Genomic DNA, 1,108,203 nt, shown 5'->3' with positions numbered 1-1,108,203 from the left:
TAGATTAGTGTCTACTGTATCATGAAAAATACCCACCAAAGAGACATGTGCAGCAGTCTTATCTTAATCAAGCAATAGTTAAAAATCTTCAGTCGAAACTGAGAAACCTTATAAACTACAATTCAAAAGCTGTAAGTAGAATAAACTGTTGTTTGAGCTCTGAATCATTTCAATGCTTCTAATAAGCTTGTCTGATCGAACATTGCCAATTAAAGGGAAGAATGATTGTTCACTGTTAATTGGTGAGGCTGGAAATAGTTGTGTAGAAGTTGCAGTTCGCCCCTGATTCACAGCAGCCGCAGTGTGTTTCAGACACGTTAATGAAACAGCTCCACACATTTTTCAGGAAAGCCACGTAAACAAGATTGATCCAGACAGGAAACCGCTCTCGGTATAAAACATCTCATGTTGATGAAGCTCCTATTTGAATGTATGAACTTGTCAGTACTGTTAGAAACAGCTGCAAAGTCATCAAAAAATTGAAAAAAAATCATGAAAAAAAGAACAAAAAACACTTGGCTTCATCAACAGGTCAGCATTGATCTGCTTCATCAATAGCCATCAATAAACCACACCCACTGTAAATCAGTCTTCCAACCAAATCCCACGAACCCAGGGTGAGCGCTCTGAACTCTGAACTCTGGTGAAACTGAAGCAGCAGTTTGAGGTTTCACCATAAGATGCTGCTGAATCACTAATTGACTTTTTTTTTTCCAAGCAGGTTAACATTGATTTGTCTCCATTAGAAGAGAAATATCTTTCAGTGTTAGTGATTGATCTGGATATGCAGTCTCAACTCAAAAGAATGAGGGTTAACCTGCTGGTGGCTGTCAGAGGCATTTACAAGCTATTTCTCGGGCGACTTTAAAGCCTTTCTGCTGCACCGAGACCATGACGGCGATGGCGAATGTGTGGCCTCATGGGGGATGTTGACGAGACAAGTGGTCCGGATGCAGGTTGACCACCATTAGATCAATGTTTAAAGGCGGACTAAAGGGCTTTTAAGACGTCAGATTCAATCAGAAGAGGAGATATACTCTCCTCTGCGATGGGAAACGAGGAGATAAGTGGAAGAACCAGAGCTGCTTCAGTCCGAAACAATGATGAAAAGGTTGTAAACATGACAGAAAAGATATAGCCTGAATGGACATGATGTTGAAAAGCATTACAGCATCCGTCTTTTACATGTTACAGAGCCCCTCATTCACTGATCTAAAAATAAACATGAGATGACATGACGGGGGTGAAGGAGAACGAGAAAAAAGAAAGGTGTGGGTGTCGCCTGCGATGATAAAGCTGCTTATTCCTTCATTGCAGGCGGCGCTAAGTCCTCCCTGAAGAAGACTGCGTAGGAAGATGAATACAGAGAGGAGAAAAGAATGCTGGGAGATGTGGCGGCAGTGACAGCACAGCCACGACAGCGCCGTGATGAATACCCGTGTGAGGTAAAATCACCTCGACGTCACGAGGCGAAGGTCATGACGGACCGCTGCGACTGCACAGTAAATCTCCCAGTCCCGCTAAAGATGAGCACTGCACCACTTCCCGCTACCTAGAACTCTCTCTTGGCAGGCAGAAAGTGGCACCGGGGCTCTCTGCTGCAACCGATGCTAATGAAATTCCCATAGATGCTGTGAACTCCTGCTCCTGCTGCAGTGCAGTGCAGATAAGCGCGCTCCTATCATTACACATCCACGGCCGGCGCCTCAGTCCCAGCGCTGCGTGGCCCCAGCTTACCTTTCCAGCAGAAAGGAAGCAAAGGCGGTCATTACACACCGTTGGGGGGCCAAAGAGGCCAGCGATTGTTAAGTAATGCCGCGACATGTGGAAAACTGGACGGCTATGATTCGTATTCAGACCGTTTCTTCAAACAGCATGAAAGATTAGAGTTAAACAATCTCTCAGATCTGCCAATCCAGGGTTCTTCCTGGTAACTAACATTTCTGTCAGCGAAGCAAAACTTTACTCAAGACTATTAAAACTTGAAACAACCACATTGAATCTAAAATTCTCCTGACATGCGAGTCACTCTGCACCACACAATACCACAGGTTAGCATTTAGCGTCCTGGTTTAGTACGGGTTAACATATCCCTTTAACTTCCTGAAGGCTCTGTGCAAGTTTCAAATAAAAATTGCATTGTTTCAGAGAAGTTTCGTGTTTACAGGGCAACGTTTTGAAAATGATATCTGTTTACATGGAAATGGGGGAAACGTTGCAAATGCTGTGGTTCACATGCTAGGCCACGTTTTTTTTTTTTTTGCAATAAAACCACAAACAAACGTGCAGAGAATGATATGCTATAAACTTTAACAATGGCGAATACATGGAGGCTCGTATATATATCAGATGCTTGATTTCAAATTGTTGGATAAAATAGACATGGATTTGCAAATTTTACCCAAAACTCAATTCAGTGGATCTTAACTTGCTTTAGGACGATTCTCCAGCAGTTTCTTCAGTTACAAATACCAGACATCTTTATAATTTGTCTAAAAAGAATTTCTTTTTTTCAGAAAAAAACAATAAAAATGACCAATTTGGAATATCCGTTGGATATTCTGATTTATTCAATATTGCTTTGAAGGCATCCGAAGAGACAAATCTCAATTAGCGATTAAGAAGAGGAACAGAGCAGACAGCTTATAATCTTTCTTATTACATCTAATTCACCACATCATTTGGAGGAGTTCCATCCAAACTGTGGAAAGTTCTTTCACATCCCCTGACAAAGTGATGATTTTGATGACAGCAGGTCTGCTCTGTGGTCAGATCCGTCTCGTCAGAGTCCCAGCTTCCACACCGTGTGATGCAGGATCGCTATAAAGTCCTGTTACGCACTCGCTCGGGCTATTTTGGGTGAAAAGTGAAGGGAGGGGATAAAGGAGGATGAGGTGATAACATTGAATGATCTGGAGATTAGGGTTACAGTTTCCATTCCTGTAGCGACAGTGGCCTCATTTCACTGCAGGGCTTTCACACACACACACACACACAGACACACACACACACTCTGAAGAGCTTGTCCGATTATTTCCCTTCGTGTCACTCAATCAATTACAGCTACACACATCCATCAAAGTGACTTGTATCTTGTAATGAAATCAAACCAAAAATGTGCAAACAGAGACTTTTTTCAGCTGATCAGTGTTGGGAAGAAGAAGAAGAAACTTCCTGGTGGATTATTTTTTTTCTCTTGTTTTCAAAGCAGAATGCGTGACTCACACAGTGACTCATTCAGAAAGACATTATGTGCGGCGCTGCTCGGGGGACCCTCTTGCTGTTTCTCTCCTTTAGAGAAGCACTTTAAGCCCCTCCTCACCTCTCCTCTTTAAAACAGCTGATCCACCACGCGTCCCACAACAACGTAAAACAAACCGACAGGGTGTCACTGGAAACAGCGCTCCCTGAAACCCGCCAGGCCGCTCCTGTTGCAGCCGCAGGCCTGAATACAGATTATACGCCAACACACACACGGACCCACATTATTCCCTTTTCGAATCACACACCACTCCATCATCCGTGCATATCTTCACATACAAACACCATATGGTTGCTGTCAACGCTCCAAAATGGCGGGCTTCCTGTCTTTACGACGATTGGCCGCCGTTAAAGAGGTGCGATCGTCACGAGGATTGATGGCGGGAGGAACCGTTTGTGAATTCTGTTGCGTAACTGTGTATTGATGTACAACCCCGTGCAAAACGTCCCAACCAGCGCACAGAAAAAGGGGAAATTGAGCATTCAGATGCAAGGGTGCATCAGCGTGACGCATCCAGAGATGCTTGTGACTGAAAGGAACGACTGGAAAAGCTGTGTGTGTGTGTGTGTGTGTGTGTGTGTGTGTCGTGCACGGGCATGTGCACGGCTAAGCCGTGCGAGCTCCGGTGCCATGTCAGTGTTTATCTATTTCAGCTAAGCGCTCGCTCGCTGAGAGGGACACACTCTTATAGAGTGGCTGCTGGGTAATCGTGTGAATGGAGATCAGTCAATGGGCAGAGCTAGGCGAGGCCCCAGTGCATGTTGGGAAGCAGCTCCGAGGTGGCGATGGTGGTGGCGGAGGGAGGGATTGTAGGGATTGCATAACGCAGACATGTGCTTAACGGGGTCAGTATAAACAAACAGGGATCGATGTCATCGTCGTCGCCCTCATCAGATCAGCGAGGGGAGCCCCGTGGGACCGCCGCCGCCGCCGCCACCACCGGGGTCATTGGAGGTTCAAGACCAACGCTGCTCCTTTTCTGTTAGCTGGTTTCAACACTCAAGGTCCTCTTTAGTGTTGCAAGTTGGGAGTTCCAAAAAGAGGAACTCCCAACTTGCAACACTAAACAGAAGTCACAATCACACCGTTACCATGAAGCTCGTGAGAAGAATTTTCCCATGTTTGCGCATTTTCCTACTTAAAAATATCTGACCATGTGATCAGGATTACTTCGATTTTCGAAGTGAAGCTTGAGATCTCAGAATTATTAGACGCCGGCTCCAATCTGCTGCTTTATGGGCGATGTATGATTTCATATGTTCCAGAAACAACACCGAGGAATAAAAGCATGATGCTTTGAGCTGAGGTGGGATTTTCATTCCAGTTGAAGCACTCTCTCGGGTTTCACCCCAAGCTGCTGCTGCCGCAGACTATTTTCTATTGTTCGGGCCTTTTTTTATTGGTAAATCACTCCCTGGGTGTGAAAAGTGTTTTAACAAACGAACAAAGAACTTTTACTGAATTAAACGACCTGCTCCAGCTTCATTTTAGCAATTCAATTTAATCTATTCCAGAAAGAAATGGGTATATCTGCCATAACTACGTAGGTACTGCATTGCTCAGTCAGTAATTTCAGACAGCATTCACAGTAACTTGACTTTTTTCCACTTTTGTTGGACGATTACATTGAAAATCAAAGTCGTATTTTATTAGGAATGAGACGAAGCCTCAAAGGGAAGCAGACTCTTTGATTTGTATGCCATGAATGCAGCAACGGTTTTTCATTTTCATCCTAAAGATTTGTAGTTTGTAGGGTCCTGCGTGTATCGCACGCCCACTGATGGTTTAAATTCAACATTTAATCTCTAACGCATGTTTTGGGGAACACGCAAAGGCCATACACACCTTTTCAGAGATAAAGAAATCCACATCTTTAGTCAAAGGAGTTTCCTCAGATGTCACATCAGATCTCTGCTGCATCACCGACACCACAACGGCACAGATCAAACACAAAATCAAATGTGACATGCCAGACAAAAGCCAGCGTATTACTAACACCACTGGTCCTGGAAGTGAGAGTTAGGAGTTTGGGGCTACAGACATTTCTAAATGTCACAGCGTCACGGCTCGTGCGGCGCTGTGCTTCCCCGCATCTGCAGGTGGAGACACGTGTGGCTCTGTTGACTCCCGGCTCAGCGCCGCGTCGCCACATGTATCCTCTCACACTAAAAATAGGACGAGAGACTCTAAACGAGCCACATCGACCATTGTCATGCAGAACCTCCGGCCAAGGACGAATAAATATATTCTGTGTGTTTAGCTGTATATATAGAGGTGTGTGTGTGTGTGTGTGTGATGTGTCTTGTTGTCACCGGTGCATGGGCCAGAAAATGAGGACAAGAGGCAAACAGAGATAAAGAGATTCCCACGCACACACAGACAGGAATAATTAATCAATATTGTTTCCATTAGCAATCCGGGGGAAGCAAGACACTGCACCATAATGAGGGAACACTGCAGAGCCGTGAGCTCGTCTCCTCAAACAGCAGATCAACATGAACACACACACACACACACACACACACACACACACACACACACACACACTTGTTCTCCTCTCTGTCTCTAATGTGGGAGCAGTTTTTTTGCATGACCTCTCTCCGTGACAGATGCCTGATGACTACAGATGACTTGGAAATAATATTCTGTTATATCATCAAAGACAAAAAAAGCACGGCGAGTTTTCGGGGGGGGGGGAGGAGGGGGAGGAGGACGGACGGGAAAAGCCAAGTGACGGTTTACATAATGACGCCGCCGTCACACTGCTGATGTCAAAAGGCAGAGACAGCAGCAGCCTCCACAGCAGATGAGACGACTGGAACACGATGCACAACAGAAGAAAAAAAAAGAACACATGAGGGGAAAAACGATTCCTCTTTGGACGGGAGGAGAAAATCTCCTCGGAGTTTAAACGATTACAGTCTGGATTGCATTTAGAGTATGCTGCCATTTTCAGGGGAATTGCATAGCTGCTGCTGCTGCTGCTGCAGTGCACAGAGGATGTGAAAAACAGATTTGACAGGATTACATAATCCCAGCAGCCTAAGTCACTGGGGCCTATAGGTGGACTACCTGCTGTCTCTGGTTACCCATCTGTCTCTCCAGCCAACATTATGTGTAGAATTATTATTTTTGCAACAATCTGATAGGAGCACAGATACTGTGAGGCTGCGATAGAGCATGCTGGGGGATCTTCGCAGCAGGTCTTTGTTGTCAAAGGATGCTGATTTATGGAGGTGATAAAAGCAGAGCAAGGCAGGACTGCAGTGAGGAGCCGGCACAGAGAAGATACCGAGGGTTGCACTGCATGAAATGGCTGCCGTAAAGTCACATAAAGATTAATAATATTCACACTGGTGGAGTTAGCTCTCAGCAGGAGAGGGGAGATGTTATAGTGTAGTATTCACAACACACTGAGTGACAGAGGAAGCTATAAAAAGCCTCCAAGCACGAAGCAGACATGTTATTTACACACACACGGTTGCAGTGTACTGGTATTCCTCTATCAAAACAAAAAGACAGGCTTGTAATCCTTTTGGACACACGGTAGCTTTGGTGTTGGGAATCTTAGTGCCAAACATTTACCCATGATCCAACATTAAAATGTAGCTGATTTGCATCTGAGATGGACTGTTGGTAAAGCTGTAGTAAAACATGTAATGCTTCACGCACCCCGCGCCAGGGTGGACATGTGTCATGTGCGTAAAAGTGGATTTACGCGTTAACCACGCATGACGCATGGACCCATCCAGCGCGTGTCATGGCTGCAGAATAAATGCAGTGTGGATGAGTAACGGCCGGGGAGTGATGGCATCCCTCTCCTCACCTGTCCTTTTACGAGGCTGGCGGCAAACTGCCTCATGACCGCCTCCACCGTGTAGGCGCTGGACCATCCGCGGGGGGTCAACAGCTCCATGCATATGGCGCCGCCGTCCAGCACGTAGCCGTTCTCCAGGCGGGGCGTCAGCACGCGCATGAACGGCGGCGAAAAGGGGAAATTGTCGGGAAAGGTGACGTTGAGCAGGATGAACTCGGTGCTGGTCTCCTTCATGTCCTGCCAGAGGGCGGAGTCCTTGTCCACCTGGTGCAGCTTGACGTTCCAGTCGTACAGGTTGTCCTCCACCAGCTCCACCGTGATGAAGTTGTCCCCTAACCTCCGGATCTCCTGTAGCTCCTTCATCAACCTGCGCGTCCGCACCTGGGTGCAGTGTTGCCGGTGAGGCGCCAGCGGCGGTATGGAGGAGGCGCTGGTCCCTTTGCTGCCTCCTCCACCTCCTCCTCCGCCTCCTCCTCCTCCTCCTCCTCCTCCTCCTAGTCCTCCTCCCGTCTGCTGCTTCTCCTTCGCATCCTTGCCCTGCTTATCCTTGCCGGACGGCTTGTCCTTGCCGTGCTGGTCCAGCTTCCTCGCCTTAATCTCCGGGGTGCTCAGGATGTTGGCTTCGTTGGCGGTCTGACAGTGCTTGTTGGCGTTGTTCTTCTGGTTCCCCTTGGTCCCCTTTAACGAGCCCTGGTGGTGCTTCGGGTCCTCGGTGTCTCGGTCGTGCAGACGGATCAGACCGATCTTCCGCAGTAGGGTGGCCATAATTTTTTATAGACTTATATTTCTCCGCCGATCCCCCCGCGCAGGGGCGAGATTCACCCTTTTTTTTCCCCTTGTCCTCCGAGTCCGGTCCCGCTCGCAGACACGACCTTTATCGATGCCGATTATTAACCTTGTTCTAGCGCAATCCCCCCTCCGATCACTGCAGCCTCAGGACGAACACAACCGGGGGAGCCTGCGCGCTTTTCTCCTCAGTGCAGCATCTCGACTCTGGAAGCAAGAACAGCACAGCAGACAGACAATAAATACGAGTTTTGGGGTGAATACAGACAAGGACAGAACAAGACAGATCGGCGGCATCCCGTCATTTTTTCTTTTTTTTTTTTTCTTTTTATTCTAGTGGACGGACATCATGACTGCAGTTGTTCAATGATAGGACGCTGCGTTACGCAGAAGCACTGAGGTGATCTCTACAGAAGGAATACGTTTTAGGTAGAGAAAACTAACAAATACACCGCAGGAGAAGAAAAACAAGAAACGTCGCCTCCAGGATGGACTGATACAGGCGCGCTATGACGCAAAACGAGCCACAATATAACGCAATGAACGCATTAGAGTCCTATATGATCACGGATAACGCATAGATGTAGCTGTATGTGATGGAAATGTAAAATCCTGATAGATCTGCGCTTAGCAGAGATGACACGTTAATGAATCAAGAAGGGAAAATCCGTAAATACACAACGAGGTCTGTGTTAGATCGCTACATTTTATTACAAGAACATAATGGATTTTCCTTTATCGTGTTCTCCTGCCCACACAGCCAGACCCAACACCAGAAATCCGATCTTACCGTGGACTGACGAGGCTCCCTATTTTATGTCCGTGTTTTTGTTCCTTTACACGGATGAAACACCGGTCGCGCCGTGCGTAAAAAAAAAAGACGGGAAAAAAGAGGAAACAAGCTTCAACATCCAGGAGATCTGCGGCGAGAAGGAGGAGTGTGTGTCTGTGTGTGTGTGCAGCTGCAGCAGCTCCTGCTTTAATGCAGCCGAGGACGAGCCAGCCCCCGGTAATCCTCCTCCTCTCCCTTCCTCCCTCCCTCCCTCCCTCCCTCCCTCCTCCTCCTCCTCCTCCGCCGGTCCGTCCTCACCGGCACTGCGCTTCAGAATAAAACCCCGAGGTGAGGGCGCATTCCAGGTGAATTATGCAGCAGCATTCCTGCCTCCATTGTAGTCCATTACAATAAAGGACAGGAAAATAAATTCAAAAGCTGCCACATATTTCTAAGAAGGAAAAAAAAGAAGACGCTTTTATGCATAACAACATAAGAGGGACTTCCTTTAGTCCAGACAGATTGCACAAATATAAACCTGCTCAATCCACAGATTGTGAACATTGCATTCTAATTTGTATTGGTAGAATGTGCAGCCCAGAAACATCCACTATTCGAGCTGATCGTGCAAAAGCACGTCATATTCCCATTTGCTCAGGTAGAAGTCATCTCAATGCAAATTGAACCACTGAAATCATTCACACTGGATTTGATCATGACTGTCTGGATCAACTGGAGCAGTTCATGAACTGATAAATCCCCTTGGATGTGGAGAGGAATGTCTTCAAGCACACATGACCAAGTCCAGTTGATTCAATTTGCATTGAGAAAAAGACACTCCACCCCCAGAGGCTGTGAACCACATGGAGTGTCCCTCACCATATCAACCTGGCTCTGTTCATTCATTTAGGTAGTTTTGGAGAGTGAGTAGCTTGTGTAGGTGTCCTCTGAATGAAAGAATGAATAAATAAAGTGGCAAAATCAAATGTAGGGGATTTAAAATTGAATGAGGATGACCCCACCTCCCCCATTACATGAGGGGGCATGAACCACATGGGGCCTTCACCTCTACACCCCCCTCTAATAAACACAGCACATGCTTTATGTCACTCCAAGTGCTCATTAATGCCAGATTTCCTTATTTCTGCTCCTTTCATGCTAGTTATGTCCATTCGATTTGAAATGTGTGTCATTACCATATAGTTTGGAACTGTTAAAGCTCCTATCATTTTGTACAGACTTTTTAACCCATTTTGATTTACTTAGATCAAATTACAGTGAAGTATCCACAATTCGTTTTAGTTAAAATAATCAACATTTTTACCCTTATATTGAAACCCACTGGATGACAGCTGGTCGGTCTCAGTTTCTGTTTATACAGAAAACGAAGTTGCCCTTCACTGAATGCGACCTTCTTCACTGTTATGACAACAGCCACAAATGAGTTTCATGTACCCAAATCTAGAGCAGTCACTGTGTTGCGTGATGAGATCTTTCAGTAGATCTGGAGAGAAATCCAACAACTCAATATGATCCATGTCAGCAGCACTGAAGAAGAAATACATGTATTTGAAACATCTGACACAACTGCTGTGAGATTCAGCAGCTTGATGATCTGGGAGAGCAAGAAAGAGTGGGCAGAGCTTAAAGGGACAATAACCAGGCCTGGCATAGTGTAGGCAGGAAGAGTGGATCAGAAACATGCAGCTTGATGAGAACTGCAGACAAACAGATTCATACATTACACAAAAGTAATGAAATCCATCAGTGACATAAATATTAGACAATAAACAACGACCCTGAGTTGGATAAAGTGATACAGAAGATTGATTGATGGTTAAGCGAGGCAGATTTATTTCAAGCACAAGCCATTTACAGCACTTTACAAGGAAATAAAGGAAACACATTAAAACAAAGTGATTAAGAAAGGTATAATAAATGGAGTTAAAGCTTTAAGAAGAAATTAAATTAAATTTGTTAAATCTATTGTTTAATAGAAAATCTGAGCAAATAAAGTTTCAAGGCCTGATTTCAAAGAAGTGAATGAGTCAGCAGTCCTCTGGTGTTCGGGGAGTTTGTTGTGTTGAACCTAAAAGTTGCTTTACCTTGTTTCTTTTAACACTGAGTAAACTTCTTCCGGGGGACCGCAGGGGTCCGGAAGTTTCATATTCTACCAATAACTTTGAGATGTTTTTAGGCCCAGGAGCTTTCAAAGCCTATTGTCGCTCTGAGTCTGTGGACTCAAAAAGACAAAAGACTTCAAAAAGACTTAAAGACACTTTTATTTAGGGAAGATTTTAGCGGAATATTTCACCAGAGAAACGTATGATATGTATGTAACATTGTTCTGTATAGCACTTTGTGATTTTATCTGTGAAAATTACTTTATAGATAAACTTTACTTACTTTATAGACAAGAAGTATGGTTTTGAGGTGAATCCTTTGACACACAGGCAGCCAGTGCAGAGGTTGACGCTAAAGTGGAGTGTGCTCCACCCTCTTTGTGCTGCTGAGGATTCTGGATGAGCTGGTCTGTCTGACTGATTATTCAATGACACATGTAAATACATTTTTACGACAACCTGGCCTTCTGAAACTAAACTCTTGAACAGGTTTCACTGAATCTTATTCGATCAGATGAGTGGAAAATAAAATATATTAATGTGGAGACACATATTCATGGTTTGAATAGAAATTCAGAAAAATATACCTTAAAGTTTTCATAAGAGACAGACAGCATAAAAACACTGCTGGAAAAATTTTGGCCTAGACACTTCAGATTTTAAAAAGCCTGTAATCACAGAAATACTAGGAGGGTTTGAATAAAATACTCTTGGACTTAAAGTAACAAACTTACAGTAACCCAAGTGCAGTGCACAGAACCATGGGAGGCCAGTGTTTTCTGTTGATTTAATCCTTTCTTTGCTTATATCAGTGTGTACATATGATTATTTATTATTACTTCTTTAATATATTGTTTCTTTTTTAAAATTAAATTTCTTTTGCATTTGTTTTGGGTGTCCTGTTCTTTGTGGAGCAACTCATAAATAAATTCCCTCTTGATATAACAAATACTTTATTCTATTCTATTCTATTCTATTCTATTCTATTCTATTCGTTTCTATTCGTTTCTATTCGTTTCTATTCGTTTCTATTCGTTTCCTTTGCAAAGACTATAGCTGCACGACACTTTGACGCTGTCGGCGTCACGTTACGGCCTACGTCAGAGGTCCGTTGCTTTGGTAACAGGCAACACCCGCAGTGATTGGCTGTCATGTTGCCGTAAAACGTCTCGGTGCTAAAGCAGCCTCAGTAGCGAACAGTAAACAGCACTTCTGTCACAAAAAAAGATTATTCTAAACAGAAAGGACTTAATTTAATAATTTCTGCTGAGATAAAATGGCAGAAAAGTTCGACAACCTCGAGGAGCACCTGGAGAAGTTCATAGAGAACATCCGCCAGCTGGGAATCATCGTTAGTGACTTCCAGCCGAGCAGCCAGGCCGGACTCAACCAGAAACTGTGAGTCAAGTTTCATCCGCAGACCCTTTCAGCACGAATATTCAAACAAAATAACCTGATCTGATGTTTTTTCTGCTCAGAAACTTCATGATCTCCGGACTGCAGGACATCGAGAAGTGTCGACAGCAGCTTCACGAGATCAACGTCCCGCTGGAGGTCTTCGAGTGAGTCCTGCCGCTTCAGACTTCACTGTTTCCTCATGTTTCTCTTCATCTGTGTTTACAGTGCATTTACGTTTTAAGTTATGTGAAGCGCGTCTGGGCGATTTGCGCGATCTACCGATTGTGCGGCGCAAATTAATGAATCAGTTAGTTGCGCAACGCGTTTTACTAGTAGAAACTAGAAGCATGCAGTAATCACAATCTACGCATTCTTGCGAATTTTTTAATTTTTCCTCAGATATAATGTCCCCCAATTCTATCCATAATTTGCGCTGCCCAATTGGTGGATCTCACCTATCACCCAAAAGGACTGCTTATTCGTATTTATACCTCTGATGATCTGATTATTTTTGATCCTGTTCTTTATACACTCATAATGTCAAAATATAAGAAATAATCAGAATGTTGAACTCACTGAAGCATTTGTGAGGGTCATCAGTTTATTGTTAAAGAGAACATACACTGACTGGTGTATATGTAAATAAAACATTTGAAAAAAACCCAACAAACACAAAATTAACAAAACATGCAAGACGCTGGCCCTCGAGGACCGGAGTTCTACACTTTTCATTTGTGCAGTTAGGTTTAGTGTTATTCTATCATGTTATCTACATCATGTTATATTAATCAGGACTAATAAATAATGCACCATTTCTTCGCTTTGATATGCACAGAATGTAGGATGTGGATAAGTTGCACATCTTTCAGTTTTTATGAGTTTTTAAGGAGAACATCTGGATTCAGTTCTGGCTCAGAGCATTTCTATGGGGAGTTTGCAAGTTTTTTCCGTACCTGTACATATTTTTTGTTTCAGTTACTCAACATCCAAATTTAAAAATATTATTGTCGATTTCAGTCTATAACTGCTTATAGCGATAATCTGGATGGATTAGATGGATGGATATTGTGCAAAAGTGGCAATGGTGATTATGACAAAGTTCTGTGACACTGGAACATCCATACCTCGTGGATGAACGTGCTTGGAAAGGTGTTCCTTAACTGTATTGTGGATGCAGCACAGATCACATAGGGGATGAGACGAGCTCTCTGTCTGCTTTGTTTGCACAAGATCATTTTCTGTTCTGATGGAGAGATACCTTGAAATCCTTTCTTACCAATTCTCCTCTGGTGGACCCACCATAACGGTAAAGTCAGTTATATTTGATCTGAATTGATGCTCAGCTTCATAGTGGATGTAACAAATTACATATTTTGGTTAACCGGAATAAAATACAGTATTTTTTTTATTTTTTTTTTTACCTGAATTGGCTTATACCAGAGAACTGCTGCTGAAGTGCAAGCATAAATGGGGATATGTCTTTGCTCAGAATCAGGTCGAGTCAGGTCATTATGAGCTTTATAGATGGAGTTCTTGAACTCAGAATGTCACATTTCTTTACTCCGCTTCACAGCGTGAAATGGACTCATTCACCTCTGTCTTATCCTGTTTAAGTTGCTACAAGTGCTATCTGACTGATTATGAGGATTTATCTGGGCCTAATAGCTTCACCGCGTCATTGTCTGACATTGTTCCTCGTGTCTGCAGATACATTGATCAAGGCCGAAACCCACAGCTGTATACCAAGGAGTGTCTGGAGCGAGCCTTGGCGAGAAATGAGCAGGTCAAAGGGAAGATAGACACCATGACGGTAAGAGATAACGTCAGGGCCGCCTCAAAACAAAACACCGACTGATTAAATGCTCATAATTAAAATTTCTGCTTGTGGATGGTGGATAAGAAGTCCTTGGGCTCAGAAAGCAGGGGAAACTGCTTATTAAATGCTTTGTCCTCCTGCATAAACACAGAAGCTCAGAAACAAAATGAACAATTAGTAAATCAACATTTTGCTTTTCATTGCAGAAATTCAAAAGCCTTTTAATCTCCGAGCTCAGCAAAGTTTTCCCCGAGGACATGGCCAAGTATAAGGCCATACACGGAGAGGACGCCCCCTCCTAGTGCCCGCCGCACGCCGACCCCCCGACCTCCGACCTGTGGCCGAGATGACTGCCCGAGCGCAGAATCCTCCGACACAACACGACGCTATCCAATTTTTCTTTGTGTTTAGGTATTGTGATGCTGTTGGTCAGTTTTTCTGTCTACATTTCAGCTTCATGACCAGCAGAAGGTTCAGAGGATGAACTAAAAAAACTGGATTATCACATCGAAGTGTACACATGAGTTCTTCCTGCCTGTGTTGATACTTAGATTTTGGATTTGAAGGAATTTTCCCCAGCTCGTGTACATACACTATTTATACTCTGGACTTTTTATAATGCTTCCTATTCATCGAGCGACATTCATTTGTATGGCACGCAGTCCCTAACTCCTTTCTTTTTTTTAAACCAAGCTCAGGTTTCTTATGGCCATGAAAAGTGAATGCAAATGTAAATTAAGGTAATTTTGTGCCTGATCGTGTAAGACGGTCAGATATAAGTCGATTCGTTGTTTGTTACCTGTTTGTATCATAATGTTTGTTAATAAATGATCCATTTGGATTGATGTGAGGGTTTTGTGTGCTCACTCCTCATGCAGGAAACTTCTTCCATTTTGGCATGCATGTCCTAATTTGAGTGTGAAAGATTAGATTGTAACAATCGGAGGTTAGCATGACCTCGGGTTTTGTGAAACAGGCACAAACTCTGGAACTCGAGGATATGTGGTCAGACATCGAGGCCAAGGTTTTGTTTCCATTATGTGCAGTTTGAACTCTTTGAACCTGTTTTAACCAGAAAATCACCTTTGAGTCTACAAATCAAACTAGTTCTCAGGATGATTCTTAAACAGCCGTCTCCTGGTCCTGTATGTCGGTGAGGGCGTCTGCCAGTCCTGCTTCACTGTGGTGGTTTGGTGAATCAGAGATTGGAGGAAGGGTCTGCAGCCTTTCTTCGGAACAATTTGGCAGCACTCAGGAGAATCGCCTCACTGAAATATTCAGCTACTCCATTATCTAACCTAATTCAAAATTTCCTTTGATGTGCCATCTCAAGTATCCTCAGCAGCATGATTTAAATTCAGGTGGATTTTTTTTCTTTCAGGATTTTAAGATCCTCACTCTTCATTTTTAAGCTGTGGATTTTTTTTTTTTTTTTTTTTTTCCCTTCAGATCATTATCTATTCTAAAGGTCCATTTTCATTTCTTTGATAGATATCCTCAATGACTCGGTGGCAAATATGTTGAAACTTGAAACTCACATACAGCTCGTTCATGAAAGCATGTGAATTGAACACTGACTTATTTGCATGGATTAGATGTGTTGATGCAGGGAAACAAACTGATGCAGATCAGAGCAGCTTCAAGCACCAAGAACTCATTTTTTATGAAAATTAGTATTGAGATAAGTGAAGCCTCTGTTAGTTTGTTGTTAAATCCCAGGAGAAGCTTTATGAGGGACTGAAATGTGAGTAAATGTGTCAGTGGGACACTGGAAGACGTGGCCTAAAAGGACCCGGTGATGCTTCTGTAAAGTCTCCGAGGCCGCTCGGCTCAAGTGTCGCTTCCTGCTCCGAGGCCGTGCCCTCCCCACGGAACAGAGCATCTTCCAGTCTGCAACACCGAGGCAGGAGTGCGTCATCCGGCAGGTCGCGGCCCAGCACGCCTCCTTCCTGCTGGGGCTGAATATACAGCATCGCGCCCCTCTGACCCCGGAGGCTGATCCTCTGAGACAGGAGGGGGGAAATGAGGCCTGTTATTGGTTTGGGATCTGTGTTGCGGGGCAGTGCAGTCAGCCCCACGCCGTCAGCCATCCCACAGGATTTCTGAACACACGCTTCATTCAGTCAGCTCAGTTAAGTGGGGGCTTGACCTGCACCTTTCGTTTCGGTTACCTCCTCACCCTTTTTGTTTAGTTTTTTTTCCATCCCAGACTTTAACTTTCTATGTGCTTTAAGCATCACTGCATCTGATGAAGATACGTTGATTCTTTAATTATAAGTTACTATTATCAACATTTCACCCACTTAAAATTCTAAACTGTCGTTCCTGCATTAAAGATTTGGCTTAACAGTTCAGAAAGCATGAGAATGTGTTTAAGTGATGCATGAAATACAGCAGCAATGCTGCCCGCTTTATTTTCTACACAGTTTGAAGTTTTTGCTTGTGGGCCTTTGGCTTGCAGAGCTAACATTTTTTACCCAGAAACAAGTGGAAACAAGATTGCTGCTGATTATAATCTTTTCTTTAATCTAGATTTTGGATGTTCGAGTACTTATTGAGCAAAAAAAACTGAAGTCAACTTTTGCCTCTGCCAAAATAAATTGCCTATTCCGGGTATATTGAGTACTTTTTATTTGTGTGAACCAATTTCAGCAGCCAGCTCATCTCAGTGTGAGCCGAGCACAGCTTGAGCCCCGGTCAATGAAATGTGTTGCAGCCGGGGGGGATACTTAGTTTCAGGTACGACTGGCCAATCAGAAAGAGAGCAGCTGAGCTGGCAGGAAACCCGTGAAGCACATGTCTGTAACCTTCGCTCACCCTCCTGAGATCACTCCTGCACACAGGCTTTACAGAGTAGTGACAGTGCTCCTTCTGTGTTTATCTGGATTTTCTCGATCAAAAGTTGCTTATTTGCTCATTTGAAGTTTTCTTCCATTCGAGTGCTGCAGTCAGCGTCTGCATCTGGTCACAGGTGCACCGGTATTGGTTTGGGTGTTTTTCTGTGTTGGGGTGCAGATTGGGTTCATTTGGTTTTGTTGCTTTAGTGTTTATTGTGTTTGCCGCTCAGCTCCCAGTGCGCCAGCCTGCACCCTTTCTGCAGCAAGATCCATCATTTAGCTTCAGAAAATCGATGGTAGAAGTCCTTTGTTGCAATGTTTATGGGATTTTTGACCCACGCTGATGCCTGTTTTTGTTATTGAAGCTCATCTGCATGCAGTTTAATCCTTAGCTGGGTTTCACACTGGACTGCTTCTCGCTAAGCTATGTTAATATGTATTCAAAGAAATATGGAGTCACAAGATAATAATCCTGAAGCCGCTTCACCTCGTTGACCAGCTTTTTTTAATTTATTACCAGCTTAACACCAAAGAACAAATAATGCAGTTATGAGCATGATGCAGACCAGCTAGTTTCTTTCCCCTTCCCCAGTTTCATAAAATATAAGAAAAAGTTTGAAATGATTCATGTAAAAATGTACTTTATCTGAGAAGAGCTGCACAGAGCAGTGTGTTTGCAGGCTGTGCAGAAGCTGTTGCTATGTGACCTTGATTTTTTTTCTCATTCCGTCCGAGGCAGGTGAATAACCCAATGTCAACATGACCTTTAAAGCTACAGCGTGCGCGTCAGTGGGAGATACAGCACGCTGAAATACAATGGAGGCCTCCTTGAAGGGTTGAAGAAAAGATCAAAGAGACAAATGTAGGTCAAAGACAGTCGGATTCATTTCATATCGACCATATCCATCACGCTCAATTAATAACTGAGTGGCCAAAGCCAAAAAGAGAAAAATGTACATTTGTCTCTTTCTTGCTGTTCACACTCTTTAGAGTTTATGGTTAGAGCATGAGATCAGCGGCCCTGGAGACCCAGTCTGTTTACTCTAGACTGAATATTGAATGTCACAGAGCTAAACTGTGTCCAGGTCTGACAACGTCAACGAACAGACCACTGGTCTGTGATTGATTCTAAGTTCAGAAGAGCCATTTCTGTCTCCATCCCATCTATTGTTGTCAAAACATTTAACCTTCAGAGTTGAAGATGACTCAACTCATTTTGAAATGAAAGCTCTTCTGTTAGGAACTTCTGACAGTCTGGATGGAGCCAAGTATGGATGGAGACGGTGGTTTTTTAAAGAGTAGGGAGCTTCAGAGAGCCTCACCTTGGTCCATCCCTCCATCCATCCATCCGTCCGTCCATCCATCCACGTCAACAGTCCATCACACGGCTATTAATGTAATTAAGGTTAGAATTCTATGGTGGATTTATTAGTGAAGCCCTCTATATGTTCATACGTCAGACTATCAATCTTCAGTCTTTATTTCTCGCCTATTTTCACCCTTTGGACTGGCCTCCGTGCCTCTGGATGACGAACATCCTCACTGCGGAGAGTCACTGCGACGTTGGTCAAGGACACCCTTTCAATCCAATAACGCAGCGATTCAGGAGGGATGAGCAATGAAATGAAATGAAATGCCGTTTCCATCCAGTTTTTGTTTGTATCTGCACGGGGTGATATTTTTGTTCACAGGGTGACACTGAATGTGTGTGTCAGAGTGTCGTGATGCCTGACTAACCAGAAAAGGAGAGGCAGAGGGTATTGTACTGTAAATATGCCTCTGTATAAAGTGCTGAGGTGTGCCGGATGACTCATTTGAGGCGACTCAGTCTCCTGACGAACATCCTCCTCGGTTGCCTAGGTTGCCTCCTCTCTCAATGGACGGTACTTTTTCTTCTTCGATGGCATCTTCCCGTCAATTCCCACATGAGCAGAGATGTGCCGTAACAATGCGAGCGGGACTAATCGAAGTGATTCATGTGGAGGTGGATCTTCTGCCGTTGTTATTTGTCATCTTCACAGGCTTGAAGGGCGCTTAAACGCAGGAGCACTGGGTTTATATGACGCTCTGGGTGGAGTAACTGCTGTAATTGTCAGGTTTTGTGATGGTCGCTTTCTGTTTTTTTTCTCCCTTTGGAAGAGCTCTCCGTTCTTAAATTTCACGGTGTAAATTCGACTCTAAACAAAGTACCATTTCTTTTTCCTGAAAACGTGTGCACATACACATCCACACACTCATATACTATTTAACATCATCAACATACATTAGAATTATAGTGAATATAAACCCAGCTATGTTACGAACGCTCACATATGAAGCCTTGGAATCAAAGCCTTGATCAAATGTTCTGAAGCTTGCCCAGGATGTATTTTTCAACAACAAACTAATATCAGAGTTTATTTAATTTGTGCTCACAGCATGATTCAGAAAGTACCTTGAGTCCAAGAGGGTTTTTAGATTTGAACAGACAAAAAAACAAAAACTGACCAAGAGCAATTTTGGGGGTCACAGATAACTCATCGGCAGAGACCGCCGGATGGAAGAAGGAGGCAGAATAATACACAAACCCACACTTACAGTCTCTCCGATGTCCGTTCTTGGAGAGTAGATGCTCTTTCATTTGGTTAAACTGAAAACTGGATGTCTGAAGTTGTGATCAGTGCTTCAGAAATCCAGAGATCCAGGTGAGGATTTGTCAAACTAAGTTTTGTGAAGGTAACTTTTGCCTAACACAATCTTTGTGTTGTTGTGGTATTTCTTTTTATTTTAGTTTCCAGTGTTTAAAATGTGGGCAAACTGAGGCTTTCCGTTGAGAATGATCACCAATAGTAAATCAGTCTGTGGTCATATCAACCATCAACATGGCTTCAGAATTAAAAAAGAGATCCTGATCTTTTAAAGACCTTTCTTGCCACCTGCAGACTGTTTGCAGGTTGCGGCCGTACTTCCTCGTCGATGTAATACAAGACATCTTCCTTTCATTTATTTGCTTTTTTTCATCCTCTTGCGAATGCTTTGTGAGTGCAGCGCTGGAAAGGCAGTTGAAATGTAAAAATCCTCCTGTGCCCTTGGGTTGGCGCAGGCACCACAAAGGCAGGGGCTGCTGCCTTTGATGCTATTAGCATAATGTCTTTCTGATGCTAATGCTAAGTGCCTCAGACTGACCGCTGGCGCTCACGCCGCCCGCAGCCGCGAGGGGCTTACATGGCCGCCCATCGTTCGCTCGCTCGCTCACTTCTTGTCCCCTGTATTGTGACGGTGGCCGTCTTGCCTCGGCTTAGCGGCAGTCATTCACCTCCTCAATGAGGGTCAGGAGGCGGACCCCCTCTTCCTTCTGTCGCCAGGGTCACCATGGAAACACCCCTCCCATCCGCCATCACCCGCTCCGTCTCGCTCCTCTCTGGACAATGCCCGCTATTGCTGTGTGTGTGTGTGTGTGTGTGTGTGTGTGTGTGTGTGTGTGTGCGGCTGCCGTATGGCGGATGTTAGAAGTGTGTGTGTGTGTGTGTGTGTGTGCACCGGGGTAATGGCTCCTGTCTCATCACAGCTGATTTGTATTTGGCGAATCCACCGTCCTCCGGGGGCTTCAGATGCGAATTGTAAAACACATCGCAGCAGGGGCAACACTCCTATGCGCTGCTCTCTGAACATCTATTAACTCCACACACACACGCACACACACACACACAGAGCGTGCATGGAGTCAGAGCCATGCTGCGGAGGTGAGCAGGGCCTGATTGTGTTGCAAACAGTAATGAGACATGCAGTGCAAAGGCGAGCAAGCAGCACGACTATTGCCCCTTCTGGAGCCACCCGGGGGGTCAGGGCGGGGCGGGGTCTGCACGGGATGCGCCTGGCGCCCATAAACGCAGGATAACGACACTAAATGAAAACTATAAATTTAACCCCGAGATGCCTGCTGCTCACCGCAGCTCTTCCATGTCAGCCTCGGAAGCAATGACTGACTATTTAAACCTGGAAAAGTCTTTCTTAAATCCCCACAGATGGAAGCTGATGGATGGAAAACGATGGTTTCCATGGCCTCTCTGTGGCCCGCCTGTCGGCATTTGCACCTCGGCCTGCTGTTTTCACGTGCAGTCGGGACGATTTTGCTGACAAGATGCAAGAGTGGGAGTGAACAAGACAGGAAGAGAGACAGAGCGGGAGAGACAGAGGGGGCGGAGGAAGAAAAACAGTGAGGGAGAGTTGTTATAATTTCCCTCTGGTTTAATTATGTGAGCCTGCAGACAGCCCTACTCTCTCTCTCTTGTCGTTAAATGTTAGAGGTGAAGATGCGAGGCCTCTGTGTGTAAATTATACGCGTATGAGCGATGCCTGCCCACCCTCCCCGCGTGCGCTAATGGCGTGCACAACAGAGCGCCGGGCAGCAGCGCCGAACGGGGAATAGTTCCACCCTTCTGTAATGTTTAAGCCGTGCTCATTACACCTGCAAAAGGGGGAAATCAATCATTTTCATCACCGGCTGTCGGAGCGTGATTACACAAGTCAATGAGCCGTCATATTCATGGCTGTGATTTACTGTACGCCGGCGCCCTGGGATGCACCGTGTACGACTTGGAATTTCCAAATTATTCAAAAAGAACTGCATGGGGAAGACGAGCGGGGGAGATTCTCACATTCTTAACGTCTGCGATTGCCCGTGGCTGATTTGGCCCGAGGCGGCGGGTGTCCGGGATGTCGAGACGAGCTCTGGAGGGTCTGCCTGGTAGACCAAAAGATGCATGAATCATGAGAGCTGTAATCCAAAAGAAATGAAGTTGTTTTTTTTTTTTTTTTGTTCTTTTCTTCTCTTTTTGGGCTCTTTGCAGCGACGAGGGGCTCAGATGCGGCTAATGACATCAACCAGCGGTTCAGTCCAATTAAACGTCTCAGTCAGCCGGCGCACACAATACCGGAATCCCTGAACCGGCTAACCCGGGTGGAACGTGGCCATTATTAATGTTATTAATTTCACCTCTTTTGACATTAACCACTCACTACCAAAGGGCCTCGGAGGTGACTGCTGCAGCTGATCGCGCTTCTGCAGCTTCTTGTATATCGACATCAAGCTATACAAAATCCACAAAAAGTGATCCTGAATAGAGCGCTGATGGGGCTGTAATTACTTCAAGCGCTACTTTGTCTTTGTTTCGTTTCAGAGGGAAACACTTCACTTTGTTTTCTGTGAGAAGTAGGTCACAGAAAGGTCACATCACGGGAAAAATGCCTAAAATTGGAAGAACGACAAAGACAAAGGATCTGATCTTACAGCGGGAACAAAAACAATAGCTGATTGATTAATAAGATGCACAGACAGACGCACAACAGTTCAGTTATTTGCCTTCCAGATAGCACAAAATACTTCATTTGATGAATGTACAACATGCATTTTGATTCACTGTCTCTGTAAATGCTTGCGTTGTGTAATTTAGTTTGAGAAGGAGCTGAAAACTGACTCAGCCTTCAGCAGAAATGCTGCTGTTTTCGTGCTGAGACGCATTTGCTCTCTTCAAGCTTTGACTGTAGACTTTATTATAACCTTGACTTTGTAACTGATAATTTTCCATGTTGCTGTTTGTTTATGTTGAATTCAGATTTATTTACTGTATAAAACTATGAATGAGAAATAAATGCATGATCTCTACACATTAGATAAAATATCTACGAATCTCATGGTCTCATGAATGAATGAATGAACAAAATGCAATAAAATATTAATTAAAAAGAAATGTAGTTCCATATGTGTAAACATAATTGACAATGGAAAGGAAAAAAAAAAAACAATTAGAACAAGTAAAAAAAAGTTTTCTATAACTAAGAAAAAGTCATTTACATGAACTAGGGATGAATCTGCTCCGCCTGCAGCGTAAACATTAAACAGCTTCACGAAGAAAACTGACGTCCTGTATCTGCACCGACGAAAAGCTTTGCAGAGTTTGAATAATGATATTAACGCTTGACGCTTTGTTAGCCTCCATGACTATAAACTATTGCTGGGTTCAACAGGAGAGGATCTAAAACTCCAATAATCTGAGAACTCAGTAATCTCAGTGAAAGTGTTGATATCAATGATATCGCTTTCTAATACACAATGAAAATATCTGAATGATCTAATGCAAGATATAATGGAAGAACCAAGAATCATTCGACTTAAATGATGTCAAAATATAGCGATCTGGGAATTGCGGAATTAATGCACAAATCTTACAACACATTATTTTCCATTGTCTTGTACTGTTGTTGGTACAACTTTTACTATAAGCATTGTTTTATGGATCTACTAAAAATAGCTGTATTTCATAAGTACATACTTCTTTCCACTGCTTTTAGAACATAATTAACACAATATTATTCCTTCCTCAATTTTACAGACGTGTTGTCTAAGTGGCCCTAATTCTCCGTCTGATGGATGAACTTGCTGGTTTCTTTGTCGTTAACACATCACTGCTGCATAAAATCTTGCACACGTCCCTGTGCGCTCCGCACAGACGGCACAAAGGAGGATGGTGATTCAGTTTAAATCGCAGTTATGTTAAAACAGCCGAACACATTTAAATGGAAACACAGAGAACGGTTTCAGGACGTCTGTGTGAGATTAATAGGCGGCGTCCCAAGTGGTCGAGTGAAATGTTAATTTGTTTCTTGAATAATTTCCCCTATAGTCAGCTGCTACGCATAACCTTTATTGTCCTCAGGGTGTCTCTTTCATCCCAGTGGACACACACACACACACACACACGCATGCTCAGCCTCATAAAACTCACGGCCACGCCCTTCTTTTGTTTCGCCATTTGGCTACAACTTCTGTCTTCTGATGCGACCCTGCAGAGGTCATCACATAAATGCCAAGCTGGTTGGACCCCTCCCCTACGCGCACACACACACACACACACACACACACACACACACATCACAAGTGAGGTCATCCAGTCGTGTGCAAATCCCACAAACTTGCACCTACACACGTCTGACCATGAAGAAAAAGGAGAGATGACTTTATTTAGCCTAATGAAGCGATGTCTTCTCACATGGGGAGTTTCTCGCTGCGCAGCGTGGAGACGGCCGGCTGGCTGCTGGTAATGAACACTTCTGTACCCCCCGGGGTGCCCCCCTGAGATCCCGCTCTCCCTCCAGGCCCTGGAGCCTCTTTGCATCCACAAGGCCAATAGGAAGGCACGGCGGGCCGCAGCCTGTCGGTATAGCAACGGCACTTTGATGTCAACTTGTGTGTTTAGCCGGTTCACGCAACACTGGTGTTTTGTAGCGATGTCATTTCAACAGAGTAATTCAACTTCAACTGTTCCATATGAACAGTACAAAAGAAAATCTTGAATCACTGTCGCAGAAATAAATAAATAAATAAATAAATAAATAAATAAATATATATATATATATATATATTTTATATATATATATATATATATATATATATATATATATATATATATATACACACACACATATATGTATATATATACATATATACATATATATAATATTATATATTATTACTATATTATATAATATTATATATATATATTATATATACATACATACATACATATATATATATATATATATATATATATATATATATATATATATATATATATATATATATATATATATATATATATATTTGTTAACTGCATGAGAATGTGCTGTGTAGTAGAGATGCACTTTTAGCGCCAATGACTTGGTAAAGGAAATAAAAGGTTAACCAGCGGTCACATTCAAACAGAAAAAAAACAGCTTTCTATCAGTCACAGATGTGTGTTTGTCTTCACTTTTGTCAGTAAAGCTGTCTTTCAGCTGTCTGATTACACCAACCTGTTGAAGGAGCAAGAAAGGTGCATGAAATCGCCTGTTTTTACAAAATGACTCCTAAAACACCTGCTTATTAAAAGTTAAACATTTTTTGGCTGAAAATGATGACAATAAGTTGTTTCCATGACAATGGTGGTCAGAGTCATTTCAGAACAACTCACAAGGTGGAACTTTCTGATAACGCTCCAACTGTGTCGTTGTGTAAATGGGCGAAAACGCAACTTTCCCAAAGTGCTCGGGCTCTGTCTGTGAGTTGAAGGTGCAAGCGCTGCGACTGCACGTGTGCTCCTCGGCCGTGGGAAATAGTTCATCTACACATGCGTGAGTAGAGGGACAGCAAGTAAAGGGATGTTTTCAGCATTTCCACTGTCTCTGTGTGGTTTTCAAAACATTGCCGAAACTTTTCTGAAACAAAAATGACATGTCTTCATGTGAAATTTTGTCATATACATGGAGTTTTGATCACAGGGGAGTGTCTGTAGACTCCCTGAATGGAGCATTCTGGGAGTTTTTTTTTTTTTTTTTTCCTTCTTGGGGGAGGTCAGGTTGAGCCATTTTTAGGGGCTGATGCTGAATACAAAATGTGCAACAGCATGTCAGCGTGTGTGTGAGTGTGTCCGGGACAAAATGAGGTTGCGATCAGCATAATGAGGGCAAATGTGCGAGACTGAAAGTGTGTGTGTGTGTGTGGCTGGTCACCGTATAAAGGGCCGAGCAGTCTATATTGTTTACAGCTCGTGCTGAAGCCCCCGTGGCAGCAGATGTGGAGTTTCAACTAAACCTCATTAATCAATGTCTGGGATGTGTGTGTGGGAGTATGTGTGTGTGTATTCTTAATTTGCATGCATGCCTTTTCTTGTCGGTGTGTGTGTGTGTGTTCTCTGGGTGCACACGTAGAGTTTGCAGAGTGTAAATGTGAAGCGGGGTGTGAACTCCCCCCGGGGTGTGTGTGTGTGTGTGTGTCTTGGGACAGGGTGGGGGTCGACACGGGGGGCTAATTCAAAGCCTAGCAGGGTGCCTATTATGTGACGCTCACGTCATGAAGCAGCGATTGCTTAAACCCTCTGAATCTGCTCACCCACACACACACACACACACACACACACACACACACACACACACACACACACACACACACACACACACTGCAGCTCTGCTTGAAGCGTTATTCATCTCCAGCAGCACACACCGAGGTGGTCCTTTCTCCTCTTTCTCCATACGATTGGCTGTTCGATCGGGTCAGGGAGAGTTTTCTTGCACGCATACACCCACGCATCACACACACACACACACACACACACACACACACACACACACACACACACACACACACACACACACACACACACACACACTTCCTCCTGGATGAGTCGGGCCCACCCTGCCCAGACCCACCTGCTGCCTACACTTGAACGCATAAGATAACAAAAATCATCATGCTCAACTTTTTCTCTCTTTCACTTGTTTTTCCTGCTTCCTCTCTTGACAGCCTCCCTAACTTTTTCCTTTTCTAATATTTGCATATGCTTTTCTGTATAAATTTTATGCTCAAAATGAAAAGTGCTCCAGGAACAAGGCGTTAGAACTGTGAACTTTCTTGATTGATGGATTACTTGGATAAAGGATTTCTAATATTGGCTGTTTTATTATGATCAAAAAGTGTGTTAGAAATCCACCAATGTGCTTCTGATATTTTTTTTAAATTATTTTATTTTATTTGAAAACGTCAGAGCAGAAAATCACTGAAATGAAAATTAAAATAACATTTAAAAAGCCTGTGAAATATTCCACTGATGTTGACATTGATTGCGTTATGGGTGTGAGCCTCGGCCGGGCCTTCCTCTGTAGACCGTGGAGTCAATCGCTACTGATCTTAGCATAAAGGTGAGCTCAGGTTGCTCAACACAGACAGCAACACATTCACACACACCCAGGAAAACACACCAACAGATAAATATAGCCGCCGATTGACAGGCATTGATTTGGATGGTGGGAGGAAGAGGTGTTATTTAAGCAATGTCTGAGCTGTTTATAGCGTCGGCGTCGACTGCAGATTAATGCGCGAATAGCCTTTTGGAAGGCACAACTCTTCTTTTATTTTTATTTTTTCCTCAGTAGGACGCAACCAGGGAGAGCTTAGTCTGGAATCAAACCAAGACAAGTCAAATTCCCAGCAGCTCGGGGGCGGAGGAGGTGCTGCTGGTGTCAGCATGTCACATAACAGTATCAGAGGAGACGGTGCCAGCAGACGCCTAAATCCTGCTGAGTGTTACCTTCACGGCCGGCGAGCTTCGCCCTCCACGCCTGCTGCTCGCCGAAAAACTCCACAGCGGGCAGTTTATCAATGAGGCTGAACCCCGGGTGAACCCGCGTCCGTAGTAAAGACGCAGATCATCCCTCCGGCGTCGCTCTCGGTCGCTCGGCGGTTTTGGCCAAATGGCTCAACCTAAGCCGCCGAATTTAGACCCAGTTAACTTGTCTTCACAGCGCGAGCGGCTTAGAGGCTGGACCGGCCCGGCAGGCCGGCGGCGGCCCGACGCTGGCTGAGTTGTTACGTAACATTACATCACGGAGCTGGAGGCAGCCGTCCTGTCTGACTCACAGCTGGGAGACCAGAGACATTTAGAGACAGCTCTCTAACCTCACTGCTCCGCCGGTGGACAAGTTAATCTGGAATTAAGGCTTGTGTTATCCTCAAATAGCCTTCAAGAGCTTTTTATTTTTTTCCTAAATTCACTGCTGGACCTCAATTAGACCTGAGAAACAAATCAGCAAAGACAAGCTCCTGAAATATTTAAATTCGTTTCATCTAAGTTGGACTATTTTCACCTTTCGAGCTCGGAACCAAACACTCTCCACAGAAAACACTCCGTCAGCCTCATGAATAAGTGACGCCCGGATTAGAAATGGTTAAGAAGGGCATAAATTTTTTCGTGCGTCCCGAATTCAAGGCGGTGGCCGGGAGAGCGTTTTCCTTGAGGCCCCGGCAAGAAAAGCGATGACTGTGAATTAGCGGCGCGGCGGAGGGAAGCGGCAACACCTGCTCGCGGTCGTGATGCATGCCCGAAACGATCCTTTCAGACAAGGCTGAAAGTAGGCCTCCACGCTGGCTCGCACGCCCGGAGCACACCAGCCTCCACCACGCAAGTGTGTGTGTGCTGTCACGCTCATGTAACTGCCAGCCTCACCTATGTGACGAAACTACGAGGGAGGAAAATTCATAATTGCCTTGCTGCTTGGGCCGAGGCGTCCGGAGTCCCTCAGGAGGAGGGTGTAGGTAGATGTGGGGGTGGAGAGCGGAGTAACGGGGGTGGGGGGTGTTTTAAAGTGCACAGTCGTGAGCCGGCCAAATTTAGATTGGCAGCCAACTGCTGAGTTTTCCTACAACGTCAGCGCTTTGTCTGCTCGGAGCGGAGAAATTAAGTGGAGCGAGCAAGAAGGTGCAGAAAAGCAGCTCCACGAGGGAAAAGCTTTTCTTCTTGTTTTAGTGGAAGCACATAAAATTTCTTCAATATCATCCTGACCTTTACCAGAAGGATACAGCCATCGGCTCAGCCCATCATTGACGGGGGTTTAAACTTGTCAGGACCACAGCAAACTGTGGTCCAAACTGTATTAGATTTCCTCCACCGGAACCCTGCTGTGCTCCACGTATGACAGAACTGAGTCTGTTTGAAACTTGAAAAAAAATTGTTGTGGTTTTACACTTTTCAACACATTTTGATCACATCCAGTTAACATTGACTTGGCTTTATAATGTTGGCTCTGAAAAGTCAGTCAGAAAAAAACCTCTGTAGGTGAGTTCATTGTTTGACTGTGTCTGTTTTTAACATGTTTTGAAAAGAGGCCAGCTGTCATTGTGACGAGAGGCGTTTCCACAGCTGGCTCTCCACAAGTTTTATTTGTAGATTTTATGATAAGGAATTTTACTTTGTTGCACCTCAAATTGTGACTTAATCTCCTGAATTGTGTTTTTCTATTCTTGATTTGTTCTTTTTATTTTTTTTTGGAATGTTCAGCTTTATTTGCTGTCATGTTTGAAAACGTCCTCCACCAATACGTCCAACTCCACGCCAACACGTCTCATTTCAGCTCAGCGCCCCATCCAGTCCCTCCATGGCCGATACAAGCCTGCAAAAAGAAATGACAAAGCAGATTGTTCTTCAGCAAATGCGATGTAAAAAAAAAGAAAAACTCATTTGAATGCTCTTATTTGAGAGTGATGTTATCGTGTTATTCTCAGTCGATCGAAAGCAAAGAGCAATTTATTTACACAATTTAGCACACTTTGCACAGGATCAGTCAGTACATCTCTGATGTGGTTATCACAGAAATGTCAACTGCAAAGTACAAAGGTGAACGCTGCTAATGCGACTTGAGATTGAGCAGTTAAAATGTGGCTCACGTCCCAGGAAGGAGCATCATTATTCCTCTAATAGTGTTCTTTGACACAGCTGATGAGGTTAAGCTTAGTCATGTCTGAAAGGCGATTTCCTCCCATTTCTCACAATCTCCAGCAAGAATACGTCCGTCTGTCCACGGCCGGCGCAATTTCCCAGTAATATCTTTCACTTAAACTGTATCTTAGTTCATTTGTGAGCGTGCAGACGCTGTGGACTAATCCCTTCTCCGAGACCTAACAGCTTTGCATTTAATTTTTCAGCCCTTCTGCCTTCATCTTTCTTTCCACTAACCTACTTTCTCCCTCCCCATGCCTCTGCACAATGAAAAAAGCCAGAGCTGGTTTTTTTTTTTTTTTTTTTCCATCTCTCTGATGCTCGCCTATAAGCTTATTTGAGACAATAACTCTTTCTGGGATTTTGTGGGATTTAATAACCCCTGATAGAATATGAGAGCATCAAGACTTTTTGGTAAATATAGGTGATTTTCAAGGGATGTTCCTTCTGTTTCCTCTCAAATCCGTAATCCTTTCCCACATCACAAAGCACAGATACATATTCATCACATGCAAAATAATGAAATATTTCTGGAAAAGAAAAAAAAAAAAGGTTATCCAAAGCGTGAGCGCCGCTTTCATGTGACACCTCTGCAGCTCTCATCTGTTGGCCTCCGAATGCAGTCAAAATATCAAATTCTCTAAATAAAATATCACAGGAGTCATCGCTCTGTGAGGTGCTGAGACCAGCAGGCGGGTGGGAAAAAAAAAAAAGAAAAGAAGAAGCTTTGACGTGAGTCAGTTACTCGCTCGAAAATCCAGACAAACACGGCGATGACACAGCTGTGCACAATCCCTCTTATGCTCAGACTCCACAGCGCCCGGGTGGGTCTTTATTTAGCCGGGGAAGGCGTCGAGCCCCGGCTCCTCCGCCGCTCCGCACGCCGTTCACCTGACAGGAATAGGACGGGATGAGAATGGATTAGACGGTGATGTCATTAATTCACGCTCTCGGAAAACGTCTGGAGGAACCTCACCGAGCTTCTCAGAATAATAAAGCTGGAGTGAAACTAATCCAGCTGGAGGTGGGGAGGAGGGCTCTGTCTGCACCTCGGCTTCAGGAAACTAGACTAATCTTTGTTAATTAAAACAAAACCTCCTTACCTTGTTGGAGCATTAGTCTCACTGGCACCGTTGGCTGAGAGGCAGCAGTGGGGATGTTGTGCTAATTGTAACGCCGGTGTTGTTACTGTTGTGAAAATGAGATATAAAAGGCCAAGATAGACGTCTCTCCAGAGTCAGACGGAAATAATGAACACGTAAACTGCTTTTCCGGCGGCCTACTTCACACTCATTGCTATTCTCGCAGCTCGGCGGCGCCGTCGGGAGCGCATTCTGCTCCACGCACGGATGGAGATTCGGCGCTTCGCACTCGGGCACCTTAATCGTAGCTGTCAAAAAAAGGGGGGGAAGAACACAATTCTCAGTTGGTCGCAAGCTTTCATGCCGCGGCTGATGTAACGTAACCTTCAAGTGGTTTCAACTTGTCAGCAGCGGGATCGTCGAAATGCCTCAGATTTCACTTTCTCAAGGTCACCAGGTATATTTAGAATTAAAAAAAGAATGCAAGTCATGATGAAAAAAAACTGTTAACCTATGAAAACGCATCACATTTGCAAGGTAGCCAATAAAAGTTGATGATATATTACACATATACAGCATACCGTATGTATAATATGAACGAAGTCCAATAATATTTCTTTTTAGATTGTCATATAGCTTAGCGTAAAATAGCGAGCATATTTTTCTTCCTATGCGTAATAAAAGAATCATTTAACTTTTTGTTTCCCTTGTCCCGTTTGCATGATGTTTCCGGTGAAAATGCGTCACTTTTGTGAGTCTTAGTCGAAAAATAGTTTTGCCTTCACCTGACAGCCTTTTCAAGATGATGTCTGTTTCCAAGGAAATGGCAGAAAAGTTTCACATTGTGAGGAAGTTGTGTTTTCAGTGGCTCCGAGTGCTGTTGTTGTGTAAACAGAAACCCCAAAAGATAACAAAGGTTTTCTGTTTTCACTTGGAAATGTTGTTGTGTGAACAGGACCTCATCTGGCGACAATTCAACCGGCTTTAAATATGAAGCAGGAGCTACAGAATTATCAATATCGAAATATGATAAACATCCCCATTACCAGGCTTCATGAAACAGTAAACTTCTACTTGTTATGCTAAGCTTAGCTTGACTTGAATCATCTCCTGTCTGTCTCGCGGCAAAAAAAAAAAGCCAATAAGCATATTTCCCCAAAACTGTTGAGCAATTCCTTTTAAGTCGCAAGCTGAGCTGCATATTGTTAATAAGCATCAAATATGGATGCTAGTACCGTGGAGAAAAAGACGATTGAGAACAAACGGACCACATGCCGACATCTGGTTGCATCTGATGTGGCAACATTAAAGCGAGACATGTGAGGGTCCGGGCCGCCGCCGCCGCTGTGTGAACCTCAGGCTCCCCCTGCGCGTTTGAACTCAACCACCCAAAAAAATAATGGACCACCTGCCGGCTTTCTCTTTGGGGAACCGGTTATTGGGCGCGTTGGATGATTTCTCGGTGTGCTTGTGTTTATACCCAAATCTAATTTCCATCGTGCTTTTTTTTATTTTTTTATTTTTTAAATTTTTTTTAATTTGATGTAACGCACCTCTGGGGTCCTGCCCTGTAATCGAGGTTAACGGCGTTAAGGCCTCCACAGATACTGCTGGGGTGGAGATGAAGCTGAACGTCTACTCTGCAATACTGTACATGAATACCAAACGTCCTCGATATCTTACGAACACACACACACACGCGCGCGCTTTCGTCTATTCATTGTTTCGATGCTCATAGCTATAGAATGACTGTGCCGTTGCGTCGGCTGGTTCACGCGTGCGTAAATGCTAATTATCAGCGTGTGACTGGATCATTTGCACGCTGACTGACGGGCATGTGCGCACATGTCTGCTATATGTGTTAATTACTCCGTGTACACGGGGTCACACTCCATCTGCACACCGGGCCTACGTATATCACATGTGTGAGGCGTGGGGGGGTGGGGGGGTGTCACAGATTGAGCGCGGTGCGCCCAAAACGAGCACGGCTGACGACGGATTTCCGTCGCGGTGCGGGGTCGGTCATGACAACGCGCTCGGTGTCGGGCCGCCTGGTGGAGTTCAGCTCCTTAATCTTATGTAAGCACCTGGGCGCTGCGGTTGGCATAGACAAGAATAGCTTTAATAAGGGGCTTAAGCACACATACACACACACACACACACACACACAGACACACACACACACATTTCAGAACCTCTGAATGGGACTAAGCTCTTTTTTCCCACGAGAGATTCCTCAATGAAGAGCTTTTATGACTCCAGATCTTGTTTTTCCACGAGTCCTCCGAACAATGTTCCCGCCACTCTCCTCCTCTAAACGGAAGCGCTAAAGCCCTTCAGACGGGGTTAATTGAATTTGGCCTTACATAACAGAAAACATACAATTCACTCGCACAAACGATTCCATAATTTAGCAGGTTGTGGCCGGAGAGTGAAATGTAAAAGTGACCCGTCTGCGCTGTGCCACTGTCCCGCCTCTGGCTGCTCTTATGTAATGGATTTTACGCTGATGACTCCCCCCTTATTTGGCAAACGGTCGAGGATGACACAGCAGAAGCAGCATCCAGTTATTACGGGGCTATTTTAAGATTACATCCTCTCCTGGCTCCCCGAGAGGTGAGTGTATGTTTTACAAAGCTGTCCGTCCCTTCATCTGTTTATAGCTCCTTAATCTGTTTTTCTTTTCACGCCCAGGAGAGGAACAGGTTCAAAATTGAAGCTCGGTTTAATAAAAGACTGGTGCACTTTTGGGGGCACGTGTGAATCAAGGTGAGGGTGTAAACAGAGACGATCTGCCAATTCAGGCAGGAGAAGAAAGATTTTTCATGTGAGACTGAAAGTAAATGAACAGGACTGTAATATATCCACTGTTGGATATACTGTGGCTTTATTTTGCTGCAAAAGAGAAAAATTCAATTGCTACTGTGAGTCTGCTGCCAGATCTCCCAGCCAGCAGGTCTCCAAAGGTTCCCTGCAGAAGGAGTGAATTCACGCTTCTGGTTTACATTAAGACTGAAAAGCACATTCTGGAATTTACATCCAGTGAAGATTTGTAGCCTTCATATAAATCTTAACTGTAAACTTTCAAGTCACAGTTCAACTGACCAGCAGATAGGAAAGCTTTGCTGTATGTTTTGGTGGAAAGGAGCTTGTAATTATGTCACTCTGCTGCTTTAGTGGTTCTCAAAGTGTGGGGAATGAGCATCCTTTATGCAAAGTATGACTTAACACTAGGAATACCAGGATTTCCTACCTAGGAAGCCCAGAGGGGCCAAAATGGTCCCTGATCCTAAATGCGTAACTCAACGGCCACTCTTGGCCCTTCTTTTCATTTGTAAATGCAGTCGATACCTTCCAGCTAGTTGGTTCATGCGTACCTCTGAGGGGGAGGAGGAGGCTTGAAAAGAGCCAGGAACTACTTTGAGATTTCCCCCTGAGTTTGGCAGAGAAGATTCTTTCCAAACAATTAACTTTTTTAACCATAACAAATTGCGATGTAACTCCCAGGGTTTGACTGGGACCCAGATGAGACTGACAGGATTCCCGCAATCTCCAATGTTTGGAGTTTCTTTGTTGCAAACTGCATTTGGTCCTGCAATCCAGGCAGGCACATCACCACAGACAAACAGCTGTTCCCAGCAAAGTCTCGCTGCTGTTTCTTGCAATACATTGCAACAAAACCAGACAAGGTTGGGATAAAATTCTGGGTGGCATGTGACCTGAAGACTAAATATGTGTGCAGCAGGATCCCCTATGTTGGGAAAGACCCCAGCCATGCCTAGACTTGTAGTTCTTAAGACCAGTCTTGGTCTCGAGACCACTTTTTTGTGGTCTTGGTCTCGTCTCGGTCCCGACAGTCTGTGGTCTCGGTCTTGGTCTCGGTCTCGGGTGTCCCGGTCTCGGAATGTCTCGGACTGTCTGAGTGGTCTCGGAGGGATTTGTAAGTTGCGGCTGGTGGTAAATTTCTAAGGTGGGCTTCATTATTCCTCAGTTTCAGTGCTCACCAGCCGCTCCTCTCATTAACCGTGTCTCTGCTGCTGCTGCACTTCGGTAACGTTCACGGCAGCTCGGACCTCAGTGAGGCATTCAAAACTATTGGAAATTCGCAATGTTTACAGAAATGAAGAAATGACAGGCAAAAATAAAACAAAAACAAATGTGGAGTATCTGTGAACCTTATACAATATAAAACATATTTGAATCATGTTCTTGTTTTTTTAATTGGTGACAAAAACACTTTAAATGTATGTAATTGTCCACATCTCTCACACTTAAAGGTGCATTAAGGAGTTTTACAACCTTAAAAACACTTATTTTCCACCATAAATATGTTAAACATTTTTAATGATGTGTACAATGTGTCCATAATTAATTCTTAACGAGGTCATTTAGTACAGTTTTACAGTGTAAACAGTGCTATATATGCGCAGTGCTCCGCGGAAGGATATACCGGAGCACAGCAGTAGAAGCATAGACTCAGCCGCGGAGCACTATACTTGTGCAGATCTGTGTGTATCAACACGTTATTTTAATGGATTGAAAAGGAAAACACGTCTTTTAAAATGTTTTATAACCATTCGGATTTACTTCACGTGCTAACACGCCATCCCCTGGACCACTGGAAGGAGTATTTTGTCCACTTTTGTCAGTCTGGCTCTGTTTCCTCTTCACCTCCCGCAGCTGAGCTAAGCTAACTACGATGCTAACAGCTGGGAGCCCGCGGCTGGACGAACGGACACAATAAAGGTATTTATGAGCTTATCTCACTGTGTAAATGATCGGGACAGGGCGTGGGTCCAAACTCTTCGGAGTATTCCTTTAAGAAAAAGGGCAAAGAATTCAAAGGAGATGAATACTTTTTCAAGGCACTGTACATACTATGTTATAACAAATATTGTTTTCATACACAGGACCCACAGATGCACTGTAAGAAATATATTTTATTTTTCTAACTATGAAATACACACACTAATAAAATGTGTAAACCCCACAATTCTCGTGCAAACTGATACTTTACATCCACAACAAAGTTTTCTCTTCTGGAAATGGCAATTTCTGTCGAACTGAAACAAACTATCACATGAAGAGAGTTTTAGAAGCATCAGCTGAACATTGGCGTGTGTGCTACACTTCTCCCTCTGTTTGGGCCACTTTCCTGCATGACGCATTGCGTAGCGGCTGCATTTACAAATGAAAGGTGGCTGGCTGTAGGACAACGACTTGTGTATTCAAAAGCACTGGACCACTGTGGCCCCTCACCGGGTTCTGGGAGGGGTTGGGCCAAATCGACCCCTGCTTGGTAAACGAGACCCTCCAGAAAAACGCAATTATGTGATCGCATGAATTCACGCATAAATCACCCTTTTGCCGCTGATTACGCAGGGGCCACATATTTTCCAAAAGGGCGCATAATTCCTGCAGTAATCTCACATTTACCGCGAAAAAAAGAGAAATGGTCTCGCTTGAAGTGCTGTGACGTTCAATGAACGGATCGTTCGTTTGAACGCGTTCTTTTAAGTGAACGATGAGAGCCGGATCTCAGCTGTCTGAGAGCCGTTCCTTTGTGCAAATAGTCCACGCTTCCTTCACGTGTCTCCTGAGTGTCTCCTGAGTCCAGCTGTCACCGCTGCCTTCATGTGAATGACGGGAGTTTCAGTTTTCCACGACAATCTGGCTGCAGACCTCCACTCTCAGGACCCTTCCTTGCAGACAGCTCACCTCCACTCTCAGTACCGGAAGTTGATATGAAGCATTAAAAAAATGGAAAAGAGAACACCGGAAGCACCTATTTTTCATTGTGTGGAGACGGAAAGGTGAGTAAATATCAAGCGACAACTTTTCGTTATACAAAAACAAAAATTGCCTTTATTCAGTAGAACGTGACGTTGCACACTATACATTGCCCCGTGAATTTATAGTTAAAAGAATAGAGTTTCCACTTTACCGTAATTTGTAGCGTAATGGTAGTTAGGCTAACGGTGGCTAGCGCTACCCAGTCACCTGAACGCAGCAGCTAACTAGCGGAGGAGGAGTGTCCAGAAACCGGAGCTGAGCCGGTGTTTTGGAAGAACTGGTTTCCCTAATAACTGGCGACTGGGTTTCTTTGACGTCCCTTGTTGCTGATAGATGTTAAAAACCAGACAAAAAGCCATTCAGACCTTTAATGAGTCTGATTTCAACATCCGCTGCTACTAGCAGCAGCAGCAGGAAGTGCTAAAGGAAGTCAGTCACCAGGTAACAAGGAAACCAGTTAATTTGAAACAGCGTATTGACGGCTTTCTCACAGGTTTTAGCAATTGCGTGCACACACACACACACACACACACACACACACACACACACACACACACACACACACACACACCACTAAATCACATTCATTTTATATTAGTTCGTCATTTATCTTAAATTGTTACTGACCAATGCTCATCAATGGAACAAACACACACACACACACACACACTTTATCACAGGTTTTAGCAATTGTGTGTGTGAGTGTGTGTGTGTGTGTGTGTGTGTGTGTGCGTGCGTGCGTGCGTGAGAGAGAGAGAGCGAGTGTGGGTAACCTACATATCTGGTATCCTTTCACATATTTCACAGCATACTTCACAATTGTCCACAATTTTACAGCATAAAATGGTATAAAAACCCTGCATATTCATGTGCATAATCAAGCATTTTTGCTCGCATAATCTGGGATTTAAGTACGCATAATCAAGAATTTTTTCTGGAGGGTCTAGTAAACCTAGTGTTAAGTGTCTTAATTTATCATCTTTGTCACATCATGACATATTAATAAGGGTGTTGAGATCTTGGGACAATCCAAAGCATAACTCTTCTAGGGCTAGTTTTAACCATATTCTACTGCTTTAATTAATCTCTATTAACCATAAAACAAATTGTGGAATAAAAATGTGTTTTAAAGAATAGATTTGTTGTCAAATTATTAATTTTTTTTATCGTAATTTCTTATCAGAAATTAATGAAGGAAGCAGATCTGCTGGGAAAAGGATCTGTATCTTTCAGAGCCCAGATTAATGTTGCTGTGCTCCACGACTTTAAAATCACTACATTCTGGCAGCGATGCAAGAAACACAGTAATTAAAGTAAAGTTTCCATGGGCTTGTTATTTGCTGCTGTTCTGTTGTAAAGCTGCTGTCTCTCTCTTTCTACCCTGCTCATGAGCAAACTGTTAGTACAACCATTAGCTAAAGTTCTTGTCTGTACCGTTAATACATCAGTAACGTGCTGTTTACTTGAACAACTGCATCCCATTAATCATAAACTAAGTCCTCCTGACAGCAGCATGAACAGTGTTTCATTGAAAGTGACATTAAAGGTGCATTTAGTAAGAATTTAGGAATACAAGTCAAGATAGTTGTGAAGTTATCTTCCACAACTGCTTTCAAGTTGCTTTCAATGCCCTGAAGACATTAATGACCTTCTCTGATCTGTGTAGTTCAAAATGGGACTGCACAACATTTGGCTTCTTTGAACATGTTGCAATATCAACATGCACAATATACACATTAAAAACTGTAAACTACTCACAAGAGAAAGAGTACGGCAGAAATCTGAAGGCACAACGACATTAAGATCAACTGAAGTGCTTGATGAATTGCAAAGCAAATCGTTTTCACAATAATCATGAAGCTTATTAACGTAATGTAATATCATGCAGTACAAAACACAAACCCATCACAACATCCTACTACTGAAGCTGTAACATATCAGGATTAATGGTAGAGCACTGATTTCAGTCATATTCATCAGAACAGATTCCACTAGTTTCATGTTAATGATTCTTCAGTCCTGACTGAGGGAGAAACAATGAAATCAAATGTAATAATAAAAAAAATTTCATATCTGTTCAAGACTAAAATGAAGCCTGGAGTTCCACAGGGTTCTGCCTTAGGACTAATAATCTTCACATTATACATGCTTCCTGTGGGGAATATTATCACTGAAAACTCCATTAACTTCCCCTGATATGCAGATGATACACCAATCTTATCATCTATGAATCCAGACGATACTGATCAACTCGTTGTAGTTGTTCTCCTGGATCATTGCCATACATCTTTCATGAGGACAGCGTCAACATCGTACTCATCTTTGAGTCAGCGTCCATCCTGAGACATCACATCGAAGAAGAATAGCACCAGTTGGCCGTCACCATGAAATTCAACATCATACCTCTTTTAAAAATGATTTGACAGTTTTTTTTTTTTTTTTCAGCTGTTTGCGGCTGTGAATTGCTCCATATGCATCTAATTAAAGCCGCTCACATGAGGCTCAGCTGGTCCAAAAAAAAAAAAAAAACCCTCAACACAATCACTAATTGTGTGAAGAAAAGAAAAAACCTCAATTAAATTTGTTCTCATCCTCGTTTTCCCATTACTTCCAGAAGACAAGAGGTAATTGCTTTTGTTTTTTTTTTTTTTTGTGTTCAGCCCTGAATGTACAGCGGTCCCGACATCTTGACAGTGCTGAGGTATGCAGAAAGAGAAAGGTTGGGGATATTGGGGTTGGAGGGGGGGTGGGGCAGCGCTGGTAGGGTGGGGTTAACCCTGCCGAATATGAAAATGCTATCAAATTACCATTCCTCACATGTCTGGAATTAGCATACATCAGATCAAACGGCCCGGGACTCCTTAGTGATTATGCATCCGGGCACATGTTCAGTTTCAAACCTCTTTTACTCCCAATTATCATATCATTATCATAGCTGCTCCTCGGCCGCCGCCGCCGCCACGTCAATTTAGTGTGCGCCGCACTCGGGGGAGCCGTAGACATGCTTCATCCAGACAGACTGTCTACCGATCCATCCATAGGACAAGTCACTGGTATCTGTGCTGCTGACGCTGTACACCGTGTTCCCTGATGCCACTGTGACCTCGGGGGAATCTCTTTCCTGACGTAGACAAACACGCGTGCGTCACTGCGGAGGTCCTGTGTTGAAATGAATTGTATAGAAATGACGCCCTTGGTTTTTTTTTTTTTTTTCAGTAATTTGTTAAAGCCTTGTAGGTGCATTGATTGAGTTGTTATAAACATGCAACATATGTGTGTGATTTAGATGCTGTGGTGAGGGGTCTCATGCCATCTTCCTGTCAGAGGAAGGCCGCGGCGCCCACACCTGCCGCCGCGAACGGCGCTAATACGAGCGAACAAAGAGTGCGAAAGCGCACCCTCGGAGGAGAAGAAAAGAAAAGGTTTAATAAAAGGAGTGACGGGGGGAGGAAATGACGGGCTGCTGAGATTCCTTGGAGACAGCGATTAACGTTTGATTGGCTGTCATACAGTTAACTCCTGCCATGCTGTCGAGAGTCCGCAGGAGGAATTAATGCGTTCGATTGTTTAGGAATCATGAAGAGAACAGGGGGGGAAAAATGAGAGGGGTGGAGGAACACAGGAGGAATGGGGGTGGGGGTGGGGGTGGGGGGGGGGGGGGAGAGTGATGTGAAAGGCAGAGTGAGGAGGAGAGCGTTAATTAGAGGACAGAACATTCTGGCAAATACCTGTCAGGCTTCTTCTTCGTCTTTTTTTTTTTTTTAACTCTTAGTGGGCCATATGGAGCGACGCCATCCCCCAACCACCAGTTACAGCCCTGATTTCACTGAATGATGCAAGGCCTGGTTTTGTGAGGGAGAAAGGAAGCGAGCGCTGAAAGACAAAGCACATCAGAGGACGAGACAGAGGACGAAACCCGTTATGTAACCTGCAAGGGACCACAGGGAGACTCACATTGTTGTTTTACTGATGCTTTTGTTCCCACATTGTACCAATAACGTTTAACTTATAAGATTAGCAGGTTGTGACGTCTTGTTTAATCAAATCGTCTCAGTCGGTCGATGGACGGTTCGAAGCACTTGAATTTAACTGAACTTCTCAGAGGCTGTGAGGAGGTGATTCACAGCCTTTATGCATTTATTTGGCTTTAGGTAAGACTTGAACTAATCGTTACCTTTTGTACAAAAAAGACACAAGATTTTTGAAAGTAATGATTCAAAGAGTTCACATCACCCTCATAACATTGCATTAGAACCTGGTTTCTATGTTATCTCTGTGTGTTTATGTCATGCTATCCTCCCCTTGTTTGCGAATGACTGGTAAACTGGGAGTGTGTTGAGTTGTCTGTCTCATCGTATTTGTTCTGTGCTTGACTGTTGGACTTGAAGACTTGTAGACTTGAAGTTATCAGTGTTTTCTCTGTTCAAGCTTTTTCTTATATAGTGTATCTCACAGTAAAAGTCTGTGTCTTTTCAGTGCGTTTCTCCATCGTATTGACCGATGACTCAGGCTTTTCAAGGCTGCACGAACTTCGCAAAAGAACATTCACTTCCAAACTGTACAATAAATGAGAGGCTGGAAGACTGCAATTTTCCATCAAGTACAGTGTTGGGAGTAACACTGTAGAAAAGTATTGTAATTACAGTAAATCACTGATGTAAGGCACATGGTTAAATGGTCCACATTTTAGCAATTCAGAATATTTTCTGTGGTTATTTTGGTGAAATTAACGCAAAAGTAATAAGTATTGTCACCCATTACAACTCAGAGACAGTAATATTGTAATGCATCTGATCAAATGACAGTGACTCATCATTTATACTTTTTATTACATTTTGGAAGTAACTTACCGAACACTGGTCGTGCACAGCTGAACGCAGAAGCCAGTATTACTTCGGCCTCTTAAAGCTCAGAGGAAGCAGAACAAGAACATGTGCTGTGATTCTTTACATCAGGTGAAGCCAGACGTCAGTCCTCCATCACCTCTGCTCCTTTGAAAGCAGCAACCCCGCTGTGCGGCCATATGAACGAGTGGCCGCATGAGGCGAGGAAGAAAAGAGCTGCTCGCCGAGGTGACTGACACACGAGAGCGAGAGAAGCGAGAGGCACAGCGGGGCCGGTAAAGAGGTCTGAGGCCGCCGCTTCACGTGTCCACCGGGGGGGGGAATCACGCCCAAGTCCTCTATATTCAAATGAGGAAAACATCTGAAATAGGTGAAGCCAAACATGTCAGGAAACATCGTCGTCAATTATTGCGGTTTATAAAAAGCATTCCGTCCGACCGCGTTATTGGTTATATAACGCGTGTGTGTTATTAGGCGCGTTTCGTCTCTTGTCTTGTTGTGACAATAGACGGCGAGCGAGTCAAAGCAGCGGAGCGCCATTTCGTAAAGGCGAGTAGTACTGGATATATTATTCATTCGATACCAGGTGAATATTTCATGACCTTCGCGGAGAAAACCGCCCCAAGATTATTTCCAAGTCCGGGTGAAAAACTCGGTGGAAATCAGTGGAATCTGAAGCACAGAATTATCAGGACAGTCCCTTTTTTTTGTTTGTTTTTTTTTTTTTCACTCCCTCTCTCATCTCTGCAACAAAACAGGAACTGTAACCCCGGGTGACTTGCTGTCTCGCTCTACACTGGTGAATAAAATATACCTTATGTTGACATTTTATGATGTTTGTGGCTATTTTGTTGTCAGAGCGTCTGAACCTCTTCAGTGGCTTGTCTCACTGCCGGCTCCGGTAATAAACTCTGGCTCTGCACTAGTAAAGGCATCAATGAGGGAAAGAAAAAAAAAAAAAGATGCAGTGCACTAATTTGTTGAACCCAGTGAAAAGGCGTGATTCACAGCCTCTGTTTGCCCACTCCGAGGTCCTTGAGTCCCGCGGTACAGGATGTGCCGCTTTTTAAATAGAGCACTAATACATTTTCACTCAAACGCCAAGACAGCGCTGTTCCGGTGCATTGTTTGTTTCCATTTCCCTCCAGTGAGGGCCGCGCCGAACGCCGCAGCTTTGCATTCTGCTGAATATTCTTTGAGGTTGCGATGAAATGAAAGGTTAATGAAAGATTTCTATCTGCAGAGGCTATTGACATCCCCGATGACCTCGGGGATAAGCCCGCAGTGATTTGGCAGAGCTGGAATGAAAGTGAAAATGTTCAATTTTAAGCAATCACTGGCCACAGATGCCCGGGCAGTGCTGGTATGTTTTTTTTTCTTTCTTTTTCTCTTTTCCTTGGCTGGCCTAAGTCAAAATGATGTACCAGGATTGGAAGCGATGAAAGATTTATTTACCACTCAAAGCTCAAGTTGTCAGACTGCCTCTTCTCCCAGGTTAGAGCAGAAAAATATTCATTATTCCCGGCCGAACACGAAGCAAAAGCAAGTCAAGACTGCAGCACAGAAGTTTCCGCTAATGTGGACATAATGCAATTAGAGCCTCGGTGTGTCGTACCTGTGGCTTCGCCGTGCGGAGCTCTGCATCGGCGCCATGGCAACTGTGGTCCGTCCGTCCACAGCGCCGGAGGAGGAACTAATGAGCATCGCGCTCAGCAGAGGAGGACGAAAGCAGCGACACGACCTTCTGTTTCCAGATGGAGGAGAGAAGCAGGTGGAGCAGTGGTCACTGCTCTGGCCTCACAGCCAGAGGGTCACCAGTCTGAGTCCAGTTTATGGTCGGAGGCTTTGAAATCCGTTGGTATGCTGGTTTCATGCGGTTAATTTATTACAGTTGATGGATTTCACATGTCTAAGATGTAGCCTCCCTTTGAATTAAACCCTGAAAACAGGCATAAATCAAGGGGTGGATGGGAAGACAAACAAGAGAATCTTAAAAGGATCACAACAATTAAAGTTACCGATCCGGTTTCCAGGGGTCCGAAAGTCACGACACCAGATGCACTGATGATGGCATCTCAGATTTTTCACACTTCTCTGAAACTTCTCCACAATTTGATTCAGAATTTCAGGAGATTGATCAGCTTGCAGGCTCTGCCTCTCTAAACAGCTCTTTTCTCAGCGGCGTTACCAAATCAACCGGGGACCTCGTAAAAGTCCACTAAGCCAACCGATACCCAGTTTCAGCTTCGCTGCCAGCAGACAGCTGCTGGCGGCGGCTTTATATTACCGGTGCGGTATTTAAATGCCAATTACCTTATTTCCCAACTTGCAGAAATGTCAGAAAGCATTTTGTGATGTTTTCCACCTCTGGATGTGATCCGGGAGGAAGTCTCTCTTTGTGTGCAGCTGCAGTGTTTGAGTGGCTGTGCGGAATTTCAGTAGTGGTAATACATTTCACCGTGGCCGTGGAGATTTATGTCAGAAAGCCGCTGTAGCAGGAGGGAAATGAACTGCATCAGATTTACAGTATCCACCAGGCTCGACATTTGCAACTCCTGAGGTTCTCTGCATCTCTTGAATCCATTATTCATAGCGTCAGATCGCACCGTGAGTCAGATAAAAAAGGGGGAAAAAAAACTACATACTTTATATGAGAACATGGCAACACAAGTCTCTCACTCTATGATTGTTTTATTTTATTTTTTTTTGACCAGTTTGATTATTAATTTTGGGGTTTCCTGATGTGTGTGTGATCAGGCGCTGGGCGGTCAAAGCAGAATCAGGAACCGAAGATGGAGTGAAAAGGTGACTCAGTTCATGTCCTTGGTTTAAGTCTGTCTGCTTTATTAGTTTAGGTTTAATGGAGCCTTGACTTGTCCGCGGCGGTTTGATGGACAGGTCATCAGTACTATCAGCTGATTTCGCCCACAGGCCGAACTATTCTGGGTGGGAGGGTCTTATCTCGACAACGGCAAAATGGAGCTGAGTCGATATCCCTCTCAGGAATACCCGCTCTCTCAGGGTGACTCACGTCCAGCTCCACGTCGGGCACACAGTGTTTTGTTTATGAGACGGCTGTTTACAGACTTGTAAATTAACATTGATCCCTTTAACTGTCTTCCCCAACAATCAGTTAGTGGCCTTTTCGCAATAGAGGGAGTGACAGAGAACATTGTGGTCCCAAATTAAAAGTCTGGGCACCTCTGCCTCACTTAGCCTTATCTGTGATTGACGATTTAAGAAGCTTGCCTGCATGTCTGTGCAGATTTCTCTCTTTGTGTGACACTGCGAGCACACCGTGTTCGGGAGGCCAAGCTCAAAGATTTTAGGGCGCGGCGTGCGGTGGCTCACTGACGAGTGGTCTCGCCTCATGGCATGAAGGATGTGGGCTGGAATTGGAGTCTGGATGTTCTTCCCTGTGGGTGTAAATAAGTTTAGCTCTTGTCGGAAATGCAGTAGTAAATGTCTGTGCGTGTTTGTGCGTGTGTGTCAGTATGGAAGGTGGATGGATGGATAGATGGTTTTAGCTTCTTAGTCTTTTCAAGCATTTTATTTTATGTATTTAAAAAATGTCCATGTCTCACAATTTTAGCCATTTCAGCTATTTTCCTTTTTCAGAACTTTGAGTGATTTTAGCAGTTTCTGCAAGGAGATCAGAGTCTTTTTGAAAAGATGCCTGGAATTCAAATGAAAGAAAAAAAAAATGTAAAAAAAAGGATTAAAATTGATTTGCATATAATTTTTTCAAAGCTTCAGGGAATCACAGCAGAGGAACTGAAGAGTCAGGGCTCGCAGACCTTTTGTGTTACTGTGAGCTGCTGAAGTAAACTGGTAATAATGTTGTAGTATGTATATCAAGCGTCAGATTCTCTAATTATTTGAAAATTACATGTTACTTTATGTTTTATCGTCTTTTTAATCATTGCTTTTATCAGTACAATAACTATATTGCGGAGCTCCAAAACTAAGTCAATTTATTTGGGGGCAAAAATCACAACAAACAGTGAAATTACTGCTGTCCAGTGCGGCTGCTGTTGGATTAAAACTGACCTCCTAAACTAGTGTATTGTTATTCAGCCTGGCAGGAGCTCACTGCAGTGTTTTAAAACACATTTGGCTTGTTTGGCTTGAACATGTGAGTCGCAGCAGTCGTGTTCCATTAGGTTACCGCCGCTGTTCAGACGCAGGCTGGTGCCCGGTCACTAAAGCCTCGTGTCGACCGCCGCTGGACTAAAGCCCTCACATTATGATGCAACAGCGCCGTTATTGATTGACGAGCCAGGATTTGGCCGGTTTCTCATGTGGAGGATGCTTTCACGCCGCAGACTGCTCAGCGGTTAAATCCGGGCTGCAGCCATTCACGCACAATTATACTCTGGGAGGTATTATTTCTGGGCGCAGGCTGCCTTTGTTCATCTGAGAGAGCGAGCGCGAGAGAGAGAGAGACAGAGAGAGACAGAGAGAGAGAGCAGTAGTCTAGACGGCTGAAAGTGGCGGCCGTTATGCGGGTTTGTCTGCAGCACTGTGTGCGTTTTTATTTTGATTCATCGCAGCAAATAGAGCTTATATGCAAATGTAATTGCTTTTGCTCACGTAATGGCAACTTCATGCAACAACTGGCACTTCACAGTCAATTCAATCATCTTAATTAGAGCAAGGAGCCACATCTTAATTTACTAAACAGTTATTATAGTTCTCCAATGTTTCTTCTTTATGTAAATGCTGGGTGATATCACATTAAACATGAACTGGAACAGAATTACTGAACTCGGTTGTGTAATTTGTGTTGGGCCAGTAATGCGAATTGAAACTTTGTAGTCTTGCTGCAATACTTTGTCCTTGATGTGCGCTTCTGCATTGTTCTTGTATTTTGTTGTGCAGTATCAGTCTTTTTTTTATATAGCATAGTATAGTAATGTGTGAAATCACTTTAACATAATATTCAGTTCTGAAGTCTTTGATAGCATTGATAACATTGTGATGCAGAGACAGTTAACTATCTAAAACCATTGTGAACAGCGTTGTAATTTGGCGCGTTTAGTGTGTTGGAAAGCTTACCGCCCCCTTGTTGGTGACCTTAGTGGTTACCAATAATTGCTTTACATAATACAGCTCCATCCTGTCTCAATTAGTGACAGTGTTTTAATTACCGACTGATAATGTGGCGGCATTATTACGTAAGAATCCTTTTATAATGCACTCCTAATATTGCGGTCAGTGCAGGTGGATTTTGGTGCCATTATTGTTTCGACGTTTATTCAGCAGAATCAAGCAGCACATTATTTCAGAAATCGTGGCTCGCTTTCAGACAAGTGGATTACACAGGATGACTTACCTTTACAAATCTCTTTGCCCTCTGAATATTCTTCTCATAAAGCTTCGGGCTTTGGCTTCCTCCCCTCTGCCTCGTCCCCCATTATTTGGGAAACCTCCATCACTGTGGGGGAGCAGGAGCCCGGCGCAGCGTGAGAGGAACTCTCCTCTCATCTCGGCTGCACAACCTCCCCATGCAGCGGAGGACACCATATGCCACACACACACACACACACACACACACACACACACACATACACACACACACACACACACACACACACACACACACACACACACACACACAAGCACACGTGTACAAATATGCACAGGCTGCTGCACCCTGGGGTTCGGTGCTTAGGTGCAATTTTCTCAGCATCCAGATAAGCTTTCTTGTCCCGCCGTCGTCATGACAACGCAACGTGGCAACTAAGGTAGGGGCCAGCGGGGAGATGAGTAATGAGGTGTCACGGTACCGCCTGTGGGGTACCGGTGACCTCTGACCCCTCTGGTAGGCCGGAGAGGAGACAGAGACTAAGGAGAACAAGTGTGTGCAGTAACCGTCGCTGTGAATCTAATCTCACGCCTGGCTGTTTAAAAGCCTCCGGGTGTTTTTGGGAGGAGCCCGGCGGAGGCAGCCGGGTGGCAGACAGGCAGGGCAGAGGGGCGAGAGGCGGACAAAGGCTGTGTTTTGACATTTGCTTCTCTTTAATGGATTTTTGATAGACCCGCTGTCCTGACAGCCACAACAACGAAGGAATTTTTTCGGTCGGCACTCAGAAAAAACAACAACTTTGTTTTGAATATAAATCATTGAAGTCTGTGTGTGTGCTTCCAGGAGTGAGGTGAAACTTTGTGAGTGAGCTTCAGAGAATATTAGATTTCCGCAGTAGCAGCACATGCCCACTGACAGAGCAGGGACTGAGGCAGAACCTCGCTTCTCGACACAAAATATGTCACAGCAGCTCTGCTGTCCAGCCGTCCTGAACAGGTCCGGAACAGACAGTCACACACATCTACATTCACACCGGAGTATTCAAGTACCAGACACACTTGTGCATCAACAAGACTCCTTCTCTGCTCCTCTGCCTATCACCCTGACCCATTTACAGTTGCAGAAAGAGCAATGGGTTCGGGGAGTGAAAAGAATAAGAATGAAGGCCAAGGAGCCGCCACAAAATTTGGCTTCTGTCAGATACTGACTTACATTATTATATATTTAATGGTTAAAGGCAGCCCATGCACAGGAGTGAGATGTTTCATGAGGTATGAGATGAGTGCATAATTGATCTGCTTCCTCTGAGTTTATATTAAACGCCAGCTAATAAATGTGTAATCGTGAGTCATTTATTTTTAAAATGTCATTTATTTAACCTTCCGTCTGCTTCTCTCTTGATAGAAATGTCCGTCCATTTATCTTCTGTGCAGTTTTGCGCAACTAAAAGCTCATTTATGTTTAATGTAAATTATACATACAGGTATACAAGAAGCCTTCCATCTGTAGTCTGTAGCTCCTTATTCGGAATGTGTATCTAGATAAAGACCGCCGGAGCACTGCTATTAACTGTGGGGCAGTGTTGAATGTTGCTTGGATTTCTTTACCAAAACAATGGCTGGAAATTATGAAATGAGTTAGTTATGCATTTAGACAAGACAAAATCAACATAGAGAACAGAAATCACAGAGGGAATGGAGAAAAAAAAATTTCACTACAGGTAAAGATAATGTTGGTTTGGTAAATTATCCCTTCGTTGTGCTTTTACAGAAGCCTGCAGACCCCAAATCAACAAAATACTTAATGATATCCCTATCTCTCCCTCAATCAGCCTCCTGAAACTTTTCCATTTTTGTGTTTTTGTCGGAACAGGTTTTGCCTGAGTTGGCCCATTTCTGTATGTGGAAAGTTGATCATTAAAAGTTACTTTCAAAAGACCTCGAACTACCTGAAACCATTCAACTATTCCTGCTCCAATGTTGAGTCTTGGGCCACAGGGAAGTGGTGTGCTTAACCTTGTCACCTTAAAGCAAAAATATGTCTGGTTTGATTCTTCATTCGGGGACTTTTCTGTGTGGAATATGCTTGGTTTTTCAGGATACTCTGGTTTCCTCCAAAACCGTGCGTTTGAGGTTAAGTGGTGACTCCCTGAGCGACTGGCTTAGTATATATTTATAAGGTCATATATTTCATTGGTAACAGTTACTTTTCCAATCTTTAGTTAACTCTGTTCTATTTTTTTTCCAGTCATGCTACATTCAAGCTGAAAGGTTGCAAATATGATTAGAGATCATTGCTAATCTCATGAAAACTATTTAAAACAGTGTTCAGTTCCATCGGCCCTTCTTTACTTTTACATTCTCTGGACACCAAAAATCCAGTAGCTACTCCTGTTGACGTTGGATCTCAGAACAGCCTTTGACACTGTGGACCACTCCATACTCAATTCTCATCTGGCTCTGCTTGTTGATCTACAGGGCACTGTTCTTAGAGATTCTTGAAGATCACTCATCTCTAGCTGTCTCGCTGTCATCCGGGGTACCACAAGGCTCCATTCTTGGACAACTTCCGTTTTCATTGTATATGCCGCTGCTTGGAGCCACCATTTCAAGATCTTTGCACCTGTATGCTGATGACCTCCAGCTCTATCTGCCTGTGCTCCCCAGTGCTGCATCTGCACTGAATCTCTGCACAGCTGCCTATCAGACGTTAAACGTTGGTTGGCTCCCGACGTTGTTCACTTGAATGAAAATAAAACTGAATACATATTCTTTAGGCCCCTGCAAATTGCACCTCAACGTGCGATCTAATTCATGGCTTCAGTTTTCCTGTCAGTCGAACAGTAAAAAACCTTGGAGTCAGAGGGCCATTCATGCTTTTATCAGTTCTTGCATTGACTACTGTAATGCACTTTATTAAGGTATTTCACCATCATCACTCTGCCAACTACAGCTGGTTCAGAATGCAGCTACCCATCTTCTAACTGGCACATCTCGACACATTCCCATCACCCCATCCTCTCCGTTCTCCATTGACTCCCAGTCCATCATCACATTGAGTTTGACATTTTCACATTTTTTCAAGCTCTTCATGGTCTTTCTTTATCATATCTATCTGAGCTTTTAACCATCCATCGCTCCAGCAGAGCCCTCCGGTCATCCATTCAGATGGTGCTGGATGTGTCCAAGTTCCCACTGGAACTTCAAATTCTCACCAACCTGTGGCTTTTTTTTAATCTGGACTAAAAACACACTGATCCAGACTTGCATTTTACTCCAAGGACTGTTTCATTTTTATGCAGTTCCAGGATACCTCGTCTAAATGTTGCTGGTCCACCTGTGCTGCATTATGGTTATTATATGTTTTATGGTTTTATAGCTTCTGTGGTTTTATTACATTGAAGATTTTTATTGTTTTTAGGGTCTTTGGTTCACCATCTTTTGTTCTCTAGTAACCAAATGGTGTTTTGTTTTGCTTTATCATGCTGCCGGAAAGCACACTGGTCTTCTTTTATGCCCGTGAGGCATTCCTCAGGGTTCAGTTCTTAGCCCCTTATTGTTTTACTTGTATCTGTTGCCTTTTGGGTTTGATAAAACTCATATTTTTAATGCCCATGACTGTTTTTGTCTCTTTTAATCCTGACAGACTGTGTGCAAATAATGAGCTGCTTAAAAGATTGGAAAGACAGAAATTTCTTCCAGCCATTTCTCTAAGAATCTTCTGACAAAGACAGCTTTGAAAAAAAAAAAAAAAAAAAAAAAACCCAGCTCTGTTTATTATTTTGTAAACGTTTGGGTGAAAAACACAAGATCACCGCGGCTTCATTTTTTAGGTTAAACTGAATACTGATTAAGATGAGACTTTCTTTTGAGTGCGTTTTGTGTCTTGTCCTTTCCGCTTGCTCAGCCCTCCCACCTTTGATCTCTCTTTCTTTCCCCTCGCTCGTCCTCTTTATCCTCTTGCCTCTTTTGTTCCTCTGTATCCATGTGAGTCATCCCAAGCAGAGCCGATGCTCCCTCGCTCTCTTTCTCTCTCATTGCATTATTGATCTGAGCAATCTAAGCAGACTCAACCTTGTAATGTTAGCACACACACACACACACACACACACACACACACACACACACACACACACACACACACACACGCACTCGCACACACACACACCTCCCTCCCAGGGTCTGATTTCTCTTAGATAAGGCCATTAACTGAACCAAGACGGGGGGAAAACGTGTTCGTGTCTGTCCATGTGCGGCGAAAACACCCCCGCGCTGCTTCATGCACCGGTGTGGGTGCGTGGATGTGTATTTGTGGAAGCCACACCTGGCTGGTGTCTATAATTCAGTTCTAGATTACATCCAGGTCTGCTTCAAACATTTTCTGAAGGCGAGAAAATCAATTTCATTGTCCTCGGCTGTAATGAAACGGTTGACAGTGTCTTTTATTTCGAGGGAGCATGGAGCGGCACTTTACTGTGACTGCAGGCTACACTTGTGGGTCTGTTTCATATCAGTCCTTTACTTAGGATGCTTTTTCATACAACAGTGAGAGATATTTCTCTGTTGACCCCTGAGCCGCTGCAACACAACCTGTAATTCTACCAAGAAGGAGCTTCGACCTGAACAGTGTCTGCAGTGTTTGTTGATATCTTCAGCTGAGCTGACAGAACATTTTTGAGTGCTGCATCTACTGTGTGTGGATCACAATCGCAAATGACATTCAATTCTCATCATATGTCATAAGTGTAATTACTGTAAGTCAGCAATGAGTAGCATCGGGGATGTCAAATTTTATTTGCCGTCTTCTGCAGGATGGATAATATCAGCTTGACTACCTGACAATGAATTAATTAGTTCGGCCATTAATTAAAGAGACTACCTGAGGGCTCAATAGTGTCTGAGTTCTACAACCACCTAATGGCATATATGAAGACCCAATTTTTATTGTAGGTTATTATAGAATGTCTCAGGTGCAAACACGATTAAGGTGACCTTTGTTCTCCTATAAACCATTAAACTTTTTTTTTGCTGATTGTGGCCTATGGGGCACTGGTTGCCCATGTTATTCTAATCTAATCTTATCTAGAATAGAATAACTTTTTAACTGTAGGTATAACTTGAGAAATCACCTGTTAGAGACTGGAAAACTGTCAAAATTTAACAATGCAAACTTTTCAATACCTTCTGTGACTGTCATTTTTTACCTTCTATCTTATTGTATTCTGAAAGAATACTGAGTGAAACAGCAGTGAGCCAACATGAGCAGCTGAAAGCACAATTCAAAGTTTTTGGCATGAAATTCCTACCATTTAGTTGTTTAAGGGGACATAAAGCTTCAGTGAAATTACTGGGATAATGTCCCAAAATCTGACTGATTCTGACTGCTCAATTCAGAATACAGTAAATGGATGTTATGTGCTTTTCTTTGTATTTTATGCTGCTTTGCCACTTTTTCAACAATGTTTCATTCTCCTTGGCAAAGAGCGAGTAGCTACTTTGAGAGGTTAATCTGCCATCTGTGATCAGCGATCTATTGACAATAACTTTAACGTTCCAAGATGAAGCTGGTCATTGATTTATTGTAATTGCAGCACTTTTACTCTTTTTTGGGAGGGATATTTGTGGGTTATGTCAACAATTTTGACCACTTTCTTTGATTTTTTTTTTCCTCCTCCACTGTATTAAGATGAACGTCATAATCACAAACCAATACGAAGACTTTGTATCACAGAGAAAATGTACTCTGCAGACCTGATTACTAGGATCTTGAAGGAGGCATGCTGAACTGCTTACATTTGCCTTGGAGCGAGTGGATGGAACTCTGAACCCCAACAAGCACCAAATGAAATGTGATGCTGTGGGGATGAACCTGCAGGTTGAAGAAGTTATCCAGCAAATCATTTTAAACCAAATAAATCTGATGTCGTGTCAGAGAAAAAACACACAATGATGGATCAGGGAGATGACTGATCAAAATACAAAGCTGTAGGAAAAAGAAGCATAAAATAAGGTGAACGGAAGAGATAAAACAGAAAATATCTTGTTATCAAGTCTGCAAATAAAAGGCACGGAGAGCCAGCTGGAGAAACGCTTCGCTTGTCTCATTTCTCAGCAAATGGCTTCTTATTTCTAGATCAGTCTTAATATGTGTCCTTACAATATAAAGTTTGTGCACATTTTTCTGCACGCAGACCTTTCAGTGGATCAGGTGCGACGCTTTAATTCTGCAGCTGCAGGCGTCTTTATGGACGCAATCACAGCCTTTCACACCATCCATAATTGGTCAGATCAGAGCAATGCACAAAACCAAGCTGCTCGCAGTGTGAAACTCGCCATCGCCGTGTGTGTCTGTCTGTGTGCGTGTGTGTGTGTGGTTTTTTTAATTGCTGCAATGCTTCCTCATTACGAGCTACAGTAGAGGGACTCCTGCCAGTGTGGTAGGAGGTGGTTGGCTTCAAGAACAATATAATCACAGATGCCTTTCTCGCGTTGCTTGCTAATCGGTACCAATCAGAAATGCATTAGTCACACATGCGCTCTCACTTGATCACACAGCAACGGACGCGGGGACACAGCTGCACGCGTGACGAGGGATGGCCGCTCGGAGAAAGGTGCCGCACGCCGGAGTTTCAGTGCGTCGGGACGACGTTGCTCGCACATTTTCTATTAACCTCATCCAGTAATGAGGTTGCGATGGTCTGAAGACGTCAAAGACAAAGGTCTCCGCAGTGACAGCAGAGCTCTGAGCGTGGAAACGCCGTGACATGACGAGAATATCACCGTGATAGTACATCTCAGACTCAACAATGACATGGAGATATTAAAGCAAACAGGAGCGCAGAAGGTCAGAGCTGCAGAGCGGGGCATACGGGAGAAGAGCGAGACAAAGAGATCTGGCCTCTCACACTGTCAGGTTTATTGCCCAATCCTATTCTTCAACCAGCATTTGTCAGAAGTTGACTAACCTAACAGTCTTTTTGACTCATGTCCGAGCTGATCTCACGAGTGCTCATGTTGACAATGATGGATTTTATTTAGAAATGTGTCAGGATGTGTTATAAACTGAGGACAGCTGAGCTCTGCAGCCCATTTCACTGTGCATGCTGTTTAAAATCATGAAAAATCCCTGTAACATCTACCTGTGAAAATGAGGCCCGTACTAGCGGATGTAAAGGGGACACGCGTCACATATTTGAGCATGTTTCTCATTCGCTTCTGTGGGATTTGCTGCTGTGACCGTTCGCCACAAAGAAAACTATGTAAAAATGAGTTGTACACGTATGATTCTGATCGATCGTCTTTCAGCCAACGGGGAATATTCTCGTATACGCCTGTTGTTTCATGTGTCTGCTGTATTGTTATGCTTACTATTCCTGAGACTGAGAGGAACTTTCTCACACACATTAAGGAAAGTTCTGAGTCACAATGACTATCTTTACTGACATTTACAGTTCTACTCATTTATTAACTGCTGGTCTGCCCCACCTGGTCCAGTTATGCAAATGATAAACAGAGGTAGACATATTTGCAACATTTAAGCTGTAAATCAGCCTATCTGCAACTAATCACAGGTAACTCTAGCCATCTGTGCTTTGTCGTGATTGTTTGCTGGGGAGAAGGGGGCGGAGCCTGAGCAACATGATGTGGCTCCTTCCAGCAGGACGTCAAGGATGATGAAAAGCCTCGTTAGGGTGAGAGATCGTGTAAAAAAAAAATCATACTGTATCTTTGTGTGATTTGTTGACTGATATAATCTGATTCAATACAGTTGCTGAAAGTGTTGTTGAAACTGACTGTGTGTGCTTTTCCTCTTCGCCATCCTGCTTGTGACTGTATTCATAATTTAACAAAGGGTTTCAGGGTTTTGTTGTTGTTGTGTTGTGATTTTCTAACCCAGACAAAAAAGGCTTATATTCTTCTTCAGGGCTTTTTCTGTAACAACACCTCTCCATGCTATTACTCTCACCCTCCTCCCTCCCTCTCTCTCTCTCTCTCTGATTTTTTCCGTTTTTCTCTGACCCCGGCAGTCCGGCACCCCTTTCATCTTTCTTTCATCTTCCTCCATCTTTTCTTTCGCCTCCTGTCTCAACGTATAGCGCCGTCTCTCCTGCCTCGGCTTCGCCGATCCCTCCTCCGTCACCCTCTTCCATCTCCGTCCTCATCTTCCCTGGGCGTCTCCTCCATACCCTTTCATCCCCCCACCCACCCTCCGTCTCGCACCGCGGGGGGGTGGGGTTGACGGCTGCCAGTCCGTCACACATGCACATACTTGAACACACACACCTCTCCAGGGTGCGTTGGACATCAGTCTGTCCCGCTGCGGCACCGATCTGCTCACCAAGGTGAGGGGGCGTCTGTCTGTATTTCATCACTCTGCCCGCTCATCTGAGAGGGGGGGGAGTCACGCCGTTTTCAGGCAACCCTGGGTTTGAGCGAATTTATCGCTTTTCCCTGTTAACATGTCTTACAGGTCACACAGACAAACACACACCAGCATTTCGATATGTAAATAATACTTAGTAGGGAAAGACTTTCTTTCAGTTCTATTGAGACAACGGGCACAGGCAGCGACTGTGTGTGTGTGTGTGTGTGTGTGTGTGTGTGTGTGTGTGTGCGTGAGCCAATAAGGCTGAGAATGTGATATTTTGGCGACACAGCCAATCTCAGAGCCTTCACGGCCGTACAAACAGCAGATTTCCACACCTCTGAATGCCACAGTAAAAGCACGTGCGCAACTTTTTAGTGACGACAACATGGTGACAGTGACCTTGTCCTTCAGCTCACGAAACGCTGCCGTCACCGTCTTCGTCAGCCCATTCACAGACCGGGACCATTACAGCAGGACCACAAAAGATGCTTTTTTGCTCGCTGTTCGCCACTTTTTCCCAGTAAATCGCTCAAAGCTTTACAGAAGATGATTCATTTTTATACTTTTCTTTCTAAATAATATTGCAAACAGCTTTTGTGTGGAATATTCCTATCTATTACACCACAATGAAAACATGTCAGAGTGTGAATTCAAATGTGAATCTTGTTTCTGTGTTTTTTCACTGTTCTATTAGCAACATTAGCAATGGAGCTAAGGTGGCGCTGCGAGCACAACCCTGTCTCTGTTACATTCATTTATACGCTGACTAATCTCACGTCTTTAACCGTACCGAATAAAACATGTTGTGTAACATTTACACAACAAAAATTTACAGCTAAATGTCATTATTTTAAAGCGTCTTCCTCCCCCTCACGCCTCACAATGTGCAGCCAGCATCCACCTTCATTAGAGCTGCGAGAGAGCCAGCTCTGTGCATGTGTGTATGTGTGTGTGTGTGTGTGTGTCTCAGACGGGCTTTTTGTCTTGACAGCACTCAGCATGCCGTAAAAAGCTGTACACAAAGCAACAGCGGCTCTGTCGAAATCATCCCAGCCAATGAAAGGACGTCGAAGTCTCCGCAACGCCGCCGTAGCCTTTATTCTCTAAAGTGCTTCCAATCACACCCTCATTAGGTTTGACTGATTGCCTCTTATTTATTGTCTCCGGCATAATAACTCTCAAATTATCGAGGATCCTAAATTGCACTTAAATCCAATACTTAATTTATCCAATCTTTCACTTTCAACAATATAAAATCATCACCAGCGTTTTTCTCACCCTTCCTCGTCTTCTATCCAAGTCAACAGTGTTTTTCCAGCCTTTACTTTCATTATTATCGTTTTGTTCGGGCGCCACTTAGGACGCCGCTCGCTGATTATGGCCTCTCAGTTTCCATAGTGATGCTGCAATGAATTATGGTCATAAATGGAACAAAAGAGAGAAGCGAGCGGGGCACTTCAGCGGCGTTCTGCCCTCTTCGTCTAAACACTCTCTTCAGCCCCATCAGCGCCGCACTTCACCACCCTCCACTGTTTTAACCTCCCCAATCTTTTCGTGGAGGACCGAGCCAGCTGCGACGAGTTTGAGGAGGAAGGCGGTCGGCTTCGGGACCGCCGGCCGGTGTCGTCGTTGTCACGTTGTCGAAGGAGCACCGTGACTGCGGGCGGGGACGGAGCAGAATCCGGTTAACCTCTCGCTCGGGAAGCCTCGTCGTCGAGTCTTTGCGCGCCGCCCGTTATGTCACAGGCGGCGGCGCCGACGTGAACGGGGCACATAATGCAATCAATTGATGGAGGTCATGGCAACGGCAGCCTGGCACGGCTCAAAGGCAGACACAACAGCGGCGGCGGCGGCGTCCAACCCGAGCCGCCGACTGCCGCGGGGCAACACGCACACCTACCTGTAATCACTTTAGTAACGGTGAGTATGCTCTGCAGGAAAGCAATCACAGAGATCGCTCTGTGACAGCTCAGATGCCGGCTTTTTTACTTTGACTGACAGCTGCAGAAAAGGCGCACGGCGTGCGGGACGCCGGCCGCGTCGCTGAAGTTTAACTTCATCTCCGCGACAGGCTCCGCCGGCCCGACCGCCGGGCAGGCCAGAGCGCCGGCAGGTTGATTTAGGGCCAAATTAACATTCACGTCCGTCTCCTCGCTGATGGGGACAACGGCGCAGTTAATTTGTCTGGTCCTCGTGGCGCTGTCCTCTGACCAACTGCTCTGCGGACAGGAGGACGGATGTCCGAAGGCCGAGAGCTTCTAACACGATCAGAGGCCAACGTCAGATTCTGTTACGCGAACGAAAGTGGAAGAGGTTAAAGCACCCACAGAGGCCTCTGCGGTTAATCCTGGCACGAGACAAGTCACGGGAATCAAGGCCGCTATCAGCTGAAACACGAACAAGTGAGTCTGATCTGACAGGAGTGCTTGACAGCTGGTTTCCTCCAGGTGCTCCGGTTTCCCCCCTCAGTCCAGAAACATGCGTTTGAGGTTAATTGGTGAGTCAAAACTTGAGTGTGAGTGTTAGCTGGGATCAACTAAAGCCCACTGCAACCCTGAACTGGTAAAAACTGTCCCGAAACGAACTGAGGGATGTGTTTAGTGTCAATTCTCTTCAATTCAGGATTGTGGAGGATTGGAGTGGATCCCTGCTGCCTGTAGATGAAGGTACAATCCATCCTTTTCGACTGTAATTGGAGTAGAAGCAAGGAATAAAAGCCACATGTGAAAAGATTTAGGAAATTGTTTTTTAATAGAAATGGGAGGTAATATTTTACAGGTTTTCTATACAGCAAACTTTGAAGTTTACACTTAACTGTGTTTTCCTCAAATCTCCTGAAGTGGTTTTTTACTTCCACTTAACCTTGCATTTGAAAAAGAAGCACAGGACAGGTAACATCCTCAATGGATGGTGTGAAACTGTTTTTTCCGAGACGTGCACAAACGTGACCTTGCTGGATGACGATCTTACTGACTTGCTACCGTCGACCATGAAAACAGTGATAGAGCTGCTGTCTCTCACTGAAACATTTCCCTGCCAACCTCTGATTGTTACAGTAGCAAATATCTCATTTTTAACAAAACAACAACAAATGTCACTCTGGCTTTTACGCATAGAATACATCAAATCAGAGCAGGAGAAGAGTTCTGTCTTTCCATCTGTTCTCAATCTGAACGTGTTTTCAGTTTTTTATCGTCCAAGATACAAAATGAATATGAGATCTTTTAATACATTTGTTCCTAACACAGTGACATATATTTTGAGGTGTACATTTTGATAGATCCCATTAACATAAAGCTGCATGGAAAAAAACGCAGACATTTATAGTTAACCTTAGTGTGGTTGTGATCAGAGGCAGACAGGTTTCTGAAATAAAATAAAATAGACTAGAGTAGAATAGAAACACTTCACTGATCCCAGATGGAACTTTAAAAGTTTATTCACTAGACTGCTGAAGTGTTGAAAGTTTGTTTTGTTTCTTTGATGGAAAGACAAATGTCTGTTGTCTTTCCCAAGTAGACTCCAGAAATGTTAATTAAACAAAATTCAGTAAATATTGTCCTGTCTATTGTGACTTGGAGCCTAACTCACTTAAATATAACATAAATTCCAGAATTCAAGTCATTGATCCACCAAACAGGATAAATAACAACATCTCATAATGTGGTTTGTGCAGCGTGAGCGCTGAGGTCTGCTGGGACGGCACAGTGTGGTTCGAACACAGCTGAAGCGGCGTGCATTCTCCTAGCCTATTTCTTGTACAGTGACCAAACTGGAGCTGGAGGTCGATGGAGGTTTTGGGTGTCGGTGTGGCAGACAGCCGTCCTCTCAGGTTCCCTCGGCGCGGGGTATCCGTGCTGCGCCGGAGTGTCGGGTTGCAGTGAGCTGATGTCACCTCGGTGGAGACCGGCTTTGTGGAGCAGAGAGGGAGCGAAGCGGCAGATTTAGGAAAAGGGTGTGTGTGTGTGTGTGTGTGTGTGTGTGTGTGTGTGTGGATGGGGGGGGGCTTGGCTCAGTGGCTGGTGGAGGGAGAGGAGGAGGAAGATGGTCGGGTGACTAACGCAGACCAGAGTGGGACATATGGTGATGGGGTGACTGCCTCAGCTGGATGTACTTGACCAGCAGGTCTCCTATAGAGAGCTGACCTGGCGTGTGTGTGTGTGTGTGTGTGTGTGTGTGTGTGTGTGTGTGTGTGTGTGTGTGTGTGTGTGCGTGTGTGTGTGTGCGCGCGCACTCATGCAGCGTGAAAAATGCCCCCATCTGTATTTTTTACAGTAGGAGCAGACAAAGGTTACACAGGGACTGCTGCTCTCTTCCATGACTGTTGTTGTTCTTGAGTGCATGTAGCAGAGCGAGATACAGATCTATGAAGCGCCTCACGCTGCCAGACCGCCGAACGTAGCCTTCAGCAAGCGGAAATGTAGAACGATGACGGCTCGGACCGATCCTGAAGTCTATTCCTCTCCATTTTTCAGCACAGTGGAGCGAGAGAATCATGGGGCGGGGACAACAAAAAGGCCTGTTTTCTCCACTTAATGCATGACTGAAATATCTGAGGGTGTAAGATCCTGGAAACAAGGAAGGTCAGCAGCAGGTAGGAAATGATAGGGCAGGGCGGACCAGACAAAGGGAGGAGGGAGAGGGAGAAAAAAAAAAAAAAACATGGGAAGGCTGGGAATGCATTTGAGCACCTGCTGAGATGGAGATGAAAACACACGTTTGGACGGAGAGAAGAAGACGCGTTCTTCCTCCCGCGCTTTGATCTCCGCCGTCCTCGCCTTCCCTTCGTCTCCGCTCTGTTTTCGCCGGCGCTCGTGTCGTCCCCCCGTGTCTGTGATGACACACAAACAGCAGTCTGCGGGCCAGATGGACGGGCGGCGCTCGTCTCTCATGTGTGTGGTTTTGTGCGTCTGTTGCCCCTGTGTGTGGGTGGAGGAGCGTGTGTGTGTGTGTGTGTGTGTGTGTGCGCACGCACGCTCTCAGATCCTACACGCGTGCATGTGAGCGGTCTTTGTGTTTGGATGTGATGGGTGGGATTAACAATGGTTTTTCCCAAATGATGAAAAAAACGATCTGACACCTCAAATTCCTGAATATTTTGTCAGTTCACACCGTTATTTAGCATCGGTGAGAAGTGTGCACTTTTGAACGGATACAGCGTGTTTTTAATCATATGAACATCTCAACATTATTCTATGAAAGCACTGAAAATTTGACCGTGATCGTGCAACATAGAAAAAAACTACATTTCTGCGTTTAAAACAAAATCTCTGTCACAGAGTGATATATTTAGAAGAGGAAACCATTTTGGATAACACTATTAGCATAAACATCACAAGGTGTATGTGTGATGTGTGTGTTGTTATCCAAACCCTGGGTTGGTGGTTGGATTCTCCCAGCCACAAAAATGGCCAAAACCTTTATTCAAGATACTAATAATCAATTTTTTTGAGCCTAATCCACAAATAAAAAATAGGTGTGAATGGGATATATGGCCGATAGTGCGCTCAAGTCGATCTACTAATAATACAAACACGATTTTGCCTGACAGACGTGCAAAAAAATAAAAATAATAATAATAATATGACTGTTTGTTTCCAGTGTGTCTGAGAGGAGGAACAACTCTGCAGAGATGCTGCTGTTATTGTGGTGAGAGGCATTTTCTCTCTGCCAGCTTTCCATGGCTTTTATTTAATATTTTTTTCAACACTGTACCTCTTCTCGGGTCTTCTCTGAATCTCCTCCATTGCTCTTGTTTTTCTCATAACTTTCCCTTTGTGACAGATCATTTCCCATGTTTTTGTTTTTTTCATTTTCATCCGCCAAATTCATATTTATTTGCGGCAACATGCCTAACTCCATGGTGTCACATTTTATACTGCTGCACATTCGTTCCAAGAAAACAAACAAGGAAGTGATCATGTTTCAATATTCTGGTGTAAACAGGGTCTAATGCACCCACAACTCTCATTTGGATACTCCAGGCTGCACCTAATAACACTCACGGTGTAATTCTTAGATGATCACCTGCAAAACAAATGCAAACTGAAAACCCAATCTGTTTGCAGGATCTTAGCAAATCAGGTCTATTAGTCAACAACATGCCATCGTACAGATCAGGTGATCACAGTCAGAAATGCTCTCTTTACTGAGGATTCACAGCTTGTAGTTTCTCCCTCTTGGCGCACAGTAAACGATGAAATGAACTGAAGGGAACGTCTCAAGAAAACGTACAGAAATTAGGATTCCTAATTGTAGCAGGAAACCATTACTGATGAATAATAGATGTGATTAGCACAATAATTTCCCACTTTCATTGAACGTTTTTGGACTCCTCCACTGAGTTCACTGCACCTTCCAGTTCTGGCGTTTGGCTTTAGCTGGAGGGAGCGGCGAGGGGCGAGGGGCCCGGGCCCCGAGGCCAAACAAGGACCTGACGGTCAAAGGACTCCACAGACAGGAGCGACTCTGTTGTCCCCGCTGGATGATTGATTCTCTTCATGGACAGTTTTCTGCATCGGCCTGTTAATGTTTGACCTATTTCCAGTTTTACAGTCCAACGAGCCAACATAGAAGTAGCCACTTTACTGAATGGGGAAGTCTGACGCTGCAGTTTGGCTCCTTTTCTATACTGCTAATGGGCTCCGCTTTCGCAGCGTGGGACCGAATACAATCACAGAAATGATGTTTGTGCTAATTTTGTTCGGAAAAGGTACAAAAATAGCAGGTTGGGTCATTTTGAGACATGCGGGTGGTGGTTTCTGTGTTGTTGGCTTATTGCACATAAACTCAGTATTACACTATGAAACCAGTGAGTTTAAACAGAACCTCTGAAGGTCTTCATCATTCATGTGATGATGAGGAGGTGAGCAGAAAGATCACAGGATGAGGAAATGAAACCATGTGAAGTGGAGCCCCCCCCCCCCCCCCCCCCGCTCCCCCTTTCCTTCCCTGCTCTCCTTTACTTAGCAGGTTCAAAGTGAATGCTGAGAAGCAGCACTCACCTGCCTGGGTTTGTTTGATCTCCCTTACTCTGTCTCACACACACTTCAAAACAGAGACCCAAATGTGATTCAAAAGCCTCTTTCTCACTCTTACACATATCAGGGAGCGGTGCATTATTCATTGACAGCAGTCAGCAGACTTTGCATTATTCATGTTTTGATGTATCGTTATGTAAGGCGCTCTGTTTGTCTTCCTCTGGTGTCTCACGTCGACCTCGTCTTTCGTCTCCACCTGCGAGCTCGCGTTCTCTAAACAAACCCTCGACGTCACGCGTTCACACATGAAAGGATTCTCTGAAAGCGGTGAACAAACTTGTCACTGTGGTTTGTCTGTTGTGAGACAGCAATAGAACCTGCGAAGCAATACGTTCAGGTTGAGGCAGCGCCCTCCAGTGGCCGAGGCAGGAATGACAGGAGCAAAGGAGGGTGGAGTGGATGGAGTAGTTCTAAACGAGCTTGCTTTTAACAATTCTGAAGAGAAAAAAGTGACTTTTACTCCATTTCTTTAGGCGTAATGTCACTCCTTGCCTTTGATTTTGATGACTGTACAGAAACTCTGCAGAAGCAAGAACCGAAAACATCTCAATATCAAGACAGTGATTGATTTTAGGATGGCATAATCCAAAATTTCTACTGCGGTCGCTCACATTTAGTTAATTTAGCTGTCTACTGATTTACATTCGGCGCACATTCACTACCAAATCAGTCGAGGTGTCCAGGTTTTTTTTTTTTTTTTAATCCAAAAACAGATCTGTTGGCCCAGCTTTTTGATACTCAAATGATGTTTGAATTTTACATCAAGAGGCTCTGTGATCTTAAATTACTCAGAATCTGCCTCCTCTGTATGAACAGTGAGTCACACAGGCTTCTCAAAGGGTACTTAAAATTTTATATACATATATATATATATATATAATGTACTTTATAGTCTCTTGCTTGTTGTAGAGCAATATGTTTAAGTAAAGGAGCAGTACTGTTTAGAAGGTTTCAAAACTGTGAGAAAATATTTGAGTTCTTCCATTAAGATACTTTCTCTCGTCACACTGTTTGGTTGTATTGGAATTTACGTATCCTAATTCAATATGAACTAAAAGTTAGTGAGCAATTACTCACTAATTTTGTCTGGTTTAGTCTAATATACATAGTTTAGTTGTGTATATTCTTGAATAGCTTAGTTAAGTTTAGTCTGTCTAGAGAATCTAGTTAAACCAATTTAGTCTGGTTTAGTCCTTTGGAGTGTTATCTATTCTTTCATATGTCTTCTCTGAAATGATTTAATTTTGTTTAGTCTTGTTTAGGCTGTTTTCGGACCCGTCTTCCAATTTCTGCCGAAATCTTTGCGCAGCAGAGGGCGAGTCTTGTTTAATTCAGTATTTTTTTCCACTTGTCTCTTCTTGTCTTGACTAGTTTATACTCGTCTCGTCTGTTCTAGTTTCTACGTCTCTACAATCTTCATGTTATCGCAGTTGAAACAATCAACCCTGTCCTGACTATTTTAGTAGAGACGCAGGTGGCTGTTCAGAGAAAATCGACTTGTTGAAATTCTTCATGACTAAATGGGCTCGGTGTGTTTTTTAATGTGAGTGCAGTTTATGTGGCGTGTTGTGCATTAGTGTTCAACGCACGTGAACTCCAGTCATGACTCTGGTCCCCTCGCTTGCTTGTTATAATGCACGTGTGTATTTTTGTCTCTGCAGATTCATTAAACAGGAAGTGGGCTTCATAATTAATTTCCTGTCTTAACGTCAGGGAGATGGATGGGGCCGATTAGGTGTTACAGAGACAAATGCAACAAAGCAGATACCAGAGGATTTGGCTTTCTCTGGTGAAATTGCCTTCTGTAGATGGATCACTGTGGGGACTCTGGACTACTTCAACTGATAAAAAAGTCATTTTCTGCATAAAACACATCAATAAGCAGAAAAGATAACAAAGGGAAGGAAAACACGCTCTGCATTATGAAATAACGCGAAGTGTGACGCTGTGAACCGCCATGTGAGTGCTTCAACACAGCTAATGCATAGCAAGTGGCATTCGCAACATATAGAGGATTTAACGCCACGTTTTCACAGCACATATGACTGTCAGCGTGCATCCTTTTTCCCCAAAAACAGAATTCCTGCATGTGTTTGCACTGAATGTAAAGCTCGCTGTGCGCCGAGCGCGGCCCACATCATGATAGCCTGTTGATGCAAAGCTTTAAAGTTGGCAGATCGAGATCAAGTTGACAAATGCAAAATACAATAAATGAAAACATTCAGTATCTGTGCAGCCTGTGTCTCGTATGAAATCACATGCTTCACTATTTATGGCCTCAAGAAATTTCTGAAAAATCTTCTTGCTACTGAGATGGTGTTTATAGTGTGACACTGATTACGTTTCTGTTGATACATCAGCCAGGTGACTGATAGCAAGTAAACTAATTGCTGACAACTAATTTTGAAAGGATTAAAGCCAAATTGAAGTACTTTCTCCACGATTTTATCTCATTCTGGAGACATGACAAAAGCGGCCCGCTCTCAAAGTTCAGCACAACTTTCTCTGCAGGGTTATGTATTCTGTGACTGTCACCAAATTTCTGCAGTTTGATTGAGAGAAACAGGCCGAAACTTAAAAAAATACTAAAATACGAGCTTTGATTGTCTTGGGTGATCCTCGCCTTTATGAAGCAGTACTGAAAATGCATGTTGAATGATGTGATTGACACTGATATTTTTTGCATGTTGTCACAGAAAATCAATAGTGTTCACCGTTCATTTCAGGGTTGCAGCTTCGGGGGAGGAAACCGCAGCGCAGTACAAACAAGCTTTTCATTCAGCACCAGTCCAGCGCCATCAGACGTGAACAACAGCACTCCTGTGGTTAATTAGCTTTTTATTTGTTCCTCAGCTGAATTGAAGACAGACACAAACACAAGTGTTGTCTTGTTTGAAATCTGCATTGAGTTGACGGTTTATTTTAACAGTGAATATAGAATCTGGAGTTGTACGGGTGAATAAGTCAAAGCCCCCTTTTTTTTTAGTTTTTTTAACTAACTGAAAAATTGTTTCTTTGGCAGCCACATGTAAATAATTCCTTTGAAACTGAAGATTAAATTAGTAATCGTGGCTGATGTTTGCTGTGAGAGTGAGCCAACACAAACATGAAGATTGATGAATTTGAATTAATAGTTAGAGGCTAATAAACAGAGTTCTGGTTAAATAACAGCCACTAAACTGTGATTTGGTAGCAGGTTTGCACGATTTTGGTGTAGATTTAGCTTATTTTGTGAGGTCTATCTGTGTTCATGCTTCCTATGGTAATTAGAAATTTGTTGCTGCTGTGGTTGATCGCCTGTCTTTGCATTTCAGTGTATCATGCATCCATCCATCCATCCATGTTTTATTTCTTCTGGCTCGGCCCCATGCTGCTCCCTGAAATCTCTCCTGCAGATCCCGGGCTGCCCTCATGGCTCCTTCACAGTCAGACATGTCTGGTAAACCTCTAATAGAGAAGACCACCTCAATGGTCTCCTGTCTTTCTGAGTTAGTATTTAATTTTGTAGCTCCCGTTCCGAAACCCTTTGCTCAGTGTGAGCTGTAATAGGCTTCATGGATGGAAGCTTGAAAGCATTTCAATAATAGACCAATAAAAACAGAAGCCTGAGGCTGATTCTCTTAATGAAGAGCTCATAACGATAATGAGAAATTTTGCAGGTAGGACTCATTTTCCAGGGTCACGTCACATCAATAACCTGCTTTGCATCGTGTCAGTCACACCTCAGCGTCAGTTTACTCTCCGAGACCGCCTCTTCGAGCTTCGGGTTCCAGGACGCTGGAGCCAGTCCATGACAGGCTAAACACCCACAATTCACATCGAGAAATTCACGCGCCTTTAGAATGAGAAAAGCGAGAGCGCTCGCCACCACTCTGCTGACTAGAACTTCATTTTCATGCTCACAGTAATGACAATAAGGCAGACTTGCTGTGTGGATGGCGTTTTAGACAAAGCAGCACAGATTTGGAAAAAAAAAGAAAAAAAAAAGACTGGAACGTCACATCTGTACCGAAATGCAAAAAACACACGGATTCCAGTGTCAGCTTGAAAACCAAACTTCATATTTAGTCTGAAGAGGTGAACTTTTCCAGTTTCTTATTGTAGGTTCATTAAATGAGAACTTTTGGAAAATGTATTTGTACATCTAGTATTAATTCTGTGTTTTATGTTTCTGCTCCTCCAGCTCTGTTAGAAAGGGTCTGGTCTGGGACCGCTGAATAAAAATGAGTGTGACACTCTTTTACAGATGTCTGCAACCTTCATGACTAAAGGAGCCATTACTGCCCACTTTCCTCCAGAGTACGTTCAGCTGGATCCCTAAACCTACTTCACCTCAAATGGGAATAACAGCTCAGTTTACTGTAGTTTATGGGGACATTCGGACAGTATAAAGGTATTGGGGCTGTTTAAGGCATTCTAGCTCCTTTCAGCAGTTTGATCGAGTTTCATGTGATTCGGCTGATTTCAGGCCTCGATTTGCAGCAAACGCTCTCGAGGGAAAAAAACCTCCCATTTGCAGGAAATGATACCTGGAGCGACTGAAAAAAAATCAACTTTTTGAAACCCCCCCCCCCCAATGTAGAATTTTTCATAACAGTTACAGACAGCAGGCTCCCACTAGTAGTTCTACATGAGAAAGAGACTGTTTTCATTGTTTTCAAAACACTGTTGTGTAAACGCAAAGCTTTTCTGAAACCAATAAGTAAAAATGATGCATTTGTGCTTGAAACGTTGGATAATGAGGTTCTGCAACAACAGGTGTAGCTCTCTATCAACTTGGCTTTTAATATTAATTCACTCCCTTACAACAGAAATCTTTTTTTTTTTGTTTTGTTAATTATTTGCATATTCAGGGTATTCACAACTGACCTTTATTTTGTACGGTTGGACTAAAGGTTCTCGTGTGCCTCAAACAATCAGATGCAGAGTAGAATGTCTATTTCTAAGAATCCGGGTACATTGTGGAGAATGCTGAGCAGAGCAGAATGACCCTGATAGACTTTCAGTCCAATCAGTCCAAGTTTGGAGTAATGATCAGTTTGAAAGAGTCCAGGTTACATGTTTAGTTTCCACAGAAACGTCATATGAGAAAATAAGTTCAAATTGATTCTCATTCAGGTACTGGTGAAGTACGATTGCCGTGACGTCGTTCACCTGTGCCTGATTGTGTGATGGTCGTCACCTGCTGACTGTGGTATATACTGGGGCTTTTCCTGTGTGATCTGGTTGTCTGTGTCGATTGCGTTCCTGTTATTTCAGTATTTATTGTGCTCCAGGCTTTTCTCTGTTTGGATTTTTGTCTATGGCTTTTCTGGCTGCTTTCTCCACCTCCTGTTTCCCCAGTGCTTCTAATAAAGCAAGCAACCATGACTTAAAGGACGGCGTCCGGCCTAATGAGGCCTTCGCCAACCAGTGATCTTTGACAGCAGATTTGAATCAGATTTTGACACATCAAAACGCACAATGAATGTGGGAAGAAAAAAAAAAAAAAAAACGGGGTCAATGACATCTTATTAACCATGTGAGAGAATTTAACAGCACGTTTCACTGTCTTATCACATGACTAACCATTTCAAATGCAGTCATCTCATCCTTGTTACGACCCGGCTCGCAGGGAAAAGGGACGCAACATGGGTAAAGAAACAAAACATTTATTTGTGTCCTCAAAGTAAATGGCACAACCAAGTGGGCAATGGGTGCTGTCAAAAACAAAACAACTAAAGAACTGAGAAACCCAAAACACTAATTTAACTGAGTGTTCACGCTTCTACTCCTTAAAATAAGAGGAAGCATAACAACAGAAAAAGCAAACCCAAACAGCAAAATACCCATCAAATTACACTGGACAGCCCCCCCCCCCCCCCCACCCAAGGGATACTTCAACATTATGGCAAATTGGCCCATTTAGCGCAACTCCTTAGTCATTTCGAACAGCATACTTACTTTTTTTGTGAGGGCGAGCTGTTGTTTATTCAGAGGTGAGTCGGGGAAGGTTTTCAGGACGGACACAATGGAAGTGAATGGTATTTTTGTTTCCCCTCGTCAAATTCATCAAATACACAATCTAACAACCCCAAAACACTTTGGTGGATACGTTATAATCCACACATTCACTATGCTGTGAAATATTAATGCAAAATTACGAGACTGAGTTGTTTATGCAAAGGTTGCTAAGACGGAACTACTTACTAAACATGGCGTCTGGGCGTAGTGATTTCAAAAGAAAAAGTAGTTCCCAGTATTTGCTTCAGTGTCGTAACGCTACAATGTTATTTGTTGGTGTTTCACAGCGTAGTGAATGTGCGGATTATAACGTGTCCACCAGAGTGTTTTGTGGTTGTTGGATTGTGTATTTAATAAGTTTGATGAGGGGGAACAAAAATACCATTCACTTCCATTGTGTCAGTCCTGAAAACCTTCCCCGACTCACCTCTGAATAAACAACAGCTCGCCCTCACAAAAAAAGTAAGTATGCTGTTTGAAATGACTAAGGAATTGCGCTAAATGGGCCAATTTGCCAAAATGTTGAAGTATCCCTTTAAAATGCAGGTCCACACATGGATCACACATACAGAACGTACCTCACCCTTAATAGAAGGTGTAGTTTACCACAACCTGGACAAGGCATCAGCCACAACGTTCTCACTTCCCTTCTTGTGGCGGATCTCAAGATTGTAATCCTGCACCAACAAAGCCCACCTCATGATTCGCTGATTCTGGTCATACATACGTGAGAGGAAAACCAGAGGGTTATGGTCTGTGTACACAACAATGGGTAGACTACAGGAACCGAGATACACTTCAAAGTGTTGGAGAGTGAACAGCAAGGCAAGTGTTTCCTTTTCGATGGTGGAATAGTTAAACTGATGAGAGTTAAACTTCTTGGAAAAATATGCAACAGGATGGTCTATTCCGTCTGCATCCGCCTGGAGCAGCACAGCACCAGCACCCACTCCACTGGCATCAACCTCAAGCTGTACCGCTCCATAAAATTACAGCAGCATCAGTGACAAAAGCATGAACAAAGTTCTTTGCTAAGTTTGGGCTCCCACACACCGTTCAAACTGATCAGGGTGCAAATTTCCTATCAAAACTCTTCAAGCAGGTCAGGCACACCCTTAACATCCGACACTGTGTTTCGAGTGCTTACCACCCAGAATCACAGGGGGCTCTCGAGCGCTGGCATCAGACTCTTAAGTCCCTGTTCAGGAAGTATTGCTTGGAAAAGCACAAAAATTGGGATGAAGGGTTCCCCCTTGTATTATTTGCTGCTCGTGAAGCTGTGCAAGAGTCTTTGGGTTTCAGTCCAGCTCAGCTGGTGTTTGGTCACACCCCGCCAGGTCCAGTTAAGGCGTTACCGGGGAAGTTCCTAGACTTCAAACCGGCACCTGGGAAAAATCTGTTGAACTACGTTAAAGAGTTCCGTGAACGGCTGCATAGCGCAAACCCTATTGCCAGACAATGCCTTGCGTCATCACGGTCAGACATGAAGCGAAAGCTTGATCGTGGTGCTGTTCATCGTCAATTCCAAGTCGGAGATAAAGTGCTAGCCTTGTTACCTGTCCTCGGTTCTTCGTTGTCTGCTAAATTTTGTGGTCCATATGAAATATGTGATCGTGTTAGTGACACGGAGTATGTGCTATACACTCCAGAAAGACTCGTGTATGTCTGTATGTAACAATCCTTTTAAAGGTCTATGGATTATTGTCAAACTATAGATTCAGTTTTGTTCAATATCAGTATATTTCATTCAAGTGCTGAATGATTTGTTTGACTTTTTCAAGTTGACTGGGAATTCAAATAGCAATCGGATGAAATTAAGACAGGAAAAAAAATGAAGCAGCCACCTTGAGAATAGAAGCAAAGTAGTTGCATTGCATCTGTCAGACTAATTTGTATTTTGTATGTATTTGGTTCTATTGCTTGTGTCTGCAGCAGGAAAGAAACCTGCTGGCTTGGTTAAACTTGTGCATGACGCACTGCAGCCTCGCTCGCCGTCCCTGGCTTACGGAGGTTAAGGAGAATCCGCAAATTGACACAGTCGCCATGACTGTAAAGTAGAGGATGGAGAGATTTGACAAGTAATTAATTCATATGCACATCTATGCTTTCACACACACTATCACACACAATCCAAGTATTCATGAGAATTTATTTCATCTGCATATGTCAAAAAAAAAAAAAAAAAATCCTGTGAGGGAGATGAAACATGAGGCAGCGTACCTGTAACCTTCAAGACATCCGCAAAGTCAGAGGGAGAAGGGGGAAGAGAAAGAAAGAAGGGATGACGGGGAGGGTGGCGCGGAGATGAAGCGTGGGAGCGCACACGTATAGTTATGCGCACAAACAGGTAATCGGCAAAGTCAGAGCACTCAGAGGCGACGCCGTGTCCTGCTGTGTGCTCGGTGGAGACCGGCTCCGCTCCAGGTGACCAGCAAAGACGAATGGAGAGAACTGAAAAAAAGAGGAGTCTCTCGGTTGAGCCTGCACACAGAGACATCTGCATGGCTCCATGTAGAACAGGACAGAGATGGAGGAGAGAGGAGGAGGGATGCAGCGATAGGCAACACAGTGTCCTCTTCATTCTAGGACAAGAGCGTGTGCTTTGTTGTCATTACCTGTTGCAAACCACACTGCATCAGTATGCCCGTGTTGTCCTGCCTTAACATGATTGTCCATTACAATCAGTGACTGCTGGAGGCAAACAGACCGCTCTCACCTTGTGGTGGAGCAGCATGGGTTCCATTTGTGGCACAATTCACTGAAAGGAGCATTTAGACCCAAAGTGTGTGTGTGTTTTACTCATTTATGCAGCTCATTCTTCATAATGAGGAACTCAGGGTTTGATCAGCAGAGTGGAGATGAGTCAGGGAGTGTTTTTTTTTTTTTAAACATAGACACACAAAATACCACATTTCACATTCCATAAACGAAGTGCTGAAATACAGAAAATATATTTTGGTAGCCTCCAGTACGAGGCTCGTATATGTAGCAGTACAGGGGTTTGGAACCAGCAGCTGTGGAGTCACAAATTACACCTTGAGAGTCGTTTTGAAAAAGTTGCATTTTGTGTCTCTCTGAGGATCGTTCAGTCGTGCAAATGCAAAGTTATATTATGCTAGCTGAAGATGAATGAACTCAAAAAAATCTTCCTCTGTAGATAAAAAGAGCTGAAACAGAGGGCAACACCAAAAAAAATTATGAAACCACACACACACACACTGAGTGTTTCCAAAAAGTTGTTTTTGCTCGTTCACATGATAACTGAGTTGAAACATTCTCGAAAAGTTTCATTGTGGGACCCGTTTTCAAAAAGTTGCCTTGTCAGTGACTGCAACAGAAAATGCAACAAAAGTTTTTCTTTTTCACTTCACATTTTTGTCTATCAGTCCAATCTACTCGTAGCGCATCTTTTATGCACCTTAAAACTTACATGTACTCATGAAATGACAGTTTTTCTGCTGCTATGAAACAGAGAAATGACTGATTTATAAAAAGAAAATGCTGCAGTTGGATGTCTATAAAAAAAGCTCAATGGTTTTATTGCCTGTTTTATTTAATCAGATTCACTTGCTTCCGCAGCATTCTGTTAGTTGAGACGTTTTTTTATGCCATTAAATTAAAGATAACGTAATAAAATATTATACTCTGAGAATCCATTGTCTTCTGTTGTGAAAGAATAAGGGTTGAAGTGCTTATCTTCATGTTTTTACACACATTTTGATGGGAATTGAGGCAGACTTCAGTTGTCATTTTATTACAGTGATTAAAAAAGAGAAGCTGTTTATTGATTCTACAGCTGACAGGAACAAATGGTTAACCGTGGAGCCAATTATCTCAATATATATAGTGCTGATCATGACAGATATCATAGGTATGATTCTTTGAACTCCCTGTCTTTCTTTTTTTTTAATTCCAATCTTCTCAGTTTTTTCCTTCCAGAATATGCTCTCTCAGCTCATCCTTCGAGAGACGGATAGACCTGCGGTAAAACTGAGTTTGGGTCATGGCCTTAAATCGTGAGGAGGGGGGAGGTTGGTTCCAACCGGAGAGCGTCCTCCAAGGAGATTCCTCGCGCTCGGCGCAGGAGGGCGAGAGAACAAGCGGACGTTATCGAGTGATTAGTCCTTTACTGTTAACTGTCCAACGTAATAAACGTTGGGAAGCAAGGAGGGGGGAGAGGAGAGGGAAGGTTACGCCGAGGAAGACGGAAAACCGTCCACGGCGAGGCAGCGTCGAGAATTATAAATAGGAACAAATATACTCTCCTGCAGGATGCTTATGGTTTCCACGGCAACTGCAAAGTGATATATGGCTTCATTGTGTTTCTGTTTTGTGAAGCAAATACACCCACGTAAGAATGTTTTTTTTTTTTTTTTTCATCTTTAGATCACACTGCTAACATATGAGTGTGTGTGTGGGGTGTGTGTGTGGCATCAAAAGTAAAGAAGTGCCTGTGGGAGAGACGGATAGACACGCTTTGATGGAAATGGACGGAGACTGAGTGAGACGGAGAGACGAAACAAAGCGGGGAATTAAAACCTTTACTTTGTGTCGTCCTGCTGTCAGCCGGGGTAAAGAGCACTGAAATGAATGGGTGAATGGAGGAGGAGGAAGTGGGGGACGGCTAGACGTGTAGCGGCGGGGGGAGTGGGGAGGTGGAGGAAAAGGGTTCATGATCCATCTTCTGGCACCTGACACCAGATCAATACTCGCTGAACCAGGGCAAAGCGCCCACATCTCTCCGCATCGCTCTCTTCTTCCTTTCTTGCTCCGCCTCATTCATCTCCTCCCTTCTGTCTTCATCTCTTCCCTGGTGTCTGTGACCTCTCTTACACCGGCCCTTCCAAACACGCCGGCGAGCTGCTGTCCATCGTCTCACACGGGTTTCCGAAAGCTGAAGCTCGCTGTTGACTATTGAATTTCAAAAACCTTATAATGTTAAAATACACGATACTGATATTCATTCCCAAGCTGTGTGCGGTCGGCGTCCCTCCATCCTTCCACCTCCTTCATGCTGACTGTGAGCCGGAGCAGCGAACACCCAGGGCAGGTCATCAGTCTACCAGGACCATATTGGCCACGTGTTAAATATATTCCATGATCAGAAAATGAGATGACTTCTGCAGATTTTCCCCCTGAATAATCAATGAGATGGCGGCTTCTGACCCAGCACATGTCTCCATAAATCTAAATTCAACCAGCTGCTCGTTGTCGCTGTAAGCCAAGACCCGCAGATGATCGGCGCGTCTCTTTGGGGGGATGTTTTACATCACATCCGAGCTACAACCCGCGTCGAATGACCCGGCACACGCGCGCGGGTCACGTCGTCCCGTATTGTTTTATGTCCCGCGATCCATCACTGCGTCTGTTTGATGGATAAACAGAGAGCTGAGCGGAGGGCAGATGAGAGCGGGCGTGCTGCACGCAGCCATGAGGCAGTAGTCTGCGGCATCTTATGTCATCTCATAAGGCAGCAGATGCGCCATCAAATTCAATTAACAGCTTAGCTTCCGCCGACTGACGCTGGCTTAGCCGGACCAAAATGACATCAGGGAATATGGATGCTTTTGCTTCCCTTCATTTATTTATTTATTTATTTATTTATCCTCCTCCCGTGGAAATCCCTGTAATGTTTTCACTCACGGCGGACCGACACAGGCTCCCTCTGTCTGCCACACGCACGTCACAGATCACCGCCGTAATGGACTGGCAAGAATTGATTTATAAAACCCAGAAGTAACAGATTATTTGATTACTAGTGGCAGCCCCCCACCCAGAAAACACAATTATTTCAAACACATCGGGGGAGGCCCCCCGCACTAACCTGCTAACTCAATGAAAGAAAATCAGTTCATAATCAGTAGCTTGGAAATCGTATTGAGGCTGATTAGCTTTATATTGAATCCATCAGCCCAAAATCAATACGGTGTGTCCATCACCAAGATCATCAGTCATATCGGTGGTTTCCTAGGATTTAATCAGGAATAAAGCTGAACTGTATAGAATTCTATTGTTTTTATTGTTTTTTAATACATCTAATTCACCTCTGCTGTTGTTTTTTCTGTTGACTCAAAAACTGCAACACAGATTTTGATGAAATGTGGCTTATATACAATTAAATAAGTCATTTAATTTTGTGAAAGGTCTGGGTCATTACTGGGATACTAAAACCTTAAGATAGTCTGGCGATCCATAAAAGGATCCACATTGATTTAAGCATATGTAGTCTGGGGAGGGGAAAACCAGGAAGGGGAAAATTGTGCATGCACTTTAAACCTAAACGAAATGCTTTTTGAAGTGTTTTTCAAAGGTCAAATTCTTTGCATGGCTATCGAAAATCACAAAACTAACAAATTAGCATCATGACATAGCTTTATAACAAATTCTATGAAAACAAAAGGCTAAAATTGCACATGGTTTTTTCAATTTATGGCACCAAAATGTCTTGATATGGTGAATTAGAACTGCAATGTGATTAATTACTTACAGCAAACCTCAATGAACAGCATCATGATGTGTCCGTTGTTGCTGTGATTAAATGCGGAGTCACTGTTCACGTGTTCACGTCATCTACAGAAAAACTGCTCTTGCACAGCTTTTGACATTCAGGAAATCTGTAAGATTCAACTGAGCGTCTGCAGGGTAATTGGAGCGAGTGGAGTTCAGGCAGAAAGTGACGGAAACCCCTCTGTCTGCCGGCTGCACGGAGCAGAAGGTGTAACAGGGCAGCTTACTGCGAGATTTCAGTCTGTCTGGGGAGGAGATGTCAGCAGTCCTTATCGTTCCCCCTGAGAAATCCAACCTCCAAGAAACAGGACCTCACAATCCCCTTTTCATTGTGTTTTTAATGCGTTCAGGGAGAGAAAAGGGAAAGTAAAACGAAATCTATAACTTTTGTACTTTTTTTTTTTGCTAAACTTTTTGAATAAGGAAGAGCAAATTAAAAGAAAACAATTATAAGTGAGGGAACAAAGTACGCATTAGGGGCTGATTTATAGTCTTTTTTAATAAACTCTAAGGATGGTTCAACTTTTTTGTAAAATAAATGCAACATTTTTGCCAGCATCTACCATTAATGTATAAGATGTACAATAAATACATATGTATTGCTGTATCTGACAATATGTCGTACAGTGAAACTTGTCTGATGTGTTTCAGGTGGCTGTGCTGCAGTCTGTTTAAAGTCAGAATCTGTGGAAGCAGTGTTTTTTGATGCACTATTTACTGGCTGCTTGTAAGCGCTCATAAAAAGCATAACTTTATCCTAAATCATCTAAAATAAGGAGTTATGAATGCTGCAAATGTTCAAGCAAAGTACTTTGTAGATTAAATTTGCCACATTCCTCAGCTCCACAGTCTCTCCAGCACCGTTTGTTGGTCTAAGTTAAAAGGAATAAAATGCTCTTTCCCCAAAAACAAATAATATTCCTTATTCATCTCTGGGTTTGGGGGAGTTTCAGTGCAGGGTTTGCATGTTCTCCCTCTACATACATGGATTTTCTCCAAGTACTGTAGTTTTCTGGCTCAGTTCAAAAATGTTGATAACTTGTAACAGTAAAAATGTACATCTGAATGTGTTTTTCTGTCTCCTGGTTTTGCAAATATTCAGCAATGATTAGACTTGCACCCTTTCGTACAGCAGTATCAAAAATGGACAGATCTGATCTATTTATGGATTTTTTGGGTCCAAAGACTCTGGTTTCCTCAAACACTTTGAAAACTTGAATTTAACTGTTGATTGTAAACTGGATAAAGTGTTATCATAATAAATAGGTGGAACTCATCTTTATATTATGAATTAAATAGACTAGAATAAAAGAGTGAGTCATGATTGCGATGAGACACAGTGAAGCTCAATAATGAGATCACTGATCGGAAGCAAATCAGCTTTAACGTGTGCGCATAAATGTTTACGCTGGAAAACATAACTGTTGTCATTCAATGTATTCCTCCTCGGCGGTTGTTGAGGAAGTCACGCTTTCAGACACACTGATTGGCGTAAAAGAAAAAGGAACGTCTCTGAAGAAAAGCTGTAATTGGACGGTCGGAACGTGGCGCTCCGCAGGCCGCCGCCGCCGCAAGGTCGAGGAGAGGAGAAGTTGGGGGATGGAGTCGGAGAAGAAAAGCTATAGCATCTGGATAGAAGGAGGGGAGATGTGTTCAGTGACAGGGTGGGGTCAGGGGTCAGTGTGACAATGTCACTGCGACCCCCCCCCCCCCTCCCTCGCCACGTCTGAGGAATGCCGGGGAGGGGGCCGGGGAGCGTCTGTCTCCGGGGAATAGAAGAAGAAGAAGAAAGGGGACGGACAGACGGTTAAAGATGGCGTGGCTGCATCAGCTGTCCATACCTGTTAGCATGGAGGCGCAGTGAAGTGGATAATGGACTCGAGAGCGCGACGCCTCCACGGAGGAAAGAGTGGAAATGAAATAGACTTGAACAAAAAAAAAAAACAGCCACTTTATTAATTGTCACGATTATCCATTCATCTGTGAATCACGAGTGTATCTGGCTGTCAGAGTGACGGGTTAGACTGAGATGCTTGGAAAAGTGCTTCCTAAAGTAAGAACCTGAGGCTTTAAACTGATGGCACAAATTTTAATCCTCCACCTAGAAGTAAAGGAAGAACTGATATATGATCGCAGACATTTATCAAAGACCAAACCTGCTTTCAGATATCTGAACAGAACCAGGAAGATGGACGTCGCCTTCTGGCTTAACCGCCTGGATTTGACTGGTGGAGTTTGATTGTTCTTCCAGTGCCTGTCTGGGTTTTGTTCAGCGACTCCAGCTTCCGAACGCAGGTCAAAGGTTAACTTGTGAATCAGAAATGACCACATTTGTTAGTGTGAGCAAGAGTGATTCCGTTGTTCTGCGTTAGTGCTGCGATGGACTGGTACTCTTTTTAAGGCGTATCCTGTGTTATGGAGGGACGGAGGGATGGATGGTGACCAATCCCAGCAGAACTTCTCTTGATCCCTCCAAAATGTTGCATCCTTGAATAAAGTTGTGTCCATTTCCCAACTGTTAATTCAAGACATTTTGCTCATCTTGCAATATTTCTCTATGATTCTTCCTTCTTTGTGCCTGATTGGTAGATTATAACATTTACTACCCATTTATCTTATCTAATCAACTCCATTCAAGCTCTTGCTGGAGTAAGGGTAGTTTTGGCCAATCAGAGGAAAATTGATGCTACTCTTCAAAACTGGCCTCCTCGTGGTAATTATGGGGAATCCTGCTCGGCGCGTGTCACCTCGGCATTGTGATGCGGTGAACTTCATATTGGCTGAAATGAATTTGAGCCGGCTTCATTGTGCGCGTTGATTCATTGCCGTTACAAGGTGATGGTGGAGTAATGGAGCGGCGGGGCCCGGCTTTACCCATAACCTTTCCTCTCATTACTCAGCGGCTCGTTGGCGGCGATGATTAAGCCCCTCATTATCACATCAACATGAAGACAGCAGTAGCATTACGGAGGATGCATTGCTCATGTTGACAGTATGTTTTACTGCTTGGCAGGTTGCGCTCACGTCGCGGTTTGAGCCGATGATTACCGGCTGAAATGAGCCAACGTCAAGTCACGTGCGCGACCAATAACAATAATAACAACATAAAAGTTTCATTAGTTTTCTTTCTGATGTCGACAGTATGTCGCTGCTTAGTAACATCACTTTGTTTATTAGTCTGCGGCTCGTGTTCCATTTGACCACCGGTCGTGAAAAACACAAGCGTGAAGCCAGAGAGCAGAGACAGACGCACGCTTCCTGCCCGTATTATGCCTCCATTTAGTGAATAATGTATGAGTTGTCTGCTCGTGTGTTTCCCTGACAGATGCTCTCTTCTGTCACTCATCCAGATTTACCCACCCCCCTCACGTATACCACAACACACACACACACACACACCCACACACACATCCGGGGGATATCCAGAGGTCACACCAGAGCGTGGTGGAGACACTGTGGTTAAAATATAACAAATGTCGTGTCATTCAGACTCAAACATTGTTGTTGTAGCGTCTCAGCAGTACAGAGGCTCATATTAATGCCTCATTGTTGTCGGCTGAGGGCCGGAGCCAGAGCTTTATTGAGTGGATATCGTTCACACAAAGCAGAGGAGAGAATGACTCAGAGAAAAAAGGAGGAGATGCCGTCATGCTGCTGCGGCCCGGCGCTCCTTTAAAGTCCGCATCAGTAGAACTTATCAGAGTTCTGAAAATCAAGATGAGAAGCTGGAACGAGAGGCTTTTGGAAATCAGAAATCTGCTGGCGGTGAGCGCGGCCGTGTAATTTCCTCTCCTGGCTCTCACAGGCTCTTCCTATCACCGCCATTGATCTGGTGTCTGGGGGATCTCTCGCTCTCCCGTTCTCTATCGCTCTCGCTCAATCTGCGCTCCGTCTGGGAAGAGAAACCAAAGAAAGAGAGCGGGGGCGGGAAGGAAGGGGGGGAGGGAGAAAAAAGGAGCCGGACGGGCGACGAGACGGCGTGGAAGACGAGATGAAAGGCGCCGGCAGAAAAGTGAAGATAAGCGCCGGACTTGAAGGGATGTAACAGAAAATGGAGAAGCGAGGATGAGCGTTGAAGAGGGGGGAACTCTTCCTCTGTCGGCTCCGTCTCAGACCTGAGCCCGGTCTGCTCCATCCAACCTTGATGACGTGCCCTGCAGCGAGTACATAATGAATGTTGCTCCGCTCTCCGCGGACCACGGTACATTGCAGGGCCATTTATTCCCAGTGAGCACAAGGGCAAAGGAGTCACGCAGCCAATAAGCGGCGAAGCCGCCAGGTGAACCGGAGTTTCATCGTCCCATTAGGTGTGCATCCATCCGCTGCTCTCTCAGCCACCAAACACTGTAGGAATAAAACCAAAGTGCAGCGGTCACATACTCCATCATATTAGCTCAAAATGAATGGGTTCTTAATTCATTCTGAAAGGGAACAATGATCAGGTGGGAGACAATGGCCACATCTCGGCTCCGGATGGCCTGAGGGAACTGAAGCCTCCCCGGAGAAGCATCACCTTCCAGCTGACCTCTGGATAGCTGTGGCGCTTCAAGCTTTTCCAGACCTCGGTTCTGCACCGTCTTGAGATGTGGAAGTGTAACCCCAGCGCTATTTGATTATCAGATTTCAGAATCTCCTTAACAACAGGGATCTAATTCACTTCAGTCATCCATCCATCTTCTACATCACGTTATTCAGTTCGGGGTCAGGGTGCAGTCGAGCCCAATAACCGGGGACGAAGAAGGGTACACTCGGTTCTCCATGACTGGGAACAATGATCAGGGGAAGACAGAGGTCACATCCCAACATCTGCGGATGTCTGGAGGGTATCGAAGCTCCACCTCAGCGTCTCTTAGTTATGAATGCATGACTGTTTATATTTTTTGGATGCTTCAAGGTATTCTGCACGACCTTGGGACAGATGTTCTGAAGAGGTTGGAGTCTCATCCAGCTCTGAATTCAGAATTTCTGAGTAGATACTACCTTGGTAGTTCCATCCATCCACCCATGAGTTGTTTTTTTTTCTCTTTCACCCCCTATAATTACATAGCACGATGGAATTCACATGGTAGACTATTATTTCTGAACTTCAAACAATATTACAGAAAGCTACGATAATACTAGTGCCACTTTGGTGGGGTTTTTTTTCTTTTTACTAAAGGATTCATCAGAAATGTAAACAATGCTGCTGAAATTGAATTTACTGATGTATGGAACAGGTTTTATTAGCTCATGTGATCAACCGGTCACTGCAGATGAAGCCTTCCATTGTGTATGTGAATGAAGTTAAAGCCATGGTCTTTAAAGTGTGGGGCGGGCCTCTCGGGGGGGGGGGCACCAGGGAGCTTGAGTGGGGGTGCAGCACCAGGAACAACCGAGGAAAAAAAAAAAAAAGCTTCCTTTTCTTCCGAATTTGACATAAACACAATACAATAGCCTCCGGAAGCATTGAGCGTCCATCTGTGCCGCCATCTTAAACCTTTGTATGTTGAATTTATGGAACCATATTTTCTCGACTTAAAGGTCGCGCCTGCCAGTTATGACTATAAAGACTTTTCCATTAAAACCATCAAATTCACAACAGGCTTTAACAGCAATATCCTATATCGTAAAAAGATTTTAGGGAAAATGACAGGAGAGCAGTGAGGATGTGGGGGGATGGAGAACGAGGCTGAAGCCCAGTGAGGGAGGAGCTGTGATTTCATACTGCCTGGAGGAAATGACTCACTCAGGAGCGGGAAATAAAACGGCCCATCCAAACTCTTCGGGGGACTAAAGTGTTTCATGCCTCCCACCCAGCGTAGACATACTTTACGAATATCACCCCTGAACGCTGGAGGAGTTCCTCCCATGCAAAAATCCCAGAGACACATGGAGATGATCACACCACCCCCTGCAGGAGCCGCTCCGGCGTGAGGCAGGGATGCTGCCCGTCTCAGCGGTTCTCCTAGTGAGACACTAAAAGTACCTGGAGAGACATTTCCCTCGCACACCAGAAGAGTTACCGACCCTCTGTGACTTTATTAGCACAGCATTGTGTTTCAGCGTTAATGTCAGGGCCCCCCCTCATTTTTCCTTCACTCGCACAATAACACTGACGCTAACAGGTGTAACAGTCAAAAATTAAGAGCCTTAATCTGGATGACGCCGCCGTCGTTGGCCCCTGTCTCTTTCTGCCGTTGTGATATTATATAAGCTGAGCTCTATTAGCTGCACTGCCGAAGGAAGCGATTGTGATTTTCACAGCTGGGATCGATGTCCGTGGAGATAATTAGAACAAAGGCATTTCATATTCATGCATCGCTGCGAGAGAGGGCTAAAAATAGCTTCACACTGGCATCGATTCCGTTCTGATTTCCGCAGAGCGTAGAGGTCAGCGGAGCTCTTGACTGCAACACGCACCTATAAACCAACAAAGTGATGATTTTAATGATCAAAACCAGCACGATCGGTCAAATTAAGACAGGGACAAGAGTTTATCTTTACCTGATAAGAAGTAAGTGGAGTTACAAATCAGCAGAAAACTGACTGTGCCTGTGCATAAGCTTCACCATCAATGTAATAAAGTTAGACTAGGCTGTCTGGTGAAGTAGAATAAATATTACTGAGATATTTTTTCAAGCAAGAGGGCTACATGTACCCTACCAGAAGGTTTTTTTCCCTCAAACATCCAGCACCGGTTTGCTATATGTGATTCTGGAAGAGCTGATGAAAGAGGTCAGAGTGAGCCAACACTCCGAGCTAAAACATGTCTTCAGTGAACACACTCACCGCCAGTGTATACATTTAGACCAGCAGGTAGAGGAGTGCTGCTGCCGCTGCTCCACTTTTCCTCTGGATTGAAAGTTTATGTGAGTCTCGTGTCCTGGCTCCAATCAGCGGCGTCCCAGCAGGTGTCTGGAGGTTGACAGCTGATGGAAGGCTCCCGCTGGGGCGGCGCTGATTGGGGTGTGGTGACTAACGCAACACGGTTTGAAAGTTTCAACCCAGCAAGAGCATGAGACTGTTCTCTGCTCTGTGTGAGTCTCTCAAGATTTTCTCCAACAGGTTTTTTTTTTTTAAACATCCAAAGGGAGAGTGCTTAATACAGAGATCAAACACTTCTGCCATCTTCAAGATGAAAGTCAACATCTTTACTTTACCCCACTTAGACCGATATTTACATCTCCTTTATGTGCTCGTAGTGGGTTTGTGGTTAAACGCAGGTTAACCAGGGGAGGCGTGATTCCGTCGCATGTGATTTCCAGCCAGAGGATGGGAGCCGTGTGTGGATGCCAGGCCAATGCTGGCACGGTAATCAATCAGCCGGGGGTGGAAAATCATTGCGATATGTTATTATTAGAACAAAACAACCAATTTGTCACTCCATTACGCGTACGCACGTCCACAGAGGTGGTCTGTTTGAAAGCTGCCTCTGTGCCTGGGAGTGCACCGCGTTGTTTGCACAGCAGAAATGAGGCCGTCGGCGAAGCCCCTCCGGGGTCACGTCTCCTCGGGAGAGGAGGGGGGTTTATCTGGCTGATGAGGGAGGAGAGGAGTGCATGTTTGGAGAATAAAGCTTGAGAATAGATAAGAAGTAAAAGGAGGAGGGATGGATGTGCCCGATGTACTCTGTTGGCGTCTCCATGGAGACGGACGCCTGGTGGAGACAACAGTTCGCCCTGCAAGGACGACTTGTCACCTCATCGCTCTTTCTCCTTCCCTCTGGCGTTTTGCACCTCTTTTTATGCATTTTTCTCCTGTTCTAGACTTCTCAAAGTGCTCACAGCTTCTCCAGACCACCTCATTGTTTTCCTCCCTGATAACGCCGAGTGTTTTATTAAAACATTACAGCAGCAGGAGTGTGACCGCCGCTCTTCAGCTAATGCAGAGGAAACATTCACGCTCGGATGGACTCTTGAGCTACCTGGATAACTGACTCGCCGGTCACGCCCGGATGCCCCTTAATTACAAAGTCTAATCATTTGGCTGTGTTTTGAAATCCTCCTGAAAAAGCAACAAGTATTCTTTGTCATTTCTCAGCAGGCCTTGGGAAATGCGGGTTGGGTGGAGCATGATTGCCCTCTAGTGGTCACACTGTGCAAGAGCAGAGGGGAAGATTGTTTTTTCTATTACCTCTCAATAAATCTTTATTATTATTTATACATGCATAACAACCTGTCTTTCTACACCTCCTGTCAGTGCCTGTATAAAAAGTGAAGCACAAGGCTCCCTGCACGTGTCTGACTCCATCTCCATATTGATTTGGCGGGAATGGGCACGAGACCCCGAGGTGACGGAGCCACGCTGGAGCTGCAGACGCTCCTCCGTCTCCTGCTTTGAAGTCCTGTGATGATATTCAGCAGACCCGGACGACTCCGAATTAAAATTGTGATGAAGGTGAGATTGGAGGTTGAGTTCGGGGAATTGGAAAAAGGACGACTTCAAGTTTCGAACATTTACAGTGTTTTGCATTTCTGAAGCTGAGGAATGTAAAGAGATGCTACGTGAAATGTGTTGATCAAAGACAAGTGGAATGACCAGACACTGAGATCAAACCAGCAGTCAAACATTCTGAATTGTGGGAGAAAAGCAATAAGATCCAGGAACATCTGAACTCCAGGAGAAACTTGTTATATATTTTTTCCTTTTTTTTTTTCTGGAATTTATGATTTTATCAAGTTGATGGAACAACAAGTTGAATCAATTGAATCACTATTAGCTATTAGTATTTCTTTTTGCACTCAAATATTGAAATGTGATTCAATGATTGAATGGTGAACGTATTATATTTAGAATTGGAGTTTTAAGCTGGTGTTTTTATGAGAAAATGAAGAAAAACCGATTGACCTTAGCCTTCCTAAATGATTGATTTCACTTTGCAGGTTTCTCCTGTTGCACAAATGGATTTTTAAACTGCCTAATACTCAAAAAAAACAACAACAACACTTTATTAATAAATTAATTGAACTGCACTTACATGTTTATAATTAAAACAATTTTTTTGCTGCAAAATTCTAAGCTTATACCATATCTAATATTTTACTGCTGGATCCATGCTTACAATTTTTCAGTCACAGCTAAAACATCTATGGCTCAATTCCATGTTTTCTGTTCTGGAGTTTGCATGTTCTCGCTGAGTGTTTACCGCCGGGCATGCTGGTTTTCTCATACAGTCCAATATCCTGTGCTGGAGATTAACTGGCAGCAGGTGTGAACATATCAAACTGTCTCAGTGTTCGCCCAGTTATGGAAGGGTGTCCTTGTCTTTTGCCTGTTTCACATGTCTTCCTTCATCAAATGAGTTCCATTTTTGCTGTGTATTACGCCCAAAGTGAATTGTAATCTAATACTGACAAGCTGGCAGTGTTGCAGCTTTGCTTTATTTGTTTTGACTTTGACTTTACAAACTTTGTGATCTCAGTATTGAGAAGTTACTCTGTCATAATCAGGATGTGCAGCAGCAGGCTTACAACAGGGGCTGAAACAGAGTCCATCAGGCCCAAACGTCTACATGTTAAAGCGATACTTCAACATTTTGGCAAATTGGCCCATTTAGCGCAATTCATTAGTCATTTCGAACAGTATACTTACTTTTTTTGTGAGGGCGAGCTGTTGTTTATTCAGAGGTGAGTCGGGGAAGGTTTTCGGGACGGACACAATGGAAGTGGACGGTATTTTTGTTCCCCCTTGTCAAACTCATCAAATACACAATCCAACAACCCCAAAACACTTTGGTGGGCAAATTATAATCCGCACATTCACTACGCTGTGGAACACCAACAAATAATATTGTAGCATTACGACACTGAAGCAAATACTGGGAACTACTTTTTCTTTTGAAATCACTACGCCCAGACGCCATGTTTAGTAAGTAGTTCCGTCTTAGCAATCTTCGCATAAACAACTCAATCTCGTAATTTTGCATTAATATTTCACAGTGTAGTGAATGTGCGGATTATAATTTGCCCACTAAAGTGTTTTGGGGTTGTTGGATTGTGTATTTGATGAGTTTGACGAGGGGGAACCAAAATACCATCCACTTCCATTGTGTCCGTCCCGAAAACCTTCCCCGACTCACCTCTAGATAAACAACAGCTCGCCCTCACAAAAAAAGTAAGTATACTGTTTGAAATGACTAATGAATTGCGCTAAATGGGCCAATTTGCTAAAATGTTGAAGCATCGCTTTAATACATTTTAGGTATAATTTTTTGTTAAATTGAACTTGAATGTAAAATCTATTTTTTTTAAATCACTCTTCCATGTTCCATTTGAGTATATCAAGTCATGTGACTAAGGGGGCTGCACAATATCAGTTCGGTTTAAGCAGCTTTCATGTTGTTTATAGAATGAAGTAGAACAATATACTAACCTCGAATGCTTTTCAGATCCGAACAGTGCTTTGGGAGAAATTTAGATCCAAAATCGAGCGGCAGACATCTGTATACAGCTAGCAGGCGGGGCATCGGTAACACCGCTCCTAAAACAGCTTTAATCGTCCAAAAATTCATTAGTTTCAGCAGTATTTCATCACGGTCCGTTCACGCCTCTCCTCAACGACAGCGCGGTGTTGCGAAATATGTCATTTTTGCAGATTGATGCAGATATATGTTCGGTAAGCAGCGCACGCGTGTCTAGATATCTATGTCTAGGTAAGCCGGAGCTACGCATTGTTGTTGTGTGTGTTTGACTGCCGATGCTAACGCATTTTACTGATACCTGCTCTCGGGAATAAAGTTCCTCACGCTGCCAAACGCCTCTGGACTTCATTCGAACATATTACAAGACACATGTTGTGGTTTTGCTGACCCCTGAACTGAAAGCTTTGCTTATGTCTGCTGCGCGCATGCGCAGTACGGCTCATTGTTTCAGGGGCTCCCGGAGGCTACACAACAACTTTCTTCTTCCAGTTTAGTGCAAAATGGACAAATATCTGTCGTGGAGGAGAAGCGTGAGCGAACCATGATGAAATATTGGTGAAACTAATGAGTTTTTGGATGATTAAAGCCATTTTAGGAGCGGCGTTACCGTTGCCCCACCTGCTAGCCTTATACGGATGTCCGCCGCTCGATTTTGGATCAAAATTTCTCCCAAAGCACTGTTCGGATCTGAAAAGCATTCGGGGTGAGTATATTGTTCTACTTCATTCTATAAACAACGTGAAAGCTGTTTAAACCGTACTTATCTTTAAATAATGATGTGAATCTTGATAAATGCAAATATGTTAATTTTGTTGTGCTTTCAGATTTAATCTTCTAAATCAGTGCTTTCTCTCTGTCAGTTGATTGAAGCATGCTGCATAGTTACTCATATAATTTTTGTCAGTAAGTCACATTTTACCACACTTGCTTTTAAATTCCAAAGTCTATCATTTTGAATATGAATGAATACATAAGAAACCTGATGAATTCAATCATGTTTTTTATGAGCTGCATATTGAGTCTATGCTGAAAACAGTAAATTCCATGTAAACTCAGCTTATATAATGTCAAAAAAACATTCTAGAATATGTGTTGTATTGCAGTTCATAATCTTGAAGGAAATTTCCCATGATTGGAGTAAATAATATTGGCCAAATTACTGCTCATGGATGAAAATGAAAGAAACAAAGAAAGACAAGATAACAGACGTCTTACATAATTTTTAGACACCTTATTCACTTTTAGTGAGTACTAATTCTCTTTTTATACTGTTTCTAACTGCCTTGTTTGAATGTATTTCCTTTTTTTTTTTTTTTTTTTTTTTTTGTAAATTTGCCTTCTGTCTGAAATCTGCTGCAGAATTAATTCAGCCTTCGCCCTTACCCTGGCAACGTGCACGATGACACAATGACCCGCGTCTCCATTGCAGCACTACCTGCTCTGACCGGCAGGTGGCAGCAGACACCAGCACGTGAGTGCGAGCCAGAGCCCGCTTCCCCGCCCCACTGCTATTTAACGTTGACAATCAGAGAGCCATTAAAACCTGGAGCATCCTCCTCAGCGCACTGTTATCTGCACATCAATGAGGATGTGTTGAGATGTGTTCATGGCTGGAGTGAATACTTGAGCCTGACTACCAGTAATGGGCCATAATTGAGTGTGTGTGTTTGTGGGGCTGACACACACACACACACACACACACATGCTCGTGTGTAGCCTGAGGTAATTTGGCGGCACTAAATGAGATTATCAGTGGAGAGGTGATTAATGAGCATCCCTACTGCAGAGCCTTATAATCAACAGTCACCGCTCTGCTGTGATACACACTAGCTGGAGCTCTGCTCAGGTACATGATACCCAGCACCTGCTGCTCACACCGTCTCTCTCTCTCTCTCTCTCTCTCTCTCTCTCTCTCTCTCTCGCTCCCTCCCTCTCTCTCTCCATCACATCAGGATGCACCAACAAATCAGCTGAAACCGGAGCTGATCTCCGGGGGGAAACTTTCAAGTGCGTTATCCTGGTCCTGATTGGATCCCTCACATGTTACAGTGCTGGATTTAATTACGGCTTAGTGAGTAGGGCTCAAATTGAATTGCTTGAATTGGGTAAATGAGTGAAAATTCAATTGTTTTAGTAAATTAAATTTTAATGAATGCATAAAATATCATCAAACTGCAGTATTTTATCTCATTTGAATGGTAATTCAGAGACCGTGGTGGTGAGAACAGACAAATATGATTATTTTCCATTACTAAACGTTTATTTTGTGTAATTTCTTTACGTTTAACATAAATCATAGAATTGATTTTCATTGGAATGGATGTAAAAAAGTCTCTTTTTTACATTAAATGTGCAGTTTACACTGGACCTCTGTATCACATTAACATACAAACATTTGCATCTTGAATATCGCATTTTAACAACATTCCTTCAAATTTCAGAAATTTAAAGAAAAAAAAAACCTGAATATGTAACAGGTTGTATCCGTCTCACTGCTTTATTTACTAAGATGTTTGTGTGCTGTGCAGTTGTTTGAAGGAAAACTCTTGTGCACTAAAGCACCTTTGAACTATGTTTTCTTTTCCAATGAAGAGAAGAGATACAGAGCAGATGAAAAAAGTTATTATGAATCAGTTTTGCAGGTGATGGAAGGATGATGATTGGGTTTATTTTTGAATAACGGTGCTTGTATTTTGATTAAAATTAGAAAGAATTCCCACAAGTCACTATGTGGTGCTCGGTCTTAATTTAGTTGAGTTTCGTCAGACCCTGATGCTGCGGCGGGATTCAAACCCGCAGACTTCCCCTGACCTCTACGCCACCTCCGCCACGTCTGTCTCCTCACCCGGTGCCGTATTGACATTGTCGTCACGCGCCGGTACCGATCCAGCTCGGGCCCGACGCTTTCAAAATGCTTAAATATAGCGGCGCTCAGCAGCCGGCTGTTTCATTCTCGCCTCCCACTCGGCGGTGGACTGAGCCGTCTCACCATCTCTGTGTGCAGACACCTAGATCAGATAATGCTCTCTAAATCTCTATAGTGAGCCGTTTGAAGTAGCTCCAGTGAACTGCGGCCCTCCCCCAGTCTCCGGCTCTTGTTCTGCGAGAGCTTGTGCTGCGTACGTGTGTGTGTGTGTGTGTGTGTGTGTGAGTGTGTGCGGGTGGACGGGGTCAGGGTGACTGGGTCCCCTCCATCTCCATATAGGCTGTAGGCTACAGCTGCTCCTATGAGATTGCTACCTCAAACGCGCAGGCTGCGCCTCAGATGTCGCTGCATGTGTGTTTGTGTGTGTGATAAGGGCGAAAGGATGGAGACATCTTTGCGGTGTAGAAGTGGGAGGATTATCCCATCACTGCTGTATTAAATACAAAGAGGGGGGGCGGCGGGCCGGTTAACCAGGTGCTGCAGTACCCACCCCGACTGCCACCTTTCACCTCCACTACAGCAGACCTGCGGCTTCACTCCCTTTCTATAAAATATCCGCTCCTCATGTCAGGCTGGCACTGCTGTGCTGCATGCATACATTACACGACTGAACTGCACCTTCTCTTTAAAACCAGTGGATATAACGGTGCACCTCATAGAACATGCACGACGTATTCAGCATGGCTGTAAAATGTATGAAAACTTCCTATAAATACAATGAAATTCCCCTAAATGATCTCAACCTACTGATTTTATTTACCAACTTCATTCCATCGTAACTCAATGTGTTTTACATGAACCCTCTCAAACATTAATTCAAATATTTGTAAGTCTCTACTGAAAGACATGCTTAAAGGCTGTTTTTTCTTTCTTTCTGTTAAAACTTCAGTGACTCACTAAACAGCAGAAATAAACACGTTAAAAAAATTGCAAAAAACTGTAAAACTGACTGACATCTTTCTTATTGTAATATTAAAGGTCTTGAAATTTCTTGTCATGGGATAAATTCCTCCTTGGATTTCTGCAAAACTGCTGATGTATTGTGATTTTAGGAATGAAAATGGCTTAGATATGACAGAATACATTAATTAGGATATAAGAAGGAACAAAAGTTTACTGTACATTATGTTTATGTGGATCGATGGGTCAGGTGTGCCGACTGAGACCAGGTAAACCCACAGTCATAACTCAAGCATTTGTTTTATTTTGAAAGCCTAATGCACATTTTGTGTGCATTTTCTTCATTTTCTCAAATTCTGGAAATCATACGAAAGCAACACCAATCTTGAAGTTCGGTGCAACTTTTAAACTCTGAAATCTGTGGATCAGTTCACTACAATTAGTCTGGAAAAAATAGGATGAAATGCTCAAGTTAGCAAATAGGATCACTTTCCTAATAATGCATTAAAATGTTACATATAAAAACAAAGATATACATATATTTAAATGTTCAGTTACATATAACACATATAAATCAATCAGACAATTTGCTGAAATGCATTTATAGACACAAAACAAAACTATCCCTAAGATACAGTGTGCCTTGTTATTTAAATTAGATGTAATTTTATTGCTTACAATCCACTCACATTAATGCTTACTGTTCCCTAATCTAAAAACTAGACTTGAAAAGATATTATTTGCTTCAAGTGAGTCATTTTTAAAATTTGCAGTCACAACATTTATTGCAAATATCAGTTAAAAATGTCACTGCAATCAGATAAAAGGCTCCCACTTTCATGTAAACTCTCCTGATTTTTGAAAAATAAACAACTGTAGAAGATTACTATGAAATATTCTACACTCCTTCACAATGATGGGATCAGCTTAGCAGCACAGGAGCGTGACGTGGCTCCAGGTCAGCTATGTGTGCGTTAATAAAGCCATCAGATGACGGGAACCTTCTGAACAGTGGACATTTAGTCTCGTGCAGTTGTTTTCACACCACATTCAGGCTGCAGCAGTTTGGCCTTAAGCCTTGCTTTGGTTTCAAAACCGCTGCGCTCGGACCAAAAACTCAACTCGGTCGCCGTTAAAACTCGCGCCATTTTCCAGCCAGAGAGGTGCTCACTTCAGGGGTCAAAACTGACTTTAAAATCAACATATGACACTGTTCTTGCAGCACTTCATCCACAAATGCTTCGGTACTGTTTTCAAATAAAAGAAGAAGGGTTCCACACGCGGCTGTTTTTGCGATTTGCCGTCTTCGGCGTGCGTCTCAGCCTCTAACCTGAGCTCAGTGCACCTGCGTGGCGCATTAGTGCAGCCGTACTTCACATTACCCTCACAGGAGGAAGAAAAACAGGCTCCTGCGAGGTCCTGGGATGGGAAAACACACATCTCGACTTCTTGAGAGAGCAGTGATGATGAACAAGAAGAAGATAATTCATCCTTAAACCAAGACACTTAAGGCAAGTTATCGACTTTATTACATTCAAAATGGCTAAAATTATCACCTGACATTATTGGATTTATCACATTATGAAAAATGGTTTTGCATTTATAATAATTTTCACTTTGTTAGATATTTTTTTTAAACCTGCTTTTATCCTTTCATCCTCATGAAGCAGGACGTGTTCAGAAAGCAGGTCCGATAACGACATGATAATTAGCTCGAACTCTTCACACGCGCTTTCTCATAGCGAGCTAATTCTCCACCGTACGTATTTCCTTCCTTTTATTGCCGTAATTTAATTAGAAGATTTCACGAGCGCTACCAAACAGGAGTTCCGGCAGGTAAAGGTTCAGTTAGTAGTGGAGATGAGACGGAGACGCTGTTCAGAAGCTCCATTACACTCATTATCTCCCTGCTATCCGAACCCTGCTGGCTGCGCCGCCACGTTTTCCAGGCTGAGCTGGCCCTCTGCGGAGACGCTAACCCGTGGAGAAATGTGTGTGTGTGTGTGTGTGTGTTCTCCCCATTTATCATCGGCACATGACTAATATTTACCCCGACCTCATCACTATTCATCCACTGACGCCTCGGCGTCACCGCGTTCGATTGTTTATCATCCTGAGCAAACATGTGGCGTGGAACAAAGGCACGCACACACACGCGCGCGCGCGTTGGGAATACTGCGGGCGCACGCGTGCTGCCTTCCCAATCAGCTGCTGTCCGCACAGGAAATCTGCTGATGCCCCCACTTTACCAAAAAATCTCTCCAATATGGCTCCTTAAATCGCACAGCGACAGCCTAATGACACAGCACGCCGCCGCTATTGTCACCGTGCAAATATTTGCCGCCGTGCGTTGTTTACAGCGGTGTCACGGATGTTTGATCCTCCGCTGGTGGGACGTCAGACGCTAAAAATACTCCCCCAGCTCTCCGTGTGGTGTACAGATGCGTCTAAAGTGCCATATTCCTGCGTTTTCCTCCTCCTGCCCTGCCCAGGCACATTGCCATTTAAAGGAGTTGAATAATTGAGGAGTAACATTTGTGTCAGCTATCCTGCTGTGTGTGTGTGTGTGTGTGTGTGTGTGTGTGAGCATGTGTGCGTATGAGAATAGAGAAGAGGAAAAAGACACACACTTCAAAACAGGCCACACACACACACACACACCTGCTGAAGTGGCTGCAGCTGAGCAGCCATTATTAGCTCCGTCATTATCATATCACACAGAGGAGGAATAACACAGTTAGATTGATACACACACTATCATGGTAATGCTGCGAAATTAATGACGTTTTCTCTTGTAACAATGAGACAGAATGTGCTGAAATGTGTGACTCCAAAAGGTAAACTTTAGTAGCATTTCATGCTTTTTTTAACTGAAATAAAAACGTGTTGTGCTTCAGTTTGGGGGTTTATGCAGCACGCCGCGCCAGTTTTCAGTGAATGTGGAGAAAGCTCACTTTTTTTTTGTATTTTTTGATAGTTTTTATAGAAAAGTGAAGGTAAAAAGCTCTGCAGGCAGCGCAGATCCGTTGTTGGATATACTGCAGCCCTCAAAGCTATCAAGCGTGTGCTTACTGCCTTACTGTGAGAAACTCTGGAGTTGGCAGTAACTTGAGTCAGTGATGTACAGAGAATAAATTGTGTGGAAATCATTGGGGTGAGGTGGAGTCCAGTTTGGAAGTCCAGACGTTTTCCCTAAACTGAAGAGAAGCAACACAAGAATTCAGGTTTAGAGCATTCTAATGTCTTTCTAAACTCTCTGCTTTGGCCTCTTAATATCTAAGCCAAGCCTGCTTGTATTTATTTTGTGATTCTTTTTTCAGAGTCTCCTTCTGCATCCAGCAGCATGCATTAGAAATCCATGTCCAATACTCACTCACTGTTTTTAAACTTAACCATGCTTTAAGCTTCTCCACTACTTCATCCCTGACCTGTCTGGTGTGTTTCCTTGATCTTCGCGATGCTGTTCCTTCACAAATGTTCTCTAATGAACATGTGAGGCTTCCACAGAGCAGCTGGAGCTGCGCTGAGATTAGACATAATCAGTTAGGTGACTTCTGAAGGGACCAGATTTTATTTAGAAGCATCCGAGTAAAGAAGGCTGGGTACTTTCACACACGCTACACTTTTCAGTTTTTTGCTTCCTTTCGCTTCACATTAATGCCGCACGTTGCGTTGGTCGATTCCAACTCCCTCCAGGATCCCTCGGTGACCTCTCTTCACGCCCGATCCCAGTCTAGAACCCAAATTACTTGAATCCACAAGACTTTCTGTTCATTAGTCAGCAGATGTGCGCCGCCACTTTACGTTCCTCTTCTAACAGTTCACGACCCTCACCTCTGAACCCCGGCGCTCTCGGAGGTAACCGGGGCCAACCGGGGGATTAGTCCTGAAAATGGCCGCCTCACTGGGCTGTTTATCCGCTGACCTTTTATTAAGAGAGGGTCTCGAACCTGAATGAATACTGTTTCACTGGCAAACACAGGCAAACCCAATTAATCAAAGCCGTGTGTGTGTGTGTGCGTGTGTGTGAGTGTGTGTGTGTCTCAGATTTCTGGCCGCACACCTCATGAGTGTGTTTTCACACCGTGTCGTGTTTCCTTAACCTCTCCTGGACTCCTCCAGGCCTCAGTAGGAAAGGAATCACAACAGACTTAGGTTACACATGTCCTACAGGGTGTGTGTCTGCATGTGCGCGTGCGTACGCCTGAATGCCCAAGGTGTGTGTCTGTGTGTGTGAGTGTGTGTCGGACCCTCAGTTTTAACAAGGATTAGCTCTGTATTTTCCTTTCATCAATTTTGGGACGGATCCCCAAATATGTCCAAAATCAAATCGGGACAAGCGGCGCCCTGTGCGGATGTTTATCCGGTAAAGCTCCTTCTACCGGAGCCGGTCTGGGCTGTTGGAGCTTCATTCAACATGGGCCAACACCCCTGCCCACACACACACACACACACACACACACACACACACACACACACACACACACACACACACACACACACAACCGTCCTCTGAAGTCATTACAATAATCTGCCTCAGTTTGGATCTGGGACTCTCCCAGCTTTTTTTTTTTTTTTTTTTTTTCAATAATTAGCACTTGCTATCAATAGCTCACTGCAGCTCAAACACACAGCGGACCACCACTGAGGGCAAAGAGGAAAAAAAAAAATGCAAAGAGGTCGTGCACAAGTTTGTGCGAAGACACACACACACACACACACACGCACACGCTGGAGGAAGAGAACGTAGTTATTCTTCATGAACTGTACAGTTGAAAGCTGCAGCCGAACAGTGAGCGTGCATAATGGCATTTCCATACCGCGTCACACAAATGCATATTGACAATGCGCACGAACACACGCGCCCAGCGACGCGGGGCCACTTTAAACGGCTCTTTATATCTCTCCCATTCAAATCGATTTGTTTACGGTCGGCTGCCAAAGGGACCAAGTCTAACTGTTTCCCCTCGAATACATTAGACTGCGAGTGAGGTTAGGAAGTGATAATGACTTCCCCTGCTGCTCTCCCTCTCTTCTCCTCGTCCTCCGCCCTCCTCCCCCTCCGCCGCCCCTCCATCGCCACTCGTCTGCATCCGCGTCTCAGATGGGGATTTCTGACTCGCGCTCATCTGATTGATGCCGGATGGACTCCGTATTTCTCCTTCTCTTTTCTGGCCCTTTTTTGGTCGAAGGCACAAAACTGCAAAGTCCAAGTGCTGCTGTCTGCTCCCAGCTCTCTCTCCCTCTCTCTCTCTCTCTCTCTCAGGAGCAAAGGGGCCTTTATCCTTCAGGCCAGGATGCTGTGGCCGTCTTCAGTGAATAGCTGAGGCCCAACAACTCTGCACATCTTTCTGTCTCCTGTCACTCCTTCATTAATACTTTCGAGTTGAATCTCTGCTCCTTCTTGAAATATATTCAGTGTCTGAGTTTCAGAATCAAAACAAAACATCAAGTACAGATTGCTTGTTGTCTTCGTTTCACAATTCAGGAATACTTATTTTAGAAAACTAATAAAGCAGTGGTTCCTATGTTTTCTGGCTGGGAATCTCCCAGGTTCCCTTTAAAAATATACAATAATAATTTCTGGAAAAGTGGCTTCTGCATCATGACATGTTGGTGTTGATGTGGTTCTCAGACACCTGACCGAGCCAGTCAAGCATCAGTTGAGTGTAGTTGTAGTTGTAGTCTCACAAAAAATGAGCTGCTAAGGCATAAACATTTAAAGTAAGATAACTAATAGATCATTTTGTGTTGAGAAAGTACTTAATTTACCTCATTTGAAGTTTTGAAATGTTATTTCATCTTTAGTAGCGCTGAGATCGAGTGGATGTGAGAAGATCTGCGGCACCGTCACGTTAGCGTACCTCGATAACGGAAGCAAACTTCTCCCATATGTGATCATAAAAAATAAAACAGGTTCATATAAGTACATACTGGCTGGATGGAGGCAGTGTCATTACCTTACTGCACCTCAGAATGAAGAGGACCAGGCTGGTGGTGGATCTCAGTAGACCTGACAGAACCTGTCAAACATAAGGTGGACAGCAACTGAAGAGCCGATATACTGAAGCTGAGGAAGCTAAAAGGTGGTAGTATGTCTTATTTTTGAGGCAGGTATAGCTACACTGCTCTAAATGTGATCCCAGACATTCTCCATTGTGCTTGGTTGTGCAGCTTGCAGCATCCCCAATTCAGGGACACCAATCTTTCAAACTTGAAACTTTTGAAAACACAAGCAAGAGAAAGGTCTGAAAAACAGAGGGAAGTGTTAAAAATGTTGGATCCAATTTGAAAAAAACTGCATGGGTGCTTCACACTTCTGATGGCACCATGCCTTACATCAAAAGAAAGCACCTGGAAGAGTCTGTATACAGTTAAACATGGAGGGGATTTATTCAATTGTACTGTAAAGACTGGGCTCCAGTGTGGGCCGCTGAGGCGCTCACTCACATTAGCACCAACTGAAGAGGGAACTTTATTAAAAAAAAATAATTTAGTACATTTTTCTCAACTATTTTCATAATTTGTCTCACACATCCAGATTTCAATTCATATATTTTCCCCTCTCCACCTCGTGCAGAGGAGAAAAGAGGGATGTTCTCGTGGGGATGACTCTTGCGTAACCCCACTGTGTAATCATCATTTCAGTAACTTAATTATGATCCGTGCAAACATTATAATATGATCCACGCCGAGATAAATGATAATCAGGAGACAGATGATAGTCTTTAGGTGCAGGCGTGTCCCCAACTCAAGTCAAGTAATAGTCGGTAGTCGTTGTTTTGTTCATACTGAGGTTACATTAGTTCCTGTCCAACATCCTGCTGAAGAGCTGCACTTTACGAGACACAAAGACACAAAGAGAAAAGCGGTTCGGAGTTTATCACGCACTGAAAATGGGTGAAATCAAGACGGTAACGGGGAATTTTTATGTTAAGATGTTGAATAATATTATTATGATGATGATGTGATTTAACAGAATTTAATGTGATTTCCTCAGTAAAACTTCACTGCGAGTGAAATAGGAATCTTCCAGACACTTTCAATAAACCAGCAGAGAATAACGAAACTCTGTTTTACTGTTAATGTTCAAGAGTGAAAGAGTTTGGGGAGGAGGCTAGACTTTAGAGGAACAGCTTATCATCGTTATTACAAACAAAACACACAATAGTTTCACCGAGGGAAGACATGAGTAGACCTGCTGTGGCCACGTGCTTCATTATCATCTTGTTTTTCTCTACACAAGACTTCTGATACACTCAAGGACAAACGGGAGGTTTACCAAAAAAACTGGATCAATTCACCTCATGCATAACTCTATTTAACTTTCATACTTTAATCACTGGACTGCATGGTAATTCTTTTGTGCATTTGTTCTGCTCTGTTTGGATTGTTTGACCGAATATGTTTTAAATGCAAAACTTGGTGCAGAAACTATTTTCCCCTTAGGGATTGTAATGCAATGAAAGATCCTGCACTGTATGCATTGCTTCGTTTGCTTCATTTTTAGGCTGTTTTTTTCATATTTGAGGGGAACTAAATGAATATATTGATTAAAAAAAAAAAAAACTCAAACTTGAGCAAAAAAGCAGATTTGGATTTAGCATATTCAAAATTGCATTGTTTTAGTTGTAAGTCTTACAAAACGGTAACATTCAAAGTAGAAACTGCCTCAGTAAAAACAAAGCAAGACACAAATTTTGCTTTTTTACAGAACTAAATGAAGCTTCACACAGTCAGAAAAGTAACAAAGAAGAGGAAGAGTAGAAGGAGCTTTCTGGTGACGTGAGCTGAGGTTAGCTCGAGCTGTAAAAGTCATGATGAGGAAGATTTCTGAGTGGATTCTCTGGAGGATGAGGAGCCAGACAAGTTGAAGGAAGACGGGTCTGTTGTGGGTGAGAAGTCAGGCGGCAGAGTTCTGGAAGTACCGGAGCTTTTTCACAGTTTTGGTTGAGGTGTCTCTGCAGAGGCCAGAGCTGACCAACGTTCCTGAGGTGGAGGAAGGTTATTCCGGTGTGTTGATTTACGTAGGTTTTTAAAACCTGACGTCATTGTGACACACCTGGTATTAACTGATATTTAATATAACACATTGTATTAGTGCTGTTAGTACAATGACACCACTTTACACGACAACAAACTCACAGGGAGCATCATGTTTCCATGACGACAGCACAGGGTGACACTGAGCATGCCATTTTTCCCATGACCACAGAGCATTAAGATATTATTAATATTGTCACGTTTCCATGACTCCAGAGTTTGATGACATGGAGATTGTATGTTTTCATGAACATATGGAGTGAAGACTTAGGAAACACCTGGTTTAGCATCTCCCTCAGTCATCAGTATCCTGGTTATCCGGATCTCTGCCATGCATCACATGATACAAATCCAGTCTTTTTATTAACAGAAAAGTGGCCAACATACAATATTCCATTAACACTACAAGTAATAAGACATATTTTGTAACACATCATGTAAGAAGCTCCATATTTGCTTTGGCATATCCAGGTTTATAAGGGCCTTATCCAGTGTCTAGGATTCATCTTTTTAGAAGTTTCTTGGGGATCAGACCTCCTGTGGAACTTCAGATGTGTGAGCCAGGAGCAGAAGGTGAAGGAGAGAGAAAGATTGAAAGAGACAGACTGGACTTATTGTACCAGTGTTAGCAGATGTACAGCGGTGGGACGTGTGACCAAAGCTCTGTCAAGCCTGCGGGTATCAACACAGTGGGGACAGACTGTCATCCCCCCCAGCTATTAATATTACATTACTGTCACTTCAGACCAATCTCCCGGCTAAAGAGTCCTGAGTGTGGGATTGTGTGTGTGAAAATAGAAAACTGGAGTCAAGCGCGTGGCCGGATCACTCTTTGATCCATTATGCAGGGAGGGAAGGAGCCGGGACTCCACAAATGAGTGTTGAATTATGTAAAGCGGCGCGGGTGCGTGAGAGACGAGCCCTCGGTGTGGAGGTGATTATCAGAGGTGGCCATCAGGTAGGACGGACTGCCGATGACGACACGCGCCGGCCGCTGAGGTCATGTCTGGTTCTCGGGGAAGCACAAAGAAAACGCCAGAAAGTATCATCTGTCCAACATGTGGATCTGGTTTATTAGTGGATTACCGCCTGTCGCGCAGCTTCCACACACTGTTTGCTTTTCTCCGTCGCCTTTGTTCTCGCTGTATTTCATCCTTTTGCAAGGACTGAGCCTTTTTTCTGAGGGCTGATGCCCAACTTCCCAACTTCATTATTTCCTTTGTCGTATTTTCAAGCCATTTCTTTCAACCGTGTTTTCAGTTATTTACTCATTTTGCATGAAATAAAAGACTCACTGAGAGAGTGTTTTAGGTTCCAGCAGCTCCCGCTGTGGGGAACTCATCCTGAGACTGCTCAAGAATTAATTAGGAGCATCATCTCTGCATATTTGCGTGGAGTCGGTTAAAAAAAAATCACGTTTAAATTTCAATTAAAGTAATATTACATTTTAAACAAGCCTCTGAGGACCCGCTGTAGTTCTGGTAGTGAATGACTTCATATATAGAACTTTAATATAGAAATAATGAAATATATGGAGGATTAATTCAATCCATACACAATAAAAACCTTAAAACAAAAAACCAAACAAACCCATTCACAATTAAAAGCAATACTTTAAATAAGCAAGTCTCACACATATCAGTATCTTACATGGCGTTAATAGCCGAGGAGAAGAGGTTTAAGATTTGAGCAGTAAAAAGAAAATACATATGATTTTACTGCGGTCTATATTTGCGGCCTATCCTGAAATGATTCACAGCCCATTTCCTACCCACGACCCGGTGGTTTGGAACCTCAATTTTTACAGTCATGAAATGATTAGTTTCAGTATATGGAAGGTAGCAGAGCAATAAAACACAGAACTGTAAAACACACTCTCTTTTTGAGCATCATGTCATGTCAAACTCTGCTAGTTTTTCAGTTGTGTTTGTGTCCAATCAGTCATGAAAGTTGCATAGCAAAGAGCCCAAAATTCCAAAGAAACTGATCGAATTTCCAACCTCAAACTCACCGGGAAACGCTGAAAATCATGCACCCTGAGGTAATCTGTCATGGCAGCAAGGAACTCTTATCTGACATTAATGATTACTGAAGCTTCTGCAGGCCTTTAATTTAACTGTAATCATATATATTATCTGTGATGTATTCACCACCCTGTAAAAACATTAGTTTGCCTCAATGTGTGTGTTTTTTTGCTGCTTCTTGCTGTAATCCGTCCAGTTTCATTCAGTAAGTGGTATTATGAATGCTCATGGCAGAGCTTACGCATGACAATGCTGCACTTAAATGACTGATTTATTCAAGCTGGCCAAAATACTGCGAGCAGACATCATCCTCCAGCTAACGGATGTAAATCCAGCTGAGCTTTAGTCTTCGACAGCTCAGCAGCAGCTCTGATGAACCCAAAACAAGCAGCTGTCTCTCGAAATCAAATAAAATACATTACAGACACCTGTTTGGACCAAGAAACAAGAAATGCTGAAGATCCCATTTTCACATCTCTTTAATTCTGAAACAGGAGAAATTACAAATGGTCTACAAGTAAAAGTTAATCTGGGAATGAAAAGCAAATCAGAGAGAGGGAGAAAGGTGAAAAATGGTCTAAAAGTATGTTTCCTGTATTTCATTCACTTTGGATGTCACTTTCTCATGTAAAGGTAAGAAACGAAATTCTTGTTATCTTCATATTTTCATTTAAATCTGCCAACAAGAAGCACAAAGTATTAATTTTTCTCTGAAACAAACCCAAAAAGCTGGAAACTATCAAGATCTAAAAGTGACTTTACAGAACAAGCCCAAAATCACAGACCATAATCATAACTCTGATCTGAAAACATCCTGAGTAAGTGACAAATAAGAAAGAGGTGGTTACTTTTATTCTCTCCGAGAAGCAGAGCAACTGAAATGCCTTGAGAGCAGCGGATACTTTCGATGAAATTTGTGCCTGTTAATTTGTTCCGAATTTTTTCATTCTTATTTCAAATCATGTTATATATTCTTTACTTCAATGGTGCATTAATGAGTTTTTCAACTTTAAAAACACTTATTTTCCACCATAAATATGTTAAAAATATTCAATGATGTGTAGAATCTGCCCTGACATATTCACTGTAAGTACCGCTAACAGCGCTAAATTGTCACTTGAAAGTTGCAGTGCCGGTCATGCAATTTGTATTTCTTGGGGAGAATTTAAAGCAGTACTATGCAAGATTTGCTGTAGCGCTCCCCCTACTGGTCTCCTGTGAAAGCTCACTGTCGTAAACGTCCTCTTTTGAGTTACCAAACGGAAATGAGAACCAATCAACACATTGTGCAAAGATCGTTTATTGCAACACAATGACAGATCTCGCACTCCAACAGCTTTTATACTTGTAATCCCGTGTGAGTGCCGTAAAGCAGGTTTGTTCTCGCGAGATGTTGTCGGGTCCGCTCCTCTGAAATTGCAAGCGCTGTTTTCAGGACTCAGACCCCGGGGAGAGTGAAGGGACCGGCGAATCACCGTGACAAGTCTTTGTTTACCCCCACAGGGATTCTGAAACACATTTGTTGCGGTAAAAAAGTTGCAAAGTTCTGCTTTAAGAGGATGTGACGTAATGCGCGCTCCGACTGGCCTGACTTGCTTAGCTTTCGTTTTGTCCGCCATTACTCCGCCAGGAGCTGAGCGAGCAACAACTGAGCAGTACTGAGGATGGATCTTCCAGAAAGTAAGAAAAGACCTGCTTCTAGCACTGCCACAGCTCCAGCACAGACCCCACCAGGCAAAAGAAACTTACATTTTACTCGAGCGCTGCTAAACGAGCGAGGAAGGAGTTCCCTCTTCCGTGCATGTACATGGACGCAAGCTACAGGCACGAGCGTTTCACTAAGCTGCAATTACGCCCAAGGCCTGCAGGGGCCGTTGTTTCACATGAAATGTGCAAACTCCTTAATGCACCTTTAAGACCAGTTCAAACCAATTTAATCTGTTTTTTTTTTTCTCCCCGTGGATAAATTTAAAGCATATTGAGTAAGACACATAACATATAAACCTTCACATGAAAATAAGACGGCGTGATCCTGTGTCCTACAGTACTATGAGCCTCCATCGGTAAGCATACTGCTAACTGCAAGAATGAAACTCCTTTAATGCTTATTTTCCAGCCTGACTTTTCTCTGCTAATGAGTGTTAATTTCTAGCTAATTATCTGCTCATTTGATCTCCCACACACCATGAAAACAGATCAAAGCTTGGATATTTTGGTCCTTTTGTGCCTTGATTGAAAAGCGTAATGAGTCACGACCACATGCTAATGCTAAACTGATGCACAAAGCTGTTCGGATACACAGGGATGGTTACACTTCTTTCTTTTTAAACAGACCCTGAAGGGAAATGTGTCCTTGGTTTTATTAAAAACTAATGAATGAAGGAATTTTCAAAGAACTAAGAGAGGAATCGGTACACTTCCGAGCTTCGTGCGGTTTGGGGACTACTGATCCCGCTCCGACGCTCGCTTCATATCAGTGAACTACTTCATGGCACCACAGAACGACCAGAGTGAAGGAACTGTGTGGAGCAGGGCTACTCAACCCTGGTCCTCATGGGCCGCAGTCCTGTGTGTTTTAAGTCTGTCCACAGCAGAGGCATGTGTCCTGTTCCGTCTTCTGTCGATGCAGTGGTATTTATGAGCTTTCAGTGGGTTCAGTCATTATAGCCATCATAGATGTTTTACCAGTCTTAGCTATTTTAGAGCTTTCCTTATTTATTCTGCTCCTCTTCCCCGATCATCCACGTGATACGGCATTTTAGGAGCCTGGAAACACCATCAAGACATCACCTGATCATCTTCCCTCGCTCCCCACTTACAATGCACAAACCATCATGAAACAACAACAACAATGTAAAGAGTTTTGACCAGAAGCAACACCAAAAACATTTAATAGCCAACAGCAGCAGAATCTAAACCAGAGACAGTAAAAAAACAAACAAACAAAAAAAAACAAAACAGCGAAACCTAGCACTCACCCATCACTTGTAGATGAAATCCATGCTGTGATCCTTATTGATCAATATTGATACCGACTGTCAATCAACTTTACACAACCCAGTTGCAGCGTCCAGCCTGGATCCAAGGCAGCTAATGACAGTACAGCTGTGGCCCAGCAGAGGGACTGAGCTGAGATGTGCTGAAGCACATAAGAAATTTGAGCTCTACAAAATATATAACCATTCGTTTTGTGGATAAAGTTGCAAAGTGAACTGAATTGACTCCAGGCACATTTCAAAATGACCTTTTAATTATAGAGCAAAAACAAAAAAAACATATTTTTTGACAGGGGCCTTGACTGCACACCACTGTCCAGATCGTACTGCAGAAGCTATTGATGCTATTTGGTTGAATAAGGAAATATCTTCTTGTGTTGTTTGTTTACAGGACGCAAGCCTAATATACTCGCTCTGTGTCCTTCTCTTCTTTGTTTGTAGTGTTTTTCTCTGGCAGAGTTACAGCGCCACCTTTAGGCCTGGCATATATACTGTATTGTTTTGAGCTGTTTCCACAGTGAGCACCGATATTTCCTGCACCAAACTTTTTATGAACAACAGGGAGAAAAAAACATTGTTTTGGCTGGTGTGGACAGGGCCTACCTTGGACATAACGTTTTTCTGTTGATATCTGTGTCCAGTGGTGTTCCTCAACTCAAAATGTTTATTTTATTCATATTAGAATAATCTTCTATAATCTGTTCCCCGCCACATGACATTGATTGCCAACTGGGGTGATGATGATGTTATTTGTCATAGTGTCTCCAAATATAAGAAGGAAAGGAAACTTGTTGAAGTTATGCAGCAACACAAAGTGTTTTTTAAAAAAAGAATTAGCCAGACTCCCCAAAGAAATCTCACTGATCTTTGGAAAAAAAAAAATGGCACCACAGCACACGCAACTTTTCATGAAAACTTGCAATAAAGATGAGCAGACAAACCGACACCCAGAGCTTTGTGGGGAATATGGCTGGAATGTGAGATCGTCAACAGAGCATGTGGAAGGGAAGAGGAAGGCAGCAGCCTGCCAGAGCGTTGTTATTCAGGTCCACACGCCTCGGCATCTGTGTCAGCTAATGAGAGAAACTCAGCTCTGTTTCATCTAGTCTCCCCGGACCGGGAATTAGCATCTCCAAAGACAGACGCAGAGAGAGAGGGACGGCGGAGGGAGGGGAGAGAGGACCGAGAGGGAGAGTCGCAGAGAAATGAAAGGTGGAGAGGGAGAGAGAGAGAGAGAGAAATGTGGCAAAAAATAAGTGTGATCGACAGAGAAAAAAAAAAGAGAGAGAGGGGTTGTGGGGGGGGGGGGGGGGGGGGTGAGTGGAGGAGGGGAGGGACTGGCTTCCTAGACAGGGAGGTGAATATAAACACAAGCTCGGTCTCTCTGTCCCTCACACACATGCTGCAGCATATTGACAAGGCAGAGTTAAGTGAGGTGGCGGAGTGTGAGACAGCCCTTAATAGGTCCCTGATGGACCCCCGAGATGAGAGGCCAGCCTCACAACACAGAGCGGCGGAGGAGTGGAGGGGAGGGGAGGGTCGAGGGTTGCAGGTCAAAGGTCAGTCAATCATTACAGCCCCCGCGATTCCCCCCGCCAAAATCCGCTCCTCTCCCACCCGGCCGAACAGCGCCTAATGATTATTAACACGTTAAAACACTTAAGGAGCGCTGGGAGCGAACGCACCCCAGAGAGAGAGCGAGAGAGAGAGAGAGTCGAGATGAGAGGAGAGGGAAGGAGGGAGGGAGGGAGCCAGCTATGGTAATGATGTGCTCGCGCATGATTCGCCGGATAGATAAGCGCTAATCACTCCGTCCCTGTGGTGACACCGTTGGGAGACGCTCACGCGTTCACTAATACAGACCACACTCTCACACAGAAACCCTGATATCAACCTAATAAATATTTCTCTTTTGCATTTTATTCATTTTCAAAGCCGTGGTGCATATTTAACTGGCTGCTCATTAGCATGTGCGCGTGCTTGCTACTGTGTACGTTTTTTTTTTTTTTGAATCCCTAGAAAAAATTTTTTTTTTCTCTCTCTTGCGTTTGTGGGTTTTTTTCTCCTCCATCTTGTGTACATAAGTGTGCACGGCGCAGTGGGGAGCCCTCTCATCTGTGCTTAGCCCAGTAAATGGTGAGTGATTGAAGGGTTTGATGTGGAGCGATTCAGCCGGGAGCTCGTCTGTCTGCGTCGTAATCTCGCGTGCGTGCTAGCGAGCGGGCGAGGGCTCCTCTTCCAAAAGCTCCCCGAAAGTGAATCCGGCAGAAGTGTTTTTCTCAGTGGCGGCCGAGGATGAACTCAGAACCAAAGGAAACCACCCACAAAAAAAGTTTCCCAAAAGGAGCGGCGCTCTTGGGCGCAGCAAAACGGGCTAATGAGATGAGAGCGAGAAGAAAGACGCACGGAAACTGTGAGGGATTGTTGCAGCAGGGAGGCAAACAAACTCCAATCCTTGAAAAGCTCTAAGAGAAATGAAGCATTCTTTAGATCAAATGCTTTGTGGCGGCTTTACCCTCGTCACGTATCTGAGCATTCACGCCACGTTCATTCAAAAGTGATCCATTGAAAAAGGAATGATTTTCTTTTGAGAAAAGTTTCTCGTTCAGCGTCTGAGACGATCCGCGTATTTGCAAAGAAACAGTCGTTTGCATGCCAGGCCACTAGTTGGTGCTGTGTTTTGGGACAGCAAGGCTTTCAGACAAGTGATTGCAGACTTGAGTTTGACCTGAATTGTTTGTTTATTTTGTGTTCTTTAAGTTCGAATGCTTCCCTGTTTGTAGGCTGTGGATGCTTAATAAATTCCCAGTTGACTGAAATGAATGTTTCCATTTGCAGGTACACACAGTACATGTGATAACTTGGGCTTCCATGGCTTTTCTTAATCACATTTATTTGATGCTTATCATATTTTTCCAATGAAAATATGAATTTAGTGCAAACATGCAATGACAGAAAAACATTTAATCACGTAACTCTTTACTGTGCCGAATTAAGCTTCTGACAATTTGCTTTGGTCACCAGGCGGCAGGTGGTGCGCAAGTCATTTTCATACTTCTATTTCTCATCATCTGTGGTTCTTGAAATTTCATTAGATTTATCAAGATGCACAACAGCTATGAATTCTGACTTTCACAGAGACAGCGACAGAGGTCCAAATACTGTTCATGGAGATGTCTTCTCTGTGGGAGATAATGGAGGAAAGCTGAACTGATTATCATTTATTGGACTTTGAGAAATTCTGAATGTTTACCAGGTTCATGATGTTTCCAGTGTGGTGTGACATTATGATCTGCTGAGATTGCAATAGAACTAAAATACCTCAGCATTTATTTACAATTGAACCAAAAGTGGCATGTCCAAAATTATTTCTACCCTTTGACTGTCACAGTCTGTGGGAAAACCCACAGTTCTGATACATTCCTAATAGTTCAAGCTGTTCTAAAGTGTCCAAATCCCCCCTGTTTCATTGGGAACAGTTGTTTTAAAAAACCCAAAGCGTGAAAAACAGCAGCTGTCTTGCAGCTGGTTTGTGGACAGTCATGGTTTAGACTCAGCTCACTGAAGACCTGCAGCTGCACACTGTGGCTGCTCACAAGTCAGGAAAGAGTTAATGGGCCATATCTACATGTTTTCAACTTCCAGTGGCTAAAGAGCAAAATGCAAGACATTCGGCACTGTGGAAAATCTCAGAAGATTTGGTCAGAAGCTAAAAGTATCACCTGTGCTGTACAGGAGCAAAGTAAGAGAGGTGAAGAAGGATCCTAGAATCAGCGCCAAGGTCGTCCAGGTGGATCTGAGCTCTGCTGATGCAGATCAGGATGACTCCCAAAAACCTGGCCTTTGGAAATCTCATCTGGTCAGAGTGAGCTTCTGGTCTTCTGTTGTACTGTCAGATGAAACTAAAATTTTATTGTTTGGCCGCAATGATTTATCCTGTAAAAAGCCTTCACCCAAAGAACGCCATCACTGTAAAACATGGTGGTGGGAACTTAAGCTTTGGGGGTGTTTTTCAGTCAATGGACCAGGGAACCTGATCACAGTGAAGGGCACATTAAGCTACATTTGCTCAGAAAAACTGTTTAACATGCTTATATCGTTTTATCATGATTCTTCTGCATCCATTCATGATGTCGCCTAAAGAAAACAGCATGAAAGGATCATTATTCAACTGAACATTTTGTAATGTTGCATTTTGTCCAAAGAACGAATTTGATCTCTATGTCGAAGGAAAATAAGAGCAGAACAAGAGTAATAACGTGTGCTCAGCACCGCCCCCTAGAGAGAGGCGGAGTTACTGACTGTCCTGCTTATTTGTTGTGGTTTGGGTAAAAGATTTGCAAGACAAAATATTTGAAGGCATACATGAAATAGTGAGAACATTCTGAACAAAGATAATAATGAAGCTTTGTGAATCAGCCAGCGCATTTACTTTTTGAACAGGGAATTTAATTTCAGCAATTTTATTTAATCATAGAATTGAATTAAATGATGAAAAAGACAAATGGAAATCATGTACAAGTATAATAATTATTTAGAATTTTTTTGTAATGAGAGGTGAATGTGATTAAGTTCAATCTGTGTCGGTGACTTTTAGCTGCTGTCGCCACAGAATCAAGGCCAGTCCGAGGAAGGAAGACGACGTTTGTACCAACTCAAAGCACTGTGCTGAGGAGAGTAAAAGACGGCGCCACAACTTAGCGAATTTATCCAGAAGCACACGGAATTTCAGAGTTTAAGCTGCAGATTGTTCAGCCATCTGCTGAAGCGGCACAGGTAGCAGAATTTTGATCTCCTTCGTGAAGCGGCTCCTGCCAAAACGCATCTTTAGAGTTGTAGTTAACATATGCCCCAAAGTTTTTTTTTTTTTACAAAAAAGCTATAACTTTTTTTTCCCTTTTTTTTTTTTTTTTTTTTTAAATCAATGAACCAGATTATTTTTGACACAGGTGGTACTCTTTTGTTCTAAATATTTAGTATGAAGAGTTTCAATTTGAGCAAAACAAGAGTTAAACAATTTTCTTGAAGTAAATCACGTAGCGTCTCTAAAACAGGATGTTCAAAGAAGCTACTCCCACCTCTCAGCTTCACTCTGCAGCTATTTTAACCACGTTCTGGGCTTTATAAAGGAGGTTTTTTTCCTTCAAGGGACAGGATTTCATTCCATATACGGCAAATATAGCAGACAGTAGCTGCTTCAGTCTCAGCTTGATTTGTTGAAAATAAGTTGCCAAGCGAAGACGTTTCAAACACCAACAAAATTGCGTCTTTTGTTATGAGCTACGGTGTAGCATCTTTTAGCGAACATCTCCTTCATATGGAGCAATTTATGCTGTCTTTGCATCCCTGCAGGCTAACGGTTAGCACAGAATGCTAACAGATAGCTTCAGGCAGGCTTAGCTCAGTTAGCTTTATTATTCAACTTTGTTATTCAAAAATAGTTTTGATAAAAGAACCAAATAAACAGTTTTGTTTTGTTTTTTTTACGCATAAATACGCACAGTTTTTTAAGCGTAAAGTCACAAGCCATAAGTATAAACAAGAGCTAATGTTAGCCTGTAAGCTAACCGTAAGCTAGCACATCACTGTAGCATAACTCAGTATCAGAAAATTGAATGTATTAAACTTTCAACTTTATTCACCATTCACATTTACCAATTAGACTGACGGAAATTATGACTCATTCAAGTTGGAAAGTGCAACAATAGTTTGCAGGAGTATAGTTGGAAATATGACATTTTGTTAGCCTCCTGTTAGCGCCTTATTGAAACTACTGACTGCTGTATTTTAAACTATGAGGAAAAGTTCAAATTTATTCAACCAAACTTATTGAAACTAAAAGATTCTGGCTTTTTTCCAAAGTATGAGGACATTTCTGCAGCACTCAATCAGAACTTTTGAACTTTTTGTGGAGGTTTATTTCTCGGTGACTGGATTTGTGCATGAGTCGTTGTGACAGATGTGCTTCTGCTTCACTTCTGACTCTTCAACAAATATTCCGATCCATTTGACAGTATTTATTTGGTACCAGTTTATGCATTTGTTTTCCACCTTTAGTGGACACTTCACCACTAATAATTCATGTCACTACAAACATTTTATTTAAAATCTCCATCAGGTGAATGAAAGAGAGGGCAGTGAGAAGACCTGGCAGGCTAAAGTGAGTGCAAAAGCCATGAGTTATGAGAGTGAGTTGTTATTAAAAGAATAATGATATGGGTTTACAATGCTACAGTGGGTATATTAAATATAAAACGGAGCTGTATTTGACTCAGGGGTCACCTCCCCATCTGTCATAGAGATAAACATTCTGCATTTCAGGACTGACTTGAAGCTTTTCATCTGCTCCATCGGCATAGGTGTGTGTGTGTGTGTGTGTGTGTGTGTGTCTGTCCCTGGGGTGTATTGTATCAGTGGGGGTCAGGCGAGCGGCTGCTGGGGGAGGATCTGCCGGTGAAGTGGTCAAGCAGCCCCAGATGGGTTTCTAATAGTCCTAATCCAACAGGTCACTGTGGTGAGCTTTGCCTCCGCCGTAAACCTGCTTCTCTCTCTCTCTCCTTCTGCCTCATCCCGCTCTCTTTCAAGCCACCGCCACCCCCTGCTCTGCTTATCTAACCTCCCCCTCCGCCCCCCCAGCCCCCTCCCTCACTCCTGTCTCGCTCTGCCTGTCTTTCCAGAGAGGCAGCTAGAAGCTAATGAGGCTTGGCTGGCGTTTATCCAGCGCTCTCTATCCTCCTGTGTGTGTGTGTGTGTGTGTGTGTGTGTGTGTGTGTGTGTGTGTGTGTGTGTGTGTGTGTGTGTGTGTGTGTGTGTGTGTGTGTGTGTGTGTGTGAGGAAGCAGCCTGAGCATCTCGGAGCTATTGTATTTACCCACATCAAAATAAATATTAACATGAGTGGCTCTGTCTGTCTGTTGGCAAATTAACGCAGTAATAAGGACATCAGAGTCGGAGAGCGGAGCTGCAAACATCGACACACAGTCTGAAAATGGAAATTCCAAACATTTTTTTTTATTTTTTTTTCCAGGGGCGGAAGGCAGGTTTTCCGCCCCATTAAAAGGTTCCCGGAGCAGGGAGATGCGCTCCACCTCGGATAAGACGGTTCCCCCATATCTCTCCATGGAACAGACAGATGGGAAATCATTCCCACCCCCACCCCCACCAACCTCCACCCCCCCTTCTACACCTTGTGTCCGTGAAGCACCTGCCTGTTTTACATACAGAGGGACTCTCCCCGAGAAACAAACACTAAACAGCCTCCTGGCGCACGCTTTGATGCCGAAAAGCCCAGCGTTTCCCCCGGCCCCGAGACTCCTCTCAACGCATCATTAACTCCCATCGCTGGAATTTGCAGACACGCGGAGCTAATGAGACGCGTTTCACAGAGTGGATTTCAAACCCGGTTCACAGTTTGACAGACCGATACGACAGTGGTACACATTTGATATAATTTACAGAGAGCAGCAACAGATAGGGAGCGAGACATTCACGATCACTCCTGCTAGGATAGAGACGGAGAGGAGACCTGTCACACACACACACACACACACACACACACACACACACACACAGTCATTAGTGCTAAGTGACAGCTTCTGGTGGCCCTTCAGTCAGCCTGGGAGTGTGTGTGTTGTGTCAGGGAGGCAAGACAGCAGGATGTAATGTATTATACCAACAACAGGTTCACTCCGGCACCCCGGCCAATGTGACAGTGTTAATATTGCAGGATTATTATTCAGCCGAGGCGAGCGGAGGGTGTGATGACCTGAGCAGGTGACGGGACTAATTAACCACCGTTTGACCCCGCCTGCCTCAGACAGCTGCTGTGTGAGTGTGAGTGTGTGTGTGTGTGTGTGTGTGTGTATGTTAGAGAGAGTTGAAGATTCTTTTTTTTTTTATTATTCCTCTGCCAGTAAGGATGAAGTAATTGCGCGCCCGTCCATCAAATGTTCCCCGGCATCAAATTTCAGGTGGTTTCCCAAACATGACTCCATTTGCATAGGAAACAAATTAAATGATCTCGCAAGCTGTTGGTTAAAAAAAATAATAGATTTTTTAACACTGGAGGTTTTTTCTTAAAAAAAAAAAAAAAAAAGAGGATTAAATCAGGTGTTAAGAGGTAATGCTGCAGTGCGCAGTCAATCAGCCGGAAGAAATGCATGTATGAAAGGAGCTTTATCAGTTAATGCATTGAAGCCTGTGTGGGCAGCAGCCGGAGACTGTAAATATCTCGCCATGAGTGACAGCTAATCGTCGGCAGGCAGGTGTCCATCAGCGCGCGAAGGAGGCAGCGACTGAGCTGTGTAGGTTCAAAAAGGGCTCCGATCTCTTACGGTTTACTGTCATTTCCATATTTGAGTGGACAGAAACAAGCTGCTGGAGCATATGCTGTTATCCATTTACTTAAAGATACCAAAAGTCCCCTTAAACTAACTGTAAGTACTGAAATATATGAAATGTTGAGTTAAAAAAGTGGGTTTTATTGGCCTATTTAGGCTAAATGAATGTTTTTCCTTTTCGTATATCCCATAAGAAGTTACACTATAAGACCATCTGAATGTGACACAGATGTAATTGTAGGACTGGTGAGGGTCGAGGTAGTTTGCATTGAGGTGATAAGACAGTAATTTCTTATGTACATTGAGGTACGACTGAGCCAGTCGTTTTTGTTTTCATACCAAAACATTTGTTGATTTTCCTGTGAATATTTGGGGACGATTGTTGCAAAATGTTATATTTTAGTTATCCACCCTAAAAGCATGACTGTATATGGTAAAACAGAAAACATGGATGAATTCTATTTGGAAATCCTGTATGATTATAATCATCTTAATGTGTGAGTTTACAGGTAATCGGCTGAGTTTCTTTATGAATTTATCCGCCTGCAGGTGAAAGTTGCAACACTTGTTTGAGCAGATGAGGGGATATGTAGACTGGGCGTTGGGGGGGGGGAAATCCCTCTCCAGCAAATCACACCCAGTCTATAATTCTATAAACACAAAACGCACTTAAAAAAAAAAAAAACAGAAAAAAAAACCTTATTCATGCTTTCAAAACAAGTCTTCACAAGACTTTCAGATTGCTCATCCGACTCACATCTGTTGTCAATAAATGATTATAATGCAGCTTCCCAGTCCTGGGTGATTTGACTTGCTTCATAATGTGAAAGGGGAAAAAAAAGGGAATTTTCTGAATTTACACACTCTGGAAATTTGGAAAAGCTCCATCTTGGAAGGAGAAAAATAACCGTTTGGATGTTTAGGAATTCAATTACAGAGCGAACCGCATTTAATTTCCGGAGACTGATAGACTCGCTGTGTGGTAGAGCAGCGCTGTAACGGTTGTCCCGACATGCACGTTGATTTAAATGCAGCGCACAAAGCCTCACGCTAAATTACAGTGTAAAGTTAACAGCGTTTCCCTAATTTAATGCAACTGCGCTGCTTTAACTTGTCTGGCAGCAGATTTACGGCAGAGGGACAGTATGGAGCATTTGCATCTCACTAAACTGCACAATGTGGCCGCTGAATGGAGCCGACTCATTCACAGGGCTTTATTAGATTGCTTAGGTTGAAGTTTTGTGAGTGGCTACCTGTAACACAAACCCACACACACACACACACACACACACACACACACACACACACACACACACACACACACACACACACACACACACACACACATGCACACACAAGGGTTCGAAATTCTTGCGGGGCCCCATGTTCGCTGCACACTTTAATCTTTAATGACCTGGTGATGATGGAGTACTCTTGACCTCTAGGTTTGCACACACACACACACACACACACACACACACACACACACACACACACACACACACACACACACACGCACGCACACCCGTTCACACACACATACGGTAAATCTCAGCAGCCCTGTTCTCCCGGCTCGTCCGTCTCGTCTTTTGACTTCCCAGCGTTCCTACAGATTGGTGACTTCCCCGGTTCAGCCGGTCAACAATAGGCAGGTCCTCGCCAGAGCTGGGGGAAAGCTGGCCGGCCATTGTGCCCGCTGAAAGCCCAGTTATTCATTGCCCACGAGCTGAAGAGCTGACCCCGGTGTAACACTGACGGAGCCGGGTAACAACACTGAGGCCCTTTGTGCGGCCCGGCCTCGCCTCTGATCACCCTGTAATGAACTGAGAGCTCTGGTCGAAAATTTACAGCCTCTCGCCCCTCTTCTCCCTTTCATCCCGTCTCTCTCTCTCTGCTCATTTTTAGTGTCCCCCCCTCCCCTCTCGACAGACATCATTTTAAAGCTTTCCTTCCCTCCAGAGCCTCCTATACAATAACAATGCTGACGGGATGAGATGGGCCATTAATTTCCTCTCAATGGATCCTGCTTGTTTGCCCCTCTCCTCCTGTCCTCCCTGCTTTGTGCCGCTCGCTGTGTGTTGTTCACCTTCTCCTCCGCGGGTAATGCGCCTCCTTCATCCCATAGGGGTCCGTTTGACACACACACACACACATACATACACACACACACACACACATACACACTCATACACGGCCAAGCAAGCGTCCTCAATGAATCACCTCCTACTGTTCTGATAATGGGGAGTTAAACGCTCTAAATGCTTAACGACATTTAATCATTACCTCGCAGGGGAACAAGTCCCACACACACACACACACACACGCACACACAGGTGAACTGTTTATATAGAAAACACAATCTGGAACACATGCAAAGAAAAAAATGTACCTGGAGTCCAGGAAGACATTTTTATTTTAGTCTGTTTAATATCTTAATTTTTTTTTTTTTTCCACCGCTGAAATGTTTCCTCAATCTGGAATTGGTGATGAATTTCTGTGAACTGCGGATGGACCTGCTGTAATAAATCCTCCCCTTGAAGTGTGTGTGTGTGTGTGTGTGTGCGTGTGTGTGTGTGTGTGAGTGTGTGTGTGTGTCTGTGTGTGTGTGTGTGATATCCCAGGGTAAATTGTTTCCTCCAGGCTTTGAGAGGTGGGCATTCAACAGCCTGCCAAAAGAGCTATAGGCGATAATTAAATGATTCCACGCTTGAAAGGAGAAAGAAACAGAGACAGAGAGAGGGTTAGAGAGAGAGAGAGAGAGAGAGAGGGAGAGAGATAGTGAGGCAGAGAGAGAGAGTGACGGAGCTGGATGAAGCGCGAATAAGGGAAAGAGAAACAGATAGATGTAAAGAGGTTTTTTTTTTTTTTTTCTGCCACTGTGTGGGACGGTATCACACTCTGCTGGCCAATCCAACCCTGGGCCCGCAGCCAGCGCGCAGATAAAGAAACATCGTTAATCAGCCGTGTTGGAGGAGTCTAAACCAGGGTGGCTCCCGTCGAACGCCAAAATAACACGATCACTTCCAGCCCAGCCCCGCGTCCCTTCATCCGTCTTCCTCTGTGGCTTCACGTTTCAAATCGTTATGATTCCAGTTTAAGTACGACTGCTCTCATCTTCAGAAAGCCGATGTTAATGGAGTTTAGAGCGGAGCTCCCTGGTTTGTTTAGCACATTTATCAAGTCATTTATAGTAAATATAAAATGTACACAGACCAATTAAAATCTGATTGTAGGATTCACACCACAATTTCACTTATTTTGTGATCTGAAAGCTGCTTTTAAAAAATTTAAATGAAGCGTTTACCGCTAGAAAGCAACATCCATTAATTACTTTTTAACTACTTAAAGAACTGAATGGAAAAGTAACTTTTGCATTACTTTTGAAATGAGTTATTTCTCATTACTCGGTTAAAATGACTGTGGCGAGTCTCATTGTGTTGTGCTCCAAAGAAATCCTTCCCCTTGTTCGGATCTACTGACAATAAAAGCATCACAGTTCTCCGGGGAGTTTGAAGCTTTTAGATTAAAATATTGAAAGCAAAATTAACAGGAGTGGAATGTATTGTGATGAGTACAAACATGTATGCTGATGATGTTAATGTCTTTGTGCTTTGAGAGATTTCATTCCAGGTAACTTTCTCTCGTTTTTAATTTTGCCCGTTTGTTCCACATACTACGTGATCTCAGATCTATCGAGTGGGCGGGATTTTAAGACTGTGGCTCCATCTGATTGGTCAAACATGAATGCACAGTAAATGGAAACATAATTCAGCCACAGTTCATCCTGACAGTATTACTTGAACACATTATGACCCTTCAAATGTAGCCTCATTCCATTTTCTGATATTAAAATAATAAATGAATACATCTGACATACAGAATTACATTTTTACCATAAAAAAAAATCATAATCACCTTTAGGAATATTTGGACTTCTTTTTCTTTTACATGACACAGGTTGTACTGTACAATAAATGGCAGCATTTCACATGTTAAGTGTAATATTTCACCTGCTCTTTCTCAGCTCAAAGTAATTGATATCATGCCTCGCCTCTTCCTTCACTCCTCTCACCTCTTCCCCACCTCCGAGGCGATCCAGCGGTTTAGTATACGCTCATTTACATTCCTCCAGCTGCCACTCACAACCACACACACACACTCACTCACACACACACACACACACACACATATATATACAGAAATTGTTGCTGCATGTGCCAATTTTCCAAGACTCGGAGCATTCAGTTCTCATCACTTGACACTCGGAGTTGCTCCGGTTTCAGTTCTCAAACAGGAGGAGGGGAAAAAAAGCCCTCTCTCTCTCCCTCTGTCTCTTCTCTCTTATTCTCTCGTTCACTCTGACAGTAGGTGTTGCATACTAATGTGGTGTGTGTCTCAGGGGGGCGAGATGAGGAAGTCCTCTCCCATTACTCAGTGCCCACCAGCTGGGCAGGGGCAAGGGCTACAGCAGCCAGACAGATGGTACTGTCACCCCCTGCTCACACACACACACTCACACACTCACACACACACACACAATAGTGTAACGGTGAAGAGGAAGTCATTAGCCGGGGAAACCACAAGATTCCTTATTGAACGAGGGGGGGAGCTGGGCGGGGGGAGGATATAAAGGGAGAGGAGAGGAGGGAGGTTTTATCCTAAACTCAGTTCTGCTGAGGCAATCTGTCATGGTTGAAGTAATTGCCCCCGTCTTGCGTGAGTGAAGTGATCTGTCACCGGCCGCCGCATTACCGCTTTAAGGACCGCGCATGTGCGCGTGCACGTGCACGCCGGCGTGGTCAGGGAGCCGTGACCCCTCCCGAACGCTCCGACTGCGACGCAGGCGGCTGTGACGTCCCGCCATGAAAATCCTGCGGGAGAGACGGAAGAGGACACTCGGCCGCTGCGTCCGATGTTCATAATCAGCCTTTGTCTGGGCGGCGCGGGCCGAGCAGGGGGGGTAAAGCAGGGGGCCATCCTGCCTCTGTTTTATCAGTAAGAGTAGAGCGGGCCGGGGTCTCTTTAGGTCAACATCCTCTGGTCTCATAGTGTAGCCTGTTTGTCTTGGTTGATACACTGTGTTGAATGAGAAAACAAAGGCGGGGGCGGGGGGAGGTTATAATTGCACTTTAACTGCTGCTATTGGACTAATATTTGTCCAAGTGGTGAAAGGAGGCATTAGTCACATTGATTAGGAGTCATTATTGGACTGTCTGCTGCTGAGCTGAATGGCTGCACACGTCGGGCATAAACATTTAATGAATGACATAAAGCTGAGACCATATGCAACATCCAGTCACACACAACCATGATCGAGTTTGTGTCCTCAATGAATGAATGAACGAATGACTACTCCATTCATTATCCTGATTTTTGATAGGAGAGAAAAAGAAAAAAACTTTTATTTTGAAGAAATTTAGTCAGATCTATTTGTCATTACATGATTGACTGCAGCTATTAAGTTTTGAAAGGATTTTTTAAATGCTACTCCAATCATACAATAAGTTATTTTATTGCTGGAAAAATGTCATTACAATGAAGAATCTAATATTTTAAACTATGAGCTTCATTACAGTAAAAAAGGCTAAAATTATTGCAGTATTGTTTGATATTAACATATAAACAGTGCAATGACATCAGTATGATTTCTCTAATAGAAATAAACATTCATACTGTATTTTGGATCATTCTGTGGTCAAAATGTCTTATTGTTGCTTTGTCTAACTTCATGAGAAGCATTTCAGCACACTCAAAGATGAGCCATGTGTGATTTGTCTATATCCGTTTTCCAGCATTCAGTATTCCAGTATTTCCACTTTCAAGTATTTACAGAGTCCAAGTCATACTAATAAAAACTGTACTTATTAACCTTGAGAGCTCCTAATATCCAGAAATTAGAAGAAAGTTCTGCACTTTCTGTTTAGCTTCTCCAGAACTGCAGGATATCTGATGAACATGCAAAACATACTAATTTCTTGGAGTACTGCATGAACAAAATATGTTAAATACAAACACTTGTGTAGATGATGTTCGTGTCTTTGTGTGTGTTTTTCCAAATAACATTGCATTTCTCTTGGCCCCCTTTATTAAAAGTCACAGTGAATGGCACATTGAGAAATTGAGGATCTAATGAAAACACATGACACAACCAATCAATCAGTCAATCAATGCAGAAAGTTCATGCTGATGACAATATGTTTCCACATCCTATATTACACCATGATTGGAATCAGAGGAGAATGCACACAGACTTCTCAACTGAGTCTCTACAACAAGATACTTCAAACCAGTTTTATCAGACGGCGGTTAGAGCCGTAGAGAAAGTAGCTGGATGGATTTGATTGCTGTGTGTTGCGCTTTGCGGTGGTTGAAGTGGCTTTAATCACACTTGGTGGAGTCAAAATGACTCCTCCCTGTGGCAGATTGTGGTGAGGAGGTTGAGCTCCAGCTCCATCATATAAACTCACGCTCTGGTTATCACTTCAGTCTCCCAGGTTGCAGCTTTTCATCTGTCCGGAGTGTTTTGGAAGTCATGTGAAAAAGAAAATACTCATCTGCTAGTTAAATTAAAAAAAAAAAACCCTCAATACATACTTAACATAACATCAAATTATTATTCATGGGTTCTGATATATCACATTGTTTTAGAGTATGTCATCCAGCTGTTCAGGGTTGAAATAACCAATAAAATATTAGTTTTGAAGTAGCAAACCTTTATGTAAGGTAATGTCAAAATACAAAACACTGTTTATTCCACAGAGAAAAGCCACTGACGCCACCTCACAGATGAGAACCTGAATGTAGCTCGATGATAAACTGATAATTCTGACATGTAAACTGTATTCAGCCAAGTCCTGTTGTGTCGAAGAAAAAAATAATGGATGCACTCTGAAGCTATGATTTATTGTTTTGCTCAGGATGAACTTTAGCCAAGAGAAAGTTAGCTGACTTGCCCTCAAGTAAATACAATAATGTTATTAATAATCTATTCGTGCTCCTAATGCATTATTAAGCTTGTTTGTATATCTCCAGGCCAGCGTCCTTCAGTTTTTGGGGCGGGGCTCCCCTGGGGGACGCCAAAAAGCTTCAGGGTGGAAACAGCGACAGGATCAATCTGCTTTCCTCATTGCATAAGGAAGTAAAACTATTATTTACTGCAATGAAATGTGCATTTTGAGAACTAAATTTATTTTGAGTGTCATGAATATTTTTAAAAATTAAAAAAGCTTGTGAGATAAACAGCCGATCTTTGATGTAAATATGTTACTGTTTATCAAATTTACACATATTTCTGTCCATTTGCACTGTATTAATGTAATGTACAGTTATAAAATTGACATGTTTTAAGTTCTGTCTTGTGTTTTTGTGAGATTCTCACCACGTCTGCCTTCAGGCTCCCTGAGCTTCCCTCCTCGTGTCTGATTGCTGTTTCCTGTCCTGATGGGTTTCACCTGTGGCTGATTGAGTGATCGTCAGCGCCTGCTGATCGTGATATAAATCGGGCTGTTCCTGTCTGTTTGTTGTGCGTGGCTGTGCTGCTGAGCTTTCGTCCTCCTGCCTCTGATGGTTTAGGTCTCTGTCTGTTGGTTTATGCTGTTAGACTTTTGTTTCAAACTTTTGTCGGCAAACAAATTGAGTTTCACCATCAACTCTGAGTTCTCTTCTACCGACACAAACGCAACAAAAATACTATCTAGACTTTGTGCTGTTGGTGTTTCTAAAGTTGTTTTGCAGCCGCCTCATTTCAAATCTCTTCATGAACTTGACCCCTTCCAAAACAAATGACTTCTTTCATAGCTTTGATTTTGCTCAAGCTTCTCCTTCAATCCAGAGATGATGTTTTGTGCCAAGTGGTTCCTCTGAAGGTTCCAGACCTGTGAGTTTGTCATTGTTCCTCTCCTGTGATCAGCAGTGTGATCAAGTTTGCCAATTTTGATTTGAGAGTTTCCAGTCTTAATTGTTACCAAATCACCCTGGATCATGTTAAAATAGTAAAACAGCTGAAAACATCCAAAAAAAACAAAAAAAAACCAACTTCAACCTAATGTTAATTATCCTCTCTTATGCTGGTTGTATTACCTCTATTTTAGCAAAAACTACTGTATGTGTGGTCACTGTGACAGATGAGAAGATATAAAGTGGCCTGTCTGCAGATCACACTCACTCAGATGTTTGCTACAGAACAATGTAAAGAACAAGGGAAAAGATCAGCTCTAACAAGAGCAGCTGTGGGTGTAGAAAGGCGACCTGTTGCCCGACTGTCACTCCCAAGCACACCTGAGAATGGAGACCCTTTCTTTTTGGACCCAAACCCAGTTTGACTGAGGTAGAATATGATACGACTGCCGTTAGATAAATTTACATAATATTCCTTTTCCTTTCTCACAATCAAAGTAGAGCACACATGTCTTCATAATTCAATAAGTAACTCACAAAATCAGTCAATCAGGACAACAGGGGAACTGCAACTGAGGTGCTGAAAACTCCTCCAATAGCAGTCCACACACGCCTCACTTCTGGCCCACAAATTACGATGCAATTTGTTAATTTCTGTTTAGTTTATTTTTTTTTTTTTTTTTTTTACAAACCCATTATAAATATTTCTTTTTCAATACATATAATTATCAATTCTATTAAAAAAAAAAAAAAAAAACAAGTAGCAGCAAAAAAGAAAAGGTTGTTTTAGTAGAAAAAAAGTAGGAAGTGTTCCAATGTAATTATTTGGGTCAGTGTGAAGAAAAAATGAGTGTAAATGCTTTAAAGGCGCATTAAGGAGTTTAAAACATTAAAAGTATATTTCCACCATAAATATGTTACAAATATTCAATGATGTGTACAATGTGCCCTGACATATTAACTGTAAGTACCGCTAACGGTGCTAAATTGTCACTTGAAAGTTGCAGTGCCGGTCTGGCAATTTGTATTTCTTGTGGAGAATTTGACAGGATGTGACATAATGCGCGCTCCCGCTGGCATGACTTGCTTTTAGCTTTTGTTTTGTCCGCCATGACTCCGCCAGGAGCTTATCGAGCAACAACTGAGCAGTACTGAGGATGGATCTTCCAGAAAGTAAGAAAAGACCGGCTTGTAGCACTGCCACAACTCCAGCACAGACCCCACCAGGTAAAAGAAACTTATAGGTTTCTTGAGCGCGACTAAGAGCAAAGGAGGCTGACCAAAGGTTACAAATATAACTTTACTTACTTCAGTTGAAGCCATTCTTGCGAATCGATCACCTCTTCTGCGTGCCAAGGCTGCTAATGCAGTTTCCCCTCTTCCGTGCACGTACATGGACGCAAGCCACAGGCACGAGCGTTTCACTAAGCTGCAGTTACGCCCAAGGCCTGAAGGGGCCGTTGTTTCACATAAAACGCGCAAACTCCTTAATGCACCTTTAAAGAGTAGCTACATATTCTATTAGGTTTATTGATTGAAACACTTTTTGCGCACACGGATAAAGAAAAAAGATCTGTCGCGTGTGTGGTGTTTCTGTTTTTATCTTTCTTGTGTTATTAAAATACATTTTCAGAAATGCTTGTGTTCTTCATGAGTTACTCTACTAGTGAAGTAGCCCTCCACCGAGGTGACCCAGTGAGTGAGACCCCTGACACAACCTATTGCTTTCCAAACTTGGGTCAGAGGTCAGGGGTTACAAGGTTTTACCTTTTCTCCAAGTGCCAAAGTTAAATTTTCAAACACATTAAGTGTTGAAGTCCAGTTAAGTAGGACACAGGAGGTCTGAGTTGTTTTCCTTTGTGTGGGCCACGTCTGTGCGTATGAAGTGTGAGAGCTGACATAAGCAGACTCCATTTTCCATAATGTTGAGATATCGTATTTTTATACAGACACACACAGAGTCCTGTGGACGGCTATGTTCCATAGTCTGGTGAGGGAGGGAGGGGAGAGAACTGGACGGAGCAGAAAAGGAGCTAACAAATGATCCTGAGGAGGAAAAGAAAGGCCACAACATGCACTGAAAGACCACTGGATCAAACATGGTGAACGTCTGATGCAATAAAACATCTACATCTCCCACGAAGTGATAAGTTCCTGTGATTTTAGTGATTTGCAAAGCGTGATCCAGATGGAGAGAGCAGAGTGCATGAATGTCCTCTTGTCCGTTTTACACGACAACGATTTCAAGTGAAAATGGGAAAACTTCCGCTGCGTTTTGGGAGTCCGTTTTCTTGACAGCGTAGCCACCACAAGTGCAACTTTTTGAAAAGGGCTCCCAAGGTGGAGGTTTGGCAGCACTCCTACTCCGTCACCTTGGGAATGGGGGGAAATGCAACTTCTCTGAAATGCTGCCGCTGCGGGTGCGTGCCATGGTGGAGGGAAATATTTCCTCTAAACATGTGAGTAGCTTGACATTGACAACAATGGCGGCCTCCAGAGTGTTCACAGTTTTATAATTTCAGCCTGAATAACAATCCAGGTTCATCTTCTGTCGTTGCAAATGTCCATTTAAACATCATTGTTATGTTTATTCCTTCTTCCAACACACCTGATCCAAATGATCTGGAAGAGGGAAACATCTAACTCATGTTGGACGGGGAGGCCTGAGGACCAGAACTGGGAAACAGCAGGTTAAGGTGACCGACTCAGTGGGAGCTGGTTGGAGATCAGACAGCGTCTTGAGCAGAACATGTATAGATTTTCTCAAGCGTCCCAAAAGTCTGAGTTTGAGCCTTCTCGTCTATTGGAGTGTGTTTTCTCAAAAGCCTGAACTGCACATCGTCTGTCACCCTGTCTTTAATCAAACTTGGACGACTTGTCCAGAAGAATAAGACGACCTGAGATGCTTGAAGCCTCCACCTTGTTCTGAAAACACCTCCAGATGAATTCAGTCAGTCGGTCGCAGTCGGCAGCATATCGGTGAACTCAGTTTTGTTGACACTGTCAGACAAGTGTTGATTTGATTTTATGGTAATTTTTTTTTTTTTTTTTAATTTTTCAAGGAGTTTGGAGAGTTTTTCATACTGACGTGCATACATTGTACAGGTGTTACTGTGTCCACCCCCCATCTGTACATACGGTACCTCCAATCACAGATGCACCCCGCCCCACACACACACACACAAACACACACTGTCTCACCACCTCCTCCGTCACCTCCACGCATGCACACACTCACACAAACAGACGGTCAAATAGACATACAGTCTGTCATATTTGCGGCGGGTAAACAAGCGCTGAGAGGCTGTTAAAGCCGGCAAGCTGAGTAAACCCGAGACAACGGTGTGCTTAATGAACTGGGCTGCCTCCCAGCACAACATCTCATCATCGCCTGGACTTAAACAAACCACTCAGCCGCTAATTGGCCGAGCCGCATGGAGCCGCTGTGAGGAATGCGCGCTCCCCACCTCCACTGTTGCTTCTCAAAGGCTTGACAGACAGCAGCAAGACAGACTCTCTGTTATTGAGTCTTTGCACAGATATGTGACAGTCTGGCCTCGTGTTGGGCTCCGCTGTGTACATCCACACAGGCCTGGACGGTCTTAATTCCTTTTTCTTTTTTCCTTTCATTTTTTTCCTCCGATTTGTATCGATTGCTTTCGTTTATTTGTCAATCAAACGTCGTGACGGTGCTGCGACATCTTTCTTTTCTGGGATTCCTGATGATGCTGGAGTGTAATTTGCTGCAGGTGTCTTGTTTTTTTTTTTTCTCTCTCCCTCACTCTCTCTCTTTTTTTTATAACCAGTTCTTCTTCTGGTGTTTCTCAACAGCAAATAAAAGCCCATCGCTTCTTGTGTGCCAGAGGATTTCACCCAGGAAAGCCCTACCAGACACCAGGTGTTTAGATTAGCCAATGCAAAGATTCATAAACTGGGTATAAGCTGATTTATATTATTTGCAAACAAACAGTCATTTATATGAAATGTTGCAAGATTATTCCGTCATTCCTTTTTGCACCCAACCCAGTCGGTGGAGCCGCTGAACCGTTTCCCCAACACGACTCTCACTTTCCCTTCATTTATATGCGTGGATAATGATACAGCTCATATTTTCGAGCTTTTCAAGGAGTCGAACCCACAAAAAAACACAAGAGCCAATTATGGTCAAGATACGCGAACAATGATCACTTGTGCTGCGAGCCATCCGCTAACTAACGTGGTGTTTTGGAAGGCTCGGTTTCCTCCTGCGGGTCAGGCCAGCCTCGCTGCAGGGCGGAGATGTCTCCAGCCGGTGTCGGGTTTAGGAGGAAGTTGATGGAGCTTAAGTGCAGGAAGCACGCCCCGGCAGCACATCTCTGCAGTTTGTTCAAGTTTGCGCGCGTATTTGCTTTACTGTACGTCGGGGTTTATTCAGGGAGTCGGTGGCGCGGACACCGAGGGTGAATTTCAACGCCGATGTAATTAAATCGGTTTAAAAACAAGCGTCTTAATTTCAGATATTCAACAAAAGTTTGATTAATTTTTCTTTCACAAAACTATGATTTATTTAGATTGTATGATCTTTTACCTCATAGCTGTGGATCAGTCAACATTTGGACATATTCGTGTCATAACTGAGCCTCCTTGTATCTAATATGTAAGACACTAAATCACGGTTTTGATTTAAGATTAGATATTTTGAAAGCTCTCTAAACCAAAAGCTGAAATTTCAGAGGCATGAAAGACAATCCAGACCTTTAACTATCTTCATGGCGAGCAGTTAATAGGTGATTAGGCGCTGCTGCAGACAGTGGGCCACGGGGAGCCAATTGATCTGACCCCTGACCCCTCTTTCTGATGGAGGAGGTGGTTGGAGGTCAGGCCTGTAAGGGATACCCTCTTCATCCTTCCCCCAGAACGGCAGCTCAAAGCTGGGGGAGGCGCCCAGCCGGGATCGCAGGGTCTCTCTGTGCCCCCCCCCCCCACCACCACCACCACCACCACCACCAACTATCAGCGGCGTCGCATTCATGCGGTCAATATGAGCCAAAGAGCAAACACCTCTGTGGCCCCGTGACGCTTTGACCTGAGCCAAGTGGTTTTGATTTTCCCCGGGGAAGCTCACTTTTACTTTGAATACAGCCTCAACCAGCAAGGATAGAGAAGGCTTTTTTTTTTTTTTCCAGCTAAAACTGAGCGAGCAATATCTTGTAGGTGTTGTGAGTCGATGCGAACTGCTCCATCTGGCTGATCTCCGTCGGCTCTCGAATGAAGACCGGGCTGATCCTCCTCTCTCTCAAGGACTTGTTGGGGATTTTGAGCGGAGAGGACTCTGTAAAGCCACCTCGCTTTGAGGAATCCATTGAAGTCAGCATTATTGCATTAAGCTTACTGGTCTTTGCTAAGGGCACCTTTTCATCACGACACCACACACACACACGGAGAGTGCCCCACACACACACACACACACACACGCCTTCCCTCTCACTCCCTCTTTTAAGTTGAGGTATTGTCTTTAACAGCATTATAACGGTATCATTCCGCTCCCACTGTGAACAACAAAGACAAGAAACGCCAAATCCTACAACACAGCAATCCGTGTGTGTGTGCGTGTGTGTGTGCATGTGTGCGTGTGTGTGTGTGCTCTTTAAAGCAATGCTAATGGGCTCTAAGAAGCATTAAAGTGACCCCTACTGTAACAAAAGAGTTAATAATCCGTTTAGAAAACAATCAGATCGCCGGCCATGAGAAAAGCCCCCCCGCTGAGTCTTTCTGTAAAGGGAGGAGGAGGGACTTCACCTTTTTTCTTTCTTCTTTTTTTTTTTCGGTCAGCAATCTTGTCGAACATCGCTTGTTTTTATCACCGTCTCTACGGGAAATGATGGAACTGTATTTAATAGTTGCTCTCAGCAAATAAAAAGCTGAGTTTTTTTTTTTTTTTCATTGTTTTTTTTTTTTTTTGGAACGACCCCTCTCGCCGGAGGTCAGGGTGTGTTATCAGCCCCGTCAACTATAAATGAGTCCCCGTTGGACTTCTAACAGAGCTGTTAACAAACAAATGCTGGCTCGCCCATTAATTGCTAATGATAGCCTCTTTTGTCGCGTGTTTCCCCCTCTGGGTCAGCGAGCGTTCAGCCAACAGCATCCAGGCGCCCGTCAGGCCGCGCCGCCTCTCATGTAACGGTTGATATAAGCCATTAAGAAATGACATCTCCTGTGTTTAATGTCAAATATCACCACACTGGGAAAAAGAAAAAGAAAAAGGTCCCGGCGAGTGATAGAATAAGTACGAGCTCAGCGTGAGGGATCATTTGACCGGGAAGCTGAATGTATTACCTCGGGCTGGCAGGCTTATCTGCTATGCATCAGAGTGATCCGTCTGTTTTAACATCAGGTCAGAGCCGAGTCTATCACTGCTTATCTCGGCTGTCAAGTAGGTGAGGATAGCTTTTTCTTTATCTCCGCCCAGCTTGTGGCTTCTTTCTCTCAAACCCTTCCTGCGATCTCTGACATCCTGGAAACTGATCACAAAGCAGACGGTTGATATAGTCAAAATAACAGGCGGCGAGGAGAGACGGCTCGCCGATCTGTATCAACTCCTCTGAGTTCCAGAGACACTTTCGAGACGGCGATGGAGAGATTCGATGTACGTTGTTTTCCAGCAAATATTTTATAAACGCCTCGTTGCCTCACTTCATTTTGCAGTTCCAGGCTGGATCGTTTGCGTCTTCATTCCGCTTTGTTGTTCATTATAAAGTGAATGGACGCGGAGGAGTCGGTCTTCAGTTTCCAAGGTTTTGAGGGTTCAGTCCCCATCTTGAGCTAAACCCGTGGAGGTCAAGAGACAGTTGTCACCGTGTGAACGGGTGAATGTGACACATAAACACATAAAAGTGCTGTGAGGCTGCCGGAGTGCTGAAACAGTGTAATGTAATATAAATCTATTCAATGATTAAAGTTTGATCTCTGAGCCATTTGTGAAATTATAAAGTAATAACCCTGATCTCTGAAGAAAATGTTGAAATTGGCGTTAAAAAGTCCTGACAGTGAGGAAACTGGATATGACTGGATGGATGTTGGTCGGTGGCCTCGTGGTAACTGCTGCCGCCGCTGGCTGGATTCTGGCTCCAAGACTATTTGGTGAAATGTCAGAAAATATAACGATTTTGTTTAACTAAGAATGTAACTTCACAACAAACCGCCTTCCCTCCGCGCTTCCAGCCTTCCAGCCACTCCCATCCCGCCGTCTGATGTGGTTACCGCTGATTAAAGGTGTGGCTGTTTTTGAACGGGACCAGAAAAACTCTCGCTTCAAAGGATTTAGGTTTAGAAACCGATTTTGTCTTCGAGGATCTCGGTTCAACCTGCAGCACAAAGATGACGGGGCCGCCTTTCACCCCCCTGGCTCATTGAGAAAGGCAGAGGCAACATGTTTTCACGTGGTTATGCGTAAAAGTCTGTAACACCACAAATCATTGTATGTCATTTTTATGTAAGAAGGGTTTGAAAACACAGATTTCTATAAACTTGCAGGAAGATATTCAAAGATGATTGTCTGTCTCTACTCACCCGGCCGAGCAGTTAATGGAGTAGACAATATCTTTTTCTTACTAATTATTTTTGACATATAAAGGGATCACATTTTTTGACCAATAGCAGTGAGTAAAGCTATTTTGCCAAGAGAACAGACAAAACACATCTAATAATTTCATTTACAATTCCAGAAGAAGCCGTCCTGCCAGCTCTGCAACCCTGAACTCTCTCACTTCAACAATGAAAGTAAATCTTATCTGCAATTGTTGGTTGATTTGTCAGATTTCATGACAAATTACTCATGAAAAGTTTAGGTGTTTACAGATGTTGGATCAATAAAAAGAAGCATGCTTGGAGTTGTGCTAGCAGGAGGATTTCACTTAGAATATGGCTGAGCGACTAGGGGATCCTATGATCTGCAGGTATCATACATGTTAGGCATCACCTTTACTTGATTATTTCAATTTTTCTCAGCCTATTTTAAAAATGTGTCTTTTCATAACATGAATATCAGTTTTAAACTTCATCTATTCTTTTCTTTTTATTTAATTTCTTGTTAAAACGTTGCATGAAATGAGACATAGAGAGAGAAGAAACATACTATTTGTTATCTTTAAAATATTAATTGAATAATATTTACTAAATTCTGATAACCAGGATTTCTGAGGTACACTGAGGTCTGGAAATGGCAATAATTGGTATTAATCTTAAAAGAAATAGTTGATCTTAGTCCTACAGATCTCAATTTGACCCCAGAAATCCTGATTTCTATCATTCAGCTTGTCCATACATCTCTGCTGCAGTGGTTCCTTTGTGACGGTACACTTCTCGTTGAGTACATTTTGTAATGTTTTTTATTTAAACTGAAACCGTTAAGAGCTTTACAACCATACTATTCTCTTACCTGATAAAACGTGACGCTACAACTTGATTTTAGCATCAGCTGCAATCAGGAAGGTGGAAAACAGCCCAAATCTTGGTCCAGGTACTGATTTGTTTTTAAACTGTAATAAAATAAAACAGTAATCTTGCTTGAACCGATGAAGCTATTTCCTCTTTCTCCTATTCAGTCTACAATCTAAACAAAGTTTCAACCAAACTTTTGAACGGGGTTTTGGAATCAGGTTTCAGACTCACATATTTCTGACCGAGCGTGAAGCAAATGCAGACTGATTCTGCATCATCCAGATAACTGTTCTCTTCTCCAGGCACATCGCCTTCGATTGACATCAACCAGATGTCAAACCCTCGTGATAGCATAAGGACTTGAGCAGATTTATTGCTGTGACACTGCTGGTCCACTATGCAATGGCGACACTGACAGATTCCATTATTTCAACATTCAAATTCAAGATTTAGAACAATAAAAGATGGAAACCAGTCAGTAATTGAAACATTACTTGACTGCTGTTCTCGTCATTGTTCAACTGTGAGTAAATACAAGAAAACCCCGTTTTTTATGATGTTGCGGGGCGTCTTCGCTCTCCCCACTACAAATTACCCCGGAGGAAATTGGCCGGTGTGAGTGGATTGCGGGACTTTATTCGAATGTTTCCTGCGGTAAGTTATTCCTTTGTCTGGGCCCGGCTAATAGCGGGGAATGGGATTCAAATAGAGTCAAGCTGCCTCCTGAGATCCCTCAATCCACCGTCGCCATAAAAAGAGGTCTGAGGCCAGTCTAAATATTTGGTAGTCTTAGCAGGTTCATGTTAAAAGACACACACACACACACACACACACACACACACACGCGCACGCGCGCGCACAGCACACACAAACGCACGCCGTGAATGCACAAGCAGGCCGAGGCTGTGAAGTTGAATGGCATAGCTCAAAGCCTTCCTCCCCCTATCCCTGCCTCTTTCTCTCTCTAAACCGCCAAACCATTCTCCCCCTTTCTCCAGCTCAGAGGAATTCATTAACTGCCTCTCCACAGAGACACTATGGAAATCAGGCAGCTACAAAGGCATTGAGGAAGAGAGAGAGAGAGAGAGAGAGAGAGAGAGAGAGAGAGAGAGAGGTGGTGGTGGTGGTGATGATGGTGGTGAATGAGGCTATATTATCCTATTAGATGGTGGATATGTCTCGTTTCCCTCCCCTGTCATGAGAAAAACATTAATTTTAAGTGAGAAACGAGACAGAGGGAGGGAGAGCGCAAGTGAGAGAGAGGAATGGAGTGAGCGAGCGAGTGAGGGAGGGAGAGAGAGAGAGGGAGAGAGAGGGGGAAATGGTGAGGGTCTTTAACATTGCTCTTTTATCGGGCTGAAATGGAGAGTCCCCTGGCTCCATTTACCTTGGCAATGAGGATAGAGCCGCTCTCCATGAATGCCATTTAAAATGCCATGGAGATTAAGCATCCTCTCTCTCTCTCTCTCTCTGTGTGTGTGTGTGTTTCTCACACACATGCAGCAGCAGCAGTGGCGGCGGCGGCGGCGGCGGGGCTCGTCATAATATGTGTTTAGGAAAACAGCTTTGAGATTCATGAGTAAAGCCCTTTAGGTGCCAGCGCCGAGGAGGGAAGAGAACGGGGGGATACAGACAGAGAGGACCATCACTTAGCTAGAGTGGGCTTTAAGCACTGTAATTAAATCATTAGACCCCCCCCCCTCCCCCATTCTCTCCTCCTCCTCTCTCTCTCTCTCTCTCTCTCTCAGCTCAGCCAAGCTCATCAGGGGCTCGGAGTGTGAAATGATGAATCTGTATTTATGGGGATGGAGTAATTACACAGCTAACCTCAGAGGAAGCCCAGGAGGGCCACAGGGCCGCTGAGCAGGGGTGCAGGGTGCTCAACCTCATTAGCGCTACCCGAGTGTGTGTGACAGGAGTGTGTGAGACGGCGGTGTATGTGTGTGTGTGTGTGTGTGTGTGTGTGTGTGTGTGTGTGTGTGTGTGTGTGTGTGTGTGTGTTCAAAAGCGGCAGATTGAAGGAAGAGAGCTGCGGCTTTTTGATAGTTGAGGAAACATCAGTTTGCGTCCCCCATATGTTAAGAGCCTTTAAAAAAAATACAGGTTCCCCACATGAAAATATGAGCTGATATCTTGCATGTCACAGAAACTTTAACCCTCCCACTCCTCTCTAAAACATCATGAAGTGATAGGGGGGCCATAAGGAGTACAGTATTCTATTCTTCTCAGGGCACATCTGTCATTTTCCACTCCACAGCTCCTGTGTGGCTCCATATCTCTGCTGCCATCTCTTATCTCCTGGATCTCTGTCTTTACCTCCTGCCTCCTTTATTTTCCCTCTAAAGGAGGAAAAAAGGCTCTTCTGACTCCTATTGACACTCCTGATAAAACCTGGTTCAAAGGATAAATTATTATTATTATTATTATTATTATTATTATTATTATTATTATTATTATTACTATGAAGCAATAATATAATCTCCCATGAGGGGATTTTATGCGCGCGCACACAGAGCGAGTTAAATAACGTCATCCATACCATACAAGGACGCGCGCGCACACACACATACACACGCTTCCTTTTTTTTTTCTTTTTTTTTTTTTTCTGTAGACACAGTAAAGACTGTTGAAATTAAATCACACACATCAACACCACGCGCGCGCGCGCCCGCGCAGAAACACACACGACCCGGGCTAACCAATGCACTAATCGCCTGCCCCGGGCATAGGAGGAGCCTGGCGCTTAAGTAGGCTGCCAATCAGTCCGTCAGCTCCACATCCACGAGCTCCCGCGGCCAGGCGCGCGCATCACTCCGCTCCAAGTGCCGAACTGCGGCTGCGACGAGGAAGTGGAAGGAGGCTTGACACTTTCCAGAAAGGGGTATCTTCTGCTTTTTTTAAAAAAAAGAAAAAGAAAAAAAAACCCAGCCAGCCCCTCCTTCATCTTTTTCTTCTTCTTTTTTTGGGGGATTCCTACTTTATCTCTTTTTATTATTTTTTTTTTTGCTTCTTCTTCTCCTTGCTCTGACTTTTGGGGGGGATTGTACCTGCGCGCGCGTGGGCTCCGGACATGTCTTTCCCTCAGCTGGGGTACCCCCAGTTCCTCAGCGCCTCCCACGAGGTGTACGGCGGCGGCGGCGGCGGCGGCGAGCGGCCCGCCTCTGCCCGGGAGGGAGGCGCGGAGGGCGGCGTGAGCTCCTCCGCCACCGCCGCGGCCGTCGGCTCCATGCTGGGGATGTACGGGAACCCGTGGGCTGCTCACAACTACAGTGCCTTCCTGCCGTACAGCGGAGCCACGGACCTCGCGCTCATCTCCCAGATGGTGAGAGTTCACGCTCCCTCCAGACAGGTGGTCACGGCCCGGCTCCGCCTCCGGTACTTTCCGTGAGGAGTCCAGGAGAAATGTGAGCCCATCTAGTGACAGTTAACACCGCGTGGAGAAGATTTAAATCCACTGCCAGATTTTTATTTTCTTGCTTCATATTTTCTAATTATAAATAACAAAAACGCTGGAAATAGTGCTGATTGTAGAGGATTAATAAACAATAATGTTTGGGGGATTTTAAGTTCGTAGTTTTAATCAGTTTAAATCATATATTAATCTGAATCAACAATTCGGTTTATTTAAACTGTGTGAATGTTTTTTTCAATTAATTTCTGTCACAAATGTATTATTTATTTATGAAAAATGAATAATGTAAAGAAAAGCCACGTTTAAAGCAAAAATGATAGATTAAACAAGTGTTAAAATGCAGTTGAGACTGAGTGTTTCTTTTTTAAAATGGAGTGTTTTTTTTCTAATTCTCCAATAAATATCTTGTCCATACGGTGTCGTATTTATAAACCCAAACTTTTTAAAAAAGGAAAAGATGCGTAAAAATTCAGTAGCCTCTTCATTTTCCCTCGTTTTTTAATTTTTTTTATTTTTAAACTTAGAGAGAGGGAAACAACTTGCAGGTTCAGTCAGTCGCTCAACAAGTTGCCATCTCTGTCCTCCTTGACCTGTCCAGGGCTCCCAGTACGAGCTGAAAGACAGCCCGGGCTCCCACCCTGCGTCCCTGCCCGTCCACACCGCGCAGGGCTTCTACCCGTACGGCCAGTACCCGTACGGGGACCCGTCCAGGGCCAAGACGGCCACCAGGGAGACCACCAGCACCCTGAAGGCCTGGCTGCAGGAGCACCAGAAGAACCCCTACCCCACCAAAGGAGAGAAGATCATGCTGGCGATCATCACGAGGATGACGCTCACACAGGTGGGCAGCGCGCAAAGTCACTGCAGGGAGAAGGTTCTAAAATAAAGATTAGAATAAAAGAAAAAAAAATCCCTTTGCGACTCATTTTGGGCCCCTACAATGTGGAAATGTCGGGTGCAATATTTCCTGCTCACACACTCCTTTTGTGTTTCACTATTTCCCCAAAAGGGTCATAAATGATTCTGATTTATTATTTGATTCACATATAATCTGTTTTAATTACACCATTTGTTACACTCTAAACTCTAACAAGTTGGCATTACTTAAAAAAATTGTGGAAACCGATTGCCTCAAAAAAATTAAGTAAATATAACTAATAGTCTTAGATTACATTTACTTTATATTCACTTGTTCTGTGTACTCAGAACCTTGTTGTATGTACTTAATTCTATTAAATTATTGTAACTTGAATTAAGAAAGTTATCTTAACTTATAAATATCAAGTAAAATCAACTCAGCTACACCAAGTTATTCTGACTTACATGAACAGCACTATTTACTTAGTAGAATCTAGGAAACCGATTGCCTTAAATAAATCAAGTAAGCCCAACAAAGGATAGTTAGTACACAAGGAACGATACTTTATTTTTTTTACCAAAGCAAATAAAAGCCATTGTATATTATGGTAAAAACACTGTTTTACAGGATTCAACAATTACAGCATGTCAAAACAAATACCCAGGAACCTGAGTGAAGTCTTCCATGGCATCACAGTCCTGTGGCCAATCAGAAAAGTAAGAACAAATTTACACAGAAATCCTGGCTTCCAATTGCACATATAGTATAAGCATAAACTTTTACAATACTTACGAAACAGACAGCGTAGAAGTCACTTCTATCATCCTTGAGGAAAATTGGGAGGCATCGGAACACGGCTGTCCTCATGGCAGCGACATCAGTGATCTGCCAATAGGTAACAAAGTTTTAAAAAAGCAGAATGTTTCTTTGACTGTGCATGAGTGTCTCTGTAGATTAATGGGTTACGAAATTAAAAAGAGGGCCTACATTAGTGTGTGTGTATAACAGAAAATAAAATCAAAATAGCAATAAATAATATACACAGAGCAGCAAAAAATACAAGGGGCATAGGAATACAAAAAGTACAAATGTACAGATGTACAGTAGAGAGCCCAGTGTGAGTGAGACAGTCAGCAAGTGAGTGAGTGACTGAATGAGTGAGTGAGTTAAAATGAGGGCCTATGGTGGTGTGTGTGAGCATGTGTTCAACTAATCAAAAAAAAAAAAAAAAAAAAAAAGATATTGCAAAATACTCACCCTCTGCTCAACCTGGGCAAGAATCTCTGAGAGTTGCTTGCCAACAAGCCCCTTTTTGGACCTGAAGATTTCAAGGGAGCGGGGTGTGCGACGATCCAAAGATTCACAGAAATCTTTCTACTCTGGTGAACTCAGCAAAAATCTTTGAGGATGAAACAGAACACAAACATTTTAAAGACAAGTGCAAAGAGAACTCCAACATTAAAAAACCTACATGGGGCAGGCATATTTGTATTTTTCTGAGTCACTTAAATATTTACCTGTTGTTTGTAAAGAAGATGTTGGAACGCTGGCCAGCTCTTTTCTACAGATGGCTGCTCTTCCATGATTTCTTTACATCGCAATGAGAAGGTGCAGTTCATCAGGCGATTCACAGACCTTTTCATTATGCCATTTTCCAGGATCTGTTGAGAGATTTTCAAAAGGAAGGAAAAAAAACTCATTTATATGAAATACCAATGTTTAATTATATTATTTTCTAATTTAGAGAGGTTCTACAAGTTGCACATTCAAGTTCATTTCTTGTCACATAGTGGGGTGCAGCATGCAACATTTGGAGTGTCACTGGTGGACACTGTGAAACCAGAAACAGTCCCCCACACTGGAGCTCGATTTTATCATGGGTTGGAAACTGTGGTGTAGTCTGGTTTATTCCAGTGGGTATACTCTGAGCACCCCTCCCACCCCCCTACTCCTGCTTTATACACATTCACTAAAAATGGCACTTTTGGGCCTCAGACCACAGGTTGAGAATCGCTGCACCAGTAGATTGTATAATTCTTGGCAAATAAGTGATGCAGAATACCTGAGGATTAATTTATATTTATAATTTAGAAAGAACGTAAGAGTGAGTATAAACAGTGGCACAGAGCTGGACTGCTGCAGGATGTTGACTTTTCATTAAGCTGACTCCTGATTTTTAAATACTGGTGCTCACAAACAGTGCACATGCATGTTTACATGCACATGGGCTGCCTGCATATCACGTACACTACCCCACTGGTTAGAGAGATATCAAAACTTTCAAGAGTGAATGTATTAGCGTACGGAACAGCCGGTGTGGGCGCACTGCTGAAGGGATATTCGACCGGACTGTCACTCGGTGCTGGCTACATGTGCTGGTGTTGGTTCGAGTGGTGCTCACCTTACTCCTCCCCATTAATGTCCCTGCATGCATCTTAAATGTTATTTGCCTACTGTAGACGTGCTCACACACGACACACGGACACTCCGGTTTAAGTCTTCTTCTTTTGTTTCATTATTTTTGACGCTACTCCACTTGGTGCGAGTGCTGCCCCCACATGGCCGACTGAGAGGCTACATGCACGTCGGCAGGCTTTGTTTGGGACGGTTTGGTTACAGACACGCCAAAGTGATGCATGAACTGAGCGTTCATATCAAACTGAAACCAATCCTAGTCTTATCATAGATGTAAATAGAAAAGGCTAAAAAGTATAGCCATGACACAGCTTGTTAATATTAGCTAGACCTGCTTAGCTTTGGCTGATTTTAGCTAGCTAGTTAGCTAGTCTGTCAATTCATTTATTTTAACATGAAAAACTGGTCTGCCAAAATAATGTCAATAATAATGTCGTGGATGGCACAAGAGATGTATAGTGAACTTGAATAACTCACCTTGAGACGTAGAGAAATTCAGCGTCCTCCAACACCAGAGACAAGCTGCAGTGACCTCCCGCTCGGCTTTGCTGCGCATGTGCAGTCCTGAATGCAGTGTTTATTCACCGTGACAAAAAGTTTCCAGTCCAGCTTACACACATGAATTTAGTTGTAAACTTTTTTCAGGCTAAATTGGTTCCTTACTTATATTGATTGAGTTGAATCAACAGGTTTCTAAGATATGAGTAAAGTGCACAAATGTAATTTAAGTAAGAATAATTATTATGTTTTAGAGTGTACAGTCGAGCTGCTTCTTGTGATGATCACAAAAGCCAAACTTTCAGAGAAAATGTATTTATCCTAAATTCTTATCTTGATCTTATAAATATTGCGTGGAGACGCACTCAGTAGCTTTTGCGCATTTTTCCATTTTCCTAAAATGATTTGCGATCTAAATCTAAGCATATTAATGTGTGAAACAAATTGTGATTTTTAGGTATCGACATGGTTCGCAAATGCCCGCAGACGCCTGAAGAAGGAGAATAAGGTGACCTGGGGCCGCAGCGCGGAGGACAGAGACGGCCGCATCTTCAGCAGCGACAACGAGGACGAACACGGCAAGAACGGCAGCGACGAGGAAGACGAAGAGGAGGAGATCGATTTAGAAACGGTCGACATCGAGAGGCCCGAGGAGCAGCAGGGCTCCGGGAAAGGCGAGGGGGAGGCGGGCCTGTCGGCCGCGGAGCAGGCCTCGGAGCCGGTGCGCTCGGAGAGCAGCAGGACGCTGGAGGGCCTGAGAGGAGTGGAGGCGGGCGTTTCTCTCAATAAATCCCCCGGAGGGAAGCTCGGAGTGGACCTTTCTCCCGGCAGACAGGATTGCCAGAGACCGCCGCAAAGCAAACCCAAAATCTGGTCTTTGGCGGAGACCGCCACGGCCCCCGACAGCTCCCACAAATCTTCCCCCGCGGCCCACGCGCACCACGCGGCTCTGGCCTCCGCCGGACACCCGGCCTTGCTCCCGGGTCATGGAATATACACGTGCCAGATTGGGAAGCTGCATAACTGGGCCAACGCGGCTTTTCTGAACGCCAACTCTCTTTTGAACATGAGGTCGCTGCTGGGAGGGGCGCCGGCCGGACACCTGCCGCTCCACGGCGCGGTGCCGGCCGCGCGCCGCGACGCACGGCCCGCGGCGGCGGCCGGAACGGGGACTTCTGGGACGGAGGATGACAGCGACGTAGAGTCAACAGGAAGCTTCAGCCCAAAAAGAGATGGTACGGACTTCAGTTCAGTGTCCGCTCCTATTTTTATTTTTTTATTTTTCCCCCGATTGGAATTTTCCTCTTGCAACCAGTTTAATTAGAAAAAGTGAATATGTGAATTTAATTTGTTATTCATCTGGCCTTATCTTCAGATGAGGAGAGGGACCACAGGCCCGGCTCCCTGAAGTCTCCGTTTCAGCTGATCACTGACAGGTAACCTCATGCGTCTGAAATCAATTTGGACATTCTGACACTATCAGCTTCTCCCCACACGTCTCCCGCTAAATGAACCTTAAGGCGGGGAGGTAAACACTGCTACACCTGACTGGGCAGGGAGGCAGAGCCAGGCACATAAATCATGTGATTTGAGTCTCTCCACTTTAACGCCTCGTCAGGCAGCATTACCCCCCCACCATCCCTCCTCAGCCCCCCATCCAACAATGAGCTATCGCCACCTCTGTCATTTAAATAATCTGCCGCAGTTTATTCACGCCCACCCTCAGTGAATGGGGCTAATGTATGTCAAAGAAAGCGCTGATGGCAGCATCAGGCAAGAGCTGGAGCGTGAAGGGACATGAAACAATTTACCTAAAGTGATTCTTAATTTGCATAAATAGTGTTTAACGTTGTTGTTTTTTTCCCTCCCCCCCCCCCCCCCCCCCCCCCCCTTACAAAAAAAAGGCTAGAAAAAAAATATTAAAATGACTTTTGGTTTTGAAACATGTTTGCACCAAGGCATAATATGAAGCAGTTAAGATGTTACTGCTTTAGAATTAAAATGGAAAGTTCCCATATGAATACACACAGCATTTCACATAATTCCTGCCTCTGACCAGTGTTTTCTTGTCTCTCCTCAGACCTCACCATGGCACAGCATCACAGCGCGCTCTGACCACAACATTATGAAAAGATGGAACAAAAGGAAAAGAGAAAAGGAATAATTTTATTTAACGGAGAACAGTTTAAAGAAGGCTATTTTTTGTGACTGGACCACCTGGTTATAGTATTACTGTTTAGCTTCTACATGCAAAAAGAGATGGATGTTTGTTTTGTTTTTTGTTTTTTTTTTGTTTTGGTCACAGATTTGCTTGTATTCTTCTTATTTTGTCTCCTGGTTTTGTTCTTTCCCCCCCTCTCTTCTGTTGTGAATGGAAACTTTGACAATTGTAAATACAGGATATGAATTTGTCTTTAAAGAATATATTTTTTGGGAACTAAATAAATGTCATTATAGTCATTTATTACTGAAGACTTTTCCCAAACCTGTAGTATTTTATTATGAAGAGTTGGAGGAAATCAGGAAAGCAAAAGGTGCAACGAAGATGAATTAAACACACTGAGGCAAAGGGGAAACAGTTAATTCTTCATGTAGTTTTTTTCCCTTTTTTATATTTAAATATTTACAATTCATTACTTTAAATTGTAGTTTAACTTTCTGGATTAGTTACAAAGCTTTACGCACATTAAGGGTCATAATGTATTTATATGAATGCACATAATATTATTTTCTAACTGACCCTTCCGTCCAGTTTGTCCTCAGCCAGCTAAACCCTGCTGCAGTGTCAGCTTTTTCTTTTCAATCAAGAAAAAAAAAAAAAAAAAAACTTTAGCCCTCAGAATGAAATCTGCTCTCTCGCCAACACTGGTGTCCTCGCGCCAGCTCCTTGGAAGCCATCGCAAACGCTGCGGAAATTGAAATTGAAGATTTCCAGGACCTTGTGAACCTGCGCCTGTGCTTTCAGCCCGGGCCTCCTGGCTTTAATGTTGGATTATACCCCCTCGGTGCCACCGCTGCCGCCTCTGAAATATGGATCAGACGGCAGGAAAGGCCAGCAGCCAGTATGGGGTCGGCAGCTCAGGGGGTGGTGGAGGGAAGCGAGTGTGTGTGTGTGGTTGTGTGTGGTTGTGTGTGTGTGTGTCACTGTGTGGCATCCTCGAATCTTTGACGTTCACAGGCCCAAAGAGACAGGAGGGGGGCTTGAGAGAGAGAAAGAGAGGGGATGGTGGGGGGTCTTAAGGCTGCTAATGGTGAGTGTTTCTCAAAGCTTCACAAGCCTGGAGCTCCTCTGGCCTCTGGAGAGGCTCCGAGAAGCACCTGAATGAGATACAAACGAAAACGTGCACACACAGAGCAGAGCACTGAAACACTTGGACACTGAGAGGAAACTATAATGCATGTTGGATTTCAGGTCAGTTGGGTCCTGAGAGGAACTGCAACACACGTATCTGTAAATGTGTATTTTCGTGGCAGCTTTCTGCCACCAAATAGCTTCATATCAACAGTTGCTAAGTGTGGCTGTTTGCTCCGAGGTCTTCTGCTAAACTGGGATGTGACGCTGCAGATGAGGATTAGAACGGGCAGACGAACAGCTTCACACGCTGCACAGATTGATGGTGGTTTGAGGAGTGTATTGTGCACTCAAAAAAACAAAAGAAGCACCAGATTTATGGGCCTGGAGATGTGACTCAATGCTGCCATCTGACTCTTAGAAGAAGTAGGACAGAGCCGAACCAGAGGACTCGCCTCTCGGATGCAGCAAGATCAAGACTTCCCAGTTTTAAATGCCTACAGGCTATTTAAATTACAACTATTTGTTAAGTTCCAGCATAATCTGAAAACTTTTTTAGGTTGATTTTATAAGCATCAACCCGTCGATCCACCTGGTGCAGATCTGAGTCAACTAGGTTCACACACAGCCACACACACTCACAATCCAACCAGCGCTGAGTCACAAATTCACCTCAAACTCCTGTTTATGGATTGTATGTGGAAACCTGTTTAAAGAACAGGGAGAACACGAAAACTCCACACTGATTGGTGGATCACACCATTAGTTATGTTATTTTGTTAAAAATTTATAGAGGAGAAAAAAAAGCAACGATTTACACGTATACACGATATTTATGTGACAACAGTGATTTAGCACCATAACATATAAAACGATCAATTCGTCCAGCAGCAGAAACTTCATGATACTGAGCAAACATTCCTGCAGAGCACTGGATGTCACCGCGAGGCTTGATGTGGCTCTACGGTGCATCATTACTGTGTAAACAAACATCCAAGCAGCCTTCGTCATTATTACACAGCGTGAAATTACAGTTTCCGTAAATGATATATTCCAGGAACAATTGTCTGTTTAAAAAGGAAGGCGGAGGAGAAGACGTGTACGGACACATCCGAAATGAACTGAAACATCAGTCAGGGTTCGTTTACTGGCGTCACTGTAAATTCAGTCGTGCTTCTGTGGATAATCACAGCTTCCAAAAAAACCTGAAATTCAAACCCAATGCCACAAACTACACTTTAGTTTCAAATATCTCTAGTCATATTTCAGTTGATTTTTCACGCTTGCTAGAATATAGCATCACTATATTTTAGACTTGACCTCAACAGTTGCATTAATTCACCTGTTAAACTCTGTGTGGTTTTTTTCAGGGCGCTGCTGCCTGGGTACAGTGGAGCTTGTCTGGGAAAATAAAGTGAGGTAAGTAGAGATTAAACAGTCGTCCAGTCACCATGGCACATTTCTAAAGCCCCACATCCCCTCACTTCACGGCTCCTGGTGTCAATCTAATGGCAGATTTTTAAATATAGAGGATTAGTGTGTGATTTCTCGTGTGATCAACAGAGGAAACCTCACATAAGCGCGGTTTTATCACTACATTAATGCAGAGTGAGTCACATTTTGAAGCCGACGTACTGAAGTCACCCGTTTCCCTGAGGGCAATCACAAAGGAGTTATTTAACTGTTCTCTTTTTTTTTGGAAAAAACGGTGCTTTAATGTTGAAAGCTGGATGAGATAAACTAGTATGAAAAGACAACACGTGGCATTTTTTTTATTTAGGTTTTGTATATGTTAAACTAACAAAACAGAGTGTTAATTGATGAGCTTTGGGGGTGTTTTTTTTGGCAGATATTGCTGCGTTTGGACAGTCCAGCTCCAGTTTGCAAGGTATGGTAACAGACAGTTAACAGTGGCCTCATAATGATGCTGTGAAAAGAGAGTTGACGTCTTTTCAGGTGCGTCAGCTTCATTCAAAAAAAAAATAAAAGAGAAAGAAAAAGCCTGTATTATTCATCCCTCCATCTGCATTGACAGGGAGGGAAAGAGCGGAGAAAACAAGAGATGGAAAGAGCAAATTTGAGTCTAAAGAGAGCAAATGAGAGGGAGAGGGAGAGATGATGCTGTGAGAGCTGTCATTGATGTGAGAGCAGCGTGGAAGCCAGCCAGACACTTGAGGCCATTTTCACTTCGCCTGCCAACTCTGACAGACTGCCATCAGCACTGCGGAGGAGACTATCAGCCTCTCTCTCTCTCTCTCTCTCTCTCTCTCTCTCTCTCTCTCTCTCTCTCTCTCTCTCTCTCACACACACACACACACACACACACACTTTTTCTACACTCCGTCCCAGCCAGACCCAGCTAACTGTTCTTCCAAGTACCCAAACAATATGTTATTCTTTCAAAAGTTGGAAAATTGCGCGAGCTTAGCATGATGGAGCCGAAAATGGCATCAAATGAGCCGTTTTATCCGTTAAACTGTGTGTCCCCGAAAACAAAAACATGTTTTCCGTTATGAAAGGAGCGGAAAAAGTGAGCAGATCCAAAATATGATTAGTGTTTCCTGGCTGCCGTCGCCTCGAAAAACTTCTTCAGAGTGTCAAGTTGAGGCTCGCTGGTTTTTTGTGCCGCCGCGCTGCCAAAACGGAACGGAAACTTTTCAAATGCAGGAGCCAGGTGGAGTTTTCTCGATTCATATCGGCCCCCTCAAACTCTCAGTGTGAAGCACAGCCTTCATTGGTGCTTTGGTATTCTGATATAGGCTCTTTGGTGAGTTCTAATCCCTATTAAAGAGGCAGATTATGGGAGGATTTGGCTGTGATTCGCCTGTCCCACTGCTCTTTTCTGTCAGCGTCTCGCTCCCCGCGCGTATCCTCCTCTCGTTTTCTTTCTGTCGTCTCGATGGGACGGTCAGGGATCGAACAATTGTGGCCTCCGTGTGTCACCCCCCCCCCCCCCCGTACCCCTCCACCCTATCAGCCATCCTCCTGTGATTGTGGCCACGTGTGAGGGCCCCTGAATGGATTTGTTAAAACGGATGAGAGAGGTTTCGAGCCCCGTAGCCCTGGGCCTCGTGTGCGCATCCACACCCCCCCCCCCCGCTTTACCCCCCCACCCCCGCGCTCCTCCGCCACGCAGAGATAATCAGGCTTATGTAAAGACGACGTGCTCTTTTGACAGTCATCAGCTCATCAGTGATCCAATCAAGCCCAAATCCGCCATTGTTGGCGGCTCAAAGTGCCTCAAATCCGCTTGTGCGGGAGAGAGGGGGCTCCGCTCTTTATCCTGCCAATCACTCCTGACATTCCTGCCACTGTTGCCATGGCCTGGGGGTCAGAGGTCGCGAAAACAGAGAGCGCGATCTGACTCGGGGAGAAAGGCCGGGCACTAAAGGAGGGGACCCTCCGCTCGACGGCCAACGCAGGGGGTAAATGTAGACAAGTTAGGACTCTATAGCCCCCGCTGGGAGGGCCAGCCGGACTGAGAGGGGCAGGGCCGGGGGGGGGGGGACGATGAGGCAGGAGAAAAGGGTCCAAGGGGGCAACAGAGGTGTGTGTGCGGAAAGAAAGAGGGTTAGGGACGGGCACTGTTTGATTGCCAAATAAGGCTTCAGGGAGCTTGACCTCGGGAAAAAAAAGCCACCAACACATTTCTCAAGTCTCCGGAGGAGAAATAATGAACACGGCAGTTAATATTTCTCGAATCCTGAATGGATTTGCGCCAGGCGCACTTGGGAAAGCGTCACGTTTGATCCACGTGTGCGTTTGGGGGGGGAAAAATGCGCCTGGCAGCGCGGCGAAGCTAATGCGTGTCGTCCGGGGGGATAAGCGGGGCGCCGGGTTAAATCTGTTGTAATGTCGTCAAAAGAATAATTTTCTGTACCCAATGTATACGTAAGTGAGCAAATGTTTAGCCGAGATGAGATATCATAGGGAATTTACGCCATTCACTGTTCCTCCGTAGGGGATTAGCGGAATTAAGCGTTTGCACAAAAGCAAAGTATCAAAACTCATGGGTAATTCAACAAGCGCCACAATACCCAGTTTACAGAGCCGCCGCTTGATTGTCCTGCTGCAGCTGCCGGCAAACAGCAAACACTGTCACTGCCTCTTTTTTTTTTTTTAAGCAGACAAATTTAATATACAGGGGAAATACACACAACAAACACTATGAAAGGGTGGGAGTGATGCGTCCTTTCTCCCGTCGGCCCATTCAGGGCAATAATCTGAGGGAGGAAGCAGATTAGGACGGAGGGAGGGGTCGCGGCGCAGCGCTCGCATCGCTGCCTCCTTTCAGCCATTTTGAAACAATGTTTATCCACCGGTTTGTTACAGCGGGGCAACTTAGCCGAGCGCACCGCTGCGAGAGCGGCGAGGGGGCCGAGGGCTCGCTGCGTCTTTGTTCGGCCTCCATTGAGACGCTCGGCTGTATTTACGGCGGGGCGGGGACGCCGCACAAAGTGAATCAATGCGCCATCTCTGTGATTTCGATAATTTGGGCCTCCGCTTGTGGAATATGTGGGAAATGTGTGCACTTCAGAATCTGGCGGTGGGGTTTATGCAGCCACCGAACGACAAGTAGCCTTTAGTTTGACTTTTTTCAGCGATCAATAACCTCATTTGTGGTTTTCAAGCTTGACATTGACTCTTAAGTCTAAACTGTCGAACCTACAATGTCATTCTCATGATAATAAGAGAGAGCATGGTTGTTCAAAATGGTGTCGGATTAGTTAAAAGTTTGGGACCAAGCATGAAATGTACACAGAAACATGGTGTTATCATTTGCAGATCCATTTTATTTGGATAGATCATGCGCAACAAAGCAAATGTTGAAAACCAGAGTGACTCAGGAGTTCTGCCATAACATGAGAAAGCAGATTTCCTTATTCTTATACTGAGAATATACAACAAAATCTATACGTTTTGAGAATATCCTGGATGAAAAAAATCTGGATGTGTCACGTCATGTAGTGACTATCAACTCAAAATGCTCATATTGTGAAATATTCCATGTAATTAACATCAGATAACAACGAGAGAAGATGGGTTTGAATCTCTTCTTCTTTTTAACAATGTAAGAACTAATTGAGGTTGCAAATATGTGAATTTAACCTGTACTAGTAACCTCATGAGACAAATTTTAGAAGAGTTTTAGAACAGGGTCTGTAGGACTCGGTGTAGTGAGGTCTAAACACGCAAACAGGAAATTATAAATCCATACATTTTTGATATTTATGCAAATACAGTTTAGGATTATTCCTGACCTGCTAATAAGAGCTCAAAGGAGAAAGAAAAACAGACGATGAATAAATGATATATCCTATATACATTTTTGCTTTCTGAATTGTACGCCACCGTATTGACAATACACTTGCAGTGTTCCTGCATTAGAGAACGGTTGAACTGGTCTGGTGGACGGAGGATGGTGCTGGAGGGAAACTGTCACCGAGGTGCAAAAAAAAAAAAAACCTTCTGCTGTCTTTCACTCTGTGGATAATGATAGATGACTCATGGGTCACATATCTTCACAGTTTAATTACACATGAGACGCACACACACACACACACACACACACACACACACACACACACACACACACACACACACACAGATTAATGGGAGTCCTCATTCATTTGCCCAAGTCATTTAGGGTAATAGAGCTTAATGGAGTGTATTAACCCCATCCAGCTTGTGTTTCCCCCTCGTGTGTGTGTGTGTGTGTGCGTGCGTGTCAGAGTGTGCGTGTTCATGCACACGCACGGGGAAAGGGGAAACCTGCCAACTGTTTATCTGCAGTGGACACACACACACACACACACACACACACACACACACACACACACACACACACACACACACACACACACACTGGGGGAGTAGAGATCTGGTTTCCCACTGTCACAGATGCTTACCCGCCTCTCCATTAGTGATGTGATTGGAGTGGACACAGAAAACCAGCAGCCTCGTTCCCACAGGGGCAATCTGAGGAAATTACGGCTCCGCCGCTCTCCGGGGAGCGTCAGCGCCGCAGAAAGGAGCTCTCAATCCTCCGCTATCACATACAACTTCTCCGTCGACTACATAGCAGGAACATTTGGTGAGGATTAATACTCAGCGAAGCGGCGTTTGAAGACACATGATCAGACAGCGGGGAGGCTCACGGGAGCTGCAGGCCTCTCCAGACGTGGAAGGAAGGGATCAGACGCTCAGCGGCGTTGACTGGGAAACTATTAGATGATTAGTGGAGAATGAAGATTGATGGGATAGTTAACATCTTTTGTTTCTCTTTGGTTTGGGTCAACAGTCTGTAAAAGAACGCGAAAGATATTTACACACTCTAACAAAGGCCATATGTTGGGTATGATGTGAGGGAATAACATGCATTTATATTGAAACCAATAGTGCAGTTTGTGCAGCTGCTGGTGGTCAAAAGTCCTGGGAGGTCCGCTCAGACGTGTAACACGAAATCTGCAGTTACACGGCGCAGACAAGTGGACCCTGTGTGTTGTCTCAAAACTGCGGGCGACCTTTTCACCCTGGTCAATAACCAGAGCAAGCTGAGCCTTCTGCACCCTCAGGCAAACACCACCACACACACACACACACACACACACACACACACACACACACACACACACACACACACACACACACACACACACACACACACCAGGAGAAGCACGAGTTGCAGTTCTCTGAAGCACCAGAGGATGGCACCTGAGGTCCAAGCAGAGGCTGCAGCTGTTGAAGTGAATCAGACACTCAGATACCCTGCTTTCATGGTGTTCCCTGGTCTGTGGGTTCAAATAGGAAACACAGACATGGGTCCCTTTATGCTTCTACATAAAAAAACTACCTCCTTAATTCTCAATATATAAAGATTTGCATTAAAAATTGACTAAACTAGCAGGTTTAATCAATGCATCATTATCTATGCAGCATTTTTCATCCAGGTTAACATGATCAGTCTGCTTCACTGTCAAATGACAAAATGATTTTGGAATTTTAAAAATAATTTGAATAAGTAATTTTATTTATTTTGATGTCCTCCCTCTTTTGAAACATTCTTTTTCCCAAGATATATTAATTCATATTCATCAATAACATGTTTAAAATGGTAAAAATAACAAAGGTGATCTTAAAGTGGTGTAAAAAATGGATGAAACGTTTTCAAATGCATCTGAAGTAAATATAGCTTGGAAAAATGGAATAATAATAATTAGGGTCATTGGAGTTTCAGAACAATTTGTTCTGACCTCAAACATAAAGTCAGTTTTTTTTTTTTTCATTCAAAATCGTTAAAGTTTGTCATAAAGATGGAGTTTGTGATTTTATAGGTCAGTAGAGGATAATCCTTAAGAAAGGCAGAAGGGGAACCCGACCACTGTGGTTAATAATTTCTACGCAGATGACAGTGTGGTCTATGGAGTCATCAGATAATGATGAAGTCAATGCAGCTGGGACAAAATATAAAGATTTAATCAGGACAAACTGCAAAATATTGGTCCGATGAGTCAAAGTCTTGGGTTCATGTGAGCAGAGAGGAAATCTACATGAGCGGAAATGAAGAGAGACAGTAGATAAATAAACCTGATGGGATCAATGGGTGAGTTGAGGAGGGTTAAAGTGTTTGTTAAAGGCTCTATCGGTCCCGGCGGACCGAGGCTTGCGGAGCTGAATAATGTATGTCCGCTCCTGGAGTAATGAAGTGGAAGTGATGGGGAGGAATACGGCTGGCCTCCCAGGGCTCAACGCAAACTGTACACACTCTTAAGAGCTGCCTGTAGCCTGAACCTGTCTCCCTCTCTGCCTGCGTCTGCCTCTCTCTCTCTCACACACACACACACACACACACACACACACTCCTGCCACGCGGCGGCTAAGAGGGTTAGCTTGTCTCTTGTTCGCTGCGTCTTACATCATTGATGAGGAAGGCCGGGGCATTTATAGCCCCCCACTCAGCAGCTCCAGATCTTCCAGGAGGCTCCTGGAAGGTGGGGACGAGCAGAGATGGTGCTCAGACAGGCCGCTTGGTGTTGGCAGCCTTGTTTGTGGATCAGATCGAGCCTGGTTTGCACTTGTACTCGGTCACTGCCGCCGTGCTTAACAAGAGGCGACCTCTGTAGTCTTATGGTGGGAGAGGAACGGCTACTTTCCTCCTCATGATCCATTTATTGGCCACACTCTTTGACAAGACGTGAGGAAGCTGCCTCGTGTTGGCCTCTTATTGGTTCATTTAGTTCAAACTAGCTTGTCTACATTCACTTCAAGATTTCTGTTTTAGCTGTAAATTTATTTATTGTTCTTCTCATTGTCAGAGGTTGACCCATAAAGGCAATGCCAATAACTTTTGTGTCAGTAAATACAAAAAATACTCATTAAAACCAGTTCTGACATCTAATTCATCTTAATTGGCGATTAACACCTGGTGAGTGTTTAATCTGAAATCAGCTTTTATTCAAAGCTTAAAGCTTACCTAAATGTATGTAACTGCTGAATAAACACTGTGGGCAATGCTTTATATGAACCAGGAACTTAATAAAAACTGAGCTAGAGAAGGAGGAACTACATATTATAGTTTTGAATACATTATTTAATTACAATAAACTGAGAACATTAGGTATGGAATAGATCAAAAAGGTGGAAATCACCAATAAGGGAACACGTTTATCCTTTTTTAAATGTAACAAAGACCAATAATTTAAAAACTTATCAATAGAGTATTGAGTTAATAAATTACTGAAGTAGCATTACAACATCATTTCAAAAATAATACACAAGTAGGACGGCATGTCTTGGAAAGTTAAACTTCTGCTGCAGGATTTGTGCTGTTTTTCTAATTATAAATAGGCATAATGGGGAGATAGTAGCTATATTCATTCATTGAGGATACATATTATACTATGAAGCTCTCTCTCTCTCTCTCTCTCTCTCTCTCTCTCTCTCTATTGTAAATATTTTTTTAAATACTTTGTTACATTATTGTGTTAAAAATGGGTAAAATATTTGCAATATTGTCAATTATGTCACTGGATGCTACAAGTTGTGATCAGACACAAATGATCCACATTCAGTTGCTCCAAAACAACAAGTCATTGCAACTTGAACTTGATGTTTATTCACCTGATATCTTTGTTGGGTCGGATGGGATTCAAACTTTGGACCCTCCACACTCAAGATCAAGGCTTAATTTCATGCACCACCGCAGACAGGCATGAAAAACAAAACAAAACAAAACTAATAATATAAACACACATTTGCACTCAACAGTTCGCTTTGTGATCGCTCTCCTCCCCTAAATAAAAATCCTGACCTCAGTCCACCTTTTCTGATAAGATCCTCTCAATGATTCCTCTCTTCGTTGCTTCTGTCATAACCAAAAGAGCCTCCAGAGGGCGCCACAGATCTTACAAAAGCTTCACTTTGACCATTTTAATACTTATTTTCCTGAAATAATGGAGAGCAGGCGTTGTCACTGACGTCTGATTTTCCGACACTGTTTATTCAAAACAAACTACACGGCTCTTTAAATGTGAAACACACGACCAAAGTTGGAATAATTCTGCCTTTCGTTGCTCTGCTGATTCGACATGAATGCAGCGTAACCCCCATCGTGTTTTTATCTATATTTCTGTTTTGTGTTGCGATTAAAGGAATGTTTAACAGAAAGCCATGTGGATTCAGTTGGCCGACACAGCCGGGCTGGCTGTTTCCCCGACGTAAATTCGGTTTATTTACTTTGTAAACCCGGCTACATATGGGATTATTCCATATCCACTCTGGCTCCCAAACAATGAAATCCAGTTTGGTGAGAGGCATTTTCTTTCCAATTCAGCAGTACCCACTGAGATCTTTTCTCTCTCTCTCTCTCTCTTTCTCTCTCTCTCTGTTTTTTTTTTTTTCCCCCAAAGAGAAATAGCTAAAAAGCCAGATGAAGGCTCAAAAAGCATCTACATGTTAAACAGTGATTAAAATTGCATAGATTTCAGACTTTAAGGTAGGAAATGTTCAGATGCGCAGCGCTGTGATTGAAGGAACTTGTGATTGGAGTTGTTTGGCCCTCTCTTGCAAACACTCTCAGCCCTCCACCTCCTCCTCGCACATTAACATGCTTCTATCATTAACTCCACGCCCCACCTACTGCATTACAGCTGCATGCAGCATGGAGGAAGTAACAATGTGTTTCCTATCTCCTGTTTTTTTTTTTTTTTTTTTGTGCGAAGCATTTTGAATGAAAGATTGATGTGAGGGGAACAAGATCAGAAAGATATAATCACGGTCTAACGAGCGCAGAGCCTTAAGAAATATATACTGGAGGAATGCCATAAATTTATAAACAGACCCTATATTAATATATAAGTAGTCTATTGAATATTCAAAAAGAGGGAAATAACATAATCCATGCACCTTAATGTGCAACGCAAGCCTCTTATCCATTCACTGCGGGTAGGAGAAGGCAACAAAAGCTTTGGAAGTTGGTCTAGTCTCCTTCGGCTTTACGGTCCCCCTCAGAGCAAAACTGTACCGAAACCAACGCGCCCGTGTTCGATGTCAGCGCCTAAACAAATGGCCATTTCCTCTGAGTGACATATGTTTTTGTGTGAGGACGCGCAACGCCGGCGCAGGGAGATAACTTAATTTCCGAGCTTTGAGCACAGATGAGGGGGAGACAGTGAGTCCGTGTTCAGTATATGAGCACCTTTCACGGGACAAATGGAATGTCAATCAAGCGTCGGTACACAGATGCGGGCCCCCCCCCTCCCGCCCCCGCCGGGGCCCGAGATGCTTTCTGGTGATGCGGCTCTGTTGTTCCAGCCTCACTCTGGGTGCACTGGGAATATTTTGTCCTTTACCCCTGCACATCCCCTCGCTCCATTTCAGATCCCCTGACTATTAACGATTTCTCCGAGTTTCCCCTCTCCAGGCTTTCCATCCTCTCTGCAGCTTCTCCCCTCTTTCACCAGCAGCTCTCCACTCATGTTTGGTTTCTTTTGTCTGCTGGGTTTTTCTGTTTTTATTCTGGGCTCCATTTCTTGGTGGAATCAGTCTTTTTCATTTGTGCCTCCATCTCGAATTATCTCCACACTTACAGCGCTCAAATGAACAACTGTCACAACCAAAGAAGTATTGAAGTAAAAAGAAGCGACGGATTATAATAATCAGCTTCCCCAGAAATCTTGTTTCTCCAGATTTCAAAGACATTCATTTGGACATTTTTTTCCCCTTTGTTTTCTGTTGTAATCAGGTAATAAATCCTCTCATTTACTGTTTATCAAATATTTTGAATTTATCAACACATCTGAACAGAAGTCCTCCCACTTTCATTAGTAAACCCATCCAGTCATTACGAGAGCGCCCAGTGAACCAACCAGCAGACGTTTCAAGTTCCTGCTTGGGTCAGTTAATAATAATCTGATCTCTGCTCTTGATCGTTTAACATTTCTCATCCACAGTGTCAGATTTGTATTAAAAATTGGTCTTAAATTAGCTAAAAGTTAAATTTAGAGGGTGTAGGTGACTTCTTCATCTCAGTGATCTCCTCCTGTCGCTACACATTCTTCTCTGCTGCTCCGGCCAGACATACATTGACCTCTGGGTTGTGGGTCTTCTCTCTTCAGCAGTCACAATGATTACCGAATAGAAAAAAACATGATAGTTTGGTCTAAAGTTACACGTTCAGCTGGAACCTCCAACAAAACAGGTCAGTTTGTGAAATACATAAAAATCCAATCAGAATTCAGATAAAAGTCTCCAGAGAGGAAGACGAGAGCTGATTAGAGAGTACTGAAGAGTTGGGGGGTCAGGGGAACAGTGTTCTTTAGGCTCAGTGAGGTGGAGCTTCATCCTCATACACCTTGGAAAACCCTGAAATATGTAAATCACAAACCTTCCCTCTCAAAATGACGCTCAAAGTCAGATCAGCAGTCTTCTGAACCTGGATCACATACAGAACTGTATGTTCAACAGTCTTTATCTTTCTATCTCTCTCATTATCAGTGTTGCCACAACAGGCTGCTATGCATGTCATTCTTCCAGCTCTTCAAATCCGCAAACTAAATGTCAGAAAACAAAGTTGCACTTGGACTGCAGAGGAATCTCAAAATGTGGGTTTGTTTTCCAAACAATGAGCAGGTTTTTCCAGAAATACTTTAACAAAATAGTTGCTATGATGTGGCAAAAAAGGGAAAACTTGCTGTGTCATCTGGCTCATATCATCAGTTCTTTTTCCCTTTCTTCCTGTTTTTTTTGGTCAGACAATATCTGCTCTGCTGTGCCTCATCATCTTTGGTTAATCAAGAGAAATTATGACTGTGAACTATAAATACTCTGAATGGGGTCATGAGGTCAACAAAAGGCGACCTGGTTTCAGCTTTAGCCATAAATATTTTTCTATTCTGTTGTTCTATGAGCATAATGTGACTCACGTAATGATGGTTGATTCACTTAAAGTTTTTCACTGCTGTGCGATGCAGTGTGTGCACTTCAGAAGTGTTTGGTTTGTTTCTCACATTTCACATCTGACTTCTCCTTGGTGAAGCTGCGAAGGGCCTGAAAACAATCTGCATGGACCGTTGTTCATGTGGTATTTAGTGCTGCTACACATGGGATGAACTTCAGATATTAACAACTGTCAGAACTGTCAGTCACATCTGGCAACTCCGTCAGACGCCCGACCGCTGCTGGATTCAAATCCACTGTTTTGTTATTACAATTAGAAACGGATGTAATCTTTTTGTTTGTTTTTTTTAAGAAAATGATGACTGTGAACAATGAATCTGTATCCTTACTTACTTTGTTTTTTCCTGTTTGATTTATGCTTACATTTTAGTAACAATAAATCAAAGATAAGATAAATGCAGTCTCTCAGCTTGTGTTCTTTTGATTTTATCATTCAACCCTTGAGATAGTTCATCATGCCACTATTTTCCACAGTCCCTTTAAGTCTGACTTTTATTCTTTGCTTGCAAAAAATAAAAATAAAGAAAAACTTGAAGGTGGATGGAAAGGGAAAAAAATGTTGCCACTTCATCAGGGCAGCTTAAGAGTGTGTTATTAAAAACATGACAAGCCATTCAGCTGCTAAAGGTGCTTACTCAAGGGAACGCATGGGGTGTTTATTCTTTGATTAATTTGCTTGGAGGAGACCTGAAATTTCCCCACTCATGAATATGTGGGTGACAGCGAGATTTCTCCGTGGTGACAAGTTATCTAAACTACAGGGCAAAACGATTATGCTAATATCAGGTTGTAGTCATCAATCATCTCGTGTCAATGCGGCGTCAACGCATCACGTCCCTGATCCCCCCTCTGGCCATGCTGGGTTGTGTGTGTGGGTATGTGTAGATGTGTGTGTGTGTTTTGTGTGTTTTGTGTGTTTATTTGGAAAGCAGAATTGATCACGTTCTCTTTCCGCCTGGGGACTGTTGTGTGGAATTGCGCAGCGCAGAGCTGTTCCCGCGGATAAAAGCTGAAAGAAAACTGTGAGGGAATTAATTAGGTGAGTTCCCTCATCTTGATATGAACACCGGGCTTCTCTCTCTCTCTCTCACTCTCTCTCACACACGCACACACACATACACACACATATGGACTCACACACACGGACTTCGGGCTGACGTCAGATGGACGCGCCTTAAAAACCAAAGAGCGCAACACGGAGCGAGACGCGCGATTTGATCACACGCGCACATACACACATACACACACACACATCACCGCGCACAAAACTGGCTGTGGCTCACAGGACGGCGGACAGAAGGAGCAGCAGGAAGGAGGAGAACATCAACCGGAGCCGAGAACTTACTTCTAAAGTCAGGTCGTCGTGGTGCGTAAAATGAAGGTGGCGCGTAAAAGCCTGCGCGCGCTCGCCCGGATGAAGTAGAAGGAAGACGGTATTCAGATGTTAAAAGCCGGAGAGTTTGCAGGGGAAGTGTTTCCAAACTAGTGTCAGAGGCAACAGATTAGCATCTGGCACGGATGCTGTTGGACGTCGCCGCGCGTCTGCGGTCCTGCTTTCGCTTCCTTGATCGTGTTTGAGCCATGGCTTACTCCCAGCTGGGATACTCCTACTCCACCACGCCGCAGGTACCGCCAGACGTGCTTTGCTCCCATAAGTTATTGTCTGAGACGAGATTATTCTGAATTTGTGAAAAGTCTCTCTGTTGTCAATTTCAATAGTTATAAATATGTGTAAATTAAGTTCTTTCGCAGTGTGTTTTCTATGAATTACAATTTCGTTAATCGTTTTTAAATATTTTTTTTTGATTCAAATAAACATGAGAAACATGACAGACAGGAGAAAATTTGATTTTTAAAGTCAAATTATTATTATTTTTTTCATTCACTCAGTGAGTTTCCTCATTTATGGAACTTTTTATCTGTTTTTTTTTTTTTTTTTCATCGATTCTTTACGAGACACTTCGTTTAGCAGGCCGATTTAAGTGCGTTTGGTATCTCTCTCCATAGTTTCTGATGACCTCTGGCTCCTTGGCTGGCTGCTTGGAGCCGGGAACTCCTCCGTCGCACCCGGCGCTGCGCTCCCCCGCTCACCACCTCACCCCCGGAGGAGGCGTCGGGGTTTATAGCGGCCCTTACGCAAAGAGCCAGAGCTATTACAACAGCTGCTCCAGCGACGCCACCTCCCTCTACTCAAGAGTGAGTGTCACGCTTCACTGTCACCACTCCACTGTTAACACTGCAAACAATTATTCCAGTGACAGCGGCCAAGGAGTAGAGTTTGCTTAAAATTACACTGAATTATAAGTGTCAGTAAAACTCTACTTCGCCCTAAAGTTTATTCTTTACTGGAAACGTGTTGTTGATGTTCATTCTTGCTCATTTCAGGGACCGCTTGATTCCAAAGATGGAGCTGCTTCCGTGCAGGGGGGCACTTCTCAGACTCCTGCCTACTATCCTTATGAATATACGTTTGGACAATATCCCTATGACAGATATGGGTAAGAGTATAAAATGAGTTCATTTAAGACTCTTAGAGTAATTTTTTCTTGACGAAAGCAAGGCGTCTGTGGCAAATTGTAATTCCTGTTGTAATACTTCTCTTAAATATATAAATAGCATACTCTTTTATGGTGGGATAAGAGTGTGTCTTTGTGGGTCTTTTTTATTAGAAATGTTAATTTTCTCCTTGGCGCGGGTAAAATATTGATTTGACTGTCGGGGTCTGGCTCAGGTATTCCTGCTCAGACGGTGCGTCACGGCGGAAGAACGCCACCCGGGAGACGACCAGCACCCTGAAGGCTTGGCTGCAGGAGCACCAGAAGAATCCCTACCCGACCAAGGGGGAGAAGATCATGCTGGCGATCATCACCAGGATGACGCTCACACAGGTGTGAGATAGTTTACTTTTAGGACGCTTCGTCTTGTTAGTTTGCATGATTCCATCTTTTCTCTTACAGCTCAGTTCGTCTCTGGATTTTTCTCTCCGCTCGTCTTCTTTTCCTGGATGCAGTTTGTTTGGGTTTCTTCCTCTCTGACCGGTGTTTCCTCCCTCCCTCAGGTGTCCACATGGTTTGCCAATGCGCGCAGGAGACTGAAAAAAGAGAACAAGGTGACGTGGTCGCCGCGGGCATGTAAAAGCTCCGATGACCGAGGGTGTGAGGATGACAGTGACGAAGCCGAGAAGCCGCTTACGAGCGACAAAGACGTTCCCGGTAAGCGAGGCCTGCGTCGCCCTGCGGCTGCACGTTTGCTGGTCGGTTGTTTGGAGACTCATTGTTAAATATTGCAGATCAGCCGTGCGCCGACCTCCAGAGTGATCTTGAGGATTTTGACTTGCTGGAGTCCGACGCGTCCGACTGCGAACGGAAGTCACAGTTCCTCCCTGACGACAGCGACGCCAGCTCCGCGGCGGATCGCAGACACGGGCGTCTGATGCACAACCCGGAGCCGCTGCACGGCGGAAAAGAGAGACTGTCCCCGGACTGCCCCGACCTCACGCCTGTGCAGCACCAGAGCGGCTCCTTCTACCTGAACCCGGAGCTGCGCGGCTCGGACGCCAAGCCCAAGATCTGGTCCATCGCTCACACGGCCGTGTCGTTGGACGGCGGCGCGCAGCCAGAGTACCCTCCCTGCATGCTGTCGTCGACCGGCTCCTCCTCGCCCGGCTATCTAACAAACATGGCCCTCACCAAGGCAGACAGGCAACAGGAATCGCCGGTGGCCACTCTCAGAGAGTGGGTGGACGGAGTTTTCCACGGCCCTCCTTTCCTACCGCCCAAACCGGCCGAGGCGTGGAAGGCTTTGAGCGACCCGGTGATGGACAGCAGAACGGGCGGACAGTCCTTTGAAATCGTTCGGCCTGCGGCTTCTTTGTAGTCCGCCAGAGGAACAGTCGGACTGCTGGACTAATAGTCAACATTTTGTCGTTGTGACGTCGCCAATTGACCGTCCACTAAGTGCTAATCCGGCCAGACACCTGTCAAGGAGTCCATCCTCCACCGACGATCCATCCTCGTAGTGACATATTGCTAATTCTGCCGTCAGATGTGCCACCTCCACACGTTTATCAATGCAAAAGGTCTCATGAATATGCATTTGTTGACTCCATACACGACACGTGCTTAAAGGCTAAACGTATCTCTGATCCAATAAGTCACATGTCCACAACATGCGGGATCAGTCATGTAAAGTACTTTTACCTAATTTTAGACCAATTCCAACCATTTTGCTCTGATTTTCTTTCTTCGTTGTTTTTATTTCAACAACCTCTTGTTGCTAAACGTCTCCCTGTTTACATTGTTTTGAATATGAGGAGAAATCTCAGCCTGCAGTTGTCAGTTCAACAGTCGGTTTGATTTAATTTTGCATAACTTGATCGTATTTTCATGACTTACTGTCTTACAACTTACAGACTCTTACGAACTTCATGGACGATCTCAGAGAGAGCAGCTGTCGCCTCACACCTTCCTGCAGCCAAGTGGTCCAGCTCACACACACACACACACACACACACACACACACACACACACACACGGAAAGTATACAGTATTGTACACTTGCACTATAGCCTGCACATGCACTGAGTCACAAAAAATAAAAAGTGTATTCCGTAGCATGGCAAAGTTTCTCTGAGTGTGCCCTTACATTAGCACTCCGCTGTTGTGGAACCAACGCTGGGATCACTTTAGACGATATAAATCCTGCTCGGGCAGCGGCGGAATATACCTCCACTGCTTCGAATGTCTGTGTGTGTGTGTGTGTGTTCGTGCGTGTGTGTGTGTCAGAGAGAGTGTGTGTGTTTGGAGGGAATGAAAGGAGGAAAGTGGGTGGTATTCAGCCGTGACTAATGGAAACACACAGAGGAGGGTGCTGCTAAATTGTTAAATCGATGCCACTTCCACCTCGGCTTCCAGATATAGCCGCAATCAGCGATGCGTCCCTTTTCATTAGGCGGCTTTTGACTTTGTCAACCTGGGACTGCGAGAAAATCCACCACGAGCAAAATGTTTCATAAAGGCTTTTAAGTAATTTTAAGCAAGTGTCACATCTTTATCCACTTTGATGATTTCTTTTTTTTTTTTTTTCCCTCCCCCTCGCTCCGGAACACAGGCAACAATAAGAAACTGAAGTAAACAGAGAAATAAGGCCGCCGTCATTAGGCCTGGATGTTTTATTTAGGGAAATACATCCCCGTCACCTTTAATTATTGAAGAAAACTTCACAAATTTAGCCCATTTAACATTAAAACCAACACTTTCAAAAAACAAAGCAAAACAAGAAACAGCAAGAAGTTGTTTTTTTCTTCCCTTCCTTCACCCCCCTCCCTCCGCCCTCCTCCGTCTTTCTTCTCCTCCTGTTTTTCGATTTAGGAACAGTGATAAAGTATTTATCAGAACAGAGGAGGATCTGCCTGGGCTTTGTATGGAATTAACCATTTCAGATTAAATAATTCAGGATGAATTCAACCGAGAATTTCATTCTGTTTCTGCCTCATAAATAAGTAAGATTTAAGATGATAAATAATGACATCTGACTTCTTATTTCTGTAAAGTTTTCTTTCTTCCACTTGCCGGTGGACCGGAGCTTATTTTTCTTGTAGCCTGCAAACATGCTCAAATCTTTTCTTTTCTTATTTTATCCAACTAAATCTAATGATTGAGAACAGATGCAATGTTGCTCCTGTCTGAAACATCTTGAGGAGGCTCGGGCTTCGGAGGAAGAGGTGTTGGAGCTGTGAAGGATGAGGAATGACAGTCTGATAAGAGATCGGCTCGGTGCTGAGTGAGTTTAGGAGACAGAAGATTGTGCTTGTTCTCGCCCTGAGCTGTCTGAGGGCTGACCTCTTTCTGGGGTGCAGAGCTGCCAGTGTATACTTAGTTTAGTGCATTTAAGTAACAAAAGATAATAAAAACAATTGTTGGTAGGGAAATATCGCTTTTTGTTTGCATGTTTTAGAAGATTTAGTCCATTAGACGGGATTGTTTCTGTTAAAGATGCCTTTCATTTAATCTACTCTGTTATTATTGTATGAATCTGCAGAAACAAGTTCGAACAGCAAACCTCAAATTCTTCATTCAGTTCGATGATGTTTACGCTGAAGGAGATGGAGTGTGTGAATGCATCAGTGTGTGTCAATGGGTGAATGTGGCATACTGTGTAAAGTGCGTACAGATTGCTAAAGCAGTGAAGTCCAGTTCAGAGTGGTCCGTTCAACCCTTTATGGTCATTTCCAACCACTGCAATTCTATTAGAAGCAAAAAAAACATTACTTTGAAGATTAAAACAAAATGTTTGGCAGGACTCCCTTACAATTTGATGATTAGGATGAAATGAATAAGAAATCCTTAGTGAATTTTTCCCAAATATGTCAATGAAAACCCTAAAGAGTTCCCTCAAGCCCTTTAAACTATATTTGACTCTCTGCTCACTGTTTTCCATCTCTGCTCACCTGCTGCTTCCTGACATTATCCTTGTTTGTAGGATTTTTTTTTTTTTTTTTTGCTCTTTTCTTGTTGAAGCAACAGCCTGATTAAAACAAGAAACAGAAGAGCAACGACAGCCGTGACACTGAAGTTTAATACTGTAGCAGTCTTCAGCCGCCACACAGACGTCCACAACAGTGATCTACTGATTGATCTGTTTGACTGAAAGGGACCAGCCCTCAGCGGAGGGGTCAGACTTGCCTGTCTGTTGATCATTGAAACCTAGTTTAACATTTCCTTAGCCATGGTTGATAAATGATGAAAAGAGAATAGAGACGTTGATGAATCAAAAAATGAAGTTGATGAATCTGAATTGTCTGTTGCAGTGATTCAAGTGATCCAACCAGGGGTTGAGTAAAAATAGTTAAATCTACATTAAATTAATGTAGAGTTTGTATAGTTACAAAACTATTCCGTCCAAGGGTTTAACTGATTAAAAAAAAAAAAAAAAAAGGGAATTACTATTTAAAAGTTTTAAAGCATTGGTAGGATATGTGCAGGAGAAAAGATGCACCAAGGGAGTTAAGATAGGTTTCAGAGAAGCAATGATCAAATTTAGAACTGAAATAATCTTTTGTGGTGAAAAACCTCTGAAATGAAAGTTTCAGACTTTAAGCTGAAGCTGCACCAGTTCACCAAACACCTCAAGAAGGCGAGTAAACCTAAAGAGTTAATTCTCAGCAGAAAGGAATTCATTGTTACTGAATGACAGACTCTGTCCGATGAGGCAGCGTTATTATACAAAAATTAACTTCATTAATTTAGTTTTTATCTTTTTGAAAACGTTTGTAATACATCCAACAATTTCTTCTCGTGTCACCTGTGTGCCTGCTGAGTCCCAGATGTCCACATGGCCATGAAGATTTGTCCAGGTTTGGGTTGTCCACACATCCATTCACATGAACACAGCAGCTCAGAGGAGGGGGAGACTGGAGACTGGAACAGTTTTGGACGAACTGGTTTCCCTGTTAACTGTTGACTGACTTTCTTTCTCGTTCTTTGTTGCTGCTAGATGTTAAAAACCTGAGAGGAAGCTGCGTCGGACCTTTTATGAGTCTCTTTTCAACACCTGCTGTTATTAGATTAGCAATAGCAGCAGCTAATGCTAAAGGAGGTCAGTCACCAGTTAACAAGGAAACCAGTTAATTCGAAACACCACATTTAATGCGCGGGCGCACACACACACACACACACACACAAAGTGCTTAGTCAAAGGACACGTAGCAGTATTTGGGGGACAACATGCAAGGTGGAGCTCAATGCAATATGTGTCAGAAAAACAGCTCTTTCAGATCCGGGTCCACAAACACCTTACACCACCATGTGAACACTCAGCACTGGACAGTGACGTGTCAGATATCAGAAAGTAATGGACTGATTCTGAAACTAATGATGGCTTCGTCTCCGTCAGTCCCTCTCCAGAGATCACCATCAGCCAGTCTTTTGGCTCTTAGAAAGAAACGACTCCTCAAGAGTCGGCTCCCTTCAAAGAGCCTTAAATCCCCTCTCCAGGGTTCATTCAGCAAGGTGACTACGGATAAACACATTTGTATAAAATATGGTATTGTTTTTGAGAGTTATGCAACCTTTTCCTCGGAACACCTTTACATTGACTTTCTTTAATAACAAAACAACAACCTAAAACTGACATGTGGGCCCTCTGGTGGTCAGTGACAGTTTACTCACCTGTTTCATATACCTGTACGATGAGCTGGCTCTGTGGTGTTCAGATTTGGTCCTGAAGGGCCGATGTCCTGCAGGCTTTAGCTTTCTCCCAGCCGCAGCACACCTGATTACAATGACCGACTTCATTAATGGCTTTTCTACAAGCTTGAGGACGACGTCAACATTAGATTGAGGTGTGCTGCAGCACGGAGAACTCCAGAACATGCAGGAAGGCGGCCCTCCAGGACCAGAGGCGCACACGCCTGCTCCAAACTGGGGTGCACAAAAATGGGAGGCATGCTCAAGCTGCGACCGGCAGCAGATTTGTCCTTTTGAATGTGACCATTTGTTGTCTGCTGCAATCCAAATTGCCCTTTCAAGGGACAAATTAGTAAAGTGAAGTGAAGTGAACTGATCTCAAATCAGTTTGAACGATTCACATTTCAGTTTTAATGAATTCATGGTGTGCACAGTCACCTCACAGCAGGACGGACCAGGCTGGTGCTTCTCTGTGTGGAGTTTGTGTGCTTTGTGTGTTTCTCCATGTGTCTTCACCCAATTTCAGACACAACGATGGGCCGAGTTAATCAGGGATATACGTGATTAAACGTCCGTCTTAGCTTGGTTTAAGGTAAAAACTTCAGGAAGTTGATGGAATATATTGAGCCTTGAATACACTGTGCCAAATTCTGTCTTCTGACTGATTTTTTTTTAGAGTAATCTTAATTAAAACAACCAATTGTGTCTTAATGAGGGCAGCTGTTAGTGGGTGGGTTACATTAGTCAGCAAATAAACATGTTGTCCACAGAGCTGATGTGTTGCAGGAAGGGAAATGGGCAAGTTTTCAAATATTCCAACACGAATATGAGAAGACAACTTTGTCAGAGCGTCTCCGACACTGCAGGTAATGTGGAGTGTTCCTGGTCTGCAGTGGTCGGTGTCCTCCAGTGGATCATCTGATCGAATCCAACAGATGCAGAAGAAACATGTCTGAATATACGGAGCAAATGAGTTTGTCGCTGCGTAACAGGGACCTCCAGCAAAGATGACGGTGGTGAAAGTGGGTAGAAAAGATGTATGGATGAATGATGTTTGCTTTACACGACACAGACGAGCAGGTTACGTAGTTTTATCGCTGTGATGACAACATGTTACCAACATACTGCTGTTTGATTCGTTCTTAAGTGAGAGAAAAAGCTCATTATTTTCAGTGTGATCTCACATTAACAGATTTTTTTCTCTATTTGTTATCAACAGATTAAACACCGACAGTTAAAAGTTGTTTTCAATAGTGAGCTCAAATAAGCTTCAGTGAGTCGGCTCGCGTTAATCTGTGGTACAAATTTCATGAAATCATGTTCAAAAATACAACTGTGACTAATTTGCTGTAGTTTCTCTTAAAGTCCTATTTCATAACTCTCCGATCTCTCATATGTCTGCTCCACTTCATCCAACCTTTTTTCCTTCACCCTCCTCCTTTCCCGTATCCACACTCGTTGGTAAAACCCCACGCAGACTCAGACACACACACACACACACACACACACACACACACACACACACACACACACACACACACACACACACACACACACACACACACGCTCGTCTCAACTCACCTCTGTCTGCTGTCGACACACAGGAGAGCCACTCAACATCCAGTCTGACACGCAGGCCTGCTCCCCGGGCCAGGAAATGTGATTAAGGCTCAGAGTGGAGCTGCACACAGAACCACCATTCATTCATTCACTCATTCACTCATTCACTTCAGGAACAGAGTATCTGTGATGATAAGGTACATTTGCATCTATAAAAATACATAACTTTGCTTTGATACTGACACCACAGAGTGAGGATGTAGCTTATACTGACTTTATTTAATCTATAACTTTTATTGGATGAGTTGAGCAGCTTACATGAGACTTTGTTATGCTGGCTTAGTTTAGATTAGCTACATGACATTAAATTACACATTTATTGCTGGCTACATTGGATAATTTGTGGGTAACTCTTGAGCAGCAGCTGTACAACTGAAAAGTGATTTTTGCTTTAAAAAGAGCAAAAATGTACAGAGGGAGCATAAATACGACACTTGAAATGTTTTCTGTCCAATTTAAACAGTAAGATCTAAAAAAAAAAGGCCCCAAAAATATTCACCAATGTATAAGAAATAATGTATAAATGTATAAAATGCCTGTAAAATGAATCCTGTGCATTATTCTTTTGAAAACATTCCTCTTTCAGAACTATTTTCAGCTGTTAAACAGTAATCAGCCGTTTCAGTATTTTAAAGTGTCACATCAATACGACTTTTTATAACCTTTAGAAACAGAAATATACTCCAATTAAAATCCAGGACATGATGAGTCAAGTTGGACATCCTGTTTCAATTCCTTTTTAAAAAATAATTATTTTTTTTTTCCAATTAAATTCATTTACGTCTTTAACTAATTCCTTTTTGAAATGTCAGCAGGGGAAGGATTGACTTCTTTGAATCAGTCCTCTCTGCTCCCTACGTCTGACACCTATTCCCTTTCAACACCGTCTGTGTCTTTGTTGCATACTCATACGCGCACGCACGCACACACACACACACACACGCTCACGCTGCGTACGTATACACACAGTTCTAAGTCTCTTGTGTCTTGTCACACACACTTTGGTTTTTTTTCCGCGGCTATCAAAGTGCTGAGTGCAAACTCTCTCCTCCTAAAAACTGTCACATGTCAGCGGAGGTGTCTCGCTCCCTGCGGTAACCCCTCTGAGCTCCTGGCACAAGAACAAGTCATTATTTCCATGGTAAAGGTCAGAAGCTCTGTCACCTGACTCTGGAGTGGAGCTGAGCGGAGTCAGTGACCAAAGGTCAGTTTTCTGTTGTGGCCCCCGTACAGTAAGGGGAGATTTGAGGAGGACGGGCTGCTCGCAGATCTGCCTCCGAGCCCCTTTTTGGTCGCGGAGGCTCGCAGACGTGGAGCCTCAGATAATTGGCTGCAGGGAGCTCCATAATGAGCCTCGGGGTCTGTAATGTGACACATCTTCAAGGGGAAATATTCTAATAGGGCAATTACAGCGACGAGGAGGATGTTTTGTGTAGAGTGAGTGATTGTTGTGGAGGGACGCTGTGTTCAGGAATCCAATGGCATTTAACTCCATTATCTATTGTGAGGACATTTTCAATACGATTACGGTCTCATTTGAGCTTATCTTTGTCTGGATGGTCTGACCCAGCAGCAGTGCGGGTCACATTATGCTTAAGGGCTGTATTTGCAATTACTATCTAATGTTATGCAGGGAGGAGAAGGATAGCTGGACGCTCGCTGTTGGGCCCTGTGCTGATTTGACAGTTCAAAACTGAACCCGTGAATGATCCTGTCTACGAAATCGCTGGAATCCACCTTCATAATGTGGATTTACTTGACATATACTGATGTAGAGGAATATTATATCACGGCAGGCTGATGCATTTAAGGCCGGTAAATAATTAAAGGGTGCAGTTGAAGCAGGCGCAAACACACTGTGCTGTTTAATTCAGCGCAATTCATATGCTCAGTTTCATCTGAAGATTTCGCCCAAGGCAGTGCCTCCAACTCAGCCAGGCAGCACCTCTGAACCGCTCACGCTCGCCAAACCGCGAGGCCCGCCGGTCTGCCTCCCTGACACTGACCCCGGCTCGCCGGCCCCGCTTTAACAATGCACCTCTCTCCCCCCTTCAATCATCCGGCCCGGTCTGACTGTAGATGAGGTTAACTACAGCATAAGCCTCACTTCCAGGAGTCACCGGGGCCAATTATATCAGCCTGACAACTCTTCCCAACCTGAGCTCCGCGGTGTGGAAAATGCAGTTCCACTGGCTGCATCACTGGGGACAGAACAGGCCGCTGCTGTCTGGAGCCCGAGCCAGGCGTGGGCCAATTTGGCATGCAGAGGTCTGTGGAGAATAAGGCTGATGAAATATATATATGATCTTCTTCAAACATGTATTGTTCCGCGCGGCTGTGTCTTATCAGGCCGGCTCCCTCCTGGTATCTTCCAGGCTTGGCAGAGCGAGGCTTCACGGCTCAGACGGTGGACGGATGCACCAGGAATGCTGGGGTTCTCTGGGTGAACGGCAGAGGCAGGAAGGACACGGCTGGTGCTGCTGGAGACCAGAGGATCACTTATTCACACAGGAGCGAGCGAAACCTCCTCCTCTGGGAGGTAAAGGAGCTTCTCACTGGAGCACGGCTTTAATAAGTTATCATGCAATTGTGTTGGGACAAAAAAATTCTGTCTTTGGAATATCAAAAAAAACATTTTTTTTTTTTTGGTTTATCTTAAATAAAAAAAAAATGTCAATGTCGAATTCTTTTTGGTTTTAATTTCATTTGGCAACAAAAGAAGAGTTTATTTGTCTGCACGCTCAGACCAAAATGATCTGCAACACGCTGCTGACCTCTGTTGGTCAAACCCTGGAACTGCAGCCAACCCTCCAAAGGAAACATGAAGCAGAGAACTGAACCAAAACTATCAGGAATTTTCCACGTACCAGTATTGATAAGAAAATGCAAAGACCTCTCAAAAATATCTGCATATATATCAGAAAACATTTAAATCAGCAATTTGAAACAATTCTTATGAACTTCACAACTCCTGCTTGGATTTGTTCTAATCCCTGCTGCTTCTATGACTGTTCAGTTCTGTTCTGTTGTGATGTTACATCGCTCAAATACAAGATCAAAATCACAGGCATGTCTGAAAAGTACAAAGTGTTGTCAATCCATTTGATTGTCTGGCTCTGCTATACCTTTTGGTCAGGGGCCAAAAATATAATCTGTTTTTCTGACCAAACCAACAAACGAAAAAGGAAAAAATGGCTCAATTTTCCTTTTTTCGTTTTCAACCAAAAAACGAAAAAACGGTTTTTTCTTTCTCAATTCAAAACCAAAAACAAAACCAACACAAGCAAATTACGGCCGAATTTTGTTTTTTGGATTTCAATTTTTAGTTTTTTCGTTTCAGGTCTCAAAACGAAAAAACGGAAGCACGTGACCCCTGACGTCACGGGTCAAATGGCCTCCCTACCAAAATAAAAGCCTTACTAATAAATGGGCAATAAAAGATAAATTACGTTAAATAGCGTTTTTATTTTTGCACAGCATTTATTGCATACACTACTAGGCTTGTGATAATGTTGGAAAATAATAATAACAATAATTATTATTAACAACAATGCTTGTGGTGTAGCTACACAAAAGCCAAATTTAAAAAGTTGCATGTGGCATACAATGATGCCTTTAGGCTTCTAATGAAGGTCCCTCAGTGGACCAGTGCAAGCCGGGTGTTTGTGCAAAATAATGTCAGAACACTGAATGCTGTTTTTAGAAATTTTATTTTTAAGTTTATTAAGCGACTCATGGACTCTGATGATAAAATTATTCAAGCTTGTGTCAAACCTGGGCAGAGCAGTGTCTGGTACAGTTCTGTGCTCTGGAGTCAGATAGGTTAACATGGGAGGCGATCAGAAGCGCCGTGCGCGGCGCAACCGTGTGCGCGGTGCTACCGCGTCCAGTGCGTTCGGGCCGTCAGTCCCTCAACTGAGTACTGGATTTTTCTTCTAAATTGGCTCACACTGCCATCTACTGGGCGAAAAAGGGAAACGTTTCTCATCAGCACCGCCATGCAGCTGACATGTCACAAAGTTAAAATGACCCACGTATTTTATGATCAACAGACATGTCACACTTATCGAAAAGGTGAACACTTAACGATCTGGCGTCCGCGAATTAGATGTATGCAGGCCAGGCAGCAGACCTGTAATCATTATTATTATTATAATTATTCTCATAGTAGCAGTAGTAGTAGTAGTAGTAGTGGTATTGTTGTTAATAATAATAATAATTATTATTATTATTTTCCAACATTATTACAAGCCTAGTAGTGTATGCAATAAATGCTGTGCAAAAATGAAAACGCTATTTAACGCAATTTATCTTTAATTGCCCATTTATTAGTAAGGCTTTTATTTTGGTAGGGAGTCCATTTGACCCGTGACGTCAGGGGTCACGTGCTTCCGTTTTTTCGTTTTGAGACCTGAAACGAAAAAACGAAAAATTGAAATCCAAAAAACAAAATTCGGCCGTAATTTGCTTGTGTTGGTTTTGTTTTTGGTTTTGAATTGAGAAAGAAAAAACCGTTTTTTCGTTTTTTGGTTGAAAACGAAAAAAGGAAAATTGAGCCATTTTTTCCTTTTTCGTTTGTTGGTTTGGTCAGAAAAACAGATTATACTTTTGGCCCCTGGACAAGGTACCTTTTGTTAGTTTGATTTCCTGTTAAATTGACATCATCAGATTCCAATAAACAGGTCGTTTTCTCGTTTTTTCGTTTTTGGGCAAAAACGAAAAAACGAGATTTCAACTCGTTTTCTCGTTTTTCCGTTCTGACTGACAAAACGGATTTTCCACTGTTTTTTTTCATTTTTGACAGATAGGCGGGGCTTAACACTTCTCGCTCCTGATTGGCTCATGTTTGCACCGTGCTCTTCAGAGTAAAGGTCTGTCTTAAAACGATGTATGACTGTCTGACTGACGCTCCAGCCTCCTGTCAGTACTGCAAATATCATAGCCGTTGCATTAGTGTTAAACACACAAGCTCACTCTGTGCTGTACTGCTCTTTTGTCCTGATTGTTAGACGCTAAACTGCATTTTTTTTACACCCGACTTCAGGAAAGTTGTTTAAAAAAAATGACCAGCAGGAGTCGCCCTGCGTGGATCTCCTCATCACTCCGTGTTCCGTGATCAATATCTTAATCAATAGAAATGTGGATAGATACACGATAAATAAATAAAAAAAAGATTATTGTTATATTTTTATTTTCATGTTTCACCACATAAATATCATTAAACTAGTACAAAATCTGTCTCCAATATATATTTCAAACAGAACTTCTAGTAGAATACTTCATTTCCACAGATATGAACATGAAACTGGAGCCATCAGAATCACAATATTCGTTTTTGTGGTTGTACAGTGTACAATGAGATTGGAGAATTTCTTCTTACCAGTGCAGGCACAACAAATATTACAGAACTACATTTCCCTTGTTCCGGACTATAATAATAATATCTGGGATGAGTCAGTATTAATCCTCTTAATGTGCTTGGGAATGGTCAGAATCCATTCTGATGGTCGTCTCATGTCAGCAGTGTGAACCCATGCTCTCAGATTGTTGTCATACTGGTGGTGTGTAGGGTGGTGGTATGGATTTATGTAGATGGAGTCTTTCTAAAGTGAAAGACTCAATCACAAACTCTCCCCCTACCAATTTGCATGTGTTTATTTATCTTTTGCATATTTCTAATCACATGAACATTCAATAAATTAATAAATTCTATCTTTTATCTCACTCCTTTGGAGTGTCAGTTGCCTGCAAAAAGAGTTTAAGCTCTAACAGGAGTTATGGAGTTTGTCTAAATGTAGAAATTGCCATGTGCAAAGTCTGAAACTTTGATATATAACTAATAAGGATATTTCCAGTAGTGACAACAAAGACAGGAAGCTGCAGTGGTTGTTTGACATTGAGGAGCACGACCAGTCTAAAGTTTGGACACACTTTCTCGTCCAATTTTTTTTCTTTTCTTAATTTTCATGACTGTCTACATGATAGGAGTTCAGTGTAGGTATCAAAGCTTTGAATGAATACACATGGAGTGTGAAATAAGACAAAGCATGTTTTATATTTTCCTTTTCTCAAAGTTTGCACCATTTGCTTTGTTGACAGCACTGCAAACAACCGGCCTTTTCTTAATTTCGACTTGGTTAAAAGAGACAATTTGACCTGGTGAGGATTTGAGGAGCTGCTCATCCAGGCTGGGTTCATGGTTGGTTTTGGTCTTTGGCCACATGGGGTCTCTGATTTATTAATTTCTAAGCAAAAATACTGTTAATCTGGGTTAACATGATTGTATATTCTAAAACCTCTATGGCATATATCAGTAAAACTGGCCTGCTGGCTGTCCCCTCCCCTCCCTCATATCGACTGTACCTGGTGCCTCAGCAGAACTCAGGACCTCATCAAGGACAGATTACATCCAGTTATCAGCTTGTTGACCTGTTGCCCTTTGAGAGGCTTTACAGATGCATTAAAGTGAAGACTCTTTCCAAGAGCCACCGCCATCCTCTCCCATGAAACAACTGCTCAACAATATAATGCAGCTGTGTCTCTGCTGCTGTTCACTAAGTCATATCCACTCAATTCCTGCAATACAGTAACACTAAAGTGTACAATTCACCTTTTTACATTGTTATTCAAAATTCTTTCACATTTAAAAAAAGAATATTAATCCTTTGTGACATTTATGTTGTAGATTTTTTACATTTGTAATATTTGCTGTGCCTGCAAGGAGAAATTCTCCAATCTCATTGTACACTGTGACAACAAAGAGACCATTCTGACTGTAATGGCTCCAGTTTCAGAGTTCATGTCATATGTGGAAATGAATTATGATGCTTCTCTGTCAGAAGTACTGTTTGAAATATGTATGGAAGCGAGCTGTTGTCCTGGTTTTATGATATTTACATGGTAAAAACATGAAATATGACAATAAACTGTGTTACTCCACTGATCACAAATGAAGGCTACAGTCCAGTGAGGCTGGATTAATTAGAAATAACCACAGGAGATCTTTTTATTTTTCAGCATATCAGCATGTCTATTGATTATTAAGATATCAAGTTTATAAATTCGGTGTGATGAGGCGATCAATACAGGGCGACCCCTGCTGGTCATTTTTTTAAACTACTTTCATGAAGTCGTGAATCGAAAAAAATTCAGTTTTTTTTTGTCCGACAATGGGGTATTTTCACAGCTTCACTACTTCCTGAAAATAACTGTGCACATTCATTTCCTGTCTTGCATTATTGGCCAAACTGATTAATCCAGGTGTGTCTGGTTTAGACTGCTGCAACAAGACACACCTGGATTAATCATTTTGGCCAATAATGCAAGACAGGAAATGAATGTGCACAGTTAATTTCAGGAAGTAGTGGAGCTGTGAAAATACCCCAACCAAAGAGCAGTGAAGCACAGAGTAATCATGTGTGTGTAGTAGTAGCATTACTGCTATGAGATATTTACAGTCCTGACAGGAGGCTGGACCCTCCTCCAGCAGACAGACATTTACCGCTGTGTTGAGAAGACTTTTACTTTGACGAGAGCGGCCTAAGCCCCGCCCACCTGTCTAAAAGGGAATAATGGGTGGAAAATTCGTTTTGTCAGTCAGAACGGAAAAACGAGAAAACGAGTTGAATTGTCGTTTTTTCCTTTTTGGGCAAAAACGAAAAAACGAGAAAATGACCCGTTTATTGGTATCTGATGATGTCAATTTGACAGGAAATCAAACTAACAAAAGGTACCTTGTCCGCCCCTGACCCCTTTTATTCTATCAGTTGTGTCTTCTTTCCTAAAAAAAAAAAGGTTTTAAAAAATCTGAAATAAAAACGGTGGGAAAGCAATACTTAAAACTGTTCAGGTTGTTTGAGTGTCTGCCGCAGTATAATTAAACAGCGCTGATGAAATCTGTTTTAATGCTTTTTTTTTCAATAATAAAAAGAAAACAGGTTCGATAGAAGCTTTACTGTAGGACCCTCTGGTGGTCAAACTCAGGTATTGCAAGTCGGCTGCTATTTGGCGCACAAACGTTTTCAGGATCCACAGATGGAAAAAAAATGTTACTGCAGGTTGTAAAGCTCAATGAGGGTTTCTGGTCACATTTATTGAAGGGGATAAAGTCACAGGAAGAAATACAGATCTGATATTTAGTCCTGTTTTTCTCTGAATCTGTGGAAATTGTGAAATACAAATCCATGATAAATAGTTTCTAGAAAGTTGTTCAAGTCGTTGCACAGGATTTATTATTGATGTTCTTGCTCATGAGTGTTTTGCATTAAGGTGGATGGCATTTTGTGGACATTGCTGGACTTCTGATTTTTTCCATTTCTGTTTGACATCAGCAGACCAACTATGATGGACTGTACAACAAAATGATAAAAGATATACTAAATCATTTATTGTTCATCTGGATGCATCACTGTCACACATTTTATTGCCAGTAGCTCGTGTTCATTCAGGGTATTGCCTTTCAATCAGCTTTGAGATTGAAGAGTTGTAAAGTCTCCACAAGATTTCAGGATATTTAAATGGTGAAATGAAGTTATTTCTAAAATGACAGAAAAAAAAAACTTTCATTCGGAAACTCTAGAAGATTAAAAAGCATGTACTAAAGAAATCCTACATTAACTGTATTAAAGAAATTAAATGTCTTCCAGTTTAATGGATCACCCAATGATCATAATTGACACAAAAGTTGAACACTATGAAGGAAAACTGTCTTTTGTTTTGTTCTCTTCTCAAATGTTCGATATGTAAAAGCCGCTGCAGGACTTTCTCACTCCGGAACATCTGCTCACACAGCTGGACAACAGCATCAGCATGAATGAAATGGTCCCAGAATGCCACACTGCAGATCCATGAATGAATGAACAGGAATACAGGTGAGCAGAGTTGATGAGGCTCAAGGACAAAAGCAGAAATCACATCAGAACAGATTTCCACTCAGACTTTGTCTTTCAACCTTCAAATCTTCATTCGAGGGAGATTCTTCACTTTCTGTTGATTATGTGGTTTGTAACATGGTTTGCTTTTCACTGATCTCCTGTCAAGAAAAAAAAACACAAATAATAAGTCTGTTAGTTTGATTACAATCCAGTTTTCATCTTTGAATCCATACTGTGCATGAGTTGTTTTTCTCTAAATATACCAGATTGAACAGAGAGGAATGTGTCAGAAGTCTTCAAATCAAACATCAGACGTTAATCATTCATCAGATTATCACTGAGACTGCAGTGTTAGAGACTACAAGCTTATTTATGAGATCTGTTCGCTTCATGGACTCACTTTCTTCACAGCTGGATCTTCTCCTGATGAAGGTGAACTTTCAGAAGCTAGAAAACAAAGTTTATTTTGCAAAAGAAGAAAACATGTTATCAGTTATTTCTGCCAAGCTGTTTGTGTTGAAAGTAAAATCTTAAATTCCACAGTAAAGTGCTCACTCTTAGCACATCTGAACCCTGAAAAACAAAATTTACGAATGTAACTACAGTTCCATGAATCCTGGACGACCGCCACACGGCGGTGCTGAAAGCACTGAAGGGTCCCTTCACGCATGTGCAATTCGAGTATGTACTGTAGACCAACACCGTCTCTTGTGGCCCCTGGGTGACCCTAGAAAGGTAATAAGTTCCGGTGTCAGCCACAGGATCAGATCCTACAGAATCTTCTCGCGTGATCACCGGGATTCTGAGTGACAGAACGCTCTCACGCTCATCCAGGATTCATAGAACTGCAGTTACATTCCTGTCATTCTGTTTAGTCCATCCTGACTGACAGACGGTGGTGCTGAGTGACATATTCCAAATTACTCACGAGGAATCCCAGAGACCGGCTCACTGAGAAGCCTCTGCAGAGCCTAGGACCACGCCCAGTGGAGAGGGAGTGGTGGCGTTCATGCTGTACAACAAACAAGGTGCCGGTGTCGTCCTGGGGTCCTCCCCTCAGGGCGACCCAAGGTGTGGACACCGCTCTGCTGGAGTGGTACCCGATGGTACCACTCCACCTGCTAAGAATGATGAATGGTACCCATGATCCGGTGGGAGAAGTGCTGCTTGAAGAGAGCAGAGCCACCGTCAAGGACCCCATAACAGCCCAGAGCTGTTCGGGGGAACGAACGCCCATGGTAGCATCAGTATAGCATCCTGGGGCTCTGACTGGGCAGGAGAGTTCCGCCCTGTTCCTCAAAGGCTGAACAGACTGTAGACCTGACAGAACCTTTGGGAAAGGACAACATTCAGTCTTAGAGTGGCATCCCTAACATCCGGGTGCCAGAAGAGGCATACTGGCTGGCAAACTGTAGTCTTGCGTGGCACCCACTGTCGCTCCACAAGTGGCATTGTTGGTGTGCATATTTGAACGGCGCATGCGCAAAGGGAACATTCAGTCCGATTAGCACCGCTGTCTGGCAGTCAGGAGGGATGAAATGGAACAGAAATAGTTTTGTTCAGAACTTATACTCAGATATAATAAATTATATTTATATTTATATTTAACCTAAGCATTAAATGTAATAATAAGGCTCCTGAACAGTCTGGAGGACTAAAACCAAACTTGATGAGTCACTTTGACAACTGAAGGCTCCAGAACTCAGAAAACCTCTGAATGAGGAAATGAATGTTTGTTCTTTACTTTGAATGTTGCGTCTCCAGAGGAGGAAAAGTGCAATGATGGCCAGGAGGAGCAGTCCAACCACAACAGCAGAGGGAAACCCTGCAGATGAACCAACACAGTGTCAGCTTGTCAGCTCCCCCTCTCTGAAGCACTCTTAATGGATCAAACCACCAGCGAGTGGGGGGTGATTACAGAGGAACAGTAATATTTACATTAGTTCTGAGGTAATGCTAATAATGAACACACTCAAATGCATTTTTTTCTTTAATGCCATTAATTTTAGGGGTGCTTGGCATATTGTTAGAGGTGCTTGAGCACTCCATGAAAATATCCCAGCCTTGCCCCTGCACAGATGATACACAACAGTTTTAATAGCAGCTCACAATGTGATAAATGAAGAGATTCACTATCAAAACGACCATCAAAGTGAAAAAGTGAGTAATGCAAATGACCTCTCACCTTTATCCCTGCTCCTCTTCTCCCTCCAGTTGGTCCTGATGTCCCGTTTGTCCAGTCTCTTGGAGACTTCCTGTCCTACAGCCAGATGAAACACACAGCTGTACCTCCCCCAGTCTTCATCTTTGAGCCCTGAAAGATCCAGATCAACGCTCATCTGGAAGCTCCCGTCATGGTTGGGGAGGATCTCTCCTTTGACCACGTCCTCATGGAGCTCCTCCTCGTCTTTCTTCCAGAACAAGTCGGCTCTGTCGGGGTAGAAACCTGTAGCGTGGCAGGTGAGCGGAGAGGAGGGAGTCTTCTGGAGGAGAGACACTGAGGGAAGATCTGGAGAACAAGCAGGAAGACACCTCACACTTTATTAGAGTCTCACCTGGAAAACATCACTGTGTCAGCAGGAGAGAAAGAAGCTAAAGAGGCAAATAAAAACAGTTTGATTTCCAAAACTGCAGCAGGAGATGTGATTTTTACCTTTTCTCATCAGGGAACTTTTCCCATAATTCAGAAACTTCTTCAGCCAATGACGACACTCCTGGGTAAAGTAATGTTTAAAATATGTCAAAAGTGGTTTGTTGTTGTCCAACAATTCTTTAACGACAACAGCCTGTTGATGTAGAGGGATCCAGGTCTGTGTCTTCATGTCTAAAGACAGAAAATCTTCTCCATCATAACCAAATTGAGTGAAGACGTTCACTTCATCAGACTCGTCATCCCAGTCACAGCTTAAAATCCCCTGGACGATGTAAAGACCTGGAAAGCAGAAAGGGAGACTTAAAATATGACCAAACCTTACATGAGAATAAATGGATAAGCTGGAGCTCATTCACCAACCCAGACAGCTTCTAAAGACATTTTAAATGCTTTACTGTTTTTAATTGTGTATTGTTATTTATTATGTCTGTCTGCACACTGTTATGTATGATTGCATGCAGCTGCCACTGTGGGCCCAAGACAAATTTCCCCTCGTGGGACAATAAAGTTTATCTTATCTTATCTTATCTTATCTTATCTTATCTTATCTTATCTTATCTTATCTTATCTTATCTTATCTTATCTTATCTTCTTTTTCAGAAATCAGAAAGAAGTTCCAGGAGTCTGAATGTTGTTTATTTTAACAGAAGGAATGATCAAAGTTTGACCTCTTGAAAACATTTCAGCAATTATTAAATGTGTGTGTTTGAAATTCAGTCAAGTCATTTGATTGTGTCAAAAACTGATCATGACGGACGAGTGAGTCCACTGTGTGTGTTCATCCAGATCATGGATGTGAGCTGGAGAACAGAAGAAATCAGTCTGATGAACTACTGGATCTGTCATCTGAAACCAACATTCACAGTCTTCAACATGTTCACACAAAACTACAGGTTACAAACAGAAAAACAGTCAACACACTGAAGACAGTTCAAACATACCTCCAGTGTAGTTTAAGCACGGCTTTGCAGTCTCAATGATTGATTTGAACATTTCCTGATTTAACTTCAACCTCTCGGTTCTCTTCTCCCAGTATGCTGGAATGTCTTCTGTGATTTTGTTCACCCAGTCTTGTTTGGGCTCTGCGCTCTTCATATTTCTGTTATAGTGAATGATCTGAACTTCATCAACCAAAATAACAGCCACAAACTCTGGAAAGTTTGGTGCTTCAGAGGATAAAGTGTAGAAATACTCCAGAGAGTGCTTCACTGTGAGGAAAAAATAAAATCAAACGTAGATTTAAAATCACTCAATATTATTTAAATAAAGACATTTTTTTCTCAAAATGTTAAACAAAACCAAACTTTTCTTCTTTTTATCTTCTTGTTTATTTCACTTTAATCGAGGTCTCTAATTTCAACTTTAAATGAAATCCAGAGACAGCTTCCTTTTATTATTGAAAGTTTTGAATTGGAAAGTTTAAATTTTATTTCCTCTAAAATCTTGTCACATGTCATATAAAGCCCATCTATTTGCTCTTTTCTACAGTTAATTCGATTGTAAATACTTGATGAGACGGTGAAAGCCCATATTGTTCTGATTTGAACAAGATGCTGTTTTTCACCTTAATCACATCTTGAGAATTTGCTGTTTCCTTTTACTGTTTTGAATTTTGTCACATCTCAATGAGACAAAGTGTCGTTTGACTTGTTTCGTTTGAATTGATTTGGAGGGATGAGGAATCCAGTCTGCTGCAGTGTTTTCACTGGTTGACCTTCACAGGGCGGCTCCCTGACAGACTGCATTCCAAGCTGGAAGGCTTCCAGCACTCACAGTGTCGTTATTGACCTGCTTTCATTTTATTGCTGTCAGAGACTCTTGTTTCATTCTGAACCACTGAGAACAGGTTCCTCATCAATCAAAGACTCAGTTTTTCTGTTTCCACTTTAGAAGGCCATGACTGGCGCCGGGGTCCAGCTCACAACACAGGTTCAAGGTTTTCAGTTCCAGAACACTTTATTTGAGTTATTATTATTATTTTTTTAACTCAGACAGTTTCACTCGGAGTTAAGCTTGTGCGCCTGTAAAAAAACCCAGCTTCAATGGAGCTTTGATTCAATGAGCACTTTTCACAGCTCTGAGGGGCCCACGAGCCACATGTTTGAAACCCTGAGAGTAACACAAAGTTCACCAGAAGCTTTATATGAATCAGAAACGTTGAGAAAAGACTGAACAATGAGACCAAATAAAGATATCATTATAAAAGCTGGGAGAAATTCTAATCCTCATTTAGCTCGATGACGTCTCATCAGAAAATTCTGTTCTGCAAAAATCCCATAATCAACTCATATCAGGATACGACATTAAACATGGAAGATGTGGCTCATTTACAGCAGTTTATATAAGTGAACTTTGACATGAGAGCAAACTTTCAGGGAAAGAAAGGAAAACTCAGGGGGAAAGAAACATTTTCTTCTGAATATTCATCAAAACACGTGTGATCTACCTGGAGCCACGGCGGAGATTCCCAGCAGGAAGAGAGCCGTGCAGAGCTGCATCGTGACCTGTCCGGTCTTTATTCTCATGTGGAGGAGTTCACAGCTCAACTCAGTTTCTGCATCTGTCCCACAGAAGTAGAAAACATCGGGCAAAATGAGGGATGAGCGTGTGTCTGAACCGATGACAGTTAAATGTGAGAGCTGTATGCTGATATTCCAGTTTAGCCTGTCATTCAGCTGTATTCTCAGGTACTCATCTGTCTGTGCAGTGTCAACACATTCCCCCTCAGTGACGACAGGCAGCCTCGGTCTCCTGAAGCCCACCACCATCTCTTCAGTCTTGCTGTGGTTGAGCTGCAGGTGTTTTGGATCATCTGGCAAAGTTCTGGATCAGTTTCCTGCATCCCTCCTCCTGTCCACTCTTTATACAACCCATGGTTACAGTGTTATCTGGAAACCTGTTATCTGGATGTTTATTATTATTTTAAGAGAGTTGGCCAAATTAAGTCATGTCAAACAGATGTGTTCTCTCCAGAGGAGTGCGTCTCTAAAAGCAGGTCATTCACTGAGGCCGAGGGTTTCAGACAGGAGGATGTTACTGCCTCCGTGAAACAGGCGCCTCAGATTTTCTAAATGATCTGACGGGCCAGATATTATTGTTATACAGACCAGTTGCCAACCACTGGCCTGCAGTATTTTCACTTGTTTTTTTAAGTGTTTATCAAAGAAACAGACAGCTACTGCTATTCTGTGTTGGCCTCGATGCGCCGTCACACACAGTCACTCCCCACACCCTTCAAAGCGCCTGCACTCTCATTTCCTGTTGTCATTGTCGTTGCTTGAAATAAACTTTCATGTCGATGTTAGCACTCTGATCTGACAGAGAAAGTGGTGGGTTAAAAACCAAACAGGGCTTTCTGTGGCAAACTGATCTGTTACGACACTGTGGTTTTCTCTTTCAGCTTCACGTCTTTCTTGTTTTGCCACGTTCCTCTAATGAAAAGTCATATTTAAAGATTCTCAAGAGTAAAACTTCAGTTCTGCTCGATTGAATAAAGTGCACAACAGGATCTGTTCAAACAGCAACATATAAAATGATTTAATTCACCACATTTAGTCAGACAGGCCATCTGCATTTTGTACATTAACGTGGTGTGGTTTGTAAAAGAAAGATCATTTCCTCAGATGGGGCACAATGAGAAGAACTTTGACTTTTCATTGTTTTCTTTAATGTCGTTGTTCAGAATTCTTCTGATGATTTGTTGCTTCTCTTGAAAACTCAGCCCATGACTTATTTTAAATGAAATATACAAGTTATTTTCCATGTAATGAATCATTCTGCACATAAAACAGAAGTGGATTCAGTGAGATCAAACTCAGTCACTTGTGATTTTCCGAAACAAACACAAGAGGCCGACCAGGGACACACAGCTGCCAGAGGTCGCCCTCTAACGGTCACTCTGGAGAACTTCTCAGTGTTCACGTTGAAACTTTTCATTCCAGCCAAGTTTTAAAGCTGCCGAGCTGCTTGTCTGATGGACCACAGGGAGAGAAAACCTTTACTGAATGTCATTAATTATCTTTAGGAAATATTCCTTTATGTTCTAGATCCACTGAGGCCTCAAATGACCAACAAATAGACTGCAAACACTTTTAGAAGTCCTTTATTTTCTTCAGAATATGTACAAGAGAAAAATTAACTTAACAACACCGCCCCCCCCCCACACACACACACATAAACACAAACACTTTAATATATTGATAGTATCAAATGTTTAGAATGTCTATTTCCAGTGCAACAAATACAACAGAATTTAAAAATATCATCCAAATTGAACATCCATGAAGAACTTTTTCATCTGAACTCCAAACAGGTGTGCATATTACATCTTTTTTTTTCTATATTCCTTGTATTGGTAGTTTACAGAACCTTAGTGTGAAACTGTAACAAATATTAGGCACATACACATCAGGCGAGTATACTTTGTAAATACAACAAACAGTAACTTTTTTTTTAATTAACAGTGAATCATGACAGTGTATGAGGTACGAATATGCATAAAAATACAGTCACAGAAGGTCTTCATAACACCTGACTTCAACTAAACAACTACACAACTTACAGCTATACTTCACAAATAATGTATTTTCTGGATCAATATAAACCTTGTTACGTTGTGTCTTAATAATAAAACTATGAAGGTGGGCAGAGAATGGAAAAAACACAATAAACGTTTCCTCCACAGCACAACTGTCACTTGTCTCCCAGTTACTGTCACGTCTGCTCCAGATGCCGTAATGTTGTGATGTAATGTTGAGGAGGAAGCAGCCCCACCGCCAGCAAGGGGCGCCAAAGAACATACAAAGAGCACAAAGCAGTCATATACATTAGTCTTTTCAGGTTCCTTAAAGGGATACTTCATCATTTTGGCAAATTGGCCCATTTAGCGCAATTCCTTAGTCATTTCGAACGGCATACTTACTTTTTTGTGAGAGCAAGCTCTTGTTTATTCAGACACAATGGAAGTGGATGGTATTTTTGGTTCCCCTCGTCAAACTCATCAGATACAAAATCCAACAACGCCAAAATGCTTTGGTGGACACGTTATAATCCGCACATTCACTACGCTGTGAAATATTAATGCAAAATTACGAGATTGAGTTGTTCATGCGAAGATTGCTAAGACGGAACTACTTACTAAACATGGTGTCTGGGCGTAGTGATTTCAAAAGAAAAAGTAGTTCCCAGTATTTGCTTCAGTGTTGTAACGCTACAATATTATTTGTTGGTGTTCCACAGCGTAGTGAATGTGCGGATTATAATTTGCCCTCCAAAGTGTTTTTGGGTTGTTGGATTGTGTATTTGATGACTTTGACAAGAGGGAACAAAAATACCATTCACTTCCATTGTGTCCGTCCCGAAAACCTTCCCCGACTCACCTCTGAATAAACAATGGCTCACCCTCACAAAAAAAGTAAGTATGCTGTTCGAAATGACTAAGGAATTGTGCTAAATGGGCCAATTTGCCAAAATGTTGAAGTATCCCTTTAACAGAGAGGTCAAAGGTTTTCAAGTAAAAAAATCCTGTCTGTCACACACATCAACTGCATTCTGGGTCGGGGGTCAGAGTCCTCGGCAACCAGCATCACGGTTTCTAAAGCGAAGCAACAGCTTTGCAGAGAAATCCGTCGGGAGGCACACAGGAACAAAAAACTCCAGATCACGTCCATAAACTGAGTGTAAACTATGAAGATAAAGTGTGTATTTGTTTCTAGAGAAGCATTGTGTAAATTACAACATAGAGTTTTCTCCATTCCATAGATTTTTGTGTTTGCTTTGTTTTTGTGGTTCATATTGTGGCTTCTGATCGGTTTCATAAACTATTTAAATAGTTTTGTTCTGTTTTTTAAATCAAACTGTGGTCAAATCTAACTTTTCAGTGCAACTCGCTTGAAAAACAAAATGACCACAGTGGTCGTTTTCTAGGGGAGAACAGTCTGGAATAATGTGATTTCCACTAAGACTTTTTCTTTCAACTTTTGAATGTTCGTCCGAAGCAGAATCCTCCATTCTCCCCCCAAATCTGTTTTGCTCCTCACTGGTCTCCTGTTAAGGAAAAAAAGATGAATAATAAAGCTGTTAGTTTGATTACAACCCAGTTTTCATCTTTGAATCAAACTCTACATTTGTGTTATTTTTCTTGTAAACACATCAGATCAAACAGAGAAAAACGTGTCAAAAGTCTTCATCTGAAACATCAGACGTATGATGTGATGTCAGATTCTGAGTTAGATGGCAGTATAGGTGACTTGAAAGCTTGCGATCAATGATTTCTTCAATTCAATAGTAAAGTACTCACTGTCGTGTTCTCTGGTCTGGACTCTGAAAAACAGAGTTTTGTTCAGAATTTATACTCTGAAACAATACAAGGTATTTATTTGTAACTCAAGCATTAAAACGTATAATAAGGCTCCTGAACAGTCTGGAGAATTAAAATTAAACTTGATGAGTCACTTTGACAACTGGAGGCTCCAGAAGTCAAATAATCTATTCATGAGGGAAGGGAAGTTCTTTACTGTGACTGTTTCTGCTCCAGAGGAGGAGGAGTCCAGTGATGCAGCCTGTCAGGAGGAGCAGAGCAGCAACAGCTCCAACAACAACAACAGCAGCGGGAAACCCTGCAAATACAAGAACACAATGTAAAATGATTTTGTCTCCATTCACAGCCACATTTATGTCACTGCTGAACCACTAAAGGATCTGTTGTTTGTGTTTTCTTTTCCTGCACACACTAAGAATGTCAGCAGTTCTTCATTATAGCTTCAGTTTAATAAATGCAACACAAACTGCAGGCTTTGTCTGTAAGTAAAGGTTTCTAAGAGGTGGTTCTTTACATTTTGAGGGTTAAATATGTTTTGCAAACAAACTGCGGAGAAAAAAGTCTGAGTCCTCAAGGTTGCATTACCACAGTGAAACACAGCTGACAATCAGGGAGGAAAATAGTGACAAGACGTTATTCTTTATTAACAAACTTTCCTTTAAACAGAGACAATAAAGATAGAAAACAGTTTCAGTAACGACTCACAGTGTGATAAATGGAGAGAATCAGATTTAAAATGAGCACCAAAGTGAAAAAGTGTGAGTCATGTAAATGAATGTCTCCAACCTTTAACACTCCTCTTCTCCCTCCAGTTGGTCCTGATGTCCCGTTTGTCCAGTCTCTTGGAGACTTCCTGTCCTCCATCCAGATGAAACACACAGCTGTACCTCCCCCAGTCTTCATCTTTGAGCCCTGAAAGATCCAGATCAACGCTCATCTGGAAGCTCCCGTCATGGTTGGGGAGGATCTCTCCTTTGACCACGTCCTCATGGAGCTCCTCCTCGTCTTTCTTCCAGAACAAGTCGGCTCTGTCGGGGTAGAAACCTGTAGCGTGGCAGGTGAGCGGAGAGGAGGGAGTCTTCTGGAGGAGAGACACTGAGGGAAGATCTGGAGAACAAGCAGGAAGACACCTCACACTTTATTAGAGTCTCACCTGGAAAACATCACTGATTCTCTCTCATGTCCTGCAGTTGGAATGGAATTCACTACAACTATGGATTTATGAGCCATGTGAAGTCTGATGAAGGAAGTAATGTGGTGTTGAAGAGGAAAATAAAGACGGAGAGATGAGAGAAACTGGTGAGAGGTGGATCAGGAAACATGAAGAGAAAACAGCAGGAGTGTTGTGTAAACAGTGGAGAAAGAAACAAAAGAGTCAGATATAAGGAGATGTGATTTTACCTTTTCTCATCAGTGAACTTTCCCCATAGTCCAGAAACTTCTTCAGCCAATGACGACACTCCTTTGTGAAGTAGTGGTTCTGATGTACCTTATAACCTCTGTTATTGTTCAACCTGTGTTTGATGGTGACAGCCTGTGGTCTTGGAGCGATCCATGTCTCTGTCTTCATATCAAAAGACAGGAAATCTTCTCCATCGTAACCATATTGTTCAAATCCGTTCACTTCATCAGTTTCATCGTCCCACTGACAGCCAGTCATGACCTGGACAATATGAAGACCTGAGAGACAGAAAGAGAGACTTCATTCAACCAGAGTTACATCCAGTTCAGTTCAGTTTTATTTGAGTCTCCATAAAGTGACTGGCGTTGCACCAGTGTATAAACATAAATAATGCACATGAAAACGTGACACACAAAAATTTAAAATTGAAGAGCGAAATAGCTTTAAAGGGCAACTCCGGTTTTTTGAGACCTGGACCTTATTTCTAGGTATGCCATGCTCATATACTCACTCAGACAAACATGGTGCAGCTCAGAGTCCTTCAGAAGTTATTTAGATCCAACCGATTTAGCGGGGGCCACGGCAATGGAGCTTCAGCGCGGGACATAATCTCTGTAAAATCGCTCATTTCGTCTATATTTTTTCATCCATCGCCAGTGTTATCATAAAGTCAGCTCTTCAGACGGCCAGGGTCGGCCGGCGCGTGTGTCCGGTCGCCTGCCTGCGGAGCCGGGCCTGGAGGCTAGGCAGCTGAGTCGGGGGAAACGTCCGAAATGGCGGCCGCGCTGGGCGCCGGGCCGGGCAGGGGGCCCCGTCGCATCCACAGGTTGCCTTTCGGTCTGCGGTTGCATGCTCAAAGCTCTGCTCTGCTCTGCTCTGATCTGATGGGATTTGCTGCACTTCGCTCTTCTCTGACACCGTGCTAACTTAGCCACAATTAGCTCGGATGCTGGAGCCTCTCCCGTCAGCCACCCCGATGCCCGCGCACAAGCGCTCCTCGCCCGGCTTGGAGACCTCTCAGAGACTCTCGGTGAAGAGAGACTTCCAGGAGCGCCCTGAGGTTGGATGCTCAAAGCTCTGCTCTGCTCTGATGGGATTTGCTGCGCTTCGCTGTTCTCTGACACCGCGCTAACTTAGCCACAATTAGCTCGGATGGGAACGTCATGGAGCTCCTCTCCGCCTCCATGGTTATGCGGCGGGTCCCTGCCGGCTCCATGGCCGGCACGGAGCGCGTCTCCGCCCGGGAGCAGAGATCCGGAGCTCTCCCGCCAGCCTCCGTGGAGCAGCTCCGGGCCGTTTACCGAATGGGCCTCAACTCGGCCCCTGGAAGCTGCGGCCTGCTTCACGCGTCTCCGTGGAGCAAGCCGCGGTGCGGCAGCTCCGGATCTCCGCTCCCAGGTGGAGACACGGTCCGTGCCGGCCGTGGAGTGCGCGGGGACCCGCCGCATAACCATGGAGGCGCGTGAAGCAGGCCGCAGCTGCTGGAGTTCTCCCATCGCCTCCGTGGAGCAGCCGTTTACCCAATCGGCCCCAACTCGGCCCCTGGAAGTCAGACGCCCAGGTGCCATGACAGCATTCCCATCCGAGCTAATTGTGGCTAACTTAGCAACAACTGTCAGCTGACCCACCTGAAGACGGTAGACAAGCTGACTTTATGATAACACTGGCGATGGATGAAGAAATATAGCCGAAATTAGCGATTTTGCATTATGTCCCGCGCTGAAGCTCCCTTGCCGTGGCCCCCGCTAAATCGGTTGGATCTAAATAACTTCCGGAGGACTCCGAGCTGCATGATGTTTGTCTGAGTGAGTATATGAGCATGACACACCTAGAAATAAGGTCCAGGTGTCAAAAAAAACGGAGTTGCCCTTTGAGGATGAAGGATTGCCAGGATCCTACTGGCAAAAGCTGGAACTCAGCCTGTAAAGGATGGGAGCTGTCAGAAAGGATGGCTTTAGCCGTCTTCATTATTTGCACTGCTGAACTCCCAAAAATGTCTTTATGACACTATTCAGCACATTTTTAAACTGAATGCTGAGGTTACCAAACAAGCAGAGCCTCCACTGCAGAGGATAGAAAAGGTCAGCACAGATTGAACATGTGATTGACAAAATAAAACCATCAGACTCAACAGTTCACAATGTTTCCTCAAACAGGACAATAGACTCGGTGCACAAGCCCGGGACGTACTTCCAGTTTTCACCAGTTATCGGCAAAATAGTTTCAGTTCCACTTCCTGCTACATTCATTACGAGCGGCGATATGAGTTCACATCAACATGAAAACTGTCACTATGAAATATAATATCATTAATATTGTGTAGTACTATTGTTGGTCTTGAGCCTTACATTTTCTGAATTGTTAGTACTGATACACAACGAATGACTTTGGTGTGTTTGTGAATTGCGTCGAGGTTTGCTGCAAATGAATTGCCCTGCGGGATCAATAAAGTTTTCTCAATCTCAATCTCAATCTCAAGGTTGCTTTTAAGTTTCAGAAAACAGTGGGTAGTTCTAATGAGCTCTGTTGTGTACTACTTTATGCCGTTTCAAGTTTAAACAGCGGACAGAGCTTCCTCTGCCCCGCGGAGGACAGCGACTGCAGGAAACACCCAGGACGGGATTCTCAGTAACTCAGCAGATCAGCTGATATCTGGAAAATGTCTAAATTCAAGTGTAGCTGCAGGCAGAGAGGTTTTTAACTACAAGCGCTGTGTCATCGTTGTTTGAATGAAGCACGAACAGCCAGACATAGTCTGGTGTTTGAGAGCGACTGGCCCATCCCCAGTATTTCATTTCAGCCGCTGTCGCTTCGGCAGAGCACAGGAAGCTCTGAATGCTGTGATAAAACAGGCAGGCTGAACGGAGATGGAAGAAAGACAAGCTGCCTGTGTCTCTGGGCATACTGAGAGACTGTCTATGGAGTGAAATTAATGCCAAAACCTCTCCAACACAAAAAACGTGTTTTATTCACAGCCGATGATTCACACACAAACTCAGTGTGTTTTGCAAAAGCAAAATGTCATTCACAACTAATGCACTTAGGTTTGTCCATCAAAAAAACGTTCCACAAATTAAAAAAATATATATCTGCACTTACATTAAAACATTCTTTAAGTGCAAAATAAAATCTTTCAAGATTAATTTTTTTTTCCGAGTACAAAAAACAATTCTGCGGGTTGGAGAAAAAAATCTGCAGGTTGGAGAAAAAAATCCGCGGGTTGGAGAAAAAATTCCGCGGGTTGGAGAAACTTTTCTGCGGGTTGGAGAAACTATTGGCTCCCCAGCGTCACGTGACTTTTGGCAGTGATTTTGCACCTTCCTGATTCGCATCCGCAGGACTTAGGATTTATTCACAACTGCCAGTGTTGTGTAATTTGCATGCCACAACAGGAGGTGGCGCTGTTGATGCCGTTTAACGCATAGCACCATCCACAACCAGCCAGGACCACAACCGAGTGAGTCAGTCGCCCCAAAACAACACGCCCTGAGCAGCCAACAGGTGAGTTTGTGGTCATTGTTGATGAAAAATTAAATTATCTTCGTGGGTACATGTCATTTTTGTCACTGCCGGAGCTAACCCATGTTGTGGTGTCCGTGGTGTTAGCTGGTTGCTAGCGTTAGCCACGGGGCAGTAGTGGCAAAGCAAACACTCTTTCCTCCACTTCCACTTCCCTCTACTGTTGAATTTATATCATAATTGTCCTCACTCATAGGAGATTGACTTTGAGAGTACATTGTAACTGACCTCATGTTAAAAGTCATAATGGGCAAGTGTGTTTTTCAGGAGAGCTGCTGATGAAGTGAATGAACCTCATCCAGACTGCGCTCCTGTCATCACATCTCAACACACGCTGCGGAAAGATTCCAACGGAGAAAAAGGCTACACCTGAACCTCACACACCTGATGTGTATCAAGCTCCACAACAGAACGACATGGTGGAGAATGAGCAGTGTGTCAGTTGTAAACGAATGAATGGTGAAATTAAGTCCATGTGTGCTGAGATGAACCGCTTGTTTTGTTTATCTTGATTATATGTGGCCAACTTCTGTTTTTCTGTAAATAAAATTGATGGCTAACAGTCTTCCTCTGCTTAATTCTAATATTTATCCTGAACATTTCATTCTGTCAGGACAGGTAAATCTCCTCAGCTGTTACTGCTCATATGGTGACAAAAACCAGCCTCTGCTTTAATAAGTTAATAAGACTATGGTGAAATTAAATATTGTAGCTCAGTAGCTATTTATGAAACTTCATTTTAATGGGAAATCCTCTGTGAGACTGTGCCATTTACCCATGCTGCAATAATGTCACCATTTCTGGTTTCAAAGTATTCTGTTTATTACCAATCTTCTTGTGCAGTGCAACACACTGTTAAAGTTAGTTACAGTTCAAATAAGGTGCAAAAGTCTGTGCAAACAAATATCACTGCAACTGTATAAAGTACGATTAGATTGTGCATAAACAAATAACACTGCAAATAAAATGAAGGAAAACATTGTGCACCTTGCAGTCCACCGGCGTCCACACAACTAAGTCACAAAACTTAGCAGCTGTCACAAAGATGTGAGTCTGTCTGGCTGTAGTGTTTCTGTGTCTGGCTGTAGTATTACTGTCTTCTTCAAGACAAAATGCCATCACTGAATCCAGACAAAAGTTTGTGCCCTGACAACCTATAGCGCCGTGCTGCTGCGATGCTTTGATGGACATTTCACTTCCAGGCAGCCTTTTCCACAACAGGAGCGGTAAGTGAGCCCAACCGGGTCTGAACCGGGTCCAGCTGGTCTCCGTACAGTCCGTCGCCTTTCTGTTTTGGTCCATTTCTCCTTGTGTTTAATTCTGTCTGAAGCACAGTACATGATCATTTACTGTAAACACTGTAAACGTGAACGCGCACAGCGCCACCTCCTGTTGTGGCATGCAAATTACACAACACTGGCAGTTGTGAATAAATCCTAAGTCCTGCGGATGCGAATCAGGAAGGTGCAAAATCACTGCCAAAAGTCACGTGACGCTGGGGAGCCAATAGTTTCTCCAACCCGCAGAAAAGTTTCTCCAACCCGCGGAATTTTTTCTCCAACCCGCGGATTTTTTTCTCCAACCTGCAGATTTTTTTCTCCAACCCGCAGAATTGTTTTTTGTACTCGGAAAAAAAAATTAATCTTGAAAGATTTTATTTTGCACTTAAAGAATGTTTTAATGTAAGTGCAGATATATATTTTTTTAATTTGTGGAACGTTTTTTTGATGGACAAACCTAAGTGCATTAGTTGTGAATGACATTTTGCTTTTGCAAAACACACTGAGTTTGTGTGTGAATCATCGGCTGTGAATAAAACACGTTTTTTGTGTTGGAGAGGTTTTGGCATTAATTTCACTCCATACAACTCTCACTCTGAATTGTCATTGGCTCCAGCAGCTTCCTCCTCCCTCTTGGTTTCCTTCTTCTTCAGCTCAGACGCTCAAAGTGTTTCAGTGAGAGAAGAAAGAGAGGACAGGTGAACATGCAGCTCTTCCTGGCTCTCTGCTTTCTGCTGGGAATCCCCAGCGGGGCTCCAGGTAGGATTCCAGCTTTCTAGAGTCTCTTCAGAGCTTCAGTCAACAATCTGTCTCCTCTGGATCATCAATGTGTCTCCAGAACTAAATCTATCAGTGAGAACTTCCCTCACCGCTGCTGAAGGATTGAAATAACGAGCTCAGCTTCTTCTGGGAGTTTCTGTTCACGGAGCGGGGCGGGGGGAGGGGGGGGGGGGGGGGGAGGGGGGGGGGGGGGGCTGCGTGAGGACCGTCTTCTGTCCGTTCAGGAGGAGCGTGCGTCCGGTCGCGGGCCCGTGGGGGTGCGTCCGTGCGTGCGTGCGTTACAAACCATTTCGCGGGTGTGCACCTCGTGATGTCTGGACTGTTTTTTGTTTGTTTTTTTCCCTCCTTGCGTCCTGATCCATATTTCTTTTGTGTCTTGTTTGATTCCTCATCCTTTCTCTATGTCATGTTTAGGGCTGCAGCTATTGATTATTTTAGTAATCGATTAATCTATCAATTCATTTGGTCGATTAATCGATTAATCGTATATATATATATATATATATATATATATATATATATATATATATATATATTTTATTTTTTTATTTTTTTTTTAACATTTCTTTTTATTTTATTTTGGCAAGCATAAAACTCGCCACGGACAGAAAAATGAACCACTATTAATGCTTGCAGTAACATTTATTAAACTGCACAAGAACACTCATTGCTAGAATGAACATTGCACTTTAAATTCACAAATTATTTGAATAAAAAATAAATAAAATACCTGATAGAGGGCTAAGGCCTTCCCTTCATTATAAGAAAATGCACATGAAAGCTGATTATTAAAAAACACTTCAAGTACAGCAGGCAATATTCAGTATTATCAAACAATTCCTATTGATATTAATTTCTGTCTTGTGCAAAAAACAAACAAAAATAAGAATACTCAGGCTGAGTCCAAAACAGCTCATTCAGCTTTTTAAACTGACAGCTGCCCTAAAATTTTAAAGTGCATTCAAAGGAGGGCAAAACAGCAATTTCAGAATACAGTCACTTTTTTTTTTTTTTTTTTTTTTTTTTTGCATGGACGTGGTGCTGTTTTAATACACCAGCTCCGCTTGGCAGTGCAGACTTTGCACCGAGCTCTTCCCTTTTTTCGTTTAAAATTGTCCCAAACTTTTGACATTTTCTGGCGTTTTCTTTGTTGCGCTTCCTCCTTTTCGCCAGCATTTTCTTCATTCTGCTCTTCAACGCGCCGCGTCCGACGCGTCCACGTCTCGTCGCTGGTGGAACGCGCGTTCCCATTTGTTTTCAACTGTATTTTGACGCAGCTCCATTTCTCGCTAGAGGTGGGCGATGCTCCGAATTTTGGTATCGATCCGATACCAAGTAAACACGATACCAATACCGATACCGATACTTTTTTACTAGGTTTTTAAAAAAAAAAATTAAGTTTTTATTTTTATTTTACATACATCACAGGTAGCAGTTCCGCTGTCTGACACTCTGAAGTAGCTCCTAACAGTTCCTGCTCCTGTTCCTCATCTTAAATTTGCCATTAATGAACCAGTCTGTCTGTCTGATCAGCAGCAGGAGGAGGAGAGCTGCACAGTGAGCCTGAGTGAGCTGAGAGAAGGAGGAGCTATTTGTAATCACCTCACCTGGAAAATAAAACACGGGGCCAAGATTTTAACCAAATATAAGAACAGTTTTTATCAAAAAACACAAGATTACTACAACAATGTCAACATTTCAATAAAAATAATTCCTTTTGCCTTTTTCACACACAGAAAATGTCAATACTGAAAATATAATTTAAAAAAAATGTAACAGTATAAGCAGTACAACAAAAAGTCCCATCACCCACAGGCATTCATGGAAAAAAAGTCATTAGTGCAAATAAGGTGCAAAATACTATTGGCTCTTTGCTCTTTTGTCACTGAGCTTATACCCTGAGGTCGCTTTTAGCCCCTGGATATCGTGAGCAGTTATACTACAGTAAATGAAAATACCTGAAAATGCACAGCAACAACACGATAAACAAAACTTTAAAAACACACAAGCTGTGTCAAGACAGCATCTTCAGAGTCACATGCTGAACCACATTAAGCAACTCCAGACATCAGTGTAAATATACTGTAAACTCTAGCTGGCCGTCATTCACCACCACCTTTGATATATATATTATATTTTTTTAGTTCCATGAACACAATCAGGATTTATTTCAATTGACTGAATATATGAAAATACTTTAATCACTGCTGAAATGACATCTTTGACCACCAATTGAAAAGCAACGTCAAATTATGCTGGAAATACCAAAATCTTAACTTGGCTTCTCTGAAACACTCCCTGGATGTTTGGAGGCTTCTGCTTTTAAAAGTTTGTGCAGATTGGTGGAGTTACCGCAGCAGCCAATCACCTTCATGCACACATGATGCAGTGTCTTTGTCTGAAGCTGTGGAATAAGTCCACACAGCGCATCTTTACTCTCTCTCTCTCTCTCTCTCTCTCTCTCTCTCTCTCTCTCTCTCTCTCTCTCTCTCTCTCTCTCTCTCTCTCTCTCTCTCTCTCTCTCTCTCTCTCTCTCTCTCTCTCTCTCTCTCGCTGCTCTGACAGGGCAGTGAAGAGCAGAGGGAGGAGGAAGCGGCGCAGAGCGCGTTAACGAGCGTCTGAGCCCTGAAGTGAGCTGAGGTCTGACAGAGAGGCTGCGCTGACTCTGCCAGAGCAGAAAGAATAATATCCATCTCAACGTGCTGGTATCGATCGATACCAATACTAACTTTGGTATCAATACTATCGATATTTGGATCGATCCGCCCACCACTATTTCTCGCGTCGTTTCACCGCGCTGTGCTCCGTGGCTGTGTTCGAAACATCATACTTACCTACTACTCATACTGACTTATTGAGTATGCAGTGTGTTTACACTGGCAGTATGCGATTTTGAGTATGCGAGAAGTTCCCGGATGCATACTGCATTCTCCAGAAATGTTGAGTATACATCGTGTGTTCACTACTCATACTGAAATTACCCAAGATGCAACGCGACGGACCGCGGTTGCGCCAGACAGAGCTTGCGGCGCCTGGCGGCCGGCGGGTGTGGTGGTATGGGTGGCCGTTTGTGCCATACATCGCCTGGTACAAAACGCCGTTAAGAACGGCGCTTTTGACGCCGAACGCCACCAGGCGCTTTTATTTTGAAACGCCTTCCGGCGTCTCAAACGCCGAGCGCCGCCAGGCGCTTGAAAACTGAGTGAGGAACTTTTTTCCATATATGTTTTCTTGTCCACATGACGTTTGATATATTAAATGTATTAAAATATATTTTTTCCTTTCTAATCAATTTTTCAAAACTCAAATGTTTAAAAATGAATCTGAGATTCTCTCTTTAGGGTCTATGTTTGTCTGTTACAACTTTACATTCTCAGTACAATTCAGTTTTTTCAAATAATATCTGAATGCATGATTAGAAGAAGTATTTGAAGATTTCTTTGTTTACACAAGACTCCTTTGTGGGGTTTTTTTCTATCACAAGGTGGGATTTATTTATTGTATTTATGAGAGTTAAAACATTTTCGGTGAAGGAATTTGATTCTACATAAATTTTGAAAATGTGATCTAACTTTTTCAAAAGTAAAAAATTCCCTGTGGGAACATTTACAATCCTTTTGTCCTGTTCTGACTATTCACAAACTTTAGCTGCTCTGAAAACATGTCAGATAAGTAAGTTTTTGAACATTTTCCACCCTATAACCCTGTAAGTCTCCTCATTAAGCTCACCCCTGATCAAAAGTATTTATTTTTTTGTTTTTAAACATTTGAGTTTTGAAAAATTGATTAGAAAGGAAAAAATATATTTTAATACATTTAATATATCAAACGTCATGTGGACAAGAAAACATATATGGAAAAAAGTTCCTCACTCAGTTTTCAAGCGCCTGGCGGCGCTCGGCGTTTGAGATGCCGGAAGGCGTTTCAAAATAAAAGCGCCTGGCGGCGTTCGGCGTCAAAAGCGCCGTTCTTAACGGCGTTTTGTACCAGGCGATGTATGGCACAAACGGCCACCCATATTAAAGCGCCACCAGGCGCTTGAAAACTGAGTGAGGAACTTTTTTCCATACATGTTTTCTTGTCCACATGACGTTTGATATATTAAATGTATTAAAATATATTTTTTCCCTTCTAATCAATTTTTCAAAACTCAAATGTTTAAAAACAAAAAAATAAATACTTTTGATCAGGGGTGAGCTCAATGAGGAGACTTACAGGGTTATAGGGTGGAAAATGTTCAAAAAATTACTTATCTGACATGTTTTCAGAGCAGCTAAAGTTTGTGAATACTCAGAACAGGACAAAAGGATTGTAAATGTTCCCACAGGGAATTTTTTACTTTTGAAAAAGTTAGATCACATTTTCAAAATGTATGTAGAATCAAATTCCTTCACCGAAAATGTTTTAACTCTCATAAATACAATAAATAAATCCCACCTTGTGATAGAAAAAACCCCACAAAGGAGTCTTGTGTAAACAAAGAAATCTTGAATGGTTGAGCCTATATTTCTTTCCTTCTCTCCTTCTATTTTGTAATAACAGATTGTAATAATACCTACACATTGTGCAATAAATTATCTTTTTGACCCCAGGCTTGTGACTTCGCAATTGAGAGGAATACATGAAGCCCACTGGTGTGACGATCCAGGAAAAGCAGTGTTCCTTTCTGACAGCAGCCTGCTTGGTGGCTCCCCAGATGTCATGGTGTCCAATGACTGCATCATTGAGATAAAATGTCCCTGCAGCCAGAAATAACATGTTTATAAGTGAAATAATTATCTGTGCCTTTGTACCAGTTAAACTGTTGTTTTATATTGTGTGATTTATTATTAAAAATATAAGCAGTAACAAAATAAAACAAATTTTGTCACAATAAATTAAGCGGGAGCCACATAACCAGTGTGAAGATTTGTGTTTAAGTAGTTCAGCATCCCTGACACTTACTGCCAAACGAATATTCAAATACTTCTTCTAATCATGCATTCAGATATTATTTGAAAAAACTGAATTGTACTGAGAATGTAAAGTTGTAACAGACAAACATAGACCCTAAAGAGAGAATCTCAGATTTATTTTTAAACATTTGAGTTTTGAAAAATTGATTAGAAAGGAAAAAATATATTTTAATACATTTAATATATCAAACGTCATGTGGACAAGAAAACATATATGGAAAAAAGTTCCTCACTCAGTTTTCAAGCGCCTGGTAGCACTTTAAAAGCGCCTGGCGGCGCTCGGCGTTTGAGACGCCGGAAGGCGTTTCAAAATAAAAGCGCCTGGTGGCGTTCGGCATCAAAAGCGCCGTTCTTAACGGCGTTTTGTACCAGGCGATGTATGGCACAAACGGCCACCCATAGTGATCCACGGTCGCCCGCCGCCAAAGCCCGACCGGGCCTGGAGGCTGGGCTGCTGGGTCGGGGGAACCGACTGCCGCGGCCACGGCGCTGAGCGCCGTGCCGGGCGGGAGGGTTTGTGTGGGTTTGTGGTCCGGGGTTCCTGTGTGCTCTGCTTCTCTCTCTGCTTCTCTGACTCCTCCTGCTGGAGCCGCTCACTGCAGCTGGCTCACATATCGCCAAATTCGTCCGAACAAAATCATAACCGGCTGGTATTCGGACAAATAAACGACACGCTCGGGCTCTAAACCAACACTTTGTCGCCTAATTTAAAAAAAAATCTCGATGAAGTTGTACATTTGAAGAGTTTAGAGCTAAAGTGAAATCAGCTTTAGCAGATCGATTTCGGCTCGGGGAGGAGTGCAATGCATCCTGGGTTATTATGTAGTTTGCTGTAGTGTAAACGCTTTGCATACTGTCTGATGGACTGAGTATGCAGGATGCAGTATGGGTAGTATGAGTATGGAAGGATGTAGGAGGGCCCACCGCGGCTCCAGCATGGAGGAGTCAGAGAAGCAGGGAAGCAGGAGAGAAGCAGAGCACACAGGAACCCCGGACCCGCCACGAGGCCCCCCCGCCTGGCACGGCACTCAGCACCGTGGCCGCAGCAGTCGGTTCCCCCGACCCAGCAGCCCAGCCTTCAGGCCCGGTCGGGCTTTGGCGGCGGGCGACCGCTGATCACACCGCCGGCCGCCCCCGCCACTCCGACCGGCTCCCCGCTGAGCCGCTGGGGCAGCAGGACCTACGGCGGTCCCAGCGGTCCTACGGAGCGGGCCCGCCCCGGGTGTCGCACCGAGTCGGTTCCGGAGGTCCGGCGGCGGACCCCCGGGCCCCCCGGTGCGGCGGGCCCGCCAGCGAGCGCAGAGTTTCTCACACCCTCCGGGGCTGGACTCAGATGGCGGGGCCAGCCCCCCCACCACACCTGCCGGCCGCCAGGCGGTGCAAGCTCTGTCTGCCGCAACCGCTGTCCGTCGCGTTGCATCTTGGGTAATTTCAGTATGAGTAGTGAACACACGATGGCTGCTCAACATTTGTGGAGAATGCAGTATGCATCCGGGAACTTCTCGCATACTCAAAATCGCATACTGCCAGTGTAAACACACTGCATACTCAATAGGTTAGTATGAGTAGTAGGTAAGTATGCGGTTTCGAACACAGCCCATCTGCTTGCTGCATGTCCGTGCGTCTTACACTCTCGTGCGGAAACATGCTGCGCTTTAGTTCCGGGCGCTACACGCTAGCGGTTTCATGGTAGTTTCACTGTACACTATTAATAAACGAATCCTCGAAGCAACAGAGTTTAATTCGAAGCTTTATAATCGAATTATTCGATTTTTTCGATGAATCGTTTCAGCCCTAGTAATGTTGAACTCCTGTCCGCGCTCATTCAGACTGCTTGGTTTGAAAAGAACTGCCAGCTTTGTTGGACATTTTAAATCTTTGTCCACTTAAAAGAAGAAGTGTGTTCAGGTGTGATGAGTTCCTGGATGTGGAGAGAATGTTCTCAGCTGGAGGCAGAATCTCCACTGCAGAGAAGTTCTGAGCCTCTTCTGACTGAAACACTAAATGCTGTCTGAGTTTCCAGCAGCAGAAAGAGTTTCTCTCTCTTCTCACCGTCCATCATTCTGGATCTCTGACGGTTTGTTCCAGAAAGTGTCTCCATGTCTGTTCTCCACGGCTCTCTGCTGGAATTCTGGGAAATTCTGTCTGATTTTCCAAAGTAATCCTGCTCAGTAATCCCTGTTTTGATCAGATATCCCTGTAATGAGATTACATTTATGTACTGTAACAGATTCCAGTTCCATTGTTTGTATCCTGATGACGTCACGCCGTTCAGTTCAGTTCAGTTTGATTTGTCCAACATTTCAAAACGGCTCCAGTTGAACCAAAGAGCTTCACAGAAGGTCAAAAGGAAGAAGAAATGAAAAAGGCTGAGCTGAACATATTTCTAACAGACCAGACCAATCAGACTCCAGATGTTCTCCAGTCCAGCTGCTGCTGACAGCCTGAGAGGAGAGGAGGGTTTCAGTCTGGACCTGAACTGTCCTCCAGACTGAGGCTGGAGCTGAATGGAGTTTAGTTTCATGGAGGAACCTGACTGAGTGTCTTCCACCCAGCAACACTCACTCTGAATTCTCATTGGTTCAAACAGCTTCAGCCTCTTCTGGCTCCTTTCATTTCCTGCTTCTTCTTCTCCACATGAAGAACAGTGACTTGTGTTTCTGCTGCTGGTAGAAGTGAGTTTCTAGTGAGCTGGAATCAGTCAGTGAGTTGAAGAGTTGATCAGTGAGAAGAAAGTGAGCTTTGATTGGTCTCATCAAGTGTTTCCAACCAGAGGAAGTGAAGAAAAGAGTGAAGAGATGCTCTTTGAATCTCATGGATTCAGGCTTTAAAGCAGCTCAACACTTTACACAAGAAAAGGAAGAAGCAGCCAGATCAGAGGGAAACAGCAAATGTCCAATCAGGCTGGACTGTCAGTGTTATTGATTGATTTACTCTCTTCTCTTTCTTCCAGACATTCACTCTCTCAAGTATTTCTTCACTGCAGCCTCCAATGTTCCAAACTTTCCAGAGTTTGTGAATGTTGGTTTGGTGGATGAAGTTGAGATTTCTCACTATGACAGCAACACCAGGAGAAAAGTTCCCAAACAGGACTGGATGAATAAAGTCACAGAAGAAGATCCAGAGTACTGGGAGAGATACACTGAAAGGAATTTGGGACGTCAGCAAACCTTCAAAGCAAACATCGAGATCTTGAAGCAGCATTTGAACCAAACTGGAGGTTTGATTGAACTTTGTCTTTTTCCTGATCCTGTCTTCACTGAATCCACACACACACACACACACACACACACACACACACACACACACACACACACACACACACACACACACACACACAGCTTGCTGGTCAGGTCAGATCCAGTCCTCCTCCAGTAGAATCAAAGCAGATCCATAGAGAAATGTGAGAGCTGCTTTGTGAAATTCAAAGAAAACTTTTTCCAAACAGAGTTTGAATGAAAACTCCCAGTTTGTCTCTTGTTCTTTGAGCTTTGAGTCAGCAGCAGCAGCAGCAGCAGCAGCAGCAGGGGTGAAGTGGTTAGCACTGTCCCCTCACAGCAGGAGGACCTGGGTTGGATTCCTTTCTCTCCTCAGACTTTCTCCCAGCTCAGTGTGATGCTCACACACTCCATTCAGGCTGCTGACTGTTGACAGGAAGCAGATCAATATGTCCCACTGATCCTGAGTCAGCGTCAGCAGCCCGTTAGCTCCAGCAGCTGCTCAGCAAGGAGCTAACGGGCTGCTGAGCAACCAGGCTAACCTTCAGCTAGCTGCTGAAAGGAGCTAGCTTCAGCTAGCCTATTAGCTAAACTAGCTTCAATGTCAGCTACCTTGTTAGCTAAACTAGCTTCAATGTCAGCTAGCCTGTTAGCTAAACTAGCTTCAATGTCAGCTAGCTGGTTAGCTAAACTAGCTTCAGTGTCAGCTAGCTTGTTAAAGAAGCCCAAAGGTCAGAAACTTGTTAAATAACCAAGCTTTAACATCTGCAGCTTGTTACATAACCTAGCTTAAACAGCAGTTAGCTTGGTCAAAAAGCTAGCTTAAACATTAGCTAGCATGTTGAACTAGCTAGCTTAAATGTCATCTAGCATGTTAAATTAGCTATTTAATACGTCAGCCAGCATGTCAAATAGGATAGCTTAAACTTCATTTAGTTTGTGAACTAAGCTAGCTTAAACATCAGTTAGCTTGTTGTAGAAGCGAGCTGAAAACGCTAAGTTAAACATTCACTAGCATGTTAACAAGCTCACTTAAACATCAGCTAGCATGTTAAATAAGCTAGCTTAATCATCTGCTAGCATGTTATTAAAACTAAAAACATTTGCTACACGATAAATAAAATTCGCCTAAACATCTGTACATACTAGATTAAAAATCTGCTACCTTGTTAAAAACCAGCTTGAACATCTGCTAACATATTAAATAACCTAGCCTAAACATCAGCTAGCTTGATTAAAAACAGTTAGCTTAAACATCTATTAGCATGCTAACAACTTGCTTAACCATCTGCTAGCTTGTGAACAACTAGCTTAAATGTTTGCGAGCTTCATAAAAAACTAGCTAACCATCTGCTAGCTTGTTAAAAACTAGCTTAAAAAATCTGCTAGCTTGTTAAAAAACTAGCTTAAACATCTGCTAGCTTGTTAAAAACAAGCTTAAACATCTGCTAGCTTGTTAAAAACAAGCTTAAACATCTGCTAGCTTGTTTAAAAGTAGCTAAACATCTGCTAGCTTGTTGAAAAACTAGCTTAAACATCTGCTAGCTTGTTAAAAACTAGCTTAAACATCTGCTAGCTTGTTAAAAAACTAGCTTAAACATCTGCTAGCTTGTTAAAAACTAGCTTAAACATCTGCTAGCTTGTTTAAAACTAGCTAAACATCTGCTAGCTTGTTAAATAAGCTAGCTTAATCATCTGCTAGCATGTTATTAAAACTAAAAACATTTGCTACACGATAAATAAAACTAGCCTAAACATCTGTACATGCTAGCTTAAAAATCTGCTACCTTTTTAAAAACCAGCTTGAACATCTGCTAACATATTAAATAACCTAGCCTAAACATCAGCTAGCTTGATTAAAAAAACTAGCTTAAACATCTGCTAGCTTGTTAAAAAACTCGCTAAACATCTGTTGGCTTGATTAAAAAAAACAAGCTTAAACGTCTGCTAGCTTATTAAAAAAACTAGCTTAAACATCTGCTAGCTTATTAAAAACTAGCTTGAACATCTGCTAGCTTGTTAAAAAACTAGCTTAAACGTCTGCTAGCTTCTTAAAAACTAGCTTTAACATCTGCTAGCTTATTAAAAACTAGCTTAAACATCTGCTAGCTTATTAAAAACTAGCTTAAACATCTGCTAGCTTGTTAAAAAACTAGCTTAAACGTCTGCTAGCTTCTTAAAAACTAGCTTTAACATCTGCTAGCTTATTAAAAACTAGCTTAAACATCTGCTAGCTTAATAAATAAAACTAGCTTAATTATCTGCTGGCTTGGTAAAAACTAGCTTAAACGTCTGCGAGCTTGTTAAATAACGAGCTTAAACATCTGCTAGCATGTTAAAGAAGCTAGCTAAACATCTGCTAGCATGTTAAAGAAGCTAGCTAAACATCTGCTAGCATGTTAAAGAAGCTAGCTAAACATCTGCTAGCATGCTAAAGAAGCTAGCTAAACATCTGCTAGCATGCTAAAGAAGCTAGCTAAACATCTGCTAGCATGTTAAAGAAGCTAGCTAAACATCTGCTAGCAAGTTAAAGAAGCTAGCTAAACATCTGCTAGCATGTTAAAGAAGCTAGCTAAACATCTGCTAGCATGCTAAAGAAGCTAAATGAAATGTGAGGACGACACATTCCAGTCACATGAGAGCGTTGTGAAGTCGGGCTCAGACTGGAGGAAATCCAGAGTTTCTGTTGCTTCCTCACATCAATGTGAATCTCACTTCAAGACTTTTCAACAAAGTGTCCAAACATTTGACTGCAGCCATTCAGAACCTCACTTCATTGCCTTTGTCTTCAGTTCCACTGAACAAAGTTGCTGAATGAATCCAAACCACTGATTGATGATGAAAAAGCTGCGACGCGTCAACATGGAGCTGAATCCAGAAGAAATCCATCAAGTCAGAGTCCTGATCACACACCAACACTCACTCACTGTGTGTGTGTGTGTGTGTGTGTGTCTGTCTTTCTGTCTCTCAGGTGTTCACATCTACCAGTGGATGGTCGGTTGTGAATGGGACGATGAAACTGATGAAGTGGTGAATGCATTTGATCAAGATGGTTACGATGGAGAAGATTTCATCTCTTTCGACCTGAAGACAGAAACATGGATCACTCCAGTTCCTCAGGCTGTTCCCACCAAACACAAGTGGAACAGTAACAAAGCAGAGATGGATTATCGTAAGCACTACCTGACCACAGAATGTGTTGACTGGCTGAAGAAGTATGTGGAGTTTGGTCGGAGCTCACTGATGAGAAAAGGTAAAATGTTTGGAGTTTGTCTCTCAGCTTCTCTTCTTTCATGCTGCTCTCAGCATCTCCTCTCCTCTCTCCATCTGGCCTTCCTTCATCCCTCTTTCCATGGCCCGTCTCTTCCTGGCTGCAGTGGCTGACATGAGAGAGAAAGAGTGTAGAGAAGAATCCAGTAAAGTGTGAGGTGTCTTCCTGCTTGTTCTCCAGATCTTCCCTCAGTGTCTCTCCTCCAGAAGACTCCCTCCTCTCCGCTCACCTGCCACGCTACAGGTTTCTACCCCGACAGAGCCGACTTGTTCTGGAAGAAAGACGAGGAGGAGCTCCATGAGGACGTGGTCAAAGGAGAGATCCTCCCCAACCATGACGGGAGCTTCCAGATGAGCGTTGATCTGGATCTTTCAGGGCTCAAAGATGAAGACTGGGGGAGGTACAGCTGTGTGTTTCATCTGGCTGGAGGACAGGAAGTCTCCAAGAGACTGGACAAACGGGACATCAGGACCAACTGGAAGACAAATGATGGAGGTCAGAGACTCTTCATTTCACTCTCATTCTCTCCTGTGTCTTTTGTTCCGTTCTGATGTTTCTCTTTGTTGACAGCAGCTTCACTCCTATCAGTGTGTTTTTATCTGCTCAACAGTTCAAGAAGCTCAATAACTTCCTGCTTTTTCTGAGTTTCTCTTGAAAAGTTTTTCTCACCTCCGTCCAGTTTTTCTGCTTGTTTTGGTTTTGATTCTCTGAATTCCTGTTTTCTGCTCACATCATTCCGTGACTCTGTGTCTGAGGAGCTCATCTGAAGAAGGAACAATCTGCTCTTTTTTATTTTTTATGTATGATTTATTTCTGAAATTTGAACAGAAAGACGAGCAAGTGGATAACATCAGTATCAAGTGTCAAAGGCTTGCAGGAAACGATATTAATCCACAGATACTAAGAGATACATCTTAAATGTGGCGAGTAAATAAACCATCTCCACTGAGAGCAGTGATCAGAGCTGCTCCTGTTCTAACAACAGATCCAAGTGTTTTCTGAGATGGGCTCACAGGGCGTGGATGGAGAACCATGGTCTCAGGTCATGGGGTTGGTTCCATTGTCAGTGACAAGACGTGGTGTAGAGAGGGCGTCCATTATAGAGGCATCCGGAGTGTTGGAAGAGTCAGGGAAGTGCTTGTTGATGAAGTCTGGAGCTTACAAATACCTAAAAAAGTGACAGTTGGACAAATTAAATTTGAATGATTAATCGAGCAAATGAGGCCAAAATGCCCTCCACAGAGAAGTCCTTCACAGAGGCAAGTCTGTGGCTCTGCCACATCGAAATGATCCATCGATGAATGATGGTGGAAACAGAGGCTTCAGATCCAACGGTGAGTGAAGAGGGATTCTCAGGAAACCACAATGTTTCTTCACTTCAGCCCAGATTTGAAGGCAGTTTTTAACCATGACGTTGTCAGTATATGATGGAGGAGATCGTTTTGAGGGAAGACACAAAGGTGAGAGTAAAGAAGCTGAATCTCACGATGCCTCCTCCACTGGCAGCCAGGTCGGCCTCCCACCATTGCCACACCAGAGCAGCATTGTGGGAACATTTACAGACCAGTAATAGTACAGAAAATCTGCCAATGCAAGACCGCCAGAGTCCTTGCTTTTCTGTAAGAAGGTTTTTCACATTCTGGGAGGTTTTTTGTTCCACAGAAACTGTGAGATTGAACTGTCAAGAGACTGGAAACATTTTGGGGGATAAACATCGGAATGCATTGAGAAAGATACAAAAATCTGGGTAATCCACTCATTTTGATCCAACTAATCCTGCCAGCCAAGGAGAGAGGCGTCACAGACCAGCGGTGTTTATCTTGAGTGAGCAGCTCGAGCCTTGGGATGAAGTTCGCCTTATGGAGGTCAGAAAACTCCTTTGTTCTCTGAATCCCCAAATATTTGAAACTTTGCAGAGCAGGGCAGCCCTGCCTGGTTCCACGACTAAGGGGGAAATATTTAGAATGATCATTATTTGTACGGACACGTGCCAGTGGTGAGGAATATAACAACTGCACCGAGGATATAAATTTACCACCAAAACCAAAATGCTCTAAAGTGTAGAACAGAACGGGCCGCTCCACCCGATCAAAGGCCTTTTCTGGATCCATTGTGATGACAAATTCTGAGTATTAGATGGAGAGGGTGAATATACGAGTTTAATAAGAATCTAATATTATGGTAGGAATGTCTTGTCTTAATCTCATCTGTCCTGTCTGATCACAATAATTACAGTGGGCATGATGGACTCGATTCGTTTTGCCAACATTTTTGCTGCCATTTTAACAGCAGAAGAATCTGCTCTGATAACACAATCCACTGCTTCTGCTGTTTCTATGAGGCAGGAGAGGATTATTGATCAGGGGAGACGACCTCTGACAATCCATCTGGAATCTAGATGATGGAAACAGAGACACTCCTCACTGACCAGCTGTTTCTCTGCAGGGTTTCCCACTGGAGCTGCTGCTGGAGGAGTGTTGGGAGCGATTGCTGTTGTGGTCCTGGCAGGCATTGGATTCATCATCTACAAGAAGAAACATCCTAACGGTAAAGTAGAAACTCTCCTTTCCTCATCAGGATCATTGATGTGTGTGTGTTGAACCTGAAGGAGGGTTTGGAGTGGAAAAGAGTGGTCGTCATAGTAACCTCCTCCCTCTTTCTCCTGCTGTTTTTCAGGGTCCAGTAGTACCAGCAGTGAGTACTTTCCTATTTCCTTTCATCAGGATGTTTCAGTGTTGTTTGATGTTCCTTTCTGTTGTTTCTGCCTTCAAGCTGACTTCTTGCTTTGGAACATGTTTCATGTGTTTCCAACAAGTTCTGCTCTTTGTTTCCAGCCTCTGAAACTTCCTCTTCATGAGAAGATCCAGCCGTGAAGAAAGTGAGTCCATCAAGTGAAGCATGTCAGAAATCAGCCGTACACTGCAGAAACACTCCTCCTTCAAATGAGACAAATATTCTTCAATTTCATCAAATTTTCTTGTTTTCAGCAGAAATTCTCCCAGTAGTTTCAGCAACATTTGCTTCTCTAGAATTCTTCAAACTATCAAATGAATCAAACTGCTTTGAGCTGAAAACGGACAGAAATGTCCAAAATTCTAGAAAACAGTTCTTCTTCCAAGTAGAGTCCTGGTTGATCTTCAGAAGTGTTCTCAGAATGAGCTCTGTTTCCTTCATCAGGCTGATTAGTTCAGTTTCATTTTGGGACATTTGACTCGTGACGAGGAAAGACTGGATCTATATTTTGAGGACAGAGGATTCTAGATTTCCCTGCCCTTCAGCCAGCAGCAGGAATATGGAACATTCACAACACTCCTTGTTTTATATGTGCAATATGTGGAACTCGGGGCCTGCAGGACAATTTCCATCACTGCAGCAGAATTCCCCTCCCATGATGCCTTGCTGAAGTTCTGATGCTGCTTAACTGATGGTCTTAACTGGACGTTGCCGCCTCTTCCCTCCTCTGGCTCAAACTCACACAGAGAATCTGGAAGCCCCGCCTCCTTCCTGAAGCTACTTCCTGTGTGGGAGGAGCTTATGGAGTAATTCCACCTGATTCTGATTTTATTGCTTCCAGAAGCCTCACAGTTCAAGTTTCCGGTCTGTATCTGCTGTAGAGGTCAAATGAGAGCCACAGAGGTCAAAGGTCACAGCAGGCTTCATGTCTCAGCTGGGCCTCAGAGGGGTCATGACCTTTTGGAGCTCCTCTAAAGGACGGTCTGGCTCTAGTCTTCTTCCAAGCCTCACTGCTGAAGAAGAACAAAGAGGCTTTGAGTTCTGGAAGATTTGATCAAGACCACAATGCAGGAGCTTCATGTAGGGACACACACACACACACACACACACAAGTGTGTGTGCTGTTGGTGTGTGTGAGCGGCTCCGTCATGAGTGTGTTGACGTGTGGCTGTGGGAGTGACGGGGTCAGCTCACAGCTGCTGGCTGCTTTGTGCCAGACTTCACTCCACAATCTGTTTATTAATTTTCCATTTTAAGAAACAGACAACAAACAAGTAAAGCACAATACAAATAACACAAGAATAATCTAAAACAAACAAGACAAAATGAAAACTCAAGAAGACAAAAAACACAAAAGGCAAAAAGAAAGAAAAAAAAAAACACCCAAAATAAGATCTGCGGTAAATAAAATATTGATTAAATCAGTATATGCATAAAGTATTCAACATACATGTATTTCAATAAACAATGTATACAAATGTGTCGATCATTGCATTCTAAGTCCATAGTTCGGTCACCATCGTCATCTTTGGTTCTGGCTCATCAGTAGTCCAGCTCCGGAACTAAGAAATGGATGAATATTATGGCGCTATAAAAGCGATTACAACAGTCCTTGTCCAGTTCTGTGTATTTACACATTATGGCCCTTCATGAAGTCTTGGAAAGAAGACCACAACTTGTCAAAATCTTCCATCTTTCCTCTGGCTATATAGGTCAGTTTTTCCATTGCCAAATTAGATGACATCTCTGCGATCCATTGGTCAGATGTCGGTCTCTGGACCTCCTTCCATTTCAGAGCAATTGCACGTTTAGCTTGTAACAAACAAAAATGGATTAATTTACGTTCCTTTACAGTTGCTGGAAAATCTTCAGGGTATATGTGCAAAAGGCATATTTTAGCTTCAACTGGAATATTCTTTCCTGTAAAAACGGAGATTAAGTTGAGAACCTCTTTCCAGAATATCTGCAGGTTTTGGCAGCTCCACATGCAGTGTAACAGCGGACCAGCTTCATCCGTACATTTGATGCAGTGATCAGGAATACTTGGATTAAAGTGATGTAGTTTAACAGGTGTGATATAGGTTCTAAGCAGCCATTTATATTGTAAAAGTTTGCATCTTGTATTTATTGTTTGACTTTGGGCTAGAAGGCAAGTTTCCTCCCAATCCTCCACACTGATATCTGACTGTAGATCATTTTTCCATGCAGACAGACAGGAAAGAGAGTTCTCTTTAGAAGTTGCTAATAACAGACTGTAAAGGGTGGAGATTTGACCAGTATCATGTACGCGCTTAACCATAACTTCTTCAATGGTTGATAACAAGGGTTCTGAGGTTGTTTTAATTTGGGAATATATATAGCTTCTCAATTGCAAATATTTTAAATGATGCTCCCTAGGTAAATTAAATTTTTCTTTTAATTGTGTGAATGACATTAAAGTGCCCTCATCGTACAAATCTTTTATTTTGCTTAGTCCTTTCTCCATCCAATGTCTGAATCCCATATCGCACCTCCCAGGGGTAAAGTTTTCATTTCCCCATATAGGTGTGAAACAAGAAAGTTTGGGGGTGTCATCTAAAAATGTGTGGGCTTCATGCCATATTGTTAGAGTGTTTTTAAGGAATGGATTCTGTGTGTGTTTTTTGAGTATCTTGGCTTGTGCTGAGTAGAGGTATTGAGACAGTGGGAGTTCTATTGCATTGTTTTCTATCTGAACCCAGGCTGGAATGTCCGTAGTAAGAAAGTAGTACATGGCTGTTCTGAGTTGGGCAGCCCAATAATACAATTTCATGTTGGGTAACTTAAGCCCGCCACGTTCATAGGGCAGGTAGAGAAGAGAAATACGTATTCCAGGGAGCTTGTTGTTCCATATGAAGCGGGTGAAGTTTCTCTTAAGAACAGAGAAAAGAGAGACTGGTAGAGGAAGCCTGAAAAAGATATAAAAACTTAGGCAGGACAGACATCTTTATAATATTTATACGTCCTATCATAGAGATGGGCATTAAGCTCCATTTCTCTAGAGATTCTTCTATGGCTTTAACCAGTGGGTCATAATTGATTGATATTATATCTGAATATATATATATGAAGAAGAACAAAGAGGCTTTGAGTTCTGGAAGATTTGATCAAGACCACAATGCAGGAGCTTCATATGGGGACACACACATACACAAGTGTGTGTGAGTCAGGTGTGTGAATGAGCGGCTCCGTCATGAGTGTGTTGTCAGTGTGGCTGTGGGAGTGACGGGGTCAGCTCACAGCTGCTGGCCGCTTTGTGCCAGACTTGGTTCTGAGACGTTGTTGTAATAAAGGAATAAAGCTTGTAAACGGAGCGCTGTGGAGTGTGTGTGTCCCCTGTGCTGCACCCAGTCATGGAAGTGATGAAAAGGCAGCTGGAGCCACAACGTGACTGTAGAAATCTTCTCCAGTGTTTCATCTTCTTCCTCTTCTCTCCTCCCAGAAGCCCCTAAAAGAAGCCCCCCCTGGACCAGATGTCTGGAGGGTTCCTCACTCCAGGAGCTCCAGAGAAGAGCATGAGGGACAGAGCTGAGCAGCAAACAGTAAAGTCCAGGGGGGGTTCTCTCCTCTGGATGCTGATGTGTTGCAGTGGAGGAAAGAACAGCTGGATCTTCCACTGCTTTCCAAACTGGCCTCCAGCTGCTGTCCATCCCTGCAACAAGTGTCCATCAGAGGAGAGCTGAGCTCAGCTGGTGACAGACAGCAGGAGCAGCACAGCAGTCTGCTTCTTCCTGAACATGTGGACCAGCTGATGCTCCTCCAGGAAAAGCCCACGCTCAGTCATATGAAGTGAAGCTCTCAGTGAGGGAGGATCGCCGACACCGCTGGACTTTTGGCCCCGATCGTCATCAGAGAGCTGTTTCTGTTTGGTGAACTTCTCTAGAAACCACATCAACATGTTGTTTTCCTCACTACCAGGGAGTGAGCAGTGTGGACTGGGCCCTCTGAACAGCTGATCTTCCTGGCTGGGTTCTGTTTCCAGCTGCTGTGTCTGTCAGTCACACTGGAGTTTTTACATTTCTTCCATGTGGAGCAGCTGCAGCTGTTTGCTTTGACTGAACGGATTGATAGATTTGAAATGTCAGATTCTCCTGTCCCTGCTCAGCCAGCAGCAGAGTGTGAGCTCCAGCACAGCAGTCTGGCAGGGAGCAGTGTGAGCAGCACTGGAGGAAGGTATTTCACTGAGCTCATTGCTGAAGCAGGAAACCTTCAGTTCTTCAGTTCAGCTGGAATTATTCTGTCAAACTTTGTTCAATGACAGACGGGGAGCAGCAGCAGGAGAAGGAGCTGAGAAAGGGACTGTTGGTGAACGCTCCATGTGTTTCTCTGCAGCTTTTTATCAAATCGCCTCAATAAATTGTTGAATGTTATTAAAAAAATGTCATGAAGCCAAATGTTTTGTCACTACTGTCCTCCTCTGATCCCCTTCAGAGGAACAGAGCAGAATGTGTCCACACTCTGGATTCCAGAAGAGATGCTGGGTTTGATCTTTTTATTAGAACTTCATATAAAATACAAGCTGTCAATGAGGAGGAAGAACAGACTGACCACAGCTGAGGAGCAGACATGAAGAAAGACACACACATTAGAAAACAGCTCAACTGAACAGTGTAGAACACACATCAGGAACATCAGGGCCATGAAGGGAGTCAGGAAGCAAGAAGATCACATTCAGAGCAACAGAAAGAAAAACCAGGATCCACTGCAGCAGAGAGCTGACCACTCAGTCTGGCAGCTGAAGACAAGAACATCTGACAGAGGAGAAACTAAGATCTGATTCTTCCCCGTGATCAGGCTCCTGGAACTCTAGAAAAGTCTGGAAACAGTCTAGAATAGTGTTTCTATATCCATGGATCATATAGATCCACACATGCAGACACAGAGACATTCCTCTGATCCTCCATAAATCTCTACAGACACATAGAAACATGGATCCAGACACACCAGCATCAATATGAGCTCAGAGACACAGTGGAGGCACAAACATCACATTCTCATTCAGACTAGACCAGGGGTCGGCGACCTTTAACCCCCAGAGAGCCATTTGGACCCGGTTTCCACGGAAAAGAAAACACTGGGAGCCGCAGATATTTCCTGATTTCTAAAATGAAGATAACACTGTAGATATTGTTTTTTACCTTCAGCTTTGTTCACAGTGGAGAACAGCTGCTCACACACGGATGAGGATCTGAAGGTGGACGGACTCCAGATGCAGATTTCTTCATCTTTCTGTGGTGTCGGGGACGGCAGTCCATGTTTCAGACTCTGGTTTGTCCGGTCTGGGAAGGTTCTCAGTATCACTCCATCTGTGGCTCTGAACCAGAGTGGCCTTCTGATGACAACATCTTCTACATCCTCTGTCAAGCTCTGAATCTGGACTCCCTCATGTCTTTGTCAGCGATGTCAGCAGCTCCAGCTCCAGATCAGGACGACTCACACCTGCAGATGCAGCCACGTTTATAGGTGCTGTAGGCAGGATTTTGCTAGTCAATGCTAATTTTTCTGTGTTTTCTCTGGATTAAATGTTAGAGTATCCATTGATAATCCTTTAGGAGTGCAGCATAATTGCACTACCGCGAGGGCGCAGCGTTTCCATCTGTCTCTGTTCTGAGCTGAAAAGGAGTCTCGACAGCTCCAGGTATCTTTGACCAATCAGAAGAGCCCCTGAGGCTCTAACCATGATTGGTCGAAGGGCGTTCGTCACACGTTCTTGTGGGAGGGGCTTAACTTGCAAAAGGGTGTGATGTCAGAGAAAACAGGACAGGATTGGCTGTGCTAGGTTTCAAATCACCATATTAGATGGGTCAAATCTAGCTTAGGTAAACCGAAGCAAGATGGCGGAGATGCTGAATCCTGCCTACAGCACCTTTAACAGGGATGGATGGATGGTGAGGGGCCTGATGGGAAGGACCAGGGGTTTTTTGGAGTCGCTTCCCAAACGATGAAACACTCTGAATTCATCAGCTTGTGAGCTTGTTTGAACTCCCTGAAAGTAGGGAAGTGAGACAGTGAGCCTCTCTGAACATCTCTGGATAAAACTGCAGCAGAGCGTTTCAGCACCTCTCCTCTGGACAGCGACCTCTGCAGGAGCTCACAGGAAGTGCTCTCCACCTCTTCTTCCGGGTCAAAGGGCTCCTGAGTGTGTTTCTAATGAGTTTCCAGTGAGAAGCTCTCCTCCCAGGCTGCTGGTGTGATGGACAGTGGTAACAGGAAGCTGGAGGCCGGTCCAGTCACATGGTGGACATCAGGGAGCAGATTCTACTGAGAGAGGAGATTACTTTCATTCAGGATCAGTCCCCTCATCACCACTGGCTCCTGCTCTGCCTCTGACTCAAAATCACATTTTAAAAATGATCTAAATTCTCAGCACAAATCCCTCTTTTCACAAAGCCTTCTGATCAGTCTGGCTCCGTTTCATTCATGTGGAGCTGAACCATCAAGGACTTCCAGGGAGTTTTTCACATGGAGCAGGTTGACACCCGACTCTTCATCAGTGATGATCAGTCATTTATGACCTGCAAGTCAATGGCTGAACAACACCGGCCTGTGAAAGTAATATATTACTTTCCCAACACTGATCTTCATGATATTCAATAATCTGATGGATCCAGTGATCAGTCCTACCTGCCCACTCTGGACTGCTGCTTGCTGCTGGATCTTGTTCCTGAGGGGCTAAAAAAACAAGGTTTTCCTCTTCTGTAGCGTCACATCAAACTGTTACTGAACTGATTTATCAAGTCAGACGACACAACGCCTCACAGTTCACTGACTGCTGGATTAAACTGAACTGTGGTTAAACTTCTGACCCGTTTCATCGTCCTCATCTGTTGTTCTGACCGGAGTTTCAGTGAAAAACTTGTCTCTGTTAGCATCTGTTTCCAGAGACGCTCCGAGCTTCTTCTGGGCCGCCGTTGCTTTTTCTGACCTGTTTCACACACGGCAGACCGAGCGGAGGTCCTGTCAGTGGAGGGAGGAGGCCCGGGACAACCCGGTCCAAGTATCAGACCGGCCCACCGGGAAGAGTCCCAGTCCTCCTGAGGAGCACTCTGGACCTGGCTGAGTGTGTGTGTGTGTTCTGGTACGTGCACACAGACGCAGAGTGTGACAAAGAAAATCTAATAAAAGAGTAAAGACTGAGGGATTTTGAAGAACTTTATTCAGCGGCTGAAAAATCAGAATAAATATGACTGAAAGAGCAAAAGCTGAGATGAAAGCAGCTCTAAAAGTCCTCTGAGGAACTGACACCATAAAGGAAAAAGCTCCTGGTTTCTGCTGTCAATATGAAGCAAAGTCCAAAACATTTCACCATCTGAGATCAAATAAAACCAAGAAAAGATCAGAAGGAAGTGATGAGAAGCAACAAGTGAATGAAGCAGATCAATAGTTTAGTCAGGAGGAAATCAGTGGAGGAGAGAAACTCGCTCAACACATCAGTTCTAATCCAGACTGTCTTCATGTCCATTGAAGCCCAAAGAGGATTTTCACTGAGTTGTCAGTGTGAGAACTGCTGCAGGATCCTCCTCCTCCAAAACATCTGATCCAAACACTCAAAGAGCCACAAGCTGCAGCAAGATTCCACCAAAGCAAAGTCAATCCACAGGGAGGAAGGAGCCCCGTCACGTTAACATGCTCTGCATGACTTGTTCTCCTGATGAAGAGGAAGTTTCAGATTCTAGAAAACAAAGAGCAAAACTTGTTGGAAACACATGAAACATGTTCCAAAGCAAGAAGTCAGCTTGAAGGCAGAAACAACAGAAAGGAACATCAAACAACACTGAAACATCCCGATGAAAGGAAATAGGAAAGTACTCACTGTTAGTGGCTCTGAACCCTGAAAAACAGCAGGAGAAAGAGTTAGGAGGTTACCATGACGACCACTCTTTTCCACTCCAAACCCTCCTTCAGGTTCAACACACACACATCAATGATCCTGATGAGGAAAGGAGAGTTTCTACTTTACCTTGAGGTCGTTTCTTCAAGTAGACGGCGAGTCCAACGCCTGCCAGGACGACCAGAACAGCAACAACAATTCCAACAGCAGCTCCAGTGGGAAACCCTGCAGAGAAACAGCTGGTCAGTGAGGAGTGTCTCTGTTTCCATCATCTAGATTCCAGATGGATTGTCAGAGGTCGTCTCCCCTGATCAATAATCCTCTCCTGCCTCATAGAAACAGCAGAAGCAGTGGATTGTGTTATCAGAGCAGATTGTTCCTTCTTCAGATGAGCTTCTCAGACACAGAGTCACGGAATGATGTGAGCAGAAAACAGGAATTCAGAGAATCAAAACCAAAACAAGCAGAAAAACTGGACGGTGGTGAGAAAAACTTTTCAGGAGAAACTCAGAAAAAGCAGGAAGTTATTGAGCTTCTTGAACTGTTGAGCAGATAAAAACACACTGATAGGAGTGAAGCTGCTGTCAACAAAGAGAAACATCAGAACGGAACAAAAGACACAGGAGAGAATGAGAGTGAAATGAAGAGTCTCTGACCTCCATCATTTGTCTTCCAGTTGGTCCTGATGTCCCGTTTGTCCAGTCTCTTGGAGACTTCCTGTCCTCCAGCCAGATGAAACACACAGCTGTACCTCCCCCAGTCTTCATCTTTGAGCCCTGAAAGATCCAGATCAACGCTCATCTGGAAGCTCCCGTCATGGTTGGGGAGGATCTCTCCTTTGACCACGTCCTCATGGAGCTCCTCCTCGTCTTTCTTCCAGAACAAGTTGGCTCTGTCGGGGTAGAAACCTGTAGCGTGGCAGGTGAGCGGAGAGGAGGGAGTCTTCTGGAGGAGAGACACTGAGGGAAGATCTGGAGAACAAGCAGGAAGACACCTCACACTTTACTGGATTCTTCTCTACACTCTTTCTCTCTCATGTCAGCCACTGCAGCCAGGAAGAGACGGGCCATGGAAAGAGGGATGAAGGAAGGCCAGATGGAGAGAGGAGAGGAGATGCTGAGAGCAGCATGAAAGAAGAGAAGCTGAGAGACAAACTCCAAACATTTTACCTTTTCTCATCAGTGAGCTCCGACCAAACTCCACATACTTCTTCAGCCAGTCAACACATTCTGTGGTGTAGTAGTGTTTGTACCGAGCCAACATAGCTTTGTCATTTTCCCACTGCTGTTTGGTGGGAACAGCCTGTTGAACTGGAGCGATCCATGTTTCTGTCTTCAGGTCCAGAACGAGGAAATCTTCTCCATCAAAGCCGTCTTGCCAATATCCGTTCACCACTTCATCAGTTTCATCGTCCCATTCACAACCGTACATCCACTGATAAACGTGAACACCTGAGAGAGAAGAACACACACACACACACACACACAGTGAGTGAGTGTTGGTGTGTGATCAGGACTCTGACTTGATGGATTTCTTCTGGATTCAGCTCCATGTTGACGCGTCGCAGCTTTTTCATCATCAATCAGTGGTTTGGATTCATTCAGTTACTTTGTTCAGTGGAACTGAAGACAAAGGCAATGAAGTGAGGTTCTGAATGGCTGCAGCCAAATGTTTGGACACTTTGTTGAAAAGTCTTGAAGTGAGATTCACATTGATGTGAGGAAGCAACAGAAACTTTGGATTTCTTCCACTCTGAGCCCGACTTCACAATGCTCTCATGTGACTGGAATGTGTCGTCCTCAATCTTCTCCTCAGCGTCTCATTGGGACTGGAGGAAACTTTTCACTTGATCAACCTGTGAGCAGAGCAGCAGCTCATGGCCGCTGATCTGGAGCCTCATTTAGAAACGCTGCCGACGCTCCAGACGGAGCCTGAAAGAGGCCGACTCCACTTCCTACGCCAACGTGAAGGTTGAAAGAAATGAAGTGGAGGTGAGTGGTGCGACTCGTCATGTGATCCTGCTAGACCAATCGCGTAGCTGGATTCGGTAAACACAAAGCCAAGATGGCCGCGAGCAGGGTTGTATCAACTAGTACAGAAGAAGAGGAAAACTCGCCAGAAAGTGAGAAAAAGCTGAAATCTTTGTCGCATAAACGGTGCTATCTGCATATTGCTTCAGTGAAGCATGAGAAAAGGCAGGATTTCACAGTCGCACGGTGGAATATGTATAAGAACAGCCTACTACAGTGGCTGGAGTTGAGGGGTGAGTGCCGCAACGTAGCTGAAAACTACAAACACTGCCTTGATTTGGAGTTTGAAAACATCCCCGAGGACGCTGCCTTCCACCCCACATGTTATCGGAGGTTTATTGACAAGAGCGCAATTGGCAAAGCGGAAAGACGTTTCGTCCGTGAGAGAGAGAAAGGAGATGATAAGGAAAGCTCCTCAATAGGTGAGGCCATCCCATCAACATCGAGCAGAACGACACCGAGTCCAACAAATCTGACGAAGAAACTGCGATCAAGCTCAGGCCTGCCCGTCTCCAGCTCTGGGCCCGTCCTTCCTGCCCTGTGCATTATATGTAAGAAGAAGGAAAAATACACAGTCAAGGCAGGAAGACGACAAGTGATGTCCTCCATCAGCACTGCAAAGGGGCAAATTATCAGGCTGCTATCATGAGGTCTTGTGTGAAACAAAACATAGGCGCAGCATCAGCTGCTGGATACGGCTGGCATCTGGAAGATGGAGACCTACGACTCACATGGATGACAAGGAATCCAGCACCTCACAGTGTTTTGCATGTGATACACTGTGTTGCAAGAGAGTGCCTGTGAGACAGGCAGATGTTTATGTGTCTCTGCAGGACTCTGTTGCACAGATCTGTGCAGGTGTTGCAACTGTACAAACACTAAGGAAATCCAGGAGAGGGAAGATGACAACTGTCCTGATACAGACAGTGAGGATTAGCATGTTGTGTATTGCCGGAGGATTGTATTTTAGGCCTATATATTGTAAATATGTAAATATGTTTTCCATGCAGATTTTGTGTTTGATCACTGTTGTTTTCAGTTATGAATGAATAAAATGAACGACTGCATAAATGAATGGTCATTGTCATAATTATTGCCTTTTACTGAACAAAATGATATGACCGTTGAAATTTTAGACCCCGGCTTTTAGGGGGGCCCTCACAAGGAGGCCCCTGAGAGACTGGGTACCCCAAGTGCTAATACATGTACTGCACAGAAATGACAACAATCAGCATTTATGATGCAATTATGAAACGACGACGGAGCAAACCCCCTTGGGGGGCCCCGCACGGCCCCATCAGCCTTCAGCGCTGTCTGCGTCAATCAGGCGAGCCGCGAGGTTTATTGTCTAATATAATTATTGATAAGCCAGGGCTTTCAAGGACTTTCTGTTGGTCCCTGGATCTAATAGAAAAGATTAGGGGTTCTCTAAGTTTTTCAGTATACATATTATAGCTGGGCCGTTCATGGCAGTAACGTGCTGCGTTACCGCGAGACTCTTATCATGCGAGAAAAAAAATGTCGCCGTTATGCTTTTCAAAATTGGATCTGAGAGCTATGTCTACACATGCAAGCTATGCAGTTCACTTTGAGATATTTTAGTGTGGATGCATGCCTGGCCCAGCCTGGCTGAATAACGCTGTGTGTGTGTGTGTGTGTGGGTGTGTGTGTGTGTGTGTGTGTGTGTGGGGGGGGGGGGGGGGGGGACCTGTCCTGCGCGGCGAGAGTCACACTGCGCTCCTGCTGACCGTCAAAAAAACACACTCGTCTCATACTGAGCAGGATTACTATTGCAACAACACATCATCAGCAGGGTAAAACTAACCTGTCTCACGACGGTCTAAACCCAGCTCACGTTCCCTATTAGTGGGGGAACAATCCAACGCTTGGTGAATTCAGCTTCACAATGATAGGAAGAGCTGACATCGAAGGATCAAAAAGCAACGTCGCTATGAACGCTTGGCCACCACAAGCCAGATTAATCGCGATTAAAATTTCATTAATATTTCACAGTGTAGTGAATGTGCGATTTATAACGTGTCCTCCAAAGTGTTTTGGGGTTGTTGGATTTTGTATTTGATGAGTTTGACAAGGAGAACCAAAAATACCATCCACTTCCATTGTGTCCGTCCCAAAAACCTTCCCCGACTCACCTCTGAATAAACAACAGCTCGCCCTCACAAGAAAAGTAAGTATACTGTTTGAAATGACTAAGGAATTGCACTAAATGGACCAATTTGCCAAAATGTTGAAGTATCGCTTTAAGGAATTTAATCGTTGCTATTTGTTATATCAAATGTCCCAAAACTTGTGTGCAAAAAAAAACCCCAAAATTCGGTGTGCACGAATGGGGTCGGGGCCCGATGAATTCTTTTGCTTGGAGCCCCCAAGGACCCTTGCCCCACCACTATTCTCCTCCAGTGAGGTTCTCCTTCCTCCTCCTGTGAGCTTCTATCAGACTTTTCTATTCAGACTAATGATCTGAAGAAAAGAAGGATTTGGGCTGCATTAATGTAGTGAATTGAGCTCTTTGAACCACAGCGTCATCCAACTCTTCGTCTCTCTCACTTGATTAGAAACAAGATCCAGAGGATTATTAAAGGTGTAATAAGCAAGAAAATCACTATAAAATAATTAAAATCATTCTCATCTGTCTCCTGTCATTGAAGAAACTCCATCTCAATCCATCAAATGTGTCTTGGTCAAGTTTATTCCAAACTGAGAGGTGTGGGCAGAACAACATTAGTGGGCGGGGCGAGATGGTCACTACTTCCTGGTTCCAGAGCCAATCAAATGTGAGTTCCTGAGGTTGTCAAACAAGCAGCACAGCTTTCTGTATTTTATGTCTGCTGGAGGTGTGTCATGAGCAAGTTCAGTTTTGTTTCAGTGAGAGAAGAAAGAGAGGACAGGTGAACATGCAGCTCCTCCTGGCTCTCTTCTTCCTGCTGGGAATCCCCAGCGGGGCTCCAGGTAGGATTCCAGCTTTTTCTCCACATCTCCTCTGACTGACAAGCTTCTCTTCTTCTGAGGAAAATCTCTTTTTCCTTCTTTTCTTCTGTCTGGAAACATTTGAAGCCTCATTGGAGAAATCAGTGGGCCTCATGTTCATGTTGAATGTGGAACAGTTGGTTCTGTGTTGATCCTGATCTCAGTCTGATCCTGGATCAGTAGTGGAGCTCCAGACTATTGATCCCATATGGAGTGTGGAGGAGACCGAGGCTTCACTGATCCATTCACATGATGGATCCCGTTGATCCCATCACTGGGATCTAGTTCCAGCTGTGTGTTGCTCTTTAATAATGTGTGAGGTGTGTTTAAACAGCCAGAAAGAGGAAAAGGAACTCGTCTCCTCCTGTTCTGTTAGTAGAAGAACTCTGTCAGTCCTGAAACTGTGATTCATTTATTTTGGTTCTGCCCTGTTGTCCAAAGCTTCTGCTTCCCCATTTGGAGTTTTATTGAAAAAATATTGAAAAATAATTTCCCTTGTTGTGGAGAGATGTACTTTTTTGTCCTCTTTGACTTGAACAGAAAAAATAATTGAATCATTCTTTTGGCAAAACTCCACATTCACAAATGGAAGTTCAGTCAGAAAAACTACCTTTCTTGCTTTTCACAGTGAGGTCAAGCTGAACATCGACTCCGATCAGTTTTTCTCTTCATCAAAAGGAAACAAAAACTGAACATCTGGACACATTTTGGCATTTTTGTAAACCTCTATCCCCCCTGGAGAGTTCTGAGTTGTGATTCTATGGTTTATTTACTCTATTTCATACTCTACTGTCTTTCTCCTGATCACACATTTGGACTCTTTCTATCTAATAGAAAGTCAAAGCTGCTGATCAACAGTCCAGTGATCAGCTGTTGTTCTGCTCTGGGGCCTCACCTATAAAACCCTGCGGGAAAATCTGACAATAATGGTGCGTGGGAACGCAACGCAAACTTCTGTCCACAAAAAAAATTCGGGAGCCAAAAAAAAGTGCGCCGCACAGCTGTTCGCAATTTCCAAGTCACGGTTTCAAATCCTGCGGAGAACGTGTCGGTGGCCGATCACACCCACAATCCCGCCCCAACTCCACCCCTTGGCACCATATATGGGTATGCAAATGAACTCATGAATGAAATTTGGGTATATTAGACGGTGAGGCGCACGCGCGGAGCCTGCAGATAACCGCGGATCAGGCGGATGAAGTGTCGAAAAATTAAGATTTTAATGACATTCGGGCGGGTTGTGTTGAAGCATTCAAATAAAAAAAAAGCAACATTTTAAATCTTATTCCAAACATAAAGAAACGAACGAAAACGATAGAAAACACTTCATGATCAGCCAAATGAGCAAAAGTGTGCATAATCATGGCATTTACAATTTAATCGCACATTCAGCAGAAAACAACGCAGCTTTTCCTTTTCAAGGCGATCAGCGTCTCGCTGCAGAACACAAGTGTCGCCGGCAGGTGAGATGCGCCGCATGCAGGCGGTGGATCTGCTGCTGTGGAGGGCTGAGGTGATGCTGCTGCCGTTATTGGTGAGGTGGAGAGCCGGTCTGCTGTCCTCTCTGGAGGACACAGCAGTGGAGGGACAGACGGAAAAATATTGAGTGGGAGCAGGTGACCACAACGTGGTCAGAGCCATCGGGCCACTACTGCTGAAGTGAAAAAAGTGGTCCGACTTGAAGGTGAGTTGTCATAATTCATAGAGTCTCAACATTGCGGAAACACCTTTAAAAAAAAAAAGGAAAAAAAAACTTAACATAAAAATGTAGTGGAAATGGTTGCACAATATGATCGTGCGTCCAGGCATTATCTAAATTGTTTTGCCTCTGGAGTCAGCAGGATTTAATGCGCTGCAGCACATAGAGGCTGTGAACCCGGGATGATTCGGGGTTCGGACGTCAGATATGGCCATGGCTAAATAGCAAACATTTTTTGTGTCAATTTGCCATTTAATTGTGAACACTTTGAAGTGTGTATCATGAGAAAAATTGTCATACAAGGGACAGTCGGTATTTGTAAGTGCAGAGACAAAGACATTGTACATGTTTATATGTGATGTGTTTGATTGCTCCCTGTGAACTATTTATTTTGTGTTTATTTTAGAAGATGCAGAAAGGAGATGGTACAGGATGGAAACATTCCAAAGCGCGCTGAACATGACTTCCTCAAAGTGTCTCCCCTCATGTGCTCATCACCACTCACTGTCTGTCTTAAATGTATATTTAAATTATATCTAACTTATGTCTGTTATTTATTTCGTTATATCTGTCTTGGATCTTGGTGTAAATTATGTTTGATTTATATCTGTCGGCTTCTATCTATTATTTAATTAAATGTGTGGTCAGTACATTCCTGTTATGCAATTATATCTAATTTTACATACAAACTATATTTAACTTTTCCTTGTATGGTTGGGCTTTGTATTTTTCTACTTTTCTTTCTACGTTTCTTGCCGCTGCAGCCCTGCAGTTTCCCCATGCGGGACAAATAAAGGCTTTTCAATTCCGTTTCCTTCTGCTTAGTCGTCTCCACGTAGTTTTTCTGAATTGTGCGGTCCCGTACGGCACCTATTTTGTTGGCGGTGAGGACCGCAAAGTCACGCGCATTTTTTCCCTTCGCAAAATGTATATAGGTACCTGCTTTGGCGCAGAGGGGCGGCACCGCAAGGTTTGGGGCTCGTTTTGTGCGCCGCAAGCTTTATAGGTAAGGCCCCTGGTGTCTGTTCAAAGTCCTCTGAATGTTTCCTGTTGTCAGCTGGAATGAAAGCAGCTGAAGAAATTCCAAAGAGTTTTTCAATCAATAGTTGATCAGTGAGAAGAAAGTGAGCTTTGATTGGTGTCATCAAGTGTTTCCAACCAGAGGAAGTGAAGAAAAGAGTGAAGAGATGCTCTTTGAATCTCATGGATTCAGGCTTTAAAGCAGCTCAACACTTTACACAAGAAAAGGAAGAAGCAGCCAGATCAGAGGGAAACAGCAAATGTCCAATCAGGCTGGACTGTCAATGTTATTGATTGATTTACTCTCTTCTCTTTCTTCCAGAAATTCACTCTCTCAAGTTTTTCAACACTGGATCATCTCAAGTTCCAAACTTTCCAGAGTTTGTAAGTGTGACTATGGTGAATGAAGTTGAGATTGATTACTATGACAGCAACACCAGGAGAAAAGTTCCCAAACAGGACTGGATGAATGAAGCAGTCGACTCACAGTACTGGGACAGAAACACTGAGAGGTTGATGGGAACTCAACAATCCTTCAAAGCAAACATTGAGATCGTGAAGCAACGTTTGAACCAAACTGGAGGTTTGACTGAACTTTGACTTTTTTCTTGATCCTGTCTTCACTGAGTCCACACACACACACACACACACACACACACACACACACACACACACACACACACACACACACGCACAGTCTTGTATTTCTATCCTTGTGGGGACCGTCCATTGACTCCCATTCATGTCTAGCCCCTAACCCTAACCCTTACCCTAACCCTAACCCACACCACAACAAAGCCTAACCCTAAAGAAATGTTTTTGCACTTTTACTTTTTTCAGTAACAACAACATGGTCAAGAAAACACTTGTTTCTCCTACTTAGGACCGGAAAAAGGTCCCCACAAGGCACGTCGTTCCACGTTTTGCTATCCTTGTGGGGACATTTGGCCCCAACAAGGATAGAAATATGAGAACACACACACACACACACACACACACACACACACACACACACACACACACACACACACACACACACACACACACACAGCTTGCTGGTCAGGTCAGATCCAGTCCTCCTCCAGTAGAATCAAAGCAGATCCATAGAGAAATGTGAGAGCTGCTTTGTGAAATTCAAAGAAAACTTTTTCCAAACAGAGTTTGAATGAAAACTCCCAGTTTGTCTCTTGTTTCTTGTTCTTTGAGCTTTGAGTCAGCAGCAGCAGCAGCAGCAGCAGCAGCAGCAGCAGCAGCAGGGGTGAAGTGGTTAGCACTGTCCCCTCACAGCAGGAGGACCTGGGTTGGATTCCTTTCTCTCCTCAGACTTTCTCCCAGCTCAGTGTGATGCTCACACACTCCATTCAGGCTGCTGACTGTTGACAGGAAGCAGATCAATATGTCCCACTGATCCTGAGTCAGCGTCAGCAGCCCGTTAGCTCCAGCAGCTGCTCAGCAAGGAGCTAACGGGCTGCTGAGCAACCAGGCTAACCTTCAGCTAGCTGCTGAAAGGAGCTAGCTTCAGCTAGCCTATTAGCTAAACTAGCTTCAATGTCAGCTAGCTTGTTAGCTAAACTAGCTTCAATGTCAGCTAGCTTGTTAGCTAAACTAGCTTCAATGTCAGCTAGCTTGTTAAAGAAGCTCAAAGGTCAGAAACTTGTTAAATAACCGAGCTTTAACATCTGCAGCATGTTAGATAACCTAGCTTAAACAGCAGTTTGCTTGGTCAAAATAGCAGCAGGATGGCAACCGTCGCATTGCTCATCACTGCGTCCTGAAAAACTGCCATTAACAACCCACCCCAATAGGGTCCTAATGGCATATGGTCCATCCCCATGTCTATTGATTACTTCCCAGGGTTCAAGCAGCATTAGTTCCTATTAACAACTCCACTTGAGCTTGGATGTGAGGAATGCCAATACCATCCAAATACGGCCAATTGGACAATTCCTCCCTTCTGATGATGTTGTCTGTGCTTACAGGCATCTACTTCCGGGTATGGACCTCCTGTAAATTCTAGAATTTCTTTCCATTGAGACTCGAGATCTCCAAACCAGTCAGTTTGAAGCTTGAAACTGATGACTTTGAGCCCATAGTATGCAGGTTGATTTGAGTTCTCTTTCCATTCAGGTTGAGCATCCTCATGAGGTTCTCGGAGCAGAAGGTGGCTGTACTTCCTGAATCCAGAAATGTGCATGTTTGAATGATTTTGTCTCCTTTGCTGGATTTGACCTGAACTGACAGAATGGACAGTCTCTCTGCAAGCACGTGATCGTACAAGAGTGCTGCTCACTGATGCTTCCTCAGGAGGTTTGAGATCTGTGTTGTTTGCCGTCACCCTGTGTTTGATGTGAAGAATGCTGGGATGGGTTTGGCTGCACAGAGCACAAGTAAAGCAGTTTTTGCAGTCCTTGGTCCTATGTCCAATGCGAAGGCAGCCAAAGTCGACTCCTTTCTCCTTTAGGAAGCCGATCTCATCCCTGTGGCTTTTCTCCTCTAGTTCTGGACACTGCTCCAGGGGGTGAGTTTGAGAGCAATGTAAACAAACACAGGTGTTTTTTGCAAATACACTATTTTGCCTTTGAATCTGACTGGAATTTCTGTACATTTCTGCAGAAGGGTGGTGGTAATTGTGGTTACAACTCCGTTTGTAACTTGGATTTGGCTGTGATTTCGTCCTGCTCATGTTTTTGATTCCTGTAGCAGGCTGTGAACTCTGAATATCCCCGTAAACTGGATCAGACACTATTTTGACTTGCTTCTCAATGAATGCAACAATGTCCATGAAGTGAGCTCTGCTTTTACAATGTTCCAGTATTTCACATGCGGAAGCTCTCCACTTCTCTTTCAGTTTGTATGGGAGTTTTGGAATCAGTGTTCTCATGTTTGAAGGTAAATCCAGTTCCCTCATGTATTGCACATCCTCCATGGTGTTACAACATTCACGCAGGAATAATGCGTATGCTTGGAGAGACTTCACATCTTTGGGTTTTACGACGGGCCAGCTGAGAACTTTATCCATGTAGGCCGCTGTGATCCTGTGTTCATTGCCGAAGTGGTCCTCAAGCAGATGTTTAGCCATGGCGTAGCCTCTGTCAGGAGGCATATGCTGGCAGCTACGCACCAAGTCCTTTGGCTGACCTCTTGTGTACTTGTCCAGGTAGTAAAGACAATCCCCACTCTTGTTGGCATTGTTCTCGACACAGTGCTTAAAGGCTCGAATTAATGTTCTGTACTGCAAAGGGTCACCATCAAAGAAGGGAATTTCTCTCGGCGGTAATAGATGAGCGGCTTGCTGTTGGATGAGCAGTTTTGATATTTCATTTTGCCTTTGCAACAGGTCGCAGAGTGTTGCTGTTTCGCCAAATCCTTGAAATGGTGGAGCTGGAACGATGTTTTGTAGTACAGGAGGATCCACAAAGAGGTTGCTTGAGGTTTTTTCACACTTTGTTTTACTGCGTTGAATGTCCGAATATTGATCATGTGCTGCATCCCAATATGCAGTTTGCGTTTGTTGCTACTGAGGATCCACAAAGGCAGGTTGATATTCCTCTGCTTGTGGGTTAAGAGCTGTGGCCGTGTTCTCTGATCTTGCTCCTTTTTCAAAATATGACTCCATTCCATCGGACTGTGTATTTGAGAGCGCTTTGCGGCTGGAAACTGTTAATACTGCTAATTTAGCAGCAGACGCAGCCATTTCAGGTTGGAGCTCCAGTCTTTCTTTCCTATTTCTCAGCTTTTCTGCCAGCTCCTCCAGAGCATGTCTCTCGCGTAGAGAAGCAGCTTGAGCCTCCAAGGCAGCTCGTTCAGTCTCAGCCTGCAGACGCACTGATGCAGCAGAAGACCTGCCGCTTCTTGAGCCAGCGTGACTTTTGTGTGATTTTTTACTGGACACATTGGAGATGCTGTTACTGGGGTTTACCTCTCTCTCAACACGATCCACACTGTTCACGTTTTCTGCAGGTTTGAGAGCACCCTTATTTTCCAACCACCTGTTCTTCTCCTCCATAAAGTCATTTAGACCCAACAGCTTTGCTTTGTCCCACACCTCATGTTGCTCTGTTACAATATTTGCCTCCTGCATTGTTAAAAAAAGATACCGTAAAAGACTGGCAATTTCCGCCCGAAATTTCGACTGAAGATGTACAGAAAGTAAACTGAATGCTGTTCTTGAACTGTTTGGAGTACATGCTTGGTTGGGGTCTCATTTGAAAGCTGACAATCTGTATTTTCACCCAGTGCAGTCAGAATTACTCTAGGTGCTACTGGCACAGATTTATTTATGTTGCAGCACACTGAATTAGGATGAATTTCATTCTCGCCTGAATTTTTTTTCCCTCATAAAACACCTGGAAATAAGTGTGGAAGTGTAGAGGATGGGAAAAGCCTTAAATAAAAAGTAAATAGAAAAACTGACACCCCCCCACATTTAAAACAAGAAACCCGAAAAATAAAACACAATTAAAGCCGCAAGCGGCATTGGACGGGACCGAGCCCTCTGGCAAGGTGGCCCCACTGAGGCCGTCCTCGTACCTTGATGACCGAAGTCCAGGTCACTGGGAACCTTGCTCCTCCATAGACTTCCAGCACCCTCTCACCCACTAACATGTAGCTGTTAGCATCTCCCATCCGCTAACAGGAAGCTGTTAGCATCTCTCATCCGCTAGCATGTAGCTGTTAGCATCTCCCATTCGCTCACATGTAGCTGTTAGCATCTTCCATCCGCTGACATGTAGCTGTTAGCATCTCCCATCCACTCACATGTAGCTGTTAGCATCTTCCAGCTGCTAACATGTAGCTGTTAGCATCTCCCATCCGCTAACATGTAGCTGTTAGCATCTCCCATCCGCTCACATGTAGCTGTTAGCATCTCCCATCCGCTATCATGTAGCTGTTAGCATCTTCCATCCGCTGACATGTAGCTGTTAGCATCTCTCATCCGCTAACATGGAGTTGTTAGCATGTCCCACCTGCTAACATGTAGCTGTTAGCATCTCTCATCCACTAACATTTAGCTGTTAGCATCTCCCATCCACTCACATGTAGCTGTTAGCATCTCTCATCCACTAACATGGAGTTGTTAGCATGTCCCACCTGCTAACATGTAGCTGTTAGCATCTCTCATCCACTCACATGTAGCTGTTAGCATCTTCCATCCGCTAACATGTAGCTGTTAGCATCTCTCATCCGCTCACATGTAGCTGTTAGCATCTTCCATCCGCTAACATGTAGGTGTTAGCATCTCTCATCCGCTAGCATGTAGCTGTTAGCATCTCCCATCCACTCACGTGTAGCTGTTAGCATCTTCCATCCGCTAACATGTAGCTGTTAGCATCTCCCATCCGCTAACATTTAGCTCTTAGCATCTCCCATCTGCTAACATGTAGCTGTTAGCATCTCCCATCCACTATCATGTAGCTGTTAGCATCTGTCATCCACTAACATGTAGCTGTTAGCATCTCCCATCCGCTAACATGTAGCTGTTAGCATCTTCCATCCGCTAACATGTAGCTGTTAGCATCTCTCATCCGCTCAAACCCAACCGATTCAGCGGGGGCCACGGCAATGGAGTTGCAGTGCGGGAAGCTCCATTGTCGTGGCCACCGCTGAATCGGTTGGATTTAAATAACTTCTGAAGGAATCCAAGCTGCACCATGTTTGTCTGAGTGAGTATATGAGCAGGCACACACCTATAAATAAGGTCCAGGTATCAAAAAAACCGGAGTTGCCCTTTAACACTGTTGAATTTGAAATTATCCCTGTGCTTTGTTAAAAATGTCATATTTTGCAAAAATATGGGGTGTATGGGGTATGGGCTCTTATTTTGATAGTCATGTCTGCTCCACTATGTCAAACACCAATATATCCATGTGAGTGTGATTCCATACATTCAATTGCCTGTTTGAGCAGCAATCCATCACTCATGTGAGATTTATGGTCACAGTGCGCCATCTGCTGTCGAAAGCAGGTACAACATGCAGAATGTTTTACAGCAGCTCTCAGATCAGCCCAGAGGCTCAATGCCCATATATGGCATAAGTAGGTCACATGATGTTAGAGTGTGACTCGGCAGACACACAGTTTCTCTTTGGTAAAAACAGCTGGTTATAGGCATTCCCGTTGCCCAAAATGAAAAAAAAAACACCCTCAAGTTTGATAGGCATTTTAGTTGTCTTTACATATGTCAAGTTTTCAGAGCAGTCAGACTTATAATTTTGACCATGGAAGCCTTAATTGGTGAAGAAGGCGAGATTTTTGAGCAAAAATGTACAATAAAAGTGTGAATGACGGACTTCCTGTTTGATTTAGGTCATGGGTACGAGTGAGTAAGTTGTAGATCTCGATGAGACGAACGCATGCATATGTTTTTTTTTCTCTGTACGACACTGTGAAGGGTGAAACAGTCCATATTAGTGGTTTTTGAGTGAAAAGTGTTTGAGAGTTGGTTTGATCTCTCTGCGACATTCCTGCGAGTTACGGTGGCCTTTTTTCATATTTCTAGGTGGCGCTAGAGAGCGGATGGAGATATGGGGTTAATTTTTCCATTTTATGAAATTTTTCACCAGTCTGCATGTGCCTGCCAAATTTGGTGAGTTTTCATGCATGTTTAGGGGGTCAAATAAGGGTTCAAAGTGGCGGCACGATAATAATAAGAAACGGACGAAGAACAATAGAGGCCTTGCCCTCAGGCAAGGTGGCCTCAGTTGAGGCCACCTCGCCCTCGGGCTCGGTCCCTAATAATAAGTTGTTCAGTTGATGGTTTCTAGTATTATATCATGTTCCAAATGTCACTGTCGTTACCCTTTTGTGACAGTAGGTGTCACTCAACTACCATGGATCAGTAAGGAAAACCGCTTCTGAAGCGCACCATCCAGGAAGTGGCAGAATTAAAATGACGCTTTCAGCGGTCACACACGCATAACCGTGTCTCGTTTTACTGCTCCACACAGGTACGTTGAACATTATGTTTTATCATTTAACCTTAAGCTCACAAGTTTGTTGTAGTCTTGTGTTGCTGTTGATGTCGTGGGTATACAGAATGATTGTTGAATTGCAGAGTTTGAGCATGATTCGTGTCTCGTGTTTTCCCCATATTAGCTGTTAGCTTCAAGTGACCACGATGTGGTAACGTGTGGGAATCTTTGAATGTTTAATGAGTGCTGTGAACTAAACTGTATACAAATTAACTCTAAAAGAACTTTGGGGAATGCATAAGCACCTGTTTCATTTGTTTTGAGTTGGATGTAAAATGTAAAGTACTGTTATTTTTGTGTTACTGTAGTGTATGAAGGCAGCCGCCTCATGATATTGGACTGATGAGATGTTCTCATTTCTGTTTGATTTCTGGGAAGAAGATGAGTTTTGAAGTTAATCTGTTAATTGTAAATACACTGCAAAAAATGATAACCTAAATACAAGATATCAACACTAAATTAAAGAAAAATACTCTTAAAACTAATGAAATTATCTGTCCATGCAGTAAGTGAATTTTACTTAAAATGAGATCTTGATATAAGAATATTGAACCAAGAAATAAGTCTCTGTATCTTAAAAATATCTTAAATCAAGTGAGATGAGACATTTTGACTGAAAAGAAGACTTTTGAACTTGGTAAGATTATGGATTTTTGCTGTTTTTGCAGTGTAGAGTGTTTATGTTATGTTGAATGTGTTGATGTGCTTTGATGGATTTGAATTTGAATTTGTTGAAATGTGTTTTTATAAAAGAAGTGCAGAATTAAAATGACGCTTTCAGCGGTCACACACGCATAACCATGTCTCGTTTTATTGCTCCACAGTTCTTCAATGATTGTGAGGCAACAACGCTACCAGCCCAGGCACCCCTAGGCTGGAGGCCGGTCACAGAAGCACTGTGAGAGCTTGAAAACACAATTTTGCAAAAGCCTGGAGTCTTACATAGTTCAGGTCAAAATGTCAGAGCAGTAATACAAGAAATGAGTGTTTCACACATGTATTTGTACTGCTATGCCCCGGCGGGGTCAATTTTGGACATCCTCTGTATACCCTCTGGATGCCCTCTGTACAATGGTATATGTTGGTTTTTAGCCCGTTTGTTCTGTTGGTGACTGATTTGAGCTTTGGCGGAGGTCTGCGCTCTCTGAGTGCCAAATTCTAGTTTCAAGACATGTTTTGGACGAAATGCTATACTTTCCAGCTTTGTGTGGATGCATACATTTGGACTGTGTCCATTTTTGCTGGATTATTTTCATCTGTGGCTACTTGTGAGCCTTCAAAGGTGAGTTGTGCTGTTTACGTTATTTGCTGTTTGTTGGACAAATGTGTTTATATTACCCGATGTGGTAATCACATCTGAAAGTGCTTTATACCGACGGATTCATGAGCTTTCTAACACATCTAATACATAGTGTGTCTGTGGAATTTTCAAAATGTGTCTGCACATTAATACATCTGGAGATGTTTACGGGCCGGCATGCTTTTATTAATTTAAACATCTGCTAGCATTTTACGCAAACTAGCTTAAATATCAGCTATCTTGTTAAAAAAAAAAAAACCTAAGAAATCTGCAAGCATAAGCTGCCTTTTTTAAACAATCTATGTGCTGTTTAAGCTAGCTCATTTCACTAGCTAGCTGATATTTAAGCTAGCTGCTTTAATAAGGTAGGTGATTTTTAAACTAGCTTTTTTTTAACAAGTCAGATGATTTAGCTATTTTTATAACATGCTAGCTGATGTTTAAGCTAGCTTATTTAAACATCTGCCAGCATTTTAAATAAGCAAATTAAACATATGCTAGCATGTGAAATAAGCTAGCTCAAACATCTGCGAGCTCTTTGAAAAAGCTAGGTTAAACATCTGTTAGCATATGAAATAAGATCGCTTAAGCGTCATGTGGCTTGTTAAAAAAAGTTAGCTGAAACATCCATCCATCCATCCATCCATTTTCTACCGCTTACGGGTCACGGGGGCAGCAATCTCAGCAGGGATGCTCAAACTTCCCTGTCCCCAGACACTTCCTCAAGCTCCTCTGGGAGGATCCCAAGGCGTTCCCAGGCCAGCCGGGAGACATAGTCTCTCCAGCGTGTCCTTGGTCCTCCCCGGGGTCTCCTCCCAGTGGGACATGCCCAGAACACCTCCCCAGGGAGGCGTCCAGGAGGCATCCTAACCAGATGCCCGAGCCACCTCAGCTGGCCCCTCTCGATGTGGGGCAGTAGCAGCTCTACTCCGAGCTCCTCCCTGGTGACTGAGCTCCTCACTCTATCTCTAAGGGCCACCCTACGGAGGAAGCTCATTTCAGCCGCTTGTATCCGGGACCTTGTCCTTTTGGTCATGACCCAAAGCTCATGACCGTAGGTGAGGGTGGGAATGTAGACTGACCGGTAAATCGAGAGCTTCGCCTTTCGGCTCAGCTCCCTCTTCACCACAACGGACTGATACAACAACCGCATCACTGCAGACACTGCACCGATCCGCCTGTCAATCTCACACTCCATCCGTCCCTCACTCGTGAAAAAGACCCCAAGATACTTAAACTCCTCCACTTGGGGAAGAGTCTCTCCACCGACGTGGAGAGGGCAAGCCACCTTCTTCCGGTCGAGGACCATGGCCTCGGATTTGGAAGTGCTGATCCTCATCCCTGTCGCTTCACACTCGGCTGCGAACCGCCCCAGTGCATGCTGTAGTAGGTCCGGGTTCGATGAAGCCGACAGGACACCATCATCTGCAAAAAGCAGAGATGAAATCCTGTGGGTCCCGAACTGGACTCCCTCCAGCCCCTGACTGCACCTAGAAATTCTGTCCATAAAAATGATGAACAGAACCAGTGACAAAGGGCAGCCCTGCCGGAGTCCAACATGCACCGGGAACAGGTCCGACTTACTGCCGGCAATGCGGACCAGACTCCTACTCCGGTCATACAAAGACTGGAAGGCCCTTAACAAGGGGCCCCGGACTTCGTATTCCCAGAGCACCCCCCACAAGACACCACGAGGGACGCGGTCGAACGCCTTCTCCAAGTCCACAAAACACATGTGGACTGGTTGGGCGAACTCCCACGAACCCTCGAGCACCCTATGGAGGGTATAGAGCTGGTCCACTGTTCCACGACCAGGACGAAAACCGCATTGTTCCTCCTGAATCCGAGGTTCGGCTATCGGTCGAATCCTCCTCTCCAGTACCCTGGAATAGACTTTCCCGGGGAGGCTGAGGAGTGTGATCCCCCTATAGTTGGAGCACACCCTCCGGTCTCCCTTTTTAAACAGGGGGACCACCACCCCAGTCTGCCAATCCAGAGGCACTGTCCCCGACTGCCACACGATGTTGCAGAGACGTGTCAACCAAGACAGTCCCTGCACATCCAGAGACTTAAGGTACTCGGGGCGAATCTTGTCCACCCCCGGTGCCTTGCCACCTAGGAGCTTACCAACCACCTCGGTGACTTCGGCTTGGGTGATGGACGAGTCCACCTCTGAGACCTCAGCCTCTGCTTCCTTCTCGGAAGACGTGGCGACGGGATTGAGGAGGTCCTCGAAGTATTCCTTCCACCGTCCAACAATATCCCCAGTTGAGGTCAGCAGCTCCCCACCTCCACTGTAAACAGTGTTGGTGGAGACCTGCTTTCCCCTCCTGAAGCGCCGGACGGTTTGCCAGAATTTGTTCGAGGCCGGCTGATAGTCCTCCTCCATGGCCTCTCCAAACTCCTTCCAGACCTGAGTTTTTGCCTCCACAACCACTCGGGCTGCAGTTCGCTTGGCCTGCCGGTACCCGTCAGCTGCTTCGGGGGTCCCATGAGCCAGCAAGGCTTGATAGGACTCCTTCTTCAGCTTGACGGCAGCCCTTACTTCCGGTGTCCACCACCGGGTTCGGGGGTTGCTGCCATGACAGGCACTGGAGACCTTACGGCCACAGCTCCGGGCAGCTGCTTCGACGATGGAGGTAGAAAACATGGTCCACTCGGACTCAGTGTCCCCAACCTCCCTCGGGACATGAGAGAAGCTCTCCCTGAGGTGGGAGTTGAAAACCATGCTGACAGAGGGTTCCACCAGACATTCCCAGCAGACCCTCACAACACGTTTGGGTCTGCCAAGTCTGTCCAGTTTTCTCCTCCGCCAGCGAATCCAACTCACCACCAGGTGGTGATCGGTCGACAGCTCTGCCCCTCTCTTCACCCGAGTTTCCAAAACACACAGCCAGAGGTCAGATGACACAACAATAAAGTCAATCATCGACCTCCGACCTAGGGTGTCCTGGTGCCAAGTGCACTTATGGACCCCCCTGTGCTCAAACGTGGTGTTTGTTATGGACAAACTGTGACTAGCACAGAAGTCTAACAACAAAACACCACTCGGGTTCAGATCGGGGAGGCCGTGCGATCCAATCACCCCCTTCCAGGTCTCACTGTCATTGCCCACATGGGCGTTGAAGTCCCCCAGTAGAATAATGGAGTCCCCAGTCGGAGCACTGTCCAGCACTCCTCCCAGGTACTCCAAGAACGCTGGGTACTCTGCACTGCTGTTTGGCTCATATGCCGAGACAACAGTGACGCACCTGTCCCCGATCCAAAGGTGCAGGGATGCGACCCTCTCGTTCACTGGGGTGACCTCCAACACATGGCGGCTGAGCTGTGGGGCTATAAGCAAACCCACACCAGCCCGCCGCCTCTCACCGCGGGCAACGCCAGAGAAGTGGAGAGTCCAGACCTTCTCCAGAGCCCAGGCTATGTGTGGAGGTGAGCCCGACTATATCTAGCCGGTACCTCTCAACCTCCCTCACAAGCTCGGGCTCCTTCCCCCACAACGAGGTGACATTCCATGTCCCTAGAGCTGGTCTCTGTGTCTGAGGATCGGGTCGCCGGGCACCCTGCCGTCAGCTGCCACCCGAATCCACAATGCACCTGGCCCCTAAGGTTCCCTTGGTGGGTGGTGAGCCCACTGGAGGTCAGGCCCACGTTGTCCCTTCGGGCTGAGCCCAGCCGGGCCCCGTGGGCAAAGGCCTGGCCAACAGGCGCTCGCTTACGAGCCCCAACCCCAGGACTGGCTCCAGGGTGGGGCCCTGGCTACGCCATACCGGGTGACGTAACGACCTTTGTTCTTTTTCTCTGCATAGGCACTACTGAACTGCTCTCAGTCTGGCCCGTCACCCAGGACCTGTTTGCCATGGGAGACCCTACTGGGGGGCATAAAGCCCCCCGGCAACATAGCTCCTGGGATCATGCGGGCTCTCAAACTCCCCCACCACGATAAGGTGGCAGTTCTAGAGGGAGTAGCTGAAACATCTGTTAGCATTTTTTTTGTTTTTTAAGTGAGATAGCTTACTTAAAATGCTAGTAGCTGAAACATCTCCTAGCATTTTAAGTAAGCTATCTTAAACATCAGCTAGCTTGTTAAAAAAGCTATCTTAAGCATCTGCAAGGATGTTAATAAGCTTGCTTAAACATCTATTACCATGTTTTAAAAGCTAGCTTAAACATCTGGCTCGCTAAAAAAAAAGCTAGCTTAAACATCTGGCTTGTTAAAAAAAGCTCGCTTAAACATCTGGCTTGTTGAAAAAATGCTAGCTTAAACATCTGCTAGCATGTCTCAGTTCCTCTAACTCTGTTCCTTTTCAAGATGGAGCGCCGTGATTGGCTGCGTGGGTGTCTTTAAACCCTAGTAATTTTGTTATAACTTGTAAATTCTGTAACTTGTTGCCATGACAATAAATAGCATTCCGTGTCAAATAAGGTAGCTTAATCATCTGCTCGCTCTTGAAATAAAGCTAGCTTAAATATCTGAAACCTATCAATTATACTAGCATAAACACCAGTTAGCTTGTGAGAAAAGCTAGGTAAGACATTTGCTAGCATGCTAAATAAGCGAGGTAAAATGTCGGCAAGTTAAAAAAGCTAGCTTAAACATCTGCTGATAGCATTTTGTAAAAGCTAGCTTAAACATCATCTAGCATGTAACATAAGCTAGCATAAACTAGCTTGTTAAAGAGCTGGCTTAAATATGAACTAGCATGTTAAAATAACCAGTTAAAGGGACTGTATCATGCAAAATTCACTTTTTGTATGTTTTAACCTTGTTATATAGTTATGTACTCACCAAAAACACCCTCAAAGCGTTTTTTTTTTCCTTCGTGCCTGTGTGTTTGAGCGTTCCTCGTGTTTCTGCTGCTCAGAGAGGCAGCCCCTCCCGCACCCATGAAAACGCTCTGCTTCCCATGTTGACATCACACAGAGAAGATAGCTCCCCTGAGCCCCCCTCCCGCAGGCCCTCGGCAATCAGCGTTGCCCCTTTTTGTAACTCCAATTACGGAGATAAACTTTAGCCATCGTCTGAAAGCGACAATCAAGCAAGAGCAAGAGTCTGAAGGGTCTGCGCTTGGTGAGCTTCCAACAGGAAAAGACATTTTCGCGTGTCTTTGCGTGTAGAGAAGCTAAAGCTAAAGAGCTAAAGCTAGCCAACTTATTTGTTTTGAAGCGCTGATTGGTTGAAGTTCGCGGTCAGTCAAAGTCCACAGGGGGAGAGGCGGGATTTTCAGTGAAACGGAGCGACTTGTCAAAGCGTCACACGCTCACCTACTACAGCTCTTCTCCCTTTAGAAATCCCAGTCTGGTGGGAAAGCTGCTCAGGGGGATTCTCCTCAGGCTCCGCCCTGGACACGCCCACTTTCTGCCATATATGGTGATGCAGAGCTGCTGCTGAACCTTGAGGCTCCAGATCAGCGGCCATGAGCTGCTGCTCTGCTCACAGGTTGATCAAGTGAAAAGTTTCCTCCAGTCCCAATGAGACGATGAGGAGAAGAACGAGGACAACACATTCCAATCACATGAAAGAGTTGTGAAGTCGGGCTCAGACTGGAGGAAATCCAAAGTTTCTGTTGCTTCCTCACATCAATCTTCATCTCACTTCAAGACTTTTCACTGTTTGTTGGACTCAACAAAGTGTCCAAACATTTGACTGCAGCCATTCAGAACCTCACTTCATTGCCTTTGTCTTCAGTTCCACTGAACAAAGTTGCTGAATGAATCCAAACCACTGATTGATGATGAAAAAGCTGCGATGCGTCAACATGGAGCTGAATCCAGAAGAAATCCATCAAGTCAGAGTCCTGATCACACACCAACACTCACTCACTGTGTGTGTGTGTGTGTGTGTGTGTGTGTGTGTGTGTGTGTGTGTGTGCAGACCTGCCAACCTGTACGCATTTTGCGTAGCAGGTACGTAATTTGACATCAAAATACGCTGGTACGCTCCGCCTCATTAAACCACGCAAAAAGCTGCAGACGTATGTGAGCGCTGTTATAAATGCGGACCGTGGACGTTCTCATGTCTGACCACGATACAGCAGCAGGGCTCTGAAGTGTCACGCATTTCGGTGTGTTGTCACACATTCACGGCACACATTGTATTTGTCATGCTGAAAAAAAATACCGGTAAATTAGGCTGGTGCGCCGCAGCTATGGAACCGGGAGGAAACACATGTGCCACCCTGTAGTGCTGCGACATTCAATGAACGAGTCGTTCGTTTGAACGGCTCTTTCAAGTGAACGACGAGAGCCGGTTCACAGCTGTCTGAGAGTCGTTCCTTTGTGCAAATTGTCCTCGCTTCCTTCACGTGTCTCCTGAGTCCCTCCTGAGTCCAGCTGTCACCGCTGCTTTCGTGTTAACGACCGAGTTTCACTTTTCCGCAGCAGTTCCAGTCACCTGAACGCAGCAGCTAACTAGCGGAGGAGGAGTGTCGCGAAACCGGAGCGGAGCCGGTGTTTTGGAATAACTGAGTCCCTTTTAACTGGCGACTGGGTTTCTTTCACGTCCCTTGTTGCTGATAGATATTAAAAACCAGACAAAAAGTCGTGTCAGACCTTTTATGAGTCTGATTTCAACATCTGCGGCTACTAGCAGCAGCAGCAGGAAATGCTAAAGGAAGTCGGTCACCAGGTAACAAGGACAACAGTTAATTTGAAACACCGTATTCACGGCTTTATAAAGGTTTTAGTAATGGAACACACACGCGCACGCATGCACACACACACAGCAAAAAATGCTTAGTTAAAGGACATGTAGCAGCATTTTGAAGCTCTTTTCTGGGGACAACGTGCATGGTCAGCCGCAATGTAATGTGTACCAGAAAAACATCTGTTAAATGTTTGCCAATAAACAAATTAAAGAACCACATGAGAACTTAAAACTGACAGCCCCCCCCCCCCAACCGGTCGACAAGTGTTCCGGCAAGTGGTACTCAAAAAATTTCACCAGGGTTGGCAGGTCTGTGTGTGTGTGTGTGTGTGTCTCTCAGGTGTCCAGGCACAATGTCATTTGTGGGGACATTTTTTGGATCCCGATGAGGGGAAACAGTGTTTTCTTGTTCGTGTTGTTGTTACTGAAAAAAGTAAAAGTGCAAAAACATTTCTTTAGGGTTAGGCATTGTTGTGGTTTGGGTTAGGATGAGGGTCAGGGTTAGGGGCTAGTAAATGCATTATGTCAATGAGTGTCCTCACAAGGATAGAAATACAAACCTGTGTGTGTGTGTGTGTGTGTCTTTCTGTCTCTCAGGTGTTCATATTGTCCAGTTCATGTATGGCTGTGAATGGGACGATGAAACTGATGAAGTGGGAAATGGATTTCATCAATACGGTTTCGATGGAGAAGATTTCCTCTCTTTCGACCTGAAGACAGAAACATGGATCGCTCCAGTTCAACAGGCTGCTCCCACCAAACACAAGTGGGACAATGACAAAGCTCTTTTGGCTCGGTGGAAGCAGTACGTCACAACAGAATGTGTTGATTGGCTGAAGAAGTATGTGGAGTTTGGTCGGAGCTCACTGATGAGAAAAGGTAAAATATAGGGTTGCACCGATACCGTTTTTTGGCTGCCGATACCAATGCCGATACCTGGCTGTGTAGCATCAGCCGATACCGATACCCTTCCGATACCACGCTGTTTGAAAAAGAACTGAATAGAAGAGCATTTTTTTCTTCTAATTGTCAAGAACTGTCACGTCCTCTGCCTCGGCCACCACGTGGGGGCAGTGTTGCTGTTTTTCCTCCTCCTCCTCCTCCTTTCTGTTCTCCTCATTTACTACATAACATTTTTTGGGCCACAGGACACACCGGAATATGATAATGTAACATCCAGCAGCATGAAAGGAAGATGAGTTGGATTCTTAATGCTGGTTTATTAAGCTTCAGAACCTACTGTGGTTGTAACCACGGCAACACGACAGCAAAACATCCATCCATCCATCCTTCATTCACCCACCGCTTATCCGGACTGGGTCTCAAAAAAACAGTCTTAAAGGTGCTGTAGGCAGGATTCGGCATCTCCGCCATCTTAGATGGTAACCCTTAGGTAACCCTAAGCAAGATGGGCGATTTGACCCATCTAAGATGGCGATTTGAAACCCAGCACAGCCAATCCTGTCCAGTTTTCTCTGACATCACGCCCTCACGCAAGTTAAGCCCCTCCCACAAGAACGTGTGACGAACGCTCCTCGACCAATCACGGTTAGAGCCTCATGGGCTCTTCTGATTGGTCAAAGATACCTGGAGCTGTCGAGATTCCTTTTCAGCTCAGAACAGAGACAGATGGAAATGCTGCACCCTCGTGGTAGTGCAATTATGCTGCACTGCTAAAGGATTATCAATGGATACTCTAACATTTAATCCAAAGAAAACACAGAAAAATTAGCATTGACTAGCAAAATCCTGCCTACAGCACCTTTAAGAAAAAACAGCTGAGAGGCGGCTCTCTCTCTGTTTTTCCAACATGGCACACATGCTGGCTTCCTGGTCCTGCCCCCTGCTCCCTTCCAGCCACTCAGGCCACAGCGGTGCATTCAGGTTACTTGAAAACATAGTAACTCACAGAACTCAGTATACCGGTTAAAAAATAACAACTACATCAAAGATGCTACTGAAGTAAGTCCGTAATTAAATAATAAGGCGAATTAAGCAACGCCATTGTGGGATCCTCCTTCTTTGTTGTTTTTCTGCAGCTTGTGTTCCAGTGGTTGCACTGCGGCCTCTTTATGTTACCATCAACCACACTGCAGGCTCCTGACTACCGCGGCTGCGTGGTTCATACAGAAAGCGCAGCGCAGAGGATGTGTAACGACGCTGATTGATTAAAATAGCAACGTATTTACTGCGGATAGCAGAGCGGAACGACATACTTTATGTGGAATGTGGCAGTCAGCCTGGACCTGTACCTCCAGTTAGCTCCTGTTACCACCTCAGCCGCTCGCCGCTCCGCCGGACCTGCTCCTGGAGCCTGGCTGCTTTCCTGACTTCACCGGGGAACTTAGTTGAACTCCAGACTCAGTCTGCTCCTGCGGCTGGAGACCAGCTTCATCTCACAAAGACTCATGATACTAATAAAACTCCTGCTATTCAGACTCAGATCCATGCTCTGTAACAAGACCTGCATCCTCACTGGAATGTAAAATCATTTCTACCATTCTCTGAAAACACAGATCACACACCGTGAATGTCGAAGAATGAATTCACACGGCGGTGCGTTCAAGTGCAATATGAAAGTCGGAAAATGGCATCGGCGTGTTATTTGTTAGTACTCGCCGATACCGATACCAGCGTTTTAGTGCGGTATCGGGGCCACTGCCGATACCAGTATCGGTATCGGTGCAACCCTAGGAAACTGTTTGGAGTACGAATCCCAATTCTCTGCTTAATCCTCAGTCTTACTCCTCATTCCTCAAAATGCGCGCTCCCATGAAGTTAAGTGCTGTCCCATTCCTAAACAAGTTGAGGAAAGGAGCGAGGCTAAGGAGCGTAATCTCCCTTAATTTTGAGATTCTACGAGACCTACCTTGGAGTTAAGGATAACCCAAAATGCTTGTTAAATAGTTTGTTTTACTGTTATTTTATTAATAAAAAAAAATTGTATATTACTTTGGGAGTAATTATATTAACTTTCTATCACAGATAATATTTATAAAGGCTATTAGAAAGAAATCATGAAAATTCATTTCAATGCATTTATTAACAAGGTCACACATGCAAAATGTTAAACATTTCTAAGGCAGGGCGCAGTACTTACAGTTTTAAAGGGCGTTGTTATTGATCATTGACCAAAATTAATACTGCTGCTCTTTCACTTAAGGTTTTCCGCCAGACCTTTTCAGTCCGGGCGCCCCTGCCCCCCGCGCTAAATTCTGCAGCGCCCAGACAACGGAGAGGAAAAAAAGAAAAAGAAAAACAACGCTCCACGTGTGTGCTCTCTCTCTCCTTCGGACGGTCCAAAGAAGCGTCACGCTAGCTGCTAGTAGCACCCTCCCGACGGTCCAAAAACTCCCCCCACCCACCACCACCCGCCACCGCTGAAACACTGCACTTCCGGCTTTCTTCTACCCTCTTGCGCAGTGCTGCCCCCTGTGGTCCAAGGACGTAACTGTCTTTAAGGGTTGTCCCTTTTCCAAGTGGCATTACATTCCTTAACACTTGTTTTTAGGAGGCACTTAATTTGAGATTGAGGATCAAGGTTGAGGAGTGAGGATTAAGCAGAGAATTGGGATTGGGCCAAAGTCTCAGCTTCTCTTCTTTCATGCTGCTCTCAGCATCTCCTCTCCTCTCTCCATCTGGCCTTCCTTCATCCCTCTTTCCATGGCCCGTCTCTTCCTGGCTGCAGTGGCTGACATGAGAGAGAAAGAGTGTAGAGAAGAATCCAGTAAAGTGTGAGGTGTCTTCCTGCTTGTTCTCCAGATCTTCCCTCAGTGTCTCTCCTCCAGAAGACTCCCTCCTCTCCGCTCACCTGCCACGCTACAGGTTTCTACCCCGACAGAGCCGACTTGTTCTGGAAGAAAGACGAGGAGGAGCTCCATGAGGACGTGGTCAAAGGAGAGATCCTCCCCAACCATGACGGGAGCTTCCAGATGAGCGTTGATCTGGATCTTTCAGGGCTCAAAGATGAAGACTGGGGGAGGTACAGCTGTGTGTTTCATCTGGCTGGAGGACAGGAAGTCTCCAAGAGACTGGACAAACGGGACATCAGGACCAACTGGAAGACAAATGATGGAGGTCAGAGACTCTTCATTTCACTCTCATTCTCTCCTGTGTCTTTTGTTCCGTTCTGATGTTTCTCTTTGTTGACAGCAGCTTCACTCCTATCAGTGTGTTTTTATCTGCTCAACAGTTCAAGAAGCTCAATAACTTCCTGCTTTTTCTGAGTTTCTCCTGAAAAGTTTTTCTCACCACCGTCCAGTTTTTCTGCTTGTTTTGGTTTTGATTCTCTGAATTCCTGTTTTCTGCTCACATCATTCCGTGACTCTGTGTCTGAGAAGCTCATCTGAAGAAGGAACAATCTGCTCTGATAACACAATCCACTGCTTCTGCTGTTTCTATGAGGCAGGAGAGGATTATTGATCAGGGGAGACGACCTCTGACAATCCATCTGGAATCTAGATGATGGAAACAGAGACACTCCTCACTGACCAGCTGTTTCTCTGCAGGGTTTCCCACTGGAGCTGCTGTTGGAATTGTTGTTGCTGTTCTGGTCGTCCTGGCAGGCGTTGGACTCGCCGTCTACTTGAAGAAACGACCTCAAGGTAAAGTAGAAACTCTCCTTTCCTCATCAGGATCATTGATGTGTGTGTGTTGAACCTGAAGGAGGGTTTGGAGTGGAAAAGAGTGGTCGTCATGGTAACCTCCTCCCTCTTTCTCCTGCTGTTTTTTCCTGCTGTTCAGAGCCACTAACAGTGAGTACTTTCCTATTTCCTTTCATCAGGATGTTTCAGTGTTGTTTGATATTTCTTTCTGTTGTTTCTGCCTTCAAGCTGACTTCTTGCTTTGGAACATGTTTCATGTGTTTCATTGTTTTTAGGAGGTTGCAGATTGCGTCTCTGTGGTGTCCAAGTTTCTTCCTTTGAATGTTCCTCTTCAGTGATTTCTCTTCTTCCTTTCAGACACAAATGACTGAGAACAAGTTTTGCTCTTTGTTTTCCAGCCTCTGACACTTCCTCTACATCAGGACAAGATCCATCCAAGAAGAAGATGTTAGAAACCTCTTCATGAAAGGAAGAGTCCAGAGAGGCTCCAGTCATTGAGTCTGATGGAGCAAGAGCCAAAAGAAATGATGGAGAAGTTGCTGATTGCTCCACTCTGAGCTGCTCTCCAGGACGGGGCTCCTTCCTCCCTGTGGATTGACTTTGCTTTGGTGGAATCTTGCTGCAGCTTGTGGCTCTTTGAGTGTGTTTGGATCAGATGTTTTGGAGGAGGAGGCTCCTGCAGCAGTTCTCACAGTGACAACTCAGTGAAAATCCTCTTTGGGCTTCAATGGACATGAAGACAGTCTGGATTAGAACTGATGTGTTGAGCGAGTTTCTCTCCTCCACTGATTTCCTCCTGACTAAACTATTGATCTGCTTCATTCACTTGTTGCTTCTCATCACTTCCTTCTGATCTTTTCTTGGTTTTATTTGATCTCAGATGGTGAAATGTTTTGGACTTTGCTTCACATTGACAGCAGAAACCAGGAGCTTTTTCCTTTATGGTGTCAGTTCCTCAGAGGACTTTAAAGCAGCTAAAGAGCTGCTTTCATCTCAGCTTTTGCTCTTTCAGTCATATTTATTCTGATTTTTCAGCCGCTGAATAAAGTTCTTCAAAATCCCTCAGTCTTTACTCTTTTATTAGATTTACATTTTCTTTGTCACACTCTGCGTCTGTGTGCACGTACCAGAACACACACACACACTCAGCCAGGTCCAGAGTGCTCCTCAGGAGGACTGGGACTCTTCCCGGTGGGCCGGTCTGATACTTGGACCGGGTTGTCCCGGGCCTCCTCCCTCCACTGACAGGACCTCCGCTCGGTCTGCCGTGTGTGAAACAGGTCAGAAAAAGCAACGGCGGCCCAGAAGAAGCTCGGAGTGTCTCTGGAAACAGATGCTAACAGAGACAAGTTTTTCACTGAAACTCCGGTCAGAACAACAGATGAGGACGATGAAACGGGTCAGAAGTTTAACCACAGTTCAGTTTAATCCAGCAGTCAGTGAACTGTGAGGCGTTGTGTCGTCTGACTTGATAAATCAGTTCAGTAACAGTTTGATGTGACGCTACAGAAGAGGAAAACCTTGTTTTTTTAGCCCCTCAGGAACAAGATCCAGCAGCAAGCAGCAGTCCAGAGTGGGCAGGTAGGACTGATCACTGGATCCATCAGATTATTGAATATCATGAAGATCAGTGTTGGGAAAGTAATATATTACTTTCACAGGCCGGTGTTGTTCAGCCATTGACTTGCAGGTCATAAATGACTGATCATCACTGATGAAGAGTCGGGTGTCAACCTGCTCCATGTGAAAAACTCCCTGGAAGTCCTTGATGGTTCAGCTCCACATGAATGAAACGGAGCCAGACTGATCAGAAGGCTTTGTGAAAAGAGGGATTTGTGCTGAGAATTTAGATCCTTTTTAAAATGTGATTTTGAGTCAGAGGCAGAGCAGGAGCCAGTGGTGATGAGGGGACTGATCCTGAATGAAAGTAATCTCCTCTCTCAGTAGAATCTGCTCCCTGATGTCCACCATGTGACTGGACCGGCCTCCAGCTTCCTGTTACCACTGTCCATCACACCAGCAGCCTGGGAGGAGAGCTTCTCACTGGAAACTCATTAGAAACACACTCAGGAGCCCTTTGACCCGGAAGAAGAGGTGGAGAGCACTTCCTGTGAGCTCCTGCAGAGGTCGCTGTCCAGAGGAGAGGTGCTGAAACGCTCTGCTGCAGTTTTATCCAGAGAAAACATCACATTCTCATTCAAACTAGACCAGGGGTCAGCGACCTTTAACCCCCAGAGAGCCATTTGGACCCGGTTTCCCCGGAAAAGAAAACACTGGGAGCCGCAGATATTTTCTGATTTCCAAAATGAAGATAACACTGTAGATATTGTTTTTTACCTTCAGCTTTGTTCACAGTGGAGAACAGCTGCTCACACACGGATGAGGATCTGAAGGTGGACGGACTCCAGATGCAGATTTCTTCATCTTTCTGTGGTGTCGGGGACGGCAGTCCATGTTTCAGACTCTGGTTTGTCCGGTCTGGGAAGGTTCTCAGTATCACTCCATCTGTGGCTCTGAACCAGAGTGGCCTTCTGATGACAACATCTTCTACATCCTCTGTCAAGCTCTGAATCTGGACTCCCTCATGTCTTTGTCAGCGATGTCAGCAGCTCCAGCTCCAGATCAGGACGACTCACACCTGCAGATGCAGCCACGTTTAACAGGGATGGATGGATGGTCAGTGGGCTGATGGGGAGGACCAGGGGTTTTTTTGGAGTCGCTTCCCAAACGATGAAACACTCTGAATTCATCAGCTTGTGAGCTTGTTTGAACTCCCTGAAAGTAGGGAAGTGAGACAGTGAGCCTCTCTGAACATCTCTGGATAAAACTGCAGCAGAGCGTTTCAGCACCTCTCCTCTGGACAGCGACCTCTGCAGGAGCTCACAGGAAGTGCTCTCCACCTCTTCTTCCGGGTCAAAGGGCTCCTGAGTGTGTTTCTAATGAGTTTCCAGTGAGAAGCTCTCCTCCCAGGCTGCTGGTGTGATGGACAGTGGTAACAGGAAGCTGGAGGCCGGTCCAGTCACATGGTGGACATCAGGGAGCAGATTCTACAGAGAGAGGAGATTACTTTCATTCAGGATCAATCCCCTCATCACCACTGGCTCCTGCTCTGCTTCTGACTCTAAATCACATTTTAAAAAGGATCTAAATTCTCAGCACAAATCCCTCTTTTCACAAAGCCTTCTGATCAGTCTGGCTCCGTTTCATTCATGTGGAGCTGAACCATCAAGGACTTCCAGGGAGTTTTTCACATGGAGCAGGTCGACACCCGACTCTTCATCAGTGATGATCAGTCATTTATGACCTGCAAGTCAATGGCTGAACAACACCGGCCTGTGAAAGTAATATATTACTTTCCCAACACTGATCATCATGATATTCAATCCAGTAATCTGATGGATCCAGTGATCAGTCCTACCTGCCCACTCTGGACTGCTGCTTGCTGCTGGATCTTGTTCCTGAGGGGCTAAAAAAACAAGGTTTTCCACTTCTGTAGCGTCACATCAAACTGTTACTGAACTGATTTATCAAGTCAGACGACACAACGCCTCACAGTTCACTGACTGCTGGATTAAACTGAACTGTGGTTAAACTTCTGACCCGTTTCGTCGTCCTCATCTGTTGTTCTGACCGTAGTTTCAGTGAAAAACTTGTCTCTGTGAGCATCTGTTTCCAGAGACACTCCGAGCTTCTTCTGGGCCGCCGTTGCTTTTTCTGACCTGTTTCACACACGGCAGACCGAGCGGAGGTCCTGTCAGTGGAGGGAGGAGGCCCGGGACAACCCGGTCCAAGTATCAGACCGGCCCACCGGGAAGAGTCCCAGTCCTCCTGAGGAGCACTCTGGACCTGGCTGAGTGTGTGTGTGTGTGTGTGTGTGTGTGTGTGTGTGTATGTGTGTGTGTGTGTACTGGTACGTGCACATAGGCGCAGAGTGTGACAAACAAAACAAGACGGTTAAAAAAAAGAGTAAAGACTGAGGGATTGTGGAGAACTTTATTCAGAGGCTGAAAAATCAGAATAAATATGACTGAAAGAGCAAAAGCTGAGATGAAAGCAGCTCTAAAAGTCCTCTGAGGAACTGACACCATAAAGGAAAAAGCTCCTGGTTTCTGCTGTCAATATGAAGCAAAGTCCAAAACATTTCACCATCTGAGATCAAATAAAACCAAGAAAAGATCAGAAGGAAGTGATGAGAAGCAACAAGTGAATGAAGCAGATCAATAGTTTAGTCAGGAGGAAATCAGTGGAGGAGAGAAACTCGCTCAACACATCAGTTCTAATCCAGACTGTCTTCATGTCCATTGAAGCCCAAAGAGGATTTTCACTGAGTTGTCAGTGGCCACGTTTCCATGGAGCAAAAAATCCTCATAATCACATTTTAAGGAGAAGCAGATTGTAAATGTGTCATATAAACACCTGAAAGGATCCGCTTCACTCAGAGTGGATTATATTTCGGATCTGATTGTACGAGGTCGTCTACGCCGATCGATAATCCGCTCTGTGTCTCATATAAACAACCTGACAGCAGAGCGGATTAAACGGGGGATTATTCGTTGTGCCATGCGTTCCCTCGTACGTAGAGATGTGATGATATGGCAGCAAACAGGAAGCAGGAAAGTCAAAAACAAGCAGAAGAACTGGACGGTGGCTGAGAAACTTTAGGTTACTTAACGTAACCCCGGTTCTCAGAGTAGCATGAGTGAGATGTCTCACTATGGGATACGCCCCCAGCGTATGCCTCAGAAGCATTTATCTCACTACGCCAATCCTGATTGGCTGGTGATCGCGACGCCCACCGAGGGTGGAGCCACCTACCCTTTAAGTAGCCTGCGTCATCTGCGCAGCGTCACTCAAAATAAGCACCTCTTCTCGCTTCGCCCAGCAAGAAGGGCTGTCTGGTGAGACATCTCACTCATGCTACTCTGAGAACCGGGGTTACGTTAAGTAACCTAAAGTTCTCTTTCATAGCATTCGTTTCGATGTCTCACTATGGGATATGGAAACTCCCGTATTGCCAGACATGCTTATCTCGATTGACCACCAGCTCTCAGGAAAGGCCCTCCCCCCTGCCCTAAGAGAGCCCCGCAGTCAGTACTGCATGAGCCAGGCTCAGAGCAGGGATGTCCAGCTTATAAAAGCGGACGAAGGTGAGTGGTGAAGACCAGCTCGCTGCTGCACAAATCTCCTGAATTGACACCCCTTTACACAGGGCCCAGGATGCAGCCAGGCCACGTGTAGAATGGGCCCGCAGGCCCACAGGGGCCTGAAGACCTTGACACGTGTAGGCCAGGGCGATCGCTCCCACAATCCAGTGGGAGAGTCGCTGCTTCGTGATGGGTCTGCCCCTGCAGGGGCGAGCCCAGGACACAAAGAGCTGGTCACCTTCCCGAAACCCCATTGTCCTGTCCATATAAATCCGCAAGGCACGGACTGGACACAGCATGTGCAGCCGCTGTTCTTCCGGAGAAGAAAATGGCGGTGGAGAAAATGCTGTAAGAACAATAGGAGAGCATGAGCCCACCACCTTGGGCACGAAGGCCAGGTGGGGCTTCAGTGACACCCTGGCATTCCCAGGGGCAAACTGAGTGCACGAGGAGTGCACTGAGAGTGCATGAATGTCACTAACACGCTTGGCAGAGGCCAAAGCTAGAAGCAGCGCTGTCTTCAGAGACAGATGCTTCAAGCTCACCTCCTCCAGTGGTTCAAACGGAGCTCTGGAGAGCCCATTTAAAACCACCGCCAAGTCCCATGGGGGCGCCAGCGGCCTGCAAACAGGAAGCAGCCTGCGTGCCCCTTTCATGAAACGGCAGACCAAAGGATGCTGGCTGACCGTTTTTCCACCAAACCCCACATGGCACGCGGCAATTGCAGCCAGATACACCTTTATTGTGGAGAAGGCTTTACGTTTGTCAATCAAGTCCTGCAAGAATGACAAAATAACACCAACAGTGCACTGAAAGGAGATGTGTCCTTTTTTCTGACACCACTCCTCAAACACCCTCCACTTACAGTCATAAAGAGACCTAGTGGAGGCTGCTCTAGCACTCTGAATAGTGTTAATCACATTCTGAGGGAGTCCAGCAGTATTTAAATTACACCACTCAGGGGCCAGGCCCAAAGAGCCAGGCGCTCCGGATGTGGGTGAAAAACTGCTCCCCCTGCCTGTGACAGCATATCCCTGCGGAGGGGAAGCTGCCATGGCTGCCCCGACAGGAGCTGATAAACCTCCGCTAGCCAGTGCATGGCCGGCCACTGCGGAGCTATCAGAACCAGCGTGTGGCGATGCTCCCTGACTCTGTCCAGAGTCGGGGGAATCAAAGCCAACGGGGGAAAAGCATATAGGAGGACCGACGGCCAGACGTGCGCGAGCGCGTCCACGCCGAGCGGCGCACCTGGATCGCGTATTGAGAAAAACAGCGGACATTGCGCGTTCTCTCTCGACGCGAACAGATCCACAGTGGCTCTGCCAAAGCGGGCCCACACCTGCTCCACGAGGGCTGGATGTAACATCCATTCCCCGTAGAGCGGCGCACCCCTGGACAACAGGTCCGCCCCCCGGTTCAGAGCCCCCGGGACATGGGTGGCTCTCAGAGACCGGAGGCGGACGCTGCTCCACAGGATCAGTCTGCGTGCCAGCATGTGTAATTGCCGGGAGCGCAGACCTCCGTGACGGTTGATATATGCCACCGTCGTCGTATTGTCCGTTCTCACCAGGACATGATGTCCCCTGAGAAGCGGGAGAAAGCGTCTCAGCGTGAGAAACACCGCCAAGAGCTCGAGGTAGTTTATGTGAGCGCGCTGGAGATCCTCGCTCCAGACGCCCCTCACGTAACGGTCCTCGCATATACCACCCCAGCCCGACATGCTCGCGTCTGTGGTGATCACTTTCCGGGACAGTACGGGGCCCATAGGCACCCCTGTCACCAGACAAGCCGGGTGGCGCCAGCGACGCAGTGCCATTACGCATTGCGCACTGACCGTCACCCTCCGTGCACCATGACGCACGGGATTCAGCCTGAGGGAACGCACCCACAGCTGAAAATCCCTCATGTACAGATGGCCGAGCCGGACTACAAGGATGGCCGAAGCCATCAGGCCCAGTAGTCGGAGGCATAATCTGAAGGGGACCAGATTGCGCAGGGTGAAACGCGAGAGGCAGGCTCTGAAAACGTTCACCCTCGCCGCTGACAGACGGGCCGTGAAGGACACCGAGTCGAGTGATAACCCCAGGAAGATTATTTTCTGCACTGGAGATAATACACTCTTTTCCGAGTTTATCATAAAACCCAGGTCGATCAGGTGTTTTATGAGGATGTGCGTTTGCGCGATGGCGTCCTCTCTGGACCGTGCCAGGAGGAGCCAATCGTCCAGGTACGTGGCCAGCCTGATGCCCTGTCGCCGCAGCGGGGCAATGGCCGCTTCCGTACAACGCACAAACACCCTTGGGCTCAGAGATAACCCGAAGGGCAGCACTCTGTACTCGTAACAAACACCCTGAAAAGCAAACCTCAGATATTTCCTGTGAGGAGGATATATCGGAATGTGGAAATATGCGTCTTTGAGGTCGACTGACGTGAACCAGTCGTTCCGACGCACCATACGCAGCAGGGATGCGTGTGTAAGCATCCTGAACTGGTATGTTCTGAGGTATTTGTTCAGAGCCCGGAGATCCAGGATTGGGCGAATCCCGGTCCCTCCTCGTTTGGGGACCAGGAAATACCTGGAATAAAAGCCGCTCTGACATTGTCCGGGAGGCACCACGCATATTGCTCTCTTTTCCAATAGCGAGTGAATTTCCTCCTGGAGAACACGAGCTGACTCTCTGCGCGCCTGAGAATGCACTATACCAGAGAAACGAGGGGGAACGGCTGCAAACTGAAGCCTGTAACCCCGCGATATCGTTCTCAGGACCCAGGCTGAGCTGGGGAGCGCGGCCCATCTCTCTGTCCTCAGGCAGAGTGATGTGACAGCGTCTGTCAGACCGCCTGTCACTGGAGACTCCATAAACGGTGTTATGGTGCCCCCTAGTGACAAGATGCGGTTGCAACCGGCGTGCGCCACTGCGCATGCGCCGGGTGTTAGTGCATTGACAGGTCCGGTGTAGCTCCGGGACCGGAGACGGGACGTCACCCGCTCCGGAACCGGGAGCGACACCGAACTGTTTATGTTCTTGTTTGTTAATTGTGACTGCGCCCTCGACCTGCGGTCTGGATGCGGCAGTGGAGCACTTTTTATTAAACAAGAACAGTGAAGTGTGCTTGTGTGACTTCGGGGAGCGCACGCAGTAGCGGGGACTCGTGGGCTCCGGAAATCGAACCAAGCACGCTGAGGAAGAAAGACAGGTGGGGCTGCTGAACGTGCAGCCCCGGCACCGGTCTGAGGAAGGAGACCATCAGGTCGGCTTCTTCTTCTTCCTGGCCTGCGGACCGGCAGACTGCTCGTTCTGTGACGGCAGAGCTGCTGTCGCTGCAGTGGCCTTTCTGGGCCAGCCGGACCTCACCTCCTGTCTGGGTGGACCAGCAGGGGCAGGACGGGCTTTCGGCCGTGTGGGGATTTTAAACTGAGGGAAAGAAGGACGTGCCGTAGCCTGCGCGGCGCTCTGCCGCGGGGCTGGGGCAGGTGGACGCTCGGCTTTGCGCGGGAGGCAGAGCTGGAGAGCTTCATCCTCCCTCTTCTTCGCCTCGCAGCGCTGCTGCATTGAGGCGAGAGCGGAGCCAAAAATGCCGTCTGGTGTGATCGGCATGTCCAACATGTCCTCCTTCTCTCTGTCCGATAGGTTAGACAGGTTGAGCCATCTGGCTCGCTCCTGTAACACCATCGTCCCCAGAGACTTACCCGTGGCCTGGACCGCACAGCGCTGCACGCGGAGGCAGATGTCCGTTATCACGGTAATCTCGTCCCACACCGCTGGGTCAGGTTTGGTCGCCATGTCCTCAAACAGCTTCGCTTGGTAAGCGGAGAGCATGGAGGAGACATTAAGCGCCCTGACAGCCAGTGCTGCTGCCCTGTAAGCCCGCTCAGTCATGGCGGACTGGACGCGGTCCGCTTTGGAGGGCAGCGTGGGATCCCTGGATGAAGCGGCTAGCCGCGGGTGCAAATGTGCAGCGACTAGCGGCTCCATGGGGGGCATACGGAGAATACCGAGCTTCTCCATGCCCTCGCAATCCAGGGAGGAAGCTCCGTGGATGGAGCTTCTGCCGCTGAACGGGTGATCCTTCCATGAGGAGGACAACTCGTCGAGCAGCTCGGGGAAGACGGGGAGCAGCTGCTTAGCTGTCCTCGCAGCCTGAGGGAATTTCTTCCCTTCATAACGGGACCTGGTGGTCTCCGTTATCGCTTCAGGCCAGGGGATGTTCAGCCGGGATGCAGCGCGTTTACACACGGCCTGCATGTCCATGCTGACAGCGGAGGGAGCGGGCGCGCTCCCCTCCTCGTCCCCGAGGACAGCCTCAGCGCCTGGTGTGGCGGGCTGAGCGGCAAGCTGAGCGGAGGGAATGAGGACATCGTCCTCACTCTCCTCCTCGGATATGAGGAGCTCCGAGATTGTCTCATAGTCATCCTCATAGTCCAACTCCAAAACGTCTTCCGCGAGCGGAGTCGGGGCGGCTAGGTCCAGCTGGGAGCCCCAGCTGCCGCTAGCGCGCGGGCCGACAACCGCATCGTCACCTTCCTTCTCCCCGCTGGTGACAGGTGTGTCACCCGCAGGAATGAAGGGGTCCTGACCGGACGAGCTAGCTTGGCGTGCTAGGCGTCGTCGGAGACTCTTGGCGGTGAAGCGGGCGCAATGCTCGCAGGAGCCTGGGGCCTCGATAGCCTGCCGGGCGTGTTGCAGCCCGAGGCAAAACGAGCAGACCTGGTGTGAGTCGCGGCTCGATATCTTATTGCCGCAGGCGCAGGCCCGGGCCCCGGAGTCTCCATCTCCTCTGGTGTGAGAAGCGTGGGCGTCCATCGTGGTTAGCTGGAAGCTAACCTGAGGCGCCGCGAAATTAGCTGGTGTGCTAATTCAGAAGGACGGAGTTAGCTGGTGTGCTAAACCGCGTCCACCGTCCCGTGGTGTGGTCAGGTAAGGACTCTCCAGGCTATGGTGAAGGCTGGAGGGTCGCGAAGTGTGGCAGCTAGCGCTCGGCGATGGAGCAGAGATAGCTCCGTCTGTGAACAGTTAAGCTAGCTGTCACTGAGGATAGAGATATGCTACACGAAGCGAGAAGAGGTGCTTGAGTGACGCTGCGCAGATGACGCAGGCTACTTAAAGGGTAGGTGGCTCCACCCTCGGTGGGCGTCGCGATCACCAGCCAATCAGGATTGGCGTAGTGAGATAAATGCTTCTGAGGCATACGCTGGGGGCGTATCCCATAGTGAGACATCGAAACGAATGCTATGAAAGAGAACACTTTTTAATAAAAACCCTGAGAGAACAAACACTGGAGAGGAGAGACGACCACAAATCACTCAACAGCCAGTTGTTCAAAGAGCTCCATGGTAGACTACTGGAGGACCGCCCGGCCGGTGTTATGGATGAACTGGTTCCCTTGCTAAAGAGTGAGGAATGTCTGTAAACTCATGCTGGTAACAGCAGATGTTAAAATAAGACTCACAAAAGACTCTAAACTTATTAATTTACTGTAACTGTAGATAACCGACGTTCACCAGAATGAATACAAGTTTCAGTCAGTATTTCAACATCTGTTGGTCACAAGTTAACACGAACACCAGTTAATTAGAAACATCAGCAGGCGGAGCAGAGCTGTGGAGCTTTACACCGGGACGTGCCGCTCGGCGGGGCGGGACTCCGGATGGGGGAGCGTGCACTCGTTGAGCAGCGTATCATGGAGATGTTGGGACATTATTTGAGCAGATATCCAGCAGATAAAGTCACTGCTGGGGCTGAGGACTGCTGCTGCAGAGCTAAAGACCTGAAAGTTCTGTGAGAGACTGTGTCCCCATGTCAGAGGACGCCGTATAATCCACTTCATCAGGGGGCCTGGTAAACCAGGACTGATCGTGGATCGTTTTGTATGCCGTCATGTGCAGAAATGCGTTTAATACGATTGTTTTCAAATAGATTGAAAAAACACCCATGTAAACCGGAGCAGTGTGAGAACTGCTGCAGGAGCCTCCTCCTCCAAAACATCTGATCCAAACACTCAAAGAGCCACAAGCTGCAGCAAGATTCCACCAAAGCAAAGTCAATCCACAGGGAGGAAGGAGCCCCGTCCTGGAGAGCAGCTCAGAGTGGAGCAATCAGCAACTTCTCCATCATTTCTTTTGGCTCTTGCTCCATCAGACTCAATGACTGGAGCCTCTCTGGACTCTTCCTTTCATGCAGAGGTTTCTAACATGCTCTGCTCCTCACTGCTCCCCTGTCAAGACAAAGAAAGACAAAGAATCCTCTGTTAGTGGGATTCAGTCCACTTTTCACCTGGAATCCATGTTTGTGTCCACACAGCAGGTCAAACAGAGAGAAATGTGTCCAAAGTCTTCAATTCAAACACCACATGTTCATGACATGTCACATCTGGAGCTGGACTGGAGTGTTGGAGACTACGGCCTGATTTCTGACATGCTTCACTTGATGGACTCACTTTCTTCACGGCTGGATCTTCTCCTGATGAAGAGGAAGTTTCAGAGGCTGGAAAACAAAGAGCAAAACTTGTTCTCAGTCATTTGTGTCTGAAAGGAAGAGGAGAACTCACTGAAGAGGAACATCCAAAGGAAGAAACTTGGACAAGGAGAGTTTCTACTTTACCTTGAGGTTGTTTCTTCAAGCAGACGATGAGTCCCATGATGCAGCCTGTCAGGAGGAGCAGAGCAGCAACAACTCCTCCAGCAGCAGCTCCAGTGGGAAACCCTGCAGAGAAACAGCTGCTCAGCTCTCTGAGGAGTTTGGACATTTGATGTCAGAGTGTGAGAAGTGTGGGACGTCTCCAAAGAGCCTCAGCAGCTCCTCCAGCTGCAGCATGGAGAGCATCCTGATCAGCTGCATCAGCACTGCTGCCTGCAGAGAGCGGCAAAGACTGCTGACAAGATGACTGTGGCTGCATTGAGGCTGCATTGACACTGTCAGTGGAACGTCTCCACATTCTGATCTGCTGCTCTCATGAGGCTCACATCCCATCTGCTTTTGGACAGTGGAAGCAGGAAGAAGACGCTGCATTCACAGACTGACAGATGGGATCCAGGCCTCAGTCACATGTGGAAATCAATCCAGATGAACTCTGGAGGTTTGGATCTCTGGGAAATGAGGGGAAAGTTCTGGACTGAAGTCAACTTCACATTCTATGATGCTGGACTTGATTTCCTGAAGTGACAAATGAGAGAATGAGAGTGAAATGAAGAGTCTCTGACCTCCATCATTTGTCTTCCAGTTGGTCCTGATGTCCCGTTTGTCCAGTCTCTTGGAGACTTCCTGTCCTCCAGCCAGATGAAACACACAGCTGTACCTCCCCCAGTCTTCATCTTTGAGCCCTGAAAGATCCAGATCAACGCTCATCTGGAAGCTCCCGTCATGGTTGGGGAGGATCTCTCCTCTGACCACGTCCTCATGGAGCTCCTCCTCGTCTTTCTTCCAGAACAAGTCGGCTCTGTCGGGGTAGAAACCTGTAGCGTGGCAGGTGAGCGGAGAGGAGGGAGTCTTCTGGAGGAGAGACACTGAGGGAAGATCTGGAGAACAAGCAGGAAGACACCTCACACTTTACTGGATTCTTCTCTACACTCTTTCTCTCTCATGTCAGCCACTGCAGCCAGGAAGAGACGGGCCATGGAAAGAGGGATGAAGGAAGGCCAGATGGAGAGAGGAGAGGAGATGCTGAGAGCAACATGAAAGAAGAGAAGCTGAGAGACAAACTCCAAACATTTTACCTTTTCTCATCAGTGAGCTCCGACCAAACTCCACATACTTCTTCAGCCAATCAACACAGACTGTGGTGTGGTAGTTTATCCAATAAGATGTGTAAGCTTTGTTATTTTCCCACTTGTGTTTGGTGGGAACAGCCTGTTGAACTGGAGTGATCCATGTTCCTGTCATCAGGTCCAGAACGATGAAATCTTCTCCATCGAAACCAAATTGATGATACCCGTTCACTTCATCAGTTTCATCGTCCCATTCACAACCGTACATCTTCTGGAGAATGTGAACACCTGAGACAAAATAAGAACACACACACACACACACACACACACACACACACACACGCAGTCTCGTATTTCTATCCTTGTGGGGACCTTCCATTGACTCCCATTCATGTCTAGCCCCTAACCCTGACCCTTACCCTAACCCTAACCCACACCACAACAAAGCCTAACCCTAAAGAAATGTTTTTGCACTTTTACTTTTTTCAGTAACAACAACATGGTCAAGAAAACACTGTTTCTCCTACTTAGGACCGGAAAAAGGTCCCCACAAGGCACGTCGTTCCACGTTTTGCTATCCTTGTGGGGACATTTGGCCACAACAAGGATAGAAATACGAGAACACACACACACACACACACACACACACACACACACACACACACACACACACACACAGAGTGAGTGAGTGTTGGTGTGTGATCAGGACTCTGACTTGATGGATTTCTTCTGGATTCAGCTCCATGTTGACGCGTCGCAGCTTTTTCATCATCAATCAGTGGTTTGGATTCATTCAGCAACTTTGTTCAGTGTGGAACTGAAGACAAAGTCAATGAAGTGAGGTTCTGAATGGCTGCAGTCACATGTTTGGATGCTTTGTTGAGTAAAGCTGTATAAAAGGCTATTATCTGTAGAGTATCTGGGTAGATTCCCCGCCTCCAGAAATGACATCAGTTCCAGAAAATGTGGCGCCTCTGAGTGTTAGCTCGAGTTTTATGGACTAGTGGACTTCCCCCCTCCTATTAGCTAAGTCAGATATGTGCCTGTGAATCTGGATTTACTTTTATGCCTGCTGCCTTGCCTTCTGGACTTTGTTGGTGTTTTTGAGTCACATGGAGATGACGTCATGCCGTAAAGCAGCTGTGTTGTCTTACTGGCAGGACATTTCGCTGCTCCACAGAGCGTCATCGTCCGGCGGATCGCCTTCCGACAGTGCAGACAGAGACCGGGTGAGCCCGTTCATCAGTACGTCATGGACCTCCGGTGTCTAGGTAGCCTCTGCAAATTCGATCATCTGGAAGACGAGTTGATTCGCGATCAGTTGGCGGAACATACCGCTGATCCGAATCTGATAAAAAACTGCTTGTGGCACTTGACGACCTGCTCTTGTCTCGTGCAGTGGAGATGGCGTTCCAGCTGGAGTCGGCTGCGTAATTAGCGTCACGGCTGACGGCTGTGAACCCAGCTTCGCCACACTCTGCTTCGCTGGCACAGACAGTGGCATCGGCTGCTCAGTTTCCAGACCCCACTTATCCTCTTGATGAGCTCAAGGTTAATGAGTTCACCCCGGGTCTGCGCACGCCCCTTCAGGCAGCTGTTTGAGACACTGTGGACCCACATCCAGGTGGACAGCTGTGGCGAACTCCACAGCACCGCACATCATCAGCGCCTCCTACTGGTGGCCTATGATCTGCACTCCAAATGGCCAGAAGGGCTGCCAGCTGGGTCCGTTACTATTGCAGTGGTCATCGGTTTCCTCGCCTCCCTGTTTGTATGCTTGGGCGTCCCTGACGCCATCACCACGGATAATGGGGCCCACTTCATCTCGACTGACTTTGCAGCTTTCATGGAGGGGAGAGGGATTAAACACCTCAGAACTGCACTGTGCCACCCGCAGGCCAATGGCGGCATGGACAGGTTTAATCAGAACCTAAAGAATGAGCTCAGAGCGCACATGGCAGACGGCCTCCCATTTTCCACTTCACTGCAGAGCACATTACTGCCCTACAGAGCAACACCCCACTCTACAGCTGGCAGCTGACCGGCCCTCCTGATGCTGGGGCCTGAGCTACAGCTTCAACTGGACGGCCTGCACCACCCTGTTAGTGAAGTACCAGCAGCGACAACTTCAGAGTGTTGCTGCTGGGTCAGAGTGACAGAGCTGCACAGCAGCGCATGAAATGGCAGTTCAATAAAAAACATCGTGCAAAGCATCCAACACTGGCCGTGTCGGACTGGACTGAGTCCAGCGACCTATTCGCTCCCACAAGCTGCTCTCCTCCTGGTTTGCACCGCTACAGGTCACAGCACAGCCTTTCGGGTGGCGCCACCATCACTGTCTGATCAGCTGACTGCCTCTGATTTCCTCAAAAGAGATAAGGTGTGGGACCCTCCTCATGCACAGGTGGAGACTCCAGCGGGGCAACCCTGTGACTTGGCTGTGCCACCTGAGCCTGTGCAGCCAGAAGCTCGTACAGTCCGGGCCCACCAGAGGCCCGCATACCTTTAAGGCTATATTACTGACTTTTAAAGCTAAGCTACCCTGTGTCGTGGTAGAATAATCCACAGTGTTATGAAGGTAAACTGGTAGTCCACCCGGTTTATCAGGGCAGGTTGGCTGTTTGGCCGAAATGTTCATGTACCTGTACCACTTCATGGTTATTGCACTTGATTGTTCATTGGGGTGTTTAAACATTTTTTAAAAGGGGGGTAAATGTGTTGTGTTTGAGCCACATGGAGATGACATCATGCCGTAAAGCAGGCATCGGGTTTTTGTAGGCGATGTTCTTGCGCCCCGGAGCTTGATGGGAAATGCATGCCGAATAAAGCGTTTCATTCATTGGAAGCTACACGGTCGTTCAGATCATTGCTCTGGATATAATAGATGTGCAATTTTTGTTGATGCTCCGTATCGACAGTGAATGACGAACGTGAGTATCATTCACCCAGCAGTGTGTGTTTTCCGTCAACCGTAATATGTTTGCCTTTACGTGCCGTGTCGGCCTTTCTCATTTAGAAAAGATGTCATTAGTTCATTCCTGCATCTGTTCAGTTGTTCATGTGTAGTAATTTGGTAGTTTTAGTGAGTGTTTTACTTTCCTGATTGATAAAACCGTCTGTTTGTGGTTGGAGCTCTAACCAGTTAATCAATTGTGATATGACAGAAAATGTCTTTTCTTTCGAGATTTGCTCCATTTGCTGACTTTTCTTTTTGCGTTCTGAGACCATTAACCAGCTCATTGATGTTTCATCTAGTTTCTTGAACCAGCTAACTGAAGGTTAATCTCATGTCTTTAACCAGCTGCCTCAAGATTTATCCAGTTTTTTCACTCAGCGAGCTGCAGGTTAACCTGGTTTCTTTACCTAGCTGCTCGCTGCAGGTTAATCTAGTTCTTGTCTCCAGCCAGATGGAAGGTTAATCTAGTTCCTTTAACCAGCCAGCTGAAGCTTAACCTAGTCCCTCTCCCAGTCTCTTTGTGATTGGAGCTCTAACTGGTCAATCAGCTGTGATGTGACAGAAAATGTCTTTTCTTTTGAGATCTGCTCACTTAGCTGACTTTTCTCTGTCAGGATTCTGTTCAGGCAGGCAGCGTGCAGTCTCAGGCTCCCTGGGTCCATCTGATTGCTGATTGCATTCACCTGGGGACTGCCTCTCTGCCTGCCTATATTAACCTCTCTGCCTCCTGTTTCTTGCAGAATCGTTATCTTCTCCAGGCAACTTTGCTACTGCAGAAAAATTCTCCTGCTCGGCCAAGCTCTGTAAGGGAGTATTTTCATGCCACACCACTCCTTGCCTTGCCTTGCATCGTCTCCTTTTGCCTTGCTTCGGTTCTCCAAGACCTACGTCCTGCTCATTCCACCTACAGTCCATACTCAAGCCTCTGATCCCCAGCACGTAAGCCACCTCTCCCACTAACTGCTGTCACTCGTTTCAGAGCTGGCCTACGTGCTCGAGCTTCCCCCTTCTCCTGCGGGCTCAGGAGACTCCCCCGTCGGGACAAGACTGAGGTAACCTGCGACGCTGCTACCAGGCAGCAGCCCTCTTTGATCACCCCTGTTTTCAATAAACCTGTACAAACGTCAAACCTGGTCTTGCCTCTCTGCATCTGGATGTAACGACACACTCATCATGACATTCTCTGCTGAAGCTAGCTCCTTTCAGCAGCTAGCTGAAGATTAGCCTGGTTGCTCAGCAGCCCGTTAGCTCCTTGTTGAGCAGCTGCTGGAGCTAACGGGCTGCTGACTCAGGATCAGTGGGACATATTGATCTGCTTCCTGTCAACAATCAGCAGCCTGAATGGAGTGTGTGAGCATCACACTGAGCTGGGAGAAAGTCTGAGGAGAGAAAGGAATCCAACCCAGGTCCTCCTGCTGTGAGGGTACAGTAGGCACATTTAAATAGGGCTCATAACATCGACTTGTAGGGCAGAGCGGATTGTAAATGTGTCATGTAAACCCCCGAGTGGATCCGCTTCACTCGGAGCCGACTGTATTTTGGAGCTGATTGTACGAGGTGGTGTACACCGATCGACAATCCACTCCGTGTCTCATATAAACGCTGCCTGACAGCAGAGCGGATTAAATGGGGGATTATTTGTTCCGTGCATGTTTCCTGGTACGCAGTGACGTGATGACATGTGCAGTAAACGGGAAGCAGCACAGACCAAAACAAGTAGAAGAACACGACGGTGGTTGAGAAACACTTTTTTAATAACCATAAGAGAAAAAACACTGTAGAGGCGAGATGGAAACAAATCGCGCAAGAGCGAGTTGTATAAAGCGCTCCATAGCAGAATACGAGCAATCGCTGGCTGGTGTGATGGATTAACTAGTTGCCGTGTAAACGAGTGACAGCAGAGGTCTGTGTAAACACATGCTGATTAGAGCAGTTGTTAAAGTAAGACTCACAAAAGACTTTAAATTTATCAATTCACCATATCGTAGATAACCAAAGCTCACTAGAATGACTACAGGTTTCAGTCGTCTATTGGTCACAAGTTAACACGGGCACCAGTTCATTCGAAACATCGGCATGCGGAGCAGATGAGATGTGCCGCTCAGCGAGGCGGTGCTCCGGCCAGGGGAGCAGCCGTTCCTTGAGCAGCGTATCATGGAGATGTTGGGACATTATTTGAGCAGATATCAGCAGGTAAAAACTCTCTGCTCGGCACTGAGGACTGCTGCTGCAGAGATAAAGACCTGAAAGTTCCGTGAGAGACTTTGTGCCCATGACACAGGACGCTGTATAATCCGCTTCACCCAGGACCCGTGTAAACGAGGATTCATCGTGGATGGCTTTGTATGCCGTTCATGTATACACGCACGTTTAATACAATTGTTCTCAATCGGATTGTAAAAACACCCATGTAAACTGGGTCACTGGGGGTTTTCATTCAAACACTGTTTGGAAAAAGTTTGAAGCTGAAAAAAGTTTTCTTTGAATTTCACAAAGCAGCTCTCACATTTCTCTATGGATCTGCTTTGATTCTACTGGAGGAGGACTGGATCTGACCTGACCAGCAAGCTGTGTGTGTGTGTGTGTGTGTGTGTGTGTGTGTGTGTGTGTGTGTGTGTGTGTGTGTGTGTGTGTGTGTGTGTGTGTGTGTGTGTGTGTGTGGACTCAGAGAAGACAGGATCAGGAAAAAAGTTCAATCAAACCTCCAGTTTGGTTCAAACGCTGCTTCACGATCTCAATGTTTCCCTTGAAGGTTTGTTGATCTCCAAAATCTATCTGAGTCTGCCTCTCCCAGTACGATGGATCTTCTTCTGTGATTTTATTCATCCAGTCCTGTTTGGGAACTGCTCTCCTGGTGTTGCTGTCATAGTGAAGAATTGTATAATCATCCACCAAACCAACAACCACAAACTCTGGAAAGTTTGGAACATTGGAGGCTGCAGTGTAGAAATACTTGAGAGAGTGAATTTCTGGAAGAAAGAGAAGAGAGTAAATCAATAACACTGACAGTCCAGCCTGATTGGACATTTGCTGTTTCCCTCTGATCTGGCTGCTTCTTCCTTTTCTTGTGTAAAGTGTTGAGCTGCTTTAAAGCCTGAATCCATGTTTTCTGACCACATCAGATAAAGCTACATTACATAGTTCTGAACATTTGTGGGAAACATCCTGGTAGGGCCGACTACGAGTCTCAGTTGAATTGGTTTGGTGATATCAGAGGGATTTTTTAAAATATTATTTTGAATTTAGAGGACATATAATACCCGATGTGTAATATTTGGAGGGCTCTTATTTTGAAATTCCACATCATATTGTCAGAAAATTTTGTGAGGCATCATGGGATGGCCTGCTATGAGTGCGAATTGAAATGGTTTGTTGATATCAGAGGGAATTTTTCATATATAAGTCCCTTATACGGTGACATGAACTTGTCTGCACTGTTACCGTAATGCCCTGTGTAAGCACGCACTGTGGCACTTAGTTTTCTGAGCAGAGGGACGGCCGTAACGCAGTGATCAGTAGCAAAGGATCCAGTCTGGAGCTTCACTACTGATCCAGGATCAGACTGAGATCAGGATCAACACAGAACCAACTGTTCCACATTCAACATGAGCATGAGGCCCACTGATTTCTCCAATGAGGCTTCAAATGTTTCCAGACAGGAGAAAAGAAGGAAAAAGAGATTTTCTTCAGAAGAAGAGAAGCTTGTCAGTCAGAGGAGATGTGGAGAAAAAGCTGGAATCCTACCTGGAGCCCCGCTGGGGATTCCCAGCAGGAAGAAGAGAGCCAGGAGGAGCTGCATGCTCTACATCTCCTCACTAAAACAAAACTGAACTTGCTCATGGCGCACGGCCAGCAGAGCAGACATAAAACACAGAATGCTGCGCTGCTTGTTTGACAACCTTGGGAACTCACTTCTGATTGGTTCTGGAGCAAGAAAGTAGTGAACATCTCGCCCCGCCCACTGAAGTTGTTTTGCCCACAGCTCTCAGTCTGGAAGGATAAGAAAAGACAGAGTTCTTTGCGAAATACACCAAACGTTGGTTTAATAATAATAATAATAATGTGAGTCAGTGAGATTATTAGAGCCAGAAATGTTTCCTCCAGTCATGAACCTGTTATTTCTTTCAAAGATGAAATCATCCAGAGACCTGAATCCTCTTTTTTGCATCATTTTCTTTTCCAGGGAAGTTGTTGATGAGCATGGCGCTCCCTGCTGGCCTGTCTGTGCCATGGCTGAAGTCTATTTTCTCTCCCACTGGTTTGACCACATCTTCTCCTCTGTGTCGTTGCTGTGAGTTTCCTGAAGGAGAAAACCATTTGTTCTTTCATTGTTCAGGAACCAAACTGCAGCTTTCCTTTTTCGAGAGTCTCTTAAAGGTGCTGTAGGCAGGATTCGGCATCTCCGCCATCTTGCTTTGGGTTACCTAAGCAAGATGGCGATTTGAAACCCAGCACAGCCAATCCTGCCTTGTTTTCTCTGACATCACGCCCTTACACAAGTTAAGCCCCTCCCACAAGAACGCCCCTCGACCAATCACGGTTAGAGCCTCAGGGGCTCTTCTGATTGGTCCTTTTATTTTTATTTTTTCCCTTGTCCTGTTCCGCAGCTGGGGCGTGCAATATTGTATGATTGTAGCCTTTTACTATCCGAACAGATTTTAATATTAGCAGGAGGAGACTGAGTCTCCTCCTGCTGCTGCCTTTATTTGAAGCTGGCATCCAGCATGGCTGCCGGACAGGACCGGGACGGAAACGCTCAGAGAGCAGGGACAGAAAGAGGGAAAGATAAAGAGAGGGAGAACGGGGGGGGGGCACAACCTTTGTACAAAGTCACAATGCAAAACAGTGTTGTCGACACACCACACGCAACCCAGAACAATCCCAAACCCCCAATCTAGACAACACCAAAACAGAGCCGACAACCAACACAGGAAATTACAGAACCATACATACATTTTTTTTTTTTTTTATTTCCGAACCATATTAGTGAACAGACCAGGCCACAAAAATAAAAGGAGGTGTAGGGGAGGAAGGAAATGCAAGGACACCACAAACCCTTTTTTTTTTTTTTTTTTGAATATAGCTAGTCGTAACTAGTAGTAAACTAGGGGCGTGCATCAAGAGAGGTCTACTACAGATCACCATTAGTCTAACCACCACAAGAAGGCAAGGTAACCGAGTATGTGAAGAGTGATTAAAGATCAACGTGAGAACCAGCCCACACGGGCGGCGACCCACCCCAGGCCAGTACACCCCCCAGCGCTCCGGCCACGCACCCCGAGATCCAGGGCATCACCCCCCCCCTCCACCCCACCCCACCCCACGACCCCCACCCGGAACCCACCCCCCCGTCCACCCCCCCCACCCCCCCCCCCCCCCACCCCCACCCCCTGTCCTCTCCCGCCTCACTGCCCCCCGCCCCAACCCAACACTCATACCCACTCACTCATACTGACACACACACATGCACACACGCACACACAGATCCACTCATCCCTAAACCAAACGCACACACACACACACATTCCAACATACTCACACACTCTCACGCACACGCACGCACGCACGCACGCACGCACGCACGCACGCACGCACACACACACACACACACACACACACACACACACACACACACAGAGTCCATCCTACCCCAAACATACTCACATTCCCGCGTCATCCAACCGTCATGTCCTGTGGGAGACCCCCCGGAAGGCAAGGGAACATCGAACCCCACATCCAGGACCCCCCACCACCCACAACTGCCGCCCCCACCCCCCAAACCCCACCGCTGCAGACAGATATGCACCCCCCAGAGCCAGCAGCCCCCCAAACCACAGCCGCTCCAAACCCCAGGCCTGTGGGGAAAACAACAGCCCCCCCCGCCCCACCCCCCACCAGAAGGAATCCGGAAACGGGGGCGCAGAAGACCCCATTGCCCTCCCTCCCCCCCCTCCGTCTCCTGAGTGTTGATGGAGTATATGTTGTTTGCGATTAAAATTTGAGGGTCAGTAACCACACCGTGCCGCGAGTGAGGCCAAACGAGCAGTCTCATCTACCTGAACAGCCCCACCCCCGACACAGCGCGCCAAGACCCCCCGATGTGTGTGTTTGTATGTATTTGGTCGTGTTAGATGACTAAGTGCAATTAAGACTGAGAGGCGAGCCACTGAAGCGTGCAGTGATTGGGGCCACTTAGATGGCCCCCTCCACCACACCCTACCTGATAAGCCTGCCTCCCAAAGCCCTACGTGTGTGTGCATGAGAGCGGGGGGAGAGAGGGGTCCGGGGATGCCGCAGCACCCCCGTCACCCAGGAGCCCCCCGATGAAGGACAGGGCCAGGAGCGCCACCCCCCCCCCCCAGGACCAGGGCGGACAGCGACCATGGCCAGAGAGCCACCGACCCAAGAAGCACACACCCATCATGCATCAGGAGGAGTGAAGGTGAGGACAGACAGGGGGCAGCAGAAGGACCCAGACCCAGGGCCCACCGCCCCCAGGCCCACCGGGGCCACCCCCCACAGGACACCGCACTCTCTCATACATAGCTCCAATCGCCCACACATATACACCCACACGTACAGACATACATACATACTTACAGATACACACCCACACACACATACATACCCCGCTCACAGATACATACCCACACACACATACACACTTACACATACATAGTCACACACATACACATACATATCCAGATACACACCCACACACTCACATACACCTACATAAACACCCACACATACAAAAACATATATACATACTCACACATACACACCCACACACATACACATACACGTACACGCACCTTCCTCAACCCCCTAACCCCCACAGCCCACCACCCCCCTATCTACCCCCCCATCCACCCCGCCCCGTCCCCCACCACCCACCCACCTCCCCCGCCACCCCCCACCCATCCACCCCACCCCCCTGTCCCCCACCACCACAACCACCCACCCCGATGCCCTGAATTCCGGGGCAGCAACCAGACACCAAGGCGTGCACCGACCCAGGCCGCGGCAGCACGCCCGAGCCGACCGGCCCCCCCAGCCAGGTCGAGCCCCCCACCCTCACGGAAGGAGAGAGCCCCCAGGCACCAGGGCCCAGGGCCCCCAGCCACACCCGCCCCAGGACACCCCGGCCGCCCAGACATGAACCGGCACCCGCCGACCCCGGCCCCCCGGGGCCCCCGCCCCACCGCCGCCAGACAGCCCCAACAACCGGCGGCCCCCCCACCCCCAATCCAAACCAAACACGAAGACAGCCCCCAGCGAAGCAGCCCAGATCCCGATCCCAAGACAGTGCCAACCACCTGCAGCCATCAGGGCCCCCCCACCAACCACCGACCCTCAAAGAGGAGAGGCCCTCATCTTCCCCTTACATTAAGTGATGGAGCTGATCACAGGGGACCAGAGGGAACCAGATTCAGCTGATTGGTCCTCTGAACAGACAGACATCGTCTCCAAGCTGATATGATCTAATAGAAGATTCTTAAACTGCCTGTTACTCAGATTATTTCTGGATTTCCAATTTACAAGGATAGTTTTCTTTGCAATGCACAAGATGGTGAGAACCATGTAGACAGAGTTTATCGACATGTTAATTTCACCCAGATCACCTAAAAGGCACAGTGTGGGAGTTGCAGGAATATTGCATGTGAACCATGTTGACAGGTCTTCACACACCTGAAGCCAGAACCTCTGCACTGGTGTGCAGGACCACAAGGCATGGAGGTAGCTGTCAGTCATGTTATCATTGCAATGTGAACAGATATCAGATTGTGATAGACCCATCTGGAACATCCTTCGTCCTGTGTAATGAATTCTATGCAGAATTTTGAATTGTATTAGTTGTATATTTGAATTCTTTGTCATTTTGAAAGTATTTAAACATATTTGTGACCACGCGTTTTGGTCAAAGTTGTTAGATAAGTCAGCCTCCCATTTTAAGGTCGGAAGGAAGATTTCGTCTTCTACCTTTGATAATATTTTATATATCTTTGATAGCAACTTTGGGGAACTGAGGTTTAAGAATTCTTCGACCCCGAGAGGTAGCTGTCCCTGCAATTGATTAAAGGTATACTTTTTGCCTATGATAGATTTAAGTTGATGATATTCTAAAAATGCTGTGCTGCTGATTCCATATTGTGAGATGAGAGTATTGAATGATAGAAAGTTGCCATTTTCAATGATATGTTCAAGCTGGCTGATTCCTTTATTTCTCCACTGAGTGAAGTTGATCATCTTTTTGTTTTGCACGATGTCCGGGTTGTTCCAGATGGGTGTGAGTTTACACGGGATCAGAGAAGATTTGGTTAGCTTTAGAAAGTCCCACCAAGCCATTAAAGAGGAGCTGATGTTGACACTTTTAAAACACCGATGGGATTTGATGGTGGGACTGATGAATGGCAGGTCAGAGATAACTAGATCCTCACATAATGCTTGCTCTACATCCAGCCATGGCTCATCTAAATTGTTCGGTTTAAGCCATTTGGAGATATATTGCAGCTTGCTGGCTATAAAGTAATTACTGAAGTTAGGCAAGTCTAGTCCACCTCTGTCTTTAGTCTGTTGTAGCGTCTTTAAACTGATACGTGATGGTTTATTTTTCCAGAGAAATTTAGATATGTATGAGTCCAGTGATTTGAACCAGCCAGACGATGGTTTGGTTGGTATCATTGAAAATAAATAGTTAACCTTAGGTAAAGTCATCATTTTAATGGTGGCAACCCTCCCCATAAGAGATATAGGTAAGCGTCTCCACCGTAAGAGGTCATCCTCTGTTGATTTCAGTAACGGAACGTAATTTAGTTTTAAAAGTTCTGATATCCTTGGAGAAATGTTTATGCCTAAATATCTAATGTTTCCAGACTGGATTGTAGCATTGGGTATACTTTGTAAATCACAGTTTATAGGCATGGCTGTAGTCTTAGACCAGTTGATAGAATAGTCAGATATTAGTGAAAATTTGTCAATAAGTGTGATTGTCTGGGAGATAGAAGATGGAGAGTTCTGCAGGAAAAGCAATACATCATCTACATAAAGACTTATTTTATGTTCTATCTTATTGTTAGCCAGGATCCCTCTGATGTCTTTATTTTGTCTTATAGCAGCTGCCAGAGGTTCGATAAAGATGGCAAACAGTGAGGGAGAGAGTGGACAGCCCTGTCTGGTTCCTCGCTGCAGACAGAAGCTTGAAGAAGTCTGCTCGTTAGTCTTCACACATGCAGCTGGGTTGTTATATAAGATTTTAATCCAATCTATGAAAGACGTTCCAAACCCAAATTTGGTTAATATTCCAAATAGAAATTTCCAATTTACTCGATCAAAAGCTTTTTCAGCATCTAAAGAGATAATTATGGATTCCAGATTGTGTATTGTAGCGTAATCTATTATATTAATTAATCTGCGCATGTTATTGGATGAGTGTCTACCTTTAATGAACCCTGTTTGGTCAGGATGTATTATGAGCGGGGTTACCTTTTCTATTCTTCTGGATAGGGCTTTGCTGATTATTTTGAGATCTACATTTATTAATGAAATAGGACGGTAACTAGACGGAAGTGTGGGGTCTTTCCCTGGTTTAAGTATTAAAGTTATTTTGGCTAAGTTCATATTTGAGGGTACTGTTCGTTTATTTTTTATTTCCATTACCATTTTATGAAAAGTGGGAGCCAACATGGTCCAGAATTCTTTATAGAATTCTGCTGGATAGCCATCTGGACCTGGAGCTTTATTGTTGGGCATATCCTGCAGAGATTTATGGAGTTCATCCAGTGAAAGAGGAGAATCCAACACTATTCTATTTTCATCTTTCAATTTTGGAAGGTTAATATCATTAAAAAAAGTATTAATTTCCTCATCTGTTGTGTCTATTTGTGATCGGTATAATCCTTGATAGAAATCTCTAAAGATATTATTGATCTTGTCTGGGTCATGGCTGATGTTTCCTTCTGAATCTTTAACAGCTGAAATCGTGTTTTTCTCCTTGTTTGTTTTTAACTGATTCGCCAGGAATCTTCCAGATTTATTACTATGCTCAAAGTTCTCTAAACGGAGTCGTTGGATCAGGAATTGAGTTTTTTTATCTAGAATTTCATTCAGTTCAAGTTTAGCTTTCCTTATATCCTTCAGTATGTTCTCTTGTGGGGAGACATGATAAGCCTCCTCCAGCGATTTAATTCTTAATTCCAATTCTAAAGTTCTTGAAGCTTCTTTCTTTTTCTTGTGTGAGGAGAAGGAAATTATTTTTCCCCTCATCACTGCTTTCCCTGCCTCCCAAAGAACACATGCTGAAGTATCTGGCAAGTCATTATTTTCTAAATATATAGACCATTCTCTCGTTAGATAGCTAATAAACTCTGGATCTTTAAGTAATGATGTATTAAATCTCCAGTTTCTAGTTGGTGGTTTATTCGTCTTATTTCTGAGAGTAAATGAAACTGGTGCATGATCACTTATGACGATGGGATGAATTTTGATTTCTGAGATGTCATTCATCAGTGTGCTGCTAGTTAAGAAATAATCTAATCTAGAGTAGGAATGGTGAACTGAAGAGAAGAATGTGTATTCTCTTGCAGTGGGGTGGTGAGAGCGCCAGGCATCGCAGAGACCAAAATCCTTCATGTACTGTTTCACAGTTTCTGAGGATTGCCAGAGTCGTTGACTTCCTGTGGTACTCAGTCTGTCCAATTGTAGGTCAGAAACCATGTTGAAATCCCCTCCTATAATCAATGTGTGACCTGAGTGATCATCCAGTGAGGAGAAGAGGGAGTGAAAGAAGGAGGGGTCGTCAACATTAGGTCCATACACGTTAGCAATGCAGAATTTAACATTCTGGATAGATAATGTGATAATAACAAATCTGCCTTCTGGATCTATGATTGAACTGTCAGTAGAGAAGTTTAACCTTCTACTGATAAGAGTTGCTACTCCTCTTTGCCTGGAATTGTAACAGGCTGAGTACACGTGTGGAAACTGTGTTGATCGGAGAAGATCTACTGATGAGTTTGTTCGATGAGTTTCCTGTAATAAGACAATGTCTGCCTGCAACTCCTGAAGCCGATGGGTAATTTTTAATCTCTTTTCCCTTGTACCAGCCCCACGGATATTCCAGGAAACGAAATTAAGAGTGTTCATGACTAGACAGCTATGAGTGTTACATGCATTTCACTAAACCTGGTGTCTGAATGGAGCCCGTTGTTTACTGGTGTGCACGCGTGCATGTCAGCTGAGTGTGCGTTCTGAATCTGTCTATCAACATGCTTATAGTGCGCGTGAACCTGTACAGTGATGTGTGTCAATAAGCCGATGTCCCGGTGCGCCCCGCGTGTCGGGTTACTATGGTAACGGGTGCAGCTACAGTGAAGCGTGAGAGGGTGAGAGTGAAAAAGGGTGAAGAGAGAAAAAAGTGAGAGTGAAAAAAGAAACAAATGCTTAAAAAAACACATCCACGGTGAGCAGTGCAGTGGAGACGGGCAGTGACTTACTATTAATTAATTTATGGCTGTTTTATGTATCAATATTTACGGAGTGATTATGGGATAGTGAGAATGCAGCACCTGAGATCAGTAGAGCCACGGAGTGATGTTTGGGTCACGGAACAGCTGGCCGTTGATGAATAATTTATCCACGGCGATGACGGCGCGGGAGCCCTCCGAGATGGATTTTTTCCTGATCGGGAACAGAACTCTGCGCCGATCCAGGATCTCCTTCGGGAATTGATCATTCACGCCGTAGTGGGTTCCCTTCAGCTGCCGGCCCTGGCTCTTCACCTGCTCCTTCTGTTTGAAGTTGACGAACTTGGCCACGATGGGTCTGGGTCTGGACTCGTCGGGTCTTCTCCCTCCCAGGCGGTGGATCCTGTGGAAGGAGATGTTTTTCACCGCTTCCTCCGGGAGCTTCAGCTGCGTTCTGAGGAAACTTTTCACCGTCGCCTCGGGGTCCTCCTCCGTCTGCTCCGGGATTCCAGAGAACACTAAGTTGTCCCTCATGCTCCTGGCCTGGAGATCGATCACCGTTTCTTTAATCTTCTTGTTTTCCTCTGACAGTCGGGTCATCCCCTCCGTGAGGGTCTTCACCGACTCTCTGAGGCTGACGTTCTCCGCCGCCAGCGACTCGACCTGCTGCTGGCTGAATTCCAGCGACTCGCGCACAGCCTGGAACTCCTTGTGGAGGATTTCCAACAGGTTCAGGCGAGCATCGAGGCTGGAAAGTTTCTTATCTATGGAGATAAGAACGTCCGTCGAGTCGTTCGCAGGTGGAGAAATAGCTCCAGACGATTCCTCCCGCTGTCTCTTGGCTTTAGACGAGGAAGTAGAGGGGGTGGATGTTTGATTCGGCTTCCCCATGACGATCCGGTCGAAGCAGCGATCTATGTACTCTGTCAGGCTGGTCGAATCCTCTTCACTGTGCTCCAGGGTGAACCTAAAACACACTAATTTCTCTACTTCTACGACTTTTTAGAGCCGAGTTAGTGAAATTCAGTAAACAAATGAATCTGTCAGCGCGCTTAGTTTGAATCTGCCGTCTCACAGGAAGTGCGTCACTTACCACATCACACGTCACCTACCTGCCCTACTGATGGTCTTAACTGGACGTTGCCGCCTCTTCCCTCCTCTGGCTCAAACTCACACAGAGAATCTGGAAGCCCCGCCTCCTTCCTGAAGCTACTTCCTGTGTGGGAGGAGCTTATGGAATAATTCCACCTGATTCTGATTTTATAGCTTCCAGAAACCTCACAGTTCAAGTTTCCGGTCTGTATCTGCTGTAGAGGTCAAATGAGAGCCACAGAGGTCAAAGGTCACAGCAGGCTTCATGTCTCAGCTGGGCCTCAGAGGGGTCATGACCTTTTGGAGCTCCTCTAAAGGACGGTCTGGCTCTCGTCTTCTTCCAAGCCTCACTGCTGAAGAAGAACAAAGAGGCTTTGAGTTCTGGAAGATTTGATCAAGACCACAATGCAGGAGTTTCATATAGGGACACACACACACATACACAAGTGTGTGTGCTGTTGGTGTGTGAGAGTCAGGCGTGTGAATGAGCGGCTCCGTCATGAGTGTGTTGTCAGTGTGGCTGTGGGAGTGACGGGGTCAGCTCACAGCTGCTGGCCGCTTTGTGCCAGACTTGGTTCTGAGACGTTGTTGTAATAAAGGAATAAAGCTTGTAAACGGAGCGCTGTGGAGTGTGTGTGTCCCCTGTGCTGCACCAAGTCATGGAAGTGATGAAAAGGCAGCTGGAGCCACAACATGACTGTAGAAATCTTCTCCAGTGTTTCATCTTCTTCCTCTTCTCTCCTCCCAGAAGCCCCTAAAAGAAGCCCCCCCTGGACCAGATGTCTGGAGGGTTCCTCACTCCAGGAGCTCCAGAGAAGAGCATGAGGGACAGAGCTGAGCAGCAAACAGTAAAGTCCAGGGGGGGTTCTCTCCTCTGGATGCTGATGTGTTGCAGTGGAGGAAAGAACAGCTGGATCTTCCACTGCTTTCCAAACTGGCCTCCAGCTGCTGTCCATCCCTGCAACAAGTGTCCATCAGAGGAGAGCTGAGCTCAGCTGGTGACAGACAGCAGGAGCAGCACAGCAGTCTGCTTCTTCCTGAACATGTGGACCAGCTGATGCTCCTCCAGGAAAAGCCCACGCTCAGCCATACGAAGTGAAGCCCTCAGTGAGGGAGGATCGCCGACACCGCTGGACTTTTGGCCCCGATCGTCATCAGAGAGCTGTTTCTGTTTGGTGAACTTCTCTAGAAACCACATCAACATGTTGTTTTCCTCACTACCAGGGAGTGAGCAGTGTGGACTGGGCCCTCTGAACAGCTGATCTTCCTGGCTGGGTTCTGTTTCCAGCTGCTGTGTCTGTCAGTCACACTGTAGTTTTTACATTTCTTCCATGTGGAGCAGCTGCAGCTGTTTGCTTTGACTGAACGGATTGATAGATTTGAAATGTCAGATTCTCCTGTCCCTGCTCAGCCAGCAGCAGAGTGTGAGCTCCAGCACAGCAGTCTGGCAGGGAGCAGTGTGAGCAGCACTGGAGGAAGTTATTTCACTGAGCTCATTGCTGAAGCAGGAAACCTTCAGTTCTTCAGTTCAGCTGGAATTATTCTGTCAAACTTTGTTCAATGACAGACGGGGAGCAGCAGCAGGAAAAGGAGCTGAGAAAGGGACTGTTGGTGAACGCTCCATGTGTTTCTCTGCAGCTTTTTATCAAATCGCCTCAATAAATTGTTGAATGTTATTAAAAAAATGTCATGAAGCCAAATGTTTTGTCACTGCTGTCCTCCTCTGATCCCCTTCAGAGGAACAGAGCAGAATGTGTCCACACTCTGGATTCCAGAAGAGATGCTGGGTTTGATCTTTTATTGGAACTTCATATAAAATACAAGCTGTCAATGAGGAGGAAGAACAGACTGACCACAGCTGAGGAGCAGACATGAAGAAAAACACACACATTAGAAAACAGTTCAACTAAACAGTGTAGAACACACATCAGGAACATCAGGGCCATGAAGGGAGTCAGGAAGCAAGAAGATCACATTCAGAGAGGTTCCCTTGCTCAAGAGTGGTGAATGTCTGTAAACTCATGCTGGTAACAGCAGATGTTAAAATAAGACTCACAAAGACTCTAAACTTATTAATTTACTGTAACTGTAGATAACCGACGTTCACTAGAATGAATACAAGTTTCAGTCAGTATTTCAACGTCTGCTGGCCAAAAGTTAACACGAACACCAGTTAATTAGAAACATCAGCAGGCGGAGCAGAGCTGTGGAGCTTTACACCGGGACGTGCCGCTTGGCGGGGCGGGACTCCGGATGGGGGAGCGCTCGCTCGTTGAGCAGCGTATCATGGAGATGTTGAGACATTATTTGAGCAGATATCCAGCAGATAAAGACACTGCTGGGGCTGAGGACTGCTGCTGCAGAGCTAAAGACCTCAAAGTTCTGTGAGAGACTTTGTCCCCATATCACAGGACGCCGTATAATCTGTTTCATCAGGGGTCCTGGTAAACCAGGACTGATCGTGGATCGTTTTGTATGCCGTCATGTACACAAATGTAGTTAACACAATTGTTTTCAAATGGATTGCAAAAAACAGCCATGTAAACCGGGCCAGTGTGAGAACTGCTGCAGGAGCCTCCTCCTACAAAACATCTGATCCAAACACACTCAAAGAGCCACAAGCTGCAGCAAGATTCCACCAAAGCAAAGTCAATCCACAGGGAGGAAGGAGCCCCGTCCTGGAGAGCAGCTCAGAGTGGAGCAATCAGCAACTTCTCCATCATTTCTTTTGGCTCTTGCTCCATCAGACTCAATGACTGGAGCCTCTCTGGACTCTTCCTTTCACGAAGAGGTTTTTAACATCTTCTTCTCGGCTGGATCTTCTCCTGATGAAGAGGAAGTTTCAAAGGCTGGAAAACAAAGAGCAAAACTTGTTCTCAGTCATTTGTGTCTGAAAGGAAGAGGAGAAATCACTGAAGAGGAACATCCAAAGGAAGAAACTTGGACACCACAGAGACACAATCTACAACCTCCTAAAAACAATGAAACACATGAGACATGTTCCAAAGCAAGAAGTCAGTTTGAAGGCAGAAACAACAGAAAGGAACATCAAACAACACTGAAACATCCTGATGAAAGGAAATAGGAAAGTACTCACTGTTAGTGGCTCTGAACCCTGAAAAACAGCAGGAGAAAGAGGGAGGAGGTTACCATGACGACCACTCTTTTCCACTCCAAACCCTCCTTCAGGTTCAACACACACACATCAATGACCCTGATGAGGAAAGGAGAGTTTCTACTTTACCTTGAGGTGGTTTCTTCAAGCAGACGATGAGTCCCATGATGCAGCCTGTCAGGAGGAGCAGAGCAGCAACAACTCCTCCAGCAGCAGCTCCAGTGGGAAACCCTGCAGAGAAACAGCTGCTCAGCTCTCTGAGGAGTTTGGACATTTGGTGTCAGAGTGTGAGAAGTGTGGGACGTCTCCAAAGAGCCTCAGCAGCTCCTCCAGCTGCAGCATGGAGAGCATCCTGATCAGCTGCATCAGCACTGCTGCCTGCAGAGAGTGGCAAAGACTGCTGACAAGATGACTGTGGCTGCATTGAGGCTGCATTGACACTGTCAGTGGAACGTCTCCACATTCTGATCTGCTGCTCTCATGAGGCTCACATCCCATCTGCTTTTGGACAGTGGAAGCAGGAAGAAGACGTTGCATTCACAGACTGACAGATGGGATCCAGGCCTCAGTCACATGTGGAAATCAATCCAGATGAACTCTGGAGGTTTGGATCTCTGGGAAATGAGGGGAAAGTTCTGGACTGAAGTCAACTTCTCAGCTCCAGTGGAGGATCAGGAGGCTGGAGGAGCAGCTGGCCGAACAACACTCAGGATGTGTGGAGAGGACTGAAGAACATCTCTGGATCTGGGCAGAGTGCCAGAGGAACAGCTGATGGAGACCAGCGCTGGGCGGATGAATTAAACTGTTTCTTTAACAGATTTGATTCTCCCCCCACCCCCTCTGCCCTCCTCCTCACCCCCCCTTCACATGTCTCCAACCCAGGAGACACCTCCCCCTCGCTGGGCCACAGCCAGCTTCACTGGACCCTCCTGCCCCACACCCACACTGACTGTCTCACTGACTCTGTGGACTGGTGTGAGAACAACCTCCTGTTCTTGAACATCAGTGAGACGAAGGAGATGGTGATGGACTTCAGGAGGACACTTCCACACCCACTGGTGAACATCCAGGAGGACATTGAGACAGTGGAAAGTTTCCAGTCCCTGGGTGTTCACCTCAACAACAAACTGGACTGGTCCGACAACACCAGCTCTGTGGAGGATGTGGCTGAGAGGAGGATGCTGGCCGAGCTCACATCCATCATGGACAGCAGCTCTCAGCCACTGACTGGACGGCAGAGGAGCTCAGCAGCGCCTCCAGTGGCCGACTGAGACCCCCTCAGAGCAGGACAGAGCAGGTCCTTCATCCCCACCACTGTCAGACAGGAGAACTCGACTGTGGAGAATATGAGCAACAACCCTGACATGATATTATCCTGCAGCCATGGACACTTTAACCCCCAGAAGAAATCACTGACGCTTTAGAATCCATTCACTCTGCTGCACGAAAACGTATTGTATATATTTGTATGTATCATAGATACTGTTTTATTTTAAGATTTGTGTTGTACATAGTTATACTTCGTAAGTGCTTAGCCCGCCTACGGGCTTCGCTAGTGGCACACCTCCAATATCTGTCCAATCCACTGAGACCAAACAAGCTCGACGCACTAATCCCCCACGCACGATGGCGCAGCACCACGCCCCACACCGAGGGTACATAACCTCGGATGGCGCTAAAGCAAACCCTTCTTCTTTTTCAGCTCTCCATGACACTTGGAAGCCTCTTTTCTTCTCCGGATCAAGTAGAATGGCCGCTCCTGCAGCATTCCACTCATCGTGCAGGACTGTCACGAGCTCTGCTTCCTCTCCCTTGGCTGGCAGCATCACCGCCAGCGAACCTCCTGCCCGGACTGCCTCGTGCTGCCGCTCAAAGAGAGCCAGCGGCGAGCGGCCTTCATGGGCGCAACCTCCCCGGCTCCTGCCTGTGAGGACGACGCCAAGGAGACTGCTGCCCCCGCCGCCACCACCTACGACTGGGCCGAGATCCGCGGCAGCGTCAGCAGCAGTCGCAGCAGCGTGTCGGTGTCACGAGTTCAACTTGGTTTGACTCCGCCTCCCGTCTCCCCCGCCAGCCTGTGGAGCACCTTGCGGGGCTCTTCACTTCAGCTGCCGAGTGCACCGGCCTCGCGCTGCCGCTGCAGCCTCCGGAGCCGGTGCGGCGTGATTTCGCACTCGGGCTGGCAACCCGGTCATGGGCTCGGTCCCGGACTGCGGTGCTATGTCCCACCGTGCAGTCTTTTCAAGCTCACGTGCAGCGGGACTGGGGTACGCCACTTGCCGCCAAGGGTACGGTGAAGGGCTATCGAGAGTATTCTTGTGTGGAGGGCTGGCCTCCGGTCTCCGGAGTGCCTGCCATTGCGGACTCCGTTCGGCTGTGCCTCCTCCCCCGATCCTCCACCTGGCCCGGCGGAAAGCCTGTGCTGCCGTCGGAAAGGGACAGGCGCATGGCGAGCTTTCTGGATCGTGGCTACGCTAGCGGCAACCTAACGTTCACCCAAGCCAATAACACAATCTTGGGCTCTGTGGATAAGATCTGCCACGAGAAGTTCCAGCTTTCCCCCGAAGACATCGTGGAAGTCCAAAATACGGCCGAAGTCCTGATGCGCATGTGCAGAGCCATCGCCGTCAGTGGAGGCCGCGTCATGGCCAACGCACAGCTCGCTTTGCCTGAGCGGGACCAGCGGGGCGTCCTGGGACTCCCCCTGTCCACCTCTTCTCTTTTTGGGCCCGATATACAGGTGATCATCGAGCGCCTGGAGGCAGCAGCACCAGGCTCGCAGCAGCTCGCCCCGCCCCTCCAGCCCTGCCATGAGCCGCCACCGCAGCGCCGTCGCTCCGCGGACCAGCTGCGTCCAGCCCCCTGGAGCACCCCGGAGCCTGGACAGACTGGATGATCTTTCCCGCCAATCCTCCCGGGGCGCTGATCAGCCCAGACGGTCCCGCGCTCCCGAGACATGGGACCGCTCTACCCGCACCTGCCAGCAAACATGCAAATAAAGGCCGTCAGGCCCGTAAGAGCAGCAGTCCCTCCTCTCTCCTGTGTTAGCATGGTCAAAAGTACAAAACCGGGCTGAGCCCTTCTCCCTTCCTCCTCCCGCTCCGCGATAAGGTGGCTGAGGATGGTGAGCGGAATGTGCATGGAACCGCCTCTTCACCGGTGCTTCCTTCACGCTCTGGCTGCAATGCGGCTGCGGACGCGGGACATAGCAGCGCGCTGGAGCCGCTAGCTTTCCCACTGTGAACGTCACGCAAGCGGTGCGCTGCTGATGTCTTTCCAGCACCCCGCAAACGCTCCAGGCTGCACTCTCCACCAGCTTCGGCTCGAGTGAGCATTAGGAAGCGTCAGAGCAGTGGCTCCGTCCCGGTCCGGCTCCCAGCCGTGGGGTATCCCGGACCCGGCCGCACCCATAGCGCTCTCAGCAGCGTTTGTCCGCCGGCCTCCGCTCGTGTTAGCATGACGAGGCGTCAGAGCGGCGATGCGGTTATGCCCCGGGCTAACGACATGCAGCGCCCCAGCCCCGGCGCCACTCATGCCACTCCCAGCGGAGTTTCTCCGCCGAGCGGCGGACTCACGCTGGCCCGGCTGTCCATCGTAGAGCGTCCCGATCCCGGCCTTATTCGTGTTGCTCCCGGCAGCGCTCCCTCGGCTTCCCTGTGTGTTGACACGGCGGAGCCTTGGAGCAGCGGAGCCCTGCCGTCCCGGGCTCCTGCTATTGAGCGTCACGGCTCCGACTTCAGCACCACGCCCAGCGACCCAGGAAACTCCGGGATCGCGCTGCCTCTGCTCGGGTTGTCCCAGCAAAGCGCCGATCCGCGGCCCCCCGGCGGCCATCCGCGCTCATTCAAGGGACGTCCCCTCCACAGCCCTTTCGCTGGGGGCCCCCCGTCTCCAGAGGCCGGGAGGACGGGTGGGCTGTCCCCTCTGGCCGGGGTACAGCCACTCACGCGCCGGTTTCACACGTGGCGTGTTATGTTGGGACCGCTTTCTCCCTGGCTGTCCAGGACACTGAGAAACGGTTATGCCCTGCAGTTCGCCTGTCGTCTGCCTCTCTTCAACGGCATCCTTCGTACGCGGCTCGCATTCCCTGCAGGGCCGGCCGCTCTCGAGGCGGAAGTAGCCTCACTCCTCCGCCGGGGTGCGGTCACGGAGCTGAGCGCGACAGAGGCGAATTCGGGTTTTTATTCCCCCTACTTCTTGGTCCCCAAGAAAAGTGGGGGTTTAAGACCCATTCTGGACCTGAGGGTCCTCAACACTCACATAGCCACCAGGAGGTTCCACATGTTGACGGTCAATCACCTCCTGGAGAGCATTCAACCCAGGGACTGGATGACTTCGATCGACCTGACGGACGTCTACTTCCACATCCCATTCTCAGAAGGCACAGAGCCTTCCTCCGCTTTGCCGTGGGGACCAGGTATTTTCAATACAACTGGCTCCCCTTCGACTATTCTCTCGCTCCTCGCACCTTTACCAAGTGTGTTGAAGCCGTGCTGGAGCCCCTCTGTTGTCGTGGTCTGAGGATCCTCACCTACATCGACGACTGACTCATACTGGCGTCCTCTCATCAGGAGGCTGTGCTGCACACGACCCATGTCCTGCACCACATCGAGCTCCTGGGGATCATGGTGAACCGACACAAGAGCGCGGTCACCCCAGCTCATAGCACGGCTTATCTGGGGTTGGAGCTGGATACGCTCTCCATGACGGCCCACCTCTCCGAGGAGAGATGAACCTCCCTTCTCTCAACCCTGAGGTCTGCAATGACCGCACCACTGGTCGGGGTTCGACTGATCAGAATCGTCCTGGGTTTGATGGCCGCGGCCCACCCAGTGGTCCGGCTGGGCCTTCAACACATGCACAGGCTGCAACGCTGGTTTGCACACCTCCGCTGCGTGGGGAAACGGGACGGATGCAAAAGGTTCCCCATCCCGCCCCAAGCACGCGAAGTTCTCCTTTATTGGATGGATCCTGCTCTCCCAATGCAGGGAGTCCCCCTGGGCTGCATGTCGCATCGCGTCAAAGTCTTCACGGATGCGTCTCTCGCGAGATGGGGAGGCACCCTAGACCACCACGTGGTAGGCGGTGCTTGGGATTTGACTCCCACTCACATCAATGTGCTGGAAATGACTGCAGTGCAGAAAGTCCTGCTCCATTTCCAAGCCAGGCTGAAGGACAGCCATGCACTCACCAGGACGGACAACACTATGGTGGTCGCGTACCTAAACAGGCAGGGGGGGACCCGGTCTCGCCCTCTTCATCACATAGCGCCGGTGATCCTCCTGTGGGCGGAGCGGCACCTCGCGTCTCTCAGAGTGCGTCACATGCCCGTAGTCCTCAACGTCGGTGCAGACAGAATGTCCCGGGGAGGCCCACTCTATGACGAGTGGGGCCTGTCCGCCTGGGTTGCAGGCCAACTCTGGCGCAGGTTCGGACCCCCAGTGGCAGACCTTTTCGCCAGTGCAGAGAACGCACAGTGCCCACTCTGGTTCTCGCTCAGGTCGTCAGACCCCCCTCTAGGGGTAGACGCCCTCGCACACAGGAGCTGGCCGTCGGGCCTCCTGTATGCATTCCCTCCGGCCCACCTCTTCACCCCGCTGCTGCGCAGGGTGAGGTTGCACAATCTTCACGTGATCGTGGTGGCTCTGGACACCCCGAGTGCGCAGTGGTTCAAGGACCTGGTTCAGTTGGCCGTCGGGGACTCATGGCCGATTGCCGACGGGCCTGACGTGCTGCAGCAGGCGGGGGGCACCCTTCGTTCCCGCCCAGGAAGGGGCGGGAGGCTCCTGGCTTGGAGGCTGAGCGGGTGAGGCTAGTGGAACTAGACCTCCCCCCAGCGGTGGTGTCCACTATCCAGAGTGCCAGGGCCCCCTCTACTGTCAAGGCCTATTGGTGTTGGTGGCAACTCTTCACGTCGTGGTGCTCGGAGAGGGGCTTGGACCCGGTCTCCTGCGCCACCGGTGGAGTTTTGGAGTTCCTCCAGGCCCTGCTGGACAGCGGTCTCGCTGCATCCACCCTGGTGGTGTTTGCATCGGCCATCACAGCGGTCCACGGCGGCTTCAGCTGCTTCTCTGCACGCAGCCACCCGCTTGTGAAGCGGTTTCTGCTCGGGGTGTGTCGGCTGCGTCCACCCCCCAGGCATGTGATCTCTCCATGGGAGGGTCTTAAGGGACCTCCTTTCGAGCCTTTGGAGCAGGCAGAGGACCGATTTCTCTCCTTTAAGGCCGCCATCTTGTTAGCGCTAGCATCCGCCAAGAGAGTTGGGGATCTCTGCGCATTGTCAGTCCACCCATCCTGCATGGTGTTCAGCCAAGATAGGGGACTCGTGCACCTTTGGCCTAACCCGGCTTTTCATCCTAAGGTGATCACTTCGGAATTCCGGTCGCGAGTGATCCGGATCAGGACGCTTGACTCCATGTCTGGCTTGTCTGGGGATGACCCACGTCTGCGGTTGCTGTGCCCGGTCAGGGCTCTGCGTCTTTATGTCCAGCGCACAGCACCACAGACCAGCTGTTTGTGAGTTTTGAAGCCCGGGGGCGTGGATCCCCGCTGATCTCTCAGCGTCTCACCTGCTGGGTGGGGGCGCTATTGCAGCTGCCTATGAGGCACAGAATCTCTCGCCACCGGCAGTGATTCGTGCCTATTCCACACGATGTGTGGCTGCCTCTGCGGCCCTGTGCAGAGGAGTCACGGTGAGTGACATCTGCCAGGCTGCCTCCTGGGCCTCTGCATCCACCTTCATGCATTCATATCTGTTGGATATGTGCACTGACTCTGTGGCCATGTCGGTTTTTGGCGAGAACAGGAGTTTGGTCCCTCTGGCCTGGCATGCCACGTCCCAGGTGGGGTTGTGGACCAGAGCTTTCCACCTGCCGCCTGGCTTGGCCGCAGCCTACGGATGTTATTACTGTGACGGTGCTTAGCGGGTACAGGTGTTCACCGCTTGCCGTGTCTGGCCTTCTTGCCCGGCTGCCGTGCCCCGGGTGGGGTCGCGGACCAGGGATTCCCCCCCTGCCGCTCGGCTCTGCCGCAGTCTGCGGATGTTGTTGATGGTGTTGTGGGAGCAGGAGTTCTGCCGCTTGCCATTTATGGATTCGCTGCCGCTCCCCGTGTGTGGATCGTGGACCAGGGGTTCCCCCCTTCACCGCCTGCCGCTGTGGTTTCCTGGCCGGCATGTTGTGTGTGTCGCTGTGGTGATGCTTTGTACGTCGTGGACCGCGCTTCGTCGCTAGGTGCCCGCCTCGTCCTTTGGGAGTTCTACAGCCGTTCTGGACGTACGGTTTGTTTACTTCTGTCTTACACACCAATCCCATCAGCAGGCCAGCTGGGAGTACATTCATCAAACTACGGCCGTCGCCTTGGTGAGTACCACTTGCAAAGCCCATAGGCGGGCTAAGCACTTACGAAGTAGAATTAGTAGTTACTGGATGTAACTCCAGTTCTACGAGTAAGTGCGTGCCCGCCTACCTGCTGGCCCAGCTGTCTGCTTCCCTTGTTTTTGCTGACGTCAGAAGAAGGGTTTGCTTAGCGCCATTCGAGGTTATTTACCCTCGGTGTGGGGTGTGGCGCTGCGCCATCGCGCGCGGGGGATTGGTGCGTCGAGCTTGTTTGGTCTCAGTGGATTGGACAGAGATTGGAGGTGTGCCACTCGCGAAGCCCGTAGGCGGGCAGGCACTTACTCGTAGAACTGGAGTTACATCCAGTAACTACTAATTACATCTTCCTTGTTTTAGTTTTCTATTATTATCCTGACTACGATTTGCTCTATTACTTATTCTTTATTTCTTTACTTTTTGCACCTCCTGTGTTCTACGAGCCTCTTACACCTGTACATTTCTCCACTGTGAGATTAATAAAGTCTATTCTGTAATGCTGGACTTGATTTCCTGAAGTGACAAATGAGAGAATGAGAGTGAAATGAAGAGTCTCTGACCTCCATCATTTGTCTTCCAGTTGGTCCTGATGTCCCGTTTGTCCAGTCTCTTGGAGACTTCCTGTCCTCCAGCCAGATGAAACACACAGCTGTACCTCCCCCAGTCTTCATCTTTGAGCCCTGAAAGATCCAGATCAACGCTCATCTGGAAGCTCCCGTCATGGTTGGGGAGGATCTCTCCTTTGACCACGTCCTCATGGAGCTCCTCCTCGTCTTTCTTCCAGAACAAGTCGGCTCTGTCGGGGTAGAAACCTGTAGCGTGGCAGGTGAGCGGAGAGGAGGGAGTCTTCTGGAGGAGAGACACTGAGGGAAGATCTGGAGAACAAGCAGGAAGACACCTCACTCTTTACTGGATTCTTCTCTACACTCTTTCTCTCTCATGTCAGCCACTGCAGCCAGGAAGAGACGGGCCATGGAAAGAGGGATGAAGGAAGGCCAGATGGAGAGAGGAGAGGAGATGCTGAGAGCAGCATGAAAGAAGAGAAGCTGAGAGACAAACTCCAAACATTTTACCTTTTCTCATCAGTGAGCTCCGACCAAACTCCACATACTTCTTTAGCCAATCAGGACATTCTGTGGTGTAGTAGTGCTTGTATCGAGTCATCTCTACTTTGTCATTGTCCCACTTGTGTTTGGTGCGAACAGCCTGTTGAACTGGAGCGATCCATGTTTCTGTCTTCAGGTCATAAACAAGGAAATCTTCTCCATCAAAACCGTATTGATCAAATCCATTCACCTCATCAGTTTCATCGTCCCATTCACAACCATACATCCACTGGACAATATGAAGACCTGAGAGAGAGAAACACACACACACACACACACACACACACACACACACACACACACACACACACACACACACACACACACACACACGCAGTGAGTGAGTGTTGGTGTGTGATCAGGACTCTGACTGGAATCTTCACTTCTGGCTGATTCTCAACACTTGATGGATTTCTTCTGAATTCAGCTCCATGTTGACGCGTCGCAGCTTTTTCGTCATCAATCAGTGGTTTGGATTCATTCAGCAATTTTGTTCAGAGTGGAATTGAAGACAAAGTCAATGAAGTAATGACTGAATGGCTGCAGTCAAATGTTTGGACACTTTGTTGAGTCCAACAAACAGTGAAAAGTCTTGAACTGAGATGAAGATTGATGTGAGGAAACAACAGAAATTAGTAGTTACTGGACGTAACTCCAGTTCTATGAATAAGTGCATGCCCGCCTACGGGCTTCGCCATGGGGACCTCGTCCCTCGACCAATCACTGAGACAAAAAAGGAAGTTTGACGCACCAATCCCCCACGAGAGATGGCGCAGTGCCACACCCCAAGCCGAGGCTCAGGGGGCCTTCTGCAAATCCTTCTTCTGACGAAAAGTAAAGAAGCAGACAGCTGGGCCAGCAGGTAGGCGGGAACGCACTTATTCGTAGAACTGGAGTTACGTCCAGTAACTACTAATTCTACTTCATAAGTGCTTAGCCCGCCTATGGGCTTCGCTATAGGGTACTCACCAAGGCGAAGGCCATAGGAATGAATGTACTCCCAGCTGGCATGCTGACAGGATTGGTGCTTAGGACGCAAGTGACAAACCGTACGTCCAGAACGATCGGAGAACTCCCGAAGAACGAGGCGGGCATCCATGCGCCAAGCGCAGCCCGCGAAGTGAACAAGTATCGCCACAGCGACACACACACAGCCGAGCCACAGGCGGGAAAGCCCTGGTCCGCGGCCCCCCAGGGACACGAAGACAGGCCAGAGGACCAAAACGGTTAAGCGACCGAACCCCTGTTTGCGCCAAAAACCATGTGGAATGAACACGAATCACTGCCGGCGGCGAGAGATTTTGTGCCTCGTAGGTAGCTGCAATAGCGCCCCCCACGAGTGGGCGAGACGCTGAGAGGTCAGCGGGGACCCACGCCCCCGGGCTCCATACCTCACAAACAGCTGGTCTGTGGTGCAAAAGCCAGCTGTACACTGGACATAAAGACGCAGAGCCCTGACCGGGAACAACAACCCCAGCCGCGGGTCATCCCCAGACAAGCAAAGCATGGAGTGAGGGTCCTGACCCTGATCACTCGTGACCAGAAGTCCGAAGTGATCACCTTGGGATGAAAGGTCGGGTTAGGCCAGAGATGTAGGAGTCCCCCATCTGTGCTGAACACCATGCAGGATGAGTGGACTGACAAAGCGCAGAGATCCCCAACTCTCTTGGAGGATGCTAGCGCTAACAAGATGGCGGCCTTAAAGGAGAGAAAGCGGTCCTCCGCCTGCTCCAAAGGCTCGAAGAGGGGTCCCTTAAGACCCTTCAACACAATGTGGAGGTCCCACGGGGAGACCACATGCCTGGGGGGTGGCTGAAGTCGACACACCCCGTGCAGAATCCGCTTCACAAGTGGATGGCTGAGCGCTGAAAAGCGACTGAAGCCGCCATGAACCGCCGCGATAGCCGATGCAAACACTGCAAGCGTGGATGCAGCGCGGACGCCGTCCAGCAGGGCCTGGAGGAACTCCAAAACTTCACCAATGGCGCAGGAGACCGGGTCCAAGCCCCTCTCCGAGCACCACGAAATGAAGAGCTGCAATCTAGACCTGCAGGCCTTGACAGTGGAAGGGGCCCTGGCATTCTGGATGGTGGACACCACCGCTGGGGGGAGGTCTAGTTCCACTAGCCTCACTCACTCAGCCTCCAAACCAGGACCCTCCCGCCCAGGAAGGGGCGGGAACGAAGGGCGCCCCCTGCTTGCAGCAGCACCTCAGGCCCGTCGGGAATCGGCCACGGGTCCCCGACCGCCAACTGAATCAGGTCCGGAAACCACCGTGCACTCGGGGTGTCTGGAGCCGCCACGATCACGTGGAGACTGTGCACCCTCACCCTGCGCAGCAGCGGGGTCAAGAGGTGGGCCAAAGGGAACGTGTACAGGAGGCCCGGAGACCAGCTCCTGTGTGCGAAGGCATCTACCCCCAGAAGGGGTCCGTCTGACGACCTGAGCGAGAACCAGAGTGGGCACTGTGCGTTCTCTGCACTGGCGAAAAGGTCTGCCACTGGGCGTCCGAACCGGCACCAGAGCTGGGTTGCGACCCATGGGGACAGGCCCCACTCGTCATAGAGTGGGCCTCCCCGGGACATCCTGTCCACACCGACGTTGAGAACCCCGGGCACGTGTCGCGCTCTCAGAGAGGACAGGTGCCGCTCCGCCCACAACAGGATCTCTGCCGCCTTGCAATGAAAGGGGGGAAACCGAGTCTCCCCCTGCCTGTTCAGGTACGCGACCACCGTGGTGTTGTCCGACCTGATGAGCACATGGCTGTCCTTCAGCCTGGCTTGGAAATGGAGCAGGACCTTCTGCACTGTAGTCATTTCCAGCACATTGATGTGAATGGGAGTGGAATCCCAAGCACTGCCCCCCGCGTGGTGGTGTCGGGTGCCTCCCCATCCTGCGAGAGACGCATCCGTGAACACCTCGACACGATGTGACACGCAGCCCAGGGGGACTCCTTGCATCAGGAGAGCCGGATCCATTCAATAGATGAGATCCTGGCATGCGTGGGGTGGGATCGGGAGCCTTCTGCGACCGTCCCGCGCCCCCACGTAGCAGCGGCGTGCGAACCACCGTTGCAGCCTGTGCATGTGCAGGAGGCCCAACCGAACCACCGGATGGGCAGCAGCCATCAAACCCAGGACGGTTCTGATCAATCTGACCCTGACCAGGGGTGTGGTCGTCACAGACCTCAGGGCCGAGAGAAGGGAGGTTCATCTCTCCTTGGAGAGGCGGGCCGTCATGGATAGCGAGTCCAGCTGCAACCCCAGATAAGCTGTCCGCTGAGCTGGGGTGAGCGCTCTCTTGTGTCGGTTCACCATGAACCCCAGGAGCTCGATGTGGTGCAGGACCTGAGTCGTGTGCAGCACAGCCTCCTGCTGGGAAGACGCCAATATGAGCCAGTCGTCGATGTAGGTGAGGATCCTAAAACTGCAACAACGGAGGGGCTCCAACCCTGCTTCGACACACTTGGTGATGTGCGAGGAGCGAGAGAATAGCCGAAAGGGAGCCGGGTGTATTGAAAACACATGCCTCCCACGGCGAAGCGGAGGACAGGCCTGTGCCTCCTCAGAATGGGACATGGAAGTAGTCGTCTGTCAGGTCAACCGACGTCATCCAGTCCCCGGGCCGGATGCACTCCAGGAGGTGTTTGACCGTCAGCATGTGGAACCTCCTGGTGGCTATGTGAGTATTGAGGACCCGCAGGTCCAAAATGGGTTTCACTCCCCCGGACTTCTTGGGAACCAAGAAGTAGGGGGAATAGAAGCCCGAGTGCGCCTCCTCCACGTTTAGCTCCATGAGGTGCGAGGCTATTTCCACTTCGAGAGCAGCTGCCCCCGCAGGGCATGAGGGCCGCGTACAAAGGATGCCGTTGAAGAGAGGCGGGCGACCGGCGAACTGCAGGGCATAACCGTTTCTCAGTGTCCTGGACAGCCGGGGACAAAGCGGTCCCAACATAACCTAAGCTTTACTTCTTATTGTTTCATGCTCGCGTTACTAAAGCTGTCCGTCCCTGGGAGTGGGATCCCTCCATACTGTGGTTCTCCCACAGATTTCTTCTTTTCCCACTGGGTTTTTGGAATTTTTTCTTGCCAGATGTGAGGGTCTAAGGTGGTGGTTGCTTCGTTTTGTCTCGTTACTGTGAATTTGACATATTAACATTATGCTTATTCACTGTTTTTATTTTTACCTACCAATGTAACATCTTGAAGCCCTCTGAGGCAATTGTTGTTGTGATACTGGGCTATACAAAAATAAATTGAATTGAATTGAATTGAATTGAATTGAATTGAATTGAATTGAATTGAATTGAACTGAATTGAATTGAATTGAATTGAATTGAATTGAATTGAATTGAATTGAACATGCCATGTCAGAAAACAGAGTGTGAGTGGTTGCACTATGGCCTGGGGGAATGGCCCACCCGTCCTCGGGAGACGGGAGGCCCCCTACGAAAGGGCTGTGGAGGCGGCGTCCCGTGCTCAAGCGCGGGCAGCCGCTCCGGGGCTGCGGGCCGGCTCTTTGTTGGAGACAACCCGAGCAGAGGCCACAAGAACGCGGCGTTTCCCGGTTGTCTGGCAGTGGTTCTGAAACCGTGGCTGAGACGCTCCAGCAGAGGCCGCGTAAGCCCGGAGTCTTCCAGGTCGCTGGCCGTGGTCCTGAAGCAGAGGCTGGAACGCTGAATAACGGGACGCCTCACGGCGATAACCCGGAGCGGAACGGCTCTTTCACCACGACGTCTCGCCGCGCATCGCGGGGAGGCTGGAGGGGAAACGTTGCTGGGAGCATGATGAACAATGCCAAAAGCGGGGCGCCCGATGGCGTAGACCCGGGGCGGCGAAGCTCCACTGCCGAGACGCTTTGCTATGCTCTCCGGAGCGTTTATGGGTTGCTGGAAGGACCTCAGCAGCGCTCCGTTTCCGAGACATGCACAATGGGGAAGCCAGCGGTCTCGATGTGCTGCTGCATCCCGTATGGGCGGCCGCCATGCAGCCAGCGCGTGAGTGCGCATTCAACTCACCGATCTCAGCCGCTTTATCCCGAGCGGGAAACGAGAGGTGGAGAGACCCTGCCGACTTTAACACTTTTCGATCGTGTAAACAACGGGGGAAAGAAGAGACAGCTGCATTGAAATAGTTGTAACGTGCCCGACTTCCTTTATTTACAGATTTCACTGCTGGAGTTGGACGAGCGGACGGGGCGCTCCGGGACTCGGAAGCGTGGGCCCGTTTCGGCTGGTCGCCGTCCCGGGAGGGTCGGCGGGAAGACAGTCGAGTCTGGCCAGACACCGGGGAACTCCAGGGGGCTGGTGCTGGTCCGCCGTTTCTGAGGCTCATGGCGAGGCTGCAGATGCGGAGCGAGCTGCTGAGAGCCGCGCGCAGCTGCCTCCAAGCGCTCGATGATGGCCTGTATGTCAGGCCCGAAGAGAAAGGAGGTGGACAGGGGGAGGCCCAGGATTCCCCACTGGTCACGATCAGAGAGTGAGCACAGACCAAGCCACAGATGCCTCATGGCGATCTGTGCGCTTGCCATGATGCAGCCTCCGTTGATGGCGATGGCTCTGCACATCCGCATGAGAACCTCGGCCGCGTTCTGGATTTCCTCAATATCTTCTGGAGTGAGCTGGGACCTCTCGTGGCAGATCTTATCCACAGAGCCCAGCAGGATGGTCATGTTGTTAGCCCGGGCGAATATCTGATTGCCGCTGGCGTAACCACGATCCAGGAAGGTCGCCATGCGCCTGGCTCTCTCAGACGGCAGCATGGGTTTTCTGCCCGGCCAGGCGGAGGACTTGGGGAGAAGGCACAGTCTCACGGAGTCCTCTATTGCAGGCACTCCGGGGACCAGCGGCCAGCCATCCACACAGGAATATTCGCGGTAGCCTTTCACCGCGCCTCTGGCGGTGAGCGGCGTGCACCAATCCTTCCACACGTTGTCCTGGAATGAAGGCATGGTGGGACATAACACCACAGTCCGGGACCAAGTCCGTGACTGGGTTGCTAGCCCAAGTGCAAAATACCGCTGAACCGGCGCCAGAGGCTGCGGTAGCAGCGCGAGGCCGATGCGCTCGGTGGCGGAGGTGAGGAGCCCCGGGAGGTGCTCGACAGGCTCTCGGGGGGGCTCACGGCAGCTGGCGCGGGAAATGGTGGAGGTGGAGTCATCGAGGCGGGAACTCCGCAACACCAAAACGCTGCTGATGCTGCTGACGGCGTCGCCCCACGCGTAGGCGGCAGGGGCGGTGGCGTCCATGGCGTCTTCGGCGTCGTCCTCGCCGGCGGGAACCGGAGAGGTGTCTCCCACGAAGGCGGTCCGCCAGTGAAGCTCCTCTGGTGACAGCGTGAGGCAGGCCGGACAGGAGGACCGCTGGCGGTGATGCTGCCGGCCGAGGCAGAGAGAGCAGCGCTCGTGATGATCTCCCTCGCAGAGCGGAGTGCCGCAAGAGCAGCAGGTGAAAAGCCCGACACCCGATGGCGACTGGTCGCGGGCCGGTGAATCTATCTCTTGATCCGTGGTCTTGATCCAGAGAAAGCTTCTCGTCTCATGAAGTACTGAGGAAGAAGAAGGATTTGCAGAAGGCCCCCTGAGGCTATATACGGCGGGGGGCGTGGCAATGCGCCAACGCGCGCATTGGATTGATGCGTCAAGCTTCCTTTTTTGTCTCAGTGATTGGTCGAGGGACGAGGTCCCCATAGCGAAGCCCGTAGGCGGGCTAAGCACTTTTGAAGTAGAACTTTGGATTTCCTCCACTCTGAGCCCGACTTCAAAATGCTCTCATGTGATTGGAATGTGTCGTCGTCACATTTCATTTAGCTTCTTTAACATGCTAGCAGATGTTTAGCTAGCTTCTTTAACATGCTAGCAGATGTTTAGCTAGCAGATGTTTAGCTAGCTCTTAATATAACGTTTTGATCCACACAGACCTGCGCATGCGCATTGCTCTGAAGGATATACCGGAGCACAGCAGTAGAAGCATCGACTCAGCCGCTGTGCTCCGGTATATCCTTCCGCAGAGCACTATGCTTGTGCAGATCTGTGTGTATTGAAACATTATTTTAACGGATTGAAAAGAAAACACGTCTTTTAAAATGTTTTATAACCATTCGGATTTACTTCACGTGCTAATACGCCATCCCCTGGACCACTGGAAGGAGTATTTTGTCCACTTTTGCCAGTCTGACTCTGTTTCCGCTTCACCTCCCGCAGTTGAGCTAAGCTAACTACGATGCTAACAGCTGGGAGCCTGTGGCTGGACAAACAGACACAATAAAGGTGTTTATGAGCTTATCTCACTGTGTAAATGATCGGGATAGGGCGTGGGTCCAAAATCTTCGGAGTATTCCTTTAAGCTAGATTTTAACATGCAAGCAAATGTAAAAGCTAGTTTTTAACAAGCTAGCAAACGTTTGAGCTAGTTTTTAACATGCTAGCAAAAGTAAAGCTAGTTTATAAACAAGCTTGCACACGTTTAAGCTAGTTTTGAAACAAACTAGTAGATGTTTGATCTACTTTTTTAACAAGCTAGCAGATATTTAAACTAATTTTTTCACAAGATCGCAGATGTTTAAGCTACTTTTTAACATGCCAGCAAATGATGAAGCTAGTTTCTTAACAAACTAGCAGACGTTAAAGCTAGTTTTTTTTTTTATTTATTTATTTTTTTTTATCAAGCTTGCTGACATTCAGGCTAGCTTATTTAAGTAGATTTAAGTAGATAATAGATGATTTAAGTAGATTTTAGTAGATGTTTTAGCTAGTTTTTTTTTATCAAGCTATCAAACATTTAAGCTAGTTTTAAAACAAGCTAGCAGACATTGAAGCTAGATCTTAACAAGCTAGCAGATGGCCAAGTTTTTAGCATGCTAATAGATGTTCAAGCTAACTTTTTTTAATCAAGCTAGCTAATATTTCGGCTAGGTTATTTAACATGTTAGCAGATGTTTAAGCTAGTTTTTTTAACAAGCAAGCACATTTTTAAGCTAGCTATTAAACATGCTAACAGATGTGAAAGCTCGCTTTTTTTAATCAAGCTAGCAGATGTTTAAGCTAGCTGTTTTTAGCTTGCTGACGTTTGACTTAGCTTATTGAACACGCTTGCAGATGTTTAAGCTAGTTTTTTAAACAAGCTAGCAGACGTTTAAGCTAGTTCTTTTCACAAGCTAGCAGAAGTTTAACCTGGGTTTTTTTTTACAAGCTAGCAGATGTTTGAGATAGTTTTTAACAAGCTAGCAAATATTTAAGGTAGTTTTTAAATAAGCTAGCAGGCGTTCAAACTAGTTTTTCACAAGCTAGCAAATATTTAGGATAGTTTTTTAAAAGCTAGCAGATGTTGAAGCTAGTTTTTTTTAAGAAGCTAGCAGATGCTTACGCTAGTATTTAACAAGATATCAAATGTTCAAGCTAATTTTTAAACAAGCTGGCAGACGTTTAAGCTAGTTTTTTACAAGCTAGCAGATGTTTGAACTACTTTTTAAGAAGCTAGCAAATATTTCAGCTAGATTTTAAACAAGCTAGCAGACGCTGAAGCAAGTTTTTAACAAGCTAGCAGATGGTCAAGCAAGTGTTTAGCATGCTAATAGATGTTTAAGCTAACTTTTTTTAAAATGAAGCTGACTAAAGTTTAGGCTAGGTTATTTAGCATGCTAGCAGATGTTTAAGCTAGTTTTTTAAATCAAGCTAGCAGATGTTTCAGTCAGTTTCTTTCACAAGCCAGCAGATTTTTAAGCTAGTTTTCTATCAAGCTGGCAGATGTTTAAGCTAACATTGAGATTGAGATTAGTTTATTTCGATCATATTGAAAAGTATACTAACCAAAGCAACACCACTGAAAACCAGGTTGATCGAAAAGGTTTAGGCTGAAGCTACATAGCTTATACATCACCTTCTTCCTGTTCAGCATTTAACAAGCTAGCAGATATTTAAGTCAACTTTTAACAAGCTTGCAGACGTTTCAGCTAGTTTTTTTTTAGCAAGCTAGCACATTTTTAATCTAGTTTTTAAACATGCGAACAGATGACTTTTTTTTGTTCATTTTTTTTTGTCAAGCTAGTAGATGTTTAAGCTAGTTTTTTTTAGCTTGCTGACCTAGCTTATTGAACATGCTAGCAGACGTTTAAGCTCGTTTTTTAACAAGCTAGCAGCTGTTTAATCTATCTTTTTTATCAAGCTAGATGATGTTTAAACTAGCTTATTTTAACATGCTAACAGATGTTAGCTAGCATTTTTAACATGCTAGATGATGTTTCATTCAGCTTAAATAACATGCTAGCAGATGTTCAAGCTAGGCTTGCTTTACCAAGCTAGCTGACATTGAAGTTAGCTTATGTAGCATGCTTATGCAGGATGCTTAAGCTATCTTATTTAACATGGTAGCAGAATTTTAAGCTAGCTTCTTTTAACAAGCCAGGTGATGTTTCAGCTAACTTTTTAACAAGCCGGCTAACGTTCGAGCCAGCTTATTTTAACATGCTAGTGAATGTTTATGCTAGTTTGATAATCAGCTAGCTTACTTTTAAGCTAGCGTATTTAACATGACAGCCGATGATTAAGATACCCTTTCTTTAAAAGCTAGCAGATGTCTTAACTAGCTTTAACAACAAGCTAACTGATGTTTAAGCTAGCTTAGTTCACAAACTAAATTAAGTTAGTTATCCTATTTGACATGCTAGCTGATGTATTAAATAGCTAATTTAACATGCTAGATGACATTTAAGCTCACTTGTTCAATATGCTAGCAGATGTTTAAGCTAGCTTTTTGACCAGGCTAACTGCTGTTTAAGCTAGGTTATGTAACATGCTCCAGATGTTAAAGCTCGATTATTTAACAAGTTTATGACCTTTGAGTTTCTTTAACAAGCTAGCTGACATTGAAGCTAGTTTAGCTAACAAGCTAGCTGAAGCTAGCTCCTTTCAGCAGCTAGCTGAAGGTTAGCCTGGTTGCTCAGCAGCCCGTTAGCTCCTTGTTGAGCAGCTGCTGGAGCTAACGGGCTGCTGACGCTGACTCAGGATCAGTGGGACATATTGATCTGCTTCCTGTCAACAGTCAGCAGCCTGAATGGAGTGTGTGAGCATCACACTGAGCTGGGAGAAAGTCTGAGGAGAGAAAGGAATCCAACCCAGGTCCTCCTGCTGTGAGGGGACAGTGCTAACCACTTCACCCCTGCTGCTGCTGCTGCTGCTGCTGCTGCTGCTGACTCAAAGCTCAAAGAACAAGTGACAAACTGGGAGTTTTCATTCAACACTGTTTGGAAAAAGTTTGAAGCTGAAAAAAGTTTCTTTGAATTTCACAAAGCAGCTCTCACATTTCTCTATGGATCTGCTTTGATTCTACTGGAGGAGGACTGGATCTGACCTGACCAGCAAGCTGTGTGTGTGTGTGTGTGTGTGTGTGTGTGTGTGTGTGTGTGTGTGTGTGGACTTAGTGAAGACAGGATCAAGAAAAAAGACAAAGTTCAATCAAACCTCCAGTTTGGTTGAAACGTTGCTTCATGATCTCAATGTTTGCTTTGAACCACTGCTGAGTTCCCATCAGGATCTCAGTGTTTCTGTCCCAGAACTGTGAGTCAACTGCTTCATTGACCCAGTCCTGTGTGGGAACTTTTCTCCTGGTGTTGCTGTTGTAGCGAGAAATCTCAACTTCATTCACCAGAGTCACAGCTACAAACTCTGGAAAGTTTGGAACATTAGAGGCTCCAGTGTAGAACATCTTCATGGAGTGAATTTCTGGAAGAAAGAGAAGAGAGTAAATCAATCAATAACACTGACAGTCCAGCCTGATCGGACATTTGCTGTTTCCCTCTGATCTGGCTGCTTCTTCCTTTTCTTGTGTAAAGTGTTGAGCTGCTTTAAAGCCTGAATCCATGAGATTCAAAGAGCATCTCTTCACTCTTTTCTTCACTTCCTCTGGTTGGAAACACTTGATGAGACCAATCAAAGCTCACTTTCTTCTCATTGATCAACTATTGATTGAAAAGCTCTTTGGAATTTCTTCAGTTGCTTTCATTCCAGCTGACAACAGGAAACATTCAGAGGACTTTGAACAGACACCAGAGCAGAACAGGTTCACAAAAACGGCCAAAATGTGTACAGATGTTCAGTTTTTGTTTATTCTTGATGAAGAGAAAACTGAATGGAGTCGATGTTCTGCTTGACCTCACTGTGAAAAGCAAGAGAGGAAGTTTTTCTGACTGAACTTCCATTTGTGAATGTGGAGTTTTGCCAAAAGAATGATTCAATTATTATTTCTGTTCAAGTCAAAGAGGCCAAAAAGTACATCTCTCCACAACAAGAGAAATTCTTTATCAATATTTTCATCTATTAAATTCCAAATGTGGAAGCAGAAGCTTTGGACCACAGGGCAGAGCTAAAATAAATGAGTCTCTGTTTCAGGATTCACACAACAAAAAGAGCATTTCACAACAGTCTCTTTAGAATCTTCAACAATCTGATCATTAGACGGTGAAACTAGTGAATTCTTTCCAGTGAGATTTCTCTAACTCTGCTGGTTAACAGGTATGGGTCGGTCAGAGCCGGCCTTTCTCCACATCATGTGTTCCACAGATTGATTCCAGCAGGGACCACATGTGGAGCTGTGAAGACGTCTGTTTGAAACAGGGATCTGATCACTTTATTGTTCTGACCACTGCTGACAGAGAAACAGAGCCGAGCAGCTGGAGGATCAGTCACAGAGAACAAGGTTAGTTGTTGAGGATCCACTCTTGGTTGAGCTCTAAATAACATGCAAACAGCAGAAGAGAGACTTTAGCATCACCTCCAGGTGACCCAGGGATCCTGGATTCTTCTAGAAACTCCTTCTCGGAGCAGAGATGAGCAGCTCGGTTCAATCACTGATCAACCAGTAGAATCTTACTGTTAAACCAGGATTCAATCAATACACATTTGTCTTTAAACCGTCTGTCTTTGTTGTTCCAAATATCATTTTTATTGGGTGAAAAATGATGTTTAAAAGGAGAGAGCTTGAGAGGAAGGCCTGGCAAGGAAGAGATGAGCTTTTTACCAGAATGGGATCAATATTGTAGTTACAGCAGTGGTGGGCCGTCAGGGCCTGCAAAGCCTTCTCTGCTGGCCTAAAAATTATCTGAATTACAGACTGATGTAAATTATATTTTGTCCATAAATAATTAATAACTGATTCCAAACGTTATGTTCCGGTTCCTTTAATAGTTTTCCCGTGGTTGCGCTGCTTCCAGACATGTTTTTTTCATATTAAATCATTTAACCAATCAGATTTCAGGCATCATCTGTTACTAGGGTCAAAGAAATTTAGTAGTTACTGGATGTAACTCCAGTTCGACTTCGTAAGTGCTTAGCCCGCCTACGGGCTTCGCTAGTGGCACACCTCCAATCTCTGTCCAATCCACTGAGACTATACAAAGCTCGACGCACCAATCCCCCGCACGTGATGGCGCAGCGCCACGCCCCACACCGAGGGTACATAACCTCGGATGGCGCTAAGCAAACCCTTCTTCTGACGTAGCAAACACAAGGGAAGCAGACAGCTGGGCCAGCAGGTAGGCGGGCACGCACTTACTCGTAGAACTGGAGTTACATCCAGTAACTACTAATTCTACGAGTAAGTGCGTGCCCGCCTACGGGCTTCGCTTGTGGTACTCACCAAGGCGAAGGCCGTAGGTCGATGAATGTACTCCCAGCTGGCCTGCTGACGGGATTGGTGCGTAAGACGGAAGTAAACAAACCGTACGTCCAGAACGGCCGTATAACTCCCGAAAGACGAGGTGGGCACCGAGCGACGTAGTGCGGCCCACGACGTACAAAGCATCACCACAGCGACACACACACACGCCGGCCGGGAAACCACAGTGGCAGGCGGTGAAGGGGGGGACCCCTGGTCCGCGTTCCACGCACGGGGAGCGGCAGCGAACCCAAAAACGGCAAGCGGCAGAACTCCTGCCCCTGCAACACCGTAACCAACATCCGCAGACCGCAGCAGAGCCGAGCGGCAGGCGGGGAACCCCTGGTCCGCGAGCCCACCCGGGACGCGGCAGCCAGGCCAGAAGGACCGAAACGGTTAGACGACCGAACTCCTGTTCTCGCCGAAAACCAACATGGCCACAGAGTCAGTGCACATATCCAACAGATACAAACGCATGAAGGTGGACGCAGAGGCCCAGGAGGCAGCCTGGCAGATGTCACTCACCGTGACCCCTCTGCACAGGGCCGCAGAGGCAGCCACACGTCGTGTGGAATGGCACGAATCACTGCTGGTGGCGAGATATTCTGTGCCTCGTAGGCAGCTGCAATAGCGCCCCCCACCCAGTGAGCGAGACGCTGAGAGGTCAGCGGGGAACCACGCCCCCGGGCTCCAAACCTCACAAACAGCTGGTCCGTGGTGTGAAAGCCAGCTGTGCGCTGGACATAAAGACGCAGAGCCCTGACCGGGCACAGTGAGTCACAGGCGTGGGTCGTCCCCAGACAAACCAGGCATGGAGTCAAGCGTCCTGATCCGGATCACTCGCGACCGGAAGTCCGAAGTGATCACCTTGGGATGAAAGGCCGGGTTAGGCCAGAGGTGCACGAGTCCCCCATCCTGGCTGAACACCATGCAGGATGGGTGGACTGACAATGCGCAGAGATCCCCAACTCTCTTGGCGGATGCTAGCGCCAACAAGATGGCGGCCTTAAAGGAGAGAAAGCAGTCCTCTGCCTGCTCCAAAGGCTCGAAAGGAGGCCCTTAAGGCCCTCCAACACCACATGGAGGTCCCATGGAGAGACCACATGCCTGGGGGGCGGTCGCAACTGACACCCCAAGCAGAAACCGCTTCACAAGCGGGTGGCTGCGTGCAGAAAAGCGGCCGAAACCGCCATGGCCCGCTGTGATGGCCGATGCAAACACCGCCAGGGTGGATGCAGCGCGACCGCTGTCCAGCAGGGCCTGGAGGAACTCCAAAACTCCACCAATGGTGCAGGAGACCGGGTCCAAGCCCCTCTCTGAGCACCACGACGTGAAGAGCTTCCACCGAGATCTGTAGGCCTTGACAGTAGAGGGGGCCCTGGCACTCTGGATGGTGGACACCACCGCTGGGGGGAGGTCTAGTTCCATCAGCCTCACCCGCTCAGCCTCCAAGCTAGGAGCCTCCCGCCCAGGAAGGGGCGGGACCGAAGGGCGCCTCCTGCCTGCTGCAGTGCGTCGGGCCCGTTGGGAATCGGCCACGGGTCCCCGACTGCCAACTGAACCAGGTCCGGGAACCACCGCGCACTCGGGGTGTCCGGAGCCACCACGATCACGTGAAGATTGTGCAACCTCACCCTGCGCAGCAGCGGGGTCAAGAGGTGGACTGGAGGGAACGCGTACAGGATGCCCGACGGCCAGCTCCTGTGTGCGAAGGCGTCTACCCCTAGAGGGGGGGCGTCTGACGACCTGAGCGAGAACCAGAGTGGGCACTGTGCGTTCTCTGCACTGGCGAAAAGGTCTGCCACTGGGCATCTGAACCTGCGCCAGAGTCGGGCTGCGACCCACGGGGACAGGCCCCACTCGTCGTGGAGTGGGCCTCCCCGGGACATTCTGTCTGCACCGACGTTGAGGACTCCGGGCACGTGACGCGCTCTGAGAGACGCGAGGTGCCGGTCCGCCCACCGGAGGATCTCCGCCGCTACGCGATGAAGAGGGGGAGACCGGGTCCCCCCCTGCCTGTTCAGGTACGCGACCACCGTAGTGTTGTCCGTCCTGATGAGCACATGGCTGTTCTTCAGCCTGGCTTGGAAATGGAGCAGGACCCTCTGCACCGCCGTCATTTCCAGCACATTGATGTTAGTGGGAGTCAAATCCCAAGCACCGCCCACCGCGTGGTGGTCTAGGGTGCCTCCCCATCCTGCGAGAGGCGCATCGGTGAACACTTCGACGTGATGCGACACGCAGCCCAGGGGAACTCCTTGCATCAGGAGAGCAGGATCCATCCAATAAAGGAGATCCTGACGTGCTTGGGGCGGGATCAGGAACCGTTTGCATCCGTCCCTCTTCCCCACGCAGCGGAGGTGTGCAAACCACCGTTGCAGCCTGCGCATGTGTAGAAGGCCCAGCCGGACCACTGGGTGGGCCGCGGCCATTAAACCCAGGACGGTCCTGATCAGACGAACCCCGACCAGGGGTGTGGTCACTGCAGACCTCAGGGTCGAGAGAAGGGAGGTCCGTCTCTCCTCGGAGAGGCGGGCAGTCATAGAGAGCGAGTCCAGCTCCATCCCCAGATAAGCCATGCTCTGAGCTGGGGTGAGCGCGCTCTTGTGTCGGTTCACCATGAACCCCGGGAGCTCGATGTGGTGCAGGACCTGGGTCGTGTGCAGCACAGCCTCCTGATGAGAGGACGCCAGTATGAGCCAGTCGTCGATGTAAGTGAGGATCCTCAGACCACGATGACGGAGGGGCTCCAACGCTGCTTCGACACACTTGGTAAAGGTGCGAGGGGCGAGAGAGTAGCCAAAGGAGAGCCGGTTGTATTGAAAATACCTGGTCCCCACGGCAAAGCGGAGGAAGGCTCTGTGCCTTCTGAGAATGGGGATGTGGAAGTAGGCGTCCGTCAGGTCGATCGAAGTCATCCAGTCCCCAGGTCGAATGCTCTCCAGGAGGTGTTTGACCATCAGCATGCGGAACCTCCTGGTGGCTATGTGAGTGTTGAGGACCCTCAGATCCAGAATGGGTCTTACACCCCCGCTTTTCTTGGGGACCAAGAAGTAGGGGGAATAAAAACCCGAGTGCGCCTCTGTCGCGCTCAGCTCCGTGACCGCACCCCGGCGGAGGAGTGAGGCTACTTCTGCCTCGAGAGCGGCCGTCCCCGCAGGGCATGAGAGCCGCGTACGAAGGATGCCGTTGAAGAGAGGCAGACGACAGGCGAACTGCAGGGCATAACCGTTTCTCAGTGTCCTGGACAGCCAGGGAGAAAGCGGTCCCAACATAACACGCCACGTGTGAAACCGGAGCGTGAGTGGCTGTACCACGGCCAGCGGGGACGGCCCACCCGTCCTCCCGGCCTCGGGAGACGGGGGGCCCCCGGCGAAAGGGCTGTGGAGCAGGCGTCCCCTGAATGAGAGCGGGCGGCCGCGGACCGGCGCTTTGCTGGGGACAACCCGAGCAGAGGCAGCGCGATCCCGGAGTTTTCCGGGTCGCTGTCCTCGGTGCTGATGTCGGAGCCTTCTGGATCGCTGGCCGTGATGCTGAAGCCGGAGCTGGGACGCTCAATAGCGGGAGCCCGGGACGGCAGAGTTCCGCTGCTCCGAGGCTCCGCCGTGACAACACACGGGGAAGCCGAGGGGGCGCTGCCGGGAGCAACACCAATAAGGCCGGGATCGGGGCGCTTTACGGCGGACACCCGGGCCGGCTTGAGTCCGCCGCTCGGTGGAGAAACTCCGCTGGGAGTGGCATGAGTGGCGCCGGGGCTGGGGCGCTGCATGCCGGCAGACCGGGGCGTAACAGCACCGCCGCTCTGACGCCTCGTCATGCTAACACGAGCGGAGGTCGGCGGACAAACGCTGCTGAGAGCGCTATGGGTGCGGCCGGGGCCGGGATACCAAACGGCGGGGATCCGGGCCGGGCCGGAGCCGTCGCTCTGACGATTCGAAATGCTCACTCGAGCCGAAGCCGGTGTAGAGTGCAGCCTGAAGTGTTTGCGGGGCGCTGAAAAGACATCAGCAGTGCACCGCTTGCGTGACGCACACAGCGGGAAAGCTAGCGGCTCCAGCGCGCTGCTATGCCCCGCGTCCGCAGCCGCATTGCGGCCAGAGCGTGAAGAAAGCGCCGGTGAAGAGGCGGTTCCGTGCGCATTCCGCTCACCATCCTCAGCCGCCTTATCGCGGAGCGGGAGGAGGGAGGGAGAAGGGCCCAGCCGGGTTTTGCACTTTTCGATCATGCTAACACGGGGGAGAGGAGGGACTGCTGCTCTTTGGAAGATGTAACGGGCCTGACGGCCTTTATTTGCATGTTTGCTGGCAGGTGCAGGTCGAGCGGACGGGGCGCTCCGTGTCTCGGGAGCGCGGGACCGTCTGGGCTGATCGGCACCCCGGGAGGATTGGCGGAAAGACAGTCCGGTCTGTTCAGGTGCCGAGGTGCTCCAAGGAGCCGGACGCCGCTGGTCCGCGGAGCGGCGGCGGCTCACGGCGGGGCTGGAGGTGCGGGGCGAGCTGCTGCGAGCCTGGTGCTGCTGCCTCCAGGCGCTCGATGATCACCTGTATATCGGGCCCAAAAAGAGAAGAGGTGGACAGGGGGAGTCCCAGGACGCCCCGCTGGTCCCGCTCAGATAAAGAAGACAGACCAAGCCACAGGTGCCTCATGGCGAGCTGTGCGTTGGCCATGACGCGGCCTCCACTGACGGCGATGGCTCTGCACATGCGCATCAGGACTTCGGCCGTATTTTGGACTTCCACGATGTCTTCGGGGGAAAGCTGGGACTTCTCGTGGCAGATCTTGTCCACAGAGCCCAGGAGGAAGGTCATGTTATTGGCTAGGGCGAACATCAGGTTGCCGCTAGCGTAGCCACGATCCAGGAAGCTCGCCATGCGCCTGTCCCTTTCCGACGGCAGCACGGGCTTTCCGCCGGGCCAGGCGGAGGATCGGGGGAGGAGGCACAGCCGAACGGAGTCCTCAATGGCAGGCACTCCGGAGACCGGCGGCCAGCCCTCCACACAAGAATACTCTCGGTAGCCCTTCACCGTACCCTTGGCGGCAAGTGGCGTACACCAGTCCCACTGCACGTGAGCTTGAAACGACGGCATGGCGGGACATAGGACCGCAGTCCGGGACCGAGCCCGTGACCGGGTTGCCAGCCCGAGTGCAAAATCACGCTGCACCGGCTCCGGAGGCTGTGGCGGCAGTGCGAGGCCGGTGCGCTCGGTGGCTGAAGTGAAGAGCCCCGCGAGGTGCTCCACAGGCTCACGGGGGAGACGGGATGCGGTGGAGGCGGAGTCGAACCGAGTCGAACTCCGTGACACAGACACGCTGCTGCTGCTGCTGCTGCTGACGCTGCCACGGATCTCGGCCCAGTCGTAGGCGGCGGCGGCGGCGGTCTCCTCGGCGTCGTCCTCACCGGCAGGAGCCGGGGAGGTTGCGCCCATGAAGGCTGCTCGCCGCTGGCTCTCTTCGAGCGGCAGCGCGAGGCAGGCCGTGCAGGAGGTCCGCTGGCGGTGATGCTGCCAGCCAAGGCAGAGGAAGCAGAGCTCGTGACAGTCCTGCACGATGAGCGGAATGCCGCAAGAGCGACTGGTCCCGGGCCGGCGAATCCATCCTAGTCGAATCTTGATCCGGAGAATAGAGGCTTCTAAGTCTCATGGAGATGCTGAGAAAGAAGAAGGGTTTGCTTAGCGCCATCCGAGGTTATGTACCCTCGGTGTGGGGCGTGGCGCTGCGCCATCGCGTGCGGGGGATTGGTGCGTCGAGCTTTGTATAGTCTCAGTGGATTGGACAGAGATTGGAGGTGTGCCACTAGCGAAGCCCGTAGGCGGGCTAAGCACTTACGAAGTAGAACTGCCTGAGGCCTTCGCTATCCGTTCCCGATGGCGCAGTGAAGTAAAGTGAAGCGTCAAACAGACAGCTGCTTCAACCAATCAGACAGTTGCTTCAACCAATCAGAGTTCGAGTTGGCGACTCAGCGCCTTCTGGCTTCTAACAACAGCATATCCAGGCCCTCTGCTTTACGTTCACCAAGAGATACAGTAGGGGGCGGTATGCACCTAAGTTGTTGGTCGCCTGCCTCAAATATTCCAAAGAAGAAGAAGAAGACCTGAAGAGAAATAAAACTTACGCCAGAAATACCACAGGGCAGCTGGACTTTCAGCCCTGGCTCTATGGAACTGAAATGCACGGATAATCTATATGACAGAGCAGTTGAACTCTTTTTGAGGAAGGAAAGGAGGATGTATTTTGTTTTCAAATAATGGGGATTTTGGTGAGTAAAATGTTCCTGTTTTCCTAAGTAATATTGCTGTTTTTTTTAAGTTGTTGATGCTTATTGTATGTGCACAGATGTAGTAGGAAACTTGCGCACTTCAGCAAAGGCATTTATTCTGGCTGCACAAGTATCTATCTGCTGTGCAACAACTCTTTATGTGCATATCTGCATAATAAGAGTTTTTTTTTTAAGACAAAATAGTTGTTGAGAGGTGGATTGGTTCAGGCGGATCTGTTCTGAAGGCCTTAATGTGAAATGCACGGTCCGCCACCTGTAACTGTTACAGGTTCAGAAAAAGCTGAATCCACCCAGTTTGGACTAAATATGGAAAAGTCTGACATTCCATAGAGTTCAGCTTTTTAAAGAAGAGTTTCCAGCAGGTTATTTTAAAGGAGTTATTTAAAGCGACACTAAGGAACTTTTCAACCTTAATAAAACATTTTAATATCTTTTGTGATGACACATCGACTTACAATGGGTTGAATGACCCCTCTGTCACGGGCTGAGGGCGTCAGTATTGCTTTCACTTGGACTAAGAAACTGTGAGGAGGGTGGTAGGAACCCAGCACACGGCATGCGTCACATTATGATATAATATTGTTTAGCCACCATTAGATTCATTACCTCGTCGCTATCCGTCCTTCACACAGCCACTGGAAACAAATGTAGGCGAGTTCAGTCTGACAGCATGCCACCGGGAGCAGCATTTTACGACGTCACGCACTAGTCCTCATGGGAACTGTAGTATTCCTTTAGGCAAAACACTACCGCTTTTGTCCACTGGCGCCGCCAAAATCAACGGAAACTGAAAGTTCCTTAGTGTTACTTTAAAGTAGAGAATTGTCCTAAAGTGAGTCCAGCGTCTCCATCAGTGAGAACATTCTTCACAGGATGAGTTCTATCCTTCCACAACAAGCTGACAGCTGGTTAGTCAGTCTCAGGAACTAGTTAGTTGTCCACAGACAGAGAGAGAGCTGCAGACGTGAAGCGTGACGTCATCTGCCGTTCATCACGTGACCACTGACAGCTTCCTCTGTGAGAGTTCCTTTAGGTGGACACTAGATGGCGCTGATGGCCTCTGTTCATGTTTCTCTTCAGGACTGACAGAGTTCTTCTACTAACAGAACAGGAGGAGACGAGTTCCTTTTCCTCTTTCTGGCTGTTTAAACACACCTCACACATTATTAAAGAGCAACACACAGCTGGAACTAGATCCCAGTGATGGGATCAACGGGATCCATCATGTGAATGGATCAGTGAAGCCTCGGTCTCCTCCGCACTCCATATGGGATCAATAGTCTGGAGCTCCACTACTGATCCAGGATCAGACTGAGATCAGGATCAACACAGAACCAACTGTTCCACATTCAACATGAACATGAGGCCCACTGATTTCTCCAATGAGGCTTCAAATGTTTCCAGACAGAAGAAAAGAAGGAAAAAGAGATTTTCCTCAGAAGAAGAGAAGCTTGTCAGTCAGAGGAGATGTGGAGAAAAAGCTGGAATCCTACCTGGAGCCCCGCTGGGGATTCCCAGCAGGAAGAAGAGAGCCAGGAGGAGCTGCATGCTCTACATCTCCTCTTTCTTCTTTCTAGATTCAACAACAGTTGAAGCGTTCTTCCTCCTGAGTCCTGATCATCTTTCCTCAGAAGAAATGGCGCTGAGGTGCAAAGTCCACTGTTCACCAGACAGGAAGTGACTTTAACTGACTTATAAAACAACAACTCAGCTTGTTGTTAAGACTCTCTGGGTTCAAGGACAGAACAGAGCTCAAGCAGCTGCAGTCCAGACTCCACACACCTTTCTCTAAAAGGTAGATTCTGTGGAAATGTACTATTTCCATTACTAGTTTACTATTTTCTGTCCTATGAAGGAAAAATGCAGCTTGTGAACTCATATAATCCTGTTTGTCCAGTCAGACACACTAATGTTCCAGCAAGGACTTCTGCGTATCTCTGTGCAGAAAGACTCCTCATCAGACCCAGAGAGGCTGTGCTGGAGCAACAGGAGGAACACTGTATCCCCATCAGAGCACGAGAAGCAGAGTCCAGCCAGTCCAGACCAGCTCCAGGGATGTTTGAGCCAGAAGAATGAAGAAGTCGCCGCCTGCGAGAGGAAGACTGATAAATACACATCATTAGATCAGACTTGGCCTCTTTGCTCTGACTCTGACTGACTCTCAGGTCTGCTCAGAGTCTGTTCAACAGCTGAAGAAACCTGAATAATCTGGACTGTGAATCAGAAAGGGAGCGAACACACTGGACACTGATTTCCAGAGCAAGTGAAACCTAAAGCGCCAAAGTAGAAAGAAGTTCACCTAAAATGAAATAAAGTGAAGTGAGCCAGGGAGGTGCAGGCAGCAGAGGGTTCTGGACCGGAGCTGGACCAGCAGCTCTTCCCTCATGGGGCTGACTGAGCCTCAGCTGCATCGGGGATGGGCCTCTCTCTGACTCCAGCTTCCCTGAACGCTGCAGACGCTGCTGAAGCTGTGGGACAGAGATCCAGAGGAGAGCCCACAGCTCCACTTCACTGCAGCTTCCAGTTCCACACTGAGAACCAGTCTGGAACAAGTCCAGGACGTTTCCACACACCCTCCATCACCTGTCAGTCCTGCTCATCATGAAATAAAGAAAAGATTCGTCCAAATTCTACAACAGCATGAATATCAGGAGAATGATCAGTTCAGTGTTTCTACAGTAAACCTGATCCTCATCAGAGACTCAGTCAGGAATCAGGTGATGATGTCCACTGCGTCCATGTGGGAATGTGGTCCTGCTCCTCTGTGGCTCTCCATGGACCGGGGCCACAGCTTTCCCCTCCCTTCAGGAAGTCAGTCTCCAAACAGCAGAGAAGAGAAGAAGAAGAGAAGTTCTGCTCTTTCCTCCTTCTGCCTCAGTGGCAGGAGAGGCTGGTTTTGGTTCAGACAATCTTCACTGGAGCTGATCAGATCTTCAGGAGACGGAGAGCCACTGAGCAGCAGCTGGAATCAAACCGTCCACAACAGAGCTGCTGCTGTGGAGACTGTGAGTCTGCTAACCCCGCTCCCCCCCCCCCCCGCCCCCCGCCTCCTACAACACCAGTTACCAGTTACATGTTTACTGATGAAGCCACAGATGCTACATCAGGAACAATTAGCTGTGACCACAGTACCTTCATTAAAAAAATAATAATAATAAATGTCATATTACAGGGAAACCAGTGAAAAGCAGCACAGACTGCTGAATGAACAGATTCTTCCTCCTCCTACATGAAGAACCATCCTAACCTTCAGTAGAACATTTCTCCCACAGACTGCTGAGCTGAGCCGTCCAGACAAACGGCTCAAAGACTCAGTCAGAACAGGAAGATGTTCAGATGGAATCTTTTCATAACCTCATTATGATTAGTGAGCTCTAGTTTCAGGACATAGATTGTGCTCAGTAGTATATAGTAAACTGATGACATTTATTTGGAAACATAATAACGTGTCTCCTCCTCACTCCCCAAACCATGAAAACCTGCACAGCTTTCAGCTGAGGCCAGTTTCTGATCACTGCACATTCTAACAAGTTAAGTTTACTGGAAAGACTTTAGGAAAGCGATTACTTTGGGAAATGTCAGTAAAAGAACTTGATGGTGTCCAGTAGAGTGAAATGATTCTTTCTGAGGGAGCGGAGCTTCTTTTAAAGCTGTGAGCTCTGAAAGAGTCTCAGTAATGTTCACTTCACATCAACTTATTTCAGCTAAAACTCTTTGAGTCAAATTAGCTTCATATATTCCAGCAAACAGACTGGATTACTTGACATTAGTAATAGATTACTCTTCATGTTTCTGAGCTGAATCCACTTCAATAAAGTTTCCAGGAACTCCAGAAAAAAAAGTCACAGGACTTCAAACAGCTGAATCAAGTCACTGTGAGCAGTTTGACAGCTTTGATCTCAGTAAGTTCAGCTGCTGTCCCAGAAGCAGACTCCATCCTGACACTAAACATCACAAACTGAGGCTCAGCTTCAACAGTCGGACTCTCTGGAAACCACTAAAGACCTGCTCTGCTGGACTTTGGCTTTTCTCATGTTTTCATGTTGAAGTTGTGGGCGGAGCTTCTGCTGTCCGAGGCTCAGCAGCATCTTCTGGATGAAGCCAGATGTGTTCTTCACTCCTTTGGGCTCATCCAGATGCAGAGCAGATATGAAGCCCAGCAGAAGACACAGAGCTGGAGAGCTTGTAGGAATCTCTTCATGACAATGTTTCCTCGGAGGACGACCGCAGTGCTGCTGAACTCTGGCGGCGAGTCGTCGGTCCGACTCCAAGAAGCCGACAGGAGCCCTGAAGGCTGAAGTCCTGCTTCAACAGAACAGAACACACTTCCATTCATTCTATCAGCACCAGATGTGTTTGGAGCTCCCAGCAGATTCAGCATCAGAGCCTTGTTTCCTGCTGGGACAGCCACACTTTAATGTCTGCTCTGCTCAGGAGACGATATCTGACTCCTCCTCAGTGTTGGAGGGCTGGACTGTTCTGTCTGAGGCCGTTTTGTGTGGAGCTGTTGAGCCTTTTGCAAGGCTGGAAGCAAAGAGAGACTTTAGAGGCTGAAACACTGTCCACGAGGAAACCTCTTCACTGTTGTTCTGATTCCATGAATGATTCAATGATTCAAATGAATCCTGCTGTCAGAGGCTGTTTTGTTTCTGGTCTCGGTCTTTGAGGCTCCAGCCTTGATAAAGTGTGTAGTTTGACTCCAGACCTGAACGATGCTGTTTCTTCTGAAATCCAGTCTGCTCCACATGTTCTGCTGAAGTGTGTTTGAGCAGCAGAAGCTGTGAAGATAAAGTCTTCAGTCACATCTGAGGAATCCTCTCCTCAGTGGAACTGTCCTGGATCCCAGCAGCAAGCAGCTGAGGTTGTGGGTTCTATTCCAGCTGCTTCCAGATGTTAGTGTTGAGAACTCTTCTAGAAGCTGTGAACTCTCCTGGAGCTCCTCTGTTCCTCCTCCTCTGCTCAGAGTCTCAGTCATCATGGAGTCGTCCCTTCATGGCGTCTCCAAAGTGTTTCCCCGTTAAAACTCAGCTTCACTGTGGTCGATCACACCTGAGTTCAGGCTCTCAGCCCCCAGGCCTGATTCCTGCCACACCTGTTCTCCATCCAGAAAGAGCTCCAGCAGGACCTGCTGACAGAGTGAAGGAGAAGCAAAGATCCTCCAGAGCTGGACGTCCTGCTGAGATCCAGAGACTCTCAGGGTTTGTTTGCTTCTGAGTGAAGCTGTGAAGAGACGGTGGAGGAAAAACCTCACAAACACATTTCACTGTAGAAGTGAGCTGAACTGTGAGAATCACTTGTTTATTATTTAGTGAAGCTGAAGAGAAAAGTTTAGTTTGTTGCTACATAGTTTTTGTGGTTTCTGTCAGTTTTTTCTGAATATAAATCAATAAATCCCATGTTTCAGCCTCCAGAGACAAATGAAGCTCCAACTGGGTCTGGCTGCAAAACCCCCTCTGACCAGCAGGCGGCAGACAGGAGCTTCACACCAGCCTCCATTGAGAAACTGGAGTCTTTAAAGGAACTCTGGGAAAAGGTGAACTTCCATGGAAGTGAAACCTGAGTGAGGAAGCTCCAGCAGGGATCGAGAGCTTCTGATGAAAACGGCTCAGATATGGAACACAAAACACCAACATGGCCACGTTTACAAGAAGAAAACTCCAGGAGGAGTCTGCAGGGAAGAACTCCTGTCCATCACTGATGCTGGAAAGTCTCTGTTTTCAAAGCGTCTGCAGAGAAACAGTGTAGAACACACATCAGGAACATCAGGGCCATGAAGGGAGTCAGGAAGCAAGAAGATCACATTCAGAGCAACAGAAAGAAAAACCAGGATCCACTGCAGCAGAGAGCTGACCACTCAGTCTGGCAGCTGAAGACAAGAACATCTGACAGAGGAGGAACTAAGATCTGATTCTTCCCCGTGATCAGGCTCCTGGAACTCTAGAAAAGTCTGGAAACAGTCTAGAATAGTGTTTCTATATCCATGGATCATATAGATCCACACATGCAGACACAGAGACATTCCTCTGATCAGTGGTGTCGAGTCCCTGGACTGGACAAACTCTACACTGATGCCTTTTTTTAAATCTTCCAGAAAATCCCCCTGTTTTAGCGACGGTCACATATAAGATGACTCTTCACTTCATCCAAAACCCAGCAGTAAAACTTGCTCACTGACTGGGTCAGGAGTGTTTGTAGCTTCACTGGTCACACCAGCAGCCTGCATGGCTGCAAAATAGATTCAACAGGAGGAAAACATGGAGTTCACTGATTTCTAGAACTTTTCTTTCAGTAAAATCCTTCAAAGCTGCAGCTGACAACACATCCTTGTTCATATTTCACCTGAAATGAAAAATACAAATCATTTTCATCGACACATCAGAAGCAATCAGATCAATTCAAACTGTTGTGAAACTGAATCAATGATTTTCTGATCACTGGATGAAATGAACAGCTGATCATTAGCGCTATAAAAGTAGAGAAACATCAGCATCAGTGTTGAGTTTCATCATTGAATCAAAGCTTGAGCTGCAGCTGCTCTCCTCTGGTCCTGACAGGGAATGTCTTCCTGCAGGTCATGAGGGGCTTCAGCTCAGTGCTTCACTCCCGGCTCTTCAGTAGATCAGTCGCTGCTCGCTCTGTGCTCCAGTTCCATCTCTTTCTCAGCGGCTTCACTTCTTCCTGGCCGTGGCGGACGCCGGGCTCTGATGGCCACTTTCTCTGAAGCAGGATGCTGAGGTCCAGGATGCTCTCCTTTCTCCAGATGCTTCTCCAGGCTTCGTCAGAACCGGTCTGGACTGACAGGCTTCAGCTCTGCATTTGTTCTCAGGCTGCAGACCCATATTACCCAGCCTGCTCTGCTTCTGGAGCCTCCTGATGTTTCTCGGTCAAGAAGGTCAAGAGCCCAAGGTCACAAGAATCCTCTTTAACCTCTCCAGACAGAGAAACATGGATCCAGACGTTCCTTCATGGCTGCAGCAGGAACACACATCCTCCTCACACTGAAACCTTTCACACATTCTGATTCAGAGTTCTGAAACGTCCTTCTTTCACTTCAGTTTCATAAATGTAGAAAATGTTTGGTTCAGAGTCTCAGAAAGCAGGAAGAAGAGCAGAGGAGTCCAGGATCCATGTTGGTCCGTCTCTCTCAAGAAGAAGCTGAAGCTCCACGCTGGGATGTGACGCTGAGCAGCTGCTGAGTGTGGCCGCTAGATGGCGCCACAGCCTGAAGGATCAGAGCAGAGGAAAGGCTCGTCACGTGACTTCCCAGAAAGAACAGCAGCTTTTGGATAGATAGATAGATAGATAGATAGATAGATGGATAGATAGATAGATGCTTCTTCCACTTCCTTTATCACGGAGCTCCAGATGAGCTGGAATGAAAGAGATTAACTTTTCTTTCTTTTAGGACAGCCAATAGCGACTTTCCTTACTGGGAAGTTGGCAACACTGCACCCAGCAACTCTCACTCTGAATTGTCATTGGCTCCAGCAGCTTCCTCCTCCCTCTTGGTTTCCTTCTTCTTCAGCTCAGACGCTCAAAGTGTTTCAGTGAGAGAAGAAAGAGAGGACAGGTGAACATGCAGCTCTTCCTGGCTCTCTGCTTTCTGCTGGGAATCCCCAGCGGGGCTCCAGGTAGGATTCCAGCTTTCTAGAGTCTCTTCAGAGCTTCAGTCAACAATCTGTCTCCTCTGGATCATGAACTTGTCTCCAGAACTAAATCTATTAGTGAGAACTTCCCTCACCGCTGGTAAAGTATTGAAACAACAAGCTCAGCCTCTTCTCTTAGTTTCTGTTCTGGGAAGGCAGCTGGCTTTAAGAGGAAAAGAGGAGTTTGAGCCCAGAGTGAAGAGTTTCAGCAGCTATTTCCTGGACTTCCACCGAGATGTTAAACAGCTCCGTTCATCACCTGCTGCCGTTAGTTTGAGCAAAGCTATAGAGCTGGGGAGACCACGTGACTTTCACGCAATGCATGATGGACGGGGCAGGCCGGGAAATGTAAACAAAGAAATGGAACGCTATCACCTGGGAGCAGACTACAACAGCATAATACCCAATTCAGCGATTTAAAAAAATAGGACGTCTGGAGGCTAGAAAAAAAAAATCTATAAAGCGAGAGAGAGCACTGCAGGACCCTGCGGAGAAAAACTGGCAGAAAAGGTGAAGAAACGGAACAAGGAAAAAGCGCAAACCTGAATGGAGTGGAGCCGCACTCCGACTGGACAAAAGACATCAGCTTTCTGCCAAACTTTCAACACACACATCTAAACTCTTAATCTGAGTAACTGCTTTGACAAGATCGTCGATCAACTGTTTGTTTTTCCTTTGAATGCTCTCTGCGCTGCAAAAGGATCGCTATAATATTTATTCAAGGATTCCCAAGCCTGAGAGCAGGCTTCCTCAGATGTAAATGAGTCCATGGTTAACTCTGGCATATTTACACTACTACTGGAAAAAAAGTGATCAATATGTGTTGTCCCTGATAAAGAAATAAATAAATAAATAAATCACCATGGAAGAAAGTTCCTTCTAACACACCAAGAGCTTCACCACTTAGCTATAGATCTTTTCAGATGGTCAGTCTGTAACGACTCGCCTGTTTTTTCCAAAGCGAATCACGGCGGATAAACACCTCACAGCAGGGCTGATTAACAAACAGACCAGAAACATAAAAGTGAGTCCAGACACGATATTTATTTTACCAAGAAACCCCCCAACAGAAAACCAGCCACTCGTCGCTGCAGCGCTCCTCCTAATAACTTTAACAGAAAATGCCGCATGTGTATAAATGTGCATAAATGTAAACATGCTGCATCGTTCTGCACTGTGAAAACTGTGAAAATATGTTACATATTATGTATATTTTATTTCATACACTTTTTTCTTTGCTTTTTAATTACTTGCCTCTGAAAACATATTTTGTTCACTTGTATTCAGAAAAAGAATTAATTAAAAGCCCCCCCCCCCCCAAAAAAAAAAAAAAAAAAAAAATGCCGCAAAACGCGGAAAGTCATAAAATAAACCTCAAATGCTCCTTAATGTCCACTCAATGTCCAAAGTTTCGCCCCCATAGTCTGAGGCACACGTCCCTGCAAGACTGAATGGGCCAGCGGCAGATAATTCCTCGCAGCCTGTAAACATCCGCAGTCCTCTGGTCCTCTGGTCACCGCTGCGTCTCCTGTCCAGCCCGGCAGCTCCGTGGAAAATTAATCCAGCGATTCCAAAAAACGCAACAAAGTTATAATCCCTCAGGCTCAGATCCCACTGGCAAACACTCCAGGATGTTACCTGATAGTAACATGCAAACAGCCCGTGCGCCGGCCTGCCCTTCCCGTGACTCTTTGCGGCAGTGACGTCACACTCCCCAGCTCTATTGGCTGACAGTCTCAGAGCCATTTCACCCAGCAGGCAGCCACTTCACCACAGGGGGCGCTGTTCACTGGAGGAGCAGCAGGAGAGACATGTTTTCACCATGAAGATCCTCCTGAATCAGCAGTTTTCAGCTTCCAGTTTGTTACTCAGAGACAGAACAAAGAACCAGAAACTGTTCAGGAGGATTCATGATTTATGGAGAGAATTGTTTTTTACGTATAGATAGTACTATTATTATTATTATTATTATTATTATTATTATTATTATTATTATTATTCTTGCTCTCATCCTGACCTCTCAGCTGTTGTTGTGGTGAATCCTGATCTTAAAGCTGATGAACAGCAGATCAGACACAACATGTGTGTCATTCTCTCCTCCCGGTCAGCGGGGGTTGTGTTGTTGCATTCTGACCGTTGCCATGGCGTCCAGCATCAGCGTCTCGTCCAGATTCAGTCTGACCTCTGACCTTGGACACATGTGGCCCGGCTGCCCTCAGGGCTGCTGCTCACACCTCTGGTCTGGAGGCAGGAAGAAGACTGAGAAGAATCATAATAATAAAGCAACAACGTATTTGCTTCATTTTCTACTAATAATCTGCCACAAAAGAGCAGATCAACAGTTTGGGGAACTTTTTAGCAGCGATTACTGATGAATATAAATGAAGACATCAAATCACAGCAGCAGCTGTTGGATGCTGTGGCTTGAGGCTCCTTTTAGATAAACCGTCACTTAGCTGGTGGCGTCAGAGTGACTTGGTTTGGTGCAAAATGGAGTCCCTCTCCTGCCATACTTCATCATTCATGGCTCTGACATGTTCTCCCTTGCCACTCTCTTTTTCGAATTTTACCTCAAACCCTGTCACTCTGTCAACCTTGAAGATATGGAAACAGTTCTGGGAACACTTCAAATTGATCGATCTTGTCCTTTTAGGTCCATTATCAAGTAACCATGTATTTTTACCTTTTAAATTTGATTCTGTTTTTGCATTTTGGAAAAAGAAGGGTATCATTTCGTTCCGAGATTTGTTTTTAGACGGCACATTTGTCGATTTTGAAGCCCTGTCTCAGAGATATGGTTTGCCTCAGAGTAACTTTTTTCGCTACCTCCAGGTGTGCAGTTTTGTTCAGGATGAATGCATCACATTTCCACAATTGCCAGGAGATCTGCCTGAATTTTTTGACAGACCAGAATCTTGGAAAAAATTATAACTCTGTCCTTGTATATCCGAGTCTCAGGCCACTCACACAGATTGTAAACCACAAAAACAGCAGTAGGAAGCACTGGGGTAGGGAGCTCCGAGCCACTGCGTCCACGCGCGCCGCCATCTTGGACTCTCTGTCCTCCAATCGTGGCTTTAGTCCAGCTCACTTGGAGGCCAAGCTGTGCTGCCTCCTCACTGTAAAGCCCAGAGCGTCTCTCAGCTGACTGTAGGTTGTGCTGAGCAGGATGGTATCATCAGCATATTCCAGGTCACTCAGGTGGTAGTTGCCGAAGGACACTCTGGGGACGTGCTCGCAGACCTTGGACATCAGATGGTCGATGATGCAGTTAAAAAGATCAGGAGCCACACAGCCCTGGCGAACGCCACTAGAGATGGTGAACCAGCTGGAGTCAGTACCGTTAATACGGACACAGCTCTCTGCGTTGCTGCAGAGCAGCTTGAACAGAGCGATGATCTTGGGTGTTGCTCCGAGGGTTTGGAGGATGCTCCACAGTGAGGAGTGGCAGACGGTGTTGAAGGCGGCCTTCAGATCAATGAATCCGATATACAGATGGTGATCTTTACGGAATTCACGTGTCTCCTCTATCAGCAGACGTACGGCAGAGATGTGGTCGATTGTGGAGTGATTGGGCATAAAGCCAGCCTGCTGGGGACAGCAGCGGCTTCTGATCGCTGGAAGGGCATGGTTAAGCAAGATCCCGGTGAAGACCTTGCCAGGGATGGAGAGCAGGGTAATGCCTCTATGGTTTCCGCAGACAAGCCGATCACCCTTCGTTTCCAGAAGGGCAGGATGACCCCTCTGGTCCAGTCGGTGGGCAGCTGCTCTGTTTCCCACACCTGACTGAATAAGTGGGTTAGCCACTCCACCGTGGCATCGCCGCCGGCTTTGAGCATCTTACCGGTGATGGCACAGATGCCGGGGGCTTTCCTGATGCTCAGTTTCTTCAGGGCAGCTCTCACTTCCCCGGGTGTTATAGGGTCTGTGCAGCAGGCGTCGCTGGGGGGTGCAGTGTTTGCAGCCTCTAGGAGGGTGGGATCAGCTGGGATGGTGCTGTGCTGCAGGAGGAGGCTAAAGTGTTCTTTCCAGCGCTCGAGGCAGTTGGCTTCAGTTGTGATGAGATTACCGTCAGAATGTTTTACCAAGGCTGTCTTTATGTGTGGACCGCTACGGGCTTGGCGCAGTAGACTGAATACGCGGCTCAAGTTATTGTTGTTGGCCACGGACTCAAGCTGTCGGGCTTCTGCTTCCCAGAACCTCTCCCTATCCTCAGCGATGGCCACATTGCACAGATTCACATTACGCTGATTCACAGATATTATCCTGATCAACACTTTCTGTTGAAACTTTAAAAGACTCCTGTGTGGACTGCTCAGTCTGATCCTTTCCTCAAACTGTCGTCCATCAGCTGCTTCTCTTCCTGTGTTTTTTGGAACCTGTCATATACATACCTGTCAATACAATGTGAACCTGTAGTTTAGATCACATAAGATTATATATCACAGGTTCAGAGAACCAACTCAGCAGAAGTTGTTCTGTAGTGATAAAATCCTGATGCAGTAACAGAGAGAGCTCTGGAACTAAAAGAAATGAAGATATACAGGACTACTGTTACGGCAGTTTCATCATCACTGAGACTTTTTTCTTTTGTTTTCTTTTTGAACTCATTTCTTTTTAGATCTTATTTTATTTTCTTATCTTTTTTTTAATCTACTCATTTATCTAGTCTGTCTCTCTTTTTTATTTGTCTTGTAGAGAAAGGTTTGTGGAGTCTGGACTGTTGCTGCATGAGTTCTTCTCGGTCACTGAACCCGGAGAACATTAAAAATAGGCTGAGTTGCTCCTCCCTGTTCCAGGAGAACTGCGCACTTTCAAGCTCAGCGCCATTTGTCTAGTTGTCTCTTCATCAAACGATCAGGAGGATTATTTGCGATCAATATTAGATGATTAAACACTCCTGTCACAAGCAATGGATAAAGATAAAGAGCAGCAGTGGAGCTGCTGGAGTTTAGTTTCATTTAGTAACCTGAGTGTCTTCCACCCAGCAACACTCACTCTGAATTCTCATTGGTTCAAACAGCTTCAGCCTCTTTTGGCTCCTTTCATCTTCTTCTTTTTCTTCTCCAAGTGCCACACTTTGAAAACAATGATTTGTGTTTCTGATGCAGTTAGAAGTGATTTTATCCTCATTAGAAGAAAGAGGAGATGTAGAGCATGCAGCTCCTCCTGGCTCTCTTCTTCCTGCTGGGAATCCCCAGCGGGGCTCCAGGTAGGATTCCAGCTTTTTCTCCACATCTCCTCTGACTGACAAGCTTCTCTTCTTCTGAGGAAAATCTCTTTTTCCTTCTTTTCTTCTGTCTGGAAACATTTGAAGCCTCATTGGAGAAATCAGTGGGCCTCATGTTCATGTTGAATGTGGAACAGTTGGTTCTGTGTTGATCCTGATCTCAGTCTGATCCTGGATCAGTAGTGGAGCTCCAGACTATTGATCCCATATGGAGTGTGGAGGAGACCGAGGCTTCACTGATCCATTCACATGATGGATCCCGTTGATCCCATCACTGGGATCTAGTTCCAGCTGTGTGTTGCTCTTTAATAATGTGTGAGGTGTGTTTAAACAGCCAGAAAGAGGAAACGGAACTTGTCTCCTCCTGTTCTGTTAGTAGAAGAACTCTGTCAGTCCTGAAGAGAAACATGAACAGAGGCCATCAGCGCCATCTAGTGTCCACCTAAAGGAACTCTCACAGAGGAAGCTGTCAGTGGTCACGTGATGAACGGCAGATGACGTCACGCTTCACGTCTGCAGCTCTCTCTCTGTCTGTGGACAACTAACTAGTTCCTGAGACTGACTAACCAGCTGTCAGCTTGTTGTGGAAGGATAGAACTCATCCTGTGAAGAATGTTCTCACTGATGGAGACGCTGGACTCACTTCAGGAGAATTCTCTACTTTAAATAACTCTTTTAAAACAACCTGCTGGAAACTCTTCTTTAAAAAGCTGAACTCTATGGAATGTCAGACTTTTCCATATTTAGTCCAAACTGGGTGGATTCAGCTTTTTCTGAACCTGTAACTACAAGATTGATCCCATTCTGGTAAAAAGTTCATCTCTTCCTCGCCAGGCCTTCCTCTCATGCTCTCTCCTTTTAAACATCATTTTTCACCCAATAAATATGATATTTGGAACAACAAAGACAGACTGTTTAAAGACAAGAATCCAGGATCCCTGGGTCACCTGGAGGTGATGCTAACGTCTCTCTTCTGCTGCTTGCATGTTATTTAGAGCTCAACCAAGAGTGGATCCTCAACAACTACCCTTGTTCTCTGTGACTGATCCTCCAGCTGCTCGGCTCTGTTTCTCTGTCAGCAGTGGTCAGAACAATAAAGTGATCAGATCCCTGTTTCAAACAGACGTCTTCACAGCTCCACATGTGGTCCCTGCTGGAATCAGTCAATCACTCAGTCAATCAATGGTTATTGAACATCTTTCTTTTTTTCTTTTTCTTTTTTTTCTTTTTTAATTTTATTTTTTATCACCCACACATATGCACTCACACACACATGCACCTCAGTTATACCGCCCACAAACCCCGAGCCCCTAATCCCCACAGCCCCCCCGGACCCATACTCCACCCAAAAAACGATTTGGCCTCATTTTCTACTCACCCTCATGCTGAGAAACACTCTGGAGCACTTTTTTGACGTTTCAAATGCAGGTGGAGATGTTTGGGGACTTTCGTAGTCAACAAACAGGGACCGACAGAGCCTGACAGAAAAAAAGGTCCATAAAATCCACAAAACGTGTCCATTTTCCTTCATACTGCTCGTCCGCTGTAATCCAAGTGTCCTGAGCGGGTAACGTCCATAATTAATTCTTAACGAGGTAATTTAGTATATTTTAAGAGCGTAAACAGTGCACTCTCGTACAGCTCCATTGCATGTCTGCGCGTGCACCCTGAACTACGGAAGCCACGGCAGACCAAGCAACACGCTTGTGCCCTTTCAGCAGGACACCGAATTCAAAGCTTTAAAACAGTAGTCAATCACTTTTGTGATTTTCCACAGCTCGGTCACTCACAGCAGAATATAAACAGCGGAACTTCTTCTACGCTTGCAATTTTCGCTTTCAGCGACTACTTTTCTAAATTGCAAGCGTAGAAGAAGTTCCGCTGTTTATATTCTGCTGTGAGTGACCGAGCTGTGGAAAATCACAAAAGTGATTGACTACTGTTTTAAAGCTTTGAATTCGGTGTCCTGCTGAAAGGGCACAAGCGTGTTGCTTGGTCTGCCGTGGCTTCCGTAGTTCAGGGTGCACGCGCAGACATGCAATGGAGCTGTACGAGAGTGCACTGTTTACGCTCTTAAAATATACTAAATTACCTCGTTAAGAATTAATTATGGACGTTACCCGCTCAGGACACTTGGATTACAGCGGACGAGCAGTATGAAGGAAAATGGACACGTTTTGTGGATTTTATGGACCTTTTTTTCTGTCAGGCTCTGTCGGTCCCTGTTTGTTGACTACGAAAGTCCCCAAACATCTCCACCTGCATTTGAAACGTCAAAAAAGTGCTCCAGAGTGTTTCTCAGCATGAGGGTGAGTAGAAAATGAGGCCAAATCGTTTTTTGGGTGGAGTATTCCTTTAAAGCGATACTTCAACATTTTGGCAAATTGGCCCGTTTAGCGCAATTCCTTAGTCATTTCGAACAGCATACTTACTTTTTTGTGAGGGCGAGCTGTTGTTTATTCAGAGGCGAGTCGGGGAAGGTTTTCAGGACGGACACAATGGAAGTGGATGGTATTTTGGTTCCCCCTCGTCAAACTCATCAAACACACAATCCAACAACCCCAAAACACTTTGGTGGGCAATCTATAATCCGCACATTCACTACGCTGTGAAATATTAATGCAAAATTACGAGATTGAGTTGTTTATGCGAAGATTGCTAAAACGGAACTACTTGTCTGGGCGTAGTGATTTCAAAAGAAAAAGTAGTTCCCAGTATTTGCTTCAGTGTCGTAACGCTACAATATTATTTGTTGGTGTTCCACAGCGTAGTGAATGTGCGGATTATAATTTGCCCACCAAAGTGTTTTGGGGTTGTTGGATTGTGTATTTGATGAGTTTGACCAGGGGGAACCAAAATACCATCCACTTCCATTGTGTCCGTCCCGAAAACCTTCCCCGACTCACCTCTGAATAAACAACAGCTCACCCTCACAAAAAAAGTAAGTATGCTGTTCGAAATGACGAAGGAATTGCGCTAAATGGGCCAATTTGCCAAAATGTTGAAGTATCGCTTTAAGGCCCGTCCATGCTTCACATGTCCGCGTGGGTGCGCGTTGCGCGTTGGTCCGCGTGACCTAAAAATCGTCATGAATTCCTGTCCGCGCGAACCGATCCGCGGACGTCCGCGCAGCAGCCAGATTTTGAGACCGCGTTGCGCGAATGCGCGGGGTCCGCGCGGATGTCACGCATGCGCCCTGTGGCTTTATCTGTCGCGCATGCGCCAGCGGAGTGCTTCCAGTAGGTGGCGGTCTGCACTGTTGCCACCCGCCATTTTATTCCAACGAAGAAGAAGAACAAAGACGGAGAAAAGCAAGCAGAAGCCGAAGACGTGTTTATCGCTCCAGAAAGTTTACCGGTGAAGAAAGAAGATGGAGACAAGTTTCGAGGAACGCCTTTGTGAGGCCATCCGGCAATATCCTCATCTATACAACCCTGCATTGAAGGAATATAAAGACATTCAGATGGCAAAGAACTCATGGGCTGAGATCACGGAGACTGTCGGCAGGGATGAGAAGGACTGCCGGCAGAAGTTGAAATATCTCCGGGACCGCTTTGTTAAAGCCAGACAAAAGACGACCGGCAGGAGCGGCGATGCGGGCGGTGGTGCTTTGCCCCCCATTCTGACGACGATGGAGTGGCTGTCCGGCTTCATCAAACACCGACAGACCGACTCAAACTTCACACAGACGGTGAGCTATGAGCCAGTGGTCGGCCACAATTCAGCCTATTTATTTCTATCATACATTTAGCCTTTTTGGGTGCAGCACATGCAGTTGTTTATGTCGAGGGTATGCACGTGAAGGCCCGTTCTTGAATGTACAGGGTCCCTCTTTTAAAAAATATGGCGCGTCAGGCTTTTGCCATGCTCTGATAAAGATTACACTGCTGTTTCCAGCAGTATATGGATTGTCTGCAATATAAATTATGACTACCTGAGCCACAGATCACTGAAAAATATTTCTGTTTTGTTCCAGTCTGAAGGGTCGCTGGTGGAGGCCATGGAGGAGGAGTCTACAGAGGTGCTGCAGAGACCACAGCATTCAGCGCCATCACCGTTCGCCCCATCACCAGCAGTCACACCACCACCATAAGCTGCAACTCTGCCACTCACACTCTCACCGAATGCCCAAGCACCATCACCCTGTGCTTCAACTGCTCCATCCCCATTGGCAGCATTTGCTGCAACCCCACCCCATCCATCGTTTACATTTTGTCCGACACCACCACCAGCATCGCCAACGCCGTGTCCGTGGATGCCCCCTGCAGCATCTGTGTCACCCCACCTGGCGACGCCTGCACGGGCACGAAGGAGGAGGGGACAGCCAACGTATTTGCAGGAGGAGATCCTGAAAAGACTTTGCAAAATGGACACTGAGGAGAAAGATGAGGATGACGATCTGGGTTTTTTGTCAGGTAGTGGTGGGAATGCTGAGGAGTCTCACAAAGGAGCAAAAGATGGATGCCAAACTGAAGTTCTATAGTTTTGCACACCAGCTCGTGTTGGGGTACAAGAACGTCCAGGATGCTGGGCATTAACACAACAAAACACCCCAAATATGTTTACATACATATGTATAAGTATATATATATCGTGTGCTGTGCTACTAATATATCATGTGCTGTGTTGCTAATATATTGTGTGCTGTGTGAAATAAAACAGTAAAACTTCCTTGCGGTTTTTCAGTTTGCTCAGTATCCCCACAACATAAGCACAGAATGTCCTGCATCCAATCAGAGGTTACAAAAACTTTCAGTAATGTCAAGATCAGTGACGGGTCACACTTGCTTTGTAATTTTTTGTATGAAAACAAAAAACGGGTTACATATGGCGTGCACAGGTTATTAACTCTAATAAGCCCCATGGGAGATTTTAATAACAAAGTGCCACTACAAATACAAATACAAGTGTTCCATGTTTGCATACATGGAGACTGTCTACCCAGTGCATAATGAAAGCATGTGGGATTACCAATTACACTACTTCCACACATGCACGTTTACTTTACACTTTACACTGAACACAAATACCAGGAGTGTTTTCATATTTTTACTGTGAGCCAAACCTCCACAAGCACCATCGAGGGCAGTAACTGAGGTGTTTATTTCCAAAGACACTACACTGTGCAATTTGTAGTTATTACATCAGCCCCTGTCATATTTCTGTCTGAAGTTCACACCCTCCCCAAAGCTACAGCCCAGCAAAGAACACACATGCACTTTGAGCAGTTTCAGGTTTTATTACAGTGATTTGTACATGAGCCCAGTCATCGACAAGCTGATGATCTCTAGTGCAGCAAGCCGCGACGCACCACCGCATCCTGCCAGGGCACACTACCTACGGGTGTCTGGAAGTAGGACATGAGGTTTTTCCGGGCCGTCATTGCAGCACGTGTGGGCCTAGCTGTGGACAGCTGCTGAGCATCGAGGAGGTTGCTATCTCCCTCCACATGCCTCCTCCATTCCCCTGGCTGATGGTTCCCATCTGGAGCCGTGGTGTCGGCGTAGTTTGCAGGGATGTACCGGGTCGCCGCACTGTTAGCTGTGTCCGTCCATGTTAAGAAACTGTGAAGAGCCACAGAAGCCTTCACAATGTGAACGGTATTCTCTGGGCTGCAGACAATGGGGCGACCGAACACCCTCCACCTTGACGCCAGGATGCCAAAGGTGTTTTCTATGACCCTCCTCGCCCGGCTGTGGTGGTAGTTGTATGTCTGCTGCTCCATGGTGAGATTAGGTCCTGTGAAGCAGCACAATTCACACATTCAGTTACTCCATATATGACAGTGACATTTACAGTAGGATAAAATGTGCTGGAAACACATTGCAATACATTAGTACAGCTACACTGTTCACAGAATGATAAGTAATGATTACCTGGGTAGGGCCGCATCAGATTCTGATGCAGTGGGAACGCTGCATCACCCACAAAAGCATGTGGGTTGGAGATGTCTGTGCCCGGTAGGTTCGTTGGAGGTGGGATCTGCAGGTTCCCGCCAAGCAGAGCCACTCTCCTGGAAGATACCGCTGTCGCTTTCACGACCGTACGCCCCGATGTCCACCATTGTGAAGCGGTAATGTGCGTCACACACCGCCATCAGGACAATGGAGTGCGTCCTCTTGTAGTTAAAAAAGTCGCTGCCGGCGTTCCGTGGTGCTTTGATCTGCACATGTTTCCTATCTATGGCACCCAAGCACAACGGGAAGTTCCAGATTCTCCAGAAGTCCCGTGCAATGTCTGTCAACTGTGCGGGCGACGGGAAAGCCACAAACTCCGGCTGCAGCGCGCTTCACAAAGCCTGGCACACCTCGGGGACGATGGCGGACACCGTGCTACAGCCCAGCCTGTAGCTAGCAGCGATGCTCTGCTGTGAGGATCCTGAGGCCAGGAAGTGCAAAGTCACAGCGAGCCTGTCTGCTACACCAACCGGAGATGTGTGGGTTATTTGATGCTGGATGTAAGGCGCGATGCGGTGGGACAGTTCGTCGAACTTTGAGGCCGTCATCCGGAAATATCGGTGGTGCTTCTCCTCGTCGATGGTCTGCATCTCCTGCACAAGTATGCTAAATTCCCCATCTCTTTCCCTATTTTCGTTAAGAGGCCGAACACTGTAACGACACTTGCTTTTTTCTTCTTCTTCGGCCAAATACAGGAGACACAGGAGCTGCGTCTGTCTCCGCTTTCTCTTTGCCGCCATTTTGGTTTTGTGCAAGCGCGCGCAGCTTTTTATACTGGGCATGTGCGTGAGGGCGCATGCGTGGAAACGCGCATGCCTATAGCTTGTTTCCGTGAGAGAGCGCGGGCATCAGCGCGCATGCGTGGAACGCGTACCGTCGTGGTTCAGAAATGTAGCATGGCAGCGAGCACCTCCCCGTTGGTGGTGCGCGGACCGTCCAAAGCGGACGCGGAAACGCATACATGTGAAGCATGGACGGGCCTTAAGAGTGAGAAAGAACATGAATAAATCTGTTGTGACCTTTGGCTTTTCAGACCATCATCAGAACAATGAGGGAAGATTTCCTTTCGAGGCTCCATACAGAACACTGAAAAAACATTTGAAAAGTCTTTTAAAAACTATTGAACATGGTTCAGCAGCAGTTGAACAGGCAGTGTGGCCCACCTTAAAGCACCAATAGCAGTTTATTGTCCTTAACAAATGTGTTTGTCTTGACTCTTCTGTGAATCTTGGACATTTTTTTTTTTTTTTTTTCCCCCTTGTCCTGTTCGGCAGCTGGGGCGTGCAATATTGTATGATTGTAGCCTTTTACTATCCGAACAGATTTTAATATTAGCAGCAGGACGAGACTGAGTCTCCTCCTGCTGCTGCCTTTATTTAAAGCTGGCATCCGGCATGGCTGCCGGACAGGACCGGGACGGAAACGCTCAGAGAGCAGGAACAGAAAGAGAGAAAGATAAAGAGAGGGAGAACGGAAGGGGGGGGGCACAACCTATGTACAAAGTCACAATACAAAACAGTGTTGTCGACGCACCACACGCAACCTAGAACAATCCCAAACCCCCAATCTAGACAACACCAAAACAGAGCCGACAACCAACACAGAAAATTACAGAACCATACATACATTTTTTTTTTTTTTTCCGAACCATATTAATGAACAGACCAGGCCACACAAAATTAAAGGAGGTGTAAGGGAGGAAGGAAATGCAAGGACACCACAAACCCTTTTTTTTTTTTTTTTTTTTTTTTTTGAATATAGCTAGTCGTAACTAGTTGTAAACTCGGGGCGTGCATCAAGAGAGGTCTGCTACAGATCACCATTATTCTAACCACCACAAGAAGACAAGGTAACCGAGTATGTGAAGAGTAATTAAAGATCAACGTGATCATGTGAATATGATGGTGACAGTGATGGTGATAGTGATCATGCATATATGACCTCTGACCTCTGAGAAGGCCAGAAGCAGGCCAGAGAGGCCCTCAGAGCCCAGACAGCCGGCGGACATCACAGAGCCCGGATCCAAGCCGCCCCCCCAGGCAGACGCCCACGCTCCGGTCCAGAAACGGGGCAGAGGAAAGCCCCGGCCGGGGACCCCGGCAGTCCCGGGGCCCGGGCCCCGCGGAGCCATGACCGGCAGGAGCCGGTCCACCCCGGGCGCCGGACGCCCGGGGCGGGCAGGGCCGAGAGCCCAAGGCCCAAGAGCCCAGGAGCCAACCCCCCACCCAGGCGGAGGGCCATGACCCACCCGGGAGAACCAGCCCACACGGGCGGCTACCCACCCCAAGGCCAGTACACCCCCCAGTGCTCCGGCCTCGCACCCCGAGATCCAGGGCATCACCCCCCCCACCCCCACCCCACGACCCCCACCCGGAACCCACCCCCCCCCCGTCCACCGCCCGGCCCACCCCTCCCACCCCCTGTCCTCTCCCGCCTCACTCCCCCCCGCCCCAACCCAACACTCATACTGACACACACACATGCACACACGCACACACACAACCACTCATCCCTAAACCAAACGCACACACACACACACTCACATTCCAACACACTCACACACTCTCACGCACACGCTAACAAGCACACACACACACACACACACACACACACACACACACACACACACACACACACACACAGTCCATCCTACCCCAAACACACTCACATTCCCACGTCATCCAACTGTCACATCCTGTGGGAGACACCCCCGGAAGGCAAGGGAACACTGAACCCCACATTCAGGACCCCCCGCCACCCACAACTGCCGCCCCCACCCCCCCACCCCACCGCCGCAGACAGGTATGCACCCCCCAGAGCCAGCAGCCCCCCAAACCACAGCCGCTCCAAACCCCCGGCCTGTGGGGAAAACAACAGCCCCCCCCCGCCCCACCCCCCACCAGAAGGAAACCGGAAACGGGGGCGCAGAAGATCCCATTGCCCTCCCTCCCCCCCTCCGTCTCGTGAGTGTTGATGGAGTATATGTTGTTTGCGATTAAAATTTGAGGGTCAGTAACCACACCGTGCCGCGAGTGAGGCCAAACGAGCAGTCTCATCTACCTGAACAGCCCCACCCCCGACACAGCGCGCCAAGACCCCCCGACGTGTGTGTTTGTATGTATTTGGTTGTGTTAGATGACTAAGTGCAATTAAGACTGAGAGGCGAGCCACCGAAGTGTGCAGTGATTGGGGCCACTTAGATGGCCCCCTCCACCACACCCAACTTGATAAGCCCGCCTCCCAAAGCCCTACGTGTGTGTGCATGAGAGCGGGGGGAGAGGGGGGTCCGGGGATGCCGCAGCACCCCCATCACCCAGGAGCCCCCCGATGAAGGACAGGGCCAGGAGCGCCACCCCCGCTAACTAAATGAATGAACTAATCGCCCACACTGCTCAGGTGTGATTTTTGCCCATTCCTCCGCACAGATTGTCTTCAAATCCTGAATATTCTTTGGTGCCCTCTGGTGAACCCTTATCTTTAGTTCTTTCCACAAATGTTCGATCGGATTTAAGTCAGGTGATTGACTGGGCCATTCTAACACATTGATTTTCTTTTTTTTAAACCATTCGAGAGTCAACTTTGCCGTGTGCTTCGGATCGTTGTCCTGTTGAAAGGTCCAGCCCCGTCTCATCTTCATCATCCTGGTGGATGGCAGGAGGTTCATCTCAAGAATTTGCCGATAGATGTTTCCATTCATTGCTCCTTCAATTATATGAAGTCTGCCAGTACCACGAGATGAGAAACAACCCCATGCCATGATGTTTCCACCACCAAACTTCACTGTTGGTATAGTGTTATTTGGGTGATGTGCAGTGCCATTTCTCCTCCAAACATGGTGTGTAGTATGACAGGCAAAAAGTTCAATTTTGGTCTCATCTGACCAGACAACATTCTCCCAGTATTCCACAGGCTTATCCAGATGCTGTTTAGCAAACTTTAGACGAGCTTCAACATGCCTTTTTTTGAGGAACGGAGTCTTGCGGGCTGAGCGTCCATAGAGGCCATGGCGGTGGAGTGCATTGCCTATCGTTTTCTCTGTAACACTTGTACCTGCTGCCTCCATGTCTTGCTGGAGTGCTTTCCGGGTGGTCCTTGGCTCTTTGAGAACTCTTCTGACCATCTTTCTGACTCCCTGGTCAGAAATCTTGCGAGGAGCTCCTGTGCGCGGCCTGTTGATGATAAGGTGATGCTTCTTCCACTTGCGGATAATGGCCCCAACGGTGCTTACTGGAGTACTCAGATTCTTTGAGATAAGTCTGTAACCAGTTCCATTCTGATGCTGAGCAACAATCAGGCTGCGAAGGTCTTGAGAGAGCTCCTTGCTTTTACCCATCATGAGATGTGTCTTGTTTGACTACTTGGTGAAAAAACAACCTGTTTATAGGGCCATCAATTAGCACTAACCCAGCTGATGTTGGTTTGCACTTATAGGAAGTACAAAGACTAATTACTTTCAGGTGTGAGATGGTATGGTGCCTTTCCTTGACAAACTATACAGCTTTCCCATGGTGTGTTCAATACTTTTTTCCTGTGTTATTGCACTTAATTCCACATAATCACTATTTATGGATTTGAATGTTGTGATTTCTTTTCATGTGTGGATTATTTCAGTTAATACCAGTGTCTGGAAGAAATGTCACATGAATTGCATCTTTGGAAATAAATGTAATGACAAAACAGTTAATGCGTTCAATACTTATTTCCCCCATTGTATATATATATATATATATTTTATTTTTTTAACATTTCTTTTTATTTTATTTTGGCAAGCATAAAACTCACCACGGACAGAAAAATGAACTACTATTAATGCTTGCAGTAACATTTATTAAACTGCACAAGAACACTCATTGCTAGAATGAACACTGCACTTGAAATTCACAAATTATTTGAATAAAAATAAATAAAATACCTGATAGAGGGCTAAGGCCTTCCCTTCATTATAAGAAAATGCACATGAAAGCTGAGTATTAAAAAACACTTCAAGTACAGCGGGCAATATTCAGTATTTTCAAACAATTCCTATTGATATTAATTTCTGTCTTGTGCAAAAAACAAACAAAAATAAGAATACTCAGGCTGAGTCCAAAACAGCTCATTCACCTTTTTAAACTGACAGCTGCCCTAAAATTTTAAAGTGCATTCAAAGGAGGGCACAACAGCAATTTCAGAATACAGTCACTTTTTTATTTTTTTTTTTTTAGCATGGACGTGGTGCTGTTATAATACGCCAGCTCCGCTTGGCAGTGCAGACTTTGCACCGAGCTCTTCCCTTTTTTCGTTTAAAATTGTCCCAAACTTTTGACATTTTCTGGCGTTTTCTTTGTTGTGCTTCCTCCTTTTCGCCAGCATTTTCTTCATTCTGCTCTTCAACGCGCCGCGTCCGACGCGTCCACGTCTCGTCGCTGGTGGAACGCGCGTTCCCATTTGTTTTCAATTGTATTTTGATGCAGCTCCATTTCTCGCTAGAGGTGTGCGATACTCCGAATTTTGGTATCGATCCGATACCAAGTAAATACTGGGCCAGTATCGCCGATACCAATACCGATACCGATACTTTTTTACTAGGTTTTTTAAAAAAAAAAATTTAAGTTTTTATTTTTATTTTACATACATCACAGGTAGCAGTTCCGCTGTCTGACACTCTGAAGTAGCTCCTAACAGTTCCTGCTCCTGTTCCTCATCTTAAATTTGCCATTAATGAACCAGTCTGTCTGTCTGATCAGCAGCAGGAGGAGGAGAGCTGCACAGTGAGCCTGAGTGAGCTGAGAGAAAGAGGAGCTATTTGTAATCACCTCACCTGGAAAATAAAACACGGGGCAAAGATTTTAACCAAATATAAGAACAGTTTTTATCAAAAAACACAAGATTACTACAACAATGTCAACATTTCAATAAAAATAATTCCTTTTGCCTTTTTCACACACAGAAAATGTCAACACTGAAAATATAATTAAAAAAAAATGTAACAGTATAAGCAGTACAACAAAAAGTCCCATCACCCACAGGTATTCATGGAAAAAAGTCATTAGTGCAAATAAGGTGCAAAATACTGTTGGCTCTTTGCTCTTTTGTCACTGAGCTTATACCCTGAGGTCGCTTTTAGCCCCTGGATATCGTGAGCAGTTATACTACAGTAAATGAAAATACCTGAAAATGCACAGCAACAACACGATAAACAAAACTTTAAAAACACACAAGCTGTGTCAAGACAGCATCTTCAGAGTCACATGCTGAACCACATTAAGCAACTCCAGACATCAGTGTAAATATACTGTAAACTCTAGCTGGCTGTCATTCACCACCACCTTTGATATATATTATATTTTTTTAGTTCCATTAACACAATCAGGATTTATTTCAATTGACTGAATATATGAAAATAGTTTAATCACTGCTGAAATGACATCTTTGACCACCAATTGAAAAGCAACGTCAAATTATGCTGGAAATACCAAAATCTTAACTTGGCTTCTCTGAAACACTCCCTGGATGTTCTGGAGGCTTCTGTTGGAAACCTCAGGCAGAGACCTCTGTCTGTGTCGGGGTCTGCTCCGTTTACGCTGCTTTTAAAAGTTTGTGCAGATTGGTGGAGTTACTGCAGCAGCCAATCACCTTCATGCACACAGGATGCAGTGTCTTTGTCTGAAGCTGTGGAATAAGTCCACACAGCGCATCTTTATCCTCCACCATTGCTTTTCCTCTCTCTCTCTCTCTCTCTCTCTCTCTCTCTCTCTCTCTCTCTCTCTCTCTCTCTCTCTCTCTCTCTCTCGCTGCTCTGACAGGGCAGTGAAGAGCAGAGGGAGGAGGAAGCGGCGCAGAGCGCGTTAACGAGCGTCTGAGCCCTGAAGTGAGCTGAGGTCTGACAGAGAGGCTGCGCTGACTCTGCCAGAGCAGAAAGAATAATATCCATCTCAACGTGCTGGTATCGATCGATACCAATACTAACTTTGGTATCAATACTATCGATATTTGGATCAATCCGCCCACCACTATTTCTCGTGTTGTTTCACCGCGCTGTGCTCCGTGGCTGTGTTCGAAACATCATACTTGCCTACTACTCATACTAACTTACTGAGTATACAGTGTGTTTACACTGGCAGTATGCGATTGTGAGTATGCGAGAAGTTCCCGGATGCATACTGCATTCTCCAGAAATGTTGAGTAGACATCGTGTGTTCACTACTCATACTGAAATTACCCAAGATGCAACGCAAAGGACAGCGGTTGCGGCAGACAGAGCTTGCGGCGCCTGGCGGCCGGCGGGTGTGGTGGGGGGTCTGGCCCCGCGATCTGGGTCCAGCCCCGGAGGGTGTGAGAAACTCTGCGCTTGCTGGCGGGCCGCTGCTGGGGTGCCGCGCCGCACCGGGGGGCCCGGGGGTCCGCCGCCGGACCTCCGGAACCGACTCGGTGCCACGCCCGGGGCGGGCCCGCTCCGTAGGACCGCTGGGTGAGACCGCGCGTCTCGGTCCCGCTGCTGAGCGGGTCGGCGGGGAGCCGGTCGGAGTGGCGGGGGCGGCCGGCGGTGTGATCTATGGGTGGCCGTTTGTGCCATACATCGCCTGGTACAAAACGCCGTGAAGAACGGCGCTTTTGACGCCGAACGCCGCCAGGCGCTTTTATTTTGAAACGCCTTCCGGCGTCTCAAACGCCGAGCGCCGCCAGGTGCTTTTAAAGCGCCACCAGGCGCTTGAAAACTGAGTGAGGAACTTTTTTCCATATATGTTTTCTTGTCCACATGACGTTTGATATATTAAATGTATTAAAATATATTTTTTCCCTTCTAATCAATTTTTCAAAACTCAAATGTTTAAAAACAAAAAAATAAATACTTTTGATCAGGGGTGAGCTCAATGAGGAGACTTACAGGGTTATAGGGTGAAAAATGTTCAAAAAATTACTTATCTGACATGTTTTCAGAGCAGCTAAAGTTTGTGAATACTCAGAACAGGACAAAAGGATTGTAAATGTTCCCACAGTGAATTTTTTACCTTTAGATCACATTTTCAAAATTTATGTAGAATCAAATTCCTTCACCGAAAATGTTTGAACTCTCATAAATACAATAAATAAATCCCAACTTGTGATAGAAAAAAAACCCACAAAGGAGTCTTGTGTAAACAAAGAAATCTTGAATGGTTGAGCCTATATTTCTTTCCTTCTCTCCTTCTATTTTGTAATAACAGATTGTAATAATACCTACACATTGTGGAATAAATTATCTTTTTGACCCCAGGCTTGTGACTTCGCAATTGAGAGGAATACATGAAGCCCACTGGTGTGACGATCCAGGAAAAGCAGTTTTCCTCTCTGACAGTAACCTGCTTGGTGGCTCCCCAGATGTCATGGTGTCCAGTGACTGCATCACTGAGATAAAATGTCCCTGCAGCCAGAAATGACATGTTTATAAGTGAAATAATTACCTGTGCCTTTGTACCAGTTAAACTGTTGTTTTATATTGTGTGATTTATTATTAAAAATATAAGCAGTAACAAAATAAAACAAATTTTGTCACAATAAATTAAGCGGGAGCCACATAACCAGTGTGAAGATTTGTGTTTAAGTAGTTCAGCATCCCTGACACTTACTGCCAAACGAATATTCAAATACTTCTTCTAATCATGCATTCAGATATTATTTGAAAAAACTGAATTGTACTGAGAATGTAAAGTTGTAACAGACAAACATAGACCCTAAAGAGAGAATCTCAGATTTATTTTTAAACATTTGAGTTTTGAAAAATTGATTAGAAGGGAAAAAAAATATTTTAATATATCAAACGTCATGTGGACAAGAAAACATATATGGAAAAAAGTTCCTCACTCAGTTTTCAAGCGCCTGGTGGCGCTTTAAAAGCGCCTGGCGGCGCTCGGCGTTTGAGACGCCGGAAGGCGTTTCAAAATAAAAGCGCCTGGTGGCGTTCGGCGTCAAAAGCGCCGTTCTTAACGGCGTTTTGTACCAGGCGATGTATGGCACAAACGGCCACCCATAGTGATCCACGGTCGCCCGCCGCCAAAGCCCGACCGGGCCTGGAGGCTGGGCTGCTGGGTCGGGGGAACCGACTGCTGCGGCCACGGCGCTGAGCGCCGTGCCGGGCGGGGGGGTTTGTGTGGGTTTGTGGTCCGGGGTTCCTGTGTGCTCTGCTTCTCTCTCTGCTTCTCTGACTCCTCCTGCTGGAGCCGCTCACTGCAGCTGGCTCATGTTGCCGAATTCATCCGAACAAAATCATAAACGGCTGGTATTTGGACAAATAAACGACACACTCGGGCTCTAAACCAACACTTTGTCGCCTAATTTAAAAAAAAATCTCGATGAAGTTGTACATTTGAAGAGTTTAGAGCTAAAGTGAAATCAGCTTTAGCAGGTCAATTTCGGCTCGGGGAGGAGTGCAATGCATCCTGGGTAATTATGTAGTATTGCTGTAGTGTAAACGCTTTGCATACTGTCTGATGGACTGAGTAAGCAGGATGCAGTATGGGTAGTATGAGTATGCAAGGATGTAGGAGGGCCCACCGCGGCTCCAGCATGGAGGAGTCAGAGAAGCAGGGAAGCAGGAGAGAAGCAGAGCACACAGGAACCCCGGACCCGCCACGAGGCCCCCCAGCCTCCAGGCCCGGTCGGGCTTTGGCGGCGGGCGACCGCAGATCACGCCGCCGGCCGCCCCCGCCACTCCGACCGGCTCCCCGCCGAGCCGCTCGGCAGCGGGACCGACACGCGCGGTCTCACCCAGCGGTCCTACGGAGCGGGCCCGCCCCGGGCGTCGCACCGAGTCGGTTCCGGAGGTCCGGCGGCGGACCCCCGGGCCCCCCGGTGCGGCGGGCCCGCCAGCGAGCGCAGAGTTTCTCACACCCTCTGGGGCTGGACTCAGATCGCGGGGCCAGCCCCCCCCACCACACCCGCCGGCCGCCAGGCGGCGCAAGCTCTGTCTGGTGCAACCGCTGTCCTTTGCGTTGCATCTTGGGCAATTTCAGTATGAGTAGTGAACACACGATGTCTACTCAACATTTCTGGCGAATGCAGTATGCATCCGGGAACTTCTCGCATACTCAAAATCGCATACTGCCAGTGTAAACACACTGTATACTCAGTAAGTTAGTATGAGTAGTAGGTAAGTATGCGGTTTCGAACACAGCCCATCTGCTTGCTCCGACATGTCCGGGTGTCTTACACTCTCGTGCGGAAACATGCTGCGCTTTAGTTCCGGGCGCTACACGCTAGCGGTTTCATGGTAGTTTCACTGTACACTATTAATAAACGAATCCTCGAAGCAACAGAATTTAATTCGAAGCTTTATAATCGAATTATTCGATTTTTTCGATGAATCGTTTCAGCCCTAGTAATGTTGAACTCCTGTCCACGCTCATTCAGACTGCTTGGTTTGAAAAGAACTGCCAGCTTTGTTGGACATTTTGAATCTTTGTTAACTTAAAAAAAGAAGAAGTGTGTTCAGGTGTGATGAGTTCCTGGATGTGGAGAGAATGTTCTCAGCTGGAGGCAGAATCTCCACTGCAGAGAAGTTCTGAGCCTCTTCTGACTGAAACACTAAATGCTGTCTGAGTTTCCAGCAGCAGAAAGAGTTTCTCTCTCTTCTCACCGTCCATCATTCTGGATCTCTGACGGTTTGTTCCAGAAAGTGTCTCCATGTCTGTTCTCCACGGCTCTCTGCTGGAATTCTGGGAAATTCTGTCTGATTTTCCAAAGTAATCCTGCTCAGTAATCCCTGTTTTGATCAGATATCCCTGTAATGAGATTACATTCATGTACTGTAACAGATTCCAGTTCCATTGTTTGTATCCTGATGACGTCACGCCGTTCAGTTCAGTTCAGTTTGATTTGTCCAACATTTCAAAACGGCTCCAGTTGAACCAAAGAGCTTCACAGAAGGTCAAAAGGAAGAAGAAATGAAAAAGGCTGAGCTGAACATATTTCTAACAGATCAGACCAATCAGACTCCAGATGTTCTCCAGTCCAGCTGCTGCTGACAGCCTGAGAGGAGAGGAGGGTTTCAGTCTGGACCTGAACTGTCCTCCAGACTGAGGCTGGAGCTGAATGGAGTTTAGTTTCATGGAGGAACCTGACTGAGTGTCTTCCACCCAGCAACACTCACTCTGAATTCTCATTGGTTCAAACAGCTTCAGCCTCTTCTGGCTCCTTTCATTTCCTGCTTCTTCTTCTCCACATGAAGAACAGTGACTTGTGTTTCTGCTGCTGGTAGAAGTGAGTTTCTAGTGAGCTGGAATCAGTCAGTGAGTTGAAGAGTTGATCAGTGAGAAGAAAGTGAGCTTTGATTGGTCTCATCAAGTGTTTCCAACCAGAGGAAGTGAAGAAAAGAGTGAAGAGATGCTCTTTGAATCTCATGGATTCAGGCTTTAAAGCAGCTCAACACTTTACACAAGAAAAGGAAGAAGCAGCCAGATCAGAGGGAAACAGCAAATGTCCAATCAGGCTGGACTGTCAGTGTTATTGATTGATTTACTCTCTTCTCTTTCTTCCAGACATTCACTCCATGAAGATGTTCCACACTGCAGCCTCCAATATTCCAAACTTTCCAGAGTTTGTGATTGTTACTCTGTTGGATGAACTTCAGGTTGATTACTACGACAGCAACATCAGGAGAGCAGTTCCCAAACAGGACTGGTCGAATAAAATCACAGAAGAAGATCCAACGTACTGGGAGAGGCAGACTCAGATTGGTCTGGGAGCTCAGCAAACCTTCAAAGGAAACATCGAGATCGCGAAGGAACGATTCAACCAAACTGGAGGTTTGACTGAACATTGTCTTTTTTCCTGATCCTGTCGTCACCTGAGTCCACACACACACACACACACACACACACACACACACACACACACACAGCTTGCTGGTCAGGTCAGATCCAGTCCTCCTCCAGTAGAATCAAAGCAGATCCATAGAGAAATGTGAGAGCTGCTTTGTGAAATTCAAAGAAAACTTTTTCCAAACAGAGTTTGAATGAAAACTCCCAGTTTGTCTCTTGTTCTTTGAGCTTTGAGTCAGCAGCAGCAGCAGCAGCAGCAGCAGCAGCAGGGGTGAAGTGGTTAGCACTGTCCCCTCACAGCAGGAGGACCTGGGTTGGATTCCTTTCTCTCCTCAGACTTTCTCCCAGCTCAGTGTGATGCTCACACACTCCATTCAGGCTGCTGATTGTTGACAGGAAGCAGATCAATATGTCCCACTGATCCTGAGTCAGCGTCAGCAGCCCGTTAGCTCCAGCAGCTGCTCAGCAAGGAGCTAACGGGCTGCTGAGCAACCAGGCTAACCTTCAGCTAGCTGCTGAAAGGAGCTAGCTTCAGCTAGCTGGTTAGCTAAACTAGCTTCAATGTCAGCTAGCTTGTTAGCTAAACTAGCTTCAATGTCAGCTAGCTTGTTAGCTAAACTAGCTTCAATGTCAGCTAGCTTGTTAGCTAAACTAGCTTCAATGTCAGCTAGCTTGTTAGCTAAACTAGCTTCAATGTCAGCTAGCTTGTTAGCTAAACTAGCTTCAGTGTCAGCTAGCTTGTTAGCTAAACTAGCTTCAATGTCAGCTAGCTTGTTAGCTAAACTAGCTTCAATGTTAGCTAGCTTGTTAGCTAAACTAGCTTCAATGTCAGCAAGCTTGTTAGCTAAACTAGCTTCAATGTTAGCTAGCTTGTTAGGTAAACCAGCTTCAATGTCAGATAGCTTGTTAGCTAAACTAGCTTCACTGTCAGATAGCTTGTCAGCTAAACTAGCTTCACTGTCAGCTAGCTTGTTAAAGAAGCTCAAAGGTCAGAAACTTGTTAAATAAACGAGCTTTAACATCTGCAGCATGTTACATAACCTAGCTTAAACAGCAGTTAGCTTGGTCAAAGAGCTAGCTTAAACATTACCTAGCATGTTGAACAAGCTAGCTTAAATGTCATCTAGCATGTTAGATTAGCTATTTAATACATCAGCTAGCATGTCAAAGAGGATAGCTTAAACTTCATTTAGTTTGTGAACTAAGTTAGCTTAAACATCAGTTAGCTTGTTGAAAAACTAGCTTAAACATCTGCTAGCTTGATAAAAAAAACTAGCTTAAACATCTGCTAGCTTGTTAAAAACTAGCTTAAACATCTGCTAGCATGTTTAAAACTGGCTGAAATATCTGCTAGCTTGTTAAAAACTAGCTTAAACATCTGCTAGCTTGTTAAAAACTCGCTTAAACATCTGCTAGCATGTTTAAAACTAGCTGAAATATCTGCTAGCTCGTTAAAAAAACTAGCTTAAACATCTGATAGCTTGTTAAAAAAACTAGCTTAAACATCTGTTAGCTTGATAAAAAAAACTAGCTTAAACATTTGCTAGCTTGATAAAAACTAGCTTAAACATCTGTTAGCTTGATAAAAAAACTAGCTTAAACATTTGCTGGCTTGATAAAAAACTAGCTTAAACATCTGCTAGCTTGTTAAAAACTAGCTTAAACATCTGATAGCTTGTTCAAAACTAGCTTAAACATTTGCTAGCTTGATAAAAAACTAGCTTAAATGTCTGCTAGCTTGATAAAAAACTAGCTTAAACATTTGCTAGCTTGATTAAAAAAAATAGCTTAAACATCTGCCAGCTTGTTAAAAAAACTAGCTTAAACATCTGCTAGCATGTTAAAAACAAGCTTAAACATTTGCTAGCTTATTTAAAACTAGCTTAACCATCTGCTAGCTTGTTAAAAAAACTAGCTTAAACATCTGCTAGCTTGTTAAAAAAACTAGCTTAAACATCTGCTAGCTTGTTATAAAAACGAGCTTAAACATCTGCTAGCATGTTAAAAACTAGCTTAAACATTTGCTAGCTTATTTAAAACTAGCTTAACCATCTGCTAGCTTGTTAAAAAAACTAGCTTAAACATCTGCTAGCTTGATAAAAACAAGCTTAAACATCGGATAGCTTGATAAAAACTAGCTTAAACATCTGCTAGCTTGATAAAAAAAACGAGCTTAAACATCTGCTAGCATGTTAAAAACTAGCTTAAACATTTGCTAGCTTATTTAAAACTAGCTTAACCATCTGCTAGCTTGTTAAAAAAACTAGCTTAAACATCTGCTAGCTTGTTAAAAAAACTAGCTTAAACATCTGCTAGCTTGATAAAAACTAGCTTAAACATCGGATAGCTTGTTAAAAACTAGCTTAAACATCTGCTAGCTTATTTAAAACTAGCTTAAACATCTGCTAGCTTGATAAAAACTAGCTTAAACATCTGCTAGATTGATAAAAACCAGCTTAAACATTTGCTAGCTTATTTAAAACTAGCTTAAACATCTGCTAGCTTGTTAAAAACTAGCTTAAACATCTGCTAGCTTGTTAAAAACTAGCTTAAACATCTGCTAGCTTGTTAAAAATTAGCTTAAACATCTGCTAGCTCGTTAAAAACTAGCTTAAACATCTGCTAGCTTGATAAAAACTAGCTTAAACATCTGTTAGCTTGATAAAAACTAGCTTAAACATCTGTTAGCTTGATAAAAAAAACTAGCTTATACATTTGCTAGCTTGATAAAAACTAGCTTAAACATCTGTTAGCGTGATAAAAAACTAGCTTAAACATCTGCTAGCTTGTTAAAAACTAGCTTAAACATCTGATAGCTTGTTCAAAACTAGCTTAAACGTCTGCTAGCTTGATAAAAAACTAGCTTAAACATTTGCTAGCTTGATTAAAAAAAATAGCTTAAACATCTGCCAGCTTGTTAAAAACTAGCTTAAACATTTGCTAGCTTGATTAAAAAAAATAGCTTAAACATCTGCCAGCTTGTTAAAAAAACTAGCTTAACCATCTGCTAGCTTGTTAAAAAAACTAGCTTAAACATCTGCTAGCTTGTTAAAAAAACTAGCTTAAACATCTGCTAGCTTGTTATACAAACGAGCTTAAACATCTGCTAGCATGTTAAAAACTAGCTTAAACATTTGCTAGCTTATTTAAAACTAGCCTAACCATCTGCTAGCTTGTTAAAAAAACTAGCTTAAACATCTGCTAGCTTGATAAAAACAAGCTTAAACATCGGATAGCTTGATAAAAACTAGCTTAAACATCTGCTAGCTTGATAAAAAAAACGAGCTTAAACATCTGCTAGCATGTTAAAAACTAGCTTAAACATTTGCTAGCTTATTTAAAACTAGCTTAACCATCTGCTAGCTTGTTAAAAAAACTAGCTTAAACATCTGCTAGCTTGTTAAAAAAACTAGCTTAAACATCTGCTAGCTTGATAAAAACTAGCTTAAACATCGGATAGCTTGTTAAAAACTAGCTTAAACATCTGCTAGCTTATTTAAAACTAGCTTAAACATCTGCTAGCTTGATAAAAACTAGCTTAAACATCTGCTAGATTGATAAAAACCAGCTTAAACATTTGCTAGCTTATTTAAAACTAGCTTAAACATCTGCTAGCTTGTTAAAAACTAGCTTAAACATCTGCTAGCTTGTTAAAAACTAGCTTAAACATCTGCTAGCTTGTTAAAAATTAGCTTAAACATCTGCTAGCTCGTTAAAAACTAGCTTAAACATCTGCTAGCTTGATAAAAACTAGCTTAAACATCTGTTAGCTTGATAAAAACTAGCTTAAACATCTGTTAGCTTGATAAAAAAAACTAGCTTATACATTTGCTAGCTTGATAAAAACTAGCTTAAACATCTGTTAGCGTGATAAAAAACTAGCTTAAACATCTGCTAGCTTGTTAAAAACTAGCTTAAACATCTGATAGCTTGTTCAAAACTAGCTTAAACGTCTGCTAGCTTGATAAAAAACTAGCTTAAACATTTGCTAGCTTGATTAAAAAAAATAGCTTAAACATCTGCCAGCTTGTTAAAAACTAGCTTAAACATTTGCTAGCTTGATTAAAAAAAATAGCTTAAACATCTGCCAGCTTGTTAAAAAAACTAGCTTAACCATCTGCTAGCTTGTTAAAAAAACTAGCTTAAACATCTGCTAGCTTGTTAAAAAAACTAGCTTAAACATCTGCTAGCTTGTTATACAAACGAGCTTAAACATCTGCTAGCATGTTAAAAACTAGCTTAAACATTTGCTAGCTTATTTAAAACTAGCCTAACCATCTGCTAGCTTGTTAAAAAAACTAGCTTAAACATCTGCTAGCTTATTTAAAACTAGCTTAAACATCTGCTAGCTTGTTAAAAACTAGCTTAAACATCTGCTAGCTTGTTAAAAACTAGCTTAAACATCTGCTAGCTTGTTAAAAACTAGCTTAAACATCTGCTAGCTTGTTAAAAACTAGCTTAAACATCTGCTAGCTTGTTAAAAACTAGCTTAAACATCTGCTAGCTTGTTAAAAATTAGCTTAAACATCTGCTAGCTCGTTAAAAACTAGCTTAAACATCTGCTAGCTTGATAAAAACTAGCTTAAACATCTGCTAGCTTGATAAAAACTAGCTTAAACATCTGCTAGCTTGATAAAAACTAGCTTAAACATCTGCTAGCTTGATAAAAACTAGCTTAAACGTCTGTTAGCTTGATAAAAAAACTAGCTTAAACATCTGCTAGCTTGTTAAAAGCTAGCTTAAACATCTGCTAGCATGATAAAAACTAGCTTAAACATCTGCTAGCTTGTTAAAAAAAACTAGCTTAAACATCTGCTAGCTTGTTATAAACTAGCTTAAACGTCTGCTAGCATGATAAAAACTAGCTTAAACATCTGCTAGCTTGTTAAAAAAATTAGCTTAAACATCTGCTAGCTTCTTTAAAACTAGCTAGACATCTGCTAGCTTGTTAAAAGCTAGCTTAAACATCTGCTAGCATGATAAAAACTAGCTTAAACATCTGCTAGCTTGTTAAAAAAAACTAGCTTAAACATCTGCTAGCTTGTTATAAACTAGCTTAAACGTCTGCTAGCATGATAAAAACTAGCTTAAACATCTGCGAGCTTGTTAAAAAAAATTAGCTTAAACATCTGCTAGCTCGTTAAAAACTAGCTTAAACATCTGCTAGCTTGATAAAAAAAAACAAGCTTAAACATCTGCTAGCTTCTTAAAAACTAGCTTAAACATCTGCTAGCTTGTTAAAAACTAGCTTAAACATCTGCTAGCTTGTTAAAAAAAAACTAGCTTAAACATCTGCTAGCTTGTTAAAAACTAGCTTAAACATCTGTTAGCTTGATAAAAAAAACTAGCTTAAACATCTGCTAGCTTCTTAAAAACTAGCTTAAACATCTGCTAGCTTGTTAAAAACTAGCTTAAACATCTGCTAGCTTGTTAAAAACTAGCTTAAACATCTGCTAGCTTGATAAAAAAAAACTAGCTTAAACATCTGCTAGCTTGTTAAAAACTAGCTTAAACATCTGCTAACATGATAAAAACTAGCTTAAACATCTGTTAGCTTGATAAAAAAAACTAGCTTAAACATCTGCTAGCATGTTTAAAACTAGCTTAAACATCTGCTAAACATCTGCTAGCATGTTAAAGAAGCTAGCTAAACATCTGCTAGCATGTTAGAGGAGCTAGCTAAACATCTGCTAGCATGTTAAAGGAGCTAGCTAAACATCTGCTAGCATGTTAAAGGAGCTAGCTAAACATCTGCTAGCATGTTAAAGGAGCTAGCTAAACATCTGCTAGCATGTTAACGGACCTAGCTAAACATCTGCTAGCATGTTAAAGGAGCTAGCTAAACATCTGCTAGCATGTTAAAGAAGCTAGCTAAACATCTGCTAGCATGTTAAAGAAGCTAGCTAAACATCTGCTAGCATGTTAAAGAAGCTAGCTAAACATCTGCTAGCATGTTAAAGAAGCTAGCTAAACATCTGCTCGCATGTTAAAGAAGCTAGCTAAACATCTGCTAGCATGCTAAAGAAGCTAGCTAAACATCTGCTAGCATGTTAAAGAAGCTAGCTAAACATCTGCTAGCATCCTAAAGAAGCTAGCTAAACATCTGCTAGCATGCTAAAGAAGCTAGCTAAACATCTGCTAGCATGCTAAAGAAGCTAGCTAAACATCTGCTAGCATGTTAAAGAAGCTAGCTAAACATCTGCTAGCATGCTAAAGAAGCTAGCTAAACATCTGCTAGCATGCTAAAGAAGCTAGCTAAACATCTGCTAGCATGCTAAAGAAGCTAGCTAAACATCTGCTAGCATGCTAAAGAAGCTAGCTAAACATCTGCTAGCATGTTAAAGAAGCTAGCTAAACATCTGCTAGCATGCTAAAGAAGCTAGCTAAACATCTGCTAGCATGCTAAAGAAGCTAGCTAAACATCTGCTAGCATGTTAAAGAAGCGAGCTAAACATCTGCTAGCATGTTAAAGAAGCTAGCTAAACATCTGCTAGCATGCTAAAGAAGCTAAATGAAATGTGAGGACGATACATTCCAGTCACATGAGAGCGTTGTGAAGTCGGGCTCAGACTGGAGGAAATCCAGAGTTTCTGTTGCTTCCTCACATCAATGTGAATCTCACTTCAAGACTTTTCAACAAAGCGTCCAAACATTTGACTGCAGCCATTCAGAACCTCACTTCATTGCCTTTGTCTTCAGTTCCACTGAACAAAGTTGCTGAATGAATCCAAACCACTGATTGATGATGAAAAAGCTGCGACGCGTCAACATGGAGCTGAATCCAGAAGAAATCCATCAAGTCAGAGTCCTGATCACACACCAACACTCACTCACTGTGTGTGTGTGTGTGTGTGTGTGTGTGTGTGTGTGTGTGTGTGTGTGTGTGTGTGTGTGTGTGTGTGTGTGTGTGTGTCTCTCTCTCAGGTGTTCACGTTTTCCAGTGGATGGTTGGTTGTGAATGGGACGATGAAACTGATAAAGTGAACGGAAATTGGCAGTACAGTTACGATGGAGAAGATTTCATCGTTTATGACCTGAAAACAGAAACATGGATCGCTCCAGTTCCTCAGGCTGTTCCCACCAAACACAAGTGGGACAATGACAAAGCAGATTTGGCTTATACCAAAAACTACCTGACCACAGAATGTCGTGACTGGCTGAAGAAGTATGTGGAGTTTGGTCGGAGCTCACTGATGAGAAAAGGTAAAATGTTTGGAGTTTGTCTCTCAGCTTCTCTTCTTTCATGCTGCTCTCAGCATCTCCTCTCCTCTCTCCATCTGGCCTTCCTTCATCCCTCTTTCCATGGCCCGTCTCTTCCTGGCTGCAGTGGCTGACATGAGAGAGAAAGAGTGTAGAGAAGAATCCAGTAAAGTGTGAGGTGTCTTCCTGCTTGTTCTCCAGATCTTCCCTCAGTGTCTCTCCTCCAGAAGACTCCCTCCTCTCCGCTCACCTGCCACGCTACAGGTTTCTACCCCGACAGAGCCGACTTGTTCTGGAAGAAAGACGAGGAGGAGCTCCATGAGGACGTGGTCAAAGGAGAGATCCTCCCCAACCATGACGGGAGCTTCCAGATGAGCGTTGATCTGGATCTTTCAGGGCTCAAAGATGAAGACTGGGGGAGGTACAGCTGTGTGTTTCATCTGGCTGGAGGACAGGAAGTCTCCAAGAGACTGGACAAACGGGACATCAGGACCAACTGGAAGACAAATGATGGAGGTCAGAGACTCTTCATTTCACTCTCATTCTCTCCTGTGTCTTTTGTTCCGTTCTGATGTTTCTCTTTGTTGACAGCAGCTTCACTCCTATCAGTGTGTTTTTATCTGCTCAACAGTTCAAGAAGCTCAATAACTTCCTGCTTTTTCTGAGTTTCTCTTGAAAAGTTTTTCTCACCACCGTCCAGTTTTTCTGCTTGTTTTGGTTTTGATTCTCTGAATTCCTGTTTTCTGCTCACATCATTCCGTGACTCTGTGTCTGAGGAGCTCATCTGAAGAAGGAACAATCTGCTCTTTTTTTATTTTTATGTTTGATTTATTTATGAATTTTGAACAGAAAGACGAGCAAGTGGATAACATCAGTATCAAGTGTCAAAGGCTTGCAGGAAAAAATATAAACCCACAGATACTAACAGATACATCTTAAATGTGGCGAGTAAATAAACCATCTCCACTGAGAGCAGTGATCAGAGCTGCTCCTGTTCTAACAACAGATCCAAGTGTTTTCTGAGATGGGCTCACAGGGTGTGGATGGAGAACCATGGTCTCAGGTCGTGGGGTTGGTTCCAGTGTCAGTGACAAGACGTGGTGTAGAGGGGGGGGCCAGACTTCACCAGATATATCGTCATACTTCATTTTCTCCAACTTCATAAATGAAAACATCTCTGAACTGAATGAAACAGCTGAAAGTGAATCAGAAACTGCATCCAGCATGCAGACAGTCCAGGGCGGGTGAGGAACATGAGGGGGGGTCAGCCGGGCCTGGATTCCATTCAGGACAGTTGGGATCTGCGCCTGGAAACATCCTTGCCAGCCTCCTTTCTGACCAGTGAACCCCAGGGACGACCTTCCATTGGACGATGCAGCGACGGGCGCAGATAGATGAGGAATGGAGCCTCCCACCATTGCCACACCAGAGCAGCATTGTGGGAACATTTACAGACCAGTAATAGTACAGAAAATCTGGCAATGCAAGACCGCCAGAGTCCTTGCTTTTCTGTAAGAAGGTTTTTCACATTCTCGGAGGTTTTTTGTTCCACAGAAACTGTGAGATTGAACTGTCAAGAGACTGGAAACATTTTGGGGGATAAACATCAGAATGCTTTGAGAAAGATACAAAAATCTGGGTAATCCACTCATTTTGATACAACTAATCCTGCCAGCCAAGGAGAGAGGCGTCACAGACCAACGGTGTTTATCTTGAGTGAGCAGCTCGAGCCTTGGGATGAAGTTCGCCTTATGGAGGTCAGAAAACTCCTTTGCCACGTGCCAGTGGTGAGGAATATAACAACTGCACCCAAGATATAACTTTACCACCAAAACCAAAACGCTTTAAAGTGTAGAATAGAACGGGCCACTCCACCCGATCAAAGGCCTTTTCTGGATCCATTGTGATGACAAATTCCGAGTATTAGATGGAGAGGGCGAATATACGAGTTTAATAAGCATCTAATATTATGGTAGGAATGTCTTGTCTTAATAAAACCTGTCTGATCACAATTAATTACAGTGGGCAGGATGGACTCAATTCGTTTTGCCAACATTTTTGCTGCCATTTTAACAGCAGAAGAATCTGCTCTGATAACACAATCCACTGCTTCTGCTGTTTCTATGAGGCAGGAGAGGATTATTGATCAGGGGAGACGACCTCTGACAATCCATCTGGAATCTAGATGATGGAAACAGAGACACTCCTCACTGACCAGCTGTTTCTCTGCAGGACTTCACCCTGGAGCTGCTGCTGGAGGAGTGTTGGGAGCGATTGCTGTTGTGGTCCTGGCAGGCGTTGGATTCATCATCTACAAGAAGAAACCACCTCAAGGTAAAGTAGAAACTCTCCTTTCCTCATCAGGATCATTGAATTGTGTGTGTTGAACCTGAAGGAGGGTTTGGAGTGGAAAAGAGTGGTCGTCATGGTAACCTCCTCCCTCTTTCTCCTGCTGTTTTTCAGGGTCCAGTAGTACCAGCAGTGAGTACTTTCCTATTTCCTTTCATCAGGATGTTTCAGTGTTGTTTGATGTTCCTTTCTGTTGTTTCTGCCTTCAAGCTGACTTCTTGCTTTGGAACATGTTTCATGTGTTTCCAACAAGTTTTGCTCTTTGTTTTCCAGCCTCTGAAACTTCCTCTTCATGAGGAGAAGATCCAGCCGTGAAGAAAGTGAGTCCATCAAGTGAAGCATGTCAGAAATCAGCCGTACACTGCAGAAACACTCCTCCTTCAAATGAGACAAATATTCTTCAATTTCATCAAATTTTCCTGTTTTCAGCAGAAATTCTCCCAGTAGTTTCAGCAACATTTGCTTCTCTAGAATTCTTCAAACTATCAAATGAATCAAACTGCTTTGAGCTGAAAACGGACAGAAATGTCCAAGATTCAAGAAAACAGTTCTTTTTCCAAGTAGAGTCCTGGTTGATCTTCAGAAGTGTTCTCAGAATGAGCTCTGTTTCCTTCATCAGGCTGATTAGTTCAGTTTCATTTTGGGACATTTGACTCGTGACGAGGAAAGACTGGATCTATATTTTGAGGACAGAGGATTCTAGATTTCCCTGCCCTTCAGCCAGCAGCAGGAATATGGAACATTCACAACACTCCTTGTTTTATATGTGCAATATGTGGAACTCGGGGCCTGCAGGACAATTTCCATCACTGCAGCAGAATTCCCCTCCCATGATGCCTTGCTGAAGTTCTGATGCTGCTTAACTGATGGTCTTAACTGGACGTTGCCGCCTCTTCCCTCCTCTGGCTCAAACTCACACAGAGACTCTGGAAGCCCCGCCTCCTTCCTGAAGCTACTTCCTGTGTGGGAGGAGCTTATGGAATAATTCCACCTGATTCTGATTTTATAGCTTCCAGAAGCCTCACAGTTCAAGTTTCCGGTCTGTATCTGCTGCAGAGGTCAAACGAGAGCCACAGAGGTCAAAGGTCACAGCAGGCTTCATGTCTCAGCTGGGCCTCAGAGGGGTCATGACCTTTTGGAGCTCCTCTAAAGGACGGTCTGGCTCTAGTCTTCTTCCAAGCCTCACTGCTGAAGAAGAACAAAGAGGCTTTGAGTTCTGGAAGATTTGATCAAGACCACAATGCAGGAGCTTCATGTAGGGACACACACACACACATACACGTGTGTGTGCTGTTGGTGTGTGAGTCAGGTGTGTGAATGAGCGGCTCCGTCATGAGTGTGTTGTCAGTGTGGCTGTGGGAGTGACGGGGTCAGCTCACAGCTGCTGGCCGCTTTGTGCCAGACTTGGTTCTGAGACGTTGTTGTAATAAAGGAATAAAGCTTGTAAACGGAGCGCTGTGGAGTGTGTGTGTCCCCTGTGCTGCACCCAGTCATGGAAGTGATGAAAAGGCAGCTGGAGCCACAACATGACTGTAGAAATCTTCTCCAGTGTTTCATCTTCTTCCTCTTCTCTCCTCCCAGAAGCCCCTAAAAGAAGCCCCCCCTGGACCAGATGTCTGGAGGGTTCCTCACTCCAGGAGCTCCAGAGAAGAGCATGAGGGACAGAGCTGAGCAGCAAACAGTAAAGTCCAGGGGGGGTTCTCTCCTCTGGATGCTGATGTGTTGCAGTGGAGGAAAGAACAGCTGGATCTTCCACTGCTTTCCAAACTGGCCTCCAGCTGCTGTCCATCCCTGCAACAAGTGTCCATCAGAGGAGAGCTGAGCTCAGCTGGTGACAGACAGCAGGAGCAGCACAGCAGTCTGCTTCTTCCTGAACATGTGGACCAGCTGATGCTCCTCCAGGAAAAGCCCACGCTCAGTCATATGAAGCGAAGCCCTCAGTGAGGGAGGATCGCCGACACCGCTGGACTTTTGGCCCCGATCGTCATCAGAGAGCTGTTTCTGTTTGGTGAACTTCTCTAGAAACCACATCAACATGTTGTTTTCCTCACTACCAGGGAGTGAGCAGTGTGGACTGGGCCCTCTGAACAGCTGATCTTCCTGGCTGGGTTCTGTTTCCAGCTGCTGTGTCTGTCAGTCACACTGTAGTTTTTACATTTCTTCCATGTGGAGCAGCCGCAGCTGTTTGCTTTGACTGAACGGATTGATAGATTTGAAATGTCAGATTCTCCTGTCCCTGCTCAGCCAGCAGCAGAGTGTGAGCTCCAGCACAGCAGTCTGGCAGGGAGCAGTGTGAGCAGCACTGGAGGAAGGTATTTCACTGAGCTCATTGCTGAAGCAGGAAACCTTCAGTTCTTCAGTTCAGCTGGAATTATTCTGTCAAACTTTGTTCAATGACAGACGGGGAGCAGCAGCAGGAAAAGGAGCTGAGAAAGGGACTGTTGGTGAACGCTCCATGTGTTTCTCTGCAGCTTTTTATCAAATCGCCTCAAGAAATTGTTGAATGTTATTAAAAAAATGTCATGAAGTCAAATGTTTTGTCACTACTGTCCTCCTCTGATCCCCTTCAGAGGAACAGAGCAGAATGTGTCCACACTCTGGATTCCAGAAGAGATGCTGGGTTTGATCTTTTTATTAGAACTTCAGATAAAATACAAGCTGTCAATGAGGAGGAAGAACAGACTGACCACAGCTGAGGAGCAGACATGAAGAAAAACACACACATTAGAAAACAGCTCAACTAAACAGTGTAGAACACACATCAGGAACATCAGGGCCATGAAGGGAGTCAGGAAGCAAGAAGATCACATTCAGAGCAACAGGAAGAAAAACCAGGATCCACTGCAGCAGAGAGCTGACCACTCAGTCTGGCAGCTGAAGACAAGAACATCTGACAGAGGAGAAACTAAGATCTGATTCTTCCCCGTGATCAGGCTCCTGGAACTCTAGAAAAGTCTGGAAACAGTCTAGAATAGTGTTTCTATATCCATGGATCATATAGATCCACACATGCAGACACAGAGACATTCCTCTGATCCTCCATAAATCTCTACAGACACATAGAAACATGGATCCAGACACACCAGCATCAATATGAGCTCAGAGACACAGTGGAGGCACAAACATCACATTCTCATTCAAACTAGACCAGGGGTCGGCGACCTTTAACCCCCAGAGAGCCATTTGGACCCGGTTTCCACGGAAAAGAAAACACTGGGAGCCGCAGATATTTTCTGATTTCTCAAATGAAGATAACACTGTAGATATTGTTTTTTACCTTCAGCTTTGTTCACAGTGGAGAACAGCTGCTCACACACGGATGAGGTGTCAAATAACACTTTCAAATCACGAGTCTCAAATTGGACATAAACTGTCTGTTAAAGGGCAACTCCGGTTTTTTGACACCTGGACCTTATTTCTAGGTGTGTGCATGCTCATATACTCACTCAGACAAACATCGTGCAGCTCGGAGTCCTTCAGAAGTTATTTAGATCCAAACGATGTAGCCGCACTAGCGGGGGTGCCACAGCAATGGAGCGTTAGCGCGGGACATAATCTCTGCAAAGTCGCTCATTTCGGCTGTATTTCTTCATCCATCGCCAGTGTTATCATAAAGTCAGCTCGTCTACCGTCTTCAGGTGGGTCAGCTGAAGAGCTGACAGTTTTCGCTAACTTAGCCACAATTAGCTCGGATGGGAACGTTGCGGCGCTCCTCTCCCCAGCAGAGAGGCACTTTGAGTCGGCCTCGGCTGTCACGGTGCCCCGGCGTCTGACTTCCAGGAGCCGAGTTGGAAAACGGCCCTCAGCTGCTCCACGGAGGCTCCGGACACCCGCGAAGACGCACGGCTCACACGCGGCCGCTGGATGTCTCTCCTCGCCGGGAGGAAGCGTATCTCCGCTCCCCGGCAGATGCGCGCTCCACGCCGGCCGCGGGACGCACGACGGCCCGCCGCGCCGAGGCCGGTGCTCTCTCCTCGCCGGGAGGAAGCGTATCTCCGCTCCCCGGCAGATGAGCGCTCCACGCCGGCCGCGGGACGCGCGACGGCCGGAGCGCTCTCCTCGCCGGGAGAATTCAGATCTCCGCCGCCCGGCGGATGCGCGCTCCGAACCAGGCCGCGGGACACCGCCGGAGGCCCCCCTTCCGACCGAAAGGCAACCCAGTGCCGATGGAGGAAAAATACAGCCGAAATAAGCGACTTTGCAGAGATTATGTCCCGCGCTCACGCTCCATTGCTGTGGCACCCCCGCTAGTGCAGCTACATCGTTTGGATCTAAATAACTTCTGAAGGACTCCGAGCTGCACGATGTTTGTCTGAGTGAGTATATGAGCATGACACACCTAGAAATAAGGTCCAGGTGTCAAAAAACCGGAGTTGCCCTTTAATGCTAAATTACAGACTACTGAATTTGTAACAATGCACAGCATTGTAAAGGTAGCGCAAACTTTACAAGACTCGTCTCAGACTGGAGGGAAACCAAGTTAATAAGAGCTTCAAATGAACTGTCCTGTAGCAATCCACAAAATTTATCTTCAAGGACTGAAAACGTTAGAACACTGGTCTGAAAATGGTACTACTGCATGGAAAAAAGTAAAAAATTGCCAACAAATAGGTGTGTAGCAATTCATTTATTAATACATTACTGAATCTGTTAAGGCAAGAAGAAATACAGACAATGTAAATCATGAATAGCAAATCCACAACCGTCATTGACCAGGTCATGTTCAGGACCGTCTGGAGGCATCTGGATCAAACAGGAACAGGATTTATCAACCTGTCATTGTAGATGAGTTTAGTATCTGCTCCTGTTCAGAGTGCTGTGCCTGGAGGACCTGACTGGAAGCTCTCGCCTCTTCACACCCAGACTTTCTTCCAGGAACACCTGGTCAGTTCCTGGCAGCTGAATGCAGCTGGTGGTCCTGAGGACCAGAAGACCTGCCATGATCCTCCTGTCTGAGTCCAGCCCCAGTCAGCAGGACCGCTGCTGTCTGTCCTGTAGACTGTTCTCTGGGGGGATGGTGGACTGTTCTCTGAAGGCTGTCGGTCTTGTGGAACAGTGTTATTTGACCTTTGTTTGGAGGCAAAGCGGTCTCGTCTCTGCAGCTGTTGCAGGTCAAGATTATTTACTGATGTTGGACACTGACTAAAATTCATTAATATTTTGGAAATGTCATCATAGGAATACCAACTCTGTCAGGCTGTCTTCTTCCTTTTTCCTCAAAAGACAGATACAAAGTCCTCCCTACTGAATGCATGGAAAAATGCTATTCCACTGGCTTTCTGAGGGCCCACAGCCAAAACTGGCCCATGGACTGGATCCATTTTACATTTTACATATTCACAAGACCAGGGGCTTGTAAGGGTGGCAGTACAGATGCTTGTGTTAGAGTTACCCTAAACATCATCAATACAGTGAAACAAGCCAAAGTATCACAACATTGGTATCAGACTGGCAAAATCAGGTTTAGCAGATTTGAAAACAGATGCCAAGATCATTGAAATCAGTCACATGCATATGTTACAATGAATAAATCTGTTTTGATAGGCCAAAATGGCCGCCATCTTGGATTTTCAAATGGCAAATCGGACAGACTTGATCAGTGTAGCATCCCGGGTTGAAAAGATGGTCTCTCAAACTGACGGTTCACAACCTTTATTAACAGCCGTGCATGTGAACACACCGTAAGAGCTACAGAACAAATAAAATACAGTTAGTGTAGCACCTGGAGAAAAATGTTTTTTTGCTGTGAGCAGTATTTCATTGTTTTCCTTACAGATTTCATTCATTCTCAGTTCTGGTGTTTATGTAGTGTACTTGGTGTTGCCAGTAGGGGGCAGAGTAAAACGCCCCCTACTGTGATGCACTGTCAGTCAGCCAGCAGAAGAAGTGTGCGAATGAGGAAGAAACGAAGCTTCTTGCTGGTGGGTTCTGGAGTTTTCTAAGATCTTTTGTATTTTTCCTCTGTCCTGACAGTAGTGAATAAAAGTGAACTCTTTTTCAACACCACGTCGTTGTCGCCTGAGTGGTGTGACAATTTGGAGGTCCCACCGAGATCAAGAGAACACTATTTAACGGCAGCGGACAGTTTTAACGACGGAAAATGGATGAAAAAAAACCGACGTGCGCCGACAGCAAGTCAACTAGGTGAGCTAAAGCTAGCTACCGGGAGTAGCTGAAGTGCAGTTAGAGCAACATTGTCTGGGTTTGGTTTTTTTCCCAAGTGTTGGCGAATTAAAACGTTATCTGCAAAGATGTTGGAGCACCGAGAAGAGTTTCTGTTGGAAATAGAGGCTAAACTGTGGACTGAATGTAAAACAACTGGAGGGAGTCTGCCAGTGTTGCAAAGCTGATGGAGAAGACTCGGAGGACATGCAAAAGAAGAGCCACTGTGCGCTCGTTAAGCTCATAATATGTTTTTGTGAGCGGGAAGACTTTTTGGAGCGAGAAGATGAAGGCATGTCTGTGCTTTTGGAGCTGAATGACTTGATCGATGCTTTGAGGGAGAAACCAGCAGCAGAGACTGACCACGCAGGAGCAGCGCCACCCTTCTCATTGCCTGCAGCTGACGACAGAGAGGAGGACATGGCAAGCCGAGCTCAATAGGGGTCGGGACTGCAGCAGGGGCACCTTACACCGCCATCGCTGGAGACACGTGGCATCCGGGAGACAGCGCGGGAGGAGGACACTCAAAGCAGGGGGAGAGACTCCAACAGCTACAACAACTGGCCTTCCAGCGGATTCAGAAAGGACTTCAAAATAAATGGACACATTGGTGAGTCAACCTCAAAGGACACTCTGAGCTTTAGCAGCCTTGAACATCAGATTGAAAGTGGGCTCAGGAAAGGCTATCCAGAAGTGGAGATCATGGAGGCTGTGATTCGGGTTGTAAATCCTGGTTTGAAATTGAGGAGCAATTTGGAGGGGAAAATGGACCTCACCTTAGCCACCCTGAGGCAAATCTTGAGAGCTCATTATGCAGAAAAGGATGCACCTGTGCTGTATCAACAACTGACAAAAGCTGTGCAGGGGTCTGGTGAAAGTGCACTTGACTTTCTGGTACGAGTTCTTGATCTTCGCCAAAAGGTCCTGTTTGCATCCAAGCGTGCCCAATCTGGCCTGAAATATAACGGAGAGCGAGTTCACAGTCAGTGTTCTCAATCTATTATGACAGTCTTGTCAAATGATAACATCAGAACCGAGATGAGAATGTACCTCCAGGATGACAAAAGCAGTGACGAGCTGCTTCTGCAGAAAATGCAAATTGCCCAATACAATGAAAATGAAAGAGCTCAAAAGAGTAAAGCTACAACTAAAGCAATGTACAGGGCAAGTGCGAGAACAGTTGACAAAAGTGGTGATGAAGATGCTCCTCCAACAACCCCAGTTTGTACAAAACCCAACAAACCTGCCAAAGATAACTCCCTGTTTACAAAAATGGAGGAGAGTAACACAGCAATTCGGGAGCTCACAGGCCAAGTAGCATCCCTTGTGCAAACTGTCCCGCGGGGAGGGAAAACTGGGGATCACAATCAAACCAAAGCTCAGAGCAATGCTTTCAAAAGACCAAAGCGACAATGTGTGGCATGTCAGCAAGAAAAAAAAGATTGCATCCATTGCTTCAAATGTGGCAGTGACACCCATTGGGCGAGGGGGTGCAAAGTGGGGGGCAGGCAGAGATCGCTGGGAAACTTATAGAGGCTGTGACAGGGGGACGTGCCATAATCTCAGAGAAAAAGTCCCAAAATGACTCAGAACCCAACCCTAAAACTGGATGTGTAGACCTGTGTACAGTTAAGGGGGAAAGAAAAAAACTACCTAATCATCACTCCTCAGCTCGTCCAAAGCCAACAGTGAAATGCAAAGTGGATCAGTTTTCTCACTCAAGCAGTCCTGGATCAAAACGCAAACAAGTTGCACAGCTGGTTGGCAAAAAGTGTCCTGTCTGGTGTAAAATGAACAGTGTTAAAACACAAGCTTTGTGGGATACAGGAGCTCAGGTATCCATTCTGAGTGAGACATGGAAATCCCAAAACTTACCTGATGCAATAATTCATCCAATCAGTGATTTGCTAAGTGATGGTGAACTGCTGGACTTAAGAGCAGCAAATGGATCAGAAATTCCCTTTCAGGGTTGGGTCCCAGTTAGGTTTAGTCTGTGTGATTCGAAAGCAAAACAGACAAAGTCAGATGAGGTACTAGTCCCAGTACTAGTGAGCAGGGACATACTGCAGAGGCCTATAATAGGTTTTAATGCCATCGAAGAAATGCTGATAAACACAGAGGATCAGAGTCAGCCGAATGAAAGTATAACTTTGCTCAGAAACTCCCTTAAACTAGGATCGGGAAAGGCAGAAGCTTTACTAAATGCCATTCAGGGAGCTACAAATGAAAATGTCACTTACCTTGTGAAAACAGGACATACACCCATTGTAGTTCCAAGTGGAGAAATGAAGTGCATTACCTGCCCTGTTAAAACTGATCTAAAAGGGAAAACACAAATGCTCTTTGAGCCAGAGGAGAACTTAACATTGGATGAAGGACTGAAAATCAACTGTCAACTCATAAATGTTTCTTGTTCCTCGTGTAGAGTTAACATTTATGTGAGAAACACTTTGCAACATGACATCACAGTGCCAAGTAAAACTGTGATAGGAAGTGTGGAGAGAATAACTAACTGCAACCTGGTACAACCGGGGGAACAATTGGTGACCTCTGTAGTTGCAGAAAATATGCAAACTCCATCATACTCCACAAACAGCTCAACTCAAGTGGGTACACAAGAAAAACCTTATGATCCACCTGTCAACCTGGACCACTTGACCAATGAACAACAGGCTGTGGTGAGGAAAATGCTCATGGAGGAGTCCAGAGCATTTGCCAGAAACAAAGATGATGTTGGCTTCATCAAAAATTTGAAAATGGACATTGAACTAACTGATAGTGTTCCTGTGGCCAAAACATATAATGCAATACCATGCCCATTGTATGATGAGGTCAAGAATCATATCCAAGATTTGTTAAATAAAGACTTCATTCGCAAATCCACATCTCCATATGCAGCTGCGGTAGTTTGTGTAAGAAAGAGAGATGGAAGCTTAAGACTCTGTATTGACTACAGGGGACTTAACAAAAAGACAATCCCGGACAGACACCCCATACCACGCATTGAGGAGATACTTGATGGTCTTGGTGGAAATGCTTGGTTCAGAGTGCTGGATGAAGGCAAAGCTTACCATCAAGGGAGTGTTAGTGAGGACTCAAAGAAATTCACAGCCTTTACAACGCCATGGGGGCTGTACGAATGGCACAGAATTCCATTTGGACTCACAAACACACCATCAGCCTTCCAGCGTAGTATGGAAGAGAGCCTCGAAGGTCTGAGAGACAAAATCTGCATTCCATATTTAGATGATGTCTTAGTTTACAGCAAGACATTCACACAACATGTTGAGGATGTGAGAGCCGTTCTCAAACGACAGCAAGAATGGGGAATTAAACTGAGAGCAGACAAGTGTGACCTGTTCAAAAATGAGGCACGCTATCTCGGCAAAGTGATCTCGGCTGAAGGCTACAGGATGGACAACAAATAAATAGCAGCTGTACAAGCCCTGAAAACAAAACCTCCCACAAACATTAAAGAACTGCGAAAACTTCTGGGTTTTCTGGGGTACAACAGAAGTTATGTGCAAGATTTTTCTCCCCATGCAAAATGTCTTTATGATCTACTCTCAACAGATGCCACTCCTGGTACTGAGTGAAAGCCCACCACCCAGTCAGTTGGGGCGGGACAACAGAGACTATTTGTTTTATGCTCCTTCTGTGACAGTATGCAGTGATAACAACCCTGTTACTTATGTTTTGAGCACAGCCAAACTCAACGCAACCGGACATCGCTGGGTGTCAGAGCTTGCAGACTTCAACATCACCCTGAAGTACTGGCCAGGAAAAACAAACACGGATGCTGATTTCCTGTCTCGTGCACCTGTGAGTATGGACACCTATATGACTGAGTGTACAGAGCAGTACACCCCTGAAGTTTTAAATGCAATATTCAGTGCTGTTGAAACTCAAAGCCAACAGGAAGTGGGTTGGTGTCAGCCATCACCTGTAACCCACATGTTCAGGAGCTCGCTGCTCAGGAACAGCCAAATATAAGAGTAACAGAACAGGAGTTACTACAGGCACACTTGCAAGATCCCGTCATATCCCAAGTTCTCCAGTTAAAAACATCTGGAATCAAACTGGACAAGAGACTTATGAATACCGAAACAGCAAAGACTAAACAACTTCTGCATGAATGGAAAATATTGCATGTTTGTGAAGATGGTCTGTTAAGGCGCAGAACACCAACAAATGCTCAAATCGTGCTTCCAGAACAATACAAAGCGCTTGTGTATAAGTACCTTCACTGTGAAATGGGACATTTAGGGGTAGAATGCGTGTTACATCTTGCTAGACAAAGGTTTTATTGGCCCGGGATGCAAAAAGATATACACTTCTTCATAACTGAAGTCTGTAAATGCAACATCCAGAAGAAACCTTCCGTCCACAGCAGAGCCCCCGTGTGTCATGTACCTGCAACAGCACCATTCGAAATGGTTTCCATTGACTACCTTCATCTTGAAAAAAGCATCGGAGGGTATGAATATATTTTAGTGATCATTGACAACTTCACTAAGTTTGCGCAAGCTTACCCAACCCGTAACAAATCAGGCAAAACAGCAGCAGAGAAAATATTCAATGATTTTCCTTTAAAATTTGGTTTTCCTGCTAAAATACATCATGATCAGGGCAAAGAATTTGAGAATCAGCTCTTCAGATGGTTGCAAAAATACACGGGCATGATCAACTCGAAAACAACTCCTTATCATCCACAAGTTAACCCAGCTGAACGATTTAATCGTACCCTACTATCAATGCTGCGGACCTTAGATGAAGAGAAGAAGGAGAAGTGGAGTGACTATGTGAGTAAAGTTGCACATGCATATAACTGCACCACCAGTGAGGCAACAGGATTTTCGCCTTTCTATTTGCTCTTTGGCAGACATCCCCGTTTACCAATCGATTTGATTTTTGGACTAAATGAGGAAAAAGGACATAACTCACCCCAGGAATATGCTTTAAAATTGTAAAAAGACTACAACAAGAGGGAAAATATATTATGACCAGAAAAGACAAAGTTCAGTGCTGTCCCCAGGTGACAGGGTCCTTGTAAGAAACATGTCAGAGCACAGGGGACAAGGGAAATTGCGCTCATATTGGGAGGATCAAATACACGTCGTCATTTCACAAAAGGGTAAAGACAGCCCAGTGTATAAATTAAAACCTGAGCTTGGGACAGGGAGGAGCAGAATCCTCCATTGCAACATGCTTATGCCATATAATGCTTTGCCACTTCAAGAACCAGCCCAAGGCACTGGAAGAGAACAGAAACGGGAACATCAACAAAGAAAAAGACACAATAGCAGTGAACAAAAGGAGACATCAGAAAGTTCAGATGAGGAAGAACTTGGTTGGGCGTTCAGACTGAGGCAACATCACCACCAGCCCACAGAACAAAATGTCACACCGCCTGTCACTCCTGAAACAGCGCCTCAGTCCAGACTTAATGTTGAAGCAGAGGAGTTCAGGGTTGAAACTCCTGTTCAAATGATGATGAGGGAGGATTCTTCCAGAAACGATACAGTTGAACATGATGTTCCAGATGTCACAGAAACTGTGCGAGCTGCAGACCTGCCAACGACTTTAGGGTCAGGGCCAACTGACACACAACCACATAGATCACAAAGAGAAAGGAGACCTAAAGAGATGCTGACATACGACTCATTAGGCCAACCAACTCAGCGTGTGATCAGAATGCACAGTAACCCAATGTATGTTAATGCACTGGCATCAGTACATGGACACTGCAGTGTGCCTTGGCTACCTGCACAGATGTATGGAACACACATGGTATATCCTACACTTGTACCCAGCGGATATTACTGAAATATTGTTTGAGTTATTATGCACTGTCATAGATTATCCTTTGTGAATTGGACACAGTAACGTGAACTGTTTGTGAACTGAGAGGTTACTGTCCATAAAGTGTGTCATGGGAAAATATGGACTGAAAAAAACCCACTTTGAATGTGATATTGAATTTTCTACTGTGGTCTAATTGTTTTTGTTTGGTTATCTGGTTTAAACAAGAAAAGAAGACAGATTTGTTTGTTCAAAAATGTGTATGTATTTTTTTGAATGAGTTATGCAACAAAGGTTCCAGTCATCACATTAGTTGGACTATGTTATGACATTGAAATGATGTAAATGGAAATGAGTTATATGTATGCTGTTAAAAGTCTCCATGGGATGAGTAAAAGAAAGTAATTTTGTTTTAGAGCATAAATATAGTACTGTGCTAATGTTACAATTGCTTGAAAAGGAAACTTTTTCTAAGTTTAAACACTGTAGTGTCTTAAAAAGCAGAACGTGATGGGATCACGTAGTACACAGAAGTTACGTACTCATAGGGTAAAAACCTGTTGAAATGCACTCAAACCCATTTACCTTGTTTTAACTTTCAAATGAAAGCTATTGTCATTGTGATGTGTGGACCGAATTAGATTTAATGGCACCGTTATCAGTTGAATGTTTGAATCTGTTTTCCGAAATGTGCTGTTTATTTCTGCTAATGTTGGGGACAACATTTATTTAGCAGGGGAGGATTGTAGCACCTGGAGAAAATGTTTTTTTTTTTTTTCTGTGAGCAGTATTTTATTGTTTTCCTTACAGATTTCATTCATTCTCAGTTCTGGTGTTTATGTAGTGTACTTGGTGTTGCCAGTAGGGGGCAGAGTAAAACTGTGAGATGTGACGCACTGTCAGTCAGCCAGCAGAAGAAGTGTGAGAATGAGGAAGAAACGAAGTTTCTCGTGGGTGGGTTCTGGAGTTTTCTAAGATCTTTTGTATTTTTCCTCTGTCCTGACAGTAGTGAATAAAAGTGAACTCTTTTTCAACACCACGTCGTCATCGCCTGAGTGGTGTAACATTAGCATCTTTTCACAGAATGTTTTCACCTTAACCTTAAAGGTGCCTTAAGGAGTTTGCACGTTTTATGCGAAACAGCGCCCCCTGCAGGCCTTGGGCGTAATGCAGCTTAGTGAAAAACTCGTCTCTGTGGCTCCCGTGCACGGAAGAGGGGGACTCCGTCTTTGCTCGTTTAGAAGCGCTCAAGTAAGATTTAAGTTTCTTTTCCCTGGTGGAGTCTGTGTGGAGCTGTGGCAGTGCTAGAAGCCAGTCTTTTCTTACTTTCTGGAAGCTTCTGCTCAGTTGTTGCTCACTAAGCATCTGGCGGAGTAATGGCGGACATAATGAAACCTAACCAGCCAGAGCGCGCATTACATCATTCCTTTCAAATTCTCCCCAAAAAAATGCTGGTGCCGGACCGGCACTGCAACTTTCAAGTGACAATTTAGCGCTGTTATAGGTAGCCTACTTGTAATGAATATACAGGGCACATTGTACACATCATTAAAAATGTGGAACATATTTATGGTGGAAAATAAGTATTTTTAAGGTTGTGAAACTCCTTAATGCACCTTTAATTCTCCATCATATTACATCTCATGAATTACCGTATTGGCCCGAATATAAGACGATGTTTTTTTTCCAGAAATTGCATCCTCAAAAGTGGGGTCGTGTTATAATCGCGGACTTACGGTAGATGGTCAATACGCATCCGCGCCGCTAGATGGAGCCAAAGTATCACTGACCAGAGAGCGAGTGGAGCGATGAAATGAGATCAAATGATCTGATGAAAAATGGCGGATCATCTGGAACAAAGGGGCTGAACGCTGGACAACTGAGCAAACAACAGAGGAGAAGTTAAGATACCAACTTTAGACTGATGGTGATCAACGCAGCAGAGTCATCAAACTACTGCCAAGCCGCCAGGAGATCTGGTGCAGCAGAGCCTCGTTCTTATGGAGAGCACAGAAAAAACGCCTACAGATGCTAACGCTATGAGAAAAGCTTTCCGTGGTCCCAAGAGCGACGCTTCAGAGAGACTGATAGAAGGGTGAGTGAATATGTCTCTGAAAAACGGACAGACGGAATGTCCACCACCAGAGCCTGATTCAGCTGAAGGCACTGGAAGGTTATTTACATCATTTATGCAGTTTTGACCCCTTGAGGCTTCTTATTTGTTGCTTATTGTTTCTTATTTTGAGAATGAGAATATATTTTTTATTCAAAGCTGTAGTAATATTTTTTCATTTTATATTTCGTGAAATGTTATCTTAGTTGTGAGTTTATAATAATTGTATAATAAAACGTTTTTTTATGAGTGACCTTACTGTCTTCAGCATTTTTTTTTCACTAAATGATCTTTGAAAAACAGGGGTCGTGTTATAATCGGAGTTGTCTTATATTCGGGCCAAAACGGTACTTTGTCCTTAAATCACCTTTGAGCCATAACAATCTTTATTCGAGTGCTATTACCAAATATATTCCTTAAATCTTTTAACATCATTGTCTTTTCTGAACCATGAAAAAAAATATACAAGTTACAATTGTATTTAACCTCACTTTACTTCAATACTGAACATATAAAACTTTGTTTTGCTGAACACAGCTTACACTGACGTACATGGACACCGTCTGGTACATGAAACCATCATAACCATCACACTCAGCAGTTCATTCAAACTCTATGAAGTAAATCAAAGTACATTTACATTACAAAACATTACCACCAACCTTGTTCCCTCATCAACCAGGTGCTAAAGAACCGTTACATTTTATAATACTTTATGCAGCCTTTATCTGCTGTTTTTAACTGTGGAGCACACTCTTCTGCACATTCGCGCTCCTGCTGCTGCTTCTGTATACTTGGCTGCAGTTTTCACGCCCCTGCGTTCTGGACCCAAAAAAATAAAAGTGCACACTATATTATTGCTAGAAGTACAGAAGAACCTTGTAAACAATTTCACGATAAAATAAACCTTAACAAGGTCATTTACAATCAGTAACCTCTTTGGAACCATCATGCCAAATGTTATGCTTGGATCATGATTGCAGGATTTGCCAGAAATATTGGTCTCATCCGCTGATGAAGACAGTGATTCATTTCAGGATGAGGCATGATTCATCTCTTCACATTTTTGAAACAAGCAGCTTTTCATGGGAACTTGCCTCAATCATCTTTCTGTCAATCAATCCAATGTATTGATTTGATTTTTCAAGTTTGTAAATCAAGCAAAGCCAAATTCTAAACACCAAGCCCTCACTAGTTTGACAGTTTGACTGAATCAAATGAAAAATTGAAGCCCAAAGAGGATTTTCACTGAGTTGTCAGTGTGAGAACTGCTGCAGGAGCCTCCTCCTCCAAAACATCTGATCCAAACACTCAAAGAGCCACAAGCTGCAGCAAGATTCCACCAAAGCAAAGTCAATCCACAGGGAGGAAGGAGCCCCGTCCTGGAGAGCAGCTCAGAGTGGAGCAATCAGCAACTTCTCCATCATTTCTTTTGGCTCTTGCTCCATCAGACTCAATGACTGGAGCCTCTTTGGACTCTTCCTTTCATGAAGAGGTTTCTCACATGCTCTGCTCCTCACTGCTCCCCTGTCAAGACAAAGAAAGACAAAGAATCCTCTGTTAGTGGGATTCAATCCACTTTTCACCTGGAATCCATGTTTGTGTCCACACAGCAGATCAAACAGAGAGAAATGTGTCCAATGTCTTCAATTCAAACACCACATGTTCATGACATGTCACATCTGGAGCTGGAGTGTTGGAGACTACGGCCTGATTTCTGACATGCTTCACTTGATGGACTCACTTCTTCCAGGGCTGGATCATTTTTCAGATGAAGAGGAAGTTTCAGAGACTGGACAACAAAGAGCAAAACTTGTTTCCAGTCATTTGTGTCTGAAAGGAAGAGGAGAAATCACTGAAGAGGAACATCCAAAGGAAGAAACTTGGACACCACAGAGACACAATCTACAACCTCCTAAAAACAATGAAACACATGAAACATGTTCCAAAGCAAGAAGTCAGCTTGAAGGCAGAAACAACAGAAAGAAACATCAAACAACACTGAAACATCCTGATGAAAGGAAATAGGAAAGTGCTCACTGTTCAGGCCCGTCCATGCTTCACATGTCCGCGTGGGTGCATGTTGCGCGTTGGTCCACGTGACGTAAAAATCATCATGAATTCCTGCCCGCTAGGGTCCACGCGGACCAATCCGCGCATGTCCGCGCAGCAGCCAGATTTTGAGACCACGTTGTGCGCAGGTCGCAGAAGTGTACGCATGCGCCAGAGCGCCACAGCAAACAAAACATGACGTTAAAAGTCAAAGTAGACGGAGCTACAGCCTGATGGCTCCACTTAAAGACACGGAAAGAGTGAAAAACTCGTGGAAAGAGAGAGCAGACTCTGTTTGGAGGGAGGAGAAGGTCTGCAGACAGAAGTGAAAGTAACTAATCGCTCCGGCGCCGCCCCCGCGATTCAGAAACAGGAAAAAAAAGGCTAAATAAACTTTAATACTTAATGATAATGTACTGACAATGTATGTGTTTAATTTTCTCTAAATAATAATCTGTAATAAAGTAACAGATAAACAGTCTGTAGTGCCGGAAAAGCTTCTCGAGAATGTGTGGGTCACCGTGCCTGCATGGAACGTACACAGCTGAGCTCAAAATGTAGTATGGGAGAAACCGCGTGCTCATCGGTGGTGCACGGACGCAGAAACGTGTACATGTGAAGCATGGACCAGCCTTTAGTGGCTCTGAACCCTGAAAACCAGCAGGAGAAAGAGGGAGGAGGTTACCATGACGACCACTCTTTTCCACTCCAAACCCTCCTTCAGGTTCAACACACACACATCAATGATCCTGATGAGGAAAGGAGAGTTTCTACTTTACCTTGAGGTGGTTTCTTCTTGTAGATGATGAGTCCCATGATGCAGCCTGTCAGGAGGAGCAGAGCAGCAACAACTCCTCCAGCAGCAGCTCCAGTGGGAAACCCTGCAGAGAAACAGCTGCTCAGCTCTCTGAGGAGTTTGGACATTTGATGTCAGAGTGTGAGAAGTGTGGGACGTCTCCAAAGAGCCTCAGCAGCTCCTCCAGCTGCATCAGCACTGCTGCCTGCAGAGAGCGGCAAAGACTGCTGACAAGATGACTGTGGCTGCATTGAGGCTGCATTGACACTGTCAGTGGAACGTCTCCACATTCTGATCTGCTGCTCTCATGAGGCTCACATCCCATCTGCTTTTGGACAGTGGAAGCAGGAAGAAGACGCTGCATTCACAGACTGACAGATGGGATCCAGGCCTCAGTCACATGTGGAAATCAATCCAGATGAACTCTGGAGGTTTGGATCTCTGGGAAATGAGGGGAAAGTTCTGGACTGAAGTCAACTTCACATTCTATCATGCTGGACTTGATTTCCTGAAGTGACAAATGAGAGAATGAGAGTGAAATGAAGAGTCTCTGACCTCCATCATTTGTCTTCCAGTTGGTCCTGATGTCCCGTTTGTCCAGTCTCTTGGAGACTTCCTGTCCTCCAGCCAGATGAAACACACAGCTGTACCTCCCCCAGTCTTCATCTTTGAGCGCTGAAAGATCCAGATCAACGCTCATCTGGAAGCTCCCGTCATGGTTGGGGAGGATCTCTCCTTTGACCACGTCCTCATGGAGCTCCTCCTCGTCTTTCTTCCAGAACAAGTCGGCTCTGTCGGGGTAGAAACCTGTAGCGTGGCAGGTGAGCGGAGAGGAGGGAGTCTTCTGGAGGACAGACACTGAGGGAAGATCTGGAGAACAAGCAGGAAGACACCTCACACTTTACTGGATTCTTCTCTACACTCTTTCTCTCTCATGTCAGCCACTGCAGCCAGGAAGAGACGGGCCATGGAAAGAGGGATGAAGGAAGGCCAGATGGAGAGAGGAGAGGAGATGCTGAGAGCAGCATGAAAGAAGAGAAGCTGAGAGACAAACTCCAAACATTTTACCTTTTCTCATCAGTGAGCTCCGACCAAACTCCACATACTTCTTCAGCCAATCAGGACATTCCTGAGTCAGGTAGTTTTTCCAATAAGCCAAATCTGCTTTGTTATTGTCCCACTTGTGTTTGGTTGGAACAGCCTGTTGAACTGGAGCGATCCATGTTTCTCTCTGCAGGTCCAGAACGATGAAATCTTCTCCATCGTAACAGTGTTGATCACATCTGTTCACTTCATCAGTTTCGTCGTCCCATTCACAACCATACATCCTTTGGATGACGTGAACACCTGAGAGACAGAAAGACACACACACACACACACACACACACACACACACACACACACACACACACACACACACACACACACACACACACACAGTGAGTGAGTGTTGGTGTGTGATCAGGACTCTGACTTGATGGATTTCTTCTGGATTCAGCTCCATGTTGACGCGTCGCAGCTTTTTCATCATCAATCAGTGGTTTGGATTCATTCAGCAACTTTGTTCAGAGGAACTGAAGACAAAGGCAATGAAGTGAGGTTCTGAATGGCTGCAGTCAAATGTTTGGACACTTTGTTGAGTCCAACAAACAATGAAATGTCTTGAAAAAAAAAAATTATAAATATAAACTTTGACATTTTTCCTCTTTTATGAAAAGCAAAAAAAAAAAAACCAAAAAAATGTAAGAAAGAAAAAAAAATCCAAACAAACCAACAAAACTAAACCATGGTTCAAGTGGAAACAGCTGTTGTGTTCATGCAGATTTACAACCTCCTAATTGTTTCGGTGAATCAGAGATGTTTTTCAAACAAATAATTATTAAGTTTCAAATACACTGGGTCTATTTGAGTCATAGCATGTAAAATTTGCCTTTCTGAAGTCACAAACACATTATAAGTTTCTTTAATAAATAAAAAAAAAAATAATAAAAAAAATAAGTTTCTTTCATACAAATATTTGATAAACAGCAGTGTGCCATTCTTGATTTCCTGGCATGTCTGCTTGAAACCATTTTTTCGTTAAAGTTCTCTTAGCTGACATTAATAAAATTCTCATTTAGTATTTATCTGCATGAGCAGTTATATATGTGATTTTCAAGACAACGTATAAGTACAACAAAATAAAGGGGATTTGATCAGCAAAAATCTTTTCCAAGCCTTTGTGGATGTCCTGCCAGAATGGAATAACTTTTTGGCAGGCCCAGAATAAGTTACAGTGATCAGCCTCCAAACTGCCACGTAATCTCAATGTTTTGGTGGTTTTTTTGGGACTTAAAAAATTAATTCGATTTTTTTCCCCCCCAAAAAATTCTCCAATTTGATGAAGGATTGTTTTCTATTGCATTAAATATCAATTCCCAATCCTCATCAGGTTTCTTTTTACCTTTTGTAAATGGCCATAATGGCCATCATTAATAAACATTTCCACCAAACAGAAGTGGCATGTGGCTCGGCATAATCTCAGGGAGAATGATGTGGTCATCGCAAAGGAAGATGTCCTCCCACGCAAACAGTGGCAATTGGGACGGGTAGTAGAAGCGAAGAGTGAAGCTACAAGCTGGAATAAAGGACTCAGGAAAACTTGAAGTAAAACCTACGGTCGTGGACCAATTCAGAAATTAGTGCTGCTTCATGAAAGTCAGTAATAAGAGCACATATGCACTTTGTATTTGAACTGTCCAGCCCAGCACATTATGTAATCCAAAGCACTATTTGCACAATTTGAAGGTTGTAGGGCCTCCCTCTTTTTTCTTTTTCTTTCTTCCCTTTCTCATTTTGGATTAGAAACACAGTAGAATAAAGCGTTTTATTCCTCCAGATGAAATTAAAGGGAATGGAGTTTGCTTTTTTTATATTACTGTTTGAAATATAGAATGAATGACATGGGTAGATTAGTTTAGAACACCGCTTTTGAATGGCGTTCAGTTGATAAAAAGTGGCGTTATTTGACGCGTAAATAAGTTACGATTTGTGTCTCTAATAGCCTGCTATTGAAAGCCAAAGGAGTCACAATTCACCGCTAATCCAACGCGTCTGATCCTTAAGATGCTGTAAAAAGCGCCCGTTTTTTAATTAGACTCCATAAAAAACGTGCATTCAGACAAATCAAACGCGCGTATTTTACACCGCTCTTGCCGAAGGCTGTAGAACGCCATGAAAAAACGCCCGTTTTTTAATAAAACGCTGTAAAAACGGGCATTTTAAACAAGCAAGATGCGCATTTTTTATTTACGAGATGTTAATGAGCTCTGCCCTCTGAAAAACACAGCCAATAAGTTCAATGTTTCCTCCTGGGGTGGACGATACCCAGGCAGACAGGACAAGCCTCGTGCTGGTCCTTCTTGTGTAGGGAGAAGCCGCATCCCCGAGGACAGGGACGGACGGCAGACTTCTTCCCCTTTGGTTTAGCGCTCATGACGAGACCTGTTAGCAGCATGAAAATTAGCTCTCCGCGGGCAGCCACTCCTGCTACAACAGTAGCAGAGGATAACTCCAACAGCTGTTTAGCTAATTCCAGCACCGATGAAAACAAGGTAACTGGCTGTAGCCAGCGAGCTCATCAGTGAGGTGTTCTTGCCAGTGACGTGCAGTCAGCCCAGGTATAGGAAAAAATGAAATCATTCCATTTTAATAATTAGTTTTTCAAATTTTTTCCGATTGCTTTATAATTATTATTTTATATATACTTTTTTAAATTTTAATTTCCGATGTAGTACTATATATAGTACCTTTCGGTTTGAAAGTGACAGCATTTAGTGCTTTTCACAGCCCAGTAAAAATGACTCAACACAGACTCCTCCTGGCCAAGCAGAGAAGCCGCACAAGTAACCTCCCCTCTTGCTGTGTTACAGTCAGTGTTAATTTTGTCAACGAAAACTTAAACAAAAACTATTCGTTGACGACCCTTTATTCCGTGACTAATTTGTGACGAGAACATAAATTTAATAAGTAATAAGTAATGTAATAATAATTAATACTATTAAAGTAATGTAATAGTAATAATAAGTAATGAAAACAAAAACTACAACATAATCTCTGAAAATCATGAACTGATGAGTAAGAATGTGATGAAAAAGCTGACGCTGGCCGCCGGACAAGCTGGGTTATTACAGCCATCCTCATGCCGGGCTCACTGGCTCCAATCCGGCTCTGTTCTGTCTCCGATACGGAGACGCAGCACCGCAGCAGCACTGTTTGTTGTTGTGCTCATAGATTTACATAGAAAGGCCAGATGGCTCATTGGACTTTCACCGGCGTCGTCACCGGTCGGCCATCTTACCTCGGGGGATTTCTCCGGAGCGCTCTGCAGTAGTGGATGGAAGGTAAGCGACCTACGCAAACAAAAATACACTTAACTTGCTGAATTCTTGACGGATTTACAAATGGTTTGAGTTATTAAATACCTTATTAACGTGGATATGATTCGGAGCACGCAGACCTGTTGAAATTGCAGTTTTTATTTTTGAAAGTCGCTGCATAGTTGTGTGTTACAGCCATTTGCATGGCTGCAATCTGGGAGTTTCAATTATTATCAAGGTTTCTGTGACACCAATAATAATTTTGTGACAACATATTTTGTCTAAATGACAATTTGTGTGGATGAAGTTGGGTATTAGCCAGCAAAGAAACAAGAGGTTGTGAATGAGACATGTGAGCCACTTGGACAAAGTAACCGGGACTTAATTCTATACAGGTGGGAAAGACATAATTACTCCTTAGTTTTAACATGATTTCCAAGCTGTTTCATTAGTGAAATATATCCTAGATTTAGATTCATTGTGATACAGTTACAGGCTGGCTTTGTGTTTGTAAAAATGCCCTCCTCCAGTGCAAGATGCCACACTTTAGTGCAGCATATGGAAGCTCAAATGAACGTTCCGTCAAAACAAGAGCCGTAGAATCACCTTTCACTCGTAAGAAATGCCTTGAGGGACATATTTAGGATTATTGTTAATAACTTAGTGGATTTGTACTTGTATAATACAAGATATTTTGACCCTGACATTTTAGAAATGTTTCTACCATTTGTTTACATAATAATCATTGAATATTACTTTTTCACATTTCTTTTAACATGTTACTGTTATTTAGGGTTTCATAATGGCATTCAAGCATAGGCTACATGAATTACCCCAACAATATCATAATTTAGCTCAGTATTTTGTGTTCTTACCATTAAAGTTAAAGATAACAAGGGTGTAAAATGTCAATAACTCATATATTTTGGTACCTTCTCATGTTTTTCAGGATTCCCAAAACACAGAGAAGAGGAGGCGATGGGAACTTGCTCTAAAAAGGGACGGTTTTGTTGCATCAAAAAACTGCAAACTGTGCAGTGAACATTTCAGAGTGAGGATTTTGACAGGACTGGGAAGACGTTCAGGCTTAAGGCTGCTGTTGTGTCAAACATTTTCAACTTCCTGCTCGTCTCCAAAGGGTATGTGTATCACTGGCCAACAAGAATATGTGATATTCATATTGTCACGGTTACTGCAGTTTAGGAATACATAAAGTGTTGTGCATTAAGGACGTTTTAATATTTAACTGTACATTTTAGCGGTAACAACAAGAAGCACTGCTGCCTCTAGAAGAGCAGATGAAAACCTGCCATGGACCAAGGATGAGCCTCTGCAGCCTCTGGAGTGAATCTTTTATTGTTTTGTAATTGTGTGCACCTGTTAATAAAAGAAACCTTGATGCCATGTTACTGGATGTGTTTATTTAAAAATGTATCATAAAATCTATGTAGGGGAGAACAGGTAAGATGAATGAACCGTCCCCTTGATCCTTCAAACTATACATGAGTTGTCACAAGACCCTAAAATAAGAACAAAAACATATTTTCCAAATGACTGTGGAATTCTTTGACTTTTGTGGTATAATTATTTTTATAATAAAGCAAATGGACCCAAGTTTAAACTTATACATTATGCTTGTTAGTGATGTTCAGTGTACAGAACTATGTAAATCATTTAGCAAAAGGTCACTCTGAATCATTAAATTTGTGAGGTTTTATCAAAATGATGGCCGGAGGGCCAGAGGAACCAAAAACCTTGCGGTAAATTGAACCAATATGAATCACAATTCATATAATGTACATACATGATTTGTTCAGTTTAAGTTTAAAATATTGTGTGGGTCAACTTACCCCTTTATATCATAAGTATTAGAAATATAGTGTTTAAAAAGTGTTTAAAACACTGACGATTTAACTTTACTGTATGTGTGCTCTGGCAGGTAATGCTCTATTATCTACTTTTTTTTAATTTGATATGAAAGCCCATGGTTATAATTATCCGTAAATAACTACATCTCTGGCTTTTATAACAAATCAATCCATTTAAAAATCTGTTGAAAATTGACCAAGCTATGCTTAATTAAATATTACACGCTCCAGGGCATTAAAGGTCTAATACACGATTTTCTCGAAAAGGCGAAGCCCCACGTCTGTTACTCACTTTTTGAACAACGCGCATGTGCCAGACCATCCGCACAGCTCTCCTGCTTCTCCCAGGAAACGCGGAAGTGTACGAGCGCGATCTCCTCTTCTCCGGCGTGCACGGCTCTGTTTACAGTTTCTGCGATCCGCCTCGCTCATAAATAAAGCTTTTGTTCCGAAACAGTTACAGTTACATTATGTCATAGTCGCCATCGGTAAGTACGAGCTCAGAAGCTCACCGGCTACATAAACACTCTGAATGCGCAAAAGGGAGAAGCTGATTGGGCGCAAGCACGTAGAACCGCCTTACGAAAGCAGCTCATCAGAATGATTGACAAACAGACCCACCAATTATTTAGGTGATCCACCCGGAAATCAAAATGTTGTATTACACCTTTAATGTAATCAGAGAGCCAGCGGCCCCGAGTTAAGATGGCCGCCGCGCAGCGACGTCAGCCCTCATTGGCTCACAGAGTCTGTAAGCTATCTGGCCTTTCTATGTATGTCTATGGTTGTGCTTCGCTCCTTCTTCTTCTTCTGTGATGTTTTAGGCAGCTTGCATCCCATTGGTTGCATTACCGCCACCTGCTGGTCATTATGATTGGAGCTTTTTTCTTGCAGGCTGTCATATGTTGTAAGAATTTACAGAAATAATCTGAAGTTCATGTATGTAATTATTTTCCAACAAGCCATAGATTTTCGTATTTATGATACAAGAGTTATTATGATACATTCTAAATTTAAATATCTAAACATAATTAAAGATATGCTTACAGTGGAGTTTTTACAACCATGACAAATATCCTTTTGCACTTCTGCTACTGTGGTTTTATGTTGTGTTGTTTTTATGTGTATATGTATGTTGATGTAGCACTTTGCACTTTGCCCAAGACAAATTTCTTACTGGGACAACAAAGTTATCTATCTATCTATCTATCTATCTATCTATCTATCTATCTATCTATCTATCTAAGGTGGAAAAGGTGCGATTGGCGATTAGGTGGACAATATTGCGATTGCAATTGTGCTTGCGATTTAATAAAAAAAGTTGGTTCATCTTGAGTCTACAGACTTGCTTGGTTATCACAGGGAATAAATCAAGGACAAAGCAGAGATGGATTACTGAGGATTTTAATTGTGTAATAATTCTCAAAATATCCAAAATTACTATATACAAACAGCAGTGTCCAGCACAACAGTACTGTTTTGTTTTTATTCAAAATAGCACAATTATGCATTGTACAAACTAAAAAGGCACATCTCTGTAAACTGAAAATAATATGAAGTATCTTCTGTGAGATACATGATAACACAAAACTTTACCACAGATAGGGTTGGGAGCTATGAACAAAATCTTATATCACGGTATCAGAAATTTCATATCAAGGTATGTATTTTTCCCCTGTAAATTCAAATAATTGCTTAACAATAACCAAACTGTCACATTTGCTCATTGTCTCGCTTTATTTTTTTTAAACTCCGGTTTATATGACTTCAATTATTAAAAAAAAAAACCACAACATGAAAGAAAAAAAGACCTGACCTTTTAGCGTCACTCCTGGAGCCGCTAGTCTCTGCGTCCGCCATTATGGCTCCACCTCTCCTGGATACGCTAGTCTTGTTCGCGAGCGCACCCTGTGCTGACCTGACCAATGAAACGCAGCGAACAAACCCCGCACGACGTCGGGACACGCTGTGAAAATGCACAAACGCACCTGTTAGCGAGTGCAGACGACTTGCAGCAGACATCTGCTCTCTCTCTCTACGGGTTAGGTTTATTTGGGTTTTTTTTTTACACTTTTTTTAATAATTGCACAATCGCACCCCTTTTGCGATTACGTAATTGCACGTGCTGACATTGCGATTGCGATAGCGATTGCGATAATCGTGCAGCACTACTATCTATCTATCTATCTATCTATCTATCTATCTATTTTTCTAATTTACTACAGTACAACAAAACTGTCAAATTTCATCAAGACTAAAATTAAGACTAAAACTAAAAATAATTTCAGCAGACTAAATTTTAACTAAAACAAAACAAAACTACAAAACTAAAATGTGACTTTAACTAAATCTAGTCTTTAGTGAGTGACTAAAACTAAAATGAAATGAAAAAGTCATGTCAAAATTAACACTGGTTACAGTGAAGGCCACGCCCTCTCCCGAAGGCACAGCGCTGCTCTGCCTTTATCTGTCATGTCGTCGCAATGATTTGTGTTCGCGCAGGCGCAGTCAGTTTCACCATCTAAAAATCATGTACGCAAAAAGGCAGAGCGCTACGCTGCCTTTTTTACGTTACTCTGCTATGCCAATGCGTACGTACGTTCACGGAGAATTAGTGAATCAGTCCTTTTCAGGTGACATCACTCTGTTGCATTGTGGGATTGAATCGCCATTTCGCAGGCCAAGGTCTCACTCTGTGATTCACGTCTTTGAGTGCGGCATTATTTCTCAGAAATGGGAAGATCGTGTTGCGTGACAGGCTGCCATAATAAATCGCATCGACGGAACGGGAGCAGGACAGAAGGCAAGCTCCGTTTTTTCCAGTTTCCCACCTGGAAAAGAAATGACGGCGAGCAGACTGAGGAAATAAGGAAGAGGCGTCAGACGGCAGGGGTCGCAGCAGTGACATGAAAGAGCATCACTTTCCACTCCAGATCTGCCAACATGGTTGTTTGCTCTCGACATTTTCATAAAGGCAAGTAAGCGAGTTTCTTTGTTTTTAAGCAGTGTTGCTGAAAATGTGGTTTCTCTCTGAATGAAGTCACGTTAGCCGCTAACGGTTAGCACACCTGCAAAGTAGTTCACCCAGCTGCGAACCAACTTCACTTGTGGAATCCAGTCAGCGGAGGAGGGCAGTGGAGAATCACTTCATGCTAACTGTTAACTGTGATGACTGTGTGAATGGTATGAATTAGGGGCAAGAGGAGCGGCACAGATGAGCAGTAGAGCTTTGAGCATAAACCTATTTGTTGTTTTTGGTTGTTGCTTTCAGGTGTTGTTTCATTAAATGTGTGTTGGGGTGTGGACCCTGCAGAGAGAGAGACGCTTCAGCACCACAGACAGCTCCGCGTCCGAATTGTCATTTTCTTACTCATTTTGCGTCTCGATCACAAACCAGGAATGCGCTGTGTGGTCATGAGATATAAAGTTAATTGAGAGTTTCGGGACTGCTATTAAGTCATTGTTTAAGCTTTTTTAATGGTGTTATACGATCTTGATTTTGTTAGAGTAAGCTGACACTTGCCTGCCTACACATGGAAATTGTCGTTGGTGTGTCCCGAGCAATTTGCGACTGTCTGCCTACCTGACCCTGGAGCTCACGGTGTTGTGCCTGGTTCTCCTGCAGTGAAGAGCGTAAGAACTAAAGGATGACTGTGATGACTGGCACTTATAAGCGGAGGGCGGGCCATCCACGTCATCACAGTTCATCTGCCGTAAAGGCATCAATAGCGGTGTCTTCAGCAGGCCGTAAGGGGCCGTGATATCTCATACAATATGTGTTGTACCGAGTGAATTGACTGAAAGGGGACCTTACACATCAGTCCGATCTCACGCCTCGTAAATCCAAGGGCTGATACACCTTTTATGTTTAACATGTGAGGTATTGATAGTTTTGTTTACTTGGAATGCCTAATAAAATCTTGAGACAATTTTTTTAAACTATTATATTAGTGCTGAAGGCCATTTGAAATATATTTAAAATACTACTGATATTTTTCTCATCACTGGCCCTGAGATAGCTGAAGTTTAATGTAGTTCCTTTAACCAGCTAGCTGAAGGTTAACCTGGTTCTTTTCCCAGTCTCTTTGTGGTTGGAGCTCTAACAGGACAGAAAATGTCTTTTCTTTGGAGATCTGCTCCATCAGTTGACTTTTCTCTTTGTGTTCTCAGACCACTAAATGAGCAGGAAGTGATGTCACGCTGGCTAACGGATGCTAATGTCACATGTTAAGCAGACGACGGTAAAAAGGACCGAATCCTGAAGCTGATCAGTCTTTTCCACATGTTTTCATGTCTTGGTGTCTCCTGAGAGCAGCTGCAGATGATCCACACATGAAGGAGAAGCAAACTATTAGTTCTCCAATCAGCTCCAAGAAGAAGAACATCTGGCTTCTCACTCAGTCTCCACAATAAAGATCCATTTTCTCATTCAGATGGTTGAATGGAGCTGCAGGCTGCTCAACAAGGGAGCTAACGGGCTGCTGACGCTGACTCAGGATCAGTGGGACATATTGATCTGCTTCCTGTCAACAATCAGCAGCCTGAATGGAGTGTGTGAGCATCACACTGAGCTGGGAAAAAGTCTGAGGAGAGAAAGGAATCCAACCCAGGTCCTCCTGCTGTGAGGGGACAGTGCTAACCACTTCACCCCTGCTGCTGCTGCTGCTGCTGCTGCTGCTGCTGCTGACTCAAAGCTCAAAGAACAAGAGACAAACTGGGAGTTTTCATTCAAACTCTGTTTGGAAAAAGTTTTCTTTGAATTTCACAAAGCAGCTCTCACATTTCTCTATGGATCTGCTTTGATTCTACTGGAGGAGGACTGGATCTGACCTGACCAGCAAGCTGTGTGTGTGTGTGTGTGTGTGTGTGTGTGTGTGTGTGTGTGTGTGTGTGTGTGTGTGTGTGTGTGTGTGTGTGTGTGTAAACCAACCTCCACTTTGGTTGAAGCGCTGCTTCATGATTTCCATGTTTGTTTTAAACCACTGCTGATGAGCCATCAAGATTCCAGTGCCCCTCTCCCAGTACTTTGGATCTCCCTCTGTGATGTTTTTCATCCAGTCCTGTGTGGGAACCTTTTTCCTGGTGTTGCTGTCGTAGTGAGAAATCTGAAGTTCATCCACCAGAGTCACAGCCACAAACTCTGGAAAGTTTGGAACATTGGAGGCTGCAGTGTAGAACATCCTCATGGAGTGAATTTCTGGAAGAAAGAGAAGAGAGTAAATCAATCAATAACACTGACAGTCCAGCCTGATTGGACATTTGCTGTTTCCCTCTGATCTGGCTGCTTCTTCCTTTTCTTGTGTAAAGTGTTGAGCTGCTTTAAAGCCTGAATCCATGAGATTCAAAGAGCATCTCTTCACTTTTTTCTTCACTTCCTCTGGTTGGAAACACTTGATGAGACCAATCAAAGCTCACTTTCTTCTCATTGATTCACAATTGATTGAAATCACCACTAAATAGTTGTGGCATGTTGTGATTTGACTTGATGCTTCTTGGCTTGTTCCTGATGTGCACAGATGTGAACTGTGTTTGTCTTCAGGAGAAAGTCTGCTGAAGTCTGAGACTCATCGGGCTACTTTCTGCTACTTTCTGAGCTGGAAGACGTCAGCTGTCACTGCATCATTAGTCATCCACTTTCATTTGATTACTGCTGCAGAGTACTTTATTTTATCAGTCTGCCCCAGGGAAGCTGTGGCTACAATAGTAGCTTACCCAGTATGGTGTGAATAGGTGAATGTGATATTGCAGTGTGAAGTGCTTTTGGTTCTGTCAGTGCAGTGTAAAAAGTGCTATACAAGTGTAGTCCATTTACCATTTACCATTTTAAAAGTTGTTTTTATTTTCCCTTTAACAATATCTTTCTGAGGTAAGACTTTCAGCTGTTCTTTAATCCACCGTCCTACACATAATTCCATAACAGTGCAAACATCTGTCTCTCGTTCATGACAGTCCAAAGTTAAAGAGCAGTAACTACAGTAAAGGAGACATAAAACTCCTCAGGAAACAGATTCACGCTCTGGACACAAAGCTTGGCTCATGAAGGGATTTCCTTCAAATGACGAGGTTTATTCAACCAACCACATTCCCAGAAGAGTGGAACTTTTCACACATTTTTCACAAACACTGAAATAAAGAACCTTTTTTCTCTGCTTCTCACACATAAATCATCTGTCTGGGCCTGTTTGGTGTGAGATCAGTTGGTATCAGCCTCTTCTACTGGAACCGTTCATGTTTCATATCAACAAACAAGCATCTCCCTTTCTGAACGTCTTCTTGGATACCGTGTTTCCAAGCCTCGCCTGTTTTTTTAGGATTAATCTTTTCAGGATTTCAGCTACAGGACAGGGAGAGTTCACTTCTACCATGTGCAGTATGTGTGAGAGAGTCAACCGTTCGATTCTGGAAGCAGAAGGTCCAGAAGACAGATGTTGATATGAAGCCATAGAAATGTGAATAATTAGATGAGGATTAGATGAAAAACTGAGAAAAGGACGCATTTTATGGAATCTGATTCTGTCATTTTAACAGAAAACCAAGCTGACAAATGGTTCCTTGTCCTGTCTTCCTTCAGGAGAAACAGACACATAAGAAAGAAATATGTATGGAAAAAAACAGAGGAAGAAAATCCAAAATTGTAAATAATGAAGATAAAAATGCGACGGTGAATAAAAAAGTGTCAATAAATAAATCGAAAGTCAGATGAAAATAAAATACAGAAACACATAATTTGGAGAAAAGAAACTGTGAAAGTAGAACAATACACAAATAAATACAGGCGTCACAGATAACAAGGAAGGAAATACAAAAATGAAAAAAAATCACTAAATAAATCGACTGACTTGAAAATGTCAAAATATATATTTTCGGTCACATTTCATAGGTTTTCTCATGAAAAAAATTATTTTGTATGGTTTATTGGCACATAAATTTATCTGTTGACCCATTTTTATATTTCTGTATTTATTTGGAATTATGGCAGTTTTGGTCCTCCATATGAATCAGAGGAGATGTGGAGGAAAAAGCTGGAATCCTACCTGGAGCCCCGCTGGGGATTCCCAGCAGAAAGCAGAGAGCCAGGAAGAGCTGCATGTTCACCTGTCCTCTCTTTCTTCTCTCACTGAAACACTTTGAGCGTCTGAGCTGAAGAAGAAGGAAACCAAGAGGAAATAAAGGAGCAGTGTGAGGCTGCTGGAGCAGTAATGAGAGTTCAATGTGAGAGCTGCTGGGTGAAAGTGACACACTGAGGCTGTAAAAACAAAGCTAAAATTATATTTAAGTACATAAAAACATTCATGATGATGCCTTCAAACTGGGGGTGTAACAATACATGTTGAACTGTTTTGGTACGGGCCGTTCGGTTCGGTACAGGGCTGTGCACGGGTGAGTTCACGGGCCAAAGTTTGTTTTTTTCCCCCGGCTCACGGCCGGATGGTGCGTGTGTTTACGTTCTGCCGCTGCCATGTGCAGCTACACCTGCAGCCATGATTGCTACTGCTAGCAGCTTCATCCACGCTTCACATGTCCGCGAGGCGCATTGGTCCCTGGGACGTAATGTCATGAATTTCTGTCCACGGACGTCCGCGCGCAGGACAGATTTTGTGACCGTGTTGCACGTATGCGCACGTCGCGCCGGTACATGCATGCGCCAGAGCGCCACATCAAACAAACCATGACAGACGCTAACTTTGAAAAGTGAGTCTGTGAAGCAAACAGGCTGCAACTCTGTCTGAAGAAACTCAGAGAAAAGCTGGTGGTGACGGAGAGAGCAGACTCTGTCAGGAGGGAGGAGGAGGTCTGTCACAGAAGTGAAAGTATCTAATCGCTCCGGCGCCGCCCCGAGATTCAGAAACAGAAAAAAAAGGTTAAATAAACTCATTCATTCATTCATTTTCTGCCGCTGGTCCCTTTCGGGGTCGCGGGTGGCTGGAGCCGATCCCAGCTGCTATGGACGAAGGCGGGGGTATGCCCTGGACAGGTCGCCAGTCTGTCGCAGGGCTGACATATATATACATACACATATATACATACACAGACATACAACCATTCACTCACACATTCATACCGAGGAGCAATTCTTTTTTTTAGAGTGACCAATTAACCTGACGTGCATGTTTTTGGACTGTGGGAGGAAGCCGGAGTACCCGGAGGGAACCCACGCATAAACAGGGAGAACATGCAAACTCCGGTTAAATAAACTCTGATACTAAATGATAACGTACTGACAATGTATGTGCCTCATTTCCTATAAATAATCTGAAATAAAGGAGCAGATAAACAGTCTAGAGAGCCGGAGAAGCTTCTGGAGGATGCGTGGATCAGTGCGCCTGCATGGAACGTACACAGCTGAGCCCAAATGTAGCAGGAGAGAAGAGCGTTCGCGTCGGTGATGTGCCGCAAAGCGGACACAGACACGCGGACATGGGAAGCATGGACAACAGCAAGAAAATTTAGGTTTTGCATTTTGTTCCCTACTGTATCGAAACAGAACCGAACCGTGACCTCAGAACCGAGGTACATATCGAACCGAGATTTTTGTGTATCGTTACACCCCTACTTCAAACAGTATAAAGACATTTCTGTTCCTCTCAGTGAACCACTTATTACTGACTTCATTCTCTTTGTTGCCAACCAGAACGTACAGACGCTGAGCGCTGTGTGGAGACCCCGCCTCCTTTAGCATCAGATAAAACTCCACCAAACAGACGAGTAACGATGAAACGCAAAGAGAAAAGACCTCATGGCCACGGAGAAGGTACATTTTTAGTAAAACACTGAAATACTCACAGGACTCCAGCAGGCTGGAGGGACTCTTCATCTGCTGCCGTCAGCGAACACCGATCAGGAACATTCAGCCTCTGAAACTTCAGCCGTCGTCCAACATGACTTTATTGACTTGTTGATTTTGTACCTCTCCCAGATTCTGCCCCAGATACACCGACCAAGGCAAATGATTTAAAAAAAAGATAATAAAAAAAGCTGAGCTATATCTTCAGCAGACTTTAACCACAGTAAATCAAAGAGCAGATAGCCTGGAGGGCGTGATCACCAGGAAACACAGTGGCCCTCATTTATCCAACGGCTGTACGGCGGTATATGGGCGTACACCCGTCGTACGTCCATATGAAAGACGGGTTAGTTATTTATCAATTTGGTCGTGATGGTTTGGAAAGATGAAATCTCACGACAGCTCTGACATCGTGTACACAAGTTTCAGTCAGTGCGGACTTGTGGTGCAGTGCAGAAAAACGTGGCGGAGCGTGAAAATAATTATAAAGCACATCTCAAACACGCCATAAAGCACAAGCAGCACACATTCAGGACAGATTAAAAATAAATAAAAAAATAAAATGATGCCCTGATGGAATATCTAATAAAATTCTTCTTTGCGGGATTAACAAAGGATTTTTAACTTTCAATAAGTCCGCTGGTTCATCCTGCCACGGAGAGGAGCGCAGTAGTGCGCAAAGACGCACAGGCTGCTGCTGCGGAGCTGCTTCAGACGCTCGATCCAGTGGGGGAAACGCTGCTGTTCCAGTTCATCCCCGAAAAGGTGTGCGACTTTATTTAGGCAGTTTTACACAATATTGCATTGGCTGATAGAGTTACTTTTGATGTGCTTGCGCCACGAGAGGAGCTGATGTGGGAACCAGCAGAGCCGCACTGGGTCTGGACGGAGGACACAGGACCTGAAGAACCACTACTGAAATGTAAATAAACTCTAAAGTTTAGCAAATGATTTATTTAATCAGTGATGTGAAGCCAGTAACCTAGAAAATAACATATGAACTAAAGGGAGATTAAATCCAGACAGAGGACGTTTTGTCAAACATTTTATGAAGACTTCTATAAATTGTCTTTCATTTAAGCAGATCCGGCAGCGGGTGCCATGCGCCACCCTCGGTGGCCTGAGTCCCGGGTCCTGTTCGGTCCTGTGTCCCGCTCGGTCCGGGGTCCTGCTCGGCACCGGGTCCGGTGCTGGGTGTGTTTCGGTGGGACCGTCCCCGCTGTGGGGAGGAGTCCGGGCCGCGGTGCTGCTGTCCGACTTTGAGACATAATTAAACAAAACACTGAAACTCTGAGCTGTACAACATGAATCAGCCTCATTATTTGGAATATCAGGGTTAAATTAACGGATCAATAATCTGTTCAGACCTCAGCCGGTGTCCGTTCGTCCAGGTGACGCTGCTCACTGCTGCTGCGAGCTTCCTCCAGACGGCGTTTTTCCCTTTAATTTTCAGTTTTTATTCTTCCAAAGAGCTCCTCCTGATTTACCTCCACCTCAGACCTGAGAGGATCCATTTCCAGCTCCCAAAAGTTTCTTTTTTCGCCAAAATCCTCCTTTTCCGTGTTTGACCTCAGTGGGCGCAGCTTCAGAACGATGAATATTCCAGGGCGTAACATGTTAATGACGATCAAATTCAGTCGCCGCATTTATCAACACCCGGTCACTCAAACGCTGAGATCGGCGAGGTACGGAAGTTTCTGTAATGCCGCGCGAGCCCCGTCGTACGATGAGCTCACCGCTCAGATATACACCCGTTTCAACGACGGATTGATAAATGAGGGCCAGTCTGTTTCCGCAATCACAGTCCGTCCTCCATTCTCCTCGGGGAGAGCAGTGCGTGGCTGCGCTGCCTGGAGGGGGGGCCAGGTACGCAGCATGGGTAGTGGCCCGGGCGTGGCCTTGCAGCCGGTGGGCTCTTCACCTCACCGGGGCCGGCCAGGACGTGCGGCTGAGCAAGTCCCCGGTGAAGACGTCTCTCCACCGACTACAGCGGGTCGGACCGGTCGGTGTCCGGCTGCGTCAAGCGTTCAGACAGCTGCTGGTGACAGGACGTGCCGTGGGAACACTGAGGAGGAGCGCTGCCCAGTCAGACTCTCTTAATTGAGCACATTTCAAATGAGAATGGAACCACGGAAATTGCCAATATGTGTTTAGATCATCCAGAAAATGGATGGAATTTTTCTCTCCCCTTTTATATTCAAATGAGTATGATCACGATGTTTACAGGGTGTTACTGTTCAGCAGTGTGAGTAGTACCAGTACTGCTGATACTACCTACACTGATCTAATGATTTCTTGGTCTGGTGCTGCAGAGCTTCATGAATTGATTTTATCCGTCAAACTGAGTCATCAAACTGAGTGGGCGGGTTTTTAAACCTGATTGGTTCCCCTGCTCATCAAGTCAAGATAGATGAATTCAATTCAGCTTTATTTATGATTCCAGATTCCAGATAAAGGATTGATGCAGAGCTAATGAACACACTTTGATACTCTGATGATGCTGTTCTCAGCATTACACCAACATTATGGAGAGTTCCCAATGAAAACAAACTGACGATGTCTCTGCGTGTGAGGGACAAAAGCAGCAATTACATGAAGAAGAGTAAGAGTGAGAAAGAATATGGATAAATCTGTTGTGACCTTTGGCTTTTCAGACCATAATCAGAACAATGAAGGAACATTTCCTTCAGGGGCTCCATACAGAACACTGAGAAAACATTTGAAAAAGCTTTTAAAAACTATTGAACAGCAGCAGTTGAACAGGCAGTGTGGCCCACTTTAAAGCACCGATAGCACTTTATTGTCCTGAACAAATGTGTTTGTCTTGACCTTTATGTGAATCTTGGACATTTGATAGCTGATGCCTTTCTTCTTTGCAGAAGATGCCGCCTGCCTTCAGCTTTGTGCTGATTTCATCTCTTCTCTTCCAGAAATTCACTCTCTGAAGGTTTTGATCACTGGATCATCTCAAGTTCCAAACCTTCCAGAGTTTGTAGCTGTTGGTTTGGTGGATGAACTTCAAATCACTCACTACGACAGCAACACCAGGAGATTAGTTCCCACTGTCAGGACCCGCACAGCAGCGGCCTCCTAGTGGCGCTGTGCAGGTTCTTGTGTTTGTTTTTCAGGTGGGTGGAGCTGGAGAGGAGGCTTGCTGCAGCAGGGGTTCAGCTCGTCAGCGGGATGACTTTCAGCTGCTTGGGGCACTGGCACTATTTAAGCGACGCCCAGGCTGAGAGTCAGCGCTGGATCGTAACATCTACGCCCGTGTGTCACGTGTGTAGCACCTTCAGCTTCGTAGCTTCTCAAGCTGACCAAGTCTTCCTTTGTTTGCAGTTGGGGTTCCGATCAGCCTGCCGCAGCACCCAGCCTCTCTCAGCCTCTCCAGCCGCCCACCTGCCCTGGACTGTCTCAGGACGCGGAGCCAGGACGCCAAGACCGAAGCTCGCCACCGACTATTCGGACAGTGCCCACTCGGACCAGCCGCCTGGACTCGCCGCTTCCTGACCCCCCCCAGAATAAACTGTTCCTGCACTCTTCAGACCTGCCTCCATCTTGCTGTCTGCGTCTGAGCCTCACTACAGACCGTAACACCCACACAGGACTGGATGAAGAAAATCACAGAAGAATATTCAACTGGGAGAGATCTGGGAGAGATGCACTGAGCTCTCCATGGGAAGTCAACAGTTTTTCAAAGCAAACATTGAGATCATGAAGCAGCTCTTCAACCGAACTGGAGGTTTGATTGAACTTTGTCTTTTTCCTGATCCTGTCTACACACACACACACACACACACGCGCGCGCACAGTCTTGTATTTCTATCCTTGTGGGGACCGTCCATTGACTCCCATTCATGTCTAGCCCCTAACCCTGACCCTTACCCTAACCCTAACCCACACCACAACAAAGCCTAACCCTAAAGAAATGTTTTTGCACTTTTACTTTTTTCAGTAACAACAACATGGTCAAGAAAACACTGTTTCTCCTACTTAGGACCAGAAAAAGGTCCCCACAAGGCACGTCGTTCCACGTTTTGCTATCCTTGTGGGGACATTTGGCCCCAACAAGGATAGAAATACAAGAACACACACACACACACACACACACAAGGGTGACCATATTTTGAATTTCAAAAAAGAGGACCCGGGGGGGGGGGCTCGAGGCACAAATTCAGATAGGCTTCTCAGAGGTTGTCGAACATGCTTTATTATGCTTCATTGATGCGAAACTAACTTCTTTAACAAAATAAAATGAAATGTAAAAACTTGTAACAAAATAATAGCTCAATAGCTCTCTTAGACTCTTTACAAATATTAAATAATGTTCTAAATATGAACTCTTCTGTTAGAAGATCCAGCTTCAACAATATATTTCTTAATAACTGTAATAAGATAGAAGAAAATAAGAGTCTCACCAAAATACTAACTTAACAAACAAAAAAGATATACACTTTTAATCTTAAATTGTTTTCTTCATCCTGCTTTTCTTCTACATTCTATTTTTCATCTCGGTATGTTGGAACTTTTTTTTGCAGTTCATCTGAGAAGCTGCTCTTAAGCTGAGGCTTTTTCCTGCTCCGCTGTCGAATTAAGTAGAGAAGAAATTCATCAGTTCTTCATTAATAGTGTTGTAAACAGTCGGAATGCATTGATCTCATGCCTTGTATTATAATAAATAGAGGGGTTAATAAATAGAATTTAGGTAGTTCTCTGATCCCACTCTATAGCGATAGGGGGCGGTATTGCGCCTGTTGAAATGGTGCCATCCGCCGGTAAACAACACAGAAGAAGAAGAAGCGCTCCGCTGTCTGAAGCCCCGTCTTCTCCGCTCCGTCTGTGTGTGTGTGTGTGTGTGTGTGTGTGTGTGTGTGTGTGTGTGTGTGTGTGTGTGTGTGTGTGTGTGTGTGTGTGTGTGTGTGTGTGTGTGTGTGTGTGTGTGTGTGTGTGTGTGTGTGTGTGTGTGTGTGTGTGTGTGCGCGCTCGCGGCGCAGATCGGCTCACATGACGCCTCTCGGTAATCACGTCGCGCAACAAAGTATCATAGTATTGTGTGCAAAGCGCTGGTCAATTTACGTTCACGTGCTCTGAGAAACAGTGAAACCCGGACATTTCCTTGAATTTAAAAAACCCGCCCGGACGCCCCGGACAGGACGTAAAAAGAGGACATGTCCGGGGAAAAGAGGACGTATGGTCACCCTAACACACACACACACACACACACACACACACACACACACACACACACACACACACACACTGACTAAGACTAAGGCTGAGTGATCATGTCATTGAACTTAGTGATTGCAATAAATTTCTGGTCAATCACAATGATCAGCTGTGAACCCATTTACTTGGTCCCAAGTGAAGCTCAAGTAGGGTCCCGTATTAGACGGGACGTCACGTATTTGAGCCAAAAGAGGCGCGTCCCGCACGGGACGTTGTTTGTCCCGGCAGCTTGGGTAAAGGCAGGATGCATATTTTTTCTCTCTCTCTGTGTTCTGAAGGCTGTATGGCATGGCATGTAATTTGAGAGCTCAGCCACTAGGGGCGCTAGAACCAGAGCACGAGAGCACCAAGCAGAGTGAAGAAGAAACTCCCTGTAGAGCTACTCTGTTTGGGTCAAAAGAAGAACAGTACTGACAACAGTGTAACCATGGGTGTCACGCTATGTGGAGTTTGAGCCGGTGTATCTGTCTGTTCTTTCAAGTTCACGTTTCCATCTGCCACTTGTGTGTGTGTGTGTGTGTGTGTGTCCATCGACATGTAAGATTGTGCCGTTTTCATATCGGAAGTTGTAAGCACAACTTTTACTATTCTGTGTCTCAAATCTCGCCATAATAAGGGTTAAAAATGAGATGTGTAACCTCCAGTTATTCTTCGTCAACTTACCAGACAGCATTTGTTCTCTGGCCAGCGTTTCCAGTATGACGGGCCGTCAGGGCGTTTGTTTGAAAGTTGATGAAAAATGTTTCTTACTGCCATGCATGTCATCCGTGGTCCGTGCATGAAGTATAATTCATTGTTGTTGCTCACACTGTACAAAGAAAACACTCGTTTTCGGGGGTATTTCCTATTTCACTGACATATGAGGTGAAAAACAATTCTGCACAAGACAGCGGCGCCAAGCGGCCGCTTTCCCCTTATCCAACTTGCACAATGAAAATTAAAAAAAGGAAGTACAAGCCTTCAACGAGCCTTCAAAGTAAAAGCATGGCGTTAAAGGTACCTTTTGTTAGTTTGATTTCCTGTTAAACTGACATCATCAGATTCCATAAAACAGGTCATTTTCTCATGTTTTCGTTTTTGGGCAAAAACGAGAAGCAACTCGTTTTTTCGTTTTTCCGTTCTGCCAGACAAAATTAGTAGTTACTGGACGTAAGTCCAGTTCTATGACTAAGTGCGCTCCCACCTACGGGCTTCGCTATTGGCACTCCTCTTGGCGCCAGCCAATCCACTGAGACAACAGAAGATTTGACGCAACAATCCTGTACGCGCGATGGCGCAGCACCACGCCCCTCGCCGAGGGTATATCCCGAGCCAGCAGCGGTCGCAACCCCTTCTTCTGAATCAGCCAAGTAAGGGAAGCAGACAGCTGGGCCAGCTGGTAGGTGGGCGCGCACTTAAGGCCCGTCCATGCTTCACATGTACGCGTTTCCGCGTCCGCTTTGGAAGGTCCGCGCACCACCGATGCGGACGCGCCTTCTCCCATGCTACATTTTGAGCTCAGCTGTGCGCGTCTCATGCAGGCGCGGTGATCCACGCAGCCTCGAGAAGCTTTTCCGGCTCTACAGACTGTTTATCTGCTCCTTTATTACGGATTATTTAGAGAAAATTAAGCACATACATTGTCAGTACATTATCTTTAAGTATTAAAGTTTATTTAGCCTTTTTTTTCTGTTTCTGAATCGCAGGGGTGGCGCCGGAGCGATTAGTTACTTTTTCACTTCTGTCTGCAGACCTTCTCCTCCCTCCAGACAGTGTGCTCTCTCTTTCCACGAGTTTTTCACTCTTTCGGTGTCTTTAAGTGGAGCCATCAGGCTGGAGCTCCGTCTACTTTCACTTTTACCGTCATGTTTTGTTTGCTATGGCGCTCTGGCGCATGCGTACACTTCCGCGACCTGCGCTCAATGCGCAACGCGGTCTCAAATTCTGGCTGCTGCGCGGACGTCCACGGATCGGTCCGCGCGGACCCTAGTGGACAGGAATTCATGACAATTTTTACGTCACGCGGACCAACGCGCAACGCGCACCCACGCGGACATGTGAAGCATGGACGGGCCTTTACTCATAGAACTGGAGTTACGTCCAGTAACTTCTAATTCTATTTCGTAAGTGCTTAGCCCACCTACGGGCTTCGCTAGTGGTACTCACCGAGGCGGAGGCCGTAGGGATGAATGTACTCCCAGCTGGCCTGCTGACGGGATTGGTGCGGAAGACGGAAGTAAACAAACCGGACGTCCAGAACGGCCGCAGAACTCCCGAAGAATGCGACGAGCATCCATGTGCCGAAGTGCCGCCCGTGTCGTGTACAAGCATCGCCACAGCGATACACACACACGCCGGCCGGGGCAAGCCACAGCGGCAGGCGGAGGGGAAACCCCCGGCCCGCGACCCACACTCGGGAAGCGGCAGCCAGGAGAGAAGGCCCAATACGGCAAGCGGCAGAGCTCCTGTTCCCGCTAAGCACCGTCATGGTCACAACATCCGCAGACCGCGGCAGAGCCAAGCGGCAGGCAGGGAAAAGCCCTGGTCCGCGACCCCACTCGGGACGCGGCAGCCGGGCCACAGGGACCAACACGGTTAAGCGACAGAGCTCGTGCTCTCGCTGAAAACCAGCATGGCCACAGTGTCTGTGCACATATCCGTCAGATATGAATACACAAAAGTGGACGCGGAGGCCCAGGAGGCAGCCTGGCAGATGTCACTCACCGTGACCCCTCTGCACAGGGCCGCAGAGGCAGCCACACGCCGTGTCGAATGAGCACGAATCACTGCCGGCGGCGAGAGATTCTGTGTCTTGTAGGCAGCTGCAATAGCGCCCCCCACCCAGTGGGCGAGACGCTGAGAGGTCAGCGGGACTCCACGCCCCCGTGCTCCAAACCTCACAAACAGCTGGTCCGTAGTGCGAAAGCCAGCTGTGCGCTGGACATAGTAACGTAGGGCCCTGACCAGACACAGCAACCGCAGCCCTGGGTCGTCCCCAGACGAGTCAGGCAGGGAGTCAGGCAGGGAATCTGAGAAAAAAAAAAAAAAAATCATATTGTAGGATTTTTAAAGCTATAGTGCGTAACTTCGGTCGCCCTCTAGCGGAATTCTGCGTTCTTACAACAATAAAGCCGGCGCTTCCACATGACGTACACCACGGTGTCCCCCCCTCCCCCTCTCCCCCCAACCACTGCCACAGTGATTCGCGTTTCCACAGCACCAATCACCGTTGGAAACGGTTTTTATTCTGTGTGAATCAGGACAGCTGGTGAAAAAAAGATGGACTCTCCTGAAGAGGTAATTATTGTTTTTTTTTTTTTTTTTGGTTTTTGCCACAGAAACGCAAATAGCTTATTACAAACGGGAGACAAGGTGCCTGCTAATTTGTACCTGACAGGTTTGCCTTCTCCGTCGGTCACTTTCCTTCTCCCAACCGTCCAGGCTTTTTTTCTGGTGGTAGGATCCACTCCAGGACTCTTTCTCAGCCGTTTCTTTGGATTATCCGCCATGCCGCTTCCTCATTCTGCCTGAGCTCCTGCCTGTTGCTGTGAGACCCTCTGCGCGTCCTCCCCCTCCCTTCTTGTTGTGACGTAAAATGCGTAATTTCCTGCTCGCCAGCGCGGGAATGTCGCCAGTCGACACGCAAAGCAAGAAATATATATACTGAAAAATCCCGCGACATGTTAGAGGAGCCGATCGGCTTAATCTGCATTTTGTCATCTCCACTAGTAGTGGCTTGACTAAAACAGACGTTCATAGACATTTAAAAGTTACACACTATAGCTTTAAAGAATTTTATGGAATCATGGTGGAAAAAAATTATTTGGTTATTAATGTCACGCCCTGTGCCCCTACGACCAGATGGAGGCGCTCCGGTTCTGTTTTGTCCTGTGCATGTCCTGTCTTCCTGTTTTCTGTCTGCCCTGATGTTCTCCTGCCTCCCTCGTTACCGCCCTAATGGGTATCACCTGTCCTGCCCTCTATTTAAGCCCTGCTCTCCTGGTGTGTCTTGTCGGTTCGTTGTGGGTCTGTCTGCATGTCCAGTTTGTGTGTCCTGGCCTGCCTCAGCTCTGCTCTGCTCTGCTCATTCCTGTATCCTGCGTTCCTGTGTCCCTGTTTCCTGCAAATAAGTGAGTTTTGAACTGATTTATTTGTTTTGGCTGCCTGCGCATGGGTCCTTCCATCCCGCATCCGTGACAATTAAAAGTTCAACCTAATACTTTGTAAAATAACCTTGCAACCTGGCAATGACAGAGGTCAAACGTTGACTGACGGTCTTCAACAGGTTTGCACGCACTGCAGCTGGAACGTTGGTTTATTCCTACATGGAAGTCTCCTAAATATGTTGTTGCCCCAATAATGGTGCAACGGATCACTAAACTCACGGATCGGATCATTTTTCGGATCGGCAAAAATAAATGCATAAAATCTGTTTTGTTTTATTAGAAACTTAAATTATTAAATTTAAATATATAAAAGTAGTGCACAAGGCATAATAGCTTCTTTTTAACATAATTATTATTGAAAAACAACTTAAAGTGCAATTAATACGAATATCTCCTTCATTTGAAATATAATAATGAACCAAAAATCAATGTAAAGTGCAACAGCAACATAAAAAGGCTGGTTCAAAAGACCATTAGTAAAATAAAACTCAAAGGTAAACATAAAATGACATCTTCCTTGAAACAAGGAGAATGAAAGAACCTGATCGGTCGGACTGCGCAGGGAGAGGCTGCTTAAATGTTGCAGTGTCGCTTCAAATGTGCGGACATGCTCGATGTGTTTCCACTTTCATATGGCTTTTTTATGCCACAGTGCCGACACACACCGTCGCGGTTTTGCCCACTGACCTCTTTCCTTTGTTGTCATATTTGACAGGGAAACCAAAATGCAGGGATTTAAGTGTCGCGGGGCGTTCAAGCTCCTCCTTTCTCTTTAACTTTCTCTTTTTTATTTTTTTTTTTAGAAATCGATCCGCGGGTCACGTATGTGCCGAACCGATGACGTTTAGCCGAACGGATCACGGATCAATGATGATCCGTTGCACCACTATGCCCCAATGTGGATTCTGAAATAAAGAAGCCAGTTTGTTGGGTTTCCTCGTTGAAGTATGTGTCTTTCTGTCTCTCAGGTGTTCATGTCAGTCAGCGCATGACTGGCTGTGAATGAGACGATGAAACTGGTGAAGTAAACGGATATTGGCAGTATGGATATGATGGAGAAGATTTCATCTCTTTAGACATGAAGACAGAAACATTCATTGCTCCAGTTCATCAGGCTGTTCCCTCTAAACACAAGTTGGAAAATGACAAAGCTTACATAGCAAAGCAGAAGTACCACTACACTAAAGAATGTCGTGACTGGCTGAAGAAGTATGTGGAGTTTGGTCGGAGCTCACTGATGAGAAAAGGTAAAATGTTTGGAGTTTGTCTCTCAGCTTCTCTTCTTTCATGCTGCTCTCAGCATCTCCTCTCCTCTCTCCATCTGGCCTTCCTTCATCCCTCTTTCCATGGCCCGTCTCTTCCTGGCTGCAGTGGCTGACATGAGAGAGAAAGAGTGTAGAGAAGAATCCAGTAAAGTGTGAGGTGTCTTCCTGCTTGTTCTCCAGATCTTCCCTCAGTGTCTCTCCTCCAGAAGACTCCCTCCTCTCCGCTCACCTGCCACGCTACAGGTTTCTACCCCGACAGAGCCGACTTGTTCTGGAAGAAAGACGAGGAGGAGCTCCATGAGGACGTGGTCAAAGGAGAGATCCTCCCCAACCATGACGGGAGCTTCCAGATGAGCGTTGATCTGGATCTTTCAGGGCTCAAAGATGAAGACTGGGGGAGGTACAGCTGTGTGTTTCATCTGGCTGGAGGACAGGAAGTCTCCAAGAGACTGGACAAACGGGACATCAGGACCAACTGGAAGACAAATGATGGAGGTCAGAGACTCTTCATTTCACTCTCATTCTCTCATTTGTCACTTCAGGAAATCAAGTCCAGCATCATAGAATGTGAAGTTGACTTCAGTCCAGAACTTTCCCCTCATTTCCCAGAGATCCAAACCTCCAGAGTTCATCTGGATTGATTTCCACATGTGACTGAGGCCTGGATCCCATCTGTCAGTCTGTGAATGCAGCGTCTTCTTCCTGCTTCCACTGTCCAAAAGCAGATGGGATGTGAGCCTCATGAGAGCAGCAGATCAGAATGTGGAGACGTTCCACTGACAGTGTCGATGCAGCCTCAATGCAGCCACAGTCATCTTGTCAGCAGTCTTTGCCGCTCTCTGCAGGCAGCAGTGCTGATGCAGCTGATCAGGATGCTCTCCATGCTGCAGCTGGAGGAGCTGCTGAAGCTCTTTGGAGACGTCCCACACTTCTCACACTCTGACATCAAATGTCCAAACTCCTCAGAGAGCTGAGCAGCTGTTTCTCTGCAGGGTTTCCCACTGGAGCTGCTGCTGGAGGAGTTGTTGCTGCTCTGCTCCTCCTGACAGGCTGCATCATGGGACTCATCTGCTTGAAGAAACCACCTCAAGGTAAAGTAGAAACTCTCCTTGTCCAAGTTTCTTCCTTTGGATGTTCCTCTTCAGTGATTTCTCCTCTTCCTTTCAGACACAAATAACTGAGAACAAGTTCTGCTCTTTGTTTTCCAGCCTCTGAAACTTCCTCTTCATCAGGAGAAGATCCAGCCGAGAAGAAGATGTTATAAACCTCTTCATGAAAGGAAGAGTCCAGAGAGGCTCCAGTCATTGAGTCTGATGGAGCAAGAGCCAAAAGAAATGATGGAGAAGTTGCTGATTGCTCCACTCTGAGCTGCTCTCCAGGACGGGGCTCCTTCCTCCCTGTGGATTGACTTTGCTTTGGTGGAATCTTGCTGCAGCTTGTGGCTCTTTGAGTGTTTGGATCAGATGTTTTGGAGGAGGAGGCTCCTGCAGCAGTTCTCACACTGACAACTCAGTGAAAATCCTCTTTGGGCTTCAATGGACATGAAGACAGTCTGGATTAGAACTGATGTGTTGAGCGAGTTTCTCTCCTCCACTGATTTCCTCCTGACTAAACTATTGATCTGCTTCATTCACTTGTTGCTTCTCATCACTTCCTTCTGATCTTTTCTTGGTTTTATTTGATCTCAGATGGTGAAATGTTTTGGACTTTGCTTCATATTGACAGCAGAAACCAGGAGCTTTTTCCTTTATGGTGTCAGTTCCTCAGAGGACTTTTAGAGCTGCTTTCATCTCAGCTTTTGCTCTTTCAGTCATATTTATTCTGATTTTTCAGCCTCTGAATAAAGTTCTTCAAAATCCCTCAGTCTTTACTCTTTTATTAGATTTACATTTCCTTTGTCACGCTCTGCGCCTGTGTGCACGTACCAGTGTGTACACACACACACACACACACTCAGCCAGGTCCAGAGTGCTCCTCAGGAGGACTGGGACTCTTCCCGGTGGGCCGGTCTGATACTTGGACCGGGTTGTCCCGGGCCTCCTCCCTCCACTGACAGGACCTCCGCTCGGTCTGCCGTGTGTGAAACAGGTCAGAAAAAGCAACGGCGGCCCAGAAGAAGCTCGGAGCGTCTCTGGAAACAGATGCTAACAGAGACAAGTTTTTCACTGAAACTACGGTCAGAACAACAGATGAGGACGATGAAACGGGTCAGAAGTTTAACCACAGTTCAGTTTAATCCAGCAGTCAGTGAACTGTGAGGCGTTGTGTCGTCTGACTTGATAAATCAGTTCAGTAACAGTTTGATGTGACGCTACAGAAGAGGAAAACCTTGTTTTTTTAGCCCCTCAGCAACAAGATCCAGCAGCAAGCAGCAGTCCAGAGTGGGCAGGTAGGACTGATCACTGGATCCATCAGATTATTGAATATCATGAAGATCAGTGTTGGGAAAGTAATATATTACTTTCACAGGCTGGTGTTGTTCAACCATTGACTTGCAGGTCATAAATGACTGATCATCACTGATGAAGAGTCGGGTGTCGACCTGCTCCATGTGAAAAACTCCCTGGAAGTCCTTGATGGTTCAGCTCCACATGAATGAAACGGAGCCAGACTGATCAGAAGGCTTTGTGAAAAGAGGGATTTGTGCTGAGAATTTAGACCATTTTTAAAATGTGATTTAGAGTCAGAAGCAGAGCAGGAGCCAGTGGTGATGAGGGGATTGATCCTGAATGAAAGTAATCTCCTCTCTCAGTAGAATCTGCTCTCTGATGTCCACCATGTGACTGGACCGGCCTCCAGCTTCCTGTTACCACTGTCCATCACACCAGCAGCCTGGGAGGAGAGCTTCTCACTGGAAACTCATTAGAAACACACTCAGGAGCCCTTTGACCCGGAAGAAGAGGTGGAGAGCACTTCCTGTGAGCTCCTGCAGAGGTCGCTGTCCAGAGGAGAGGTGCTGAAACGCTCTGCTGCAGTTGAACAACACCGGCCTGTGAAAGTAATATATTACTTTCCCAACACTGATCTTCATGATATTCAATAATCTGATGGATCCAGTGATCAGTCCTACCTGCCCACTCTGGACTGCTGCTTGCTGCTGGATCTTGTTCCTGAGGGGCTAAAAAAACAAGGTTTTCCACTTCTGTAGCGTCACATCAAACTGTTACTGAACTGATTTATCAAGTCAGACGACACAACGCCTCACAGTTCACTGACTGCTGGATTAAACTGAACTGTGGTTAAACTTCTGACCCGTTTCATCGTCCTCATCTGTTGTTCTGACCGTAGTTTCAGTGAAAAACTTGTCTCTGTTAGCATCTGTTTCCAGAGACGCTCCGAGCTTCTTCTGGGCCGCCGTTGCTTTTTCTGACCTGTTTCACACACGGCAGACCGAGCGGAGGTCCTGTCAGTGGAGGGAGGAGGCCCGGGACAACCCGGTCCAAGTATCAGACCGGCCCACCGGGAAGAGTCCCAGTCCTCCTGAGGAGCACTCTGGACCTGGCTGAGGGTGTCTGTGTGTGTGTGTGTGTGTGTGTGTGTGTGTGTGTGTGTGTGTGTGTGTGTGTGCACTGGTACGTGCACACAGGTACAGAGTGTGACAAACAAAACGAGAAACTAAAAAAAGAGTAAAGACTGAGGGATTGTGGAGAACTTTATTCAGAGGCTGAAAAATCAGAATAAATATGATTGAAAGAGCAAAAGCTGAGATGAAAGCAGCTCTAAAAGTCCTCTGAGGAACTGACACCATAAAGGAAAAAGCTCCTGGTTTCTGCTGTCAATATGAAGCAACGTCCAAAACATTTCACCATCTGAGATCAAATAAATCAAGAAAAGATCAGAAGGAAGTGATGAGAAGCAACAAGTGAATGAAGCAGATCAATAGTTTAGTCAGGAGGAAATCAGTGGAGGAGAGAAACTCGCTCAACACATCAGTTCTAATCCAGACTGTCTTCATGTCCATTGAAGCCCAAAGAGGATTTTCACTGAGTTGTCAGTGGCCACGTTTCCATGGGGCAAAAAATCCTCATAATCACATTTTAAGGAGAAGCAGATTGTAAATGTGTCATATAAACACCTGAAAGGATCCGCTTCACTCAGAGTGGATTATATTTCGGATCTGATTGTACGAGGTGGTCGACGCCGATCGATAATCCGCTCTGTGTCTCATATAAACAACACCTGACAGCAGAGCGGACTAAATGGGGGATTATTCGTTGTGCCATGCGTTCCCTCGTACGTAGAGATGTGATGATATGGCAGCAAACAGGAAGCAGGAAAGTCAAAAACAAGCAGAAGAACTGGACGGTGGCTGAGAAACACTTTTAATAAAAACCCTGAGAGAACAAACACTGCAGAGGAGAGGTGACCACAAACCGCTCAACAGCCAGTTGTTCAAAGAGCTCCATGGTAGACTACTGGAGGACCGCCCGGCCGGTGTTATGGATGAACTGGTTCCCTTGCTAAAGAGTGAGGAATGTCTGTAAACTCATGCTGGTAACAGCAGATGTTAAAATAAGACTCACGAAAGACTCTAAACTTGTACATTTACTGTAACTGTAGATAACCGACGTTCACTAGAACGACGACAAGTTTCAGTCAGTATTTCAACATCTGTTGGTCACAAGTGAACACGAACACCAGTTAATTTGAAACATCAGCAGGCGGAGCAGAGCTGTGGAGCTTTACACCGGGACGTGCCGCTCGGCGGGGCGGGACTCCGGATGGGGGAGCGCTCGCTCGTTGAGTAGTGTATCATGGAGATGTTGGGACATTATTTGAGCAGATATCCAGCAGATAAAGACACTGCTGGGGCTGAGGACTGCTGCTGCAGAGCTAAAGACCTGAAAGTTCTGTGAGAGACTTTGTCCCCATGTCAGAGGACGCCGTATAATCTGTTTCATCAGGGGGCCTGGTAAACCAGGACTGATCGTGGATCACTTTGTATGCCGTCATGTACACAAATGTGTTTAATACGATTGTTTTCCAATGGATTGAAAAAACAGCCATGTAAACCGGGCCAGTGTGAGAACTGCTGCAGGAGCCTCCTCCTCCAAAACATCTGATCCAAACACTCAAAGAGCCACAAGCTGCAGCAAGATTCCACCAAAGCAAAGTCAATCCACAGGGAGGAAGGAGCCCCGTCCTGGAGAGCAGCTCAGAGTGGAGCAATCAGCAACTTCTCCATCATTTCTTTTGGCTCTTGCTCCATCAGACTCAATGACTGGAGCCTCTCTGGACTCTTCCTTTCATGCAGAGGTTTCTAACATGCTCTGCTCTTCACTGCTCCCCTGTCAAGACAAAGAAAGACAAAGAATCCTCTGTTAGTGGGATTCAGTCCTCTTTTCACCTGGAATCCATGTTTGTGTCCACACAGCAGATCAAACAGAGAGAAATGTGTCCAAAGTCTTCAATTCAAACACCACATGTTCATGACATGTCACATCTGCAGCTGGATTGGAGTGTTGGAGACTACGGCCTGATTTCTGACATGCTTCACTTGATGGACTCACTTTCTTCACGGCTGGATCTTCTCCTGATGAAGAGGAAGTTTCAGAGGCTGGAAAACAAAGAGCAAAACTTGTTCTCAGTCATTTGTGTCTGAAAGGAAGAGGAGAAATCACTGAAGAGGAACATCCAAAGGAAGAAACTTGGACAAGGAGAGTTTCTACTTTACCTTGAGGTGGTTTCTTCAAGCAGACGATGAGTCCCATGATGCAGTCTGTCAGGAGGAGCAGAGCAGCAACAACTCCTCCAGCAGCAGCTCCAGTGGGAAATCCTGCAGAGAAACAGCTGCTCAGCTCTCTGAGGAGTTTGGACATTTGATGTCAGAGTGTGAGAAGTGTGGGACGTCTCCAAAGAGCCTCAGCAGCTCCTCCAGCTGCAGCATGGAGAGCATCCTGATCAGCTGCATCAGCACTGCTGCCTGCAGAGAGCGGCAAAGACTGCTGACAATAGGGTTGCCAACTCCCAGAGATTGAAATAAGGAACGCCTCTCGCGGGCAGCTGAAAAAAACAAGGTTTTTGGGGGGTGAAAAACGCATATATAACAGCATTTTACCACAGTTATACCTATTACAGACTATAAAAACACATTAGGCTACTGCATCACACCTACAATAACTCATGATCAGCTTGATCTGTTTGTATTTGAGGCCTACAGTGAGACAGTTATCATTCAAGTATCATCATCATCAAGGACAGCAGCTCTCAGCCACTGCACCGGACGGTAGAGCAGCTCAGCAGCTCCTTCAGAGGCGACTGAGACCCTCAGAGCAGGAAGGAGCGACCACAGGCCTCTCATCCCCACCGCTGTCAGACTGTACAGTTCTACTGTGCAGAATATAACCTAATCCTGGACATTATAATATCCTGCACCCCCCTTTCAGAAATTCAGCGACACTTTATCATCCATTCACTCTGCTAAAACATATTGTACGTATTATATCATACTGCATCATATATTGCATATTGTATTGTATATATATATATATATATATATATATATATATATATATATATATATATATATATATATATATATATCCATATCCTGTTACATTTTTAAGATTCAGGTTGTACATACAGTTAAATCTTCATTGTCTTTAGCTTCTATTGTCCATCCTAGTATGATTTGCACTATAACTTGTTAATTATTGCACCATGCATTACTTTTGCACCCCGCTGTGTGTTCTATAAGACTATACACCTGTAAATTTCTCCTCTGTGAGATTAATAAAGTCTTCTATTCCTATTCTACTCTACATTTATTGCTAAATGTGCAAAATAACAAACAGCTGCTGTCTCTTCTGGATTTTAACATGTTTTTTTTTTTTTTAATTTTCAACTAAAAAAGTGCAAAATCAAAACTGAAAAACCTTCTGAACAGAAAAACCAACAAGGTTCCGTTTCTAAACTGAAAACACTCCACAGTCTGCAGCAGCAGACACAAATCAATGAACTAAACATGATATATCTGATATGGAAACGGCACAAACTTACATGTCTCTGGAAGCCATGCTGCGCGCTGCTGTAATGTTTTGATTTACTTCTTCCCATGCGCTCTGTGACCAAACTGACTACTGGCCAATGAGCTGCCGTGGCCTCCGAAGAACGGTCTTTTTTGACCAATGAGATAAGAGTGATTTTGTGTTGTCGAGCCATCTCTGTCAGCTCATTGGTCACAGAACGTCAGAGAGCCGGTGAACAATTTACCGTAAGTTTTCAAAAAAAAAGCGCATGTTCCGTTGCTCACGTTTTGACTCTCACAAAAATACGGAACAAAGTGCGTTCCTTTTCAGCTCAATACGGAACGCACACTTTTACATCCAAATACGGAACGTTTCCGTTTTTCAAGGAACGGTTGGCAACTCCAGCTGACAAGATGACTGTGGCTGCATTGAGGCTGCATTGACACTGTCAGTGGAACGTCTCCACATTCTGATCTGCTGCTCTCATGAGGCTCACATCCCATCTGCTTTTGGACAGTGGAAGCAGGAAGAAGACGCTGCATTCACAGACCGACAGATGGGATCCAGGCCTCAGTCACATGTGGAAATCAATCCAGATGAACTCTGGAGGTTTGGATCTCTGGGAAATGAGGGGAAAGTTCTGGACTGAAGTCAACTTCACATTCTATGATGCTGGACTTGATTTCCCGAAGTGACAAATGAGAGAATGAGAGTGAAATGAAGAGTCTCTGACCTCCATCATTTGTCTTCCAGTTGGTCCTGATGTCCCGTTTGTCCAGTCTCTTGGAGACTTCCTGTCCTCCAGCCAGATGAAACACACAGCTGTACCTCCCCCAGACTTCATCTTTGAGCCCTGAAAGATCCAGATCAACGCTCATCTGGAAGCTCCCGTCATGGTTGGGGAGGATCTCTCCTTTGACCACGTCCTCATGGAGCTCCTCCTCGTCTTTCTTCCAGAACAAGTCGGCTCTGTCGGGGTAGAAACCTGTAGCGTGGCAGGTGAGCGGAGAGGAGGGAGTCTTCTGGAGGAGAGACACTGAGGGAAGATCTGGAGAACAAGCAGGAAGACACCTCACACTTTACTGGATTCTTCTCTACACTCTTTCTCTCTCATGTCAGCCACTGCAGCCAGGAAGAGACGGGCCATGGAAAGAGGGATGAAGGAAGGCCAGATGGAGAGAGGAGAGGAGATGCTGAGAGCAGCATGAAAGAAGAGAAGCTGAGAGACAAACTCCAAACATTTTACCTTTTCTCATCAGTGAGCTCCGACCAAACTCCACATACTTCTTCAGCCAATCAACACAGACTGTGGTGTGGTAGTTTATCCAATAAGATGTGTAAGCTTTGTTATTTTCCCACTTGTGTTTGGTGGGAACAGCCTGTTGAACTGGAGTGATCCATGTTCCTGTCTTCAGGTCCAGAACGATGAAATCTTCTCCATCGAAACCAAATTGATGATACCCGTTCACTTCATCAGTTTCATCGTCCCATTCACAACCGTACATCTTCTGGAGAATGTGAACACCTGAGACAAAATAAGAACACACACACACACACACACACACACACACACACACACACACACACACACACACACACACACACACACACACAGAGTGAGTGAGTGTTGGTGTGTGATCAGGACTCTGACTTGATGGATTTCTTCTGGATTCAGCTCCATGTTGACGCGTCGCAGCTTTTTCATCATCAATCAGTGGTTTGGATTCATTCAGCAACTTTGTTCAGTGGAACTGAAGACAAAGTCAATGAAGTGAGGTTCTGAATGGCTGCAGTCACATGTTTGGATGCTTTGTTGAGTAAAGCTGTATAAAAGGCTATTATCTGTAGAGTATCTGGGTCGATTCCCCACCTCCAGAAATGACATCAGTTCCAGAAAATGTGGCGCCTCTGAGTGTGAGTGTGAGTGTGAGTGGATTTACTTTTATGCCTGCTGCCTTGCCTTCTGGACTTTGTTGGTGTTTTTGAGTCACATGGAGATGACGTCATGCCGTAAAGCAGCTGTGTTGCCTTACTGGCAGGACATTTCGCTGCTCCACAGAGCGTCATCGTCCGGCGGATCGCCTTCCGACAGTGCAGACAGAGACTGGGTGAGCCCGTTCATCAGTACGTCATGGACCTCCGGTGTCTAGCTGGCCTCTGCAAATTCGATCATCTGGAAGACGAGTTGATTCGCGATCAGTTGGCGGAACATACCGCTGATCCGAATCTACGTAAAAAACTGCTTGTGGCACTTGACGACCTGCCCTTGTCTAGTGCAGTGGAGATGGCGTTCCAGCTGGAGTCGGCTGCGTAGTTAGCGTCACGGCTGACGGCTGTGAACCCAGCTTCGCCACACTCTGCTTCGCTGGCACAGACAGTGGCATCGGCTGCTCAGTTTCCAGACCCCACTTATCCTCTTGACGAGCTCAAGGTTAATGAGTTCACCCCGGGTCTGCGCACGCCCCTTCAGGCAGCTGTTTGAGACACCGTGGACCCACATCCAGGTGGACAGCTGTGGCGAACTCCACAGCACCGCACATCATCAGCGCCTCCTACTGGTGGCCTATGATCTGCACTCCAAATGGCCAGAAGTGCTGCCAGCTGGGTCCGTTACTATTGCAGTGGTCATCGGTTTCCTCGCCTCCCTGTTTGTATGCTTGGGCGTCCCTGACGCCATCACCACGGATAATGGGGCCCACTTCATCTCAACTGACTTTGCAGCTTTCATGGAGGGGAGAGGGATTAAACACCTCAGAACTGCACTGTGCCACCCGCAGGCCAATGGCGGCATGGACAGGTTTAATCAGAACCTGAAGAATGAGCTCAGAGCGCACATGGCAGACGGCCTCCCATTTTCTGCTGCGCAGCCTGAGCGTCTGACGTCACTCCGGTGAGTGTTTTCCGTGTTGGTGAAGCTTGCTGAAGCCTGCGAGCGACTGAAGTGCTTGCTGTCTCTCTCTTGCTATTACTGTTAATTCACGAAGCAATCAAAAATCGGGGTTATTTACGCCCCCGGGGTTACTTCGCCCCCGATTGACCAAGCGATCTCTCGTGAATTACATTTCTTCTCCGCCGTTAGCGCCACCGGCGTGCTAACTAGCTTAGCGTGCTAACTAGCTTGGTCCGCCGGGACCGCTATGGCGTCCTCCCCTCTGTCTTCTTTTCTTTCCTGCTCAGTGTGCCGTATGTTGAGTCAGAACCCTGCCTCCCTTGACGATAGGGGTATTTGCGTAAAGTGCAGTGTATTGACAGCGCTGGAGGCCAGGGTAACCGAGTTAGAGGAGCGGCTGCGCAGATGTGAGGGGCAGGGCAGCGCTAGCTATAGCGAGGTAGCGGCAGGGCTCGCAGCCCGTTCCCGCAGTGAGAGGAGTGTTAGCAAGCCTAGCCCCGCAGCGTGTCCCGAGCAGCCGGGACAAGACCAGGACCGGTTTGTGACAGTCCGGAGGAAGGCTAGTGCTAAGCACCGCCACGTAGCACTCCAAGAACCGCTTCACGTCTGCAATAGGTTCTCTCCCCTCAGCGACGACACGCCGGCTGAACTGGACACGCTGGTGATTGGCAGCTCTATAGTTAGAGACGTGAAGCTGCCAGCGGTGAAGGTTAGGTGTTACCCGGGGGCCAGAGTGGGGGACATCGAGGGGAACCTTAGGCTTTTAAAACAGGAAGGTAGGAGATTCCGTCGAGTCGTGATTCACGCAGGCGGTAATGATGCCCGGCGGAGACAATCAGAGGTGCTCAAATTACAAGTAGCCTCGGTGTGTGAATTGGCTAAGTCGATGTCTGATGCCGTAATATTCTCTGGTCCCCTGCCCAATTTGGTCAATGATGAAATGTATAGCCGACTTTCATCATTCAATCGCTGGTTGTCTAGATGGAGTGAGGAAAACGGAGTTATTTTTCTAAACAACTGGTGCACCTTCTGGGGAAAGCCTGGGCTCATCCGCAGGGACGGCATCCACCCAACTTTGGATGGTGCAGCCCTTTTAGCTCACAATATGGCTGATCGGCTTCGAACTCTAAATTGACAATCCAGCTATGAGCCCCGGGCGCAGAGCAGTCGTGTAGAACACTCCTCTGTTGATCTTGTTGATCTCGTCACTAATCCTGCTCCCGGATTTTTACAAGTCAAGCATGGAGGTTTACCTAGGCTAACAGAGACTGAGTCTGTCCAAAGTGCTCAAAGCATTAAAAAACAGTCAATGGGTAAAAAGCTTAACATCTGTACAAGACAAAATAACTTTTCTAGTAGGAAATACATAAAATGTGGTCTACTAAACATTAGAGCAATCTCCACTAAATCTCTGTTAGTTAATGACCTTATTGGTGACAATAACATTGATCTCCTTGCTCTAACAGAAACTTGGCTCCAGCAAGATGATTATGTGAGGCTCAATGAATGTACCCCTCCAACCTATGTTAATTTCCAAACAGCTAGATCAACAGGTCGAGGTGGAGGTGTGGCAGTGATTTCCCACTCCAGTCTTCTTCTTAAACCCAAAACTAATGTTAAATTCAACTCTTTTGAAAGCTTAATACTAACGCTTACTTGTCCAAATTGGAAGAATCAAAAAGCTGTGCTATTAATTATTGTGTATCGACCTCCTGGTCCTTACTCTGACTTTTTAACTGAGTTCTCAGAGTTTTTAAGCAATATAGTATTGACTCATAACAAGATCCTTATAATAGGTGACTTTAACATCCATGTGGATGATTCTGGTGATAGTTTGAGTAATGCGTTTATTGCAGTATTAGATAGTATCGGTTTCACTCAAAATGTTGATGAATCCACTCATAGTCACAAGCACACCCTGGATCTGGTCTTAACATATGGGATAGAAGTCAGTGACCTAAATGTTCTCCCTCAGAACCCCATACTCTCAGACCATTTTTTAATTACTTTTCAGGTTTTGATTGAAGACTACTGTGCTCAAAAAGATAAAATTCAGCTGATACGGACATTATCTGAAAAATCTGTGGCTCGGTACAAAGAATTGATCCAGCCTGCATTTGCTGCATTATCTTGTGAATTCACAGAAATGAGCTTATTGACCAGTGGTGATAATAGTGATCAGTTTGTTGACAGTGCTATGCACTCACTAAAATCTGCCCTTGACGTAGTGGCCCCGTTGCAGCTGAAAACCAATCGACCCAGGCGCGTTGCTCCATGGTTTAATTCTGAAACCCGTGTTCTCAAACAAAAAACTCGGCAATTAGAAAGACTGTGGCGTAAATCTAAATCAGAACAATCTCTGAAGGCCTGGAAATGTAGCTTGCTAAGCTATAAACAAATTCTTTTTAAAGCCAAGACATTATATTACTCTCGTTTAATAGAAATAAACAAAAATAACCCTCGGTTTCTATTCAACACTGTAGCCAGACTGACAACCAGTCATACTGTAGTGGAACCAGTAATCCCAGAATCTTTAAACTGCCATGACTTTCTTAAATTCTTTAATGATAAAATCATAACCATTAGAGGTAAAATCAGTGAAGCGCTTTCCTCAGATCAAGCTCAGGGAATCCAGCCACTGCCTCCACCTGAAATACCTGAAATACTAGATAGTTTCTCATTAGTAAATGGGGCTGAGATTACTTCAATTGTAATGTCTTCTAAAACCTCAACCTGTCTCCTAGATCCAATTCCAACTAAGCTTTTCAAAGATATCCTTCCAGTTATCTTAAATACGATCATAACTATAATAAATACCTCTCTAGAAAATGGCTATGTGCCACAGTCATTTAAATTCGCAGTAATCAAACCACTGCTGAAAAAACCTAATCTCGATCCTGATATTCTAGCTAACTACAGACCGATATCAAATCTGCCTTTTATTTCAAAAGTCCTGGAAAAAGTTGTGGTTAAACAGCTTTACCGCCACCTACAGGACAATAGTTTATTTGAGAAATTTCAGTCAGGATATAGAGCTTATCACAGCACTGAGACTGCGTTAGTTAAAGTCACTAATGACTTGCTATTGGCGGCTGACGCAGGTCTAGTCTCAATCCTGGTTCTCCTAGACCTCAGTGCAGCTTTTGATACAATCGACCACAATATTCTCCTGCAGAGGTTAGAATGTGAGGTTGGCATCAGAGGAAAAGCCCTCTGCTGGTTCAAATCCTATTTATCTAATAGGTACCAATTTGTTCACGTTAACCAACAGTCCTCACCGTGCTCCCAGGTCAGTTATGGGGTTCCTCAAGGGTCCGTGCTCGGGCCAATTTTATTTCTGTTATATATGCTTCCTTTAGGGAACATAATTAGAAGTCACGATATCAATTTTCATTGCTATGCAGATGACACACAACTGTATTTATCTATGAAACCTGATCAAACTAATCAAATAGACAGACTCAGTGACTGTATCAGAGAAATTAAAACCTGGATGACTACGAACTATCTCCGTCTGAATCCTGGCAAAACAGAGGTCATTATACTAGGCCCCCATAAACTGAGAGAGTGTCTATCCAAACAGATTATTACCTTAGATAACGTCAGTGTATCCTCCTCCTCTACTGTGAGGAACCTCGGGGTCTTATTTGATCAGGATATCTCATTTAAAGCACACATCAACCTGGCTTGTAAAACAGCATATTTCCACTTGCGCAACATAGCTAAAATAAGAAACATTCTACCTAGAAGCGATGCAGAAAAACTCATCCATGCATTTGTTTCTGCGAGATTGGACTACTGCAACTCCCTTCTCGCAGCCTGCCCAAAAAGTGGATTAAAAAACTTTCAGTTGGTTCAAAATGCAGCCGCCAGATTATTAACTGGAACTAGAAGACGTGAACACATTACTCCCGTTCTAAAATCTCTTCACTGGCTTCCAGTCGAGTTTAGAGTTAGATTTAAAATCCTTCTCCTCACTTACAAAATCCTAAATGGGATGGCTCCAACCTATCTCCAAGATGCTTTAACGCCTTATCAACCAATCAGAGCACTTCGCTCTCAAAATGCAGGGTTACTGGTGACTCCTAGAGTCTCTAAATGGACACTAGGTAGAAGAGCCTTTAGCTATCAGGCACCATTTTTATGGAACCAGCTTCCAAGTGGTGTCAAAGAGGCAGACACAGTCTCCACATTTAAGGTTAGGCTCAAGACGTTTCTCTTCGATGCAGCCTATGATCAGGTCAGCTAGGGATTCTAAACTAAACTAAACTAAACTAAACTAAAACAAACCAAACCAAACTAAAGTAAACCAAACTAAACTAAACTAAACTAAACTAAAACAAACCAAACCAAACTACAGTAAACCAAACTAAACTAAACTAAACTAAACTAAAACAAACCAAACTAAAGTAAACCAAACCAAACTACAGTAAACCAAACTACAGTAAACCAAACTAAACCAAACTAAACCAAACCAAACTAAACTAAACTAAACTAAATTAAATTAAACTAAACCAAACCAAATTACACTAAACAAAATTAAACTAAACCAAACTAAATTAAACTAAACTAAACTATACTAACTAAATACTAGTTTAAACAGTTAAGTATCCACAAAGCTGCCCCAGGAGCTAGAATGCTGTGGGAAGTACGGTGCACTGAGCCCTGTCCTCTAATGTCTGAATGTTATTCCCTTTAGTCCGTTCATTGCTTTTCACCTGCTGTCCCCCCCTTCGAGGGGGAGTCTTCTCCAGTTTCAGTTGCTGACTCCACTATTACGAAGGCCTATGAACAAGCTCCGTCCGGACCGGGAGGACACCCCTGTCGGTCCTGCCCGTGGACTGGCTTCGGTTCTACTGCTGGGATCCGTGGTTCTTGTGCTGGACCGTCCAACGAACTGTCCTCAACATTGTCCTAGGCTTTACTTCTTATTGTCTCATGCTAGCTGTTGCCAAAGCTGTCCGTCCCTGGGAGAGGGATCCCTCCATACTGTGGTTCTCCCCAAGATTTCTTCTTTTCCCACTGGGTTTTTGGAGTTTTTTCTTGCCGGATGTGAGGGTCGAAGGCGGTGGTTGCTTCGTTCTGTCTCGTTACTGTAAATATTGACATATTACCATTATGCTTATTCACTGTTTTTACTTTTACCGACAAATGTAACATCTTGAAGCCCTCTGAGGCAACTGTTGTTGTGATACTGGGCTATACAAAAATAAATTGATTGATTGATTGATTGATTTCCATTTCACTGCAGAGCACATTACTGCCCTACAGAGCAACACCCCACTCTACAGCTGGCAGCTGACCAGCCCTCCTGATGCTGGGGCCTGAGCTACAGCTTCAACTGGACGGCCTGCACCACCCTGTTAGTGAAGTACCAGCAGCGACAACTTCAGAGTGTTGCTGCTGGGTCAGAGTGACAGAGCTGCACAGCAGCGCATGAAATGGCAGTTCAATAAAAAACATCGTGCAAAGCATCCAACACTGGCCGTGTCGGACTGGACTGAGTCCAGCGACCTATTCGCTCCCACAAGCTGCTCTCCTTCTGGTTTGCACCGCTACAGGTCACAGCACAGCCTTTCGGGTGGCGCCACCATCACTGTCTGATCAGCTGACTGCCTCTGATTTCCTCAAAAGAGATAAGGTGTGGGACCCTCCTCATGCACAGGTGGAGACTCCAGCGGGGCAACCCTGTGACTTGGCTGTGCCACCTGAGCCTGTGCAGCCAGAAGCTCGTACAGTCCGGGCCCACCAGAGGCCCACATACGTTTAAGGCTATATTACTGACTTTTAAAGCTAAGCTAGTGACATAGCCTGTGTCGTGGTAGAATAATCCACAGTGTTATGAAGGTAAACTGGTAGTCCACACGGTTTATCAGGGCAGGTTGGCTGTTTGGCCGAAATGTTCATGTACCTGTACCACTTCATGGTTATTGCACTTGATTGTTCATTGGGGTGTTTAAACATTTTTTAAAAGGGGGGTAAATGTGTTGTGTTTGAGCCACATGGAGATGACATCATGCCGTAAAGCAGGCATCGGGTTTTTGTAGGCGATGTTCTCGCGCCCCGGAGCTTGATGGGAAATGCATGCCGAATAAAGCGTTTCATTCATTGGAAGCTACACGGTCGTTCAGATCATTGCTCTGGATATAATAGATGTGCAATTTTTGTTGATGCTCCGTATCGACAGTGAATGACGAACGTGAGTATCATTCACCCAGCAGTGTGTGTTTTCCGTCAACCGTAATATGTTTGCCTTTACGTGCCGTGTCGGCCTTTCTCATTTAGAAAAGATGTCATTAGTTCATTCCTGCATCTGTTCAGTTGTTCATGTGTAGTAATTTGGTAGTTTTAGTGAGTGTTTTACTTTCCTGATTGATAAAACTGTCTGTTTGTGGTTGGAGCTCTAACCAGTTAATCAATTGTGATATGACAGAAAATGTCTTTTCTTTCGAGATTTGCTCCATTTGCTGACTTTTCTTTTTGCGTTCTGAGACCATTAACCAGCTCATTGATGTTTCATCTAGTTTCTTGAACCAGCTAACTGAAGGTAAATCTCATGTCTTTAACCAGCTGCCTCAAGATTTATCCAGTTTTTTCACTCAGCTAGCTGCAGGTTAACCTGGTTTCTTTACCTAGCTGCTCGCTGCAGGTTAATCTAGTTCTTGTCTCCAGCCAGATGGAAGGTTAATCTAGTTCCTTTAACCAGCCAGCTGAAGCTTAACCTAGTCCCTTTCCCAGTCTCTTTGTGGTTGGAGCTCTAACTGGTCAATCAGCTGTGATGTGACAGAAAATGTCTTTTCTTTTGAGATCTGCTCACTTAGCTGACTTTTCTCTGTCAGGATTCTGTTCAGGCAGGCAGCGTGCAGTCTCAGGCTCCCTGGGTCCATCTGATTGCTGATTGCATTCACCTGGGGACTGCCTCTCTGCCTGCCTATATTAACCTCTCTGCCTCCTGTTTCTTGCAGAATCGTTATCTTCTCCAGGCAACTTTGCTACTGCAGAAAAATTCTCCTGCTCGGCCAAGCTCTGTAAGGGAGTATTTTCATGCCACACCACTCCTTGCCTTGCCTTGCATCGTCTCCTTTTGCCTTGCTTCGGTTCTCCAAGACCTACGTCCTGCTCATTCCACCTACAGTCCATACTCAAGCCTCTGATCCCCAGCACGTAAGCCACCTCTCCCACTAACTGCTGTCACTCGTTTCAGAGCTGGCCTACGTGCTCGAGCTTCCCCCTTCTCCTGCGGGCTCAGGAGACTCCCCCGTCGGGACAAGACTGAGGTAACCTGCGACGCTGCTACCAGGCAGCAGCCCTCTTTGATCACCCCTGTTTTCAATAAACCTGTACAAACGTCAAACCTGGTCTTGCCTCTCTGCATCTGGATGTAACGACACACTCATCATGACATTCTCTGCTGAAGCTAGCTCCTTTCAGCAGCTAGCTGAAGATTAGCCTGGTTGCTCAGCAGCCCGTTAGCTCCTTGTTGAGCAGCTGCTGGAGCTAACGGGCTGCTGACTCAGGATCAGTGGGACATATTGATCTGCTTCCTGTCAACAATCAGCAGCCTGAATGGAGTGTGTGAGCATCACACTGAGCTGGGAGAAAGTCTGAGGAGAGAAAGGAATCCAACCCAGGTCCTCCTGCTGTGAGGGTACAGTAGGCACATTTAAATAGGGCTCATAACATCGACTTGTAGGGCAGAGCGGATTGTAAATGTGTCATGTAAACCCCCGAGTGGATCCGCTTCACTCGGAGCCGACTGTATTTTGGAGCTGATTGTACGAGGTGGTGTACACCGATCGACAATCCACTCCGTGTCTCATATAAACGCTGCCTGACAGCAGAGCGGATTAAATGGGGGATTATTTGTTCCGTGCATGTTTCCTGGTACGCAGTGACGTGATGACATGTGCAGTAAACGGGAAGCAGCACAGACCAAAACAAGTAGAAGAACACGACGGTGGTTGAGAAACACTTTTTTAATAACCATAAGAGAAAAAACACTGTAGAGGCGAGATGGAAACAAATCGCGCAAGAGCGAGTTGTATAAAGCGCTCCATAGCAGAATACGAGCAATCGCTGGCTGGTGTGATGGATTAACTAGTTGCCGTGTAAACGAGTGACAGCAGAGGTCTGTGTAAACACATGCTGATTAGAGCAGTTGTTAAAGTAAGACTCACAAAAGACTTTAAATTTATCAATTCACCATATCGTAGATAACCAAAGCTCACTAGAATGACTACAGGTTTCAGTCGTCTATTGGTCACAAGTTAACACGGGCACCAGTTCATTCGAAACATCGGCATGCGGAGCAGATGAGATGTGCCGCTCAGCGAGGCGGTGCTCCGGCCAGGGGAGCAGCCGTTCCTTGAGCAGCGTATCATGGAGATGTTGGGACATTATTTGAGCAGATATCAGCAGGTAAAAACTCTCTGCTCGGCACTGAGGACTGCTGCTGCAGAGATAAAGACCTGAAAGTTCCGTGAGAGACTTTGTGCCCATGACACAGGACGCTGTATAATCCGCTTCACCCAGGACCCGTGTAAACGAGGATTCATCGTGGATGGCTTTGTATGCCGTTCATGTATACACGCACGTTTAATACAATTGTTCTCAATCGGATTGTAAAAACACCCATGTAAACTGGGTCACTGGGGGTTTTCATTCAAACACTGTTTGGAAAAAGTTTGAAGCTGAAAAAAGTTTTCTTTGAATTTCACAAAGCAGCTCTCACATTTCTCTATGGATCTGCTTTGATTCTACTGGAGGAGGACTGGATCTGACCTGACCAGCAAGCTGTGTGTGTGTGTGTGTGTGTGTGTGTGTGTGTGTGTGTGTGTGTGTGTGTGTGTGTGTGTGTGTGGACTCAGAGAAGACAGGATCAGGAAAAAAGTTCAATCAAACCTCCAGTTTGGTTCAAACGCTGCTTCACGATCTCAATGTTTCCCTTGAAGGTTTGTTGATCTCCAAAATCTATCTGAGTCTGCCTCTCCCAGTACGATGGATCTTCTTCTGTGATTTTATTCATCCAGTCCTGTTTGGGAACTGCTCTCCTGGTGTTGCTGTCATAGTGAAGAATTGTATAATCATCCACCAAACCAACGACCACAAACTCTGGAAAGTTTGGAACATTGGAGGCTGCAGTGTAGAAATACTTGAGAGAGTGAATTTCTGGAAGAAAGAGAAGAGAGTAAATCAATCAATAACATTGACAGTCCAGCCTGATTGGACATTTGCTGTTTCCCTCTGATCTGGCTGCTTCTTCCTTTTCTTGTGTAAAGTGTTGAGCTGCTTTAAAGCCTGAATCCATGTTTTCTGACCACATCAGATAAAGCTACATTACATAGTTCTGAACATTTGTGGGAAACATCCTGGTAGGGCCGACTACGAGGCTCAGTTGAATTGGTTTGGTGATATCAGAGGGATTTTTTAAAATATTATTTTGAATTTAGAGGACATATAATACCCGATGTGTAATATTTGGAGGGCTCTTATTTTGAAATTCCACATCATATTGTCAGAAAATTTTGTGAGGCATCATGGGATGGCCTGCTATGAGTGCGAATTGAAATGGTTTGTTGATATCAGAGGGAATTTTTCATATATAAGTCCCTTATACGGTGACATGAACTTGTCTGCACTGTTACCGTAATGCCCTGTGTAAGCACGCACTGTGGCACTTAGTTTTCTGAGCAGAGGGACGGCCGTAACGCAGTGATCAGTAGCAAAGGATCCAGTCTGGAGCTTCACTACTGATCCAGGATCAGACTGAGATCAGGATCAACACAGAACCAACTGTTCCACATTCAACATGAGCATGAGGCCCACTGATTTCTCCAATGAGGCTTCAAATGTTTCCAGACAGAAGAAAAGAAGGAAAAAGAGATTTTCCTCAGAAGAAGAGAAGCTTGTCAGTCAGAGGAGATGTGGAGAAAAAGCTGGAATCCTACCTGGAGCCCCGCTGGGGATTCCCAGCAGGAAGAAGAGAGCCAGGAGGAGCTGCATGCTCTACATCTCCTCACTAAAACAAAACTGAACTTGCTCATGGCGCACGGCCAGCAGAGCAGACATAAAACACAGAATGCTGCGCTGCTTGTTTGACAACCTTGGGAACTCACTTCTGATTGGTTCTGGAGCAAGAAAGTAGTGAACATCTCGCCCCGCCCAGTGAAGTTGTTTTGCCCACAGCTCTCAGTCTGGAAGGATAAGAAAAGACAGAGTTCTTTGCGAAATACACCAAACGTTGGTTTAATAATAATAATAATAATAATGTGAGTCAGTGAGATTATTAGAGCCAGAAATGTTTCCTCCAGTCATGAACCTGTTATTTCTTTCAAAGATGAAATCATCCAGAGACCTGAATCCTCTTTTTTGCATCATTTTCTTTTCCAGGGAAGTTGTTGATGAGCATGGCGCCCCCTGCTGGCCTGTCTGTGCCATGGCTGAAGTCTATTTTCTCTCCCACTGGTTTGACAACATCTTCTCCTCTGTGTCGTTGCTGTGAGTTTCCTGAAGGAGAAAACCATTTGTTCTTTCATTGTTCAGGAACCAAACTGCAGCTTTCCTTTTCTAGAGTCGCTTAAAGGTGCTGTAGGCAGGATTCGGCATCTCCGCCATCTTGCTTTGGGTTACCTAAGCAAGATGGCGATTTGAAACCCAGCACAGCCAATCCTGCCTTGTTTTCTCTGACATCACGCCCTTACACAAGTTAAGCCCCTCCCACAAGAACGTGCGCGAACGCCCCTCGACCAATCACGGTTAGAGCCTCAGGGGCTCTTCTGATTGGTCCTTTTATTTTTATTTTTTCCCTTGTCCTGTTCGGCAGCTGGGGCGTGCAATATTGTATGATTGTAGCCTTTTACTATCCGAACAGATTTTAATATTAGCAGCAGGACGAGACTGAGTCTCCTCCTGCTGCTGCTTTTATTTGAAGCTGGCATCCGGCATGGCTGCCGGACAGGACCGGGACGGAAACGCTCAGAGAGCAGGGACAGAAAGAGGGAAAGATAAAGAGAGGGAGAACGGGGAGGGGGGTGGGGGGGGGGGGGGGGGGGGGGGGGGGGCACAACCTTTGTACAAAGTCACAATGCAAAACAGTGTTGTCGACGCACCACACGCAACCCAGAACAATCCCAAACCCCCAATCTAGACAACACCAAAACAGAGCCGACAACCAACACAGGAAATTACAGAACCATACATACATTTTTTTTTTTTTTTTTTTCCGAACCATATTAGTGAACAGACCAGGCCACAAAAATAAAAGGAGGTGTAGGGGAGGAAGGAAATGCAAGGACACCACAAACCCTTTTTTTTTTTTTTTTTTTGAATATAGCTAGTTGTAACTAGTAGTAAACTCGGGGCGTGCATCAAGAGAGGTCTGCTACAGATCACCATTAGTCTAACCACCACAAGAAGACAAGGTAACCCAGTATGTGAAGAGTGATTAAAGATCAACGTGATCATGTGAATATGATGGTGACAGTGATAGTGATAGTGATCATGCATATATGACCTCTGACCTCTGAGAAAGCCAGAAGCAGGCCAGACAGGCCCTCAGAGCCCAGACAGCGGACATCACAGAGCCCGGGTCCAAGCCGCCCCCCCAGGCAGACGCCCACGCTCCGGTCCAGAAACGGGGCAGAGGAAAGCCCCGGCCGGGGACCCCGGCAGCCCCGGGGCCCGGGCCCCGTGGAGCCACGACCGGCAGGAGCCGGTCCACCCCGGGCGCCGGACGCCCGGGGCGGGCAGAGCCGAGAGCCCAAGGCCCAAGAGCCCAGGAGCCAACCCCCCACACAGGCGGAGGGCCATGACCCACCCGGGAGAACCAGCCCACATGGGCGGCTACCCACCCCAGGCCAGTACACCCCCCAGCGCTCCGGCCACGCACCCCGAGATCCAGGGCATCACCCCCCCCCTCCACCCACCCCACCCCACGACCCCCACCCGGAACCCACCCCCCCCCACCCCCTGTCCTCTCCCGCCTCACTGCCCCCCGCCCCAACCCAACACTCATACCCACTCACTCATACTGACACACACACATGCACACACGCACACACAGATCCACTCATCCCTAAACCAAACGCACATACACACACACATTCCAACACACTCACACACTCTCACGCACACGCTAACAAGCACGCACGCACGCACGCACGCACGCACGCACGCACGCACACACACACACACACACACACACACACACACACACACACAGTCCATCCTACCCCAAACATACTCACATTCCCGCGTCATCCAACCGTCATGTCCTGTGGGAGACCCCCCGGAAGGCAAGGGAACACCGAACCCCACATCCAGGACCCCCCACCACCCACAACTGCCGCCCCCACCCCCCAAACCCCACCGCTGCAGACAGATATGCACCCCCCAGAGCCAGCAGCCCCCCAAACCACAGCCGCTCCAAACCCCAGGCCTGTGGGGAAAACAACAGCCCCCCCCGCCCCACCCCCCACCAGAAGGAATCTGGAAACGGGGGCGCAGAAGACCCCATTGCCCTCCCTCCCCCCCTCCGTCTCGTGAGTGTTGATGGAGTATATGTTGTTTGCGATTAAAATTTGAGGGTCAGTAACCACACCGTGCCGCGAGTGAGGCCAAATGAGCAGTCTCATCTACCTGAACAGCCCCACCCCCGATACAGCGCGCCAAGACTCCCCGACGTGTGTGTTTGTATGTATTTGGTCGTGTTAGATGACTAAGTGCAATTAAGACTGAGAGGCGAGCCACCGAAGCGTGCAGTGATTGGGGCCACTTAGATGGCCCCCTCCACCACACCCTACCTGATAAGCCCGCCTCCCAAAGCCCTACGTGTGTGTGCATGAGAGCGGGGGGAGAGAGGGGTCCGGGGATGCCGCAGCACCCCAATCACCCAGGAGCCCCCCGATGAAGGACAGGGCCAGGAGCGCCACCCCCCCCCCCCCCCAGGACCAGGGCGGACAGCGACCATGGCCAGAGAGCCACCGACCCAAGAAGCACACACCCATCATGCATCAGGAGGAGTGAAGGTGAGGACAGACAGGGGGCAGCAGAAGGACCCAGACCCAGGGCCCACCGACCCCAGGCCCACAGGACACCGCACTCTCTCATACATAGCTCCAATCGCCCACACATATACACCCACACGTACAGACATACATACATACTTACAGATACACACCCACACACACATACATACCCCGCTCACAGATACATACCCACACACACATACACACTTACACATACATAGTCACACACATACACATACATATCCAGATACACACCCACACACTCACATACACCTACATAAACACCCACAAATACAAAAACATATATACATACTCACACATACACACCCACACACATATACACATACACGTACACGCACCTTCCCCAACCCCCTAACCCCCACAGCCCACCACCCCCCTATCTACCCCCCCATCCACCCCGCCCCGTCCCCCACCAACCACCCACCTCCCCCGCCACCCCCCACCCATCCACCCCACCCCCCTGTCCCCCACCACCACAACCACCCACCCCGATGCCCTGAATTCCGGGGCAGCAACCAGACACCAGGGCGCGCACCGACCCAGGCCGCGGCAGCACGCCCGAGCCGACCGGCCCCCCCAGCCAGGTCGACCCCCTCACCCTCACGGAAGGAGAGAGCCCCCAGGCACCAGGGCCCAGGGCCCCCAGCCACACCCGCCCCAGGACACCCCGGCCGCCCGGACATGAACCGGCACCCGCCGACCCCGGCCCCCCGGGGCCCCCGCCCCACCGCCGCCAGACAGCCCCAACAACCGGCGGCCCCCCCACCCCCAATCCAAACCAAACACGAAGACAGCCCCCAGCGAAGCAGCCCAGATCCCGACCCCAAGACAGTGCCAACCACCTGCAGCCATCAGGCCCCCCCCACCAACCACCGACCCTCAAAGAGGAGAGGCCCTCATCTTCCCCTTACATTAAGTGATGGAGCTGATCACAGGGGACCAGAGGGAACCAGATTCAGCTGATTGGTCCTCTGAACAGACAGACATCGTCTCCAAGCTGATATGATCTAATAGAAGATTCTTAAACTGCCTGTTACTCAGATTATTTCTGGATTTCCAATTTACAAGGATAGTTTTCTTTGCGATGCACAAGATGGTGAGAACCATGTAGACAGAGTTTATCGACATGTTAATTTCACCCAGATCACCTAAAAGGCACAGTGTGGGAGTTGCAGGGATATTGCATGTGAACCATGTTGACAGGTCTTCACACACCTGAAGCCAGAACCTCTGCACTGGTGTGCAGGACCACAAGGCATGGAGGTAGCTGTCAGTCATGTTATCATTGCAATGTGAACAGATATCAGATTGTGATAGACCCATCTGGAACATCCTTCGTCCTGTGTAATGAATTCTATGCAGAATTTTGAATTGTATTAGTTGTATATTTGAATTCTTTGTCATTTTGAAAGTATTTAAACATATTTGTGACCACGCGTTTTGGTCAAAGTTGTTAGATAAGTCAGCCTCCCATTTTAAGGTCGGAAGGAAGATTTCATCTTCTACCTTTGATAATATTTTATATATCTTTGATAGCAACTTTGGGGAACTGAGGTTTAAGAATTCTTCGACCCCGAGAGGTAGCTGTCCCTGCAATTGATTAAAGGTATACTTTTTACCTATGATAGATTTAAGTTGATGATATTCTAAAAATGCTGTGCTGCTGATTCCATATTGTGAGATGAGAGTATTGAATGATAGAAAGTTGCCATTTTCAATGATATGTTCAAGCTGGCTGATTCCTTTATTTCTCCACTGAGTGAAGTTTATCATCTTTTTGTTTTGCAGGATGTCCGGGTTGTTCCAGATGGGTGTGAGTTTACACGGGATCAGAGAAGATTTGGTTAGCTTTAGAAAGTCCCACCAAGCCATTAAAGAAGAACTGATGTTGACACTTTTAAAACACCGATGGGATTTGATGGTGGGACTGATGAATGGCAGGTCAGAGATGACTAGATCCTCACATAATGCTTGCTCTACATCCAGCCATGGCTCATCTAAATCGTTAGGTTTAAGCCATTTGGAGATATATTGCAGCTTGCTGACTATGAAGTAATTACTGAAGTTAGGCAAGTCTAGTCCACCTCTGTCTTTAGTCTGTTGTAACGTCTTTAAACTGATACGTGATGGTTTATTTTTCCAGAGAAATTTAGATATGTATGAGTCCAGTGATTTGAACCAGCCAGATGATGGTTTGGTTGGTATCATTGAAAATAAATAGTTAACCTTAGGTAAAGTCATCATTTTAATGGTGGCAACCCTCCCCATAAGAGATATAGGTAAGCGTCTCCACCGTAAGAGGTCATCCTCTGTTGATTTCAGTAACGGAACGTAATTTAGTTTTAAAAGTTCTGATATCCTTGGAGAAATGTTTATGCCTAAATATCTAATGTTTCCAGACTGGATTGTAGCATTGGGTATACTTTGTAAATCACAGTTTATAGGCATGGCTGTAGTCTTAGACCAGTTGATAGAATAGTCAGATATTAGTGAAAATTTGTCAATAAGTGTGATTGTCTGGGAGATAGAAAATGGAGAGTTCTGCAGGAAAAGCAATACATCATCTGCATAAAGACTTATTTTATGTTCTTATTGTTAGCCAGGATCCCTCTGATGTCTTTATTTTGTCTTATAGCAGCTGCCAGAGGTTCGATAAAGATGGCAAACAGTGAGGGAGAGAGTGGACAGCCCTGTCTGGTTCCTCGCTGCAGACAGAAGCTTGGAGAAGTCTGCTCGTTAGTCTTCACACATGCAGCTGGGTTGTTATATAAGATTTTAATCCAATCTATGAAAGACGTTCCAAACCCAAATTTGGTTAATATTCCAAATAGAAATTTCCAATTTACTCGATCAAAAGCTTTTTCAGCATCTAAAGAGATAATTATGGATTCTAGATTATGTATTGTAGAGTAATCTATTATATTAATTAATCTGCGCATGTTATTGGATGAATGTCTACCTTTAATGAACCCTGTTTGGTCAGGATGTATTATGAACGGGGTTATCGTTTCTATTCTCCTGGATAGGGCTTTGCTGATTATTTTGAGATCTACATTTATTAATGCAATAGGACGATAACTGGACGGAAGTGGGGTCTTTCCCTGGTTTAAGTATTAAAGTTATTTTGGCTAAGTTCATATTTGAGGCTACTGTTCGTTTATTTTTTTATTTCCATTACCATTTTATGAAAAGTGGGAGCCAACATGGTCCAGAATTCTTTATAGAATTCTGCTGGATAGCCATCTGGACCTGGAGCTTTATTGTTGGGCATATCCTGCAGAGCTTTATGGAGTTCATCCACTGAAAGAGGAGAATCCAACACTATTCTATTTTCATCTTTCAATTTTGGAAGTTTAATATCATTAAAAAAAGTATTAATTTCCTCATCTGTTGTGTCTATTTGTGATCGGTATAATCCTTGATAGAAATCTCTAAAGATATTATTGATCTTGTCCGGGTCATGGCTGATGTTTCCTTCTGAAGGCTCTAATTTGACGGCACAACTTGGCGATGATCAGCGGCGGAGGCAGCGCATTCCTATTTTCGACAGGCGCAGAAGAGGGTTTCTGACCGGTCTGCTGCACTTGCGCCGAGATGGGCGTGGCGGCGCACCAGGGGGAGGGCTCGACAGAATCAGCTGGTGCAGTGAGAGTTTATTGCGGAAGGTGTGAGCAGGCTGGGGAGGAGGATCTGATGATAATTTGTCTGAGAAAACCTCAGAGGCAGGGTTTCAGCTTGTCAGTGTCATGAAAGATACACAAAATCACTCATGAACCACATAATTGTTTTTATTATCTTCTTTAGCACTAGAACATCCAAGACGTTCTGACAGACCATTTGGGTTTTTAGAATTCAAATAAATCTGTTAAAAATAATTTCCCTGTCCTCTGACTTTTCCTAAATATGTGTCTTGTATGTTTTTCTGAAGCAAATAAGGTCCTAACAATGACACACATAATATTACAAAGCATTTATACCTCCAAAGGCCAACAGTGGTCTGTGAGACTTATTATTTATTTATTTATTTATTTATTATTATTATTATTATTATTATTATTATTATTATTATTATTAGACTGATTAAAAAGATGCACTTCACGGGGCTTTTTTTTTCTTCTGTGATTGATTTGTTTTGGTTCATGCGCGCATCTGAACAGGGGGCTAGCTCTGACAGCAGACAATCAGATGGCCAAAAATATCAAGCAAATCCCAAAAGAAAGATAGTAAAAACAGGCATAAATAAGAGATATAAGGTGGAAGAAGCTTTAGCAATGATACAGGAGGTCAGTGAGGGGGAATCGGATGGCGGAGACGTGTCGGACATCAGCGATCTTGACTGGAGTGAAGAGGAGGAATGTTCTGAATCAGAGTCAGAACAGTCGCGGGCCAAACAGCGAAACAAATATAATGCTGCTGCCCCAAAAATACCCGACCGACCTCCAGCTGCTGTACAGTCCAGCGTAGAACCTGCAGTGGCGCATGAAGCGCTCACGCGTCACCTCCAGGTAGAGAATTACTGTAAGCTGCTGTCAGTTTACAACTAAATAATAATAACATAAAATGGTGTAAAATTATTATTATTATTTAAACTAATGTAATAAATCTGAGCACAACAGTGAACACGGTATTGACAGCAGGAGCACTGCAGCGTCTCCAGAGGTGCCAGTTACAGATTCAGGTAAAATATTATATCCTCCATTAAAGTACAGCAAACCATGTATTTTTCGTTTCCAAAAATTAATTTTAGAACGAACATATTTTCTGAATAAATCCCTTTGTCCTGTTGAGCCTGCAGTCCCAGAATAAAATGAGCAGGGTGAGGACGGGTCGGTGTGGGAAGGTGTCCGTCCTGGTGCGCAACCGGGGAGACTTATTTTACTAATTTTAATATGTTCTTGATTATTATTGACAGTTAATAATACAACTATTTTGTGTGTGTTGGCGTGTGTGTGCGTGTGTATCAGGGAAACGAGTGCGCGGAGTGTGAGTGAGAGGTACGCTGCGCAAATGCGCACTGTAAAAAGTTCAATACATTTTAAAACCTGATTTGAGGCATTAATAAAGCAGATATGAGGCAGAAGTTTTGCTGATCCACTTGATTTAATATTTTGTTTCTTTACCTTAATTTCTAATGCATTAGATTACAGAAAAGCAACCTGTTGGTGTGCTCCTGCGCAAAAACACTGCATATGACAGTCTGGCTGACCATAGCGGCCTTTGGAGGGGGGTAAGAATGCTGGCAACACGTGAAGCAGAGCGGAGGACGGAGCAGATAGCAGATGTCGCCACCATTCTCTCATAAATGATTATCCTTCGTCTGGGATGGCCGGAATGCCATGTGTGTGATAGGAATTACAGGGAATCATTTCAGAGGACATCGATCTGATGACAACTGAACCAGCAGTCCTAAGTAGACTCACCCAGCTCCGCTGTGCAGCTGCGCTGAGTGATTGGCGCGCAGACACCTGTAATTCTTTGTGCTTTCCCAAATGTATCTTTAAGAGTTATGATGCACACAAATAAAAACAGATTTTCCCTTTCCCTACAAAGTCTGTATGTAGCCGCTAAATGCAGGGTGTCTGCATTTTTATTTCATTTGTCTGGCTCCCCAAGCTCTACAAGAGATTATTTATTTCAAAATGCAGTCATATACATTGTTGCTTCACTATGGTTTAGTATTGAGGCCAGGAAATAAAATGTATTTCATCATGTTAATGTAGCAGAGTCCTTCTTTGAAAAAAAGGAGAGGTGTTCATTTGATTGGTCAAATTGCACTCAGCTGGGTTAAACCCACTTTCTCTCCTCTCTCTTGCGCCACCTGCGCCGGTGGGCGGGATGGAGGCGTGACTGCGCCTGGTTCACGAAATTAGGACAATTTTCTGGACACGCCCCGTTGACTTTAATCGCCGACGGCGCACTTTGCGCTCCGCTGACAGCCGGCGGATTCGGTGTAGTCTACCAAGTTAGGGCCCCGAGTCTTTAACAGCTGAAATCGTGTTTTTCTCCTTGTTTGTTTTTAACTGATTCGCCAGGAATCTTCCAGATTTATTACTATGCTCAAAGTTCTCTAAACGGAGTCGTTGAATCAGGAATTGAGTTTTTTTTATCTAGAATTTCATTCAGTTCAAGTTTAGCTTTCCTTATATCCTTCAGTATGTTCTCTTGTGGGGAGACATGATAAGCCTCCTCCAGCGATTTAATTCTTAATTCCAATTCTAAAGTTCTTGAAGCTTCTTTCTTTTTCTTGTGTGAGGAGAAGGAAATTATTTTTTCCCCTCATCACCGCTTTCCCTGCCTCCCAAAGAACACATGCTGAAGTATCTGGCAAGTCGTTATTTCCTAAATATATAGACCATTCTCTTGTTAGATAGCTAATAAACTCTGGATCTTTAAGTAATGATGTATTAAATCTCCAGTTTCTAGTTGGTGGTTTATTCTTCTTATTTCTGAGAGTAAATGAAACTGGTGCATGATCACTTATGATGATGGGATGAATTTTGATTTCTGAGATGTCATTCATCAGTGTGCTGCTAGTTAAGAAATAATCTAATCTAGAGTAGGAATGGTGAACTGAAGAGAAGAATGTGTATTCTCTTGCAGTGGGGTGGTGAGAGCGCCAGGCATCGCAAAGACCAAAATCCTTCATGTACTGTTTCACAGTTTCTGAGGATTGCCAGAGTCGTTGACTTCCTGTGGTACTCAGTCTGTCCAATTGTAGGTCAGAAACCATGTTGAAATCCCCTCCTATAATCAATGTGTGACCTGAGTGATCATCCAGTGAGGAGAAGAGGGAGTGAAAGAAGGAGGGGTCGTCAACATTAGGTCCATACACGTTAGCAATGCAGAATTTAACATTCTGGATAGATAATGTGATAATAACAAATCTGCCTTCTGGATCTATGATTGAACTGTCAGTAGAGAAGTTTAACCTTCTACTGATAAGAGTTGCTACTCCTCTTTGCCTGGAACTGTAACAGGCTGAGTACACCTGTGGAAACTGTGTTGATCGGAGAAGATCTACTGATGAGTTTGTTAGATGAGTTTCCTGTAATAAGACAATGTCTGCCTGCAACTCCTGAAGCCGATGGGCAATTTTTAATCTCTTTTCCCTTGTACCAGCCCCACGGATATTCCAGGAAACGAAATTGAGAGTGTTCATGACTAGACAGCTGTGAGTGTTACATGCATTTCACTAAACCTGGTGTCTGAATGGAGCCCGTTGTTTACTGGTGTGGACACATGCATGTCAGCTGAGTGTGGGTTCTGAATCTGTCTAAAAACATGCCTTAAGTGCACGCATGCAGTGATGTGTATCAATAAGCCGATGTCCCGGTGCGCCCCGCGTGTCGGGTTACTATGGTAACGGGTGCAGCTACAGTGAAGCGTGAGAGAGTGAGAGTGAAAAAGGGTGAAAAGAGAAAAAAGTGAGAGTGAAAAAAGAAACAAATGCTTAAAAAAACACATCCACAGTGAGCAGTGCAGTGGAGACGGGCAGTGACTTACTATTAATTAATTTATGGCTGTTTTATGTATCAATATTACGGAGTGATTATGGGATAGTGAGAATACAGCACCTGAGATCAGTAGAGCCACGGAGTGATGTTTGGGTCACGGAACAGCTGGCCGTTGATGAATAATTTATCCACGGCAATGACGGCGCGGGAGCCCTCCGAGAGGCAGCTCTTTGTTGTCGCCGTGGAACCGTCGGCCATCTGACTCCATCATGGAAATAGATTTAAGGTCATCAAGTTCAGAAGATTAACACACAAGCTGTCACTGTATGCAGACGACTTCCTGTTTTATGTTTCAGACTCCTCAGGTTTTCAACAGGTTCCAATATTCATCCTCAGATTATTTCATCTTCCTCTTGACAGGCTGATCAACTCCTTCCTGTGGTTCAGTAAAAGAGATTCTCCAACTGCTGAAGGCCAAGAGAGGCCGAGCACTGCCAAGCTTCTGTCAGGACCAAACTGGAACATCAAGAAACTCCAGAACTCCAGATGTGGACATGATGAGCTGCTGCAGTAGAAGCAGTGGAGATCTCCTGGTCCAACCTCTGGCTGTGGTCAGTGGAGGGTTCCAGTTCCATCTTCCACTCAACCAACCAACCAACTGAAGAACCTGGAGTCACTTCAGGAAACTCTTTGTTCTACATGGAGTCACTTCAGGAAACTCTTTGTTCTACTTGGAGTCACTTCAGGAAACTCTTTGTTCTACTTGGAGTCACTTCAGGAAACACTTTGTAACTGACTGAGAATACTAGAAATGTCAACAAACAAAAATGGAAAACAAAACATGAATCCAAATAAGACTAGAAGACTGAGGGAATCTGGATCACAGAGAAATTTATTCAGAGGCTCAAAACACATGATAGCTATGATTGAAAAAGAAAAACAACATCTCATTAAACCAACAATGAATCTGAGGAACTGACACATTAAAGGAAAAAGCTCCTGGTTTCTGCAAAGAAAACATTTCACCATCTGAGATCAAATAAAACCAAGAAAAGATCAGAAGGAAGTGATGAGAAGCAACAAGTGAATGAAGCAGATCAATAGTTTAGTCAGGAGGAAATCAGTGGAGGAGAGAAACTCGCTCAACACATCAGTTCTAATCTAGTGAAGACAACCTGGATTACTGTAATCCCCTCATCCTCATCACTTCACACTAATAATCAACTAAATGGAAACTGATTCACCGATTCATTTCATGTTTAATCTTGAGAGCAGCTCAAAGTAGACCAATCAGCAACTTCTCCATCATTTCTTTTGGCTCTTGCTCCATCAGACTCAATGACTGGAGCCTCTCTGGACTCTTCCTTCATGAAGAGGGTTTTAACATGCTCTGCTCCTCACTGCTCCCCTGTCAAGACAAAGAAAGACAAAGAATCCTCTGTTAGTGGGATTCAGTCCACTTTCAATCCACTTCAAATCAAACACCACATGTTCATGACATGTCACATCTGGAGCTGGACTGGAGTGTTGGAGACTACGGCCTGATTTCTGACATGCTTCACTTGATGGACTCACTTTCTTCACGGCTGGATCTTCTCCTGATGAAGAGGAAGTTTCAGAGGCTGGAAAACAAAGAGCAAAACTTGTTGGAAACACATGAAACATGTTCCAAAGCAAGAAGTCAGCTTGAAGGCAGAAACAACAGAAAGGAACATCAAACAACACTGAAACATCCTGATGAAAGGAAATAGGAAAGTACTCACTGTTAGTGGCTCTGAACCCTGAAAAACAGCAGGAGAAAGAGGGAGGAGGTTACCATGACGACCACTCTTTTCCACTCCAAACCCTCCTTCAGGTTCAACACACACACATCAATGATCCTGATGAGGATCTTTACCTTCAGGATGTTTCTTCTTGTAGACGAAGAATCCAATGATGCAGCCGATCACGGCCAGAACAGCAATCCCTCCCAACACTCCTCCAATCAGTCCAATGTTAACCCCTGCAGAGAAACAGATGCTCAGTGAGGAGTGTCTCTGTTTCCATCATCTAGATTCCAGATGGATTGTCAGAGGTCGTCTCCCCTGATCAATAATCCTCTCCTGCCTCATAGAAACAGCAGAAGCAGTGGATTGTGTTATCAGAGCAGATTGTTCCTTCTTCAGATGAGCTCCTCAGACACAGAGTCACGGAATGATGTGAGCAGAAAACAGGAATTCAGAGAATCAAAACCAAAACAAGCAGAAAAACTGGACGGTGGTGAGAAAAACTTTTCAGGAGAAACTCAGAAAAAGCAGGAAGTTATTGAGCTTCTTGAACTGTTGAGCAGATAAAAACACACTGATAGGAGTGAAGCTGCTGTCAACAAAGAGAAACATCAGAACGGAACAAAAGACACAGGAGAGAATGAGAGTGAAATGAAGAGTCTCTGACCTCCATCATTTGTCTTCCAGTTGGTCCTGATGTCCCGTTTGTCCAGTCTCTTGGAGACTTCCTGTCCTCCAGCCAGATGAAACACACAGCTGTACCTCCCCCAGTCTTCATCTTTGAGCCCTGAAAGATCCAGATCAACGCTCATCTGGAAGCTCCCGTCATGGTTGGGGAGGATCTCTCCTCTGACCACGTCCTCATGGAGCTCCTCCTCGTCTTTCTTCCAGAACAAGTCGGCTCTGTCGGGGTAGAAACCTGTAGCGTGGCAGGTGAGCGGAGAGGAGGGAGTCTTCTGGAGGAGAGACACTGAGGGAAGATCTGGAGAACAAGCAGGAAGACACCTCACACTTTACTGGATTCTTCTCTACACTCTTTCTCTCTCATGTCAGCCACTGCAGCCAGGAAGAGATGGGCCATGGAAAGAGGGATGAAGGAAGGCCAGATGGAGAGAGGAGAGGAGATGCTGAGAGCAGCATGAAAGAAGAGAAGCTGAGAGACAAACTCCAAACATTTTACCTTTTCTCATCAGTGAGCTCCGACCAAACTCCACAAACTTCTTCAACCAATTAACGCATTGTGTGGTGTAGCGGTACTTCTGTGATGCTATGAAAGCTTTATCATTGTCCCACTTGTGTTTGGTGGGAACAGCCTGAGGAACTGGAGCAATGAATGTTTCTGTCTTCATGTCTAAAGAGATGAAATCTTCTCCATCATAGCCATACTGCCAATATACGTTCACTTCATCAGTTTCATCGTCCCATTCACAACCAGTCATGCACTGATTGACGTGAACACCTGAGAGACAGAAAGACACACACAACCTTTATTAGAGGAAAACCAACAAACTGGCTTCTTTATTTCAGAGTGCACAGTGAGGCAAAGACGTATTTTGGAGACGTGCATGTCGGAATAGGCCAACGCTCCAGCTGCAATGTGTGCAAACCTGTTGAAGACCTTCAGTCAACGTTTGACCTCTGTCATTGCCAACAAAGGTTATTTTACGAAGTATTAAGTTGAACTTTTGTAATTGTTTGTCATGTCTCCAAGATCTGTAGAAATGTAAGGTCTGCTTCGGCAAATTTTCATCATCTCAGAAATCACATGACTACCAAAGCTGCAAAAATGTACTTGTTTTCTCTTATTTTTTCCCATATAAACTACTGCTTATCCACTTGGTTCACTGCTAACAGCACTACCTTAACACCGGTCATGTCTCTATATAAACAAGCTCTCAAAGTCTTGGATAAAAAACCTAGAGCATATCATCATTGCGCTATATTAAAAAAACACAGACTGTTAAGTTGGGAAAATCTCGTTATCTTTAAAACCTGTTGCCTCCGCTTTGTGATTTCATACATTTTCGATCCCCAACGACTGGAACTAGAGGAGCAGTCAGAGGTGACTGTAAAATTCCTCTCCCGAGGAGTTCATTTGAACAGTCTGTGTTCTCCTACAAGACAGCTCAAGAGTGGAATAAGATCCCACAAAGCATCAGAGAATCCAGCTCATACATCTCCTTCAAAAACAAACTCAAGAGTTGGCTCATCGATAGTCAAGATGTGAACATTGAATTCTACAGCTGCTGGGGCCTGAATTGGTCTTCCTTTTCTCTGATCCTGAGCATTGAACATGACTGTAACCGAATGAATATATGTTTTGTAGAAATTTTATGTACTAATGAGTAAATTATTTATATGTCTTTAGCAAGTATGAGTATGAGACTGGGTCACATAGTATGATGCTATGCATATAGCTGTTTATTTTATGTATATTCTGTATTTTTATTGTTGATCTGTATGATATTTTGCATTTTGCATTTGTATAGTGTGTATAATTTTTATCTCTTCCCCACCAGGCACTGGCCTTTTAGTTCTGGCAGGGGGGACAGCCGATGCAAACTAGCTTTTGGCTGACTGGGGTGCATTTACATTTATTTTTTATATATAATGTTTATTAATGCGCAGTGTCCCTCCGAAACAAATAAAGGAAATGAAATGAATGAATTAACCAAATAATTATTTTCAATCATAAATCCACCTAATTCTTTAAAAATCCTACAATATGATTTCTTTCTCACATTCTGTCTCACACAGTTGAAGAGCACCTTTGCTGAAAATTCGACCTCTGTCATCATTTTCAGTGGGAGAACTTGCACAATCAGTCATTGACTAAATACTTTCTTGCCTCACTGTACCTCCAGTTTGAGCTAGATTACCTAACAAGTTAGCTGAAGTTGAAGCTCGTGTCCAGAGTTTCAGTTCGTTTTCAATGTATGTCTCATTGTTTAACAGAGCTTAAATGTGTCAGTCTGGTTCGATAGTATAATATAATGTTGATATAAAGCAATATGCAATTTTATTCATGAGCTGCCGCCTTCGTCTCATAGACCCCCATGTTATCCGAAAAAGCACCGGTCAGCTTCAGCCAATAGATTTCGAGCTTCCGCTTTGTCATGCTGTCAATCAATGTGTGCGCGCAGCCAGAGAGCACACGCACTCACCCAGGCAGAGGTGAGTTAGCTACACAGCAGCCTAGCTATCTTACCTAGCTGACGTCGGTTAAATCCATGGTCTGCTGAACATCCACTGTAAACAGCTAAACATGCAGGATGCTTGCGGACTCGGAGGCACTCATTTTCACCCCACGGGTAATGCGCGTGCACAATTAAAGGGGCGTGGCTTGGTCGTCATGAAAACGGAGGGAGGGCGGAACCTCGAGATTTTGGATTAAAAAAACCTCTCATTCTTTCAAAAGTCCGGACACGAGCTTTAAACGGTCAGACATGGAAACGCATCTGGAAATTTGCCAAGGTGAAACAAAACAAGTATCCACCACAGCTGCTGCCGGATCCACCACTGGTCAAGCAAACACAGCTGCTGCATTCTCGCCCCTTCTTTTACCATCCAGTCTGCCACAGGTCTCCCTCATTTCAAAAGTTCCTCCTCCCCAAGAAGTTCCCCCTGCACAGCTAAGCCAACTTTCTGCCTCTACTTCCCCTGGAGATGTGACGGCCCAGAGCATTAAATTGAAAGGGTCACGTCAGAATAAGGTGCAGTGTCCCAAATGCCAACTTGTCTATCACAAAAAGAATTTAAAGAAACATATTGAAAGGAAACACATTCAGAAAAATAGAACAACAGCTGATGACATATTGAAAATTGTCTGCGTGGATGCAACAAATGGCATATCTGCTGTCCAAAGAACAAGGCATGGATTTTCTGTGCCTATTTACGTGCAAAAGAAAACCTGGGGCCACCAACATAAGGTGCAGTGTGAACTTGAAGACTGCAAACAGTATCATCTGATGGCAGCACGGAGTGGATTACCATTTTGCCAGTGTGACCACATCTGCTCATTGGAGTACTTCAGCAAAATGGCTTCAGAGGAGTGGCTGAAAGAAGAAGCTCTGTCTGAAATGGTCAAATTGAAATTCTTTGGTGAGGCTAAAAAGGCAGTCTGCACAAAGAGACAAAAAATTGCCCTCAAGGCTCATGTCCCCCTCTGTGTGCAAGTGTCGCTTCAAAAAATCTCCCAACAACTTTGCTTTTCTGTCCACGAGCCAACTTTACACCATTATAGTCGGCTTGGGAGGGTGATGGTGACATAACCGCCCGCGGGCCGGTCAACTTCTCCCGATGCATTTATCAAATATCCAGGCGCATTTTGCAAATTCCACAGACGTACTATGTACCGTTAGAAAGCTTAAATTCTCATGAATCCGCTGGTATAAACCACTTTCAGATGTGATTACCACAGCGGGTAATATAAACACATTTGTCCAACAAACAGCAAATAAAGTAAACAGCGCAACTCACCTTTGGAGGCTCATAACTGATCACAGATGATCCATAATCCAGATAATCCAGCAAAAACTGCCACAGTCCAAACGTATGCATCCAGGCAAAGCTAGAAAGTATAGCCTTTTGTCCAAAACATGTCTTGAAATAAGCAAATAATCCAGAATTAGACTTCTTCTTCTTCTTCTTCCTTGGGACAATAGCGGGTGGCGACCAACAACTTAGGTGCATACCACCACCTACTGTATCTCTGGGTAGATGTACTTCCGGTTACATTCTAATCACCATATTCGCAAAAAAAAAAACAAAACAAAAAAAAAACAAGGAAACCAGACCCTTATATCTTGTGGAACAGCCCTGTTCCTTTTATAAACCCCATCAGTGCCCTAACGCCTTTGTGATTACCCCTACCTAACACACCATGTAGGCTCCATCCCCTTTCTAATTCATACAGCCTGTCCTTCAAAACTTTTCTCTGAGATTCATACTTTTTGCACGCCATCAGTACATGTTCCACACTTTCTTGAACATTACACACGTCGCACTGATCTGAGTCCACTTTACCTATCAAATACAAAGTTTTCCTCAACCCTATGTGACCCAATCTTAGCCGTGAATACACCACCTCCTCCTTCCTGCCTTTTCCTTTCATATCTTCCACTCTTACTGAGCTTTGGATACTGTATAGATGTCTCCCTTTCCTGTCCTTGTCCCAAATGGTTTGCCATGCTCGCTGTATCGTTGCTGTTATCATCGATTTTGCTTCACTTTTACCCATTGTGATTCTAATAACATTGTCATCTTTTAATTTTAGAGCCTTTTTTTGCTGTTTCATCTGCTATTTCATTACCTGATATTCCTATGTGTGCTGGCACTCAACAAAAAGAAATGACTGAACCAGCTCTCTGCAACCTGAGGAGCGCAGTGTGAATCTCCAGCAATAAATCGTCGCTACAAGTCTCCTTCGCAGCAACACTTTCCATAGCTGCTGCTGAATCTGAACAGATGACCACTCTGTCAGGCCGGACTTCCTCAACCCAATGCAGCGCAAGAATGATGGCAGTTATCTCTGCTGTGAATACTGACAGGTTATTAGATAATCTCCTGCTAATTATAATACTAAACTCAGGAATATACACACCTGCTCCCACCCGTCCTGTAGCTACATCTTTTGATCCATCCGTATATATACTTAGGTAGCTATAATAATTCTTCTTTACATATTCTTCAACTAAAGATGCGCCAGTAATTCCTTCTGCTAGTCAGATTGATATTTACATTTGGACAAGGCAGAATCCAAGGGGGAACTGAGCCCCAGACCTGTGCTGGACCAACCTCCAGTTCACTGAGCCCATACTTGCTGACTACAGCATCTACAGTCCACCGAAAGCTTCTACATTTTTGAGTTTGTAAGTACTCCCAGCAGTTATTCAACACACTATTTGCTGGCTGGTCCGCTCCTGAACCTTTTAACTTTGCCCAAAAAACTAGAGATAGTTTGTTCCTTCTTAAACTCAGTGGAGTCTCTCCTCCCTCCACCAGCAATGCGTTTATGGGGTTGTTCTCATTGCTCCAATACTGATCCTGAGAGCTCTATACTGGATCCTGTCTAGCTTAATCAGAGTACTACAAGCCACTGCTCCATACACAATGCACCCATAATCAAAGCTTGACCGAATCATTGCTCTGTAGATGCTTATCAGTGACTGTCTATCTGCTCCCCAATCATAGCTCGATATTGACCTCATGAGATTTAATACCTTTTTACATTTTGTCTCTATCTTATCTACGTGGGTTTTCCAGAGGCACTTTTCATCAAACCATAGTCCAAGATACTTGAATTCTTTAACTCTTTCAATATTTTGACCATATATTTCCAGATTAATATTTCTAATATTCCTTTTCTTTCTGAAAATCATATACCACGTCTTACTCACTGACATTTTAAGGCCCCAGTTGTAGGACCATTCCTCTACTTTATTAATGGCACCCTGAATTATATCAACAGCATAATTAACATTTTTGGCCCTTTTCCAGATAGCGCCGTCGTCAGCATACAGCAGAGATCCTATGCCACTGCCCATATTCCGAAAAATATCATTGATCATTATATTAAACAATATTGGGCTAACAGAGCTACCTTGAGGGATTCCATTAGAAGTGCTATATTCCTCTGACACTGCATCTTCTACCTTACTTTAAAGGTGCGATCAGACAAATAGTCAAGAATCCAGTTATATAATCTCCCTCCAATACCTATGCTTCCCAGTTTTATAAGCAATCCTTCTCTCCACATAGAATCATATGCCTTTTCTATATCAAAATAAACTATAACCATCGCTTCTTTACAGTTAACAGCTTTCTCTGCTTCATTACTGACTTTCACCAGGGCATCAGTTGTCGCCCGCCCTCTCCGAAATCCACATTGATAAGAACTGAGCATTCCTCTTTGCTCCAGATAATATGATAATCTGTCAACAGCCAGAATTAGACGCGCGCAATCCATATTTTTATCAGATACTTTATCCAGCCCTCTCTCACTCCCGCTGAGGATATTCAATATGGCGACTGAATGGTTTCCGTTGCTTATTCACCATATTTCAACCAATCAAGTGACTTATCCCTGCCTCCGATGGCTAACCAGCCAACCGTTGCCAAGACTGATGGACCTCGTCATCGGTCGTCATCACTCGTCATCAATGAATTCTGAGCCAATCACGTCGGTGGAAACGTTTGACTGACAGGGCTGGTAGCCAATGAGCTTGCTGAATGGCTGGCTGGCCCGCTAGCGGGGTTTTGTGACTTCTCAGACATCTGCTGAGGGATGCACCTGCTGTCTATCCCTGCTCCTCTCAATCTGAGTGCCTTATCCCACACTGAAGCCTATCTGAAGTGATTTTTTGAGTACTTTATGAGTTTTTGGAGTGAAAAATAATGTAAAAACGGGCTAAAAACCAACATATACCATTGTACAGAGGGCATCCAGAGGGTATACAGAGGATGTCCGAAATTGACCCCGTCGGGGCATAGCAGTACAAATACATGTGTGAAACACTCATTTCTTGTAGTACTGCTCTGACATTTTGACCTGAACTTTGTAAGACCCCAGGCTTTAGCAAAATTGTGTTTTCAAGCTATTTCAGTGCTTCCACACTTATTTCCAGGTGTTTTATGAGGGAAAAAATTCAGGCGAGAATGAAATTCATCCTAATTCAGTGTGCTGCAACATAAATAAATCTGTGCCAGTAGCACCTAGAGTAATTCTGACTGCACTGGGTGAAAATACAGGTTGTCAGCTTTGAAATGAGACCCCAACACACACAGACCTGCACAAGCATAGTGCGCTGCGGAAGGATATACCAGGCGCACAGCGGCTGAGTCTATGCTTCTACTGCTGTGCTCCGGTATATCCTTTCGCGGAGCATGCGCAGGTCTGTGTGGATCAAAACATTATTTTAACGGATTGAAAAGAAAACACGTCTTTTAAAATGCTTTATAACCATTTGGATTTACTTCACGTGCTAATACGCCAACCCCTGGACCACTGTGAGGAGTATTTTGTCCACTTTCTCAGTCTGGCTCTGTCTCCTCTTCACCTGCCGTAGTTGAGCTAAGCTAACTATGATGCTAACAGCTGGGAGCCCGCGGCTGGACGAACAGACACAAAAAAGTTATTTATGAGCTTATATCAGTCTGTAAATGATCAGGATAGGGCGTGGGTCCAAAATCTTTGGAGTATTCCTTTATAAAGGGTTAATCAAAATCGTGTCATATCGGAGTAAAAAATTAATTGTTTTTTGGTTTATTTTTCTCCAGATGTATCAACCTATTTCCGGAGATGCCCACAGTGCCACATGATCTACCGTTACCAGGAATGGCAGGACAGTCTTCACAATTTCGATGACCATGTCATATTGAGCCTGGAACTCTGTTTGTACCCGAGACTAAGCTTACAGGTAATTACAGTGGAACTGTCATGAAAAAGAAGTCTGTGTTTCTTGAAATGTGTTTATTCCTCTAAAAAAGTATAACTGTATTTGCCTTTCTTTCAGAATAATGTTTCAGTGTCCAAGATTGTGGACTCCCTGGAAAACCTGAGGAAAGTAAAATTTCCTCCCACAAATACTGTCCTCCACGGCTACCTCCACTTTGAGGCATTGACGAGCCACGATTATTCCTATTCTTGTGTTTGCTGGGGCCACGATCCTTCAGTAGTTGTTATGGACCTGCATAAAAAAGGAGTGTTCAACTTTCCTTGTAAGTCACAATGTCACATGGATGTATAATAGAGAGACAGAAAATTAATTACAACTTTTCATTTTCTTTCAGTCAGTGACATAAGAGAGGTCTCAGAGAACTTCACTGGTGAAGTTAATATCGAAGAGTTCTGGGATTCTGTCCAGCTTTAGATGATTTCTCGTGGCTTTTTCACAAGTATTCACATATTTGCAATTCTCTTTTAGTTATTACTTTAATTTAATGGATCATTGAATTTTAGCATATGATTCATTACTTATTGATGTATTTTTTCATCTCTTTTTTCAGGCCATGCAAAGAACATCTTTGCTGTAAATCCTAGTTTTGAGTACTGGGCTCCATGGATTGGGCAGAATACACGAAAATCTGACACTGTGTTGAACACAGAATTTGAAAAAGTTTCCTCCTCAAAGTCCTCCACTGAAGCGGAGCTGAGTATGGTTTCAGAGGACCGTCTCATGGATGAGCTTATGAAGCAGAAGGTACAGTTATTGTTTGTTACAATATTTATGCTGCATTTTATATTAATGTTTTATTTGATTTCTTATTCTCTGTACTTCAAAAGGTTTCAACTGTGCGCAAGCTGTGCAACGCCTGCAATTTGGATTCAAAGGGATCACGAATGGACCTTATCACCAGACTAAGAGACGAGATGAAGACCAGACATTCATATGACAAAATATTCCACAAAATCTGGGGAGCCTCAGGTAAAGGTCACACGGCTTTTTTTTTAATAGTAATTTGAGATTTATTTGCATTTACTATATCTGTAAGAGCCATTGTAATATATTCAGTTCGGTGCTTGTTGCATTGTTTAGGTAGTGGATTGATCTTATAGTTTAAATGAACATGTAAGTGTGGAGGCAATATTTTATGTTAATCTGGTGTCCTGCCTCTAGCAATCAGCTTGATTCTACACAGGTTGCTGCTGCCTGCCAGGCCCGCAGAGGGCGGGCTAAAAGCTTATTTGTAATGGTGCTGGGAGGGGGGAGGGTGCTCAGTTGAAAAAAGTTTTTGACCGTGCAACACAAGCTTGGAAAGAGAGCTCACCTTTAGGTGATTGTGGATTCAGACAAAGGAATATTTTGGATCTGGTAGTGGACCAGAAACATTTTGATTTTTTGTAAAGCCTTAAGTTGTTCGTTGTTGTTCTGAATAAATCTTCTGTCAAGCTCAATCATCTCATCTAGATTTCTGGAAGCACGCGTCTAAAAACACAACCCCCCTCCCTCTATGTGGCTGTAAACAAGATTTTGGAAAACCTTAGAGAACGGCCACAAAAATATCGCTTTTCAACTTCTCTTTATAGGGGGCTGGTCAGTGATTCTCTGCCCTCACGGAGTTGTATATACGAAGTTTAACCTGAGGGCAGAATCTACGAGAACAAGATACATAGGCCATAGACGTCAGAGATGTAGATATTTAACTGCGTGCAAAACGAAAAGTTGTGATTTTAAAATTTAGTCTAGCAACGTAACGTTAGCAATAAATCAAACCGTCTGTAAATCCGTCAAGAATTCAATGAGTTGAGTATTTTAGTTAGTGTAAATCACTCACCTTCCCTTAGATTACACAGAGCGCCCCAGAGTGGTCCACTGTCCTAAGATGGCCACCAGTGAACGACGATGTTGACTCCGCCTTAAGACATAGTTCTTATATGATGTCTATGCTGGAGGCGACCTGAGAGGAGAGCCTGCACCGGAAGCGGCCTCACACGGGAGGTCTGCAGCCAGACTCTCTTGGACTTTTCAGCTATCAATTCTTCAAATGGCCATAGTGCATCCACTGTTTGCTTGATAAGGGATAATTCTCCCTCATTTAGGCACAATGCATTCCTCCCTAAAAGGCAGAGGGCTGTGGTCACAGCTTCATTTTGCTCACAGAGCCTCTCCAGCATGTAAAACACTGAATTCCAGCGAGTGTCTACTGACTAGATTAGCTTGTGCTCTGCTCAACTGTTGTTGATTACCCTTGAGCTTCTGTGTGGCCTGTGCGCTGTGGTGAAAAAAGGACAGTGTTGAGGTGATGACGAGGCAAATCAGTTCGTTTAGGATTATACAGTAAACAAGATGGTGTATCGGTCAGGATACAGGAATGAGGCTGATGTTCCTTTGTCGGACTGTAAAGGTCAGTCCATTTATTGCAGTTCACAGGCAGTAGCAGTGTTGTAACAGTGTGAAATAAACATAAATCCAGCATAAATCATAAATCATAAATCTTCTAAACACCTTAAATGTGTTTCTTTACAACATATAAAAGCTATTCCTCCACTAATGATTTACATTTGGAGGTAGACTTCACAGACTTTTTTTACCGCTTTTGTGTTCAGGATTTAATGGGCAGGTCAGAAATCAGGGCCGCGTTACGCAGTGGGGCCCTCATTAACATAAACCCGCCCCGGATGCTGAAACGATATAAATACATCTAGCGCATTAGCATCAGAGGTTTTACCGCTAGCTTTCAAGTCTCGGATAGCATCTCGTACGACAGTTTGCAGCTAGCTAACCAGTGCAGCTTTCCTGGGTGCCACAGTGTGCAGGGTAACAATGCCGTCAGAGGGAGACTCCGGAGGTCTCCAAGCCAGTGGAGGAGTGCTGCTCGCGGGCCAAGGGGCTTGCGCGCGGCCGCGGCACGGCTGCTGGAGCTCTCCCGTCAGCGGGAGAGCTCCAGATCTCCACTCCTGGGCGGAGACGCACTCCGTGCCGGCCGCGGAGCGCTCGGGGACCCGCTGCACGGCTCCTGTTGCCCTCTCTTCAGCGAGAGGTCCCGGTTCTCTGCTCCTGTTGGAGGTGCATTGCGCGCAGGGCTGACACGCCCCCAGCGTTTCACAGCTTGTTTTTCCACGATTTTGAGACCTTATTTTATATACTTAGCACTTTTTTTAATCATTCAAATTTGGATCAGTAGTTAATGACACATGTTTATGCAGTGTGACAAACTCATAACACAAATTTATTTCTGCTTTACATGGACTTTAACGGGGGATCATCAGCTGGGATTACTGAGGAAGAGACACCATCTTCAACCACTGGAAAGCTCTGACTGAAATCAACTCGCAATGAACATAAACATAATCAACATATGGAACATATGCAACAGGAACAGGATAACTTACTTCTACTTCGTAAGTGCTTAGCCCACCTACGGGCTTCGCTAGTGGCACACCTCCAATCTCTGTCCAATCCACTGAGACTATACAAAGCTTGACGCACCAATCCCCCGCACGCGATGGCGCAGCGCCACGCCCCACACCGAGGGTACATAACCTCAGATGGCGTTAAAGCAAACCCTTCTTCTTTCTCAGCATCTCCATGAGACTTAGAAGCCTCTTTTCTCCGGATCAAGATTCGACAAGAATGGATTCGCCGGCCCGGGACCAGTCGCCATCGGGCGTCGGGCCGTTCTCCTGCCACTCCAGCGGCATCCCGCTCATCGTGCAGGACTGTCACGAGCTCTGCTTCCTCTGCCTTGGCTGGCAGCATCACCGCCAGGGGACCTCCTGCCCGGCCTGCCTCGCACTGCCGCTCGAAGAGAGCCAGCGGCAAGCGGCCTTCATGTGCGCAACCTCCCCGGTTCCTGCCGGTGAGGATGATGCCGAGGAGACCGCTGCCCCCGCCGCCGCCGCCGCCTACCACTGGGCCGAGATCCACGGCAGCATCAGCAGCAGCAGCAGTCGCAGCAGCGTGTTGGTGTCACGGAGTTCGACTCGGTTCGACTCCGCCTCCACCGCATCCCGTCTCCCCTGCAAGCCTGTGGAGCACCTCGCGGGGCTCTTCACTTCAGCCGCCAAGTGCACTGGCCTCGCGCTGCCGCCGCAGCCTCCAGGGCCGGTGCAGCGTGATTTTGCACTCGGGCTGGCAACCCAGTCAGTGGCTCAGTCCCGGACTGCGCAGACCTGCCAACCTGTAAGCATTTTGCGTAGCAGGTACGCAATTTGACATCAAAATACGCTGGTACGCTCCACCTCATTAAACTACGCAAAAAGCTGCAGACGTCTGTGAGCGCTGTTATAATTGTGGACCGTGGACGTTCTCATGTCTGACAACACGATGCAGCAGCAGGGCTCTGAAGTGTCACACATTTCGGTGTGTTGTCACGCGGTCACGGCACACATTGTATTTGTCACGCTGAAAAAAATACCGGTAAATTAGGCTGGTGCGCCGCAGCTATGGAACCGAGAGGAAACACATGTGCTACCCTCGGAGTGCTGCGACGTTCAATGAACGAGTCGTTCGTTTGAACGGCTCTTTCAAGTGAACGACGAGAGCCGGTTCACAGCTGTCTGAGAGCCGTTCCTTTGTGCAAACTGTCCACGCTTCCTTCACGTGTCTCCTGAGTTTCTCCTCAGTCCAGCTGCCTTCACGTGAACGACCGAGTTTCACTTTTCCGCAGCAGCTCCAGTCACCTGAACGCAGCAGCTAACTAGCGGAGGAGGAGTGTCCAGAAACCGGAGAGAAGCCGGTGTTTTGGAATAACTGATTCCCTATTAACGAGCGACTGGGTTTCTTTCATGTTTCTTTCTTTCTTTCTCTTTCTTTCTTGTTGCTGATAGATGTTAAAAACCAGACAAAAAGCCGTGTCAGACCTTTTATGAGCCTGATTTCAACATCTGCTGCTACTAGCAGCAGCAGCAGAAAGTGCTAAAGGAAGTCGGTCACCAGGTAACAAGGAAACCAGTTAATTTGAAACACAATATTGACGGCTTTATAAAGGTTTTAGTAATGGAACGCCCGCGCACACACTCAGCATAAAATGCTCAGTTAAAGGACACGTAGCAGCATTTAGAGGCTTCATTTTGAAACTTAACAGAAACATCTGTTAAATCTTTGTTAATAAACAACCCCCTCCCCTTCCCGGTCGACAACTGTCCCGGCAAGTGGTACTCAAAAAATTTCACCAAGGTTGGCAGGTCTGACTGCGGTGCTATGTCCCGCCGTGCTGTCGTTTCAAGCTCACGTGCAGCGGGAATTGGGTACGCCACTTGCCGCCAAGGATACGGTAAAGGGCTACCAAGAGTATTCCTGTGTGGAGGGCTGGCCGCCGGTCTCTGGAGTGCCTGCCATTGAGGACTCCATTCGGCTGTGCCTCCTCCCCCGATCCTCCGCCTGGCCCGGCGGAAAGCCCATGCTGCCGTCGGAAAGGGACAGGCGCATGGCGAGCTTCCTGGATCGTGGCTACGCTAGCGGCAACCTGACGTTCGCCCTAGCCAATAACATGACCATCCTCCTGGGCTCTGTGGACAAGATCTGCCACGAGAAGTTCCAGCTTTCCCCCGAAGACATCGTGGAAGTCCAAAATACGGCCGAAGTCCTGATGCGCATGTGCAGAGCCATCGCCATCAGTGGAGGCCGCGTCATGACCAACGCACAGCTCGCCATGAGGCACCTGTGGCTTGGTCTGTCTTCCTTATCTGAGCGGGACCAGCAGGGCATCCTGGGACTCCCCCTGTCCACCTCTTCTCTTTTTGGGCCCGATATACAGGTGATCATCGAGCGCCTGGAAGCAGCAGCACGAGGCTCGCAGCAGCTCGCCCCGCACCTCCAGCCCCGCCATGAGCTGCCGCCGCAGCGCCGTCACTCCACGGACCAGCGGCGTCCAGCCCCTTGGAGCACCCCGGCACCTGGACAGACCGGACCATCTTCCCGCCGATCCTGCCGGGGCGCCGATCGACCCAGACGGTCCCGCGCTCCCGAGACACGGAGCGCCCCGTCCGCTCGACCTGCACCTGCCAGCAAGCATGCAAATAAAGGCCGTCAGGCCCGTTACATCTTCCAAAGAGCAGCAGTCCCTCCCCTCCCCCGTGTTAGCATGATCAAAAAGTGCAAAACCCGACTGGGCCCTTCTCCCTCCCTCCTCCCGCTCCGCGATAAGGCAGCTGAGGATGGTGAGCGGAATGCGCACGGAACCGCCTCTTCACCGGCGCTTCCTTCACGCTCTGGCCGCAATGCAGCTGCGGACGCGGGGCAAAGCAGTGCGCTGGAGCCGCTAGCTTTCCCGCTGTGTGCGTCACGCAAGCGGTGCGCTGCTGATGTCTTTTCAGCACCCCGCAAACACTCCAGGCTGCACTCTACACCGGCTTCGGCTCGAGTGAGCATTTCGAAGCATCAGAGCGATGGCTCCGTCCCGGCACGGCTCCCCGCCGTGGGGTATCCCAGCCCCGGCCGCACCCATAGCGCTCTCAGCAGCGTTTGTCCGCCGACCTCCGCTCGTGTTAGCATGACGAGGCGCCAGAGCAGCGGTGCCGTGACGCCCCGGGCTGCCGACATGCAACGCCCCAGCCCCGGCGCCATTCATGCCGCTCCCAGCGGAGTTTCACCGCCAATGGTGGGGGGGGGGGGTGCTGGAGACATGACGTGGAGCGTGGCACGCACCGGCGCCCTCGTCCAACGGGTACCAGCGGCGCACCAGGCAACTTTACCGGGATTTTTTTTTTATCGTGAGGAATACAATATGTGACGTGACTGCGTGACAAAGACCGGTTGCTGCAGCACCCCCCACACCCCCAGCACCCCTACTTCCCGCGGTAATGCCTCGGAGCAGCGGAGCTCTGCCGTCCCGGGCTCCTGCTATTGAGCGTGCTGATGGTCAAACACCTCCTGGAGAGCATTCGACCTGGGGACTGGATGACTTCGATCGACCTGACGGACGCCTACTTCCACATTCCCATTCTCAGAAGGCACAGAGCCTTCCTCCGCTTCGCCGTGGGGACCAGGTATTTTCAATACAACCGGCTCCCCTTCGGCTACTCTCTCGCTCCTCGCACCTTCACCAAGAGTGTCGAAGCAGCGTTGGAGCACCTCCATCGTGGTGGTCTGAGGATCCTCACTTAACACCTAACATCACCTAACATGTAGCTGTTAGCATCTGTCATCCACTAACATGGAGTTGTTAGCATGTCCCATCCACTAACATGGAGCTGTCAGCATGTCCCATCCACTAACATGTAGCTGTTAGCATCTGTCATCCACTAACATGGAGTTTGCATGCCCTATGCACTAACATGGAGCTGTTAGCATCTGTCATCCATTACCGTGGAGTTGTTAGCATGTCCCATCTACTAACATGGAGCTGTTAGCATCTGTCATCCACTAACATGGAGTTGTTAGCATGTCCCATCCACTAACATGGAGCTGTTAGCATCTGTAACAGTGAACTTGTTAGCATGTCCCACTCACTAACAAGTAGCTGTTAGCATCTGTCATCCACTAACATGAAGTTGTTAGCATCTCCCATCCACTAACATAGAGTTGCTAGCATCTCCCATCCACTAATATGGAGTTGTTAGCATGTCCCATCCACTAACATGGAGCTGTTAGCTTCTCCCATCTGCTTTCCCCCATTATAACGGATGAGGGCAGGAGCAAGGCAGGATTTCAGACTTCCAACTTTGAACGCTAATAAAATCCACACCGTTAGACTTTTGACAAAGATTTGAACAACTTTTGTAGAGAAATTTCTCCTCTACCACGTCGCGTGACTCTTGTATCTGTGTGACAAACGGTCTCGAAGGAGATAATTTTTTCGTGAGGAGTGATTTTGAGCAAAATTTTACTTTGAAAGGGAAATCGCAGACTTCCTGTTGGATTTAGGTCAGGGGTGTCAGCGCGTGAATTTTAGATCTCGATGAACGTTGGTTTGATCTCTCTGCGACATTCCTGCGGGCTGTAGCGACTGTTTTAGACGTTTTTTGGGATATAGGTGGCGCTAGAGAGCCAATGGTGTTTGTTTTTGGATTTTATCAAATTTTTCGCCGGTCATGATGTGCGTGCCAAATTTGGTGAGTTTTCGTGCATGTTTAGGGGGTCAAATTGGCGTTTATTTGGGCGTTAGTATAATAAGAACGACGACAATAACAACAATAACGACAATAACGACAATAACGACGATAACGACGACAATAAACGAACGAATAACAATAGAGACCTTGCCCTCCGGGATGACTTTCAACTTTCCCATACCTGGGACACAGTACTGAAGAAGTCGGACTGCAGATGGCGCTGTCATCCTACTGCACCCAGTAGGAAGCTGGAGCCAAACCTGTATAAATCAGCTGACCAGACAACATCACCTGACACTTCTGAGGAAGGCTGCAGCTTGGCAGCCGAAACATGTCAAGGTAGGAAAAATAACCACTGGCCTGTGTATATGAATCCAAACCATGGACATACCCTTAATAAAGTTTGTCCCAGTAGAGTTGTCATAACGAGCTGTCTCGCCGTAAATCATGTCGTGATGATGTGGGCACATGCGCAGAAGTGTCTGGTACGGATCGTGTTCCGGGTACGGATTAGGTACTGACAGCGCTTATAGAGAATGTGAACGTGCTATCATGCCGTGGTGTATTTGGGTGTCAGCGACATCTTTGGAGGAACGCGAATATAAACAAAGCGGGAACTACCATTGTAGGAAAGAAAAGAAGTCGACAAGAAGAATATACATGTTTCTGATGATAATCAGTTTCCTGCCCCCAGTCGGGGACAGGGACTGCACGGGTAGAGTTGCCAACCGTTCCTTGAAAAACGGAATCGTTCCGTATTTGGATGTAAAAGTGTGCGTTCAGTATTGAGCTGAAAAGGAACGCACTTTGTTCCGTATTTTTGTGAGAGTCAAAACGTGAGCAATGGAACTTGCGCTTTTTTTTGAAAACTTACGGTAAATTGTTCACCGGCTCTCTGACGTTCTGTGACCAATGAGCTGACAGAGATGGCTTGACAACGCAGAATCACTCTTATCTCATTGGTCAAAAAAAGGCCGTTCCTCGGAGGCTACGGCAGTTCATTGGCCAGTAGTCAGTTTGGTCACAGAGCGCATGGGAGGAAGGAAATCAAAACATTATAGCAGCGCGCAGCATGGCTTCCAGAGACATGTAAGTTTGTGCCGTTTACATATCGGATATAATCATGTTTAGTTCACTGATTTGTGCCTGCTGCTGCAGACTGTGGAGTGTTTTCGGTTTAGAAACGGAACCTTGTTGGTTTTTTTGTTCAGAAGGTTTTTCAGTTTTGATTTTGCACTTTTTTAGTTGAAAATAAAAAAGAACATGTTAAAATCCAGAAGACAGCAGCTGTTTGTTATTTTGCACATTTAGCAACAAATATAGAATAGAATAGGAATAGAAGACTTTATTAATCTCACAGTGGAGAAATTTACAGGTGTATCGGCTCATAGAACACACAGCGGGTTGCAAAAGTGATGCACGGTGCAATAATTAACAAGTTATAGTGCAAATCATACTACGATGGACAATAGAAGCTAAAGACAATGAAGATTTAACTGTATGTACAACCTGAATCTTAAAAATGTAACAGGATATATATATATTATATACAATATATTTCAATACAATATGCAATATATGATGCAGTATGATATAATACGTACAATATGTTTTAGCAGAGTGAATGGATGATAAAGTGTTGCTGAATTTCTGAAAGGGCGGGTGCAGGATATTACAATGTCCAGGATTAGGTTATATTCTGCACAGTAGAATTGTACAGTCTGACAGAGGTGGGGATGAGAGGCCTGTGCTGAGCTGCTCTACCGTCCGGTGCAGTGGCTGAGAGCTGCTGTCCATGATGATGATGATACTTGAATTATAACTGTCTCACTGTAGGCCTCAAATACAAACAGATCAAGCTGATCATGAGTTATTGCAGTCTTGCCACTGTAGGTGTAATGCAGTAGCCTAATGTGTTTTTATAGTCTGTAATAGGTATAACTGTGGCAAAATGCTGTTATATGTGCGTTTTTCACCCCCCAAAAAACCTTGTTTTTTTCAGCTGCCCGCGAGAGGCGTTCCTTATTTCAATCTCTGGGAGTTGGCAACCCTATGCACGGGCCATCCCAGGGTCGAAGCCTTCACCCTGGCAATCCCCACCAGACATTTCCCGGCGCCGGGTAAGGTTCTACCCGCTCCTCTCGAGCCTCACGGCGGCGTGCACGGTCCCGGCGAGACCCGCTGCGAACCACGGTCCAAGCACAAGAAAAAAAATAACCAAAGTAATAAATAAATAAATTCTTTCCTACACTTGTAGTTCCCGCTTTGTGTATATTCGCGTTCCTACAAAGATGTCGCTGATACCCAAAATACACTGCGGCGTGATGTACCTTCACATTCTCTATAGGAATGCAAAACAAGTCATTATCGCGCTAATTTTGACAGCTTTAATGTTTACAAGTCAGAAGTTATATAATGGACTCAGAACCGATTAAGAATGAATCAACAAACATAGAAAAACATTTTATCAATTTGCTTGAAATTGATGGCATAATGAAAAAACAAGTGTCACTGATGTATTGTTTGTGGGAATTTCTGCTTTGGATGTCATCGTGAGTGGGGAGTCAAATTTGGAAAGAACTTAATTGAAAAAAGAAAAAAGGTTCTTCAGGACTCCATTAAGTCTTTTCTGTCTGAAAGCAGCACAAGTAAGAAACACTGGAGAAACTGTGGACTGGTGGTGACCAGTTTCCCATTTTTCGGGATTGCCCCATCATCCAAATCTCTTGGAAGAACATAAAAAAATAATTGCGAACCAACTCACTTGGGACCAAGTAATTGGCTGATCACCATGACTGACCAGAAATTTATTGTGATCACTAAGTTCAATGATATGATCACTCAGCCCTCAGTCAGAGAGAGAGAGAGAGAGGAGGAGAGAGAGAGAGAGAGAGAGAGAGAGAGAGAGAGAGAGAGAGAGAGAGATAGAGAGAGAGAGAGAGAGTGTGTGTGTGTGTGTGTACACAGGATCAGGAAAAAAGACAAAGTTCAAACAAACCTCCGTTTGGTTGAAGAGCTTCTTCATGATCTCAATGTTTGCTTTGAAAAATTGTTGATTTCCCATGGTGACCTGAGCGGCGATCTCCCAGAATGCTGAATATTTTTCTGTGGCTTTCTTCATCCAGTCCAGTTTGGGAACTAATCTCCTGGTGTTGCTGTCGTAGTAAGCAGCCTGAAGTTCATTCACCAATCCAACAACCACAAACTCTGGAAAGTTTGGAACTTGAGATGATTCAGTGATCAAAATCTTCCCAGAGTAAATTTCTGGAAGAAAGAGAAGAGAGTAAACCAATCAATAACACTGACAGTCCAGCCTGATTGGACATTTGCTGTTTCCCTCTGATCTGGCTGCTTCTTCCTTTTCTTGTGTAAAGTGTTGAGCTGCTTTAAAGCCTGAATCCATGAGATTCAAAGAGCATCTCTTCACTCTTTTCTTCACTTCATCTGATTGGAAACACTTGATGAGACCAATCAAAGCTCACTTTCTTCTCACTGATCAACTATTGATTGAAAAGCTCTTTGGAATTTCCTCAGCTGCTTTCATTCCAGCTGATAACAGGAAACATTCAAATGTTTGAGGAACCATGTTTAGTTTCTAAAAATACTTTTTAAATTATTTTTAACTACTGCTACTTCTTCAGATGTATTTATCTCCATTCATGTAGCTCATCTCTGGAAAAAGGACACTCAAAGGAGATTACATCAAACAGATCTGCAACCCAAGTCTTTCCATCACAAACTACTGTGAATACAGAATCGAGCAAATTCAAACAGGACAAAGCTGAAGGCAGGCTGCATCTTCTGCAAAGATGAAAGGCATCAGTTATCAAAATGTCCAAGATTCACATAAAACTCAAGACAAACACATTTGTTCAGGACCATAAACTGCTATTGGTGCTTTAAAGTTGTCCACAGTGCCTATTCAACTGTTGCTGAACCATGTTCAATAGTTTTGTAAAACACTCTTTAATTTTTTTTCAGTGTTCTGTATGGAGCCTCTAAAGGAAATCTTCCCTCATTGTTCTGATGATGGTCTGAAAAGCCAAAGGTCACAACAGATTTATCCATATTCTTTCTCACTCTGGTTCTTCTTTATCTAATTGCTGCTTTTGTCCCTCACACACAGAGACATTGTCAGTTTGTTTTCATTGGGAACTCTCCATAATGTTGGTGTAATGCTGAGAACAGCATCATCAGAGTATCAAAGTGTGTTCATTAGCTCTGCATCAGTCCTTTATCTGGAATCCTTCTGTCTTGACTTGATGAGCATGGAAACCAATCAGGTGTAAAAACCCGCCCACTCAGTTTTGATGGCTCAGTTTAACAGATTAAATCAATTTATGAAGCTCTGCAGCAACAGACCAAGACATAATTAGGTCCTGTACTGACTCATTAATAATCACAGTACTGGTACTGCCCACACACAGTACCCACACTAAGATCCTGTAAACATCGTTGTGATGCGGATCCTTGTCTGTTGTTGAAATGATGGCACAGCTGAGGGTGCTGATGATGTTGAGATTGTTTATTTCACCCAACGTAATCCCAAAGTGCAGAACAAAACAAGGAGCTCAAAAACTATTTACAATATTTACAAAAAGAATAGGAAGGAAAAAGAAAATTCTTACAAAGATCACTGGCTTTCTGTCACCTCCACTGTAACAATGCAAAACCAACGCTTGCAGGCTCCCACTCTCTCTCAGTCAGAGGGAAGTCTGACTCTCACTCTCTCCACAGGTGGAGATGGGCCTCCTTTTAACACCACAGGCCCCTCCCCTCAGGTAATTAACAAGGGAATCAGTTTTCTCCCACAAAACATAATAAATCCCCATAATAAATTCATGGTAATTTGTTCAGAAATACACAGAAACAAACAGCCAGTCATCATGACGTCACTTCCGGGTTTCCCCATCTGACGGCTATAAACAGGAAGTGAACTCGGCGCTCGGTTTGGCTGTGGGAGGACGTGAATGGGACATGAATACTGGTGAAAAAGTTTGCAGGGTGATAGATTATGGCAGGAGGATGATTTGGCAGCGGTCGAGTGTGCACCCACGACTACTGCGGTGAATAACAATGTCCAACTATGCGGGGAACGGAGCAGACAAACGGAGAAAAGACACAGGTGAGTGTAATGTGCGTTTTAATGAGCTCCAGCGCTGCGCCGCGGCCACCATCAGAGTGACTCCGTCACAATCGTGATCATATTCATTCTGAATATAAAAGGGGAGAAAAAAATTCCATCCATTTTCTGTATGATCTAAACACATATTGGCAATCTACGTGGTTACATTTTGAATTGTATTAGTTGTATATTTGAGTTCTTCGTCATTTTAAAGGTATTCAAACATGTCCGTGACCACGCATTTTGATCGAAGTCATTGGACAGGTAAGCTTCACATTTTAAAGTCGGAAGACCCTTTGGTAATATTCTATATATCTTTGATGACAACTTTGGGAAACTGAGGTTTAAGAATTCTGAGACCCTGAGAGGTAGTTGGGGACCTCGCCACTTTGGGATCGGTTGTTGGTGGGGGCAGCCTGATGGCTGCAGGTGGTTGGTGCTATGTTGGGGTCGGGGTCTGAGCTGCTTCGCTGCTGCTTTGTCTTTGTGTTTGATGGGGGTGGGGGGGGGGGGGGGGGGGGGGGGGCGGGGGCGCCGGTTGCTGGAGCTGCCTGGCGGGGAGGTAACTCCGGGGGGCCTGGATCGGTGGGTGCCGGCTAGGATGCACATTTATATATTTTTTATGACCGTTAACCGACGCCCTTTAACCGGTTAATAACCGTTAACCGATAAGATTTAAAGCCCGTCCATGCTTCACATGTCTGCGTGGTGTGCGTTGCGCATTGGTCTGCGCGCACCGATCTGCGGACGTCGCGCAGCAGCCAGAATTTGTGACCGCGTTGCGCGCAGGTCGCGCCGGTATACGCATCGCCAGAGCGTCACAGAAAACAAATATTACAGTAAAAGTGACGGCATCTCGTGGATGGAGACAGCAGACTGTCTGGAGGGAGAGAAGGTCTGCCGAGGGAATCGCTCCGGCGGCGCCCCCGCGATTCAGAAAAAAGAAAAAAAAAAGGCTAAATAAACTTTAATATTAAATGATAACGCACTGACAATATATGTGCTTAATTTTCTCTAAATAATCTGTAATAAAGGAGCAGAGAAACAGTCTGTAGTGCCAGAAACGCTTCTGGAGGATGCGTGGAACAGCACGCCTGAACGCCACAGCGTGCGCATCGGTGGAGCGCCGAGGTTCCAAAGCGACGCGAGGCATGGACGACCTTTAAACACCCTGTTGATGAGTGGTTACATGCTGCCGCTCCGACATTCCGACGCACCACCATTTAGACATATCACCATTCCGAAATACCGCTATTCCAACATGCAAACGTCCCGCCATTCACAGCGGTAAAGCCATCCCTCTGTGAAAAAACTAAGTGCTGCGGTGCGCACTTATTCTAGGCATTATGGTAACAGCGCAGACGAGCTCATATCACTGTATAAGGGACAAAAAAAATCCTCTGATATCCACAAGCCATTTCACCTCAGGCTGACAGTAGACCATCCCAGGAGGGCACTCAGCCAATGTCAGAGTAATCTGATGTGGCATTTAAAAAAAGAGCCCTCCAAAAATGTCATTTGTGGGATTAAATTTACAATTTAAAAAAATCATATAAAAAAGTTCCTCTGATATCCACAAACCATTTCACATCATGCTGACAGTAGACCATCCCAGGATCACTCAACAAATTTCAGAGCAATCTGATGTGGCATTTCAAAATAAGAGCCCTCCAAAAATGTCATATCTGGGATTATACTTATCCTCAATTTAAAAAACATCTAAAAAAATTCCTCTGATATCCATAAACCTTTTCACCTCAAGCTGACAGTAGACCATCCCAGGAGGTCACTCACCTATTTCAAAACAATCTGATGTGGCATTTCAAAATAAGAGCCCTCCAAAAATGTAATACCTGGGATTAAATTACCCTAAGTTAAAAAATTCATATAAAAAAATCCTTCTGATATCCACAAACTTCACCTCAGGCTGACAGTAGGCCACCCCAGGATGTCACTCAGCTAATCTCAGAGCAATCCCATGTAGTATTTCAAAATAAGAGCCCTCCAAAAATGTCATATCTGGGATTTACTTATCCTGAATGTAAAAAAATCATCTAAAAAATTCCTCTGATATCCACAAACCTTTTCACCTCAGGCTGACAGCAGACCATCCCTGGAGGTCACTCACCTATTTTCAAAACAATCTGATGTGGCATTTCAAAATAAGAGCCCTCCAAAAATGTCATATCTGGAATTACACTTATCCTCAATGTAAAAATCATCTAAAAAATTCCTCTGATATCCACAAACCATTTCACTTCAGGCTGAGAGTAGGCATTCCCAGGATGTCACTCGACTAATTTCAGAGCAATCTGATGTGGAATTTCAAAATAAGAGCCCCTCAAAAATAGAACTTCTTGGATTAAATTTACCCTAAAAAAAAAAAAAATCATATAAAAAAATCCTTTTGATATCCACAAACAATTTCACCTCAGGCTGACAGTAGGCCACCCCAGGATGTCACTCACCTATTTCCAGAGTAATCTGATGTGGCATTTCAAAATAAGAGCCCTCCAAAAATATCATACCTGGGATTAAATTTACCCTAAATTAAAAAAAATATATATAAAAAAATCCTTCTGATATCCACAAACCATTTCATCTCAGGCTGACAGTAGGCCATCCCAGGATGTCACTCAGCTAATCTCGGAGCAAACCGATGTAGTATTACAAAATAAGGGCCCTCCAAAAATGAAATTCCTTGAATTATATTTACCCTAAATTTAAAAAAAAAAATACAAAAAATTCCTCTGATATCCACAAACCATTTCACTTCAGGCTGAGAGTAGACCTTCCCAGCATGTCACCCACCTAATATCAGAGTAATCTGATGTGGCATTTCAAAATAAGAGGCCTTCTAAAATAGCTATTCCGGGATTATACTTACCCTCATTTGAAAAATTATGAAAAAAAATCCCTGTGATATCCACAAACCATTTCACTTTCAGTTGATGGTCGGCCAGCCCAGGATGTCACTCACAAATTTTCAGAACAGTCTGATGTGGCACTTCAAAATAAGAGCCCCATAAATAACACAACTTTTCATGTGTTGACAACACAACTTCAATTTTTAACATGTCAAACACAAAACCGATTACAAAAGTAATCATAAAAATTGTAGCGGAACCATCTGTCACAGGTGTCCCTTAGATCTGTTTGGCAAAAGAAAGAAAATACACTCAGCCTTAGCTGCAGTACAAAATATTTTGTGTGGTACTCCATCCATCCATCCTATCTCTCCAGTTTATGTGTAATTGCTGCTTGACGTGCCTGAAGGACCTCCAAAGGATGTGGTCCTGTACTGTAAAATCAGTTTTGTGTTTGACACATGTTTACAATAAAAGCTGTGTTGACAACACATTTAATTTAAATGTCACATCAGACTGTTCTGAAAATTTGTGAGTGACATCCTGAACTGGCCTACCATCAACTGAAAGTGAAATGGTTTGTGGATATCACAGGGATTTTTTTTCATAATTTTTCAGATTACTCTGATATTAGGTGGGTGACATGCTGGGAAGGTCTACTGTCATCCGAGGTGAAATGGTTTGTGGATATCAAAAGGAGTTTTTTTATATGAGTTTTTTAACTTAGGGTAAATTTAATCCCAGGTATTACATTTTTGGAGGGCTCTTACTTTGAAATGCAACATCAGATTGCTCTGAAATTTGTGGACTGACATCATGGGAAGGTCTACTGTGATCCTGCCGTGAAATGGTTTGTGGATATCAGAGGGATCTTTTTATATGAGTTTTTGAAGTTAGTGAGAAAAAAATCGCAGAATTGATGTTTTTGGAGGGCTCTTACTTTGAAATGCAACATCAGATTGCTCTGAAGTTTGGTGAGTGACATCGTAGGAAGGTCTGCTGTCACCCTGAGGTGAAATGGTTTGTGGATATCAGAGGGATTTTTTTGTGATTTTTTTTAAATACTGGGGAAAAAATCGCAGAATTGATGTTTTGGAGGGCTCTTATTTTGAAATACCACATCAGATTGCTCTGAAGTTGGTATGACATCATGGGATGGTCTAGTATCATCCTGAGGTGAAATGGTTTGTGGATATCAGAGGGAGTTTTTTATGTGATTTTTTTTAAATGAGGGTAAGTGTAATCCCAGAAGTGATGTTTTTGGAGGGCTCTTACTTTGAAATACCACATCAGATTGCTCTGAAGTTTGGTAACTGATATCATGGAAAGGTCTACTGTGATCCTGAGGTGAAATGGTTTGTGGATATCAGAGGGATCTTTTTATATGATTTTTTGAAGTTAGTAAGAAAAAATCGCAGAATTGATGTTTTTGGAGGGCTCTTACTTTGAAATGCAACATCAGATTGCTCTGAAGTTTGGTAAGTTACATCGTGGGAAGGTCTACTGTCAGCCTGAGGTGAAATGCTTTGTGGATTTCAGAGGGATTTTTTATATTTGTAAATCCAGCTGTACAGTGACATGTGCCTGCCTGCGCTGTTACCGTAATGCCTAGTGTAAGCGCGCACTGCGGCACTTCGTTTTTTTCACAGAGGGATGGCTTTACCGCAGTCGCCATTCCGACACGGAAATGTGCGCTCCGAGTGAGTGACTGACTCGGCGCTGTCCGGTGCTTAACTGCGGATTTACAATGACAGCAAATTCTCATCTAAAATGTAAAAAAAGCTACAAGATTTAGATATAATTAGCAGCACTGTAGGCTTCAATCATCTCCTATTGTTTTTTAAATTATGTTGAGAGTGAGCGCGCCGGTGATTTCTTTGTGGTTCTGATTAATTTCCTAAATAAAGTTTTAGCTTCTGAAATCCGATTTTTTAAACAGTTCTGATGAAGCTTAATGTTTACTGGATGATGCGGCTTCACCCGAACCATTTCACTGTAAATCTGGACGACCCGCGGCGTCTGGAGATAAAAAATAATATTCAGTGTAACGCCGGTTTGTGCCACATGCGTCAATGCGCACAAAGATACACACCCTCCCCGACTGTACAACATGAAGGCACCTGGAATCAATCAGTGAATTAAGGAGTCATCTGCAGCGCCATCATTGATATCTGTAATATAATGCCAGCGTGCAAGAAGACGCACGGGCTCGGTGGAGAGTTCAGCTCCACGGGTGATGGGTGGTGGGCGTGGGGAGTGGGCTCGGGGGCGTTGTGGGGATTAGGGGCTTGGGGTTTGTGGGCGGTATGACTGAGGTGCATATGTGTGTGTGAGTGTATACGAGGGGGTACCCAAAAGTTCCCGGAATTTGGCTGTAACTTTTTATTTCTGACATTTCAAAATAAAACACCACCGTCGCCTTCAAAATAATCTCATCCGCATTAATGCAGCGCTCCAGCCGTGTCTCCCACTTGACGAATGTCGTCAGACCCGCGCGTAATGTGCCATTCTGGGCCGTCAGTGATTTGTCTGTCACCTCCTCCACATCTGCAAACCGCTGTCCCTTCAGCTCTTCTTCAACTTGGGGAACAAGAAAAAGTCACTCGAGGCTCTCATCTGGCGAATCAGGCGGATGGAAGGGAGATTCATCTCATTCTTCTCCAGAAACTGCGTGAGGTGCAGCGCCGTGTCCATGGCGCTCTGTGGGATCAACCGGCTCCACTCCGCCACTCCGCTCTGCTTCCTCCTCACATCCTCTCGGAGGTCTGAGGACTTCCCTGTAGTAACTCCTGGTTTACAGTCTGACCTGGAGGGACAGACTCGCTGTGGACGATACCCCGGACAGCCAAGAAGAGGTTCAGCATTGTTTTCATGGCTGAGCAGACCTGACGCGCAGACATCTGGCCCTTCTCAAACCACCCGAACCACTCATGGACCTGATTCTTCCCCAGAGCATCATCCTTGTAGGCTTGCTGCAACAAGGGAGTGTTTTCTGCTGCTGTTTTCCCAGCAAAAAGCAGAATTGAATGTTTACACGCTGCTCTGGCTTCCCAGTCAATGTCGCCATTTTGAAAAAATCGCAGGACCTCCTCTGCACTCTGTTGCTATAAACAGCGCCTGACAGGCGTCAGTGTAACTCTGGAAGCTCAGCTTTTTCACAGATATGCACGAGGCTTACCTGTAGCACATCTGACGGCCAGAAGTCGAAACTCATATTATTAGTATTTTATGACCTAATTCCGGTTTCTTTTGGGTACGCCCTCGTATGTGTGGTGATAAAAAAAAAAAAAAGAAAGGTGCTCAATGGGAATGGCTAGTGTAACGTCACAAGTCACTTCTGGGTCCTCAGCTCCGGCGCTCAAAGTAAACACAATGGCTGCTGCCAAAGAACCGGTCACTTTTTTTCACGGTGACAGCCTATTTTGCTGACTTTCCAAAGTCAGTGAAGAGGGGTCTAAACTCTTACAACTCAAACCGATTTGTAAATGTTTCTGTGCTGACAGGTGGAAGTCTGAAAGGGAAAGTACAGGCTTCAATGAAAAACATTTACGAGGTTGAGGTGAGTAAGTGGCTAGCATTAACACGAGGATGTCAGTCATCACATCAAGCTGTGTAACTTAACTATTAATTAATTAGCTATGTTAGAATTGCGCACTGTCTGTGGTTTGTGGACAACTTACAGTTTATTCTGGAAGTGTCATCCAGGGAAATAAAGCAAACCTCAAACACACCATAAAGCCCATGACAAAAAGGTTGCCGACCCCTGTTGTAGAGAAATGGTCAGTGATCCATTTTAGCAGCAGGAGCCTGTATTCTAACGTAGAATCTCTTCCAGAGCAGCTCCAGCAGGTTTGATCTCCTTTCAGTATCACTGCAGCAGAAACATGGCTTCACCAGACAAAAGGGATTGATTTAGAAACTGAAGGTTAGAATCTTCACAACTAAACTGGTGGAGGAGTTGAACTGAATGTAGAGAAATCTGAACTTCAGAGTCATCGATAGTTTATCTACTGATCATGTTTAAAGTGCCTTAAGGAGTTTGCACGTTTATGCGAAACAGCGCCCCCTGCAGGCCTTGGCGTAATGCAGCTTAATGAAAAACTCGTCCCTGTGACTCGCGTGCACGGAAGAGGGAACTCGTCTTCGCTCGTTTAGAAGCTCTCGAGTAAAATGTAAGTTTCTTTTACCTGGTGGAGTCTGTGTGGAGCTGTGGCAGTGCTAGAAGCCAGTCTGTTCTTACTTTTCTGGAAGCTCCTGCTCAGTTGTTGCTCACTAAGCATCTGGAGGAGTAATGGTGGACAAAATGAAACCTAACCAGGCGGAGCGCGCATTCATCATTCCTTTCAATTCTCCCCAAAAAATGCTGGTGCCGGACCAGCACTGTGACTTTCAAGTGACAATTTAGCGCTGTTAGAGGTACTTGTAATGAATATGTCAGGGCACATTGTACACAGCATTAAAAATGTGTAACATATTATGGTGGAAAATAACGTATCTATAAGGTTTAAAAACTCCTTAATGCACCTTTAAAGCTATAGTGCGTAACTTCGGTCGCCCTCTGCGGATTTCTGCGTTGTTACAACAATAAAGCCGGCGCTTCCATATGACGTACGTCCAGGTGTCCCCGGTGTCCCCCCTCCCCTCTCCTACAAACTGCTGCCATGGTGACTGTTATCACAACGTGAATCGCCGTTGGTTTTTATTCTATATGAATAAGGACAGCTGGTGAAAGATGGACTCTTCCGAAGAGGTAATTATTGTTGTTGTTTTTTAATTAATTATTTTATTTTTATTTTTTTGCCACAGAAACGCTTATTACGAACGGGAGACAAGGTGCCTGCTAATTGTAACTGACAGGTCAGTGGATGAAAAGACCAGTGGTCGTCAGCGGAAATCATTTGTTGTCCGTTGGTCTCCAGTAGCTGCTTCTTGATGAAAAACGAAGTGTTTCACAAAAAGTAGGAAAAAAACCATGCCAGTCCCACTAATTATAGAAAGTGTGTCAGTGCTTGTGCTGCAGCATTTACCCCCGATGCACACTGGATGCAGTCCGGCTCCGGAATGGCTTAGGTCCTCTGTGACCGATGTCGCGAGTTTTCGATGCCCGACGTAGGTCCTACGTGTCAGTGACGCCGGGCCAAATCCGGGCGGGGCGGCTCAAAAGTCTCAAAAGTCTGCCTCTGGCTTTCTCATGTCGAACGCACCTCTTATAGTTTCTGATTCTTGATAGACAGATACTTTTAATAAAAATGAGCTTGTAGCATATCGTCCACCTCACAACGATGGGATGCAAGCTCCCTTTGTATGTCACTGACGTTTTGTTTAAGGGTTATTGAGACCGAAAGTCCGTATCTGTCAACGACAAATATGCTCTTTTTTCTTGTCTGTGAGGGCTAAACAGCGCTGTGGTCGCCATGACAGCGTGCCAAGGACAGAGATTTTACTGTCTGCTAACAGTCAAAGTCATAACATAACACATATTGTCCCATCAGAGTTGACAAGCAGGCCTTGAAGTCAGTGTATTTACACTGGATTCCACAGCGCCCCACAGCTTCTTGCCACTACCGGAAGTCAGCGCCGATTTACCATGGCGCCGCTGCTGTCCGCCGAGCAGCGAGCGGTCTAGTAATTGTATACATCATTGCTGCCTGCGGTGTCTCCGCAGTCCGCTGAAGAAGGTTGCCAGATCTGTCGTTATCCCCCTTAAACAATTTGAAACCTGTTTTACTCAATAGAAAGGCAGCCAAGCCGCCATTTTGGTTGAAAATGTACATTAAAACTGTATTTTATAATAACAAACACGGCATAAACACATAATCTTTTCATCGACCCGTCCGACGTGTTCAGAAAAGAAGCTTGATTTGGCAGAAACCCGCCCAATCTGGCAACACGGAGCTGCTCCGGTCACAGAGCTGTTTTGTGCCATTTTGGTCTCATTTGACTTTCCTGCAGTGACGAAGTACAAAAGCGTTCATTCTTCTAAAGCGTATAATGACTGCATCATGTTGTTTGTTCTGTATTCTACCAGAAGAAGTAAAAAAATAGAATATTAAGGCAAAAACACGACAGATTTTATTTTGAAGTCACTTATTTTGGAACACATATCGCGTTTCCTTCCAGGCACCCAACTTGCTTCTGTCTGAACTGACGCGGTTGGGCTGCGATATGCGGAAAAATAGGATCTTTGCGGAAAGAGGCCGGAGCAGAGCAGGGGCGGATCTAGGATTCTAGGAGATCAGGGGCTTAGCTCTGACGGTGCAGATGCCGATTTATTTTTTCCGGCATTTTTTGTGCCACGCATACTAACTATCTTTATTTTCTTTTTTTTTTTTTTTTTTACATCAACTTACCACCAATTGAAAGCTGAGAAAGGCACGGAGAACACTTAAAAATCAGGCCCTCTAATGATGCAAATGTCTTACCACCAGCAGCCTTGAAGTCATTGTTTTATGCCTCATGTCCACTGAAAGAAAAAAATCTAAAATATAAAAGTTATTCAGACTGATCATAATCTAAAGAAATAAAATACCTTACAGCCTCCATTCTCAAACTGTGGTACGCGTACCACTGGTGGCATGTGAGCTCCCTCTAGTGGTACGCGGGGGAATCACAGAAATGTATATATTCTTTGAAGATTAGTTAAAGGGACTTAAGGCAAGATTTGTGAAAAACTTCACATGCATTTCCAGTTTATTCAATGCTATTGGATCGTGAAGCATTAAAAACTTAAAATAACAGGCCAATCCGCGTATCTGTCTGTTGCCTTATCCAGGCTGTGTGCCAAATAATTTGTTTCTGTTCGGGGTCCGAATTTCCCGCGCAATCGTGGGGGTGTGACGTAAATTGACGCTGTATGCGCGTTGCCGAACAGGAAGAACATGGCCGCCGTGGACGCGGACTCAAACACTGCTGGGATCAGGGACAGGCAGTGTTGCCAACTTGTGACTTTCTCGCTAAATCTGGCGACTTTCCAAAGCCTCTTGGCGACTTTTTTTTGTCAAAAGTAACTAGCGACAAATTTAGCGACTTTTTCTGGTGCTCTGGAAACGTGACAGGACGTCTCCGCTGTCCTCAACTAGCAGTGGTTGCTGTGTGAGCCCCTCCCCCGTCCCAAAGCACTCACAGGCGGCCAGTCTCAGCAGCGCTCCCTGCTGCAGTCAGAGCAGAGAGCAGACCCACACCACTCCTCCACACGTCGAATGAATCGCGCGTGCGCAAATACACCGCTGCTCACTTGCTGACAAACCAAGAATCAACAGAAGAAAGTTAATTTGTAGTTGTATTTGTTGTTTCATTTGTCCGCTCCCCCGGTATATTATACATTTGCTCCTGGTCTGTGAATCCAAGCACGAGCCGAGCCCCCCCCACCCCCCCCCCCCCCCTCATACAATCGGATAACTGCATCCACTCAAAGCCCACAAAAAACACCACGAAGAAAAAAAGGACTTTATCAGCGTTTTCTCGCAAGTCAGAAAAAAAAAAAAAGAGACCGAAGCCGCAGGCACCTGAATGAATATTGGATATGTGTTTGATTCATGGAGGGAACTTCAGCTGCATTTGGGAGTGAAAACAGATGCTGAAAAAAAATCACATAATATGCACTGTGGTCTTGCAGTAAACCGCGACGTAGTAAACAGCAGGAGCATCCCTGGTGCAGCGCTGTGAAGCCGGACATTCTGTAAAATGTTTGTGCGCGCTCCCGTGCCGCCTTGGCTGGTGGCTGCAGTTCCCCGCAGCGCCTATCGCGGCAGCACTGAGGTAAATTTTGTAAAGTTGCCTTAAGTCCCTTTAAAAGTCAGAACTTTCATAAACAAATAATACCACCAAAATACATAATAATTTCAAATTAAAACACGTCAGATCCGCTGCAATTCACATTTAGTTTTTTCTCTTCTAATATAATGTGTTGGACTGCGACGTGGTCACGTTCAGTCACGTAGTAGTCATCGACGATTAAACGAGCTTAGCTTCACCGTCATGAGCTTGCAGAGGTGAAACGAGAGGTCCGAAAACTCTACAAATGTGGCTCCAAACAGGAGCTATTAGGAAAAGAAGTGCAGAACAGGAGGAGAATAGAACCAGCAGCCCTGCTGAAACTGAAGTTGACGACACTGAAGCGAACACGAGGGCTAACAGGTGGCTAATGAAGCAGCGTAGCCGAAGCTTCACCGGCATCTGCTGGCTCGTTAGTGTTAGCAACAAACGACGCTGCATGAGTGCGCACGCGCATGAGAGAGAGAGAGAAAGAGAGCGAGAGAGAGAGAGAGGATGTAAGTGAGAGGGAGAGTTGCCCCTTTGTGTGTGACAGTTCTAGGGCCAATCCCAATTCTACCCCTTACCCCTACCCCTACGATATGCGCGTTCACGAGGCTTCAGGGCTATCCCAATTCTCCTTTTTGAATAGGGGTAGGGGAAAGGGGAAGGGCTATTTCACCCCTTTCAGCGAAGTCTGCATCGATGCTCCCTATTCTCAAAAAGGGATAGGCAGAGTTTCACATTGGCCAGAAAAAAACAACATGGCGCCCTCCACGGAGTCGCACAAATGTAAGATTGCTTTCTGTATACTATTTAAAAAGCCATAAAAAGTGTATTTGCTTCACTGAATTTATAGATATACTAGCGTGACAGTGTCCCAGTCATGGATTAACGTTTTAAGCGCTGCGTTTCCAATCGTAAATTTGTAACTTCTGAAGAGCACTAATTACTGTATTAACATCATCTTTTATCACGTTTTTAACATAATATGTTTGACACAGGGACCCCCGATGAAACCCGACTTCTGATTCAGTTTAGAGGTGAAAATGAAGAAAGTTTTTGAAATCAAAAGACAGCGCCAAAACACATTGGGAGTAAATTATATTATTCGTCTAAGCTCTAATATGTTAGTAATAAAACGTGTTTATATAAACATATATGTATTACTTCAGGAAATTCATAAAAGACAATGGCTTGGAAGGGGAAGTTACAGCCCAGCAAGCTTCAAAAAAGTGGGAGAACCTCAAAAATAAATATAAGGTAAATAATAATACCATTATTAAAAAAATAAAAGTAATTTCTAATGTAATTTCTGTCATTTCTAATATCCATAATTTTTTGTTGTTATAGGAGCGTGGCGGGGCTTAAAGCTCGTGTCCGGAGTTTTGAAAGAGAGAGGTTTTTTTTTAATCCAAGTCTCGAGGTTCCGCCCTCCCTTTGCTTTCATGAACGACCAAGCCACGCCCCTTTAATTGTGCACGCTATTATCCATCAGGTGAAAATGAGAGCCTCTGAGTCCTACAGTATCCCACATGTTGAGCTGTTTACGGTGGATGTTCAGCAGACAGTGGATATATCTGAGGTAAGCGCGGCCGCTGCTGCGTTGCTAACTCTCCTCTGCTGGGCGAGCGGCCGTGCTCTCTGGCTGCTCCACACTTTGATTGACAACAAGAGAATGCGGAAGCTCGAAATCTATTGGCTGAAGCTGACCGGCGCTTTTTGGGATAACATGGGGGTCTATGAGACGAAGGCGGGGCTCATAAATAAATGTTTATATTGCTTTATGCTAATATTATATTGTAGTATCGAATCAGACTGACTGATTTAAGCTCTGTTGAAAAATGATACATACGTTGGAAACGAACGGAAACTCCGGACACGAGCTTTAAAGGGCCAAGGGGTATCCCAATTCATAGTGCTGCAAAGATAGCCCTAGCCCTCAGCCCTATTCTAAAAGGGGTAGGAGAGTGATAGGGGGAGGGCCAAGGGCTGAGGGGTAGGGGAAAGTGGTAGAATTGGGATTGGCCCTCGTGTTATGCCTCTGCTAACTGTGGCTGACAGAATTAAACAAAAACAAAAAGACCAAGACTATTAGAAATATACCTGTGGGTGTGTTTTTTTTTTTTTTTTTTTACTTTGGTCATAATGGTGGTATTTGGAAAGCCTAATTTTTTCTGAGGTGGTCTCGGTTTAAAAAGTTTGAGAAACACTGCCTTACAGTATTTCCTTACTGCAGGCTCCCTGTGATCCCGGCTGGCACCTCTGCTGTCCTTTACTGCTCTGTCCTCAAGTCCTGTCCTCAATCCTCCTGTCTCTTCTCTCTTGCTTTCTCTGCACATTTTGTATGATTTCCTGTTAATTTCCCCCCTCACTTTCTTTCACTCCTTCCTCTCTTCTGTCTCTGTTACTCTGTAAATACAACATTTCAGAGCTGTTCTCATGTCTTGTCATGCCTTTTTTGGAATGTTAAATGTGGGTCATCTCCTGTCTTTTCCTCTTCACTCACACATGAACCAAGATAACTAAAAATATTTAGAAATAAAACCTATGAAACATACTGATATATTGAGTTTAAGTGTTTGAAATGTTTCTTGATGAGATTAGAAAATGCTCCCTCTTCTTTAAATAAATGAAGTGTTTTAAACTCCCTTGGATTAGCTGAAAAAATACATCATTATTAACTGTTGATTGAACCACCCTAAAGTGTACATATTAGCTAAAATTAGGACAAGCTTAAACATCTGCAGTAGTAACATTCAGTATAATAATCCAAACACATCATATATAATGGCAAAGCACTGACAGGGAGCACTTTTTTGCACAATGAATACTTTAGTCATTTTGCTAGTAATACGTTTCATTCATATTTCATAAAGGGTTTTTTGTCTTATCCTGGAATGCAACATTGATCTTGCTGTCTTTCATTTTCAGTGGTTGTGTTGTTGGATAACACTGACAGCCAGCTAGCAAAATCAGTCAGAGTTTCACAAACCGGGAACATCAATTTGTGTAACAGCTGCTGCTACTACTGCTTCTGCTGCTACTGCTGCTGCTGGTGGTGCTGCTGGTGGCAACGTCCGCTTTTTGAAAAAGCTTCAGATATCCATCATGAGTCGACTCTGGTTAGCAGTAGAATCAAGGAGCAGCGACTAGCGCGCATAGACGTGAACGCAGTGTTGCCAACTCCCCAGTAAGAGAAGTCGGTATTGGCTGTCCTAAAAGTCGCTAGAAGTCGCTAGATGATGTCATCACCTAATTTGCATAACTGGCAATTTGCATGCAAAGGTGGAAAAAGTACAAAAAAATTGTAATTGAGTAAAAGTATCTTTGCTTTGCTTAAATCCTACTCAAAGTAAAAGTACCCATCTGAAAATTTACTTGAGTAAAAGTACAAAAGTACATCATTTAAAATGTAATTTGAGTAAAAGTTAGTTATGCGAACGCGGATAGGTTTTCTAAGTTTGGCCAAGGGTTTTTGAGGTTTTCCACTCCAGAAGTTGTAGCTTCTTCGGAACCTTTCTCGTCCATGATCTCCAAATTGACTGCAACATCCACTGTACTGGAGGCTCAATACAGTGACTGTTTTTTTCATTTGTAATCGCAGAGTGCGTGTCGGTTAGAACGCTCTTAAGTTCCCCCAAGACTTAGTCCAAAGAAAGACACAAAGAGGATGTGTCCATTTATGGAGCTTTAATGATGCTCAACAAGCAGTGTACAGGTGTATTGTATGGTTTTCTAAGAATAAACAGAAAGACAATAATCAAATCAAATTTTTATACAATTAGGAACATTAAAATTTAATGAATTGGTTTAATTTAACGTTCTCAAATGTATGTATAAAGCTCACCAGAAAATATTACCAAAAAACCTGCAAACTAAATTCAAAAAGAGGGAAAGTAAGTATAATTTAAGAGGAACTGATTTTTTTTGTAAACCAAAGTTTAAAACCAAACCAAAGGAAAGGTGTATCTCAGTCCAGGGTGTTAATCTATGGAACAGCCTTGAGTGTGAAATCAAAACCTCAAAATCCATCCATTGTTTTAAAAAGAATGTGAAATTAAAGCCGCGAGCGGCGTCAAAAGGCCCTCGCCGGCTGCTTCCCGGACCCGCCATGTTTTCATTGAAGTTTTTGACCTGCATGTGTTTCAGAATTCATGTGTCAAATTTGGCACATTTCCATGGTAAGAGGAAAATTTAATTTTTTCACTTGGGCCCATTAGAATAACATGGGGAACTTCAGCCATCGCCACGGCAACACCATTGAAATTACGACATGGTTACCGATTGCTTTTTTGATCGGGACCACATGAAAGAATTATCACCCAAATTTCATAAATTTCTGACAAACTAAGAATTTTACTCCCATTACAGATTTTATTTTTAATCCGTAGGGGGCGCTGTAACGCCGAGTTTCCAAATTTCACTGTCAATGTGTCGAGGGAGGAAAGGTCAAAAAATGTTTAAGATTTGGTTTGGATTGGAGTCATTATATAGAAATGGCAGCTATTTATCACACTGAAAAAATGGCAAAATTTGACATCAACTTTGTGGCGTTGGAAACTCGGAAACCGTGATCTGAAGATTTGTGATTTGGATAACTTTTAATTGTCTACTTGTGTAGATGGTGTCCACCAAATTTCAGCTCATTCGAAGAAGCGCGCGATCAAAACGAACATTTTGTACGACGTCCTGGAAAACGCTGACTCAGCATTTTCTGAAAATTCAATCCCAGATAGCTGCTTTCTTGCTGTTTTGACGATGGGGTCAGAATAATATTTTTTGTTTGTCCTGACAACGCGCATGTGTATACCGAATTTTGTGGCTGTACAACAAAGTTTATTGCGGACCCCCTCCCATTGACGCAATGCATTTTGGGTTTTGCAGGTGGTGCCTGAGCCACTTTTTAAATCCCAATGTTGAAACACATATTAAAAAAATTTTTTCGCCAGAACTGAATTTTGTGCAAAGTTTGGTGAATTTTCGAGCATGTTTAGGGGGTCAAATTCCAGTTTAAAGAGCAGAAGAAGAAAGAAAGAAAGAAAGAATATTTTTTGCAAAAACAATATGCGTTTTTTTTTTCCGCTGTTATTTCGCCCACATGTTATATATTTTCGGAAAGGTCTCAACAAGCCCGATGCGTCTGTGAGGTGTTTGAGAGTGTGAATGTCCGTGGTCGAGCGCTATGCGCTCGACAATTCATGTTTGTGTGTGAGAGTGCGTGTGCGTTTTTTGTATTCGTACACGTGTGTATGAGTGCATGTCGGGGTGTGTGTGTCTGGACATGTTGGCCTATGTCTGAGGTCGAGCGCTGTGCGCTCCACTTGTCATTTTTGTACGTTTGAGTGTGTGAAAGGCCTGTGGTCGAGCGCTGCGCGTTCGAAAGGTCGTGTGTGTGCGTGCGCTTTTGTGTTTGTACACGTGTATGTGTGAGTGCGTGTCGGTGTGTGTCTGGACATGTTGTATTATGTCTGTGGTCGAGCACTGTGCAGACTAGTCTTTGTCTGTGTTACAGAAACAATAGGCCCTTTGCCCTTGGCAGGCCAGGGGCTCGGGCCTAACTAGCTTTGATGAATAGACACAGAGCCGCCATGTACGACATCTTTGAAATTTGTGTTGTATGAAGACAACTTGTTTCTTTGTTATGTATTGTTTCTTTGTCAAGTATTGTATGCAGCGCGCACATGGGAAGTGATAAGGGGCAGATATTATAAGCTTTTGCTTCTTTCTGTACCTTTTCATTCATCATATCTGTGCTGAAGTATGTAGATGCAAGTATGTTGCATTCACTTTTTGTTTTATTTAAATGAATGAAATAAATGAATCAAATAAAAAAAATCCAAATCTAAATGATCAACTCGCCACACTTATCCATATTTCCAGACCATATGTATGTATAGATAATTTCCATAAAGATAAACAAGGCCTGACACAGCATGAACACACTGACCACTTATAGAGATCAACCTGAACTAGCGGGAATTGCCCTTTAATGTCAATGTTAGCTTCTATCAATCATTATCATTGCTAATCATTCATAGCCGCCATACAGTTAGCTTAAGCAACCTCGCCACAAACAAGAGGGATACAACAAACAACATCCACTGCACCAGGGTGACTTACATTCTCTGGACGCACACTAACACTGAGACAACCCATAGGCTGACAGCTCCAACTTGTCTAACTTCTCCGTGTGCCTTTTACTCTCCGACACGGAGCGGTGCTCAGCAGTCGTGAGCAGTGCCAACACTGCCCCTTAGTGGCTGGCGATGCAAATAACGTCTCCAGTCTTCAGAACATCCACCTTTCCACTTGTAGATCCAGATTATAAATGAGACAAGAGGTAGGGCGCGTGGTTTTTTCATTATCATAATTGTACTCAGTAACGTGAGGGGGCTCAAATGTAGTGAAGTAAAATACTTGGGTCAAAATGTAATTGAGTAAAAGTAAAAATTACATATTACAAAAACTACTTAGAAAATTACAAATTACTCATAAAAAGTACTCAATTACAGTAACGTGAGTAAATGTAATTCATTACTTTCCACCCCTGTTTGCATGTAATTATAATGGATGCTGTATGAGAGAGGAATAACGTGGGAGAAGCAAAAAGTGAGCTAAAAATACCCTAAATATGTTTAGAACTACAAATGAACTGACAAAAGTGTGACAGTGAAGAAACATTTAACATGTCCATCCCGCTCTGTGACCCAAGACAGGAGCAGCGGCGGATTTGCGCACGCTCGATTCATTTGAAGTGTGGAGGCGGAATGGTGTGGGTGTCCTCCTCTCTGCTCTGACTGCAGCAGGGAGCGCTGCGCTGACCGCTTGTGAGTGCTTTGGAACGGGGGAGGGGCTCACGCAGCACCCGCTGCTTGCTGAGGACAGCGGAGACGTCCTGTCATGTCTCCAGAGCGCCAGAAAAAGTCGCTAAATTTGTCTCTAGTCGCTTTTTTTTAAAAAAAAAGTCGCTAGAGGGTTCTGAAAACTCGCTAAATATAGCGACAAAGTCGCTAAGTTGGCAACACTGCATGAACGCTTCTTTTTCTGGACAGGGGCAGACTGCTGGCTGCTCTCCAGCGCATGCTGCTACTCTCTGGTGAATTCCAGTACTGCACATTATACTCAGAATAACTCGGATCCGCGATCCGGGGCTCTTGACAAAACATCCGGGGCTTGAGCCCAAGTAGCCACCCCCGAGATCCGCCTATGAGAAGCAGCACATATTCAGTACAGATTAAAAAGTAAAAGAATTTTAAAAAATGTCCCTACAGAATATCTCATAATATTCCCCCTTGTGGGATTAATAAAGGAATTTTAACTTTCAATAACTCTGCTGGTCCATCCTGCCACGGAGAGGAGGCTGTTTTTTTACCAGTGCACAAAGACCACATGTTGCTTCTGCGGAGCAGCTTCAGACCCAGCAGGGGAAACACTGCTGTTTAGCCCCAAAAAGATGTGTGACTTTATTTTGTCCTGTGCAGTTTTACACAATATTGTACTGGCAGGTGGAGTTACTTTTGATGCACTGGCGCCACGACAAGACCCGATGTGGAAACCAGCATGGCTATGAAGAACCGCTAAATGTAAATAAACTCTAAAGTTTAGCAAATGATTTATTTAATCAGTGATGTCAGCCAGTAACCTAGAAAATAAAATTAGCTAAAGGGAGATCTGCCCTGCGACAGACTGGCGACCTGTCCAGGGTGTACCCCCGCCCTCGCCCACAGATGCTGGGATTGGCTCCAGCCACCTGCGACCCTGAAAAGGATCAAGCGGTAGAAAATGAATGAAAGAATGAATAAAGGGAGATTGAATACAGACAGAGGACATTTAGTTAAACATTTTATTAAGACTTCTATAAATGGTCTTGTATTTAGGCAGCACCGGCAGCGGGTGGCACGCACCGGCCTCGGTGGCCTGAGTCCCAGGTCCTGTTCGGGCCTCTGTCCTGCTCGGTACCGGGTCCGGTGCTGGATGTCTGTGTCTCGGTGGGACCTTCACCGCTGTGGGAGGAGACCTGGCCGCGGTGCCGCTGCTGACTGGCTCTGAGACATAATCAAATATAAAAACTAGAATTTGGCACTCAGATACCCCTTTTGGACCAAACTGGTTTCAAGGCTAAATCGGGGCCAGGGCCAAAGCGGTGCTAGCCCCGGGCCTCCTGAACACGGGCTTTGCTTTTGGACCGCCTGGGGAGCCACGGAGGCGGAGGTGGAGCTACGTTACAGCGTCACTGCAGAACGTCAGTACGTCACTGTGGACGCAGGCTGCTCACCACAACAAAGTAGGACTCCCAGAAAGTTTTTCTGGCTCTCTATTTTCATGCCGAGCTATCAAATCATCATCAAGCTGTTAGCGACGCCCACCCTCCTCTCACCAGCGAATAGGGATTGGAATCAAGAACCGATTCTTCTGTGGAACCGGTTCCTCATGTCTCGATTCCAAGGAATCGTTTGGCTGTCTCCTTAACGATTCCGCTATCGATTCCACTGTGTGCGTGACAACGTATCATGCGCGGAGCGCATGGACTCGCACAGCGCCGTTGTGGTACGTTCTGGCGCTGCAACAGAGCCGCGGACCGAAAACTTTCAGCAGGGATCCTTTTTTCCCTCACACCGGAGCCCTGCTGCTTCAATCTAAACAGAAACAAGTCGGGCCCCAGATGGAAACTAGTTACGTGTTCCAAAATCTGTGATTTCAAAATAAAATCTGTGTCGCGTTTTTGCCATAACATTGTTTTTTTGTAATTCTTCTGGTAGAATATATAACAAACAACGCGGTCTAATCATTATATGTATTAGAAGAATGAAAAATGTTGTACTTACTCAATGTAGGAAAGTCAAACGACACCAAAATTGCACAAAACAAAGCTCCATGACCGGAGCGGCTGTGTTGCCAGATTGGGCAGGTTTCTGCACAATCAAGCTTCTTTTGAACCCGAGGTGGGTTGATGGAATGGTTACGTGTTTTTTTAAATGCAAATCCGGTTTTTACGGGTTTAACATGCATTCTCTACAGATATGGAGGTTTGAACTGCTTTCTATTGTTGGACGGTTTTAATATTATATTTGGGACAGATCTGGCAACCTCCATCAGCTGACAGCAGACACAGTGTGAGTGACAGAGCTGCGGAGCTGGACCAGATATGCAAGGGCATCCAGTGTGAGGCTGGTGTAATTTGGTTTTGAACTTTCCAGCCTGGCGTCAGGAAGAAGCTCCAGAGTTTGGCTGCATTTCACACGAAAAGATGAAACCGGGGCGACTGCACCTTGCAAAGTTTTCATGACATGGATATTTTTTTCTTCTGTTCAGGATGAAGATATTGAAGAGTTAATGCAAACACCCCATTGTATTATTTCATTTCTCACTCAATGAGAATCGATAAGAGAATTGATAAGGAATCGTATCGATAAGCAGAATCGATCATGGAATCAGAATCGCTAAATTCTTAACAATTCCCATCCCTACCAGCGAAGGCGTTTAAGAAAGAAGGTAAATATCAGACGTTTTATTGCTCTATAGTGAACGTGTTACCGTTAGCTTAGCTGCTAACCAGTACGCTAGTGTCAATCAAGTCGTGGTTAAACCAATTCAGTAAATATATGATGTCTGTGTTTCTCTTTCTCGATGATCTTCAGGACTGAGCTGCAGATCTCCTGCTGCCTGGTTCCTCCTGGTTCTTCCTGGTTCCTCCTGGTTCCTCCTGGTTCCTCTGTCGTGCTGCCGCTGGACACATTCCAGCAGCAGCAGTTTGTGCTAAACTTCTGTGTGACGGACTTATTTCAATACTTCTGTGATCTGATGGAGGATTTTAATCTTTCTGGTGACTGATGTTTAGAGTGTGGCCGAAGGTTCTCCGTTCTAATTACAGAACATAGGGATAATGTTATGTCTCCACCGCTGCTGTTACTGTCGTTCCATTAAATACATTGAAGTGAGGAAATCACCAAGGTGTGTTTGTTCTTAAACGCCCTGCTGTCATGATGTGATTACATTTCCACATTTCTCATAAACTTCTCTCTAAAACTGAATTAATTTTCTCTAAGTAGTGCATGCAGACAGATCATATAATCACATTACTGTGCAGGTGTAGGTGATTTTTACTTGCATGGTGCTAACACAAATGACACAAAGTATCTATTATTGCAGCTGTTTTTATTCACGCCACACCGGAAAAACACCAAAGATAATTAAAGCCGCAAGCGGCATTGGTCGGGACCGAGCCTCCCCGCTGGCCAGCGACTGAGACGTCCACCCACTAACATGAAGGTGTTAGAATCTGTCATCCATTAACACAGAGTTGTTAGCATGTCCCATCCACTAACATGCAGTTGTTAGCATCTGTCATCCACTAACATGGAGTTGTAAGCAGCTCCCATCCACTAACATGGAGTAGTTAGCATCTCCAATCCACTAACATGGAGTCGTTAGCATCTCCCATCCACTAACATGGAGTAGTTAGCATCTCCCATCCACTAACATGGAGTCGTTAGCATCTCCCATCCACTAACATGGAGTAGTTAGCATCTCCTATCCACTAACATGGAGTAGTTAGCATCTCCCATCCACTAACATGGAGTAGTTAGCATCTCCCATCCACTAACATGTAGCTGTTAGCATCTACCACCCACTGACATACAGCTGTTAGCATCTCCCATCCACTAACATGGAGCTGTTAGCATCTCCCATCCACTAACATGGAGTAGTTAGCATCTCCCATCCACTAACATGGAGTAGTTAGCATCTCCCATCCACTAACATGGAGTAGTTAGCATCTCCCGTCCACTAACATGGAGTAGTTGGCATCTCCCATCAATTAACATGTAGCTGTTAGCATCTCCCATCCACTAACATGGAGTAGTTAGCATCTCCCATCCACGAACATGGAGCTGTTAGCATCTCCCATCCACTAACATGGAGTAGTTAGCATCCCCCATCCACTAACATGGAGTAGTTAGCATCTCCCATCCACTAACATCGAGTAGTTAGCATCTCCCATCCACTAACATGGAGTAGTTAGCATCTCCCATCCACTAACATGGAGTAGTTAGCATCTCGCATCCACTAACATGGAGTAGTTAGCATCTCCCATCCACTAACATCAAGCTGTTAGCATCTCCCATCCACTAACATGGAGTAGTTAGCATCTTGCATCCACTAACATGGAGTAGTTAGCATCTCCCATCCACTAACATGGAGTAGTTAGCATCTCCCATCCACGAACATGGAGTTCTTAGCATGTTCCATCCACTAACATGGAGTTGTTAGCATGTTCCATCCACTAACATGGAGTTGTTAGCATGTTCCATCCACTAACATCAAGCTGTTAGCATCTCCCATCCACTAACATGGAGTAGTTAGCATCTTGCATCCACTAACATGGAGTAGTTAGCATCTCCCATCCACTAACATGGAGTAGTTAGCATCTCCCATCCACTAACATGGAGTTCTTAGCATGTTCCATCCACTAACATGGAGTTGTTAGCATGTTCCATCCACTAACATCAAGCTGTTAGCATCTCCCATCCACTAACATGGAGTAGTTAGCATCTTGCATCCACTAACATGGAGTAGTTAGCATCTCCCATCCACTAACATGGAGTAGTTAGCATCTCCCATCCACTAACATGGAGTTCTTAGCATGTTCCATCCACTAACATGGAGTTGTTAGCATGTTCCATCCACTAACATGGAGTTGTTAGCATGTTCCATCCACTAACATGGAGTTGTTAGCTTCTCCCATCTGCTTTTGAGAGTCACTGAATGAAGGCAATCAGTGGCAGAGTTTGATTGACAGCTGCTGTCAGCTGTGTAACTGCAATGCATGCCCATATATGGTAATGTGAGTTAGAGTGGAGCGAGGAGAAAATAAAAGTCTTTTTTGGGGAAACAACTGCTCCTTGTTCCTTTGCTGTTTTGCCTAACTGAACAAAAAATATCACGTTTGATAGGAAAATTTGTTGTCTTTCAGTTGGTGAGGCTTTCAGAGCAGTCAGACTTTTAGTTTGGACCATAGAGGCCTCAGTTTGTGAGAAGCGCGAGATTTTTCCCCATCCGGCTCCATTATAACTGACAGGGAAAAAAATGCAGAGCGCACCCCAATTCTTACCTGTGTCAACATGCATATATCATCATATTTCCCCACTTATGTTACATCATCTTCTTCAGGAGAACCTGCTGGAACTTTACGTGTGCTCGGTTTGTTGATAGGAGTCACAGTTTAGCCGCAGTCGCCACTTGTTCGAGGTGCTGAAAAAAGGCGACTTTTTTCCTTTTTTCCCCATTATAACGGATGAGGGCCGGAGCAAGGCAGGATTTCAGACTTCCAACTTTGAACGCTAATAAAATCCACACCGTTGGACTTTTGACAAAGTTGTTCACAACTTTTGTAGAGAAAATTGTCCTCTTTCACGTCGCGTGACTCTTATGTTTGTACAACAAACGGTCTCGGAGGAGATAATTTTTTCGTGAGGAGTGATTTTGAGCAAAATTTTACTTTGAAAGGGAAATAGCGGACTTCCTGTTGGATTTAGGTCAGGGGTGTCAGCGCGTGAAATGTAGATCTCGATGAGACGAACGCGTGAGTGTTGGTTTGATCTCACTACGACATTCCTGCGGGCCGTAGCGACTGTTTTAGACGTTTTTTGGGATCTAGGTGGCGCTAGAGAGCAGATGTTGTTTTTTTTTTCCAATTTATAAAATTTTTCGCCGGTCATGATGTGTGTGCCAAATTTGGTGAGTTTTCGTGCATGTTTAGGGGGTCAAATTTGCGTTTACTTGGTAGGTCAGTATAATAATGAAGAAGAACGAGAACAAGAACAAGAACGAGAACGAGAACGAGAACGAGAACGAGAAACACACGAATAACAATAAAGACCTTGCCCTACGGGCAAGGTGGCCTGCGGCCACCTTGCCCTCCGGGGCTCGGTCCCTAAATAGAGAACGAGGAGGAGGAGGAGGAGAACGAGAACGAGAACGAGAACGACAAACGAACGAAGAACAATAGAGACCTTGCCCTCCGGGCATGGTGGCCTGCGGCCACCATGCCCTCCGGGCTCGGTCCCTAATAAGATAAAGCCGCAAGCGGCATTGGACGGGACCTCGCCCTCTGGCAAGGTGGCCTGACTGAGGTCGTCCTTGTACCTTGACGACTGAAGTCCAGGTCACTGGGAACCTTGCTCCTCCATAAACAGCCATTTTCATGACTTGACCTCATTTTCTGTTGTAAATGAGCTTTTATTTTGAAGGAATTTTGGGCTTGTATTTTGGAAACGTAGTACATGCTTCCACTAACACTGTTTACCCCGAAATTAGGAAGCTGCTTTGTTAAAAATGTCATTTTCTGCAAAAATGTGACTTTTATTTTGAAAGGGTGTGAGGCTTTTATTTTGATAGTCATGTGTGCTCCACTTTAGCAAACAACAATATATCCATCTTGCTCCTTCACAAACATCCATTTACATGACTTGACCTCATTATGTTGTAAATGGGCTTTTATTTTGAAGGAATTTTGACCTTATATTTTGGAAACATAGTACAGGCTTCCACTAACACAGTTTACCCCAAAATTACGAAGCTGCTTTGTTAAAAATGTAATTTTTTGCAAAAATGTGACTTTTAATTTGAAGGGGCGTGAGGCTTTTATTTTGGTAGTCATGTCTGCTCCACTTTTGCAGAAAGTGCAAGTCAAAGTCTCCCTATGCACAAGTGCATGAGGCTTCACCTATCTCCGTTTCTTACCCCCATGCCACACAGCCACTGTGAGTAGTGAAAGCTGCAGTGGGGGGGGGGGGGGGGGGGGGGGGGGGGGGGGGGGGGGGGGGGGTGTGACACCTGTGGTCGACACATTACCCCATTCTATATATGCCGAGCAACTGGTTCGAAGGTAGTATGTACTATTTTAAAGGTGTTCAGTATGACCCGGCCGGGACGTGAACCCTCAACCTTGTGGTTGTGAGGCGGATGCTCTACCACTCAGCCATCACTCCAGCAGAGAAGTAAGTGGTTCCACTAACACTATTCAATACAATACAATCCACTTTATTTCTATGGCACATTTAACCAACAGATGCTTCCAAAGTGCTGCACAGCAGAATAAAAACTACAATGGGATATAAAACTGAGAAATAAATCCATCAGAACAAAAAGAAAATTCAAAGATAAGCAAAAAAAAAAAAGAAAAGAAAAAAAACCTGTTGAACCTGAAATTATGAACATGAATTATGAACATGCTTTGTTAAAAATGTCATTTTTTGCAAACATGTGACTTATTTTGAAGGGGTGTGAGACTTTTATTTTGATAGTCATGTGTTCTTTGCTTTCACGAACACCAATATATCCATTTGAGTGTCAGAGTAGCATTATTCCATACATCCCATTGTCTGTCTGTGCATCCACGTATCCATCCATCCATCATTTATCCACCAACTTAAAGACTGATTTCAGGTGTATGGTGTGTATCAGGTGACATTTCTGCAGGGTGACAGCTGTTTAGATCATTCCAATGTGTTTCAAGTGTTGCTTCCTCAGTGGCTTGCTGCTGCAGGGGCACTGCTGCTTCAGTCATGTGTGATTTGTGGTCACGGTGCGCCATCTACTGTGGAAAGCAGGTGCAACATGCAGAATGTTGCCCAGAGGCTCAATGCCCATATATGGCATAAGTAGGTCACATGATGTTAGAGTGTGACTCGGCAGACAACCAGTTTCTCTTTGGTAAAAACAGCTGGTCTTGGCATTCCCGTTGCCCAAAATGAAAAAAACACCCTCAACTTTGATAGGCATTTTAGTTGTCTTTACATATGTCAAGTTTTCAGAGCATTCAGACTTATAATTTTGACCGAGGAAGCCTTAATTGGTGAAGAAGGAGAGAGTTTTTGAGCAAAAATGTACAATAAAAGTGTGAATGACGGACTTCCTGTTTGATTTAGGTCATGGGTACGAGTGAGTAAGTTGTAGATCTCGATGAGACGAACGCGTGCATATGTTTCTTTTCTCTGTACGACACTGTGAAGGATGAAACAGTCCATATTAGTGGTTTTTGAGTGAAAAGTGTTTTGAGGCACATTTGATTTGACAGGAAATAACGGACTTCCTGTTGGATTTAGGTATAGGTATGTCTCTTGGTAAATTGTAGAGCTCGATGAGACGAACTCATCCATGTTGATTTTATTTCTCTGCGACATTCGTGCGGGTCGCACTGTCCATTGTAGTGTTGCAAGTGCGTTTTCAGACTTCAAACTTTAAGGGTTAATAAAATCCACACCCTGAGACTTTTGAAAAAGTTTTGAACATCGTCGGAAGAGAAAGTTGTCCTCTTTTATTTGGCACCACCCTGACGTCTCCACGACAAGCGGTCTCGGAGCAGATAATTTTTAAAGGAGGAGTCATTTTTTGCCAAATTTTACACTGAAAGGGAAATAGTGGACTTCCTGTACGATTTAGGACATTTTTGTCAATGAGAGATTTTTAGATCTTGAGGAGACGAACGCATCCACATCAATTTGATCTCTCTACGACATTCCTAATGGTTGCTGTGGCTATTTTACTGTTTCTAGGTGGCGCTAGAGAGCCAATTGGGTTATGGGGTTAATTTTTCCACTTTATAAAATTTTTCACCAGTCTGGATGTGCCTGCCAAATTTGGTGAGTTTTCGTGCATGTTGAGGGGCTCAAATAGGCAATTTACTTCCGGGCAGTAAAATAATAATAATAAGAAACACCGGAAGAACAATAGAGGCCTTGCCCTCAGGCAAGGTGGCCTCAGTTGAGGCCACCTCGCCCTCGGGCTCGGTCCCTAATAATAATAATAATAATTAAAGCCGCAAGCGGCATTGGACGGGACCTCGCCCTCTGGCAAGGTGGCCCCACTGAGGCCGTCCTTGTACCTTGATGACCGAAGTCCAGGTCACTGGGAACCTTGCTCCTCCAAAGACTTCCAGCACCCTCTCACCCACTAACACGGAGTTGTTAGCATCTCCCATCCACTAACATGTAGCTGTTAGCATCTGTCTTCCACGAACATGTAACTGTTGGCATTTCTCACCCATTAACATGGAGTTGTTAGCATGTCCCATCCACTGACATGTAGCTGTTAGCATCTTCCATCCACTAACATGTGGCTGTTAGCACTGAAGTCCAGGTCATTGGGAACCTTGCCAGTACATAAACATTCATTTTCATGACTTGACCTCATTTTTTGTTGTAATTGGGCTTTTAATTTGAAGGAACTTTGGGCTTTTATTTTGGAAAGGCAGTACACGCTGTCATAATCACCAGCTGAGCCCTTGGTACTCCATAAACATACATTTTCATGACTCTACCTCATTTTCTGTTTTAAACGGGCTTTTCTTTGGAAGGAATTTTTTTATTTTAATTTGGAAAGGTAGTACAGGCAACTTCGGTTTTTTGACACCTGGACATTATTTATAGGTGTGTGCCTGCTCATTTATTCACTCAGACAAACATCGTGCAGCTCGGAGTCCTTCAGAAGTTATTTAGATCCAACCGATTCAGTGGGGGCCACGGCAATGGAGCTTCACGCACTGCAGCTCCGAGAGTGACTACTGACATCGCTGAAACTCTGAAAGAAGGATGAATTTGTTGTAAACAAGCTTGAATACTATTTTTTGGGCCTTCAGAGACCTATATGACATGACTGAAAAATAGCATCATATGTACCCTTTAATCACAGTTGCTGTCGACTGCACTGCATGCCCAAATATTGTCAGTAGTGGACTTCCTGTTGGATTTAGGTTATTGGTGTCAATGGGTGATTTTTAGATCTAGATGAGTTGAACACATGAGCAATTGGTTTTATCTCTCTACGACATTCCTACGGGTTGCAGCGGCCATTTTTTCCAAAAATGTGACTTTTATTTTGAAGGGCTGATAAAATCCACACCGTGTGACTTTTGACAAAGTTTGAAACATCGTTTGTAGAGAAGCTTCTCCTCTTTCAGGCCGCATTACTTTGACGTCTCTACGACAAATGGTCTCGGACAAGATAATTTTTAAATGAGGAGTGATTTTTACTTTGAAAGGGAAATAGCGGACTTCCTGTTGGATTTAAGTTATTGTTGTCAATGAGAGATTTTAAGATCTCGATGAGGTGAATACGTGAGCCATTGGTTTTATCTCTCTACGACATTCCTACGGGCCACAGCTTCCGTTTTTTAAAAAATATGACTTTTATTTTGAAGGGCTGATAAAATCCACACCGTGTGACTTTTGAAAAAGTTGTGCACATCGTTTGTAGAGAAACTTGTCCTCTATCAGGCCATGCTACTCTGACATCTGTTCAACAAACGGTCTTGAGTGGTATAACGTTTTCATGAGAAGTGTTTTTTACATTGAAAGGGAAATAGCGGACTTCCTGTTGGATTTAGGTAATGCATGTCAATGGATGATTTTTAGAACTTGATGAGACAAACACTTGAGCAATTGGGTTGATCTCTCTAAGACATTCCCACAGGCCGCAGCGCAGGAGTTTTTTTTTTTTTCCCAAATTTTACACTGAAAGGGAAATAGCGGACTTCCTGTTCACTTTAGGTATAGGTATGTCTCTTGGTAAATTGTAGATCTCGATGAGACGAATTCATCCATGTGAATTTTATTTCTCTGCGACATTCGAGCGGGTCGCAGTGTCCATTGTAGTGTTGCAAGTGCGTTTTTAGACCTCAAACTTTAAGGGTTAATAAAATCCACACCGTGAGACTTTTGAAAAAGTTTTGAACAACTTTGTGAGAGACACTTGTCCTCTTTTATTTGGCACTACTCTGACGTCTCTACGACAAGCAGTCTCGGAGCAGATAATTTTTAAAGGAGGAGTCATTTTTTGCCAAATTTTACACTGAAAGGGAAATAGTGGACTTCCTGTGCGATTTAGGTAAAAATTGTCTAGGCCGTAATTTTTAGATCTCGAGGAGACGAACGCGTGAGCGGTGATTTGATCTCTCTACGACATTCCTACTGGTTGCTGTGGCTATTTTACTGTTTCTAGGTGGCGCTAGAGAGCAGATGAGGTTATAGGGTTAATTTTTTCATTATATCAAGTGGCCACCGGTCCGGATGTCCGTGCCAAATTTGGTGAGTTTTCGTGCATGTTTAGGGGGTCAAATTAGTACTCGAGCGCGACAGTAAAATAATAATAATAAGAAACAAACGGACGAAGAACAATAGAGGCCTTGCCCTCAGGCAAGGTGGCCTCAGTTGAGGCCACCTCGCCCTCGGGCTCGGTCCCTAATAATAAGAAACGAACGAAGAACAATAGAGGCCTTGCCCTCAGGCAAGGTGGCCTCAGTTGAGGCCACCTCGCCCTCGGGCTCGGTCCCTAATAAGAAACACCGGAAGAACAATAGAGGCCTTGCCCTCAGGCAAGGTGGCCTCAGTTGAGGCCACCTCGCCCTCGGGCTCGGTCCCTAATAAGAAACACCGGAAGAACAATAGAGGCCTTGCCCTCAGGCAAGGTGGCCTCAGTTGAGGCCACCTCGCCCTCGGGCTCGGTCCCTAAAAGCCGCAAGCGGCATTGGACGGGACCTCGCCCTCTGGCAAGGTGGCCCGACTGAGGTCGTCTTCGTACCTTGATGACCGAAGTCCAGGTCACTGGGAACCTTGCTCCTCTATAAACATCCATTTTCATGACTTGACCTCATTTTCTGTTGTAAATGGGCTTTTATTTTGTAAAGGTTGTACATGCTGTCATAATTACTGGCTAACCCCTTGGTACTCCATAAACTTCCATTTTCATGACTTGACCTCATTTTCTGTTGTAAACAGGCTTTTCTCTCGAAGGAATTTTGCGCTTTTATTTTGGAAAAGTTGTACATGTGCTTCCATGAACACTGCTGACCCTGAAAATATCTATGTGTTTTGTTAAAAATGTCATATTTAGCAAAAATGTGACTTTTATTTTGAAGGGGTGTGAGGCTCTTATTTTGATAGTCATGTCTGCTCCACTTTGGCAAGCATCATTGTCACTGTGGTCCTTTACCGTTGTGGAAGGGTTTACACAGCAGATAATGCTGCTCGCAAGCAGTCGACGCCATCGTGTGGTGAAAATTGGTTACTACACTTTAATATGAATTATCCCGGTTTTTCGTGTTTTGAATTGATGTAATGTAACCAATAGAATTGTATTTGGTGAAATGTTTAACTCTTTAAGCTCGGGGCCATTTTCGCCTAAAAGTTCAACTGAAGACGTACCCAAAGTAAACTAAATGCTGTTCTTGAACTGTTTGGAGTACATGCATGGTTGGGGTTTCAAGCTGACAATCTGTATTTTCACCCAATGCAGTCAGAATTACTGTAGGTGCTACTTGCACAGAGTTATTTATGTTGCAGCACACTGAATTAGGATGAATTTCATTCTCAACTGAATTTTTTCCCTCATAAAACACCTGGAAATAAGTGTGGAAGCATTGTGGAAGCTTGAAAACACAATTTTGCTAAAGCCTGGGGTCTTACAAAGTTCAGGTGAAAATGTCAGAGCAGTACTACAAGAAATGAGTGTTTCACACATGTATTTGTACTATTATGCCCTGGCGGGGTCAATTTTGGACATCTTCTGTATACCCTCTGGATGCCCTCTGTACAATGGTATATGTTGGTTTTTGGCCCGTTTTAACATTATTTTCACTCCAAAAACTCATAAAATACTCAAAAAATCACTTAAGAGAGGCTTCAGTGTGGGATAAGGCCCTCAGACTGAGAGGAGCAGGGACAGACAGCAGGTGCATCCCTCAGCAGATATCTGAGAAGTCACAAAACCCCGGTAGCGGGCCAGCCAGCCATTCAGCAAGCTCATTGGCTACCAGCCCTGTCAGTCAAACGTTTCTACCGACGTGATTGGTTCAGAATACGTTGATGACGAGTGATGACGACCGATGACGTGGGTCCATCAGTTTCGGCAGCGGTTGGCTGGTTAGCCATCGGAGGGCGGGATGAGTCACTTGATTGGTTGAAATATGACGAATAAGCAACGGAAACCGATCAGTCGCCATATTGGATATCCTCAGCGAGGTGTGAGCGGTCTGGATGTTTTTATCTGATAAAAAAATGGATTATTATAGGACGCGCACGCGGAGAGACGCCCCGCGTGTGCGCGCGGTGGCGCGTCTAATTTTGGATCATTTGCTTATTTCAAGACATGTTTTGGACAAAATGCTGTAGTTTCTAGCTTTGCCTGGATGCATACGTTTGGACTGTGGCAGTTTTTGCTGGATTATCTGCGCTGTTTACTTAATTGGAACTATTTACTAAAGGTTTTTATAAGGGATTTAAGCCACATTATCACTTAAGCTGCAAAGAATACGAGTATCACGATAATAATCCACACAAAGAACAAGAAAAACAGAAATATGTGGACTTTATTGACCACTTCATGTTACAAAAGAGGTGATTCGTGTGTTTCTGCTCTTTTTTTTTATAGACTTTTAAAGCATTTTTTTCTTTCCACAGTTCGCGTTTGTCTGTCTCTTAAAACGGTCCTGCCTGCATTTTTTTCAGTCAGTTTTATTTCCCCCGTAATGATCTGCTTTCACGCGAGGTAGAAACCAAAATTTTATTAAAATAAACGTCACTGCTAAACTGTAAATGGGACGCACTTACACTAGTTCATGTTTTGTCATTTTTATCGGCATTGTGTTTAAGTCCGTGTTCCTGTACTGACTTGGTAAGGGTCTGAAAAAATGACCAGCAGGTGGCAGTAGTGCAACAGCCTGCGAAGTAAGCTGCCGTTAAGGTCCGACGAAGAAGAATCACTTTTCAAACACCAACCACGAAGAAGAAATCGCCATTTCGCACTTCACCGGAGGTAAGAAGAGTTCCTTCGTATTGTAATTCCTCATTTAAGCTTTATGTAGCTCAAGGGTGTCGAAATCGTGTCAGAAAGGACCGAGTGGCTGCAGGTTTTCGTTCCAAACAGGCAGGAGAACACCAAACTCCACTTATTTCATCAGGTCTTCAGTGTAGCTTGATGAAATGAATGGAGTCTGGCGTGCTCCTGTTTGGGGGGGGGAGGCGTGTGGTGTCTCTGCTAACGGGGCTAACTCCGCTGGTGTTTTCGGACTGTCGGAGAGTTTTTTTTTTCTTTCTCTCCTCTCCGTTGTCCGGGCGCTGTACAATTTAGCGCGTGCGGCGTGCCCAGACGTATCTTGGATATCTTACTAGCCAGCAGTACCGGCCATTCGTGTTGTTCTCTCGCGGGGAGCTGCGGCTTCTCTCCGTCCGTTCCTCGTGTTTTGCTAGCATTAGCTTCTCGGTGGATGGCGTTGTTAGCTTCCCGGCTGGTTTCGGTGTTTGTTTGTTTTTGTTTTTGTAGCGGCTACCGGCGTTTGCAACCCAATCGGTTACTATATTTCGTCTGGCCAGCTGGCTTCCTAACCGCTCGCGGTGTTAGCTTATCGGTTAACCGTGTTCAGGGTTACCCCCAGACAACTTGCTCAGCCTGGTGGTTGGACTGCTGGAGGAGCCCGCCGCAGATCGGCCGGGGGTGGGGGCGTAGCGGCTTCAGAGCGCGTGGACGCGGGTCGGGACGGGTCAGGGGGAATAGCGTGCCCACTATTTTTTAAATAAACACACTGCAATGTATTTATATTTTTTGGTGTTTGTTGAAATAAAGTGTCTTGTAACAAATACAGCGTTGCAGTTATGAATATATTTTATGAACAAGAACAAAATGATCAGTAGTGTAACCAAACTAAACAAAAATGTAAAGAGGAGAAAATAAAGTAAATAATACAGAATAAATGGTGCAGTAAAGGGTTTGTGTAAAACTTGCAAAATGTTTGACATGTACAAAAAGTGCATATACAATATTTTAATGAAATCTGTCCTTATTTTTCAGGTCTCAACTTTGCGGTCTGGTGTGATTTGCTGGTTCTGAAGACGGTTCTCCTGCTTGTTCTTCTCCTGGTTCTCTTGCATTTGAGTATCATCTGCTGCTGCACCCAACATCGAACACTACACAAACATATCTAAACACATTTACGTGTATATTCCAGCACACACTCGGTAACACACACACACACACACACACACACACACACACACACACACACACACACACACACACACACAGACTCTCACACCGCTGCTCAGTGGTTTTCCTGCTGCTAAGGTAAGTTGAATCATCAGTATTAGTGGATTCACTGGTTTCGCAGGTTTAATATCATTAATCGTCACTGGTCATTGACTGTGGTGTCTTTGTTGAACTCATTGGGTTTTTTCTGTTCTTGAGATGCCGAGAGCCCGGGGTCATCGGCGTGCTCAGGCCGTGAGACGCAGGCTGGCGCAGCCCCAGGACTGGAGTCCTGCACCTGCTGTTCCGGAGTTTGTGGCCCGTGAGTGTCAGAATGTTCTGAGATGTTTAACTGTTGACCTTTGACTCTGTTGTTGTGTTGTGTGGCAACGTTGCCAGATTGAGGAGAAAGAGTTGAAGAGTGATGTTTTTCACCATGAAACTTCTTAAACGTGATGTAGTGACAAACGCTGTCTATTTCCTTTGTCCTAAACAGGGCGTGGCACAGGCTTTCGGCACCGTGTGCGGAGATGGCCAACTTCTGTCCTGACTGGGAAGTCCCGCAAGTTGGTCACTCCTGCCCGGGATCCGGAGAAGAAGGTATTAGTTGTTATTTTTTTTATGCAGACAGCAATTGCTGGAAGGACTCACAGCTGGTGTCTCTAACCTAAAGCAATGTCTCTGTGAATGCAGATGGTGTTCGTCGTTGGAGACTCGCACCTGAGGGCCATGGTGGACGGGTATGTAGCTGTGCCCGAGGGACCTCTGTGCTTCTCCTATCTGTGTGTTCCAGGTGCAGGGGGCTCCCAGCTGAGGACGGAGCTCCTGCATGCTGACCTGCCCTGGACTCCAGATGCTGTGTGTGTGTGCGCCCCCAGCAACGACCTTGTGTCCCGGACTGTGGACAACGCAGGTCTCGACTTCAGTGCTCTTCTGACCACGGCCTGCAGCTTCTGGCCCAAGGTGGGTTGATTTTCTACTTGTGTTTGTCAGTAGTGATGCAGAAATTAGCTCTTTATGTTGTGAAGCCACGGGGAGGAAGTTTGGGTTTAAAGATGGAGGCTGATGAATGTTCTTTCAGCTAGGACTGGGCGAAATAGCAATAAATGTGATTACAATATTTTTTTTCATATCATTGTATTTCAATTATAATCACGATATGTTATATTGTTTTTAAACCAGTTTTAAAGCATCTGCACTGAAAAATAAAACTATGGAATAGTTTAATATTTTATGAACAAACCAAGTAAATAGCAATGCAAATTAAATAATGTAAACTTAGAAAAATACAAGAACAATTTAACTTAACAGTGCAGTAAATGGGGAAAAAAAAATCTAGCACTAAGATAATAAAATCTTGCGATGCACCGTTTTTTTTCATTAAAAGAAGAACTGAACGGTTGTTAAAGTGTGACTGTTTACAGCCGTGAGGATTCAAAACGAAATTCTTTTAAACAGACTAGTGTGGTATTTGTTTACTTGACGGTTTCATAGGCTGTCAGCCATCTTCCTCAGACTGTTGGTCACATGATGTTGCTGTGGCGTGTCTTGTCAGCTAATTTATACAGGTTTTGGCGCTATTTTCCCACTAATGGAAGTGGGAGAATAGTGCAATCTGCAGTTTGACTTCTTTAGTGCAGCATCCCAGGCGTGTGAAAGCATAGTACACCTGGGATGCTGTACTGAAGAGGTCGAACTGCAGATGGCCCAGGCCTGTCTTCACACCAAGAGCGTTGTCTCGTGGTTTCAGGCAGGAAACGGAGGCTCTCGCTGGTTGTGTTGGTGGTGTTGTTGTGAATGCACAGCTGCTGTGAGGAGACTGTTTTTTCTGCAGCTTGTTCTCCATCACTCCATTTGACTTCATGGCTAAATGTGTCTTTGTAGGTGTTCGTGCTGGACTTCCCTCCACGCCTGAACATTGAGCCTGGCCTTCAGGAGCTGCTGCGTCAGGAATACCATCGTGTCGCAGCACGTATGGGTATGTTAAGGTTTTGCTGGTGTGTGTGGTTGTAATGGTTGTCAGTCATCACAAATGGTTTTTCTGAATCTACATTTGATAACTGAAGGTGTGTGTTCTGTTCTCACTCTTCAGGTGTCCCGTACGTGTCTGTGGCAGAGCACTTTCCCCTGCACCGGTTGGAGCTGTGGTGCCCTGACCAGGTAAGCAGAGCATGTTTTGTTGTTCTGTGATGCAGACCACTCTGTGGTCTTTTTAGTTAGATACACTGGTTGACTAAAATGTCTCCTTTGCTCCATTGTCAGGTGCACTTGAGTGACTCGCATGGGATGGAGGTTTTGGTCCAGCTGCTGTGGGAGGCTGCTTTCCAGCAGCTGGTGCCTCCTCCATCCCAGGCACCGGTGCGTCCCCCTGCGCCAAAGCGTGCCAGGGTTGCTCCCAGGCTGGTGGTGACGGGACACGTCCCCGTGCCCCGTCACAGGAACCCCTGGGAGTGGAGTGTGGTTGGACAGGGGGGCAAGGTAAGGTGTTTCTGAGTTCATGTGTTGTTTAAAGTTTTTGCCATGTTTTCTCAAGTCCCAAAGCAATTCTAATCAATTGTGTCTGGTGTTGTTTTTCATAGGCTGCACGCCCGGCGGAGGGATCCTCTGCGATCCCTCCCAACCCGGTGTGGTTCAGGGGGCCCATGTTGGACGCCATGGAGAAGGTGTCCCCTTCTTCTGGCTCTGACGGCGGCCCTGCTCTCCCGCCAGCTGGCCAGGTAACTTTCACACTTATTCCATGATGACACTGGTGAACCAAGCAGGAAGACAGTTGTTGAAAAGGATTTTTTTTTTCCTTCTTCTTTAGACCTCCCGTGTGGTGCGTCGGCCAGCAGGTGTTGGCAGGAGGCACAGAGGGGGAAAGCAGAAGGTTGGTAGAATGTTTGTGTGTTTGATGTACAATTGGTTGTGACATTTAAGCTGGACATTTTGAAATTAAAAAAAAAAAGATGATAATTTCACTGACAGCTGTTGTCTTTTACTTTGCAGGTGTTGGCAACGCCTTCACCTGCTTGTGAGCCCATGTCTGCTTCTTGCCCCAGCCCACCAGTCCCCCAGGTTGGTTCTTGGTTTTATAGACTGCATGGCTTATTTGTAGATGACCTGCTTTATTGGTTCTCAGTTTGAATACGCTGTAAAACTTTCTGCTTCCTTTTTGTGTCAGGTGGAAGCACCAACCCAGGAGGTGGTGGAGGAGGTGTTGCCCCCGACTGCAGGCCCGGTTCCAGCGGCGGTCGGGGAGGAGGTTCCTGCAGCGTGCCCTGCTGTGCCGACGGAGCGACGCCTCATCCCCGAAGCTAAGTGTGCCGTTCTTGAGAGTTCCGGGTCAGGCCAGTCAGGTGTTGGTGTGAGCACAGCGAGGCCAGCAGCAGTGGTTGATGTCAGGACTGGGATCAGGCTTCTGAAGGCTGTGCAGGGATCCTTCCATCAGGGCAGTCAGAGGTTTATCGATGGTGGGCAGCAGTGCATGGCGATCGCGGGGTTGAGCTTAGCCAGACACACTTTGAACAGTGTGTTCTCGTGGGGGAGGCAGGAGCTTGATGATGCTTTGGTTTCGGGTGATTCTTTATACAAGTGGGTCATGAGCCGCCCTGGCTTCAAGCCTTGGTCATCTTATCTGTCTGCGACTGACCTGCCAGATCAGATCAAGGTGGATGGTCAGGTGCTGAAATTTACTATTGGCTTCACTGCAACAGGTTGTATGCACATGTCTGAAGGTGATTACACGTCTGAAGGTGCCCGCGTTGATAACAGTGTTTTGTACACTCTGCCGGGCGGACTAGAGAAGGTCTTTGTTGAACATGGACACCGTGCATGTCTGCTTACAATGTGTGCCAACACGTCTGCCATCATCTGCGAAAACGGACGGTTTGCTGTGGTGGACAGCCATCCACGGAGTGGTGTTGGCTTGTTTGACTCCAGAGGCAGCAGCGTGCTTCTGCAGTTTGCAAATGTTCAGGACCTGGAACACTACATCTGTCAGTTGTTTGACAGCCTCAGTTCAGAGTCAGGCGAGCCGTACTTTGAGCTGTGTGGTATTGATATTGGTGGGGGTGCAGGTCCACCCCTGTCTGGTGGTCTTCTGGAGAGTCACGTCACTGAGACGAGTTCTGCTCCAGCACCAGAGTCTCCTGAGGCATCTGAGAGCAAAACACCGGCTGAGGCTCCTGCAGGCTCTTGTGTGTCTGAGAGTGATGTTGGTGTTGCTGCCAGTCCAGCACTGTCTGGTGTTTCTGTGGAGAGTCACGTCACTGTGATGAGTTCTGCTCCACCACCAGAGTCCCCTGAGGTCACTGAGTCCAGGACTGTGGCTCAGGCTCCTGCAGGTACTTGTGTCTTTGAGAGTGATGTTGCTGCCAATCCAGCACTGTCTGAAGTTTCTGTGGAGAGTTACGTCGCTGGGACGAGTTCTGCTCCAGCACCAGATTCCCCTGAGGCGACTGAGAGCAAAACATTGGCTGAGGCTACTGCAGACACTTGTGTCTTTGAGAGTGGTGTTGCTGCCAGTCCAGCACTGTCTGGAGTTTCTGTTCAGACTGTTGCCAGTGTTGTGAGCAGTGGTTCAACTGCAGAAACAACCGTTACTGATGGCAGGAGGCGTAGGACTTCTCGTTACACTCGTTTGTTAAAGAAATCAAAGCGCTACGATGCTCCTGAGCTCAACGCTGATGTGGAGTTTGTAGCTGCTGTGAGGACTGAGGACCTGGTCTTCTGTCCTCTTGATGTTGATGTTTGTCGGACTTTGTGTCGCAGGTTTGATGTCGACTTTGAGCGGATCAGTGCTTCTGCGTCAAGCCGGGTTGGTTCGCTGGGTGTTCCTTGCAGGAAGGAGAAGGTAGTGGCTGATGGGAACTGCTTCTTCAGAGCCATCTCTCAGGCTGTGAGTGGCTCTCAGAAGCACCACCGTAAGATCAGACTGGCTGTCTGTAAACAGCTGGAGACAGAGGCAGCTCAGTACCAGGGCTTGTTGAGATCTGAGTTTTCCTCTGTCTCTGAGTACATTCAGCAGTCTAGGATGAGGTTTGTGGGTAGTTGGGCCACGGAGGTGGAAATTCAGGTTACAGCTGACTGGTTAGGAGTTAGTGTGTGTACCTTCACCAATGGACGCTGGTTGAAGTACCGTTGTAGCAGGAAGCAGTTGTCGCCACAGTGTATTTATTTGGAGAATATTGGTGGGATTCATTTTGAAAATGTTGTCTGTGTTTGTGAGCCTGGACTGGAGAGCTGTTATGGGTACTGTAAAGTGACAGAAGGAACGTCTTATAGCACCAGGTGGAGGATGACAAAGGCTGCAGATAGATTAGTAGTTGGATGTGAAGATGTCAATGTTGTTGTTTCTGATGAGGCTGTAGAGCAGGTTGGTGAGGTTAAAAAGAGCTGTAGTTTTTTGCAATCAAAATATTTGAGACAGAAAGAACAAAAACTGGTGAAAAGTAATATTTTGCTCAGGAAAAAACGACGAGAAAGCTACAGGAACAGATATAGGAAAAATGTGGTTTTCAGGCAGAAAGAAATCTCTAGAGTTGTAAAGCAATATTGTAAAGATGCGTCATACAGGGAGAGGTTGAAAGACAGCAGTATTGTTAAGTACAGAACAGACCTACAACATAGGGAAAGGGTGAAAGACAGCAGTATTGTTAAGTATAGAACAGACCTACAACATAGGGAAAGGGTGAAAGACAGCAGTGTAAGTAAATATAGGGAGGATCTTCATCATAGAGAAAACACCAAAGCTATAAGCAGCAGGAAGTATCATGAGAGTGTAGAACACAGGCAGCAGGTCATTGCTCGTGTAGAGTTGAGTAGGAAGCAGAAACAGGAAAAGTCTCAGGATTTTGATTTTGTTGTGGATCAGTTTGTACAGAAGGTTAGAGACGGTCCAGATTTTGTGTGTTGTGTTTGCCATCGGTTGTTGTTCAGGTATCAGGTGCTGCGTTGTCAGAGGGAAATCTATAGTTCCAAGTCAGAATCGGCTGTTGTAGCAGACAGGTGCATCAGTGAAAATTATTTGCATCGTTGTAGTGAGGAGTGTGCTGAGCCCTGTCAGCTGGTTCCTTCTAGAGGACACCTTTGGATTTGCTACACCTGTCATTCTAAGCTCGGTAAAGGTGAGACTCCAGCTGAGTGCTGGATCAATGACCTGCAGCTTGATCCCATTCCACCTGAACTGGGATGCTTGCATAGTTTAGAGCAGCACCTGATCGCGTTGCATATTCCGTTCATGAAGATGTTGGCGCTGCCTAAAGGAGGGCAGAATGGAGTACATGGACCGGTCACCTGTGTTCCAGCCAACGTTGTTCAGACGACCAACGTGTTGCCACGGTCGAGTATGGAAGGCTCTCTGTTACAGGTCAAGCTGAAGAGGAAGTTGACCTACAAGGGACACTATGAGTACCAGTTTGTGGATACTCTACGTGTCAGGCAGGCGCTAGACTATTTAAGGAGAACCAATGTTTATTATAAAGACATTGAGTTCAATGAGGACTGGGTCAATGAGTTTAGTCGACAAGAAGATGAGAAGGAAGAGGTTGAGTCAGGCAGTGAGGATGAGGCAGTGAAGGAGAAAGGTGATGTTGTAGTTGTAGACGGTGAGATAGCCCATCAGCAAGGTGGTAAGGTTCAGGAAAGGCTTGCAGTTCATGATCAGGAAGAATCAATAGACATAATTCAAGATGAAATGTTACATGACAGACAGCAACACTGCATGTTTCAGGACACTTGTCTTATGCCTGTTGATATTGGTCAGGAAGCTCTCGACCAGTATTTTGAGGACATAGTCAATGTAGCGCCTGCAGAGGGGAACAGTCCAGTCCGGATGCTTTCTGATAATTCAAATGAAGCCAAGTGTTTCCCCGTATTGTTTCCTTTAGGACAGAAGACCTTCCATCATGAGCGGAGTCATGCTTTGACGTTGTCGCGTTATTTTAATAACCGAATCATGCACGCCGATGGCCGTTTTGCACGTAGCGTAGAGTATATCTTTTTTGCTCAGTTCATGTCTGAGATGGACAGGGTGGTGTCTAGTGTTTCCATTGCGCTGCGTAAGGGAAAAGGCGGTCAGGGCTCTCAACAGATTAGCCAGAGTATGTTGCAGGACGAGGAGTCTCTGAAGCAGTTGTTGCAATTTGACAATGGTTTCCGGTTTCTGAAGCCTATTAGAGGGACTCCTGCGTTCTGGCAGTCTGTGCAGAAGGACATCTTTGCCTGTGTCCGTCAGTTAGGCATCCCTACGTGGTTCTGTTCGTTCTCGTCTGCAGACCTGCGCTGGCAGAACCTTCTGACCAGCATCCTGAAACAGGAAGGCAGAGTGCAGACGGTGGAGGATTTGGAGTGGGCAGACAGGTGTGAGTTGTTGCGGCGTAATCCGGTGACTGCGGCCAGGATGTTTGATTACAGGTGGCATTGTTTTCTGAAAGAGGTTCTCATGTCTCCTTCTGAGCCAATTGGCCGAATCGTCGATCACTTCTACCGTGTTGAGTTTCAGCAGCGCGGTTCTCCTCATGTTCACTGCTTGTTCTGGATCGAGGGCGCTCCTAAAATTGACCAGAACACAGATGAGGAGGTGGTCGAGTTTATTGATCAGTATGTGACGTGTGAGCTGCCCTCAGACGACGACACATTATTGGACATTGTGTCGTCGGTTCAAACACATTCCAAACGACACTCAAAGTCTTGTAGGAAGAACAAGACGACTTGTCGTTTCCATTTCCCAAAACCTGCTACTACGCGTACATTCCTTTGTAAGATGAAGGAATGTCGCTGTGACAAGCAGAAGCTGAAGGAGGCCCAGAAGAATCCTGATTCAGAAAACAAGCTGGTCTGTAAGTGCTTTGAGAAGGATAACCCGATGAAGAAGGACGTCGCAAAGGACATTTTGGCATCTGTGAGCAAAGCTATCAGGGAGGAGGAGCCGTTTGATAGTGTAGAGGAGTTGTTTGCCAGTCGACACATCAACCAGGATATCTTTGAAACGGCCTACAGGAGGTTAGAGAAGAAGACCAAGGTTGTTTATAGGAGAGGGTTGAAGGAGGTGTGGGTAAACCAGTATAGTAAGAAGTTGTTGAAGTGCTGGAACGCTAACATGGACCTTAGCTTTGTCACCGACGCCTACGCTGTAATCGTTTATATCATTTCATATATTACAAAAGCAGAGAGAGAAATTGGCCTACTATTGAACAACGCACAAAAAGAAGCATCCAAAGAAGGAAACCTCTCTGCTCGAGAAGCCCTGAAGAAGCTGGGCAGTGTATATTTACACAACAGGGACGTTTGTGCCCAGGAGGCGGTGTATAGGCTAACCAACATGCACCTGAAGGAGTGTTCGAGGAAGGTGGTGTTTGTTCCAACAGGGAACAACATCGTGAGGATGAGTTTACCCCTCCATGTCCTGAAGGAGAGGGCGTCATCACATGATCTGAGCTCAGATGATGTGTGGATGAACAGTATAGTGGACAGGTACAGGAACAGGCCTGATGGTGGTGTGTTTGACTACATGTGTATGGCCACGTTTGCCTCGGAGTATCGTGTTCTTTCCAGGAATGAAATGTCTCAGGATAGAATCGAGTTGAGGAACAGGTTGGGCTTCATCTTGAGGAGAACACGGTCTCAGTTTGCAGTTGTCCGCTACATGCGTTTCAACTTGGACAAAGAACGGGAAGCTTATTTTCAGGGTGTGCTTCAGTTGTTCCTTCCTTATAGAAGTGACTCAGAGCTGAAGCCCGAGGGCTTCCAGCTCTTTGAACAGTTCTATAACGACGGTGAGGTGACATTTGGCGACGGCTCCGTCCATAGAGTCAAGGTGGTGGTGGATGAGAACAGGGCCAAGTTTGAGATCGATCCTGAGAATCTGGAGCGTGCTGAGGAGATTGCTCAACAGGTCCAAGGCGTTGAGGAAGACGCTTGGGGGGACCTGTGTCCTGAACAGGAACTGGAACGTGATGAGTGTGCTGAGGAGTTGAGAGAGCAACAGGCAGCAGAGATACCAGATGAGCAGTTGGTGGAGGGTCTGGAGAACGTTCCAGATCTGCAGGAACGTGGCCGACAGGTGGCCCAGTTAGAGAGAAACAGGCTGGTGTTGTCTCGTGCTGAGGGCTTAGCTCTAGTTCGGTCTCTGAATGAGACACAGCGGGCTGTTTTCTACCAGGTGAGGCAGTGGTGTCTGCAGAAGGTGAGGGGTGAAAACCCATCGCCTCTGCATGTCTTTCTGACTGGGGGGGCGGGGTCGGGGAAAACGCATTTAATCAAGGCCATCCAGTACGAGGCAGGGAGGCTGCTGTCAACACTTTGTGATCAACCAGACGAGATCTGTGTTTTGTTAACGGCTCCAACAGGAATAGCTGCGTACAATTTAAATGCAGCAACAATTCACCACACATTGAGCATCGGCAAACAGTGTAGTTTACCTTACATCCCTCTGGGTGAAGATACACTAAACTCTCTGCGAGCTAAATTCCGTCACCTCCAAATTCTAGTCATTGATGAGATCAGTATGGTGGATCACCTTCTGTTGGCGTATGTCCATGGCCGCTTGAGGCAGATCAAGCAGACTGGAGACTTTTCCCCATTCGGTAATGTCAGTGTGATCGCTGTGGGAGACTTCTACCAGTTGCCTCCCGTTAAAGGGAAGCCTCTGTATAGCAGTCAGGTGGGTGTGGACCTGTGGTGCCACTTCAGTGTGGTGCAGCTGACCACGGTGGTGAGGCAGAAGGACAGCGTGTTTGCCGAGTTGCTCAACAGGTTGAGAGTGCGTTCCAGAGACACCCCCATGTTAGAGAGTGACGTCCACATCCTGAAGAGCTGTGAGACGGGCGAGGAGAGCTCAGCCTTGCACATTTTCCCCACCAACCGTAAAGTGAATGAGCACAATTTGAAGCAGCTGTGTCGGACGTGTCCCGATCCTGTGACCATTGAAGCTCAGGACTTCATGAACAACAGGAGCACGGGGAAGCTGGAGTTGATGGCGGGGCATCACAGTGCGGCGTTGGACACATCGTTAGAGGAGACTCTGAGTCTGGGTCCAGACGCCCGTGTGATGCTGTGTAAGAACGTGGACGTGGAAGACGGTCTGGTCAACGGAGCATGTGGCACAGTCACTCATATCCAGTTGAGACAGGGTGACAACTTTCCTCAGACAGTTTACGTCAAATTTGACGATGAGAAAATTGGCTCCCAGAGGAGGAAGAAGCGCTCACATGCTCCAGCAGCCGGCCGTCTTTCTACTGCCATCGATCCGGTGGAGGAGAAGGCCACCAAGCGTGGAGGTTTGCGTCGTCAGTTCCCTCTGAAGTTGGCCTGGGCGTGTACCGTCCATAAGGTGCAGGGCCTGACGGTGGACCGGGCCGTGGTGTGTTTGGAGAAGGTGTTTGCGCCTGGCCAGGCCTACGTAGCTCTGAGTCGTGTGAGGGATTTGTCTGGACTGATCATCATGAACTTTAAAGAGAAGTCCATTTACTGCAAGGACACCATCAAGGAGGCCCTGGACAGGATGCCTCCATTTTTGATTGAGCAGCCACGGCCTTCATTAGACACGCCCACTCTGTCGGTGTATCTAATGAACGTTCAAAACTTAAGTCGCCACCTGGTAGATTTGGTGTCCTGCACACAGCATTTGCAGCCTACCTGCATTGCTGTCACAGAGACGTGGCTCACTGCACAGTCCTCACCAGACGGCGTCCAGATTGACGGCTACTCTTTCCACAGCCGCCCTCGTGCTCTGTGTTACAGCAGCAGTCAGCCCAAACTGTTAGAGCTGCAGGCTTTAGAACATGGTGGAGTTGGTTTGTACAGGCCAGCAGATTCGGACTGTGACATCCTGCAGGCACCCGATTTGGATCTGGAGTGTTTGGTGTGCCTGTGGAACAAATTCAACATGGTGATGGCAGTAATTTATCGTCCACCACGTTACCCAAATTCCCTCTTCAAGCAGAACCTGCAGCGGTTGCTGCATTGGCTTAATCCAATCAGAGAGACCATTGTCGTCATGGGAGATTTTAATGACAACATTTTAACGGGGTCATCAATTTGCAAATTAATGGGAAGCAAAGGATTTGATCAGCTGGTGACACAAGCGAGCACAGAGAAGGGGACTCTGATTGATCACGTTTATGTGAGAAGCAGACAGTTTGATGTGGAATGTGCAGTGATGCCCACGTACTTCAGTGATCATGAAGGAATTCTGTGTAGTTTCAGAGCTAGAGATAACCAGGGGCAGCTGGAGGAGCTGGACAGGTGGTTTGAGCTGGATGATGTGGAGTTTGAGGACGTTGAGGGGATGTTTGAGGATGACTTGGACTGATTGTCTCATGAGTGAAACTGAGCTATGTGGCAGTGGGCCAAAGCAAGTGTTGCTGTTTGTTGTTGTTGATCAGCTGGTTTATAGAGGGAACTGACTTGTAGTACGACACTGCTGCTGTTGAGGGTTTTCTGTTAAAGCACTTTGTCTGCCACTCCAAATCCTGTTATGAATCGTGTATTTATTGAAGGTTTTTAACAAGTTTGTTATTATGACATGAAATGAGTTATTGTATATGGATTGTGACATGATCTTGTATATATTTTCTTATTTAAGTTATTGAAAAGTTCCAGGGTGAACCTTTGGAGAATGTAGTTTGATCAATGAAATCATGTATTTATTTATGTCAGTGAAATTATGGCTCTGTGCTGCCTGAGGTTCTTGGTGTCTCTCTGTGGTTCTTTGTCTGTTTTGTTCCAGGTATAAGTTTGTGGTCCTGGACCTGGTGTTTGTGGTTGTAGGTGTAACTTTGGTTGTAAGTGTGGTTGTAGGCTTGGCTTTGTGTTGTCATTGGTGCTCTGTAGTTCCACATATGCCTCCACCTGCAGGTTCCCTCATTCCAGATGTCAGTCTGTCTCTCTGATCCACCTTGTCAGACCTGTCATCCCAAAACTGTGCATCCCCCCCCCCCCCCCCCCCCCCCAGTAGAGTGAAACCCGAACAGGTGAGGGAGAACAGAGTCCGGACAAGACCTGTTCCCCCAAATCTCTCCCCCCCCCCCCCGCCCGCCCGCCCGCCCGTCCGCCCGTGTGCTCGACAGTCTCAGTCATGCCAGTTTAAAAAGAAACACCAATGATGATCACTGGCACTCTGAGCTCTCTGTTGATGAGTCTCTGAGACAAGAATGAAGTGAGAAGGAAATGTGAATCTGAGGGGTTTCATCATGTTTTAAACATTGGTCATATCTGAACAGTCAAGCATACTCTCTCCTCTGTTGTTCTCCTCTTGTGTGTCTCTAATCTGTGTTGTTGAATCTCCTGAACGGAGAACCAGTGAAGGTGTTTACTACAGGTGTCCATTTGTTCTCTCCAGGTGAACCTTGTGGTTGAAGATGCTGCTGTGTGTCCAGCTGATGGCGCTGTGGAGGACGCACCACCACTGTGATGTTCCTGCTGGACGTTATTTCCTGGACATGGACGCTGTGGAGGACACACCACTACTTTGATGTTGCTGGAGAGCATTGTTTCCTGGGCATAGATTGTATAACATTTTAAATACACCGACATTTTCAACACAAGATTTTTTAGGTGTGTGGGTAGGTTATTTTCTGACTATAAACACAGTAAAGTTTGATTATTGATTACCTCTTAATAATTTTCAATTGAACTATCAATTTTTAATTAAGTTAATGTATTTAATCTAAGTCACAACATGTTAGCTTTGTGATGAATCATTGTGATGACCTAACCTGTGATGATCAATAAATTGTTGACTGCAAAATGTTGTCTGTCTATAAATCAATGAGGAGTTTCCTCTGTAATGGAGCTCAGGTCAGCTTACAGTTCTGCTACTTCACTGAGGAACGTTTGAGTGACCCATTCTCCAGAGATGCTCTTGTTTTCTGTACTTGTTCCTGTCATAGGCAGATGTTTTCCTGTATTCACAGCTGGACCGGAATGTTGATGTTCTCTGACCTTAAAGATGTTCATTTAGTCAAACTGGGGAATAAAACATTTTGATGGTGTTAAAGGTCATTTCAAAGTGATCTAAGTTATATTAGGTGGCACCCTCTGGCAAGGTGGCCCCACTGAGGCCATCCTCGTACCTTGATGACTGAAGTCCAGGTCACTGGGAACCTTGCTCCTCCATAAATAACCATTTTCATGACTTGATCTTATTTTCTGTTGTAAATTTCCTTTTATTTTGAAGGGATTTTGGGCTTTCATTTTGGAAACGTAGTACATGCTTGCACTAACACTGTTTAAAACGAAATTATGAACCTGCTTTGTTAAAAATGTTATTTTTTTACAAAAATGTGACTTATTTTGAAGGGGCATGAGGCTGTCATTTTGATAGTGTTGTGTGCTCAACTTTAGCAAATACCAATATATCCATCTTGCTCCTCCATAAACATCCATTTTCATGACTTGACCTCATTATCTGTTGTAAATAGGCTTTTATTTTGAAGGGATGTTGATCTTATAATTTGGAAACGGAGTACATGCTTCCACTAACTCTGTTTACCCCGAAATTAGGAAGCTGCCTTGTTAAAAATGTCATTTTTTGCAAAAATGTGACTTTTATTTTGAAGGGGTGTGCGGCTTTTATTTTGATAGTCATGTGTTCTTTGCTTTCATGAACACCAATATATCCATTTGAGTGTCAGAGTAGCGTTATTCCATACATCCCATTGTCTGTCTGTGCATCCACGTATCCATCCATCATTTATCCACCTACTTAAAGACTGATTTCAGGTGTATGGTGTGTATCAGGTGACATTTCTGCAGGGTGACAGCTGTTTAGATCATTCCAATGTGATTCAAGTGTTGCTTCCTCAGTGGCTTGCTGCTGCAGGGGCACTGTTGCTTCAGTCATGTGTGATTTGTGGTCACGGTGCGCCATCTACTGTGGAAAGCCGGTACAACATGCAGAATGTTTTACAGCTGGTCTGAGACCAGCCACAGAGGCTCAATGCCCATATATGGCTTAAGTAGGTCACATGATGTTAGAGTGTGACTCGGCAGACACACAGTTTCTCTTTGGTAAAAACAGCTGGGGAAATGCATTTCCGTGGACCAAAGTGAGCAAACAATGTCAGAAAGTGATAGGAAATTTAGTTGTCTTTCACTGTAGAGCTTTTCAGAGCAGTCAGACTTATAGTTTTGAAACGGGAGGCTTAATTGATGAAGAAGGTGAGATTTTTGAGCAAAATTTGAGCAAAATTTTGAGCAGAAAGTGTGAATGACGGACTTCCTGTTGCATTTAGGTCATAGGCACGAGTGAGAAAGTTGTAGATCTCGATGAGACGAACGCGTGCATATGTTTCTTTTCTCTGTACCACACTGTGAAGGGTGAAACAGTCCATATTAGTGGTTTTTGAGTGAAAAGTGTTTTGAGGCACATTTGATTTGACAGGAAATAACGGACTTCCTGTTGGATTTAGGTATAGGTATGTCTCTGGGTAAATTGTAGAGCTCGATGAGACGAACTCATCCATGTTGATTTTATTTCTCTGCGACATTCGTGCGAGTCGCACTGTCCATTGTAGTGTTGCAAGTGCGTTTTCAGACTTCAAACTTTAAGGGTTAATAAAATCCACACCCTGAGACTTTTGAAAAAGTTTTGAACATCGTCGGAAGAGAAACTTGTCCTCTTTTATTTGGCACCACCCTGACGTCTCCACGACAAGCAGTCTCGGAGCAGATAATTTTTAAATGAGGAGTCATTTTTTGCCAAATTTTATACTGAAAGGGAAATAGTGGACTTCCTGTACGATTTAGGACATTTTTGTCAATGAGAGATTTTTAGATCTTGAGGAGACGAACGCATCCACATCAATTTGATCTCTCTACGACATTCCTAATGGTTGCTGTGGCTATTTTACTGTTTCTAGGTGGCGCTAGAGAGCCAATTGGGTTATGGGGTTAATTTTTCCACTTTATAAAATTTTTCGCCAGTCTGGATGTGCCTGCCAAATTTGGTGAGTTTTCGTGCATGTTGAGGGGCTCAAATAGGCAATTTACTTCCGGGCAGTAAAATAATAATAAGAAACACCGGAAGAACAATAGAGGCCTTGCCCTCAGGCAAGGTGGCCTCAGTTGAGGCCACCTCGCCCTCGGGCTCGGTCCCTAATAATAATTAAAGCCGCAAGCGGCATTGGACGGGACCTCGCCCTCTGGCAAGGTGGCCCGACTGAGGTCGTCCTCGTACCTTGATGACCGAAGTCCAGGTCACTGGGAACCTTGCTCCTCCATAGACTTCCAGCACTTTCTCACCCACTAACATGGAGTTGTTAGCATCCCCAATCCACTGATGTGGAGCTTTTAGCATCTGTCATCTGCTAACATGTAGCTGTTAGCATCCCCCATCTGCTAACAGGTAGCTGTTAGCATCTCTCATCCGCTAGCAAGTAGCTGTTAGCATCTCTCATCCGCGAGCAAGTAGCTGTTAGCATCTCCCATCCACTCACATGTAGCTGTTAGCATCTCCCTTCCGCTATCATGTAGCTGTTAGCATCTCCCATCCGCTATCATGTAGCTGTTAGCATATGTCATCCGCTAACATGTAGCTGTTAGCATCTCCCTTCCGCTATCATGTAGCTGTTAGCATCTCCCATCCGCTATCATGTAGCTGTTAGCATATGTCATCCGCTAACATGTAGCTGTTAGCATCTCCCATCTGCTAGCATGTAGCTGTTAGCATCTCCCATCTGCTAGCATGTAGCTGTTAGCGTCTTCCATCCGCTAACATGTAGCTGTTAGCATCTCTCATCCGCTAGCATGTAGCTGTTAGCATCTTCCATCCGCTAGCATATAGCTGTTAGCATCTCGTATCTGTCACCCGCTAGCATGTAGCTGTTAGCATCTCTCACCCGCTAGCATGTAGCTGTTAGCATCTCTCACGCGCTAGCATGTAGCTGTTAGCATCTTCCATCCGCTAACATGTAGCTGTTAGCATCTCTCATCCACTAGCATGTAGCTGTTAGCATCTCCCATGTGCTAACATGTAGCTGTTAGCATCTCCCATCTGCTAGCATGTAGCTGTTAGCATCTTCCATCCGCTAACATTTAGCTGTTAGCATCTCTCATCCGCTAGCATGTAGCTGTTAGCATCTCCCATCCGCTCACATGTAGCTGTTAGCATCTTCCATCCGCTAGCATATAGCTGTTCGCATCTCGTATCTCTCACCCGCTAGCATGTAGCTGTTAGCATCTCTCACCCGCTAGCATGTAGCTGTTAGCATCTTCCATCCGCTAACATGTAGCTGTTAGCATCTCCCATCCGCTAACATGTAGCTGTTAGCATCTCCCATCCGCTAGCATGTAGCTTTTAGCATCTTGCATCCGCTAACATGGAGTTGTTAGCATGTCCCACCCACTAACATGTAGCTGTTAGCATCTGTCATCCGCTAACATGTAGCTGTTAGCATCTCCCATCCGCTAACATGTAGCTGTTAGCATCTCTCATCCGCTAGCCTGTAGCTGTTAGCATCTCCCATCCGATAACATGTAGCTGTTAGCATCTCCCATCCGCTAACATAGAGTTGTTAGCATGTCCCACCCACTAACATGTAGCTGTTAGCATCTGTCATCCGCTAACATGTAGCTGTTAGCATCTCCCATCCGCTAACATGTAGCTGTTAGCATCTCCCATCCGCTAACATGTAGCTGTTAGCATCTCCCATCCGCTAACATGTAGCTGTCAGCATCTCCTATCCGCTAACATGGAGTTGTTAGCATGTCCCACCCACTACCATGTAGCTGTTAGCATCTGTCATCCGCTAACATGTAGCTGTTTGCATCTCCCATCCGCTAACATGTAGCTGTTAGCATCTCCCATCCGCTAGCATGTAGCTGTTAGCATCTCCCATCCGCTAGCATGTAGCTGTTAGCATCTCCCATCCACTAACATGTAGCTGTTAGCATCTGTCATCTGATTCAGCAGGGGCCACGGCAATGGATTGCAGTGCGGGAAGCTCCATTGCCGTGGCCCCCGCTGAATCGGTTGGACTTAAATAACTTCTGAAGGAATCCAAGCTGCACCATGTTTGTCTGAGTGAGTATATGAGCAGGCACACACCTATAAATAAGGTCCAGGTATCAAAAAAACCGGAGTTGCCCTTTAACACTGTTGAATTTGAAATTATCCCTGTGCTTTGTTAAAAATGTCATATTTTGCAAAAATATGGGGTGTGAGGCTCTTATTTTGATAGTCATGTCTGCTCCACTATGTCAAACACCAATATATCCATGTGAGTGTGATTCCATACATTCATTTGCCTGTTTGAGCAGCAATCCATCACTCGTGTGATTTATGGTCACGGAGCGCCATCTACTGTGGAAAGCAGGGACAACATGCAGAATGTTTTACAGCAGCTCTCAGATCAGCCCTGAGGCTCAATGCCCATATATGGCATAAGTAGGTCACATGATGTTAGAGTGTGACTCGGCAGACACACAGTTTCTCTTTGGTCAAAACAGCTGGGGAAATGCATTTCCGTGGACCAAAGTGAGCAAACAATGTCAGAAAGTGATAGGAAATTTAGTTGTCTTTCACTGTAGAGCTTTTCAGAGCAGTCAGACTTATAATTTTGACCATGGAAGCCTTAATTGGTGAAGAAGGAGAGAGTTTTTGAGCAAAAATGTACAATAAAAGTGTGAATGACGGACTTCCTGTTTGATTTAGGTCATGGGTACGAGTGAGTAAGTTGTAGATCTCGATGAGACGAACGCGTGCATATGTTTCTTTTCTCTGTACGACACTGTGAAGGGTGAAACAGTCCATATTAGTGGTTTTTGAGTGAAAAGTGTTTTGAGGCACATTTGATTTGACAGGAAATAACGGACTTCCTGCTGGATTTAGGTATAGGTATGTCTCTTGGTAAATTGTAGAGCTCGATGAGACGAACTCATCCATGTTGATTTTATTTCTCTGCGACATTCGTGCGGGTCGCACTGTCCATTGTAGTGTTGCAAGTGCGTTTTCAGACTTCAAACTTTAAGGGTTAATAAAATCCACACCCTGAGACTTTTGAAAAAGTTTTTAACAACTTTGTGAGAGACACTTGTCCTCTTTTATTTGGCACTACTCTGATGTCTCCACGACAAGCGCTCTCTGAGCAGATAATTTTTAAAGGAGGAGTCATTTTCGGCTGATTTTCATCAAAATTTGACATATAAATTGAAATAGCGGACTTCCTGTTGGATTTAGCATAAAAATATCAGATCCTTTTTTGTAGATCTCAAGGAGACGAACGCATGAGAGTTGGTTTGATCTCTCTGCGACATTCCTGCGAGTTACGGTGGGCTTTTTTCACGTTTCTAGGTGGCGCTAGAGAGCGGATGGAGATATGGGGTTAATTTTTCCATTTTATCAAATGTTTTGCCGGTCCGGATGTGCCTGCCAAATTTGGTGAGTTTTCGTGCATGTTTAGGGGGTCAAATTTGGGTTCAAACGCGCGGTCACGATAATAAGAATAAACGAACGAAGAACAATAGAGGCCTTGCCCTCAGGCAAGGTGGCCTCAGTTGAGGCCACCTCGCCCTCGGGCTCGGTCCCTAATAATAAAGCCGCAAGCGGCATTGGACGGGACCGAGCCCTCTGGCAAGGTGGCCTGACTGAGGTCGTCCTTGTACATTGATGACCGAAGTACATGTCACTGGGAACCTTGCTCCTCCATAGACTTCCAGCACCCTGTCACCGAACATGGAGTTGTTAGCATCTCCCATCCACTAACATGTAGCTGTTAGCATCTCATATCCACTAACATGGAGAGTTGTTAGCATGTCCCATCCATTAACATGTAGATATTAGCATCTGTCATACACTAACGTGAAGGTTTTAGCATCTCTCATACACTAACATTTAGCTGTTAACACTGAAGTCTCAGTCATCGGGAACCTTGCCAGTACATAAACATTCATTTTCATGACTTGACCTCATTTTCTGTTGTAATTGAGCTTTTAATTTGAAGGAATTTGGGGCTTTTATTTTGGAAAGACAGTACACGCTGTTATACTCATGAATAACCCCTTGGTACTCCATAAACATACATTTTCATGACTCTACATCATTTTCTGTTGTATACGGGATTTTTTTATAAAGGATTTTTTGCTTTTATTTTGGAAAGTTAGTACATGCAACTCCGGTTTTTTGAGACCTGGACATTATTTATAGGTGTGTACATGCTCATTTATTCACTCAGACAGACATCGTGCAGCTCGGAGTCCTTCAGAAGTTATTTAGATCCAACCGATTCAGCAGGGGCCACGGCAATGGAGCTTCCCGCACTGCTGCTCCATTGCCGTGGCCCCCGCTGAATCGGTTGGACCTGAATAACTTCTGAAGGACTCCGAGAGTGACTTTTTACATCGCTGAAACTCTGAAAGAAGGATGAATTTGTTGTAAACAAGCTTGAATACTATGTTTTAGGCCTTCAGAGACCTATATGACATGACTGAAAAATAGCATCATATGTACCCTTTAATGACAGCTGCTGTCGACTGCACTGCATGCCCATATATGGTCAGTAGTGGACTTCCTGTTGGATTTAGGTTATTGGTGTCAATGGGTGATTTTTAGATCTCGATGAGATGAACACATGAGCAATTGGTTTTATCTCTCTACGACTTTCCCACGAGCTGTAGCGGCCATTTTTTCCAAAAATGTGACTTTTATTTTGAAGGGCTGATAAAATCCACACCGTGTGACTTTTGACAAAGTTTGAAACATCGTTTGTAGAGAAGCTTCTCCTCTTTCAGGGTGCATTACTTTTACGTCTCTACGACAAACGGTCTCGGACAAGAAAATTTTTAAATGAGGAGTGATTTTTACTTTGAAAGGGAAATAGCGGACTTCCTCTTGGATTTAGGTTATTATTGTCAATGAGAGATTTTTAGATCTTGATGAGACAAACGCGTGAGCAATTGGTTTGATCTGTCTACGACATTCCCACGGGCCGTTGCGTAGGAGTCATTTTTTTTTACCAAATTTTACACTGAAAGGGAAATATCGGACTTCCTGTGCAATTTAGGACATTTTTGTCAATTAAAGATTTTTAGATCTCGATGAGACGAATGCATCCACATCAATTTGATCTCTGTACGACATTCGTGCGGGTAGCAGCGTCCATTGTAGTGCTTCAAGTGGATTTTCAGACTCAAACTTTAAGGGTTAATGAAATCCACACCCTGAGACTTTTGACAAAGTTTTTAACAACTTTGGAAGAGGAACTTGTCCTCTACGATTTCACGCCACCCTGACATCTCTACGACAAGTGGTCTCAGAGCAGATAATTTTTAAATGAGGAGTGATTTTCTGAAAATTTTATCTTGAAAGGGAAATAGCGGACTTCCTGTTGGATTTAGGTATAGGTATTGCTCTTGGGCAGTTTTGGATCTCGATGAGACGAACGCCTGAGCATTGGTTTGATCTCTGTACGACATTCCTACGGGCCGTGGCGGCTATTTAACTGTTTCTAGGTGGCGCTAGAGAGCAGATGGGGTTATGGGGTTATTTTTTTCACTTTCTAAAATTTCTTGAGTGTCTGGATGTGCCTGCCAAATTTAGTGACTAGACGTTCATGTTTAGCGGGTGAAATTTGACGTCGAATACAGCAACTTTTGGCTATTACATTGATCGGGAAATACTGGACTTCCTGTTGGATGTAGGTCATCGTGCACAGATCGTAATTGTTAGATCTCGAGCAGACAAACGCATTGGCGGTACTTTGATCTGTCTAAGACATTTGCACCGGCCGTGGCGGAGATTTTACTGTTTCTAGGTTTTTTTAGTCTGTAGGTGGCGCTAGAGAGCAAATGGGGTAATTTTTTTCATTTTATCAAATGTTTCGCCTGTCCGGATGTGCCTGCCAAATTTGGTGAGTTTTCATGCATGTTTAGGGGGTCAAAATTGCGTTTCAATACGGTGTCAGTATAATAATAAGAAACGAACGAAGAACAATAGAGGCCTTGCCCTCAGGCAAGGTGGCCTCAGTTGAGGCCACCTCGCCCTCGGGCTCGGTCCCTAATAAATAATATTTATACAAAGAGAAAGCAGTCCAGTCTGCTCATGCTGTTTTGCTCCTCCTGCCCTGCCCGCTCCAGCTGCTGCGGGTCCGAACGGTCCACCGGACCGCCGTCAGAACCACGCTTCGTTTTGCTGAATAAAAAGCACAGAAACAGGAACAGCTTTTAATAAATATTCTCTACATTCATAAGAAAACCAATAAATGCTGTACTGTGCGGTCATGAGTTGGGACTGTAAACAAATCTTACCGGGTCTGGTCTGGTCTGGGAGGACGCCGATCCAGACGTCCTGTAGCACGGTACCGGTCAGCTGCAGGAGGACAGTGAGCTTAACGAGGCTGACGAGCTGCAGCGACCCAACAACTCTATAAAACAGAATCACCATAAATCATTGCGTTTCAGAGTTTGGATCATTTCTAGCTTCATGTTCACAGCAGGCTCACAGCTCGGTGCTGTATGAATGAAACTCACCAGGAAACGGAGTCATGCAGAAGCTGCTTCCCTCCTGTTGGACCCCAAACCGGGTCTGCGCTGCTCCGCCAAGTTTCTCCTGAACGTCTGCTGCAGACCACAGCACCAGGAAGCCCTGGTCTCCTCCTCAGACCACCGCTTATTCTCAAAATCCATTTCTTTGCTAAATTAAACTAAATTAAATGCTGCTCCGCCGTAGCTTTCTGATAAAAAAAAAAAAAAAAAAAAATGGCGACTGCGTGTTTTGCCGGAGGAGACGTAACCCCGCCCCCCAGGGCCTGACAGCCAATCCGTGGCCGGAGCCAGACCGGGGCCTGATCTGGCCCAGCTGCGAAGCGGGGCCAGAAAAGCCCCAGTTTTTGGGAGCCAGGGCCAGGGCCGCGGTTGGTGCGAACACAAGGAACCGGTTCAAAGTTGGGACTCGCTCGGATTTGGCCCTGGAACCAGTTTGGTCGAAAAGGCCTAAGAGAGCGCAGGCCTCCGCCAAAATTTGATGGATTCTAAGTTAGCCCAAGGCCCACCTTTTCGTTGCAATACGTCCATAACTTTTTCCGTAATGTTGCTAACAAACCAACCAACCAACAAACCGAAGTGATTACATAACCTCCTTGGCAGAGGTAATACAAATCTGAGTGGTATAACATGAGTCAGCCTCATTATTTGTAATATCAGGAAAAATAATATAATGATGTTATATCAGAGGAAAGCGGTAGAAGGATATGGTTTTGTTGACATCATTCCTGTTGTTATAACATGAGACACAGCACTTCACCATTGTACGCTTTGGACATGAAAGTGACGTGTTCAGCTTCGTTGACGTAGCTACTAGCCATTCCCATAACCATTGATTGACTGATTGCTGATTCATTGATTGATTTCAGTAGGGACGACATGTGGAGCTGTGAAGACGTCTGTTTGAAACAGGGATCTGATCACTTTATTGTTCTGACCACTGCTGACAGAGAAAAAGAGCCGAGCAGCTGGAGGATCAGTCACAGAGAACAAGGTTAGTTGTTGAGGATCCACTCTTGGTTGAGCTCTAAATAACATGCAAACAGCAGAAGAGAGACTTTAGCATCACCTCCAGGTGACACAGGGATCCTGGATTCTTCTAGAAACTCCTTCTAGGAGCAGAGATGAGCAGCTCGGTTCAATCACTGATCAACCAGTAGAATCTTACTGTTAAACCAGGATTCAGTCAATACACATTTGTCTTTAAACCGTCTGTCTTTGTTGTTCCAAATATCATATTTATTGGGTGAAAAATGATGTTTAAAAGGAGAGAGCTTGAGAGGAAGGCCTGGCGAGGAAGAGTTGAGCTTTTTACCAGAATGGGATCAATATTGTAGCTACAGGTTCAGAAAAAGCTGAATCCACCCAGTTTGGACTAAATATGGAAAAGTCTGACATTCCACAGAGTTCAGCTTTTTAAAGAAGAGTTTCCAGCAGGTTATTTTGAAGGAGTTATTTAAAGTAGAGAATTGTCCTAAAGTGAGTCCAGCGTCTCCATCAGTGAGAACATTCTTCACAGGATGAGTTCTATCCTTCCACAACTAGCTGACAGCTGGTTAGTCAGTCTCAGGAACTAGTTAGCTGTCCACAAACAGAAGGTGCGTTCGATATGAGAAAGCCAGAGGCAGACTTTTGAGACTTTTGAGCCGCCCCGCCCATATTTGGCCCGGCGTCACTGATACGTAGGACCTACGTAGGGCATCGAAAACTGGCGAGACCCAAACGAGATCGGTCCCAGAGGTAGCCGCTGTGAGCTGCTCCAGAGCAACTACCTGGCCCGCCTCTCTGTCTCATACAGGCAGGGGATTGGACCCGAGCCCATTCGTCATCAGTTTGATGACAACACGCTTTATTTGCATAAATAAACACCCAGTCCCACCTCCAGCCCAGTGTAAGGGGGGTGGGGGGGGGGAGTATGGTGCCGAAAAAGTAACGCAGTAGCACGAAAACGGAATCCACAGATCAGAGGCGCTGTTCTACCATGTCCAACAACGTATGATCATTAACCACACTGCTAAAAAGCACAAGTAGTAAAAAAAATAAAACAAAAACAAATGATAAAATAACCAGCTCTCACCTTTAGCAGAGCTGGAGTCTCCTCTTTTTTTTGACTTTTGAAGAGCACAACACTTCATATTGATCTGAGCAAGCCAGCAGAGTTTGCTGTTGTTTTTTCAGGACATAATAGACTGAAAACTCCATCCATCCATCCATCCATTTTCTACCGCTTATCCGGGGCCGGGTCGCGGGGGCAGCAGTCTCAGCAGGGATGCCCAGACTTCCCTGTCCCCAGACACTTCCTCCAGCTCCTCTGGGAGGATCCCAAGGCGTTCCCAGGCCAGCCGAGAGACATAGTCTCTCCAGCGTGTCCTGGGTCTTCCCCGGGGTCTCCTCCCAGTGGGACATGCCCGGAACACCTCCCTAGGGAGGCGTCCAGGAGGCATCCTAAACAGATGTCCGAGCCACCTCAGCTGGTTCCTCTCGATGTGGAGGAGTAGCGGCTCTACTCCGAGCTCCTCCCTGGTGACTGAGCTCCTCACCCTATCTCTAAGGGAGCGCCCAGCCACCCTACGGAGGAAGCTCATTTCGGCCGCTTGTATCCGGGATCTTGTCCTTTCGGTCATGACCCAAAGCTCATGACCATAGGTGAGGGTGGGAACTTAGATTGACCGGTAAATCGAGAGCTTCGCCTTTCGGCTCAGCTCCTTCTTCACCACGACGGACCGATACAACGACTGCATCACTGCAGCCGCTGTACCGATCCGCCTGTCAATCTCACGCTCCATCCGTCCCCCACTCGTGAACAAGACCCCAAGATACTTGAACTCCTCCACTTGGGCTAGGGTCTCTCCACCAACCTGGAGGGGGCAAGCCACCTTCCTCCGGTCGAGGACCATGGCCTCGGATTTGGAGGTGCTGATCCTCATCCCTGCCGCTTCACACTCGGCTGCGAACCGCCCCAGTGCATGCTGTAGGTCCGGGTTCGATGAAGCCAACAGGACAACATCATCTGCAAAAAGCAGAGATGAAATCCTGTGGTTCCCGAACCGGACCCCCTCCGGCCCCTGGCTGCACCTAGAAATTCTGTCCATGAAGATTATGAACAGAACCGGTGACAAAGGGCAGCCCTGCCGGAGTCCAACATGCACCGGGAACAGGTCCGACTTACTGCCGGCAATGAGGACCAGACTCCTACTCCGGTCATACAAAGACCGGACGGCCCTTAACAAGGGGCCCCGGACTCTGTATTCCCGGAGCACCCCCCACAAGACACCACGAGGGACACGGTCGAATGCCTTCTCCAAATCCACAAAACACATGTGGACTGGTTGGGCAAACTCCCACGAACCCTCAAGCACCCTATGGAGGGTATAGAGCTGGTCCACTGTTCCACGACCAGGACGAAAACCGCATTGTTCCTCCTGGATCCGAGGTTCGACTATCGGTCGGATCCTCCTCTCCAGTACCCTGGAATAGACTTTCCTGGGGAGGCTGAGGAGTGTAATCCCCCTATAGTTGGAGCACACCCTCCGGTCCCCCTTTTTAAACAGGGGGACCACCACCCCGGTCTGCCAATCCAGAGGCACCGTCCCCGACCGCCACGCGATGTTGCAGAGACGTGTCAACCAAGACAGTCCCTGCACATCCAGAGGCTTAAGGTACTCAGGCCGAATCTCGTCCACCCCCGGTGCCTTGCCACCGAGGAGCTTGCCAACCACCTCAGTGACTTCAGCTTGGGTGATGGACGAGTCCACCTCTGAGACCTCAGCCTCTGCTTCCTCCACGGAAGACGTGGCGATGGGATTGAGGAGGTCCTCAAAGTATTCCTTCCACCGTCCGACAATATCCCCAGTTGAGGTCAGCAGCTCCCCACCTCCACTGTAAACAGTGTTGGCGGAGACCTGCTTTCCCCTCCTGAGGCGCCAGACGGTTTGCCAGAATTTCTTCGAGGCCGACCGATAGTCCTCCTCCATGGCCTCCCCGAACTCCTCCCAGACCCGAGTTTTTGCCTCCACAACTGCTCGGGCTGCAGTTCGCTTGGCCTGCCGGTACCCGTCAGCTGCTTCGGGAGTCCCATGAGCCAGCAAGGCTCGATAGGACTCCTTCTTCAGCTTGACGGCAGCCCTTACTTCCGGTGTCCACCACCGGGTTCGGGGGTTGCCGCCACGACAGGCACCGGAGACCTTACGACCACAGCTCCGAGCAGCTGCTTCGACAATGGAGGTGGAGAACATGGTCCACTCGGACTCAATGTCCCCAGCCTCCCTCGGGACATGAGAGAAGCTCTCCCGGAGGTGGGAGTTGAAAGCCATGCTGACAGAGGGTTCCGCCAGGCGTTCCCAGCAGACCCTCACAACACGTTTGGGTCTGCCAAGTCTGTCCGGTTTCCTCCTCCGCCAGCGAATCCAACTCACCACCAGGTGGTGATCGGTCGACAGCTCTGCCCCTCTCTTCACCCGAGTGTCCAAAACACGCGGCCGGAGGTCAGATGACACGACAACAAAGTCGATCATCGACCTCCGACCTAGGGTGTCCTGGTGCCAAGTGCACTTATGGACACCCCTGTGCTCGAACATGGTGTTCGTTATGGACAAACTGTGACTAGCACAGAAGTCCAATAACAGAACACCACTCGGGTTCAGATCGGGGAGGCCGTGCGATCCAATCACCCCCTTCCAGGTCTCACTGTCGCTCCCCACATGGGCGTTGAAGTCCCCCAGTAGAACAATGGAGTCCCCAGTCGGAGCACTGTCCAGCACCCCTCCCAGGGACTCCAAGAAGGCCGGGTACTCTACACTGCTGTTCGGCCCGTAAGCCGAGACAACAGTGAGGCACCTATCCCCGACCCGAAGGCGCAGGGATGCAACCCTCTCGTTCACTGGGGTGAACTCCAACACATGGCGGCTGAGCTGTGGGGCTATAAGCAAACCCACACCAGCCCGCCGCCTCTCACCGCGGGCAACGCCAGAAAAGTGGAGAGTCCAGCCCTTCTCGAGAGGTTGGGTTCCAGAGCCCAGGCTATGTGTGGAGGTGAGCCCGACTATATCTAGCCGGTACCTCTCAACCTCCCTCACAAGCTCAGGCTCCTTCCCCGCCAACGAGGTGACATTCCATGTCCCTAGAGCCAGTCTCTGTGTCCGGGGATCGGGTCGCCGGGCACCCTGCCGTCGGCTGCCACCCAATCCACACTGCACCCGGCCCCTACGGTTCCCTCGGTGGGTGGTGAGCCCACCGGAGGTCAGGCCCACGTCGTCCCTTCGGGCTGAGCCCGGCCGGGCCCCGTGGGCAAAGACCCGGCCACCAGGCGCTCGCTTACGAGCCCCAACCCCAGGCCTGGCTCCAGGGTGGGGCCTCGGCTGCGCCATACCGGGCGACGTAACGACCTTTGTTCTTTTTCTAATCATAGGGGATTTTGAACTGCTCTCAGTCTGGCCCGTCACCCAGGACCTGTTTGCCATGGGAGACCCTACTAGGGGGCATAAAACCCCCCGGCAACATAGCTCCTGGGATCATGCGGGCTCTCAAACTCCCCCACCACGTTAAGGTGGCAGTTCTAACTTAATGTTTTTAATGAAACACTATATTTTGACTGAGGGGGCGAGGCAGTCTGTCCCTCCTTGACGCCGGGTCCACACTTGTAGCAGCACGCACGCGTCACATGTACAGTAACTTAAAATTATTTTGTTTTGTTTTAATTTTTTTAATTTCAGTTAACTGAATATGAATTAACACATGACACACGAAAGAAATTATGAATTCTTTTGTTTTTAATAAGAAAAAAAATTACCCCTCTGACAGCGGGGGGGGGGTGGGGGGGGGGGGTGGGGGCTGTAAACACCCCCCACTGTGGGAGTCATGAGAAACACAAACATGGGGGAACATGGGGTTGTCCGAGTTGGAGGCAGACTTATAACTCCGCCCCACGGCTGCGCCGTCTACTTCGTCTACCTCTGGCTTTGCCATCGTGAACGCACCTAGAGAGAGAGCTGCTGACGTTAACCGTGATGTCATCTGCTGTTCATCACGTGACCACTGACAGCTTCCTCTGTGAGAGTTCCTTTAGGTGGACACTAGATGGCGCTGATGGCCTCTGTTCATGTTTCTCTTCAGGATTGACAGAGTTCTTCTACTAACAGAACAGGAGGAGACGAGTTCCTTTTCCTCTTTCTGGCTGTTTAAACACACCTCACACATTATTAAAGAGCAACACACAGCTGGAACTAGATCCCAGTGATGGGATCAACGGGATCAATCATGTGAATGGATCAGTGAAGCCTCGGTCTCCTCCACACTCCATATGGGATCAATAGTCTGGAGCTCCACTACTGATCCAGGATCAGACTGAGATCAGGATCAACACAGAACCAACTGTTCCACATTCAACATGAACATGAGGCCCACTGATTTCTCCAATGAGGCTTCAAATGTTTCCAGACAGGAGAAAAGAAGGAAAAAGAGATTTTCCTCAGAAGAAGAGAAGCTTGTCAGTCAGAGGAGATGTGGAGAAAAAGCTGGAATCCTACCTGGAGCCCCGCTGGGGATTCCCAGCAGGAAGAAGAGAGCCAGGAGGAGCTGCATGTTCACCTGTCCTCTCTTTCTTCTCTCACTTCTCTTCCTTGTCACAACAATAAAAATGAACTTGTGCATAGCCCATCTCCAGCGGAGCAGAGACAAACTACAAAGTTCTGCCCTGCTTGTTTGACAACCTCGGGAACTCACATCTGATTGGCTCTGGAATCAGGAAGTAGTGACCGTCTCGCCCCGCCCACTGAAGTTGTTTTTCCAAACCTCTCAGTTTGGAAGGAATTCGACTTTGGAATTCTGACTCTTTGAAGGGGGTTTCGTGAGGAGCTGTTTGTTTGAAAGAGCCGCTCAAAAGACTGGCTCCTTTTTTGGGGGGGGTGGGGCAGGATTTCAAATTTGATTAAGTTTTCATTTGTGTAATAACAAAAAAAAAAAAAAAAAAACAGAACTGAAAAACAAGAAGACAGAGGTTTTTGAAGGAAAAATGAGAAAAAAAAGAAAATGGGCAGGTCAGCAAGTGATTAAACATTTTTCTATATATGCACAGACATACTTCTCTATGAAGGGCAGTCCATGGACTAACCCTAACCCTAACCACAACCTCCAAAAAACATGAGCTAAAATGCTTGATTATGCAAATAAATATGTGGTGCTTTATGCCATTTTATGTAGTAAGATTGCAGATAGTTGTGAAGTGTGCTGTGAAATATGCAAAAACATGCCAGATATGTAGGTTACCCATATATACACACTCGCACACACGCGCGCGCGCACACACACACACACACACACACACACACACACACACCTCTGTCACATTCATTTTAATATTAGTTTATTTATCTTAAATTGTTACTCACCAATGCTCACCAATACTCACACACACACACACACAGTGTGTGTGTGTGTGTGTGTGTGTGTGTTCCATTGCTAAAACCGGTGATAAACAACACGGTGTTTGGTTTCCTTGCTTACTGGTGACCGATGTTCTTTAGCACTTCCTGCTGCTGCTGCTTGTAGCAGCGGATGTTGAAATTAGACTTATTAAAGGTCTGAACGGCTTTTTGTCTGGTTTTTAACATCTATCAGCAACAAGGGACGTGAAAGAAAACCAGTCGCCAGTTAATAAGGAAACCAGTTCTTCCAAAACACCGGCTCCTCTCCGGTTTCTGGACACTTCTTCTCCACTAGGTAGCTGCTGCGTTCAGGTGAGTGGAGCTGCTGCGGAAAACTGAAACTCCGTCATTCACATGAAGGCAGTGGAGACAGCTGGACTCAGGAGACACTCAGGAGACACGTGAAGGAAATGTGGACAAGTTGCTCTAAGGAACGGCTCTCAGACAGCTGTGAACCGGCTCTCATCGTTCACTTAAAAGAGCCGGTCAAACGAGCGACTCGTTCATTGAACGTCACAGCACTTCAAGCTAGACCATTTCTCTTTTTTTTTCGTGGTAAATGTGAGATTATTGCAGGGATTATGCGCCGTTTTGGAAAATATGTGGCCTCCGTATAATCAGCGGCAAAAGGGCGATGTATGCGTGAATTCATGCGATCGCATAATTGTGTTTTTCTGGAGGGTCTACCTAACCCATGATCCCGGGTACAGCACAGGCATTGATGCAGCACATTTCTATCAAATCAGCATTGTCTTTAGGGTTGCACCGATACTGATACTGGTATCGGCAGTGGCCCCGATACCGCACTAAAATGCTGGTATCGGTATCGGCGAGTACTAACAAATAACACGCCGATGCCATTTACCGACTTTCATATTGCACTTGAACGCACCGACGTGTGAATTCATTCTTCAACATTCACGCTAGAGATGCGCGGATGGCTCATTTTTCCATCCGCAACCGCTCCTTAAAATCTCCATCCGCCCGCTATCCGCCGCATGAAAGATTTTTTTAATCAATTTTCAAAACCGAACCCGCCCACCATCCACAGAATAGTGTTTTGACTATTAAAATGTTGCTTTTTTTTATTCGAGTGCTTCAACCGCAACCCGCCCGAAGGTAATTAAAATCTTAATTTTTCGACATGTCATCCGCCCGATCCGCGGTTATCCGCGGGCTCCGCAGGTGCAACCACAGTCCGCTCATCTCTAATTCACGCTGTGTGATCTGTGTTTTCAGCGAATGGTAGCAATGATTTTACATCCCAGTGAGGATGCAGGTCTTGTTACAGAGCGTGGATCTGAGTCTGAGGAGCAGAAAAGGAGTTTTATTAGTATCATGAGTCTTTGTGAGATGAAGCTGGTCTCCAGCTGCAGGAGCAGACTGAGCCTGGAGTTTAACAGTTCCCCGGTGAAGTCAGTAAAGTTGCCGGGGCTCCAGGAGGAAGTCGGGTGGAGCGGCGGGCGGCTGAGGCGGGTAACAGGAGCTAACTGGAGGAACAGGTCCAGGCTGACTGCCACATTCCACATAATGTGTGTCGCTCCGCTCTGCTGTCCGCAGTAAATACGTTGCTTTTTTAATCAATCAGTATCGTTACACATCCTCCGCGCTGCTTTCTGTATGAACCGTGCAGCCGCGGCAGTCGGGAGCCTGCAGTGTGGTCGATGGTAACATAAAGAGGATTACAGTCAGGACGGCACCAGTCCAAGTCGGCCCAGGCCATCTCGGCACCGCCCCCGGGATACAGTCAAGTCAGCATCAAGCCAAGTCGGCCTCGCTGGGGGGGCTCTCAAGTGGCCGAGTTGGTCGGTGCCGACTTGACTGTAAGCTGCTTACCAACTCGGCCAAAAGCCTCTTTTTTTTTTTTTTAATCACGATGCAGCTGCGGCGCGACGATTTGCACAGTTTTTTGACGATGCACTCGGATGTAGGTTTTTTTGTTGTTTGGTTTTTGCCGCGGCGAGAGCGAAGATTTGCATTTCCACCAACCGAGTTGATGTAAACAACAGTGAAATATAATAAAATATTTGATAAAAATGGAATAAAAATTTAAAGAAAAAAATTGGAGGAGTCTGTGCCTTCAGAGCGGGCAGAGCGACGTATAATGAAACTTTTCCTAATCACAGCTAAACATGTTTTTATTCTGGTGTAAATCCAATCTGTGGACAAAAATAATGATTTAAGATATTTAGTGATTTAAATAAGCAGCTTGTGTTTGTCACATTATCCGCTCAAAAGAAAAAAAACACAAAACAGAAAAAACACACACCGGCAGCTGTCGGGACTCCGACTTGGCAGCGGGGCATTCGGGGGACTCGGTCCCGCTCCCCATTCGGGACCGGCCGAATGGTCAGCGGGACCGGGTCACCTGATCGCCCCGCTGTGAAGTCGGGCCGTGGCTGCTGGCTCGGCTGTCTTAAATCCAACATCAGTTGTGGTGCTCTGATGATCTTAGCTTGTTTCATGTCCACTAGCATATCTGGCTCCGTCCGAAATCTTTGCTTGATCTTGCTAGCTATTTGTGTGTGTGTGTGTGTGTGTGTGTGTGTGTGTGTGTGTGTGTGTGTGTGTGTGTGTGTGTGTGTGTGTGTGTGTTGGTGTGTGTGGAGTAGCCACTGTCACTACCCGATGTAACGGTCTCACTGTGTAAAACACTGCGGTCGCGCTATCCGCACTTCTCTGAGAGCCGGTTGCGCTATCTGCACTTAAAAATCTGCTGCGCTTTTGTACTGAGCACTACGGTAGCTTTTGGATGGAGCGTTCAAGTGAGTTGGGAAATTGCAATTGTGGTCTCTATTGTAAAATAGCAGTGTGATCATTTACAAGTTGTTTAAGTGTATGCAGTCATGCTATTAATAAACAACAGACATAATCGAAATACTACACACTCGTTTGTTCGCTTACACTCAAAAATTTAAACAAAACCCAAAACCCAATAAAAATTGTTGCACATATTACATCATCTCCATTCAATATAATATTAATACGGAAAAATCAATTTAAAAAAAAAAAATTATAATTGTTTTCACAAACCACCTGAATAGAAATATTCTTTATAAGGCCCTCGACCTTCATCAACATTCCCAAGAGATTTTACTGTACCAATATTTAATAAAAATTCATGGAAATATTACATCATCTCTCTTCACTATATTGTTAATATGAAAAAAAATCAATTTAAAAAAAAAATGAAATTGTTTTCACAAACCACCTAAACAGAAATATTCCTCATATGCTCCTCTGCCTTCATGAATAATCCCAAGACATTTTACTGTACCAATGTTTAATAAAAAATTACCGTATTGGCCCGAATATAAGACGATGTTTTTTTTCCAGAAATTGCATCCTCAAAAGTGGGGTCGTGTTATAATCGCGGACTTACGGTAGATGGTCAGTACGCATCCGCGGAGCCAAAGTATCACTGAGCAGAGAGCGAGCGGAGCGATGAAATGAGATCAAATGATCTGATGAAAAATGGCGGATCATCTGGAACAAAGGGGCTGAACGCTGGACAACTGAGCAAACAGCAGAGGCGAAGTTATGATACCAACTTTAAACTGATGGTGGTCAACGCAGCAGAGTCATCAAACAACTGCCAAGCCACCAGGAGACATGGTGCAGCAGAGCCTCGTTCTTATTGGAGAGCACAGAAAAAAACGCCTACAGATGCTAACGCCATGAGAAAAGCTTTCCGTGGTCCCAAGAGTGGATGCTTCAGAGAGACTGATAGAATGGTGAGTGAATACGTCATCGAAAAACGGACAGACGGAATGTCCACCACCAGAGCCTGATTCAGCTGAAGGCACTGGAAGGTTATTTACATCATTTATGCAGTTTGGACCCCTTGAGGCTTCTTATTTGTTGCTTATTGTTTCTTATTTTGAGAAAGAGAATATATTTTTTCATTTTATATCTCGTGAAATGTGATCTCAGTTGTGAGTTTTTGAGTTTATAATAATTGTATAATTTTTTTTTTTTTGACTGACCTTACTGTCTTCAGCATTTTTTTTTTTCACAAAATGATCTTTGAAAAATAGGGGTCGTGTTATAATCGGAGTCGTCTTATATTGGGGCCAATACGGTAACGAAAAAAATTACATAATCTCCATTCACTATAATGTTAATATGGAAAAATCAATTTTTAAAAAAAGCCACATTGTTTTCACAAACCACCTCAACAGAAATATTCTACAAAAGGCCCTCTACCTTCATCAACATTCCCAAGAAATTTTACTGTACAATTTTTAATAAAAATTTAAGGAAAAATTACATAATCTCCATTCACTATAATGTTAATCTTAAAAAAAAAAAATCCATTTTTAAAAAAAAGTCAAATTGTTTTCACAATCCACCTAAACAGAAATATTCCTCATATGCTCCTCTGCCTTCATGAATAATCCCAAGAGATTTTACTGGACCAATTTTTAATAAAAATTAAAGGAAAATTACATTCACTATAATGTTAATATGGAAAAAAATCAATTTAAAAAAAAAGGCAATTGTTTTCACAAACCACCTAAATATAAATATTCTGCATAAGGCCCTCTACCTGAAATAATATTCCCAAGAGATTTTACTGTACCAATTTTTAATAAGAATTCAAGGAAAAATTACATCATCTCCATTCACTATAATGTTAATATGAAAAAATCAATAAAAAAAAAAAGTCAAATTGTTTTCACAAACCACCTCAACAGAAATATTCTGCATAAGGCCCTCTGCCTGAAATAATATTTATGAGAGATTTTACTGTACCAATTTTTAATAAAAATTCAAGGAAAAATTACATCATCTCCATTCACTATAATGTTAATATGAAAAAATCAATAAAAAAAAATTCTAATTGTTTTCACAAACCATCTCAACAGAAATATTCTGCACAAGGCCCTCTACCTTCATTAATACTTCCAAGATGTCTGAATTTAGATATGATCGTGTTTGTGTCCCACGTGTAGTGCAGCCCAATTAATGTCTCATCTCTGTCACGTGACTGTGTTTAAACTTACTTTTGCACTATGTTAACCATGTTTACCTGATATTAATGACCTAAATCCCCTGTATATGAATGTGCCATGTGTTTTCACCATGTGTCCCCCTGCTTGCTAGTAATTATTTGCATTTACTGCATGTTTCCTGTTTAATTTTATATTATTGTCTACTAGACATATTATACTGATTGTTAATGTTTCTGAATCATCCCAATGACACCTTTTCTGTTTTTCTTTATTCCTGACCACACACACACACACACACACACACACACACACACACACACACACACGTTCATTTAAATATACACACCAATGACCTGTTCCAGTTCCCTGCTTCATGTCAATAAAGCTGATTGAAGATTCTCTGACCGGAGTCTGTCCGTAGTGCTGCCACCCAATGAAGATCCACCCCCCTCCTTTACAAAGAGATGTTACTGTACCAAGATTTCATTAAAAATTCATGGAAATATTCCATCATCTCCATTCACTGTCATCACAGTGCAATAATAATAATCCATAATTTTCCTTCCATATCATGTCTCCCTCCCCCAACACTGTCCCCTTATGCCTCCCTACCTCTTTATATGTGTCTTGTCACACATGCATACAGTGTAGTTTTGCTTTGGCAGCAAAAACTATCGTCCTTTCTTCCCGTATTTTACTTTATGTTTGTTCCTTTGTTCTCTTTGATGATGTCATGGTCCTGATTCTTAACCCGACCCTTCTAAGCCGACCGTTCATGTGCTGGGGTGTGTTCTTTCTTCTCCGTGTGTCTCCGGTGCACTTCAGTCAGTCAAGACCACAACAAATGTCTACATATTTGGACCTCATCTGGGTAAGTGTTTTAAAATGCAGCAGTGCATACGTGTCAATGTTATTAACAGAGAATTTTCTTATATCACTGGATTTTATGTTTGTTGTTTAAAATCTTTCAAAGAAAATTGTGTTTTCAATGAATAAAAAAAAATGGAAATATAATAAAGGATGTGAATGAGAGTTTCAATCACGTGGTGCAATAATAATCCCAAGAAGAAAACATCTATTTATTCTGAACGTTTTATTTACCCACAGAATTTAAATCCACTACAGTCGATATAAAAACTAGAATGAAATTCACATAAACATGTCAAATGGAGCATGATTTGTAACTGATATCTTTCAAAGAACAAGGATGACAACAGCATCATCTCCGGGGATCCTTCATCACTCTACTACATGTTAGTATTTTCATCAAACCTCTGGGTGACGTTGTTTCAAACACAAAGGTGAGGGTTCGAATCCCACCAAGAACTACATCTGAATGAGTTTTTGGCATCAAAAGAGAGCCAGAGTCAATAAAGCAGCTCTGCCAGTATATATGACACCAACATGCTCAACTTTTCCTCTTCTCTCTTTTTCTTTCTTCCTTTTTTCTCCCTCCTCTCTTCTTCCCCATCTTTGCTGGACGAGTGTCCCCCAGCCTCTGCTTTAGCTGTGGTGTGTGTGTCCTTGAATTTCGTCTTCTGGACATAACTGGCTGCCCAAGTCTTGTCCTTTGCGTTGTGTAACGCGTCACCGTCCACTGACACACAGGATCCATGGAAGCTCCTGTCACAGCGATCACACTGTGTCTGTAAAAAATACATACTACATTATTGTAGAACCTCAACATTCATATGTTTTGATTTTGGTGGCTACAACTCGACATGACTTGACCTGCATTACTTTTTTACTCACCCGCTGTATAATGGCCGCCCCTGGTCCGGGAGGCTTAAAGGTGGCACACAGCGCATGAATTTTCCTCGTCAAAGACTAAAACACAAAACCAAACTTTAAAAAAGAATATATCTCTGTATAAATGGAGAGAGGGAGATTTACAATGAATCTTGATTGTGATTTTTGGTAACGCTTCCTTTTACAGTACGGTAATTACCATGTATTAACATGGTAATTGCAGGGTAAGTACCATGTAATAAGGAGAAGTTATTGTAAAATTACCATGTAATTACAGGGTAACTATGTTTCTAATTACCTAGTACTTTTAGAGTAATTACCAAGCCAATTCCAGGCAAATACCAAGTAACTACCTGGTAGTAAGTATTAATTACTGGGTAATTATAATGTATATAGCAACTATGTCGGTAATTGCCAAGTACTTACTAAGTAATTGCTAAGTAATTACCATGTAATCATTGGGAAATGTAGACTTTTTACTAGGTATTACTAGGTACTGCTAGGTGTGTACGCTATGTGTTTCCCTATAAGTCAAGTGTTTTTTACTACTTACCTGGTAACTTCTTAGTATTTCCCAGGAACTACAACATTTACCTGGTAATTACGGTTGAACTGTAGACTACTGCAAAAGGAAGTGAGGCCTGTTTCCACACTATTACCTGGTAACTACTTATTCGTTACCCAGGAACTGCAAAAATACCTACCTGGAAATTACATAGTTATTAAAGTGGATTTGTACTGTAAAAGGAAGTGAGGTCTGTTTCCATGTTATTACATGGTAATTGCTTATTTGTTACCTAGTAAATAGAAAAATATCTACCTGGAAATTACATAGTTATTAAAGTGGATTTGGACTGTAAAAGGAAGTGAGGTCCGTTTCCATGTTATTACATGGTAATTACTCATTTGTTACCCAGTAAATAGAAAAATATTTACCTGGAAATTACATAGTTATTAAAGTGGATTTGTACTGTAAAAGGAAGTGAGGTCTGTTTCCATGTTATTACCTGGTAATTACTCAGTATTTAGCCTGTTACTCGGAGACTTTCACATTACCCCACACACTTGCACCAAAAATGCAGCAAACCCCATCAGTGTCTGTGATACAGTCTCTGAACAGCTCACTGTATCTGTCAGGAGATCAGAGTTTCCATCAAAACCACCACCACCAGCCGTCAGATTACATGAAGATGAACGCATTATTATTACACTACCTCACTCCAAACACCTCACTGTGACCGACATGCAAAACAAGAGAGCTGCCAAAGATAAACGTTTTAATCAAATGGAGTTCAACTTCTTATAAAACAATTTACAAAACAGTGCACATTTTTAGCAGTCAGGCACCTTTTTTTTTTTAAGAAACAGAACAGATTTCTTTTGCAAAAAACAAAATACAAATAACAGTGATAAACAATCACTATAAATCAACATTAATAAGTACACTGCTCCAGTCTTGTGAATTCACATCATGTGTTTTCTGCAGACCCGTCTGGTCTACAGGAACCCTTGATCTCCATCATCCCGAATACCCAGGACCGCCGTCGCCAGGTGTTGTCACGTTGTCCACGTCCAGACTTGTACCTCCCTCGGCGTGATGAAAACGAGGACAGCACAACTGTTCCTTCTTAATGCTCAGGGTTTATTCACTTTAACACCCAAACCCCAAACGTGAGAGCTGAAAACATACAAATATACATTTTAATAAACAGAAACTTACACAATAGACAAATATACACATTGCACAAAACACAAATATCTTTAAACCTTCAAATATGCACATAAAACCGACATTACAACCGAAATATCCACCCAAGCCTGAACCACAGCCACCCAGCACCAGCTGCAGAGCTCCACACTACCACCACGATAATGATCAATAAAACTCCAAGAAAAACGAAAATATACACACCTCACTGGCTGCTTCACATTGTAAAGGAGGTAAGCCGTTTGTTTTTGCTCTTTTCACGGAGTTTTTTGTTCTTATTTTCTCTCTCTGCGTTTATCTGTGCATCACTTAATGTGGTCCTACCCGGAAAGTTCCGCCGTAAACACGCTTTCTCTCATTAGAGTAGGAACCGAAATTTAATTAAATATAAATATTACCATATCACCAAGTGTCTGCAGACGTTCTGCCATAAATAAGCTTTCTCTCAGTCGAGGTAGAACCGAAATTTAATTAAATATAAATATCACCGAGTGGCGGAACTAACCCTCTGCAGACGTTCCGGGTAGGACCACATTAAGTGGTGCACACAAACGTGGAGAGAGGGAAAACGCTCCAAAAAGTATGTAAAAAGAACAAAAACAAACGGCTTACAATGTAATGCAGTCAGTGAGGTGTGTATATTTCCGTGTTGCTTGGTGTTTTATTGATCATTATCGTGGTGGTAGTGTGGAGCTCTGCAGCTGGTGCTGGGTGGCTGTGGTTCAGGCTTGGGTGGATATTTCGGTTGTAATGTCAGTTTCATGTGTATATTTGAAGGTTTAAAGATATTTGTGTTTTGTGCAATGTGTATATTTGTTTATTGTGTAAGTTTCTGCTTATTAAAATGTATATTTGTATGTTTTCAGCTCTCACGTTTGGGGTTTGGGTGTTAAAGTGAATAAACCCTGAGCATTAAGAAGGAACAGTTGTGCTGTCTTCGTTTCCATCACGCTGAGGGAGGTACAAGTCTGGACGTGGACAACGTGACAACACCTGGCGACGACGGCCCTTGGTATTCGAGATGATGGAGATCAAGGGTTCCTGTAGACCAGACGGGTCTGCAGAAAACACATGATGTGAATTCACAAGACTGGAGCAGTGTACTTATTAATGTTGATTTATAGTGATTGTTTATCACTGTTATTTGTATTTTGTTTTTTTGCAAAAGAAATCTGTTCTGTTTCTTAAAAAAAAAAAAGGGTGCCTGACTGCTAAAAATGTGCACTGTTTTGTAAATTGTTTTATAAGAAGTTGAACTCCATTTGATTAAAATGTTTATCTTTGGCAGCTCTCTTGTTTTGCATGTCGGTCACAGTGAGGTGTTTGGAGTGAGGAAGTGTAATAATAATGCGTTCATCTTAATGTAATCTGACGGCTGGTGGTGGTGGTTTTGATGGAAACTCTGATCTCCTGACAGATACAGTGTGCTGTTCAGAGACTGTATCACAGACACTGATGGGGTTTGCTGCATTTTTGGTGCAAGTGTGTGGGGTAATGTGAAAGTTTCCGAGTAGCAGACTAAATACTGAGTAATTACCAGGTAATAACATGGAAACAGACCTCACTTCCTTTTACAGTACAAATCCACTTTAATAACTATGTAATTTCCAGGTAAATTTTTTTCTATTTACTGGGTAATAAATGAGTAATTACCATGTAATAACATGGAAACAGACCTCACTTCCTTTTACAGTACAAATCCACTTTAATAACTATGTAATTTCCAGGTAAATATTTTTCTATTTACTGGGTAATAAATGAGTAATTACCAGGTAATAACATGGAAACAGACCTCACTTCCTTTTACAGTACAAATCCACTTTAATAACTATGTAATTTCCAGGTAGATATTTTTCTATTTACTGGGTAATAAATGAGTAATTACCAGGTAATAACATGGAAACAGACCTCACTTCCTTTTACAGTACAAATCCACTTTAATAACTATGTAATTTCCAGGTAGGTATTTTTGCAGTTCCTGGGTAACGAATAAGTAGTTACCAGGTAATAGTGTGGAAACAGGCCTCACTTCCTTTTGCAGTAGTCTACAGTTCAACCGTAATTACCAGGTAAATGTTGTAGTTACTGGGAAATACTAAGAAGTTACCAGGTAAGTAGTAAAAAACACTTGACTTATAGGGAAATACATAGCGTACACACCTAGCAGTACCTAGTAATACCTAGTAAAAAGTCTACATTTCCCAATGATTACATGGTAATTACTTAGCAATTACTTAGTAAGTACTTGGCAATTACCGACATAGTTGCAATATACATTATAATTACCCAGTAATTAATACTTACTACCAGGTAGTTACTTGGTATTTGCCTGGAATTGGCTTGGTAATTACTCTAAAAGTACTAGGTAATTAGCAACATAGTTACCCTGTAATTACATGGTAATTTTACAATAACTTCTCCTTATTACATGGTACTTACCCTGCAATTACCATGTTAATACATGGTAATTACCGTACTGTAAAAGGAAGCGTTACCTGATTTTTATGTTGAGGTTTCCTTTACCAGAGGCCTCCAGGATGTGCTGAGCCACATCTTCTCTCTCCTTCTTGCCATTTTGCTTCTGGAGGCGCTGAAATCCCTTTGAGGGACGGCGGGGAAAGCCTTGAGCCGGGCTTCTGCCGTCTGAACAACATTAAATGCAGGTACTTCAAAAAATAGTGGCAGCACAGGAAATGACACTCGCTTTAGTTTCACACTAAATGTAATTGGAATGTTGTCTGACGGCAGTCGGTCTTTAACAACAACCCGTCAGACCTCACTAACATCAGGTTGTTGTCAGCTTACCTGGAGAACAGTCACACCACAGCTGCTTCCATCTTGTTGGACTGGGGGGGACAGAACCCCCCCTCTCCACTGCACATCCACCCAGTCTGTCTTTCCAAGACATGTTGGTCTTACTTTGAGGTGCTCCCTGAAAAGAATGTATTGTAACCACACCCTCAGCTGTAGATCCTGGTTCTCCATGTCCAGCATCATCACAAACATTAGTAACAGGATTAAAAGCTGATTTCAGTCATTACAAAAAATACCCATGATGCAAATGACCTGATTCCTTCAGCAGCATCTTCAGACGCCTTCAGTTCTGTCAGGCTTTGCGCTGGATCCACCAGGTCCACTGTGCTTGTTGGTGCATGTGTGTACTGGGACAGAAGTCAGTCAAAGCACCAAATCAATTCCTCCAAATGGTCTCATGAGGTGACAAGACATTTTGTGATTTCACTATCATGAATTTAGGCAGCACTGTGGCGCCGAGTCAGTCCTGTTGTTCAGTGGTTTCTACATTCCTGCCCCTTTGTTTCTTCACAGTTCTGTGCTCTCATGTCTGTGGTTATTTCACTGACAGTCAGTCTCACTACTTGACTTGTGGGACTATCAAAGTGTTTTAGTCTCATTTCATGGGATATAATATGCATTTAAAGACAAAATAAAGAGAGAAGCATCGGAAATTTACTGACCAGCAAGTTCCAGTGGTTATTGTTTCCCAGCACAAAGGACAGAACTGCTTCGTAGTTCCTGAAGTTCACCTACGATGGGAAACAAATGATGTGGATGAAATAATCAACAGGATAAAAACTTATGGACCAATTAATGTGTAGTCAAACTGAAAGGTGATTATGCAATAGTCTTGGGTGTTAATCACTACACACACACTCACACACACTCAGCGTGCACACTCACCCCCTCCCACCCTCCCCCTTCTTAAACTTTGCTGATGCAGCTTCTCCCCGTCACCAAACAGGACACAGCCTGCGGTGTGGTGGCTCCTTGCTACACTGTGTCCATCAGGCTGAATGAGCACAGAAACATGGAGGAGGCCCTCAGTTACCTGATAGACAAAACACTGAATCATCAGTTAATAAACATAAACAGTCTCAAACGGGGTGAATTCCATCAGCCTGTGTTATACAGTCTGATCTACAAAACACTTTAAAAGGACCATTTGCAAAGTGAACACATCCCTCCCCTGTCAGCCGCTGCTGTGGCCTCAGAGAGCACAGCTCCGAGTGGTGGATGAGGATGTTGTGTCCTTCAGGCTGTGAGGGAATCACTCCGACCACCACCTCACATTCCCTGTTCCTCCACAGCAGCCTCCCCTGCTGGACAGGATGACCACAAACCAAAACATATGTTCTAAATGTGTTGTGATGGGGTGTGTGACACAGATGGGACAAATGTTATCCCATTACATTCTGCAAAGCTTGTTAGTTTTCTGCAGGCAGGTCCCACAGTCAGACGCAGGCTGCCTCCATGTCTCTGCTGACCTGGGATGTTCCTCACAGGACTGTTGGCTCTTGTCCTTAAAAAGTAAGGGAAAAAATGATAAGAAATAAATACATGAAGATGTGTGTGTGTGTGTGTGTGTGTGTGTGTGTGTGTGTGTATGTGTGTGTGTGTGTGTGTGTGTGTGTGTGTGTGTGTGTGTGTGTTTATACATATACACACTCATTATCTAAAGTCTCACTTTTAACCTTTTTTTTCCTCTGGGAGGCAGAGATGAGTTCATGTCATGGGAGTGGACGGCAAATGTGGAGCCAACACCAAACCTCCGGATGTTCAGAACCTGTGGGGCCCCCACAAGGGGTTTGATACATACACAAGGTTCAGGAAAAGAATGATCCAAAAAGGGAATCAGAATAACCTCCCCTTCAAACTGTCTGTAGTTTGGTGATCTTGATTTTGAGCTGCAGTCACATGAGGTGTTGTCTTCTGGAACGATGCGGAGAAAACATTCAAAACTAACACTGTCCTGATAAACTGGTCATAATGCAGCTGCTTGGTGAGGATCTTTATTGTACCGCTTGTTTGTAGCGGAATGGTTTTTTTATGGAAGTCACGTAGATTCCTCTCTTGTTCATTTTCCGCTGCCTCCATCTCTCCATCGGGACGCGGTACTCCTTATAAAATATTTTAGAATATGTGATATTATGTGAGATATTGTGCATTTAAAGTAACATATTTACCACATTGATTTACAATGATATCACTATATTTGAATGTTTAGATTTCACAGTAGATCTATCCTGCTACATGCTGCTGACTGTCTGACTTTTCTTTTTGTGGGACGCTTCGAGTCTTCATGCTCTCTCAGCAGGGCATTGTGGGTAGCTTTGTACAGCCTGATGAAGTCCTCAAGCCTGGTGAGTCTGCGTCCTTGGAGTCGGATTTTTTTTCAAGCCCCACTGACTTTTTCCCATGATCCCTTGGGTTTTGTTATCGTGTGTGACGTTCTACAAAGATAATGACATGTTACTGTACAGAATGAATACTGTTCATTCATATTTGAGTAGATTTGCATTGTGAATAAATATTGTCAGTACACCACACCTGGCAGTTTTTCTTTGCAATCTTGGCAAACTTTTTAGAATCCTGCCTGTAAGGTCACTGTCACCATGCCGACCAAGGTCACCTGGAAATGTAACGCATTCATTTTATGGGCACATTTCCTCATTACAAATTGGTTCATTTCTGTAATGATTTTCTCTAACATGACTAGAAAAGAGCGCAGACCTCCGCCAAGCAGTTCAGTTTCCCCCAAAAATAACGCTCCTTTACTTAGTCACAAGTGTCTATGAATATTTATGAGCTTCTAGTTTGAAAACGTCTTGGAAATCGTGGTGACGGTTTTGCTGACAGACAGGACATTTGTGGACCGTTTGTCTCTGCAGCAGGTGTGTTGTTTCAGCCCACCTGTGCTGGAGTGTCACAGAGCTCTGCTGCACTCTGCTGGTCAATGTAGGTATTACACAGAGACAGAGTCAGTGCACTGGAAACTTCAACGCAGTCCAGAATCCATGATCTTTGCCAGATCTCCCCCAAAATGTCATCACTTCTAGTTGAAGTCGTTGTGGATATTCGGTGAAAACTTGGTCACAATCTGCGGCTTAGTTTGGGAGTTTTTTTGTGAACAGACAGACCAACAGACGGACAGACAGACAGACAAAGAAACTATGAGGATTACATCACCTCTGCTGGCGGAAGGAACTAGAATGTTATGACGTATTTTAGATTGTTTGAATGTTCTAAAAACATGTGAGACCCATTGAAGCTCTCCTCATGTGTGTTACTGTTACAAGTTGTTGAATGAAGATACTTATGATTATTTTTGTTTTGTATGCAATTTTTAGTTGATGATTATGATGCATGTTACACTGCTGTGTTGACAGCAGCAACATTCTGACCCTGTCTTTTTATTTACTTTTACAGAGCTCTAATATTTAAAGCCACTCACAAAAAAAAAGGTAAATAAACAAACAAATAAATCAATAAAGCCACTCCCCCAGCATCATCCCCGACCAAAGAGCTGCATGTGGAAGGAAGTGAGTTGCCAAGGAGACACAAATGTCTCAGAATAGGAGACATTTGTGTCCCCTTCATTTTCCAGTGCTGCACTGTCGATCACTCTCAAGAAATGCTCCTGGAATGGAGTGCAGCTTGTGGTCTCCTGAAATGTAAAATGGTAAATGTAATTTCCAATATATATTTTTTTAATGTCCATTCATTCTATATTCAGTGATGCAAACCTCCAGGTCCTCTGTCAAAACCTTTTCTCCCTCAACAGAAGGTTCTCTGCGTCTTGTGAGCAGAGCTGGAGGTTTTTGAAATGCCTCTCAACATTTCCAGAGCTGCATGGCTGCTGAACACCACAGTGCAGCTGAGGAGCGTTTCATCCAGCTCAGCGAGGGATCTGGCTGCTGTCAGGAGCCCAAAGATGTGCACGGCCAGCCTGTAGTGTCGGGGCGCACTGAGGGAGGAATACAGATCATATCATCATCATCATCACCACTTCCTTGATGGCAGTTCAATGTATTTGAGTAATTGGATATTGTGTATTTGCTGTGTTTCACTGACTGTTTTTTGCAAAGTGTTTTTGCATTTTTCATCATGTGGCTCAGACAGCGGTGGAGGACGGGCTGGCTGAAGTCCTCTGCAGTGCCGTTCCCAGTGATGATGTTAAAATAACTGTGCATCAAGCCACCTGGACTCTTCTGGCAGAAGAGCATTGCGATGGCCTGCATTAGGACCATGGAGCATCACTAATGACCATCAGGGGAGAGACGTTTCTGTTCCCAAATGGTTTCCGATGATCAGTTTGGAAGGAGCTCAGAAAATAAGTAACAGATGATGTGGTGTGCTCGCAGGTGACACATGTTGCCACAGGAAAGGGAGAGAAAGCCTTTTTTGGGTTCCGCACCACCAGCTCGTACACATAAAAGGGCCGTGAGGTGTGTTCTGACCTTTTTAGAATGCTTCCTGTTGCATCAAGGTACACAACATCCTCTTTGCAGCGATGGTTAAAAATCTGGACGCCTTTCTTCGACCACAGCATCACAGCCACTGGCTCCAGGAGGACCTTCTGCTAAACTTCAGCCGGGTCGGTGCCTTTCCTTTCCTCCAGCATCATCTGGAGACTCAGTACCTCATTGTGATGTTTTCTTTCTTTCTTTCTCTGTCTGGATGTGATGGACTGAAGGACAGCTGCTGATGGAGCCTCCTCCCTGCAGCCAGACTGAAAGACAGAATCTTCAAGGCCTCCAGACTCTGGAGGTACTCTGCTCTTGGCAGCGCGGTCTGAAGGTTTTCGTGCAGGACCCTTTGTTTTTCAGCGTCTTCTGAAGCTCTCTGGCGCCCCCCAGGGGAGGCGCGCCTCACACTTTGAAAACCGCTGGTTTCAGTGATAAAAAGCAGATACTGCACGAGCACTTTTATTTGTCAGAGCTTTAAACACCATTATATTTAGTGAAAGTTACGAGGTTTCAGACATTCTGCTGCACAGATTCTCTTCATTTTCAGTTGAAATTAAAGCAGCTACGGAACATCGTCCACACGTCCCTCTGTTTTGTTCTTCCTGTAGGGAGGCGAGGGAAAAAAATATTTAAAAATGTGAGGACCAAGCAACAACCCAAGGTTCTCCCCTGAGAACCAGACAAAAATACTATGTGCACCCCTGTATATAGACCAGCATTAACAGAGAAAGTTGCAATTCCTGTGGAACATATGTGTGAATGATTATGATTTTTTTTTATCAAAACAAATCATCCAGCATTCAGACAGACAGAGAATATTGACATGGTGAGCTCAGGTAGATCAGGCATGGCAGGTGATGGTGGAGGCTGTTGGTGAGGAGGTGGGAAGAGTGAGAAGAGAGAAAATACCCCCCCCCCCCCCCCCCAACCCTCCACCAAGATAAATAGATTTTTTTTTCTTTTTTTTTTTTTGGGGGGGGGCGCGGTTGAATACAGGACCACATTCTGGCAATAAAAGTTTTTTTTTTTTAATTGCAAAAACGAACAAACCATCCAGACAGACAGAGACATGCAACACGACACAACAGAAAACACAGAGGATCCTTGAGCAGCTTTTCTGACTCTCAAATAATAATCGGCGGCGACTTCAACACAGTTTCAGACCCATCAATAGACAGATCCAACACATCCGGAAACAAACGCACCTGGCAGTCTGCAGAAACAATCATCCAGTTCAGGAGAGACTCTGGTCTTGGTGACAGCTGGAGCCTTCAACGTCCAGCAGCAACAGAATTCTCATGTTTCTCACCAGTACATCGTTCATACTCACGTATTGACTTCTTCCTCACCAGCAATTCAGTGATTCCAAACATTTCTGAACACTGGATCCACTCCATTCTCATCAGTGACCACGCCCCAGCATCATTCAAATGGAATCACCCAAAACCACACAAACCAGCCCCCAGATGGCGCTTCAGCACATCACTCCTGAAAGACCATGAATTTAACAACCTCTTCAAAAAGAGTGGGCATCCTTCCTGGAAATAAATGATTCCTCAAGGCCATCACCCACACTGTGATGGGAAACAGGTCAAGCTGTCCTGAGAGGAACCATCATATCATACTCTGCCTTTAAAGAAAAGAAAGAAAGACAAGAATCTGAGTTAGAAGAAAAAAATCAAACAACTTGAAATCATCAATGCAACTAACCCAACAGAAGAAAATGAGAAGAAATTAAGACAGTATGAATCAGAAATCAACCAAATATTGAATAAGAAAATCAGCTTTTTAATCAACAGACTCCGGCAAGAAAACTTCCACGACAATAACAAACCCGGAAAATACCTCGCAAATCAAATCAACAGAAATAAGGAAAAATCCACCATCTCCACATCAAGAGCTCAGCAGGGAGGCCAACCAGCTCACCAGAGGAAATCAGTCAAGTATTCAAAGAATTTTATGCAGACCTTTACTCCTCAGACAACAACTCAAAGGATGAGGACATGACATCATTTCTCAGCAGCGTTAACTTCCCCCACCTTTCCCCTGAACAAAAACTACACCAGACTCCCCCCTAACGGATGAAGAAATACACTCTGCCCTCAATAAAAGGCCCGACAATAAAGCTCCTGGACCTGATGGCTTCCCTGCTGAGTTCTACAAACACTTCTGCTCCGTCTTGGCCCCACTTTTCCAGAACATGTTATCTGAAATACAACAGAACTCCAGATTTCCTCCCAACATGAACACAGCCTCCATCTCACTCCTCCTCAAACCAAACAAGGACCCCACCCTGCCTTCAAGTTACCGTCCCATCTCACTCCTCAGTGTTGACATAAAGATCATCACTGCAGCTCTCTCCCACAGATTAGAAACAATAATCCCATCCAGAATCCATCCAGACCAAACAGGACTGATTAAAGGAAGACACTCAGCCAATAAGACACGCAGACTGTTCAGCATCATGCACCACTCGGCCACACTCCATCATCCAACCATCATCACCACTTTAGATGCAGAAAAAGCCTTCGATAGAGTGAACCGCTCATTCCTCATCCACACCCTCAACAGATTTGGCTTTGGGGAATCATTTATTAACGGGGTCAGAACACGATGCTCTTCACCTGCAGCCACAGTCATTACTGACGGACAAACTTCACAGAAATCCACTCTTCACAGGGGGGCCAGGCGAGGACGTCCACCCTCCCCCTCTCTGTTCACCATTTTCACTGAACCCCGAGCAGCAGCCGTCCGTCAGAACCCCCTCAGTACTGGAATCCAAACTCCCAGCATGCACCATGAAACCAGCCTCTATGCAGATGATATTCTACTCTTCATCCAGAACCCACAATCGTCACTGTCAGAAGTAATAAAAGTGATCAACTCTGTTCCCTCTCTCTCCCACTGCTCCATAAACTGGAACAAATCATCCGTACTGCCATTAAACAGCAGCAGTCTGGATGTGGCAGCCCCCACCACACCCACCCCCTTCTGCACAAGTCACATCCCTGACTGAGGAATCCACATTTCTCCCAGGCCGTCACAGTTGATGACTTTACATTTCACTCCATGACTCAAAACAACAAGCGATGCTCTCCAACGATGGATGAACACACCACCATCACTATGAGGCAGAATAGCAGCAATAAAGATGACAGTCCTCCCCAAAATGAACTCTCTCCTTTCAATGCTCCCCACTCACCCCCCGATCATCTGCTTTAACTCTCCTGATTCATCCATCAATACATTCTATTGGAAAAATAAACCCCCAAGAATCAAACTGACAGAAAACAGAAACATGAGGCGGACTCAACGCTCCAAACTTTCACCACGATTCACCTCAAATCAGCTTCAGTATATCTACTAATGGACCCCCCCCCCTCAGTCAGACACACTCGGTTAGACACAGAACAGACAGTTAGCAATGAAATACATTCAGCAGATTTACCATTTAGTTTAGTTTAGTTTAGTTTATTTGTTTCTTTCGTTTAAAACAACACAAAGACAAAAAACAAAACAGATGAAAATACATCAACGTCATCAGTCCAGACACCAAACAAACCAAAGAAAAGGAGCAGAAAGAAGAACAATCTTATTCTATCTGCCCCTTTACATGCAGTGTTTCAACTAATACAAATGAACAATCCTCAAAAACTCAGATTCATTCAATCAAAAAAATGTTTCACCTGCAACAACTTAGATTTCATTTTCATATTTTTCCAATGTGGACTTTTTGATATGTTTCTTAAATGTCATGATAGTTTTAGACTCTTTGATTTCCTGTTTCAGAGCATCCCATAAGTTCACTCCTTTCACCACAATGTTTCTTTCTTTGGTTTTTATTCTGTCCTCACACAGTCGTGCTTGACTGTGCTAGACAGATAGCTAACAAAAAAGACTGCAAGCGGTTGAGGTGCTCTCAGCTTTTATGTAAAACTGGAAAAAATAAACACAAGAAAAAATACATCAACGTACACATAATAAATGATTCAAACAACATGAATCAGCTCAAATTGCACACATCTCAAGCATCACATTGGTTTGACCTTACAGAACAGCATTTCTGTGTTTGCAGCCAGTGGAAAATATATCTGTTATAATGTACCGGACAGTCACACATGCTAGTAGCTAACATACATGCTAACTCTCCACTTATCCAAACATCTCTTTAACTAATGACAAATAAAACTTAACATCACTTAGTGAAACATTATAACAACAGCATCACATGCAATAACTTACGGACAAAGATCCTTTCAGGCTAAACCGCCGATGAAATTGTCTTTCCATGATGCTGTGTTGTGACTGTGCTTCATGTAGAAAAAACCCCCAACAAAAACGAAAACCTAAATCAAGTCCGGTCACCAGGGGGCAGTATCTGCACACAATTCACCTGGGACTTGGGAACAAATATCTCAATGTAACTGTACAGTTTTGGTTCTGGATCTGGGTTTTTGGAACACGTCTGTTCCTTTAAGATTGTATCTCCTGGTTCTTATTTCAATATATTCTGAAGCTTTACAGGCAATAAATTCCACTTTGCCTGATACATTATTTTTAGGATGCTTCAATCAACAATATCAGGAAATTTCAAAGCTTTCAGTTTCATAAATAATGGATTAGAGGCTCTCGATAATGACTGTTTGTAATTATCCTTATAGCCTTTTCTGTAGTGTGAATATTGTCTGTAAGTCAGTTTTCCATGCCGTGCCCCACACTTCAACACAACACATGAGATCAGGTCAAATCAGTGTGTTATACAGTGTTAATAAAGCACAACTGTTCAGAAAAAACTTGACTCTGTGTCACAGAAATGTCTTTCCCAAGATTCCCTTTGGTGTCATTAATGTGAGATTTCCTCTTCAGATCCTCATCAGTCATCACTGCCAAGAAGCTGGTTTCTGTTCCACCATGAATGTTTGGATATTTAGAGGTTATGCACACACACACACACACACACACACACACACACACACACACACACAAACACACACACACACACACACACACACACACACACACACACACACACACACACACACACACATCATACACATCATACACACCAAATAGCTTACTCATTAGTTCAGTTTCTTTCTGTTTTTTTGTTGTTTTTTTTTTGTTTTTTTTTGTTTTCTGGGGTTTGTTTTTTGTTTTGCTTCCTCTGTTTTCTGTCCTGCTGCTTGTCTCTGTCTCTCTGGTGTTTGTTCGTTTTTGCAATCAAGAAAAAAAAGCAGAGCTGTGTGTCATCAGCTGCAGAGTGAAAGCTGACAGGCTCATCACGTGACTTCCCAGAAGCTCTAACACCGCTGCTGCTCAGACGGTCTCCAAACCTGACTGAGTGTCTTCCACCCAGCAACTCTCACTCTGAATTGTCATTGGCTCCAGCAGCTTCCTCCTCCCTCTTGGTTTCCTTCTTCTTCAGCTCAGACGCTCAAAGTGTTTCAGTGAGAGAAGAAAGAGAGGACAGGTGAACATGCAGCTCTTCCTGGCTCTCTGCTTTCTGCTGGGAATCCCCAGCGGGGCTCCAGGTAGGATTCCAGCTTTCTAGAGTCTCTTCAGAGCTTCAGTCAACAATCTGTCTCCTCTGGATCATCAGCTTTTAGTGTCTCGTTGTTTGATTCCTCATCCTTTCTCTCTGGGATGTTGAACTCCTGTCCGCGCTCATTCAGACTGCTTGCTGAACTGCCAGCTTTGTTGGACATTTTAAATCTTTGTTCACTTAAAAAAAGAAGAAGTGTGTTCAGGTGTGATGAGTTACTGCGGTAAAGCCATCCCCCTGTGAAAAAAACGAAGTGCCGCGGTGCGCGCTTACACTCGGCATTAAGGTAACAGCGCAGGCAGGCACATGTCACTGTATAACTGGATTTATAAATATAAAAAATCCCTCTGATATCCACAAACCAATTCACCTCAGGATGACAGCAGACCTTCCCACGATGTCACTCACCAAACTTTAGATCAATCTGAAGTTGCATTTCAAAGTAAGAGCCCTCCAAAAACACCACTTCTGGGATTGTATTTCCACTAATTCTACAAAAAAAAAACAAAAACTGTGAAATGCAACATCAGATTGATCTGAAGTTTGGTGAGTGACATCGTGGGAAGGTCTACTGTGATCCTGAGGTGAAATGGTTTGTGGATATCAGAGGGATTTTTTATATTTATAAATCCAGTTATACAGTGACATGTGCTGTTACCGTAATGCCTAGTGGAAGCGCGCACCAAGGCACTTCGTTTTTTTCACAGAGGGATGGCTTTACCGCAGTGATGAACTGCCAGTGATGTGTTCCTGGATGTGGAGAGAATGTTCTCAGCTGGAGGCAGAATCTCCACTGCAGAGAAGTTCTGAGCCTCTTCTGACTGAAACACTAAATGCTGTCTGAGTTTCCAGCAGCAGAAAGAGTTTCTCTCTCTTCTCACCGTCCATCATTCTGGATCTCTGACGGTTTGTTCCAGAAAGTGTCTCCATGTCTGTTCTCCACGGCTCTCTGCTGGAATTCTGGGAAATTCCGTCTGATTTTCCAAAGTAACCCTGCTCAGTAATCCCTGTTTTGATCAGATATCCCTGTAATGAGATTACATTTATGTACTGTAACAGATTCCAGTTCCATTGTTTGTATCCTGATGACGTCACGCCGTTCAGTTCAGTTCAGTTTGATTTGTCCAACATTTCAAAACGGCTCCAGTTGAACCAAAGAGCTTCACAGAAGGTCAAAAGGAAGAAGAAATGAAAAAGGCTGAGCTGAACATATTTCTAACAGATCAGACCAATCAGACTCCAGATGTTCTCCAGTCCAGCTGCTGCTGACAGCCTGAGAGGAGAGGAGGGTTTCAGTCTGGACCTGAACTGTCCTCCAGACTGAGGCTGGAGCTGAATGGAGTTTAGTTTCATGGAGGAACCTGACTGAGTGTCTTCCACCCAGCAACACTCACTCTGAATTCTCATTGGTTCAAACAGCTTCAGCCTCTTCTGGCTCCTTTCATTTCCTGCTTCTTCTTCTCCACATGAAGAACAGTGACTTGTGTTTCTGCTGCTGGTAGAAGTGAGTTTCTAGTGAGCTGGAATCAGTCAGTGAGTTGAAGAGTTGATCAGTGAGAAGAAAGTGAGCTTTGATTGGTCTCATCAAGTGTTTCCAACCAGAGGAAGTGAAGAAAAGAGTGAAGAGATGCTCTTTGAATCTCATGGATTCAGGCTTTAAAGCAGCTCAACACTTTACACAAGAAAAGGAAGAAGCAGCCAGATCAGAGGGAAACAGCAAATGTCCAATCAGGCTGGACTGTCAGTGTTATTGATTGATTTACTCTCTTCTCTTTCTTCCAGACATTCACTCTCTCAAGTATTTCTACACTGGAGCCTCCAATGTTCCAAACTTTCCAGAGTTTGTGATCGTTGGTTTGGTGGATGAACATCAGATTGAGCACTACGACAGCAACACCAGGAGGTCTGTCTCCAAACAGGACTGGATGAATAAAGTCACAGAAGATCCAACATACTGGGACAGTCAGACTGAAGTATCTCTGGGAGCTCAGCAAACCTTCAAAGCAAACATTGAGATCTTGAAGCAGCGTTTGAACCAAACTGGAGGTTTGATTGAATTTTGTCTTTTTTCCTGATCCTGTCTTCACTGAGTCCACACACACACACACACACACACACACACACACACACACACACACACACACACACACACACACACACACACACACACACAGCTTGCTGGTCAGGTCAGATCCAGTCCTCCTCCAGTAGAATCAAAGCAGATCCATAGAGAAATGTGAGAGCTGCTTTGTGAAATCCAAAGAAAACTTTTTCCAAACAGAGTTTGAATGAAAACTCCCAGTTTGTCTCTTGTTCTTTGAGCTTTGAGTCAGCAGCAGCAGCAGCAGCAGCAGCAGCAGCAGGGGTGAAGTGGTTAGCACTGTCCCCTCACAGCAGGAGGACCTGGGTTGGATTCCTTTCTCTCCTCAGACTTTCTCCCAGCTCAGTGTGATGCTCACACACTCCATTCAGGCTGCTGATTGTTGACAGGAAGCAGATCAATATGTCCCACTGATCCTGAGTCAGCGTCAGCAGCCCGTTAGCTCCAGCAGCTGCTCAGCAAGGAGCTAACGGGCTGCTGAGCAACCAGGCTAACCTTCAGCTAGCTGCTGAAAGGAGCTAGCTTCAGCTAGCTGGTTAGCTAAACTAGCTTCAATGTCAGCTAGCTTGTTAGCTAAACTAGCTTCAGTGTCAGCTAGCTTGTTAAAGAAGCTCAAAGGTCAGAAACTTGTTAAATAACTTTAACATCTGCAGCATGTTACATAACCTAGCTTAAACAGAAGTTAGCTTGGTCAAAGAGCTAGCTTAAACATCAGCTAGCATGCTGAACAAGCTAGCTTAAATGTCATCTAGCATGTTAAATTAGCTATCTAATACGTCAGCTAGCATGTCAAAGAGGATAGCTTAAACTTCATTTAGTTAGTGAACGAAGCTAGCTTAAACATCAGTTCGCTTGTTGTAGAAGCTAGCTGAAAAGGCTAAGTTAAACATTAACTAGCATGTTAACAAGCTCACTTAAACATCAGCTAGCATGTTAAATAAGCTAGCTTAATCATCTGATAGCATGTTATAAAAACGAATTAAAATATTTGCTACATGATAAATAAAACTAGCCTAAACATCTGTACATGCTAGCTTAAAAATTTGCTACCTTGTTAAAAACTAGCTTGCACATCTGCTAACATATTGAATAACCGAGCCTGAACATCAGCTAGCTTGATTAACAACAGTTAGCTTAAACATCTATTAGCATGCTAACAACTTGCTTAACCATCTGCTAGCTTGTGAACAACTAGCTTAAACATTTGCTAACTTGTTAAAAAACTAGCTTAAATGTGCGAGCTTGATAAAAAACTAGCTTAAACATCTGCTAGCTTGTTAAAAACCTAGCTAAACATCTGTTAGCTTGATAAAAACTAGCTGGAACATCTGCTAGCTTGTTAAAAAAAACTAGCTTAAACATCTGCTAGCTTGTTAAAAATTAGCTTAAAGATCAGCTAGCTTGTTAAAAACTAGCTAAACATCTGCTAGCTTGATAAAAAAACTAGCTAAAACTCTGTTAGCTTGATTAAAAAAACTAGCTTAAACATCTGCTAGCGTGTTAAAAAACTAGCTAAACATCTGTTAGCTTGTTAAAAAAACTAGCTTAAACATCTGCTAGCTTGTTAAAAACTAGCTTAAACATCTGCTAGCTTGTTAAAAACTAGCTTAAAAATCTGGTAGCTTATTTAAAACTAGCTAAATATCCGCTACATTGATATAAAAAACTAGCTAAACATCTGCTAGCTTGTTAAAAATTAGCTTAAACATCTGCTAGCTTGTTAAAAACTAGCTTAACAGTCTGCTAGCTTATTAAAAAACTAGCTTAAACATCTGCTAGCTTGTTAAAAAAATAGCTTAAACATCTGATAGCTTGTTAAAAAACTAGCTTAAACATCTGCTAGCTTGATAAAAAAACTAGCTTAAACATCTGCTAGCTTGTTAAAAAACTAGCTAAACATCTGTTAGCTTATTAAAAAACTAGCTTAAACATCTGTTAGCTTGTTAAAAAGTAGCTTAAACGTCTGCTAGCTTTTTAAAAAACTAGCTTAAACATCTGTTAGCTTGTTAAAAAGTAGCTTAAACGTCTGCTAGCTTATTAAAAAACTAGCTTAAACGTCTGCTAGCTTGTTAAAAGACTAGCTTAAACGTCTGCTAGTTTATTAAAAAACTAGCTTAAATATCTGCTGGCTTGTTGAAAAACTAGCTTAAACATCTGTTAGCTTGTTAAAAAGTAGCTTAAACGTCTGCTAGCTTATTAAAAAACTAGCTTAAACGTCTGCTAGCTTGTTAAAAAACTAGCTTAAACGGCTGTTAGCTTGATTAAAAAAACTAGCTTAAACGTCTGCTAGCTTATTAAAAAACTAGCTTAAACGTCTGCTAGCTTATTAAAAAACTAGCTTAAACATCTGTTAGCTTGTTAAAAAGTAGCTTAAACGTCTGCTAGCTTGTTAAAAAACTAGCTTAAACGTCTGCTAGCTTGTTAAAAAACTAGCTTAAACGTCTGCTAGCTTATTAAAAAACTAGCTTAAACGTCTGCTAGCTTGTTAAAAAACGAGCTTAAATATCTGCTAGCTTGTTGAAAAACTAGCTTAAACATCTGCTAGCTTGTTAAAAAACGAGCTTAAACATCTGCTAGCTTGTTAAAAAACTAGCGTAAACATCTGCTAGCTTGTTAAAAAACTAGCTAAACATCTGTTAGCTTGTTAAAAAAATTGCTTAAACGTCTGCTAGCTTGTTAAAAAACTAGCTTAAACGTCTGTTAGCTTGATTAAAAAAACTAGCTTAAACATCTGCTAGCTTGTTAAAAAACTAGCTTAAACGTCTGCTAGCTTATTAAAAAACTAGCTTAAACGTCTGTTAGCTTGATTAAAAAAACTAGCTTAAACATCTGCTAGCTTGTTAAAAAGCTAGCTTAAACATCTGCTAGCTTGTTAAAAAACTAGCTTAAACATCTGCTAGCTTGTTAAAAAACTAGCTTAAACATCTGCTAGCTTATTAAAAAACTAGCTTAAACGTCTGTTAGCTTGATTAAAAAAACTAGCTTAAACATCTGCTAGCTTGTTAAAAAACTAGCTTAAACGTCTGCTAGCTTATTAAAAAACTAGCTTAAACATCAGCTAGCTTGTTAAAAAACTAGCTTAAACGTCTGCTAGCTTATTAAAAAACTAGCTTTAACATCTGTTAGCTTGTTAAAAACTAGCTTAAACATTTGCTTGTTTAAGCTAGTTTTTTAACAAGCTAGCAGCCGTTTAAGCTAGTTTTTTAACAAGCTAGCAGACGTTTAAGCTACTTTTTAACAAGCTAACAGATGTTTAAGCTAGTTTTTTAACAAGCTAGCAGATATTTAAGCTAGTTTTTTAATAAGCTAGCAGACATTTAAGCTAGTTTTTTAATAAGCTAGCAGACGTTTAAGCTAGTTTTTTTAATCAAGCTAACAGACGTTTAAGCTAGTTTTTTTAATCAAGCTAGCAGATGGTTAAGCTAGTTTTGAACAAGCTAGCAGATGTTTAAGCTAGTTTTTAACAAGCTAGCAGATGTTTAAGCTAGTTTTTTTAACAAGCTAGCAGATGTTTAAGCTAGTTTTTAACAAGCTAGCAGATGTTTAAGCTAGTTTTTAACAAGCTAGTAGATGTTTAAGCTAGTTTTTAACAAGCTAGCAGATGTTTAAGCTAGTTTTTTTATCAAGCTAGCAGATGTTTAAGCTAGTTTTTAACAAGCTAGCAGATGTTTAAGCTAGTTTTTAACAAGCTAGTAGATGTTTAAGCTAGTTTTTAACAAGCTAACAGATGTTTAAGCTAGTTTTTTAATAAGCTAGCAGCCGTTTAAGCTAGTTTTTTAACAAGCTAGCAGACGTTTAAGCTACTTTTTAACAAGCTAACAGATGTTTAAGCTAGTTTTTTAACCAGCTAGCAGATATTTAAGCTAGTTTTTTAATAAGCTAGCAGACATTTAAGCTAGTTTTTTAATAAGCTAGCAGCCGTTTAAGCTAGTTTTTTTAATCAAGCTAACAGACGTTTAAGCTAGTTTTTTTAATCAAGCTAGCAGATGGTTAAGCTAGTTTTGAACAAGCTAGCAGATGTTTAAGCTAGTTTTTTATCAAGCTAGCCAACGTTTGTTAAAAACGAGCTAAACATCTGCTAGCATGTTAAAGAAGCTAGCTAAACATCTGCTAGCATGTTAAATGGTTCTGTAGTGATTGAGAAATGTCTCCTGATCTCTCAGGGCTTCTCAACATGGTGATTTTCAATCTAAACGCTCCGTCTTTTCTCTTTTTTTTCCTCTCTATCTATTTAGCTAATTGGTTTGTTGAGCCGCTGTCAGAATCTCAGGATTAAATTCCCGTGACGTCGCTGCTGCAGCACAGAGCCTGTCAGCGTTGTTGTTTTTGTTGTTGTTGTTTTTTCACCTGTTGTTGAGACGAGCCGTGGCTCTGCTGGCAGGAGGCGGCAGCTGCAGCTTCACAGCCGGATGTTCCGGCCCGGTCACACCGCCCCAGCTGTGCTGCAGCGTGCCTGGAGCGGGGAGGAAAGAATTCACCGCCGTTTAACAGAAGCTGTCCTCCGTTAAAGCCACGCCGTAAACGCCGGGCCCCCGCCGGCGTTACCGGGGGGGCCCTCCTGCCGCTCCCAAAGTTTTGAGCCGCGCAAAATATTCCGAGCGGCGAGGAGCGTCGAATTTTCCGCCCCGGCAACGTTCGCCCCCGCTCCGCCGACGCCCGGTCCCAGTTCGGCGCCGCCAGACGCGAGTCGGTGGACGCTGGGGTCCGCCAGGCCGACGCAGTCTGGAACCAAATCTAAATACATAGAAATGAAAAAGGAGAACAGTATTTTTTCACAGTTGTGAACACGAGAACAGCCAAGACGTTCTGACAGACCGTTTGGCTTTTTAGAATTCTAATAAATCTGTTCAAATAATTCCCCCGTCCTCTAATTCTTTGACTTTTCCTAAATATGCGTCTTGCATGTTTTTCTGAAGCAAATCAGGTCCTAACAACGACACACAGAATATTCCAAAGCATTCATCCCTCCACAAGATAAAGAAGACGCACTTCGCCTTGCTTGTTTCTGCGACTGATTTGCTTTGGTTCATATGCGGCGTCTGAACAGGGAGCGAGCTCTGACAGCAGACAGTCAGACAGACGGCCAGAAATATCAACCAAACCCCCCAAAAAAAGACAATAAAAAGAGGCAGAAGAGATATAAGGTGGAAGAAGCGGAGACGTGTCGGACATCAGCGATCTGGACTGGAGTGAAGAGGAGGAAAGTTCAGAATCAGAGTCAGAACAGCCGCGGAACAAACAGCCAAACAAAAGTCATCCTGCTGCCCCGAAAATAGCGACGACCTCCAGCTGCTGTTCGGTCCAGCAGAACCTGCAGTGGAGCATGAAGCGCTCAGCGCCACCTCCAGGTAGAGAGAATCACTGCAGGCTGCTGTCAGTTTACAACGACATCATAACAACATCAAATGCTGTAAAAAAAATAAATAAATAAAGGAATGTAATAAAATGAAAGCCAGTAGAACACGGTGTTGACAGCAGGAGCACTGCAGCGTCTCCAGAGGGGCCAGTTACAGATTCAGCTCAAATATTCTATCCTCCATCAAAGCTCAGCAAACCAAGTGTTTTTCGTTTCCACAAATGAATTTTAGAAGGAACATATTTTCTGAATGAATCCCTTTGTCCTGTGGAGCCTGCAGTCCCAGAACCCAATGAGCAGGGTGAGGACGGACCGTGTGCAGGTGTCCGTCCTGCTGCAGCCGGGGAGACTGATTTTACTCATTTTAATATGTTCCTGATTATTATTGACAGTTAATGATACAACTATTGTGTGTGTGTTGGTGTGTGTGTGCGTGTTTATCAGGGAAACCAGTGCGCAGAGTGTGAGAGGTGACGCTGCGCTAATGCGCTCTGTAAAAAGTTCAATACATTTTAAAACCTGATTTGAGGCATTAATAAAGCAGATATGCTCAAAACTTTGGGAGCGGCAGGAGGGCCCCCCCCCCCGGTAACGCCAGCGGGGGCCCAGCGTTTACGGCGTCGCTTTAACGGAGGACAGCTTCTGTTAAACGGTGGAGAGCGGTGATGAATTGTTCTCAGCGCTCCAGGCACGCTGCAGCACAGCTGGGCGGTGTGACCGGGCCTGCAGCGAGCCAGCTGAGCCCTGAGACTCCTTCATGCTCCCAGACGGGAGAAGGAAGGTTGTTTATTTTGCTACCAGTCGGCGCCATTGTTCCTGCTCAACGTGGCTGTGGCAATGCGGTGTTGGCGATGGCCCATCATGCACCGCGGTGGGCTTCCTGACATCGCCATATTTCATTTTTACGATGACCGCGACAGCCCTAATGCTAAAGAAGCTAGCTAAACATCTGCTAGCATGTTAAAGAAGCTAGCTAAACATCTGCTAGCATGTTAAAGAAGCTAGCTAAACATCTGCTAGCATGTTAAAGAAGCTAGCTAAACATCTGCTAGCATGCTAAAGAAACTAGCTAAACATCTGCTAGCATGCTAAAGAAGCTAGCTAAACATCTGCTAGCATGTTAAAGAAGCTAGCTAAACATCTGCTAGCATGCTAAAGAAACTAGCTAAACATCTGCTAGCATGCTAAAGAAGCTAGCTAAACATCTGCTAGCATGTTAAAGAAGCTAGCTAAACATCTGCTAGCATGCTAAAGAAACTAGCTAAACATCTGCTAGCATGCTAAAGAAGCTAGCTAAACATCTGCTAGCATGCTAAAGAAGCTAGCTAAACATCTGCTAGCATGCTAAAGAAGCTAGCTAAACATCTGCTAGCATGTTAAAGAAGCTAGCTAAACATCTGCTACCATGCTAAAGAAACTAGCTAAACACCTGCTAGCATGCTAAAGAAGCTAGCTAAACATCTGCTAGCATGCTAAAGAAGCTAAATGAAATGTGAGGACGACACATTCCAGTCACATGAGAGCGTTGTGAAGTCGGGCTCAGACTGGAGGAAATCCAGAGTTTCTGTTGCTTCCTCACATCAATGTGAATCTCACTTCAAGACTTTTCAACAAAGTGTCCAAACATTTGACTGCAGCCATTCAGAACCTCACTTCATTGCCTTTGTCTTCAGTTCCACTGAACAAAGTTGCTGAATGAATCCAAACCACTGATTGATGATGAAAAAGCTGCGACGCGTCAACATGGAGCTGAATCCAGAAGAAATCCATCAAGTCAGAGTCCTGATCACACACCAACACTCACTCACTGTGTGTGTGTGTGTGTGTGTGTGTGTGTGTGTGTGTGTGTGTGTTTCTCTCTCTCAGGTGTTCATATTCTCCAGAGGATGTATGGTTGTGAATGGGACGATGAAACTGATGAAGTGGTGAAGGGATATTTTCAAGATGGTTTCGATGGAGAAGATTTCCTCGTTCTGGACCTGAAGACAGAAACATGGATCGCTCCAGTTCAACAGGCTGTTCCCACCAAACACAAGTTGGACAATGACAAAGCTTTGACATCTTATTGGATAAACTACCACAGTACAGAATGTCCTGACTGGCTGAAGAAGTATGTGGGGTTTGGTCGGAGCTCACTGATGAGAAAAGGTAAAATGTTTGGAGTTTGTCTTCTCTTCTTTCATGCTGCTCTCAGCATCTCCTCTCCTCTCTCCATCTGGCCTTCCTTCATCCCTCTTTCCATGGCCCGTCTCTTCCTGGCTGCAGTGGCTGACATGAGAGAGAAAGAGTGTAGAGAAGAATCCAGTAAAGTGTGAGGTGTCTTCCTGCTTGTTCTCCAGATCTTCCCTCAGTGTCTCTCCTCCAGAAGACTCCCTCCTCTCCGCTCACCTGCCACGCTACAGGTTTCTACCCCGACAGAGCCGACTTGTTCTGGAAGAAAGACGAGGAGGAGCTCCATGAGGACGTGGTCAAAGGAGAGATCCTCCCCAACCATGACGGGAGCTTCCAGATGAGCGTTGATCTGGATCTTTCAGGGCTCAAAGATGAAGACTGGGGGAGGTACAGCTGTGTGTTTCATCTGGCTGGAGGACAGGAAGTCTCCAAGAGACTGGACAAACGGGACATCAGGACCAACTGGAAGACAAATGATGGAGGTCAGAGACTCTTCATTTCACTCTCATTCTCTCCTGTGTCTTTTGTTCCGTTCTGATGTTTCTCTTTGTTGACAGCAGCTTCACTCCTATCAGTGTGTTTTTATCTGCTCAACAGTTCAAGAAGCTCAATAACTTCCTGCTTTTTCTGAGTTTCTCTTGAAAAGTGTTTCTCACCTCCGTCCAGTTTTTCTGCTTGTTTTGGTTTTGATTCTCTGAATTCCTGTTTTCTGCTCACATCATTCCGTGACTCTGTGTCCGAGGAGCTCATCTGAAGAAGGAAGAATCTGCTCTTTTTTTATTTTTATGTTTGATTTATTTATGAATTTTGAACAGAAAAACCAGCAAGTGGATAACATCAGTATCAAGTGTCAAAGGCTTGCAGGAAACAATATGAATCCACAGAAACTAACAGATACATCTTAAATGTGGCGAGTAAACAAAAACAAAAAAAAGACAACGACAACAACCCCCAAATAAACCATCTCCCCTGAGAGCAGTGATCAGAGCTGCTCCTGTTCTAACAACAGATCCAAGTGTTTTCTGAGATGGGCTCACAGGGCGTGGATGGAGAACCATGGTCTCAGGTCGTGGGGTTGGTTCCAGTGTCGGTGACAAGACGTGGTGTAGAGAGGGGGGCCAGACTTTACCAGATATATCGTCACAGCCTCTGAGAGAATACTTCATTTTCTCCAACTTCATAAATGAAAACGTCTCTGAACTGAATGAAACAGCTGAAAGTGAATCAGAAACTGCATCCAGCATGCAGACAGTCCAGGGCGGTTGAGGAACATGAGGGGGGGTCAGCCGGGCCTGGATTCCATTCAGGACAGTTGGGATCTGTGCCTGGAAACATCCTTGCCAGCCTCCTTTCTGACCAGTGAACCCCAGGGACGACCTTCCATTGGACGATGCAGCGACGGGCGCAGATAGATGAGGAGTGGAGCCGCTTCAGAATACATGGCCTCCGTTCATCAGTAATGTCCACATCCAGCTCCTCCGGCCAGGTCAGACGGAGGAGATCAGGTGTTCCTGAACGTTTAGAAAGAAGATGATGGTTGAACTTTGAGGTTCCTCCCTTCAAAGAAGGCCCGATCTCCAGCATGGCGTCCATTATAGAGGCATCCGGAATGTTGGAAGAGTCAGGGAAGTGCTTGTTGATGAAGTCTGGAGCTTACAAATACCTAAAAAAGTGACAGTTGGACAAATTAAATTTTAATGATAATCGAGCAAATGAGGCCAAAATGCCCTCCACATGGAAGTCCTTCACAGAGGCAAGTCTGTGGCTCTGCCACATCGAAATGATCCATCGATGAGTGGTGGTGGAAACAGAGGCTTCAGATCCAACGGCGAGTGAAGAGGGATTCTCAGGAAACCACAATGTTTCTTCACTTCAGCCCAGATTTGAAGGCAGTTTTTAACCATGACGTTGTCAGTATATGATGGAGGAGATCATTTTCAGGGAAGACACAAAGGTGAGAGTAAAGAAGCTGAATCTCACGATGCCTCCTCCACTGGCAGCCAGGTCGGCCTCCCACCATTGCCACACCAGAGCAGCATTGTGGGAACATTTACAGACCAGTAATAGTACAGAAAATCTGCCAATGCAAGACCGCCAGAGTCCTGCTTTTCTGTAAGAAGGTTTTTCACATTCTGGGAGGTTTTTTGTTCCACAGAAACTGTGAGATTGAACTGTCAAGAGACTGGAAACATTTTGTGGGGATAAACATCGGAATGCTTTGAGAAAGATACAAAAATCTGGGTAATCCACTCATTTTGATCCAACTAATCCTGCCAGCCAAGGAGAGAGGCGTCACAGACCAGCGGTGTTTATCTTGAGTGAGCAGCTCGAGTCTTGGGATGAAGTTCGCCTTATGGAGGTCAGAAAACTCCTTTGTTATCTGAATCCCCAAATATTTGAAACTTTGCAGAGCAGGTTTAAAGGGTGAACTGGTCAGCGGGTCGGACGTGGCAATGGGACTTACAGGGAAAACTTCACTGCTGTCCAAATTAAGTTTATAGCCAGATATCTGTCCGAAATGCTTCAAAGTATTCAAAATAGGAGGTATAGAGATATCTGGATCTGAAACAAAAAGCAGCAAATCATCTGCGTACAAGGACACCTTGTGTACAAAACCACTCCTTGAAATGCCACACATGCTGCTCGCCCTGAGAGCTGCTGCCAGAGGCTCTGTGGCAAACAGCCGGGGGGGGACAGCCCTGCCTGGTTCCACGACTGAGGGGGAAATATTTAGAATGATTATTATTTGTACGTACACGTGCCAGTGGTGAGGAATATAACAACTGCACCCAGGATATAAATTTACCACCAAAACCAAAACGCTTTAAAGCGTAGAATAGAACGGGCCGCTCCACCCGATCAAAGGCCTTTTCTGGATCCATTGTGATGACAAATTCTGAGTATTAGATGGAGAGGGCGAATATACGAGTTTAATAAGCATCTAATGTTATGGTAGGAATGTCTTGTCTTCATAAAACCTGTCTGATCACAATTAATTACAGTGGGCAGGATGGACTCAATTCGTTTTGCCAACATTTTTGCTGCCATTTTAACAGCAGAAGAATCTGCTCTGATAACACAATCCACTGCTTCTGCTGTTTCTATGAGGCAGGAGAGGATTATTGATCAGGGTAGACGACCTCTGACAATCCATCTGGAATCTAGATGATGGAAACAGAGACTCTCCTCACTGACCAGATGTTTCTCTGCAGGACTTCCCACTGGAGCTGTTGTTGGAATTGCTGTTGTTGCTGCTCTGGTCCTGGCAGGCGTTGGACTCATCATCTGGTTTAAGAACCGACCTCAAGGTAAAGTAGAAACTCTCCTTTCCTCATCAGGATCATTGATGTGTGTGTGTTGAACCTGAAGGAGGGTTTGGAGTGGAAAAGAGTGGTTGTCATGGTAACCTCCTCCCTCTCTCTCCTGCTGTTTTTCAGGGTCCAGAGGGACCAGCAGTGAGTACTTTCCTATTTCCTTTCATCAGGATGTTTCAGTGTTGTTTGATGTTCCTTTCTGTTGTTTCTGCCTTCAAGCTGACTTCTTGCTTTGGAACATGTTTCATGTGTTTCCAACAAGTTTTGCTCTTTGTTTTCTAGAATCTGACACTTCCTCTTCATCAGGAGAAGAAGCCATGCAGAGCATGTTAAAAACCTCTTCATGAAGGAAGAGTCCAGAGAGGCTCCAGTCATTGAGTCTGATGGAGCAAGAGCCAAAAGAAATGATGGAGAAGTTGCTGATTGCTCCACTTTGAGCTGCTCTCCAGGACGAAACATGAAATGAATCAGTTTCCATTTTCTTGAATATCAGTGTGAAGTGATGAGGATGAGGGGATTACGGTAATCCAGGCTGTCTTCACTAGATTAGAACTGATGTGTTGAGCGAGTTTCTCTCCTCCACTGATTTCCTCCTGACTAAACTATTGATCTGCTTCATTCACTTGTTGCTTCTCATCACTTCCTTCTGATCTTTTCTTGGTTTATTTGATCTCAGATGGTGAAATGTTTTCTTTGCAGAAACCAGGAGCTTTTTCCTTTAATGTGTCAGTTCCTCACATTCATTGTTGGTTTAATGAGATGTTGTTTTTCTTTTTCAATCATATTTATGGTGTGTTTTGAGCCTCTGAATAAAGTTCTCCATAATCCAGAATCCCTCAGTCTTCTAGTCTTTTTTGGATTCATATTTTCTTGTTTTCTATCTTTATTGAGATTTCTAGTATTCTCAGTTGTTACAAAGTGTTTCCTGAAGTGACTCCATGTAGAACAAAGAGTTTCCTGAAGTGACTCCAGGTTCTTCAGTTGTTGGTTGGTTGAGTGGAAGATGGACCTGGAACCCTCCACTGACCACAGCCAGAGGTTGGACCAGGAGATCTCCACTGTTTCTACTGCAGCAGCTCATCATGTCCACATCTGGAGTTGTGGAGTTTCTTGATGTTCCAGTTTGGTCCTGACAGAAGCTTGGCAGTGCTCGGCCTCTCTTGGCCTTCAGCAGTTGGAGAATCTCTTTTACTGAACCACAGGAAGGAGTTGATCAGCCTGTCAAGAGGAAGATGAAATAATCTGAGGATGAATATTGGAACCTGTTGAAAACCTGAGGAGTCTGAAACATAAAACAGGAAGTCATCTGCATACAGTGACAGCTTGTGTGTTAATCTCCTGAACTTGATGACCTTAAATCTATTTCCATGATGGAGTCAGATGGCCGACGGTTCCACGGCGGCAACAAAGGTCAACACGGGTCAATCCTTGGGCCACTTCTTTTTCCTTTATATCTGCTTCCTCTGGGATCTGTTCTACGGAGGTTTGGTGTGTCCTTCCATCTTTATGCTGATTACTGTCAGATCTCTGTCCCTCTGAAGTGTGAAGATTCATTCAGTGCTGCTCAACTCTTGGAGAGCATTAATGCCACTAAGGACTGGATGTCAGAAGATGTTTTGTGTCTCAGTGACAGTAAACTGAGGTTCTTCTGGTTGGTCCTAGTGAGGTCAGCAGTAAACCTGTTCACTTGGGGCCTTTGACTCAGTTTGTTCAGCCCACTGTTACCAACCTTGGTGTTAAAATGGACCATGACCTCAAGCTTGATCAGCAAATTAGTGCTGTTGTGAAATCAAGGTTTTTCCATCTGAGACAACTTGCTAAGGTGAAGTCTTTCCTCTTAAGACACAGTTTTGAAATACTGATTCATGCTTTTGTTCCAACTCGGCTGGACTATTGTAACGCTCTTCACGCCGGCATTGAGGAGAGTTTACTGAAGCGTCTGCAGCTCGTCCAAAATGCTGCAGCTCGCCTTTTAACTGGCACACGAAGATATGATCACGTATCTCCAGTGTTGTCGTCACTTTATTGGCTTCCTGTCCGCTACCGGACTGATTTTAAAACTCTTTTATTTGTCTTCAGATCTTTGAATGGTCTTGCCCACCATATTAGTCTGAACTGTTGGTCCTTATGTGCCGGACGTCGTCTCAGATCAGCAAACAAGGCTCTACTCGCCGTTCCTGACACAAATTTACCGATTGTTTTCTACTCTCGGTCTGAAACTGTGGAATGATTCACCTCTGCACATAAAGCAATCGGATTCTCTTCTTGTTTTTAAGTCCCGCCTTAAGACTCACTTCTTTTCTTTGGCTTTTAACTGGTGTGAGACTGTATTTTACTGAAAAGTTGCCAGTGTTGTCTTATTAATATGTTTATGTCTATTTCTATTGTTTCACTCTGTGTTTGTGCAGCACTTTGGTCAACATTGTTGTTTGTAGTAGTGCTTTATAAATAAACTGGACTGGATTGGAACAAAGAGCTGCCTTGCCTGTGGGCCCAGGAGAGAGGGAACAGGCTGGATCTAATTCTGCTGATGTTCACTGAACCAACCAGGGATGTGTAGAGTAACCGGATCCAGGAAATCAATCAGTGCTGAAGCTCAACCTGTTCAGAATGTAGAACATGTATCTCCATTCCACCAGGTCAAAGGACTTTACAGCGTCTGAAGAAAGAAGAATCAGGAGAATTTGCAGTTTTTAGTGTAAATAATATGAAACAACCATCTGGTGTGAAAGAAGGAATGTCTCCCAGGAATGAAGCCGATTGGTCTGGATGTATCGATCAGCTGCTACAAACACAACATGAACTTCAGAGTCAGGAGAGAAGAAACTAGAGCTGAGTTCTGAACACTTTATTCCAGTTTTAAAGCTGGTTAAGTTCCATTGATCTGATCATTAAGAGCTGATGTTCCATTTGAACTTTGTGATAATACAGGCTGTAGTACAGCAACAATATAATAATGATAATAATAATCATCACCATCATCCAGAGTCCATAGAAATAAAGCTCTGAGGGATATTTTCTGACAGGATGAAGTTCACCTGTTGTCACATCTCTGAAGGAGGATTTGACTTTTCCACATGATGAAATGATCCAGCAGCTTTTTGAGATGCAGATCAAAAGTTTGTTCTGTCAGATGAATCAAAATGAGTCTGAATATTTCAGGCTCCATCCACAGGTTCTTTTCTGAAGCTTTCTTTTCCAGCTGGTCTTCAACATGTTGCTGCTGCTCTGCTCCTCTTCCAGTGTGGCTTCTTTCTTTTCCTGTGAAGAAAACCTGTTGAAGTGAAATCTGCCCGGCAACTGATGACCAGTCACAGACTGAGCTCTGACTCAGAGCTTCCAGATGGGATTATTTCAACTCTGAACACAGAAAAACTCAATAAAACTTCAGTTTGATGTTTTCATGTTGCTCATTTAGTTTTAATAGATCTTTCTTTGATGCTGTAGTGATGAAATTTGGGGAAACTGATGTTTTTTTGGAGCAACTCCAGACGACAAGTCAGTCCCTTCTCTGAAGCTCTCTGGCGCCCCCGCTGGTGGGGCTCCATGCTGCACTTGGGGCTCCTCCAGGAACAGCCCAGCCAGCAGAAGAAGCCCCATCTCCTCCTGCTCTCTGCTGGGAGTCTTCCTCTGGGGTCCTGGATGCTCGTCCTGCTCCTGCTGCTCACTGAACTGGTTGTGGAAACGTTTCTTTCATTTGGTGCTGACTGAGTTTGGAACGGCGCCGCTTCACCGTGTCGCCACGCTGGAAAGTCCCTTCTCTTCATTCTTTCACTTTCTCTCTCTCTCTCTCTCTGTATTTCCTGTTGACAGGAGTCCCATGAAGAGGAGCTCAACAGCCTCTTTGCCCTCTTTGTAACACCGCAGCGACACCCCCCTGCTCCGGCCCCGCCCCCACCACGTCCCGCCATCCCCCCGCTAACTGTCGGCCAGCAGGATGTGAGGCGGTGAACCCCAGGAAGGCCCCGGGCCCTGACGGTGTACCTGGAAAGGTGCTCCGGGTGTGTGCACAGCAGCTGTCTGGAGCCTTCAGCAGGATCTTCAGCCTCTCTGTGGCCCAAGCAGCCCCCCCCACCTGCCTGAAATCCACCACGATCATCCCCATCCCGAAAAAGTCCCCCGCATCCAGCCTCAGTGACGATCGCCCTGTTGCCCTCACACCGATCATCATGGAGTTCTTCCAGAGACTGGTTCTTCACCACATAAAGGACTGTCTCCCCCCTGCACTCGACCCCCACCAGTTCACATACCGGGGGAACAGAATCCACAGAGGACGCCATCACCATAGCCCTGCATGCGGCGCTGAGCCGCCTGGAACAACGGCACGGCCACGCCAGGATGCTCTTTGTGGACTGCAGCTCGGCCTTCAACACAATCATCCTGGACGTACTGGACAGAAAACCGGACACTCTGCCCCCCCCCCCCAGCCTGCAGAGAGGAGGTCCAGAGGCTGACCACCTGCTGCTCTGACAACAACCTGGCTCTGAACACACAGAAAACCAAGGAGACCATCTGGACTTCAGGAGGAACAGGAGTGACCCCCCCCCCTCTACCTCTCCTGGACGGCCAGCGTCACAGCTGTCATCAAGAAGGCCCAGCAGCGTCTCCACTTCCTGAGAGTCCTCAGGAGGAACAACCTGGACAGGGAGCTGCTGCTGCCTTCTCCCGCTCGTCCCCTGAGAGCCTGCTGACCTGCTGCATCTCCACCTGGTCCGGGAACAACGAACAGACTGAAAAACAGCTTCTTCCCAGAGCCATCACCACCCTGAACTGGGATTCACAGCGACCTGGTCCCTAGTGCTGTGATATTTATGCCTGCCACTGCGGCTGCTGCTGCTTTTTATGGATTATTTATGCTCTTTTTTAATTTATTACATTTGCACTGAAGGAGAAGCTCTCCACATTTCATTGTACTTTTGCATAATGACAATAAATGCTATTCCTCTGACTCTGCCAGACTCACCGCTGCACCACGCCCTGGGTCAGCGGTCTGATTCCCTCCCAGCGTCTCTGATAGAAGCTCCACATCACTTCTTCCTGTCAGAAAGCGTCCCGCTGTTTTAAAAGTGGAACTTGACGCTCCGCTGGACTAATGAGCTTCACTCCAGCAGCAGGTCTGCGTGGCTTCTCCTCCATCAATCCAGCCTTTAATGAAGGAGCAGACAGCCTGACGAGCACAACCCAAACCACAGCGTGACCACGAGGATTCAGCAGGTCTGAGAGAAGACTGTCACCTCCTGCTGAGGCTCCTTCAGGAGGAACAGACTGCTCTGAAACATGACGTCTGTGTTGCGCTGATCCTTCCAGAGACTCAAACAGAGACGTTTGGCTTCATGGATCCAGTTCTGCTTCCTTTCAGGAGGGTTTGCTGTTTTGTTCACGGCTTCATCTGTTTCTACACATTGAGTGTGAATCAGGCCAGACAGCATGAACAGCTCCTCACTGATGAAGAACTTTGTTCACTGATCAGTCAGTCTTTCCCTCCAGGCCTCTGGTTCAGTCAGTCCCTCAAACTAAACACAGCGGAGTTTGACTCCTGAACAAAAAGCAGGAACTGGATGAGAACAAGCTGCTTTAAAAAGAACCAAGTCCTTCATCAAACAGGAGAATCCAGGAAACTTCAAGTTTAACAAGTGAACTAGTAGAAAGGATCAAATAGTGGAGCGGTGGGGGAAATGACTGTGGAGCTGCAATGCATCATGGGAGTTTGGGATGGGATTTGCAAGATTTTGTGGTTTATTCTGATGTTGTGGTGTTGTTGGTAGTTGTGTTTTGTTGTGTTCTTGTAGTTTAGTTCATTTAAATAATATCATGAATGTTCATGTTGGACCAGGAGGGAGAAGTGTGTGTTTCATCCTGTCCTGCTGAGACTTTATCTGACTTGATTCATCATGTCTTCATGGATAGTAAAGAAAAACCTGTTCTGTAAAAACTTTCTTCTCTGATCTATGTGAGTAAACATTATAAAGGTTCAGTGTTGTCAATAGAATTATACAATAAAACTGATGCACAACTATAATGTGTTTTAATGAGGTATGATCAGAATAATGACTGTTAACAGAAGAGTAAACTTGTTCTACACTTCAAGCATGTTTCAATAAACTATAATCAACTCACAGTCAATCTGCAGTCCTCCAGCAGTAGCAGAGTGAACCTAAACACACTTCAATAAACTAAAATGTGGACGAGAAGAATAAACCCAGAACTCTTGAGCTTTATGGAGGAGTGGACTTGTTGGACACTTAATTGTGAACTTTTATAAACTTGTATTGACCCTATAAAGTATATTTTTATGAACTTAAAATGTTCCAGTTCAGTCCAAAGAAGTATTAAATTAGTTCCTTTCTAGTTGCCGACAGGTCCATGATCCACAGTAACTGACTCTACTGTCACTGATCCTCCAGTCTCCTTAATAAAAGCAGCTTCCAGTCTCCTGGCTGCTGCTGAGGGCTGTCAGTCCCCTAATTTCCCCTGGGCTCAACAGGAAGTGACCTCCTGGCAGCTGAAGAACAGTTGACCCTTGACCTGTGAGCAAAGCCTTCCAGCAGAGGAGCGTCTCCACTTTTGGGCCTGTTGGGCTTCCTTCCTGCCAGTCATGTGATCTGCTGGAAGCCACAGTGTGGCAGAGCCTGGTGGAGGAAGATCCAGGTGAATGTGAGAAAGCCTCAGCTCACAGTGGAGCCGCTGCTCTGCACTGACATCTAGTGGGGAGAAGCCAGAAAGACAGGATTGGTCCAGCAGAGACTGAAGCCAGCAGGATGCTGGAGCCTGAAGTGGAAATAGATTCAGAGGAAACTCCAGTGATGTGACAGCAGTTTGGGGAGCTCAGTCTTTAAAGGCACGTGCTCACATCAGTACTGAGTGTCTTTAATGAACACAGAAGCCTGCTGGCCTCTGATTGGTGGAGGGAAGAAGGACATGCTTGGTGAGCCCATCAGTCTGGAGGGAGGCTGGGGAAGTCCAGAGCAGACATCCGTGCTCTGACCTCCTGCCGCCTTCACAACATTCTGGACATGGATTCCCTCTTCACACACTGGTTGTGGAACTATTTGGAGATCATCTTCACTGTGAGAGATGTGAGAGCTGCCAGAGGACGACCAAAAAAAAAAAAAAAAAAAAAAAAAAAAAAGAGAGGACGACAGGGCAGATCAGAGGGATTTAAGGCCTTGAAAAGCTGCAGGTTATTGATCTGCAGCCACAGGGGATTGTTTTAAGCATATAAAACACTTTGAATGACTTGTTGGTGGAAAAGCTCGTTATAAAATAACTTTCATTTGATTTTAGCTGATTCAACCTTTCATGAGCAGCTTTGTGTCTAAATATTGTTTGGGGTGGGGTGGGGTCACGTTCTGGTGTTTAACTTGAGAATTTCTAATCAACATTTCTGTCTGTTCTGTAACTTGTCTGTTGTATTTTATATATGGATATTTATACTACATTCATGTTAAATATTGTTTCTTCATTTTCTAGCTCACTAAAATATCTGAGTCGTTCACAGACTGCTTCTGCTTCTCTGTCATAAATCACATCTTCACACATCAGAATCACTGTTTATCCCACGAGACCTGAAAATCACTTTAGTATTTAACCAGTTATGATCGATTCAATGCTGACAAACAGAAAACACTGTTAAACAGGAAACAGATCTTTTTTCTGCTTGATATATCAACTTTCCACTCTTTATATTATTGTTTTATATTCTTTTTTTTCTTTTTCAAAAAATGTCTACTCTTTATATTTCTATTTTTCTCCTCTTTCCAGATGTGTGACCAGGATGCATCAAGAGTTGCTGTTTCCTGTTGTTCCGCCCGGAGGACATTAACTTCTAGTTCCTAGTCGGACGGGTTTGAGTGACGGAACAGAGCGTGTTGAGATGTTTGTCTGTCAGTAACTCCTCGCTGATGTTGTGCTTTATTCTGCAGAGCATTTGTTTCCCTTGGTGAGACTTTCTGTCTCCTTCGTGTTTTGTTGTTTCGGACGAGTTCCGTTTTATTTACCGATGTAATGTTTAATCTGTCCAGCAGAGGGCCTCAGCGCTGCGCCGCGGATCAACACAAGAGACAGAGTTCTTTGAGGAATTCACCACAAGCTGGTTCAACTTTACAAATCTGCTTCTGTGTGTAAATAAAACTCACTACAATTACAGTGGAGTTGATTCCCATAACATGTAAGAAATTCTTAATATTTAAGCCACAAAAACATTTTCACATTTAAATTCTGGAGTTGGTAAATATTTAGAGAACCAGAGATGTAAATCCTCCCAAAAAGCTCCAGAATACATTCATTCCGAGAACATGTGTCCAGTGGTTTCAACATGTTCTTTACTAAAGGAACAGTTTTACTCTGGAATCCAAACCGTTTGCTTCTAAAGTCAGCAGAGGATTTATTCTGTTCAGGACCTGAAAGGCAATCTTTTGGTTTGGGATCAGTGGGAAATTTGAAAAATGTTGATCTTCTGTTTTGAGTGTCTGCTTTTGAGAAAATAATATGAAATGAAATTTTAGGAACTCACATTGTGAACATTTCTTCATGTAAATAAGTAGAATAGTCCAGCTGTTGGTTCAGAGCCAGTTCAGTTGAGGCCGTTCACCATCAGTGATGGAGATTTGGATTCAGCCCATTTCTATTGAAATGTGAAGCTTTTCCCAGGACTGCTGGAGGTAAAGCTTTAACCTCTCCTTTATACTGACGCTCATCCCTGATGTTCCATTTAGCAGGAAAACTTTCCAGAGACTGAATATTACCTGGACAATCCAGTCAGTGCTGCACAGACCAAACTCCACTGTCCATAAAGAAACGGGGAAATGATTCCATTCCTGTCAGAACAGCTCTTCCTCTGATAGAAAAGTCTCTCTGAGACCCAGAGTTCAGTGTGTTTTAGATTCCTCTGAGCAGCTCCTCATGTTCAGCTTGGCTCTTTGGTCACATCTTTAGTAATCTGCTCAGCCAGATATTGAAGTGTGGTTCTGACAGGAATGTTCTGGATGGAGGACAGATTCACACACTGATGGATCACTGGCTTGTATTTGACATGATCAACATCAGAATCCATGATGTGTTCAAAGACATGTCTGCTGGTAAAGTCCAGATAGTGAAACATCTTCTCTACATGTGACCTTCCTGCTGACTCCAGGATGTTGGAGAACTCTCTCCATCCAGCTGGGCTGATCAACGCTTCCTGGGCCGGGCCCGATGTGTGTGTCGCCTCAATGTTTCTGTTTCTTCCATCAGGTGAGCCGCAGGGCAAAGATGGCCGCCAGAAGATTCCAGATGAAAGCAGACAGCAGCTGACAGAGTGAAGAGCTGCAGGCCAGCCTCCAGAATAAAGACATGATCTTCACACTCAAACACACTTTACATTATGGACATCAACACACACACATTGGGTTGAAAGAGATCAAATATGCACACTTCTCAAAACCATTTGTTCTTTCATTGTTCAGGAACCAAACTGCAGCTTTCCTTTTTCTAGAGTCTCTTAAACCTGAGAGATGAACAGAACAACTGGCTTTGGAGAAAGTAGGGCTGCTTGATTTTGTCAAAAAATAAAATCCTGATTATTTTCTCTCAAACCCGATTTTTCGATTACGATTACGATTTTTTGTAAAAACAAACAAACAAAAAAAGAATACAGTACTTTGAATGTCTTTTATTGAACCTTTGTTTGGATTCAACAAATCCCAAATTCTAAATGTACGATCACATTACTGATTGAATAGTGCAAAACTGTCAAAATCTAAAGTGAACATTGCAGCTTATCTTAAATACACTCCAGGTCTGACTTAAAACAAAAAAATCAGTGAATTCAGTCACTTTTTGTAAAAGAAACTTTGCCTTCATCGTAGAATAAATCTCAGTCAGTCAGTCAGTCATGTTGTCAGTCAGTGAGGGGAGGTCGGGAGGCAGGCTCAGGTTTTGTGCTGCAGTCACAGTTTCCTGTGTCTTACTGGAACATCAGTGTATCGTCCAAACTTAACAACATCCAAAAACAAGATGACAATTAGTTGATCTAAACAAACACAGACATGCATGCCTCATGTCACTGAACTTTACTTCTTAAAACTCTTTGCAAATAAACACAGAAAAATTCTTTGAGATTAAGAGAACCTCGTCTTCACAACAGACTTCCTGTCTTTCTGCTCTTCTTTAAACAACAATGAATGAATAAAGAGCAAAGTGTTCACTTTTTGCCAGATAAATATTCTGCAGTGTCGTCAGTCTGTAAACCAAACATTCAGGAAGTCAGTCTGCAGTGGCAGTCAGCGAGCATCCCTCCAGCCTGTCATGCAGCCTCATGCTGATGGGCTGCAATCACATCTTCTAGTTTCTTGAGAGGAACACAAGCCTGTCGACAGAATCGGGGTTGAGCGATGCCCGGTGGCGTGTAACGATGTTCCCGCCCACACTGAAGAGCCTCTCAGATGGGGCACTGGCAGCAGGGACTGAGAGGTGTTTCTTAGCTCGTTTGCTGAGGTTTGGGAAGCTTCCTGCATGTCCCTTCCACCACTGAAGTGGATCTGCTTCCTCGCTAACCTCAGGGATCAACAGGGAGGCTGCCAGCTCCGTTCTGATTCTCTGTTCCTATGATGAGGACGGCGTCGCCTTTTTCTGGAAGAAGCTGGACAAGAGCCTCTTCTTTGGTGCAGGACCAGGCAGAGCTACAGATGGGCTGAAGTGTTTTCTTCTTGGTAGTTTGTAGCGGGAGTCCAACACGTTGACCAAGTACCAAAACCCCTCCTTTTCCACAGTAAAAATTGGCAGCATGTCTTTTGCGATACGACACACCACTGCATCTGTAATTGCAATCCACCTCGGATCTTTCTCATCATACGGACCACCGTGTGAAAACGAAGCAGCAAGAGTGAGCTGCCTGCTACTTGCAGTAGGTGGTGGGGGAGTCGCTCTATCTTGAGCAGTCCTCTCTGCTACACAGTTCGTTTTCCCGCTGGCGGTTCTTCTGAGGATGTTGAGATAAGTTGCTCGTGTTTGAATCTCTCACTGCAACTGACTTCATGACCAGCTGACATCGTGGATGTTTTCGGTCTGTGTCCGCCGTGTCGAAACCAAACCATTTCCACGCAACAGATTTAGTTGACCCCGATTTGGGAACTAAAAATTCACTTCCCGGGGCAAATGTGACTTCTTTGGCAGTAGCCATGCTTGTTGTTGTTGTTGTTAATGACCAGATACTGAGCGAACGGAGGCACGCACCTCCATCATGACAGGAAATGGAGACTGGCCAGAGAAACTACGGTGGCTTAGAAGCTCCAAGCACGTGAAAAGCCGAAATCGTTCATGTACGATTTCAGCATTTTTAACATCGTCTTAACCCAAAAAGTCGGTTACGATTCAAAATCGATGAACCGAGCAGCCCGAGGAGAAAGACAGGAAAATATGAAATAAAGAGATAAAAACCTCCAATGAAGAGAAGAGGAGGCTTTAAGTCTGTTAGTTGTGACTCAGCTCACAGTAATCAGCTCTGGATTGATTTGCTGGAGAAATTTAAACTCCTCCTAACTTGAACCTTGTCATATGGAACCCTGTTAATGCAGCAGGGGCTGATGGGAAGCATCAAACTAGAAATGAGTTTAAATCTGAAGTGTAGTTGATATCAAAGAGCTGTGAAGAGCAGCTCTGGACTGTGACTTTGAGAAGGAGCAGAAACAGGAGCAGGAACATGAAGACAGAAGCAGAGCTGCAGTAAAGAGCAGGTTTCAGACCCGTCAGCAGGAAGCTCCTCTTGTCAAAGTGTCCTCAGACGTTTCTTCTGCAGACTGCAGCCGACACTGATGAAGCCTGGCCGCCCAGCAGACTCTCACATCTCCACCTTTGGTTTGTGTTCGGCCTCCAGGATTCTTCTCAGTGTTTCTCCTGACAGACTGGATGAAGGCCTGGAGGTTTCCTCCATTCTCTGCTCCTCCAGTGGATGAACACCGTCAGCAGTGGTTCCCATGGTGGAGCCCACTGCTGCATCTCTGACAGGAAGTGGAGAGCTTCTGGACCATCTGCTCGCTGGCTTTCTGCTCTATTCCTGGATTTTCAGCCTCAGCTGCTCTGGTTCCTTTCCAGACAGCTGGGCCGATGGTCCAGAGTCTTCACTGCTCAGAGACTTTCAGCCTCTCTGACATCGAGGAACATCACTGCTGTGACGAGAGACACTGATTTCTGGTTTCTACATTCATTTATTTACATATTATGGATTCATAATCCGTGTATCATTCGTTCAATTGATATTCAATTTAGAATCAAAAAACAAAATATTGAAAAATGAGTCGTTTTTTCTTTTTTCGTTTTTAAAATGAAAACAAATAAATGAAAATTGGTTTGTTTTTCAATATCCCGTTTGTTAAGACAGATCAAATAAAGGAAAGTTTAAATACGGCCACAGAGCAGACTTTAATGTGATTTTTCAATTTCTTCGATCTCCGTGACCCGGAAGTTCTATCGTCTGTGTTTTGGTTTTTGTCGGCGGGAAGGTGGACGGGTCACGGGACCCTGTGGGTCAGTTTAAGGCCAGCACACACTACTATACACTACTACAGAAGGATCAGGCCGAATTTTGCCCCGATCTTCTCCTCCCGACCGAAGCCGACAAGGTCCTGTCGGGACCTTGCCGAAGTCTCACATGGATTTTATGATCTGAAAACATCAGTGGACACAAAACATTTTTTATAATCCTTCATTAATGTAGCTCATACATTAGTATGTCTTCTGTTTTAGCTTTATTCCAGAATTTTGACATTTTCCAGTAAACATTTCAAGAGAAAGTCATCTAGAATCAGACAGTAAAGAGAAGTGAGAGAATCCCGGTCAGGAAGCTGAGGACGAGCCGAGCAGAAGCTCCATCCAGCATCAGGAGCCACGAGAAGAGAAGGACAGTAGGAGCTCTGAAGGAGCTGCCGTCTCATGGTTTACAGCTGTACACAGCTGGAGTAGAAAACGTTTGGCCAATTCTGTCAATTTCAGTTTATTTCATTGATCAATAATTAGTTTGGATCATCAGTTTCATTTTGATCTGTCAAACACCTTCAGAGATGTCAGCAGTGAAGCGAGGCTCACTGGATGAAGCTCCAGATGCTTCCTGAAGCCTCTGATGAGTCTGGATTGTGGATCCAGGAGTTTTGGACCGTTGACCCTGATCAAACTTCTCCACTTCTGTTAGGTTCCTCTCAAGCAAACTGAATTTACTGCAAAAGCAACGTGAAAACCAAGAGATGGAGCCTGATTCCAAGTCTTCATTCACACAACAGAACAGTTGATCAGTTTTCCTCCATCAGCAGCTGGACTGTCCGGCTCCTGCTGGACCACAGAGCCAGAGGAGCTCCTCTCCTCGCTGCTCCTTCCAGGCTCCACTGAGGCCTGGCCCCGAGAGCCGGAGTCCCGTCTGGAGCTGCACAGGAGCACTGCCTCATGTTTTCAACCTCAATAACAGAGGGCCACCTGGATTTGAACCAGGGACCTCTGGATGTGCAGTCAGATGCTCTCCCACTGAGGATCGTTGCTGTATCTTCATGTTCTTTCTTCTCTTCACTGTTTTGTTCTCTTTCTAATAAAAGCTGGCCCGGAGGCAGGAAGCAGCGCTGAGAGAAAAGCTCCACTTGAAAAACATGTAAACTTGATTTTAAGACTTTCTGGGTTCAAAGACAGAAGAGCTGAAGCAGCGACAGTCCAGACTCACAAAGCTTTCTCTACAAGACAGAACATGAAAACAAATACTAAGTAGATAAAAAAAATCAGGAAATAAAAAGAAAAAATGAGTAAAAAAAACACTTACCAGTGACAGTAAGGGGGATTTACTGAGGAGGAATAAATGAAATAGAAACTGGTTCATCAAGTGATGAATCATTCACTGTTCTGCAGTGAGTCAGTTATTGAGTTTTTACAAAACTCAGCCATACGCATGCTGATGGTGACCAGGGGGCGGGGCCACATTACACCGGTTTTACAGTCGCTGCTTTGGCTCCCTGTCTGCTTCAGAGTCGACTTTAAAGTTTTTTATTTAGTCTGTAAATGTCTTAAAAGCCTTGCTCCTTCTTTTAGCTGATCTGGGCATTCCAGAAGCCACGGAGCGGCGGCCTTTAGCCACTCCGGCCCCCGCCTGTGGAACAGCCTGCCAGAGAACCTCAGGACCGCAGAGACTGTTGATGTGTTTAAAGGTATGTTAAAAACACCGTTTTAATCAGGCTTTTAACTGACCTTTGTAGTCCTTTTATTTTCATCAGTATTATGTCATTTTAATTTATTTCACCTTTATTTATTGTACCTTTACTTCTTGATCTCATCTTATGTATTTTACATTAAATTTATAGCTTGTTATAATTGTAATTTATAGCTCAATGTTATGCTTGTTAAACAGTTCATGTCTGATCAACACAATGTGATGAGCGAGCCAGATTCCAATGGGGACTAACGTCGTCACATGGCGGCCATCTTGGTACAGGGCTGCTCACTCATCACATTAATGTCAATGGAGCCTCAACTTTGAAACAGCTGTTGATTGCTCAGTTTTCAATCGATTTTCAAATGACTTGGTTTGTTATAAACATCAGACATGTAGTTAATTAACCGCATGCAAAAAGAAAAATTGTGATTTTAACATTTAGTCTGCATCATAGCAACGTAACGTTAGTAATAAATCAAACCGTCTGTAAATCCATCAAGAATTCAATGAGCTGAGTATTTCAGTGAGTGTGAATCACTCACCTTCCCTTAGATGACACAGAGCGCCCCAGAGGGGTCCACTGCCCTAAGATGGCCGCCAGTGAACCACGTTGTTGACTCCGCCTGAAGGCATAGTTCTTATATGATGTCTATGTTCTCTAATACCCCTTTCCCACTGCAACTATCGCGTCGACCCGTGTTTTCGACCCGCTAAATAGCGGCTTTTTAGACTCCTTTCCCACTGCCTGCAGATGCAGGTCTAGCCCCCTGCTGGCGAGCCGCGTCGCTGCGTTTTCCCGCGCTGATGGTGTCCCACGTTGATGACATCATCAGCGCGACAGAGCAAAATGAAAGTAAACAATGCAGCGGAACACAGTCCCTGTTACCTGCAGACGGATCTCCTCTTCCCCACGGATCAGGAGAAGCTCTCTGGTCTCGCTCTCTTGCCACTGCTGGGTCATGTTGACGAAGGAAATCTCACGCTGTGTCAAGAAACAACAACTAGCGCGCTAACGTAGCCATGCTACGTCGACGTCATCATGTAAGTTCCCGGATGTATCTCTCCCACTAAAAGCCGGTAGACTCTCACCCGGTAAATTCCCAGGTCGGTTGCAGGGTCGAAATGCCGATTAAACCCTTTCCCACTGCCATGAGGAGCCGATTGTTAGCGGGTTTAAACGGGTTTTTTGGCCAGTGGGAAAAGGGGTATAAGATATCTATGGGTGGAACAACTGCAGTGGGCGGGGCTACACATCACTACTTCCTGGTTCCAGAGCCAATCAGATGTAAGATAACGAGGTTATCAAACAAGCAGCGCAGCATTCTGTAATGTATGTCTGCTCCGCTGGCCGTGCGCCAAGCGCTGTGCACCGACAGGCTGCAGAAATGAAGCTGGCTGAAGTTCTGTTTGTTTTTGTTTCCTTCTTCTTCAGCTCAGACGCCCAAAGTGTTTCAGTGAGAGAAGAAAGAGAGGACAGGTGAACATGCAGCTCTTCCTGGCTCTCTGCTTTCTGCTGGGAATCCCCAGCGGGGCTCCAGGTAGGATTCCAGCTTTCTAGAGTCTCTTCAGAGCTTCAGTCAACAATCTGTCTCCTCTGGATCATCAACGTGTCTCCAGAACTAAATCTATTAGTGAGAACTTCCCCTTTTCTTCTTCTTCGTATTATTATTAGTATTGCCATTGTTATTATTATTATTACCTCCGCCAGGAGGTTATGTAATCATGTCGGTTTGTTGGTTGGTTGGTTGGTTGGTTTGTTAGCAAGATCCCGGAAAAAGTAATTGACAGATTGCAATGAAACTTTGTGGAAAGGTGGGTCCTGGGCTAACTTAGAATTGATTACATTTTGGTGATGATCCGGATCACTGTCTGGATCCAGGAATTTTTTAAACGATTCTTTATCATTGACAGATAGGGACTCTTTCACATGGTTGGGCAGGCCCGCCGACAGGGGGCGACAAACGCCTGGTTCACAGGACGCGCTGCTTCTGACGCGGAAGTGGGAATCGCCGCGCACCGACTGTCAGATCGGCGCAACTGTTAACCGATCTGACGGTTACAGGAGGCGCGGGGGACCGCCGCGTCCGTAGCGGTTCACGTCGTGGACCGCGGCCGCTCTGCTCCTCTCTATTTTCTCCGTGAGCCGCGCACGCCGTGCACCACCAGTTGTAAAGCTGGACAGAGTAGATCGCACCACACAGGAAGTCGGGAACGGAAAATACGAGAGAATCCGGTCAATTTTCAAATTAAAATGAAGTAAAATAACATAAATTATGTTGATTTTTGGTTTTCCTTTTAAGATAAAGACACACACACACACACACACACACACAGGGAGAGAGGGCGACAGGGCGACAGACAGAGGCACCGCACGCTGCAGCGCTCCGCTCTGATCACACCCCGATCACAATGTTGTGCGATTATATATGGTGTTCTTGTGGTTGTTGGTGACTGATTTGAGCTGTGGCGGAGGTCTGCGCTCTCTGAGTGCCAATTTCTAGCTATTATTATTATCATTACTCTCATCCTGACCTCTCAGCTGTTGTTGTGATGAATCCTGATCTTAAAGCTGATGAACAGCAGATCAGACACAACATGTGTGTCATTCTCTCCTCCCGGTCAGCGGGGGTTGTGTTGTTGCATTCTGACCGTTGCCATGGCGTCCAGCATCAGCGTCTCCGTCCAGATTCAGTCTGACCTCTGACCTTGGACACATGTGGTCCGGCTGCCCGCAGGGCTGCTGCTCACACCTCTGCTCTGGAGGCAGGAAGAAGACTGAGAAGAATCATAATAATAAATATAGATAGAATAAATAAAACGAAGAGACTGAAGCTGAATGGAGTTTAGTTTCATGGAGGAACCTGACTGAGTGTCTTCCACCCAGCAACACTCACTCTGAATTCTCATTGGTTCAAACAGCTTCAGCCTCTTCTGGCTCCTTTCATTTCCTGCTTCTTCTTCTCCACATGAAGAACAGTGACTTGTGTTTCTGCTGCTGGTAGAAGTGAGTTTCTAGTGAGCTGGAATCAGTCAGTGAGTTGAAGAGTTGATCAGTGAGAAGAAAGTGAGCTTTGATTGGTCTCATCAAGTGTTTCCAACCAGAGGAAGTGAAGAAAAGAGTGAAGAGATGCTCTTTGAATCTCATGGATTCAGGCTTTAAAGCAGCTCAACACTTTACACAAGAAAAGGAAGAAGCAGCCAGATCAGAGGGAAACAGCAAATGTCCAATCAGGCTGGACTGTCAGTGTTATTGATTGATTTACTCTCTTCTCTTTCTTCCAGACATTCACTCTCTGAAGGTTTTCTACACTGGAGCCTCCAATGTTCCAAACTTTCCAGAGTTTGTGACTGTGACTCTGGTGGATGAAGTTCAGATTGATCACTACGACAGCAGCACCAGGAGAAAAGTTCCCACACAGGACTGGGCGAACAAAATCACAGAAGAAGATCCAACGTACTATGAGAGATTCACTCAGACCCTGATGGGAATTCAGCAGTGGTTCAAAGCAAACCTTGAGATCTTGAAGCAGCGTTTGAACCAAACTGGAGGTTTGATTGAACTTTGTCTTTTTTCCTGATCCTGTCTTCACTGAGTCCACACACACACACACACACACACACACACACACACACACACACACACACACACACACACACACACACACAGTGGTGGGCACAGCTAACCAAAAAGTTAGCTTCGATAACCGTTCTTCCGCTAACTGAAAAGTTAGCTTCGATAACGCTAAACCGATAAACTGCTAAAAGATTTAGCTGAAGCTAACAATAACTGCTAACCGCTAATGCCTGGTTCACACAGGAGTGGAAGCGGCAGCGCCACGCACCAAGTTTCGGCTCGGCGCCCCTGTTAACCTATCTGAGGGTTCATAGGCGAGCGGAGCAGCTCGCGCTCTGCAGCTCGCCCGCTCTGCTCCTCTCTATTTTCTCTACAAGCCCCGAGCGCCGAGAGCGCATAGGGGATTATTTGTTGACGTCGCGCCAAGATACGTGAGTCATTCAAACACCCCCAGAATCTTGAGTCCCGGGGCTTTCTAACAGTTTTTGAATCGTTTCAATCGGACAAACGGATCGGGAGTTATATGCATTACAAAATCCCTGTTTTTTCAAAACAATTTTCGGCGGTTTTTAACCGCAGAGAAGAGACTTTTCTTTACTTTGCACAGTAACGGAAGCTCGTACGAGAGGCGTTCAAGTACCCTCGGAAACCAGAGTCGCTAATGTGTAAATTTAGTGGAAGCTAATTAGTCTGCTAATGTTTTTCAAAGTTAGCTGAACAGCTAATCCGCTAATGAAAATGTTAGCTTCGCTAATTAGCGGTTAGCAGATTAGCGGACTGCGCCCACCACTGCACACACACACACACACACACACACACACACACACACACACACACACACACAGTTAGCTGGACAGGTCAGATCAAGTCCTCCTCCAGTAGAATCATGAGAGCTGGTTTGTGAAATTCAAAGAAAACTTTTTTCAGCTTCAAACGTTTTCCAAACAGTGTTTGAATGATAACTCCCAGTTTGTCACTTGTTCTTTGAGCTTTGAGTCAGCAGCAGCAGCAGCAGCAGCAGCAGCAGGTGTGAATTCAATTAAATTCAATTCAGCTTTTTTTATGAAGTGCCAATTACAACATAGTCGTTTCTAGACACTTTTACAGAGAAACCCAACAGATCCACATGAGCAAGCATAAGCGACTGTGGAAAGGAAAAACTCCCTTTTAACAGGAAGAAACCTTTGCAGAACCAGGCTCAGAGGTGGCAGCTTTCTGCTATTCCGGTTGGGGTGAGGGGACAGAAGGAGAAGGAGATAGGACAGTTTCTTGTATCTACATACAATTCATATACAAACACAGGGTACATAGGCTACAAGAGGAACAATCATCAATGGCATGTAGTAGGGCTGTCGCGGTAAACCGGTATTGATGATAATCGTGGTATTGAAAAAATGAAATTTCAATACCGTGTTCAAAATGCGCACATGATAATATCGCATTGAGAATCTCGTGCCACTTGAAACGTGTTGAAGTGTATTTTCAAAATCCGATCCTGTTCTTCCGCCCTGCTTCGTCTCCCTCCTGCAGCACCCCAGCCTCTCCCCTTCCCCTCACATGTAAACACAGCAGAGCAGCGGTAGCGGCAAGGCTCCTAGCTAGCGGGGCTCCCACTTTGCGAGCGTCACAAGTGAACTAAACATGTCGGCGGTGGCCGACAACAACGAGACGCTCTCCTAACCCGAAAAAAGTGTGTTTAGCAACACTGACTGCACGTTGATGCAAGCCGGGTAGTAGTGGGGCCCCATTAGGTAGGTTCCAGACGTGTCATTGTAATGTGTCCGGGGGGTTTCAAGTTGTGTCGCTGATATCCGCCGTCTTCTCCGCCGGCCCCGTTCTAGCAACTAACCAGTGAGTACTCGGAAGAGGGCCCCATGCGGGGGATTTTTGACACGTTGTCGTTGCAGCGTCTAGCCTAGCGCCTTAAATTTGTCATTGAAATTGACGGATGCCAGCCGTTCCTCGGGACCCCCTTCAGCTCGGGGCCCGAGCCAGTAGCGGCGCCTCTGGCTGGAGAGAAGCAGCTGCTGCTCATTCCGCCTCCGATTTAAGCAAACAAACAAACAAACATAAATCCTCGGCAGTGTGGTGATGGTACAGGATTTCACCCCAACAGGGCCCGTGGGTTTTCATAACCCACCAACCCGACGTACATTACGCCTCTGCTGTGGATCCTCTGTTAATCAGTTCATCAGATTTTAATTAGTTGAGTGTAACTACACTTTTGGTATGCAGTTGTACAGTTACTGTTCTCATATTGTTTCAACACCTCATTTGACAGGTATTCTGAATGTAATTCATCTGGGAAAAGAGAGAAAACAAACAAAAATAAAAATTAAAGATGAATCAGAATGTTTGTACCATTATTAGTTAAATTTTTGCTGATATCGTGATAATATCGTTATCGTGATATTTTTTGCCCATGATAATCGTGAAGAGAAAATTTGATATTGTGACAGCCCGAGCATGTAGTAATACAATGAAATTACATTGAAACGAGAGAAGGAGCAGAACTGGGAGCCGGTTCCACATGGTAGGAGCCCAGGGTTAAGTAATCTCTTACACCCACTGGGTCCGGGTTCCTCGATTAATCAGTGGAGCAGCTGTTTTGTTTGATGCCCAATTAGAATTGCACCCATTGAATCCAGGCTGTCTCAATGGATCAGCCGCGATTGATGTTCCGTCTGCGATCCCTCAATCACAGCTCTCGTCCATCTAGGAGACAGCCTTTTCGTCCAGGGTTTTGGTGTTCTGACTTTTTGGTCTCCCACAGTGGAAAGAGAGAGAGAGGGGGAGAGATCATTTTATTTCCATTGAAGTGGACACAGGTTCACAAATTTGTACAATAAATCCACGACTCATTTTCCCAACATCACCTTATAGAACAGTTACATACTAGTTGAGAGAGAGAGAGGACGTGACCCCGAGCTGTAAGCTTTATTGAATAGAAAGGTCTTAAGCCTTGTCTTAAAAACCGAGACTGTGTCAGCCTCCCTTACAGACACTGGGAGCGGGTTCCACATAACAGGAGCCTGATAGCTAAAGGCTCCACCTCCTGTTTTACTTTAAGAGAACCAAGGAACCTGAAGTGGTTAGCACTGTCCCCTCACAGCAGGAGGACCTGGGTTGGATTCCTTTCTCTCCTCAGACTTTCTCCCAGCTCAGTGTGATGCTCACGCACTCCATTCAGGTAAGGTGACCACCTCCAGAAAGATAAAAAGTGGGACACCTGGCATGTTTTGGAGGGACAAGGTGGGATGGACGCAACCATCTGTAAACCCTGACCATACACTTCACAGTTTAGACCACAAGACCAGTAAAACAAAACATTTAATATGTAGCCTATATATTTTCAGGAAACATCACTCAGAATTAAGGAACAAATATGTACTACTTACTTAAGTAAAACATATATTGACACATTAACATTAATAATCCATCTAAAAAGCACTGAAAAGGCCGAACATAAAGCCTCTCAAGTATACAGGACAATAACCAACAGGCCTATATGCGCTTCTAACATACCCCATTCTGACAGAATTCAACCAGCGCACTGTGTGAAAATCTTGGCTTGAATAAAATACCAGTGGGGAAAAAAAATATATCAACATTAAATCTCATGCTTTTGCATAGCCATGTTTAACTGTAATGTACAAGGTAGAAGAAATATTCTGTCTTTTCTCTCAGTAGGTCAGCTTCTTGCAGCACTGTGTAGAGGCTCAGGGCACATTTCTGAAACACAGAAGGAAAAACAGGCAAAAAATATTAGCATCATTAGATACATACACAATAAAACATGATTATTTGACCATTTAAATACATAAACATATGACTCTCACCTTAGTTCTTCTTGAATTTATACTTTACAGCCTTACAGGAAAAAAAGGGGGGGGGGGGGGGGGGGGGGGGCAGGTGGCGTCGCTGCTAACGCTGCTAATGGCTAATGCTGCTAACGCTGCCAACACTGCCGTGTTCGACTGTCGGAGAGTTTTTTTTTTTTCTCTGGTGGAAACCCTGATACGTCTTCTCTTCAACGTCCCCTGATATTATTTACCGTTGTGTGTTAAAGTTATATGAGGAGAGGACTCTGTTAGCTACAGTAACTTACGTTAGCTGCCATGCTAAAACCACTTTCAACAGGCTATCACACTCAGAAGGACGATATAGTAAAGCAACATATAATGGTAAAACTTACAGCTTCCATGTTTGTAGCTTGGTCGCGGACAGTTGGAATCGATCCAGGCTTTAGCTTCAGCTTCTTGGCAAATCCTGATGTAAACTGGCCCTCGTTGTGAAAGCAGTCCGGAGTGAAATGGTGAGCACACACATACAACTTTTTAGGTGTTCTTGCAGGTGCATCTCCCTCGAAAATGAAATTAATCCACTGGGCCCTCAAACCCTCAGACAAAGGAGGCAAAAACAGGCTACGGTGCTGGCTAGTGCAGCCGACAACAGAGCAGCTGCCAGGCTTTGCATGTTCCGGCAGTGTTTTCCGGGGTGCTGAATAAACATTAGTGTGGGCGGTGTTACCAACCCCGAGGAGGAGCGGTTTGGGTTTATGACGTCATAAACCAGGGAATTTCAAAACGGAGCGTTTCAGCACACATTTGCAGAAAGGTGGAGCAAGCAAGAGAAGGAGAGAATGGATTTTTCTCATTTTGGGGGGGTTTGTGCACAGGCTCAGGATTCATATTACTGTTACAAAACCATTGTAAAGTGGATTTTGTATAATATGGGACCTTTAAAGGGAGGTTGAAAACACACCTTTTTAATCAGGCTTTTAACTGACCTTTTATAGTCCTCTTATTCCATTTTTATTTGTGTAATTTTATTCTATTTTATTATGTACTTTCAACTTGTTTGACTTTTTTACTTTGGAATCCTATCTTATTATTTTATTTTAATTTCGTATCATATTTTATCATGTTTTAGCTGTTTAATTCCAGTGTTTCCTCAGGGGGGTCCTTCACACCGGGTTGGTCCTGGTCCAACGCTGGGGTTAATGTGCCTGGGTCCTCGGGTCCTGGCTGGCCTGGGGGGCTCCACGCTTTGGTGTGCGGGTTCCCTTGGTCTGTCGGGGTCGGGGGTCGAGCCTCGAGCGCTGGAGCCCCAGTATTAATTGACCCTCGATTTCTCCTGGTGTGGGTGGCCCCACTGGTGGTGTTTTCCCAAGATGCTCAGTGCCATGCCATGTCTCTGCTGTTCTGTGCAAATTAATGGGAGAGTGTGTGCATGTGCGTGCGTGTGTGTGTGCGCGTGTGTGTGTGTGTGTGTGCGCGCGCGCGCGCGTGTGTGTGCGTGCTTGTGTGTGTGTGCGTGTGCGTGTGCGTGTGCGCGTGCGGTGCATACTGTTTGATGGCGCGGTTTTTATTCTTTTTGTTTTTCTGACTGTTTTACTGTTCAGCACTTTGTGTTGTTTTTATTAATATGACAAGTGCTATATAAATAAAATTTGATTTGATTTGATTTTACGACGCCACGTGCTAGTCCTCATGGGAACTGTAGCATTCCTTCAGGCAAAACACTACCGCTTTTGTCCACTGGTGCCGCCAAAATCAACGAAAACTGAAAGTTCCTTGAAAGTTCCTTAGTGTTGCTTTAAATGAGCAAACTGAAACTGTTAGCTATCTTAATAAAAAAAGCCTAGCTTAAACATCTGTTAGCATGAGAAATAAGCTAGCTTAAATATCTGCTAGCATGTTAAATAAGGTATCTTAATCATCATCTGGCTTGTTAAAAAAAAGTTGCTGAAACATCTGCCAGCATGTTAAATAAGCTATCTTAAAATTAAGCTTGTTTAGCTTGTTTCAAAGTAAGCTAGCTGGTTATAAAACTAGCATAAACATTAGCTAGCATGTTAAATAAGTTAATGAATGTCGGCTGGCTTCTTATTTAAACATTTGCCAGTATGTTAAATAAGCTAGCTCAAACATCTGTTAGCATGTTAAAAATTACCTGAAGCATCTGCTAGCTTATTAAATAAGCTAGCTTAAACATCTGCTAGCTTGTTAAAAAAGGTAGGTTATACATCAGTTAGCTTGTTAAAAAGTTCGCTTAAATATCTGCTAGCATTTTAAGTAAGCTAGCTTAAACATCAGCGAGTATGTTATAAAACCAACTAAAACATCTTGTAGCATGTTAAAAAAAGGTAGTTTAAAAATCATCTACCTTATTAAAACAGCTAGCTCAATAAGCTAGCGAGTTAAATAAGATAGCTTAAACATATTCTGGCATGTCAAATAAGATCACTTCAGTATCATGTGGCTTGTTAAAAAAAGCTAGCTCAAACATTACCTAGCTTGTTAAAAAGTGAGCTGAAACATCTGCTAGCATTTTAAATAAGCGAGCTTGAACATCAGCTAGCTTGTTATAAAGCTATCTTAAGCATCTGCTAGGGTGTAAATAAGCTAGTTTGAACATCTGCTAACATGTTAAAAAAGCTAGCTGAAACATCTGTTAGCATGTTTAATAAGCTAGCCTAAACATCTGCTAGCATGTTACAGAAACGAGCTTGAACATCAGATAGCTTGTTAAAAAGCTAGCATAAACTACTGGTAGCATTTTATAAAAGCTAGCTTAAACATCATCTAGTGTATTACTTAAAGGAATACTCCAAAGATTTTGGACCCACGCCCTATCCCGATCATTTACAAGTGAGATAAGCTCATAAATACCTTTTTTTGTGTCCGTTAGTCCAGTGCCTGGCTCCCAGCTGTTAGCATCGTAGTTAGCTTAGCTCAACTACGGCAGGTGAAGTGGAGACAGAGCCAGACTGAGAAAGTGGACAAAATACTCCTTCCAATGGTCCAGGGGACGGCGTATTAGCAGGCGAAGTAAATCTGAATGGTTATAAAACTTTTTAAAAGACGTGTTTTCTTTTCAATCCCTTAAAATAATGTTTTGATCCACACAGACCTGCGCATGCGCAGTGCTCCGCGGAAGGATATACCGGAGCACAGCAGTAGAAGCATAGACTCAGCCGCTGTGCGCCTGGTATATCCTTCTGCAGCGCACTGTGCTTGTGCAGATCTGTGTGTCAAAACGCTATTTTAAGGGATTGAAAAGAAAACACGTCTTTTAAAAAGTTTTATAATCTTTCGGATTTACTTCGCGTGCTAATACGCCATCCCCTGGACCACTGGAAGGAGTATTTTGTCCACTTTCTCAGTCTGGCTCTGTCTCCACTTCACCTGCCGTAGTTGAGCTAAGCTAACTACGATACTAACAGCTTTTAGCCAGGCACTGGATGAACAGACACAAAAAAGGTATTTATGAGCTTATCTCACTTTGTAAATGATAGGGATAGGGCGTGGGTCCAAAATCTTCGGAGTGTTCTTTTAAAGCTAGGGTTGGCGATCTGAATGAGATACATTTTTTTTAAACACTGGTTAAAATGATCTTTATGACCCGATGGGAAGCAATTCATAGCGTGTTTTTAAAGCAGTTTGAAAAATATCCGCTATCTACAGCAGGAGTAAAACGGGAAAAACAGCAACCAATAGTGTTGACGGGACACCTTTTTTTAAACCAATCAAATCCCTTCGCCGTTCGACCTGCCCCCTGCGCGTACATGTCAATGGCGTGCACTGACCCTGGTTCAGTGCGCGCGTAGAAGGACGGAGCGTCGTTGCAGAATGGCGGAGAAGAATGTTTGGGGGGTTTACTTATCGTTGAGTGTTCGTACAATCCTAATCCAGTGTAATCCAGTGTAATCCATCTGAATCCAGCTGAATCCAGTGTAATCCAGCTGAATGGTTCCAGCTCCAGTAGCAGCTGCTGGATCCAGCAGATGGTCTTCATGTGAACTCAGAGCTCCAGACTGTCCAGGAGCCTCATTTCTAAAACATGAGCTGGATCCATTGTAAAAGTCTGCTGCTCCAGAAACAGTGGGACTTGTCAAAGCGTCACACGCTCACCTGCAGCTCTTCTCCCCTATTACTTGTACTTTAGTGCAAAACAAATATTTTGACAAATTGTGCTTGAAAACTTTTTTGAAGCAATTTGCATAATGCCAGTGTTCACAATATACCATACCTTTACCCTTCTCACGTTTCTCTTGCTCTTCTCTTTTCTTTTTTCTGAACTGGCCCCTGAGGGTTTTGACCTTTTCATTTTGCGAGAACAAACTACACATTAGCATCTTTCGATGACACGGACGGATCGACTGTTTTGCGGCAGCATCGCATCACATCAGTCAGGAGGTGGACTGTACCAAATAACGAACATCTTATTGTCTGGAATTGGAAACAAGGTGTATGTGTGAGAATAGCTTTTTTTCTTTGTTAGGTGGAATGTGTGAAAAAAGCTTTATCGAAGTAGTCTGATATGTAGCTACGAAGTGGGCTCTTGCTAAGGCTTTGAATTGTTACAGCCACCAATTAACCTGCATCAGTCTGTCGCGCCAAGTCAACGTTAAACTCGCACCCCTCTCATCTTTCCTGATTTGGTATATTCCACTGTCCGCTTATGAGCAGAGGGCGCACCTCTGAGTCTTCACCTGAAGAGGGCGCCATTTGTTATGTAATGTAATACCATCAGAGTGTGAATGGATGCTTACTCAGCTGTGTGCTTATGAAGTGAATTGTATTTAATGATTTTTTTTTTCCCCCTTCATCATGCCGCCCCCTTGAGTTTGCCGCCCTAGGCGGCCGCCTAGTTGGCCTGTGCAAAAAACCGCCACTGAGTTCAAGACTTGCACTGTTTGTTGGACTCAACAAAGTGTCCAAACATTTGACTGCAGCCATTCAGAACCTCACTTCATTGACTTTGTCTTCAGTTCCACTGAACAAAGTTGCTGAATGAATCCAAACCACTGATTGATGATGAAAAAGCTGCGACGCGTCAACATGGAGCTGAATCCAGAAGAAATCCATCAAGCCAGAGTCCTGATCACACACCAACACTCACTCACTGTGTGTGTGTGTGTGTGTGTGTGTGTGTGTGTGTGTGTGTGTGTGTCTCAGGTGTTCACATTTTCCAACTCATGTCTGGTTGTGAATGGGACGATGAAACTGATGAAGTGAACGGATTTCGAAAGTTTGGTTTCGATGGAGAAGATTTCCTCGTTTATGACCTGAAGACAGAAACATGGATCGCTAAAGTTCAACAGGCTGTTCCCACCAAACACAGGTTGGACAATAACAAAGCAGTGATGGCTCATTGGAAGCACTACCACACCACTGTATGTCCTGACTTGCTGAAGAAGTACGTGAAGTTTGGTCGGAGCTCACTGATGAGAAAAGGTAAAATGTTTGGAGTTTGTCTCTCAGCTTCTCTTCTTTCATGCTGCTCTCAGCATCTCCTCTCCTCTCTCCATCTGGCCTTCCTTCATCCCTCTTTCCATGGCCCGTCTCTTCCTGGCTGCAGTGGCTGACATGAGAGAGAAAGAGTGTAGAGAAGAATCCAGTAAAGTGTGAGGTGTCTTCCTGCTTGTTCTCCAGATCTTCCCTCAGTGTCTCTCCTCCAGAAGACTCCCTCCTCTCCGCTCACCTGCCACGCTACAGGTTTCTACCCCGACAGAGCCGACTTGTTCTGGAAGAAAGACGAGGAGGAGCTCCATGAGGATGTGGTCAAAGGAGAGATCCTCCCCAACCATGACGGGAGCTTCTAGATGAGCGTTGATCTGGATCTTTCAGGGCTCAAAGATGAAGACTGGGGGAGGTACAGCTGTGTGTTTCATCTGGCTGGAGGACAGGAAGTCTCCAAGAGACTGAACAAACGGGACATCAGGACCAACTGGAAGACAAATGATGGAGGTCAGAGACTCTTCATTTCACTCTCATTCTCTCATTTGTCACTTCAGGAAGTAAGTCCAGCATCACAAAATAGAATAGAATACAATAGAATAGAACAGAACAGACTTTATTAATCTCACAGTGGAGAAATGTTAAGGTGGAAGAGGCTGATAGAAGACAGGGGGTGCAAAAAGTAATGAAATAAAAAATAAGCAAATTGTAGTCGGGATAATAATATAGAACGAAGAATAAAAGGAAGATCTAACTATGTACAACACGAATCTTAAAATAAAACATTATCTATGATACATACAAATATGTACAATATGTTTTAGTACAGCAGAGTGAATGGATTCTAAAGCGTCAGTGATTTCTTCTGGGGGTTAAAGTGTCCACGGCTGCAGGATAATATCATGTCAGGGTTGTTGCTCATATTCTCCACAGTAGAGTTGTCCAGTCTGACAGCGGTGGGGATGAAGGACCTGCTCTGTCCTGCTCTGAGGGGGTCTCAGTCGGCCACTGGAGGCGCTGCTGAGCTCCTCTACCGTCCAGTCAGTGGCTGAGAGCTGCTGTCCATGATGGATGTGAGCTCGGCCAGCATCCTCCTCTCAGCCACATCCAACACAGAGTCCAGAGGATGGCCAGGACAGAGCCGGCCCTCCTGACCTGAGCTGCTCTCCATCAGCTGTTCCTCTGGCACTCTGCCCAGATCCAGAGATGTTCTTCAGTCAGAGACACATCCTGAGTGTTGTTCTGGGCCAGCTGCTCCTCCAGCCTCCTGATCCTCCACTGGAGCTGAGAAGTTCACTTCAGTCCAGAACTTTCCCCTCATTTCCCAGAGATCCAAACCTCCAGAGTTCATCTGGATTGATTTCCACATGTGACTGAGGCCTGGATCCCATCTGTCAGTCTGTGAATGCAGCGTCTTCTTCCTGCTTCCACTGTCCAAAAGCAGATGGGATGTGAGCCTCATGAGAGCAGCAGATCAGAATGTGGAGACGTTCCACTGACAGTGTCAATGCAGCCTCAATGCAGCCACAGTCATCTTGTCAGCAGTCTTTGCCGCTCTCTGCAGGCAGCAGTGCTGATGCAGCTGATCAGGATGCTCTCCATGCTGCAGCTGGAGGAGCTGCTGAGGCTCTTTGGAGACGTCCCACACTTCTCACACTCTGACATCAAATGTCCAAACTCCTCAGAGAGCTGAGCAGCTGTTTCTCTGCAGGGTTTCCCACTGGAGCTGCTGCTGGAGGAGTTGTTGCTGCTCTGCTCCTCCTGACAGGCTGCATCATGGGACTCATCGTCTGCTTGAAGAAACCACCTCAAGGTAAAGTAGAAACTCTCCTTTCCTCATCAGGATCATTGATGTGTGTGTGTTGAACCTGAAGGAGGGTTTGGAGTGGAAAAGAGTGGTCGTCATGGTAACCTCCTCCCTCTTTCTCCTGCTGTTTTTCAGGGTTCAGAGCCACTAACAGTGAGTACTTTCCTATTTCCTTTCATCAGGATGTTTAGTGTTGTTTGATGTTCCTTTCTGTTGTTTCTGCCTTCAAGCTGACTTCTTGCTTTGGAACATGTTTCATGTGTTTCCAACGAGATCTGCTCTTTGTTTTCCAGCCTCTGAAACTTTATGAGGAGAAGATCCAGCCGTGAAGAAAATGAGTCCATCAAGTGAAGCATGTCAGAAATCAGCCGTACACTGCAGAAACACTCCTCCTTCAAATGAGCCAAATATTCTTCAATTCCATCAAATTTTCTTGTTTTCAGCATGTTATGTATTTAGTTAGACCTGTCAGTTCAGGGTCAGTCCACTAGGGGGGGCTCTAGGCCTGTTTAGGAGTTTGGACTTTTTCAGGAATTTTGCCAACAGCGGTAGCAGAGCCAGCATCAGGACGTAGTTGTTTTCCCCCGCTGTAATGTGTAGTTTTGGTTCTCATTAAAGCAACTAACTAAAGCCATTTCTCTGTCATCTTTTCAAATAAGCAAGGACCTAATACTGGCGATGAGGCGGACATATGCTCTGGATAACGTTACATTTGGAGACATACCAGCACCAGTCGTTATAGTCCATGTTGGAACACTATTCAGAGGTGTTTGGGGAGCTCGGGGCCTGTCAGGGGCCGCCTGTCTCCGTGGCCATGGACCCAAAGGTAGCGCCTAAGTTTTTTAAGGCATGCCCAGTTCCTTTTGCGCTGCGTCCGAAAGTGGATGAGGCTTTGAACAAGCTGGTCGAGCAAGGTGTCTTGGAGCCGGTGAAGCATTTCAAGTGGGTCACGCCCATTGTGCCCATCGCAAAGAAGGACGGGAGTCTCCAGGTCTGTGGAGATTACAGATGCACAGTGAACACAGCTGTACTTCCAGATGTATACCCCCTACCCACTGTCTCGGAACTGTTCTCCTCACTGGCGGGGGGGATACTCTTCACAAAACTGGACCTTAAGCAGGCTTACCAGCAGCTTGTTCTGGATAAAAACACAGCAGAGCTACTGACTATGAACACTCACAGGGGACTTTTCAGGCCTACAAGGTTGCAGTTTGGAGTGTCAACGGCTGTTGCTATTTTCCAGAGGTTCATGGACACCCTGCTGGCTGGAATTCCGGGAGTGCAGCCATATTTCAATGATATCCTCATCACAGGGAGATCTCCAGAGGAACACACAGACAGGCTGCAGGCTGTGCTGAGCCGAGTGGCAGAGGCAGGACTCCGGCTGCAGAAGGACAAATGTGTGTTCGCAGCAACAGAGGTGGAGTTCTTGGGATTCCGGGTGGACAAGGATGGAGTGCACTCCACAACGGAGAAGGTCAAGGCCATCAGGAATGCACCCACACCCAAGAAAAAGACAGAGCTGCAGGCGTTCCTTGGACTGCTGAACTTTTACAGCTGTTTCTTAGAGAACAAAGAAACAGTCTTGGAACCACTGCAGTGGTTGTTGGACCACGACGCAGCCTGGGACTGGACCCAGATCCACGATGAAGCCTACAGGCAAGCAAAGGAGCTGCTTCAGGCCGATGGGGTGCTGGCCCACTACAATGAGAAGAAGCCCCTGGTGTTGGTTTGTGACGCCTCGCCATATGGGGTTGGGGCTCTGCTGTGTCACGTGGAACCAGATGGTCGTGAAGCACCCCTCTGTTTCGCTTCAAGAACACTCACCTCAACTGAACGGAACTATGCACAGATTGACAAGGAGGCGCTAGCTATTGTTTTTGTTGTAAAGAAGTTCAACCAGTACGTGATGGGGAGAGAGTTTGTCATCTACACAGACCACAAGCCCCTGCTGGGGTTAATGCATCACTCAAGGCCGGTACCAGAGATGATATCTCCTCGTATGCTGCGCTGGAGTCTGATGTTAGGTGCGGACCACTACGAGCTTCGCCACAGGCCAGGGAAGAAGCTGGCTAATGCAGATGCTCTGAGTCGTCTGCCGCTGACCCATGGAGGTGCTGAGGCTCCGCCCCCGCTAGAGGTGCTGTTACTGGAAGTTGTTCCTGAGGCCCCACTCCATGCGCAGCGGATCGGCAGCCTGACACAGAAGGAATCCAGTGTTATCTCGTGTCCTGCACTGGTTACTCCACGGCTGGACTTGGTGAAGTTCTGATGCTGCTTAACTGATGGTCTTAACTGGACATTGCCGCCTCTTCCCTCCTCCATCTATATATTTAGGACAGAGGATTCTAGATTTCCCTGCCCTTCAGCCAGCAACAGGAATATGGAACATTCACAACACTCCTTGTTTTATATGTGCAATATGTGGAACTCGGGGCCTGCAGGACAATTTCCATCATTGCAGCAGAATTCCCCTCCCATGATGCCTTGCTGAAGTTCTGATGCTGCTTAACTGATGGTCTTAACTGGACGTTGCCGCCTCTTCCCTCCTCTGGCTAAAACTCACACAGAGAATCTGGAAGCCCCGCCTCCTTCCTGAAGCTACTTCCTGTGTGGGAGGAGCTTATGGAATAATTCCACCTGATTCTGATTTTATAGCTTCCAGAAGCCTCACAGTTCAAGTTTCCGGTCTGTATCTACTGTAGAGGTCAAATGAGAGCCACAGAGGTCAAAGGTCACAACAGGCTTCATGTCTCAGCTGGGCCTCAGAGGGGTCATGACCTTTTGGAGCTCCTCTAAAGGACGGTCTGGCTCTAGTCTTCTTCCAAGCCTCACTGCTGAAGAAGAACAAAGAGGCTTTGAGTTCTGGAAGATTTGATCAAGACCACAATGCAGGAGCTTCATGTAGGGACACACACACACATACACAAGTGTGTGTGCTGTTGGTGTGTGAGTCAGGTGTGTGAATGAGCGGCTCCGTCATGAGTGTGTTGTCAGTGTGGCTGTGGGAGTGACGGGGTCAGCTCACAGCTGCTGGCCGCTTTGTGCCAGACTTGGTTCTGAGACGTTGTTGTAATAAAGGAATAAAGCTTGTAAACGGAGCGCTGTGGAGTGTGTGTGTCCCCTGTGCTGCACCCAGTCATGGAAGTGATGAAAAGGCAGCTGGAGCCACAACGTGACTGTAGAAATCTTCTCCAGTGTTTCATCTTCTTCCTCTTCTCTCCTCCCAGAAGCCCCTAAAAGAAGCCCCCCCTGGACCAGATGTCTGGAGGGTTCCTCACTCCAGGAGCTCCAGAGAAGAGCATGAGGGACAGAGCTGAGCAGCAAACAGTAAAGTCCAGGGGGGGTTCTCTCCTCTGGATGCTGATGTGTTGCAGTGGAGGAAAGAACAGCTGGATCTTCCACTGCTTTCCAAACTGGCCTCCAGCTGCTGTCCATCCCTGCAACAAGTGTCCATCAGAGGAGAGCTGAGCTCAGCTGGTGACAGACAGCAGGAGCAGCACAGCAGTCTGCTTCTTCCTGAACATGTGGACCAGCTGATGCTCCTCCAGGAAAAGCCCACGCTCAGTCATATGAAGTGAAGCCCTCAGTGAGGGAGGATCGCCGACACCGCTGGACTTTTGGCCCCGATCGTCATCAGAGAGCTGTTTCTGTTTGGTGAACTTCTCTAGAAACCACATCAACATGTTGTTTTCCTCACTACCAGGGAGTGAGCAGTGTGGACTGGGCCCTCTGAACAGCTGATCTTCCTGGCTGGGTTCTGTTTCCAGCTGCTGTGTCTGTCAGTCACACTGTAGTTTTTACATTTCTTCCATGTGGAGCAGCTGCAGCTGTTTGCTTTGACTGAACGGATTGATAGATTTGAAATGTCAGATTCTCCTGTCCCTGCTCAGCCAGCAGCAGAGTGTGAGCTCCAGCACAGCAGTCTGGCAGGGAGCAGTGTGAGCAGCACTGGAGGAAGTTATTTCACTGAGCTCATTGCTGAAGCAGGAAACCTTCAGTTCTTCAGTTCAGCTGGAATTATTCTGTCAAACTTTGTTCAATGACAGACGGGGAGCAGCAGCAGGAAAAGCAGCTGAGAAAGGGACTGTTGGTGAACGCTCCATGTGTTTCTCTGCAGCTTTTTATCAAATCGCCTCAATAAATTGTTGAATGTTATTAAAAAAATGTCATGAAGTCAAATGTTTTGTCACTACTGTCCTCCTCTGATCCCCTTCAGAGGAACAGAGCAGAATGTGTCCACACTCTGGATTCCAGAAGAGATGCTGGGTTTGATATTTTTATTAGAACTTCATATAAAATACAAGCTGTCAGTGAGGAGGAAGAACAGACTGACCACAGCTGAGGAGCAGACATGAAGAAAAACACACACATTAGAAAACAACTCAACTAAACAGTGTAGAACACACATCAGGAACATCAGGGCCATGAAGGGAGTCAGGAAGCAAGAAGATCACATTCAGAGCAACAGAAAGAAAAACCAGGATCCACTGCAGCAGAGAGCTGACCACTCAGTCTGGCAGCTGAAGACAAGAACATCTGACAGAGGAGGAACTAAGATCTGATTCTTCCCCGTGATCAGGCTCCTGGAACTCTAGAAAAGTCTGGAAACAGTCTAGAATAGTGTTTCTATATCCATGGATCATATAGATCCACACATGCAGACACAGAGACATTCCTCTGATCCTCCATAAATCTCTACAGACAGATAGAAACATGGATCCAGACACACCAGCATCAATATGAGCTCAGAGACACAGTGGAGGCACAAACATCACATTCTCATTCAAACTGGACCAGGGGTCGGCGACCTTTAACCCCCAGAGAGCCATTTGGACCCGGTTTCCATGGAAAAGAAAACACTGGGAGCCGCAGATATTTCCTGATTTCTAAAATGAAGATAACTCTGTAGACATTGTTTTTTACCTTCAGCTTTGTTCACAGTGGAGAACAGCTGCTCACACACGGATGAGGATCTGAAGGTGGACGGACTCCAGATGCAGATTTCTTCATCTTTCTGTGGTGTCGGGGACGGCAGTCCATGTTTCAGACTCTGGTTTGTCCGGTCTGGGAAGGTTCTCAGTATCACTCCTCTGTGGCTCTGAACCAGAGTGGCCTTCTGATGACAACATCTTCTACATCCTCTGTCAAGCTCTGAATCTGGACTCCCTCATGTCTTTGTCAGCGATGTCAGCAGCTCCAGCTCCAGATCAGGACGACTCACACCTGCAGATGCAGCCACGTTTAACAGGGATGGATGGATGGTCAGGGGGCTGATGGGAAGGACCAGGGGTTTTTTTTGGAGTCGCTTCCCAAACGATGAAACACTCTGAATTCATCAGCTTGTGAGCTTGTTTGAACTCCCTGAAAGTAGGGAAGTGAGACAGTGAGCCTCTCTGAACATCTCTGGATAAAACTGCAGCAGAGCGTTTCAGCACCTCTCCTCTGGACAGCGACCTCTGCAGGAGCTCACAGGAAGTGCTCTCCACCTCTTCTTCCGGGTCAAAGGGCTCCTGAGTGTGTTTCTAATGAGTTTCCAGTGAGAAGCTCTCCTCCCAGGCTGCTGGTGTGATGGACAGTGGTAACAGGAAGCTGGAGGCCGGTCCAGTCACATGGTGGACATCAGGGAGCAGATTCTACTGAGAGAGGAGATTACTTTCATTCAGGATCAATCCCCTCATCACCACTGGCTCCTGCTCTGCTTCTGACTCTAAACCACATTTTAAAAAGGATCTAAATTCTCAGCACAAATCCCTCTTTTCACAAAGCCTTCTGATCAGTCTGGCTCCGTTTCATTCATGTGGAGCTGAACCATCAAGGACTTCCAGGGAGTTTTTCACATGGAGCAGGTCGACACCCGACTCTTCATCAGTGATGATCAGTTATTTATGACCTGCAAGACAATGGCTGAACAACACCGGCCTGTGAAAGTAATATATTACTTTCCCAACACTGATCTTCATGATATTCAATAATCTGATGGATCCAGTGATCAGTCCTACTTGCCCACTCTGGACTGCTGCTTGCTGCTGGATCTTGTTCCTGAGGGGCTAAAAAAACAAGGTTTTCCTCTTCTGTAGCGTCACATCAAACTGTTACTGAACTGATTTATCAAGTCAGACGACACAACGCCTCACAGTTCACTGACTGCTGGATTAAACTGAACTGTGGTTAAACTTCTGACCCGTTTCATCGTCCTCATCTGTTGTTCTGACCGTAGTTTCAGTGAAAAACTTGTCTCTGTTAGCATCTGTTTCCAGAGACACTCCGAGCTTCTTCTGGGCCGCCGTTGCTTTTTCTGACCTGTTTCACACACGGCAGACCGAGCGGAGGTCCTGTCAGTGGAGGGAGGAGGCCCGGGACAACCCGGTCCAAGTATCAGACCGGCCCACCGGGAAGAGTCCCAGTCCTCCTGAGGAGCACTCTGGACCTGGGTGAGGGTGTGTGTGTGTGTGTGTGTGTGTGTGTGTGTGTGTGTGTGTGTGTGTGCGTTCTGGTACGTGCACACAGACGCAGAGTGTGACAAACAAAACGAGAAACTAAAAAAAGAGTAAAGACTGAGGGATTGTGGAGAACTTTATTCAGAGGCTGAAAAATCAGAATAAATATGACTGAAAGAGCAAAAGCTGAGATGAAAGCAGCTCTAAAAGTCCTCTGAGGAACTGACACCATAAAGGAAAAAGCTCCTGGTTTCTGCTGTCAATATGAAGCAAAGTCCAAAACATTTCACCATCTGAGATCAAATAAAACTAGGGATGTGCGATACCACTTTTTTTCAGACCGATACCAAGTACGAGTACTTCATCTTCAGTACTCACCGATACCGATACTTGCATACCGATACTTTATATACATAAAATGTAAAATAATGCAATTAGATTATTTTTGAAAATGAATTTTATTTCCAATAAAAAGGCAGCCCAGCCACTACGTTTAAGTCCAAAATAATAGTCTGAAAAATAAAACAAGCAGTTGCAGTTTGCACTTATTTAAATGAAATTAAGTGCAAGATAAAACATTTCTCTGAGTTTACACTTTACATAACTAAGGTTTTTAAATGTACTAATTTTAATGATTTTTTTATGAATTAAAGTCAAAGATAGAAAAACCCCTGAGTTTAAAGAGTTGCTCGTGTTCTCTGTGCTGCTCTCGGATCTCTGCTCTTCAGTTTCTCGGTCTTCTGCAGAGTTTGCCGTCGAGTTGCTGCCGGAGTTTTCTTTTTTTCCAGCACAACAGCGTCAGACTCTCGTCCACAAGCTTCGCCCTGAGGTGTTTAAACAAATTACTAGTGGTAAATGAACAACATCGCGCACCTCCTTTAGCAATTTTAGCATTGCAGAGTTAGCATTCTGCAAAGCTCGGCTCGTTTTCACTTGTATAAAAGAATTTCCACACCGGCGGAGTTTTGGTGAGACGAGCAGCCGTTCTGGATTCATCCTGTTGTCTCTGCTCTGGATGAGACTCATGGAGAATCAGCCCGCTGCAGTGCAGCCCTGCGCCTGTCAGCGCTCCAGAGAGGAGCTTCTTCCTCCTTCATGTTTGTCGGCAGCTTGCATCCCATTTGGTTGCACTACCGCCAACTGCTGGTGAGGAGGGCTTACTACGCGTGGGGTTTTCTTGCCGTGAGTATCGGCGGCTGGTATCGGTAGCCTTCACGAGTACCCGATACCTTGAAATAAGGCCAGTATCGGCCTGATACTGATACCTGGTATCGGTACTCGCACATCCCTAAATAAAACCAAGAACAGATCAGAAGGAAGTGATGAGAAGCAACAAGTGAATGAAGCAGATCAATAGTTTAGTCAGGAAGAAATCAGTGGAGGAGAGAAACTCGCTCAACACATCAGTTCTAATCCAGACTGTCTTCATGTCCATTGAAGCCCAAAGAGGATTTTCACTGAGTTGTCAGTGGCCACGTTTCCATGTGGCAAAAAATCCTCATAGTCACATTGTAAGGAGAAGCAGATTGTAAATGTGTCATATAAACACCTGAAAGGATCCGCTTCACTCAGAGTGGATTATATTTCAGATCTGATTGTACGAGGTCGTCTACGCCGATCGATAATCTGCTCTGTGTCTTATATAAACAACCTGACAGCAGAGCGGATTAAACGGGGGATTATTCGTTGTGCCATGCGTTCCCTCGTACATAGAGATGTGATGATATGGCAGCAAACAGGAAGCAGGAAAGTCAAAAACAAGCAGAAGAACTGGACGGTGGCTGAGAAACACTTTTTAATAAAAACCCTGAGAGAACAAACACTGGAGAGGAGAGACGACCACAAATCACTCAACAGCCAGTTGTTCAAAGAGCTCCATGGTAGACTACTGGAGGACCGCCCGGCCGGTGTTATGGATGAACTGGTTCCCTTGCTAAAGAGTGAGGAATGTCTGTAAACTCATGCTGGTAACAGCAGATGTTAAAATAAGACTCACAAAAGACTCTAAACTTATTAATTTACTGTAACTGTAGATAACCGACGTTTCTCCAGAATGAATACAAGTTTCAGTCAGTATTTCAACATCTGTTGGCCAAAAGTGAACACGAACACCAGTTAATTCAAAACATCAGCAGGCGGAGCAGAGCTGTGGAGCTTTACACCGGGACGTGCCGCTCGGTGGGGCGGGACTCCGGATGGGGGAGCGCTCGCTGGTTGAGCAGCGTATCATGGAGATGTTGGGACATTATTTGAGCAGATATCCAGCAGATAAAGACACTGCTGGGGCTGAGGACTGCTGCTGCAGAGCTGAAGACCTGAAAGTTCTGTGAGAGACTTTGTCCCCATGTCACAGAACGCTCACAGAATCAGCTTCATCCAGGGTCCTTGTAAACAGGGATTGAATAAGGATCGCTTTGTATGCCGTCTATGTATAGAAATGCATTTAATACGATTGTTTTGAATCAGATTGAAAAAAGCACCCATGTAAACCGGGCCAGTGTGAGAACTGCTGCAGGAGCCTCCTCCTCCAAAACATCTGATCCAAACACTCAAAGAGCCACAAGCTGCAGCAAGATTCCACCAAAGCAAAGTCAATCCACAGGGAGGAAGGAGCCCCGTCCTGGAGAGCAGCTCAGAGTGGAGCAATCAGCAACTTCTCCATCATTTCTTTTGGCTCTTGCTCCATCAGACTCAATGACTGGAGCCTCTCTGGACTCTTCCTTTCATGTAGAGGTTTCTAACATGCTCTGCTCCTCACTGCTCCCCTGTCAAGACAAAGAAAGACAAAGAATCCTCTGTTAGTGGGATTCAATCCACTTTTCACCTGGAATCCATGTTTGTGTCCACACAGCAGATCAAACAGAGAGAAATGTGTCCAATATCTTCAATTCAAACACCACATGTTCATGACATGTCACATCTGGAGCTGGACTGGAGTGTTGGAGACTACGGCCTGATTTCTGACAAGCTTCACTTGATGGACTCACTTTCTTCCTGGCTGGATCTTCTCCTGATGATGAGGAAGTTTCAGAGGCTGGAAAACAAAGAGCAAAACTTGTTCTCAGTCATTTGTGTCTGAAAGGAAGAGGAGAAATCACTGAAGAGGAACATCCAAAGGAAGAAACTTGGACACCACAGAGACACATGTTATGACCCCCTGGTCCGTGTTTTTCCTTCTGCTTTCCCCTCTGCTCTCCTCTCTGCTCTCCAGGTGTGCATCCCACAGAGCATGCAAATCAGGGTGTGCCACAGCTCGTCCCTGAGTGGACCACCAGAGGTCTCCAGCTTCGCCCCTCGATCCTACCATTGGTGCCTCAGCTCACCAATTAGGAGCCAGCAGGGATAGACTGTGTGCAGACTGGGGCAGACACCTTATAGGAGACACCTGTGTTAGAGCTGTGTGAATGTGGAGTTTCTGTGTCAAGTCTTTGGCTGGTAATTTCCAGTTTGGGGGGTGCTGTTTCAGTGTAATTCTGTGGGTATTTTACTGTTTGGGTTTTCTTGTTCTGTTGTTATTTTTTGTCTTATTTTGAGGAGCAGCAGCGTGAATGCTGAGTTAATTTAGTGTTTTGGGTTTTTTGGTTCTTTAGTTGCTTTGTTTTGACAGCACCTTTTGCCCACTTGGTTGTGCCATTCGCTTTAAGAACACATAAATGTTTCGTTTCTTTATCCATGTTGCGTCCCTTTTCCCTGCGAGCCGGGTCGTAACACACAATCTACAACCTCCTAAAAACACATGAAACATGTTCCAAAGCAAGAAGTCAACTTGAAGACAGAAACAACAGAAAGGAACATCAAACAACATGTTGATACGACCAGAAGAGGACTTTTATTGTGGAGAGCCGGCATCTGGTTTTCTGCAGCATTCTGAATCCCCGTCTTTTTTTCCTCCAGTCCTGATTTTCATGTTTGCTGCTGTGTGTGGAGAAAATAGAGCTGCTGCATGTCTCATACGGCTCTTTGTGGGCGCGGTGCGTAAAGCTGCAGGAAAACTGCATCCAGTGGAAATACAGCCGTTAATTCCAGAGTAAGATAATCCTCACAGCTCCTGCTGCGTGACGCACTGCACCATTGCTACATTCGGCGGAAAATGGGGGTGAGTCTGAAAACCTCTCTGATCAAACAACGGCAGCAAAAATACTAAAGGCTGATCATAAGAAGTGTCACATCAATTAACAAAAAATCCTCCTAAAACTCAGGTGGAGAGGAGCCTGCAGGGCAGAGGCCAGCTGGGGGAGAACTCGCACTTTGAGCAGTGCCTCATGGAGATGTTTGAGCACTATTTGAGCAGATATCCAGCAGATAAAAACACTGCTGGGTGCTGAGGACTGCTGCTGAGAGACCTTATGAGCATGTTTCAGATATGTCGTCCATTTGAGAGGACACCGTATAATCCGCTCCAGCAAGGGCCCTGGTATAGGAGGATTGAATGTGGATCGCGAATGCATTTAATACAATTGTTTTCAATCGGAGTGAAAAAAAAAACACCCATGTAAACTGGACTAATGAGAGATTCTTCTTTACCTTGAAGGTTTTTCTTCCAGAGTCCATAGATGCAGCCTGCCAGGACAACCAGTCCAAGAACTCCAACAACTCCTCCAACAGCAGCTCCAGTGGGAAACCCTGCAGAGAAATGAGAGTTATGAATGTAACTATGTTTCTATGAATCCTGGATGACCGCCAGAGGCGGTGCTTAAAGCACTGGAATGTTCCCTTCGTGAATGTGTAGTTCGAGTATGTATACCAACAACGTCACTCGTGATCCCTGGGTGGATCCAGGAACTGTATAAGTTCAGGTCTCCGCCCAGGATCGGCTCCTACGGAATCTTCTAACGTGGCCATGAAGATTCCGAGTGACAGAACGCTCAGGCGGTCATCCAGGATTCATAGAACCATAGTTACATTCGTAACTCTAGTTCTATTTCATCCCTACTGATCGCCAGAGGCGGTGCCGAAAGCACTGGAATGACGTATGCCAACTCAGTCACGAGGAATCACAGAGACCAAGCTCACTGAGAAGCCTCTGCAGGGCCCAGTACCACCCGCAGTGGATGCGGAGGTACAACGGCCAACCTGTAGAATCTGGAAAAGATGCCAGGCGCCGTCCAGATGGCGACAGCACATAGCTCGTCCAGGGGCACCCCCATCAGGGTGACCCAAGACGTGGACACCGGCTTGGTGGAGTGGCAATGCACACCCTCGAGCAGAGGCCGGCCTGCGGCCAGGAATGGCAGTGTCCACAACCCAGTGGGACAGGCGCTGCCTGGAGAGAGCAGAGCCCTTACTGGGGCCTCCATAGAAGACAACTGGCTGGCCAGATGTTGGCACATCTGCATAGCAACCATGCAGCGTCCCAGAGTTCTAGCTGGGCACAAGGGCCCCGGCCAGCGCCCCGGGTCGTCCAACAGGGGGTCACAGTGAGTGAATGGCAAAGGCCCGATAGCACCTTAGGAAGGAAGCGGCATTCATAGTGTGATGCCCGCCCCATCCGGATGCCACTGGATACATGCCGGGAGAATAGACAGAGCGTGCAGCTCCCCCATGCGCTTCGCTGTGGTAATGGCCAGCAAGAATGCCGTCCTGCGCAACACCCACTGCAACCCCTCCGCTGCCAGGGGCTCACAAGGAGGCTGACACAAGCTCTCCACCACCAGATGCAGATCCCAGGCGGGCGCCCGTGGGGCTCTAGGGGGGCGAGCTTCAAAGCCCCCCTGAGAGAACCGACACCGGAGCGTAACCCCGCCTGCAACCCATGTATAGTGGGCAGATATTGTCGCTACATACACCCTCAGGGTGAACGGGGACCGGGCTCCGTCCAAAAAGACTGCAGAAGTCCAGGACCACGGGGACTGGACTGGACAGAGCACCGGGTCCTCCCCACGGCCACTGCACCACTGTGCAACCAGCCTCCACCTACTACCATATAACCTGGCAGAAGGTGCCCTAGCATTTAAGGTGGTCCACCTGACAGGCTCCGAACAGCTGCTCAGCAGCGATTCGGGCCCCTCAGTCACCAGGACAAGACAGATAATGAGGGTGGGGGTGCCCCACCGGCCTCCGCGCTGAAACAGCAGATCCCTCCTGCTGAGAAAGCACCATGGCCTGGTGTGGAACAACCTGTGGAGCAGAGGAAACCAAGCTCACGCCGCGTACAGAGGGTTGCTTCCGTAAGCCACCTCAAACGCACAGCTCCCCTATGGAGGCACCACACCCCTGGTGGGGGAGTCCAACAGGAGAGGACACCCACCAGAGCCTTGAGGCCCCTGCAGGTACACAATCTGCAGGCTGGCCAAACAGGTCATCGACCACAATAGCAGGGTCCATACAAAGCCTGGGGAAGGGTCATCACAGGGTTTCCCCCAGTGCTTTATAGGCCTGGCGGGCCGCCAGGCTTTTCTTGCCCCCCTGCCAGGCTAAGCGTCGCTTGTTAATTTATTGTAAATATTTTCAGTCCGCCCGCCCGCGCTGCAGCACCCAGACGAACTGAGAGGGACCCAAAGAAAAAAAAAAGCTGCGCTCCGTGACCCAGCAGTGTAGAGACTCAATGCGTGCGCTCTCTCCCTCTCTCCACTTCCACTCCGACGGTTGAACGCACGGTCCCGACCCGCGTCCACGGGCTACCCGACCCGCGTCCACGCGCTCCGAAGCCACTACACCCCCCCCCCCCACCCCGGCCGATTTGCGGTAGGCTCCTCTAGCAGTCCAACCACCAGGCTTAGCAAGTTTTCTGGGGGAAACCCTGCATCAGCAGCTACAGGCTCCGGGCCCACACCAAGAGCGCGGCTCGGTAGAGCAAGACGGGCCACTGTGAGAAGCTGAGGGAAGGGGGCGTACGCCACCTGCACAGCCAATGCAACATCATCATGCCAGCAAAGTAACAGAGCCACATCTGGGAGAGGGAGCGGCCGCATGGCAGCCCCAACTCCCTTCTGTCCTAAAAGACATCACCTGCTGGAAGCCAGCACTCACCGTGTGGGAACCACCACCACGGGGTCCAATTGCAGGGGAAGCAGCACATGTGGCCTAAAACCCACGGCTAACCAACGCTAGCCCTGCCACCATAAGCGAGGATCGTGAGGAGTGCACGAATAGTACACCATTCAGGAGGGGGAATGGCTGCCCAGCAGCACCCTCCTCCATCAACCCCCATAGCAGCGCCACCCACCAGAGCAAATCAATGGGCTAGCAGCTCAGGGAGCCACCCCCAGGCGGAGTGCTCAGCGGCCTCCTGCTGCGTCCGCCTCCCTCACATTGCCACCCGCCGGAACGGTGGGTGCACACAAGAGGTCGACACAACGGCAATGCGATAAGCCGGGGGAGGGTGGTGTACGCCGCCCACACAGCGGACGGCAGTGCTTGAGAGAGGGGCCAGCCACCCAGCGGCACCCTCGTTGCTGTGCCATCGGAGCAGTACCAGGCCAGAAGAAACAGCAGCGTTGAGAAGCCGAGGGAGGAGAACAGCCTCTATAGTGGCACCACCCGACAGAATTGGGGAGTGCACCGCTCACCAGCAAAATCAACCGAACAGTGATGCGCTAAGCTGCAGAAAGGGAGCGTGGCCGCCTGCACAGCAAATGCAGAACACCAGGCCATCCAGGAAGGGAAGTCCGACGGCTTCCTTCCCCCTCTGCCATAGTGCTACCCAACAACCAGGGCTGGTGCAAGCAACAGGCCAGAAAAATGGTGATGCGATCAGCTGAGGGATGCTATAGCTGGCCCTACATCGGCATATGCTCCAGGCTGGCCTCAGCCACGCCATACATGGCTGCCAGAGTAGAACCCTCTAACCCTCTGGGGGGGAAGGGGGCTGAGAGGCAGGCAACCACCCCGAAGGGGAGGCCCCCTGGCCACCCCAAGCAGCAGAAGAGACCTGCACCAGCCAAGCTATATGCCGCGCAAAGGGCATGTAGCCACAGTCCATGCACGGGTTATCCGACAGCACCTCCCTGAGGTGAACAGGACCAAGGCAACTGGGACAGCGGTCGTGGCCCCTGTAGGGGGGCTCCGCAGGTAACACCACAGTGAGGTCCGCCACATCCTGTCTACGGAGGTGGAGGGAAGGGGAGTACGCTGCCTGCACAACCAAAGGAGACACCATCCATGAGCAGCAAAGAGAGCGGCCACCAGGCACCTCTGTCTCACCTCCTGCCTGTTCGCAGTGCTATGTGCACACAGCAGGCCAGAGTAATGGCAGTGCGGAAGCCCATTGAAGGAGTCATATGCCGCCTGCACAGCAACAGCAGCTGAGCCCATCAGAGGAACAGGCACACAGGGTAGGAGATGCTAGTGCAGCCAGCCAAGGGAAGGGGGCATTTGCCGCCTGCATGGCAAACGCAGAGTGTAGCTAGCAGCCGGGCAGCATCACAATGTAAGAAACAGTCGACCAGGTCCACCTTCTCCTCACTGCCCCACAATGATGCTACCAGTTGGAGTATCAGGTGCCCGGGACGGTGGTGTGGTCAGCCAAAAGAAGTGGCGTACACCGCCTACACGGCAAACCAAGTGGGTGCGGGGGGAAAATGATCGTCCTGCTGCTCCCGCGAGAGCAACGCCACACATCGAGCAACGGGTGTTCGGAAAGGACCGGGCAGCAGGCCGGAAACGCCGGCCGCACAGCAACGCCCGCAAATTAGCACCAAGAACAGACGGTTATGCCGCCGCTCAGGTAGAACATGGAGCGGTCCGCTACGCAATAAGCGGCGACAACGCAAGTGGCGTAACACCGCATCCAGCGGAGATACTGCACCCAGCGAAATACCGCTACAGTGAAGAGCCTCATGACTCGTTACTTTGAAGAACAGCTTTAAAGTTAGCAGATGGAATTTATTTTGTCTAGTAAAATCTGGTGTTGCTGTACCTGTACCAGACACATCCACTGCTCCAAAAAGACAGGGAGAGCTAGAAGCACTAATAATGGTGACAGCAGACACAGATGACACCTGAACACCAGATCACCATGAACACATCTCATGTCTGAGATCTTCTGAGTGAAGAATGGTTTGTATTGTTCTAAATGTTTACTGAGCTCAAACTTCATCCCCTCCTACAAAAACTCAGCATCCATCCTAAGAAAACATGTGGAGGAAGAAAACTCTGTGGAAACATTTGTTGAATTCCAGATCAGTATTTTAAATGAAGTGGCCTGTATTTGTAGTAACTGCACTTTGATCTCACAGTCAGTGAAATGATATTTTATAGCCGCTAGGTTGTGGTTTTAACTTTAATTTCAGTAAAAATTTGACTTTCATTGGTATTGGAGGAATATTTAAAAAGGAAAATCAATACTTTGACTCAAGGAGCTGAATATTTTGTTCACCACCGGTGACAATGAGAGAACGTGAGTGAAATGAAGAGTCTCTGACCTCCATCATTTGTCTTCCAGTTGGTCCTGATGTCCCGTTTGTCCAGTCTCTTGGAGACTTCCTGTCCTCCAGCCAGATGAAACACACAGCTGTACCTCCCCCAGTCTTCATCTTTGAGCCCTGAAAGATCCAGATCAACGCTCATCTGGAAGCTCCCGTCATGGTTGGGGAGGATCTCTCCTTTGACCACGTCCTCATGGAGCTCCTCCTCGTCTTTCTTCCAGAACAAGTCGGCTCTGTCGGGGTAGAAACCTGTAGCGTGGCAGGTGAGCGGAGAGGAGGGAGTCTTCTGGAGGAGAGACACTGAGGGAAGATCTGGAGAACAAGCAGGAAGACACCTCACACTTTACTGGATTCTTCTCTACACTCTTTCTCTCTCATGTCAGCCACTGCAGCCAGGAAGAGACGGGCCATGGAAAGAGGGATGAAGGAAGGCCAGATGGAGAGAGGAGAGGAGATGCTGAGAGCAGCATGAAAGAAGAGAAGCTGAGAGACAAACTCCAAACATTTTACCTTTTCTCATCAGTGAGCTCCGACCAAACTCCACATACTTCTTCAGCCAATCAGGACATTCCTGGGTCAGATAGTGTTTACGATAAGCCATTCCTGCTTTGTCATTTTCCCACCTGTGTTTGGAGGGAACAGCCTGTTGAACTGGAGCGATGTATGTTTCTGTCTCAAGGTCCAGAACGATGAAATCTTCTCCATCGAAACCGTATTGATCATATCCGTTCACTTCATCAGTTTCATCGTCCCATTCACAACCATACATGTTCTGGTAAATATGAACACCTGAGAGACAGAAACACACACACACACACACACACACACACACACACACACACACACACACACAGTGAGTGAGTGTTGGTGTGTGATCAGGACTCTGACTGGAATCTTCTCTTCTGGCTGCATCTCAACACTTGATGGATTTCTTCTGGATTCAGCTCCATGTTGACGCGTCGCAGCTTTTTCATCATCTGAAGCTAGCTGTGCGCTCCAAGTAGCAAACGCAAGGCCCTAACCGGACACAACAACCGCAGTCGCGTCTCGTCCACTGATGAGCCTGGCGGAGTGACAAGTGCCCTGATCTGGATTACTTGCGACCGAAAGTCCGAGATAATCATCTTGGGAAGAAAAGCCAGATTGGGTGCGCTCCTCCCCCTGCCTGGCTGGGTGGGGCCCCGCTGGTCACTCCTCCCAATTCATTGCGGGTCGGTGGCGGGGGGGGCGATTGGGTTGTGGGGGGATGGCGGGTGGGGGTGGGCGATCGGGTGGTTGCGGGGGTGGTATGGTTGTGGGCCTGTGGGGCGCTGTATGGGTCGGCTATGACCCGTTCTGCTGCGCAGGCCTTGGGGTGTTGGCTGTGCTGGGGGGGGATGGGTCGTCCCGGACTCCTGGGCTTTCTCGCTGGCTTGTGGCCCCTGCGGGACGGCTGCGCGGACTTCGTTGGGCTGGAGAGGCTCCCTGCTTTGGTTGAGGTTTTCATGCATGCCAGATCCACCGCACCAGCATCTACCAAAACTAAGTAGATTTGCTCCCCCGGTTGCTGAGTCAGTAGAGATTGCTGGGTTAGTGTCTGCTGGATCTCACTCTGCTTCATCTATACTTCCTCTGGTCTCCTGACAGCTTCCTGGTTGACCTGGTTGGGGTTCTGTAGTATCTGGTGTTTGAGAAGGTTTGGATTTTTAACTGCCTTCAAAGTGTGAACCACAGAGCACAAATAAATCTAATGCACCCTTCTTTCAGAACACTGTTTATGCCTCTCTTTTTGTCTATCCTGTGTTAGTTTTATGTCTCACTTGGGTGTGCACAGCCTCAATGGCATAACGTAGGATATAGCTTGAGATGAACTTAATAGGTTACTTGCCATGAGGGCAGGTGATGGTCACAATCACAAATAAGAAAAAATTGCATGCAGCTTGAACAGTGACATCATGGTTGGTTGATGTCGCTGTAAGAGCAGATATGCAGACAGAAAAAAAAGAAAGAAAGGCCGGATTGGGCCAGAGATGAACTAGTCTTCCATCCTGACTGAATGACAAGCAGGAGGGATGGACCGAAAGGGCACACAAATCACTGACTCTTTTCGCCGAGGCCAAGGCCAAAAGGAGGTCAGCCTTGAAGGACAGAAAACAGATGCTCTCTGTTCAGAGGTTCAAACAGAGGTCCCCCAAGACCTTCCAACACAGTGTGGAGGTCCCAAGGGGCAACCACATGCCTAGGGTAAGGCCTCAGTGAAGCCCTCGTGACCTGTCGTGATGGCAGATGCAAATACCCCGAGGGTGGATGCAGATCAGCCACTATCCAAGAGTCCCTGTAAAAACTCCAGAACCCTGCCAAAGGAGCAGGAGCCGGGGTCCAGACCTCTTTCCCGACACCATGTTGCAAAGAGGCGCCACCGAGACCGATACGCCAAGGCGTCCACCCCGAGAGGAGGGTCGTCTGACAACCTGAGCGAGAACCAGAGTGGGTACTGTGTGTTCTCTGCACTTGCAAAAAGGTCAGCCACGGGGCGGCCAAACCTGCGCCAGATCTTGGTAATTATCTGAGTTGACAGGCACCATTCGTCGGGTAGTGGGCCTCCCCAAGAAATTCTGTCCATGCCGACATTGAGAGCCCCTGGCACATGTCCGCTTTCAGAGAGGCGAGGTGAGAATCTGTCCACAGCAGAATCTCCACCGCCTTGCGATACAGGAGAGGAGATCTGGTCCCCCCTGTCTGTTCAGGTAAGTCACAACCGTCGTGTTGCCTGAACTGACAAGAACATGTTTTCCCTGCAGCTCGGGCAGCAAGTGAAGCAGCACCTTCTGAACTGCTGTCATTCCCAGAAGATTGATGTTGGCGAGCGTGTACTCTCAGACTCCATCCACCATGGAGTGGCCGAGAGTGCCACCCCAACCCGCGAGCGACGCGTCCGTGAACACCTCCACGTGGTGCGAGACGCAACCCATACGCATGCCCTGTTGGAGGTGACCCGGGTTCATCCAGAACGCGAGATCCTCCCGTGCCAAGGGTGAAACAGGGATCTTCCTGTGTCTGTCCCTCATCGACCGTAGGCAGAGGCGACCGAACCACCTCTGGAGCCTCCGCATGTGCAGGACGCCCAGGCACACCACCGGGTGGGCCGCTGCCATCATGCCCAGGGCGACTCCCACCTGGTGAACCCACACCAAGGGTGACATCGCCAGAGTCCACAGCAGGGACAGAAGTGAGGACACAACCTGCTGCTGTCGTGTTCAACAACTGTCAACCATCCAAAGTGTTTCCCTGCTGCAGGAGCTCTGTGTTTCCACAGCAGCTTTCTAGCCAAACTAAAGCTTTTCTTCCATTCTCAATAGGACGTGTTGATCCAGGTGGATTCATAGAGCCGCCTGACAATGTCTTCTCCTTCTCTTAATTTCATAAAGTGTCATGTTGCTCAGCGCTCAGCCTGCTGCCCTCATCAAACTCAACGTTTTGGAAAAGATCTGCAAAGAGAGCAGACTAGATCATCCCACATCTCAGCTTTCAGATTGACATTTTACTAGACATTACTTTCAATCCACTGAAGCTCTCTGGATAGTTTTCAATGGATTTCAGTAGATTGAAAGGAATCTCTAGTTCAATGGATTTCCTTTGGTGTGGGGAACTAAATCTGCTGAATGATCAGAAATCTCTGCAGAATAAAGTAGGTGAGTTGATCACCTGGAGAAATGTCCCCTTTCTCTCTTTACCAATCACATCCTGATCACAACAATCCACATGGAGTTGGATCAATACTGGAGCTGCTCTGTAAAGCCGGACTTGGAGCTGGGCAGCAGTCAAAGCCTTTCTCTAGAGGAAACTTTGACCTTTGACCTGTCAGCTCCTCGTCTCCCACTGCTTCTGAGGACACAATCCATCAGCTGACCACATGCTGCCGTTCACTGCTTTTTCTTTTCTTGCTGATTCCACTGTCAGCACAAGATCATCTTCCTGCCTCCACCTCCCCACAAGCTCTTCTCTTTCACTCTCCGTTCAGTCTTCCTGCTCTTCTCTGCCACCATCCACCCATCGCACAGCTCCATTGATCAGCACCTGCTCTGCATCCACCATATATGGTAGAAAGTGGGCATGTCCACAAGCTAGCTGATGCTTAAGCTAGCTTATTTAACATGCTAGCAGATGTTTAAGATATTTTTTGACAAGCTAGCTGATGTTTAAACTAGCTTATTTTGCTTGCCAGCAGACGATTAAACTAGCTCTTTTTTTTATATGCCAGTGTGGCAGTGTGGGGATTCTCTCCCTTGCTCTCTCTCTCTCTCTCGCTCCACCTCTCAGTGGTGCATGCAGCTGCAGCTGATGAGTAACCAGCTGGAAGTGTTTTTTTTCAGCTGTCGTCCCTCCCCTGTGTTTCTCTCTGCGTCACATCAGTGCATTTCGGAGTGTGTATTGTACTGCAGAAGTGATCAGGCTCACCTGGGTTTGCTGACTGATCGGTGTGTCTCTGCTTGGTGCGAGTCTGTTCGCCACACTGACTGTAGTAAGGTCTCTCTCTCCTGCTCGTAGCATTGTAGTGCATGCTATCGCCTGGCTAACCCGCCTCTGTGCTCTCTGATAACTGGCTTGTGGCGGCCAAGTGTCCATAGCGATGGTCGCTTTTTGATCCTTCGATGTCAGCTCTTCCTGTCATTGTGAAGCAGAATTCACCAAGTTGTTCACCCACTAATAGGGAATGTGAGCTGGGTTTAGACCGTCGTGAGACAGGTTAGTTTTACCCTACTGGTGATGTGTTGTTGCAATAGTAATCCATTGATCATTAGTTTAGATCAATCCCCGCTTACTCGTTACTTATTTTGAAATTGATATCCTTTTTGCTTTGGGATTGATCTTTCTTTGCAGTTGCTGAGGCCGGTGGTAGTGGTGCGGTGATTCGGGTGGTGGTGTCCCCCTCCTTTGGTGTGCTGTGTTCTGGGTCTTGGGTCCCCCGTTCACGAGTGTGTGTCACTTTTACCCTGGTATTTGTTTTATTTTGGAGTGGACCCCGCTTCCCCTCCTCCAGCACTGTCCACTTCACAGCTCAGCAACTACTTTGTTTCTTCTTCTCTGGACTTTCCCTTAATTGATTTAGCTTTATTTAGTTAACCATAAGTGTGCATGATTGATTGTTCATTTAAAACAATTAAACTATTAATTGTTAATTAAAATTAAGTATTTTGAACTGAGATCACACGTCTCCTGCTTCGAGTATAACAAACCCGTGTGCCTTTGGGGGTAAAAAAGAGAATTCCCTGGGTGCAATTCCCAGGGTGGCGTTGTCGGACAATGGACTATATGCACAGCTTCATTACTTCCTGAAGTTCAGACAGCACCTTTAATTCCTGTGTTTCATGATAGGATCAACTGATTAATCAAGGTGTGTCTGACCTCAGTAAATGGTCAGACACACCTGGATTAATCAGTTCATCCTTTCATGAAAGACAGGAAATAAAGGTGCTGTCTGAAATTCAGGAAGTAATGGAGCTGTGAATATAGGCCATTGATCTTCACATTAAAGGAATAATCACAGTCTCGCGCCCGCAACACTGGCAGATGTTTAAGCTAGCTTTTTTAAACTAACATTTAAGTTAACTTCTTTAACATACTAAAAGATATTTAGGCTAGCTTTTTTAACAGGCAAGCAGATGTTTAAGCTATCTTATTTAACATGTGAACAGATGTTTAAGCTAGCTTATTTAACATGTGAACAGATGTTTAAGCTAGCTTATTTAACAGGCTACCTGACATTTAAAGTAGTATATTTAACATGCTAGCAGATGTTTAAACTAGTTTATTTATGAAGTTTACTGACATTTAAGGTAGTTTAGTTAACAGGCTACAAGGGAGCTAATGGGCTGCTGACGCTGACTCAGGATCAGTGGGACATATTGATCTGCTTCCTGTCAACAATCAGCAGCCTGAATGGAGTGTGTGAGCATCACACTGAGCTGGGAGAAAGTCTGAGGAGAGAAAGGAATCCAACCCAGGTCCTCCTGCTGTGAGGGGACAGTGCTAACCACTTCACCCCTGCTGCTGCTGCTGCTGCTGCTGCTGCTGCTGACTCAAAGCTCAAAGAACAAGAGACAAACTGGGAGTTTTCATTCAAACACTGTTTGGAAAAAGTTTGAAGCTGAAAAAAGTTTTCTTTGAATTTCACAAAGCAGCTCTCACATTTCTCTATGGATCTGCTTTGATTCTACTGGAGGAGGACTGGATCTGACCTGACCAGCAAGCTGTGTGTGTGTGTGTGTGTGTGTGTGTGTGTGTGTGTGTGTGTGTGGTGTGTGTGTGGTGTGTGTGTGTGTGTGTGTGTGTGTGTGTGTGTGTGGACTCAGTGAAGACAGGATCAGGAAAAAGACAAAGTTCAGTCAAACCTCCAGTTTGGTTGAAACGCTGCTTCACGATCTCAATGTTTACTTTGAAGGTTTGCTGAGTTCCCATGAAGACCCGAGTCTCAGTATCCCAGAATATTGGATCTTCTTCTGTGACTTTTTTCATCCAGTCCTGTTTGGGAACTGCTCTCCTGGTGTTGCTGTTGTAGTGAACGATCTCCATTTCATCAACCAGACTCACGGTCACAAACTCTGGAAAGTTTGGAACTTGAGTTGAAGCAGTGTAGAAATACTTCAGAGAGTGAATTTCTGGAAGAAAGAGAAGAGATGAAATCAATCAACATTCACAGTCAAGCCTGATTGGACATTTGCTGTTTTCCTCTGATCTGGTTGCTTCTTCCTTTTCTTGTGTAGAGTGTTGAATTTCTTTAAAGCCTGAATCTACGTTGTCGTGTTAGGTTCTTTCTACAAAAATGACTGCTGCTTTGGGTTTCACTGAGCCACTTTAATGAACTGTTCACAACAACCCAGCCATTCTAACTCTCCAGCAGTAGAGTCCTTCCATGCAGTATAAAGGCACCTTCTGAGCATGATCTACCCTCTGTTGGTGACACAAATATACAACTTTAGTGTTAAGAATTCTTCAAGCTGTGATTGACTGTGTATGAGTGCTTCTATTTTGAAGTGGGCGCTCTTATTGTTGAAAACAGCTGCACTTCCTTCCTCCTCCTGCATTCAGCTACTGAGGCATTTATGGTGATGTAGCAATCATTGATGATGTAAGTAACATTCAAAGTGATGTTAGATCAATGTATAGGTTTCATATGCATCTCCTGCCAGTGTTGTGAAGCTCCTGAGCTGTCTTTATGTCGCCTAAAATGTTCGTTTTTGGTTCGTTGGCGTCACTGCGAGTTGGCATATTTAAGCTAACTGCAAGTGTGTATTGGCTGTTAGTCTCAGGTTGTATCTGCTTTGTATATTGATGAGTTCAGGGGGGGGGGGAGGTATTGCACAAAACCAGGATAAATACATCCTGCTGGAACAGGTGGCTGGCATTAAGTACGGGTCCTGCTGCAGCCTGAAATCTGTACTTTCTCCCGGTATTGGTCTTTGCGTGTTACGTCAAGATTGTCCACTTGATCTGACAACACAACAATATCCCTACTGTCTAGCCTTGTGAACCAGCCCTGCCCACTCCACATCCACGTTTGGATTTAGTAGCTGGGGTGGGTCTGGGGACAAGCCAATAGAAAGACAATGCGGCTCGGCCATAAGATGGCCGAGCCAATCAGCATTGCCACTTTTTGTTTACAAATTTTTTTGGCGAATTTCCGGCGGCTAAACCGGAAGTAACCTCATCAACGAGCGTAGTGGAGATTACGGACTTTAACCATCGTCTGAAAGCTGCAATAAGTAAAGTTACAGCCAAAATACCTTTTAGTGCATTTTAGTGCATTAAAATGCACTAAAATGCATTAAAATATAATAATGCAGTTCACCTCTTTTTCAGTAAAAGAGAAGAACTGAATGATCGTTTCTGCACATTTTATTTACTTAGTAGCAGTTAAACTGTATCACAAGTAGCTCGTGTACTCAAAGGACCAAGATTCCTTGTGGATAGAACATCCGCAGAGCAGTATTTAATGTCCCTTTTCGACCGGGATATTCCAGTGTGCGTTTATGTGAACAGAAATTCGGGCTAGAAAAGGAGTAACCCCCGGGGTAATATTCGGGTTTTTAAAAACTGGAATATGAGCACATTCAGGTTTTTGCACATGTTTACATGGCTGTGCGCAACCGGGTTATTGCAAATATTCCGGTTAAGAAAGGGTTATTGCCTGCATGTAAACGTACTGACAGTCTGACTGCAGCTCCTCTTGAAGATCTGCAAGATATTTGCTGCTTGTAGGGAGACCCTCTAGCACAGATTCAACATAAATGTTAGTGCAGGATGTGGTGCCCGCATCCTGCACCAAACTGTTAGGTATCTACTTTAATTAGCACTACTACTATGGGACAATTGTATCAACTGCACACCAGGTCGTTGTGACACTTGTTCCTGAGACAAGTACACTTTGGCTGAATCCCATTTCACCCCTTAGCCCTTCCCCTTGGCCCTACCCCTTAGCCCTCCGCCTATGAAACGGAGTGCTAAGGGGTAGGGGAGAAAGTCAACCCCTCCGAATTGGGACACCCCTCCGACAATCGCGTACGTCATCAGTAGTCGCCGCTGCCGATGACGTAGGCAGATGCGACAATTATCTGCCGAAGAAGAATGTTTTTCTTACATTTTAAAACTTTATTAATTGACAAAATACTTACATTTATGAACGTCTTTCGTTGCGGACGCCACCATCTTGCCGATCTTGGAAGGCTTTCTGAGAAATCTGTCATCCAGTGGCGCCGGTGGCGAGGGGCGCTTGTTTTGTTCACATGGACTGTCAGTGGCGGGTGGGGTTAGTTCACTTCCGCATTGGCGGGGGCGCTCGTTTCCCACCCGCGCATTCCAGGCGGGCCGTGTTGAAGAAACCAGTTTATTGAAAATAATCGTCTATCTGTTGTGTTTGGAATGCGCCTGGAATGCGCGGGTGTGGAAACGATCACTCCCGTCAATGCGGAAGTGAATTCACCCCGCCCGCCAGGCATGATCTAGGCTGAAAGAACAAGCGCCCCTCGCCATCGGCCGATACCCCTCCGTTTGGAGTGTGCCTCTCGAGAATCTCCTTTTGGAGGGGTGACTGGCCCTCTTTCTTGGCCCTACCCCTCCGTCATAATGACAATTGGGACACTCCTACCCCTCCACGTGAACGCGCAAAACGAGGGGTAGGGCCAAGGGGAAGGGCTAAGGGGTGAAATGGGATTCAGCCTTAGTCTATAAGATATTCTGTCAAAGTGTAAACACACCCACATTTTCCGGAGATATCAACACACACACACTAGTGTTCCAAACATACTCAATAAGGATGTCAGCTCTTGGTTGGCAGCTGACATCAACAACAAATTGTCCAATTGCGAACAGAGTCCAGCCTATCTGTCGGGGCAGGCCCAGCCCAGAAGAACATGGAATTAAAGCTCTGTCTCATGAACGATCAGGATCCTTTTGGGGCCAAATACTTTGTATCTTTCCCTGTAAGGTCCAGCGCTGAGCATTACATCTGGCTATACCTAAATAAATGGTAATAATTTGAAGTCAGTCGTTTTGGCATTTTTCATACCAAGCATAGAATAAAAGAACCGGGTGGAGTCGGCTGGACGGAAGTCTTATGATGCATTCACACCGGACGCGTCACAAGCGTCGTGAGCGGCGCTTTTCTATGCAAAGTCTATGGTGGACGAGCGTTGTGGAGCGACAGGCGGTGGGGCGGCGCGTCAGGAGCGTCATGAGCATTGCTTTTCGAGCGTTTCGAGCGTCGACGCCCACGACCCGCGTCCCCGGCGTCAGGAGCGTCGTGAGCGTCGCTTTTTGAGAGTTGGGAAAACTGAACTTTTGACGCGCTGCCGCTGAGCGTCAACCAATCAGAGACGATCCCTCCGCTGCTACGTCACTACGAGTGATCCGAGGACCGATGCAGGGCCAGCCAGTGTTGCTAACTTGACGACTTTCTCGCTAAATCTGGCGACTTTCCAAAGGCTCTTGGCGACGATTTTTTTGTCAAAAGCAAGTAGCGACAAATCTAGTGACCTTCTCCGGTGCTCTGGAGACGTGACAGGACGTCTCGTTGCTATCGTCAATGAGCAGCGGGTGCTGCGTGAGCCCCTCCCCCGTCCCAAAGCTCTCACAGCGGTCAGTTTCACGCAGCGCTCCCTGCTGCAGTCAGAGCAGAGAGGAGCAGAGCAGCCAATAGCGACTTTTCCGACGACGACGCGGTCTAGCTTTTTTTAAAAAAATAAAGCCAAGCCGCTCTCCTGATGCAATCCGCCATAGCTGGAAACAGAAATCAGCCTCCCGCGCACCGATAAACTGACGCGTCAAGAGCGTCGCGAGCTTTGTGACCACCTGGTGTCAAGCGTCATGCTTGAAGCGTCACAAGCGTCAGCTTCGAGGCGTCCCAAGCGTCGATGACGCCCGCGACGCGTCCGGTGTGAACGCACCATTAGGCTCCAACATTCTCTATAAGGTCTGTGTCCGTGTGAGTAACAGTGTTTATGAGCGGTAAACGTGATGGTGTGTCAGCTGTGGTAAGACATCTGCCCGGGATGTGCTTAATAGCGTAGGAGTACCTCATCAGGCGCATGCGAAATCTCTGTATTTGCGGTGTAAGCGCATCCAGAGCTTGTCCTCCCAATAGACTTCCTAGTGGCTTGTGGTCAGTTTCAAGCTCAAGGCCAAGAATCAAGTTGTTGAACCTCTCACAAGCCCAAGTGAGAGTCAGCGTTTCTTTTTCCAGCTGAGCGTAGCGCTGCTCTGTTGTTGTTAGTGATCTGGAAACATAAGCGACTGGTGACCACACATCTCCCTCTTTTTGCAGCATGACTGCCCCCAGCCCATATGAAGAGGCATCTGCACAGATTTTCAGTGGTTTGTTTGGATCATAGAGCTGCAGTACATGAGCAGAGAAAAGTTCTTGTTTCAGGTTCTGGAACGCCATTTGTTGTTCATGCCCCCAGTAACACATGTTCCTTGTTGAAAGTAAGCCCCTCAGTGGTTTGTCCTTTTCTGAAAGGTTAGGAACAAACTTTCCCAGCTGATTCACCATTGCGAGGAAGCTCCTAAGTTCACTCACAATGCTTGGCTCCTTCATGTCCTTAACAGCTTTGGTTTTGACTGGATCAGGGCTAATTCCTTCATTTGAAACAACAAATCCAAGGAATTTCACTTTGCTTTTGCCAAACTCACACTTTGACATGTTTAGTTTAGCACCTGCTTTCTCCACCCAGTCCAGGACGGCCTGAAGACTTGTGCCGGGCTGCTCCTTGGTGGATCCCCAGACAAGGATAACGTCCATGTGGCAGACAACTCCCTCCAGACCTCCTGTAACCTCCATCACCATCATGTTCTGGAAATGCTCAGGCGCACTGGAAATACCAAATGGCAAACGGTTGAAGTAGTATCTACCAAATGGTGTAATGAGCGTGGTGAGCAGGGCCGACTCTATAGACAGTGGAATTTTCAAAATCCCATATTTGCATCCTACTTACTTACTTAGTGCTCCAGTGAGGGTCAGGGTATCCTATCCCAGTGCATTGACCAGATGAACCAGGTTTTTCCAGTGCTGGCGATCTTGTGCCAGCTGCTCTGCATCCTCCACAGCAACTCCGTGTTGTTGGAGGTCGCCCACAACAACATCGAGCCATCAGGTCCAGGGTTTCCCTTATGGTCGTCTTCAGCCTGCGGCCTTTGGGTCAAACTGGAGAATGGCTCGTGTCGGATGTTCTGGGGGTAGACGAAGGACATGGCCGAGCCAGCGGGTGCATCGTTGTGCAACCAAGGAAGATGCTCGGGGCTGGCCTTTGCAGACTTTAAGCGCTTCATTGGAAATTCGCTGGGGCCACCTGATCTTCTCGATGGTTCTCAGAGCCCTGCTATCAAAACCATTGATTCTGGCGGCCAGAGTGTTGTTCAGGGGCCACGTTTCTGAGCCATAAAGCAGGATGGAGTGTACGGCTAAGTTGTAAATCCGGAGCTTCGTCTTGTGTGAGGTGGTCTGGTGCCGCCAGAGTGGTTTCCAGAGGGATTTGCAGAGCAGATGCTGCCAGGGCTCGTCTGCGGTCAATCTCTGGTTTTAGGTCCCTGTTGTCAGTCAGCATGGACCCCAGATACACAAAGTTCTTAACAGGCTCTACGATGTTGCTACCAATTTGCATGGGAGGTGGATCTGGTCCATCACTGACATACATGAACTTGGTTTTAGTCCAGCTCACTTGGAGGCCAAGCTGTGCTGCCTCCTCACTGTAAAGCCCAGAGCGTCTCTCAGCTGACTGTAGGTTGTGCTGAGCAGGATGGTATCATCAGCGTATTCCAGGTCAGTCAGGTGGTAGTTTCCGAAGGACACTCCGGGGACGCGATCGCAGACCTTGGACATCAGATGGTCGATGATGCAGTTAAAAGCATCAGGAGCAGCCACGCAACCCTGGCGAACGCCACTGGAGATGGTAAACCAGTTGGAGTCAATACCGTTGATATGGACACAACTCTCTGCATTGCTGTAGAGCAGCTTGAACAGAGCCATAATCTTGGGTGGTGCTCCAATGGTTTGGAGGATGCTCCACAGTGAGGAGTGGCAGACGGTGTCAAAGGCAGCCTTCAGATCCATGAATCCGATATACAGATGGCGGTCTTTATGGAATTCACGGGTTTTCTCTATCAGCTGACGTACAGCAGAGATGTGGTCAACAGTGGAGCGATTGGGCATAAAGCCAGCCTGCTGGGGATGGTGGCAGCTTCTGATTTGCATCCAGTTTTAAAAAATACTGAGCGCCTGTGAGGATGCCTAGAGTTTGATCTATGGAGGGGAGAAAGTATCTTTCCCAACACACGGACTCATTTAAAGGTGTCATGTCCACACAGATATGCAGCTTTTCTTTGTCCTTTTTGGAATCCATGACCATACCACAGCACCATTCTGTGGGCTTGTCCACGCCTCTGATCACTCCCAGTTTCTCCATCCTCTCCAGCTCCTCTTTCACTTTGCCCATGAGCGGCAGTGGCAGAGATGTCTCGGCACCTTGAGTGAAAATGGTCTAGCTAGCATCTGGCTTCAGTTTTAATGTGTATGGCTTCTGAACTAGTCCGAGCTAGTCCATCACATAGCTTCGGGTATGCTTTCCTCATCGCCTCCTGGTCTATTGTGTCAACTCTGGCAGTCAGGTTCAGTCTCACAGAAGCTGTTCTACTGAGCAGTGCCACACGTAGGTTTTTCACAATGTAAATTTTCTCTGATGTGCTCCTGTCCCCGAATGTGATCATCTCCGGTGTGGACCCTAACACGTCGAGTGCAGTACCACCTGGTCCGTAGAGTGGTTTTTGTGCTTTCTCCAACTCTTCATCTTTTCTTTTGAAGTTTTCAAATATTTGTTCTGAAACAGCTATGACAGCTATGAGGACGAGGACTCATTTCCCCCTAGATTTGCAGCGCACAGTTTAATGCACTCTTTATATTTGACTTTGTGTCGTTCAAAATGATGATACAAATTGGTCGTGCTGGAGTACTTTGTTGGAACAGATTTTTGGCACTGTCTGCAAAACACATGTTTCTGCTCAGCATCTCCAACCTTGAATCCAAACCACAGCCATATGACTGACCCATCAGTCCGTTTTTTGGTAACAAGCTCCTCTTGTTCTTCCACCGCTTCTCTCGAGTCTGACGCCATGATGGTGTGTTTACGTTGCTACTGCAACGTGCGCGAAGGGGCGGGCTTCATTCCGGAAATGACGGTGCGGGCGAAGGGACACACTTATATCGGTTTTTTTGATATTGTCTAATCTTCTATCGACTTGCACAAAAAACTCGGCATAAACAATATTCTCGATATATCGTCCAGCCCTAGTAGGAGCTGAAGGCTGCTGTCTGCAAAGCTGAAGATCAGAACCTGAAGTGTGGGAGAGAGAAGTGAGCTGGTGGCCCAGGGCAAAGCCAAATCACACTCCCACAATGCCACCTACTCTGCCCCCCAGGGCTCGGTGCTGGGCTCCACCCTCTTCTCCGCCTGCCTCCTCCCCCTGGGTAATGTCATTAGCATTATGCTGATGACACACAGCTGTATCACAGGACACCCAGAAGCCTAATTTACATAGGGTTGGTGGGTTATGAAAACCCACGTGCCCTCTTGTGGTGAAATCCACTGCCGAGGATTTTTGTTAGTTTTTTTGTTTAAATCCAAGGCAGAATGAGCGCAGCAGCTGCCTTCTTTCCGGCCAGAGGTGCCGCTACACATAGGGCCCCAAGCTGAAGGGGGCCCTAAGAGACAGCTGACAGACTCAGTTTCAATGACAAATTAAAGGTGTTACGCTAGACGCTGCAACGACAGCGTGTCGAAAATCCCCTGCATGGGGCCCTTTCTGAGTGCTCAGCGGTTAGTTGCTAGTAGGAGGGCCCGACAGACAGCGTATATCGACGACACAACTTGAAATCCTCCAGATAATTGACAATGACACGTCGGGAATCTACCTAATGGGGCCCCACTACCAAGGCGACTTTAATGCATGGGCTTACCTGGGCTGAAGCCCAGGGGCCTACAAAGTTCAGGGGTCTATCGATAAGCTGGAAAAGTGGCATTGTTTTGTTACTTGTCAAGTTTTCTGTCAATCATTTTATACTTCACTTTTGTGGCTGCTTATTGATCCAAATTAACCCTTCGTTAGACCTGCCCCACCTTCCTGTTTACTGACGTTTCTACATCTATCAAGCTTCACCCCTTGAGTGACTGGTGGAAAATGACGGGAAAAAAAATTTGAGAGCGGTGCTCACAAGCGAAAGGTGGTTCGCGAGAAAGAATCATGAGCAAAAGAATTACTGAGGAGCATCCCAAAGCTCACAGGATTCTTTGTGACTAATTTGTGATGGGAACGTAAATTTAATATGTAATGACAACAAAAACTAAAAGAAAATTTCTGGACATTATGAACTGACCAGTAAAAATATGACGATAAAGCTGACACTGGCCGCCGGACAGGCTGGGTTGCCATCCCCACACCGGTCTCTGGTCCGTCTCCGATACGGAGACGCAGCACCGCAGCAGCAATGTCAGCGTCGTGTTTATTGTTGTGCTTCTCTTCTTCTTCTGTGATGTTTTTTTTTCTTTAAATTTTCTTCATATGCAAACATACAAAAGACAAGGCTAGACAAAGGAAAACAAAACAAAGCAAAACAACTGTACCATACAACAACAAAAACAACAACCAGCTGGGAATAGCAATACAAAAATCAAAACAAGTCAGTTCCAGGTGAATATGACAGGTACATCATGCAAAATAGAGTGCAATACAATGAAAACTAATACTGTTTTTCACACAAACACTCTCGTCAGAATAGCAGAAACATTTTCATTAATGTGGTCAAGAAATGGTTTCCATGTTCGTTCAAAGACATCAGTTTTGGAGTGCAAAAGACAAGTTAGAAAATCCAGAGGTATCTTTTCCATTATTATCCTGTGCCATCCCAGCAATGAGGGGGCCTTATCTATGATCCAGTGCATAAGAATGTTTTTCCGGGCACAAAAAGTGAGTGAGATCGCCAATTTCTGTCTTCCACTAAAGACAGGCAGGAGAGATATCTTTCCTATATTTAGAGAGACGGTTAGGAGCAACATGTGCTCTATGCAAAATCTTTAACTGCATCGCTCTTGGTCTTCTGTGATGTTTTATGGCAGCTTGCATCCCGTTGGTTGCATTACCGCCATCTGCTGGTCATTATGATTGGAGCTTTTTTCTTGCAGGTTGTCATGTGTTGTAAGAATTTACAGAAAGAATCTGAAGTTCATGTATTTAAATTTTTTCTAACAAGCCTTAGATATTCATATTTATGATACAAGAGTTATATGATACATTCTAAATTTAAATATCAAAACATAATTGAAGTTATGCTTACAGTGGAGTTTTTACAACTGTGACGAATATCCTTTTGCACTTCTGCTACTGTGGTTTTATGTTGTGTTGTTTTTATATGTATGTATGTCTATCTATCTATCTATCTATCTATCTATCTATCTATCTATCTATCTATCTATCTATCTATCTGTCTGTCTGTCTGTCTGTCTGTCTGTCTGTCTAATATACTACAGTACCAAAAAAACCTCTCAAATTTCATTAAGACTAAAATTAAGACTAAAAGCAAAACAAATTTCCACCTACTAAATTTCAACTAAAACGAAACAAAACTAAAAACTAAAATGTGACTTTAACTAAATCAAGTCTTTGGTGAGTGACTAAGACTAAAATCAAATGAAAAATTCATGTTAAAATTAACACTGGCCCATTGAGCATGACATCCTTCATGATTTGGATTTCAAGGACATAATCAAAGCATTCTCTGCAAAGAAGACCAGACAAGTACTTCTAAAAGGACAGTGCTCTGCTTATTGCTAGCCTCTGCAGGTTTTCAGTTGTTGTGGACGGCTGCTAATTGTTTGAATTAGAATGACTGAGTGTTTAGACATCAATCTGTTGTCGCTGTCTATGGTGCTGAGTGTACATGCAGATCTATGTGTGGGTGTGTGTCTGCGGTATGTACAGCATGTAGGCCACAAAAAGCTAATTTTGTTCTGATGGTGTTGATTTTCAAGCTTTCACCCATCTTGGTTTTAAATAATCAACATAAGTTCTTATTTATTGTTGTTATACAAAGTGCCTTTTGTGTTCATGTAAGTTAATGAATAAAAGTATGCTGGTGTTTTCAGACTAAAGAAGGAAAATTCACACTTGTATTTTGTGAAACAAACTAATGCATTTTGTGATGTAGATTGGGACGATGGAATAGGGCCTACAAAACCTCTCAGTCCCAGGGCCTACTATTAGGTTAAGGCGGGCCTGCCCACGACTACCCGGCTTGCATCAACGTGTTGCATTACATGCAGTCAATATTCGGATTAAAGCAAGGGTAGACGATGTTGTCCAAAAGCACTTTTTGTCATACTGAGTGAAATGCTCCTCGCCCCCTGGGGGAAGTCAATACATTATGTGGACGGAAAAAGGTGCTGAAAAAATCTGACCACTGTAGCGGCCACAGGAGTGTAAAAACTCCGTCCAATCGGAAGGCGCGGACCGCGGGCGCGCTGCGCTCCAATGCACGTTGTGTGCGGGCAGTCAGAAAGGTTAATAACATTGGAGGCGGGAGCTCCTCCAATGGGGTGGGAGCTGGGCGGAGCCTTGGGGAGACGCTACATTCGTGCTACATGCTAGTTTTCCAAGATCGTCGACCCTAGCTTTAAAGGTGCATTAAGGAGTTTTACAACCTTAAAAATACTTATTTTCCACCATAAATATGTTCCACATTTTTAATGATGTGTACAATGTGCCCTGACATATTCATTACAAGTACCTCTAACAGCGCTAAATTGTCACTTGAAAGTCACAGTGCCGGCCCGGCACCAGAGTTTTTTTGGGGAGAATTTGAAAGGAATGACGTAATGCGCGCTCCGGCTTGTTAAGTTTCGATTTGTCCGCCATTACTCCGGCAGATGCTTAGTGAGCAACAACTGAGCAGGAGCTTCCAGAAAGTAAGAACAGACTGGCTTCTAGCACTGCCACAGCTCCACACAGACTCCACCAGGGAAAAGAAACTTAAATCTTACTTGAGCGCTACTAAACGAGCGAGGAAGGAGTTCCTCTCTTCCGTGCACGCGAGCCACAGGGACGAGTTTTTCACTTAGCTGCATTACGCACAAGGCCTGCAGGGGGCGCTGTTTCGCTTAAAACGTGCAAACTCCTTAATGCACCTTTAAGGTCAATAGTAAGATGCCATGACTGCATTTACACTTCATGCCACTAGGTGTGCTGTTTGCATGTTCAACCTTATTTACACAGACACCACAGAGGAAGAAGGGCCCCTGAAGCGCAGGCTCTCTCTGCATGTTGTGAAAAAAAGCTGGCAGGACGTGGTAACATGTTCAATGATGCGATGCAGCATTTTTTCAGTAAAAGAGAAGAACTGAAATTGTTACTCTTTTAACCTTGTTGAACCGATAAAAAGTGGTTGTAAACAATAATGGTCCACATGTAATAGGCTGCACTGATGACCATTTCCCATACATTTGTTAATTCGTGATTAGATTATTATTATTACTGTTGTTGTTGTTGTTGTTATTATTATTATTATTATTATTTACTTACTGCACTTTTTTTTTACTTTTTTTTGTGTGCTCTATGCTTGTATGCCAAACATGCGGGCCCCTTTGACACATATGAAAACCCATGTGGAACACATCCCAGCTACGCCACTGAGGACACCCCACCCCCTCTGTCCCCTGCCAACATCCACACTGATCAGCTGCCTTCATCACCCTGTTAGCCTTTTACTGTTCCAGCACTGATGAAGCACTTTGAGTTTACAGACATGAAAAGTGCATTACAAATTATTATTATGATAATAATAATAATAATAATAATAATAATAATAATAATAATAATTATTATTATTATTATTATTATTATTATTATCATTATTATTATTATTATTATTATTATTATTATTATTATTATTATTGAGTGACTCTGGCAGACAAGAAGAGTTTAACAGATAATTTCCACACAGGTGATATTCAGAAAAAGGCTTTGGAGAGCCTATGAATCCTACCTGGAGCCCCGCTGGGGATTCCCAGCAGAAAGCAGAGAGCCAGGAAGAGCTGCATGTTCACCTGTCCTCTCTTTCTTCTCTCACTGAAACACTTTGAGCGTCTGAGCTGAAGAAGAAGGAAACAAAGAGGAAATAAAGGAGCAGTGTGAGGCTGCTGGAGCAGTAATGAGAGTTCAATGTGAGAGCTGCTGGGTGAAAGCGACACACTGAGGCTGTAAAAACAAAACTAAAATTATATTTAAGTACATAAAAACATTCATGATGATGCCTTCAAACAGTATGAAGACATTCTCGAGCCTCTCAGTGAACCACTGACTTCCTTCTCTTTGCTGCCAATCAGAACGTACAGACGGCTTAGCGCTGTGTGGAGACCCCGCCTCCTTTAGCATCAGATAAAACTCCACCAAACAGATGAGTAACAATGAAACTCAAAGAGAAAAGACCTCATGGCCACGGAGAAGGTTTGGTTTTTAGTAAAACACTGAAATACTCACAGGACTCCAGCAGGCTGGAGGGACTCTTCATCTGCTGCCGTCAGCGAACACCAGTCAGGAACATTCAGCCTCTGAAACTTCAGCCGCCGTCCAACATGACTTTATTGGCTTGTTGACTTTGTACCTCTCCCAGATTCTGCCCCAGATACACCGACCAAGGCAAACGATAAAAAAAAACAAAAAGCTGAGATATCTTCAGCAGACTTTATTACCACAGTAAATCAAAGAGCAGATAACCTGGAGGGCAAGATCACCTGGAATCACAGTGAGCCTGAAGCCCTGAAGAAATCCACTGAGTCTGAAAAACTAAAATGTTTAGTGGAATCACTAAACACGAGGGGTGTCCTCAAATATTCGACGATTCATGATTCGTTCGAAGGGGCCTGATTCGACTGCCAATCACACAGTCGAAGCATTGAAAAAAATGTGGCAATTAAACGAGGACCATTCCATTACAGCTGTAAATGGACTACACTTAAATACACTTTACATAAAATTGCTTGGGTTTTTTTTTCAGATAAACATGACATAAAGCCTATTTGGCATACATGTTAGCCTATCAACACTGTGGAAACATTTACTTAGCTTGTACTTTTATTCAATATTCTATCTATTTAGTGTTTGTGAATGAACCACCATGGTGATTGGCACAATCCGATTTTGTGCAGAGCTCCATCACAGAGCATCTTGGTGGTGATTTGGCTTAACTTTAAAGGGCTCACAATGTTGGAAAAAAAACAGAACTTCAGACCAAGTCAAAGATGATCCAAAAAAAAAGTCAAATGCAAGTTATGTCCTTTCATATCACTTCACAACAACATGGCTTTCCACATTAAACGGGTAAGTAGCCAGATAATTGGGCTAATAAAAGAGGGTTCTGTTACTCAATTCTCATTTTTAATGCTGATGCTTTTATTTTGTTTAATTGTAATATTTTAGGTTATTGTTATATTATTATTTTTATTTATCTAAAAGGCTAATTCTATTTAATTTAGTATTTGTTTTTGCATGGATGTTGCGCTGCCAAACGGACCGACACAGTGCTATTAAGCCTATTTCATTTAATTTGAGCAGATAATGTGAGAAACTGTTTAGCCAAAAAATGTGAGCTTATCTACAGAGATTATAGATATAAATAAATGACATGCTTTAGCCCGTTTGTTAGAAGAGGGTTTGGTTCTGGTCATTTGAACTATACTTCATTTATTTGATGTTTAGAGTGACCGACACTTTGCTCCAGTCTGTATTTCAGTGTGTAGGGAAAAAATAAGTGTTGTGTTACCTGCCTGCGCTGTTTTTTTTTTTTTTTATATTATTTTTATTATTATTAGTGCAATCAGGGCCGGCTGTAGGCATAGGCGCCCCTGCTCCGCCCAACAAGATGATAGATTCGACTATCAGTCGACTATTGGCAGGATCGGACGAATCAGATTTGACTATGGAAATTCTTAGTCGGGGACACCTCTACTAAACACTGATATGAATTAGCGGCTTCACTTAAACTTCAAACTGCCACTGATGCATCATGGGTTGTGGTTCACGCAGGCAAAAGAATCATTGTCCACAAAAATTCCAGTAAGTTATCTTGGTTTATTTCCTCAAGCAAGCAAACAAATAGGGGTCTTCATTTCCTGCTGCCTCTCTTGCTCTGGTAAAAAACCATCGGCCCACCCAGGTGCATGCTGGTCCTCTGCCAGCAACCTCCCGAAAAAAACTCCAGGTGTCCGTGGCAATAATTAAATCTACAGAAATAAGCCCAACAGAAAATAATATGTCATTTATCCCAAAACAAACATGCAAGATAAATAAACAATAAAGATAAACAAAATTAACACTATATGAAATGATAACAAAAACAAAGGAATATTCAGAAAATATATAAATTTGAAAATAAATAAATCTAATTCTTCACACTGATTCTTCTCAGGCACAAGACGACACCCTGGATGAGAGAGCAGCAGCTGAACCAGGAGGAGACCAGCAGAGTGGTGGATTCACATCCCTACTGTCCTCCTCTGATCCCCTTCAGAGGAACAGAGCAGAATGTGTCCACACTCTGGATTCCAGAAGAGATGCTGGCTTTGATCTTTTTATTAGAACTTCATATAAAATACAAGCTGTCAATGAGGAGGAAGAACAGACTGACCACAGCTGAGGAGCAGACATGAAGAAAAACACACACATTGGAAAACAACTCAACTAAACAGTGTAGAACACACATCAGGAACATCAGGGCCATGAAGTGAGTCAGGAAGCAAGAAGATCACATTCAGAGCAACAGAAAGAAAAACCAGGATCCACTGCAGCAGAGAGCTGACCACTCAGTCTGGCAGCTGAAGACAAGAACATCTGACAGAGGAGAAACTAAGATCTGATTCTTCCCCGTGATCAGGCTCCTGGAACTCTAGAAAAGTCTGGAAACAGTCTAGAATAGTGTTTCTATATCCATGGATCATATAGATCCACACATGCAGACACAGAGACATTCCTCTGATCCTCCATAAATCTCTACAGACACATAGAAACATGGATCCAGACACACCAGCATCAATATGAGCTCAGAGACACAGTGGAGGCACAAACATCACATTCTCATTCAAACTGGACCAGGGGTCGGCGACCTTTAACCCCCAGAGAGCCATTTGGACCCGGTTTCCACGGAAAAGAAAACACTGGGAGCCGTAGATATTTCCTGATTTCTAAAATGAAGATAACTCTGTAGACATTGTTTTTTACCTTCAGCTTTGTTCACAGTGGAGAACAGCTGCTCACACACGGATGAGGATCTGAAGGTGGACGGACTCCAGATGCAGATTTCTTCATCTTTCTGTGGTGTCGGGGACGGCAGTCCATGTTTCAGACTCTGGTTTGTCCGGTCTGGGAAGGTTCTCAGTATCACTCCATCTGTGGCTCTGAACCAGAGTGGCCTTCTGATGACAACATCTTCTACATCCTCTGTCAAGCTCTGAATCTGGACTCCCTCATGTCTTTGTCAGCGATGTCAGCAGCTCCAGCTCCAGATCAGGACGACTCACACCTGCAGATGCAGCCAGGTTTAACAGGGATGGATGGATGGTCAGGGGGCTGATGGGAAGGACCAGGGGTTTTTTGGAGTCGCTTCCCAAACGATGAAACACTCTGAATTCATCAGCTTGTGAGCTTGTTTGAACTCCCTGAAAGTAGGGAAGTGAGACAGTGAGCCTCTCTGAACATCTCTGGATAAAACTGCAGCAGAGCATTTCAGCACCTCTCCTCTGGACAGCGACCTCTGCAGGAGCTCACAGGAAGTGCTCTCCACCTCTTCTTCCGGGTCAAAGGGCTCCTGAGTGTGTTTCTAATGAGTTTCCAGTGAGAAGCTCTCCTCCCAGGCTGCTGGTGTGATGGACAGTGGTAACAGGAAGCTGGAGGCCGGTCCAGTCACATGGTGGACATCAGGGAGCAGATTCTCCTGAGAGAGGAGATTACTTTCATTCAGGATCATCACCACTGGCTCCTGCTCTGCTTCTGACTCTAAATCACATTTTAAAAAGGATCTAAATTCTCAGCACAAATCCCTCTTTTCACAAAGCCTTCTGATCAGTCTGGCTCCGTTTCATTCATGTGGAGCTGAACCATCAAGGACTTCCAGGGAGTTTTTCACATGGAGCAGGTCGACACCCGACTCTTCATCAGTGATGATCAGTCATTTATGACCTGCAAGTCAATGGCTGAACAACACGGCCTGTGAAAGTAATATATTACTTTCCCAACACTGATCTTCATGATATTCAGTAATCTGATGGATCCAGTGATCAGTCCTACCTGCCCACTCTGGACTGCTGCTTGCTGCTGGATCTTGTTCCTGAGGGGCTAAAAAACAAGGTTTTCCACTTCTGTAGCGTCACATCAAACTGTTACTGAACTGATTTATCAAGTCAGACGACACAACGCCTCACAGTTCACTGACTGCTGGATTAAACTGAACTGTGGTTAAACTTCTGACCCGTTTCATCGTCCTCATCTGTTGTTCTGACCGTAGTTTCAGTGAAGAACTTGTCTCTGTTAGCATCTGTTTCCAGAGACACTCCGAGCTTCTTCTGGGCCGCCGTTGCTTTTTCTGACCTGTTTCACACACGGCAGACCGAGCGGAGGTCCTGTCAGTGGAGGGAGGAGGCCCGGGACAACCCGGTCCAAGTATCAGACCGGCCCACCGGGAAGAGTCCCAGTCCTCCTGAGGAGCACTCAGGAACTGGCTGAGGGTGTGTGTGTGTGTGTGTGTGTGTGCGTTCTGGTACGTGCACACAGACGCAGAGTGTGACAAACAAAACGAGAAACTAAAAAAAGAGAACAAAGACTGAGGGATTGTGGAGAACTTTATTCAGAGGCTGAAAAATCAGAATAAATATGACTGAAAGAGCAAAAGCTGAGATGAAAGCAGCTCTAAAAGTCCTCTGAGGAACTGACACCATAAAGGAAAAAGCTCCTGGTTTCTGCTGTCAATATGAAGCAACGTCCAAAACATTTCACCATCTGAGATCAAATGAAACCAAGAAAAGATCAGAAGGAAGTGATGAGAAGCAACAAGTGAATGAAGCAGATCAATAGTTTAGTCAGGAGGAAATCAGTGGAGGAGAGAAACTCGCTCAACACATCAGTTCTAATCCAGACTGTCTTCATGTCCATTGAAGCCCAAAGAGGATTTTCACTGAGTTGTCAGTGGCCACGTTTCCATGGAGCAAAAAATCCTCATAATCACATTTTAAGGAGAAGCAGATTGTAAATGTGTCATATAAACACCTGAAAGGATCCGCTTCACTCAGAGTGGATTATATTTCGGATCTGATTGTACGAGGTCGTCTACGCCGATCGATAATCCGCTCTGTGTCTCATATAAACAACCTGACAGCAGAGCGGATTAAACGGGGGATTATTCGTTGTGCCATGCGTTCCCTCGTACGTAGAGATGTGATGATATGGCAGCAAACAGGAAGCAGGAAAGTCAAAAACAAGCAGAAGAACTGGACGGTGGCTGAGAAACACTTTTTAATAGAAACCCTGAGAGAACAAACACTGGAGAGGAGAGACGACCGCAAATCACTCAACAGCCAGTTGTTCAAAGAGCTCCATGGTAGACTACTGGAGGACCGCCCGGCCGGTGTTATGGATGAACTGGTTCCCTTGCTAAAGAGTGAGGAATGTCTGTAAACTCATGCTGGTAACAGCAGATGTTAAAATAAGACTCACAAAAGACTCTAAACTTGTTAATTTACTGTAACTGTAGATAACCAACGTTCACCAGAACGACTACAAGTTTCAGTCAGTATTTCAACATCTGTTGGTCACAAGTGAACACGAACACCAGTTAATTAGAAACATCAGCAGGCGGAGCAGAGCTGTGGAGCTTTACACCGGGACGTGCCGCTCGGCGGGGCGGGACTCCGGATGGGGGAGCGCTCGCTCGTTGAGCAGCGTATCATGGAGATGTTGGGACATTATTTGAGCAGATATCCAGCAGATAAAGACTCTGCTGGGGCTGAGGACTGCTGCTGCAGAGCTAAAGACCTGAAAGTTCTGTGAGAGACTCTGTCCCCATGTCACAGGATGCAGTATAATCTGTTTCATCAGGGGTCCTGGTAAACCAGGACTGATCGTGGATCATTTTGTATGCCGTCATGAGAGAGACAGATAGGATATTATATGTCAAACGAAAGATTTATGGCCCCCAATAAACCCCTCCCCTTGCCATTTGTCCACCATTTGTCCAGCGTATGTCCACTGCGCATTTGTTCCCCCCCCCCCCCCCCCCCCAAACTTCCTTCCGTCTGATGTCTTTTGAAGTTTTTACGACGGGTTAGGTGTTGACACATCTGAAGGGATGAGTAGGAGCCAGACAGTCGGTTAGAGGGGGGTGAATTTATATTGTACCTGGAGATGGCGGAGAAACGTGTTATGAAGAGGTTATATTACAAGCCGAGTCATCATGGTAGTTTCGGCGGGGTAGAAAGAAAGAAAGTCAGGGTGGAAGATGTGAAAGACTTTTTATCATCTCAAGACTCCTATACTCTGCATAAACCGGCTAGGATACATTTTCCAAGGAACAGAGTTTTTGTTACAAGACCTCTCAAACAGTTTCAGGCGGACCTTTGCGATAGGAAGACGGGCTCACCTTTGAGCGTGGTTGAAAGATTTAACCGAACGCTAAAGACTAGAATTTCACTGCTAAGAACACTAGACGGTACGTGGAAGTCCTACCAGACTTAGTAAAAAGCTATAACAACACTCACCACAGTAGTATAAAAATGCGCCCGGCTGATGTGCTGAAGGGCCTTCAAGTGTTTCACAATCTGTATGGTACACCTACACCACGAGACAAGAGAAAACAAAAATTTAAGGCAGGATTTAAGGTCGGCGATGTTGTCAGAATATCCAAGTTGCGAGGGGCCTTCAATAAAAAAATACGAACAGAGTTTCACGGATGAAGTATTTACGGTGTCAGAATGCATTCTGCGTACTCCGCGTGTATAAGATTATGACGGCGAAGTGATCGAAGGTTCATTCTGTGAGCCGGAGCTGCAGAAAGGGAAAAAAATAGACTCATTAACATTTAACTCATTAACATTTCTCAATCATACAATTTTCAAACAGTCTGTTAGATATTACATTTTACTACAAACAGATATGTCCGGGTGTCTGTAGCACTTTAGGTGGTTATATGACCTTTTTAAAGTTCTCCAGAGGTGAACCTAAAAAATTATGATCTAAACAGGAAACTCAGGTTTCATCTTAACATGTAAAGCAAATAATCAAAAGTGTTACTATTTGTGACCTGAAGATAACCAAATCTGCTCCTAACTTGAAATTTTAAGTTACTGCTCTCAAAACTCTGAAACATGTCGTGTCCTTTGTGATAAGCATCGTGAAATTCTCTGATATTTCCCAGTTAACGTGATCACTGGAAAACCTTCACATCCACCCAAGTTCTAATATATAGATCTGAAAATACAACTCAAAAGGAGGTAAGGTTTTTAAAAAAGTGTATAAAATACAAGAAAAGGTATAAATGAATAGTAAAATCATTCAAAGACAGAGTCTCATTCTAAATATTCAAAATAAAGCCACACAAACTTAATCAGGAAGCGTAGACACGCGCTTGAATAAAAAACAGAATAACTGGTTGATCATTTTCACAAACTCAAATTCAATTTTCTGTATAAGAGACAATAATGATGATGTTGTCGATGTACGCCAAACAAAACCGAGTCAGCAGGTCATGTCAGCTTTGAAAGCTGCTGTCTCACAGCTGCAGCGTAGATGGTTGGACTGTCTGAAAAAAACAAACAACGTTAATCTTGTAAAGCGATATTGTTGGTCACAGAAGGTGAAACTAAACAAATCCAATGTATTCCTGTGTACAGCAGAATACAAATACACAACTGTGTACCATTTCGCTCTGGCTGCTACTGATACTAAGATAGCATTAACATCTGGTACAACCGGAGTTAAAGGAATGACGCTGAAATTTATTTATTTTTCCTGTGCAAATCTGTACTTCTTTGTTCCTGGTTTCAAAAATGGGGTTTATTGGTGTGTTGTTTGGAGACAGACATGACACTCTTCGGTTCAGCAATGATTGAACCACTGGTCTGATCCCCAGTTCTTTTTCCTTTGATAAGAGATACTGTTCAACTCAAACAGGATATTTCACATCGTTAATTGTTGCTTGATAAGGTTCCACAGCCAGCAATCCTACATGATTTGCAAGTACAGATTTTCTTCTCCTTTCTAACAAATCCACAGAAACATTACCAAAGAACAAAATATGACAAGCCCATGTAGGGGCAGCATTTCTATCAGAACAAAGAAAGAACAAAATAAAGTGCTTAGTTTAAGAAACAAACACAACCATCAGCTTTACATACCTTTTCCTGTAGCAATTTCTTTTCTGATCAGTCTCAACCAGCTGCACAAGAAAACAGAATATCAGCTCAATTTACATTTTGTCACTCTTTTTCTACTCTGACAGACAGTAATGCGCACAGCTTTACACACTCCGTGCTCAACCCTGTCTCCACAAAATTACGTTCTGAGAAAACTAAACTGCATTCTCAAATACGTTTCAGAGGAACCTATTATGTCCCTTATTATGTTCGTCTTCAACATATCTTTTTTTTATTTTTTCATTACGCTCGGTCTGAAACTGATTTTTTTCCTGCTTTTTCTTCATCGTGTTGGTGGGTAAAAATGAGCCTGTATATTCATCTGGGATGCATTTTACTCTTCTGAAAAGACATTATGTTTATTTACTCTTTTTTTAGTGATGTTTGAAGGTTCCATGCAGTCTTTTTCAACTTATTCTTGCCGTTAATTATATGCACGCACACCTCGCTCTCACATTGTGTAGTGACGAGGGCTGTTTTGGAGCTAATAATTACCTCCTGATGTATTTCTAACATACCTGTTTTGGGGTTGTTGTTTTTTTAAGAGCAGCTCCAACAAGATCTGCCACCAGAGAAGACAGCTGGAGCTTCTCCCACGCTGCACTGCGGGTCTTGATCACCATGGAAACCAAGACGCGGTTCTGCGGTCATCTGAAAGTGATTACAACATTATCGTTCTTCACTGTTGTTTATTCCTGATAAAATAAACGTGTATTTACCCTTACAGCGGTCTGCATGCTCCTCGTTACTTCCACCTTACGACAAGTCCCAATATGAAACGACCACATGGCTCATTTATGATCCAAATATTAATTCATGATCCAAGTAATGACCAAGATCTATATTTTAAAATCAAGTATCTCCTATTGGTCACGTAAATATTATCACGGAGAATCACGGACTGAAAGAGTGTTTTGTTTTTTTTTAATTTAACAGATCGCGTTGCTCCGAGAAGTTTGAGCACAAATACAATTCTCTGCATTAAATAATGACTTCAGGTAGACTTTCAAAACATCACAAAATCACTAAAATAGTTTCTGAAACAGATCAGAAGCCACAATATGAAACATTTTAAAAAAATGACTATCGAACGGAGAAGTCTCTAAATTATAATTTACACAATGCTTTTCTAGCAATAAATGTACATTTTTATCTTCATATTTTCCACTCGGTTTATGGATGTGATCTGCAGTTTTTTTGTTTAAATGCGCAATCTGTCTATTTTGTCTTCTAAAATGCCGCCCCGCTGGTTGCTAGGCTGTTGCTATGGACTCTGAACTCTGACCCGGAAGTACGTCACGGACTGATTTTTTTTTTAAAACGGAGCGAGTTTTTGATCTTAAACTAATTATATTTGTCTACAAATACGCTTCTGTGCATTATATAACAAGTTCTGTTTAATTTTAAGAGTAATATTTATTTTGAATCAGATGTGTGTTTTCATCTTCATACATTTGCTGAAACAAGTTTGTTATAAATCAAGCAATCATTAAATCGATCACTCTGTCTGCATTTATGTGTTATAACATTAAGATCAAACTTTTTTAACTGTTTTAATAGTATTCCTGTAGATTGTGAAGTATTGACGTAACGACAACAAAGAAGAAAAGGGTGACAAATCGACTCATTTCTTTAAGATAGAACTTTATTCATACCTTTGGTGGGACCTGACGATAAAAGTCGATCTAAAAGCTGCACAACACCAGCGTCACGTGCGCGTGTGCAGAGAAGAAGTAGCTCCATCATGAAAAATGGACTTTTATGAGCTGTTAACATGGTCAGTGTGTGATTACCTCACGAAAACTTCTTTTGGCTGATGTTTCTCTTCATTCATGCGTATTTGAGTATTCTGTAAGAATAATTAGTGCAAGCTCTAGCTCCCTTCACACCACTGATGTGCAGCATGGTGGCGTACTTCAGCACGAAGGAGAACCTCTCAACACAGAGGTGCTGCACTAGATCCACCAGACGGAGCTGCAGAGGCCTTCTCTCCAACTTCAGTGTAAAATACACACTACAAGGCCTGTTTCTTTCTTTCTTCATGCTGTGAGAGCTGGATTATTGTCAGACAGTCCTTTAGAGGTGCCCCACAAGGTCATTAAACCCTCTGAGGCCTCACTGAGACATGAAGCCTGTTATGACCTTTGACCTTTGTTGCTCTATTGCTCTTATTTGACCTCCACAGCAGATACAGACCTAAAACTTGAACTGCGAGGCCTCTGGGGGCTATAAAATCGTGACCTGCTGGACTTTTTTCATAAGCTCCTCCCAAACAGGAAGTAGCTTCAGGAAGGAAGTGGGGCTTCCAAATTCTACATATGACTTTCTGGCAGAGGTGTGAACACATCCCACAAATCTCAGCTTATTTGGAGCAAATCTGACCAAATGATGATGATTTATTGATTCTTTTAACTGGACACTGCGGCGCCCTGTATGGGCAGCAGGAAGGACTTGATGGAGTTAAACCACTGCAGATGTGATCCTGAGGGAAGACAGAAGAACATACTAACATTTCAACTTCCTGAGTTGAATGGAAACGACTTTATCAGCTGATGACACTGGGGGAATCAGAGTCTGTGACCTTTACCCTCTCAGAGCCTTAGTGAGCAGTCTGGAGGATCAAATCCAGGTTCTGATATAAAATGTTGCCTGTCTACCCAGAAAATTGAAATTGTAGGAGGGGAGTTTAGGAGTACCACTTTGCCAGGGTTTGAGGAGCTGCTTATTGGAGTTTGGGTTTGTCTGAGACAGCGCTCGGGCCTCTGATTTGATCCCGACTCCAGACTGCTTACAAAGGCTCTGAGAGGCTTCGCCAAATAAAGCAAATCTGACCAAATGATGATGCTTAATTGATTCTTTTAACTGGACACTGTGGCAAACATTTGGGATCAGAACCTGGATTTGATCCTCCAGACTGCTCACAAAGGCTCTGAGAGGGTAAAGGTCACAGACTCTGATTCCCCCAGTGTCATCAGCTGATAAAGTCGTTTCCATTCAACTCAGGAAGTTGAAATGTTAGTATGTTCTTCTGTTTTCCCTCAGGATCACATCTGCGGTGGTTTAACTCCATCAAGTCCTTTCTGCTGCCCATACAGGGCGTCGCAGTGTCCAGTAAAAAGAATCAATAAATCATCATCATTTGGTCAGATTTGCTCCAAATAAGCTGAGATTTGTGGGATGTGTTCACACCTCTGCCAGAAAGTCATATGTAGAATTTGGAAGCCCCACTTCCTTCCTGAAGCTACTTCCTGCTTGGGAGGAGCTTATGAAAAAAGTCCAACAGGTCACGATTTTATAACTCCCAGAGGCCTCGCAGTTCAAGTTTTAGGTCTGTATCTGCTGTGGAGGTCAAATAAGAGCAATAGAGCAACAGAGGTCAAAGGTCATAACAGGCTTCATGTCTCAGCGAGGCCTCAGAGGGTTTAATGACCTTGTGGGGCACCTCTAAAGGACTGTCTGACAATAATCCAGCTCTCACAGCATGAAGAAAGAAAGAAACAGGCCTTGTAGTGTGTATTTTACACTGAAGTTGGAGAGAAGGCCTCTGCAGCTCCGTCTGGTGGATCTAGTGCAGCACCTCTGTGTTGAGAGGTTCTCCTTCGTGCTGAAGTACGCCACCATACTGCACATCAGTGGTGTGAAGGGAGCTAGAGCTTGCACTAATTATTCTTACAGAATACTCAAATATGCGTATATGAAGAGAACATCAACCAAAAAGAAGTTTTTGTGAGCCAATCACACACTAACCATGTTAACAGCTCATAAAAGTCCATTTTTCATGATGGAGCTACTTCTTCTCTGCACACGCGCACGTGACGCTGGTGTTGTGCAGCTTTTAGATCGACTTTTATCGTCAGGTCCCACCAAAGGTATGAATAAAGTTCTATCTTAAAGAAATGAGTCGATTTGTCACCCTTTTCTTCTTTGTTGTCGTTACGTCAATACTTCACAATCTACAGGAATACTATTAAAACAGTTAAAAAAGTTTGATCTTAATGTTATAACACATAAATGCAGACAGAGTGATCGATTTAATGATTGCTTGATTTATAACAAACTTGTTTCAGCAAATGTATGAAGATGAAAACACACATCTGATTCAAAATAAATATTACGCTTAAAATTAAACAGAACTTGTTATATAATGCACAGAAGCGTATTTGTAGACAAATATAATTAGTTTAAGATCAAAAACTCGCTCCGTTTAAAAAAAAAATCAGTCCGTGACGTACTTCCGGGTCAGAGTTCAGAGTCCATAGCAACAGCCTAGCAACCAGCGGGGCGGCATTTTAGAAGACAAAATAGACAGATTGCGCATTTAAACCAAAAAAAACTGCAGATCACATCCATAAACCGAGTGGAAAATATGAAGATAAAAATGTACATTTATTGCTAGAGAAGCATTGTGTAAATTATAATTTAGAGACTTCTCCGTTCGATAGTCATTTTTTTAAAATGTTTCATATTGTGGCTTCTGATCTGTTTCAGAAACTATTTTAGTGATTTTGTGATGTTTTGAAAGTCTACCTGAAGTCATTATTTAATGCAGAGAATTGTATTTGTGCTCAAACTTCTCGGAGCAACGCGATCTGTTAAAAAAAAAAAAAAAAAACACTCTTTCAGTCCGTGATTCTCCGTGATAATATTTACGTGACCAATAGGAAATACTTGATTTTAAATTATAGATCTTGGTCATAACTTGGATCATGAATTAATATTTGGATCATAAATGAGCCATGTGGTCGTTTCATATTGGGACTTGTCATAAGGTGGAAGTAACGAGGAGCATGCAGACCGCTGTAAGGGGAAATACACGTTTATTTTATCAGGAATAAACAACAGTGAAGAACGATAATGTTGTAATCACTTTCAGATGACCGCAGAACCGCGTCTTGGTTTCCATGGTGATCAAGACCCGCAGTGCAGCGTGGGAGAAGCTCCAGCTGTCTTCTCTGGTGGCAGATCTTGTTGGAGCTGCTCTTAAAAAAACAACAACCCCAAAACAGGTATGTTAGAAATACATCAGGAGGTAATTATTAGCTCCAAAACAGCCCTCGTCACTACACAATGTGAGAGCGAGGTGTGCGTGCATATAATTAACGGCAAGAATAAGTTGAAAAAGACTGCATGGAACCTTCAAACATCACTAAAAAAAGAGTAAATAAACATAATGTCTTTTCAGAAGAGTAAAATGCATCCCAGATGAATATACAGGCTCATTTTTACCCACCAACACGATGAAGAAAAAGCAGGAAAAAAATCAGCTTCAGACCGAGCGTAATGAAAAAATAAAAAAAAGATATGTTGAAGACGAACATAATAAGGGACATAATAGGTTCCTCTGAAACGTATTTGAGAATGCAGTTTAGTTTTCTCAGAACGTAATTTTGTGGAGACAGGGTTGCCGTGCTGCAGTTTGCACCACTGTTTTACATGATTTGCGATGACAGATTTTCTTCCCCTTTCTAACAAATCCACAGAAACATTACAAAAGAACAAAATATGACAACCCCTTGTAAGAGCAGCATTTATATCAGAACAAAGAAAGAACAAAATAAAGTGCTTAGTTCAAGAAACAAATACAAACATCAGCTTTACATACCTTCTCCTGTAGCAATCTCTTTTCTGAACAGTCTCAACCAGCTGCACAAGAAACAGAATTTCAACTCAATATACATTTTCTCACTCTTTTTCTACTCTGACAGACAGTAATGCGCACAGCTGTAATCACTCCGTACTGCAGTTTGCGCCGCTGTTTTAGGTGGCGTAAAGATTAGTTGTGCGTCAACTCTTGCCTGTATCTTGTTTATAGCACTCCCTACATATAACGTGACTCTGTTGCTCGTCTGATACTTTAAAACTGAACCATCTCTGAATTACTGAGCCACTGTTTTTTTTGGTAACGCTTCCTTTTACAGTACGGTAATTACCATGTATTAACATGGTAATTGCAAGGTAAGTACCATGTAATAAGGAGAAGTTACTGTAAAATTACCATGTAATTACAGGGTAACTATGTTGCTAATTACCTAGTACTTTTAGAGTAATTACCAAGCCAATTCCAGGCAAATACCAAGTAACTACCTGGTAGTAAGTATTAATTACTGGGTAATTATAATGTATATAGCAACTATGTCGGTAATTGCCAAGTACTTACTAAGTAATTGCTAAGTAATTACCATGTAATCAGTGGGAAATGTAGACTTTTTACTAGGTATTACTAGGTACTGCTAGGTGTGTACGCTATGCATTTCCCTATTAGTCAAGTGTTTTTTACTACTTACCTGGTAACTTCTTAGTATTTCCCAGTAACTACAACATTTACCTGGTAATTACGGTTGATCTGTAGACTACTGCAAAAGGAAGTGAGGCCTGTTTCCACACTATTACCTGGTAACTACTTATTCGTTACCCAGGAACTGCAAAACTACCTACCTGGAAATTACATAGTTATTAAAGTGGATTTGTACTGTAAAAGGAAGTGAGGTCTGTTTCCATGTTATTACATGGTAATTACTCATTTACTACCCAGTAAATAGAACAATATCTACCTGGAAATTACATAGTTATTAAACTGTTCTTAATTTTAAAGAAACTTTAATTTGTGTGTTCTTGTACCTTTTCAGTTTCATGTCCGTCATGAGACAGGTTAGTTTTACCCTACTGATGATGTGTTGTTGCAATAGTAATCCTTCTTCCCTCCTGCTTGGTAGAAAAATTGCTTTATGTGTGTGTTTTTTTAAATAAAACAACAACAAAAGAATCTGGCTTTCTTTCAGTGTTTCTGAAAAAAACATGACTGACAAAACGGTGGTTGAAAAAAGCATTCGCCCCCCCCCCCTTCATCGACCTGCCCTCATCTGACGAACCATTTACGACCCAACCGTAAGTGTGTGTGTGTGTGTGTGTGTGTGTGTGTGTGTGTGTGTGTGTGTGTGTGTGTGTGTGTGTGTGTGTGTGTGTGTGTTCTGACCTGAGGAAGTCATTTGACAGTGTGGCGTCCTGTCTAGGTGAAGAAAAGCAGAGAGACGCGTATTTTTGTGTCTGATTTAAGGAAGTTGAAGGAACTTGGACGCTGACGATGATTCTCTGGAGGTGAGAAGCACATCAGGCCTGTAGAGAGACGCTCAGTCTGGCTGTGAGTGTTTGAAGCTCGCTACAGGTGCTGATTCTGGAAGTGAGTACAAACAAGGCCTTACAGCCTCACCATGCAGAGGTGCTAAAGCCATTTGTTTGCGTCAGTTGACGCTTTTGTGGTTTTCCACAGAGTTTTTTCCCAATGTGTATTTAGTATGGTCAGGTCAATCAGAGAAGTTGACAAACGGATGAAAGAGATAAATTAGATTAGATTCCCTCGTTCCGTGTCTTCTCACAGAATGTTCTTTAAAGCATCTGAGTATCGACCCGTTTTGCTGTTTTTTGGGGGCCAGTTGTATTCCGGGGCATTCTTGCAGGCCTGTACTACAGCCATTTCCTGCTCCTTAGTGAAGCCATCTTTATTCTTACGATGGAGTCAGTAACCCCCCTGTGCAAATAGATCATGCTGAACAACTACTCTGGAATTCCTGTTCTCAAATGAGTGGACTTTATGGTGAACGATACATGACAAAGTTAAGGAAAAGCTTCTTACTTTAGCAGATGTGATAACACGAGAACTTCACTGTAAGAAACGGACTGATGAACAGGTGTCTGAATATGCAGAAAGATTTCTTAATTGTCGGAAAGAAAAGGCAAAATTAAAAGTGCCGCATAAAGCTGAACCCTTCTTTGTGTCAATGATCGTTAATGGACTGTGAACACAGGATGCTGATACTTTAAAGAATTAGCAGCCCCAGACGTGTTTTCATTGAGTCCTGTGGAATTACTAAAAAAGGAATAGAGAATTACATGCAACTGGATTGTTTGCAAATCCAAAAAAAGAAAAAAAGAAAAAGCTAAGATTCATGCTGTACACAACTCTGGGAGAGTATAGACCGTTTGTATCAACACAACCAGGCTTCAGAGGATGAGGACGAGACAGGATGAGACCAAATCAACGACGATTTAGGGGCCGACGTTATTATAATAATACTAATGATCAAACACTGGCAAGGGGGAAGAAACCTTAATGATCAGAGACTGTGAGCAAAGGAAAAGAAAAAAAAAAGAGATGAAGCTAAAGTAGCTAGACCCACCGGAGTGCCACAAGTGTTGAATCAAGGCCAAAACTCAACAAGTACCAAAGACAAACATTACACCAGAACAGAGAGCAGTTTCCTTTCTGTGGAGAAAAACTACACAATGAAGCGGCCGACAGTATTGGGACGCTGACGGTGATCAAATAATAATAATAATGATGGTTATTCAGGCACAAGTTTCAAATACACCGGTAGAAAATACCAAAGATTTGTTTAAACATTAAAGGGAAACCAAAAAAGTTTCTCGGAAATGTAGGTGCATTTCTCTCTTGTATTCGTCAGCAGGAGATATACTGTCCATGAAGTAACGACACTGTTCAGACTGTCAGCATTTCTGGAGTCCCACCAAGAGAACCGCTGTCAAAACTGTTACCGGTTGAGAGAGATGGCTGGAAATTTCAACATGTGTTTGTGATTTAGAAATGTTTTCATTTTTAGGAAAAAGATATGCTATCAAAATTAAGATTATATAGAATTTGTGCTCCAGAGTGAGTAACAGTAAAACATTCCAAACATACATCAGACGGTAGGACAGTATTTCACTGTTTGGCAGAAAGCAGCCTCTGTTTTTCTAAATGTTGATGTGGTGACTTGACTGTTCACAATAGAGGGAATCAGAACATTAGCATCCTGTCAAGCAGACCAGTAGATAAACCATTCTCGGACAGAGTAGAAAGTCCACAAATACTGTTTGTCTCTCTCCAGAGGGACTGATGTTATTATTAAAAGATGTGCACTGAAACATTGAACCATTCATCGGTGCAGTTACAAATGATCATTGGGACAGTAGCTAAAATGCTTGACATTTGTTACCAGTTTCTTCATAGACAACCAGAGGATGAAAGAGAGGAGAGGAGGAAAGGTGAGCCCGTCTTCCTATCGCAAAGGTCTGCCTGAAACTGTTTGAGAGGTCTTGTAACAAAAACTCTGTTCCTTGGAAAACATACCCTAGTTGGTTTATGCAGAGTATAGGTGTCTTGAGATGATAAAAAAATCTTTCACATCTTCCACCCTAACTTTCTTCATGGCACGCTTTTCTCAGTACAATATAAATTCACCCCCTCTATCCGTCTGTCTTGCTCCTACTCATCTCCTCAACACCTAACCCATCGTAAAAACTTCAAAGTGCAGTTGCAAATGATCACTGGGACTAAAATGCTTGACATTTGTTACCAGTTTCTCTATAGACAACCAGATGATAAAGATAGCAACTAAAATGTTATTGTTTGGTCGTATGACGAGGACACTTTGCATTTTTGTTCATTAAAATCCTGCAAAATACAATGAAAGCAGAAGTTCATTCAGCTGGATGTGTTGTTACAACCTCTGTCAGTTTGAGCGTCTGTTCCATCTAAATTATGGACGCAGCACGCAGATCATGTAGGACTGCTGGGTATGGAACCTTATCAAGCAACAATTAACTATGCAGAATATCCTGTTTGTTAAAACAGTATCCCTGATCAGAGGAAAAAGAAATGGGGTCAGACCAGTGGTTGAATCACTGCTGAAACAGGGAGTCATTGTGTGTCTCCAAACAACACCCCAATAAAAACCCCATTCAGTCAAAGAAAAAAAAAAAAAAAACAGTGGCTCAGTAATTCAGAGATGGTTCAGTTTTAAAGTATCAGACGAGCAACAGAGTCACGTTATATGTAGGGAGTGCTATAAACAAGATACAGGCAAGAGTTGACGCACAACTAATCTTTACGCCACCTAAAACAGCGGCGCAAACTGCAGTACGGAGTGATTACAGCTGTGCGCATTACTGTCTGTCAGAGTAGAAAAAGAGTGAGAAAATGTATATTGAGTTGAAATTCTGTTTCTTGTGCAGCTGGTTGAGACTGTTCAGAAAAGAGATTGCTACAGGAGAAGGTATGTAAAGCTGATGTTTGTATTTGTTTCTTGAACTAAGCACTTTATTTTGTTCTTTCTTTGTTCTGATATAAATGCTGCTCTTACAAGGAATCCGTGTATCATTCGTTCAATTGATATTCAATTTAGAATCAAAAAACAAAATATTGAAAAATGAGTCATTTTTCCTTTTTTCGTTTTTAAAATGAAAACAAATAAATGAAAATTGGTTTGTTTTTCAATATCCCGTTTGTTAAGACAGATCAAATAAAGGAAAGTTGAAATACGGCCACAGAGCAGACTTTAATGTGATTTTTCAATTTCTTCGATCTCCGTGACCCGGAAGTTCTATCGTCTGTGTTTTGGTTTTTGCCGGCGGGAAACGTGGGCGGGTCACGTCAACCTGTAGTCCAGCACACACTACAGAAGGATCAGGCCGAATTTTGCCCCAATTTTCTCCTCCCTACCGAAGACAAGGTCCGGGAGTATGCTAATGAGTTCGGGTCCGATCTTCGTGTAGTGTTCGGGGGGTTCAGAGAGATTTTTTCCGGTCGGAGGCGTCGGAAGGGCAGATCGTAGATAATGAACATGTTTAATATTTCTGATCGCAAATCCTGTGGAGTGTGGTGCTCTGAGAGGCGCTGATCAGCTCCGAGTAGAGAAAGAAAGAAAGAAAGAAAGAGAAAAGTCAGAACTCCTAAACTCAGCAGTGAAGAAAGTGAGAGGTTAATCCTCAATAACTGGGTCGCTCCAGGATAAACTGGATTTCCTCCATTCAGACCCAAACTCCGATCTGCATCGCAAGTCCTACATTAACCATCACGGAAGAATGAGGAAAAAAATAAATGAAAAAAAAAAACAACAACTTTAATATCCTGACTCCGTGCCTTCAGAGAGACGAGCGACGCATAATGAAATTTACCTAATAAAAGCTCAACGAGATTTTATTCTGGTGTAAACTATCCAATCTGGGGACAAAAAGAATGATTTAAGATATTTGGTGATTTAAAAAAGTAGCTTTGTCAGAGTCTGCTACTGCTCTTAAGCGATTAGGTAAATTTCATTATGCTTCGCTCGTCTCTCTGAAGGCAGGGAAAGCTGTTTTTTTTTCCATGATGGTTAATAGTGGACATGAATTCAAACATCGGGATTATTGCAGGACTGGCGATGCAGATGAATGAGCAGATCGGAGTTTGGGTCTGAATGGAGGAAATACAGTTTATCCAGGAGCGACCCAGTTATTGAGGATTAACCTCTCACTTTCTTCACTGCTGAGTTTAGGAGTTCTGACTTTTCTCTTTCACTGTCATATAGTGAATATATTTCACATATGTCTCCATCTCTGACAGCTGAGAGGGGATTTTTTTTAAAGCAGCAGCACCAGCCAATCAGGGAGCTTTATTTCGAGGGTGTGGACAGGTCTGCTCGGAGCTGATCAAATCAAATCAAATCATATCAGATTTTATTTATATAGCACTTTTCATATTAATAAAAACAACGCAAAGTGCTGAACATTAAAAACAGTCATAAAAACAAAAAGAATAAAAACCACGCCATCAAACAGTATGCACCACACTCACACTCACACTCACACTCACACTCACACTCTACCATTAATTCGCACAGAACAGAGGAGACATGGCATGGCACTGAGCATCTTAGGGAGAACGCCACCAGCGGGGCCCCCCACACCAAGGGAAGTCGAGGGTCAATTAAAACTGGGGCTCCAGCGCCCGACCCCCGACAGACCATGGGAACTCGCACACCAAAGTGTGGAGCCCCCAGGCCAGCCAGGACCAGAGTACCCGGGCACAGTAACCCCAGCATTGGACCAGCACCAACTCCCGGTGTGAAGGACCCCCCTGAGGAAACACTGGAATTAAACAGCTAAAACATAATAAAATATGACACGAAATTAAAATAAGATAATAAGATAGGATTATAAAGTTAAAAAAAAAAAAAAAAGTTGAATGTGCAAAATAAAATAGAATAAAATTACACAAATAAGAATGGAATAAGAGGACTATAGAAGGTCAGTTAAAAGCCTGATTAAAAAGGTGTGTTTTCAACCTCCCTTTAAAAATATCAACGGTCTCTGCGGTCCTGAGGTTCTCTGGCAGGCTGTTCCACAGGCGGGGGCCATAATGGCCAAAAGCCGCCTCACCATGAGTCTTGGTTCTGGCTTTAGGAACACACAATAAGGCACTGCCAGAGGACCTCAGGGCCCGCGAGGGTCGATAGGGTAAAAACAGATCAGCTAAATAAGAAGGCGCAAGGCCATTAAGACATTTAAAAACTAATAAGAGAACTTTAAAATCGATCCTGAAGCGGACAGGGAGCCAATGCAGCGACTGTAAAACCGGTGTAATGTGGGCCCGCCCCCTGGTCCTCGTCAGCACGCGTGCGGCTGCGTTTTGTAATAGCTGTAAGTTTGAAATATTCTTTTTGGGAAGACCAGAGAGCAAGGCATTACAATAATCTAATCTACAGGAGATAAAAGCATGCATTAGCACCTCTGTACTGGCCTGAGAGAGAAACGGGCGGACTCTAGCTATGTTCTTAAGATGATAAAATCCAATCTTAGTTATGTTTTTTATGTGTGGAATAAAACTTAGCTCAGAGTCAAAAATCACGCCCAGGTTCTTAACTGATTGTGCTGGTTTAAAATCCCGTAATTTTGGTAAAATCTTCTCTCTCTGACCTTCAGGACCGATAACTAAAACCTCAGTCTTGTCCTGGTTGAGCTGTAGGAAATTCACTGCCATCCATGACTTGATGTCTGAAATACAGTTAAAAAGGGTTTCTATTGGCCCTGAGTCATCAGGAGACACGGCGATGTACAGCTGAGTGTCGTCAGCGTAACTATGGAAACTGATGCCGTGTCTCCTGATGACGTCCCCAAGTGGAAGCATGTAGAGATAAAAAAGTATAGGACCTAAAATTGAACCTTGGGGAACCCCACACCTAATTTCATGGGTTCCTGAGGAACAAGTATCCAAACTTACATAAAAACATCGATCTGTGAGATAAGAACTGAACCAGTTAAGAACAGTACCAGAGAGGCCCACCAGGTGACTCAGTCTATTTATTAAAATGTGGTGGTCTACTGTATCAAATGCAGCACTCAGGTCAAGTAGAACCATCACTGTGAGCTTTTTATTATCTAAATTCCACCTGATATCATTTAAAATCTTTAAAAGGGCCGTCTCGGTACTGTGGTTCACTCTAAAACCAGACTGATGTCTTTCTAAAATGTTATTAATCATTAAAAAGTCATTGACTTGGTTAAAACCAGTCTTTCTAAAACTTTACTTAAAAATGGTAAGTTGGATACTGGTCTGTAGTTATTAAAAACATCGGGGTCTAAATTGCTCTTCTTCAGAAGGGGCTTCACCACCGCCGTTTTAAAGGCAGTGGGGAAGACACCCATCTGAAGAGAGCTGTTGATATTTACCCGCGTGACCCGCCCACCTTCCCGCCGACAAAAACCAAAACACAGACGATAGAACTTCCGGGTCACGGAGATCGAAGAAATTGAAAAATCACATTAAAGTCTGCTCTGTGGCCGTATTTCAACTTTCCTATATTTGATCTGTCTTAACAAACGGGATATTGAAAAACAAACCAATTTTCATTTATTTCTTTTCATTTTAAAAACGAAAAAAGGAAAAACGACTCATTTTTCAATATTTTGTTTTTTGATTCTTAATTGAATATCAATTGAACGAATGATACACGGATTACAAGGGGTTGTCATATTTTGTTCTTTTGTAATGTTTCTGTGGATTTGTTAGAAAGGGGAAGAAAATCTGTCATCGCAAATCATGTAAAACAGTGGTGCAAACTGCAGCACGGAGTGTGTAAAGCTGTGCGCATTACTGTCTGTCAGAGTAGAAAAAGAGTGACAAAATGTAAATTGAGCTGATATTCTGTTTTCTTGTGCAGCTGGTTGAGACTGATCAGAAAAGAAATTGCTACAGGAAAAGGTATGTAAAGCTGATGGTTGTGTTTGTTTCTTAAACTAAGCACTTTATTTTGTTCTTTCTTTGTTCTGATAGAAATGCTGCCCCTACATGGGCTTGTCATATTTTGTTCTTTGGTAATGTTTCTGTGGATTTGTTAGAAAGGAGAAGAAAATCTGTATTTGCAAATCATGTAGGATTGCTGGCTGTGGAACCTTATCAAGCAACAATTAACGATGTGAAATTTCCTGTTTGAGTTAAACAGTATCTCTTATCAAAGGAAAAAGAACTGGGGATCAGACCAGTGGTTCAATCATTGCTGAACCGAAGAGTGTCATGTCTGTCTCCAAACAACACACCGATAAACCCCATTTTTGAAACCAGGAACAAAGAAGTACAGATTTGCACAGGAAAAATAAATAAATTTCAGCGTCATTCCTTTAACTCCGGTTGTACCAGATGTTAATGCTATCTTAGTATCAGTAGCAGCCAGAGCGAAATGGTACACAGTTGTGTATTTGTATTCTGCTGGACACAGGAATACATAGGATTTGTTTAGTTTCACCTTCTGTGACCAACAATATCGCTTTACAAGTTTAACGTTGTTTTTTTTTTTTTTTTTCAGACAGTCCAACCGTCTACGCTGCAGCTGTGAGACAGCAGCTTCAAAGCTGACATTACCTGCTGACTCGGTTTTGTTTGGCGTACATCGACAACATCATTATTGTCTCTTATACAGAAAATTGAATTTGAGTTTGAGAAAATTATCAACCAGTTATTCTGTTTTTATTCAAGCGCGTGTCTACGCTTCCTGATTAAGTTTGTGTGGCTTTATTTTGAATATTTAGAATGAGACTCTGTCTTTGAATGATTTTACTATTCATTTATGCCTTTTCTTGTATTTTATACACTTTTTTAAAAACCTTACCTCCTTTTGAGTTGTATTTTCAGATCTATATATTAGAACTTGGGTGGATGTGAAGGTTTTCCAGTGATCACGTTAACTGGGAAATATCAGAGAATTTCACGATGCTTATCACAAAGGACACGACATGTTTCAGAGTTTTGAGAGCAGTAACTTAAAATTTCAAGTTAGGAGCAGATTTGGTTATCTTCAGGTCACACATAGTAACACTTTTGATTATTTGCTTTACATGTTAAGATGAAACCTGAGTTTCTTGTTTAGATCATAATTTTTAGGTTCACCTCTGGAGAACTTTAAAAAGGTCATATAACCACCTAAAGTGCTACAGACACCCGGACATATCTGTTTGTAGTAAAATGTAATATTTAACAGCCTGTTTGAAAATTGTATGATTGAGAAATGTTAATGAGTTAAATGTTAAAGAGTCTTTTTTTTCCTTTCTGCAGCTCTGGCTCACAGAATGAACCTTCGATCACTTCGCCGTCATAATCTTATACACGCGGAGTACGCAGAATGCATTCTGACACCGTAAATACTTCATCCGTGAAACTCTGTTCGTATTTTTTTTTATCGAAGACCCCTCGCAACTTGGATATTCTGACAACATCGCCAACCTTAAATCCTGTCTTTATTTATTTTTTTCTCTTGTCTCGTGGTGTAGGCGTACTGTACAAATTGTGAAACACTTGAAGGCCCTTAGTCACATCAGCCGGGCGCATTTTTATACTGCTGTGGTGAGTGTTGTTATAGCTTTTTACTAAGTCTGGTAGGACTTCCACGCACCGTCTAGTGTTCTTAGCAGTGAAATATCTCCACATTCTGGTCTTTAACGTTCGGTTAAATCTTTCAACCACGGAGGCTTTTAGATCACTGGCTGTGGCAAAATGTATGATGTTGTGTTTCCTCATTAGAATCTTGAAACTTTTGTTGAAAAATTCTCTTCCTGCATCAGTCGGTAGTTTTTCAGGCGTCTGGCTCTCGCGAAAGACGGATTCAAAGGCAGACACCACCTCAGCCGCGGTCTTCTTTCTCAAAGCTCGCACGTACGCTAATTTGGAAAACACATCGATGACCGTGAGTAAATAACTATACCCATCATTTTCATCGGCTAATGCTCGCATATCGCAAAGGTCTGCCTGAAATTGTTTGAGAGGTCTTGTAACAAAAACTCTGTTTCTTGGAAAATGTATCCTAGCCGGTTTATGCAGACTATAGGTGTCTTGAGATGATAAAAAGTCTTTCACATCTTCCACCCTGACTTTCTTTCCCGTCTCATCTTGAACCGCTTTATGAAGCCGCTCTACCCCACCGAAACTACCAGGATGACTCGGCTTGTAATATAACCTCTTCATAACACGTTTCTCCGCCATCTCCGGGTACAATATAAATTCACCCCCCTCCAACCGACTGTCTGACTCCTTCTCATCCCTTCAGATGTGTCAACACCTAACCCGTCGTAAAAACTTCAAAAGACCTCAGACGGAAGGAAGTTTGGGGGGGGGGGGGGGGGGGGGGACAAATGCGCAGTGGACATACGCTGGACAAATGGTGGACAAATGGCAAGGGGAGGGGTTTATTGGGGGCCATAAATCTTTCGTTTGACATATAATATCCTATCTGTCTCTCTAACACTAAATGCTGTCTGAGTTTCCAGCAGCAGAAAGAGTTTCTCTCTCTTCTCACCGTCCATCATTCTGGATCTCTGACGGTTTGTTCCAGAAAGTGTCTCCATGTCTGTTCTCCACGGCTCTCTGCTGGAATTCTGGGAAATTGCGTCTGATTTTCCAAAGTAATCCTGCTCAGTAATCCCTGTTTTGATCAGATATCCCTGTAATGAGATTACATTTATGTACTGTAACAGATTCCAGTTCCATTGTTTGTATCCTGATGACGTCACGCCGTTCAGTTCAGTTCAGTTTGATTTGTCCAACATTTCAAAACGGCTCCAGTTGAACCAAAGAGCTTCACAGAAGGTCAAAAGGAAGAAGAAATGAAAAAGGCTGAGCTGAACATATTTCTAACAGATCAGACCAATCAGACTCCAGATGTTCTCCAGTCCAGCTGCTGCTGACAGCCTGAGAGGAGAGGAGGGTTTCAGTCTGGACCTGAACTGTCCTCCAGACTGAGGCTGGAGCTGAATGGAGTTTAGTTTCATGGAGGAACCTGACTGAGTGTCTTCCACCCAGCAACACTCTCTCTGAATTCTCATTGGTTCAAACAGCTTCAGCCTCTTCTGGCTCCTTTCATTTCCTGCTTCTTCTTCTCCACATGAAGAACAGTGACTTGTGTTTCTGCTGCTGTTTGAAGTTATGGTGCGTTCACACCGGACGCGTCGTGGGCGTCGTCGACGCTTGGGACGCCTCGAAGCTGACGCTTGTGACGCTTCAAGCATGATGCTTTACACCAGGTGGTCACAAAGCTCACAACGCTTGCGACGCTTGCGACGCATGTCAGTTTATTGGCGCGCAGGAGTCAGTACTCTATGGAACTCACCCAACTCACTGACTCACTTAACCTCACCCAGCATATACATACATGTTCCAACCCACCCCAAAGGACACACCCTGGACCTCGTCATTACAAACACCCCCATAAAAAACCTCCATGTTTATGACCTCGGCATCTCGGACCACAATGCCATCTCACTCGACCTCCCCCTGCAAGCATCAAATCATAAGGACAAACGACAAATCCATTTTTGCAAAATAAAAGACATCGACCAAGACCACTTGACCCGTGACTTCCATAACCTCACCCAGACTGCCCACCACTCCTCCCCAGACGCCTTTGTGGACCATTACAACACTGGACTACAGCTGATCCTTGACACCCATGCCCCACTGAAGACTCGGACTGTGACTTTCACGAAATCTGCTCCGTGGTACACTGGTGCACTGCGTAGACAGAAGGCGGCTCGGAGGGTCCTCGAGAGGCGGTTTTTAGCCTCAGGTTTAACAGTCCATAAACAAACTTACAGACAACATCAAAAATCATATTCCAAAGCCCTCAGTCTTGCCCGTTCTGAATACTACTCAAACATCATTAACAATAACCCGGGAAACTCTAAACAACTGTTTAAAACTGTAAACAAACTTCTCACACCACAACCACTTACACAAAAAACAAACAATAATGAACAATGTGATGCATTCTTGGATACATTCATATCCAAGATTGATAACATTCATTCCGCTCTCTTGCCCTCTTGTTCTCCTAACTCCACACCTGCGACTCCAGCTTCCAAATTTTCCCAGTTTTTCCCTGTTACAGACAGACAGGTGGAGGACCTCATCCGCAAGATGAGGCCCTCCACCTGTCACCTGGATCCGTTTCCCTCATCCCTGATCAAATCCCATGTTTCCACACTGAGCCCCCTGATTACAACCATAATCAATCACTCCCTGCAATACGATCACTTGCCACAATCATTAAAAACTGCAATAATTAAACCACTTGTCAAAAAACCTTCCCTTGACCCTGAAAAACATTACCAACATTACCGGCCCATTTCCAATCTTCCCTTCCTGTCAAAAATCATTGAAAAGGTAGTCTCCACACAAATTCACACACACCTCCAGTCCTCCCATCTGTACGACAAATTCCAATCCGGTTTCCGTTCAGCTCACAGCACTGAGACAGCTCTGGTCAGTGTCACCAATGATTTGCTGGTGGCCTCTGACCAGGGCTCTCTATCACTCCTGTTACTCTTGGACCTCTCAGCCGCCTTCAACACTGTTGACCATTCCATCCTTCTCCATGGACTCCAGCATTTCATTGGTCTTTCAGATACAGCGCTCCAGTGGTTCCAGTCCTACCTAACTGGTAGGGCTGAGTATGTGGCCCTTGGGGAGGCCAGGTCGAGGTCCCACGCTGTCACCTGTGGGGTTCCCCAGGGGTCAGTGCTGGGACCCGACCCAGCCTGTTTTCCATCTACATGCTCCCGTTGGGCCACATCATCAGCAAGCATGGAGTCTCCTACCATTGCTATGCTGATGATACTCAGCTCTATGTCAGGCTGGACCGGACCTCCTCCCTCTCTATTCAATCACTCACCGCCTGCCTGGAGGAGACTAAAGCATGGATGAATGACAATTTTCTCCAGCTCAACCGCTCCAAGACTGAATTTCTATTAATTGAAACCCCACATCAACGTAAGTCCTCCCCTTTCACAGTTCTATCATTTGCCGGCCACAAAATCAACCCAACAACTGCCGTTACCAACCTGGGTGTCTGCTTTGACCCCACCCTCTCCTTTGACCTCCATATCCAACACATCTTTAAGACCTCATTTTTTTTCACCTCCGGAACATCTCCAAACTACGCCCCTTCCTCTCCCTCCCCGTTGCTGAGAAGCTGGTCCATGCTTTTGTCTCGTCCAGGCTGGACTACTGCAATGCACTCCTCATCGGGATCTCTGGAAGAAGCCTACAACGGCTTCAGGCAATTCAGAACTGTGCTGCCAGGATCCTGATGAGGGTGCCAAAAAGACACCATATCACTCCCATTCTCCATAACCTTCACTGGCTCCCGGTAAGGTTCAGGCTGGAATACAAAATCTGCCTCCTGATCCATCAGTGTGTCTACGGTAGTGCACCAGTGTACCTAAAAGAACTTCTCTCCCCACGTGACCCGACCATACACCTCCGTTCCGCCGACTTCAATTTGCTGAAGGTCCCCAAAACCAAGCTGTGCTCTCTGGGGGACAGGGCTTTTCAGGCTGCAGCACCCCGTCTGTGGAATGCCCTGCCTGCCCATCTGAGGGCACCGCAGTCGGTGGACTCATTTAAATCTCGCTTGAAAACATTTTTGTTTATGAAAGCTTTTGAATGATTTTACTTGTTCCCTGTTGTATTTTGTTGATGTGTTAAAGCATGAGTGTTTTATTGATTTAGCCTGTATCTGTTACATTTAATTGTCATTGTTATTTTTTAAACTCCACTGTAGCACTTTGAGATTTGTTTTACAAATGTAAAGTGCATGATAAATAAAATTCTTCATCATTATTATTATTATTATTATCATTATTATTATTATTATTATTATTATTTCTGTTTCCAGCTATGGCGGATCGCATCAGGAGAGTGGCTTGGCTTTATTTGTTAAATAAAGCTAGACCGCGTCATCGTCGGGCACATGGGCGCCGTCTCTGGGTTCATCCCATTATTCAGAGGCATTCTGAAGTTGGGGAGTTTCACCATTTGCTCCAGGAGCTGCGTGAGGATGAGCATCGCTTCCAGGGCTACTTTCGTCTCTCCCGTGCCCAGTTTGACGACCTGCTGGCCCCAGTGTTGCCAACTCCCCAGTAAGAAAAGTCGCTATTGGCTGGTCTGCTCCTCTCTGCTCTGACTGCAGCAGGGAGTGCTGCGTGAGACTGACCGCTGTGAGTGCTTTGGGACGGGGGAGAGGCTCACGCAGCACCCGCTGCTCATTGAGGACAGCAACGAGACGTCCTGTCACGTCTCCAGACCACCAGAAAAGGTCACTAGATTTGTCACTAGTCGCTTTTGACAAAAAAAGTCACCAAGAAGCTTTGGAAAGATTAGAAAGTTGTCAAGTTAGCAACACTGGCTGGCCCGCATCGGTCCTCGGATCACTCGTAGTGACATAACACCGGAGGGATCGTCTCTGATTGGTTGACGCCCAGCGGCAGCGCGTCGAAAGTTCAGTTTTCCCAACTCTCAAAAAGCGATGCTTAAGACGCTCCTGACGCCGGGGACGCGCGTTGTGGGCGTCGACACTCGAAACGCTTGAAAAGTCGACGCTCCTGACGCGTCGCCCTGCCGCCCGCCTCTCCACGATGCTCGTCCACCATAGACTTTGCATAGAAAAGCGCTGCCCACGACGCCCATGACGCGTCCGGTGTGAACACACCATGAGTTTCTAGTGAGCTGGAATCAGTCAGTGAGTTGAAGAGTTGATCAGTGAGAAGAAAGTGAGCTTTGATTGGTCTCATCAAGTGTTTCCAATCAGATGAAGTGAAGAAAAGAGTGAAGAGATGCTCTTTGAATCTCATGGATTCAGGCTTTAAAGCAGCTCAACACTTTACACAAGAAAAGGAAGAAGCAGCCAGATCAGAGGGAAACGGCAAATGTCCAATCAGGCTGGACTGTCAGTGTTATTGATTGATTTACTCTCTTCTCTTTCTTCCAGAAATTCACTCTCTCAAGGCTTTCTGCACTGCAGCCTCCAATGTTCCAAACTTTCCAGAGTTTGTGGCTGCTGCTCTGATTGATGAACTTCAGGTCAATCGCTACGACAGCAACACCAGGAGAGTAGTTCCCACACAGGACTGGGCGAACAGAATGACAGAAGAAGATCCAACGTACTGGGAGAGTCAGACTCAGATCCTGATGGGAACTCAGCAAACCTTCAAAGCAAACATTGAGGTCGCGAAGGAACGATTCAACCAAACTGGAGGTTTGATTGAACTTTGTCTTTTTTCCTCATCCTGTCTTCACTGAGTCGATGCACACACACACACACACGCACGCACGCACGCACGCACGCGCGCACACACACACACACAGAGTGAGCTGGTCAGGTCAGATCCAGTCCTACTCCAGTAGAATCAAAGCAGATCCATAGAGAAATGTGAGAGCTGCTTTGTGAAATTCAAAGAAAACTTTTTTCAGCTTCAAACTTTTTCCAAACAGAGTTTGAATGAAAACTCCCAGTTTGTCTCTTGTTCTTTGAGCTTTGAGTCAGCAGCAGCAGCAGCAGCAGCAGCAGCAGGGGTGAAGTGGTTAGCACTGTCCCCTCACAGCAGGAGGACCTGGGTTGGATTCCTTTCTCTCCTCAGACTTTCTCCCAGCTCAGTGTGATGCTCACACACTCCATTCAGGCTGCTGACTGTTGACAGGAAGCAGATCAATATGTCCCACTGATCCTGAGTCAGCGTCAGCAGCCCGTTAGCTCCAGCAGCTGCTCAACAAGGAGCTAACGGGCTGCTGAGCAACCAGGCTAACCTTCAGCTAGCTGCTGAAAGGAGCTAGCTTCAGCTAGCTTGTTAGCTAAACTAGCTTCACTGTCAGCTAGCTTGTTAAAGAAGCTCAAAGGTCAGAAACTTGTTAAATAAGCGAGCTTTAACATCTGCAGCATGTTACATAACCTAGCTTAAACAGCAGTTAGCTTGGTCAAAAAGCTAGCTTAAACATCAGCTATCATGCTGAACAAGCTAGCTTAAATGTCATCTAGCATGTTGAATTAGCTATTTAATACGTCAGCTAGCATGTCAAAGAGGATAGCTTAAACTTCATTTAGTTTGAGCTGAGCTAGCTTAAACATCGGCTAGCTTGTTGTACAAGCTAGCTAAAAAGGCTAAGTTAAACATTAACTAGCATGTTAACAAGCTCACTTAAACATCAGCCAGCATGTTAAGTAAGCTAGCTTAATCATCTACTGGCATGTTATAAAAACTAGCTAAAACATTTTGTACATGATAAATAAAACTAGCCTAAACATCTGCTAGCTAGATTAAAAAAAAGCTTCCTTTAATATTTGTTAGCATGTTTAAATACTAGCTTAAAGATCTTCTACCTTGTTAAAAAACGAGCTTGAACATCTGCTAGCATATTAAATAACCTAGCCTAAACATCAGCTAGCTTGATTAAAAACTTAACTTAAACATCTATCAGCATGCTACAGCTAGGGTTGCCAACTCCCAGGGATTGAAATAAGGAACGCCTCTCGCGGGCAGCTGAAAGAAACTGGATTTTTGGGGGGTCAAAAACGCATATCTAACAGCATTTTGCCGCAGTTATACCTATTACAGACTATAAAAACACATGAGGTTACTGCATTACACCTACAGTAGCAAGACTGTAATAACTCATGATCAGCTTGATCTGTTTGTATTTGAGGCCTACAGTGAGAGTTATCATTCAAGTATCATCATCATCAAGGACAGCAGCTCTCAGCCACTGCACCGGACGGTAGAGGAGCTCAGCAGCTCCTTCAGAGGCCGACTGAGACCCTCAGTGCAGGAAGGAGCTACCACAGGTCTCTCATCCCCACCGCTGTCAGACTGTACAGTTCTACTGTGTGGAATATGTGCAATAATCCTGGACATTATAATATCCTGCACCCCCCCTTAAGAAATTCAGCGACACTTCATTATCCATTCACTCTGCTAAAGCATATTGTACATATTATATATCATACTGTATAGTTATATATTGCATCATATATTGCATATTGTATTGTATATATTGTATATATTATATATTTCCTGTTATATTTTTAAGATTCAGGTAGTACATACAGTTAGATCGTCATTGTCTTTAGCTTCTATTATCAATCCTTTTATGATTTGCACTATAACTTGTTAATTATTGCATCATTCATTGCTTTTGCACCCTGCTGTGGGTTCCATGAGCCTATACGCCTGTAAATGTCTCCACTGTGAGATTAATAAAGTCTTCTATTCTTATTCTATTCTATATTTATTGCTAAATGTGCAAAATAAGATCAAACAGCTGCTGTCTCTTCTGGATTTTAACATGTTCCTTTTTTTATTTTCAACTAAAAAAGTGCAAAATCAAAACTGAAAAACCTTCTGAACAGAAAAACCAACAAGGTTCCGTTTCTAAACTGAAAACACACCACAGTCTGCAGCAGCAGACACAAATCAATAAACTAAACATGATATATCCGATATGGAAACGGCACAAACTTACATGTCTCTGGACGCCATGCTGCGCTGCTTTAATGTTTTGATTTACTTCCTCCCGTGCGCTCTGTGACCAAACTGACTACTGGCCAATGAGCTGCCGTAGCCTACTCGGAACCGTCTTTTTTTTGACCAATGAGATAAGAGCGATTCTGTGTTGTCAAGCCATCTCTGTCAGCTCATTGGTCACAGAATGTCAGAGAGCCGGTGAACAATTTACCGTAAGTTTTCAAAAAAAAGCGCAAGTTCCATTTCTCACGTTTTGACTCTCACAAAAATACGGAACAAAGTGCGTTCCTTTTCAGCTCAATACGGAACGCACACTTTTACATCCAAATACGTAACAATTCCGTTTTTCAAGGAACGGTTGGCAACTCTAGCTACAACTTACTTAACCATGTGCTAGCTTGTGAAAAACTAGCTTAAACATCTGCTAACTTGTAAAAAAAACTAGCTTAAATGTCTGCGAGCTTGATAAAAAAAACTAGCTAAACATCTGCTAGCTTGTTAAAAACTAGCTTAAACATCTGCTAGCTTGTTCAAAACTAGCTAAACATCTGCTAGCTTGTTCAAAACTAGCTAAACATCTGCTAGCTTGTTCAAAACTAGCTAAACATCTGCTAGCTTGATAAAAAAAAAACTAGCTTAAACATCTGCATGTTAAAGCCAGGGTTGGCGATCTTGGAAAACTAGCGTTAGCATGTAGCATCTCCCCAAGGCTCCGCCTAGCTAGCTCTGCCCAGCTCCCACCCCATTGGAGGAGCTCCCGTTGGGAGCGGAGACGCTGAGACGTTCGCAGCGCGCGCGGTGCGCGCGGCACTTCCGCATCCAATGCATCCCTGCCGTAACCTGTTCTACTTCGTAAGTGCTTAGCCCACCTACGGGCTTCGCTAGTGGCACACCTCCAATCTCTGTCCAATCCACTGAGACTATACAAAGCTCGACGCACCAATCCCCCGCACGCGATGGCGCAGCGCCAGCCCCAAACCGAGGGTACATAACCTCGGATGGCGCTAAGCAAACCCTTCTTCTTTCTCAGCATCTCCATGAGACTTAGAAGCCTCTTTCTACGGATCAAGATTCGACTTGAATGGATTCGCCGGCCCGGGACCAGTCGCCATCGGGCGTCGGGCCGTTCTCCTGCCGCTCCTGCGGCATTCCGCTCATCGTGCAGGACTGTCACGAGCTCTGCTTCCTCTGCCTTGGCTGGCAGCATCACCGCCAGCGGACCTCCTGCCCGGCCTGCCTCGCGCTGCCGCTCGAAGAGAGCCAGCGGCGAGCAGCCTTCATGGGCGCAACCTCCCCGGCTCCTGCCGGTGAGGACGACGCCGAGGAGACCGTCAGCAGCAGCAGCAGCAGCAGCAGCAGCAGCAGCGTGTCTGTGTCACGGAGTTCGACTCGGTTCGACTCCGCCTCCACCGCATCCCGTCTCCCCCGTGAGCCTGTGGAGCACCTCGCGGGGCTCTTCACTTCAGCCGCCGAGCGCACCGGCCTCGCGTTGCCGCCGCAGCCTCCGGGGCCGGTGCAGCGTGATTTTGCACTCGGGCTGGCAACCCAGTCACGGGCTCGGTCCCGGACTGCGGTCCTATGGCCCGCCGTCCCGTCGTTTCAAGCTCACGTGCAGCGGGACTGGGGTACGCCACTTGCCGCCAAGGGTACGGTGAAGGGCTACCGAGAGTATTCTTGTGTGGAGGGCTGGCCGCCGGTCTCCGGAGTGCCTGCCATTGAGGACTCCGTTCGGCTGTGCCTCCTCCCCCGATCCTCCACCTGGCCCGGCGGAAAGCCCGTGCTGCCGTCGGAAAGGGACAGGCGCATGGCGAGCTTCCTGGATCGTGGCTACGCTAGCGGCAACCTGACGTTCGCCCTAGCCAATAACATGACCTTCCTCCTGGGCTCTGTGGACAAGATCTGCCACGAGAAGTCCCAGCTTTCCCCCGAAGACATCGTGGAAGTCCAAAATACGGCCGAAGTCCTGATGCGCATGTGCAGAGCCATCGCCGTCAGTGGAGGCCGCGTCATGGCCAACGCACAGCTCGCCATGAGGCACCTGTGGCTTGGTCTGTCTTCTTTATCTGAGCGGGACCAGCGGGGCGTCCTGGGACTCCCCCTGTCCACCTCTTCTCTTTTTGGGCCCGATATACAGGTGATCATCGAGCGCCTGGAGGCAGCAGCACGAGGCTCGCAGCAGCTCGCCCCGCACCTCCAGCCCCGCCGTGAGCCGCCGCCGCATCGCCGTCGCTCTGCGGACCAGCGGCGTCCCGCTCCTTGGAGCACCTCGGCACCTGGACAGACCGGACCGTCTTTCCGCCGATCCTCCCGGGGCGCCGATCAGCCCAGACGGTCCCGCGCTCCCGAGACACGGAGCGCCCCGTCCGCTCGACCCGCACCTGCCAGCAAACATGCAAATAAAGGCCGTCAGGCCCGTTACATCTTCCAAAGAGCAGCAGTCCCTCCTCTCCCCCGTGTTAGCATGATCAAAAAGTGCGAAACCCGGCTGGGCCCTTCTCCCTCCCTCCTCCCGCTCCGTGATAAGGCGGCTGAGGCTTTTCAGCGCCCCGCAAACGCTTCAGGCTGCACTCTCCGCCGGCTTCGGCTCGAGTGAGCATTTCGAAGCGTCAGAGCGATGGCTCCGGCCCGGCCCGGATCCCCGCCGTGGGGTATCCCGGCCCCGGCCGCACCCATAGCGCTCTCAGCAGCGTTTGTCCGCCGACCTCCGCTCGTGTTAGCATGACGAGGCGTCAGAGCGGCGGTGCCGTTACGCCCCGGGCTGCCGACGTGCAGCGCCCCAGCCCCGGCGCCACTCATGCCGCTCCCAGCGGAGTTTCTCCGCCGAGCGGCGGACTCACGCCGGCCCGGGTGTCCGCCGTAAAGCGCCCCGATCCCGGCCTTATTGGTGTTGCTCCCGGCAGCGCTCCCTCGGCTTCCCCGTGTGTTATCACAGCGGAGCCTCGGAGCAGCGGAGCTCTGCCGTCCCGGGCTCCCGCTATTGAGCGTCCCGGCTCCGGCTTCAGCATCACGGCCAGCGATCCGGAAGGCTCCCACATCAGCACCGAGGACAGCGACCCAGAAAACTCCGGGATCGCGCTGCCTCTGCTCGGGCTGTCCCCAGCAAAGCGCCGGTCCGCGGCCGCCTGGCGGCCGCCCGCTCTCATTCAGGGGACGCCTGCTCCACAGCCCTTTCGCCGGGGGCCCCCCGTCTCCCGAGGCCGGGAGGACGGGTGGGCCGTCCCCGCTGGCCGTGGTACAGCCACTCACGCTCCGGTTTCACATGTGGCGTGTTATGTCGGGACCGCTTTCTCCCTGGCTGTCCAGGACGCTGAGAAACGGTTATGCCCTGCAGTTCGCCTGTCGTCCGCCTCTCTTCAACGGCATCCTTCGTACGCGGCTCGCATGCCCTGCGGGGATGGCCGCTCTCGAGGCAGAAGTAGCCTCACTCCTCCGCCGGGGTGCAGTCACGGAGCTGACCGCGACAGAGGCGCACTCGGGTTTTTATTCCCCCTACTTCTTGGTCCCCAAGAAAAGCGGGGGTGTAAGACCCATTCTGGACCTGAGGGTCCTCAACACTCACATAGCCACCAGGAGGTTCCGCATGCTGACGGTCAAACACCTCCTGGAGAGCATTCGACCTGGGGACTGGATGACTTCGATCGACCTGACGGACGCCTACTTCCACATCCCCATTCTCAGAAGGCACAGAGCCTTCCTCCGCTTTGCCATGGGGACCAGGTATTTTCAATACAACCGGCTCCCCTTCAGCTACTCTCTCGCCCCTCGCACCTTTACCAAGTGTGTCGAAGCAGCATTGGAGCCCCTCCGTCGTCATGGTCTGAGGATCCTCACTTACATCGACGACTGGCTCATACTGGCGTCCTCTCATCAGGAGGCTGTGCTGCACACGACTCAGGTCCTGCACCACATCGAGCTCCTGGGGTTCATGGTGAACCGACACAAGAGCGCACTCACCCCAGCTCAGAGCATGGCTTATCTGGGGTTGGAGCTGGACTCGCTCTCTATGACTGCCCGCCTCTCCGAGGAGAGACGGACCTCCCTTCTCTCGACCCTGAGGTCTGCAGTGACCACACCCCTGGTCGGGGTTGGTTTGATCAGGACCGTCCTGGGTTTGATGGCCGCGGCCCACCCAGTGGTCCGGCTGGGTCTTCTGCACATGCGCAGGCTGCAACGGTGGTTTGCACGCCTCCGCTGCGTGGGAAAGTGGGACGGATGCAAACGGTTCCCGATCCCGCCCCAAGCACGCCAGGATCTCCTTTATTGGATGGATCCTGCTCTCCTAATGCAAGGAGTTCCCCTGGGCTGCGTGTCGCATCACGTCGAAGTGTTCACCGATACGTCTCTCGCGGGATGGGGAGGCACCCTAGACCACCACGCGGTGGGCGGTGCTTGGGATTTGGCTCCCACTCACATCAATGTGCTGGAAAATGACGGCGGTGCAGAGGGTCCTGCTCCATTTCCAAGCCAGGCTGAAGGACAGCCATGTGCTCATCAGGACAGACAACACTACGGTGGTCGCGTACCTGAACAGGCAGGGGGTGACCCGGTCTCCCCCTCTTCATCGCATAGCGGCGGAGATCCTCCGGTGGGCGGACCGGCACCTCGCGTCTCTCAGGGCGCGTCACGTGCCCGGAGTCCTCAACGTCGGTGCAGACAGAATGTCCCGGGGAGGCCCACTCCACGACGAGTGGGGCCTGTCCCCGTGGGTCGCAGCCCGACTCTGGCGCAGGTTCGGATGCCCAGTGGCAGACCTTTTCGCCAGTGCAGAGAACGCACAGTGCCCACTCTGGTTCTCGCTCAGGTTGTCAGACGCCCCCCTCTAGGGGTAGACGCCTTCGCACACAGGAGCTGGCCGTCGGGCATCCTGTACGCGTTCCCTCCAGTCCACCTCTTGATCCCGCTGCTGCGCAGGGTGAGGTTGCACAATCTTCACGTGATCGTGGTGGCTCCGGACACCCCGAGTGCGCAGTGGTTCTCGGACCTGGTTCAGTTGGCAGTCGGGGACCCGTGGCCGATTCCCGACGGGCCCGACGCACTGCAGCAGGCAGGAGGCGCCCTTCGGTCCCGCCCCTTCCTGGGCGGGAGGCTCCTGGCTTGGAGGCTGAGCGGGTGAGGCTGGTGGAACTAGACCTCCCCCCAGCAGTGGTGTCCACCATCCAGAGTGCCAGGGCCCCCTCTACTGTCAAGGCCTACAGGTCTCGGTGGAAGCTCTTCACATCATGGTGCTCGGAGAGGGGCTTGGACCCGGTCTCCTGCACCGTTGGTGGAGTTTTGGAGTTCCTCCAGGCCCTGCTGGACAGCGGTCGCGCTGCATCCACCCTGGCGGTGTTTGCATCGGCCATCACAGCGGGCCACGGCGGTTTCGGCCGCTTTTCTGCACGCAGCCACCCGCTTGTGAAGCGGTTTCTGCGCGGGGCGTGTCGGTTGCGATCGCCCCCCAGGCATGTGGTCTCTCCATGGGACCTCCATGTGGTGTTGGAGGGCCTCAAGGGACCTCCTTTCGAGCCTTTGGAGCAGGCGGAGGACCGCTTTCTCTCCTTTAAGGCCGCCATCTTGTTGGCGCTAGCATCTGCCAAGAGAGTTGGGGATCTCTGCGCATTGTCAGTCCACCCATCCTGCATGGTGTTCAGCCAGGATGGGGGACTCGTGCACCTCTGGCCTAACCCAGCCTTTCATCCCAAGGTGATCACTTCGGACTTCCGGTCGCGAGTGATCCGGGTCAGGACGTTTGACTCCATGCCTGGTTCGTCTGGGGACGACCCACGCCTGCGGTCACTGTGCCCGGTCAGGGCTCTGCGTCTTTATGTCCAGCGCACAGCTGGCTTTCGCACCACGGACCAGCTGTTTGTGAGGTTTGGAGCCCGGGGGCGTGGTTCCCCGCTGACCTCTCAGCGTCTCGCCCACTGGGTGGGGGGCGCTATTGCAGCTGCCTACGAGGCACAGAATCTCTCGCCACCAGCAGTGATTCGTGCTCATTCCACACGACGTGTGGCTGCCTCTGCGGCCCTGTGCAGAGGGGTCACGGTGAGTGACATCTGCCAGGCTGCCTCCTGGGCCTCTGCGTCCACCTTCGTGCGTTCGTATCTGCTGGATATGTGCACTGACTCTGTGGCCATGTCGGTTTTCGGCGAGAACAGGAGTTCAGTCGTCTAACCGTTTCGGTCCTACTGGCCTGGCTGCCGCGTCCCGGGTGGGCTCGCGGACCAGGGGTTCCCCACCTGCCGCTCGGCTCTGCCGCGGTCTGCTGATGTTGTTTACGGTGTTGCAGGGGCAGGAGTTCTGCCGCTTGCTGTTTTTGGGTTCGCTGCCGCTCCCCGTGCGTGGAACGCGGGCCAGGGGTCCCCCCCTTCACCGCCTGCCGCTGTGGTTTCCCAGCCGGCGTGTGTGTGTGTCGCTGTGGCGATGCTTTGTACGTCGTGGGCCGCGCTACATCGCTAGGTGCCCGCCTCGTCCTTCGGGAGTTCTACGGCCGTTCTGGATCTATGGTTTGTTTACTTCCGTCTTACGCACCAATCCCGTCAGCAGGCCAGCTGGGAGCACATTCATCGACCTACGGCCTTTGCCTTGGTGAGTACCACTAGCGAAGCCCGTAGGCGGGCTAAGCACTTACGAAGTAGAATTAGTAGTTACTGGATGTAACTCCAGTTCTACGAGTAAGTGCGTGCCCGCCTACCTGCTGGCGCAGCTGTCTGCTTCCCTTGTTTTTGCTACGTCAGAAGAAGGGTTTGCTTAGCGCCATCCGAGGTTATGTACCCTCGGTGTGGGGCGTGGCGCTGCGCCATCGCGTGCGGGGGATTGGTACGTCGAGCTTTGTATAGTCTCAGTGGATTGGACAGAGATTGGAGGTGTGCCACTAGCGAAGCCCGTAGGCGGGCACGCACTTACTCGTAGAACTGGAGTTACATCCAGTAACTACTAATTCTCAGCGCTTCGTTTCTTCGTTTTTCTTTATTTGCACTCCACCAAGTTATGGCGCACTCAACGGTAAGTAAACCCCCAAACATTCGTCTCCGCCATTCTGCAACGACGCTTGGTCCTTCTACGCGCGTACTGAACCAGGGTCAGTGCACGCGTACATATACGTGCACGGGGGCAGGTCGAATGGAGAAGGGATTTGATTGGTTCAAAAAAAGGTGTCCCCTCAAGACAATTGGTTGCTGTTTTTCCCGTTTTACTCCTGCTGTAGATAGCGGATATTTTCCAAACTACTTTAAACACACGCTTTGAATTGCTTCCCATCGGGTCATAAAGATCATTTTAACCAGTATTTCAAAAAATGTATCTTATTCAAATCGCCAACCCTCGCTTTAAAAATAAGCTTAAACATCTGCTAGCATGTTAAAAAAACTAGCTTAAACATCTGCTAGCTTGTTAATCAGCTCGTTCAGCCGTTTGTCTTCTGGTGTTTTGAGTTTTGAGCTTCATCCTTCTATCAGCTGGTTTCTGCTGAATCATGTTGTGTTTTTATTTTTTCCGTTTTGTATTTTTTCAATAGTTTTTTTCAGACTCAACCAGTGGTCACAGCTCGCCACGAGGTCAAAGGTCAGTGAATAATAAAGCAGAAATAACAGAATAATAATAAATGAGAGAAAGCTGAGCCTCAGCTTCTCTCTGGATCAAACTCTAAACAACAGTCTGAATGTTTTTTTCTTCTCATGTTTTTTCTGCTGGTTTTAAACTGAGGCTGAAGGCCTGACAGTGAGCTGTGCTTCAAACACTTCCTGAACACACAGCGCCATCTAGTGGCTTCAGACAGGACGGACAGCGTCCTCCAGCTGCACGGCAACAGTGGAACCAGCGAATGTTAGCTAGCAATGAAATGATGATGATAACAATCAAACTCCTGAAGTCGCAGGCCGTGAACACATGAGAGCTTCTTTAGCTAGAAGAGGATCTGAGAGCCTGAAATGAGACGTTGTTCTTCATTCTGCTGTTTGAAATCAGTCAGTCAGGATCAGTCCTGCAGTGTTTTCCTTCAGTCAGTCACATCTCTGAGCCCACTGGACACTGCTGCTGCCTCACAGGAGTTAGCCCATGAGCAAAACATATTGATCCCAGCTCCAATTCCTGAGGGAGGGTTACTGTAGAGACTCCATGATGAAATAATTAGAAATATGGTGTTTGGAAAATCCTCAGAAAGCTTTGAGAATGAGCTCTTTCCAGGAAGATCAGCGTCCTCCATGTCTGCAGCCTCTTGGTCTCAGTGGGCGACGAGCTTTAAGAGGGAAACGCTTCGTCACAACTCTGAGAGTTTTATTGAGTCAAAGAACAGAGAAACACTTTAACAGCAGCTGCTGCAGTGGAGCCAGACGGCTAAAGGAGCTAGCTAAACATCTGCTAGCATGTTAAAGAAGCTAGCTAAACATCTGCTAGCATGCTAAAGGAGCTAGCTAAACATCTGCTAGCATGCTAATGGAGCGAGCTAAACATCTGCGAGCATGTTAAAGGAGCTAGCTAAACATCTGCTAGCATGTTAAAGAAGCTAGCTAAACATCTGCTAGCATGCTAAAGAAGCTAAATGAAATGTGAGGACGACACATTCCAGTCACATGAGAGCGTTGTGAAGTCGGGCTCAGACTGGAGGAAATCCAAAGTTTCTGTTGCTTCCTCACATCAATGTGAATCTCACTTCAAGACTTTACAACAAAGTGTCCAAACATGTGACTGCAGCCAGTGAACCTCACTTCATTGCCTTTGTCTTCAGTTCCACTGAACAAAGTTGCTGAATGAATCCAAACCACTGATTGATGATGAAAAAGCTGCGACGCGTCAACATGGAGCTGAATCCAGAAGAAATCCATCAAGTCAGAGTCCTGATCACACACCAACACTCACTCATTGTGTGTGTGTGTGTGTGTGTGTGTGTGTGTGTGTGTGTGTGTGTGTGTGTGTGTGTGTGTGTGTGTGTGTGTGTGTGTGTGTGTGTGTGTGTGTGTGTGTGATTCTCTCTCTCAGGTGTTCATATTGTCCAGAGGATGTACGGCTGTGAATGGGACGATGAAACTGATGAAGTGAACGGATTTCATCAAAACGGTTATGATGGAGAAGATTTCCTCGTTTATGACCTGAAGACAGAAACATGGATCGCTCCAGTTCAACAGGCTGTTCCCTCCAAACACAAGTTGGACAATGACAAAGCTCTGATAGCTTCTCTTAAAAACTACTTCACCACAGTCTGTGTTGGTTGGCTGAAGAAGTATGTGGAGTTTGGTCGGAGCTCACTGATGAGAAAAGGTAAAATGTTTGGAGTTTGTCTCTCAGCTTCTCTTCTTTCATGCTGCTCTCAGCATCTCCTCTCCTCTCTCCATCTGGCCTTCCTTCATCCCTCTTTCCATGGCCCGTCTCTTCCTGGCTGCAGTGGCTGACATGAGAGAGAAAGAGTGTAGAGAAGAATCCAGTAAAGTGTGAGGTGTCTTCCTGCTTGTTCTCCAGATCTTCCCTCAGTGTCTCTCCTCCAGAAGACTCCCTCCTCTCCGCTCACCTGCCACGCTACAGGTTTCTACCCCGACAGAGCCGACTTGTTCTGGAAGAAAGACGAGGAGGAGCTCCATGAGGACGTGGTCAGAGGAGAGATCCTCCCCAACCATGACGGGAGCTTCCAGATGAGCGTTGATCTGGATCTTTCAGGGCTCAAAGATGAAGACTGGGGGAGGTACAGCTGTGTGTTTCATCTGGCTGGAGGACAGGAAGTCTCCAAGAGACTGGACAAACGGGACATCAGGACCAACTGGAAGACAAATGATGGAGGTCAGAGACTCTTCATTTCACTCTCATTCTCTCGTTTGTCACTTCAGGAAATCAAGTCCAGCATCATAGAATGTGAAGTTGACTTCAGTCCAGAACTTTCCCCTCATTTCCCAGAGATCCAAACCTCCAGAGTTCATCTGGATTGATTTCCACATGTGACTGAGGCCTGGATCCCATCTGTCAGTCTGTGAATGCAGCGTCTTCTTCCTGCTTCCACTGTCCAAAAGCAGATGGGATGTGAGCCTCATGAGAGCAGCAGATCAGAATGTGGAGACGTTCCACTGACAGTGTCAATGCAGCCTCAATGCAGCCACAGTCATCTTGTCAGCAGTCTTTGCCGCTCTCTGCAGGCAGCAGTGCTGATGCAGCTGATCAGGATGCTCTCCATGCTGCAGCTGGAGGAGCTGCTGAGGCTCTTTGGAGACGTCCCACACTTCTCACACTCTGACATCAAATGTCCAAACTCCTCAGAGAGCTGAGCAGCTGTTTCTCTGCAGGGTTTCCCACTGGAGCTGCTGCTGGAGGAGTTGTTGCTGCTCTGCTCCTCCTGACAGGCTGCATCATGGGACTCATCGTCTGCTTGAAGAAACCACCTCAAGGTAAAGTAGAAACTCTCCTTTCCTCATCAGGATCATTGATGTGTGTGTGTTGAACCTGAAGGAGGGTTTGGAGTGGAAAAGAGTGGTCGTCATGGTAACCTCCTCCCTCTTTCTCCTGCTGTTTTTCAGGGTTCAGAGCCACTAACAGTGAGTACTTTCCTATTTCCTTTCATCAGGATGTTTCAGTGTTGTTTGATGTTCCTTTCTGTTGTTTCTGCCTTCAAGCTGACTTCTTGCTTTGGAACATGTTTCATGTGTTTCCAACAAGTTCTGCTCTTTGTTTCCAGCCTCTGAAACTTTATGAGGAGAAGATCCAGCCGTGAAGAAAGTGAGTCCATCAAGTGAAACATGTCAGAAATCAGCCGTTCACTGCAGAAACACTCCTCCTTCAAATGAGACAAATATTCTTCAATTTCATCAAATTTTCTTGTTTTCAGCAGAAATTCTCCCAGTAGTTTCAGCAACATTTGCTTCTCTAGAATTCTTCAAACTATCAAATGAATCAAACTGCTTTGAGCTAAAAACAGACAGAAATGTCCAAAATTCTAGAAAACAGTTCTTCTTCCAAGTCGAGTCCTGGTTGATCTTCAGAAGTGTTCTCAGAATGAGCTCTGTTTCCTTCATCAGGCTGATTAGTTCAGTTTCATTTTGGGACATTTGACTCGTGACGAGGAAAGACTGGATCTATATTTTAGGACAGAGGATTCTAGATTTCCCTGCCCTTCAGCCAGCAGCAGGAATATGGAACATTCACAACACTCCTTGTTTTATATGTGCAATATGTGGAACTCGGAGGCTGCAGGACAATTTCCATCATTGCAGCAGAATTCCCCTCCCATGATGCCTTGCTGAAGTTCTGATGCTGCTTAACTGATGGTCTTAACTGGATGTTGCCGCCTCTTCCCTCCTCTGGCTCAAACTCACACAGAGACTCTGGAAGCCCCGCCTCCTTCCTGAAGCTACTTCCTGTGTGGGAGGAGCTTATGGAATAATTCCACCTGATTCTGATTTTATAGTTTCCAGAAGCCTCACAGTTCAAGTTTCTGGTCTGTATCTGCTGTAGAGGTCAAATGAGAGCCACAGAGGTCAAAGGTCACAGCAGGCTTCATGTCTCAGCTGGGCCTCAGAGGGGTCATGACCTTTTGGAGCTCCTCTAAAGGACGGTCTGGCTCTAGTCTTCTTCCAAGCCTCACTGCTGAAGAAGAACAAAGAGGCTTTGAGTTCTGGAAGATTTGATCAAGACCACAATGCAGGAGCTTCATGTAGGGACACACACACACACACACACACACACACGTGTGTGTGCTGTTAGTGTGTGAGTCAGGTGTGTGAATGAGCGGCTCCGTCATGAGTGTGTTGTCAGTGTGGCTGTGGGAGTGACGGGGTCAGCTCACAGCTGCTGGCCGCTTTGTGCCAGACTTGGTTCTGAGACGTTGTTGTAATAAAGGAATAAAGCTTGTAAACGGAGCGCTGTGGAGTGTGTGTGTCCCCTGTGCTGCACCCAGTCATGGAAGTGATGAAAAGGCAGCTGGAGCCACAACATGACTGTAGAAATCTTCTCCAGTGTTTCATCTTCTTCCTCTTCTCTCCTCCCAGAAGCCCCTAAAAGAAGCCCCCCCTGGACCAGATGTCTGGAGGGTTCCTCACTCCAGGAGCTCCAGAGAAGAGCATGAGGGACAGAGCTGAGCAGCAAACAGTAAAGTCCAGGGGGGGTTCTCTCCTCTGGATGCTGATGTGTTGCAGTGGAGGAAAGAACAGCTGGATCTTCCACTGCTTTCCAAACTGGCCTCCAGCTGCTGTCCATCCCTGCAACAAGTGTCCATCAGAGGAGAGCTGAGCTCAGCTGGTGACAGACAGCAGGAGCAGCACAGCAGTCTGCTTCTTCCTGAACATGTGGACCAGCTCATGCTCCTCCAGGAAAAGCCCACGCTCAGTCATATGAAGTGAAGCCCTCAGTGAGGGAGGATCGCCAACACCGCTGGACTTTTGGCCCCGATCGTCATCAGAGAGCTGTTTCTGTTTGGTGAACTTCTCTAGAAACCACATCGACATGTTGTTTTCCTCACTACCAGGGAGTGAGCAGTGTGGACTGGGCCCTCTGAACAGCTGATCTTCCTGGCTGGGTTCTGTTTCCAGCTGCTGTGTCTGTCAGTCACACTGGAGTTTTTACATTTCTTCCATGTGGAGCAGCTGCAGCTGTTTGCTTTGACTGAACGGATTGATAGATTTGAAATGTCAGATTCTCCTGTCCCTGCTCAGCCAGCAGCAGAGTGTGAGCTCCAGCACAGCAGTCTGGCAGGGAGCAGTGTGAGCAGCACTGGAGGAAGGTATTTCACTGAGCTCATTGCTGAAGCAGGAAACCTTCAGTTCTTCAGTTCAGCTGGAATTATTCTGTCAAACTTTGTTCAATGACAGACGGGGAGCAGCAGCAGGAAAAGGAGCTGAGAAAGGGACTGTTGGTGAACGCTCCATGTGTTTCTCTGCAGCTTTTTATCAAATCGCCTCAATAAATTGTTGAATGTTATTAAAAAAATGTCATGAAGTCAAATGTTTTGTCACTACTGTCCTCCTCTGATCCCCTTCAGAGGAACAGAGCAGAATGTGTCCACACTCTGGATTCCAGAAGAGATGCTGGGTTTGATCTTTTTATTAGAACTTCAGATAAAATACAAGCTGTCAATGAGGAGGAAGAACAGACTGACCACAGCTGAGGAGCAGACATGAAGAAAGACACACACATTAGAAAACAGCTCAACTGAACAGTGTAGAACACACATCAGGAACATCAGGGCCATGAAGGGAGTCAGGAAGCAAGAAGATCACATTCAGAGCAACAGAAAGAAAAACCAGGATCCACTGCAGCAGAGAGCTGACCACTCAGTCTGGCAGCTGAAGACAAGAACATCTGACAGAGGAGAAACTAAGATCTGATTCTTCCCTGTGATCAGGCTCCTGGAACTCTAGAAAAGTCTGGAAACAGTCTAGAATAGTGTTTCTATATCCATGGATCATATAGATCCACACATGCAGACACAGAGACATTCCTCTGATCCTCCATAAATCTCTACAGACACATAGAAACATGGATCCAGACACACCAGCATCAATATGAGCTCAGAGACACAGTGGAGGCACAAACATCACATTCTCATTCAAACTAGACCAGGGGTCGGCGACCTTTAACCCCCAGAGAGCCATTTGGACCCGGTTTCCACGGAAAAGAAAACACTGGGAGCCGCAGATATTTCCTGATTTCTAAAATGAAGATAACACTGTAGATATTGTTTTTTACCTTCAGCTTTGTTCACAGTGGAGAACAGCTGCTCACACACGGATGAGGATCTGAAGGTGGACGGACTCCAGATGCAGGTTTCTTCATCTTTCTGTGGTGTCGGGGACGGCAGTCCATGTTCCAGACTCTGGTTTGTCCGGTCTGGGAAGGTTCTCAGTATCACTCCATCTGTGGCTCTGAACCAGAGTGGCCTTCTGATGACAACATCTTCTACATCCTCTGTCAAGCTCTGAATCTGGACTCCCTCATGTCTTTGTCAGCGATGTCAGCAGCTCCAGCTCCAGATCAGGACGACTCACACCTGCAGATGCAGCCAGGTTTAACAGGGATGGATGGATGGTCAGGGGGCTGATGGGAAGGACCAGGGGTTTTTTGGAGTCGCTTCCCAAACGATGAAACACTCTGAATTCATCAGCTTGTGAGCTTGTTTGAACTCCCTGAAAGTAGGGAAGTGAGACAGTGAGCCTCTCTGAACATCTCTGGATAAAACTGCAGCAGAGCGTTTCAGCACCTCTCCTCTGGACAGCGACCTCTGCAGGAGCTCACAGGAAGTGCTCTCCACCTCTTCTTCCGGGTCAAAGGGCTCCTGAGTGTGTTTCGAATGAGTTTCCAGTGAGAAGCTCTCCTCCCAGGCTGCTGGTGTGATGGACAGTGGTAACAGGAAGCTGGAGGCCGGTCCAGTCACATGGTGGACATCAGGGAGCAGATTCTACTGAGAGAGGAGATTACTTTCATTCAGGATCAATCCCCTCGTCACCACTGGCTCCTGCTCTGCTTCTGACTCTAAATCACATTTTAAAAAGGATCTAAATTCTCAGCACAAATCCCTCTTTTCACAAAGCCTTCTGATCAGTCTGGCTCCGTTTCATTCATGTGGAGCTGAACCATCAAGGACTTCCAGGGAGTTTTTCACATGGAGCAGGTCGACACCCGACTCTTCATCAGTGATGATCAGTCATTTATGACCTGCAAGTCAATGGTTGAACAACACGGCCTGTGAAAGTAATATATTACTTTTCCAACACTGATCTTCATGATATTCAATAATCTGATGGATCCAGTGATCAGTCCTACCTGCCCACTCTGGACTGCTGCTTGCTGCTGGATCTTGTTCCTGAGGGGCTAAAAAACAAGGTTTTCCACTTCTGTAGCGTCACATCAAACTGTTACTGAACTGATTTATCAAGTCAGACGACACAACGCCTCACAGTTCACTGACTGCTGGATTAAACTGAACTGTGGTTAAACTTCTGACCCGTTTCATCGTCCTCATCTGTTGTTCTGACCGTAGTTTCAGTGAAAAACTTGTCTCTGTGAGCATCTGTTTCCAGAGATACTCCAAGCTTCTTCTGGGCCGCCGTTGCTTTTTCTGACCTGTTTCACACACGGCAGACCGAGCGGAGGTCCTGTCAGTGGAGGGAGGAGGCCCGGGACAACCCGGTCCAAGTATCAGACCGGCCCACCGGGAAGAGTCCCAGTCCTCCTGAGGAGCACTCTGGACCTGGCTGAGTGTGTGTGTGTGTTCTGGTACGTGCACACAGGTACAGAGTGTGACAAAGGAAATGCGAATGTTAAAAAAAAAGAGCAAAGACTGAGGGATTGTGGAGAACTTTATTCAGAGGCTGAAAAATCAGAATAAATATGACTGAAAGAGCAAAAGCTGAGATGAAAGCAGCTCTAAAAGTCCTCTGAGGAACTGACACCATAAAGGAAAAAGCTCCTGGTTTCTGCTGTCAATATGAAGCAAAGTCCAAAACATTTCACCATCTGAGATCAAATGAAACCAAGGAAAGATCAGAAGGAAGTGATGAGAAGCAACAAGTGAATGAAGCAGATCAATAGTTTAGTCAGGAGGAAATCAGTGGAGGAGAGAAACTTGCTCAATACATCAGTTCTAATCCAGACTGTCTTCATGTCCATTGAAGCCCAAATAGGATTTTCACTGGCTGAGAAACACTTTTTAATAAAAACCCTGAGAGAACAAACACTGGAGAGGAGAGACGACCACAAATCGCTCAACAGCCAGTTGTTCAAAGAGCTCCATGGTAGACTACTGGAGGTCCGCCCGGCCGGTGTTATGGATGAACTGGTTCCCTTGCTAAAGAGTGAGGAATGTCTGTAAACTCATGCTGGTAACAGCAGATGTTAAAATAAGACTCACAAAAGACTCTAAACTTATTAATTTACTGTAACTGTAGATAACCGACGTTTCTCTAGAATGAATACAAGTTTCAGTCAGTATTTCAACATCTGTTGGTCACAAGTGAACACGAACACCAGTTAATTCAAAACATCAGCAGGCGGAGCAGAGCTGTGGAGCTTTACACCGGGACGTGCCGCTCGGCGGGGCGGGACTCCGGATGGGGGAGCGCTCGCTCGTTGAGCAGCGTATCATGGAGATGTTGGGACATTATTTGAGCAGATATCCAGCAGATAAAGACACTGCTGGGGCTGAGGACTGCTGCTGCAGAGCTGAAGACCTGAAAGTTCTGTGAGAGACTTTGTCCCCATGTCAGAGGACGCTGTATAATCTGTTTCATCAGGGGTCCTGGTAAACCAGGACTGATCGTGGATCGCCGTCATGTACACAAATGCGTTTAATACGATTGTTTTCAAATGGATTGCAAAAAACACCCATGTAAACTGGACCAGTGTGAGAACTGCTGCAGGAGCCTCCTCCTCCAAAACATCTGATCCAAACACTCAAAGAGCCACAAGCTGCAGCAAGATTCCACCAAAGCAAAGTCAATCCACAGGGAGGAAGGAGCCCCGTCCTGGAGAGCAGCTCAGAGTGGAGCAATCAGCAACTTCTCCATCATTTCTTTTGGCTCTTGCTCCATCAGACTCAATGACTGGAGCCTCTCTGGACTCTTCCTTCATGAAGAGGTTTTAACATGCTCTGCTCCTCACTGCTCCCCTGTCAAGACAAAGAAAGACAAAGAATCCTCTGTTAGTGGGATTCAATCCACTTTTCACCTGGAATCCATGTTTGTCTCCACACAGCAGATCAAACAGAGAGAAATGTGTCCAAAGTCTTCAATTCAATCCACATGTTCATGACATGTCACATCTGGAGCTGGACTGGAGTGTTGGAGACTACGGCCTGATTTCTGACATGCTTCACGTGATGGACTCACTTTCTTCATGGCTGGATCTTCTCCTGATGAAGAGGAAGTTTCAGAGGCTGGAAAACAAAGAGCAAAACTTGTTCTCAGTCATTTGTGTCTGAAAGGAAGAGGAGAAATCACTGAAGAGGAAGATCCAAAGGAAGAAACTTGGACAAGGAGAGTTTCTACTTTACCTTGAGGTGGTTTCTTCAAGCAGACGATGAGTCCCATGATGCAGCCTGTCAGGAGCAGCAGAGCAGCAACAACTCCTCCAGCAGCAGCTCCAGTGGGAAACCCTGCAGAGAAACAGCTGCTCAGCTCTCTGAGGAGTTTGGACATTTGATGTCAGAGTGTGAGAAGTGTGGGACGTCTCCAAAGAGCCTCAGCAGCTCCTCCAGCTGCAGCATGGAGAGCATCCTGATCAGCTGCATCAGCACTGCTGCCTGCAGAGAGCGGCAAAGACTGCTGACAAGATGACTGTGGCTGCATTGAGGCTGCATTGACACTGTCAGTGGAACGTCTCCACATTCTGATCTGCTGCTCTCATGAGGCTCACATCCCATCTGCTTTTGGACAGTGGAAGCAGGAAGAAGACGCTGCATTCACAGACTGACAGATGGGATCCAGGCCTCAGTCACATGTGGAAATCAATCCAGATGAACTCTGGAGGTTTGGATCTCTGGGAAATGAGGGGAAAGTTCTGGACTGAAGTCAACTTCACATTCTATGATGCTGGACTTGATTTCCTGAAGTGACAAATGAGAGAATGTGAGTGAAATGAAGAGTCTCTGACCTCCATCATTTGTCTTCCAGTTGGTCCTGATGTCCCGTTTGTCCAGTCTCTTGGAGACTTCCTGTCCTCCAGCCAGATGAAACACACAGCTGTACCTCCCCCAGTCTTCATCTTTGAGCCCTGAAAGATCCAGATCAACGCTCATCTGGAAGCTCCCGTCATGGTTGGGGAGGATCTCTCCTTTGACCACGTCCTCATGGAGCTCCTCCTCGTCTTTCTTCCAGAACAAGTCGGCTCTGTCGGGGTAGAAACCTGTAGCGTGGCAGGTGAGCGGAGAGGAGGGAGTCTTCTGGAGGAGAGACACTGAGGGAAGATCTGGAGAACAAGCAGGAAGACACCTCACACTTTACTGGATTCTTCTCTACACTCTTTCTCTCTCATGTCAGCCACTGCAGCCAGGAAGAGACGGGCCATGGAAAGAGGGATGAAGGAAGGCCAGATGGAGAGAGGAGAGGAGATGCTGAGAGCAGCATGAAAGAAGAGAAGCTGAGAGACAAACTCCAAACATTTTACCTTTTCTCATCAGTGAGCTCCGACCAAACTTCACATACTTCTTCAGCCAATCAGGACATTCCTGGGTCAGGTATCGTTTATGAAAATCCATCAATGCTTTGTCATTGCTCAACTTGTGTTTGGAGGGAACAGCCTGTTGAACTGGAGCGATCCATGTTTCTGTCTTCTGGTCATAAATGAGGAAATCTTCTCCATCGAAACCATACTGTCGAAATCCGTTCACGTCATCAGTTTCATCGTCCCATTCACAACCGACCATGTACTGGAAAATATGAACACCTGAGAGACACACACACACACACACACACACACACACACACACACACACACACACACACACACACACACACACACACACACACACACACACACTCCTCATCAGGACTCTCCTCATGAGTTGGAGTTCCTGTCTGACTTGATTGATTTCACTGATCCCTGATTCCTCTGCATTTGCAGCTCAGTGTTGGTCAGGGCACTTCAGGTGCTCCGTGCGCTCCGGACGCACTGCTGTGGAGAGCCGCCGTGTCAGGACACAACCTGCCGCTGTTGTGTTCAACAGCTTTCAACCATCCAACATGTTTCTCTGCTGCAGGAGCTCTGTGTTTCCACAGCAGCTTTCTAGTCAAACTAAAACTTTTCTACCATTCTCAACAGGGAGCTGCTCTTTGCTGATGATACTGGTCTTGTTGCCCACACCGAGAAGAGCTCCAGCGTCTCATCAACTGCTTTGCTGGTGCCTGCTCTGAGTTTGGCCTCACCATCAGCCTTAAAAAGACCGAGGTCATGGGCCAAGTTGTTAGTAGTGCTCCCAGTATTAGCATCGGTGACCACACCATTGAGGTGGTGGACAAGTTTACCTACCTCGGTTCGATCATCTCCAGCAACCTCTCCCTAGATGCTGAACTGAATGCCCGTATCGGTAAGGCATCAACAGTGATGGACCATCTGGGGAAGCATATCTGGGGCAACTCTATGCTAACCACCAACACCAAGACAAGAGTCTACCAGGCCTGCATACTGAGCACTCTCCTCTACGGCAGCGAAGCATGGACCCTCTACTTCTGTCATGAACGTCAGCTGAACGCTTTCCACCAACGCTGCCTTCGCAGACTACTGGCAGGATTGTGTAGCCAACATCGACGTCCTAGTCCAGGGGTGGGGAACCCTGGTCCTGGAGGGCCGCAAACCTGCATGTTTTCCATGTCTCCCTGCTTCAACACACCTGAATCGAATCAAGATTCATGGCCAAGTCCAGCAGAAAGCCAGATAACGAGCCTCATTGCAATCAGCTGTGTTGAAGCAGGGAGACATGGAAAACATGCAGGTTTGCGGCCCTCCAGGACCAGGGTTCCCCACCCCTGTCCTAGTCAGAGCAGATGTGTCCAGTATGTTTGCCATCCTGATCCAGACATACTTGCGATAGCTTGGCCACATCACCAGAATGGACAACGGCCGAATCCACAAAGGCTTACTGTATGGGGAGCTGGCTACTGGAAACAGGTCAAAGGGACGCACAGCTCAGGTTCGACAATATCTGCAAGCGTGACCTCAAGGCTGGAGACTTCAACCCCTCCGACCTGGAGTCAGCCGCCTCCAACCGCTCCGACTGGCGGACCACCACCCAGGTTGTCATCAGAACAGCAGAGGAGAGAAGAGACACCCGCTGGGGGGAGAAGAGACTCCGCAGACAGCGGAGACCATTGACATCCTCACCACACTGCGAACAGGTCTTCCGCAGTGGCTGCGGCAGGATCTGCGGATCCTGGATCGGCCTCTACAGCCATGCCCAACGCTGCAGTTCCCTGACCAAAGACAAACCCCCCCTATGATCTTTCGAGATCGATGGAGCCAACAAGATCAGTAGATTGAAAGTAATCTCCAGTTCAATTGATTTCCTTTTGGCTGGGGAACTAAAGCTGCTGAATGATCAGAAATCTCTGCAGAATAAAGCAAGTGAGTTCATCACCTGGAGAAATGTCCCCTTTCTCTCTTTACCAATCACATCCTGATCGCTACAACGGACACAATGGAAGTGAATGGTATTTTTGGTTCCCCTCGTCAAACTCATCAAATACAAAATCCAACAACCCCAAAACAGTTTGGTGGACACGTTATAATCCGCAGATTCACTACGCTGTGAAATATAAATGCAAAATTATGAGATTGAGTTGTTTATGCGAAGATTGCTAAGACGGAACTACTTACTAAATATGGTGTCTGGGCGTAGTGATTTCAAAAGAAAAAGTAGTTCCCAGTATTTGCTTCAGTGTCATAACGCTACAATATTATTTGTTGGTGTTCCACAGCGTAGTGAATGTTCGGATTATAACGTGCCCACCAAAGTATTTTGGGGTTGTTGGATTTTGTATTTGATGAGTTTGACGAGGAGAACCAAAAATACCATCCACTTCCATTGTGTCCGTCCCGAAAACCTTCTCCGACTCACCTCTGGATAAACAACGGCTCACCCTCACAAGAAAAGTAAGTATGCTGTTCGAAATGACGAAGGAATTGTGCTAAATGGGCCAATTTGCCAGAATGTTTAAGTATCCCTTTAAGATTGTACTGATTTAAACAACCCAGCTGACATTTAAGCTGGCTTATTGAACATGCTTGCAGTTCGCTTATTTAACATGCTCGCCGACATTTTAGCTATGTTTTCTTTTTACAAGCCCAATGACTTTTTGGCCACCTTATTTAATATGCTAGCAGATTTTTCTAGCTTTTTAACAAGCTAGATGACATTGAAGCTTGTTTTTATAATGATAAGAGTTGGTCATTTTAGAAGTTAACTTTGTTTAAGCTCGGTTATATGACAAGCTGGCTGGTGTTTAAGCAAATTTAACATGCTAGCAGATGGTTAGCTAGCTTTTTTTTAACAAGCTAGCTGATGTTTTGGCTAACGTATTTAACATGCTAGCAGATAGCTAAGTAAGTTGATGTAGCATGCTATCAGTTGTCTAGGCTAGCATGTTTAAGAAGCTAACTGACATTTATGCTGGTTTAATTAACATGCTAGTAGTTGTTTAGGGTAGATTATTTAACAATTGAGTTTATGTTATTCTGGGTTAAATGACAAGCGGATGTTTATAAGCTAGTTTATTTGACATGCTTGCAGTTGTTTAAGCTAGTTTATTTGACAAGTCAGTAAATGTTTGAGTTAGCTGGTTTAACAAGCTAACTGGTGTTTAAGCTATCTTATTTAGCAAGCGACAGATGACGTTGAAGATAGCTTATTTGACCTGGTTGCTGATTTTTCAGCTACCTTATTGAACATGGTAGCAGATGTTTAAGATAGCTTTTTAACATGCTAGATGTTTTAGCTTGCTTCATTAATAACTAACTGCCATTTGAGCTAAGTATTTAATAAGCGAGATGATGTTCAAGTTTGTTTAACAGGTTAGCGAAAGTTTAAGCGAGAAAACTTAATAAGCTAGGTGACATTTACGCCATTTTAGTTAACAAGCTACAGTGCTAACCACTTCACACCTGCTGCTGACTCAAAGCTCAAGGAACAAGTGACAAACGGAGAGTTTTCATTCAAACACTGTTTGGAAAAAGTTTGAAGATGAAAAATAAGCAGCTCTCACATTTCTCTATGGATCTGCTTTGTTTCTACTGGAGGAGGACTGGATCTGACCTGACCAGCTAACTGTGTGTGTGTGTGCGTGTGTGTGCGTGTGTGTGTGGACTCAGTGGAGACAGGATCGGGAAAAAAGACAAAATTCAATCAAACCTCCAGTTTGGTTCAAACGCTGCTTCACTGTGCCAATGTTTCCTTTGAAGGTTTCCTGAGCTCCCAGAGCTCCATTAGTGGATGTCTCCCAGTATGTTGGGTCTTCTTCTGTGACTTTATTCATCCAGTCCTGTTTGGGCTGTAATCTCTGGGTGTTGCTGTTGTAGTGTTCAATCGGATATTCATCCACCAAACCAACAATCACAAACTCTGGAAAGTTTGGAACTTGAGTTGAAGCAGTGTAGAAATACTTGAGAGAGTGAATTTCTGGAAGAAAGAGAAGAGAGTAAATCAATCAATAACACTGACAGTCCAGCCTGATTGGACATTTGCTGTTTCCCTCTGATCTGGCTGCTTCTTCCTTTTCTTGTGTAAAGTGTTGAGCTGCTTTAAAGCCTGAATCCATGAGATTCAAAGAGCATCTCTTCACTCTTTTCTTCACTTCATCTGGTTGGAAACACTTGATGAGACCAATCAAAGCTCACTTTCTTCTCACTGATCAACTAATGGTTGAAAAGCTCTTTGGAATTTCTTCAGCTGCTTTCATTCCAGCTGACAACATCAGAGGACTTTGAACAGACACCAGAGCAGAACAACAGCTGATCACTGGACTGTTGATCAGCAGCTTTGACTTTCTATTAGACAGAATGAGTTCAAATGTGTGATCAGGAGAAAGACAGTAGAGAGTGAGACAGTAGAGACACTGAGGAAGATCACTTCTCATCACTGATTAGTCACATGGAATACTGGATCAATATCATCTACACTGAAAAAAAAAAGTCTGTTCAATTTACATGAAAAAGTTATGGACATCGGTTGCACATAATAAAGTTATGTTTTCTCAAAACGATTTTTTAGTGTTAATTGTACTCATTTCTTATTTGTTCAAATAACGCAAATTTTTTTACGTACATTTAAAGTGTTTCTTTTTTGTTATGTATGCAAAACTCACCTATGTTAAAACAACTTGATTTCTTGATGTATAGTATATTCAATTACCCTACGACATGACTTTTTTTTATTTTTAGTGTACTCAATTACCACCTGTTAAAGCAATGTTAATTCATTACATAAAGTATCTGCAGTGTTTTGTCACATCAATTTAATTTGTTTAAGCAGGTCTCATACTATTAAGTTATAAAGCTTCTGCATACTTTGTGTTTCCATCCCACAATAGATTAAGCTATATTATCAATGCAGCCTTATCAACTAAATTACTAACATGAAAGTTTTGAAATAAATAAAGCCAGGAGAAGAACATTTCTTTTAACAAGAAAAAAAAACTGTATTAAACATCTTCAACATGAAAATACAGTTGTTTTCCCGAAATACTTGTTAATCCAGTTTTTGGTTCAGTGAAACATCTCTATGAAAACACATCACATATTAGGAAGGAAGAAGGGTCTGACCTTAAGATAGTTTTGTTCTGAAAACAAAATGTCAGTAAAAAATGTATCAAAATGAGGAAAACTGCATGGCAATAATCAGAACAGTATCTTCTTTCTTTTACAAATACACTTGCTATCAAAGAGTGCGCGTTGACCCCTCATTCCTCCCGGCCCTGTATGATGATGGGAGGTGTGACGTCACTACCAAAGAGCCACGGGACAGGCAGGCCCGCACGGGCTGTTTCCATGCTTATATCGTGTAACAGCCGTGGAGTGTTTGCTGGTGGGATCTGAGCCTAAGTCCTGCGGGGACGTGGGCCTCGGACTGTTGGGGGCGAAACTTTGGACATTGAGGAGCATTTGATGTTTTTTTCATGACTTTCGGCGGCGTTTTTGTTTTTTGTTTTGTTTTTTTGGGGGGGGGAACTTTTAATTCATTCATTTTTTTTTTTAGATGCAAGTGAACAAAATACTGTAGCAGCCGTGGGGGCTGCTGGGGGTCGCTGCGGCACGTGACTGTGTCCCAGGGAGCCGCAAGGCATTATGGGTTGAACTGTTTGGACTTTGGGACTGTTTTGTGGGGGTTTTATGTGTTCTTGGGGTTCATTTTATTATTCGTTATGCTTATTAGTCTTGTTCTGTGTGCTTTTGCCACTTTGTGTTATTTCATGTTTATTGCGTGTCGGACCGTGAGCCAGGGGGGTTGCTGGGCGAGTGGCTCGGCCTGCGTGCCGGTATTGTTTTGTGTGTGACGTGCTCCCAAAATGCTTTAGTTGTTAGAACAATAAAAGCTTTGGTTGAGCAAAAGAGCAGCAGTCCTCATCAATTGTTGTCTCCGTCGCGAGCTGCCGGTGCCGGCGCCACTATACATTGCCAGAGGCAAGTGATCACAAAGTAAAGAAAACAGTGTATACAATGGGCTAACACTAAGCTAGACATGAAGAAGCTATATGCTAGCATTAGCCTACACCGAGAAGCCTTGCTGGACAGCATCATTATACTGGCGGGGGACTTTAATCACTCCAACCTGAAGTCTGTGCTGCCGAAACTGAACATATATGAAAAATTCCCCACAAGAGAGAAAAATACACTGGATCAGGTCTACTGCAACATCCCATAGGCCGAGCCAGACCACTGCCTCGTCTGGGTCTCTGGCCCTAACCCCAGCATACAAGGCACTCATCTGCAGAGAGAAACCAACCTCAAAGACAGTCAACATGTGGACTGACGAGGCCCCTTCAGCACAGCAGGACTGCTTTGACACTACAGACTGGGAGGTTTTTGCTGAGGGGACAGATCTTCAAGGAAACACATCAGCTGTACTGAAGATATCAACCTCTGTGCTGAATGTGTGACTCAGACAAAGACTGTTAAAGTGCTGCCCAATCAAAAGCCATGGTTTAACAGGGAACTGGCTGCCCTGCTCAGAGCACGCCACTCAGCTTTTAGATCTGGGGACCAGCAGGCCTACACGAGGGCACGAAGCAACCTGAGGAGGGGCATCAGAGAGGCCGAGCGCAGGTACCAGCACTTCAACAGCAACAACTCCAGAGGCATCTGGCAGGGAATTAAGTCCATCACCGGCTACAAGGACAGCCTGCAGCTACACCCCCCACAGACAGCACCAATCCAGACGCCCGGAACCACTTCTTTGCTTGCTTTGACAGGCGGAGAAGCGACTCGGGGGACACCTTTCAGCCTGCAGCGATGGCGGGGGACACCCCCGTACAACTGCACCAGAACCAGGTCAGGGCAACCCTGCGGAGAGTCAACACGAGAAAAGCCCCTTGTCCACACGGCATCTCAAGAAAAATCCTCAAGGACTGTGCGGATCATCTAGCGGAGGTTTTCACCACCATCTTCAGCCTCTCGCTCCAACAGTCCCAAATTCCCACCTGCCTGAAAACAGCCACCATCATCCCACTACCAAAGAAGAACACAGTAAGCTGCCTGAAGGACTTTCGCCCAGTTGCTCTCACACCCATCATCACAAAGTGTTTTGAGAAACTCATTATTTCTCACATTAGATCTGCCGTCCCTGCTGACCTGGACCAGCACCAGTTTGCTTATCAGGCAAACCGGTCAACAGAAGACACTGTGATCAAAACTCTCCACACAGCCCTTACTCATCTGGACCAAAGGAACATGTATGTAAGGATGTTTGTGGATTTCAGCTCAGCCTTTAATACTGTTGTGCCCCAAAAACTGGTCAATAAACTGAGCAATCTGGGCCTGGGCAGCTCACTGTGCGCATGGATACGGGACTTTCTCAGTAACAGATCGCAGCATGTCAGAATGAGGGGCCGCACATCCTCCACCCTCATCCTGAAGACGAGGACACCAGAGGGATGCGTCCTCCAGAGATCCAGCTTCTGGTACATTGGTGTCATGATAACAATCTGGACCTGAACACCAGCAAAACCAAGAAACTAACTGTGGATTTTAGGAGAACCAGATGCATGGAGCACCCTGCCCTCTGCATCAATGGAGAGGAAGTAGAGAGGGTGCAAAGCTTCAGACTCCTTGGTTTGCACATCATGGCTGACCTCACCTGGGCTGTTAACACCTCCTGCTAGGTGGGGAAAGCACAACAGAGACTGAAGCAGGCTCACCTGCCCCAACAACTGTGTATCAACTTTTACAGAGCTACCGTCGAGAGCCTCCTGTCATACTGCTGCACAGCATGGTCCAGCACCTGCACAGCAGAGGACAGAAGGAACCTTCAGCGGGTCATCAGGGCAGCCGAGACGACCATCGGGACCACACTACCCCCACTCAAGGACATCTTGACGACTTGCATCCAGAAGGAGGCCTTTAACATCACAGGGGACCCCACAGCCCCCCCCCCCCCCCCCCCCCCCCCCCCCACACACACACACACACACCTACCCCCCACCCCCTTCAACCCCCATCACATCTGCCGGCTGTCGGAGGAGCTCAGAGACAATTTTTGAAAATAGGGGAAATATAATCCTGAGCTATTTTTGGAGGGCTCTTATTTTGAAATGCCACATCAGATTGTTCTGAAATTTTGTGATTGGCATCCTGGGATGGCCTACTGTCAGCCTGAAGTGAAATGGTTCATTGATATCAGAGGGATTTTTTTTAAATATATTATACTCTTATACAGTGACATGAGCTTGGCTGCACTGTTACCAAAACGCCTACTATAAGCGCACACCGCGGCGCTGAGTTTTGGCCTTAACACAGTGATCAGCAGCAAAGGATCCAGTCTGGAGCTCCACTACTGATCCAGGATCAGACTGAGATCAGGATCAACACAGAACCAACTGTTCCACATTCAACATGAACATGAGGCCCACTGATTTCTCCAGTGAGGCTTCAAATGTTTCCAGACAGAAGAAAAGAAGGAAAAAGAGATTTTCCTCAGAAGAAGAGAAGCTTGTCAGTCAGAGGAGATGTGGAGAAAAAGCTGGAATCCTACCTGGAGCCCCGCTGGGGATTCCCAGCAGGAAGAAGAGAGCCAGGAGGAGCTGCATGTTCACCTGTCCTCTCTATTCTCACACTTCTCTTTCTTTTCACAAAAATAAAACTGAACTTGCGCACGGCACACGGCCAGTGGAGCAGACATAAAATACAGAAAGCTGTGCTGCTTGTTTGACAACCTTGGCAACTCACATCTGATTGGCTCTGGAACCAGGAAGTAGTGACGGTCTCACCCCACACACTGAAGTTGTTTTGCCCACACCTCTCAGTTTGGAAGGAATTGGAGCTGAGAATTCTGGCTCTTTGAAGGGCGTCAGCTCGTGAGCAGCTGTTTGTTTGAAAGAGCCGTTCGAAAGACTGGCTCCTTTTGTTTTCTTTTGTATTTCAAATTTTATTTAGTTTTCATTTTTGTAATAGCAAAAAAACAACGAAAAAACAAGAAGGCAGAGGTTTTTGAAGAAAAAAGAGAAAAACAAAAAGAACAACAAGAAGGCAGGTCAGCAGGTGATTAAACATATTTCTATATATGTTCACACATACTTCTATATGAAGGGCAGTCCATGATCCCGGGTACAGCACAGGCATTGATGCAGCACATTTTCATCAAATCAGTATTGTCTTTGTACATAGTTTTCTGTCTCTAATATAAATCTGCTAAAACTATCCCAGTGTTCATTGATTACATATGTTTATTGTTCAATCTCCCCAACATCTTCTCTTACTGCTTCCATCATCTGAGTCTTCCACATATTCAGCCTGGGGATTTGGGGATCTCTCCAACACTCCAAAATTGTCCTTGCACAGGTGATTAGGCTAGTTTTTAATATTCTAAAGATATATTTGTTTAAAGCTCGTGTCCGGAGTTTTGAAGGAGAGAGGTTTTTTAATCCAACGTCTCGAGGTTCCACCCTCCCTCTGCCTTCAAGCTCCCAAGCCACGCCCCTTTAATTGTGCTCGCACATTACCTGTGGGGTAAAAATGAGAGTCTCTGAGTCCTACAGCATCCTACATGTTTAGCTGTTTACAGTGGATGTTTAGCAGACCATGGATATATCTGAGGTAAGAGTAAAGTCTCTCTGGCTGTGTGCACACATTGATTGACAGCACAACAAGGCGGAAGCTCAAAATCTATTGGCTGAAGCTGACCGGCGCTTTTTCGGATAACATGGGGGTCTATAAGATGAAGGCGGAGCTCATGAATAAATGTTTATATTGCCTTATGCAAATATTATACTGTATTATAGTATCGAACCAGACTGACACATTTAAGCTCTGTTAAAAAAATGATACATACACTGGAAATGAACGGAAACTCCGGACACGAGCTTTAATTGAGGTACCATAGTGTTGTCCCCTCGGAGACAATCTTGGTGATCTAGGTAGTTCACAGTTCTACGGAAGCCCTAAAATGATCACCTTTCTGATTTCCTCCGTTTTCCCATGATCACGACTTAATTTCAGTGCTTTTCTCGAGATCTTGAGTTATTTTTCTCGTTATCTCGAGAAAACAATCTTACGGCAAACCGGAAATCCCAGGCTTTCACCAGACAGCGACACTCTGCTGCCACGGACCACAGACAGAGGTGAGTTCAGCCTGTTAATGAGTTATTTTGTGCTGTTACCAATTTCTGAATCACTTATATGATGCACGCAAATCAAAAACTATCTGTCCAGAATCGGCACAGTGCACAGAGCCCAGCCTTACCTCGCAGGGAAGCTGTGTGTTGTTTTACAACCAGGAGCTCAAAGTCTGCGACAAAGACCTGCAAAGAGGCGAGGATGCAGGGCTAAACACTTTTTATTTACAAAATGTAAAAGCATTCACAGATTGTCAGTTAGTGTATGCATGGATGTGGCTGTGTGTTAAACTATAACAAAAAGCTGTGCTCGTCAGCCCACATGAGTGGTGTACACGGGGGCATCAGCCAGCCGTCGATAGGTGTGCCTTAGAGAGATGAGGAGGAATTTAAAGGTATACTGGAGGATCCTTAGGACCAATCAGAATTGTATGGTTCCAAATCGTGATTGGGCAGTCATAATGCCAATCAATGTGGGAACGCGTTTGCGTGATGACATATCATGTGGAGCCGCTGCCTCTGTGCACGCTCTGGTTTCGAGCCGCGCATGTGCAGAGCATTGTTTATGAAGTGACCTGCAACGGGAGCGACCAAAGCACCTCATTCAGAAGCGGCCTGCTCCTCCCGTGAACGCCTCCGAAGATGGCCAGCCACAAAAAAAGAACATTGTTTGAGATGGCAGGATAGAAGGAAGGCCACAGAAAAGAAGGCAAACACGTGTTTTACTCGGAGATTCCTTTACGAGGTGACGGACATTCAAAGCACAAACGGGATTTAGGACTGATCAGGACGTGGGGAAGTTTCTGCTGGACAGGTAACATGCTGATTATCCCATTCAAATGTGTTTCTGTTGCATAAACACCTAAGACACTATTTTACGGATCGTATTCTTAAGTATGATTGGAAGAAGAGTCCGACATGATGACAAATATGTTTTAATCCTATGCGGAAAGACGATGCTCCAGCTGCGCGGATGTAAACAAACTGACATGCGGCTGACGTGCACGCTCCCACAGTCCTCATGCGGAGGGAGCCGCGCATGTGCAGTGCTCAAAAAAATGGCAAATCGGCCATGTTGTACGAAATCGGCGGAGAATCCTCGAATATGCCTTTAAGTACAGATGTAGCCTACAGGGAGTGAACCAGTATGCAGCCACTGACATATAGAGGCTGTCACAAATATTTGAGTCCATTCAGCTTCCATTTGAGGGTATACAGTAAATATCAGAACAATTCAATAATCCTTTCTGTACAGTTATATCTTTACAAAGAGTAGCGCTGGGCAACAATTAAATTTCTTGATCGCGATTAATTCCATAATTTTTCTGCAATTGATTGCGATTAATCGCATTATGCGCAAAATACGAGGGGGGACCCAAAAGAAACCGGTATTTGGTTGTAACTTTTTATTTCTTACATTTCAAAATAAAACACCACCTTCGCCTTCAAAATAATCTCCATTCGCATTAATGCAGCGCTCCAGCCGTGTCTCCCACTTCACCAATGCATCGCCAAACCCGTGCGTCTTTGTGCCTTTAAGAACCTGCTGCTCTTTTTGTTGCACCTCCTTTTCGTCTGCAAACCGCCGTCCCTTCAGCTGCTTCTTCAACTCGGGGAACAAGAAAAAGTCACACGGGGCCAGATCTGGCGAATAATTCGGATGGGGGAGGACAATCATCCCATTCTTTGTCAGAAACTGCGTGACGCGCAGGGCTGTGTGCGCACCATTTTGGCCCCGAATCCTGGCTTATGATCCTCTGGCAGGGACCCCAGGAGACCCCCGTCAGATCAGCCACCTCTCCAATGCTCCGGCGTCGATCTGCGATCACAGCCACTTCAATTTCCCGGACAATTTCGGCTGTGCAGGAGGTGGAGGGTGGTCCTGATGTGGGCTGATCCTCAATGGACATCTGGCCCTTTTTAAACAGCCGAACCACTCACAGACCTGCGGCTTCCCCAGAGCATCATCCTTGTAGGCTTGCTGCAACAAGGTGAGTGTTTCTGCTGCTGTTTTTCCAAGCAAAAAGCAGAATTTAATGTTCGCGCACTGCTCCAGCTGTCCAGTCAATGTGGAGAAATCGCAGAGGGGCGCGGCACTCTGTTACTATAAATAGCGCCTGACAGACGTCAGTGTCACTCTGGGAGCTCAGCTTTTTCACAGATATGCACGAGGCTTACCTGTAGCACTTGTGACGGCCAGAAGTCGAAACTCATTATTATTAGTATTTTATGACCGAATTCCGGTTTCTTTTGGGTAGGTCCTCGTAGTAAAGACGTTACACTACTCGGTACTGCATAGTGCTCCGCGGAAGGATATACCGGCGCACAGCCGCTGAGTCTATGGCTTCTACTGCTGTGCTCCGGTATATCCTTCCGCGGAGCACTACTGCGCACACAGCAAAAATAACAGTGTACAATGTACTCTATAGAAGTACATTTAACACCCATTTCGAGGCTCAAAAAGGACCAAGAGTTCAGTGTTCACTGAACACTGTCATTGGAGTAAAATATGTACACCAAATATCGGGCTACAGCTGAACACTTTGGAGAGTAAAAATGCACTGTAAAGCTGGTGCTTCTGGACACTGTTTAAAGTGTTGTCCCACTCCTGCAGTGTAAACTTAGAACTCTCAACGAGTAAAAAATCTGCTCTTAATCAGTCTTTTAGCATCACTTTGGAGAGCTGATTTTTTAACACTAGGAGAGTAAAAATGTACTCTATCAACGGTACTTTTGGACACTGTTTCAGTGTTTTCATAACACCTGCAGTATAAACCCGGAACCCTGAGGGATTAAACAATATACTCCAAGTCAGTGCTTTTGTAGCACTTTGCAGAGCTCGTCACTAACACTTTAAAAGAGAAAATGTACCCTATGATAATTTTAGACACTTTCAGTGCTGTTTAGCTGGTATACAAAATAATATTACACATTAGAGTCTTAAAAAACATACATTTATTTTGAAAAAATGATAATTTTTAAACATCTTATCTGTGGCAACTTAAACCAACCCACAAAATACATTGCACACAAAACAGGTCTGTCAGAACCACTGCTTGTTGTGTTTCAGCACCCTAATGAACAATAACACTGAAGTCAACCGTCCACAATCCTGTTACAAAAAATATAAATAGATAATTGTAAAGTGTAACAGTACACATACAAATAGTCACAAATACTGTTTTGCAGAAATAATCATATTAAAAAACAGAAATGTACATGGTAACCAGCTGCTCTATGGTACAAAAACACAAAAAACAAAGAACTACAGTACCTGTAAACATTGAGGGGTTTACTTGAAACTTGTGTGGGTTCCTAAATTTTTAAAAAATTAAATAAAATAAGACCCCTACATTTAAGTACAGTTATGTGACAAGGTTCTCATACAAACACTTGAACAGGAACCACACACTGGTCATCTCTGTCAAAACCAGAAGTTGTCTTCAGATTAAATGCCTAAAAGAAGTGTAACTTCTCAACCTTCAGCACGGACACATTTTCATAATTTCCCTGAGTCACATTAAAGGCATGAAAATGCTCTGCAAAACTAAGTGTTTCAAGATCCTGTATCAGAAGAAAATGTGCTCCATTAAATGCAATAATGTCTTTTATTTGACTAAAAACCGGCAGATCCTCTTCTATTTTTGAACAGATCAAGAGGCCTGGGCGATACTCTGTCCCAAAATGAGTGATCCAAGAAATCACATCAACTTCACAGTCCAATTCAACCTGCAGTTCTTCTCCGATTATCCCACCAAGTGGCAAATCATGGAGCTGAACAGTTTTAACTGGCCCACAGTCAAGACTTTTAAATGGCACTGATTCCCAATGGTACGCTATAGCCATCTGATGGCCATCTTTTCGGGCTAATGACTGAGTTATATTTTTGAAAATTTTCATTGTGTTCTTGAAAAATCTATGTTTGGCTTCAAGTCTCATTGTCCAAACATGGATAATTGGATCTATCTTTCGAATGGTTCGGGGATAATGAGTCATGAAGTGATGTTTAGGGATAATTTTCTGAGTTGGGTGAAGCTCTCTGAAAAGTTTATGACGTTCAACAATTAGATGCTTCAAACATTCTGTCATGCCAAGAGTACTGACTGGAGAAAATATGATGTTCAGAATTTTCAACAAAAGCAGCAACAGGCTCCAGTGTTCATTCCCTTCCTGTACAATATCTCCAAAAATCAAGGGAACGTGATGGATTAAACAAAATGTCTGAATGGCTTTAAGACCAATTCCCTTTCAAGTCTGCTCCAAATTGATTCTGGATGGTCGATTTTTTCTTTCAACAAAGCCATAATTGTATGAGTATATTCGGTTAGAAATATCCGTCTTGGATATCATGTTGTTCTCTGAGAGGTCACAAAAAAGCAACTTCAACTCAAATTGTCCCACTCCTTCCAATATGTTGTGCATAATATCCACAGCATAATTGTCAGAAACATTAAAGTACTGCAGATCATTGAGTAAACATGTTGGCTTAAAGGGCAACTCCGGTTTTTTGACACCTGGACCTTATTTCTAGGTGTGTGCATGCTCATATACTCACTCAGACAAACATCGTGCAGCTCGGAGTCCTTCAGAAGTTATTTAGATCCAAACGATGTAGCCGCACTAGCGGGGGTGCCACAGCAATGGAGCGTTAGCGCAGGACATAATCTCTGCAAAATCGCACCCGGAAATGGCCGCATCATGACAGACAGCAGACCACAGGACGCCCCGTTACGCACAGAAATAGCACGAAATGTTGTGCATAAAGCATATTTTTGACTAAAACCGTGACCAGCCAGCCTCCCAACCACCATATTCACCTCATCTGGCCCCGGGCGACTGCTTTTTGTTGTCAAAGGTGAAACTGGAGCCGCAGCGGACAGGTAAGGCAGGCATACAGGCGGGGGAGGGAAAATCGAAGTTCTATCTTATCAGCACAGTTACGCACGGTCATGGCGACTCTTCTGAACAGTGAAAATCTCAGGTGCAGCGTTGTATTCAAGCCAAAGGAGAGTATTTTGAAGGTGATAGTTTCAAATCATTTCAAAGATTAAAAAATAAAAAGTTATAACCACAGTCCGGGAACTTTTGGGTCCTTCCTCGTAATGTGTGCCGTCCCAAATGATCACCATTTACTTGCGCAATTGTGCCGTGTACTGGTTCATCAGAAAAAGGAAGCCTAATTCCTGTACTCTCAAGGACTTTCAGATCACGTACAAGGGGCTCTAAAATGGCATCGAATCCATACTTCTTTAGATCTTCAGTATGAAAAAGTGTCAAAAGATCAGTGACGTGCAGTCAGGGTAGGCAGGGCAGGCACTGCCTCTCCTGGGCTGACAGGGAAAAATGAATTCATTCCATTTTAATAATTAGTTTTCCTAATTTTTTTCAATTGCTTTATTATTGTTATTTTATATATAATTTTTCAAATTTTAATTTCCGATATAGTACTATATATAGTACCTTTCGGTTTGAAAGTGGCAGCATTTAGTGCTTTTCACAGCCCAGTAAAAATGACTCAACACAGACTCCTCCTGGCCAAGCAGAGAAGCTGCACAAGTAACTTCCCCTTGTGCTGTGTTACAGTGAAGGCCACGCCCTCTCCTGAAGGCACAGCGCTGCTCTGCCTTTATCTGTCGTATCGTCGCAATGATTTGTGTTCGCGCAGGCGCAGTCGGTTTCACCATCTGAAAATCATGTACGTAAAAAGGCAGAGCGCTACGCTGCCTTTTTTACGTTACTCTGCTATGCCAATGCTCTACGTACGTTCACGGAGAATTAGTGAATCAGTCCTTTTCAGGTGACGTCACTCTGTTGCATTGTGGGATTGAATCGCCATTTCCCAGGCCACGGTCTCACTCTGTGATTCACGTCTTTGAGTGCGGCATTATTTCTCAGAAATGGGAAGATCGTGTTGCGTGACAGGCTGCCATAATAAGTCGCATCGACGGAACGGGAGCAGGACAGAAGGCAGGCTCCGCTTTTTCCAGTTTCCCACCTGGAAAAGAAATGACGGGGAGTAGACTGAGGAAATAAGGAAGAGGCGTCAGACGGCGGGGGTCGCAGCAGTGACATGAAAGAGCATCACTTTCCTCTCCAAATCTGCCAACATGGTTGTTTGCTCTCGACATTTTCATAAAGGCAAGTAAGCGAGTTTCTTTGTTTTTAAGCAGTGTTGCTGAAAATGTGGTTTCTCTCTGAATGAAGTCACGTTAGCCGCTAACGGTTAGCGCACCTGCGAAGTAGTTCACCCAGCTGCGAACCAACTTCACTTGTGGAATCCAGTCAGCGGAGGAGGGCAGTGGAGAATCACTTCATGCTAAGTCTGTTAACTGTGTGAATGGCATGAATTAGGGGCAAGAGGAGCGGCACATATGTGCTGTAGAGCTTTGAGCATGTTGTTTTTGGTTGTTGCTTTCAGGTGTTCTTTCATTAAATGTGTGTTGGGGTGTGGGCCCTGTAGAGAGAGAGACGTTTCAGCACCGCAGACAGCTCCGCGTCCGAATTGTCATTTTCTTACTCATTTTGCGTCTCGATCACAAACAAGGAATGCGCTGTGTGGCCATGAGATATAAAGTTAATTAGGAGAGTCTTGGGACTGCCATTAAGTCATTGTTTAAGCTTTTTTAATGGTGTTATACAATCTTGATTTTGTTAGAGTAAGCTGGCACTTACCTGCCTACACATGGAAATTGTCATTGGTGTGTCCCGAGCAATTTGCGACTGTCTGCCTACCGAACCCTGGAGCTCACAGCACATGCCTGGACATCAGAGAGCAGATTCTACTGAGAGAGAAGATTGCTTTCATTCAGGATCAATCCCCTCATCACCACTGACTCCTGCTCTGCTTCTGACTCTAAACCACATTTTAAAAAGGATCTAAATTCTCAGCACAAATCCCTCTTTTCACAAAGCCTTCTGATCAGTCTGGCTCCGTTTCATTCATGTGGAGCTGAACCATCAAGGACTTCCAGGGAGTTTTTCACATGGAGCAGGTCGACACCCGACTCTTCATCAGTGATGATCAGTTATTTATGACCTGCAAGTCAATGGTTGAACAACACCGGCCTGTGAAAGTAATATATTACTTTCCCAACACTGATCTTCATGATATTCAATAATCTGATGGATCCAGTGATCAGTCCTACCTGCCCACTCTGGACTGCTGCTTGCTGCTGGATCTTGTTCCTGAGGGGCTAAAAAAACAAGGTTTTCCACTTCTGTAGCGTCACATCAAACTGTTACTGAACTGATTTATCAAGTCAGACGACACAACGCCTCACAGTTCACTGACTGCTGGATTAAACTGAACTGTGGTTAAACTTCTGACCCGTTTCATCGTCCTCATCTGTTGTTCTGACCGTAGTTTCAGTGAAAAACTTGTCTCTGTTAGCATCTGTTTCCAGAGACACTCCGAGCTTCTTCTGGGCCGCCGTTGCTTTTTCTGACCTGTTTCACACACGGCAGACCGAGCGGAGGTCCTGTCAGTGGAGGGAGGAGGCCCGGGACAACCCGGTCCAAGTATCAGACCGGCCCACCGGGAAGAGTCCCAGTCCTCCTGAGGAGCACTCTGGACCTGGCTGAGTGTGTGTGTGTGTGTGTGTGTGTGTGTGTGTGTGTGTACTGGTACGTGCACACAGGCGCAGAGCGTGACAAAGAAAATGCAAATGTACAAAAAAGAGCAAAGACTGAGGGATTGTGGAGAACTTTATTCAGAGGCTGAAAAATCAGAATAAATATGACTGAAAGAGCAAAAGCTGAGATGAAAGCAGCTCTAAAAGTCCTCTGAGGAACTGACACCATAAAGGAAAAAGCTCCTGGTTTCTGCTGTCAATATGAAGCAACGTCCAAAACATTTCACCATCTGAGATCAAATAAAACCAAGAAAAGATCAGAAGGAAGTGATGAGAAGCAACAAGTGAATGAAGCAGATCAATAGTTTAGTCAGGAGGAAATCAGTGGAGGAGAGAAACTCGCTCAACACATCAGTTCTAATCCAGACTGTCTTCATGTCCATTGAAGCCCAAAGAGGATTTTCACTGAGTTGTCAGTGTGAGAACTGCTGCAGGAGCCTCCTCCTCCAAAACATCTGATCCAAACACTCAAAGAGCCACAAGCTGCAGCAATATTCCACCAAAGCAAAGTCAATCCACAGGGAGGAAGGAGCCCCGTCCTGGAGAGCAGCTCAAAGTGGAGCAATCAGCAACTTCTCCATCATTTCTTTTGGCTCTTGCTCCATCAGACTCAATGACTGGAGCCTCTCTGGACTCTTCCTTTCATGCAGAGGTTTCTAACATGCTCTGCTCCTCACTGCTCCCCTGTCAAGACAAAGAAAGACAAAGAATCCTCTGTTAGTGGGATTCAATCCACTTTTCACCTGGAATCCATGTTTGTGTCCACACAGCAGATGGTACCATGTGATGCCAGAGTCCTGGAAATTCAGGTGAACGGAAGCAGAAACCTGCAGGTCATGAGCTGCCTCCCCCTAAAGCTGTTGTCAAAGGGGGTCTAATAGACGCCCACCGCCTCGACAGCAGGGTGGGAAAGCAGGTCAATAGGGTGGAACCTGGGTAGACAGGGATAGTAGAGCCCTCAACAGACGAGTAGGTCAGACTTAAGTCCTACATAGTCCAGAAAGGGACCGGTCCACTTTCGACAGCAGAGTTGCTGTCATTGGATCGAGAAGTCGCGTACCAATAGTCATACCACTCCCAGAATCCAGCTTGCATACATCCCTGACCACGCCACCTGACAGTCACCAGCCACCACAAGCTGGGAACCATCACTGCCTTCAGGATCACCCCTTGTCTTGTCAGTCTTTATTTCGAACCATACAAATGAATACATTTGTCATGAAAGGGGTGAAAAAAGAAAATGTTCAAAAAGGAGTGGGGGAAGACGAACTTATTTATCCCCACCCCTACTTTCTCAGAGAAAACTTCAAACAAAAACTGCTTCTATGAATCCTCTTAACCAAACAGATCCTCATCAACACAAAATGGCATTATATATTCATGGAAGTAGAAAAACACCCGTGCATACCTATTTTAAATATTTACATACACATTTCACAATTAATAATATACAATTTTAAATACCAACAATGGTAAAGGAATACCACAAGGGTAGATTACAGCAAACAGATTAATACCAGCAATGGTAAACAGAATATCACAAGAATATATAACATCTAATGGCCAAGAAACAGGCATGAACACCCCTCTAAAACCCATGAGTTTTTCTTTGTGGGAGGAGTAAATTTGAATTGAACCTTGGTTCCCGAGGCACTCTTGGCCCTCTGGTCCAAGAAATCTGCCATTGATGTGGACCTGCTGAAGGTTTTGTGCCAGTGTGATGCAACGCAGCCACTGCCTACTCTCAGCAGGTTCCCCACAGACCTTACATAAAGCCACTGGTGGATGCTCTCTGTCCACACAGGTCAGAGAGAACGAAACAGAAGATTGGCAGCCTTGCTTCTGTCAGTCTACCCCAGGGTAGCTGTGGCTACTGATGTAGCTTCCCAGCAAAAAAGTATGGAATGAATTAAGTCATAGAAAAGCAACCTTGACCTCTCTGAAAAAAGGCACTATATCAAAAACAAAACAAAACAATGCCTACATGGGCGTTGTTCCTGGTCTATGTCCCCAATGTCTCCTTGTCAGGCTTGGGCCCTCCCTGGACAGTGTGAACCAGGTTCTGTGGTTGCTGGAAAACACTGACATGCGGCAGTTGTTACCCTCCGGTCAAACCATCCCGCAGACGTATCATGTAGCCAGCAAAACAGACGTTACAGTCCCTACACGAACAGCAGGGGTCCCCATTCGCCGAGCATGAGCGTAAGCTCTCCTGACTCAGGACCATGGAAACATGCTCTGCGATTTTCACCCAGGATTCGTATGACTGTGGGGTCCCTGAACTCCAAATGATGCGTGTTCCCACTGACCCAAGAGTGCCACCATATTTAGTAGGCTGCTGGCAGTGTCTGAGTCAGTCCAGGAGATCTTTGACCAATTGCTGGAAAAGAACACCATCTGAGACTCGACTTACAACTCACCAATCTGGCCAGTGTTAAAACCCACAGGTATATGGTGGCTCACCACTGACTCCCTCTGTCCTCCCTCTTATTGGCCCATAATCCACCTGAATCAGAAGCTAGCAAATGTGAAAGGGGTCCGTTTCTTCATCATGGTCAACATGACAAATGGGTTTTGGACCCTGGAAGTGGACCCCACTGGCCAGTAAAAACTCGCCTTCTCCTTTGGCAACCGCCAGTACATCTGGAACCGCTGTCCATTTGGCTATTCAAACTCACCATCAGAGTTCACATCTTTCTCCACAAATCCATGAGTGACACCACCGCCCACGGTAACCTCATCCACGTGGGTGACATCTTCATGAGGAGCTGCTCCTTTGAGGAACACTTAGTCAAAATCAAACACAACTTGAGTCAACGTTTGGCAGCAAGTGCCAAAGTTGCGCTCCGCAAAGGTCGATGGTGCCACCTGATGGTGTGGAACCCCAACCAGGGAGGATCCGCTCCATCCAAGACATCAAGGCAAATGTGTTAGAACTACCGAGCTTCTTTGGGGTCTGCAATTACTCCTAACAATTCATCAAGGATTATATGGAGATTGCCAGACCCCTCATGGTACTCCTTCAAAAAGACAAGGCGTTTGAGTGGGAAACCCCTCAGGAATAATCCTTCTGCCTAATAAAGGAGAAACTCTGCTCAGCAACTTGTCTGTTGTAGATAAGGAAAAAGAGTTCTTCCTAGAGGCTGGGTCTTCTGTTCACTAACTCGGTGCAGCTCTGACAAAAAAACAGGCAAAAAAAAACACAGACAGGAGGGTTGTGGCCTATGCTAACACAACTCTGAGCAGTGTGGAGATAAACCCACAGAAATCCCCTGCAGAACCTACACACAACGCAGCAACCTGTTGTGCCTGTGGCTGGCATCCCGCTGACCTACACCTGCAGCGGCAATGACAAGTAGTAAGAGAGGCTGGAGCTGGACTGGAGTGTTGGAGACAACAGCCTGATTTCTGACATGCTTCACTTGATGGACTCACTTTTTTCATGGCTGGATCTTCTCCTCATGAAGGGGAAGTTTCAGAGGCTGGAAAACAAAAGAAAACTTGTTCTCAGTCATTTGCGTCTGAAAGGAAGAGGGGAAATCACTGAAGAGGAACATCCAAAGGAAGAAACTTGGACACCACAGAGACACAATCTACAACCTCCTAAAAACAATGAAACACATGAAACATGTTCCAAAGCAAGAAGTCAGCTTGAAGGCAGAAACAACAGAAAGGAACATCAAACAACAGTGAAACATCCTGATGAAAGGAAATAGGAAAGTACTCACTGTTAGTGGCTCTGAACCCTGAAAAACAGCAGGAGAAAGAGGGAGGAGGTTACTATGACGACCACTCTTTTCCACTCCAAACCCTCCTTCAGGTTCAACACACACACATCAATGATCCTGATGAGGAAAGGAGAGTTTCTACTTTACCTTGAGGTCGTTTCTTGAACCAGACGATGAGTCCAATGATGCAGCCTGTCAGGAGGAGCAGAGCAGCAACAACTCCTCCAGCAGCAGCTCCAGTGGGAAACCCTGCAGAGAAACAACTGCTCAGCTCTCTGAGGAGTTTGGACATTTGATGTCAGAGTGTGAGAAGTGTGGGACGTCTCCAAAGAGCCTCAGCAGCTCCTCCAGCTGCAGCATGGAGAGCATCCTGATCAGCTACATCAGCACTGCTGCCTGCAGAGAGCGGCAAAGACTGCTGACAAGATGACTGTGGCTGCAGGAAAAAGCCGCTGCATTCACATATTGAACAGATGGGATCCAGGCCTCCTTCACATGTGGAAATCAATCAGATCAATTTGTTTCTCTTAGCAGTTAGCGCTGGGTTTAGAAGGAGTCTGAAGTTTAGGAAACACTACAAGTTGTCATGAGCCATGTTACTGATGTTCACATGAGGGTCACTTGATGAGATACGTTTAACCACACTGTAGAGCCCATTCCCAATCTGGGCTGATACATTTTGGGTTCTTACTGAGGGTGGAGAGGGAGAACTGTTCAGATGAGTGTCCATGGTGAGTCAATCAATCAAGATTCCACACTTTCTCTGTTTGGGTGCAGTGACCCATTCATTTTCCTGTGTGCATATAAACCCACGGTTTACTGATGCGAAGTTGGAGCAGGAGAACTCACACATATGGTTTCTTTTACCCACGGCAACAGAAACGCGATCCAACATGCCAACAAAGAGTTTTTGCTGTCCCTCTCTTACACCTGCAGCTCATCACCTGTGTGCTCCTGAAATGCCTTCCCCATCTTGCTCCCCCTAGAGGTCAAATCAAAGAAATGATAAATGGCTCCAACACAGACAGTCCACAAACTCTGAGATGTCAGCATGAAGACTTGCAGAATGTGAAGGAAGGCCTAATGGGATCTGATTCAATCAAGAAGCTTGGCTTTAGTTTCAGCAGCATGTAGGGAGCTCAGGTTGGACTTTCTGATCTGATGTGACTTCTCATCTTTAGGAGGAGGATTAGGGAAATTCTGATTGTTTGGATTGGATTTGACATTAAAAGATCCTGCTTTGATGATGGAGGTAATGAGCTTTGGAGGTCAGGATCTCTGGGAAATGAGGGATGAGAAATCAGGAAAGTTCTGCGTTGAAGTGAACTTCTCATTCTGTGATGCTGGACTTGATTTCCTAAAGTGACAAATGAGAGAATGTGAGTGAAATGAAGAGTCTCTGACCTCCATCAGTGCCTCTTCCACCACCATTTCCCCAGTTGGTCCTGATGTCCCGTTTGTCCAGTCTCTTGGAGACTTCCTGTCCTCCAGCCAGATGAAACACACAGCTGTACCTCCCCCAGTCTTCATCTTTGAGCCCTGAAAGATCCAGATCAACGCTCATCTGGAAGCTCCCGTCATGGTTGGGGAGCATCTCTCCTTTGACCACGTCCTCATGGAGCTCCTCCTCGTCTTTCTTCCAGAACAAGTCGGCTCTGTCGGGGTAGAAACCTGTAGCGTGGCAGGTGAGCGGAGAAGAGGGAGTCTTCTGGAGGAGAGACACTGAGGGAAGATCTGGAGAACAAGCAGGAAGACACCTCACACTTTACTGGATTCTTCTCTACACTCTTTCTCTCTCATGTCAGCCACTGCAGCCAGGAAGAGACGGGCCATGGAAAGAGGGATGAAGGAAGGCCAGATGGAGGGAGGAGAGGAGATGCTGAGAGCAGCATGAAAGAAGAGAAGCTGAGAGACAAACTCCAAACATTTTACCTTTTCTCATCAGTGAGCTCCGACCAAACTCCAGAAACTTCTTCAGCCATTCAGGACATTCCTGGGTCAGGTAGTGCTTCTGCTGATCTAGCCAAGCTTTGTTCTTGTCCCACTGCTCTTTGCTGATGACAGCCTGAGGAACTAGAGGGATCCACGTTTGTGTCTTCAGATCCAAAGAGATGAAATCTTCTCCATCGTAACCAAACTGATGAAATCCGTTCACTTCATCAGTTTCATCGTCCCATTCACAACCATACACGAGCTGGAGAATGTGAACACCTGAGAGACAGAAAGATACACACACACACACACACCCACACACACACACACACACACACACACACACACACACACACACACACACACACACACACACACACACAGTGAGTGAGTGTTGGTGTGTGATCAGGACTCTGACTGGAATCTTCACTTCTGGCTGCATCTCAACACTTGATGGATTTCTTCTGGATTCAGCTCCATGTTGACGCATCGCAGCTTTTTCATCATCAATCAGTGGTTTGGATTCATTCAGCAACTTTGTTCAGTGTGGAATTGAAGACAAAGTCAATGAAGTGAGGTTCTGAATGGCTGCAGTCAAATGTTTGGACACTTTGTTGAGTCCAACAAACAGTGAAAAGTCTTGGTTCCCAAGAAAAAGGGTGGAGTGAGACCCATTCTGGACCTGCGGGTCCTGAATACTCATGTGGCCACCAGGAGGTTCTGCATGCTGACGGTCAGGGACCTCCTGAAGAGTATCTGCCCCGGGGAGTGGATGACGTCAGTCGATATCACAGACACCTATTTTCACATCCCCATTCTGGGGAGGCACAGGAATTTCCTCAGATTCGCTGTGGCAGATCGGTGTTTTCAATACAACCGGCTCCCCTTCGGCTACTCGCTCGCTCCGCGCACCTTCTCCAAGTTTGTCAAGGCCGCGCTGGAGCCTCTCCATCGTCGAGGTCTGAGGACCCTCACCTACATCGACGACTGGCTGATACTTGCGCTCTCTTCTTGCCAGGAGGCCAAGGAGCACACGGCCCTGGTCCTGCACCACATCAAACTTCTTGGGTTCGTGGTGAACAGAGACAAGAGTGCGCTCGTTCCAGCCCAGAAGATGGCTTATCTGGGCGGGGAGCTGGATGCTCTCATCATGATGGCTCGCCTTTCCGAGGGGAGGCGAGCCTCTCTCCTGTCACTCCTGAGGTCCTTGATCGCGGTTCAGGTCCACCTGGTCAGGAGTTCTGGGGATGATGGCTGCGGCCTACCCCGTGGTTCGCTTGGGCCTTCTGCAAATGCGCAGGCTCCAGCGATGGTTCAGTCACCTCCACCTTTCGGGGTTGCGGGACAGACTCGGGAAGGTCTCGGTCCCGCCCCAGGCACGAGAGGATCTCCTATTCTGGCTGGATCTGGTCCTCCAGCAGGGAGTTCCCATGGGCTGTGTCTCACATCACGTTGAGGTGTTCACGGATCTCTCGCAGGTTGGGGAGGCACCCTAGGACACCTCACGGTGGGCAGTGCCTGGGACTCTACGCCCTGTCCTCTCTCAAAGCTCGGCACGTTCCCGGGGATCTCAACGTTGGCACGGACAGAATGTCTCTGGGAGGCCCAATCCCCGACAAGTGGAGCCGGTCCCCCCGAGTGGTAGCCCGACTCTGGTTCGGCCCCCCTGCGGCAGATCTTTTTGCCAGTGCAGAGAACGCACAGTGCCCACTCTGGTTCCCGCTCAGGTCATCAGATCCTTCTCGAGTTGGACGCTTTCGCTCACAGGGTGTGGCCTCCATGCCTCCTGTACACCTTTCCTCTGACCCACCTCTTGACCCCATTGCTATGCAGGGTGAGGGTGCAGGGCCTCCATGTGCTAGTGGTGGCCCCAGACACCCCGAGTGCCAGGTGGTTCCCGGACCTGGTTCAGCTGGCTGTCGGGGATCCTTGGCCAATCGCATACGAACCCGATGCCGTACAGGCAGGGGGCGCCCTCCGGTCCCGCCCCATCCTGGGCAGGAGACTCTTGGCCTGGATGCTGAGACTAGTGGGACTCGATCTTCCGCCGGCTGTGGTGTCCACCATCCAGAGTGCCAGGGCTCCCTCCACTGTTAAGGCTTACAGGTCTCGGTGGCGCCTCTTCGCGTCATGGTGCTCGGAGAGGGGTCTGGACCCTGTCTCTTGCACTGTCGGTGGGGTGCTGGAATTTCTACAGGCTTTGCTGGATAGCGGTCGTGCTGCATCCTCTCTCGTGGTGTTTGCATCGGCCATCACGATGGGCCACAAAGGATTTGGGTGTTTTTCGGTGCGCAGTCACCCGCTGGTGAAGCGGTTTCTGCCGGGGGCATGTCAGCCGAGGCCTCCCCCCAGGAATGTAGTTCCCCCGTGGGACTGTGTTGGATGGTCTGAGGGGACCCCCCTTGGAGCAAGCGGACTTCCGCTTTCTCTCCTTCAAGGCTGCCCTCCTTTTGGCGCTGGCCTCTGCCAAGAGGGTTGGGGATCTCTGTGCCCTGTCGGTCCACTCTTCCTGCATGGCCTTCAGTCAGGACGGGGCTACTGGTTCACTTTTGGCGTAACCCAGCTTTTCATCCCAAGGTGATCACTTTGGACTTTCGGCTGAAAGTGATCCGGATCAGGGCACTTTGCTCCTGGCCTGGTTCATCAGTGGACGACCCTCAGCTGCGGTTCCTGTGTCCGGTCAGGGCTCTGCATTGCTACGTTAATTGCACGGCTGGTTTTCGCACTACGGACCAGCTGTTTGTGTGGTTTAGAGTCAGGGGGCGTGGTGCCCCGCTGTCCTCCCAGCACCTTACCCACTAGGTCGGTGGTGCTATTGCGGCTGCCTATGAGGCACAGAACCGGCCGCCGCCCGCAGTGATTCGTGCTCATTCTACGTGGGGCGTGTAGGGGTGTCACAGTGGGTGACATCTGCCAGGCCACTTCTTGGGCCTCTGCATCCACCTTTGTGCGCTCCTATCTGAAAGTTATGTGCGCAGACTCTGTGGCCATGTCAGTTTTCAGCGAGGACAGGGGTTCTGTCACTTAACTGTGTTGGTTCTTGACCAGGCCAGCTAGTGCTTCCCTGGGGGGATCCAGGCCATGTGTGGTCTTGTTGCCTGCCGTTGTGACTCTGGGTGTCCTGGCCGGTGTATGTGTGCCATTGTGTTACGGTGCTTCAGACATGTCTGCGGTAGGCGTCTCGGTGCGAGGCTGCTTGCTGCCGGTGTCTTGGAGGTTTGGTGTGGTGGTACTGGGCGTACGGCCTGGCTGCTTCCTTCTCCACGCCAATCTTGTCAGCCTGTCCAGCTGGGGGTACATTTATCCCTATGGCCTCTGCCTTGGTAGTGTACCAGTAGCGAAGCCCGTAGGTGGGCTAAGCATCACATGAAGTAGAAATTATAGTTACTAAAAGTACAGTTCTACGAGTGTGTGCGTGCCCACCTACCTGCAATCCCAGCTGGCCTGCTTCCGCTTCTCCTGGGCTGTTCAGAAGAAGGAAGTTGTGTGAGTGCGCGCTGGTTATATCCCCTTTGTGAGGGGTGTGGTGCTGTGCCAGCACGCGAGTGGGATTGGCACGTCGTTTTTTGGATCTGTCTCAGTGTCTGGCTGGCGCCAAGGAGAGTACCAATAGCGAAGCCCGTAGGTGGGCACGCACACACTCGAAGAACTGTAGTTATGTTTAGTAACTATAATTTCTGCAATCAGCTCCAAGAAGAAGAACATCTGGCTTCTCACTCAGTCTCCACAATAAGGATCCATTTTCACATTCAGAGTGTTGAATGGAGCAGCTCACTTCTGAAGAAAGCCTCATTTCCATGGTGTCTCTTTTGGTGGTGCAGCACTTTACAGGTTGGTCCTGAACAGTACAAGTCCACGTTTTGCTCCTCTGTTACGTGTCTGCACCGTGGTCACCACAGTTTGAATGCTGGCAGGCTTGTGAGAGGCCAAGTAAGGACGTATGTATGATTACGCGACGTTAACATTGACGGAATATTAAAGATGGACAAAACTTTAGTGACGTCACCCACAGCGTTCTTAAAGACATACTGGAGGATCCTTAGAACCAATCAGAATTGTATGGTTCCAAATCGTAATTCGGCAGTCATAATGCCAATCAATGTGGGAATGCGTTTGCATGATGACATATCATATAGAGTCGCTGCCTCTGTGCGCGCTCTGGCTTTGAGCAGCGCATGCGCAGAGCATTGTTTAGGAGGTGACATGCAGTGGGAGCGACCATCGCACCTCATTCAGCAGCTTGCTCCTCCTGCGAACACCTCCGAAGATGGCTAGCCACCAAAAAAATAACATTGTTTGAGATGACAGAGGATAGAAGAAAGGCCATAGGAAAGCACAAAAGGGATTTAGGACTGATCACGACGTGGGGAAGTTTCTGCTGGACAGGTAACATGCTTATTATCCCATTAAAATGTGTTTCTGTTGCAAAAACACGTAAGACACTACTTGCACAATTTCCTTCGGGATTAATAAAGTATCTATCTATCTATCTATCTATCTATCTATCTATCTATCTATCTATCTATCTATCTATCTATCTATCTATCTATCTATCTATCTATCTATCCACTTTACAGATTGTATTCTTATGTATTATTGGAAGAAGAGTCCGACATGATTACAAATGTGTTTTAATCCTATGTGGAAAGACGATGCTCCAGCTGTGAGGATGTAAACAAACTGACATGCGGCTGACGTGCGCGCTCCCACAGTCCTCATGCAGAGGGAGCCGCGCATGCACAGTGCTCCAAAAATGGCAAATCGGCCATGTTGTACGAAATTGGCGGAGAATCCTCGAATATGTCTTTAAATCCCATTTTGAGGATTTGAGCAGGACGTCTCCATATTGAAAGTTTGAAACTGGATGTAAATATGATTGGTCAAGCCTGTCACGTGACCACATCATGTGGACAGAGGAGGTGCTGTGATAGGGTGATTTATGCAAAACTTTAACTGTTAAAATAAAATCAGCAGATGATTTATGTAAAAATAAGAGTCTGGTGAAGCCAGCAGAGTTGTAGAAAGTAGTGATAGAGACCAAAACATGTTCTGAAACCAGGTGCTTTATGTTTATTTGCACTCTGAAAATGGGCATTTTTAAATAGCTTCTAATGAGACTCGGGCTCTTTTTTAAACCAACATCATCGCCCTCTGCTGGAATTCCCCCTGTACTACAGCTTTTGGGCACTTCACCATTGGCTTCATTTTTCACCAGCAGAGGTTGGTGCTTGGACGGTACACATGGTGCTTCAAGGTCCTCAGCAGCACTGCTCAGGCCAAAGTGAAGCTCTGAGCATCCACTCTCTGTGATACAAGATCTGCATTGTGTGCCAACATTAAAAAAAAAAGAACAAAAAACAAATTTGTGCTGGAGGCAATGTGGACATATTGGGGACCATACACACATTTTTTGGGACTGTCCAAAACTGAAAACATTTTGGGAGGGAATCAGGGGGGAAATTTCAAAATTATTTCAAATTTATATCGAGCTCGACCCGCTGATCTTTGTGTTTGGAGTACTCCCTGTAAAGGTTTTAAATAAGGATGAAAACTACCTTCTAAATGTAATGGTTTTGGTGGCCAAAAAAATGATAACAGTTTTGTGGTGCAAACCATCTCCCCCTACAGTGAACCAATGGAAAGAGAGGATTACAAAGGTATATTTGATGGAAAAAATTACTGCACAGTTGAATTTGAACATTGAATTATTCAAAAAGAGATGGAATCCACTGATAAAACACTTAAATTTAGTATGAGGGTTATAAGTACTAGTAAGGAGAATTTAGGTTGAACTGGGTATCATATGTGTACTTTATCAAAGTGCTATTTGTAAACACATTTTCATGACTATTTGCCGAACTGTTCATTTTTGGTTACATTTGTTTTTATTTTACTATTTGCACTATATTGAAGCTGTTCTTGAAGCTTTTTCTTTTACACTGAAACAGAATGTGTATGAGTGAAGATTGTGAAGCTTGAAATATCAATAAACTTTGTTCCAAAAAAAAAAAAAAAAAAAAAAAGAACAAAAAATGAGTAAGCAGCACATAAAGAAAAACACCTCCCATTTATCCAGCTGATGAACTCTTTAAGCATAGCGGGTTTGTCCACAGTGATGGTCATTACTACCAATCAGCAAACAGCAGTGTTGGAGCTCCTCCCTGTGAAAACCGTACCAGAGTGCCTGGCGCCTTGATGAAGGAGAACCGAGAAGTGGTCCAGGTTGAGTACGGGTCTAACTCGCTGACTCAGGATCAGTGGGACATATTGATCTGCTTCCTGTCAACAATCAGCAGCCTGAATGGAGTGTGTGAGCATCACACTGAGCTGGGAGAAAGTCTGAGGAGAGAAAGGAATCCAACCCAGGTCCTCCTGCTGTGAGGGGACAGTGCTAACCACTTCACCCCTGCTGCTGCTGCTGCTGCTGCTGCTGCTGCTGCTGACTCAAAGCTCAAAGAACAAGAGACAAACTGGGAGTTTTCATTCAAACACTGTTTAAAAAAGTTTTAAAAAGTGTTTTAAAATGTTTTCTTTGAATTTCACACATTTCTCTGTGTGTGTGTGTGTGTGTGTGTGTGTGTGTGTGTGTGTGTGTGCGTGTGTGTGTGTGTGTGTGTGTGTGGACTCAAGCCTTGTCCATGCTTCACGTATCTGCGTGGGTGTGCGTTGTGCATTGGTCTCTGTGACGTAAAAATCGTTATGAATTCCTGTCCGCTAGGGTCCATGTGGATCGATCCGCAGACGTCCGCGCGCAGCCCAAATTTTTTGACCACGTCACGCGTACATGCAGGTGGCGCTGGTATACGCAATATCCAGAGCACCACAGTAAATAACATATGATGGATGCTAACTTTGTAAAGTGACTGAGTGAAGCCATCAGGCTGCAGCTCTGTCTACAAAGACACCCAGAGAGCGAAAAACTGGTGGACGGAGAGAGCAGACTGTCAGGAGGGAGGAGAAGGTCTGCCGACCAAAGTGAAAGTATCTCGTGATCTCTCGTGTGCCGCCCCAGCGATTCAGAAACAGGAAAAGGCAAAATAAACTCTAATACTAACTGATAACGCGTGCTTCATTTTCTATAAATAATCTGTAATAAAAGAGCAGATAAACAGTCTGGAGTGCTGAAACAGCTCACCGGGGGCGCATGGATCAGTACGCCTGCATGGCACGTGCACTGCATGAGCCCAAAATGTAGCATGAGTGAAAGCATGAGCGCATCGTTGGTGTGAACACGCGGACATTGGAAACATGGAAGAGGCTTAGATGAAGGCAGGATCAGGAAAAAGACAAAGTTTAATCAAACCTCCAGTTTGGTTGAACTGCTGCTTCATGGTCTCAATATTGGCGTTGAACCACTGCTCAGCACCATAAACCAGATCCGTTTCCTTCTCCCAGTACTGTGGATCTTCTTCTGTGACTTTATTCGCCCAGTCCTGTTTGGGAATTGCTTTCTTGGTGTTGCTGTCGTAGTGAGTGATCTGAATTCCATCAATCAGAGTCATAGCCAGAAACTCTGGAAAGTGTGGAACTTCAGATAATTCAGTGTATAAATGCTTCAGAGAGTGAATTTCTGGAAGAAAGAGAAGAGATGAAATCAGTCAATGACATTGACAGTCCAACCTGATAGAACATGAATGAGACATTTGATGCTTTTCCTCCTTTTCTTGTGTAAAGTGTTGAATTGCTTTAAAGGTGCAATAATTAATATTCCGTTACATAACGTACTCAGCCACCCCTTCTGAGAGTGCCACACAGGTTGCCAGTTTGGGAGACATTAAGTGCGTTTCGATAGTTCAGTCACATTGCCCTAGTGTAGAGCCATATGAAATCCGTGTTAACGGAATCGCGGACAGAATCGCGGAAATGACCAATAAAAACGGAATTAGAATAAAACGCGGAATATTGCGGAATTGGCCCTAATCTGGCCTGAAATTCAGTTTTCAGGAGAAAGTGGAACCTTATTGTGCAAAGCAAACATGCCGGGGGGACCGCCCGAGCTGCTGCAACGAGTACATCACTTCCACAATGCTGCTAACATGCTAAAGCTGTGTTCACAACGCCAAATGCTTTCTGCGATTTTACATCAAAATACAACTGAAATCAAATGGGAACGCGCGTTCCAGACACGACGAGACGCGACGCAACAACACGATGTCCAAGCGAGTTGCTCCCTCCCCTCTCACACATTCAAAAAAGTTCAGAAACTCCACGCTAAGCGCTACATACAGAGCAGAGCAGTACACAGACTTTTATGCCTCAGATGATAAGCTTTTTTGTAAATGCTGTCAACGTACCGTGGACTGGACTCGCAAAGACACATGCGACTAATTGAAAAGTATTTCTTTGTCGCAGCACTTTAAACATTAAATATACTGTTTTATATCCTATTAAATTGTGTACATTTATTCATTTCCACTTACCAGACACTTTTTATGGTAAAAATGAGCATAAAAAGCAAAATACCAAATTCAGAAATATTAAAACGGAAAAAACAGAATTTGGGAAAAAAATAAAACGGATTTTATATACCTCTACTGGTGGCACATGCCATGTCACGCATATGTGCACGGCCGACAGCACCGTCATAAAACACTGACTATTGTGCTGCTTGTTTAGCAACCTCGGGAACTCCCAGACGATTGTCTGTGGAACCAGGATGTTGGTATTAATGGTATATCAAGAAACTTTGTGTTTGCCATGACTTTAAAATCACATCCCTCAGTGTCTCCCAGTTTGGCTGCAAAGGCTCACAACAGCAGGTCAGCCCTTCCTCCCTCTGAGAAGATGCAGACACCTTCTTGACCAAAAAGCTCTCCAAATCTTGTACTGCTCACTTGTCCTTCCTTACATCACATACTGTGTAGAGGTTTGGGGAAATACCTACAGAAGCCACTTGGAGATTTTGTTCAGACTTAAAAAAAAATCTATCAGGATCATACACAACGTGGGGTTCAAGGACCATACAAACTCATTGTTCCTAAGATCTAGCCTTCTAAAGCTTGAGGACTTAATACATTTGAAATCTCTGTTAATACTCTACAAGGCAAGAAACAATTTACTTCCCGGTAACATAAATCGTCTGTTTGCTAACAGAGAGGGCAATTATTCTTCCAGGCAAATGCTTAATTTAAAAGTTCAACGTGTGCATACGACCCTCAAAAGCCAATGTATTACCCGGAGAGGCGTAAATCTATGGAACAGCTTAGATGGGAACCTAAAAAGTGCCATAACTATACATCAATTCAAAAAACTGTATATGCGCAGTATTTTTGATAACTATGCCAGACAAACATAACACTGGAAGTGAATACTGTACGACATAACACACGCTCATAAACAGGCACATGCACGGGTTAGGGTGCATGGGCCTGGGTATGGAAAATGAACACACAAAATATAATAATACTGTCGGACATAGTATGATTATGAGTACACTGTAATAATATGAAATATTGTGTGTTTGGTTCGAATAACGACGAATAATGACTGATTGGTTAATGATGCAGCTCATGTCCAGGCATGCACACACACTGTGTGGCATGCCAGGACATGAATCTTGTACCACATAACACACACACATTCATAGGCAGGCACATGCACATGCTACTGTGTAATGGCCTGGGTATGGATGATAAAATGATGTATAAATACAACAACATTGCCATGTGACCCTCAGTGATATAATTACGAGATATGGGAAGGGGTAGGCACTGATAAGCTTCTGCTTCAGCCTACTCCTTTTGGGCTTTCATTGAATGGTTTTGTATATTTTGTTGGCATGTTTATGTTATGTGATATGCCCAAATAAACGTAATGAAAGACTCCCAGAGCAAACCTCTGAAACCAGACCCAAGGTTCAAAGCCCGCCTGACCAGCAGGTAAACAATGGCGATTGGCTGGCTTCACAGACCATTCCCTCGGCTGTGATATTGTCTGCTCAGCCAACGTGCTTCTATCCTCTCTTCCTTCTGCCCGGGACATCTGAAAGGCAGGAAGGCCACTGTCCTGCTCACCTGGCTATCGAGTTCGGACTGAGGCCTGACCGAAGAGAAGAGTCTCCAGACTCCAGTCTCCTCACCGAGAACCACCACAACAGACGAGAGGGGAACACAGCCTCCACTTTCACAAGCTCTGTTGTTTCAGACTTCGTCAGGCCAAGCAGCCAGCTTCCTTCCTTCAGCCAAACATAAACTTATTTTACCAACCAAACCTGTAGGGACACACAAACAACAAATGCAATGACACATTAAAACATTTCTTCGTCTCGTCTCATTTTGATCAACGGATATGAAGAGACATTTTAGCAGAGCTTTTATTTTATAAACCACATTTTGTCTCGTTTTTATTCACCAACGATATTGCATGATATATTTTATTATAATTATCCTAAGAGAACCACCATTTATGTTTCGGCCCGTCTTCTTTAAGTCACCAGAAAAAGCTTCGTTGACGAGGAGATTTCGTTGTAAAGATGGTTGAGGAAAACAACACTAACAAACACCCATTTGTTTAGAACAACAAACTGGTATCGGTGCTTAAAGGTCGGCCAAAATACCAAAGACTGTTGTCATCGCCACACGTCACACTTGCAAAGGAAAGCGCCCAACCTGTTTATGCAATGGGTGTGTTTACACAGGACTTTTATTCCTCATTAATTCTGAATAAAAGTTACTTCTGCTTTAAAATGACCATGTAAACCCTGAAATCTTTATTCCAATCAACCAGCTGGTTTACTGTCATTCAAGAGTGGAATTATATGTAAATTAGGCATGACTTTATTTCGCCATTCTTCACATGCTTGTTCCCTCGTGATGGCGTTTGCAGCAAGCGTTCAACTTGTACAGAGACGCTTTATTTAACCTTTGAAGAAATGGATATAATGGAAAGAGCAGACAGGTGGCTGCATAACAACGTGGACCTTTTGAAGTTGTAGCATCAAAGTTAATCGAGTAAGAAAGAGAAAGAAACGCCGGCACCGAGGGCTGTTTGCTTCCAGTAGATGTAGGTTTGTCACGTCCACCCCCTGTCCAATCAGATTGCTTCGTAAACTCAAGTGTGAAAGAGGATTTAACCCTTCATTTTTCGCATGTGAGCACGAAGGTGAATAAAAGTAATCCAGAATCATTTCATGCGAAATAAACTAATCCTGAATTTAAAAACACCATGTAACTGTGGCCACTGACAATCACAAGGCAAATGAAAGGCCTCAACGCTCTGAAAGCGTTCTCCAACCACAGAAGATGACACTCCAGCGGCCACAGCTCTGAATGTGAGAGGTTACAACTCAGATGTTCACACTGACCTTCCAACCTCTTATACGAAGGGCTACATCCCATTTAACTACAGCAACATTCCCACAAAGGAAATGGTAAAGCGATGGCCCCATCTGTCAGAGGGTGTTGATAAAATACTGCCTCTAATGAGCTGCAATGTTGGACTGCCCAGTGGATTTAACTGTCCCAGAACTCTGACTCAAAAACAAGTTCTTGGAAATGACAATGAGCCATTTGCAGTAATAACGAGGGTGGAGCATTGTTGGTGGCCCCACCTCAGAGTTAAAAGAAACTGAAACAATTCTGTGCCAGAGTTACAGTAAAAGAATGAACAATTAAGCAAGAAATAGTGATCAGTGTTCTTGAGGCAAATTTTAAGGACACAAAGGCAAGCAACAAATCAGTCTCACAGGAGGATCTTATTTCTCTGGACTAACTCAAGGAAGGAATCAGGAAAAACGAACTCGGAGACAATGAGATGCCTCTCCCTTTCAAACAAAGGCCACAATTACCAGACAACAAAAGGACTGCAGAAATCAGACCGCAACAGTTAAAGCAAAAGTTTAACAAGGAAGACAAATACAAAAAGGATTATATTGCATGCATGAAATACATAATCGAAAGGGGAGAAGTCAATACATTATGTGGACGGAAAAAGGCTGGAATGAGTCAAACTGTTGATTCTTTCATCCATCAGTGACCTGTGACCTGTGGCCTGTGACCTGTGGCCTGTGACCTCTGACCTGTGGCCTGTGACCTCTGGCCTGTGACCTCTGGCCTGTGGCCTGTGACCTCTGGCCTGTGACCTGTGACCTCTGGCCTATGACCTGTGACCTCTGGCCTGTGGCCTGTGACCTCTGGCCTGTGACCTCTGGCCTATGACCTCTGGCCTGTGGCCTGTGACCTCTGGCCTGTGGCCTGTGACCTCTAGCCTGTGGCCTGTGACCTGTGGCCTGTGGCCTGTGACCTCTGGCCTGTGGCCTGTGACCTGTGACCTGTGACCTCTGGCCTGTGGCCTGTGACCTGTGGCCTGTGGCCTGTGACCTGTGGCCTGTGGCCTGTGACCTCTGGCCTGTGGCCTGTGACCTGTGGCCTGTGGCCTGTGACCTCTGGCCTGTGGCAGACTCCACGAAGCTCCAGGAGGTCAGAGGATGACAGACCTACCTCCTCAACGTTTAGAGCCTCTCCTCCCTTCACACACTGCAGCATGGACTGTTCTGGTCTGATTGTGACAGCAGAGGGAAGGAAACAACACAAACAAAGGCCCAGTTCACATGAGTGTCTTTTTCAGTCCGACTGAAAACAATCTCATAAAACACATTTACGAACAACGTTCAATCCTCGCCTACAACGACCCCTGATGGAGCAGATTATACAGCGTCCTGCCAAATGGACGCCATATCTGAGACACACTCATAAGGTCTCTCACAGGATGTTCAGGTTCTGATGTTTAGCTCTGCAGCAGCAGTCCTCAGCGCCCAGCAGTGTTCTTATCTGCTGGATATCTGCTCAGATAGTGTTCCAACATCTCCATGATACACTGCTAAAGAGCGAGCGCTCCGCCGGCCGGGAGTCCGGGTCAGTCGACCTCCGCCATGCAGGCCCCGCTCTGCCAACTGGAGTCCCGGTGTTGTGCTGATTACACCGGCAGCTGGCCTCCGTCTGCGAAGCTCTGCTCCACCTGTAAGTGTTTCAGGTGAACTGGTTTCCCTGTTAACTTCTGACCGACAGATGTTGAAAACACGATGCTCTGGAAAACGTCTGTTATCCACAGTTACAGTAAATTTATACTTCAGTGCCTTTTGTGAGTCTTACTTTAAAGGTGTATTAAGGAGTTTTTCAACCTTAAAAATACTTATTTTCCACCATAAATATGTTACACATTTTGAATGATGTGTACAATGTGCCCTGACATATTCATTACAAGTACCTCTTACAGGCTAAACTGTCACTTGAAAGTTGCAGTGCCGGTCCGGCACCAGCATTTTTTTGGGGAGAATTTGAGAAGATGTGACGTAATGCGCACTTCCACTGGCCTCATTTCCTTAGGTTTGGTTTTGTCCGCCATTACTCCGCCAGATGCTTAGTGAGCAACAACTGAGCAGGAGCTTCCAGAAAGTAAGAACAGACTGGCTTCTAGCACTGCCACAGCTCCAGCACAGACCCCACCAGGTAAAAGAAACTTACATTTTACTTGAGCGCTACTTTAAAAGCGAGGAAGGAGTACCCCTCTTCCGTGCACGCACATGGACGCAAGTCACAGACGCGAGTGTTTCACTAAGCTACAGTTACGTCCAAGGCCTGCAGGGGGCGCTGTGTCACATGAAACGTGCAAACTCCTTAATGCACCTTTAACATCTGCTGTTGCCAGCATGTGTTTACAGAAATCTGTCACTCGTTATGAACTGGACACTCAGAGACTCAATACTTTCATGTGTGAAAGACACTGTGACTTTATGATACATGCACCCAACTGGTAGGGTAAAACTAACCTGTCTCACGACGGTCTAACCCAGCTCACGTTACCTATTAGTGGGTGAACAATCCAACGCTTGGTGAATTCAGCTTCACAATGAGCTTCAGCTTCACACTCCTCCACGCAGGAGGAGTGTGGGAACTTCAGATAACGACTGACAGAAGGGTACCGAATCCCACATTTGCTCATGGGAGACTCAACGGTGCTTCACTGCAGACTTTATTCTATGAAGCCATGGCTAAAGTTAAGTCGACCCCTGACTGTTGATAACTTGAACCTTGACAGCGTAGAACCACTGACTCGCTATCATCTGCTCCACATGAAATCCAACACACCATGACCCCACCTGGCGTCTTTCCTGTATGGCAAAAAGAGGCAGCGCTGCGTGCAATTCCTGGAGAGCAGCTCTGGAGCCCAGAATATATTCACAACATCAAGGCAAAGGTGGCTCTCACAGAAGAGGAATCTAAACGGAGGTGATGTTGTGTTGTATCCTTCAGTCGGGGTTTGGTACAATGGGATCAGTGGCAAAAGTTCCAGTCTGGAGCTCCACTACTGATCCAGGATCAGACTGAGATCAGGATCAACACAGAACCAACTGTTCCACATTCAACACGAACATGAGGCCGACTGATTTCTCCAATGAGGCTTCAAATGTTTCCAGACAGAAGAAAAGAAGGAAAAAGAGATTTTCCTCAGAAGAAGAGAAGCTTGTCAGTCAGAGGAGATGTGGAGAAAAAGCTGGAATCCTACCTGGAGCCCCGCTGGGGATTCCCAGCAGGAAGAAGAGAGCCAGGAGGAGCTGCATGTTCACCTGTCCTCTCTTTCTTCTCTCACTGAAACACTTTGAGCGTCTGAGCTGAAGAAGAAGGAAACAAAAATAAACTGAACTTCATCCAGCTTCATTTCTGCAGCCTGTCGGTGCACAGCGCTTGGCGCACGGCCAGCGGAGCAGACATACAATACAGAATGCTGCGCTGCTTGTTCGGCAACCTCGGGATCTTACATCTAATTGGCTCTGGAACCAGGAAGTAGTGATGTCTCGCCCCGCCCACTTAATGAAGGATTATAAAAAATGTGTTGTGTCCACTGATGTTTTCAGATCATAAAATCCATGTGAGACTTCATGAATCCATAATATGTAAATAAATGAATGTAGAAACCAGAAATCAGTGTCTCTCGTCACAGCAGTGATGTTCCTCCGATGTCAGAGAGGCTGAAAGTCTCTGAGCAGTGAAGACTCTGGACCATCGGCCCAGCTGTCTGGAAAGGAACCAGAGCAGCTGGAGGCTGAAAATCCAGGAATAGAGCAGAAAGCCAGCGAGCAGATGGTCCAGAAGCTCTCCACTTCCTGTCAGAGATGCAGCAGTGGGCTCCACCATGGGAACCACTGCTGACGGTGTTCATCCACTGGAAGAGCAGAGAATGGAGGAAACCTCCAGGCCTTCATCCAGTCTGTCAGGAGAAACACTGAGAAGAATCCTGGAGGCCGAGCACAAACCAAAGGTGGAGATGTGAGAGTCTGCCGGGCGGCCAGGCTTCATCAGTGTCGGCTGCAGTCTGCAGAAGAAACGTCTGAGGACACTTTGACAAGAGGAGCTTCCTGCTGACGGATCTGAAACCTGCTCTTTACTGCAGCTCTGCTTCTGTCTTCATGTTCCTGCTCCTGTTTCTGCTCCTTCTCAAAGTCACAGTCCAGAGCTGCTCTTCACAGCTCTTTGATATCAACTACACTTCAGATTTAAACTCATTTCTAGTCTGAAGCTTCCCATCAGCCCCTGCTGCATTAACAGGGTTCATATGACAAGGTTCAAGTTAGGAGGAGTTTAAATTTCTCCAGCAAATCAATCCAGAGCTGATTACTGTGAGCTGAGTCACAACTAACAGACTTAAAGCCTCCTCTTCTCTTCATCTGAGGTTTTTATCTCTTTATTTCATCTTCTCCTGTCTTTCTCCAAAGCCAGTTGTTCTTTTCATCTCTCAGGTTTAAGAGACTCTAGAAAAAGGAAAGCTGCAGTTTGGTTCCTGAACAAAGAAAGAACAAATGGTTCTGAGAAGTGAGCATATTTGATCTCTTTCAACTGAATGTGTGTTTGTTGATGTCCATAATGTAAAGTGTGTTTCAGTGTGAGGATCATGTCTTTATTCTGGAGGCTGGCCTGCAGCTCTTCACTCTGTCAGCTGCTGTCTGCTTTCATCTGGAATCTTCTGGCGGCCATCTTTGCCCTGCGGCTCACCTGATGGAAGAAACAGAAACATTGAGGCGACACACACATCGGGCCCGGCCCAGGAAGCGCTGATCAGCCCAGCTGGATGGAGAGAGTTCTCCAACATCCTGGAGTCAGCAGGAAGGTCACATGTAGAGAAGATGCTTCACTATCTGGACTTTACCAGCAGACATGTCTTTGAACACATCATGGATTCTGATGTTGATCATGTCAAATACAAGCCAGTGATCCATCAGTGTGTGAATCTGTCATCCATCCAGAACATTCCTGTCAGAACCACACTTCAATATCTGGTGAGCAGATTACTAAAGATGTGAGCAAAGAGCCAAGCTGAACATGAGGAGCTGCTCAGAGGAATCTAAAACACACTGAACTCTGGGTCTCAGAGAGACTTTTCTATCAGAGGAAGAGCTGTTCTGACAGGAATGGAATCATTTCCCCGTTTCTTTATGGACAGTGGAGTTTGGTCTGTGCAGCACTGACTGGATTGTCCAGGTAATATTCAGTCTCTGGAAAGTTTTCCTGCTCAATGGAGCATCAGGGATGAGCGTCAGTATAAAGGAGAGGTTAAAGCTTTACCTCCAGCAGTCCTGGGAAAAGCTTCACATTTCAATAGAAATGGGCTGAATCCAAATCTCCATCACTGATGGTGAACGGCCTCAACTGAACTGGCTCTGAACCAACAACTGGACTATTCTACTTATTTTAATGAAGAAATGTTCACAATGGTATTTCCTAAAATTCCATGTCATAGTTTTTTTCCAAAAAAGAGACACTCAGATTATAAGATCAAAATGTTTCAAATTTCCCACTGATCCCAAACCAAAAGACTGACTTTCAGGTCCTGAACAGAATAAATCCTCTGCTGACTTTAGAAGCAAACGGTTTGGATTCCAGAGTAATAACTGTTCCTTTAGTAAAGAACATGTTGAAACCACTGGACACATGTTCTAGGAATGAATGTATTCTGGAGCTTTTTGGGAGGATTTACATCTCTGGTTCTCTCAATATTTACCAACTCCAGAATTTAAATGTGAAATTGTTTTATGTGGCTTTATTAGTAAGAATTTCCTACATGATATGGGAATTAACTCCACTGTACTTTTATGTATACACAAAGCATATTTCTAAAGTTGGACCACCTTGTGGTGAATTCCTCAAAGAACTCTGTCTCTTGTGTAGATCAGCGGCGCAGCGCTGAGGCCCTCTGCTGGACAGATTAAACATTACATCGGTAAATAAAACGGAACTCGTCCGAAACAACAAAACACGAAGGAGACAGAAAGTCTCACCAAGGGAAACAAATGCTCTGCAGAATAAAGCACAACATCAGCGAGGAGTTACTGACAGACAAACATCTCAACACGCTCTGTTCCGTCACTCAAACCCGTCCGACTAAGAACTACTAGTTAATGTCCTCCAGGCGGAACAACAGGAAACAGCAACTCTTGAAGCAAAAAAAAAAAAAAGCGTCCTGGTCATTTCTTCTTCTTCTTCTTCTTCTTCTTCTTCTTCTTCTTCTTCTTCTTCTTCTTCTTCTTCTTCTTCTACTTCTTCCTCTTCTTCTTCTTCTTCTTCCTGTTGTTTTATGGCAGATGGCAGCCAACTTTTAGGTGCATTTCTCCCATCTACTGTGCGGGAGTGTGGGCCAGAGGATACTTCCTGCCTTAAACTCAGATTCTCCTCATGATTCCACTATTACTTAGGAATTTGAACAGATAATACAACCGTCTTGATCATACTTTAAGATGCTGTCCAGTCGAAAAAGACTCCCTGACTCCTTTAATTTCCCCCTAAAAGAACGTTGCTCCACCTCATACTTCTTGCAATGCATCAAGACGTGCTCTACACTCTCAACAGCCCCGCATATTCCCATTGGGTGTTTCCCTATCATTGCCAGAGTCTGGTTAAGCCCTGTGTGCCCTATTCTAAGCCGACCCAGAACAACCCGTTCTCTTCTGTTCACTTCCAGAGCTTTATGCCGCCCTACTTCCTTTTGAATCTTATACAGGTGTCTTCCTTTTCCCTCGCGTCCTTGTCACAGATCTGTAAAGAGTAGAAAACTGATATGGAAAAAGTAGAGAACAGATCTATAGAGAGTAGATGCTGCATCAACCACTACTGATGAGCTGTGAGCCGCTCTGTTCAGTGTTTTCTGTTGTCAGCATTGAATCAATCATAACTGGTTAAATACTAAAGTTATTTTCAGGTCTAGTGGGCTAAACAGTGATAGAATATTCTGATGTGTGAATATGTGATTTATAGGGATGGGAAGAGATCTCGCGAGATCGAAATGCCGCGAGATTGGGCACATTTCTATAAAGGCAAAAACTCTTTATTAAGTGGAATATTGACGGAATAATACATTACATGGCGCACAGCCATATAAACACGTGCAAAACCCTGAATATGCTCATATTCATATTTAAAAACCCGGTCGAAAGGGACATGAAATATTGTTCTGCGCATGTTCTATCCGCAAGGAATCTTGGTCTTTTGAGTACACAAACTACTTGTGATACAGTTTAATTGATACGACGGAAAGAAAATGTGCGGAAACGATCGTTCAGTTCTTCTCTTTTATTGAAAAAACGGTGCATCGCATCAATGAACATTTTACCACGTCTTACCGGCTCACACTCTTTTCTAACAGCATGCAGAGAGCGCCTGCAGCGGCTGCGGAGCCCTTCTTCCTCTGTGGTGTCTGTGTAAAATAAGGTTGAACATGCAAACAGCGCACTTAGTGGCATGAAGTGCAAATGCAGTCATGGCGTCGTTTGTGCGCCACTGTTTGAACATAGATATCTTATAGAAAAGCTCGATCTCTGGACTCGAAAAAACATGTATTTTGTCTTTTATCTCACTACGTTTTGGATGTGCTATTATCATATGTGCGCTTCTTTAAGTGCTATAATAAAAATATTTTCATTACGTTTTTAAATTACAGTTTGCAAAATGTAATTGTTTGGATTACAAAATTGATCTTACATAATTGATCTTACAAAAATACATTTTTTTTCGGCAAATTAAATAGATGGTTAAATAATAATGATGATAAATGAACACACGTTTTGTTGCGAAACATTTGTTGATCAGAAATGAACAAAGCAGCAAAAGCATAATGCAACTCAAGTATTATGTTGTGGTTGTGAAGTCCAGATTCCTTCCTGTCCTGGAGCCACAGCCAGAGATCGAGCTCGTCCTGCAGCTGCTTCAGTCTCCCCAGGTTTCCACTGATTGGGTAAAAATAAATTAATTTTACTGGCTGACCAAACTTCAGGGGTGGAGAATATTAGAATAAAATTATAATGCAGGTGTCTGGTCAAACCAGACGCCGCTCCGCGAACGCCGCCTGGTTATTGCCTCAGTTATTCTATTATGTGGGGAAGTCTTTTAGACTTACAGCTTTTGTGCTTTTGTTCCCTCAACTCATTTTAGGGATTTCATTTACAATTTAAATTCAGACATGAAAACAGTACATCTGGGGGATGATTTCATGACTCTGTACTTGTGGATCAAGAATTTTGCTCGACATAGAATCACATTACAACAGAGTTCATCAGTTTTGTTTTGCAGAATAACACCAAATGTTATATTGTCTCCAGAAAAGAAAGTTAGGAATGATGGAATGATTTGTTTGACCCAGTTGTGTATATCAAACCAGAATGTCTGCACGACATCACAAAAGAAAAATATATGGTCCTGAGCTCCCCAAACTGCTGTCACGTCACTGGAGTTTCCTCTGAATCTGTTTCCACTTCAGGCTCCAGCATCCTGCTGGCTTCAGTCTCTGCTGGACCAATCCTGTCTTTCTGGCTTCTCCCCACTAGATGTCAGTGCAGAGCAGCGGCTCCACTGTGAGCTGAGGCTTTCTCACATTCACCTGGATCTTCCTCCACCAGGCTCTGCCACACTGTGGCTTCCAGCAGATCACATGACTGGCAGGAAGGAAGCCCAACAGGCCCAAAAGTGGAGACGCTCCTCTGCTGGAAGGCTTTGCTCACAGGTCAAGGGTCAACTGTTCTTCAGCTGACAGGAGGTCACTTCCTGTTGAGCCCAGGGGAAGTTAGGGGACTGACAGCCCTCAGCAGCAGCCAGGAGACTGGAAGCTGCTTTTATTAAGGAGACTGGAGGATCAGTAACAGTAGAGTCAGTTACTGTGGATCATGGACCTGTCGGCAACTAGAAAGGAACTAATTTAATACTTCTTTGGACTGAATTGGAACATTTTAAGTTCATAAAAATATAATTTATAGGGTCAATACAAGTTTCAAAAATAACACATTTAAGTATCCAACAAGTCCACTCCTCTATAAAGCTCCAGAGTTCTGGGTTTATTCTTCTAGTCCACATTTTAGTTTATTGAAGTGCGTTTCGGTTCACTCTGCTACTGCTAGAGGACTGCAGGATTACTGTGAGTGGTGTGAGGAGCAGTGGTGGGCCGTCAGGGCCTGCAAAGCCTTCTCTGCTGGCCTAAAAAGTATCTGAATTACAGACTGATGTAAATTATATTTTGTCCATAAATAATTAATAAATGATTCCAAACGGTATGTTCAAGTTCCTTTCATAGTTTTCCCGTGGTTGCGCTGCTTCCAGACATGTTTTTTTCATATTAAAGGTGCTGTGGGCAGGATTCCGCATCTCCGCCATCTTGCTTAGGGTTACCTAAGCAAGATGGCGATTTGACCCATCTAAGACGGCGATTTGAAACCCAGCACAGCCAATCCTGTCCTGTTTTCTCTGACATCATGCCCTTACGCAAGTTAAGCCCCTCCTACAAGAACGTGCGATGAACGCCCCTCGACCAATCACGGTTAGAGCCTCATGGGCTCTTCTGATTGGTCAAAGATACCTGGAGCTGTCGAGATTCCTTTTCAGCTCAGAACAGAGACAGATGGAAACGCTGCGCCTCGCGGTAGTGCAATTATGCTACACTCCTAAAAGATTATCAATGGATACTCTAACATTTAATCCAAAGAAAACACAGAAAAATTAGCACTGACTAGCAAAATCCTGCCTACAGCAGCTTTAAATCATTTAACCAATCAGACTTCAGGCATCATCTGTTGCTAGGGTCAAAGAAATCTGCCCGAGGCCTTCACAGTCCGTTCCTGATGGCGCAGTAAAGTAAAGTGAAGCGTCAAACAGACAGCTGCTTCAACCAATCAGACAGTTGCTTCAACCAATCGGAATTCGAGTTGGCGACTCAGCGCCTTCCAGCTTGCGTACACTAACAACAGCATATCCAGGCCCTCTGATTTACATTCACCAAGAGATACAGTAGGGGGCGGTATGCACCTAAGTTGTTGGTCGCATACCTCAATTATTCCAAAGAAGAAGAAGAAGAAGACCTGAAGAGAAATAAAACTTATGCCAGAAATACCACAGGGCAGCTGGACTTTCAGTCCTGGCTTTATGGAACTGAAACGCACGGATAATCTATATGACAGAGCAAATTAACTCTTTTTGAGGAAGCAAAGGAGGATGGATTTTGTTTTCAAATAATCGGGATTTTGGTGAGTAAAATGTTCCTCTTTTCCTAAATAATATTGCTGTTTTATTAAGTTGTTGATGCTCATTGTATGTGCACAGATGTAGGAGAATTGTGCACTTCAGCAAAGGCATTTATTCTGGCTGCACAAGTATCTATCTGCTGTGCAACAACTCTTTATATGCATATCTGCATAATAAGATTTTTTTTGTAGACAAAATAGTTATTGAGAGGTGGATTGGTTCAGGCGGATCTGTTCTGAAGGCCTTAGTGTGAAATGCACGGTCCGCCACTGTATTATAGTTTATTGAAACATTCTTTAAGTGTAGAACAAGTTTACTCTTCTGTGTTCAGACATTATTCTGATCATACATTATTAATACACATTGTAGTTGTGCATCAGTTTTATTGCAGAATTCTATTGACAACACTGAACCTTTATAGTGTTTACTCACATAGATCAGAGAAGAAAGTTTTCACATAACAGGTTTTTCTTTACTATCCATAAAAACATGATAAATTAAGTTAGACAGTCTGAGTAGAAGCAGCAGCAGGACAGGATGAAACACACACTTGTCCCTGCTGGTCCAACATGAACATTAATGGTTTTCATGGAAACCCCACATCAGACACATAAAAAACAAAATTTCCAAAAACCTCTTAATTTTAAATAAAGTAAAACCATACCTTGATGAGGATGCACTCCGTGCTCTGTACTGTACATTAGTTCTGCCATATTTTACATATTGTGTGGAAGTATGGGGGAACACTGACCAAAATACAACAATTCCCTTATTCAAATTGCAGAAATAGGCGTTGTGCATCATTCATAAGGTTGGGTTTCTGGATCATACACATGAACTGTTTCTTAAGTCAAAGTTGCTCAAATTTCAGGACCTTGTCAATTATAATACATCTACAATCCTATACAAAGCTTTTAACAATATGTTACCCGCAAATTTACAAAAGATTTTTGATGTCCGGGAGGGAGCGTATGATTTGAGAGGCTATGGTGAGTTCACATTACCCAGAGTTCGAACAGCTCGCAAAAGTTTTTGTGTGTCTGTACGTGGAGTGAAACTCTGGAACAGACTGAGTTTACAATATAAACAATGTAACAATATTCACAGATTCAAATTGCTCTATAAACAGTTGATCTGGTCACAATATGCTCGAAGAGGGTCTTAAATGTATATCGGTGTTCTGTCAATGTGTGTTTAGTTCTCTTATCATTGCTGGTATTGTCTATTACCATTGCTGGCATATTGTTCTTAACTTCACTCAACTGCTCATGACATGTTTAATTTGTGTTCGAAGCTGCCGTATATAAAAGAAGAATATGTGTCTCGAAATCGTTTTGAAATGAGTTGCAGGAAAAATATTGTATGTTATATATGAACATTATCGGGGTGGGGTTTAATAAGTTTTCTTCGTCCCACTCCCTTTCAGGCATTTTTTTTGTCATTTAGTATATTGTAAATTTTGTTTCTTTGGTTTCAGTTGATGAACGGGTGTCCAGTATGTTGTCCCAAATAGTGAATATGATTGCCTGAAATTAATAAATAAATGAATGAATGAATGAATGAATGAATGAATGATATTATTTAGATGAACTAAACTACAAGAACACAACAAAACACAACGACCAAAAACACCACAACATCACAATAAACCACATAATCTTGCAAATCCCATCCCAAACTCCCATAATGCATTGCAGCTCCACAGTCATTTCCCCCACCGCTCCACTATTTGATCCTTTCTACTAGTTCACTTGTTAAACTTGAAGTTTCCTGGATTCTCCTGTTTGATGAAGGACTTGGTTCTTTTTAAAGCAGCTTGTTCTCATCCAGTTCCTGCTTTTTGTTCAGGAGTCAAACTCCGCTGTGTTTAGTTTGAGGGACTGACTGAACCAGAGGCCTGGAGGGAAAGACTGACTGATCAGTGAACAAAGTTCTTCATCAGTGAGGAGCTGTTCATGCTGTCTGGCCTGATTCACACTCAATGTGTAGAAACAGATGAAGCCGTGAACAAAACAGCAAACCCTCCTGAAAGGAAGCAGAACTGGATCCATGAAGCCAAACGTCTCTGTTTGAGTCTCTGGAAGGATCAGCGCAACACAGACGTCATGTTTCAGAGCAGTCTGTTCCTCCTGAAGGAGCCTCAGCAGGAGGTGACAGTCTTCTCTCAGACCTGCTGAATCCTCGTGGTCACGCTGTGGTTTGGGTTGTGCTCGTCAGGCTGTCTGCTCCTTCATTAAAGGCTGGATTGATGGAGGAGAAGCCACGCAGACCTGCTGCTGGAGTGAAGCTCATTAGTCCAGCGGAGCGTCAAGTTCCACTTTTAAAACAGCGGGACGCTTCCTGACAGGAAGAAGTGATGTGGAGCTTCTATCAGAGACGCTGGGAGGGAATCAGACCGCTGACCCAGGGCGTGGTGCAGCGGCGAGTCTGAAAGAAACGTTTCCACAACCAGTTCAGTGAGCAGCAGGAGCAGGACGAGCATCCAGGACCCCAGAGGAAGACTCCCAGCAGAGAGCAGGAGGAGATGGGGCTTCTTCTGCTGGCTGGGCTGTTCCTGGAGGAGCCCCAAGTGCAGCATGGAGCCCCACCAGCAGGGGCGCCAGAGAGCTTTAGAGAAGGGACTGACTTGTCGTCTGGAGTTGCTCCAAAAAAACATCAGTTTCCCCAAATTTCATCACTACAGCATCAAAGAAAGATCTATTAAAACTAAATGAACAACATGAAAACATCAAACTGAAGTTTTATTGAGTTTTTCTGTGTTCAGAGTTGAAATAATCCCATCTGGAAGCTCTGAGTCAGAGCTCAGTCTGTGACTGGTCATCAGTTGCCGGGCAGATTTCACTTCAACAGGTTTTCTTCACAGGAAAAGAAAGAAGCCACACTGGAAGAGGAGCAGAGCAGCAGCAACATGTTGAAGACCAGCTGGAAAAGAAAGCTTCAGAAAAGAACCTGTGGATGGAGCCTGAAATCTTCAGACTCATTTTGATTCATCTGACAGAACAAACTTTTGATCTGCATCTCAAAAAGCTGCTGGATCATTTCATCATGTGGAAAAGTCAAATCCTCCTTCAGAGATGTGACAACAGGTGAACTTCATCCTGTCAGAAAATATCCCTCAGAGCTTTATTTCTATGGACTCTGGATGATGGTGATGATTATTATTATCATTATTATATTGTTGCTGTACTACAGCCTGTATTATCTCAAAGTTCAAATGGAACATCAGCTCTTAATGATCAGATCAATGGAACTTAACCAGCTTTAAAACTGGAATAAAGTGTTCAGAACTCAGCTCTAGTTTCTTCTCTCCTGACTCTGAAGTTCATGTTGTGTTTGTAGCAGCTGATCGATACATCCAGACCAATCGGCTTCATTCCTGGGAGACATTCCTTCTTTCACACCAGATGGTTGTTTCATATTATTTACTCTAAAAACTACAAACTCTCCTGATTCTTCTTTCTTCAGACGCTGTAAAGTCCTTTGAGCTGGTGGAATGGAGATACATGTTCTACATTCTGAACAGGTTGAGCTTCAGCACTGATTGATTTCCTGGATCCGGTTACTCTACACATCCCTGGTTGGTTCAGTGAACATCAGCAGAATTAGATCCAGCCTGTTCCCTCTCTCCTGAGCCCACAGGCAAGGCAGCTCTTTGTTCCAATCCAGTCCAGTTTATTTATAAAGCACTACTACAAACAACAATGTTGACCAAAGTGCTGCACAAACACAGAGTGAAACAATAGAAGTAGACATAAGCATATTAATAAGACAACACTGGCAACTTTTCAGTAAAATACAGTCTCACACCAGTTAAAAGCCAAAGAAAAGAAGTGAGTCTTAAGGCGGGACTTAAAAACAAGAAGAGAATCCGATTGCTTTATGTGCAGAGGTGAATCATTCCACAATGTCGGACCGACAGTAGAAAACACTCAGTAACTCCTACGTTTGAAGTTTGTGTCAGGAACGGCGAGTAGAGCCTTGTTTGCTGATCTGAGACGACGTCCGGCACATAAGGACCAACAGTTCAGACTAATATGGTGGGCAAGACCATTCAAAGATCTGAAGACAAATAAAAGAGTTTTAAAATCAGTCCGGTAGCGGACAGGAAGCCAATAAAGTGACGACAACACTGGAGATACGTGATCATATCTTCGTGTGCCAGTTAAAAGGCGAGCTGCAGCATTTTGGACGAGCTGCAGACGCTTCAGTAAACTCTCCTCAATGCCGGCGTGAAGAGCGTTACAATAGTCCAGCCGAGTTGGAACAAAAGCATGAATCAGTATTTCAAAACTGTGTCTTGAGAGGAAAGACTTCACCTTAGCAAGTTGTCTCAGATGGAAAAACCTTGATTTCACAACAGCACTAATTTGCTTATCAAGCTTGAGGTCATGGTCCATTTTAACACCAAGGTTGGTAACAGTGGGCTGAACAAACTGAGTCAAAGGCCCCAAGTGAACAGGTTTACTGCTGACCTCACTAGGACCAACCAGAAGAACCTCAGTTTACTGTCACTGAGACACAAAACATCTTCTGACATCCAGTCCTTAGTGGCATTAATGCTCTCCAAGAGTTGAGCAGCACTGAATGAATCTTCACACTTCAGAGGGACAGAGATTTGACAGTCATCAGCATAAAGATGGAAGGACACACCAAACCTCCGGAGAACAGATCCCAGAGGAAGCAGAAAAAAGAAAAAAGAAGTGGCCCAAGGATTGACCCGTGTTGACCTTTGTTGTTGCCGTGGAACCGTCGGCCATCTGACTCCATCATGGAAATAGATTTAAGGTCATCAAGTTCAGGAGATTAACACACAAGCTGTCACTGTATGCAGATGACTTCCTGTTTTATGTTTCAGACTCCTCAGGTTTTCAACAGGTTCCAATATTCATCCTCAGATTATTTCATCTTCCTCTTGACAGGCTGATCAACTCCTTCCTGTGATTCAGTAAAAGAGATTCTCCAACTGCTGAAGGCCAAGAGAGGCCGAGCACTGCCAAGCTTCTGTCAGGACCAAACTGGAACATCAAGAAACTCCACAACTCCAGATGTGGACATGATGAGCTGCTGCAGTAGAAACAGTGGAGATCTCCTGGTCCAACCTCTGGCTGTGGTCAGTGGAGGGTTCCAGTTCCATCTTCCACTCAACCAACCAACCAACTGAAGAACCTGGAGTCACTTCAGGAAACACTTTGTTCTACATGGAGTCACTTCAGGAAACACTTTGGAACTGACTGAGAATACTAGAAATCTCAATAAGGATAGAAAATAAAAAAAATATGAATCCAAATAAGACTTGAAGACTGAGGGATTCTGGATTATGGAGAACTTTATTCAGAGGCTCAAAACACACCATAAATATGATTGAAAAAGAAAAACAACATCTCATGAAACCAACAATGAATGTGAGGAACTGACACATTAAAGGAAAAAGCTCCTGGTTTCTGCAAAGAAAACATTTCACCATCTGAGATCAAATAAAACCAAGAAAAGATCAGAAGGAAGTGATGAGAAGCAACAAGTGAATGAAGCAGATCAATAGTTTAGTCAGGAGGAAATCAGTGGAGGAGAGAAACTCGCTCAACACATCAGTTCTAATCTAGTGAAGACAACCTGGATTACCGTAATCCCCTCATCCTCATCACTTCACACTGATATTAAGAAAATGGAAACTGATTCATTTCATGTTTCATCCTGGAGAGCAGCTCAAAGTGGAGCAATCAGCAACTTCTCCATCATTTCTTTTGGCTCTTGCTCCATCAGACTCAATGACTGGAGCCTCTCTGGACTCTTCCTTCATGAAGAGGTTTTTAACATGCTCTGCATGGCTTCTTCTCCTGATGAAGAGGAAGTGTCAGATTCTAGAAAACAAAGAGCAAAACTTGTTGGAAACACATGAAACATGTTCCAAAGCAAGAAGTCAGCTTGAAGGCAGAAACAACAGAAAGGAACATCAAACAACACTGAAACATCCTGATGAAAGGAAATAGGAAAGTACTCACTGCTGGTACTACTGGACCCTGAAAAACAGCAGGAGAAAGAGGGAGGAGGTTACCATGACGACCACTCTTTTCCACTCCAAACCCTCCTTCAGGTTCAACACACACACATCAATGATCCTGATGAGGAAAGGAGAGTTTCTACTTTACCTTTAGGATGTTTCTTCTTGTAGATGATGAATCCAATGCCTGCCAGGACCACAACAGCAATCGCTCCCAACACTCCTCCAATCAGTCCAGTGGGAAACCCTGCAGAGAAACAGCTGGTCAGTGAGGAGTGTCTCTGTTTCCATCATCTAGATTCCAGATGGATTGTCAGAGGTCGTCTCCCCTGATCAATAATCCTCTCCTGCCTCATAGAAACAGCAGAAGCAGTGGATTGTGTTATCAGAGCAGATTGTTCCTTCTTCAGATGAGCTCCTCAGACACAGAGTCACGGAATGATGTGAGCAGAAAACAGGAATTCAGAGAATCAAAACCAAAACAAGCAGAAAAACTGGACGGTGGTGAGAAAAACTTTTCAAGAGAAACTCAGAAAAAGCAGGAAGTTATTGAGCTTCTTGAACTGTTGAGCAGATAAAAACACACTGATAGGAGTGAAGCTGCTGTCAACAAAGAGAAACATCAGAACTCGGAGGCACATTTTAGGGAGAACCGACGCCGGTGAATCACCATTAACTGATAACATTTAAGGCCTGTCCGCTTCACATGTCTGCGTGCATGTGCGCTGTGCATTGGTCCGTGCAGCAGCCAGATTTTGTGACCGGGTTGTGCGCAGGTCACTCCGGTGTACGCATGCGCCAGAGCGCCACAGCAGACAAGACATGACGGTAAAAGTGACGGCAGACGGAGCTCCAGCCTGATGCTCCACTGAAAGACACCCAGAGAAAGAAAAAGTGGTGGAGGGAGAGAGCAGACTGTCTGGAGGGAGGAGGAGGTCTGCTGACAGAAGTGAAAGTAACTAATCGCTCCGGCGCCGCCCCGCGATTCAGAAACAGGAAAAAAAGGCAAAATAAACTTTAATACTTCATGATAACGTCCTGACAATGTGTGAGCTTCATTTTCTCTGAACAGGGTTCAGACACATTTAAACCAACACATTTCCATGACTTTGCCGTGACTTGGCAGCAAGTTTCCATGACTATTGCTGACCTCGAAAACATCAATGTATGAATGAAATATAGGAATAAAATTATGTAATAATAATAAATCACCACAGAGGAACTGTCAAAAGATAGATCTGACAATGGCTTCATACAAAAGAAATGTTTCAACTAACACTGATATACCAGCAATTAGTTTCCATCAGGTAAGATACGTTGTGTTGTTGGGGAGCTCGCCTCTCCCCACCATCCCCACGTAGTTATTGATATGTGGCCAAACCGCAACCCTCTCTCTGAAACGTTCGCATTTTCCACCTCACATGACTTGTATGAAAGGTTAGCACTGCCTCCCTTTAGCGCCCATAATACGTCTGCAGTTAGCACTTCATGCCTGGTGACAGCATTGGGGAAAGTCCCTGTTTCAAGATCAAGGCGGCGAAACCGCTGCTGCAAACAGCCGGAGTCACAGTCGTCCGGAACCAGTCGCATCGGCCCCGAGCCAAGTCGTCCCTGACCTCACCGGCCCCGAGCCAAGTCGTCCCTGACCAACTCGACTCCAGCCCCCGATCAACTCGGCCCCACCTAACTTAAAAAAAATTGAGGTAAATTTGTCTGGTGCACTGCTGCTGTGGAACCAGGAGGAATCAAACACAAGCCGGTCACAGACCTGTCCTCTGGGGTCACAGACCTGTCCTCTGGGGTCACAGACCTGTCCTCTGGGGTCACAGACCTGTCCTCTGGGGTCACAGAGGTCACAGACCTGTCCTCTGGGGTCACATAAAGCTTGTGACGGGGCCAGCTTCTGCTTCGCGGGCAGCCACAGCAGCTTGGTGCTTTGCTCCTTCAGCCCGGCTCGTCAATGCTGCCTCCCCGATGTGGGAGACATGAAACCTCTCACTGCAGACGACACGTCTAGCTTTGCCTTTGTCCTCCGTCTTCTCCTGCTGTGGTTTATATTTTTCTGTGTACAGCCAAATGTTGCTGAACGAGCACTTTCCCGGCATACTTGCAAGGCTCCCTGTTGTAGCGTGTTATCCTGGATCCAATCTGCACCTTGCTACACGTCACGTGACCAGACGAGAACGGAGGCTGACCAGATCAACGTGCGATACTTTTCTACATGAAATATTTATTTATCAATTTTAAATCAACCTCATAGGTCATTATCACGAAGCGTGCCAGCGTGCACGAAGACGCACGGCTCTGAGGAGAGCTCTGCTGCAGCTGGAGCTAAAAAATTTTAAAAACCTGACAGTATTAATCGGTCAAAGTTCCTGTTGTCGGTTAACAGTGAAACGGTTAACGATGAGCATCCCTGATCAGAACGGAACAAAAGACACAGGAGAGAATGAGAGTGAAATGAAGAGTCTCTGACCTCCATCAGTGTCTTCTCCGCCACCATTTCTCCAGATGGTCCTGATGTTGGTCCTGATGTCCCGTTTGTCCAGTCTCTTGGAGACTTCCTGTCCTCCAGCCAGATGAAACACACAGCTGTACCTCCCCCAGTCTTCATCTTTGAGCCCTGAAAGATCCAGATCAACGCTCATCTGGAAGCTCCCGTCATGGTTGGGGAGGATCTCTCCTTTGACCACGTCCTCATGGAGCTCCTCCTCGTCTTTCTTCCAGAACAAGTCGGCTCTGTCGGGGTAGAAACCTGTAGCGTGGCAGGTGAGCGGAGAGGAGGGAGTCTTCTGGAGGAGAGACACTGAGGGAAGATCTGGAGAACAAGCAGGAAGACACCTCACACTTTACTGGATTCTTCTCGACACTCTTTCTCTCTCATGTCAGCCACTGCAGCCAGGAAGAGACGGGCCATGGAAAGAGGGATGAAGGAAGGCCAGATGGAGAGAGGAGAGGAGATGCTGAGAGCAGCATGAAAGAAGAGAAGCTGAGAGACAAACTCCAAACATTTTACCTTTTCTCATCAGTGAGCTCCGACCAAACTCCACATACTTCTTCAGCCAGTCAGGACATTCTTTACTGTGGTAGTTTTTAAGATAAGCTATATGTGCTTTGTCATTGTCCAACTTGTGTTTAGAGGGAACAGCCTGTTGAACTGGAGCGATCCATGTTTCTGTCTTCATGTCTAAAGAGATGAAATCTTCTCCATCGAAACCAAACTGATAATATCCGTTCACTTCATCAGTTTCCTCGTCCCATTCACAACCATACATCTTCTGGAGAATATGAACACCTGAGAGACAGAAAGACACACACACACACACACACACACACACACACAGTGAGTGAGTGTTGGTGTGTGATCAGGACTCTGACTTGATGGATTTCTTCTGGATTCAGCTCCATGTTGACGCGTCGCAGCTTTTTCATCATCAATCAGTGGTTTGGATTCATTCAGCAACTTTGTTCAGTGGAACTGAAGACAAAGGCAATGAAGTGAGGTTCTGAATGGCTGCAGTCAAATGTTTGGACACTTTGTTGAAAAGTCTTGAAGTGAGATTCACATTGGTGTGAGGAAGCAACAGAAACTGGATTTCCTCCAGTCTGAGCCCGACTTCACAACGCTCTCATGTGACTGGAATGTGTCGTCCTCACATTTCATTTAGCTTCTTTAACATGCTAGCAGATGTTTAGCTAGCTTCTTTAGCATGCTAGCAGATGTTTAGCTAGCTTCTTTAACATGCTAGCAGATGTTTAGCTAGCTTCTTTAACATGCTAGCAGATGTTTAGCTAGCTTCTTTAACATGCTAGCAGATGTTTAGCTAGCTTCTTTAGCATGCTAGCAGATGTTTAGCTAGCTTCTTTAACATGCTAGCAGATGTTTAGCTAGCTTCTTTAGCATGCTATCAGATGTTTAGCTAGCTTCTTTAACATGCTAGCAGATGTTAAGCTAGCTTCTTTAGCATGCTAGCAGATGTTTAGCTAGCTTCTTTAACATGCTAGCAGATGTTTAGCTAGCTTCTTTAACATGCTAGCAGATGTTTAGCTAGCTTCTTTAACATGCTAGCAGATGTTTAGCTAGCTTCTTTAGCATGCTATCAGATGTTTAGCTAGCTTCTTTAACATGCTAGCAGATGTTAAGCTAGCTTCTTTAGCATGCTAGCAGATGTTTAGCTACCTTCTTTAGCATGCTATCAGATGTTTAGCTAGCTTCTTTAACATGCTAGCAGATGTTTAGCTAGCTTCTTCAACATGCTAGCAGATGTTTAGCTAGCTTCTTTAGCATGCTAACAGATGTTTAGCTAGCTTCTTTAGCATGCTAGCAGATGTTTAGCTCGCTTCTTTAGCATGCTAGCAGATGTTTAGCTGGCTTCTTTAGCATGCTAGCAGATGTTTAGCTAGCATCTTGAACATGCTAGCAGATGTTTAGCTAGCTTCTTTAACATGCTAGCAGATGTTAAGCTAGCTTCTTTAGCATGCTAGCAGATGTTTAGCTACCTTCTTTAGCATGCTATCAGATGTTTAGCTAGCTTCTTTAACATGCTAGCAGATGTTTAGCTAGCTTCTTCAACATGCTAGCAGATGTTTAGCTAGCTTCTTTAGCATGCTAACAGATGTTTAGCTAGCTTCTTTAGCATGCTAGCAGATGTTTAGCTAGCATCTTGAACATGCTAGCAGATGTTTAGCTAGCTTCTTTAACATGCTAGCAGATGTTTAGCTAGCTTCTTTAACATGCTAGCAGATGTTTAGCTAGCTTCTTTAACATGCTAGCAGATGTTTAGCTAGCTTCTTTAACATGCTAGCAGATGTTTAGCTAGCTTCTTTAACATGCTAGCAGATGTTTAGCTAGCTTCTTTAACATGCTAGCAGATGTTTAGCTAGCTTCTTTAACATGCTAGCAGATGTTTAGCTAGCTTCTTTAACATGCTAGCAGATGTTTAGCTAGCTTCTTTAGCATGCTAGCAGATGTTTAGCTAGCTTCTTTAACATGCTAGCAGATGTTTAGCTAGCTTCTTTAGCATGCTATCAGATGTTTAGCTAGCTTCTTTAACATGCTAGCAGATGTTAAGCTAGCTTCTTTAGCATGCTAGCAGATGTTTAGCTAGCTTCTTTAACATGCTAGCAGATGTTTAGCTAGCTTCTTTAACATGCTAGCAGATGTTTAGCTAGCTTCTTTAACATGCTAGCAGATGTTTAGCTAGCTTCTTTAGCATGCTATCAGATGTTTAGCTAGCTTCTTTAACATGCTAGCAGATGTTAAGCTAGCTTCTTTAGCATGCTAGCAGATGTTTAGCTACCTTCTTTAGCATGCTATCAGATGTTTAGCTAGCTTCTTTAACATGCTAGCAGATGTTTAGCTAGCTTCTTCAACATGCTAGCAGATGTTTAGCTAGCTTCTTTAGCATGCTAACAGATGTTTAGCTAGCTTCTTTAGCATGCTAGCAGATGTTTAGCTCGCTTCTTTAGCATGCTAGCAGATGTTTAGCTGGCTTCTTTAGCATGCTAGCAGATGTTTAGCTAGCATCTTGAACATGCTAGCAGATGTTTAGCTAGCTTCTTTAACATGCTAGCAGATGTTTAGCTAGCTTCTTTAACATGCTAGCAGATGTTTAGCTAGCTTCTTTAACATGCTAGCAGATGTTTAGCTAGCTTCTTTAACATGCTAGCAGATGTTTAGCTAGCTTCTTTAACATGCTAGCGTTTAGCTAGCTTCTTTAACATGCTAGCAGATGTTTAGCTAGCTTCTTTAACATGCTAGCAGATGTTTAGCTAGCTTCTTTAGCATGCTAGCAGATGTTTAGCTAGCTTCTTTAACATGCTAGCAGATGTTTAGCTAGCTTCTTTAACATGCTAGCAGATGTTTAGCTAGCTTCTTTAGCATGCTATCAGATGTTTAGCTAGCTTCTTTAACATGCTAGCAGATGTTAAGCTAGCTTCTTTAGCATGCTAGCAGATGTTTAGCTAGCTTCTTTAACATGCTAGCAGATGTTTAGCTAGCTTCTTTAGCATGCTAGCAGATGTTTAGCTAGCATCTTGAACATGCTAGCAGATGTTTAGCTAGCTTCTTTAGCATGCTAGCAGATGTTTAGCTAGCTTCTTTAACATGCTAGCAGATGTTTAGCTAGCTTCTTTAGCATGCTAGCAGATGTTTAGCTAGCTTCTTTAACATGCTAGCAGATGTTTAGCTAGCTTCTTTAACATGCTAGCAGGTGTTTAGCTAGCTTCTTTAGCATGCTAGCAGATGTTTAGCTAGCTTCTTTAGCATGCTAGCAGATGTTTAGCTAGCATCTTGAACATGCTAGCAGATGTTTAGCTAGCTTCTTTAACATGCTAGCAGATGTTTCGCTAGCTTCTTTAGCATGCTAGCAGATGTTTAGCTAGCTTCTTTAACATGCTAGCAGATGTTTCGCTAGCTTCTTTAGCATGCTAGCAGATGTTTAGCTAGCTTCTTTAACATGCTAGCAGATGTTTCGCTAGCTTCTTTAGCATGCTAGCAGATGTTTAAGCTTATTTTTTTATCAAGCTAGCAGATGTTTAAGCTTTTTTTTAACAAGCTAGCAGATGTTTAAGCTAGTTTTTTAACAAGCTAGCAGATGTTTAAGCTCGTTTTTTAACATGCTAGCAGATGTTTAAGCTAGTTTTTTTATCAAGCTAGCAGATGTTTAAGCTAGTTTTTTTATCAAGCTAGCAGATGTTTAAGCTAGTTTTTTTTATCAAGCTAGCAGACGATTAAGCTAGTTTTTAACAAGCTAGCAGATGTTTAAGCTAGTTTTTTAACATGCTAGCAGATGTTTAAGCTAGTTTTTTTATCAAGCTAGCAGATGTTTAAGCTAGTTTTTTTTATCAAGCTAGCAGATGTTTAAGCTTTTTTTTAACATGCTAGCAGATGTTTAAGCTAGTTTTTTTATCAAGCTAGCAGACGATTAAGCTAGTTTTTTTTAAAGGTAGCAAATGTTTAAGCTAGTTTTTTTTATCAAGCTAGCAGACGATTAAGCTAGTTTTTTTTAACAAGCTAGCAGATGTTTAAGCTAGTTTTTTTTATCAAGCTAGCAGATGTTTAAGCTAGTTTTTTAATCAAGCTAGCAGGCGATTAAGCTAGTTTTTTAACAAGCTAGCAGATGTTTAAGCTAGTTTTTTTATCAAGCTAGCAGATGTTTAAGCTAGTTTTTTTTATCAAGCTAGCAGACGGTTAAGCTAGTTTTTTTAATCAAGCTAGCAGATGTTTAAGCTTTTTTTTTAACATGCTAGCAGATGTTTAAGCTAGTTTTTAACAAGCTAGCAGATGTTTAAGCTAGTTTTTAACAAGCTAGCAGATGTTTAAGCGAGTTTTTTTAACAAGCTAGCAGATGTTTAAGCTAGTTTTTAACAAGCTAGCAGATGTTTAAGCTAGTTTTTTTTATCAAGCCAGCAGATGTTCAAGCTAGTTTTTAACAAGCTAGCAGATGTTTAAGCTAGTTTTTTAACATGCTAGCAGATGTTGAAGCTTATTTTTTTTATCAAGCTAGCAGATGTTTAGCTAGTTTTTATCAATCTAGCAGATGTTTAAGCTTATTTTTTTTATCAAGCTAGCAGACGTTTAAGCTAGATTTTAAACAAGCTAGCAGATGTTTAAGCTAGTTTTTTTATCAAGCTAGCAGACGATTAAGCTAGTTTTTTAACAAGCTAGCAGATGTTTAAGCTAGTTTTTTTATCAAGCTAGCAGATGTTTAAGCTAGTTTTTTTTATCAAGCTAGCAGATGTTTAGCTACCTTCTTTAGCATGCTATCAGATGTTTAGCTAGCTTCTTTAACATGCTAGCAGATGTTTAGCTAGCTTCTTCAACATGCTAGCAGATGTTTAGCTAGCTTCTTTAGCATGCTAACAGATGTTTAGCTAGCTTCTTTAGCATGCTAGCAGATGTTTAGCTCGCTTCTTTAGCATGCTAGCAGATGTTTAGCTGGCTTCTTTAGCATGCTAGCAGATGTTTAGCTAGCATCTTGAACATGCTAGCAGATGTTTAGCTAGTTTTTTAACATGCTAGCAGATGTTTAAGCTAGTTTTTTAACATGCTAGCAGATGTTTAAGCTAGTTTTTTAACAAGCTAGCAGATGTTTAAGCTAGATTTTAAACAAGCTAGCAGATGTTTAAGCTAGTTTTTTTTATCAAGCTAGCAGATGTTTAAGCTAGTTTTTTTTATCAAGCTAGCAGACGATTAAGCTAGTTTTTTAACAAGCTAGCAGATGTTTAAGCTAGATTTTAAACAAGCTAGCAGATGTTTAAGCTAGTTTTTTTAACACGCTAGCAGATGTTTAAGCTTTTTTTTTTAACATGCTAGCAGATGTTTAAGCTAGTTTTTTTATCAAGCTAGCAGATGTTTAAGCTAGTTTTTTTATCAAGCTAGCAGATGTTTAAGCTAGTTTTTTTTATCAAGCTAGCAGACGATTAAGCTAGTTTTTAACAAGCTGGCAGATGTTTAAGCTAGTTTTTTTTAAAGGTACCAAATGTTTAAGCTAGTTTTTTTTATCAAGCTAGCAGACGATTAAGCTAGTTTTTTAACAAGCTAGCAGATGTTTAAGCTAGTTTTTTTTATCAAGCTAGCAGATGTTTAAGCTAGTTTTTTTATCAAGCTAGCAGGCGATTAAGCTAGTTTTTTAACAAGCTAGCAGATGTTTAAGCTAGTTTTTTTATCAAGCTAGCAGATGTTTAAGCTAGTTTTTTTTATCAAGCTAGCAGATGTTTAAGCTAGTTTTTAACAAGCTAGCAGATGTTTAGCTAGTTTTTATCAATCTAGCAGATGTTTAGCTAGTTTTTTTATCAAGCTAGAAGATGTTTAGCTAGTTTTTAACAAGCTAGCAGATGTTTAAGCTTATTTTTTTTATCAAGCTAGCAGATGTTTAAGCTTTTTTTTAACATGCTAGCAGATGTTTAAGCTAGTTTTTTAACATGCTAGCAGATGTTTAAGCTAGTTTTTTAACAAGCTAGCAGACGTTTAAGCTAGTTTTTTTAAAGCTAGCAGATGTTTAAGCTAGTTTTTAACAAGCTAGCAGATGTTTAAGCTAGTTTTTTTAAAGCTAGCAGATGTTTAAGCTAGTTTTTTTATCAAGCTAGCAGACGATTAAGCTAGTTTTTTAACAAGCTAGCATATGTTTAAGCTTATTTTTTTATCAAGCTAGCAGATGTTTAGCTAGTTCTTAACAAGCTAGCAGATGTTTAAGCTTTTTTTTAACATGCTAGAAGATGTTTAGCTAGTTTTTAACAAGCTAGCAGATGTTTAAGCTTTTTTTTAACATGCTAGCAGATGTTTAAGCTAGTTTTTTAACATGCTAGCAGATGTTTAAGCTAGTTTTTTTTATCAAGCTAGCAGATGTTTAAGCTAGTTTTTTTAACAAGCTAGCAGATGTTTAAGCTAGTTTTTTTAACAAGCTAGCAGATGTTTAGCTAGTTTTTTTTAACAAGCTAGCAGATGTTTAAGCTTTTTTTTTAACATGCTAGCAGATGTTTAAGCTAGTTTTTTTTATCAAGCTAGCAGACGATTAAGCTAGTTTTTTAACAAGCTAGCAGATGTTTAAGCTAGATTTTAAACAAGCTAGCAGATGTTTAAGCTAGTTTTTTAACACGCTAGCATATGTTTAAGCTAGTTTTTTTATCAAGCTAGCAGATGTTTAAGCTAGTTTTTTTTATCAAGCTAGCAGATGTTTAAGCTTTTTTTTAACATGCTAGCAGATGTTTAAGCTAGTTTTTTAACATGCTAGCAGATGTTTAAGCTAGTTTTTTAACAAGCTAGCAGACGTTTAAGCTTTTTTTTAACATGCTAGCAGATGTTTGAGCTTATTTTTTTTATCAAGCTAGCAGATGTTTAAGCTTTTTTTTAACATGCTAGCAGATGTTTAAGCTAGTTTTTTAACATGCTAGCAGATGTTTAAGCTAGTTTTTTTAACAAGCTAGCAGATGTTTAAGCTTTTTTTTAACATGCTAGCAGATGTTTGAGCTTATTTTTTTTATCAAGCTAGCAGATGTTTAAGCTTTTTTTTAACATGCTAGCAGATGTTTAAGCTAGTTTTTTAACATGCTAGCAGATGTTTAAGCTAGTTTTTTAACAAGCTAGCAGATGTTTAGCTAGTTCTTAACAAGCTAGAAGATGTTTAGCTAGTTTTTATCAATCTAGCAGATGTTTAGCTAGTTTTTTTATCAAGCTAGAAGATGTTTAGCTAGTTTTTAACAAGCTAGCAGACGTTTAAGCTAGATTTTAAACAAGGTAGCAGATGTTTAAGCTAGTTTTTAACAAGCTAGCAGATGTTTAAGCTAGTTTTTTAACAAGCTAGCAGATGTTTAAGCTAGTTTTTTTATCAAGCTAGCATATGTTGAAGCTTATTTTTTTATCAAGCTAGCAGATGTTTAAGCTTTTTTTTAACATGCTAGCAGATGTTTAAGCTTTTTTTTAACATGCTAGCAGATGTTTAAGCTAGTTTTTTAACATGCTAGCAGATGTTTAAGCTAGTTGTTTAACAAGCTAGCAGACGTTTAAGCTAGTTTTTAACAAGCTAGCAGATGTTTAAGCTAGTTTTTAACAAGCTAGCAGATGTTTAAGCTAGTTTTTAACAAGCTAGCAGATGTTTAAGCTAGTTTTTTAACAAGCTAGCAGATGTTTAAGCTAGTTTTTTTAAAGCTAGCAGATGTTTAAGCTTTTTTTTAACATGCTAGCAGATGTTTAAGCTAGTTTTTTTATCAAGCTAGCAGATGTTTAGCTAGTTTTTAACAAGCTAGCAGATGTTTAAGCTTTTTTTTAACATGCTAGCAGATGTTTAAGCTAGTTTTTTAACAAGCTAGCAGATGTTTAGCTAGTTCTTAACAAGCTAGAAGATGTTTAGCTAGTTTTTATCAAGCTAGAAGATGTTTAGCTAGTTTTTAACAAGCTAGCAGACGTTTAAGCTAGATTTTAAACAAGGTAGCAGATGTTTAAGCTAGTCTTTAACAAGCTAGCAGATGTTTAAGCTAGTTTTTTAACAAGCTAGCAGATGTTTAAGCTAGTTTTTTTAAAGCTAGCAGATGTTTAAGCTTTTTTTTAACATGCTAGCAGATGTTTAAGCTAGTTTTTTTATCAAGCTAGCAGACGATTAAGCTAGTTTTTTAACAAGCTAGCATATGTTTAAGCTTATTTTTTTATCAAGCTAGCAGATGTTTAGCTAGTTTTTAACAAGCTAGCAGATGTTTAAGCTTTTTTTTAACATGCTAGCAGATGTTTAAGCTAGTTTTTTAACATGCTAGCAGATGTTTAAGCTAGTTGTTTAACAAGCTAGCAGACGTTTAAGCTAGATTTTAAACAAGGTAGCAGATGTTTAAGCTAGTTTTTTTTATCAAGCTAGCAGATGTTTAAGCTAGTTTTTTTATCAAGCTAGCAGACGATTAAGCTAGTTTTTTAACAAGCTAGCAGATGTTTAAGCTAGATTTTAAACAAGCTAGCAGATGTTTAAGCTAGTTTTTTTAACAAGCTAGCAGATGTTTAGCTAGTTTTTTTTTAACAAGCTAGCAGATGTTTAAGCTTTTTTTTTTTAACATGCTAGCAGATGTTTAAGCTAGTTTTTTTTATCAAGCTAGCAGATGTTTAAGCTAGTTTTTTTATCAAGCTAGCAGACGATTAAGCTAGTTTTTTAACAAGCTAGCAGATGTTTAAGCTAGTTTTTTAACAAGCTAGCAGATGTTTAGCTAGTTTTTTTTTAACAAGCTAGCAGATGTTTAAGCTAGTTTTTTAACACGCTAGCATATGTTTAAGCTAGTTTTTTTATCAAGCTAGCAGATGTTTAAGCTAGTTTTTTAACACGCTAGCATATGTTTAAGCTAGTTTTTTTATCAAGCTAGCAGATGATTAAGCGAGTTTTTTTAACAAGCTAGCAGATGTTTAAGCTAGTTTTTAACAAGCTAGCAGATGTTTAAGCTAGTTTTTTTTATCAAGCCAGCAGATGTTCAAGCTAGTTTTTAACAAGCTAGCAGATGTTTAAGCTAGTTTTTTAACATGCTAGCAGATGTTGAAGCTAGTTTTTTTTTATCAAGCTAGCAGATGTTGAAGCTAGTTTTTTTTTATCAAGCTAGCAGATGTTGAAGCTAGTTTTTTTTTTATCAAGCTAGCAGATGTTTAAGCTAGTTTTTTTTTATCAAGCTAGCAGATGTTTAAGCTTTTTTTTAACATGCTAGCAGATGTTTAAGCTTTTTTTTTATCAAGCTAGCAGATGTTTAAGCTTTTTTTTAACATGCTAGCAGATGTTTAAGCTAGTTTTTTTTAATCAAGCTAGCAGATGTTTAAGCTAGTTTTTTTTATCAAGCTAGCAGATGTTTAAGCTAGTTTTTTTATCAAGCCAGCAGACGATTAAGCTAGTTTTTTAACAAGCTAGCAGATGTTTAAGCTAGTTTTTTAACACGCTAGCATATGTTTAAGCTAGTTTTTTTATCAAGCTAGCAGATGTTTAAGCTAGTTTTTTTTATCAAGCTAGCAGATGTTTAAGCTTTTTTTTTAACATGCTAGCAGATGTTTAAGCTAGTTTTTTTTAATCAAGCTAGCAGATGTTTAAGCTAGTTTTTTTATCAAGCTAGCAGAGGATTAAGCTAGTTTTTTAACAAGCTAGCAGATGTTTAAGCTAGATTTTAAACAAGCTAGCAGATGTTTAAGCTAGTTTTTTTAACAAGCTAGCAGATGTTTAGCTAGTTTTTTTTTAACAAGCTAGCAGATGTTTAAGCTTTTTTTTAACATGCTAGCAGATGTTTAAGCTAGTTTTTTTTATCAAGCTAGCAGACGATTAAGCTAGTTTTTTAACAAGCTAGCAGATGTTTAAGCTAGTTTTTTTAATCAAGCTAGCAGATGTTTCAGCTTTTTTTTAACATGCTAGCAGATGTTTAAGCTAGTTTTTAACAAGCTAGCAGATGTTTAAGCGAGTTTTTTTAACAAGCTAGCAGATGTTTAAGCTAGTTTTTAACAAGCTAGCAGATGTTTAAGCTGGTTTTTTTTATCAAGCCAGCAGATGTTTAAACTAGTTTTTAACAAGCTAGCAGATGTTGAAGCTACTTTTTTTTTATCAAGCTAGCAGATGTTTAAGCTAGTTTTTTTTATCAAGCCAGCAGATGTATAAGCTAGTTTTTAACAAGCTAGCAGATGTTTAAGCTAGTTTTTTTTTTATCAAGCTAGCAGATGTTTAAGCTTTTTTTTAACAAGCTAGCAGATGTTTAAGCTAGTTTTTTAACAAGCTAGTAGACGTTTAAGCTAGTTTTTAACATGCTAGCAGATGTTTAAGCTAGTTTTTAACATGCTAGCAGATGTTTAAGCTAGTTTTTTTAATCAAGCTAACAGATGTTTAAGCTAGTTATTTAACAAGCTAGCAGATGTTTAAGCTAGATTTTAAACAAGGTAGCAGATGTTAAGCTAGTTTTTTTTAAAGCTAGCAGATGTTTAAGCTAGTTTTTAACAAGCTAGCAGATGTTTAAGCTAGTTTTTTAACAAGCTAGCAGACGTTTAAGCTAGTTTTTTAACATGCTAGCAGATGTTTAAGCTAGTTTTTTTAATCAAGCTAACAGATGTTTAAGCTAGTTATTTAACAAGCTATCAGATGTTTAAGCTAGTTTTTTAACACGCTAGCATATGTTTAAGCTAGTTTTTTTATCAAGCTAGCAGATGTTTAAGCTAGTTTTTTAACACACTAGCATATGTTTAAGCTAGTTTTTTTATCAAGCTAGCAGATGTTTAAGCGAGTTTTTTTTAACAAGCTAGCAGATGTTTAAGCTAGTTTTTAACAAGCTAGCAGATGTTTAAGCTAGTTTTTTTTATCAAGCCAGCAGATGTTCAAGCTAGTTTTTAACAAGCTAGCAGATGTTTAAGCTAGTTTTTTAACATGCTAGCAGATGTTGAAGCTAGTTTTTTTTTATCAAGCTAGCAGATGTTGAAGCTAGTTTTTTTTTATCAAGCTAGCAGATGTTGAAGCTAGTTTTTTTTTTATCAAGCTAGCAGATGTTTAAGCTAGTTTTTTTTTATCAAGCTAGCAGATGTTTAAGCTTTTTTTTAACATGCTAGCAGATGTTTAAGCTTTTTTTTTTATCAAGCTAGCAGATGTTTAAGCTTTTTTTTAACATGCTAGCAGATGTTTAAGCTAGTTTTTTTTATCAAGCTAGCAGATGTTTAAGCTAGTTTTTTTATCAAGCCAGCAGACGATTAAGCTAGTTTTTTAACAAGCTAGCAGATGTTTAAGCTTATTTTTTTATCAAGCTAGCAGATGTTTAAGCTTTTTTTTAACATGCTAGCAGATGTTTAAGCTAGTTTTTTTTATCAAGCTAGCAGATGTTTAAGCTAGTTTTTTTATCAAGCTAGCAGACGATTAAGCTAGTTTTTTAACAAGCTAGCAGATGTTTAAGCTAGATTTTAAACAAGCTAGCAGATGTTTAAGCTAGTTTTTTTAACAAGCTAGCAGATGTTTAGCTAGTTTTTTTTTAACAAGCTAGCAGATGTTTAAGCTTTTTTTTAACATGCTAGCAGATGTTTAAGCTAGTTTTTTTATCAAGCTAGCAGATGTTTAAGCTAGTTTTTTTTATCAAGCTAGCAGACGATTAAGCTAGTTTTTTAACAAGCTAGCAGATGTTTAAGCTAGTTTTTTTAATCAAGCTAGCAGATGTTTCAGCTTTTTTTTAACATGCTAGCAGATGTTTAAGCTAGTTTTTAACAAGCTAGCAGATGTTTAAGCGAGTTTTTTTAACAAGCTAGCAGATGTTTAAGCTAGTTTTTTTTTATCAAGCCAGCAGATGTTTAAGCTAGTTTTTTTTATCAAGCTAGCAGATGTTTAAGCTAGTTTTTAACAAGCTAGCAGATGTTGAAGCTACTTTTTTTTTATCAAGCTAGCAGATGTTTAAGCTAGTTTTTTTTATCAAGCCAGCAGATGTTTAAGCTTTTTTTTAACAAGCTAGCAGATGTTTAAGCTAGTTTTTTTTTATCAAGCTAGCAGATGTTTAAGCTTTTTTTTAACAAGCTAGCAGATGTTTAAGCTAGTTTTTTAACAAGCTAGTAGACGTTTAAGCTAGTTTTTTAACATGCTAGCAGATGTTTAAGCTAGTTTTTTTAATCAAGCTAACAGATGTTTAAGCTAGTTATTTAACAAGCTAGCAGATGTTTAAGCTAGATTTTAAACAAGGTAGCAGATGTTAAGCTAGTTTTTTTTAAAGCTAGCAGATGTTTAAGCTAGTTTTTAACAAGCTAGCAGATGTTTAAGCTAGTTTTTTAACAAGCTAGCAGACGTTTAAGCTAGTTTTTTAACATGCTAGCAGATGTTTAAGCTAGTTTTTTTAATCAAGCTAACAGATGTTTAAGCTAGTTAATTAACAAGCTAGCAGATGTTTAAGCTAGTTTTTAACAAGCTAGCTGATCTTTAAGCTAATTTTCAACAAGCGAGCAGATGTTCAAGCTAGTTTTTTTTTCATCAAGCTAGCAGATGTTTAAGCTAGTTTTTTTATCAAGCTAGCAGATGTTTAAGCTAGTTTTTAACAAGCTACCAGGCAGATGTTTAAGCTAGTTTTTTAACAAGCTAGCATACGTTTAAGCTAGTTTTTTAACAAGCTAGCAGATGTTTAGCTAGTTTTTTTTAAACAAGCTAACAGATGTTTAGCTAGTTTTTTTAATCAAGCTAACAGATGTTTAAGCTAGTTATTTAACAAGCTAGCAGATGTTTAAGCTAGTTTTTAACAAGCTAGCTGATCTTTAAGCTAATTTTCAACAAGCGAGCAGATGTTCAAGCTAGTTTTTTTTTTATCAAGCTAGCAGATGTTTAAGCTAGTTTTTTTATCAAGCTAGCAGATGTTTAAGCTAGTTTTTTAACAAGTTAGCAGATTTTTTAAGTTAGTTTTTAAGAAGCTAGCAGATGGTTAGCTAGTTATTTATCAAGCTCGCAGACATTTAAGCTAGTTTTTTAACAAGCTAACAGATGTTTAGCTAGTTTTTTTATATCAAGGTAGCGGATGTTTAGCTAGTTTTAAATAAGCTAGCAGATTTTTAAGCTAGTTTTTTTTATCAAGCTAGCAGATGTTTAGCTAGTTTTTAACAAGCTAGCAGGTGTTTAAGCTAGTTTTTTAACAAGGTAGCAGATTTTTAAGCTAGCATGTACAGATGTTTAGGCTAATTTTATTTATCATGCAGCAAATGTTTTAGTTCGTTTTTATAACATGCTACCAGATGATTAAGCTAGCTTATTTAACATGCTAGCTGATGTTTAAGTGAGCTTGTTAACATGCTAGTTAATGTTTAACTTAGCCTTTTCAGCTAGCTTCTACAACAAGCTAACTGATGTTTTAGCTAGCTTAGTTCACAAACTAAATGAAGTTTCAGCTATCCTCTTTGACATGCTAGCTGATGTATTAAATAGCTAATTTAACATGCTAGATGACATTTAAGCTAGCTTGTTCAACATGCTAGCTGATGTTTAAGCTAGCTTTTTGACCAAGCTAACTGCTGTTTAAGCTCGGTTATGTAACATGCTGCAGATGTTAAAGCTCGGTTATTTAACAAGTTTCTGACCTTTGAGCTTCTTTAACAAGCTAGCTGACATTGAAGCTAGTTTAGCTAACAAGCTAGCTGACATTGAAGCCAGTTTAGCTAACAAGCTAGCTGACATTGAAGCCAGTTTAGCTAACAAGCTAGCTGACATTGAAGCTAGTTTAGCTAACAAGCTAGCTGACATTGAAGCCAGTTTAGCTAACAAGCTAGCTGACATTGAAGCCAGTTTAGCTAACAAGCTAGCTGACATTGAAGCTAGTTTAGCTAACCAGCTAGCTGACATTGAAGCTAGTTTAGCTAACCAGCTAGCTGAAGCTAGCTCCTTTCAGCAGCTAGCTGAAGGTTAGCCTGGTTGCTCAGCAGCCCGTTAGCTCCTTGCTAAGCAGCTGCTGGAGCTAACGGGCTGCTGACGCTGACTCAGGATCAGTGGGACATATTGATCTGCTTCCTGTCAACAATCAGCAGCCTGAATGGAGTGTGTGAGCATCACACTGAGCTGGGAGAAAGTCTGAGGAGAGAAAGGAATCCAACCCAGGTCCTCCTGCTGTGAGGGGACAGTGCTAACCACTTCACCCCTGCTGCTGCTGCTGCTGCTGCTGCTGCTGCCTCAAAGCTCAAAGAACAAGAGACAAACTGGGAGTTTTCATTCAAACTCTGTTTGGAAAAAGTTTTCTTTGAATTTCACAAAGCAGCTCTCACATTTCTCTATGGATCTGCTTTGATTCTACTGGAGGAGGACTGGATCTGACCTGACCAGCAAGCTGTGTGTGTGTGTGTGTGTGTGTGTGTGTGTGTGTGTGTGTGTGTGTGTGTGTGTGTGTGTGTGTGTGTGCGTGGACTCAGTGAAGACAGGATCAGGAAAAAAAAGACAAAGTTCAATCAAACCTCCAGTTTGGTTGAATCGTTCCTTCACGATCTCGATGTTTGCTTTGAAGATTTGCTGACGTCCCATATTCCTTTCAGTGGATCTCTTCCAGTACTCTGGATCATCGTCTGTGACTTTATTCATCCAGTCCTGTTTGGGAACTTTTCTCCTGGTGTTGCTGTCATAGTGAGCAATCTCAACTTCATCCACCAAACCAACATTTACAAACTCTGGAAAGTTTGGAACATTGGAGGCTGCAGTGAAGAAATACTTGAGAGAGTGAATGTCTGGAAGAAAGAGAAGAGAGTAAATCAATCAATAACACTGACAGTCCAGCCTGATTGGACATTTGCTGTTTCCCTCTGATCTGGCTGCTTCTTCCTTTTCTTGTGTAAAGTGTTGAGCTGCTTTAAAGCCTGAATCCATGAGATTCAAAGAGCATCTCTTCACTCTTTTCTTCACTTCCTCTGGTTGGAAACACTTGATGAGACCAATCAAAGCTCACTTTCTTCTCATTGATTCACAATTGATTGAAATCACCACTAAATAGTTGTGGCATGTTGTGATTTGACTTGATGCTTCTGGGCTTGTTCCTGATGTGCACAGATGTGAACTGTGTTTGTCTTCAGGAGAAAGTCTGCTGAAGTCTGAGACTCATCGGGCTACTTTCTGCTACTTTCTGAGCTGGAAGACGTCAGCTGTCACTGCATCATTAGTCATCCACTTTCATTTGATTACTGCTGCAGAGTACTTTATTTTATCAGTCTGCCCCAGGGAAGCTGTGGCTACAATAGTAGCTTACCCAGTATGGTGTGAATGGGTGAATGTGATATTGCAGTGTGAAGTGCTTTTGGTTCTGTCAGTGCAGTGTAAAAAGTGCTATACAAGTGTAGTCCATTTACCATTTACCATTTTAAAAGTTGTTTTTATTTTCCCTTTAACAATATCTTTCTGAGGTAAGACTTTCAGCTGTTCTTTAATCCACCGTCCTACACATAATTCCATAACAGTGCAAACATCTCTCTCTCGTTCATGACAGTCCAAAGTTAAAGAGCAGTAACTACAGTAAAGGAGACATAAAACTCCTCAGGAAACAGATTCATGCTCTGGACACAAAGCTTGGCTCATGAGGGGATTTCCTTCAAATGACGAGGTTTATTCAACCAACCACATTCCCAGAAGAGTGGACCTTTTCACACATTTTTCACAAACACTGAAATAAAGAACCTTTTTTCTCTGCTTCTCACACATAAATCATCTGTCTGGGCCTGTTTGGTGTGAGATCAGTTGGTATCAGCCTCTTCTACTGGAACCGTTCATGTTTCATATCAACAAACAAGCATCTCCCTTTCTGAACGTTTCCAAGCCTCGCCTGTTTTTTTAGGATTAATCTTTTCAGGATTTCAGCTACAGGACAGGGAGAGTTCACTTCTACCATGTGCAGTATGTGTGAGAGAGTCAACCATTCGATTCTGGAAGCAGAAGGTCCAGAAGACAGATGTTGATATGAAGCCATAGAAATGTGAATAATTAGATGAGGATTAGATGAAAAACTGAGAAAAGGACGCATTTTATGGAATCTGATTCTGTCATTTTAACAGAAAACCAAGCTGACAAATGGTTCCTTGTCCTGTCTTCCTTCAGGAGAAACAGACACGTAAGAAAGAAATATGTATGGAAAAAAACAGAGGAAGAAAATCCAAAATTGTAAATAATGAAGATAAAAATGTGACGGTGAATAAAAAAGTGTCAATAAATAAATCGAAAGTCAGATGAAAATAAAATACAGAAACACATAATTTGGAGAAAAGAAACTGTGAAAGTAGAACAATACAGAAATAAATACAGGCGTCACAGATAACAAGGAAGGAAATACAAAAATGAAAAAAAATCACCCAAATAAATCGACTGACTTGAAAATGACAAAATATATATTTTCGGTCACATTTTATAGGTTTTCTCATGAAAAAAATTATTTTGTATGATTTATTGGCACATAAATTTATCTGTTGACCCATTTTTATATTTCTGTATTTATTTGGAATTATGGCAGTTTTGGTCCTCCATATGAATCAGAGGAGATGTGGAGGAAAAAGCTGGAATCCTACCTGGAGCCCCGCTGGGGATTCCCAGCAGAAAGCAGAGAGCCAGGAAGAGCTGCATGTTCACCTGTCCTCTCTTTCTTCTCTCACTGAAACACTTTGAGCGTCTGAGCTGAAGAAGAAGGAAACCAAGAGGGAATAAAGGAGCAGTGTGAGGCTGCTGGAGCAGTAATGAGAGTTCAATGTGAGAGCTGCTGGGTGAAAGTGACACACTGAGGCTGTTAAAAACAAAGCTAAAATTATATTTAAGTACATAAAAACATTCATGATGATGCCTTCAAACTGGGGGTGTAACAATACATGTTGAACTGTTTTGGTACGGGCCGTTCGGTTCGGTACAGGGCTGTGCACGGGTGAGTTCACGGGCCAAAGTTTGTTTTTTTTCCCCGGCTCACGGCCGGATGGTGCGTGTGTTTACGTTCTGCCGCTGGCATGTGCAGCTACACCTGCAGCCATGATTGCTACTGCTAGCAGCTTCATCCACGCTTCACATGTCCGCGAGGCGCATTGGTCCCTGGGACGTAATGTCATGAATTTCTGTCCACGGACGTCCGCGCGCCGGACAGATTTTGTGACCGTGTTGCACGTATGCGCACGTCGCGCCGGTACACGCATGCGCCAGAGCGCCACATCAAACAAACCATGACAGACGCTAACTTTGAAAAGTGAGTCTGTGAAGCAAACAGGCTGCAACTCTGTCTGAAGAAACTCAGAGAAAAGCTGGTGGTGACGGAGAGAGCAGACTCTGTCAGGAGGGAGGAGGAGGTCTGTCACAGAAGTGAAAGTATCTAATCGCTCCGGCGCCGCCCCGAGATTCAGAAACAGAAAAAAAAGGTTAAATAAACTCATTCATTCATTCATTTTCTGCCGCTGGTCCCTTTCGGGGTCGCGGGTGGCTGGAGCCGATCCCAGCTGCTATGGACGAAGGCGGGGGTATGCCCTGGACAGGTCGCCAGTCTGTCGCAGGGCTGACATATATATACATACACATATATACATACACAGACGTACAACCATTCACTCACACATTCATACCTAGGAGCAATTTTTTTTTTTTAGAGTGACCAATTAACCTGACGTGCATGTTTTTGGACTGTGGGAGGAAGCCGGAGTACCCGGAGGGAACCCACGCATAAACAGGGAGAACATGCAAACTCCGGTTAAATAAACTCTGATGCTAAATTATAACGTACTGACAATGTATGTGCCTCATTTCCTATAAATAATCTGAAATAAAGGAGCAGATAAACAGTCTAGAGAGCCGGAAAAGCTTCTCGAGGATGCGTGGATCAGTGCGCCTGCATGGAACGTACACAGCTGAGCCCAAATGTAGCAGGAGAGAAGAGCGTTCGCGTCGGTGATGTGCCGCAAAGCGGACACAGACACGCGGACATGGGAAGCATGGACAACAGCAAGAAAATTTAGGTTTTGCATTTTGTTCCCTACTGTATCGAAACCGAACCGAACCGTGACCTCAGAACCGAGGTACGTATCGAACCGAGATTTTTGTGTATCGTTACACCCCTACTTCAAACAGTATAAAGACATTTCTGTTCCTCTCAGTGAACCACTTATTACTGACTTCATTCTCTTTGCTGCCAACCAGAACGTACAGACGCTGAGCGCTGTGTGGAGACCCCGCCTCCTTTAGCATCAGATAAAACTCCACCAAACAGACGAGTAACGATGAAACGCAAAGAGAAAAGACCTCATGGCCACGAAGAAGGTACGTTTTTAGTAAAACACTGAAATACTCACAGGACTCCAGCAGGCTGGAGGGAGTCTTCATCTGCTGCCGTCAGCGAACACCGATCAGGAACATTCAGCCTCTGAAACTTCAGCCGTCGTCCAACATGACTTTATTGACTTGTTGATTTTGTACCTCTCCCAGATTCTGCCCCAGATACACCGACCAAGGCAAATGATTTAAAAAAAAGATAATAAAAAAAAGCTGAGCTATATCTTCAGCAGACTTTGACCACAGTAAATCAAAGAGCAGATAGCCTGGAGGGCGTGATCACCAGGAAACACAGTGGCCCTCATTTATCCAACGGCTGTACGGCGGTATATGGGCGTACACCCGTCGTACGTCCATATGAAAGACGGGTTAGTTATTTATCAATTTGGTCGTGATGGTTTGGAAAGATGAAATCTCACCACAGCTCTGACATCGTGTACACAAGTTTCAGTCAGTGCGGACTTGTGGTGCAGTGCAGAAAAACGTGGCGGAGCGTGAAAATAATTATAAAGCACATCTCAAACACGCCATAAAGCACAAGCAGCACACATTCAGGACAGATTAAAAATAAATAAATAAAAAAATAAAATGATGCCCTTATGGAATATCTAATGAAATTCTTCTTTGCGGGATTAACAAAGGATTTTTAACTTTCAATAAGTCCGCTGGTTCATCCTGCCACGGAGAGGAGCGCAGTAGTGCGCAAAGATGCACAGGCTGCTGCTGCGGAGCTGCTTCAGACGCTCGATCCAGCGGGGGAAACGCTGCTGTTCCAGTTCATCCCCGAAAAGGTGTGCGACTTTATTTAGGCAGTTTTACACAATATTGCATTGGCTGATAGAGTTACTTTTGATGTGCTTGCGCCACGAGAGGAGCTGATGTGGGAACCAGCAGAGCCACACTGGGTCTGGACGGAGGACACAGGACCTGAAGAACCACTACTGAAATGTAAATAAACTCTAAAGTTTAGCAAATGATTTATTTAATCAGTGATGTGAAGCCAGTAACCTAGAAAATAACATATGAACTAAAGGGAGATTAAATCCAGACAGAGGACGTTTTGTCAAACATTTTATGAAGACTTCTATAAATTGTCTTTCATTTAAGCAGATCCGGCAGCGGGTGCCATGCGCCACCCTCGGTGGCCTGAGTCCCGAGTCCTGTTCGGTCCTGTGTCCCGCTCGGTCCGGGGTCCTGCTCGGCACCGGGTCCGGTGCTGGGTGTGTTTCGGTGGGACCGTCCCCGCTGTGGGGAGGAGTCCGGGCCGCGGTGCTGCTGTCCGACTTTGAGACATAATTAAACAAAACAATAAAACTCTGAGCTGTACAACATGAATCAGCCTCATTATTTGGAATATCAGGGTTAAATTAACGGATCAATAATCTGTTCAGACCTCAGCCGGTGTCCGTTCGTCCAGGTGACGCTGCTCACCGCTGCTGCGAGCTTCCTCCAGACGGCGTTTTTCCCTTTAATTTTCAGTTTTTATTCTTCCAAAGAGCTCCTCCTGATTTACCTCCACCTCAGACCTGAGAGGATCCATTTCCAGCTCCCAAAAGTTTCTTTTTTCGCCAAAATCCTCCTTTTCCGTGTTTGACCTCAGTGGGCGCAGCTTCAGAACGATGAATATTCCAGGGCGTAACATGTTAATGACGATCAAATTCAGCCGCCGCATTTATCAACACCCGGTCACTCAAACGCTGAGATCGGCGAGGTACGGAAGTTTCTGTAATGCCGCGCGAGCCCCGTCGTACGATGAGCTCACCGCTCAGATATACACCCGTTTCAACGACGGATTGATAAATGAGGGCCAGTCTGTTTCCGCGATCACAGTCCATCCTCCATTCTCCTCGGGGAGAGCAGTGCGTGGCCGCGCTGCCTGGTGGGGGGGCCAGGTACGCAGCATGGGTAGCAGCCCGGGCGTGGCCTTGCAGCCGGTGGGCTCTTCACCTCACCGGGGCCGGCCAGGACGTGCGGCTGAGCAAGTCCCCGGTGAAGACGTCTCTCCACCGACTACAGCGGGTCGGACCGGTCGGTGTCCGGCTGCGTCAAGCGTTCAGACAGCTGCTGGTGACAGGACGTGCCGTGGGAACACTGAGGAGGAGCGCTGCCCAGTCAGACTCTCTTAATTGAGCACATTTCAAATGAGAATGGAACCACGTAGATCATCCAGAAAATGGATGGAATTTTTATCTCCCCTTTTATATTCAAATGAGCACGATCACGATGTTTACAGATGTTACTGTTCAGCAGTGTGAGTAGTACCAGTACTGCTGATACTACCTACACTGATCTAATGATTTCTTGGTCTGGTGCTGCAGAGCTTCATGAATTGATTTTATCTGTCAAACTGAGTCATCAAACTGAGTGGGCGGGTTTTTAAACCTGATTGGTTCCCCTGCTCATCAAGTCAAGATAGATGAATTCAATTCAGCTTTATTTATGATTCCAGATTCCAGATAAAGGATTGATGCAGAGCTAATGAACACACTTTGATACACTGGATGACGCTGTTCTCAGCATTACACCAACATTATGGAGAGTTCCCAATGAAAACAAACTGACAATGTCTCTGCGTGTGAGGGACAAAAGCAGCAATTACATGAAGAAGAGTAAGAGTGAGAAAGAATATGGATAAATCTGTTGTGACCTTTGGCTTTTCAGACCATAATCAGAACAATGAAGGAACATTTCCTTCAGGGGCTCCATACAGAACACTGAGAAAACATTTGAAAAATCTTTTAAAAACTATTGAACAGCAACAGTTGAACAGGCAGTGTGGCCCACTTTAAAGCACCGATAGCACTTTATTGTCCTGAACAAATGTGTTTGTCTTGACCTTTATGTGAATCTTGGACATTTGATAACTGATGCCTTTCTTCTTTGCAGAAGATGCAGCCTGCCTTCAGCTTTGTGCTGATTTCATCTCTTCTCTTCCAGAAATTCACTCTCTGAAGGTTTTGATCACTGGATCATCTCAAGTTCCAAACTTTCCAGAGTTTGTAGCTGTTGGTTTGGTGGATGAACTTCAAATCACTCACTACGACAGCAGCACCAGGAGATTAGTGCCCACACAGGACTGGATGAAGAAAATCACAGAAGAATATTCAACATTCTGGGAGAGATACACTGAGCTCTCCATGGGAAGTCAACAGTTTTTCAAAGCAAACATTGAGATCATGAAGCAGCTCTTCAACCAAACTGGAGGTTTGATTGAACTTTGTCTTTTTTCCTGATCCTGTCTACACACACGCGCGCACACACACACACACACACACACACACACACACACACACACACACACACACACACACACACACACACACACACAAGGGTGACCATATTTTGAATTTCAAAAAAGAGGAACCGGGGGGGGGGGGGGGGGGGGGGGGGGGGGGGGGGGGGGGGGGGGGCTCGAGGCACAAATTCAGATAGGCTTCTCAGAGGTTGTCGAACATGCTTTATTATGCTTCATTGATGCGAAACTAACTTCTTTAACAAAATAAAATGAATGTAAAAACTTGTAACAAAATAATAGCTCAATAGCTCTCTTAGACTCTTTACAAATATTAAATAATGTTCTAAATATGAACTCTTCTGTTAGAAGATCCAGCTTCAACAATATATTTCTTAATAACTGTAATAAGATAGAAGAAAATAAGAGTCTCACCAAAATACTAACTTAACAAACAAAAAAGATATACACTTTTAATCTTAAATTGTTTTCTTCATCCTGCTTTTCTTCTACATTCTATTTTTCATCTCGGTATGTTGGAACTTTTTTTTGCAGTTCATCTGAGAAGCTGCTCTTAAGCTGAGGCTTTTTCCTGCTCCGCTGTCGAATTAAGTAGAGAAGGAATTCATCAGTTCTTCATTAACAGTGTTGTAAACAGTCGGAATGCATTGATCTCATACCTTGTATTATAATAAATAGAGGGGTTAATAAATAGAATTTAGGTAGTTCTCTGATCCCACTCTATAGCGATAGGGGGCGGTATTGCGCCTGTTGAAATGGTGCCATCCGCCGGTAAACAACAAAGAAGAAGAAGAAGCGCTCCGCTGTCTGAAGCCCCGTCTTCTCCGCTCCGTCTGTGTGTGTGTGTGTGTGTGTGTGTGTGTGTGTGTGTGTGTGTGTGTGTGTGTGCGCGCTCGCGGCGCAGATCGGCTCACATGACGCCTCTCGGTAATCACGTCGCGCAACAAAGTATCACGGTACTGTGTGCAAAGCGCTGGTCAATTTACGTTCACGTGCTATGAGAAACAGTGAAACCCGGACATTTCCTTGAATTTAAAAAACCCGCCCGGACTCCCCGGACAGGACGTAAAAAGAGGACATGTCCGGGGAAAAGAGGACGTATGGTCACCCTAACACACACACACACACACACACACACACACACACACACACACACACACACACACACACACACACACACACACACACACTGACGAAGACTAAGGCTGAGTGATCATGTCATTGAACTTAGTGATTGCAATAAATTTCTGGTCAATCACAATGATCAGCTGTGAACCCATTTACTTGGTCCCAAGTGAAGCTCAAGTAGGGTCCCGTATTAGTCGGGACGTCACGTATTTGAGCCAAAAGAGGCGCGTCCCGCACGGGACGTTGTTTGTCCCGGCAGCTTGGGTAAAGGCAGGATGCATTTTTTTTTTTCTCTCTCTCTGTGTTCTGAAGGCTGTATGGCATGGCATGTAATTTGAGAGCCCAGCCACTAGGGGCGCTAGAACCAGAGCACGAGAGCACCAAGCAGAGTGAAGAAGAAACTCCCTGTAGAGCTACTCTGTTTGGGTCAAAAGAAGAACAGTACTGACAACAGTGTAACCATGGGTGTCACGCTATGTGGAGTTTGAGCCGGTGTATCTGTCTGTTATTCTTCGTCAACTTACCAGACAGCATTTGTTCTCTGGCCAGCGTTTCCAGTATGACGGGCCGTCAGGGCGTTTGTTTGAAAGTTGATGAAAAATGTTTCTTACTGCCATGCATGTCATCCGTGGTCCATGCATGAAGTATAATTCATTGTTGTTGCTCACACTGTACAAAGAAAACACTCGTTTTCGGGGGTATTTCCTATTTCACTGACGTATGAGGTGAAAAGCAATTCTGCACAAGACAGCGGCGCCAAGCGGCCGCTTTCCCCTTATCCAACTTGCACAATGAAAATTAAAAAAAGGAAGTACAAGCCTTCAACGAGCCTTCAAAGTAAAAGCATGGCGTTAAAGGTACTTTTTGTTAGTTTGATTTCCTGTTAAACTGACATCATCAGATTCCATAAAACAGGTCATTTTCTCATGTTTTCGTTTTTGGGCAAAAACGAGAAGCAACTCGTTTTTTCGTTTTTCCGTTCTGCCAGAGAAAATTAGTAGTTACTGGACGTAAGTCCAGTTCTATGACTAAGTGCGCTCCCACCTTCGGGCTTCGCTATTGGCACTCCTCTTGCAGACCTGCCAACCTGTACGCATTTTGCGTAGCAGGTACGCAATTTGACATTAAAATACGCTGGTTCGCTCCGCCTCATTAAACTACGCAAAAAGTTGCAGACGTCTGTGAGCGCTGGTATAAATGCGGACCGTGGACGTTCTCATGTCTGACAACACGATGCAGCAGCAGGGCTCTGAAGTGTCACGCATTTCGGTGTGTTGTCACACATTCACGGCACACATTGTATTTGTCACGCTGAAAAAAAATACCGGTAAATTAGGCTGGTGCGCCGCAGCTATGGAACCGGGAGGAAACACATGTACTACCCTCGTAGTGCTGCGACGTTCAATGAACATTTGAACGGCTCTTTGAAGTGAACGACGAGAGCCGGTTCACAGCTGTCTGAGAGTCGTTCCTTTGTGCAAATAGTCCACGCTTCCTTCACGTGTCTCCTGAGTCCCTCCTGAGTCCAGCTGTCTCCGCTGCTTTCGTGTTAACGACCGAGTTTCACTTTTCCGCAGCAGCTCCAGTCACCTGAACGCAGCAGCGAACTAGCGGAGGAGGAGTGTCGTGAAACTGGAGCGGAGCCGGTGTTTTGGAATAACTGAGTCCCTTTTAACTGGCGACTGGGTTTCTTTCACGTCCCTTGTTGCTGATAGATGTTAAAAACCAGACAAAAAGTCGTGTCCGACCTTTTATGAGTCTGATTTCAACATCTGCGGCTACTAGCAGCAGCAGCAGGAAGTGCTAAAGGAAGTCGGTCACCAGGTAACAAGGACACCAGTTAATTTGAAACACCGTATTCACGGCTTTATAAAGGTTTTAGTAATGGAACACACACGCGCACGCATGCGCACACACACAGCAAAAAATGCTTAGTTAAAGGACATGTAGCAGCATTTTGAAGCTCTTTTCTGGGGACAACGTGCACGGTCAGCCGCAATGTAATGTCTATCAGAAAAACATCTGTTAAATCTTTGCCAATAAACAAATTAAAGAGAAAACATGATTAAACATGAGAACTTAAAACTTCATTTGAAATATAATAATGAACCAAAAATCAATGTAAAGTGCAACAGCAACATAAAAAGGCTGGTTCAAAAGACCATTAGTAAAATAAAACTCAAAGGTAAACATAAAATGACATCTTCCTTGAAACAAGGAGAATGAAAGAACCTGACCGGTCGGACTGCACAGGGAGAGGCTGCTTAAATGTTGCAGTGTTGCTTCAAATGTGCTCGATGTGTTTCCACTTTCATATGGCTTTTTTATGCCACAGTGCCGACACACACCGTCGCGGTTTTGCTCACTGACCTCTTTCCTTTGTTGTCATATTTGACAGGGAAACCAAAATGCAGGGATTTAAGTGTCACGTGGGGTTCAAGCTCCTCCTTTCTCTTGAACTTTAACTTTTTTTTTTTTTTTTTTTGAAATCGATCCGCAGGTCACGTATGTGCCGAACCGATGGCGTTGAGCCGAACGGATCACGGATCAATGATGATCCGTTGCACCACTATGCCCAATGTGGATTCTGAAATAAAGAAGCAAGTTTGTTGGGTTTCCTCTAATAAAGTATGTGTGTGTGTTTCTCTCTCCCAGGTGTTCATGTCAGTCAGCGCATGACTGGATGTGAATGAGACGATGAAACTGGTGAAGTGAACGGATATTGGCAGTATGGATATGATGGAGAAGATTTCATCTCTTTAGACATGAAGACAGAAACATTCATTGCTCCAGTTCCTCAGGCTGTTCCCTCTAAACACAAGTTGGAAAATGACAAAGCTTTCATAGCAAAGCAGAAGTACCACTACACTAAAGAATGTCCCGACTGGCTGAAGAAGTATGTGGAGTTTGGTCGGAGCTCACTGATGAGAAAAGGTAAAATGTTTGGAGTTTGTCTCTCAGCTTCTCTTCTTTCATGCTGCTCTCAGCATCTCCTCTCCTCTCTCCATCTGGCCTTCCTTCATCCCTCTTTCCATGGCCCGTCTCTTCCTGGCTGCAGTGGCTGACATGAGAGAGAAAGAGTGTAGAGAAGAATCCAGTAAAGTGTGAGGTGTCTTCCTGCTTGTTCTCCAGATCTTCCCTCAGTGTCTCTCCTCCAGAAGACTCCCTCCTCTCCGCTCACCTGCCACGCTACAGGTTTCTACCCCGACAGAGCCGACTTGTTCTGGAAGAAAGACGAGGAGGAGCTCCATGAGGACGTGGTCAAAGGAGAGATCCTCCCCAACCATGACGGGAGCTTCCAGATGAGCGTTGATCTGGATCTTTCAGGGCTCAAAGATGAAGACTGGGGGAGGTACAGCTGTGTGTTTCATCTGGCTGGAGGACAGGAAGTCTCCAAGAGACTGGACAAACGGGACATCAGGACCAACTGGAAGACAAATGATGGAGGTCAGAGACTCTTCATTTCACTCTCATTCTCTCGTTTGTCACTTCAGGAAATCAAGTCCAGCATCATAGAATGTGAAGTTGACTTCAGTCCAGAACTTTCCCTCATTTCCCAGAGATCCAAACCTCCAGAGTTCATCTGGATTGATTTCCACATGTGACTGAGGCCTGGATCCCATCTGTCGGTCTGTGAATGCAGCGTCTTCTTCCTGCTTCCACTGTCCAAAAGCAGATGGGATGTGAGCCTCATGAGAGCAGCAGATCAGAATGTGGAGACGTTCCACTGACAGTGTCAATGCAGCCTCAATGCAGCCACAGTCATCTTGTCAGCAGTCTTTGCCGCTCTCTGCAGGCAGCAGTGCTGATGCAGCTGATCAGGATGCTCTCCATGCTGCAGCTGGAGGAGCTGCTGAGGCTCTTTGGAGACGTCCCACACTTCTCACACTCTGACATCAAATGTCCAAACTCCTCAGAGAGCTGAGCAGCTGTTTCTCTGCAGGGTTTCCCACTGGAGCTGCTGCTGGAGGAGTTGTTGCTGCTCTGCTCCTCCTGACAGGCTGCATCATGGGACTCATCATCTGCTTGAAGAAACCACCTCAAGGTAAAGTAGAAACTCTCCTTTCCTCATCAGGATCATTGATGTGTGTGTGTTGAACCTGAAGGAGGGTTTGGAGTGGAAAAGAGTGGTTGTCATGGTAACCTCCTCCCTCTTTCTCCTGCTGTTTTTCAGGGTTCAGAGCCACTAACAGTGAGTACTTTCCTATTTCCTTTCATCAGGATGTTTCAGTGTTGTTTGATGTTCCTTTCTGTTGTTTCTGCCTTCAAGCTGACTTCTTGCTTTGGAACATGTTTCATGTGTTTCCAACAAGTTTTGCTCTTTGTTTTCCAGCCTCTGAAACTTCATGAGGAGAAGATCCAGCCGTGAAGAAAGTGAGTCCATCAAGTGAAGCATGTCAGAAATCAGCCGTACACCGCAGAAACACTCCTCCTTCAAATGAAACAAATATTCTTCAATTCCATCAAATTTTCTTGTTTTCAGCAGAAATTCTCCCAGTAGTTTCAGCAACATTTGCTTCTCTAGAATTCTTCAAACTATCAAATGAATCAAACTGCTTTGAGCTGAAAACAGACAGAAATGTTCAAAATTCTAGAAAACAGTTCTTCTTCCAAGTAGAGTCCTGGTTGATCTTCAGAAGTGTTCTCAGAATGAGCTCTGTTTCCTTCATCAGGCTGATTAGTTCAGTTTCATTTTGGGACATTTGACTCGTGACGAGGAAAGACTGGATCTATATTTTGAGGACAGAGGATTCTAGATTTCCCTGCCCTTCAGCCAGCAGCAGGAATATGGAACATTCACAACACTCCTTGTTTTATATGTGCAATATGTGTAACTCGGGGCCTGCAGGACAATTTCCATCACTGCAGCAGAATTCCCCTCCCATGATGCCTTGCTGAAGTTCTGATGCTGCTTAACTGATGGTCTTAACTGGACGTTGCCGCCTCTTCCCTCCTCTGGCTCAAACTCACACAGAGACTCTGGAAGCCCCGCCTCCTTCCTGAAGCTACTTCCTGTGTGGGAGGAGCTTATGGAATAATTCCACCTGATTCTGATTTTATAGCTTCCAGAAGCCTCACAGTTCAAGTTTCCGGTCTGTATCTGCTGCAGAGGTCAAATGAGAGCCACAGAGGTCAAAGGTCACAGCAGGCTTCATGTCTCAGCTGGGCCTCAGAGGGGTCATGACCTTTTGGAGCTCCTCTAAAGGACGGTCTGGCTCTAGTCTTCTTCCAAGCCTCACTGCTGAAGAAGAACAAAGAGGCTTTGAGTTCTGGAAGATTTGATCAAGACCACAATGCAGGAGCTTCATGTAGGGACACACACACACACATACACAAGTGTGTGTGCTGTTGGTGTGTGTGAGTCAGGTGTGTGAATGAGCGGCTCCGTCATGAGTGTGTTGTCAGTGTGGCTGTGGGAGTGACGGGGTCAGCTCACAGCTGCTGGCCGCTTTGTGCCAGACTTGGTTCTGAGACGTTGTTGTAATAAAGGAATAAAGCTTGTAACGGAGCGCTGTGGAGTGTGTGTGTCCCCTGTGCTGCACCCAGTCATGGAAGTGATGAAAAGGCAGCTGGAGCCACAACATGACTGTAGAAATCTTCTCCAGTGTTTCATCTTCTTCCTCTTCTCTCCTCCCAGAAGCCCCTAAAAGAAGCCCCCCCTGGACCAGATGTCTGGAGGGTTCCTCACTCCAGGAGCTCCAGAGAAGAGCATGAGGGACAGAGCTGAGCAGCAAACAGTAAAGTCCAGGGGGGGTTCTCTCCTCTGGATGCTGATGTGTTGCAGTGGAGGAAAGAACAGCTGGATCTTCCACTGCTTTCCAAACTGGCCTCCAGCTGCAACAAGTGTCCATCAGAGGAGAGCTGAGCTCAGCTGGTGACAGACAGCAGGAGCAGCACAGCAGTCTGCTTCTTCCTGAACATGTGGACCAGCTGATGCTCCTCCAGGAAAAGCCCACGCTCAGTCATATGAAGTGAAGCCCTCAGTGAGGGAGGATCGCCGACACCGCTGGACTTTTGGCCCCGATCGTCATCAGAGAGCTGTTTCTGTTTGGTGAACTTCTCTAGAAACCACATCAACATGTTGTTTTCCTCACTACCAGGGAGTGAGCAGTGTGGACTGGGCCCTCTGAACAGCTGATCTTCCTGGCTGGGTTCTGTTTCCAGCTGCTGTGTCTGTCAGTCACACTGTAGTTTTTACATTTCTTCCATGTGGAGCAGCTGCAGCTGTTTGCTTTGACTGAACGGATTGATAGATTTGAAATGTCAGATTCTCCTGTCCCTGCTCAGCCAGCAGCAGAGTGTGAGCTCCAGCACAGCAGTCTGGCAGGGAGCAGTGTGAGCAGCACTGGAGGAAGGTATTTCACTGAGCTCATTGCTGAAGCAGGAAACCTTCAGTTCTTCAGTTCAGCTGGAATTATTCTGTCAAACTTTGTTCAATGACAGACGGGGAGCAGCAGCAGGAAAAGGAGCTGAGAAAGGGACTGTTGGTGAACGCTCCATGTGTTTCTCTGCAGCTTTTTATCAAATCGCCTCAATAAATTGTTGAATGTCATTAAAAAAATGTCATGAAGTCAAATGTTTTGTCACTACTGTCCTCCTCTGATCCCCTTCAGAGGAACAGAGCAGAATGTGTCCACACTCTGGATTCCAGAAGAGATGCTGGGTTTGATCTTTTTATTAGAACTTCATATAAAATACAAGCTGTCAATGAGGAGGAAGAACAGACTGACCACAGCTGAGGAGCAGACGTGAAGAAAAACACACACATTAGAAAACAGCTCAACTAAACAGTGTAGAACACACATCAGGAACATCAGGGCCATGAAGGGAGTCAGGAAGCAAGAAGATCACATTCAGAGCAACAGAAAGAAAAACCAGGATCCACTGCAGCAGAGAGCTGACCACTCAGTCTGGCAGCTGAAGACAAGAACATCTGACAGAGGAGAAACTAAGATCTGATTCTTCCCCGTGATCAGGCTCCTGGAACTCTAGAAAAGTCTGGAAACAGTCTAGAATAGTGTTTCTATATCCATGGATCATATAGATCCACACATGCAGACACAGAGACATTCCTCTGATCCTCCATAAATCTCTACGGACACATAGAAACATGGATCCAGACACACCAGCATCAATATGAGCTCAGAGACACAGCGGAGGCACAAACATCACATTCTCATTCAAACTAGACCAGGGGTCGGTGACCTTTAACCCCCAGAGAGCCATTTGGACCCGGTTTCCACGGAAAAGAAAACACTGGGAGCCGCAGATATTTTCTGATTTCTAAAATGAAGATAACACTGTAGATATTGTTTTTTACCTTCAGCTTTGTTCACAGTGGAGAACAGCTGCTCACACACGGATGAGGATCTGAAGGTGGACGGACTCCAGATGCAGATTTCTTCATCTTTCTGTGGTGTCGGGGACGGCAGTCCATGTTTCAGACTCTGGTTTGTCCGGTCTGGGAAGGTTCTCAGTATCACTCCATCTGTGGCTCTGAACCAGAGTGGCCTTCTGATGACAACATCTTCTACATCCTCTGTCAAGCTCTGAATCTGGACTCCCTCATGTCTTTGTCAGCGATGTCAGCAGCTCCAGCTCCAGATCAGGACGACTCACACCTGCAGATGCAGCCACGTTTAACAGGGATGGATGGATGGTCAGGGGGCTGATGGGAAGGACCAGGGGTTTTTTTGGAGTCGCTTCCCAAACGATGAAACACTCTGAATTCATCAGCTTGTGAGCTTGTTTGAACTCCCTGAAAGTAGGGAAGTGAGACAGTGAGCCTCTCTGAACATCTCTGGATAAAACTGCAGCAGAGCGTTTCAGCACCTCTCCTCTGGACAGCGACCTCTGCAGGAGCTCACAGGAAGTGCTCTCCACCTCTTCTTCCGGGTCAAAGGGCTCCTGAGTGTGTTTGTAATGAGTTTCCAGTGAGAAGCTCTCCTCCCAGGCTGCTGGTGTGATGGACAGTGGTAACAGGAAGCTGGAGGCCGGTCCAGTCACATGGTGGACATCAGGGAGCAGATTCTACTGAGAGAGGAGATTACTTTCATTCAGGATCAATCCCCTCATCACCACTGGCTCCTGCTCTGCTTCTGACTCTAAACCACATTTTAAAAAGGATCTAAATTCTCAGCACAAATCCCTCTTTTCACAAAGCCTTCTGATCAGTCTGGCTCCGTTTCATTCATGTGGAGCTGAACCATCAAGGACTTCCAGGGAGTTTTTCACATGGAGCAGGTCGACACCCGACTCTTCATCAGTGATGATCAGTCATTTATGACCTGCAAGTCAATGGCTGAACAACACCGGCCTGTGAAAGTAATATATTACTTTCCCAACACTGATCTTCATGATATTCAATAATCTGATGGATCCAGTGATCAGTCCTACCTGCCCACTCTGGACTGCTGCTTGCTGCTGGATCTTGTTCCTGAGGGGCTAAAAAAACAAGGTTTTCCACTTCTGTAGCGTCACATCAAACTGTTACTGAACTGATTTATCAAGTCAGACGACACAACGCCTCACAGTTCACTGACTGCTGGATTAAACTGAACTGTGGTTAAACTTCTGACCCGTTTCATCGTCCTCATCTGTTGTTCTGACCGTAGTTTCGGTGAAAAACTTGTCTCTGTTAGCATCTGTTTCCAGAGACACTCCGAGCTTCTTCTGGGCCGCCGTTGCTTTTTCTGACCTGTTTCACACACGGCAGACCGAGCGGAGGTCCTGTCAGTGGAGGGAGGAGGCCCGGGACAACCCGGTCCAAGTATCAGACCGGCCCACCGGGAAGAGTCCCAGTCCTCCTGAGGAGCACTCTGGACCGGGCTGAGTGTGTGTGTGTGCGTGTGTGTGTGTGTGTGTGTGTGTGTGTGTACTGATACGTGCACACAGGCGCAGAGTGTGACAAACAAAACGAGAAACTAAAAAAAGAGAACAAAGACTGAGGGATTGTGGAGAACTTTATTCAGAGGCTGAAAAATCAGAATAAATATGACTGAAAGAGCAAAAGCTGAGATGAAAGCAGCTCTAAAAGTCCTCTGAGGAACTGACACCATGAAGGAAAAAGCTCCTGGTTTCTGCTGTCAATATGAAGCAAAGTCCAAAACATTTCACCATCTGAGATCAAATAAAACCAAGAACAGATCAGAAGGAAGTGATGAGAAGCAACAAGTGAATGAAGCAGATCAATAGTTTAGTCAGGAGGAAATCAGTGGAGGAGAGAAACTCGCTCAACACATCAGTTCTAATCCAGACTGTCTTCATGTCCATTGAAGCCCAAAGAGGATTTTCACTGAGTTGTTAGTGTGAGAACTGCTGCAGGAGCCTCCTCCTCCAAATCATCTGATCCAAACACTCAAAGAGCCACAAGCTGCAGCAAGATTCCACCAAAGCAAAGTCAATCCACAGGGAGGAAGGAGCCCCGTCATGTTAACATGCTCTGCATGGCTTCTTCTCCTGATGAAGAGGAAGTTTCAGATTCTAGAAAACAAACAGCAAAACTTGTTGGAAACACATGAAACATGTTCCAAAGCAAGAAGTCAGCTTGAAGGCAGAAACAACAGAAAGGAACATCAAACAACACTGAAACATCCTGATGAAAGGAAATAGGAAAGTACTCACTGCTGGTACTACTGGACCCTGAAAAACAGCAGGAGAAAGAGGGAGGAGGTTACCATGACGACCACTCTTTTCCACTCCAAACCCTCCTTCAGGTTCAACACACACACATCAATGATCCTGATGAGGAAAGGAGAGTTTCTACTTTACCTTGAGGTCGTTTCTTCAAGTAGACCATGAGTCCAACGCCTGCCAGGACGACCAGAACAGCAACAACAACAATTCCAACAACAGCTCCAGTGGGAAACCCTGCAGAGAAACAGCTGCTCAGTGAGGAGTGTCTCTGTTTCCATCATCTAGATTCCAGATGGATTGTCAGAGGTCGTCTCCCCTGATCAATAATCCTCTCCTGCCTCATAGAAACAGCAGAAGTAGTGGATTGTGTTATCAGAGCAGATTGTTCCTTCTTCAGATGAGCTCCTCAGACACAGAGTCACGGAATGATGTGAGCAGAAAACAGGAATTCAGAGAATCAAAACCAAAACAAGCAGAAAAACTGGACGGAGGCGAGAAAAACTTTTCAAGAGAAACTCAGAAAAAGCAGGAAGTTATTGAGCTTCTTGAACTGTTGAGCAGATAAAAACACACTGATAGGAGTGAAGCTGCTGTCAACAAAGAGAAACATCAGAACGGAACAAAAGACACAGGAGAGAATGAGAGTGAAATGAAGAGTCTCTGACCTCCATCGTTTGTCTTCCAGTTGGTCCTGATGTCCCGTTTGTCCAGTCTCTTGGAGACTTCCTGTCCTCCAGCCAGATGAAACACACAGCTGTACCTCCCCCAGTCTTCATCTTTGAGCCCTGAAAGATCCAGATCAACGCTCATCTGGAAGCTCCCGTCATGGTTGGGGAGGATCTCTCCTTTGACCACGTCCTCATGGAGCTCCTCCTCGTCTTTCTTCCAGAACAAGTCGGCTCTGTCGGGGTAGAAACCTGTAGCGTGGCAGGTGAGCGGAGAGGAGGGAGTCTTCTGGAGGAGAGACACTGAGGGAAGATCTGGAGAACAAGCAGGAAGACACCTCACACTTTACTGGATTCTTCTCTACACTCTTTCTCTCTCATGTCAGCCACTGCAGCCAGGAAGAGACGGGCCATGGAAAGAGGGATGAAGGAAGGCCAGATGGAGAGAGGAGAGGAGATGCTGAGAGCAGCATGAAAGAAGAGAAGCTGAGAGACAAACTCCAAACATTTTACCTTTTCTCATCAGTGAGCTCCGACCAAACTTCACATACTTCTTCAGCCAATCAACACATTCTGTGGTGTAGTAGTGTTTGTACCGAGCCAACATGGCTTTGTCATTTTCCCACTGCTGTTTTGTGGGAACAGCCTGTTGAACTGGAGCGATCCATGTTTCTGTCTTCAGGTCCAGAACAAGGAAATCTTCTCCATCAAAGCCGTCTTGCCAATATCCGTTCACCACTTCATCAGTTTCATCGTCCCATTCACAACCATACATCCACTGATAAACGTGAACACCTGAGAGAGAGGAACACACACACACACACACACACACACATACAGGTTCGTATTTCTATCCTTATGGGGACCTTCCATTGACTCCTATTCATGTCGAACTCCTAACCCTGACCCTTATCCTAACCCAAACCACAACAATGCCTGGCCCTAAAGAAACATTTTTGCATTTTTACTTTTTTCAGTAACAACAACATGGTCAAGAAAACACTGTTTCCCCTCATTAGGACCGGAAAAAGGTCCCCACAAGACACGTCGTGCCAGGTTTTCCTATCCTTGTGGGGACATTTGGTCCCCACAAGGATAGAAAAACGAGTACACAGACACACACACACACGCACGCACGCACGCACGCACGCACGCACGCACGCACACACACCACACACACACACACACACACACACACACACACACACACACACACACACACACACACACACACACACACACACACACACACACACAGTGAGTGAGTGTTGGTGTGTGATCAGGACTCTGACTTGATGGATTTCTTCTGGATTCAGCTCCATGTTGACGCGTCGCAGCTTTTTCATCATCAATCAGTGGTTTGGATTCATTCAGCAACTTTGTTCAGTGGAACTGAAGACAAAGGCAATGAAGTGAGGTTCTGAATGGCTGCAGTCACATGTTTGGACACTTTGTTGAAAAGTCTTGAAGTGAGATTCACATTGATGTGAGGAAGCAACAGAAACTCTGGATTTCCTCCAGTCTGAGCCCGACTTCACAACGCTCTCATGTGACTGGAATGTGTCGTCTTCATTCTTCTCCTCGTCGTCTCATTGGGACTGGAGGAAACTTTTCACTTGATCAGCCTGTGAGCAGAGCAGCAGCTCATGGCCGCTGATCTGGAGCCTCATTTAGAAACGCTGCCGACGCTCCAGACGGAGCCTGAAAGAGGCCGACTCCACCTCCTACGCCAACGTGAAGATTGAAAGAAATGAAGTGGAGGTGAGAATAGGGATGGGAATTGTTAAGAATTTAACTATTCCGATTCCATTATCAATACTGCTTATCGATATGATTCCTTATCGATTCTCCTATTGACTCTCACTGACAACACAGATTTTATTTTAAAATCTCTTATTTAGGAACACATATCTACTTTCCTTCTGGCACCCAACTTGCTTCTGTTTGGATTGATGTGGTAGGGCTCTGGAGTGTGGAAAAATAGGATCCTTGCTGAAAGTTTCCGGACCGCGACTCTCTCACGGTGTCAGAGCGAACCACAGCCGTACCATGTAGGCCGCAAGGTGAACCACGAAAAGTCTTTCAGAAATTGAATTCCGCTCCGACGAAGGCGATCGGCGAACTACACAATCTTTAGCTCATAAAAATAAATACTTCTGATAAACTTACAGCAAAAAGTTCGTCGCAAAAAATCCTGCCGATTATTTATTACGAGGCATTTTCTACGGAACTAGGTTCTTCAGCGCGTAATAACATTTTGTTCCGCGAGCGGTGGTGCGACTCGTCACGTGATCCTGCTAGACCAATCGCATAGCTGGATTCGGTAAACACAAAGCCAAGATGGCCGCGAGCATGGTTGTATCAACTCGTTCGGAAGAAGAGGAAAACTCGCCAGAAAGTGAGAAAAAGCTGAAATCTTTGTCGCATAAACGGTGCTGTCTGCATATTGCTTCAGTGAAGCATGAGAAAAGGCAGGATTTCACAGTCGCACGGTGGAATACGTATAAGAACAGCCGACGACAGTGGAGTTGAGGGGTGAGTGCCGCAACGTAGCTGAAAACTACAAACACTGCCTTGATTTGGAGTTTGAAAACATCCCCGAGGACGCTGCCTTCCAGCCCACGTGTTATCAGAGGTTTATTGACAAGAGCGCTATTGGCAAAGCGGAAAGACGTCTCGTCCGTGAGAGAGAGAAAGGAGATGATAAGGAAAGCTCCTCAATAGGCGAGGCCATCCCATCAACATCGAGCAGAACGACACCGAGTCCAACAAATCTGACGAAGAAACTGCGATCAAGCTCAGGCCTGCCCGTCTCCAGCTCTGGGCCCGTCCTTCCTGCTCTGTGCATTATATGTAAGAAGAAGGAAAAATACACAGTCAAGGCAGGAAGACTACAAGTGATGCCCTCCATCAGCGCTGCAAAGGGGCAAATTATCAGGCTGCTATCATGAGGTCTTGTGTGAAACAAAACATAGGTGCAGCATCAGCTGCTGGATACGGTTGGCATCTGGAAGATGGAGACCTACGAGTCACATGGATGACAAGGAATCCAGCACCTCACAGTGTTTTGCATGTGATACACTGTGTTGCAAGAGAGTGCCTGTGAGACAGGCAGATGTTCATGTGTCTCTGCAGGACTCTGTTGCACAGATCTGTGCAGGTGTTGCAACTGTACAAACACTAAGGAAATCGAGGAGAGGGAAGATGACAACTGTCCTGATACAGACAGTGAGGAATAGCATGTTGTGTATTGCTGGAGGATTGTATTTTCGGCCTATATATTGTAAATATGTAAATATGTTTTCCATGCAGATTTTGTGTTTGATCACTGTTGTTTTCAGTTATGAATGAATAAATGAACCACTGCATAAATGAATAGTCATTGTCATAACTATTGCCTTTTATTGAACAAATTGACATGAACATTAAAATTTCACCTTATTTGCTTCAACCCAGTGAAAGTGAAAAATTCAGTCACCTCCCTCAATTGTGCACTCCACTTTTAAGGAAATATACACTCAAAGACACGATTCCGAAATCTTACTTTGTCTACATCATCAAGAGGAACACCACTCCCCCCCCCCCCCCCCCCCCCCCCCCCCCCCCCCCAGAAGGGGATCCAGCCTTTGGCCGGCCTCTGGATAGGTCGCTCATTTCGGCTGTATTTTTTCATCCATGGCCAGTGTTATAAAGTCAGCTGACCCCCCTGAAAACGGTCGACAAGCTGAAAGTTTTCACTAACTGAGCCACAATTAGCTCGGATGGGAACGTTGCGGAGCTCCTCTCCCTAGGAAAGAGGCACTTTGGCTCGACCTCGGCTGTCACGGCGCCTGGGTGCCTGACTTCCAGGGGCCGAGTTGGGGCCGAGTGGGTAAATGGCCCGGAGCTCCACGGAGGCTCCGGAGATCCCGAAGCCGGCGGAGGCGCACTGCGCACGGGCCGCGGGGCACGCGGGGACCCGCCGCGTTCCTCCTGGAGCTCTCTCCTCACCAGGAGGCTCCGGATCCAGATTAGCTGACCCACCTGAAGACGTTAGACGGTAGATGATAACACTGGCGATGGATGAAAAACAACAGCCGAAATGAGCGATGTCTGTCTGAGTGAGTACAGGAACATGCACACACCTATAAATACGATCCAGCTGTCAAAAACCTGGAGTTGCCCTTTAAGCTGAAATGGTCGAGGGGATGTGCCTCTGACTGTACCCCCACCGTGTGTGAGAGAGTGGGCGTGGCCAGATGCATTCAAGTGCATCCCGGAAAGTAGGCTGTGAAAAACAGGCTGTTCTGAGGAGGGCTCCTCAGAGCCACTTTTTAGACCGCTCAAACTCCGAACATAGGATCAATTTCGGGTGAACAAACTTATATACTATGTTTTTGGGCTTCTGTGACCTATATGACGTGACTGAAAAATAGCATAATATGACTCCTTTAATCACTCTTCACATTCTTCCTGTGTACTTAGTTACCTTGTTTTCCTGTGGTGGGTTAGACTAATGGTGATCTATAGAAGGCCTCTCCTGATGCTCCGGGGCAATTTCATTCTCGATTTCTCAGTTTGCACGCCCACAGTTCACTACTAGTTATATTCTCCGAACAAAAAAAAAAAGTCTTTGTGTTAGCTATTGATTTTGGTTCTGTCAGTCTCTCTGTTACTTATCGGTGCTGTGGTGTCGGATTGTTCTCTGTTACATGTGAGATGTCATATTGTGAATTTACAGGTCCTTCTCAAAAAATTAGAATATCGTGACAAAGTGCATTATTTTCTGTAATGTACTGATAAACATTAGACTTTCATGTATGTTATATTCATTACACACAACTGGAGTAGTTCAAGCCTTTTATTGTTTTAATATTGATGATTTTGGCCAACAAGTAAAGAAAAAACAAAAATCCCTATCTCAGAAAATTTGCATATTCCATCCGACCAATAATAGAAAAGTGTTTTTAATACAAAAAAAGTGAACCGTCAAATGATTATGTTCACTTATGCACTCGATACTTGGTCGGGAATCCTTTTGCAGAAATGACTGCCTCAATGTGGCGTGGCATGGAGACAATCAGGCTGTGGCACTGCTGAGGTGTTCTGGAGGCCCAGGATGCTTCAATAGCGGCCTTAAGCTCATCCACAGTGGGGGGTCTGGTGACTCTCAACTTCCTCTTCACAATATCCCACAGATTCTCTCTGGGGTTCAGGTCAGGAGAGTTGGCAGGCCAATTGAGCACAGCAATACCATGGTCAGTAAACCATTTACCAGTGGTTTTGGCACTGTGAGCAGGTGCCAGGTCGCGCTGAAAAATGAAATCTTCATCTCCATAAAGCTTTTCAGCAGATGCAAGCATAAAGTGCTCCGAAATCTCCTGATAGCCAGCTGCATTGACCCTGCCCTTGATAAACACAGTGGACCACCACCAGCAGCTGACATGGCTCCCAGACCATCACTGATTGTGGGGACTTGACACTGGACTTCAGGCATTTTGGCATTTCCTTCTCCCCAGTCTTCCTCCAGACTCTGGCACCTTGATTTCCGAATGACATGCAAAATTTGCTTTCATCCAAAAAAAGTACTTTGGACCACAGAGCATCAGTCCAGTGCTGCTTCTCTGTAGCCCAGGTCAGGCGCTTCTGCCACTGTTTCTGGTTCAAAAGTGGCTTGACCTGGGGAATGCGGCACCTGTAGCCCATTTCCTGCACACGCCTGTGCACGGTGGCTCTGGATGTTTCCACTCCAGACTCAGTCCACTGCTTCCGCAGGTCCCCCAAGGTCTGGAATCGACCCTTCTCCACAATCTTCCTCAGGGTTCGTCACCTTTTCTGGTTGTGCAGCGTTTTCTGCCACACTTTTTCCTTCCCACAGACTTCTTACTGAGGTGCCTTGATAAAGCACTCTGGGAACAGTCTATTCGCTCAGAAATTTCTTTCTGTGTCTTCCCCTCTTTCTTGAGCGTGTCAATGACGGCCTTCTGGACAGCAGTCAGGTCGGCAGTCTTACCCATGATTGCGGTTTTGAGTAATGAACCAGGTTAGGAGTTTTTAAAGGCCTCAGGAATCTTTTGCAGGTGTTTAGAGTTAACTCGTTGATTCAGATGATTAGGCTAATAGCTCGTTTAGAGGACCTTTTTATAATATGCTATTTTTTTGAGAGAGGGATTGTTGATTTTTCTTTACTTTTTGGCCAATATCATCAATATTAAAACAATAAAAGGCTTGAACTACTTCGGTTGTGTGTAATGAATATAACATATATGAAAGTCTAATGTTTATCAGTACATTACAGAAAATACTGAACTTTATCACAATATGCTAAATTTTTTTTTGAAGGACTTGTATATATATATATATATATATATATATATATATATATATATATATATATATATATGTGTGTGTGTGTGTGTGTGTAACAGTGGTGGGCTGTCAGGGCCTGCAAAGCCTTCTCTGCTGGCCTAAAAAGTTTCTGAATTACAGACTGGTGTAAATTATATTTTGTCCATAAATAATTAATAAATGATTCCAAACGGTATGTTCCAGTTCCTTTTCCCGTGGTTGCGCTGCTTCCAGACATGTTTTTTTTCATACTAAATCATTTAACCAATCAGATTTCAGGCATCATCTGTTGCTAGGGTCAAAGAAATCTACCCGAAGCCTTCATTGTCCGTTCCTGATGGCGCAGTAAAGCAAAGTGAAGCATCAAACAGACAGCTGCTTCAGCCAATCAGATTTTGAGTTGGTGACTCAGCGCCTTCTAGCTAGCATACACTAACAACAGCAGATCCAGGCCTTCTGATTTACATTCACCAAGAGATACAGTAGGTGGCGGTATGCACCTAAGTTGTTGGTTGCCTACCGCAATTATTCCAGAGAAGAAGAAGAAGAAGAAGAAGAAGAAGAAGAAGAAGAAGAAGAAGAAGAAGAAGACCTGAAGAGAATTAAAACTTAGGTCAGAAATACCACAGGGCAAGCTGGACTTTCAGTCCTGGCTTTATGGAACTGAAACGCACGGATAATCTATATGACAGAACAGTTGAACTCTTTTTGAGGAAGGAAAGGAGGATGTATTTTGTCTACAAATAATGGGGATTTTGGTGAGTAAAATGTTCCTCTTTTCCTAAATAATATTGCTGTTTTATTAAGTTGTTGATGCTTATTGTATGTGCACAGATGTAGTAGGAGACTTGTGCACTTCAGCAAAGACATTTATTCTGGCTGCACAAGTATCTATCTGCTGTGCAACAACTCTTTATATGCATATCTGCCCAATAAGAGTTTTTTTTTTTTTTTTTACAGACATAAAATAGTGTTGAGAGAGAGGTGGATTGGTTCAGGCGGATCTGTTCTGAAGGCCTTAGTGTGAAATGCACGGTCCGCCACTGATGTGTAATGTACGGAGAATCAGTCTCTTCCTGCTGCTAAGATTAAAATCTGTTCGTACAGTAAAAGGCTTCAATTGTACAATATTGCACGCCCCAGCTGCTGAACAGGACAAGGGAAAAATAAATAAATAAATAATAAACAGAAGATCTTCTGGACGGTAGAAAAAAACCCGTACAAGCACCACGACTTGACAAAAGATGTCAGAGCACTGCTGAAGTTTCAGCACGCACACATCTAAACTCTTAATTAGGGATATGCGAGTACCGATACCAGGTATCGGTATCGGGCCGATACTGGCCTTATTTCAAGGTATCGGGTACTCGTGAAGGCTACCGACACCAGCCGCCGATACTCAAGGCAAGAAAACCCCACACGTAGTAAGCCCTCCTCACCAGCAGTTGGCGGTAGTGAAACCAAATGGGGTGCAAGCTGCCGTTAAACATGAAAGAGGAAGAAGCTCCTCTCTGGAGTCGCTGACAGGCGCAGGGCTCCACTGCAGCGGGCTGACTTCTCCATGAGTCTCATCCAGAGCAGAGACAACAGGATGAATCCAGAACGGCTGCTCGTCTCACCAGAACTTCGCCGGTGTGGAAATTCTTTTTTATAACTGTAAACGAGCCGAGCTTTGCAGAATGCTAACTCTGCAATGCCAAAATTGGTAAAGGAGGTGCACGATCTTGTTAATTTACCACAAGTAATTTTTTGAAACACCTCAGGGCGAAGCTTGTGGACGAGAGTCTGACGCTGTTGTGCTGGAAAGAAAAAAAAAAACCCTGCAGCCAACTCGACGGCAAACTCTGCAGAAGTCTGAGAAAGTGAAGAGAACCGATCCGAGAGCAGCACAAATAACACGAGCTACTCTTAGCAACTCTTTAAACTCAGGGGTTGTTCTATCTTTAACTTTAGTTCATAAAAAAATCATTAAAATTAGTACATTTAAAATTTTTAGTCATATAAAGTGTAAAACTCAGAGAAAACTGTTTTATCTTGCACTTTAGTTCATTTGTAAAATCAAATCAAATCAAACTTTCTTTGTAGAGCACTTTTTCATATTAATAAAAACATTGCAAAGTGCTGAACAGTAAAAACGGTCATAAAAACAAAAGAATGAAAACCGCACCATCAATAAGTATACACCACACACACACACACACACACACACACACACACACACACACACACACACACACACACACACACACACACACACACACACACACACACACATACATACACACTCTGAATTATTTGCACACAGCAGAGGAGACATGGCATGGCACTAAGCATCATGGGAAAACACCACCAGTGGGGCCGTCCACACCAGGAGAAGGCGAAGGTCATTAATACTGGGGCCCCAGCGCTCGACCTCCGACCCCGCCCGACCAAGGGGAACCCGCACACCGAGGTGTGGAGCCCCCCAGGCCAGCCAGGACCAGAGGACTCGAGCACAGTGACCCCAGCAGAGGACCAGGACCAACTCCCGGTGTGAAGAACCCCCATGAAGGAAACACTGGAGTTAAAACAGCTAAAAACATAAAAAGACATGATACAAAGCTAATAGTAAGATAAGATTATAAAGTAAAAAATTAAAATAAGTTAGAAGTACATAATAAAAATAGGACGAATAAATAGGATAAATAGATTACAATAAAAATGCTGGTAGAAATAAAATATAAAAAATAAAAGAATAAAAAATAAAAATGATGCAGATAAGAACTATAAAAGGTTAATTAAAAGCCAGATTAAAAAGGTGTGTTTTTAACCTCCCTTTAAAATGTTGAAATAAGTTAATTTAAAAAAGAATAAACAATCTTATGAAGTTATTTTGATGAGACAAAGCAACACAAGATACATGAAATGTAACATGAACATGAAAACCCTGAGTAGCTTTAAAGTGTTTAACACATAATTTTAGACATTGTTCAAGTTTTTATTTATGACTGGGTCATAAGATTCAAAATTAACAGAGTAAGAATGTTAAACTAAGAGTTTTCAGAAAAACAATCAGCTGTTCACAGGAAACGTCACACCGAAGACAACAAATGCTGAAACACGTGGTTTTTGGCGCTATCTCGTGGTGCGTTCAGGAACAACATGTCAAAAAAGTTTTCTGCGAGAAGCAACAGTTTGTATAAAAGAGAAAATAGAGGCGAGACCACTAAAGTTCTTCATGAATAATTTATGAAAATTATGGAACAAAAGGAAAAACTACATTGAATTCATACTTTAAGTTCATTACACAAACTTAGAATCAGTGGATTCAAACCTGCTGGTTATATGATCACTTCTTTAATAATTTAGAGTTGTTTGTTTACATCTTGTACTTCAGTTCATTTAAAAAAAAACCTAAAACTCAGAGAAATTGTTTTATCTTGCATTTAAAAAAGTGTACAACTCAAATAATTGTTTGTTTTATTTGTCAAGACTATTATTTTGGACTTAAACATAGTGGCTGTGCTGCCATTTTTTAGAAATAAAAGTCATTTTTCAAAAAAATGATCTGCCGTTGCATTTTAAATTTTATGTATCAAATGTATCGGTATGAGTATCGGTATCGGTGAGTACTGAAGATGAAGTACTCGTACTTGGTATCAGTCTGAAAACATGTGGTATCCAACATCCCTACTCTTAAAGCTATAGTGTGTAACTTTTAAATGTCTATGAACGTCCGTTTTAGCCAAGCCACTGCTAGTGGAGATGACAAAATGCAGATTAAGCCGATCGGCTCCTCTAAGATATCACGGGATTTTTCAATATATATAATTCTTGCTTTGCGTGTCAACTGGCGACATTCCTGCGCTGGCGAGCAGGAAATTACGCATTTTACGTCACAACAAGAAGGGAGGGGGAGGACAGGCAGGAGCTCAGGCAGAATGAGGAAGCGGCATGGCGGATAATCCAAAGAAACGGCCGAGAAAGAGTCCTGGAGTGGATCCTACCACCAAAAAAAAAGCCTGGACGGTTGGGAGAAGGAAAGTGACGGAGAAGGCAAACTTGTCAGGTACAAATTAGCAGGCACTTTGTCTCCCGTTTGTAATAAGCTATTTGCGTTTCTGTGGCAAAAAAAAAAAAGGAAAACCATAATTACCTCTTCAGGAGAGTCCATCTTTTTTTCACCAGCTGTCCTGATTCACACAGAATAAAAACCGTTTCCAACCGATGATTCGCACTGTGGAAACGCGAATCACTGTGGCAGTGGCTGGGGGGAGAGGGGGAGGGGGGGACACCGTGGTGTATGTCATGTGGAAGCGCCGGCTTTATTGTTGTAAGAACGCAGAATTCCGCTAGAGGGCGACCGAAGTTACGCACTATAGCTTTAAAGGTGAAATATAGGATGTTCCATTTGCCTTGAGTTCCGGGTGGATCATCAAAATAACCGGTGGGTCTCTTTGTCAATCATTCTGACGAGCTGCTTTCGTCAAGCCGTTGTGTGCTCGCTCCCAATCAGGTTACGTATTGCGCATGCGCATTCAGAGTGTTTATGTAGCCGTTCCAGCTAGTACTTACCGATGGCAAATCTGACCTAATGAAACTGTAACTGTTTCGGAAAATAAGCTTTATGAGCGAGGCCGATCGCAGAAACTGTAAACAGAGCCGTGCACGCCCGGAGAAGATGAGCCATTGATAGGCGTTTCCTCTGGAGAAGCTGTCGAGCAGGTAGGATGGTCTGGCGTAGGGCTGTCGCGGTAAACCGTTATTGACGATAATCGTGGTATTAAAAAAATGAAATTTCAATATCGTCTTCAAAATGCGCACATGATAATATCGTATAGAGGATCTAGTGCCGCTTGAAACGTGTTGAAGTGTATTTTCAAAATCCGCTCCTGTTCTTCCGTCCTGCTTCGTCTCCCTCCTGCAGCACTCCAGCCTCTCCCCCTCCCCTCACATGTAAACACAGCAGAGCAGCGGTAGCGGCACAGCTCCTAGCTAGCTAGCTCCAGGTTAGCGAGCGTCACGAGTGAACTAAACATGTCGGCGGTGGCCGACAACGACAGCGAGACGCTCTATCCTCACCCGAAAAAAGTGTGTTTAGCAACACGGACTGCACTTCGCCGGGTAGTCGTGGGGCCCCATTAGGTAGGTTCCAGACGTGTCATTGTAATGTGTCCGGGCGGTTTCAAGTTGTGTCGCTGATATCCGCCGTCTTCTCCGCCGGCCCCCTTCTAGCAACTAACCAGTGAGTACTCGGAAAAGGGCCCCGTACGGGGGATTTTTGACACGTTGTCGTTGCAGCGTCTAGCGTAGCGCCTTAAATTTGTCATTGAAATTGACTGATGTCAGCCGTTCCTCGGGACCCCCTTCAGCTCGGGGCCCTAGCCAGTAGCGGCGCCTCTGGCTGGAGAGAAGCAGCTGCTGCTCATTCCGCCTCCGATTTAAGCAAACAAACAAACAAACATAAATCCTCGGCAGTGTGGTGGTGGTACAGGATTTCACCCCAACAGGGCCCGTGGGTTTTCATAACCCACCAACCCGACGTACATTACGCCTCTGCTGTGGATCCTCTGTTAATCAGTTCATCAGATTTTAATTAGTTGAGTGTAACTACACTTTTGGTATGCAGTTGTACAGTTACTGTTCTCATATTGTTTCAACACCTCATTTGACAGGTATTCTGAATGTAATTCATCTGGGAAAAGAGATAAAACAAACAAAATAAAATCAAAGATGAATCTGAATGTTTGTACTATTATTAGTTAAATTTTTGCTGATATCGTGATAATATCGTTATTGTGATATTTTTTGCCCATGATAATCGTGAAGAGAAAATTTGATATTGTGACAGCCCTAGTCTGGCGCATGCGTGTTTTTCAAAAAGCGAGTAACAGACGTTTGGCTTCGTCTTTTCGAGAAAGTCCTGTATTACACCTTTAATCTTAGTGACTCCTTTGACAAGACCGTTGAGTTGTTGAGTTTTCCAACCAGTAATCTCTGCACTGCAAAATTATGGCTATAACATTTATTCAAGGCTTCCCAAGCCTGAGTGTAGGCTTCCTCATTGTCATGGTAGAAAGACACAGCACACCAAGAGCTTCTCTACTTATGTATCTTTTCAGATTGGTCAGTCTGTAACAACTCACCTGTCTTTTCCAAAGCAATGCTGCCACTACGCTCTATATGGTCACGGGCGGACAAACACCTAACAGCAGGAGTGACAGACCAAAAACATAAAAGTGAGTCCAAACCCAGCATTTATTTTACCAAGAAACCCCTCAACAGAAAACCAGACACTGGTCGCTCGAGCAAACCTCCTAATAACTTTATAAAACTGCTGCACAATGCGGAAAGTCATGAAATAAACCTCAAATGTTCCTCAATGTCCAAACTTTCCCAAAGTTCAAAGTGCACGTTCCTGCAGGAGACCTACTGAGTGGGCCGATGGCAGATAATTACTCACGGCCCGTAAACATCCCCAGTCCTCTGATCACCGCTGCGTCTCCTCTCCAGCCCGGCAGCTTTGTGGAAAAGTAATCCAGTGATTCCAAAAGCGCAACAAAGTTATAATCCCTGAGGCACAGATCCCACGAGCAAACATTCCACGGCTGTTACCTGGTAGTAGCCTGCAAACAGCCCGTGCGACTGACTTTTAAACCCAAGATTATTTGCGGCAGTGACGTCACATTTCCCATCTCTATAAGGATCCATTTTCACATTCAGAGGGTTGAATGGAGCTGCTGGCTGCTCAACAAGGGAGCTAACGGGCTGCTGACGCTGACTCAGGATCAGTGGGACATATTGATCTGCTTCCTGTCAACAATCAGCAGCCTGAATGGAGTGTGTGAGCATCACACTGAGCTGGGAGAAAGTCTGAGGAGAGAAAGGAATCCAACCCAGGTCCTCCTGCTGTGAGGGGACAGTGCTAACCACTTCACCCCTGCTGCTGCTGCTGCTGCTGCTGCTGCTGCCTCAAAGCTCAAAGAACAAGAGACAAACTGGGAGTTTTCATTCAAACTCTGTTTGAAAAAGTTTTAAAAAGTGTTTTAAAAAATTTTCTTTGAATTTCACACATTTCTGTGTGTGTGTGTGTGTGCGTGTGTGTGTGTGTGTGTGTGTGTGTGTGTGTGTGTGTGTGTGTGTGTGTGTGTGTGTGTGTGTTCTCGTATTTCTATCCTTGTTGGGGCCAAATGTCCCCACAAGGATAGCAAAACGTGGAACGACGTGCCTTGTGGGGACCTTTTTCCGGTCCTAAGTAGGAGAAACAGTGTTTTCTTGACCATGTTGTTGTTACTGAAAAAAGTAAAAGTGCAAAAACATTTCTTTAGGGTTAGGCTTTGTTGTGGTGTGGGTTAGGGTTAGGGTAAGGGTCAGGGTCAGTTAGACATGAATGGGGGTCAATGGAAGGTCCCCACGAGGATATAAATACAAACATGTGCGTGTGTGTGTGTGTGTGTGTGTGTTTGTGTGTGTGTGTGTGTGTGTGTGTGTGTGTGCGTGTGTGTGTGTGTGCGTGCGTGCGTGCGTGCGTGCGTGCGTGCGTGTGCGCGCGCGCGCGTGTGTGTGAGTGTGTGTGTGTGTGTGGACTCAGTGAAGACAGGATCAGGAAAAAAGACAAAGTTCAATCAAACCTCCAGTTTGGTTCAAACGCTGCTTCAAGATCTCAATGTTTCCTTTGAACCACTGCTGAGTTCCACGAGCGATCTGAGTGTATCTGTCCCAGTATGTTGGATCATCTTCTGTCATTCTGTTCGCCCAGTCCTGTTTGGGGACATATCTCCTGGTGTTGCTGTCGTAGTGCTCAACCTGAAGTTCATCCATTAAACCAACGATCACAAACTCTGGAAAGTTTGGAACTTGAGAGACTCCAGTGTAGAAATGCTTCAGAGAGTGAATGTCTGGAAGAAAGAGAAGAGAGTAAATTAATCAATAACACTGACAGTCCAGCCTGATTGGACATTTGCTGTTTCCCTCTGATCTGGCTGCTTCTTCCTTTTCTTGTGTAAAGTGTTGAGCTGCTTTAAAGCCTGAATCCATGAGATTCAAAGAGCATCTCTTCACTCTTTTCTTCACTTCCTCTGATTGGAAACACTTGATGAGACCAATCAAAGCTCACTTTCTTCTCGTTGATCAATTAATGATTGAAAAGCTCTTTGGAGGACTTCCGATATGACGGAGAAGCGAGTAACAGCATAATTTGTAAGCTACCAGGCGGTCTTATTCCCCCTGAAAAATTATACATCTTTTTGATAAGCTGGCCGTGACAGATATCATGAAAGGGGGGAATAAACAGAAAGCAAAAGGAAAATCTCGGCAAAAAGTGGAAACGAGTGATTTTTCACCGAGTGACAGTGTGGAATTGGGTTGCGGTGCAAATGAAGCTAATGTGCACATCGACATGGAGGCTATTCAAGCTAACATCATTGCTGAAATACAGGCGGGCTGAGTGGATGTGAAGAAAGAACTGACAGAAAACATTGGACAACTGAAAAGTGAACTGAGCGATTTCAGAGGAGAGTTTAGTGTGAAGCTAAACACTCTTGCCACCGACCTAAAAAACATAACGGATCGAGTCAAGCAGGCGGAGCAGAGATTAGCCGAGGTGGAAGAGTGGCGCACCGAAGCTAAAGAGATGCTGATCCATGCCTTGGAACACCAAGATTCTCTACAAGCAAAACTGATGGGCCTGGAGGCATGTTCGCGCAAAAATAATATACGTATCCATGGCATTCCTGAAGACGCCGGGGGTTAAAATATCCAGGATTTTATCACAAACTTCCTGAAAACCGAGCTACGCCTTCCTGACGCCTCTCTCGGCATCCAACGCTACCACCGGTCCCTTGGAGCCAAACCCCCCGCGGGCTCCAGTCCAAGGTCGATCCTTATCTATTTTTTGGAGTATAAAACTAAAGAGATGATACTCCATGATGCTTGGAAAAAAAGAGAAATCTTTTATGACGGCAAACGAGTGTTTTTCAAGCAAGATTACCCAACCGAAATAATAATGAAAAGAAAGGTGTACACTACCATCAGAAAAACATTAACACAAAAGACTCTCCGGTTCCAGACTCTCCACTCAGCCCGACTCAGAGTTCATTGCGAAACCGGCCCAGTTGTTTACAACAACGCGTCAGAGACAAGAGCTGACTGGATAAAAAGAGGACGACTCCCAGAGACCACCGGAGAACGTCTCCCTACTGATGATGCACCCGTGACAAAAGCCAGACAGCCGCCTTGGGAAAGTGCAGGTGCAGCCTCACGCCGACACTGGGACAGCTGACTGAGAGACATCCAGGAAAAACTGAAAGGACTTCGGCACAACACTAGCACTTCGTAAGAACTTTCCCATGTTATAAAGGAATGAGGGATCACTCATATTACATGAGTATGTGAAGTGTGAAACACAAAGGTAAAGTCATATTTCCTGTTAAGATAATATAATGTTTAAAGGAGGGGTGTTACGTGTTTTTTTTAACCCTTTAGTATCAATCTACAGCACACTCAAGCAACAGCTTTGCCCAAACTTGGATAGTGAAAGCTGCATTTATCAAAAACAACTTAAAGGTGCATTAAGGAGTTTTACAACCTTAAAAATACTTATTTTCCAATATAAATATGTTACACATTTTTAATGATGTGTACAATGTGCCCTGACATATTCATTACAAGTACCTGTAACAGCGCTAAATTGTCACTTGAAAGTTGCAGTGCCGGTCCGGCACCAGAGTTTTTTTGGGGAGAATTTGAAAGGAATGACGTAATGCGCGCTCCGGCTGGTTAGGTTTCATTACTCCACCAGATGCTTAGTGAGCAACAACTGAGCAGGAGCTTCCAGAAAGTAAGAACAGACTGGCTTCTAGCACTGCCACAGCTCCACACAGACTCCACCAGGTAAAAGAAACTTAAATCTTACTTGAGCGCTTCTAAACGAACGAAGACGGAGTCCCCCTCTTCCGTGCACGGGAGCCACAGGGACGAGTTTTTCACTAAGCTGTGTTACGCCCAATGCCTGCGGGGGGCGCTGTTTCACATAAAACGTGCAAACTCCTTAAGGCACCTTTAAATCATATTTGCCTCTGCATCATGTCTGCCTCAAAGGACTGGAGATGAGTCCCTGTCTCTTTAAGAATGTCCTCAGCTTCACAACACGCCCCCTTCAGAGCATCCATCTCGGCTATTTGCGGCGTATTTCCCCCAGGGGAGTGCGAGCTGTGCAGGAGGAGCTGTGCAGACTACGTCAGAGCTGGGGCGGAGCTGTGCATTATGGGCGGAGCTGTGCAGAACCGAGTGTTTCAGCGCTCAACATGGCTGCCAGGGGGAGAGTCAGGGATTGCTCAAATATGCATGAATGGTTCAGGAAACAGCTCCACGCATCTTTTTAATGGGGAAATGACACTATAGCATTCTACAAAGATCAAAAAAGTGGGTTTTGCATAATACCCCTCCTTTAAAACTGACCACCTTGGGGTCTGTACTCTGAATCAATAATGTGCACTGCTCCATTTCTGTTTTGTGGGAGATGGCAGTCTGCACTTGGAGGGGACCCTTCTAATTTGAGGGCTTCCACCTCTAAAATAGAAGTTGAAACCATACTTCACAAATGGAAGTTTGTTCTGATTTCTTCTCATTCAAGATTTATGTTTATGTACAGACAGATGTTTTTTTGGTTCAGGTCATCGCAGGGAATCCAGAGATGTTTTTGGAGTTCTAGTTATTACTGATTTTGATGCAGAATGAAGGATATAAAATTGTCATGCTTAGCGTGAACGGGTTACATAATCCTATGAAAAGAAAAAAAACACAATTGGTAAAATGAAACGAGAAAAACAAGATATTATTTTTCTGCAAGAAACACACCTTCCCCAGTTAGAACAAACTTTTTTTTTTTTAAATTAGGATTTAGAAACACATATTTTTCATCTTTTCAAAAAGAAAATACGAGAGGTGTCGCAATCCTAATATCAAATAGAGTAAACTTTCAGTTCATATCTCAAATAACAGATAAAGAGGGACAGTACTTACTGGTCAAATGTTTCATTGATCATAAAGAGGTCACACTCTTGAATGTTTATAGACCACCTGGTTACAATAAACAATTGATAAAAAAAGATCTTCAATTTAATACTGGAGGAAGCTTCAGGAGTTCTAATCTGTGGAGGTGACTGGAATGTTTGCTTGAACCCGTCTTTGGACTACTCAAACCAGACAAAAAAATGCAGCTGGAATGCATATGTCAGAAAACAATTAAAAGAAAAAGGAATGATTAATATATGGAGAGCGGCACTTCCACATGAAAAGTGTTTTACTTTTTTCTCCTCCCATACAAGGTTTACTAACTAATAGACTATTTGTTTATGTTTGATATAGACAGACAGAGTTATAAAATGTGACATTAAAGTAAAAGATATATCTGACCACGCTGGGGGGTATTTGACACTTAATTTCAGCAACAAACCGAAAGACACCTGATGGAGACTGAACACAGGCTGACTTAATGATACCAACTTTCAGACGTTTATGGCGAACAAATTTAAAGAATATATGACCAATCATGATAATGGAGCTGTCACTCCAAGCCTTCTGTCGGATGCTGCTAAAGCTGTCCTTATGGGCAAGTTCATTATGTGGTCAACCCGCAAGAAAAGGGAAAAGGAGAAACAAATTAAAGACCTGACCATGAGGCTTAAATCTTTGGAGAGAAAGCACATGGAATGTAAAGATACTAATACCTTAAATCGAACAGAAAAAAAACAAAAACAAACGTTAAACGATATCTATGATAAATACAGAATGAAGCAAAGTTTATAAAACAGAGCTACTATGAAAATAGCCCAAAATCTAAAAAACTTCTGGCTTGGAGAATCAGAAGACAACAGGCGGACAGACTGATAGCTAGGAGTCAAGATGGCGCCGCTGTGTCTGACATGCCGCTTCCTCCTCTGTGTCCTGCTGTCTTATGGATTTGTAGTTGTGTCATCAGCTGTTACATATGATCTAGCTACGCTTCTTGAACTGCGTTTTCCGTTTAATCATCCTGTTAATGGGAAATTCTACAAACCTCCGCCACCACTGCTGTCATCAATTCCTGCCTTCCTCAGTCGCCCTGCCTGCCGGCTTCCAGGCACTAAGCGCCGCAGAAGATGTGGTCAGAGAGGAGGGCTACATGTCAAGCTTCGGTCCTACCTGAACTTGCCTTGGATTAGGAGTAGTGATCTGATTGGACCTGCCTGTGCCGTCCCCAGTAGAGCTCGGGAATGCTACCGCTGGCTTCGTCCTGTTGGCCCGGACACCGACATCTCTTCTCCAAGTTGGTGTTGGTGGGAGAAATCCTCGCGCGGCCGTGTCCTGGAAAACCTCCGCCCGATTACTCGTGTGACAGCGTTGCCTGCCGCCTCGTCCTCGCTCCGCATGGGATTTTGCAACGCCAGATCGATCAACAAGAAAACGTTTGTCTTCAATGATATCATCTCCTCCCGCAATCTGGATTTCCTCTTCCTCGTGGAAACGTGGCTGCCACCAGGTGATGTCAGTCTGCTCTCGGAGCTCCTCCCCTCCGGCTACCGGTTCCTAAACTCCCCGAGACAAACGGGAAGGGCTGGGGGGATAGCCACCGCATACAAGCAGTCTTGAACTGCCGCCAACTGTCCCCCAGGGGGTTCTCCAGCTTTGAGCTCCAAGTATTTGTATTGACTCTGCCCTGTCCCATTCTGTGTGCTGTCGTCTATCGGCCACCTAAACTGAAAAAGGATTTCCTGAGTGAGTTTCCCGAGTTTCTAGTGGAGTTTATGCCAAAGTTTGATAATATTCTAATCTGTGGGGACTTTAACATCCATGTTTGCTGCTCCTCAGATGAGCTGGCCAATAACTTTAAATCTCTCTTAGACTCTCTGGATCTCACACAGTCTATATCTGGTCTCACTCACAGGTTAGGTCATACATTAGACTTAATCATTTCTCGGGGGATCACAGTGTCCATCTGTGAGTTGTCAGCTCTTCCCATCACTGATCACTCTCTTATACAGTTTGGCATCTGCGCTGTTCCACCTGCGCCCATGCCTACTGCCCCCCAACGTCGCCGCATCTTTACCTCATCTGTAGTAAAGGACTTTTCGGCTGCCTTTTCTGCTCCTGGCCTTTGCTCTGCTCCTGAACTGACCTCTCCTTTATGTCCAGACCGCTTCCTTTCCACCTTCCACTCCACCTACTCCCAGATCCTGGACTCTGTAGCACCTTTTAAGACTGTGACTACTAGAACTCCCTCTGTCCCATGGCTCAATGACACAACTCGAGCCCTGAGACATCGGTGTAGACAAGAGGAACGCAAATGGAAGAAGGACAGGTTACAGGTGTCACTGGACATTTTTAGGGACAGCCTCACCGCCTTTCAGAGGGCAGTAGGGGATGCTAAAGGGCAGTACCTCTCCAATCTCATCAGGAACAATAGCCACCGCCCTGGAGTACTGTTCAAAACCATTAATTCTGTAATTAACCCTTTGTCTGTTTCTTTGAACGATGTTTCTGAACAAACCTGCAATGCTTTTAAGCAATATTTTTTGGACAAAGTTGTGTCTGTTAGGCAAGCTATTACACCTGTTCCTACAGCTTTTACATCCACTCCTGCTGCACAATGTGTGCTTGAGAATTTTGACCTTGTTACTCTTGTGGACCTCAAAATAGCTGTCCAGGGGTTGAAGTCTACAACCTGTGCGCGAGACACTGTTCCCGTTCGTATTATGAAGGAGGCCGTTGACATCTTAGGCCCATGCCTTGTTTCCTTCATAAACAGCTGTTTTAGTTTGGGCACTGTGCCAGCTGCTCTCAAGCACGCCATTGTTAAACCATTGCTTAAAAAAAAAAAACCCGGTCTGGATCCCTCCCTTTTATCTAATTTCCGTCCTATCTCTCACCTGCCTTTTTTGTCCAAACTGATGGAGAAGCTTGTTTTTTCACAGCTTCTCTCTCACCTTAATTCTAATGGCATTGTGGACAAATTTCAATCAGGCTTCAGGTCGAGACAGAGCACCGAGTCTGCACTGTTGAGGGTCTATAATGATATCTTGGCAGCTCTAGACAACAGAAGTTCTGTTGTCTTGGTGTTACTAGATCTAACAGTGGCCTTTGATACTGTGGATCATACCATCCTCATTTCCCGACTTCAACACACTGTAGGCCTGCAGGGTGCAGTTCTCAACTGGTTTTCCTCTTATCTCTCAAACAGATCTTTTGCAGTACATATAAATGAGTTTGCGTCTTCTGTTGCTCCTCTCTCGTCTGGAGTGCCTCAAGGCTCTATTCTTGGTCCCATTCTGTTTTCATTATATATGCTGCAGCTTGGTCAACTTATCTCCAGTCACAACATCCAATTTCATTTTTATGTGGACGATCTCCAGATTCATCTTTCAGTTATCCATAGGGATGGGACGAGATCTCGTGTCACGAGATCTCGCGAGATCGCAATGCTGCGAGATCTTGCGAGATCGAATGCCGCGAGATTAAGTACGTTTATATAAAGGCAAAAACTCTTTATTAACTGGAATATTGACGGAACAATACATTACATGGCGCACAGCCATATAAACACGTGCAAAACCCTGAATGTGCTCATATTCATATTTAAAAACTCGGTCGAAAAGGACATGAAATACTGTTCTGCGCATTTTCTATCTGCAAGGAATCTTGGTCTTTTGAGTCCACAAACTACTTGTGATACAGTTTAATTGATATGATGTAAAGAAAATGTGCGGAAACGGTCGTTCAGTTCTTCTCTTTTACTGAAAAAACGGTGCATCGCATCAATGAACATTTTACCACGTTTTACCACGTCTTACCCCCCCCCCGGTCTCGTGTCGTCTGGATCTCGTGGACTCAATCTCGCGAGACACCTCGCCCCCAGTTATCCATAATGATCGCTCTACGCTAGACTCTCTCAATAACTGTCTCCACACCATCAAAAGGTGGTTGTCACAGAATTTCCTTCATTTGAATGAGGACAAGACTGAATATATCCTCTTCAGTCCTGATCCAAACCGCAGTTCCCCAGATTTTGGTTCATCCACTCCGCAATTTGCTTCTGCTGTTAGGAATCTGGGTGTGATTTTTGACAATGGACTTAACTTTGAAGAGCAGATCAGTTGAGTTGTGAGGGCGGGCTTTTTCCAACTGAGGCTTCTGAGCAGAGTGAAGCCCTTCCTGTCCCGGGCAGATTTAGAGAAGGCCGCTCATGCTTTCTTCAGCTCAAGGCTTGACTATTGTAACGCCCTTTACGCTGGACTGAATCTCTCACTCCTCCATGAACTTCAGTTGGTTCAGAACGCAGCAGCTCGTCTCATCTCCAACTCCTCAAAATACTCACACATGACTCCGGTCCTTCAAGCTCTCCACTGGCTTCCGATGCGGTTTCGAGTCCAATACAAGATCCCGGTGTTTGTGTTTATGGCTATAAATGGGCAGCTGCCGCCCCCCCCCCCCCCCCCCCCCCCCCCCCCCCCACATTAGACAGGAGAGGGAGGGACAAAGAAGGAGAGACTCCGTTATCCTGGAGACAGGCAGTCATCTCAATAATTCCTAAACCCGGTAAAGACAAGACTGAATGTAACTCATACAAACCTATATCTGTTTTGAAAATAGATTATAGATTATATGCTTCAATCCCAGCAAAACGGATGGAAGATATCATTCCTGACTTGACCGACACAGACCAGACAGGTTTTGTGAAGAATAAACAGACGCAGGATAATGTTCAGCGGGCACTCCTTGTAATTATATAAAAAATACTAATTGTAAATCAGCAGTTATCAGTCTGGATGCCGAAAAGGCTTTTGACTCAGTCCGATGGCAGTACTTATATCTTGTTCTTCAGAGATTTGGCTTTAATACTCAGGTGGTGAACTATTTTAAATCTTTATACAGTTCACCAATAGCCAGGATTAAAATCAATGGTAATACATCCAAAACTGTATCCATTTAAAGATGATGCAGACAGGGGTGTCCCTTCAGCCCCACCCTATTTACCATATTTATAGAACCTCTGAAACAGGCCATCAGAGAAGACAAAGGCATGACAGGAGTTGCAATTGGAGATGAGCAGCATAAGATATGTGCCTACACTGATGATATTCTTTTAACACTCACTGTTCCAAATAAATCTCTGCCTAAATTATTAGGCTTACCTGAAACATTTGGTTTGTACTCCAGGTACAAATTAAATTTGCATGAAACTCTAACCCTCTCCTTCAACTACCTCTCACCCAAAAACATTCAAAAAATGAGTACATTTATTTGGAAAAACTCAGTTATTAAATATCTAGGCATAAACATACCTAAAGATCTATTGCAGGTCTGTGTTCATAATTACCCACCCTTAAAGCGATACTTCAACATTTTGGCAAATTGGCCCATCGAGGGCAATTCCCCAGTCATTTAGAACAGCCTACTTTCTTTTTTGTGAGGGCGAGCTGTTGTTTATTCATTATAACGTGTCCACCAAAGTGTTTTGGGGTTGTTGGATTGTGTATTTGATGAGTTTGATGAGGGAAGCAAACATACCGTCCACTTTCATTATGTCCGCCGTGAAGCTCTCCTCAGATGCATAAACAATAAACAACAGCTCGCCCTCACAAAAAAAGTAAGTATGCTGTTCTAAATGACTAGGGAATTGCCCTAGATGGGCCAATTTGCCAAAATGTTGAAGTATCGCTTTAACGATTGATATTAAAAATGATCTAAACCGCTGGTCATTACTTCCTATGAATATATACAATCGAAGAGAAATTATCAAAATGAATATACTACCCAGATTATTCTTTCTCTTTCAGGCTTTACCTGTGGAGATACCTGCTAAACAGTTCACTGAATGGAACAGATTAATCTCAGATTTTATTTGGGAAAGTGAGAGTAAAGTTACAGACATTGCAGCTTCCTCAGGACAAAGGTGGGATGGCACTGCCATGCTTGAAGATTATTACAGAGCTGCACAGCTGCGCTCATTAGTCTGCTGGTGTGATCCAAACATTGAAGCAAAATGGAAAGATTTGGAGCAAACCCAAATAGAAGAACCACTATCATCTATTCCAGGAGACAAGAACCTTCAAAAGATAGACCCTAGATAAACTTCCCAATTGGAGTACTGCCCCATTAAACGTTTGGCATCAAAAATGTAAAGATCAAAAATTTGAAGAATCAACAAAAATACTACGCTGGATTGCTTAGGATTCTGATTTTGAATCAGATGAATTGGACAGTAGATTTAAGCAATTTATCAGCAGAGGGATCACGTCTTACTGTACTATTTCCAACAAGGCGGATCTGAAGACTTTTCAACAACTGATACACAATTATAACTTGGAGAAGCAAGACTTCTACAGATATCTACAGTTAAGATCTTACTTTGACAAACATATTAAAAATACTAGTAGTAAAAAAGCAATCACAAAAAATGGCTGAATAAAGAGTCTCCAACAATCACCGAATGGAAAAAAAATAATTCAGGACATTCATAGTATGGAACAAATGACATTTTCTTTAAGATACGCCACCAAAAAGGGAGAAAAATAATGGAAAACCTGGATGTCATATTTCAACCAGGAGCAATGTTGATGTTCCTCCTCTGGTTTACATCACCTGTGTTTATAAAGACTCGTTCTCCCCCCCCCCCCCCCCATGTATTTTGATTACTTTATCTATTACTATTTGTTCTCTGGACTTAAATGGTCATGAAAGACTCAAATGAAATGACCTGAAAGAAATATGGTTTTGTATGCCCTGATCTTGATGTCACCCACTTCATTTTCCATTTATATATTGTTTAGTACCTCTGTAAGCTTAATTTTACATGCTGGTAAACTCCCTGAATGTTATGATGACCCTATCTGTCTGGTGTTAAATGTTCAATTTCTGTTGTTTTTGTATTGTAAAAGCAAAAATATAAAAATAAAGTTAAAAAAAAAGAAAAGCTCTTTGGAATTTCTTCAGCTGCTTTCATTCTGACAGGAGGAAACATTTAGATGACTTTGAAGAGACACAAGAGCACAGGAGGTTTACAAAAAAAAAAAGCAAAAATGTGTCCAGATGTTTAACAGTCTTGAACAATCTGATTATTAGGTAAAACTAGTGAATTCTTTCCAGTGAGATTTCTCTATCTCTGCTGGTGAACAGGTATGGGTTGGTCAGAGCCGGGCCTTTCTCCACATCATGTGTTCCACAGACTGATTCCAGCAGGGACCACATGTGGAGCTGTGAAGACGTCTGTTTGAAACAGGGATCTGATCACTTTACTGTTCTGACCACTGCTGACAGAGAAACAGAGCCGAGCAGCTGGAGGATCAGTCACAGAGAACAAGGTTAGTTGTTGAGGATCCACTCTTGGTTGAGCTCTAAATAACATGCAAGCAGCAGAAGAGAGACTTTTGCATCACCTCCAGGTGACCCAGGGATCCTGGATTCTTCTAGAAACTCCTTCTTGGAGTAGAGATGAGCAGCTCGGTTCAATCACTGATCAACCAGTAGAATCTTACTGTTAAACCAGGATTCAATCAGTACACATTTGTCTTCAAACGGTCTGTCTTTGTTGTTCCAAATATCATATTTATTGGGTGAAAATTGATGTTCAAAAGGAGAGACCATGAGAGGAAGGCCTGGCGAGGAAAAGATGAGCTTTTCACCAGGAGACGGACGAAAGAGTTGAGCTGGGTGTTGTTTATTCGCAGCACACAGGTGACAGCAGTCATTCCGGGAAGCAACCACATGACAGATCATTCCTGCCATTTTAACCCCAGCAACCGTGCACCACACCTCCTCACGTGGCTAAACCCCCTTCTAATGTGAGGAACCACCCTCTCCCAGCAGCCCCCCCGAACATTCAGAAGTGACCAAACGCCCCAAGGGAGAATGAACAAACAACTCCAACAAAAACATCAGTCAAAGTCTCTTAAGGGAGGCCTAATCACACGGCCATACCGACTGTGCACCTCCACAACGGCAGGAGCAGGACCCGCCGGCGGGGCAACAGGGGCTGGAGCTCCCATGGCAGCAGTCGACTTGGGGGGACGTCCCCGTCTCGGAGGCTGTGCCACCTCCACCGGCTCCTCCGGCAGAACATGCGCAGGCTTCAGGCGATCCACCGAAACCCGGACCACCCTACCACCCATGTACAACGCAAACGTCTTGGGCTCCGTCTCCAGAACGCGGAACGAGCCATCATAAGGAGGCTGCAACGGGGCACAGTGGGCGTCATGGCAAAGAAACACATACCGAGCCACCATCAAAGTCCTCAGAACATAGGAGCGGGGGAGGCAGTGGTGAGCAGGAACTGGGGCCGAACTCCGACCCGGCTCCACGCAACTGGGCCACTGGGGGGCCGCCAACAACCAGGGCGCTGAAGGATCCGGGAGGAATTCACCGGGGACCCACAGTGGCTGACCCAGGACAAGCTCAGCAGACCATGCCTGCAGATCCTCCTTTGGGGCTGAACGCAGGCCCAGCATGACCCACGGCAGGCGGTCCACCCAGTTGCAGTCCGTGAGGGCAGCACGGAGGGCAGCCTTCATAGAGCGGTGGAAGTACTCGCGCAGCCCATTAGCCTGGGGCTTGAATGCCGTGGTGCGGCGCAACTTCATCCCGAGGCTCCTTGCTACTGCAGTCCAGAGCTCGGAGGTGAACTGGGGGCCTCTGTCAGATTCGACATCCAGTTGCGTGCCAAAACGGGCCACCCAGGTGGAAATGAAGGCCCGTGCCACCTCTACTGCCTCTACTGAAACCAGCAGAACCACCTCCGGCCAGCTGGTGGTCCGGTCCACCATAGTCAGGAGGTGAGTAAAGCCGTGGGAGGGGGGCAGCGGACCAACCAAGTCCAGGTGGACGTAGTCGAACCTCCTCTCAGGCACAGAGAACGGCTCCAGTGGGGCCCTGGTGTGGCGGTGAACCTTGGACCACCGACATGCCACGCAGGAAGCTGCCCAGCTTCTGACGTCCTTCCTGAGCATTTCCACGGGAAGTAGGGGTGCTGCACCACCCCTACCGCGGGAAGTAGGGGTGCTGAGGGTGCTGCAGCACCCGGTCTTTTGTCACGCTGTCACGCCACATACTGTATTTCTCACGATGAAAAAATAATCCCTTTAAACTTGTCTGGTGCGCCATTGGTGCGCTGCTGGTTGGATGAGGGTGCCCGTGCGACGCTCGTCCGTTCCCTTCCCCCCCCCTGCCGTTGGATGAAAGCGCTCATCTCGGGCGCTGAGCCCTTTTTTCTCTCAGCACCCCCTGTTGAGAATACGTTCCCGCGGCTGTGTTCGTGAGGTCCGGCCTGACAAACTTCACCCCAACCAGCTTCATTGATGCCCTCACCCGAGGATGTGACAGTGTGTGGATGGCATTGAACACCTGGCGACGCCAGCCCGCAGGTACCATAGGGCGGGGCTGACCTGTGGAGACATCGCAGAGGAGCAACACGTTGCAGCCCTGAAACGCTACATCCTGCAGCTGCAACTCCGTAGCGGCTGTCCTATACGCCTGGACCTCTGCATCAGCCTGCTGGTCGGCGGCCATTGAAGCATAATCCACCCCCAGCTGCACAGATTTCTCATTTGCCCGGGAGAGACAGTCAGCGACAGCATTGCTCTTACCAGCAACATGCCATATGTCTGTGGTGAACTCCGAGATGGCCGAGAGGTGGCGCTGCTGCCTGGCAGACCATGGCTCTGTGGTCATAGCCATGGTGAAAGTGAGGGGTTTGTGGTCCACAAAAGCGGTGAACCGCTGCCCCTCCAGCAGGAACCGAAAATGGCGTGTGGCGAGGAAAAGAGCCAACAGCTCCCGGTCAAATGCGCTATATATCCTCTCGCTGTCCCGCAGCTGCTTGTTGAAAAATGCGAGAAGCTGCCAGGCACCATCCACTCACTGCTCACAGACCGCACCCACTGCATAATCCTAAGCATCAGTGGTGAGTGTGACCGGTGCTGTCGGGGAGGGATGCGCCAGCATGGCGATGTTGGAGAGCGTGGCCTTGACCCTCTGAAATGCCAGGATTCTCTCAGGTGTCCAGTCCATGTCCTGCTTAGGCGTTGCACCCCTCAGCACCTCATACAGGGGGCGCATCAGGTGAGCCACATGTACGATAAAGCAGTTGTAGAAGTTCACCATGCCAAGGAACTCCTGCAGGGACTTGATGGTTCGAGGACGCAGAAAAATGGCGATCGCCTCCAGTTTAGCGGGTAATGGTACCACCCCATGCGAAGAGACATGATGACCCAGGAACTCGACCTCTGAGAGTCCGAACCAGCATTTGGCCGGATGAATCATCAGTCCGTGCTCAGTAAGCCTCCCGAAGAGCTGTCGCAAGTGTAACAGGTGCTCCTCGGCCGAGGCGCTGGCCATCAGGATGTCATCCAGGTACACAAACAGGAACGGCAACCTCCGTAACACAGAGTCGATCAGCCGCTGGAAGGTCTGCGCTGCACCTTTAAGTCCAAATGGCATCTGCAGGAACTCGAACAGCCCAAACGGAGTGATCACCACAGTCTTGGGCACGTTCTGGGGGTGGACCGGGACCTGGTGGTAGCCTTTCACCAAATCTACCTTGGAAAAGATAACTTTCACCGCCACGTGGACTGAGAAATCCTGCATGTGTGGAATGGAGTACCGATCATGCTTGGTGATGTTACTCAGTTGCCGAAAATCACCACACGGCCTGCAGCTGCCATTCGATTTTGGGACCATGTGCAGGGATGAGGCCCACAGGCTGTCAGAGTGCCGCACAATACCCAGACGCTCCATAGTGGCAAACACCTCCCTGGCAATCCCCAGTTTAGCCGCATCCAGCTGGCGAGGGCGCACATAAACCGGCGGCCCAGCCGTGGGGATGTAATGTTCCACTCCGTGTTTGACGAGGGAGGCCGAGAAGGTGGGGACTGTGAGATCCGGGAACTTGGCCAGGAGCTGCTGGTACACATCCCTGGTGGGCAGACTATTAGTCAGAGACAGCAATCCACCCCTCCCCAAGGTGTACGAATAGGAGGACAAGGAGAGCGCGTCCACCAAGTGGCGGTTTGTAATATCCACTCATAATCCATGTGCACACAGGAAATCAGCCCCAAGGATCGGCACGGCTACATCAGTCATCACAAAGTCCCAGCCGAACTGCTGACCGTCAAAACACACAGTCACATACCTGGTGCCGAATCTGCGGATAGCAATTCCGTTTGCGGCATCCAGCTGTGGACCATGTTCACCGCTGGCTATGTCAGTGCTGTAAGCCAGTAAATTGCTCCGTTGTGCACCCGTGTCCACTAGAAAATGCCTCCCGGACACAGTCTTTAATAAACAGCAGTTTGTTGGTATCCTCAGCGCTGACAGCTGCCACCGAGCGCTGAGGCAGCCATTTCCCTGCACCAGGAATGCGCACGGCGGCGTACAGCCCTTCTCCCGGGACCCGAAACGCCGGTGGAAAAAACACAGCGCGCCGTCGTCCTTACGCCGCTTCCTCACTGCAGCGACTGCAGCATGTATGTCCCCGTCTGGTTGGCGTTGCGGCTCCGGCAGGCAGGTAGCATGGACTCCGAGTGGTCGTGACGCGAGCAAGATTCTGTCGGCCTCCTCCACCAGACCCCAGTAGTCCATAGTCTGCACCAGCGACGAGGTAGCCAAGGCCGTGCAGACCAGAAGAGGCAGCTGGCGCTGGAACAGCTGTATGAAGAGGAAGGAGGCATGCCCCGATCTAAGCAGCGCCAGCATGTTCTCCATCAGTTCTGTGTGCGTGCTGTCTCCCAAGCCGTGAAGGGACAGCAGCCGCTCTGCACGCTCCACATCTGACAACTGAAAGAGCCGGAGGAGCTGCGCCGGAGGAGCTGCGCCGGAGGAGCTGCGCCCTCAGGGCGGCGTACCTGTCCTGCGCCGGTGGGTCGCACAGGAAACCCATGACACGGTGGATGGTCGCTGAATCCAGAGCTGCCACCACATGGTAATACCGTGTCTGGTCCGCCATGATGCCCCTCAGCCCAAACTGCGCCTCCACGTGCTGGAACCATGGCTCCGGATCCTTTTGCCAAAAGTCAGGCAGCTTGATCGCCGCGGCATAAACAGTGGTAACGCCCTGCTCTCCTACGCCGTTGCTTGACTCCACAGACATGTCCAGCGTCAGGGTCACCAATGTGGCAGTCGCACAAGGAGGAGACGGACGAGAGAGTTGACCTGGGTTTTGTTAATTCGCAGCACACAGGTGACAGCAGTCATTCCAGGAAGCAACATCATGACAGATCATTCCTGCCCTTTTAACCCCACCAACAGTGCACCACACCTCCTCATGTGACGAAACCCCGCCCCTTCTAATGTGAGGAACCACCCTCTCCCAGCAGACACCACAGGATCAATATTGTAGCTACAGGTTCAGAAAACGTTGAATCCACCCAGTTTGGACTAAATATGGAAAAGTCTGACATTCCATAGAGTTCAGCTTTTTAAAGAAGAGTTTCCAGCAGGTTATTTTAAAGGAGTTATTTAAAGTAGAGATTTCTCCTGAAGTAAGTCCAGCGTCTTCATCAGTGAGAACATTCTTCACAGGATGAGTTCTATCCTTCCACAACTAGCTGACAGCTGGTTAGTCAGTCTCAGGAACTAGTTAGTTGATCACCAACAGAGAGAGAGCTGGAGATGTTAAGCGTGACGTCATCTGCCGTTCATCACGTGACCACTGACAGCTTCCTCTGTGAGAGTTCCTTTAGGTGGACACTAGATGGCGCTGATGGCCTCTGTTCATGTTTCTCTTCAGCATTGACAGTTCTTCTACTAACAGAACAGGAGGAGATGAGTTCCTTTTCCTCTTTCTGGCTGTTTAAACACACCTCACACATTATTAAAGAGCAACACACAGCTGGAACTAGATCCCAGTGATGGGATCAACGGGATCCATCATGTGAATGGATCAGTGAAGCCTCGGTCTCCTCCACACTCCATATGGGATCAATAGTCTGGAGCTCCACTACTGATCCAGGATCAGACTGAGATCAGGATCAACACACAACCAACTGTTCCACATTCAACATGAACATGAGGCCCACTGATTTCTCCAATGAGGCTTCAAATGTTTCCAGACAGAAGAAAAGAAGGAAAAAGAGATTTTCCTCAGAAGAAGAGAAGCTTGTCAGTCAGAGGAGATGTGGAGAAAAAGCTGGAATCCTACCTGGAGCCCCGCTGGGGATTCCCAGCAGGAAGAAGAGAGCCAGGAGGAGCTGCATGTTCACCTGTCCTCTCTTTCTTCTCTCACTTCTCTTTCTTGTCACAACAATAAAAATGAACTTGTGCATAGCCCATCTCCAGTGGAGCAGAGACAAACTACAAAGTTCTGCGCTGCTTGTTTGACAACCTCGGGAACTCACATCTGATTGGCTCTGGAACCAGGAAGTCGTGACCATCTCGCCCCGCCCACTGAAGTTGTTTTTCCAAACCTCTCAGTTTGGAAGGAATTCAACTTTGAAATTCTGACTCTTTGAAGGGGGTTTCGTGAGGAGCTGTTTGTTTGAAAGAGCCGCTCAAAAGACTGGCTCCTTTATGGGGGGGTGGGGCAGTATTTCAAATTTGATTAAGTTTTCATTTGTGGAATAACAAAAAAAAAAAAAAAAAAACAGAACTAAAAAACAAGAAGACAGAGGTTTTTGAAGGAAAAATGAGAAAAAAAGAAAATGGGCAGGTCAGCAGGTGATTAAACATTTTTCTATATATGCACAGACATACTTCTCTATGAAGGGCAGTCCATGGACTAACCCTAACCCTAACCACAACCTCCAAAAACGTGAGCTGAAATGCTTGATTATGCAAATAAATATCTGGTGTTTTATGCCATTTTATGCAGTAAGATTGCAGACAGTTGTGAAGTGTGCTGTGAAATATGCAAAAACATGCCAGATATGTAGGTTACCCATATATACACATTCTCTCTCGCACGCGCGCGCACGCACGCACACACACCTCTGTCACATTCATTTTAATATTAGTTTATTTATCTTAAATTGTTACTCACCAATGCTCACCAATACTCTCACACACACACAGTGTGTGTGTGTGTGTGTGTGTGTGTGTGTGTGTGTGTGTTCCATTGCTAAAACCTGTGATAAACAACACGGTGCTTGGTTTCCTTGCTTACTGGTGACCGATGTTCTTTAGCACTTCCTGCTGCTGCTGCTCGTAGCAGCGGATGTTGAAATCAGACTCATTAAAGGTCTGAACGGCTTTTTGTCTGGTTTTTAACATCTATCAGCAACAAAGGACGTGAAAGAAAACCAGTCGCCAGTTAATAAGGAAACCAGATCTTCCAAAACACCGGCTCCTCTCCGGTTTCTGGACACTTCTTCTCCACTAGTTAGCTGCTGCATTCAGGTGAGTGGAGCTGCTGGGAAAACTGAAACTCCGTCATTCACATGAAGGCAGCGGAGACAGCTGGACTCAGGAGACACTCAGGAGACACTCAGGAGACACGTGAAGGAAACATGGACAATTTGCTCTAAGGAACGGCTCTCAGACAGCTGTGAACCGGCTCTCCTCGTTCACTTAAAAGAGCCGTTCAAACGAGTGACTCGTTCATTAAACGTCACAGCACTTCAAGCTAGACCATTTCTCTTTTTTTTTTCGCGGTAAATGTGAGATTATTGCGGGGATTATGCGCCCTTTTGGATAATTTGTGGCTTCCGTATAATCAGCTGCAAAAGGGTGATTTATGCGTGAATTCATGCGATCGCATAATCGCCTTTTTCTGGAGGGTCAACCTAACCCATGATCCCGGGTACAGCACAGGCATTGATGCAGCACAGGAAGGAGAACAGGAGCTAACTGGAGGTACAGGTCCAGGCTGACTACCACAGTCCACATAATGTGTGTCGTTCCGCTCTGCTGTCTGCAGTAAATACGTTGCCTTTTTAATCAATCAGTATCGTTACACATCCTCTGCGCTGCACTTTCTGTATGAACCGTGCAGCCGCGGTAGTCGGGAGCCTGCAGTGTGGTCGATGGTAACATAAAGAGGATTACTGTCAGGTCAGCAGCCAAGTCAGCCCAGGCCATCTCGGCCCCGCCTCCGGGATACAGTCAAGTCAGTATCAAGCCAAGTCGGCCTCGCAGGGGGGGTGGGGGGGCTCTCAAGTGGCCGAGTTGGTCGGTGCCGACCTGACTGTAAGCTGCTTACCAACTCGGCCAAAAGCCTCTTTTTTGTTTTAATCACGATGCGGCTGCGGCGCGACGATTTGCACAGTTTTTTTTTTTTTTTCGTGCCGGCTGCGCCGCTTCTCCTCACATAGCAGGCGGGGGACTGGAGGACAAACTGTGTGATTATGGTGAATGACAGGTTAGAGGTGGAGAATGGACCTGGAGCTTCATGTTTGACATCTTGTTTGAACGAGTAGCTTAGCTACGAGCGCGCAGCGCGAGCGGCTGTCTGGTCATGTGACCAGATGGGAGCGTACCTGTTCCCCGCTTTGTATGGACCGGGGAACATAGGATCTTTTTCTAAATAAGGGTCCTCTGCTCCCCGCCGTGCACTGAAAGTGTCTGTCTTGTACAGCGCAGAACCTGCAGTGGAGCATGAAGCGCTACGCGTCACCTCCAGGTATAGAGAATTACTGTAGGCTGCTGTCAGTTTACAACTAAATTATAATAACATAAATGGTGTGAAAAAAAAATAAATAAACCAATGTAATCTCAACACAACAGTGAACACGGTATTGACAGCAGGAGCACTGCAGCGTCTCCAGAGGGGCCAGTTACAGATTCAGCTCAAATATTCTATCCTCCATCAAAGCACAGCAAACCAAGTGTTTTTCGTTTCCACAAATGAATTTTAGAAGGAACATATTTTCTGAATGAATCCCTTTGTCCTGTGGAGCCTGCAGTCCCAGAACCCAATGAGCAGGGTGAGGACGGACCGTGTGCAGGTGTCCGTCCTGCTGCAGCCGGGGAGACTGATTTTACTCATTTTAATATGTTCCTGATTATTATTGACGGTTAATGATACAACTATTGTGTGTGTGTTGGTGTGTGTGTGCGTGTTTATCAGGGAAACCAGTGCGTGGAGTGTGAGTGAGAGGTGACGCTGCTGAAATGCACACCGTAAAAATTAAATTTTAAAATCTGATTTGAGGCATTAATAAAGCAGACATGAGGCATTAAAAGGTTTGCTGATCCTCTTGACTTAATATTAATATTTTGTTTATTTATCTTAATTTCTAATACATCAGATTACAGAAAAACAACCTGTTGTTGTGCTCCTGCGCAAAAACACTGCAACATGTATGACGGTCTGGCTGAGCGCTGCGGCCTTTGGAGGGGGGGTAAGAATGCTGGCAGTTCTAGTGTTCATCATTTTAGTTCTAGTGTTATTCATTATTTCCCTCCATTCCGATATTGACGTTCATCTCCACTATTAGGAATAAGCGCAGAGCTCATTCCCTCAGGTCATTCAGTTATTTCAGCATCTCCGTCAGCGTGAACCCCAACCCCTCTCTCGTGCACGCAGCAGACTGTGAGGACTGTGAAGAGCCTGTCAGAAAAATGAAGTTGTACAGTACGGAGGAGGGAAACATAGTTCAATGTCTTAGAATTTGACCTCCGCATTTGATAATCAGACAGCTTATTCATGTGTGTGTTTTTTCTGTTGTGTGTTTTTTTTTCTTTTGAGCGGATAGTGTGACAAACACTTTAAATCACTAAATATCTTAAATCATTATTTTTGTCCACAGATTGGATTTACACCGGAATAAACTGGGTTGGTGCAAATGCAAATCTGCGCTCTCACCGCGGCAAAAAACAAACAACTAAAAAACCTACATCCGAGTGCATCGTCAAAAAACTGTGCAAATCGTCGCGCCGCAGCCGCATCGTGATTAAAAAAAAAAGAGGCTTTTGGCCGAGTTGGTAAGCAGCTTACAGTCAAGTTGGCATCGACCAACTCGGCCACTCGAGAGCCCCCCCCGCGAGGCCGACTTGGATTGGTGCCGACCTGACTGTATCCCCTTTAAAATATGCCAACAGTAGTTTGTCATCGTCCAACATTTCTTTGATGACATCAGCCTGTTGATTTAGAGCGATCCAGGTGTGTGTCTGCAGGTCTCAATATATGAAATCGGTAACACTTTACTTGAAGCACCCAGTATAACACATTATAAGTGGTGAGAAACACTCATAAATGATCACAATGCTTTATAACCCACTATACAGCATAGGATTAGGATTAGGGTTAGGATTAGGTCCTGGCTTTGTGATCATTCATGAGTGTTTATAACTATAGCTACATGTGCTATAATGGCATTAAAATGCTTTATAAATGTACTTATAATGTGTTATACCGGGCGCTTCAAGTAAAGCGTTACCAAACTAATATTTACAAACAGTGACTGAAGACAGTGTCAGGAAAAAAGAGAAAGTTCAAACAAACCCAGTGTGCTGTTTAACCGCTGCAATGCAGGCTCAGCGACTGCTGTGAAGGATTGATGAGTTCCCTTCATCCTCTCTGTTCTAATCGCCCAGTATTTTGGGTCATCTTCTGTAACTTTTTTCATCCAGTTTTTTTTTGGCAGTGAAAAACAGTGAATGGTCTGAACGTCATCGACCACATAAACAGCCACAAACTCTGGCACGTTTGGGAAGCCAAATATTAAAGTGAAGGAAACCTTCCGATTGTGCAGCACTGTAAGAAAAAGATGAAGTACAGATTTAAAATCACTGAGCAACATTTACTCTCAAATATGATTACAATCACAAATAAGACACTTTATTTCTCAAAATGTTCACTGATGTTTGCTTTAAATCTTGTCACATATCAAGCAAAGTTCATCTATTAACTGTTCTGCAGCTCCCCAGACAGCAAGACCACACTGAATAAACACTGATATTTCATCAGAACCGTCAGAATGGTTGATATCGATTTTTCAACCATAAATAAACATTGAATCATCATTGCAATATAGCTGGTACCTGATGTTGAGGACTATGACATGGAAACAATGTTGATTTATGATGGCCGACTGTGGTTGATTTAGCATCTATATCTGGTTGATCCTGTGATGACACCAGTGTTGATAAACGGTTGAAGAATGGTTGACCTCAAAAATACATTGATTGAAAAACCATCGATTTATGGTTGACCGGGAAACGATAAGCTTGTCCGGGAAATATGATCGAAAAATAGATTGTTGACCGGGAGATCATCGCCTGGACGCCGAAGCCAAAGCACCCGGTAAGCAGACATTCTTCCATCTATTGTCAAAAATCTGGGAATTTCTATGCATACGCCGAGGTTATTGTAACAAATCTGTGATCCAGTTTTGATTTAATTTGTAAACTGTGCAATGCGAGGCAAACTGTAGGAGTACGGAGACTCTGTGCCGATAACAGTCCGCCGGCAGCTGTCGGGAGTCCGACTTGGCAGCGGGGCATTCGGGGGACCCGGTCCCGCTCCCCATTCGGGACCGGCCCGAATGGCGAGCGGGACCGGGTCACCTGATCGCCCCGCTGCGAAGTCGGGCCGTGGCTGCTGGCTCGGCTGTCTTAAATCCAACATCAGTTGTGGTGCTCTGATGATCTTAGCTTGTTCCATGTCCACCAGCATATCTGGCTCCGTCCGAAATCTTTGCTTGATCTTGCTTGCTATTTGTGTGCGTGTGTGTGTGTGTTGGTGTTGGTGTGTGTGGAGTAGCCACTGTCACTACCCGATGTAACGGTCTCACTGTGTAAAACACTGTGGTCGCGCTATCCGCACTTCTCTGAGAGCCGGTCGCGCTATCTGCACTTAAAAATCTGCTTCGCTTTTATACTGAACCCTACGGTAGCTTTTGGATGGAGCGTTCAAGTGAGTTGGGAAATTGCAATTGTGGTCTCTATTGTAAAATAGCAGTGTGATCATTTACAAGTTGTTTAAGTGTATGCAGTCATGCTATTAATAAACAACAGACATAATTGAAATACTACACACTCGTTTGTTCGCTTACACTCAAAAATTTAAACAAAACCCAAAACCCAATAAAAATTGTTGCACATATTACATCATCTCCATTCAATATAATATTAATATGGAAAAATCAATAAAAAAAAATTCTCATTGTTTTCACAAACCACCTAAATAGAAATATTCTTTATAAGGCCCTCTACCTTCATCAACATTCCCAAGAGATTTTACTGTACCAATAATTAATAAAAATTCATGGAAATATTACATCATCTCCATTCACAGTAATGTTAAAATGGAAAAAAATCAATTTAAAAAAAAGTCAAATTGTTTTAACAAACCACCGAAACAGAAATATTTCTCATATGCTCCTCTTCCTTCATGAATAATCCCAAGAGATTTTACTGTACCAATTTTTAATAAAAATTTAAGGAAAAATTGCATAATCTCCGTTCACTATAATGTTAATATAAAATCAAAAAAAAAATCAATTTTTAAAAAAGTCAAATTGTTTTCACAAACCACCTCAACAGAAATATTCTGCACAAAGCCCTCTACCTTCATTAATATTTCCAAGATGTCTGAATTTAGATATGATCGTGTTTGTGTCCCACGTGTAGTGCAGCCCAATTAATGTCTCATCTATGTCACGTGACTGTGTTTATACTTACTTTTGCACTATGTTAACCATGTTTACCTGATATTAATGGCCTAAATCCCCTGTATATGAATGTGCTATGTGTTTTCACCTTGTGTCCCCCTGCTTGCTAGTAATTATTTGCATTTACTGTGTTTCCTGTTTAATTTTATATTATTGTCTACGAGACATATTATACTGATTGTTAATGTTTCTGAATCATCCCAATGACACCTTTTCTGTTTTTCTTTATTCCTGACCACACACACACACACACACACACACACACACACACACACACACACACACACACACACACACACACACACACACACACATTCAAATATACACACCAATGACCTGTTCCAGTTCCCTGCTTCATGTCAATAAAGCTGATTGAAGATTCTCTGACCGGAGTCTGTCCGTAGTGCTGCCCCCCAATGAAGATCCACCCCCCTCCTTTACAAAGAGATGTTACTGTACCAAGATTTCATACAAATGTATCATCTCCATTCACTGTCATCACAGTGCAATAATAATAATCCATAATTTTCCTTCCATATCATGTCTCCCTCCCCCAACACTGTCCCCTTATGCCTCCCTACCTCTTTATATGTGTCTTGTCACACATGCATACAGTGTAGTTTTGCTTTGGCAGCAAAAACTATCGTCCTTTCTTCCCGTATTTAACTTTATCTTTGTTCCTTTGTTCTCTTTGATGATGTCATGGTCCTGATTCTTAACCCGACCCTTCTAAGTCGACCGTTCATGTGCTGGGGTGGTGTTCTTTCTTCTCCGTGTGTCTCCGGTGCACTTCAGTCAGTCAGGACGACAACAAATGCCTACATATTTGGACCTCGTCTGGGTAAGTGTTTTAAAATGCAGCAGTGCATACGTGTCAATGTTATTAACAGAGAACTTTCTTACATCACTGGATTTTATGTTTGTTGTTTAAAATCTTTCAAAGAAAATTGTGTTTTCAATGAATGAAAAAAATGGAAATATAATAAAGGATGTGAATGAGAGTTTCGATCACGTGGTGCAATAATAATCCCAAGAAGAAAACATCTATTTATTCGGAAAATTTTATTTACCCACAGAATTGAATCCACTACAGTCGATATAAAAACTAGAATGAAATTCACATAAACATGTCAAATGGAGCATGATTTGTAACTGATATCTTTCAAAGAACAAGGATGACAACAGCATCGTCTCCGGGGATCCTTCATCACTCCACTGCATGTTAGTATTTTCATCAAACCTCTGGGTGACGTCGTTTCAAACACAAAGGTGAGGGTTCGAATCCCACCAAGAACTACATCTGAATGAGTTTTTGGCATCAACAGAGAGCCAGAGTCAATAAAGCAGCTCTGCCAGTATATATGACACCAACATGCTCAACTTTCCCTCTTTTCTCTTTTTCTTTCTTCCTTTTTTCTCCCTCCTCTCTTCTTCCCCATCTTTGCTGGACGAGTGTCCCCCAGCCTCTGCTTTAGCTGTCCTGTGTGTGTCCTTGAACTTCGTCTTCTGGACATAACTGGCTGCCCAAGTCTTGTCCTTTGCGTTGTCTAAGGCGTCACCGTCCACTGACACACAGGATCCATGGAAGCTCCTGTCACAGCGATCACACTGTGTCTGTAAAAAATACATACTACATTATTGTAGAACCTCAACATTCATATGTTTTGATTTTGGTGGCTACAACTCCACATGACTTGACCTGCATTACTTTTTTACTCACCCACTGTATAATGGCCGCCCCTGGTCCGGGAGGCTTAAAGGTGGCACACAGCGCATGAATTTTCCTCGTCAACGACTACAACACAAAACCAAACTTTAAAAAAGAATATATCTGTGTATAAATGGAGAGAGGGAGATTTACAATGAATCTTGATTGTGATTTTTATGTTGAGGTTTCCTTTACCAGAGGCCTCCAGGATGTGCTGAGCCACATCTTCTCTCTCCTTCTTGCCATTTTGCTTCTGGAGGTGCTGAAATCCATTTGAGGGACGGCGGGGAAAGCCTTGAGCAGGGCTTCTGCCGTCTGAACAACATTAAATGCAGGTACTTCAAAAAATAGTGGCAGCACAGGAAATGACACTCGCTTTAGTTTCACACTAAATGTCATTGGAATGTTGTCTGACGGCAGTCGGTCTTTAACAACAACCCGTCAGACCTCACTAACATCAGGTTGTTGTCAGCTTACCTGGAGAACAGTCACACCACAGCTGCTTCCATCTTGTTGGACTGGGGGGGACAGAACCCCCCCTCTCCACTGCACATCCACCCAGTCTGTCTTTCCAAGACATGTTGGTCTTACTTTGAGGTGCTCCCTGAAAAGAATGTATTGTAACCACACCCTCAGCTGTAGATCCTGGTTCTCCATGTCCAGCATCATCACAAACATTAGTAACAGGATTAAAAGCTGATTTCAGTCATTACAAAAAAATACCCATGATGCAAATGACCTGATTCCTTCAGCAGCATCTTCAGACGCCTTCAGTTCTGTCAGGCTTTGCGCTGGATCCACCAGATCCACTGTGCTTGTTGGTGCATGTGTGTACTGGGACAGAAGTCAGTCAAAGCACAAGATTAATTCCTCCAAATGGTCTCATGAGGTGACAAGACATTTTGTGATTTCACTATCATGAATTTAGGCAGCACTGTGGCGCCGAGTCAGTCCTGTTGTTCAGTGGTTTCTACATTCCTGCCCCTTTGTTTCTTCACAGTTCTGTGCTCTCATGTCTGTGGTTATTTCACTGACAGTCAGTCTCACTACTTGACTTGTGGGACTATCAAAGTGTTTTAGTCTCATTTCATGGGATATAATATGCATTTAAAGACAAAATAAAGAGAGAAGCATCGGAAATTTACTGACCAGCAAGTTCCAGTGGTTATTGTTTACCAGCACAAAGGACAGAACTGCTTCGTAGTTCCTGAAGTTCACCTACGATGGGAAACAAATGATGTGGATGAAATAATCAACAGGATAAACATTTATGGACCAATTCATGTGTAGTCAAACTGAAAGGTGATTATGCAATAGTCTTGGGTGTTAATCACTACACACACACTCACACACACTCAGTGTGCACACTCACCCCCTCCCACCCATGTCCATCACGCTGAATGAGCACAGAAACATGGAGGAGGCCCTCAGTTACCTGATAGACAAAACACTGAATCATCAGTTAAGAAACATAAACAGTCTCAAACGGGGTGAATTCCATCAGCCTGTGTTATACAGTCTGATCTACAAAACACTTTAAAAGGACCATTTGCAAAGTGAACACATCCCTCCCCTGTCAGCCGCTGCTGTGGCCTCAGAGAGCACAGCTCCGAGTGGTGGATGAGGATGTTGTGTCCTTCAGGCTGTGAGGGAATCACTCCGACCACCACCTCACATTCCCTGTTCCTCCACAGCAGCCTCCCCTGCTGGACAGGATGACCACAAACCAAAACATATGTTCTAAATGTGTTGAGATGGGGTGTGAGACACAGATGGGACAAATGTTATCCCATTACATTCTGCAAAGCTTGTTAGTTTTCTGCAGGCAGGTCCCACAGTCAGACGCAGGCTGCCTCCATGTCTCTGCTGACCTGGGATGTTCCTCACAGGACTGTTGGCTCTTGTCCTTAAAAAGTAAGGGAAAAAATGATAATAAATAAATACATAAAGATGTATGTGTGTGTGTGTGTGTGTGTGTGTATATATATTTATACATATACACACTCATTATCTAAAGTCTCACTTTTAACCTTTTTTTTCCTCTGGGGAGGCAGAGATGAGTTCATGTCATGGGAGTGGACGGCAAATGTGGAGCCAACACCAAACCTCCGGATGTTCAGAACCTGCGGGGCCCCCACAAGGGGTTTGATACATACACAAGGTTCAGGAAAAGAATGATCCAAAAAGGGAATCACAATAACCTCCCCTTCAAACTGTCTGTAGTTTGGTGATCTTGATTTTGAGCTGCAGTCACATGAGGTGTTGTCTTCTGGAACGATGCGGAGAAAACATTAAAAACTAACACTGTCCTGATAAACTGGTCATAATGCAGCTGCTTGGTGAGGATCTTTATTGTACCGCTTGTTTGTAGCGGAATGGTTTTTTTATGGAAGTCACGTAGATTCCTGTCTTGTTCATTTTCCGCTGCCTCCATCTCTCCATCGGGACGCGGTACTCCTTATAAAATATTTTAGAATATGTGATATTATGTGAGATATTGTGCATTTAAAGTAACATATTTACCACATTGATTTACAATGATATCACTATATTTGAATGTTTAGATTTCACAGTAGATCTATCCTGCTATATGCTGCTGACTGTCTGACTTTTCTTTTTGTGGGACGCTTCGAGTCTTCATGCTCTCTCAACAGGGCATTGTGGGTAGCTTTGTACAGCCTGATGAAGTCCTCAAGCCTGGTGAGTCTGCGTCCTTGGAATCGAATTTGTTTTCAAGTCCCACTGACTTTTTCCCATGATCCCTTGGGTTTTGTTATCGTGTGTGACGTTCTACAAAGATAATGACATGTTACTGTACAGAATGAATACTGTTCATTAATATTTGAGTAGATTTGCATTGTGAATAAATATTGTCAGTACACCACACCTGGCAGGTTTTCTTTGCAATCTTGGCAAACTGTTTAGAATCCTGCCTGTAAGGTCACTGTCACCATGCCGACCAAGGTCACCTGGAAATGTAACGCATTCATTTTATGGGCACATTTCCTCATTACAAATTGGTTCATTTCTGTAATGATTTTCTCTGACATAACTAGAAAAGAGCGCAGACCTCCGCCAAGCAGTTCAGTTTCCCCCAAAAATAACGCTCCTTTACTTAGTCACAAGTGTCTATGAATATTTATGAGCTTCTAGTTTGAAAACGTCTTGGAAATCGTGGTGACGGTTTTGCTGACAGACAGGACATTTGTGGACCGTTTGTCTCTGCAGCAGGTGTGTTGTTTCAGCCCACCTGTGCTGGAGTGTCACAGAGCTCTGCTGCACTCTGCTGGTCAATGTAGGTATTACACAGAGACAGAGGAAGTGCACTGGAAACTTCAACGCAATCCAGAATCCATGATCTTTGCCAGATCTCCCCCAAAATGTCATCACTTCTAGTTGAAGTCGTTGTGGATATTCGGTGAAAACTTGGCCACAATCCGCGGCTTAGTTTGGGAGTTTTTTTGTGAACAGACAGACCAACAGACGGACAGACAGACAGACAAAGAAACTATGAGGATTACATCACCTCTGCTGGCGGAAGGAACGAGAATGTTATGACGTATTTTAGATTGCTTGAATGTTCTAAAAACATGTGAGACCCATTGAAGCTCTCTTCATGTGTGTTACTGTTACAAGTTGTTGAATGAAGATACTTATGATTATTTTTGTTTTGGATGCAATTTTTAGTTGATGATTATGATGCATGTTACACTGCTGTGTTGACAGCAGCAACATTCTGACCCTGTCTTTTTATTTACTTTTACAGAGCTCTAATATTTAAAGCCACTCACAAAAAAAGGTAAATAAACAAACAAATAAATCAATAAAGCCACTCCCCCAGCATCATCCCCGACCAAAGAGCTGCATGTGGAAGGAAGTGAGTTGCCAAGGAGACACAAATGTCTCAGAATAGGAGACATTTGTGTCCCCTTCATTTTCCAGTGGTGCACTGTCGATCACTCTCAAGAAATGCTCCTGGAATGGAGTGCAGCTTGTGGTCTCCTGAAATGTAAAATGGTAAATGTAATTTCCAATATATTTTTTTAATGTCCATTCATTCTATATTCAGTGATGCAAACCTCCAGGTCCTCTGTCAAAACCTTTTCCTCCTCAACAGAAGGTTCTCTGCGTCTTGTGAGCAGAGCTGGAGGTTTTTGAAATGCCTCTCAACATTTCCAGAGCTGCATGGCTGCTGAACACCACAGTGCAGCTGAGGAGCGTTTCATCCAGCTCAGCGAGGGACCTGGCTGCTGTCAGGAGCCCAAAGATGTGCACGGCCAGCCTGTAGTGTCGGGGCGCACTGAGGGAGGAATACAGATCATATCATCATCATCATCACCACTTCCTTGATGGCAATTCAATGTATTTGAGTAACTGGATATTGTGTATTTGCTGTGTTTCACTGACTGTTTTTTGCAAAGTGTTTTTGCATTTTTCATCATGTGGCTCAGACAGCGGTGGAGGACGGGCTGGCTGAAGGCCTCTGCAGTGCCGTTCCCACTGATGATGTTAAAATAACTGTGCATCAAGTCACCTGGACTCTTCTGGCAGAAGAGCATTGCGATGGCCTGCATTAGGACCATGGAGCATCACTAATGACCATCAGGGGAGAGACGTTTCTGTTCCCAAATGGTTTCCGATGATCAGTTTGGAAGGAGCTCAGAAAATAAGTAACAGATGATGTGGTGTGCTCGCAGGTGACACATGTTGCCGCAGGAAAGGGAGAGAAAGCCTTTTTTGGGTTCCGCACCACCAGCTCGTACACATAAAAGGGCCGTGAGGTGTGTTCTGACCTTTTTAGAATGCTTCCTGTTGCATCAAGGTACACAACATCCTCTTTGCAGCGATGGTTAAAAATCTGGACGCCTTTCTTCGACCACAGCATCACAGCCACTGGCTCCAGGAGGACCTTCTGCTAAACTTCAGCCGGGTCGGTGCCTTTCCTTTCCTCCAGCATCATCTGGAGACTCAGTACCTCATTGTGATGTTTTCTTTCTTTCTTTCTCTGTCTGGATGTGATGGACTTAAGGACAGCTGCTGATGGAGCCTCCTCCCTGCAGCCAGACTGAAAGACAGAATCTTCCAGGCCTCCAGACTCTGGAGGTACTCTGCTCTTGGCAGCGCAGTCTGAAGGTTTTCGTGCAGAACCCTTTGTTTTTCAGCGTCTTCTGAAGCTCTCTGGCGCCCCCCAGGGGAGGCGCGCCTCACACTTTGAAAACCGCTGGTTTCAGTGATAAAAAGCAGATACTGCACGAGCACTTTTATTTTTCAGAGCTTTAAACACCATTATATTTAGTGAAAGTTACAAGGTTTCAGACATTCTGCTGCACAGATTCTCTTCATTTTCAGTTGAAATTAAAGCAGCTACGTAACATCGTCCACACGTCCCTCTGTTTTGTTCTTCCTGTAGGGAGGCGTGGGAAAAAATATTTAAAAACGTGAGGACCAAGCAACAACCCAAGGTTCTCCCCTGAGAACCAGACAAAAATACTATGTGCACCCCTGTATATAGACCAGCATTAACAGAGAAAGTTGCAATTCCTGTGGAATATATGTGTGAATGCTGTGACTGCAATTTCAGAAGAATCATGAAAGAATTGAAAGAATTCATGATTTTTTTAATGAAACAAATCATCCAGCATCCAGACAGACAGAGAATACTGACATGGTGAGCTCAGGTAGATCAGGCATGGCAGGTGACGGTGGAGGCTGTTGGTGAGGAGGTGGGAAGAGTGAGAAGAGAGCAAATCTGGAGAAACAGACCCCCCCCCCCCCCCCCGCCCCCCCCCCCCAACCCTCCACCAGGATAAATTGATTTTTTTTTTCTTTTTTTTGGGGGGGGGGGTTGAATACAGGTACACATTCTGGCAATAAATGTTTTTTTTAATTGCAAAAACGAAGAAACCATCCAGACAGAGACATGCAAGACGACACAACAGAAAACACAGAGGATCCTTGAGCAGCTTTTCTGACTCTCAAATAATAATCGGCGGCGACTTCAACACAGTTTTAGACCCATCAATAGACAGATCCAACACATCCGGAAACAAACGCACCTGGCAGTCTGCAGAAACAATCATCCAGTTCAGGAGAGACTCTGGTCTTGGTGACAGCTGGAGCCTTCAACGTCCAGCAGCAACAGAATTCTCATGTTTCTCACCAGTACATCGCTCATACTCACGTATTGACTTCTTCCTCACCAGCAATTCAGTGATTCCAAACATTTCTGAACACTGGATCCACTCCATTCTCATCAGTGACCACGCCCCAGCATCATTCAAATGGAATCACCCAAAACCACACAAACCAGCCCCCAGATGGCGCTTCAGCACATCACTCCTGAAAGACCATGAATTTAACAACCTCTTCAAAAAGAGTGGGCATCCTTCCTGGAAATAAATGATTCCTCAAGGCCATCACCCACACTGTGATGGGAAACAGGTAAAGCTGTCCTGAGAGGAACCATCATATCATACTCTGCCTTTAAAGAAAAGAAAGAAAGACAAGAATCTGAGTTAGAAGAAAACAAACAACTTGAAATCATCAATGCAACTAACCCAACAGAAGAAAACGAGAAGAAATGAAGACAGTATAAATTAGAAATCAACCAAATATTGAATAAGAAAATCAGCTTTTTAATCAACAGACTCCGGCAAGAAAACTTCCACGACAATAACAAACCCGGAAAATACCTCGCAAATCAAATCAACAGAAATAAGGAAAAATCCACCATCTCCACATCAAGAGCTCAGCAGGGAGGCCAACCAGCTCACCAGAGGAAATCCATTAAGTATTCAAAGAATTTTATGCAGACCTTTACTCCTCAGACAACAACTCAAAGGATGAGGACATGACATCATTTCTCAGCAGCGTTAACTTCCCCCACCTTTCCCCTGAACAAAAAATACACCAGACTCCCCCCTAACGGATGAAGAAATACACTCTGCCCTCAATAAAAGGCCCGACAATAAAGCTCCTGGACCTGATGGCTTCCCTGCTGAGTTCTACAAACACTTCTGCTCCGTCTTGGCCCCACTTTTCCACAACATGTTGTCTGAAATACAACAGAACTCCAGATTTCCTCCCAACATGAACACAGCCTCCATCTCACTCCTCCTCAAACCAAACAAGGACCCCACCCTGCCTTCAAGTTACCGTCCCATTTCACTCCTCAGTGTTGACATAAAGATCATCACTGCAGCTCTCTCCCACAGATTAGAAACAATAATCCCATCCAGAATCCATCCAGACCAAACAGGACTGATTAAAGGAAGACACTCAGCCAATAAGACACGCAGACTGTTCAGCATCATGCACCACTCGGCCACACTCCATCATCCAACCATCATCACCAATTTAGATGCAGAAAAAGCCTTCGATAGAGTGAACCGCTCATTCCTCATCCACACCCTCAACAGATTTGGCTTTGGGGAATCATTTATTAACGGGGTCAGAACACGATGCTCTTCACCTGCAGCCACAGTCATTACTGACGGACAAACTTCACAGAAATCCACTCTTCACAGGGGGGCCAGGCGAGGACGTCCACCCTCCCCCTCTCTGTTCACCATTTTCACTGAACCCCGAGCAGCAGCCGTCCGTCAGAACCCCCTCAGTACTGGAATCCAAACTCCCAACATGCACCATGAAACCAGCCTCTATGCAGACGACATTTTACTCTTCATCCAGAACCCACAATCCTCACTGTCAGAAGTAATAAAGTGATCAACTCTGTTCCCTCTCTCTCCCACTGCTCCATAAACTGGAACAAATCATCCGTACTGCCATTAAACAGCAGCAGTCTGGATGTGGCAGCCCCCACCACACCCACCCCCTTCTGCACAAGTCACATCCCTGACTGAGGAATCCACATTTCTCCCAGGCTGTCACAGTTGATGACTTTACATTTCACTCCATTACTCAAAACAACAAGCGATGCTCTCCAACGATGGATGAACACACCACCATCACTATGAGGCAGAACAGCAGCAATAAAGATGACAGTCCTCCCCAAAATGAACTCTCTCCTTTCAATGCTCCCCACTCACCCCCCGATCATCTGCTTTAACTCTCCTGATTCATCCATCAATACATTCTATTGGAAAAATAAACCCCCAAGAATCAAACTGACAGAAAACAGAAACATGAGGCGGACTCAACGCTCCAAACTTTCACCACGATTCACCTCAAATCAGCTTCAGTATATCTACTAATGGACCCCCCCACTCAGTCAGACACACTCGGTTAGACACAGAACAGACAGTTAGCAATGAAATACATTTAGCAGATTTACCATTTAGTTTAGTTTAGTTTAGTTTAGTTTAGTTTAGTTTAGTTTAGTTTAGTTTAGTTTAGTTTAGTTTAGTTTATTTGTTTCTTTCGTTTAAAAAAACACAAAGACAAAAAACAAAACAGATGAAAATACATCAACGTCATCAGTCCAGACACCAAACAAACCAAAGAAAAGGAGCAGAAAGAAGAACAATCTTATTCTATCTGCCCCTTTACATGCAGTATTTCAACTAATACAAATGAACAATACTCAAAAACTCAGATTCATTCAATCAAAACAATGTTTCACCTGCAACAACTTAGTTTTCATTTTCATATTTTTCCACTGTGGACTTTTTGATATGTTTCTTAAATGTCATGATAGTTTTAGACTCTTTGATTTCCTGTTTCAGAGCATCCCATAACTTCACTCCTTCCACCACAATGTTTCTTTCTTTGGTTTTGGTTCTGGATCTGGGTTTTTTGAACACGTCTGTTCCTTTAAGATTGTATCTCCTGGTTCTTATTTCAATATATTCTGAAGCTTTACAGGCAATAAATTCCACTTTGCCTGATACATTATTTTTAGGATGCTTCAATCAACAATATCAGGAAATTTCAAAGCTTTCAGTTTAATAAATAATGGATTAGACGCTCTCGATAATGACTGTTTGTAATTCTCCTTATAGCCTTTTCTGTAGTGTGAATATTGTCTGTAAGTCAGTTTTCCATGCCGTGCCCCACACTTCAACACAACACATGAGATCAGGTCAAATCAGTGTGTTATACAGTGTTAATAAAGCACAACTGTTCAGAAAAAACTTGACTCTGTGTCACAAAAATGTCTTTCCCAAGTTTCCCTTTGGTGTCATTAATGTGAGATTTCCTCTTCAGATCCTCATCAGTCATCACTGCCAAGAAGCTGGTTTCTGTTCCACCATGTATGTTTGGATATTTAGAGGTTATGCACACACACACACACACACACACACACACACACACACACACACACACACACACACACACACACACACATCATACACTCCAAATAGCTTACTCATTAGTTTAGCTTCTTTTTGTTTTTTTGTTGTTTTTTTTTTTTTGTTTTTTGTTTGTTTTTTGGGGGTTTTTGTTTTGCTTCCTCTGTTTTCTGTCCTGCTGCTTGTCTCTGTCTCTCTATTGTTTGTTCGTTTTTGCAATCAAGAAAAAAAAGCAGAGCTGTGTGTCATCAGCTGCAGAGTGAAAGCTGACAGGCTCATCACGTGACTTCCCAGAAACAAGCAGCAGCTCTTCCCTCCCTGTCCACTGGGGGCGCTCTAACACCGCTGCTGCTCAGACGGTCTCCTAACCTGACTGAGTGTCTTCCACCCAGCAACTCTCACTCTGAATTGTCATTGGCTCCAGCAGCTTCCTCCTCCCTCTTGGTTTCCTTCTTCTTCAGCTCAGACGCTCAAAGTGTTTCAGTGAGAGAAGAAAGAGAGGACAGGTGAACATGCAGCTCTTCCTGGCTCTCTGCTTTCTGCTGGGAATCCCCAGCGGGGCTCCAGGTAGGATTCCAGCTTTCTAGAGTCTCTTCAGAGCTTCAGTCAACAATCTGTCTCCTCTGGATCATCAGCTTTTAGTGTCTCGTTGTTTGATTCCTCATCCTTTCTCTCTGGGATGTTGAACTCCTGTCCGCGCTCATTCAGACTGCTTGGTTTGAAAAGAACTGCCAGCTTTGTTGGACATTTTAAATCTTTGTTCACTTCAAAAAATAAGAAGTGTGTTGAGGTGTGATGAGTTCCTGGATGTGGAGAGAATGTTCTCAGCTGGAGGCAGAATCTCCACTGCAGAGAAGTTCTGAGCCTCTTCTGACTGAAACACTAAATGCTGTCTGAGTTTCCAGCAGCAGAAAGAGTTTCTCTCTCTTCTCACCGTCCATCATTCTGGATCTCTGACGGTTTGTTCCAGAAAGTGTCTCCATGTCTGTTCTCCACGGCTCTCTGCTGGAATTCTGGGAAATTCCGTCTGATTTTCCAAAGTAATCCTGCTCAGTATTCCCTGTTTTGATCAGATATCCCTGTAATGAGATTACATTTATGTACTGTAACAGATTCCAGTTCCATTGTTTGTATCCTGATGACGTCACGCCGTTCAGTTCAGTTCAGTTTGATTTGTCCAACATTTCAAAACGGCTCCAGTTGAACCAAAGAGCTTCACAGAAGGTCAAAAGGAAGAAGAAATGAAAAAGGCTGAGCTGAACATATTTCTAACAGATCAGACCAATCAGACTCCAGATGTTCTCCAGTCCAGCTGCTGCTGACAGCCTGAGAGGAGAGGAGGGTTTCAGTCTGGACCTGAACTGTCCTCCAGACTGAGGCTGGAGCTGAATGGAGTTTAGTTTCATGGAGGAACCTGACTGAGTGTCTTCCACCCAGCAACACTCACTCTGAATTCTCATTGGTTCAAACAGCTTCAGCCTCTTCTGGCTCCTTTCATTTCCTGCTTCTTCTTCTCCACATGAAGAACAGTGACTTGTGTTTCTGCTGCTGGTAGAAGTGAGTTTCTAGTGAGCTGGAATCAGTCAGTGAGTTGAAGAGTTGATCAGTGAGAAGAAAGTGAGCTTTGATTGGTCTCATCAAGTGTTTCCAACCAGAGGAAGTGAAGAAAAGAGTGAAGAGATGTATGGCGTCATTTTAGTGCCAAAATTCCGCGCGCAAAAAAATCATAATCGCGCACAGTTAAAGCACTGTCTGTGCGCTCGCGATGCCTCTCCGCGCGCGCGCGGTCACTTTCTACGCGCGCGACATTACTTTTTGTGCGCACGCGATCTCTTTCTACCCGCGCGGTGACATGTCTGTGCTGTCTGCTCGCGCGGTGGTGTTGCCTTTTGGCACTCAGGGGGCGGGCTTTGAGTTGACGCCACTCAACCCCCTCTCCTTTGTGATTGGTTGCTCTAAACATCTACTGTGGTTAAGTAGGGCGGGGAGTCATCGTTTGGCGGCAGAATTGGAAAATTGAGGAGTAAAATTGACATAACATAACCTCCATACAGTGACTTGATTACTGTGGAGGAGACCTGGCTGTTTCCTGGGAGGAGAAAGAAGGAATAAAAACGTCTTCATGGAGCCATCAAGGCTATCTGTCTCAAATGTATATGTAAATTATATTTGATTTGTATCTGTTAGTGTATATCTGTTATTCATCTAATTATAAATCTGTCTTAGATTTTTTTAAAAATTACATTTAATTTGTATCTGCTAGTGTATATCTGTTATTTATTTAAGTATATGTGTCTTAGATTTATATGTAAATTATATCTAATTCATATCTGTTAGTTTATATTTGTTATTTGATTATATCTGTCAAAATAATATTTAAACTCTATTTAATTATGTTGTTTAGTTTATATCTGTTATTCAATTATACCTATCCTAAATTTATAGTAATTTTTTTCTCCTTTTTTCTGTCTTTTTCTCTCTCTCTCAGATTTCATTTGATTTTATGCCAGGATCAGTGAAGTACTTTTGCTTTTTTTTTTCCTTTGTTTTGAGCAGGTGATATGTTGATAAGTTTCATAAGTCACAAAAGTAATAGACCCATTTGAAGTCAGTAGATGTTTAGAGCAACCAATCACAAAGGAGAGGGGGGTTGAGTGGCGTCAACTCAAAGCCCGCCCCCTGAGTGCCAAAACTCAACACCACCGCGCGAGCAGACAGCTCAGACATGTCACCGCGCGGGTAGAAAGAGATCGCGCACAAAAAGTGATGTCGCGCGCGTAAAAAGTGACCGCGCGCGCGCAGAAAGAGACCACACGCGCACGGAGAGGCATCGCGAGCGCACAGAGAGTGGTTTAACTGTGCGCGATTATGATTTTTTTGCACGCAGAATTTTGGCACTAAAATGACGCCATAGAGATGCTCTTTGAATCTCATGGATTCAGGCTTTAAGCCGGTCAACACTTTACACAAGAAAAGGAAGAAGCAGCCAGATCAGAGGGAAACAGCAAATGTCCAATCAGGCTGGACTGTCAGTGTTATTGATTGATTTACTCTCTTCTCTTTCTTCCAGAAATTCACTCTCTCAAGTATTTCTACACTGCAGCCTCCAATGTTCCAAACTTTCCAGAGTTTGTGTCTGTTGGTCAGCTTGATGACATTGAGGTCAATCATTACAACAGCAACACCAGGAGATTTGTGCCCAAAAAGGACTGGCTGAATAAAATCACCAAAGAAGATCCAGAGTACTGGGAGAGATACACCGAAGTTTTCATGGGACAACAGCAAACCTTCAAAGCAAACATCGAGATCGTGAAGCAGCGTTTGAACCAAACTGGAGGTTTGATTGAACTTTGTCTTTTTTCCTGATCCTGTCTTCACTGAGTCCACACACAGACACACACACACACACACACACACACACACACACACACACACACACACACACACACACACACACACACACACAGCTTGCTGGTCAGGTCAGATCCAGTCCTCCTCCAGTAGAATCAAAGCAGATCCATAGAGAAATGTGAGAGCTGCTTTGTGAAAAAAACTAGCTAAACATCTGTTAGCTTGATAAAAACTAGCTGAAACATCTGCTAGCTTGTTAAAAATCTAGCTTAAACATCTGCTAGCTTGATAAAAAAAACTCGCTTAAACATCTGCTAGCTTGTTAAAAATTAGCTTAAAGATCAGCTAGCTTGTTAAAAACTAGCTTAAACATCTGCTAGCTTGATAAAAAAAACTAGCTTAAGCATCTGCTAGCTTGTTAAAAACCTAGCTAAACATCTGTTAGCTTGATAAAAACTAGCTGAAACATCTGCTAGCTTGTTAAAAACCTAGCTAAACATCTGTTAGCTTGATAAAAACTAGTTTAAACGTCTGCGAGCTTGATTAAAAAAAACTAGCTTAATTATCTGCTGGCTTGGTAAAAACTAGCTTAAAAAGTTTGCTAACTTCTTAAGAAACTAGCTTAAACATCTGCTAGCTTGTTAAAAATTATCTTAAAGATCAGCTAGCTTGTTAAAAACTAGCTTAAACATCTGCTAGCTTGTTAAAAACTAGCTAAACATCTGCTAGCTTGTTCAAAACTAGCTAAACATCTGCTAGCTTGATTAAAAAAAACTAGCTTAAACATCTGCTAGCTTGTTAAAAACTAGCTAAACATCTGCAAGCTTGATAAAAAAAACTAGCTTAAACATCTGCTAGCTTGTTAAAAATTAGCTTAAAGATCAGCTAGCTTGTTAAAAATTAGCTTAAACATCTGCTAGCTTGATAAAAAAACTAGCTTAAGCATCTGCTAGCTTGTTAAAAACCTAGCTAAACATCTGTTTGCTTGATAAAAACTAGCTGAAACATCTGCTAGCTTGATAAAAACTCGCTGAAACATCTGCTAGCTTGTTAAAAACTAGCTAAACATCTGCTAGCTTGATTAAAAAAAACTAGCTTAAACATCTGCTAGCTTGTTAAAAACGAGCTAAACATCTGCAAGCTTGATAAAAAAACTAGCTAAAAATCTGTTAGCTTGATTAAAAAAACTAGCTTAAACATCTGCTATCTTGTTAAAAACTAGCTAAACATCTGCTAGCTTGTTAAAAACTAGCTAAACATCTGCTAGCTTGTTCAAAACTAGCTAAACATCTGCTAGCTTGTTCAAAACTAGCTAAACATCTGCTAGCTTGATTAAAAAAAACTAGCTTAAACATCTGCTAGCTTGTTAAAAACTAGCTAAACATCTGCAAGCTTGATAAAAAAACTAGCTAAACATCTGTTAGCTTGATAAAAACTAGCTGAAACATCTGCTAGCTTGTTAAAAAACTAGCTTAAACATCTGCTAGCTTGATAAAAAAAACTAGCTTAAACATCTGCTAGCTTGTTAAAAATTAGCTTAAACATCTGCTAGCTTGATAAAAAAAACTAGCTTAAACATCTGCTAGCTTGATAAAAACTAGCTGAAACATCTGCTAGCTTGTTAAAAAACTAGCTTAAACGTCTGCGAGCTTGATAAAAAAAAACTAGCTTAATTATCTGCTGGCTTGGTAAAAACTAGCTTAAAAAGTTTACTAACTTCTTAAAAAACTAGCTTAAACATCTGCTAGCTTGTTAAAAATTATCTTAAAGATCAGCTAGCTTGTTAAAAACTAGCTTAAACATCTGCTAGCTTGATAAAAAAAAACTAGGTTAAACATCTGCTAGCTTGTTAAAAACCTAGCTAAACATCTGCTAGTTTGATAAAAAAAACTAGGTTAAACATCTGCTAGCTTGTTAAAAACTAGCTTAAACATCAGCTAGCTTGTTAAATACTAGCTTAAACATCTGCTAGCTTGTTAAAAATTAGCTTAAAGATCAGCTAGCTTGTTAAAACCTAGCTAAACATCTGCTAGCTTGGTAAAAAAAAACTCGGTTAAACATCTGCTAGCTTGTTAAAAACCTAGCTAAACATCTGCTATCTTGTTAAAAACCTAGCTAAACATCTGCTAGCTTGATAAAAAAACTAGGTTAAACATCTGCTAGCTTGTTAAAAACTAGCTTAAACATCAGCTAGCTTGTTAAAAACTAGCTTAAACATCAGCTAGCTTGTTAAATACTAGCTTAAACATCTGCTAGCTTGTTAAAAATTAGCTTAAAGATCAGCTAGCTTGTTAAAAACTAGCTAAACATCTGCTAGCTTGATTTAAAAAAACTAGCTTAAACATCTGCTAGCTTGTTAAAAATTAGCTTAAAGATCAGCTAACTTGTTAAATACTAGCTTAAACATCTGCTAGCTTGATAAAAAAAACTAGGTTAAACATCTGCTAGCTTGTTAAAAATTAGCTTAAAGATCAGCTAGCTTGTTAAAAACGAGCTTAAACATCTGCTAGCTTGATAAAAAAACTATGCTAAACATCTGCTAGCTTGTTAAAAACTAGCTTAAACATCTGCTAGCTTGTTAAAAACTAGCTAAACATCTGCTAGCTTGATTAAAAAAAACTAGATTAAACATCTGCTAGCTTGTTAAAAACTAGCTTAAACATCTGCTAGCTTGCTAAAGAAGCTAGCTAAACATCTGCTAGCATGTTAAAGAAGCTAGCTAAACATCTGCTAGCATGTTAAAGAAGCTAGCTAAACATCTGCTAGCATGCTAAAGAAGCTAGCTAAACATCTGCTAGCATGTTAAAGAAGCTAGCTAAACATCTGCTAGCATGCTAAAGAAGCTAGCTAAACATCTGCTAGCATGTTAAAGAAGCTAGCTAAACATCTGCTAGCATGCTAAAGAAGCTAGCTAAACATCTGCTAGCATGTTAAAGAAGCTAGCTAAACATCTGCTAGCATGTTAAAGAAGCTAGCTAAACATCTGCTAGCATGCTAAAGAAGCTAGCTAAACATCTGCTAGCATGTTAAAGAAGCTAGCTAAACATCTGCTAGCATGCTAAAGAAGCTAGCTAAACATCTGCTAGCATGTTAAAGAAGCTAGCTAAACATCTGCTAGCATGTTAAAGAAGCTAGCTAAACATCTGCTAGCATGCTAAAGAAGCTAGCTAAACATCTGCTAGCATGTTAAAGAAGCTAGCTAAACATCTGCTAGCATGTTAAAGAAGCTAGCTAAACATCTGCTAGCATGTTATAGAAGCTAGCTAAACATCTGCTAGCATGTTAAAGAAGCTAGCTAAACATCTGCTAGCATGCTAAAGAAGCTAGCTAAACATCTGCTAGCATGTTAAAGAAGCTAGCTAAACATCTGCTAGCATGTTATAGAAGCTAGCTAAACATCTGCTAGCATGCTAAAGAAGCTAGCTAAACATCTGCTAGCATGTTAAATGGTTCTGTAGTGATTGAGAAATGTCTCCTGATCTCTCAGGGCTTCTCAACATGGTGATTTTCAATCTAAACGCTCCGTCTTTTCTCTTTTTTTTCCTCTCTATCTATTTAGCTAATTGGTTTGTTGAGCCGCTGTCAGAATCTCATGATTAAATTCCCGTGACGTCGCTGCTGCAGCACAGAGCCTGTCAACGTTGTTGTTTTTTGTTGTTGTTTGTTTTCAACTGTTGTTGAGATGAGCCGTGGCTCTGCTGGCAGGAGGCGGCGGCAGCTGCAGCTTCACAGCCGGATGTTCCGGCCCGGTCACACCGCCCCAGCTGTGCTGCAGCGTGCCTGGAGCGGGGAGGAAAGAATTCACCGCCGTTTAACAGAAGCCGTCCTCCGTTAAAGCCACGCCGTAAACGCCGGGCCCCCGCCGGCGTTACCGGGGGGGCCCTCCTGCCGCTCCCAAAGTTTTGAGCTGTACAAAATATTCCGAGCGGCGAGGAGCGTTGAATTTTCCGCCCCGGCAACGTTCGCCCCCGCTCCGCCGACGCCCGGTCCCAGTTCGGCGCCGCCAGACGCGAGTCGGTGGACGCTGGGGTCCGCCAGGCCGACGCAGTCTGGAACCAAATCTAAATACATAGAAATGAAAAAGCAGAACAGTATTTTCTCACAGTTGTGAACACGAGAACAGCCAAGACGTTCTGACAGACCGTTTGGCTTTTTAGAATTCTAATAAATCTGTTCAAATAATTCCCCCGTCCTCTAATTCTTTGACTTTTCCTAAATATGCGTCTTGCATGTTTTTCTGAAGCAAATCAGGTCCTAACAACGACACACAGAATATTCCAAAGCATTCATCCCTCCACAAGATAAAGAGGACGCACTCCGCCTTGCTTGTTTCTGCGACTGATTTGCTTTGGTTCATATGCGGCGTCTGAACAGGGAGCGAGCTCTGACAGCAGACAATCAGACAGACGGCCAGAAATATCAACCAAACCCCCCAAAAAAAGACAATAAAAAGAGGCAGAAGAGATATAAGGTGGAAGAAGCGGAGACGTGTCGGACATCAGCGATCTGGACTGGAGTGAAGAGGAGGAAAGTTCAGAATCAGAGTCAGAACAGCCGCGGAACAAACAGCCAAACAAAAGTCATCCTGCTGCCCCGAAAATAGCGACGACCTCCAGCTGCTGTTCGGTCCAGCAGAACCTGCAGTGGAGCATGAAGCGCTCAGCGCCACCTCCAGGTAGAGAGAATCACTGCAGGCTGCTGTCAGTTTACAACGACATCATAACAACATCAAATGCTGTAAAAAAATAAATAAATAAAGGAATGTAATAAAATGAAAGCCAGTAGAACACGGTGTTGACAGCAGGAGCACTGCAGCGTCTCCAGAGGGGCCAGTTACAGATTCAGCTCAAATATTCTATCCTCCATCAAAGCTCAGCAAACCAAGTGTTTTTCGTTTCCACAAATGAATTTTAGAAGGAACATATTTTCTGAATGAATCCCTTTGTCCTGTGGAGCCTGCAGTCCCAGAACCCAATGAGCAGGGTGAGGACGGACCGTGTGCAGGTGTCCGTCCTGCTGCAGCCGGGGAGACTGATTTTACTCATTTTAATATGTTCCTGATTATTATTGACGGTTAATGATACAACTATTGTGTGTGTGTTGGTGTGTGTGTGCGTGTTTATCAGGGAAACCAGTGCGCAGAGTGTGAGAGGTGACGCTGCGCTAATGCGCTCTGTAAAAAGTTCAATACATTTTAAAACCTGATTTGAGGCATTAATAAAGCAGATATGCTCAAAACTTTGGGAGCGGCAGGAGGGCCCCCCCGGTAACGCCAGCGGGGGCCCAGCGTTTACGGCGTCGCTTTAACGGAGGACAACTTCTGTTAAACGGTGGAGAGCGGTGATGAATTGTTCTCAGCGCTCCAGGCACGCTGCAGCACAGCTGGGCGGTGTGACCGGGCCTGCAGCGAGCCAGCTGAGCCCTGAGACTCCTTCATGCTCCCAGACGGGAGAAGGAAGGTTGTTTTTATTGCTACCAGTCAGCGCCATTGTTCCTGCTCAACGTGGCTGTGGCAATGCGGTGTTGGCGATGGCCCATCATGCACCGCGGTGGGCTTCCTGACATCGCCATATTTCATTTTTGTGATGACCGCGACAGCCCTAATGCTAAAGAAGCTAGCTAAACATCTGCTAGCATGCTAAAGAAGCTAGCTAAACATCTGCTAGCATGCTAAAGAAGCTAGCTAAACATCTGCTAGCATGCTAAAGAAGCTAGCTAAACATCTGCTAGCATGTTAAAGAAGCTAGCTAAACATCTGCTAGCATGCTAAAGAAGCTAGCTAAACATCTGCTAGCATGCTAAAGAAGCTAGCTAAACATCTGCTAGCATGTTAAAGAAGCTAGCTAAACATCTGCTAGCATGTTAAAGAAGCTAGCTAAACATCTGCTAGCATGCTAAAGAAGCTAGCTAAACATCTGCTAGCATGCTAAAGAAGCTAGCTAAACATCTGCTAGCATGCTAAAGAAGCTAGCTAAACATCTGCTAGCATGTTAAAGAAGCTAGCTAAACATCTGCTAGCATGCTAAAGAAGCTAGCTAAATGTCTGCTAGCATGGTAAATAAGCTAGCTAAACATCTGCTAGCATGTTAAAGAAGCTAGCTAAACATCTGCTAGCATGTTAAAGAAGCTAGCTAAACATCTGCTAGCATGTTAAAGAAGCTAGCTAAACATCTGCTAGCATGTTAAAGAAGCTAGCTAAACATCTGCTAGCATGTTAAAGAAGCTAGCTAAACATCTGCTAGCATGCTAAAGAAGCTAGCTAAACATCTGCTAGCATGCTAAAGAAGCTAGCTAAACATCTGCTAGCATGTTAAAGAAGCTAGCTAAACATCTGCTAGCATGTTAAAGAAGCTAGCTAAACATCTGCTAGCATGCTAAAGAAGCTAAATGAAATGTGAGGACGACACATTCCAGTCACATGAGAGCGTTGTGAAGTCGGGCTCAGACTGGAGGAAATCCACAGTTTCTGTTGCTTCCTCACATCAATGTGAATCTCACTTCAAGACTTTTCAACAAAGTGTCCAAACATTTGACTGCAGCCATTCAGAACCTCACTTCATTGCCTTTGTCTTCAGTTCCACTGAACAAAGTTGCTGAATGAATCCAAACCACTGATTGATGATGAAAAAGCTGCGACGCGTCAACATGGAGCTGAATCCAGAAGAAATCCATCAAGTCAGAGTCCTGATCACACACCAACACTCACTCACTGTGTGTGTGTGTGTGTGTGTGTGTGTGTGTGTGTGTGTGTGTGTGTGTGTGTGTGTGTGTCTTTTTCTCTCTCAGGTGTTCATATTTATCAGCAGATGTATGGTTGTGAATGGGACGATGAAACTGATGAAGTGGTGAATGGATTTCATCAGTACGGTTACGATGGAGAAGATTTCATCTCTTTGGACCTGAAGACAGAAACATGGATCGCTCCAGTTCAACAGGCTGTTCCCTCCAAACACAAGTTTGACAATGACAAAGCAACATTGGCTGGGCACAAGCACTACTACACCCAGATTTGTCCTGACTGGCTGAAGAAGTATGTGGAGTTTGGTCGGAGCTCACTGATGAGAAAAGGTAAAATGTTTGGAGTTTGTCTCTCAGCTTCTCTTCTTTCATGCTGCTCTCAGCATCTCCTCTCCTCTCTCCATCTGGCCTTCCTTCATCCCTCTTTCCATGGCCCGTCTCTTCCTGGCTGCAGTGGCTGACATGAGAGAGAAAGAGTGTAGAGAAGAATCCAGTAAAGTGTGAGGTGTCTTCCTGCTTGTTCTCCAGATCTTCCCTCAGTGTCTCTCCTCCAGAAGACTCCCTCCTCTCCGCTCACCTGCCACGCTACAGGTTTCTACCCCGACAGAGCCGACTTGTTCTGGAAGAAAGACGAGGAGGAGCTCCATGAGGACGTGGTCAAAGGAGAGATCCTCCCCAACCATGACGGGAGCTTCCAGATGAGCGTTGATCTGGATCTTTCAGGGCTCAAAGATGAAGACTGGGGGAGGTACAGCTGTGTGTTTCATCTGGCTGGAGGACAGGAAGTCTCCAAGAGACTGGACAAACGGGACATCAGGACCAACTGGAAGACAAATGATGGAGGTCAGAGACTCTTCATTTCACTCTCATTCTCTCCTGTGTCTTTTGTTCCGTTCTGATGTTTCTCTTTGTTGACAGCAGCTTCACTCCTATCAGTGTGTTTTTATCTGCTCAACAGTTCAAGAAGCTCAATAACTTCCTGCTTTTTCTGAGTTTCTCTTGAAAAGTTTTTCTCACCTCCGTCCAGTTTTTCTGCTTGTTTTGGTTTTGATTCTCTGAATTCCTGTTTTCTGCTCACATCATTCCGTGACTCTGTGTCTGAGGAGCTCATCTGAAGAAGGAACAATCTGCTCGTTTTTATTTTTATGTATGATTTATTTATGAATTTTGAACAGAAAGACAAGCAAGTGGATAACATCAGTATCAAGTGTCAAAGGCTTGCAGGAAAAAATATGAATCCACAGATACTAACAGATACGTCTTAAATGTGGCGAGTAAATAAACCATCTCCACTGAGAGCAGTGATCAGAGCTGCTCCTGTTCTAACAACAGATCCAAGTGTTTTCTGAGATGGGCTCACAGGGCGTGGATGGAGAACCATGGTCTCAGGTCGTGGGGTTGGTTCCAGTGTCAGTGACAAGACGTGGTGTAGAGAGGGGGGCCAGACTTTACCAGATATATCGTCACAGCCTCTGAGAGAATACTTCATTTTCTCCAAATTCATAAATGAAAACATCTCTGAACTGAAAGAAACAGCTGAAAGTGAATCAGAAACTGCATCCAGCATGCAGACAGTCCAGGGCGGGTGAGGAACATGAGGGGGGGTCAGCCGGGCCTGGATTCCATTCAGGACAGTTGGGATCTGCGCCTGGAAACATCCTTGCCAGCCTCCTTTCTGACCAGTGAACCCCAGGGACGACCTTCCATTGGACGATGCAGCGACGGGCGCAGATAGATGAGGAGTGGAGCCGCTTCAGAATACATGGCCTCCGTTCATCAGTAATGTCCACATCCAGCTCCTCCGGCCAGGTCAGACGGAGGAGATCAGGTGTTCCTGAACGTTTAGAAAGAAGATGATGCTTTAACTTTGAGGTTCCTCCCTTCAAAGAAGGCCTGATCTCCAGCATGGCGTCCATTATAGAGGCATCCGGAGTGTTGGAAGAGTCAGGGAAGTGCTTGTTGATGAAGTCTGGAGCTTTCAAATACCTAAAACAGTGACAGTTGGACAAATTAAATTTGAATGATAACTGAGCAAATGAGGCCAAAATGCCCTCCACATAGAAGTCCTTCACAGAGGCAAGTCTGTGGCTCTGCCACATCGAAATGATCCATCGATGAGTGATGGTGGAAACAGAGGCTTCAGATCCAACGGCGAGTGAAGAGGGATTCTCAGGAAACCAAAGTGTTTCTTCACTTCAGCCCAGATTTGAAGGCAGTTTTTAACCATGACGTTGTCAGTATATGATGGAGGAGATCGTTTTGAGGGAAGACACAAAGGTGAGAGTAAAGAAGCTGAATCTCACGATGCCTCCTCCACTGGCAGCCAGGTCGGCCTCCCACCATTGCCACACCAGAGCAGCATTGTGGGAACATTTACAGACCAGTAATAGTACAGAAAATCTGGCAACGCAAGACCACCAGAGTCCTTGCTTTTTTCACATTCTGGGAGGTTTCTTGTTCCACAGAAACTGTGAGATTGAACTGTCAAGAGACTGGAAACATTTTGGGGGATAAACATCAGAATGCATTGAGAAAGATACAAAAATCTGGGTAATCCACTCATTTTGATCCAACTAATCCTGCCAGCCAAGGAGAGAGGCGTCACAGACCAACGGTGTTTATCTTGAGTGAGCAGCTCGAGCCTTGGGATGAAGTTCGCCTTATGGAGGTCAGAAAACTCCTTTGTTCTCTGAATCCCCAAATATTTGAAACTTTGCAGAGCAGGTTTAAAGGTAAACTAGTCAGCGGGTCGGACGTGGCAATGGGACTTACAGGGAAAACTTCACTGCTGTCCAGATTAAGTTTACAGCCAGATATCTGTCCGAAATGCTTCAGAGTATTCAAAATAGGAGGTATAGAGATATCTGGATCTGAAACAAAAAGCAGCAAATCATCTGCGTACAAGGACGCCTTGTGTACAAACCCACTCCTTGAAATGCCACACATGCTGCTCGCCCTGAGAGCTGCTGCCAGAGGCTCTGTGGCAAACAGCAGGGGGGGGAGACAGCCCTGCCTGGTTCCACGACTGAGGGGGAAATATTTAGAATGATTATTATTTGTACGTCCACGTGCCAGTGGTGAGGAATATAACAACTGCACCCGGGATATAAATTTACCACCAAAACCAAAATGCTGTAAAGCGTAGAATAGAACGGGCCGCTCCACCCGATCAAAGGCCTTTTCTGGATCCATTGTGATGACAAATTCTGAGTATTAGATGGAGAGGGCGAATATACGAGTTTAATAAGCATCTAATATTCTGGTAGGAATGTCTTGTCTTAATAAAACCTGTCTGATCACAATAATTACAGTGGGCAGGATGGACTCAATTCGTTTTGCCAACATTTTTGCTGCCATTTTAACAGCAGAAGAATCTGCTCTGATAACACAATCCACTGCTTCTGCTGTTTCTATGAGGCAGGAGAGGATTATTGATCAGGAGAGACAACCTCTGACAATCCATCTGGAATCTAGATGATGGAAACAGAGACTCTCCTCACTGACCAGATGTTTCTCTGCAGGACTTCACCCTGGACTGATTGCTGGAATTGTTATTGCTGTTGTGGTCCTGGCAGGCATTGGACTCATCATCTACAAGAAGAAACGACCTCAAGGTAAAGTAGAAACTCTCCTTTCCTCATCAGGATCATTGATGTGTGTGTGTTGAACCTGAAGGAGGGTTTGGAGTGGAAAAGAGTGGTCGTCATGGTAACCTCCTCCCTCTTTCTCCTGCTGTTTTTCAGGGTCCAGTAGTACCAGCAGTGAGTACTTTCCTATTTCCTTTCATCAGGATGTTTCAGTGTTGTTTGATGTTCCTTTCTGTTGTTTCTGCCTTCAAGCTGACTTCTTGCTTTGGAACATGTTTCATGTGTTTCCAACAAGTTTTGCTCTTTGTTTTCTAGAATCTGACACTTCCTCTTCATCAGGAGAAGAAGCCATGCAGAGCATGTTAAAAACCTCTTCATGAAGGAAGAGTCCAGAGAGGCTCCAGTCATTGAGTCTGATGGAGCAAGAGCCAAAAGAAATGATGGAGAAGTTGCTGATTGCTCCACTTTGAGCTGCTCTCCAGGATGAAACATGAAATGAATCAGTTTCCATCTTCTTAATATCAGAGTGAAGTGATGAGGATGAGGGGATTACGGTAATCCAGGTTGTCTTCAATAGATTAGAACTGATGTGTTGAGCGAGTTTCTCTCCTCCACTGATTTCCTCCTGACTAAACTATTGATCTGCTTCATTCACTTGTTGCTTTTCATCACTTCCTTCTGATCTTTTCTTGGTTTTATTTGATCTCAGATGGTGAAATGTTTTCTTTGCAGAAACCAGGAGCTTTTTCCTTTAATGTGTCAGTTCCTCACATTCATTGTTGGTTTATTGAGATGTTTTTCTTTTTCAATCATATTTATCGTGTGTTTTGAGCCTCTGAATAAAATTCTCCATAATCCAGAATCCCTCAGTCTTCTTGTCTTATTTAAATTAATATTATCTTTTGCTTTCCATCTCTGTTTATTGAGATTTCTCATCTTCTCAGTCAGTTACAAAGAGTTTCCTGAAGTGACTCCATGTAGAACAAAGTGTTTCCTGAAGTGACTCCAGGTTCTTCAGTTGGTTGGTTGGTTGAGTGGAAGATGGAACTGGAACCCTCCACTGACCACAGCCAGAGGTTGGACCAGGAGATCTCCACTGTTTCTACTGCAGCAGCTCATCATGTCCACATCTGGAGTTGTGGAGTTTCTTGATGTTCCAGTTTGGTCCTGACAGAAGCTTGGCAGTGCTCGGCCTCTCTTGGCCTTCAGCAGTTGGAGAATCTCTTTTACTGAACCACAGGAAGGAGTTGATCAGCCTGTCAAGAGGAAGATGAAATAATCTGAGGATGAATATTGGAACCTGTTGAAAACCTGAGGAGTCTGAAACATAAACCAGGAAGTCGTCTGCATACAGTGACAGCTTGTGTGTTAATCTCCTGAACTTGATGACCTTAAATCTATTTCCATGATGGAGTCAGATGGCCGACGGTTCCACGGCGACAACAAAGGTCAACACAGGTCAATCCTTGGGCCACTTCTTTTTTCTTTTTTCTGCTTCCTCTGGGATCTGTTCTCCGGAGGTTTGGTGTGTCCTTCCATCTTTATGCTGATGACTGTCAGATCTCTGTCCCTCTGAAGTGTGAAGATTCATTCAGTGCTGCTCAACTCTTGGAGAGCATTAATGCCACTAAGGACTGGATGTCAGAAAATGTTTTGTGTCTCAGTGACAGTAAACTGAGGTTCTTCTGGTTGGTCCTAGTGAGGTCAGCAGTAAACCTGTTCACTTGGGGCCTTTGACTCAGTTTGTTCAGCCCACTGTTACCAACCTTGGTGTTAAAATGGACCATGACCTCAAGCTTGATAAGCAAATTAGTGCTGTTGTGAAATCAAGGTTTTTCCATCTGAGACAACTTGCTAAGGTGAAGTCTTTCCTCTCAAGACACAGTTTTGAAATCCTGATTCATGCTTTTGTTCCAACTCGGCTGGACTATTGTAACGCTCTTCACGCCGGCATTGAGGAGAGTTTACTGAAGCGTCTGCAGCTCGTCCAAAATGCTGCAGCTCGCCTTTTAACTGGCACACGAAGATATGATCACGTATCTCCAGTGTTGTCGTCACTTTATTGGCTTCCTGTCCGCTACCGGACTGATTTTAAAACTCTTTTATTTGTCTTCAGATCTTTGAATGGTCTTGCCCACCATATTAGTCTGAACTGTTGGTCCTTATGTGCCGGACGTCGTCTCAGATCAGCAAACAAGGCTCTACTCGCCGTTCCTGACACAAATCTCAAATGTAGGGGGTATCGAGCGTTTTCTACTGTCAGTCTGAAACTGTGGAATGATTCACCTCTGCACATAAAGCAATCGGATTCTCTTCTTGTTTTTAAGTCCCGCCTTAAGACTCACTTCTTTTCTTTGGCTTTTAACTGGTGTGAGACTGTATTTTACTGAAAAGTTGCCAGTGTTGTCTTATTAATATGTTTATGTCTATTTCTATTGTTTCACTCTGTGTTTGTGCAGCACTTTGGTCAACATTGTTGTTTGTAGTAGTGCTTTATAAATAAACTGGACTGGACTGGAACAAAGAGCTGCCTTGCCTGTGGGCCCAGGAGAGAGGGAACAGGCTGGATCTAATTCTGCTGATGTTCACTGAACCAACCAGGGATGTGTCGAGTAACCGGATCCAGGAAATCAATCAGTGCTGAAGCTCAACCTGTTCAGAATGTAGAACATGTATCTCCATTCCACCAGCTCAAAGGACTTTACAGCGTCTGAAGAAAGAAGAATCAGGAGAGTTTGTAGTTTGTAGTGGAAATAATATGAAACAACCATCTGGTGTGAAAGAAGGAATGTCTCCCAGGAATGAAGCCGATTGGTCTGGATGTATCGATCAGCTGCTACAAACACAACATGAACTTCAGAGTCAGGAGAGAAGAAACTGGAGCTGAGTTCTGAACACTTTATTCCAGTTTTAAAGCTGGTTAAGTTCCATTGATCTGATCATTAAGAGCTGATGTTCCATTTGAACTTTGTGATAATACAGGCTGTAGTACAGCAACAATATAATAATGATAATAATAATCATCACCATCATCCAGAGTCCATAGAAATAAAGCTCTGAGGGATATTTTCTGACAGGATGAAGTTCACCTGTTGTCACATCTCTGAAGGAGGATTTGACTTTTCCACATGATGAAATGATCCAGCAGCTTTTTGAGATGCAGATCAAAAGTTTGTTCTGTCAGATGAATCAAAATGAGTCTGAATATTTCAGGCTCCATCCACAGGTTCTTTTCTGAAGCTTTCTTTTCCAGCTGGTCTTCAACATGTTGCTGCTGCTCTGCTCCTCTTCCAGTGTGGCTTCTTTCTTTTCCTGTGAAGAAAACCTGTTGAAGTGAAATCTGCCCGGCAACTGATGACCAGCCACAGACTGAGCTCTGACTCAGAGCTTCCAGATGGGATTATTTCAACTCTGAACACAGAAAAACTCAATAAAACTTCAGATTGATGTTTTCATGTTGTTCATTTAGTTTTAATAGATCTTTCTTTGATGCTGTAGTGATGAAATTTGGGGAAACTGATGTTTTTTTGGAGCAACTCCAGACGACAAGTCAGTCCCTTCTCTGAAGCTCTGTGGCGCCCCCGCTGGTGGGGCTCCATGCTGCACTTGGGGCTCCTCCAGGAACAGCCCAGCCAGCAGAAGAAGCCCCATCTCCTCCTGCTCTCTGCTCGGAGTCTTCCTCTGGGGTCCTGGATGCTCGTCCTGCTCCTGCTGCTCACTGAACTGGTTGTGGAAACGTTTCTTTCATTTGGTGCTGACTGAGTTTGGAACGGCGCCGCTTCACCGTGTCGCCACGCTGGAAAGTCCCTTCTCTTCATTCTTTCACTTTCTCTCTCTCTCTCTCTCTCTCTCTCTCTCTCTCTCTCTCTCTCTCTCTCTCTCTCTCTCTCTCTCTCTCTCTCTCAAAGGATGTAATGATGTGAGGAGCCCTGAGTGTGTCGCTGGCAGAGGAGCTCAACAGCTTCTTTGCCCTCTTTGTAACACCGCAGCGACACCCCCCTGCTCCGGCCCCGCCCCCACCACGTCCCGCCATCCCCCCGCTAACTGTCGGCCAGCAGGATGTGAGGCGGTGAACCCCAGGAAGGCCCCGGGCCCTGACGGTGTACCTGGAAAGGTGCTCCGGGTGTGTGCACAGCAGCTGTCTGGAGCCTTCAGCAGGATCTTCAGCCTCTCTGTGGCCCAAGCAGCCCCCCCCACCTGCCTGAAATCCACCACGATCATCCCCATCCCGAAAAAGTCCCCCGCATCCAGCCTCAGTGACGATCGCCCTGTTGCCCTCACACCGATCATCATGGAGTGCTTCCAGAGACTGGTTCTTCACCACATAAAGGACTGTCTCCCCCCTGCACTCGACCCCCCCCAGTTCACATACCGGGCGAACAGATCCACAGAGGACGCCATCACCATAGCCCTGCATGCGGCGCTGAGCCGCCTGGAACAACGGCACGGCGACGCCAGGATGCTCTTTGTGGACTGCAGCTCGGCCTTCAACACAATCATCCTGGACATGCTGGACAGAACACTGGACACTCTGCGCCCCCCCTGCTGTGATGTTTATGCCTGCCACTGCAGCTCCTGCTGCTTTTTATGGATTATTTATGCTCTTTTTAATTTATTACATTTGCACTGAAGGAGAAGCTCTCCACATTTCATTGTACTTTTGCATAATGACAATAAATGCTATTCCTCTGACTCTGCCAGACTCACCGCTGCACCACGCCCTGGGTCAGCGGTCTGATTCCCTCCCAGCGTCTCTGATAGAAGCTCCACATCACTTCTTCCTGTCAGAAAGCGTCCCGCTGTTTTAAAAGTGGAACTTGCCGCTCCGCTGGACTAATGAGCTTCACTCCAGCAGCAGGTCTGCGTGGCTTCTCCTCCATCAATCCAGCCTTTAATGAAGGAGCAGACAGCCTGACGAGCACAACCCAAACCACAGCGTGACCACGAGGATTCAGCAGGTCTGAGAGAAGACTGTCACCTCCTGCTGAGGCTCCTTCAGGAGGAACAGACTGCTCTGAAACATGACGTCTGTGTTGCGCTGATCCTTCCAGAGACTCAAACAGAGACGTTTGGCTTCATGGATCCAGTTCTGGTTCAGGGGATTGTTTTTCACACTTTGAATGACTTGTTGGTGGAAAAGCTCGTTATAAATAAACTTTCATTAGATTTTAGCTGATTTAAACTTTCATGAGCAGCTTTGTGTCTAAATAAGGTTTGGGGCGCGGTGGGGTCACGTTCTGGAGTTTAACTTGAGAATTTACTTTTTTTTTTGAGAATTTCTATTTACATTCTTGTCTGATCTACAACATGTCTGTTCCATTTTATATTTGGATACATAATACATTTATGTTAAATATTGTTTCTTCATTTTCCAGCTCACTAAAATATCTGAGTCGTTCACAGACTGCTTCTGCTTCTCTATCATAAATCACATCTTCACACATCAGAATATTCTATCACTGTTTATCCCACGAGACCTGATGATAACTTTAGTATTTAACCAGTTATGATTGATTCAATGTGCTGACAAACAGAAAACACTGTTCAACAGAAAACAGATCTTTTTCTGCTTGATGTATCAATTTTCCACTTTTCATATTACTGTTTTATTTTATTTTATTTTATTTTATTTTATTTTATTTTATTTTATTTTATTTTATTTTATTTTATTTTAAGAAATTTCGAATATTTATATATCTATTTTTCTACTCTTTAGAGATCCAGGACGCATCAAGAGTTGCTGTTTCCTGTCGTTCCGCCCGGAGGACATTAACTTCTAGTTCCTAGTCGGACGGGTTTGAGTGACGGAACAGAGCGTGTTGAGATGTTTGTCTGTCAGTAACTCCTCGCTGATGTTGTGCTTTATTCTGCAGAGCATTTGTTTCCCCTGGTGAGACTTTCTGTCTCCTTCGTGGTTTTGTTGTTTCGGACGAGTTCCGTTTTATTTACCGATGTAATGTTGAATCTGTCCAGCAGAGGGCCTCAGCGCTGCGCCGCGGATCAACACAAGAGAGAGTTCTTTGAGGAATTCACCACAAGCTGGTTCAACTTTACAAATATGCTTCTGTGTTTAAAAGAAATTCCCCACAATTACAGTGAAGTTAATTCTCATATCATGTTGGAAATTCTTACTAATAAAGCCACATAAAACATTTTCACATTTAAATTCTGTAGTTGGTAAATATTGAGAGAACCAGAGATATAAATCCTCCCCAAAAGCTCCAGAATACATTCATTCCTAGAACATGTGTCCAGTGGTTTCAACATGTTCTTTACTAAAGGAACAGTTATTACTCTGGAATCCAAACCGTTTGCTTCTAAAGTCAGCAGAGGATTTATTCTGTTCAGGACCTGAAAGGCAATCCTTTGGTTTGGGATCAGTGGGAAATTTGATCTTATAATTTGAGTCTCTTTTTGAGAAAATAATATGAAAAGCAATTTTAGGAAAACACATTGTGAACATTTCTTCATTAAAATAAGTAGAATAGTCCAGCTGTTGGTTCAGAGCCAGTTCAGTTGAGGCCGTTCACCATCAGTGATGGAGATTTGGATTCAGCCCATTTCTATTGACATGTGAAGCTTTTCCCAGGACTGCTGGAGGTAAAGCTTTAACCTCTCCTTTATACTGACGCTCATCCCTGATGTTCCATTTAGCAGGAAAACTTTCCAGAGACTGAATATTACCTGGACAATCCAGTCAGTGCTGCACAGACCAAACTCCACTGTCCATAAAGAAACGAGGAAATGATTCTATTCCTGTCAGAACAGCTCTTCCTCTGATAGAAAAGTCTCTCTGAGACCCAGAGTTCAGTGTGTTTTAGATTTCTCTGAGCAGCTCCTCATGTTCAGCTTGGTTCTTTGCTCACATCTTTAGTAATCTGCTCACCAGATATTGAAGTGTGGTTCTGACAGGAATGTTCTGGATGGATGACAGATTCACACACTGATGGATCACTGGCTTGTATTTGACATGATCAACATCAGAATCCGTGATGTGTTCAAAGACATGTCTGCTGGTAAAGTCCAGATAGTGAAGCATCTTCTCTACATGTGACCTTCCTGCTGACTCCAGGATGTTGGAGAACTCTCTCCATCCAGCTGGGCTGATCAGCGCTTCCTGGGCCGGGCCCGATGTGTGTGTCGCCTCAATGTTTCTGTTTCTTCCATCAGGTGAGCCGCAGGGCAAAGATGGCCGCCAGAAGATTCCAGATGAAAGCAGACAGCAGCTGACAGAGTGAAGAGCTGCAGGCCAGCCTCCAGAATAAAGACATGATCTTCACACTCAAACACACTTTACATTATGGACATCAACAAACACACATTGGGTTGAAAGAGATCAGATATGCTCACTTCTCAAAACCATTTGTTCTTTCGTTGTTCAGGAACCAAACTGCAGCTTTCCTTTTTCTAGAGTCTCTTAAACCTGAGAGATGAAAAGAACAACTGGCTTTGGAGAAAGTAGGGCTGCTTGATTTTGCCTCAAAATAAAATCCTGATTATTTTCTCTTAAACCCGATTTTTCGATTGCGATTAGGATTTTTTGTAAAAACAAACAAACAACAAAAAAAAAGAATAAAGTACTTTGAATGTCTTTTATTGAACCTTTGTTTGGATTCAACAAATCCCAAATTCTAAATGTACAATCACATTACTGATTGAATAGTGCAAAACTGTCAAAATCTAAAGTGAACATTGCAGCTTATCTTAAATACACTCCAGGTCTGACTAAAAACAAAAAATAAAGTGAATTAAGTCACTTTTTGTAAAAGAAACTTTGCCTCCATCGTAGAATAAATCTCAGTCAGTCGGTCAGTCATGTTGTCAGTCAGTGAGGGGAGGTCGGGAGGCAGGCTCAGGTTTTGTGCTGCAGTCACAATTTCCTGTCTTACTTGAACATCAGTGTATCGTGCAAACTTAACAATATCCAAAAACAAGATGACAATTAGTTGATCTAAACAAACACAGACATGCATGCCTCATGTCACTGAACTTTACTTCTTAAAACTCTTTGCAAATAAACACAGAAAAATTCTTTGAGATTAAGAGAACCTCGTCTTCACAACAGACTTCCTGTCTTTCTGCTCTTCTTTAAACAAAAATGAATGAATAAAGAGCAAAGTGTTCACTTTTTGCCAGATAAATATTCTGCAGTGTCGTCAGTCTGTAAACCAAACATTCAGAAAGTCAGTCTGCAGTGGCAGTCAGCGAGCATCCCTCCAGCCTGTCATGCAGCCTCATGCTGATGGGCTGCAATCACATCTTCAAGTTTCTTGAGAGGAACACAAGCCTGTCGACAGAATTGGGGCTGAGCGATGCCCGGTGGCGTGTAACGATGTTCCCGCCCACACTGAAGAGCCTCTCAGATGGGGCACTGGCAGCAGGGACTGAGAGGTGTTTCTTAGCTAGTTTGCTGAGGTTTGGGAAGCTTCCTGCATGTCCTTCCACCACTGAAGTGGATCTGCGTCCTCGCTAACCTCAGGGATCAACAGGGAGGTTGCCAGCTCCGTTCTGATTCTCTGTTCCTATGATGAGGACGGCGTCACCTTTTTCTGGAAGAAGCTGGACAAGAGCCTCTTCTTTGGTGCAGGACCAGGCAGAGCTACAGATGGGCTGAAGTGTTTTCTTCTTGGTAGTTTGTAGCGGGAGTCCAACACGTTGACCAAGTACCAAAACCCCTCCTTTTCCACAGTGAAAATCAGCAGCATGTCTTTTGCGATACGACACACCACTGCATCTGTAACTGCAATCCACCTCGGATCTTTCTCATCATACGGAACACCGTGTGAAAACGAAGCAGCAAGAGTGAGCTGCCTGCTACTTGCAGTAGGTGGTGGGGGAGTCGCTCTATCTTGAGCAGTCCTCTCTGCTACACAGTTCGTTTTCCCGCTGGCGGTTCTTCTGAGGATGTTGAGATAAGTTGCTCGTGTTTGAATCTCTCACTGCAACTGACTTCATGACCAGCTGACATCGTGGATGTTCTCGGTCTGTGTCCGCCGTGTCGAAACCAAACCATTTCCACGCAACAGATTTAGTTGACCCCGATTTGGGAACTAAAAATTCACTTCCTGGGGCAAATGTGACTTCTTTGGCAGTAGCCATGCTTGTTGTTGTTGTTAATGACCAGATACTGAGCGAACGCAGGCACGCACCTCCATCATGACAGGAAGTGGAGACTGGCCAGAGAAACTACGGTGGCTTAGAAGCACCAAGCACGTGAAAAGCCGAAATCGTTCATGTACGATTTCAGCGTTTTTAGCATCGTCTTAACCCAAAAAGTCGGTTACGATTCAAAATCGATTAACCGAGCAGCCTGAGGAGAAAGACAGGAGAAGATGAAATAAAGAGATAAAAACCTCAGATGAAGAGAAGAGGAGGCTTTAAGTCTGTTAGTTGTGACTCAGCTCACAGTAATCAGCTCTGGATTGATTTGCTGGAGAAATTTAAACTCCTCCTAACTTGAACCTTGTCTTATGAACCCTGTTAATGCAGCAGGGGCTGATGGGAAGCATCAGACTAGAAATGAGTTTAAATCTGAAGTGTAGTTGATATCAAAGAGTTGTGAAGAGCAGCTCTGGACTGTGACTTTGAGAAGGAGCAGAAACAGGAGCAGGAACATGAAGACAGAAGCAGAGCTGCAGTAAAGAGCAGGTTTCAGACCCGTCAGCAGGAAGCTCCTCTTGTCAAAGTGTCCTCAGACGTTTCTTCTGCAGACTGCAGCCGACACTGATGAAGCCTGGCCGCCCGGCAGACTCTCACATCTCCACCTTTGGTTTGTGCTCGGCCTCCAGGATTCTTCTCAGTGTTTCTCCTGACAGACTGGATGAAGGCCTGGAGGTTTCCTCCATTCTCTGCTCTTCCAGTGGATGAACACCGTCAGCAGTGGTTCCCATGGTGGAGCCCACTGCTGCATCTCTGACAGGAAGTGGAGAGCTTCTGGACCATCTGCTCGCTGGCTTTCTGCTCTATTCCTGGATTTCCAGCCTCCAGCTGCTCTGGTTCCTTTCCAGACAGCTGGGCCGATGGTCCAGAGTCTTCACTGCTCAGAGACTTTCAGCCTCTCTGACATCGGAGGAACATCACTGCTGTGACGAGAGACACTGATTTCTGGTTTCTACATTCATTTATTTACATATTATGGATTCATGAAGTCTCACATGGATTTTATGATCTGAAAACATCAGTGGACACAAAACATTTTTTATAATCCTTCATTAATGTAGCTCATACATTAATATGTCTTCTGTTTTAGCTTTATTCCAGAATTTTGACATTTTCCAGTAAACATTTCCAGGAGAAAGTCATCTAGAATCAGACAGTAAAGAGAAGTGAGAGAATCCCGGTCAGGAGGCTGAGGACGAGCCGAGCAGAAGCTCCATCCAGCATCAGGAGCCACGAGAAGAGAAGGACAGTAGGAGCTCTGAAGGAGCTGCCGTCTCATAGTTTACTGCTGTACACAGCTGGAGTAGAAAACGTTTGGCCAATACTGACATTTTCAGTTTTTTCATTGATCAATAATTAGTTTGGATCATCAGTTTCATTTTGATCTGTCAAATACCTTCAGAGATGTCAGCAGTGAAGCGAGGCTCACTGGATGAAGCTCCAGATGCTTCCTGAAGCCTCTGATGAGTCTGGATTGTGGATCCAGCAGTTTTGGACCGTTGACCCTGATCAAACTTCTCCACTTCTGTTAGGTTCCTCTAAAGCAAACTGAATTTACTGCAAAAGCAACGTGAAAACCAAGAGATGGAGCCTGATTCCAAGTCTTCATTCACACAACAGAACAGTTGATCAGTTTTCCTCCATCAGCAGCTGGACTGTCCGGCTCCTGCTGGACCACAGAGCCAGAGGAGCTCCTCTCCTCGCTGCTCCTTCCAGGCTCCACTGAGGCCTGGCCCCGAGAGCCGGAGTCCCGTCTGGAGCTGCACAGCACTGCCTCATGTTTTCAACCTCAATAACAGAGGGCCACCTGGATTTGAACCAGGGACCTCTGGATGTGCAGTCAGATGCTCTCCCACTGAGGATCGTTGCTGTATCTTCATGTTCTTTCTCCTCTTCACTCTCTTTTGGTTCTCTTTCTAATAAAAGCTGGCCCGGAGGCAGGAAGCAGCGCTGAGAGAAAAGCTCCACTTGAAAAACATGTAAACTTGATTTTAAGACTTTCTGGGTTCAAAGACAGAAGAGCTGAAGCAGCGACAGTCCAGACTCACAAAGCTTTCTCTACAAGACAGAACATGAAAACAAATAAGTGGATAAAAACAAAAAAAATTAGGAAATAAAAAGAAATGAGTAAAGAAACACTGAGCAGTGACAGTAAGGGGGATTTACTGAGGAGGAATAAATGAAATGGAAACTGGTTCATCAAGTGATGAATCATTCACTGTTCTGCAGTGAGTCACAGCTGGATCCATCAGTCTGTTTCTACATCTTCATCTATTTTAGTTTCAGAGCTCTCTCTGGTACTGGATCAGGGTTTGACTTCTGCTGAGCTGCTTCTCTGAACCTCTGATAGAAATAAATTCAATCTAATCTGATCTAAATCAGGGGCGGAGCTCGGAAAATATTTGTGGAGTGTTGAGGAGAGGAGGCAGCGAGGGGTGTCAACATAATGTGTGTGTGTGTGTGTGTGTGTGTGTGTGTGTGTGTGTGTGTATGGGTATTTCTGTCCTTGTGGGGACCAAATGTCAAAGGATAGGAAAACCTGGCACGACCTACCGCCCTGGATAAATATTGTTTCTACATGTTTTCTGTCAGTGTTTCTGCAGCATATTGTAGGGAGCGGTCACATTGAGTCTCCAAGGGCAAATACAACAACTCAGGCGTCAATACTGTGAGATGCAGAACTCAAAATGGTTTTCTGGGTGTGAAGGCAGATCAATTTGGGGCAAAGCACAGTGGCATACTGCAGGTGCACTGGTGACAGAAGCAGTGCATGATGGGAAAAAGGCAGCTTGAAGAGCCTGAGCCAAAGATAAAAAGCAAGTGATGCTAAATCTGGTCATCGCTGCATTTTTCTACGTTCTTCTCTAAGTTTTCCAAATAACTTGTGGGTTAAAACTGACTTTTAGTGTTTTTCTTTTATGGATGTGATTATAAACTCTCCGACATTAAATAACAATAGCCACAAGACCAGGGGTGCGCTCGTACTTCGATTCACAGACGGGAGCAAATATATAATATTACCAGGAGAGCGGACAAATGAAACTACAAATAGAACTACAGATGAACTGAATTCTGTTGATTCTTGGTTTGTCAGCAAGTGAGCAGCAGCGTATTTGCGCACACGCGATTCATTCGACGTGTGGAGGAGTGGTGTGGGTCTGCTCTCTGCTCTGACTGCAGCAGGGAGCGCAGCGTGACACTGGCCGCCTTTGAGTGCTTTGGGACGGGGGAGGGGCTCACGCAGCACCCGCTGCCTGTTGAGGACAGCGGAGACGTCCTGTCACGTCTCCAGAGCACCAGAAAAAGTTGCTAAATTTGTCGCTAGTCGCTTTTGACAAAAAAGTCGAAAAGAGGCTTTGGAAAGTCGCCAGATTTAGCGAGAAAGTCACCAAGTTGGCAACACTGCCCGCCCCTGATCCCAGCAGTGTTTGAATCCGTGTCCACGGCGGCCATGTTCTTCCTGTTCGGCAACGCGCATGCAGCGTCAATTTACGTCACATCCCCACGATTGCGCGGGAAATTCGGACCCCGAACAGCAACAAATTATTTGGCACACAGCCTGTATAAGGCAACAGACAGATACGCGGATTGGCCTGTTATGTTAGGTTTTTAATGCTTCACGACCCATTAGCATTGAATAAACTGGAAATGCATCTGTAGTTTTTCACAAATCTTGCCTTAAGTCCCTTTAAATAATGTCACCGTCCTTCAGGTTCCTATGAAGTTCTGTCACCTGGTCCGGTCACTTCTTCCTCACATCAACTGTTTCCACTGAAACTTCAAATTCAAGAATGATTGTTTGAGATTAACTGAGTCTATATGAAGTGTGAGGGACAAGAATATTGGAGCGTGGTCATGCCACACACACACACACACACACACACACACACATGTTTGTATTTATATCCTCGTGGGGACCGTCCATTGACTCCCATTCATGTCTAGCCCCTAACCCTGACCCTTACCCTAACCCTAACCCACACCAAAACAAAGCCTAACCCTAAAGAAATGTTTTTGCACTTTTACTTTTTTCAGTAACAACAACATGGCCAAGAAAACACTGTTTCCCCCCATGGGGACCCAAAAAATGTCCCCACGAGGTAGGTCGTGCCGCCCATACAATCGGATAACTGCATCCACTCAAAGCCCACAAAAAAACACCACGAAGAAAAAAAGGACTTTATCAGCGTTATCTCGTGAGTCAAATAAAAAAAAAAAATGACCGAAGCCGCAGGCGCCCGAATAACTATTGGATATGCGTTTGATTCATGGAGGGAACTTCAGCTGCATTTGGGAGTGAAAACAGATGCTGACAAAAATCACATAATATGCGCTGTGGTCTTGCAGTAATCCGCGACGTAGTAAACAGCATGAGCATCCCTGGTGCAGCGCTGTGAAGCCGGACTTTCTGTAAAATGTTTGTGCGCGCTCCCGTGCCGCCTCGGCTGGTGGCTGCAGTTACCCGCAGCGCCTATCGCGGCAGCACTGAGGTAAATTTTGTAAAGTTGCCTTAAGTCCTTTAAAACCTCCAGTTATTACAAAATTCAGCCATACACGTGCTGACGAGAACCAGGGGGCGGGGCCACAATACACCGGTTTTCCAGTCGCTGCATTGGCTCCCTGTCTGCTTCAGGATCAACTTTAAAGAGTGTTTTTTTTTTTTAGTCTGTAAATGCCTTAGAAGCTTTGCTCCTTCTTTTAGCTGATCTGGGCACTCAAGAACCAAGACCCATGGCGAGGCGGTCTTTAGCCACTCCGGCCCCCGCCTGTGGAACAGCCTGCCAGAGAACCTCAGGACCGCAGAGACTGTTGATGTTTATAAAGGGAGGTTAAAAACACCGTTTTAATCAGGCTTTTAACTGACCTTTGTAGTCCTTTTATTTTCATCAGTCTTATGTCATTTTAATCTATTTTACCTTTATTTATTTTACCTTTACTTCTTGATCTCATTTTATGTATTTTGCATCAATTTTGTATCTCGTCTAAAGTTTGTAGTTGTTTATCTCCAGTGTTCCAGAGTGGACGGCCCCACTGGTGGTATTTCCCATGATGCTCAGCACCATGTCTCTGCTTGTCTCTGTAAATGTGTGTGTGTGTGTGTGTGTGTGTGTGTGTGTGTGTGTGTGTGTGTGTGTGTGTGTGTGTGTGTGTGTGTGTGATTTTGATGAAGGTGCAGCTTTGTTTTTATAAAGATTTTTGTTGTTAATACTGTTCAGTACTTTGTGTTGTTTTTTTCTTAATATGAAAAGTGATATGCAAATAAAGTTTGATTGGAGTTTGCTGAACACCGGCTGGGACAGTCGGTGTGGTTACATGGTGTTTTTAATTTGGAATTGCTTTATTCCGAACAAAGCAATTCAGAATTATATTTGTAGTGGCTATTTGTCTTAAATGCAACAAAAATCAAAAATCAAAACTCAAACTTCAAACTGCCACTGATGCACCGGGTTGTGGTTTACGCAGGCAAAGAAAACATAGTCCAAGAAAATTCCAGTGAGGTTTATCATGGTGTATTCTCCAAGGCAAGCAAACAATTGGAGCGATCACTTCCTGCTGCTTCTCGCGCTGGTAAAAAACCATAGCTGCACCCAGGTGCACCCTGGTCCTCTACCTGCAGCCTCCCTAAATAACCTCCAGGTGCCCGTGGTGCTAACTCTACAAAATCGAGCCTAACAGAAAATAATGTGCCAATTACCCAAATCGAACATGCAAAATAAACAAACAATAAATCTAAACAAAATAAACACTAAATGAAATAAGACAAACAAAAAATAAATTAGGAAATATTCAGAAAATACTCAAAAACGAATAAATAGCTCCAACAATATTCATGAGCTTTGTGTTTACATGGCAAAAACGAAGCGTTCTGATTGGACAGGGGAGAACAACTTCAGTGGGTGGGGCTAAACCGTCACTACTTCCTGGTTCCAGAGCCAATCAGATGTATGATCCCGAGGTTGCCAAACAAGCAATGCAGCATATTCTGTATTGTATGTCTGCTCCACTGGCCGTGCGCCAAGCGCTGTGCACCGACAGGCTGCAGAAATGAAGCTGGCTGAAGTTCAGTTTATTTTGGTTTCCTTCTTCTTCAGCTCAGACGCTCAAAGTGTTTCAGTGAGAGAAGAAAGAGAGGACAGGTGAACATGCAGCTCCTCCTGGCTCTCTTCTTCCTGCTGGGAATCCCCAGCGGGGCTCCAGGTAGGATTCCAGCTTTTTCTCCACATCTCCTCTGACTGACAAGCTTCTCTTCTTCTGAGGAAAATCTCTTTTTCCTTCTTTTCTCCTGTCTGGAAACATTTGAAGCCTCATTGGAGAAATCAGTGGGCCTCATGTTCATGTTGAATGTGGAACAGTTGGTTCTGTGTTGATCCTGATCTCAGTCTGATCCTGGATCAGTAGTGGAGCTCCAGACTGGAACCTTTGCCACTGATCCCATTGTACCAAACCCTGACTGAAGGATACAACACAACATCACCTCCGTTTAGATTCCTCTTCTGTGAGAGCCACCTTTGCCTTGATGTTGTGAATATATTCTGGTCTCCAGAGCTGCTCTCCAGGAATTGCACGCAGCGCTACCTCTTTTTGCCATACAGGAAAGACGCCAGGTGGGGTCATGGTGTGTTGTATTTCATGTGGAGCAGATGATAGAGAGTCAGTGGTTCTACGCTGTCAAGGTTCAAGTTATCAACAGTCAGGGGTCGACTTAACTTTAGCCATGGCTTCATAGAATAAAGTCTGCAGTGAAGCACTGTTGAGTCTCCCATGAGCAAATGTGGGATTCGGTACCCTTCTGTCAGTCGTTATCTGAAGTTCTCACACTCCTCCTGCGTGACTGTATTCAGGTGCATTCATCATAAAGTCACATTATCCTTCACACATAAAAGTATTTAGTCTCTGAGTATCCAGTTCATTTAACACTGCTCTAAATTCATTTTGAGCACCAACAAAGTTTGTTCCCTGCTCACACTCAGTTTGTCTGACTGCACCTCTGATTGAAATGAAACACTTCAAAGCATTAATAAATCCATCTGTGGACAAATCCTCTAATAACTCTGTTAGGACAGCAGGAGAACAATAGCATGTGAAGATGAGTCCGTGCAAGGCACGTTTAAATGGGCCAAAAAAAAATCCTCCTTATACTCAGATTGTAGGGCGAAGCAGATTGTTTATGTGTATCATGGAGATGTTGGAACACTATCTGAGCAGATATCCAGCAGATAAAAACACTGCTGGGCGCTGAGGACTGCTGCTGCAGAGCTAAACATCAGAACCTGAACATCCTGTGAGAGACCTTATGAGCGTGTCTCAGATATGTCGACCATTTGGCAGGACGCTGTATAATCTGCTCGATCAGGGGTCGTTGTAGGCGAGGATTGAACGTTGTTCGTAAATGTGTTTTATGAGATTGTTTTCAGTCGGACTGAAAAAGACACTCATGTGAACTGGGCCTTTGTTTGTGTTGTTTCCTTCCCTCTGCTGTCACAAATGGACCAGAACAGTCCATGCTGCAGTGTGTGAAGGGAGGAGAGGCTCTAAACGTTGAGGAGGTAGGTCTGTCATCCTCTGACCTCCTGGAGCTTCGTGGAGTCTGCCACAGGTCACAGGCCACAGGTCACAGGTCACTGACGGATGAAAGAAGCAACAGTTTGACTCATTCCAGGAATCCAGTGTAATTCATTGACAGCTGTTCCCCTTGATGCACTGTGGGCTGGGTTCACTTCTGATGACACATAAAACCACTGCGTTGGGCTTGAACGTTGTCTGATCCTTTGGACCTTTGTTAGCTACAAAGGTGTTTCCACAGCCCAATACCACCTTTGAGTCAGTCCAGAAATATTCTTTCATCAGAACACAGTTCTACACTCAACATGTGACAGAGAGAGAAACTATCTGCTGTTAGTTCAAGTCTGGGGATTGTGGTTAGCTTAGCTGGAGAAACTTTTTCCATTGCCAGAGAGCAGTGAATTTCATCTTTAGCATGTTTGACGCTCATAACTACACTGTCCATAACCACTTGAGCTCACGTCTGAAAAATGATGCTATTCTATTTCTGTCGGCTCACCAAAACTAACAACTAGTCACTTGGCCTCCTCTCCCACCCTGGCTATAGTGCGTCTAGTTGAGGTTTGTCCTAACCAAACCATGTTAGCATATTTCTTGCAGGATTCTCTTTCCGTTTAGTACACAGGGCACGAAGAATCCGAGTGGGTCATAGATTAAAGCTGGGGTTGGTGATTTGAATGAGATACATTTTTTTAAATACTGGTTAAAATGATCTTTATGACCTGATAGGAAGCAATTCATAGCGTGTTCTTAAAGTAGTTTGGAAAATATCCGCTATCTACAGCAGGAGTAAAACGGGAAAAACAGCAACCAATCGTCTTGACGGGACACCTTTTTTTAAACCAATCAAATCCCTTCACTGTTCGACCTGCCCCCTGCGCGTACATGTCAATGGCGTGCACTGACCCTGATTCAGTGCGCGCGTAGAAGGACGGAGCGTCGTTGCAGAATGGCAGAGAAGAATGTTTGGGGCTTTACTTACCGGTGAGTGCGCCATAACTTGGCGTAGTGCAAATAAAGAAAAACGAAGAAACGAAGCGCTGAGGACAGGTTACGCCAGGAATGCACTGGACGCGGAAGCGCTGCGCGCACCGCGCGCACGGAACGTCTCTGCGTTTCCGCTCCCAACGGAGCTCCTCCAATGGGGTGGGAGCTGGGCGGAGCCTTGGGGAGATGCTACATTCGTGCTACATGCTAGTTTTCAAAGATCGCCAACCCTCGCTTTAATGAGACAGTGGACAGAATGCCTCTGTGTGTGGCTGGCTGGACTTTGAGTGTGTTGTCAAATCTCAAACAGTCCCTTTCAGTGCTCCATTGGATGGCTAGTGCTCCTTCTTGTGGCATTTCTTTGAAGGTTGGGTCCTTTGTGTTTGTGTTGCGGCACATTCTGATGAAGAAATGCTTTGTAAAACAGTGGGATTGTTAGAAATGAACTTGTGGAAATGGAGGTTATATTCGCTGCTGGTCTCTGTGGCCTCCTTCCCTGTATTTGTGCTTGTAACTCCATCGTCCACACAAGTCTTTTTCCATGAACATCGAGCCTGCTGGGTGTGACTGGCTGTGCTCTTTGGCCAAATATTGAAGTCCATAATTTGTGCTGCCTGAAAACGATGCAGCACCGAAAAGGTGGACCTTCATTCTGTAGGTTTGAGGTTGTGTTCTGGTGTCACCATTTTTCCACCAGAGTAGATGAAAATAGTCCCAGTCCCTTTCATCACCATGGAACTGATGCAGCATCTTTTCTATTTCGCACATTACAGCAGTAGAAAACTGCCTGAATCTTTAGAGTTCCAGTCAGATTGTTTACTGGTCCTTGGAGAAGATGATCATTGAGACTTGTTCCATTACACTTGGCTGATCAGTCGAACACAATACACACTTTTGTTGGATTTTGGGCTGATACCATTGATGTACCATTGCTCACCCTTAGTTCCTTTATGCTGTGCTTCTTTGATGTCTCTCTTTTCGATTATGTCTTTCATGCATGCAATATAATCCTTTTTGTATTTGTCTTCCTTGTTAAACTTTTGCTTTAACTGTTGCGGTCTGATTTCTACAATCCTTTTGTTGTCTGGTAATTGTGGCCTTTGTTTGAAAGGGAGAGGCATCTCATTGTCTCCTAGTTCATTTTTCCTGATTCCTTCCTTGAGTTAGTCCAGAGAAATAAGATCCTCCTGTGAGACTGATTTGTTACTTGCCTTTGTGTCCTTAAAATCTGACTCAATAACACTGATCACTATTTCTTCTTTTAATATTTAATTCTTTTACTGTAAATCTGGCACATAATTCTTTCAATTTCTTTTAACTCTGAGGTGGGGCCACCAACAATGCTCCACCCTCGTTATTACTGCAAATGGCTCATTGTTATTTCCAAGAACTTGTTTTTGAGTCAGAGTTCTGGGACAGTTAAATCCACTGGGTAGTCCAACATTGCAGCTCATTAGAGGCAGTATTTTATCAACACCCTCTGACAGATGGGGCCATCGCTTTACCATTTCCTTTGTGGGAATGTTGCTGTAGTTAAATGGGATGTAGTCCTTCGTATAAGAGGTTGGAAGGTCAGTGTGAACATCTGAGTTGTAACCTCTCACATTCAGAGCTGTGGCCGCTGGAGTGTCATCTTCTGTGGTTGGAGAACGTTTTCAGAGCGTTGAGGCCTTTCATTTGCCTTGTGATTGTCAGTGGCCACAGTTACATGGTGTTTTTAAATTCAGGATTAGTTTATTCCACGTGAAGTTATTCTGGATTACTTTTATACTCCTTCATGCTCACGTGGGAAAAATGAAGGATTAAATCCTTTTTCACACTGGACCTTACTTGCCTTCCGACCAGTTGGAAAGACTAATCCACGTGTTTATCACATCACGTTTGCATTATTGTAACTCACTGTACATTGGTCTGGCTGCTTGTTCTCTGCGTCGGTTACAGCTGGTACAGAACGCAGCCGCCCGCCTCCTGTCAGGGGCGTGGCGTGTTGACCATATCACTCCTGTGCTGCAGTCTCTTCACTGGCTCCCTGTCTGTTTCAGAGTCCAATTTAAAATCTTGCTGCTTGTTTCTAAATCTCTAAATGGCCTAGCGCCCTCGTATTTGACAGAAATGTTATCTTTGTATACACCTGCCAGAGCTCTGAGGTCGTGTGACCAGCGACTTCTAGTATGTCCTTGCTCCAGGTGTAAGAGCAGAGGCGACAGAGCCTTTGCAGTTGCGGGACCACAGCTTTGGAACCGTCTCCCTCTGAGCATCAGGTCTGCCCCCTCGATCGAAATTTTTAAATCACAGCTCAAAACCCATCTTTTTACATTGGCCTTCAACACAACCTGAACCAGACAGTGTGCCTTATATTTTTTAAATAGTTTTCTTTTTCTTTCTTTCCTTCCTTCTTGTATGTTATATTTTAATGCTTGTTTAAAATTTGTGCAGCACTTTGGGCAGTGGCTACTGTGTTTTAAATGTGCTATATAAATAAATTTGACCTTTGACCTTTGGAATTTGCGAAGCAATCTGATTGGACAGGGGGTGGACGTGACAAACCTACATCTACTGGAAGCAAACAGCCCTCGGTGCCGGCCTTTCTTTCTCTTTCTTACTCGATTAACTTTGATGCTACAACTTCAAAAGGTCCACGTTGTTATGCAGCCACCTGTCCGCTCTTTTCATTATATCCATTTCTTCTCTGTACGAGTCAAACGCTTGCTGCAAACGCCATCATGAAGGAACAAGCATGCTCAGAATGACCGTAACAAAGTCATGCCTAATTTACATATAATTCCACTCTTGAATGACAGTAAACCAGCTGGTTGATTGGAATAAAGATTTCAGGGTTTACATGGTCATTTTAAAGCAGAAGTAACTTTTATTCGGGATTAATGAGGAATAAAAGTCCCGTGTAAACACACCCATTGCATAAACAGTTTGGGCGCTTTCCTTTGCAAGTGTGACATGTGGCGATGACAACAGTCTTTGGCATTTTGGCTGACCTTTAAGCACCGATACCAGTTTGTTGTTCTAAACAAATGGGTGTTTGTTAGTGTTGTTTTCCTCAACGAGCTTTACAACGAAATCTCCTCATCAACGAAGCTTTTTCTGGTGACTTAAAGAAGACGGGCAGAAATGTAAACGGCTCTGTGTCGATAATTATAATAATATATATCATATATCAATAAAATATATCGTGCAATATCGTTGACGAATAAAAATGAGACGAAATGTGGTTTATAAAATAAAAGCTCTGCTAAAATGTATCTTAATATTCGTTGAGCAAAAGGAGACAAGATGAAAAAATGTTTTTATGTGTCATTGCATTTGTTGTTTGTGTGTACCTACAGGTTTGGTTGGTAAAATAAAATGTTAACCAGAGCATATTCCATATCAGGAATGGGTGTATTCTCGAGCTTAGATGATAACAGTAATATAATAATAAGATAAACATGTTTGATTTGTGAAATCGGTTTGACTAAAAAAACAATTAAGTTTTGTCTATTCTATACTAGGAAATGATACTGTATTGATTGGTTAAATACAATTACATTACTTAAAATAGTGGAAAATACCATTTTCATCAACTTAAACCAGACTAAATTATCGTCACTTTTCGTAGACTAAAACTAGACTAAACAGAAAAGAGTATGAAGGTGACGAAAACTAATAATAACTAAATAACTAAATTGACGGTTTGACACAAAGACGAGACTAAAACCAAAATCAAAACGGGCCACCAAAATCAACTCTAGTGTTTATGTTCTAGTGACTTTTCTGTGAAGCTTAGACATTTTGGCAACTGATGCATTTCATCTTTGCAGAACACACAAGCGACCTTTACCCTTGTACAGTTTTGTATGAAATATTAACCTGCAAACCAGTGTTGGGTGAGGCAAAACAATCATTAGATTCCAGACTGTTTAACTCATCCTCGGTTCATCACCAAGGAAAATAATCACAATAAAATCAACACATCATGAACACACACTGTTCTATGCTTGGCAAAACTTGTTCTATGCTAACGCCCAGATAGTTCCCACTTTCCATTGTCTTTGAAGAAGAGCTGGTTTGGTGCAGCCAGCTGTCTGGTGCTGACTGTGGTTCTCCTCTGGCTGGGTTAGCAGCTTTCTGCTAACCTCTGTTGCCTGTTGCTGAAGAAAACAAAAGAGTTGAAGAAGGACTGAAGAATCGTTCTTGCTGTCATTCTGGTGATGGCTCTGGTTCTGCCGTGTCCTTCGTGGGCTGGAGGAGTGGATCCTGGGCCCGTGCATTCAGTCAAAAGCTGAAGGCTGAATCTCTGGTCAAGCTTGGCTCGGTTCTGCTCCAGTATGCCATGTGCTCAGGTCCTGCTGTTTGGCTGAAGGATGGCTGAAGGAAGCTGGTCGCTTGGCCTGACGAAGTCTGAAAGAACAGAGCTTGTGAAAGTGGAGGCTGTGTTCTCCTCTCGTCTGTTGTGGTGGTTCTTGGTGAGGAGACTGGAGTCTGGATAAGAGACTTACTTAGGGTTAGCCTAACCCTAACCCTAAGGGTGCTTTCACACCAACAGCATTTGGTCAGCTTGAGGTGGACTAGAGACCCAAACTCCTGCAGGTTCGGTTCGTACACGCTGGTGTGAAAGCAGACCTCCTCGAGGAGGCGGTCTCGGTGCGGTCTCGGTGCGGTCTCGGCGCGGTCCGCTGCTGGTGTGAACGTTGATCAGCCTCAGTCCTGTCCGCTCTGTTGTGGAGAAGGCTTTTTGGTCGGCGGAGGCTTCCGTAGCAAGCCGCGCGGCACAACACGTCACACATGCTGGCCAATCAGGGTTCACTTCCGTCACCCAAAACACACTATTGTGTGAACAGCGCCACCAAGAGGCAGGAGGGTCATAGTGGATAGTTCATCTGCAAAAACAAGTGGTGTGAATGTGAACCGAACTAGTTGACAGCTGCGACGTTTATGAATAATTTATGTCCAAACCGAACCACTCTAGCGGACTAGTAGGTATGAAAGCACCCTAAGTGTGGCTGTCTCACAGACTGACTTTACTTCAGATCTCTGGCTCTATTAACATTTAAAATCCCCATCTTAAAAACATCCATGATAATTAAGATGTTTAAAACTACAATAAGAAGAAATAAATTAATTAAAATTCACTTGGCTGCCACCCTCTAGTGCTGTGACGTTCACTTAAAATAGCCGTTCGTTTGAACGGCTCTTTTAAGTAAACGACGAGAGCCGGTTCACAGCTGTCTGAGAGCCGTTCCTTTGTGCAAATAGTCCACGCTTCCTTCACGTGTCTCCTGAGTGTCTCCTGAGTCCAGCTGTCACCGCTGCTTTCATGTGAATGACGGAGTTTCAGTTTTCCCAGCAGCTCCACTCACCTGAACACAGCAGCTAACTAGAGGAGGAGGAGTGTCTCGAAACCGGAGAGGAGACGGTGTTTTGGAAGAACTGGTTTCCCTATTAACTGGCGACTGGGTTTCTTTAACACCCCTTGTTGCTGATAGATGTTAAAAACCAGACAGAAAGCCGTGTCGGACCTTTGACGACTCTGATTTCAACATCTGCTGCTACTAGCAGCAGCAGCAGGAAGTGCTAAAGGAAGTCAGTCACCAGGTAACAAGGACACCAGTTAATTTGAATCACCGTATTGACCGCTTTATCAGAGGTTTTAGCAATGGAACACACACACACACACACACACACACACGCACACGCACACCATAAAATGCTTGGTTAAAGGACATGTAGCAGCATTTTGAAGCTCTTTTCTGGGGACAACGTGCAACGTAAGCCACCATGTAATGTGTATCAGAAAAAAAACATCTCTTAAATCTGTGTCATCAAACAAATTAAAGAATCAGATAACAACTCATAACTGACAGTAACCGTGTCAGTTGTCAGAAAGTAACGGATTGACTCCACACTAATGACGCTGATGTCTCTAATAAAGTCACATGACGTTCGTCAGGGAGCCAGTCTTTTGAACGGCTCTTTCTAATGAACGGCTCCTGAGGAGCCGGCTCCCTTCAAAGAGCCAGAAATCCCAGCTCTACCACCCTCATCACTGAGTTGTTTTTTTTTTTTTGCATTTGGCTGGACGATATGGCCAAAAATGTTATCACGATATAGTTCGTAATTTCGGTCGATACGATATAATTCCGATATCGATATAAATAATACAAAAGCCTCAGAAAAAACTGTTAAGAATCATGTAGATAATGTACTACCTGTAAAACTTGAAATTATTTATCCAGGAAGCTCCTCCAGTATAACATTTCAGAAATAAAAAACTACAATAAATTAAATGTTTACCTTTTATTTAAAGGTGCCTTAAGGAGTTTGTATGTTTTATGCGAAACAGCGCCCCCTGCAGGCCTTGGGCATAATGCAGCTTAGTGAAAAACTCGTCCCTGTGGCTTGCGTGCACGGAAGAGGGGGACTCTGTCTTCGCTCGTTTAGTAGCGCTCAAGTAAAATGTAAGTTTCTTTTACCTGGTGGAGTCTGTGTGGAGCTGTGGCAGTGCTAGAAGCCAGTCTGTTCTTACTTTCTGGAAGCTCCTGCTCAGTTGTTGCTCACTAAGCATCTGGCGGAGTAATGGCGGACAAAACGAAACCTAACCAGCCGGAGCGCGCATTACGTCATTCCTTTCAAATTCTCCCAAAAAAAACTCTGGTGCCGGACCGGCACTGCAACTTTCAAGTGACAATTTAGCGCTGTTAGAGGTACTTGTAATGAATATGTCAGGGCACATTGTACACAGCATTAAAAATGTGTAACATATTTATGGTGGAAAATAAGTATTTTTAAGGCCTTAATGCACCTTTAAGAAATATGAAATCACTGTCAAATAAATGTAAGTTTCACCTTTTTCAATATAAATAGCTTTAACTTTACACTTAAATACAGTTATGTTATTGTTATAGATTCAAAGGTGCTTCAACCAGGAAGAAAAATAAAAGTCCTCAGAACTACTGCAATAAACAGAATAAAGAGTGAGCAACTTGTTGGAGCCCGGACTTCCGTCCCGCTGACTCCACCCGGTTCTCTTATTCTATGCTTGGTGTAAAGAATGCCAAAACAACTGACTTCAGATTATTACCATTTATTTAAGTATAGCCAGATGTAATGCTCAGCGCTGGACCTTACAGGGAAAGATACAAAGTATTTCGCCCCGAAAGGATCCTGATTGTTGATGAATCAGAGTTTTTATTCCATGTTCTTCTGGGCTGGGCCTGCCCCGACAGATAGGTTGGACTTTGTTCGCAATTGGACAATTTGGTATTGATGTCAGCTGCCAACCGAGAGCTGACATCCTTATCCAGTATGTTTTGGAACACTAGTGAGTGTGTGTTGGTTTCTCCGGAACGTGTGGGTATGTTTACACTTTAGCAGAACATCTTATAACCTTGGTGTACTTCTCTCAGGAAAGGCCTAATATACAGTTAATACAATTATTCCATAGTAGTAGTGCCAATTAAAGTATATCCCTAACAAACAACAAACAAATATTACTGGGACAGGGAATTGAAATAACTGCCATACACTCACCTTTTCAATAGTAACAGCTTGTCTAAACTACAACACAGTTTTTATGATAAAAATAAAAGTGCTCAGAATTACTAAGGTTAAGTACAGATTACTTCAGGTTGTATTGATTATGGTGACACTGCAGTGAATCCCTGTACTGGTTTTTTTTTAGTGGAATTTGTCTTCACTGTTGCAGCGTCTTGTAAATTGTAGACGGTCCCTTAAACCCCGCAGCACCACCGGCTGCTAATCGAAAACAATATTGCTTCTGACGCTTGATAGACAGATACTTTTAATGAAAGTGAGCTTGTAGCATATCGTCCAGCTCACAACGATGGGATGGAGGCGCCCTTTGTATGCTACTGACGTTTTGTTAAAGAGTTCTTGAGACCGAAAGCTCGCATCTGTCAATATGCTGCTAACTTTAATAAACTGTTCAGTGAATGATATGCCTAATTCGTGGCCACAAATTAGTATTTCGTGCGCACGATTTATTATTTCGCGGCCACAAATTATCTTATGGAAGCTTGTTCAGTTGCGTTTACATCACGAGTTCTCATTTTGGAGCTCAAACTTACAGCGGTGGAGCTTAGCTTGTAGCCTGAGCTGAGGACGGCCAGCTGTGGTGTGCAGAGCACTGATCACTCTCTTGCGGCGCTTTCTGTTCGGCTTGAATCAGCGGCGCCGTGAACAGCAATTAGTGATTGTGAAACGCATACCATAATGCACTATACCGAAAATGTGTTTAAAACTCATATCACCGTTATTGAATAAAAATATATCATGGTATATATATTGATATCGAAATTTTGTCCAGCCCTAGTTTGACACCAGTTTTTTAGTTTATAACTAGGGATGGGAATCGAGAACCAGTTCTTTTATGGAATCGGTTACTCATGTCTCGATTCCTAGGAATTGCTTCTCTTTCCCCTTGACAATTCTGCTTATCAGTTCTGCTGTGTGTGTACAATGAACAGAGCGTAACACCAGGCTTTCGCAGGGCTCACAGCAGCCACGGTGCAGCTGCAGTCCGCTCCGACGCAGCTGCAGAGCTGTGGAAATTTTCAGCAAGCTTCCCATTTTTCCGCACTCTGGACCCCTACAGCGTCAATCTACACACAAGCAAGTCAGGTGCCTCAAGGAAAGTAGATACGTGTTCCAAAATATGTGATTTCAAAATAAAATCTGCATCGTGTTTTTGCCTTAACATTGTTTTTGTAATTCTTCTAGTAGAATATAAATCAAACAACGCGATCTAATCATTATATGCTTTAGAAGAATGAACAATGTTGTACTTACTCATTGTAGGAAAGTCAAACGACACAAATTACACAAAACATAGCTCTATGACCGGAGCGGCTCTGTGTTGTTAGTTTGGGTGGGTTTCAGGGTTCTTTTCAACCCGACGGGTGGGATTGTGACGTGCTTTTTTTTTTTATTATTATGCAAATCCAGTTTTTACGGTTTTAACATGCATTTTCTGCAAAGATGGAGATTTGGGTGGTTTTCTATTGTTGGACGGGTTTAACATTATATTTGGGGCAGATCTGGCAACCTCCATCAGCAGACAGCAGACACACAGAGGCAGTGTGAGTGACAGTGCTGTGGAGCCAGACCGGACACGCACAAGCTGCCTGGTGTAATTTGGTTTTGAGCTTTCAAAATGGAAAGAAGCTCCAGAGTCTGGCTGTATTTCACACGAAAAGATGAAACCGGGGCTACTTGTAATGCTTGCAAAGTTTTCATGACATGGATATTTTTTTCTTCAGGATGAGGATATGAAAGAGTTAATGCAAGCACCCATTTGTATTGTTTCATTTCTCACTCAATGAGAATCGATAAGAGAATCAATAAGGAATCGTTTCGATAAACAATAACAATAATGGAATCAGGGCTCCAGAGTAACTTTTTTAACTCTGAGCACAGTGGCTCTTGCCTCGTAAACCAGCCCCCCCCCCCCCCCCCCCCCCCCCACTCCTCATCCACGTTTGGATTTCAGAGTTGGGCTCAGTCTGGGTCAGAGCCCATAGAAGGGGATTTCACTCGGTTGTGAACGGCCGAGCCAACCAGCGTTGCCGCTTTTTGTTTTCAAATTTTTTTGGTGAATTCCGGTAGCTAAACCGGAAGTGCCGCCATCACTGCGCGTAGCGGAGATTACGGACTTTAACTTTAACCATTGTCTGAAAGCTCCAATAAGTAAAGTTAGAGCCAAAATACCAAGAATTACAACAATCAAGCAAGAGCAAGAGTCTGCGCCTGGTGAGTTTCTTACAGGAAAAGACGTTTTCCCGTGTCTTTGCGTGTAGAGAAGCTAGAGTTAATGAGCTAATGCTAACCCTTAGAGAAGCGAACGCATTTTGATGACATATTTGTTTTGAAGCGCTGATTGGCTGAAGTGCGCTGTCAGTCAAAGGAGTAACCGACACCCCCTGTAAGAAGTTTCTATGGACTCCTATCCAGACTAAGCTTAACTCCAAATCCAAATGTGGATGAGGAGGAGTGGGCGGGTCTGGTTCACGAGACTACAGTGGCTCCTCACTCGAAATTTTGGGAGCACATGCAGAAGATTTAGGGGCACACATTGAAATCAACTAGTAAAGTAAATATTTACATTTCCTCTCATTTTCACTGTCTTCAAGATGGTGCCGCAGTGGAGGCTTGTTGCAGCAGCTCCTACTAGTTTGTGATTATTTCCTCTTTTTTTTCAGTATTTGTGTTTTTCTCTTTATAGATTTTTGTATTCTGTTGTCCACTTCCTGGTCCTGCACCATGAGTCCATCTGTTCCCAGTCCAACATGTTCTTCTTTGATGTTGACCCCGTGAATTCACACAATTTCAATGTTAAGACAAAAGTAAAGAAAAGACAACTCAGAAGCTAAAATTGTGAAAATAATTTCTCACCTGATATTTGTACAAAAGATGAGTCTCACCATCACCCTCTTGCTGTCTTCTCTGTGTCTGAAGGTCTGCAAGTAATTCTGCTGGCCGACCACCTGGCTTGCATCTCACTGACATGGCCTCAACAGATGCAATGAGATTCTCAGTCCTGTTCATAGGCTGTAAATTATTTTCATTTGACGTGACAACAATAAGGAGAAAAACAACAAATGATTAGATGTATTTGGTACTCTAAATTAATGAAGTCAAACAATATTCTTATTAACATCTCAACATTACCTGAGGCAAAACAGCATCATTTCTTTGAAGAAGGCTGAATTTGCTTATGACCTCAAACAAATCAGCCAAGAAGTGACAGAAACCTACAAAGCTCACAACAACTTCTTGAGCTGCAAGACATAACCACTAATTCACCACTTGACCAATACCAGTAATTTGTATATGTCACAAATTTCATATCATTTTGAAATCAAATGCAGACCTTCCTTGCTCTCCCAGAGATGTCAGTATTGGTGGATGATGCAGTCAAATGCTCCATGTGAAAGTAAACTGCTCTGAACTGGCCAGGGCTCTGCAGGTTTCTGTCCTTTCCTCCAGGTCTCAGTAAGGTTTGCAGGGCCCAGTTTAAATTTGCAAAACAGCATGTTCCACTGACGCTAGCTAGTACATTAACACACACACACACACACACACACACACACACACACACACACACACACACACACACACACACACACACACACACACACACACACACACACACCCAGCTCCTCGCCAATTGCTCACAGTTGAGGAGACTGTAGACATGATCTGGCAGCACGGTGGCTGAGTGGTTAGCGCTCTTGCCTCACAACAAGAATGTCCCAGGTTCAATCCCCGGACTGCGCGGGCCTTTCTGTGTGGAGTTTGCATGTTCCTCCCCGTGTCTGGATGGGTTTCCTCCGGGATCTCCGGTTTCCCCCGTCAACCGATAACATGCACCATAGGTCAATCCTCCAGTCAGGTGATTCTGACCATTAACCTGACTCCACATCTGGAGATGGGTCCCCGGGCGCTCCCCGCAGCTGCCCACTGCTCCATACGGAATGCTTCAGTGGCATCGATGGATGGGTTAAATGCAGAGAACAAAATTTTGTTGTACATTCACTGTATAATGACCAATAAAGTACCTTATCTACCATGGGAATTTTCCTTTGCACGGATAGCATTGCCAGCTCCAATCTGCACCTGAAACGGATTCAATTTAAATTTAAGTATACAGTGCATTGCTTAATATCCTGCTTTTAGCCTGAAGATTCACCTGACCTACCGATGTGGTATGCAATGAAATAGGACAATAAAAGCTCCTGCCTCAGCTTGGAGAAGGACTATAACGCCTCCTTTATGCCCAAGACTGACAGCTGCACCAGCTCCCATGGCAACTGTAATCACTCTGTTTCTGTCCCTAGCTTCTGGAAGGCCTCTTTGATGGCATCACATACACTTTAAAATGAAATCACATTTTATGACTGTTGTGCACAACTATTTATTGCTCCTTCAATGTTTACTGTAGACCAGAGACAACCAGCCTACATCACACCTAACAACAAAATCATTACCATATGTCAAGTTAAAATATAGTTTGATTTAAAACATACCTTGAGCATGTGCATGTTGCACCTGAATGCAGTCTATCAAAACATTTGTTGGTTTCCCTTTTTGCAGGATCCTTGCATATATGATTTCATGCTCCTTTGTTGAAACATCGGAGTCCCCATCAGTCATGACTGACAGATAAGGTGCATCCTCAATCATCTTGTACGTCTTCCGTTTCTCTGCGATGATGCGAACAAACTGTGCACATGCTGTGTTATTACTGTAGGCTGGGTTCAGTTTTACGCTGTTCTTCCTTTGCAGACCAATTTGAACTTTTAATTTTGTAAAAGGCAGCTCTTCCTTGGCAATGAAACAGGCTGTGTTAACCTTCAGAATCAATTCAGCCTCCTCGGCACACTGGCCAGCAGCCGCTTGTCTTCGAAATGCAACCAGGAGTGGAGTTGCACTTTCATTGCACAGATCTCGGTAAATTTTATGTTTCAGACTGGCATTGTGTTTGCTCAGAGTGTCATGTTTTAATTGTGTGGTGCCAGTGGGATTCGCAAATTTCGTGTTTCCAGCATGTTGTGGGTATTGACAGCAGAATTTACAGTTCATTGAATTTGTGTCCTTGAAATACCTCAGTCAGGTGACCTCATGCAGCCACTCCTCGCAAAAAGATCATTTCCTGGCTTTTTTCACCCCTGCCGTTTCCTCACAATCTGAGTCAGGCTCTTCGGCATTTCTCTCCTCTGCAACACGAGGTTTACTGGTGAGAAAGTTAGAATCGATTGTCCTCTTCGCCATTGTTTACAAGAGTTACATGAAACTTGCAGATTCGCACGATAACCCCATGACCTCTCTCAAGCTCTTTTCACAAGTACACCAATCATGATGACCATTCTCCTTCTGCTCTCACACACATTGGCCCGCCTTCTTCTTCTTTGGTGTTTGTCTACTTGCCTCTTCTTTTGGAGTTGAAGTCGGTTGACAAACCAGCTCATTTGCGCATTACTGGACAGAAGTGTGGAGCAAAACTTTGTCAGCGACAAAAAATACACACACACTCACAAAAATCAGCAACTCTCCTGGTCGCACATGCGCGAATAGATTAATAGATAGAGAATAGATTAAATATTTACTTGCACTGTCTCAAATTTTGGTTGCGAAAAGCAACCATGTAGCCGCAGTCTGGAGCCCTGTCAGTGAGAAGAAAGTGAGCTTTGATTGGTCTCATCAAGTGTTTCCAACCAGATGAAGTGAAGAAAAGAGTGAAGAGATGCTCTTTGAATCTCATGGATTCAGGCTTAAAAAGGGATATATTATGCTATTTTTCAGTCACGTCAGAAGCCCAAAAACATAGTATTTAAGTTTGTTCGCCCCAAAGTCATCCTTTGTTCGGAGTTTCAGCGGTCTAAATAGTCGCTCTGAGGAGCCCTCCTCAGAACAGGCTGTTTCTGAGCCTGCTTCCCGGTATCCACTTTAACGCATCTGTCCACGCCCACTCTCTCACACACACATGGTGGGGGCACAGTCAGGGGGAGGAGTTAAATCCGCTTAGTTCAGGATAAGTGGACCCGACTCAAACTCTACCGTTTCAGCCTCAGTTTCAGTTTCATTTTCAAAAAATGTGGTGCAGCAAGATAGGGAAGAAACAGACAGTTTCAAATCTGAATGTCACAATGAGGCTATGGCAACAGATACTACTATCAGAAACTCTTCACAAAGTGAAAAAAGCCTAATATTTCCCCTTTAAAGCAATTCAACACTTTGAAAAGGAAGAAGCAGCCAGATCAGAGGGAAAACAGCAAATATCCAATCAGCCTGGACTGTCAATGTTATTGATTGTATAATTATTATTCATATTATATACAACATATTATCAGTTACGATTATTGATTGATTTCATCTCTCCTCTTTCTTCCAGAAATTCACTCTCTGAAGATTTTGATCACTGGATCATCTCAAGTTACAAACTTTCCAGAGTTTGTGATCGTTGGATTGGTGGATGATGTTCAGATTGCGCACTATGACAGCAACAACAAGAAATTAGTTTCCAAACTGGACTGGATTAAGACAATCGCAGAATATTTTCCAACATACTTTGTTAGATACACTGAGCTCTCCATGGGAATTCAACAATTTGTCAAAGGAAACATTGAGATCATGAAGCAGCTCTTCAACCAAAGTGGAGGTTTGTTTGAACTTTGTCTTTTTTCCTGATCCTACACACACACACACACACACACACACACACACACACACACACACACACACACTGACCGAGGGCTGAGTGATCATGTCATCGAACTTAATGATCCCAATAAATTTCTGCCCAATCACGGTGATCAGCTGTCAGCCCATTTACTAGGTCCCAAGTGAGGCTCAAGTTCAGTTGATTCTCAAGTATTTTTTTTGGAATGTCCTTCCAAAAGATTTGGATGATGGGACAATCCCTGGTCACCCACCAGTCCACAGTTTCTCCAATATTTCTTACTTGTGCTGCTTTCAGACAGAAAAGACTTTAATGTAGTCTTGAAGAACCTTATTTTCATTTTTCAGTTCTTTCCAAATTTGACTCCCCACCCTATGATGACATCCAAAGCAGATATTCCCCCAAAGAATATAGTCAAAATGACGTTTAGCTCCAATTCTCATTTCTGTTTTATATGATGTGCATTATCTGACATATCAGTCAGCCATTTTTTTGTACATCAGTGACACTTATTTTTTCATTACATCATCAATTTCAAGCAACCCGATGAAAAGTTTTTCTATGTTTGTTGATTCATTTCTAATCTTTTCCGAGTCTTATGATTTGCAAATATTAGAGCTGTCAAAATTAGCACGACAATAACGACTTAATTCAAATTCCTATTGACACCACTAATTTATTTAACGTGTGATTAAACCACGCACGTTTTGTGAATCTCGTCTCGCGCCGTAGTTTGGGAAACTAAAGCGGTACATGATGTGATGTGATACTGCACACTCCTGTACAGTAGGTGGTGTTATGCACCTTAAAGCTGTGTGTGATCCACCAAAACAAAAGGAAGAGGAGAAGCAGTTTGGAACACAGACATCATATATGTCAATATCTCGTTGCGTGTCGAGAGACATGGCTACGTGCCGCCATCTTGGAGCTCAGAGAAGCAGCAGTGCATGAAAGTGGACGGAGGTAAGGGCTTCGCCTTAATGTTTTTTTTTGTTCGTTTGTTTTGAACTCTTTATTTGTAATTTTCCAATCACAGTATAAAACAATCATTCTCTCTGTTGTACAAAAACAGACAATCCCCACACAAAAAATCAAATCATACCCAAAATCAAACACAATAGACAGACAAAAAAAGACAGAAAGAGAAAGAAAACAAAACAAACGCCACAAAAAAGAAAAACAAGTGCACCCAACATTCCTGATCACAGGACTGTCCAAGGGCAGGTGTAAACATTCAGAGATCCAGTTCTAGACCAGATAAACTATTCACATAAGTTATTAGAGGGTCCCAGGTTTTGTGGAATTTGCTGATGTGACCAGTGAGGGTATACGAGGGCGTAGCCAAATGAAACCGGAATTTGATTATAACTTTTTATTTCTTACATTTCAAAATAAAACACCACCGTCGCCTTCAAAATAATCTCCATCCGCATTAATGCAGCGCTCCAGCCGTGTCTCCCACTTCACCAATGCGTTGGCAAACTCGTGCGTAATTGTGCCTTAAAGGACCTGCTGCTCTTTTTCTGTCACCTCCTCCACATCTGCAAACCGCCGTCCCTTCAGCTCTTTCTTTAACTTGAGGAACAAGAAAAAGTCACTGGAGGCTACATCTGGCGAATCAGGCGGATGGGAGAGGAGATTCATCTTATTCTTCTCCAGAAACTGCGTGAGGCGCAGCGCCGTGTCCGCTGGCGCTCTGTGGTGGTGGATCAACCGGCTCCACTCCGCCACTCCGCTCTGCTTCCTCCTCACATCCTCACGGAGCGTCTGAGGACTTCATGTAGTAGTCCTGATTTACAGTCTGACCTGGAGGGACGGACTCGCTGTGGACGATACCCTGGACAGCCAAGAAGCAGCTCAGCATTGTTTTCACGGCTGAGCGGACCTGACGCGCCGACATCTGGCCCTTTTTAAACCACCCGAACCACTCATGGACCTGAGTCTTCCCCAGAGCATCATCCTTGTAGGCTTGCTGCAACAAGCTGAGTGTTTCTGCTGCTGTTTTTCCAGCAAAAAGCAGAATTTAATGTTTACACGCTGCTCTGGCTTGCCAGTCAATGTCGCCATTTTGGAAAAATCGCAGAGGGGGGGCGGCACTCTGTTACTATAAATAGCATGCGACAGACGTCAGTGTAACTCTGGGATCTCAAATTTTTCACAGATATGCACGAGGCTTACCTGCAGCACATCTGACGGCCAGGAGTCAAAACTCATTATTATTAGTATTTTATGACCACATTCCGGTTTCTTTTGGGTACGCCCTCGTATCTGATCTTTTCCAGCTTTAAGTTCAACATAATGTCTTTCATCCAGTGATGATGTGATGGAAGAGTGACATCCTTCCATTTAAAAAGAATCAAGCGTCTGGCTAATAAAGAGGAAAAGGCAATAACCCTCTGTAAATGAGCAGGGGGAACAGATCCAGTAAGGTCAGAAAAATAAACCAAAAACAGCAACCAAGGGAGAAGGTGAGATGTTATAAGCATACACACTAGAAATAACTTCAAAAAGGGATGACCACATAGGGGCAAATTTGGAAGAAGACCAGAACATATGAGAAGAGGTAGCTGGGGTCTGTTTACATCTATTACACAATGGATCTATATTCTGAAATATCCTTGGTAGTTTAGCTTTTGGGAAATAGAATCTGTGTAACAGATTCTAGACATGTATTAAAGCATGTCTAGAACTTATGGAAGAAGCGTGAACTCTGGTGACAGCCATATCCCATTCTTGATCAGACAACAGGACTCCCGAGTCATTTTCCCACTTTTCTCGAATTTGTGAAATAGAGCAATTGCAGCAATCCATAATATGAGAATAAATAAATGATATTTGACTCTTATCCCACATGTTGACCTTTAATAGGGAGTCCAAACAAGGAGAAGGAACAGCAGAAAAATTTGCAAACTTTTTTTGTATGAAATTTCTAATTTGCAAGTGTGGAAAAAAAATGATCATTGGTTAGACCGAATTTTCTAGATAATTGATCAAAGCTAGCAAAAGTGCCAATGAAATACAGATCCTCAATACTATGAATGCCCTTTTCATGTCAAATGTTGAAGACACTGTCCAATAAAGATTGTTGAAAAAGATGATTATACATTATCGGTGAATGGATAGAAATAGTCTGAAAACTAAACCTGGCTGGCCTGGGGGCTCCACACTTTGGTGTGCGGGTTCCCTTGGTCTGTCGGGGTCGGGGGTCGGGCGCTGGAGCCCCAGTTTTAATTGACCCTCGACTTCCCTTGGTGTGGGGGGCCCCACTGGTGGCGTTTTCCCTAAGATGCTCGGTGCCATGCCATGTCTCCTCTGTTCTGTGCGAATTAATGGTAGAGTGTGAGTGTGAGTGTGAATGTGTGAGTGTGTGTGTGGTGCATACTGTTTGATGGCGCGGTTTTTATTCTTTTTGTTTTTATGACTGTTTTTAATGTTCAGCACTTTGCGTTGTTTTTATTAATATGAAAAGTGCTATATAAATAAAATCTGATTTGATTTGATTTGATTTGAGTAAAGCAAAATCAGCCATTTTCTTCTAAACACCTTAAATAGGTCATAAATGTATTTCTTTACAACATATAAAGGCCATTCGTCTATTAATAATTTAATTTTGGAGGTAGACTTCACAGACTTTTTTCAGCGCTTCTGTGTTCAGGATTTAATGGGCGGGTCAGAAATCAGGGCTGCGTTACGTAACGCGGCCCTCGTTGGCATAAACCCACCCCCCGGATGCTGAGCGATATAAATGCATCTAGCACATTAGCATCGGTGCAGTGTTGCCAACTTAGCGACTTTGTCGCTATATTTAGCGAGTTTTCCAACCCCTCTAGCGACCTTTTTTTTTTTTTTTAAAGCGACTAGCGACAAATTTAGCGACTTTTTCTGGCGCTCTGGAGACGTGACAGGACGTCTCGTTGCTGTCCTCAATGAGCAGCGGGTGCTGCGTGAGCCCCTCCCCCGTCCAAAAGCACTCACAAGCGGTCAGTGTCACGTAGTGCTCCCTGCTGCAGTCAGAGCAGAGAGGAGACCCACACCGCTCCTCCACACTTCAAATGAATCAAGTGTACGCAAATCCGCCGCTGCTCCTGTCTTGGGTCACAGAGCGGGATGGACATGTTAAATGTTTCTTCACTGTCACACTTTTGTCAGTTCATTTGTAGTTCTAAACATATTTAGGGTGTTTTTAGCTCCCTTTTTGCTTCTCCCACGATGTTATTCCTCTCTCCTACAGCGCCCATTACAATTACATGCAAATTGCCAATTATGCAAATTTGGTGATGACGTCATCTAGCGACTTTTAGGACAGCCAATAGCGACTTCTCTTACTGGGAAGTTGGCAACACTGCATCTGTGGTTTTCCCGCTAGCTTTTGAGTCTCGGATAGCATTTCAGAGGACAGTTTGCAGCTAGCTAACCAGTCAGCCAGTCAGCTAACCAGGCATGTCACCTCCACGTCGCTCATGCATCTTTCCTGGGTGCCACAGTGTGCAGAGTAACGATGCTGTCAGCAGGAGACTCCGGAGGTCTCCAAGCCGGCAGAGAAGCACTGCGTGCGGGCCGAGGGGCTTGCGCGCGGTCGCGGCGCAGCTGCTGGAGCTCTCCCGTCAGCAGGAGAGCTCCAGATCTCCGCTCCTGGGCGGAGCGGAGCTCCGCAGCCGGCACGCAGTGCTTCTCCACCGGGGACACGTACGGGTCCTGGAGCCCTCTCCTCAGCGGGAGGTCCTGGTTCTCTGCTCCCCGGCGGAGAACCGCAGTGTCAGCCCCGCCCACGTTGCGTGCGAGGCTGACACGCCCATAGCATTTCACAGCAGAGAGAAGTAGGGTGACCACCCGTCCCGCCTAGCGCCTGCACGTACAGTGTTTGAAGCCCATTTCATGTGTCCCACAAATTGAGACTGTGTCCCGCATCATCAATGCCTGCTCAAAAAATCTTGCTCTCCGCACTTGCCACACAGACCCCTAATAGTGAAGAACTGCGGTCAAGCCAGCCGGCGCTCTGACAAACAGCAAAGTGAGTCGACATGTTGTTTAGCGGTGCGCACATATTTCACGCATTATGGTAAAAGCGAAAACGAGAGGGTTGCAAAACAAATGTCAAGTACCGTGGATCACACTCACCTTATGAATACTGTTGATAAAATAAACAAATGGTGAATGGACTACACTTACGTAGCGCTTTTTCATCTGCATTAGCAGAGACCAAAGCGCTTTACACTGTATTATCACATTCACCCATTCACACACCCATTCACACACCGGCAGAGGCGGCTGCCATGCAAGGTGCTCAGACCATCCACCGGGGGCAATGCAGGGTTCAGTGTCTTGCCCAAGGACACTTCGACATGCAGACAGGGGGAGATGGGAATCGAACTAACAACATCCCGATTGTCAGACGACTGCTCTCCCCACTGATCCACAGCCGCCCAAAAAACTGATCAACAAAGTAAATGAAGGAAAGCCGGTGCTATTGCTGATTTTCAGTCAGTCGGTCAAATGAACTGGGAGATATTGAGCTAAAATACTTTATTTCTCTTACAAATATTAATATAAAATGTCTGCAGTATTTAAAGCTAGGGTTGGCGATTTGAATGAGATACATTTTTTTAAATACTGGTTAAAATGATCTTTATGACCCGATGGGAAACAATTCATAGCGTGTTCTTAAAGTAGTTTGGAAAATATCCGCTATCTACAGCAGGAGTAAAACAGGAAAAACAGCAACCAATCGTCTTGACGGGACACCTTTTTTTAAACCAATCAAATCCCTTCGTCGTTCGACCTGCCCCCTGCGCGTACATGTCAATGGCGTGCACTGACCCTGATTCAGTGCGCTCGTAGAAGGACGGAGCGTCGTTGCAGAATGGCGGAGAAGAATGTTTGGGGCTTTACTTACCGGTGAGTGCGCCATAACTTGGCGTAGTGCAAATAAAGAAAAACGAAGAAACGAAGCGCTGAGGACAGGTTACGGCAGGGACGCACTGGACGCGGAAGTGCTGCGCGCACCGCGGAACGTCTCTGCGTCTCCGCTCCCAACGGAGCTCCTCCAATGGGGTGGGAGCTGGGCGGAGCCTTGGGGAGATGCTACATTCATGCTACATGCTAGTTTTCCAAGATTGCCAACCCTAGCTTTAAAGCTAAAACAAAGAGCTGTGTTTGAAAGAGACACTACAGTCAAGGGATTCACCAGTGATTTGGAGTAAATAGGTTAAATAACCTGCGAGCTATTGGGAAAAAACTCTTTTTTTCATAATAATATTAATAAAAATTATTCGGAACATTGTCAGAGCAAACAAAGAGGTGTTTCTGAACCAGTCAGTGCCGTAATGTGATTCGCAAGAGATTTGGATTCAGTATATCAAATAACCTGGGAGTTATTGAGCTAAAATACTGTATTTTTCATACAAATATCAATGCAAATGATTGAAAGTATCAAAAGCTAAAACAAAAAGGCGTGTCTGAATCAGACACTGTAGTAATGCGATTCACAAGTGATTTGGAGTCAACAGGTCGAAGAATCTGGGAAAAACAAAACACATTGAAAGCTAAAGGCTCATTAACAAGGTTGGATTATTATGAGCACACAGCAGCAATGACATCTGTTAGGGGAACAGGGCAACAAGAATTAACATTAATATACCAAAGTGGTAAAGTGTAAAGTGGGATCTGCTGGAACTTGGTAAACCGGTATCAGTGAGTGAGTCTGCCCGCTGGGTGGGGGCGCCGCCACACTGGGTGGTGTCCCACATTGTCCCTCAGAATCATACCCCTTGTCCCCCATTGGGCTCATTAGCAGGTGGTCACCCTAGAGAGAAGTGCTTGTTTTTCCATGATTTTGAGACCGTATTTTATATACTTAGCAAGTTTTTTAATCATTCAAATTTGGCTCAGTGGTTAATGACACATGTTTATGCAGTGTGACAAACTCATAACACAAATTTATTTCTGCTTTACTCGGACTTTAATGATTTGTAACGACTGAGCAACAATTGTATTATCCTTAATATTATTAACTAATGGTGGTAAAGATGGACACAGTAACGCAGGGAGTAAGTGTGGGCTACATGTGAACTGTTCAATCTGAAACCATGCAGGAATCTGATCATTCCAAACTTTTAACCACAGAGATACAGCATTAAAGTTCACAGTCCAATAATACGAGTATGTGCGCAAATTCGGAAGTGAAAGACCACCTACAGCTTTCAGTCTTTCCATAAATTCTTTTCTTATGCAGGCTGACTTATTATTCCATATAAAGGAGGAAATCATTTGATTAAATACCTTGAAAAAGGATTGTGGTATAAAAATAGGTAATGCCTGAAACAAATAAAGAAACTTTGATATATTAATCATCTTTACAGAATTGATTCTCTCAACAAGAGAGAGTGGTAAAGCAGGCCATCTTTTAATATCTTGTTTGCATTGTTCAAATGAAGGAGTAAGATTGCTTTTTGTTTCTTATTTATTTCAGGCCATATCAATACAATTTAACAGTAAATTGACACATTTATAATCAAAACTTCCTGAATGATACCTGAAAAGGAGTAGGAAGAAGAAATACTTGTTTTAGTCCCACCCCTGTTCTCTGGCAAAATCATCACACAATTTTTTATGTCGTTTCCTGAACATTCAGCAACAACCGACTTAAACCATTTACAATATACTCAAATTATTACAATCGACTCAAAAGTGGTTAGCCTGAATTCAAGCAGTTACCACGGTCTCACAATCATTGCAATGGACTCAAAACAGTTAAGCAAATCCAAATATACACCAGATATTTTAGTAACCGAATGACTCAAGAGATAGAATATGGAGATGTGATCTTAGGCAATAATTACATTACATTGAGACATTGATTGCTTACCAACAGTGGTAAGGAATAGCCTTAAATACCAATAGTAACAGATAATAATAACAATGTAACTTGTGTAACAATGTAACAATGTGCTTTTAAATAAACTGCAATGAGACTTGGTGACTTTTACATCCAGATATGCAAAGGAATCCTCTGACAACTTAAATGGCAGATTGAGATATCCTCTCGCATTGCTACTAATAGGGAAGTATTCACTTTTATTTAAATTAGCTTCTAGCTAAAATGAAGAGCAATGGACTCACTGGATCTCCTTGTTTAGTCCCTTTATGAAAAGAAAAGTACTCAGATGAGATACTGTTGGAATAGATTGAGGCTGTTGGGCCAGTGTACATGAGCATGACAAGTTCAATGAATTTTAATTCCAAAACCAAATCTGCCAAGCAAATAAAAAAGATAATCCCTCTCTACCTGATCAAATGCCTTTTCGGCAACAAGCCGAGATTGTGGATGGCTTTAAATGTAAACAGAAAAATCTTGAAAATGATCCGGATTTTGACAGGGAGCCAATGGGGGTGATGTGAACTCCCGTGATGTGAATCAAATCACCACATTATTCATTCTGATACATTTTGGGATTAACTAACCAGATATATATTTTTTTTTTTTCCAGATTACAATTGTTAAATTGTAGCTTTTATTTTTCCCAGTGGTCTTCATTGGATTATGCTGCACATGCTGGGAAGAAAATTTGAAGAAGACCAGAATAAATCTGGATGAGAGACACTGATGCTGGATGTCATGATCAGAACAAATGAATGAGCAATAACACAACTGCCAAAGTCAAATAATGTCAGGGTTTGTAGATGAAGATAATTATAATGCATCCGAGGCTCTTCTTTTTATGGTGTTTATCATCTTGAAAATCAATATTACCGGTACTCAAAATTGATGTAATTTAAAATATAGTTTATTATAATATAATGTCTTAGTATGACAATAGCAATATTGATTATAATAGTGACTATTAATAGATAATAGCAATAATAATCATAATGGTGATAAAGTTAAAGGGACTTAAGGCAAGATTTGTGAAAAACTACACATGCATTTCCAGTTTATTCAATGCTAATGGGTCATGAAGCATTAAAAAAAACCTAATATAACAGGCCAATCCGCGTATCTGTCTGCTGCCTTATACAGACTGTGTGCCACAGAATTTGTCGCTGTTCGGGGTCCGAATTTCTGACGCAATCATAGGGATGTGACGTAAAATGACGCTGTATGCGCGTTGCTGGACAGGAAGAACATGGCCGCCGTGGACACGGACTCAAACACTGCAGGCAGAGTTTCCACCAGACCTTTTCAGTCCGGGCGCCCCGCCTGCAAGAAATTGTGCAGCGCCCGGACAACGGAGAGGAGAAAAAAAAAAACTCTCCGATGGTCAAACACCGGCAGCTGCGTTAGCTGCGGAAGCACCCCCCCCGCCCACCCCCAAGCCGACGGCTCACATTAGTAGCATTCCCTGCGGCACCACAATAACACAATGCACGACCTCATGGATGTCATTTTTTTCCTCGGGAGGCATGGGCCGGTCAGCAGGGGGGGGGGAATCTCCCTAAGGCCTGATTCACACACATACGCGGTCACTGCGCGGGTGCTGGAGCGGCGTGTTCAGGCGTCCCTTTCTCACCAGTGCGGTCTGCGTGAGCGGGTTGTCCGCGGCAACGGGCTACTAGTGTAATATGTTTGAAGTAATTCCAGAGGCGTTTCGGGAGCGAAAGGATGTTTTTTCCCCAAGAGCAGGCATCCAGAAATGTGCATCAACATCTGGAGTCAAAAGCACACAACACAATGCAGCTTCCGTAGCTCCGGCATAGACTTATAGATATAGATCTCTAGGTATGTATATCTAGACACGCGCACTCCTCTCAACTGCGCCGAATAGTAAATTCAAACAGAACAAATATCTGCATATATGACAACTAGGACCTGTCTTCATTGTTTTCAATGGGACCCGCTCCAAGCCGCGTGGAAAAACAGACGGAGCAGAACCCTGGCAAAAGCCTCTTGTGAGACCAGTTTGTGGGCAGACATGAGCTCAGTGCTGCATAGAAAGCCGAGCTGACACGAGATGTGTGTTTATGCCATTGGTTTCAACGGGACGCCGCGCACAGCCCGCTCAAGTCCGTGCAGAAAAATAGACTTGATTTCTATTTAGAAACCGCCGCAGACTGGAGGAGACAGGAGTCAAACCAACAACCTGCCGATTGCAAGACAACTTCGCTCCCTACTAAACCACAGCCATCCCTGTACTCATCTAGCCTACATGTTACTGTTTAATTTTGGGTTGTGATCCAATCAGAAGACTCGGTTCTGGTCTAGGAGTGGAGAATAAAAGACTGAACGCAGATTGGTTGTAGTGATGGTACCCTTTTTTATAATTGTGCAAACAGAAAAACGAAACAATAACAACAAACAAGGAACACAAACAATAAATAGATAATTGTAGAAAACAAATAAACATTCCACAGCAAAAATAACATATGAAAAAGATTAAATAATCCCCCTCCAATAATATAGACGGTGGTACTGTGTTATTGTTGTTAAACTGAATGGCCCTTTCTAATGTCTTGTTGAATCACTTCATTATTTAAATGACGTTCATTTGCTCTCCAATACTAGCAGGGAGCCTGTATACAGATGCTCTTAAAACACAATTAAAATCCCTCCCCATAAGGATTATTCCCTCTCCTTTTTTTCCTATCAGTGATGCAATGTTTTTAAAGAAATTTGGACAGTCCTCATTTGGTTCTTTTCCTTCAATTTTTATATGACGAGCTGTACTGCTGAGCAACCCACTCTCTTCTAAGTTTCATGAATGTAACTGGGGTTCGATTTAATCCCTTCTGTTTAAATACACTGCAATATCCTTGTAACCGTTTTCAGTGCTACATGTTTGTTAATGAATGAATTAATGGAACTCTATTTCAGCCATTTATAAAGAAAAGCAACAATCACAGGAAAACATGCACACACGACTTTATAAACGTTCTAAAACTTTGGGTAAAAATTTCTCAATGCTTCCAGGTTGGTGGCCCAACTCGGGTCTTTCACTTGAGTTTTGAGGAACGGGGCTACTTGAATCCAGACAACAAGGTCACAGCGACCGGCACCAGTGAGATGGAGGTTTCCCTGGATCTGGTCCAGTACTGATGGTCCTGTGGAGGATGCCCCAATCACAAGACTGAAGAATTATGATCCTGAATGTTGAAAGGGAAAATGGTTGATTTGTGATAACTGTGGCCTAGGTCATTGGTCTACATTATGGAGAACAGGTTCAGGAATTCAACGGAAACATAAAATCATTAATAATTGGTTCACCAATAAGTACAAGAGAGGAAGAGTGGTGCGACACCAGCATGCGCTACAGTGGCTGAAACAATGTGCATGCCACCAAAATTAAATACAAGATGAATCTCCACCATAGCTAATGTACAGCAGGCTCCATAATGTAAGAAATTTAATTGTAGCCTAATTATACATAAGCACAGCAGCTAAAACACAGCTACTCATACCTTGTTGCATTATGCTGCTGCTAATCATGCTCATGATCAAGACAGTCAACATACAGTTAATACATAAATACATCATAATTTAATCACTGGATCAACAAATGAATCTTTGTGGAAGTTGTAAGCTTAACTTTTACAATTCTGTGTCTCCCTCCAATCTCACAATATAAGGGCTGCAAAATGGTTTAGTGTAAAAAATGAGACGTGTAAGCTCCAGTCATTCCTCGTCAACTTACCAGACTGCATTTTTCCTCTGGCCAACGTTCCCAGTACGACGAGCCGTCAGGGCGTTTGTATGAAACTTGGGCTTCCAGACCAGCACGGCTCTAAATCTCTAGCCAGACTCTTCACCTCTGTTGTTCCCAAATGGTGGAACATACTACCAAAGTCTGTGCGTTCTGAGTCCCTTTGTACTTTTAGGAGACAATTGAAGATGCAACTGCTCAGAGAACACCTAGGCGCTTAATCCGACTGCACCTTAGGGATAGAATTAGTCAGGTGGTCTAAAACCCAGCACTTATTTAGCACTGACTAAGTTCAGAAAAAAAAATGGAGGGGGGGGCACTTATTCTGCAACTTAATGGAAACTCCTATGACCAATCACACTTGCAGCACTTTTTGCACTTACTAAAGATTTTTCCTTATATCTGTATTCTTGCTTGTGTTGTACGTCGCTTTGGACAAAAGCGTCTGCTAAATGAAATTGTAGAACTGTAGAATTGTAAGAAGTTGCTGAAAAATGTTTCTTACTACCATGCATGTTCTCCAAAATAACTTCCACTGCAGCCTCCATTACTTAAACTGAAGAAATGGAAAAAAAGACAAGCAACTTTAGGGAAAATAACTCAATCTTAGCGTGCCGCTCTGGACCCAGACACGCTTATTCACGTGATGCATGACATCCCTATAACAGACACAGAGTGATTGAAGATCAGCGTGATCATGCAAATATGACAATGATCTTGAAAATATGACCTCTGAGAAGACTAGAAGCAGGCCGGAGAGGCCCGCAGAGCCCAGACAACCGGGGGCCATCCCAGATCCCAGCCACCCCCACAAACAGACATCCGACCCCCGGCCCCTAGGGAGCCAAAACCAGCAGGTGCTGACCCCGCCGGGCACTGGACACCCAGGGCAGGCAGAGCCGAGAGCCCAGGCCCAGGAGGACGAGGTTTATTACGAGAATGTGGATACCCACCCCCCCAAAATAAACCTCGTCACACCTATAGTGACCTCAACATTTCCTATTGTCTGAATTACTCTGGCTCTGCTGGGTGAGCTATAGCAGACACAGAACAAATGGAGAGGAGATTGAGTTGAAGAAAAAAGATTATCTTGATTTTATTGTTTCACAAAAAATGATATTCAAAAATGTAAGGGGAACTGATACCCATTAGACAAAACTATAAGGCAATCTGGAAAACAGATATTGACACGCTGCAGCAGCGGAGCCGATATGTTTCCATTAAAAGCAATGCGTGAACTCCCACTGTCTGCGGTACGGCCGCGGTACGGCCGCGGTACGGCCGCGCTACGGCCGCGCTACGGCCGCGGTACGGCCGCGCTACGGCCGCGCTACGGCCGCGCTACGGCCGCGCTACAGCCGCGCTACGGCCGCGCTACGGCCGCGGTACGGCCACGGTACGGCCACGGTACGGCTGCGGTACGGCCGCGCTACAGCCGCGGTACGGCCGCGGTACGGCTGCGTCTCTGCTCCGCCCGCCTCCATACGGCGAAGATACGCAGATCTTCTATTTTTGCCAGATGCCGGACCACGGCGCAGCAATTCAGCACACAGAATATCGTGCGGGAGAGGAAGTCGAGCACAAACACAAAATAAAACATCCAGAGATTTTTCAAAATAAAATAAACCGTCTGTGCACCTGGAAAACGTCATCGGGGCAGCACTATGGAGGAGGAGCGTTTGATTGTGGAGGTGCAAAATCAAAAAATACTTTATGACCCGTCACATGCCTTTTATAAGGACAACCAAAGATAGGATGAGGCGTGAAAAAAAAGTTGCAGAAGTTGTTGGTGTGGATGGGAAATAAATTATATGTTCATATTAAGAAAAATAAGTAGAAACATCATATAACCTGCATTTAATGATACAGAAAACCATCAGAAAAATTGCAATAACTGTCCCAATGCAATGTTTTATTTTTGTGAATTGTTCTGATGATATTGTTAACTAAATTTGAGTTAATTACAGTAGAGTAATATTTTCAGTGTTACACTTCAAGTACCGTATTGGCCCGAATATAAGACGATGTTTTTTTCCAGAAATTGCATCCTCAAAAGTGGGGTCGTGTTATAATCGCGGACTTACGGTAGTTGGTCAATACCCATCCGCGCCGCTAGATGGAGCCAAAGTATCACTGACCAGACAGCAAGTGGAGCGATTAAATGAGATCAAATGATCTGATGAAAAATGGCGGATCATCTGGAACAAAGGGGCTGAACGCTGGACAACTGAGCAAACAACAGAGGCGAAGTTATGATACCAACTTTAAACTGATGGTGATCAACGCAGCAGAGTCATCAAACAACTGCCAAGCCGCCAGGAGATCTGGTGGAGCAGAGCCTCGTCCGATGTAGAGCAGAGAAAAAACGCCTACAGATGCTAACACGATGAGAAAAGCTTTCCGTGGTCCCAAGAGCGACGCTTCAGAGAGACTGATAGAATGGTGAGTGAATACGTCTCTGAAAAACGGACAGACGGAATGTCCACCACCAGAGCCTGATTCAGCTGAAGGCACTGGAAGGTTATTTACATCATTTATGCAGTTTTGACCCCTTGAGGCTTCTTATTTGTTGCTTATTGTTTCTTATTTTGAGAATGAGAATACATTTTTTTAATTTTATATCTCGTGAAATGTTATCTCAGTTGTGAGTTTTTGAGTTTATAATAATTGTATAATAAAAAGTTGTTTTATGAGCGACTTTACTGTGTTCAGCATTTTTTTTTTTTTTTCACAAAATGATCTTTGAAAAATAGGGGTCCTGCTATAATCGCAGTCGTCTTATATTCGGGCCAATACGGTATTTATTAGCCCTTTAAGCTCGGGGCCATTTTCGTCTAAAAGTTCAACTGAAGACGTACCCAAAGTAAACTGAATGCTGTTCTTGAACTGTTTGGAGTACATGCATGGTTGGGGTCTCATTTGAAAGCTGACAACCTGTATTTTCACCCAGTGCAGTCAGAATTACTCTAGGTGCTACTGGCACAGATTTATTTATGTTGCAGCACACTGAATTAGGATGAATTTGATTCTCGCCTGAATTTTTTCCCTCATAAAACACCTGGAAATAAGTGTGGAAGCACTGAAATAGCTTGAAAACACAATTTTGCTAAAGCCTGTGGTCTTACATAGTTCAGGTCAAAATGTCAGAGCAGTACTACAAGAAATGAGTGCTTCACACATGTATTTGTACTGCTATGCCCCGGCGGGGTCAATTTTGGACATCCTCTGTATACCCCCTGGATGCCCTCTGTACAATGGTATATGTTGGTTTTTAGCCCATTTTTACAGTATTTTCACTCCAAAAACTCATAAAGTACTCAAAAAATCACTTCAGGTAGGCTTCAGTGTGGGATAAGGCACTCAGATTGAGAGGAACAGAAAAAAACACATTTTTCAGCCCTCAGTAGACTGTCAGAAGTCCCAAAACCCCACTGTCGGGTTATCCAGCAAGCTCATTGGCTACCAGCCCTGTCAGTCAAACGTTTCCTCCAACGTGATTGGCTCAGAATTCATCGATTCATCGATCGAGGACGAGGTCCATCAGTCTCAGCAACGGTTGGCTGGTTAGCCATCGGAGGAAAGGGATGAGTCACTTGATTGGTTGAAATATGATGAATAAGCAACAAAAACCGTTCACTCGCCATATTGGATATCTTCAGTGCGAGTGAGAAAGGTCTGGATAAAAGTATCTGATAAAAGTATGGATTATTATAGGACGCACACGCGGAGAGAAGTGCTGGGTGCGCGCGTGGTGGCGCGTCTAATTCTGGATTATTTGCTTATTTCAAGACATGTTTTGGACAAAAGGCTATACTTTCTAGCTTTGCCTGGATGCATATGTTTGGACTGTGGCAGTTTTTGCTGGATTATCTGGATTATGGATAATCTGTGATCAGTTATGAGCTGTCAAAGGTGAGTTGCGCTGTTTATGTTATTTGCTGTTTGTTGGACAAATGTGTTTATACTACCCGCTGTGGTAATCACATCTGAAAGTGGTTTATACCAGCGGATTCATGAGAATTTAAGCTTTCTAATGGTGCATAGTGTGTCCGTGGAATTTTTGAAATGCGTCTGGCCATTTGATAAATGCATCGGGAGATGTTTACAGGCCGTGGGCGGGCCAGTCTGAGCTTAAAGGTGCTGTAGGCAGGATTTTGCTAATCAATGTTAATTTTTATGTGTTTTCTTTGGATGAAATGTTAGAGTATCCATTGATAATCCTTTAGGAGTGTAGCATAATTGCGCTACCGCGAGGGCGCAGCATTTCCATCTGTCCCTGTTCTGAGCTGAAAAGGAATCTCGACAGCTCCAGGTATCTTTGACCAATCAGAAGAGCCCATGAGGCTCTAACCGTGATTGGTCGAGGGGCGTTCGTCGCACATTCTTGTGGGAGGGGCTTAATTTGCGTAAGGGCGTGATGTCAGATAAAAACAGGACAGGATTGGCTGTGCTGTGTTTCAAATCGCCATCTTAGATAGGTCAAATCGCCATCTTGCTTAAGCCGGCCACACACTACAGGATTTTTTCAATCTTCCCCGATTCAGACACCACACACACTACACGACAGCAGAGGACAGATCGTACCCGATCTTCCTCTCCTGATCGTCTAGTGTGTGGTGTCACTCCGGAGCAGACCACACACTAGCAGATTCACTTTGTGCTGTTTCCCTTCATTGCTGTTTTTACATTCATCTCCACTTTCAATAATAAGTGGAGAACTCATTCGTTCCCTCAGTTCATTCATTCACATCGGTATCGCTCCTTCAGTGCAGACCCCCACCACCCTCCCAGTGCGCACAGAGCACGGACTGTCAGCACCTTGTTAGAAAATTTAAATGTTCCAGTACAGAAGAGGGAAACACAGTTTCAGATCATTTTATTATAATTTACATTTAATAATAATTCAGCTTATTAGCTAATCTGTTTGTGTGTTTTTTTTTTTTTGTTTTTTTTTACTTTTGAGTCCCGAGTGCAGCAGTAGAATAAAGTTATTAGCAGACCGTGTCAAATAAAAGCTACTTTTTTAAATCTTTTTTAAATCAACAAATATCTTAAATCATTCTTTATGTCCACAGATTTGGTAGTTTAAATCAGAGTAAAAATACGTTGATTAGGAAAGTTTCATTATAGTCGGAATCAGTGGAAAGTTTTTTTTTTCTTTTATTATTTTTTTTCTTCCCCATTCTTCCGTGATGGTTAATAACAGAGATTAATTAAAACATTGGGATTATTGCAGGACTGGCGGAGATGCAGATATTAGATCGGAGTTTGGGTCTGAATGGAGGAAATCCAGTTCATCCAGGAGCGATGGGATTAACCATCACTTTCTGCACAGCTGGGTTTAGAGCTCTGGCTTTTCTGTTTCACTGTCATATATAGTGAATATATTTCACAGACATATATTCATCCAGCTCTGACAGCTGCGGGGGGATTTTTTTTAATCAGCGGCACTTTGTTGAGACGGAGCTGTTCATCCAATCAGAGAGCTTTATTTCGAGGGTGTGGACAGCTCTACTCAGAGCTGATCGGCGCCTCTCGGAGCACCACACACTACAGGATTTGCGATCGGAAATATTGAACATGTTCATTATCTCCGATCTCCCCTTCCGACGCCTCCCGAGAGGCTCCGACCGGAAAAAATCTCTCGGAACACACCGCACACTACACGAAGATCGGACCCGAACTCATTTGCATACTCCCGACAATCGGACCCTGTCGGCCTCGATCGGGAGGAGAGGATCGGGGCAAAATTCGGCCTGATTATCCTGTAGTGTGTGGAGGCCCTTAGGTATGTCACGCCCTGTGCCCCTGCGTCCTCGTGGAGGCGCTGGGGTCCTGTTCTGTTTGTCTGCCCTCATGTTCTCCTGCCTGGTCACCTGTCTGCTCCTCTTGTTCTCCTGTCAAGTCAGCTGCCCTCATGTTCTCCCGCCTTGTTAACTCCCTAAAGTGCCTCACCTGCCCTGCCATGTATTTAAGTCCCGTGCTCCAGGTGTGTCTTGTCGGCTCCTTGTGGGTCTGTCTGTGTGCGTCTGTCTGTGTGCCTCCATGTCCTTGCCTGCACCTCCGCTCCGTTTGCCATTTTGTTCCTGTGTTCCTGAGTTCCTGGTTTTCCTTGAGTTCTGGATTCCCTTATTTTGGACAATAAACACTTTTGTACCCCGCCTGGCTGCCTGCGCCTGGGTCCTTCCACCCCGCACCCGTGACAGAAGGAGCCAACCACATCTGGACCCAGCAGGCAGTAAGTCCCCCCCGGATCATCTGCCTCTGGTCGCTGCCGAAGCTGCTCGCCCCCGGACTTTGTGCCTATGGCCCCCCGCCCCGGCGAAAGAAGGCCGCGCCCCTCTGAGGCGTGTGCCGGCAAGGCTGCTCGCCCTGGCGAAAGAAGCCCGCGCCTCCGGGCGTGTGCCGGCAAGGCTGCTCGCCCCGGCGAAAGAAGCCTGTGCCCCCTGGGCGTGTGCCGGCGAGGCTGCTTGCCCCCGGACCGTGTGCCTATGGCCCCCCGCCGGCGAGAGAAGCTCGCCCCCAGATCGTGTGCCGCCATGCAGTCCTGACCTGTCCTGTTCCCCTGTTTGCTGCCGCCGACCCGTTCCTGTTTGCTGCCGGCGTGCAGTCCTGACCCGTCTTGTTCCTTTTCGTCCTGTCTGCCAAGGTGTTGCCCCGACCCATCCTATTCCTGTTTGCTGCCGGCGTGCAGCCCCAACCTGTCCTGCTCCTGTCCGTGCTGGCTGCCCGAGGGAGCGCAGCACACCCCCGTTCTGTGCTGGCTGCCCGAGGGAGCGCAGCACACCCCCGTTCTGTGCTGGCTGCCCGTCCCCGTCCGAGTCTGAGTCCTGTCCCCGTCCGAGTCTGAGTCCTGTCCCCAGTGTCCCCAGTTATCTCCAGTGTAGGGAAGAACACCAGGTCAGCACCAGGTCTTTGTTTGCTACTACTAATCATTTGAATGGATGTAGTTTTCTGTAAATAGTGAACTTCCACGACTGTATATGCGCGATTATACACTGAATCGCGAGAGCTCGCTGATCCGCTGCAAGGCGAAGCCAGACCGCAGATGGATCCAGCAGGAGTTGACACGCGTCAGAAAACGGAGGGGCGCGCAGCGGAGCGGAGACGGGGCGGACACGCATGCAGTGTCCCGGTGTCACAGTGCTGCGGTATACCGGATCGGAGACGGCTGACCGGAGACGGACCACAGCCGGACCGCATCCAGTGTGCATCGGCTGTGAGAGACAGAATGTGAAAAAAAAAAAAAAAAATCACATTGTAGGATTTCTAAAGAATTATGTGGAATTATGGAGGAAAATAGAACATTTTTAATAATAAAAAAAAAAAGTTTAACTTAACACTTTGTTAAAAAAAACCTTTGTTGGCAATGACAGAGGTGAAACGCTGAATGTAGGTCTTCAACACACACTGCAGCTGGAACTTTGGCCGATTCCTATATGCACGTGCCCTAAATACGTCGTTGTGCACTCTGAAATAAAGAAGGTAGTTTGTTGGTTTTCCTCCAATAAAGTATGTGTGTGTGTTTCTGTCCCTCAGGTGTTCACATCAATCAGCGCATGTCTGGATGTGAATGGGACGATGAAACTGATGAAGTTAATGGATTTTGGCGGTACGGTTATGATGGAGAAGATTTCATCTCTTTAGACATGAAGACAGAAACATTCATCGCTCCAGTTCAACAGGCTGTTCCCACCAAACAAAAGTTGGAAAATGACAAAGCTTTCATAGCACAGCAGAGGTACCACTACACGAAAGAATGTCCTGATTGGCTGAAGAAACTTTTGAAGTTTGGTCGGAGCTCACTGATGAGAAAAGGTAAAATGTTTGGAGTTTGTCTCTCAGCTTCTCTTCTTTCATGCTGCTCTCAGCATCTCCTCTCCTCTCTCCATCTGGCCTTCCTTCATCCCTCTTTCCATGGCCCGTCTCTTCCTGGCTGCAGTGGCTGACATGAGAGAGAAAGAGTGTAGAGAAGAATCCAGTAAAGTGTGAGGTGTCTTCCTGCTTGTTCTCCAGATCTTCCCTCAGTGTCTCTCCTCCAGAAGACTCCCTCCTCTCCGCTCACCTGCCACGCTACAGGTTTCTACCCCGACAGAGCCGACTTGTTCTGGAAGAAAGACGAGGAGGAGCTCCATGAGGACGTGGTCAAAGGAGAGATCCTCCCCAACCATGACGGGAGCTTCCAGATGAGCGTTGATCTGGATCTTTCAGGGCTCAAAGATGAAGACTGGGGGAGGTACAGCTGTGTGTTTCATCTGGCTGGAGGACAGGAAGTCTCCAAGAGACTGGACAAACGGGACATCAGGACCAACTGGAAGACAAATGATGGAGGTCAGAGACTCTTCATTTCACTCTCATTCTCTCATTTGTCACTTCAGGAAATCAAGTCCAGCATCATAGAATGTGAAGTTGACTTCAGTCCAGAACTTTCCCCTCATTTCCCAGAGATCCAAACCTCCAGAGTTCATCTGGATTGATTTCCACATGTGACTGAGGCCTGGATCCCATCTGTCAGTCTGTGAATGCAGCGTCTTCTTCCTGCTTCCACTGTCCAAAAGCAGATGGGATGTGAGCCTCATGAGAGCAGCAGATCAGAATGTGGAGACGTTCCACTGACAGTGTCAATGCAGCCTCAATGCAGCCACAGTCATCTTGTCAGCAGTCTTTGCCGCTCTCTGCAGGCAGCAGTGCTGATGCAGCTGATCAGGATGCTCTCCATGCTGCAGCTGGAGGAGCTGCTGAGGCTCTTTGGAGACGTCCCACACTTCTCACACTCTGGCCCAGTTTACATGGGTGTTTTTTTTTTCAATCCGATTGAAAACAGTCATATTAAAATTATCTGTGAGTCACGTTAATTCCTTGTCTCCACGGCTCCAGCTGAAGTGGACTATACAGTAGCTATAGCTCCTACCAGGGAGTTTTTATCTATCCAAACTGCTCCGTGACACCAAGCTGGACCTGGGTCTCCTCTCAACCACCGTCCAGTTTTTCTGCTTGTTTTGGTTTTGATTCTCTGAATTCCTGTTTTCTGCTCACATCATTCCGTGACTCTGTGTCTGAGGAGCTCATCTGAAGAAGGAACAATCTGCTCTGATAACACAATCCACTGCTTCTGCTGTTTCTATGAGGCAGGAGAGGATTATTGATCAAGGGAGACGACCTCTGACAATCCAGCTGGAATCTAGATGATGGAAACAGAGACACTCCTCACTGACCAGATGTTTCTCTGCAGGGGCTAACATTGGACTGATTGGAGGAGTTGCTGGAGTTCTTGGGCTCGTCATAATAGGCTGCATCACTGGACTCATCGTCTACAAGAAGAAACAACCTCAAGGTAAAGTAGAAACTCTCCTTTCCTCATCAGGGTCATTGATGTGTGTGTGTTGAACCTGAAGGAGGGTTTGGAGTGGAAAAGAGTGGTCGTCATGGTAACCTCCTCCCTCTTTCTCCTGCTGTTTTTCAGGGTTCAGAGCCACTAACAGTGAGTACTTTCCTATTTCCTTTCATCAGGATGTTTCAGTGTTGTTTGATGTTCCTTTCTGTTGTTTCTGCCTTCAAGCTGACTTCTTGCTTTGGAACATGTTTCATGTGTTTCCAACAAGTTTTGCTCTTTGTTTTCTAGAATCTGACACTTCCTCTTCATCAGGAGAAGATCCAGCCAGGAAGAAGATGTTAAAAACCTCTTCATGAAGGAAGAGTCCAGAGAGGCTCCAGTCATTGAGTCTGATGGAGCAAGAGCCAAAAGAAATGATGGAGAAGTTGCTGATTGCTCCACTTTGAGCTGCTCTCCAGGATGAAACATGAAATGAATCAGTGAATCAGTTTCTATTTAGTTGATTATTAGTGTGAAGTGATGAGGATGAGGGGATTACGGTAATCCAGGTTGTCTTCACTAGATTAGAACTGATGTGTTGAGCGAGTTTCTCTCCTCCACTGATTTCCTCCTGACTAAACTATTGATCTGCTTCATTCACTTGTTGCTTCTCATCACTTCCTTCTGATCTTTTCTTGGTTTTATTTGATCTCAGATGGTGAAATGTTTTCTTTGCAGAAACCAGGAGCTTTTTCCTTTAATGTGTCAGTTCCTCACATTCATTGTTGGTTTCATGAGATGTTGTTTTTCTTTTTCAATCATATTTATGGTGTGTTTTGAGCCTCTGAATAAAGTTCTCCATAATCCAGAATCCCTCAGTCTTCTAGTCTTATTTGGATTCATATTTTCTTATTTTCTATCTTTATTGAGATTTCTAGCGTTCTCAGTCAGTTACAAAGTGTTTCCTGAAGTGACTCCATGTAGAACAAAGTGTTTCCTGAAGTGACTCCAGGTTCTTCAGTTGGTTGGTTGGTTGAGTGGAAGATGGAACTGGAACCCTCCACTGACCACAGCCAGAGGTTGGACCAGGAGATCTCCACTGTTTCTACTGCAGCAGCTCATCATGTCCACATCTGGAGTTGTGGAGTTTCTTGATGTTCCAGTTTGGTCCTGACAGAAGCTTGGCAGTGCTCGGCCTCTCTTGGCCTTCAGCAGTTGGAGAATCTCTTTTACTGAACCACAGGAAGGAGTTGATCAGCCTGTCAAGAGGAAGATGAAATAATCTGAGGATGAATATTGGAACCTGTTGAAAACCTGAGGAGTCTGAAACATAAAACAGGAAGTCATCTGCATACAGTGATGGCTTGTGTGTTCATCTCCTGAACTTGATGACCTTAAATCTATTTCCATGATGGAGTCAGATGGCCGACGGTTCCACGGCGACAACAAAGGTCAACACGGGTCAATCGTTGGGCCACTTCTTTTTTCTTTTTTCTGCTTCCTCTGGGATCTGTTCTACGGAGGTTTGGTGTGTCCTTCCATCTTTATGCTGATGACTGTCAAATCTATGTGTAGCGCTTCTTCAACGTCCGTTGACAGGTCAGCGCCCCGAGTCTTAATCTTTTCCCCTTTTGTTTAGTTGTGTTAGCCCCTTAATCATGAATCACACCAGCTTCTTTACAAAAATACTCTCAAATTTATTCAACAAAATTGTATTGGAAAATGATCTGATTGCAGAAAGAAGAAAACGCAAAAATAAAACGGCAACAAAAGATTCCTTGATCCAAAACCAAATTGGTACCTCAAATCAAATACACACCGCCGCCTCGTGACCCTCACGGGCTCTTAACAATTGCACAGGCAATTAAATTAAACAGTTCCCAAATCAAAATCAATTGAAATCACAACAGTTCTTATCTCTGATCAGGTTTAAATTGTGGGCCCACAACACCTTAAACACCAGCTGGTTAATAAACAAAATAAAACAAAACCCCCGCTGCAGGCCTGAACGATGCTGGGGCACATGGGAGCCAAAAAAAATGTAGAGGCCCTTTATCAACCTGAGCAAATGAGAGAGGTTGCAGTACTCACAGTCTTTGAAGAGTCAATGCCAGTGTCCTTGTTTTCACCTCCAGACAGCTTGGAGTGGAGATTTTGGCTGAAGAAGCATGAGATGAGGAGGAGAGATCTTCACCATGGGAATCTAGCCGACTCCCTCACCGCCAGAGGAGCTACCAGGCTTTCCGGTCACCTGGAGCGCTATCTGGGTTCCACATGTGCTCTCTGTGGTTAGCTGCAGCCGTTAGCATAGCCTGCTAACTCAGCACTGACGTCCTCTCTGGACGTCCGTTTCGAGGGTTTCCAAACTGCTACAGTCTCTTTCACTGTTGCAGCTCGAGCACGGCCACTTTCCAGCCCAATATCTTTGGGTTGAAGCCGTAATTTTCGCCGTTAACTCCTCCGTGAGTGCAGCCGCGGCCGAGCCTCGCATGCTCCGCCAGCTTCCTCCACCGTTCTCCACCGATCTCCTCTCACCCCACCTTGATCCCGCCCCCAGCCAATCAGAAAACTTCACCACTGACTTGACAGCCTCACAACCAATCATATCTCTTGAACTACGCAGTGCTAGTTGAACTTCAAAACAATAGTTTTTTTGCACTGTACACAAAAAAAAAATACAATAAAAGAAATACCTCTCCATGGCAACTACAACATAAATATGATGAATTTCTTTAATAAGAAAAAAAAAAACACAACCCCAAAATATGAAATGCTAAATTTCATAGGGGTTACATATGTCCCTCTGAAGTGTGAAGATTCATTCAGTGCTGCTCAACTCTTGGAGAGCATTAATGCCACTAAGGACTGGATGTCAGAAAATGTTTTGTGTCTCAGTGACAGTAAACTGAGGTTCTTCTGGTTGGTCCTAGTGAGGTCAGCAGTAAACCTGTTCACTTGGGGCCTTTGACTCAGTTTGTTCAGCCCACTGTTACCAACCTTGGTGTTAAAATGGACCATGACCTCAAGCTTGATAAGCAAATTAGTGCTGTTGTGAAATCAAGGTTTTTCCATCTGAGACAACTTGCTAAGGTGAAGTCTTTCCTCTCAAGACACAGTTTTGAAATACTGATTCATGCTTTTGTTCCAACTCGGCTGGACTATTGTAACGCTCTTCACGCCGGCATTGAGGAGAGTTTACTGAAGCGTCTGCAGCTCGTCCAAAATGCTGCAGCTCGCCTTTTAAAGCAGAACTTTGTAAGATTTGCTTTAGCGCTCCCCCTACTGGTCTCCTGTGAAAGCTCACTGTCGTAAACGTCCTCCGCATCACCCCCCCCCCCCCCTCCTCCCCCGTGCAGAGAGCGTCCCACTCCCGTGTCATTTTTTTCCCGCTTGCTAGACAAGGTTTTTTTCTGTCTTTTTGGTTCTGCCATCCGTGAGCACCTCAGGGTGGCGTTGCTAACGCTAGCGAGGGTTTCATGTTTGTTTTACGCGCTTTTGTTAAATCTTCTGAAGCAGCAGTTCCTCGCGCTGCCTCCTCCAGTTGCTCCCTCTGTCGCAGGCATGCCTGCATCCAGGGCCGGCCCGGGCTTCAGAGGCGCCCTAGGCGAGCCCGAGACGAGCGCCCCTTGGGAGCGTGTTTTTCCAGCGGTCCCGACATTTGTTGAGCGGGGGGGGGGGGGGGGGGGGGGGGGGGCCGCTGAGGAGCGATGCCGAACAATACCGATCAGTGCCGGGCAGGGCCGAGGACGAGGAGCGCAGTGCGTCGGACCGCTGCACAGCGGGGCACACGGAACACAGAGCGTCGTGGCGCCCCTTGTACGACCGCGGCGCCCCCCTCGGGACGTGGCGCCCCAGGCGGCCGCCTAGTTCGCCTATGCCTAGAGCCGGCCCTGCCTGCATCACACGCTCAAACTTATTGGAAAACAAACACACTCGGAGATATGCTGCTTTCGCTCAGTGCAGCGAACTCACTCGCGCTCACTTCGACGAGAGGAGGTGCCACTCCTCTTTATTTTTCAGTTACCAAACGGAAATTAGAACCAATCAACACATCATGCAAAAATCGTCTATTGCAACACAATGACAGATATCGCACTCCAACAGCTTTTATACTTGTAATCCCGTATGAGTGCCGTAAAGCAGGTTTGTTCTCACGAGATGTAGTCGGGTCCGCTCCTCTGAAATTGCAAGCGCTGTTTTCAGGACACCGGGGGGAGTGAAGGGACAGGCGAAGCACCGTGACAAGTGTTTGTTTACCCCCACACGGACTCTGAAACACATTTATTGAGGTAAAAAAGTTGCAAAGTTCTGCTTTAACTGGCACACGAAGATATGATCACGTATCTCCAGTGTTGTCGTCACTTTATTGGCTTCCTGTCCGCTACCGGACTGATTTTAAAACTCTTTTATTTGTCTTCAGATCTTTGAATGGTCTTGCCCACCATATTTGTCTGAACTGTTGGTCCTTATGTGCCGGACGTCGTCTCAGATCAGCAAACAAGGCTCTACTCGCCGTTCCTGACACAAATCTCAAATGTAGGGGGTATCGAAGGTTTTCTATTGTCGGTCCGACATTGTGGAATGATTCACCTCTGCACATAAAGCAATTTGATTCTCTTCTTGTTTTTAAGTCCCGCCTTAAGACTCACTTCTTTTCTTTGACTTTTAACTGGTGTGAGACTGTATTTTACTGAAGAGTTGCCATGTTGTCTTATTAATATGTTTGTCTATTTCTGTTGTTTCACTCTGTGTTTGTGCAGCACTTTGGTCAACATTGTTGTTTGTAGTAGTGCTTTATAAATAAACTGGACTGGATTGGAACAAAGAGCTGCCTTGCCTGTGGGCCCAGGAGAGAGGGAACAGGCTGGATCTAATTCTGCTGATGTTCACTGAACCAACCAGGGATGTGTAGAGTAACCGGATCCAGGAAATCAATCAGTGCTGAAGCTCAACCTGTTCAGAGTGTAGAACATGTATCTCCATTCCACCAGGTCAAAGGACTTTACAGCGTCTGAAGAAAGAAGAATCAGGAGAGTTTGTAGTTTTTAGTGTCAATAATATGAAACAACCATCTGGTGTGAAAGAAGGAATGTCTCCCAGGAATGAAGCCGATTGGTCTGGATGTATCGATCAGCTGCTACAAACACAACATGAACTTCAGAGTCAGGAGAGAAGAAACTAGAGCTGAGTTCTGAACACTTTATTCCAGTTTTAAAGCTGGTTAAGTTCCATTGATCTGATCATTAAGAGCTGATGTTCCATTTGAACTTTGTGATAATACAGGCTGTAGTACAGCAACAATATAATAATGATAATAATAATCATCACCATCATCCAGAGTCCATAGAAATAAAGCTCTGAGGGATATTTTCTGACAGGATGAAGTTCACCTGTTGTCACATCTCTGAAGGAGGATTTGACTTTTCCACATGATGAAATGATCCAGCAGCTTTTTGAGATGCAGATCAAAAGTTTGTTCTGTCAGATGAATCAAAATGAGTCTGAATATTTCAGGCTCAATCCACAGGTTCTTTTCTGAAGCTTTCTTTTCCAGCTGGTCTTCAACATGTTGCTGCTGCTCTGCTCCTCTTCCAGTGTGGCTTCTTTCTTTTCCTGTGGAGAAAACCTGTTGAAGTGAAATCTGCCCGGCAACTGATGACCAGTCACAGACTGAGCTCTGACTCAGAGCTTCCAGATGGGATTATTTCAACTCTGAACACAGAAAAACTCAATAAAACTTCACTTTGATGTTTTCATGTTGTTCATTTAGTTTTAATAGATCTTTCTTTGATGCTGTAGTGATGAAATTTGGGGAAACTGATGTTTTTTTGGAGCAACTCCAGACGACAAGTCAGTCCCTTCTCTGAAGCTCTCTGGCGCCCCCGCTGGTGGGGCTCCATGCTGCACTTGGGGCTCCTCCAGGAACAGCCCAGCCAGCAGAAGAAGCCCCATCTCCTCCTGCTCTCTGCTCGGAGTCTTCCTCTGGGGTCCTGGATGCTCGTCCTGCTCCTGCTGCTCACTGAACTGGTTGTGGAAACGTTTCTTTCATTTGGTGCTGACTGAGTTTGGAACGGCGCCGCTTCACCGTGTCGCCACGCTGGAAAGTCCCTTCTCTTCATTCTTTCACTTTCTCTCTCTCTCTCTCTCTCTCTCTCTCTCTCTCTCTCTCTCTCAAAGGATGTAATGATGTGAGGAGCCCTGAGTGTGTCGCTGGCAGAGGAGCTCAACAGCTTCTTTGTCCGCTTTGTAACACCGCAGCGACACCCCCCTGCTCCGGCCCCGCCCCCACCACGTCCCGCCATCCCCCCGCTAACTGCAGGCCAGCAGGATGTGAGGCGGTGAACCCCAGGAAGGCCCCGGGCCCTGACAGTGTACCTGGAAAGGTGCTCCGGGTGTGTGCACACCAGCTGTCTGGAGCCTTCAGCAGGATCTTCAGCCTCTCTGTGGCCCAAGCAGTCCCCCCCACCTGCCTGAAATCCACCACGATCGTCCCCATCCCGAAAAAGTCCCCCGCATCCAGCCTCAGTGACGATCGCCCTGTTGCCCTCACACCGATCATCATGGAGTGCTTCCAGAGACTGGTTCTTCACCACATAAAGGACCGTCTCCCCCCTGCACTCGACCCCCACCAGTTCACATACCGGGCGAACAGATCCACAGAGGACGCCATCACCATAGCCCTGCATGCGGCGCTGAGCCGCCTGGAGCAACGGCACGGCGACGCCAGGATGCTCTTTGTGGACTGCAGCTCGGCCTTCAACACAATCATCCTGGACGTACTGGACAGAAAACTGGACACTCTGAACCCCCCCCCCCCCCCCCCAGCCTGCAGAGAGGAGGTCCAGAGGCTGACCACCTGCTGCTCTGACAACAACCTGGCTCTGAACACACAGAGAACCAAGGAGGTCATCTGGACTTCAGGAGGAACAGGAGTGACCCCCCCCCCCCCCCCCCCCCCCCCCCTACTGGACGGCCAGCGTCACAGCTGTCATCAAGAAGGCCCAGCAGCGTCTCCACTTCCTGAGATCCTCAGGAGGAACAACCTGGACAGGGAGCTGCTGCTGCCTTCTACCGCTCGTCCCCTGAGAGCCTGCTGACCTGCTGCATCTCCACCTGGTCCGGGAACAACGAACAGACTGAAAAACAGCTTCTTCCCAGAGCCATCACCACCCTGAACTCGGATCACAGCGACCTGGTCCCTCGTGCTGTGATGTTTATGCCTCCACTGCGGCTGCTACTGCTTTTTATGGATTATTTATGCTCTTTTTTAATTTATTACATTTGCACTGAAGGAGAAGCTCTCCACATTTCATTGTACTTTTGCATAATGACAATAAATGCTATTCCTCTGACTCTGCCAGACTCACCGCTGCACCACGCCCTGGGTCAGCGGTCTGATTCCCTCCCAGCGTCTCTGATAGAAGCTCCACATCACTTCTTCCTGTCAGAAAGCGTCCCGCTGTTTTAAAAGTGGAACTTGACGCTCCGCTGGACTAATGAGCTTCACTCCAGCTAGGGATGTGCGATACCACTTTTTTTCAGACCGATACCGAGTACGAGTACTTCATCTTCAGTACTCACCAATACCGATACTCGCATACCGATACTTTATATACATACAATTTAAAATAATGCAATGACAGATTATTTTTGAAAATGAATTTTATTTCTAATAAAAAGGCAGCCCAGCCACGATGTTTAAGTCCAAAATAATAGTCTGAAAAATAAAACAAACAACTCTGAGTTTACACTTATTTAAATGAAATTAAGTGCAAGACAAAACAATTTCTCTGAATTTTAAGTTTTATTTTAAATGAACTGACTTACAAGACGTAAACAAACAACTCTAAGTTATACACTTGTTAAAATGAATTTATTTTAACGGTTTTTAAATGAAATTAAGTGCAAGATAAAACAGTTTTCCACTTTACATAAACTAAGGTTTTTAAATGTACTAATTTTAATGATTTTTTCTATGAACTAAAGTCAAAGATAGAAGTTTAAAGAGCTGCTCGTGTTATTTGTGCTGCTCTCGGATATCTGCTCTTCAGTTTCTCGGTCTTCTGCAGTTTGCCGTCGAGTTGCTGCCGGAGTTTTCTTTTTTTCCAGCACAACAGCGTCAGACTCTCGTCCACAAGCTTCGCCCTGAGGTGTTTAAACAAAATACTAGTGGTAAAAGAACAACATCGCGCACCTCCTTTAGCAATTTTAGCATTGCAGAGTTAGCATTCTGCAAAGCTCGGCTCGTTTTCACTTATATAAAAGAATTTCCACACCGGCGAAGTTTTGGTGAGACGAGCAGCCGTTCTGGATTCATCCTGTTGTCTCTGCTCTGGATGAGACTCATGGAGAAGTCAGCCCGCTGCAGTGAAGCCCTGCTCCTGTCAGCGCTCCAGAGAGGAGCTTCTTCCTCTGTCTTGTTTGTCGGCAGCTTGCATCCCATTTGGTTACACTACCGCCAACTGCTGGTGAGGAGGGCTTACTACGCGTGGGGTTTTCTTGTCTTGAGTTTGGGCGGCTGGTATCGGTAGCCTTCACGAGTACCCGATACCTTGAAATAAGGCCAGTATCGGCCCGATACCGATACCTGGTATCGGTACTCGCACATCCCTAACTCCAGCAGCAGGTCTGCGTGGCTTCTCCTCCATCAATCCAGCCTTTAATGAAGGAGCAGACAGCCTGACGAGCACAACCCAAACCACAGCGTGACCACGAGGATTCAGCAGGTCTGAGAGAAGACTGTCACCTCCTGCTGAGAACAGACTGCTCTGAAACATGACGTCTGTGTTGCGCTGATCCTTCCAGAGACTCAAACAGAGACGTTTGGCTTCATGGATCCAGTTCTGCTTCCTTTCAGGAGGGTTTGCTGTTTTGTTCACGGCTTCATCTGTTTCTACACATTGAGTGTGAATCAGGCCAGACAGCATGAACAGCTCCTCACTGATGAAGAACTTTGTTCACTGATCAGTCAGTCTTTCCCTCCAGGCCTCTGGTTCAGTCAGTCCCTCAAACTAAACACAGCGGAGTTTGACTCCTGAACAAAAAGCAGGAACTGGATGAGAACAAGCTGCTTTAAAAAGAACCAAGTCCTTCATCAAACAGGAGAATCCAGGAAACTTCAAGTTTAACAAGTGAACTAGTAGAAAGGATCAAATAGTGGAGCGGTGGGGGAAATGACTGTGGAGCTGCAATGCATCATGGGAGTTCGGGATGGGATTTGCAAGGTTTTTGTGGTTTATTCTGATGTTGTGGTGTTTTTGGTCGTTGTGTTTTGTTGTGTTCTTGTAGTTTAGTCAGCTTTGTGACCATTTATAGAATAATGACCTATTTTAGTTCTTTCAATCAGGCTTCAGAGCTCATCAGAACATCGTCCATGATCCACAGTAACTGACTCTACTGTCACTGATCCTCCAGTCTCCTTAATAAAAGCAGCTTCCAGTCTCCTGGCTGCTGCTGAGGGCTGTCAGTCCCCTAACTTCCCCTGGGCTCAACAGGAAGTGACCTCCTGTCAGCTGAAGAACAGTTGACCCTTGACCTGTGAGCAAAGCCTTCCAGCAGAGGAGCGTCTCCACTTTTGGGCCTGTTGGGCTTCCTTCCTGCCAGTCATGTGATCTGCTGGAAGCCACAGTGTGGCAGAGCCTGGTGGAGGAAGATCCAGGTGGATGTGAGAAAGCCTCAGCTCACAGTGGAGCCGCTGCTCTGCACTGACATCTAGTGGGGAGAAGCCAGAAAGACAGGATTCAAGGTCCTGATGGAGACTCTGCTTCATTGGCTGTTTTGAAGTGGTGGAATCCAGAAAGTCTTCCTTGGACAGAGCTCAGAGTTGAGAGTTTTACTTCCTGGAGAGAAGCTCCGTCACTCTTCCTGAACTCCAAGGAAAACCCCTTTGGAAGCCCTGATCCAGAGAGTCCTTCTTCTGAGCATCACATCACGTTTGGATCTGAGGATTTCTGTCCACATTTTTGTCTAATCTATAATTTGTCTATTGTACTTTATATATGGATATATTATACATTGCCTTATACATTGGACATATTATACATTGTTTCTTCATTTTCCAGCTCACTAAAATATCTGAGTCGTTCACAGACTGCTTCTGCTTCTCTGTCAGAAATCACATCTTCACACATCAGAATCACTGTTTATCCCACGAGACCTGAAAACCACTTTAGTATTTAACCAGTTATGATTGATTCAATGAGCTGACAAACAGAAAACACTGTTAAACAGAAAATAATCTTTTTCTGCTTGATATATCAATTTTCCACTCTTTATATTCCTGTTTTATGTTCTTTTTTTTTTTTTTAGAAATTTTGATTCTGTATGTATCTATTTTTCTAGGGACAGAGTTCTTTGTGGAATTAATCAGAAGTTGGTTCACCTTTAGAAATCTGATTTTGTGGATAAAAGATTTCCATAAAATTACAGTGGAGTTAATTCTCATATCATGTAGGAAATTCTTAAAGCCACATAAAACATTTTCACATTTAAATTCTGGAGTTGGTAAATATTTAGAGAACCAGAGATGTAAATCCTCCCAAAAAGCTCCAGAATACATTCATTCCTAGAACATGTGTCCAGTGGTTTCAACATGTTCTTTACTAAAGGAACAGTTCTTACTCTGGAATCCAAACCGTTTGCTTCTAAAGTCAGCAGAGGATTTATTCTGTTCAGGACCTGAAAGTCAGTCTTTTGGTTTGGGATCAGTGGGAAATTTGAAAAATGTTGATCTTCTAATCTGAGTGTCTCTTTTTAAGAAAATAATATGAGATGGAATTTTAGGAAATAACATTGTGAACATTTCTTCATTAAAATAAGTAGAATAGTCCAGCTGTTGGTTCAGAGCCAGTTCAGTTGAGGCCGTTCACCATCAGTGATGGAGATTTGGATTCAGCCCATTTCTATTGACATGTGAAGCTTTTCCCAGGACTGCTGGAGGTAAAGCTTTAACCTCTCCTTTATACTGACGCTCATCCCTGATGTTCCATTTAGCAGGAAAACTTTCCAGAGACTGAATATTACCTGGACAATCCAGTCAGTGCTGCATAGACCAAACTCCACTGTCCATAAAGAAACGGGGAAATGATTCCATTCCTGTCAGAACAGCTCTTCCTCTGATAGAAAAGTCTCTCTGAGACCCAGAGTTCAGTGTGTTTTAGATTTCTCTGAGCAGCTCCTCATGTTCAGCTTGGCTCTTTGCTCACATCTTTAGTAATCTGCTCACCAGATATTGAAGTGTGGTTCTGACAGGAATGTTCTGGATGGATGACAGATTCACACACTGATGGATCACTGGCTTGTATTTGACATGATCAACATCAGAATCCATGATGTGTTCAAAGACATGTCTGCTGGTAAAGTCCAGATAGTGAAGCATCTTCTCTACATGTGACCTTCCTGCTGACTCCAGGATGTTGGAGAACTCTCTCCATCCAGCTGGGCTGATCAACGCTTCCTGGGCCGGGCCCGATGTGTGTGTCGCCTCAATGTTTCTGTTTCTTCCATCAGGTGAGCCGCAGGGCAAAGATGGCCGCCAGAAGATTCCAGATGAAAGCAGACAGCAGCTGACAGAGTGAAGAGCTGCAGGCCAGCCTCCAGAATAAAGACATGATCTTCACACTCAAACACACTTTACCTTATGGACATCAACACACACACATTGGGTTGAAAGAGATCAAATATGCTCACTTCTCAAAACCGTTTGTTCTTTCATTGTTCAGGAACCAAACTGCAGCTTTCCTTTTTCTAGAGTCTCTTAAACCTGAGAGATGAAAAGAACAACTGGCTTTGGAGAAAGTAGGGCTGCTTGATTTTGCCTAAAAATAAAATCCTGATTATTTTCTCTCAAAACCAATTTTTCGATTATGATTTTTTGTAAAAACAAACAACAAAAAAAAAGAATAAAGTACTTTGAATGTCTTTTATTGAACCTTTGTTTGGATTCAACAAATTCCAAATTCTAAATGTACGATCACATTACTGATTGAATAGTGCAAAACTGTCAAAATCTAAAGTGAACATTGCAGCTTATCTTAAATACACTCCAGGTCTGACTTCAAACAAAAAATAAAGTGAATGAAGTCACTTTTTGTAAAAGAAACTTTGCCTTCATCGTAGAATAAATCTCAGTCAGTCAGTCAGTCATGTTGTCAGTCAGTGAGGGGAGGTCGGGAGGCAGGCTCAGGTTTTGTGCTGCAGTCACAATTTCCTGTCTTACTTGAACATCAGTGTATCGTGCAAACTTAACAACATCCAAAAACAAGATGACAATTAGTTGATCTAAACAAACACAGACATGCATGCCTCATGTCACTGAACTTTACTTCTTAAAACTCTTTGCAAATCAACACAGAAAAATTCTTTGAGATTAAGAGAACCTCGTCTTCACAACAGACTTCCTGTCTTTCTGCTCTTCTTTAAACAGAAATGAATGAATAAAGAGCAAAGTGTTCACTTTTTGCCAGATAAATATTCTGCAGTGTCGTCAGTCTGTAAACCAAACATTCAGGAAGTCAGTCTGCAGTGGCAGTCAGCGAGCATCCCTCCAGCCTGTCATGCAGCCTCATGCTGATGGGCTGCAATCACATCTTCAAGTTTCTTGAGAGGAACACAAGCCTGTCGACAGAATCGGGGTTGAGCGATGCCCGGTGGCGTGTAACGATGTTCCCGCCCACACTGAAGAGCCTCTCAGATGGGGCACTGGTAGCAGGGACTGAGAGGTGTTTCTTAGCTAGTTTGCTGAGGTTTGGGAAGCTTCCTGCATGTCCCTTCCACCACTGAAGTGGATCTGCGTCCTCGCTAACCTCAGGGATCAACAGGGAGGCTGCCAGCTCCGTTCTGATTCTCTGTTCCTATGATGAGGACGGCGTCACCTTTTTCTGGAAGAAGCTGGACAAGAGCCTCTTCTTTGGTGCAGGACCAGGCAGAGCTCCAGATGGGCCGAAGTGTTTTCTTCTTGGTAGTTTGTAGCGGGAGTCCAACACGTTGACCAAGTACCAAAACCCCTCCTTTTCCACAGTAAAAATCGGCAGCATGTCTTTTGCAATACGACACACCACTGCATCTGTAATTGCAATCCACCTCGGATCTTTCTCATCATACGGAACACCGTGTGAAAACGAAGCAGCAAGAGTGAGCTGCCTGCTACTTGCAGTAGGTGGTGGGGGAGTAGCTCTATCTTGAGCAGTCCTCTCTGCTACACAGTTCGTTTTCCCGCTGGCGGTTCTTCTGAGGATGTTGAGATAAGTTGCTCGTGTTTGAATCTCTCACTGCAACTGACTTCATGACCAGCTGACATCGTGGATGTTTTCGGTCTGTGTCCGCCGTGTCGAAACCAAACCATTTCCACGCAACAGATTTAGTTGACCCCGATTTGGGAACTAAAAATTCACTTCCCGGGGCAAATGTGACTTCTTTGGCAGTAGCCATGCTTGTTGTTGTTGTTGTTAATGACCACATACTGAGCGAGCGCAGGCACGCACCTCCATCATGACAGGAAATGGAGACTGGCCAGAGAAACTACGGTGGCTTAGAAGCTCCAAAAAGGACGCGCTCGCGTGAAAAGCCGAAATCGTTCATGTACGATTTCAGCGTTTTTAACATCGTCTTTACCCAAAAAGTCGGTTACGATTCATAATCGATTAATCGAGCAGCCCGAGGAGAAAGACAGGAGAATATGAAATAAAGAGATAAAAACCTCAGATGAAGAGAAGAGGAGGCTTTAAGTCTGTTCGTTGTGACTCAGCTCACAGTAATCAGCTCTGGATTGATTTGCTGGAGAAATTTAAACTCCTCCTAACTTGAACCTTGTCATATGGAACCCTGTTAATGCAGCAGGGGCTGATGGGAAGCATCAGACTAGAAATGAGTTTAAATCTGAAGTGTAGTTGATATCAAAGAGTTGTGAAGAGCAGCTCTGGACTGTGACTTTGAGAAGGAGCAGAAACAGGAGCAGGAACATGAAGACAGAAGCAGAGCTGCAGTAAAGAGCAGGTTTCAGACCCGTCAGCAGGAAGCTCCTCTTGTCAAAGTGTCCTCAGACGTTTCTTCTGCAGACTGCAGCCGACACTGATGAAGCCTGGCCGCCCAGCAGACTCTCACATCTCCACCTTTGGTTTGTGCTCGGCCTCCAGGATTCTTCTCAGTGTTTCTCCTGACAGACTGGATGAAGACCTGGAGGTTTCCTCCATTCTCTGCTCTTCCAGTGGATGAACACCGTCAGCAGTGGTTCCCATGGTGGAGCCCACTGCTGCATCTCTGACAGGAAGTGGAGAGCTTCTGGACCATCTGCTCGCTGGCTTTCTGCTCTATTCCTGGATTTTCAGCCTCCAGCTGCTCTGGTTCCTTTCCAGACAGCTGGACCGATGGTCCAGAGTCTTCACTGCTCAGAGACTTTCAGCCTCTCTGACATCGAGGAACATCACTGCTGTGACGAGAGACACTGATTTCTGGTTTCTACATTCATTTATTTACATATTATGGATTCATGAAGTCTCACATGGATTTTATGATCTGAAAACATCAGTGGACACAAAACATTTTTTATAATCCTTCATTAATGTAGCTCATACATTAATATGTCTTCTGTTTTGGCTTGATTCCAACATTTTGACATTTTCCAGTAAACATTTCAAGAGAAAATCATTTAGAATCAGACAGTAAAGAGAAGTGAGAGAATCCCGGTCAGGAGGCTGAGGACGAGCCGAGCAGAAGCTCCATCCAGCATCAGGAGCCACGAGAAGAGAAGGACAGTCGGAGCTCTGAAGGAGCTGCCGTCTCATGGTTTACAGCTGTACACAGCTTGGTAGAAAAAATTTGGCCAATACTGACAATTTCAGTTTTTTCATTGATCAATAATTAGTTTGGATCATCAGTTTCATTTTGATCTGTCAAATACCTTCAGAGATGTCAGCAGTGAAGCGAGGCTCACTGGATGAAGCTCCAGATGCTTCCTGAAGCCTCTGATGAGTCTGGATTGTGGATCCAGGAGTTTTGGACCGTTGACCCTGATCAGACTTCTCCACTTCTGTTAGGTTCCTCTAAAGCAAACTGAATTTACTGCAAAAGCAACGTGAAAACCAAGAGATGGAGCCTGATTCCAAGTCTTCATTCACACAACAGAACAGTTGATCAGTTTTCCTCCATCAGCAGCTGGACTGTCCGGCTCCTGCTGGACCACAGAGCCAGAGGAGCTCCTCTCCTCGCTGCTCCTTCAGGCTCCACTGAGGCCTGGCCCCGAGAGCCGGAGTCCCGTCTGGAGCTGCACAGGAGCACTGCCTCATGTTTTCAACCTCAATAACAGAGGGCCACCTGGATTTGAACCAGGGACCTCTGGATGTGCAGTCAGATGCTCTCCCACTGAGGATCGTTGCTGCATCTTCATGTTCTTTCTTCTCTTCACTGTTTTGTTCTCTTTCTAATAAAAGCTGGCCCGGAGGCAGGAAGCAGCGCTGAGAGAAAAGCTCCACTTGAAAAACATGTAAACTTGATTTTAAGACTTTCTGGGTTCAAAGACAGAAGAGCTGAAGCAGCGACAGTCCAGACTCACAAAGCTTTCTCTACAAGACAGAACATGAAAACAAATACTAAGTAGATAAAAAAAATCAGGAAATAAAAAGAAAAAATGAGTAAAAAAAACACTTACCAGTGACAGTAAGGGGGATTTACTGAGGAGGAATAAATGAAATAGAAACTGGTTCATCAAGTGATGAATCATTCACTGTTCTGCAGTGAGTCAGTTATTGAGTTTTTACAAAACTCAGCCATACGCATGCTGATGGTGACCAGGGGGCGGGGCCACATTACACCGGTTTTACAGTCGCTGCTTTGGCTCCCTGTCTGCTTCAGAGTCGACTTTAAAGTTTTTTATTTAGTCTGTAAATGTCTTAAAAGCCTTGCTCCTTCTTTTAGCTGATCTGGGCATTCCAGAAGCCACGGAGCGGCGGCCTTTAGCCACTCCGGCCCCCGCCTGTGGAACAGCCTGCCAGAGAACCTCAGGACCGCAGAGACTGTTGATGTGTTTAAAGGTATGTTAAAAACACCGTTTTAATCAGGCTTTTAACTGACCTTTGTAGTCCTTTTATTTTCATCAGTATTATGTCATTTTAATTTATTTCACCTTTATTTATTGTACCTTTACTTCTTGATCTCATCTTATGTATTTTACATTAAATTTATAGCTTGTTATAATTGTAATTTATAGCTCAATGTTATGCTTGTTAAACAGTTCATGTCTGATCAACACAATGTGATGAGCGAGCCAGATTCCAATGGGGACTAACGTCGTCACATGGCGGCCATCTTGGTACAGGGCTGCTCACTCATCACATTAATGTCAATGGAGCCTCAACTTTGAAACAGCTGTTGATTGCTCAGTTTTCAATCGATTTTCAAACGACTTGGTTTGTTATAAACATCAGACATGTAGTTAATTAACCGCATGCAAAAAGAAAAATTGTGATTTTAACATTTAGTCTGCATCATAGCAACGTAACGTTAGTAATAAATCAAACCGTCTGTAAATCCATCAAGAATTCAATGAGCTGAGTATTTCAGTGAGTGTGAATCACTCACCTTCCCTTAGATGACACAGAGCGCCCCAGAGGGGTCCACTGCCCTAAGATGGCCGCCAGTGAACCACGTTGTTGACTCCGCCTGAAGGCATAGTTCTTATATGATGTCTATGTTCTCTAATACCCCTTTCCCACTGCAACTATAGCGTCGACCCGTGTTTTCGACCCGCTAAATAGCGGCTTTCCAGACTCCTTTCCCACTGCCTGCAGATGCAGGTCTAGCCCCCTGCTGGCGAGCCGCGTCGCTGCGTTTTCCCGCGCTGATGGTGTCCCACGTTGATGACATCATCAGCGCGACAGAGCAAAATGAAAGTAAACAATGCAGCGGAACACAGTCCCTGTTACCTGCAGACGAATCTCCTCTTCCCCACGGATCAGGAGAAGCTCTCTGGTCTCGCTCTCTTGCCACTGCTGGGTCATGTTGACGAAGGAAATCTCACGTTGTGTCAAGAAACAACAACTAGCGCGCTAACGTAGCCATGCTACGTCGACGTCATCATGTAAGTTCCCGGATGTATCTCTCCCACTAAAAGCCGGTAGACTCTCACCCGGTAAATTCCCAGGTCGGTTGCAGGGTCGAAATGCCGATTAAACCCTTTCCCACTGCCATGAGGAGCCGATTGTTAGCGGGTTTAAACTGGTTTTTTGGCCAGTGGGAAAAGGGGTATAAGATATCTATGGGTGGAACAACTGCAGTGGGCGGGGCTACACATCACTACTTCCTGGTTCCAGAGCCAATCAGATGTAAGATAACGAGGTTATCAAACAAGCATCGCAGCATTCTGTAATGTATGTCTGCTCCGCTGGCCGTGCGCCAAGCGCTGTGCACCGACAGGCTGCAGAAATGAAGCTGGCTGAAGTTCTGTTTGTTTTTGTTTCCTTCTTCTTCAGCTCAGACGCCCAAAGTGTTTCAGTGAGAGAAGAAAGAGAGGACAGGTGAACATGCAGCTCTTCCTGGCTCTCTGCTTTCTGCTGGGAATCCCCAGCGGGGCTCCAGGTAGGATTCCAGCTTTCTAGAGTCTCTTCAGAGCTTCAGTCAACAGTCTGTCTCCTCTGGATCATCAACGTGTCTCCAGAACTAAATCTATTAGTGAGAACTTCCCCTTTTCTTCTTCTTCGTATTATTATTAGTATTGCCATTGTTATTATTATTATTACCTCCGCCAGGAGGTTATGTAATCATGTCGGTTTGTTGGTTGGTTGGTTGGTTGGTTTGTTAGCAAGATCCCGGAAAAAGTAATTGACAGATTGCAATGAAACTTTGTGGAAAGGTGGGTCTTGGGCTAACTTAGAATTGATTACATTTTGGTGATGATCCGGATCACTGTCTGGATCCAGGAATTTTTTAAACGATTCTTTATCATTGACAGATAGGGACTCTTTCACATGGTTGGGCAGGCCCGCCGACAGGGGGCGACAAACGCCTGGTTCACACAGGACGCGCTGCTTCCGACGCGAAAGTGGGAAGCGCCGCGCACCGACTGTCAGATCGGTGCCCCTGTTAACCGATCTGACGGTTACAGGAGGCGCGGGGGACCGCCGCGTCCGTAGCGGTTCACGCCGTGGACCGCGGCCGCTCCGCTCCTCTCTATTTTCTCCATGAGAAGCGCGCTCCGTGCACCACCAGTTGTAAAGCTGGACAGAGTAGATCGCACCACACAGGAAGTCGGGAACGGAAAATACGAGAGAATCCGGTCAATTTTCAAATTAAAATGAAGTAAAATAACATAAATTATGTTGATTTTTGGTTTTCCTTTTAAGATAAAGACACACACACACACACACACAGGGAGAGAGGGCGACAGGGCGACAGACAGAGGCACCGCACGCTGCAGCGCTCCGCTCTGATCACACCCCGATCACAATGTTGTGCGATTATATATGGTGTTCTTGTGGTTGTTGGTGACTGATTTGAGCTGTGGCGGAGGTCTGCGCTCTCTGAGTGCCAATTTCTAGCTATTATTATTATCATTACTCTCATCCTGACCTCTCAGCTGTTGTTGTGATGAATCCTGATCTTAAAGCTGATGAACAGCAGATCAGACACAACATGTGTGTCATTCTCTCCTCCCGGTCAGCGGGGGTTGTGTTGTTGCATTCTGACCGTTGCCATGGCGTCCAGCATCAGCGTCTCCGTCCAGATTCAGTCTGACCTCTGACCTTGGACACATGTGGTCCGGCTGCCCGCAGGGCTGCTGCTCACACCTCTGCTCTGGAGGCAGGAAGAAGACTGAGAAGAATCATAATAATAAATATAGATAGAATAAATAAAACGAAGAGACTGAAGCTGAATGGAGTTTAGTTTCATGGAGGAACCTGACTGAGTGTCTTCCACCCAGCAACACTCACTCTGAATTCTCATTGGTTCAAACAGCTTCAGCCTCTTCTGGCTCCTTTCATTTCCTGCTTCTTCTTCTCCACATGAAGAACAGTGACTTGTGTTTCTGCTGCTGGTAGAAGTGAGTTTCTAGTGAGCTGGAATCAGTCAGTGAGTTGAAGAGTTGATCAGTGAGAAGAAAGTGAGCTTTGATTGGTCTCATCAAGTGTTTCCAACCAGAGGAAGTGAAGAAAAGAGTGAAGAGATGCTCTTTGAATCTCATGGATTCAGGCTTTAAAGCAGCTCAACACTTTACACAAGAAAAGGAAGAAGCAGCCAGATCAGAGGGAAACAGCAAATGTCCAATCAGGCTGGACTGTCAGTGTTATTGATTGATTTACTCTCTTCTCTTTCTTCCAGACATTCACTCTCTGAAGGTTTTCTACACTGGAGCCTCCAATGTTCCAAACTTTCCAGAGTTTGTGACTGTGACTCTGGTGGATGAAGTTCAGATTGATCACTACGACAGCAGCACCAGGAGAAAAGTTCCCACACAGGACTGGGCGAACAAAATCACAGAAGAAGATCCAACGTACTATGAGAGATTCACTCAGACCCTGATGGGAATTCAGCAGTGGTTCAAAGCAAACCTTGAGATCTTGAAGCAGCGTTTGAACCAAACTGGAGGTTTGATTGAACTTTGTCGTTTTTCCTGATCCTGTCTTCACTGAGTCCACACACACACACACACACACACACACACACACACACACACACACACACACACACACAGTGGTGGGCACAGCTAACCAAAAAGTTAGCTTCGATAACCGTTCTTCCGCTAACTGAAAAGTTAGCTTCGATAACGCTAAACCGATAAACTGCTAAAAGATTTAGCTGAAGCTAACAATAACTGCTAACCGCTAATGCCTGGTTCACACAGGAGTGGAAGCGGCAGCGCCACGCACCAAGTTTCGGCTCGGCGCCCCTGTTAACCTATCTGAGGGTTCATAGGCGAGCGGAGCAGCTCGCGCTCTGCAGCTCGCCCGCTCTGCTCCTCTCTATTTTCTCTACGAGCCCCGAGCGCCGAGAGCGCATAGGGGATTATTTGTTGACGTCGCGCCAAGATACGTGAGTCATTCAAACACCCCCAGAATCTTGAGTCCCGGGGCTTTCTAACAGTTTTTGAATCGTTTCAATCGGACAAACGGATCGGGAGTTATATGCATTACAAAATCCCTGTTTTTTCAAAACAATTTTCGGCGGTTTTTCACCGCAGAAAAGAGACTTTTCTTTACTTTGCACAGTAACGGAAGCTCGTACGAGAGGCGTTCAAGTACCCTCGGAAACCAGAGTCGCTAATGTGTAAATTTAGTGGAAGCTAATTAGTCTGCTAATGTTTTTCAAAGTTAGCTGAACAGCTAATCCGCTAATGAAAATGTTAGCTTCGCTAATTAGCGGTTAGCAGATTAGCGGACTGCGCCCACCACTGCACACACACACACACACACACACACACACACACACACACACACACACACACACACAGTTAGCTGGACAGGTCAGATCAAGTCCTCCTCCAGTAGAATCATGAGAGCTGGTTTGTGAAATTCAAAGAAAACTTTTTTCAGCTTCAAACTTTTTCCAAACAGTGTTTGAATGATAACTCCCAGTTTGTCACTTGTTCTTTGAGCTTTGAGTCAGCAGCAGCAGCAGCAGCAGCAGCAGCAGCAGGTGTGAATTCAATTCAATTCAATTCAGCTTTTTTTATGAAGTGCCAATTACAACATAGTCGTTTCTAGACACTTTTACAGAGAAACCCAACAGATCCACATGAGCAAGCATAAGCGACCGTGGAAAGGAAAAACTCCCTTTTAACAGGAAGAAACCTTTGCAGAACCAGGCTCAGAGGTGGCAGCTTTCTGCTATTCCGGTTGGGGTGAGGGGACAGAAGGAGAAGGAGATAGGACAGTTTCTTGTATCTACATACAATTCATATACAAACACAGGGTACATAGGCTACAAGAGGAACAATCATCAATGGCATGTAGTAGGGCTGTCGCGGTAAACCGGTATTGATGATAATCGTGGTATTGAAAAAATGAAATTTCAATACCGTGTTCAAAATGCGCACATGATAATATCGCATTGAGAATCTCGTGCCACTTGAAACGTGTTGAAGTGTATTTTCAAAATCCGATCCTGTTCTTCCGCCCTGCTTCGTCTCCCTCCTGCAGCACCCCAGCCTCTCCCCCTCCCCTCACATGTAAACACAGCAGAGCAGCGGTAGCGGCAAGGCTCCTAGCTAGCGGGGCTCCCACTTTGCGAGCGTCACAAGTGAACTAAACATGTCGGCGGTGGCCGACAACAACGAGACGCTCTCCTAACCCGAAAAAAGTGTGTTTAGCAACACTGACTGCACGTTGATGCAAGCCGGGTAGTAGTGGGGCCCCATTAGGTAGGTTCCAGACGTGTCATTGTAATGTGTCCGGGGGGTTTCAAGTTGTGTCGCTGATATCCGCCGTCTTCTCCGCCGGCCCCGTTCTAGCAACTAACCAGTGAGTACTCGGAAGAGGGCCCCATGCGGGGGATTTTTGACACGTTGTCGTTGCAGCGTCTAGCCTAGCGCCTTAAATTTGTCATTGAAATTGACGGATGCCAGCCGTTCCTCGGGACCCCCTTCAGCTCGGGGCCCGAGCCAGTAGCGGCGCCTCTGGCTGGAGAGAAGCAGCTGCTGCTCATTCCGCCTCCGATTTAAGCAAACAAACAAACAAACATAAATCCTCGGCAGTGTGGTGATGGTACAGGATTTCACCCCAACAGGGCCCGTGGGTTTTCATAACCCACCAACCCGACGTTCATTACGCCTCTGCTGTGGATCCTCTGTTAATCAGTTCATCAGATTTTAATTAGTTGAGTGTAACTACACTTTTGGTATGCAGTTGTACAGTTACTGTTCTCATATTGTTTCAACACCTCATTTGACAGGTATTCTGAATGTAATTCATCTGGGAAAAGAGAGAAAACAAACAAAAATAAAAATTAAAGATGAATCAGAATGTTTGTACCATTATTAGTTAAATTTTTGCTGATATCGTGATAATATCGTTATCGTGATATTTTTTGCCCATGATAATCGTGAAGAGAAAATTTGATATTGTGACAGCCCGAGCATGTAGTAATACAATGAAATTACATTGAAACGAGAGAAGGAGCAGAACTGGGAGCCGGTTCCACATGGTAGGAGCCCAGGGTTAAGTAATCTCTTACACCCACTGGGTCCGGGTTCCTCGATTAATCAGTGGAGCAGCTGTTTTGTTTGATGCCCAATTAGAATTGCACCCATTGAATCCAGGCTGTCTCAATGGATCAGCCGCGATTGATGTTCCGTCTGCGATCCCTCAATCACAGCTCTCGTCCATCTAGGAGACAGCCTTTTCGTCCAGGGTTTTGGTGTTCTGACTTTTTGGTCTCCCACAGTGGAAAGAGAGAGAGAGGGGGAGAGATCATTTTATTTCCATTGAAGTGGACACAGGTTCACAAATTTGTACAATAAATCCACGACTCATTTTCCCAACATCACCTTATAGAACAGTTACATACTAGTTGAGAGAGAGAGAGGACGTGACCCCGAGCTGTAAGCTTTATTGAATAGAAAGGTCTTAAGCCTTGTCTTAAAAACTGAGACTGTGTCAGCCTCCCTTACAGACACTGGGAGCGGGTTCCACATAACAGGAGCCTGATAGCTAAAGGCTCCACCTCCTGTTTTACTTTAAGAGAACCAAGGAACCTGAAGTGGTTAGCACTGTCCCCTCACAGCAGGAGGACCTGGGTTGGATTCCTTTCTCTCCTCAGACTTTCTCCCAGCTCAGTGTGATGCTCACGCACTCCATTCAGGTAAGGTGACCACCTCCAGAAAGATAAAAAGTGGGACACCTGGCATGTTTTGGAGGGACAAGGTGGGATGGACGCAACCATCTGTAAACCCTGACCATACACTTCACAGTTTAGACCACAAGACCAGTAAAACAAAACATTTAATATGTAGCCTATATATTTTCAGGAAACATCACTCAGAATTAAGGAACAAATATGTACTACTTACTTAAGTAAAACATATATTGACACATTAACATTAATAATCCATCTAAAAAGCACTGAAAAGGCCGAACATAAAGCCTCTCAAGTATACAGGACAATAACCAACAGGCCTATATGCGCTTCTAACATACCCCATTCTGACAGAATTCAACCAGCGCACTGTGTGAAAATCTTGGCTTGAATAAAATACCAGTGGGGAAAAAAAATATATCAACATTAAATCTCATGCTTTTGCATAGCCATGTTTAACTGTAATGTACAAGGTAGAAGAAATATTCTGTCTTTTCTCTCAGTAGGTCAGCTTCTTGCAGCACTGTGTAGAGGCTCAGGGCACATTTCTGAAACACAGAAGGAAAAACAGGCAAAAAATATTAGCATCATTAGATACATACACAATAAAACATGATTATTTGACCATTTAAATACATAAACATATGACTCTCACCTTAGTTCTTCTTGAATTTATACTTTACAGCCTTACAGGAAAAAAAGGGGGGGGGGGGGGCAGGTGGCGTCGCTGCTAACGCTGCTAATGGCTAATGCTGCTAACGCTGCCAACACTGCCGTGTTCGACTGTCGGAGAGTTTTTTTTTTTTCTCTGGTGGAAACCCTGATACGTCTTCTCTTCAATGTCCCCTGATATTATTTACCGTTGTGTGTTAAAGTTATATGAGGAGAGGACTCTGTTAGCTACAGTAACTTACGTTAGCTGCCATGCTAAAACCACTTTCAATAGGCTATCACACTCAGAAGGACGATATAGTAAAGCAACATATAATGGTAAAACTTACAGCTTCCATGTTTGTAGCTTGGTCGCGGACAGTTGGAATCGATCCAGGCTTTAGCTTCAGCTTCTTGGCAAATCCTGATGTAAACTGGCCCTCGTTGTGAAAGCAGTCCGGAGTGAAATGGTGAGCACACACATACAACTTTTTAGGTGTTCTTGCAGGTGCATCTCCCTCGAAAATGAAATTAATCCACTGGGCCCTCAAACCCTCAGACAAAGGAGGCAAAAACAGGCTGCGGTGCTGGCTAGTGCAGCCGACAACAGAGCAGCTGCCAGGCTTCGCATGTTCCGGCAGTGTTTTCCGGGGTGCTGAATAAACATTAGTGTGGGCGGTGTTACCAACCCCGAGGAGGAGCGGTTTGGGTTTATGATGTCACAAACCAGGGAATTTCAAAACGGAGCGTTTCAGCACACATTTGCAGAAAGGTGGAGCAAGCAAGAGAAGGAGAGAATGGATTTTTCTCATTTTGGGGGGGTTTGTGCACAGGCTCAGGATTCATATTACTGTTACAAAACCATTGTAAAGTGGATTTTGTATAATATGGGACCTTTAAAGGGAGGTTGAAAACACACCTTTTTAATCAGGCTTTTAACTGACCTTTTATAGTCCTCTTATTCCATTCTTATTTGTGTAATTTTATTCTATTTTATTATGTACTTTCAACTTGTTTGACTTTTTTACTTTGGAATCCTATCTTATTATTTTATTTTAATTTCGTATCATATTTTATCATGTTTTAGCTGTTTAATTCCAGTGTTTCCTCAGGGGGGTCCTTCACACCGGGAGTTGGTCCTGGTCCAACGCTGGGGTTAATGTGCCTGGGTCCTCGGGTCCTGGCTGGCCTGGGGGGCTCCACGCTTTGGTGTGCGGGTTCCCTTGGTCTGTCGGGGTCGGGGGTCGAGCCTCGAGCGCTGGAGCCCCAGTATTAATTGACCCTCGATTTCTCCTGGTGTGGGTGGCCCCACTGGTGGTGTTTTCCCAAGATGCTCAGTGCCATGCCATGTCTCTGCTGTTCTGTGCAAATTAATGGGAGAGTGTGTGCATGTGCGTGCGTGTGTGTGCGCGTGTGTGTGTGTGTGTGTGTGTGCGCGCGCGCGTGTGTGTGTGCGTGCTTGTGTGTGTGTGCGTGTGCGTGTGCGCGTGCGGTGCATACTGTTTGATGGCGCGGTTTTTATTCTTTTTGTTTTTCTGACTGTTTTACTGTTCAGCACTTTGTGTTGTTTTTATTAATATGACAAGTGCTATATAAATAAAATTTGATTTGATTTGATTTTACGACGCCACGTGCTAGTCCTCATGGGAACTGTAGCATTCCTTCAGGCAAAACACTACCGCTTTTGTCCACTGGTGCCGCCAAAATCAACGAAAACTGAAAGTTCCTTGAAAGTTCCTTAGTGTTGCTTTAAATGAGCAAACTGAAACTGTTAGCTATCTTAATAAAAAAAGCCTAGCTTAAACATCTGTTAGCATGAGAAATAAGCTAGCTTAAATATCTGCTAGCATGTTAAATAAGGTATCTTAATCATCATCTGGCTTGTTAAAAAAAAGTTGCTGAAACATCTGCCAGCATGTTAAATAAGCTATCTTAAAATTAAGCTTGTTTAGCTTGTTTCAAAGTAAGCTAGCTGGTTATAAAACTAGCATAAACATTAGCTAGCATGTTAAATAAGTTAATGAATGTCGGCTGGCTTCTTATTTAAACATTTGCCAGTATGTTAAATAAGCTAGCTCAAACATCTGTTAGCATGTTAAAAATTACCTGAAGCATCTGCTAGCTTATTAAATAAGCTAGCTTAAACATCTGCTAGCTTGTTAAAAAAGGTAGGTTATACATCAGTTAGCTTGTTAAAAAGTTCGCTTAAATATCTGCTAGCATTTTAAGTAAGCTAGCTTAAACATCAGCGAGTATGTTATAAAACCAACTAAAACATCTTGTAGCATGTTAAAAAAAGGTAGTTTAAAAATCATCTACCTTATTAAAACAGCTAGCTCAATAAGCTAGCGAGTTAAATAAGATAGCTTAAACATATTCTGGCATATCAAATAAGATCACTTCAGTATCATGTGGCTTGTTAAAAAAAGCTAGCTCAAACATTACCTAGCTTGTTAAAAAGTGAGCTGAAACATCTGCTAGCATTTTAAATAAGCGAGCTTGAACATCAGCTAGCTTGTTATAAAGCTATCTTAAGCATCTGCTAGGGTGTAAATAAGCTAGTTTGAACATCTGCTAACATGTTAAAAAAGCTAGCTGAAACATCTGTTAGCATGTTTAATAAGCTAGCCTAAACATCTGCTAGCATGTTACAGAAACGAGCTTGAACATCAGATAGCTTGTTAAAAAGCTAGCATAAACTACTGGTAGCATTTTATAAAAGCTAGCTTAAACATCATCTAGTGTATTAAAGGAATACTCCGAAGATTTTGGACCCACGCCCTATCCCGATCATTTACAAGTGAGATAAGCTCATAAATACCTTTTTTTGTGTCCGTTAGTCCAGTGCCTGGCTCCCAGCTGTTAGCATCGTAGTTAGCTTAGCTCAACTACGGCAGGTGAAGTGGAGACAGAGCCAGACTGAGAAAGTGGACAAAATACTCCTTCCAATGGTCCAGGGGACGGCGTATTAGCAGGCGAAGTAAATCTGAATGGTTATAAAACTTTTTAAAAGACGTGTTTTCTTTTCAATCCCTTAAAATAATGTTTTGATCCACACAGACCTGCGCATGCGCAGTGCTCCGCGGAAGGATATACCGGAGCACAGCAGTAGAAGCATAGACTCAGCCGCTGTGCGCCTGGTATATCCTTCTGCAGCGCACTGTGCTTGTGCAGATCTGTGTGTCAAAACGCTATTTTAAGGGATTGAAAAGAAAACACGTCTTTTAAAAAGTTTTATAATCTTTCGGATTTACTTCGCGTGCTAATACGCCATCCCCTGGACCACTGGAAGGAGTATTTTGTCCACTTTCTCAGTCTGGCTCTGTCTCCACTTCACCTGCCGTAGTTGAGCTAAGCTAACTACGATGCTAACAGCTTTTAGCCAGGCACTGGATGAACAGACACAAAAAAGGTATTTATGAGCTTATCTCACTTTGTAAATGATAGGGATAGGGCGTGGGTCCAAAATCTTCGGAGTGTTCTTTTAAAGCTAGGGTTGGCGATCTGAATGAGATACATTTTTTTTAAACACTGGTTAAAATGATCTTTATGACCCGATGGGAAGCAATTCATAGCGTGTTTTTAAAGCAGTTTGAAAAATATCCGCTATCTACAGCAGGAGTAAAACGGGAAAAACAGCAACCAATAGTGTTGACGGGACATCTTTTTTTAAACCAATCAAATCCCTTCGCCGTTCGACCTGCCCCCTGCGCGTACATGTCAATGGCGTGCACTGACCCTGGTTCAGTGCGCGCGTAGAAGGACGGAGCGTCGTTGCAGAATGGCGGAGAAGAATGTTTGGGGGGTTTACTTATCGTTGAGTGTTCGTACAATCCTAATCCAGTGTAATCCAGTGTAATCCATCTGAATCCAGCTGAATCCAGTGTAATCCAGCTGAATGGTTCCAGCTCCAGTAGCAGCTGCTGGATCCAGCAGATGGTCTTCATGTGAACTCAGAGCTCCAGACTGTCCAGGAGCCTCATTTCTAAAACATGAGCTGGATCCATTGTAGAAGTCTGCTGCTCCAGAAACAGTGGGACTTGTCAAAGCGTCACACGCTCACCTGCAGCTCTTCTCCCCTATTACTTGTACTTTAGTGCAAAACAAATATTTTGACAAATTGTGCTTGAAAACTTTTTTGAAGCAATTTGCATAATGCCAGTGTTCACAATATACCATACCTTTACCCTTCTCACGTTTCTCTTGCTCTTCTCTTTTCTTTTTTCTGAACTGGCCCCTGAGGGTTTTGACCTTTTCATTTTGCGAGAACAAACTACACATTAGCATCTTTCGATGACACGGACGGATCGACTGTTTTGCGGCAGCATCGCATCACATCAGTCAGGAGGTGGACTGTACCAAATAACGAACATCTTATTGTCTGGAATTGGAAACAAGGTGTATGTGTGAGAATAGCTTTTTTTCTTTGTTAGGTGGAATGTGTGAAAAAAGCTTTATCGAAGTAGTCTGATATGTAGCTACGAAGTGGGCTCTTGCTAAGGCTTTGAATTATTACAGCCACCAATTAACCTGCATCAGTCTGTCGCGCCAAGTCAACGTTAAACTCGCACCCCTCTCATCTTTCCTGATTTGGTATATTCCACTGTCCGCTTATGAGCAGAGGGCGCACCTCTGAGTCTTCACCTGAAGAGGGCGCCATTTGTTATGTAATGTAATACCATCAGAGTGTGAATGGATGCTTACTCAGCTGTGTGCTTATGAAGTGAATTGTATTTAATGATTTTTTTTTTCCCCCTTCATCATGCCGCCCCCTTGAGTTTGCCGCCCCAGGCGGCCGCCTAGTTGGCCTGTGCAAAAAACCGCCACTGAGTTCAAGACTTGCACTGTTTGTTGGACTCAACAACGTGTCCAAACATTTGACTGCAGCCATTCAGAAACTCACTTCATTGACTTTGTCTTCAGTTCCACTGAACAAAGTTGCTGAATGAATCCAAACCACTGATTGATGATGAAAAAGCTGCGACGCGTCAACATGGAGCTGAATCCAGAAGAAATCCATCAAGCCAGAGTCCTGATCACACACCAACACTCACTCACTGTGTGTGTGTGTGTGTGTGTGTGTGTGTGTGTGTGTGTGTGTGTGTGTGTGTGTGTGTGTGTGTGTGTGTGTCTCAGGTGTTCACATTTTCCAACTCATGTCTGGTTGTGAATGGGACGATGAAACTGATGAAGTGAACGGATTTCGAAAGTTTGGTTTCGATGGAGAAGATTTCCTCGTTTATGACCTGAAGACAGAAACATGGATCGCTAAAGTTCAACAGGCTGTTCCCACAAAACACAGGTTGGACAATAACAAAGCAGTGATGGCTCATTGGAAGCACTACCACACCACTGTATGTCCTGACTTGCTGAAGAAGTACGTGAAGTTTGGTCGGAGCTCACTGATGAGAAAAGGTAAAATGTTTGGAGTTTGTCTCTCAGCTTCTCTTCTTTCATGCTGCTCTCAGCATCTCCTCTCCTCTCTCCATCTGGCCTTCCTTCATCCCTCTTTCCATGGCCCGTCTCTTCCTGGCTGCAGTGGCTGACATGAGAGAGAAAGAGTGTAGAGAAGAATCCAGTAAAGTGTGAGGCGTCTTCCTGCCTGTTCTCCAGATCTTCCCTCAGTGTCTCTCCTCCAGAAGACTCCCTCCTCTCCGCTCACCTGCCACGCTACAGGTTTCTACCCCGACAGAGCCGACTTGTTCTGGAAGAAAGACGAGGAGGAGCTCCATGAGGACGTGGTCAAAGGAGAGATCCTCCCCAACCATGACGGGAGCTTCCAGATGAGCGTTGATCTGGATCTTTCAGGGCTCAAAGATGAAGACTGGGGGAGGTACAGCTGTGTGTTTCATCTGGCTGGAGGACAGGAAGTCTCCAAGAGACTGGACAAACGGGACATCAGGACCAACTGGAAGACAAATGATGGAGGTCAGAGACTCTTCATTTCACTCTCATTCTCTCATTTGTCACTTCAGGAAGTAAGTCCAGCATCACAAAATAGAATAGAATACAATAGAATAGAATAGAACAGACTTTATTAATCTCACAGTGGAGAAATGTTAAGGTGGAAGAGGCTGATAGAAGACAGGGGGTGCAAAAAGTAATGAAATAAAAAATAAGCAAATCGTAGTCGGGATAATAATATAGAACGAAGAATAAAAGGAAGATCTAACTATGTACAACACGAATCTTAAAATAAAACATTATCTATGATACATACAAATATGTACAATATGTTTTAGTACAGCAGAGTGAATGGATTCTAAAGCGTCAGTGATTTCTTCTGGGGGTTAAAGTGTCCACGGCTGCAGGATAATATCATGTCAGGGTTGCTCATATTCTCCACAGTAGAGTTGTCCAGTCTGACAGCGGTGGGGATGAAGGACCTGCTCTGTCCTGCTCTGAGGGGGTCTCAGTCGGCCACTGGAGGCGCTGCTGAGCTCCTCTACCGTCCAGTCAGTGGCTGAGAGCTGCTGTCCATGATGGATGTGAGCTCGGCCAGCATCCTCCTCTCAGCCACATCCAACACAGAGTCCAGAGGACGGCCAGGACAGAGCCGGCCCTCCTGACCTGAGCTGCTCTCCATCAGCTGTTCCTCTGGCACTCTGCCCAGATCCAGAGATGTTCTTCAGTCAGAGACACATCCTGAGTGTTGTTCTGGGCCAGCTGCTCCTCCAGCCTCCTGATCCTCCACTGGAGCTGAGAAGTTCACTTCAGTCCAGAACTTCCCCCTCATTTCCCAGAGATCCAAACCTCCAGAGTTCATCTGGATTGATTTCCACATGTGACTGAGGCCTGGATCCCATCTGTCAGTCTGTGAATGCAGCGTCTTCTTCCTGCTTCCACTGTCCAAAAGCAGATGGGATGTGAGCCTCATGAGAGCAGCAGATCAGAATGTGGAGATGTTCCACTGACAGTGTCGATGCAGCCTCAATGCAGCCACAGTCATCTTGTCAGCAGTCTTTGCCGCTCTCTGCAGGCAGCAGTGCTGATGCAGCTGATCAGGATGCTCTCCATGCTGCAGCTGGAGGAGCTGCTGAGGCTCTTTGGAGACGTCCCACACTTCTCACACTCTGACATCAAATGTCCAAACTCCTCAGAGAGCTGAGCAGCTGTTTCTCTGCAGGGTTTCCCACTGGAGCTGCTGCTGGAGGAGTTGTTGCTGCTCTGCTCCTCCTGACAGGCTGCATCATGGGACTCATCGTCTGCTTGAAGAAACCACCTCAAGGTAAAGTAGAAACTCTCCTTTCCTCATCAGGATCATTGATGTGTGTGTGTTGAACCTGAAGGAGGGTTTGGAGTGGAAAAGAGTGGTCGTCATGGTAACCTCCTCCCTCTTTCTCCTGCTGTTTTTCAGGGTTCAGAGCCACTAACAGTGAGTACTTTCCTATTTCCTTTCATCAGGATGTTTAGTGTTGTTTGATGTTCCTTTCTGTTGTTTCTGCCTTCAAGCTGACTTCTTGCTTTGGAACATGTTTCATGTGTTTCCAACGAGATCTGCTCTTTGTTTTCCAGCCTCTGAAACTTTATGAGGAGAAGATCCAGCCGTGAAGAAAATGAGTCCATCAAGTGAAGCATGTCAGAAATCAGCCGTACACTGCAGAAACACTCCTCCTTCAAATGAGACAAATATTCTTCAATTCCATCAAATTTTCTTGTTTTCAGCATGTTATGTATTTAGTTAGACCTGTCAGTTCAGGGTCAGTCCACTAGGGGGGGCTCTAGGCCTGTTTAGGAGTTTGGACTTTTTCAGGAATTTTGCCAACAGCGGTAGCAGAGCCAGCATCAGGACGTAGTTGTTTTCCCCCGCTGTAATGTGTAGTTTTGGTTCTCATTAAAGCAACTAACTAAAGCCATTTCTCTGTCATCTTTTCAAATAAGCAAGGACCTAATACTGGCGATGAGGCGGACATATGCTCTGGATAACGTTACATTTGGAGACATACCAGCACCAGTCGTTATAGTCCATGTTGGAACACTATTCAGAGGTGTTTGGGGAGCTCGGGGCCTGTCAGGGGCCGCCTGTCTCCGTGGCCATGGACCCAATGGTAGCGCCTAAGTTTTTTAAGGCACGCCCAGTTCCTTTTGCGCTGCGTCCGAAAGTGGATGAGGCTTTGAACAAGCTGGTCGAGCAAGGTGTCTTGGAGCCGGTGAAGCATTTCAAGTGGGTCACGCCCATTGTGCCCATCGCAAAGAAGGACGGGAGTCTCCAGGTCTGTGGAGATTACAGATGCACAGTGAACACAGCTGTACTTCCAGATGTATACCCCCTACCCACTGTCTCGGAACTGTTCTCCTCACTGGCGGGGGGGATACTCTTCACAAAACTGGACCTTAAGCAGGCTTACCAGCAGCTTGTTCTGGATAAAAACACAGCAGAGCTACTGACTATGAACACTCACAGGGGACTTTTCAGGCCTACAAGGTTGCAGTTTGGAGTGTCAACGGCTGTTGCTATTTTCCAGAGGTTCATGGACACCCTGCTGGCTGGAATTCCGGGAGTGCAGCCATATTTCAATGATATCCTCATCACAGGGAGATCTCCAGAGGAACACACAGACAGGCTGCAGGCTGTGCTGAGCCGAGTAGCAGAGGCAGGACTCCGGCTGCAGAAGGAGAAATGTGTGTTCGCAGCAACAGAGGTGGAGTTCTTGGGATTCCGGGTGGACAAGGATGGAGTGCACTCCACAACGGAGAAGGTCAAGGCCATCAGGAATGCACCCACACCCAAGAAAAAGACAGAGCTGCAGGCGTTCCTTGGACTGCTGAACTTTTACAGCTGTTTCTTAAAGAACAAAGAAACAGTCTTGGAACCACTGCAGTGGTTGTTGGACCACGACGCAGCCTGGGACTGGACCCAGATCCACGATGAAGCCTACAGGCAAGCAAAGGAGCTGCTTCAGGCCGATGGGGTGCTGGCCCACTACAATGAGAAGAAGCCCCTGGTGTTGGTTTGTGACGCCTCGCCATATGGGGTTGGGGCTCTGCTGTGTCACGTGGAACCAGATGGTCGTGAAGCACCCCTCTGTTTCGCTTCAAGAACACTCACCCCAACTGAACGGAACTATGCACAGATTGACAAGGAGGCGCTAGCTATTGTTTTTGTTGTAAAGAAGTTCAACCAGTACGTGATGGGGAGAGAGTTTGTCATCTACACAGACCACAAGCCCCTGCTGGGGTTAATGCATCACTCAAGGCCGGTACCAGAGATGATATCTCCTCGTATGCTGCGCTGGAGTCTGATGTTAGGTGCGTACCACTACGAGCTTCGCCACAGGCCAGGGAAGAAGCTGGCTAATGCAGATGCTCTGAGTCGTCTGCCGCTGACCCATGGAGGTGCTGAGGCTCCGCCCCCGCTAGAGGTGCTGTTACTGGAAGTTGTTCCTGAGGCCCCACTCCATGCGCAGCGGATCGGCAGCCTGACACAGAAGGAATCCAGTGTTATCTCGTGTCCTGCACTGGTTACTCCACGGCTGGACTTGGTGAAGTTCTGATGCTGCTTAACTGATGGTCTTAACTGGACATTGCCGCCTCTTCCCTCCTCCATCTATATATTTAGGACAGAGGATTCTAGATTTCCCTGCCCTTCAGCCAGCAACAGGAATATGGAACATTCACAACACTCCTTGTTTTATATGTGCAATATGTGGAACTCGGGGCCTGCAGGACAATTTCCATCATTGCAGCAGAATTCCCCTCCCATGATGCCTTGCTGAAGTTCTGATGCTGCTTAACTGATGGTCTTAACTGGACGTTGCCGCCTCTTCCCTCCTCTGGCTAAAACTCACACAGAGAATCTGGAAGCCCCGCCTCCTTCCTGAAGCTACTTCCTGTGTGGGAGGAGCTTATGGAATAATTCCACCTGATTCTGATTTTATAGCTTCCAGAAGCCTCACAGTTCAAGTTTCCGGTCTGTATCTACTGTAGAGGTCAAATGAGAGCCACAGAGGTCAAAGGTCACAACAGGCTTCATGTCTCAGCTGGGCCTCAGAGGGGTCATGACCTTTTGGAGCTCCTCTAAAGGACGGTCTGGCTCTAGTCTTCTTCCAAGCCTCACTGCTGAAGAAGAACAAAGAGGCTTTGAGTTCTGGAAGATTTGATCAAGACCACAATGCAGGAGCTTCATGTAGGGACACACACACACATACACAAGTGTGTGTGCTGTTGGTGTGTGAGTCAGGCGTGTGAATGAGCTGCTCCGTCATGAGTGTGTTGTCAGTGTAGCTGTGGGAGTGACGGGGTCAGCTCACAGCTGCTGGCCGCTTTGTGCCAGACTTGGTTCTGAGACGTTGTTGTAATAAAGGAATAAAGCTTGTAAACGGAGCGCTGTGGAGTGTGTGTGTCCCCTGTGCTGCACCCAGTCATGGAAGTGATGAAAAGGCAGCTGGAGCCACAACATGACTGTAGAAATCTTCTCCAGTGTTTCATCTTCTTCCTCTTCTCTCCTCCCAGAAGCCCCTAAAAGAAGCCCCCCCTGGACCAGATGTCTGGAGGGTTCCTCACTCCAGGAGCTCCAGAGAAGAGCATGAGGGACAGAGCTGAGCAGCAAACAGTAAAGCCCAGGGGGGGTTCTCTCCTCTGGATGCTGATGTGTTGCAGTGGAGGAAAGAACAGCTGGATCTTCCACTGCTTTCCAAACTGGCCTCCAGCTGCTGTCCATCCCTGCAACAAGTGTCCATCAGAGGAGAGCTGAGCTCAGCTGGTGACAGACAGCAGGAGCAGCACAGCAGTCTGCTTCTTCCTGAACATGTGGACCAGCTGATGCTCCTCCAGGAAAAGCCCATGCTCAGTCATATGAAGTGAAGCCCTCAGTGAGGGAGGATCGCCGACACCGCTGGACTTTTGGCCCCGATCGTCATCAGAGAGCTGTTTCTGTTTGGGGAACTTCTCTAGAAACCACATCAACATGTTGTTTTCCTCACTACCAGGGAGTGAGCAGTGTGGACTGGGCCCTCTGAACAGCTGATCTTCCTGGCTGGGTTCTGTTTCCAGCTGCTGTGTCTGTCAGTCACACTGTAGTTTTTACATTTCTTCCATGTGGAGCAGCTGCAGCTGTTTGCTTTGACTGAACGGATTGATAGATTTGAAATGTCAGATTCTCCTGTCCCTGCTCAGCCAGCAGCAGAGTGTGAGCTCCAGCACAGCAGTCTGGCAGGGAGCAGTGTGAGCAGCACTGGAGGAAGGTATTTCACTGAGCTCATTGCTGAAGCAGGAAACCTTCAGTTCTTCAGTTCAGCTGGAATTATTCTGTCAAACTTTGTTCAATGACAGACGGGGAGCAGCAGCAGGAAAAGGAGCTGAGAAAGGGACTGTTGGTGAACGCTCCATGTGTTTCTCTGCAGCTTTTTATCAAATCGCCTCAATAAATTGTTGAATGTCATTAAAAAAATGTCATGAAGCCAAATGTTTTGTCACTACTGTCCTCCTCTGATCCCCTTCAGAGGAACAGAGCAGAATGTGTCCACACTCTGGATTCCAGAAGAGATGCTGGGTTTGATCTTTTTATTAGAACTTCATATAAAATACAAGCTGTCAATGAGGAGGAAGAACAGACTGACCACAGCTGAGGAGCAGACATGAAGAAAAACACACACATTAGAAAACAGCTCAACTAAACAGTGTAGAACACACATCAGGAACATCAGGGCCATGAAGGGAGTCAGGAAGCAAGAAGATCACATTCAGAGCAACAGAAAGAAAAACCAGGATCCACTGCAGCAGAGAGCTGACCACTCAGTCTGGCAGCTGAAGACAAGAACATCTGACAGAGGAGAAACTAAGATCTGATTCTTCCCCGTGATCAGGCTCATAGAACTTTAGAAAAGTCTGGAAACAGTCTAGAATAGTGTTTCTATATCCATGGATCATATAGATCCACACATGCAGACACAGAGACATTCCTCTGATCCTCCATAAATCTCTACAGACACATAGAAACATGGATCCAGACACGCCAGCATCAATATGAGCTCAGAGACACAGTGGAGGCACAAACATCTGTAACCCTGGTTACTATGTAATAACAGAGCACAGGTAAATAATGAGCAATGATAACTGGACCAATAACAGAAGACCTAAATTTGTAAGAGCCCTATATGTTTAAGTACCCAAGAGACACAAACGACGATGAATTTGAGTTTAGTTGATCACTTATTATTAAGAATTGAACACACAATGAAATTTATGCAACAGTCATATAAAACCTTCAAGGAAAATAACAAACTAAAATAAATGCCGGCAGAAATCAAAACCCTCTGTTCTCAAAGTTAATGTTGGGGCCCTTGTGTTCCTTTTGTCCTACCACACAATCCGTGAGAATAGGGGGGGAAGAGTCCAGGAAATCCTTCTCCAGTAGTTCAACTTGGCTCGCCACCCAGCTCCTGCTGGGATTCTAAGGATCTCGCAATCTCTGATCCTGATGTCTGGATGATCCAACCCAGCCTCAGCTGGAACTGTTCCAGTGGATGGTGTGATGAAACTGATCTCTCTCAAAGATGTCCTCACAAAAAACCTGACCTATGGGCAGGTCAGATGAGATCCAAATATTACATTCACACACTATTTAAATCATATTACTTCCCTAAATTCTCATCTCTTATCAATTAATCACACTCAATTGCATTAATTAATCAAAATCATGTTCTCAATTGGTAAGTTGTACAACAAAAATCTATCTTTAGTTCAAGGAATCATTTACAGTTGTGAAACCATAAATACATTTCAAGTGCACATTGTAATCATGTTCAAGTACTCAAAAAACACTGCAGTTACATTTAATAATTAATATTTAACCAACAGAAAACATGGTGAAGAGCTACTTTAATAAAAGAAAGTGCATTAAATGCAGTAAACATCCATGATAACCTAGAGGCATTAAGGCTGAGCGTGCTTAGTTATCTCTCCCTGCACCGGTAACAGAGAGAGAATGCACTAAATATTTTACCCCTTCAATCATCATGAAAATAAACTACACATCAATTAAATGGTCTCACAAATGATTTTTTTTCCCAACAACAAAAAACAAATGACACAGTAATTTGCATACAACCCTTAACAATCATGCCAGCTAAGTGGCCACACTCAAACTAATAGTCTGTTAGCATATTCAAACAGTTTTAGGCGGCTAGCGCCGTTAGCATGTTTTTTCTGGCTATCTGTACCAGTTAACACAACACCAACTGCTTTATCATCACCCAAACAGGTCAAACATGAGTGTCACACACTTAACAATTAACTGAACAGGCAAAAGAGCGCCTTAACTCACCGCTGTGTCAACATATGCATGGACTCTACTGCATTTCACCTCGCCAGATCGGCGAAAATCATCCGTTTCTCACGCGGCTCTATAAAGTCCAAACGCAATAATACAGCAGTCAACAGCTATCTAACATCATCAAGATTTGACAGAAGTCCATTTAAAAGATTATTTTTTGTATCTTACCCGATGGATGGCCATGAATTTTATCAGAACCGGGATCAAAACAGCAGACGAAACGACTAGCAAGAAGGCTAACAGGAAGTAGCGTCCCAGAGGCGGAACTGCAGGAGTCACGTGAGACTCACAGGACTCACTGATTGGCTTAACCATCGAGGTCATTTCTCAGTGCTTTTTTCTCTAGAACCACACACAGAATAACACTGGCCATAAATAACCTTTCTTCTATTTTCCTCTTGTGTTAAACACTTTTAATATTTATGCATTTCAATATAAAATGAACTCTTTTTTTTTTTTTTTTTTTTTAAAGAATTCCTAAGGCCATTCAAATGAATTGTTTTATTTGAAAATGAAATAAATTTTATCACAAAGGCATTTTAAAACCTGGGCTACACCCTCCCCTCCTAAACCCAGGTACGTCCCTGTACATGGCAGCACCCATATCCTATGTCAGAGCACTCAGGGCAGAGGTGTAGGGGGAGTCTTCCTCTTCCCTTAAAGCCTCAACCAGTGCTGTGGTCAGCCCCTGAAAGAATGATTTTACCACAGTGACCAAAGGTTTCCCAAGTTCTGCATAGTCGAGTCGTTTTGGCAGTTGACGTGTTCGTTCTGATCTCCTGAGAGTGGTATCCATTCCTGGTTGCTTCTCTGTTTCCTCTTCGCTCTGTGTTTCCATTACATTCAACTCATTCTTTATGATACTCTCTGACACATCAGAGAGCACTGGAAGCTGTTTATCCTGGACATCACTGACATCATCAGGTAAGTTTCCTTTTTCCACAGCACATTCATCATCAGGTAAGTCACTTTCAGATTGCTCTGTTTCATGCACTGGTTCAGGTAAGTTCTGCGTGGATAGCTCATCTCTGACCGCAGCAGGGAGTTCACATGCCGGAGAATCAGAGAGAACCGGGGCAGTTGACACATTTGGTTCAGTTGATTGTCTGATTATCAAATCTTGAGTCTCACTAGTATCAACCTTGGGTGGTTGGAGAGGGGAAAACATGCAAATGGGTACAATTTCTGAGTCAGAATTTTCCTCCTCCTCACTCTCAACGGTGGGACATTGCCTTGTCCTGCACCTCCTGACCGGGGGTGGTGTGATAGGTTCATTCGTCACAGCGGCAGACAGAAAACCACACGGGAGGAGCAGGTCACGATGTAAGATGCGTACTGGCCCATTCTTGCTCTCAGGCTTCACTGTATACACAGGCATATCACCAGCTTTCCTGAGAACGACATAAACATCATCCTCCCACCTGTTTGCCAGTTTATGCTTCCCACGCAGCTTAACATTACGAACTAGGACTCTATCACCCTCTTCCAACGTTGAGTCCACAACACGTTTGTCAAATCGGGTTTTGTTCCGATCAGCGTTCTTTTTGGCATTGGCGGTTGCAATCTTATAACTCTCTTCCAAGCGACATTTCAAATCACTGACATACTGGGAATGAGACAGCTTATTGGTGTTTGTCGGCAGCCCAAAAGCTAGGTCGATGGGAAGCCTGGGTTGTCTCCCAAACATCAGTTCATAGGGGGAGAACCCAGTCGTTTCGTTCTTCGTGCAATTATAGGCATGCACGAGAGGTTTCACAAAATCTTTCCAATGCAGTTTGTCAGGCTGGCTTAGTGTCCCAAGCATCTGAAGGAGAGTACGGTTGAACCTCTCAACCGGATTTCCACGGGGATGGTAAGGAGTAGTATGCACTTTCTTTATACCAGCAAGCTCACAGAGTTCCTTTATGGTCTTTGACTCAAAGTCAGGCCCCTGATCGCTGTGAAGTCGCTCTGGGAAACCATAATGCACTATGAAATTATCCCAAAGGCATTTGGCTACAGTGCGGGCTCGCTGGTTGGGAGTTGGTATGGCGACTGCATACTTTGTGAAGTGGTCGGTAATGACCAATATATCCTTCGTGTTGGACTGATCTGGCTCCAAGGATAAAAAGTCCATACACACGAGCTCAAGAGGTCGACAAGTCTTTATATTGACGAGTGGGGCAGCTCTCTCTGGGAGTGTTTTGCGCCGGACACACCGCTCACAGGTCTTGATCATGTTTTCAACGGCCGTATACATTTTTGGCCAGTAGAACCTGGCTCGTATCAGATCAACTGTCCGCTCGACTCCCAGATGGCCCATGTCGTTATGGAGGCTCTGCAGGGCTACTGCTCTCAACTCCTCAGGGAGCACTAGCTGGAAGGTGATGTTTGGTCCATCTTGCCGCTGTCGATAGAGCACCCCATTCCGCAGCTCCAGCCTGTTGAGTTCACGCAGTAGTAAGGGAAGCTCAGGCAGCTCTGCTTTGAGGGTGGGAGGTGGAGTCTTACCAGTCTCCATTTGAATGATGACTTCATTGATTGCTGGATCTAATCTCTGCTTTTGTCTCAATTCCTCCTCAGAAAATGAGGGGACAAAAGGGAATCCATCCACTTGCTCTTCCTCAAAGCAGTCTGGGATGGCTGTGGGCTGGTGGGATAGGGATTCGACAAGTGTCAACCCAGGATTGGGACTTTCAGCACTTGCACCTTTGACACTGGTGACTATGTGTCGGTCACAAATGGCTTGAATTACCTCCTGAGGTACAGAGTGTGGTGTGTCAGCATCACTCAGATGGTGCAAAGCAAACTGTCGGATTCTCTCACTCTCTTTCTGTGAGGCAGGATCATCCTCTGCTGGGCCATGAGGACGGCGAGATAAGGCATCAGCATCCAAGTTTCGCTTACCAGCTCTGTACTGAAGCCGGAAAGAGAAGGTCGACAGGCTGGACAGCCACCGGTATCCTGTCGCGTCCAGCTTAGCCGAGGTTAAGAGGTAAGTTAGTGGGTTACTATCAGTAACCACAGTGAAGTCCGTGCCAAATAAATAGTCAGAAAATTTCTCTGTAACTGCCCACTTGAGGGCCAGGAATTCAAGTTTATGGGCCGGATACTTCCTTTCGCTCTTTGAGAGCCCTCGGCTAGCAAACGCTATGACTCTTGGTTTGCCATCCTGCACCTGGTAGAGTGCAGCCCCAACACCAAGGGTGCTGGCGTCTGTATGTAGAACATACGGAAGCTGGGGGTCTGCAAAACCCAAAACCGGAGCTGAAGTCAGCTTTTGAATTATCAGGTCAAATGCCTCCTGACACTGAGCCGTCCATCTTTGACCAAAGGACTCCTTTGGGTTGTGATACTCTTGGCCTGTTACTTCCTTAGGCTTTTTTCTGCCTTTCTTAAGTGGTGGATACCCAGAGGTTAGTTGGGTAAGGGGCCTGATGACATGAGAATACCCCTGTATGAACCTTCGGTAATACCCAGCAAAACCTAAGAAGGACTGGAGCTCTTTCAAGTTGGTGGGGATAGGCCAAGTTGTCAGGGCCTTGACTTTCTCTGGGTCAGTTTCTACCCCCTTTTCAGAAACCACATGGCCAAGATATCTGACTGAAGTCTGGAAAAACTTGCATTTTCCTGGTGCTAACTTCAGCCCATATTCTCTCAGTCTTTGTAAAACACGCTTCAAGCGTTGCTCATGTTCCTCCAAAGAGGATGAGAAAATAATCAGATCGTCAATGAACACTACAACCTCTTTTAGGTTCATTTCTCCGACACATTTCTCCATCAATCGTTGGAATGTTGATGGTGCATTTGTAATACCCTGGGGCATCCGGTTGAATTCCCAAAATCCTAATGGGCAAACAAACGCTGTCTTTTGCTTATCTGATTCCTCCATTTCGATTTGGTAGTAGCCCGCCTTGAGGTCCAGAACAGAGAACCATTTTGACCCAGCAAGTGCAGAGAATGCTTCTTCAAGTTTGGGTAGGGCATAAGCATCTTTAATCGTCTGAAGATTTAACTTCCTGAAGTCTATGCAAAGACGAACAGAGCCATCCTTTTTCCTCACGACAACAATGGGAGAAGCAAACGGGGATTCAGACTCCCGAATAACTCCTGAGTCGAGGAGTTCCTGAAGGTGTTTTCTCACTGCATCCACATCATGGGGGTGTATTGGTCGTGGTCTGTACTTGAAAGGTGTTTCATCACTCAGCCTGATATGATGTTTGACTTTGTCAGTGTGTCCAAAATCCAGGTCATGATGGGAGAAGACATCTGACATGGAATTCAACATGTTTGTTACCCGTTCTTTCCATTCAGAGGGCAAGGGCGAGTCTCCGAAATTGAAAGTTATTTTTGTCGCTTGAGAGGATTCTCTTTTCATGTCGGAGGGCTCTGATTCTTTTACCGTTTGTTCTTTGTGTAGCACTCGCACGGCAGCATGAATATCAGCCAACACTGCTTTGGGCGGAATGATGATGTCATGTTCTGTTTCATTTTTCAGAACAACAGGTAGATGGCAGGGTTGTTTCTTTGGCAGGCTGAACAAACCAGCTGAGACCAGGAGGCCGCTGGGCAAAGAAGAGGCTGATGGCTGTTCAATGAGGACGCACTTTTCAGACCGAGCCTTAGAGATATTAGCAATGCCTTCAAGGACGACTGTCTGTCCCGCAGGAACAACTTCAGGTGTCTTACCAACCATCTTTGCACAGCCAAGAATGCCACTGGTGGAGCCAAACTGGCGCATTTGGAGGATTTTAAGGATGGCCCTGTAGCCATAGGGCAATGGCTGGAAAGTGGAGACACTTGGGTGACCTTGAAAATCAACATAAAGGGCATCAAGGGTATTGGTGCCAATCAACACCTGCTCATTGGCTTCAGAGCGGAGATGGGGAATCACTAATGCCAAGGTGTGAATTTCAATATCAGTCCCCACAAAGTCCTTGGGAAACGTGACATGGAGCTCAATATATCCCAAGTAAGGGACTAATTGGCCGTTGGCCCCCTCCACATCAAGAAGATCGTTCAGAGGATGGATGGTCAGATCTGAGAGATGCTGTTCATAAAAAGACTGGGGAACAGTGGTCACCTGTGAACCTGTATCTAAAAGACAACTAATGCTTTTCCCCGCAATAGTTACGTGAGCCGTGGTCTTAGTTCCCACAAGGCCATGAGGAAGTGTAATGGGCTTCTTCTTTTGAGTTCCCCTCCTTGTAGTTTTTTCAACTGTGGGACTGGATTTGTCCATTGTCGCGCCCATATGTCCCTCTATGGGAGCAGATATCAGTTTAAATGCACCTTATCGTCAATGGGATTAGAGGCCTCCCATCTAGCCTGTCTTTCTCTCAGCTGGTTTTTCTTTGCTGCTACAAGGGATGGGTTTGGCTCGTTATCACAAACTGAGGCGATGTGGCCATCCTCCCCACACTGGAAACAATACCAGGGGCGCGGCTTGCTGCTTACTTTGACAGTGGGGCTCTGTTGACTTGCATCTTTCTTTTTCGTGAGGTGAGCCTCAGCTTTGGCACTGGAGACAAGGGGTTTCATTTTCTGTTTAGGCAATTTTTGTTTTTTTCCTTCGGTCGTCATGCGATTAAGCTGGGCACTAATATCTGTTATTTGTTTCCTCAGCATCTCAACTTCAGCACCAAAGTCTGAATCTGTTGTTGCATGTGCCGTCTGTAGGTGGGACATGACACGCTGTTTACCAACACTATAAGCAGGCTTGGCGTTGCCCAAATGCTGCTTCATGCGGCTTACCTTCGCTGCCTGTTTATCCTCCTCTGTCCTTAAGAGGAGCAATAATTCGGCAAAGGATGGTGGACTCCCCTTCCGTTGTTCAAGCTGAAGATCAACTAGTAGGGCATTGTCCCAGCAACCGCGGCAGAACTGCTTCAAAAGCTGCTGGTCAAAGTCATGAGGGGACACGCCACCACGTCTCACAGTTGTGTTCAGTGCCACATGCAACCTCTGCAGGAAGGCGGATGGCTTTTCCCCATCATTCTGAAGAGTACTCATGAATCTGGCATAGAGTTCATCGCCATCCTCCACCGTTCCATAGGCAGAGTCAAGTAGTTCAAGATAAGCCAAAGGTTTAGCCTGTGGGCCAAGATGTTTAGTCATTTCAGAAGCAGGAGGAAGAAGACTGTCAAGGATGCGATGTGTGCAATGTGAGTCAGAAACTGAGGGATCTTTCATCAAGATTTCGACACTTGTGCGCCACGTGTCATAATCTGCTTCATTATTAGGACGTGGGCATTTTCCTGAGAAAGCTCGAAGCCTACCTGGCGCAGTGAAGTGAGATGGGCTGTCACTACTGCGGACGACGTGCTCAACAACCATTCGTTGGATGTTGGGTGGATTCAAGTCAATGGTGGGCTGCGTTGTGCCACCAGCAACAGCTGGCAGCGTCTGTGCCAAAGGTTCAGCGATCAGGTTTTTTGTGGGGGTCGAGGAAGTAAGAGACGGGACTGCATCTTGAGGAGATTTCCTAGCTGTGGGATCAGCAGGGTCCACAGGGTGTGGGCATGATACATCCTTCTTAGGTGAGGGTTCTGATTGTGACTGAAAAGAAAATGGCGGAGGGGTCACTGTAGGTGAAGTAAGACGTGCCAGTTCTTCTTTCAGCATTTGCTCTGGAGAAGTTCCACTCAGTCTGGCAATGTCACACAGCTGTTCCATAAATGTTTTGGTAGCCCTGCTTCGGGCATCGAGTGTGTAAACACTTGCCAAGCTCTTCACTTCATACACAATGCCAGTCTGGGCGGGGATCTGAAGTTTAAGAGGCAAAAGAGGCTCTAGTGACTCCATAGCAGTGCTATATGTGAACTCTACAATGACGTGTCTGTGAAAATCTGATTTAGGATCATCTATGCGTAAACAGCGTTTAATTGAACCATATTTCTGGAGATAATTGGAAACTTCATCATCACTCTCTGTCTCAGTTAACCCACTGACAATGACTGAGCAAGGGATTTCAACAGATTCTTGCATTACGATTTCCATTTCTACCAACCTGTGTTCTTGGGCACTTATACGCACACAATGAATCTAATAATTTCACACTGAAAAAGGGCTCCTGGCTGGGCTCGCCAAATCTGTAACCCTGGTTACTATGTAATAACAGAGCACAGGTAAATAATGAGCAATGATAACTGGACCAATAACAGAAGACCTAAATTTGTAAGAGCCCTATATGTTTAAGTACCCAAGAGACACAAACGACGATGAATTTGAGTTTAGTTGATCACTTATTATTAAGAATTGAACACACAATGAAATTTATGCAACAGTCATATAAAACCTTCAAGGAAAATAACAAACTAAAATAAATGCCGGCAGAAATCAAAACCCTCTGTTCTCAAAGTTAATGTTGGGGCCCTTGTGTTCCTTTTGTCCTACCACACAATCCGTGAGAATAGGGGGGGAAGAGTCCAGGAAATCCTTCTCCAGTAGTTCAACTTGGCTCGCCACCCAGCTCCTGCTGGGATTCTAAGGATCTCGCAATCTCTGATCCTGATGTCTGGATGATCCAACCCAGCCTCAGCTGGAACTGTTCCAGTGGATGGTGTGATGAAACTGATCTCTCTCAAAGATGTCCTCACAAAAAACCTGACCTATGGGCAGGTCAGATGAGATCCAAATATTACATTCACACACTATTTAAATCATATTACTTCCCTAAATTCTCATCTCTTATCAATTAATCACACTCAATTGCATTAATTAATCAAAATCATGTTCTCAATTGGTAAGTTGTACAACAAAAATCTATCTTTAGTTCAAGGAATCATTTACAGTTGTGAAACCATAAATACATTTCAAGTGCACATTGTAATCATGTTCAAGTACTCAAAAAACACTGCAGTTACATTTAATAATTAATATTTAACCAACAGAAAACATGGTGAAGAGCTACTTTAATAAAAGAAAGTGCATTAAATGCAGTAAACATCCATGATAACCTAGAGGCATTAAGGCTGAGCGTGCTTAGTTATCTCTCCCTGCACCGGTAACAGAGAGAGAATGCACTAAATATTTTACCCCTTCAATCATCATGAAAATAAACTACACATCAATTAAATGGTCTCACAAATGATTTTTTTTCCCAACAACAAAAACAAATGACACAGTAATTTGCATACAACCCTTAACAATCATGCCAGCTAAGTGGCCACACTCAAACTAATAGTCTGTTAGCATATTCAAACAGTTTTAGGCGGCTAGCGCCGTTAGCATGTTTTTTCTGGCTATCTGTACCAGTTAACACAACACCAACTGCTTTATCATCACCCAAACAGGTCAAACATGAGTGTCACACACTTAACAATTAACTGAACAGGCAAAAGAGCGCCTTAACTCACCGCTGTGTCAACATATGCATGGACTCTACTGCATTTCACCTCGCCAGATCGGCGAAAATCATCCGTTTCTCACGCGGCTCTATAAAGTCCAAACGCAATAATACAGCAGTCAACAGCTATCTAACATCATCAAGATTTGACAGAAGTCCATTTAAAAGATTATTTTTTGTATCTTACCCGATGGATGGCCATGAATTTTATCAGAACCGGGATCAAAACAGCAGACGAAACGACTAGCAAGAAGGCTAACAGGAAGTAGCGTCCCAGAGGCGGAACTGCAGGAGTCACGTGAGACTCACAGGACTCACTGATTGGCTTAACCATCGAGGTCATTTCTCAGTGCTTTTTTCTCTAGAACCACACACAGAATAACACTGGCCATAAATAACCTTTCTTCTATTTTCCTCTTGTGTTAAACACTTTTAATATTTATGCATTTCAATATAAAATGAACTCTTTTTTTTTTTTTTTTTTTTTTAAAGAATTCCTAAGGCCATTCAAATGAATTGTTTTATTTGAAAATGAAATAAATTTTATCACAAAGGCATTTTAAAACCTGGGCTACACATCACATTCTCATTCAAACTAGACCAGGGGTCGGCGACCTTTAACCCCCAGAGAGCCATTTGGACCCGGTTTCCACGGAAAAGAAAACACTGGGAGCCGCAGATATTTCCTGATTTCTAAAATGAAGATAACACTGTAGATATTGTTTTTTACCTTCAGCTTTGTTCACAGTGGAGAACAGCTGCTCACACACGGATGAGGATCTGAAGGTGGACGGACTCCAGATGCAGATTTCTTCATCTTTCTGTGGTGTCGGGGACGGCAGTCCATGTTTCAGACTCTGGTTTGTCCGGGCTGGGAAGGTTCTCAGTATCACTCCATCTGTGGCTCTGAACCAGAGTGGCCTTCTGATGACAACATCTTCTACATCCTCTGTCAAGCTCTGAATCTGGACTCCCTCATGTCTTTGTCAGCGATGTCAGCAGCTCCAGCTCCAGATCAGGACGACTCACACCTGCAGATGCAGCCACGTTTAACAGGGATGGATGGATGGTCAGGGGGCTGATGGGAAGGACCAGGGGTTTTTTTTTGGAGTCGCTTCCCAAACGATGAAACACTCTGAATTCATCAGCTTGTGAGCTTGTTTGAACTCCCTGAAAGTAGGGAAGTGAGACAGTGAGCCTCTCTGAACATCTCTGGATAAAACTGCAGCAGAGCGTTTCAGCACCTCTCCTCTGGACAGCGACCTCTGCAGGAGCTCACAGGAAGTGCTCTCCACCTCATCCAGGATTTAAACCTGTTGTCATTATTTTATTGATGATCTGAATGATCCCTGCTTTTTATTTCTCTGACTCTTCAACAATCCAGCACAGCCTCACAGATGTCCTCTCCCCTCTCTATCAGCTCCACCGTTTCTCCCTGAGGTCCAGCAGAGTCGTATAGCGCCGTTTGTTCAGTATCTCTTCTGTCTTTGGACTCATCAGGAGCCTGATGTGCTGGAGCGGAGCTGATGTCTTTAATTTGCTGTCTTGACATGTTTTCTGCCGTCTTTACAGTTCTGTCTTTGACAGTCTTGGCAGAGAGGCTTCTCTACGATTCTCTGCACAGTTTCACCTAAAGTCCTTGAACAGCTGTTCTGGAATCTGACTGAATGACTCTTTCATATATTCTCCGTCTGTGAGCGGCTTTCCATGCCTGAACATTTCAGGAGCCACAGAAGCTGCAGATGGAGTTGAATTTGCAGACCTCATCCACTTCTTCAGTTGTTTGTTCTCTCCTCTCCCTCCAGATATTTTCCAGCAGAGGCTGTGTGATTATTTTGGAAATGTCTTGTGACCTTTGAGCTTTGATTGTTTGCCAGTTCCTCTCCACAGATCAGGCGCTCTGGTAGGCCTCTCTCCTCAGACGGAAATGCAAACCAATATGCATCATTAAATGGTCGGTTTTCTTCAGATATTTCTCTTTTCTTACATTTCTCCATACTTGGCCTGCCTTGAGTTGAAAGTCTCCATAAATGCGGCGTTTTGGCAGGAATACAGGCTTCCGTGAGTGTGACGCATATTTTAAATGAAGAAAAATGACAAAATCTAATTTCATTTTAATATATTAAGATCAACAACATCTTCCAATTCAGAACTGCAATTTATAAAAAGAACTCACAAATAAAATCCACTTCAGTGAAAGACTTTGTGGCATCTGCTGGGAGGATTCCTCTCAGAAGGGGCGGGGCTTGGTGGCGTGGGGAGGCGTGGAGCTCTGACGGTGGGGCTAACAGGAGGAAGTGAGCAGCAGTGAGGGTCCGTGTACCTTACGGCCATTCGTTTTCCGGATTGATATGGGTAAACGAAAAACGGAAAACCATTCGATTTCCGATTTCCGTTTGGATTAAGGTAAACAAAAAACGGAAAACGAGCCGTCTCCCGTTTTTCGTTTGGAAATCGAAAATCAAAAAACGGAAAACGAGCATTTATCTGATTGCTTATTATGTGTTTATCAAACGAAAGTCGGGAAATAAAATACGGCCGTTATTTAATTCAACCATTTCTCAAGTTTGCGCTGCTGGAAAACCGGAAGTCGAGCTTTCTCTTCTTCTTCTTCTTCTGCTGCTGCTGCTGCTGCATCCTCTTTGCTTTTGGTCCTCCACTCTCGACACCGAACTATTAAAAAAACGCGCATTTTCTTTGGAAATGTCTACGATTATACCCACTTAATAGTGGACATGAATGTCAGCGGCATGACTGCAGGTGAAATCTCCGCACACCTGTGCAGTCAGTTTCGCCCGATCCGGGGGTTTTCAGACAGAAATGTCCGAAGATGGACCTCCGAGCGCGGCCTCTCCCACTTTTGTGTCGGATGACCAACTCCAGGCCGAAGTCACCTCAGCGTCTGCCGAGGTAAGTAGCGACAAACCTCGTAAATTTATATGTATGATTAAAATCGCTGCTTTTCTGTGATTTTACTGCAGTTTTACAGCGACACCTACTGGCAGCAGCAGCAGCACACTGCAGATTCTGCTGACTCAGATCTCATTCATCACGTTGAAAGAAACAATTTCAGGAGAGAAAAATACACATCAAAACAAAAATAATAATCTCAAATGTGAGACTGCAAATGCTCTCATTATCAGTAGGGTTGTTTGCAGTTACACTTTGGTATTTACACTTTCTAATTAACGAAATATACCATTTTGTATATTGGTTACTGGTTCATAATACAATCCAAAAATGTATTATTGTTGTTCTTAACAACCTGATGTTTTTCTGTTTGCTGTTGTGTGTCATTTTCATCAACTTACTGAATTGTGTGTTTCTGGAATTGATAGGTTGGGCCAACGTACGGGAGGAAATTCCTGTCTTCTAAAGGCAGACATGCCAGTGAGAGGAGAGTGGAGCAGCTTTAGGAGCGGTTCATCATTGGCACCACCAGGCTCACCAACATGTAAGCCGACTTTACAGAGAATCACAATTGAACTTTGTAGTTTATTCCGTCAGATTTGCTTCTTTTTTGTTCCCACATATAAGTCGAAGGGCTCCAGACGGCCATCTGTGGAATGTCATCGAAAAAAATTCATGAGCCAAAAAATGCTGCTGAGAATCTCCATGGCATCTCAGATAACATCAATCAGCTATCTGAGATGGCCATGAAGAAAATTCGGGAAGCTGATGTCCAGCCAGCAGTGGCAGCTTTCACCTGCTTGGTTTGTAAAGATAAGTACCACAGGGACTTGTGAAGTGCAAGATACAACCTTCAGCTAATGTACACTTTGTATAATTTTCAATGAACTGTTTAAATGTGATATTTCTGTATTAGAATTGTGTTTGTTTGTATTTAGAGCTGTCATGGATGAGCCCATGTTTTAGACCTGCTGGTGCTCACTGGTGGGGTGTGGAGCCTGTGTGAAGCAGTGAAGCAGATCAGTTAATTAATGTTTTCTCCTTTCTCATGCACTTTCATGTTTTTGCAGTTCTCATTTTTTTAATGTACATAGTTTATCTTGCTGTTGCAGTCAATTTTTGAATGTTTGTAATGTCCTTGTCTGAAATATTAAAGAATAAATATATTGATATTTCATATCCTGGGTTTTGGTTAAATGTGTGGTTCTTGATTCCTTTCTCAATTCATGAACAAACCTTGTCTTAATCTTGTGCTGCAAAAACGAAAAAATAGCCATCCAAACTCTTTTTCAAGGAATTTTAATGGAAGAACAAACTTCTACACTGTTTTTCTGTCCTCTGATATCTTCATTCACTGCTGACACGGATGAGGTGCTGCAGAGCATCCAGAAAGGCCGTTGGGTTGTCATTGGTGATGCCATCGAACAGGGGAGAGATGTCGCCTGTTCCAGCCTGTTGTCTCGCCTCTTCTGTTGTGAAAGGGTCGACTCCAAAACCTGAGACCCTGGTCAGGGAAGAGCCTCTCTCTGCATCGTAGCAGTCTGCTGCAAAAGAGGCACAAGGCAGCAGGTTCTCAGGAAGCTGGACTGGACAGCCACCTGAGGCCAGAACATTGGGGATCCCTCCTCCTGCATTGGGTTACAAAAAGGACTCAAGGGACAAGAGTCGCACACGAGCAACTGAAACAGCCTATTAGCAGTACATCATAATCAAGATCTGCAGTGACTGGTCACTATTTTTCCTCAAACTGTCATGAATATAGACAAACTAAAACAAGGGGCATGAAAATGAAAGTACCAGAACTCTGTGAGCATTCCAGGACTCCACAAACCGGCTGATGCCAGCACTGGTGACCTGGCATGATAGAGCTGAGACGCAGAATCTGGCAACCCCATCCTGCATATCCAGGACCTCCTGGTCACAGATGTGTCAGGCAGGCCTTGATTTTGTAGTTGACCCTGTTATTTACCTACAAAGTTCCATTGTGATTCTCTGTAAATTCGGCTTACATGTTGGTGAGCCTGGTGGTGCCAATGATGAACCGCTCCTAAAGCTGCTCCACTCTCCTCTCACTGGCAGGTCTGCCTTTAGAAGACAGGAATTTCCTCCCGTACGTTGGCCCAACCTATCAATTCCAGAAACACACAATTCAGTAAGTTGATGAAAATGACACACAACAGCAAACAGAAAAACATCAGGTTGTTAAGAACAACAATAATACATTTTTGGATTGTAATATGAACCAGTAACCAATATACAAAATGGTATATTTCGTTAATTAGAAAGTGTAAATACCAAAGTGTAACCCCAGACAGCAAGACGACATTGAATAAACGTTGATATTTCATCAGAACCATCAGAATGGTTGATATCAATTTTTCAACCATAAATAAACATTGAATCATCATTGCAATATAGATGGAACCTGATGTTGATGACTATGACATGGAAACAACGTTGATTTATGATCGCCGACTGTGGTTGATTTAGCATTTATATCTGGTTGATCTGGTGATGACACCACTGTTGATAAACAGTTGAAGAATGGTTGACCTCAAAAATACATTGATTGAAAAACCATCGATTTATGGTTGACATGGAGACTGCATGCAAGACAACATTGAATAAATGTTGATATTTGATCTGAGCTGTGAGACTGGTTTATATCGTTTTTTCAACAATAAATAAATATTGAATCATCATTGCAATATAGATGGAACCTGATGTTGATGACTATGACATGGAAACAATGTTGAATTATGATCGCCGACTGTGGTTGATTTAGCATTTATATCTGGTTGATCCTGTGATGACACCAGTGTTGATAAACAGTTGAAGAATTGTTGACCTCAAAAATACATTGATTGAAAAACCATCGATTTATGGTTGACCAGGAAACGATAAGCTTGCCCGGGAAATATGATCGAAAAATAGATGATGTATTGTTGCCTGGGAGATCATCGCCTGGACACTGAAGCCAAAGCCCCAGGTAAGCAGACATTCTTCCATCTATTGTCAAAAATCTGGGAATTTCTATGCATACGCCGAGGTTATTGTAACAAATCTGTGATCCAGTTTCGATTTAATTTGTAAACTGTGCGATTCGAGGCAAACTGTAGGAGTATGGAGATTCTGTGCCTGTAACAGTCCACCGGCAGCTGTCGGTTGCCCCCTCCGCCCGTTGGGAGCACGGCTTCGCAACGGGGCATTCGGGGGACCCTGTCCCGCTCCCCATTCGGGACCAGCCGGAATGGTTAGCGGGACCGGGTCAGCTGATCGCCCCGCTGCGAAGTCTGGCCGTGGCTGCCAGCACTGCTATCTTAAATCCATCATCAGTTGTGGTGTTCTGATGATCTAAGGGCCCGGTCACACTGCCCGAACTTTGCTGGAGTGTTCCTGGAGCGGTGAAAAAAAATTAATCACCGCTCGTAACCGTTCACCACCGTTCACCACCGTTTAACAGAAGTTGGCCTCCGTTAAAGCCACGCCGTGTACGCTCGGCCACCGCTGATGTTACCGGAGGGGCCCTCCCACCGCTCCGAAAGTTTTGAGCTGCACAAAATATTCCGAGCGGTGAGGAGCGTTGAATTCCCCCCCCCCCCCCCCCCCCCCCCGCCCCCGCTCCACCTCCACCAACGCCCAATCCAAGTTTGGCACCGCTAGACGCAAGTTCGTGGACGCTCGGGTCCGCCAGGCCAACGCATTCTAGGACGCTGGACCGCCGCTGCTTCGCTGCGCTGCCCGGGCGGCGATTAAACGTTGCACAAACGTCGGTGGAGCGGTGGGAAGCGTTCTACGAGCGGACAGGGGTTGCTGGAACAGTGGAATGGAATAATAAATGAAAAAGGTTGAAGTAATATATATAAAACAGTATTTTTTTCACAGTTGTTAACACCAGAACAGCCAAGACGTTCTGACAGACCTTTTGGGTTTTTAGAATTCAAATAAATCTGTTAAAATAATTCCCCTGTCCTCTAATTCTTTGACTTTTCCTAAACATGTGTATTGTATGTTTTTCTGAAGCAAATAAGGTTTCTGAAGCAAATAAGGTCCTAACAATGACACACATAATATTACAAAGCATTTATACCTCCAAACGATAAAGAAGACGCACTTCGCCTTGCTTTTTTTCTGCGATTGATTTGTTTTGGTTCATGTGCGCGCATCTGAACAGGGAGCTAGCTCTGACAGCAGACAATCGGCCAAAAATATCAACCCCCCCCCCAAAAAAAAAAAAAAAAAAAAAAAAAAGACAATAAAAAGAGGCATAACAGAAGCTTCAGCAATGATACAGGAGGTCAGTGAGGGGGAGTCGGATGGCAGAGACGTGTGGGACAGTCCAGCAGAACCTGCAGCGGCGCATGAAGCGCTCACGCGTCACCTCCAGGTATAGAGAACTACTGCAGGCTGCTGTCAGTTTACCACTAGATAATAATAACATAAAATTGTGTGAAAAAAAAATAAACTAATGTAATAAATCTCTACACAACAGTGAACACGGTAGTTGGAGCACTGCAGCTTCTCCAGATGTGCCAGTTACAGATTCGGGTAAAATATTATATCCTCCATCAAAGTACAGCAAACCAAGTGTTTTTCGTTTCCAAAAATTAATTTGAGAACGAACATATTTTCTGAACAAATACCTTTGTCCTGTCGAGCCTGCAGTCCCAGAATCAAATGAACAGGGTCAGACAGACTGTGTGTGTGTGTGTGTGTGTGTGTGTGTGTGTGTGTGTGTGGGGGGGGGGGGTCCGTCCTGGTGCGCAGCCAGGGAGACTTATTTTACAAATTTTAATATGTTCTTGATTATTATTGACGGTTAATAACACAACTGTTGTGTGTGTGTTGTGTGTGTGCGTGTTTATCAGCAGAGTGTGAGAGGTGACAGCTGCGCAAATGCGCTGTAAAAAGTCAAATAAATTTTAAAACCTGATTTGAGGCATTAATACAGCAGACATGAGGCATTAAAAGGTTTGCTGATCCTCTTGACTTAATATTTTGTTCATTTATGTTAATTTCTAATACATTAGATTACAGAAAAACAACCTGCTGCTGTGCTCCTGCGCAAAAACACTAAAAAATGTATGATGGTCTGGCTGATCGTTGCAGCCTTTGGAGGGGGTGTAACATCAGCGGTGGCCGCCGAGTGTTTACGGCGTTGCTTGAACGGAGGCCAACTTCTGTTAAACGGTGGTGAAGGGTTACAAGCGGTGATGGATTTTTTTCACTGCTCCAGCGACCCTCCGGCAAAGTTCGGGCGGTGTGACCGGGGCTTTAGCTTGTTCCATGTTCATTAGCATATCTGGCTCCGTCCGAAATCTTTGCTTGATCTTGCTCGCTATTTTTGTGCGCGTGTGTGTTGGTGTGTGTGGAGTAGCCACTGTCACTACCCGATGTAAGGTCTCACTGGGTGCGTTTACATGCAGTCAATAACCCTTTCTTAACCAGAATATTCGCAATAACCCGGTTGCGCACAACCATGTAAACACGTGCAAAAACCTGAATATGCTCATATTCCGGTTTTTAAAAACCTGAATATTACCCCTGGGTTACTCCTTTTCTAACCTGAATTTCTGGTCATATAAACGCGCATCGGAATATCCCGATCGAAAGGGACATGAAGTACTGCTCTGCGCATGTTCTACAAGCAAGGAATCTCGGTCATTTGAGTCCAGGAACTACTTTTGACACAGTTTAACTGCTACTAAGTAAATAAAATGTGCCAAAACTACAGTTCAGTTCTTCTCTTTTACTGAAAAAAAACGGTGCATCGCATTATTTAACATATTACCACGTCTCGCTGGCTTACTTTTTTTCTAACAACATGCAGAGAGCCTGCAGCGACTGCAGCGCCTTTCTTCTTCTGTGGTGTCTGTGTAAAATAAGGTTGAACATGCAAACAGCGCACCCAGTGGCATAAAGTGCAAATGCAGTCATGGCATCGTCTGTGCTCCGCGGTTTTAATGGGGATATCCCTGATCATGTAAACAGGAGTAACTCTGTCTGTTTAAGCATGTAAACGGGTTATTCCAAATGATTCAGAAACCGGAATATTGACCATAACCTGAATATTGAGTGCATGTAAACGTAGTCACTGTTAAAAACCCCTTCTTAACAAGCAGGCCCGCCCACGGCTGGTCAACATCTCCAGATGCATTTATCAAATGTGCAGATGCATTTTGCAAATTCCACAGACACACTATGTATCGTTAGAAAGCTTAAATTCTCATGAATCCGTTGGTATAAACCACTTTCAGATGTGATTACCACAGCGGGTAATATTAACACATTTGTCCAACAAACAGCAAATAAAGTAAACAGCGCAACTCACCTTTGGAGGCTCATAACTGATCATAGATGAAAATATTCCAGCAAAAACTGAAACAGTCCAAACGTATGCATCCAGACAAAGCTAGAAAGTATAGCATTTTGTCCAAAACATGTCTTGAAAGAAGCAAATAATCCAGAATTTGACACGCCTCCGCGTGCACGTCCCATAATAATCCATAATTTTATCAGATCTATGCCTGTCTATCTATTCCTTGGACTGCTCTGTTTCGTCCACACTCCCGAGCCAAGGTACCGCAGCCGCACACGGACTAAAAGCTCGCTGCGCGTCTTCTGAAGCTCTCTGGCGCCCCCCAGGGGAGGCGCGCCTCACACTTTGAAAACCGCTGGTTTAAGTGATAAAAAGCAGATATTGTACGAGCACTTTTATTTTTCAGAGCTTTAAACACCATTATATTTTCTGAAAGTTACAAGGTTTCAGACATTCTGTTGCACTGCTTCTCTTCATTTTCAGTTGAAATTAAAGCAGGCTATGTAACATTGTCCACACGTCCCTCTATTTTGTTCTTCGTGTAGGTAGGCGTGGGAAAAAAAATATTTAAAAATGTGAGGACCAAGCAACAACCCAAGGTTCTCCCCTGAGAACCAGACAAAAAATATTATGTGTAACCCTGTATCTAGACCAACATTAACATAGAAAGTTGCAATTCCTGTGGAATATGGGTGTGAATGCTGTGACTGCAATTTCAAAAGAATCATGAAAGAATTGAAAGGTTTATGATTTTTTTTTAATTAAACAAATCATCCAGCATTCAGACAGACAGAGAATATTGACAAGGGTGAGCTCAGGTAGATCAGGCATGGCAGATGACGTTGGAGGCTGTTGGTAAGGAGGTGGAAAGAGTGAAAAGAGAGCAAATCTGGAAAAACAGACAACCCCCCCCAACCCTCCACCAAGATAAATTGTTTTTTTTTGGGGGGGGGGTTGAATACAGGTGCACATTCTGGCAATGTTTAGCAACACTAATGTTTGCTTTTTCCTTTCTCTTACAGATCAAAACAGAAAACAAACTTCACTTCAAGAGAAAGCAAAAAAAAAGGTAACGAAAAGCAAAATGGAATCACGGTGGACAAAGAGACGCAGGGTTTTGTCTATGGTAAAGGCTTGTGAGTCAGAGATACTCAATGACTTTGAAAAAGCCAACACTGAGGTGAAAATTTCACCAGTAGCAAAGGGCCAGGCAGCTATAGGAGCTGTGAGATCAACAGTGGGTGAGAGCCATGCATCATTGGATGCTGCGCCTGAGTGCACATCAAATTCCAAGCATCATCTTGATCCAGATGATCATCACTATCAAGAAGATGATCATCTTGATCATGACGATGATCGTCTGGATTGTGATGATGATTATCTTGACCGTGATGATGATCATGACACTGATCATTTTACTCATCACCATGATCATCATCAACATGATGAAGATGTGGATCATGTGGATGATGACCCCCCAACAATACAAGTCTTAATCACAAGCCTGAGATTCTGGGCCTCAACATTTTCTGTATCATTAGTGGCACTGACTGCTCTCTTGAGCATTTTGCGTGCATTTCATCCCGAGTTGCCAAAAGATGCTCGCACAATTTTAAGGACACAAGGTGAAATACAAACAATAAAAATAGAGGGGGGAGAATATTATCATGTTGGCCTAGCCACAGGATTGATGTCAAGACTAAAGTCTCTGAAGCTGCCTGATAATTTGTCTAAAATTAAGCTCCAGTTTAACATTGATGGTCTGCCACTATTCAAAAGCAGCAAAGTTCAGTTCTGGCCTATCCTAGCAACAACTAACCTACATTTGAGTAGATCCCCATTCCTTGTCGGCCTCTTCTGTGGCTTTAGCAAGCCAAAAAGTGTCTTTGAATTCCTGGGCCCATTTGTTAAGGATCTTGCTGACATTCTAAAAAATGGAGTTGTTCACAATGGGAAGCAGATACTGGTTGAAGTGTGCTCATTTGTGTGCGATGCCCCAGCTCGGGCTTTCATAAAAAATACTAAAAGCCACAATGGTTACTCTGGATGTGACAAGTGTTTTCAAGTTGGTGAATGGCACAACAAAATGACCTATCCAGACACAAATGTCAAATTGAGAACGGACACAGACTTTAATTCTATGATTGATGAAGACCACCACTTGTGTCAAACACTGCCCCCACTTGCTGGTCTGGTGAAGATGGTGACAATGTTCCCATTAGACTACATGCATCTATGCTGTCTGGGGGTAACTAGGAAGTTGCTGTATATTTGGATTAAAGGCAGGTCACTCGCCACTAGGCTGCCCAGTAAAACAATTGAAGATATTTCCCTAAAGTTGATGAGACTAAAACCTTATACACCTGCTGAATTTTCTCGCAAACCCAGGCAACTGTCGGAAATAGATCGGTGGAAGGCAACAGAGCTGCGGTACTTCATGCTTTATGCTGGCCCAGTAGTACTGAGAGACATAATTCCCCTTGCAATGTACAACAATTTTATGTTGTTTTCAGTGGCCATGCATCTACTTTTGTCTCCACAGTCATCTAAACAGATAATTGATTTTGCTCAAGAACTGTTAATTTCATTTGTGAGGCACTTTGGGCAGTTGTATGGCAGAAATGAAATAACATATAATGTACATCAGCTGACACACTTGGCAGCAGAATACCATCTCTTTGGTCCATTAGACAACATATCAGCCTTTCCATACGAGAATTACTTGGGTCAGCTGAAGCGCCTGTTGCGCAAGCCTCACTTGCCTCTACAACAAGTGATTAAAAGGCTTTCAGAAAAACCTGTGCAGACCACAATCTCTGTCAAGACAGGACACAAATTCATGCATCCTCACCATGACGGCCCACTGACATCTTGCACTAGACATGGAGAGCAATACCGCAAGCTCCAAACAGAGAAGTTCACTTTGTCATCCAAGTCTGGGGATAACTGTTTTCTGATTCTTGACGACATTGTACTTATTGAAAACATTGTCAGGATCCCAGAGGCTCAAGAGACCTTTGTCATCTTTCGAAAGTTCACCAACAAAGAGTCCTTCGCCCAGTATCCGTTTCCCTCTGAGAGGATTGGGGTGTTTACAGTTTGGGGGCTGAACATGGCAGTCAGTGTGGCAAAGCTTCAGCATATTGTCAAAAAGTACATACTTTACCCTGACAAAACACAATTTATTGCTGTCCCAATTGTCCATACCAATTAATAAAGACATGAAGTTTCCAAAAACTTCATTTGATCTGTCTGATAATTAATGAAATCGGTTCCCTTTTTTTTTTGCTTGTGTGTTCAATAGTCTGCCTCAAGATGAGTGAGAGGACAAACAAACAATGGTACATAGTTAAATTTAGTAGTGGTGCTGTAGAAATTATTCCAAGCATTTGGATTGATGGGGATGAGGTGTTCTGGCCCCCACTCAACCCCAAGGACACCAATAAGCTCCATTCAGTCATCAGAAACAGGGAGCAGCCAAGGCCTGGATGGCAGATTCATAAGCCTGTGAAGGTCCTCAGCAGCCATGGTGGGTTTGACTCAGACGTCTGCACACAGGTCCATGTTTGAATGATATGAAAAATATTGATTACATTATATTACATTATAAACATTGTCGTCAATAATATTAAAATACTACAGGGCCTACACAGTATATGAATGTAATTTTTTGTTCTTGACATTAACTGTACCTGGATGTTGTACTGTAATGTAGGTGACCATGCTGAGGCAAACAAATGGCTGTCCAGGTATCTCAGCGGAGACTATGACACAACAGACATTCAGTCCGAAGACGAGTGTACTCCTCAGCTGAAAAGAGCAAGAAGGTGATACGATCTGTTAAAGTTAATACAGTTTATTGATGTACTAGCAGACACTTCTGTCCACAGAAAGGTGTTAATTGAATCATTTTTGTTGATGTTTGGGCCAAAGCCTTCGGTTTCCATGCCTAACAATTAAATGTATAATTTCCTCACTTTTGTCGAGGGGTTTGCAAATGCTCAACCTTTCACATATTTCATGTTACCTCTGTGGCATAAATGTAAATGTGCAGTTCAGGTTAAGCTTTATTACCCCTTCTGTAAACAAACAGCCACTTGATTTTCTAAACTGAATGACTCCACAAAACATGCTAAATGTGGAACATGCAGATCAATTTTCACTAAAAAAGCAAAGAAAATGCCAAACAAACAGTCGTGGGTGTAGCCAGATTAGAAGTGTGTTTGAGGCAAAATATAGCCCATTTGGAAAACAATTGGTTTACTAACAACCACTATCTATCCGCATGCCTGATGGTTGCCCAAACCCTGGTAGAATAGGTCGAGGGGGAGTTTGACTAGTACTTGTAGTCCCAAAAAAAAATCATTTAAAGGGTCAGGTTTTTTGTTTGTTCAGGAAATTCCTCTCTCTTTATACGTGTGTCTTTATGTGTGTGTGTGTGTGTGTGTGTGTGTGTGTGTGTGTGTGTGTGTGTGTGTGTGTGTGTGTGTGTACACATCCATATGTGTGTATGTGTACATAATCAAAATAATTTCTCCTTTGTGGACTTATAGGCCGAATCCCAGATATTATTCAGAATCTGACAGTGGTGAAACCCAGGAAAGACTCCCACAAGCCCCCAGAATTCTGTATCCAGGTAAATGTGCGTGCGTGTGTGAGTGTGTGTGCACGTGTGTATAATGCAAGATTTGGCAGAGCATTAAGAATCTGATTATCATCTCGTATCATCTCCTCACCTCCAACCATCCAATCAAATCTAGCCTCATCTTCCCCCAAAACATACGAGACCCTCCAATTTGGTTGTCTCTCTGAGGACCTCTTTCAGAAGAGTTCTGTCTCTGGCACCTTCATGGAAGAGTTCCAAAGCCAAAGTTTGCTGGCCTCACCAACTGGAATGCAACTCCCACAGGAGTCATCTCCTGCAGGTATATTTTAAAAAGAAACATTTAAATATTGCAATTTTGGAAATTTTAAAATTCAAACGTGCTAAAAACCCTGTCAAATGGTCTGCTTTCTATCCTCATATTAGTTGCGGATTCAAGGGACAATGCACAGCAGGCCTTAAAAGGCAAGTGCAACAATGTTATTTCATCTTTCCTCTGTGCTTTTCACTAACAATAAGCCGCCAACTTTCAATAGTTCAATTGACAAATTGCACATAAACTAAATATTTTAGTTTATAGGCAAAATTAAGGACATACTTGGGATCAAACATGTGGGACCACAACTCATGTCACCACTGAACTGAGATAGCAGAATTGTTAATGTGAAATACTGTCCTTGGAGGGCGTTTCTTCTCAACTACATTTACACTGTGGAACAAAATTTGTTATGTGAGCTGGGTATGGTGTAGTTATGTTGGCAGAAAAAGCAGATCTGCAGAACTGAGAATACTGAAACAGATCTTTTACATATTTTCCTATATCTAAACATGACTGGCATTTCTCTCTCTCACCTTATATTACACATACAAATAGTTAAATTGTTGTTAGATTGTTTATAAGAAAGTTAAAATGAATGGGATTCCAAACCACTAAATTGTAATACAGGGTGATGGAAAAAAAAAAAAAAAATTAGAATATTTCTACATATTACTGAAATTTCTAAATTCAGTGGGGTGGACACTTATAGTGCATGTTTTTCAACAGATGTGGCGATGCGGAGACTCCTTACTGCTGTAAGTGAGCTGACCAAAGAAGTCAGGGACCTGCGGCAGGAGTTCCGAGAATTCCACCAGTCCTGCAGGTGTGGCCAGGCTGTAGCGCCAGTGGGACCTCAGCTGGGGGTGCCCTTCGGCTTGCCATTGTGCAATTTAGAGGCACTAGACCAAGCAGAGGCCGCTCTGCAAACAGAGGACAACCAGGGAGCAATGGTAGGTTTATATCCACATTTTAAGTAATGGAAAACTCAAGTGATCCACAATTAAAACAATGAAAGTAATACAATACATGTACATATGTTCAATAATGACAGTATTTTTATATTAATAATTAGGCCTATTTGAATTTGTATTTACTCTCAAACGTATTGATTCCACATTAAAGAAAAAAAAGGAATTACAATGCCAACACAATCACTTTCACAAAAATGACACTTGTGGTTTTTTTTTTATACTTCTTGTTTGTGTAATACATACCTTTTGTTCTGATAGACTGTACTGCTTGCCAAAATTGGAGGGACCACTGTGGAGCTCAAAATCCGGAGGATGCTGGCATGGACCCTCACAAATGAGCTAGCTTCTGAAATCAACTGGGCTGGGAAAAAAAACAAGGATCCATCCAAACAGAAGCGCCCTTTCAGAGAGCTGGCTCTCTCCAAGTGCATGTTTGGTGAGTACTGTAGATTATTCAATCGCTTTAGCCTATCAGCAGCAACAGTTCTCTAACAAATATGCAATGCCTGGGGCCTACTGTTAACTCGAGCATATTTGAAAATAGGAATATTAATTAAATAAATCTCAAGAAACTAAAATTACACTGTAGTAGCTAAGCCCAATGATATGCTACTGATGGGCTTATGTGACAAACGCGCCACGCCGACTTACAACTGTGGTCACATCAGCCGTCTCTCGTTTTCGCATGGTCAAGCCAGCCGCTCCAACATCTTCACTGCCCAGGGGCCTCATGTACAAAGACATGGATGTCCTACTAAAACATGGCGTACGATCAAATCCAGAAAATGTTGTTCGCACAAAAAAAATCCAGATGTATGAATCTGTGCACACGCATGAATTCAAGCACATGTATTTCCCAATCAACGCGGAATTGAGCACACATGTTGGAGTACCCAACCCCTCCCTAACCACGCCTTCAATTACATAGGCAAATCATGTTTAAATAAGACATGAGATTCCTGCCTCTGCACGATCAGAAAATTAAAATAGAAAGAGTGAGATGATTTAAAAAAAAATTCATGAAAGCACATTTGACGCACTACTCACCGAAGTGTCGCACTTAAGATGTTGGAGTGGCTGGCTTGACCATCCCAAAACGAGAGACGGCTGACGTGACCGCAGTGACTTGCATTACTGTATTACTGGAACTCTGTAGCTGTATGGGGCTGCACAGTGGGTAGTGGTTGGCCTTGCAGCAAGAAGGTCCCGGTTCAATCCCGAGGTGGGCCTGGGATCTTTCTGCATGGAGTTTGAATGTTCTCCCTGTGCATGCCTGGGTTTTCTCCGGGTATTCCGGTTTCCTCCCACAGTCCAAAAATATGCTGAGGTTAATTGATTATTCTAAATTGCCCATAGGCGTGAATGTGAGAGTGATTGTGTGTCTGTATATGTAGCTCTGCGACAGACTGGCAACCTGTCCAGGGCGTCCCCTGCCTTCACCCGAGTCAGCTGGGATAGGCTCCAGCACCCCCCGCTACCCTAATGAGGTTATAAAGCTGTGTATAGAGAATGGATGGATGGATGTAGCTGTATGGTTACCCATTTCCTTATTTGCTTATCGCATGTCCACAGAAAATGTCCCTTAGATCCACTAACAAAACACAAAACTTCAACAACTTTCGTGCTGGTGTTGCAGTCAGAAACCGTTTGTGCTCTAACCTGTCAAACCACCTGGCACATCATGTGTAGGTGGTCGCTCAATCAGTGTCCGGTGGACACACAGACATAAACAATCAAAATAAAATGGCAAAATGGCCATAGCATACGCATTTGCTTTTTCAGCGGCTAACTTTGCATTTTCTTTCTCTTTTCTGTTTAGATGCTCTTGTTCTGGAGGGAGGAACAGCCACACAATTTGAGTTTGCACAGGTGGTGCAGAAGTGGCTGCGCTACGCACCGGATAGGGCAGGGGGGCTGGACGCTCTAAGTTGCCTATGCAACCGACTTCTTAAGACTGTTCTTCTGTTTTGTTCTTGGCATTGGTTGCTGTAGAAATAATTCTGGAATTCCTGAAGAAGTTGTTCAAGGGAAGGTGGGACATCACACACGACAATGCATGCACGCACACTCACACGCACACGCACACGCACACACACACACACACACACACACACACACACACACACACACACACACACACACTCCTGAAGTTGTTCCTTTTTCGTTTGTTTTGTTAAAAAGTTCAATTAGCATAAATTGCAATAAAAGTTATTTTGTATTTTAAAGTCATCTGCTGTAATCATTTGATTATACAGTAAAATGTTTTCATTACCTTTCCACATCCTGGCTGTAGATAAGGCAGCACTTTTACCATTTAAAATTAATTGAAACCACATTGATTTATAGTTGAGTAGACATGTCAATGTTGTTTCAATGTTCCTGATGGTTGAAATTCCATCGAAATACCATTGGTCTGTGGTCAGAATTCAATGTTGTTTCAATGTTAAAAAATGGTGCAACATGATGTTGAATCAACATCAGATTCCAACGTTGATTCAATGACTTATAATTGAAAAAATAACATTGATTCAACATAGTTTCAATAACTGCTTGCTGTCCTGGCAACGTTGTTTCAATGTTCCTGATGGTTGAAATTCCATCGAAATACCATTGGTCTGTGGTCAGAATTCAATGTTGTTTCAATGTTAAAAAATGGTGCAACATGATGTTGAATCAACATCAGATTCCAACGTTGATTCAATGACTTATAGTTGAAAAAATAACATTGATTCAATATAGTTTCAATAACTGCTTGCTATCTGGGTTCGGCCTGGAGTTGGTCATCCGACACAAAAGTGGGAGAGGCCGCGCTCGGAGGTCCATCTTCGGACATTTCTGTCTGAAAACCCCCGGATCGGGCGAAACTGACTGCACAGGTGTGCAGAGATTTCACCTGCAGTCATGCCGCTGACATTCATGTCCACTATTAAGTGGGTATAATCGTAGACATTTCCAAAGAAAATGCGCGTTTTTTTAATAGTTCGGTGTCGAGAGTGGAGGACCAAAAGCAAAGAGGATGCAGCAGCAGCAGCAGCAGAAGAAGAAGAAGAAGAAGAAGAGAAAGCTCGACTTCCGGTTTTCCAGCAGCGCAAACTTGAGAAATGGTTGAATTAAATAACGGCCGTATTTTATTTCCCGACTTTCGTTTGATAAACACATAATAAGCAATCAGATAAATGCTCGTTTTCCGTTTTTTGATTTTCGATTTCCAAACGAAAAACGGGAGACGGCTCGTTTTCCGTTTTTTGTTTACCTTAATCCAAACGGAAATCGGAAATCGAATGGTTTTCCGTTTTTCGTTTACCCATATCAATCCGGAAAACGAATGGCCGTAAGGTACACGGACCAGTGAGGTCTCCTGTAACGACAGCTTCTCTCCCTGCTGGAAGAATAAACCTCTCTCAGCATCTCACCCTCGTCCGTCTCCTCTTTTCCTCTTTACCTCCACAACTTCTACTTTCCTTTCCAAAGCCAGGCGGAGCTGCAGCATCAGGATGGAAGAGCCGCGGGTCGCCGACCCCTGGTCATGAACAAATAGCAGTTTAGATCTGAAAGGAGAATTGGAGTGTTTATTCTATACTCTGCATTAATGCACCGTCTCAGAATGGATGGAAACTGTTGGTTTTGTGACATTTAGCAATCCACAGCAGCCATTGTGAACGTCATGGCCGCTCCTCTGCCACTATGGAGCGGGTTTGCTTTGCTGTTTTCCTCTTCCCCTCTGTCTGCAGGTGAGCAGGCTGTGGTGTGGGCGGTTCAATCAGCTCATTGGAGTCGCCTGTTCGGAGAGTGGCCTTATCTGTTCCACCTGCTCCTCTGTCGATTTAAGCTGGCTGCAGTCCACTCTCCGATGCCGGACCGTTGAACTTCCTCAGTCAGTTTGTATAAGAGTGTCTTCATGTTAAGCCTTCTGTTCATGCTGCAGGTGACCTCGTTTCTCCTCTGCTCCAGCCTGGACCTCCTCTGTCTATCCCTCGCCTGCCGCCCTGCTCGTCTGGCTGCTCTGGAGCTTGGTTTCCCCGGACTCGTCTCCCGGACTGTCTCCCCACCTGGCTGCTCGAGTCTCTGACCCGGTCCTCGGACCCAGATCTCTGACTTGTTTAACTCACTGTCTGTTCAATAAACCTGATAAACCCCAACAACCTGTGTCTGGTACCCATGTGCACCTGAGCCTCCGTATCACGCACCGTGACAGTGAAGGTAACACATCAAACGGCTATACTGGACCACTGGCATTCACAGATTGGATTTGAACGATGTCTGTTAATACAAAAATTACAGACGAATCAACATGTAAAAATTCACAGCATCCACTGTCAAATAGCACTTCCAAATCATGAGTCTCAAATTGGACATAAACTGTCTGTTAATGCTAAATTACACACTACTGAATTTGTAACAATGCACAGCATTGTAAAGGTAGCGCAAACTTTACAAGACTCGTCTCCGACTGGAGGGAAACCAAGTTAATAAGAGCTTCAAATGAACTATCCTGTAGCAATCCACAAAATTTATCTTCAAGGACTGAAAACGTTAGAACACTGGTCTGAAAATGGTACTACTGCATGGAAAAAAGTAAAAAAAAATTGCCAACAAATAGGTGTGCAGCAATTCATTTATTAATACATTACTGAATCTGTAAAGGCAAGAAGAAATACAGACAATGTAAATCATGAATAGCAAATCCACAACCGTCATTGACCAGGTCATGTTCAGGACCGTCTGGAGGCATCTGGATCAAACAGGAACAGGATTTATCAACCTGTCATTGTAGATGAGTTTAGTATCTGCTCCTGTTCAGAGTGCTGTGCCTGGAGGACCTGACTGGAAGCTCTCGCCTCTTCACACCCAGACTTTCTTCCAGGAACACCTGGTCAGTTCCTGGCAGCTGGATGCAGCTGGTGGTCCTGAGGACCAGAAGACCTGCCATGACCCTCCTGTCTGAGTCCAGCCCCAGTCAGCAGGACTGCAGCTGTCTGTCCTGTAGACTGTTCTCTGAGGGGACGGTAGACTGTTCTCTGAGGGGATGGGAGACTGTTCTCTGAGGGGATGGTGGACTGTTCTCTGAGGGGATGGTGGACTGTTCTCTGAGGGGATGGGAGACTGTTCTCTGAGGGGATGGGAGACTGTTCTCTGAGGGGATGGTGGACTGTTCTCTGAGGGGATGGTGGACTGTTCTCTGAGGGGAGGGCAGACTGTTCTCTGAGGGGATGGTAGACTGTTCTCTGAGGGGGATGGTGGACTGTTCTCTGAGGGGATGGTAGACTGTTCTCTGAGGGGATGGTAGACTGTTCTCTGAGGGGGAAGGTAGACTGTTCTCTGAGGGGATGGCAGACTGTTCTCTGAGGGGATGGTGGACTGTTCTCTGAGGGGATGGTGGACTGTTCTCTGAGGGGATGGCAGACTGTTCTCTGAGGGGATGGTAGACTGTTCTCTGAGGGGGATGGTGGACTGTTCTCTGAGGGGATGGTAGACTGTTCTCTGAGGGGGAAGGTAGACTGTTCTCTGAGGGGATGGCAGACTGTTCTCTGAGGGGATGGTAGACTGTTCTCTGAGGAGATGGGAGACTGTTCTCTGAGGGGATGGGAGACTGTTCTCTGAGGGGATGGCAGACTGCTCTCTGAGGGGATGGAAGACTGTTCTCTGGGGGGATGGTGGACTGTTCTCTGAGGGGATGGTAGACTGTTCTCTGAGGGGGATGGTGGACTGTTCTCTGAGGGGATGGTAGACTGTTCTCTGAGGGGATGGTAGACTGTTCTCTGAGGGGGAAGGTTGACTGTTCTCTGAGGGGATGGCAGACTGTTCTCTGAGGGGATGGTAGACTGTTCTCTGAGGAGATGGGAGACTGTTCTCTGAGGGGATGGGAGACTGTTCTCTGAGGGGATGGCAGACTGCTCTCTGAGGGGATGGAAGACTGTTCTCTGGGGGGATGGTGGACTGTTCTCTGAGGGGATGGTAGACTGTTCTCTGAGGGGGAAGGTAGACTGTTCTCTGAGGGGATGGCAGACTGTTCTCTGAGGGGATGGCAGACTGTTCTCTGAGGGGATGGTAGACTGTTCTCTGAGGAGATGGGAGACTGTTCTCTGAGGGGATGGGAGACTGTTCTCTGAGGAGATGGGAGACTATTCTCTGAGGGGATGGTAGACTGTTCTCTGAGGGGGAAGGTAGACTGTTCTCTGAGGGGATGGCAGACTGTTCTCTGAGGGGATGGCAGACTGTTCTCTGAGGGGATGGTAGACTGTTCTCTGAGGGGATGGTAGACTGTTCTCTAAGGAGATGGGAGACTGTTCTCTGAGGAGATGGGAGACTATTCTCTGAGGGGATGGTAGACTGTTCTCTGAGGGGATGGGAGACTGTTCTCTAAGGAGATGGTAGACTGTTCTCTGAGGAGATGGGAGACTATTCTCTGAGGGGATGGTAGACTGTTCTCTGAGGGGATGGGAGACTGTTCTCTGAGGGGATGGGAGACTGTTCTCTGAGGGGATGGTAGACTGTTCTCTGAGGGGATGGTAGACTGTTCTCTGGGGAGATGTAGACGGTTCTCTGAAGGCTGTCGGTCTTGGTGGAACGGTGTTGTTTGACCTTTGTTTGGAGGCAAAGCGGTGATCGTCTCTCCAGCTGTTGCAGATGAAGATCATTTACTGACGTTGGACACTGACTTAAATTCTTGAATATTTGAGAAATGTGATCATAGGAACACCAACTCTGTCAGGCTGTCTTCTTCTTTTTTCCTCAAAAGGCAGATACAAAGTCCTCCCTACTGAATGCATGGAAAAATGCTATTCCACTGGCTTTCTGAGGGCCCACAGCCAAAGCTGCCTCATGGACTGGAATCCATTTTACATTGACTCCTGGTCCAAAGGCGACCCACATATTCACAAAACCAAGGACTTGTAAGGTTGGCAGTACAGATGGTCGTGTTAGAGTTACCCTAAACATCATTAATACAGTGAAACAAGCCAAAATATCACAAGTATTGTTATCAGTCTAGCAAAATCCAGTTCAACAGACTTGAAAATAGATGACAAGATCTTGAAAAATGGCAGCCATCTTGGATTTTCAAATGGGCCAGTGGGACAGATTTGATCAGTGTATCATCCCGGGTTGAAAAGATGGTGGGTAGGAGAGGGTAATCCAGGGGATTGTTCTTTATGTTTTGTGATGTTTTGAAAATGAAAATGAATAAATAAAGTATTCAAAAAAAAAGAGAAGAAAGAAAAGATGGTCTCTCAAACTGATGGTTCACAATCTTTATTAACAGCTGTGCATGTGAACACACCGTAAGAGCTACAAAAACAAAGCACAATTCAACCTTAATTCTCCTTAATCTTATTAAATCTCATAAATTACTTTGTCCTTAAATCACCTTTGAGCCTTAAAGGTGTAATACAACATTTTGATTTCCGGGTGGATCACCTAAATAATTGGTGGGTCTGTTTGTCAATCATTCTGACGAGCTGCTTTCATAAGGCGGTTCTCCATGCTTGCGCCCAATCAGCTTCTCCCTTTTGCGCATTCAGAGTGTTTCTGTAGCCGTGAGCTTCTGAGCTAGTACTTACCGATGGCGAGTCTGACATAATGAAACTGTAACTGTTTCGGAAAAAAAAAGCTTTATTTATGAGCGAGGCGGATCGCAGAAACTGTACAGAGTCGTGCACGCCGGAGAAGAGGAGATCACACTCGTACACTTCCGCGTTTCCTGAGGAGAAGCAGGAGAGCCGGGCGGATGGTCTGGCGCATGCGCGTTGTTCAAAAAGTGAGTAACAGACGTGGGGCTTCGTCTTTTCGAGAAAATGTTGTATTCCCCCTTTAACAATCTTTATTCGAAGACTATTACCAAATATATTCCTTAAATATTTAAACATTGTTGCCTTTTCTGAACCATGAAATAAAATATACAAGTTACAACTGTATTTAACCTCACCTCACTGAACATATAAAACTTTGCATTGCTGAACACAGCTTACACTGACGTACATGGACACCGTCTGGTACATGAAACCATCATAACCATCACACTTAGCAGTTCATTCAAACTCTATAAAGTATAACAAATTAGATTTACATTACAAAACATTACCACCAACCTTGTTCCCTCATCGACCAGGTGCTAAAGAACAGTCTTGTTTTATACTTTATGCAGCCTTTATCTTCCTTTTTAACTGTGGAGCACACTGTTCTGCACATTAGAGCTCCTGCCGCTGCTGCTGTATACTTTGCTGCAGTTTTCACACCCCTGCCTTCTGGACCCTTGAAAATAAAAGTGCACACTATATTATTGCTAGAAGTACAGAAGAACCTTGTAAACAATTTCACAATAAAATAAACCTTAACAAGGTGATTTACAAACAGTAACGTCTTTAGAACCATCATGGTAAATGTGCTTGTATAATAATTTGCACGATTTGCCACAAATATTGGTCTTATCCGTTCTACTGTGAAGCCAGTGATTCATTTCAGGACGAGGTTTCACATTTTTGAAACAAGGTGTTTTTCATGGAAACTTGCCTCAATCATCTTTCTGTCAATCAATCCAATGTATTGATTGATTTTCACCTTTCTAAATCAAGTGAAGCCAAATTCTAAACACAAGTTTGACAGTTTGACTGAATCAAATGAAAGACTGAAGCCCAAAGAGGATTTTCACTGAGTTGTCAGTGTGAGAACTGCTGCAGGAGCCTCCTCCTCCAAAACTTCTGCATCCAACTCAACTCAACTCAACTTTATTTCTATAGCACTTTAAAAACAACTGCAGCTGCCACAAAGTGCTTTACAAAGTCACAAGATATCAAAGTGCAAGTGCAAGAATAAAAAACAGTAAGGACAAAGGAAACAAAACAAACAACAACAACAAAAAGAGGCATTTAAAGAAACATTAAAACACCAAGGCAGAGTCTCAGGCTGAGTTAAAAGCCAGTGAAGAAGATCTTTCTTAAAAACGGACAGTGAGGGGGCCTGTCTGATGGCAGTGGCAGCTCATTCCACAGCTTGGGGGCCACAACAGAAAAAGCTCCGTCCCCTCTGAGCTTACGCTTGGACCTCGGCACCTCCAGGAGCAGCTGATCAGCTGATCTGAGGCACCGAGCAGGAGTGTAGAGGTGAAGCAGCTCAGAGAGGTAAGGCGGGGCGAGACCATTCAGGGACATAAAAACAAATAAAAGAACCTTAAAATGGACACTAAAGGTCACAGGTAGCCAGTGGAGGGAGGCAAGATGGGAGCTGTAGGAGCCAATTCATCATTTCTTTTGTTGACCACCAGGGGGAGCAGTATGGGGAAGTACAAACAGAGCACACAGGTGATGAGGGGCAGGTGTGCAGAGAGGGACAGCGTACTGTCTTTCTTCCTGTCTGAGCAGCGTGAGGGATCGTGGTTGTGGCTTTTGGAAGTGGATCATGCGGGAGCTTTCTGGCTCCTATTTTCACCTGGATTTGTGAATGTGCCAAGAAAATAAATGGATCGTCGCATCGAAACGGAGAAAGTGTGATATTTGATTTGATTGATTCGCTGTGTGGGCACGCGTTCAAGACAATTCTCCCTCTCCACCCTCAGGAACCCAGAGTGTACAGGCCCTGTAGGGAATGGGCTGTACAGGAGTGATGTGCTCCCTCTAACGTCCTCCAGTTAGTAACCACACTGCAGCATTTTGGACCAACTGGAGACGAGCGAGGGACGATTGGCTGAGTCCAACATAAAGTGCATTACAGTAATCCAGACGAGATGTAATAAAGGCATGGACTACTGTCTCAAAGTGCTGATGTGCAAGAATACATTTCACTCTGGCCACTTCCTGAGGTGGAAGAAGCTGGACCGAACCAACCAAGTCAGCAGGCGAAGGTTCACAGGAGTCACTGGGACCAAACTCAAAGAGCCACAAGCTGCAGCAAGATTCCACCAAAGCAAAGTCAATCCACAGGGAGGAAGGAGCCCCGTCCTGGAGAGCAGCTCAGAGTGGAGCAATCAGCAACTTCTCCATCATTTCTTTTGGCTCTTGCTCCATCAGACTCAATGACTGGAGCCTCTCTGGACTCTTCCTTCATGAAGAGGTTTTTAACATGCTCTGCATGGCTTCTTCTCCTGATGAAGAGGAAGTTTCAGATTCTAGAAAACAAAGAGCAAAACTTGTTGGAAACACATGAAACATGTTCCAAAGCAAGAAGTCAGCTTGAAGGCAGAAACAACAGAAAGGAACATCAAACAACACTGAAACATCCTGATGAACGGAAATAGGAAAGTACTCACTGTTAGTGGCTCTGAACCCTGAAAAACAGCAGGAGAAAGAGGGAGGAGGTTACCATGACGACCACTCTTTTCCACTCCAAACCCTCCTTCAGGTTCAACACACACACATCAATGATCCTGATGAGGAAAGGAGAGTTTCTACTTTACCTTGAGGTGGTTTCTTCTTGTAGACGACGAGTCCAATGATGCAGCCTGTCAGGAGGAGCAGAGCAGCAACAACTCCTCCAGCAGCAGCTCCAGTGGGAAACCCTGCAGAGAAACAGCTGGTCAGTGAGGAGTGTCTCTGTTTCCATCATCTAGATTCCAGATGGATTGTCAGAGGTCGTCTCCCCTGATCAATAATCCTCTCCTGCCTCATAGAAACAGCAGAAGCAGTGGATTGTGTTATCAGAGCAGATTCTTCCTTCTTCAGATGAGCTCCTCAGACACAGAGTCACGGAATGATGTGAGCAGAAAACAGGAATTCAGAGAATCAAAACCAAAACAAGCAGAAAAACTGGACGGTGGTGAGAAAAACTTTTCAAGAGAAACTCAGAAAAAGCAGGAAGTTATTGAGCTTCTTGAACTGTTGAGCAGATAAAAACACACTGATAGGAGTGAAGCTGCTGTCAACAAAGAGAAACATCAGAACGGAACAAAAGACACAGGAGAGAATGAGAGTGAAATGAAGAGTCTCTGACCTCCATCATTTGTCTTCCAGTTGGTCCTGATGTCCCGTTTGTCCAGTCTCTTGGAGACTTCCTGTCCTCCAGCCAGATGAAACACACAGCTGTACCTCCCCCAGTCTTCATCTTTGAGCCCTGAAAGATCCAGATCAACGCTCATCTGGAAGCTCCCGTCATGGTTGGGGAGGATCTCTCCTTTGACCACGTCCTCATGGAGCTCCTCCTCGTCTTTCTTCCAGAACAAGTCGGCTCTGTCGGGGTAGAAACCTGTAGCGTGGCAGGTGAGCGGAGAGGAGGGAGTCTTCTGGAGGAGAGACACTGAGGGAAGATCTGAAGAACAAGCAGGAAGACACCTCACACTTTACTGGATTCTTCTCTACACTCTTTCTCTCTCATGTCAGCCACTGCAGCCAGGAAGAGACGGGCCATGGAAAGAGGGATGAAGGAAGGCCAGATGGAGAGAGGAGAGGAGATGCTGAGAGCAGCATGAAAGAAGAGAAGCTGAGAGACAAACTCCAAACATTTTACCTTTTCTCATCAGTGAGCTCCGTCCAAGCTTCACATATTTCTTCAACCAATCAGGACATTCCTGGGTCAGGAAGTGCTTCCATTGAGCCATTAGAGCTTTGTTATTTTCCCACTTGTGTTTTGTGGGAACAGCCTGTCGAACTGGAGCGATCCATGTTTCTGTCTGCAGGTCATAAACAAGAAAATCTTCTCCATCGAAGCCAGTCTGTCGAAATCCGTTCACTTCATCAGTTTCGTCGTCCCATTCACAACCGACCATCCACTGGAAAATATGAACAACTGAGAGACAAAAAGTGAGTGAGTGTTGGTGTGTGATCAGGACTCTGACTGGAATCTTCTCTTCTGGCTGCATCTCAACACTTGATGGATTTCTTCTGGATTCAGCTCCATGTTGACGCGTCGCAGCTTTTTCATCATCAATCAGTGGTTTGGATTCATTCAGCAACTTTGTTCAGTGGAACTGAAGACAAAGGCAATGAAGTGAGGTTCTGAATGGCTGCAGTCAAATGTTTGGACACTTTGTTGAGTCCAACAAACAGTGAAAAGTCTTGAAGTGAGATTCACATTGATGTGAGGAAGCAACAGAAACTTTGGATTTCCTCCACTCTGAGCCTGACTTCAAAATGCTCTCATGTGATTGGAATGTGTTGTCCTCATTCTTCTCCTCATCCTCTCATTGGGACTGGAGGAAACTTTTCACTTGATCAACCTGTGAGCAGAGCAGCAGCTCATGGCCACTGATCTGGAGCCTCGAGGTTCAGCAGCTGCTCTGCATCACCATATATGGTAGAAAGTGGGCGTGTCCAGGACAGAGCCTGAGGAGAATCCCCCTGAGCAGCTTTCCCACCAGACTGGGATTTCTAAAGGGAGAAGAGCTGCAGGTGAGCGTGTGACGCTTTGACCAGTCCCACTGTTTTTGGAGCAGCAGACTTTTACAATGGATCCAGCTCATGTTTTAGAAATGAGGCTCCTGGACAGTCTGGAGCTCTGAGTTCACATGAAGACCATCTGCTGGATCCAGCAGCTGCTACTGGAGCTGGAACCATTCAGATGGATTACACTGGATTACAATGGATTACACTGGATTACAATGGACTCATTCATCTTGATTTAACCAGTTTAGGATTGTGCTGAACTAGCTGAAGTTTAAGCTAGCTTATTTAACATGCCAACATATGTTTAAGCTAGCTAATTTAACATGCTAGAAGACGTTTAAGTGAGCTTTTCTAATAAGCTAACTGACGTTTAAGCTAATTTGTTTAACATGCTAGCTGATGTTTAATCTGGTAGTGTATTTAACAAGTGAGATGACGTATGAGCTAGCTTATTTAACATGCGAGTAAATTTTTTGGCTCGCTTTTTTAACAAACGAGAGGATGTGCTAGCTTATTCACATGCTAGCAGATGTCTGAGCTAGCTTTTTTAATAAGCTAAATGACGCTTAAGCTATCTTATTTAATATGCTAGGAAATGTTATAGCTAGCTTTTTTAACAAGCTAACTGAATCTAGTTTCCTTAACCAGCTAGTTGAAGCTTAGCCTGGTTCCTTTCCCAGTCTCTTTGACGTTGGAGCTCTAACTGGCCAATCAGCTGTATTGTGACAGAAAATGTCTTTTCTTTGGAGATCTGCTCCATCAGTTGACTTTTCTCTTTGTGTTCTCAGACCACTAAATGAGCAGGAAGTGATGTGACGCTGGCTAACGGATGCTAACGTCACATGCTAAGCAGACGACGGTAAAGAGGACCGAATCCTGAAGCTGATCAGTATTTTCCACATGTTTTCATGTCTTGGTGTCTCCTGAGAGCAGCTGCAGATGATCCACACATGAAGGAGAAGCAAACTATTAGTTCTCCAATCAGCTCCAAGAAGAAGAACATCTGGCTTCTCACTCAGTCTCCACAATAAGGATCCATTTTCACATTCAGAGTGTTGAATGGAGCTGCTGGCTGCTCAACAAGGGAGCTAACGGGCTGCTGACGCTGACTCAGGATCAGTGGGACATATTGATCTGCTTCCTGTCAACAATCACCAGCCTGAATGGAGTGTGTGAGCATCACACTGAGCTGGGAGAAAGTCTGAGGACTTCCTTACAAGGAGAGAAAGGAGAGAGAGGTCAGACGCGGCAATAAGGAGCTCCTGAAAAAAATATTAGAAAACCTACAAATTACCACTAATTCAGATTAAAACTGGACAGTTTCGCAAGGAGTTGCAAGGAAAAGGATTACAACTTTTTTTACAATTTTCATCAAGTTTTCACCAACTACCAGGATTTGCACACACTTTTTGAACAAAATCCCCTGAGGTCTCTGAACCAAGAACCACACGAAGGATCTCACCCAAGGACTGTTTCTTCTTCAGGAGAAACAGAACACCCCAGACACAACAAGGACAGAACAACCAACAGACAAGGATTATAACTCCTGCAGGTTTGTCGCTCGCTGGGCCTCTACAATCAACGGTCGAGTAAGAGGGGACTGCTATGTCAGGTATACGTACAGCTCGTCTCTGGGTGACAGCACAGTAGATTACTTCATCACTGACCTCAGCCTAGTGTCCATCAGAGCATTCCCAGTGAGCAGACTAACCCCCATTTCAGACCAAAGCAAAACTACTCTGTACCTTAAAAGACCAACATTTAACCTGGAGGCACCACAGCAATCCAAACTACACCCAGTAAAAACCTGCTATAAATGGAGGGAGAACAGTGCAGAAACATACCAAAACACCATTAGTCAACAAACCGAACAGACTCTCCTCGACCAGTATCTCAGTGCATCATTTCAACCTCACCGTGAAGGCGAAACCAGGCAGTAGAAAGCCTGAATAGGAGTTTTGACCTCTCAGCTTCCTTATCAAACCTCAAGGCCTCAAACACAAAACCTACAAACAATAAAAAACAGGACAAATAGTTTGATAATGAATGCAAAAATCTGAGAAAACAATTAAGGAACCTGTCAAACCAAAAACACAGAGAACCAGACAACCCAAACACACGCTGGCAATATAATGAAACTTTAAAACAGTATAAAAACACAGTCAGCCAGAAGAAGGAGCAACATGTTAAAGACCAGCTCCAGGCCATTGAGGTGTCCATAAATGCAAATAAATTCTGAGATAACTGGAACACACTAAATAAACAGAAACATGATGATCTACCCATTCAAAACGGCGACGTGTGGGTAAATCATTTCACAGATCTGTTTGGGCCAATAGAAACAAATGAAGACCAAAAACACATTATCAATAAACTGCAGTTTAGAAGCGGCTATAGAGGATTACCAAAACCCTTTAGACTCCCCCATCACACGAACAGAGCTGCAGCACCAGATCAGTTCTCTAGAAACCAAGAAGGCTTGTGGCACTGATGGCATCCTGAACGAAATGATTAAGTTCAGACCACAACTTCCAGCTCGCCAAACTAAAACTTTTCAACACTGTCCTCAACGCTGGAATCTTCCGGAACATTTGGAACCAAGAACTAATAACACCAATTCACAAGAGCGGAGACAAACTGGACCCCAACAGCTACTGTGGAATCTGTGTCAACAGCAACCTGGGTAAAATCCTCTGCATCATTATAAACCACCGGCTCCTTCACCTCCTCACACTAAATAATGTCCTGAACAAATCCCAGATTGGCTTTTTGCCAAATTACCACACACCTGATCACATATTTACTCTCAGCACCCAGATAGAAAAACAAACAAGTAAAAAGAAAGGCAAACTGTTCTTCTGCTTCGTAGACTTTAAAAAGCATTTGATTCTATTTGGCACCAGGGTCTGCTGTACAAATGACTTCAAAGTGGAATAGGAGGGAAAACGTACGACATTATAAAGTCAGTGTACACACACAACAAGTGGCCATCGAGATCAGCAACAAACAGACAGGCTTCTTCCCTCAGAGAAGGGGGGTCAGACCGGGATGCAGTCTGAGAACAACCCTCTTCAACATCTACATCAATGAACTGGCAGAAGCTCTGGAACAGTCTGCAGCACCGGGCATCGCCCTGCAGACACAGAGGTCAAAGGGCATCACCCTGCAGACACAGAGGTCAAAGGGCATCACCCTGCAGACACAGAGGTCAAAGGGCATCACCCTGCAAACACAGAGGTCAGATGCCTGCTGTCTGCTGATGACCTGGTGCTGCTGTCACCAACCAGAGAAGGGTCACAACAACACCTGGATCTTCTGCACAAGTTCTCCCAGACATGGTCCTGACAGGAAACCAGTCCACAACAAAAATAAAGCTATTCCAAAAAGGACCCAGCCCGCTACATTCCAAACACACTTTCCTCCTAGACAAAAGGTCCTAGAACTCACTGAAAACTACACATATCTGGGTCTAAACATCAGTTACACCAGAAATTTAAACAAAGCTGTGAACGATCTGAGGGACAAGGTGAGAAGAGCTTTCTGACACCAAAAAGAACATCCAATCAGACATCCCAATTCCAATCTGGATCAAAACTCTGAATTCGGTTACAGAACCAATCTCTCTCTATGGTTGTGAAATCTGGGGTCCAATCGCCACCCAAGATTATACAAAATGGGACAAACACCAAACTGAGACTCTGCATGCAGAACTCTGCAAATCTGTTCTTTGTCCCGGGTTCACACTTCCTCCCACCGTGTACTGCGTAGCCCAGCGTCTGTCAACAAACACTAACAGGCCGCCGCCAACAGATTTCTTGGATTTAACAGCATCTCGATCCGCTCATTTGGAATCCAACCCAGGTCCTCCTGCTGTGAGGGGACAGTGCTAACCACTTCACCCCTGCTGCTGCTGCTGCTGCTGCTGCTGCTGACTCAAAGCTCAAAGAACAAGAGACAAACTGGGAGTTTTCATTCAAACTCTGTTTGGAAAAAGTTTGAAGCTGAAAAAGTTTTCTTTGAATTTCACAAAGCAGCTCTCACATTTCTCTATGGATCTGCTTTGATTCTACTGGAGGAGGACTGGATCTGACCTGACCAGCAAGGTGTGTGTGTGTGTGTGTGTGTGTGTGTGTGTGTGTGTGTGTGTGTGTGTGTGTGTGTGTGTGTGTGTGTGTGTGTGTGTGTGTGTGTGTGTGTGTTTGTGTGTGGACTCAGTGAAGACAGAATCAGGAGAAAAGACAAAATTCAATCAAACCTCCAGTTTGGTTCAAACGCTGCTTCAAGATCTCGACGTTTGCTGTGAACCACCGCTGACGTCCCATATTCCTTTCAGTCTCTCTCTCCCAGTACTCTGGATCTTCTTCTGTGACTTTTTTCATCCAGGTCTGTTTGGAGACAAACCTCCTGGTGCTGCTGTCGTAGTGCTCAACCTCAAATTCATCCACCAAACCAATATGGACAAACTCTGGAAAGTTTGGAACTTGAGTTGAAGCAGTGTAGAAATGCTTCAGAGAGTGAATTTCTGGAAGAAAGAGAAGAGAGTAAATCAATCAATAACACTGACAGTCCAGCCTGATTGGACATTTGCTGTTTCCCTCTGATCTGGCTGCTTCTTCCTTTCTTCTAATTCCAGCTGACAACAGGAAACATTCAGAGGACTTTGAACAGACACCAGAGCAGAACAACAGCTGATCACTGGACTGTTGATCAGCAGCTTTGACTTTCTATCAGATAGAATGAGTCCAAATGTGAGATCAGGAGAAAGACAGTAGAGCAGTGAGACAGTAGAGACACTGAGGAAGATCGCTTCTCATCACTGATTAGTCACACATGGAATACTGGATCAATATCATCTATTGATCCCTCATTCCTCCTGGCCCTGGACTGAGTGTGTTCAAGCCTCCTGCTAGGGGTTGTGTGTTGGATTCCCTCTCTCCTCAGCTGTCCTGCTCCTGGCTCTACACAACATAAGAACCAATCAGAGTGGAGCAGAGCGTCTCTTCACCGGACTGCAGCAGCTGATGTTTCAGGATTCACACAACAGAAAGAGCATTTCACATCAGTCTCTTTAGAATCTTCAACAATCTGATCATTAGACGGTGAAACTAGTGAATTCTTTCCAGTGAGATTTCTCTAACTCTGCTGGTGAACAGGTATGGGTTGGTCAGAGCCGGCCTTTCTCCACATCATGTGTTCCACAGATTGATTCCAGCAGGGACCACATGTGGAGCTGTGAAGACGTCTGTTTGAAACAGGGATCTGATCACTTTATTGTTCTGACCACTGCTGACAGAGAAACAGAGCCGAGCAGCTGGAGGATCAGTCACAGAGAACAAGGTTAGTTGTTGAGGATCCACTCTTGGTTGAGCTCTAAATAACATGCAAACAGCAGAAGAGAGACGTTAGCATCACCTCCAGGTGACCCAGGGATCCTGGATTCTTCTAGAAACTCCTTCTAGGAGCAGAGAAGTGGGACGCCTGGTCTGTATGATCGCTTCCTGGAGTGGGCTCTGCCCAAATTCACAGGCCTCAGTCAATATTTCCAGAGTGAAGGTGGTCACTGCATCACTGAGGAGCAAGATGTGTGAGACCTTCAAAGATCTCCTGCTTACCTTCATGCAACGAGACCAGGTTTTACACACAGCCCTGAGTCAGATCAACCTGAATGATGACTCAAAGTTTTTACCACTCAGCACAATGTATCTGGGTGTGAAAGTGATGCAGAAAGTTCAGCATTCAAAATTCACAGCAGCCACACTGACAGATTTCCACGAGCGCTGTCAGAAATGTCTCCGGGTTGCCAGTGGAGAAATTAATAAACACTTTGACTCTGACGACGCCCTCTCGGTCCACATTGCATGCCTGTCCCCTGCCACAGCGACCGATCCAAGAGCACCAGCTGAGCATCCCTCTCTGTTTCCACTCCTGAGACTGTTGCCACGTCTGACTGACTGGACAGATGCCGACCGTCTCCAAGCAGTGGACGACCAGTGGAGGAGGTTGCCTCTCGAGAGCCTTGATGAAGACACTGAAACAATGACTGAGGAAGAGTTCTGGCTCCATCTCTCCACTCTGGAGGAGCTTGGAGCAAGAAGGGTGTTCAGGGAGCTGGGAGAGTTTTCCCTTGATGCTCTAGTGGTTCCTCATTCAAATGCATCCTGTGAACGTGTATTTTCCAAAGTAAATCTAATCAAAACCAGACCGACTTATCTCAGGTGCCCTTAAGGGGCTCATGCACACATCAGAGTGTGTGAAGATGGAAGGTGGAAGAGCCAGTTTTAAGCCAACAACCACAAAGCTGCGGTTCATGACAACATCAGATCTATACAGGAAGAGGAACAGGACTGCCCCCCCCCCCCCCCCCCCCCCCCCCCAGACTGGACGCAGCAGACTGGACAGTGACTCAGAGCTGGAGACTGAACCTTAAGGTGAGCAGGATTAATTATTTAACCAGCCTAGCTGATGGCCTGAACTGTTTCATGCACATTATGAACAGATTATGAACAGATTTCTAGTCATCTATCATGTAATGTAACATGTAATCAATCTAAACAATAGTCTCCTCTTCTTCATGTCATTCAGAAAACTGCCAAAGACGGAGACCGACACAGAATGGACAGACAACTCAGGAAAAAAAACATGTACCCCATGGAGTGTTGTTTTTTTGTTTTTAATTATTAATTTGTTATCTTGATTACCTCTTTTCCAGGTTATTATATATCCAGGTTATATATACACTTTATTTATTTTTCCACAATATCTTTATTTGAGTTTAAGGCAGCATAACAAAGAGAATCCAGTCTTTGACATTCCTGCAACACGTCCTACAACATGTGTTGTTATGTTCAGAACAGAACATAAAACCAAAAAATCACATAGAACTGCATTTGATTTTAAGTTAGAAGTTGGTGCAGGCGTTTTCAAGTTTGCATAAGTGCAGTTTTTGTTTATTTTATGAATTACTGTATCATGATTTGGCTCATTAGTTCCCACCCGTCATTGTTTATGGGGGACACTTTCGCCTGACGCCACTGTGGAGCTGCTGATGATTCATTCAGACGTTCTTTGATCCATTCTGTACTGACGCAAAGCCGTGAGTGCCTGTTAGACGCTATTCAACACTGGAGTGACTAAAGCGCATCAATAGACTTGTTTAGTTTGATTATGACGGGTTTACGATAATTTCCCACAAGATACGATCATTTGAAGTCTCTGGTACGATGATCCTACATTTCCCACCTGGCAACACTGTTCAGGACTGACAGAGTTCTTCTACTAACAGAACAGGAGGAGACGAGTTCCTTTTCCTCTTTCTGGCTGTTTAAACACACCTCACACATTATTAAAGAGCAACACACAGCTGGAACTAGATCCCAGTGATGGGATCAACGGGATCCATCATGTGAATGGATCAGTGAAGCCTCGGTCTCCTCCACACTCCATATGGGATCAATAGTCTGGAGCTCCACTACTGATCCAGGATCAGACTGAGATCAGGATCAACACACAACCAACTGTTCCACATTCAACATGAACATGAGGCCCACTGATTTCTCCAATGAGGCTTCAAATGTTTCCAGACAGAAGAAAAGAAGGAAAAAGAGATTTTCCTCAGAAGAAGAGAAGCTTGTCAGTCAGAGGAGATGTGGAGAAAAAGCTGGAATCCTACCTGGAGCCCCGCTGGGGATTCCCAGCAGGAAGAAGAGAGCCAGGAGGAGCTGCATGCTCTACATCTCCTCTTTCTTCTAATGAGGATAAACTCACTTCAAACAGCAGCAGAGACACATGTCATTGTTTTCAAAGTGTGGCACTTGGAGAAGAAGAAGCAGGAAATTAAAGCCGCGAGCGGCGTCAAAAGGCCCTCGCCCGCCGCTTACCTGACCCGCCCCGTTTTATTCTTTCATTGATGTTTGTCAAATTAGGCACATTTCCATGGCAACAAGTACATTTGATTTGATGGGAGATTTTTCACTTGGGCCCATTAGAATAACATGGGGAACTTAAGCCATCGCCACGGCAACACCGTTGATATTACAATATGGTTACCATTTGCTTTTTTGATGGGGACCACATGAAGAATTCATCCCCCAAATTTCATTCATTTCTGATAAACTAAGAATTTTGCTCCCCATACAGATATTATTTTGATTCTGTAGGGGGCGCTGTAATGCCAATTGTGAAAATGGTACTGTCAATGTGTCCAGATAAGAAAGGTCAATAAGTGTTTAAGATTTGGTTGAGATTGGATTTGTTATGTACGAATGGCAGCCATTTATCACACTGAAAAAATGGCAAAATTTGACATCAACTTTGCGGCGTTGCCACGCGGAAACCGTGATCTGAAGATTTGTGAATTGGATAACTTTTAATTGTCTACTCGTGTAGGTGGTGTCCACCAAATTTCAGCTCATTTGGAGAAGCGCGCGATCAAAACGAACATTTTGTACGACGCCCTGGAAAACGCTGACTCGGCATTTTTGAAAATTCAATCCCAGCTCGCTGCTTTCCTGCTGTTTTGACGGCGGGGTCATAATAATATTTTTTGTTTGTTCCGACAACGCGCATGTGTATACCAAATTTTGTGGCTGTACGACAAAGTTTATTGCGGACAACCTCCAATTGACGCAATGCATTTTGGGTTTTGCAGGTGGCGCTGTAGAGCCAATTTTCAAATCCCAATATTGAAATTCATATTAAAAAAAATTTTTCACCGGAACTGAATTTTGTGCAAAGTTTGGTGAGTTTTCGAGCATGTTCAGGGGGTCAAATTCCAGTTTAAAGAGCAGAAGAAGAAGAAGAAGAAGAAAGAAAGAAAGAAAGAAAGAAAGAAAGAATTAAAGCCGCGAGCGGCGTCAAAAGGCCCTCGCCCGCCGCTTACCTGACCCGCCCCGCTTTATTCTTTCATTGATGTTTGTCAAATTTGGCACATTTCCATGGCAACAAGTAAATTTGATTTGATGGGAGATTTTTCACTTGGGCCCATTAGAATAACATGGGGAACTTTAGCCATCGCCACGGCAACACCGTTGATAATACAATATGGTTACCATTTGCTTTTTTGATCGGGACGACATGACGGAATTATCACCCAAATTCCATTCATTTCTGATAAACTAATAATTTTACTCCCCATACAGATTTTATTTTGGTTCTGTAGGGGGCGCTGTAATGCCGATTGTGAAAATTTCACTGTCTATGTGTCCAGGAAGGAAGGATTAATCAGTGTTTAAAATTTGGTTTGGATTGGAGTCATTATGTAGAAATGGCAGCCATTTATCACACTGAAAAAATGGCAAAATTTGACATCAAATTTGCGGCGTTGCCACGCGGAAACCGTAATCTGAAGATTTGTGAATTGGATAACTTTTAATTGTCTACTCGTGTAGATGGTGTCCACCAAATTTCAGCTCATTTGGAGAAGCGCACGATCAAAACGAACATTTTGTACGACGTCCTGGAAAACGCTGACTCAGCAATTTTGAAAATTCAATCCCAGCTCGCTGCTTTCCTGCTGTTTTGAAGGCGGGGTCATAATAATATTTTTTGTTTGTCCCGACAACGCGCATGTGTATACCGAATTTTGTGGCTGTACGACAAAGTTTATTGCGGACCCCCTCCCATTGACGCAATGCATTTTGGGTATTGCAGGTGGCGCTGTAGAGCCAATTTTTAAATCCCATAATAGAAATTCTTATGAAAAAAAATTTTTCGCCGGAACTGAATTTTGTGCAAAATTTGGTGAGTTTTCGAGCATGTTTAGGGGGTCAAATTCCAGTTTAAAGAGCAGAAGAAGAAGAAGAAGAAGAAGAAGAAGAAGAAGAAGAAGAAGAAAGAAAGAATTAAAGCCGCGAGCGGCGTCAAAAGGCCCTCGCCTTTGGCCCCGCCCCGCATTTCATTCTTTCATTGATGTTTGTCAAATTTGGCACATTTCCATGGCAACAAGTAAAATTGATTTGATGGGAGATTTTTCACTTGGGCCCATTAGAATAACATGGGGAACTTCAGCCATGGCCACGGCAACACCGTTGATATTACAATATGGTTACCATTTGCTTTTTTGATCGGGACGACATGAAGGAATTATCACCCAAATTCCATTCATTTCTGATAAACTAATAATTTTACTCCCCATACAGATTTTATTTTGATTCTGTAGGGGGCGCTGTAATGCCGATTTTCAAAATGTCACTGTCTGTGTGTCCAGGAAGGAAGGATTAATCAGTGTTTAAAATTTGGTTTGGATTGGAGTCATTATGTCGAAATGGCAGCCATTTATCTCACTGAAAAAATGGCAAAATTTGACATCAACTTTGCGGCGTTGCCACGCGGAAACCGTAATCTTAAGATTTGTGAATTGGATAACTTTTAATTGTCTACTTGTGTAGATGGTGTCCACCAAATTTCAGCTCATTTGGAGAAGCGCGCGATCAAAACGAACATTTTGTACGACGCCCTGGAAAACGCTGACTCAGCAATTTTGAAAATTCAATCCCAGCTCGCTGCTTTCCTGCTGTTTTGATGGCGGGGTCATAATAATGTTTTTTGTTTGGCCCGACAAGGCGCATGTGTATACCAAATTTTGTGGCTGTACGACAAAGTTTTTTGCGGACCCCCTCCCATTGACGCAATGCATTTTGGGTTTTGCAGGTGGCGCTGTAGGGCCAATTTTTAAATCCCAATATTGAAATTCATATTAAAAAAAATTTTTCGCCGGAACTGAATTTTGTGCAAAAGTTGGTGAGTTTTCGAGCATGTTCAGGGGGTCAAATTCCAGTTTAAAGAGCAGAAGAAGAAGAAGAAAGAAAGAAAGAAAGAAAGAAAGAAAGAATAATATTTTTTGCAAAAACAATATGTTTTTTTTTTTTTCTGCCGTTATTTCGCGCACAAGTTATATATTTTCGGAAAGGTCTCGACAAGCCCGACGCGTCTGTGAGGTGTTTGAGAGTGTAAATGTCTGTGGTCGAGCGCTACGCGCTCGACAATTCATGTGTGTGTGTGAGAGTGTGTGTGCGTTTTTTGTATTTGCACACATGTGTATGAGTACATGTCGGTGTGTGTGTGTCTGGACATGTTGGCCTACGTCTGAGGTCGAGCGCTGTGCGCTCGACTTGTCATTTTTGTACCTTTGAGCGTGTGAAAGGCCTTGGTCGAGCGCTGCGCGCTCGAAAATTCGTGTGTGTGTGTGCGTTTTTGTGTTTGTACACGCGTATGTGTGAGTGCATGTCGGCGTGTGTGTGTCTGGACATGTTGTATGATGCCTGTGGTCGAGCGCTGCGCGCTCGACTTGTCATCGTTGTGTGTTTTGAGAGTGTGAAAGGCCTGAGGTCGAGCGCTGTGCGCTCGACTAGTCGTTGTCTGTGTTGCAGAAACAATAGGCCCTTCGCCCTTGGCAGGCCAGGGGCTCGGGCCTAATAATATTTTTTGCAAAAACAATATGCTTTTTTTTTTTCTGCCATTATTTCGCCCACATGTTATATATTTTCGGAAAGGTCTCGACAAGCCCGACGCGTCTGTGAGGTGTTTCAGAGTGTGAATGCCTGTGGTCGAGCGCTACGCGCTCGACAATTCATGTTTGTGTGTGAGAGTGTGTGTGCGTTTTTTGTATTTGTGCACGTGTGTATGAATGCATGTCGGGGTGTGTGTGTCTGGACATGTTGGCCTATGTCTGAGGTCGAGCGCGTAGCGCTCGACTTGTCATTTTTGTACGTTTGAGTGTGTGAAAGGCCTGTGGTCGAGCGCTACGCGCTCGAAAATTTGTGTGTGTGTGTGCGTTTTTGTGTTTGTACACGCGTATGTGTGAGTGCGTGTCGGTGTGTGTGTGTCTGGACATGTTGTATGATGTCTGTGGTCGAGCGCTGCGCGCTCGACTTGTCATCGTTGTGTGTTTTGACAGTGTGAAAGGCCTGAGGTCGAGCGCTGCGCGCTCGACGAGTCGTTGTCTGTGTTGCAGAAACAATAGGCCCTTCGCCCTTGGCAGGCCAGGGGCTCGGGCCTAATGAAAGGAGCCAAAAGAGGCTGAAGCTGTTTGAACCAATGAGAATTCAGTGAGTGTTGCTGGGTGGAAGAAATGAAACTAAACTCCAGCAGCTCCACTGCTGCTCTTTATTTACTTTAAAGCACATTTCTACAGCCTAGAATAATAAAACCATCCATTGCCTGTGACAGGAGCGTTTAATCATCTAATATTGATCTCTGATAATCCTCCTGATCGTTTGATGAAGAGACAGACAAACGGCGCTGAGCGTGAAAGTGCGCAGTTCTCCTGGAAGAGGGAGGAGCTCAACAACAACTCAGCCTGTTTTTAACTCTCTCTGGGTTCAGTGACAGAGAAGAGCTCAAGCAGCTCCAGTCCAGACTCCACAAACCTTTCTCTAAAAGACAAACACAAACGAGAGACAGACTGCAGAGCAGTGTTCAGCCCTATCGGACCGGGGGGGGGGGCGGTGCTCACTCGGAGCTTTCTTTAGGTGTGATGTTCTGCTGTTGAGAGTAAAATGACTCTCATAATACTTCAGACTGCTCTGTTTATTCTGCACTCCCACTCGGGGGGTACGGCAGCCGCACAGGGACACAAGCCCAAGCAGCTCGCCTCCCCTGCAGCCCTCTGGCGCCCCCCAGGGGAGGCGCGCCTCACACTCTGAAAGTCGCTGCTCTGATGGATCCTTGGAAACAATTTTTCTGCATAAAGTTACATGAAGCAGCTCTGGCTGGTTGGGTGATGGAAAAAACAGAAACTATGCATTCATAGAGTTTCCACTGACATCACCAATTATTGTCCATAAAAACCTGACCTCAAAATCACCCGGAGTTCTTTTCCTTCTCCTGACATGTTAGTATTACTGAATGCTCTGTCATCAGCTGGTTCACTGAAACACAGAAGACTCCAGCAGCAGTGTGTATGCTCTCTCTCTCCTTACTCTTTCAGCAAGAAATCTTTAATATTTCTGTTGATTTGTTCTTTCTTTGCATCGACCTTCCTGCCCAGATCCATCCCCAGACCTTTAACCTTGAGGAGAGGGACACTGCCGATGTAGTCTTTCCCTCACATGACTGCTTCTCTCATGTTGACCTGTCCTCTGGTGCCACATACGAAGCTGAGGGTCAAGACCACTTGGCTCCAGTTCCTGTCATGCCAGCTCCAGTCCCAGCCAGGGCAGCTGCAGCCAGTGGCATCCGCTTTCATTTCCCCCCTCAGAGAGCACTGGCCCATCCTCCTCCTCCTCCTCCTCCTCCTCCTCCTCCTCCTCCTCCTCCTCTTCCTCCTCCTCCTCCTCCTCCTCCTCCTCCTCCTCCTCCTCTTCCTCTTCCTCCTCCTCCTCCTCCTCCTCCTCCTCCTCCTCCTCCTCAAAAGTATTCACGTTGAGCCAAAACTGTTTTTTATGTTCTGTAACTACTCATAAACATTACAGCAGAATTATGTGTGACATGGTTTCTCCTCTCATTGTCATTGATTGATTGATTGATTGATTGATTGATTGATTGATTGATTGATTGATTGATTGATTGATTGACTGATTGGCTTTATTTCGAAAACATGCATCCCATTATGGATATACAAGAGTACAAACAAAACACAAGATTCGAAAAGGAGTAGGAAGAAGTAAAAACGTATATGAAGCCTGCCCCTCTGTCCACTACAAAATCATCAGCATGAATCAGATGAAAAAATTCACAACATTTCAAAATTATTCACCAATTCTCTCAATTCCTAATGACTAGAGAATAATGGTTGGCATCACTCAGCGTTTTCTCAACATGAACATTAAACACTGCTTAAGACCTGTTGCTGTGGCCCAGAGGATCAACGGCCAGCTCAACCTCAGCAGCTCTGTGACTCGTGTCTCCTCCACCGAGGAACAGGCCAGTGTCAATCAGCACTGGACACGGAGTTGGACGTCATTTTAACGGCTGGCAGTGGGCGACGCATACGGTCCTCCCCAGGAACAGCTGGCTGGTGATAAATATATTAAGACTTAGATGTATGGTAGAATAATAATATGTTTTACTCCCAAAAGGCCTGGATTTTTGGCGTAGAGGGGCAAGGAGGATCGCGGCTTTCCGACAAGATTAATTCCACCAGTTCTGCAACATCAAAAGACAGAGGTATCTCAGTGCAGGTGATCGGCTGCTGTCTGGACCCGGCAGGTCGTCACCACGGAGGAGACAGCGGAGCTGGGAGGTTTGGTGCGCAAAAAGGTTTATTAACAAGACAGGAGAGGTGTCTAACAACAAAACAACCAAAGAAAAGAATGGGCAGAGGACAGTGAAGCCAGGCTGGCTCAGGACGAGCTGCTGCAGGAGGCCGGGACCCACTGGTCAGCTCACTGCCAGGCAGCAGCTCCAGCTTCTTACTGCTGTGATCAGCTGACTGGAACAAGGGAGGTGAGGTGCAAGGCAGGAGAGCACACAGACGCCCCCCACTTCAAATCAGTGCCAACACCTCCCAAAAATACATAAAAATGTCTCAACACAGCTCTACTGTGGCACGTGCAATAATTTGAATTTTTCTGTATGTCTGGATGGCAGAGGAAGTGAAGAAGTCCTCTCCAGCTCTTCCTGTGATGAGATCTGGGACGTCAGTGAAGGACATGGTGAATGAGAGACAGGAAACGTCTCCAGAAGCTCAGAGGATCAGGAGTGTGTGGTGAGGAGGCGTGCTCCTGCTGCTGAAGCCTTTCACAGAGTAACAGCTGAAAACACTGATGCTGATCAATGATCTGATCAGGAGCATTTAAAATGTTTACCTCAGTAACAAACACATTCACTGACAGTTTGTCACAGTTTCTGAGGAATAATGAGTCCAGACTTTAAAGCAGGATGTCTTCAGACCTGAGGAGTCCGAAAGGAAATAAAGTTCACTCAACATTTAACGATTAGTTAACATTTTGTTTATAATAAAGAGTCTTGAATAATTTGTTTAGTTTTTTCCTTTTGTTGCCCTGAAGACAAGAGTCTGTTAGAGCTTCAGCCGTCTGTGAAAACACGGCTCTGGAAGGTAAAGAGGGAATTCAGGACTGAAATCAGTTGAAGGTGAAAATAATGAGGAAGGAACAGAAACACAGTCTGACGGATCCGTCAGCAGCTCATACAGCAGAACGGTTCCACCAGCAAAGAGAATCTGAAGATGTAAATTTTCAGAGGGCTCTTACTTTGAAACTACACATCAGATCTGGATGATAGTTTGTGAGTGGCCCCCTGGGGTGGCCTCCTGTCAGCCTGACATGGACTGGTTTCTTGGAAACAGGACATTTTGTTTGGAGTCAGTGTGAATTTGTGTTTCCTTGATGGAGGAAGATCTGACGTAGCAGGAGAACAGAAAACACTCTGTGCTTTTCATGAAGACCTAACAAATCTAACTTGGTTAACAAATCAAAAGAAAACAATAAAACATAGTAACTAGTAACATTGTCAAACATAAACAAGAACATCCACATCACCCCGAACTCCCATCATCCTTTTCATTCCAACAGTTTTGTCTTGGTGACCAGATCTGCTCATTAATGCTCTGCAGCAACGGAGCAGCACGATTTACTGAATAAACTCACTTGATGAAGGTGAATCTCATTCAGTTTAATCCCACTTTTATTGTGAAGTCATTGCTGTTCCTGCTGTTCCCATAATGCACTCTGAGGCATCATTAAAGGAAACATAAAGATGTATGATGTGACTCAGCCTCATTGTTTGTCACATCAGGGTTAAATTAACGGACCTGTAATCTGTTCAGACCTCAGCTGCTGTCGTTCCTCCAGGAGACGCTGTTCACCGCCGCCGTGATCGTCCTCCAGACAGCGCTGTTCTCTTCTCCTTTAATTCCAGTTTTGATTCTTCCACAGAGCTCCTCCTGATTCCCCTCCACCTCAGACCTGACAGGATCCTTTTCCAGCCCTAAACAGTTTCTTATTTAGACTAAATTGCTCCTTTTCCATGTTTGACCTCAGTGGGCGGAGCTTCAGAACATGAATATTTCAGGTCATAACATGTTAATGACGATCAGATTCATTTATCAACACCTGATCATTCAAACGCTGAGCTGGGCGAGGTACGGAGGTTTGGCTAACGCCTCTCGAGCCCCGTGGTCCGATGAGCAGGAAGACCGTTTAGAGGAGAGAGGCGGGAAAAACACTCGGAGGTGAATTCATGGAATAGTTTATTTTCATGTTCAATGTGGAAAAATGAGAGTTTTGAGCTGAACAGCAAAATGTTTCACTCTGGGAAAAGACTCTGAAGCTGTTCCAGATGGAGGAGAAGCACCGGGTGGTCCTGGACATCCAGATGATGAGCTCTGGGAGCAGAACGACTCCTGTCAGCTTCACCGTCCATGTGTTGAAGTTCAAGGGAAGAACTGTCAGCTGTTACATAAAGCTTTATTACTGCAGTTTTAATGCATTAAAAACTCTGTTTGGTGACATTAAAAACACTTTTATCTCCCTTCACTGTTTCTTAAAGGCTTTTATTTAAAATTCATTATCGGTCATAAAATTAGGCACCAAAAATTTGCTGAATTCAAAAACTGTTTTGAGTCTTGTTCAACCAAATGTTTCTTAATAATTCTGTTGGGGTGAATTTTAATACGCTGAGGCTTCTTGAAATATGTCCTGAAGCTTTCCTCAAATAATCCAGTAAAATGACAACAGGAGGAGATAATGAAGCACATCAGCTGTGAAATGTTTCTTCTCCAGTGAATGGAATCTTCTGTAGGAGATAGAACGACAACATCTGACTCTCAGGTCTGCTCAGAGTCTGTTCATCAGCTGAAGAAACCGAAATAATCTGGACTGTGAATCAGAAAGGGAGCGAACACACTGGACACTGATTTCCAGAGCAAGTGAAACCTAAAGCGCCAAAGTAGAAAGAAGTTCACCTAAAATGAAACAAAGTGAAGTGAGCCAGGGAGGTGCAGGCAGCAGAGGGTTCTGGACCGGAGCTGGACCAGCAGCTCTTCCCTCATGGGGCTGACTGAGCCTCAGCTGCATCGGGGATGGGCCTCTCTCTGACTCCAGCTTCCCTGAACGCTGCAGACGCTGCTGAAGCTGTGGGACAGAGATCCAGAGGAGAGCCCACAGCTCCACTCCACTGCAGCTTCCAGTTCCACACTGAGAACCAGTCTGGAACAAGTCCAGGACGTTTCCACAAACCCTCCATCACCTGTCAGTCCTGCTCATCATGAAATAAAGAAAAGATTCGTCCAAATTCTACAACAGCATGAATATCAGGAGAATTATCAGTTCAGTATTTCTACAGTAAACCTGATCCTCATCAGAGACTCAGTCAGGAATCAGGAGATGATGTCCACTGCGTCCATGTGGCAACCTGTGAGATCAGGTTGAGGAGAAGCAAAGATCCTCCAGAGCTGGACGTCCTGCTGGGATCCAGAGACTCTCAGGGTTTGTTTGCTTCTTAGTGAAGCTGTGAAGAGACGGTGGAGGAAAAACCTCACAAACACATTTCACTGTAGAAGTGAGTCGAACTGTGAGAATCACTTGTTTATTATTTAGTGAAGCTGAAGAGAAGAGTTTAGTTTGTTGCTACGTTGTTTTTGTGGTTTCTGTCAGTTTTTTTATGAATATAAATCAATAAATCCCATGTTTCAGCCTCCAGAGACAAATGAAGCTCCAACTGGGTCTGGCTGCAAAACCCCCTCTGACCAGCAGGCGGCAGACAGGAGCTTCACACCAGACTCCATTGAGAAACTGAAGTCTTGAAAGGAACTCTGGGAAAAGGTGAACTTCCATGGAAGTGAAACCTGAGTGAGGAAGCTCCAGCAGGGATCGAGAGCTTCTGATGAAAACGGCTCAGATATGGAACACAAAACACCAACATGGCCACGTTTACAAGAAGAAAACTCCAGGAGGAGTCTGCAGGGAGGAACTCCTGTCCATCACTGATGCTGGAAAGTCTCTGTTTTCAAAGTGTCTGCAGAGAAACAGTGTAGAACACACATCAGGAACATCAGGGCCATGAAGGGAGTCAGGAAGCAAGAAGATCACATTCAGAGCAACAGAAAGAAAAACCAGGATCCACTGCAGCAGAGAGCTGACCACTCAGTCTGGCAGCTGAAGACAAGAACATCTGACAGAGGAGGAACTAAGATCTGATTCTTCCCCGTGACCAGGCTCCTGGAACTCTAGAAAAGTCTGGAAACAGTCTAGAATAGTGTTTCTATATCCATGGATCATATAGATCCACACATGCAGACACAGAGACATTCCTCTGATCAGTGGTGTCGAGTCCCTGGACTGGACAAACTCTACACTGATGCCTTTTTTTAAGTCTTCCAGAAAATCACCCTGTTTTAGCGACGGTCACATATAAGATGACTCTTCACTTCATCCAAAACCCAGCAGTAAAACTTGCTCACTGACTGGGTCAGGAGTGGTTTGTAGCTTCACTGGTCACACCAGCAGCCTGCATGGCTGCAAAATAGATTCAACAGGAGGAAAACATGGAGTTCACTGATTTCTAGAACTTTTCTTTCAGTAAAATCCTTCAAAGCTGCAGCTGACAACACATCCTTGTTCATATTTCACCTGAAATGAAAAATACAAATCATTTTCATCGACACATCAGAAGCAATCAGATCAATTCAAACTGTTGTGAAACTGAATCAATGATTTTCTGATCACTGGATGAAATGAACAGCTGATCATTAGCGCTATAAAAGTAGAGAAACATCAGCATCAATGTTGAGTTTCATCATTGAATCAAAGCTTGAGCTGCAGCTGCTCTCCTCTGGTCCTGACAGGGAATGTCTTCCTGCAGGTCATGAGGGGCTTCAGCTCAGTGCTTCACTCCCGGCTCTTCAGTAGATCAGTCGCTGCTCGCTCTGGGCTCCAGTTCCATCTCTTTCTCAGCGGCTTCACTTCTTCCTGGCCGTGGCGGACGCCGGGCTCTGATGGCCACTTTCTCTGAAGCAGGATGCTGAGGTCCAGGATGCTCTCCTTTCTCCAGATGCTTCTCCAGGCTTCGTCAGAACCGGTCTGGACTGACAGGCTTCAGCTCTGCATTTGTTCTCAGGCTGCAGACCCATATTACCCAGCCTGCTCTGCTTCTAGAGCCTCCTGATGTTTCTCGGTCAAGAAGGTCAAGAGCCCAAGGTCACAAGAATCCTCTTTAACCTCTACAGACAGAGAAACATGGATCCAGACGTTCCTTCATGGCTGCAGCAGGAACACACATCCTCCTCACACTGAAACCTTTCACACATTCTGATTCAGAGTTCTGAAACGTCCTTCTTTCACTTCAGTTTCATAAATGTAGAAAATGTTTGGTTCAGAGTCTCAGAAAGCAGGAAGAAGAGCAGAGGAGTCCAGGATCCATGTTGGTCCGTCTCTCTCAAGAAGAAGCTGAAGCTCCACGCTGGGATGTGACGCTGAGCAGCTGCTGAGTGTGGCCGCTAGATGGCGCCACAGCCTGAAGGATCAGAGCTGAAGGAGCAGCAGAGCAGCAGTTTAGTTTCATTTAGTCACCTGACTGAGTGTCTTCCATCCAGCAACTCTCACTCTGAATTGTCATTGGCTCCAGCAGCTTCCTCCTCCCTCTTGGTTTCCTTCTTCTTCAGCTCAGACGGTCAAAGTGTTTCAGTGTGAGAAGAAAGAGAGGACAGGTGAACATGCAGCTCTTCCTGGCTCTCTGCTTTCTGCTGGGAATCCCCAGCGGGGCTCCAGGTAGGATTCCAGCTTTCTAGAGTCTCACCGCAGCTGAAGGATTGAAACAACGAGCTCAGCCTCTTCTGGGAGTTTCTGTTCACGGAGGGGGGGGGGGGGGGGGGGGGGGGGGGGGGGGCTGCGTGAGGACCGTCTTGTGTCGTTCAGGAGGAGCGTGCGTCCGGTCGCGGGCCCGTGGGGGTTCCGTGCGTGAGTGCGTGCGTTAGAAACCATTTCGAGGGCTGGATTGGACGGTTCGGCCGGCAGGATTCGGCCCGCGGGCCGCCATTTGACGATCACTGCTGTAGATGTTTCTTCAGAAAAACGCCTCGTGATGTCTGGACTGTTTGTTTGTTTGTTTGTTTCCCTCCTTGCGTCCTGATCCATATTTCTTTAGTGTCTTGTTGTTTGATTCCTCATCCTTTCTCTCCGTAATGTTTAGGGCTGCAGCTATCGATTATTTTAGTAATCGATTAATCTATCGATTCATTTGGTCGATTAATTGATTAATCGGATATATATATATATATATATATATATATATATATATATATATATATTTTTTTTTTTTTTTTTAACATTTCTTTTTATTTTATTTTGACAAGCATAAAACTCACCAGGGACAGAAAAATGAGCTACTATTAATGCTTGCAGTAACATTTATTAAACTGCACAAGAACACTCATTGCTCGGATGAACATTGCACTTTAAATTCACAAATTATTTGAATAAAAAATAAATAAAATACCTGAGAGAGGGCTAAGGCCTTCCCTTCATTATAAGAAAATGCACATGAAAGCTGATTATTAAAAAACACTTCAAGTACAGCGGGCAATATTCAGTATTATCAAACAATTCCTATTGATATTAATTTCTGTCTTGTGCAAAAAACAAACAAAAATAAGAATACTCAGGCTGAGTCCAAAACAGCTCATTCACCTTTTTAAACTGACAGCTGCCCTAAAATTTTAAAGTGCATTCAAAGGAGGGCACAACAGCAATTTCAGAATACAGTCACTTTTTTTTTTTTTTTTTGCATGGACGTGGTGCTGTTATAATACACCAGCTCCGCTTGGCAGTGCAGACTTTGCACCGAGCTCTTCCCTTTTTTTCGTTTAAAATTGTCCCAAACTTTTGACATTTTCTGGCGTTTTCTTTGTTGCGCTTCCTCCTTTTCGCCAGCATTTTCTTCATTCTGCTCTTCAACGCGCCGCGTCCGACGCGTCCACGTCTTGTCGCTGGTGGAACGCGCGTTCCCATTTGTTTTCAGTTGTATTTTGACGCAGCTCCATTTCTCGCTAGAGGTGGGCGATACTCCGAATTTTGGTATAAATCCGATACCAAGTAAACACTGGGCCAGTATCGCCGATACCAATACTGATACCGATACTTTTTTACTAGGTTTTTAAAAAAAAAATTTTCAGTTTTTATTTTTATTTTACATACATCACAGGTAGCAGTTCCGCTGTCTGACGCTCTGAAGTAGCTCCTAACAGTTCCTGCTCCTGTTCCTCATCTTAAATTTGCCATTAATGAACCAGTCTGTCTGTCTGATCAGCAGCAGGAGGAGGAGAGCTGCACAGTGAGCCTGAGTGAGCTGAGAGAAAGAGGAGCTATTTGTAATCACCTCACCTGGAAAATAAAACACGGGGCCAAGATTTTAACCAAATATAAGAACAGTTTTTATCAAAAAACACAAGATTACTACAACAATGTCAACATTTCAATAAAAATAATTCCTTTTGCCTTTTTCTCACACAGAAAATGTCAATACTGAAAATATAATTTAAAAAAAATGTAACAGTATAAGCAGTACAACAAAAAGTCCCATCACCCACAGGTATTCATGAAAAAAAGTCATTAGTGCAAATAAGGTGCAAAATACTATTGGCTCTTTGCTCTTTTGTCACTGAGCTTATACCCTGAGGTCGCTTTAAGCCCCTGGATATCGTGAGCAGTTATACTACAGTAAATGAAAATACCTAAAAATGCACAGCAACAACACGATAAACAAAACTTTAAAAACACACAAGCTGTGTCAAGACAGCATCTTCAGAGTCACATGCTGAACCACATTAAACAGCTCCAGTCATCAGTGTAAATATACTGTAAACTCTAGCTGGCCGTCATTCACCACCACCTTTGATATATATTATATTTTTTTAGTTCCATTAACACAATCAGGATTTATTTCAATTGACTGAATATATGAAAATACTTTAATCACTGCTGAAATGACACCTTTGACCACCAATTGAAAAGCAACGTCAAATTATGCTGGAAATACCAAAATCTTAACTTGGCTTCTCTGAAACACTCCCTGGATGTTCTGGAGGCTTCTGTTGGAAACCTCAGGCAGAGACCTCTGTCTGTGTCGGGGTCTGCTCCGTTTACGCTGCTTTTAAAAGTTTGTGCAGATTGTTGGAGTTACCGCAGCAGCCAATCACCTTCATGCACGCATGATGCAGTGTCTTTGTCTGAAGCTGTGGAATAAGTCCACACAGCGCATCTTTATCCTCCACCGTTGCTTTTCCTCACTCTCTCTCTCTCTCTCTCTCTCTCTCTCTCTCTCTCTCTCGCTGCTCTGACAGGGCAGTGAAGAGCAGAGGGAGGAGGAAGCGGCGCAGAGCGCGTTAACGAGCGTCTGAGCCCTGAAGTGAGCTGAGGTCCGACAGAGAGGCTGCGCTGACTCTGCCAGAGCAGAAAGAATAATATCCATCTCAACGTGCTGGTATCGATCGATACCAATACTAACTTTGGTATCAATACTATCGATATTTGGATCGATCCGCCCACCACTATTTCTTGCGTCGTTTCACCGCGCTGTGCTCCGTGGCTGTGTTCGAAACATCATACTTACCTACTACTCATACTGACTTATTGAGCATGCAGTGTGTTTACACTGGCAGTATGCGATTTTGAGTATGCGAGAAGTTCCCGGATGCATACTGCATTCTCCAGAAATGTTGAGTATACATCGTGTGTTCACTACTCATACTGAAATTACCCAAGATGCAACGCGACGGACCGCGCTTGAAAACTGAGTGAGGAACTTTTTTCCATACATGTTTTCTTGTCCACATGACGTTTGATATATTAAATGTATTAAAATATATTTTTTCCCTTCTAATAAATTTTTCAAAACTGAAATGTTTAAAAACAAAAAAATAAATACTTTTGATCAGGGGTGAGCTCAATGAGGAGACTTACAGGGTTATAGGGTGGAAAATGTTCAAAAAATTACTTATCTGACATGTTTTCAGAGCAGCTAAAGTTTGCGAATAGTCAGAACAGGACAAAAGGATTGTAAATGTTCCCACAGGGAATTTTTTACTTTTGAAAAAGTTAGATCACATTTTCAAAATGTATGTAGAATCAAATTCCTTCACCGAAAATGTTTTAACTCTCATAAATACAATAAATAAATCCCACCTTGTGATAGAAAAAACCCCCCACAAAGGAGTCTTGTGTAAACAAAGAAATCTTGAATAGTTGAGCCTATATTTCTTTCCTTCTCTCCTTCTATTTTGTAATAACAGATTGTAATAATACCTACACATTGTGCAATAAATTATCTTTTTGACCCCAGGCTTGTGACTTCGCAATTGAGAGGAATACATGAAGCCCACTGGTGTGACGATCCAGGAAAAGCAGTGTTCCTTTCTGACAGCAGCCTGCTTGGTGGCTCCCCAGATGTCATGGTGTCCAATGACTGCATCATTGAGATAAAATGTCCCTGCAGCCAGAAATGACATGTTTATAAGTGAAATAATTATCTGTGCCTTTGTACCAGTTAAACTGTTGTTTTATATTGTGTGATTTATTATTAAAAATATAAGCAGTAACAAAATAAAACAAATTATGTCATAATAAATTAAGCGGGAGCCACATAACCAGTGTGAAGATTTGTGTTTAAGTAGTTCAGCATCCCTGACACTTACTGCCAAACGAATATTCAAATACTTCTTCTAATCATGCATTCAGATATTATTTGAAAAAACTGAATTGTACTGAGAATGTAAAGTTGTAACAGACAAACATAGACCCTAAAGAGAGAATCTCAGATTTATTTTTAAACATTTGAGTTTTGAAAAATTGATTAGAAAGGAAAAAATATATTTTAATACATTTAATATATCAAACGTCATGTGGACAAGAAAACATATATGGAAAAAAGTTCCTCACTCAGTTTTCAAGCGCCTGGTGGCACTTTAAAAGCGCCTGGCGGCGCTCGGCGTTTGAGACGCCGGAAGGCGTTTCAAAATAAAAGCGCCTGGTGGCGTTCGGCATCAAAAGCGCCGTTCTTAACGGCGTTTTGTACCAGGCGATGTATGGCACAAACGGCCACCCATAGTGATCCACGGTCGCCCGCCGCCAAAGCCCGACCGGGCCCGGAGGCTGGGCTGCTGGGTCGGGGGAACCGACTGCCGCGGCCACGGCGCTGAGCGCCGTGCCGGGCGGGGGGGTTTGTGTGGGTTTGTGGTCCGGGGTTCCTGTGTGCTCTGCTTCTCTCTCTGCTTCTCTGACTCCTCCTGCTGGAGCCGCTCACTGCAGCTGGCTCACATATCGCCAAATTCGTCCGAACAAAATCATAACCGGCTGGTATTCGGACAAATAAACGACACACTCGGGCTCTAAACCAACACTTTGTCGCCTAATTTTAAAAAAAATCTCGATGAAGTTGTACATTTGAAGAGTTTAGAGCTAAAGTGAAATCAGCTTTAGCAGATCGATTTCGGCTCGGGGAAGAGTGCAATGCATCCTGGGTTATTATGTAGTTTGCTGTAGTGTAAACGCTTTGCATACTGTCTGATGGACTGAGTATGCAGGATGCAGTATGGGTAGTATGAGTATGGAAGGATGTAGGAGGGCCCACCGCGGCTCCAGCATGGAGGAGTCAGAGAAGCAGGGAAGCAGGAGAGAAGCAGAGCACACAGGAACCCCGGACCCGCCACGAGGCCCCCCCCCCGCCCGGCACGGCGCTCAGCGCCGTGGCCGCGGCAGTCGGTTCCCCCGACCCAGCAGCCCAGCCTCCAGGCCCGGTCGGGCTTTGGCGGCGGGCGACCGCTGATCACACCGCCGGCCGCCCCCGCCACTCCGACCGGCTCCCCGCTGAGCCGCTCGGGCAGCAGGACCTACGGCGGTCCCAGCGGTCCTACGGAGCGGGCCCGCCCCGGGTGTCGCACCGAGTCGGTTCCGGAGGTCCGGCGGCGGACCCCCGGGCCCCCCGGTGCGGCGGGCCCGCCAGCGAGCGCAGAGTTTCTCACACCCTCCGGGGCTGGACTCAGATGGCGGGGCCAGCCCCCCCACCACACCTGCCGGCCGCCAGGCGGTGCAAGCTCTGTCTGCCGCAACCGCTGTCCGTCGCGTTGCATCTTGGGTAATTTCAGTATGAGTAGTGAACACACGATGGCTGCTCAACATTTGTGGAGAATGCAGTATGCATCCGGGAACTTCTCGCATACTCAAAATCGCATACTGCCAGTGTAAACACACTGCATACTCAATAGGTTAGTATGAGTAGTAGGTAAGTATGCGGTTTCGAACACAGCCCATCTGCTTGCTCCGACATGTCCGGGCGTCTTACACTCTCGTGCGGAAACATGCTGCGCTTTAGTTCCGGGCGCTACACGCTAGCGGTTTCATGGTAGTTTCACTGTACACAATTAATAAACGAATCCTCGAAGCAACAGAGTTTAATTCGAAGCTTTATAATCGAATTATTCGATTTATTCAATGAATCGTTTCAGCCCTAGTAATGTTGAACTCCTGTCCGCGCTCATTCAGACTGCTTGGTTTGAAAAGAACTGCCAGCTTTGTTGGACATTTTAAATCTTTGTTCACTTAAAAGAAGAAGTGTGTTCAGGTGTGATGAGTTCCTGGATGTGGAGAGAATGTTCTCAGCTGGAGGCAGAATCTCCACTGCAGAGAAGTTCTGAGCCTCTTCTGACTGAAACACTAAATGCTGTCTGAGTTTCCAGCAGCAGAAAGAGTTTCTCTCTCTTCTCACCGTCCATCATTCTGGATCTCTGACGGTTTGTTCCAGAAAGTGTCTCCATGTCTGTTCTCCACGGCTCTCTGCTGGAATTCTGGGAAATTCTGTCTGATTTTCCAAAGTAATCCTGCTCAGTAATCCCTGTTTTGATCAGATATCCCTGTAATGAGATTACATTCATGTACTGTAACAGATTCCAGTTCCATTGTTTGTATCCTGATGACGTCACGCCGTTCAGTTCAGTTCAGTTTGATTTGTCCAACATTTCAAAACGGCTCCAGTTGAACCAAAGAGCTTCACAGAAGGTCAAAAGGAAGAAGAAATGAAAAAGGCTGAGCTGAACATATTTCTAACAGATCAGACCAATCAGACTCCAGATGTTCTCCAGTCCAGCTGCTGCTGACAGCCTGAGAGGAGAGGAGGGTTTCAGTCTGGACCTGAACTGTCCTCCAGACTGAGGCTGGAGCTGAATGGAGTTTAGTTTCATGGAGGAACCTGACTGAGTGTCTTCCACCCAGCAACACTCACTCTGAATTCTCATTGGTTCAAACAGCTTCAGCCTCTTCTGGCTCCTTTCATTTCCTGCTTCTTCTTCTCCACATGAAGAACAGTGACTTGTGTTTCTGCTGCTGGTAGAAGTGAGTTTCTAGTGAGCTGGAATCAGTCAGTGAGTTGAAGAGTTGATCAGTGAGAAGAAAGTGAGCTTTGATTGGTCTCATCAAGTGTTTCCAACCAGAGGAAGTGAAGAAAAGAGTGAAGAGATGCTCTTTGAATCTCATGGATTCAGGCTTTAAAGCAGCTCAACACTTTACACAAGAAAAGGAAGAAGCAGCCAGATCAGAGGGAAACAGCAAATGTCCAATCAGGCTGGACTGTCAGTGTTATTGATTGATTTACTCTCTTCTCTTTCTTCCAGACATTCACTCTCTCAAGTATTTCTTCACTGCAGCCTCCAATGTTCCAAACTTTCCAGAGTTTGTGAATGTTGGTTTGGTGGATGAAGTTGAGATTTCTCACTATGACAGCAACACCAGGAGAAAAGTTCCCAAACAGGACTGGATGAATAAAGTCACAGAAGAAGATCCAGAGTACTGGGAGAGATACACTGAAAGGAATTTGGGACGTCAGCAAACCTTCAAAGCAAACATCGAGATCTTGAAGCAGCATTTGAACCAAACTGGAGGTTTGATTGAACTTTGTCTTTTTCCTGATCCTGTCTTCACTGAATCCACACACACACACACACACACACACACACAGCTTGCTGGTCAGGTCAGATCCAGTCCTCCTCCAGTAGAATCAAAGCAGATCCATAGAGAAATGTGAGAGCTGCTTTGTGAAATTCAAAGAAAACTTTTTCCAAACAGAGTTTGAATGAAAACTCCCAGTTTGTCTCTTGTTCTTTGAGCTTTGAGTCAGCAGCAGCAGCAGCAGCAGCAGGGGTGAAGTGGTTAGCACTGTCCCCTCACAGCAGGAGGACCTGGGTTGGATTCCTTTCTCTCCTCAGACTTTCTCCCAGCTCAGTGTGATGCTCACACACTCCATTCAGGCTGCTGACTGTTGACAGGAAGCAGATCAATATGTCCCACTGATCCTGAGTCAGCGTCAGCAGCCCGTTAGCTCCAGCAGCTGCTCAGCAAGGAGCTAACGGGCTGCTGAGCAACCAGGCTAACCTTCAGCTAGCTGCTGAAAGGAGCTAGCTTCAGCTAGCCTATTAGCTAAACTAGCTTCAATGTCAGCTACCTTGTTAGCTAAACTAGCTTCAATGTCAGCTAGCCTGTTAGCTAAACTAGCTTCAATGTCAGCTAGCTGGTTAGCTAAACTAGCTTCAGTGTCAGCTAGCTTGTTAAAGAAGCTCAAAGGTCAGAAACTTGTTAAATAACCAAGCTTTAACATCTGCAGCATGTTACATAACCTAGCTTAAACAGCAGTTAGCTTGGTCAAAAAGCTAGCTTAAACATTAGCTAGCATGTTGAACAAGCTACCTTAAATGTCATCTAGCATGTTAAATTAGCTATTTAATACGTCAGCCAGCATGTCAAATAGGATAGCTTAAACTTCATTTAGTTTGTGAACTAAGCTAGCTTAAACATCAGTTAGCTTGTTGTAGAAGCGAGCTGAAAACACTAAGTTAAACATTCACTAGCATGTTAACAAGCTCACTTAAACATCAGCTAGCATGTTAAATAAGCTAGCTTAATCATCTGCTAGCATGTTATTAAAACTAAAAACATTTGCTACACGATAAATAAAATTCGCCTAAACATCTGTACATACTAGATTAAAAATCTGCTACCTTGTTAAAAACCAGCTTGAACATCTGCTAACATATTAAATAACCTAGCCTAAACATCAGCTAGCTTGATTAAAAACAGTTAGCTTAAACATCTATTAGCATGCTAACAACTTGCTTAACCATCTGCTAGCTTGTGAACAACTAGCTTAAATGTTTGCGAGCTTCATAAAAAACTAGCTAACCATCTGCTAGCTTGTTAACAACTAGCTTAAAAAATCTGCTAGCTTGTTAAAAAACTAGCTTAAACATCTGCTAGCTTGTTAAAAACAAGCTTAAACATCTGCTAGCTTGTTAAAAACAAGCTTAAACATCTGCTAGCTTGTTTAAAAGTAGCTAAACATCTGCTAGCTTGTTGAAAAACTAGCTTAAACATCTGCTAGCTTGTTAAAAACTAGCTTAAACATCTGCTAGCTTGTTAAAAAACTAGCTTAAACATCTGCTAGCTTGTTAAAAACTAGCTTAAACATCTGCTAGCTTGTTTAAAACTAGCTAAACATTTGCTAGCTTGTTAAATAAGCTAGCTTAATCATCTGCTAGCATGTTATTAAAACTAAAAACATTTGCTACACGATAAATAAAACGAGCCTAAACATCTGTACATGCTTGCTTAAAAATCTGCTACCTTGTTAAAAACCAGCTTGAACATCTGCTAACATATTAAATAACCTAGCCTAAACATCAGCTAGCTTGATTAAAAAAACTAGCTTAAACATCTGCGAGCTTGTTAAAAAACTAGCTTAAACATCTGCTAGCTTGTTAAAAAACTCGCTAAACATCTGTTAGCTTGATTAAAAAAAACAAGCTTAAACGTCTGCTAGCTTATTAAAAAAACTAGCTTAAACATCTGCTAGCTTATTAAAAACTAGCTTTAACATCTGCTAGCTTATTAAAAACTAGCTTAAACATCTGCTAGCTTATTAAAAACTAGCTTAAACATCTGCTAGCTTGTTAAAAAACTAGCTTAAACGTCTGCTAGCTTCTTAAAAACTAGCTTTAACATCTGCTAGCTTATTAAAAACTAGCTTAAACATCTGCTAGCTTAATAAATAAAACTAGCTTAATTATCTGCTGGCTTGGTAAAAACTAGCTTAAACGTCTGCGAGCTTGTTAAATAACTAGCTTAAACATCTGCTAGCATGTTAAAGAAGCTAGCTAAACATCTGCTAGCATGTTAAAGAAGCTAGCTAAACATCTGCTAGCATGTTAAAGAAGCTAGCTAAACATCTGCTAGCATGCTAAAGAAGCTAGCTAAACATCTGCTAGCATGCTAAAGAAGCTAGCTAAACATCTGCTAGCATGTTAATGAAGCTCGCTAAACATCTGCTAGCATGTTAAAGAAGCTAGCTAAACATCTGCTACCATGCTAAAGAAGCTAGCTAAACATCTGCTAGCATGTTAAAGAAGCTAGCTAAACATCTGCTAGCAAGTTAAAGAAGCTAGCTAAACATCTGCTAGCATGTTAAAGAAGCTAGCTAAACATCTGCTAGCATGTTAAAGAAGCTAGCTAAACATCTGCTAGCAAGTTAAAGAAGCTAGCTAAACATCTGCTAGCATGCTAAAGAAGCTAAATGAAATGCGAGGACGACACATTCCAGTCACATGAGAGCGTTGTGAAGTCGGGCTCAGACTGGAGGAAATCCAGAGTTTCTGTTGCTTCCTCACATCAATGTGAATCTCACTTCAAGACTTTTCAACAAAGTGTCCAAACATTTGACTGCAGCCATTCAGAACCTCACTTCATTGCCTTTGTCTTCAGTTCCACTGAACAAAGTTGCTGAATGAATCCAAACCACTGATTGATGATGAAAAAGCTGCGACGCGTCAACATGGAGCTGAATCCAGAAGAAATCCATCAAGTCAGAGTCCTGATCACACACCAACACTCACTCACTGTGTGTGTGTGTGTGTGTGTGTGTGTGTGTGTGTGTGTGTGTGTGTGTGTGTGTGTGTGTGTGTGTGTGTGTCTGTCTTTCTGTCTCTCAGGTGTTCACATCTACCAGTGGATGGTCGGTTGTGAATGGGACGATGAAACTGATGAAGTGGTGAATGCATTTGATCAAGATGGTTACGATGGAGAAGATTTCATCTCTTTCGACCTGAAGACAGAAACATGGATCGCTCCAGTTCCTCAGGCTGTTCCCACCAAACACAAGTGGAACAGTAACAAAGCAGAGATGGATTATCGTAAACACTACCTGACCACAGAATGTGTTGACTGGCTGAAGAAGTATGTGGAGTTTGGTCGGAGCTCACTGATGAGAAAAGGTAAAATGTTTGGAGTTTGTCTCTCAGCTTCTCTTCTTTCATGCTGCTCTCAGCATCTCCTCTCCTCTCTCCATCTGGCCTTCCTTCATCCCTCTTTCCATGGCCCGTCTCTTCCTGGCTGCAGTGGCTGACATGAGAGAGAAAGAGTGTAGAGAAGAATCCAGTAAAGTGTGAGGTGTCTTCCTGCTTGTTCTCCAGATCTTCCCTCAGTGTCTCTCCTCCAGAAGACTCCCTCCTCTCCGCTCACCTGCCACGCTACAGGTTTCTACCCCGACAGAGCCGACTTGTTCTGGAAGAAAGACGAGGAGGAGCTCCATGAGGACGTGGTCAAAGGAGAGATCCTCCCCAACCATGACGGGAGCTTCCAGATGAGCGTTGATCTGGATCTTTCAGGGCTCAAAGATGAAGACTGGGGGAGGTACAGCTGTGTGTTTCATCTGGCTGGAGGACAGGAAGTCTCCAAGAGACTGGACAAACGGGACATCAGGACCAACTGGAAGACAAATGATGGAGGTCAGAGACTCTTCATTTCACTCTCATTCTCTCCTGTGTCTTTTGTTCCGTTCTGATGTTTCTCTTTGTTGACAGCAGCTTCACTCCTATCAGTGTGTTTTTATCTGCTCAACAGTTCAAGAAGCTCAATAACTTCCTGCTTTTTCTGAGTTTCTCTTGAAAAGTTTTTCTCACCTCCGTCCAGTTTTTCTGCTTGTTTTGGTTTTGATTCTTTGAATTCCTGTTTTCTGCTCACATCATTCCGTGACTCTGTGTCTGAGGAGCTCATCTGAAGAAGGAACAATCTGCTCTTTTCTATTTTTTATGTATGATTTATTTCTGAAATTTGAACAGAAAGACGAGCAAGTGGATAACATCAGTATCAAGTGTCAAAGGCTTGCAGGAAACGATATTAATCCACAGATACTAAGAGATACATCTTAAATGTGGCGAGTAAATAAACCATCTCCACTGAGAGCAGTGATCAGAGCTGCTCCTGTTCTAACAACAGATCCAAGTGTTTTCTGAGATGGGCTCACAGGGCGTGGATGGAGAACCATGGTCTCAGGTCATGGGGTTGGTTCCAGTGTCAGTGACAAGACGTGGTGTAGAGAGGGCGTCCATTATAGAGGCATCCGGAGTGTTGGAAGAGTCAGGGAAGTGCTTGTTGATGAAGTCTGGAGCTTACAAATACCTAAAAAAGTGACAGTTGGACAAATTAAATTTGAATGATAACTGAGCAAATGAGGCCAAAATGCCCTCCACATAGAAGTCCTTCACAGAGGCAAGTCTGTGGCTCTGCCACATCGAAATGATCCATCGATGAATGATGGTGGAAACAGAGGCTTCAGATCCAACGGCGAGTGAAGAGGGATTCTCAGGAAACCACAATGTTTCTTCACTTCAGCCCAGATTTGAAGGCAGTTTTTAACCATGACGTTGTCAGTATATGATGGAGGAGATCATTTTGAGGGAAGACACAAAGGTGAGAGTAAAGAAGCTGAATCTCACGATGCCTCCTCCACTGGCAGCCAGGTCGGCCTCCCACCATTGCCACACCAGAGCAGCATTGTGGGAACATTTACAGACCAGTAATAGTACAGAAAATCTGCCAATGCAAGACCGCCAGAGTCCTTGCTTTTCTGTAAGAAGGTTTTTCACATTCTGGGAGGTTTTTTGTTCCACAGAAACTGTGAGATTGAACTGTCAAGAGACTGGAAACATTTTGGGGGATAAACATCGGAATGCATTGAGAAAGATACAAAAATCTGGGTAATCCACTCATTTTGATCCAACTAATCCTGCCAGCCAAGGAGAGAGGCGTCACAGACCAACGGTGTTTATCTTGAGTGAGCAGCTCGAGCCTTGGGATGAAGTTCGCCTTATGGAGGTCAGAAAACTCCTTTGTTCTCTGAATCCCCAAATATTTGAAACTTTGCAGAGCAGGGCAGCCCTGCCTGGTTCCACGACTAAGGGGGAAATATTTAGAATGATCATTATTTGTACGGACACGTGCCAGTGGTGAGGAATATAACAACTGCACCGAGGATATAAATTTACCACCAAAACCAAAATGCTCTAAAGTGTAGAACAGAACGGGCCGCTCCACCCGATCAAAGGCCTTTTCTGGATCCATTGTGATGACAAATTCTGAGTATTAGATGGAGAGGGTGAATATACGAGTTTAATAAGCATCTAATATTATGGTAGGAATGTCTTGTCTTAATCTCATCTGTCCTGTCTGATCACGATAATTACAGTGGCCATGATGGACTCGATTCGTTTTGCCAACATTTTTGCTGCCATTTTAACAGCAGAAGAATCTGCTCTGATAACACAATCCACTGCTTCTGCTGTTTCTATGAGGCAGGAGAGGATTATTGATCAGGGGAGACAACCTCTGACAATCCATCTGGAATCTAGATGATGGAAACAGAGACACTCCTCACTGACCAGCTGTTTCTCTGCAGGGTTTGACACTGGACTCATTGGAGGAGTGTTGGGAGCGATTGCTGTTGTGGTCCTGGCAGGCGTTGGATTCATCATCTACAAGAAGAAACATCCTAACGGTAAAGTAGAAACTCTCCTTTCCTCATCAGGATCATTGATGTGTGTGTGTTGAACCTGAAGGAGGGTTTGGAGTGGAAAAGAGTGGTCGTCATGGTAACCTCCTCCCTCTTTCTCCTGCTGTTTTTCAGGGTCCAGTAGTACCAGCAGTGAGTACTTTCCTATTTCCTTTCATCAGGATGTTTCAGTATTGTTTGATGTTCCTTTCTGTTGTTTCTGCCTTCAAGCTGACTTCTTGCTTTGGAACATGTTTCATGTGTTTCCAACAAGTTCTGCTCTTTGTTTCCAGCCTCTGAAACTTCCTCTTCATGAGAAGATCCAGCCGTGAAGAAAGTGAGTCCATCAAGTGAAGCATGTCAGAAATCAGCCGTACACTGCAGAAACACTCCTCCTTCAAATGAGACAAATATTCTTCAATTTCATCAAATTTTCTTGTTTTCAGCAGAAATTCTCCCAGTAGTTTCAGCAACATTTGCTTCTCTAGAATTCTTCAAACTATCAAATGAATCAAACTGCTTTGAGCTGAAAACGGGACAGAAATGTCCAAAATTCTAGAAAACAGTTCTTCTTCCAAGTAGAGTCCTGGTTGATCTTCAGAAGTGTTCTCAGAATGAGCTCTGTTTCCTTCATCAGGCTGATTAGTTAAGTTTCATTTTGGGACATTTGACTCGTGACGAGGAAAGACTGGATCTATATTTTGAGGACAGAGGATTCTAGATTTCCCTGCCCTTCAGCCAGCAGCAGGAATATGGAACATTCACAACACTCCTTGTTTTATATGTGCAATATGTGGAACTCGGGGCCTGCAGGACAATTTCCATCACTGCAGCAGAATTCCCCTCCCATGATGCCTTGCTGAAGTTCTGATGCTGCTTAACTGATGGTCTTAACTGGACGTTGCCGCCTCTTCCCTCCTCTGGCTCAAACTCACACAGAGAATCTGGAAGCCCCGCCTCCTTCCTGAAGCTACTTCCTGTGTGGGAGGAGCTTATGGAATAATTCCACCTGATTCTGATTTTATTGCTTCAGAAGCCTCACAGTTCAAGTTTCCGGTCTGTATCTGCTGTAGAGGTCAAATGAGAGCCACAGAGGTCAAAGGTCACAGCAGGCTTCATGTCTCAGCTGGGCCTCAGAGGGGTCATGACCTTTTGGAGCTCCTCTAAAGGACGGTCTGGCTCTAGTCTTCTTCCAAGCCTCACTGCTGAAGAAGAACAAAGAGGCTTTGAGTTCTGGAAGATTTGATCAAGACCACAATGCAGGAGCTTCATGTAGGGACACACACACACACACACACACACACAAGTGTGTGTGCTGTTGGTGTGTGTGAGCGGCTCCGTCATGAGTGTGTTGACGTGTGGCTGTGGGAGTGACGGGGTCAGCTCACAGCTGCTGGCTGCTTTGTGCCAGACTTCACTCCACAATCTGTTTATTAATTTTCCATTTTAAGAAACAGACAACAAACAAGTAAAGCACAATACAAATAACACAAGAATAATCTAAAACAAACAAGACAAAATGAAAACTCAAGAAGACAAAAAACACAAAAGGCAAAAAGAAAGAAAAAAAAAAAACACCCAAAATAAGATCTGCGGTAAATAAAATATTGATTAAATCAGTATATGCATAAAGTATTCAACATACATGTATTTCAATAAACAATGTATACAAATGTGTCGATCATTGCATTCTAAGTCCATAGTTCGGTCACCATCTTCATCTTTGGTTCTGGTTCATCAGTAGTCCAGCTCCGGAACTAAGAAATGGATGAATATTATGGCGCTATAAAAGCGATTACAACAGTCCTTGTCCAGTTCTGTGTATTTACACATTATGGCCCTTCATGAAGTCTTGGAAAGAAGACCACAACTTGTCAAAATCTTCCATCTTTCCTCTGGCTCTATAGGCCATTTTTTCCATTGCCAAATTAGATGACATCTCTGCGGTCCATTGGTCAGATGTCGGTCTCTGGACCTCCTTCCATTTCAGAGCAATTGCACGTTTAGCTTGTAACAAACAAAAATGGATTAATTTACGTTCCTTTACAGTTGCTGGAAAATCTTCAGGGTATATGTGCAAAAGGCATATTTTAGCTTCAACTGGAATATTCTTTCCTGTAAAAACGGAGATTAAGTTGAGAACCTCTTTCCAGAATATCTGCAGGTTTTGGCAGCTCCACATGCAGTGTAACAGCGTACCAGCTTCATCCGTACGTTTGATGCAGTGATCAGGAATACTTGGATTAAAGTGATGTAGTTTAACAGGTGTGATATAGGTTCTAAGCAGCCATTTATATTGTAAAAGTTTGCATCTTGTATTTATTGTTTGACTTTGGGCTAGAAGGCAAGTTTCCTCCCAATCCTCCACACTGATATCTGACTGTAGATCATTTTTCCATGCAGACAGACAGGAAAGAGAGTTCTCTTCAGAAGTTGCTAATAACAGACTGTAAAGGGTGGAGATTTGACCAGTATTGTGTACGCGCTTAACCATAACTTCTTCAATGGTTGATAACAAGGGTTCTGAGGTTGTTTTAGTTTGGGAATATATATAGCTTCTTAATTGCAAATGTTTAAAATGATGCTCCCCAGGTGAATTAAATTTTTCTTTTAATTGTGTGAATGACATTAAAGTGCCCTCATCGTACAGATCTTTTATTTTGCTTAGTCCTTTCTCCATCCAATGTCTGAATCCCATATCGCACCTCCCAGGGGTAAAGTTTTCATTTCCCCATATAGGTGTGAAACAAGAAAGTTTGGGGGTGTCATCTAAAAATGTGTGGGCTTCATGCCATATTGTTAGTGTTTTTAAGGAATGGATTCTATGTGTGTTTTTTGAGTATCTTGGCTTGTGCTGAGTAGAGGTATTGAGACAGTGGGAGTTCTATTGCATTGTTTTCTATCTGAACCCAGGCTGGAATGTCCGTAGTAAGAAAGTAGTACATGGCTGTTCTGAGTTGGGCAGCCCAATAATACAATTTCATGTTGGGTAACTTAAGCCCGCCACGTTCATAGGGCAGGTAGAGAAGAGAAATACGTATTCTAGGGTGCTTGTTGTTACATATGAAGCGGGTGAAGTTTTTCTTAAGAACAGAGAAAAGAGAGACTGGCAGAGGAAGCCTGAAAAAGATATAAAAACTTAGGCAGGACAGACATCTTTATAATATTTATACGTCCTATCATAGAGATGGGCATTAAGCTCCATTTCTCTAGAGATTCTTCTATGGCTTTAACCAGTGGGTCATAACTGATTGATATTATATCTGAATATATATATATGAAGAAGAACAAAGAGGCTTTGAGTTCTGGAAGATTTGATCAAGACCACAATGCAGGAGCTTCATGTAGGGACACACACATACACAAGTGTGTGTGAGTCAGGTGTGTGTGAGTCAGGCATGTGACTGAGCGGCTCCGTCATGAGTGTGTTGTCAGTGTGGCTGTGGGAGTGACGGGGTCAGCTCACAGCTGCTGGCCGCTTTGTGCCAGACTTGGTTCTGAGACGTTGTTGTAATAAAGGAATGAAGCTTGTAAACGGAGCGCTGTGGAGTGTGTGTGTCCCCTGTGCTGCACCCAGTCATGGAAGTGATGAAAAGGCAGCTGGAGCCACAACGTGACTGTAGAAATCTTCTCCAGTGTTTCATCTTCTTCCTCTTCTCTCCTCCCAGAAGCCCCTAAAAGAAGCCCCCCCTGGACCAGATGTCTGGAGGGTTCCTCACTCCAGGAGCTCCAGAGAAGAGCATGAGGGACAGAGCTGAGCAGCAAACAGTAAAGCCCAGGGGGGGTTCTCTCCTCTGGATGCTGATGTGTTGCAGTGGAGGAAAGAACAGCTGGATCTTCCACTGCTTTCCAAACTGGCCTCCAGCTGCTGTCCATCCCTGCAACAAGTGTCCATCAGAGGAGAGCTGAGCTCAGCTGGTGACAGACAGCAGGAGCAGCACAGCAGTCTGCTTCTTCCTGAACATGTGGACCAGCTGATGCTCCTCCAGGAAAAGCCCACGCTCAGTCATATGAAGTGAAGCCCTCAGTGAGGGAGGATCGCCAACACCGCTGGACTTTTGGCCCCGATCGTCATCAGAGAGCTGTTTCTGTTTGGTGAACTTCTCTAGAAACCACATCAACATGTTGTTTTCCTCACTACCAGGGAGTGAGCAGTGTGGACTGGGCCCTCTGAACAGCTGATCTTCCTGGCTGGGTTCTGTTTCCAGCTGCTGTGTCTGTCAGTCACACTGTAGTTTTTACATTTCTTCCATGTGGAGCAGCTGCAGCTGTTTGCTTTGACTGAACGGATTGATAGATTTGAAATGTCAGATTCTCCTGTCCCTGCTCAGCCAGCAGCAGAGTGTGAGCTCCAGCACAGCAGTCTGGCAGGGAGCAGTGTGAGCAGCACTGGAGGAAGTTATTTCACTGAGCTCATTGCTGAAGCAGGAAACCTTCAGTTCTTCAGTTCAGCTGGAATTATTCTGTCAAACTTTGTTCAATGACAGACGGGGAGCAGCAGCAGGAGAAGCAGCTGAGAAAGGGACTGTTGGTGAACGCTCCATGTGTTTCTCTGCAGCTTTTTATCAAATCGCCTCAATAAATTGTTGAATGTTATTAAAAAAATGTCATGAAGCCAAATGTTTTGTCACTACTGTCCTCCTCTGATCCCCTTCAGAGGAACAGAGCAGAATGTGTCCACACTGTGGATTCCAGAAGAGATGCTGGGTTTGATCTTTTTATTAGAACTTCATATAAAATACAAGCTGTCAATGAGGAGGAAGAACAGACTGACCACAGCTGAGGAGCAGACATGAAGAAAAACACACACATTAGAAAGCTACTCAACTAAACAGTGTAGAACACACATCAGGAACATCAGGGCCATGAAGGGAGTCAGGAAGCAAGAAGATCACATTCAGAGCAACAGAAAGAAAAACCAGGATCCACTGCAGCAGAGAGCTGACCGCTCAGTCTGGCAGCTGAAGACAAGAACATCTGACAGAGGAGAAACTAAGATCTGATTCTTCCCCGTGATCAGGCTCCTGGAACTCTAGAAAAGTCTGGAAACAGTCTAGAATAGTGTTTCTATATCCATGGATCATATAGATCCACACATGCAGACACAGAGACATTCCTCTGATCCTCCATAAATCTCTACAGACACATAGAAACATGGATCCAGACACACCAGCATCAATATGAGCTCAGAGACACAGTGGAGGCACAAACATCACATTCTCATTCAAACTAGACCAGGGGTCGGCGACCTTTAACCCCCAGAGAGCCATTTGGACCCGGTTTCCACGGAAAAGAAAACACTGGGAGCCGCAGATATTTTCTGATTTCTAAAATGAAGATAACACTGTAGATATTGTTTTTTACCTTCAGCTTTGTTCACAGTGGAGAACAGCTGCTCACACACGGATGAGGATCTGAAGGTGGACGGACTCCAGATGCAGATTTCTTCATCTTTCTGTGGTGTCGGGGACGGCAGTCCATGTTTCAGACTCTGGTTTGTCCGGTCTGGGAAGGTTCTCAGTATCACTCCATCTGTGGCTCTGAACCAGAGTGGCCTTCTGATGACAACATCTTCTACATCCTCTGTCAAGCTCTGAATCTGGACTCCCTCATGTCTTTGTCAGCGATGTCAGCAGCTCCAGCTCCAGATCAGGACGACTCACACCTGCAGATGCAGCCACGTTTAACAGGGATGGATGGATGGTCAGGGGGCTGATGGGAAGGACCAGGGGTTTTTTTGGAGTCGCTTCCCAAACGATGAAACACTCTGAATTCATCAGCTTGTGAGCTTGTTTGAACTCCCTGAAAGTAGGGAAGTGAGACAGTGAGCCTCTCTGAACATCTCTGGATAAAACTGCAGCAGAGCGTTTCAGCACCTCTCCTCTGGACAGCGACCTCTGCAGGAGCTCACAGGAAGTGCTCTCCACCTCTTCTTCCGGGTCAAAGGGCTCCTGAGTGTCTTTCTCATGAGTTTCCAGTGAGAAGCTCTCCTCCCAGGCTGCTGGTGTGATGGACAGTGGTAACAGGAAGCTGGAGGCCGGTCCAGTCACATGGTGGACATCAGGGAGCAGATTCTACTGAGAGAGGAGATGACTTTCATTCAGGATCAATCCCCTCATCACCACTGGCTCCTGCTCTGCTTCTGACTCTAAACCACATTTTAAAAATGATCTAAATTCTCAGCACAAATCCCTCTTTTCACAAAGCCTTCTGATCAGTCTGGCTCCGTTTCATTCATGTGGAGCTGAACCATCAAGGACTTCCAGGGAGTTTTTCACGTGGAGCAGGTCGACACCCGACTCTTCATCAGTGATGATCAGTCATTTATGACCTGCAAGTCAATGGTTGAACAACACGGCCTGTGAAAGTAATATATTACTTTTCCAACACTGATCATCATGATATTCAATAATCTGATGGATCCAGTGATCAGTCCTACCTGCCCACTCTGGACTGCTGCTTGCTGCTGGATCTTGTTCCTGAGGGGCTAAAAAAACAAGGTTTTCCTCTTCTGTAGCGTCACATCAAACTGTTACTGAACTGATTTATCAAGTCAGACGACACAACGCCTCACAGTTCACTGACTGCTGGATTAAACTGAACTGTGGTTAAACTTCTGACCCGTTTCATCGTCCTCATCTGTTGTTCTGACCGTCGTTTCAGTGAAAAACTTGTCTCTGTGAGCATCTGTTTCCAGAGATACTCCGAGCTTCTTCTGGGCCGCCGTTGCTTTTTCTGACCTGTTTCACACACGGCAGACCGAGCGGAGGTCCTGTCAGTGGAGGGAGGAGGCCCGGGACAACCCGGTCCAAGTATCAGACCGGCCCACCGGGAAGAGTCCCAGTCCTCCTGAGGAGCACTCTGGACCTGGCTGAGTGTGTGTGTGTGTTCTGGTACGTGCACACAGGCACAGAGTGTGACAAAGGAAATGCGAATGTTAAAAAAAAAGAGCAAAGACTGAGGGACTGTGGAGAACTTTATTCAGAGGCTGAAAAATCAGAATAAATATGACTGAAAGAGCAAAAGCTGAGATGAAAGCAGCTCTAAAAGTCCTCTGAGGAACTGACACCATAAAGGAAAAGGCTCCTGGTTTCTGCTGTCAATATGAAGCAAAGTCCAAAACATTTCACCATCTGAGATCAAACAAAACCAAGAAAAGATCAGAAGGAAGTGATGAGAAGCAACAAGTGAATGAAGCAGATCAATAGTTTAGTCATTAGGAAATCAGTGGAGGAGAGAAACTTGCTCAATACATCAGTTCTAATCCAGACTGTCTTCATGTCCATTGAAGCCCAAATAGGATTTTCACTGGCTGAGAAACACTTTTTAATAAAAACCCTGAGAGAACAAACACTGGAGAGGAGAGATGACTACAAATCGCTCAACAGCCAGTTGTTCAAAGAGCTCCATGGTAGGCTACTGGAGGTCCGCCCGGCCGGTGTTATGGATGAACTGGTTCCCTTGCTAAAGAGTGAGGAATGTCTGTAAACTCATGCTGGTAACAGCAGATGTTAAAATAAGACTCACAAAAGACTCTAAACTTATTAATTTACTGTAACTGTAGATAACCGACGTTCACGAGAACGACTACAAGTTTCAGTCAGTATTTCAACATCTGTTGGTCACAAGTGAACACGAACACCAGTTAATTCAAAACATCAGCAGGCGGAGCAGAGCTGTGGAGCTTTACACCGGGACGTGCCGCTCGGCGGGGCGGGACTCCGGATGGGGGAGCGTGCACTCGTTGAGCAGCGTATCATGGAGATGTTGGGACATTATTTGAGCAGATATTCAGCAGATAAGGACACTGCTGGGGCTGAGGACTGCTGCTGCAGAGCTGAAGACCTGAAAGTTCTGTGAGAGACTTTGTCCCCATGTCAGAGGACGCTGTATAATCTGTTTCATCAGGGGTCCTGGTAAACCAGGACTGATCGTGGATCGCCGTCATGTACACAAATGCGTTTAATACGATTGTTTTCAAATGGATTGCAAAAAACACCCATGTAAACTGGACCAGTGTGAGAACTGCTGCAGGAGCCTCCTCCTCCAAAACATCTGATCCAAACACTCAAAGAGCCACAAGCTGCAGCAAGATTCCACCAAAGCAAAGTCAATCCACAGGGAGGAAGGAGCCCCGTCCTGGAGAGCAGCTCAGAGTGGAGCAATCAGCAACTTCTCCATCATTTCTTTTGGCTCTTGCTCCATCAGACTCAATGACTGGAGCCTCTCTGGACTCTTCCTTCATGAAGAGGTTTTTAACATGCTCTGCTCCTCACTGCTCCCCTGTCAAGACAAAGAAAGACAAAGAATCCTCTGTTAGTGGGATTCAATCCACTTTTCACCTGGAATCCATGTTTGTCTCCACACAGCAGATCAAACAGAGAGAAATGTGTCCAAAGTCTTCAATTCAATCCACATGTTCATGACATGTCACATCTGGAGCTGGACTGGAGTGTTGGAGACTACGGCCTGATTTCTGACATGCTTCACGTGATGGACTCACTTTCTTCATGGCTGGATCTTCTCCTGATGAAGAGGAAGTTTCAGAGGCTGGAAAACAAAGAGCAAAACTTGTTCTCAGTCATTTGTGTCTGAAAGGAAGAGGAGAAATCACTGAAGAGGAACATCCAAAGGAAGAAACTTGGACAAGGAGAGTTTCTACTTTACCTTGAGGTGGTTTCTTCAAGCAGACGATGAGTCCCATGATGCAGCCTGTCAGGAGGAGCAGAGCAGCAACAACTCCTCCAGCAGCAGCTCCAGTGGGAAACCCTGCAGAGAAACAGCTGCTCAGCTCTCTGAGGAGTTTGGACATTTGATGTCAGAGTGTGAGAAGTGTGGGACGTCTCCAAAGAGCCTCAGCAGCTCCTCCAGCTGCAGCATGGAGAGCATCCTGATCAGCTGCATCAGCACTGCTGCCTGCAGAGAGCGGCAAAGACTGCTGACAAGATGACTGTGGCTGCATTGAGGCTGCATTGACACTGTCAGTGGAACGTCTCCACATTCTGATCTGCTGCTCTCATGAGGCTCACATCCCATCTGCTTTTGGACAGTGGAAGCAGGAAGAAGACGCTGCATTCACAGACTGACAGATGGGATCCAGGCCTCAGTCACATGTGGAAATCAATCCAGATGAACTCTGGAGGTTTGGATCTCTGGGAAATGAGGGGAAAGTTCTGGACTGAAGTCAACTTCACATTCTATGATGCTGGACTTGATTTCCTGAAGTGACAAATGAGAGAATGAGAGTGAAATGAAGAGTCTCTGACCTCCATCATTTGTCTTCCAGTTGGTCCTGATGTCCCGTTTGTCCAGTCTCTTGGAGACTTCCTGTCCTCCAGCCAGATGAAACACACAGCTGTACCTCCCCCAGTCTTCATCTTTGAGCCCTGAAAGATCCAGATCAACGCTCATCTGGAAGCTCCCGTCATGGTTGGGGAGGATCTCTCCTTTGACCACGTCCTCATGGAGCTCCTCCTCGTCTTTCTTCCAGAACAAGTCGGCTCTGTCGGGGTAGAAACCTGTAGCGTGGCAGGTGAGCGGAGAGGAGGGAGTCTTCTGGAGGAGAGACACTGAGGGAAGATCTGGAGAACAAGCAGGAAGACACCTCACACTTTACTGGATTCTTCTCTACACTCTTTCTCTCTCATGTCAGCCACTGCAGCCAGGAAGAGACGGGCCATGGAAAGAGGGATGAAGGAAGGCCAGATGGAGAGAGGAGAGGAGATGCTGAGAGCAGCATGAAAGAAGAGAAGCTGAGAGACAAACTCCAAACATTTTACCTTTTCTCATCAGTGAGCTCCGACCAAACTTCACATACTTCTTCAGCCAATCAGGACATTCCTGGGTCAGGTATCGTTTATGAAAATCCATCAATGCTTTGTCATTGCTCAACTTGTGTTTGGAGGGAACAGCCTGTTGAACTGGAGCGATCCATGTTTCTGTCTTCTGGTCATAAATGAGGAAATCTTCTCCATCGAAACCATACTGTCGAAATCCGTTCACGTCATCAGTTTCATCGTCCCATTCACAACCGACCATGTACTGGAAAATATGAACACCTGAGAGACACACACACACACACACACACACACATACACACACACACACACACACACACTCCTCATCAGGACTCTCCTCATGAGTTGGAGTTCCTGTCTGACTTGATTGATTTCACTGATCCCCGATTCCTCTGCATTTGCAGCTCAGTGTTGGTCAGGGCACTTCAGGTGCTCCGTGCGCTCCGGACGCACTGCTGTGGAAAGCCGCCGTGTCAGGACACAACCTGCCGCTGTTGTGTTCAACAGCTTTCAACCATCCAACATGTTTCTCTGCTGCAGGAGCTCTGTGTTTCCACAGCAGCTTTCTAGTCAAACTAAAACTTTTCTACCATTCTCAACAGGGAGCTGCTCTTTGCTGATGATAGTGGTCTTGTTGCCCACACCGAGAAGAGCTCCAGCGTCTCATCAACTGCTTTGCTGGTGCCTGCTCTGAGTTTGGCCTCACCATCAGCCTTAAAAAGACCGAGGTCATGGGCCAAGTTGTTAGTAGTGCTCCCAGTATTAGCATCGGTGACCACACCATTGAGGTGGTGGACAAGTTTACCTACCTCGGTTCGATCATCTCCAGCAACCTCTCCCTAGATGCTGAACTGAATGCCCGTATCGGTAAGGCATCAACAGTGATGGACCATCTGGGGAAGCATATCTGGGGCAACTCTATGCTAACCACCAACACCAAGACAAGAGTCTACCAGGCCTGCATACTGAGCACTCTCCTCTACGGCAGCGAAGCATGGACCCTCTACTTCTGTCATGAACGTCAGCTGAACGCTTTCCACCAACGCTGCCTTCGCAGACTACTGGCAGGATTGTGTAGCCAACATCGACGTCCTAGTCCAGGGGTGGGGAACCCTGGTCCTGGAGGGCCGCAAACCTGCATGTTTTCCATGTCTCCCTGCTTCAACACACCTGAATCGAATCAAGATTCATGGCCAAGTCCAGCAGAAAGCCAGATAACGAGCCTCATTGCAATCAGCTGTGTTGAAGCAGGGAGACATGGAAAACATGCAGGTTTGCGGCCCTCCAGGACCAGGGTTCCCCACCCCTGTCCTAGTCAGAGCAGATGTGTCCAGTATGTTTGCCATCCTGATCCAGACATACTTGCGATAGCTTGGCCACATCACCAGAATGGACAACGGCCGAATCCACAAAGGCTTACTGTATGGGGAGCTGGCTACTGGAAACAGGTCAAAGGGACGCACAGCTCAGGTTCGACAATATCTGCAAGCGTGACCTCAAGGCTGGAGACTTCAACCCCTCCGACCTGGAGTCAGCCGCCTCCAACCGCTCCGACTGGCGGACCACCACCCAGGTTGTCATCAGAACAGCAGAGGAGAGAAGAGACACCCGCTGGGGGGAGAAGAGACTCCGCAGACAGCGGAGACCATTGACATCCTCACCACACTGCGAACAGGTCTTCCGCAGTGGCTGCGGCAGGATCTGCGGATCCTGGATCGGCCTCTACAGCCATGCCCAACGCTGCAGTTCCCTGACCGAAGACAAACCCCCCCTATGATCTTTCGAGATCGATGGAGCCAACAAGATCAGTAGATTGAAAGTAATCTCCAGTTCAATTGATTTCCTTTTGGCTGGGGAACTAAAGCTGCTGAATGATCAGAAATCTCTGCAGAATAAAGCAAGTGAGTTCATCACCTGGAGAAATGTCCCCTTTCACTCTTTACCAATCACATCCTGATCGCTACAACGGACACAATGGAAGTGAATGGTATTTTTGGTTCCCCTCGTCAAACTCATCAAATACAAAATCCAACAACCCCAAAACAGTTTGGTGGACACGTTATAATCCGCAGATTCACTACGCTGTGAAATATTAATGCAAAATTATGAGATTGAGTTGTTTATGCGAAGATTGCTAAGACGGAACTACTTACTAAATATGGTGTCTGGGCTTAGTGATTTCAAAAGAAAAAGTAGTTCCCAGTATTTGCTTCAGTGTCATAACGCTACAATATTATTTGTTGGTGTTCCACAGCGTAGTGAATGTTCGGATTATAACGTGCCCACCAAAGTATTTTGGGGTTGTTGGATTTTGTATTTGATGAGTTTGACGAGGAGAACCAAAAATACCATCCACTTCCATTGTGTCCGTCCCGAAAACCTTCTCCGACTCACCTCTGGATAAACAACGGCTCACCCTCACAAGAAAAGTAAGTATGCTGTTCGAAATGACGAAGGAATTGTGCTAAATGGGCCAATTTGCCAAAATGTTTAAGTATCCCTTTAAGATTGTACTGATTTAAACAACCCAGCTGACATTTAAGCTAGCTTATTGAACATGCTTGCAGTTCGCTTATTTAACATGCTAGCCGACATTTTAGCTATGTTTTCTTTTTACAAGCCCAATGACTTTTTGGCCACCTTATTTAATATGCTAGCAGATTTTTCTAGCTTTTTAACAAGCTAGATGACATTGAAGCTTGTTTTTATAATGATAAGAGTTGGTCATTTTAGAAGTTAACTTTGTTTAAGCTCGGTTATATGACAAGCTGGCTGGTGTTTAAGCAAATTTAACATGCTAGCAGATGGTTAGCTAGCTTTTTTTAACAAGCTAGCTGATGTTTTGGCTAACGTATTTAACATGCTAGCAGATAGCTAAGTAAGTTGATGTAGCATGCTATCAGTTGTCTAGGCTAGCATGTTTAAGAAGCTAACTGACATTTATGCTGGTTTAATTAACATGCTAGTAGTTGTTTAGGGTAGATTATTTAACAATTGAGTTTATGTTATTCTGGGTTAAATGACAAGCGGATGTTTATAAGCTAGTTTATTTGACATGCTTGCAGTTGTTTAAGCTAGTTTATTTGACAAGTCAGTAAATGTTTGAGTTAGCTGGTTTAACAAGCTAACTGGTGTTTAAGCTATCTTATTTAGCAAGCTACAGATGACGTTGAAGATAGCTTATTTGACCTGGTTGCTGATTTTTCAGCTACCTTATTGAACATGGTAGCAGATGTTTAAGATAGCTTTTTAACATGCTAGATGTTTTAGCTTGCTTCATTAATAACTAACTGCCATTTGAGCTAAGTATTTAATAAGCGAGATGATGTTCAAGTTTGTTTAACAGGTTAGCGAAAGTTTAAGCGAGAAAACTTAATAAGCTAGGTGACATTTACGCCATTTTAGTTAACAAGCTACAGTGCTAACCACTTCACACCTGCTGCTGACTCAAAGCTCAAGGAACAAGTGACAAACGGAGAGTTTTCATTCAAACACTGTTTGGAAAAAGTTTGAAGATGAAAAATAAGCAGCTCTCACATTTCTCTATGGATCTGCTTTGTTTCTACTGGAGGAGGACTGGATCTGACCTGACCAGCTAACTGTGTGTGTGTGTGCGTGTGTGTGCGTGTGTGTGTGTGGACTCAGTGGAGACAGGATCAGGAAAAAAGACAAAGTTCAATCAAACCTCCAGTTTGGTTCAAACGCTGCTTCACTGTGCCAATGTTTCCTTTGAAGGTTTCCTGAGCTCCCAGAGCTCCATTAGTGGATGTCTCCCAGTATGTTGGGTCTTCTTCTGTGACTTTATTCATCCAGTCCTGTTTGGGCTGTAATCTCTGGGTGTTGCTGTTGTAGTGTTCAATCGGATATTCATCCACCAAACCAACAATCACAAACTCTGGAAAGTTTGGAACTTGAGTTGAAGCAGTGTAGAAATACTTGAGAGAGTGAATTTCTGGAAGAAAGAGAAGAGAGTAAATCAATCAATAACACTGACAGTCCAGCCTGATTGGACATTTGCTGTTTCCCTCTGATCTGGCTGCTTCTTCCTTTTCTTGTGTAAAGTGTTGAGCTGCTTTAAAGCCTGAATCCATGAGATTCAAAGAGCACCTCTTCACTCTTTTCTTCACTTCCTCTGATTGGAAACACTTGATGAGACCAATCAAAGCTCACTTTCTTCTCACTGATCAACTATTGATTGAAAAGCTCTTTGGAATTTCTTCAGCTGCTTTCATTCCAGCTGACAACAGGAAACATTCAGAGGACTTTGAACAGACACCAGAGCAGAACAACAGCTGATCACTGGACTGTTGATCAGCAGCTTTGACTTTCTATCAGACAGAATGAGTCCAAATGTGTGATCAGGAGAAAGACAGTAGAGCAGTGAGACAGTAGAGACACTGAGGAAGATCACTTCTCATCACTGATTAGTCACATGGAATACTGGATCAATATCATCTACACTGAAAAAAAAAAGTGTGTTCAATTTACATGAAAAAGTTATGGACATCGGTTGCACATAATAAAGTTATGTTTTCTCAAAACGATTTTTTAGTATTAATTTAATTGTACTCATTTCTTATTTGTTCAAATAACGCAAATTTTTTACGTACATTTAAAGTGTTTCTTTTTTGTTATGTATGTGTGACGCTCATTAAATGTCGGTCACATTTTATGAAGTTTTGTTTATTTTGAGTATATTATTTCTGTAGATTTGTGAATATAATCCAAAGTGATTAATTATTGCTTATCCTAAGAGCAAAGAAAATTATTTTCTTCTGAGACACTTATTCAGTGCCACCAGTAGGAGGCAGTGGCGCCTTGCTTCTCTGTGCAAACGGAAGTATCAACTTCCTCATTCTGCTGAGGAAGCCAGACTGCACCAGAAGCATCGGTCGTCCGTTTCATCTTTTCTTCCTGTTTTACAGGTTAGTGGACTGTGAATATATTCATAAAAGTTACTCAAACTGGTGATTAAATGTTTGGAGAAGATGATCATTTGAGTTTGTTCATGTTTTGAGTAGATTTGACCGTGGTTTTTTGAATGAATGGGAAACGTGTTTCCTCCGTGTGTCACATGTGGCATAAGATGGCACAGCAGTGGTGTAGTTTTTTCCTTTGTGACCAAAACTCTGTATTAATTCATGGCTCCTGCACATTTTGTTTGAGGTTAAATATCATTCTTATGGATTTGTATGTTGTTGATTGTGTAAATAAGTTATGAGTTACAGTAATATCTTCATGTGATTGTTTGAAAATGGTGAAAATGGATCAGCTTTGTCTTCAGCGCATACATTAATCCCATAATTTAAGAGTAATACACTCGTGTCTGCAATTTCAACTTAAAGAAGGGTTAAATAAGTTACATTTCATTGATTTAGATTTGATCTGAGTGATAAACAGTTGATTTGACTGAAAGGGAACGTTTTAATGCAGTACTATACTGATGTAAGATCATATTTTGTGGTAAAATGATATTTTGTTGTTTCATTGAGGAAAATAGGATTGAATTGTTACTGTCTGTGATCAGTTGTGATTTTGTTTCTAATATGTTTAAGAAAATATGGGAAAAGAAAGAACATACTATGGGAATTGTGAATAAATTCTGCTGAGGAAGCCAGACTGCACCAGAAGCATCGGTCGTCCGTTTCATCTTTTCTTCCTGTTTTACAGGACTTCTTATCTGTTTATGGGTACTCAACCTGAGACCTGTTACAGATTTGTGGGGGCTCGTCCGGGATCGGCGACACTCGTGGTCGGAGAACGTCGTTGATCCAGTGATTATTGAACCTGTGGACCAGTGTGTGACTCATCATCAGGACCAGGGGCTGCAAGATTCCAGGGCGTCTGACGGTTGCCAGAGCGAGGGAGTTCGAGGGCCAAGGGCATCTGACGTGGGTTCACAATGGCGGACAACGAGAGGAAGAGGCTGGTTTGGACTGTCAAGAAGGGACTGTTTCGCCTTTCTGCTGATGACTTGCTCCAACTTGCAATGGCCATTCCACGGACATCTGATCAAGACTCAGCTAAGTTGAACAAACACGACGAAGAAGGTTGCATTGACTTTGTGTGTACTTACATGGACAGCAAGTGTTTACTGGAGTTGGAAGATGAGGGCATTTCACAGTTACTGTTTTTGAAAGACATGATTGATGAGATGATGCGTAACCAGGAACAGGGTAAACTCTCTGCAGAGGGCGAGATGAGTGTTACATCTGATGCAAATGTTTTGCCACCTCCACCATCTATTGTTGCTCAGGTTAACACAGACACACGCACTGAAGCTACAACAACAGACTCAGCTTCTCAGATTTATTCTCCTGAACCACAACAGAACAAGGTGCTCTCCAGTCACATGTGTTACCAAACACTTAAACAGAGTAATGCCCCACTCACTCCACATGTGACTTACGCCCAACAGACTGACAAAGACAGTGACCAGTCCCACAGTCAACATGCTATGCTGTCACCTCATCCAAACACTGACCAGCATTCTATCGAAAGCATGATCGCTCTCAAAGACCTTCCCCTTCTCCAGAGAAAAGAATTCAAAATTCATGGTGGGCAAATTGGCGATAACTCATCTGATATCAGCTACAGCAATATCAGTAAACAGATTGACATTGGACTGAAAGAAAAACACACAGAGGATGAGATCACAAGAGCAGTGTTTCGCATCATCAAACCTGGCAACTTCAAGGATATGCTCTCCAGCAAGGATGAGATGACCATAGCGGAGTTAAAGAGCTTCCTCCAGTCGCACCTTGGAGAGAAAAGCAGCACTGAACTGTTTCAGGAATTGATGAATGCAAAACAGCATGAGCATGAAACACCGCAGCAGTTCCTCTACAGAATGATGGGTCTCAAACAGAAGGTGATATTCACATCCAGAGAGACTGATTCAGACATCAAGTATGAGGCACAAACAGCACAAAATGTTTTCCTTCGTACAGTCTATCAGGGCTTGAGCGAGGAACATGATGATGTTAGGCGTGAGCTCCGACTCCTCCTCTCAGATCCAACAGTAACTGATGAGATGCTCTTGAGACAAGTTACCAAGACAACCAATGAGGAGAGTGAGAGGAAAAGACGCTTGGGACGCAGCACCCGCCCAAAAACAGCTCACGTACAGAGTAGCGAGTCAAACACTCATGAGCCAAGCAAAGAAAAGTGCAACACTGACAGTCAGGCTAAAGATGAGTTACTTAATCAGCTGAGTGCTCAAGTGCAGGCCCTGACTCAGGTTGTAAGCTCTCTCCAGTTAAATGCTCCAGGAACAGTGAAGCAATCAATACCTGATCCTAGGCCTCCATGTACCTGTCAGTGCCCCAACAAACAGAGCAGGCAGCCAAAGAAAGAGAGGTCACATGGCTGCCCCAACTGCATTGCCAACGGTCGGACTGACTGCAACCACTGATTCGCTTGTGGTGAAGAGGGGCACCGTGCTCTGGGATGCTTAAAAAAATCAAAGCCATCGGGAAACGCACCCCGGTCATGGCAGGGGGACAGGCTGTGACCGACAATAGTGTGAAGTCCCGCCCAGAGATCAGTAAACCAGTTGTCACTCCTCATCCTCCAGCTGAGAGCCAGTCAAAATCACAGCGAGTGGCTAAGCTAATTGGAGAAAAATGCTTGTTAAAATGTAATCTGAATGGGTATCCTGTGACTGCACTTCAAGACTCTGGTGCCCAGGTCAGTATCATAGACCGGTCATGGAAACAAAAATACCTACCTCAACAGGAAGTGCGTCCCCTCAGTGAGCTTTTGGGAGACAGACAACTTGACCTCACTGCAGCCAATGGAGAGCCGATACCATACGATGGATGGGTTGAACTCACCTTTAATCTACCTGGCAAAGATGATCCAAAACTCGCCATCAGAGTACCCTTCCTTGTCAGTCAGGTGAGCCTTGCAAGACCAATAGTGGGCTTCAATGTGATTAAAGAACTCATCCTCGGGCAGGAGAATGGAATGGGTGTCGTCAGTGTTATCGCCAGGTTGCTGGAAGGTGCCATGCAGGTTGAAAGTGACAAAGCTGAAGCCATCGTGAATTTCATACAGGCCCAGGAGCCCACTCATCGTCAAGCCCTGGTGAGAGTCGGTCGGCATGAAGTCGTTGTCCATCCCGGCCAGGTCGCCCGTGTCAAATGCAAGGTACCAGCTGACTTCACCTCATCTGTGGCGCTGTTTGAAGCCAACCATCCAGACATAAAACTTGAACAGCTGGATCTCGGTGATGGGCTGGTTGAGGTTCACCACACCAAGTGGCCTTATGTTGAAATTCCAGTGGGCAATCATACTCACCATAACATCACGCTGAACCACTTCGTCACGCTTGGTAGTATCCAACCCATTGACAAGATAGTGGAAACAGACCAGACAGACAGTATTGAGAGTAATGAAGCCGACTCATCTGTTCATGACTGCAGGGGTGATCAAGGTGAAACAGAGCAGCCACTCCAGCTGTGGCATCCCCCTGTCAATCTAAGCCATTTAACTGAAGAACAACAAGAACTGGTGAAACCAATGCTCTATGAGGAGTCAAATGCATTTGCTCGAGATGATAATGATATCGGATGTGTTCCAAGCCTTCAAATGGGTATAACTCTGAAAGACGACATCCCAGTGCAGCGATCCTACGCAGCAGTCCCCAAGCCCCTCTACAAAGAGGTCAAGGAGTATATTCAGGACTTACTGGCTAAGAAGTGGATAGTGAAGTCAAAGTCCCCATACTCCGCCCCAGTAGTCTGCGTGCGCAAAAAGGACGGAAGCTTGAGGCTTTGCATCGACTACAGGCTTCTAAACCAAAAAACAGTCCCAGACAGACACCCCTTGCCCCGTATTCAAGACCTGATCGACACGCTTGGGGGGTACAGCTGGTTTTCTATTTTGGATCAGGGAAAAGCCTATCATCAAGGTTTCATTGCTGAGGGATCACGCCACCTGACTGCGTTCATCACTCCATGGGGCTTATACGAGTGGGTGCGTATCCCCTTTGGACTTTCAAATGCACCAGCCGCGTTTCAGAGGAGCATGGAAGAGATGCTCACCTCCTTGCGGGATGAGTGTTGTATCCCATACTTAGACGATGTCCTCTGCTATGCCAAAACATTTGAAGATCATGTTGAGGTTCTGAGACGCGTCCTGAGGGCCCTCCAATGCCACGGAGTGAAACTCCGGCCAACTAAATGCGAGCTCTTCAAAAACGAGGTTCGTTATGTGGGGAAGCTGGTCTCTGCCGAAGGCGTTAGAGTCGACCCCAAGGATCTGGAAGCCATCCAAGCTCTGAGAAGTAAGTCTCCCTGCACTGTTGGAGAAGTCCGTAAGCTCCTGGGATTCCTCAGCTATTACCGGACTTATGTGCAAGACTTCTCGAGAGTTGCCAAGCCGATCTATGAGCTCTTACAGATCAAAACTACTCCAACATCGATGCCTCAGCCCAAGCAAAAGAAAGGAAAAGGAGCACAGCTGTCATCCAGGACTCCAGTGAAGTGGGCCGAAGAGCACCAAAGAGCCCTAGACCAGCTCATACACATCTTGTCAAACCCCCCAGTGCTTGGTTATCCTGATTTTGACCTCCCATTTGTGCTTCACACTGATGCGTCAGAACAAGGACTGGGTGCCGTCCTATACCAACGCCAAGGAGGAAAGCTCAGAGTGATTGCCTATGGGTCAAGGACGCTGACGCCTGCAGAACGAAATTACAACCTTCACTCAGGCAAGCTCGAGTTTCTGGCTTTAAAGTGGGCCATAAGTGAGAAATTTAGAGATTATCTGTTCTATGCACCCCACTTCGTTGTCTACACAGATAACAATCCGCTGACCTATGTGATGAGCACTGCTAAGCTGAATGCGGTTGGCCACCGATGGGTTGGTGAGCTTGCTGACTTCCGGTTTGAAGTGAAATATCGACCAGGAAAAGTAAACATTGATGCAGACACCCTGTCTAGGTTGCCCTTAGACATTGACAGCTACGTGGACACATGCACACAGGAGCTGTCCAAGGAGACCATTCTGGCAACATGGGAAGGCAGCAGGGTTGCAAAGCAACGTGACATCGCTTATGTGGCTGCCCTAAACTTGTCGCATCATACTTCAGACATCCAGTCACCAGAACTGCTCCCAACCATAGGTCGTGATGAGCTCATGAAATCTCAACGAGATGATCCTGCCATCAGCCAAATAATCAGATTGAAAGAGACTACCAGCAGTCTGACCAGTGACATGAGGAGGGGAGTGAGTGGTCTAGCCAGGAAACTTCTGCATGAGTGGGAGAAACTCCACCTCAAAGATGGTCTGCTATACAGAGAAACCAGTCAAAGAAGCCAACTCGTCCTGCCAAACCAGTACCGCGTTATGGTTCTGAAATACCTCCATGATGACATGGGTCATATGGGAACCGAGAGGGTTCTGGGCCTGGCGAGGGATAGATTTTATTGGCCATACATGAAGCAGGATGTTGAAGCTTACGTGACAAGAAAATGCCCCTGTATCAAGCAGAAAAAGCCTGTCTCACATGTCAGAGCGCCTATGGGGAGTATTACCACCAGCTCACCCCTCGAACTTGTGTCGATTGACTACCTCCACCTAGAGTCCAGTAAGGGAGGCTTTGAGTACATTCTGGTCATCGTCGATCACTTTACCAGATTTGCACAAGCCTATGCAACTCGAAATAAATCTGGCAAAACGGCTGCAGAGAAACTCTTCGATGATTTTATCCCACGTTTCGGGTATCCATGGAAATTACATCATGACCAAGGGAGAGAATTTGAGAACGAGCTGTTTAAAACCTTGCAGCAGCTCAGTGGTGTGGGTCACTCAAGGACCACCCCGTACCATCCTCAAGGGAATCCTGCAGAGAGATTCAACCGTACCCTGCTACAGATGCTCAGGACCCTGACAGAAAAAGAAAAAGAACGGTGGAAAGAGCATCTGTCAAAAGTCATCCACGCATACAATTGTACCAGGCATGAAGCGACTGGGTTTTCCCCCTTCTATCTGATGTACGGTCGTCACCCACGTCTGCCTGTGGACATGATATTTGGCCTGGACACTGATGAAGAAGCTACTTCTCCGAAAGGTTATGCAGAGAAGTGGGCCTCTAGAATGAAGGAAGCGTACAGACTTGCCTCTGAAAACAGCCAACAGTCAAGTTCTCGACAAAAGAGGTACTATGACCGCCACATGAAAGGTGTTGTCCTTGAACCAGGTGATCGCGTCCTGGTGCGTAACCTGGGTGAGAGAGGTGGCCCAGGGAAGCTAAGAGCGTACTGGGAAGATGCGATCCATGTTGTGAAGGAGAGAGTTGCAGATGGGCCAGTCTACAAAGTGGTACCGGAAACTGGTGGAAATAGAGTGCGTACCTTACACCGCAATCGACTTCACTTAGTTAATGACCTACCAATAGACTTCCCTCAACCATCACAGAGATCACCAGTTGGACAAAAGACGAAAACACCAAAACACTTACCTGCTCCATCAACTGACCCACTCCAACAAAGATCAAGGGTCAGACATCCAAACACAAAGAGACAGAGTGAGTGGAACCCAAGCAGTGACTCCTCTGATGATGATGGACCCCAATACTGGCTGAGAATACCTGTGAAGACAAGAATTGAGAACACACCAGAGCCACTATGTGAGCCTCAGAGACATTCTAACCACGTAACAACTACTGAGAGATCTGACCAAACACAACCACCTGTATCTGAAAGAGAAGCTGGAGAAAAACTCCAAGTCAGTGGAGGGAGAGAGAGTCTGCCTGACGTAGAGAGCAGAGAAATGGGACAAGGGACACATGACGAGGAATGGGCAGAAGAGGAGTACTTACCTGTTGATCCAGTACCTGCTGAGCAAGAAGCCACAGAACTAGTAACCCCTCAGACAGCAAGTGAACTGCCCAATAATGATCAGGCTCGCCAGCCACAAACCCGGAGGTCCACCCGTGAGAGAAAACCCACTCAGATGCTCACATACGACACACTAGGCCGACCTTCATACCAACAACAGACTTTTTGCCAGACAGTGGGGGCCCATGGACTGTCAGCAGTACCAACTGGGGAAATGCAAACATACCCAATGACCTACCACACACCTTTCAAGGTGCTGCCATACCCCCCATCCTACCAAGTCTTACCATACACGTCAACCACACCATTTGTTGCACCACTATGGGTGTACTGACAGACTCACACATACATACCTTTGGATATTGGAACTGTTCCAGAATGTTGAACTGTAAATACAAATATTGAAAAAGTTTGAGGTTTGTGAGTATTTAAATGTCTGGAGCCATTTTCATTTTGTCAGGGAGCGTGTGACGCTCATTAAATGTCGGTCACATTTTATGAAGTTTTGTTTATTTTGAGTACATTATTTCTGTAGATTTGTGAATATAATCCAAAGTGATTAATTATTGCTTATCCTAAGAGCAAAGAAAATTATTTTCTTCTGAGACACTTATTCAGTGCCACCAGTAGGAGGCAGTGGCGCCTTGCTTCTCTGTGCAAACGGAAGTATCAACTTCCTCATTCTGCTGAGGAAGCCAGACTGCACCAGAAGCATCGGTCGTCCGTTTCATCTTTTCTTCCTGTTTTACAGGTTAGTGGACTGTGAATATATTCATAAAAGTTACTCAAACTGGTGATTAAATGTTTGGAGAAGATGATCATTTGAGTTTGTTCATGTTTTGAGTAGATTTGACCGTGGTTTTTTGAATGAATGGGAAACGTGTTTCCTCCGTGTGTCACATGTGGCATAAGATGGCACAGCAGTGGTGTAGTTTTTTCCTTTGTGACCAAAACTCTGTATTAATTCATGGCTCCTGCACATTTTGTTTGAGGTTAAATATCATTCTTATGGATTTGTATGTTGTTGATTGTGTAAATAAGTTATGAGTTACAGTAATATCTTCATGTGATTGTTTGAAAATGGTGAAAATGGATCAACTTTGTCTTCAGCGCATACATTAATCCCATAATTTAAGAGTAATACACTCGTGTCTGCAATTTCAACTTAAAGAAGGGTTAAATAAGTTACATTTCATTGATTTAGATTTGATCTGAGTGATAAACAGTTGATTTGACTGAAAGGGAACGTTTTAATGCAGTACTATACTGATGTAAGATCATATTTTGTGGTAAAAGGATATTTTGTTGTTTCATTGAGGAAAATAGGATTGAATTGTTACTGTCTGTGATCAGTTGTGATTTTGTTTCTAATATGTTTAAGAAAATATGGGAAAAGAAAGAACATACTATGGGAATTGTGAATAAATTCTGCTGAGGAAGCCAGACTGCACCAGAAGCATCGGTCGTCCGTTTCATCTTTTCTTCCTGTTTTACAGGACTTCTTATCTGTTTATGGGTACTCAACCTGAGACCTGTTACATATGCAAAACTCACCTATGTTAAAACAACTTGATTTCTTGATGTATAGTATATTCAATTACCCTACGTAAATCAACATGACTTTTTTTTATTTTTAGTGTACTCAATTACCACCTGTTAAAGCAATGTTAATTCATTACATAAAGTATCTGCAGTGTTTTGTCACATCAATTTAATTTGTTTAAGCAGGTCTCATACTATTAAGTTATAAAGCTTCTGCATACTTTGTGTTTCCATCCCACAATAGATTAAGCTATATTATCAATGCAGCCTTATCAACTAAATTACTAACATGAAAGTTTCAAAACAAATAAAGCCAGGAGAAGAACATTTCTTTTAACAAGAAAAAAAACTGTATTAAACATCTTCAACATGAAAATACAGTTGTTTTCCCGAAATACTTGTTAATCCAGTTTTTGGTTCAATGAAACATCTCTATGAAAACACATCACATATTAGGAAGGAAGAAGGGTCTGACCTTAAGATAGTTTTGTTCTGAAAACAAAATGTCAGTAAAAAATGTATCAAAATGAGGAAAACTGCATGGCAATAATCAGAACAGTATCTTCTTTCTTTTACAAATACAACACTTGCTATCAAAGAGTGCGCGTTGACCCCTCATTCCTCCCGGCCCTGTATGAAGATGGGAGGTGTGACGTCACTACCAAAGAGCCACGGGACAGGCAGGCCCGCACGGGCTGTTTCCATGCTTCTGTCGTGTAACAGCCGTGGAGTGTTTGCTGGTGGGATCTGAGCCTAAGTCTTGCGGGGACGTGGGTTTTGGACTGTTGGGGGCGAAACTTTGGACATTGAGGAGCATTTGATGTTTTTTTCATGACTTTCGGCGACGTTTTTGTTTTTTGTTTTTTTTTTTTTGGGGGGGGGGGGGGGACTTTTAATTCTTTTTTTTTTTTTTAGATGCAAGTGAACAAAATACTGTCGCAGCCGTGGGGGCTGCTGGAGGTCGCTGCGGCACGTGACTGTGTCCCAGGGAGCCGCAAGGCATTATGGGTTGAACTGTTTGGACTTTGGGACTGTTTTGTGGGGGGTTTATGTGTTCTTGGGGTTCATTTTATTATTCATTATGCTTATTAGTCTTGTTCTGTGTGCTTTTGCCACTTTGTGTTATTTTATGTTTATTGCGTGTCGGACCGTGAGCCAGGGGGGTTGCTGGGCGAGTGACCGGCCTGCGTGCCGGTATTGTTATGTGTGTGATGCGCTCCCAAAATGCCTTAGTTGTTAGAACAATAAAAGCTTTAGTTGAGCAAAAGAGCAGCAGTCCTCATCAATTGTTGCCTCCGTCGCGAGCCGCCGGTGTCGGCGCCACAATACGTTGCCAGAGGCAAGTGATCAAAAAGTAAAGAAAACAGTGTATACAATGGGCTAACGCTAAGCTAGACATGAAGAAGCTATATGCTAGCATCAGCCTACACCTAGCAGCCTTGCTGGACAGCATCATTATACTGGCGGGGGACTTTAATCACTCCAACCTGAAGTCTGTGCTGCCGAAATTGAACATATATGAAAAATTCCCCACAAGAGAGAAAAATACACTGGATCAGATCTACTGCAACATCCCATAGGCCGAGCCAGACCACTGCCTCGTCTGGGTCTCTGGCCCTAACCCCAGCATACAAGGCACTCATCTGCAGAGAGAAACCAACCTCAAAGACAGTCAGAGTGTGGACTGACGAGGCCCCTTCAGCACAGCAGGACTGCTTTGACACTACAGACTGGGAGGTTTTTGCTGAGGGGACAGATCTTCAAGGAAACACATCAGCTGTACTGAAGATATCAACCTCTGTGCTGAATGTGTGACTCAGACAAAGACTGTTAAAGTGCTGCCCAATCAAAAGCCATGGTTTAACAGGGAACTGGCTGCCCTGCTCAGAGCACGCCACTCAGCTTTTAGATCTGGGGACCAGCAGGCCTACACGAGGGCACGAAGCAACCTGAGGAGGAGCATCAGAGAGGCCGAGCGCAGGTACCAGCACTTCAACAGCAACAACTCCAGAGGCATCTGGCAGGGAATTAAGTCCATCACCGGCTACAAGGACAGCCTGCAGCTACACCCCCCACAGACAGCACCAATCCAGACCCCGGAACCACTTCTTTGCTTGCTTTGACAGGCGGAGAAGCGACTCGGGAGACACCTTTCAGCCTGCAGCGATGGCGGGGGACACCCCCGTACAACTGCACCAGAACCAGGTCAGGGCAACCCTGCGGAGAGTCAACACGAGAAAAGCCCCTTGTCCACACGGCATCTCAAGAAAAATCCTCAAGGACTGTGCGGATCATCTTAGCGGAGGTTTTCACCACCATCTTCAGCCTCTCGCTCCAACAGTCCAAAATTCCCACCTGCCTGAAAACAGCCACCATCATCCCACTACCAAAGAAGAACACAGTAAGCTGCCTGAAGGACTTTCGCCCAGTTGCTCACACCCATCATCACAAAGTGTTTTGAGAAACTCATTATTTCTCACATTAGATCTGCCATCCCTGCTGACCTGGACCAGCACCAGTTTGCTTATCAGGCAAACCGGTCAACAGAAGACACTGTGATCAAAACTCTCCACACAGCCCTTACTCATCTGGACCAAAGGAACATGTATGTAAGGATGTTTGTGGATTTCAGCTCAGCCTTTAATACTGTTGTGCCCCAAAAACTGGTCAATAAACTGAGCAATCTGGGCCTGGGCAGCTCACTGTGCGCATGGATACGGGACTTTCTCAGTAACAGATCGCAGCATGTCAGAATGAGGGGCCGCACATCCTCCACCCTCATCCTGAAGACGGGGACACCAGAGGGATGCGTCCTCCAGAGATCCAGCTTCTGGTACAATGGTGTCATGATAACAATCTGGACCTGAACACCAGCAAAACCAAGAAACTAACTGTGGATTTTAGGAGAACCAGATGCATGGAGCACCCTGCCCTCTGCATCAATGGAGAGGAAGTAGAGAGGGTGCAAAGCTTCAGACTCCTTGGTTTGCACATCACGGCTGACCTCACCTGGGCTGTTAACACCTCCTGCTAGGTGGGGAAAGCACAACAGAGACTGAAGCAGGCTCCCCTGCCCCAACAACTGTGTATCAACTTTTACAGAGCTACCATCGAGAGCCTCCTGTCATACTGCTGCACAGCATGGTCCAGCACCTGCACAGCAGAGGACAGAAGGAACCTTCAGCGGGTCGTCAGGGCAGCCGAGACGACCATCGGGACCACACTACCCCCGCTCAAGGACATCTTGACGACTCGCATCCAGAAGAAGGCCTTTAACATCACAGGGGACCCCACAGCCCCCCCCCCCCCCCCCCCTCCCACACACACACACACACACACACACCTACCCCCCACCCCCTTCAACCCCCATCACACCTGCCGGCTGTCGGAGGAGCTCAGAGACAATTTTTGAAAATAGGGGAAATATAATCCCGGAAGAGCTATTTTTGGAGGGCTCTTTTTTTGAAATATGGACATCAGATTGTTCTGAAATTTTGTGAGTGGCATCCTGGGATGGCCTACTGTCAGCCTGAAGTGAAATGGTTCCTTGATATCAGAGGGATTTTTTTTAAATATATAAGTCTCTTATACAGTGACATGAGCTTGTCTGCACTGTTAGCGTAACGCCTACGATAAGTGCGCACCGCGGCGCTGAGTTTTCTGAGCAGAAGGATGGCCTTAACGCAGTGATCAGTAGCAAAGGTTCCAGTCTGGAGCTTCTCTACTGATCCAGGATCAGACTGAGATCAGGATCAGCACAGAACCAACTGTTCCACATTCAACATGAACATGAGGCCCACTGATTTCTCCAATGAGGCTTCAAATGTTTCCAGACAGAAGAAAAGAAGGAAAAAGAGATTTTCCTCAGAAGAAGAGAAGCTTGTCAGTCAGAGGAGATGTGGAGAAAAAGCTGGAATCCTACCTGGAGCCCCGCTGGGGATTCCCAGCAGGAAGAAGAGAGCCAGGAGGAGCTGCATGTTCACCTGTCCTCTCTATTCTCACACTTCTCTTCTTCTCACAAAAATAAAACTGAACTTACGCACGGCACACGGCCAGTGGAGCAGACATAAAATACAGAAAGCTATGCTGCTTGTTTGACAACCTTGGCAACTCACATCTGATTGGCTCTGGAACCAGGAAGTAGTGACAGTCTCGCCCCGCCCACTGAAGTTGTTTTGCCCACACCTCTCAGTTTGGAAGGAATTGGAGCTGAGAATTCTGGCTCTTTGAAGGGCGTCAGCTCGTGAGCAGCTGTTTGTTTGAAAGAGCCGTTCGAAAGACTGGCTCCTTTTTTTTTCTTTTGTATTTCAAATTTTATTTAGTTTTCATTTTTGTAATAGCAAAAAAACAAGGAAAAAACAAGAAGGCAGAGGTTTTTGAAGAAAAAAGAGAAAAACAAAAAGAACAACAAGAAGGCAGGTCAGCAGGTGATTAAACATATTTCTATATATGTTCACACATACTTCTATATGAAGGGCAGTTCATCATCCCGGGTACAACACAGGCATTGATGCAGCACATTTTCATCAAATCAGTATTGTCTTTGTACATTCTAGGTTTCTGTCTCTAATATAAATCTGCTAAAACTATCCCAGTGTTCATTGATTACATATGTTTATTGTTCAGTCTCCCCAACATCTTCTCTTACTGCTTCCATCATCTGAGTCTTCCACATATTCAGCCTGGGGATTTGGGGATCTCTCCAACACTCCAAAATTGTCCTTGCACAGGTGATTAGGCTAGTTTTTAATATTCTAAAGATATATTTGTTTAAAGCTCGTGTCCAGAGTTTTGAAGGAGAGAGGTTTTTTAATTCAACGTCTCGAGGTTCCACCCTCCCTCTGCCTTCAAGCTACCAAGCCACGCCCCTTTAATTGTGCTCGCACATTACCTGTGGGGTAAAAATGAGAGTCTCTGAGTCCTACAGCATCCTACATGTTTAGCTGTTTACAGTGGATGTTTAGCAGACCATGGATATATCTGAGGTAAGAGTAAAGTCTCTCTGGCTGTGTGCACACATTGATTGACAGCACAACAAGGCGGAAGCTCAAAATCTATTGGCTGAAGCTGACCGGCGCTTTTTCGGATAACATGGGGGTCTATGAGACGATGGCGGAGCTCATGAATGAATGTTTATATTGCCTTATGCAAATATTATACTGTATTATAGTATCGAACCAGACTGACACATTTAAGCTCTGTTAAAAAATGATACATACACTGGAAATGAACGGAAACTCCGGACACGAGCTTTAAATGAGGTACCATAGTGTTGTCCCCTCGGAGACAATCTTGGTGATCTAGGTAGTTCACAGTTCTACGGAAGCCCTAAAATGATCACCTTTCTGATTTCCTCCGTTTTCCCATGATCACGACTTAATTTCAGTGCTTTTCTCGTTATCTTGAGAAAACAATCTTACGGCGAACCGGAAATCCCAGGCTTTCGCCAGACAGCGACGCTCTGCTGCCACGAACCACAGACAGAGGTGAGTTCAGCCTGTTAATGAGTTATTTTGTGCTGTTCCCAATTTCTGAATCACTTATATGATGCACGCAAATCCAAAAACTATCTGTCCAGAATCGGCACAGTAACTACCTGCACAGAGCCCAGCCTTACCTCGCAGGGAAGCTGTGTGTTGTTTTACAACCAGGAGCTCAAAGTCTGTGACAAAGACCTGCAAAGAGGCGAGGATGCAGGGCTAAACACTTTTTATTTACAAAATGTAAAAGCATTCACAGATTGTCAGTTAGTGTGTGCATGGATGTGGCTGTGTGTTAAACTATAACAAAAAGCTGTGCTCGTCAGCCCACATGAGTGGTGTACACGGGGGCATCAGCCAGCCGTCGATAGGTGTGCCTTAGAGAGATGAGGAGGAATTTAAAGGTATACTGGAGGATCCTTAGGACCAATCAGAATTGTATGGTTCCAAATCGTGATTGGGCAGTCATAATGCCAATCAATGTGGGAACGCGTTTGCGTGATGACATATCATGTGGAGCCGCTGCCTCTGTGCACGCTCTGGTTTCGAGCCGCGCATGCGCAGAACATTGTTTATGAAGTGACCTGCAACGGGAGCGACCAAAGCACCTCATTCAGAAGCGGCCTGCTCCTCCCGTGAACGCCTCCGAAGATGGCCAGCCACAAAAAAAGAACATTGTTTGAGATGGCAGGATAGAAGAAAGGCCATAGAAAAGAAGGCAAACACGTGTTTTACTTGGAGATTCCTTTACGAGGTGACGGACATTCAAAGCACAAAGGGGACTTAGGACTGATCACGACGTGGGGAAGTTTCTGCTGGACAGGTAACATGCTGATTATCCCATTCAAATGTGTTTCTGTTGCATAAACACGTGAGACACTATTTTACGGATCGTATTCTTAAGTATGATTGGAAGAAGAGTCCGACATGATGACAAATATGTTTTAATCCTATGCCGAAAGACGATGCTCCAGCTGCGCGGATGTAAACAAACTGACATGCGGCTGACGTGCGCGCTCCCACAGTCCTCATGCGGAGGGAGCCGCGCATGTGCAGTGCTCCAAAAAATGGCAAATCGGCCATGTTGTACGAAATCGGCGGAGAATCCTCGAATATACCTTTAAGTACAGATGTAGCCTACAGAGAGTGAACCAGTATGCAGCCACTGACATATAGAGGTTGTCACAAATATTTGAGTCCATTCAGCCTCCATTGAGGGTATACAGTAAATATCAGAACAATTCAATAATCCTTTCTGGACAGTTTTATCTTTATAAAGAGTAGCGCTGGGCAACGATTACATTTCTTAATCGTGATTAATCGCATAATTTTTCTGCAATTGATTGCGATTAATCGCATTATGCACAAAATACGAGGGGGGACCCAAAAGAAACCGGTATTTGGTTGTAATTTTTTATTTCTTACATTTCAAAATAAAACACCACCTTCGCCTTCAAAATAATCTCCATTCGCATTAATGCAGCGCTCCAGCCGTGTCTCCCACTTCACCAATGCATCGCCAAACCCGTGCGTCATTGTGCCTTCAAGAACCTGCTGCTCTTTTTGTTGCACCTCCTTTTCGTCTGCAAACCGCCGTCCCTTCAGCTGCTTCTTCAACTCGGGGAACAAGAAAAAGTCACACGGGGCCAGATCTGGCGAATAATTCGGATGGGGGAGGACAATCATCCTATTCTTTGTCAGAAACTGCGTGACGCGCAGGGCTGTGTGCGCACCATTTTGGCCCCGAATCCTGGCTTATGATCTTCTGGCAGGGACCCCAGGAGACCCCCGTCAGATCAGCCACCTCTCCAATGCTCCGGCGTCGATCTGCGATCACAGCTGCTTCAATTTCCCGGACAATTTCGGCTGTGCGGGAGGTGGAGGGTGGTCCTGATGTGGGCTGATCCTCAATGGACATCTGGCCCTTTTTAAACAGCCGAACCACTCACAGACCTGAATCTTCCACAGAACATCATCCTTGTAGGCTTGCTGCAACAAGGTGAGTGTTTCTGCTGCTGTTTTTCCAAGCAAAAAGCAGAATTTAATGTTTGCGCACTGCTCCAGCTGTCCAGTCAATGTGGAGAAATCGCAGAGGGGCACTCTGTTACTATAAATAGCGCCTGACAGACGTCAGTGTCACTCTGGGATCTCAGATTTTTCACAGATATGCACGAGGCTTACCTGCAGCACATCTGACGGCCAGAAGTCGAAACTCATTATTATTAGTATTTTATGACCGAATTCCGGTTTCTTTTGGGTAGGTCCTCGTAGTAAAGAAGTTACACTACTCGTTACTGCATAGTGCTCCGCGGAAGGATATACCGGCGCACAGCGGCTGAGTCTATGGCTTCTACTGCTGTGCTCCGGTATATCCTTCCGCGGAGCACTACTGCGCACACAGCAAAAATAACAGTGTACCATGTACTCTATAGAAGTACATTTAACACCCATTTCGAGGCTCAAAAAGGACCAAGAGTTCAGTGTTCACTGAACACTGTCATTGGAGTAAAATATGTACACCAAATATCGGGCTACAGCTGAACACTTTGGAGAGTAAAAATGCACTCTAAAGCTGGTGCTTCTGGACACTGTTTAAAGTGTTGTCCCACTCCTGCAGTGTAAACTTAGAACTCTCAAAGAGTAAAAAATGTACTCTTAATCAGTCTTTTAGCATCACTTTGGAGAGCTGATTTTTTAACACTAGGAGAGTAAAAATGTACTCTATCAACGGTACTTTTGGACACTGTTTCAGTGTTTTCATAACACCTGCAGTATAAACCTAGAACCCTGAGGGATTAAACAATATACTCCAAGTCAGTGCTTTTGTAGCACTTTGCAGAGCTCGTCACTAACACTTTAAAAGAGAAAATGTACCCTATGATAATTTTAGACACTTTCAGTGCTGTTTAGCTGGTATACAAAATAATATTACACATTAGAGTCTTAAAAAACATACATTTATTTTGAAAAAATGATAATTTTTAAACATCTTATCTGTGGCAACTTAAACCAACCCACAAAATACATTGCACACAAAACAGGTCTGTCAGAACCACTGCTTGTTGTGTTTCAGCACCCTAATGAACAATAACACTGAAGTCAACAGTCCACAATCCTGTTACAAAAAATATAAATAGATAATTGTAAAGTGTAACAGTACACATACAAATAGTCACAAATACTGTTTTGCAGAAATAATCATATTAAAAAACAGAAATGTACATGGCAACCAGCTGCTCTTGGTACAAAAACACAAAAAACTAAGAATTACAGTACCTGTAAACATTGAGGGGTTTACTTGAAACTAAATTTTAAAAAAAATTAAATAAAATAAGACCCCTACATTTAAGTACAGTTATGTGACAAGGTTCTCATACAAACACGTGAACAGGAACCACACACTGGTCATCTCTGTCAAAACCAGAAGTTGTCTTCAGATCAAATGGCTTAAAGAAGTGCAACTTCTCAACCTTCAGCACGGACACATTTTCATTATTTCCCTGAGTCACATTAAAGGCATGAAAATGCTCTGCAAAACTAAGTGTTTCAAGATCCTGTTTCAGAAGAAAATGTGCTCCATTAAATGCAATAATGTCTTTTATTTGACTAAAAACCGGCAGATCCTCTTCTATTTTTGAACAGATCAAGAGGCCTGGGCGATACTCTGTCCCAAAATGAGTGATCCAAGAAATCACATCAACTTCACAATCCAAATCAACCTGCAGTTCTTCTCCGATTATCCCACCAAGTGGCAAATCATGGAGCTGAACAGTTTTAACTGGCCCACAGTCAAGACTTTTAAATGGCACTGATTCCCAATGCTATAGCCATCTGATGGCCATCTTTTCGGGCTAATGACTTAGTTATATTTTTGAACATTTTCATTGTGTTCTTGAAAAATCTATGTTTGGCTTCAAGTCTCATTGTCCAAACATGGATAATTGGACCTGTCTTTCGAATGGTTTGGGGATAATGAGTCATGAAGTGATGTTTAGGGATAATTTTCTGAGTTGGGTGAAGCTCTCTGAAAAGTTTATGACGTTCAACAATTAGATGCTTCAAACATTCTGTCATGCCAAGAGTACTGACTGGAGAAAATATGATGTTCAGAATTTTCAACAAAAGCAGCAACAGGCTCCAGTGTTCATTCCCTTCCTGTACAATATCTCCAAAAATCAAGGGAACATGATGGATTAAACAAAATGTCTGAATGGCTTTAAGACCAATTCCCTTTCCAGTCTGCTCCAAATTGATTCTGGATGGTCGATTTTTTCTTTCAACAAAGTCATAATTGTACGAGTATATTCGGTTAGAAATATCCGTCTTGGATATCATGTTGTTCTCTGAGAGGTCACAAAAAAGCAACTTCAACTCAAATTGTCCCACTCCTTCCAATATGTCGTGCATAATATCCACAGCATAATTCTCAGAAACATTAAAGTACTGCAGATCATTGAGTAAACATGTTGGCTTAAAGGGCAACTCCGGTTTTTTGACACCTGGACCTTATTTCTAGGTGTGTGCATGCTCATATACTCACTCAGACAAACATCGTGCAGCTTGGAGTCCTTCAGAAGTTATTTAGATCCAAACGATGTAGCCGCACTAGCGGGGGTGCCACAGCAATGGAGCGTTAGCGCGGGACATAATCTCTGCAAAGTCGCTTATTTCGGCTGTATTTTTCCTCCATCGGCGCTGGGTTGCCTTTCGGAGTTGCCCTTTAACTCCAAATGTAGACTGCAGTGTAGAATCGACCATGAGGTCATTGCAGTACTGAGCATGCAGGTCTTTATTGCGCAATGTTATTCTTGGGTCATCATCGGTGAAAACTGTCTGTGAAGTCTGTTTGTCGACAAGACAAAAGTGGCAAAAGGAGTTTGCACTGAACGTTTCAACATACCCAAGTACGAGGGGGGACCCAAAAGTTTCCGGACTGGTTCTATTAATAAAAAAATACAATGAAGTTCCGACTTTGGTCGCCAGATGTCGCTACAGGATAACTTCATGCATAACTGTGCCAGGTTTGGTCTTCCCCCATGATGCGGTCAGCTGACAGTCATTGCTTATGTTGACAGAGTGACACCCCGCTCTTCAATTTTTCAAGATGGCGGATATCCACTGATATGCGCTCTGTCAAAACATTTTGTTTTTTATTGGGAAAAACAGCGGCAGAAACACTCACCATGTTGCAGACATTCTTTAAGAAGGATTCTTAGGGTTCATGAGTGGTTTGGCCCTTTAACAGTAATCAGATTACATCACGAAGACCAGGCACGCAGAGGACAACAATCCACTTCCAGAACAGAGGAAAACGTCACAAAAACTGAAGCAGACGTCCTGGTAGATCCACGCAGGACTTTTGATGACATTGCAGAACTGATGGGAGTATTGTAGAGATCCAGACAGATAATCCTCAGGCGGTTATTAGAAGCAGTGAGACAGAGGCACCCGGAAATGGCCGCATCATGACAGACAGCAGACCACAGGACGCCCCGTTACGCACAGAAATAGCACGAGATGTTGTGCGTAAAGCATATTTTTTGACTAAAACCGTGACCAGCCAGCCTCCCCACCGCCATATTCACCTCATCTGGCCCCGGGCGACTGCTTTTTGTTGTCAAAGGTGAAACTGGAGCCACAGCGGACAGGTAAGGCAGGCATACAGGCGGGGGAGGGAAAATCAAAGTTCTATCTTATCGGCACAGTTACGCACGGTCATGGTGACTCTTCTGAACAGTGAAAATCTCGGGTGCAGCATTGTATTCAAGCCAAAGGAGAGTATTTTGAAGGTGACAGTTTCACATCATTTCAAAGATTAAAAAATAAAAAGTTATAACCACAGTCCGGGAACTTTTGGGTCCGCCCTCGTAATGTGTGCAGTCCCAAATTATCACCATTTACTTGCGCAATTGTGCCGTGTACTGGTTCATCAGAAAAAGGAAGCCTAATTCCTGTACTCTCAAGGACTTTCAGATCACGTACAAGGGGCTCTAAAATGGCATCGAATCCATACTTCTTTACATCTTCAGTATGAAAAAGTGTCAAAAGATCAGTGACATGCAGTCAGGGTAGGCAGGGTAGGCACTGCCTATCCTGGGCTGACAGGGAAAAATGAATTCATTCCATTTTAATAATTAGTTTTTCTAATTTTTTTCAATTGCTTTATTATTATTATTTTATATATAATTTTTCAAATTTTAATTTCCGATATAGTACTATATATAGTACCTTTCGGTTTGAAAGTGGCAGCATTTAGTGCTTTTCACATCCCAGTAAAAATGACTCAACACAGACTCCTCCTGGCCAAGCAGAGAAGCTGCACAAGTAACTTCCCCTTGTGCTGTATTACAGTGAAGGCCACGCCCTCTCCTGAAGGCACAGCGCTGCTCTGCCTTTATCTGTCGTATCGTCGCAATGATTTGAGTTCGCGCAGGCGCAGTCGGTTTCACCATCTGAAAATCATGTACGTAAAAAGGCAGATCGCTACGCTGCCTTTTTTACGTTACTCTGCTAGAGAAACGTTCACGGAGAATTAGTGAATCAGTCCTTTTCAGGCGACGTCACTCTGTTGCATTGTGGGATTGAATCGCCATTTCGCAGGCCACGGTCTCACTCTGTGATTCACGTCTTTGAGTGCGGCATTATTTCTCAGAAATGGGGAGATCGTGTTGCGTGACAGGCTGCCATAATAAGTCGCATCGACGGAACGGGAGCAGGACAGAAGGCAGGCTCCGTTTTTTCCAGTTTCCCACCTGGAAAAGAAATGACGGGGAGCAGACTGAGGAAATAAGGAAGAGGCGTCAGACGGCAGGGGTCGCAGCAGTGACATGAAAGAGCATCACTTTCCACTCCAGATCTGCCAACATGGTTGTTTGCTCTCGACATTTTCATAAAGGCAAGTAAACGAGTTTCTTTGTTTTTAAGCAGTGTTGCTGAAAATGTGGTTTCTCTCTGAATGAAGTCACGTTAGCCGCTAACGGTTAGCGCACCTGCGAAGTAGTTCACCCAGCTGCGAACCAACTTCACTTGTGGAATCCAGTCAGCGGAGGAGGGCAGTGGAGAATCACTTCATGCTAAGTCTGTTAACTGTGATGACTGTGTGAATGGCATGAATTAGGGGCAAGAGGAGCGGCACAGATGTGCTGTAGAGCTTTGAGCATAAACCTATTTGTTGTTTTTGGTTGTTGCTTTCAGGTGTTGTTTCATTAAATGTGTGTTGGGGTGTGGGCCCAGAGAGAGAGACGCTTCAGCACCGCAGACAGCTCCGCGTCCGAATTGTCATTTTCTTACTCATTTTGCGTCTCGATCACAAACAAGGAATGCGCTGTGTGGTCATGAGATATAAAGTTAATTAGGAGAGTCTTGGGACTGCTATTAAGTCATTGTTTAAGCTTTTTTAATGGTGTTATAAATCTTGATTTTGTTAGAGTAAGCTGGCACTTACCTGCCTACACATGGAAATTGTCGTTGGTGTGTCCTGAGCAATTTGCGACTGTCTGCCTACCGAACCCTGGAGCTCACGGCACGTGCCTGGACATCAGAGAGCAGATTCTACTGAGAGAGGAGATTACTTTCATTCAGGATCAATCCCCTCATCACCACTGGCTCCTGCTCTGCTTCTGACTCTAAATCACATTTTAAAAAGGATCTAAATTCTCAGCACAAATCCCTCTTTTCACAAAGCCTTCTGATCAGTCTGGCTCCGTTTCATTCATGTGGAGCTGAACCATCAAGGACTTCCAGGGAGTTTTTCACATGGAGCAGGTCGACACCCGACTCTTCATCAGTGATGATCAGTCATTTATGACCTGCAAGCCAATGGCTGAACAACACGGCCTGTGAAAGTAATATATTACTTTCCCAACACTGATCTTCATGATATTCAATAATCTGATGGATCCAGTGATCAGTCCTACCTGCCCACTCTGGACTGCTGCTTGCTGCTGGATCTTGTTCCTGAGGGGCTAAAAAAACAAGGTTTTCTTCTTCTGTAGCGTCACATCAAACTGTTACTGAACTGATTTATCAAGTCAGACGACACAACGCCTCACAGTTCACTGACTGCTGGATTAAACTGAACTGTGGTTAAACTTCTGACCCGTTTCATCGTCCTCATCTGTTGTTCTGACCGTAGTTTCAGTGAAAAACTTGTCTCTGTTAGCATCTGTTTCCAGAGACACTCCGAGCTTCTTCTGGGCCGCCGTTGCTTTTTCTGACCTGTTTCACACACGGCAGACCGAGCGGAGGTCCTGTCAGTGGAGGGAGGAGGCCCGGGACAACCCGGTCCAAGTATCAGACCGGCCCACCGGGAAGAGTCCCAGTCCTCCTGAGGAGCACTCTGGACCTGGCTGAGGGTGTGTGTGTGTTCTGGTACGTGCACACAGGCGCAGAGCGTGACAAAGAAAATGCAAATGTACAAAAAAGAGTAAAGACTGAGGGATTGTGGAGAACTTTATTCAGAGGCTGAAAAATCAGAATAAATATGACTGAAAGAGCAAAAGCTGAGATGAAAGCAGCTCTAAAAGTCCTCTGAGGAACTGACATCATAAAGGAAAAAGCTCCTGGTTTCTGCTGTCAATATGAAGCAACGTCCAAAACATTTCACCATCTGAGATCAAATAAAACCAAGAAAAGATCAGAAGGAAGTGATGAGAAGCAACAAGTGAATGAAGCAGATCAATAGTTTAGTCAGGAGGAAATCAGTGGAGGAGAGAAACTCGCTCAACACATCAGTTCTAATCTAGTGAAGACAGCCTGGATTACCGTAATCCCCTCATCCTCATCACTTCACACTGATATTCAAGAAAATGGAAACTGATTCATTTCATGTTTCATCCTGGAGAGCAGCTCAGAGTGGAGCAATCAGCAACTTCTCCATCATTTCTTTTGGCTCTTGCTCCATCAGACTCAATGACTGGAGCCTCTCTGGACTCTTCCTTCATGAAGAGGTTTTTAACATGCTCTGCATGGCTTCTTCTCCTGATGAAGAGGAAGTGTCAGATTCTAGAAAACAAAGAGCAAAACTTGTTGGAAACACATGAAACATGTTCCAAAGCAAGAAGTCAGCTTGAAGGCAGAAACAACAGAAAGGAACATCAAACAACACTGAAACATCCTGATGAAAGGAAATAGGAAAGTACTCACTGCTGGTACTACTGGACCCTGAAAAACAGCAGGAGAAAGAGGGAGGAGGTTACCATGACGACCACTCTTTTCCACTCCAAACCCTCCTTCAGGTTCAACACACACACATCAATGATCCTGATGAGGATCTTTACCTTTAGGATGTTTCTTCTTGTAGACGAAGAATCCAATGATGCAGCCGATCACGGCCAGAACAGCAATCCCTCCAACAAGTCCTCCAATGAGTCCAGTGCCAAGTCCTGCAGAGAAATATCTGGTCAGTGAGGAGTGTCTCTGTTTCCATCATCTAGATTCCAGATGGATTGTCAGAGGTCATCTCCCCTGATCAATAATCCTCTCCTGCCTCATAGAAACAGCAGAAGCAGTGGATTGTGTTATCAAAACCAAAACAAGCAGAAAAACTGGACGGTGGTGAGAAAAACTTTTCAAGAGAAACTCAGAAAAAGCAGGAAGTTATTGAGCTTCTTGAACTGTTGAGCAGATAAAAACACACTGATAGGAGTGAAGCTGCTGTCAACAAAGAGAAACATCAGAACGGAACAAAAGACACAGGAGAGAATGAGAGTGAAATGAAGAGTCTCTGACCTCCATCATTTGTCTTCCAGTTGGTCCTGATGTCCCGTTTGTCCAGTCTCTTGGAGACTTCCTGTCCTCCAGCCAGATGAAACACACAGCTGTACCTCCCCCAGTCTTCATCTTTGAGCCCTGAAAGATCCAGATCAACGCTCATCTGGAAGCTCCCGTCATGGTTGGGGAGGATCTCTCCTTTGACCACGTCCTCATGGAGCTCCTCCTCGTCTTTCTTCCAGAACAAGTCGGCTCTGTCGGGGTAGAAACCTGTAGCGTGGCAGGTGAGCGGAGAGGAGGGAGTCTTCTGGAGGAGAGACACTGAGGGAAGATCTGGAGAACAAGCAGGAAGACACCTCACACTTTACTGGATTCTTCTCTACACTCTTTCTCTCTCATGTCAGCCACTGCAGCCAGGAAGAGACGGGCCATGGAAAGAGGGATGAAGGAAGGCCAGATGGAGAGAGGAGAGGAGATGCTGAGAGCAGCATGAAAGAAGAGAAGCTGAGAGACAAACTCCAAACGTTTTACCTTTTCTCATCAGTGAGCTCCGACCAAACTCCACATACTTCTTCAGCCAGTCAACACATTCTGTGGTGTAGTAGTGTTTGTACCGAGCCAACATAGCTTTGTCATTTTCCCACTGCTGTTTTGTGGGAACAGCCTGTTGAACTGGAGCGATCCATGTTTCTGTCTTCAGGTCCAGAACGAGGAAATCTTCTCCATCAAAGCCGTCTTGCCAATATCCGTTCACCACTTCATCAGTTTCATCGTCCCATTCACAACCGTACATCCACTGATAAACGTGAACACCTGAGAGAGAGGAACACACACACACACACAAACACGCACAGTTTTATATTTCTATCCTTGTGGGGACCGTCCATTGACTCCCATTCATGTCTAGCCCCTAACCCTGACCCTTACCCTAACCCTAACCCACACCACAACAAAGCCTAACCCTAAAGAAATGTTTTTGCACTTTTACTTTTTTCAGTAACAACAACATGGTCAAGAAAACACTGTTTCTCCTACTTAGGACCGGAAAAAGGTCCCCAAAAGACACGTCGTGCCAGGTTTTCCTTGTGGGGACATTTGGTCCCCACAAGGATAGAAAAACGAGTACACACACACACACACACACACACACACACACACACACACACACACACACACACACACACACACACACACACACACACACACAGTGAGTGAGTGTTGGTGTGTGATCAGGACTCTGACTTGATGGATTTCTTCTGGATTCAGCTCCATGTTGACGCGTCGCAGCTTTTTCATCATCAATCAGTGGTTTGGATTCATTCAGCAACTTTGTTCAGTGGAACTGAAGACAAAGGCAATGAAGTGAGGTTCTGAATGGCTGCAGTCAAATGTTTGGACACTTTGTTGAAAAGTCTTGAAGTGAGATTCACATTGATGTGAGGAAGCAACAGAAACTCTGGATTTCCTCCAGTCTGAGCCCGACTTCACAACGCTCTCATGTGACTGGAATGTGTCGTCCTCACTCTTCTCCTCATCGTCTCGTTGGGACTGGAGGAAACTTTTCACTTGATCAACCTGTGAGCTGAGCAGCAGCTCATGGCCGCTGATCTGGAGCCTCATTTGGAAACGCTGCCGACGCTCCAGACGGAGCCTGAAAGAGGCCGACTCCACTTCCTACGCCAACGTGAAGATTGAAAGAAATGAAGTGGAGGTGAGAATAGGGATGGGAATTGTTAAGAATTTAACTATTCCGATCCCATTATCAATACTGCTTATCGATATGATTCCTTATCGATTCTCCTATTGACTCTCACTGACAACACAGATTTTATTTTAAAATCTCTTATTTAGGAACACATATCTACTTTCCTTCTGGCACCCAACTTGCTTCTGTTTGGATTGATGTGGTAGGGCTCTGGAGTGTGGAAAAATAGGATCCTTGCTGAAAGTTTCCGGACCGCGACTCTCTCACGGTGTCAGAGCGAACCACAGCCGTACCATGTCGGCCGCAAGGTGAACCACGAAAAGTCTTTCAGAAACTGAATTCCGCTCCGACGTCGGCGAACTACACAATCTTTAGCTCATAAAAATAAATACTTCTGATAAGCTTACAGCAAAAAGTTCGTCACAAAAAATCCTGCCGATTATTTATTACGAGGCATTTTATACGGAACTAGGTTCTTCAGCGCGTACTAACATTTTGTTCCGCGAGCGGTGGTGCGACTCGTCACGTGATCCTGCTAGACCAATCGCATAGCTGGATTCGGTAAACACAAAGCCAAGATGGCCGCGAGCATGGTTGTATCAACTAGTTCGGAAGAAGAGGAAAACTCGCCAGAAAGTGAGAAAAAGCTGAAATCTTTGTCGCATAAACGGTGCTGTCTGCATATTGCTTCAGTGAAGCATGAGAAAAGGCAGGATTTCACAGTCGCACGATGGAATATGTATAAGAACAGCCTACGACAGTGGCTGGAGTTGAGGGGTGAGTGCCGCAACGTAGCTGAAAACTACAAACACTGCCTGGATTTGGAGTTTGAAAACATCCCCGAGGACGCTGCCTTCCACCCCACATGTTATCGGAGGTTTATTGACAAGAACGCTATTGGCAAAGCGGAAAGGCGTCTCGTCCGTGAGAGAGAGAAAGGAGATGATAAGGAAAGCTCCTCAATAGGCGAGGCCATCCCATCAACATCGAGCAGAACAACACCGAGTCCAACAAATCTGACGAAGAAACTGCGATCAAGCTCAGGCCTGCCCGTCTCCAGCTCTGGGCCCGTCCTTCCTGCTCTGTGCATTATATGTAAGAAGAAGGAAAAATACACAGTCGAGGCAGGAAGACGACAAGTGATGCCCTCCATCAGCACTGCAAAGGGGCAAATTATCAGGCTGCTATCATGAGGTCTTGTGTGAAACAAAACATAGGTGCAGCATCAGCTGCTGGATACGGCTGGCATCTGGAAGATGGAGACCTACGAGTCACATGGATGACAAGGAATCCAGCACCTCACAGTGTTTTGCATGTGATACACTGTGTTGCAAGAGAGTGCCTGTGAGACAGGCAGATGTTCATGTGTCTCTGCAGGACTCTGTTGCACAGATCTGTGCAGGTGTTGCAACTGTACAAACACTAAGGAAATCGAGGAGAGGGAAGATGACAACTGTCCTGATACAGACAGTGAGGAATAGCATGTTGTGTATTGCCGGAGGATTGTTTAGGCCTATATATTGTAAATATGTAAATATGTTTTCCATGCAGATTTTGTGTTTGATCACTGTTGTTTTCAGTTATGAATGAATAAATGAACCACTGCATAAATGAATAGTCATTGTCATAACTATTGCCTTTTATTGAACAAATTGACATGAACATTAAAATTTCACCTTATTTGCTTCAACCCAGTGAAAGTGAAAAATTCAGTCACCTCCCTCAATTGTGCACTCCACTTTTTAAGGAAATATACACTCAAAGACGCGATTCTGAAATCTTACTTTGTCTACGTCATCAAGAGGAACACCACTCCCCCCCCCAGAAGAGGATCCAGCCTTTGGCCGGCCTCTGGATAGGTCGCTCATTTCGGCTGTATTCTTTCATCCATGGCCAGTGTTATAAAGTCAGCTGACCCCCCTGAAAACGATAGACGAGCTGAAAGTTTTCACTAACTGAGCCACAATTAGCTCGGATGGGAACGTTGCGGAGCTCCTCTCCCCAGCAGAGAGGCACTTTGGCTCGGCCTCAGCTGTCACGGCGCCTGGGTGCCTGACTTCCAGGGGCCGAGTTGGGGCCGAGTGGGTAAACGGCCCGGAGCTGCTCCACGGAGGCTCCGGAGGTCCCGAAGCCAGCGGAGGCGCACTGCGCACGGGCCACGGGGCGTGCGGGGACCTGCCGCGTTCCTCCTGGAGCTCTCTCCTCACCAGGAGGCTCCAGATCCAAATTAGCTGACCCACCTGAAGACGTTAGACGGTTGATGATAACACTGGCGATGGATGAAAAAATACAGCCGAAATGAGCGATGTCTGTCTGAGTGGGTACAGGAACATGCACACACCTATAAATAAGGTCCAGGTGTCAAAAAACTGGAGCTGCCCTTTAAGCTCAAATGGTGGAGGGGACGTGCCTCTGACTGTACCCCCACCGTGTGTGAGAGAGTGGGGCGTGGCCAGATGCGTTCAAGTGCATCCCGGAAAGTAGGCTGTGAAAAACAGGCTGTTCTGAGGAGGGCTCCTCAGAGCCACTTTTTAGACCGCTCAAACTCCGAACATAGGATCAATTTCGGGTGAACAAACTTATATACTATGTTTTTGGGCTTCTGTGACCTATATGACGTGACTGAAAAATAGCATAGTATGACTCCTTTAATCACTCTTCACATTCTTCCTGTGTACTTAGTTACCTTGTTTTCCTGTGGTGGGTGAGACTAATGGTGATCTATAGAAGGCCTCTCCTGATGGTCTGGGGCAATTTCATTCTCGATTTCTCAGTTTGCACGCCCACAGTTCACTACTAGTTATATTCTCCGAACAAAAAAAAAAAAGTCTTTGTGTTAGCTATTGATTTTGGTTCTGTCAGTCTCTCTGTTACTTATCGGTGCTGTGGTGTCGGATTGTTCTCTGTTACATGTGATATGTCATATTGTGAATTTACAGGTCCTTCTCAAAAAATTAGAATATCGTGACAAAGTGCATTATTTTCTGTAATGTACTGATAAACATTAGACTTTCATGTATGTTATATTCATTACACACCACTGAAGTAGTTCAAGCCTTTTATTGTTTTAATATTGATGATTTTGGCCAACAAATAAAGAAAAACCAACAATCCCTATCTCAGAAAACTTGCATATTCCATCCGACCAATAATAGAAAAGTGTTTTAATACAAAAAAAGTGAACCGTCAAATGATTATGTTCACTTATGCACTCGATACTTGGTCGGGAATCCTTTTGCAGAAATGACTGCTTCAATGCGGCGTGGCATGGAGACAATCAGCCTGTGGCACCGCTGAGGTGTTCTGGAGGCCCAGGATGCTTCGATAGCGGCCTTAAGCTCATCCACAGTGGGGGGTCTGGTGACTCTCAACTTCCTCTTCACAATATCCCACAGATTCTCTCTGGGGTTCAGGTCAGGAGAGTTGGCAGGCCAATTGAGCACAGCAATACCATGGTCAGTAAACCATTTCCCAGTGGTTTTGGCACTGTGAGCAGGTGCCAGGTCGCGCTGAAAAATGAAATCTTCATCTCCATAAAGCTTTTCAGCAGATGCAAGCATAAAGTGCTCCGAAATCTCCTGATAGCTGCATTGACCCTGCACTTGATAAACACAGTGGACCACCACCAGCAGCTGACATGGCTCCCAGACCATCACTGACTGTGGGGACTTGACACTGGACTTCAGGCATTTTGGCATTTCCTTCTCCCCAGTCTTCCTCCAGACTCTGGCACCTTGATTTCTGAATGACATGCAAAATTTGCTTTCATCCAAAAAAAGTACTTTGGACCACTGAGCATCAGTCCAGTGCTGCTTCTCTGTAGCCCAGGTCAGGCGCTTCTGCCAATGTTTCTGGTTCAAAAGTGGCTTGACCTGGGGAATGCGGCACCTGTAGCCCATTTCCTGCACACGCCTGTGCACGGTGGCTCTGGATGTTTCCACTCCAGACTCAGTCCACTGCTTCCGCAGGTCCCTCAAGGTCTGGAATCGGCCCTTCTCCACAATCTTCCTCAGGGTTCGTCACCTTTTCTAGTTGTGCAGCGTTTTCTGCCACACTTTTTCCTTCCCACAGACTTCTCACTGAGGTGCCTTGATAAAGCACTCTGGGAACAGTCTATTCGCTCAGAAATTTCTTTCTGTGTCTTCCCCTCTGGCTTGAGGGTGTCAATGACTACGTTTACATGCACTCAATATTCAGGTTAAGGTCGATATTCCGGTTTCTGAATCATTTGGAATAACCCGTTTACATGCTTAAACAGACAGAGTTACTCCTGTTTACATGATCAGGGATATCCCCTTTCAAACCGCGGAGCACAGATGACGCCATGACTGCATTTGCACTTTATGCCACTAGGCGTGCTGTTTGCATGTTCAACCTTATTTTACACAGACACCACAGAGGAAGAAGGGCGCTGCAGGCTCTCTCTGCATGTTGTTAGAAAAAAAGTAAGCCAGCGAGACGTGGTAATATGTTTAATAATGCGATGCACCATTTTTTTCAGTAAAAGAGAAGAACTGAATGATCGTTTTGGCACATTTTATTTACTTAGTAGCAGTTAAACTGTGTCACAAGTAGTTCCTGGACTCAAATGACCGAGATTCCTTGCGGGTAGAACATGCGCAGAGCAGTATTCCATGTCCCTTTCGACCGGGATATTCCGATACGCGTTTATATGACCAGAAATTCAGGTTAGAAAAGGAGTAACCCAGGGGTAATATTCAGGTTTTTAAAAACCGGAATATGAGCATATTCAGGTTTTTGCACGTGTTTACATGGCTGTGCGCAACCGGGTTATTGCTAATATTCTGGTTAAGAAAGGGTTATTGACTGCATGTAAACGCACCCAATGATGGCCTTCTGGACAGCAGTCAGGTCGGCAGTCTTACCCATGATTGCGGTTTTGAGTAATGAACCAGGTTAGGAATTTTTAAAGGCCTCAGGAATCTTTTGCAGGTGTTTAGAGTTAACTCGTTGATTCAGATGATTAGGCTAATAGCTCGTTTAGAGTACCTTTTTATAATATGCTATTTTTTTGAGAGAGGGATTGTTGATTTTTCTTTACTTTTTGGCCAATATCATCAATATTAAAACAATAAAAGGCTTGAACTACTTCGGTTGTGTGTGATGAATACAACATATATGAAAGTCTAATGTTTATCAGTACATTACAGAAAATAATGAACTTTATCACAATATGCTAATTTTTTTTTTGAAGGACTTGTATATATATATATATGTGTAACAGTGGTGGGCCGTCAGGGCCTGCAAAGCCTTCACTGCTGGCCTAAAAAGTTTCTGAATTACAGACTGATGTAAATTATATTTTGTCCATAAATAATTAATAAATGATTCCAAACGCCTAGCGTACGCTAACAACAGCAGATCCAGGCCTTCTGATTTACATTCACCAAGAGATACAGTAGGTGGCGGTATGCACCTAAGTTGTTGGTCGCCTACCGCAATTATTCCAGAGAAGAAGAAGAAGGAGAAGAAGAAGAAGAAGAAGAAGACCTGAAGAGAATTAAAACTTAGGTCAGAAATACCACAGGGCAAGCCCTGGCTTTATGGAGCTGAAACGCACGGATAATCTATATGACAGAACAGTTGAACTCTTTTTGAGGAAGGAAAGGAGGATGTATTTTGTCTACAAATAATGGGGATTTTGGTGAGTAAAATGTTCCTCTTTTCCTAAATAATATTGCTGTTTTATTAAGTTGTTGATGCTTATTGTATGTGCACAGATGTAGTAGGAGACTTGTGCACTTCAGCAAAGGCATTTATTCTGGCTGCACAAATATCTATCTGCTGTGCAACACCTCTTTATATGCATATCTGCCCAATAAGAGTTTTTTTTTTTTTTACAGACATAAAATAGTGTTGAGAGAGAGATGGATTGGTTCAGGTGGATCTGTTCTGAAGGCCTTAGTGTGAAATGCACGGTCCACCACTGATGTGTAATGTACGGAGAATCAGTCTCTTCCTGCTGCTAAGATTAAAATCTGTTCGTACAGTAAAAGGCTTTAATCATACAATATTGCACGCCCCAGCTGCTGAACAGGACAAGGGAAAAATAAATAAATAAATAATAAACAGAAGATCTTCTGGACGGTAGAAAAAAACCCGTACAAGCACAACGACTGGACAAAAGATGTCAGAGCACTGCTGAAGTTTCAGCACGCACACATCTAAACTCTTAATTAGGGACGTGCGAGTACCGATACCAGGTATCGGTATCGGGCTGATACTGGCCTTATTTCAAAGTATCGAGTACTCGTGAAGGCTACCGATACCAGCCGCCGATACTCAAGGCAAGAAAATCCCACATGTAGTAAGCCCTCCTCACCAGCAGTTGGTGGTAGTGAAACCAAATGGGGTGCAAGCTGCCGTTAAACATGAAAGAGGAAGAAGCTCCTCTCTGGAGCGCTGACAGGCGCAGGGCTTCACTGCAGCGGGCTGACTTCTCCATGAGTCTCATCCAGAGCAGAGACAACAGGATGAATCCAGAACGGCTGCTCGTCTCACCAGAACTCCGACGGTGTGGAAATTCTTTTATAAAAGTGAAAACGAGCCGAGCTTTACAGAATGCAAACTCTGCGATGCTAAAATTGCTTTAGGGGGTGCGCGATCTTGTCAATTTACCACAAGTAGTTTGTTGAAACACCTCAGGGCGAAGCTTGTGGACGAGAGTCTGACGCTGTTGTGCTGGAAAAAAAACAAAAAAAACCCTGCAGCCAACTCGACGGCAAACTCTGCAGAAGACCGAGAAACTGAAGAGAACCGATCCGAGAGCAGCACAAATAACACGAGCTACTCTTAGCAACTCTTTAAACTCAGGGGTTGTTCTATCTTTAACTTTAGTTCATAAAAAAAATCATTAAAATGAGTACATTTAAAATCTTTAGTCATGTAAAGTGTAAAACTCAGAGAAAACTGTTTTATCTTGCACTTTAGTTCATTTGTAAAATCAAATCAAATCGAATCAAATCAAACTTTATTTGTAAAGCTCTTTCCATATTTATAAAAACATCGCAAAGTGCTGAACAGTAAAACAGTCATAAAAACAAAAGAATAAAAACCGTGCCATCAATAAGTATACACCACACACACACACACACACACACACACACACAAACACACACAGCAGAGGAGACATGGCATGGCACTAAGCATCATGGGAAAACACCACCAGTGGGGCCGTCCACACCAGGAGAAGGCGAAGGTCATTAATACTGGGGCCCCAGCGCTCGACCCCCGACCCCGTCAGACCAAGGGGAACCCGCACACCGAGGTGTGGAGCCCCCCAGGCCAGCCAGGACCAGAGGACTCGAGCGCAGTGACCCCAGCAGAGGACCAGGACCAACTCCCGGTGTGGAGGACCCCCTCAGGAAACACTGGAGTTCAGCAGCTAAAAACATAAAAAGACATGATACAAAGCTAATAGAAAATAAGTAAGATAAGATTATAAAGGAAAAAAGTAAAATAAGTTAGAAGTACATAATAAAAATAGAACGAATAAAAAGGATAAATAGATTAAAATACAAATGCTAGTAGAAATAAAAAATAAAAAAATAAAAGAATAAAAAAAATAAAAAATAAAAATGATGGAGATAAGAACTATAAAAGGTTAATTAAAAGCCAGATTAAAAAGGTATGTTTTTAACCTCCCTTTAAAATGTTGAAATAAGTTAATTTAAAAAAGAATAAAGAATCGTATGAAGCTATTTTGATGAGACAAAGCAACGGAAGATACATGAAATGTAACATGAACATGAAAACCCTGAGTAGCATTAAAGTGTTTAACACATAATTTTAGACATTGTTCAAGTTTTTATTTACGTCTGGGTCATAAGATTCAAAATTAACAGAGTAAGAATGTTAAACTAAGAGTTTTCAGAAAAACAATCAGCTGTTGCGCAGGAAACGTCACACCGAAGACAACAAACACTGAAACACGTGGTTTTTGGCGCTATCTCGTGGTGCGTTCAGGAACAACATGTCAAAAAAGTTTTCTGCGAGAAGCAACAGTTTGTATAAAAGAGAAAATAGAGGCGAGACCACTAAAGTTCTTCATGAATAATTTATGAAAATTATGGAACAAAAGGAAAAAATACATTGAATTCATACTTTAAGTTCATTACACAAAATTAGAACCAGTGGATTCAAACCTGCTGGTTATATGATCACTTCTTTAATAATTTAGAGTTGTTTGTTTACATCTTGTACTTCAGTTCATTTAAAAAAAAAACCTAAAACTCAGAGAAATTGTTTTATCTTGCATTTAAAAAAGTGTACAACTCAAAGAATTGTTTGTTTTATTTATACGTCATGCTAGCTGACGTATCAAATAGCTAATTTAACATGCTAGATGACATTTAAGCTAGCTTTTTCAGCATGTTAGCAGGTGTTTACGTTAACTTTTTGACCAAGCTAACTGCTGTTTAAGCTAGGTTATGTAACATGCTGCAGATGTTAAAGCTCGGTTATTTAACAAGTTTCTGACCTTTGAGCTTCTTTAACAAGCTAGCTGACACTGAAGCTAGTTTAGCTAACAAGCTAGCTGACATTGAAGCTAGTTTAGCTAACAAGCTAGCTGACATTGAAGCTAGTTTAGCTAACCAGCTAGCTGAAGCTAGCTCCTTTCAGCAGCTAGCTGAAGGTTAGCCTGGTTGCTCAGCAGCCCGTTAGCTCCTTGCTGAGCAGCTGCTGGAGCTAACGGGCTGCTGACGCTGACTCAGGATCAGTGGGACATATTGATCTGCTTCCTGTCAACAATCAGCAGCCTGAATGGAGTGTGTGAGCATCACACTGAGCTGGGAGAAAGTCTGAGGAGAGAAAGGAATAAAACCCAGGTCCTCCTGCTGTGAGGGGACAGTGCTAACCACTTCACCCTGCTGCTGCTGCTGCTGCTGCTGACTCAAAGCTCAAAGAACAAGAGACAAACTGGGAGTTTTCATTCAAACTCTGTTTGGAAAAAGTTTCTTTGAATTTCACAAAGCAGCTCTCACATTTCTCTATGGATCTGCTTTGATTCTACTGGAGGAGGACTGGATCTGACCTGACCAACAAGCTGTGTGTGTGTGTGTGTGTGTGTGTGTGTGTGTGTGTGTGTGTGTGTGTGTGTGTGTGTGTGTGTGTGTGTGTGCAGGGATGGCTGGTATAAATGGGCCAGCGGGGCTAAGCCCTCCCAGCACAAAAAGACAGCTAACACAAAAAAGATGAGAAAATTATTTTTTAAATAACTTACAACAGATTGTTTTAAGTTTAGATAAAACCAAAGGTAGCAACAGCACCAATCAGGCAAAAGAAAAACACAGAATATCTCTAAATGGGCTGATTTTTTACAGCCCAGCAGATACATTCATTTGGTTCCTGTGAGTGACTGACAGGTGTCATGTCCCGCCCCCGTGGTTTACTGAGCATTTTGGGCTTGCTTCAGTTAACCCACAGGCCACTGACTTTTGACCAACAGCAGCGAGTTAACGCAGCGGGGCTGCTATTGGTGCCAGAGTTCAGAAGGAGGGAGAAAAAGTTCAGCAATGGCGGCGTCAGCATGAACCAGGTGGATTATTTGCTTTGATTGATGCACTGTCTATCCAGACGGACTTCATCCAAAAGTTACCTGACTTCAACGACATGGTGATTAACCTGTTTGCATCCCAGAAAGGCATCGATGTGAGCTTCTTTTCAAATAAGGTCGGCCCATGTCGACCTGTTAAAGGACTGTGACGCCTTGTTTTTGCTGAGTGAAGGTGTGTTTGGCTACATGTCACCAAACAGTTGTAATAAGACAGTTGCAGCAGGCATCTGTGGGCTGTCGTTGAAGTTGGATTAGAACACGTTTGTAGTGCGTAAATGTATATGTGTGTGCGTGCGTGCCCGTGTGTGCGTGAGAGAGAGAGAGAGACCGCACTAAAAAAATATAGTGTACCTGTAACTGATGTAACTGTGTATCATAGGTGATGTTTCTTTTGCAGCTCTGTTAACTACCGTATTTTCCGCACTACAAGATGCAAGTAAAAGCCTGTAATTTTCTCAAAACCCAACAGAACGCCTTATAATGTGATGCACTTTTTTTTTGCGGAAATTACAGTAATCAACCTGATCACATGAGCAAACAACCCCTGCTTGCTTTTAGCTAAGCTAGCCAGTTCAAACAGAACAGCAAACATGAAGCTTCAGGCACATTCTCCACCTCCAACCTGTCAGTCACCATAATCACACAGTTTGTCCTCCAGTCTCCCAACCGGGGAGCACGGCGCGCGGCTGCACAGCCAGCCAACGTCGGGAGCAGCTGGACGCCGGGCAGCAGCCTGCATGTTTCGACGCCGAGAGCGGCCGGCCCCGCCCGGCAGCCCACCCGCCGGGACGCCGAGAGCAAGCTGGCTGAACCCCGGTGATCAAGTGAGTTAGACCAGTCGTGGCCGCTCTGAGCTGATATCCGTGAAGAGGAGCGATCCTGTCAAACTCGCTCTGATATGTTGCTTTACTCACACATTTCAACCGAGAATGTAACCACCGAGACTGCCAATATGTATTTCGCTCATACTATTCTATACATCCTATGTGCCTCAAAATGCGGTGCGCCCCACATATATGACATTTTTTTTAATAAAAGTCATTCATTGACTGTGCGCCTATTAACCCAGTGAGCCTTATAGTGCGGAAAATGTGGTATTTAATAAGTATTATGCAAGCATTTGTTAGCCCCCCCCAACAAATTTCACCACCAGCCGCCACTGTGTATGTATGTGTGTGTGTGTGTGTGTGTGTGTGTGTGTGTGTGTGTGTGTGTGTGTGTGTGCGTGTGCGTGTGCGTGTGCGTGTGCGTGTGCGTGTGTAGACTCAGTGAAGACAGGATCAGGAAAAAAGACAAAATTCAATCAAACCTCCAGTTTGGTTCAAACGCTGCTTCACGATCTCGATGTTTCCTTTGAACCACTGCTGAGTTCCACGAGCGATCTGCGTGTATCTGTCCCAGTATGTTTGATCATCTTCTGTCATTCTGTTCGCCCAGTCCTGTTTGGGGACATATCTCCTGGTGTTGCTGTCGTAGTGCTCAACCTGAAGTTCATCCATTAAACCAACGATCACAAACTCTGGAAAGTTTGGAACTTGAGAGACTCCAGTGTAGAAATGCTTGAGAGAGTGAATGTCTGGAAGAAAGAGAAGAGAGTAAATCAATCAATAACACTGACAGTCCAGCCTGATTGGACATTTGCTGTTTCCCTCTGATCTGGCTGCTTCTTCCTTTTCTTGTGTAAAGTGTTGAGCTGCTTTAAAGCCTGAATCCATGAGATTCAAAGAGCATCTCTTCACTCTTTTCTTCACTTCATCTGATTGGAAACACTTGATGAGACCAATCAAAGCTCACTTTCTTCTCATTGATCAACTAATGATTGAAAAGCTCTTTGGAGAACTTCCGATATGACGCAGAAGCGAGGAACAGCATAATTTGTAAGCTACCAGGCGGTCTTATTCCCCCTGAAAAGTTATACATCTTCTTGATAAGCTAGTCGTGACAGATATCATGAAAGGGGGGAATAAACAGAAAGCAAAAGGAAAATCTCGGCAAAAAGTGGAGACGAGTGATTTTTCACCAAGTGACAGTGTGGAATTGGGTTGCGGCGCTAACGAAGCTAATGTGCACATCGACATGGAGGCTATTCAAGCTAACATCATTGCTGAAATACAGGCGGGCCGAGTGGATGTGAAGAAAGAACTGACAGAAAACATTGGACAACTGAAAAGTGAACTGAGCGATTTCAGAGGAGAGTTTAGTGTGAAGCTAAACACTATTGCCACTGACCTAAAAAACATAACGGATCGAGTCAAGCAGGCGGAGCAGAGATTAGCCGAGGTGGAAGAGTGGCGCACCGAAGCTAAAGAGATGCTGATCCATGCCTTGGAACACCGAGATTCTCTACAAGCAAAACTGATGGACCTGGAGGCACGTTCGCGCAGAAATAATATACGTATCCATGGCATTCCTGAAGACGCTGAGGGTTAAAATATCCAGGATTTTATCACAAACTTCCTGAAAACCGAGCTACGCCTTCCTGACGCCTCTCTCGGCATCCAACGCTGCCACCGGTCCCTTGGAGCCAAACTCCCCGCGGGCTCTATTCCGAGGTCGATCCTTATCTATTTTTTGGAGTATAAAACTAAAGAGATGATACTCCATGATGCTTGGAAAAAAAGAGAAATCTTTTATGACGGCAAACGAGTGTTTTTCGAGCAAGATGACCCAACCGAAATAATAATGAAAAGAAAGGTGTACACTACCATCAGAAAAACATTAACACAAAAGACTCTCCGGTTCCAGACTCTCCACTCAGCCCGACTCAGAGTTCATTTCGAAACCGGCCCGGTTGTTTACAACAACGCGTCAGAGACAAGAGCTGACTTGATAAAAAGAGGACTACTCCCAGAGACCACCGGAGAACGTCTCCCTACTGATGATGCACCCGTGACAAAAGCCAGACAGCCGCCTTGGGAAAGTGCAGGTGCAGCCTCACGCCGACACTGGGACAGCTGACTGAGAGACATCCAGGAAAAACTGAAAGGACTTCAGCACAACACCAGCACTTCGTAAGAACTGTTATAAAGGAATGAGGGATCACTCATATTGCATGAGTATGTGAAGTGTGAAACACAAAGGTAAAGTCATATTTCCTGTTAAGATAATATAATGTTTAAAGGAGGGGTGTTACGTGTTTTTTTTAGCCCTTTAGTATCAATCTACAGCACACTCAAGCAACAGCTTTGCCCAGAGTTGGACAGTGAAAGCTGCATTTGTCAAAAACAACTTAAATCATATTTGCCTCTGCATCATGTCTGCCTCAAAGGACTGGAGATGAGTCCCTGTCTCTTTAAGAATGTCCTCAGCTTCGCAACACGCCCCCTTCAGAGCATCCATCTCGGCTATTTGCGGTGTATTTCCCCTGGGGGAGTGCGAGCTGTGCAGGAGGAGCTGTGCAGACTACGTCAGAGCTGGGGCGGAGCTGTGCATTATGGGCGGAGCTGTGCGGAACCGAGTGTTTCAGCGCTCAACATGGCTGCCAGGGGGAGATTCAGGGATTGCTCAAATATGCATGAATGGTTCAGAAAACAGCTCCATGCATCTTTTTAATGGGGAAATGACACTATAGCATTCTACAAAGATCAAAAAAGTGGGTTGTGCATAATACCCCTCCTTTAAAACTGACCACCTTGGGGTCTGTATTCTGATTCAATAATGTGCACTGCTCCATTTCTGTTTTGTGGGAGATGGCAGTCTGCACTTGGAGGGGACCCTTCTAATTTGAGGGCTTCCACCTCTAAAATAGAAGATGAAACCATACTTCACAAATGGAAGTTTGTTCTGATTTCTTCTCATTTAAGATTTCTGTTTATGTACAGACAGATGTTTTTTTGGTTCAGGTCATCGCAGGGAATCCAGAGATGTTTTTGGAGTTCTAGTTATTACTGATTTTGATGCAGAATGAAGGATATAAAATTGTCATGCTTAGCGTGAAAGGGGTAACATAATCCTATGAAAAGAAAAAAACACAATTGGTAAAATGAAACGAGAAAAACAAGATATTATTTTTCTGGAAGAAACACACCTTCCCCAGTTAGAACAAAAACTTTTTTTTTTTTTAAATTAGGATTTAGAAACACATATTTTTCATCTTTTCAAAAAGAAAACAAGAGAGGCGTCGCAATCCTCATATCAAATAGAGTAAACTTTCAGTTCATATCTCAAATAACAGATAAAGAGGGACAGTACTTACTGGTCAAATGTTTCATTGATCATAAAGAGGTCACACTCTTGAATGTTTATAGACCACCTGGTTACAATAAACAATTACGGGAAGGGCTGGGGGGATAGCCACCGCATACAAGCAGTCCTTGAACTGCCGACAACTGTCCACCAGGGGGTTCTCCAGCTTTGAGCTCCAAGTATTTGTATTGACTCTGCCCTGTCCCGTTCTGTGTGCTGTCATCTATCGGCCACCTAAACTGAAAAAGGATTTCCTGTGTGAGTTTTCCAAGTTTCTAGCGGAGTTTATGCCAAAGTTTGATAATATTCTAATCTGTGGGGACTTTAACATCCATGTTTGCTGCTCCTCAGATGAGCTGGCCAATAACTTTAAATCTCTCTTAGACTCTCTGGATCTCACACAGTCTATATCTGGTCCCACTCACAGGTTAGGTCATACATTAGACTTAATCATTTCTCGGGGGATCACAGTGTCCATCTGTGAGTTGTCAGCTCTTCCCATCACTGATCACTCTCTTATACAGTTTGGCATCTGCGCTGTTCCACCTGCGCCCACGCCTACTGCCCCCCAACGTCGCCGCATCTTTACCTCATCTGTAGTAAAGGACTTTTCGGCTGCCTTTTCTGCTCCTGGCCTTTGCTCTGCTCCTGAACTGACATCTTTATGTCCAGACCACTTCCTTTCAGAATTCCACTCCACCTGCTCCCAGATCCTGGACTCTGTAGCACCTTTTAAGACTGTGACTACTAGAACTCCCTCTGTCCCATGGCTCAATGACACAACTCGAGCCCTGAGGCGGCGGTGTAGACAAGCGGAACGCAAATGGAAGAAGGACAGGTTACAGGTGTCACTGGACATTTTTAGGGACAGCCTCACCGCCTTTCAGAGGGCAGTAGGGGATGCTAAAGGGCAGTACCTCTCCAATCTCATCAGGAACCATAGCCACCGCCCTGGAGTACTGTTCAAAACCATTAATTCTGTAATTAACCCTTTGTCTGTTTCTTTGAACGATGTTTCTGAACAAACCTGCAATGCTTTTAAGCAATATTTTTTGGACAAAGTTGTGTCTTTTAGGCAAGCTATTACACCTGTTCCTACAGCTTTTACATCCACTCCTGCTGCACAATGTGTGCTTGAGAATTTTGACCTTGTTACTCTTGTGGACCTCAAAATAGCTGTCCAGGGGTTGAAGTCTACAACCTGTGCGTTAGACACTGTTCCCGCTCGTATTATGAAGGAGGCCGTTGACATCTTAGGCCCATGCCTTGTTTCCTTCATAAACAGCTGTTTTAGTTTGGGCACTGTGCCAGCTGCTCTCAAGCACGCCATTGTTAAACCATTGCTTAAAAAAAAAAGCCCGGTCTGGATCCCTCCCTTTTATCTAATTTCCGTCCTATCTCTCACCTGCCTTTTTTGTCCAAACTGATGGAGAAGCTTGTTTTTTCACAGCTTCTCTCTCACCTTAATTCTAATGGCATTGTGGACAAATTTCAATCAGGCTTCAGGTCGAGACATAGCACCGAGTCTGCTCTGTTGAAGGTCTATAATGATATCTTGGCAGCTCTAGACAACAGAAGTTCTGTTTTCTTGGTTTTACTAGATCTAACAGCGGCCTTTGATACCGTGGATCATACCATCCTCATTTCCCGACTTCAAGACCCAAGTGACAAATTATAGACGGACGAGCAGCAACACCGTCCGTAACTAATTGTCATTTAATTTATTTTATTTTGAAAATTGACCGGATTCTCTTGCCTTTTCTGTTTCCGACTTCCTGTCTGGTCCGATCTGCTTGATCCAGCTTGACATATGGCGCACTCGCGCTCACGGCTCGCGTGAAAAATAGAACGAAGCGGAGCGGGCGCGCTGCAGAGCGCGAGCCGTGGCGCGCATGGTGCGCAGCTGCGCGTTGTGTGCGGCCGGTCAGATAGGTTAACATGGGATGCGATCAGAAGCGCCGTGCGCTGCGCTACCGCGCGCTGCGCTACCGCGTCCAGTGCGTTCGGGCCATTACTGTACTATTTCCAACAAGGCGAATCTGAAGACTTTTCAACAACTGATACACAATTCTAACTTGGAGAAGCAAGACTTCTACAGATATCTACAGTTAAGATCTTACTTTGACAAACATATTAAAAATATTAGTAATAAAAAAGCAATCACAAAAAAATGGCTGAATAAAGAGTCTCCAACAATCACTGAATGGAAAAAAAAAAATAATTCAGGACGTTCATAGTATGGAACAAATGACATGTTCTTTAAGATACGCCACCAAAAAGGGAGAAAAATAATGGAAAACCTGGATGTCATATTGCAACTGGGAGCAATGTTGATGTTCCTCCTCTGGTTTACATCACCTGTGTTTATAAAGACTCGTTCTCTCTCTTTTTTTCCCCCATGTATTTTGATTACTTTATCTATTACTATTTGTTCTCTGGACTTAAATGGTCATTCAGGACTCAAATAAAATGACCTGAAAGAAATATGGTTTTGTCTGCCCTGATCTTGATGTAACCCACTTCATTTTCCATTTATATATTGTTTAGTACCTCTGCAAGCTTAGAGGAATATTCCACCCAAAAAACGATTTGGCCTCATTTTCTACTCACCCTCATGCTAAGAAACACTCTGGAGCACTTTTTTGACGTTTCAAATGCAGTTGGAGATGTTTGGGGACTTTCGTTGTCAACAAACAGGGACTGACAGAGCCCGACAGAAAAAAAGGTCCATAAAATCCACAAAACGTGCCCATTTTCCTTCATACTGCTCGTCCGCTGTAATCCAAGTGTCCTGAGCGGGTAACGTCCATAATTAATTCTTAACGAGGTAATTTAGTATATTTTAAGAGCGTAAACAGTGCGCTTTCATACTGCTCCACTGTATGTATGCGCGCGCACCCTGAACTACGGAAGTCGCGGCAGACCAAGCAACACGCTTGCGCGCTTTCAGCGACTACTTTTCTAAATTGCAAGTGTAGAAGAAGAAGTTCCGTTGTTTATATTCTGCTGTGAGTGACAGTATATCTGTCTGGTGTTAAATGTTCAATTTCTGTTGTTTTTGTATTGTAAAAGCAAAAATCTAAAAATAAAGTTTAAAAAAAAGAGAAGCTCTTTGGAATTTCTTCAGCTGCCTTTATTCTGTCAGGAGGAAACATTTAGATGACTTTGAAGAGACATAAGAGCACAGGAGGTTTACAAAAAAAAGCAAAAATGTGTCCAGATGTTTAACAGTCTTGAACAATCTGATTATTAGACGGCAAAACTAGTGAATTCTTTCCAGTGAGATTTCTCTATCTCTGGTGGTTAACAGGTATGGGTTGGTCAGAGCCGGGCCTTTCTCCATTGTGTTCCACAGATTGATTCCAGCAGGGACCACATGTGGAGCTGTGAAGACGTCTGTTTGAAACAGGGATCTGATCACTTTATTGTTCTGACCGCTGCTGACAGAGAAACAGAGCCGAGCAGCTGGAGGATCAGTCACAGAGAACAAGGTTAGTTGTTGAGGATCCACTCTTGGTTGAGCTCTAAATAACATGCAAACAGCAGAAGAGAGACTTTAGCATCACCTCCAGGTGACCCAGGGATCCTGGATTCTTCTAGAAACTCCTTCTAGGAGCAGAGATGAGCAGCTTGGTTCAATCACTGATCAACCAGTAGAATCTTACTGTTAAACCAGGATTCAATCAGTACACATTTGTCTTTAAACGGTCTGTCTTTGTTGTTCCAAATATCATATTTATTGGGTGAAAAATGATGTTCAAAAGGAGAGACCATGAAAGGAAGGCCTGGCGAGGAAGAGATGAGCTTTTCACCAGGAGACGGATGAAAGAGTTGAGCTCGGTGTTGTTTATTCGCAGCACACAGGTGACAGCAGTCATTCCAGAAAGCAACCACATGACAGATCATTCCTGCCCTTTTAACCCCACCAACAGTGCACCATACCTCCTCACGTGGCTAAACCCCGCCCCTTCTAATGTGAGGAACCACCCTCTCCCAGCAGAACATTCAGAAGGGACCAAACGCCCCAAGGGAGAATGAACAAACAACTCCAACAAAAACATCAGTCAAAGTCTCTTAAGGGAGGCCTAATCACACGGCCATACCGACTGCGCACCTCCACAACGGCAGGAGCAGGACCCGCCAGCAGGGCAACAGGGGCCGGAGCTCCCACGGCAGCAGTCGACTTGGGGGGACGTCCCCGTCTCGGAGGCTGTGCCACCTCCACCGGCTCCTCCGGCAGAACATGCGCAGGCTTCAGGCGATCCACCGAAACCCGGACCACCCTACCACCCATGTACAACGCAAACGTCTTGGGCTCCGTCTCCAGAACGCGGAACGGGCCATCATAAGGAGGCTGCAATGGGGCACAGTGGGCGTCATGGCAAAGAAACACATACCGAGCCACCATCAAAGTCCTCAGAACATAGGAGCAGGGGAGGCAGTGGTGAGCAGGAACCGGGGCCGAACTCCGACCCGGCTCCACGCAACTGGGCCACTGGGGGGCCACCAACAACCAGGGCGCTGAAGGATCCGGGAGGAATTCACCGGGGACCCACAGTGGCTGACCCAGGACCAGCTCAGCAGACCATGCCTGCAGATCCTCCTTCGGGGCTGAACGCAGGCCCAGCATGACCCACGGCAGGCGGTCCACCCAGTTGCAGTCCGTGAGGGCAGCACGGAGGGCAGCCTTCATAGAGCAGTGGAAGTACTCGCGCAGCCCATTAGCCTGGGGCTTGAATGCCGTGGTGCGGTGCAACTTCACCCCGAGGCTCCTCGCTACCGCAGTCCAGAGCTCGGAGGTGAACTGGGGGCCTCTGTCAGATTCGACATCCAGCGGCGTGCCAAAACGGGCCACCCAGGTGGAAATGAAGGCCTGTGCCACCTCTACTGCCGTCGTGGAAACCAGCGAAACCACCTTTGGCCACCTGGTGGTCCGGTCCACCATAGTCAGGAGGTGAGTAAAGCCGTGGGAGGGGGGCAGCGGACCAACCAAGTCCAGGTGGACATAGTCAACCCTCCTCTCAGGCACAGAGAACAGCTCCAGTGGGGCCCTGGTGTGGCGGTGAACCTTGGACCGCCGACATGCCACGCAGGAAGCTGCCCAGCTTCTGACGTCCTTCCTGAGCATTTCCACGGGAAGTAGGGGTGCTGCAGCACCCCCAGTTGCCGATTACCACGGGAAGTAGGGGTGCTGAGGGTGCTGCAGCACCCGGTCTCTTGTCACGCAGTCACGCCATATATTGTATTTCTCACGATGAAAAAAGAATCCCGGTAAACTTGTCTGGTGCGCCATTGGTGCGCTGCTGGTTACCCCCCCCCCCCCCCCCCCCGGTTGATGAGGGTGCCCGTGCCACGCTCGTCCGTTCCCTTCCACTCCCGCCGTTGGATGAAAGCGCTCATCTCGGGCGCTGAGCCCTTTTTTCTCTCAGCACCCCCTGTTGAGAATATGTTCCCGCGGCGATGTTCCTGAGGCCCGGCCTGACAAACTTCACCCCCACCAGCTTCACTGATGCCCTCACCCCAGGATGTGACCACCAGGATGTCATCCAGGTACACAGACAGGAACGACAACCCCCGTAACACAGAGTTGATCAGCCGCTGGAAGGTCTGCGCTGCACCTTTAAGTCCAAATGGCATCCGCAGGAACTCGAACAGCCCAAACGGAGTGATCACTGCAGTCTTGGGTACGTCCTGGGGGTGGACCGGGACCTGGTGGTAGCCTTTCACCAAATCCACCTTGGAAAAGATAACTTTCCCCGCCAGGTGAACCGAGAAATCCTGCATGTGTGGAATGGAGTACCGATCATGCTTGGTGATGTTATTCAGTTGCCGAAAATCACCACACGGCCTCCAGCTGCCATTCGATTTTGGGACCATGTGCAGGGGTGAGGCCCACAGGCTGTCAGAGTGCCGCACAATACCCAGACGCTCCATAGTGGCAAACACCTCCCTGGCAATCCCCAGTTTAGCCGCATCCAGCTGGCGAGGGCGCACATAAACCGGCGGCCCAGCCGTGGGGATGTAATGTTCCAGTGAGATCCTGTGAGATCCGGGAACTTGGTCAGGAGCTGCTGGTACACATCCCCGGTGGGCAGACTATTAGTCAGAGACAGCAATCCACCCCTCCCCAAGGTGTACGAATAGGAGGAGGAGAGCGCGTCCACCAAGCAGCGGTTTGTAATATCCACTCATAATCCATGTGCACACAGGAAATCAGCCCCAAGGATCGGCACGGCTACATCAGTCATCATAAAGTCCCAGCCGAACTGCCGACCGTCAAAACACACAGTCACATACCTGGTGCCGAATGTGCGGCTAGCGATCCCGTTTGCGGCATCCAGCTGCGGACCGTGTTTACCGCTGGCTACGTCAGTGCTGTAAGCCGGTAGAATGCTCCGTTGTGCACCCGTGTGCACTAGAAAACGCCTCCCAGACACAGTCTTTAATAAACACCAGTTTGTTGGTATCCTCAGCGCTGACAGCTGCCACCGAGCACTGAGGCAGCCGTTTCCCTGTACCGGGAATGCGCACGGCAGCGTGCAGCGCTTCGGCAGGGACCCGAAATGCCGGTGGAAAAAACACAGCGCGCCGTCGTCCTTAGGCCGCTGCCTCGCTGCAGTGACTGCAGCATGTATGTCCCCCTCCGGCTGGCGTTGCGGCTCCGGCAGGCAGGTAGCATGGACTCCGAGCCGTCGTGACGCGAGCAAGATTCTGTCGGCCTCCTCCGCCAGACCTCGGTAGTCCGTAGTCTGCACCAGCGATGAGGTAGCCAAGGTCGTGCAGACCGGAAGAGGCAGCTGGCGCTGGAACAGCTGTATGAAGAGGAAGGACGCATCCCCGGATCCAAGCAGCGCCAGCATCTTCTCCATCAGTTCTGTGTGCGTGCTGTCTCCCAAGCCATGAAGGGACAGCAGCCGCTCTGCACGCTCCGCATCTGACAACTGAAAGAGCCGGAGGAGCTGCGCCGGAGGAGCTGCGCCGGAGGAGCTGCGCCCTCAGGGCGGCGTACCTGTCCTGCGCCGGTGGGTCGCGCAGGAAACCCATGACACGGTGGGTGGTCACTGAATCCAGAGCTGCCACCACATGGTAATACCATGTCTGGTCCGCCATGATGCCCCTCAGCCAAAACTGCGCCTCCACGTGCTGGAACCACGTCTCCGGATCCTTTTGCCAAAAGTCAGGCAGTTTGATCGCCGCGGCATAAACAGTAGTAGCGCCCTGCACTCCTACGCCGTTGCTTGACTCCACAGACATGTCCAGCGTCAGGGTCACCAATGTGGTGGTCACACAAGGAGGAGACGGACGAGAGAGTTGAGCTGGGTTTTGTTAGTTCGCAGCACACAGGTGACAGCAGTCATTCCAGGAAGCAACATCATGACAGATCATTCCTGCCCTTTTAACCCCACCAACAGTGCACCACACCTCCTCACTTGACTAAACCCCGCCCCTTCTAATGTGAGGAACCACCCTCTCCCAGCAGACACCACAGGATCAATATTATAGTTACAGGTTCAGAAAACGTTGAATCCACCCAGTTTGGACTAAATATGGAAAAGTCTGACATTCCAGAGTTCAGATTTTTAAAGAAGAGTTTCAAGCAGTTTGTTTTAAAGGAGTTATTTAAAGTAGAGAATTCTCCTAAAGTGAGTCCAGCATCTTCATCAGTGAGAACATTCTTCACAGGATGAGTTCTATCCTTCCACAACTAGCTGACAGCTGGTTAGTCAGTCTCAGGAACTAGTTAGTTGTCCACAAACAGAGAGAGAGCTGCAGACGTGAAGCGTGACGTCATCTGCCGTTCATCACGTGACCACTGACAGCTTCCTCTGTGAGAGTTCCTTTAGGTGGACACTAGATGGCGCTGATGGCCTCTGTTCATGTTTCTCTTCAGGACTGACAGAGTTCTTCTACTAACAGAACAGGAGGAGACGAGTTCCTTTTCCTCTTTCTGGCTGTTTAAACACACCTCACACATTATTAAAGAGCAACACACAGCTGGAACTAGATCCCAGTGATGGGATCAACGGGATCCATCATGTGAATGGATCAGTGAAGCCTCGGTCTCCTCCACACTCCATATGGGATCAATAGTCTGGAGCTCCACTACTGATCCAGGATCAGACTGAGATCAGGATCAACACAGAACCAACTGTTCCACATTCAACATGAACATGAGGCCCACTGATTTCTCCAGTGAGGCTTCAAATGTTTCCAGACAGAAGAAAAGAAGGAAAAAGAGATTTTCCTCAGAAGAAGAGAAGCTTGTCAGTCAGAGGAGATGTGGAGAAAAAGCTGGAATCCTACCTGGAGCCCCGCTGGGGATTCCCAGCAGGAAGAAGAGAGCCAGGAGGAGCTGCATGTTCACCTGTCCTCTCTTTCTTCTCTCACTTCTCTTCCTTGTCACAAAAATAAAAATGAACTTGTGCATAGCCCATCTCCAGTGGAGCAGAGACAAACTACAAAGTTCTGTGCTGCTTGTTTGACAACCTCGGGAACTGACATCTGATTGGCTCTGGAATCAGGAAGTAGTGACCGTCTCGCCCCGCCCACTGAAGTTGTTTTTCCAAACCTCTCAGTTTGGAAGGAATTCGACTTTGGAATTCTGACTCTTTGAAGGGGGTTTCGTGAGGAGCTGTTTGTTTGAAAGAGCCGCTCAAAAGATTGGCTCCTTTTTTGGGGGTGTGGGGCAGGATTTCAAATTTGATTAAGTTTTCATTTGTGCAATAACAAAAAAAAAAAAAAACAGAACTAAAAAACAAGAAGACAGAGGTTTTTGAAGGAAAAACGAGAAAAAAAGAAAATGGGCAGGTCAGCAGGTGATTAAACATTTTTCTATATATGCACAGACATACTTCTCTATGAAGGGCAGTCCATGGACTAACCCTAACCCTAACCACAACCTCCAAAAAACATGAGCTAAACATTCTTGATTATGCAAATAAATATGTGGTGTTTTATACCATTTTATGCAATAAAATTGCAGACAGTTGTGAAGTGTGCTGTGAAATATGCGAAAACATGCCAGATATGTAAGTTACCCATATATACACACTCTCTCTTGCGTGCGCGCACACGCACATGCACACACACCTCTGTCACATTCATTTTTATATTAGTTTATTTATCTTAAATTGTTACTCACCAATACTCACACACACACAGTGTGTGTGTGTGTGTGTGTGTGTGTGTGTGTGTGTGTGTGTGTGTGTGTGTGTGTTCCATTGCTAAAACCTGTGATAAACAACACAGTGTTTGGTTTCCTTGCTTACTGGTGACCGATGTTCTTTAGCACTTCCTGCTGCTGCTGCTCGTAGCAGCGGATGTTGAAATCAGACTCATTAAAGGTCTGAACGGCTTTTTGTCTGGTTTTTAACATCTGTCAGCAACAAGGGACGTGAAAGAAAACCAGTCGCCACTTAATAAGGAAACCAGATCTTCCAAAACACCGGCTCCTCTCCGGTTTCTGGACACTTCTTCTCCACTAGGTAGCTGCTGCGTTCAGGTGTCCGGAGCTGCTGGGAAAACTGAAACTCCGTCATTCACATGAAGGCAGTGGAGACAGCTGGACTCAGGAGACACTCAGGGGACACGTGAAGGAAATGTGGACAATTTGCTCTGAGGAATGGCTCTCAGACAGCTGTGAACCTAGATTATTGCAGGGATTATGCGCCCTTTTGGAAAATATGTGGCTTCCGTATAATCAGCGGCAAAAGGGTGATTTATGCGTGAATTAATGTAATCGCATAATTGTGTTTTTCAGGAGGGTCAACCTAACCCATGATCCCGGGTACAGCACAGGCATTGATGCAGCACATTTCTATCAAATCAGCATTGTCTTTAGGGTTGCACCGATACCGATACTGGTATCGGCAGTGGCCCCGATACCTCACTAAAATGCTGGTATCGGTATCGGCGAGTACTAACAAATAACACGCATATGCTATTTACCGACTTTCATATTGCACTTGAACGCATCGCCGTGTGAATTCATTCTTCGGCATTCACGCTAGAGATGCGCGGATGGCTCATTTTTCCATCCGCAACCGCTCCTTAAAATCTCCATCCGCCCGCTATCCGCCCGCACGAAAGATTTTTTAATCAATTTTTAAAACCGAACCCGCCCACCATCCACAGAATAGTGTTTTGGCTATTAAAATGTTGCTTTTTTTAATTCAAGTGCTTCAACCGCAACCCGCCCGAAGGTAATTAAAATCTTAATTTTTCGACACGTCATCCGCCCGATCCGCGGTTATCCGCGGGCTCCGCAGGTGCAACCACAGTCCGCTCATCTCTAATTCACGCTGTGTGATCTGTGTTTTCAGCGAATGGTAGCAATGATTTTACATCCCAGTGAGGATGCAGGTCTTGTTACAGAGCGTGGATCCGAGTCTGAGGAGCAGAAAAGGAGTTTTATTAGTATCATGAGTCTTTGTGAGATGAAGCTGGTCTCCAGCCGCAGGAGCAGACTGAGTCTGGAGTTTAACAGTTCCCCGGTGAAGTCAGTAAAGTCGCCGGGGCTCCAGGAGGAAGTCGGGCGGAGCGGCGGGCGGCTGAGGCGGGTAACAGGAGCTAACTGGAGGTTCAGGTCCAGGCTGACTGTCACATTCCACATGATGTGTGTCGCTCCGCTCTGCCGTCCGCAGTAAATACGTTGCTTTTTTAATCAATCAGTATCGTTACACATCCTCCGCGCTGCTTTCTGTATGAACCGTGCAGCCGCGGCAGTCGGGAGCCTGCAGTGTGGTCGATGGTAACATAAAGAGGATTACAGTCAGGTCGGCACCAGTCCAAGTCGGCCCAGGCCATCTCGGCCCCGCCTCCGGGATACAGTCAAGTCAGCATCAAGCCAAGTCGGCCTCGCTGGGGGGCTCTCAAGTGGCCAAGTTGGTCGGTGCCGACTTGACTGTAAGCTGCTTACCAATTCGGCCAAAAGCCTCTTTTTTTTTTTTTAATCACGATGACGATTTGCACAGTTTTTTGATGATGCACTCGGATGTAGGTTTTTTTGTTGTTTGTTTTTTGCCGCGGCGAGAGCGCAGATTTGCATTTCCACCAACCTAGTTGATGTAAACAACAGTGAAATATAATAAAATATTTGATAAAAATGTAATAAAAATTTAAAGAAAAAAATTGGAGGAGTCTGTGCCTTCAGAGCGGGCAGAGCGACGTATAATGAAACTTTTCCTAATCACAGCTAAACGTGTTTTTATTCTGGTGTAAATCCAATCTGTGGACTAAAATAATGATTTAAGATATTTAGTGATTTAAATAAGCAGCTTGTGTTTGTCACATTATCCGCTCAAAAGAAACAAAACACAAAACAGAAAAAACACACACCGGCAGCTGTCGGGACTCCGACTTGGCAGCGGGGCATTCGGGGGACCCGGTCCCGCTCCCCATTCGGGACCGGCCGAATGGTCAGCGGGACCGGGTCACCTGATCGCCCCGCTGCGAAGTCGGGCCGTGGCTGCTGGCTCGGCTGTCTTAAATCCAACATCAGTTGTGGTGCTCTGATGATCTTAGCTTGTTTCATGTCCACTAGCATATCTGGCTCCGTCTGAAATCTTTGCTTGATCTTGCTAGCTATTTGTGTGCGTGTGTGTGTGTGTGTGTGTTGGTGTTGGTGTGTGTGGAGTAGCCACTGTCACTACCCGATGTAACGGTCTCACTGTGTAAAACACTGCGGTCGCGCTATCCGCACTTCTCTGAGAGCCGGTCGCGCTATCTGCACTTAAAAATCTGCTTCGCTTTTGTACTGAACCCTACGGTAGCTTTTGGATGGAGCGTTCAAGTGAGTTGGGAAATTGCAATTGTGGTCTCTATTGTAAAATAGCAGTGTGATCATTTACAAGTTGTTTAAGTGTATGCAGTCATGCTATTAATAAACAACAGACATAATCGAAATACTACACACTCGTTTGTTCGCTTACACTCAAAAATTCAAACAAAACCCAATATCCAATAAAAATTGTTGCACATATTACATCATCTCCATTCAATATAATATTAATATGGAAAAATCAATTAAAAAAATGTTTTAATTGTTTTCACAAACCACCTAAATAGAAATATTCTTTATAAGGCCCTCGACCTTCATCAACATTCCCAAGAGATTTTACTGTACCAATATTTAATAAAAAAAAATTCATGGAAATATTACATCATCTCTCTTCACTATATTGTTAATATGAAAAAAATCAATTTAAAAAAAAATAAAATTGTTTTCACAAACCACCTAAACAGAAATATTCCTCATATGTTCCTCTGCCTCCATGAATAATCCCAAGACATTTTACTGTACCAATGTTTAATAAAAAATTACCGTATTGGCCCGAATATAAGACGATGTTTTTTTTCCAGAAATTGCATCCTCAAAAGTGGGGTCGTGTTATAATCGCGGACTTACAGTAGATGGTCAATACGCATCCGCGCCGCTAGATGGAGCCAAAGTATCACTGAGCAGAGAGCGAGTGGAGCGATGAAATGAGATCAAATGATCTTATGAAAAATGGCGGATCATCTGGAACAAAGGGGCTGAACGCTGGACAACTGAGCAAACAACAGAGGCGAAGTTATGATACCAACTTTAAACTGATGGTGATCAATGCAGGAGAGTCGTCAAACAACTGCCAAGCCACCAGGAAACATGGTGCAGCAGAGCCTCGTTCTTATTGGAGAGCACAGAAAAAACACGACAGATGCTAACGCTATGAGAAAAGCTTTCCGTGTTCCCAAGAGTGACGCTTCAGAGAGACTGATAGAAGGGTGAGTGAATACGTCTCTGAAAAACGGACAGACGGAATGTCCACCACCAGAGCCTGATTCAGCTGAAGGCACTGGGAAGTTATTTACATCATTTATGCAGTTTGGACCCCTTGAGGCTTCTTATTAGTTGCTTATTGTTTCTTATTTTGAGAAAGAGAATATATTTTTTCATCTTATGTCTCGTGAAATGTGATCTCAGTTGTGAGTTTTTGAGTTTATAATGATTGTATAATTTTTTTTTTTTTGAGTGACCTTACTGTCTTCAGCATTTTTTTTTTTCACAAAATGACCTTTGAAAAATAGGGGTCGTGTTATAATCGGAGTCGTCTTATATTCGGGCCAATACGGTAACGAAAAAATTACATAATCTCTATTCACTATAATGAAAATCAATTTTTAAAAAAAGTCATATTGTTTTCACAAATCACCTCAACAGAAATATTCTACAAAAGGCCCTCTACCTTCATCAACATTCCCAAGCGATTTTACTGTACCATTTTTAATAAAAATTTAAGGAAAAATTACATAATCTCCATTCACTATAATGTTAATCTTAAAAAAAAAATCAATTTTTAAAAAAAAGTCAAATTGTTTTCACAAAACACCTAAACAGAAATATTCCTTATATGCTCCTCTGCCTTCATGAATAATCCCAAGAGATTTTACTGGACCAATTTTTAATAAAAATTAAAGGAAAATTACATTCACTATAATGTTAATATGGAAAAAAATTAATTTTAAAAAAAGGGCAATTGTTTTCACAAACCACCTAAATATAAATATTCTGCATAAGGCCCTCTACCTGAAATAATATTCATGAGAGATTTTACTGTACCAATTTTTAATAAAAATTCAAGGAAAAATTACATCATCTCCATTCACTATAATGTTAATATGAAAAAATCAATTAAAAAAAATTCTAATTGTTTTCACAAACCATCTCAACAGAAACATTCTGCACAAAGCCCTCTACCTTCATTAATATTTCCAAGATGTCTGAATTTAGATATGATCATGTTTGTGTCCCACGTGTAGTGCAGCCCAATTAATGTCTCATCTCTGTCACGTGACTGTGTTTATACTTACTTTTGCACTATGTTAACCATGTTTACCTGATATTAATGGCCTAAATCCCCTGTATATGAATGTGCTATGTGTTTTCACCATGTGTCCCCCTGCTTGCTAGTAATTATTTGCATTTACTGTATGTTTCCTGTTTAATTTTATATTATTGTCTACGAGACATATTGTACTGATTGTTAATGTTTCTGAATCATCCCAATGACACCTTTTCTGTTTTTCTTTACTCCTGACCACACACACACACACACACACACACACACACACACACACACGTTCATTTAAATACACACACCAATGACCTGTTCCAGTTCCCTGCTTCATGTCAATAAGGCTGATTGAAGATTCTCTGACCGGAGTCTGTCCGTAGTGCTGCCCCCCAATGAAGATCCACCCCCCTCCTTTACAAAGAGATGTTACTGTACCAAGATTTCATAAAAATTCATGGAAATATTACATCATCTCCATTCACTGTCATCACATTGCAATAATAATAATCCATAATTTTCCTTCCATATCATGTCTCCCTCCCCCAACCCTGTCCCCTTATGCCTCCCTACCTCTTTATATGTGTCTTGTCACACATGCATACAGTGTAGTTTTGCTTTGGCAGCAAAAACTATCGTCCTTTCTTCCCGTATCTTACTTTATCTTTGTTCCTTTGTTCTCTTTGATGATGTCATGGTCCTGATTCTTAACCCGACCCTTCTAAGCCGACCGTTCATGTGCTGGGGTGTGTTCTTTCTTCTCCGTGTGTCTCCGGTGCACTTCAGTCAGTCAAGACGACAACAAATGCCGACATATTTGGACCTCATCTGGGTAAGTGTTTTAAAATGCAGCAGTGCATACGTGTCAATGTTATTAACAGAGAATTTTCTTATATCACTGGATTTTATGTTTGTTGTTTTAAATCTTTCAAAGAAAATTGTGTTTTCAATGAATGAAAAAAATAGAAATATAATAAAGGATGTGAATGAGAGTTTCGATCACGTGGTGCAATAATAATCCCAAGAAGAAAACATCTATTTATTCGGAACATTTTATTTACCCACAGAATTTAATCCACTACAGTCGATATAAAAACTAGAATGAAATTCACATAAACATGTCAAATGGAGCATGATTTGTAACTGATATCTTTCAAAGAACAAGGATGACAACAGCATCGTCTCCGGGGATCCTTCATCACTCCACTACATGTTAGTATTTTCATCAAACCTCTGGGTGACGTCGTTTCAAACACAAAGGTGAGGGTTCGAATCCCACCAAGAACTACATCTGAATGAGTTTTTGGCATCAAAAGAGAGCCAGAGTCAATAAAGCAGCTCTGCCAGTATATATGACACCAACATGCTCAACTTTTCCTCTTCTCTCTTTTTCTTTCTTCCTTTTTTCTCCCTCCTCTCTTCTTCCCCATCTTTGCTGGACGAGTGTCCCCCAGCCTCTGCTTTAGCTGTCCTGTGTGTAGGGCTGCACGATTATGGCCAAAATGATAATCACGATTATTTTTGTCAATATTGTAATCACGATTATTCATCACGATTATTCATTATGTTATGTAAAACATACCTTTTTATTGCACTTTTTTTTAAAACAAACAAGTGTCAAATTGAAGATGTGCGTCTTCAGCACTTCAGCGAAGTCTGGTGTGCATGCGCACATAATTGAAGATTTTTTAATTAGAATCTAAACTATTCAGAACCATGTCAATGTTGTGAACGATCGCTTTCCCTTAGAAACGAACATATAGACGCGCCGACTGTGAGTTTTTACAAACGTTTGACCAGACCTCTGTTCTGAAAAGAGCCGGATTATGACTTTGGAACCTGAACGCCTCACAGCTGAGCGACTGTCACTTGCTGCATTCTAACCCCTGAGAGCAACAGGATGATCACTGAACAACAAGATGAAGATAAAACAACAAGAGAACAGTAAACAGCCACGCTAAACCCAGAAATGAAACCTACCAGAACAATGATTCCCTCTTTCTCTCCAAGCCGCTGCTACGCCGCTCGCATCCTGAACTGTCCGTCAATAACAGCTTTTCCCGTTCTGTCCGAGACGCTCAGCGTTTACATCTTCTTTCCACCGGTACAGAAGTTGAGATGCGTTCCATCGACTGATGTTTGAGCATGAAGGAATCGTTCAAAGCCAGCTAGTTCATCGGTGGCTAACAGCTAGGCTAACAGCTGACTGAGACACCGCAGTGGCGTCCATCAGCAGCTACTTTTACGGAGTGTCCCTGAAGGCAGCAGGAGCTACACGGCTCAGGTCGCCCCCTGGTGGTTGGCTGATTGTTGGATTAAAAAAGTGCTTGATTTGACACGCAACAGAGCCCGTTTTTTCAATTTAAAAATCGCGACGATCATCTAAATTTAATCGCAGCAGCCAAAATCGTGATCATGATCAAAATTCGATTAATTGTGCAGCCCTAGGTGTGTGTGTCCTTGAACTTCGTCTTCTGGACATAACTGGCTGTCCAAGTCTTGTCCTTTGCGTTGTCTAACGCGTCACCGTCCACTGACACACAGGATCCATGGAAGCTCCTGTCACAGCGATCACACTGTGTCTGTAAAAAATACATACTACATTATTGTAGAACCTCAACATTCATATGTTTTGATTTTGGTGGCTACAACTCCACATGACTTGACCTGCATTACTTTTTTACTCACCCACTGTATAATGGCCGCCCCTGGTCCGGGAGGCTTAAAGGTGGCACACACAGCGCATGAATGTTCCTCGTCAAAGACTACAACACAAAACCAAACTTTAAAAAAGAATATATCTGTGTATAAATGGAGAGAGGGAGATTTACAATGAATCTTGATTGTGATTTTTATGTTGAGGTTTCCTTTACCAGAGGCCTCCAGGATGTGCTGAGCCACATCTTCTCTCTCCTTCTTGCCATTTTGCTTCTGGAGGTGCTGAAATCCATTTGAGGGACGGCGGGGAAAGCCTTGAGCAGGGCTTCTGCCGTCTGAACAACATTAAATGCAGGTACTTCAAAAAATAGTGGCAGCAGAGGAAATGACGCTCGCTTTAGTTTCACACTAAATGTAATTGGAATGTTGTCTGACGGCAGTCGGTCTTTAACAACAACCCGTCAGACCTCACTAACATCAGGTTGTTGTCAGCTTACCTGGAGAACAGTCACACCACAGCTGCTTCCATCTTGTTGGACTGGGGGGGACAGAACCCCCCCTCTCCACTGCACATCCACCCAGTCTGTCTTTCCAAGACATGTTGGTCTTACTTTGAGGTGCTCCCTGAAAAGAATGTATTGTAACCACACCCTCAGCTGTAGATCCTGGTTCTCCATGTCCAGCATCATCACAAACATTAGTAACAGGATTAAAAGCTGATTTCAGTCATTACAAAAAATACCCATGATGCAAATGACCTGATTCCTTCAGCAGCATCTTCAGACGCCTTCAGTTCTGTCAGGCTTTGCGCTGGATCCACCAGGTCCACTGTGCTTGTTGGTGCATGTGTGTACTGGGACAGAAGTCAGTCAAAGCACCAAATCAATTCCTCCAAATGGTCTCATGAGGTGACAAGACATTTTGTGATTTCACTATCATGAATTTAGGCAGCGCTGTGGCGCCGAGTCAGTCCTGTTGTTCAGTGGTTTCTACATTCCTGCCCCTTTGTTTCTTCACAGTTCTGTGCTCTCATGTCTGTGGTTATTTCACTGACAGTCAGTCTCACTACTTGACTTGTGGGACTATCAAAGTGTTTTAGTCTCATTTCATGGGATATAATATGCATTTAAAGACAAAATAAAGAGAGAAGCATCGGAAATTTACTGACCAGCAAGTTCCAGTGGTTATTGTTTCCCAGCACAAAGGACAGAACTGCTTCGTAGTTCCTGAAGTTCACCTACGATGGGAAACAAATGATGTGGATGAAATAATCAACAGGATAAAAAAATTAGGGACCAATTAATGTGTAGTGAAACTGAAAGGTGATTATGCAATAGTCTTGGGTGTTAATCACTACACACACACTCACACACACTCAGTGTGCACACTCACCCCCTCCCACCCTCCCCCTTCTTAAACTTTGCTGATGCAGCTTCTCCCCGTCACCAAACAGGACACAGCCTGCGGTGTGGTGGCTCATTGCTACACTGTGTCCATCACGCTGAATGAGCACAGAAACATGGAGGAGGCCCTCAGTTACCTGATAGACAAAACACTGAATCATCAGTTAAGAAACATAAACAGTCTCAAACGGGGTGAATTCCATCAGCCTGTGTTATACAGTCTGATCTACAAAACACTTTAAAAGGACCATTTGCAAAGTGAACACATCCCTCCCCTGTCAGCCGCTGCTGTGGCCTCAGAGAGCACAGCTCCGAGTGGTGGATGAGGATGTTGTGTCCTTCAGGCTGTGAGGGAATCACTCCGACCACCACCTCACATTCCCTGTTCCTCCACAGCAGCCTCCCCTGCTGGACAGGATGACCACAAACCAAAACATATGTTCTAAATGTGTTGTGATGGGGTGTGTGACACAGATGGGACAAATGTTATCCCATTACATTCTGCAAACCTTGTTAGTTTTCTGCAGGCAGGTCCCACAGTCAGACGCAGGCTGCCTCCATGTCTCTGCTGACCTGGGATGTTCCTCACAGGACTGTTGGCTCTTGTCCTTAAAAAGTAAGAGGAAAAAATGATAATAAATAAATACATAAAGATGTGTGTGTGTGTGTGTGTGTGTGTGTGTGTGTGTGTGTGTGTGTGTGTGTGTGTGTGTATTTATACATATACACACTCATTATCTAAAGTCTCACTTTTAACCTTTTTTTCCTCTGGGGAGGCAGAGATGAGTTCATGTCAGGGGAGTGGACGGCAAATGTGGAGCCGACACCAAACCTCCGGATGTTCAGAACCTGCGGGGCCCCCACAAGGGGTTTGATACAGACACAAGGTTCAGGAAAAGAATGATCCAAAAAGGGAATCAGAATAACCTCCCCTTCAAACTGTCTGTAGTTTGGTGATCTTGATTTTGAGCTGCAGTCACATGAGGTGTTGTCTTCTGGAACGATGCGGAGAAAACATTCAAAACTAACACTGTCCTGATAAACTGGTCATAATGCAGCTGCTTGGTGAGGATCTTTATTGTACCGCTTGTTTGTAGCAGAATGGTTTTTTTATGGAAGTCACGTAGATTCCTCTCTTGTTCATTTTCCGCTGCCTCCATCTCTCCATCGGGACGCGGTACTCCTTATAAAATATTTTAGAATATGTGATATTATGTGAGATATTGTGCATTTAAAGTAACATATTTACCACATTGATTTACAATGATATCACTATATTTGAATGTTTAGATTTCACAGTAGATCTATCCTGCTACATGCTGCTGACTGTCTGACTTTTCTTTTTGTGGGACGCTTCGAGTCTTCATGCTCTCTCAGCAGGGCATTGTGGGTAGCTTTGTACAGCCTGATGAAGTCCTCAAGCCTGGTGAGTCTGCGTCTTTGGAATCGCATTTTTTTCAAGTCCCACAGACTTTTTCCCATGATCCCTTGGGTTTTGTTATCGTGTGTGACATTCTACAAAGATAATGACATGTTACTGTACAGAATGAATACTGTTCATTCATATTTGAGTAGATTTGCATTGTGAATAAATATTGTCAGTACACCACACCTGGCAGCTTTTCTTTGCAATCTTGGCAAACTGTTTAGAATCCTGCCTGTAAGGTCACTGTCACCATGCCGACCAAGGTCACCTGGAAATGTAACGCATTCATTTTATGGGCACATTTCCTCATTACAAATTGGTTCATTTCTGTAATGATTTTCTCTAACATAACTAGAAAAGAGCGCAGACCTCCGCCAAGCAGTTCAGTTTCCCCAAAAAATAACGCTCCTTTACTTAGTCACAAGTGTCTATGAATATTTATGAGCTTCTAGTTTGAAAACGTCTTGGAAATCGTGGTGACGGTTTTGCTGACAGACAGGACATTTGTGGACCGTTTGTCTCTGCAGCAGGTGTGTTGTTTCAGCCCACCTGTGCTGGAGTGTCACAGAGCTCTGCTGCACTCTGCTGGTCAATGTAGGTATTACACAGAGACAGAGTCAGCGCACTGGAAACTTCAACGCAATCCAGAATCCATGATCTTTGCCAGATCTCCCCCAAAATGCCATCACTTCTAGTTGAAGTCGTTGTGGATATTCGGTGAAAACTTGGTCACAATCCGCGGCTTAGTTTGGGAGTTTTTTTGTGAACAGACAGACCAACAGACGGACAGACAGACAGACAAAGAAACTCTGAGGATTACATCACCTCTGCTGGCGGAAGGAACTAGAATGTTATGACGTATTTTAGATTGCTTGAATGTTCTAAAAACATGTGAGACCCATTGAAGCTCTCTTCATGTGTGTTACTGTTACAAGTTGTTGAATGAAGATACTTATGATTATTTTTGTTTTGGATGCAATTTTTAGTTCATGATTATGATGCATGTTACACTGCTGTATTGACAGCAGCAACATTCTGACCCTGTCTTTTTATTTACTTTTACAGAGCTCTAATATTTAAAGCCACTCACAAAAAAAAGGTAAACAAACAAATAAATAAATCAATAAAGCCACTCCCCCAGCATCATCCCCGACCAAAGAGCTGCATGTGGAAGGAAGTGAGTTGCCAAGGAGACACAAATGTCTCAGAATAGGAGACATTTGTGTCCCCTTCATTTTCCAGTGGTGCACTGTCGATCACTCTCAAGAAATGCTCCTGGAATGGAGTGCAGCTTGTGGTCTCCTGAAATGTAAAATGGTAAATGTAATTTCCAATATATATTTTTTTTAATGTCCGTTCATTCTATATTCAGTGATGCAAACCTCCAGGTCCTCTGTCAAAACCTTTTCCTCCTCAACAGAAGCTTCTCTGCGTCTTGTGAGCAGAGCTGGAGGTTTTTGAAATGCCTCTCAACATTTCCAGAGCTGCATGGCTGCTGAACACCACAGTGCAGCTGAGGAGCGTTTCATCCAGCTCAGCGAGGGACCTGGCTGCTGTCAGGAGCCCAAAGATGTGCACGGCCAGCCTGTAGTGTCGGGGCGCACTGAGGGAGGAATACAGATCATATCATCATCATCATGACCACTTCCTTGATGGCAGTTCAATGTATTTGAGTAATTGGATATTGTGTATTTGCTGTGTTTCACTGACTGTTTTTTGCAAAGTGTTTTTGCATTTTTCATCATGTGGCTCAGACAGCGGTGGAGGACGGGCTGGCTGAAGTCCTCTGCAGTGCCGCTCCCAGTGATGATGTTAAAATAACTGTGCATCAAGTCACCTGGACTCTTCTGGCAGAAGAGCATTGCGATGGCCTGCATTAGGACCATGGAGCATCACTAATGACCATCAGGGGAGAGACGTTTCTGTTCCCAAATGGTTTCCGATGATCAGTTTGGAAGGAGCTCAGAAAATAAGTAACAGATGATGTGGTGTGCTCGCAGGTGACACATGTTGCCACAGGAAAGGGAGAGAAAGTCTTTTTTGGGTTCCGCACCACCAGCTCGTACACATAAAAGGGCCGTGAGGTGTGTTCTGACCTTTTTAGAATGCTTCCTGTTGCATCAAGGTACACAACATCCTCTTTGCAGCGATGGTTAAAAATCTGGACGCCTTTCTTCGACCACAGCATCACAGCCACTGGCTCCAGGAGGACCTTCGGCTAAACTTCAGCCGGGTCGGTGCCTTTCCTTTCCTCCAGCATCATCTGGAGACTCAGTACCTCATTGTGATGTTTTCTTTCTTTCTTTCTCTGTCTGGATGTGATGGACTGAAGGACAGCTGCTGATGGAGCCTCATCCCTGCAGCCAGACTGAAAGACAGAATCTTCAAGGCCTCCAGACTCTGGAGGTACTCTGCTCTTGGTCTGAAGGTTTTCGTGCAGAACCCTTTGTTTTTCAGCGTCTTCTGAAGCTCTCTGGCGCCCCCCAGGGGAGGCGCGCCTCACACTTTGAAAACCGCTGGTTGAAGTTATAAAAAGCAGATACTGCACGAGCACTTTTATTTTTCAGAGCTTTAAACACCATTATATTTAGTGAAAGTTACAAGGTTTCAGACATTCTGCTGCACAGATTCTCTTCATTTTCAGTTGAAATTAAAGCAGCTATGGAACATCGTCCACACGTCCCTCTGTTTTGTTCTTCCTGTAGGGAGGTGTGGGAAAAAAATATTTAAAAATGTGAGGACCAAGCAACAACCCAAGGTTCTCCCCTGAGAACCAGACAAAAATACTATGTGCACCCCTGTATATAGACCAGCATTAACAGAGAAAGTTGCAATTCCTGTGGAATATATGTGTGAAGGCTGTGACTGCAATTTCAAAAGAATCATGAAAGAATTGAAAGAATTTATGATTTTATTAATGAAACAAATCATCCAGCATCCAGACAGACAGAGACATGCAACACAACACAACAGAAAACACAGAGGATCCTTGAGCAGCTTTTCTGACTCTCAAATAATAATCGGCGGCGACTTCAACACAGTTTTAGACCCATCAATAGACAGATCCAACACATCCGGAAACAAACGCACCTGGCAGTCTGCAGAAACAATCATCCAGTTCAGGAGAGACTCTGGTCTTGGTGACAGCTGGAGCCTTCAACATCCAGCAGCAACAGAATTCTCATGTTTCTCACCAGTACATCGTTCATACTCACGTATTGACTTCTTCCTCACCAGCAATTCAGTGATTCCAAACATTTCTGAACACTGGATCCACTCCATTCTCATCAGTGACCACGCCCCAGCATCATTCAAATGGAATCACCCAAAACCACACAAACCAGCCCCCAGATGGCGCTTCAGCACATCACTCCTGAAAGAGCATGAATTTAACAACCTCTTCAAAAAGAGTGGGCATCCTTCCTGGAAATAAATGATTCCTCAAGGCCATCACCCACACTGTGATGGGAAACAGGTAAAGCTGTCCTGAGAGGAACCATCATATCATACTCTGCCTTTAAAGAAAAGAAAGAAAGAACAAGAATCTGAGTTAGAAGAAAAAATCAAACAACTTGAAATCATCAATGCAACAAACCCAACAGAAGAAAATGAGAAGAAATGAAGACAGTATGAATTAGAAATCAACCAGATATTGAATAAGAAAATCAGCTTTTTAATCAACAGACTCCGGCAAGAAAACTTCCACGACAATAACAAACCCGGAAAATACCTCGCAAATCAAATCAACAGAAATAAGGAAAAATCCACCATCTCCACATCAAGAGCTCAGCAGGGAGGCCAACCAGCTCACCAGAGGAAATCCATCAAGTATTCAAAGAATTTTATGCAGACCTTTACTCCTCAGACAACAACTCAAAGGATGAGGACATGACATCATTTCTCAGCAGCGTTAACTTCCCCCACCTTTCCCCTGAACAAAAAATACACCAGACTCCCCCCTAACGGATGAAGAAATACACTCTGCCCTCAATAAAATGCCCGACAATAAAGCTCCTGGACCTGATGGCTTCCCTGCTGAGTTCTACAAACACTTCTGCTCCGTCTTGGCCCCACTTTTCCACAACATGTTATCTGAAATACAACAGAACTCCAGATTTCCTCCCAACATGAACACAGCCTCCATCTCACTCCTCCTCAAACCAAACAAGGACCCCACCCTGCCTTCAAGTTACCGTCCCATTTCACTCCTCAGTGTTGACATAAAGATCATCCCTGCAGCTCTCTCCCACAGATTAGAAACAATAATCCCATCCAGAATCCATCCAGACCAAACAGGACTGATTAAAGGAAGACACTCAGCCAATAAGACACGCAGACTGTTCAGCATCATGCACCACTCGGCCACACTCCATCATCCAACCATCATCACCACTTCAGATGCAGAAAAAGCCTTCGATAGAGTGAACCGCTCATTCCTCATCCACACCCTCAACAGGTTTGGCTTTGGGGAATCATTTATTAACGGGGTCAGAACACGATGCTCTTCACCTGCAGCCACAGTCATTACTGACGGACAAACTTCACAGAAACCCACTCTTCACAGGGGGGCCAGGCGAGGACGTCCACCCTCCCCCTCTCTGTTCACCATTTTCACTGAACCCCGAGCAGCAGCCGTCCGTCAGAACCCCCTCAGTACTGGAATCCAAACTCCCAGCATGCACCATGAAACCAGCCTCTATGCAGACGATATTTTACTCTTCATCCAGAACCCACAATCGTCACTGTCAGAAGTAATAAAGTGATCAACTCTGTTCCCTCTCTCTCCCACTGCTCCATAAACTGGAACAAATCATCCGTACTGCCATTAAACAGCAGCAGTCTGGATGTGGCAGCCCCCACCACACCCACCCCCTTCTGCACAAGTCACATCCCTGACTGAGGAATCCACATTTCTCCCAGGCTGTCACAGTTGATGACTTTACATTTCACTCCATGACTCAAAACAACAAGCGATGCTCTCCAACGATGGATGAACACACCACCATCACTATGAGGCAGAACAGCAGCAATAAAGATGACAGTCCTCCCCAAAATGAACTCTCTCCTTTCAATGCTCCCCACTCACCCCCCGATCATCTGCTTTAACTCTCCTGATTCATCCATCAATACATTCTATTGGAAAAATAAACCCCCAAGAATCAAACTGACAGAAAACAGAAACATGAGGCGGACTCAACGCTCCAAACTTTCACCACGATTCACCTCAAATCAGCTTCAGTATATCTACTAATGGACCCCCCCACTCAGTCAGACACACTCGGTTAGACACAGAACAGACAGTCAGGAATGAAATACATTCAGCAGATTTACCACTTAGTTTAGTTTAGTTTAGTTTAGTTTAGTTTAGTTTAGTTTAGTTTAGTTTAGTTTAGTTTAGTTTAGTTTAGTTTAGTTTAGTTTATTTGTTTCTTTCGTTTAAAACAACACAAAGACAAAAAACAAAACAGATGAAAATACATCAACGTCATCAGTCCAGACACCAAACAAACCAAAGAAAAGGAGCAGAAAGAAGAACAATCTTATTCTATCTGCCCCTTTACATGCAGTATTTCAACTGATACAAATGAACAATACTCAAAAACTCAGATTCATTCAATCAAAACAATGTTTCACCTGCAACAACTTAGTTTTCATTTTTCATATTTTTCCACTGTGGACTTTTTGATATGTTTCTTAATGTCATGATTGTTTTAGACTCTTTGATTTCCTGTTTCAGAGCATCCCATAAGTTCACTCCTTTCACCACAATGTTTCTTTCTTTGGTTTTGGTTCTGGATCTGGGTTTTTTGAACACGTCTGTTCCTTTAAGATTGTATCTCCTGGTTCTTATTTCAATATATTCTGAAGCTTTACAGGCAATAAATTCCACTTTGCCTGATACATTATTTTTAGGATGCTTCAATCAACAATATCAGGAAATTTCAAAACTTTCAGTTTAATAAATAATGGATTAGAGGCTCTCCATAATGACTGTTTGTAATTCTCCTTATAGCCTTTTCTGTAGTGTGAATATTGTCTGTAAGTCAGTTTTCCATGCCGTGCCCCACACTTCAACACAACACATGAGATCAGGTCAAATCAGTGTGTTATACAGTGTTAATAAAGCACAACTGTTCAGAAAAAACTTGACTCTGTGTCACAGAAATGTCTTTCCCAAGTTTCCCTTTGGTGTCATTAATGTGAGATTTCCTCTTCAGATCCTCATCAGTCATCACTGCCAAGAAGCTGGTTTCTGTTCCACCATGTATGGATGGAGATTAAGAGGTTATGCACACACACACACACACACACACACACACACACACACACACACACACACACACACACATCATACACACCAAATAGCTTACTCATTAGTTTAGTTTCTTTTTGTTTTTTTGTTTTGTTTTGTTTTATGTTTTTTTTTTTGTTTTGCTTCCTCTGTTTTCTGTCCTGCTGCTTGTCTCTGTCTCTCTATTGTTTGTTGGTTTTGCAATCAAGAATAAAAAAGCAGAGCTGTGTGTCATCAGCTGCAGAGTGAAAGCTGACAGGCTCATCACGTGACTTCCCAGAAACAAGCAGCAGCTCTTCCCTCCCTGTCCACTGGGGGCGCTCTAACACCGCTGCTGCTCAGACGGTCTCCTAACCTGACTGAGTGTCTTCCACCCAGCAACTCTCACTCTGAATTGTCATTGGCTCCAGCAGCTTCCTCCTCCCTCTTGGTTTCCTTCTTCTTCAGCTCAGACGCTCAAAGTGTTTCAGTGAGAGAAGAAAGAGAGGACAGGTGAACATGCAGCTCTTCCTGGCTCTCTGCTTTCTGCTGGGAATCCCCAGCGGGGCTCCAGGTAGGATTCCAGCTTTCTAGAGTCTCTTCAGAGCTTCAGTCAACAATCTGTCTCCTCTGGATCATCAGCTTTTAGTGTCTCGTTGTTTGATTCCTCATCCTTTCTCTCTGGGATGTTGAACTCCTGTCCGCGCTCATTCAGACTGCTTGGTTTGAAAAGAACTGCCAGCTTTGTTGGACATTTTAAATCTTTGTTAACTTAAAAAAAGAAGAAGTGTGTTCAGGTGTGATGAGTTACTGCGGTAAAGCCATCCCCCTGTGAAAAAAACGAAGTGCCGCGGTGCGCGCTTCCACTAGGCATTACGGTAACAGCGCAGGCAGGCACATGTCACTGTATAACTGGATTTATAAAAATAAAAAATCCCTCTGATATCCACAAACCATTTCACCTCAGGATGACAGCAGACCTTCCCACGATGTCACTCACCAAACTTCCGAGCAATCTGATGTTGCATTTCAAAGTAAGAGCCCTCCAAAAACACCACTTCTGGGATTGTATTTCCACTAATTCTACAAAAAAAAAAAAAACTTTGAAATGCAACTTCAGATTGCTCTGAAGTTTGGTGAGTGACATCGTGGGAAGGTCTGCTGTCATCCTGAGGTGAAATGGTTTGTGGATATCAGAGGGATTTTTTTATGTGATTTTCTTTAAAGTAGTAGAAAAAAATGCAGAATTGATGTTTTTTGGAGGGCTCTTACTTTGAAATGCAACATCAGATTGCTCGGAAATTTGTGGATTGACATCGTGGGATGGTCTACTGTGATACTGAGGTGAAATGGTTTGTGGATATCAGAGGGATTTTTTATATTTGTAAATCCAGTTATACAGTTATAACTGCCTGCTCTGTTACCGTAATGCCTAGTGTAAGCGCGCACTGCGGCACTTCGTTTTTTTCACAGAGGGATGGCTTTACCGCAGTGATGAACTGCCAGTGATGAGTTCCTGGATGTGGAGAGAATGTTCTCAGCTGGAGGCAGAATCTCCACTGCAGAGAAGTTCTGAGCCTCTTCTGACTGAAACACTAAATGCTGTCTGAGTTTCCAGCAGCAGAAAGAGTTTCTCTCTCTTCTCACCGTCCATCATTCTGGATCTCTGACGGTTTGTTCCAGAAAGTGTCTCCATGTCTGTTCTCCACGGCTCTCTGCTGGAATTCTGGGAAATTCCGTCTGATTTTCCAAAGTAATCCTGCTCAGTAATCCCTGTTTTGATCAGATATCCCTGTAATGAGATTACATTTATGTACTGTAACAGATTCCAGTTCCATTGTTTGTATCCTGATGACATCACGCCGTTCAGTTCAGTTCAGTTTGATTTGTCCAACATTTCAAAACGGCTCCAGTTGAACCAAAGAGCTTCACAGAAGGTCAAAAGGAAGAAGAAATGAAAAAGGCTGAGCTGAACATATTTCTAACAGATCAGACCAATCAGACTCCAGATGTTCTCCAGTCCAGCTGCTGCTGACAGCCTGAGAGGAGAGGAGGGTTTCAGTCTGGACCTGAACTGTCCTCCAGACTGAGGCTGGAGCTGAATGGAGTTTAGTTTCATGGAGGAACCTGACTGAGTGTCTTCCACCCAGCAACACTCACTCTGAATTCTCATTGGTTCAAACAGCTTCAGCCTCTTCTGGCTCCTTTCATTTCCTGCTTCTTCTTCTCCACATGAAGAACAGTGACTTGTGTTTCTGCTGCTGGTAGAAGTGAGTTTCTAGTGAGCTGGAATCAGTCAGTGAGTTGAAGAGTTGATCAGTGAGAAGAAAGTGAGCTTTGATTGGTCTCATCAAGTGTTTCCAACCAGAGGAAGTGAAGAAAAGAGTGAAGAGATGCTCTTTGAATCTCATGGATTCAGGCTTTAAAGCAGCTCAACACTTTACACAAGAAAAGGAAGAAGCAGCCAGATCAGAGGGAAACAGCAAATGTCCAATCAGGCTGGACTGTCAGTGTTATTGATTGATTTACTCTCTTCTCTTTCTTCCAGACATTCACTCTGCGAAACTTTTCTACACTGCTTCAACTGAAGTTCCAAACTTTCCAGAGTTTGTGGTCGTTGTTCTGATTGATGAACTTCAGGTCATGTACTACGACAGCAACACCAGGAGAGCAGTTCCCAAACAGGACTGGGCGAACAGAATGACAGAAGATGTTCCAACGTACTATGAGAGTCAGACTCAGTACCTGATGGGATCTCAGCAAACCTTCAAAGCAAACATTGAGATCGTGAAGCAGCGTTTGAACCAAACTGGAGGTTTGATTGAAGTTTGTCTTTTTTCCTGATCCTGTCTTCACTGAGTCCACACACACACACACACACACACACACACACACACACACACACACACACACACACACACACACACACACACAGCTTGCTGGTCAGGTCAGATCCAGTCCTCCTCCAGTAGAATCAAAGCAGATCCATAGAGAAATGTGAGAGCTGCTTTGTGAAATTCAAAGAAAACTTTTTCCAAACAGAGTTTGAATGAAAACTCCCAGTTTGTCTCTTGTTCTTTGAGCTTTGAGTCAGCAGCAGCAGCAGCAGCAGCAGCAGCAGCAGCAGGGGTGAAGTGGTTAGCACTGTCCCCTCACAGCAGGAGGACCTGGGTTGGATTCCTTTCTCTCCTCAGACTTTCTCCCAGCTCAGTGTGATGCTCACACACTCCATTCAGGCTGCTGATTGTTGACAGGAAGCAGATCAATATGTCCCACTGATCCTGAGTCAGCGTCAGCAGCCCGTTAGCTCCAGCAGCTGCTCAGCAAGGAGCTAACGGGCTGCTGAGCAACCAGGCTAACCTTCAGCTAGCTGCTGAAAGGAGCTAGCTTCAGCTAGCTGGTTAGCTAAACTAGCTTCAATGTCAGCTAGCTTGTTAGCTAAACTAGCTTCAATGTCAGCTAGCTTGTTAGCTAAACTAGCTTCAATGACAGCTAGCTTGTTAGCTAAACTAGCTTCAGTGTCAGCTAGCTTGTTAGCTAAACTAGCTTCAGTGTCAGCTAGCTTGTTAGTTAAACTAGCTTCAGTGTCAGCTAGCTTGTTAGTTAAACTAGCTTCAGTGTCAGCTAGCTTGTTAGTTAAACTAGCTTCAGTGTCAGCTAGCTTGTTAGCTAAACTAGCTTCAATGTCAGCTAGCTTGTTAGTTAAACTAGCTTCAATGTCAGCTAGCTTGTTAAAGAAGTTCAAAGGTCAGAAACTTGTTAAATAAGCGAGCTTTAACATCTGCAGCATGTTACATAACCTAGCTTAAACAGCAGTTAGCTTGGTCAAAAAGCTACCTTAAACATTAGCTGGCATGTTGAACAAGCTAGCTTAAATGTCATCTAGCATGTTAAATTAGCTATTTAATACGTCAGCTGGCATGTCAACGAGGATAGCTTAAAGTTCATTTAGTTTGTGAACTAAGCTAGCTTAAACATCAGTTAGCTTGTTGTAGAAGCTAGCTGAAAAGGCAAAGTTAAACATTAACTAGCATGTTAACAAGCTCGCTTAAACATCAGCTAGCATGTTAAATAAGCCAGCTTAATCATCTGGTAGCATGTTATAAAAACTAACACATTTGCTACATGATAAATAAAACTAGCCTAAACATCTGTACATGCTAGCTTAAAAATATGCTACCTTGTTAAAAACCAGGTTGAACATCTGCTAACATATTAAATAACCTAGCCTAAACATCAGCTAGCTTGATTAAAAACAGTTAGCTTAAGCATCTATTAGCATGCTAACAACTTGCTTAACCATCTGCTAGCTTGTGAACAACTAGCTTAAACATCTGCTAACTTGTTAAAAAACTAGCTTAAATATCTGCTAGCTTGTTAAAAAAAACTAGCTTAAACATCTGCTAGCTTGTTCAAAACTAGCTTTAACATCTGCTAGCTTGTTCAAAACTAGCTTAAACATCTGCTAGCTTGTTAAATAACTAGCTTAAATATCTGCTAGCTTGTTAAAAAAAACTAGCTTAAACATCTTTGACCTTGTTAAAAACTAGCTTGAATGTCTGCGAGCTTCATAAAAACTAGCTTAAACATCTGCTAGCTTGTTCAAAACTAGCTTAAACATCTGCTAGCTTGTTCAAAACTAGCTTAAACATCTGCTAGCTTGTTCAAAACTAGCTTAAACATCTGCTAGCTTGTTCAAAACTAGCTTAAACATCTGCTAGCTTGTTCAAAACTAGCTTAAACATCTGCTAGCTTGTTCAAAACTAGCTTAAACATCTGCTAGCTTGTTAAATGACTAGCTTAAACATCTGCTAGCTTGTTAAATAACTAGCTTAAACATCTGTTTGAATGTTAAATAACTAGCTTAAACATCAGCTAGCTTGATGAAAAACAGTTAGCTTAAACATCTATTAGCATGCTAACAACTTGCTTAACCATCTGCTAGCTTGTGAACAACTAGCTTAAACATCTTTGACCTTGTTGAAAACTAGCTTGAATGTCTGAGAGCTTCATAAAAACTGGCTTAAACATCTGCTGGCTTGTTCAAAACTAGCTTAAACATCTGCTGGCTTGTTCAAAACTAGCTTAAACATCTGCTAGCTTATTAAAAAACTAGCTTAAACATCTGCTAGCTTGTTAAAAAACTAGCTTAAACGTCTGCTAGCTTATTAAAAAACTAGCTTAAACGTCTGCTAGCTTGATAAAAACTAGCTTAAACATCTGCTAGCTTGTTAAAAACTAGCTTAAACATCTGCTAGCTTGATAAAAAAACTAGCTTAAACATCTGCTAGCTTGTTCAAAACTAGCTTAAACATCTGCTAGCTTATTAAATAACTAGCTTAAACATCTGCAAGCTTGTTAAAAACCCAGCTAAACATCTGTTAGCTTGATAAAAAAAACTCGCTTAAACATCTGCTAGCTTGTTAAAAAACTAGCTTAAACGTCTGCTAGCTTATTAAAAATCTAGCTTAAACGTCTGCTAGCTTGTTAAAAACTAGCTTAAACATCTGCTAGCTTGTTAAAAACTAGCTTAAACATCTGCTAGCTTGTTAAAAATTAGCTTAAAGATCAGCTAGCTTGTTAAAAACTAGCTTAAACATCTGTTAGCTTGATAAAAAACTAGCTAAACATCTGCTAGCTTATTAAAAAACTAGCTTAAACGTCTGCTAGCTTGATAAAAAAACTAGCTTAAACATCTGCTAGCTTGTTAAAAACTAGCTTAAACATCTGCTAGCTTGATAAAAAAACTAGCTTAAACATCTGCTAGCTTGTTAAAAATTAGCTTAAAGATCAGCTAGCTTGTTAAAAAAAACTAGCTAAACATCTGCTAGCTTATTAAAAAACTAGCTTAAACGTCTGCTAGCTTGATTAAAAAAAACTAGCTTAAACATCTCCAAGCTTGATAAAAAAACTAGCTTAAACATCTGCTGGCTTGTTAAAAACTCGCTTAAACATCTGCTAGCTTGATTAAAAAAAACTAGCTTAAACATCTCCAAGCTTGATAAAAAAACTAGCTTAAACATCTGCTAGCTTGATTAAAAAAACTAGCTTAAATATCTGCTAGCTTGTTAAAAACTAACTTAAACATCTGCTAGCTTGATTAAAAAAACTAGCTTAAATATCTGCTAGCTTGATAAAAAAAACGAGCTTAAACATCTGCTAGCTTGTTAAAAACTAGCTTAAACATCTGCTAGCTTGTTAAAAACTAGCTTAAACATCTGCTAGCTTGTTAAAAACTAGCTTAAACATCTGCTAGCTTGATATAAACTAGCTTAAACATCTGCTAGCTTGTTAAAAATTAGCTTAAACATCTGTTAGCTTGATAAAAAACTAGCTAAACGTCTGCTAGCTTATTAAAAATCTAGCTTAAACGTCTGCTAGCTTGTTAAAAACTAGCTTAAACATCTGCTAGCTTGTTAAAAACTAGCTTAAACATCTGCTAGCTTGTTAAATAACTAGCTTAAACATCTGCTAGCTTGTTAAAAAGTAGCTTAAACATCTGTTAGCTTGATAAAAAACTAGCTAAACGTCTGCTAGCTTATTAAAAATCTCGCTTAAACGTCTGCTAGCTTGTTAAAAACTAGCTTAAACATCTGCTAGCTTGTTAAAAACTCGCTTAAACATCTGCTAGCTTGTTAAAAATTAGCTTAAAGATCAGCCAGCTTGTTAAAAAAAACTAGCTTAAACATCTGCTAGCTTGTTAAAAATTAGCTTAAAGATCAGCTAGCTTGTTAAAAACTAGCTTAAACATCTGTTAGCTTGATAAAAAACTAGCTAAACATCTGCTAGCTTATTAAAAAACTAGCTTAAACGTCTGCTAGCTTGATAAAAAAACTAGCTTAAACATCTGCTAGCTTGTTAAAAACTAGCTTAAACATCTGCTAGCTTGTTAAAAATTAGCTTAAAGATCAGCTAGCTTGTTAAAAAAAACTAGCTTAAACATCTGCTAGCTTGTTAAAAATTAGCTTAAAGATCAGCTAGCTTGTTAAAAAAAACTAGCTTAAACATCTGCTAGCTTGATAAAAAAACTAGCTTAAACATCTGCTAGCTTGATAAAAAAAACTAGCTTAAACATCTGCCAGCTTGTTAAAAATTAGCTTAAACATCTGCTGGCTTGTTAAAAACTAGCTTAAACATCTGCTAGCTTGATAAAAAAACTAGCTTAAACATCTGCTAGCTTGATAAAAAAACTAGCTTAAACATCTGCTAGCTTGTTAAAAATTAGCTTAAAGATCAGCTAGCTTGTTAAAAAAAACTAGCTTAAACATCCGCTAGCTTGTTAAAAATTAGCTTAAACATCTGCTAGCTTGATAAAAAAACTAGCTTAAACATCTGCTAGCTTGATAAAAAAACTAGCTTAAACATCTGCTAGCTTGTTAAAAATTAGCTTAAAGATCAGCTAGCTTGTTAAAAAAAACTAGCTTAAACATCTGCTAGCTTGTTAAAAATTAGCTTAAACATCTGTTAGCCTGATAAAAAACTAGCTAAACATCTGCTAGCTTGTTAAAAACTAGCTTAAACATCTGCTAGCTTGATAAAAAAAAACTAGCTTAAACATCTGCTAGCTTGTTCAAAACTAGCTTAAACATCTGCTAGCTTGTTCAAAACTAGCTTAAACATCTGCTAGCTTGTTCAAAACTAGCTTAAACATCTGCTAGCTTGTTAAAAATTAGCTTAAACATCTGCTGGCTTGTTAAAAACTAGCTTAAAAATCTGCTAGCTTGATAAAAAAACTAGCTTAAACATCTGCTAGCTTGATAAAAAAACTAGCTTAAACATCTGCTAGCTTGTTAAAAATTAGCTTAAAGATCAGCTAGCTTGTTCAAAACTAGCTTAAACATCTGCTAGCTTGTTCAAAACTAGCTTAAACATCTGCTAGCTTGTTAAAAATTAGCTTAAACATCTGCTGGCTTGTTAAAAACTAGCTTAAACATCTGCTAGCTTGATAAAAAAACTAGCTTAAACATCTGCTAGCTTGATAAAAAAACTAGCTTAAACATCCGCTAGCTTGTTAAAAATTAGCTTAAACATCTGCTGGCTTGATTAAAAAAACTAGCTTAAACATCTGCTAGCTTGATAAAAAAAACTAGCTTAAACATCTGCTAGCTTGTTAAAAATTAGCTTAAAGATCAGCTAGCTTGTTAAAAAAAACTAGCTTAAACATCTGCTAGCTTGTTAAAAATTAGCTTAAACATCTGTTAGCTTGTTCAAAACTAGCTTAAACATCTGCTAGCTTGTTCAAAACTAGCTTAAACATCTGCTAGCTTGTTAAAAAACTAGCTTAAACGTCTGCTAGCTTATTAAAAAACTAGCTTAAACGTCTGCTAGCTTGATAAAAACTAGCTTAAACATCTGCTAGCTTGTTAAAAACTAGCTTAAACATCTGCTAGCTTGATAAAAAAACTAGCTTAAACATCTGCTAGCTTGTTCAAAACTAGCTTAAACATCTGCTAGCCTATTAAATAACTAGCTTAAACATCTGCTAGCTTGTTCAAAACTAGCTTAAACATCTGCTAGCTTGTTCAAAACTAGCTTAAACATCTGCTAGCTTGTTAAAAACTAGCTTAAACGTCTGCTAGCTTGTTAAAAACTAGCTTAAACATCTGCTAGCTTGTTAAAAACTAGCTTAAACATCTGCTAGCTTGTTAAAAATTAGCTTAAAGATCAGCTAGCTTGTTAAAAACTAGCTTAAACATCTGTTAGCTTGATAAAAAACTAGCTAAACATCTGCTAGCTTATTAAAAAACTAGCTTAAACGTCTGCTAGCTTGATAAAAAAACTAGCTTAAACATCTGCTAGCTTGTTAAAAACTAGCTTAAACATCTGCTAGCTTGATAAAAAAACTAGCTTAAACATCTGCTAGCTTGTTAAAAATTAGCTTAAAGATCAGCTAGCTTGTTAAAAAAAACTAGCTTAAACATCTGCTAGCTTGTTAAAAATTAGCTTAAAGATCAGCTCGCTTGTTAAAAACTAGCTTAAACATCTGTTAGCTTGATAAAAAAACTAGCTAAACATCTGCTAGCTTATTAAAAAACTAGCTTAAACATCTGCTAGCTTGTTAAAAACTAGCTTAAACATCTGCTAGCTTGATAAAAAAAACTAGCTTAAACATCTGCTAGCTTGTTAAAAATTAGCTTAAAGATCAGCTAGCTTGTTAAAAAAACTAGCTTAAACATCTGCTAGTTTGTTAAAAATTAGCTTAAACATCTGCTAGCTTGATAAAAACTAGCTTAAACATCTGCTAGTTTGTTAAAAATTAGCTTAAACATCTGCTAGCTTGATAAAAAACTAGCTTAACCATCTGCTAGCTTGTTAAAAACTAGCTTAAACATCTGCTAGTTTGTTAAAAATTAGCTTAAACATCTGCTAGCTTGATAAAAACTAGCTTAAACATCTGCTAGTTTGTTAAAAACTAGCTTAAACGTCTGCTAGCTTGATAAAAAAAAAACTAGCTTAAACATCTGCTAGCTTGATAAAAAAACTAGCTTAAACATCTGCTAGATTGTTAAAAATTAGCTTAAACATCTGCTAGCTTGTTAAAAATTAGCTTAAAGATCAGCTAGCTTGTTAAAAAAAACTAGCTTAAACATCCGCTAGCTTGTTAAAAATTAGCTTAAACATCTGCTAGCCTGTTAAAAATTAGCTTAAACATCTGCTAGCTTGATAAAAAAAACTAGCTTAAACATCTGCTAGCTTGATAAAAAAACTAGCTTAAACATCTGCTAGCTTGTTAAAAATTAGCTTAAACATCTGCTAGCTTGATAAAAAAACTAGCTTAAACATCTGCTAGCTTGATAAAAAAACTAGCTTAAACATCTGCTAGCTTGTTAAAAATTAGCTTAAAGATCAGCTAGCTTGTTAAAAAAAACTAGCTTAAACATCCGCTAGCTTGTTAAAAATTAGCTTAAACATCTGCTAGCTTGATAAAAAAAACTAGCTTAAACATCTGCTAGCTTGATAAAAAAACTAGCTTAAACATCTGCTAGCTTGTTAAAAATTAGCTTAAAGATCAGCTAGCTTGTTAAAAAAAACTAGCTTAAACATCTGCTAGCTTGTTAAAAATTAGCTTAAACATCTGTTAGCCTGATAAAAAACTAGCTAAACATCTGCTAGCTTGTTAAAAACTAGCTTAAACATCTGCTAGCTTGTTAAAAATTAGCTTAAACATCTGTTAGCTTATTAAAAAACTAGCTTAAACATCTGCTAGCTTGTTAAAAATTAGCTTAAACGTCTGCTAGCTTGATAAAAAAAAACTAGCTTAAACATCTGCTAGCTTGATTAAAAAAACTAGCTTAAACATCTGCTAGCTTGATTAAAAAAACTAGCTTAAATATCTGCTAGCTTGATTAAAAAAACTAGCTTAAATATCTGCTAGCTTGATTAAAAAAACTAGCTTAAATATCTGCTAGCTTGATTAAAAAAACTAGCTTAAATATCTGCTAGCTTGATAAAAAAAAACTAGCTTAAACATCTGCTAGCTTGTTAAAAACTAGCTTAAACATCTGCTAGCTTGTTAAATAACTAGCTTAAACATCTGCTAGCTTGTTAAAAATTAGCTTAAACATCTGTTAGCTTGATAAAAAACTAGCTAAACGTCTGCTAGCTTATTAAAAATCTAGCTTAAACGTCTGCTAGCTTGTTAAAAACTAGCTTAAACATCTGCTAGCTTGTTAAAAACTAGCTTAAACATCTGCTAGCTTGATATAAACTAGCTTAAACATCTGCTAGCTTGTTAAAAATTAGCTTAAACATCTGTTAGCTTGATAAAAAACTAGCTAAACGTCTGCTAGCTTATTAAAAATCTAGCTTAAACGTCTGCTAGCTTGTTAAAAACTAGCTTAAACATCTGCTAGCTTGTTAAAAACTAGCTTAAACATCTGCTAGCTTGTTAAAAACTAGCTTAAACATCTGCTAGCTTGTTAAATAACTAGCTTAAACATCTGCTAGCTTGTTAAAAAGTAGCTTAAAGATCAGCCAGCTTGTTAAAAAAAACTAGCTTAAACATCTGCTAGCTTGTTAAAAATTAGCTTAAAGATCAGCTAGCTTGTTAAAAACTAGCTTAAACATCTGTTAGCTTGATAAAAAAAAACTAGCTAAACATCTGCTAGCTTATTAAAAAACTAGCTTAAACGTCTGCTAGCTTGATAAAAAAAACTAGCTTAAACATCTGCTAGCTTGATAAAAAAACTAGCTTAAACATCTGCTAGCTTGTTAAAAATTAGCTTAAAGATCAGCTAGCTTGTTAAAAAAAACTAGCTTAAACATCTGCTAGCTTGATAAAAAAAACTAGCTTAAACATCTGCTAGCTTGATAAAAAACTAGCTTAACCATCTGCTAGCTTGTTAAAAACTAGCTTAAACATCTGCTAGTTTGTTAAAAATTAGCTTAAACATCTGCTAGCTTGTTAAAAACTAGCTTAAACATCTGCTAGCTTGTTAAAAACTAGCTTAAACATCTGCTAGCTTGTTAAAAATTAGCTTAAACATCTGCTGGCTTGATTAAAAAAACTAGCTTAAACATCTGCTAGCTTGATAAAAAAACTAGCTTAAACATCTGCTAGCTTGTTAAAAATTAGCTTAAACATCTGCTGGCTTGATTAAAAAAACTAGCTTAAACATCTGCTAGCTTGATAAAAAAACTAGCTTAAACATCTGCTAGCTTGTTAAAAATTAGCTTAAACATCTGTTAGCCTGATGAAAAACTAGCTAAACATCTGCTAGCTTGTTAAAAATTAGCTTAAACATCTGCTAGCTTGTTAAAAACTAGCTTAAACATCTGCTAGCTTGTTAAAAACTAGCTTAAACATCTGCTAGCTTGTTAAAAACTAGCTTAAACATCTGCTAGCTTGATAAAAAAAACTAGCTTAAACATCTGCTAGCTTGATAAAAAACTAGCTTAACCATCTGCTAGCTTGTTAAAAACTAGCTTAAACATCTGCTAGCTTGTTAAAAACTAGCTTAAACATCTGCTAGCTTGTTAAAAACTAGCTTAAACATCTGCTAGCTTGTTAAAAACTACCTTAAACGTCTGCTAGCTTCTTAAAAACTAGCTTCAACATCTGTTAGCTTGATAAAAAAAACTCGCTTAAACATCTGCTAGCTTGATAAAAAAACTAGCTTAAACATCTGCTAGCTTGTTAAAAATTAGCTTAAACATCTGCTGGCTTGATTAAAAAAACTAGCTTAAACATCTGCTAGCTTGATAAAAAAACTAGCTTAAACATCTGCTAGCTTGTTAAAAATTAGCTTAAACATCTGTTAGCCTGATGAAAAACTAGCTAAACATCTGCTAGCTTGTTAAAAATTAGCTTAAAGATCAGCTAGCTTGTTAAAAAAAACTAGCTTAAACGTCTGCTAGCTTGATAAAAAAAAACTAGCTTAAACATCTGCTAGCTTGTTAAAAACTAGCTTAAACATCTGCTAGCTTGATATAAACTAGCTTAAACATCTGCTAGCTTGTTAAAAACTAGCTTAAACATCTGCTAGCTTGATAAAAAAAACTAGCTTAAACATCTGCTAGCTTGATAAAAAAAACTAGCTTAAACGTCTGCTAGCTTGATAAAAAAACAAGCTCAAACATCTGCTAGCATGTTAAAGAAGCTAGCTAAACATCTGCTAGCATGTTAAAGAAGCTAGCTAAACATCTGCTAGCATGTTAAAGAAGCTAGCTAAACATCTGCTAGCTTGTTAAAAATTAGCTTAAACATCTGTTAGCCTGATAAAAAACTAGCTAAACATCTGCTAGCTTGTTAAAAATTAGCTTAAACATCTGCTAGCTTGATAAAAAAAACTAGCTTAAACATCTGCTAGCTTGTTAAAAACTAGCTTAAACATCTGCTAGCTTGATAAAAAAAACTAGCTTAAACATCTGCTAGCTTGTTAAAAACTAGCTTAAACATCTGCTAGCTTGATAAAAAAAACTAGCTTAAACATCTGCTAGCTTGATATAAACTAGCTTAAACATCTGCTAGCTTGTTAAAAACTAGCTTAAACATCTGCTAGTTTGTTAAAAATTAGCTTAAACATCTGCTGGCTTGATTAAAAAAACTAGCTTAAACATCTGCTAGCTTGATAAAAAAACTAGCTTAAACATCTGCTAGCTTGTTAAAAATTAGCTTAAACATCTGTTAGCCTGATGAAAAACTAGCTAAACATCTGCTAGCTTGTTAAAAATTAGCTTAAACATCTGTTAGCTTGATAAAAAACTAGCTAAAGATCTGCGAGCTTATTAAAAAACTAGCTTAAACGTCTGCTAGCTTGATAAAAAAAAACTAGCTTAAACATCTGCTAGCTTGTTAAAAACTAGCTTAAACATCTGCTAGCTTGATATAAACTAGCTTAAACATCTGCTAGCTTGTTAAAAACTAGCTTAAACATCTGCTAGCTTGATAAAAAAAACTAGCTTAAACATCTGCTAGCTTGATAAAAAAAACTAGCTTAAACGTCTGCTAGCTTGATAAAAAAACAAGCTCAAACATCTGCTAGCATGTTAAAGAAGCTAGCTAAACATCTGCTAGCATGTTAAAGAAGCTAGCTAAACATCTGCTAGCATGTTAAAGAAGCTAGCTAAACATCTGCTAGCATGTTAAAGAAGCTAGCTAAACATCTGCTAGCTTGTTAAAAATTAGCTTAAACATCTGTTAGCCTGATAAAAAACTAGCTAAACATCTGCTAGCTTGTTAAAAATTAGCTTAAACATCTGCTAGCTTGATAAAAAAAACTAGCTTAAACATCTGCTAGTTTGTTAAAAATTAGCTTAAACATCTGCTAGCTTCTTAAAAACTAGCTTCAACATCTGCTAGCTTGATAAAAATTAGCTTAAACATCTGCTAGCTTGATAAAAAAACTAGCTTAAACATCTGCTAGCTTGTTAAAAATTAGCTTAAACATCTGTTAGCTTGATAAAAAACTAGCTAAAGATCTGCGAGCTTATTAAAAAACTAGCTTAAACGTCTGCTAGCTTGATAAAAAAAAACTAGCTTAAACATCTGCTAGCTTGTTAAAAACTAGCTTAAACATCTGCTAGCTTGATATAAACTAGCTTAAACATCTGCTAGCTTGTTAAAAACTAGCTTAAACATCTGCTAGCTTGATAAAAAAACTAGCTTAAACGTCTGCTAGCATGTTAAAGAAGCTAGCTAAACATTGCTAGCATGTTAAAGAAGCTAGCTAAACATCTGCTAGCTTGTTAAAAACTAGCTTAAACATCTGCTAGCTTGATAAAAAAACTAGCTTAAACGTCTGCTAGCATGTTAAAGAAGCTAGCTAAACATCTGCTAGCATGTTAAAGAAGCTAGCTAAACATCTGCTAGCTTGTTAAAAATTAGCTTAAACATCTGTTAGCCTGATAAAAAACTAGCTTAAACATCTGCTAGCTTGTTAAAAATTAGCTTAAACATCTGTTAGCTTGATAAAAAAAAACTAGCTTAAACATCTGCTAGCTTGTTAAAAACTAGCTTACACATCTGTTAGCTTGATAAAAAACTAGCTAAACATCTGCTAGGTTATTAAAAAACTAGCTTAAACGTCCGCTAGCTTGATAAAAAAACAAGCTCAAACATCTGCTAGCATGTTAAAGAAGCTAGCTAAACATCTGCTAGCATGCTAAATGGTTCTGTAGTGATTGAGAAATGTCTCCTGATCTCTCAGGGCTTCTCAACATGGAGATTTTCAATCTAAACGCTCCGTCTTTTCTCTTTTTTTTCCTCTCTATCTATTGAGCTAATTGGTTTGTTGAGCCGCTGTCAGAATCTCATGATTAAATTCCCGTGACGTCGCTGCTGCAGCACAGAGCCTGTCAGCGTTGTTGTTTGTTGTTGTTGTTTTTTCACCTGTTGTTGAGATGAGCCGTGGCTCTGCTGGCAGGAGGCGGCGGCAGCTGCAGCTTCACAGCCGGATGTTCCGGCCCGGTCACACCGCCCCAGCTGTGCTGCAGCGTGCCTGGAGCGGGGAGGAAAGAATTCACCGCCGTTTAACAGAAGCCGTCCTCCGTTAAAGCCACGCCGTAAACGCCGGGCCCCCGCCGGCGTTACCGGGGGGGCCCTCCTGCTGCTCCCAAAGTTTTGAGCTGCGCAAAATATTCCGAGCGGCGAGGAGCGTTGAATTTTCCGCCCCGGCAACGTTCGCCCCCGCTCCGCCGACGCCCGGTCCCAGTTCGGCGCCGCCAGACGCGAGTCGGTGGACGCTGGGGTCCGCCAGGCCGACGCAGTCTGGAACCAAATCTAAATACATAGAAATGAAAAAGTAGAACAGTATTTTTTCACAGTTGTGAACACGAGAACAGCCAAGACGTTCTGACAGACCGTTTGGCTTTTTAGAATTCTAATAAATCTGTTCAAATAATTCCCCGGTCCTCTAATTCTTTGACTTTTCCTAAATATGCGTCTTGCATGTTTTTCTGAAGCAAATCAGGTCCTAACAATGACACACAGAATATTCCAAAGCGTTCATCCCTCCACAAGATAAAGAAGACGCACTTCGCCTTGCTTGTTTCTGCTCTGATTTGCTTTGGTTCATATGCGGCGTCTGAACAGGGAGCGAGCTCTGACAGCAGACAATCAGACAGACGGCCAGAAATATCAACCAAACCCCCCAAAAAAAAGACAATAAAAAGAGGCAGAAGAGATATAAGGTGGAAGAAGCGGAGACGTGTCGGACATCAGCGATCTGGACTGGAGTGAAGAGGAGGAAAGTTCAGAATCAGAGTCAGAACAGCCGCGGAACAAACAGCCAAACAAAAGTCATCCTGCTGCCCCGAAAATAGCGACGACCTCCAGCTGCTGTTCGGTCCAGCAGAACCTGCAGTGGAGCATGAAGCGCTCAGCGCCACCTCCAGGTAGAGAGAATCACTGCAGGCTGCTGTCAGTTTACAACGACATCATAACAACATCAAATGCTGTAAAAAAAATAAATAAATAAAGGAATGTAATAAAATGAAAGCCAGTAGAACACGGTATTGACAGCAGGAGCACTGCAGCGTCTCCAGAGGGGCCAGTTACAGATTCAGCTCAAATATTCTATCGTCCATCAAAGCTCAGCAAACCAAGTGTTTTTCGTTTCCACAAATGAATTTTAGAAGGAACATATTTTCTGAATGAATCCCTTTGTCCTGTGGAGCCTGCAGTCCCAGAACCCAATGAGCAGGGTGAGGACGGACCGTGTGCAGGTGTCCGTCCTGCTGCAGCCGGGGAGACTGATTTTACTCATTTTAATATGTTCCTGATTATTATTGACGGTTAATGATACAACTATTGTGTGTGTGTTGGTGTGTGTGTGCGTGTTTATCAGGGAAACCAGTGCGCAGAGTGTGAGAGGTGACGCTGCGCTAATGCGCTCTGTAAAAAGTTCAATACATTTTAAAACCTGATTTGAGGCATTAATAAAGCAGATATGCTCAAAACTTTGGGAGCGGTAGGAGGGCCCCCCCGGTAACGCCAGCGGGGGCCCAGCGTTTACGGCGTCGCTTTAACGGAGGACAGCTTCTGTTAAACGGTGGAGAGCGGTGATGAATTGTTCTCAGCGCTCCAGGCACGCTGCAGCACAGCTGGGCGGTGTGACCGGGCCTGCAGCGAGCCAGCTGAGCCCTGAGACTCCTTCATGCTCCCAGACGGGAGAAGGAAGGTTGTTTATTGCTACCAGTCAGCGCCATTGTTCCTGCTCAACGTGGCTGTGGCAATGCGGTGTTGGCGATGGCCCATCATGCACCACGGTGGGCTTCCTGACATCGCCATATTTCATTTTTGCGATGACCGCGACAGCCCTAATGCTAAAGAAGCTAGCTAAACATCTGCTAGCATGCTAAAGAAGCAAGCTAAACATCTGCTAGCATGCTAAAGGAGCTAGCTAAACATCTGCTAGCATGTTAAAGAAGCTAGCTAAACATCTGCTAGCATGTTAAAGAAGCTAGCTAAACATCTGCTAGCATGCTAAAGAAGCTAGCTAAACATCTGCTAGCATGTTAAAGAAGCTAGCTAAACATCTGCTAGCATGCTAAAGAAGCTAGCTAAACATCTGCTAGCATGCTAAAGAAGCTAGCTAAACACCTGCTAGCATGCTAAAGAAGCTAGCTAAACATCTGCTAGCATGCTAAAGAAGCTAGCTAAACATCTGCTAGCATGCTAAAGGAGCTAGCTAAACATCTGCTAGCATGCTAAAGAAGCTAGCTAAACATCTGCTAGCATGTTAAAGAAGCTAGCTAAACATCTGCTAGCATGTTAAAGAAGCTAGCTAAACATCTGCTAGCATCCTAAAGAAGCTAAATGAAATGTGAGGACGACACATTCCAGTCACATGAGAGCGTTGTGAAGTCGGGCTCAGACTGGAGGAAATCCAGAGTTTCTGTTGCTTCCTCACATCAATGTGAATCTCACTTCAAGACTTTTCAACAAAGTGTCCAAACATTTGACTGCAGCCATTCAGAACCTCACTTCATTGCCTTTGTCTTCAGTTCAAGTCAGAGTCCTGATCACACACCAACACTCACTCACTGTGTGTGTGTGTGTGTGTGTGTGTGTGTGTGTTTCTCTCTCTCAGGTCTTCATATTGTCCAGAACATGTACGGTTGTGAATGGGACGATGAAACTGATGAAGTGAACGGATTTCGACAGTTTGGTTATGATGGAGAAGATTTCATCGTTTATGACCTGAAGACAGAAACCTTCATCGCTCCAGTTCAACAGGCTGTTCCCACCAAACACAAGTGGGAAAATAACAAAGCAGAGATGGCTTATTGGAAAAACTACCTGACCCAGGAATGTGTTGGTTGGCTGAAGAAGTATGTGGAGTTTGGTCGGAGCTCACTGATGAGAAAAGGTAAAATGTTTGGAGTTTGTCTCTCAGCTTCTCTTCTTTCATGCTGCTCTCAGCATCTCCTCTCCTCTCTCCATCTGGCCTTCCTTCATCCCTCTTTCCATGGCCCGTCTCTTCCTGGCTGCAGTGGCTGACATGAGAGAGAAAGAGTGTAGAGAAGAATCCAGTAAAGTGTGAGGTGTCTTCCTGCTTGTTCTCCAGATCTTCCCTCAGTGTCTCTCCTCCAGAAGACTCCCTCCTCTCCGCTCACCTGCCACGCTACAGGTTTCTACCCCGACAGAGCCGACTTGTTCTGGAAGAAAGACGAGGAGGAGCTCCATGAGGACGTGGTCAAAGGAGAGATCCTCCCCAACCATGACGGGAGCTTCCAGATGAGCGTTGATCTGGATCTTTCAGGGCTCAAAGATGAAGACTGGGGGAGGTACAGCTGTGTGTTTCATCTGGCTGGAGGACAGGAAGTCTCCAAGAGACTGGACAAACGGGAGATCAGGACCAACATCATCACCAACTGGGGAAATGATGATAGAGGAGTCACTGGTGGAGGTCAGAGACTCTTCATTTCACTCTCATTCTCTCCTGTGTCTTTTGTTCCGTTCTGATGTTTCTCTTTGTTGACAGCAGCTTCACTCCTATCAGTGTGTTTTTATCTGCTCAACAGTTCAAGAAGCTCAATAACTTCCTGCTTTTTCTGAGTTTCTCTTGAAAAGTTTTTCTCACCACCGTCCAGTTTTTCTGCTTGTTTTGGTTTTGATTCTCTGAATTCCTGTTTTCTGCTCACATCATTCCGTGACTCTGTGTCTGAGGAGCTCATCTGAAGAAGGAACAATCTGCTCTGATAACACAATCCACTGCTTCTGCTGTTTCTATGAGGCAGGAGAGGATTATTGATCAGGGGAGACGACCTCTGACAATCCATCTGGAATCTAGATGATGGAAACAGAGACACTCCTCACTGACCAGATGTTTCTCTGTAGGACTTCCCACTGGAGCTGTTGTTGGAATTGTTGTTGTTGCTGTTCTGGTCCTGGCAGGCATCGGACTCGCCGTCTGGTTGAAGAAACGACCTCAAGGTAAAGTAGAAACTCTCCTTTCCTCATCAGGATCATTGATGTGTGTGTGTTGAACCTGAAGGAGGGTTTGGAGTGGAAAAGAGTGGTCGTCATGGTAACCTCCTCCCTCTTTCTCCTGCTGTTTTTCAGGGTTCAAACCCACTAACAGTGAGTACTTTCCTATTTCCTTTCATCAGGATGTTTCAGTGTTGTTTGATGTTCCTTTCTGTTGTTTCTGCCGTCAAGCTGACTTCTTGCTTTGGAACATGTTTCATGTGTTTCCAACAAGTTTTGCTCTTTGTTTTCCAGCCTCTGAAACTTCCTCTTCATCAGGAGAAGATCCAGCCGAGAAGAAAGTGAGTCCATCAAGTGAAGCATGTCAGAAATCAGGCCGTAGTCTCCAACACTCAAGTCCAGCTCCAGATGTGACATGTCATGAACATGTGGTGTTTGATTTGAAGTGGATGGAATCCCACTAACAGAGGATTCTTTGTCTTTCTTTGTCTTGACAGGGGAGCAGTGAGGAGCAGAGCATGTTAAAACCCTCTGCATGAAAGGAAGAGTCCAGAGAGGCTCCAGTCATTGAGTCTGATGGAGCAAGAGCCAAAAGAAATGATGGAGAAGTTGCTGATTGCTCCACTTTGAGCTTCTCTCAAGATTAAACATGAAATGAATCGGTGAATCAGTTTCCATTTCGTTGATTATTAGTGTGAAGTGATGAGGAGGAGGGGATTACGGTAATCCAGGTTGTCTTCGCTAGATTAGAACTGATGTGTTGAGCGAGTTTCTCTCCTCCACTGATTTCCTCCTGACTAAACTATTGATCTGCTTCATTCACTTGTTGCTTCTCATCACTTCCTTCTGATCTTTTCTTGGTTTTATTTGATCTCAGATGGTGAAATGTTTTCTTTGCAGAAACTAGGAGCTTTTTCCTTTGATGGGTCAGTTCCTCAGATTCATTGTTGGTTTAATGAGATGTTTTTTTCTTTTTCAATCATATTTATCGTGTGTTTTGAGCCTCTGAATAAAGTTCTCCATAATCCAAAATCCTCAGTCTTCTAGTCTTTTTTGGATTCATATTTTATTCTTTTCCGTCTTAGTTTATTGAGATTTCTAGTATTCTCAGTCGTTACAAAGAGTTTCCTGAAGTGATTCCATGTAGAACAAAGAGTTTCCTGAAGTGACTCCAGGTTCTTCAGTTGGTTGGTTGGTTGGTTGAGTGGAAGATGGAACTGGAACCCTCCACTGACCACAGCCAGAGGTTGTACCAGGAGATCTCCACTGTTTCTACTGCAGCAGCTCATCATGTCCACATCTGGAGTTCTGGAGTTTCTTGATGTTCCAGTTTGGTCCTGACAGAAGCTTGGCAGTGCTCGGCCTCTCTTGGCCTTCAGCAGTTGGAGAATCTCTTTTACTGAACCACAGGAAGGAGTTGATCAGCCTGTCAAGAGGAAGATAAAATAGTCTGAGGATGAATATTGGAACCTGTTGAAAACCTGAGGAGTCTGAAACAAAACAGGAAGTCATCTGCATACAGTGACAGCTTGTGTGTTAATCTTCTGAACTTGATGACCTTAAATCCATTTCCATGATGGAGTCAGATGGCCGACGGTTCCACGGTGATAACAAAGAGCTGCCTTGCCTGTTGGCCCAGGAGAGAGGTAACAGGTTGGATTTAATTCTGTTGATGTTCACTGAACCAACCAGGGATGTGTCGAGTAACCTTATCCAGGAAATATCCATCCATCCATCTTCCACCGCTTATCCGAGACCGGGTCGCGGGGTAGCAGTCTCAGCAGGGATACCCAGACTTCCCTGTTCACAGACACTTCCTCCAGCTCTTCCAGGAGGATCCCAAGGCGTTCCCAGGCCAGCCAAGAGACATAATCTCTCTGGCATGTCCCAGGTCTTCCCCGGGGTCTCCTCCCTGTGGGACATGCCCAGAACACCTCCTAGGGAGGCGTCCAGGAGGCATCCTAAAGAGGTGCCCGAGCCACCTCAGCTGGTTCCTCTCGATGTGGAGGAGTAGCGGCTCTACTCCGAGCTCCTCACCCTATCTCTAAGGGAGCGCCCAGCCACCCTACAAAGGAAACTCATTTCGGCCGCTTGTATCTAGGATCTTGTCCTTTTGGTCATGACCCAAAGTTCATGACCGTAGATGAGGGTGGAGACGTAGATTGACTGGTAAATAGAGAGCTTCACCTTTCGGCTCAGCTCCTTCGTCACCACAACGGACCGATACAGCGACTGCGTCACTGCAGACGCTGCACCGATCCGCCTGTCAATCTCACGTTCAATCCGCCCCCCACTCATTAACAAGACCCCAAGATATTTAAACTCCTCACTTGGGCCAGAGTCTCTCCACTGATCTGAAGGGGTAAAGCCACCCTCTTCTGGTCAAGGACCATGGCCTTGGATTTGGAGGTGCTGATCCTCATCCCTGTCGCTTCACACTCGGCTGTGAACCGCCGCAGTGCATGCTGTAGGTCCGGGTTCGATGAAACCAACAGGACAACATCATCTGTCTCTTAGGTGGACTAGAGCCGTGATTGAGGGATCGTAGATAGAACATCAATCGTGGCTGATCCAAAGAGGCAGCCTGGATTCAATGGGTGCATTCAATTCTAATTGGGCATCAATCAAAACAGCTGCTCCACTGGTTAATTGAAGTAACCCGGACCCAGTGGGTGTAAGGTCTGAACCCCGGGCTCCTACCACGTGGAACCGGCTCCCAGTTCTGCCCCTTCTCTCGTTTCAATGTAATTTCATTGTACTACTGTAATTTCATTGTATTACTACATGTCATTGATGATTGTTCCTCTTGTAGCCTATGTACCCTGTGTTTGTATATGAATTGTATGTAGATACAAGAAACTGTCCTATCTCCTTCTCTTTCTGTCCCCTCACCCCAACCGGAATAGCAGAAAGCTGCCACCTCTGAGCCTGGTTCTGCAAAGGTTTCTTCCTGTTAAAAGAGAGTTTTTCCTTTCCACAGTTGCTTATGCTGCTCATGTGGATCTGTTGGGTTTTCTCTGTAAAAGTGTCTAGAAACCACTATGTTGTAATTGGCACTTCATAAATAAAGGTGAATTTAATTGAATTGAATCTGCAAAAAGCAGAGATGAAATCCTGTGGTCCCCGAACCGGACCCCCTCCGGCCCCTGGCTGCACCTATAAATTCAGTCCATAAAAATTATGAAATGAACCGGTGATAAAGGGCAGTGTTCCCAGAGTCCAACATGCACCAGGAACAGGTCCGACTTACTGCCGGCAATGTGGACCAGACTCCTACTCCGGTCATACAGGGACCGGACGGCCCTAAACAAGGGGCCCCGGACTTCATATTCCCGAAGCACCCCCAACAAGGCGCCACGGGGGACGTGGTCGAACGCCTTCTCCAAGTCCGCAAAACACATGTGAACTGGTTGGGCGAACTCCCACGAACCCTTGAGAACCCTATGGAGGGTATAGAACTGGTCCAATGTTCCACGACCAGGACAAAAACTGCATTGTTCCTCCTGGATCCAAGGTTCGACTATCGGTCGGATCCTCCTCTCCAGTACCCTGGAATAGACTTTCCCAGGGAGGCTGAGGAGTGTGATCCCCCTATAGTTGGAGCACACCCTCCGGTCCCCCTTTTTAAACAGGGGGACCACCACCCTAGTCTGCCACGCGATGTTGCAGAGATGTGTCAACCAAAACAGTCCCTGCACATCCCGAGACTTAAGGTACTCAGGGCGAATCTCATCCACACCCGGTGCCTTGCCACCGAGGAGCTTGCCAACCACCTCGGTGACTTTGGCTTGGGTGATGGACGAGTCCACCTCTGGGACCTCGGCCTCTGCTTCCTGCTTCTAGGATATAAATCAGTGCTAAAGCTAAACCTGATCAGAATCTAGAACATGTATCTCCATTCCACCAGCTCAAAGGACTTTACAGCGTCTGAAGAAAGAAGAATCAGGAGAGATTGTAGTTTTCAGAGTAAATATTATTAAACAACCATCTGGTGTGAAAGAAGGAATGTCTACCAGGAATGAAGCCCAATTGGTCTGGATGTATCGATCAGATAGAACAGATCAGATCGACATCTAGATCTCCTCATGTCTGATTGCTGTTCCTCCCTGATGTGCTTCACCTGTGCCTGATAGTGGTTGCAGTCACCTGCTGCTCTGGATCCAGAAGAGCCTCTCTGTCTGGGTTCTGCTGGTGGGACGCTCTTGTCTTCAGCCCATGTCTGCAGTGCTGTTGTCCATGTTTGTGCTCTGGTTTCTCTGCCCTCAGCTGCAGCACATCTGGGCCTTCTGGGAGTTTCTTCCTGAGTCCGTGGCCGACTCCTTCCTCGGCTGCTTCGAAAGGCTTTCTTGGATTTCTTTGTTTTTCTCGATAAAGATTTTTTTGCGTGAACTCCAGAAGAGCATGGCTACTGGGTCCTCCTTCCTGCACCTTTCTCCTTCAACTAAGACATTTTAGTGTCGGTTTGTGGTGTGAAATTCTGGAACAGATTAGGAGTAGAGATGAGACGATTGTCAAACTTCTGTCAGTAGAAAAAAGAGACATTTCTTTGTAAAAGTTCAAATCACCACCATAATGATGTGGTGATCATTTAAATCAGGGACATAAATCTGTCCTGGTTTCATGTTGGAGCATAAAGTGAGACCAGAACCTCTGGAGGATTCTGTCATTTAGCTGAAACACAACAGATGTGTCCATGTGTCCATCATGGTTTGATACGTGACTCTTAGAGGTGAAGAAAACAAACGTCTCTCTGAAGATGTGCTCAGTGGGAAGTCACCTTGTTGTCTTTAACCACTTTATTTCCTCCCTGCTGTTCCAGGAAATGAAACATGTTTCTATGACTCATTGGTCCTTTAATTGTAGTGATCAATAAATCCAGTCCTGAATACTTCTCCCAAGATGCAACATTGCCCTCCTGAATCCTCCCTTCCCTCAATACAGACTGTAAATGAAGTCAATGTAAAGAAAAGCAGGTGGAGAAAGACTCTTCCTGAGGAGGACAAACTGCTACAAACACAACATGAACTTCAGAGTCAGGAGAGAAGAAACTCGAGCTGAGTTCTGAACACTTTATTCCAGTTTTAAAGCTGGTTAAGTTCCATTTATCTGATCATGAAGAGCTGATGTTCCATTTGAAGTTTGTGATAATACAGGCTGTAGTACAGCAACAATATAATAATAATCATCATCATCCCTATCGTAGATCAAAAGTTTGTTCTGTCAGATGAATCAAAATGAGTCTGAATATTTCAGGCTCCATCCACAGGTTCTTTTCTGAAGCTTTCTTTTCCAGCTGGTCTTCAACATGTTGCTGCTGCTCTGCTCCTCTTCCAGTGTGGCTTCTTTCTTTTCCTGTGAAGAAAACCTGTTGAAGTGAAATCTGCCCGGCAACTGATGACCAGCTCACATTTTCCTCCCAGGAGGCAGAAAACTGCAGCAGCTTCTGCTTCATTCAACTCCAAAGAAATAACTGTTTGCAATGTTTTTATTCTTTGTGGAAACGTTTTGAATTGTTCTCATATCTGTGAGGTTTGCAGATGATATTGTGGAAAACAGGCAGATCTCCACATGAATTTGAAAAGTGAAAGAATCTTGTTTTGAATGTTTGGTATACTTGAAGCACATGGAATAACACATTATAAGTGGTTATAAACATTCATAAATGATCACAATGTTTTATAACTCACTATACAGCATAGGGTAAGGGTTAGGGTTAGGGTTTGGTCCTGGCATTGTGATCATCTATGAATGTTTATAACTATAGCTCCACGTGTTATAATGGCATTATAATGCTTTATAAATGTACTTATAATGGGTTATACCGAGCGCTTCAAATAAAGTGTTACCGAATATTTTTCCAGTGTAAAACTCCTGAAGATGAATCCTTCATCAACACCAATCACTCAGTATTTCTTCGACATGTTTATAATTTTAATTCAAGGTATGGGATGTCCCGATCAAGTTTTTTGCCCCGAGTCCGAATCTGAGTCATTTCATTTTGAACCAATACCGACACCGAGTCCCAATCCGATCAGACACGCTCGCGCTACTAGCTTCACACTGCTTCCATGTTGACTGCCGCTGTAACCAATAGCGTCACAGTAAAGAAGTGATGTCATGACGCATGTATTTCCCCTTCTCTGTGGAGGAGAGAGGAGTCACTCTGAGCCACCGCGGAACTCCAGATCTGATTAAAAAAGTAATGAAAATAACTCTCCATATATCCGAGTCCGGATCGGGAGGTAACGTCCGATTCCGATCGAGTCTGCAAACATGTGATCGAGCCAGATTTCCGATTACGTGACCAGATCGGGACGTCCCTAATTCAAGGTGTGACTCAGAGCTTCCAGATGGGATTATTTAAACTCTGAACACTAAAAACTCAATCACACTTTTCATTTTGTTAATTTAGTTTTAAGAGGTCTTTTTTATGGTTATGAAATATCAGTAAACTGATGTTTTTTGGAGGCGCAACTTTAGACTTTTTCAGGCAAAAATAGTGAAATATGTTTGATTTTAAACATCCTTTTCAACATATTGCATCACGTGCAAATGAAACACAGGAGAGTTTATTTAGACTGACTTTAAAATCTTGAAAACATCCTCTGATCAGAGTCAGAGACGAGACGTTTCAGTGGACGTCCTCTGGAGGACTCCCAGGTGTTTCTGAGAGAATCTTCTGAAACTCTCAGTCCTCACTATAAGAGGAGAGCGCTCTGATCATCTCCTTGTTGTCTGGAGTGACAGCAGATTGAGGAGAGTGTGAGGTTATTCCATTAGAAACAGTTTCAATACTCAGGATCAGCTGATCACAGTGAATCCAGGACACTCGGTGGATTGGAGGAGTCTTTATTAGTTGTTTTCAGAGAGGATGTGATCAGAATGAGCCTGGTCGGTCTGCAGACGTCCAGCAGCAGCAGGACGGCAGTCCCGGTCCCGTCCCGGTCCCGGTGTGTGTGAACACTCAGAACAGGCCCTTCTTGTAGCGGTGGATGAGCTCCGACACGTCCTCCTGACACACCTTGATCCAGCCGTCCTCACGCATGTGGTACACTGCACACACACACACACACACACACACAGATGAAGAGGCGTCCCTCCTCTCTGAAGCATCCACACACCGGTCCGTACTCACTGTTGACCACGCCTCCGGAGTAGGCGTCCCGGTGCGTGGCGTGAGTGATGCCCCGGCGGCCCAGCTCGTACGCCTCCTCCACCGTCATGTCCTCCCGGTAGCCGCTGTCCACCACGCCGTAGGCGTAGCTGTTCCCGCAGCCGGTGGAGAACATCTGGCCGGACAGACGGGTCCCGTTCTCGTCCACGTAGTACAGCCCCGGGCCCTGGGGGGACACAGAGGTCAGAGGTCAGAGTCTGAGCCACACTAAGAAGCTGCTGAGGCTGTTTGACCTGCAAGTTGACCCATCGATGGCATCAAATCTCAATACAAACTCTCTTTGAGTATCACTAAAAGGTGATTTCTTTAAGCATCAGCAGTGTTTTAAATACCCCAAAAGAAATCCAGTCACATAAGTACTAGTATGTGACTGGATTTCTTTTCCAGTCTAGTATCAGCAGGAAGAGTCTGGGGACGGGGAAGTCTGGGCATATCTGCTGAGACTGCTGCCCCCGCGACCCGGCCCCGGATAAGCGGTGGAAAATGGATGGATGGATGGATGGATGGATGTAGTGTATTTTTAGTAGACATGAGGAGGAAATGGCTGGATTTGAAGAAAAACTACATTTTTGATGCTGTTCTTTTTGATTCTTTTATTCACAGCCAAAGATTTAGAAAAGGAAGTTCAAAGGTAGAAACCATTGGACTCAGAGGTGATGTGCATTTTTGAGGAAATCTGGTTCCTGATATCGTCTGCAGACGTCATCATTAGACTTTTTCACCTGGTCTGCTGTTAAAGCCAACTGAAGAACACAAAAATCCTCTGAATCGAAGAATCACAATTTAAATTGAATCGGCACTCAAAAGCATTGTAAAAATCGAATCGGTAAAAAAACATTGTCACGGCCCGACAAATAAGAGCGCTACACCACCGTACCTCCAAGCAGAGTCCATTCAGTCAGTCTGAATATTCTGCCTTGGAATACAATCATGGTCGATCATCTCTCCATGCCTGAACCGATCCAGCCTCCTGGTTCAGGGTGAAGAGTCTCCAGAGACATGAACAGATGCAGCTGAGCTGTTGTGAGGTTTACTGCTCCTGACTAACAGGGAGATAGAGCCAGACTCACCTCCTTGTCCCAGCCGCAGATCATGCTCCCCATGGACAGGCCCATGCCCCGGTAGCCCAGCATCATGTTGGACAGCAGCTTGGAGGCCGCGGCCACGGAGATCCGCTGGTTGTTCCTCAGCTTGAACAGTCTGGATACAGTCAGGAAGCCAAGCGGCAGTGATCAGCTGAGTGTATTAACACTGAATGTAAAACCTTCTGAGTTAATACGGTACAACAGATCTGATGTGAAGAACGTGTTTCTGGGCGTCGGGGACAGACCTGCACTCTTTGGCCAGCAGTCTCTCCCAGTGCTGGCAGTCGGCCGCGCTGCCCGACATGGTGCCCAGCAGGTAGGGGTTGATCTCAATCACCTTGTTGGCGTTGGTGGACGCTGCAAAGCCACAAGAGTCAGAGGGAGAACGGATTCACTCCACGACACGGCGAGGTAAAGATAATGAGGCCTGCAGGAACTGAGGCTTATCGACTTTAAAGTGATACTTCAACATTTTGGCAAATTGGCCCATTTAGTGCAATTCCTTAGTCATTTCGAACAGCATGCTTACTTTTTTGTGAGGGTGAGCTGTTGTTTATCCAGAGGTGAGTCGGGGAGGTTTTCGGGACGGACACAATGGAAGTGAATGGTATTTTTGATTCCTCTCGTCAAACTCATCAAATACACAATCCAACAACCCCAAAACACTTTGGTGGACACGTTATAATCCGCACATTCACTACACTGTGAAATGTTAATGCAAAATTACCAGATTGAGTTGTTTATGCTAAGACAGATTGCTAAGACGGAACTACTTACTAAACATGGCGTCTGGGCGTAGTGATTTCAAAAGAAAAAGTAGTTCCCAGTATTTGCTTCAGTGTCGTAACGCTACAATATTATTTGTTGGTGTTCCACAGCGTAGTGAATGTGCGGATTATAACGTGTCCACCAAAGTGTTTTGGGGTTGTTGAATTGTGTATTTGATGAGTTTGACGAGGGGGAACCAAAATACCATCCACTTCCATTATGTCCGTCCCGAAAACCTTCCCCGACTCACCTCTGAATAAACAACAGCTCGCCCTCACAAAAAAAGTAAGTATGCTGTTCGAAATGACCAAGGAATTGCGCTAAATGGGCCAATTTGCCAAAATATTGAAGTATCCCTTTAATGTAATAGACAGACCATCCAGATTTCTCCGCAGTACCTAAATAGTTTCCGGCTGAGGCTCTGGAGTCCACCGCCACGATGACCCCGTGCCTGAACTTGAAGGCCAGGGTGGTGGTGCCATGGTTCATGTCGATACTCACTCCTCCATCCCGGCTGCAGGACTTCAGAAACCCTGAGGGCTGGAGGACGAAAGCAGAAAGAGATGACAGCTGGAAACTTATCATTCAGCACATTTTAACCCTGATAAGTGATCAGTGTGATAACACCCGGCGTGCTGAAGTAGAAATATGATTAATTGAGTTTTGTTTAGAGACGCGCTGAAAACCAGAGACGCGTAAAAGTAGAACTCAGCGCGTCCTGCCGCTGCTGGGGCTTAATACGATGAAAACGCAGTAGTGAGGGTGAAATCATACTCACATCTACACCCAGAGGAACCGCGAATTCCGGGGTTTCTGCCCCGAACGTGTAGTGGCCGGTCCGGTGCAGCAGCGGCGTCGGTCCGGCGGGGAGGATCTGATCGCGGAGCTCCACGAACCGCCGCAGCCCGCTGACCTCCACCAGAGCCATGGTTTATACGGAGAAAGAGTTATTCTGGGGAAAACAGGCCCGAGAGCACGAAGGAGGAAATGTGCTGGATGACACAGAAGTCGAAAGTGAAAGGATTCTGAAAACCTGCTTAACGTTTGTTTAATCTGAAGGAGATAAAATCTGTTTATCTGCCAGAAAAAAACTCCGTTTAGCGACTAAAAACAAATAAAGGAGTCAGTTTATGACTTTTCTTCAAGAAAATCGATTAGTCTAACTCTGAATCAATAACGCCACATTCTTGTAGAATAAAAAAAAGAATTAAACCAATAGAAGAGCGAGCTTCCTCCTCATCATCAGTATCCAGGCGGAAATAAAGTCTTCAGGTTTTCAGACAGGTGTTAAACTGCCATCCCATAATAAGTTACTCAGAAAGTCACAGTGCGATCCAGTGACAATATAATTTCAGAGTTTAATGTGATATAAACACTGAAAAACACACGATTTATCCCTAAAACCACAAGAAATAAGGTGAAGGGAGAAATAGTTTATCTTTAAAACTTAATAACATGAAGGAAGTAATAGTTTATTTATAAAACCCCAGGAGAAATAAGATGAAGGGAGGAACAGTTTATCTATAAAGCAAGAACAAATAATGTAAAGGGAGGAATAGCTTATCTTTAAAACTACAAGAAATAAAGTGAAGGGAAGACTAGTTTATTTATGAAGCCAGAAGAAGAAATCAGTTGACAATAAGAGGAGTTATCAAATGTAACTTTATTCAAATGACAGTAATAACAGCTGCATCTTTTCATCACAGCTCCCAGTGGAAACAACTGATGAAATACTGCAGTAAAGCCCAGTTCAATCCCAGAGTCTCAATCAAGTGAAACACGTAAAAAAAACAACAAGCTGGAAATGTTTTTAATGGTCTCATGTCTGTTTCTTTATTTACACTCCTAAACTCCCTGAAAGTGTCTCAGTTGTCTGGATGTGAAGCTTCGGAGCCGTGTGGCGCTCAGGCCGTCTCCATCGGCTGCACCGTCTCCTGCACCACCTCCAGCTTCAGAGGAACCACGTCTTCCTTCAGCACCGCCGTGGTGCCCGGGCCGTACTTGTACTTGGATTTCCTGGACAACAGTCAGACGGACGTGTGGATTAGCGGTCTGAACCACGGAGCAGGCCTGTGTTTGTCAGGTGGAGTCGTGCAGGCTACCTGCTGCCCGTGCCGTACGGAGACTCCTGATACGGCCGGATGTAGTCCACTCCTTCTTTGGTGATGACGCAGATGTCGATGTTGTTCCCGGAGCCCAGGTCGCACATGATGCCGGCCTGGATGGCCGCTCGCACCAGCTCCTTAGCTTGGTCCAGCTGAGGCGGAGCAGAGAGATCACACAGGACAGAGAGGGGGATTAACAACACTGGGTCTGATCTGGAGGGTTTTTTTTTTTTTTATTAATTCATTTCAGGCGATTTACACCGCAAAACAAAAAAATTCCAATATAATAACATAAACATAGAATGCCTGAAAAAAGGGAGTAGGAGGAAGAAAACTTATTTAATCCTACCCCCAAGCTCATCTATGGAAACACTATGAGCACATAGTTACGCTACAAGACAAAATATAGTAAACAATAGACAATAACAATTAGACAATACCAGCAATGGTAATTGACAAAAACCAGCAATTGTGACGGACAGAATACATCCACACAGTCCAACTGTAAGACTCAGTGAGGGTACCTCCAGATCAGGTTTAAACCCATCTTCTAAAATCCCAAGAGCAGCCAGGTCCCCGGATCCTACATGTAAAGAGAGAAAAGAGGGAAATAAATACACACCTGCAGCACTTTCTATGGGTTATTTCACTCATAGGAGCTCTGCTGATACAGACACACACCCATAGCCAGGTAGGACATCTTGTTGACGCTGCCGTACGGCCCCACGGTGTACAGGTGGTTCCCGGTGCAGTCCACCCCCCCCAGGATGAGGTTGGCACCGATTTGACCGTGATACCTGAGTGACAGCAACGCAGCGGGTTAGAGTGCAGAGAGAACGCGGCTGGGTGTGTGTGTGTGTGTGTGTGTGTGTGTGTGTGTGTGTGTGTGTGTGTGTGTGTGTGTGTGTGTGTGTGTGTGTGTGTGTGTGTGCGTGCAGCAGACCTGTACAGCATGTCCTGCAGGATGCTGACGGCCATGACGACGCGGGGGTTCCTCCCGCTGTTCAGGGAGAAGATGGTGAGGTTGGAGGACAGCAGCTCGGTGGTCTTCTCGGTGTCTGCGGCGGTGCCGGCTCCGCAGCAGCTGGACACAGAGGAAGAGGAGGCAGAGACAACAGAGAGCAGCCAGAGTTATTCAGCTTCATCCACAGTCACATATGCATGAACTAGGTTTTATACTAATGTTTCTCTGAGTGAGTTGCAGACAGATCCATGCCAAATATCCAGTTGAAATGGTGGAAAAAGACTTGAGAGGGGTGAAGAGCTGCTTCCTCTCACCCTCATCAGACCTACTATATGTTCGGAGAGATGTAGTGAATCTTGGCGCACATCTTGTCGGCCACCACTTCGCTGGAGGTGGCTCGAGTGTCTGCTCCCAGCACCACTCCATCCTGCAGCCAAACACACATCTCAGCTCCCACTGCTCCACATTAACAGTAACTACACCAGGGAAACACACTGAACTCTTTTCTGAGTCAGTAGAACATGAGCAAATACTGTGGAAATATGTGGAAATGCAGGAAGAATGATACCTTTCTCTGTTGTGACTTCATTAAAAAAGAATAAACAGAACTTGCTAAATGTGTCTTTACTGATGGAGCACATTTCATCAACCTGATTTTCAGCCTCTGAGAAAGTCTTAGCTTCTTTATGAAACCTACCTGAAGACATTTAAAACTCCTTAAACTCTAATTAGACTCAAAACATTGTAAAGTAATGCCCTGTTGTGTGCTTTCTGTAGCTACATTTGTTTGTTCCTTATTGACAAAACATTCCGACATTTGAAATGTTTCCTATTTTTGCATTCTGGGTTTGATTTACTGTCAACATCCAGTTCATGAAGTGTCTCCTGCAGACTGAAGTGAGGAGGGGAGTAAAATATGCGCTAACTGAAGCTCCATGCAAAAACACACTGATATTTAAAGAAACATCAACATTTATTATGTATTTTAGGTTGTAATTCAGGACTGAGGAGAGGTTAAAGCATGTTTACCTTTTGAAACTGTGCAATGATTTAAAAACTACATTAGGAGCGTCAAATACGGACAGAAAGATGTAGTTTTTTTGGTTTTTCTGTATAAACCACATTCGTACTCGCCTTGAACACCACTCCAGCTATCGTGGTGCCTGTCTTCATGGGTTTTGGAGTGTTTCCTCCATCGAAGAGAGTCTCCAGAGCAGCATTTCTGAAGGATGGAGGGAAACGGGAGAGAGGGGCTGTGGCGGTGAGGAGGTCCACTCGGGAAGAACTGGCAACTCATCATATAGATTAGAATATAGTGAAAACAGCACATCACTGTTTTTCAACGAATCAACGTGACAAGCAGGCAGGATAAAGTTACTTTCACTTTTGAAATCAATGAAATGTTCAGCGTCTGTTTTAATTTCTACCAGGAATAAAACATTCCGCTGCTCGGAAAACACACGAAGAAGCTCCTACCTCGCTGAGTTGTCGAAATTAAACCCAGACGCAGGAGTTTGGAGGACATTTGATAGCGACATACTGCTGGATGTGGGTCTTTACTGCGCGTCTCGCTGCGCTGAGCCGAATCGAGACGGAAGGAGCCGAGTGGAGCCGAAGTGAAGCCGAGTTGAGGTGAGGTGAGCCGAGTGGAGCCGAGGTGAGGTGAGGTGAGCCGAGTCGAGTGTAGCCGAACTGAGCCGAGTGGAGCCGAGGTGAGGTGAGGCAAGCCGAACTGAGCCGAACTGAGCCGAGTGGAGCCGAAGCGAAGCGAGGCGACGACGCTGTCTGAGCGTCGGCTCTGCTTCTCTTTCGATTTGAGGGAGAAAATGGAGAAACACTGCATGAGCTCGCAAGTCAAAGGAGTGAGCACCGGGGTGAGTAAATCTGGAGCAGGCCGCTCGTATTTTACCCTCGAATGAAGAACTGAAGGTTTAACATGTGAAATGATCGATCAGAGACTGTTACCGTAGCTCACCTGATAATGTCACCTGAAGTCAAATTAAACAATCAATGTTTACATATAATCTCTGAAGAACTTTTATTTTACCACTTTAGCAAAGGAAGACATTTGAAAGTATTTTCTTTTTCGTTTAATGTTCTCATACAAAGTTATTTCCTGAAACTCCACATCCCATAATGCATTGCCACATTCATTCGTTCTGAATGAACAGGAAGCTGAGATAAAGTTGTGTTGTTCACACTTACCTGCAGTCTGATCTTCTCTCCCGCCTCAGACCACCATCCTGGCCGCCTTGTTTGACGGAGGAGTGGTGATCGGATCAGATTCCCGGGCGTCCATCGGAGGGTGAGGATGAGGATGCTGGGATGAAGATGAGGATGCTGGGATGAAGCACACAGACAACCCCTTTAGAGCTGACACATCACCTGTTAACTTTCATGACATCCAAGCTGTTGTGTGACAGATCTGTGGCTCTTGGTGAAAACCAAACATGAGAGTTTTTAGTGTTTGATTTGATGATCCTCACATTTGAAAAATATTTTGGAAACAAAGTAACTAATATTCACCTTAGTATTGTGCATTGAAAGACCATCATGGAGAACATGCAAACTTCAGGAAAAGGGGCATTTTTTATTCCTGCTGGCAGGCAGCTATGCTTCATACTGTGTCGACAGAAAATTAACCATCAGATCCATTTCTGGATGATCTTCTCTGACAGCTTCACACTTTATTTGAAGGCTTTTTATTCAGAAGCAGTCAGGAGCCGTTCTGTCTTCTCATTTCACCTTCTTTCCTTTCAGAGAATATGTGTCGTCTAAGACCATCAACAAAGTGATTCAGGTTCACGACCGGATCTTCTGCTGCATGTCTGGCTCTCTGGCAGACGCTCAGGCCGTCACCAAAGCTGCCAAGTTCCACCTCTCCTTTCACAGGTGTGTGTTCTCTGGGAAACACTTTAAAATCATTATATCCAGCAGATCGTAATGACACATGCAGAGGGAAAGATAAGACTGATCCATTCTGACTGTCCGCAGCGTGCAGATGGAGAAGCCTCCTCTGGTGGTCGCAGCGGCCACGGTGATGAAAGAGCTGTGCTTCAAAAACAAGGACGAGCTGGAGGCCGGATTCATCACAGCCGGCTGGGACAGGAAGAAAGGCCCGCAGGTGCTGGTTACATTAAAAAAAACCTCCCGACGGTCACTGCTGGGCTTTGCGTCGCTCTGACTCCTCTCCTCTCTTCACAGGTGTACGTCGTGGCCATCGGAGGAATGTTGATCAGCCAGCCAGTCATGATCGCTGGATCAGGAAGCACGTACATCTACGGCTACGTGGACGCCAAATACAGACCCAACATGAGCAAAGAAGAATGTTTACAGTTCGCCACGAACGGTACCGATCACTGGGATGACTGTGGGTTTCTGTGTGGCTGTGTGTGTGTGTGTGTGTGTGTGTGTGTGTGTGTGTGTGTGTGTGTGTGTGTGACTGTGTGTCTAGACATGCTATCCTTTCATAATAGAGGAAAATGTGATTACATTTTTTTTGCTTTTAATTACATCTGATGGTTTTCATAAGAGCTGAAGTGACAGAGGATGATATTGATCTTTAAAATAAAACTAAAAGTTGAATGTTTTTAGATTCAGTCATGACAGAGCCTCTTATTAATTATCTGATCAATCAACCTTTATTTATAACACTTGTTATACACGCAAAATGAAATTTAAGGTCTGATTAAGTAACAAAACACTGATATCTGACTTTTCAGCAGGATTTTAAGGCTAAAACAAGTATCTTCAAACAGATGCTGCTTTTCTGTACCTCAGGACTTTTATTGAACATTTTATTTGGTCCTGATTGAAAAGTAGTGCTTTTATCACCAATGATCTTTATGAAAGATTCCTTGAACAAGGTGAGAAATAAGGCAGTGGCCAGGTGTATCACCTGAGAGAATGTTAGAATCCTGGGAAATGAGACTGATAAATGTCAGTGTTGATCCTTCCTACTGTTTGTCATTGAAGTTTAAATATTTCTATGATACTTGCTGACTCAGCAGAGAGAGTTTATTTAGTGTTTTCTTGACCAGTTGAACTGATTTCCTTTTCTCTACTCTCCTCCTCTCCCAGCTCTGGCGCTGGCGATGGGCAGAGACAACGTGAGCGGCGGTGTAGCCAACCTGGTGGTGGTGTCAGAGTCGGGGGTGGAGCACACGGTGATCCCTGGTGACAAACTGCCCCAGTTCCATGACGACTGACGGCCTCCAGGATGGACTCCCTCACATTCTCTACATTACCCTCTCTAATGCGTTATGTGATGCAGAGTCCATTCAGACTCTTCAGTAACATCACTCGATGAACTTGTAGAATTTTGTTAAGAAAATAAATAAAAATGTTGAATTTTTGTTGTTTTATCCTTCATCCATCCATCCATCTTCTACACCGTTTCATCCTGTCCTGAGCCGATCGCAGCTCACTGCTTTATGGTCCAGAGAGGACACACTCTGGAGAGGCCTCCAGTCTTTCACAGGATACACACACACTGAAGTTCAATTACAGCCAGCAGTTAAGCTGACATGCATGTTTTTGGACTGTGAGAGGAAACCTTCATTGGCTTTTCTTCTCCAGTCTTCATGTTGACTCCTTTAATGTTCATGACTGTTCATTATATGATGGATCCAGTCTTTTCTGAAATGTTTTTACCTCCAGACGGGCAACAGGAGGAAATGTGTTGCTGAGTGAGGATGCTGCAACATCTACCAGAAAATCAAACTAGTGCTCTCCAACTGGAATGATGATACTCTGGGAAAATGAACAATAAAAAACTAATTTTCCACTTCTATTTATGTCCAAATCACTTGTTTTAAAACAGGAGAAAATAAATAAGGATAGTTCTGTTGTTTCTGTGTAATAATGTGCTGTTTAAAGTAGTCTTACTGATAGAATGTATGGTGCAGTAATGGAGCAGGTTTCTTTACATTCAGACTGAACATTTCAGAAAGCAGCAGAACACACAGCTGTGTGATCCAAACACATAAAACACTGTTTAGTAACAGTGATCCAATAAAATAAATAATAAAAGATAAAGACTTTGTCTTTAATAAGTTTGATTCAGTGAAATAAAATAAAACACTGCGTCTTTAATAAGTCTGATCCAAACCAATGAAATAAATCAACTCTGTGTCTTTAAGCCCAGCAGCCACTCAGAACAGCAGAAAGTTCACTTTCAATTTCGTTTTCAGCCGGAGCGCCGCAGTCCGTCTTTAATTCCATTATTTTCACTAATTCACTAAATTAAATCAAACTCTGTGTTCTGAGGAAGGTTCCCAGCAGGACCGACTCGAGCTGGACGCTGCTGTGTTTTCCTGAGGTGTTTCTTCCTCACAGACAGAGACACCTTCCTCCTCCTCCTCTTCCTCCTCCTCCTCTTCCTCCTCCTCTTCATCATGGAGTCCGGTCCGGAGTGGTTGTCCGAAGAGGTGAAAACAGGGGTGAGTGTCAGACTTTAAACAGGTTAACATCCCGGTGGTGTGTCACGCGCTCAGCCTCCTCATGTTCTCTCTTCACGTGCTGGTTCCAGACCACCATCATCGCGGTGGAGTTTGACGGGGGGGTGGTGCTGGGCTCTGACTCCAGGGTGTCCGCAGGGTGAGTCTCCACAGTCCTGACAGCAGCATCCAGGGGAGAGAGAGAGACATGCTGACCGGCTGGGTCAGGGATTCAAACCTGCAAACATGCTTCTGTCACCTCCACATGTCCCAAGAAAACTACATCCTGTTACATTTCTGTTTATTTCTTTTTGCACTCAGTGGTTTTTGTGAAAATGTGTTTCTCTGTCTCAGTTCATTCATTTAGGTTTCTCTGTACATTTACTTTTCTTTGTATTACTGTGTCACACTGGATCTCTCAGATCCTCATCAGAACTCAACTCAGCTTCCTCCACATTGTCCCGTCTCCTCCGGCCTCTCCATCCTTCTCACTTCTCCTCCTCTTCCTTCCTTCCATCCAGGGAGAAGGTGGTGAACCGGGTGATGAACAAGCTGTCTCCCCTCCATGACAAGATCTACTGCGCTCTGTCTGGGTCTGCAGCTGACGCTCAGACCATCGCCGAAATAGTCAACTACCAGCTGGATGTCCACAGGTCAGAGTGAGAAGGACAGCAGTGTTTCCTTTCTTAACAGTCTTAACAGCAGTGTTTCCTTTCTTAACAGTCAGGGAGGTTAAAGTTTTATCTAACAGAAAGATTTTTACATGCATTTCAGTTTTTTTCATAATCAAACAATGTTCTCTTCCCAGTGCAAATGCAGTATACTTTTTAGTTTTTTTGGTTCAACAGTGCTGCAGTTTGCCTTCAAAATCAAAGTTTGGTTGTAAAGGTGGAACATTGGATGTTGAATCCTCAAATCAGAAGTGAGATAACCAGGTGATCTCTGCTCTGGTTCCAGATAACTTCAGGCTTTGATCCTTCAACCTTTATCATCAATAAAGTCATCAGAACTGAGGAGGCTGCTTTTAGAGCCCTGTCGTATTATCAAATTAAACCACTGAGGAGGTTTCCAAAACATCTTCACACAAATTAAAGTCTCATTTTCTGTTTCTGACCTGACAGGAAAGAAAACATTTAGTTTGACATTTCTGCGTTCATTACATACAGCTCACTGAAATCCCTCCAAAACGTTGTTTTCTTGTCAGTATTGAAATCGGCGAGGACCCCCAGGTGCGCTCCGCCGCCACGCTGGTGAAGAACATCTCCTACAAGTACAAGGAGGAGCTGTCGGCTCATCTGATCGTGGCCGGCTGGGACCGCCGGGACGGAGGGCAGGTCAGAGTTCAGCGAGGGAGGAGGCCGGGCCTCCACAGGGGACGAGCATCATGTCACATTACTGATGACACATCTTGATCCTCTTATCTAAAAGAAGGAGCATTGCTCTGTGTGCCCTTTGACCTCTAGGTGTTTGCGACCCTGAACGGGCTGCTGACCAGGCAGCCCTTCGCCGTGGGCGGCTCTGGAAGCTGGTACGTCTACGGCTTCGTGGATGCCGAGTATCGCAAAGGGATGAGCAAGCAGGAGTGTCAGCAGTTCGTCGTCAACAGTGAGTTCAGAGAGTCGCTCAGAGGAGTCGGATCGCTCCGTCGCTTCACGCCGAAAAGTCTCCAACCCCTCCTCCTCCCCCTCCTCCTCCTCCCCCTCCTCCTCCTCCTCCCTCCTCCTCCTCCTCCTCCCCCCCTCCTCCTCCTCCTCCCCCCCTCCTCCTCCTCCTCCTCCTCCTCCTCCTCCTCCTCCTCCTCCTCCTCCTCCTCCTGTCTCCGCAGCGCTGTCTCTGGCCATGAACCGTGACGGCTCCAGCGGCGGCGTGGCCTACATGGTCACCATCGAGGCCGACCACACGGAGGAGAAGGTCATTCTGGGAAATGAGCTGCCCACCTTTTTCGATCAGTGACCCCATCAACTAGTAAACTGAATCACATGTGAAAAGTTACTATTTTAATAAAAGAAAGTCAAAACTAATGTGTCTCTTTCTGATTTGAAAGTTCAACCCTTTTGATCGTCAGATCAGTTTGAAAGTCCTCCGATTCACCAATAATCAGTAGAGTTACTTTCTACATCCACCTGCTCCAGGAAGCTACAAGACATTTGATATAAACTGCCTGACCCTGTTATTTTATTGCGTTGAGCACTCTGCTATAATTTAGTGAATGATTTATCTTTAGTCGTGCAGTCTTCCAGGTTTCCTCCCAAACTCTGCATGAACTCTGACAGCGTTCTGTCTGAAGGGAACTTCAGGAAAAACCCACGATTTGGTTTGCGTACGTCAAATTCTAGCTTCATTCATTTAAATTCACTTATACAGTAAAACTGATAAAGATGTTGTTAAAAGTTTATTTACCAGGATAAACTCTCAGAGATGTGCCATCCTGATTTGTGATGAAGCTACAGATCAAACACCATCAACATGATTGACAGACGGAGACACGAGAAAAAAACACACATTCCAATCTACTGGAGCCAAAAACAGCAGCACAGAGCAGAGCGAGAATATTATGGACTCCAGTGATCACAGAGAAGCAGTGAGCGCTCCCAGTGGCTGCTTACCAGCCGTCTTACATCATCCAGTCATATAAACGTATCAGAGTCACATTTATGTTCAAATCTCTCTGAACTTTATCAACTGGAGTCTACTGCTGAGAGATTCTCTGCCATGGAAGCTTCCTGGCCTTTTGTCCAAAGATGAATTTTCCATGTGGAAAAGTATAAAACCTGTATCAAAGAAATTCAAAAAAGTATTTCAGGGACCTGGATGATCAGAGGAGATAATCTATTGTTCACACAAGCTTGGACTAATGACACAGAACATGATGTAGCATTAAAGCAATAAATAAATAAATAAAATGTAAAAAAAAATAGTTTCTTTAAATCCTGAATATCCCTAGTCCCTATCCCTAATTCTCCATGGAATTTATTCATGAAGTGTGTCTTTAAACTCTTTGTTCTGAATCCATATTCTGTGTCAGCACGTCTTTAGTGTTTATCTATCAATTTGCATAAACTGTCATTAAAGTTTTTTTAGAACTGTGGGAGCAGAGCGACTGCACTGCAGCTTTTAAAGTGGTGGGTTTTTTTTTTGTTTTTTGTTTTTTTTTTTTTTCAGTTCTTTACATTGGTATAATTTTCCTTCCCTGAGGAAGTCGTTCAGTTTGGACCGACAGGTGACAGATGTGAGTTGTTGTTTTGACTGTATGTCTTTATTTCCCTCTTTATTATTTCCATGTCAGTTGTGTCTCTGTTTAGATTTATCCTGTGTTGATAATAAGTATGGTTTCTTCCTCTGTAGCAGGTTTGACAGACATTCTGCTGGAGTTCCTCTCTGGAGGAACATCAGATCCAGATATTCTCTGACTCCGGTGTTGTAAATGAACTGATGAACTGCTTCATTTTTTTCTCTCATTTTGTTTATAATTGTAATGAAACACTGAGGGTGGTGGCATGTCTCTGGTTATTTTTTATTGCACTGTATAATACATCCCATATAACTTTAGTATTACTTTTCATTGTTTCACTGAAGATATTACTGTTTTTTTATTTATTCTTATATTAGATTATTTTGTATATTTATTATTTATTTTCCACTTATTTGGTTCTGTGTATGTTTGCTGTGTAACATGTAAGTTTTTTATTTTCCTTTTCCAAGACTTTTTTTTTTATATGTTTTGTGATCTTTTTGTGATCCACTCTTCGTTTTATTTTCTTACTCAACATTTCTCCCATGTCAAGATTCATAGAATATATAATGGATTTAATTCACTTTTTCTTTCTATATTGATTCCCACTCACATGTCATTAAATCTATTTTATTCTGGGTTTTTTTTCTCAGTCGTCTGTCCTGCAGTCTCTTGTCTTGATAACTGTTTAAAGTTTCAGTCATTTACTGTGAACAGGGTTACTGATCAGTGATGTATTTTAATCTGTTTTCGTCTAAAACGTGTGAAAGTGTTGCACAGCGGGATGTCATTTGTGCTGATTAGTTTTGCTCTGGTCATTTCAGTGCTGAACTCCTCACAGATAAATAGCTTATTTGGTGTGTTTTCCCAGTTTTTCCTTCAGTTCAGTTGTTGAAGAATTCCAGATTTTGACACATTCCTCACAGAATAATCATTTTCTGTTTTTTCCAGTGGTCTGAATGTTCTTCCACTGCTGATATTGTTTCTAGTAACTCATGTGAGTCGTGATGAGATGTGACGATGGTTAAATGAAAATTCCCTCTTCCAGCATCAGACAGTCTCCTCGTGCAGCTCAGAGTTGTGTGTTTGAGGGAAACCCCCTCCTCCTCCTCCTGCTGCTGCTGCTGCCTCAAATCGAAACTGAAAGTTTCCGTGTTGGTCCAGAAACGCCGCGGGTCACACAAGGACAGCGTTTCGGAGAGATGTCGGGGGCCACGGTGACAGTGAGCGTGAAAGTCCTGGCTCTGGCCGCCGCGCTCTGCCTGGACTTCTCCATCTTTTACGCGTCGGGCTCGGTGGTCACGCGCGGCGCGCTCGGACTTCTTGTGCGTCTCTGGGTCTGCGCGGCGCTGCGATGGTCATCCCTCACCGCCGTCTCCCGGCTCGCGCTCGGGGAGTTCACGCCGGTGCTGCTCCGCTTCGTGACGGCGTACAGCCTGCTGCCGCCGGTGTTCGAGACCGGGGCGGCCGCGGTGTCCAGCGGAGGCGGCCGGTGCGGCGCCGCGGCGGACGCGCGCTGCTGGGCCGTGAGCGGCGGAGCGTCTGTGGCCGCCGCGCTCTTCTGGGAGCTCTCCTTCCCCGAGAGCAAGGATGCGGACAAGAAGCAGGAGGCCAAGGTGCTGTTCATGAGGGTCCTCCGTCTCTACAAGCCCGACTCCCTGCTGCTGCTGGGGGGGCTGCTCTTCCTGTCGCTGGCGGTCCTCTGTGAGTACAAACACGATGGAGGCTGGGTATACACGTGATCAATCAGTCAAGATGCACAATTAAATGAATGAATGCATGAAAAATGAAAAAGTTTTTTTAAGTCATGAGAATAAATGGTGATTTTGCAAAGTGAAGTGACTCTGCAACAAGTCACTAGAACAGTGAGAACACTCTTCTGTCTTCTTTCAGGTGAAATGTTCATCCCCTTCTACACTGGCAGAGTGATCGACATCCTCCGCAGTGACTACCAGCCGGACGACTTCCTGTCTGCGCTCCTCTTCATGAGCCTGTACTCTCTGGGCAGGTCAGGGTCAGAGGTCGCCCGTCTCATTGGTCTGTGGCTCACGGGTCGTTTCTAACCGGCCTTTTCTTCTGGGATGGATCAGTTCTGTGTCTGCAGGCTGCAGAGGGGGGCTGCTGCTCTGCGCCATCGGCTCCTACACATGCAGAATCAAGGTCATGCTGTTCGAAGCGCTGACCAAGCAGGAAATTGGATTCTTTGAGACCACAAAAACAGGTGCGACTTTTATCGTGCAAAATGCAGCTTTTCTTTTCTGAGATCATGAACAAACAATGTTGTTCATGAGAAAATGAGCAGACATGTCTGGACAAAACATGACCGAACAGGAAGCAGGAAGACATTCCTGTATTTCTGTATTAAAACACCTGATTTCCTTGTGTGTGCAGGTGAAATCACATCCAGGCTGTCAAGAGACACAAACCTGATGGGCAGAACGGTCTGCCTGAATGTCAACGTGCTGCTGAGGACTCTGATCAAGACGCTGGGCATGATCTCCCTCATGCTCAGCCTGTCGTGGAAGCTCACCTTCCTGGTGCTGCTGGAGACGCCCATCACCGGCCTCATCCAGAAGATCTACGACACACACTACCAGGTAGAAGCTCCGCTCCCGGCTCTGCTGGGAGAGAGTTCTGAACACAGGCTGAGGTGAGGTGCTCATGTGAGGGATAGACATCAGGAGAAGATAAAGCTGATTCATGGTCGGCTGAAAGGATTGTTTTGGAAAAAGTTCTATAAAAGTTGAGTTTTTGGACTCAGTTTCTCGTCTGTGAATGTTTCCTTCTCTCTCTCCTCAGAGGCTGACCCTGGCCATGCAGGATTCCATGGCTCAGGCCAGCGAAGCCGCCAACGAGGTGGTGTTTGGGATTCGCCTGGTTCGCAGCTTCAACACGGAGAAACAGGAAGCCCGGCGCTACGGCAGACGGCTGTCAGAAATCCGCGCCCTGAGGAACCGGCGGGACACCGTCAGAGCCGTGTACCTCCTCGTACGGAGGGTGAGTCGTCTCCGGGCCGATCGGGTGGTTCCAGCTCCCTGGGCTTTGTTAATTCTCGGCGTTTGTGTTGTCGCAGATAACGGGGCTGGGCATGCAGGTCCTGGTGTTGTACTACGGCAGACTCTTCATCCAGACGGGGCAGATGACCACCGGAAACCTGGTGTCCTTCATCCTCTACCAGTCCGATCTTGGAGACAATATCAGGGTATCCCGTCACTCTAACGATATGAACACTGGGTCATAAAGAAAACACACACTGCACCCTTCCTGTCACCTGTGATCTGCTGTGTTCAGATTCAAGGGTTCAGTCTTCATGCAGAGCTTCATTTGAACCGAACTGGAGAGCCAAGAGTTCAGACTGAATCCCTCTGAGATGCTAAAAAGAAGCTCGTCTCCCAGCTGCCTCTTTATCCTCCATCAGTTTACGTTTTGGAGGGATATTTTCTCATCACATCACCATAGTTTAGATTCCAGTCATCTCACAATTCACTTTAAAGTTTATTTAGGCTCATCAAATATCAGCTGCTTCTATATCCTCTGATATTTAACTCCTGATTCAGAGCTGAACAAACAGAAACAGTTTTACAGTTTCGATCAGTTAAATATTCATCCAAATGTGTCTTAGAAAACTGATCCTGTCAATAATAAACAGGGAAAGTTACATAAAGTCAATATATAATCATTCACCCATTACAGCTTGTATTAGTGTGTGACTGTACTAAATACATCTGGATTATACATTTTGTCATGAAAGGGAAAGTTTATCTGTTTTTCATTGGCTTCAATTAAAAGGAAAGAAAAAGTATGAATGTATGATCTTTTAGATGATTTTTTTCTTTCTTTCTTGAGTCTGATAATGTTCATTTATCAGCTCTTTTTGCGCTGTTTCACCTGCAGACTCTGACTTACATCTTTGGAGACATGCTGAACTCGGTGGGAGCTGCTGGGAAGGTGTTCGAGTACCTGGACCGAAAACCTAAAGTCAGCACGGAGGGGAAGCTCAAACCGGACGACCTGAGCGGACACGTCGTCTTCCGAGACCTGGACTTCGCCTATCCGTCAAACCCGCAGAAGGCAGTGCTGCAGGTGAGATGCAATGTAAAATGAATGAACATAGAAAGAAACAAATCTGGGGGAATAGTTAACTGATAAGTGAACTTCTTCATGTGTTTCAGGACTTCTCCCTGGAGCTGAAGCCGGGCCAGATGACGGCGCTGGTCGGGCCGTCCGGAGAAGGAAAAAGCACCTGTGTGAGTTTGCTGGAGAGACTCTACGAGCCGCTGGATGGGAGCGGAGAAATCCTGCTGGACGGCAAAGCGCTGAAAGACTACGACCACCACTACTTCCACAAGAAGGTGATCACTCGCACCTCTGCTCCGGGCTGACCGCTCATGTTTAATCTTTATTATCTTATTTTTTCCATGAGTAAATGTTAAGCTAAAATGGCGCTGAGGAGGCTGTGGGTGTGTGTTTGGCAGATTGCCGTGGTGAGCCAGGAGCCGGTGCTGTTCTCCGGGTCTATCAGAGAAAACATTGCCTACGGACTTCCCGGCTGCTCGTTGGACCAGATCCAGGAAGCGGCTCGCAAAGCCAACGCCCACGACTTCATCAGGCGGCTGGAGAAAGGCTACGACACAGGTAGAGGCCTCCTCCACCGCATTCACCTGGACACAGTTAAATATCACCTGTGAGGCTGTTCCTGCTTCACAAGGACAAATAAATTCATATTTCTGCATTTTGTGATATTTTGTTAAATAAAATGCCTCAAACCTTGTTGTTGAACATTTTAACGTGATTCTCGTCACTTCCTCAGAGGTGGGTGAAGGCGGAGGACACTTATCCAAAAGTGAGCGTCAGCAGATCGCCATCGCCCGGGCGCTGGTCAGGCAGCCGCGGGTCCTCATTCTGGATGAAATCACCAGCGCTCTGGACACCGACAGCGAAATCAAGGTAGGCTTGAAACGTTTCCATTGGGTTTGAAGTTAAGTTGAAACGGTTTACAGCTCTATATGAAGCGGTGGATTGATTGTGTGCAGGTGCAGCAGGCTGTGGCCCACAATCCCCAGCAGACCCTGCTGGTGATCGCACACAAGCTGAAGACCATCGAGAAGGCCGATCAGATTGTGGTGGTCCGGGGAGGCAGAGTGGAGGAGAGAGGCACGCACCAGGAGCTGATGGACATGAAGGGAAGCTACTACAGGCTGAGGGACGAGTTCTTCGCTCAGGACAACGCTGCACAGTGACGGACCGCTGACGCCCCGAGAGGGAACGGCGGCGTTCCACTGAGGACCCTGGAGAACGTTCTCCTGTCGTCCGTGTTCATTCCAGGATAAACGAGACGCTTCAACATTCTTATAGCTTTGATTTTCTTCTCCAGAGTTGTTTTTTTAAACCTTTGTTGTCACAAAGTGAAAATGTAAATATGCTGATGTGTGATACAACAACATGTTTGGTTTAACATCAATCTCTGGATGGTGACAATGATCATTATCTCTTCATTTGTCCGTTTAATTTCTGTTCAACACACTTCTTCTGGCAAGCATCATGTTTCACAGTAAATTCAGACACATAGAATGAAATCTGCTAAACATTGACAGTGAGTGACCAACACTTTAGGACTCAGTTTAACCCTGACGTGACCGGAAATACGGGAAAGTTCGACCCACTGTTTAACTTCAGAAGCACGTGTTCAGACTGTGGGAGGTTACAGGAGCACCTGGAGGAGGAAACCCAGGCAGAACATGCAAATCCTGCACTGAAAGCCTCCTCCTGATGTTATCGACCAAACTGCACTAGATTGATATTTTTCATATGATATAAAAGAGTGTTTTCTATATATATATATATATATTTTATATGATGTGTCCCGGTTTTTGATGAAGGTATGAATGTTTGATGCGTGGAGTAAGCCTTAATATTTTATTTAATGGAGATCATCTGATAAATAAAACCAAAGATTACTGTAATAAACAGCCTTTTTCTGAACATGGTTGTTGTGGAGGTTTTTTTGCACATTGTACATTTGAAAGATGTTTCTGTATGACTTATAAGCACAAGTTTGTTTTATTATGAACACATGCACTTTTGACAACATGCTTGAACTAAAATATGAAACAAAGAGTCCCACGTTGTCCCTGTTTGTGCAGTTTCATCTGTATGGGGTGATTCAGTTCTCTGAAATGTGTTTTTATGTTTGTTGTTGTCTTGTGACAGAGTGACGACCCTGATCAGTCGTGGCGTCCATCAAATAGCAAATCTAACATTTATATAAATACAAAAAAATGTTGAGTAATTTATCCTGATTAAGTGAGGAATTAAAAAAAACTGCGTAATAGCCTGATTGTATATATTCTACTGACATAAGTGCACACTCGGTTGGTAAGGCTGACAGTCGGCGTCTGTTGTTTTCACGTCTGGTGCGTCTGCAGCAGAGAGTGAAAATGAAAGCAACGCCGGGGTTCCATCACCAGCTCGGTGTTTATGAGGGTTGGGCGTTGTTGTTGTTGAGAGAGGACTGGAAAGTCCGGGCCTTTCACCTTTCTTTCTTCCTTTTTAGGGTGTGTGTGGGTGTCTGGAAGGCTGCCCGTCGATGCGCGTCATGAATACCAAAGGTGCACGGTGACATATCAAAACACCAAACCACCTTGTCGACAACCTTCAGGCTGAGTTCTGGCAACTTTTCAGCCGCCATTTTGTCAAACTGTCCGCGGAGCCACGAAATGGCGCCCGAGGTCCGGCGGGTTCCGCGTTTCCTTCTGGTTTTATGACTGCTAGAGTTTTAAAAGTCGGTCAGGGAAACGTTAGAAAGCAGGTTTGGAGCCAGGTTTGTTCCAGATCACACACTGTTTCTGACGTTCTGGTGAAAACTGCCTCCAGACTCCAGACAGTCACATGGTCTCACTTCTCCTTTCTAGAGCTCTCCATCGTTTCTCTCAGTGTTTTAAAGTGGTGTGATAAAACTGGAGGCTATTTTCGGTCCATGTGGCTCCGACGGCTGGAAGAGTTTGGTTCTGGAATCAGACTGATTTGGACTGAAACCAGAAAGCGACTCGTCTTCCTCCTGCCTCATCTGGAGTCTTTCTAAACTCACATGTTGCAGCCGCTCGTCCACAAAGGTCGACTAGTTATCTAAAGGAGAAGCTTGGCCTTCCACAAGTCTGTCGCTTCTTCAAAGCTCTCTAGCGCCCCTGCTGGTGGGGCTCAATGCTGCACTTGACTTTCTCATCATGCGTCGGACCTTTTTCACTCCCCAGAAAATGTTCTGATCAAAACCAGGAAGTGGAAAATAGAAATATTGATCAAGTGTTCTAATGTGGAATTCATAAAAATTCAGGTTTGCTTCTTGTTGTTGTTGTGGTGAGACTCGTCTTCCACCTGCCACAGAGACTACAATGGAAAGCTGGCTGCTGTCCATCTGGTCTGGACACACCCACCATTTTAGGGCCACCATTTTAGACGAGCACCTCCAGGAACCACCCGGCCAACGAAATGGCGGGCGGCTCGCAAAAATGATCACGTCTGATCATCACGAAAAATCACCGTGATCTAATCGCGCCCTCTGCTTGTTGCGTTCCTCTTTTTGAGTTCCTGCAGAGCTGTCGGTCTCCTCAATGCTTATGTAAAGCTTTCTTTCGTTTGGTGCTGACTGATTTTGGAACGGCGCCACTTCACCGTGCCGCCACGCTGGAAAGTCCCTTCTCTTCATTCTTTCACTTTCTCTCTCTCTCTCTGCCAAACTCAGCCGCTGCAGCACACGCCCTGGGTCAGCGGTCTGATTCCCTCCCAGCGTCTCTGATAGAAGCTCCACATCACTTCTTCCTGTCAGAAAACGTCCCGCTGTTTCATCTCCTGTGTTCAAACTCACACAACTCCGATTATCAAACAGCTGAAGAGTTTTAACAGAGTTCATACTTTGATTCAGTGTCCGACATGGAGGACGGCCACGTCCTGCTGAGTCCTCCTCAGGACAGAACGCTCCACTGGACTCATGAGCTTCACTCTGCGTGGCTTCTCCTCCATCAATCCAGCCTTTAATGAAGGAGCAGACGGCCTGACAGCACAACCCAAACCACAGCGTGACGGCATCATTCTCACTCTGGCTTCGCTTCATGTTTGAAATCTGAGTCTGGAGTGAAGAGAAGAGAGAAGGAGACTCAGAATAATCCTGTAGTGTGCAATTTATCTCCAACACCGTCTTCTGACTGCAGGAGGTTGAAAGCAGGCCTCAGCAGCCAGATGAGGATGGACGCCATGAGAAGAAGCTCTTCACAGTGTTGCTGTGTTTGATTGGCTGCTCCTCAGTGTGTTTGTGAAGACAGAAGACTGTCAGATCCTACTGAGGCTCCTGCAGGAGGAAAAGACTTGTTAGCTTCACTGAAACATGACGTCTGCGTTGTGTGGATTTCTGGAATCAACAGTAAAGAAGGAAGTGAGGCGGCGAGGAGTCCAGCAGCTTTCTGCTCCTCTAGTTTTGAGGATGAGTTTGGACCATGAGCTGAGAGAGAAGAGGAGAGGAGAAAGAGAAGAAATGATTTTCCTGCAATAAAATGATCGTTCTCTCTTCACTGTCTTGCTTCCTGCTCAGCTAAATCCCCACCATAGCTTTGGGTAATCCCCTAACTTCCCCTGGGGAGAGGAGCGATTGCAACACTTCATCAACAGTTGATTTGATCACACCTGATATGTGCTCTTTTGACCTGCTGCTGAGGAACGTCACCGCTTCTGGGCCTGTTGGGCTCGGCTCACAGTGGAATCTCTGCACTGGACTGACATCTAGTGAGGAGAAGCCAGAAATACAGAAGACTGAAGCCAGGAGGATGGCAGACTCAGAGGAACCTCCTGTCAGCCAACTATCTTTAAAGAAACAAGGATCACCCTGAATCATGTGGATCTGATGTCTGCAGAGCAGTCCACGGCTCCTCAGCTGCTCCTGTCTCTTTAGGCCTGAAACGTTTCACAAATACATGTCTGATCAAACATCTTGTTTTAATATTGGTGCAAAGCAGACAATCTTTAAAAGATATTTTAGTCCTGCAGCTTGAGGTGATGAATATGGCGCTTGAATCAGATAATTCAACAGCGTGTCAAATAAAACCTGCAGCATCTGCCTGATGCTTCTCACTGCAGGTGAGAAATGTGGAATTTCCAAACACACCTCAACAGTGATGTGGTTAAACTGCATTTTTGATGTGGGGAGAAAACTCAGGAGCTATTATTAAAGAGCTAAAGGACAAAAATGGCCAAAAATAGCTGAAAGAGGTCACAGGTGAAAATATGCGAGGTGCTAAAAGTGACTAAAAAGCATTACCTCTTGAAACAGGCTGGTCTTGAAAATGAGACCTTGACCCTGTCTAACCCTAACCCTAATCTAAATCCTAACCCTAAGCCCTGACCCTCTCAATGATACTCGATAACAATAATTATTTTTTAAGTATTTTCATTGATTTACAAAAAGCTTTTGACGTCATCAATCATTCAAAATTACTAAAAAAAATGAGTATGTATGGTATCAGAGGAGTAGCTCACCATTGGCTTTCAAGTTATTTGGAAAACAGAAACCAATATGTACATATAAATGACACTAAATCTGAACTATGGCAAATTAAATGTGGTGTGCCCCAAGGTTCGATACTTGGGCCAAAGTTATTCACTTTGTATATGAATGATTTTGCTAAAGTGTCCAACCTTGGGAAAATTCTATTCGCAGACGATACCACATTATTCCATTCAGGTAAAAGCATACAAGAAGTCACAAAAGTAGTGAATGAAGAACTGGAAGTAATAAAACATTGGTTTGATTTAAACGGATTAATCCTAAATGCCAAAAAAACAAATTTTATGTTGTTTAATAATAAAAAGGAAAAAGTGAAAGTAAAACTCGAAATAGATGGAGTTGAAATCCATCGTGTAAGAGAAACAAAATTCTTAGGAGTGATGATTGACGACGATCTAAAGTGGAAATCTCACATTAATTATACCAAAGGGAAAATTGGGAAAGCCATTTCTGTGTTACATAGAGTCAAGTTTTTTTTGAACAGTTGTGCTTTGTTAACATTGTATAACACTATGATTTTGCCTTATCTCATGTATTGTGTTGAAGTGTGGGGTACGACATGTAAAACTTATTTACAGACAATATTTATACTACAAAAAAGGGCAATAAGGATAATAACAAATAGTCACTATCGAGAGCCGTCTAACCCATTATTTATTAAACTGAAAGTTTTGAAATTTCCCGATATTGTTGATTTAAGCATCCTAAAAATAATGTATAAGGCAAAGTGGAATTTATTGCCTGTGAACCTTCAGAATATATTTGAAATAAGAACCAGGAGATACAATCTTAAAGGAACAGACGTGTTCAAAAAACCCAGATTCAGAACCAAAATCAAAGAAAGAAACATCGTGGTAAAAGGAGTGAACTTATGGGATGCTCTGAAACAGGAAATCAAAGAGTGTAAAACAATTATAACATTTAAGAAACATATAAAAAATTCCATACTAGAAAAATATGTAAATGAAAACTAAGTTGTTGCAGGTGAAAACATTTTTTTGATTTTTTGATTTTTTGATTTAATGCATATGAGTTTTTGAGTATTGTTAAATTGTATTTATTCAAATACTGAATGTAAAGGGGCAGATATAATAAGATTGTTCTTCTTTCTGCTCCTTTTCTTTCGTTTGTTGGTGTCTAGATTGATGACATTGATGTATTTTCATCTTTTTTGTTTATTGTCTTTGTGTTGTTTTAAACGAAAGAAACAAATAAACTAAACTAAACTAAACTAAACTAAACTTGCCTGGTTAAATAAAGGTTACATTTAAGAAAAAATGTAATTAAAACAAACAGCTTCAACTACAGAAACAGCCTAAACCGTCTGTTTAATGTCTAAAACTGCTAAACAGCTAAAGCAGCTGATTTTGCTTCGCAGCTGTGACAAATAAAATGTTAAAAGTTGTGTAATTCTTGCATGCAGTCAGAAATAGCACAGGGTCAACACAGGTCATCCCGATCTGATCCAGTCTGGATGGATGCTGCTGTAGACTGAGGGTTTATAGACTTCTGATAAATGATATTCAGTCCATCTGTTTGGAAGAAAAAAACTCATGTAAAATAAAACACGTGGATGAATCTAAAAAGCGACTGTCCTGCTTCAGTTTTGTTCACTGCAGTTTCTTCTGTCTGTGGTCTGAGTATCAGAGCTCGGGAGCTCAGGGTAACTCCGGGGTTTGAACTCTCACCTCTCTGGTGAAGCTGGTTATGTTGTGATCACCGTGGTGACAGAGGGACTTTACCTCATAAAAACAAACTGCTGATAAGGAGTTTCAGTCCAACAGCACTCCAAGTGCCCGTGCCGGGTATCTCCACCACCAGGCCGTGCCACCACGTGATTTCCTGGAAATGCTCTCAGCCTGGTGAAGCAGCAGTTGTAAACAAACCGAGAAACTACTGAGCAGCAGGCGTCGACCGCCCCCAAGCGGCTCAAAGCCTTCCATCGAATGGATTCATTACCAAGTGCTGACATTTGGTGAAATTAGTCATCAGTTTGAAGTCTCCTCTGAATAACAGGATAGAGCAGCAACGTGTCAGAGTGATCAGTAAACATGAGAGATCTAAATGACAGCAGCTTCAGGATCAGGGTCGAGTTTATCAGTCAGAGTTAGATTCCTGTATGAAGTGAAGTTTTCTAGAAGGCTGTCGAAGTTTCTCCATCTTCCTCCTCCTCTTCACGGCATGTCACGGTGCTGGATGATGAAGGCTGGACTCTGGAGCCACATTATGCTGCAATATGTAGAAATGTAACTCATTTCCAACTCAATATGTAGTACTGCCACATTTTGAAATAATCTGCTGCATTTTGTAACAAAATTTGTACGTATTGCAACAGTTACTACAAAATGTGGGTGTTTAATTTAATAATTTTATTAATTATGTGTTAAATTTTTCCCTTTATCCTTTACATGGTTATATGTTTGATAATTAGAGAAAATTTTAATTCACCAGTTGGACGAGCGCTACGTCACTCTTTGCTTTTTGCTGCTGTCCCGCCAACATAACAGTGTTAGAATTCAGGACTCTAATTCAGGATTAACCTTTGGATCAGCTGACATTGTGGCTGGTGGATTTTTTAAAGATACAAGTCAATCAGTATTTCCACAAGCCGTGTCTTTTATTTTGAGGAATTGGAACCAGATTACGAGTGAACTTCTTTCTACTGACAAAACAAATAACCACAATGATTTGCTTCTTTCATAACCAACAAAACTACCTGGTAGATATTCTTTGATACACACCAAAGTAAAATTGAAACTGAATTTGACAGTTTGGCAGAAGTTGCTCTAACTGTGATGCTGTTTTTCTGCCGTGTGTCATTCAGATTACAGGATATACAGGATATGATAATGCTTCTAACGGCATCTATTTCAATGGTTTGTTAAATAATAAAGCCAAATTATTAGATTTTCTTCAGAATAAAAAAGTGTAACACCCACATTTGATAACTGTTGCAATCAGTAATGAATTATTAAAAGACGTGACAAAGTTCATTATAGAATGTGTTGAAGAATATTTTTACATGTTGGACTGTTGGTTGATAAAGCGGTGCTATAAACCCGTGCAGGTCCATCCCACTTCAGGAAAACACTGGAATTGTCACATTCACATTTACTTTCGCATGAAGACCATGGTCATACTGATCTCAGAGGCATGCTTTGGGATTTTGGATAAAGCACCTGGAGAGAGCCTATGTGTGCACAGGGAGAACATGCAGGCTGTGCACAGAAAGGCCTCAGAGCCTGATTTGAACTGGAACATTCCAACTGTGAGGCAAGAGCATTGCTCCACACAGAATAAGATAAAAGTTAAAATATCAGTAAGACAGAATGAAAATTATTAAACAGTAATATTAAATACTATCCAGGCGTCATGGTGACTGGTATAAGCACAGAAAGGATTCAATCAACAGAAAAAGCCCACAAACACTGTTTTTTGGAGGTCTTATGGCCACATGAAGGAGGGATTTCCAGTGGCGCTCTGGCGTGATCAGGGATTAAGCCGGAATATCTTGGTGTTCCTGGATGAACTAATCCATGATCCAGTTGCTCTATAGGATCGGGCAAAGTGAGACATGTTTTGACATCAGTTACCCTGGAGATTTATTCTGTGGAGCCAGCCTGCTCCAGAACAGGATCAGTTCCAGGATTTATTCAATCTCATCCCTTTTTTCAGTCAGAAGTCTCCCAGATGGAAACCAATATTTATTCTCCTACTCTTTTGGTAAAAGTTCACACTGTCTTCGATTCAATTTAACAGCTACTGTCTGGAAAACATCAGAAGAAGAGACAGCAGCTTATTTGACACGTCACTTCCCATCACGTGACGTGCCTCCTGAGGAAGGATGTGACAGAAACTAGTAGAGGTAACTTTACTCTCATCTCTACTTGTCTTTAAAAAGAACCTTTAGCTGTTATATTCTCCTGCTCACTACACAACATTCAGCCAAACCCACTGTCAGGATTTAAACTCTGATCAGTCATTCAATCATATGATCTTAGTTTAATTACAGTCTTTACACACTAAAAACTGCTGGGTTATTCCATCAATCCAACTGCTGTATTATGACACTGATAACCCAATATGGGTCATTATAATGTGGTCAAGGTTATTTTCTACAACTCATGCGTTGGGTTAAAATCCCTCAAACACAACAGATTTTTAAACTCAGCACATGGGTTGTTTTGGCCAACTGATGGGTTTTCAACAGGTCTGTGTGTCACTTCCGTCTTCTTGCACTGCAACACAGAAGAACAGAAGTTCACTTGTGTAGTGTTGTGTTGCACACTAATTTGCATAACTGATGCCAATCCTGTAATTCAAGCTGGCTGTCACAGTTACATTAACCTGGGTTTCTGTTTAGATCGGAGCAGATGTGCCACCTCTGGATCTCCAACAAAGCGTGGAGTGGAGTTGTCAGACAGACGCATGGACATCACATGTTGAGCCACACCAGGCGGCCATGCTGTCAAAATCAAAATGTCAGTCGTCTCTTTTTAACAAAGATTCTTCATTTCTTCACAGGCAGCGTGGTTCACCCCTGGACGGAGCAAACACCCAGCCACTGGATTTCTTGAAGAGAACATCAGAAAAAAGCTGAGATTAAAAAGCAGAGGGCCACGGAGCCGAGAGCAGCACAAAGTGATAAAGGAGGTGTCTGAAGTCCCGGTACACACATACCAGGTTAACGTTTCTACTGAGCAACTTGTTGAAGCAATGAAGACATACGATTTACCGACTGGTAATATATGTAGTTTTTATAGACTCCACCATAACAGAGGAAAGAGCCATGCAACTCCAAGAATGGCTCAGAAACAATGCGCAGCCTGTCCACCAGGTGGAGCAACACATGCTCGACACAGCAGCGTCCAGGTCAGCAGGACCTCTTATTAGTTTTTAAATGTCTTAATGGCCTTGCACCCTCTTATTTAGCTGATCTGTTTTTGCCCTGTCGGCCCTCGCGGGCCCTGAGGTCCTCTGGCAGTGCCTTATTGTGTGTTCCCAAAGCCAGAACAAAGACCCATGGCGAGGCGGCCTTCAGCCATTACGGCCCCCGCCTGTGGAACAGCCTGCCAGAGAACCTCAGGACCGCAGAGACTGTTGATATTCTTAAAGGGAGGTTGAAAACACACCTTTATAATCTGGCTTTTAACTGACCTTTTATAGTTCTTATCTTCATCATTTTTATTTTTTATCATTTTTATTTTTTATCTACTTGTCCTATTTATTTGTTCTATTTTTATTATGTACTTCTAATTTATTTTACTTTTTTACTTTATAATCTTATCTTACTTGTTTTCTATTAGCTTTGTATCATGTCTTTTTATGTTTTTAGCTGCTTAACTCCAATGTTTCCTGAGGGGGTCCTCCACACCGGGAGTTGGTCCTGGTCCTCTGCTGGGGTCACTGCGCTCGAGTCCTCTGGTCCCGGCTGGCCTGGGGGGCTCCACACCTCGGTGTGTGGGTTCCCCTTGGTCTGATGGGGTCGGGGGTCGAGCTTCTCCTTCTTCTCGTGGTGTGGACGGCCCCACTGGTCGTGTTTTCCCATGATTCTCAGTGCCATGCCATGTCTCCTCTGCTTTGCTGTGCACAAAAAAATTGGGAGTGTGTTTGTTCTGTGCGTGCGTGCGTGCGTGCATGTGTGTGTGTGTGTGTGTGTGTGTGGTGTATACTACTTGATGGTGCGGTTTTTATTCTTTTGTTTTTGTCTGTTTTTTACTGTTCAGCACTTTGCGTTGTTTTTATAAATATGAAAAGTGCTTTACAAATAAAGTTTGATTTGATTTGATTTAATTTGATTTGATTTGATTAGGAACACTGAAGACACTGGCTGCGTCCATCATCCCATGTCATTTCTCTTTGCATGTATCTAATATACTGTTATCAGCAAAGTCCATAAAATCTGAACTACAGACCTCTCAAAACAGCTGACTTAAAGGTGCATTAAGGAGTTTTACAACCCTAAAAATACTTATTTTCCACCATAAATATGTTCCATATTTTTAATGATGTGTACAATGTGCCCTGACATATTCATTACAAGTACCTCTAACAGCCCTAAATTGTCACTTGAAAGTCACAGTGCCGGTCCAGCACCAGAGTTTTTTTGGGGAGAATTTGAAAGGAATGACGTAATGCGCGCTCTGGCTCCTTGAGTTTTATTTTGTCCGCCATTACTCCACCAGATGCTTAGTGAGCAACAACTGAGCAGGAGCTTCGAGAAAGTAAGAAAAGACTGGCTTCCAGCACTGCCACAGCTCCACACAGACTCCACCAGGGAAAAGAAACTTAAATCTTACTTGAGCGCTACTAAACGAGCGAGGAAGGAGTTGACCTCTTCGGTGCACGTGAGCCACAGGGACGAGTTTTTCACTAAGCTGCATTACGCCCAAGGCCTGCAGGGGGCGCTGTTTCGTATAAAATGTGCAAACTCCTTAAGGCACCTTTAAACTTTGGTCGTTATGCTATGATTTTTGAAACTTATTTTCCCTTTTATATCTATTTAATCAAACAGAGCCAAGTTGATTAGAGAGAACAGATGGGACATTGAGCAGATCTGTGCTGAGTTCCTCCATCTCACCACTCCAGGTATGTTGGGTAGGAGTATACATTAACAAAAACAATGCATTGTTTATAACAACACTTTGCTGCCACATTGAATTGGTCTTTCCTTGATTTTCTTAGATTTCACAAGACTTCATGGTTTTACATGAGGAGGCTGCGCCAAAGCTTTCCGGGCCCCGGCTGCCCGTTTCACAGAATAGATACTGGACCTGGCAAGACGGGAGGGGAGCTGAGCTCTCCAGTGGATGGATCATCGCCTGGTAATACATTTCAGTTGTTGTACAGCAGACTCTGTAAATGATGTTTGATTTTGCTATTCATTGACCAAGTCACACGGGACTCTGTTTTTTCCAGGTGTTTTGATCTGGTGGCCAGGATTATATACCTAAATCTAACTCTGACCCCTGACCTTACACTTGGTCAAACTGTGCTTTCGCTGTAAATTATTGTTGAAGGTTTTGTACTGTACAATTTTAGAAATTCAAAATAAATACTTTATTGTTTACAAGTGTATTACTGCATATTGTATTATTTGCATTACCAAGTATCATTTGAATTTTAAAAGGGTTTAAAAAAATAGCTGTTTACAAGATATGCATATTGTATTAATTTATCTATTAATCAGATTTTTTTTTTTGGAAATTAAACCAATGAGTGTAGTTTAATTAACACATAATTGCAGTTATTATGACCCAGAATTTGGGCACATTTAACCAGTATATATGGTAGAATTGACACAGGGCTGAAATTCATTTGATGGTAGAATGGAAATGGGGCGGAAATTGATTTGAAGAGGAGCCACTACCCCCCCCCCCCCCCCCCCCCCCCCCCCCCCCTTTTCTTTTTTTTTTTTTTTTTGTGTGTCAACTTAGTCAGTGGTCCATAAGTGCTGGGTTTTAGAACACCTGATCTATTCTTCCCCGAACATGGGGTCGGATTAAGACCCGAGGTGTTCTCTGAACAATTGAGTCTTCAATTGTCTCTTGAAAGTAGAAAGAGACTCGGCGGAACGCACCGAGTTAGGAAGTTCGTTCCACCATTTGGGAACAACAGAGGAGAAGAGTCTGGCAAGAGATTTCAAGCCGTGCTGGGCTGGAAGCACCAGACGTCTCTCACATGCAGAGCGAAGAGGGCGTGAAGGAGAGTAGACCTGGATCAGGGAGTCCAGGTAGGCCGGAGCCGTTCTTGTAAGCGATTTGTAAGCCAGGAGGAGATCCTGGCTGCAACTGGAAGCCAATGAAGGGAGATGAACAGAGGAGTGACATGAGCTCTTTTGGGCTGGTTGAAGACTAGACGTGCTGCTGCATTCTGGATCATCTGTAGAGGTTTGACTGTACATGCAGGGAGACCTGCCAGGGGAGAGTTGCAGTAGTCAATGCGTGATATCACGAGAGCCTGAACCACAAGCTGTGTGGCCTGTTGGGTCAGGAAGGGTCTGATCTTCCTGATGTTGTAGAGGGCATAACGACAAGACCGAGAAACTGAGGCCACGTGAACCTTAAAGGTCAGCTGGTCATCAATCATGACACCCAGGTTTCTGGCTGAGTTTGTGGGCACAAGTAGGCTCAAGTGAAGTTGGACACTGATCTGAGGCTGGACAGATGGACAAACTGGAAAGACCATGAGTTCAGTCTTAGACAGATTTAGCTGAAGGTGGCGTTCCTTCATCCAGGTGGAGATATCAGCCAGACATGCTGATATCTGAGCTGAGACTGTCATGTCGTCAGGTGGAAAAGAGAGGAAGAGCTGAGTGTCGTCAGCATAACAGTGGTAGGAGAAGCCATGGGAGCGAATCACTGCACCAAGTGAAGTGGTGTACAGAGAGAAGAGTAAGGGGCCAAGCACCGCAGCGACCTTTTCAGTGAAAAAGGAGGCAAACATATCAGGAGTCAGCTCAGTGGACGGCTGAGCAGCTGGAGGAGAAAGCAGGAAGTTGAACGCCATAAATATTTTTCTGGAATCAGAAGCTGCACAGATCTTGTTCTGATAAAAAGCTTTCTTAATAATTGATTAAATTTGTGAACCCATCCATTGGGTCAAAAAGAATAACATGACGTTCCTTCATTAAATAATAATCAGTCAGAGCAGTAACCATCAGCTCTTTTAACAGCTGAAGTTGCACAGTCAGAGCCAAAGCACCACCAAGGAATATTCTTTTATTTTTTTGATTAGATTTTTTTTATTATTATTTATATGTGTGGATATTATAAATCACTGTCTGGTAACCAGACTCTGCTTAATTATTAAATACATCAATTAAACTTGGGCATATACTTTTATTCTTGTGACTAAAAGCCAGTGTGTTCTGGGTCAGTCAGTGACCTTTGAACTCCCCACTTTTTTCTGCTGACTGCCTCACTGACTGGCAGTAATAAAACATGGAGGCTTGTTGATCAAATGCTTCATATTGGAAACTGATCGATGCCTTTGAGTAACAGAGGAAACCAGAGAAACATTTGATGCATCATGTGAGGAGAGTGCAGAGCTCCGGGCTCCTCCTCTGCCTCCATCAATACTTCCTGTTCCGGTGGAGAGAAGGACGCCACTCTGGTTGTCATGGTGAATACGTCATTCTGTGATCGATCGCGGGGGGTCTCTTTAGGAATCTCGCGCTGATCCTGGATCACTTTCACCTCATTTGATGAATCCTGGACTCTCATCCCAGACTGGTCTTTAGTGTAACCAAGTCAGCCTAAACCCTCTAATTCTGGACTGGATGATCCTGGATCAGTTATTGATCCGGGATCGATTAATCCTACTTTTGTGCAACAGCCCGCTGTCCACGGTTCAACTTTCCAGCAGATCTCACTGCTTGTCGACATGGCTGGTTGACGGTTTAAACTCCACTGTTGTGCTTTGTCATGATGAGGATTCTACTGCACACGTTGAGGAGTACTCCACTTTCACCACTAGAGGGCGACACGAGACAACATATGGCTGAACCAGGCGAAGCAAACTGCAGACTCTTCAAAAAGAGGAGACAAGAAGTGGCGTTTTTAACTGTCTTCATCATTTTAAAACTAAATATTTGCTTTATTATCGAACCATATCAAATATATTCCACACTATAGCCCTTCTTTAAGCTATCGGGGCAGTTTGTCACAGCTCAGGATGAAATCTGTCGCAAAATCACATGAGGAGCACAGAAATCCAGGGCTGGGTCTCAGATTGTCAGTTGTCTTTTTGATCATCTGTATTTCACACTGACAGTTTGACAATGTTGTATTGGATTCCATGTATTTCACTATTTGTCTCTGCATTTGTTTTCTGACATAAATATTATGTTGCCTCTCTGTGGCAACTATTTCTGTAACACTTTAAATCAGTTACTTGCCAAATAATGTTCCCTAAATATTAGATTGGCTTGTATTCTTTAAAAACAACAACAACAACAACAACACAAAAATACAATGTGCATGTCATCAAATATGAAATCACATTTTGTTGTTGTTGTTGGGTTTTTTTTCTTTCTTAAAACATGAACGAGACAATCCGGTCAACTGAAAGTGATGAAGACAGGATTTCCCAAAGCAGCTTGACAAAGTATAAGGGTGAGTTTTAAATTCATTAACGTATCGTGTCTTTTTATATTTTGAACAAATTCTATATATCCTGCACAAGAAGCACAGATCTGATCGTTTATCACCACTTTTCAATTGTGTTTTATGAATAACTGAAGAAATGTGCAGAAAATATCAGCAGTGGTCCATTAAAGTATAAGATTATCCTAAAAGCCACAGACATCACTGTTTAATTGATGTAGACTGATTCAAGTCATCTATAAATCCATCATCCATCCATCCATCTTCCATCCATTCATTCATCCGTCCAAACACTTTCATGTCTTATTATCAGCCAAATGGGTGTTTTCAGACCATGAGAAGAAACTAGAGAACAAACTGCAGTGCATATTGCCCAAAACATGATAAAAATGACTCAAAGTTTAACTCCTGGACTGATCAGCAGCAGCCACTTGAATCCGGAGTGGAAGTGAAGCGCCTCTCCTGGTGCTTGGTGGCTTTCCTTTGTCCTGTTGGAGAGAGTGAAAAACAATGACAGGATGAACACAACACAGACTGTCTGCCTGGTTTCTGCTTGCGGGTGAATCAACTTATTCGTTCGTGCTCGTAAACATCAGCAGTGTCGCTCAAATCAATCTAAGAAGGCTCAAAGACATATGCTGCAAAAGAGATTACTCATATAGGATTAGGAAGCGTGTTAATCTTAATCTCATTTCTTGTTAGTGATCATCTCGGTTGGTTTTATCTGTGCCAGCGGTCCGCTCCTCCTTTCCCGTCACTGGTTCATCAGATACTGTTTACAATAGAGTCAAACCGGTCTGGATCCACCGGTTTCCACCCAGATCGCCCCTCCAGTAAATCTCTCTCTCTCTCCAGCAGGCCAGCCTTTAATTCATATTCAAGCAGCCCAGCCCCTCCTCTCTGATCGGCTCAAATGTCTCTGCTCAGGTTCATTCATTAACAAGCCAGCTTCATGTCCAGGTAAGCTGCTGTTGTTTTCGTCAAGGAGCTTTCTGAACAGCAGTTTCTGTGCAGGAAAAATGAGAATTTTCATTTTGAAAGAAAACTTTTGGAGCTGCTGCTTGTCTGCTGCTGATTACAGCAGTAAAATAACCATGTCATGCAGCAGAGCGAACGGCTGATTGATCTTCTCCACACAAAGAGCCGCATGAGAGAGGTGAAAATCACACCTTCAGACTTCAGTCAGTCAATAAATCAATCAGACCTCATCTCTGCAGACTTTGCACGCAAACAAAACGACCCAAAAACAAAGAGTTTGACATGATGAAAACCAAAATCAGTCGTCTGGAATGAGATAACTGGACAAACAGTGAAGCCTTCGTGCACTTTAGTCTTCTGAGCAGGAGGTTTTCTCCCCTCAGAGCAGGAACCAGTTTGAGGTTGTAGAGTCTCCATGTTCTCTCTTTTCTCTGGACTACCTGCTGCCCTCCCACCATCTGGAAAATGTGTGTTTGAGGTTAATTATTCACTCAGATTACATTCTTCGAATGGGATTCTCCAACTCAGTGGATTTGGAGAATTCCAGAGGGTACAAAGTCCACCCTCCACCCTCCACCCTCCACCCTACCTCTGCTCACATCACGTTAGAAGGATGAGGCAGCAAAGATCATCATGACATAATCTAAGCTCTTGTAAACACTTTAATCAAGTAGTACTGATAATGACACCAACTGTTCGATTCTAAGGACTGCTGATGATCAAAAGCAGTGATCGCAGTTGTCTGTGGAGTCAAAGAAAGAGAAGTGCTGAAGAATAGCATAACAATGGAGGCATTTTGTGCTTTATCATGACTGTGTTAGAGCTTAGTTTGATTAACAGATAAACAGATCAGTTTGAAGGTAACAGGGTCATCCTGTATTCAGAAAATGCATGGCTTTTCAATATGCTGACTGAATTTCTCTGGTTTCTTCAGTCGATCAAAAGGTGGTATTGACTGTTAGTCAGAAACATTCAGCTCAGCCAACTTTAGCATAGAAATGTCGCCAATTGAAGAATTACTTTCAACAATACGCAGTAAAAGGTGCATATTAGGACAATGCTGCAGGGCCCTCTATAGATCTAGTAAAGTAAATGTAGCTACCTTGCAAGTGTGGGCCCAGGATCTAGGGGTTGAGATCGATGAGACTACAGGGATAAGTATATGGGAACATTCCAATAAAATATTTGTATGTAACAGAGCGAAAGAATTACAGTTTAGGCTGCTACATCGTCTTCAGATCACTTCTCAGCTTCGACACAAGGTGGACCCTGAAAAGTCTGCTCTGTGTATCAAATGTGGACAAGATGTTGGCACTTTTATACATTCAGTATGGTCATGTGCATATTCAGGATTTTTGGGTCGAGATTATCACAAAGCTAGATCTGGTATTTGGTAGGAATTTACAGTTGGATCCAGTATGCCTTCTCTTAGGATGCCCCATCCTCAAATTAACGACGTCCACGATCAAAAATTGCTCAGAGTTTTAACCTATGCTGCACGTAAAAGTTTATTATTGAAATGGATCTCACATAAACCACCATCTGTCTCTGACTGGCACGAGATTGTATTTGATTTGCTACCTATGGAATATTTGACATATTGGTCCAGGGGGACAATAGGACAACTCTATCATATATGGACTCCTTTCCTTGATTATGTGGGCCCAAGAATATGCACTATTTTATGGAGGGCTCTGCCCAACCCAAGAAAAAATGGTTCGTGGTGAAGGGGAAGGATATGTTGTCTGTATGACTTTACCCGCTGTATGTATATATGTTGTAACAATGTTTAAATAATTTGATATCCTACTTTACAATGCAGGACTATGCTGTGTTTGTGTATAAGGTGAAAATGTGCTGGTTTTTGTTTTGGTGGGGGGTGGGGGGTGGGTGCGGGGTGTTAATGTAAAATGTTCATACTGTTTGATCAGGATGTGATGCTTGATTGTTAATAAAAATATTTTTCAAAAAAATAAAAATAAAAGAAACATTCAGCTCCTCGCTCATATCAGTGTCTTTTGGTTACTCTGCAACATTTTACTGGAATTCTTTAAAAATGAAGCAGCACAGCAGTCAGAAAGTGTGTAATGTTGATTTAAACTGGCTTTTTGATGAAGTCTGAGCCTCGGCTTCAAGGAGCAAACAACACAAGTGACTGCAGACCCATGAGTTACAACTTTACACCTTATCACAGTACTGACTGTGTTGATGGGGAGCATGTTGTAATGTTGACCCAACTTCTAGAGTGACAGAGTGAAGCTGTCAGGAGGCAGCACTGCGTCAAGCTGCTCTGATTGAATCACTTTGTGTAGTGATTATGAATGAAATCAGATGATGTATTCAACCAATGTGTCGTCACAGAGCTCAGAAATAATAAGGTCATTTTAAGCTTCCTCTAAACAGCATGAACGCTGAACACAACTCACAGTAATGCCTCAGTACTGGAATTTAACAACTTGATGTGTTTCTGTGGCTTCATCCATCTGGTCTGTCTTTTTTTTTAAATATTGGGCTGCAGCACGTAGCGGTGTCGGCTGTAGTACTGATAGAAAAAGATGAAACAGGCTTTGGGAAGAGAGACTGGCATCAGAAGAAGAAGCTTGTGTTGTTGGACAGTCGCACACAGTAAAACTGTCTTGACTGAGGATTGATGTCAGGGAAAGAGTTACTACAATAGCAAGCTAAATAAATCAAATCCAATAAATCTTTACTTCGTTGTTCACACTGACTAGTTTAAACAACGACTTTCATTTCATTTCATTTCATTTCATTTCATTTATTCTTTTCCATGGGAATGCAAGAAAAAAAATTAACAAATGGATACAATTTATAAGAACACAAAACACACACATCCCATGTACAAGAACAGGAGTAGGATGAAGAATAAGTCTTTTTAACTCCTACACTTTAAAACATGTTGAGTTATTTTGGTAACCCAATTTATGTGTTGCTAGTGTTGAGTTAAATTTTGGGGTTATTTCTATAAAGAGTAACCCATTTCCTGGGTTATAGGGCTATTATTTTAACCCAGTTTCTGGGTTTTCAAGGTTATGCACCATTTTTGGGTTGTTTTTCAGAGGATAACTCATTTTTGGGTTAGGGGCTTGTTTTTTTTTTGTTTTTGTTTTTTTTTGTTGTCTTTCAGGTCCAGTTATGGGATTTCCTCTAATGTTTGAGAATGCTTTGTGTTTTTATTTCCAGTAAAGTTAACCCAATTTCTGTCAAATGTTTGACAGTTGTGTTTTGTAAAATAAATACATTTTCTTGAAAAAAAATTTATTCTCATTTTTTGCTTTTATTGATTTTAAGTGTATTTTTAATAAAGGAATAAAAATAATTCTGATAAGTAGTTGGGAAGTAGGACAAACCAGCAGTAAAGTGTATTTATTACTGTTATTATTGGGGCGACAGTAGCTCAGATGGTAGAGCAGGTCGTCTCATAACTGGGAAGGTTGGCGGTTTGATCCCCGCTCCCGCAGGCGTAAAATTGTCGTTGTGTCCTTGGGCAAGACACTTCACCCACCTTGCCTAAGTGTGAAAGCAGTGTGAGAGTGAATGGTTGGTGGTGGTCGGAGGGGCCGATGGCGCAGAGTGGCAGCCTCGCTTCCATCAGTCTGCCCCACGGCCGCTGTGGCTACAGTAGTAGCACCACCCAGTATGGAGAGAATGAATAATGCAATGTAAAGCGTCTTTGAGTGTCCAGAAAAGCGCTATATAATAATAATGCATTGGTTTTACATTATTATTATTACAATTATTTTCACCCAACTATTGGGAGCGCTAAATTGCGCAACCCAATAGTTGGGTGAAGAGTAACCCAACATTGTAGTTAGCATAACCCAACTTTCGTGTTAAATAATTCAACCCAAAAATTTGGGTTGAAAAAAAACTTCAACCTGTTGGGTTAAAATAACCCAAAAAAGGGGTTCGTCCTTTTCTGAACCAGCAGTTGGGTTAAAATTGGGTTATTTTTTAACCCAACTGTTTCTAGTGTGTACCCCAGTCTTTTTTCCAAACTCAAACAGGAAAACAACAACAAAAAAACCTCAGATGGCCACAATCAATCTACAGACCAATCACATTATTATTATTGCTCCTTTGCATGAATGTTAAATATTTTTTCTTTAAACTTACATTTAGACCGCAAAATGTTAGAACATTGTTTCACAGCTTTTTCCAAGGAATTCCATCTTTTCACACCCGCGACAGATACACACGTTCCTTCAAGGGTCGTTCTTGCAGAATTATGTTTAAAATCAAAATTTCTTCTACTTGTTTCACTGTTCAAAGTAAAAAGTGTTTGCAAGCCACGAGGTAGCAGGCATCTTTTTGCTTGATACATCACTATTTTTTTTTCAATATTTTTTATTGTTTTTTCACATAACAAATGACAATTGAACAAAGTCAATTAACACAATACCACACTTTCACACAGACACACACACTCATACACACACACACACACAGGGTCTCCAACACCATTCATATACCATAGTAAAGATAAGACAAATTAATAATAAAAGAAAAAAAATAGTGAATTGTAAATAGGGATACACATAAGAACAATTAAAAGAAAGCAAAAGCATGATTAAAAGGTACTATATTACCCTATTTTCTTGATGTTATAAGGTTCATATACGGCTCCCACAGTTGTATAAATTCCTTCATTTCACCTTTGGCAATGTATGTTAGTCTTTCCAGCCCAAGGCACTCTGACAGTTCTTTTATCCATATCTTTGTAGAAGGTGCATCCATACTCCTCCAGTTCAGAGCAATCACTCTCCTGGCGTGTAACAGTTCAAGGTCCATTAGTTTTGTCCGATTCTTGTCTTGTGGGAAACCGACAGGATATATTCCCAGAATACAGAGTTTGGCACATAAAGGTATTTTAACCTTAAATATTTCAGACAAACAATTTAAAATATCATTCCAAAACTTCTGTATAACCGGGCATTCCCATAAACAGTGTATAAGAGTTCCTTTATCATCTTGGCATTTGGTGCAAACATCTGGAATATTGTTTGAAATACGATGTAGTTTTTCGGGGGTCATATAAATCCTTGTTATCCATTTATATTGTAACAATTTGAGTCGTGTGTTTATTGTTTGTTTGTGGGCTTTTAAACATGTTTCATTCCGTTCGGTTTCATCTTTAACTTCATTTATGTCTTTCCTCCATGCATTTAGTCTGTCTATCGCAGATTCTTTTGAATGGCACATTATTAAATTGTAGAATTTGGATACCATACCTTTCTCTATTTTGTCCAAGATGATCTCTTCAATTGCTGATAATTTAAGAATATGCATCATATCACTTGTCTTTGACGATATAAAGCTCCTTAGTTGTAAATATTTAAAGAAATGTTTTGAGGAGAGTTGATATTTGTTACACAGATCTTGAAATGTAATTAATACTCCCTCTCCATACAGATCTTTAATCATACTAATGCGTTTCAGTTTCCATATTTTAAATCCTCCATCATTTTTGCCTGGAGTAAACTGATTGTTATTCCACAGAGGTGTAAATTGGGAAAGAGTCAAAGGTTCCTTCATATGTTTGTGTGCTGTGTACCAGATGTTAATACTGTTTCTCAAAAAAGGGTTTCTTGTTTGTTTCATTAGTGTTTTTAAATCTGCCGAATATATATAACTATTTAATGGTAGTTCTTGAATAGATTGTTGTTCAATATTGGTCCAGGCTGGGGGTGAGTCTTCACAAAAGTAATGGGAGCATGATGTTAACTGGGCAGCCATATAATACCATTTCAGGTTTGGCAGTTGAAGACCACCCCTTTCATAAGGTAGATATAGTAGCTTAAGTCGAAGTCTTGCTTTCCTATTATTCCAAATAAATTGACTAAACAATTTATTCAAGTTATCGAAAAATGTTTGTGGTAATGGCAGGGGAATTGTTTGGAAGCAATAAAGGAATTTAGGTAAGATTGACATTTTTAGAATATGTATTCTTCCGATCATTGATATGGGTAAGTTTGACCAGCGATTTAGAGTGTCTGTAACTTCATCTACCAGGGGGTTATAGTTAATTCTAACAAGATTATTTAGGTCCGTTGTGATTTTAATACCTAAGTACTTAAAATTATCCTTGGCAATAGTAAAATCTGTGTGTACAGGGGGTCTCTCTCTTTCCTCTTTGTTCAGAAACATGAGCATTGATTTCTCATTATTAATTTTATAGCCCGAGAATCCACCAAAGTCTTTAATTGTATTAATCAAGTTGGGAATTGTGTTCTTTAAATCTGTAAGGAAGAATATGATATCATCAGCAAATAATGAAATGAGGTGGATTTTACTTCCAGCCTTGATGCCCGATATGTTTTGATGATTTCTCACAGCCAAAGCCAAAGGTTCCAGTGCTAATGTAAAAAGTAATGGGGAGAGAGGACACCACTGTCTAGTGGATCGTTGTAGGTTAAAGGGTTTTGAAATATTATTATTGGTTAAAATTTGACCTGTAGGACTTGTACAGGACTGTCTCAGAAAATTAGAATATTGTGATAAAGTTCTTTATTTTCTGAAATGCAATTAAAAAAACAAAAATGTCATACATTCTGGATTCATTACAAATCAACTGAGATATTTCAAGCCTTTTATTATTTTAATATTGCTGATTATGGCTTACAGCTTAAGAAAACTCAAAAATCCTATCTCAAAATATTAGAATATTTCCTCAGACCAAGTAAAAAAACCAAATTATAACAGCAAAACAAAATCAAACATTTGAAAATGTCCATTAATGCACTCAGTACTTGGTTGGGAATCCTTTTGCACGAATTACTGCATCAATGCGGCGTGGCATGGAGGCAATCAGCCTGTGGCATTGCTGAGGTGTTATGGATGCCCAGGATGCTTCAATAGCGGCCTTTAGCTCATTTGCATTGTTGGGTCTGGTGTCTTTCAGCTTCTTCTTGACAATACCCCACAAATTCTCAATGGGGTTCAGGTCAGGGGAATTGGCAGGCCAATCGAGGACAGTAATGCCATGGTCAGTACACCAGTTACTGGTGGTTTTGGCACTGTGGGCAGGTGCCAGATCATGCTGGAAAATGAAATCATCATCTCCATAGAGCTTTTCAGCAAAAGGAAGCATGTAGTGCTCTAAAATCTCTTGGTACACAGCTGCATTTACTCTGGACTTGAAGAGACACAGTGGACCAACACCAGCAGCTGACATGGCTCCCCAAACCATCGCTGACTGTGGGAACTTCACACTGGATTTCAAGCAACTTGGATTTTGCTCCTCTCCAGCCTTTCTTCAGACTCTGGCGCCTTGACTTCCAAATGAAATACAAAACTTGCTTTCGTCTGAAAAGAGGACTTTGGACCACTCTCCAACTGTCCAGTGCTTCTTTTCCATAGCCCAAGTCAGACGCTTTTTCCGTTGTCTTGAGTTCAGAAGTGACTTGACCATGGGAATACGGCTATTGTAGCCCATTTCCCGGACACGTCTGTGAACAGTGGCTTTTGATACCTGGACTCCAGCTTCAGTCCACTGTCTTTGAAGCTCCCCGAAATTCTGGAAGCGGCTCTTCTTCACAATGCTGTTCAGCCTGCGGTCATCTCTCTTGGTTGTGCAGCGTTTCCTGCCACATTTCTCCCTTCCAACAGACTTTTTGTGAATGTGCTTTGAAACTGCACTCTGTGAACAGCCTGCTCTTTGAGACATTTCATTTTGTGTCTTACCCTCCTGATGGAGTCAATGATGGTCCTCTGGACAGCAGTCAGATCAGCAGTCTTCCCCATACTTGTGATTTATGGTGCATTCACACCGGACGCGTCGCAAGCGTCGTGAGCGGCGCTTTTCTATGCAAAGTCTATGGTGGACGAGCGTCGTGGAGCGGCGGGCGGCGGGGCGGCGCATCAGGAGCGTCATGAGCGTCGCTTTTCCAGCGTTTCGAGCGTCGACGCCCACGACGCTCGTCCCCGGCGTCAGGAGCGTCGTGAGCGTCGCTTTTTGAGAGTTGGGAAAACTGAACTTTCGACGCGCTGCCGCTGAGCGTCAACCAATCAGAGACGATCCCTCCGGTGCTACGTCACTACGAGTGATCCGAGCACCGATGCGGGCCAACCAGCCAGTGTTGCTAACTTGACGACTTTCTCGCTAAATCTGGCGACTTTCCAAAGCCTCTTGGCGACGTTTTTTTGTCAAAAGCAACTAGCGACAAATCTAGCGACCTTCTCTGGTGCTCTGGAGACGTGACAGGACGTCTCGTTGCTGTCGTCAATGAGCAGCGGGTGCTGCGTGAGCCCCTCCCCCGTCCCAAAGCGCTCACAAGCGGTCAGTCTCAGCAGCGCTCCCTGCTGCAGTCAGAGCAGAGAGGAGCAGAGCAGCCAATAGCGACTTTTCCGACGACGACGCGGTCTAGCTTTATTTAACAAATAAAGCCAAGCCGCTCTCCTGATGCCATCCGCCATAGCTGGAAACAGAAATCAGCCTCCAGCGCGCCAATTAACTGACGTGCATCAAGAGCGTCGCGAGCGTCGCGAGCTTTGTGACCACCCGGTGTCAAGCGTCGTGTTTAAAGCGTCACAAGCGTCAGCTTCGAGGCGTCCCGAGCGTCGACGACGCCCGCGACGCGTCCGGTGTGAATGCCCCATTAGTTTACTGAACCAAGCTGAGTGTTTTTCAAGGCTCAGGAAACACTTGCAGGTGTTTCGAGTTATTTAGACGATTCAAGTGATTAGTTAAATAGCCTACTAGTATACTTTTTCATGATATTCTAATATTTTGAGATAGGATTTTTGAGTTTTCTTAAGCTGTAAACCATAATCAGCAATATTAAAATAATAAAAGGCTTGAAATATTTCAGTTGATTTGTAATGAATCCAGAATGTATGACATTTTTGTTTTTTTAATTGCATTTCAGAAAATAAGGAACTTTATCACAATATTCTAATTTTCTGAGACAGTCCTGTATATAACAGATTAATCCATACATCACTATTAATGTTTGTAAATCAATTAAATCCTTCAATTTTAATAGTCTTGACATCAGAAATAGTTTTGCTGCATGTTCTTTTGAAGCGGCTTTATTAATTATTCTAAGAGCCCTCTTTTGTAAAATAGCTAAAGCTAATAGATGAGTAGGATATGAATTACCCCAAACCTCCAAACAATATATCAAATACGGTAAAATTAAAGAACAGTATAATATTCTCAATGCATTATAATAGAACAAATACTTAACTTTACTCATCACACTTTTAAAAACATATTTAAAGAGCTTTCTTGTCAGTCATTAGTGGACTGAATGTGATCACGTGACAGGATCATTCAGCCAGCAAAGAAAAGCCTGAGGGGGAAGTTTGGCAGTGTGTGAGTGTGTGTGTGTGTGTGAGAGAGAGAGAGAGGGAGAGAGAGAAGGAGCACTGCTAGGCTGATGACTCAGAGGAGGCTGATTCTGATGTAATCCTGCAGCCAGCCTCTCTTTCCAGTATCGTCTATGTTAGAGTCATTGTTTACTTCCCTGCTGGAAGTCAGCCATTCTTCCTTGTAATTCTGTGTCATACGTGGACGTTTTTCCTGATTTCTCCTCCATGATTATCATTACAAAAGAACTTAAACGTTAGCTGTGAGGACCAAACTGAACACACTTTAAGATCAAAAATCTAAAAAGTTTTCTTTAAAAATCAGAGTTGAGCCTCACGCAGTTCTTCAGTCATTTTATTTTTACTTTCAGTTTTAAACATTCACAGTTTCACTTTTTATATGACCAACAAAAGACTCTCATTTTTCCCTCAACTATTATCAAACATTCAGAAATTTTACAAACAAAACAAATGAAAGTGACATTTAAACATGTTAATATTTTATTTTACTAAAAATAACACTTGATTCTTTTGTCTAGAGTTTTTTTTTTTTTTGGTGTGGTGCTGATATGACATGAAAACCAAAACTAAAAAGTTATTTTTGAACAACTACATGCCAGAAGGTTTTCCTGAAGTTTTAGTGTGTGTAGCTTATATTGTAGCTGCACTGTACAATATGGAGCGGGGTGTGTGTGTGTGTGTGTGTGTGTGTGTGTGTGTGTGTGTGTGTGTGTGTGTGTGTGTGTGTGTGTGTGTGTGTGTGTGTGTTTAAGACTTAAATAAGCTTTGCCTCATCCTTTTCTTTTTTTTATTATACTGTCTGTATTCATGCAGGTATGAGTAAGTTACATGAAGTGTGTCGATCAATGTGAATGTAGGTCTGCAAAAATGTTTATGAATGTTATGATGTTTATGTCTGAAATAAGTTTCCACCCTCACTGGTGAACTGAAACAATAAAAAATCTTTGAAACCAAGTCTGCACAAATAAGCATCAATGTTGTATAAATAATTGAAATCAAAAGGCGTCAGGCTGTTTCCTTCTTCCTGCTTTATTGCAGAATGCCATCAGGCCCCCTGTCTGTCGGACGCGCGTGGTTTTGGTCAGCTTTCTGCATGTTCACTGCCTGGGAGACGGAGCGTCTTCATCGCCAGGGCGCATGCGCAGTGTTTCATGCTGCTCCTGTGGTGCAGATCGACAGCAATGGCCACGAGGAGTAAAACTGACATCTAATTTCTACTTCAGACAAACTGAGGCACACGGGCTGCGAGGGATTATTGCCTCCTCGAACGGATTATAGCAGAGGAAGTTTAAGTAAACATCTTAATCAATAATACTGAAATCTTCTCAGTCACGTGGTCAGGCCTGGCCAATCGGAGCGAGCCAGGTCCAACGGAAAGTATGTCCTTTGTTCGGATATTTGTCCAACTTTATCTTCAAATCTGAGCAGAAATCTTCATGCACATCACAGGATATGGACAAACAGGAAGTATTTTCTGAGGAGGGATCACAGTGGAAACGTTTTGGTGTCTTTTTTTCCGCGGAATGCCACGTGTTCCAGTTTTTTTTTTCTTTTGTGAACAACAGGACGTGGAGGCAGATTTCATCACATGACTCCCCTCCCCCACCCGGCGCAGGGACTGAGGGAAGAAGGCGGACATGTTGGAGGGAAATGTGTTGGTTAAAAAGTATCGAGGTGGGAGACCAGAAGAATTGATGAAGAAAGGTTTTACATTACTTTGGGATTTACCAGTCGATATTTTAACTCAAGAATTTAATGTGGTATTTTTAACATTGTATTTTAATTTTTTTATGATTTTGTTATTTTAAATGAGAATTTGTTTAAGTAATTTTTTTGTGTTTCTAGTCTTACAGGTTGTTTTTAAATCAGTTATTTTTTTTCAGTGAAACCCTCGATGGCTCCTTTCAGTGACATTGTTGTGAATTAGTAACCTTGGTGTGGGGGATGGGCGGCAGTGGTTAGGTAACCTTTTTGTGTGGTCTTGTTTTTCAGGTTTTTTTTATTAAGTGACAGTTTCGGTTGAATTTAACATGGTTTTAAAGTTTTCAGGTATATTTTTGCGATTTTTTTGTAGTTTACTATCTTGAAACTCTAAACTGTGTGGAATTTTACTTTTACATCAATAATATACAGTTATTATCTTAATGTTTTCAGTGATGTTGGTGATCGTTTTGAATGTTTCCTTTTAATGTTAAATTGGAATTAATTCAGTTTGAGGTCAGTATGGAAAACTGCTGTGTCATTCACTGGAGTTGATAGGCTCTCTGGCAGTATTAGGTTGGCTTGTTTTTCATTGATTGTTGTTGTGCCTTTCTGTGTTTGTTAGGTAAATACAGGCGATAAGTTTTCTTTTGTAGATGTGAAGATTTAGGTGTTCAGTATTTGTGTGCCCTTGAGATACTTGTTTGTGGGCCAAGAAGGCCTTTCTGTCTGTGTAGTTTTGTGGCCTTTTCCTTTGGATCAAACGACGATTTTATATTCTCCTGTATGGAAATAAGAGACAAGTATCCCGTATCTTATGTTGTCGTTCAATATTTAGCTGCGTTTACGGTAAATAATTCGGTTTTACATTGTTAGAATCGTGTTTAAAGATGGCGGCGGGGAGCCTGTTCTCAAAGGCAGAAATGCGGATATTCTGGTAAGTAGGAGCTCGTGGGGAGAGGCCCCCGGCTCCTCGCTGGTGCGCGTGACCTGGAAGAATGACCAATAGGCGTCTTGGTATTCATCCGCCAAGCCCGCGTTGTAGCCGTTTGGACCAATCCGCGCAGCCGCTTAGCACACGTTGACGTAATGTAATATGATAAGGAGAAGGCGGCTGCGCTGCCCTCGCTTTTTGTGAAGAAGTTTATGGCGGAGCCAGTCGCAGGCCGCAGTGTTTGATACGGAATAGAGCGGGCCAATAGTATCGCGTTGCTCCTTTGACTGACAGCAAGAACACTCGAACAGGTTGGCCCGAAAGCTTGCCAGTCGAGAACTGGCAATCTGGGGCGGGGCGACTTTGACAGACATCATGAGCAGCGAATGAGGTTTCTGGGGGCGGGGACTTTCTGCGTCACTTTGACCAATAGGAGGCGTTCTCGGTCTATAAAATAACGGGTGTAGTCGCAACGTCGCCATTTCAACGAAGCAGACAGCAAGGAGGTCGTCGTGGCGGGGAGCTTTTCATATTGCCGAGCGGAGACGGATCCTATCTTTAAAGAGAATCCGGATCCATCCTGATGGATATGGCTCTTAACTCGCCCCTTGACAGGTATCTATCGGTAAAACTGATTCTCAGCTTTCCATCAGGGGTGATATTGTAACGTTTTAGACAAATATGATAAAAATATTGACGTTGAAGGACTGTGTTTACAGCGGTACGAGTGAAAGGGAGGGAATGGACTCATTCTTCCCCAGGAGGAAGATTAATCGCGTCATTTAAGCGACCTCCGTATCAAGGAATAAAAATATCTTTGCAGGTTTTATTCAAAATGCGATTGTTGATTGTGCTCCGCCGCCCGGCGCCATCTTCACGGCGCCTGTGCCGTTGGCCGCTCTCTCCCGCTGCCTGCCAGTCGCTGTTAGCATTGCTAGCATTAGCGCTGCCTTACCGAGCCCCTCACGACAGACATTACAGCGGCTCGCCTGCTGTTCGCGGCCGAACGTCGCTTTATTCAACTATGGACTACTCTCCGCTTTGTGCCTGTTACGCAGGGTGAAGTGGAATATCGATGTAGCGGACTTGTACGGTCAACATCCGCTCCCGTTGTTGGTAAATGACCAAAAGATGCACTAGTAAGAACGGTTTCAGCTCGATTCATATATTCGTCGTTGCACTAAAATACGATTTACAGTCAAGCTGCCGCTTGATTTGTCGTTTTGTTGTTGTAGCCATGTGACAGTCGGGGGTGTTTTGATCGTCGGCAGCGTTGCTTCCATTGAGCTGTTTTTGTCTCCAGAGGTTCTCATTGTGTAAACGGAGTTCGCCTCCTGCTCCAGTCCGGCTTGTCCATGTGTTTGGGAGTTTCAGTGGTTGCCTGGTTACACAGCTCAGTGTCACTCGGTCTAGACGGGCAGTAAGGAGCTTCTAGAACTGCAGTCGGTCTGTTTCTGTTACACCCTCAAGTATAAATATATCATTGTGAAACTAATTTTTTTTTTATAGCCAATTTTTTTTTTTCCTTCTGTTACTCTCATGTAAATGAATAATTATTTTCTAATAAAGTACCCTAACTGTCAAATGTGTTTGAAGAAGTTGTATCATTGAAAATAACCTGTTAGAAGTGGATCCTTGCCTGCTGTCCTCCGGTACCTCCATCTACACATTCATTGAACTATTGACTATTCAAATAAATTTGCATCAGTAACTCCAAGGACACGCAAGAGGAATGGCAGGTTTTTAATTTATTTAAAAATAGAGATTTAAATCTCAGCTGGATAAACAAACAGTCCCATGTGAAGTGTGTTTTGAGGGGTTTGTAGGAAATGACCCTCTCTGTCCTTGGAAGTTTGGCCTTGCAGTCATTGTGTCAGTGAGCCAGCAGGTCAAGCTGTGGTGAGTTCAGGTTAATGATGAAGGGAACTGCGACTTCGCAGTCATTCATTCAGGGGTAATCCATCACACATTACCACACACTGCAAATAGTTTGGTGTATGAGCCCCAGTTAAAGTTTGTGAATGTCTCTCCAGAGAAGGGATTTAATTCTTAGGTTTGCATTGTTTTGGGTCTTCACTGCATGCTCGGAGGATTCTGTTGGTCAGGGTGAGTACTTTGGGTCAGTTGTGCCACTGATGTTGGACAGGTTGCATCATTGGATGCCAATGGTAAGTCAGGTGAATTTATTTTCTGAACAGATGTTTGGCTCTTGAAAAAGGAGCAGGTGCTGAAGCCGTCATCTGTTGATTTTAGTCGGTGAGATTATTTTCCTTGATAAGACAGACCTGTGTCAGACTGCTGTTTGTCCCAGAAGGCTTCAGCCACGTGACGGGTACATTTGAACAACACGCGAAAGTGGGTCAGCATGCGTTGGCTCCTGCTTTACATACGGTCAATTTCTGAAATAACTCATTACTGTAACAGAAGCTGCAAGCTGCACTCTACCCACAATCCTATGGGAGAGCCTTTTTTTTTCCCAAGTGGAAGAGGTGGGAGTGCACGGAGGAGGAAGTGACAGTCACGCTCGCTCTCCAGGCTCTCGCTGCATTAATGTCACTTGAGCACACAGTGGTGGAAATTACTGGAAGCTCTTAATCTATTGGTACAATTAGAACTAGACTCATTTCATCCTGGAATGTTTTTTTTTTTTAAACCCGAGTTTATAAATAGCATCAGTTTGCTTCTTTTTTTTTTTGTACATGTCATCTGAAAGACGGATTATGAGTGCACAACGGAAAGTGTTGTACATCTGGTGCCTGTTGTCCAGGTTTGTTCTGAGGTTTGTAGTTCAATGATTTACTCGAGTAGGGCCGGTAAAAGTCAGCATTTTCTTCATGTGTTGGTGATGGCTGGCCTCATTCTCTGTTCTTCAGTTCCCATGTCGGCCTGGATGTTGGCATGCTGGGGATCACCATGGATCAAGGCTCTGGCGCGGCAGGGAAACGCATCCGGAAACCTTCGCTGCTCTACGAGGGCTTTGAGAGTCCCGGGATGCCCCCCGTCAGCCACATGGTCCAGTCCGGACCACCACAGCCTGCAGTCAAAGACCCCAACAGGCAGGGACGGATGACCAACCAGCTGCAGTTCCTGCAGAAAGTCCTGCTGAAGTCTCTGTGGAGGCACCACTTCGCCTGGCCCTTCCACGAACCGGTCGACGCAGTCAAGCTCAACTTACCTGTGAGTGTGCGCGTCCTTACAGAGCATCAGCGCTCACTGTGAACGGCGCTCAGCTCTTCATGATGTCTCAATTCCTCTGCGTGTCTTTGCACAGGACTATCATAAGATCATCAAATGTCCCATGGACATGGGGACGATTAAGAAGAGACTAGAGAACAACTTTTACCGCAGTGCCAGTGAGTGCATGCAGGATTTCAACACCATGTTTACCAACTGCTACATTTACAACAAGGTGAGCTGCTGTTGAGCTGATCAAACACACTGTGAGAGCGGTTCACGTTTGCATGGCTGAATGTATAAAACATGGCTTTTGTTGAATTTTGCAGCCCACAGATGACATTGTACTGATGGCCCAGTCTCTGGAAAAGGCCTTCCTGCAGAAAGTGGCTCAGATGCCTCAGGAGGAGCTGGAGCTGCCTCCCCCTCCTCCGCGCAGCAAGCCGGCCAAGTCCAGCCGCAAGAGCAAAGGTACAGGGCCGACTTATTCCTTCCTCACACTGAATGTTCGCGCTACATCTGCAGGGTCTTATATTCTGACATGAGTGTCAATAATTTGTATGTATATTGACTCCTGTTTTCCCATCATGCTCCTCTTCCCTTGTAGTTTCTGGAGGCGTGACGACAGCTCATCAAGTACCAGCGGTTTCCCAGTCGGCGTACTCTCCTCCGACCCCGGAAACGCCCGACTCCATCCTCTCCACCCCCCCTCAGACGCTGCTGACCAAGAGCTTGCCTCTTTCCCTTCAGACTGAACAGAGCATCCCGATGGCCGGCCTGCCGCCCACGCAGCCCACTGCCAAGGTGACCGGGCGAGCGCTCTGTGGTTTCAGCTCGCATCCGGACCGTGCACGTTAACAGATCAGTGTCCGTCCTGTGTCTCGCAGAAAAAAGGAGTGAAGCGGAAGGCCGACACGACCACTCCGACCACCATGGCCATGCCCATCATGAGCACCATGGGCGTCAGCGGCATCGGCCTGGGGATGGGAGGAGGCCACGACTCCCCGCTCACGCTCACCTCGCTCGGGGTGGATCACAGCTCGGCGCTGGGGATGAACGCCGGCCTCGGCCTGGGGATGGGCCAGGGGATGAACATGGGGGTGAACGTGGGGATGGGCATGGGGGTCAGCATGGGGATGGGCCGAGGGGGGATCATGGGAATGGGCCCCAAGGCCACGGCGGCCAGCAGGAGAGGGGTGAGCGGAAGACCCATCAAACCTCCCAAGAAGGATCTGCCGGACTCCATCCTGCCGCCGCCGGTGCGTCGCAGCAAGCTGAGCCCGCAGCTCCGCTACTGCAGCGGCGTCCTGAAGGAGCTGCTGTCCAAGAAGCACGCGGCCTACGCCTGGCCGTTCTACAAGCCCGTCGACGCCACGTCGCTCGGCCTCCACGACTACCACGACATCATCAAACAGCCCATGGACCTCAGCACCATCAAGGTCAGTTCAGGGCTGGAGCGCGTCCAGGAGGCGGCGTCCTGCGGGAAAGCTCCTCATGCGTCACACTGACAGATGATTTTAAAGATTTTATTTCTCGTTTTCAGCGGAAGATGGACAGCAGGGAGTACCGAGACTCTCAGCAGTTCTCTGCCGACATCAGACTGATGTTTTCAAACTGCTACAAGTACAACCCTCCGGACCATGACGTGGTGGCCATGGCCAGGAAGCTGCAGGTAAAACAAGTCGAGGCTACGCTGAAGTGTCTGCAGCGGCTCCAACATGGCCGAGTTCTGACTCCATGTGCTGTTTTCTCGCTGCAGGATGTGTTTGAGTTCTGCTTCGCCAAGATGCCAGACGAGCCTCCGGCCCCGCCCAGCTCCTCCTCGTCCTCTTCCTCCTCTTCATCGTCATCAGAGAGCGAGCTCAGCAGTGAGAGTGAGGAGAGCGAGAGCAGCCCGAGCTCGGACTCTGAGGAGGAGCGAGCCAACCGGCTGGCGGAGCTGCAGGAGCAGGTCGGTGCCGCGTCGCCACGCCGACGGGGGGGGGGAATGGCCGTCAGACGCTCTGCTGAAATTCGTCTGCTCTCTCTTTGCTGTGCAGCTGAAGGCCGTGCACGAGCAGCTCACCGCGCTCTCCCAGGGCCCCATCGTCAAGCCCAAGAAGAAGAAGGAGAAGAAAGACAAGAAGAAGAAGAAAAAGGTGGAGAAGGACAAACACCGCAGGATGGACGAGGAGCTGCCGTCTGTCAAGCCCGCCAAGGCCCCCAAAACCAGCAAGACCCCCAAAGCCAAGAGCAGCAGAGGCGTGTCCTGCCCTGTGATGCCCATGAAGAAGGCTCCCAGCAAGAAAACCAACAAGAGCAAGTGAGTGCTGCCCCCTGCTGGACAGAGCTGCAGCCTGCTTCCTCCCGGACGGAGAACAGAGTGTCCTGCCTCCAGATGGCGGTGAGGCCTCCGTCCTCACAGTCTGTGCTCCTCTCTCTCCTCCCTCCAGGTCCAAAAAGGCCAACATGATGTTCAGCGTGCCGCAGCCGGTCCACGAGCCCCTGGTGGGTCACTTCGACTCCGACGAGGAGGAGGAGACGGCGCCCATGTCGTACGACGAGAAGCGGCAGCTCAGCCTGGACATCAACAAGCTCCCCGGGGAGAAGCTGGGCCGCGTGGTCTACATCATCCAGTCCAGGGAGCCCTCGCTGCGAGACACCAACCCCGAGGAGATCGAGATCGACTTCGAAACCCTGAAGCCGTCCACGCTCAGGGAGCTGGAGAGATACGTCATGACATGTCTGAGGAAGAAGCCCAGGAAGCCTTATGGTCAGTGTCTCTCACACACACACACACACACACACACACACACACACACACACACACACACACACACACACAGAGAGAGACACACACACACACTGCTACGGCTAGGCAAATTTTGTGATCATGATAAATTTCTGCTGTGAATCCATTTACCCAGTCATGGCTGTAATGTGTGCGACTGGTTCTCCTGGTCTCTCCTCCAAAGAGGCTGAACGACAGGATGACTCACTCTGCATTGATCTCAGCAGATCTGCATTTGGTTCACAGCAGGGTAAACGGAGCGAACGCTCCTAACAGGATCTTTGTCTCTGGAGAGGCGTAGCCACTGGGATACACACACACACACATACACACACACACTTCAGCGAGTGAGGAACAGGGTGAGGTACTGAGTAGAAATTCGGAGGAAAAAAGTGATTGCAAAGCCAAATATCAGTCAGATGAGTCCATCAACGAAGCCAGCCAGCTTGCTGAATTTGTATAAAAGTAGTGGCAACGCCACAGACGTTCCTGCTGACTGAGAGCAGAAGCACCAGGCCCAGTTTACCCAGCTGATGAATAAACTGTGAGATCCATCAGTCAACACTCACCCAGGCGTTTGGTCGACAGAGTCAATACAGACAGAACAGTGTGTGTTCTCCAAGTGGAGTTCTCCACATCAAAAGGAACGCTGGATAAGCTGAAAGGCCAGATTCTAGAGACATGCAGCTGTGTGACAGGCAGCCAGTGACAATATTATTTTTCTGTTGTTTTATATTAGAATTTCAAACGAGCTAATCTGTATTATTATGAACACTTGTAGCAAACGCTCAGCGCGTGCAGCATCATAGCTTGATGAAGATCAAGTTTACATTTCAGTGTCTTAACATTCTCAGAGGAGGCCATTTCTTTATTTTGTTTCTGTATTTATTCCTCCATAAACACTCTTCCCTGTTATTTTAGATTGTCTTTATTCATTGTATTGTTTAGTAAAAATGATTGTTACATTTCTCTGTAATAATCTTATTTAATGTATGTTAATGAAACTAGCTGATCTCTGGTTTCTATAATTTTTTAACAAAGATGCTTATATATGGAGAGGGTTTTCTCGCCGTATCGCCCGGCCAGTCTGCTGTAGTAATGCGTCGTCTCGCTCCCTGCAGCGGCGAGTAAGAAGAACAGCGCGGGGAAGTCCCGGGAGGAGCTGGCCCTGGAGAAGCAGCTGGAGCTGGAGAGGAGGCTGATGGACGTCAGCGGTCAGCTCAACTCCGGCAAGAAACCCGCCAAGACCAAACGTAAGTCCCGCCCGCTGCGTGGGCGGAGCGGGGACTCCAGGCAGCCAGCAGGCGGCCGAGCTCCGCTCTGCTGGGCGCTGTCCGTGGTGCTGAAGTCTGTTCTCTCTCTGTCCCACAGCAGAGAAGCCTGCGGCCGAGCCTCACGCGCAGCCGTCCAGACTGAGCGCCAGCAGCTCCTCCTCCGACTCCTCGTCCTCCTCGTCTTCGTCGTCCTCGTCGGACACCAGCGAGTCGGACTCGGGCTGAGAGTCTCCACGGCCGGAGGAGTCGCAGAGCGTCTCACCTTGAACTGTAGAGGAGCTGCGTCAGCGGGCCGGGCCGGGCCGGACCGGCGGCCTGAGGCTTCCCTCGACTCGGCACAAAGAGGTGGAGGGGGCGGGCGGAGGGATCAGGGTGCTACACCGGAGTCTGAGGACCTCTGGACAGAATGTCCCTCCTCCCGGCTCCGCCTCCATGCTGTATAGATCAGGTGTACAGTAGTTTTCTTTCATAAAGAAGAGATATTTATTTCCCTCATGCTGGGAAAGCTTGAACGTGGTGCGGCCGGAGCGTTTTGTGTTTGTTTTTTTTCCCCCGAGTGCTGCGGAGGGGGAAACGTGGGCGTGTGTGAATGTGAGCGCGGTATGAATGTGACCCGACACCACAGCTGCAGCCTTGTGAGTCCTCCTGGTTTTGACGCAGGCGTTGAAATGGCTCTGCAGTCTGCACGCAGAAGCACCTTGACTGAGTGAAACCCACTACCCTGCTTCCTCACGTCTCCATCCTCTGTACAGAAGCGTGACCCGGACATTTCTGTGGCCTGTCGTCTTCATTTCAGCTTCTCTTTGTAAACATGTTTGAGTTTTTCACCTTGTGACCAATCTGCTAATAAACAGTGAGGACGGTCGTCCGCTCACGCTGCCCAATAACAAACTGCTTCCTTTGACTTCTTTGACTTGAGCCACAGAAAAGAGCTGGAAGACCTCACTCCTTCATGTCTGCTTCTGTGGCGCCGTTCTCCTCACGGTGGTGGGAATATTCCAGACGCAAAGTGTGCGGGAGCTTTTCTCTGATGTTGATGTTTGGTACGACTAAACTGTTCTGAGTAAAGTGTTTCTTTAAATTGGATGTGGCTTGATTTTAGTTAGTCAGAAGTTATTTATTTAGAAGAGAAACCTTTATCCTGGAAGTTCTTCTCTTGGATCTGTAGAAGTGTCTGTTTTTCTTTCAGCTTCAGACTCTGAAGCGTCTCAGTCGGTTTCTTTTGTCTTCTAAACAAATGTTCCAGTTAGTTCAGAATGTGAAGCCTCTGTATGGACTCATCAGTCATCTCATGTACAGAAATAAACGGACATGTTGGTTCTTTCAGACTCTGGATGTTTGATTTCTCTGGAGGAAACACGTGAACTTCTTTCAGGCTTCTTGTTCATCCTCTGTCTCCATGGCGATCGTCCTTGTGTTCCAGCTTCTGGTCCTTCTTCCAGTGAGAAGCTCAGTTCTGTCCTCAGCTCAGCGTCCTGTCGAGTCTCCAGCAGGTGTGGAGTCCGTGTGAAGCTGGACTCTGTCTTCAGCTCTCCTCTCGTCTCCTGTCCATCCCTCTGGATCCTCACCACCTCTGCTGTCCTCTGGCGGATTACACTGAGCTTCCTGTCTGTCTGCACACTGGGAGGAAAATCGAGTTAAATGTGCAGCTCTAATACTTTATTATCTATTGGAATATGGGAGAGTTTGAACAAAGTAGCCTTTTTTCTTTTTAATCATTTATTCTTTGATTAACTAGAAGTGACTCATCGTGAAGAGAAAAGTTTGGAGAATTCCACAGACCAGCCAGCATGCAAACAGCCTTCAAATCTCTTCAGTTAGAAAATATTTATGTATATTTATGAGGTTAAAATGATTTTTATAACCCAGGTTTCCTGGAGCAATGTCAGCAGCAGACTTGGATTGTTTCAGGTGTTGCACTTAAGATTAGTTTTTGGAAACGAGTGAAGCAGCAAAACTTTGCAGGTTGAATTCCACTGACAACCTGCAGATAGGACGTTATTTTTTAAAGTTTTAATTTTAATTTGGATTTCAACTGTGAATTTGGATCAGGATTATGGTTCATAGGGAACGATTTTTTTCCCGGGATTATTAGATTCTGCACTGTTAATGTTTCTTTGGCATTCATGTCAATCTGCATATTTAATCTTATCAAAGACGCAAACCTTTTGACAGTTTTAGAACTTTTAGTAAAGCTTTATCGTTCACTGAGCGTCCCGCTGGGAATACACAGACGCCCAGTTCCGGGGGGAACACTCGCAACATTAATATTCCAGGTGCAGCCCGGACCGCAACGCAGTGACACACTACGCTCGATAACGAACCCGTTTAAATTACGCAATATAGAGAAAATATGCTTTTATTCGTATAATTCGGTCGAGGAAACGAGAAACATTTTGTTCAGGTCAAATGCCCGAGTTATTAGCCTTCATTTTAACGAGGTTCATTCAGTTCACGCTCATGTGTTCAGTGTGTCTGCCCCCTGGCGGACATAATGCGGTACTACACCATGAGAGTAAAGTTAAACAGAGTGACGCTTAGTTGCACTTCCGGTTGAAAGAAGACTTCAAAATAAACTCCCGAGAGACAAAGGCTGAGGATTCACTTTACGTTTTTTTACTATTGATTATATCAATCATGAATAATTCTAAAATAGGAATAAAGTGAATATAACGTGTTTCTAGATCTTACTTTATTAGAAATGACTGGTCACTGCAGAATAGGGATTTACTTCCTCTTTATTTGTTGTTTCAATCACTATAGAATTCATATCACTGTGTATTTTCTGGCTCGCTAGATCTTCACCTTCACTTTTAGTGTGAGAATTAAAATTCCCACTTTATTAAATCCATCTTCTGCTTTCTATCCAATTGTACATCCGTATTCCCAACTTCTCTGCTTCAGTCTGTCTAAAGTTATTAAAACAGGCTTGATGCAATGAGATGATAATTATCTATACTAAAAACAGCCAACAAGGATTTTTTTAGTTCTACTTTTAATCACTAATGATTATTACTGTCTGCTGAACCACTGATAACCTTGTCTTCATTGTTAGTTTGTATTTATTAAGAAATTACTTGAATGCCAGGAATAAAAACAACAGCAACAACAACAGCAGCAGCAGCAGCAGTTTCCTTGAGTTCATTTTTCTCTCTTTATTTCCAGTCAGGTTTTACATTCCACACATTTAATCCAAACTCTTTAATAATCTCATGCTTTTCATAAATGCAAATGTGTATTAATCATATTATATTTGTATATCTCCCTCCATTAAGGTTTGTCCAATTTAAAATGCTTCAGGTATGGTCAAAAAAGTTATTGCAAGAAAATTAAGTAAAGAGGAATCCAATGAAGAAGTAAACAGATTAATAAAGGCTTTACAATCCAATCTGAAACTGATTCTAATCAAACTAATTTATTATCGAAAATAATGTAGTTATGTTAATAGGAATAAACCAAATACAATTCCAAAACTGATAAAACAGATAAACTGTCGTCATCACTGCACAAAGAGAAAGTCGTTCAGACACCTTTATTTATTTATTTATTTATTTATTTATTTATTTATTTATTTATTGTTTTATTCAGCCAAAAAAAAAAAAAAAAACCCATTGATATCGTCATCTCTTTTACTAGGGTAGCCTGGCCAATTGGCCCGCAGCACATGTCACAGTATTCAAAACCATCACTTTTAAACGTATAAAGCAGTTAAAAAAGATAAAGTGTAGATTCATGTAGACGACAATGAAAACAACAGACAGATTATGTAAACAATGAAGTGCAACAGTCTGCTATACTGTAGTCATACTCCTCAGTCATCGAAATGACAGACTTTAACTTTATGTCGAATTTCTGAGTGATTAACCCTCATTGAATGAGTTTCAACTTACGTCATGTGTTCAGTGTTTCTGCCCTCTGGCGGACATAATGAGGTACTACATCACAGTGATGAAGTTAAACAGAGTGAGGAAGACGAGGTTCTGAGCGGTTTGCAGCAGGTAGTAAGAATTATTGCAGTGAATAAAAACAGTAATCTTTTCATTTCTTAGGAAATATTTCTATCATCAATTACAAATGTACATTCAGCTTTCACATTCCTCAAATTTCATCCAAATCCTTTAATAATCTCTCATTTTTCACAATTTCAAATCAAATAGATTAAAACAATCAGATTATATTTGTGTATGCCCATCCATGAAAGTTTTTACAGTTTTAAATGCTTCATGACTTGACAAGTTATTCTAAGAAAAAAAAAAAAAAATCTAAGAAAAAAATAAGTGGATAGAGAAGCAGACTCATAAATGGTTCAAAAGCTCATATGAATCTAATTCAGTCAAATGTGTTGTGATATCCGATTTAAAAACTATTCTAACTTGAATAAATAAGACAACATGATAAAATAGCATAAATGTAGAACTGTTGTTAGCAAACAGATCAAATTATCACAGGTCATAGCGAATCACATGGAGAATTAACTAGTTTGCCCTCTTGTGGTCACTTTGTGTCACTACAACACAGTATAAAGTTACAAACACTAAGACGCCATTCATTTCTGGTAATTTTAAAAAATAAAAGCATTTGCGAGACGACGTTCCACTTTCTCCTTAGGTGCTTATGTTTCCCATTACTTTCTATTATTTGTTTGTGTATTCACTCTCAAATAATTTCTGAAAATCTCCAGACTATTTTCAAAGCAATATGCTTTAATATTTAGTTCTGTTTCACATTATTTGATCCAATTTAATGCTGAATAAACTCAGAAATCAATGACAACGTGCATAAATGTACATATAAAATATTTTATGGGTTTTTTTTACGGATAGATTGGTAAGTACAGATGTTTTTACAGTATTGTTTTGTAGTTCTTGGAAACGTAAAACTATGAAGGAGCTTTGTCGCCGCCTGGCGGACAAAAGCAGGAACTACAAAAACACAGAACCCGTCATGGCGTCCTCCACAATCTCAGCGTAAAGAATTTTCACATGAATTAATAATCTGAAATTCACAGAATCAATATTAATTCACATTAATCAATATTAATAAAAAAAAAAACTCTCCTATCTGCAGGTTGTAAGTGGAATAAGCTTCCGGCGTTTTTCAGCTTCACTCTTGTTTCCAAAGACGTATCATTCAACTTTCTTCAGAATGAGAAGATGGAAAACATAACATCTTAACCCTGATGGGCCAGTGTTTCCATCAGCAGCTCATATTACTGAGTGATGAGTGGCTCAGTAGATCTTCACCTTCACGATGCAAGTGGGTCAGTAAAAATCCTCACTATAATGAATCTATCTTCATAATTTTAATCCCACTGAACATCATAATAACTCATTTAATTGCTTCACACACTCTATAAAGGTGTTAAAATAGGCTGCATGTGTAATTAGGTAATATTTATTTCTATTTAATAAAACATCTTTCCAACAGAGACTTTTGCTGAAATTGTAAAATATATAATGATATTAGAATAATTTCTACTACAACATCTGTATTCATTGAATTTTTTTTGCTCTATTCAACACTAAGATTATGGGAAACCTTTACACTCCACGCATTTAATGCACACTTCCTTAATACTCTCATACTTTTCATCACTGCAAACTCAGTAGATTAAAACAATCAGATTGTATTTGTATATCACCCTCCATGAAGGCTTGTCCAGTTTAAAATGCTTCAGGTATGATTGAAAAGGTTAATCTAAGATAAAACCAGTTGAAAGAAATGCAGGAAAGAAGACACCAGCATTATAAAGAATGAAAGTGCCAATTTGAAACAAATTCAGTCAAATTGGATTTAATATTCAAAATAAATTAACTAATATAACCTAGATAAACCAGATGAAATGAT

The 1,108,203-nt window shown here is 44.8% G+C and overlaps 27 protein-coding genes, 9 long non-coding RNA genes and 1 pseudogene across 68 annotated transcripts in view; 20 read left to right on the top strand and 17 right to left on the bottom strand.

Moving 5' to 3' along the window:
* The window catches only part of LOC115409258 (ubiquitin conjugating enzyme E2 QL1), a 9,010-nt gene extending 1,452 nt beyond the window's left edge, over positions 1-7,558 (bottom strand). Inside the window, exon 1 of the mRNA XM_030120348.1 lies at positions 7,089-7,558. Within this exon, the coding sequence (XP_029976208.1) occupies positions 7,089-7,442 (354 nt within the window). The 5' untranslated portion in view covers positions 7,443-7,558. The remainder of the gene's footprint in view (positions 1-7,088) is intronic.
* Positions 7,559-11,900: 4,342 nt separating this feature from the next.
* On the top strand, positions 11,901-14,824 carry med10 (mediator complex subunit 10). The gene is made up of 4 exons (XM_030120347.1): positions 11,901-12,158; positions 12,239-12,322; positions 13,866-13,968; positions 14,181-14,824. Exons 1-4 carry the CDS (start codon positions 12,037-12,039, stop codon positions 14,274-14,276), a joined length of 405 nt encoding a protein of 134 aa, XP_029976207.1. The 5' UTR covers positions 11,901-12,036; the 3' UTR covers positions 14,277-14,824.
* Positions 14,825-128,994: 114,170 nt separating this feature from the next.
* Positions 128,995-135,683, top strand: irx1b (iroquois homeobox 1b). Its single transcript, XM_030120564.1, has 5 exons — positions 128,995-129,301; positions 129,990-130,232; positions 133,621-134,398; positions 134,539-134,599; positions 135,244-135,683. Exons 1-5 carry the CDS (start codon positions 129,050-129,052, stop codon positions 135,290-135,292), a joined length of 1,383 nt encoding a protein of 460 aa, XP_029976424.1. The 5' UTR covers positions 128,995-129,049; the 3' UTR covers positions 135,293-135,683.
* A 14,535-nt stretch (positions 135,684-150,218) lies between these two features.
* irx4b (iroquois homeobox 4b) lies at positions 150,219-153,410 on the top strand. Its single transcript, XM_030120820.1, has 6 exons — positions 150,219-150,537; positions 150,919-151,107; positions 151,297-151,409; positions 151,643-151,799; positions 151,970-152,123; positions 152,201-153,410. Exons 1-6 carry the CDS (start codon positions 150,493-150,495, stop codon positions 152,785-152,787), a joined length of 1,245 nt encoding a protein of 414 aa, XP_029976680.1. The 5' UTR covers positions 150,219-150,492; the 3' UTR covers positions 152,788-153,410.
* A 10,166-nt stretch (positions 153,411-163,576) lies between these two features.
* LOC115409076 (major histocompatibility complex class I-related gene protein-like) lies at positions 163,577-201,399 on the top strand. The gene is made up of 10 exons (XM_030120069.1): positions 163,577-163,582; positions 180,719-180,722; positions 183,457-183,522; positions 191,452-191,718; positions 194,688-194,969; positions 195,168-195,482; positions 197,433-197,534; positions 197,664-197,681; positions 197,822-197,865; positions 201,181-201,399. Exons 3-9 carry the CDS (start codon positions 183,468-183,470, stop codon positions 197,842-197,844), a joined length of 1,062 nt encoding a protein of 353 aa, XP_029975929.1. The 5' UTR covers positions 163,577-163,582; positions 180,719-180,722; positions 183,457-183,467; the 3' UTR covers positions 197,845-197,865; positions 201,181-201,399.
* Positions 166,920-172,833, bottom strand: LOC115409070 (major histocompatibility complex class I-related gene protein-like). The gene is made up of 7 exons (XM_030120060.1): positions 172,690-172,833; positions 171,185-171,451; positions 170,244-170,522; positions 169,776-170,099; positions 169,335-169,415; positions 167,991-168,037; positions 166,920-167,748 (listed from the first exon to the last, which is right to left on the bottom strand). The coding sequence occupies exons 1-7, from the start codon at positions 172,766-172,768 to the stop codon at positions 167,710-167,712; spliced, it is 1,116 nt and encodes a 371-aa protein (XP_029975920.1). The 5' UTR covers positions 172,769-172,833; the 3' UTR covers positions 166,920-167,709.
* On the bottom strand, positions 175,649-176,794 carry LOC115409092 (uncharacterized). Its single transcript, XR_003933895.1, has 3 exons — positions 176,759-176,794; positions 176,542-176,564; positions 175,649-176,288 (listed from the first exon to the last, which is right to left on the bottom strand). It is a non-coding gene; the product is annotated as an uncharacterized LOC115409092 (long non-coding RNA).
* A 6,234-nt stretch (positions 201,400-207,633) lies between the features above and the next one.
* Positions 207,634-233,848, top strand: LOC115409759 (class I histocompatibility antigen, F10 alpha chain-like). The gene is made up of 6 exons (XM_030121036.1): positions 207,634-207,691; positions 213,629-213,889; positions 228,821-229,102; positions 231,986-232,300; positions 232,732-232,827; positions 233,226-233,848. The coding sequence occupies exons 1-6, from the start codon at positions 207,634-207,636 to the stop codon at positions 233,291-233,293; spliced, it is 1,080 nt and encodes a 359-aa protein (XP_029976896.1). The 3' UTR covers positions 233,294-233,848.
* A 3,678-nt stretch (positions 233,849-237,526) lies between these two features.
* On the bottom strand, positions 237,527-240,895 carry LOC115409064 (uncharacterized). Its single transcript, XM_030120033.1, has one exon. It carries the CDS (start codon positions 240,893-240,895, stop codon positions 237,899-237,901), a length of 2,997 nt encoding a protein of 998 aa, XP_029975893.1. The 3' UTR covers positions 237,527-237,898.
* Positions 240,896-244,095: 3,200 nt separating this feature from the next.
* Positions 244,096-362,156, bottom strand: LOC115409071 (class I histocompatibility antigen, F10 alpha chain-like). The gene is made up of 7 exons (XM_030120061.1): positions 362,051-362,156; positions 251,335-251,601; positions 245,686-245,964; positions 245,173-245,487; positions 244,574-244,675; positions 244,410-244,456; positions 244,096-244,187 (listed from the first exon to the last, which is right to left on the bottom strand). The coding sequence occupies exons 1-7, from the start codon at positions 362,103-362,105 to the stop codon at positions 244,146-244,148; spliced, it is 1,107 nt and encodes a 368-aa protein (XP_029975921.1). The 5' UTR covers positions 362,106-362,156; the 3' UTR covers positions 244,096-244,145.
* Positions 263,484-587,523, bottom strand: LOC115409072 (class I histocompatibility antigen, F10 alpha chain-like). 4 transcript variants are annotated; one of them, XM_030120063.1, is made up of 7 exons: positions 587,011-587,116; positions 393,197-393,463; positions 272,751-273,029; positions 272,238-272,552; positions 264,434-264,535; positions 264,287-264,304; positions 263,484-264,038 (listed from the first exon to the last, which is right to left on the bottom strand). In XM_030120063.1, exons 1-7 carry the CDS (start codon positions 587,063-587,065, stop codon positions 263,971-263,973), a joined length of 1,104 nt encoding a protein of 367 aa, XP_029975923.1. In that variant the 5' UTR covers positions 587,066-587,116; the 3' UTR covers positions 263,484-263,970. The 4 variants fall into 4 exon arrangements, with proteins under 4 accessions (XP_029975923.1, XP_029975924.1, XP_029975925.1 ...); XM_030120064.1 differs by lacking the exons at positions 263,484-264,038; positions 264,287-264,304; positions 264,434-264,535; positions 272,238-272,552; positions 272,751-273,029 and adding exons at positions 347,228-347,469; positions 379,948-379,994; positions 380,112-380,213; positions 382,139-382,453; positions 382,652-382,930; XM_030120062.1 differs by lacking the exons at positions 263,484-264,038; positions 264,287-264,304; positions 264,434-264,535; positions 272,238-272,552; positions 272,751-273,029 and adding exons at positions 379,484-379,725; positions 379,948-379,994; positions 380,112-380,213; positions 382,139-382,453; positions 382,652-382,930.
* On the top strand, positions 299,169-720,107 carry LOC115409078 (class I histocompatibility antigen, F10 alpha chain-like). Of its 5 annotated transcripts, XM_030120072.1 has the most exons (9): positions 299,170-299,337; positions 322,035-322,301; positions 329,241-329,519; positions 329,718-330,032; positions 331,749-331,850; positions 331,980-331,997; positions 332,139-332,184; positions 334,148-334,157; positions 348,826-348,838. In XM_030120072.1, exons 1-7 carry the CDS (start codon positions 299,283-299,285, stop codon positions 332,159-332,161), a joined length of 1,059 nt encoding a protein of 352 aa, XP_029975932.1. In that variant the 5' UTR covers positions 299,170-299,282; the 3' UTR covers positions 332,162-332,184; positions 334,148-334,157; positions 348,826-348,838. The 5 variants fall into 5 exon arrangements, with proteins under 5 accessions (XP_029975935.1, XP_029975934.1, XP_029975932.1 ...); XM_030120075.1 differs by lacking the exons at positions 331,980-331,997; positions 332,139-332,184; positions 334,148-334,157; positions 348,826-348,838 and adding exons at positions 552,782-552,799; positions 717,909-717,949; positions 719,214-720,107 and having other exon boundaries at positions 299,169-299,337; XM_030120074.1 differs by lacking the exons at positions 331,980-331,997; positions 332,139-332,184; positions 334,148-334,157; positions 348,826-348,838 and adding exons at positions 552,782-552,799; positions 629,646-629,686; positions 630,955-631,173 and having other exon boundaries at positions 299,169-299,337.
* LOC115409087 (uncharacterized) lies at positions 366,870-367,342 on the top strand. The gene is made up of 2 exons (XR_003933888.1): positions 366,870-367,068; positions 367,138-367,342. It is a non-coding gene; the product is annotated as an uncharacterized LOC115409087 (long non-coding RNA).
* Positions 405,670-754,543, bottom strand: LOC115409066 (class I histocompatibility antigen, F10 alpha chain-like). Of its 13 annotated transcripts, none has more exons than XM_030120045.1 (9): positions 754,349-754,418; positions 737,814-738,080; positions 660,503-660,781; positions 660,009-660,304; positions 535,705-535,714; positions 406,693-406,797; positions 406,559-406,576; positions 406,371-406,417; positions 405,670-406,203 (listed from the first exon to the last, which is right to left on the bottom strand). In XM_030120045.1, exons 1-9 carry the CDS (start codon positions 754,401-754,403, stop codon positions 406,162-406,164), a joined length of 1,119 nt encoding a protein of 372 aa, XP_029975905.1. In that variant the 5' UTR covers positions 754,404-754,418; the 3' UTR covers positions 405,670-406,161. The 13 variants fall into 13 exon arrangements, with proteins under 13 accessions (XP_029975905.1, XP_029975904.1, XP_029975913.1 ...); XM_030120044.1 differs by lacking the exon at positions 535,705-535,714 and adding an exon at positions 636,551-636,581 and having other exon boundaries at positions 660,021-660,304; XM_030120053.1 differs by lacking the exons at positions 535,705-535,714; positions 660,009-660,304; positions 660,503-660,781; positions 737,814-738,080; positions 754,349-754,418 and adding exons at positions 500,640-500,648; positions 690,513-690,809; positions 691,008-691,286; positions 705,375-705,641; positions 707,463-707,582.
* Positions 500,916-501,647, bottom strand: LOC115409090 (uncharacterized). Its single transcript, XR_003933893.1, has 3 exons — positions 501,586-501,647; positions 501,176-501,270; positions 500,916-501,041 (listed from the first exon to the last, which is right to left on the bottom strand). It is a non-coding gene; the product is annotated as an uncharacterized LOC115409090 (long non-coding RNA).
* LOC115409088 (uncharacterized) lies at positions 501,844-504,212 on the bottom strand. Of its 2 annotated transcripts, XR_003933890.1 has the most exons (6): positions 503,819-504,212; positions 503,456-503,537; positions 502,600-503,358; positions 502,318-502,427; positions 502,068-502,227; positions 501,844-501,956 (listed from the first exon to the last, which is right to left on the bottom strand). It is a non-coding gene; the product is annotated as an uncharacterized LOC115409088 (long non-coding RNA). The 2 variants fall into 2 exon arrangements; XR_003933889.1 differs by having other exon boundaries at positions 501,863-502,227.
* Positions 510,750-524,691, top strand: LOC115409075 (class I histocompatibility antigen, F10 alpha chain-like). The gene is made up of 7 exons (XM_030120068.1): positions 510,750-510,905; positions 512,699-512,962; positions 520,240-520,521; positions 520,713-521,027; positions 523,758-523,853; positions 523,983-524,000; positions 524,142-524,691. Exons 1-7 carry the CDS (start codon positions 510,851-510,853, stop codon positions 524,204-524,206), a joined length of 1,095 nt encoding a protein of 364 aa, XP_029975928.1. The 5' UTR covers positions 510,750-510,850; the 3' UTR covers positions 524,207-524,691.
* Positions 531,704-533,366, top strand: LOC115409093 (uncharacterized). Its single transcript, XR_003933896.1, has 3 exons — positions 531,704-531,798; positions 531,884-532,026; positions 533,091-533,366. It is a non-coding gene; the product is annotated as an uncharacterized LOC115409093 (long non-coding RNA).
* LOC115409084 (class I histocompatibility antigen, F10 alpha chain-like) lies at positions 539,417-551,312 on the top strand. Its single transcript, XM_030120081.1, has 4 exons — positions 539,417-539,558; positions 541,303-541,569; positions 550,558-550,836; positions 551,035-551,312. The coding sequence occupies exons 1-4, from the start codon at positions 539,504-539,506 to the stop codon at positions 551,202-551,204; spliced, it is 771 nt and encodes a 256-aa protein (XP_029975941.1). The 5' UTR covers positions 539,417-539,503; the 3' UTR covers positions 551,205-551,312.
* Positions 599,892-872,465, top strand: LOC115409065 (class I histocompatibility antigen, F10 alpha chain-like). 6 transcript variants are annotated; one of them, XM_030120036.1, is made up of 8 exons: positions 772,127-772,283; positions 774,787-775,053; positions 781,854-782,135; positions 782,334-782,648; positions 785,327-785,419; positions 838,389-838,406; positions 869,184-869,224; positions 872,121-872,465. In XM_030120036.1, the coding sequence occupies exons 1-7, from the start codon at positions 772,229-772,231 to the stop codon at positions 869,198-869,200; spliced, it is 1,047 nt and encodes a 348-aa protein (XP_029975896.1). In that variant the 5' UTR covers positions 772,127-772,228; the 3' UTR covers positions 869,201-869,224; positions 872,121-872,465. The 6 variants fall into 6 exon arrangements, with proteins under 6 accessions (XP_029975899.1, XP_029975897.1, XP_029975900.1 ...); XM_030120039.1 differs by lacking the exons at positions 772,127-772,283; positions 774,787-775,053; positions 869,184-869,224; positions 872,121-872,465 and adding exons at positions 599,892-599,901; positions 611,996-612,000; positions 616,680-616,752 and having other exon boundaries at positions 838,389-839,109; XM_030120037.1 differs by lacking the exons at positions 772,127-772,283; positions 774,787-775,053; positions 869,184-869,224; positions 872,121-872,465 and adding exons at positions 605,959-605,962; positions 616,317-616,322; positions 616,680-616,752 and having other exon boundaries at positions 838,389-839,109.
* Positions 676,488-677,860, bottom strand: LOC115409091 (uncharacterized). Its single transcript, XR_003933894.1, has 3 exons — positions 677,772-677,860; positions 677,622-677,689; positions 676,488-676,586 (listed from the first exon to the last, which is right to left on the bottom strand). It is a non-coding gene; the product is annotated as an uncharacterized LOC115409091 (long non-coding RNA).
* LOC115409094 (uncharacterized) lies at positions 762,208-762,780 on the bottom strand. The gene is made up of 3 exons (XR_003933897.1): positions 762,661-762,780; positions 762,478-762,552; positions 762,208-762,371 (listed from the first exon to the last, which is right to left on the bottom strand). It is a non-coding gene; the product is annotated as an uncharacterized LOC115409094 (long non-coding RNA).
* On the top strand, positions 800,573-837,695 carry LOC115409077 (class I histocompatibility antigen, F10 alpha chain-like). Its single transcript, XM_030120070.1, has 4 exons — positions 800,573-800,749; positions 817,005-817,271; positions 836,465-836,743; positions 836,942-837,695. The coding sequence occupies exons 1-4, from the start codon at positions 800,695-800,697 to the stop codon at positions 837,400-837,402; spliced, it is 1,062 nt and encodes a 353-aa protein (XP_029975930.1). The 5' UTR covers positions 800,573-800,694; the 3' UTR covers positions 837,403-837,695.
* LOC115409085 (class I histocompatibility antigen, F10 alpha chain-like) lies at positions 855,665-867,387 on the top strand. The gene is made up of 3 exons (XM_030120082.1): positions 855,665-855,806; positions 857,547-857,813; positions 866,805-867,387. Exons 1-3 carry the CDS (start codon positions 855,752-855,754, stop codon positions 867,212-867,214), a joined length of 732 nt encoding a protein of 243 aa, XP_029975942.1. The 5' UTR covers positions 855,665-855,751; the 3' UTR covers positions 867,215-867,387.
* Positions 872,466-898,150: 25,685 nt separating the features above from the next.
* LOC115409095 (uncharacterized) lies at positions 898,151-900,303 on the top strand. Its single transcript, XR_003933898.1, has 3 exons — positions 898,151-898,368; positions 898,648-898,825; positions 900,209-900,303. It is a non-coding gene; the product is annotated as an uncharacterized LOC115409095 (long non-coding RNA).
* An 8,171-nt stretch (positions 900,304-908,474) lies between these two features.
* On the bottom strand, positions 908,475-922,962 carry LOC115409081 (class I histocompatibility antigen, F10 alpha chain-like; annotated as a pseudogene).
* A 7,277-nt stretch (positions 922,963-930,239) lies between these two features.
* Positions 930,240-948,047, top strand: LOC115409079 (major histocompatibility complex class I-related gene protein-like). Its single transcript, XM_030120076.1, has 8 exons — positions 930,240-930,361; positions 937,252-937,518; positions 940,615-940,896; positions 941,095-941,409; positions 943,359-943,457; positions 943,587-943,604; positions 943,745-943,788; positions 947,120-948,047. The coding sequence occupies exons 1-7, from the start codon at positions 930,307-930,309 to the stop codon at positions 943,765-943,767; spliced, it is 1,059 nt and encodes a 352-aa protein (XP_029975936.1). The 5' UTR covers positions 930,240-930,306; the 3' UTR covers positions 943,768-943,788; positions 947,120-948,047.
* A 2,393-nt stretch (positions 948,048-950,440) lies between these two features.
* Positions 950,441-1,005,779, bottom strand: LOC115409068 (class I histocompatibility antigen, F10 alpha chain-like). Of its 3 annotated transcripts, none has more exons than XM_030120056.1 (8): positions 1,005,599-1,005,779; positions 994,419-994,685; positions 982,359-982,640; positions 981,846-982,160; positions 981,395-981,499; positions 981,261-981,278; positions 981,053-981,119; positions 950,441-951,690 (listed from the first exon to the last, which is right to left on the bottom strand). In XM_030120056.1, exons 1-7 carry the CDS (start codon positions 1,005,720-1,005,722, stop codon positions 981,055-981,057), a joined length of 1,176 nt encoding a protein of 391 aa, XP_029975916.1. In that variant the 5' UTR covers positions 1,005,723-1,005,779; the 3' UTR covers positions 950,441-951,690; positions 981,053-981,054. The 3 variants fall into 3 exon arrangements, with proteins under 3 accessions (XP_029975916.1, XP_029975917.1, XP_029975915.1); XM_030120057.1 differs by having other exon boundaries at positions 951,607-951,711; positions 981,074-981,119; XM_030120055.1 differs by lacking the exon at positions 950,441-951,690 and having other exon boundaries at positions 980,550-981,119; positions 1,005,599-1,005,771.
* Positions 951,593-970,682, bottom strand: LOC115409074 (major histocompatibility complex class I-related gene protein-like). The gene is made up of 7 exons (XM_030120066.1): positions 970,559-970,682; positions 956,934-957,200; positions 953,231-953,509; positions 952,718-953,032; positions 952,119-952,220; positions 951,955-952,001; positions 951,593-951,734 (listed from the first exon to the last, which is right to left on the bottom strand). The coding sequence occupies exons 1-7, from the start codon at positions 970,611-970,613 to the stop codon at positions 951,693-951,695; spliced, it is 1,107 nt and encodes a 368-aa protein (XP_029975926.1). The 5' UTR covers positions 970,614-970,682; the 3' UTR covers positions 951,593-951,692.
* An 8,503-nt stretch (positions 1,005,780-1,014,282) lies between the features above and the next one.
* On the bottom strand, positions 1,014,283-1,015,014 carry LOC115409089 (uncharacterized). The gene is made up of 3 exons (XR_003933891.1): positions 1,014,953-1,015,014; positions 1,014,543-1,014,637; positions 1,014,283-1,014,408 (listed from the first exon to the last, which is right to left on the bottom strand). It is a non-coding gene; the product is annotated as an uncharacterized LOC115409089 (long non-coding RNA).
* An 8,289-nt stretch (positions 1,015,015-1,023,303) lies between these two features.
* Positions 1,023,304-1,042,787, top strand: LOC115409069 (class I histocompatibility antigen, F10 alpha chain-like). The gene is made up of 8 exons (XM_030120058.1): positions 1,023,304-1,023,458; positions 1,025,433-1,025,699; positions 1,040,416-1,040,694; positions 1,040,893-1,041,234; positions 1,041,666-1,041,761; positions 1,041,891-1,041,908; positions 1,042,050-1,042,096; positions 1,042,253-1,042,787. The coding sequence occupies exons 1-8, from the start codon at positions 1,023,404-1,023,406 to the stop codon at positions 1,042,292-1,042,294; spliced, it is 1,146 nt and encodes a 381-aa protein (XP_029975918.1). The 5' UTR covers positions 1,023,304-1,023,403; the 3' UTR covers positions 1,042,295-1,042,787.
* A 5,801-nt stretch (positions 1,042,788-1,048,588) lies between these two features.
* psmb8a (proteasome 20S subunit beta 8A) lies at positions 1,048,589-1,051,936 on the bottom strand. Its single transcript, XM_030120080.1, has 6 exons — positions 1,051,561-1,051,936; positions 1,051,181-1,051,322; positions 1,050,260-1,050,371; positions 1,050,000-1,050,129; positions 1,048,891-1,049,095; positions 1,048,589-1,048,808 (listed from the first exon to the last, which is right to left on the bottom strand). The coding sequence occupies exons 1-6, from the start codon at positions 1,051,708-1,051,710 to the stop codon at positions 1,048,720-1,048,722; spliced, it is 828 nt and encodes a 275-aa protein (XP_029975940.1). The 5' UTR covers positions 1,051,711-1,051,936; the 3' UTR covers positions 1,048,589-1,048,719.
* Positions 1,051,937-1,052,425: 489 nt separating this feature from the next.
* On the bottom strand, positions 1,052,426-1,055,480 carry psmb13a (proteasome 20S subunit beta 13a). 2 transcript variants are annotated; one of them, XM_030120077.1, is made up of 8 exons: positions 1,055,328-1,055,480; positions 1,054,986-1,055,073; positions 1,054,181-1,054,278; positions 1,053,831-1,053,971; positions 1,053,569-1,053,684; positions 1,053,367-1,053,470; positions 1,052,885-1,053,117; positions 1,052,426-1,052,798 (listed from the first exon to the last, which is right to left on the bottom strand). In XM_030120077.1, the coding sequence occupies exons 1-8, from the start codon at positions 1,055,387-1,055,389 to the stop codon at positions 1,052,687-1,052,689; spliced, it is 954 nt and encodes a 317-aa protein (XP_029975937.1). In that variant the 5' UTR covers positions 1,055,390-1,055,480; the 3' UTR covers positions 1,052,426-1,052,686. The 2 variants fall into 2 exon arrangements, with proteins under 2 accessions (XP_029975937.1, XP_029975938.1); XM_030120078.1 differs by having other exon boundaries at positions 1,052,885-1,053,039; positions 1,053,412-1,053,470.
* A 96-nt stretch (positions 1,055,481-1,055,576) lies between these two features.
* Positions 1,055,577-1,058,205, top strand: psmb12 (proteasome 20S subunit beta 12). Its single transcript, XM_030120083.1, has 6 exons — positions 1,055,577-1,055,725; positions 1,056,086-1,056,156; positions 1,056,612-1,056,743; positions 1,056,846-1,056,975; positions 1,057,056-1,057,200; positions 1,057,932-1,058,205. The coding sequence occupies exons 1-6, from the start codon at positions 1,055,678-1,055,680 to the stop codon at positions 1,058,057-1,058,059; spliced, it is 654 nt and encodes a 217-aa protein (XP_029975943.1). The 5' UTR covers positions 1,055,577-1,055,677; the 3' UTR covers positions 1,058,060-1,058,205.
* Positions 1,058,206-1,059,016: 811 nt separating this feature from the next.
* On the top strand, positions 1,059,017-1,061,310 carry psmb9a (proteasome 20S subunit beta 9a). The gene is made up of 6 exons (XM_030120674.1): positions 1,059,017-1,059,292; positions 1,059,382-1,059,449; positions 1,059,811-1,059,942; positions 1,060,494-1,060,623; positions 1,060,753-1,060,894; positions 1,061,115-1,061,310. Exons 1-6 carry the CDS (start codon positions 1,059,248-1,059,250, stop codon positions 1,061,240-1,061,242), a joined length of 645 nt encoding a protein of 214 aa, XP_029976534.1. The 5' UTR covers positions 1,059,017-1,059,247; the 3' UTR covers positions 1,061,243-1,061,310.
* Positions 1,061,311-1,063,654: 2,344 nt separating this feature from the next.
* Positions 1,063,655-1,068,503, top strand: tap2a (transporter associated with antigen processing, subunit type a). The gene is made up of 11 exons (XM_030120673.1): positions 1,063,655-1,064,225; positions 1,064,415-1,064,529; positions 1,064,612-1,064,742; positions 1,064,913-1,065,118; positions 1,065,321-1,065,518; positions 1,065,595-1,065,723; positions 1,066,416-1,066,604; positions 1,066,694-1,066,873; positions 1,066,997-1,067,156; positions 1,067,332-1,067,468; positions 1,067,555-1,068,503. The coding sequence occupies exons 1-11, from the start codon at positions 1,063,724-1,063,726 to the stop codon at positions 1,067,759-1,067,761; spliced, it is 2,154 nt and encodes a 717-aa protein (XP_029976533.1). The 5' UTR covers positions 1,063,655-1,063,723; the 3' UTR covers positions 1,067,762-1,068,503.
* A 25,168-nt stretch (positions 1,068,504-1,093,671) lies between these two features.
* brd2a (bromodomain containing 2a) lies at positions 1,093,672-1,103,678 on the top strand. 5 transcript variants are annotated; one of them, XM_030120178.1, is made up of 12 exons: positions 1,093,672-1,094,177; positions 1,098,012-1,098,315; positions 1,098,410-1,098,547; positions 1,098,642-1,098,783; positions 1,098,920-1,099,116; positions 1,099,200-1,099,751; positions 1,099,856-1,099,984; positions 1,100,072-1,100,263; positions 1,100,352-1,100,614; positions 1,100,745-1,101,064; positions 1,102,204-1,102,335; positions 1,102,454-1,103,678. In XM_030120178.1, the coding sequence occupies exons 2-12, from the start codon at positions 1,098,037-1,098,039 to the stop codon at positions 1,102,579-1,102,581; spliced, it is 2,472 nt and encodes an 823-aa protein (XP_029976038.1). In that variant the 5' UTR covers positions 1,093,672-1,094,177; positions 1,098,012-1,098,036; the 3' UTR covers positions 1,102,582-1,103,678. The 5 variants fall into 5 exon arrangements, with proteins under 5 accessions (XP_029976038.1, XP_029976037.1, XP_029976036.1 ...); XM_030120177.1 differs by having other exon boundaries at positions 1,093,672-1,094,207; XM_030120176.1 differs by having other exon boundaries at positions 1,093,672-1,095,753.
* The last annotated feature ends 4,525 nt before the right edge of the window (positions 1,103,679-1,108,203 follow it).

Source organism: Salarias fasciatus, chromosome 22 (genome assembly GCF_902148845.1).
Source record: "Salarias fasciatus chromosome 22, fSalaFa1.1, whole genome shotgun sequence".
Lineage (NCBI taxonomy): Eukaryota > Metazoa > Chordata > Actinopteri > Blenniiformes > Blenniidae > Salarias > Salarias fasciatus.
Note: the sequence above shows the minus strand (reverse complement) of the source record. Positions and strands in the feature narration are given on the sequence as shown.

Excerpts from the sequence above, each read along its gene's own strand:
- med10 (XM_030120347.1), top strand. The coding sequence starts at position 12,037 with ATGGCAGAAAAGTTCGACAACCTCGAGGAGCACCTGGAGAAGTTCATA. Across the intron at positions 12,323-13,865 it reads GTCCCGCTGGAGGTCTTCGA|ATACATTGATCAAGGCCGAA; the intron begins GTGAGTCCTGCC and ends TCGTGTCTGCAG. Across the intron at positions 13,969-14,180 it reads GGAAGATAGACACCATGACG|AAATTCAAAAGCCTTTTAAT; the intron begins GTAAGAGATAAC and ends TTTTCATTGCAG.
- irx1b (XM_030120564.1), top strand. The coding sequence starts at position 129,050 with ATGTCTTTCCCTCAGCTGGGGTACCCCCAGTTCCTCAGCGCCTCCCAC. Across the intron at positions 134,399-134,538 it reads CTTCAGCCCAAAAAGAGATG|ATGAGGAGAGGGACCACAGG; the intron begins GTACGGACTTCA and ends CCTTATCTTCAG. Across the intron at positions 134,600-135,243 it reads TTTCAGCTGATCACTGACAG|ACCTCACCATGGCACAGCAT; the intron begins GTAACCTCATGC and ends GTCTCTCCTCAG.
- irx4b (XM_030120820.1), top strand. The coding sequence starts at position 150,493 with ATGGCTTACTCCCAGCTGGGATACTCCTACTCCACCACGCCGCAG. Across the intron at positions 151,410-151,642 it reads TATCCCTATGACAGATATGG|GTATTCCTGCTCAGACGGTG; the intron begins GTAAGAGTATAA and ends GGTCTGGCTCAG. Across the intron at positions 152,124-152,200 it reads GAGCGACAAAGACGTTCCCG|ATCAGCCGTGCGCCGACCTC; the intron begins GTAAGCGAGGCC and ends TAAATATTGCAG.
- LOC115409070 (XM_030120060.1), bottom strand. The coding sequence starts at position 172,768 with ATGAGAATAAAGACCGGACAGGTCACGATGCAGCTCTGCACGGCTCTC. Across the intron at positions 170,523-171,184 it reads GTGCTTAAACTACACTGGAG|GTCTTTACATCGTCCAGGGG; the intron begins GTATGTTTGAAC and ends TCTGCTTTCCAG. Across the intron at positions 170,100-170,243 it reads AAGTTCCCTGATGAGAAAAG|ATCTTCCCTCAGTGTCTCTC; the intron begins GTAAAAATCACA and ends CTTGTTCTCCAG.
- LOC115409076 (XM_030120069.1), top strand. The coding sequence starts at position 183,468 with ATGCAGCTCTTCCTGGCTCTCTGCTTTCTGCTGGGAATCCCCAGCGGG. Across the intron at positions 183,523-191,451 it reads AATCCCCAGCGGGGCTCCAG|ACATTCACTCTCTCAAGTAT; the intron begins GTAGGATTCCAG and ends TCTTTCTTCCAG. Across the intron at positions 194,970-195,167 it reads GAGCTCACTGATGAGAAAAG|ATCTTCCCTCAGTGTCTCTC; the intron begins GTAAAATGTTTG and ends CTTGTTCTCCAG.
- LOC115409759 (XM_030121036.1), top strand. The coding sequence starts at position 207,634 with ATGGCCGCGAGCAGGGTTGTATCAACTAGTACAGAAGAAGAGGAAAAC. Across the intron at positions 229,103-231,985 it reads GAGCTCACTGATGAGAAAAG|ATCTTCCCTCAGTGTCTCTC; the intron begins GTAAAATATAGG and ends CTTGTTCTCCAG. Across the intron at positions 232,828-233,225 it reads CTTGAAGAAACGACCTCAAG|CCTCTGACACTTCCTCTACA; the intron begins GTAAAGTAGAAA and ends TTTGTTTTCCAG.
- LOC115409064 (XM_030120033.1), bottom strand. The coding sequence starts at position 240,895 with ATGCGCAGTGGCGCACGCCGGTTGCAACCGCATCTTGTCACTAGGGGG.
- LOC115409078 (XM_030120072.1), top strand. The coding sequence starts at position 299,283 with ATGCAGCTCTTCCTGGCTCTCTGCTTTCTGCTGGGAATCCCCAGCGGG. Across the intron at positions 322,302-329,240 it reads ACGATTCAACCAAACTGGAG|GTGTTCACGTTTTCCAGTGG; the intron begins GTTTGACTGAAC and ends TCTCTCTCTCAG. Across the intron at positions 330,033-331,748 it reads CTGGAAGACAAATGATGGAG|GACTTCACCCTGGAGCTGCT; the intron begins GTCAGAGACTCT and ends GTTTCTCTGCAG.
- LOC115409071 (XM_030120061.1), bottom strand. The coding sequence starts at position 362,105 with ATGCAGCTCTTCCTGGCTCTCTGCTTTCTGCTGGGAATCCCCAGCGGG. Across the intron at positions 251,602-362,050 it reads AATCCCCAGCGGGGCTCCAG|AAATTCACTCTCTCAAGTAT; the intron begins GTAGGATTCCAG and ends TCTTTCTTCCAG. Across the intron at positions 245,965-251,334 it reads GCGTTTGAACCAAACTGGAG|GTGTTCACATTCTCCAGAAG; the intron begins GTTTGATTGAAC and ends ATTTTGTCTCAG.
- LOC115409075 (XM_030120068.1), top strand. The coding sequence starts at position 510,851 with ATGCAGCTCTTCCTGGCTCTCTGCTTTCTGCTGGGAATCCCCAGCGGG. Across the intron at positions 510,906-512,698 it reads AATCCCCAGCGGGGCTCCAG|ACATTCACTCTCTCAAGTAT; the intron begins GTAGGATTCCAG and ends TCTTTCTTCCAG. Across the intron at positions 520,522-520,712 it reads GAGCTCACTGATGAGAAAAG|ATCTTCCCTCAGTGTCTCTC; the intron begins GTAAAATGTTTG and ends CTTGTTCTCCAG.
- LOC115409084 (XM_030120081.1), top strand. The coding sequence starts at position 539,504 with ATGCAGCTCTTCCTGGCTCTCTGCTTTCTGCTGGGAATCCCCAGCGGG. Across the intron at positions 541,570-550,557 it reads GCGTTTGAACCAAACTGGAG|GTGTTCACATTTTCCAACTC; the intron begins GTTTGATTGAAC and ends TGTGTGTCTCAG. Across the intron at positions 550,837-551,034 it reads GAGCTCACTGATGAGAAAAG|ATCTTCCCTCAGTGTCTCTC; the intron begins GTAAAATGTTTG and ends CTTGTTCTCCAG.
- LOC115409072 (XM_030120062.1), bottom strand. The coding sequence starts at position 587,065 with ATGCAGCTCTTCCTGGCTCTCTGCTTTCTGCTGGGAATCCCCAGCGGG. Across the intron at positions 382,931-393,196 it reads GCGTTTGAACCAAACTGGAG|GTGTTCACATTCTCCAGAAG; the intron begins GTTTGATTGAAC and ends ATTTTGTCTCAG. Across the intron at positions 379,726-379,947 it reads AAGATCCAGCCGTGAAGAAA|GGGAGCAGTGAAGAGCAGAG; the intron begins GTGAGTCCATCA and ends TTGTCTTGACAG.
- LOC115409066 (XM_030120048.1), bottom strand. The coding sequence starts at position 754,472 with ATGCACAAGTTCATTTTTATTGTTGTGACAAGAAAGAGAAGTGAGAGA. Across the intron at positions 738,081-754,348 it reads AATCCCCAGCGGGGCTCCAG|ACATTCACTCTCTGAAGCAT; the intron begins GTAGGATTCCAG and ends TCTTTCTTCCAG. Across the intron at positions 724,672-737,813 it reads GCGTTTGAACCAAACTGGAG|GTGTTCACGTTTATCAGTGG; the intron begins GTTTGATTGAAC and ends CCTCTCTCTCAG.
- LOC115409065 (XM_030120034.1), top strand. The coding sequence starts at position 772,229 with ATGCAGCTCTTCCTGGCTCTCTGCTTTCTGCTGGGAATCCCCAGCGGG. Across the intron at positions 772,284-774,786 it reads AATCCCCAGCGGGGCTCCAG|AAATTCACTCTCTCAAGTAT; the intron begins GTAGGATTCCAG and ends TCTTTCTTCCAG. Across the intron at positions 785,420-838,388 it reads CAAGAAGAAACGACCTCAAG|GGTTCAGAGCCACTAACAGT; the intron begins GTAAAGTAGAAA and ends GCTGTTTTTCAG.
- LOC115409077 (XM_030120070.1), top strand. The coding sequence starts at position 800,695 with ATGCAGCTCCTCCTGGCTCTCTTCTTCCTGCTGGGAATCCCCAGCGGG. Across the intron at positions 817,272-836,464 it reads GCTCTTCAACCAAAGTGGAG|GTGTTCACATCAATCAGCGC; the intron begins GTTTGTTTGAAC and ends TCTGTCCCTCAG. Across the intron at positions 836,744-836,941 it reads GAGCTCACTGATGAGAAAAG|ATCTTCCCTCAGTGTCTCTC; the intron begins GTAAAATGTTTG and ends CTTGTTCTCCAG.
- LOC115409085 (XM_030120082.1), top strand. The coding sequence starts at position 855,752 with ATGCAGCTCTTCCTGGCTCTCTGCTTTCTGCTGGGAATCCCCAGCGGG. Across the intron at positions 855,807-857,546 it reads AATCCCCAGCGGGGCTCCAG|ACATTCACTCTCTGAAGGTT; the intron begins GTAGGATTCCAG and ends TCTTTCTTCCAG. Across the intron at positions 857,814-866,804 it reads GCGTTTGAACCAAACTGGAG|GTGTTCACATTTTCCAACTC; the intron begins GTTTGATTGAAC and ends TGTGTGTCTCAG.
- LOC115409079 (XM_030120076.1), top strand. The coding sequence starts at position 930,307 with ATGCAGCTCTTCCTGGCTCTCTGCTTTCTGCTGGGAATCCCCAGCGGG. Across the intron at positions 930,362-937,251 it reads AATCCCCAGCGGGGCTCCAG|ACATTCACTCTCTCAAGTAT; the intron begins GTAGGATTCCAG and ends TCTTTCTTCCAG. Across the intron at positions 940,897-941,094 it reads GAGCTCACTGATGAGAAAAG|ATCTTCCCTCAGTGTCTCTC; the intron begins GTAAAATGTTTG and ends CTTGTTCTCCAG.
- LOC115409074 (XM_030120066.1), bottom strand. The coding sequence starts at position 970,613 with ATGCAGCTCCTCCTGGCTCTCTTCTTCCTGCTGGGAATCCCCAGCGGG. Across the intron at positions 953,510-956,933 it reads GCGTTTGAACCAAACTGGAG|GTGTTCATATTTTCCAGTAC; the intron begins GTTTGATTGAAC and ends TGTGTCTCTCAG. Across the intron at positions 951,735-951,954 it reads AAGATCCAGCCATGAAGAAA|GGGAGCAGTGAGGAGCAGAG; the intron begins GTGAGTCCATCA and ends TTGTCTTGACAG.
- LOC115409068 (XM_030120056.1), bottom strand. The coding sequence starts at position 1,005,722 with ATGCACAAGTTCATTTTTATTTTTGTGACAAGGAAGAGAAGTGAGAGA. Across the intron at positions 982,641-994,418 it reads GCGTTTGAACCAAACTGGAG|GTGTTCACGTTTATCAGTGG; the intron begins GTTTGATTGAAT and ends CCTCTCTCTCAG. Across the intron at positions 982,161-982,358 it reads GAGCTCACTGATGAGAAAAG|ATCTTCCCTCAGTGTCTCTC; the intron begins GTAAAACGTTTG and ends CTTGTTCTCCAG.
- LOC115409069 (XM_030120058.1), top strand. The coding sequence starts at position 1,023,404 with ATGCAGCTCTTCCTGGCTCTCTGCTTTCTGCTGGGAATCCCCAGCGGG. Across the intron at positions 1,023,459-1,025,432 it reads AATCCCCAGCGGGGCTCCAG|ACATTCACTCTGCGAAACTT; the intron begins GTAGGATTCCAG and ends TCTTTCTTCCAG. Across the intron at positions 1,042,097-1,042,252 it reads AAGATCCAGCCGAGAAGAAA|GGGAGCAGTGAGGAGCAGAG; the intron begins GTGAGTCCATCA and ends TTGTCTTGACAG.
- psmb8a (XM_030120080.1), bottom strand. The coding sequence starts at position 1,051,710 with ATGGCTCTGGTGGAGGTCAGCGGGCTGCGGCGGTTCGTGGAGCTCCGC. Across the intron at positions 1,049,096-1,049,999 it reads TCTGCGGCTGGGACAAGGAG|GGCCCGGGGCTGTACTACGT; the intron begins GTGAGTCTGGCT and ends GTGTCCCCCCAG. Across the intron at positions 1,048,809-1,048,890 it reads CTCCGGAGGCGTGGTCAACA|TGTACCACATGCGTGAGGAC; the intron begins GTGAGTACGGAC and ends GTGTGTGTGCAG.
- psmb13a (XM_030120077.1), bottom strand. The coding sequence starts at position 1,055,389 with ATGTCGCTATCAAATGTCCTCCAAACTCCTGCGTCTGGGTTTAATTTC. Across the intron at positions 1,055,074-1,055,327 it reads AATTTCGACAACTCAGCGAG|AAATGCTGCTCTGGAGACTC; the intron begins GTAGGAGCTTCT and ends TCCATCCTTCAG. Across the intron at positions 1,053,471-1,053,568 it reads GATGTCCTACCTGGCTATGG|GATCCGGGGACCTGGCTGCT; the intron begins GTGTGTGTCTGT and ends CTTTACATGTAG.
- psmb12 (XM_030120083.1), top strand. The coding sequence starts at position 1,055,678 with ATGGAGAAACACTGCATGAGCTCGCAAGTCAAAGGAGTGAGCACCGGG. Across the intron at positions 1,055,726-1,056,085 it reads TCAAAGGAGTGAGCACCGGG|ACCACCATCCTGGCCGCCTT; the intron begins GTGAGTAAATCT and ends CTCCCGCCTCAG. Across the intron at positions 1,057,201-1,057,931 it reads TTTACAGTTCGCCACGAACG|CTCTGGCGCTGGCGATGGGC; the intron begins GTACCGATCACT and ends CTCCTCTCCCAG.
- psmb9a (XM_030120674.1), top strand. The coding sequence starts at position 1,059,248 with ATGGAGTCCGGTCCGGAGTGGTTGTCCGAAGAGGTGAAAACAGGG. Across the intron at positions 1,059,450-1,059,810 it reads GACTCCAGGGTGTCCGCAGG|GGAGAAGGTGGTGAACCGGG; the intron begins GTGAGTCTCCAC and ends CCTTCCATCCAG. Across the intron at positions 1,060,624-1,060,752 it reads ACCGCCGGGACGGAGGGCAG|GTGTTTGCGACCCTGAACGG; the intron begins GTCAGAGTTCAG and ends TTTGACCTCTAG.
- tap2a (XM_030120673.1), top strand. The coding sequence starts at position 1,063,724 with ATGTCGGGGGCCACGGTGACAGTGAGCGTGAAAGTCCTGGCTCTGGCC. Across the intron at positions 1,064,226-1,064,414 it reads CCTGTCGCTGGCGGTCCTCT|GTGAAATGTTCATCCCCTTC; the intron begins GTGAGTACAAAC and ends GTCTTCTTTCAG. Across the intron at positions 1,066,874-1,066,996 it reads ACCACTACTTCCACAAGAAG|ATTGCCGTGGTGAGCCAGGA; the intron begins GTGATCACTCGC and ends TGTGTTTGGCAG.
- brd2a (XM_030120174.1), top strand. The coding sequence starts at position 1,097,859 with ATGAGTGCACAACGGAAAGTGTTGTACATCTGGTGCCTGTTGTCCAGG. Across the intron at positions 1,098,316-1,098,409 it reads CAGTCAAGCTCAACTTACCT|GACTATCATAAGATCATCAA; the intron begins GTGAGTGTGCGC and ends GTCTTTGCACAG. Across the intron at positions 1,099,117-1,099,199 it reads CCACGCAGCCCACTGCCAAG|AAAAAAGGAGTGAAGCGGAA; the intron begins GTGACCGGGCGA and ends TGTGTCTCGCAG.